This window comes from Carcharhinus amblyrhynchos, chromosome 4 (genome assembly GCF_965287045.1).
Source record: "Carcharhinus amblyrhynchos chromosome 4, sCarAmb.v2.hapA, whole genome shotgun sequence".
Classification (NCBI taxonomy): Eukaryota; Metazoa; Chordata; class Chondrichthyes; order Carcharhiniformes; family Carcharhinidae; genus Carcharhinus; species Carcharhinus amblyrhynchos.
In genome coordinates, this window is record NC_137327.1 from 90,677,634 (window position 1) to 91,695,664 (window position 1,018,031).

The 1,018,031-nt window shown below is 42.1% G+C and overlaps 5 protein-coding genes, 1 non-coding gene and 1 pseudogene across 13 annotated transcripts; 4 read left to right on the plus strand and 3 right to left on the minus strand.

Annotated features, from left to right (window-relative positions):
* Positions 1-169,813: 169,813 nt before the first annotated feature.
* Positions 169,814-184,086, minus strand: LOC145342454 (P2Y purinoceptor 4). Its single transcript, XM_080188018.1, has 2 exons — positions 184,018-184,086; positions 169,814-170,971 (listed from the first exon to the last, which is right to left on the minus strand). The coding sequence occupies exons 1-2, from the start codon at positions 184,084-184,086 to the stop codon at positions 169,814-169,816; spliced, it is 1,227 nt and encodes a 408-aa protein (XP_080044144.1).
* Positions 184,087-239,247: 55,161 nt separating this feature from the next.
* rab41 (RAB41, member RAS oncogene family) lies at positions 239,248-285,788 on the plus strand. 2 transcript variants are annotated; one of them, XM_080187523.1, is made up of 8 exons: positions 239,248-239,419; positions 245,349-245,407; positions 261,729-261,782; positions 270,600-270,705; positions 276,505-276,616; positions 277,636-277,729; positions 280,917-280,983; positions 282,698-285,788. In XM_080187523.1, exons 1-8 carry the CDS (start codon positions 239,347-239,349, stop codon positions 282,760-282,762), a joined length of 630 nt encoding a protein of 209 aa, XP_080043649.1. In that variant the 5' UTR covers positions 239,248-239,346; the 3' UTR covers positions 282,763-285,788. The 2 variants fall into 2 exon arrangements, with proteins under 2 accessions (XP_080043649.1, XP_080043650.1); XM_080187524.1 differs by lacking the exon at positions 270,600-270,705 and adding an exon at positions 272,147-272,252.
* A 5,274-nt stretch (positions 285,789-291,062) lies between these two features.
* Positions 291,063-787,847, plus strand: dlg3 (discs, large homolog 3 (Drosophila)). 7 transcript variants are annotated; one of them, XM_080187527.1, is made up of 24 exons: positions 291,063-291,297; positions 313,024-313,155; positions 371,618-371,754; positions 450,755-450,913; positions 582,933-582,986; positions 598,279-598,329; positions 609,802-609,926; positions 614,634-614,803; positions 631,189-631,325; positions 632,651-632,795; positions 633,815-633,965; positions 692,146-692,302; positions 699,329-699,431; positions 739,787-739,901; positions 741,958-742,134; positions 755,630-755,705; positions 762,130-762,175; positions 763,581-763,622; positions 764,349-764,399; positions 769,552-769,653; positions 775,191-775,363; positions 776,596-776,705; positions 781,158-781,249; positions 787,694-787,847. In XM_080187527.1, the coding sequence occupies exons 1-24, from the start codon at positions 291,282-291,284 to the stop codon at positions 787,798-787,800; spliced, it is 2,628 nt and encodes an 875-aa protein (XP_080043653.1). In that variant the 5' UTR covers positions 291,063-291,281; the 3' UTR covers positions 787,801-787,847. The 7 variants fall into 7 exon arrangements, with proteins under 7 accessions (XP_080043653.1, XP_080043652.1, XP_080043651.1 ...); XM_080187525.1 differs by lacking the exon at positions 762,130-762,175 and adding an exon at positions 761,440-761,542 and having other exon boundaries at positions 291,068-291,297; XM_080187526.1 differs by lacking the exons at positions 762,130-762,175; positions 763,581-763,622 and adding an exon at positions 761,440-761,542 and having other exon boundaries at positions 291,066-291,297.
* Positions 787,848-807,319: 19,472 nt separating this feature from the next.
* tex11 (testis expressed 11) lies at positions 807,320-953,981 on the minus strand. The gene is made up of 30 exons (XM_080188019.1): positions 953,911-953,981; positions 953,138-953,176; positions 950,482-950,603; positions 942,189-942,273; positions 930,541-930,620; positions 928,505-928,585; positions 926,546-926,665; positions 925,562-925,642; positions 906,260-906,345; positions 898,464-898,521; positions 895,105-895,200; positions 892,741-892,822; positions 889,793-889,868; positions 887,734-887,885; positions 877,504-877,589; positions 868,556-868,693; positions 864,170-864,272; positions 863,537-863,661; positions 857,691-857,776; positions 852,971-853,024; positions 847,777-847,832; positions 844,763-844,849; positions 838,873-838,943; positions 835,822-835,938; positions 826,786-826,864; positions 826,423-826,572; positions 819,279-819,387; positions 817,528-817,648; positions 814,207-814,374; positions 807,320-807,391 (listed from the first exon to the last, which is right to left on the minus strand). Exons 2-30 carry the CDS (start codon positions 953,169-953,171, stop codon positions 807,320-807,322), a joined length of 2,775 nt encoding a protein of 924 aa, XP_080044145.1. The 5' UTR covers positions 953,172-953,176; positions 953,911-953,981.
* Positions 867,575-867,769, plus strand: LOC145342745 (U2 spliceosomal RNA). The gene has a single exon (XR_013886606.1). It is a non-coding gene; the product is annotated as a U2 spliceosomal RNA (small nuclear RNA).
* On the plus strand, positions 943,588-945,469 carry LOC145341723 (small ribosomal subunit protein uS2 pseudogene; annotated as a pseudogene).
* A 6,253-nt stretch (positions 953,982-960,234) lies between the features above and the next one.
* On the minus strand, positions 960,235-997,916 carry gcna (germ cell nuclear acidic peptidase). The gene is made up of 13 exons (XM_080188212.1): positions 997,818-997,916; positions 997,374-997,486; positions 992,330-992,552; positions 988,060-988,141; positions 987,149-987,207; positions 985,491-985,557; positions 984,440-984,525; positions 982,436-982,819; positions 978,448-978,646; positions 971,595-971,730; positions 971,371-971,509; positions 966,838-967,042; positions 960,235-962,385 (listed from the first exon to the last, which is right to left on the minus strand). The coding sequence occupies exons 2-13, from the start codon at positions 997,461-997,463 to the stop codon at positions 962,145-962,147; spliced, it is 1,911 nt and encodes a 636-aa protein (XP_080044338.1). The 5' UTR covers positions 997,464-997,486; positions 997,818-997,916; the 3' UTR covers positions 960,235-962,144.
* Between the last annotated feature and the right edge of the window lie 20,115 nt (positions 997,917-1,018,031).

Below are 1,018,031 nucleotides of genomic sequence, written 5' to 3' on the forward strand. Positions count from 1 at the left end.
TAGTGTCACTTTTATCTTTGAATAGAGCACACACTGAGCTCATCTCTCCAAGTTTTCCACCTTTTGTATAAATTGTACCTTCCGCCAAATGTTGAGAAGAATTCCAAAAACACATTTTCAAAACTTTATCCTAATTGCTACTTTTAAAGATGGACTTTATTTGTTGAACTAAAAGATGGCTCTTTGGAAGCACCTGACCACAGGAATGATCCATTGTCTGAAAACTACCACCAGGAGTTTCAAGAAGGAAAATAATATTTTCTCAGCTTCTGAAATATCATAGTTTATTGTACGTACCCTTGTAATCACACAGACCAGGAGGTTTGCACATTCAACTTGTCACCTAGGCAGTTGCTCACATGCTCACATCTGTCAGACTGGAACCTTCAAAGGGAGTGTGGATGTCTTTAGCATCTGATAAGTGCACCTTGCTAGCGGAGTTAGTGGCCGGAATTCTGCTACCTCGCCCGCTCCAGAATCGGTGCTGGCGAGGCTCGCAGGACGGCATTCTCCATTGGCATCGGGTGGGATCTTACAAGCCTTGGGCGGCCAAGGTCGTGAAATATCAGCCAGTGGGTCTGCTGAGAAGCTGGCTTTTCAAGCACCTCAACACAAATGGTATCTTTTTCAACAACTAATGACTGGGATATTATCAGTCCTGAAATCAAAACCAATTCTGGATATTGAATAAACAACCCTTTTAAAGTCATTGTGAAGAAGGAATGTCACATGACTCAAATGACAGTTTCCTTTTGAAACTGAGAGCTGGTCAATCTGATCTTTTAGTATTCAACAAATGAGGCACCAAGAAATTTGAGGCAGAATAATTGCCTGTACTTGGCTCTGGCTCCACACCACGAGGAAGTATCATCCTCGCCAGTATTCAGAACTGAATACCAGTTGGAGAGTGTAATCAATGCATGGGACTCCTGCACCACCTGCCTGATCTTGATTGTCCGACTATCAACTATTCCCTCTCTACCTGCGCTTTTATGAGCTCTGGGGTGACCATATCAATAAATACAATGTCCACATAACTCTCAACATCACGGATGCACTGCAGTGATGCCAGCTGCTGTTCATGCTCTGAACGTTGAAGTTTGAGTGTGTCAGCAGTTGGCAATGTCCTGGATTTCCCACATGGAATATGATGTGCCCTCCATAGGACCGATGCACCATGCCACACCTCTATTCATGCACCCTGCCATGCCTCTATTCATTAGACTAGCTAAACTTGAAAGAGTAAGCTAAAGACTTCTATTTAATTCATTTTGCAACACCACAGGCTGTTTTCTCTGACTTGAACTTCTCCACCTCATTTGTTACAATTTATTTTGAGTTTTGGCATTGACGTTGTGCTTATGAAATAAGAACCATTCAAGTTTAGAATACATGCACTATAACAGCACTCCTCCAATATCAACACTGTTAGCTCACCTTCAGCCAGTTTGTACATTTTGTTTTGAATTCTACCATGTAAAGCTGAGGTACCAAACTTTTAAAATGAACTTTGACAAATACTTTCTGGAGTCTGGGCAAACCCAATTATGAAAGTTTCCAGAGTCCAGTTAGAATGTCACTTGCCGTAAGAATGATCAGATTGGTTGGGAACAACCTCGACTTTCAGAAGTCATGATGATTGTTACCTGCTAAATATTTTAGAAATATAATCCACAAGTTTGAATGGCTGATTTCATGATGTAACTAGATATTGATGTAAGACAAATTGGTCTGTAGTCTCCTGATGAGAACTGACTCTGTACTGGTTTGTCTCCAATTCAACAAGATCTAAATTCCAAACACAAAATGAAACATTAAGATGTGTGATGCCAAGCTCAGTCTGTTCAACATTGAATATTTCCAGGATCTACTGTTAATATTTCTATGTGTCTGAAGTCGTAAATGTATTCAGTGTAAAGTGATAAACATGTCACTGTGTGATACTTTAATAACATGCTTGATTCGCTCTGATTGATATCTTAATAAGTAACCAATGGTGAAACGCAGCATGGTATCTTTTTATGCAAGGAAAATGGCCAATCAGTTCTTTTTGTTATATTCCTTGCTATTGTGTTTCACATTATTATTGGCCCTATTTTGTCTGATGTATATACACATGCTTGATGGGGGGGGGGGGGGATAGAGAATGAATTGCAGATAATGTGACTGTTAGCAGCAGCAGCCAACATTCACCTTCTGTAAGACCAATCATTTAATTGCCAACTAAAAAGCTATGTTGCTTGATTGATTTGTTTCACATCTATGGGCAGTATATCATACTATGTCAGGCAGAATTTAAAGCTTTAAAATAACTTGAAATCTAGGAGTCAACTTTAAAAGTTTCTACAATTCCAAGTCAGGGAGGGGAAGACCGAGAAAGAGAAATAACAGAAAAGGAGAAAAAAACAAAAGGCTGAATTGTGTGGAGGTGGCAGAAGCCCCGTGGTTAGATCCAAATGTGAGGGATGACCTCACTCCAATGGTCAGTGGTACACGGTGCTGCATTGTGCATGTGCCATCTAAATAAATGGCTGTTGTAAGGACAACCCAGGAGGACTGCTCAGCCCCAAAGATGCCAGCCCAGTCAGACAGCTCGTGGCTCAGCAGCCTCAGCAAACCCTCAAAGTAATTGTAGCTGGGGCTACACCTGGAGGATGAGGGCATATCAATGGCCTGCATCTCTGAAGACAGGTCAGTGGGTTTGAGGCACCAGGGTCAAGCATGTGAGCACCAGAGAAGGGGAGGCAGATTGGAGTCGCTAAGAGTGGGCAGTAGGGTTACCATGCAGTGGATATTGCCACCGAGACTCCCACCACCCTTCATTGGTCATGTAGTGTCGATAAGGCCCCTCTCCATCCCACTGAGAGACAGCCAGTTTCACCTGATTATCTCCCATTGTAGAGAGTACTCTACCAGCAGCTGGAGCTCCCCCTGCAGGTGAGAAGTGACCCCTAATTGGCCACTTAAATGGTTCAGCCAGGCTTCAGGTGGGTGGCTTGCTGTTGCTCTCTTGCTGTTGGCAAAATAGCATAGCAATGGGAAGCCATTGGGCATATCATGTGATGCCTTCCCATACTCTTTTGCTATCCACCCTGCCTCTCTGCCTGTCCATATAGGTCTTGTAAATTTCAATTAAAAGAGACAGAGGGAGAGACAAGCAAAGAGAAAGAGGAAGATAGTAAGAAAAACTCAGAGGCTCAAAAATATCAGCTTTAACAATTTCTGACATCTCAATGTTTCATCTTGTGTTTGGAATTTAGATGTGATTCTTTAGGGCATGTCTATTTCCCTAAATAAGTTTCTTCAGACTATAGTTTGTAATAATTATTCTTGTTTATTTACAGAATTATGTATATCCTGCCTAAGGAATCTTGCTGAGTTCCTGCAATGGACTTTGTAGATGGTACACATAGTTCCCACTTTCATCATTAGTGGAGGGATTGAATGTTTTGTAAAGGGTAGCAATCAAGTGGACTTCTTGATTGTTGTTGGGGGTGAACTCATCCAGGCAGGTGGAGAATATTCCATTACGCTCCTGACTTGTGACTTGTAAATGGTGGACAGGCTTCAGGGAGTCAGGAGGTGACTTAGTCACTGCAAGATTCCTAGCCTTTGATCTACTCTGGTAGCCACAGTATTTATATGGCTAGGTCAGCTCAGTTTCTGGTCAATGTCAGCCTCCAGGAAGTTGATAGTGGGGGCTTCAGCAATGGCGATGCCAAGAAATGTCATGACGAAATAGTTAGGTCCCCTCTTGTTGGAGATGGTCATTGCCTCGCACTTGTGTGACGCAAATGTTATCTGCTGCTTATTAGCCCAAGCCTGAATGTTGGCAAGGTCTTGCTGCATTTGGACGTGAACTGCTTCAGTATCTGAGAAGTCGCAAACGGTGCTGAACATTTTGCACTCATCAATGAGCATCTGAGCTTATGGGCCTAGGAAACTACCATGAGGGACTCCTGCAGTCTCGTTCTGGAGCTGAGATGATTGACAACCACAACCATCTACCTTTGTGCCAGGTATGACTCCAACCTGCAGAGAGTTTTCCCCTGATTCCCATTTATTCCAGTTTTGCAAGGACTCCTTGATGCCATACTCAGTCAAATGCTGCCTTGTTATCAAGGGCAGTCATTCTCACCTCATCTCTGATATTCAGTTCTTTTGTCAATGTTTGAACCTACGTTGTGGAGCTCTTTCTATTACTATGCTTGTTTTCTGTGGTCTCATATCTATATTCTCACTCTGGGCTTTAGTAATTGTAACTCACATGCCGGAAGTTGAAGTTTATTTATGTCTTTGCTGCACCTCATGCTTTCTGACTCTTACGATCATCTGAGGTAATATTTGGTTATAGTTTTTGTTGTCAAGCTGGAAGTTGTGTTCGCAGCCATCTTCCCATCAAGAATTCTGATAGTGAAAGCCCGTTTTGTAGCGGTAAGGTTCTGTAACTAAGAAGGACTTAATATCTTTGTCCTTTATCATCAAATCCTTGATTGTTCAAACTCCTCTTTCTGCTTCTCCATTCAACTGAGTGAGCCAGTCGTATGCACGAAATCATATTCCTATGCAAATTATGGAATAATTTGTTAACAAACTGAGAACCATTGACTGACATTACAATATCCAGGAAACCATGTGTCAGAAAGTTTCTCTTCAGTGGTAGAATGACTCTGCCATGATCCTAAGCAATCTATTGTTACAGCCAGGAGAGAGAAGCAAACTGATCACCTCTATTTTTTCCACCGTCTGTCCGTAAGCTGATGTGCTTTGATTTTTGAAATGGGCTGTGGCGTGTTCCATCTGTTTATGATGGTGACTCGCAACTCTCTTTAGGGTTAAATCAGATGTGTTGTTTCTTCAAATATCAACATGATCACTGCAAGTACACACACATACAAAAGGAAATTTGGAGGGTGTTATGTATTGTAAAGCAAAACATATTTGAGTGATTCATCATATGACTTGCTTGACGTCACCTGAGGCATTTGCAAGGTTCTATCTCTCTTCCATCTTAGACTGTGATGAAGCAACACCTATCTCAATAAACTCGAACTTGTTGGTTAAGTAATCCATGGTGCAGCTATCTATTTGCTTGCTCTTTACCGTAGAAGAGGCTAAAACTCATAACAGTAAGGAAAAATATTGCAACGAGGTGTGTCTTCCAGCAAGCTTGTCAACAAAGACCAGTTTTAAACAAAATTGGTGATGAGAAAACAGTCAGAAGAAATTATTCATCCGAATTCCGGTCAAGAGTGGGTTTACAGGGGACCACCACTGTCACTGAAAGTGCAGTCAATTTAGCCATACAAACGGGCATTTTTAGCATTTAATGGAGATGAATATTAATTTTTAAGTTGATAAAAAAATTCTGGACTGTTCCACTAATTTTCTTAATCAATGCAACCTTGTGTTGGCTCAGAGAATCGGAATGTGGGAAAAGTAATCATCAGTGAACATATCAGCAATACTGCTTAACTAAAGGAATTGGTGGGCTCAAACCCTCCTCAAAAATTTGCAAATCTTGTGAATAAGGGAGTAAAACTAAAGTCAATAATTTTACTTATCTAATTGGAGATTCTTTTCAGGCTGTGCACCATTGCATGTAGCAGCATTGGGCACTTTGTTTCAGAGAGAGAAAGAAATGCTGCCTCTGAGACTGCAACAGCTCCAACAAGGACACAAAAGTAACAAAGATAAATCAGAATTTAAATTTAAATCCTATGGTGTAAAGGCAGATTAGAGATGGCTTTAAAAATAATTAAGAAGAAAAAAGAGAAAAACGGAATTCTTTTTCTCTGATTGTTATAGTCCAGCCAAGAAATAATTTAAAGAAACATTGAAAAAAGTAACACAAATTAATCTTGGAAAAGAAAAGAAATAAGCGGCGAGAAAAAGTTAAAGTACTATGACCTAAGAATCAGGATTGTAATGGCGGCAAAAGTGGCACCATGGAAGTGTTCGAGGAAATGTGGAAACATGGAATGCTTACAAGGAGAAATTTCAATGTTACCTTGCAGAAAAGCTGAAACTTAAAGTAGTCACTTTCCTTAGTATTGTAGGGCATAATATTTTTACATTACTACAGTGTGTTGTTTATCCAGAGAAGCCTAATGGAAAAACCTGCAGGGAACTGACCCAGATTCTCAAAAGTCAATTTTCACCTACACCACTAATAATAGCTGAAAGATTCAGATTCCATTAATGGAACCGAGAAGAGGGCAAAATCACAATTTGCAGCAACATTAAGAAAGTGAGTAAAGAGCTGTGAATTTGGATCAAGTCTCAATGACACTCTGAGAGATAGACTTGTTTGTGGAATTTGAAATGAAGCAATTCCAAGATGATTGCTTACTGAAAGCTCTTTAACACTAACACTTGCAGTTGAGATCATGGTGTTCTTGGAAATGCTCATGAAAGAAACTTCTCAAATTGGTGCTGGAGCCAAAATACACAAGATGGGAACTGACAGAAATAAACTCTTAAAATACAAGCCTGCCATAGGTTGTTGGAACAGTAGTATTGACACCAAGTTTGTTCTTAGCTCTGGATTTGTTGCTGCTTCAGTAGTTTGACTTGTTGATTGGAATTTTTGCTCATTGCTGTCTGGACTCCAGGTCTATAACTCAGCTTGCACCTACTGCATCCTGGATGATTGTGTTCTCAGGTAAGTCCTCAATCAATTTTCTTTTTAGTATTTTCCATGAACTTGCAGGTCTGTCGGATCTACAGTCCTCACTTGGAGTTTTCTGGGTCTTCTACTTGCTGAGTGCTGCCACCATGTTATGTTTTTCATTCAGGGCCTATATGGAGATCTTTAGGGTTTTGTTGTTTCCCAAAGTGCTTTGTTTGTGAAAACATTTCTTGTATTTCCAAATTTCTGTACATCTTAATAAATCTACTCAAGGTTGTATTTCTGTTTCCCTCTAAATTGCAATTACTTAATCATGTGATATTACATTATAGTTACATTAGCATCATGTGCTTCTGTTACACCCAAATGAGAAAAGATGAATTGGCTCCTTTCTATTCAAATTCCTCAGCTAATCACAACAAAGGTTTAAGTTTTTTTTCATGAAGAAATGCCTTTTCCAAATCAGAATGTAATTAAATATTTAAACAGTGAGCAATAATGAGCCAATCAAACAAGCTTTATTTGAGTGGAAGAAAGAGCAAATCTATTAATTATTAAACCTGTGAAAAATAATAACTCAACATCAAGCATTCAGCTCTCATGCAGTCATTTGGGCTTGTGTGCATGCACACATGAATACATGCATAAACACACACGTATCAGAGGCAAGCAGAGTTAAAGTCCAAAAAAAAATGCAGTTAATTATCCTTTGATTGACCTTGAAGCACGTATTATAAACTCTGTGGCTAATTCTGGTTAGCTGGTTTCTTGGAGATGGTCGGATATGGAAGATGTTGCAACTATCATGAGATCTTGATTCACTGGTGGGTTTCTGGTAGACTTGGCTTCACAAATAGGGTGGCACACTTATTCCAAAAGAGAGAGGGAAAAACAGCAGCCTTCATGCCAGTTTCCCTTGCTGAAAGCTTTTTGGACACCATATTGACACAATCTCTTTCTAGTGGCTGGGCAGTCTTCTTTGAAATACTTCACCCATTATGTAATTCCAAAAATTCTTAGGTGTATCTGTCTTTGCAGGCATTATGTCAATATCCTGTACTTTGCATTTTTAAGGTCTCTTCCTGAGATAGCTATGAGTTTTGATGGGTATCTGAATTATAGCAAATGTTCTCTCTCTCTTTCTCATGCTCCACCGATTTATTTGTTTCTTACCTTCACTTTAGAATGTGGTCTTGCATTTTCAACCAGTTTATTCTGCCTCAGTTCAAATTGCAAAATTTCCAGTCCATTGAAAATTGAAAATGCGTATTTTTAGAAATAAATGCACAAAACTTCTTAACACTTCTGACGTTAACTCTTTCATCTACACTTCCTGCCAAGTCTTTTTTCCAACTACATGCATCCTTCTGCAAGACTGAGAGGACAATAAAGACAGAGATGCAGAGTAAGAAAGATAAAGGCAGAGAAAGAGAAAGGGACAGAATGAGAACAAACAAGCTTTGGATCAGGGAGAAGACTGAGATGGACTCTGGGATCATACAGAAACATCGGTGGACAGTGCATGAGATAATACTAAGAGATGTTCACAAGAAAATATCCAGTGAAAGCCATACACCCAGATCACAAGAAACACAAAGGAGAGAAGAAAGGAAGAGAAAAAGAGTTCTGTAAAAACAAAGAACAAAAAAAAACACAAAGACAGAGGCAGGGGAAGAAATATAATTGCAGAGTGAACCAGAAAGGAAGTAAAATATCAGGAATGTGAATAAAAGCAAAGGGAGGTGGATATAACCAAACACACAAAAACATGCTAGAATTCCATAAAGACCAATAAAAAAGAGATTGAGGGGGTGACCTTGAGCCTGCACTCTCCATCCACGGGAATGGCTGCAGGGGCTCATGCTCAGGCAAAACTTGGCAATCCCATGTCTCGCCGGCAAGATCGCAATTTCCGATTTTCACTGCCCCTCATGACATGAACCTGGATTTAAAACATTTTGATAAATTTAAATATGATTAAAGACCAATCCCTTATTACCCCATAAGGACACCTTGCCATATTTTCAAACTTCACTGTATTCACATTGGCACAGTTTACAATAGGTTCACCCAGACGTGAATGAGTCGTGGGATTCGCCTGGGGGTATAAAAGTTAGTAAAGCCCCCTGGGGCGAGGGACATGGCCAGGCAGTTTCCTGGCCTCACCCACTGGCACATTCCCTTGACACAGATGGCACTTCCAGTTGGGCTCCATGTCAACCTGGAAGTGCCAACTCAGCAGTGCCAACCTGTGCTGGGGTGGGGGGGGGGGGGGGGGTGGTGGGGGGCAATGCCTGGTGAGAAAGCTAATAGGAGCCTCAATGGTAGGGACCTCATTTATTTGTGGCAATGGGAGGGATGGGGACGCCATCAAAATTTGGCGGGCAGGGTGGGGTGCTAGCATTGACTGTTTTGGGATGGGGAAGGGGTCTGATGTTGGCTTGGAACACAGGGGTGGGAAGTGCTCCTAAGATCTTCATGGTGGGGTGGACAGGAGGTTATTATTTGTCTGATCAGAGCCCCCTTTAAAAACTGTGTCCTCATCTTAGTGCAGCTGGCTTTGCTGATGTGTTTAAGACCACCCCTCAACTTGATGGTGTGAAACTCATCCACCTGTTCTTTTCTGAGGAAGTGTCAGAAGACTTGGAGTTGACACCGGCATGTTTTCTGATACTTTGCTTTTTTTTTGGTAGGAGTCCATAAAAACATACAAAAATCTTACAGTAATAAAGACCAGGAATTTTCCAGTTCCGTCACGATGGGACCAGCAGTGGAAGATTCAGTGGTCCAGTCAAAGGCCCATTGACTTTTGGTGGCAGGTGGTACCAGAGAATCCAACCCAAATAGTGATAGGTACTGAGAAAAAGGAAATCTACCTAGCATATTTGAGCCTTACTTGCGGGGTCAGTGGACAATAATGTGAGTAAAGGATGGTAACAGAGCTTCTTATGCATTTGATTAGGTCAGTGGTTTCAATTGTCCTCTGATCTTGTCCAGGTTTGTAAGAAACTGGTCCTATGTGCTTGTTGCGAAAATATCTTGGCCTCTTCTATGCCTCAGTAGGTCAGTTTCTCAGACTGTCCAATGGTCCTGGTTGGATTAATTCCAGGTTAATGAGATATCCAATGTCTCATGTTGAACTGATGTCCTGGATCCATACCTATAATTGCCTCCCATTGGCAGGAGACAGGTTGTCGAACCAGGGTCAGATAACATAAATGCATATATGAGTGGTGAGTGAAAAGACAGAGGCACACTCAGTGACACTGTCTCTATATGAACAGAATGCTTTTTTGATGCTTCTATGAGATACCCCATTTTTCTTTAGTCCTTTAATGGGTCCTCAATATATTTTTCATGAGACTACAACACAATTGTAAAAGCCATAAAATATTCACAGGAAAAACCTGCTTCTGACTAAAATAGTTCTTTAAAAAGTACATTAAGCATTTCTGGAAGCAGCCATTCACCCTCATCCCTGCCCCTCATAATCTCCTTTAACCCTTTGATGCCTCCTCACTGCTTTACTCTGAGACATATGACAAGGGCTCTGTATTATCCTGAATGTCAGTTAATGTACAAACAAAAAGACTTATTCAAAGAGGTAAACATTTTCACATATCCATACATTACTGTCAAGCTGTCATTTGTGTCAGTCGACCAGTACAATCTAGGCCCCACTCCCAGGAAAGGAGCCTGGTGGATAATTTAAAATTAGAAACTGGAATGACATTACATTGAGTGAAATCTGAGCGTGGGCGAGACAAAAAAACATTAAGACTTGCGGGCAATGAACTGAAGGATAGGTGGTCTTGAGGCACAATGGTGGCATCCCTAACTCTAGGCTGAATGCTCCATGTTCAAGCCCAACGGCTACACTTTTGTAGCATTCAAAATGTGATTCAGTGGGTTGATAATCAGCTTGGGATTCATCCCACCACTTCCTCACTGTCTCCCAAAGAGAAACGTGTATGTGTGTAAAAATATGCAAAAAGAAAATCTGAAGGGGTCTCTCATTCAAATCTTGCAGAAATAATTCTAACCTTAATTTCTACTTATTTTATTAATGCAAACACCCCAGATACGTAACATCTAGAAGAATCCATACACTCATTTTTTTGGACCATATTAGTATTTGCTTATGATTGGACAAGATCAAATAGGTCATTTTACACTTCAGTCTTAAGAGTGCAGACTCACAAGCAGTGAATATTCCAGCTCTTTCGAGAGAGTAAAGACCTAATTGGAAGTGTCTACTCGATGAATGCAACACCTAACATGTCTTCAGAGAAGCTGAATAGCTGAAGAAATCTGTCAAGGAGTGGGGCAGCTCCGTCATAGAGAAGAATATCCAGTGAGGCTACATTTTGATGGTCCTTGACTGTTCTGACTGTTAAGTACTTGGTTTTGGGAAAAAAATAAATTATTTAGTTTTATATTTTCCATCCATCACACGGGAAATATATTCAAGCTCCCAGCAATATAATTCACGAGCTCACTCCACTGACAGCTTGCAGTCTAACAAGCAGAGGGAAATCACACTGTATGTGAAATAATAGTTTGTGAGCATGGAATGTGGTGGCTGTACCGTACACTCACTGCCCATTGTCTTCAATTGTTCCATCTTCCCTTGTCATTGCCCTAAGTGAGCAGTGTCATTCCCAAGTCAATAATGCTTACTTCTCTATTTATGAGGATTACAACGGACCATTTACAACTGAAGTAGTTCATTCCCATTATTTTGTACCTACAGAAACACTTGTATTTCTGAGGGCATGTGAAGCATGTCCCCTACAAACCCCACCCATGGCTTCCCCGGGATCCCCACGACAAGTTCACATCCAGAAGAACCTGCTGTAAAGCAGGGTTTGGAAATATGGGGGGAGGGGGTTTCAATATCTGGTGGTGTTACTAATAGCGAAATGTATGTAAATCAGATTCATGCCCGGTATGTGCATAGTCCTGATGACTTTGTTGGCGAGGAGTGGGGATGATCCATAATTGCAATCTCACTCCTCCCCCACCCACCCCCCACCCCACAGTCTAAAGTAAACAAAAAACTAGAAGAGTAAATACAGGATACCTGTGACTACGATCTGCGATTATACATGCAGGAGACAATTTGCAAGGTAAATAGTGCAGGCTTCCAGCGCTAACGGTCAGGTGCAGTTGGCGAGGTTGGTGTTAGCTTGCATCATTTTGGCTCAACTCAGAGACGCCACATGCTACAGGCCAGACAGTCAGTGACATCCGCGTCAGCTCAGGTCATATTGGCTCGGCTCACAAGCTTTCCATGCTAAGGATTGATGAGGTTAAAAAAGACACAGTTTTGTGTTTGTTTGGTTTTCAGATTTACAAACAAAGGACACTGTACTCAGATTCTATTGTAATAAAGACCAAAATGCCATTCACCTTCCTAATTCTTTGCTGTACCTGCATGCTAACATTCTATGTTCCTTTCAGGAGTATAACCAAAGTTTCTCTGAACATCAACATTTCGAGAGTTCTTACATTTTACAAAATATTCTCATATATTTTTTACCACCACAGTGAATAGCCACACACTTCCCCACATTGTACTTGATCAGCTGTTTTGTTGCCTTCTCATCTACCCTGTTTACGTCTCTTTGTAGTCTCTGTGTCCTCCTCTCAGCCTATATTCTCACTTAACTTTGTACCCTCAACAAACTCAGTTACATTATTCTGCTTCTTCATCTAACTAATATTGATTATAAATAGCTGAGACCATTGCACTGATCCTAGTGCTATTTCACTCGTTACAGCCTGCCAACTTCAAAATGCCCTGTTTATTCCTATTCTTCGCTTTTCCTGTACTTAAGCCAATCCTCCATCCATGCGAAAATATTTAAGCCCCAGCTCAATGAGCCCATATTATGCTCATTAGCCATCTTTTATGGGGCCTTATCAAATGCTGTTTGGAAATACCATCTCTTGGGTGCCTCTTATTCTATTCTAGTAGTTACATCTTCAATAATAAATTTGTCAAACATGATTTCACATTTGTGAAAACAATATTGGCTTTTTCTGATCATTCTGTGATTTCCTAATTGCATTTTTTAGACACACTAAGTTGTAGCATCCAGCATTCTCCCAATAATGGATGTTGGGCTAATTTGTAGTTGTTCCTTGGTTCTTCTCCCTCGCCTTTCTTGAATGGAAGTATTACATTTGCTAACTTTCAGTCTGTTGAAACCATTTAGAATCTAGGAAATTGTAAGAAAATCACAACAAATACATTCACTATCTCTACAGCTGTCTCATTTGCAACCCTTGGATGTAGGTCTTAGGGATTTCTTAGCTTTTAGCCCTTAATTTTCTCCAATGCTCTTTCTCTGCTGGTTTTATTACCTTAAGCCCCTTATTCTTATTAGGTGCCTATTATGCTTTGAAACTGGTATGTGCAAGCGAAGGGAGATTACTGTTTGAATAGCTATTAGAAGTATTAGTGTATAGTATTGCTGGAAAAATTCATTTTGTCAAAGCTCATCACTTTACACTCATCAGAGCAATTGCAAGATTACCAATGTCAGGGGGAAACAACAAATTTATACTGTAAGGAGAATGCTGATTGGTTGGCAAGTGGACTCTGACTGGCAGAACTGTTGCCATGAAGAATGCACCAGTTAATGGTGACTGACAGTTAACTGCCAAACATTGTTTAAAATTTTAAACCAAATAGCTTGACCTCGATTGGTCATGGCATTGCCCAGAGGAATGAACCAATGAGTGGCTATTACTTATTTTGTTTAGCAGAAACAGGCACAGGCATAATATGTGTACACATTCTTTCTGTTTACAAAGAAAAGGGCCCTGTGTGTTTATATAAGCAGCTTCCTGTACATGCAGATGTGCCACACTATTTGACTGACAGTTGTAAGTTGGTTGTCAGCATAATTTGAAACATGCTGAGGATTATTTAGCAAATGTTGTCCAATCGCAGAATCACATCTAATGTTGGACACTGTATTTTCAATTTTGCAAGCATGGGCTGGTTGGATACGATCTGTACCTTGCCTGTTGCAAACAATGGAAGGGACATGCTGTTTGATTTAATATGGTGCAGCCTACATGCCTAGCATCACACTGACACAGAAATTCATGTCCTACATTAGTCATTTTTAAGACAGGTATAATATATTTTGCTTTGATGGCAGCATCCTGCTAGTGGCAAATACCACTTGTGTTGCTACTGTATAGTAGCAGTGTGAAACAGCTAGCTTTCAAAGTTATTCAAATTTTTCAGATACCTTGTCCTTCCAGGGAAATCTGAGGTAGACTGGGCATTTTTCAGGGCCAAAATTGACGGCCTTAGGCCCGTTCATGGGTTTACACAATATACAGCACGAAATGATCTGATCAAAGTAGCCATTGTCCCACACAATGTCTTTGTGCCCTATTCCATGAAGACTGTAGGAATTGCAATCAGTATCTTTGACCAGTGAAGGTAGGCTTGTAGTAGAGAATTCAATTCTCAATTGGCAGATTTGTCAATTAGTATATCAAGGAAAGGGAGTTCCATTCCAGCTGTTTCATTTCAAGTGTGAATCTGAGCAAAGGAATTAGATTCTTTTGCAATTTTCTTCCTATAGCACTGTTCTTGTTATTTTTTAATGAACATATGAATTAGGAGTAGGCCATGTGGCTATTCGAGCCTGCTCTGCCATTCAGTAAGATAATGGCTGAACTGATTTTAACCTCAACTCCACATTCCTGCCTATCCTTGATAACCAATCACTCCCTTGCATATCAAGAATCTATCTACCTCTGCTTTAAAAATGTTCACAGAATCTGCCTCCACCTCCTTTTGAGGAAGAGAATTCCAAATAATCATGACCATTTGAGCGAATAAATTTCTCCTCATCACTGTCTTAATATTTATTGTATTTAATAATTAGAGATGCGTGCAATAAGAGCACAACAGTTATTATTGGTGACTTCAATTTACATATTGATTGGGCTCACCAAAACTGGTAACAATGCAGTGGAGGAGGATTTCTTGGAATGTATAAGGGATCACTTTCTCAACCAATATGACAAGGAACCAACTAGAGAGCAGGCCATCATAGACTGAGTACTGTGTAATGAGAGAGGATTAATTAGCAACTTTGTGGTGCAAGATCCTTTGGGAAAGACTGACCATAGTATGGTAGAATTCTTCATTAAGATAGAAAGTGACATAGCTAAGCCTGAAATTAGGATCCTGAAGTTGAGGAAAGCTAACTTTGATAGTATGAGACAAGCATTAGCTAGGATAAGCTGGCAAAGGCTACTTGAGGGGCTAACAGTGAATAGGCTAAGACAGACATTTAAAGATCACATGGATGAACCTTAATGAGTGTACATTCCTATGAGTAAGAGTAAAATGGGGAACGTGGCTCATCCATCTGTAATGGGAGATATCAGGGATAGTGTTAAAGCCAAAGAGGAGGTATACAAATTGACCAGAAAAGCAGCAAACTTGAGAACTGGGAGAAATTTAAGATCCAACAAAGGAGGACAAAGGGTTTGATTCAAAGGGAAAATAGAATACGAGAGTAGGCTTGCAGAAAACACAAAAACTGACTGCAAAAGCTTCTACAGATATATGAAGAGAAAAATACTGTTGAAGACAAATGTAGGTTCCTTACAGTTAGAATTAAGTGAATTCATAATGGGCATCATAGAGATGGCAGAGCAGCTGAACAAATACTTTGGGTCTGTCTTCACTAAGGAGGAAACAAATAACCTTCCAGAAATATGAGGGGACAGAGGGTCTAGCATGAAGGAAGAAATAAAAGAAATCCTTATTAGTCAGGAAATTGTATTGTGGATATTGCTGGGATTAAAACCTAATAAGAGCCCAGGGCCTGATGCTCTGCATCTCAGTGGGCTCAGGGAAATGACCTTAGAAAGAGTGGGTGCATTGGTGATCATTTTCCTGCATTCTGTAGACCCTGGAAGAGTTCCAATGGATTGGAATGTAGCTAATGAATCCCCACTTCTTTAAAAAAGGAGGGAGAGAGAAAACTGGGAATTATGGACTGGTTAGCCTGACGTCAGTGGTGGGGAAAATACTGGAGTCAATTATTAAGGATGCAAAAACTGAGCATTTGCAAAGTGGTGACAGGAGGGAAATTGTGCTTGACAAATCTTCTGGAATTTTTTGAGGATGTGACCAGCAGAGTGGACAAGGGTGAACCAGTGAATATTGTATACCTGGACTTTCGAAAGGCTTTTGACAAAGTCCCCTATAAGAGATTAGTGAGCAAAACTAAAGCTCATGGTATTGGGGCTATGGTCTTGTGGACAGAGAACTGGTTGGCAGATAGGAAGTAGACAGTGAAACTAAACAGGTCCTTTACAGAGTTGTAGACAATGACTAGTGGGTTACAGCAGGGTTCAGTGTTACAAACCCCGCTATTCAAAATCTACATTAATGATTTGGATGAAGCAATTGAATACAATATCTCTAAATTTGCAGACAACACCAAGCTGGATGGCACTGTGTGCTGTGAGGAGGATGCTAAGAGCCTGCAGGGTGACTTGGACAGACTGGCTGAGTGGGAAGTAATTGGCAAATGCAATGTAATGTGGATAAATTTGAGATTATCCACTTTGGTGATAAAAATAGGAAGAAAGATTATTATCAGAATGGTGGCAGTTTAGGAAAAGGGGGAGTGCAATGTGACCTGGGTTTCATGGTGGAAAAGTCACTGAAGGTTGGAATGCAGGTACAGCAGGTGGTGAGGGACCTAATGACATGCTGGCCTTCACAGCAATAAGAACTGAGTGGAGGAATAAAGATGTCTTACTGCAGTTATACAGGGCCTTGGTGAGGCCATACATTGACTATTGTGTGCAGTTTTGGTCTCCTAGTCTAAGGAACAACATTCTTGCTATTGAGGGAGTCAAGCAAAGGTTCACCAGACTGATTCCTGGAATGAGAGACTGACATATGAAAAGAGATTGGATCAACCGGGCTTGTACTGACTACAACTTAGAAGAATGAGAAGAGATCTGATAGAAACATATAAAATCCTGATTGGCCTGGACAGGCTAGATGCAGGAACAATGCTCCCAATGTTGGGGAAGTGCAGAACCAGGGGTCACAGTCTAAGAATAAGGGATAAGCCATTCAGTACTGAGATGAAGAAGAACTTCACTCAGAGAATTGTGAACATATGGAATTCTCTACAACTGAAAGCTGTTAGATATGTTCAAGAGGGAGCTGGATGTGGCCCTTGTGGCTAAAAGGATCAAGGGGTATGGAGAGAAAACAGGAGTTGGATACTGAAAGTCATGATCAGCCATGATCATACTGAATGGTGGAGTAGGCTCAAAGGACCGAATGGCCTACTCCTACACCTATTTTCTATGTTTCTATTTGGGGAGGGACTTAGGGGCTGGGGAAATGGGGTGTTTAATGCCACTGAGACTCTGGAGGGGCCTGCATCCTGCTGGAGTTGACAGGGACCAATGTGGAGATGTGGTCATAGTGTCAGAGGGAAGGGTGTGAGAGATGGTGTTGAAGCATCTACTGAGTGTTCTGTAATTGGGGAGTAACCCCAGAGGAATTGAGGGAGTAGGGACTCTCTCATGAACCCTTATATCTCACTGTGGCTTTCTCTTTTCAGTGCATGGCCTGAGGGATCATGGAGCCTTTTGAATTGGCAATCTGACTTATGACATAGAGTAGTGGCAGAGACACTGACATGCCATGGCACCTGACCAGGACCAGCACCATGTGGTGGAGGAAAGGCTGGGCTGGGAGCAGCACCACAGATGCATAAGTAGTGACTGGGGTTATTTAAACATTGGTCATCGTACCTTAAAATGTCCAAGATTCAGTCCCATAGCAGGCTGTGTCCGTCCAGGGGAATGGTGAGCAACCTATGCCAGACCCTGCAAAAATTGGCACCGCGTGGAATGAGAGGACTCCCACTGCCGGTGGCCCATAAACTCACAGTTACTCTATGCACGTAACACATTCTAAGGCAGCGCATATGGCATCTTCCAGTTGGCTACACACAAATGCATCCAGGCCCTTTATGTGAGGACTCACATGCATGTTAGCTTGGACTGAGATCTGGCAAGCCGAGTTGCCAGAGCCATGGGCTTTGCCCACTTAGCAACCTTGCTCCAGGTGCATGATCTGATTCACTGCACCCATGAGGCCCTTCGCTCTCCATGTGCAACACAGTACCATTCATGAACCATAAGGGATACTCATCCCTCAATGTACAGTTCATCTGTGACCCACGATATACTTCATGCAGGTGTGTGCATGTTTCCTAGGAATATTCATGACAGCTGTTTTTGAGGGAGAGCCCTTGAAACAATTTAACCAGACTACTTTCCTGGGTTGGGCTGGGTTGTCTTCCTGATACTGATGTTCATTCAACAGAAAAATTGGGCTTGAATTTGAAAATTCCTTGCATCTTTTTCAGTTTGAAATGATTGATGAGGGAGCCATGCACATATGGTTGAGTAATGGCAGTCTGATTGTTTAATGAGCTGGACCTTGACAAGGCCACTGGTTAAAAGGGGGCAGGGGATGACCTTGATAAATAGTTAATTGGTATCAACAATGTCACATGTTGAAAATGGTCAGGGTGGGATACACCACTTGCGCAGCCCGAGAACCTAGTTCAAGCTGGGTCTGTACTGTTTACTCGCCTCTGTGTAACAAAAAAAGCACTGGAATTATGTCAAAAATATGGTCAGAAAAGTTAGACTATTTCCCTTTGCATATAGAAACAGTTGACCATAGCTACTTGTCCAAACATGAGCCAGGTTTGGGATTTGGCTAAGTTTAGTGATCTGGAACTGAGCTGAGGAAAGGAGGGAACAGGAGGAGGGAGGGGTGAGGGAGCTCTTGATTGATGACCACTCCACTTTGGTAGCTATTATGCCACGTTAGTTTATCAAAACACCCACACTTCAGGATTGACTCATTCAGATATCAAGAGCACGGGTCTAAAGCCTGGAGGAGAAGGTAGACCCGAAGCCAGAGGGGGGCAGAAGGCAGAGTCATGGCCTGGGAGGAGAACATGGGATCAAGGCCAGGGCAGTGGGGAGAAGGAAAGCCAGGAGTGGAGTGCAAGATTAGGGAGCTGCTATTTTGGATCTAGAGCGGGGCTTGCGGGAAAGAAGTTTGGGAGCCCTTCAAATTATTTTTGATGCCAATCATTACTTTTGATACCTCCATTGCTCTTGGTTACATTTGATGTCAAAAGATGGTGCTGAGCAGCTGATGAGTGGTGAAAAACTAAATTCACACTGTGAGAACTGTAAGACCTCACAAGTATATTTTTATAAAATGTAGGGAGATAGCCTCATGGAAATTTTTAGAATTCTAACAGCTGAACTTGGAACTTTTAAAATGGTTGAATCTATGTCTAGGTGTGACCTTTGAACAAAAGGAGCTACCTGGCAGTATCAAAGAAACTTGCATCTTGCTATCTCTGACACGAGCCTAATAATCCCCTGTAGACCACCGAGATCAAGTTCCAGAATTTCTAGCCCAATCAGAGCAGCCTCTGCAGTGCCACTATAAGACATGGCCATTGCTGGGTCTGCAGAATGAAGGAAAGGGTGTCTCTATGTCAAGATGCCCACCCCACCCCACAGACAAGACAAGAATTTTTGAACAAGTCAGGGCCAGGCAGGCATCCTCTGTTAATCTGGGAGTCACTGTAGCCACAGTAATAGCCATTGCCACTAGTGGGCCCCTCCATATTCCATGGAACACCCATAGAAATTGTGCCCCCAAAGCAAAAGGGGAGTCCAGAACTAGGGTTCATAATTTGAGGTTAAGGGATAAACTATTTAGGAATGAGGTAGGAGCAATTCCATCACCCAGAGAGTGGTGAATGTATGGAATTCACTACCACAGAAAGTAGTTGAGGCCAAAACATGTGATTTCAAGAAGAAATTTAATATGTCTCTTGGGGCTAAAGGGATCAATAAATATGGGGGGGAAAGAGGGATCAGGATATTGAATTTGATGATCAGCCATGGTCAAAAAGAATAGTGGAGCAGGTTCAAAGGGTCAAATGGCCTACTCCTGCTTCTAGTTTCTGTGTTTCTAACAGCACAATGAAGCCAAACAAAAGCAGAAGATGTTAGAAAATCTCAGCAGGCCTGACAGCATCTTTAGAGAGAGAACAGAGCTAGTGATTCAAATCTGGATGACTCTTCATCAGAGTGACGGTGAAGTCATGCAGCTCAGATTCCTGCTGCTGGTGAGGACGGGAAGCTGATCACCACTCATGACATCTTACTAGCCCTGCCTTCCAGCCCATCTCCAAATGGCTGGTAAAGTCCTGCCCATTTATTCTTGAATGATAATGCTGTCTGCTGGGAACATGATTAAAGAAAATCAGTGCAAAGAGCTGGCAATCATAAATGTTATAAGTTTGCACATTTATTTGAAGAACCAGTGCAGACATGATGAACTGAATGGCCTGCTGCGATGTAACAACACAATCATTCTGTGATGCACTTCAGGGGATATTGAGCTAGTAACAAAACCCTTTCTTTTTCCATTGTTAGCTTTTGAACTTATTCTGAGGTACTAGAAATAGCATGCAACACACAGGGCCATACAGGCTGTTTGTCAATAAAAAAAACCCGTCAGCTAGGCCAGACATGTTGGCTGCGGAGGCTTTGCAAAGTGAAAAGCCAGAGGAATGCACAATGTGGAATTCAATGTATTAATTAATCACATGGCCAAAACGATCATATCTCATCACAGATTTATTTGTCCTTGATAATTTACTGTTGATCTAATGCAATTTTGGTTGATGTTGTTATATTTATTTTATTTATTTCCTTTTACTTCTGCAGAGATTTTCTGCAGTTTAGATCACGTTTTACTTGACAAACTTCTGAAAAAAAGTCTACAGTTAGTTTCAGTTTTGCGGACAGTAGCCAAAGTGCCTCAGTGTTTAAGTTTTGTGCCAACCATTGAAGAACTGAGCTCTTGTTTTTAAATCAGCCCTTCAACAGAAAGATAGGTAAGTTTATGTTTTAAGGCCTCTATATATTACTGAGAATTTCTACCATAAACACAAGCTCCAATTTTAACTGGGGGCAAGAAATGTGCATGGGGCAGGTTGGGTGAGTATAAAACTAAGGCCTTGGTTTCTGGCAGAAATTTTCAATAGTAAAAATCCTTTAACTCAAAATAGATAGTCAAGCAGCATAGCTCATTGCATTTGTAGTGGATTCAGACTTCTAACACAATCCAATAGCTCTATTGATTCCATCTCCATGGTAACACCGGTTCCTGAAATATTGCAGTCTCTTTCCACTTTGTATTCCCATAGCAACAGCAACACTTGGATTGGTCTTGCAGAGCTGAATAATCACAAAATATCTGATAAAGCTCCTTACAAAGAGATCAGTTAACGTGGTCACATCAAAGACAAGCAGCAGGGACAAAAGACACAGACTGTCAGTGAAGGAGCCGCTGCTGCAGTTTCAGAATACTCATCTGACCACAAGACATACTCCTCATTATTCTAACCTTTAAGTGTGGGAGTTCCTGCTTCTCAAAATTGATAGAGAGTGGGAAAATCTTCCTCGGCAAAATAAATATATCAATGCCTACCATAAAGTCGTGTCATGAATTATTTGTTACTTATATATGTTTTTCAAATATCCTTAACTTTTTTTATCTTCTATCTTGAAGGAATTGGCATCTTGTTAAGTGTGATCTTCGTCTTCTTCTTTAGGTAGTCTCTTGGGGTCAAGGATGATTTGCTTCCACTCAGGTTCGATGGATTCTGAGATGGCTGATAAGTCCAATGCACAATTTGCAGCATCTGCCACATGCAGTTTTTATTTATTAGTCACAAATAAGGCTTACATTAACACTGCAATGAAATTACTGTGAAAATCCCTCAGTTGCCACATTCCAGTGCTGCTCAGGTCAATGCACCTAACCAGCAGGTTTTTCAGAATGTGGGAGGAAACCAGAGCGCCCGGAGGAAACTCACGCAGACACAGAAAGAATGTACAAACTCCACATAGACAGTGATCCAAGCCGTGAATCGAACTCGGATCCCTGGCCCTATGAAACAGCACTGCTAACCACTGTGCTACCATACTGACCCAGGCAGATGTACTTGGAGAGTCAGGTAGATGAGCTGTTTGAAGGTTTGTGAGGCTTTGCCTGTGTGTATTTTCCAATGTGTTTAGTGCCTTTCTAAAAGAGCCTTCCCTATTTTGCTTTGGCACAAGCCAAGCATTTCCATGAGGTGACAGGGAAGTTGAAGTTCTTCAAGGATGATGTGAGGGCATCCCTGAAGCATTCCCGTTGTTCTCTGGGGAGTATCCTGACCCTATCAAGTTCCAAATAGAACAGTTGCTTCAGTAGTTTAGCATCAGGCATATGACAGACATGTCCCACCCAGCAGAGCGGGTTTTGAGTAATTGTTGGTTTAGTAGAGAATATTACTTTTGGATCACCTTTCTTGCCATTAGTCTTGCAAAGGCATCGTGGAACTTCTGCAGTACTTTGAGGTTGTCTAATTATGATACCACTTACATTGCTCACCCGCCTACCAAAATGATTCCTGTGTACCTTAGTAATTAATGTAATTAGTGTCAGTAGCAGAAGACAGTAAAGCAAAACAGAGTCTGCTTTCACATAGGCATATTGTAGAGTTAGATACTATAGACAGGACCTTGAGCCAGTGCCTACCATCTTCACCGTTGGTGGCAGGGTTTCAATGTCCGGTAAGATCCGGAAGTCACAAATCTTGCTGTTGAGATCACAATTTTTGATTTTCACTGCCCCTTACCGTGATTAGATTCACATCCATAATGGGCAAATGCCAGCTCCGATCAGTGGAGGTGGGAAGGGGAAATGCCAATTCTAATTGGGTGGTGAGGAGGGGTGATTGCCAGTCATGTGTGTGTGTTGGTGGGGGTGGGTAGTTGGGGTGAGGCCTTGAGACCTTCCATAATGGTGGGGGGATGTCATTCATTTCTCTGAATGTGGCTCCCTTTAAAAATGGCACCCTAATCTCAGTGCAGCCAGGCTTTTTGGGCATGTTGAGACACCCCTCCCCTTCACATGGAAATGTGAAACTTGCTCAGCTGTTAATTTTTGTGGCAGCGTGTGGTAAGGCCTGGAAACAAAACCAGCATGCTTCTCTGGAGTGAAACACGCTGTTTTGCTTGCAGGAACTAATACTCTGCCATTGTTTAAGATTCTCCCCCTATCATGAGACAGATGCAGGTCATCAAGGTACACATAGGTTACCTCAAAATTGGCAACTTCAGAACCAAGTCCATGCCAGACTTTGGATCTCGTCAGTTTTTGGGTCAGGTAGTTGGGCCGGATAGATCAGGCCGAGCCAGGTTGAGTTTCAAAGGTTGTTCAGATTGCTGGAAGTGTGGGAAAAGACTGGTGGGTAAAACTGCTAACTAGTCTGTGCCAATGTAGCACCTATCCCAACAAGCCTGATATTTAATAGAATCATTGAATCCCTACAGTGCAGAAGGAGGCTATTTGGCCCATCAAGTCTGCACCGATGACAATCACATCCAGGCCCTATTCCTGTAACCCCACACATTTAGCCTGCTAATCCCCTGACACTAGGGTCAATTTATCATGGCCAGTCCATCTAACCCACACACCTTTGGACTGTGAGAGGAAACTGGAGCACTCAGAGGAAACCCAGGCAGACACCAGGAGAAAGTGCAAACTCCACACGACAGTGACCTGAGGCCGGAATTGAACCTGGGTTCTGGCACTGTAAGGCAACAGTGCTTGCCACCGTGCTGCCCACACTTTACTCGTTTAATAAAGATTCAAATTCCTGCATGACAGCTTGCAGACATGTCCAATTTTTGCACATCTTGGGTTTCAGATGGCCAGATTTGAGACCTGTAGCTTACTGAGTCACTGAAAAGATTTTTTAAAAAGGGTGTAAACTGTGATGAGATGTTGTATAATTGCAGTATTTTTGCGGTCTAGCTGGAAGCTAGAAAGTTTCCAGAAAATAAATGAATCACTGATATTCTGTCAAGTTCTTGCACTTATTTCTGTTCATTAAGAAGCTATAATGCACGATGGTTGTTCTTTGTTCAAGGAGTAACCTGGAAATGGTGATAAACAGAGGACAAGTTTACTAGAGATCAGACTGGAAGTTTCAAAAAAAAACCATAAAGAGGTAAAAAAATAGATTTTACAAGCTGAAAGAAAATTGTTTCTTTATTGCAGCAAGCAACTTTAATCTCAATAAGCAACTAGACTGGCAACTTGGGTACAATGATTTGAAAGATTGACATTGTTTCTAGATGAGAGAAGAACTAAATTAGATTATCCCATTGATATATTCAATAGGTGAAGATTTGTATGCTGTCCTGTTTACACTTTTCTGAGAATGATACAGTGTTTATGGAAATCCTAGATTAATATGGAATTCACGTTGTAGTCTGCAGAAATGCAATTTCTGAAGGAGTTAAAATCAAAGCAGACAAGAGAATTTGAATCCGAGAGCTTTACTACAGTCTCATACTGTGTGGCTAAACACAGTACCTGTGATACTCAGCATGACAAAATCATTAATGATTGTGTTCTAGTGAGACAGAAAGATGAAAGACTGTCTGAAAGATTCCATTTGGAATCCATATTAACCTTTGATAAAATAATGATTGAAATGAGTTAGAGTGAAGCTAATCACTGTAGCTCCTGTCATTGGCCAGAAAGGTATCTGTCTGGATGCACATACGCTCTCAGCTCAATAGAAAAAAGTACATAATTTAGCAACAGAAAGCTAGATCTCATTTCAACAGCTTGACAACGACATTGCAACTGTGCACGTGCGTGAAGTGTTGTGACACAAATAAACCCAGTGAAGCTAATATGGGACAGCAAGCTGATCTGCAATCACAGGCTGTTTCCACCATGGCTGTGGATGACAATGTTTACTAGAGTTTGCAGGGTGTCACAGCAATCTGTCCTTCAACAGATTAATATTATCAAAGCGCAGGCCAGGGAGTACAGTGTCTCTATGGAGCACAAACCTACTGGTTCATTGTGTGGCTAGAGTCTAAAGCATTCACTTTATAGATTAATTTCAATTTAAGATATGCCTGCCAGCTTAGGAGAGAGTACTCTTGATCTTGAATGGCATCGAGAGGTTTGAGAAATTCTCAATCTTTATATTTCAGCTTTATCATGAGTTGACCATTCACTTTTAAAGTTGTCCCATCAGGTTTGCAATTTAATAAATTAGGGTTGCCATGTAATCTCTTTGAGCCATTTTGCTTCCTCTGATAAAAGAGAATCCCTTGCTTCTATATCTTGTTTAAATTCTGTGGAGTGTCCATTCACTCTGAGTTTGATAGTCCAATACTTGTTTTCAGTATCATTTACTTCCCCTGGCAAGGTTAGTTCCTTTGCTGGTAGTTTTTCTTGTATGTGGCTGATTTAAAATTTTCTCCAGCTTTTCAGAGGTTGTCATTGTTCCCGAGCAACAAGCAGTTTTAAAATGACCTGATCTTCCAAATTTGTGGGACTTTACTTCCCCTGCTGGACATTCTTCTCACCTCAGCAGTTTGTTCCAGCCACATCAAAGATATTTCAAAATGGCCATTGATGGGCTTTTCCCCCTTTTGGCACACATAGGCGTTTGGCACACTTTCATTTTTACAACCTACAACCTTAACTGCCTCGCTCAATCTTCTCCTTCTCTTTCCCGATGAAATCCAATCCTATCTCCTGAGTTCTGTTTGCTTTGTTATTTGTGTTGCTTGTACTAGTGTTAATCTTCATATAGATGGAAAAATCAAATGGGAAAAGGTAGAGTTCATAGAATGGTTTCAGGTTAATTTCTCTTAACCGCATGTTCTAGAGCTAACCAGAGACTAAGCTATACTAGGACCTGGTTTTGTGCATTGAGATAAGACTAATTAATAACCTTCATAGTGAAGGCTTTCCCAGGTAGCAGTGATCATAATATGATTAAATTTTACTTCAGTTTCTGGGAGAGAAGAATACATTTAAGACTAGTATCCTAAACTCATATAAAAGCAGAAAGCAGAGATAATGAAAGTGAATTGTCAAATGAGATTAAGCTTCAAGCAAATTACTGCAGATACTGGAATCTGAAACAAAAACAGAAACTGCTGGAAAATCACAGCAAGTCTGACAGCACCCGTAGAAGGAGAACAGAGCTAATGTTTCAAGTCTGGGTGACTCATTGTCAGAGTCAGGTCGGTAGCGGTGCTGTGGCAGACATTTAAAGGGATATTTGAGAATACACAGAATAGACACATTCCAATGAGAAAAAATAATTCCAAGGGGAGGGCTCACCATCCATATATAATTAAAGTTAAAGATAGTAACAAAATTAAAGAAAATGCATATAATTGTGCAAAGTAGGTCAGAAGATTGGAAAAAATACAAAGAACAGCAAAAGTGACAAAAAGATTAATAAGGAGAGAAAAATAAAGCATGAAAGAAAGACAGTTAAAAATGTAGAGATACTAAGCGTTTCTAGAGATATTTAAATAAGAAAAGTGTTGATAAAAGGTTAACAGCGTTGACCCTAGAGAAAGTGTTTCTAGAGATATTTAAATAAGAAAAGTGTTGATAAAAGGTTAACAGCGTTGACCCTAGAGAAAGTGCATCTGGGCATATGATAATGGAACAGAGGGAGATGAAAGATGAATTGAACAGGTATTTCAATGGGGTGGCACAGTGGGACAGCATGATGGCCCAGTGGTTAGCACTGCTGCCTCACAGTACCAGGGACCTAGGTTTGATTCCTGGCTTGGCTCACTCTATGTGCAGAGTTTGCATGTTCTTTCCATGTCTGCATGGGTTTATTCCCGGAGCTCCAGTTTCCTGCCACAGTCCGAAAGATGTGCGTTGAACCGAACAGGCGCCAGAGTGTGGCAACTAGGGGAATTTCACAGTGACTTCATTGCAGTGTTAATGTAAGCCTTACTTGTGACTAATAAATAAACTTTTATTTTGCATTGGTCTTCACTATAGAGAATATAAGTAACATCCCAGGATCAGTTTAAATGTGGAAATGGGAGGGAGGAATTCAGAAAAACTCCTATCACCGAGGAAATGGTATTGAGCAAATTGTTAAGGTTGCAAACTGACAAATCACCAAGTGGACTTCATCCTAGGGTCTTGAAAGAAGTGGCTATGGAGATGGTTGATGTAGTGGTTTTAATTTTCCAAACCTCCCTCAATTCAGGGAAGGTTGTGCTAGACTGGAAAGTAGCATATTTAATTCAAAAAGGAAGGAGACTTCCTTAGAATAGAGGGAATCTTCAGACCAATTATCATAACATCTGTCATTGGAAAATGTTAGCAGGTATTATCAAATATGTTATAGCAGGGAACTTGGAAGGATGCAAGGCAATCAGAGTTAACATGAATTTGTGGAAGGAAAATTATGCTTAAGCAACTTATTCTTTGAAGGAGTCACATGTGCTGTGGATAAAGGAAAACTGGTAGAAGTACTGTATATAGATCTCCGAATGACATTTGATGTACACGTCAAAGGTTATTGTGGAAAATAAAAGTTCATGGTGTAGATGGTGATTCATTGGCATGTGTGGGAGATTAGCTAGCTGACAGAAAACAAAGTGTAGGTGTAAAGGGATCTTTTTCTTTTTGGCAGATGTGACAATTGATGTGTCATAGGGATCAGTGCTGAGGCCTCAAATTTTACAGTTTATATTAATGACAGATGAACAGATTTAAGGTGAAATTAGCACTGCTGCTTCACAGCACCAGGGACCCGGGTTCAATTCCTGGCTTGGGTCACTGTCTGTGTGGAGTTTGCACTTTCTCCCCATGTCTCCATGGGTTTCCTCCAGGTGCTCTGGTTTCCTCCCACAGTCCAACAATGTGCAGGTTATGTTGACTGGCCATGCTAAATTGACCCTAGTGTCAGGGGGATTAGCAGGGTAAATAAATGTGGTTCCGGGGATAGGGGCTGGGTGGGATTGTGATCGGTGCAGATTCAACAAGCCAAATGGCCTCCTTCTGCATGTGGGATTCTACGATTCTATGAAAAACAGATTGGAAGGTAAATTGCAAAGAGAATAAAGGCACATAGATGGGTTAAATGAGTTGGAAAAGGTCTGGCAAATGGGGCATAATGTGGAATAATGTTATATTATCTATTTAGGATGGAGAAATAAAAAAAGTTTATTTTCTAAATGGTGTGCTCCAAAATGTTACAGGCTGATTGACCTCATGATCTTCCAATTCCGCATACGCTCAGCTGGCATTGATTGCACACACTAATGCTGTGACCAATCTGGCATTTGGCATGACACACCCCAGAAGTCTGTCACATACATTGGTTGCCATTTTGGACTGCTAACAGCTCATGTCGTCCTGAAGAAGCTGAAAACCTATAATAAGTATGGGAGGTTTCAAGTTCATCCCTAACATTTAATGAAGCCGCAATTGTTATTGACTTCAAGGAAATATACCAGAAAGTGAAAGCAATTTGTAACATTACAATGGGAAACTAGAAAGCATGATAGAAGTGAGAAAGCCAGATGTTATCACAGTGATTGCCCAAACTTTTGCGATATATTTTTTACCAAAATGAATGCACTGGATGAGGACACCTTCACATCCAAGCTCAAATGTAGCCCTGTCTTAAATATTAGGCCAACATATTGCTAGAAAATGGAAAACTACAGCCTGAAACTCCTTGGAGAGTGACAGAAATATAATGCATACTGAAATTAGACATGAGGGTGCAAACAAAATAGAAAAATGAGATGACAAGATTGTATCCAGGCGTTGAGTAAATGGAATCAGCAGTGACTTGGGCTGAAATATATGAGGCAGATGAGCAGCTGTGATCATGTTGAATAGTGGAGCAAGCTTGTGCAAGCATATTGTCAATGCTTGCTCCTATTTCTTGTGTTCTTACGTCAATTCCCTGGATCCATCTGCTGCACAGGTTTTGGTTTAATGATGTCACTTAATCGGTAAATTGCTTTCACTCTGATGCTGTTTGTGATTGTCACAATCATGTCATGAATAAAGGTAAAGGAAAGTAATTTTAACTCCCTAGATTCTACCTTGCTTTCGACCTTCTCTTTCCAATACCCAGGTACAGAGAATCATTACGGTGGCACAGCACCCGGGACCCAGGTTCAATTCCAGCCTTGGCTAACTGTGTGGAGTTTGCACATTTGCCTTGTGTCTGCGTGTGTTTCCTCAGGATAATCTGGTTTCCTTCCACACTCCAAAGATGTATAGGCTAGGTTGATTGGCCATGCTAATTGTCCCTAAGAGTCACGAAGATTAGTGGGAAAAATTCAAGGGGTTATGGATGAGTGGGGTTGTTGTCAGGACACGTTTGATGAGCCAAATGGCCTCTTTCTGCACTGTAAGGATTCTGATTCTTTCACAGACTGTAGCTTATAGCTGCTATCAAGGAAACATGTAATGGACTATATGATCATGTGTTCCCTATCAGTAATCAGCTGGATATTGATAGAGTGAAATACTTTGCAGTTCATTAGGATACATGATTGTGTGTAGGGCCCAGTTACCACATATGTGTTCCATCAATTTGGTTTTGTGAAGGGAAGGTCATGTCTTACTAACTTGATGGAGATTTTCGAGGAAGTGACAAAGATGATTGAGGGTAGGGCAGTGGATGTTCTCTACATGGACTTCAGTAAGCCCTTTGACAATGTTCCTCATGGCAGACTGGTACAGAAGGTGAAGTCACATGGGATCAGAGGTGAGCTGGCAAGATAGATACAGAACTGCCTTGGTCATAGAAGTCATGCTGTGGAGATGCCAGCTCTGGACTCTGGTAAACACAGTAAGAAGTCTCACAACACTGAGTTAGTCCAACAGGTTTATTTGGTAGCATAAGCCACTAGCTTTCAGAACACTGAGTCTTTATCAGGTGACTGGGATTTCAGTTCACAAACAGGGCATTTAAAGACACAAATTTTCATGCACAGGTTCAACAAGACCTCTTCACCACACAGGACCTTCAACTGATGCTGTACACTAGATACGTCAATGACTTTTTCTCCCTTTGGACTCACGGTGAACAATTTACAAAATTGAGTCTTTACAGGTAATCTGTAAAGCCTTAAAGGTACAGACAGTGTGAGTGGAGAGAGGGTTAAGCACAGGTTAAAGAGATGTGTATTGTCTCCAGACACGACAGTTAATGAAGTTTTGTAAGCCCAGGCAACTCTTGGGGGTTACTGATAGTGTGACATGAACCCAAGATCCCAGTTGACGCCGTCCTCATGTGTATGGAACTTGACTATCAATCGCTGCCCAGCGATTCTGCGTTGTCATGTGTCGTGAAGGCCACCTTGGAGAACGCTTACCAGAAGATCTGAGGCAAAATGCCCGTGACCGCTGAAGTGTTCCCCAACAGGAGGAGAACAGTCTTGCCTGGTGATTGTCGAGCAGTGTTCATTCATCCGCTGTTGTAGCATCTGCATGGTCTCCCCAATGTACCATGGCTCGGGACATTCTTTCTTGCAGCGTATCAGGTAGACAATGTTGGCCAAGTTGCAAGTGCATGTACTATGTACCTGGTGGATGGTGTTCTCACGTGGAATGATGGCATCCGTGTCGATGATCAGGCATGTCTTGCAGAGGTTGCTGTGGCAGGGTTGTGTGGTGTCGTGGTCATTGTTCTGAAGGCTGGGTAGTATGCTGCGGACAATGGTCTGTTTGAGGTTGTGCGGTGTTTGAAGGCAAGAAGTGGGCATGTGGGAATGGCCTTGGCGAGATGTTCATCTTCATCAATGAATGTTGAAGGCTCTGGAGAAAATGTCGTAGCTCCTCTGCTCTGGGGAAGTACTGGACAACGAAGGGTACTCTGTCCATCGTATCCCGTGTTTGTCTTCTGAGGAGGTTGGTGCGGTTTTTCGCTGTGGCACGTCAGAACTGTCAATCAATGAGTCGAGCGCCATATCCTGCTCTTATGAGGGCATCTTTCAGTGTCTGGAGGTGTCTCTTGCCATCCTCCTCATCTGAACAGATCCTTTGTACGCAGAGGGCTTGTCCATAGGGGATGGCTTCTTTAACATGTTTAGGGTGGAAGCTGGAAAAGTGAGGTTATCCGTGAGCTTGCGATACAGTGAAGTGCTGAGGTGACCATCCTTGATGGAGATATGTGTGTCCAAGAATGCAACCAATTCCAGAGAGTAGTCCATGGTGAGTCTGATGGTGGGATGGAGCTTGTTGATGTCATCATATAGTTGTTTCAGCGATTTTTCACCATGACTCCAAAGGGAGAAAAAGTCATTGATGTATCTAGTGTATAGCATCGGTTGAAGGTCCTGAGCAGCGAAGAGGTCTTGTTTGAACCTGTGCATGAAAATGTTGGCATATTGAGGTGCGAATTTGGTCCCCATGGCTGTTCCATGTGTCTGGATGAAGAACTGGTTGATGAAGGTGAAGACATTGTGGTCCAGGATGAAGCGGATGAGTGGTAAAATTGCACCTGGAGATTGGCAATTGTCAGCATTGAGTACTGAGGCAGTTGCAGCAATGCCATCATTGTGGGGGATGCTGGTGTAGAGTGCCGAAACATCCTTTGTGTCCTGGCTGGAGACAATACACATCTCTTTAACTTATTCTTAACCCTCTCTCCACTCACATTGTCTGTACCTTTAAGACTTGATTATCTGTAAAGATGCGCATTCCAACCATTATGTTGTAAATTGAGTTTGTGTCTTTATATGTCCTGTTTGTGAATTGAAAGACCTAATGAAGGAACAGTGCTCCGAAAGCTAGTAACTTATGCTACCAAATAAATCTGTTGGACTTTAATCTGGTGTTGTGAGTGGACATAGAAGACAGAGGATAGCAATGGAAAGGTGTGTTTCTGAATGGAGGGCTGTGACAAGTAGTATTCCTCAGGGGTCAGTGCTGGGACCTTTGTTGTTTGTAATATATATAAATGATGTGGAAGAAAATGTACTAGTTTGATTAGTAAGTTTGCAGATGACACGAAAGTTGGTGGAATAACAAATAGCGATGAGGACCGTCGGAGGATACAGCAAGACATAGATTGGTTGGAATCTTGGGCAGAGAGATGGCAGATGGAGTTTAATCCAGACAAACGTGAGGTAATGCATTTGGAAGGTCTAATACAGATAAGAAATATACAGTAAATGGCAGAACCCTTAAGAGTATTGATAGGCAGAGGGATCTGGGTATACAGGTGCACAGGTCACTGAAAGTGGTAATGCAGGTGGGGAAAGTCGTCAAGAAGGTGTACGGCATGCTTGCCTTCATTGGCTGGGGCATTGAGTTTAAAAATTGGCAAGTAATGTTGCAACTTTGGTTCTATAAACCTTGGAATGTAGTTTTCAGTTCTGGTTGCCACATTACCAGAAGGATGTGGAGGCTTTGGAGAAGGTACAGGAAAGATTTGCCAGGATGTTGTCTAATATGGAGGACATTAGCTATGAAGTGATGTTGGAGAAACTTGGTTTGTTCTCACTGGAATGACAGAGGTTGAGGAGCGACCTGATAGAAGTCTACAAGATTATGAAGGACATGGACACTGTGGATAGTCAGAAGCTTTTTCCCAGGGTGGAAGAGTCAAGGGAGCAAAAGTTTAAGGTGCGTGGGGCAAGGTTTAAAGGAGATGTATAAGGCAAGTTTTTTACATTAAGAGTGGTGGGTACCTGGAACTCGCTGCCAGGGGAGGTAGTGGAAGTGGATACAATCATGACTTTTAAGGGCCACTGGACAAATACATGAACGGGATGGGAATAGAGGCATATGGTCCCTGGAAGGGTAGGGGGTTTTAGTTCACACAGGCAGCAATGTCGGTGCAGGCTTGGAGGGCCGAAGGGCCTGTTGCTGTGGTGTAATTTTCTTTGTTCTTTGTTCTATAACACCCAGGGCTTTAGGGAATACTATGATATCAAAATTTAGTTGTCAGATTTTGAAGGGCAGACAATAAAATTATTTGTGTTACTGAAGAATATGCCAGTGACATGGTGTATCTTGCAGCCTGCAGCTTTTCTGATATTGCTGACGACATTCCATGGTAAACTAAAAATGCCTGAGGCATAAAAGCGCCTGACTGTGGTGACCACAATTGTTATCAGCAATGCATCCCCTGTTCTGGTTGTTGGCAGCAGGCGAGATTAGAGCATGTAGCAGCTTCTTTATTGTCTCCCTGCTGAAACAGAATCTATGAAGGCAGTTTTCCTCAGACTTAGTTGTGTGAACATAGTTAAATTAGTAAGGACAGTGAAATGCGATGCAGTCCTGGGGCAACAAAATTTGCCTATTACCCTTCAAAATCTCACCATGAGGTAACTACCTAAATAGCAATGCGAATACTATCCTATCTGATGCTAAGTGAACACAAATCAGGCAGCTAGGTTGGTTCAGAGGTATTTCCTATGTGTAGTCCCTTATATATTCCTGGTTATTTTCCTATTTTTCATATGGATGTTCATGGTGTACAATTGTATCATGACAATACTGGAGGTATGAAATGTTATTGGTTATTAGGGTAGCTCAGTATGTAATGATTTACAGGTTATGGCAGGAGTAGATGCTTGGTATTTCACTTCTAAAGATTTATGTATCTAAGTTCCCAAGTCTTTCTGCTCCTCTACACCCTTAGCATTTTTATTGTTTAACCTAACTTTCTTCTCATTTTTCCATCAAAAATATGTCACTTCACATTTCCATCCATTAAATTGCATATAACATCTCCCTACCCACACTACTATCCCTATCTTTACTAATGTATGGGGAGATGGTAGTGTGGTGGTAATGTCACTGAGAAATGTCCAGAGGCCCAGGCCAGTGCTCTGGAAATTTGGGTTTAAATCCCACCATTGCAGCTGGTGGAATTTGAACTTGTTAAAGAACCTGGAATACAAAGGTAGTCTCAGTAATGAAATTATTGTCGTTAAAAAATCCATCAGGTTCACTAATGTCCTTTAGGGAAGGAAATCTGCCACCCTTACTGATGTAATTTACTACTTACTTATATTTTCTTTATTCTTTCCATTGCCTGACAAAGCCAGTATTTGTTGCCCATCCCAAATTGCCCTTGAAATGAGTAGCTTGAAGTAGCCCTTTGAAAGGGCAGTTGAAAGTCAACCACGTTGCTAGAGTCGCATGGAGGCCAGACTGGATAAGAATACCATCTCCCTACATATTAGTAAAGACGGTGATCTGTGACCCAGTCCTGGGGCAATAAAATTGACCTAATATCCCTTTAAAGTCCCACTTGTGAGGCAACTATCTAAGTAGCAATGTGAATGCCTCATTAAAATGTGGCATTGAACCTATTACAACCAAATCCAGATCAATTATATACTGAGAAAAGCAATTATACCAGCACTTAATCCTATAGGAACTCAGAATTAACCTCACCCTAGTCTAAAATGTCTTTTGTTCTTAGACCAATTCCTGTCCATGATGCAATACTGTGTTCTTAATTTTATTAATAAACCTTCTAAGCAGCATCCTAGCAACGCAATTTTAAAATCTATACAAACAACATGCATTGCATTGACTTTCCTGTTACATTTTCTTAATTCCCAAAAGATCTCTGTGTTTCCTTTATCATTTAGTCCATCTTTAGCTGAGTATTAATTGTTTCCTACATTATGGTCACATATTTCCTGCTACTGGTGTCAGGCTGACTAATCTGACATTACTTGTCCTCTTTTCTTGGCAAGCTTCCAATCCTGTTGCATTTCTTCCGTATCTAATGACATTTGAAACATTTAAAATGTACTGATCAAGAAAGCAGCCCTAAAATACAGTAGAGGCCTCTTCACCTTGTCATTTATTTTACTCTCACACAGTTTATTTCTGGATAATTAAAGTTACACATTATTATAGCCTCTTTCTCCTGCATTTTGTTTAATGTGTTCACATATCTTGTTCTCTATCACATTTCCATGATTTGGTTGTCCAAATGCTCCCTATAGAATAGCAATTCTTACTCTTTAACTCTGAATAAATTCAGTTTTTTTTTCCATTATCCTTCCTATCACACAGTAATAGAATTGGCAGGCCTGTTTTTTCTCCTTATTCTATCCTTCCTGACTGTTTTGTTAACCAGGCAGGACACCAAGAAGATCAGGCAGCAGATGGATCCTGGGGTACTTATTCACAGATCCTTGAAGGCAGCAGGGCAGGTGAATAGTGTAGTTACGAAGGCATATGGGACATTTGCTGTTATCAGTTGTGGCATAGAGTATAGGGACAAAAAGGTTATGTTGGAGCAGTATAGAGCATTGGTTAGGTCACAGCTGAACTGCTGTCTTCAGTTCTGCTCACCACACTATGAGAAGGATGTGATCGTACGAGAGGGATACAGAGGAGAGTCATCAGGATGTTGCCTGGAATGGAGCATTTAGAACCACAAAACCATAGAACACTATAGCACAGAAACAGGCCCTTTGGCCCTTCTTGGCTATGCCAAACCATTTTTCTGCCTAATCCCACTGACCTGCACCTGGACCATATCTCTCCACACCCCTCTCATCCATGTAGCTGTCCAAGTTTTTCTTAAATGCTAAAAGTGAGCCGGCATTCACCGCTTCACCTGGCAGCTCATTCCACACTCCCACCACTCTCTGTGTGAAGAAGCCCCCCCTAATATTCCCTTTAAACTTTTCCCCTTTCACCCTTAACCCATGCCCTCTAGTTTTTTCTCCCCTGGCCTCAGTGGAAAAAGCCTGCTTGCATTCACTCTATCTATACCCATCATAATTTTATACACCTCTATCAAATCTCCCCTCATTCTTCTATGCTCCAGGGAGTAAAGTCCTAACCTATTCAACCTTTCTCTGTAACTCATTTTCTCAAGTCCCAGCAACATCCTTGTTAACCTTCTCTGTACTCTTTCAACCTTATTAATATCCTTCCTGTAATGAGGTGACCAAAACTGCACACAATACTCTAAATTCGGCCTCGCCAGTGTCTTATACAACTTTACCATAACATTCCAACTTTTATACTCAATACTTTGATTTATAAAGGCCAATGTTCCAAAAGCACTCTTTACAATCCTATCTACCTGTGACACCACTTTTAGAGAATTATGTATCTGTATTCCCAAATCCCTCTGTTCTACTACACTCGTCAGTGTTCTACCATTTACCATGTACGTTCCACCTTGTTTGTCCTTCCAAAGTGCAATTTGAGCTATTCGGACAGACTGGCTAGGCTTGGTTTGTTTTCTTTGGAGCAGAGGAAGTTGAGCGAGGACATGATTGAGGTGTATAAAATTATGAGGGACATGGACATGGTGAATGGGAAGTGGCTGCCCCCTTGGTTGAGGGGTAAATCATGAGGAGGAATAGTTTTAGGGAATAGGGCAGGAGATTCAGGGGAATTTGTGATAAAATCTTTTAACTCAGGAGGTTCTGGGAATCTGGAATGTACTGCTTGGGAAGATAATGAGGCCTGAAACCTTACAACCTTTAAAACATATATGAGCACTTGAAATACTATGACATTCAGGGATTTGGCAGAAGTGCTGGAAAATGGGATTTGCACATCTTCGGTGGCAGTTGTTAAGATATAGGAACACCATTAGGACGTTCAGCCCATCGACTCTGCTCTGCCATTCAATCATGGCTGATGAATTTTTAAATCCAATTCTCCTGCTTTTTCCCCAAAATCTTTGATCCTGAGACCAATCCAGAATCTATCTATCCCTGTCTTAAATATACTCAACGACCTGGCTTCTGTAAACCTTCCTTGGCAATGAATTCCATAGATTCACCACCGTCTGGCTTAAGGAATTCCTCCCCCTCATCTTGGTCCTAAAGAGTTGTTTATTCTGAGGCTATTGCCTCAGGTCCTAGTCTTGCCTATTAATGGAAACACCCATTATCGGTGCAGAATCAATGGGCCAAAGGGTCTCTCCCGTGCTGTATGCCTCAGTGGATACACATGGAGCATGAAACTGTCTGTGAAAAATGGATCACAGACAGAGAATTCACAGCTTTGGGGTGCAATATTCTTTAATCTTGATTATTACAATGCATGATATCCCTATGTACAGTGTCTGCCTTCAACTGTGCCCTTTTGGTGACTGTACAAATTTTTAATCTTAGATGGCCTGGCAGGTGACCCCTCAGGATGCACATCAGAAGTGGAAGTGGTCTACTATGTTACAGCCCCGTGATCTTTGGTTCCTTGGCTGGTGTCATCTAGAGGGCAGGGACCCCTGGGGGGCTCAGGTTGATTTTTGGGTATCACGGATGCAACCATGCCACTCCGTTCAGCCGGCTGCACATGATGTGCACCAGTGTCAGGAAGGGGAGATTCTAAGGGTCTGGGGACTGCTGGAATCTCACAGCTGGCAGTCTCTGGGATGGCATCCACAATTTTGTTTTCCCTCGGGATGGCCATGGGCCCCTGCAACTCCATGGGACAGAAAGGCAGCTCAAGTGAGCTCCAAAAGCCTCTGTGTCATGTGGCTTTTCAAGTCCTGGAGGCCCAACATTGTCTGCACCATGGTGTGCGAGCCTTTACAATAGAGCTGTGAGTCTGTAGCAAGCACTGGAGTCCTTCTAAAATTGTCCTCTGCATCCCGAGCATGCTCCTGAGGCCCACAGCCATTGTCCTCAACGACTTGGCAATGCCTTGGACCCTGCCACCCATAGTTACTATTACCTGCCTCAGGTTGCCACCCCTGCAGTGTTGGCTTAGGTGCCACGCAATACCTAATCCCTTGGACATTCTAGCCTCCACCCAACGTACATCAGCAGCTGTGTGGTGCTCACCAGAAAGTGACCCTGAAATCTGTAAAGTTTATTTATTAGTCACAAGTAAAGCTTACATTAACACTGCAACAAAGTCACTGTGAAATTCCCCTAGTTGCCACAGTCCAGTGCCTGTTCAGGTCAATGCACCTAACCAGCATTGTGGGAGGAAAACGAAGCACCCAAAGGAAATTCACGCAGAAACGGGGAGAATGTGCAAACTCCACACAGACAGTGACCAAACCGGGAATTGAACCCAGGTCCATTGTGCGGAGGGTGTGGAGAGTCTGCAGAAGGATTTAGATAGGCTGGGCGAATGGGCCAGGAAATGGCAAATGGAATTTAATGTTGGCAAGTGCGAGGTGGTCCACTTTGGTAGGAATAATGGTAGGAAGGATTATTACTTACGTGGCGAAAAACTGCAGCAGGCAACGGTGCAGAGGGACCTTGGGGTCCTTGTGCATGAGTCGCAAAAACCCAGCTTGCAGGTGCAGCAGGTGGTCAGGAAGGCGAATGGGATGCTGGCCTTCATAGCGAGGGGGATTGAATATAAAAGTAGGGAGGTCTTGCTGCAGCTGTATAGGGCATAGGTGAGGCCGCAGCTGGTGTACTGTGTGCAGTTTTGGGCGCCATACTTACGCAAGGATGTTTTGGCCTTGGAGGGAGTGCAGAGGAGGTTTACTAGGCTGATACCGGAGTTGAGGGGGTTGAGCTATGAGGAGAGGCTGAATAAACTAGGCTTGCACTCGTTAGAGTTTAGAAGAATGAGGGGAGATCTCATTGAGACGTATAAGATGATGAATGGGATGGATAGGATAGAGGTGGAGAGACTCTTCCCGCTCAGAAAGGACAGTAGGACTAGGGGGCACAGCCTCAAGATAAAGGGGGTGCGGTTTAGAACGGAGTTGAGGAGGAACTTCTTCACTCAAAGGGTGGTGAATCTCTGGAATTCTCCGCCCGTTGAAGTGGTGGAGGCTGCCTCGCTAAATATTTTTAAGACACGGGTTGATGGGTTTTTGATAAGCGAGGGGATTAAGGGTTATGGGGAGAGGGCGGGAATGTGGAACTGAGCAGCGACAGATCAGCCATGATCTTATTGAATGGCGGGGCAGGCTCGAAGGGCTAGATGGCCTACTCCTGCTCCTATTTCTTATGTTCTTATGTTCTTATGTCCCTGGCGCTGTGAAGTAGCAGTGCACCTGTCTGCTAATTCACCCACTGAGGAATGTGCCTCCACACTGGCAGACGGTGCAGGTGATACCTGCTCAGTGCTTTCCTTGGAGCTTTCCAACGGGGTGCTGGTGGAGTTGCAGGGCTCATTGTCCATTGTCTGGCATCTGCTGACTCCTGAGGGCCCGGCCTCATTAGATTTTGCTCCTGAAAATCAATTCATATGGTTCAGTGCAAGGGAGGGCCAAGTATATTGGCAGCTTCTAACTTACTTGAGACAGGTCATATGGATGAAGGTTTTACAGATCCTCACTTCTGTGGCACAGGCTGGCCTCACAGCCACTCACCATTCTGTTGTGTGCCTCCCTTGAAACCTCCATTACACACTTCTTGAAGGAGGGTAGGGGTCAAAACTCAGGAATTTCGCAGCCTATCTTCCCCTGCTTCCTTCTATTATGGATCATCTTGTCCTGCGGAGAGAAAAGGAGACGGTTGAAAGTCTGATGACTGGCTAGCCCGGGGGGCAGTGGGGTGAGGAATGGTGGTGTATGTTAGCACTGTGTCTCACAGATTAGGTCTGTGTCGGGGTGTACCAAAGGGATTTGAGGACAATGCTGGGTGGGGTTGGGTGCTGGAGTGCTGTGGGGTGTCAGGGAGTGGATTGATATCAACATTCCAGGTATGACAGACGGGACCGATGCCAGGACAATGAGAGCGATGCACTGACTGATGGAGCCAGAACATCCCAAGCCATATCCAATTCCCTGCTCCTGGGTAGTCTACCCTTTCAAGGTACAGTGTGGCCTGCCACTCTTGCAGGGCATCCACAAGCCATCCTGGATCCCCCTCCATTAAATGCGGGGCCGGACTATGCACTGCCATTCTCCTGATCTGAATGACTGAGTGGAGACAGGGTGTTTAAATGCAACTCCTCCTGCTTAATGCCTCATAACTACAGTCAATTCATGTGTGTCACATTTCACAAAATATTTAAGGATATATAAGTTTTACAACCACATGACAAGGGTTAAAATTACTCCCATATGAATGGGAGTAATTTGTCATATGGTTGTAAAACTTTCATTTCACAAAATATTTAAGAGTATATAAGGATTTATTACACAGCCTTTCCTGAAAACACCCAGGGGGAAACACTTAGGTAGTGAATGCTCCCCCTGAAGGGTACTACAAAGAACTAACCACTTGAGGATCTCCTGTTGGAGGCTATAACAGGGGTCAACTCATAGAGAGACTGTGTCTCATATTACTAGGAAATCTCTTTCATGCAGAGTTGTCTCTCTTCAAGAAACCTGAGGATGTAACCAGCCCATGGAAAGGTATCACCTGGGTCTCAGAGGGTTTTGTTACCGTCTCATACTTGTGATATTTGCTATCAATTGACATTTTGTCACATGATTGTTCAACCTTTCGATGCTTGAATTTTATTTTTAATTTTTTTCTTGGGATGTCGCAAAACCAGTATTGTCACCCATCCTTGGTTGCCTTCAACTGAGGGTATTAAAAATCAACTACATTGCTGTGAGTCTAGAATCACATGAAGGCCAAAGCCAGTATGGGCAGTAGATTTCCTTCCCTAAAGAAGTGGGCGGCATGGTGGCACAGTGGTTAGCACTGCTGCCTTACAGCTCCAAAGACCTGGGTTCAATTTTAGCCTTGGGCTACGATCTGTGTGGAGTTTGCATGTCCTCCCCATGTCTATGTGGGTTTCCTCCCACACTCCGAAGATGTGTGGGTAACGTGCATTGACCGTGCTAAATTGCCCCTTAATGTTGTGGGATGCATAAATTAGAGGGATTAGCAGGTAAATATATAGGGTTACGGGGATGGGGCCTAGGTGGGATTGTTGTTAGAGCAGACTTCATGGGATGAATGGCCTCCTGCATTGTAGGGATTCTATCAGAATGTTAGTAAACCAACTGGGTTTTTCCAACAGCCAACAATGGTTTCATAGAACATAGAACATTACAGCGCAGAACAGGCCCTTCGGCCCACGATGTTGCGCCGACCAATTAAAAAGCAATGACCCTCTAACCTAAACCAATCCCTTTCTATCCATAAACCTATCCACGGATCTCTTAAACGCCCCCAAACTAGGCGCATTTACAACTGCAGCAGGCAGGGCATTCCAATCCCTCACCACCCTCTGGGTAAAGAACCTACCTCTGACATCCGTCCTATAACTACCGCCCCTTAATTTAAAGCCATGCCCCCTCGTGCTAGCTTTCTCCATCCGAGGAAAAAGGCTATCACTGTCCACCCTATCTAAACCTCTAATCATCTTATATGTTTCAATAAGGTCCCCTCTTAGCTGCCTTCTTTCTAACGAAAACAACCTCAAATCCCTCAGTCTCTCCTCATAGGACCTCCCCTCCATACCAGGCAACATCCTGGTAAACCTCCTCTGCACCCTCTCCAATGCCTCCACATCCTTCCTATAATGTGGGGACCAGAACTGCATACAATACTCCAAGTGCGGCTGCACCAGAGTTTTGTACAGTTGCAACATGACGCTGCGGCTCCTAAATTCAATCCCCCTACCAATAAACGCCAAGACACCGTATGCCTTCCTAACAACCTTGTCTACTTGATTCCCAACTTTCAGGGATCTATGTACACATACACCTAGATCCCTCTGTTCATCAACACATGGTCACATATTACTGAGGTTAGGTTTTATATTCTAGATTTATCAACTGATTTTGAAATCAAGCAGTTGTATTGGTGGGATTTGAACCCATGTCCCCAGAGAATTATCCTGGGCCTTTGGATTACTCGGCCAGAAACATTACCAATATACCACCATCTCCCCCCAGCACTCTGGTAAGATGAACAATTTCTCCTTGAAATTTGTGGGCAGTTTTTGACATTTATGGGCACGAGCAGGATAAAATAAAACAACCAGATTTTCACCATGCCAGTTTTCTATTTTCCATTGGCTTGGAAAATATCATCAAGATTTTTAATTTCAAACCAAGTAAAGGGAGACTGGAAATTTTGTCTCCAAAAAGATTTGGAACAATTGTTTGGAGGAGATCACACACAGTGAGTAATTGATTGCCAGTTCACCTCTCATTCCCTGACACCACTCAGCGTCCAATGCTGTATGGGATACTCTCCTTTCATCTTTTGAAGATGAAAAGTTCCACACTGTCAGAATAATATAAACATCATCATATTTATTTATTTACAGATAGTGGTTGACTCAGAAACAGCAGGACAGAGCAACATGCGTAAACTAAGATTTTCTCATCTTCACAATTATTGGCAGAGGTCTGGTGGGAGAAGACAGTTTCAGTTTGACTCCCACCTCTTATTCCATGAAAAGAATTCTGGCTTTAACCTCACTTAATATTTCAGTAGACTCCTAGTGACATTCTGATTGGAAGCTCACCACTTGTGGGCTATAGAAAATGGTTGCTCCTGCAGAAGGCTAAAATCTACAGCAGCTTATAGGAGTTTTAAAAATAAAATAAATTGGAAGTTCCAGCTGAGTGCACAAAATCGGTGTGGACCTATCAGTCTACCTCCCTTTCATCGATTGCAATCCCACACTTGCCTTTGAATATTTGCCAGCATTGCTCTGCTGGTAGCATTTGACAGGTGATCAGTTCCTTTCTTCTAAGCCTCGTTAGGTAATAACAATGGGAAATGCGATATAGGGTGCTTGCTACTCCATCAGCATCACTTCTATTTAAACAGCATAGAGATGATATTAGAAAACCAGAACAAGTAAAAAGAGTCTTGATTTTTGTTCATTCCAGTTGTGCCAGCAAAGACAGTTGTAAATGCAATAATTGCTGACCACCAGTTAGCTAACAAACAACAACGGGCTTTTTGCAATTTACAACTATATACAGAATGCTACAATCGATGTGCTCATTCCCAGTTCTAGGAACAAGCTGACTGCAAAAGCCCATCGTATGCTTATTCCCTTATTCCCATCGGGTAATCAGGACAAATAACCTTACCAGTGCACATCCCTCCTCGTTGAAGTCCCTTATTACACAGCACATTGATAACTTATACAATTTTCAAAACAATAACAATTTTTAACACAGCTTATCAGAAACTCAGTCTGCCAGAGGACTTTCTCAGAGAGCGACATAGCTCAAATGGTGAGGTTCAACTGTAGAGTTAGTTTCAGTTGGACTTTCTTTATAGGACTCTCCTGCTACCAGCAGATCAATTCCCACTATTTCCTCAGTTTCATTGGGAGCAGCACTTACACCTGCTACTGTTGATCAGCCACTTCACTCCTTCGACAAACACCAACACTGCTTGCTGGCATAACTGAATCACTGGCTCCTGGAACTGCTTCTGTCCCTGTAAATGATCTTCAAAACTTGTCCTGCACTTTCACTTTACAGAACATCAGCCCCATCTTGGCTACAATAACTCTGGCTCAATTTGGTATGCTTCCAAAATTCTTTACAAAAGCTAGATCATCTATCTCAGATGTTCTTTCCATCTCTGACAATCATGGTCCTTTTTCTGACAACTCTGCCTTGTTTCCATCAAATTTGGAAGTAGCAGGATCAACTTGGTTCTCAAGTATTGACCCATCAGCAGATTAGTTGGAGTTATTCCACTCATTGCATGCGGGGCAGTTCTATAGGCTAACAGGAATCGTGCTATCTTAGTTTCTAATGAAACAGGTGATTGTTTCTTAATACCAGTCTTGGGAGTTTGAACTGCATGTTCAGCCAGCCCATTGGATAAAGAGTGATACATTGCAATTCAGATATGCTTTATTCCATTAAAGGTCATGAACTTTTGGAATTTGGCACTTGTGAATGCCTCCTATTATCCAATGTGAGTAGTTCTGACACATCTGAAACATTGGCGCAATTTCTTAACTGTGGCGCATGAGGTTGTGGGCTTCATTTTGAGTAATTCCATCCATTTTGAATGGGCATCTAATAGCAAAAGGAACATCGCGTCCATAAATGGGCCAACCTAATCCATGTGAACTCTCACCTGTGGCTGACCTAGCCATTTCCAAGGTTCAAGTAGGCTGTAGCAGATAACTTCTGTTGTAACAGACACAGATCATGTCAGCATTGATGCAAGACCACCAAACACAGCTTCTCACTGGCATTTTCATCTTTGACATGCCCGGATGGGTGCTATACAATTCTTCATGCAGTAACTCTTTTCCTGGTATGGGGGGGATGATCAATCTCACTCCCCAAAGAATGGATACCATCCTCACTTCTAAGCTCATTTTCCCTGACCTAATAAGGCATCATTTCCTCTGAAGCTCTCTCATACTGCATGGCAGAATCATGTATTTAATCTTCAATAACAGTGGGGCTCTATTAGTCCAGTACTTAATTTACAATGCTGTCAGAGGTAAAGAGTCCAAAATGTTTAAGGCCATTAGAATCTCTTGCCATACCAGAGGATGTGGCATGTTTTCAGATAACAGAAGGTGACTTAAGGCATCTGCATTGGCTATGTGAACCCCTGGTCAATGTTCGAAGGTATATTCATAGGCCAACAAGAACTGTGCCATCAATGTATTCGAGCAGAAGAAATCTTGGAATTGTTTTCTCTTCTTTGAAAAGCCCTAAACGTGATTCACGGTCTGTGATGATTGTAACATATTGCTTGTCTATGTATTGACGAAACCTTTTCATGCCATGGATAACAGCTAGGTCTTCTATCTGCGACTATCCTCTTTCTCTGTCTCATAGGTGGTGGGGGAGTCCAGAACCAGGGGTCACAGTCTAAGGATATGGGGTAAACTATTTAGGACTGAGATGAAGATATGGAATGAAAGCAGGAACAGATTACTGAGTTGGAGGATCAGCCATGATCATAATAAATGGCTGAGCAGGTTTGAAGGACTGAATGTCCTACTCCTATTTTCTATGTTTCTATGATTCGACGATGGTAGCTCGGGAATAGAGTATGGCTATGAGGCTAAAAACAATGGTTTCAATCTTCCTGATATTTAATTGGAGGAAATTTTGTTCATCCAGATCTGGATGGCAGGTAAGCAGTCTGATAGTTTAGCAAGAATGGAGCAATCTAAAATAGGTTAAAACACCTCTTAAAATTAATGTTTCACACAATCTGATTATCCAAATTTATAAAGTTTAAGCAGATTCATTGCAATCAACCAAATCGTCTTGTGAGTTTAAAATAAACTGTCCCCCTTATGCCACCCAAAATAATATTGAATGTCTGGGATATAGTAACATTCCTCGTACGAGTGATAATGACACACATCCCATGATGATGGATCAATTCAGCCCTTAACTCTGCTTGAATTAATTTTATCAAATTTCATTTAATTCTAATTTTTAAGAATATGAACAATTTATTTGAGTATCTGAGTTATTCATTTGGTTGCTCAGATGTTCACTTCATAATAAATCACTTGATGCTCTTTCTTTTGTCCCAACAGCAGGATGTGTTACTTGAGCCTAGATCATTTCCTGACTTGGAAATGACTCAGATTTGCTATAAAATCACATGCCTAAAATGAATTGATAGCTCACCCAGGCAACAGCACCAAAGGACAGCAGTCACAGTGTGGCCAAAACACAAAGACTTGTTTCTTTTTAGTGCTTTTCACAACCACAGAACGTTCCAAAGGTCTTTACTGCCATAAGTGTAGTCAGTGTTGTATGTAGAAAACACTGAAGCCAATTTGCACTCAGCAAGCTCCCATAAGCAACTTGCTGATGACACCATCATAGTGGGCCTGATCTCAAATGATGACGAGTACAGAAAAGAGATAGAGAGAATCTGGTGAACTGTTGCGATGATAACAGTCTCTTCCTCAATGTCAATAAAACGAAGGAGGTAGTCATCGACGTCAGGAAGCGTGGTGGAGGAAGTGCCCCTGTCTACATCAATGTGGACAAAGTAAAATTAGTCTAGAACTTCAAGTTTTCAGGTGTCCAGACCACCAACAACCCATCCTAGTCTCTCCATGATGATACTATAGTTGAGAAAGTCCAACAATGCTTCTACTTTCTCAGAAGACTAAGGAAATTTGGTATGTCCACTACAACTCTCACCAACTTTTACAGATGCACCATAGAAAGAAATCATTTCTGGTTGTATCACTCTTGATATGGTTCCTGCTCTGTCCAAGACTACAAGAAACTACAAAAGGTCATGAACAAAGACCAGTCCATTACTCAAACCAGTCTCTCACCCATTGACAGTCAACATTTCCCGCTGCCTCAGAAAAGCAACCAGCATAATTAAGGACCCCACACACCCCAGACATACTCTGTTCCACCTTCTTCCATTGGTAAAAAGATACAAATGTCTGAGGTCACGTATAAGCCCACTCAAGAACAGCTTCTTTCCTGCTGCTGTCAGACTTTTAAATGGACCTACCTTGCATTGAGTTGATTTTTCTCTACACCCTGGTTAGTATTGTGACACTACATACTGCACTCTCTCATTTTCTTCTCTATGAACGGTTTGCTTTAAGAAAGGTTAAGAACATAAGAACATAAGAAATAGGAGCAGGAGTAGGCCATCTAGCCCTTCGAGCCTGCCCCGCCATTCAATAAGATCATGGCTGATCTGTCGTGGCTCAGTTCCACTTTCCCGCCCTCTCCCCATAACCCTTAATCCCCTCTCTTATCAAAAACCCATCAACCTGCGTCTTAAAAATATTTAGCGAGGCAGCCTCCACCACTTCAACGGGCAGAGAATTCCAGAGATTCACCACCCTTTGAGTGAAGAAGTTCCTCCTCAACTCTGTTCTAAACCGCCCCCCCTTTATCTTGAGGCTGTGCCCCCTAGTCCTACTGTCTTTTTTGAGCGGGAAGAGTCTCTCCACCTCTATCCTATCCATCCCATTCATCATCTTATACGTCTCAATGAGATCTCCCCTCATTCTTCTAAACTCTAACGAGTACAAGCCTAGTTTATTCAGCCTCTCCTCATAGCTCAACCCCCTCAACTCCGGTGTCAGCCTAGTAAACCTCCTCTGCACTCCCTCCAAGGCCAAAATATCTTTGCGCAGGTGCGGCGTCCAAAACTGCACACAGTACTCCAGCTGCGGCCTCACCAATGCCCTATACAGCTGCAGCAAGACCTCCCTACTTTTATATTCAATCCCCCTTGCTATGAAGGCCAGCATCCCATTCGCCTTCCTGACCACCTGCAAGTTGGGTTTTTGCGACTCATGCACAAGGACCCCTAGGTCCCTCTGCACCATCGCCTGCTGCAGTTTTTCGCCACGTAAGTAATAATCCTTCCTACCATTATTCCTACCAAAGTGGACCACCTCACACTTGCCAACATTAAATTCCATTTGCCATTTCCTGGCCCATTCGCCCAGCCTATCTATATCCTTCTGCAGAATCTCCACACCCTCCGCACAATTTGCCGTTCCCCCAATCTTGGTGTCATCAGCAAGTTTCAACACCCTACACTCGGTTCCCTCCTCCAGATCATCTATATAAATGGTAAAAAGCTGAGGCCCCAGCACCGACCCCTGGGGCACTCCACTAGTCACCATCCGCCAATCCGAATAGCACCCATTGACCCCCACTCTCTGCCTCCTATTTGACAACCAATCCTCTATCCATGCTAACACCCTACCCCCAACTCCATGTCCCTCGACCTTCTGCAATAACCTCTTGCGGTTACCCAGTCCACTTCATAGATCAGTAAAACTGTGAAGTGCATGTAGGTCAAAGCAGCAAGGACAACAGATTTTGAGTATTGTTGAAGGAGAGGCAGACACGCTATCGAAACTTTTCATCTTATTTATACTCATCAGGACAGACAGAAGAATGCCAAATTTCAAAGGGAGAATCAACATGAGCAAAAGGTGCCGACTAGTTGATGTGTCGACTGATTGGAGAATGCACGAGGAAACTAATACCCCTCCATGCTTCAGTTTAGTTTTTTTTTAGAAAAAGGCCTCATGCTGGACATGATCTTTTTCCCTGCACAGGACATATATATATATATATATATATGTGCCTGTATAGTGCACAAAAAACAATACTTTTCACTGTATACTAATACATGTGACAATAATAAATCAAAACAAACTTGAAATTGACCAGACACTCTGTTTTAGTGATTTGATTGCAGGATAGATGTTGGCCAGGACACCAAGAGAGTGGTATTAATACTAAGGGAACCCTTTTTACAGCCATCTGCAAAGATAAATGAAGGTCTTACCTAATGCCTCATTTAAAAAAATGACACCTTCTGACAGTGCAGCACTTCTTCATTACTCTACTGGAGAGTCTGCTTTAACTTTCATAGTCAAGTTCTGGAATTGGATTTAAAATCACACTGTCATGATCAAGAGTGCTTTCCATTGAACCACAGATGACAGATGATGCAACTCTGCATCATTATAGAAACAGGGATAATGATGCCAAATGAAAACACAGGCATAGGAACATAAATCCAATGCCGTGATCAGATACAAATACAAGGTAAAGGAATTGTGACACAAAATATTGAGGCCAATAAACAGTCTCCTCAGCTTACATCTGCTCTACACTTGTAACCCACTGCTGGAAGGTTTGCGAAGTGTGTGATTCTATGAGTGGAATTTCACGAGAATGATGCTAAATGTCCAGCTAGCATGAAAATAGGAGAGTTGCAGACCTGTTTTTTGGGTGCATATGTGTCCAATCTAGTGCATGAAAAAATGGCTAGACTATTTCTAGCTGCTACAGGTGGTGGGCGGGGCTTAATGCACAAGCCAGCCTGAAGACGGAGCTATTGCAATGCACAGACCTCTATGTCTGCACATGCGCAATAGCAACAGCAGTAAGCTATCATACAGAGGGAGAGCAACCCCCTTCCTTCAATTGTGGGGACACCCAGCCTATCACAAGCCCCACACCATTTGAAAATGCTGTCCCTCTGCCCAGACTGATCATGCCCCCTCTTCCCCGCTCCCCCCACAGACCACCTGCAGAGTGGCAGCAGCCACCCCCCTCCCCCAATACAGATTGCAATGCAGAAAGCAGAGTGGGATCCCCCTCCCTTTCTGATCCCCTAGGCCCCACCCCCCCAGGTCCCACACACCCATAGTCTTCCAAAGGTCCCACCCTCACATGCCCCATCCCCATAGGCTCTACCCCCAGCACTGCCCGATTGGCATTACAGAGGTGTCAGGCTGGCAGTGCCAAGAATCCAGGCTGGCACTGCCAGGCTCTCAATGCCCAATGGGCACCTCCTTTTCCTTGCTTCCTGGGGGGGGCCTCAATGGTCTCGGATTCTACTGGCAAAGCCAAGGCGACTATTCCCCATTCATGGGGAGCAGATGTTTTCTTCACTGAAGGTAACCTCTCCTGGTAAAGCCACAAATGCAGGCAAGCCCAGATGATTCAGCACTAGGCTTGCTAATGCCACTTAAACCATTTATTTAGCAAGAGGCTGACCATGCCAGAAATCCAGCTCCCATAAGATCAAGAGCTGAGGAATCAGGCAAGATCTTGATTTCTCAGCTCTTGCCAGATTTTACCAGCTCGCCCAGCTCATCAATGGGCAGGTGTACCAGTAAAATCCCGGCCTATAATTCTCCCTTTTCTCTTCCTGTCTGGAAAAAGCAGAGACTTTGCTCAATATTCACATCTGCATTGAGGCTTTCCCATGGGTGGAAATTTCAAACACAACACTAGCAAGAATGTTCCTCCACCATGACCCTTTTATTAGTATTCTGTGTGAATTGCTGGATTTAGAATTTGGGCATCTAAAATTTTAAATATTTTTCAAACATCACTTGTGAGGTTTGCAGAGAATATATATTCATAAGACACCATTGAGAGACAATGGGAGGCGATTCTCCCATCCTGACCCGCAACCTTTCTGGTGGGTTGGGGTGGGAGATGTGCGTCACTGACCTTTTTCTGGGATTTGCGCACGCTCCGGGAACACATATGCATCTCTCCCAGAGCCGAGAACAGTCAGGGACCAGACCACACTGAAAACCAGCAGGAAGACAGGTAAGCCATTTGAATCTTTTTTTAAAGTATTTTAAATATGTTTTAAATGTCATTATCAGGAACTTGCCGGTCCCGATTGAATCTACCATCCCACCAAGAGTACTTCAGTCTGGAGCTGGCAGGAGACTCCACTGGGATGAAGGGGGAGCAATTGGGACCCCCCCCATATCAGGTGGTAAATGGGTGGTGCCCCCTGGCCATGGGCAGCCTGTGTCCCCTGACACTGCCCAAGGGGCAAAGTGCCCATGCCTGGGGGCACCTTGATCATGCCCACTGGGCATCAGGCAGTGCCAAGGAGCATAGCGTATTGTGGGCAGGATCTAAGGGAATGGTGAGGGTGGGGCAATCCCGTTGCCACACTGCATGGCGATCAGTCTGGGATGGAGGGAGGGCAGCAATTGGGGCAGGTGGGGGGGGGGGGAGGGGTGGGGTGGTCTGCCGGGCCTCCTGCCTCCCAGGAGAGGGTTTGCCGGGGTGAGGGGGGTGGGAGGATCACCACTGCCGGAGGGGGTAGCTGGACATCAGACATTCGGGGACAGGATGGGGGATTAGGGCTGGCTGGGGAATTGTTGTGGGAGCTGTAATTGGGCCATGTGTAGGGGGGAGGGGAGCACTGGAGGGGCAGCACTACAGGGGTCCGGGGCTGGCCAGTAAAAAGGGAGACTGACAGATCGCATGCGCAGAGTTCCAGAACTGTCAGGCTCTGGCATCAATAGGCCCGGCACCCCCTGGGTTTTTAATGAGATTCACGACTGGGACCTCTGCATTGCACAGAGTGTGGAGATTCGGGTGAGAAGCTGAACTGACAAAACAGTCTTGATCTAGAACAGTTTTCCCGCCAACTCAGTGTTTTTGGGAGAATCACCTCCAATAAATTAAAAACCCTAAGTTAAATGCCCTTTATATTTACATTTAATGCTTTAGAATTCTGAGCCCCAGGTTAATATTAATTGTTTCTGGATAGAACCATTTACACTGGGGTTCAGCATTACAAAGCTTCAGCTAATGGTGTTGCTGGTAATATCTCCACTACAATATAAAAGTAAACAGTTTTAAGAACATGTTCTAGTAATCCACACTGGAAGCCTGGGAACATGTTTCACAAGCTATATATAATGAGGGCAGTAGCCAACATACTCGTGCATTCTACTGTAAACATCAGTTTACAGTTCTACAAAATGATCAGAAGGTAAGTCAAAAGTAACTTGTTACCTTTTTTACTTTTTCCTTTTTAATTTACTTTTTTCTCTTTATCTACCCAATTGATTGTGTACTCACTCATCCATATATTTCCCTAATCATATCTAATTAATCTAGTTGTTCATCATTCCACCAAATCAATCCATTCATCCATGAACTAGCATAAAACACAACTGTGAAATCCACTCCATAGTTCATCCATTAAAAATCCATCCACCTACCCGCCAATCAATTCATCTACTAACAGATTCTCCCAAACAATTCATCTACCCATTAATTCACTCACAAGTCCATTGATCCATAAAGCTATTACTGCACTGACCCATCCATTGATATATCACCCATCCAAAAAGTTGCCCATTTAATCACCTACCAATCCACCATTTTAACCACATAGCTACACATCCACAAATCTATTAATCCAACTCCTCATCACTGAACAGTCCAATCATCTATTGGCCCATCTGCAAACTGTTCCATTCAATAACCTACTTTTTGTTTACTGTCTGATGTGTCCATCCATTGTGCTCATGTGTTAATTTATGTATTATTTATTTATTAATGTAACAAGTAGGCTTACATTAGCACTGTAATGAAGTTACTGTGAAAATCCCCAAGTTGCCACACTCCGTTGCCTGTTTGGGTACATTAAGAGAGAATTTAGCATGGCCAAAACCCCTAGCCAGCATGTCTTTTGGACTGTGGGGTGGAGACCAGCAGAAACTCATGCAGACTCAGGGAGAAGTGCAAATTGCGCACATACAGTAACCCAAGCCGGGAATCGAATCCGGGTCCATGGAGCTGTGAGGCAGCAGTGCTAACCACTGTGCACCCCTATGCTCCTAACCAAACAGTTAAATTATCCACCGTTTTATCTACACATGAAACTATCCGCGGGTCCTGTTCAGCTACCAGCTCATCCATCACCAATATTATTCACATGGCTGTCCACTGATCCAAATAACGGGAATCCTGTGCCAGTGGGAATAAGAAAGGGAATGACAACATCTGTAATAAAAAGAGGAATCTGCATTAACAGAGCCCATAAGCTTGTTGAATCATGCACTACATTTCCAGTGTAGTTGTAGTTCCACAGCACAGACTGTTTTACCCTCAAGGTCCTCTGAATACCATTAAGAATCTTGAAAACAGCAGCATTCAATAAAAGCTTGTTTTGGGAGAACATAATAAAATGCTGCAGAAATTGTGTTTTTTTTTAATATCCAAGCTGTGAAACCTCTGCGGATTGACTGGTGCTGGGTAATAGTCTAGCACCTGCTGGACTATTCAGTAAACTCATTGTGATATTGTTCTCTGTAAGGTTTGAAATTATTCCAGCACACCATGCATTATTGTTCCTATTTCTGTGCTGTTCTTGCAGATAAAACATTCACAGAAAATACATTTGGTCTGAGGTAATCCCACTACACCTTGGAAATGCATAATTAAAGAAATAGCTCTGAGACCAAAAAATTGTTCTCACATGAAAATGCAGTGCAGTGTGGACAATGTGCCTACAACATGTGCCCACTGATGAGAATCTGAGTATCTTTTATTCCTTTCTCAGAGTTATGTAGCCAACATGCAGAGCAGACAAGGCAGGGTGAGTTCCTGATCCATCTCCTTGCTTGCTCCAAAAGCCAATTCAAATTCAATCAGATTGAATTTAATTCATGGTACCCACAAAAGTGACATACTGGGTGCGATCTTATCACCTTGATGTACTCATCAATCAGTGTGGTGAGCTGGGAGGTAATATGAGAGATCGAAGATTGCCATCTTCCAGGCCCTATTTTACCGGCAAGAACGGCTTCACATCCAGGAAGGGTGCAAACCCCATTTGCATAGAATTGTAAGTGTAAGTACCACCCTCCCAGATGCTTCCCCTCTCACCAGCAAGACATCACACTGGCGAGAGTCACTGCTGCTCTGCAGGGGACCACACTGAGTGGGGCAGGGGATGGGGTAATAAGAGGCCTTTGATGGGCCCATTGAGCTGTACCATCCTGGCAGTGCCCACCTGGCAGTGTCCACCTGCCACCCGAAGAGTGCCTGGGGCAGTACCAAGAGGTTTGGGCCATGCATAATGATGGGGTGGCACATACACAAAGGGGGTGACTGGGCAAGGTAAGAGCTCTGCAAGGGTGTGGCCATGATGGGGAGTGGGAGGGTGGGATGCATGTCAGGGTTCTGCCACGGGACTTATTGGGAGGGTCCTTATACTGACAACCATTGTTGGTGTAGGTTCGACAATGCCACTGATGATTGGGGGGGGGGGTCTCCCAGCAGATTGAGGCGCCTTGCATAATCACACCCTAGAACTCTGAAACTGGCTTTGTTGGGGGCTCCACCCCCTTCCTCCCCCCTCCACATCCACTGGCCAAAGCTACCAGCTGTCAAAGAAATTGACAGAGTACCGTACATTTGCAATGCCGAGCTTGCCAAAAAGATTAGCATTGAGGACCCCACTTTCACACTGATATTTGTCATCCAAACTAACAAGAACAGTCATTACACCTGATCTCTCACTTGACCCTAGCCATAGCCATAGTCTACCTGCTAAGTAGATACCATTGGATATTCCTATGCAGTTTGCCAGTCAGGAATCTGGGAACTGAGGCAGGCAGAAACTGCTACACATTAAGGTAACTTTAAGAAAACCAAAATCTCCCCACCTCCTGCTGCAGGGTCCAGCACTACCCCTGCTGCCGTGGGGCTCCCAGAGGCCTAATGTTTGTTTTAAGCAGGAACCCTGGCAGTTGGAAGTGAACAGATGCTTCTTACCTCCACTTCAACTATTTACTCTGCTGTTGGGCTCAACAGGAAATCAATTTGAATTCCATTGAATACAGGAGTTGGGGCGTCTTGTTGAAGTTGTACAAGACAAGTGAGGTGATGCATTTTGGTAGATTGAACCAGGGCAGGACTTACTCAGTTAATGGTAGGGCATTGGGGAGAATTACAGAACAAAAAGGTCTCAGGCTATATGTTCATAGCTCCTTGAAAGTGGAGTCACAGGTGGACAGAGTGATGAAGAAGGTATTCAGCATGCTTGGTTTCACTGGTCAGAACATTGAATACAAGAATTGGGGCATCTTGTTGAAGTTGTACAAGACATTGGTAAGGCCACACTTGGAATACTGTGTATAGTTCTGGTCACCCTATTATAGAAAGAGTATTATTAAACTAGAAAGAGTGCAGAAAAGATTTACGAGGATGCTGCCAGGATTTGATGATTTGAGTTATAAGGAGATGCTGGATAGCCTGAGTCCTTTTCCTCTGGAGTGCAGGAGGCTGAGGAGTAATCTTATGGAGGTCTATAAAACAATGAGAGGCATAGATCAGCTAGATACTGAATATCTTTTCCCAAAGGTAGAGGAGTCTAAAACTAGAGGGCATTGGTTTAAGGTGAGAGGGGAGAGATACAGAGCATTCCAGAGAGGCAATTTTTTCACACAGAGGGTGGTACATGTCTGGAACAAGCTGCCAAAGGTAGTAGTGGAGGCAAGTACAATTTTGTCTTTTAGAAAGCATTTAGACAGTTATATGGATAAGATGGGTATAGAGGGATAGGATAGGGGCCAAACGTGGGCAATTGGGACTAGCTTAGTGGTTAATAAAAAGGAGCGACATGGAGAAGTTTGGGCTGAAGGGCCTGTTTCCATGTTGTAAACCTCTATGTCTATGCCTGCGTCTAATTTGCCCAATTTCTCCCTCAGGACCTTTTTTATAGTAAGTATTAAAATTAATAAAAAGTATCAACAAAATTCTGTTTTGTGATAAATGGATTTGATTAGTACTACACTACCTTTGGAATGGAGAAAAACAAAAGAAAGAGGAGCAAGAGGAGGCCATATGGCCAAAAAATAATTTGTAAGTTACTTAATAAACATCAGCTGTAAACAGATACATTGGGAACAACCTTTAAATCTTTTAAATAACAGCAACTCAAACCATCATAATACAATATTTTTATCTTGTTGAATGAACAGCCATTCCATACTGGAGCACAATAAATAATTCTTACCCAACTCTGAGCTGTTACAGACTAATCCCAGGTGTAAAGCAGTTAAAGAATAATTGGAAAAATTCAAACTTCAACGTCTGGAAAGAAATTGCAGAGGATGACAGCATCAACAAACATTTTGATATCCCTCCTCCACAACATTTAAAAATAATGTAAACAGCAAGTGGTCTCAGAATAAACACTTGCAAAACTCAACTTGTCACTGTTCCCAGATGGAGCCTTGTTCATTTACCATCACTTCTGATTTCTATTTTCAAAACACTTCCTCAGTCTAACCAACTAATTTCATACCAATTCTATGAGTTTTATGCAATTTTTGAAATGTTATATGTAACCTTTTTACCATCTCTCAATAATGCTAGCAAATTATATCCATTAGATAGTCCTCAACTTGGAAGTAACCTTACAAACATCAGTAAATTTGTGAAACACAAGCTGCCACTTCTAAATCTACACTGAGTGGTTCTCATTTTTTGGTGAAAATTAGAATGATAGAAACCCTACAGTGCAGAAGGAGGTCATTTGGCCCATCAAGTCTCCACTGACAACAATCCCACCTAAGCCTTATCCCCATAACCCTACATATTTAGCCCACTAATCCCTCTAACTGATGCATCCTGGAACACAAAGGCGCAATTTAACATGGCCAATGCATCTAACCTGCACATCTTTGGACTGTGGGAGGAAACCGGAGCACCCGAGGAAACGCGAGGCAAGTGGTTTTCCAGTGGTCAACGCAGAGGGAGAACGTGCAAATGCCACACAGATAGTGACCCAAGCACGGAATGGAACCCAGGTCCCTGGAGCTGTGAAGCAGAAGAACAAACCACTGTGCCACTGGGCATTGTTAGCATTCTTAAATGATTAAGTATTTTTTCCCATCACAGAAATTAAGTTAATTGTACACAGTTCTTAAATTTACTTTTCACTCAATTTGAATACTACTAAAATATTTCCTATCCTCCACTGCTTAGGCATAGTCACATTAAAGACATCAGACTGCAAACTGCATTCGTATCTGCATTTATTTCCTTAACATTTCTGAGATGCAAGTCACCTGGGCCAGATTTCCTTTCATTTGCCACGATTCCTGACATGGACTTCCCAGAAGATCACATCCTGAATCAAAATTCTAAAACTGGATAAATAGGAAGCCAAGTATTTTTGTTTGGAGAAGTCTGATAACGACAACATTAGACAATTTCCTTCTCGGAAAGCAATAGCAAATTTGAATCTCACTTTCCGCTAAGCAATAAATCATAGTCTTTTCTTGATCTGGTTGGGTGAGATGATTTTTTATTATGCGGAGAGTTTACTTTTATACACTTTGGAAATCTCAACCAAAGAGTGACAACAAAAGACAGATGATCAGGATAGATAGGTTCCATTGGCTCTATTTGTTGGGCAGGTATACCTTTACATTTTTTATCATCTGTAGGTTTGAGAAACATAGGAATATAGGAAATGAGAGGAATAGATCATTCCACTCTTTAAGCCTGCTCTGCCATTCAATTAGATGTTCCAGCAAAACACCAATTTCCCACACTATCTCCCTATCCTTTGGCACCTTTAATATTTTTTGAACACACTCAATGGCTGAGTTTCCACAGCTGTCTGGGGTAGAGAATTCCAAAGGTTTACCAATATCTGAATAAATTCATCCTCATCTCAGCTTTATTCACACCTCTACTTCTTATTCTGAGACTGTGTTCCCTGGCTCTAGATATCCTATTCAGGGAAAACATTCTTCCTGCATCTACCTTGTCAAGCCCTGCAAGAAGTTTGTATGCTTCAATGAGACAACAAGTGGAATTCTCCAGCCCACCACTGCAATTGGTTTTCCAGTGGTCAAGATGGCTTGCCTCCAGTGGCCAGCAGGATCTTCTGGTCCCACCAAAGTTGATGGTGATTTACAGTTTTGGCCCGTTCCATTGTAGAAAAACCCACAGCAGGGGTTAACTTCAGTGGGACAGGACGATTCTGCCAATGGCCAGAGGCAAGCCACTTCGACTGCAGGAAAACCTATTGCAGAAAAGGCAGGAGAGGTTGAAGAATACCCACTATGAAATAAAAGTCAGTCAAGGTCTTCAGAACACTGTCCCTCACAAGGGAAAGCAAGATAATCCCCCTCGTGAAAATTAGAATCTCCTGTCAATCAGATTACTTTAAAGTGGTCTGGTCTCAGCTGTGGTTTCTGAAGTCAACCAAGGGCAATCGACTTTGTAGAATAGAGTGCTGCAGTGATTTTGATGGGTTCCAGATATTCAGCAGGCATGGATATTAATATGGCCAGGCCACTTTAAAGATTTTAAAGAACACAGACAATAATAAAACATTTTAATAGGAACTTGCCTGAAATCATCATGCTAAGGATACATCAGGAGCTCAAGTCAGAAGCAAAATGCCTGAACAACATTAAAGCGTTTTTGAAAGGCCGTGGTGCACTCCCCATGCAGACTTTTGATGCCAATGACCTTTACCAAGGACTGAACTTCAACAAGATTCTGTCCCTCAGAAGCCACAGATGTGACCAAGCCCCTTTGAGGTAGTCTGATTGACTGGAGATGTCAATTGCACTAGGGGGGTTACCTTTTGTAGCATGAATGAGCCGTAGGTGTTGCCCAACCATTCTGGTTTGATTGACAACTCCAGAGCAGATAAACCATTCTTACTAATACAGTCAGTTCATGCTCCTGTAAGCCTCAAGTACTTTCACCTTTTATTACAGCTTTTATCACAGTTTAGTCTAGCCCCATTTTGTAAACACTGCAGTTTCTTTTCAGGTCTCTGGCCATGCCCCTTATCCCAAGCGCTCCAACTTTGCTTACTAATCTCCTGTGTAAATAAATTACAGAGACCTTCTGTTTCCTAGCTGGATTTCAGGATAAACATTTAGTGATGAGAGCAGGGCAAAATCAGTTGTCAGAACTGAAGATAAAATGTCATAATATTTCAATCTTTATAATCAGAAAGTGAGAATGAACACATATAGCCATCACAAGCTGTTGGCAGCAAACAAATATGTCAATCTGTCAGCTATGAATAAAAAACATGCTGTATGATTCATTAATAGAAAATAGGGCCACAGTTCTTCCAAATAAAAATGAAGCACTACTGCCAGTGGGAAAACCGGAATATTTGGCTCTGGCAGGGCTATCAAGGTGGGAAAAATCCCCACGGGAAACACATCAAAAAGTCCTGCTTCACAGAGATCAGGGCAATTTTTTTAAAGGGCACCTCAATTAAAATGTTCATTGACGAGGCCCTACACTAACGGACATGGGGACTCCTCACAGACAAAGGGAACACCCCCAAGTCTTCACAACAGTGGGGCAATCTCCCTCCCACCACTAAATGGACTATTCAGCACATCAGATGCGTACCGTCTGAAGGGTCGCATTTTCCATCCCTTGGCAGTAGCCCTGTGTACCATGGCTCTTCCCATGGACAACAAAGAAGCTTCCCCCCTCAACAGCCCCACACTCACTCATTGGATATGATGACTTCCTTCAGCCTATCACATTAAATCCATGTCCCCTTGTTACCCTGCCTGCTTTTAGAAATAGGTCCTTTCATATCCAATCTGCCAAGGCCCCCTCAATTTGATGCATTTCAGTGGCATCCTCCCTAAACCACAACCAACTCAGAGATAAAAAGCACAGCATTTGCAATTTTGAAGCTTGGCAGAGAGACGAAAAACACAGTTGAAATAAGAAGTGTTAAGAATGAAGTTTATGGACTCAGTGAGCAGCTTTGAGGACAAGATATAAAGTCAACACGAACAAAACTGCAATTAGAAAGCATGTGTACTCTCTTAGAAGGGTCAGACTTGAAAAGAAACTGCAGAGTTAAAATAAATGGACCAGACTGAGACTTACTGGAGCGTGAACTGATCAATCAACAATGAAGTGTTTAATCTGCTCTGGCTCTGGAGCTGTCAATCAAAATGGTCAGGCAACACCTGCAGCTCATTCAGTTTTTTTTAAAGTTTATTTATTAGTACAACAAGTAGGCTTACGTTAACACTGCAATGAAGTTACTGTGAAAATCCCTAGTTGCCACCCTCCGGCACTGATTTGGGTACACTAAGAGGAAGTTTAGCAAGGCCAATGCACCTAACCAACATGTCATTCAGGCTATCAAATGGGAATCCACCCCCCCTACCCAGCCCCCAGAAGTGAAACTGACATCTCCTGTCAGTCAGACTTCTTCAAAGGGGTCTGGCACACCTGGGGACTTAATCAACCATGGGTAATCTGGGAGACCTGGTAATTAATTCAAATAAATATTGAGTATTCATCACTTTGCATCCGCTTTGGTTAAGAACCTGATCTCAGCAGGCAGAGTGAGCTTGGAGACCCGCAATGGATTTGACGCCCAGCAAGAATCCTATTTTTGGCCTTCACATCTGTTTCAACAGACAATTGTGAATCCAGACTGCAGCTTGCAGCCCTGGAGAGTCACTGCTGCCAGACCTGTTGAGTTTTTCCAGCATTTTCTATTTTTATTTCAGATTTCCAGCATTTGCAAGAATTTGCTTTTATATTAATATATTTCAGATTACTGCGGTTAATTTTTGGAGAGAAGGGGTTAGCTAGAGGGTGGAAATGATGAACAGCTCCTCTCAGGTTCTCAACACACTCACATGTATTTAGTCAAGCATTTTACCCATATCCATGAGTTTGAGAGGAAATTGGTGTTGAGCTAATTTGGGGCATTTGGGCCTCAGTCGAGAAACATTGTATAAACCACTTACATTAACCAACCAGTCAAGAATAAGCACTTTCATGTTCCCAACGTATATATTAATAAATAGACTGCCCAGTTATTGAGTTGGACAGCTCAAAAGCCAAATGCTGAGTTAACTGTTCTCAACTGGAGTTATTGGGTTGTACAGTGATCAGAGCTTCACTAGGCCAGGAAAGTGAAAAAAATCACGCTCCCAGTCCTGATAACCATCTAGTACAGTCATGTGGGAGGATTGCAATGTCATAATTATTGCCTCTTGAAAGCCCCACCTACCCTTTCAGGTGGGCATTAAAATTCCATGGCACTATATATTCACTGTTTAGTTAACCATAATTATTCCTCAACCAACAAAACAGATTAGTGTCATAGAGGTTTACAGCATGGAAATAGGCTCTTCAGCCCAACTTGTCCATGCTGCCTTTTTTTTAATGATTAAGCTAGGCCCAATTGCCCACGTTTGGCCCATATCCCTCTATACCCATCTTACTCATGTAACTGTCTAAACGCTTTATAAAAGACAAAATTGTACTTGAATCTACCCTACCTCTGGCGGCTTGTTCCAGACAATCACCACCCTCTATGTAAAAAAATTGCCCCTTTGAACCCTTTTGTATCTCTCCCCTCTCATCTTAAACCTATGCCCTCTAGTTTTATATGCCCCTGCCTTTGGAAAAAAATATTGACTATCTAGCTGATCTATGCCTCTTATTATTTCATAGACCTCTATAAGATCATCCCTCAGCCTCCTAAGCACCAGAGAAAAAAGTTCCACTTTATCCACCTCTCCTTATAACTTAAACCACTAAGTCCCGGTAGCATCCTAGTAAATCCTTTCTGCGCTCTTTCTATTTTAATAATATTCTTTCTATAATAGGGCGACCAGAATTGCACACAGTATTCCAAGTGTGGCCCGAGCAATGCCTTGCACAACTTCAACAAGACGTCCAAACTCTTGCATTCAATGTTCTGACCAATGGAACTAAGCATGCTGAATGTCTTCTTCACCACTCTATCCACCTGTGACTCCACTTTCAAGGAGCTATGAACATTTATCCCTAGATCTCTTTGTTCTATAACTCTCCCCAACGCCCTACCATTAACTGAGTAAGTTCTGCTCTGGTTTAATCTACCAACATGCATCACCTCACATTTATCTAAATTAAACTCCATCTGTCATTCATCAGTCCACAGGCCCAGTTGATTAAGATCCCGCTGCAATACAAGACAACCATCTTCACTGGCCAGTATGCCACCGATCTTGGTGTCATCTGCAAACTTACTAACCATGCTTCCTAAATTCTCATCCAAATTAATATAAGTGACAAACAACTGTGGACCCAGCATTGATCCGTGAAGCACAAGACCTCTTTGTTCTATAACTCTCCCCAACCCCCTACCATTAACTGAGTAAGCCCTGCCCAGGATTAATCTACCAAAATACATCACCTCACATTTATCTAAATTAAACTCCATCTGTCATTCATCAGCCCACTGGCCCAACTGATCAAGATCCTGTTGCAGTTGGAGATAACTTTCTTCACTGTCCACTATGCCACCAATCTTGGTGTCATCTGCAAACTTACTAACCACGCCTCCTAAATTCTCATCCAAATTATTAATATAAATGACAAATAACAGTGGACCCAGCATTGATCCCTGAAGCACACTGCTGGTCACAGGCCTCTAGTTTGAAAAAAAAACCCTCTGCAACCACCCTGTGCCTTCTGTAATCATGCCAATTTTGTATCCATTTAGCAACTTCACCCTGGCTAGATTCTATGAGATTTAATTTTATGCAACAACCTACCATACAGTACCTTGTCAAAGACCTTGCTAAAGCCTATGTAGACAATATCAACTGCAATGCCCTCATCAACCTTCTTGTTTACCCCTTCAAAAAACTCAATCAAATTTGTGAGACATTATTTTCCACTCAAAAAGCCATGCTGCCTTACCCTAATCAGTCCTTGCCTCTCTAAATGCCTGTGGATCCTATTTTTCAGAATACCTTCTAACAACTTACCCACTACAGATGTGAGGCTCACAAGCCTGTAGTTCCCAAGCTTTTCCCTGCAGCCCCTTTTAAACAAAGGCACAATATTTGCCACACACCAATCTTCAGGCCCCTCACCTGTGGCTGTCAGTGATTCAAATATCTCTGCTAGGAGACCTGCAATCTCCTCCCTAGCCTCCCACAGAATCCTGGGATGCACTTCATCAGGTCCCAGGGATTTATCTACCTTGATGCACTTTAAGATTTCCAACCTCTTTCTCTGTTATATGTATACTCCTCAAGACATCACTATTTATTTCCCCAAGTTCCCTAACATCCGTACCTTTCCCAACAGTAAATACTAGAGAAATATTCATTCAGGATCTCACCCATCTCTTGTGAATCCACACATAAATGACCTTGTTGATCCTTAAGAGGCCCTACTTTCTCCCTTGTTACCTTTTTGTCCTTTATGTATTTGTAGAAGCTCTTTTCATTTTCCTTTGCCTTATCTGTCAAAGCAGTCTCATGTCCCTTTTTTCCCCTCCTGATTTCTCTTTTAACTCTACTTTTACACCCCCTATACTCTTCAAGTGATCCACTTGATCCAAGCTGCCTATGCATGTCATGTGCCTCCTTCTTCTTCTTGACCAGGGCTTCAATATCCCGAATCATCCAGGTTCCCTATTTCTGCCAGCCTTGCCCTTCACTCCAAGAGGAATGTGCTTACTCTGAAACCTAGTTAACAAACTTTTGAAAGACTTCCACTCACCAGACATCCCTTTGCCTGCCAACAGACTCCTTGAATTAACTTTTGAAAGTTCCTGCCTGATACCATCAAAATTGGCCTTGCTTCAATTTAGAATTTTAACTTTTGGGCCAGACCAATCATTCTCAATAGTTATATTAAAACTAATGGAATTATGGCCACTAGTCCCGAAGTGATCCCTCACTAACAATTCTGTCACCTGCCCTTCCTTATTTCCCAAGAGGAGGTCAAGTTCTATCCTTTCTCTAGTTGGACCATTTACATACTGAATGAGAAATTCCTCCTGAATACATTCATCAAAATTCTCTAATACTATGGCTGTCCCAGTCAATGTTGGGAAAGTTAAAATCCCCTACTATTATAACCCTACTTTTCTTGGAGCTATCTGTAATCTCCTTACTCCTCCTTGCTCCTCAACTTTCCGCCATTAGGGGGCCTATGGTACAACACTATCAAAGTGATTTTCTGCTTCTTATTTCTCAGTTCAACCCACATAGAATCAGCGGGCGAACCCTCAGATATATCCTCTCTCAGTACTGCTGTGATGTTTTCCCTAATCAAAAGTACAACTCTCCCTCCTCTCTTACCTCTTGTTTATCTTTCCTTAGCATCTGTACCCTGGAACTTCGAGCTGCCAGTCCTGTCCCTCCCTTAGCCATGTTTCAGTAATTGCTACAATATCCCAGCCCCATGTACCCATCCATGCCCTGAGTTCACAGGACTTTCCTTGCTCTCCTGCTTTTGCCTGACCTGTCTAGGATTACTGACAATACTATTTAATGTGCTCTCTTTAACTTCTGTGCTGTCCTCAACCTTCTCTTCTGTCTCCCTACTGCTTTGGGTCCCACCCCCCTGCCAAACTAGTTTAAACCCTCCCAATTATCTAGCCATTTCCATAAGGGGAAGCCGTGTCTGACAAACTTATTGGAGTTCTATGAGGATGTGTCTAGGGCGGTGGATAGAGGAGAGCCGGTGGATGTGGTCTTTCTTGATTTTCAGAAGGCGTTTGACAAGGTACCTCACAAGAGGTTATTGCAGAAGGTAAGGGGGCATGGAGTTGGGGGTAGGGTGTTAGCGTGGATAGAGGATTGGTTGTCAAATAGGAGGCAGAGACTCGGGGTTAATGGGTGCTATTCGGATTGGCGGTTGGTGACTAGTGGAGTGCCCCGGGGTCGGTGCTGGGGCCTCAGCTATTTACCATTTATATAGATGATCTGGAGGAGGGAACCGAGTGTATGGTGTCGAAATTTGCTGATGACACCAAGATTGGTGGAACGGCAAATTGCGCGGAGGGTGTGGAGAGTCTGCAGGAGGATCTAGATAGGCTGGGCGAATGGGCCAGGAAATAGCAAATGGAATTTAATGTTGGCAGGTGCGAGGTGGTCCACTTTGGTCGGAATAATGGTAGGAAGGACTATTACTTACGGGGTGAAAAACTGCAGCAGGCGACGGTGCAGAGGGACCTCGGGGTCCTTGTGCACGAGTCGCAAAAACCCAGCCTGCAGGTGCAGCAGGTGGTCAGGGAGGCTAATGGGATGCTGGCCTTCATAGCGAGGGGGATTGACTATAAAAGTAGGGAGGTCTTGCTGCAGCTGTATAGGGCAATGGTGAGGCCGCAGCTGGAGTACTGTGTGCAGTTTTGGTCGCCGTACTTACGCAAGGATATTTTGGCCTTGGAGGGAGTGCAGAGGAGGTTTACTAGGCTGATACCGGAGTTGAGGGGGTTGAGCTATGAGGAGAGGCTGAATAAACTAGGCTTGTACTCGTTAGAGTTTAGAAGAATGAGGGGAGATCTCATTGAGACGTACAAGATGATGAATGGGATGGATAGGATAGAGGTGGAGAGACTCTTCCCGCTCAGAAAGGACAGTAGGACTAGGGGGCACAGCCTCAAGATAAAGGGGGGGCGGTTTAGAATGGAGTTGAGGAGGAACTTCTTCACTCAAAAGGCGGTGAATCTCTGGAATTCTCTGCCCGTTGAGGTGGCGGAGGCTGCCTCGCTAAATATTTTTAAGACATGGGTTGATGGGTTTTTGATAAGCGGGGGGATTAAGGGTTATGGGGAGAGGGCGGGAATGTGGAACTGAGACACGACAGATCAGCCATGATCTTATTGAATGGCGGGGTAGGCTCGAAGGGCTGGATGGCCTACTCCTGCTCCTATTTCTTATGTTCTTATATTGTTGTTCGTAGGAGCTTGCTATGTGCAAATTGGCAGCTGAATTTCCCACATAAAAACAGTGAATGCACTTTAAAAACATCTTATTTGGTGTAACTTTTTGAGATATCCTTTCAGTCATGAAAAGGAATACACATGCAAGTCTTTTCTTTCCATTATGGGATCCTTCCTGGAAAATGTCCACAGATGGTAGATTCAAGCTCAACTATGATGGCAACATGATGGAATAACTTGACAACATTCTCCCTAGAGCTCCACACATGAAGAATGATCACTTGAACATGATATTGGAGGGCTTCAGGTGCACACGGAACCCATCAAGAACCATTAGGAGTGGAGGGGAGAGAATATTGATAAACACTTTTTTGCTCTGGCTCTTTCTACATTTCACATTTATATATTCAGCATCAACAATGAATAGAAAATCTTTTCACCGAAGATATTATAAAATTGCATTCATAGTTAGTGAGAATAGGGAGAGCTCAGTACTCAAGTGGCTCATCCAGATAATGAGATTCTGTGCAGCTGGAGGTGAAATTATCAGAAGGACATAGCTGCCCATGACATATACACCATTATCATTTCATTAGCACCCGCCTTGCTGCTGTCGTTAGTGGCAATATTTTGATATAATTGGGAAGCTGTCCGTCAAACAAATTCTAGTTTCTCAAAAAAATGGCAGTAACATGAATATATGTTTTATTTGAATTGATGTTTCCAGCATGTGTGTACAATCTACTAGCCAGTTAAATGTAAGCAGTTTAATTTTCTGTACTGTTATCTTTAGCACACTTGTTAATGCATTTTAATTCAATTCCAGGTTGCATCATTTAACACAATTGCTGACTGGCTTAAAATAAATGCACAGAGAAAATTAAACCTTTGCAAAGAGAATTTGATCTGCCTTAATACTCCAACAGGCTGCAGGACATAACAATTCCATGTTCTGCTGGGCAGATGCAAATAGGAAATAAACAATCCCTCATGAAGAATATTAAACAACTGGAGAAGCACAAGGAATCTAAAATAACACATAAAATAATGCAGTCTGGCTGCAAAGAGATCCCATCCAGCTCTATAAAGTTCCCAAAGCGCGAAACCCATCTTTTCCTTAAAGTTATTTATAAGGAAAAGGTAACATTACAGAAATACTCAGAAAGGGTTCTTAGTTGATACTGAGTGTGTAATTGACCTAGATAGACCTAAGTGGGTTAAAGGAGCAAAAGGGTCCGGAAGCACAAGTATACATATCACTAAAAGTAGTAGCAAAGTTTAATAAATTAAATTCAAAATTAAATAAAAGCAAACTAAACACCAAAGTTTATTTCTAGAGAGACAGAACTGAAATGTACTGCATGTGTACAGTTTGAGTCATCATAAAAAGGTTATGGCAATACCAGAAATTCACACTTTTATTTCTCCAAAAGGATGAACAGGTTGGTTTGCTTTCCGCTTGAAGGGAGAAAGCATAGCATTTGAGGTCGTCAGTATAAGTTAATAACCGAAAAAACTAAACATGGAATTAAAATAACTTATTTACTCAGGAAGTAATTAAGAATGTAGAATTTTCTATCACAGGAAGTGGTTGAAGTGAATAGTATAGATGTACTCTTAGGGAAAGGAGTAGAGGGTAATTTTGATAGCCTTAGGAAATCTAAAGATGGGAGGAGACTCAAATGGAGCATATGGTGCCATGGATGGTTAGGCTGAACTTGCACAGTTCACCATCTCAGAGGTAACTTATTTATAGAGTTGTGGTGGATGCTAAGACATATTTAGAGGAAAGAGAAAAGTGATAATTCTGATGAGGCAGAGGTGGACAATAGTAGAAAACAGGTACTGCCTTGTTATGCATATTTCAGAGGCTTATGGAGGTGGATGTATAGTCAGAGAAGCACTCGAGTTCGAAATGTTCTATTCTGAGAGGTCCAGATTGGCCACTGATTCTCATTGCGGACAAATTCATGAATTTGGATGGAGTTCCCCCAGCTTTAATCCTCTCTGTTGTGCTATGCGCAACATGCTTTGGCAGAGATAAAGGGCAAGTGGAGTGTGCTTATGTGACTTTTAGACTTGTTGTCCATATACTGAGAGGACATAGAAGCAAAATGCAAATAGTTGGGGAGGTATTGCAAATGAATCATACATTTGAAATGTGAAGTGAGGAAGAAATCACGAGAGAAACTGGATATTGAAAAGAATGGTGCTTGTAAAAGCAGTGAAAAAGTGAATGTGCACTTGTAATGAGGATAAAAGGTGTATGAGTATGGGCCTTTGTGCAGGAGGCAATAGAGAGGAAAGGATTGTTGAGAGTGACTGGGTATTTGCAGGAATGGACTAGCACAAAGTAAAATTGAGAAAGTTGGAGATACGAAGGCTGTACTCATCTTTGCGCCTCTTGAGAAGTTGTTGAAGCATTTCCTGGCCAACACCCTGGATTAATGTTCCTGGAGCTGCCAATCTAGGTATTTTTCTCACCATCTGAGGTACTTAGTGTTTCTGGGCCTTCCTTTTACTGGCTACAAAAAGAAAGTTCCTCCTCCTCCAGAACTCTTCCATCAAGAAGGCTTCAGAGAACATTGGTGCTTGGCTGCACCGCATTCATTGCAATTTCTTCCTCCACAGTTCCAAACCAAATAAACCAGAACCTTGCTTTCCCATGGTGCATTCCCACAGTGTATACATCTCTGATTAAACAAAAAAGGCAGGGGTTAAGAAAAGCTGTTCAGATTAGAAAAAGTTATGAAATCAAGATAATCAGGGCCGGGGCCAGTGTTGTTCACCATTCATATGGCTAGACCCAGGAGTCTGAAATACATGTTCAAAATGTCCTCACAACATCAAATTGGGGGATATAATTAATATTGAGGAACACTGCTACAAAATACAAGAACTTACAGAAAAGGTACATACTGTTGTATTTTGGTAGGAAGAACAAGGAGATCACATATCTTTTGGGTGATAAAAGACTAACTAGGAGAGAGGATTAAAGGGATCTAGGAATACAGATGTTCAAATCATTAAAAGTAACAATGCAAGTTAATAAGGCCACAAAAAAGCAAACCAAGCACTGGGGTTCATTTCTAAAGAATTGCAAACCAGGAAAGTTATGTTAAACTTACATGAGCTCTTGATTAGACCGTACTTGGTGTGCTGTGCATAATCCAGGGGGATTACATTGGGTTGTGAAGTACAGTCTTTTTTTGCAGCTTGCAGCCATTGGGTCTCAGACATATGCAAATACTTTTAGAACAGGGAGTGTGCCTGATGCCAGCTTGGTAATAGAGTTTCCACCCACTGACCACTGGCAGCATGTAGAACAGGCAGATGATGGTGTGAAATCAGAGGGCAATACTGACTCGATGCCAGCGCTGCCATTTTCCAACTCCTCACTCCACCCAATTCCCTGTATTAACCTCAAACAAATGAACACCAGAGGTGGGCAAACATTTCAGCTGGAGGGTTACTTCTCCGTGTTGAAATTGTTTTGCAGAGATGACTGTAACATTCACAAAATGAACAATTATGCCAAAGATAAGTTTTGGTACAAATAAATATAATTTTATTGCTGTGATAATTACACCAGCAATACATTACAAACAATAACAATACCAAACGTATCCTTCTCGAAGGCCTCTTGGCTTAAAATGAGAAATGTAGTTGATCACCCCCATTACAATGGTATAACAGTCTCTCACAATGCAGTTTATTATCCTCTTTACAAAAGCATCATGATCTCTCACTCTCTCTGTCTCTCTCTCTGCATGGAAGTGCCTGATCTGCTGAACGCTTCCAGTGTTGTCTGTTTCTATTTCAAATTTCAGGCATCTGCAGTATTTTGCTTTTGTCTTGCCAATATAAATGTCGCTTTACTGTGATCTACAAAAACTGTGTTATAAGAGCCAGCTGGGGAAAACTAGTAAAGAAAAGTAAAAGAAAATGTGGAGAGATCAAATGGCGTCTCAGAGGCAGTCATCACATCCTGTCAGCAGTACAGTGATCTGCATCATCCCTCTACCTCTTATTTCTAGAGCTGGGATTTAATAACCTCACAGCACTTTTTAAAAGGCTTTCTCTTGAGCTATCTGTAATATCTTCTACCCCTACTAGGAAACAAGTTATTAATTTTCACTTTTATCAAAGCAACAACGCCCAAACCTATAATCACACACTCTTCACTTTGTGATATTCATCATCCTTCTTCTGACAATCCAAATCTTATGCTGCATCTCTGGCAAGAACAGAAGATCCTTTCCTAAATCTTATTTTCAGAATTGCATACGGATCACCGAGGTGTCCATCCCAAAATGTTAAACCAAGATTATTTGTTGAGACTTCAGTCATACATTTCTTGGGGCTCACTGCACATAATTGCTTTTATGCTTTGATATTTCAATCCCTTCAAAAATTTTGTAGGTTTAGCAGTTTAAAACATTTTTACTTAAGTTCTGAATTCTTGATTTATAACAATGGCTGTCTGCAGTACCACGATTCTGGCACATGTTTAATGATGTTATAAATACATCTTGGTCTGCATCACTCATTAGCATAATTGTTGTATTAACCCTTTACACTCCAGAAGGATCTTAACCCTCAAGGCCTTAGAATTACTTAAATGCTGCCCGCAGAGGCAATGCCTTTCTCCTTCTGTCTCTGAAGTAACGCTATGTTGAATATGACTCAGAAGCCATAATAAAACCGTACTAAAGAAAACACAGATTTTCCAACTTTTACCTGTAATTCTGACTGTTCCTCTCCCTGATTTGGAAATAGTCCAAATTAATCTTTAATTGGCTTAGAGTGAGGGTCATATCACTCCATCTCTAACTATAATCAGGTAGACTGAAGACAAATGACCGTCTTTCATTCCATGGTACCATGATGTACATCAATTGCAAACAAATTACTCATTCTTGTAGATATCAAGTTATTGTTTTAAGTTTAAAGTTTATGTATTAGTGTCACAAGTAGTCTTACATTAACACTGCAATGAAGTTACTGTGAAAATCCCCTAGTTGCCACATTTTGGCACCTGTTCAGGTACACTGAGGGAAATTTTAGCATGGCCAATGCACTTAACTAGCACAACTTTCAGACTGTGGGAGGAAATCGGAGGAAACATACGCAGACACGGGGAGAACATACAGACTGCAGACAGACAATGACCCAAGCCAGGAATCGAAGCCAGGGTTCCCTAGCACTGTGAGGCAGTAATACTAACCACTGTGTCATCATGAACAAACAATATTTCATTCTCTTATCATTTACACCCCCTACCTTAAACAATTCATATCAACATACTACCGAAATTCCAAAAATAACAAGGCAGTTAAGAGTAATAATTCCCACATAATATCATAGAGTCACAGAGTCATGCAGCACAGAAACGGGGCCTTCAGCCCACCATGTCTAAGCTGACCATCAAATACCAATCTATACTAATCTCATTTACCAGCACTTGGACAATAACCTACTATGCCTTGGCGATTTAAGTGCTCATCTATTTGCTTCTTAAATGTTGCAAGAATACCTGCCTCCACCACCCTCTCAGACAGTGCGTTCCATGTTCCACCACCCCCTAGGTGAAAAAGGTTTACCTCAGATCCTCTTTGAACAACTTACTCTTCACCTTAAACTTATGCCCTCTGTTCTTAGATGCCTCTGCCATGGGGAAAAGATTCTTACAAACTACCATATCTATGCCTCTCATAATTTTATGAGATCAGATCTCTCCTCAGCTTATTCTGCTCCAGGGAAAACAAACCCAGCCCCTCCAGTCTCTCCTCATAGCTGAAACTTTCCATCCCAGGCAATATCCTGGTGAACTTCCTCTGCACTCTCTCCAGTGCAATCATATCCTTCTAATAGTGTGGCCACCTGAACTGCACACAATACTTTATCTATGGCCCAACTCATGGTAGGTTGGTACAGAAGATTAAAGCTCATGGGATATGTGGTCAGGTATCTAGATGGGTAGAGAACTGGCTTGCAAAGAGGAGTCAGAGAGTAGTGGTGGAGGGGTCTTTTTCTAGCTGGAGGTCTGTCACTAGTGGTGTGCCGCAGGGCTCAGTACTGGGACCTCTTCTCTTTGTAGTGTATATAAATGATTTGGAAGAGGGAGTAGAACATAGAACATAGAACATTACAGCGCAGAACAGGCCCTTCAGCCCACGATGTTGCGCCGACCAATTAAAAAAAGCAATGACCCTCTAACCTAAACCAATCCCTTTCCATCCATAAACCTATCCACGGATCTCTTAAACGCCCCCAAACTAGGCACATCTACAACTGCAGCAGGCAGGGCATTCCAATCCCTCACCACCCTCTGGGTAAAGAACCTACCTCTGACATCCGTCCTATATCTACCACCCCTTAATTTAAAGCTATGCCCCCTCGTGCTAGCTTTCTCCATCCGAGGAAAAAGGCTATCACTGTCCACCCTATCTAAACCTCTAATCATCTGAAATGTTTCAATAAGGTCCCCTCTTAGCCGCCTTCTTTCTAACGAAAACAACCCCAAATCCTTCAGTCTCTCCTCACAGGACCTTCCCTCCATACCAGGCAACATCCTGGTAAACCTCTTCTGCACCCTCTCCAATGCCTCCACATCCTTCCTATAATGTGGGGACCAGAACTGCACACAATACTCCAAGTGTGGACACACCAGAGTTTTGTACAGTTGCAACATGACGTTGCGGCTCCTAAATTCAATCCCCCTACCAATAAACGCCAAGACACCGTATGCCTTCCTAACTACCTTATCTACTTGATTCCCAACTTTCAGCGATCTATGTACACATACACCTAGATCCCTCTGTTCATCAACACTATTCAGAGTCCTACCGTTAGCCCTATACTCTACACATCTGTTATTCCCGCCAAAGTGAATTACCTCACACTTTTCCACATTAAACTCCATCTGCCACCTCTCAGCCCAGCTCTGCAACTTGTCCAAGTCTCTCTGTAAACTATGACACCCCTCTTCACTATCTACCACTCCTCCGACTTTGGTGTCATCAGCAAATTTACTGATCCACCCAACTATACCCTCATCCAGATCATTTATAAAAATTACAAACAGCAGTGGCCCCAAAACAGATCCCTGAGGCACACCACTTGTAACCGAACTCCATGACGAATACTTTCCATCAACCACCACCCTCTATCTCCTATCTGCTAGCCAATTCCTGATCCAATTAACTAAATCACCCCAATCCCATACATCTGCATTTTCTGCAGAAGCCTTCCATGGTGAACCTTATCAAACGCCTTACTAAAGTCTATATATACCACGTCAACTGCCTTACCCCCATCCACCTCTTTGGTCACTTTCTCAAAAAACTCAATAAGGTTAGTAAGGCACGAACTACCCTTCACAAAACCATGCTGACTATCTCCAATCAATTCATTACTCTCTAAATGACTATAAATCCTATCCCTAATAATTTTTTCTAAAATTTTGCCCACAACAGAAGTAAGACTCACTGGTCTATAATTCCCGGGGAAGTCTCTGTTCCCCTTCTTAATCAATGTGACAACATTCGCTATCCTCCAATCCTCTGGCACTATACCTGTGACCAACGACGACCTGAAGATCAGAGCCAGAGGCTCTGCAATCGCCTCTCTTGCCTCCCAGAGAATCCTAGGGTAAATCCTATCCGGCCCAGGGGACTTATCTATTTTCAAACCCTCAAGAATATCCAGCGCATCATCCTTATCAACTGCAATACTATCCAGTTTACAACCCTGTAACCCAGTGTTCTCCACAGCTACATTTATGTCTCCCTGCGTGAATACCAAAGAGAAATATTGGTTCAATGCCTCTCCAATCTCTTCCGGTTCCACACATAACTTCCCACTGCTGTCTCTAACTGGTCCTAATCTTGCCCTAACCAATCTTCTGTTCTTAACATATCTATAGAACGCCTTAGGATTCTCCTTAATCCTATCAGCCAAAGTCTTCTCGTGTCCTCTTTTAGCTCTTCTTAACTCACTCTTTAACTCCCTCCTAGCCAATCTGAAGCTTTCCAGTGCACTACCTGAGCCCTCAAGTCTCATCCTGACATAAGCCTCCTTTTTCCTTTTAACCAGCGAAACAACTTTTTTAGTGCACCACGGTTCCCTTGCTCGATCATTTCCTCCTTGCCTGACAGGAACATACATATCAAGGACTCGCAGTAGCTGCTCCTTGAAAAAACTCCACATTTCGGACGTTCCCAGCCCCTGTAGTCTCCTAGTCCAACCTATGCTTCCTAATTCTCTCCTAATAGCCTCATAATTACCCTTCCCCCAGCTAAAACTACTGTCGTGAGGTTCATGCCTATCCCTTTCCATCACTAAGGTGAACGTAACCGCATTGTGGTCACTATCACCAAAATGCACACCAACTTCCAAGTCTAACACCTGGTCTGGCTCATTTCCCAGCACCAAATCCAATATAGCCTCACCTCTAGTTGGTCTGTCTACATACTGAATCAAAAAACCTTCCTGCACGCTTTGTGCAAAAACTGACCCCACTAATGAGCTAGAGCTATAGCTATTCCAATCAATATTAGTAAAGTTAAAGTCCCCCATAACAATTACCCTATTACTTTCACTCCTATCCAGGATTGTCTCCGCAATCCTTTCCTCAACCTCTCTAGAACTTTTAGGAGGTCTCAACAGGGTGACCTCTCCTCTCTATTTCTAATCTCAGCCCATACTACCTCAACAGACAGGTCCTCATCAAACTTCTTCTCTGACACTGTGATACAATCCTTGACTAATAATGCTACCCCTCCCCCTCTTCTACTACCTCCTCTACTCCGACTGAAGCATTTGAACCCCGGAACCTGCAACAACCATTCCTGCCCCTGCTCTATCCATGTCTCTGAAATGGCCACAACATCAAAGTTCCAGGTACTGATCCACACTGCAAGTTCATCCACCTTATTGCGAATACTCCTCGCATTAAAGTATACGCATTTCAAACCATACTCTGCTCCACCCCCACGATGCCGTGCATTGCAGTCCCCATCTATGCCCCCCTCACTTTCATCCCTGCTACTCAGGATCCCACCCCCCCCACTGAATCAGTTTAAACCCCCCTGCATAGCCTTTGCAAATTTTCCCCCCAAGATATTGGTTCCCCTCTGATTCAGGTGTAGACCATCACTCTTGTAGAGGTCCCACCTTCCCGAGAATGAGCCCCAATTGTTCAAGAACCTGAACCCCTCCCTCCTGCACCATCCCCTCAGCCACGAGTTCAAACTTTCCCTCTCTCTGTCCCGCTCTAAACTATCCCGTGGCACAGGCAAGAGTCCTGAGATAACCACTCTGTCTGACTTGGCCTTAAGTTTCCACCCCAACTCCATAAATTTCTGCTTAATATCCCCTTCCCTTATTCTCCCTATGTCATGCGTCCCCACATGAACTATGACTTGGGGCTGACTCCCCTCTCCCCTAAAAGTCCAGAACACCCTCTCTGAAACATCCCGGACCCCAGCCCCTGGGAGGCAACACACCAGCCCTGAGTCCCTACCATTACTGCTGACTCTCCTATCTGTCCCCCTAACTATGGAGTCCCCAATCACCAGGCCCAATCTTTTACTTCCCCTATCCGCCTGAGCCTTCACAACAGGCTCACCTCCAGAGACCTGCTCCCTTTGGCTATCTCCAGTTGATTCCTCCTCAACTGTGGCCTCCAGGACAGAAAACCTATTTTGGAGGGGAACAGCCCTAGGGGATTGTTTCCCCAACTGTTTCTTACCCCTCTTCCTAGCAGTTACCCAAGACTCATTTTTAGGAGTGACTATCTCCTTGTAACTCCTATCAATGTCCACCTCAACCTCCCGAATTATCCGGAGTTCCTCCAATTCCAGCTCCAGCTCCTTAACACACTCCTCCAGAAGCTGCAAGCGTACATACTTCCTGCAGGTAAAATCAGCAGAAACACTACTGGCGTCCCTCACCACGTACATACCGCAGGAGGTGCAGCTTACTGCCTGAACTGCCATCTCTGAAACAATTTCCAGGAGGAAAAAAAAACTTCCCACACACTTATTATTAGGTTAGAGGAGGGGGGAGGGTGGGATTCTCTACCTGTGTAGAGGATCGGGTATCCTCTCTGTACCAATTTATAAGGTCAGAGAGACGCAAAAAAAAACTACAAATACCGGTAAGCCTCCTAGTGACGACTTCCGGTTTCTAACTAATTTTAAAAAAGAAAAAAAAAACCACCGCTGCTCGCAACTTTAACTAGAAATGAAAAGTTAAAATTTAAAAAAAGAAAATTTACCTCAATCGCGACCTCCACACATGCCCAAAAATCACTGCCTCTCCATGCTGCTCCACAGGAGTAGGTGGTGTGATCAGCAAATTTGCTGATGACACCAAGATGGCTGGATTGGCAGGCAGTGAGGAGCAGTATCTGGCAATACAGCAGGATATTGATAGGCTGGTTGATTGGGCAGATACATGGCAAATGGAGTTTAATCCGGATAAATGTGAGGTGATGCATTTTGGCCGGAATAATGTAGGGGGGAGTTATACGGTAAAGGGTAAGCCCGTAAGGAGTATAGAATCGCAGCGAGACCTGGTGGTGCAAGTGCACAAGTCTTTGAAGGTGGCAGTGCAAGTGGAGAGTGTGGTGAAGAAAGCCTATGGTATGTTAGCCTTTATAGGAAGGGGTATAGAATATAAGAGCTGGAGTCTAATGTTGCAGTTGTACAGAACATTGGTTAGGCTGCATTTAGAGTACTGTGTCCAGTTCTGGTCGCCTTACTACCGGAAGGACGTGGAGACTCTGGAGAGAGTGCAGAGGAGGTTTACCAGGATGTTGCCTGGTATGGAAGGACTGGGATATGAGGAAAGATTGAAGAAATTGGGGCTCTTTTCCCTTGAAAGACGCCAACTGAGGGGGGATCTAATAGAGGTATATAAGACTATGAAGGGTATAGATAGAGTAAACAGAGGTAAGCTATTTCCTATGATAGAGACATGTAGGACAAGGGGCCATGGACTTAAGGTGAGGGGGAGAGGTACAACACAGATATTAGAGGGAGGTTTTTCACACAGAGGGTAGTGGGGGTATGGAATGCTCTGCCAAGTAAGGTGGTGGAGGCAAACACACTAGAGTCATTTAAGAGTAACTTAGACAGGCACATGACTGGGTTGGACATGGATGGATATAGGAGATTGTTTTAAATAAGGGTCATTAGCATTGGGGCGTCCCTGGTAATGTAAATGGATATGATAGGATAATAATGTTTTTTCTCTTTTCATTCACAGGTTTTAAGTCGGTCCACCTCGTGTCCAACGAGGGGCATACACGCGATGGGTCGTACTGGGGCTGCTCTTGGTTGTTCGAGATTGGCCTAGTGCTTCATGTCATTAGTGTGTGCCTAAACTGGACCAGATACTGGGCAAGACGACAGCTCAGTGACTATCGCTGATTGCTGTGCAGACACATGGATTTGGGCCAGTGTCTGTGGGAGTTTGCGCATTCTCCCCATGCTTGCGTGGGTTTTCTCCGGGTGCTCCGGTTTCTTCCCACACCCCAAAGATGTGCTATTAGGCTGATTGGCAGGAATACATTGTCCCTAAATCAGATTCCCTCAATCTGGATGGCCATAAAACATTAGACAGGGGTCATGGGTGGAAAGGGGGACTGGTGGTGTTGAGATGGCAGCGCAGGCTCGTTGGGCCGAAGGGCCTGTTTCCCAGGCTGATTTTGTTCTTTGTTCTCTAATGTTTATTGTACCAAGATCTCCCTGCTCCTATATTGTACGCCCTGGCTAATGAAGGCAAATATTCCACATGCCTTTGTCAGCACCTTAACTACCTATGCTGCCATCTTCAGGGATTTATGGATTTGTACACAAAGGTCTCTTTGTTCCTCAATATTCCCTGGTGACCCAACATTGATTTTGTCTTTTCTACTCTTATTAGACTTCCAAAATGCATCACCTCACATTTATCTGGATTAAATTCCATCTGTCATTGCTCTGCCCAATTTACCAACTAATCAATATCAGTTTATAGTCTAAGACTATCCTCACTGTCAACAACATCACTAATTACTGTCATCTGCAAACTTACTAATTATACCTTCTACCTTCACATCCAAGTTATTAACGTATATAACAAATAGCAATGGTCCCAGCACCAATCCCTGTGGTCACACACTTCGAACACAAAAGAAACCTTCACCATCGCCCTTTGCCTCCTACTAACAAGCCTATTTTGGATCCAATTTACAAACTTGTCTTGGGTCCCATGGATTCTAATCTTTTGGACCAGCCTTCCATGTGGGATCTTGTTAAATGTCTTACTGAAGTCCATGTAAACCACATCAACTGTGTTATCTTCAACATATTTAGTTACCTTTTCAAAAAATTATTAAATTAGTTCAGACAGAATTTCTTACCAACAAATGCATGCTCACTATCCCTGATCAATCCCTGTCTTTTCAAAAGTTGATTAATCTTGTCCTTCAGAATTTATTCCAAATAATTTACCATCACTGATGTTAGATTAGCTAGTTTGTAATTATCTGGCTTAACCTGCTGCCCCTCTTGAATAAAGATACCACATTAGCTATCGTCCAGTCATCTGACACTTCGCCTGTGGCCAGTGAAGATTTAAATATTGCCACCAGTGCCCCTGCAGTCTCGTCCCTTGCCTCCCATTGCAGCCTGGGATACATATCATTAGACCCTGGGGATTTATGCACCTTTATGCCTGCTAAAACATTTACTACCTCCTCCTTATTAATTTTAACCTGCTTTCGAATTTAACCATCCCAACTGAAATGCCCACATACATATATTTCTCCTTAGTGAACACAGATGAAAAATACCAATTTAAGACCTCATCCACATCCTCAGACTCCATGCACAGATTGTTCCTTTGGTCTCTAATGGGTCCCACGTCAAGTGCTCCGGTTTCCACCTCCCACAGTCCAAAGATGTGCAGGTTAGTTTGACTGGCCATACTAAATTGACCTAGTGACAGGGGATTAGCAGGGTGAATATGTGTGGTTACAGGAATAGGTCCTGGGTGGGATTGTGGTCAGTACAAGTTTGATGGGCCACATGGCCTCCTTCTACACTGTAGGGATTCTATGATTCCTACATAGAATCATCCTTTGACAGATATCGTCCTTTGACTAAGGAAGTTACTCAGCTGAAACCTGTTAAAACACACATAGCTTTAGTTTAAAAAAAAGGTGTCATATTTAATTCAGGCTTCTGAAAACAACCTTTTCCTTATTTCTTTAAAGCCGACCAAGAAACCCTCAATTACACATGATGTAATTAAAACAAATATAATTCCTTGAACCCAGACTGTTTGACACCTTTAAAAGTCATTTGATTCATCAAGAATAATTTCTTACAAGCAACTGCCTTCCTGTTCCTGGCCTGATTAAACTGTTAATTGTCTCAGTAGCAGACATTCAAACTGAGCTAATTAAAAGGTGACTAAGATAAAATCCTAAAATATCACTTTGAACCAAGATAGAACCCTAGAATTGGTAGTATTATCAAAATCTTATCCCTTGTCCACCAGCAGAATTATAGGCCAGGTTTATAAATCTGCTACCCTCTAGTTTTTTTTACTAATGACCTTAAATGTATATCCTGGTTACTGACACTTCTACAACTGGAAAGAGTTGCTACTAATTTACCTAATCAATATCCTTCATCATTTTGAACGCCTCTACTGAATCTACCTTTAACGTCCTCTGCTCAAAAGAGGATATCAACTGCTCTCATTAAACCAAAACTCTGCGCAGTATTCCAGATGGAGGGAGGGATTTTATGGCCTCACTCATCCCAAAACCATAAATTCGCATGTGGTCCGCCCCTCGCCCGCTCCGATTACCATGGCAGATGGGCCAGTAAAATTCTGGCTGTACAGCCGCTGTAGAACTTCCTTACTTTTATAATCTATCCCATTTGCAATAAATACCTGATCGATCAATGTCATTGTCAGAGATATTAATGGAGTTGATAGTCAAAATTCAGGGTTGACACATTTGATTTGACTTGATTTGTTATCATCACATGAATTGGGATACAATGAAAAGTATTGTTTCCTGGGCACATCACAGACAAAGCAAAGCAATCAGCAAGTGCACCGAGGAAAAGGAAAGAAGGGGATGCAGAATAATGTGTTACAGTCATAGCTAGGTGCAGAGAAAGATCTACTTAATATATGGTAGCTGCATTCACAACTCTGATGGCAACAGGAAAAAAGCTGTTCTTGAGTTGGTTGGTACGTGTTTTCAGACTTTTATACCTTTGTCCCAACAGAAGAACATGGAACAGAGTATGTTCAGGGTACATGGGGTCCTTGATTATACTGGAGCAGAATAAAGCTAAATGGAAATCAAAGAAAATACCTAAATAGAAATAAAAAATTAGATAGGTTAATGAGAAGTATGTAGGAAGAAGAAATAAATTGTTCTTTTCATGATCTCGTATCAAATTACAAGATTGTTTTACTTGTAAATTATTCTGGAAGCACTGGTCACATGCATTCTGTTTATGATTACAATAAAAGCACATATGTAACCCAACATGTTAAATTTTGGGTATTGTTGATGTTGATTTTAGTCATTTTCCTTTAGGGAACTATGAGGTACGTGTACCATTTTATCTTGTAATGTTAAATTGATTTTTGAAGTGGGAATGGAGTGTAGTATATTACAAGGTCTGAATATATTATATTGCCCTCCCAGTTGCCCTTGCTGTTGGGACATGTAAATAAAGTTAATTCAATAATAACTGCTTGAAGCTGAGCATGTGTTAGTTTTGCTTTGTGCAATTTACAACACTATTCATCTTAGTCCCAAGTGATGGATTCCTAATCCTGAGGCTACAGCCAAGAGAAACAATGTCAAAAGGTGATGGTATAGCAGGTATGTCACTGGACCAATAGTCCAAAGATTCAGTTAATGCTCTGGGGGAGGAAGGGAGGAGAGGCTGGGGGGTGGGCGGTTGGGGGTGGCGGGGGGTGGGGTGTTGGAGGAAGCAGGGTGGTATAAGCTTAAACCTTGGTGGAATTTAAATTCAATGAATGAAAAAGATCTGGCATTAAAAGCTAGTCTCAGTCATGGTGACCATACAACTACAATCACTAATGTCCCTTAGGGAAGAAAATCTGCTATCTGTTTCTGGTTTAGCCCACATGTGATCCCAGACTCACAGTAATGTGATTGGCTCCTACTGCTCTCAAGGGCAATTAGGAATGGGCAAAAATGTTATACATATATATAAATTGCCTTAGAAAAATTTATTGTCGTTCTTAAGTTTCCTCTAGTATGAGTTCTGAGTCCTGCAGTAATATAGTAATTGATCGTTCATAGATTGGACTGAATAGTAGTGTTAGATGGAAACATCTCTGTCACTTAGTTAAATTGAATATTCAATGAGGTTATAACAAATAATTAAATGTGTTGACTTATGTCAGTCATTAAGTATTAATCCTGTTCAACATTAGTTAACAGAGATTACTATGTCTTTGGTTCAAAACATCAGGACATCAGACATTTTATGTAATCATGAACAGGTATTTAGCATTGTGCAGAATAGCCCTAACAGTGCCTAAAATATTCATATACCAAGAGTACAGTGGTAAAAATACTGGTGTTTGGAAATTCATAGGTATTATAACTTATAAAATGTTTGCAATAGCAAACTATGTGACATGTTAAAAGCATCTGACATTGTAAATTTTCTGCCCATAGACTAGTGTGCTGTCACAGACTGGGCTGGTTCACTAAATCATATTAAAGCCACTGATTTGTTGAGTAAAGAGTGAATAACTTTTTTGGTTGCTGTGTAGTGTTGTAATTAAGTTATTCTTTTACAATGTGTTTACAATACTCTAGAAATGTCAGAAAAGTCTTCATAAATGTTTTTATGATGTAGCAACACATAACGATGAAAATAATTCTTCCGCCAGGGTAAATAAATTCTTCCTCAGAATGCTGAGAACAAATAATATTAACAAATTATTGGCTTCCTGTTCCATAGTTCCTGAATTATTGTCGTGACATCACCAGCTGGAAAATAAATTCAGAAAGATATTTTTCAAGCTCCTTTATGGAACCTTTCTGAAATTAAAATGGTGTTTAATGTTTTAGGGTGTTGATTATAGTTTGGTAGATCTGTTGGAGTCTTCATAGTTATCCATTTAGGTTTACTGCAAATCTTTATTAGCTCTTAGAGCTATACCATTAGAACTAGACCATCATCCTGGTACCTAAGAAAAACCAAGCAGAGTGCCTTAATGACTATTGGCCAGTGCTCTGACATCCATCATTATGAAGTGTTTTGAAAGATTAGTCATGGCACGAATCAATTCCAGCCTCCCAGACTACCTGGATCACTACAGTTTGCCTACTGCCGCAACAGATCCACAGCAGATGCCATTTCCCTGGCCTGCACTCAATCCTGGAACACCTAGATAACAAGGACATCTAGGTCAGACTTCTATTTATTGACTACAGCTCAGCCTTCAACACTATTATTCCCATGAAACTCATCTCCAAACAATGTGGCCTGTGCTTCGGCACCTCCCTCTGCAACTGGATCCTGAACTTCCTAACTCACAGACCACAGTTAGTAAGGATAGGCAACAACACCTCCTCCACAACCATCCTCAGCACCGGTGTCCCATAAGACTGTGTTCTCAGCACCCTACTATACTCCTTATACACCTGTGGACTGTGTGGCCAAATTCCCCTCCAATTCAATTTTCAAGTTTGCTGACGACACCAGCATAGTGGGTCGGATCTCAAACAATAACAAGACAGAGAACAGGAATGAGAGAGAGAATCTGGTGAACTGGTGTGGCAACAATAATCTCTCCCTCACTGTCAACAAAACGAAAGAGATTGTCATTGACTTCAGGAAGCATGAAAGAGAATGTGCTCCTGTCTACATCAATGGGGACAAAGTAGAAAGGGTTGAGAGCTTCAAGTATTTAGGTATCCAGATCACCAACAACCTGTCCTAGTCCCCGCATGCCAACACTACAGTTAAGAAAGCCCAACAATGCCTCTACTTTCTCAGAAGACTAAGGAAATTTGCCATGTCAACTACGACTCTCACCAACTTTACAGATGCACCATAGAAAGCATTCTTTCTGTATGGCTCCTGCTCTGCCCAGACCACAAGGAATTACAAAAGGTCATGAATGTAGCCCAATCCATCATGCAAACCAACCTCCCATCCATTGACTCTGTCCACCTTACTGCCGCCTCGACAAATTTCTCCAGCACAATTAAGGACCCTGGACACTCCCTCTTCCACCTTCTTCCTTCAGGAAAAAGATAAAAAAAGTCTGAGGTCATGCACCAACCAACTCAAAAACAGCTTCTTCCCTTCTGCTGTCAGGTTTTTGAATGGACTTACCTTGCATTAAGTTGATCTTTCTCTACACCCTAGCTATGACTGTAACACGACATTCTGCACTCTCTTATTTCTTCTCTATGAATGTATGTTTTGTTTGTATAGTGGGCAAGGAACAATACTTTTCACTGTAGGTTAATACATGTGACAACAATAAATCAAATCAAAAATACACAAACATACAGAAATGAGTACAAGCTAGCAGCTGTCTCCATACTTGCTGGTACACACAGTTCTGTCTAACCCTGGGTGAGTATGGGTCATGTCCTCTCTTACATCACTATGTGGATGATATGTACTTAGTCCCACATTAACTCTGTGTGCACCAGTTACACTGCAGCTAAGGATGGAATCTTATGCCTGGTCAGGGCAAGAAGTAAAATGCAGAAAGCCATTCAAAAGTCCATTGGCTTTAGTTGGACTGGGAGATCTTGCTGGCCGAAGGGACCATAAAATTTCACCTCATGTTTGAAAAGAGTATTTCTTTGGCTGTAAAGAAATTTGCGTTGCTGCGAGGGTGTGAAACATGCTTCATAAATGCATATTTCGGAGATTTTCACTGTAGCTTCATTGCAGAGTTAACGTAAGCATATTAGCGACATGAATAAAAAAAACTTATATATAAAGTCTTTTTTTCTCTTGTTCCTTTGAGATTACTAATTCATTGTGTTCATATTCACCTAATGTTGTTTTGTACTGTATATTGTTTCACATTGTGTATCCAATAGATCAATGTGATGTGCCAGTGTGTGAATGAAGAGAGTGTAGCATGCTTTTTGCTTTTGTGTGCTAGGTTGCATTGCATTTTCAGTCCAAGTTGCTGGTTAGCAGCAATGTGGAAAGAGAGCCAAATGTGTGGGTCTCTTTGTCAGTATGCAGATTGCCCATCAGCAAAGTCCTGTTCGTAATATGGAAAATGGATTCCTCAAAGTTAAGTTAAAGCTCTGGAGGAACTCTGGGGAAGTGTGGCCCCTAGGCATGTAGTATGCACGCTCACAGGCAAACTCCCTTTGGGTGAATAAACTCTAAATATAATCCAGGATGACACCAGAGCGAGGCAACTTCTTGCAAGCTGTGCCCTGCATACCTTCTAATTCATTTACTCTCATTCTATACTTCTAAAACTTCATTCTAACACCTTAAAACTCTCCAACGATGCTTTGATGCAATTTCTTACAGATTTGGCAATCCTTAGGACATCCGAGTTATGACTGTAACACTACATTCTGCACTCTCTCGTTTCCTTCTCTATGAACGGTGTGTTTTGTCTGCGTAGCGCGCAAGAAACAATACTTTTCACTGTATGTTAATACTTGTGACAATAATAAATCAAATCAAATCAAATCAAATCAGAACATATCCAGCAATTCCCGCAAACAAGCTGGTGCTAAATGTTGTGCTTTGTATTTCGATTCATTTGGAGAGGTCAAGAGTGTATTCCTGATTTTTGGACTGGCCAGGGTCTCAATAAATTGCATTTATTAAAGACAATCCAATATTGCTGCAGAGCATTAATACAACACGGAAAATAGCAGCTAGGAGAAACAAGCCCAACACAACTTGAATATAGAACAGGTGCTATGGACTGTTTCCAATAGTGGGAAGGACCCTTGTGTTCCACTGGTCAGCCACTGTCCACCACAGGTTGGGCAGCCCCGCACTAATAATGTGCTCACCTGCCTCACTCATCTACTTCAAAGAGCACTTAGAGCTTAGAGTGTCTGCTAAACATGTGGATGGAATCAGACAAATGAACAAATCAAACTAGAAGAAAGAGGGCCTCAACTCTTCAATTGACAAACCAGAAAATCAGGACCATGTGCATTGGATTGAAGATGACTTGCAGCTGGTTGGTAGAATGTGATCAGTCAAACTATGATCGACATGGAACTTGATAGGCTGAACGTTAACAGTCTCCTTACAAATGACCAGGTTCACCAAGATTGAATCATTGAAAGGAAAACATTGCAAACCACTAATGCTTCAGCACAAGTTCTCTCCATCCACTCAACTCAAACAGGGTCAATTATCCTCAAGCATTTTTGTATTTGAGATACATAAGTTCCACAGTGCTCCACTACATACGTTAAAGATCAGTTCTATGAGGAGCAGAATTGCTGAGTAGGAGCACCTTTACCTACATGAAGATCTCAATGCAAGAGTACAACATGAAGCATGACCTTCCTATCTCAAATATCATGGCCTGGAATAATAAATGAGAATGGACATGGGCTACTTGAGCTTTGCTGCCACCATGAGCTTCTGTACTTAACACTTTCTTTCAAAAAGAGCAATGCATCAAGACACTGGAGACACCCAAGATCAGGGGATTGGCACCTACTGGATCTGATCATGAATAGACATGACTCCCTGAACAGCATTCTCAGCAAGTACCACAGCACTGATCGTGTTACAGATCACTCCCTGGTGTGCTGCAGGTTAGGATGCAGCCCTTGAAGGTTTTTCATTCAAAGCAGAAATGTCTTCCTCACATCAATATCAGCCATACTGTCTACCCATACAAAACCCAACAGTTCCTCGACTCAATTGAACAGCTCTCCGGCATTCACATATCGAGTGTTGAAATGAAATGGGATATGCTTTGAGATATTATCTACAATACCACGGTCTCAATTTATGGAAAGAAAGAGTGGAAAAGTGTGCACTGGTCCAAGGCTAACAACACAATGATAAGATGAGCCATTGAAGAAAGTGATCCCCTCCCATTAATTATAAAAGGTCTGAATGAAAAGACTCTAACTGTACTATGAGCGGCTCAAAGTAAAGTCCAGTAGTCTGCCAAACAAAGAGTCAATGACTCTGGTTAAAACTTCTTCAAAATATCTAGATTCCCTTTAACTGGGAGCACATATGAAGGGATCAACAAAGGAAGGGACTGGTTACAATGAAAACAAAGGCAGGAGAGCTCACCATCCACTGCAACTAAAAGTTGGAAAAATGGGTGGAATATTCACTTGAGCTGTACTCTAAGAAGAACACTTACACTGAGGAAGTTCTAGAAATCATAGAAAGTGTGCCTACCATGGCAGAATTGGATATCAAACCTAAAGTAGAGGAACTTAGGACAAGTGTTGACTTGCTTCCCATGGCCAAAGCTCCAGGTGCTATTTCTATCCGTCTAAGCTCATCAACCACAGGAAACTGGCACCTCTGCAACATCTGCATGAACTTCTGTCTCTATTGTTAGGAGAGGGCAGTGCCCCAGGATCTGTGTTCTGCAAAGATTGTAACTCTGTGTAAGAACAAAGGTATCCACAGTGACTGTTAAAGCTAAAGTTTATTTATTAGTCACAAATAAGTCTTACATTAACACTGCAATGAAGTTACTGTGAAATTCCCCTAGTCACCACACTCCGGCGCTTGTTTAGATCAATGCATCTAACCAGCACGTCATTCAGATTGTGGGAGGGAACCAGAGCACCCAAAAGAAACCCATGCAGACATGGGGAAAATGTGCAACTCCACACAGACCATGACCTAAGCCAGTAATCAAACCCAGGTCCCTGGTCCTGTGAAGCAGCAGTGCTAACCACTGTGCCACCGTGCTGCCCACTTTCAACAACTGTTGAGGCATCTTTCTGCTGAGCACAATGTGAAAAATATTTGCCTATGTTGTCCTTGTCAGACTGCTGAACCTGATCGAGCACATCTACCCTAAATCCCAGTGTGGTTGCAGAACTGAAAGATTTATAACTAGCATGACCTTCTCAGTCCAGCAACTGTTAGAGAAATGCCGTGAACAAAGGAAACTCCTATATATTGCCTTCATTGATCTCACCAAGACATTCAATCATGTGAAAATTATGCTATTGGAGAAGATTGGCTGGCTCACAAAGTTGCTTAATGTAGGCTCATCCTTCCATGACAACATGATGAGTAAGGTCAGCTATGAAGAAGAAACACTGGAATCCTTTGAAATCTGCAGTGGGGTCAAATAGAGTTGTGTTCCAACATTGACATTCTTTTGCAAATTCTTCTCTTTGCTGCTGTGATTTGCCTTTAGGTCATCTACAGAGAATATCCACTGATATATCAGAACTGATGAAAGTCAGCTTTGCTCACTTAAAATCCAAGACAAAAGAATGAGAGAAAGTTGGAGTTGTTTAGTAAGGGGTTTCTATGAGTGATAGTTGAAGGTGGTTTGGTCAGAGATGTGTTGGTTCAAGGTAGTTAATTTTGTACATCAGTGAGTTGGCACTGGTTAGTCAAGTACATCAGTGGATGAAAGATTGGAAGTGGGGGTAATTAGGGATGGCCATGAGTGACAGGTTGAGTGACAGATTAGCACTTGTATGAGCGTATCACTAATAATCAAACCGAAGTACTGCTACTTGTTGCACAATGGCAAGGATACAGGATGTGATAAATCTTTCAAGTGGACAAGTTTGTGTTTCTGTTTTTCACAGCAGCTTTGACTAGAATCCCCAAGGACAGTAACATGCAGGAGATTGTACTGCTTTTCTTTACACTTGCAATTATAAATCAATTCAGTGTGATTATGTACAATGATTTCCTCCAGAGAATAAAGGTCTGATGGTATAAAGGCAATTAAAATGTTTATACCTTTAGTCTGAACTGGGATATATCTCCGTTCAGAATTGTAGTAATTGCAATTAATTGTCCACAGGATATACTGGAAAAAAAATTCAATTATAGGAGCCATTGAAATAAATTATTTTGGATCTAATAGGATGAAACAAATTGCTTTCTGTGCGGCAAGGGAAAAGAAGAATTTCACAAGGTGATCAGAACAACCATTTTCAGTGAGTGACCAATGAAGGAATATATAAAAGCAAAATACTGCAGATTTTGGAAATCTGAGATAAAAATAGAAAATGTTGGAAACACTCAGCATGTATGGAGGAAATGTTTCAAGTTGGTGACCCTTTATCTTAAATTAGTTGTGAGTGTCTTAACACATTCAGGGTTGTCAGCAAATGTTGTCTAATCATTGAATCACATCTAACAGTAGATATTTTATTTTAGGTTTTGAAAGCACAGGCTGGTTTGAAGACTGTCTGTTATTCTTCCTATTATCAACAACAGATGGAACATGCATTTTAAACATTCGGTTGAGCTTATAACACTACAGATTCATGTCTGTCAGATACAATATTCATAAACAGGGACCCATTCTCTACAAGCTAGAAGGATATTTTCAAGCTTTCTACTTTTCTGTGACATAAGAAAACCTCTACTTTTGTTCAAGATAGTACCATGGGTATCTTAACATTCAGTTGGGAGACTAGACAGATCCAATTTTACCATCAAGTTGCACCCAGCAAAGAAACTTAGTAAAGTTGGATGTGATCAGCACCTGCCTCCACACTGGTTCCCCTTTATCAAGGCCTGAAAATGGCTGAAACAGACATTTAAATGCATTTGCATGCATTTCCATTGACTTTATGAGCTTCATGCCAAATCTTACCAGCACTTCCCCCTTAACCACTGCTTTTGCCAATCCAGAATTAGCGCAAAACTGATCTGTTCCATATAAGTCCAATTTGGGTGCTCCATCAATGAAGGTTAGTGAGGAGGTAAATGCCTAGCGTCCAACAGCTGTTTGCTGCATATGGGGGTCCTTTTATATCTCAGGTTGGTGGGGGCTCTGCGTGTATGTGGGGAGGATGGAAGATGTTGCTCAGCAGGGTCTCCGATGTCAGATTTGCAGCATGGACTCAGGTCTCAACGCTGACTTCGGGTGTTGTGGATGCTGCTGGGTCCCAGTGCACTCAGCACGCTGCCAGCTGAAGGATGTGCACAAAACCCTTAGAAATTGCACTGCTGCAGCCTCTCAACTTTTCAAAGAACTGTGATTCTGGGGAGCATGTGGCTGGGGGAATGGGGGTGGTCTATGATTCTGGGAAGCATGTGGCTGGAGGGATTGGGGGGGTCTGTGATTCTGGGGAGCATGTGGGTGGAGGAATGGGGGGGCTCTGTGATTCTGGGGAGCATTTGGCTGGGGGAATGAGCAGTGTGGACGGTAACAATTGATGTGCTAGGGGCAACAGTGTTCCTTAACCTCTACATATGTTCTTCTCCACCTCCAACTTGCCCACTTTCCTTCAGAGTGACAAAATGACTTTTGCAATGCAACCGATTGAATTTGCTGCTCTCTTAGTTGCTACTGGAGCTGAGGAGAAGCTGGAGGAAGAATGGTGGGCACAGGAGGCCCAGGCCTTACCACTTGCAGGAGTAGAGGGACATGACCACCAGAGGTAGTAGGTTGCTGCCATTTGCCCAGAGTGGCGGGGTGGGGGGGCACAGGAGAAGGAGGGAACAGAGACCCCACAGTTCCATGTACAAGTGTCATTTGAACAGATGTTGGACACCGTGTGCTGCCGATGGCTCCACCTCCGAAAGGAGACAGTGCAGCACCTGTGCAACCTGTTGCACGACCTGGCACTGAGGGGCGGGGGGATATGAACTCTCAGTGGCTGTCAAATTGACAGTCACTCAGAGCTTTTATGCGACTGGCTCCATCTGGACACCTAGCGGAGATGTTTGTGGCATTTCCCAGTCAACTGTGCACACCTGTGTCAAGCAGGTCACAGGAGTCCTGTATGCCCGGGCTGGGCAGTACATCAAATTTAGCCTGGATTAGGCTGTGGGGAAGGTTCGTGGGTGATATGGGTTACCGACTTTGGACATGGCTGATGATGCCTGTGTGGAGGCCTGTGACTGAGGCAGAGACCCGCTATAATGAGACCCATGTAGCCACCTGCATGATAAAGGAGAGATGCTTCTCAGTGGGCTCCTGAACTTGAGATCCCAGTGTCTGGACCACTCTGGCGGGGCACTACAATACAGCCCCCTGATCTCTTCCTGCATAGCTTGGCACAGCAGAGAGGTGACCTATTGGAAAAGGAGGAGGAGAAGAGGGCATGGAGGCTGACAAACCAGGCGTCACTGGGGAAGAGGAAAAAGAAGAGGAAGAGCATACTGAGGAATACCACCCAAGTGCTGGTGGGCTGACAACTCGAATGAGGCATGCCAATATGGCGAGGGAGGCCCTAATCACCATGTGGTTCAATCTCTAGGGGTTTGTGTCTGTGGGTTCCATTTCCCACCCCCTCCAAAGTCCTTCTATCTCCTGCAACATTGTCACACCAGAGTGGTAGGCCTGGGAATGCTGTGTTAATGAGTTTCTTTGGTAGGCAGGAAGGTGATGACAACTCACGAAGCACCATTATGATGATGCCCTGGTGCAAACTAGTATGACACCTCATGCCCGCAATTAGTCTGGTTGGCGGAGAGATTGGGGGAATAAGGGAGTCAGTAATTTGAGGGTTGGGGCAATGTCTGTTGGGGAAGGATGTGTTATCCAGCCCAGGAGGTATATGGCAGGGGAGCAGCATTCTTTCATTTTTTTTCAGTGTGTGCAGTTGGAGGTGCCGATCAGAGCAGCAGGATTTTGGGTGTGTTAGGCCCCGCCCACAGGCTTGTACAGTGCGATTCAGAATTGCTAATATTTTTGCAGGGAGGATGCTTATGGGGTTGCCTGAAAATGGATCTAAAAGTCGGATCTCAAGCACTCCTGGTTTCAAATCCACTATGCACTTAGAGTCAAAATAGCAAAATAGGGCCCAGAGTCTTAGTTTAATATCTCATCCAAAGAAAGCACATCCAACAGTATAACATCCATTATAGTTCTGCACCGAAATGTCAGCACCAATCCTGGGGTGGGACTTTAATATAGAATCTTGTGCTTCAGAAGTGACAGTGTTGTCAACTGAGCCACAACGGACAATATTTCACAAATCATTGCATCAGTGCTGTATCAGACTATGATTGCATTCAGGAAAAGTACAAAGAACTTTTCTTGGTAAGGAACTCATTTGGGATTCCTGTGCTACAACCTGGCAAAGTTTATGTGCAAAAAGTGGGGATCTTTTGCATTCTCCAGTATTCAGACTTACCTTAATTACAGCTTCATTTCTAATTTTTAAAAATGAATATGAAGGGTATGTAGGAACTTGGTCAGGACACACTTAAGGAAATCGTGCACAGTTTGAGTCTTCAGGCTATTAAAAGTACATAGAAGCATTGGAAAAAACACAATTTTCTTTCAAGATTGGAGACAGGACCGAGAAAGGACAGTTATTGGGGAAAATTGAGAAGTTCTGGCACTGTATCTCTAGAAAAGTAGGGTTAAGAGGTTGTCTGATAGAAGTCTTTAAAATTATGCATTGATTTGATGTGTTAAATGTACGAGACAGTTACAAATATGTTCAGGTCCTGATAATCTTAACATAGAACATAGACTAGCTGATAGAAGACAGAGGGTGGTGGTTGATGGGAAATATTCAACCTGGAGTTCAGTTACAAGTGGTGTACCTCAGGGATCTGTTTTAGGGCCACTGCTGTTTGTCATTTTTATAAGTGACCTAGATGAGGGTGTAGAAGGATGGATTAGTAAATTTGCAGACGACACCAAAGTTGGAGGAGTTGTAGACAGTGAGGATGGATGTCACAGTTTGCACAGGGACATAGATAAGCTGCAGAGCTGAGCCGAGAGGTGGCAGATGGAGTTTAATATGGAAAAGTGTGAGGTGATTCACTTTGGTAAGAGTAACAGGAGTACAGAATATAGGGCTAATGGAAGGACTGTTAGTAGTGTTGATGAGCAGAGAGATCTCAGGGTACATGTGCATAGCTCCCAGAAAGTTGGCACCCAGGTTGATAAGGTTGTTAAGAAGGCGTACGGTGTGTTAACTTTTATTGGTAGAAGGATTGAATTTCGGAGCTGTGAGGTCATGTTACAACTGTACAAAACTCTGGTGCGGCCACACTTGGAGTATTGTGTACAGTTCCGGTCGCCGCGTTATAAGAAAGATGTGGAGGCGTTGGAAAGGGTGCAGAGGAGGTTTACCAGGATGTTGCCTGGTATGGTGGGAAGGTCTTATGAGGAAAGACTGAGGGACTTGAGGTTCTTTTCATTGGAGAGAAGAAGGTTATGAGGTGACCTATTGAGGCATACAAGATGATGAAAGGATTGGATAGGCTGGACAGTGAGAGCCTTTTACCTCAGATGGTGATGGCTAACACAAGGGGACATAGCTTCAAATTAAGGAGTGGTAATTATAGGACGGATGTCAGAGGTAGGTTCTTTACTCAGAGGGTAGTAAGGTCGTGGAATGCCCTGCCTGCAGCAGTTGTGGACTCACCAACTTTAAGGGTGTTCAAATGGTCAGTGGATAGGCATATGGATAACATTGGAATAGTTTAGGTTAGAGGGTTACTAGATTGGTTCCACTGGTCGGCGCAACATCGAGGGCCGAAGGGCCTGTACTGCGCTGTAGTCTTCTATGTTCTATGTTCTAAGTTGTTTTGGGTTTTCAAGCAGGGGTTAGCTGAGTCCAATTTGTACTCTGCCTATTATTTATCTAATAAACATGCTGTTTGATGTTTGATCAACTAGTCATGGGGACACACAGCTTGCATTACATCTACTCTTAGGTGTGATTCGGTGATGTAATAAACCCAGGTCATGGTCTTTGCAAACAACAGGAACAACAGGAATTACACAGTATGGTTCCCTGTTGCTTTCTTCGTGACAATTTCTCAGTCAATTTGCCACCAATCAGCACTTTTCTGTCCAAGAGGTGGAATTTTGAGCCCTCATAAGCCATCAGTGTAAACTGAGAGATGGGCCCAAAATCTCATAAGAGTCAGGAAACTAGATTCTTGCCAGTGAGATCTCATTTCCCCATTTTTCCTCACCCCTCCTGTTCACTTGGATACGTCATTTCAATACATTTTAATAAATTTAAATATTATAAACAGCTTCCTAGCCATATGATTCCACCCCCCACCCTCCACCCCCTCATCGTACCTCACCAACGTGACATCAGATGGTGACATTTACAATAGGTATATAAAAATAGGAATCGTTTGAAGGGAAACCACTGGGGTTGCTATGGAAAGTATAACCCCCAGGGGAGAGGGACATGCCTGTGCAGTGCATTGGGACTGCCTCCTGGCAATGCTAGCCTGTAAAAAGTCTGACAACACCAGGTTTTAGTCCAACCTATTTATTTGATAATATACTCGCAAGCTTTCGAGGGGTTACCCTCTTCGTCAGGTGACGTCACCTGACGAAGAGGGTAACCCCTCGAAAGCTTGCGAGTATATTATCAAATAAATAGGTTGGACTAAAACCTGGTGTTGTCAGACTTTTTACTGTGTTTACGCCAGTCCAACGCCGGCATACCCACATCATGCTAGCCTGTGCCAGAGTGGCAGGGCCAAAAGTGGGTTGTCTGGGGAATCCCATGGAGAGGATGCCTTTGTGTAGTGAGAGGGCTGGGCACTGTAGTATAAATTGTTGTAATTGTTTGAAATGTAGCATTTTTGCATTTGATGAGTGCAAGATGAAAAGTTTCAGCAGTATGTTTCTTTTTAGCTATTTTCAAGTTGTGTAATACCAAGTGACATTGCTGTTTGACAAAGCCTGTGTGCATATTGGCTGCCATGCTTCCTATGTTATATCAGTGATTACAATTCAGTAGTGTTTCATTGATTTTAAAATGTAAGTCTTTATTCATTAAATGTCAATTATATGGGGAGGGAATTTACAGCCCATGTTCATTGTCAGAGAAAATGACGACGTGAGCAGAAAATCTGGAGAGACTTGGAATTGAAATTTTCTCCAGAAGATCATGCTTCCTGATTTTCCCTCCCCTCACAGGGATGTCACAAGGCTCACACCCACAAAAGGCAGGAACATCATTAAAATAAATTTGTGTGTATTTATATATTAATGAATTACATGATCTGCACCCACCTCACATGTAATGTCACATCAGCGAGGTTTACAAAAGGTTTAGCCAAGCCTGAATCAGTCGAGGGGATCCCTCTGGGGACACAAAAGGAATTATAATCCCTGGGGAAGAAGAGTGGGGAAAGATATGCCTGGGTAGTGGTCTGGCACTATTCCAGGCACAGGTTAGCATTACCAGGTTGTCTCAGTGACAACTTGTACCAGGATAGACCCTAGTGGGAACCCCATGTGACAAGGGTGGGGGTGGTCTATTAATGTGTGGTGGGGAGGGAGAGTGGGCATTGAGAGGGCAAGGGGGGATGCCAGTGATGATTGTCAGGTAGAGTGGGGAGGTTGGGGCAGGGAGGGAATGAGCAGAGACAATTGTTGAGGGAGATAGGAAATGTTGGCAATGGCTGTTGATGGAGTGGGGGGGATGGCAGGTGGGGAGAGGGAATGCCAGCAATGACTGTCAGCGGACGGGGTGGGTTGGGGAAAGTCCCTGATAAACCTTTGTAGTGGGGGAAGGTTTTTTTTGTCCTTTAAAGACGGCACCCTGACCTCTGTGGTGGTGGTGTTCGGGCTCAATGAGATCCTGCTCCCCTAGAGTGATGGCATAAACCATGCCCACTCTTTTTTTAGGCTAACAGACTCAGAATCTGGAGAGAGAACTGGTCTATGTAGCTGGAGATCTTGAGAGCTTTTTTCAGTCTGAGCCTGGCACTTTGAAAAACGTTGATAAGTTTTTGTCCATCATAACCACAGGATGTCCCAAAGGGCTTTGTTTTGAAAGAAGTATATTGAACTGTAGCCACAGTTGTAACATAGGAAACATGGCAGCCAATTTCTGCACAATCAGCTCCCAAAAACAGCAATGTGATTAAGAACAAATAATCTGTTTACGGCCAGGCCAATAAAAAAGCTATATGCAATTCTCTGAATAATGCCATTTGATATCCACTTGAGGGTGGCAGGCAAGGCCTCAGCTTCATGTTCCATTCAAAATCCCTCAGTACTGCACTGGTGTCAGCTTGGATTATATTGGTTGTCAAATAGGAGGCAGAGAGTGGGGGTCAATGGGTGCTATTCGGATTGGCGGTTGGTGACTAGTGGGGTGCCCCAGGGGTCGGTGCTGGGGCCTCAGCTATTTACCATTTATATAGATGATCTGGAGGAGGGAACCGAGTGCAGGGTGTCGAAATTTGCTGATGACACCAAGATTGGGGGAAAGGCAAATTGTGCGGAGGGTGTGGAGAGTCTGCAGAAGGATCTAGATAGGCTGGGCGAATGGGCCAGGAAATGGCAAATGGAATTTAATGTTGGCAAGTGTGAGGTGGTCCACTTTGGTAGGAAGAATGGTAGGAAGGACTATTACTTACGTGGCGAAAAACTGCAGCAGGCGACGGTGCAGAGGGACCTCGGGGTCCTTGTGCATGAGTTGCAAAAACCCAGCTTGCAGGTGCAGCAGGTGGTCAGGAAGGCGAATGGGATGCTGGCCTTCATAGCGAGGGGGATTGAATATAAAAGTAGGGAGGTCTTGCTGCAGCTGTATAGGGCATTGGTGAGGCCGCAGCTGGAGTACTGTGTGCAGTTTTGGGCGCCGCACCTGCGCAAGGATATTTTGGCCCTGGAGGGTGTGCAGAGGAGGTTTACTAGGCTGATACCGGAGTTGAGGGGGTTGAGCTATGAGGAGAGGCTGAATAAACTAGGCTTGTACTCGCTAGAGTTTAGAAGAATGAGGGGAGATCTCATTGAGACGTATAAGATGATGAATGGGATGGATAGGATAGAGGTGGAGAGACTCTTCCCGCTCAAAAAAGACAGTAGGACTAGGGGGCACAGCCTCAAGATAAAGGGGAGGCGGTTTAGAACAGAGTTGAGGAGGAACTTCTTCACTCAAAGGGTGGTGAATCTCTGGAATTCTCTGCCCGCTGAAGTGGTGGAGGCTGCCTCGCTAAATATTTTTAAGAAGCGGGTTGATGGGTTTTTGATAAGAGAGGGGATTAAGGGTTATGGGGAGAGGGCGGGAAAGTGGAACTGAGCCACAACAGATCAGCCATGATCTTATTGAATGGCGGGGCAGGCTCGAAGGGCTAGATGGCCTACTCCTGCTCCTATTTCTTATGTTCTTATGTTCTTATACTCAAGTTTATATTATCTATTAAATGCACTGATTTTTGTTGTTAACAGTTAATTTGCATTAGTCATTTAAACATCACACAGTAGAATACTTTAATTGCAGGCTGTATGCCAATTTCTGAAAATCTTTGAATACATTTGTCATAAATCAATTTCTCAAATACCTAAAACAGTTTTTGAATATAAATGCAGCTGGCTTGAAAACAATTTTGACACAACTTCAATACACTGTTGAGAAATGTCAATCAGGTGTGTACAAAGCTTAACCACTGCAATAGACCAGATTAATATTTAAAATCCAATTTAAAAAACAGATAAATGAATGCACCAAACAGATATAGAGGTCATATTCTACTATTTTATCAACAATCTGCTACTCTCTAAAAAAAATTAACGCATTGGAGTTGAGGGGAACAGTTAGTTGGTGCTTATAATAAATTTATTCTAAGTCATTGTCATTGTTCAAAATCCTCAACCAGGCTTCATAATTAAGCTAAAAATTTTCTCTCAATTAATGTCCGGTTTGGACATGATTTGAGACTGTAAACAGGAAAATTAACTCTTAAAGTTGACAATAAAGCTTCCCAAATCATTTTACAATACAATCCCATTCTACGCTTGAAAATTATGACAACCCCAGACAGCAACAAAAAAAAAACAAATAACACTAAAGCAGCATAGTAATGTTCAGTATATACTGATTTAAGTTTGGATATTATAGATCAATTTATAACACATCATACTAGCATGAAATTTTGTGCTGGAAATCCTGGGATGTACAGGTCATTAAATCCAGATCCACCTTCATTGTCGCCACTCCAAGAGCTGCCCAGGTAATCTTCTCACCTATTTATGGAGATGCATGGTTATGTCACAGCACACCCGACTAGAGCTGCTGCAGCCAAAGTTTCCAGCACTGGGAGTTCAGCTCTCTGATTCATTACTTCCCAATGCTGTGAGAATATGTGAAGAAAAAGGAGATGAATGTGGTTTTATTTCCCATGATCCCATTCACTGTTTCTGTAACCCTCAACTTGGGCCATGTTTGGGAACCGCCTCAGAACCACCACAAAAATCTGCAATCATAGTTCTTCGCCAAAAAAGATAGTTAGCCTAACATCAGTCATTAAGTAAGTGATGGAATCTATTATTGATTAAGTCTTAACAATACACTGAGGAAAAGCATTGTATTAGAACTAATCAATATGGTTTTACAAAAGGGAAATCCTGTTTGGCAAGTTTATTTAGAAGGCTGAGAATGTAACTAGTAGGTTAGATGAAGGGGAACCAGTAGATGCAGTATATGTATACTTCCAAAAGGCATTTGAAGATGTGCCACAAATATGTTAATGCACAAGATAAGTAATAGGATTCTGTTTCCCCACCCTCCCCACCACCACCGACAGGTTAGCAATACTGGGGTACGAGGGGTCAACAATAGCCTTCGAGCTGCTCACCCCCAATGTGGTCATCATGTCCATGTCTATTTAGACAATTCAACAGTGGCTGTGAGAAGGTGCTCATTGAGGACCCCTAGGATTTTAAAGTCTGGGTGATGCTAGTTGCCTCCAGTGAAAGACAAGCTCTTCAGACGTAACAGATAGAAAAAAACTGTGACAGAAAGGAACTCAGACTGTACACCTGCACTTTCTAGGAAGCACTTCTTTGTCAAAACAAAATCCTTTTTTTAAAACATGAGCCCAGACTGAAGAGCTGCACTTTTGAGGATGCGCTTCAGAGTTGATGAATCACAAATACAAATAAAACATTCATATTCCTTCCTTTGAAGGAGACAGCAGCAGCCACTCAAGGGGGTTGTAAAAGTTAATGGGGCATGAAATTGAATGTAAACAAAGCTTTTAAAAGCTACAAGGGGAAGAACCTGTTGGTTCTTTGAAATTGGTACGCTGAGAGATAGCTCAAAGCTTTTAAAAGCTATAGAGAAGACTAGTCATGCAATCCCCAGCCTGAATTCTATCAGCTCACCCAACTCCCAACTTCCTTGAAGGAACTCCCATTGCATCCTGGTAGTGGATACTTTGCCTATGAGGTCCTGGAGGTCAATGCTGAGTGGTTCTTACCTCTTTGCTCCCCCTTCGAGTCCATGGCATTTGGTTCCAGCTTTCAAGGACCTATAGTGGTCACAGAGGTCATAATACAGAAGGAGGCCACTCATTCATTAAGTCTGCACCAATTCTCCAACACAGCACTCCAACCAGGCCCTATCCCACCACGCATTCACCACCATACATTCTGGGTCACTAAGGCCCAATTTAACATGGCAAATCAACCTATCCTGCATATCTCAGAGCTGTGGGAGGAAACCGGAGCACCCAGAGGAAGCCCATGCAGACACAGGGAGAATGTGGAAACTCCACACGGACAATAACCTAATGCTGAACTCAAACCCAGCCCCAGTGCTGTGAGGCAGCAGTGCTGACCACTGTACCACCATGCCACCCCAGCGATTGACACCTGGGTGAATTCCTACTTGAGTGGGTAGGAGCGCACTTGGAGGCTGCAGCTTTTAACTTTTAAAATTTCACTAACGAGATTAAAATCAATGCAACAGAGTTTGGATCAGGTTCTTGACCTTTCTGGGCAGAATTCTAATCATGCCAAGTGGAACAGACTGAGAGCATTGGAAACTGTTTAACACAAATCCCATTTCAGACTTCTCACCAAATTCACTGGCCCAGTGGGATTTGCACCTGGGGCTAAATTGCCCTCATATTGTTTAGCCTGGTACTTCAAATGAAACTATTTTATATAATTTGCTGTTTTATATATCTTTAAAAAAATGCCTTGGATTGTTTTCAGACTGTGAAGCCAAATTTCCTGCAACTATTTCTTTGTTCATTAGCATTCAATGTTCCCATGTATTATCTTTGGTTGACAGCATCACCTTCAAAAATACTAATCTATATAGATTATCTGTAGTTTTCAGAAAAAAAATGCATTAGTACCTTGTGGACTAGCTCCAGTTCACTCATTATTTGTTAACCAAATTCATATCCTACCCATCTTTTTGTTTTGCAAGATGTTTTCTACAAATAAATCTGCACGAATGTTTTTACCCTATATTTGCTGGTCGAGCAATGTGATATTTTTCCATCTTATGAGATGTTGGGAAAATGTAATAGCTATTGTACACAGAGAAACATGACAAAGATTTCTGTTAATAAAAGCATTTCACCATCCTATGGAAACTCAAATCTAGTTACGGACAAGGAAAGACATTGTGAAGAAAGCCCAAAATGTGATAAGTAGATCTAACTGTTCAATAATCGAGGTGAATTGTTGAATTTGATAACTGATTGAAGATTGACAGTTAATGAAGCAGCAACCACTCTAACATGCCTTCATACAGAATGAGTCAAGAAAAGCTGCTCTCTGAAATACAAATTACTACACTGGCCAATGATTACTAGCCTTGCTGCTTGTCAAAACATAATAAACACACAGTCCATTTGAGCTGACAGTCTTCAAGGAAATGTGAAACAAAGGTCAACTTGTAATGTAGGGCATGATGAGTTGCATGTTAATGTGCAATATGACCAAGCCTCTCATTATTTTTACTGTAATAATATTCAAAATTAATTGGCTCTAATAATTAATGTATTCTTTCTGAATATAGTACAATCAATGATCCTCGTTACAGAAGTTCTGGCCACACTACTCTTCAGTTTAATATGCACTGGGAGGAGTTGAATTTAATATCAAGTAAATCACTTCCAAGGCCCCAAACTGATTAGGGCAAGATACTTGCAGTTCAATCTTTGTTAAACATTTCTAAGGCTGAAGAGTGAGAGGGTTAACAGAAGTGCCAGGAAAACAATACAAGATATGGAGATAAAACAGAGTTGCAGGCAAAGTTTCAAGCAGTGCAGAACCTGACTTTCTATTGCACAGCTGTCAAAGTAGACATTTGCACAAGGATATTTACCCATAATCCCTAATCTCCTACCTCCTAAGCAATTTCCAAACCAACTCAAAGGACAAACTCCAGTATCATGTACTCTCCTATTTGTCAATAGTCTTTTGTGTGGAACCTTACTCCAATGCCTTTGGAAGCACATATATAGATATGTATATAAAATCCATTGACATTTTTTCATCTACCCAATTAGTGACTTCTTCAAAAAAATTCAACTAGATTAGTCAGACATGTGTCATCTTTAACAAAGTTATGCTGTCTTTGAACAATTAACAATTAAGCTGAAGTACTTCGTTGTACTATCATTAATGACAAATTGTAGCAGCTTTCATACACCTAGATTAAAGTGAAAGAACTTTAGTTATCCACCTTGCTTGTTACATTTTCCAAGAACTCAAGCAAATTAGTCAAACATGATTTACCCTACATAAAACCATGCTGACTCAGATGGATTGCATTTTGACTTATTAAATGTCCTGTTATTATTTCCTTAATAATGGACTCTAACAATTTTGCAACAATCTTCCAGATGTTAAATTAATTGACTTATAGTTTTCCTACACTTATCTCCCTCCCTTTTGGAGTAAGGGCATTATTTTAGCATTTTTCCAATCCACCTGAACCATCCCATATCCAGGAAATTTTGGAATATTGTAACAAATCGATCCACTATCTCCAATGCCATTTCCTTTATGACTTGATGATATAGGCTATCAGGCCCTGAAGTCTTGCCTGACTTCAAATCTAATAGTTTGCTCAGTACCTTTCTCCCCTAATGACAATGATACTTTTAAATTCCTCCCTTTCCATAACCTCTGCATTTTCTGTTACCACTGAGATAATGATCATGTCCTCTGCTGTGAAAACAGAGGTAAAATATTGATTTAGTGTCTCAGCCATTTCAGTTTTCCCTGCTATTAACTCTGTGGTTGCATCTTCTAAGGGACGAACATTCACTTTAGCTACTTTCTTTATATACTAAAAAAAGCTTTTGCTGCCAGTTTTCATCTTTTGTGCTAGTTTTCTTTCAGAATTTACCTTTGCTCTTTTTACTCATTTTTAATGATCCTTAGTTGATCTTTAAAAAGGTTCACAATCTTCCAGTGTGCAACAGACCTTTGCAATATAGTATATCTTAGTTTGTCTCTATGTTATCCTTAAATTCCTTGCTTAGCCATGGGAGTCTTTTCCCAATCTTACCACTTTCCCCCCCTTCTAAAATATATTTTATTTGGGATGACTTGAATACCTCCTTAAATATCTGCCACTGTTCATCAATTGTCGTACCTGGTAGTCTTCCTGCCCAATCTACTAAGTCCTCATGCCTACATAATTTCCTTTGTTTAAATCCAGAATGCTAATGCAGGCTCCAGTTTCTCGCCCTCAGACTGAATTTGAAATTCTAGCATGCTATGATCATTCTTCCCGAAATGATCCTTAACTATCACATCTTTTATTTCTGTACCTCATTACACAATACCAAATCTAGAATAGACTCAACCCTGGTTGGCTCCACAACATATTGTTCCAAAAAACAAATTTCTAACACATTCAGTGAACTCTCCCTCAAGGCTACTCTTATCAATTTGATTGTTCCAGTCAACATGCATGTTAAAATCATTAAAAAATGATTATTGATGTACCTTTCGCACAAGCCTTCAGTTTTCTTGGTTCATACTGTGTACCACTGCGGGATGACAGTTTGGGGACTTATAGAATACTCCCACATGGGACTTCTTTCCTTGCTTTTTCTTATTTTGACTGAAGTAGGGAACAGGATGAATGCATTTTGTACCTGAAGGGAAAGGGTTAATGGATTTTGTACCTAGAATATGTCACAAACATAACCCTTCCTCATGGCTGATCTCATTAAGCTTATACTGTTCCTGGCAGTAATGTAAGTTATTTGTTCATGTTAAAGTATGTGAAACTTTTATAACAGCTGATAGTTAAATGTGACTGTTATTTTGTAGACTTTGCAAATCTTACCTGTTTGTATTAGCGGGAATCGTTACACAGATGGTAGTTTACGATACCAGCTTTTAGCAGCTGCTGATGGCAGTTCACGATACTGGCTTTTAAGAGGAAGAGTCCTGCTGGGACAGCCACGATCGCATAAGTAACTTCAAAGAAGGGATGCCGGTACTGCTGCAGAAGGTGTTTCCTGTGTACTGCCTGCAGGACTGTAATTCCTCATTAACTCTGGGGCTGCATCATGATCCAGGAAGGAAGAACTGGAGGTCCGGCAGGAATTGGAACTTTGAATCGTGAATCCTGCTGGAGCTCATAATGTACAAATGTCCACTTGTGTTTGTGTTCTGTGAGAAGTCTGGTAAGCCTTAATCAGAGCCAGTTTCTCCCCAAAGCTTTGGAATAAAAACCACTGTATTTTGACTCACTGTCTCAGAGGTATTATTTTACCTACAACATGACCCAGACTGATTTGGATTCATATGCCGACATCATTTCTCAATACAGCACTGATCTCTTCCTTAACTAACAAAGCACCACCTCCTTTTCCTTCCTGCCTATCCTTCCAAAAACTGAGTACCCTTGAACGTTCAATTCTGAAACCTGGTTTCCCTGAAACCACATCTCAGTAATCACCACTAAATAAAACCCAGTAGTCTCAATTTACGCTGTTAACTCAATTTTATTCCAAATGCTGCATGCGTTCAGATACAAACCCTTAAGTTTCTTTCATTATCCAATTTCCTGCCTCTTGTATGAATCCTTGATGCAATATGACTTTCACATGATCTGTCACTACCTTTAGCTTTCTGTTAATACTCAGACTCATCGCTAACCTGTACTCCTACCTTCTTTAACTTTCGTCATTTTCTGTGGAACTGAACGCTCCCACCTCCCCCCTCTATTTAGCTTAGCCCCTCTCTACTTCTCTAGATATATGGTCCACAAGAACTCTGATCCCAGCATGGTTCTAATGCCGGTCGTCCAAACCTGCAATATGTCCACCTGTTGTTTCCCCCCTCTCCCAACATTCCCCAGTATTGTTGCCAGTGCCCAACGAGCTGAAACCCACTTCTCCCACATATTCATCTCTGTACTTTGATGTACCTTTTTGCCAATTTGATTGTGGCTCAGGTAATAATCCAAAGATTATAACCTAGTAGGTTCTGTTTTTTAATTTAGTACCTAACACCTTAAACTGCCTACACAGTATCTCCTTCTTCATTCTACCTTTGTCGTTGGTGCCTATACACTCCATAACCACTGGATGCTCCCCCTCCCACTGCACGTTCCTCCTCAGCCCACAGCAGCTGTCCTGAATCCTGGCACAGGCAGGCAGCATAGCCTTCAAGACTCTTGATCCTGGCTGCAGAGAAGTATCTATTCACCTGACTATACTATTCCCAACTACGACTACATTTGTCTTTTGTCCCTCCATTTGAACAGCTCCCTGAACCATAGTGCCTTGGTCAGTTTGCACATCCTCCCTGCAGTCGCTGCTTTCATTCACACAGGGAGCAAGAATCTCAAACCTGTTGGACAAGGACAGGGGCTGAAGCTCCTGCAGTGTTGTCCCTTGAATCTCTCTACCCGCCTCACTGGAACTCACACCTTCCTGTCCCTGACCACTGACAGAATTTAAGGCAGTTACACTAAGGGTGTTACTGCCTCCAGATAACTCTCCCCCTCCCTGATGTGTCACAATGTCTGAAGTTCAGACTACAGCTCATTAACGTGAGCCAAAATTCTAAGAGCAACCAACTTTTGGTGCAGATGTGGTCACTACGAACCACAATAGGGTCCATCAATTGCAACACATAGCCTGTCCCTGCATTCCTATTTTATTTAATTAGAATTTATTTAATTTAGAATTTAAATTTGTTTTTACTTATACCACTAATCTTTTTGCAATTTCTGTTTCCCTACCTCGCCTTCACGTCCAAAGTCAGAAAGGTAGAAGAGAGACTCACCTACTAGCCACTCACCCATAATATCACACAGATGTTTTCATTCATCCTGCCTTGGCCTGCACCTGCACCCACTGATCTACGGACACAATAAAGAGAAACAAGACACAGCAATACCCCCACCCATACCTTCCTGAACTCCCATGCTTATCTTAACTTCCAAGCACTCAAAGCAAAATGGCACTCCATGCAAGACACAAGCAAGCTTGTTTTTATAGTCCCTACCTCCTGTATTTAACAATAATGGTCTGAACGGGCTTACTAACTGCCCGAAATGAATCCTCTGTTAGTCCCACGAAGGGACCTTGTTTTTACCTTTTTTAGAATTGAAGGATTTTTAAATTTCCACCAACTTGTAACAAGAAAATTTATCAGCAATTTCTGTTAGACTAAAATAAAGGTTAATTTTCTTTAAATTCTCCTAATCTCCTACACTTACCGTAACTTGCAAGCACTCAAAGCAAAATGGCTTTAAAGAATATTAAATCAACCAGGAGCATTACCTTTCTTGTACTATTTTAAACACTACTTAATATCAAATAAAGGCTAATTTCTCCTTTAAAGAAAATGCAGAAGAATTATTCACCCACTCCTACTCACCAAATCCACCACTGCCTCCCATTCCCACATGATTAACTTATGTTTGCCCTGTAATGTTACTCTTGGGTGCTTTTGAAAATCAACCTGCTTTGCAGCTTTTATTATCCACCCTCTCTTCTAAGTTCTGCTGACTGCCTGGCTCAGAGTCCTCCTCTCACACGATCCTCTAGGTGCTGCTGACTACTTGTCCCACAAGCTTCCTCTCATATCTAACCATCCAATATGGATGACAGCCACCAAACCAGGAGTGCTCCTTTGATATATGTAAAGTACCTGCACCTGAAATAGATATTCGGCCTTTTACATTTGCAAATTGAGGATTAATGCCTGCATGAGTCCTTCGTAAAATTAGTGCTTGCACATTCTGTGCTGGACCAATATTCAGGAAAACATGATATGCATGGAACCCAATCAGCAGCCCTTTTGGGTCCTAGAGTGACCACTCGAGGCCACCATCAAAAAGGACCATATTTTTTAAATGTGCCTGATTGCAGAGTCAGGAAAATGCAAGTGTTCTGGCAGATAAAGATGGCTGTGTTAGAGTTCTCTTAAGTAACAGCAATCTAAAGGCACTCAGTCAACTCCTTACACAACAGCACTGGACACCATGTATCCAGTGCAAGGTCTTGAATTACTTGTGCAGAAGGAGAACCCTCCATGGCCAACACGGGAAGATCAGAGCAGTTAGTTCTGAGATTACAGTGAAACAGCTCAGCAGTTGTAGTCAATTACAGCACATCAGGAACAAGAGATTTTTCATATCTTTCGTTAACATACGAATTTGCCAATTAAATCCCAGTCTTTCAACCTTTCAATAAAAAAATGACTCCTGCTAATCCTTCATTTGCATAGCATATCCTCATATTTTGCCTTTGGTATTTGTTATGGAAAGAAATCTGGTCTTGTTTACCCAATAGTGAAGGCCAAAAAAGGAAATGTTTTGGAGGTGTGTGAAGAAGTAGTAGAGACTGACTAGAAGCTGATAAATATTTTCCACTATTGTACAGCGAAAGCATAACATTTTTAATTTGAGCACTTTAACTTATGCAAAATTTAACTTCCAAACTATGAAACTTCAATCTGAACATTTTAACTTCCATACTTCCCTCCTTTTTGTCCTCTAAGGACAACACTTAGGGGTCCCCCATGGTTTCTACATATGTGCGCATCAGCTTTCTAAATTCTTCCTTGGTCTTTGTAGACTGGGAGGAATGGAAGGAGATGGGTTGCTGGGCTGTGGACAAAAAAATGAAGGCAGCAGATAAAATGAATACAGCAAGAGACAATGTGAATAACAAGACAGTGAGCAAGGCCAGGCGCACAACAAGGTATTTGAGAAGAGCCTTGAGAAAGCCTCCAGACCATGAACAATGTTAGGGAACCAACCCCACCTGAACAACTGAGTGCAGGAGACACATCTCTCCTGAATAGTATGCACATCGGTCTCAATCCAATGATCTTCATTGATATAGAAGCAGCACGCCTCATTGACAGCTGCACAAACTCCCCCTTGTGCCACTTGCAAGAGATCAAGCACCAGTTTAGAAAGGGATTGAACCTTTGATTGCTGGCCCTGAATGGCATCCATGGTGCTGTTTTCAATTATTTCTATTGGAGCAGAAATGTTAATAATGGCCTTTTCTAACTCTGAGAACCCAAAACCTGGGAGGAGGGCTCGGACAAACTGGTGGAAGCTGGTGTTACGGGTGACTACCAGGTTCAAAACTGACAGTTCCTGACGCCACATGAATCCTAGGTGGTTGTAGAGGGAGTGGAAGGATAGGTGCTAGACCCCAAAGGCCTTGGGGATCATGTGACTTATGATGCAAGTTCTGGCCCAATCGATGGGGAAGGTCATGTAGGCTCTATCCCCACAAAGCCAGAATAAGCCATTGCAAACAAGGGTCAGGTCACAGAATGTGAAGTTTTGGCAAAAGCTGAGCCAAAACTGGGTATGGGGAGATTTCTCCTTGACATACCAACAGATATGACAAGTCTGACTGAGACATAGAGCCCTTAGGACTACTTGGTCTGCACACCTGGACCGATCCCCATGGTTACAAGGTGCTGACCCGTTGGGGTAGATGCCATCAGAAGGCCAGATGGTAACAAAACCATTGAGGGTGAGGTTGTGTGTCCACTGGTAATCACAATCACCCTCGGTATAATGGAGTTCGGCCTCGGATATGAGGGCCTGAGCAATGCATAAGGGATTGTTAGTTGTGCAATCCCAAAAGGGTGTCATGGGACCAGACAGATTGTGGAAGCGGAACTAGGTTTCCCGCTAGTTAAAATCAGCAACGTAACTACAGGAGCTCAATGGAAGATCACCCACCCGACTCTTCCCACGGGTAGAATTCCTCCTAACTCACAGCCATGCTGTTGTCTTAATGGCCACAGGGATAGGTTATTGTCTCCAGGTAGGCGCCCATTGGTTGAGGATCACCGTGGCTTCCGCAGACAAATCAATTTTGAAGGGGGAGCACAAAAAAGCATTGCTGATGAGGCAGGGGTGGCAGGGAGGTGAGTACAGATCCAACACTGGGTCTAGCTGCCCTGTGAAGTGACAGCCTGCATTCTTCAAATCGTGGAATTGCTAATCCATGCTTCTGCAAAGGATAGTACAAGCAATGACAATAAAAAAAAATATTTCAAACAGTATCTAGTCCGTAGAGTCATAGAGTTTTACAGTATGGAAACAGGCCCTTTGGCCTAACTTGTCCACGCTGCCCTTTTTTAAAACCCCTAAGCTAATCCCAGTTGCCCACATTTGGCCCATATCCCTCTATACCCATTGTACCCATGTAACTATCTAAATGCTTTTTAAAAGACAAAATTAGCCTCTGGCAGCTTGTTCCAGACACTCACCACCCTCTGTGTGAAAAAATTGCCCTCTGAACACTTTTGTATCTCTCCCCTCTCATGTGAAACCTATGCCCTCTAATTTTAGACTCCCCTACCTTTGGGAAAAGGTATTGACTATCTAGCTGATCTGTGCCCTTCATTATTTTATAGACCTTTATAAGATCACCCCTTAACCTCTGATGCTCCAGAGAAAAAGTCCCAGTCCCAGTAGCATCCTAGTAAATCTTCTTCTGCACCCTTTCTAGTTTAATAATATCCTTTCTATAATAGGGTGACCAAAATTGCACACAGTATTCCATGTGTGGCCTTCCCAGTGTCTTGTACAACTTCAACAAGACATTCCAACTCCTGTTTTCAGTGTTCTGACCGATGAAACCAAGCATGCCGAATGCCTTCTTCACCACTCTGTCCACCTGTGACTCCACTTCCAAGGAGCTATGAACATGTACCTCTAGATCACTTTGTTCTGTAACTCTCCCCAACAGCCTACCATTAATTGAGTAAGTCCTGCCCTGGTTCAATCTACCAAAATGCATCACCTCGCATTTGTCTAAATTAAACTCCATCTGCCATTTGTAAGCCCATTGGCCCAACTGATCAAGATCCCACTGCAGTTGGAGATAACTTTCTTCACTGTCCACTATGCCACCAATCTTAATGTCATCTGCAAACTTACTAGTCATGCCTCCTATATTTTCATTCAAGTCATTAATATAAGTGACAAATAACAATCGACCCAGCACTGATCCCTGAGGCACACCGCTGATCACGGGCCTCCAGTTTGAAAAACAACTCTCTGCAACCACCTTCTGTCAAGAAGCCAATTTTGTATCCATTTAGATACCTCATCCTGGATCCCATTAGAATTAACTTTATGCAAAAACTTACCATGAGGTACCTTGTCAAAGGCCTTGCTAAAGTCCATGTAGACAATATCAATTGTTCTGCCCTCAGTTACCTTCTTCGTACCCCTTCAAAAGGCTCAATCAAATCTGTGAGACATGGTTTTCCACTCACAAAGCCATGCTGACTGCCCCTAATCAGTCCTTGCGTCTCTAAATGCCAATAGATCCTGTCTCTCAAAATACCTTCCAACAATTTACCCACCACGGATGTGATGCTCACTGGCCTGTAGTTCCCAGGCTTTTCCCTGCAGCCCTTCTTAAACAAAGGCACAACATTTGCCACTCTCCAATCTTCAGGCACCTCACCTATGACTATCGATAATTCAAATATCTCCTTGTTAAAGTTTCTTCTTCAGAGGGTGTCCGCTTGCTGTGGGTCACAAGTATCCACAAAGGCTCCCCTTCCACCACCATGTGAGTTGTCAGCAGGACATGGTAAGGTCCGTCCCACTGAGGTTCCAGGCAATGATTTCTTCAGAAGGCCTTAATGAAGACTTGCCATACCTACCAACTCTTGCTTGGTAGGAATGGCAGTCCTCAATGGTGATTTGGTCCTGAGCTTTGATGACCTGGAAGGCAAATCCTAAATAGAGTTGGTTAGAGATATGCAATAGTCTATATTCCTTCATCCATGGAGTGGATATTCATTTGTTTAATAGCGAGGGATGGAAAGGTAGGTAAGCGCATGGGATGTCCCATTACGATCTCATTAGGTGTCAAAGAGATGGTACAATTGGGATGGGAGCGCATGACCATGAGGGCCAGGGATAGGGCTTCAGGATATTGTCACTAAATAATGTCTCGGAAATCCCGAATCAAAGAACATATTCACATGACAGCAACTTAGCTAAGGTCCTGCTGACATAGTAACAGTGTCATTCTTTCGAGTTGAGCATGCTTCTACTCATTGTGAAAATAAACATACAATAACAAGCACATAGCTATACCCCATACATCTGGACACTTGTATAAAGTCCATTTGTAGTCGCACAACAAAGCCCCATGGTTGTGGGTCTGCCGCCGCAGCCACTAGTGGCATCTTTCCAGGGTTATTCCTAAGTCAGGATAGGCACCGAGCAGCAATCTTTCCTGCCAAAATCCTGGTGCAAACCACGGTTGCTGCACCATCTTGATCAACCCCCCTTTGCCCACATGAGTAAACTCATGTAACATGCTGGCAAGCCAGGGCAGGAGTGCTATAGTAGGATCCCACCCTGTGAGATTGTGTGGATACAGCTTGGGAGAATCCATTTTACTCGTGGACGTAAACGGTTAAAGGGCTTATCGTAGTTCAATAGCACTAATACAAGTGCAGAAGCTACAGCAGTCTCTGAACCAAGGAGAGATTATGAGATCCTCTGTATGATTTGCCCAGTTAAAAGGCTTCATTTCAGGCATTTCCGCCTAATGTAACTAATTGTGCTGTGCTTTAAGCTAATTTAAGCTAATTTGGCCTCATCAACCTGGAATTCTGGGTCCAGCCTAGGAATTTAGCTGCATTCTTTGGAAGTACAATGTAAGGTAAACAAGCCTGCTCACAGCCGTTGAAGCAAGTTGTGCCTGTGCGCAACTTTCAACAATATAAGTATTCCGTTATTGTAGACACAGATCAATGTTTAGTTAGTTCGATCCAGACTATGTTTTGAGTTGTTCAATCCAGCGCCAGCCTTCGGCTGCTCTTTCACCTCTCAAGTAATTCTCATTTTGCTGGGAAGAAGAGTCCCAGAAGACAATGTCAGGAGCCAAGGGGAGGGCGAGGTCCTGGAGGGGACATCTGATTTCAGCACAGTTAGGAATCCATGCAGAAACCTATATCTGTATTTGACAGAGTCTGTGTAGCAGTAGCACTCTGAACTTTTGACACAAACTAATAAGCATTATGGCAACTGAAGTTGTTCCAATTAACACCATACAGCTCTTGTTCTGGACCTGAATGATTTCAAGAAGGTTGTCTATTCGGGTTAACCCTTAGTATGCTAATGACAGTAGCTAATTTTAACACTTAAAAAGATATAACTCAATCTACTTGCTATGTGACACAATTTGGCCATATCTATAATTTCAAGAGCAACAAAACTGTTGGAAGTACCCAAATAAATCCAAATATTCATTGAAATTAATTTATGGTGATCATGTAAAATGAGTGATCATAGTTCACCACCAGTTATATCTCTCTCCTAACTTTCTGAGAGGGATGTAAAATGAGCAGCAAATCCAAAATCGTTCAATTTAGGCAAGTGGCAAAAATCAAATTGCTCCCAATCTTTCAATGTTGAGCATCAAAAGGAAAAAAATGACTGTCTGAAATATTTGTACTTATCATGTTATCACATTTGTATTGAGTTCCTTGTGATATTTCAGCGTAGTCATTATTTATGTACATCAGATATATGTTTCATTCTCTTAATTTATTGAATAACCCCATTCCCCAAATGACTGCAGATCTTTTCTTACTGTAACCATAAAAGCATGGCCTTTTTGTAACTGCAGTTATAATAGTTTGTTCACACATGAGAAAGATAAAATTACATACATCAAATGCAAGAATTAAAGTAATCAGCAAAGTAAATTACCAGCTGTATTAAATTACAATTTTCATAAACTACAGATTTACTGTTGTGAAAATAAAGGCAGATTTTACTGGCAGCTAGCAAATGGAAATTACATTCCAAAACAATATAGGGTACTGATAACGACACACTAAAAACTAAAACTTCACAAGGTCAAAAAAATCAAAACAAGCAAAAAATTCTATCACTAGAGTAACATTACATAGCAAATTATATAAGTAAATTCGACAATATTTTAAGTAGTAGTCACACATAGACATTTATGATTAAATTAAATGTCGGCGCATGGCAGAGGGAGTTGTTAGGGGTGCAGGCGGGGAGGGGGCGGTGACACGGCTGAAGGTCTTTGGATACGATCCCGGGACCAGTGTCCCTGGAGACCGCAGGTGATGTGGATGTGCCGGCGTTGGACTGGGGTAAACCCAGTAAAAAGTCTGACAACACCAGGTTTCAGTCCAACCGATTTATTTGATAGTAACAATTTACTATTTGATAGTAACAATTTACTATCAAATAAATCGGTTGGACTGAAACCTGGTGTTGTCAGACTTTTGACCGCAGGTGAAACAAGCACTTGTGTTGCTGCCTCGGCCAGCTGATTGCCTTATCCCCAGCCCGCGTCCTCCACCTCTACCTCAACTGGCCGTCGTACAATACATTATCTGTAATTTTACTTCTTGATTTTGGCTTCTGGTCTTGGAGCTGGCATTCACAGTGCTGGAGGACTCTAACAAGCTGGTGTAGGTCCTGTCTTCCCTCCTATCTAACACAAGTCATTGCAAACATTTTCTTCAGATCAGGATAAACCCCGGTACAAGAATATTTACAAGCACTGACATTCCAGCATTTTGAGATACACCCAAACAATTCACAAACACCGAGCTAAATTTCTCTACATAATACATCCTTATCAGGTTCCTGTACCGTGCTACACATCCTATGCCAATATACATTTAGAGCCCAGACTATTAAAATACAGCCTGGAGAAAAAAAACCTAAGGGAACGAAGGGTGTTTCCCAGGGTCCGGAAAAGGCAGGTAGGGACAATTGTCACGTTGGTGCGGAGGGAACCTAGGATCCGGTTTGGGTTGAGATGGGGGGTTTTGAGAATGCAGCTGTTACAATCCTGAGGGACCGGCAGCTGTGGGGGGTGGGGGAGGAGGGGGGAATCCCCGCTGAGAGCACTGTCAGGAACATCAGCAGGGAGGGTCGACCCATATGAAAGTGGAGGGTTTTGTGTGGTCCCAGCTGGATTCGATTGTGAGTCTGGTGAAGGGGGATATGGGGCGACCAATTTTCCTCCTCGTCGTCCTGAAGTGCAGGAAGTGATTTTTTTGTTTGTTTGTGAGGACGTTGCTCAACCAAGATCCTGGCTTTAACATCTTCCTTACTATTCCTCAGTTTCTCAGACTTTCTAGCATTCTCTATACCCCTTTTCCTGGATTCATCCAACCACTTCTGCATCTCCATTCGCCACTGGAAATATGCAGACCATTCTACATTTCTCTTACCTTTCCTCTCCTTCACTCATTTCAGAATGTGGTTCACGCTTTCTTACCCATGGTGCGCATACATGTATGCACTAGATGTTCCCTTGAAAGGAGACTCATATGCCTTCTTTAATTAATTTCCCATGGTCAAAGAGGGAATCTGTTCTATCCTGCCGGCTGACGTGAGACACGGTTACACACAGACAGGCAAAACACCGACACACAGACAAAACAATGAAGACTAATGAAAAAGGCTAATAAAGGGTTAAAACACTTACGATTCTAGCAGTGCAAAATCATCTGGCTCGGTGCCATCATGTAGCAGAAAAGGGTATAACAAGAAAAAGATCTGAATCAATTTGGAAATAGGTAATCAATCAAATCGGGGCCATGGTTTTCCAGAGACTTGAACCCTGAAAAAAATACCTATACAGGGGGTCCAACCCCCAACCCTTAGCTGTACCCTCCAGAGACTTGAACCCTCGCCTCCCATCTGCTTACCCTGGTAATGTCCACACGTGTGCATTCCCCTGGTCAAGTTGGTTCAACTTCCAAAGTTGGAACCTACTTCCAAATTGGTTCAATACCCAAAAATCGGACATCTGCAGTCTCCGAGTCCTTGGTCAGCAAGGCACCGTGCTTCCTTCCTACACTCCAGAGATTTGCAATCTCAGCGGAACCCGCAAAAACTGTTCTCTTGGGTAACAGCAATCTAAAGGCATTCAGACAACTCCTTACACAACAGCACTGAATACCATGCATGCAATGCAAGGTCTTTAGTTACTTGTACACAAGGAGAACTCTCCACGGCTAACTCGGGATGACCACAGCAGATCTGAGATTGCAGAGAAACAGCTCAGCAGTTAAAGTAAATTACAGCAAATCAGAACAAGAGATTTTTCACATGTTTCATTGACATACATATTTGCCATCCCAGCCTTTCACCCTTTCTCATTCGATAAAAAAATGACTTCTGCTAATCCTTCATTTGCATAGCATATTCTCATATCTTGCCTTTGGTATTTGTTATGGAAGAAAATCTGGTCTTGTTCACCCTCTGGTGAAGACCGAAAAAAAAATGTTATAGGGGCCTGTGAAGAAATAGCAGAGACAGACCCCTTTTGAAGGTCAGTAAGCTGATAAACATTTTCCACTACTGTACAGAGAAAAAATGACAGTTTTAATTTGAGCACTTTAACTTCCGGACAATTTAACTTCCAAACTATGAAACTTCAATCTTAACATTTTAACTTCCAGAGCTACAATTCCCCTCAGATTAGATAGCACAGTTTTGCAACTGTCTCCTTGCTGAGACTGATCTTCATCAGTCTCTGCTGTGGATACATATCAGTAGATATGGTTGGTGGAAGAATGGCTAATGTGCTCATGGTGATATTCCTAAATCTGTGAATAAATCACTTGTAATCTTCACAGTTTGTAATCGAATGGCAGCAAAGAAAAATGTATATTTTAGCTTATAGGAATCCCTTCTAACAAATAAGAGGTGACGGGTCTTTATTTACCGTTCGCAGTGGAGTGAGATCTGCACATTCCACATGCAGTGTAATAATTCAGGAAAAGTATAGTTCCTTTCCATTAACACCAATCTCACATGCAATGTAACGTACTGTGTAATGAAACTCCAGAACATTCTATACATGAATCACTGAAAAGCAATCGGATTTAGAAAATGGTGCACAAAGAGCTGGCAGAAAGCAATTTTCCAGCTTCCACCTGTACAATTGTATGAGCTTATTGTAAAAGGATTGTTGACCAATTTCAAAACAATTGGGTTACAATTTTTGTTATACATAGTGCACCAAGGAAATGTGTTCCCTATTATTATGAAACATTTCTATACTGAACACATTCACATAATGCTCGCTCACTTATACAAGGCTCTGCATTCAGAGCTCATTATTTCTGATAATCTTATTGTGAGCTAATTAAACACTCAGTATGGTGGGAGTGTTATTAAATATTTGGGATTTATAACAGACACTTGAATGAAACATTACTAATCTCATGGCTCCACCTGGAATATGATTGACATTTCATCATCTTCTTTCATGACATTCATGAGGTGAATATTTTAAAGACAGCAATGGGAAGTTTATTCAAGGTGTTCTGTGCATTGTAAAGCAGTGAATATGAATGGAATTTTGATGCTCAACAATGAAGAGGAGTGAGGTTGGCAAGTTAGGGATAAAAACTGAGGAGAGGATCGGACATGGGTGGCATGGTGGCATAGTGGGTAGCACCAGAGACCCAGGTTCGATTCCTGGCTTCAATCACGGTCTGTATAGAGTCTACATGTTCTCACCGTGTCAGCATAGGTTTCCTCTGGGTACTCCGGTTTCATAGAATCCTACAGTGTAAAAAGAGGCCATTCGGCTCATTGAGTTTGCACCACCCAGGCCCCACCCCCACAATCCCATGCATTTGCCCTAGCTAATGCCCCTGATGCTCAGGAGCAATTTTAGCAAGGACAATCAACGTAATCAACACATCTTTAGACTGTAGGAGAAAACCAGAGCACCTGGAGGAACCCCATGCAAACACAGGGCGAATGTGCAAACTCCACACATATAGTGATCCAAGTCCGGAATCGAAACCAGGTCCCTGCCGCTGTGAGGCAACATTGCTAACCACTGTGCCACCATGCTGCCCCCTCCCACAATCCAAAAAACGTGCTGGTTAGGTGCATTGGCCATGCTAAATTCTCCCTCAGTATACCCAAACAGGTGCCGGAGTGTGGCGACTAGGGGTTTTCACAATAATTTCATCGTAGTGTAATGTAACCCTACTTCTGCCACAAGTAAATAAATAAACTTTATTTTATATCCTCTTCCAATTTTAACTGAGGCAGGCAGAAAAAATGTCTGCTCTCCAGAGACATGGCAAGTTATGAAAATATTTTAACATGACACGGTGCCAAAGAGTCTATCATGAATTTTAATTTACCTCACCCACTGTGAGTGCAGGACACGGGAGACAATAAGTTGCAGTGAACTTGGGAGTCAGATTGACCCATGCACTGTGGAATGTTTGATCTGGAGAGTGGGAGAAGGGTTTGGTCCCGAGATTGGAGTCAGTCAAGTGTGGAAGAAGGGGTTTGTTCATAAGTGATTCAAACAGTGTTGGGGGATTGGTGGCTTGGGATGGGATGGGGAGCACAATTAACTTCAGTGACACACTACAGATTCAAGGGGTTACATTTCTTCCATGTTCATTTGGTGTACAATCATACAATGGATCTTGCATCGTTAGGGATGGGTAATAAATGCTGAGCTAGCCAGTGATGCCCAAATCCCATGAATGAATAAAAAAGGTCAATACCCAATATGCTGGTGGCAGTCATTCTGTATAATTACCACCATGAGAAATGAGAAGGTCCATATTGGACAAGCAGGGCAATCTGCTGAGGATATGGTTCAAGACTCCAGTGTACAATCTATACAGGAATGCATAGCATACATTAACAAGAGCTATGTGGACATATGAAATGTCATTGAGCAAACAATGCTTAACAATGTTTCTGCTGCTTCATCTTCAGTGGAAGAATGCTGCAGTACTCCCCCAGCGGTGTCTCACGATTTATCATGGTCTACTGCATTCTGTACGACTTTATCATTTTTGAGGAATAACTTTTGCCACCAGGTGTATGGCGAGTAGTGAAGAGGTAGCAGATGGAGGAAATGAAGAAGTAACCAACAATGCCCCTTTCTTGCCGAACAGTATGTGTTCAGCTCATCCAAATGCAACACTAGTAAATGCAATCTCAATTTCCTATTCAACAACACCCACAACTTCTCTTCCCCCCTCACTGACTCTCACAGCACCCTTTGCTAATTACAACAGCCAATACCAACAAATCTGAACCAGCTTTAGAAATTAAACTGTCCAATATTCCATTAAAAAGCTAACTAATTACTCTGTGCAGTCATTTGCACCCGTGGTGCAAGTTCCTGTGCTTCTTTGAGTCTTCCTACATATTGCTGTCCCTGTGGCTACACACTGGCAGAAGACTTTCATTGGGGAATACTGCAGATTGTCTTGCAGGATGATCTCGATCAGTTCTGACATTTAAATGCTCGGCTTCACACTTCCTCACCTCGGCAGCAGCACCAGCTGTTTGGTTGGCCTACTAAACAGGGGAATGACGAAGTGGTAGTTTAGTGCTGATATCCCGAGAGAGAACACAGGTGCACACTCTGTGAAAACACTGCCACCTTCCCGATGGGGAAAATACCCCAGCCATCTTAATAACATATTGGAGGGCAGATAGCTGGACTACCAAAGGATTGTAATTTCCTCTGAACATTGCTGTCTGCATAATGGTGGCAGTCTCAGCATGTACGGAAGCAAGCTGCAATTGTATGACTTTAGCCTGAGCTTCCACTGCAGCACTCAGATGTTAGTTGGTTTCTGCTTGTGCTGCAATGGTGACTGAGACATAAGCCATCAGAATTGTTTATCATAGTTGGATCCACAAATGAGGCAATGGGGTTAACCATTATTTTCATGCTGGAGAGGATGGGAACTAAGTTCTGAGTCAAGTTTTGTGCAAGGTTACTGCATGCACATTTCTCTATGCTTCTTTACAGTGATATTAGGGCTTTCTAACAGGCTTATCAATTCACCAGCATCTGTGTGCATACTCATCAGCCCTTTTCTGTATATTGCCCAATATCTCATCATATGCAGACCCCTCCTCTAAGCTGCTCACTATAATGTCAGCATATTGAGCTTGTGAGATTGAGTGACAATGTTTCTTCACCAACTTCCTCTCCCACTTGCTTGCTTCTGCATCAGCGTATGGCCAGGCTTCAGTTCTTGGGCAGATGAAAGGAGAAAGGCACAAGAGAAGGGTTGTAGGAAGGAGAGAGTAACAGCAAATGTTAGCTGCTTAGATCGTAAATCAGAAGAGACTGTAGGATGAAGGGTGCTGGGTAGTGAGAAAGTGGTTTGGGTATGAACTACGATCGTATTTGACTGTTTCAGCTCCATCAGTGGCCAGAGTCTCAGTCATAGCTACACTGGTGGCAAGCACTATTTCCGGGTGCTGGCCTGCTTGTCATCCACTAGTTAGGTGCTGCTGCCTGGTGCAAGCTTCTTAAACTCGTATTAACCGTTCATGATTTCTTTGCCCCTACTTAGGTGCGCAAGTGACTTAAAAGCTTGTTCTTGGTATTTGAGCATTGCTGACAAAGCCAGCATTTATTGTTAATATATAATTGCCCTTTAGAAAATGATGGTGAATCATCTTTTTGTACCACTGCAATCCACCTGATGCTGGTGCTGTTAGGGAGGTAGCCCCAGTACTTTGGCCCAGTGATGGAAAAGGAACAGAGCTATAGTTCCAAGTTACAATGTGTACTTACAGGGGGAATTTGCAGGTGGTGGTGTTCCCATGTGTCAGTCGAGTTGGGTCTAGGACAGTCCCATCAAGATTTTCTGCAGCAATGGCATTAGCATGTAATAACTGCAACCATCTTCTTTGTACAAGATATGACTCCCAGCACTGGAGAGTTTTCCCCCTGATTCCCATTGACTTTAATTTTGATAGCATTCTTGATGCCACACACAGTTAAAAGCTGCCTTGATTGCAAGGGCAATCACTTTCACCTCACTTATAGAATTCAGCTTTTTTGTTCATGTTTGGACTAAGACTTTGATGAGGTTCTGATCTGGCACCCTAACACCCTAAATCTACCGTAAGCTTCTGTTTATTTTCTTATCCAATACTGTTCTGCTGTGGGACAGGACATACCCAGGGATGGTGATGGTGGTGTCTGGGATATTAAGGTGTAATTTGGTGATCATTTCAGGCTGTAGTCTGTGGGACATCTCTCTCAAATTGGCACAAGTCCCCAAACGTGTAAAGAAGCATAGAGAAATGTGCATGCAGTAACCTTGCACAAAACTTGACTCAGAACTTAGTTCCCATCCTCTCCAGCATGAAAATAATGGTCAACCCCATTGCCACATTTGTGGATCCAACTATGATAAACAATGTCTGATGGCTTATGTCTCAGTCGCCGTTGCAGCACAAGCAGAAACCAACCAACATCTGAGTGCTGCAGTGGAAGCTCAGACTAAAGTCATACAACTTTGCAGTGTCAACTGGGCAGAGTGTGTCATTGCCATCTCTGGCATTTTGAGTGCCCAGCAATTTGATGGATTGAAATCCAGTCTGCGTTTCCAACATCAAATTTAAAAACAAGATTGGATCAAACAGACTTATACCTGTTTCAAAATAACATGAACTATATCCTCACCTTCCTGACAGATTTTGATTCTGTAAACAGAATGAAACAGTAGTCATGTCCTGCAGAAATAAATCCATCAATTCTTGCAATGTCACATCTGAGAGTTGACATATTAGAGCCCTTCAAAGCCACACAAATAATGAGTACTGAACTCAAACAATTATCTCTTCCCTCATTAAAAACAATTTTCTAACTACGACACCATTGCTTCCAGAAACACTTATTAATCTCTTCAGTATTCACTACATTTTACCTATAATGGATTATAAGAGATCATACAGCTGTCAGTTTGTGGGCAATTAAATACAGCATAGTCAATTAGATTGTGGATAGTGGTTGTCGTACATTATCAGTCTACAACAATCATTTTAATCCTAACAAGAGGCAAAATAATGAAGTTATTTTAATTTTGTCAATGTGGTAAATCCACAAATCACTCTTTGTTGATGCAGGGTATTAATTACATGCCAAATTGAAAAGAATTCAGCCTGGTGAGCTAACATTGTAGGATTTGAAGTGTGATGATGCTGTGCCTTTAAGACATCTATTTCCAATATATTTCTTGTGAGGGATATGTTTAAAATTCAGCTCTGTTTTACACGGTGCCGATTTGTCTAAGAAACAGATAGCTCATATGCTGAGAATGCAGCTAGGGATGTGGTTCTTTTAATCTGAATGAATGTATTTTTATTTATTTGTTTTTTTCTCCTGTTTCCAGGGCAGAGTTTTGTTTAGGTTGATTGACAATGACAGTCATGCGCATAAGGGGGGGAGCTAAGCTTATACATAGAAGCAGGCAATTACTACCAGGTTCTAAAAGAAGGAAGAGTTCTCAATCTCTTTCTCTGGAGGCTGCTGTTTGAGACATGATAGGAGAAATAGGTTTAATAAAAAAATCTTTTCTCCCTCAAGATGTGATCTGGAGGTTCAAGGACTGATAGCCCAAGCCCAAGCTCAAGCACATAAGTCTGTTTGAAGCAAGAGAGAAAGGCAAATCTGAATTCATATTTTCTTGTTGCCTGTCCATAAGCAAAAGTGTTCTAATTTTTGAGATAGGCTATGGCAGTTCTCCCCTCAATCACAATTTGAGGGGTCAATTTTTAAGTGACTCACAGCAAAGTCTCTTTAGAGTTAAATCAAAAGAATTTTTTATTGATACATTCAAACTCAGGGAATGGTCACAACTTCTGACAAGCACACATTAAGAAGACAAGACGGAAGAAGTTTTACAACTATGAATAACCTATATAAAAAAAAAACAACAAATAAGAATATCAATTCACATGATTTGCCAGAGTCCAGAAAGTCAGAGTCCAGTGAGGGTTCATTCATGAAGGAGTTGCAGTGCAGGTATGTTCAACTATCTGAAACAGAATTCCTTTAAAGTTGATGGTGGGCACAACAAGGTGAAATTGATAGATGGAGATTTGGTTTGTTTTGTAGGCATTAGTAGGAATCTCCCAGGCAAACATGCTTTGAGGACATTTAGACTTGGTACAGGCTGTTGGTCAGCCTGGAGTCCTGCTGTGGTGTTTGCTGACTGGAGGTTAAACAGTAGATGAGTTGCAAGTCTAGAAATGTAAAACTTTCCATAGACAAGAAATTTAGGTTAATGAGTTATAGAATCATACAATACGTAAGAGGCCCTTCAACATTGAATCTGCACTGAGAGAACTACACTAATCCCACTTTCCAGCACTTGGCCCATAGTCTTGAATGTTTTGACATTTCAAATGCTCATATATTTATAAAGGTTCTGAGGTTTCCCGCCCCACTCCCCTCCTAGTCAATGGATTCCAAGCTCCCACCACCCTCTGGTTGAAAATCATTTTCCTCAAATCTCCCTAAACCTCCTGCCCCTCATCTTAGAATTATACCCCTTATTATTGACCTTCAATTAAAGGAAACAACTGCATCCTTTCCACCATGTCCATACCGTCATAATCACATACATCTCAATCATGTCCCCCATCAACCTTCTCTGCTGTAAAAAAATCGCCTGAGTCTGCCTAGCCTCTCTTCATATTTCAATTGCTCCATGCAGACAACATCCTGGTGAATCTCCTCTGCACCCTTTCCGTTGCAATCACATAGTTCCTATAATGAGGTTACCAGAACTGTGCGCAAAACTCCAGCTGTGGCCTAATGTTGGAGCTGTACTGCTCCAACATTACCTCCTTGCCCCTGTTTCCTATGCCATGACTGATAAAGATATAAGGAACACTTGCCTTCTTAACTACCCTATTAACATTCTCTGCTGCCTTCAGGGGCCAGGGGACAAGCACCCACGATCCACCTGTTCATCTGAACTTGCTGGTGTCCTGCCATTCATTGAGTACTCCCTTGTCTTATTACTCCTTTCAAAGTGCATCACCTCGCACTTTTCAGAATTAAATAACATCTGCCACTGATGTGCCCATCTGACCAACTCATCCATATCTCCCTGCAATCTAAGACCTACTTCCTCACTATTAACCACCCTACTAACCTTTGTATCATCTGCAAACTTACTTATCATCTCCCCCACATTCTTGTCTATATTGTATATATAAATTAAGAACAATAAGGCACCTAATACTGACCCCTGGGGTACACCACTGGACATCACCCTCCAGTCATGCAAACAGCCTTCTATCACCACATTCTGCCTCTTACCACTAAGTCAGTTTTGGATCCAACTTGCCAAGTTACCTGGATCTCATGTGCTTTTACCTTATTTAACAGTCTCTCATCTGGGACCTTGTCAAAGGATTTTTTGAAATCCATATTGACTACATCTACCCTCATCTACACACCAATATCACCTCCTTGAAAAATTCAAACATATTTGTTAGGCATGACCTTCCCCTGACGAAGCCACGCTGACTATCCCTGATCAAACCATGCATGCCCAAGTGGAGATTAATTTTCTCCTTCAGAACTTTGCTAAGTGACACTGCCCATCAATTAGTTAGTCACAGGCTAACAAGCAGTTTCCATGCCACTGGTCAAAATCCATTTTTCACCTGAGAAGATAGATGGTCATTATTAGTGCTCCTGCAAATGTAGTGTGTTTCAATGTCTCTCTCTTTGTTATATAATCAGGCTGGGGAGACAAATAGACAACAATCCTTGGTTTTGTTGATTTTAATGTATCCTCACAATGAGGTGTGAGATTCCAGAAGAATAAAGATTGAACTTTTGTACCATAATTTATGTTGGAAATTTCCAAAAACTGTAACCAACTTGTGAATCATGTGATCTGTAGTAGCCAGTTTTTGGTTCAACAAAGTCCATTTTCTGAATAAGCAATAAAAGCTAAGTTTGATTTAAAGAGTATCTGATCCATTTCATGTCTTAGGGACACGGCACTCAACTGATCAGGAATGTCACGACCACCTGATTTGTAAAATGGCAAACTTGCATTGAATTTAGAAGCCTCACTACTCAGTAAACCACTGAATGAAAAATAATCAGCAGATAGCCGACTCAGGCAACCTTTGTTAGAAAATTTTTATTCAGAGGTGTACTACTGCCATTTTGCAGAACTTGTCAAAACTGGCAAGCTCTGAAAGCATTTTGTACTGCAGTGAAAGCCTGTCAACTCTGAAAGCTGTACCCACACCTTAAATATCTTTATCATGGATCAAAATTCCACACTTCAACTCCACTTGGACTCACCCAGTACCCAGGGCAGTCACAAAGTTGAGGTCTTTGATGGAAAATCTTTTTAAGTGACTGCATTGCTCCAGACTTCAGCAAAAGGTCTGCAGACCTTCAAAGCAAAAAAATGATCTAACCCTAAACAAGGCAGTCCAGATAGTTGAACTGTGAGTTACATGAGCAACACAGAATCCTAAGGGGAAAGAATGCAACATGGGCAGAAACCAACCCTCAGTGCAGCTTATCAGGTGACAAAGATACAGGGAAATCCAAGTCAGGAAAGCAAACTTGCCAGCACTGCAGAGTGAAGTGCCCTCTCAGGAGAAATCAGTGTTCTGTGAGTACAGCCCAATGCTCCCATTGCAATAGGCAGGGAGGTAATCTGTGCAAGTCAAGATCTCAACACCACGCAGTTAGTGCAAAAATAATCCACACGGTTGAGACCAAAAAACCAGAAGTTTTACAGCCAGCCGTAGGGTGAGGCCAAAGATGTAGTTCTTCATTTTGGAATGTTGACGTCATGGTAAATGGCCATCAAACAAATTTTAAATTAGATTCAGGTTTCAGTGTGACAGTCCTCTCAAACAAGAAAGCATGGCTCAAAGACACCTGGCTTTGAATAACAGGCCACGTTATGGGCAGGGGGAGCCTAACTCCCAGTCATTAGTATGAGCCTGGAACTACTGAGATATAGCAGCAAATAGATCTTTAAACTAATGTATGCTATCTGTAACCAGTTTCTCTCCAGAGCAGGGGTGCCTTTGAGGCCCTGGATCTCCTCCAGAAGGTGGAGGATGTCAACACCACGACTATCATTAGCCAGCCAGAACAGGAAGGTTCTGAGACCTTCAAACATTAGATTAGCTTTCACCTTTGATTTCTTTCTTTGTGGAGCAGATTCATCCATTATCATTCCAGGTCTCGGAAGTCCCCAGTGTCTAGACCAACCTACCTCCCTCCCACGAGATAACCATAATGCCTTCAGTGGAAGCGGTACCAGAAAATGATCAGCAGCCTGAGAAACCGCCAACACCAACTATGATGATGATACAGGCGGTTGGCACAGCAACCACTGTGTACACATTGCAAATTCCAGCCAGCATGCCACAGCCACTAAATATGCTAGAACCTAGCATTAGTATCTCACAATCAGCAACAAAAGGAGGCAAGCATGCTGCTTAACGTTTTCTTGCCACAAAAACACTCTTCTTCATTCACAGAAGGGCTTTGAGACAATAGAGAAACAAAACGCAGTGCCAAGGAACCCAATACCATGTTCCTCCACCTTGTAATGAACAATTGAGAATACAAAGATAAAGTCACCATAGTCCCAGATGATGATAGGTTGCTCTCCTCTTGGAGGGGAGAACTGACCGATGGTGATTTAACCTGAGGATCACCACACCTCAGGTGAGGGGCAGGTTGAGAATGCAGGCCTTTATGAATAACCTCATCCGATACGGGAATTGAACTCTTGCTGTTGGCATCACAAAGCAGCCGTCCAGCCAACTGAGCTAAAAAGCTCCAACATTAGGCATGTCCTGAATCCATATTTTTCAGCAGTGGGACTAACTCAGCAATTTTATCGCCGGCAGCCTCCCGATTCGCCAGTTGCAAACCCGCTGTCCAATTAAGGAAGGAAGGTAAACTGCTGGCCCAATCAGAAGTTTGGTGACCTCAACAGAGTCAGTGGGAAAGGTGGTCACTACAGAAGCAGGCAGGAGACTTTGAGCCTTCAACAGGTAAATCACAAATAGAAAAGTTCAGGGTCCAGAGGTCTGAGGAGAAACTCCACTGAGGAGATCACTGGGGGCACAAGGACTGCTTCCCTGCTTTCAACGACACCTTGGAGCTAAGGATCCTTTGGTTCCAATGTCTGCCACAGGGAGCCTGGCGCCATTAAGCCATTGGCCTCCCCACATAACAGAGGATCAAACTGTCATTAGCAAAATGCTGGCAGCTCCATTAACTGGACCATAATTAAGCCTTTAGGTACGCAAATAGGTTGCCTACCTCCTTGGAAATATGGAGTTCAACATTAAGTGGCCCAGCTGTATCAGGGAACCATCCCTATTTTGCAGTTATCTCTGCCACCTTCCAACCCACTAGTCCTTGGTCAATAAAATGCTGTGCATTGCATCTTTTTAAATTTATTTCCAGCACTTCCCAATATACATGAAGCATTTTGCAAAGAATAAAAGAGGATCTGGGGGACCAGGCAGGCTGCTTTCCTTAAAATGACATTCATGTTTTTGTGGGTCTTTGAACATATTGTAGCCATTAGCTCTCATTCGGCTTTGTTCCTTTAGTCTACCATCCATGAAATTATAAGAGAGGCAGTTTTATCCTTCGTTCAGACACGCAACTTTAATTTTGTTTTTCTTCCCACAGATACTGCCAGGCCTGCTAGGTTTTCGCAGCATTTTTGGTGTTTATTTCAGATGTTCAGTGATCACAGTATTTTGCTGTGATTCTTCAATTGCTTAACATAATAGAAAGCAACACAGGTTCCAAATTAATTACTTCCTGCACTCTTCATTGAACTAAGATTGAACACCTGGCCAGGTGGAAATGGTGGAATAGGGAAATATCTGGCCATGAGTTTCATAGATTTCAGTGTAGTCATTGCAGACATTCATATCTCAAAGACAATTTCTGTAATGACAGAAAACTAAAACACTGAATGCTAAGAAATGACCTTATGTACATATGTTTGCTGTTTATATTTGATTAATTAAGAATAACTTTCTTTAGTTTTCCCAGGGGAAAAGATACCGGGTGGAATTCTCCCATCCCACCATGACAGGTTTAATGGTGGCCAGGAGCAGAGAATCTAGCAGGAGCCAAAAAGTCAGAAACCCAGCGACATAAAACAGGTTGCAATTCTTCCAGTGGCAGGTCGATGGCGGGATTGTTGTCACACTGTCTGATAGCTTGTATGCCATTTGCATTCACTTGTATCTCATGAACGTTCATTAAATAGCTGCTTATTGGAATCTCCCCACGCCTTCCATTCTTGTGTCATGCTGAAGGAAAATCATGTCAGCATGAAACCTATTTGAAAAGGGGTGGCAAAAGGCCGGCGTCTATTCATTCAAAGCTTCCAGGTGAGTGCAACAGACATAACCTACCTCCCACAGCATTGCGCTGCTCTTGCTGCACTGAACACCACACTGCTATGGGCAGAGTGGTTCATGCCCTCCAGTTCCATGCCAACTTTGTATGAATGGACAGCACTGTACTGCGGGATTCATGGATCCTCCACCTGGACCAATTCTGGGCAGTTCTGCACCCAGTATTGTGAACTGCATGAGTTTTCTGTTCCTGCTACTTGCCACTGTTGTCTATATAGACAGCACTGTGCTGCAGGACTTGTGCACCCTCCACTTGGACAGACTTAGGGTGGCACAATGGTTAGCTCTGCTGCCTCACAGTGCCAGGCAGCTGGGTTCAATACTCAGCTTGGGTCACTGCCTATGTGGAGTCTGCACATTCTCCCCATGTCTAAGTGGGTTTCCTCCAGGTGCTTCGGTTTCCTCCTACATTCTGAAAGATGTGCTGGTTAGGTGCATTGACATGAACAAGTGTCAGACTGTGACGACAAGGGGAATTTCATAGTACCTTCATTGCAGTGTTAACATAAGCCTTACATGGGACTAATAAACTTTAACTTCACTCAAAATTTGACCAAGTGGGGTGTGAGGTGAGGGTGGAGCTAACAAAGATAAGGAAAGCAATGGGGAAAGAAGGCTGTGTAAGGGCAGAGGGGGAAAGGGAAACACAAAGGAAGGGAGGCAATGAAGAAGTAGGGCTATACAAGGGAATGGGGGAATGGCAAGGGATCATGATGGAAATCAGGCAGAGGAAGTGGATAAAGATGATGAACAGCAGAAGGCAGAGGGAGGAGGAAAGGAGGAAAGCTGGATCCCGACAAACAACGAGCTTAGAGGGATATCAAGTCATTTAATGGAAGCAGATGATGTACACAGACTCCAGAACGAAGAGAAGAATGGGCCTCATTAATGTGGTGTGTGAGAGATGGTTTGCATGAATATCCTGAAGTTGGGGATAATGTAGATTGGGAGGGTCATTGTTGTCCTTGGTCCTCATTGAAAAGAGGAACAATATGATGAGTTCTATTTTAATATGATTTGATTTATTATGGTCACATTTATTAGTATAAAGCAAAGATTATTATTTCTTGCACACTATACAGACAGAACATACTGTACATAGAGAAGGAAAGGAGAGATTGCAGAATGTAGTGTTACAGTCATAGCCAGAGCATAGAGAAAGATCAACTTAATACAAGGTAGGTCCATTCAAAAGTCTGCAGCAATAAGGAAGAAGCTTTTCTTGAGTTGGTTGGTAGGTGACCTCAGGCTTCTGTATCTTTTTCCCGATAGAAGAAGGTGGAAGTGAGTATGTCCGGGGTGCATGGGTTCCTTAATTATGCTGGCTGCTTTTCTAAGGCAGCAGGAAGTGTAGACAGAGTCAGTGGATGGGAGGCTGGTTTGTGTGATGGATTGGGCTTCATTCATAACTCTTTGTAGCCTTTTGCAGTCTTGGAAAGAGCAGGAGCCAGTCACAGAGTGCAGAGATTCCTGTGGTGAATCAGAAAAATGACAGATGACAGGGAATCAGGGGCTATGTGGACCTCACAGTCAAATGTCAGAGATATTGCAGGCAGGGAAGATGCGAAACATGGGGTGGTGAGTGGAGTATGTGAAGCTCTCACGGGAGGTTGGTCCACCTGTATTAGTAATGGAGCACACAGCCTCCAGATGGAGTGGATAGATTCTACAAGGCAGAATGGGAATCTCACAAATGAATGGCTCAACAGTTGGGGAGTGGTTGGAATGTCCACCACAACAGTGATGTGATCCAGAATTATTGAGGAAGACTGGAGAATGACAAGGAGTAAGCAATTCCACCTTAGCATTGTGAGGCTCCAAGTAAATCAGAGGCACATAAACAGTGAAGAGGGGGCATTGAATTTGGTCCTAAAGTAAGAGTGCAGCACCGTTCATGGGGTGGTTCCTGCAGATTGGAAAACAGCAAATGTGACACCACTGTTTAAAAAAGGATGTAGACAAAAGGCAAGTAACTATAGGCCGGTTAGCTTAACTTCTGTAGTAGGGAAAATGCTTGAATCTGTCCAGGAAGAAATAGCGAGACATCTGGTTATAGAACATAGAACATAGAAAACTACAGCACAAACAGGCCCTTCAGCCCACAAGTTGTGCTGATCAAATCCCTTCCTACTAGGCCTACCCATAACTCTCAATCCCATTAAATCCCATGTACTCATCCAAAAGTCTCTTAAAAGACCCCAACGAGTTCGCCTCCACCACTACCGACGGCAGCCAGTTCCACTCACCCACCACCCTCCGAGTGAAAAACTTACCCCTGACATCTCCTCTGTACCTACTCCCCAGCACCATAAACCTGTGTCCTCTCATAGCGACCGTTTCAGCCCTGGGAAATAGCCTCTGAGAATCCACCCAACCTATACCTCTCAACATCTTATAAACCTCTATCAGGTCACCTCTCATCCTCCGTCTCTCCAGGGAGAAAGACCTAGCTCCATCAACCTATCCTCATAAGGCATGCCACCCAATCCAGGCAACATCCTTGTAAAACCTCTGCACCCTTTCAATAGCTTCCGCATCTTTATAAATTGTACCACTGGCAAGGCGCAGCATAGGTTCGTGAAGAGAAGGTCATGTTTGACTAATCTGGTGGAATTCTTTGAGAACATTACAGTGCAGTGGACAATGGGGAACCTGTGGATATAGTGTATCTGGATTTCCAGAAGGCATTTGACAAGGTGCCACACCTAAGATTGCTACATAAGATAAAGGTACATGGTGTTATGGGTAATCTATTAGCATGGATAGAGGACTGGTTAACTAATAGAAAGCAAAGAATGGGGGTAAATGGGTATTTTTCTGGTTGGCGATCAGTAGCTAGTGCTGTGCCTCAGGGATCAGTGTTGGGACCGCAATGTTTACGATTTACATAGATTATATGGAGTTGGAGACCAAATGTAGTGTGTCAAAATTCGCAGATGACACTAAGATGGGTGGCAGAGCAAAGTGTGCAGAGGACGTTGAAAGTCTGCAAAGGGATACAGATAGTCTAATTGGACGATGGTCTGGCAGATGGAGTACAATGTTGGAAAATGTCAGGTCATCCATGTTGGTAGGAATAACAGCAAAATAGACTATTATTTAAGTGGTAAAAAATTACAGCATGCTGCTGTGCAGAGGGACCTGGGTGACCTTGTGCAGGAATCTCAAGGAGTTGGTTTGCAGGTGTAGCAGGTAATTAAGAAGGCAAATGGAATGTTGTCCTTCATTGCTAGAGGGATTGAGTTTAAAAACAGCAAGGTTATGTTGCAGCTGTATAAGGTGCTGGTGAGTCCACATCTGGAGTACTGTGTACAGTTTTGGTCTCCTTGCTTGAGGAAGGATATACTGGCACTGGAGTGGGTGCAGAGGGGATTCACTAGGTTGATTCCGGAGTTGAGAGAGTTAGCTTATGAGGAGAGACAGAATAGACTGTGGCTTTACTCATTGGAATTCAGAAGAATGAGGGGAGATCTTAGAGAAACATAAGATTATGAAGGGAATAGATAAGATAGAAGCAGGGAAGTTGTTTCCATTGGTGGGTGAAACTAGAACTAGGGAGCATAGCCTCAAAATAAGGGGAAGCAGATTTAGGACTGAGTTTAGGAGGAACTTTTTCACACAAGGGGTTGTGAATCTGTGGAATTGCCTGCCCAGTGAAGCAGTTGAGGCTACCTCACTGAATGTTTTTAAGGCAAGGATAGATAAATTTTTGAATAGTAAAGGAAGTAAGGGTTATGGTGAATGGGTGAGTAAGTGGAGCTGAGTCCACAAAAAGATCAGCCATGATCTTATTTAATGGCAGAGCAGGCTTGAGGGGCCGGGTGACCTACTCCTACTCCTAGTTCTTGTGTACTTATTATCTTGACGTCCCAGTACAATGGCATCCAGCATCAACAAAAGTAAGATCGGTTTTGTCTGGGAGGAGTGTGAGACAGCATGGAAGGACAGCTCAACTGGGCTGTGCGGCCTCCTTCTTGAGACACTCAGTCACTTATTTATGATGCTATAGAGCACAGCATGCAGATCAAAAGCAGAGAGACCTCGTAGCCCAGGAAGCAACTGAAAGCCAATCATTTCCTTCAGCACTGTTGAAGACATGGACAAAAGTCAGTGCTTCATATACTATGACAAAATTGAGGCATTGATAAGTAAGAATGGAACCTTGGACAATGAAGCCAATAGTGAAGGGGGTACAGCTGCATCCTATCTGGCATTCCATTCATGGTGAGAGAGAAAGAGAAACTGAAAGAAATCTTATGGCTGGAGACATTTCCAGAATCTTTTGTAATAAAGTCCAGCAAGAACTAACCCTCAATAACTTGTCAGGAAGACAAATTGCAGTTTTTGAAATGTGCCACGGCGAAGGGTCTTTAAAATCAGCTGGATAGAGCAAAGAACTAGGCCAGAATTTTCTGGCTGTTGACGCCCCACCTTGCCACAAGTGAGGGCGCAGAATTTGGCGCTCAGCCAACTCTCCATGCACTGCACCAAGACCAGAGAATCTGGCCGGTGTGAATGGTTGGAAAGTTTCTGCAAGAAAATTGGAATCCCAGAAAACTGGAAAAAGTATGGCAAGTATCTGGTGCTGCTGACAATAGAAAGTGAAACTTCCGAAAAGAGAATTTCAGGTTGGAGATAGACTGGAAGAGTGAACAATGTCAGAAACTAGACAGGGAGAAATGACAGTAGCATCCAGCTTGGCAGTGAACTGAGAGAGATGCCAGTGGCCATTCATGAACAATGGCCCTATTAGGATTGGAATAGAACTGGTCTGATTCTCCATCCATTTAAATGAAGCAAAGCAAAATCAGCTAGGTAGGTTCTGTAACAGACATGCAATCCTTCTAATCCCATTTTCCTCTCTGGTTTCCCTGAAAGTATTGCTTAATGCCGAGGCACTGAAAACAAAATCTACCCTACTGACTATTACTAATACAGATTCATTAACTGCTTCCTGAATCTCAGAGATGTATCGTTTTACTTGTTTGAGTTTAGACAGTGTGCGTGGCAATGGTGCTCACATACAAGCATGGCAATGGTGCTCACATACAAGTATGTCATAGCCAAGCCCTAGCCTATACTCACTCAATGTTCACACACATTCACTTTCCAGCAGAAGTCATTGGATTGTATCCAGTAGCCCACTGCCATAACCCCAATTCCCAATTCTCATGGCTGGGGGGTGGTGGATAAAAATCAAATAGGGTACATTCAGGTTTGAATTAGATTTAGGGTTTCAGGATAAACGTTTCTGCAGCCAATCTTTATTGTACTCACTAAACAAGTCAATGATCAACTCCAAACAGAAGGATCAAAGCAAATTGTGAAATCTAATTATGGCCTTGCAGAAAGAGATGAATTCCTTGGATTTACAGATTTATATTTCAGCCTTGCTGCAGTGTTAATTTCAAATTAAATCAGGTTGGTGTAAAATAAAATGAGGGCTCATCGAATTATTGAATAGCCACTGCATTTGAAGATGGACAAATTGTTAACTTGAATTGAAAGAAATGGCAGAGGAACTGAATAGTTACTTTGCAGCAGTTTTCACAATCAAAGGTATCAGTGGGATACCAGAGCTCCAGGAGAATCAGGGGACACAGGTGAGTGTAGTGGCCATCATGAAGAAGGTGGTTCTGGGGAAACTGAAAGTCTGAAGGTGAATAAATCATCAGATGGACTATACCCCAGGATTCTAAAAGAGACAGCTGAGGAATTTGTGGAGGCATTGGTGGTGATCTTTCAGGAATCACTGGAGGCAGGAGGGTCCCAGGCGACTGAAAATTAGGTAATGTAACATTGCTTTTAAGAAGGGAGGGAGGCAGCAAACAGGAAATTATAAGCCTGTTAACCTGGCTTCATGTCATTGGCAAGGTTTTAGAGTGCATTATTAAAGGTGAGGTCACTGAGTACTTGCAAGCGCATGATAAAATAGGACTGAGTCAGCACAACTTTGTCAAGGGGTGGTCATGTCTGACAAATCTGTTAGAATTCTTTGAGGAGGTAACAAGGAAGTTAGTTAAAGGAGAACCAATGGACATGATTTATTTAGATATCCAGAAGGCCTTTGTCAAGGTGCTGCATAGGAGACTGTTAAATAAGTTAAGAGCCCATGGTGTTAAGGGTAAGATCCTGGCATGGATAGAGGAATGGCTGACTGGCAGAAGGCAGAGAGTGGTGATAAGTCTTTTTCAGGGTGGCAGCTGGTGACTAGTGCTGTGCCTCAGGGGTCGGTGCTAGGACCACAACTTTTCACAATATACATTAACGATTTGGAGGAAGGAACTGAAGGCACTGTTGCTAAGTTTGCAAATGATACAAACATATGTAGAAGGACAGGTAGTATTGTGGAAGCAGCAGAACTGTAGCAAGACTCAGACAGATTAGGAGAGTGGGCAAAGAAATGGCAGATGGAACACAATGTTGAAAAGTGTGAGGTTATGCACTTTGGAAGGAGGAATGGAGGCATAGACTATTTTCTAACTGGAGAACTACTTAGGAAATCAGAAATACAAAGGGAATTGGGAGTCCTTGTTTAAGATTCTCTTAAAGTTAACGTGCAGTTAGGAAGGCAAATGCAATGTTAGCATTCATGTCGAGAGGGCTAGAATACAAGAGCAAGAATGTACTCCTGAGGCTTCATAACGCTCTGGTCAGACCCCATTTGGAGTATTGTGAGCAGTTTTGGGCCCCATATCTAAGAAAAGATATGCTGGCCTTGGAAAGGGTCCAGAGGATGTCCACAAGATTGATCCCTGTGTTGCTGCACCTGCTGCATTGTCTGTTTTACCCTTATATGGTAGATGAAGAATTGCGAGTAGACTTCTTGTTAATACAATAATATTTATTCACACAATTATTAATCACCCATCCAATCAACAGTAAGTTATCTTACAGAATACTAAAGTTCAAGTCCAATACTAGACCTTAACTTTTGCATGACTGGCAAGTGCCCAGGCAGATATTGGCCTTTATCCACATGTTGGTCTCCATAGTCCTCTGTGTAGTCTGATCAGGTACTCTGGCTCTGGTCTTCCTTCCTTCTTGGGCATGGTGGTTCTTCTCGTGTTGGTCATTGCTGGTGATGGCCATTGTTGTTGTCATTTGTTTGTTGGGGGAGACAGAGAGCGAGAGATTCTTTTGCTGTGCAACATTTTTTATACCTCACTGGTTTCACGCCCTTCTTGACCATTGCCAATCGATCAGCACTTGTTCACCCTGATCAATAAAGCCCAATCAGGTGCCGCCTCACCAATCTCTGGGGCACATAAGCCACATACTCCCTCTCAGTGTCCCTGTGTCTAGTAAACAACCCAGTTTGACCAGAAAGTGTCCTTTATCCTTCAGGTGGCCTATATTCTGTGTATTCCAACGTCTGCAGCTGCAGCCTGTTTATCTATGTCCAAGTTCTTTTTTTTGTCTGTTAGGGAGTCCAATTTCTTTTGAGGCTGCAGCCTGTCTGTTTCAGTGCTTGTCCAATTATCCCAGCATGCTCTTGCAAACCATCATCTTAGGTGACCCATTTGTCCACACCTGGAATGAAAAGCTTGTTGTATGGTTGAGGACTCTGGGTCTATACGTGTTGGAGTTTAGAAGGATGAGGAGGATTTTATTGAAATTTACAGGAGACTGCGAGGCCTGGTTAGAGTGGACATGGAAAGAATGTTTCCACTAGCAGGAAAAACTAGAACCAGAGGGTGCAACCGCAGGCTGAAGGGACAATCCTTTAAAACAAAGATGAGGAGGAATTTCTTCAGTCAGGGAGTGGTGAATCTGTGCAACTCTTTGCCGCAGAAGGCTATGGAGGCCAGGGTATTGAGTGTCTTTAAGACAGAGATGGATAGGTTCTTGATTAATAAGGAGATCAGGAGTTCTGGGCAAAATGCAGGAGAATGGGGATGAGAAAAATATCAGCCACGATTGAATGGCAGAGCAGACTCAAATGGACCAAGGGCCTAATTTTGCTCCTTTGACTTATAGTCTTATGAATTCCTTGTTTTTTTTCAGCAGTATGGAACAGCTGGGTTCTAATGAGTGGTAACCAAGGATTTATAACAACAATGGTTTATTAAGTACTCTGAGTAGCTCTTACTTGCTTACACTCTGCCTGCACTCCAGGGAGAACTCCTGCACTTCCGACACATGACTCTTTAAGTAGCCATGCCATCATGTAATCACATTACCACTTAATGTAAAAACAGCATAACAGCAAATAGCATTACAAAGACTAAATTCTGTAATGTACACGTTTAGGTATAAAATTTGAACAAGCGCAACTGGTAATGGCTGGAATTCTCCAATATCTGATGCCTCACCACTGCTGCCAGCAAAAATGCAGAATTTGGCACTCAGCCAAATCTCCATTCACTGCAGGGGAAGTGGAGAATCCCAGCCACAGGCGAGGTTGGAGAATCCTAGCCAATGAATTTATATTATGCTCTAATCAACCTTTATTTGTCTCATGACCTGACATGACAAATGTGTGCAGCCACTCAAAAATCACAGCAGATAGAAGAGGGTGCATATAATGCACATGCCAATATGTACTTGCCTGAGGTCATCATTGCTGGATACTAATCCCTCCCCCATTTCTATTAATTTTGCACAATCAGAAGTGGTCCATTAATGTCAGTATCAGCCAATAGAACTAGGGGCATAGTTTAGGTGCCTGTCTTATTCAGAAGATGCAAATTGTGCAGATTGCTGGTCCTGCACAGGGGGAGGTGGGGTAGGGGTTGACATTCTAGGTCCTTCCCAAAAAAAAACTTCAATGGTGCTGTTGGATTTATTACTTTATGATCACAGCTTGTTCTTTGAAGGTCCAGGGTTGAGACAATGGTCTGAATTCCCCTGGTGGACCCTACTTCCGGAATTTGCCAGTCTGAGGAATTGCAAATAAAAGAATGAGGACATGTTTGTAGGAATAGAATATGACCACCACCTTACAGAGATGGACAAATCCCTTAAATTTATATATGTATATTCCAACAAGTCTACAATGTCATTTTCAGATTACATTTAATAGGTGCACAATGTAATGAGCTCTTATCACATTATTTAGTGATTGAATATCCATTTAATTTGGAGCTGGCCACTTTGTCAGCTCTAATTCTCCAATTACTTTGAGCACTATAACCACAAATAGAGTTACTATGATTAAATTATGTAATCTCTCTGTTCGTATGCAAGACATATTCAAAGCCAGCCAAGTTGAAAAGAGCCAAACTAATGAATCATTCAAAGTTTAGGTCTCTGAGAGGAAGTTTCTCATCTCGTATTGTGTTACCATTGGTCTGCCTACCAATCCACTAAAGCAAAGGATCCCCTTCATTGCTTCCCTGGTCCTCTAATGCTGACTAGCTTGTTTGGGTTGGATGGATATGCCCCAGCCAACATATCACCCCAGATAAAGGATAGAGCTGGTAGATCTGGGACCTACTGTAATTTGTAACCATTACAGTGATTTTTTGTCAAAATTATAGCCAAATTATGTGCTATAACAGCTGCATGTTTATTGGTCTCTATCAAATTTAGCAAATTTGTGGGTGTGCTATAGAGTCAGGCCCATTGCAGGAAAAATCTAGGCAGGCTGGTTAAAAGCCAAGTATACTTAATAAGGCCATCCAATTCTACTGAAAGCTGTTAGAACTGCCCTTATTATTTCAAGTTTATTTATTAATGTCACAAATTAGCTTACATTAACACTGCAATGAAATTACTGTGAAAACCCTATATTATGTTTGCTTGGCTGAAAGCACAGACTCATAAACATACTTTCTTAGCATGGTTTCTGTTTTAACAACTGGATAAAACTTGACTTTGCTTGATTGATATCTTCAAGTGGTTACAAAAAGTTGTTATTTCTGTGATCTCTTTTGTTAATGTCTCAATGTATATCTGCATGATTAAAGTCTTTGAAGTTTTTGAAACATCTGATACTGATATTTGAATAGTCTGTCTGATTAACATTTTTACAGGTTTGTAAGAATAACTGATTTCTATCCAAAACAACTGTGAATAAGTCTTTTTTCCTAAACAGTTCAACTCTTGCCATTGTTAATACATGATCCATTTATTCTATTTATTGTGGGTGACTGGGCATGGAAGAGCCATGAGTTGGCATGATGTGTATGAGGGGTGAGTGGGAGGCATGGATTTGCATGAATTAGCATGGGGATTATAAGGGGACAATGGCTGAATGGAGGCATGAGTTGACACTGCTTTGGAATAGAGATAGCATGGGGGCATGGAAGGGACATGGCAGCATGCATAAGCCCTTTCTAACTTACTGTTCAAAAGGTTCTTGAATTCAGACTCCTCTGAGGAGCCATGAATCATGTGTCATCCAGAAGTGGCCTGACTCCATGAAAATTGCAAGAGGCTGGAAGATGTTTAGTCCCAAAAAGAGTTGGCCGGGTTATCTTACATCAGGAAAAATTTGAGAATGGAGGCAGGAGCCCCAGAATCGGGCTGTGCGCATTACTTTTAAATGGTTGCAGAGTAATTTAAATGCCATGAAAATCCGTACCCTAGCGTGCCATGGAGTGTGAAATGTATCCTGTGATTCAGACTATAAATTAGAATTATTAAATACATAGAGCTATTGACTAGTGTGTGAGTCTGTTTCACTCACTGCCAACATGTAGTATTTCATATTAGTAAATATTGTGAAGTGACAAGGATATATGAAGAATAATTCAACAATTGGATGGTAGCAAATATCAATGTAGGAATAATATGGCTGAAGGCATAGAAATCTGAGGACTCTGGGTTTGTACTTGATGGAGTTTAGAAGAATGAAGGGGGATTTCATTGAAACTCACAGAGTACTGAAAGGCCTGAATAAAGTGGACATGGAGAAGATGTTTCCCTTAGTAGGTGAGACCATGATCTGAGGGCACAGAGTAAAGGGACGACCCTTTAGAAATGAAAAGAGGAGGAATTTATTCAGCCAGATGTTGCTGTATCTGTGGAATTCATTGCAACAGAAGATTGTGGAAGCCAAGTCATTGAGCGAAATTAAGACAGAAATAGATAGGTTCTTATTTGGTAAGGAATCAGAGGTTATGGGGAAAAGATGGGAGAATGGGATTGAGAAATAGATCAGCCATGATCAAATGGTGGAGCAGACTTGATGGGCCAAATGGCGTAATTCTGCTCCTGTATCTTATGGAGTCCTGGCACACTCAATGCTCAGCATGTTCAATCAATGCCCAGACCAATCAAAAGCATGGCCAAAGCAAGATAGGAAGTTGTATTGTAATTGTACCTTCCTCCAGTTAAATCATAACTTGAGTGTTGACCCCAAAAGAAAGGGAGACAATCAAAGTGCTAAAGGGAGTGCAAAGAAGAAGCTAATCCAAATTGTCAATAGCCTGAGGACAGACTGCATAAATGGCAGCTGAGAGGTGATCTTATAATGGTATACAAAATGACGAATGGTATAATAGTTCTTCTTCATGCCAAAAATAGTAGGAAAACATTATAGATTTCCCATTAAAGTAGTGGAAGCAAAGATCCTGAAATTATTTAAGAAACAATTAAATGGTGTTGGGGCAAAGGGGATGGCAGTGGAGGAATGGAATGTGGTTCTGTATGGAAGTAATAACATTTTCCAAATAGTCCTCCTCACCTGTATGTAGCTTGCTGTCTTGTGATATGCTTTTATATTTCCTCTCCATTTCAATGATGGAAAATACCATACCACTAGAGTACTTTGTCAGGTTAAATAACTACTCAGATGCACTTACAAATAAAATGATTTGCAGAAGGAAAAACATTGGCAGAATTGTGTCCAGCACAACAACTCATTCATAAGAACATAAGAACATAAGAAATAGGAGCAGGAGTAGGCCATCTAGCCCTTCGAGCCTGCCCCGCCATTCAATAAGATCATGGCTGATCTGTCGTGGCTCAGTTCCACATTCCCGCCCTCTCCCCATAACCCTTAATCCCCTCGCTTATCAAAAACCCATCAACCCCCATCTTAACAATATTTAACGAGGCAGCCTCCACCACTTCAACGGGCAGAGAATTCCAGAGATTCACCACCCTTTGAGTGAAGAAGTTCCTCCTCAACTCCATTCTAAACCGCCCCCCTTTATCTTGAGGCTGTGCCCCCTAGTCCTACTGTCCTTTCTGAGCAGGAAGAGTCTCTCCACCTCTATCCTATCCATCCCATTCATCATCTTATATGTCTCAATGAGATCTCCCCTCATTCTTCTAAACTCTAACGAATACAAGCCTAGTTTATTCAGCCTCTCCTCATAGCTCAACCCCCTCAACTCCGGTATCAGCCTAGTAAACCTCCTCTGCACTCCCTCCAAGGCCAAAATATCCTTGCGTAAGTTTTTGATAAGAGAGGGGATTAAGGGTTATAGGGAGAGGGCAGGAATGTGGAACTGAGCCACGACAGATCAGCTATGATCTTATTGAATGGCGGGGCAGGCTCGAAGGGCTAGATGGCCTACTCCTGCTCCTATTTCTTATGTCCTTATGTTCTTATGTTCTTAAGTGCGGCGACCAAAACTGCACACAGTACTCCAGCTGCGGCCTCACCAATGTCCTATACAGCTGCAGCAAGACCTCCCTACTTTTATATTCAATCCCCCTCGCTATGAAGGCCAGCATCCCATTAGCCTTCCTGACCACCTGCTGCACCTGCAGGCTGGGTTTTTGCGACTCATGCACAAGGACCCCGAGGTCCCTCTGCACCGTCGCCTGCTGCAGTTTTTTGCCACGTAAGTAATAGTCCTTCCTACCATTATTCCGACCAAAGTGGACCACCTCGCACTTGCCAACATTAAATTCCATTGGCCAGTTCCTGGCCCATTCGCCCAGCCTATCTAGATCCTTCTGCAGACTCTCCGCTCCCTCCGCGCAATTTGACGTTCCACCAATCTTGGTGTCATCAGCAAATTTCGACACCGTACACTCGGTTCCCTCCTCCAGATCATCTATATAAATGGTAAATAGCTGAGGCCCCAGCACCGACCCCTGGGGCACTCCACTAGTCACCAACCGCCAATCCGAATAGCACCCATTCACCCCCACTCTCTGCCTCCTATTTGACAACCAATCCTCTATCCACGCTAACACCCTACCCCCAACTCCATGCCCCCTTACCTTCTGCAATAACCTCTTGTGAGGTACCTTGTCAAACGCCTTCTGAAAATCAAGAAAGACCACATCCACCGGCTCTCCTCTATCCACCGCCCTAGACACATCCTCATAGAACTCCAATAAATTTGTCAGACATGACTTCCCCTTAACAAAACCGTGCTGCGTCTGCTCTATCAAGCAATTCCCCTCAAGATGCCTCGCTATTTCCTCCTTGATGACGGATTCTAACATTTTACCTACAACAGACGTTAAACTAACCAGCCTATAATTCCCTGCCTTTTGCCTGCCACCCTTCTTAAACAACAGCGTAACATTAGCCGTTTTCCAATCATCCGGCACTTCCCCGGAATCCAGCAACGTTTGGAAAATAACCACCAAGGCATCCACTATCACCTCCGCCATTTCTTTCAGAACCCTCGGATGCATTCCATCCGGTCCTGGGGACTTGTCCACAATCAGTCCCTCCCGTCTGCCAAGCACCGCCTCTCTAGTAACAATAATGTCATTGAGACCCTCCAGTCCTACCACCTTTCCATCTCTAACACCCGGCAAATTATTCACGTCCTCCTCCGTGAAGACCAAAACAAAAAAGTTATTCAAGACCTCAGCCATTTCCCCATCCCCTACCACTAAGTCCCCCCTCTCATCCTCTAAGGGTCCAACATTCACCCTAGCCAGCCTCTTCCTTTTTATATATTTATAAAAACTCTTGCTATCCTTTTTTATATTAAGCACTAGCCCAGCTTCATAGTTTCTCCTACCCTTCTTTATCAACTTCTTTGTCAATCTTGTTGACATTTAAACCTCTCCCAATTCTCTTCTTGCCCACTACTCTTAGCTACTCTAAACGCCTCCGCTTTTAACTTAACACTTTCCTTCACCTCCTTCGTTATCCACGGCTTATTACCTCTCCTCCCACGGTCCTTTTTAACCATCGGAATAAATTTCTGCTGAGCACCAAGAAAGATCTCCTTAAAGATCCTCCACTGCTCCTCAGCATTCCTACCTTCCAACGCGCTCCCCCAGTCAACATTCGCCAATTCCTCTCTCATCCTACCGTACTCCCCTCTGTTCAAACAAAGGACGCGTGTCCGGGAACCCACTTTCTCCTCCTCCATCTGCACCAGAAACTCCACCATACAATAATCACTCTCCCCAAGAGGATCCTTCACCACAAGGTCCCTAATTCTACCCGCCTCATTACATAACACCAGATCCAAGATAGCTCGCTCCCTCGTCGGCTCCAATACACACTGTTCAAGGAAACTATCCCGGCAGCATTCCAAGAACTCCTCCTCAAGCCCACCGCGTCCAACATGGGTCGACCAATCAATATGTAGATTGAAATCCCCCATAATTATCGCCGTTCCATTCCTGCACGCCGCACTTATTTGTGCGTTAACAGCCCGCCCCCACCTCAAGATCATTATTCGGGGGCCTATAGATGACACCCACCAGTGTCTTCCTCCCTTTGCTGTTCCTAATCTCCACCCACAACGATTCCACTTTCTGCTCTTTGGTTCCTATATCATCCCTTGCTACCACCCTGATGCTATCCTTAATCAGCAGAGCTACGCCCCCCTCTTTTTCCTCCCGCCTGTCCTTGCTAAACACTTGATACCCCTGGACATTCAGCTCCCAGTCCCTGTCACCTTGCAGCCACGTCTCTGTAATGGCCACCAGATCAGATCCATTTGTGCTGATCTGCGCCACCAGCTCATCCACTTTATTCCTAATGCTTCGTGCATTCAGATAAAGCGCCTTCATCCCAGCCTTCACCTGGACCCTATTTGCCAGAACGCCACCAACCATACTCACGCCCCCTACTCCCTTTATTATTGGGACATCCTCGGCCTCTTCCCTTACCTGTACCCTCTCCTTAACTTTAGACCCCGTAATGTCACCTACCCTCGCACCCTCCCCCCCCAATTAGTTTAAAGCCCTGTCTACAGTCCTATTTACACGATTCGCCAGGACTCTGGTCCCAGCACCAACCCCATCCCACCTGAACAGGTCCCACCTACCCCAATACTGATGCCAATGCCCCATAAATTCAAACCCATTCCTCCCAATCCCTGAGCCACCCATTCACTTCCTTAATCTTATCAACCTTATGCCCGTCTGCACCCGGTTCAGGCAGTAGCCCAAAGATAACCACCTTGTCGGTTCTACATTTTAATTCCATTCCCAGCTTTTCATACTCCCTCCCCAGATCCTCAGTTCGCATTTTGCCTACGTCGTTGGCACCCACATGTACCACAACGACCAGATTCTCACCCTCCCACTCCAGGTTCCTCTGCAGCCTAGATGCGACATCCTGGACCCGAGCACCAGGCAGACAACACACCCTTCTGTGCACTTGTGACAAAGGACAGTGTCAATACCCTTAACCCCACTATCCCCAATTACTACTACGTTCCTTTTCACCTTCTCTTTGCCTATGTCCTGCGTCTGCATCACTGTACTGTGTGCAGTTTGCTCACCAACCTCACCTCCCTCGTTCTCGTCCAGACTGGAAGCATCACATTGCAGTCAACCCCATGTACAGTTACAAATGAATTATAGTTCTTCCAATTTCTCTTGAAAATTAATAGAGATATTGATGATTTCTTATAGTGTCATCATGGACTGGATTTTTTGCTATTGAATAATTAGTCTGATATTCAATGCTTTGAAATCCACCAGATTTCTGCACAACAGTGAAATATCCCCTTTTTTATTATTAATTTGTGTGGACATGGGTATTACTGGCTGGCCAGCATTTATTGACCATTACTAGTTGCCTTTGAGAAGGTGGTGAAAAGCTGCATTCTTGAAACGTTGCAGTCTGCGTGCTGTGGGTTGACCCACAATGCCATTCGGCAGGGAATTCTGGATTTTGACCCTATGACACTGAAGGAACGGTGATATATTTCCAAGTCAGGATGGTGAATGGCTTGGAGGGAAACTTTCAGGTGATGGTGTTCCCAAATATCTGCTGCCCTTGTTCTCCTAGAACATAGCAGTCATGGGTTGGAAAGTGCTGCCTAAGGACCCTTGGTGAATTGCTGCAGTCCATCTTGTAAACTGTCTGGATCCATTACAGTTTGCCTACTGCCACAACAGGTCCACGGCACATGACATCTCCCTGGTCCTACACTCAACACTGGAACACCTAGAAAGCAAAGACACCTATGTCAGACTCCTATTTATTGACAACAGCTCAGCTTTCAACACCATTATTCCTACAAAACTCATCTCCAAACTCCATGGCCTGGGCCTTTGCTCCTCTCTGCGACTGGATCCTGAACTTCCTAACTCTCAGACCACAATCAGTAAGAATAGGCAACAACACATCCTCTATGATCAACCTCAACACTGGTGCCCACACATGTTGTGTCCTCAGCCCCCTACTCTCCTCCTTATACACGTTTGACTGCGTGGCTAAATCCCCCAACAACTCGATTTTCAAGTTTGCTGATGACACCAACATGGTGGGTCGGATCTCAAACAATGAGGAGACAGAGTACAGGAACAAGATAGAGAATCTGGTGCAGCAACAATAACCTCTCCCTCAACGTGAACAAAGTGAAGGAGGTTGTCATTGACTTCAGGAAGCATAAAGGAGAACATACCCCTGTCTACATCAACAGGGATGAAGTAAAAAGGATTGAGAACTTACAGTTTTTAGGTGTCCAGGACACCAACAACCTGTCCTGGTCTCCCCATGGCGACAATATAATTAAGAAAGCCCATCAACGCCTCTACTTTCACAGAAGATTAAGGAAATTTGGCATGTCAGCTACGACTCTCACCACCTTTTACAAATGCGCCATAGAAAGCATTCTTTCTGACTGTGTCACAGTTTGGTATGGCTCCTGCTCTGCCCAAGACTGCAAGAAACGACAAAATGTTGTGAATACAGCACAATCCATCACACAAACCAGCCTCCCATCCATTGAGTGAAGGCATTTTGAGGAACGTTGTATATTTGGTCCTCCATCCATTGACTCTGTCTACACTTCCCACTGCCTCAGCAAAGCAACCAGCATAATTAAGGACCCCATGCACCCCAGCCATTCTCTGCCACCTTCTTCCATCGGGAAAAAGATACAAAGTCTGAGGTCATGTACCAACCGTCTCAAGAACAGCTTCTTCCCTGCTGCTGTCAGACTTTTGAATGGACCTACCTTGCATTAAGTTGATCTTTCTCTACATTCTATGACTGTAACACTACATTCTGCACTCTCTCTTTTCCTTCTCAATGAATGATATGCTCTCTCTGCATAGCATGCAAGAAACAATACTTTTCATTGTATGGTAACACATGACAACAATAAATGAAATCAAATGAAAATAAAATGGTATGCACTGCTGCTATTGCATGTCGGTAGTGGAAGAAGTGAATGTTTACAGATAGGGTGTCCAAACAGACTGCTTTATGCTGGATGGTGTCAAGTTTCTTGAATGTTGATGGAGTATTCCCCTCACCCTCTCATAGTCTAAAAGACGTGCTGGTTAGGTAAATTGGCCATGCTAAATTCTCCCTCAGTGTACCCAAACAGGCACCGAGTGTGGGGACCAGGGGATTTTCATAGTAACTTCACTGCAGCGTTGATATATGCCTCTCTTGTGACATTAATGAATAAATAAGGCCTGCGTGCTCTGCTTGCTGATGTATTGCTTGACATCTCTGCACCCTAGATCGTACTGAACTCCTTGGTGTGCGCTCCAGCAAGCACGGCTAGGAGTGGGGTCATGCTGACTCCCTGTTTCCCTCTCAGTGGGGACTGTTAAGTGCTCCATCAAGTGGAGAGTATTCTATTGTACTCCTCACTTGTATCTTGTAGATGATGAACAGGCTTTGGGAAGTCAGGGGGTGAGATATTCACCACAAAAATTCTTAGTATCTATTCTGCTTTTGTAGCCACAGTATTTATATGGCAGATTCAGTTTGTTTTTGGCCAAAGGTAACTTCCAGGAGATTGATAGTGGGGGATTCAGTGATGGTAATTCCATTGAATGTCAAGGGGTGACAATCAGATTCTCTCTTGTTGGAGGGGGTCATTGCCTGTTACTTGTGTGGCATGAATTCCCTTGTCATCCCAACTCTGGATATTGTTCAGGACTAGTTGCATTTGGACGTGGACTGCTTCATTATCTGAGGAGCTATAAATGGTGCTGAACATTGCATAGTGAAGATTCTCACTTATCTTTTGTGGAAGGAAGTTCATTGATGAAGCAACTGAAGATGCTTGGGCTTAGCACACTGCCTTGAGGAATTTTTGTACTGATGTCCCTGAACTGAGATGTTTGGCCTCCAACAATCACAGCCATCTCCCTTCCTCCAAAGTATGACTCCAACTATTGGAGAGTTTTCCCTTTAATTCCCATTGAGTCCAATTTTGCTCGGTCTCCGTAATGCCATACACCATCAAATACGGCCATGATTTCAATGGCTGTCATGTTCAGTTCAGAATTGTCACCATCAAAAAGGCTGGCTATCTCTATCTCGATCCACAGCCTATGTGCCACTAAACCCTCATCCATATCTCTGACACCTCCACATTCAACAATTGCTATGCAATTTTTGTGCACTCCTTGCCTTCACTCTTTGTAAGCTTCAAGTCACTCTAAACATATTCTGCCTTGCACTGTCCAGATACTTCATGCTTCCTGTCCTTACTGAACTACAATATTTCCCAGTTTCCTAACACCTTAAACTTAAAACTCCTTTCACTGTACATAAGTTCCTCCGTGACCTTGTCCCTCAATTTCTGTAAGCGTCCCCAGCCCTAACAACCGCTAAATTAACAGAGGAATATTATTTGTCGATAAAGATAGCTTTCCACACACAGGGGCAACTTTAAGCCTGCATATCCTATAGGAACCAGGCAAACAGGCAATAAGAATTCTCATTGGATTCTCATCCCCCAACATCCCACATTGACCCTTTGGAGCCAGGAATTGATTGGTGTCTTTAACATACAGATGTGGCTCCAATGATATCATTGATACAGACTGCTTTTTTAACTGAGAACCTGAAGGTAGCAACCAGTTCAGCTACTGTTAAAGCCCATTTTACTGGCACTCAGGAGGGGCAGCGGAGTGGTTTGCACTGCTGTCTCACAGTGCCAGTGTTTGATTCCCAGCTTGGGTCACTGTTTATGTAGACTCTGCACATTCTCCTCCAGGTTCTTTGGTTTCCTCCCACAGTCCAAAAGATATGCTGGTTAGGTGCATTGGCTATGCTATATCCTCCCTCAATGTACTTGAACAGGTGCTGGAGTGTGACGACTAGGGGATTTTCACAGTAACTTCATTGCGATGTTAATGTAAGATTACTTGTGACTAATAAATAAACTTTACTAGCACTTTAAAGAGGCAGATCTAGCAATATGACCATTATATTTTTCACAATGAATTTTGTGGTTAGGGATATGACACATTCTAAAAGACTGAGGATTGTAGAATGAAGAACAAACAGAGAAAAGTAGACAGTTTCACAGCACAGCACTGGTTCAGGCGCCCTTTAAAAATGGTGAACAGGACCCAATTCTGAGATTGATTTCATTGACCCTATTGATGAGTTATTAAATGGCAGAACAGACTTGAAAGGCTAAATGGTCTACTTTTGCCCTTGTTCCCATATTTCTTTCCCAGAGTTTTCATTTCAAGCAATTTCACAGGTACAGGGTAAGAGTACAGGCAGTCATCCTGCATGCAGCATTTCCACATTTGCCAGCAGTTTAAATGCCTGACAATTTTAGTAGAGCCCAGACTCTTCAGTAAGTAGATATAGTTCATAGTGTCCCTGAGGAACCAAACAAAAACAGTCACCTGTTGTTAGATTTTTTCACTGACATGTACAAAAGGAAATTTGTTATTTCAGTGTCACTAGTTAGAGTTGTACGCAAGATAGATGTGTTTTTACTGATTATAGGGCTCTGTGCTGCATGCAATTTGACCATCACATTGATCAGCATGACACAATAGTATGATCTCCATGGATAAACTGTAAATCAAAATAACAAAATTGGGTCATGCCCAAATAAAGAAATCACCTACAAGATTTCACTTTTTGCAACTTTAACATAAATCATAACCAATATAAACTAAACATGAATTAGGCAAAAAAATTTCAAATATAAAAGTAGAATTCATTTTAAATAGTCACTGCAGCAAAGATACATTTTACACAATGACAAGCATTTTCCTTCAGCACATATGGCATTACATAGCCATCCAATTCCACAACGTGCTGTTCTTCATTCACACAGGTAGGCTGGAGTCCTATCCAATACCAGGCTTTCACCCCTGAGTTTGACAAGAACAAGCATCATCAGTCCTGTCTCCCATGAGTCATGACAACCCTAATAGTGCAGCTTTCCAGAATTCCTTTGGTAATGTCCTAACTACGTTAGGGGTTGTTGGTTTTAAACGAAAAGTTCAAAGTGATTTGCACACAAATTCAAACGAACAACAACAGATATAATTCTCGGAGCTTTTTCCTGTACAGAGTACAAATTGAAAGTAAAACAACAACTTTTGCAACATGTTAATGACATCACCATTAAATCATGTAATAAGGCCTTTAAAGTATATGTAACTATTAAAATTATAACGCCAACAGTTAACACTCAGTTCATGGTTCAGCCACTTCTAGTAAAACACCAGATCTTTAGCATCACCAAGCTATTCACATAACCTTTCAGGTTTTTAGCCAATCCACAGAATGCCCACAAGACCTCTGGTCTCCTTTACCACCAAACAGAAAAACTGATGTCTTCCTAAAATTTCCTCCTCTCCATTTTCTCTTGTGCTTGCACCTATGTACTCCACAGCCTCCAGTTCTGTTTTGCCTTGCAACTCTGACCTAGGTTTCTGTCTTAATTTCTTGCCTGTTGTTATTGCTTCCAAGTCAAAGGTCACCAGGTCACATTGACCAGTATTCCTTATTATTCAAGAAAATTACAGTTGATCCTTACACAATTGATGCAAATTTTCACAAGTCTTTTTCAAACAGTCTTAAGAACAATTACAGATTCCACAGTGACTTTTTAGAGACTTTAACTGTTATGAATGTGCTCTTCTGCATTCAAAACTCTGTTTGGGATCTCTAGTAGTATAATAATTTGAAGTAATTTAAATCCCCAACAGTCCAGAACCACTTATCCCAGCAGGGGGCTCTGTTCACTTTTTAATTGTAATTTTAAGAGGTTATTCAAGAATTGTCTGTCTTTAATGTGGTTAGTGAAATAAATGTTTATTTGGTTTTAAAACAAATTGACTACTTGAGGAGACTTACACTTTTGAGTGGGTTTCGTGAATGAGAGATTTTTCAGCATGAACATTACATAGCATTCTACATAACATAGATTTATACTTACCTCTGTTCTTCAAGCATGAGATCTCTGTAGATATTTAGAAGTTTTTTCATCTCAAATTCAAAGATATGGCTCCCAAGGTCTGCCCTTTGTGGATACTTGATGCGTGGCTATGGAGGATACATGGGGAGGCATGGGTGAAATATGAGCCTGGTGGGGAGCTATTAGGTGGGAACTGAGAAGTAATTTTTTTTATTCTTCAATGGGATGTGGGCATCACTGGCTAGACTAGCATTTATTGCCCATCTCTAACTGCCTCTTGAACTAAGTGCTTTCTAGGCCATTTCAGAGCCAACCACATTGGATCTGAAGTCACATGTAGGCCAGGCCAGTCCAGGTAAGGATTTCCTTCCGCAAAGAGTAGTGAACTAAATGGCTGTTTATGACAATTGACAATGAATTAGTTAAACTTTTAAATGTAGGTTTTTAATTAATTTCAAATTTCAGCATCTGCTATGGTAGGATTCAAACCCAGGTCCACAGGTATCCTGGAACTCATGTTTATGAGTCCAGTGACAATAGCACAATGTCACCACCTCCCATGCTTGAGGGTCTGACATTTATCATTAAGTAAAAAGTCTGACAACACCAGGTTTAAGTCCAACCGATTTATTTGATAGTAAACTCACTAGCTTTCGAGGTTACCCCCTTCGTCAGATGAACAGAGAGCTCTGGCCTCAGACAGAGCATATAAAGCACAGACAGTTTACAGTTTACTGATTAGAATTCTAATCAGTAACCTCGAAAGCTAGTGAGTTTACTATCAAATAAATCAGTTGGACTTAAACCTGGTGTTGTCAGACTTTTTACTGTGTTTACCCCAGTCCAACACCGGCATATCCACATCATGACATTTATCATTAAAACTAGGCTAGTGTCCCAGTAAATAGAGAGGGATGGCCTGGACATCCACTCACTTCTACTGTGCCAACATGCCCCACCTCCCTTGAACTAAAATACGGTGAGTGGGAACCTTTTTAAAGGAGACATGTCTGCCAGATTGGGAAGCCAGATTCCTGACACAACCTTTCCACCTCCTCCACGAAAACCCAGTCCTCTAAGTTAGAATTGGAGATAGTCAAACATTGACAAGATGTCAGTTGGTGTAAAGTTTACAGCATTCTACATAGCATAGACTTATACTTACCTCTATTCTTTGAGTTTTTGCCTGTTGTGGTTCCCTTAGTATGATGTGATTAATATTTTGGTTAGTGAATCAATTTACTTTTGTAAGTGAAACAAGCTGACAATGTGACAGGAAGTAAATCAGCTCGTCCTGAAGATGGATGACTGAATGAGTTGCCCTGACCCTGATGCCATGCTCCTGAATAATTTGTTTCTTATCTTTGTTGAGCTGTAAGCTCGGTTTCTACCACCCATACACACTGCATGTTCATTTGATTTATTCACTTTCAATGTCAGGAAATGAATTGAAATTATTAGAGGCAGGGTCATGTTGGGAGACTAATGGAATGGATAATTACAAGCAGAATATGTACACAAAGCTGCTGAATTCTAGGTGAAGCTAATGGAGTGCATAAGATAGTGCTGGACAGCAACATTCTGTGACTGTATGTAAATATCTTCAGTTCAAATACTCAATCATGCTGTGTAATTTCCAGCAGTGAGATATATTACAGTCTGATATGATACATACTTTTCACCGCTGATAGCAGTCTGGACTTACTATTCCCTCTCTATTACAGGTGTAAACCTACCAATCCCATTGTTGCATATACTCACTGCTGTACTTGCAAATCACTCCAACCCAATTGAAACAGTCATGACTCTAGAGGTCTTTTCCATAACTTTCTTCCTTAGGCTCTGAATGTTTTGACCTAGAGTAGAAATCTGTGAGTCTCAAACATCCTCTGGTATCTCATCCAAATGGCTTATATGTGCAATTCTTCCCACTGGGTTGAATAGCAGGAACAATGGGTCATTTTCCCTCTTTAGTTCAAGGATTCTGAGACCAATTATAGTGCCCAAACTGCTGTCTTGGGTGAAAACGATTAACGCAGTGCAGAACAGAGATTTAATTTGGTTTCCTTAAGATCTATATGTTTCTGTACCACATAAATGTTCTTAATTCAATGATCTTGGGAAGGGCTCCCAGCAGAACACTTGTGCTTCCTAACATTCGATAGATAACTGAAGTATCAAAAATATAGTAATCCAGTTCAGCAGGGGAATTTCTTCTGATTCATCCATAGAAACAATATTATACACATTACGTATAGAATATTATCACTGTTCATGTTCAGATCTGATTAATCCTATTGATAACAATGTGTTGACAAATAAATGAATTCATAGATATACATTTGTCTCTTGTAAGTTGTAATTTGATAAAGAGAATAGAATTGGAGAAAATATATATTTACTAAACTTTGTGTTCTGCTTCTTCAATATTGCTCTGTCCTGCCATATCCCTCTATTGTTGTTCCTGCTTCTGATGTTCTCTTGTCAGAGAAACTCACTGATTCCAGTATTCCAGAATATGTTTGATATTTTCAGTATGTTTTATGTCTCCCTGTGACTAACATTTATCAGAGTCTCCGTGCCTTTCTCCTAGTTTGTGTGAATTGCACAGCAGGGGAGTTCTCACAACATCACAAACCTGAATATAGTTTATTTTGACCTGGAGGCATTCTCTTCCAATTTACATAGTTTGGTGTGTTAACAATAGCATTCCAATAGACTAGATCCTGTGGAGCTAGTCAGTGACACAATCATCTGTAGTTTAACAATCCCACATTCAAAGAGATAGCGAGTGTCCTCTCTCTGGTCGAATGGATGTTGTGTTTTTCAGATGTGCCTTAGAAGACTCAATATCTATTATTGATTTCTTCCCTGAGCTCCGATTGTGGTGTGATGAAAGCTATCAGCTTAATGTAAACTGTGATACTTTAACAAGTCACTCAGTGGCAATTCTGTGACTGACAGGCATCATAACTATCACTAGCTATAGTTACAGTGGGAAATAGGAAATCAGATGAACTCATTAAATGAGCTGTACAGGATTCAAAGAACATGAAGCTACTTCCTATCTGATTTGTTGTTTACTCAATTAAATTAATTGCAAAGGATGCCCCATTGCCTATTTCAATTCTTTGTGTGTCTCAGATCCTGGGGAATTAACAGAACCAAAGGATACATTTTTAATTGCTTGCTCCTAACATGTACCATCACATACCAAAATGCAAATTAGGAAATAATGCAAGAAAGACTACCATATTCCATGTATTAACTGTACTGGATTGAACTATAAGCAGCTAACTCATGTGCAAATATTGCAACATGCTAATATTTTCTCTCATAGAATCCCTACAGTGCAGAAGGAGGCCATTCGGCCCATCAAGTCTGCAGTGACCCAATCCCACGAGGCCCTATTCATGTAACTCCACACGTTTACCCTGCTAATCCCTGACACTAGGGTCAATTTAGCATGGTCAATCAACCTAACAAGCACATCTTTAGACTGTGAGAAGAAACCAGAGCTCATAGGGGAAACCCACACAGAAATGGTGAGAATGTGCAAACTCCACACATACAGCGAGCCAGGTCAGGAATCAAACCTGAGAGCTTGGCACTGTGAGGCAGCAGTGCTAACCACTGTGCCATCCCATACTTCTCATGGTCTCAACAAGTAAGGCTTTGCTTAAAGTATGGATAACTACAAAAAAAATCACTGTTTAATGAACAAATATAATACAGACAGGGAAAGAATTAGTGTAGACAGAGTTTTACTCTGCTGCAAAAGCATGATGTACTTCACATGGGAATGCTTGATGGGACAATGTAGACGGAGTTTTGCTCTTGTTCCAAGCCATACCTAACATGAGAGCACTTGATGGGACAATATAAAGGATTTTGCTGTGTATCTTATTCCATAGCACACTGAAAAACGAATACCTGCAAAACAGCCATTATGAAACTTAACATGCACGTTCTTGGAAGGTGTGATGCCTGAGTCATTTCCTAAATAAATATCATGTTCTTAAATAACATTAAAATATCACCTTTCACTTGAGACTCACATGTAATTGTCTTGCAATCCTAATCTCCCCAGGGACCCTAGGACAAATTAATTCAGCTTTCTTAAAGGGAGCTTTGCAAGTATCAGGGAATCAGTAAAATTCCCTCAGTAGCATTATATGCTACTTAACCAGGGAAATTGATGTCTCATGGTCTGAAAGATTGACAGCATTTCCAGACAGTGCAGCCGCAATGTGAACCTCGACAGATTTCAAAAGCGGCTGTTACTGCGAATGAGATTTAAATTACTACTTCAGCTGTACACAGGAACTACACTGATCCAAACCGCCATAATTACTTAACCTCAGCTTTGAATCTATGTGACTTAATCACAGGCTCAGATTGAAATGACTGATTGGAACTTTATTTTCTCCCAATGCATAAAAGAAGGTTATCTCGGAATTAAATACAGCCACTTCCATCACAAAATTTGAATGGCTGTTGCCACTGAGCTCAGGTGTGACAGTCAAATGGCATAAAGGATACTGACTGCACTTGATGCAATCTTGTTTCTTTTTTTTAAATCTCATTTAAGTGAAGAAAAATAAATTGTGAAGACTGACAAGAGGTCCAATATGACCAAAGAGGAATTTGTGACTAGCACAGTGAAGACTGACACCCATCTTCACTGCTGACAGACACAATCAACCTGTTCCATTCTTTTGAACATGCTCAGCAGTTTCAGAAATCTTTATGAATATTTCTGTATTTTTATTAATTGAAACAGTAGTTTGGTATGTAATTATAGTTAAGTGTTAATAGCATCTTTCTGCTGCTAAAAGTGCAGTGGCCTCTTATGGATGAAATCATTTTTATTCTCTTTATTCTGGAGTTTGGAATCAGGCTTTTGTATCTGGATTCATGTGTTAAGTAGTCACTACAGTGAGTTGGATTTTCCTATTTTCTATGTTTCTATGCCTTACACACACACACATACACGCTCAAAATTCACACACGTAGACAAATAGATTACAGAGTCGGGAGGTTTGGAAGTCCAGTAGAATTAAATGGGTAAATGGCTGTTGGAGGCTGGGGATTTGGCTAGCTTCAGGCTGAATGTTATGGTCCTGCTGCTTTCAGCGTAAGATGATTTAAATCGGTACATGGACAATTTCTTCTTGAAGCAGCAGTGCTGGGTTGCGTTCTTTAGAAAATCTGTCTGCAGCAAACGGAGATCAAATTCAGCAGACATATATCTAGCTGGATGGAGAGAGAAAGAGAAGTAACCCACACAGGGCCTTGTTTCTTCAGAGTCTCAGTCGCTTGCCCTGTTCTGCAGAGACAGCAGATAGTTAAACACACAAAGAGTTGGCTTGTCACATGAACGTTATCTCTTCAACTGCTCTGTGTTACAAATATAGCCATGGTTACTGTATTCCAGTTACCTTAAATAGATCATGGGTGGGGATTCCCTCTCCCAGCCAGGGTCCCATTGTCCAAGTGATTCTAGAATCATAGAATCATCCCTACAATGCAGAAGGAGGCCCATCAAGCCTACACCAATAACAATCCCACCCAGGTCCTATCCCCATAACCCCACACGTTTACCTTGACACTAAGGGGCAATTTAACATGGCCAATCAATCTAACACGTATATCTTTGGAAAGTGTGAGGAAACTGGAGCACCCAGAAGAAACCCACACAGACACGGGGAGAATGTGCAAGCTCCACACAGATAGTGACCCAAGGCTGGAATTGAACCCAAGTCCCTGGCGCTGTGAGGCAGCAGTTTTAACTACTGTGCCACTGTGCAGCCCTGGTGGTCTAATGTCTAATGGTTTATCTTCACCCAGTTGAGTACCCAGATGATTGTCCAGACTCTTTGTTGATCAGAAAGGGGATGCCCTCCAGCGCACATTTAATGTATTTGCAAAGTAAACAATTGCAGCATAAGGAAAACCTTTTTCACACAGTGAGTGATTAGGATCTGGAGTACAGGGTGAAGACAGGTATTCAAGACAGAATTGGACTGTTATCTGAAAAGGAAGAATCTGCAGGGCTAGGGTCAGGAAGTAGGAGATTAGCATTAAGTGAGTTGCACCTTCAGAGAACTAGGAAAGATCCTATGGTCCAAGTAGCCTCCTCCTGTACTGTAACCATTCTGTGATTTGTTGATTATTTGCACAGCGTCTTGATGTTAATTTGATCCACAAAAGAAAGGCTCTAAAAAATCTGTGGGTTGTAATTCCATTGCCTCCCTAAGTTGTCTGTACACAAAAATGCCTTAGTTGCATGGGACAGGTGGATCTGCCTGAAATCCTCCCTCCCAAAACCCAGCCATGGTGTGGATTTCAATGCTCAACACCCCCATTCCAATCAGGTGGAAAAAATGCTAAAGTAAAATACAAGGGTACGTAAGGAGCCTGTGGCTGCAGTTGGGAGGTAGGGGGAGGGAGGGGTGGGGGGTCTAATACATGACCCAGGAGGTGATTAATCGTCAAGTTAGATCCTTGGGTTGAGATTTCCTTTAAGGAGCACTGGCCAATCTTCTGCAATTGCCAGCAACAGCTTTCCACCACTGGCTTCTTCTCCTGGCAGTCAGGCAGATTAAAAGGGGGGAAAGTAAAAATATATTCATGGGATCCTACCATCAAATTTAGATTTTGTAGCTGGATGCAGAAAACCTCCAATTCCTCCCAACTTCCCAGTGGTTGGGGCCTCAGTCTATGGTCAGCACAAGTAAACCTGCTCATAGCAGCTGTGCTTCCCCAACCCATTAACACCTATGGTAATAACTTGATGTTGGGATTGTGGTCTGGATCTTCAGAATGCAAGAATATTTTTTTCCAATTTGAATGTAACTCCCTTTATAATGTATTTGCAGGGACAACTGACTGGTTTCATCTTGGAGGCGGAAGAAGGAGTTTGTTGGAGATGGGAAGAAAGTTCCCCTCTCCAAGCTAGCACACCTCTGCTAGATTTTCCTATAAAGGTAGGTGCCTGCCAATGGCAGTCATTTTAAGAAATGTTCTCACCGTGGAAAGTGAAATTTTCAAACATAAAATGCAAAGTAAAAGACAAATACATTCTTAGAAATTAGGAAGAAGTGTGTCAAAATAGAGTTTTGTGGATAAATAGAATAAAACTAATGTTATAGCTAAAAACAACAAAGGATCATCACAATGCATATGGAAGTATGACACAGTTGTCAAAAGGGAGATTAGAAGGGTTAAAAGAAATATGAAAAGTGATAACAATCAAGTAAAATGAATAGTTAAAGTTAAAAAAGGATGGAACTGCTCAAGCTAAAGAGAAAGTCACTTGCCAAAATTTTGTACATATGGCATTATAGCCATGAGCACGCTTGTGCATGTGCGTGTGTGTGTGTGTGCGTGTGTGTGTGTGTATAATGTATATATAATACTGCATTGATTTTTTTAGCTGAGGTTAAATTGAGAAGTATCAGAGCATATTGAATGACTGATAGAGCAAACAATAAAAAAGAAATCAATTAGGAAGAGGTGGATAAGAGATTGAGATCTGATGGTCAACATCTTAGGCTATTAAAGCAAGTCAAACAGGAGCTAATGAGGCCCTAGTATGAATTTTTTAGTCCTCGCTTAATATGTAGATTTTGCCATTGGACTGCAAAATAATTAATTTAACTTTAATGTTAAAGAAGGAAGAAAAAGACAGAAAGGGTAATTATGAACTAATTAGGCTAAAATGGGCAAACTTTCTTCCTGTCTGCGAATAGCTCAAATATTGTGGTCCTTTATTTGCTGTCCTTTTAAGTTTTCCGCCAGCGCCATTTTGATTGAGGCCTTCACCAGCAAAAAAATGAAAAGATTTAAATTGAGGTCCAGTGGTATGAATAGAGCTACAATACAATTTTTAATGGAAAAGACAGAACCATTTGCAGGTACCAGTATGAAATGGCATTTTGGACCCACAGAAGTGCTGCGTTCCCAAACACTGACAATAAGGACTTGGAACAAACTACTTCATTCACTAGCTGAGCAGCTACTCCATGCTTGTGCTCTGCCCGAATTCCAGGGAACTCCCATGCTCCCATCACGTGACCCCTCTTGTAGCTACATCATCGTGTGACCACTCAGTCTATAACTTCCCATTTTAAGTTGGGTGGTATTGAACAGTAACTGTATGAAGCCTTATATAGCATACAGGTTGAACAGACTAACAACATATAATTATCTACACATGGGGAGGCATGAATTAAGCTGTTAGGAGTCAAAGGCCAGTTGTAAATGAGGTAGTGACACGGTCCTGGAACCTATGTTTGGTTTGATCACACACCCTGGGCATGTGGTTTGGTGGGTCTGTATTTTTTCTCAGAATGGTGTCCTCAGTGTGGATGACCCAGGGCATTCTATCAGTGCACTTGGTGAATGCAGGGCTCACTGTGATGACCTTTGGAGGAGTCTGCATGTCCGTTGGTGTAGGAGGCCTGTGTTGTAGACTGAATGACTGAAGTGCTGTGTTATCTGTTGGTATTAGTTCCAATACCTGAAATAGTTGACAGTGTTGCATACATAGTGGTCACTTTCTGAGGCTGCCATGTAATTGTTCGGTTGCAGGGCATGGTAGTGTACCATTGCCAACTTGATGCTACATGCGGTCTCAATCTTGTCCATCTGACCAGGTGTTACAGGACTGAGTCTGTGGGCATTTCGACCACAGTACATTTTGCTTCTCAGTGGGCGTTGCATGAAGGTACCATTCACGTTTGGGCTGCAGCAGAGCCTTGGCAGTAGGAATTGTCATCCTGGTACACCTGAATTAGGGTCATTGTGCTAACAAATGCAAACTCTGTCATGGAAGATTTCATAGGCTGAGGAGTACACTACAGTAATCTGTGCGATTCCGGGCACATTATTGAGAAAATGCATAGCTGAGCGAACTGCCCGTTCCATCAGGCCGTGGGACAGTAAGTTTAGAGGGCTGCTGGTGAGATGTTCAAAGTCAAAGTGTGTGTGTTTTGAAATTCTGTGTAGATGAATTAGCAAGTATTGTCTGTCGTGAGTCTCTGAGGGATGCCATATGTGGTAGACTGTGCCACTCATCATGTTTGGCAGGTTTAAACCACCTGGAATATGAATCAGCTAAGACTAAATGTTGTTTACCATCAACTGCTGTGAATGACCATGGGAGGTCTTTCATCTCATGTTAGCGCAAGGGTTCTTTTGCTTGATGTGGCTTGAATGTATTGCATGGTGCACATCTGGAAACATCCCTTTCTATGTCTATTTACATGGAGGGCCAGTGTAGTGATTCCTTGGTCCTGTATCTGATTGTTTCCAATCTAGGGTGCCCTGGTGAAATTATTGGGTGTTGTGCCTCTGAAGAGGAGTAGAAATGATAAATCACTGGCCACTCAGTATGAATCCATCCTGTCAGGTGAGTTGAGAAGAATGTGCAGAGCTTGTGGGGAAGCTCCCTTGAAGACTCTGGCCAGCCCCTCATGATAATGTCATGCAATTGCCTGAATGTGTTGTCCGCCTGTAAGGCATCTTTGAGTTCCTGCATTCTGCAAGAGGAAAGCACCACAATGGCCATGATGTCTATATCTTCCTCACAATCTGCCTGGTCAGTAGTGGGTAAGAAGGCTCTGTAAAGTTCATCAGACAAGCACACTCCTTGCCAGATGTGTAGATAATGCCAAGACTGTGGTGTTGTAGATTTAGCATCATGTGCTGCAGCCATACATATACAGTGTAGAGGGGCTTTTATAAAATAGCTATGAATGGCTGATGGTCAGCTGCAACAGTTGCAGGACAACCATATATGAAGTCATTACATTTCTGACAGAGCAAGGAGTTCCTTTTTAATCTGTACATAACAAGTGTCAGTTTCAATGAACACCTTTAATGCAAAGGTTACTGGTCTCCCATTCTGGATTCAGATTGCACCATGTCTATACTAGGACACGTCTGTTGGAAAAGGTGCAGGTGCTCGAATGTCAATGTATTGTAGAATCGTGGGGCTATGAATGCCTGTTTGAGTTTGTTGAATACCACTGTGTGGCACTCTTGCCAGTACCATTTGGCATCTTGGTAGAGGAACTGACAAAGAGGTCCAGTGACCTCACTGTAACATGGAATGTATGTAGAACGATAATTTGTCATACCAAGGAAGCACTCTAAAATGCACTTGCCCACAGAGATGGCCATCTGTTGTATAATTATTGTCCCGTTTGGATTGGGCTTCACCCCATTGGCTAAGAGTAAATGGCCCACATAAGGAACCTGGTTGACCCTGATTCTGCATTTCACAGGGTTAAGCTTCAGCTGTATGGTCCTGATTCTGTCAAGGATGAGAAGATGTGCATCAAGTTCTTGCATAGTAAAACCCCAAACCAGGATGTCATCGATGATGATTTCATAGGGTTACTCCATGCACTGCTGGAAGACCTGACTCCCAGTGGAAATCCCGTAGGGCATAGAAAGAAAACTACATGAGACGTGGATGTGGGAAGTTTCAAGGATTCTTCATTTGGCAAGATATGTCAGAACCCACATTTTGTATCCACGATGCTGAAAAACCTTACATTTGACATATTTTATATAACGCGTGCTACTATCTTCATAGGATGATGAGGCCTGAGCCGCTCCTTGTTCAAGTGCACTGCATCAATACATATCCTGACCATGACATTTTTTTTTATAGCAGCCACCATTGCCGAAGCCCATTCTGTGGCTTCATCTATGAGAGTTATGACACTCAGTGTTGTCATCCAATGCAGGTCATTGGCTATTTTCTGCTTCATGACTACTGATACACTTCTCAGAGCATCAATTATCGGTGGTACCTAGTCTTGTGTAGTATAACATTGGTAGTTTACCAATGACAATACAGTTGATGAGATTTTTATATTCCATCATTCGTGGGGCCTGAGGTTTTAAAATACTCATCTTTGGACCAAGTTAGATGAGCTCCAGTGTGATGCTGTCCTGAAGACCTAATTGTGCCTTTATATTCTGATCAATTATATAAAACTTGAAACTGCCTTGTGTGCAGTGAAGAATGGCCATTCCTTCAGTGCAGATGGTTTGTCAGCCATAAACCATGAGGTCCGGTACTTTAAATGGATCTGGTTCCCATAGCATATAGCTGGGCAATACATTACACTTTACTCCAGTGTCAATCTTACCCTTCAGGCTTGCATTGCTGAAAATCATGTCGCAGATGGGAAAGATCTCACCCCTTTCTGTTATGATGTTGACACTCTCATAATAGAGTATTATTGGAAGCTTAGTAGTTTTACTGCTTTGACTGAGCTCCAGTTTGTTCACCTTGTTGACACTCATATCCTTGAAGGATTGACTGGCTACAATGCAGTTTGTGGCAGAGGAAGGCTGCTGTGTTTCTGATCTACAGCATTTTATGAAATGATTCCACATGCCGCATTTATTGTAGCATTTACCATATGTGAACACTTGAGGGTGATGACCATTCCAGTTCGGGTTAGGCCTAAAATCTCTGCTGCTTTTTTCTGACTGTTACTTTAACATGCAGTTGCTGATGGCTGTTTGTTGCTTTAAATCTTTCTCTCGTGGCAGCAACTTACGGACAAGATTGCTGTGGGCCCTGCAGCCTATTTGATCCTTGACTAACTCATCAGCAAGGGTGATAAATGCACATTTCTTTGCAAAGATTTTCAAGGTTACTGTGTAAGATTATATTGATCCATCTACTCTTTGTTTTGTTGACTTAAATGTGTGCCTGTCAAGTATTATAATTTTTACCAGAGAATAAATGTTCTCAAACTATTTTTTAGAAGGATTTTGGGGTCCTCTTAATCCTCCTCCGATTGGAAAACAAATGATTCAAACTTCTCACCAAGACCGGGCCCATTGACTTCAAGGTATAAGCTTGTACATTTTTGGATTTATCAGATAATGCAGCCCTGCAATAAATATACCACTCTTACTCAAACTTTTCCCAACACCCTGTAATGTTCATGTCGAAAATGAGTGGGTCACTGAGGCAAAGTTCTTGTGCCATACTGCCAACTCCTGACACCATGTACAAGTGCTGGATTTCCAAACACTGACAACAAGGACTTGTAACAGACAATACTTTACTCATTAGCTGAGCAGCTTCTGTATGCTTGTGCTCTGCCTGTGCTCTAGGGAGAACACCCATGCTCCCATCATGTGACCCCCTCTTGTAGCCATGTCATCATGTGACTATAGTACACAGAAGCAATTTTGAAGACGCACTCAGATACTTCAATCATTAGAATCTGTTTGCAGTTCAACTGGTGGTAATATTTGTATCTTAGAATTTATTGTTTTTTTCTGTTTCCTTCAATTCGAAGTGTTCAAGAAGCTCAGTAAAAGACTGCTCAGTCATTGAGAAGACAGTTACCCTACACTTTACTCTTATTAGAGGAAGAGGAGCCGAAGGTGTAACATCAGCTTTGGCATCTGGTTGGAAAAGTTCAGGGAACTGCAGTTAAAGCACTAAACATGAATGTTTATTTATTAGTCACAAGTAAGCTCACTGTAATGAAGTTATTGTGAAAATCCCCTAGTGGCCACACTCCGGCACCTGATCGGGTACACTGAGGGAGAATTTAACATGGCCAAAGCACCTAACTAGCACATCTTCCAGACTGTCAGAGGAAACAGAAGCACCCCGGCGGAAACCTGTGCAGACACAGGGAGAATGTGCAGACTCAGCACAGACAGTGACCTAAGCTGGGAATCAAACCCAGGTCCCTGGTGCTGTGAGGCAGCAATGCTAACTGCTGTGCTGTTGTGCTACCCATAAAGCCTACTGCACCTGGTATTCCCAGGTGGTCTCCCATCCAAGTGCTAACCAAGCCTGAATCTGTTTAGCTTTCGAGATCAAGCATTTTCAGACTAGTTAAATGGACTAAAAAAGGAACAGGGCTGTGCACAGATATTCTTCCACTGGCCGTAGGGTTTTTAATCAGCTTGTTACCTACTTCTGAGAAGCAGTGCATCAGGATTCTGTCAAAGACACATATAGAAAAACCTTCAATCTACTCTCCCAGCTGGCCATGCAGTGAAAGTAACTATGGCGCTCATTATTTTCATCTTGGGCAACTGCCAGGCTTTTTTTCAGATGGAATTAATCAGTGTACAATCCAAGCCTGGATCAGGCAGGTCACTGATTACCCCTTTGTCAAGGTCAACCAATTGTAATGCTCCTCATGGCCACAAGCAGCCAACACAAAAGTACCGTATGATTTGTTAGCATTCAGATCTGTTAACGTTCAGATTTCCCCAAGTTCAGGCTGTGATTGACGACACAGAGTTATCGGGGCCAGCGGCTTCAAGAACAGATAAAGCTTCCATTTGTTTAATGTTCATCTAGTGAGTGATCACACAGATCTATGCCCACTTTCCTGGTTACCTGTCATGTGGCCAAGACACTAAATCAGGCTACCTTGCCCAGCTCTTTCACTGAGCTCAGGAGACCAGAAGCTGGCCACTTGAGGACACTTAAACTTTACACCTGTTGCATGAAACCTCAAATGTGAACAGGTTTTCAACCATTGAAAAACAGAAAAAGCAGGGTCAGGGCTGCAGTTTGCAACTTGCTTTGTACAAATAATATTTATTTAGGGCGGTAAGGTAAAACAGTGGCTAGCACTGCTGTCTCACAGCACCAAAGACTCGGAATCAATTCCCGGCTTAGGTCACTGTCTATGTGGAGTTTGCACATTCTCCCCATGTCTGCATGGGTTTCCTCTGGGTGCTTCAGTTTCCCCCCACAGTCTAAAGATGTGCAGGTTAGGTGAATTGGCCATGATAAATTCTCCCTCAGTGTACCCAAACAGTGCCGGAGTGTGGCGACTCGAGGAGTTTCACAGTAACTTTACTGAAGTGTGAATGTAAGCCTACATGTGATTAATAAATAAACTTTAAAACTTTAAAAACAAATTGTAGCTTGACCTTGCAGATTGAACCAACCAGGCCAAATATCAGGGTAGGAAAGCAATGGAGAAAAAAGGAGTTTTAAAGGAGGGGTGCTCACTAAGGAGCTTCCCAACTAGAAACCACCTTAACTCTCATCAATGGATAGCATTTTTTTTATTTTCATACAGAAGGAGCTGATGATGGTCACCAAAATTTGACCACAATAATATGAACAGTCAGATTTTAACATTTGGTCTCTAATTATGGGGAAACCAAATATAGATTGAGAGACGCAAAAGATCAGAGATTAAAAGCACTTTGAGGCTCCAGCATAAGTTGAAAAATTATGTAAATAGGAGTTATACTGATAATTTTATGAAATTCAACCTAAAATTAATGTATAAGGACACACTGGCAAACAATTTTGTTTTTTTTTAATCTTAAATGTATGCTTTTGTAGGATCACAACATTACATCAACCAAGTTGCTTTTCTCGGCTAACATTATTGTAACATCCAAGGATTATTCAGCGCAATTGCGTAAGGATTGAAATCGATTTTAGCTCAAGCTCAGTGCAGCTACAATTGCTGAAAAATGTTTCAGTTTCAGCTCTCTTAAAATTTCAGGACGAAGACAAAATTAAATGTCAAATTTTTGCCTGACGATTTGCCTTACCATTTTCTGTGTCACCGAAATGAGAAGGGCTCACAGAGATAAGCATGTTTCACATTAATTGAAGAAGTATGCTTAATATCTGGCAGAATGGCACTTCAACCCCCTACTCAGGGTGTGTAGCATGCAGTCCCATTCAGCAATATGGAGGGCATCATCAGTACCATGGTCAGAGAATGGCAATGTCTTATACTGTGCCTTCCCCTCATCACCGCACCACCACCCCCCCCCCTCCATTTTGGGTCAGCATCCTCTATCAGAAGTAATCTCCAGTACACTTAATGCAGCAATCTGTTCCAAGGTTTCTTTTTACTATGTTACAGTGCCCTCTTGTGCCAAAGTGATTTCTACTCCTGCTACTCACAGAGGAAGAGCTGCATTTGACATGCCCAAATGTTGCAATAAATTTTTACAAACTGTTAGTTAAGCCTCAGCCAGAATATCCAATTCTGGCACCATATTAAAGAAGTGAAGGTCTTGGAGAAGTCCAGAAGAGATTCACTTAGAATGGTGCTACTGATGAGGAAGTCAGTTATGTTGATAGATAGAGAAGCTTGGATTGTTCTCTGTAGGGCAAGAAAGGTCTGAGGAGTTTTAGTGGAGGTGATCACAGTAAGGTAAGGCTTTCATGGAGGGGATAAGGAGAAACTGCTTTCAAAGGCAGGAGGGTCAATAATCAGATTTAAGATAACAGACAGAAAAAACCTTGTTGGGAATTGAAGAGAATTGGTTTCATGTGGGTTGATTTGATTTTGACTATGTTGTCTGAAAGGGTGGTGAAAGATTAATTGACAGCAATTTTCTAAAGGGAACTGGATATATACTCAAAAAGGAAAAAATGGAGAAAGAACAGGAGAATGGGTCTAACTGGCTGGATGTCAAATAATTACATCTGAATAATTACAGAGCCAGACAATTGCCTTGCCAATGGCTATCTGGAGTTTTTTAAGCCCAACTTCAAATTTACACAATGTGAGTCAGTGCTCGGCGTGCACCATGATTTTAAAGAGTTTAGAAATGTTACTGTAGAAGATTGAAACCATGTGGACAGACAGTGGGGCCTGCAATGAGAACATGGTTCTGGTGTTTTCTCCTGCCATAGGTCCTCAGCTGTTACACTCAATGTGATGGGTTTACCCATATGCAGTGGCATGAGGGAAGACTTTCTGTTGGCTAGTTTAGGAGGTCCTTGAATAAGGGCAGGCTTGGGTTGGAGTGGACCTTTTCCAATAGCTCATCTGTTGCAATCTCCTTCCTTATTTGGAGGTTTGATGCTGGTGTATTGGTACCATACCGCAGTACAGTATTCTGCAAATGAGTATGTGGTGTGTTATGTGCCTATGACCCTTTATATTTGAAAGTATGATTTTTTTCAACTTTCAAATGACAGGAAAGTTTGTGATTTGAACTGAAACTGATCAAGCTACTGAAAAAATCAAGGCCACTTTTCAAGATGTATAAAACACTGATGAGGCCATAACTGGAGTATTGTGAGCAGTTCTGGTCACCATATTACAGGAAGGCATAAGTGCTCTGAAGACAGCATATTGTATAGAAAAGTGTAGCAATGAGGATAGATTGGGGTTATTTTTCTTGAAATAAAGAAGGCTGGGAGGGTGAGTTCATAGAGGTACACAAAATTATGAGGGGAAGAGATCAAGTGGACAGGATAAATTTGTTTCCCTTGGTGGAGAATTCGAGAAGCAGGGGACATAGATTCAAGATTAATGGCAGTGGGCATAGAGGGATCATGACAAATAACCTTTTTACGCAAAAGGTGGTGGGTGTCTAAAATTCACTGTCCAAGTTGGTGGTGGTGGCAGAGACGCAGAAGATCCCACTGGTATGAACAACTGAAAGATCTCACCCGAAAAGTGTCATAGACTGTGTCAAGAAAGTCTTCAATCGAGGAAACAAGCTGAAGACTCTCCCTCTCTGTTTTTCACACAATTTGAGAAACCACCTCTACAAAAGTCTATGAGCAAACTGAGATTATGTGTGTGTGTGTGTGTGTGTGTGTGTGTGTGTGTGTGTGTGTGTGTGTGTGTGTGTGTGTGTGTATGCACAGGTGCATGTGTGTAATTTGTTTGATTGGCTCCTATTACTTACAGCTTAAATATTTGTAAAGAGAAACTTAAATTTTTGTTGTGACTAACCAAGGATGTTGAATAGAGAGAATAGAGGTGAGCCAATTCATCTCTTCTCACCTGGGCATAACTGATGGCAAGAGTAGAAGTCCTCAGGATATTGACTGTGAAAACCATGACGTACCAGCTAGTTTATTCTTGAGGTTGATGTGGGGTATAATCCTTTTTGTAGTCTTGCTGAGGAGCTGTTTGTACATGAAGATTTTGTCAATGTTGATGCCTAAATAATGAAGTTGGGAATTGTGCTAGGCTCTGGCAATCCAGGGTGATCAGTTCTCCTTGGTGCTGGCATTGTGGAGGTGGAATGTGCTAGAAACTGTTTTACTGATGCTTGATTGTAGGCACCATGTTTCTAGTGCTCATTGTATATGGCAGCACGGACATTCCAATTTAGAGAAAGTTGGAGCCTGTATGGTACAACAAGTGTCATCTGCATACTTCTAGAGTGGGTTACAGGAACTGTTGATATTTTGACCTGCAGGTGATATATTCATTAGTTTATATCATATTTAATTCATTTATAATATATTGCAATCTGCATTCAAATCAGGATAGCAGCTGCAAAAGATATCGCCACTCCTTCACTGTCGCTGAGTCAAAATCCTGAAATTTCCTCTCAAATAGCACTGTGTGTGTACCTATATCTCAGACAGTGCAGTAGTTCAAGGAGGCAGCTCATCACTACCTTCTCAAAGGAAACTAGGGACAAGCAATTAATGCTGGCCTAGCCAGAAATGCCCATATCTTACCCACCATCCCGCTCCATGAGCCCATCTGATACCCAACCATGACCTGGACCTGCTATCCAAACACATTCCACTCGTCCAGCTCACTGTGACTGCTTGGTGCCAAGTTCAACCCCCAGAACCCCACTGTTAACAGCACTGACTCCACCCTTTAGAACCTTCTATCAACCACTCCTGCCCAGAAATTCTCCCTATTACAAAATGGCCACACCCATGATTCTAGGCACTTCCTTCCCCTTTATGTCCCTGAATCCTGCTGCTTTCCTCCCTCTGTGCATCCTTCTCTCTCTGCTTTGTACAGTCTGCCTCTTCCTTCCTGGACAGGCCTGCCTAATACCCCTTAGAAAGCAATCTTGCTCCCTCCATCCCTCTCTGCCTCAGACAGCCCTGATTGTTAGACTGCAGCATTTCTGTGCCCCCCTCCCGCCACGCTGCTCTCTACCTTGAACAGACCTGCTCCATTACCTTTTGATTGCTGCCACTTAATCTAAATCATCACTTGTTGTGGAACAATGCTCCCAAAAGAAGGAAAAGCAGCTGCTACTCATTCTAGAGTCAATGGATGCACAAACCACCCAGCACTCTTAAAAGCATTCTATAAATAAGAAACAACAGGAATGAAGTCAAGAACCTAGAATTGGATCCCAGCCAGTACTCCTTCGCATCTCTGTGGCACCATGAAAATCCAGCCCATTGCCTTTTACCTAGATGATGAATTGTTGTCAAGGTATGGCTTGCTCCAGGACCGTTTCAACCATGCAGGATTTTGTGTGGCTTTATAGTGTTCAGTTTGTAACTGTGGTTTAAAATAAATACTTGGGAGCTTCCTGAATGAGTTTTTGGAACTTTCTCTGCAACACCATTCTTCTTTTGCTTATTTCTTTATCTTAGTCATATTGAGGGAAATTATTTTGAAAAGAACATGAGTTACTTCTCAGAAGTCCATCTCAAATTATCCCACTATGTGCCATGATAGAGATTTAGTATTATGTGATGCAATTAGCACTGTAATTTGATAAGACATTTGATTAGACATTTGATTAGAAATTTTATCTCAACTACCTTAATTTCTGCTAATGCCACTAATCAATAATACATAGTGACTTTGTCAATACATTAAAGAAGGAATAGCTGCAATTCTAACACACATACAAATCCTAATAAATACATAAGCAAATTAGACTTCCCATCACCCAAAGAGAGATAGCGCTTGTGCCTGAGTTATCATTTATTGAGTGATGTGTGTTGCATTTATCATATTTGCCGAAGAGGTTCAGAAGCATAGAATCAAAACAGTAACTATATATTGTAGAATATAACTAAGCACAGATATACAAGACAACAGGCTTCTTCAGTCCAAGCCATATCCCCATTCAGACTACCAGATTACTACTATTAATTTACATCATTATGTTGGCAGTGTGTTTTTCCTAGTCCCACATGAACCATTTCAGCCCCAAACTTACACCTCTTTATCAAGTCTTTATCCAAATATATTTGCGTTTATATTTACATGCTATCCCTACTCTCTCAAGTTGCTGACTTCACTAGTTTAAATGGTATTGAGTTATTGCAACTCTCCCTTTCATTTTTTTCCAAGACTTGGAGGATTGGTAGTCTCAACTTGGATTTGTTTGTTCTGGATTGGCTGTTCTTCAGTAAAAGTTGCAGTAGTTTGTAGTTTGTTCAGGTTTGAAGTTCAATACTTGACTCTTTTCTTCCTCTCTTTGTGCTTTTCTCTATCAATAATTTTGCTTTCATGGTTGGATGTCATGGGTTCATCCCTTTCTTTATATTGACTATGATTCCTATCCTTGCTCATCGATTTGACAGTAACTCTTTCAAAATAATTTTGTCAGCCATGCTTCTAAGTGATGACTCCATGAAGCCCCTGGTTCATAATGTTTTGGAGGAATCCTCAATTGTGGCCCCCTGAACTGAGGAAAGCAATTGATTAATGTCTTGCTGTCTCAGTAACCCTGATGTGGTCAGAAAGCTAATATAGAACCTGAGAAGCCACAGAAATGTTATTCTACGGAATGAGGCCATTCAACCCATTGTGTCTTTGCCAGTCAAAAAAAAACTCCATCACCCACTCTGTGGTTTACAGGTTACAGAACTTTAGATGCAGATCCAGATGCTTTATAATTCAGTTTAATATTTCAGATTCAACCATCAGCTTAAGCAATAAATTCTGAATGCCCAAAACCCTTTGGGTGACAAAGATTTCTCTTGAATCCCTCCTAATTCCTCTACCTTAAATGTACATCCCCTGGTAACTGACCCTTCAGCCAGGGAAACCAAATCTTTCCCATCTAACCTGTATACCTTCCTCATTAGTTTGTACACCTAAATTAGACAAGGGTTCTGCTATTTACAGTATAATTCATACCTAAATTTGATCCTCCAAAATGCATCACCTCACATTTGTTTGGATTAAACTCCATGCGCCATTTCAGTGCCCAAGTCTCTAATCTATCTATATCCTGTTGTATCCTGACAATCCCTGGCATCATTAGCCACTCCACCAATCTTTGTGTCATCTGCAAATTTACTGATCAGACCCCCCACATTTTCCTCCATATCATTTATAAATACTACAAAAACAGAGGTCCCAGTACTAATCCCTCCAGCTAATGATCCCCATTCTGAAAAATATCCTTCCACCCCCTACTTTCTGACTCCTGTAACCAAGCCAGTCTGTATCCATCTAGCCAGCCACTCCAAATCCCCTGCGATTTTAGTTTTTGTATCAGTCTACCAGGTGGGACTTGTCAAATGTCTTTCTAAATTCCATATTCCCCCATTAATCTGCTTTGTTATCTCTTCAAAAAACTCAATCAAGTTGGTGAGACATGACTTACCCCTTACACAACCATGCCGCCTATCACTAACTAGTCTATTTTCTTCCAAATGTGCATATATTCTGTCCCTCGGTATTTTCTACAAAAGCTTCCCCACCACTGATGTCGGGCTCACCAGCCTATAATTTCCTGGATTATCTCTGCTTCCTTTCTTAAACAAAGGAACAACATTAGCTATTCTGCAGTCCTCTGGAACATCACCTATGGTCAAAGAGGATGCAAAGATATTTGTTAATGCCCCAACCAATACCTTTCCACCCACAGTAACCTCGGACAGATCCCATCCAACCCCACGGACTTGTGTACTTGAACCTTTGTTTCTTTTGCCTTTCAGAGTCACTCACCCGCTCCCTGCTCTGAATTTGTCCTATGTGAATGGTGCTCAGGTACCCATCCCCTGAAAATCTAACTTAAACCCTTCCCAATAACGCTACCAAACCTCCCTGCAAGGATATTTGTCCCAGTCCTGTTCTGGTCTAGACCACCTGGGTTGTACAGATCTCCCCTTCCCCGGAACCGGTTCCCATGTAGCATGACCTTCTACATGCATTCAACATAGAAAGCATCTACAGCGTTCCTTGCTACCCACGTAACTAATTGTATCTCTCCTCAAGTACGCATAGCATCTTTGAGGGGAGATGGTGAGGTAGTGATAATGTCACTGCACTTGGAATGCAGAGGCCTAAGCTTCAAATCCCATTATGGCAGCCAGTGGAATTTAAATTCAATTAAACAAAATCTGGAATATAAAGCTATTCTCAGTAATGAGAACCACAAAACTTTCATTGATTGTCGTATAAACCAGCCTTTACTATGTTGTACAAGGTCATAGCATTCAATGACAGTAATTGGTCAGCCAAAGGACTGCAAAAGGTATCTGTGATGTTTTTCATTAAATTTGTATTTAAAATGTCACAAATGTTTGAAAATTTGAAGCTGAAGATTTACTAACACATTTATTTTTATTATGTCTTCTGCCAATGCAAAATGGCCACAGAACATGGCCACCAATACCCATTTGCCCATACACACTGATCTAAGCATGGACAGAAATCCAATGATGTTACTGCAGCCTGGAACTCAGAGTGGTAGAAGAAAGAAAGTTTCTTTATTAGTGAGAAGTAGGCTTACACACTGCAATGAAGTTACAGTGAAAATCCCCTATTTGTCACACGCAGGTGCCAGTTCAAGTACACTGAGGGAGAACTTAGCATGGCCAATGCATCTAACCTGCACATCTTTGCACTGTGGGAGGAGAGGAAAAGATCTGAAGAAAAACTAAAAATCCTTTCCTTTTGGGATATTTTGCTGCGATGTGTTTCTAAATCCTGTCTCACCATCCTAGTAATGCAAGCAGATTTCAGATTGCTGTGAGTGTTAGGCAAGGCAATATAGTCCAAAACTCATAGCAACATACAATCCATTCCCATTACTGGTGTAGTGAGATCGAGATCAGAAACACTCACCAACATGCACAGTATTGGCAGCAAACATAGCTTTTATTTTAATCTAATTTTATAAAGTTATATCGGTTGCTTTGTTTCAAGCTTTATTCCATTCTTCCCCACAATGTGAAACACTCCTGTTCCTTTCTCATTGCTTCTTTGTGAGCAGACCTGATATCTATATCTCTGAGCCTGGAAAGTTAGTGTACCTCAACCGAAATTTCTGATGGCTGAATACAGTAAGGCCCATAAATCCATTCAGAGTGTGAGCTGAAAAGCTTATCCTTTCTGTTTCACAATCATTCAAATATTCACAGTGACTCCGGACTCTGAGTGACAGACTTGACATAGTGGGTATTGCTAACAAATGCTTGGTTATTGGCTTTAGCCCAAAAGTGTCCAATGTTGTAAAGTGCTGTGGCTTCATTAATATTCTAATGGACATTATTAGCCTCTAGCAAAAGAACATCATGCATTTCATAGATAATCTGTATTGACTTGCTTTTGTATCTGCTTAATATAGGAATCTAAACTCAGAATTGTACATTGTGCATGTATATAGCTACGGCGAGTAATGCATAGTGAAGTACTCTCAGATTTCAACACCAGTTTTGTATTAGATTTTCATTCAGCTAGTCACCTGGCCTATTTAGGCTCGGATGGTTGACCATCCTGTCACTATCAGAGAAACTCAAAAAAAAGAAATGACTTCAATAAAACAGCATTATTGCAATGCTCGTCACCAGTTTGCTTCAGATGGCTGTTTTAATTTTTGCTAAGCAAAGATGAACAGCAAACTTTCATTCTTTTTAGTACATATTTGCCCTTGATTGCAGTGTTACATAAATATAACTAAAGCAAACAAATTCAAACAATTCCAAAATAAAGTTCAATTCCACCAGCATGAAACAAAGTAACCAGACTGAACATAATTATAAAAATGTAAACTGAAGAAGAATTTAAATAAATATCACTATCGCTAGAAATCAGGGGATGAATCTAAATATGTCCTGAAATTAGTCCAAACCCTGCACAGAAAATTTAATACAAAGTATAACACTAACACATTGAGCAAATAAACAGACGACAGAGAATTCTGGAGCAGTGGAACAAAATTCATTAAAAAGCATGAGGCAGGAAATCTTATTGGAAAGGCAATGGGAGAGATAATGGGCAGAATTTTTGGAAGCTCATAGGGCAGACGCTAAGGTGGGCAGCATATTGGTTTGCCAGAACCATCCCTTAAACCTTTTTCATGAAAATCATGTTGAGCACAGAATAGATTAAATTAAATGTTAAAAGGCCAGTTAAAACCATTGATCAAAGGCCAACTAAAATGTTCCAGTTGGCCTGCAATGCAAGAACATAGTAGATGTCCCTCAAGATTTGAGAGTGCAACTACCACCCTTAATTTGATGATGAGTAATGTCTGTGCTTTATATGCTCTGTCTGAGGCCAGAACTCTCCATTCACCTGACGAAGAGGGAAACCTCGAAAGCTAGTGAGTCTACTATCAAATAAATCGGTTGGACTTAAACCTGGCGTCGTCAGACTTTTTACGATGAGTTATTGGCCAGTTATTGGGCAATCCTGTAAAAATCACTTAGCTATGACCGGGATCTGCATTTGATGCCAACATCGGGTTCTTGACCCAACACTGAAAATCCTGCCTAATATGTTAAAATGAATGTTTTCCTTATAAAAGTTTAATTTTGAGGTGACACAATAGTTCAAAAAAAAACTTAATTCAATTATTCTTTGAATTTTCCCTTAAGTCATGCTCCTAGCCCAATCTTCTCACGTTTTGACCTTGACAACAGTTGGGCAACTCAACTGAGAAGTGTAAAAAAATTGTTTGTTTTTAATGATTCATTGATAGGATGGTCTATGGCAAGGCCAGCCTAATTGCCCTTCAGATGATGGTGGTGAGCTGCCTTCTTGAATGCCGCTGTCCTTGTTGTGTAAGTAGATTTGCATTGCTGTTAGTGAGGGTGCTCCAGGATTTTGACCCCAAAAAAATAAATAAATGGCAATATTGTTCCAAGACAGGATAGTTTGTGGCTTGGAGGGGAACTTGCAGATAGTGATGCCAGCATCTGCTGCCCTTATCTTTCTGGCTGGTAGACTTTGCAGGTCTGGAAGGTGCTGTCCTTTTAACATGTTTTGTTCTGCAGGAGTTTGAAGTAATGATCTATCTGCACTGAATTGCATTACTCAGCCATACAATTTATTATCTTTTCATGATTGTCTTTGGTCAATTCAATTGGCAAAGTTTGGTTTGGACCACAACAAGGCTACTGTGGACTTCAGAGATACCCAGAACTCAATACTCTACATCATAATAGAAACTTTAATTTAGTTCCTGAACAAATCATAGTGAGTCTTTCTGACAGTCAATGGACAAAAAAGAGGTTTCCTTGATACTTGTGTTTGAGTCAGTCTATCTCCGGCTCTGAGTAATAAAGTAGACACTTTGAGTGCCAAACACTGACTGTCCATTCATTTTGTAGTCCACGTTTGCTGCTGTTTGCCGAACACAACCTTTTCTCATCAGCATCACATGCTTAAGTTTTCTTCGATAATTGTCTCCAGCCAGGAAGTACAAAATTGGGTCAATGCAGCTGTTGATACTGACCAATGGTCTTGTGATTTTATATGTGAAGTTCACGATATTAAGTGCATGACAGTCCTTGTCGAATAGCCTGAAGGTGTAGTACAATGTTCTTGTGATGTGGAAAGGTACAAAACACAGGAAAAAGACAATTAACACAATGATGATCAATTTAATCGATTTCTTTTTGACATTGCGTAAAGATCTGTTGGAACTAGACACAAGGGCTTTATTCAACTTTATGGTCATTAAGCTGTAACAGGAGATAATGATGACGAAAGGTATGATGAAGAGAATCACCATGATTGCAGAGCTATATAAAACATATTGGGGGAAATCTTCTCTACGAGTCGTGTCATGACAAAGTATCTCATCACCCCTATTGCTTGTTGTGACAAAAAGCAAATTGGGAATGAGGCAGATGATGACTACTACCCAGACCAGCATGCACACTACCCAGGCACGTTTCACTTTAATCCATTTGAGTGATTGGAAGGGAAAGCACACACCAATGAACCTATGCACACTGATGCAGGTAAGAAAAAGGATGCTGGAGTAGATGTTGGCATAGAAAATGAAGCGGGTTAACTTACACAGGACCACACCGAATGACCAGTGATTTCGATTGGCATAGTAATATGTGAGGAGTGGCAGAGATAGCACATATAGAAGGTCTGACAGGGCCAAGTTAAACATATAGGTTATAGTTGCATTCCATGGTCGCATCTTGCACAGAAACATCCACAGTGCAATGGCATTGAGAACAAGGCCCACCACACATACAGTTCCATAGGATACTGGCAATAGAATATATTTGAACTCTTCATTGAAATGGCAACTGTATTTGTTGTTGCTAGAACCATTACCAATGTCAGAATTAGTTTCCAGAGGTGTAGACTCGCTGTATCCAAAGGTTGAGAATATTGGTACAGTAGGGGCCCAATGGTAACTCAATATTATTCTTGCTACCATTTGATACAGTCCAACCTGGGAAGAGAACAACAAATATTGCTTAGAGAGCCTCATGAAAAATATTTAAAATCTGACCCTTTTAAGCAGTCTCATTGTAAAAATAGTTGTGCTACAGCACTGAAGCCCAAAATGTGTGAGTCAATCTTGTAACAGAATTGTGTGTGTCTGACAATTCGCGCAAGTAACGTTGGTAATATTGGTCAATATCAGATACATCTTGTCACAGGTGCAGTTTTGCTATACTTCAAAACAAAATAAAAGACTTCCTAGGATCTTCAGAATTTCCTCTACCTGACCTGCATCCAGGCCCAAGTTGGAGAGAAAATATTGCTCTGACATTTGTTAAATATATGCAACATTTCATTGTGGATTTAATTTTGCTTAGATTCCTGAATTGGGAGATAACCTAAATTTTCTTAAGTACAGCTAGTAATGCCAGAGGGGAATATTTGTCATTCTGTTAGGGAAGGTTACTGTAAGCAATCCTTTCAAGAGTTTTGACAGTTGATTCAATCACTTCAGATATATTTCAGAATATGATAGATCTGGAACAATGACATTTTTTGTGTCCAAATACTCACCTTACTCTTACATCTTCTAAAGCTGCCATATGCTGCTTTTACTGCCTCCATATGCATCCAACTATTCAGCTATAGCAGGCACAGCATCCAAGCAGATGCTGCACAATCACTGACACTGGGTTCCCTCACTTGGAGGACAAGGCGGCACACAATAGAAGGGGGCAGAGCAGATCCAGAGAGACGAGTGCAACTGCACCCCCTGAGCCCTACCTTCCCACCATACCAGGCCACATCCTGGTAAACCTCCTTTGCACCCTTTCCAATGCCTCCACATCTTTCTTATAATGCGGCGACCAAAACGTACACAATACTCCAAGTGCGGCTGCACCAGAGTTTTGTACAGTTGTAACATGACCTCACGGCTCCGAAATTCAATCCCTCTACCAATAAAAGCTAACACGCATACGCCTTCTTAACAACCTTATCAACCTGGGTGCCAACTTTCAGGGAGTTGAACAAGAAACTAGCTGTGATAGGACTCCCAGCATCCAAAAATCACTGAGAACATTAAAATTGACAGCACCTTCCTTCCTTATGTCACTTCCCAAATCCCAGCCCATACTTAATATGTCATCTGACATGATGAATAAGCTGTTGCTGATGTAATTGGTAATCACTTGCTTCCCACCCAGTCAATCTTTCCTCACACCAACATTCCCTTCCCATTTTATTTCTTATTTTAAAACATCTGACCACCGATCTGATGCTTATAGCTGCATAGAACATAACAGCGCGGTACAGGCCCTTCGGCCCTCGATGTTGCGCCGACCAGTGGAACGAATCTAATGATCCTCTAACCTAAACTATTCCAATGTTATCCATATGCCTATCCACTGACCATTTGAATGCCCTTAAAGTTGGTGAGTCCACAACTGCTGCAGGCAGGGCATTCCACGCCATTACTACCCTCTGAGTAAAGGACCTACCTCTGACATCCGTCCTATAACTACCACCCCTTAATTTTAAACTATGTCCCCTCGTGTTAGCCGTCACCATCAAAGGATCCAATCCTTTGATCATCTTAAGAACATAAGAAATAGGAGCAGGAGTAGGCCATCTAGCCCTTCGAGCCTGCCCCGCCATTCAATAAGATCATGGCTGATCTGTCGTGGCTCAGTTCCACTTTCCCGCCCTCTCCCCATAACCCTTAATCCCTTCTCTTATCAAAAACCCATCAACCCGCTTCTTAAAAATATTTAGCGAGGCAGCCTCCACCACTTCAACGGGCAGAGAATTCCAGAGATTCACCACCCTTTGAGTGAAGAAGTTCCTCCTCAACTCCGTTCTAAACCGCCTCCCCTTTATCTTGAGGCTGTGCCCCCTAGTCCTACTGTCTTTTTTGAGCGGGAAGAGTCTCTCCACCTCTATCCTATCCATCCCATTCATCATCTTATACGTCTCAATGAGATCTCCCCTCATTCTTCTAAACTCTAACGAGTACAAGCCTAGTTTATTCAGCCTCTCCTCATAGCTCAATCCCCTCAACTCCGGTATCAGCCTAGTAAACCTCCTCTGCACTCCCTCCAGGGCCAAAATATCCTTGTGCAGGTGCGGCGCCCAAAACTGCACACAGTACTCCAGCTGCGGCCTCACCAATGCCCTATACAGCTGCAGCAAGACCTCCCTACTTTTATATTCAATCCCCCTCGCTTAGGTCACCTCGTAATCTTCTTCTCTAATGAAAATAACATCAGGTCCCTCTGCCTTTCCTCATAAGACCTTCCCACCATACCAGGCCACATCCTGGTAAACCTCCTTTGCACCCTTTCCAATGCCTCCACATCTTTCTTATAATGCGGCGACCAAAACGTACACAATACTCCAAGTGCGGCTGCACCAGAGTTTTGTACAGTTGTAACATGACCTCACGGCTCCGAAATTCAATCCCTCTACCAATAAAAGCTAACACGCATACGCCTTCTTAACAACCTTATCAACCTGGGTGCCAACTTTCAGGGAGCTATGCACATGTACCCCGAGATCTCTCTGCTCGTCAACACTACTAAGAGTCCTTCCATTAGCCCTATATTCTGTACTCCTGTTACTCTTACCAAAGTGAATCACCTCACACTTTTCCATATTAAACTTCGTTTGCCACCTCTCGGCCCAGCTCTGCAGCTTATCTCTGACAACTTAGATACCAGCTAGTCGTTGATTGAAACCTTTAAAATCCTGAGGGATACTGACAAGGCAGAATTGGAGTGGCTGTTTTCTCTTGCCAGTGAATCTGGAACTAGTCACTGTTCAAAAATGAGGGGTCACTCATTTAAGACAGAGGCGAGAAGTTTTTTCTCTCAGATGGTCATGTGAACACCCTGGAACACTTTTCCTCAAAAGGCAGTGGAAGCCAAAATTTTGAATATTTTTAGGGCAGAGCTAGCTAGATTCTTGATTAATAAGCGGGTGAAAGGTTATCGGGGGTAGACAGGAATGTGGGGTTGAAGTTACAAACAGATCAGCCATGATCTTATTGGATGGTGGAGCAGGCTCCAGAGATGAAGTCTACCACTGCTCCTAATTCAAACATTTGCATATTTGTAAATATGCAGCAATATAAAAACGAAGCTCATTCTAAAAATACAAAATATATCTATGGTCTTAGTTCACTTTCTAAATCTACTTTCCAATATTTTGTATTGAGAAGGCAAAAGAAACAATGCTGAAAAATTAACAGCATGTGAACCCTCTTTAATTTGAAAATCTGCCCATGTCTGTGGCAAGGAAGAGTTAGCACATGAATTGCAAATTACCACAAATTGCTGGCCAATTTGCACTACTTCACTATCACGAAAACAACAGCTTGTCCTTAATCTCCCCATGATTTTTATGAAGTACTTGCATCTACAAATTAGTTGCCCATTAAACATGCCACAGGAAGTTAAGTTTCGTAAATAATAGCAGTTCTTTTTTAACAACATAATAATTTTTAATGACTGCCAATCAAAAGTTATTGCTCAGAAAGTGAACAAGATGAGTGTTTTAAATTTAAATAAAGGCAATTGTAAGGGAATGAAAGCACAGCTCATTAAAGTGAACTGGCAAATGAGGTTAAGGGATAGATCAGTAGGATTTGGTGGCAGACATTTAAGCAAAGATTTCAGAATACTCAGAATAGATTCATTCCAGCAAGAACAAAAAACTCCAAAAGGAGGGCCCGCCATCCATGGTTACCTAAAAAAGCTAAAGACAATATCAAATTGCAAGAGAAAGCATACAATTGTGTAATGGTGGGTGGCTGGTCAGAAGATTAGACAGAATATAAAAAACAGCAAAGAGTAACTGAGCATTGAGAAGGAGGAATAAACTAGATTACGAAAGAAAGGTAGCCAGAAGTATAAGGACAGATAATACCTGTTTATATTGATGAAATCTTGCTTCTGATCACACATGGCCCCACCGATCGTGCCCCATGCAGTGGGCTGCCCAGCAGCAAGGGATGCGTTCAATGGGAAACCCCATTGCCAACAGTGGGAACTTATGGCCTTGCCACCAGCGAGCAGTGCACTACTCCCACCGCCACGAAACATGCCACAGATTGGGAGGAAAATCCCGTCCTATAGATATTTAAAAATGAAAGAATGAACAAATGGGTCCTATGGAAATGAAATTTGGGGAATGAGTAAGAGAAGATAAAGAGAAGGCAAATGAATTGAACAGGTATTTTGCATCTGTCTTCACTTTAGAGGATACAAGTAAATTCCTAGAAATGGCTGTATAATGGGATGTGGAAGGGAGGGAGGAACTAAAGAAAATGACAATCATCGGGAAAGTGGTACTGAGCAAATCTCTGAATTGTAGGCGGACAAGTCCTCTGGTCCCCTTGGACTTCATCCTTGGGTCTTAAAAGAACTAGTTTGATGAGATAGTTGATGCATTGGTTTTAGTTTTCCAAAATGCTCAGTGAGAGAAGGTTCCATTAGATTGGAAAATAGCAAATGCATCTCCCTCATTCAATAAGAGAAGGAAACAGAAAGCAGGAAACTATAGGCCAGTTAGCTTTACAACTTTCATGGAAGAAATGTTAGGAGCTATTAATAAAGGTATTATAGCAGGGCACTTGGAAAAGTTCAAGTTATTCAGGCAGAATCAACATGGTTTTGTGAAATAAAAATCATAGGCGGAATTTTCCTATCATGCCCACCACATGAATCGTAGCAGGTAAGACAGAAAATTCAATGGGCCATTTAAAGGTCTGTTGACCTCAGGCAGGAATTTCTTGCCTTGAGGTGTGCACATCTGGAAAATCCCACCCTATGTTTAAATAATTCATTGGAGTTAATTATAAAATTATAGAATCCCTACAGTGCAGAAGGAGGCTATTCGGCCCATCAAGTCTGCATCAACCACAATCCCACCCAGTCCCTATCCCCATTACCCTGTGCATTTACCCTAGATAGTCTTCCTGTCACTAAGGGCAATTTAGCACAGCCAACCACCTAACCACACATCTTGGAAGTTCTTTGAAGAAATAACATGTTTTGTGGATAAAGTGGAACCAGTGGATGTACTTTACTTACATTTCCAGAAGGCATTTGATTAGATATCACTTCAAAGTTTATAGCAGAAAATAAAGGCTCATTGCATAGCGGGTAACATATTGGTTAGCTAACAGCAAACTGAGAGTTGACATAAATATATCATTTCCTTGTTGGCAAGATGTAACATGTGGCATGCCACAGGGATCAGTGCCAGGCCTCAACTTTTTTACAGTAGTAAGTGACTTGGATGAAGGATTTGAAATGATGGTTGCTAAATTTGCTGGCAACACAAAGATATGTAGGGAAGAAAGCTGTGAAGAGCTCATAAAGAGGCTACAAAGGGATATAGGTAGGTTAAGTGAGTGGGCAAAGATCTGGCAAAATGTAGTATATTGTGGGAAAATGTGAAAACGTACATTTTGGCAAGAAGAATAAAACATATTTTATTTAAATCATAGAATCCCAACAGTACAGAAGGAGACCATTCAGCCCATTGAGCCTACACTGACAACAATCCCACCTAGCGCCTATCTCCGTAACCCTACATACTTACCATGCTATTCCCGATTATAGGACAATTTAGCATGGCCAATCAACCTAAGCTGCATATCTTTGGAGTGTGGGAGGGAACCAGAGCATCCAAAGGAAACCCATGCAGATACAAGCAGAACATGTAAACTCCACACAGTCACTCGAGGCCGGAATTGAACCCAGGTCCCTGGCTCTGTGAGGCTGCAATGCTAACCACTGTGCCACCATACCACCCATACAGTGAGAGATTTCAGAGCTCTGAGGTAAGGACATCCCAGTGAATGGTTTGCAAAAGGTTAGTATGTAGGTACAGCAAATAATTAGGGAAGCTAATAGAATGTATTGTTTATAACCAAGGAAATTGATTACAAAAGTAGGGAGATTATGCTTCAGTTGTACAGGGCATTGGTGAGGCCATATCTGCCATAGCATTGATCTATTTGTACTGTATTATCATTCAGAAACAATTTACTGGACTAATATCAGGAATGGGTAGGTAATCTTATGAAGAATGGTTGGGCAGGCTAGACTTGTCTCAGCTAGAGTTTAAAAAAGTAAGAGGTGACTTGATTGAAACATCCTGAAGGGTCTTGACAGAGTGGAAAGAATTTTATCCTTTTGTGGGAGAATCTCGGAATTTTCCTATCGCTCAAACTGGTAGAATTTTCAGGTTCTGTCAACTGTACATCCCATCAGAGGTTTCCCAGAGGAAAGGGGTGCATTCAATGCGAAACCTCATTGACAAGTACATGACCAGAAGATCCCGCCACCAATGGCGAGCCACCTCTACCTCTGTGAAACACGCAGTGGGTTGTGGAGAAAGCCCTGCCCTAGGAGTCAGTACTTAAAGATATGCAGTCACCCATTTAAGACAGAAATGAGGAAATGTTTTATTCTTATAGGAATTGTGAGTCTTTGGAACTCTCTTCATCAAAATCCAGTTGAAGCAGAGTCTTCAGATATTTTTGAAATAGAGAAAGATATATTCTCGATGGGCAAAGGAGTGAGATGTTATCCAGGGGAGGTGGGAATGTGGTTTTAAGCTTATCATCAGATCAGCCATGATTTTATTCAATGGCAGAGCAGGTTTCAGGAATTGTGTAGTCTAATCCACCTAGTTCATATGTTTAGAAGTCTAACAGGGTGCTCTAAAAGATGCCATATTTCCGATTCTATTATTTAACTGTACACAAGGAGCGTGATAGCAATGTGAAATATAGAGTTGTGTTCAGGTGAGGGTCACAGTGAGTCAGGGTTAATATAACAGTCAGAATTAATGTCAACCTTAGCCTTAAGAATCACATATGGGTTAATGTTAAGATTGTAGTGTGTGCCCTTGTTGTAGCTCATGATTAAACTGAGGGGAAAAAAAAATCAGGGTTTGACCGAGGATCCATACCACATGTTAGAGTATTTAGCTCAAGTGCTATAAATCTCTTGTTTGTAGTAGTTTTTATTGCCACAATCAGGAGCATAAACAATTGTTAAAATATTATAGCTAGGCATAAAGCTATGGAAAAAGATTGCCCTCTGTTAATGTTAATCCAGAGTGACATTTACAAGACTGCACCAGGGAGCCACCTAGTAACTAAACATCATAAAATATGTACATTATTCATCTGCACCAGTACCTTATGCACTGAGCTGAAAATCTGTGATCTAGACCTGCCCAAGGCCTACAAGAATCTGGTGACATTGATCCATCAAGTATCCATTTAGTTCATTAGAATTTTTTTTCTCACAGTAGGATTATACTTTTAGTTTCAACAGTTGGATTTGCAGAACTAGAGGGTGTGGAGTCAAGCATTGGGGAGGACGTTAGCAAGATGCAGTTAATCATTGATTGACAGAATTTTCACCTAAGTAATTCATGGATGAGCAATGCAATTTGATTAAACATGATACACGGTATTTATAGACATCAGGATAATACATACCAATCCTTTGCCCTACACCTTTAAATCTCCCTTCACAAAAACACTCAGAACTCAGGCACAGTCTTTTTATTTCTACCATTTGTTTAATGTGCTTGTATAATTATTGTTTATAACACCTGTCTTCTGTTTCCTAATCTACTGCTCCTTCCAATAGCTACTTCAGTGGGAAACCTGCTGCATCCATTTATCCCACTACCCCGCCCTCTACTGCCCTTGCCTTTATCCTTCCACACCACTGGTGAGAATCCCACAGATTTTGAAAGATGCTAACACTTGGGTATGAGTTTCAATGCCAACATGTCAGAGTTCACTGACTGCCCCCTGATGCTGATGGCTAATGCATTGGACAGGTCTATTTTTCCTCATACTCTCTCCCAGTGCTAATATTCAGAATTACTGTGCTTGTATATAGTAAACCGAGCTCTCAGAAAAAGCAATTTGATACTGAAATGCAACACAAGGGAAGACAAAGAGAAAAGTACGGGCGGTTCAGATTTATACCCATCCCAAATGAATTTCAATTTATCTCAACTTCAAAATTTTGGCCCAAAGAATTTCATTTATAAAGAAATTCTCATGCTGAATGTTTTGTAAATTCTCAATCCCAATGAACCCTCCTGTCATTGTCGCGCCATCATTCTATTTTTGAACGTTGACCACATCATTAGGAAAGGGAAAAGCAAGATCTCATTCACAAACTGAAGGATTGAAACAGCCTACAAATTAATCCCAAGTTTAAACAGTTCCCCTTGGTGTTAAATGGTTAATTGCTCAATTGTTAAACTCATCACTGACCAATTTTTCTTTCAGCCTCATTGGATTTTCTTTTGGATGAGCTCCAGGCATCAAAAAAACCTCTAGGTGGAATATTGCCCATTTAAGAATGCAAAATAATGCATTACTGCAGATTTGCATTGTATTTACAGCATAGAAATAGACTATTCAGCACTGGTAGTCGCTACAAGTGTTTATTAACTTTTTTTTCATATTTCAATTACTCAGTTTGATTTAACTCTATCAGCACATCATCAAGTTTTTATCCTTGTATTATTATCTAGTTTCTGTTTCAGCTTCACACTATTCTAACCACTTTCTGCATGAAGAATTTTCTCCAGTATTCCAACCTTACACTTAAATTTATGCTAATGCTGAAATATGTCTATTTATATACTTGCAGCAGCTTAAAGCAACAGACAACATTATTTCCACATTGAAAGAAGTATTCAGATTTTGTATTGGCCACCATGTCTCCAGACAGGCAGAAAAATCTCATGTTCTCAGCTGAGAGAATGGAAATATTGCGACAGGAAATAATGGCAGAAGAGGGAGATAATATTTTTGCCAAGCACCCAAGAAGTACTACCAAGTGGTATTGGCAGAAGGTAATCAGGCCAATGATACCAATGTCACCATCTCCATACATAGAACATAGAACATTACAGCGCAGAACAGGCCCTTCGGCCCACGATGTTGTGCCGACCAGTTAAAAAGCCATGACCCTCTAACCTAAACCAAACCCTTTCCATCCATAAACCTATCCACGGATCTCTTAAACGCCCCCAAACTAGGCGCATTTACAACTGCAGCAGGCAGGGCATTCCAATCCCTCACCACCCTCTGGGTAAAGAACCTACCCCTGACATCCGTCCTATAACTACCACCCCTTAATTTAAAGCTATGCCCCCTCGTGCTAGCTTTCTCCATCCGAGGAAAAAGGCTATCACTGTCCACCCTATCCAAACCTCTGATCATCTTATATGTTTCAATAAGGTCCCCTCTTAGCCGCCTTCTTTCTAACGAAAACAACCTCAAATCCCTCAGTCTCTCCTCATAGGACCTCCCCTCCATACCAGGCAACATCCTGGTAAACCTCCTCTGCACCCTCTCCAAAGCCTCCACATCCTTCCTATAATGTGGGGACCAGAACTGCACACAATACTCCAAGTGCGGCCGCACCAGAGTCTTGTACAGTTACATCCAGACTGTGCCAGCAAATGTTTCATGAACTTACCAGATCATGACGACAAAAGAAAATACATGAAACCCTTCAAGAATGCATTTTATTAAGCATGCCTGCCTTTTGCAATGATGTTAAAGTATCTCCCAGTTAATGTACCTATGAATGCATGTGCCTTGAATTCATAGGTTTCACATCGAGCTGCTCATTTACTCAGTGTTATATGCCTTCATGCCTCAAAAGCTTTTTATGGAATGTAAACGCTGATGTGTGCACCAATCAGTAGTCCCATTAGGTTTTACTGCAAGTCATAAGCAAAGTGTGGTTCTCAACACCTGAGCTTATTTTCCAGGAACGTAGCAACAAGTGATGGCCCCTCAACCTTTCACTTAAATAAAGACTAATCACAGCAAATCCTGTTGAGGATGTTTTACACTGATCAGAGACAAGATTATAAAAAGAGAAGTGCCATCTGCCTTCTTCTTATTTATTTATCCTGCCTCTCATTAACTGTTAGTAAATGTATTATTACTCACTCCACTCTTTCTATGCAAGCAACATGAGAACTCAGTTAATTGGGAAACTACAATAACCTCTCCTCGAGATGTTGTTAAAAGAGACATCTGGATTTGCCAATATTTCATAGCATCTGCTACTTCCCACGTTATCCCTCCCAAGCCACCATTTGGAGACATTAGAGTGCAGTGCACTGGGTGATGCACTGACCACATGAACAGGAGGAGCAGCTGAGAGGGGCCAGAACATTAAATTACATAGAGTCACAACTAAGGATCCCTTAGACTACTAAAAACCTAATGCTTCCAGAGCATCAGACCAGGAAGCTAGGCCAAATGGTATACTGCATATTTTGTTAATTCTTTCATGGGATGTGGGCATCACTAGCTAGGTCATCATTTATTGCCCATCTCTAATTGCCCTTGAGAAGATGGTGATGAACAGCTTTCTTGAGCCATTGCGGATCATGTAGGTACCCCTAGTATTGTTAGGAATTTGACCCAGTGACAGTGAATGAATGGTGATGTAATTCCAAGTCAGGATTGCGTGTGACTTGGAGGGGAACTTGCAAGTGGTGATGTTCCAATGCATCTCCTGTCCTTGACTTTCTTGGTGGGAGATGTTGTGGGTTGGATTGTGCTAATGAAGAAGCCCTGGTGAGTTGCTGCAGTGCATCTTGTAGATTGTACAAACTACTGGAACTGTGCATGAGTGGCGGAGGGCGTTCAAGGCGATAGATGGAGTTCCAATCAAGTGGGCTAGTTTGTCCTGGATGATATTAAGCTTCTTGAGCATTGTTGGAGCAGTGCTCATCAAGGCAAATGGAGATATTCCATCATATTCCTGACTTAATGTACCTTGGCAATGGTGGACAGGTTTTGAGATGTCAGGAGATTAGTTACTCTCTAGAGAATTCCCAGCCTCTAACGTGTTCCTGTAGCCACAGTTTGTATAAGGACGGTTCCATTTAATTTATGAGTAATGGATTATTATATATGCCCCTATGGGCTAAGAATCATGAGGTAGGCTTGGTAACTTGAACAATAGGAGCTTTTTATTGAGTTGTGCAGTGATTCGCAGTCAACTTTAAGACTGCCCAGCCGGATCCCACACTGGGAGGACCTAATTGCCCTGGTGTCACTTTTAAAGGGACAGTCCACAACTCAAATTCCCAACATACAAATAAATACATATATCACATGGATGTTGATTATGGGGATTCAGTGAGGGTGACGCCATTGAATGTCAAGGGAAGATAATTGGATTCTCTGTTCGCACACGGAAAACAGAAAATGTTGGAAAATCTCAGCAGGTCTGATAGCACCTGTGGAGAGAAAACAGAGAATGTTTCAGTCTAGATAATCCAGAGATCTGATGAAGGGTCATCCGGAATCAAAACGGTAACTCACAATCTTGGTATCATGTTTGACCCTGAGGTGTGCTTCCAACTATATATTTGCGCCATCACTAAGACCATCTATTTCTATCTCCGTAACATCTGCCTCAACTAATCTGCTACCAAAACACTAATTTATCCTTTTGTTACCTTTAGGTTTGACTATTCTAATCTACTTCCAGCTGGTCTCCAACATTCTACTGTCCTTGAACATGAGGTCATCCCATTTCCCTACTGTGCTCATTGACCTACATTGGCTACCTGTCAAACATGTCTTGAATTTAAAATTCTTGTTTTAAATCCCTCAATGGCATCACCCTTCACCATCTCTGTAATGTCCCCTAGCCCCACAACTCTCAGAGATATCTGTGCTCATGTATTTCCAGCCTCTTGAACATAATGCTCCTGTGAAAAACAGTTTTATTATATTAAAGCCATTATATAAATATAAGTTGTTGCTGATGTTGTTTTGAATTGCACCTTTATTGGGTTCAATTGATTGCCAAGTGTAGTATGAATACCTGCTAATCCAGATTTTTCTTTTTGCTCCCCTCATGACTCCAAGCATCTGGCTCAAATTCACATGAAAGTATCAGATAACATGGTCCTCACACTATCAATAGCATCAGGACACATTCTAGGGAGTGAATTGTGAATAAATTATTGACAGTAAACTATATAGATTATGACAAGTGATGGGCCCTTAAACAGAAGCCATTGACACAGACTGCACAAAAATCACAATCACTAATTCTCCAAGCAGCAATAGTGAGGGTGCCCCATGTGCAGCGACTGGAACTGGAAAGAATCATTTCAATGTAATGGAGTTTAGATACCCTCTAATTATGGGCAGTAAAATTGATTGGGAATGTATCACAGGGTGCAGGTGTTTTTTGGTCTTTCATTATACCAATTATTTTTACATTGCCGTGGAAGGAATTATATCAGAGTTTGCTGGCAACACCAAGCTAGGGACACAGTAAACAGTGAGAAAATATTCATTGCAATTTTTTAGCTTCCCAATTCTGCTTAGAGTTAACAACACAAACCTTTGAAACAAATTGAGGTAGATCACTGAAACATAAGGACCAAAGACAGTCAGTTCATTGTAGTATTCATACATTTTTCAGAGAAGTTGGATATTGTTGTAAAGTGTTGGTCATAGATAGATCTTATTAAGGTATTTGTAGTTTTAGCTAGTTTGATAGTAAGTATTTATTAACCACTAGAAACTATATACATAAGTACAATAACGTTCCAAGTTTGGAGCTGTCTCTATGATTGCTTCTCTATACTGGGGAGGCTAAGCGCATTCTGGGTAACTACTTTGTGAAACACCTTCAGTTTGCAAGCATAACTCTGACCTTCCTGCCACTTGCCATTTCAACCCATCATCTTGCTCCCATGTCCATATTTCCATCCTTGGCCTCTGCACTGTTCCAGTGAAGCCCAACTCAAACCAAAGGAACAACAATTCATCTTCCGATAAGACACTTTACAGATTTCTGAACGTAACATTGAGATAAACAAATTCAGACAATGAACCTTTTGATCCTTTTCTAAATCATTTTAACCCAACCCCACAGGGCCATCTGTAACTTGTTATCTTTTGCTTCCACAGAGCGCTGACCCTTGTTCTGCTATTAACATATTCTGCCATCTTACCTTAATGATGCCATCAGCACCTTCTTTAATCTTCAACAATATCATTATTTTGTTTTGTGTCGGTAACATTTTTTCAAATCCATCCTGAGCTCCCAGTTATCCATGACCATCTATTTTGGCCCATCTCCTCTGCTCCCTCTTCAACAATATAAGGCCCATCATATTAGTACCTCTCTTCAGCTCTGAAGAAGAATCATATGGGCTTGAAATGTTAACCCTGTTTCTCTCTCTCCATTGATGCCTTTAGACCTGCTGAGTTTTCTAGCATTTTTTTGTTTTTGTTTCAGATTTTCAAAATCCACAGTATTTTTACTTTTATTTTTGCATTTGGAAAGTTATCCCAGTTGATCTCTTGTATTTACAATATTACTACTACCCTATCTGCAGCACCACCCCACCCCCCCCCCCCCCAACTCAAATCTCTGAGTCCAGAGGTTCAGGTAGTTTGGAGACCTTAGAACTCTTCCACACCTTGTTCTCACTATTGTTGGAGGAATGGTAGGCCCTGTTGCTGTGGGTAAACTTGCTAACTCGGAGGTTGTTCTGACATTTGGGGGTGTTTTCCCCTTTTTTTCTATTTTTTTTTGTTGACTCCTCAATCCTAGTGGTAAATAGTGATTAGCCATCCTATTCTTTATGGTGTGGACAAACTTCAGACTTTTATCAATGGTGATATCTCCTCATCCTTCATGTGGCTCACCATGATGCATGCTGGGATGGAAGATACTTCATTCTGTTGTGAGAGTGTGACTTGATAGTAAATTCACCTTTGCACTTGGCTGTGTGGTGTGCTGTCATCAATGATGGCTGCTTCTCAGCATCATTTGTGGTACTGTAATGCTGGCTGGGGATCGCAGTGTCTGCTCTGTGGTCTTAGGGTTTATCTCTCTAACTAATGTCAGAGTCAAAGGTTGAGACTGTTCTCATTGCTGGTTCCTCTCATGACTGCCCTGGTATTGTAGTAGTCATCTAAGTGTTTGGCTGGTGTGACAAATGAGGGTCTTCTGGCACCTGTTAGCAAAAGCAGACAATCCTGCTCTGCAGACAGAGAAGACAGTTCAGGGCTGAAGTGTCCGTTAAGAACATCTTTCTTGGTGGAGCTCTCAGGAACTTGCAGTTCTGTATAATTTTAGACTTGGTGGATCTTGACATCTCCCTCCATTTTGAGGAGATTCAAAGCTATAAAGGGGACCTGAAGTCCAAATAAATCAGAGATAAAATAATTGTAGGAGTGGCTGATAATGCACCTTCAGGATACATCAAGCAAATGAAGATTGAACCTTTTGAGAAAGCCATCCAGATTGTCAGGTAATATGCTCCAGAGAGAAAATGACTGGTTATGATGCTGTACACCAGCCGTACCTTAGTGATACCTGAATTACAAGAAGTTAGACCCCTTCAGGCCCATAAATTGATGCATCTGTTGTTCATAACCAGTGGTCTCTCAGCCCCAGTTCTCAGTCTGATAAGACCATAACACTGGCTTCCGATTTCAACTTAAAATTTGTGATATAACCATTAACTAAGATTTCAGAACCAATATCCAGGATCTTTCACTTTATCCAAGAAGCAGAGTTGTGTGTTCTCTTGGTGTGCTGTCTTAACCCATGAATCCTTTTTGGATTTTCTGTGCCTTTCGATGTTTTGGCTTTGCACAGTTTCCTGAAGTGTCTTATTTGGTTACGTTCAAAGCATTTGGTTAAAATTGTCAAACATTGATCATGCCTGTGGAGACGTTTTGTTCCACAGGACTGGCATTGTCACTCTGCTGGTCAGTTAGGTGGTTATTGCTTCCCTTGGCCTGGAATGTCCCTGTTTCTGTGCTGTTTCACTAGCTGGACAATTGAGTTTACTTTGTATCATACCTTACTTTCTCCACTTAATGTGAATCTGTGCAATAAGTGGATTTCCGATTCCCTGACAATCTGGATGGCTTTCTCATAGGTTAGATCTTCATTTGCTTGTTATACGTCTGAGAGTGTCAGCCACTTCTACAATTATTCTATCTTTGATTTGGACTTCAGGTCCCTGTAATCACAGTCTTCAGCCATGAAGGAGTTGACATGGCCTCTTAGCTGCTGGATTTGTTTATTAAATTTATCCCTTTCAAAGATTTTGTTACTTCTGAACTTAAAATAAGTATAGAAGAATGTTAAAACTACAGCTAACTTTGCAGATGATTCAGTAATTATTACAAGTTCAACTGATTATCTGAAATTGGTTGTTAGTGTAGCTATCACATAGTCAGGATTGTTCAGCAAGTGCTGTGTAATGATGGAATCAAATCTAATAGTAGACATTTTGTTTTGCAAGCACGAGCAGATTGTGAGTGGTTTTTGCTCTGTCTTTTACCACAACTGAAGGAACATGTTGGTTGATCAATCAGTCAGTTGTACTGAAATTCATATACAACAATGCTAAATTGTGCGACAGTAACATCCTGTTAACAGAAAATACCACTCACTTGACCACTATATAATCGTAGTGTGAAACAGCTCAACTTCATCTATGGTCCACTTTTTTTAAGATACTTTGCCTTCCTAGGGTAATTTGAGGTAAACTAGGTGTTTTTCAGATTTCATAGTTGCAGTTTTTGGCCTAGTTGTGAGTTTACATGATACACAGCAAACAAGGATTGCCATAAAAGGGCCGAAGTGTTGACAGATGGTAATGAGGGAACCACCCCACACAGAACCCTATCACCATCATCCACCTCCTAGGCCTCTTAAGTGAACAAAATATCTACAGAATTCTGCTCTGTGTCACAGGCTACCCCTGGTGTGATGCTGAATAGCAGCCTTTGGAGATATCTACTTGCATCTTCATGATGAGGCTGACCATCCCAGTCCCAGGCTAGTGAGCAGTCTGCTTCCACCTCATCCTCATTCCTGGAAGAAGTAACTCGTCAGGGTAGCAATGAGTTCAGGCTGCCATCTAAATAATGTTACTTTATGGGTCGCTTGTGTATTTATGATGTATACAACATCAAACCGATATTTGATAACACACAGTTGTGTTTTCATTTGTGCATTTTCATTTCATCCCATTAAAAGGTAGGGGACAAGAAAATAAGGATTAGCAGGGCAAAAGGGCATGTTGAGGAAGTGTATGTCAGATGCAGACTCCGGAACCTTGCAGTGTTTGTGCCACGGGAAACTTTCTGCCTTTTGTTTTTAATGAATAATTTCTCTCACTTGGATGGAGTTGAATCTTCTCTCTCAGTATCATGTAGACTAATATCCCTTAAGTGAAGCATGTCTGGATTAGTGTTGTTCTGGTATTGTCGTCATCCTGATGAGTACTCTGCTTCCTAAGCCTAGTACAGCAACATCATTACAAATCCTCATCCTCCTTCTCTTCTGAGGAACTGTTCTAGTCCTCCTCGGTCTCCAAGGTCAACACTCCTGTTGTGAAGTGCAATGTAGACCATCCTTAATGCATGAAACTCTCGAGGTAGTGTATAGGAGGATGCCACTTGATTAGTCAAGACACCTGAACATAAAAGATAGGTAATGGCCTAGTTGTGTTATTCCAGGACTATTAATCCAGAAACTCAGCTAATGTTCTGGGAACTCGGGTTCGAATCCTGTCACGGCAGATGGTGGAATTTGAATTCAATAAAAAATATCTGGAAGTAAGAATCTGCTGGTGACCATGAAACCATTGCTGATTGTTGTAAAAATCCATCTGGTTCGCTAATGCATTTTGGCGAAGGAAATCTGCCATCCCTATCTGGTCTGGCCTACATTTGACTCTAGACCCACAGCAATGTGGTTGACTCTCAACTGCCCTCAGGAAACTAGAGGTGGGAAATAAATGCTGGCCAGCCAGAAACACCCACGTCCCATGACACTTGTGCTCATGTGGCATCTTCTTAGTGCCACTCAGCCTCTACAGCAGGGTTACATACCCGGGTGTTCAACTATCTTCTCATGGAAGATGGCCAGCTACAGATTTTCAATTGCTCCATGAAGAGCTGGGGCACCTGTGATTGCCAAATGATGAAGGCATCATGGTAGCTTCCAGGGTAGTGTGTGCTCACCAGCATAAAGCGTTTGCCGTGGTGATAGACCAGTTGACTATTTAGGGAATGGAATCCCTTCCTGTTGAACAATTTCTCTAGCTGGTCACATGAGCACAATTGGTGATCCTTTGCATCTGAGGAGGGCTGGCAATGGAGACAGTTCTCACTGACTTTGACATTAATTGCTTCTATCTATCTTGAACTTGATGTAATTCGTTGTGCCCTCAAGAAGTGCATTCTGTTACCTCCATGCAATGATATGCTGCTGCCTGCAAGATGCTACCAATGCCTGCTTTTGCTGTTGCTTGGATGAATCCAGTAACAAAAAGTGCATGGTCATTGTGATTTTTATAGCTATGGGAAGACAATGGTGATGTTCTTACAAAGTGTCTGAAGACCCTCAACCAGAGCACACTAGTCAGCAACTATCTACCTAACGTTCTACAGCACTGACATTCCAAATTGTCCAATAAGTTTTTCCTTTGGCACTCACCTTCATAAAGCGTTAGGTGTGGTGACAGACCAGTTGACAATTCAGGAAGTGGAATCCCTTCCTGTTGAGCAATTTCTCTAGCTGGCCACATGAACACAATCGATGATCTCCTCATCTGAGGAAAGCTGGCAATGGAGGCTGATCTCGCTATCCCTACATCTTCACTGTCTTCCTGCTCCAGATTCCTGACCCCCACTTCTTCTACTATAGATGCTTCTCTTCATTTATGGTCAACCTAATCTTAGGGTCGCTTAATCACACTTCCTGATATATCCTTCCTTCCTATCAGAATATGCAATCTTCCTGAAACCCTTTTCATGAGCCCATGAGACCTGCAAGCCACTGGACCCTTCCACGCCATCCCTCAAAGCCTTTCTATTACGTCTAGAGTGAAGCGATACCCAGGCCAAGAATTAAAGCCGGGTCCTCGTTTACTGATGTCTATTGTTATTCCAATGTTCTAACGGAATCCCCAATATATTTGTGCCTGTCCCTACTTTTATCATTAAGACCATTTATGGATCCCATGCTTTCTCTCTCCCGTTTCATGTACAATCTTCAGATATTGGAGGGTTGCTGATCATGACTGTCGATATCTCCCTAACCTATAGTAATAAGATGTGGCAATGAAAAAATGGCAGGCCCCAAGAATCGCCTCAGCTGGTAAGTTGCGTTATTAAGCACTACATTTCACTCAACTAATTGGTCTTATATCCCATGCCTAACAAAGAAAATTAATGAACTAACAAGTTCGTAGCTTACTTGGTCATTTATTACAGCAGGGATGTTGGAAAGTCAATGGATAAAGTACAATGAACATTCAATAGTATGATATCAGATATACAATTGTAATGGAAAGCTTGAAAACTAAGGTTGTGTTCAGTGAAGTAGAGAAGATTAAAGAAGAGCTGGTATCAGTTTTCAAAGCAATGTAAAGTAAATGGTTCTGAACAATCATTTCCAATGCTCAGTGATTCAGAAACAAGAGGTAATAAATTTAGAATTAATACAAGTAGTAAAGGGTGAGAAATATGGTTTCACACAAAGATATTAGAATATGTAATACTTTATCATAAGTGGCTATTGATATCAAATATTCTGCAACAATTGAAAAAAAGCCATTGAATAATTGCCTGAAGAAAAGTATTATAGACCCCAGGGGAAGAATAGGAAACATTAAAACCGTCGACTTGGCTGGGCGAGCTAGTATTGGCAAGTTGGACCAAATTACCTTCTATTTGATGGAATTTTTTATTATTATATGAGTATATTCATATAGATGATTTAACTTTTGTTACCTACCTCCACCTATACAGGATGTGTCATTGTTAACAATCTGAACTAAAATGGAAACTCACAATTAGCTGTGAATATGATTAATTTCTGATTAAGCACCTTATTGCTGATATATTGTTTTGACCACAAGGTATGAATAATATGACATAAAAGCAAACTAAATTTGCTTATTGCAAATCATCTGACTTTAAGTGATTGATACTTTCAGAAACTAATATTGTCTATGGATAAATTCTCCCATTCATCTGCAATCTGAGCTCAACCACCTTCTCTCCCAAATCTGCAGCTCAAAGCCATCACTTTATTCAAAGTTATTCAATGTCCTCAGTTCCAATCAATGTGATCACTTTGAAAGCTAAAATAAATAAGAGGCTGACACATTCGTGAGGAACTGCTGTTCCATCAGAGGAACCACTTTTCAGATGAGACTTTAAATCGGGCTTAGTCTAACCTCTTAAATATACAGTAAAGATCACATGCATCAGTTGCAGAACAATAAAAGAGTTCTCTTTGTGTCCTACTCAACATCCAACTCTTGTGCCACACCACCAAAAATAGATTCTCTGGTCCTTTATCGCATGGCTGCTTGAGGACCTTGTGTGTAAATTGACTGTTATATTTTCCTACTTATAGTGACTATAATTAAAAGTAATTAATTGACTGTAAAGAGCACTGAAATGTTCAGAGATTCTTTCTTTGTCCCATACAAGGATAGTCACTGATGCAAAATCCTTTAATTTAGTTCAGTTCTAATCCTCACAGAAAGAAGAGTACATTTAAAAAGTGGACTCACCAAATGGCTGTCTCCTGAATTGTGAAGTGATTTTGCTGTCCGGCCTTGAGACTTTTCACAGACACCTGTGTGTCACATAATAAACACCAGTGTCTGCACTGGCTGAGAATGATTGCAATCTCTTACATTCTACAGCTATTAATTAACTCTCACAACATTATAGCAGGGTGAGTTTAATGTGTGTAGTCCAGATCTTTATACTGCACACCAAAGGAATCAATCTGGAAACTTCCAAAATGATAAAATGAGGAATTAGTCAGTTTGTTGCTTCGATGTAAGGTTGTTAGATTCCAGTCAATTAAATTGGAAGGAAGAAACTAACATTCCAAAAAGCGAACTATGTTAACTTGGTTTTTTCTGCATTTTCATTCCACAAGCGTGCATTTCAGTCTGAGCCAGACCGGCCACTCATTCAGCGTCAAAGGTTTCAGCCTCACCTCGGAAGTGACAAGTCAGAGCAATGGTAATAACCCAGCCCATCATGTTACAAAGGGAACTTTATCGTTGCAGGGGAGGCGGGGATTGCATGTGATATATTTTATTGGTAATTGCCGCGTGGGATGTTACTGAAATGGAAGGGAGGAGGAGATATTGGTATCTTAGTCCTTTGGTGATTATTGCATAACAGCAGATATGATAACAAACTAATTCTTAAGCACAGTTTATATTATACCAGCTATACATAAATGTCCATCTTATCTGTAGGTAGATGAGCTTTGATCCCTCATGAATGGATGGGATCCAGATGTTTTATGAGTCAGGGAATGGAACTATATAAAATTCTGCAGGTAGGGAGATTCGCCTACCTCATCAGAAAGCAGGTGGGAATTCGGGGCATCGCCAAATATCAGGATTGCAGCCGGGTGGAAAGGCTGCCACTTCATCAGCACCGTTTCTCACTCTGGGCAGCACAGTAGCACAGTGGTTAGCACTGCTGCTTCACAGCTCCAGGGATCTGAGTTCAATTCCTGGCTCAGGTCACTGTCTGTGTGCAGTTTGCACATTCTCCTCGTGCCTGCATGGGTTTCCTCCAGGTACTCCGGTTTCCTCCCACAGTCCAAAGATGTGCGGGTTAGATTGATTGGCCATGCTAAGTAATTGCCCCTTAGTGTCCTGGGATGTGTAAGTTAGAGGGATTAGTGGGTATAAAATGTAGGGATATGGATGTAGGGCCTGGGTGGGATTGTGTTTGGTGCAGACTCGATGGGCTGAAGGGCTTCTTTCTGCACTGTAGGGTTCTATGATTCTATGATTCTTAGTGGATTTGATGTCCTATTCACTAGCACCCTACCATTCATCTGGCCCTCCAGCAGGAACTGCACACAGCAAGCTTTAGTAATGATAATGACCAGCATGGAACTGGTGTGCTGAACCCCGAGGATCCAGGAGAGCACAATCAACTCCTCAGTAAACCCCTCCGACTCAAATCATGAGTCACACCGCGCCCCCCCACACACACACACACACACACACACACCACGCAGTCGTGAGCATGACATGTCCCTCACCCCCCAGATCCAAACTCAGGCCCCCCTTCCCCCTCAGACTACCACAATATAGGTGGTCTGCAAAAGAGGAAGTTAAACCATTTATTCCTTTTGAAGTGTCTATATGGGTCACTCAGACTACTTGATTAGAACTGAGAAATAAGAAAGGGGAAATCACTTTGACAGGGTTGTATTATAGGCCCCGAAATAATCAGTGGGAAATTGAGGGGCAAATATGTAAGGACATTACAGATAGCCCCAAGAAAAATAGTAGGGAATTTTAACTTTCCCAACATCCAATGGGACAGCCATAATATTAGAGGATTGGATGGGAGAAATTTGTTCAGCGTATTCAGGAGGAATTTCTCATTCATTATGTGGATGGCTCGACTAGAGAGGGGGCAAAACTTGACCTTCCTCTTGGGACATAAGGAAGGGCAGGTGACAGAAGTGTTAGTGAAGGATCACTTTGGGACCAGTTTTAAGATAGCTATGGAAAATGATAAGTCTGGCCCAAAAATTAAGTTCTAAATTGGGGCAAGGCCAATTTTGATGGTATCAGGCAAAAACTTTCAAAAGTTAATTGGCAGAGTCTGTGAGAAGGCAAAGGGACATCTCGTAAGTGGGAAGCTTTCAAAAGTGTGTTAACTAATGCTCAGGGTAAGCACATTCCCCTTAGAGTGAAGGGGAGGACTGGTAGAAGTAGGGAACAATGGATGACTCAGAATATTGAGTCCCTGGTCAAGAAGAAAATGGAGGCACATGACATGCATAGGCAGCTGGGATCAAGTGAATCCCTTTTAAGAGTATAGGGAATGTAGGGGTAGTGTTAAAAGAGAAATTAGGAGGGCAAAAAAGGAACACAAGATTGTTTTGGCAGAAAAGGCAAAGGGGAATCGAAAGAGCTTCTACAAATGTATTCTACAAATACATAAAGGCCAAAAGAGTAACTAGGGAGAGAGTAGGGCCTCTTAAGGATCAACAAGGTCATCAATGGGTAGATTCACAAGAGATGGGTGAGATCCTAAATGAATATTTCTCATCAATATTTACTGTTGAGAAAAGCATAGATGTTAGAGAACTTGGTGAAATAAATAGTGATGTCTTGAGGAGCGTACACATTACAGAGAAGGAGGTGCTAGAAGTCTTAAAGCGCATCAAGGTAAATAAATCTGCAGGACCTGATGAGGTATATCCCAGGACATTGTGGGAGGCTAGGGAGGAAATTGCAGGTCCCCTACCAGAGATATTGAATCATTGATAGTCACAGGTGAGGTGCCTGAAGATTGGAGAGTGGCAAATGTTCTGCCTTTGTTTAAGAAGGGCTGCAGAGAAAAGCTTAGGAACTACAGGCCAGTGAGCCTCACATCTGTGGTGGGTAAATTGTTGGAAGGTATTTTGAGAGACAGGATCCTTAGGCATTTCGAGAGGCAAGCACTGATTAGGGACAGTCAGCATGGCTTTGTGAGTGGAAAATCATGTCTCACAGATTTGAGTTTTTTGAAAGGGTAACCAAAAAGATAGGTGAGGGCAATGCAGTTGATGTCTACATGGCCTTGGATAAGGTACCATATGGTAGTTGTTGCATAAGGTTAAATCTTATGGGATCCAGGGTGAGGTCGCTAAATGGATACAAAATTGTCTTGATGACAGAATGTAGAGATGCCGGCGTTACTGGGGTAACTACAGGTTTATTTGGTAGCACAAGCCACTAGCTTTTGGAGCGCTGCTCCTTCATCAGGTAAATGCAAGCTCTGTTCACAAACAGGGCATATAAAGACATACACTCAATTTGCAAAATAATGGTTGGAATGCAAGTCTTTATAGGTAATCAAGTCTTAAAGCTACAGACAATGTGAGCAGAGAGAGTGGTAAGGTTAAAGAGATGTGTATTGTCTCCAGACAGGGCAGTTAGTGAGATTTTACAAGCCCAGGCAAGTCATGGGGGTTACAGATAGTCTGACATGAACCCAATATCCCGGTTGAGGCCATCGTCATGTGTACAGAACTTGGCTATCAGTCTCTGCTCAGTGACTCTGCGCTGTTGAGTGTCGTGAAGACCGCTTACCTGAAGATCAGAGGCTGAATGCCCGTGATCGCTGAAGTGTTCCCCAACAGGAAGAGAACGCTTGCCTGGTGATTGTCGAATGGTGTTCATTCATCCATTGTCATAGTGTCTGTACGGTCACCCCAATGTACCCTTGGGACATCCTTTCCTGCAGCATATCAGGTAAACAACGTTGACCAAGTCGCAAGCGTATGTACCACGCACCTGGAGGACAGTGTTCTCATGTGAAATGATGGCATCCATGTTGATGAGCTGGTACATCTTGCAGAGGTTGCTGTGGCAGGGTTGTGTGATGTTGTGGTCACTGTTCTCCCAAAGGCTGAGTAGTTTGCTGCGAACAATGGTCTGTTTGAGGTTGTGCAGTTGTCTGAAGGCAAGAAATGGGGGTGTGGGGATGGCTTTGGTGAGATGTTCATCTTCATCAATGACATGTTGAAGGCACTGGAGAAGATGTCGTAGCTTCTCCACTCTGGGGAGATACTGTACAATGAAAGGTACTCTGTCCACCGTGCACAGCGTCCATGGCATACAGAGTACCCTTCGTTGTCCAGTACTTCCAGCAAACCCACGCAGAGTGTTTGCATGTTCTCCATGGGAGAACATGAAAACTCCACAAAGACGTTGACCTGAGGCTGGAATCGACCCCAAGTCCCTGGGGCTGTGAGGCAGCAGTGCTAATCACTGTGGCACTATGCCGCGCCAATTCCAAAATGGACACTCCAGATGAAGCCACAGTTATTTCTTTGCCTCACGAGACATGTAGCAAACCAGAGCTCTGGTGCTGACGTCATAAGAGATGAATGCCTGATCGGTACACCGAAGCTGCCTGATTGAGAGAGTGAATGCCTACCCAATTACAGAGCCTCACCTGTATATATATTGAGAGTGTCAGGGCTACTGATACTTCAGATTCTGACTTTGTACCTGCAGCGCTCATAGGAATGAAACTGAGTTTATAAACAAAGGGAATCTGGTGAAGGGACTCCAGCCTCTGAAGAGTTATTTCATTCACCATGTATAATTTCATTTTGACATAGTCAATGAACCATAACTTGCAGCTACCATCAGAAAGAAATGGCTCACGGAATGAAAAGAATTTAATACAGTCCTATCTGGTCTTGAAAATTGCGCTGAAATGTTTGATGGCCAGAGCTACTTGGGGCCTGCATCAAAAGATCCTTGCAGGCCCCATCACAGTCCAACTCTAGCAGATTCAAGAAGGCTGCACCCCTTTTTTCACTGCACAAGCCATTGTAAAGCAATTAAATTTAAAGGGCCCAGTAAAATTGACAGGCCAAGGAGAAGGTAAATGCCATGGGATTGGTGTGATACAGCAGATTGGGAAGGGGATAGTGAGGAAGGGTCTGGGGGGAGTTAGGGGATGGGAGTTGTCAGTAATGAGGAATGGGGGGGTCAGAAGTTGGGGGATCAGATGTTTGGGCGGGCGTCAGAAGATAGGAATGAGAGGGTCGTAATTCAGGGTGGCAGTAGGATTCAGGGGCTGAGGTTTAAAGGACAGGGGTGAGGGTTAGCAGTTGGGGTTGGGGCACTGGAGATTGGGACTGCTGGGGTCAGGGATCAGTTTTTTTAAAGTTTATCTATTAGTGTTAATGTAAATCGGCTTACATTAACACTGCAATGAAGTTACTGTGAAAATCTCCTAGTTGCCACACTCCAACACCCGTTCGGGTACACTGAGGGTGAACTTAGCATGGCCAATGCACCTAAGCAGCACGTATTTCAGACTGTGAGAGAAAAACGGAGCACCTGGAGGAAACCCACACAGACACAGGAAGAACATGCAGACTCTGCACAGACATTAACCCAAGCCATGAATCAAACCTGGGTCCCTGGCACTGTCAAGCAGCAGTGCTAATCATTGTGAAACCATGCCATCTTCGGGGTGGGGTTTGGAGGTCAGTGAATGGGGAATCAAAGGTCAGGGTGCTGGGGGTCAGTTGTCAGAGATAGGGGTTCCAAGAACATGTCTTGAGAGACCATGACATGTGGAGAGGTCAGAGATTGGAGTCAGGAGGCTGGAGGGCAGGTGTGAGGATCAGATGATGGGGTGGGATCAGAAGTTGTGGTGGGGGCTTGGAGATTGGAATGAGGTCAGAGGTCAGGAGCGGTGAATGTTGGAATTTGGGTAGGGTGGAGGTCAGAGGGTGGAGATTAGTGGGGTCAGATGTCAAGTTTTGGAGGTAAGGGGAGCTGGAGGAGGGTGGGGCCTGAGGTCAGAAGGATTGGGTGTCAGTATGGAGGTCAGGTGTCAGGGTTTAGGAGTTTGGGAGTGGGAGTGATGGAGGAAGGGGGTAAGGGGGATTTGAAGGTTGATTGGGTAACAGTCAATAGTTGGGGGGGTCAGACATCAGGGGAATTTTTGTGGGGTCACGATTTAAAGAATACCACAGTGAGGCGAGGGCAGGATCTTTGTGGAGGAGTCACAATGGGTGTTTACAATAGTTCACCAGAAGTTAGAAAAATTCTTCTAACTTTTTCTGAGTAACTATTAGTGTAACCCTGGCAGAATCATTTGAAGGTAGTGATTTAAATCAGATGTTTCCCAGCATAGGACAATTCTTCAGAGGAAGTTAATACATCTAGACAATTAATGTATAAACCCTTATCTTTGAGGTTCTGCGGGGGATTCCCCAGTGCATTCTTGGAGAAATCCACTGCTGGGATCTTGAAAGTTACTGCCCATTATCTCACTATGCCACTTTGTATATTTTGAAGCACCAACGTTCACATGCAGCTATGAGTCCAGCAACAGCTTTGCATAAGATTGAATCATGAGCGCCAAATATACCCTCAACTACAATTTTCAGTGTCAGTCCTTCCTCTTTGTTACAGTTACAATTCCTCTATTGTGCAAACGGTTACTCAGCCCCTGCCAAATTCACCCATGAACAAGAAGCAGCAGAGAATAAGTATTATCTACATTGGTATAATGTTTTAATGCATAATGGAGGAGAGAAAGTCCACCATGATTGGGGTGGCTAATATTTTAAAAATGGCTCACTATAAAAAGAGGCACACAGCATATTGCACTGTCTAATGGCAGAGGCATTGAAGTTGGAAATATATTCTATAGGTGGACACACAGACAATGGGGACAATTCTCCCATCCCGACGTGGAAGTTTTTGGCGCCTCGGGATGGGAGAATCGGGTGTCGGCCATTTTGCAGGATTCATCTCCCACAGCCAGAGAACAGTCACAGTCAGGACCACGCTGGAAACTGGCGGGAAGAGAGATAAGAGATTTAAATCTTTTTAAAATGTATTTTAAATGTTGTTTAAATGTCAATATCAGGCCCAGTATGGAATTCGCCAAGCCCAATAGCATCTCCCACCCCGCCAAGAGTATTTCACTCTGGCGAGATTTAGAGTAGGTCCCCACATTCGGAGAGCTAGCAGAAGACAACAGCAGAAGAAGGATGGCAATCACGGCCCTCCAGGGGTTTGAGCGGTGGGGTCTGGTGCCCCCTGGGCTTGGGCACCTGGCAGTCCCAGTGTCTTCCCCTGGCATTGCCCAAGGGGCAAAGTTCCCAGGCTCATGGGGCACCTTGGCACTGTCCACCAGACATCAGGCAGTGCCAAGGGGGCAGGGCCTATTGTGGGCAGGGCCTAGGGGGAGATCGGTTGGGGGGGTGGGGTTCTGCTGCCACTCTGCAGACAGGATCATTTGGGGCTAGAGGGAGACCAACAATCAGGGAGGGCTGGACGGCGGGGGTGGGGGTGTGATCTGCCAGGAGGGATGACTGCCTCCCGGTGGAGTGGAGGTTGGCAGGGGCTGGTTTGCTGGAGTGGGGGGTGGGGGAATCACCACTGTTGAGTTGGGGGGAGGGGGGGGGCAGCATATCGGGGTGCTCCTGGATAGGGGGGGGGGAGAGCGGGGGTTGGCGCTGGCCCAGGCATGCTTGAGGGGGCCACAATCAGGCCATGAGGGTGAGTGGGCAGTGGTTGGAGGGGCAGCATCGCGTGGTCCCTGGGCTGGCCAGTGATCAAGCTGGCCAGCAAAAGGAAGACTGACAGGCCGGGGCCACTGCGCGTGGGCAGAGTTCCAGAGCTGTCAGCCTCTGGCGCGAATAGGCCCCACCTCCCTCAAGCTTTTAATGCTATTCACAATTGTGACCTCTGCATTGCACCAAGTGGGGAGATTCAGGTCTGAAGCTGCACTGAAAAAACAGTTGGGATTTAGACCGACCAGGTTTCCCACCAATTCAGCACTTTTGGGAGCATCACCCCCAATATTTCAAGGCCATTCTAACTTTTTGTGGACTAACACAATCTTTATTATATTCTACTCATTTGTGACATAGGTTACCATCTTTTGGAATAAATAAGAGGACATCTGATTAATGATTCTGTAATTACAGCATTTTATTTACTCCTGTGGAATGCTATCTCCTTCCACAGCTCAGACAATGGTTCATGGAAAACTTTGTCTTTTGTGCTGTGCACAGTAGTCAATAGCCTTGGAAGAACGGAACTGTGGCACTGCAGGCAGCCATTTCCCCTAGCCCTCCATATTTTTAGATCAATCTCAGATAAACTGTACTTCTTTCATTTTGTGCTTCTAAATCTGTCAGGGGTTTCATTTTGGATAAAATTACTGCTTCTTCAAGTGGTTTTGACTGGCTGGAGACTGGGATATGTCAAAGAGTCTTTGATTTTAATCTTTCCTTTTTCTTATTTTCTGTAATAGTCTTTTCGGATTCCGCAGATAAAGCCAAATTTTCAAGAAAGACTGGAGGATAAAAAAAAACTGCAGAGATTTTCTGAGTGAATTTGAACTTGGTGTAGTTCTTCTGGTAAGCTTCAGGGCCCTTCAGCTAGTTCTGTGATTAAAGCCTATGGTAGTATGCAAGTGATAGATGCAGAAAGATTGATAAGTCTCAATACAAGGATATCATGTGTGAAGTTGGATTGGTCCCAAGGGATGCATGCTCAACGTAATCAATACCTTAATGGGTAAATATGGTGAAATGGGTGAAAATGGTGAATTAAGAGTGATTATTCCCTCAGCATGTGGATACACTGCTGAGTAATTAATTAGCCTTGATATGTGAATACAGAATGTGAGGAAAAATTAGCCACTGATACGTGTGGAAACAGTGTGAAAGGAATGACAAGTTTTTTTTATTTGGATATAATCCTCACTGAAGTTTTCTCTAAGTAGCGGTGCCATGGGCAGAATGCTCCAATCTGTACACAGAGCGCTGGCTGAGGAGAGAAAACTGGCATCAAGATCTCCAGCCAAACCTCGAGTCCTGCCACTATTCCCACGGGCAGAGACCGTGGGCTCAAGATTGCCCAACCCCCTTCCCCATATCTTTAAGAAACACAAGCTTTTTAAAAATTGAAAAGAAATTGAATTATTTTGATACTCTCCTGACTTTTTTTTAAACAAGTTCATTTTTGTCTGTGAGCAAGCCACTTTTGTTCAAGAAATCACAAGACACCTAGGGAGATAGGTGTTGTTATATTCATTGGAGTTTAAAAGATATTGTTGCCAGGTTGTGGGTTTCTGCTGACTGGCCGATAAACAACTGGACTGGAAGAAGTTCTGAGCAAACAAGTTGGGGGTGATTCTCCCCAAAAAATTCTAAGTGTCAAATTTGCGGGAAAACTGAAATAATTCACAGTGGTTTTATCAGTGGGAGCTCTAAAATGAATCTCCCACACTCTGTACACTACACAGTGCGCTAGCATGAATTGCACAAATAATCAGTGGGTTGGGCTTATTCCCACTGGAGAGGCTGGCAGCATAGTGCTGATGTGGAGATGCCGATGTTGGACTGAGGTAAACACAGTAAGAAGTCTCACAACACCAGGTTAAAGTCCAACAGGTTAAAGACTATAAAATAGACCTGTTAGACTTTAACCTGGTGTTGTGAGACTTCCTACTGAGCATAGTGCTGAGTAAACCCCTGCACATGCAGCACTCTATCAGAGCTGTCTGCCAGCTTCCCAATTGCTGGTTAGCTTGATCGCTGGCCAACCCTGTGAATCATGCAACACCAGCTCTCCGCCATTCCATGCCACACCCCCCACCTCCCCAAGCATGTCCGGTCCCGATCCCAACCCCACCCTGCACCTAGGGTGCCTCAATCATTGCCCACCCTCCCCACAGCACTGATTTCCTGTTCAACACCCCTGACCCACCTCCCAAACACCATCCCCCCCAGCCTGATGACTACCCCAATCGCTGGCCTCCTATCTTCTGCTCACGATCCCAAAGTGTAAAGTGACAGCAGACCCCCACTCCCACCGATCATTTTCAGAGGCCCCACCCTGCATCGAACCTCACCCAATTTGGCCCTGCCTATTCCCGATGGGCAGTGCCAAGGTACTCCCTCAGCATTGGCATTTTGCTCCTTGGATAGTGCCAGGTGCACAGGCTGGCACTGCTGGGCTGCCAATGCCCAGTGGCACCTCCCTGGTGCCCAATCCATTTGGGGGCTGAAATTGCCCCCACCTTCACTCCAGTGGGATCAGGCTGCTGGCTCCCCAAAAGTGGGGAGCTACTGTGTGGTGTGAAACACTCCTGGTGGGGTGCGGCAGGGGTTGGAGGGGGGTGGGGGAAGAAGCTAGCGGGCCTGGAAATTTCAGTCCTCAGCCCGTTAATATTTAAATTAGAATTGCATTCTCCTTTGTATGCAAATCTAAATAATTTTTGAACTGATCCAAATTCATTATCTACAAAGGTACCCTAAATCCCAGAAGAAATGTTAATGTGGAAGTTGATAAAATCTATTTACCATAAAGAAATCCTGAAAAAAATAAAATTCTAACAGGTTCTCTGAGTGTAAATACTTTGCATGAGACAATAGTTCTCTTATCATAGCACGTGCATATTTTACTGAGTAATAGATGCATTAGTTATGTGGGTTATCACTAAGATTGAGCTATAAGGGTTATTCCTTCATATGAAATAGGTTATGGAAATGGACATGAGCTATGTATGTTATTACTGAGCCTGAAGTATGTACATCTATGTGTGATATCTGAGGGTTGAGTTGACCATGTGTTAGTAGCATCCATACCATACTGCTGCTATGTATTGGGCAACAGCATTAAGGAGCACTGAGGGCTATAATTTGCTCAGCTTGTGTCAAAGTGTGTGCCAGAGCATTGAGAGTCTGTGTGCATATTGTACACCAGATTCATTGGCTGGAATTCTCTAATTTTGTACCCCTTGCTGCCACTGCCTGTGAGAGCAAGACTTTGGCACTCAGCCAAACCTCTATTCAAACCTTAGCAGCAAGACCGGAGAATCCCAGTCGTGGGTGGGGTCAGAGAATTCCAGCCATCAATGAGCTGAAAAGAATGGTAATCAGGACAAAAACACAAAATGCTGAAACTGTACTTGTTGTATTATGCCCTTAAGGGACAACAATACGCCATCACTAGAAGGGAAGTATGTCGTGTCATCCAGCCTCAATTTCACTTTGGCCTGTGAGGTTAATATAGTAGAGACAACCCTGCTGCTGATGTTGTCAAGCTTTCTTTCTATGTATGCATGTTCTTGTGCTTATTATTAATAAATGAACCCATAATGGGTTCTTGTGATTGATGGATATCTTCGTATCATTATAAAAACACATTCCTCATTTTACTTGCAGTGGGATTTTTTGACCTGGCACTGGTGAGCATCATTACGGGTGCAATGGCAAGAATTTGGAAAACTGTGAAAAGTCAATGGCTCATCAGATTTTCCTGTCCCATGTGTGACAATGCCCGCCAGTGTTGGAGCCTGAAAACCCCATCCTTAAACAGATGCTGTGAGGATGGTTATAAGACTATAAGATAAAGTAGCAGCATTAGACCATTCAGCTCATTAAGTCTGTTCTGCCATTCAATCATAACTGATATTTTTTCTGAGCCCCATTCTTAAAAAAGTTTTTTTTCGAAGTTTACTTATTAGTCACAAGTAAAATTAACACTGCAATGAAGTTACTGTGAAATTCTCCCAGTCACCACAGTCAGGTCAATGCATCTAACCATTCTCCCACCTTTTCTCCATAACCTATGATCCCTTTACCAATCAAAAACCTATCTAAGTGTCTTAAATACACTCAGTGACTTGGCTTCCACAGCCTTCTGTGGCAATGAATTCCAAAGATTGACCACCCTCTGGCTGTTTGGTCGAGTACTTAAAATGATCTGCAATGAGTAGAGGCAATGTATTTTTTGAACTATTTTCATGCTTCTTTTGAAGTGTAGCTGTTTTATTAGTTTGTTATTTCACTCTTTAGCTAGAAGCCATGTAATATCAATCTTCAGCTTGGTTAGGTCATCCTGCAAAGTTGCAGATACACATTGTGGACTACACCCATGCCTTCAAAATGCACAGGCTTCTTGGCATATCTCAAATGGCTGTGTGAGATGCTAATAGTATGTACTATCAAAATGCGTTTGTGGGCCATATATAATCTGAATGCCTGAACTCAAGCAGCTGAAGTAGCTCTTCAGTTGATTTCACAATTAGCTATGTTAATTCCGCCTGCATTTTCTTCTCACTTGTGCTCTGTGCTCTGTCAAGTTTTTACTGCCACAGCTTACTAACTAATCTGTGTGATTATATCTGGGCTGTGCTTGCTGCTTGCCAATGTAATAGATGCAGAACTGTGAGATGCTTGGCTGAGTCTGCCCTGGATTCTGACACCACTTTCCTGTCTATTTACAAGAAATAAAATAATATATTCCAGAATATAAGCAATAAGGACCCACTTGAAACAGACTTTTACATGAAAAGCATTTTTATTACAGTAGAATGTAAAGTACACATGTATGAGGGAATGAATGAATAAGGACAAGAAGCACAAAAATATATATTGGGATAAAGCCTGTGACTTTTCCCCAACTAAGTCCTCTCCAGACTTTGGTTATCCAGTGTCCTCTCACTGAGAGTGACAGCTGAGCAAATCTGCAGGGAAAAATCACAGAGATGTGCAAGAGCTATGGAATGGTGATATTTGGAGACTTTAATTACCCAATTACCAATTTGAATAATGTTAGAGTAAAGGGAGAGGAAGGGAAGAAATTTCTGAAATACATTCAGGAAAAGTTTCTTGACAAACATGTTCTCAGTCCAACTAGGAAGGAAGCATTTTTGGATCTGATGCTGGGAAATGAGGTGGGTCAAGTGGACAAAGTGTCTTTTGAAAAAGCACTTGGGCTAGAGTGATTGTTATATTGTAAGATTTAGATTAGTAATGGAGAATATCAAGGAACAAAGTAAAGTAGCACTTCTAAATTGAAAGAGGGATAACCTCATAGTGATGAGAACGGATCTAAAATTGAACCAAAGTTAGCAAGCAAACTTTAATGGGAAAATAGGTGATCTTTATGGAAGAGATGTTTTGAGTACAGACAGTGTATGTTCCTACAAGATGGAAAAGAAGGGCAACCAAAACAAGGACTCCTCGGATAACAAAGGAAATACAAAGTGTTCTGAAACAAAAAAGAAAGAGCATGCTATGTATCAGGTGAATTCTTAGAGTGAGAACCAAGTCAAATACAATAAATTGAGAGGATGTGCAGAGAAAAATAAAACTGGCAAAAATGGAATATAAGAATAGAATGGCTATTAACATAAAAGGTAACCAAAAAATGTTCTACCAGCATGTGAATGGATTGTAAGACGAAGGGTGGGATACAACAGGCCTTTCACAACCTTGGATGGCAAGCTGGGTATCAATTGGTTACTGCACCTCATGCAGCTAGATTGTTTTACAATGACATAAGGTGTTATGTCCTAGGAAGATGTGAGTGCAGTAATGTTTGTGCTGCACATTACATCTTGAAGAGTATCATACTGAGTTATAGGCTAAAGATTTTACGATGACCAGGTGGGCATGGGCCCAACTTGGAAGACTGCCAATCACGCGTGATGATGTTGGACACTATGGTGTTGGACTTAGTGTGTTAACATAGACTAACAAATGGCTAACAAATGGAATCAGAGAGTTGGGATAAGAGAGGCATTTTCAGAATGGCAACCTGTAACAAGTGGAGTGTCATAGGGATCAGTGCTGAGACCACAATTGTTTACAATATATATCAATGACTTGGACAAGGGAAATTAATGTACTTTGTCACATTTTTGGATGACACAGTAATAGGTGGGAAGGCAAGTGGTGAGAGTGACACAAGGTGTCTACAAAGAGATATAGACAGGTTAAGTGAACAGGTAAAAACTTGGCAGGTTGAATATCAGCCAGAATTTTCCACCTGTTCACGCCAGCAGGATTATCTGGTCTTGCTGATGGCGCAGCATTGCCGTGAGTTTCTAGGTAGTGTGGGGTACATACAGCCAATGGGAATTCCATTAACAACAGCCGCTGGTAAGTAGAATGTTACCTCCCACAACACGAAACACACCCCAGGGAGGCCAAAGAATCCAATTCATAATATAGGAAAATGTGAAGTTATGCACTTTAGTAGGAAGAATAAAGGAGCTGAATATTATTTAAATGGAGAAAGGCTTTAGAAAACAGCAGCATGGAGGGATTTGGAAGTCCTATGCATAAATCACTAAAAGCTAACATGCAATTTTAGCAAGAATTGGGAAGGCAAATGGAATGTTGGCCTTTATTTTAAGTGGAATGGAGTTTAAAAGTAGGGAAGTCTTGCTAAAACAATATAAGGCACTAGTTAGATCACAGTTGCAATACTGTGAACAGTTTTGGTCCCCTTATCTAAGGAAATATATTCTGGCATTGGAGGCAGTTCAGAGAAGGTTCACTAGTTTGATCCCAGGATGGAGGTTTATTTTATGAAGAGAGGTTAAGTAGTTTGGGCCTGTATTCATTGGAATTGAAAAAAATGAGAAGTGACCTAATTGAGACATATAGGATTCTCAGGTGGCTTGGTAAGAGCAGATGCTGAGAGATTGTTTCCCCTCGTAGGAGAGTCAGAGGGCACAATCTCAGAGTAAGGGTCACCCATTTAAGACAAAGATGAGGAGAAATTTCTTCTCTCAGATCGTGGCAAATCTGAGAAATTCTGAAGAATGCCCAATCAGTACTTACCCCATGCTGGGTGCAGAAGGTCATTGAACCTTTTCCATCACTGGATGCAGGTCCAACAGACAAGGTCATGGCTGCTTACCTCTGGTGATACCTTAGTCCCAATCTTCTTGGTGATGTGAGATAATCTCTCCTCTTTCCATTCCTTGGCATCACAATGTCACTACTTTCTATTACTGTCTCCACCAGGATTCTGAGGCAATCATCAGGGAAATGGGATATTTACTCTTTGTAAGAGTTCACAACTCAGCTGCTGCGGCCTCCTGCAGTAGCCATTTTGCAACTATGGATTCACCTCCAGCCTTAAAATGTGCCACTTTTTAAGTTCGCAATAGTCCGCTGCCATTGGACATAACAGTCTCCATACGCCTGGCCTTATCAACCTTGCCCTCCCATTGTGGACGCAATTAGTGCTAGCTGCCACTTAAGTTGCAGCCAGCTTAATATCTCAAGTCTTATTGAAATTGGGCAGGACCAGGATTTGCAGCTGCATCCAGTTCTGCCAGCCAATCATGTGAAACTCTACTCATAGGGATGCATAGCATGTATGAAGAGGCTGTAAGTTTGTGTCAGAGTAACAAATATGGACGAAGTTTTCTTGCAATTGTGGCAATGGAATTTTGAATCATCCACTGTATGTATGGTGATTCTTTAAAATGCGTTTGTACATCTGTTCCTTGATATGCAGATATTGCACAGCACTGAGTCTAGTCTCTACCTGATGCCAGGAACAATATAGTGCTGTTAACTGGAGGAGTGCCCCCTGAAGTGCTGAACAACAAAATCCCCTTTGAACCATTTCATTACTCTGGTCATTAGATAGGAGATTGAATTCAGTATCACTGTCATCTATACACATAACTTGTGTTTTGTTTCCATTTTTATTTTTTCATTTTATTTAGGCAAGACATTTCAACACAGTCACCCCTCCCTGATTCAAAGGCTGACAAATATTGGTCAATAGACATTTATCCCTTAAATACGCATGCATCTATTTAATTTGGATGGAGGCCATATTTCCACATCACTTATTAGGCTTGTTCCCTGCACAAGGCCAAAGCTGCACGATGAATAATTGTTCAAAAAAGCTCACTATGTAAAATTTGGGGCACTCGGTTCACAGATTTGTGGCCAAGCATTAAATAAAAATTGACACAAATAATGAAAAATAAGCAGCAGCAAAATGTCACTCAACAATGTTAAAAGGCCTCAACCAATGAGTCTAAGAAACTTTTATAATACATTTCTGATATCTTTCCTGGATAACTTTGGGCTGTAGATTACCATCTGTCATTTTACATCTGGGACTGTGTTTAATCCAGCTCAAGAGATAAAGGTCTTCTGTCCACCTTGGGCGCTGGATCAGATCAATAATTATTAAGATCATAGGCTAGGAATTCTGGAGCAAGTGACTCATCTTTTGACTCCTCAAAGCCCATCCATTATCTACAAGGCACAATTTCGGAATATGATGCAATGCATCCACTTGCCATGATGAGTGTAACTTGAACAACACTCAAGAAACTTGACACTATTCAGGACAAGGCAACTTTTGATCAGCATCCCATCAACAATCGTAATTGTTCATTCCCTCCACCACTGACAAGGTCAGCAATGTGTAGCACCCACAAGATGGACTGCAGCAAATTACCCAGATTCATTAAACAGTACCTTTTCTATAACCTAGAAGAATAAGGGCAGTAGGTGCATGGGAACAATCTGCAAGTTCTCCTCAAAGTCATACGCTATCCTGATGTAGAAATATATTACCATATTTTCACTATTGCTGAGTTAAAATCCTGGAACTCCCTAACAGCACTGTTTGTGTACTGATTCCAGATGGGCTGCAGCAATTCAAGAAAGTGGCTCACCTTCTTGAGAACAATTAGGGATGAGCAATAAGTGCTGACCTTGTCCACATCCCATGAACAAAAACAATATTCCCATGCTCAGTGAGAATGAAGGTCCCAAAATTCTCCTATACAAAGAGAATTTTGACAGAAGACCATAGCTAAAACCTGAATGTTATTGATGAAGGTCTTTGTCATAGAAATCCTACAGCACAGAAAGAGGCCCTTCGGCCCATCGAGTCTGCACCAACCACAATCCCGCCCAAGCCCTACCCCCAATCCGTACATATTTTACCCACTAATCCTCTCTAACCTATGCATCTTTGGTCAATTTAGCATAGCCAATCAAACTAACCGGCACATCTTTGGACAGTGGGAGGAAACCAGAGTACACGGAGGAAACCCACGCAGACACGAGGAGATTGTGCAAACTCCTCACAGACAGCGACCCAAGCCGGGAATCAAACCCAGGTCCCTGGAGCTGTGAAGCAGCAGTTCTAACTGCTGTGCTACCGTGCCACCCATGTATTCTGTGATATGTTCTCCTGATGGCTGACAATGCACCAGTTTTTTTCTGTGACTGCAGCCAACGTAACAGGATTTTGAGGGGCCAAAAGAACTGAGGGAAAAAAAAACAAAGGAAGATATCAAAATAAACAAATTGATTAAAACACTTACTGCCTGTACCTTGAACACAGTAAGAAGTCTCACAACACCAGGTTAAAGTGAAACAGGCTTATTTGGTAGCACAAGCCACTAGCTTTTGGAGCACTGCCCCTTCATCAGATGAGTGGGAGTTCTGTTCACAAACAGGGCATATAAAGACACAAACTCAATTTACAAAATAATGGTTGGAATGCGAGTCTTTACAGGTAATCAAGTCTTAAAGGTACAGACAATGTGAGTGGAGAGAGGGTTAAGCACAGGTTAAAGAGATGTGTATTTTCTCCAGCCAGAACAGTTAGTGAGATTTTGCAAGCTCAGGCAAATCGTGGGGGTTTTGGATAGTGTGACATGAACCCAAGATCCCAGTTGAGGCCATCCTCATGTGTGTGGAACTTGGCCATCAGTCTCTCCTCAGCAACTCTGCGCTGTTGTATGTCGTGAAGGCCGCCTTGGAGAATGCTTACCTGAACACCATCCACCAGGTACACAGTACACACACTTGCAAGTCGGCCAATGTTGTCTACTTGATACGCTGCAGGAAAGGATGTCCCGAGGCATGGTACACTGGGGAGACCATGCAAACGCTGCAACTACGGATGAATGAACATCACTTGACAATCACCAGGCAAGAGTGTTCGCTTCCTGATAGGGAACACTTCAGCGGTCACGAGCATTCGGCCATTGATCTTCGGGTTAATCTGGTGTTGGGGGGCTTTACTGTGTTTACCCCAGTCCATCACTGGCATCTCCACATCGTGTATCTTTAACTGCAGCAGATCCAAAACGGGTTGTTGCCTTATGGCCTGGCTTTCTTCTCATTGTTTCATTTGTGGCTTTCAGTTCTATTCCATACTTCTTCTTTCTAAGAACCAGGTCCAAGGGATAAGTAACAATTTGTAGTCTGCACATGGCCAACTTGAAATTTGTTGAACCTGGCTGTATTGTGGTGCTCTTTTCATTTGCATGATGCGGGTGAGAACCAGGCATGATTTATTCCCCCTATTTGTTGCTTTCCCATTTTGTGTTCTACTCTGCGTCTTACAGGCCTCCTGGAGCTTGGGGATACAATGGCACTCTTTGTACTTTGCTGCAGTTATGCTGGAAGCAGCCCAGAAAAATGTCAGAGCAGATGGGTTCTGCAATTTAAGAAAGACCCATAAAATTATTGCTGTGCAGCAGAAGAGAGATGTCCTCTTTCATTGCAATGACTGTTAGGTCAGCCAAAGGGTAGGTCAAGTGATTTGGCAAAAGGCCACACTGATCATGTCAATGCCATCAGCACTGCATAAAGGATTTGGATTTGGAGTCATTGCCAAAAGAAGTTCAATGACTTCCCAGGAGTGGGAAAGTTGAGGATTACACTTTAATCTCATGCAGTGTATGAGAGGCGGAATGGTTGAGGGTCAAAATAACCTTGAGTGGAAATGTTAACTTCAGCAGAGGGATACAAGAGTTAGCCAGGGAACAGCCTCCCATTATATGGTCATGGACAATTTTTCTTTTCATCGCAAACATTCTTTAGATGTAATGTCATTATTCGTGTTCCTTGCATTCTTTGAGGGGAATTATATTAAACTACATGAAACTGGTCCCATTTTTGGAGAAACAGAATGAAAACGCAGCATGAGAAAATTATGAAGTTTTTTTACACTAGGAACATGGAGGAAATTTCTGGATATACATTTTTACAATTGATGTCATTATTGCAGATTAATACTTTTGTAAAATTTCTGGATTATATGGAAATGATGACAAAGCAATCATTGGTAAAACTGTTCACTGAAAGATCTTAACAGCTGTTCTATGCTGTGTGTCTTCCCATGTTGAGAGAGCATTCCCATGCTATCAATAGGTTACTTTCCGTGTTCACGTCATCATGGTGTACACATGACCTCCCAATCTACATCTACCCCATTTAGCTGGGACAACTGGTGCTACAGGCATATGACAATGTTGGACTGTGGTAAAAGGTCATTAACAATTTACAATGTACAGAGCATAGACTTCAGCAACAGAACATTGAGGGGGTGGTTCTCCCATCCTGCTACACTGCTTTTTTAGCGCAGCAGGCCAGGAGACTCTAGCGGTGACCAATTCGCGCAATTCGCACTGGTCGGGGCCTGAGGGGGCGGGGGGTCCTCAGAGGGGGGTATTCTATAAGAACATAAGAAGTAGGAGCAGGAGTAGGCCATCTCGCCCTTCGAGCCTGCCCCGCCATTCAATAAGATCATGGCTGATCTGAAGTGGCTCAGTTCCACTTTCCCACTTTCTCCCCATAACCCTTAATTCCCTTGCCTACCAAAAACCTATAGGGGTGGATGGTCCCACTGCCACTCTGTAGTCAGCTGGGGAAGGGAAGTAGGCCAGCGATCACGGCTGGCCATCAGGATGGAGCATGGGGGTCAGCCTACTAGGAGGCTCGGGGCTGCGGGGGAAGGTGGGTGGGGGGTCAGCACTGCATGGGGGGGTTGCTGGGGGCAGGTACTCAGGGGAAGGGGAGAGGGAGATCAAAGCCGGGAGTAGAGGGGTCGAAGTTTACCCAGACATGACCAGAAGATTAGCCATTGGGCAATGGGAGGGTGAGAGGGCTGGCGTTGTAGGAGTCATGGGGCTGGGCAGTGATCGAATTGGCCAGCAATCAGGAGGCCAGCAGACAGGGGCTACTGCACAGGTGCCAGTCTCAGCTGTAACAGATCGGCCACATGCAGTGGTCCATTCAGTACTATGCTGCTGGCCTCCTGGGCGGGAATGGGCCCCACCCACTTATTTCTGAAGTGAATCATGCTAGTGCACTCTGCAGTGCGCAGAGATTCATTTTTAAACTCCTGCTGAAAAATCCAGTGTGATTTACTCCAGTTTTTATGCGATTTCAACAATTAGAATTTTTTTTGGGAAACCCCATTTGTTTCCACTTTGGGTTGCAGAAGGGCCTGGATGATAGGAAACTTGGTCCTGGTACATCAGGAGAACATTCTCTGTGCTGACGAGGGCAGGTCCTGTCTTGGCAAATTCCACAGATTGTGTATTGTGGCATGGAGGTCCGTCATATCAAAGAGGCATTTTTCAAGGAGGTGCTATGCTGAGCATATTATCCACTCTGCCAAGCCATTTGATTGTGAGTAGGGGCTGCTGGTAATGTGTTCAAAGTCCCATGCTTGCACAAAGTCCTTGATCTCCCTGAAGACACACTGCCAGGCAATGTCTGTCATCAGCCTCTGGGAAATATCTTGCGTGATGAAGTGTCTCTTCAGCTTTCCAGTGACTGTGTTGCTGTTCATGTCAGGTACGTAGTTGACTTCATACCAGCGTGAGTATGAATCAACAAGCAGCAGATGCTGTTTCCGATTCCATTCAAATATATCCGTCACCATGAGTAACTGTGGAGTGCAGCAGTTATTTGGGTTGATAAGGTTTGAGAGCGTAGCACAGTGCACATCTGGTCATTTCCTTCTCTGTGAGGACCAGTACATGGTTTCTTTACTAGCATTGGTATAATATTAATGTCCTCCTCACAATCTGCCTGGTCAGTGGTGGTAGATAAGCCCCGGAGTTTCAGTAAAATATACCAACTTTCTGTGCTTGTATAAGTCTCTGAGGTTGTAACATTGTGATTTAAGCATCTGGCGACCAGTTTCAACGTTGTCAGGGCAACCATAGATGAAGTTATGAAATTTCTCACATGCAAAAAAGAACGCAAGGAGTACCTTTTCAATCTGGACATAATAACTTTCAGTGTCAGTGAGAACCCTTACTGCGAATGCTATTGATCTGTCATTCTAGACACAGGCCGCAATGAGTCTGTGCTGGGAAGCAACAGCTTGAACGTCGAAATATTGTAGTACTGGAGGGGCTTAAAGCAGATGCTGAGTTTATCAAATGCAGCAGTGTGATGCTCCTGCCAACACAATTCAACATCCCACAGGAGAAATTGATTGAGGCGTCCACTCATCTCACTGTACAGGGAATGAATTTCGGTAAATAATTTGTCTTGCCAAGGAAATGTTGCAGGATATGCTTGTCCTCAGGAACAGATATTTTCCATATAGGGTTTGTTTTTATCTGGGTCTGACTGCACACCTTTGGCTGTGAGGAGGTGGCCCATGTAGGGATCTGGCTGACCCTGAATCTTCATTTAGCAAAGTTGCGCTTCAACTGTATAGTCCTAATTCTTCAAGACCAAATGCAAATGTGCATCATGTTTTTGCATCGTTCAACCTCAGACCAGGAGGTCATCAATAATGATTTCACAATTGACTTTACAAAGGGCTATTCCATTGGAAGACCATACTGTCAATGAAGATTGAACAGGACATGCAGAAGAAATAGTATTTGCCCATTAGAGATCTGAGCATAGTGATCTTTGAGGATTCTTCATCTAATCAGATTTGCCTAAATGTGCACTTCACATCTGGGAAATGTAGCATTGGGCATGTCGCTATAACCTATCCAACTCTGTTCATGGAATTATGGGATCTCAACAGTGCTTTATTTAGGTGGACTGGGTCAGTGCAGATCCTGACTATGTTGTCCCTCTTTATCATAGCTACTATCGCAGAACCGACTCTATAGCCCCATCTATGGAAACTATGCTTGTCGTTCGATCCAAATATTTCTGTCTCATGGCAAGGGGTACTGTTTTGAGGGCTCAGGTTGTGGGCTTTACTGAGTAAACTAGCCTTGTGATATATGACAGGCAGCTTCCCAATAAAATCACAGTTAAACAGATCTTTGTATTCTAGCATCTCTGAGCTTGTTGCTGTAGGGTGTATACATCCAGTCCAAGGTGGACTAGCCCCAGTACAATGCTGCCTTGGAGACCCAACTTAAGAGGGAATGAATTCTTGATCAACTGTGTAGAACAGGGACTTGCTCTGCATGCAGTGCAGGGAGGGTACACCTTCTGTACATTTGGTTTGCTGCATTATGCAATGAGATTTACTGGGTGGTAGAATCTTGTGCAGCAAAGGGATTGATTTCCCATAGAAGCAGCTTCAACAAAACCTTACATTTTGCTCCAGCATTGATTTTGAGTTGAAGTTTTGCATTGCATGAGCAATGATTCATGAAGGAAAGATTTCACTTTTCCCATTGATTGACATCCAGCTCATTCACTGTGTTTGTGTTCTGAACCTTGGAGAAATAGCTGGATGCAATATAGCCCATGGTAGTGGTGGGTTGCTGTAACTTTGACCTGAAACACTTGGCAAAGTGGTTCCATTTGCCCCAACATCTATCAAATGCGAAGCAAATGCTTCTGCATTGTGGCTGATGGCACCACATTTTAGGTAGGGTGTATTCTATACCACAAAACCCTTTGCCTTAGGTCCTTGGTGTTTCTCTCCGACTGCTCATTTAACATGCAGATATTTGTAGCAGATTCTAACATGGGATTTATTTCTCAAAGCAACTATTTTGGGGCGGCATGGTGCACTGTGGTTAGCATTGCTGCCTCACAGCACCAGGGACCCAGATTTGATTCCCAGCTTAGGTCACTGTCTGTGTGGAGTCTGCATGTTCTCTCCCTATCTGTGGGGGTTTCTTCTGAGTGTCCCAGTTTCCTCCCATAGTTGAAAGACGTTCTGGTTTAATGCACTAGCCATGCTAAATTCTCCCTCAGAGTACCAGAACAGATGTCAGAGTGTGGCAGTTAGGTGATTTTCACAGTAACTTGATTGCAGTGTTAATGTAATCCTACTTGTGACACTAATAAATAAACTTTGTGCATCTGTGTATTCCATATATGATACAGTCTCTCATGAATTAGTTGGTGGGGGTTCTGAATGCGCACTGCCTCACAAAGATTTTCAAAGTTGTAGTTTATGATTTTGCTGACTCATCGAGTTTCTGGTTGGTGATGTTAAAAACATATCTATCCAAGATGATTTTTTAACAATACCTCAGGATTCTCTTTGTCTTCTGCCACTTGGAAGATGAAGGATTCAAGTTTTTTGACGACCTGCTGGCCCACTAGGCTCAACTGTGTGTATGCTTGTATATTCTTCAATTTATCAGATAGAGCAGCGGAACAGTAGAGAAGCTATTCCTTTCAAACTTCTTCCAGTTATCAGCGATGTTTTCATCAAAAATCAGTGAGTCGATATGGTAAATCCATCTCAGCCTGCTCCTGACATCATGTATATTTACTGGGTTTATGGAAATGATGACAATGGACTCACTGGTTAAAATGTTTACTGGAGATCTTAACAGCTGTTACATGCTGTGTATCTGCCCGTGCTGGGAGAGCATTCCCATGCTACCAACCTGCAACTTCCTGTGTACACATCATAATGCAAACATGACAACTCTATACCTTCAATTTCACAACAACAAATATTGGAAAGAGCATTCAGTCAGATGAACTCTACACTTAATGTATACTTGTAAAGTATGAGTCTGTGGATAATTATTTATGGGTAACCCCTCTTAACATCTTTGTTTCTAATTAAAAGAATTGAGAGGACAAGAATCCAAACAGATGCATCTGCTGAAATCTGACACAATAAAATCAGTTCTTCAGAACACCAGTCTTTGGGAATCTATTGAGACTCAATTCTATTTTCCTTTTCAAAATGTCACCAATTCAGGGTAAGATTGCATGAATGTTAGTTTCTACCAGTCCTTTTGGCAGCAGTTAAATTCCCTGGACTTTCAGCCATTAAATTAATCTGGCATAAAACTTTAACTGGGCTTGTCAATTATAATGCACGTTTTTGGGTGCATAAAGTGGTTGATTTCTATCTCTTTTCTGTCAATGAATGTACAACTCTACCATATGATTGATGAGAAGTATCTCGCATCCTCTGATGAAATTCAGCGACATTGGGTTTCCTTGGGAGATAATGGATAACTGTATTGTAATTGTGATTTTCATACCATCACCGATCACTAACAGGAGGACAAAGGGTCCAAATTCTGTAATTGGATCACACCTCAGAATCTTCCCTTACCTGCCCAGAAAAATCTTGGAACTATAAATTCTGTGTGTGTTCTCCAAGTCTCCTACCATTGCGCTAGTGAGAGATCCAGGATTGGCACCTAGAGTAGGCAGTGGCACAGTGATTTGTTCCAAGACTAATAATCCAGCAGACCCAGAATAATGCTGTGGGGCCATAAGAACACAGGAATTAGGAGCCGAAGGAGGAAAATTCAGCCTTTCAAGCCTGTTCTGCCATTGAATCAGATCATTGCTGATTTCTCCCTCATCTCAAATCCATCTCCCCACCTGTTCCCTATATCCCTCTTTTCCTTTTTTTATTAGAAATATATCTATCTCCCTCTTCAAACCATTAAATGATTTAGACTCCACCATGCTATGGTGCAACGAGATCTACAAATTCACCATCCTCTGCGAGAAGTAGTTCCTTCTCATCTCAGTTTTAAATCTATCACCTTGCAACCTACTCCTGTGACCTCTTGTTCTAGAGCCTCAACTCACCAATGAAGCTGGCTGAAGACTGCTCAGAGCACCATTGCATGGGCAGCCCAATCATCCAGTTAATTGGCTGGCACTGTCCCATGGACCCTGTCTGGCCATGCTCCCCAAGTAGCCAGGGGCTTCAATGGTCTCTGATTCCCACTGGCGTGGCCATCACGTCTGGTGTCTGCTGATGAAGACCAGCTGTGACTCTCGCCAGTGTGAGGGCCAACTAGTAAAGAGATAAGTACAAGTGAGCTCAGATGGTGCCATTTGAGATTCGCTAATGAAATGGTAATCATGTCATTAATATTTAAATTGGCTTTGTGCCCTTTCTGGGAGTAAAGCCGATTTCAGTGGCAAAATAGGGCCAGTATGATTGCATGAACCCAAGTATTTGCATCTCAAGCAATCTTACCAGCTTGTCGCACTGGTCACACCCTTAGAATTTGATCCTTTGTACTTGATTCTGGGTCTTGTAGACAAAAAGATAATTAACTCCTATGAGAAAAGGCTGTGCAATGTCCTAATGTATGTTCTGGATTTGCAATAAGTTCCCTTCTGTTCAGAATTGGCATAAAATTATTATGGCATGTATCCCAATGGAATTACTAACCTGTATAATCCGATCCAAATCAGACGCATCCTGGAAGGTGTGGGTCCCCTATCTCAAATTTACAGGTTCCATAACATCTGACTTACTCTCGGGAGGCTTTTTCTGGACAATGTAGCAGTGCCTCTAATATGTCGTACGTGAAGGTGTGCACCATTAGCCATGTTTTCATGGCTTTATTCTCTTTTTCTTCATCCTGTTATTTGTCCTCTCTTTTTTTTGTGTATATATATAAAATCAATGGGTACACTGAACATATTGAACCAACTGCATTGGTTTGCCTCTGTCTTTTTCTGTAATTATATGGGGAGAAATGATCAAGCTGTCCTGCACCAGCTTTGAGAGTATGTTCCATTATTTGTAAAAATGAAAAACACTAATAAAAACGTATTTTTAAAAATTAATAAATTATTTGCCTGTAAAAAGTGAAGAATGAAGGTGATTTAAGGAAATTTCTCTCTCCAGAAAACACCAGTGTATGCAACAGTGGATAATAGGTACAGTGGGCAGGATTTTTTTGGATGTTGGGGCTCCTGTGCTGCCACCTGAAGTGTAGGGATCACTGCAGCCCCACGGCAATTTAACACTTTGAGGTTTGGGATGGGATTTCAGTCTCTCACTCTGGCAAAAGTCCTTCCTCAGAGAGCTGCTGACCAATTACCTAACTGGCTCCTGTCCTGGCTGGTTCACATCTGATGCCCAAGCAGAGTGACCAGGCAGGTGTCCCCCTGCTCCTGAACTCAAAATTGAGGCTGGGGTGGAAAGTGACACTTAAGTGGCCGAGAATTGGGCCCTAAGGTTTGCTTGCCCCGTGTAACATTGCCATCAGGTCAGGTGTGACCACAAGACTATAAAATATAGGAGAAGAATTAGGCCATTCGTTCTGTCGTGTCTGCTCTGCCATTCAATCAGAACTGATATGTTTCTCAACCCCATTATCCCGCTTTTTCCCTTGATCCCTTTACTAATCAAGAACCTATCCATCTCTGATGTATGGACTGGAGGGCAGCGGAAAGGACTCCCAGCGAATTTTCTGGGTACCCCCAGCCTGCAAATTGCCAGTAGGGGACCATAAAATTCTGCCCAGTGACGGCATGTGTTGAATGAGATAGTTCTATTTAGAGCAGTGGTGATTTTCACCAGAAGAGGGAGTGCCATCCCATATCATGGACAAAGTTTCAGTGGTCGGTTTGAAGAAGGCACAGTTTCACTACTGCCTTCCTGGGAAAGTGTGGGGGATGAAGACCCCTTGAGCATGCCCAAGTAACTGCGGCATTGTCTGTGTATTTGCCACCTTTGGTAGGAAAAAGTCTGCCGAGCTCTTCTCCTATTTAGCATTACTTGTCTTACCGAATGCTTGCCGCATTCCCTAACCACTAGCTCTATTCGGACTAGTGACATTCCATCTTGTGTTGTGACAGCTGTTTAAGAAGAGGGCAACTTTCCTCAGTGTTAAATGCAGATACAAAAAAAAATCAAAAATCATCTTTAACTCTTGCTTCTAAATAATTCCATAAAATATGGGGTATTAAAGATGCTCAAGCATGAAATGTGAACAACCAGTCTGGCACACGTATACAGAGCAATAGAATCCACAGGCCAATATGAAATAGGCACATGGCCTGATCTCCTCCGTGAGGCAGAGGATATTAATAGGTTGGTCCAGTGAGCCAGTCTCTGAAGAGATAAAACAATGAGCCATAACTTCTGTTTATCAGTGGTAAGCCATGGCCTGTCAATGCTATGTGAAAACATACTTATCTGCACTTGAAGAATGCAAAGAAACTTTTGTTTCCATGAACAGCCTCAGGCCTGCATTGGGACAGTTTTCAGAGTATGGTGGGGGAACAAAGGGAATGCCCACTGAAAACAGAGATTTAAATAGCAGCCTTGTATTTATGTAATAGGAAGCAACTGATCTGACAAGTATTTTAAAGGTAATTTAAAGGTTTTTTTGAAAACTTTTTTTGTTCTTTCCTTTAAACAGACAATATTATTGTATTTAGTTAGCTTAAAGTGGCATTTTTAATTTTATAATTCTATTATTGAAGGTGATTATCATTTAATATTTATAAATGGACGTAAGTTTTGTTATTTATTTTAAATCTGTGAAAATACTATTTAAGTCTGCATTATATTATTATGTAACTTTATGTGTGACATGCATAAATATATTTGTAAGGTTTAACTTAGAATATGGTAACTGAAAGTTTAGTTGGAGAGAAGAGAAATCAGAACTTCTCGGACCATGATTTGGATAACTTAGCATATAAGGTTGAACAAAGGAGAACCCAAATTATGGACAGTGGGAATTCTAATCACTAAGAAAGGTAAAATCCACGGCTTAGAAGCAAGTTTCAAGCATTCTGCTATCAAACAGTGAAGAGTCTAGGATGTCAGATCATTGCCAAAAGAAACTTAATGATTTGATGTATTCAGATCGGGTATATATATATTTCGAAGAAAAATTATTAAAATTTTAAAGGTATATCTGAAAGGGTATGGTATTAACTAACTCAGGGTTCATATAAGTCACTAACAACACAGATTCTTTAATCAGGACAAAATATACATAACATCTACTACTCACAAATTTGCAGAAGGGATTGTAACATTTAATAATAATGAAGTTTCTTGAAGCAAGGCTTCAATGTAAATGACACCAGCTCCTTACAAACTTACAGATGTGGCCATAATCTTGTGCAGTTATCTCGGAGGTGGTTCTGACTTGATCATAAGATTAGAAGAGTGCCCCCCCCCCCACCACCACCACCACCTCCAAAACTTTTTGCTTTAAGCTACCACTGTGCTTCAGGATATGATAGTAAGATTTGTAAGAAAAAGTCCATTTATTTCTGCAGGCAAAACAGGCCCATAATATCCAGGAGTATTCATTGACTACAGGCGGGCTGCCGTTCCTCAAGGAGGAGTGTTCATGGGAAGTGTTGGGTCTTTCAACCCTGGAGTACGTGGTTTGTGTTCAGTGAAGGTATGAAGAAAAGTTGATTGATCATTTTCATAAAGATGACAGTTAATTTGATGCAAAAACAATGGTGCATTTTCCAGCTTTCACATGTGCCACGGTGACAGCACAGCAGAGTATAGGTGAGTGTCAAGCGGCATCAGAGATATCTGCAAGAGGTGTAATGGAAGCAAGTACATTACAGCAGTGCTGCAGTGAAGCTGATACAGAGGATGGGGAAGACCTGCAGTAGGATGAGTTTTCTGATTTTGATTGTGATGTTCAGGGTCATTGAGTGGTTGAGGAGGGGGATTCCCGTGATGATATCAGGGACGCTGAAGGTTACCTCACATGGATGGGAAAGAGTGCAGGGGCAATACAGGGGGAATGAGGAATTCCTTTCCTCTTCCTCCAGTACTGTTATCTCTACCTTAACCACTCCCTCTTCTGATGCATGGTCTTTTTTAAATGTTCTGCGCAGCTAACTACCAATTTGTTCTAAGTTGTGTGATGTATCACTTTTTTTTATTTGTGTTTATCAGTTGTATATTTCTTGTTTGATTATTTCAATTATTTCCTATTTAAATGTGTTTTCATGTCTCAACAAGACATTTGTAGAACTTCTCATTTTAATGCTGTATCCTGATGCTGCAATAAGTTATTTGTAGAATTTTGTTAATTTTAATGTAAAATATTATAAAAACAAAACTTTGATGCCACATTGACATTTAACTTAATATTTAACTTTAGCAGCTGGTATTCCAACTAATAACTGCCTCAACTTTTCCAAATTTCTTGAAATTAAAGATGTCTTTTTATTTTAACATAACAGTGAATAAAATATTTTTTAATTGAACAAAACGGTTCTGTTCTCTTCTTGTAAACAGGGAGGGGAGCAAGGAAGAGGAGGGAGGGGAGGAAGAAAGGGGAATGAGGGAGAGAGGTAAGAGAGGGGAATGAGGGAGAGAGGTAAGAGAGGGAGGAGAAAGAGGGGGGACAGAAGGGAATGAGCAAGGGAGGGAATGGAATGAGGGAGGAAATGGAATGAGGAACGGAGGAATGATGGAGGCTGGGAGAGGGGAAATATTGTTAATTTTAAAAGCTCAAAGTCCATAAGGAGAAGCGGCCAGGCAATCTCAAGGTCAAGTTTTCAATCCGCACTGGATTTTGGAATACCTATCAGAAACAGAGTTCACACCAGCTTACTGGAGGCTTGCATATATCATCTTAAGAATTCCATTTCCCAAAAGCATTTGAAACAGCCACCTTACAGTGTACAGTTCAAGACCTATAAACTGCTCCCAACATGAATTTCTTTCCCATGCAATTTTTTTATTTACACCCAACTTGATTTTACAAGTGAAACTTTTTGTTTTTGAGACTAAGTGTGGTGAGGGGCAGCTACAGCAGCACCTTTCCTGCTGGCCACAACAACCACATCCCACACTAGATTCTGGGCTTGGGATTTCATTAATTATGCACCGGGCTCTCCTGGTGGGCTGGTAGTTGATTCGTTCACCTGCCTTCAGCAGGTTCAAAGGTCCCAGCACTGCATTCAAACACCAGTCCAGCACACTCATTGCACTCTGTCCAGCCCACACACCTGTCTTAATCAGTCTATGTAGGATGTCAACAACCCAGTGAAAAAAGGCTAGCAATCTCCAGAAGTTGGTTGCTCAATTCAACCAACCTCTCCCAAACCCATCACGTGCAAGGCACCCATTCTCCTCCTGGACCTCGACCCACCACATCTGGAATCTTTGTGCCTCCTCTTCCAGTGAATAAAATGGTATTCCCTTTTGATTCCTTGTTTGTGACCTTTTCATACTCCTTAAACACCAGTGATTGTGTGGCCAAATTCCCCTGCAATTCAATTTTCAAGGTTGCTAATGACACCACCTTAGTGGGTCGGATCTCAAACAATGATGAGATGGAGTACAGGAAAGCGACAGAGAATCTGATGATTTGGTGTGATGACAATAATCTCTTCCTCAATGTCAATAAAATGAAGGAGATAGTCATTGACTTCAGTAAGGGTAATAGAGGACATGCCCCTGTCTACATCAACGAGGATGAAGTAGAAATGGTCAACAGCTTCAGGTTTTTAGGTGTCCACGTCAACAGCAACCTATCCTGGTCTCTCTGCGCTGCCCCTTTAGCTAAGAAACCCTACCAACGCCTCTACTTTCTCAGAAGGCAAAAGAAATTTGGCATGTCCACTATGACTCTCACCAACTTTTGCAGACGCACCATAAAAAACATCCCTTTTTGGATGTATCACAGCTTGTTACGGCTTCTGATCTAACTGTGACCACAAGAAACTACAAAGCGTTGTGAATATAGCCCAGACCATCACGCAAACCAGCCTCCCATCCGTTAACTCTATCTACATTTCCTGCTGCCTTGGAAAAGCAGCCAACATAATCAAGGACCCACACACCCCAAACATACTCTCTTCCACTTTCTTCCGACGGGAAAAAGACTCAAAAGTCTGAGGTCTGAGGTCACCAGCTGACTCAAGAACAGCTTCTTCCCTGGTGCCATCAACTTCTGAATGGACCTACCTTATATTGATCTTTCTCTACATCTTAGCTATGACTGTAACACTACTTTCTGCACCCTTTCCCTCCTTCTCCCCTATGTACTCAATGAATGGTGTGCTTTGTCTATAGCACATATGAAACAATACTTTTTATTGCATACTAATACATGAAACAATAATAATAAATCAAAGCTTACCAATGGCTTCCACTGCTTGTCTTCTTCCTCCACCTCCTTACCTTTCTGCCTGTTTTCATAAGCCCCTACCCTCTTATCCCCCTTCCCTCCACCCCTTTCCACAGCCTTCCTTCCACATTGCCGTCCTTGTCTTTGTCAGACCAGCAACCCAACCTCCCCACTCCAACACCAACCCCGCTCACCTTACACTCTGGCGTAGTTGTTGACACTGCTGCCTCACAGCACCAAGCACCTGGGTTCGATTCCAGCCCTGGGTGAATGTGCGGAGTTTGCATGTTTTCCCCGTGTCCGTGTGGGTTCTTCCGGGTGCTCCAGTTTGCTTCCACAGTTCAAAGATATACAGGTTATGTGGATTGGCCTTGCAGCGCAGCCTAATGGCAGAAAGGCTTTGTTGCAATCACCTTGAAATCTTTTGTGAACTGAGGTCTACCCTGTGCATGACATCCTTTAGCAATCGGATTTTAGACCAACATAATTTCAAGCTGGTGTGACACAAGATAGGCAGGCCTGATTAGATGCTGATGGGCAGCTGTTTTAATGAGCATTTATGAGATGCAAATAGTGATCACGCCACCAGCCAGTGGGAAAAGTGACCTGCTATTAACCCACCATAGGGAAAATTGCAACAAGATGTTATGCCAACAGGTTTCTGATTATTTGGCTTCCACTAACTTCTCCATTCCCGTCTGCCACCAAACTTGTATCTCATTTGGGTGAGATGGGAGCCCTATATCTGGATCTTTGAAGCCAATATGATTTCTCGTCTTTATTAACGGAACTATCTCATCTCCTTTTCCATCCTTTCTTCCTTTCTGAAATAGCCTGAATATTCAGTTTCCAGGCTTCTTTAGCTTGCAACCATGTCTTTGTAATGGCTATCATATCATAACTATTTATTTCAATTTGTATTATCAATTCATTCACCTTGTTTATGAATGCTATGTGATTTCAGATAAAGATAATTTTGTATTTTTACCAATTTCCCTTATTCTGACCCTATTTGATGGTGCACCCTTAAGTTCTTATTCTCTGTCCTTTCCTGTCACGCTCTGGTTATCATTATCCTTATCACTGTCCTGTGTTACTGCATTGTCCTTTTCATTAATTTTCTAAATTCCCTCACCTCACATAAGCCCTTTCTCCCATGCAGATAATTTAGTTTAAGCCCCCCCTTCAGCTCTAGCTATACCAGGACACTGGTCCCAACACAGCTCAAGTGAAGGGCATCCCAATAATACCACTCTTTTTCTAGTACTGGTGTCAGTGCCTTATGAAATCCATCTTTCCTATGCCAATCTTAGAGCAATGCTTTCAACCCTCTGATCTGATGTATCCTATATGAATTTGCACATGGTTCAGGCAGTAATCCATAGATTATTACCTTTTGGTTCTGTTCTTTAATTGAACCCCTAACTTGTCATACTCTCAGAATTACAGAATTGTTACAGCATAGGAGGCCATTCATCCCATTGTGTCTGTGCCAGCTTTCGGAATGAGTAATTTACCCATTATCACTTCTCCTCCTTCTCCCTGTAGCCCTGCATACTTTTCCTTTTCAGATAATCCAATTTTCTCAAATGCCTGGATTGATTGAACCTACTTCCATCACACTTTTGAACAGTGCATTCCAGATCCCAACCACTCACTATGTGACATAGAGCATAGAACATAGGAAAACTACAGCACGAACAGGCCCTTTAGTCACAAATTGTGCCAAATACGTCCCTATGTATAAGGCTTACTATAACCCTCTATCTTACTAAGTCCCATGAAACTATCCAAAAGTCTCTTAAAAGACCCTATCGAATCTGCCACCACCACCACTGCCGGCAGCCGAATCCATGCACCCACCACCCTCTGAGTGAAAAACTTACCCCTGACATCTTCTCCGTACCTACTCCCCAGCACACTAAACCTGTGTCCTCTTGTGGCAGCCATTTCAGCCCTGGGAAAAAGCCTCTGAGAATCCACTCGATCAATACCTCTCATCATCTTATACACCTCTGTCAGGTCACCTCTCATCCTTTGTCTCTCTAAGTAGAAAAGATGAGCTCTCTCAACCTATCCTCATAAGGCATGCCACCTAATCCAGGCAACATCCTTGTAAATCTCCTCTGCACCCTTTCCATGGCTTCCATATCCTTCCTGTAATGAGGCGAACAGAACTGAGCACAGTACTCCAAGTGGTGTCTGATCAGGGTCTCTAACTCTGCTCCCTCGGCAGGACCTGAATCAAAATGTTTGCAGATTTGGCTACAAGGCTGCTGTTAACAAACTAGACAACTCTTCACTCACCTGAAGAAGGAGCAACACTCCAAACGTTTGTGCTATCAAATAAACCTGTTAGACTTTAACCTGGTGTTGTGAGACTTCTTACTGTGCTTACCCCAGTCTAACACCGGCATCTCCACATCATGGTTAACAAGCCAGACAGTGGACCATCACAGAGGGGAGCATCAGCAGCAATACCCTACTTTGGCATACTTACAACTGGGCAACAAAGAGAAGAGCAGTTGAAAGTGGAGTTGACACAGATGCAATTAGCAGGAGGCTCTGCGCTCAGAACGATGTGCAGGCAGAGGTTGACTTTCATTGACCTGTCAGAATAGCTGTGTTTCCACTCAGGTTGTCATTGCAGGTGGTGACAGATATCTGCAGTTTCATAGAAACATAGAAAATAGGAGAGACAGTAGGCCATTCGGCCCTTCAAGCCTACCCTGCCGTTCAACATGACCATGTTTAACCTTCTATTTTGTGGAAGAACACCTATTTCCTATTGCACCTGGCCACACATAACAAAGTGATCAACATCCTCAATTCTTTTGTCTTTGGGCATTTCCATGCCTCTACTGAAGACATTGCCAGCATCTTCTAGTAGCCAACATGCATAAGAAAGGTGACTGAAAAGTTGTTTGCTTAGGCTGGAGATGATGTGAAGGTTGCCTGTGATAACATTAGTCAGAATGCTCAGATGCTTTTGATTGCCTTTCTGGCTGGCTACACATAAACGTAGGATGTCATTGACTATATACAAACCTCACCATCTCCCCTCCTAAATAAACCAGACCATTAGCGAACCGCAAAGACTTCCATTCTATCAGAGTGCAGCTGGTGAGTAACTTGTCAGGAAAACTGTGAATTCAAGGTTTGCATTTTTTGAGATCAATTGCAAAGGAAAAGTGAGACAATAAATGTACGCAAGATATTAAAAAGGTTTAAAATGGAGGAGAAACATCACGGTTGCTGAATTAAGAACATAAGAACATAAGAACATAAGAAATAGGAGCAGGAGTAGGCCATCTGGCCCTTCGAGCCTGCCCCGCCATTCAATAAGATCATGGCTGATCTGTCGTGGCTCAGTTCCACTTTCCCGCCCTCTCCCCATAACCCTTAATCCCCTCTCTTATCAAAAACCCATCAACCCGCTTCTTAAAAATATTTAGCGAGGCAGCCTCCACCACTTCAACGGGCAGAGAATTCCAGAGATTCACCACCCTTTGAGTGAAGAAGTTCCTCCTCAACTCCGTTCTGAACTGCCCCCCCTTTATCTTGAGGCTGTGCCCCCTAGTCCTACTGTCTTTTTTGAGCGGGAAGAGTCTTTCCACCTCTATCCTATCCATCCCATTCATCATCTTATACGTCTCAATGAGATCTCCCCTCATTCTTCTAAACTCTAACGAGTACAAGCCTAGTTTATTCAGCCTCTCCTCATAGCTCAACCCCCTCAACTCCGGTATCAGCCTAGTAAACCTCCTCTGCACTCCCTCCAAGGCCAAAATATCCTTGCGCAGGTGCGGCGCCCAAAACTGCACACAGTACTCCAGCTGCGGCCTCACCAATGCCCTATACAGCTGCAGCAAGACCTCCCTACTTTTATATTGAATGTTGCATCCTAAGGGCTGGAATGTGCCTTATCGGAAGATAAAATGCTGCTCCTCCCACTTGCTTTGAACTTCTCTGGAGCATTGCAACAGGCCAAGGATATCGCCAGGACCGGATGGAATGCATCCGAGGGTTCTGAAAGAAATGGCGGAGGTGATAGTGGATGCCTTGGTGGTTATTTTCCAGACGTCGCTGGATTCCGGGGAAGTGCTGGAAGATTGGAAAGCGGCTAATGTTACGCCATTGTTTAAGAAGGGTGCCAGGCAAAAGGCAGGGAATTATAGGCCGGTTAGTTTAACGTCTGTTGTAGGTAAAATGTTAGAATCCGTCATCAAGGAGGAAATAGCAAGGCATCTTGAGAGGAATTGCTTGATAGAGCAGACGCAGCATAGTTTCGTTAAAGGGAAGTCGTGTCTGACAAATTTACTGAAGTTCTATGAGGATGTGTCTAGGGCGGTGGATAGAGGAAAGCCGGTGGATGTGGTCTTTCTCGATTTTCAGAAGGCGTTTGACAAGGTACCTCACAAGAGGTTATTGCAGAAGGTCAGGGGACAGGGAGTTGGGGGTAGGGTGTTAGCGTGGACAGAGGATTGGTTGTCAAATAGGAGGCAGAGAGTGGGGGTCAATGGGTGCTATTCGGATTGGCGGATGGTGACTAGTGGAGTGCCTCAGGGGTCGGTGCTGGGGCCTCAGCTATTTACCATTTATATAGATGATCTGGAGGAGGGAACCGAGTGTAGGGTGTCAAAATTTGCTGGTGACACCAAGATTGGAGGAAAGGCAAATTGTGCGGAGGGTGTGGAGAGTCTACAGAAGGATCTAGATAGGCTGGGCAAATGGGCCAGGAAATGGCAAATGGAATTTAATGTTGGCAAGTGCGAGGTGGTCCACTTTGGTAGGAAGGATTATCACTTACGTGGCGAAAAACTGCAGCAGGCAACAGTGCAGAGGGACCTTGGGGTCCTTGTGCATGAGTCGCAAAAACCCAGCTTGCAGGTGCAGCAGGTGATCAGGAAGGCGAATGGGATGCTGGCCTTCATAGCGAGGGGGATTGAATATAAAAGTAGGGAGGTCTTGCTGCGGCTGTATAGGGCATTGGTGAGGCCGCAGCTGGAGTACTGTGTGCAGTTTTGGGCGCCGTACTTACGCAAGGATATTTTGGCCTTGGAGGGAGTGCAGAGGAGGTTTACTAGGCTGATGCCGGAGTTGAGGGGGTTGAGCTATGAGGAGAGACTGAATAAACTAGGCTTGTACTCGTTAGAGTTTAGAAGAATGAGGGGAGATCCCATTGAGACGTATAAGATGATGAATGGGATGGATAGGATAGAGGTGGAGAGACTCTTCCTGCTCAGAAAGGATAATAGGACTAGGGGGCACAGCCTCAAGATAAAGGGGGGGCAGTTTAGAACGGAGTTGAGGAGGAACTTCTTCACTCAAAGGGTGGTGAACCTCTGGAATTCTCTGCCCGTTGAAGTGGTGGAGGCTGCCTCGCTAAATATTTTTAAGACGTGGGTTGATGGGTTTTTGGTAAGAGAGAGGATTAAGGGTTATGGGGAGAGGGCGGGAATGTGGAACTGAGCCACGACAGATCAGCCATGATCTTTTTGAATGGCGGGGCAGGCTCGAAGGGCTAGATGGCCTACTCCTGCTCCTATTTCTTATGTTCTTATGTGGGCATGACAGCAAGGTGCTGAGTTGAAATGGCAAGCAACATTTTGGGTCATGTGTGCAGACTGAGCAAAGGTGTTCCACAGTCACCCAATCTGCATTTAGCTTCCCCAGTGTAGAGGATACAATGTACTATGCCTACTGTATTCGCTGCTCCCAATGCACTCCTCTAATATCCCATACATTTATTGCCTCAATACAAAAACTCACCTACCTCACCAGGCCATCTGTCTCTTGTTTTTAAAGTTGCCAAGTCTTGTTGTAATTGCTCCCAGCTACAGTTTAATATCCAACGCATTTTCTCTCAGTTCTGATAAAGAGTCAAATGGACTCGAAATGCTAACTCTGGCAGAATTTTTTGATTTTCTTATAAGTGTCCCAATGCATCTGCTGGTCTTGTATTTCTAGGTGCTAGAATTAATGTATTTGGAAAGTCCAGTCAGAGGAGCCTTTGTGACTTGCTGCAGTACATTTCCCCAGGATTTTTCCCTCTCTCACGGCAGCGGAAGGCAGCGGGATCTTATGGTTCCACTGTTGTTGATAAGGTTTACCATTGAATACACCTCTTGCTGCTGGGAAACCTGTGGCAGGGGTGCACTGTGAGCAGGACCATAAGATCCTGCCAGTCTGAACAGCAGCAAGATTTTGGCAATTGTATATGATGCACACTGCTGTCAGAGTACATCAGGGGTGGAGGGAGTGAATGTTGAAGATGGGCACCGATCAAGCAGGCTGCTTTGTCATGAATGGTTTTGAATTACTTGAGTGTTGTTGGAGCAGCACACTTTCAGGCTAGTGGAGAGTATTCCAACATACTCCTGACTTGTGCCTTTGACACAAGTGAAGAGATACTGGGGAGTCATGAGATGAGTTAGCCGCCATAGAGTTCCCAGCTTCTGACCTAGTCTGGTGGTCACAATATTTATAAGGTTAGTACAGTTAAGCATTTGGCCAATGATAATATTCAGGATGTTGATAGTGGGGAATTCATTGCCATTAAATGTCAAGGCAATATAGTTGAATTCTCTTATTGGAGATAGTCATTACCTGGCACTTGTGTGGCATGAATATTACTTACTACTTATCAGCCCAACTCTGCATGTAATCTAGGTCTTGCGGCATATGAATATGGACTGCTCCTGTGCCTGAGGAGTCCTGAATGGTGCTGACCATAACATAATCATAAGTGAACATTCCCTCTTCTAACTTTATGATGGAGGGAAGATCACTGATGAAGAAGCTGAGGAGTGAAGGACATTACCTTGAAGAACTCCTGCAGTAAGCATGCAGATGCATCAGGCAGTGAAGAAGCTAAATGGTATGTTGACCTTCATAGCAAGAGCATTCAATTACAGGAGCAGCCTTGCTTCAGTTATATAGGGCCGTGGTGAGACCTGGAATACTGTGTGCAATTTTGGTCTCTTTATCTGAGAAATAATGTTCTTGCTGTGGAGAGAGTGCAGCGAAGATTTATCCGACTGATTCCTAGGACTGATACATGAGGAAAGATTGGGCCTGATTTTACCATCAAGTTCCACCTATTTTCGGGCACGAAAACTTGGTGAAATCGGGCGTGAGGTGACGACCGCAATTCATGCCCACCTCCACACCAGTTCCCCCTTTAGCAAGGCCGAAAATGGCCGCGATCGGGACCACATTAGAAATGGGTGCAACGGCAATTTAAATGCATTTGCATGCATTTAAATTGACTTAATGGGCTGCATGCCCAACTTTACCAGCACACCCCCCTTTACCACCACATTCGGAATCGGCGTAAAATAGATATGCTCCATATAAGTCCGATTCGGGTGCTCCATCAAAGAGGATTAGTGAGAAGGTAAGTGCCTAGTATCTGATGGCTCTTTGCTGCTCACGGATGTCCTTTCATTGCAGCCATTTTCTTTCTAGGGTCGATGGGGGCTCTGCAAGTGTGGTGGGGGATGAGGAGCTGTTGCTCAGAAGGACGTCCGATATCCAATTTGCAGCACCAACCCAGGTCTCAGCTCTGACTTCGGAACTTGTGGTTGCTGCTGGGTCCTAGTGCACCCAGCACTCTGCCAACTGAAGGATGTGCACAAAGCCCTTGCAAATTGCACTGCTGCAGCCTCTCAACTTTTTGAGGAGCTGTGATTGTGGGGAGCATGTGGCTGAGGAAATGGGGGTCTGTGATTCTGAGTAGTACGTGGCTGAGGGAATGAGGGGACTGTGATTGTGGGGAGCATGTGGCTGGGGGAATGGGATGCTTTGATTTTGGGGAGCATGTGATTGGGGGTTTTGGGGGGCTATGATTCTGAGAGCACATGGCTGGAGGAATGGGGGGGCTGAGACTTTGGGAAGCATGTGGCTGGGGAATGGGGAGCCAGTGACTTTGGGGAGCATGTGGCTGAGGGAATGGGCAGTATGGACAGTGATTGTTGATGGGTATAGGCAATCAGTGTTCCTTAACCTCTATATGTGTTTCTCTCCAACTTCAATCCCACCCCTTTTCAGAGTGACAAGATAGCTTTTGCAATGCAACCGATTGATCTTGCTGTTCTTTTGGTTGCTGCTGAAGCTGAGGAGGAGGAGCTGGAGGAAACATTGTGGGCACAGGAGGCCTGGGCCTTACCACTTGTAGGAGTAGAGGGAGATGACCACCAGAGGCAGGAGGTGGCCGCCATTCACCCAGAGAGGGGGCATAGGAGAAGGAAGGGGCAGAGATCCCAGCAGTTCCGTCCACGAGTGTCATTTGAACAGAGGTCAGACACCGTGTACTGCCAACGTCTCCGCCTCCGAAAGGAGACAGTGCAACACCTGTGTCACCTGTTGCAGGACCTGGAACCTTGGAGCACCCACTCTGAACTTTTATGCGACTGGTTCCTTCCAGACCCATGGCAGAGATGCATGTGGCATTTCCCAGTCAGCTGTGCACACTTGTGTCAAGCAGGTTACAGAAGCCCTGTGTGCCTGGGCTGGGCAGTACATCAAATTTAACCTGGACCAGGTTAAATCAGGAAGCCTAGGCTGCAGGGTTCACAGCCATTGAGGGGATGCCTAATGTACAGGGGGCCATTGACTGTACCCATGTTGCTCTTGAGGCCCTGCTGCAAACTCCACAGAGATTCATCAACAGAAAGGGGTTCCACTCCTGAATGTCCAACTGGTGTGTGACCACAATATGAACATTGTGATGTCTGCGCGAGACACCCAGGCAGTGTGCACAACAGCTTCGTTGTCAGGAGCTCTGACATCCTAGGGGCATTTGAGGAGGAGCCCAGGTTGCGGGATTAGCTCATGGGTGATATGGGTTACCTGCTTCGGACATGGCTGGTGATGCCTGTGCAGAGGCCTGTGACTGAAGTGGAGACCACTATAATGAGGCCCATGTAGCCACCCGCACGATAGTGGAGAGGGGCATTGGGCTCCTCAAAATGAGATTTCGGTGCCTGGACCGCTCTGGCGGGGCCCTCCAATACAGCTCTCTGATCTCTTCCAACATTGTGGTAATGTGCTGTTCTTTGCACAACCTGGCACAGCAGAGAGGTAACCTATTGGAGGAGGAGGAGGAGGACGTGGAGGATGACCAGCTGGAAGAGGAGGAAGAGGAAGAGCATACCGAAGAACACGACCCAGGTGTTGGAGGGCTAGCTTATCGAAAAAGGCATGCAAGGGCGGTTCAGTTGCTAGGGGCGTGTCTGTGGGCTCCATTCCCCCCAAAACAAAGCCTTTCTACCTTCTGCAACATTGTCACACCAGAGCGGTGAGCTTGGGTATGCTGTGTTAATGAGTTTTTTGGCAGGCACGAGGGTGATGACAATCACTAAGCACCATTATGATGATGCCCTTGTACAAACTAGTCTGACTGCTATCTGAGCTCCGCATGCACGTTGGCATCTGGGCCAATGTCTGTGTAGTGAGTAAGGGATCTGAAACCCCCTTACGTGGCCCTGGGGTGGGTGGGGTGGGGACGGGAGGGGAGAGAATCATTCATGTGTTCTGGGGAACCAATGGATTTCTTTTCTCAGTGAAACATCATTGAGGGACCTCCCCAATTGACATCAACATGAAGCATTCCTCCGTTGATTATCAATGGAAGAGGATTCCTATTTGAATCAAATCTGAGACAAATTAGTCATAGGTGGGTGGTGAAAAAATATTTAATGATTACAATAAAGGTATTTAAATTATAAGTTCTAACATAAATACTTGTGAATGGAAAAAGATAAGGTGCTTAAAGATCTGTCTAATTAGTGCAGCCCTTCAACTATGCCATCTCAGTGCAACTACAACTTCCAAATCTTACGTGGCCTACCACTATGTTTCAGTGTCTCCCCAGAATGTACATCAGAGGTAGAGGGAGCTAGCTGCCTACGTTGACCCTTTGCCTGTGATGTGTGTGGCAGGTGTCCTCTGGAGGCCCTGGACCTTGAGGGCTGTGGCTTGCTTCCAGGTGTATGGGATGTTTCCATAACACCCTCTTCATCCCACTGCCCCTGAGATGGTCTGGTGTTAGGAATAGAGGAGTCAGAAGATGCAGCCACAGCCAGTCTCCTGGCTGGAAGGCCCCGACATGAGCTCGAGCCCACCCTCCTCCCTTGGGGTTCCTGTGGGCCCTTGCATCACTCCATGGAATGGCAGTGCTTCTTCATTGAGCTCCAGAAGTTCCGGCGTCACCTGGCCCTGCCAGTCCTGGAGGACTACTGCGTCCTACCCATGGTGGTTGATCCCTCAGTGATGGCTACCTGAGTCGGGGGCCATCTGTCAATGGCCACAGCAAGTGCCTCTGAGACTGGGCCATGCTCTGCAGCCCCTCAGCCGTGACCCTCTGTGACTGGGCTACATTCTCAAGGGCTGCTGCTGGAGCCCATTGTGTCTCAGCACTGTCCCATTGGGTCTCCTGCAAGCTTTCAAATCTCTCAGCCATGGGCCGCAGAATCTTGAGAAACCTGTTCAGTACCTCAGCTGAGACCCACTGTGACTTGGCCACAGGCTTCAGGGACTCCACTGTGACCTGCTGTGACTCAGCCGTCACTTGGAGCCTGCAACTCATGGTGAGGATCCCCTTGATGCAGGCTTTCCACTGCAGATGCACCCAAAATAGGCAATAGCTGGTCCGCCTGAAAGTTTTGGGGCTCCTCCCAACAGCCTCGCATTTGGTCCAATGTGGCCATCAGCCCGTCCTGCATTCCTTGGCTCTGTTGCTGCATCTCCAGCAGCTGAGGAAGAAGTGACCTCAGAGGCCCAGCATGTAGCCTGGGGCCAGCTGAGTCCTCGCCTTCAAGTAGGCCCCCGCACGTCAGAGACCTTGGACGTTCTATCCTCCACCTGATATACATCAGCAGATGTTTCGTGCTCACCAGATTGTGAACCAGAAGGCTCACCAATAACTGGACCCACCGACGTGTCAGTATCTGGGATGATGAGTTGTGAGGTGGATGCCCAACAGTACCACCCTTTGAGGTTCCTTCACCCATATCCTCCAAGGACTCGACCAAGCTGTCTGGTGCAGGATGAGTGGGAGCCACAGTGGGGGCCGCGATGCCAGATGCCCCAGGGTGTCTGGACCTGTCCCTGCATCACAGGACACAAGAATAAGTGCAAGGGAGGGAGAGGAATCCAGGGTGCAAAACATATGATTCACATTTCTCCATTGAACAAAGAACAAAGCACAAAGCCTTCCAAGCCTGCAGCGACCAGGCTGCCCATTTGATTTGTAAGCCCCTACCCTTCCCTGGGCCAAATGTCTCTATTCCCACCCCATTCATGTAGCGTTAAATATGCCTTTAAAGGTCATTCTCATATCTGCCTATGCACCTCACCCAGCAGTGAGTTCCAGGCATAAACATGCCTCCTTTAAACCTTGGCCCTCGCACCCAAAACGCATGCTCCTGAGGAGTTGTCTCAAATTGAATGGAGGATTGACAGATGCTTACGTCTTGATGGCAGCCTGACCATGCTGTTGCTGACAGCCCGCATCTCCCCTTCCCTGGACAGCTCCAGCACCCACTCCTCAAAGGGGGTGAGTACATGGAAGTCTGGCTCACTACCCTCTGTCTTTGCCTTCTCTCTGGTGTTATGGTTGGTGTTTTCCTGTGGAGACAGGATGAACCTTGAAAGAAATGATGGCATGACTCCTGCAGAATATCAGGTGGTGGCCCTTAGAGGGCAAACGCAGTGGTGCTCTTGGGGAAGATAGGAAGAGGTGCTTGGGGATCAGGGGCTGGAAACATGCAGGGTGCTGGGGATAAGAACATCTGTAAGAAATCTGGCAGAAGGTGCTAGATGGAGTTCAGCATTGACCCTTGCTGCCCAGATGAGGTCATTGACCCTTCCTGTGGCACTGCTTCCTGAATTGGGGGTCCAGTGCCCTGGCACTGACTGCAGCAGCAACTGCCTCCCAGGCCAGATTGCCAGCATCCTTCCTGGGTCGGCGTCATCCTTGGGGGAAGAGGGTTTCCTCACCTCTGCTGAATCCGGTAGCTTTCCCAGATCACCCTCAGAAAATCGGAGGGCTGGTCATTCTTTTTCTGTACTGCCTGCCTGCCTGCCTATCAAACCTTGGGGTTTTTACGGAGCTGCTCCTCATTTGGGTAGATCAGCTATAGGCAGTTTGGCAGAGCATTCCAGCAAGTTACATGTAGTTTATTTGTTAGCAGTCAAGGTGTGTTGATGAAGTGGGGGGGAGGTGGTGTTAATGGATCAGTACCTTAATGATTGAGTACCTCAATGATTGGGGGCAAAGGAGAGAGAGGGACGTGTCACATAGCCATTGGAGTCTGGAGGAGATGGTGGCCTTGTGCAGGAAGGCCTGGGTTGGGAGGAGGGGGAGTCATTCTACCTGCTATTAGTGGGGGAACGGGGGGTTATGCCAGTCTGCTTGAGATCAGTGAGGGGAGGGGAGGTCCACTGGTACTCTGTCTGAGATCAGTGGGGGAAGGTTGGTCCACTGCCACTCTGCCTGAGATCAGTAAGGAGGAGAGGAGCCCATGATCAGTCTGGGTGGTGGGGGGCTGGGGTGATAAGGAGGTCAGTAATGTTGTGGGGGTGAGGCAATGTCTTTGGGGGCCAAGGAGAGGCATTATCTGGCCCGGAAGGGAAGTGGCAGGGGAACAGCAGTCTATCCATTCTTTTCTGCGCATACGCAGTTGGAGGCTCCAATAAGAGCTGCAGGGTTTCGGACACAATTAGCCCCTGTCACAGGTTTGTTCAGCACAATTCAGGCTCACTGATATTTTTGCATGCAGAATGAGTCGGAAAATGAGTCTAAAAATCAGATCTGAAACACCTCCAGTTTCAAGTCCACCCAACACTTAGATTCAAAATGCTAAAAAAGGGCCCATTGAGTCAGTTAGGATTATATTTGCTCAGTTTAGAACAATGAATGGTGGATCATAGAAACACATAAAATTCTAGAAGGGGAGATACAGCAAGAATGTTCCTGATGGCAGGAGAGACCAGAACCAGGGGTTTTCATTCTGGGGATTTGGGGTGGGCCATTTAGGACTTAGTTGAGGAGAAATTTCTTCACCCAGAGGTCGCTTAGACTGTGGAATTCTCTACCACAGAAAGCAGTTGAGTGTTTTCAATGAGTTAGATATAGCTCTTGGGGCTAAAGGGGTCAAAGGAAATGGGGAAAAGCAGGAACAGTTTATTGAGTTGGATGATCAGCCATATTCATAACGAATGATTGAGCGGGCTCCAAGGACTGAATGGCCTACTCCTGCTCCTATTTTCTATGCTTTTATGTTCTTGGGATGAGATGATTGACTTCCAACAACCACAATCATCTTTCTTTGTGTTAGGTATGAGTCTTCTCTCCTTATTCCCATTCACTTCAATTTTGCTAGTGTTCCCTGATGCCATATTCAATCAAATGCTGTCTTGATGTCGAGGCCATTTGCTCTCACCTCATCACTGTAGCTATAGAGGAACAGCTTAGCTAGGGGTGAGGGTACTTCTGGAGCACAAGTCTTCAGTATTATCACCATATTACTCCTGCAGAATCCAGTGTCTTCAGCTGTTTCTTGCTGTCACATGGAGTAAATCAAATTTGCTGAAGAGTGGAATCTGTTAACCTGGAGACCTCAGGAGGGGACAGAATTTGATCATCCATTCAGCATTTTTGGCTCTAGGTGGTTGCAAATTCTTAAGCTTTGTTTTTTGCACTGGGCTGCTCCACCATTGAGGATAGGGATATTTCTGGAGCATCTTCCTTTAGTTAGTTATTTGATTGTCAACCATCAATCGCATTTTGGATGTGGCAGGATTGCAGTATTTAGACTTGATTTGTTTGTTGTGGGATCGCTTAGCTCTATCGTATGCTGCTTCTGCTGTTTGATGCGCAAATAGTCCTGCGTTGTACCTTCATCTGGTTGACACCTCACTTTTAGGTATGTCTTTGTGCTTTTCCTGACATGCCTTGCTGTTTTCTTCTTGAACCAGAGTTATTCTGAGCTGGATGGTAATGGTAGAATGAGGGATACGCTGGGCCATGAGGTGTTACAAATTGTGGTTGTGTACAATATTGCTGCTGCCAATAATCCACAGTAGCACATGAATGTCCAGTTTTGAGTTGCTAGATCTGTTTGAAATTAATCCATTAAGCACGGTGGTGGTGCCACACAACACAATGGAGGGTATCTCAGATTTGCAACATTCACATCATTTTGCTTTCTTATGAGAAGTTTAAATTGACACCTTGTTGGATTGAAATGTTAGAGAGCACAGGACTAACAGGTTAACTGGCCTTGACTCAGCTGGGATGCTGGGCAGCAATTTGGAGGAGCTCAGCTTTATGAAAGGTGCCATCCTGAAGTACGATGATAAGATTTCCCTTTTCACTTCCTTAGAGCATTATTAAGCATCCTAAATAACGTGGGAACCACAGCCTCTTTATAGGAGAATGTCTGGACATTCTTCCTTTATATTTTCCTCACACCAATAAAAATAAAAGCTTGGATGTATAAGAGAGACTTTATATCACACAAACATGTCCCAGGGCACTTCACAGAGTTGCAATCATGCAGAAAGGCCGTTCCTCCTCCCTCTGTCTGCTCTACTTTCTCAGGAGGCATGTCCGCTATGACTCTCACCAATTTTTACAGAAGTACCATAGAAAGCATCCTTTCCAGATGTATCACACCTGGATATAACTCCTTTTCTGACCCTTTTACAAAGGGTTGTAAACATAGCCCAGCCCATCAAGCAAACCAGCATCCCATCCATTGACTCCGTCTACACTTCCTGTTGCCTCGGAAAAGCAGCCAGCATAATCAAGGATCCATGCATCCCAGATGTACTCTCTCAACCTTCTTCCATTGGGAAAAGGATACAAAAGTCTGAAAACACAGGCTCAAGAAAAGTTTCTTCCCTGCTGCCATCAGATTTCTGAATGGTCCGACCTTATATTAAGCTGATCTTTCTCTACACCCTAGCTATGACAGTAATACTACATTTTGCACTCTCTCTTTTCCTTCACTTTGAACTGTATGCTTTTTCTGTACGGTGTGCAAGAAACTATATTTTTCACTGTATACAACAATATTAAATTAAATCAAATTAAAAATAATAACTTGGACATATAAGAAAGACTTTACATTATACACCCTAGCTAGTATTGGGGGCAATTTCCTTCTCTCCTGTTTACTTTATGAATGGTATGTCTTGTTTGTATAACATGCAAGAAACAATGGGGCTGATTTTCCCATCCTGCTGCGCTGGTTTTTTAGCTTAGCGAACCGGGAGATTTAAGCAACATCAGATTATCGCAATCTACGCTAGGTGTCCGGACCTGATTGCATCTCCCAATGCCGGATATAAGGTGCCATCAGCTTTGCGCTGGAAATAGGCGATCAGACCGTGGAGTGGGAGTGGGGTGGGTGATGCAGGATTGCAGGATGGGCCAATGATTGAGCTGGTCAGCAATAGGGAGGCCAGCAGTGTGGGCAACAGTGCATGTGCTGATCCTAGTGCTGATAGATCAGCACATGCGCAATGGCCCACTTAGCACAATGCTGCTGGCCTCCCAGGCGGGAATAGGCCCCATCCCCTGATTTTTTACATGATTCATGCTAGTGCATTCTGCAGTGCACAGGGTGTGGGAGGTTCTTCTCTAAACCCCCACTGAAAAAATCAGTGTATTTACTTCAGTTTTTTTTGGGAGAATTGCCCCCAATACTTTTCACTGTATACTAATACATGCAACAACAATAAGTCAAATCAAAACATGTTCCAGAGTTGCAATAATGCATAAAGGCCCTTCATCCTCATCCTCCCCCTCCCTTTCCTCCCTCCTCTTCTCCTCCCCCTATCCTCTCCCCCCTCCTCCTCCCCCTACCCTCATCCCGTCCATCCCTACCTCTCCTGTCCCTCTCCTCCAGTAGCCAATTAGATACAAAACTGGCTTGACAACAGAAGACAGAGGGTGGTTGTAGAGGGTTGTTTTCCAAACTGCAGGCCTGTGACTAGCGGCGTGCCTCAGGGATCAGTGCTGGGTCCACTGTTATTTGCCTTAATGATTTGGGTGAGAATATAGGAGGCATCATTAATAACTTTGCAAATGACACCAACATTGGTGCCATAATGAACAGCGAAGGAGGTTTTAATGGATTCCAACGGGATCTTGATCAATTGGGCCAATGGGTTGATGAATGGTAGATGGAGTTTAATTTAAATAAATGTGAGGGGATGTACTTTGGTAGGTTGAACTAGGACAGGACCTACTCAGTTAATAGTGGGGCATTGGGGAGAGGAGTAAAATAAATAGCTCTAGGAGTACAGGTTCATAGCTCCTTGAAAGTGGAGTCACAGGTGTACAGGGTGGTGAAGAAGTATTCAACATGCTTGATTTCATGGTCAGAACATTGAATACAGGAGCTGTAGAAGACATTGGTAAGACCACACTTGGCCTCTTTTAAGGTCAAACCAAATAGATAAACTCAAATTAAATTAGGACAAAGTAAAAGGGGCAGCTCCCCAAAAGGAAGGGGAACAGTCCAAACAAAAAGTACAAAGGAAACTTAAGACACATCAAATCAAACTGTGATTGTTGGGGGGGGGGGGGGGGGGGGGTTCTTTTGGGTCGGTCAGTCTTTCGGGTCAAACAAGTAAACCAACTTAAATTACGTTCGGACAAAGAAAAAGGGGGCAGCTCCCCAAAAGGAGGGGGAACGGCCCGAACAGAAACAAAAAGTACAAAGGAAACTTAAGACACATCAAATCAAACTGTGATTGTTGGGGTCTATAATGCACCGAAGCCCCTGCGGTGCCCAGCAGACACGGAAGACGTCAACTGCGTTCACGGACACTGCATGCTCCCTCTCCAGGGACACCTGGCCGCGATTGTAGCAGCGGTAGAGGGGAAGACCACACTTGGTATACTATGTACAGTTTTAGCCACCCTATTATAGAAAGGATATTATTAAACTAGAAAGACTGAAGAAAAGGTTTACTAGGAGGCTACTAGGACTTCATGGTTTGAGTTAGGAGAGGCTGGGTCGACTGGGACTTTTTCCTTGGAGCATAGGAGGCTTAGGGGTGATCTTATAGAGGTCTATAAAATAATAAGGAGCATAGATAAGGTAGATAGATATTTTCCTAAAGGTAGGGGAGTCTAAAACTAGAGGGCACAGGTTTAAGGTGAGAGGGGAAAGATATAGAAGGGTCCAGAGGGTGGTGTCTGGAATGAGCTGCCAGAGACAATAGAGGCAAATACAATTTTTTCTTTTAAAAAGCATTTCAACAGTTACATGGGGAATTTCACAGTAATTTCATTGCAGTGTAATTTAAGCCTTCCTTGTGATTAATAAATAAACTTTACATGGGTAGACCCCCCTACCTTCAGGAAAATATCTTGACTATCTACCTCATCTATGTCCCTCATAGATGGAGATAAGCCAAACATGGGCAAATGGGACTAGTTTAGTGGTTAAAAACTGGACAGCATTGGTCCTAAGGGCCTGCTTCCATGTTGTAAACCTCTGTGACCACACGCTAACTCCAAGATAAAAGCAAATTACTGCAGATGCTGGAATCTGAAACCAAAAGAGAAAATGCTGGAAAATCTCAGCAGGTCTGGCAGCGTCTGTAAGGAGGGAACACAGCTGAGTTCAGATAACCCTTTGAAATGTTAGCTCCCCACAAATGCTGCTAGACCTGCTGAGATTTTCCAGCTCATTCCCCTAGCCCAGCAAGGCGGTCACGTGACCCGTGACAGTCGCCCAGCAACCTGACAGGCAGGGGCGGGGCTGGCGGAAGTGACGCATTTGTTGCTGCGGTGACGGTTCGGCCTTGCTGCTCGCTCGGTCTCGCTCGCTTTCTCCCCCTCTATTGCTCTCTCTCGCTTTTTTAGCACCATCATAATGTCAGGCGGCGGCGGAGAGTTCGGAAATCCACTGCGCAAGTTCAAGCTCGTCTTCCTGGGCGAACAGAGCGGTGAGTGGCCGGCGCCAGGCCCGGCACTGGGGCCACCCGGGGCTGCATCGTCAGCACAAGCTGGCTTGCGGCAAGCAGGGCCATCCGGGGCCTTGCAGCCCCTAGGCCCTGAGGCCGCGGTCTCCGCTCTGACTGCCAGGCCCTGTTACTGAGCTGATGGGGAGGGGAGCAGCAAGACTCCCCATCCAGCCTCGGGGATCCGGGAGCAATGACCTCGCTGAAGGAGACGCCTTCTTCCCCACCCACCAAAAAAAACATCAGGCTCAGCAACCTGCTTCAGAGACCCTTTCCCCGGCTCACCCTTCGTTCTTTTCATTTCTGTACCTTACGTTGCTTATTTTCGATGGCTAGTATCCAAATTCAGCCTCGCCTCTTCCAATTGTTTGGGACTTTTATCCTTCGGGGGCGGGGGGGGGGGGGCGGCGGCATCCTTAAAATGGGGATTGGTGTTTTTAATTTTTTTCCAATGAATGAAAAATCTTAAAACCGGTCCAGTGTATGTGTGCCCTATTAGCCATGTCTCTAGAAATCTTCATCGTTACAAGTTTCGATGTTGCAACTGATGCAGGATTTGATTGTCAGATGAATGCGTGGCAGAGGAAAAAAGTTGTAAGAATGGCTGACAGTGATCTGGCACTTAATACGGTGGAAAATGAGTTAGCCTGAGCAGACATCTCTCTCCCCAAGTTCCTTCTAGAGGAATGTGTTTGTGGTTTCTGCTATGTAAAATTGCTCCATTCTCCCTTTAATATCAGTGTTGTCCATTGGAATCTGTCCTCTGTAGATTTGTTTCTACACTTTGGAGAAGATTGGTTCCTTGTCTGCTCATCTCCTTAAGTTTAGGATCTTTTCTGTCATTTCATTCTTGGTTATCTCGATTAGCCCCTTTTGACTTTTCCCAACTATTGCCTTTTCGAGCTGAACACTCAAAATAGGAACAGGCCCCGCTAGCCTGCTCCAGCATTCAATAAAATCATGGCAAATCTGTTTGTGTTTTGAGTTCCGCATGTCCATCTACAGTGTCCTTAGATTCTTGTGAAGCAAGAGGATCAATCTACCTCTGACTTAAAAATATTCAATGATCCTGCTTTTATTGTCGTCAAAGACTGAGTTCCAAGTCGAAGGGCAACTCCTAATTTTAAAATAGTACTCCCTTGTTTTGGACTCACCAATAAGAGGAAACACCCTTTCCACATGCACCTTAACATGACCATTCATGATCTTGTATACTTTAATAAAGTAATTAGGACATCTTTGTTATTGCAGGAATGCTGCTTAATCTTTCAATTGGTCATTTCTTCCCTATCCCTGTTTGCAAGGATCCTTTGTGTATTTAGGGGCAACTCTTATTGCTGACTTGTTAGGATCTTGTGTTGCTGCATAAGCATGTGCTATTTAGAAATCTTATAGGTGCAGAGCACAAAAAGATGATCCTTTTCATTATGTTGCACTGATTTATTATTTTACATAGTTAATTGGTCAGTCTGTAAACAGTTTTCCTGTTGGCTATGTATGTTGAGGTTTAATCCCTTGGGTAGCACTTTAGTATCCCCTCCAATTTGGATAAAGAGCTGACACAGGCAGAAAATGTCACAATTGGCAGGTCAAGCAGGATTAATTGAGCAAATAAGACAGCTGATGTTTTGGGTACAAAACTTCAAACTGAACAACATTATAGGTAACTGTGGTTTTGTTGTTCAAAAGTGGTGGAAAGGGAATTTGAATATCCATTATGATGTACTTTGGCTTCCTGCCTATTGGGCTGAGAACCTACTCAAATTCTTTGAGGATAATTATTGTCAAATTTATTATTTCTAGTATTGCCATTATTTTCTGGTATTTAATGTCAGTGAAATCTTCTGAATTTAGCTTAGTGCCATTCATGCTTTGACTTGCAGAATTCTCCAAGGTAAAGTCCACTTTGCAATCATCTTCACTTCACAGGAAGGTATTCCTACTGCAGCTTTCAGAGAAGATTTTGTTGTGTTTGCCTTTCGAAATTGGGATTATTAGTCCATCCTTCTAATTTTTCTGTAAGATCTTTTGCTCCTGTGTTTTAAATGTCAACTGATATAGGACTTTAGTTGGGGGCAGCCCATTCATGAGTTTCTTTATGGAAGCCTTTATTTCCAGGTTGGAGGATTAATTGATTTTGAGAAATGGTATTGCTTCACTTGCTTCGTGCAGGACTTTGTTCTTTCGGGGGCAACACAGCAAGGTGCCAAACCAGCTCTTCTATCTTGCCATTTTCTCTGGTACGATTTATCTATCTGATCGTCACTGTTTGACTGGACCAAGGGAAAACTTTTCATGTCCCCAAGAAGCTAATACTTGGTGGAATTAGATTTTGGTAACTACTCTTCCTCAATTACCTTCTCTAAGGCCTCACCCCGATAGTTTCCATTACCCCTCACGTTTCTTGTGTTTTTTTAAGGGATCAGTAGTGAAACAGGAAGATACAGGGCTATGAAATGAAAACAGGGCAATGCTGTTAGTTTTACGTTGCATTTGTGACACATCTTTGCTAAAACAATGGGTTGTATGGCTTACAATATACTGCGTGTGTGTGAACTGAATACGTGGAATTTTCTCCGTTCCAAATCGCAGAGACATCTTTTAAAGAGATTATTTTTCCTTCTGCACAAGCCTGAGATTGTGTTTAGTCTTCCAAACTTTAGCCCTGCCTACCTGCCTGGAATGCTGAAAACTTTCCCCACCCATCTCTCCAACCTTGCCTAGTTTCTTGTAATTACGGGTTATTCTGTCACGAATTGTATGCCCACTCGTGTATGGATACACTGATAATGGACCTATAGGCATGCAAAATATGTACTGTTATGCATCATGCCACTTGCACTATTTGTAGACCTATAGTCCGATTAAAACCAACCACTACTGCACAATTTGTTTCTTTCAATCAGCAGTGTTTATACTCTGAAGAACAATGACAGACTTCAATGGGAAATGTTGGACTCTGATCATTAGTAATGTGTTCTGGAAGAATTTGCTTTATTTTTGTTAAGTAATATTTTAATTTGATTTTTGATACCTGGATCAATTAATTTACGTGGAAATCTTGGTTGAGGTAATAAGACTTCCTCATATCTGCACTGTGACATCAGTTGCAGGAAGGAAATATGCTGGTGCCCAGTCTTCACAAACTAGTCTGTCTGTGCCGTCCAGGTGCTTGATGAGAATTTAACCTTTCTTGAACTAAAACTGTTTCATGTTGAAAGGAATTTGTTAAAAACAATTTTTGAACAATTAATTGTTGGGTCAGTACTGCATGACCCTACATTTTTTTTTAATTTCAGGAACTGCAGGGTTAGTGTCAGTTTTAATGAATTGGATTGATACAATAAGTTAATGCTGCACAGGTAGAATTAGATTGGAACTTTCAATACTATTTTTTTAAAGTTAAAGCATCCTGTGCAATTTTTGCATAGCTTCATCAAATTGCTCTTGTGTTTTCAGGACTTGTCTATCTGAATCCCTTAGTGTCTGTTCTAGTTTTAAAAAAAGTTTTAACATTTAGAGTATAGTTTCTCTGCTTATTCCTCCCAAAATGTGTATAGACCCACGAATTGGGAGCAGGGTTAGGTCAGTCACCACTTCGAGCCTTCTCCATGATTCAATAATACCATGGCTGATCTGATTACATCATTAACGCCCACATTCCTTATCTACACCTGATAGATTCTTGATGAACAGATTTTATCTACCGCTGCCTCCACGGTGTTCAGACTCAGAAGAGAGTTCCAAACATTTACGACCCTCAGAGAAAAAAGTTCTTCTCATTTCTGTCTTAAATGGATAACCCCTTATTTTTAAACAGTGATCCCCAGTTCTAGATTCTCCCACAAGGGGGAATATTCTCTTCCCATCCACCTCCATCAAGACCCTTTATGAACAAATATACTTCAACCAAGTCTCCTCTTGATCTTCTAAACACCAGTTGATAAAATCCTAGTCCGCCCAATCTTTCCTCATAGGACAACCTTCTCATTCCAGACATTAGTCTAGTAAACCTTCTTTGAACTACTTGCAATGCAATAGATCTTCCTTTAAATAAAGAGATCATTACTGTAGATAGTACTGCAGTTATGGTGTCGCCAATGCCCTGTACTACTGAAACATAACCTCCCTACTTCTGTATTCAGTTCCCGTCACAATAAACAATAATGTTAGCTTTCCTAATTGCTTCCTGTACCTGCAAACAAGCCATTTGTAATTTATGCACCAGGACAGCCAAATCCCTTTGCACCCCAGAGCTCAGTCTCATCTCTTTTTCTGATTTGGATTTTATTTGACATCCATCTATCCACTTTTCTAATGACAGTCATTTTCTATCTTTTTTTTTGAAAGATTAATCACAATATTTTTAAATTGCCTGTAAATTTTGACATTATGGCCCTGCATCCAAATCCGTGTCATTTGATTTAGTTTGTGGCTTCACAGGATGGTTTCTGGAAATGCTTGATCTCTGAAGTCTTGGAGAACCAGTTTTGTTACATATGGTAACATTTTAATAGTTTGATCAGGTGGCCACAAAAATGGACTGAGATTAAATTCTGGTATGCTATTTGCCACTGTCACTATGCAATCAGAGGCCAGCCTGCTCATTGCTAATTTTCTATTTGATTATTGACTTAAATGTAGTATTTCAGATTGATCAATAGTTTTGTCTGAACAGTTGAGTTGCACCATTGGTGCAGTCAGACTAATTCAATAAATTCACTATATTATCAATTTATTACTGGAAAAATTCCTCTAAACTCTTAATGTTGCACAATATGCATGTATGTGTTAAAGTACAAATCCTCCTCCAAAGACAACTCCAAATCCATTATTGATTTTTTCAAAGTTGAAGTGGCCACTATATGAAATCTGACTCACCACATTAATTTTACTAAAATGTATTGATCAGACATCGAGAGCTTCTTCCTGGATGTATATCCATTTTTCAGTGTAACTTCATCTTCCATTTCAGATTTTCCAATCAAACACCAAATGGCACGACAGTAGTGAATTCTTTCATGGGTGATTATGTGCCAACATGCTTCCACGCTGTTGTACTGTATTGAATTTCAATAAGGAAACTTTGAGCACTCTGTCTAAAGAAAAAACCTGTTTACATCTTTTTTTTAAATTTAAGTCAACATTCAAGGATGTTCTAAACACAAAACCCATGCAGTTTGCTGTTTTTCTTACTATCACTTCACGTAAATATCTGTGCTGGAACATTCCTTCAGTCCACATAGAAAATGGAAAATAATGTATTTAATTGTTGATCATGCAGTTGGTTAAACTAATTCTGAATACTGTACTCCCAGCTTGATGATCATTAAAATAATCTTTCATGTCGGAGCCTGGGTTGAATTCATCTTCGGTTAGTTGCTCTCCTGAGGACAGTGTAACATTACACAAAGAAGGCTTACTTATAGGGTTGTGTATGCAAATATATGGGGGAATGTTGCACTGAGATCTAATTGCTGTATATTGTAACTATTTTAAAATATTACTATTTCAGCAAATGCTAAAAGCAAACATTACAGAAGAAGATATTAGTAGTGATTGTACATAGGCAAATTGTTAGTCTTATTATTCATTTCCGTACGGCTTTGCCCATAGTAGTGAAGCTTCGTGCAAAATAATCATTTATATCAATACGTTAGGAGTCCATATGAATTTTTTCTTGTCTTTCAATGGCTTTATGCAATCTTCTACATCCAACTCTTTTAAAAAAAACTTTTTCCCATTGCAACTGAAATTATCTGCCAATTTATTTGTCAGTAAACTGCTGGCTGTTCTGAAAACTGTCTCTGTTTTCTTTAATTCTGCATGATATTTGTGTCTTTTCATGTGACATATTTTCCTTTTAATCTATAAATTATGTTTGCTAATTTGAGGAATGTTATTTTTATTGCAGTTGGAAAGACATCACTGATAACCAGGTTTATGTATGACAGTTTCGACAATACTTACCAGGTGAGTAACACAGTAGACAGTATCTCTTAATGCAAAACCATTCTAAATGACTGAGCTCTGTTTTGCTACTGAGCTTTTTTATATTGTATACGTTCTGGAGAATATTGATACAATCAAAGATGCATAATGGAACTTGGGTCAACCAAAGAAAGGAGTTTGTTGGCCTGACCCTCTTCCTAAAATCTACTGTGTTGCAAAATGGATTCGGTTCTGGGTCATGGTCTTCTGTATTTCTAAGTATGCTTTGATTTGTGATACAATTTAGTGGTCAGTTCTGCTCATCTGCTGAGTTTGAGCAACAGTGTTTAGGGAACTGGCATGTCCAAGTCAAAATCTTATGAGTGGGCCATTAGGATACTAGAGGATATATTACATGGAGTTCAGGTGATTGTAATTGTGTGATATCAGCAGAGAGTTGAGTAGATTTCATACCTTCCTAGCAAATGAGCAGTGATTGTGTCATCATCAGGATATTTGTTTCCATTTTACAAAATGTAAGGCATTTAACTTGTATCAAGAAGCTTGTCCATAAAATGTTTTAATCTTTTCAGTTGTGAGCGATAGAGAAAATTATCTCTGGATGGGAAAGCAGCCACTGGTGTCAGTTGGTGTGAAAAGTCTCAAGCTTTGTGGTGGTAATTGTTTACTGTGCCTATCAGTTACAAAAAGGTGAACTTAAAGCTTAACTGTGATAAATAGTGGTATTAGCTAATCAAGGTACATTGACTACAATGGTGAAGTGACTAAATACAGATTGGGCAACTGCTACAACTTGTATTTATTGCCTTTAATGTAGTGAAACATTCCATGGCACTTCGTCGGAGCATTATGAAGTAAAATTGACACCAAACCACCCTTAAGAGATATAGGAAAGGTGAGCAATAGCTATGTTCAAGAGATGCGTTTTAAGGAGTGTCTTTAGAAAAAGATGACGTAGTTAAGGAGGACATTCCAGAGCTTCGGCCAAGATAACAGGAGGCCTGGCCACCATTGGTGGAATGAAAGCCAGGGAGGCAGGAGATCAGAATTGAAGGCACTCACCTTGAAGGGAGTTGGAGACAGAAAAGGAGAAACACATTTCTTGACAAACCAACGATTTTGATTAACCATGAGAATTTTTCATCGGGTAGTTGAGACCAGAAGTATTTACGCTACAAAATCTGTTGGCTTATCAGTGTTTGAATGGTATAGACCCCTAGATGGTCAATTGATTGCACAATTTCCTTTAGGCATAGGTGCTAAGATTCAACCAAAATTTTAAAGGAAATTTACAGTTGAAGTTAATATGTAACTATATTCTTGCTCAGCACTGTGTTGTAATAACTTTTCAAATATTCTTGAATCATGTTCTCTAATCTTGGTTAATTCTTAAGGAAATGTTATTGCTACTGAGCTTTTTTATATTGTATACGTTCTGGAGAATATCGATACAATCAAAGATGCATAATGGAACTTGGGTCAACCAAAGAAAGGAGTTTGTTGGCCTGACCGTCTTCCTAAAATCTCCTGTGTTGCAAAATGGATTCGGTTCTGTGTCATGGTCTTCTGTATTTCTAAGTATGCTTTGATTTGTGATACAATTTAGCGGTCAGTTCCTGTTTGAGTTCACTGCTGATGCTTGGAAAATTGACAATTTGGGGACAGATGATTAGAGGTTTGGGGAGGATTGCTGAATACGTGGAGGTATCTGACTCCAGAGTCGAGAAATTGCTGGTGGCTGTCAACCAGTGAACAGAAAGTTCGGGTGGATGTTTTTATAAATACCCAATGAAAAATAGCAATTTGGATAAAGATGCATGATTCACCCACACAGAATTATTGTGGTACTGGTAGCAGACCAGTTTCAAGCTGCCTCATCATTTCAATGATTTCACCGTTCTTCCAATGTTAACCATTGCTTTGATTGGATGTGTCAGCAAGGTACTAATTTAGTGAATAACTAACATAGCTTAAAATAATGCACCTCTTAAAGGTGAGGTGCATTGTAGCTGGGACCACTAGCAGTCATGCAGGATATGTCCCTGGCCTGGGAAATATTGGAGAATGACACAAGGTTTGATGCCTGCAAGATATTCAGACATTCTGCTGAAGGATGTGGTGGAGATGAGATGGTCTTATCTGCAAGGCCCCTTTGCAAGGCAGAAGCTCAGAAGTCAGTGAGAGATGTGGAGGTCAATACCAGGCCAATATCTGGCTGCAGTGCCAAAAATTGTTGTGATCTTGCACAACTTGTTAAGTAAGTGAATGCATCTTCAAATGCCATAAACTGTACCGCTAGCTTCAGATATTTCTCAATTCATATCTCCATCACTCACCTATCAACAATCTCTGGCACAGAAATCATAACTGATTTTGATATGCTCCAGTACACCTTCACACGCTTAGCACTGCTTCAAGCCTCACAACTATGTCTGAGTTTGCACACACTACCAACTATTCAACCATGACAGCAATATCAGCCAATCAGATTAACCCACTCACTGATCTTTCTCTCTTGCAGAAAGTAGCCCCTAACCAGAGGATTGAAAGCATACCTGAATATACTAACCCCTCAAAGGACGTGCCAGTCATGGTCTCAGCCATGACCAAAAGTGAGGTTAAAATCCTCAAGAAAGAATAGTCCTCTGCCTCATCCCACATTCTTGTCTGATTTATAATTTGCTTTTTCTTGCCACCTATTGCCCACACACAGCCTTACATTTGGGCCTTTTTCCTTTTGGAAACTCTTAAGTGCAACTTGGCCAGCCTTTGGACGAACAGTGAAAAGAGAGTAAGAAAAAAGATGCAACATCGTTCAGCTGCAGACTCTCAGCCATCATCTCACATATTGAACTATGAGGCACTAGGCCCAGGGCGTGGATAGCCCAGGCGCCGGATGCTGGAGGCTAAGGTCACGCACGAGTCCTACCGAAGGGGACATAGATGAACGTTTTAATGGTGTAGTCTAAGAAGAATATTGAGTATGCACAAAGAAATGCTCGGTGCATTAGTAAGCTGAAAGTCAATGTCAAGGAGCTTGAAGCATCTGGCACCAACTTGGTACAGAGTTTTGTGCAGTGCTGCAGTGGCACCTCAGACCGTTGTCACCATAGCTGTGAATTACAGTGTACAAAAGATTCTTGCAGCAGTTGAGCAACTGATTATTCGGATTGTCCCGGGGGCGATCTGCGTATGACACTTCAGAACATTGAAATACTTCACTTTGGTTTGGTCTGGTCTTTTTTTCAGGAAAAGGAGAACATATGTACAGAATTCAAGAAGAGATTGAGGAACTTGCACAGTTTAACATAGGAACTGGGGTGGAAGTGGAGGCTCTGACAGGCTGACCCAAATGAATTACATCCTAAGCTGCTGTGGGAGACAGGGCAGAAAATTGCTGGGCTCTGGTGCAAATTTTAATTCCTCTCTGGCCACAGACAATGTGCTAGTGGACTGGAGGGTGGCTAATGTGGTTCAGCTTTTCAAGAAGTAGTAGGGATGAACCAGGAAAGTACAGACAGGTGAATATCACGTCAGTGGTAGGAAAATTACTGGAGAAAATTCTGAAGGAGAGAATTAATATCTTGGAAAGGCATAGTTAGGGTGGGATAACCAAATTAAATGCAGGGAAACTAGAGTGTAGGGCCAGTAAGACTCAGAGCAGGCAGGGTATGGTTGCTAATCAAAGAGGGTCTGGTGGACTGAAGTGCATTTGTTCAATGCAAGTGTAACAGATAAGGCGAATTAGTACTTGGAACTATGATGTTGCTATTACAGGGAGTTGGTTAAAGGAAGGACAGGATTGCCAGCGTAACGTTTCAGAATACACATGGAATAGAGGGGGCTGTAAAAGGGGTGGGGACGTTGTACTACTGGTTAAGGAGAATATGAATGTGGATTACTGTAAGACTTGCATTCCAACCATTATCTTGTAAATTGAGTTTATGTCTATATATGCCCTGATTGTGAACACAATTCCCACTCCCCTGATGAAGGGGCAGTGCTCTGAAAGCTTTTGCTACTAAATAAACATGTTGGACTTTAACCTGATGATGTAAGACTTCTTACTAAGGAGAATATCTCAGCTGTACTGTGGTAGGACCACTCGGAAGGCTCATATAGTGAGGCAATATGGGTGAAGCTAAGGAATAGGAAGAGCGTAATCCCAGTGTTGGGGTTTTACTATAGACCGCCCAACAGCCAGCAAAAGATAGAGGAACAGATATGTAGGCATATTTTGGCAAGGTATAAAAGTAATAGGGTTGTTGTAGGAGATTTTATCTTCCTCTATTTTGACTGGGACTCACTTATTGTTGGAGGCATGAGGAGGGCAAAGTTTGTAAACAGCACCTAGGAGGTCCTCTTGAAACATTACACAGTCTAATTAGGGGAGGGGCCCTACTGGACATAGTATTGGGGAATGAGTCCGGCCAGATGGTCGACCATTTCAGTAGGGGAGCAGTTCGGGAACAGTGAGCACAATTCAGTAAGCTTTAAGATGCAGTTGGATAAAGGTGTGTCGTCTTCAAGTGAAGCTGCTAAATTGGGGAAGGCTAATTACAACAAAATTAGACAGGAATTGAAGAGTGCAAATGGCTGTGGGAGACTTTCAAGGGTAAGTTGACGGGAATTCAGGAGTCTATTCAGCCTCTCCTCAATCCATCAAGTCCCGCTAGCATCCCAGTAAATCTTTTCTGCACTTTTTCTTGTTTAATAACATCCTTTCTATAGGCACATTTTAAGGATGAAGGTTAAGTATGGCAAGTTTTTTTGTGAACCTTGGATAATGAGTGATATTGTGAGCCTAGTCAGAGAGAAAAAGGAAGCACTTGTCAAGCCCAGGAGGCTGGGAACACACAAAGAAGTGTGGACTACGAGGAAAGTAGAAAGAAACTTGAGCAAGAATTAAGGAGGGCTAAAAGGGGTCATGAAAAGTCATTGGCTAGCAGGATTAAGAAAAAGGCTTTTTATATATAGAGCAAGTGGGTAGCTAGGGAGAGGGTTGTCCAACTCAAGGTCAATGGAGGGAATCTGTGGGGATCCGGAGGAAATGGACACGATATTAAATGAGTGCTTTGCATCAGTACTCACCAAAGAGAAGGACTCGATGGATGATGAGTCCGGGGAAGGGTATGTAAATAGTTTGAGTCATGTTGAGATCAAAAAGGAGGATGGTAGTGGAGGTCTTGAGAAACATTAAGATAGACAAGTCTCCAGAACCTGATGGGATATACTCCAGAATACTGAGAGGGGCAAGGGGAAAATTGCTGGGACCTTGAGAGAAATCTTTGTACCCTCACTGGCTACAGGGGAGGTCCCAGAGGATTGGAGAATAGCCAGTGTTGTTCTTTTGTTTAAGAAGGGTAAGGAGGATAATGTAGATAGTTACAGGCTGATGAGCCTTGTGTCAGAAGTAAGGAAATTATTGGAGAAGATTCTTCAAGACAGGATTTATTCTCACTTAGAAATTAGTGGACATGTTAGCGAGAGGCAACTTGGTTTTGTGAAGGGGAGGTCGTGCCTCACTAAATCAAAGAAGTAATGAAGATGATTGAAAGAGGCAGTGGATGTTGTCTACACTAACTTCAGTAAGGCCTTAACAAGGTCCCTCATGGCAGATTGGTACAGAAGGTGAAGTTGCACAAGATCAGAGGTGAGCTGGCAAGTTGCGTACAGAACTGGCTCAGTCATTGAAGTCATGATGTGGAGATGCCGGTGTTGGACTGGGGTAAACACGGTAAGAAGTCTCTCAACACATTTGCTATCAAATAAACCTGTTGGACTTTAACCTAGTGTTGTGAGACTTCTTACTCTGTCATAGAAGACAGAGGGTAGTAGCGGAAGGGTGCATTTCTGAATGGAGAGCTGTGACAGGTAGCATTTTTCAAGGATCAGTGCTGAGATCTTTGTTTGCAATATACACAAATGATTTGGAGGAAAATGTAGCTGATTTGATTAGTAAGCTTGCGGCCGACACAGATTGGTGGATTTGCGGATAGTGATGAGGACTGTCAGAGGATACAGTAGATATAGAGTGATTGGAGACTTGGGCAGAGAGATGGCAAATGGTGTTTAATCCAGACAAATGAGGTAATGCCTAATAAAGATCTAATAAAGATAGGAAATACAGTAAATGGCAGAACCCTTAAGAGCAATGATAGGCAAAGGGATCTAGGTGTACAGGTACACAGGTCACTGAAAGTGGCAAAACAGCTGGCGAAGGTAGTCAAAAAGGCATATGGCATGCTTGTCTTCATCGGCCAGGGCATTGAGTTTAAAAATTGGCAAATTATGTTGCAGCTTTATAGAACCTTAGTTTGACCACATTTGGAATATGGTGTTCAATTCTGGTCGCCGCACTATCAGAAGGATGTGGAGGCTTTGGAGAGGATACAGAAAAGATTTCCAGGATGTTGCCTAGTATGGAGGGCATTAGCTATGAAGAGAGGTTGGAGAAACTTGGTTTGTTTTCACTGGAATGACAGAGATTGAGGAGCAACCTGATAGCCTGCAAGATTGAGGGGCGTGGACAGAGTGGATAGTCAGAAGCTTTTTCCCATGGTGGAAGTGTCAGTTACTAGGGCGCATAAGTTTAAGGTGCGAGGGGCAAGGTTTAAAGGAGATGTATGAGACAAGTTTTTTTTTAAGAGGGTAGTGGGTGCCTGGAACTCCGGGGGTGGTAGTGGAAGCAGATACGATAATGACTTTTAAGGGGCGTCTGGACAGATTCATGAATAGGATGGAATAGAGGGATATGATCCCCAGAAGAGTTGAGGATTTTGGTTCAGTTGGGCCGAACAAAAAGATCTAGGGCTACGTGTTCATAGCACCTTGAAAGTGGAGTCACAGGTGGACAGAGTGGCGAAGAAGGCATTTGGCATGTTTGGTTTCATTGGTCAGAACACTGAATACAGGAGTTGGGACATCTTGTTAAAGTTGTGCAAGACATTGGTAAGGCCACACTTGGAATACTGTGTGCAATTCTGGTCATCTTATTATAGAAAGGATGTTATTAAACAAGAAAAAGTGCAGAAAAGATTTACTGAGATGCTAGCGGGACTTGATAGATGGAGGAGAGGCTGAATAGGCTGGGACCTTTTTTCCTGGAGCATAAGAGGCTGAGGGGTGACCTTACAGAAGTCTATAAAATAATGAGGGGCATAGACAAGATAGATAGTCAATATCTTTTCCCAAAGGTAGGGGAGTCTAAAGCTAGAGGGCATAGGTTTAAGGTGTGTGGAGAGAGATACAGTAGTGTCCAGAGGGGCAATTTTTTCAGAGGGTGGTGAGTGTCTGGAATAAGTTGCCAATGGTGGTAGCAGAGGTGGGTACAATTTTATCTTTTTGAAAAGCATTTAGATAGTTACATGGGTACAATGGGTATAGAAGGATATGGGCTAAATGCGGGCAATTGGGATTAGCTTAGGAGTTTTAAAAAAAATGAGTGGCATGGACAAGTTGGGCTGAAGGGTCAGCTTCCATGCTGTAAACCTCTATGATTCTGACTGTATGGCAACATGGTCAGTGCAGGCCTGGAGGGCTGAAGGGTTTGTTCCTGTGCTGCAATTTTCTTTGTTCTTTATTTTTGATAATCAGCGTTGGCTTTGACAAAGGAGGTCATGCCTAACAAATTTATTAGGATTTTTTGAAAAAAGACCAAGTTTGCGGATGAAGGAAGTTCAGTTGTGTGGGCAAGATAACCTGAGTAATTATAGGTCAATGAGCTTGATATCAATGATCTTGAAATTGTTGGAGATAATGCTTAGGTATAGGATCTGTTTCATTTGGAACTGAATGGTCTTATTAACAACTGACAGCATGATTTTGTATGAGGGAAGTCACGTCTCTAATTTGATTGAGTTTTTTTGAGAAGGTGACAAAAATGATTGAAGGAAGAGCAGTGGATGTTGTCTGCATGGACTTTAGCAAAGCATTTGACAAGTTCCTCATGGCAGGCTGGTGCAAAGCGTTAAATTGTGCAGGATCAAGGGTGAACTAGCTAAATGGATTCAGAGCTGCCTTGGCCATTAAAGACAGAGGGTAGTGGTGGAAGGGTGTTTTTACGAATGGAGGCCTGTGACTAGTGGTGTTCTGCAAGGATCAGTGTTGGAATCTCTGCTGTTATATAAATGACTTGGAAGAAAACATAGCTTGTCTAATTAGCAAATTTGCGGATGATGCCAAGATTGCTGGTGTTGCGGATAGTGATGAAGATTGTCAGAGAATACAGCAGGATATTGATTGGAAAATTGGGCTGACAAATGGTAGATGGAATTTAATCCAGCCAAATGCGAGGTGATGCATTTTGGTAGATCCAATTCAGGTGGGAGATGTAAAATTAATGGCAGATCCATCAGGAACTTAGACGCACAGAGATCTGGGAGTATAAGTCCTCAGATCCTTAAAAGTGGCAGCACAGGTGGAAAACGTAGTGAAGAAAGCATATGGCATGCTTGCCTGCGTTGGCCGTGCCATCGAATATAAAAGTTGGGAAATTGTTACGGTTATATAAAACGTTTGTTAGACTACATTTGGAACACTGTGTCCAATTCTGGTCGCCACATTACCAGAAGGATGTGGAAGCTTTGGAGGGAGTACGGAAAAGTTTTACCAGGATGTTGCCTGGTATGGAGGTTAGTAGCTTTGAAAAGAGATTGAATAAACTAGGATTGTTCCCCCTGGAAAGATGGAGGCTGAAAGGCGACCTGATAGGAGTTTATAAAATTGAGGAGTGTAGATGAGGAGAGCAGTTGGAAGCTTTCTCCTAGGGCAGAAATTACAATTACAAGAGGGTACAAGTTCGAGGTAAAGGGGGGGAACGTTCAATAGGGATGTGTGGGAGATGTTATTTTACACGGAGGATGGTGGGGGCCTGGATTGCACTGCCAAGTGTGATGGTTGAGGCAAACATGTTAGTGACATTTAAGACTTATCTGCCTAGATACATGAACATGATGTGGGTATGCCGGCGTTGGACTGGCGTAAACACAGTAAAAAGTCTGACAACACCAGGTTTTAGTCCAACCTATTTATTTGATAATATTCTCACAAGCTTTCGAGGGGTTACCCTCTTCGTCAGGTGAATGGAGAGTTCTGGCCTCAGACAGAGCATATAAAGCACAGACAGTTTAGAGATTACTGATTAAAATGCGAATCCTTACACCTAACCTGCTGTTCAAGACCTGAAGTGGCTGACAATGTGAGTGGTAGGAGCACTGATCACAGTTTAAAGAGATGTGTATTGTCTCCAGACAGTACAGTAAGTGAGGTTTTGCAAACCCAGGCAAGTCACGGGGGTTACAGATAGTGCGACATGAACCCAAGATCCCTGTTGAGACCGTCCTCATGTGTGCGGAACTTGGCTATCAGTCTCTGCTCAGCGACTCTGCGCTGTCGTGTGTTGTGAAGGCCGCCTTGGAGAATGCTTACCCGAAGGTCAGAGGCTGAATGCCCGTGACCACTGAAGTGTTCGCCAACAGGAAGGGAACAGTCTTGCCTGGTGACTGTCGAGCGATGTTCATTCATCCGTTGTCATAGCGTCTGCATGGTCTCCCCAATGTACCATGCTTCGGGACATCCTTTCTTGCAACGTATCAGGTAGACAATGTTGGCCGAGTTGCAAGAGTATTTACCATGTACCTGGTGGATGGTATTCTCACGTGTGATGATGGTATCCATGTCGATGATCCGGCATGTCTTGCAGAGGTTGCTGTGACAGGGTTGTGTGGTATTGTGGTCACTGTTCTCCTGAAGGCTGGGTAGTTTGCTGCGAACAATGGTCTGTTTGAGGTTGTGTGGTTGTCTGAAAGCAAGAAGTGGGGGTGTGGGGATGGCCCTGGCGAGATGTTCGTCTTCATCAATGATATGTTGAAGACTCTGGAGAAGATGTCGTAGCTTCTCCGCTCCGGGGAAGTACTGGACGACGAAGGGAACTCTGTCCACTGTGTCCCGTGTTTGTCTTCTGAGGAGATCGGTGCGGTTTTTCGCTGTGGCGCATCGAAACTGCCGATCTATGAGTCGAGCACCATATCCTGTTCTTACGAGGGCATCTTTCAGGGTCTGGAGGTGTCTGTCACGATCCTCCTCATCTGAGCAAATCCTGTGTATACGGAGGGCTTGTCCATAGGGAATGGCTTCTTTAACATGTTTAGGGTGGAAACTGGAGAAGTGGAGCATTGTGAGATTGTCTGTGGGCTTGCGGTACAGTGAGGTGCTGAGGTGACCGTCCTTAATGGAGATGCGTGTGTCCAAGAATGCAACTGATTCTGGGGAATAGTCCATGGTGAGTCTGATGGTGGGGTGGAATTTGTTGATATCATCATATAGTTGTTTCAGTGATTGTTCACCATGAGGCCAGAGGAAGAAAATGTCATCGATGTATCTAGTGTACAGCATCGGTTGAAGATTCTGTGCAGTGAAGAAGTCTTGTTCGAACCTGTGCATGAAGATGTTGGCATATTGAGGCGCAAATTTGGTCCCCATGGCTGTTCCATGTGTCTGGATGAAAAACTGGTCGTTGAAGGTGAAGACATTGTGGTCCAGGATAAAGCGGATGAGTTGTAAAATTGCATCTGGAAACTGGCAGTTGTCAGCATTGAGTACTGATGCAGTCGCAGCAATGCCATCGTCGTGGGGGATGTTGGTGTAGAGCGCTGAGACATCCATTGTGACGAGGAGTGTCCCTGGTTCAACTGCTCCATGTGTGCTGAGTTTCAGTAGGAAGTCCGTAGTGTCGCGACAAAAGCTGGGGGTTCTTTGTACAATGGGTTTCAGGATGCCCTCGACGTAGCCGGAGAGGTTCTCTCACAGAGTTCCATTGCCCGATACGATGGGACGGCCAGGTGTGTTTGCCTTGTGAATCTTTGGGAGGCAGTAGAGATCTCCAATGCGGGGAGTACGTGGAATGAGAGCACGGAGGGTGCTCTGAAGGTCCGGATCAAAGGTCTTGATCAGATTGTTGAGTTGACGAGCGTGTTCTTTGGTCGGATCTGTGGGTAATTGTCTGTAGTGTTCCTCATTGTTTAGTTGTCGGTACACTTCTTTACAGTAATCCGTTCTGTTCAGTATGACGATGGCCCCTCCTTTGTCTGCTGGTTTAATGACAATGTTGCGGTTTGTCTTGAGAGCGTGGATGGCGTTGCGTTGTGCTTGGACCACAATGTCTTCACCTTCAACGACCAGTTTTTCATCCAGACACATGGAACAGCCATGGGGACCAAATTTGCGCCTCAATATGCCAACATCTTCATGCACAGGTTCGAACAAGACTTCTTCACTGCACAGAATCTTCAACCGATGCTGTACACTAGATACATCGATGACATTTTCTTCCTCTGGCCTCATGGTGAACAATCACTGAAACAACTATATGATGATATCAACAAATTCCACCCCACCATCAGACTCACCATGGACTATTCCCCAGAATCAGTTGCATTCTTGGACACACGCATCTCCATTAAGGACGGTCACCTCAGCACCTCACTGTACCGCAAGCCCACAGACAATCTCACAATGCTCCACTTCTCCAGTTTCCACCCTAAACATGTTAAAGAAGCCATTCCCTATGGACAAGCCCTCCGTATACACAGGATTTGCTCAGATGAGGAGGATCGTGACAGACACCTCCAGACCCTGAAAGATGCCCTCGTAAGAACAGGATATGGTGCTCGACTCATAGATCGGCAGTTCCGATGCGCCACAGCGAAAAACCGCACCGATCTCCTCAGAAGACAAACACGGGACACAGTGGACAAGTTCCCTTCGTCGTCCAGTACTTCCCCGGAGCGGAGAAGCTACGACATCTTCTCCAGAGTCTTCAACATATCATTGATGAAGACGAACATCTCGCCAGGGCCATCCCCACACCCCCACTTCTTGCTTTCAGACAACCACACAACCTCAAACAGACCATTGTTCGCAGCAAACTACCCAGCCTTCAGGAGAACAGTGACCACAATACCACACAACCCTGTCACAGCAACCTCTGCAAGACATGCCGGATCATCGACATGGATACCATCATCACACGTGAGAATACCATCCACCAGGTACATGGTAAATACTCTTGCAACTCGGCCAACATTGTCTACCTGATATGTTGCAAGAAAGGATGTCCCGAAGCATGGTACATTGGGGAGACCATGCAGACGCTACGACAACGGATGAATGAACATCGCTCGACAGTCACCAAGCAAGACTGTTCCCTTCCTGTTGGCGAACACTTCAGTGGTCACGGGCATTCAGCCTCTGACCTTCGGGTAAGCATTCTCCAAGGCGGCCTTCACAACACACGACAGCGCAGAGTCGCTGAGCAGAGACTGATAGCCAAGTTCCGCACACATGAGGACGGTCTCAACAGGGATCTTGGGTTCATGTCACACTATCTGTAACCCCCGTGACTTGCCTGGGTTTGCAAAACCTCACTTACTGTACTGTCTGGAGACAATACACATCTCTTTAAACTGTGATCAGTGCTCCTACCACTCACATTGTCAGCCACTTCAGGTCTTGAACAGCAGGTTAGGTGTAAGGATTCGCATTTTAATCAGTAATCTCTAAACTGTCTGTGCTTTATATGCTCTGTCTGAGGCCAGAACTCTCCATTCACCTGACGAAGAGGGTAACCCCTCGAAAGCTTGTGAGAATATTATCAAATAAATAGGTTGGACTAAAACCTGGTGTTGTCAGACTTTTTACTGTAGATACATGAACAGGCAGGGAATAGAGGGATACACGCAGTTGGTCTAGATAAGACAACGTAATTGGTGCAGGCATGGTGGGCTATAGGGACTGTTTGTTCTTTGTAGTTTTGCAATCAGTCTGCCACATGGGAGACTGATGACAAAGGTTAAAGCAGATGGATTTTAAGGAAACTTGGTGAGATGGATAGTAATTGGCCAAGTGATATGACACAAAGGATAGTGATAGAAGGCTGGAGGCCGGAGGCCAGAGTCCAGTGGCGTGCCACAAGGATCAAAACGGGGACCCTTGTTATATATATATATGATATTGATGAAAATGTGGAGGGGGTGGGGTGGGTGCGTGGGGATTTAATGTTAAGCAAGTTTGCAGACAATACCAAGATTGGTAGGGTGGTTAATAGTGAAGAAGATGATCGTAGTTTATAGGAAGATATAGATGGATTGGTCAGGTGGACAAAACAGTGGTAGATGATATTTAACCGTAATAAGTGTGGGGCCATGCAATTTGGAAGAAGAAACAAGATGAGGGAGTATTTAATGAATGGCAGGACACTGGGAAGCTCAGAGGAACTGAAAGATCTTGGGGTACTTATTCACAGATCCCTGAAGTCAGCAGAGCATGTGAATAGGATTTGAGCTACAAGGAGAAACTATAAAGATTTAAATTGTTTTGTTCAGAGCAGAGAAGGCCGAAAGGGGACATGATTGAGGGGTATGGACAAGGTGAGTAGGGAGCAGCTGTTTCCACTGGTTGAAGGGTCACTCGAGGGCATAGTTTCAGGGTTAGGGGCAGAGATTCAGAGGAGATTTAAGATAAAACTTGTTCACTGAGGGTGGTGGGAATCTGGAATGTACTTCTTGGGAAGATAGTAGGAGGACTGGAAATCTCAACTTTTAAAAAATATTTGAATGAACCCTTGAAATATCATAACCCATTTAAGAATGTGGGCCAAGAGCAGGCACATGGAATCAGTGCACTTTTAGTGGTGTTTATTGTTGGTACAGACTCAATGGACTGTATGACTTTATAGAAATCATAGAAACCCTACAGTACAGAAAGCGGTCATTCGGCCCATCGAGTCTGAACTGACCACAATCCCACCCAGGCTCTACCCCCATGTCCCTACATATTTTATTTTACTAATCCCTATAACCTAAGCATTTCAGGACCCTAAGGGCCAATCCACTTAACTTGCACATCTTTGGACTGTGGGAGGAAACCAGAGTACCCAGATGAAACCCACACAGACACGAGAAGAATGTCTAAACAGTACACGTAGTAATCCAAGCCGGGAATCAAACCCAGGTCCCTGGAGCTGTGAGGCAGCAGTGCTAACCACTGTGGTACCGTGCTGCCCATAATAAAAAGATAAAATTTACCCTTCAGTTGCTGCAAGTCCCTATGACTATGACTCTTAAGTGGCAGTAGTTCCATGGAGCACAGACCTGTTCTTTCTACGTATGGTAGGAGGACAAATGCAGACAACATTTGTCCTCCTGCCATATGCATCATTGCCCCTATTGCTTGCCACCCATGCTAAGATGATGCAGTCCATAGCTGGACTTTCTAAACCCAGAGCTGCTTGATGGCCGGACAGATACACAGAAAATGGGCACTAAAGAAATTCTCAAGGGTGATTAGTAAGCGGTTTGTATAGACAGTGGCGCTATTTAAACAATTTATTTTAGAATGTTTATTTTGTGAAGGCATTTATTGTGGCTAAATGAATGCTGAGATGTTTGGTGACAGGAACGGTAAAGTGAAAATATTGGTGAATGGAGAATTGAGGTTGTGGTTACTTGTGTCACACTTTGAATTCTTTGTGGTCAGCCCATCCGATAAATGACTGTTTAGGTTATTCCCTCCCTTCCTGTAACTTTAGTATCTGTTCCTCTTCCTCCTCCCTCCCTCCCAGTGCTCCTGCTCCTCAACTGTACTTCAGTTAGCTGGTGGCAAAAGTTATCTCTAATTATAAAGTTGTGCAGCAGGACATGCAGGATCACAGACCTTTCCTGCTCTGAATACTGTAGCACTTCTCCAGTGTAATACGAACATTATTCTGTTGCATTTTGTGAGGCAGCATGTGTGTTTTTATGCATGATGCACTTGCATTGGCTATGCATTAAAGTTGTCAGTCATACCATCACTGAATAGCCTCTTTCACCCTGTAGCCACTCTTCAGTTTACTGCGCTAAGTCGAATTTAGCTGGCAGAGTAGACTATTATGATTGAACTAAGCATCGGCTGCATAATTTGCTGCCCATGGTCACACACCAACTGGACCTGGAGAGAATATAATTGGTTTTCTTTCCACTACAGAGAAAATTGATATGCATTACCAGCAAATTAATGTGTGTAGTCAGTAGCACTTGCACCTTGCAAGGGAAGCATGTAATGCTACACAAGCAACGTGATCACTCCAACTGGCAAAACAGAATGAAATGTAGTTGGCTTTCATTACATATTGTGACTCAGTGACCTACCATATGCAACAGTGGGTGACAGACAGCAAGATGTTGTAAATATCTCTAAAGCCAGGAAGGAGCCAGCTGCAAAAAAAAAAGTTACTTGCTACGGTTACATTCTCGGACACTTGGAATGTGATCCATGTCCTGTTCTGAAGTTGTAGTTGTGGCTACAGCAATTGGCCAGTTTCACTGAAACTGTTCTTATTGAAAAGCAGACGTCATGCATATTTCTCCTTGCTGAGATTCACATTGGACAATTGTTCCGTAAACACCCCAGATGGAAAGGGGCTTCCTCCTGAGAACGCTTTTCTTTGTCGTTGTTCTCTTTTCTCTCGCAGCTTGTCCTGCCCTGTTTGCCTTCTGTTCATTCTGAGTCATGCTGTATTCCAAGGGGAATGCCTACCATGATGCACATGTCTTAAGAACAATTAGTTTGTGCAGAAGCCATCAAGTCAGGGCCAACTCACCTTTAGTACCTTTAGCAGCACCACACCTTTAGATTTCTGCAGTTTTAAATATTGGTATAAAGCACCAAATATTTGTGGACCAAAGTAACTGTCGTAAGAATTGAACAGGCAACTAATCTATAAGTAGTCAATTACACTTTTAAATATCGGGGGTGGGGGGAGGGTCCTGCTGTTGGATGTGTACTTCAGTTATGAGGTTGAGCGTATTGGCTTGCTAACTGAACTCCAAAATGTTATCAAATCAGCATTTTACTTGGATTATGTGATCTGCCTATTATGTGTATTTCCAACCACCATTCATTATGTCTGCCAATGCCTGAAATGACATACCCCAGAAATGCGGACTTGCATCACAGAGACCATTTTGGAGTTCTAAGTGCATTCATAGCATCCAGAAGAGAAGTATAAATCTCAATTTTTTGCACTAACTTTATTTTCTAGGGGGAAAAGAGTCATACAACACCATTAATGTTTCTATATTCTTAAACTGACTTTTCAACAGGTGATCATCCAGCTCCCTTTTTAAGTGCACCAGGTAACGCTAAGTCAAATATTTTCGCTGGGAATCTGTCCTAAGAGGAAAACTTTTTCTAAAATCTAACTGTTTGCTTTTGAGACTTGTGAAGTTTTAATTTGTCATCACTTGTCCTATAATTAATGTAGATTTTTTTGCTTCCTTCTAATGTGGTGTTTTGTTTCCAGGCAACAATTGGAATTGATTTCCTGTCGAAAACAATGTATTTGGAAGATCGGACGGTGAGTATGGTCACATTTATAGCTAATAAGAGTACTTGTGCTTTCATCTTGTGTATACACACACTTTAGCCTTAAGTTTGGTTGAAAGGCATTGGTTGTTTCATGGGGAATGCTCAATGAATGATTCTGGATTTCTTCTTCAGCAGAGCCAGTCAGCAGGACGGGAATAAAATTAAAATGTGTGAAATCTTTAATTTTACAGATTATGGCAATTGCCTGCTGAATCTGCCTGTGTTGAGGCAGATATATTTCCTTGTCCTCTGAACTACTGCTGAAATATTCCAGAATCTGTTATTTTTAATCAAAATAATAAATTGAAACCATTTACAGGTTATGAGCTGGTGTTCGATGCAAGTGAATTTTTCTTGTGATTGAAATTTGATTGTCGAGAAGTACTACATGAGTTGCATTAATTCTGCATTAAGAAAACTGGCTGTATTGAAGGGAAATTACTCTGTTACAGTTTGTTTATCAGAGTATTAGAAAGGGTTTTGCAATTATTAGGTTGTTAATTTTGTACACTACTGTGAATCATAACACCATAATACCCTTGTCTTTTTTTTCTCCTGAAGATATTATCCCATACTAGTGTGTGATTTCATTAACACTAGTTGCCTTCAAGTATCTTGTTCAACTAGGCATGTTTCGTGAGCATAAATGGTGAATAGGATATTCATGTAAAGTAGAACTCCTAAGAGCCTGGTGTTTTCACCTAATTTTGAGACATGATATCCAGCATAGGAAAACGGGTTACAGATTGTAGGGTACAGGAACATGGGATCCATCTTAGTTTCTCTTTCACCTAGCCTGAGTACCAACCACTGAGACAGGTTGTGTAACATCTGTCATGATCCTGGTTGAGATGAGTTAATTTGCAACTGAAAAATCCATTGCTATACAACATGTGCATCTTTCAACTAAATTGAGTCTCAAAAACACTCTTTGGTTTTCTTTGAATAATTATCAGCAGATAGCTGCACTAAAATGCTCCAGTCTTGTTACTTTTATCTATGATGTATTACCTGCAGTCAAATAAACTAGACGTTAAAGTGGGTGAGAGGTATTAAAATAATCAGGAATTTTGCTCCTGATTTTTTTTTTAATGCAAATATCTACATGTGAGACTGGAGCTGGTTACTCGTGTAAAAATTGAGTAGTTCTGAAGCAGGTTCATTTACTCCTGACTCCCCAGGCCATATTTATTAATCTGAATATGACTTCATTTGGTTGCTCAGATTAGGGAAGACTAAGGAAAGCTTTGATACACCTGAAATTGCCTACTTAAATCCTAAGCTGACATGATGCTCTGTCCATTGATGCAATGAGTGGCACAGTGGTGAGCACGGTACCAGGGGCCCAGGTTTGATTCCCAGCTTGGGTCACTGTCTGCTTAGAGTTTGCATGTTCTCTCTGTGTCTGCGCATGTTTCCTCCGGGTGCTCCAGTTTCCTCCCACACTCCAAGATGTGCTGGTTAGGTGCATTGGCCATGCTAAATTCTCCCTCAGTGTACCCAAACAGGTGCAGGAATGTGGTACTTGGGGGATTTTCACAACAACTTAATTGCAGTCTTAAGGTAAGCCTACCTATGACACTAAATAAATAAACTTTAAAATAATAAACGCAGTGTTGTATATGGAGCAGTGCAACCTCTTTTACAGAAGTGTAATGGAATACTCTCCACTTGCCTGAATGAGTACAGCTCCAACAACACTCAAGAACCTCAACACCATCCAGGACAAAACAGTGTGCTTGATTCCTACCACCTTCACAAACATTCAGTCCCTTCACCACCAAGTATAGTGGCAGCCATGTATGCCATCTGCAAGATGCACTGCAGGAACTTGCTGAAGTTCATTAGTCTGAACCTTTCAAATCCATGACCACTGCCATCTAGAAGAGCTAGAACGACAGATACCTCACGATACCATCATCTGGAAATCCTCCTGCAGGCCATTCACCATCCTGACTTGGAAATATATCACCATTTCTTCACTGTCACTGGGTCAAAATCTTGGCACTCCACAAAAGTACTGTGGGTATACGTACACCTTGTGGATTGCAGCAGTTCAAGAAGGCAGCTCACACCACCACCTCAAGGGCAAGTAGGGATGGACAATAAATACTGGTCTAGTCAGCGATGCCCATATCCCATTATTAAAAAATAAAATTTTTTAAACCTACCATTAAGCAGGAAATTGCGAGGCATCTTGAAGGGAATTGCTTGATAGGGCGGACGCAACCAAGATTGGGGGAAAGGCAAATTGTGCGGAGGGTGTGGAGAGTCTGCAGAAGGATCTAGATAGGCTGGGCGAATGGGCCAGGAAATGGCAAATGGAATTTAATGTTGGCAAGTGTGAGGTGGTCCACTTTGGTAGGAAGAATGGTAGGAAGGACTATTACTTACGTGGCGAAAAACTGCAGCAGGCGACGGTGCAGAGGGACCTCGGGGTCCTTGTGCATGAGTCGCAAAAACCCAGCTTGCAGGTGCAGCAGGTGGTCAGGAAGGCGAATGGGATGCTGGCCTTCATAGCGAGGGGGATTGAATATAAAAGTAGGGAGGTCTTGCTGCAGCTGTATAGGGCATTGGTGAGGCCGCAGCTGGAGTACTGTGTGCAGTTTTGGGCGCCGCACCTGCGCAAGGATATTTTGGCCCTGGAGGGAGTGCAGAGGAGGTTTACTAGGCTGATACCGGAGTTGAGGGGATTGAGCTATGAGGAGAGGCTGAATAAACTAGGCTTGTACTCGTTAGAGTTTAGAAGAATGAGGGGAGATCTCATTGAGACGTATAAGATGATGAATGGGATGGATAGGATAGAGTGGAGAGACTCTTCCCGCTCAAAAAAGACAGTAGGACTAGGGGGCACAGCCTCAAGATAAAGGGGAGGCGGTTTAGAACGGAGTTGAGGAGGAACTTCTTCACTCAAAGGGTGGTGAATCTCTGGAATTCTCTGCCCGTTGAAGTGGTGGAGGCTGCCTCGCTAAATATTTTTAAGAAGCGGGTTGATGGGTTCTTGATAAGAGAGGGGATTAAGGGTTATGGGGAGAGGGCGGGAAAGTGGAACTGAGCCACAACAGATCAGCCATGATCTTATTGAATGGCGGGGCAGGCTCGAAGGGCTAGATGGCCTACTCCTGCTCCTATTTCTTATGTTCTTATGTTCATAATGAAGGTATGCATCATTTCAACAAGAATTGGTAGATCATTTCCCTTTTCATTTCTGAATAATCTTTTGAAATTGCTTGTTTCCCTGAATGTACAGGTAAGTTCTCCATTTAAAAATTCCTAAGGGAGAAAATGTTTTTGATGCTCCTGCTTTTGATCTCAGAACTCAGATATCTGACTCCCACTGAACATCTAACCCATAGCTAAGCACCACAGTTGAAGTTCCAATTTTTAAGCCAATCATAATGGCAATAACCTTTTGTGTTTAGAATTACTATTTATATAAATAGGAAGCAAGAGTTCACGGCAAATATCCCATTGAAACACCATATTCTGTCAGTTCGAATTACACGTGTTTATCCCCAATGACTGTCTTCTCTTACTGTCCCAACACCAAGTATATTTGCTACAATTCTTTTACTGTCTTAAATTTTGAGGTGGTCTTGTGGCATCTTCTGAAGTAATTTCTTCTCACTATGAAATTCTCTTCCCCAGAGAGCAATGGAGCATGGGTCACTGAATATGTTCAAGGCTGAATTATCTAAATTTGGGTGTCAGGGATTAAAACAATCAGGAAAATTGAGTTGAGGCCACAATCAGATCAGCCATGATCTTATAGAATGACTGACTAAAATTGGTTTGAATGTCCTATGCCTATTTTTTTTATGACCCATCAAATTCCACTTTTCAAGACACAGCCTATTTCCTCAAAAATTCAGTTAACTCAAATACAGCCTGCATTATACAAGTTCAGTCTGACTGCCTTTAATTAGCCCTTTTCCAGCCTTCATTAAGTTCTGTCCATGTTATGCACATCAGAGGTGTAACTGCTGCTGATACAAAACCCCACTTGATGTGATTGTGGGTCAGATAGGATATCCAAGCTGTGGCAAACCTACTTTTGGAATTAGCAGTAATTTTTAACCTTAGAAGTTTGTCCATAATCAAGATTAAGACAAATAATTTATTCTCTTTTTTTCTTTTTTTTGAATAACAGTGTGACATTTTCAACTCTTGTCCTTTGACGCAATTCTCATTTTAAAATTCTTTAACCTGTTCTTCCAACATCTTATCCCCAATTTATTCAGAATTCTTGGATGCATACCATTTAGGGCAGGATAATTTTCCTGATCTTTAATGGACAAGAATTTCAGTTCCCAGTGTTGCCTGGAGTTGTAGCTAAATTTCCATTAAATTCCTCCATTTTGTGTTGCCTCCAGTTCTCCAATAATTCATTTTTGTATTTTCCTTGCTGTAATCAACTTTTGCTAAGTGCACTAATTTACATATCTGCAAAACTCCCAGCTTCTTATTTGTTATTTTATTCTCTTATTAATTCCTAGCAGCGAGAACATGACCACATTTCCCCTCCTTGGTACTTTGAGAAGGTGATGGTGGACACACAATTTAGCTGCAGCAATTTTATGAAGTTGGTGTGCTCATAGTGGCATCAGCTCTGAATTTGCTCTGAAGTAACACTCAAGTTTCAAACCAAAAATTTTACATGTCCCTTCAATTTTTAACTTGCTCTTTTTTTAAAGAACTGTCACCCAATCTTATCTGTGTATTCTCATTATGCTCTGCCCTTAGTTCAATGTTTGTCCCTACTGTCTACATGATTCACCACACTTGCTTGCAATTACCTGCTCTCACCACAGTGGCAGATCTATAAACTACCTGGAAGAGTGAGATCCCAAAGGCTGCTAACAAAGTTTCCCACTCACCCTTCCACACATTATAGAACACTACAGCACAAACAGGCCCTTCGGCCCACAAGTTGCGCCGATCACATCAACACCTACCAATCCACAGACCAATCAACGCGGGTTGATGGGTTTTTAATAGGAGAGGGGATTAAGGGTTATGGGGAGAGGGCGGGAAAGTGGAACTGAGCAGCGACAGATCAGCCATGATCTTATTGAATGGCGGGGCAGGCTCGAAGGGCTGGATGGCCTACTCCTGCTCCTATTTCTTATGTTCTTCTTATGTTCTTCAATCTATAACCCCCAATCCCACTAAATCCCATATACTCATCCAGAAGTCTTTTAAAAGACCCCAGCGAGTTTGCCTCCACCACCACTGACGGCAGCCGATTCCATTCACTCACCACCCACTGAGTGAAAAACTTACCCCTAACATCACTTCTGTACTTGCCTCCCCGCACCTTAAATCTGTGTCCTCTCGTAGCGACCATTTCAACCCGGGGAAATAGCCTCTGAGAATCCACCCTATCTATTCCTCTCAACGTTTTATAAACCTCTATCAGGTCGCCTCTCAACCTTCGTCTCTCCAGGGAGAAGAGTCCCAGCTCCCTCAACCTATCTTCATAAGGCATGCCTCCCAATCCAGGCAACATCCTTGTAAATCTCCTCTGTACCCTTTCAATAGCTTCTACGTCCTTCCTATAGTGAGGCGACCAGAATTGCGCATAGTACTCCAAGTGAGGCCTGACAAGGGTCTTATAAAGTTGCAGCATTACCTCCCGACTCCTAAACTCAATCCCTCGATTAATGAAGGCCAGTACACCATACGCCTTCTTGACCACATCCTCCACTTGCGAGGCCGATTTAAGAGACCTGTGGACCCGGACCCCAAGATCCTTCTGCTCTTCAACACTACTAAGACTCCTGCCCTTGATAGTGTACTCGTTCATCCCATTGGTCCTGCCAAAATGGACGACTACACATTTATCCGCGTTGAAGTCCATCTGCCACTTCTCCGCCCAGTCCTGCATCCTATTTATGTCCTGCTGCAACTTCTGACATCCTTCCAGACCATCCACAACACCACCGACCTTCGTGTCATCAGCGAACTTACTAACCCATCCCTCCACTTCCTCATCTAGGTCATTTCTGAAAATGACAAACAGCAAGGGTCCTAGAACAGATCCCTGGGGCACTCCACTGGTGACTGACCTCCATGCAGAAAAAGCCCCATCCACAACCACACTCTGCCTTCTGCAGGCAAGCCAGTTCTGGATCCACAAGGCCAAAGCCCCTTGGACCCCATGCCCTCTCACCTTCTCAAGAAGTCTTGCATGGGGGACCTTATCAAACGCCTTGCTGAAGTCCATGTACACCACGTCCACTGCACTTCCTTCGTCAATGTGTTCAGTCACATTTTCGAAAAACTCAACTAGGCTCGTAAGGCACGACCTGCCCTTGACAAAACCATGCTGACTATTTCTGATCATGCCAAACCTCTCCAAATGCTTGTAAATCTTGTCCCTCAGAAGCCTCTCCATCAACTTACCAACCACTGAGGTCAGACTCACCGGTCGGTAATTTCCTGGGCTATCACTGTTCCCTTTCTTGAAAATAGGAACCACACCCGCAATCCTGCAATCTTCCGGAACCTCTCCCGTCTCCATTGACGACACAGCGATCATCGCCAGGGGCTCTGCAATCACCTCCCTCACCTCCCACAGTAACCTGGGGTACATCTCATCTAGTCCCGGCGACTTATCTATCTTGATAGAATTCAAAAGTTCTAACACATCCTCTTCCTTAATATCCACATACTCAATCTTTTCCATCTGCTGCAAATCTGTGGCAAAATCTCCCAGATCAGTTTCCACCGTGAATACTGAGACAAAGTACTCATTAAGCACCTCTGCCATTTCTTCTGGTTCCACACAGACCTTTCCCCCTTCACCTTTTATAGGTCCTATCCCTTCTCTTCTCATCCTTTTACTTTTCACGTATTTATAGAAGGCCTTGGAATTCTCCTTAATCTTACCCGCCAAGGCCTTCTCATGACCCCTTCTGGCTCTCCTAATTTCCCTTTTAAGCTTAATTATATACAATTTATTCAGAGAAATCATAACTGTTTAAAAGAGGGCCTACTCTTTACAGTGAAATTAAACATTGTCAAGTTAATGCCACCCTTCCTTTAGTTTTTTGAGTGTACTTATGTAGAACATTTGTTAACATGGTCTGTCTGTATCGAGAAATGTGAACTTGCCTGGATAGCTTGTGGCGCTTCAGCTATTTATTGCACTAACTATTGGAGGTAAATTTTGAAGATTATCCATTCTCCCACTAGCATTGTATTTGATATTACTTGTCTTAGCTTTATTACAATTTATTTCCTTTTTTACTGCCTGGAAGAACTTTTGGGTAATGTTGTGCTTTGTAGCCTCTGGGCCAAATGTGTAAACTTGCAGCTCACAAGGCAGGTATGATTGCCTGAACGTGTGCTGCCCTGAAGCCAGCTACCAAAATTTGTTAAGGCTGACACAAGAATGTAATTCATGGAGAATTAATTTCCTGTTTTGTCAGCTAGAACATCTAATCTCCGCATCGTACTCAAGATCCCTATCTAAGGGAACTGTTGGTACAAAAACCAGAGAAGGGTGTAATTGAAACCAGTGTCCCCTCAGCACAGTTTGCTATTTTTCGGCCAGTTAATGAAATATAAGCTGCATCTCATCTCTTGCAAGATCTACTATTTGAATTTTTGTAGGTGAAGGTGGTTGGTTTAGCAGGTGCCTTGGAGAGTTTGGAACCTTCTATGGGGATTTTCATAATGTAGGTTCATTACAAGAACATCCCCCAATTGTCCAAGAATAGAATAACTTTGGGTGTTTTTGTGATATCCTCCCAAAGTCTAGTGTTTGAGATGTTGTCAGTGATTAAATTATGAATAAGTTTGAGAATTGTGTGGTAATACTGCTTGTTACACTGCTGATGGTTAGTACCACAGATGATAAGATACAGATTTGACTTCCATTTCAATTCCCAATCTGAACCGTACCAAACAAAGGAGACTATAGTTGAGGAACTATTAACAATACACTTTTATTATTTGCCAATTATTGGACAGTGAACATTAGGTAAAGAGGGTATTAGCTGAGGCCTGGACACATCAGTTGGTTGTTTTGGTAGCTTACAGAGCTGCTTAAGATATATCCAGGGGAAAACTGGGGATGAGTTCTCCTCATTCATTTGCACGTTCTGTAAAAAGATTCTTTGCTTTTCCAGCTCAAGGGCCATTTGTGGCATGAAGACAGAGGCTATTGTTGGTCTCCTCCATTGAGCCAAACAACTACTAGTTTACAAGAGAGCTAAAATTGTCATGATTATACTTCTGGTTGCTATCTAGTATTCCCTAATGGATAGTGCCTGTGTGACAGTTGAAGGAGGACAAAATTGTGCTCAGCTCTGATGCTTTTATGATTGAATATTGTGTTGGAATTGGCTATCTTGATTAACAGTATTACGAATGTCACTTGGATAAGTCCAGAGAGTAGCCAACATCTGTGGAATTGTAGCCCAGGATGTGTTTGCATTTTCAGGAGAGGGCATGAGAAAACTCCTAAAATACCAATGATTCTCCTTATTGAATGACTGGATGCCTTGCTGAACTTTATCTGAGATTCATTGACTAGGTGTATGTAGCGGAATAGGGTCCAATTCTGCTTTAGCACATTCATGAGAGGACGAAGGAAGGGAAATCCATTTATTTCATTACCTATGTTTTTACCGGAATGTACAAACTTGTTGTGGAGGTTGTGCTGGGTTTGTAAAATACCATTCTGCTTTTCAGGTTTTTAGGTTCCCTGCATTTTTCGTTTTGTTTACTTTACCGTTCAGTGTATTTTTCCTGTGTTGTTTTCCCATTTGGTTTTTCCCCTCTGCTCCTCCACCCCCAGATCAGACTCCAGCTGTGGGACACCGCAGGCCAGGAGCGATTCCGCAGCCTCATTCCCAGCTACATCCGTGACTCGGCTGCTGCTGTTGTAGTGTTTGATATTACAAGTAGGTATTCGGTGTATGTGCGTTTTGATTCCAGTACAATCTGTACTCTTAATAAAACAATATATGGACTATCTGTCAATTAACGCACTATTTTGTTCAAAGTAACCACTCAGGTTCATAGGTTTTGAGGCAATATTAATAAAATGCCTTTTTGTGTGGCTACTTGCTGGTGTAACTTACTGAACAAATTTTTCCTTTAAGGTGAAGATTAATGCAACTGGGAATGGAACATGTTTAACTTGCACCCATTGACATCATCAGGCAGCCCCAGAGGTTCATAGTACACCTTAGTGCAAAGCTTTCTCTGAATTCCTTCAGAAGCTAGGTCTAATCTGATATAGAATTATGTGTCACTCACTCTTGTACCCCCTGGTAGAATGCCCATTTTGCATCTTGCACAGATGGCATATCTTCCAATTGCCAAAAATTGAGATTTTTGAGTTTATCCACAATTTAAATATTATTTGAATAGTTATGTATTTAGCCTCAGCAGTGTTGTAGAACTGCAGAGCCGTTGTATATTACTGTACTCAAAGCAACTCTTAGCAGCTACTAGAGAGAAATGAGACAGTTCTAGTGTTTGCATTCAATTCTTTATCTCATATCACATTGATGCAGCTGCTTGTTAGAGGACTGCTGTTTTCTTTCTTTTTCTTGTAGTTCCATCCAAAACTGATTTAATTCTGCAATATTTCTGAGACCTGGAATAGAAAGGATTGAAGCTGAGATTATCTCCCTTGTGTTATCAAATAAGTACTATTTAAAGGGTCACTTGCATCGAAAATATTTCCTATAATGCAACCCAAACAGGATGAATTTCAGTCATCCTAAAGAAAATTGACTGGAATGTGTTCTTATCAGGTGAACCGTTTAAAGCATATAGTAGCAGACGTATACAAGGGAGTTTCACAACACTTACACAATTGAGTTCAAAAGGTAGTGTGTCTGAACCTTTAAAATGTGTAATGTGTACTGAACTAGCTTGTGACTGTCACTTTGCCACACTTGCATGCCATTATTTAAATCGCAGCTATGACAGCAACAGTTTCAAGTTATCAACTTAATTTTCTGCCTGCTGTTGCAGGGATGCACAAATTAAATTCTTATATAATTACATAATTGACACCTGATAAGACAATTCCATGTGTTTCAGGAAAGTTACCAATGATCTTTTTAAAAAAAAAACGTTACTGAATTGTCATGGGATGCAGATGCAAGTTTCATTCTGCAGGCCTGAGATGAGATTGATGTAAAATGCTTGTTGAGCTTTTCAGACTTTCTAACTAAATCCAATTATCATGAAACACAATAGTGGAGACTCTGACCTGCTCCCAGTGAGTGGCATTCTGCTGTGCTGATTGAAATTGGTCCTTGATCCTGTCATTTTCCCCTTGCCTTTTCTCTCTCTCTCTCTCTGCTGTCCTGGACCTGGTCTCTGCAGGTTCGACTGCAGCTCTGGGATACAGCCGGCCAAGAGCGATTCCGCAGTCTGATTCCCAGCTACATCCGTGACTCCACTATTGCTGTTGTAGTCTATGATATTACAAGTGAGTGCAAATTCCTGCTAATTCTTTCTCATACTCCACTATGTTCCTGTGCATGACACACTTCTGTTTATCACAGCTAGTCTAAGCTCTTACTAATATCCATAATAGAATATAGTTAGGAACGCCACTACATCCCCTGTGATGTAAAGATGGAATTACTGTAAGTGATGCCATAGTGCTGCATATGACAATGAATTCAGAGTGCAACATCCCATTCCTCTTTGATCCTGAAATGTAATGATTGGTGACTTTGCTGTGTCCATTCTAAAATATGGCTGTTTTTGCAAGAAGAAACCTTGCAGAGTTGTTTGTCCACTCCCTGCACCAAAGGAGATGAATGTTTGAAAGTGGGTGTCTGAAAATAAGTGTGTATATTAAAATATGCTTATAATAGGTTTTAGAACATTGTGGACAGACCCCCATTTTATCCCTTATGTGCACTTGATCCCAAATTAATGCACTTGATTTTGCATTTCATGGATATCTGGTCTGTTGTTTGGGGCCAATAATTAATGGGCTTGAACTTCCCGGGAGTGGCAATCGGAGTCGAATTGCCACTCTACTGTTTTCCTATCTGAAACTTTTTTGATCCTATCTTGCCCAACTTTCCAACTTAGGCCAGCTAAGATCCAGGCAATGCATCACGTCCCCAGGGCCTATCGTGGAGGGCAGCACAACCAGATGTAAGGAGGCATACGCCTTTTTTACAGCACTAGCTGCCCTGAACTAGACAAGTTGAAGTTTCAAGCAAATTTAAAAGTCCGTGATAGGCCTGAGATAAGGCAAGTGCATAAGGTAAGATCTGGGGTTGGGGAGGGGGGGGGGGGGGGTTAGAATTTGGGAGCTATTTGCAGTCAGGGTTGGGGATGGGTCAGGTTCCAGGAACGAGTCAGGTACCTGTGGGGAGGGGGATGGACCTTGAAGCCCCGGGGTGTGGGGACAGGCTTCGGTGAGGGAAGGCAGGCCTTGGGGTGGGGGAGGGGAGGTGGAGAATTGCAGCTTGGAATATTTGGTGGGAGGTGGGGAGTTTTTGTGTAGATTTGAGATTGTGTGGGGGGAGGGGGTGTTCTCTTTCATAGTTATCCAGAAGTTAGTGATTTTTGTCCTAACCTTTTCTGGGTAACTGATGTACCACCATCAGAAGCATCCAATGTTTGTAATTTAAATTGCATTTTCAGATGGTTTCCAGTGCAGGGTGATTGCCCAAGGTAAGATTTCACTTCTTAAGCAATTGCTATGCAAATTTTCCTAGGAACTTCCTTGTGGTGGAACACCCACCACATCTTTGGGTATCCCCCAGTTACACTACCCTGAAGCTTGAAAGTTATGGCCCATTAAGAAACAAAAAATAAGTGCCTTTGCACCCGCCAAGCCATTTCTTTTTGATAGAATTCTAAAGTGTACCTCGATCCCATTTTTCATGAGAAACATGTCTTATTGCCTCTTGAAACTATTTGGCATCTATTTTTGGTGTCTTCCCTGACAACCCTCTACAATGCTTTTTTTTAAACCCCTTTTAGTGAAAATGTTCTATCATTTCCTGCCTTCCTCCTAGGTTTTAAACTATATTCCCTCTGTGTGGACCATTCTCCTTGGTGAGGAATTTGCATTGATTGGTGTTGCTTGCTTTCCTGGATGCAAATGCTTCCTTTCTTTGCTAGATGTTACTAGCAGGGACTGATCAAGTCACCACTGCATACTGTGATCCCAAGTTACCAGCGCTGCACATGCCAATTCATCTGGTTCTCAGCATTTAGCTGGCAAGGAACTATTTTATTCAGTTGTGAATTTTAAAGGGTTTTCAGAGTTAAAATCAAAACATGATTTTCTTATTAATAACACTTTCACATTCTGATGTTAGATGATTAAGTTCATGGTGCCAGGAGTCCTGTTCGCATGTAGGGAAAGTGATGTAAGTCTGGTTGGGGCTAGGGGATGGAAAAAGACCCATGCGTTGTAGATTGAGGAAAGACAGGAGAGAGTAATTGATATACTATGGCGGGAAAGGAATGGGAGCAATTGGTAAGAAAGAAATTCCAGCTTAAATATGGTTATGGAAAAACCCACTGGCTGAAACAGTTGGTTTCCCAGCAGATAATTTTGCTGCTGATCTTTGTGGGTGTACAGCAAATTTCAGTTCACTGTTCAATTCCATTTCTGCTGCATTCTTCCAGTGTGTAGATTGTTGAGGCATGTCCTAATTGGATTAATTAGGATCTGCTAGAAATAGTCAGCAAGTCTGACAGTCCTTGAGAGAAAAACAGTTAATAATTCAGGTTGTTTCAGAAGTGATAAAGTTAAAGATGTAACAGATTTTAAGTAAATAGAGGCCAGAAAAGGGGGCAGGAGAGAAAACAGTAATTAAGAGACCTGCGATGGAGCCAAAAAGAATGATGGTGAGCTGTGAATGGGGAAAGCAGAATCAACACTAATATCTACTGTCTAAAAACAAAACTCCTGGATCCCACCCCTTTTTATTATTAATGATTTGAAATTGTTGAACGCAAAGTGGAGTCTAATGACTGTGAAGTGCTTAATCGAACAACGCAGTGCTGATCCCTTGAGTTTCACTGGAACAATGTAAGAAGCAAAGGACAAAAAGGATGCAGTTGGACGGAAAATGACAAGTGCCCAGAAGCTTGGGTCAAGCTTGTGAACTGAACAGCACTTCCCAATCTGCATTTGGCCTTTCTGATGTAAAGGAATTGTGAGTAATGAATATAGAATACTAAATAGAAAGAAGTGCAAGTAAATCACTTTCTGTTGGAAGAATGTTTGAAGTCTTGAAGGTGGAGGCAGCGGGGGGTTCAAAGGCATGTGTTGCATCAGCTTTGTTTGCACAGAAGTGATATAAGGGAGCTGTTTTGGGGGTGATTGAGGAGTGGACTGGGGTAGCCCGGAGGGAATTATACCTTCAGGTTGCTGAAAAGGGGAGAAGACCAGTTGAAATATTTGGTGAGGGCATCATATTGGAGACAAAAGAGTATAATCTTTTGAATGTTGAGGCAGAGGGGATGAAGGTGAATATAAGGGGACTCTATCATTAATTCCCCCTCCCCCAAAACGAGAAAATTGAAAAGAAAATAAATGAAAAGAGGTAGAGGTAGTAAAGAGGAGGAGGCAGGTGGGAATTAGAAATAAAAGTTGGGAGAAAGAGGATCATCACTGAAGAAAAGAGTAAAAGGGAGAGAGAAGTGAAGAAGGGGGATGCATGAAGGAGAGAGAATTGAGAGAAGGAGAAGCAGGTGATAAATGATTCAAAGGTTATAGAACAGAGGAACAAAGGAGTGAAAAGAAAAACATTAATATCAGCAAATCCTTTTCATGCTCCAAAGGGCTTTACAGACAATTAATAATTGTTTTGTAGACAAATGTAGCGGCCAATTTGTGTGCAGATCTCAAGTGGTAGTTAAGGGTGACCATTCGTAATTGAGGGTTTTTTGAAGTGTGATTGTCAGGATACTTCAGAAAACTCCCTTCACGTTCTGCTTCCACCAAAAACGGCAACTGAGCCTTGTCATATTTTGATATTTCATTAGAATGACACTGAAATGTCAGTCTAGATTACAATCTATTAGGGCTTTAAACTGCAATTATCTTACTCAATTTAATTACTAAGCAAGTTGGCACCTGAGACTAAAAGTTGGAGAGGAGCCCTGGAGGAAAGAGTGGAATGTGAAGGGGAGAACAAAGGAGAAATGGGGTAGAAGTGAGAAGTGAGAAAAGCAGAGTGAGAAAGTTGAGTGTTCATGCTATAGTTGTAATTTTGTCACATTTTGCTGTATGCATTGGCAAATGTGTCTGGGGGGATTGTAGAGTCAGTCTTGGATGTCAGCTAGCTGCTTTTTTTGCATGGAAAGTGAGTTCCTTGTGCATGAGCAGAGAAACAATTGGAAATCCCCTTTAGCCACTAAGGTGACTGTAATTAACAGTTGGATCTAAAATTGCTAAGATTATCAGTCTCTGGACAATATCTGCAAAGCCTACTGCTGCTAGATTTCTTGTGAAAATGCTACTTGGTCATTGGGGAAACTCTTTAGTCTAAAGATTTTTAATTTTGCATATGTGGTTTAACCCAGCTAAGGCTGCCTGGAGTTTGGACAGAATGGAAATGAACCCCACACCAAGCAACTTGGACATTGCATTTGTTGATTTTCACTAACAGCCTTCTTGCATTGAAAATAATTATCTAAGTTGTACTGCTATATTCTTGGACTATTTGTTTCTTTTTGTGCCATTCCCATACCTCCAGATTTGAACTCTTTCCAACAAACTTCAAAATGGATTGATGATGTAAGGACAGAAAGAGGAAGTGATGTCATCATTATGCTGGTTGGGAATAAAACTGATCTAGCTGACAAAAGGTAACAAGCCTAAATTAATTTTCATGTGACCTTTTTATTTTGTATACTTTGCTCACCTTTTATTTAGCTGATGTTAGTGATGACTTTATTTGGTGTGAACTGTATTTTGGTAAATTTCTTACAATTCATCTGTTAAATGAGGTGATTAATAAATTATAATGTAGGTGTCATAGATAGCGTCTCATGAGATATGCACCAGACATCTGATGTGGTACGAGCAAAGTAGGGATGGGCTGACGGCTGCTGGATTTGTAATCCAGAGACTGAGGCTAATGATCTGGTGACAGGTTCAATTCTCTCCGAGGGAGCTGGTTTTTAATTAAATTTAATTAATAAATTTGGAATTGGATAGCTAGTCTCAGTAATGGCAACCATGAAACGATCAGCAATTGTTGCAGAATGCCATCTGATTTGCTATCTTTACTTGGTCTGGCCGGCATGTGACTTCCGACCTACAGCAATGTGATTGACTCTTAACGGCTGTAATCTGATGGCCAAGCAAGCCACTCAGTTCAGGGGTGATTCGGGCAGGACAACAAATTTTTTTTGTTTTTGTTTTAATCCAATTTATCAAATCACGTCCAATTCAGAGTCTCCACAAGTGAGACGTTCCCGATCCAAGCTGATAAGATAGGGCTCTCACCTCCTGTCTTGGGCTTCATCTACATGAACCAAGTTGATTGGAGTGGGCATAGCTCCTCCTCCAAGTCTTGATCTCACTTGCATCTTAGCCAAAAGCTTTTAAAAATTGTTTCAAATGAAGCTGAAATGTAACCTAATGACTTCAAGTACAGCATGTCAATACTACACTTGATCTTTGCCTCGCCCTCTTGGCCTTTTGGCTATAAATGCTGGCCTTGTAGATGGCACTCAGATCACGTGAAAGAAAAACAAAAAGTTTCTTTGGAACCATTAATAGATCAAATAATCCCTTTACTTCTAGGGTATGTTACAATGTCACAGTTTTTGGTTTTCCTTTCATCATGTGATGATATGGTGTTGCATTTCCATTGTTGTAGGCAGGTTTCAATGGAGGAGGGCGAGAGGAAAGCAAGGGAACTGAATGTAATGTATATTGAAACCAGCGCTAAAGCAGGATATAATGTCAAGCAGGTAGGTACACATACGCTTAAAAAGCTAAAAGGTTCCTCTTGGGCTTGAAACTGTGCTACCCTAAATTTGCAAAATGATTCCTGTGAAGCAGGCTAAATTAATGTATAAAGCTTTTGCCTTAATACATGAATCTTTATTATTTAATTTATATTTTAAATACACAATAAAATTATCCAATTATTTATTTATTACAACTGGTCAATGTTACTACAAATGCAAAGCTGTGCAACTCAGGGACTGCAGCAGTTCAAGAAGGTAGCTCACCACCGCCTTCTCAGGCAACTAGGAATGAGCAATAAATGTTGACCTAGCCAATGACTAGTTGTTGTTTAAAAACCTCATCTTAGCAGCAGAATAATATGTTGTGCATTTTACGTAGTTTAACACTGCTGTTATGTCTCATACAATATATGGAGAGTTTTAGGGCCTCTGATTTTCACTATATTTATAAATGATTTAGATAAAGGAATAATGAACCATATATCCAAGTTTGTTGACAACAATTAGCTACAAGAGGTTGTTGGTAGATTAAGTGATTGGACAAATCTGTGGCAGATGGAGTTCAATATTGCAAATTGCCATGTCAACTTTAAATCTCAAAAAGATCAGTGTTGGCTCATTTAATGGACTGGTGTGCATCAGATTGGTGCAAACAATATGGAATTTGATTCCTATTCTGGCTGGGGTGGATTGGCATCTGCCTCCTTAGCCTACATGTGGTTGAGATTGCAGCACTGTGAGTCAAGACTTTCCTTCAGGCAGAGAACGCCAAAAGAAAGCTCAGATTACACTTTGTTTTGAATACTACGATCCATTCAGGGCTCTACAAGTCTGGAAGGCCATATTAGCCTTGAATTGGGTGCAGCACAGATTCACTGGAATGATTAGGGCTAAGTGGGTTAAATTATGAAGACATATTGCATGAACTATTGTATTCCTTTTTTATTCAATATTTAATGGATGAACTAATTGATAATTTGGAGGATTTCATGGGGTGGTTCAAAGCTACTTCTGGGAGAGTGCAGAAGAAAATGCATAACCTTAATTTAGAGCTACTCTATTGAGGTGATATAAGGAAGCACTTCCTCATACAAAAGTATTGGCAATCTGAAATACTATTTCCCCAAAAAGTTGAGGCTCAGTGAACTAAAAATTTGAACGTTGAAATTGATAGATTTTTGTTAGGCAAGTGTATTAAGTGCTGAAGGATCAAGTTGGATAGTCGGAGTTAAAATGCAGATCAACCAGGATCTAATTGATGGCACAAGGGACAGAACAGCCTACTTCTGTTTAAATGTTCCTACAAAAATGGTTTAACATTAGAAGTTTATCAAGTTTTAAGAAATATTTTCTCCTTTTGGCCAGCAATCTATTTGAAGATATCAAGCAAAGAAAATGTAAATCTTCATATTTCCCAAAATATTGGGATACTACCTTTTTCATAGGACATGTGCACCTCCACCGAACTACCAATGTTCTTGCAGTTAAAAGACATCTCGTGTTCTCAGGACATCCCGAAGTTAATATTAATTGAGTAAACTATGCCACCAATTCTCAAATAGCAAGATTCCACAATCAGCAGATGAATGAATGATATATTTTTATTAAGGAATGTTGGCCCAGAGACTGGGAATAATCCTTGCTCTTGAGCAAAACAATGGATCTTTACATCCATCTGAACAAAGCACCTGAGGACCCGGCTTAATGTCTAATTAGAAAGATTGCATTCCCTTATAACTTCCCTTATAAATTATGCTGTCAGTTTTGAATAATTGCATTATAGTCTGCTGAAAACTGCAGATTTCAGTATTTTAGTCACACTCCACTCTAGAATCAAAGGATGTTATTTACTAATTTGTGACATTTCTCTCTAAAGACCATTCTCCTTAAGCTATTTAAAAAATATTTAGATGAGTTTACAAAGATAGGTATTCTGGTGGGAGGGGGTTGTTAGTGTTGGGTCCCCACATTAAAAACTCCTATTGGGGCATGTGAAGTGTGGTGCTGGGCCCCACTTTAAATTCTTACTGAGGAAGATGGGAGATGTTTCTTATGCTATTGCCCCGAATAAGCTGATTTTTCAGGGCATGAATTGATTGCTCTAAGGTACAAATGATATTCAGTTTAAATTTGAGTTCAAGTTTGTTTACAGTTTGGATTTCCACAAACTGATTCTTCCTGAGGTTCCTGCCTCTGACCAAATTTATGAATTTCTGTAGCTAGTCAACATGATGTATTATGTAATTATCTAAATTCCTAAATGTTTATTGCTCTAAATATTTATAAAGCTAAATGATCAAAGTAGTTTACATTTTGCAGTTATGAGGATGTTAGCTGGAAGGAGGGGTTACTGAAGTGCCAAAGCAAGGTACGCGGTGCAGAATTGGAGAAGATGCTAAGCTCGGTCAGTATTAAGAAACTGGATTATCAATGGAAATACATTGTTGGAGTACCATTCTGACAGTGGCCATCGCTTTTTTCTGTTTTGTGACTCCTGGATATTTTCCCTTACTTTTATTTACCACTTTTAAAATGTTGACATTAGTTAAAACATATTGGTTCCTTTCTTAAATGGAAGAAATCAGTCCTGTGGTTAGAAACTGATAATCCACCATATGTGTTTGCCAATGAATTAAATAAAAAAAACTATCTCTCCACGGCCTTGCTTAACTATTTCTGAAAGCCTCTCAAGACTTCAATGTCCTCCAGTTGTCTGACTCAAACTCTATTTCTTCAAATCACTGTGAAGAAATGGCATTTCAAGAAATGTGCAATGTGAATGTATGTTATTGAATTTGCTTGTGATATAAAGTAATTCCCTAACGGTTTGTGTTGGCCACCTCTCTACAATACATGTCCCCCTCAAGTGAAGACAGTAATAAGCTTGGTTTGTCATATCTTGGTACTAGATGCCACTTATTACTGAGCTATCTTATAATTTGTAGCAAGGTGGTCCCAAATCAGCCATTTCTTCTTTCAACTAGTGAAAGCAAGTTGATAGAGTAAAAGTGGGGGAAGGTGAGGGTGCAGGTGGAATTGGTAGTTTGGTACAAGTTACAGTTGCTGATAAATCCCACAAAGCACATGTCCAGAGTGAGTTTGCTCTGTTTTGATAGCTTGTCTTCTGTTGCCTTAAGTCTTGTTGCGCTTAGCCTTGAGTCAACAGCTTCTATCTCCTTTCTTTCAGCTTTTCCGACGTGTGGCGGCTGCACTGCCTGGCATGGACAATGCACCTGAAAAGAGTAAAGAAGACAGTATCCTTCATTGCATTTTCCCGTGACTTTTTAAATAATATCTGGCTGTAGGTCAGAACACAAACCAATAGTTATGGTAAAATAGTTGTTTTATTATTCGTCAGGATGCACTCAAAATAATAACCTCCTTTTACATAATTTAGAAATTTAAACAACATTAGAATATGAATGACTGGGTGAGTTTTTTAGCTCTGAAGTTATTGACGTTCAATAAGGTTAGTTATTTCCTTCTTTGAAGTCAAGTAGTATATTTTACTGAGTTAAAAATGTTACATAGGTACAGTTTCCTTTACGTACAGTAACTGGGGTGTGTTAATATAGTAATGTATTTTCTGTATAATCATGAAGTATTAGAGCTCTTTGAAATAGCTGTGGACCATTCCTTTCTCAGTTTTGGGACAATTAATTCAGTTCCTTGTGGGGGCAAGATGTGCAACATTACCTGAAGAAAATGAGGAGAAATAAAATATTAGGCAATTCTTTACTATCGTTTGCCTTTCCATAGTTACAAGAAACTTCAAACATCGGTTTGCTATAGGTGTGGTTGAGTTGTTGTGGAGGAAGTGTATGAGAGGGAGCAGAAAGGGGGATACAAAGATAATGCCAGTGGCTTTATTAGTAGCTGAGAGGAAAAAAATAAATGAGCCTAAAGTGCTGAACAAGGAGGTGGCACAGTGGTTAGCACTGCTGCCTCTCAGCGCCAGGGACCCGAGTTTGATTCCCAGCTTAGATCACTGTTTGTGTGGAGTTTGCATGTTCTCCCCATGTCTGCATGGGTTTCCTCCAGGTACTCCGGTCTTCTCCCACAGTCTAAAATTCGTGCTGGGTACATTGACCTGAACAAGCGCTGGAGTATGGCAACTGGGGGAATTTCACAGTAACTTCATGGCATTGTTAATATAAGCCTTACTTGTGACTAATAAATAAACTAAACTCTATAAACTTTAAGCTGGTATAAGTGAGGGTATGGATGCTACAAATGGAACCTGCACCTATTTTTCAAGGCTGGGGGAGAAAATGTCACCAAGATTCCTGATGACCATTCAGTAACTCAGAACAGACCAGGGGTTAGAGAAGTCCAGAAGTGTTCAGTATGTGAGGGAAGGGCACCCCAGACAGAACAAGGCTTTCAATAGAGGCCAGTGAATTCTTCTACTTCCCATCCTCAGCTATCTGGTGCATGCCAGCTTGAAAATTGAGGCTGGGTGCGAAAAGGCCTGTAAGTGCCAATTAAGTGAAACAAGGGTTGTCTTCCCATCTGATGCCTTGCCTGCCCCACCATAAAATCACTTCTGCGCCGAGGCAAGGAAATCCAGTCCATACAATTTAAAGATTCCACCCCCACCCCAATCCACCAGAGAAGTATAATTCGGACTGATGTTGAAGATGAAACATTAAACCCAGGGCCCCGTCTATTGTCTTGGTGCATGTAAAAGGTCCATTGGCACTATTTTACAGAATTAAGGATTATTCTGCTGCCTTGGCCAAGATTTACCACTAAGTTAGAACTGCAGAAAACAGGTTAGCTGGTCATTTTTAGATGGCTATTTTTGGGAGTTTGTTGTGCACAAGCTAGTTGTTGTCTTTTATTCGAATAGTGACTACACTAAAAAGTACTTTATTGGCTGTAAAGCTCTGAGATGTTTTGTGAGGTGCTGTATAAGGGCAAGTCTTATTTCAAAAGGGTAAAATTTCCTTAACTCCATTTACACAGTGATTGATATCAAGCTGGAGAAACCACCAGAACCACCAATCAACGAGGGTGGCTGCTCCTGCTAATACTGGCACAATCAAACTGTTCCCTATTGGCCAGCATCACCAACTGCATTACAGTCATTGACTAGCCACCTTGCTCCCTCTTGGTGGTGTGCTGGCTCAGTAATGTGTGAACGTGCTGCTGTAATCACACCAGGAGCTTCTTCATTCAGAAAATTCAATTTCATTTCCTTCAGCTGCATGGTTTATTTAAGATCAGAGATCAAAGTTTGATTTAATTATGTTATGTATTGCACTCTAACACTGAGCGATGCAGTCCTCTACATTGTACAGAAGTGTGTGCACGATGTAAAATGTTTGTGTGAATATGCAAAGATGTTGCTGTGTCAGGTTTTCAATAAAAAGGAAAAATTGTCTATGATGAGGTCCTGATGTGGGTATGAGCTGAGGTGCTGATGCTGCTTTGACCAGAGAGAATGATTTTTTTTTTCCTGGGAAGGAGGGGAAGCACCAATATATTCAACAAGACTCCTGGTATCTCTCAATGTCTTAATATGCTGCCTTGGGTGATCTGTGATGAGGTGGAGCAGCCTTCTTGCTATTATGTGGTGCTAGAACAAAATTGATTTTCTACCATTGGAAGCCAGTAAAGTTGCATTCTTTTTGCCCTTTCTGGATGTGTGTCTTAGCTCATATACACAGCTGTGTGGAGTTCAAGTTCAGGAGAGCAAGTGCAGTGGTGTAATATCTGTTTATTTAAAGTTGGAAATCAGTTGATGGTCAATGGGGAAAGTATCTGAAGGTTTTCCTCTGAGTAGCCCCTCAGAGTCTCCTTCCCAAGTAGATAGTGATTATGGCATTGCACAAATAGACAGCATCCAACTTCAATACCCATGAAATAACTCAATCATGCTTTGTAATTTAAGTTCTGGTGCAGGATGTGATGGCTGATATGTACAGTGTCATGTTTTGGTGGTTGCTGTTTACTGAATCTATTTGGCCAATATCCTAATGAAGAGTAGCCCTTTCAAATAGTCCCCGCAGGTTTCAGGTTCAAAATGAATTGGTGCTTTTACATTCTGCATTTTTCTTAGTTATAATAACTCTGACATGCTGACCCTTTTCAGGTTGTCATGTGAAAAGTAATAGTCATTTTTGGTTACTCTTAATGAACGGCTCCAAATTTCTTGAAATATCTTTTTGTTTGGGAGAGGTCTCCACTGTGGAGAGGTACGTTTGAATTTTATTCATAGGTCAGGGTGACTATGTAACTGGAGAATTGTTTGATTGCAATTATGTACATTCCACATGGCTCACTGTTTCAGACTAAATGGAGTGTTTCTAAATAATTTTGCTGCAGCTAAAAGAAAGTTGCCATCCCAGACCTCAGTTTGTGTTAGTAGTAACTTATTCACCAGGCCCCTTTGTGAGCTAGGAATTTTGAGGGAACTGTCCTGCAGGTGAGCCACAGTTAATTAGTTTTTAAAGCCTCTGGGTATTGTGCTGCTCTGTACTGTCTCTACTTGCGGTTGCAAAAAGGCTATAATGTGTAACTGGTGCTTTGGATTTAGTAGGAGTTGAAGTTTGTTGTTGCTTCATGAGCAGCTGAAATCTTTGCCCCAGTAGTAAGCTCAGTTCATATTTATGTGAATCCTTTGTTTTAATGGACTATATAAAATCTTAAATAGATTTGTTGGGAACAGTTTGATGTATTTATAATTTTGAACTAACATCTTAAACCACAATTATTGGCTATAAAATTGTTTGCTGTAAATTTTTGATGTGACCTTATTCCTGCCAGATTAATTGTTCATGTGATGTTGTGTATAATTCCATCAGTGCACATTGATTTGCTGTGTTAGTATTGATTGTAGAAGCTTAAGGTAGTACATTTGTACCAGAGGTGTACCCAGCAATGTAGGCTACACATATTTCTTGGGCAATGTTACTTGTATTTGTTTAAACTGCTGTTTGGTGTGAAGCGACAACCAAATGGGGAGGTATTAATGTAAGCGTAATGGTTGATGCTAACTCATCAGCAGACTTAAAATTAACTCTTTATATCCAGCAGTATACTTTTTGTACCAATAATTTGAGTGGAAGTGCTATTACTGTACCTTTTTGGAAGAGCCTATAATATTTACTGGAACTGATGATCATTGCAGGGGTACTTTATTCCACAAAACACATCATTTTTTTGCCAATTGAGAATTGATTAGAATGGAAAACAGCATAATTAGCTGGATTGTGGTGTTCTCAAAGAACTGAAGGTTGTGTTCAGATTTTCTGACTGGGTCCTTGGATAAACAGCAATTGTCCTAAATCAAGTAGGCATTCACTGTGGCTCACTTGAAGTATGCCCTGCATTTCTAATGACACTTTTAAAATAAGCAATTTACCTTTATTTGGACGAATAGCAACATAAGTGAGAGGGGTCAAGTTCGTTGCTCAGTGAAATACTCCATTTGAACTTGCCATGTCTAATCAGCTTCATTTGAGGATGAGTGTATGCAAGGTTGAAGTTGTAACTGATACCAAGTGTGGCTTTCCTGTTTGTGATTACAATAATGGTTGGTATTTTAATGCAGCCTGTGGAGGGCAGTAATGAAGGATACTCTTGAATAATTCAAAAACAGCCTATTATAATGGAAATATTTGCAGATAAGTACTGGAGCCTCCTCCATCAGTGGTGTGTTTTTCTTTTTGAATATTTAAAGTTGTCTTTTTGTTGTAAATATTTGACAGTTGTAATGTTCCCATGTCTGTGTATGCATTTACTAGATTAACATCTTTGGAAAGGCAGTAAGACACTAATCCACTTGCCTGTACTGAAGTTTATACCCTTTATCAAATTAGATTAGCTCAGCCTGTGTACCTGTCTAAAGTCTTTTGCAAAGATAAATATCCTGTCACCCAAACTGTTCACTGACACATTAACTGTTTAATAAAGAAAATTTGTCTTCATATTTCCATAATTAAAATAGTCTCATTACAGCTAGATATTAGAATATTTGTGTTAAGGTACCACCTCTTGTTGTAAAGTCACATCCTTGTATTACACACAATAAAATGAGCCATTTCACCACTTAGCCAGTTTGTAATGGGTTTGTCATGTGTGTATTTATCTGAGCACCAAAGTGAGGAGTCGTCGAGCTGGATGTCGAGTGCTTGTGCCCTCTGGATTCTACTAAATATTCTTGGATCAGATCCAACAAGAATGAAATTGAAAATGTCACATCTGAAATTTATGCATAAAATGCTGATAATGCACAGCTTGTCTGTCAATTCCATGCTCCAACATTACCATTTGAAATGGCAGCATCCATTTTATTAAAAAGGGTCAATAAATGTAAATTATTGAAAAAGTAAGCTAATAAGGTGGAGCCTTTTCAAATTCCAGATGTTTGGTAGACTGCTCATGCTCATACTGCACAGTCCAAATTCACTGAATAAAAATTTCAACTCGAGCAAAATTCAGGCCACGGTGATCATTAAATTGGAACTTTCCAATTCAATGAACAAATTAATTATTCATTTGAAGTATGTAATTTCCTTGAATTTTCAATTTTGCTTAAGCCAATAATTGAATATCAAGGTAAAAATTACATGGGAAGTCTTTCATTTGCTCAGAGATGTTATCATAAATCACTGGGGCTTGTTCTGACATGTTTGTTTTCATCAGAAGAAAGTTTGGGTTTTATTCAGACGAAGTAAACACTTTAATCTCCCTAAATTCTTCATCACTTTCTAAGAAAGTTATACAACTGTATTGTAATATGACGTATGGAAAGGGATCACAAATAAAGGAAGAGAGGGAGAATTGTATGTCTGTATATAAGAAGATTTGCAGGCGAGTGGGGCTATTTGGGTAGCTCTTCCAAAGGGCTGGCACAGATGCGCTGGACTGAATGGCCACCTTACTGTAAGGTTTTCTCATTCAAATGAAATTGAGAGAGTTGTGGGAGAACAGCAACCAGGATGCCAAAATGATGAACTTCTGTATAAAATTGGACATAAGAATTTGTATGGAAAGGTTTGGGTACTGTAGACAAAAAAAAAATCCACAAGGATGTGAATCACTATAGCTAACGTGGTTGTGAAATAACACAGGAGGAATAGAATGAAAAAATTTGGCATTTGGTGCGTAAGCAAAAGGAGATTTATTGTCTCTAATACATGCTGATTCAAGGTTGAGACATTAAGTACGTAAGCTTCTTGGTCAGTGTATGATGGTTTGTGCAAGTTAGAAAAAAACTTTCAACAAAATGACTTTGAAGTAAGTGAGAATATTACAGATGCATGAAGCATAACTTTTCAAAGTTCTCTTGATTTGAGAACCAATGATTTGAATTGGAAAATTATGCTGGTATTTAAGAAAATAGGGAAAAAGAAAATTAAAGTCCTACATCTTTTGTCAGGAAATTGCTAGACTCTGTAACTAAGGACTGAACACCTTGAGTATGTTTAGTTATCATAGAGAACCAGCATGGATCTATAATAGGTAGGTCATGCATGACAAAGGTTTTTTTTGAAAAACTACTAAACTGGTAGGGGAATGTCTACAGATGTTAAGTAAACTTTCAGAAGGCATTTGATAAAGTCCCTCATAAGAGACTGGTAGCTGAAGTTGAAGCTCATGGAAGTGAAGGCAAAACTGCTGTGTGGATTTAGATATGGGCAAAAATGGGGTCTTCCAGTTTGGACCTAAAACATAGAGCAGTATGCTTTCTAAATGGAGAAAAGCTAAAAACAACAGAGCTCCCAAAAACCTTGGGATTCTAGGTGCACAGATCACCAAAATGTCCTGAACATGGCCTTAAATTAATCAAAGCCACTATTGGGTTGCTGGTTTTTATATCCAGGAGATGAATGGGAGGGGCATACAAGACATCCTTCAGCTATAAAAGGCCCTGGTTTGACCACACCTGGGATACGGTGTGTGTTCTGGACATCACACCTGAGGAAGGATATAGTGACCTAGAAGGGAGTGCAATATAGATTTATTGAAGTCTGAGAAGCACTGACACAACTAAGATTGTATTGCCTGGATTTAGAAGTTTAGGCAGTGACCTGATAGGTCTCAAGATATTAAATGGAACAGGTAGGGCAGATGGAGAGAATTACTTCAGCTAGTTAGGGAGTCTATGACTAAATGGCGGAGTCTCAAAATTAGAGCCAAGCTTTTTGAGACTGAAAGTAGGAAATGGTTCTTCACAGAACAGATGGTGGAAATTTGGAATTCAGAATGGAAATTGATGCTAGATGCATTCTCAATTTTAAAACTGAAGACATATGAGTAAAGATGGATATGTGGAGTTGGATTTCAGATATGCCATAATCTTGTGAATGGTAGAATCGACATGAGGCTAAATAACCTATTTCTGTTCCTATGTTCTTCATAAGCTAACAACACTGGGGTTCAATTCTAAAGGCATGGAATTGAAAATCAAATAAGTTATGTTAAATTTCTACAGAACCATGGTTAGACTACAGACTACATTTGGAGTATTGTGAACATTTCTGGTCTCCATATTATCGAAAGCATATCGACATTAGACCAGTTGCAAAAATATTTAGAATGGTACCAGAATGGAGTGGTTATATCTATCACTGAAAATTGAACAAGCTGGAGCTCTTTTCATCAGAAAAGGGAACACAGAGGTTGACCTGATGGAGGTTATCAAGATTGCAAAAGGGTTTGACGAGGCACATCTGGAGGGCAGAATCTTCGAGCCTCACCAGCAGTGGGAATTGTGGAGGATTTAATTTGGTGGGAGGACGAAGAATGTTTCTGAAGGCAGAATAAGCAGTTTTGAGGGAGTTAAAGATGGGTTGAGCTTCCTGACAAACAATGTTGGGAATGCAATTTGCGTATATTAGCATCTCATGCATGCTTAAAAAGCCACCTTGCTGGAATTAAGTTCAATCTCCAAATTAACTTCCCAGCCAGCAAGAATTTAGAATGTCCAATTTTATGACTCTATACAAGTGGTATGCACCTTGTGCACTTCTTCCATGACTTTGCAATCAGTTGATGCTGCTTTGGGGATGGTGCATAACTTCACTCAGAGTGCTAGTAACAAAAGCTATGACTGGACATGGGAGGCAGGTGAAGAATGCAAGGAAGGGGTAGGGTGGACTGAAGGCTTAACAGGAGGCAAGCTAAGTAGGGAAGAAGGGGAAAAAGAGTGACTTAGAGGGTGGGGTTGATGGGGTCCAGGGAGTAAACTCAAGGTACTAGTAATAGGAGGCAACTGTCACAGTTTTTGGGGTGGGGGGGGTGGGAGCGGGGTGCAGGTGCTGCAGCAAGGATGAACTGGGATGCAGTAGGTTGGAATGTTCAGAGATATTTTGGTTGGTGAGGGTTTCATGGTAGAGGGAATCACTCCAACTTCCACTGGACTTAGAACAGAAGATTCTGCCCAAAGGTGTTTCTACTCATAGGGGAGACCAGAACAAGGAGTTATAAAAATTAGATAGCGGCAAATAAATCCAATAGACAATTCAGGGGACACCCTTTTGATCAGCGTGGTTGCAATGTGGAACTTGCTGTTTAGGATTATTTGAGGTGGCATGCATTTAAGGGGAATCTAAATGAGAGAGCAAGGAATATAAGGATATGTTGATAAAGTTTGATATGGAAGGGTGGGTGAAAGTTTGTATAGAGCATAACCACTGACATAGACCTCCTGGGCTGAAGTGCCTATTTCTGTGCTGTCAACGTTGGTTCTAGTACTATTATTAATATTTTAGTGATACAAGAAAATGATTTATGAAACGTTTTTGGAAATATTTAACTGATCAGGTTTAATGTAATTAAGTATATTAACATTTTTATATTAGTGGTAATGTAAATGAGGATATGTATTTCTAAATTGAACATGGTAAATATATATTTCAAGGTATTAAATAAATCTGATTGAATTTTATTCTAGTTAAACAACTAATTAGAAAATGAAAGTTATCATGAAAAAGGGTGAATTTCTGGAATGGGACACGCTATTAAATTTAAAGACTTTTGGCATGAAATCTCAAAGCATTTTCCACTTGAAGGGTAGTGAAATATTGAATAATATATAAAATATTATACAGTGATATGGCAAACATCCTCTTTGTAGCTTGGATAGAACCAATACAAAAATACTTCATGCTGTGGGTGGCACAGTGGCTAGCACTGCTGCCTCACAGTGCTAGGGACACAGGTTCAATTCCCAGCTTGGGTCCCTGTCTATGTGATGTTTGCACGTTCTCCTCATGTCGATGTGGATTTCCTCTGGGTGCTCCAGTTTCCTCTTGCAGTCCAAAGATATGCGGGTTAGGTGGATTGGCCATGCTGAATTGCCCCTTAGAATCAGAGTCAGGTAAATGCTGTTATGGAGATAGGGCCTGGGTGGGATTGTGGTTGGTGCAGAATAGTTGGGCTGAATGGCCTCCTGCACTGTAGGATTCTATGATTTCCATATGTCCGTTAGTGGAATGTTAACCTTTATCTTGAAGTTACCCCAAGAGGCAGTTGATGATTTCAGCTGAAAAATTCAAGCCACATTGATAGATTTTTTTTAATCTGATGGAAGGTCATTAATTTGAAATATGAACTTTTTTCCTCTCATAAAAGTGACCTACTTGCCATTTCCAGTACTTTATTTCAGAATTCCAGCACTCATAATATCTTGCTATTTGTGTTGATAGAGTTTAGCAGGTAATAGGGATATGAAACAAAGGCAGATAAATGCAGAGTTGAGGTACAGATCAAGCGTGATCTAATTGAATGGCCTCAAAGGGCAAATTGGCCTATCACTCTTCCTTTCATCCATTTCCCTTCATGTACTTGTCGGTGCTATTGTCTTCACCTATTTTTGTGCGGTACTAAGTTCCACATTATCTGGGATCTTGTCCCTAACTTTGTCTCACTTTTCCTGTTTCTCGCTTTTTACGCAGTTGATTTTTTTTCCATTTCTTTTCTCCGTACTTTTTCTTTCTCACTATCCTGTCTCTCTCTATTTGGATCCTGTCGCCTACCTATCTCTCCTCTCTATTTCTTGCTGTCCTTTTCGCTTTTGCTCTCTGTCTCTTTCTAACTTTCCCAGTCTCTTGATTTCTTTCTTGCTCGTCCTGTTTCTCCCTATCTCTATCGCCCTCTATATCCAGGTCTCCCTCGAAGTCCATTATTTCTCTCATTTTTCTACTTGTCAGTCTGTTTTTCTCTCACGTTTCCATTCTCTTTGTCTCGATGCTCCCTTTCTTGATTCTCTCTCATTTTACCCTCTCTCTCCCTCTCTGCTCCTCATTCTTTCTGACTGTCGCTGACTTTACCAGATGCCAGTCTGAGTTCAATTCTGTTTGTGCCGGAGCTCCCGAGCGCAGTTTTTGCTGTTCCGCCAAATCACTGAAATTACCAGAACAGCGAGGGAGTAGCAGCGCCATTCGGAGCGGGGAGGATCCGATAGCAAAGCGCCAGCTGGGAACACTTCCACAAATCCTGCCGTTTGCAAATATTGAGTGACTCGATGGTCACAGCTACTCATTGGTATAATGGGGTAGACGGAGCGTCGAGTGTAAAAGGAAGGGTTTGAGGCTCAACAATGGTTCACATAGAAGGTGCAGTGCAGCATCTTTATATAATACAATACCTGCCGTGCCTGTTCTCTAAAGCTCTCCGTGCCGCGTGTGCTTTGTTAGTTTGTGATAAAATGTACTCCTTCAGAGTAGCTGATGAGTTTGTTGCACTTCTCATCGGATGAGAACAAAAGTGGACTTGTACTGAAATCGCTGCGTCATATTTTTTGTGTGGGGTCTCTCATATTTAGTCCCGTGGTTACTGAAGCAGTTCAGTACACAAGGGCACCCTTTTGGGGGTATTCACAGAGGCTGCTAGTGAGCCTGACCATGGTTGTGCGTTCTAAAAATTGTTTTAGACTTCATCAGAGACGTGCCCGCACGTGCTGTATAATACTTTGAGTGTAACATTGATATTAAGTTACTCCTGGCTGTTATCACATAGAAAAACAATTCGCAAGTAAAACCTTGGGAGAAGTGGATCAAGTTTTGCTGTGATTTTATTTTTCACGTTTTTTATATTGAAACAGTTTTCGTATAGGTTTTTGAAAGCCCATATGCTCCACTGATTATTTTTCTCCAGCGCACAAAGATGTTTTGTGTGAATTAGTAAGATTAAGCCAGGGCAGGCAGCTGGAGTGTTTCAACAATTGAAGCTAATAGAATTGGAACAGATTAAGTTTAAAAGTGTCAACAGCATATTGATGTTTTGCCTTTTTACGGATAGGGTGCTTTCGTTGTCCTACGATTATTGTGATTTCACTCCCAAGTATGGTTATCGACTGGTTAACTTTCTAACACTGAGTTTTGCAGCTATGAGTGCTTAATTCATTCATAAAACAGCGTATTTCAGTAGAAAATACAATCACTTATAAATCAGGGCAACATAATGCAGCAAATTCCCATTATGGCAAGTGCCTGGATGTACATGTGCATAAGTTATTGAAAGTAGAAGGATCTGTTGAGAAGCAAAAACCAAGAGGTTTTTTCTCCTGATGTAGGAAAAAATGAATGGTAGATTACTGTGAGCCACTGATGTTATGCCTAGTTTATAGAACATTGTTGATCAAGGTTTCCTTGTTCAAAAGAAGATAAGCTCAGCAACTACAAACCAGTTAGTTTAACTTTGGTGGTGGGGAAGCTTCTCAAAACAATAATGCAGGGCAGAATTAAGTCACACGGACAAATGTGGGTTGATTAAGGTGGGGGGGGGAACAGCTGGAGCTTAACTAGCTGGAATTTTTCGAAAAGGGAACAGAGTTGATGAGGGCAATGCTGTTGATGTGGTGTACGTGCACTGCCAAAAGGCATTTGACACTGCAACAAAATAGACTTGAGAAAAGTAATAGCTCTTGAGATAATCAGCCGTGGATAACAAAGGAGGTAAAGGAAAGTGTTAAATTAGAAGTGGATGCGTTTACAGTAGCTAAGAGTAGTGGGTGAGATGAGGATTGGGAGAGGTTTAAATGTCAACAAAGAATGACAAAGAAGTTGATAAAGAAGGGTAGGATAAACTATGAAGCTGGGCTAGCGCTTAATATAAAATAGGATAGCAAGAGTTTTTATAAATACGTAAAAAGGAAGAGGCTGGCTTGGGGATGAGAGGGGGGACTTAGTGGTAGGGGATGGGGAAATGGCTGAGGCCCCGAATAACGTTTTTGTTTCGGTCTTCACGGAGGAGGACGTGAATAATTTGCCGGGTGTTAGCGATGGAAAGATGGTAGGAGTGGAGGGCCTGAATGACATTATTGTTACTAGAGAGGCAGTGCTCGAAAGACTGGAGGGACTGATTGTGGACAAGTCCCCAGGACCAGATGGAATGCATCCAAGGGTTCAGAAAGAAATGGCAGAGGTGATAGTGGATGCCTTGGTGATTATTTTCCAAACGTCGCTGGATTCCGGGGAAGTGCCGGAAGATTGGAAAACGGCTAATGTTACACTGTTGTTTAAGAAGGGTGGCAGGCAAAAGGCGGGGAATTATAGGCCGGTTAGTTTAACATCTGTTGTAGGAAAAATGCTAGAATCCGTGATCAAGGAGAAAATAGCGAGGCATCTTGAGGAGAAGTGTTTGGTAGGGCAGACGCAGCACGGTTTCGTTAAGGGGAAGTTGTGTTTGACAAATTTATTGGAGTCCTATGAGGATGTGTCTAGGGCAGTGGATAGAGGAGAGCCGGTGGATGTGGTGTTTCTTGATTTTCAGAAGGCGTTTGACAAGGTGCCTCACAAGAGGTTATTACAGAAGGTCAGGGGGCATGGAGTTGGGGGTAGGGTGTTATCGTGGATAGAGGATTGGCTGTCAAATAGGGGGCAGAGAGTGGGGGTCAATGGGTGCTATTCGGATTGGCGGTTGGTGACTAGTGGAGTGCCCCAGGGGTCGGTGCTGGGGCCTCAGTTATTTACCATTTATATAGATGATCTGGAGGAGGGGACTGAGCGTATGGTGTCGAAATTTGCTGATGACACCAAGATTGGTGGAACAGCAAATTGTGCGGAGGGTGTGGAAAGTCTGCAGAAGGATCTAGATAGGCTGGGCGAATGGGCCAGGAACTGGCAAATGGAATTTAATGTTGGCAAATGTGAAGTTGTCCACTTTGGTAGGAATAATGGTAGGAAGGACTATTACTTACGTGGCAAAAAAGTGCAGCATGAGACGGTGCAGAGGGACCTCGGGGTCCTTGTGCATGAATCGCAAAAACCCAGCTTGCAGGTGCAGCAGGTGGTCAGGAAGGCGAATGGGATGTGTTCTGTCATCCTGATGAGTTTCATGCAACAAAGCTATGTGAACTTTTTCCTTCTTAAGAAAAGACAATTTTTTTCTTCTGAAGGATGATGAATTCCCCATATATTCCGGGAACAAATCTTTAAAGTCATTACATTAGAGGCAGCATTGATGCATACAATATCTTTTCCCATAGTCTGTCTGTACCACAACAGGTGAAAGAGATTTTATTGTCCCGAAGCAATAGAAATACAAAAAATACACAAACCCATAGTTCTAGTGGTGGGAGGGTTTTCCTCCTGAGGTGTGCAAATTCGTAGGGCCTTACCCAGTACTTGCGTAGTAAACCACTTGCCCACTTTTCTAAGTTGGCGCTACTTATTTTAACTATAATTGGAATAAAGGCTATCAGGTTAGGGCTAGGATCACAGCGCCAGGGATCTGAGTTCAATTCCGGCCTTGGGTGACTCTATGTGGAGTTTGCATGTTCTCCCCATATCTGAGTGAGTTTCTTCCAGGTGCTGTGGTTACCTCCACAGTCCAAAGATATGCAGTTTAGGTGGATTTTCCATGCTAAATTGCCCCTTAGTGTCCCAAGATATGTAGGTTAGATGGATTTATAATGGTAAATATGCAGGGTTACAGGAATTGGGCAGGGCAGCTGGGCCATGATATGATGCGCTCTCAGAGAGTACAGACTCGATGGGCTGAATCACCACCTTCTGCACTGTAGGGATTCTATCATTCTATTAATGCAAGATTATAAATTGAGAAAATGGATAAAAATCTACAGCCCTGGTACTATACAACCCACGTAATACATTCCTCAAACACGATAGGTACGGTATGGAGTGCATTCCATTAAGGATAAATAGAAGTGCCTGGTTTCAACAGGATAACGTGCAAAATTCTGCCTTAGTGTTCACTCACAGAATTACTCCTGTCAATGTAATAAATCACATTACAGGATCAATTAAGAGATGAAGTTACAGGGGATACATTCAAGGGTTAATAAGAAACCAAGAACTGCGGAATTCAACTGGCGAGATTTGCCTCAGCAATTGTTCTCATCGATATCAAAAAAGAAGCCACTACAGGATCAATACAAGGATGTTAATATAGGTACAATCCAGGATTAATGATAAACTGTGGATCATGTTCTGAACCATTGCTTTCCACGGAATTTTAAAAAACTGAAGCCTCAGCAGGATTGTAGAATGTCTTAATGGATCTTTTGAGAATAATTCTCAGGATAATGTAGGACATACTGGAAGTCAGATGCCTTCAGATGTTTTCTCACCTCATTAGACCCCTTACGCCTTTGCAGTATCGCAACTGAGAAGTCTTGGAAGAAGGAAAATTTTGTTCCATCATAGAGCCAAGTCCCACCACACCGTCTAATACTCTTTTGTGATTCTGCAGTTATGAAAATGCATGGTAATAGGCCATGGATGCTGATTGTCCCCAGGCCTCAAGGATAGGACACAATCTACCCCTTTAAGCTTAATATGCATTGCCTTTGTGTCAAGATTAAAAAACATGGTAGCAGCTCTCAAACAATTTAATAGGAAAGTTATCCTCTGCTCCCTCTGGACTGAGGATTCTACCTTCTGCTTCACTGAGTCTCTGACCAGAACTTCGCAGTTCAGAGTGAGCCCTGATATTCTGTGTCAAAATGCTGAGTTTGTTGTCAATAACTCCAATAATATTGGCAATCACCACCTGCAATGGCTTGAGACAGCCAGACTCAGAGCCTGCACCTCAACCAGGTCACCATGTTGAGGGCCCAGCTGCATTCTGGATGCCTCCCACTACTTTTTATCAAGGATTTTCTTGACACCCCTCAGCATTTGTTACCAAAATGCCACCAAAAATCTTTCTAGGTCCTAGCACAAAGTATACACCTTGAGGTGTGCATCAGGATGAAAGATGGGTTTAAAAAATGAATAGAGTTGTGACTATTCCTGTGCTTGCATCACGTGACCCCCTAAAAGATGTTGGTTGATGGTATTCCATTGAGACAGTATTGGAGCTCCTCTTATTTAATACATGAAATAATGATACGAACATAGGAATTTATAAAACAATATTAAACTTCAACAATTATATCAAAATAGGAGAAATTGCATATTGCAGCAACGTTTGTGAGAGGTAGCAAAAATGGCAAGGATAGAAGAGAAACAAAATTGGCAGATTTTTAATAGATGCAAATTAGTGTACCCAACATGAAGTCATGTGTTTTGGAAATAATAGCGAAATAGGTATATCACCCATATTGGCCATTTTTTGATGACTATTTTCAGGGAGCTATCTATGCCAGTGCATCACTGTCCTTGTTTAATACCTAATTAGGAGTGAAAAGCTATCGTTTGCTGTAACATAAAGAACATGTTCCTCAAATCTCTACCTAAAGTTGCTCAAGGTCAGCTTTAAAAAAAAATTAGACTGAATCTTTGTTTCTGTTCCTGCTACAAATTGGATCCAGTAATGTCTACACACTGCATCAGTGATTTCAGCACCACATTCGCAGTGCACATTTACATATAGATCACAAATGAGTCACGTACACCTCTGGACTAGTTTTGGAAAGGAAAGGGAACTTTGGGTTTTTCTTCTAAAGTGCAGGAGGAATTTTTTAAAATAACATCACTGTAGAAATTGGTAGGAACTGATCTTAAAAGTCTCTATGTCTCATCCATAGGTGAAAACAATCCAAAGAAATAGATGTTCAAAAAAATTGGTATCAGAATTAAGTGTTATGTTAATTTGCAAAGCATTCAAAATAAAAGTGGAGAGCGGTAAACATTAATAACGATTGAAAGATGGCTTTAATGAAGTTGGAACATAGATTTAAACAGCACTGTAAACAAAATTATCCCAATTATTAGAGATAAGGTAAAAGGACAGTGTTAGACAGGGCTATCATAGCGCTAAAAAGTGAAGGTATCTTTGCATTAAGACAGAATCCATATGCATAGAGTTAAGAAATAGATAGAGAAATTGGACGACCTATAATGGTGCACATTATAGATCGCCCAGTGTATGAGATGGTATAAATAGGCCTTGAGATAGTTTAGTGAGCTGGGTGAAAATAATGGATGGCAGGATATACTTTTTGAATTATCAGAGAGCTTGGGGAGACTATTGTTTAGGAAGGATAGGCAGGAGGAAAGAGGGGGTGGCGTAGCTCTGCTGATTAAGGATAGTATCAAGGTGGTAGCAAGGGATGATATCGGAGCCAAAGAGCAGAACGTGGAATCGTTGTGGGTGGAGATTAGGAACAGCAAAAGGAGGAAGACGCTGGTGGGTGTCGTCTATAGGCCCCCGAATAATGATCTGGAGGTGGGGCGGGCTGTTAACACGCAAATAAGTGCGGCGTGCAGGAATGGGACGGCAGTAGTTATGGGAGATTTCAATCTGCATATTGATTGGTCGACCCATGTTGGACGAGGTGGGCTCGAGGAGGAGTTCTTGGAATGCTGCCGGGATAATTTCCTTGAACAGTGTGTGTTGGAGCCGACGAGGGAGCAAGCTATCTTGGATCTGGTGCTATGTAATGAGGCGGGTAGAATTAGGGACCTTGCGGTGAAGGATCCTCTTGGAGAGAGTGATCATTGTATGGTGGAGTTTCTGGTGCAGATGGAGGAGGAGAAAGTGGGTTCCCGGACACGCGTCCTTTGTTTGAATAGAGGGGAGTATGGTAGGATGAGAGAAGAATTGGCGAATGTGGACTGGGGGAATGTGTTGGAAGGTAGGTCTGCTGAGGAGCAGTGGAGGATCTTTAAGGAGATCTTTCTTGGTGCTCAGCAGAAATTTATTCCGATGGTTAAAAAGGACAGTAGGAAGAGAGGTAATAAGCCGTGGATAACGAAGGAGGTGAAGGAAAGTGTTAAATTAAAAGCGGAGGAATTTAGAGTAGCTAAGAGCAGTGGGCGAGAAGAGGATTGGGAAAGGTTTAAATGTCAACAAAGATTGACAAAGAAGTTGATAAAGGAGGGTAGGAGAAGCTATGAGGCTGGGCTAGCACTTAATATAAAAAAGGATAGCAAGAGTTTTTATAAATATATAAAAAGGAAGAGGCTGGCTAGGGTGAACGTTGGTCCTTTAGAGGATGAGAAAGGGGAGCTAGTGGTAGGGGATGGGGATATGGCGAAGGTCTTGAATAACTTTTTTGTTTCTGTCTTCACGGAGGAGGACGTGAATAATTTGCCGGGTGTTAGCGATGGAAAGGTGGTAGGAATGGAGGGTCTTAATGACATTACTGTTACTAGAGAGGTGGTGCTCGACAGACTGGAGGGGCTGATTGTGGACAAGTCCCCAGGACCGGATGGAATGCATCCGAGGGTTCTGAAAGAAATGGCGGAGGTGATAGTGGATGCCTTGGTGGTTATTTTCCAGACGTCGCTGGATTCCGGGGAAGTGCCGGAAGATTGGAAAACGGCTAATGTTACGCCGTTGTTTAAGAAGGGTGCCAGGCAAAAGGCGGGGAATTATAGGCCGGTTAGTTTAACGTCTGTGGTAGGTAAAATGTTAGAATCCATCATTAAGCAGGAAATTGCGAGGCATCTTGAAGGGAATTGCTTGATAGGGCGGACGCAACACGGTTTCATTAAAGGGAAGTCGTGTCTGACAAATTTACTGGAGTTCTATGAGGATGTGTCTAGGGCAGTGGATAGAGGAGAGCCGGTGGATGTGGTCTTTCTGGATTTTCAGAAGGCGTTTGACAAGGTACCTCACAAGAGGTTATTGCAGAAGGTCAGGGGACATGGAGTTGGGGGTAGGGTGTTAGCGTGGATAGAGGATTGGTTGTCAAATAGGAGGCAGAGAGTGGGGGTCAATGGGTGCTATTCGGATTGGCGGATGGTGACTAGTGGGGTGCCCCAGGGGTCGGTGCTGGGGCCTCAGCTATTTACCATTTATATAGATGATCTGGAGGAGGGAACCGAGTGCAGGGTGTCGAAATTTGCTGATGACACCAAGATTGGGGGAACGGCAAATTGTGCGGAGGGTGTGGAGAGTCTGCAGAAGGATCTAGATAGGCTGGGCGAATGGGCCAGGAAATGGCAAATGGAATTTAATGTTGGCAAGTGTGAGGTGGTCCACTTTGGTAGGAAGAATGGTAGGAAGGACTATTACTTACGTGGCGAAAAACTGCAGCAGGCAACGGTGCAGAGGGACCTCGGGGTCCTTGTGCATGAATCGCAAAAACCCAGCTTGCAGGTGCAGCAGGTGGTCAGGAAGGCGAATGGGATGCTGGCCTTCATAGCGAGGGGGATTGAATATAAAAGTAGGGAGGTCTTGCTGCAGCTGTATAGGGCATTGGTGAGGCCGCAGCTGGAGTACTGTGTGCAGTTTTGGGCGCCGCACCTGCGCAAGGATATTTTGGCCCTGGAGGGAGTGCAGAGGAGGTTTACTAGGCTGATACCGGAGTTGAGGGGATTGAGCTATGAGGAGAGGCTGAATAAACTAGGCTTGTACTCGTTAGAGTTTAGAAGAATGAGGGGAGATCTCATTGAGACGTATAAGATGATGAATGGGATGGATAGGATAGAGGTGGAGAGACTCTTCCCGCTCAAAAAAGACAGTAGGACTAGGGGGCACAGCCTCAAGATAAAGGGGAGGCGGTTTAGAACGGAGTTGAGGAGGAACTTCTTCACTCAAAGGGTGGTGAATCTCTGGAATTCTCTGCCCGTTGAAGTGGTGGAGGCTGCCTCGCTAAATATTTTTAAGAAGCGGGTTGATGGGTTTTTGATAAGAGAAGGGATTAAGGGTTATGGGGAGAGGGCGGGAAAGTGGAACTGAGCCACGACAGATCAGCCATGATCTTATTGAATGGCGGGGCAGGCTCGAATGGCTAGATGGCCTACTCCTGCTCCTATTTCTTATGTTCTTATGTTCTTATGTTCCCCATTGCTTTCTTAGTGACAATGCTTTGACAATGGTTGACTTGCCAAACAAACAATGAATATTCTTTTCTCATGTAGTATAAATTGTTGTGATCATTTGAGATTTGGCACTCTTGCGTTTTATTCTGATGGTGCAAGACAAAAGACTTTGCAATCTCACACAATTCAGCCATAATTAAGTTTGGTACTACCAAGCAACTGAACCTTTGGGGATTAATTAAGGACAACCAACATGGATTTGTTAACAGCAAATTTTGTTCAATAATTTTAATGAATTTACTTAAACATCAAAAAGGTTGCATTCTCCTAAGTTATAACATTGCCTGTCTCTGACCCTGCCACACACCATTTGCTGTGGAAACTCTTACCATGCTTTTGTCACCTCCCACTTCTCTATTCCAAAGCTCCTTTGGCCATCATTGTATTCTTCCCTCTCTAAATTGTAGCTAATCCAAAACTTTATTGCCATATCCTATCTTATTCCAAGTTTTACTCGCCCATCTACACTATGTATTGATATATATGGGCTCTCATTCCCCCAATACTCAAATGCTAATTCTAATCTTCGTATTTAAATCTATTCTTTGCCTCACCTCTGCAAGTTTAAGTTTATTTGTTAGTGTCACAATGAGGCTTACATTAACACTGCAATGAAGTTACTGTGAAAATCCTCTAGTCACCACACTCTAGCGCCTGTTCGAGTACACATAATTTAGCAAATTTTGCATGGCCAATGCACCTTTCCAGCATGTCTTTCAGACTGTGGGAGGAAACCAGAGCACCTGGAAGAAACCCACGCGGACACGGGGAGTCCATGCAGACTCTGCACAGACAGTGACCCAAGCCAGGAATTGAACTGTGAGGCAGCAGTGTGATGCACCATTGTGCCACCATACCACCCCTTCTGCATGCTTGTATAACATTCTACATCCCTACAATGTCTGAGCATCTTTCTTGTGTATCACTTAGACCTTTAACCTTTATCACTGGTGGCTGTACATTCTATTGTCTAGAACTTTCTGTTAATCTTTATTCTTCCATGGGACATGGGCATTGCTGGCAAGGCCAATATTTGTTATCCATGTCTAAGAGCCTTTGAATTGAGAGCAGTTAGGTCAATCACTTTTGTTGTGGATGTGGAGGAACATGCAGGCAAGGATTGCAGCTTTACTTCCATTAGTGAACAAGAGTGGGCAGGTATGCACAATGATCGGTGGGGGGGTGGAATTATGCAGGGGAAAGCTCCTCCCAGGATTGGGGGTTCATGAACTGGGGAGCTCTGCAATGGGGGAGTTTTGCAAGGTAAGGGGGCATGTAGTTGGGGGGGGGGTGGGGGGGGGGGTTATATATCAGGGTCTGCCAGAGGACTCATGTGGAGGGTTCTCATGGCCCAATGACAACGATCCATGGGGGTGGGGGGGTAGCAGTGCTGCTGATGATAGTGAGGGGAGGGTGTCCTACATCCATGGAGCAGAGTGGGTCGGGGGAGAGGTGGTGAGAGGAGGTCACTCAGTTCTGTAGCAGATTAGGCACTCGAGATCAGACATGTTGGTTGGGTGCATTGATCATGCTAAATTCTCCCTGAACAGGTGATGGAGTATGGTGACTTGGGAATTTTCACAGTGACTTCATTACAGTGTTAAGGTAATCCTACTTGAGACTAATAAATGAAAACTGTAAAAAAAACTTAAATTTTATCTGAGCGCTCTGAAGCCAGCTTCCCCAGCATACTTAGGTCCCCCCCAGCCCCTCCCCAGGGTAGATCAGCACAGGAAGTGATTGGCGAGAGGTCAGGTGGGGGAGACTGGGAGATCGAGGACTCTGTACAGTGGCGCCCAAGCACTCTGCAGCCAACTTCACTGGTGAGCTTAGGCTTGAATCACATCCAGGCTCTTTTGTTGCACTTAGTGCCGCAAGATTGCAACTCACAAATTGCCAAAAATATCCACCCAATTCTCTCACATTTTCTCGCTCGTTTGGAGCTTAGAATTTTTGTAAGATTGTGTCCTAAGAATTTTTTTTCGGAATATTCTGCCGACTGTTTCTGAATTTGGATTGTGCAGTCTGAGCATGTGTAATAACCTAATTTCCCAGAATGCAGCAGTCCTCATTCGGTCAATGACATTCTAGCAGTTTCTACCGAACTATTCTTCAAATTATGCAAAGAAATGCTATAGGACAAACTTTAGTATTTTTACTGAGGAGAAAATGTTACTGATTTATTTTTAAAGTGCACTTATTGTGAGGGAAAGTTAAATGACTGATTACATAGCTGTATTTTCTTTTGGTTTGTAAACTTCAGAAACTGCAATAAGCTAGAAGAGACAGATGGTGTTTTGCATCATGGTAATTGAGTTGACTTGAAGCAAACAGCCTCTAATGATCTTAACTGTTATCACCTGGTATGTTGTGAGAAAATGTAAACATTCTAATTATTAGCAGGTGTCAAACACCACATTTCTTCTCTTTTCATTTGGTTAAATTTAATCAAAAACTGGAATTTTGAAGTCTCTTAATTGTCACCTATGCTTTGTTATAAGGAATTAGAATTTTTTAAAAATATATTGAGTTGAACCTTCAGAGAAGGGTCAACCACCACCAGATTGCCACCCTCCTCCCATTGACTTGTAGCATCTGCATTTCTCACCCAAAGTTCAGAATCGGGCCTTTTCAGAAATGTAGAATGTACCTGTTCTCGAAGTCCTCCCTTGTGGTGCAGGATTGTTGAGATAAAGCCAAGCTATGTCCCCTTTTATGGCATCAGCTGTTGTATTCCAGCATGTTTAAAAGGCCCAAATCAACTTTGATAATCTAAGAAGAGAAGGCAGGTGAGTGAGGGGATAAGGTGAGTGAGTAAGGGAGTAGGGTGACAGATAAGTGCATGAGCACGTAGGGTGGCAATTGGGTGTATGAGGGGATAGGTCAGAAGGCGGCAAGGAACAAGTTTAAGTTTTTTTTAAAGTTCTCATTTGTTAGTCACAGTAGGATTACATTAACACTGCAATGAAGTTACTGTGAAAATTCCCAAGTTACCATACTCCAGCACCTGTTCAGGGAGAACTGAGCATGGTCAATGCACCCAACATGTCTTTCAGATTGTGGGAGGAAACTGGAGCACCTGGAGGAAACCCACGCGGACACAGGGAGTCCATGCAGACTCTGCACAGTGACCCAAGCCGGGAATCGAACTGAGGCAGCAGTGTGATGCACCATTGTGCCACCATACCACCCCTTCTGCATGCTTGTATAACATTCTACACAGGGGGAACATGTGTTCTCTGCACAAACAGGACCCAAGCCGAGAACTGAACCTGAGTTCCTGGCACTGTGAGCCAGCAGTGCTAAACACTGTGCCACTGTGCTGTCCTATCCCCTCAGGAGTGTAGTTGGGTGAATAGTCAGGGTGTAAGTAATATAGTTACCCAGGAGCTATAACTGGTTTTGATCCTTCTAACCTCTCCAGTTTAAATTCTTCCAGCATTTTTGGTAAGTGAGTTAGAACAATCTGAAGGATTTAACTCTAAATCAGAGTTCCAGAGGGTTCCAAATGCATTGGAATTCCCTTCTGGAGGTTCAAACTTCCCAGACAATTCCCATGTGTGTCAATATCTAGGGACTTCGGAAGAGCTCCTGTTGCATCTTTGAGTTAACTCTAGAATATGACCAACTGGAGATCGGAAGCTCTGGGCCATTATCTTTTAACCATGTGAGAATGCAGAGGGAGATAGACAAACACAGATGAAGGATTAACCATCAAAGCAAGTGCTATGCTTAAAAAGATCTCTTGAAGTCAAAAACCATGATGCCGTGCATAGAATTCCCCAAATATCCCTCTCTACTCTGGTCAAATCTGTTGCCTTGCCTTCTGACAGACAACAGCAAACTGTCTGAATATCTGTTGTAAGTATTAGGAAAGCATTCTTTATTAGTGCATCTCTGTGAGAGACTTTTCTTGAATGCTCTTGAGATGTTTGTTTCCAGAGCCAGTGTCCTCATGGCAGAGTCACGTGACTATGGCAAATCATTTAGTTCGGGCAGCATTGCATTTGTGGGGGAGGGAGGCCTGAGTGGGGATGGGGCTATGATGGGAGGGGGTGTGCGCAAAGATGCAGGGGGGATGCTTATGCAGGAGTGGAGGGCTCTCTGCAAGTGGGGGGCTATGCAAAGGGGTGGACAACAGTAGGTATTGCCAGCCCAGGTTGGGAGGAGGCGGTGGTGCTAGTGGTGAATGCAGGAGGGGGTACTCATTGGGAGTATCCTGATATCCCAGTGCTGACAACCTGTGTTAGTGTGGTGGAAAGCATGCCAGCAATGATGGGGTGCGGTTCAGATGGCAGGAAGTGTCCTAGATCGCTGTCAGATCGTGGTGCCCTGCACCCGAGGAGTCTGCAGCCTGCCTCATCGGCTTACTTAGGCTCTGCTCTCCTCCATCAGTGTGGATGTCCCTAGTGTCAAAAAAACTAAGTGTGGGAAGATTATAGTGCCGAACTCACCCAAAACACTGGTACGGTGCACACTCATTTTCAGACTTGTATGACAGAATTTTTTCAGAAGATCATCTCCACCATTTTTGAGATAAACTTTCAGATTTTAAAAAATGTTTCCCTTTTATCTCAGCAGAGAAAAGACAGATTTGTTTCATGATCCTTTGTGGCTGTTGAGATGTCAGAGTTATCCACATATACAGGCTGTTCACTAGTATTGACACTGTTTATTCTCCTAGTTAGCTTGTGTGCAATACATTGTGCACATAGCCTTTCAATCATGCAGGTATCTTAATGGTCTGTGTGTGCTTTAACTTTGGCAGTACATTTGGGTGATGTTCCTTGTCTGCAGAGTGTCACTGCCATGTCCCTTGTTGCCTTGATGACTTGTTGTTCCATTTTGATCGTTGTGGACTGAAAGATCTTTGGCATTGATAGTACAGCTTGTGAGATCCCTGACTGCTGTTGAACACATATGTCTGTGATTGCATCTAATCAAGATGTCCAGAGAGCTGGATGGCAAACCTGCTACATTTGGATTAAAATGTCTATCATCCTCACAGGCAAATTATTCAAATATTGAATGCTAAATTCTTACATTTGGCTTTGGAAATTATTTGTTTCCAGAGACAGTTATTCAATTCAAGACAGATTACAAACTCCCGGAAAAAATCTGGAGAAAACCACTTACTAGTTAGTACACTGCCTCGACTCCGAAGCTTATTATTAAAGATTCAAGGTTATCTTTGGGACTTTGGTGCGGCCAAATTCCTCTCCAATTCGATTTTCAAGTTTGCTGACAACACCACTATAGTGGGTTGGATCTCAAACAATGACAAGACAGAGTATAGAAATGAGTTAGAAAATCTGGTGAATTGATGCAGCGACAGTAGTCTGTCCCTTAAAGTTAACAAAACGAAAGAGATTGTCATCGACTTCAGGAAGCGTAAAGGAGAACATGTTCCTGTCAACTTCAACAGGGAACCGGAAAGGGTTGAGAGCTTCAGGTTTTTGGGTGTTCAGATCACCAACCTGTCTTAGTCCACCCATGCTGACATGAAAGTTAGGAAAGCCCACCAATGCCTCTTTTGCAGAAGACTAAGGAAATTTGGCATGTCAGCTACAACTCTCATCATCCTTTACAGATGCATCATAGAAAACATTCTTTCTGGTTGTATCAACTTCTGCTCTGCCCAAGACCACAAGAAACTACGATAGGTCATGAATGTAGCCCAATCCAACACACAAACCAGCATCCCTTTCATTGACTCTGACTACACTTCCTGCTGCCTCAGAAAAGCAGCCAATATAATTAAGGACCCCAGGCATCCTAGACATTTTCCCTTCCACCTTCTTCCATTGGGAAAAAGGTACAAAAGTCTGAGGTCATATACCAACTGACTCAAGAACACCTTCTTCCCTGCTGCCGCCAAACGTTTGAATGGAACTACCTTGCATTAAATTGATCTTTCTCTGCACCCTAGCTGTGACTGTAACACTACATTCTGCACTTTCTCTTTTCCTTCTCGATGAATGATACGCTCTCTCTGTATAGCATGCAAGAAACAATACTTTTCACTGTATGCGAATACATGTGACAACAATACATCAAATCAAATTACATATTATAACATGGTAATAAAATGGTTCTATCAGACACTGAAGAAACTGCTTATCCCTGGAAAGGCAGGAACAATTCCACTCGACTTTCAGGTTGACGAAGTGTCGATAGTTCTCAATTTTGCGACATCCACGTTACGACAAACGGAGCATATGACATTTATAATTTGACACCCCATTTTGACTTTCCCACACTGATTTCAACTTCATGCAAAATCTTACATGCACATTCAGTTACTGTTCCAACAGTTTGGAGAAACCCAAACTGGGTTTCCTCCGGGTGCTCCGGTTTCCACTCTCAGTCCAAAGATGTGCGAGTTAGGTTGATCAGCCATGCTAAATTGACCCTAGTGCCAGGGGGTTTAGCAGGGTAATTATGGTGAGTTACACGATAGGGGCTGGATGGGATTGTGGTCGGTGCAGACTCAAATGGCCTCCTTCTGCACTGTAGGGGTCCTATGATTCTATGGTGCAAGAGATATTTCTTCTTCTGAGAAAGTGTAGAACAATTACTATGGAACCAAAAATAGACTTAATTAAGAGGTCTAAAAAGGGTGAATTCTTTGAGCTTTGGAAAGCCAGGGTCCCAGGCTGGCACTGCCCCTGACCACACAGGCAGCCTCAATGGCCTCTGGACCCATTAGAAAGGCCAGTCCCTATTGATGTCCAAGGCTCACTAAACAGATATAAAGCAGGTCATCAATATTTAAGTCGGCCTCGTGCCTTTCCCCGGTGCGTAACTGGTGAAGTCACAATAAATGGCTCGTGAACATTGAAATGTTGGGCTTGGTTTTGCTTTCTTGTCCCCCGTTGAAATTTCCCGTCCTGCTATGCTACTCATCCAGCACAGCAGGGTTGGAAAATTGGTCTAAAGAAACAACGGTGAGAATTCTAATGCTCATTCTTTTAATGAATGTAGGGGGTGGTTCATGTGTTTTACAGCCAGCGTCATCAAGGTCTTGGGTAAAGCTGTCCGTGCTGATGAGGAGCAAGCTTGTGTCTTCTCTGAGGCATTGGCTGGAATCATTGAAGAGAGTGGGTATTGTGCTTGGCAAGTTTTTAACGTTGACCACTATTTTGGGAAAAAATGCCATGGAGGAAACTATGGAGATGATTCTCCCAAAAGTGCTGAACTGCTGGCAAAACTGTTATAAATCCCGATTTGTTTTCTCAGTGCAGCTTCTCACCTGAATCTCCGCACTCTGTGCACTGCAGAGGTCCCAGTTGTGAATATCTTTAAAAACCCGGGGGCGGGACCTACTCCTGCTGGAGTTTGACAGTTCTGGAACTATGCGCATGCGCAGTGGTCCCGCTCTATTAGACTCCTAGTTTGCTGGCCAGCCCGAAACCACCACAGTGCTGCCCCTCCAGTCCCCCCTCCCACGGCCCGATCGCAGCCCCCACAGCAATTCCCTGGCCGACACTGACCACCCCCTCACCCCCCATCCTGTCTTGGAGCACCCCGATGCACAGCCCAAACCCCCCAGCAGTGGGGAGGTGCCCCACTCACCACTGACACCCCCTGGGTCAGGCCCCCCTGCATCCCCAGCAGACCAAACCCCCCCAGCCCGCCCGCCCCAATCACTGTCCCCACCTCCAGCCCAGACTGATCCCCATGCAGAATGACAGCAGGATCCCCCCACCTCCAATAATTGCCCCTAGGCTCCACCCACAGTAGGCTCATACCCTTGGCACTGCCCGATGCATGGCGGGCATCGCCAAGGTGCTTCTTGGGCATGGGCATCTTGCCCCTTGGGCAGTGCCAGGGGCACAAGCTGGCACTGCCAGAGTGTCCGTGCCCTGGGAGCACCAGCCCCCGCTGTCTGATTCTTTGGAGGGTCTTGATTGCTCTCTCTTCATTCCAGCGGGGTCTCCCACTAGTTCCCCAAATGTGGGGAGCTAGTCGGAACTCCGTCAGAACAAAGCCCTCCTGGAGGGATCGGAGATTCAATCAGGACCTGAAACTTCCCGTTAATGAACTGCTAAGCATATTTAAAACATATTAAAAAAAGATTCAAATTACTTACCTGTCTTCCTGTCAGTTTCCAGCTGACTGTTCGCCGGATCTGGGAGATGCATTCCCGGTGCATGCGCAAATCACGAAACAAGACTGGCGACGCACATCTCCCAACCCAACCCACCAGAAAAGTTGCAGATCACAATGGGAGAATCACGGCCTATGGGGGCGATTCTCCCAAAAGTGCTGAATTGGTGGGAAAACTAAATCCTGACTGTTTTGTCAGTTCACCTTCTCACCCGAATCTCTGCACTCTGTTCATTGCAGAGGTCCCAGTCGTAAATATCATTAAAAACCCATGGGGGTGGCGAGAGATATTCACGCCAGACTCTGACAGTTCTGAAACTCTGTGCATGCGCAGTGGTCCCGATCTGTCAGACTCTGGGTTGTGGGCCAGCTCAATTGCTGGCCAGCTCAGGACTTCCGTAGTGCTGCCCCTCCCCACAGCCCAATCACGGCCCCCACAGCAATTTCCGGTCTAGCCCTGACCTTTCCGCAATTCTGGAGCACCCCGATGCACGGCCCCCCCCTCCTCCCCCCCAACCCCTCAGCAGTGGCGATTTCTCCACCCTCCACAATCGCTGCTCTCATCCCATCCCCAGACCGATGCTGTCTGCAGAGTGGCAGCAGAACCCCTACTTCCACCGATCGCCCCTAGGCCCTGCCCCCTGGCAATGCTCCATGCCTGGTGGGCAGTGCCAAATGTCCCCTGGGCATGGGCACTTTGCCACTTGGACAGTGCCAGGGTGCCCATGCCAGGGGGCATCGCCCAACCCCCGGGGGGGGCCCGATTTCTTCCGAGTTCTCCTGCTAGTTCCCCGAATGTGGGGAGCTAGTCTGAACGCCGCTGGAAAGAAGTACTCCAAGCGGAGCGAGAGATTCAATGGGGACCTGAAAGTTCCTGATAATGAACTAATAAACATATTTAAAATACATTTTAAAAGATTTAAATTATTAACCTGCCTTCCCACCGGTTTTCAGCATGATCTGACCGGCAACTATTTGCCAGCTTTGGGAGATATGCATGCATTCTGGTACATGCGCAAATCTTGGTTCAAGGTCAGAGACGCACACCTCCCACCCCAACCTGCCAGAAAAGTTGTGGGTCGCGATGGGAGAATCGCGGCCTATATTGCCAAAGAGGAGAAATCCATCCCAAGATACAAAATTGCTAAAGATAGGTTCACCCATTTGCTCAGTGCCAATGCTGCAAGTGACTTTCAATTTAAATATTGGCTTGTGTACCATTTGCAAAACCCTACAGCCTTTAAAGGATGTTCCAAGGCATTTCTGCTAGTGATATGGAAATCCAATCATAAGGCATGAGAGTCTTTGATGACTGGTTTAACCATCATTTTGTGTCAAATGTCAGAGATTATTGCAGCAGAAACAACCTTGAATTTAAAGCCTTGTTAACCCTTGACAATGAATGACCAGAAGCAACCATCCTTGCTGATGTTCATTGTGATAAAGTAATATTTCTGCTCCTCCACTACCACCTCACTGTTTCAACTCAGAGTGGGGTAATTGCATCCTTTAAGGTCCACTATCTTAGGCACACATTTGCCCAAGCAAACAAGGCAACTGAGAAGGAAGGTGGACCAACTCTGAAGAAATTCTGGAAGGGCTTCAGCATTTGCTATGCAGTTAAGAACATAGACAAGGCATGGAATGAAGTCATACATCAAATCTGCATGTTTTTGGATAAAATTGTATCCTGAGTTTGTGTACATCTTCCAAGACTTTACAGGCATTGGTGGAGAGATTACCAAAAATGTTGCTGAAACGATCAAAGATCTCGACTTAGCCATTGCATCAGAGGATGTTGATGAGTAGCTGGCATCACATTCTGAAGAATTAACTGTTGAGGATGTCATGGAATTAAAACAGCAAAAAATGGCGGCAGAAGATTTACCCAGTATCAAAGACAGTCCTCCTCGTAAAGTCTTAAACAGCACAAATGTTGACTGAGGTATTTCAACATTTGTAATCTGCCACGTTCATATTTGAGAAAAATGACTCCAACATAATGCGTGTACAACATTCCCCACAAATGAAAACCTTTTCTGTAAGGTTACCAGGGTGGGAAGGCCCAGGGTCAGACCTCTTGCCTTGTTATCAATTGAGGCTCTTAAGATGGTGACTCATGACCATTTAAAGGCTCATTTTGCATCCAAGAGTCCTTTGTTCAAAGGCACGCAGTACCTGATAGAGGGATGAGGCATTGGGAGGAGGGAATGGGGTCATTGAGAGCCACCTCGCCTGTGAACCCCGACCTTGCAAAAACCCTCCCAACATTGCTAATCACTAATGTCTGGGTTTTTCTATGATAGTTGGCCTCCAGTGGCTGCTGTTCTGGCAGAAACTAATGACTCCCTAATGACGCTGATGAGCAAATACAGTTTCCAGTCTCTGATCAGCTAGCTGCTCTGTGGATGAAACTTCTGCCCCAGCATCCTGTTATCGGGGAAGGCCTGCCATTAGCTACTTAAGTACTATTTCTGTCTGAGTGTGGGCAGTAAGCCTCAAGATGCCATTGTTGTGTAAGTTGTGCTATCCATCAAAGGAGTTGGATTTACAATAGGAAAGAGCATTGGTTATGGAAAGTAAAAATTTACTGAGGTGAATATGTCATTTGTTGTACTTTCTGCTACCTTCCTATGAAGCATCACGCAGCATTCCACAGCTAATATGTGCAATGGCTGCACGATGCATTACAGAATGGAACTTGCATTACAAATTGCATGGGAATTGCAGATGAATTCTGTGGAGGTCCCACAGTCATGGCATAATGTGTTGTTATGCTGCACAATTGTCCAGAATTGTTGTACGTTATAATGTTATTCCATTGTATTACAAATACCAATGAACTTTTTAAAAATGGCAACATTTTCTTGGGCGGCATGATGGCTCAGTGGTTAGCACTACTGCCTTACAGCACCAGGGATCTGGGTTTGATTCTGGCCTTGGGTGACTGCCTGTTTGTGTGCAGTTTGCACCTTATCCCCATGTCTGTATGGGTTTCCTTTAAGTGCATTGGTTTCCTCCCACAGTCCAAAGATGTGCAGGTTAGATGGATTCGCCATGATAAATTGCCTGTTAGAATGCAAAGATTTGTAGGTTAAGTGGATTAGTCTGGTAAATGCATGGGATTATGGGATTTGGGTGGATGAGAGTGCCTGAATGGGATGCTCTTTCGGAAAGTCGGTTCTGACCTGATGGGCCAGATGGCCTCTTTGTGCACTGTAGGGATTTTATGGTTTTGATTTGATTACATACAGTGAAAAGTATTGTTTCTTGTGTGCTATACAGACAAAACATACTATTCATAGAGAAGGAAACAAGACAGTGCAGAATGTAGTATTACAGTCATAGTTAGGGTGTAGAGGAAGATCAACTTAATGCAAGGTAAGTCCATTCAAAAGTCTGAAAACAGCAGAAAAGAAGCTGTCCTTGAGTCAGTTGGTACATAACCTCAGATTTTTGTATGTTTTTACCGAAGGAAAAAGCTGGAAGAGAGTATGCCCACGGTGCATGGGGTCCATAATTTGCTGGCTGCTTTGCTGAGGTAGCAGGAGTGTAGACAGAGTCAATGGATAGGAGGCTGGTTTGTGTGATGGATTGGGCTACATTCGCGAACTTTTGTAGTTTCCTGGGGTCTTGGGCAGAGCAGGAGTCATAGCAGCTGTGATACAACCAGAAAGAATGCTTTCTATGGTGCATCTGTAAAAGTTGGTGAGAGCCATAGCTGACATGCTAAATTTCCTTAATCTTCTAAGAAATAACTCTGATTAAGAATAGTTCAGTTGAGGAGATTTATGCACACTGTCTAATTGGGTAAGTTGAAATGTCATCAAATGTCATCCTGTGAATTGAAAGGATACATCTTCAGTCATAGACAGTTTTCAAATAGGTAAGATTTTTACGTATGTGTTCATTATGTCCACACATTGAATTACTGAGCTAGAATTTAACTTCCTGCACATGTGGCTCACATACCATTATAAAGGTTTTGAACATAATCTGTCATGGCTATTCTAATTTGTATCCCAAGTATGTGATGTTATTGTCCCCATGTCTTTCCTAATAAAATCACAGTAAAATGGGGCCTGCAAATGATGAATTCTGGTCCAAAAGAAAAACCCTAAAAATTGCATAACCATTTGTATCTGGGAAAAAAAAGTAATTATGCATTTCTGATGCAGATCATTTATTAGAGCTGTGGTTTCCAGTGAAAAGAAAATAGAACATTACAATGCAGAAATTGGCCACTTTACAATGCATGTCTGTGCAGATAGATGCCTCCACGGAGACACCTAGTCGAATCCCATGCTCTTGTTCAGTCTCTGTACTCGCTTATATATCATCATAAAGTAATTGGCTAATTTCCCTTTAAAAAATTGAAGCAAGCTGTTGCAATAACAATTTGTGGTCAAATGTTCCACATCCTAACATGGCTTTGTATAAGGAATTAATTTTCCTAAATCTAGTCTATTTATTTTTGCAATTATCTTATATTTAGTTCATATTTTTGTCTTAATGACCAATGGAAAAAAAATTATGATTTACGTGAAAATCTTGAAGATCCCTATCATGTTATTTCTTAACCTCCTCAGTTCCAGAGAGAGAGAGAAACTTGTCATGTGCATCTTTCTGGATCAAAGACCTTACCCCTGAAATTATAACTTATGTTTGCTAAATTTGAGTGTCAATATCCTGAAAAAAAGTCTATTTTACTTCACAATCCCTGTATAGACAAGCTGCTTTTTAAAAAATGTAATATTGCTCAGTATTTTGTTTAGGTTTCCTGTAAATCTGTTTCTAAAAAGGCCTTTACATTGCAAATGATAAAATCTGAAATTGCCACAGTAATTAATTGCAAAAGTGTTTTTTTGGCAAAATTATTTTCAGACTGGCTCATAATGATTTATTTCTGAATATTTTACCATCAGCTAACATCTTGTGACTATACTAGATAAATGGAATGAATTAGAGCATCCTATTTATATTTTTTCTTTGTAGACACTGAGCGTGCAGTGCAGTTACTTGCAAAGTACTGCAGGAATCTTCCAGAACTAGAGGAAGAACAACTCCAAGTGGCAATTGGGAAAATCACAAACATTTTCAAAAGTGACTTATTCCGAGCACTATTAGGTAACTTTTCTTACTTTATGTTGATATTAGAGTTAACTTTTTGTCACAACTTTCTGACTTGCACTTCATGAGAAGCTTCAAGATTTAGACACATGGCATTTGTTTTTTGAGAAGTATGTATGGTCATAGAGGCCAAAGTAAAGTCTGCAGTGTGTGCGCACACTTCTGGTGTGAATTGCATTGGATGACGTTGCTAGCATGTGCAGAGTGATTGCCAGAAATGTACAGAATAAGAGCATGGAGCTAATCAGTGTGTAATGCTGAACATGCACTCAGCAACAGGAAAGACCTCAACTCACACACCACCCAGCCACCCACCCTCCAACTAGCACCATTTAAAGGGATTATCAAGTGATTTTAGGTTAATAGCTGACTGATTTCTGCTACTCATTGCTTTGAAAGTAAAGGTGCTTGGTGCATTAGATTTTTGATAAATTTGCTAAAATCTACAGGGAACGTGCTGAAAGAGCTAGTCCTGACTTCAAGGTTTCTGCATACACCAATTGCTTTTGAACATGGATGTACTAGCCCACAATCTTCAAATAAAGTATGACTGAGAATGAACAGAGCAGGTCAAGCTGGACAAGCAGGGAGGGGGGGATGGGCTCTCATCATTCAACTAAGACTGTGTGGTCAACTTCTTCTTGAACACAATTTGTAAGTTTGCTGATGACACCAGCATAGTGGGTCAGATCTAAAACAATGATGAGATTGAGTACAGAAAAGAGATAAAAGAATCTGGTGAATTGGTATGATGACAATAATCTCTCTCTCAATGTCAGTAAAATGAAGGAGATAACCATTGGCTTCAGGAAGCGTAGTCGATAGCATGGCCCTGTCTACGTCAACAGGGATGAAGTGGAAATGGTCCAGAGCTTCAAGTTTCTGGGTGTCCTGATCAGCAACAACTTGTCCTAGTCCTCCATGCCAATGCTGTGGTTAAGAAAGCCCACCAACACTTCTACTTTCTCAGGAGGCTAAGGAAATTTGGCATGTCTACTACAACTCTCACCAACTTTTACAGATGCGCCACAGAGAGCATGTTTTTTGGTTGTATCACAGCTTGGAGTGCTCCAGATTTGTCCAAGACCATAAGAAACTACAAAGGCTCGTGAACAAAGCCCAGTGAATCACTCAAACCAGCCACAGATCCATTGACTCTGCACTTCCCCTGCCTCAGAAAACCAGCCAATGTAATCAAGGACCCCGCGCACCCCGGACGTTCTCTCTTCCACCTTCTTCCATTGGGAAAAAGATACAAAAGTCTGACGTCATATACCAACCAGCTCAAGAACAGCTTCTTCCCTTCTGCCATCAGACTTTCAAGTGGACCTATCTCGCATTAAGTTGATTTTTCTCTACAGCCTAGCTATGACTGTAATGCTACATTTTGCACACTCTCTTTTCTTTCTCTATGAATGGCATTCTTTGCCTGTTTAGCATGCAAGAAACAACACTTTTCACTGTATACTAATACATGTGTCAACAATAAATCAAATCAAAACAAAACCCAGGGTATTTAGAGAGCAATTCTCCTCCCTGAACCTCAGCAAGAAGCGGTGTACTAAGGTGGTTCTCGTTGAAATCTGCCAACTTTTGCAACACAACTGGATCCTCAGAGCAGGGCAATGTCTGTACTGCTACCAACTATGAAGATGATTGAGGCAATGAACTTTTCTGTGTTTTGCTCCTTCCAGGCTGGACATAGAATTATTTGCAGTATCTTGCAGTTGGTCATCTGCTGTTGCATAAAGGAATTCACAGATATTCAGTATTAAAAGGGAGCTAGCTACATTTCATGCTCATGCCCGAGAGTAGCAGGCAGAACAAGCACATTGCTTCACCAGAACTGCACACTTCCCCATGATACCAGGTGCTATTGACTGCACATACGTTGCTTTCTGTGTTCTAGATTTCAATTTTGAGATGTCCCACAACAAGGATGAAAGGATGGCTACGGGACAAAGAGAACAATCCTCTGATAGATCTCAGATAACCCCAGTCATGTGCAACTCACAAACATGTAGTCATCATGCATGCAATGAAAGCCATACAACCACATGGAAAATGAGTTGGATTGATGCAGTGAGAATGACTGACACCTGCTTACCAAAGCAAGTCTTCTGCGGAGATCTTGAGTCTGGTGCGTACTCTCACGGTGGTCAGAGGAAGTTCCAGTTATACATTGAGCAGCTGATGAACAGAAGGTAGAGAAAGAGAAAAAGGAAAGGAGAAAAAGGAAAGGAGACAACCTACGCAATCACTTTCATGCAGGGTTGTCTATAGCCAAATTATTAAATTGTGATACCAGCAAATGCAACCCCAATTCTCCATTCACTCCCTTCCCTTTCTTCTGTTACTAACCATCACACTGTCCATTTGAGCATACAAAACAAAACATTCCAAACCAAATTTATAAATTCAACGATGCTGGACTCCAAATCAGTTTGCATGTTCCCTTACTGTCTGTCATCCACATGCTCCTACTGAATGACCAAAATGTGATGCAGACTGTTGGAGCAGGAACCCTGGCAGCCACAGAATCGCATGAGATGTTATGTGCTGGAGGCCTGATATTGGGAACTGAGGGTCAAATCATGTGGGCTTTGAGGAGGCAGCATGATAGTGATGCTGTGTGGTTCCATTTTCCATGTTAATATGTTAGGTACCTACACCATGAAGTTTATTTTGTGTAGTAAACTTGGATTTCCAGAAGGCATTTGCCAAATTACATCACATTTACAAGTTCCCTTTATTCACCTCACTTGTTAGTTCCTCAAAGAACTTCAATAAATCAGTTAAAACACAATTTCCCTTTCTCAAAACCATGATGACTTTATTGGATCCAATTATGATTTTCTAAGGATCCTACTATAACCTCCTCAATAATAGATTCTAACATTTTCCCTATGACAGATGTTTGATATGTTTCCTGCTTTCTGTCTCTGTCCTTTCTTGAATAAAAGTGTTACATTAGCAATTTTTCAATCCACTGGGACCCTTCCAGAATCGAAGGAATTTTGGATGATTCTAATCAACGCCATTACTATCTCTGCAGCTGCCTCCTTTAGACCCTGGGATGTAGACCATCAGGTCCTGGGAACTTCTCAGCTGTCAGATCTAATATTTTCTCCACTATCTTTTCCCTGTTGATGGTGATTTTTACATTCCTCCCTCCTTTTTGCATCCTGATTTTCAATATCTTTGAAAAGTTTTCCAATTCTCCTGCGGTAAAGATGGACACAAAATAGCTGTTGAATACCTGTGCCGTGTCCTTGTTTTCCATTATTAATTCCTCAGATTCACTTTCTGGAGAGGACCAACAGTGTTTAGTTACCTTTTTAATATTATGGAAACTCTTAGGGTGGAATTTTCCAGTCCCGTTGACCATAGGATTCGTAGCAGACAAGACATGGACCACGCGAAGGTCCGTTGACCTTGGGCAGGAATTTCCAGCCTTGGGGCGAGCACAGCTGGAAAATCTCGCCCTCAGTATCTGTTTGAGTATTCCTAGTTAGCTTTCCCTCGTATTCTAATGTATCCCTCTTTTTTCACTGGTTCTTAAAAGCTGTCCAATCTTCTGACCTGCCACTGACCTTCACAGAACTGTACAGAGATACATTCAAGAGCTATACAGCCTAAAGTAAAAGTGTTTTCAGTCCTTAAAAAGTCTCTGCTGGAAGTCATTCGTGCACAATTTAAGGTTATTTATTAGCTAACTTCAGTCAGTAAAACCCAACTATTGTTGCACATCTTTTATTAGCTATGCTGTGGAGCAACATTAACTCAATCCAAGTAAGACAACAGACTTCAGGTTTTCTATTATACTTTGTAAAATCATTTCAGTAAGTTGAGAGTTAAAAAGTTTGTACGTCAGCCATTGTTCATTTCAATTCGATACTCTCCTTTAACTTCCTTATGTAGCCATGGATGAAGCATTTTCTTTCTCACTGGGATAAATCTGTGCTGAGAGTTATTAAATATCTTCTTAAATGTCCGTCACTGCATTTTTATTGTCCTACCTTTTAACCCAGTTCACTTGAACCAACCTTCATACCCTTATTTAGGCTTAAAACACGATCTTATACCCATACTCTTCACCAAAACTGTCAAGGTGAAATTTTATTAAGTTATGATTGCTGTTGCCCTGAGGCGCTTTATCAAGAGATTATTGGTTAATACTGGCCAGAATTCTTCAGCTGTTTATGACCTGCCAGCAAAAATGGGGAGTTTGGCACTTAGCTAAATCTCTGTTTGCTGCAGTGGGACCAGAGAATCCCAGTTGCGGGTGAGGTCAGAGAAGCCAGCCAACTGTTGCGTACACATCACCAGGTATAGGATAGCCTGCTACCTGGTTGGCACTAGGATGCACTGCTCTAAGAAATTAACCCGAAATACAGTCTATGAATTCATCTTCAGGTATAGTTTCACCAATGTTATGCATTCAATTTACACGTAAATTAAAGTCACTGATGATTATTTCTTGTATGCCCCATTTACTTCTTCCTGTATATTGTCTTATAGTGTAACCACTGAATGGGGGCCTATAAATTACTCCTGCAAATGACCACTTGCCTATTCTATTTTTTATTTCAATATAAACTGATTCTGTGGTCAGAATTTTACTGCCCTACCCATCACAGGAATCAGAGAGGGTGAGGAGTGGACAACGGAAATGTCTGTTGACCTCAGGCCCGATTTTACAGTTTTGGGATTAACTAGGCCATAAAATCTTGCTCAGTATTTTGCTCTTTTGAGCTAAGGTCATTGATCATGACTGTACTAATGTCACCCTTAACTTACAGAGCAACCACACCACATTCTCCTAGCTTCCTGTATTTCCAAATTTGGCATAGGATAATTAAGATTAGTGAGATGAATGTGTGGTTCATAGTCTGTTGTGGGAAAAATGGCTTTCCAAAATGTCATGTATCCTTAAGTATTCAGGTCCTAGCCTTGGTTGCTTTGCAACCATGTCTCTGAAACGACTGTCACATCATACATATTTATTTCTATCTATGCTTACATTTAATCCATTTTGTTGTGAATACTGTGTATATTCAGAACCTTTCACTCTGTCTTTACCATTTTTACAACCTCTGCCAAGTCACTGCATTACACTGCTACCTTGTCATTTTCTCGTAATTGATATCTTCCCTCTCATGTTCCTGTCGCCCACTATTTAGTTTACAGCACTTATCCTTGTTGTACAACTCACCAGAACACTAGTCCCAACACAGTTCAGGTGAAGAAGCACCCAGTGTAACTCCCACTTTCCCCAGTAATGGTGCTAATACTTAGTGATTAGAAATCCATTTCTCCCACAACAGTCTGTGGGCCATACGTTCATTTCACTAATCTTAATTATCCTATGCCAATTTGCTTCTGATTCAGGTAATAATTTAAATGACCTTTGGGGTTCTGCTTTTTAGTTTAGCACATAGCTGCTCAATCCCCAAATTCTGTGTCAGTGGTATCCATGGGGATTACTATAACTCAATCCTTCTTCCCCTCCCCCGCTCCCCGTACATTCCACTCCAGCAATGTGCAGGTTACACAGCCTTCGGGACTCGGTGTCAGATATAGAAAACCGTGTCTGTTCCTCTGACTATACTGATTCCTACTACCTTAGCATTCCTATTTGCTCCCTACTGAATGGCTGCCTGTATTACAATGCTATGGTCAGTCCACTCATCCACCTTGCAACCCCCACTCTCATTCACACAAACTGCAAGAACTTCAAACTTGTTGGACAATTGCAAAGGCTGAGGCTTCTTCACTTTTACCTTCTCGATCCCCTTACCTGCCTCACTCGCAGCCACACGCTCCTGTTCTTGACCACTGTTCAAAACTGACAACCCTATCCAAAGGGGTGAGACTGCCTTCTGCAACAAAATGTCCAGGTAACTTTTTCATCTCCCAGTGCATCATATTATCTGTAACCCAGCCTCTGGTTTAATGACTGAGTCAAAACTTTCCAAGTAGCACTGACTTTTATTGCCAAAGTGTTTGCCTTTGAGCACAATGGTGTCCACCAGCCCACACACTTCACCTGCCCTGTCATCTTTATAATGCATTTATTAATTTTTTAGTTAATTTATTATTAATAAACTCATTACTACTAAGCTTTACTACTGCTAATAAACCTTACCACCATAAATAAAACTTCATGAATAAATTACCCAATTTGAAAGATTCTTACTGTAATTAATGTTATACTTACTACAATTAAAATTCCCTAGTTCAGATAAGAAAAAATGTACAGCAACCAATCACTTAACCTTTTTGTTATTATATCACACATACATTTTCTTTGGAATGTTCTGAATGCATAGACTTGACCCTCTGATTTTTCCAAACTTCCACCCTACCCTCTATTTCTGAAAGCAACTTGTGTCTTTCACAGCTACTGGAGGCTGAGAAAGTGAGCACTTATTTTTTTCCCCTCTGCACCAATTTTGCACATAAAGCAAAATTTCCAACTGCACTGTTTATGTTGCACTCAGGCATACAGTCCTCTGTATGTCCCCTTACTCCATGCAGTTTGAAAAGACCCATCTGCTCCTCTGATGAGCCACTATCTAGCTTTCTTTCTACTATAACTTTGAACCAATTGCTCATAGCTGATCGAAAGATAACTGCCACTGCCAGCCTTGTTTAACAGCACTATGTAACTAATGTGAAGTTTGAAAATTCTTTCAGAGCCATAACAGAGCCTGTCTGTTATACAGCTTTAATTCAAACACCTTCCAAGCACTCTAGTTTAATGAGACAAACAAGGACAGTAATTCAACAATTTCTTTATTTAGCACTTCTGGTACCAATTCAAATGTAAACAGTTGCAACTCATTCACTCTTTACTGATCTTTAACTCTTAAACTGCACTTTAATTGAAATCAACTTTAACTATTTAAGTGACAATAGAAACTACCAAGTTTATTAAAACCTTGGCCAAGAAATATTCTTGATGTAGAATCTAGTCTTCTTGTTCTCTCTGAAGTCTCCTTCAGGATACAAGGTTTTGTTGCAATGATTGTTCTCTTGGAGTTACCGCTGCCAAACAAAGAACTTCACGTGTCTTTATCCACAATTTTCCACTTGCTTCTGGAAGATTATCTGTCATCCAGCCAATTGTGTAACCAGAAACTGATCACATGGCTCGAATATCCAATGAAACTACTTCTGAACGATGTCATGAAGCTTAGTTCATTTTACATGCCCCATGCATAATAAATTGGAGCCATGCTGTCTCAGTTAACGTAAACAATTTCCCTGATCTGACCAACACAGGAAGCTTCAGGTCACAGCTCCTGGACCAGAGCCTCTACAACCTGCATTTGGGTTTAATCTATAAATTGATCAAATTTCCCAGCATGCTTCACTCTCAGTCAGAATAGCCTTTTTAAAGCCATTAATGCCATTATTGTTGTTAAATCATTATTGTAGTGGTTCTTTCTCTGTTCACTGACTCTTAATCCAAACTCCAAAGAACTTGATGTAACAGCTTGTAGTAACTTCAGAAAAAGTTACCAGAACTTGCCGCTAGAGAACTTGAACCAGACTCCCAGTTATACAATCTGTCGAATCTTACTCAGGTGTGGTCTGCTCTCCAGGTGTCTACTAGCAGCATCCAGCATTCTACAAGCATATTCAGCATCATTTGGATAGTCAGATTGAAAAAAAGTAATTTATGTAGTGTAATGCAGCCATGAAGATGTGGCAAATTTTAAAATTGTAGACAGTTGACAAAAGCACACTATGTGACTATTGTCATTTGAAGCGTAAACAGTTCAGTTTGCAGCCAATACCTGATTAAATATGAACCAAAATCTAAAGACAATGGTGTTTACTCTCATATAGAATCATAGAATCTACAGTGCAGTAGGAGACCATTTGGTCCATCAAGCCTGCACTGACAACAATCCCACTCAGGTCTTATCCCCGTAACCCCCACATATTTACTCTCCTAATCCCCCTGACATTAAGGAACAATTTAACATGACCAATCAACCTGACATGCACACCTTTGGAGTGTGGGAGGAAACTAGAGCACCTAGAGGAAACCCACACTGACACGGGGAGAATGTGCAAACTCCCATACGGTGACCCAAGGCCAGAATTGAACCTGGGTCCCTGCCACGGTGATGCAGCAGTTCATCAAGGGCATCAAAACTCACTGGATAATGGACAAGTGGAAATTGTATTGTGAAGGTCCCTCATCCAAACACAAATATCTTTGAGAGCTGCTCTAAATGTGAAAAGTCAGAATATAGGATGTCCATTTATTGAAATACACCTTATTTGATCAAGGACGTTTGACTTTGTTAATCATAGAATACCTACAGTGCAGAAGCAGGCCATTCTGCCCATCAAGTTGGCATCGGCCGCTAATCCCCTGACACTAGGGTCAATTTATCATGGCCAGTCAACCTAACCTGCACATCTTTGGACTGTAGGAGGAAATTGGAGCACCTGGAGGAAACTCACGCAAACATGGGGAGAACATGTAAACTCCATACAGACAGTGACCCAAGGCTGGAATTGAACCTGGGTCCCTGGTGCTGTGAGACAGCAGTGCTAACCACTGTAACAGATCACACAGATAAGAGAGCTACGTTTCTCACTTGCTTTTAAAACAGCAAAACTCAGCTCTGCAGAGTAATATAGACCAATAGAAATCCATCAAACTGGCTGCAGTCAACTAAGCAGCCAAGGTAATAAGAAATACCTGGACAGTGAATGGTAATCTGTGTGAGATGTCACCTTTTTAAACCTCTGGGGCAAATGTGGGATAAGAAATAACATTCCTTATGTTAAAACTCATCAAAATGCTTGCTGCTGGAATTACTTAAATTAGGACAACCGCTCTGAGTTTGAGAAAATACACATACCTCACATACAAACGCATTGATCACAGACATAAATTCTGTCCATGACAATAGCATCTTTCACAACCATCACATGTCCCAAAGCATTTCACAGCCAATTAAGTATTTTTTGAGTATAGTCACTGTTATAATGTAAAATGCAGCAGCCAACTTACATATAACAAGCTCCCACGCATAGCAATGTCATAATAGTCAGATCATCTCCTTTTATGATGTTGTTAGAGGGATAACTATTGGCCAGGATATGTAATTTTTTTTGTTTGGTATTGTTAGTGTTTACTGAAAGATACTGTGGCATGTATCCCTTTGTGGTGGTTAAACTGCTTCCAAGCCTGTGATTTTGTAGCTTTAAATGTGTTTTCTTTCTGAGGGATCAGCATTATATTGCTGCTCTTTTTACAGAAGCATTGGGACTTAAAGGTTCCTGAGGTTAACAGATTTACCAGGTTCCTTGGATGCATTTAAGATAAACCTAACTTAGTTTTACTCATCCAACCTGAGGCAATGTAAACAGAGCAGCACACCAATCAGTCCTTTGAGACACTTTTTCCACCCAAGGAAATTGTTTATGATGGAGATGGGATGAACCATCTGCTTAGTAGATATTCCATTGCAAATGTAAACATTGATTATTTAAAGCAAGCAGGCACAGGTATCAACTACATCCACTCAGCCATGTTTGGTGAACTTAAGAGATGGCTGTGTAATAACATGAGGTGACGTAATGTGGCAAACAATTTACTAAAGGGTTTATTGATAAGAAGAACTCTATACACAAAGGATTCAACAGCACAAATAATACAGATCTACTCCTAACAACGTGTTGACTCCAACTGAAGCTCTTCAGTCCTGGGACTGCTAACATTTGCTGTTTTCCAATCTGCTGGAACCACCCGAATCCAGCGAATTTTGGTAAATTACCATGAATGCACTTCCTATTTTCCCCGCCATCCCTTTTCGTACCTGGGATGCATTCCACCAGAAGACTTGTCTACCTTTAACCCCATTAGCTTATCTAACACTGCTTCTTTAATGATAATGACGATGATTGTTTCTAGGTCCATACTGCCTTGTCATCAATTTTTGGCATGTTATTTGTGCCATCCACTGTGAAGACCAACACAAAATAACTGTTCAATGTCTCAGCTATTTTCTCATTTCACATTATTAAATCCCCTTTCCCATCCTCTTAATGACCAGTATTTACCTTAGCCACTCCTTTTCTTTTTATATATTTGTAGAAACCTTTGCTATCTTTTTTATATTCTGAGCTAGTTTACTCTTATAATCTATCTTATAGCTTTTCTCGTGGCTTTCTGTTGACTTTGAAGATTACTCAATGCTCCGGTTTCCCATTAATCTTTGCCAATTTGTATGCATTTTGTTTCAATTTGTTACCCTCCTTTATTTATCCATGGCTGATTATCTACAGTCCTGCCTTATCACTGGCATATATTTTTGTTGAGCACTGTGAAAAATGGCTTTGAAAGTCTTCTACTGTTCCTTAATTGTCCCACCATAAAGTTTTTGCTCCCAGTCTACCTTAGCCAAATCCTCTCTCATCCCATTGTAGTCTCCTTTGTTTACGTACAAGACACTGATATTGGATTTTTAACATGTCACGCTTCAACTATATTTTAAATTCAACCATACTGTGATTGCTCCTTTTGAATCCCTAACTGTGAGATCATTAATTATTCCTGTCTTATTACACAGGACCAGATTTAGGATAGCTTGCTCCCTCATAGGTTCCATTACATATTTTTCAAGGAAACTATTGCAGATACATTCGATGAACTCCTCCTCAAGGCTGTCTTGACTGACCTGGTTTGACCAATCGACATGTAGATTAAAGATTCCATGATAGGTGCCATACCATTTTTACATGCATCAGTTAGTTCTCCAGAGTTCATAATACCAGCCAGTCCAGAGATTTCTGCACCCTTGCGGAATGCCTCAACTCTGTCAGGTTGTTCAGGAACAGACAGGATCCACTGAAAGGGAGGACATGTTAGCTACATCTGGAGCTAGATCCTGGCCGCCTCCTCCTTCTGCCTCAGCCAGTGAAGATGAAGGCTGTTTTGGCCACCATGGACAAGAAACTGTCTTGATAAGAGGCTGGTACATATGAACTTGAGGTGGGGCACACTTGCTTGTTACCTGGAGTTTGGCTCCACTTTCTTGCATAAGTCGTTAACATGCTTCTTAATTAAAGAGCCCTGTGCCTCCACCACATGTGAGACTGGACCTCCATAAATCTCCTTTGTTGTGCCAATGCGAGGTCATCCACATTAAATGACCTGTCACCTTTCTGAAAGTCGTGATAATTTTTCTAAGAGGCTTGTCTAGCCTCCACTCTCCTCTTCAAATAAGTCCAAACAGGTATGCAGGGATAAACTCATTGACAATTCTGCAGGCATAACTCGAGTGGTTGTGTTGTTTTGTTGGACAGCAAAAACACTTGCCAATTACAATGACAACAGCTATGAGACTACTTCTTCAAGGAAGAATTGAATGTCTGCAAGGCACACTCCGCCAACCCATAGGGTGGTAGGGGACCTAACATGTCAAATGCCAAATGTAAATATAAAAAAAGGCCCTAAATGTAAGTGGTATTTACACAGTAGTTCCTCCATCCTGTACATTTGTATTTCCAGTCAGTCCGCTATTATTTGTTTTAGTCAGTCCCACCTGATGAGACTGGGCTTCTACCCTTCAACCACAATGATGCGTAGCTGAGCAGAAAATTGCTCCTGTACATACCAGTGTAGAGGTTGTCCCCTGTATTCTTAACGTTTCTCCAATATACATTGTCAAGGTAGCTTCAGAATGGCTAAGACTTAAGATCAGTAGTCCCTTCTGGAGATGTTGAATGTCTTTTCTCCAGTGACAGTGGCCACCGTGCTAGTGTCAACCTCCATCTTCAGGGGGCGGCCGTTTACCATTCGGACAATCTCTATAGGTAGTACTTTGCTGAGTTGGACTTGATTTAATGTATAAGCATTGGATCCCTCCTTTGGTTCTTCCTCTAGCTTATTTACATGCGTTGTATTAATCATTTTCTTTTTTTGGAGTATTCTGTGCAGCCTGCTTTGCTCTGCATCCAGCATGCAGGTGACCCTTTTTACATCTGAAGCAGACAAAATTTCTGCATCAGCATGCCTTTTTGGGTGGTTTCCCCACAGCTAAAACATGTCTCAGATTCTGGTGCTGAACGATTCTTTTTAAGCTCCACTGTGCCCTCACTTGGGCTGTTTCTAGCAACAGCCATTTCCCACCACATCTGGTTCATCCTATTCTGCATACCTTTCAGCTCACACACATCTTGCTCACTGTATTCAGTCCCATGGGCCATCTGTTCCGTTTTTTCCAGTGAAATTTTGGTTTCAGCCAGCAGTTTCTTTTGGATGTTGGGCTTGTCATCCCACATACTAAACGGATCCTTGACATGTCTCACAACAATGGCCCAAACTTGGAGTGCTCAGCCAGCCAACAATCAAAATCTGGCTGCAAAGCTGGAGATCATCGCTCCTGGTTCTCTAGTTGCAGAATGAAATTTGTATCTTTGCAGGACTATGGAGGTTGTGGTGATCCTTAACCAAATTGACCAACTGGTCAAAGGTTTTGGGGGGTGATCTTACCAATATAATTCTAAGTTCAGAATGGTAGGGAAATGGGAGAGTTTCAGATCCCCTTTTTTCCTCCACCTGAACTAATCGCAGCGTCCCCCCACTGATCGCTGTGCAGAGTGCACAGTGGACCCCCCTCCCCCCACCAATCACTGTGTAGAGTGTGCAGCAGTGTTCCCCCCACCCCCCCCCACCTGCTGATTGGTCCACCCCTGACCTGGCCCTGCACATTAGTAGGTCCTGCCCCCCCCTCCCCCTTAGCACTGCCCAGTGTCATTGGCATTGCCAGGATGCCAAACTGACACTTCTAGGATGCTAAGCTGGAACCACACAAGGGGCACTCCCCTGCCCCCCCGACCTCCCTAGGGGGCCTCATTGGTCTCCGGTTCTATTGACGAGGCTGTCACATCTGGTCCCCATTAATGGGGTAACCTATGTGATGCTCACTGCAGAGAACCTTTCCTGGTGAGGCCACACAACAAGTGAGCCCAGACAATCCCATTCCCAGCTCACTACTTCCATTTAAATCAGCATGAAGATAACTTTAAATAATTGTCCCAGATATTTGATACCAATGAGACCATAAGAAGCGAGAAATTGGGTGCGAACTTGATTTCTCGGCTCTTGCACGATCTTATTTGCTCATCCTGTCCATCGCCCAGTGGCACAATGGTAAGATCGCCTTCTTTGTGTCCGGAACTTCTGGTGAAGTCAAACTCCTCACCAGTTTGTAAGTCTGTGGGCTGTAGACTTTGAGTAGTTTCACCTTTTATTTCTCCTTGGTGCTATTTCATTCACCATGATGAAATACCGCAGCCTCTCAATACATTGCCCCCAATTCTCAATCTCAGTGTCAAATGTTTCTGTCTTCTCCAACAATTGCATCTTAAGATGGAGTCTTTACCTTTTTGCACTTCAGTTTCGAATAACACAGTCCTCCCTTTCCATCTTTGCATGGCCAGACCTCAACAACTGACACTTTTTTGTTACCCGTATAATAACTCGAGGAGGTAAACAATTATCTAAAGAGTTGATTGATCAGATAAACTATATACACAAAGGGTTCAACAGCACAATTACCACAGGTCAACTCCAAATAATGCCCTAACTCCAACTGAAGTCCTCTAGCCCCGGGACCGCTTGCCCTTGCTCCCGATTGGCCCTGGTTCATGAGCTTACTCTCCATTGGCTCTGGCAGAACCTGTGGTCTGTGAAGGATTGCCCCTTAAAGATGCCATGCTACATAGAAACTTACATAGAAAATAAATGCGAGAGTATGCCGTTTGGCCCTTTGAGCCTGCTCTTTCTTTCATTATGATCATGGTTGATCATCAAATTCAATACCCTGATTCTGCCTTGCTCCCATATCCCTTTAGCCCCAAGGACTATATCTGCCACAGGCTGGTTACAACTTTTAATTATTAAGTGGATTTTGCATGATTTTTACTGCTGTAAATTGATGTTGTAGTATTGGATTACTATTTAACTGGATTGTTCTCATATATTGCAATTATGCAATACTGGTAGGTTGTACAGTTTACACTATACATACTAATATTAGTATGTTATTCCAGAAATGTCAATAGACAAATGGCCTCATAGTTAGAAACCAGTGATTGCAACATGAGTTTTGTGTGAGTATAATTCGCAAGTATTGTCTGGGGCAGGAAATATGTTTTTGAATGAATTGTTAAGTGATATGACACATTTTCAATAATTAAGAAGAGAAATAAGATCGTGGGAAAACGTGCAGGAAAGTTAATACTTGATTGGGAAACATCTACCAACTGAATGTAGGATGGAACTGTACCCCCCCTCCTCAAATACCCATCCTATTAACTCCAAATAACTTGATTTTACAGCCTATGGTACAAAATCTTCAGTAATGTATTCAGCTTGCCTTTATTTGTTCAACTAGAAGTCTTCATACACATCTTCCCATTTAAAAATAGCAATTACGTAACAGTGCCAAATTTTTAGTTTCTAATTGTCAGCCTATTTCTCTTGACAATAAATAGAAGTCTCAGATATAGTGAGTCACTTGTTCTTTACATTCAAGTTCTATCAGTCCCTGGAAATGATTGATTGAATGAAGTCATGACCGAAACTAATTTAGAAAATAAGCCTAGAACAGCCTAATCCCATACCTTTGAAACTGAAGCAGCAGTATGGTGTAAGGAGACCCTCAATAAATCAACTCTGCTTTACCAGAATTAACATTAATTTGACAAGAAAGTAAACAAAATTTGATTATGTCAGTTGATATGGAATGGTTACTTGTTTTACTAGATTGTCTCCATCTTACTTGCTACCTCAGGCAAAAAAATAGGTCAGCACGTCAAGGTTAATAATGTCTCATTCGATCCTAATTGGGAGATTGTGAAATATCCACATTGTTGCCGGACAGTAGGACTCTGGACACTGAGCTGCTCTATTTTACCCAAGAACAAAGGTTGTGATTTCTCATAGTGAGTAGTTTTTTTCACTATTGTGTGCAACAGGCAAGGATCATTAAAATAGAATTTTGCAAAGCTTTCTTTCAATATTTAAGAAGTTTCAAAAGCCAACCTAAAATGGCAGGGGGTGGAGGGCCATGGTGGAACTGATTTCAGAAGTGCAAATAAATATGAAAAAAACCTTATTAACAATGTTTTTTATTTGGCACATCATTACATGTTACAAAAAACATTCAAAAACCTTTAAAGTTGACATCACAGTTAGTAAAACCAGACACTTCCTCAAGTCCATAAGTTTATTTCTGACTGAAATCAAGCAATACAATTATTTAAGTAAAACACAATGGCCCAAAACTTTCCACCTCTGGATCATTGGAGACAGAATATGCATTAGGAGATGTGTATAAGCTCCTGTCATGCAAACATATGTGGGAATTGGCCGGTGAGTTTAACCTTCTACCGGACTGATTCCTAGTTACCCTCCCTGCAAGTCGTCCAATCCTGAGTTAGAGTCAGAGATTTGGGATAGATACACAGGACCTACCTGTGTATCAACCCTGGAAATGTTAGACAGTTGAAAATCTGGTCTAACGGCTGGATGATTCCAAAACTGACTGCCCCACAATCAACACCCTACACCTGACCATCCGACTGCACCCGTAACCTGACCTGACTAGATCAGACCTAATTGGCTTCAGTTAGAATATTGCGCCCAATTCTAGGTGCTGCATTTTAGGAAAGGTGTGAATTTATTGGAGAGAGTGCAGAAAAGATCCTTGGGAATAATTCCAGAGATAAGGAAATTCAAGGAGAAGTTAGGACTGTTTTCCTTGAGAGAAAAAGGCTGAGAGGTTTGATTGAAATACTCATTGCACATTAACTATTAATGATGGAAGAAAAGAGAATTATGTAAAGGATAATCCCACAAGAGAGCAAATAATGGCTTAAAGAGAATCTTCTTTATAAAAGAGAAAATATCAAACTTTACATAAATTGTTTACCAGTAAGTAATCTGGCAACTGAATTCACCTACCTGTGTATCTATATAGTACATGTTCATAGCACCTTGAAAGTGGAGTCACAGGTGGACAGAGTGGTGAAGAAGGCATTCGGCATGTTTGGTTTTATTGGTCAGAACATTGAATACAGGAGTTGGAATGTCTTGTTGAAGTTGTACAAGACATTGGTAAGGCCACACTTGGAATACTGTGTGCAATTCTGATCACCCTATTATAGAAAGGATATTATTAAACTAGAAAGAGTGCAGAAAAGATTTACTAGAATGCTACCTGGACTTAATGGATTGAGTTATAAGGAGAGGCTAGATAGACTGGGACTTTTTTCACTGAAGCGTAGGAGGGAAGATCTCTTAGAAGTCTATAAAATAATAAAGGGCACAGATCAGCTAGATAGTCAATATCTTTTCCCAAAGGTAGGGGAGTCTAAAACTGGAGGGCATAGGTTTAAGATGAGACGGGAGAGAAACTAAAGGTTCCAGAGAGGCAGTTTTTTTCAGACGGAGGCTTGTGAGTATCTAGAACAAACTTCCAGAGGTAGTAGTAGAGGCAGGTACAATTTTGGTGTCTTTTAAAAAGCATTTAGATAGTTACATGGATACAATGGATATAGAGGGATATGGGTCAAGTGCAGACAATTGGGACTAGTTTAGGGGTTTCAAAATAAAAGGCCAGCATGGACAAGTTGGCCAAAGGGCTGTTTCCATGCTATAAACCTCTATGACCTCAAAATAATTCTCCCATGAAAGAAATTAAGGTTAAAAAAAGACTCTGACATATATCAGATATGTTTTTTGTGATACATGATATTTAGATCATGAATTGTGTAATCATAATGTCACAGGTTCAGTTCACATTCAAGTTGGGAGATTATTTTCAATCTGGCAGAATTTGAACTTTTCAATGCAAAAACATGAGATAATTGATTTTTATTGATGTAATGCTCTGAAATAAATTAGAAAATTTATGGCAAAATTTTTAAAATACGTATTGTTTTAATGATAAGTAGTTGCAGAGTTTAAAAAAGTAACCATCCATGGATTGAAACAGAAAATCACAGCCTGGATTTTGAGTAGTAATTACAGTAGTCATCTTCATTACTGCTCTGAAACTGACAACAACGTATGAAGTCCCCACATGCGCAATAAATTGCCAAAATTCAGAAGTTGCTTGCAATGATTATATGCTTCTCCAGATGGTGCAATATTGAAATCATCCCCTGACAGTAATCAAATAGAAATCACCGAATTGGTGAAAATATGTCCTTTTATGCTAGTAGTCTTGTAAAAATCCTTGGAAAGAGTTACACTTGTTTAATGAGGTGTAATTTCATTTTTAAACCACCTCACTGATCCTGAAAGAGCAATGTATTTGTTGAATGTCAGATTTTTCTATCATGTTAAATTTTGAAATGCTTGTTTAGCTCTGGTTTAGCTTCGATCTTAACCCAATTATAATTTATTCTGTTACTTGAAATTTTAAATTAAAAGTGAAGGATATTAAATGCTTATAACTTCCTGCAAATATATAATACTGTGGATGCTGGAAATCCGAAATAAAAACAGAAATCGCTGGAAATACTCAGCAAGTCAGGCAGCATAGTGACATGAGAAATTGATCTGAAATGTTGGGCTGGATTTTATGGCAGCAAATCGAGAGGGCCACCCTGTGCACTTACATAAAATGTGGTGCGATGATGTTGGGTCAGCAATCCAATATTATTTCACCAGTTTCCAATAATGCAGAAGGTGAATGGTACCAAGATCTGAAACCTGTCACCATTTTAATGAAACAGTTAACAGGCTAAAGATCTTGTTAAAGAGGAAAATGATTGCAATTATATGTTGGCCATTTTTCAGTACCCTTGTGTGTGAAAAACATTGAGAGTTATTTATACTAGGTATGAGCAGGCAGTACAGAAGTGGATGAAAAGACCAACAAACAGGATCATGGATGTATGTAGCAGCAGAGTCTGTTGCTGAAGATGGCAGTGCTTTGCCTAAGGGGACTTTATGCCTTCAGTTTTTCGAGGCTGTCATTACAAAACAAGAGATAGTGAGAGGGAAGGAGCCTGGAGAAAGAACTATCCTGGTGGGTAACGACTCCAGCAGAGGAACCAAACATTGCTGTCCCCGTAGAGATTGTATAGTCAAGAGGAAGCTCATCCACTGAGGAGGAAATGAAGAGAATGAGGCAGAAGAGAGGCCAGCTGTCCTGGACCAGGTGAGCCCTGTGGCCAGACCAAAGAGGGACCTGCTGCAGCAGAAGGCCAGAAAAAGACAGACAACAACGACAACAATATCCTGTGCAGAGCGTATACAGGTAAAGGTTGAGTTACCTTCAAGATTCAGAGCATCAGATTCTTCACATCTCTCCATGCAGACAGTGACCTCCCTTTGTGAATTGTTGGCTTGGGAGATCAGTTTAAATTGCGTTAGTGACCACCCTATGCATGACATTCCCAAGATGATTGTGATCTTGAACTCATGCATTTGGGGAACCAACTGGAGAACTTTCTGGCATTTCCAAAGATTCAGCTCACTATTGCATAAAAGTTGTTATGGATGCAATATTTAGGCGAGCAAGTGACTTCATCTCCTTCATCATCAATGATGTTCACTGAGCTGAGAGAGCAAAGGCTTTGCACACATTGCTGAATTCCCCAAAGTTCAAGGTGCAATAGATTGCGCATATGCGGCCGTCAAAGTTCCACCAGGCCATGAGCATTTGTCAGTCATAAAGGTTTTCATTCCTTCAATGTCCAACTCATATGATCATCATCAAAGATCGTACAGCCGTATAGTCACATTTCTTTCAGCATTAGGCATTCCCAAGTGCCACTAGTTTTCTATCCATTATAGCCATTTGAGGATTGGCTTCTTGGAGACAAGGGATAGCTGCTGAAGAGATGGCACATGACCTCAGGCCATCGGTATGCTCAAAATATGCATTCAATGCTTGGACCATGCAGGCAGCTCTCTGGCTTGCGTCTCACTATCAGTTGTGGTCTGCTGCACCAAACACAACTTGGCACTCTAGAGAGGGGTAGCCCTGGCATTAATGATCCAATGGAGTGAGTCCCTTCCTCTGAGTCTGAGGATGAAAAGAAAGTCATCATCAAGCCATGGGCCATCCATAGCCTGAGCTCATTTTTTCTGGTACTTGCAAGAGGAGATGACAATTCGAAACAGGAAATGCTGAAAATAGGTGGTCTTTTAGCCCTCTATGGAGAGTCAAATGAAGTTAAAGAATGGAATACGACTGTCTTTTTAAACACTTGCTATTCAGAAAGGGAATGGACAGGTGTGCTCAGATATTGTTTCCTCCCTGACAAGGGTCCTGAATGAGATATCACTGGCACAATAGCCCACGTAATGGAAAAAATGTTCTCATCTGCTGCTGCTCTGCTTTCTTCAAATAGTGCTGTCACAAAACATGGATTCCTTGTGAAGCAGTCACCAACCTGATATCAGGGTCACATCAAATGGGTGGCTATGACCACCTTGCATTTCACAACTGAACCTTGCTGCTGCTGAATGTCCCACCCTAGATGCCTGATTAGCGCAGAGCCTCATTCCTAGCCCTAATTGATCAACCAACCACCACGTGGCTGCTAATTGGCTGGCCCATGCTTTATTCACCGTGCTGAAATAGCGAGGTGGGACTGATTGGACTGTGCATTCACAGTTCTGCTTCTCTCGCCTCACTAGAAACTGTAAAATCTAGTCCCCCAACTGTTTTTCTCTTCATTGAAGCTACCCAGCTTACTGAATATTTTCAGCACTTCCTGATTTTATTTCTTTTCACTTCCTGGTTTGCATGTGTGAGTACCACAATGTGAAGTGCAGGAGTCTATCCAAAGAGAGAGAAGTATTACATGGTCATTGTAGGAGGTTCAATAATTGGGACAGAAACATCCTTTATAAGCAGGATTGAGAGTCCCCACATGGTATTTGTCTTCATAAGAACATAAGAAATAAGAGCAGGAGTAGGCCATCTAGCCCTTCGAGCCTGCCCCGCCATTCAATAAGATCATGGCTGATCTGTCGTGTCTCAGCTCCACATTCCCGCCCTCTTCCCATAACCTTTAATCCCCTTGCCTATCAAAAGCCTATCAACCCGCGTCTTAAATATATTTAACGAGGCAGCCTCCACCACTTCAACGGGCAGAGAGTTCCAGAGATTCACCACCCTTTGAGTGAAGAAGCTCCTCCTCAACTCCGTTCTAAACCGCCCCCCCTTTATCTTGAGGCTGTGCCCTCTAGTCCTACTGTCCTTTCTGAGCGGGAAGAGCCTCTCCACCTCTATCCTATCCATCCCATTCATCATCTTATATGTCTCAATGAGATCTCCCCTCATTCTTCTAAACTCTAATGAGTGCAAGCCTAGTTTATTCAGCCTCTCCTCATAGTTCAACCCCCTCAACTCTGGTATCAGCCTAGTAAACCTCCTCTGCACTCCCTCCAAGGCCAAAATATCCTTGCATAAGTGCGGCGACCAAAACTGCACACAGTACTCCAGCTGCGGCCTCACCAGTGCCCTGTACAGTTGCAGCAAGACCTCCCTACTTTTATATTCAGTCCCCCTCGCTATGAAGGCCAGCATCCCATTCGCCTTCCTGACCACCTGCTGCACCTGCAGGCTGGGTTTTTGCGACTCATGCACAAGGACCCCGAGGTCCCTCTGCACCGTCGCATGCTGCAGTTTTTCGCCACGTAAGTAATAGTCCTTCCTACCATTATTCCTACCAAAGTGGACAACTTCACACTTGCCAACATTAAATTCCATTTGCCAGTTCCTGGCCCATTCGCACAGCCTATCTAGATCCTTCTGCAAACTTTCCACACCCTCCGCACAATTTGCCGTTCCACCAATCTTGGTGTCATCAGCAAATTTCGACACCATACGCTCGGTTCCCTCCTCCAGATCATCTTTATAAATGGTAAATAGCTGAGGCCCCAGCACCGACCCCTGGGGCACTCCACTAGTCACCAACCGCCAATCCGAATAGTACCCATTGACCCCCACTCTCTGCCTCCTATTTGACAGCCAATCCTCTATGCACGCTAACACTCTACCCCCAACTCCATGTCCCCTGACCTTCTGTAATGATCTCTTGTGCGGCACCTTATCAAACGCCTTCCAAAAATCAAGAAACACCACATCCACCGGCTGTCCTCTATCCACCGCCTTAGACACATCCTCATAGAACTCCAATAAATTCGTCAGACACGACTTCCCCTTAACGAAACCGTGCTGCGTCTGCTCTATCAAACAATTCTCCTCAAGATGCCTTGCTATTTTCTCCTTGATCACAGATTCTAACATTTTACCTACAACAGACGTTAAACTAACAGGCCTATAATTCCCCGCCTTTTGCCTGTCACCCTTCTTAAACAATGGCATAACATTAGCCGTTTTCCAATCTTCCGGCACTTCCCCGGAATCCAGCGACGTTTGGAAAATAATCACCAAGGCATCCACTATCACCTCCGCCATTTCTTTCAGAACCCTTGGATGCATTTCATCCAGTCCTGGGGACTTGTCCACAATCAGTCCCTCCAGTCTTTTGAGCACTGCCTCTCTAGTAACAATAATGTCATTCAGGCCCTCCACTCCTCCCATCTTTCCATCGCTAACACCCAGCAGATTATTCACGTCCTCCTCCGTGAAGACCGAAACAAAAAAGTTATTCAAGGCCTCAGCCATTTTCCCATCCCCTACCACTAAGTCCCCCCTCTCATCCTCTAAGGGTCCAACGTTCACCCTAGCCAGCCTCTTCCTTTTTATATATTTATAAAAACTCTTGCTATCCTTTTTTATATTAAGCGCTAGCCCAGCTTCATAGTTTATCCTACCCTTCTTTATCAACTTCTTTGTCATTCTTTGTTGACATTTAAACCTCTCCCAATCCTCTTCTCGCCCACTACTCTTAGCTACTCTAAACGCATCCGCTTTTAATTTAACACTTTCCTTTACCTCCTTCGTTATCCACGGCTTATTATCTCTCCTCCTACAATCCTTTTTAACCATCGGAATAAATTTCTGCTGAGCACCAAGAAAGATCTCCTTAAAGATCCTCCACTGTTCCTCAGCAGACCTACCTTCCAACGCGCTCCCCCAGTCAACATTCGCCAATTCCTCTCTCATCCTATCGTACTCCCCTCTGTTCAAACAAAGGACACATGTCCGGGAACCCACTTTCTCCTTCTCCATCTGCATCAGAAACTCCACCACACAATGATCACTCTTCCCAAGAGGATCCTTCACCACAAGGTCCCTAATTCTACCTACCTCATTACGTAACACCAGATCCAAGATAGCTCGCTCCCTCGTCCGCTCCAACACACACTGTTCAAGGAAACTATCCCGGCAGCATTCCAAGAACTCTTCCTCAAGCCCACCGCGTCCAACATGGGTCGACCAATCAATATGTAGATTGAAATCCCCCATAATTATCGCCGTTCCATTCCTGCACGCCGCATTTATTTGCGCATTAACAGCCCACCCCACCTCCAGATCATTATTTAGGGGCCTATAGACGACACCCACCAGCGTCTTCCTCCCTTTGCTGTTCCTAATCTCTACCCACAACGATTCCACTTTCTGCTCTTTGGCTCCTATATCATCCCTTACTATCACCCTGATGCTGTCCTTAATCAGCAGAGCTACGCCCCCCCCTTTTTCCTCCCGCCTATCCTTCCTAAACACTTGATACCCCTGTACATTCAGTTCCCAGTCCCTGTCACCCTGCAGCCACGTCTCTGTAATGGCCACCAGATCATGTCCATTTGTGCTGATCTGCGCCACCAGCTCATTCACTTTATTCCGAATGCTTCGTGCATTCAGATAATGTGCCTTCATCCCAGCCTTCACCTGTACCCTATTTGCCGGATCGCCATCAACCTTACTCACGCCCCCTACTCCCTTTATTATTGGGACATCCTTGGCCTCTTCATGCTGCTACACTGCCAGGTGCCAAGGGTCAGTTGGCTTAGTTGGCTGGACAGCTGATCACTGATGCAGATCAACACCAACAGTGTGTGTTCAATTCCTGTACCAGCTGAAGTTAATCTTGCCGCTTGCTTGAGGTATGGTGATCCTCAAGTTAAATCACCAGCAGTCAAGTCACCACCTCAAAGGGGACAGCGCCCTATAGTCATTTGGGACTATGGCGACTTTACCTTTACCTGCCAGGCTGATGTATACCTTGCACAGATTCGATTAAAAAAAAGTTAAGGGGTGACTTAATAGATGCCTTTAAAATTAGTAAAAAGTTTTGATACAATGGATACAGAGAGAATGTTTTCTGTAGTGTCAAAGAGCATAACTGGAGGTTGTTAATCTAAGATAGTGACCAAGAAAATCAGAAGAATTCAGAAGAAAGTTCTTCATACAAATAGTGATGAGAATGTGGAACCTGCTACCACATGGACTGATTGAGGTGAGCTGTGCAGAAGAATTTAAGGGGAAGCTAGACAACCAGGAAAAAGGGAACAAAAGCTTACAACGGTACATTTAGACAAAGAAAATGGGAGGAGGCTCAAGGGGAGCATAAATACCGGCACGGGCTGGTTGAGCCGAATGGTTTATTTCCTGTGTAATCTTCTCTTCTAATTCTTTCAACTGTGATACATTTTCCAGTCGTTGTCATATTATTTTCCATTTTGGAAATGTTTGTCATTGTGTCAAGACTGTAGCTATTGGAATGTTTGGACATTTAACTTTAATTAAGTATAAATTTGTATGGACTGACTGACTTTAATTTTTCATAGTATTGTATTAAAGTCTGTATGTTCATGTTCTGTATGTATTCCGTGTTGGCTAACTGCCTATATCAGTTGGAAATTATTCCGACTGAGTGACTGAGAAATCCTTAAATTGTGGTATAATGTGTCCAATGCCTGTGCTTCACACGTATTAAAGAACTAAGGTGAACTTGAAAAAGAAAAAATGGCTTACATTCAAAGTGTGCAGTTCGTGACTCTAGGATGTCTGAAAATAGTTAACAGTCATTGAGGCAAATTTGAAGTAGTAATGTAATTTTGCTGGGAAGAAAGTGAGACTGGGGAATGGAGCTCTGGCAGGAAGGTAGAATGGGCCTTGGGATGGAGGTGAGCAAGTGACTGCAGATTGGGTTGTGGAATGGAGGCTGAAGGGAAGGAGGTCTTATTTTTCCTCCTTTGCCTACTCAAGGTAGCCGCTTGGTTCTCATAACTTCTCACATAAATACTGCTGGTACAAAACCATGATCAAAGATACTTAACTACAGGAATTCAACATTTCCAAGGGAAATACAATAACATCTGCAGACGTGGTTAGGATGTAGTATATTCAAATCTAGGTCACATTTAATTATGACTGAGTAATAAAATCAGTAGGTGAGCAATGCTGACTCATCTTAAATTATTGAAGAGCTTTAATGTTCTAACCAATCACCTTTTTCTATGAGCTAGACCATGTAGAAAAGTAAAAGTTAATACTGAAGATTCCAGACATGCCTTACTATTATACTTGTGTGGTCACAGATAAATAAAATGATTAAACACTGAACAGGCCAGATTTCAAAATAGTCCTGAAACTCAGCAGCTAGCATTTTATTGAATGAGCCAGACATTGTTGTAAGTGGCTTCACTGGGAAAGTTGGCTCGATTGCTAAACTATAATGCGAGGATCAGATGGACAATTCTAAAATTGCCTTGCTGTGGCTCTTAAAATAACCATTGAATGACCATTGACTCCATCAAATCCTTTCAAGCAATAGCAAGTGACATGTGCCAAATCATCCAAACTTCAGTGCATAGTTATGTCATGCAGATCACAGATAATTTGTTTGCATGAATTATTCAATTAATCCAATTCTCCCAGGAATACATGCAACAGAATTAAAAAACAGAACATTTCCTTGCACAAAAGACTTTCCAGGGACAGAAAGGAGAAGAGGTGGCAATCAATAGTAGAGAAAAGCCCAGGATAGGGTTCAGGTAACATATCTGCACAAAAATGTAATAGTTTTCCATTATGTGGGCTATTGTGCCAATGTACAGCAGTCGATTCCAAATCTGCCCTATTATCATGCCTCTTAAAAAAGTCTAATGCTAATGCCCAAAGCCATACGTCAGGTGCAATGAATACAATATTCTAGGTCCCCAATTATCTTATTCTGCATCCTCTCACATTCAAATAGCTCTCGCAGAAATCAAAATGGGAATCACAAGAAGGAATAAAAAGACTTGCATTTATAGCATTTTTATCACCCCAGATCCCCCAAATACTTCACAGCCAACGAAGCTACTGTTGAAAAGTAGTCATTTTTGTAATGTACAGAAGCAAGGCCATCAATTTATCAAAGTCCTAAAAATGGCGATAAGACAAACTGGGTCTAAACAGTTTTAGTGATGTTGATTCAGGGAACAATGTTGCTAGGACACTTGGAAAAATCTACTGTTCTTCACATAATGGAACCTTTTACATGGACTTGACAGAACATGTTTGGTCCATGGTTAATGTCTCTGACATCTAGCTGCTCCATTGATGTAGCAACTATTTGAGTGGTCATTTAGAGTCAAAAATAAAATTTTATTCAGTGAGTGGAATTTCTACATGATTAATGGTGTACAGGAGAAACCAATTTCCACTTTTTGAATATGGTGAAGTGGAGATGCTGCAGCATGCAGTATGCACAAGAAGGATTATTTTGTTTGGCATGGCAGGGCATTCTTCCTAGAGGGAAACAAACAAAATTCATGTGAGATGTGTCCAGTGCCCATAATATCTGCAAACAATTGAGAGAAAAGGATACAGAAAGAAAAATTTGAGAAAGCTGCCAGGGTAAGACAACTGAACAGTACCATTTATTGGATAAATGATCTAAGGATACAAAACATGGCAAAATCTTGTATCTTGTGAAGTACTTGTAATGCATGACTGTATTCCAGCTACAGTTTACAACAGGAGCTCTCGTGCCTATGATATTTCAGATTAACTCTATATAAATCACTCTGAAAGATATAGCTAGCAGTGCACCAGCTGCATCTCTACAATCATACAGGAAAGCTCCTTGACATTACAGATGATAAATCCAGGGAAATCTGCAGCAAAGTCCCCATTCATATAGGTGCTAATTTCAGCTGAAGTTACTCCTTTGAGCTAAACCAGCCATCGGTAGCAATCATGGAATCCCTACAGAAGAAGACCATTCGTCTCATCGAGCCTACACCCATAATAATCCCCTCAAAGCCGTATCCCTGTTAGCCAACTGTATTTACCCTGCTAATGCCCCTGACAATGAGAGCAATTTACCATGGCCAATCAATCTAACCCACACATCTTTGGAGTGTGGGAGGAAACTGGAGCATCTGAAGGAAACCCACACAGACACAGGGGGTTTGTGCAAACTCCCCACAGACAGTCATCCAAGGTAGGAATTGAACGCCGGTCCCTGGTGCTATGAGGTAGCAGTGCTAATCACTGCGCCACCATGCTGCCCAAAGTAGAAGTTGCGTTGCCTGGCTCCAACATTTTGGCATATTGGAGAGCAAGGTCCATCAATGCTACTTCTGTGGAATTTCTTCCATTCTATTAGCATTACTTTGGTGAAAAATTGCATTTGTGCTAAATTTCTGACAAAGTGATTAAGTTTGAGAAACACGAGGAACATTTCTGGCTTATGTGTTGGACTTCATAGACCTATTGCTGTTCCAGGTCTGTCTTCACTGATCATGCTGATATGATGCTTGCCTGCAGGATCATGGCTAGTAGGAATGGATGAGTTTGATGTCTAGGAGGGCAACTCCACCTTTCCTGCACCCTCCCTGCACTAAATGTGCTATTCAGAAGGTGGGACCATCAGCTACTGCGGCCATAAATATTGTAAATGCAGTTGCAGGGCCATCTCAAGTGCCAGCATAAGGAGGTGCAATGTCACCTTAATCCCAGGAAGTTCTTTGTCAAACCCTGTAGCTAGATGCCATGCTTGTGATCAGATAGATATCAGATATAGTGCTTTGTGGAAATAAATTGCTAATACTATTACACCTATAGGATTAGAACTTTTCTGATTCTTCAGAGTAAGATAGCAGCACAGCAAAAGATAAGCATGGTTGATCTATAGGCAATTCAGTGGACAATGTTGGACAACTTCATTTACTTTCGTCTACACCGTTAGCTCTAGTATCCCTCAAGCCTCCTCCTATTTCCATCCACATGTTGCCCCTTGCAACTTCATTGGAAGTCAATTAGTTTTCACCCCGCTCTACCTTGTCATCACCTCTCTACACCTTCATAGTTGGTAAATTATCAGTACTGGATGAACAGAAATTACCTCCAAATGAATATTGAGAGGACTGAAGCCACTGTTTCGATCACCACTCCAAACTTCAATAAGAACATAAGAAATAGGAGCAGGAGTAGGCCATCTAGCCCTTCGAGCCTGCCCCACCATTTAATAAGATCATGGTTGATCTGAAGTGGATCAGTTCCACTTTCCCGCTTTCTCCCCATAACCCTTAATTCCCCTGTCTATCAAAAACCTATCTACCCATGACTTAAATATATTTAGCGAGGTAGCCCCCACCACTTCAACGGGCAGAGAATTCCAGAGATTCACCACCCTTTGAGTGAAGAAGTTCCTCCTCAACTCTGATCTAAACTGCGCGCCCCCCCCGCATCTTGAGGCTGTGCCCTCTAGTCCTACTATCCTTTCTAAGCGGGAAGAATCTCTCTACCTCTACCCTATCCATCCCCTTTATTATCTTATACGTCTCTATAAGATCCCCCCTCATCCTTCTAAACTCCAATGAGTACAGACCTAGTCTATTTAGTCTCTCTTCATAGTCCATTGATCCCTAGCTATCAACTCCACCCCTCTCGCCTAGCAACAATCTAAGATTAGGCCCATTTGTTTGCAACCTTGATGTCACATTTGATCCCAAGATGAGCTTCTAACCTCATATTTATATCATCATTATGCTGCCCATTTCCATATCCGTAACTTTGGCCCTGTCTCTGTTCATTTGCTGCTGAAATCCTCATTCATGCTTTCGATACATCTAGATTCGACAGTTCCAATGTTTTCCTGGCTGGTCTCCCGTATTCTACTTCCCATAAAATTGAGATCATCCCAGTCGTTGTTGTCCACATCTTATCCCTTGTTAAAGTCTGTTTCACTATCACTCCTGTCACCTCCTAGAATTTGGGAAAGGGTGGGGTCTTTTGATCAAAGGGGCTCAGTGCCTGATTGAGAGACTGAACATCAAGGAGGTGGGGAGGGGGTGCACTGAGAGGCACCCTCCTACAGTAGCTGTTGACCTAACTGCACCCCTCTTCCACGACCTTTACCCCACAGAATCACCCCTGTTCCTCTCAGATATTAGCTATTCTGGAAACTCATGGTAGGTGGAATTTCAACCACTGTCAAGTATTGATTAAGCTTTTGGAAACTTAAATAACTTTTCACTGTTAATAAATGAGTATTGAGTGTGAGTGAGAGGGACGATGGTGGTTCAGATGGCAGAGTGGTGTGTGCCAGGATGGATCAAAGGAATCAGCTAGTCGAAGGGTTAGGGGAGAAGAGATCAGCTGAGGCCATAGAGAGCTTGAAATTGCAGGGGCAGGATTCCCTCTGAGTTGATGCCTGTCCTGACATTTTGCACTGGAGTGCGCAGAGTCTTAAAAGGGAAGTCTACCACTTTGCAAGGGGCTGGGGTGAGTGAGATATCTCTCAGTGCATTAATTATGTATTCTTGTAAATAGCAATAGGAGATCAGTGCATGGGCAATGGCAGTCATCAGCCGGCTTCCCAGCATGAATAGACTCCATCCATTCCCCCTACCAACAAGAATCACACTTTGCCTCATTCTTTTTCTCTTAAATGGCATAGGATCATGTCTGAGAGCTTGCTCAAAAAATGAGCGCGATTCTCTCCCATTTTGATGCTTGTTTGGCACTTTTTTTTTGTTAAGATCAAAAATACCGTAAGTACCAAAAGATTAGGATCTGGAATGTACTACTTGAAAGTGTGGTGGAGGCAAACATAATTGGCACTTTCTAAAGGGAGATGAATAAGCAGTAGAAGGATAAAATAATTGCAGGTCTAAGGAGAATAAGAGGGGGAATGGGACTTGCTGAGATGCTCTTGCTGAGCTTATACAGTGACAACAGGCCAAATGGCCTTCTGCTGTGCTGTAATCATTACATGATTGTGTGATTTTATAATTGGATTCAGATATCCAACACCCTCGATTATTGGAAGATGTGTTCACATGATACTTGAAGTGAACTCCTTCTTTTTGACTCATACAGCTTATAAAAGCAGCATACTGTGGCAAGGATTTTTTTTGAATTATGCTTTAAAAGCTTTATTTATTAATCACAAGTAGGCTTACATCCACACTGCAATGAAGTTTCTGTGAAAATCCCCTAGTCGCCACACTCCGGCACCTGTTCGGGTACACTGAGGGAGAATTTAGCATGGCCAATTCACCAAATTGGCGCATCCTTGGACTGTGGGAGGATATCAGAGCACCCAGAGAAAACCCATGAAGACATGGGGAGAACGTGCAGACTCCACACAGTGACCCAAGCCAGGAATCGAATCCATGTCTCCGGTGCTCTGAGGCAGCAGTGCTAACCACTGTGCCACCCTGCCGCCCTCTGAATATTCTATCCTGTCACTGTGGCAGCCATAAAGCAGTATTTAACAATAAATTCTGTTGAGCAGAAACTTCCAAAGCAAAATTGTGGTGAAGATTAACCTTTCAGACAATAGCTAGAAAAGTTTGTGCTTGAAATAAAATGATGGCGTCTTGAATTTTTACTGAAAAGAGGATGGTCCAGGCTTTCAGAAAACGTTTTCAAACTCTGATTTAATTTCAAGAGAAAGAAATAATTTGGTGTGTGTTCACTAGAACAGCAAGTACACATGGATGTTGCAGTAAGTGCACTTCTGGGAAAAGTGCAAGTGGATATCTTTGAGATAGTATCCAATGAAAAATTCTAACTATGCTTTTGTTTTTCTGCTCTTTAGGCTCTTTCATGAAAATGAGTACAATGACCTTTGCCAGAGAAATTATCTTTAGTCTGGGAAGTATAATAAAATGATTCAGTAATGTGGTTTTGTTATAGGGTCCGATATTGTACAGCTTCCTTTGAATAATTATCTTATTTCGGGCAGTCTGTGAATGCATTTGGTGAAGAGAACAGTTTTGTAGTTGTATTGAATACAGTACCATTTCATTTTGTATTAAAGCATTATAACAGGAAACTTTTGTCTGTTTAAATAGCATTCCAACAACATTAAGTTATGAAACAGTGAGTATTTTATGGTTCTGCATTAATGCAATGATGGAAAATGAATGTGAAACCACAACCGTTTTGTGCCTGGAATCAAACTGATATTGCTTATAGAGAGTTGAAAGATACAGGATGGATGTTGGTCTCCCAGCAGTAAAGATAGGAAATAGATGGGACAAGAGCCACAGCTACATAGAGGAGTGAGTGGGTAACCCATCTCAGCTTCTGCATTACCCCAGACTGAGAGACACTTCCAATGCAAAACAGGTACACCAGAGGCAACTCACTGATTACCAACAGTTCTTAAAGGGCTGCAGTAGCTTATTGACAAAGTACTTTTTAGTGAGTTAGAAAGAGATTATCACCAACAGCCAAATAAAGAACATCTGATTTTTGAATGTAAGTTGAGTGATCCTGATCTTAAACATGAACCATGCATCAACTAACTGCACCATTTGCTAATGAACTCACAAACCATCACTGGCTCACCACCACTGTTGAAAATTACAATTTGGGTTAAATTTTGGATCAGTGAAGCTCATGCTGTTACTATCATCACGTTCATTCTGATTGAGAGAGGTAGTTTACTGGACGAACACAGTCTCCAATTGATTTAATAAGTTTTATTGTACAAGGCTACTGCAATGCAGAATATGTTAATTTTTACCATAAGCAACACCATGGGAAATCTCTAACTTGCAAATTTTTGAGTTACTCAGACTGCAGAAGTCAGACTTCAAAGTATAGAAAACAACAGGAAAATAAAACACCTCATTGTAGAGCGTTTCGTGCAGGTTTCTTCTGATTGTAAGTTTACAACTGTCTGTCACTTTGCAAAATTGACACGTTAACTGCAATTAACTTAAGTGTTATCTTAACCCAGTGGTTTTACTTGTGCCTCTAAATTAGAAAGTTATGGATGAAGATTCTCCGTCAGGACTTGATCACATAATTTAGTCTGACACAGTACTGTACCAAGGAAGAGCTGATTGCTAGAGGCAATTTAAAAAAAATAATTATTTCAGAGGAACTTTTAAAATGAGACCTCATCTGATACTTTAGGTGGATATAAAAGATCCCATAGCATTTCCTTCAAAGAAGAGCAGTGAGTGTTTGTGGAGCCTTAATGTAGCCAATGTCTGCAAGTGTGATTGGGAAGCAGGGAGAATATGGATCAAGTGAAAGGGTGGATCGCACCAAGATTTGGGGTAAGGGTGGTTGAAGTGGGCTCTGAAACACATGACAAGGATTGCTGCTGTGGAAATACACAGAAGGGGCTAGGGTGTTGGAAAACCCATTGATGGAGGGCTAGTGTAGTATATTTTTATTCTAGTAGTTCTTCCAGCTCAAAAGGCAGGAAAGAGTTTGGGAATACTTGCAGTGGAGCCTTTTGAGGGCCTGAGACTGGCGGCATTTAGGAAGGAAAAGGAAACAGAATAGTTCACACTAACGTAATAAAGGAAATGAAATAAAATTGATTGAATCCACTTTAGAGTGTCGGATTAGGAAAGACAGCTATCACAAATTTGATGCAAAATTATCAACATTGGCAATGAACCAGGAACTGCAAGTACCCATAACTACTGATCCACCAGAAAGATAGAAAATATACGCAGCAGCTGGCTACTGTGAGAAGAAATGTTTGTCATTAGAATGTCAGGTAGAGAAGAGCTTGTATCCGCTACATAAATCGAGCAGGAGATTAGGTACTGGACAGAGTCAGCGAAGTACTATCTGAAAAAGGCTGCAAGAATGAGAGAGATAGATCAGGAAAGCTGTCATGAGGGAATAGGACAGCATGTGAGTGGAGATTTGAAGTATGGATGACCACTTTGCGTGTGCAGCCTACAGGAATTTTACTTGCAAATTTATTTTCTTTAACATTATAAATAGTTTTGTTACAAATAATTGATCGGTAAAACATTTGAGTTGTGATCATCTCCTTTCTGGAACGTGTATAGGTTATTTAGATATGTGTCAAGAATCATAGAAACCCTACAGTATAGAAAGAGGCCATTCGACCCATTGAGTCTGCATCGACCACAATCCCACCCAGGCCCTACTCCCATTTCCCTACATATTTACATATCTACAGAGAGGAGCTACGTGATAAAAGGTAGACCGATTAGGAGTATAGAAATACGGAGGGACCTGGGAGTGCAGGTTCACAAGTCTATGAAGGTGGCGACACAAGTAGAGAAGGTTGTGAGGAAAGCTTATGGAGTGCTAGCCTTTATAGGAAAGGGTATAGAGTATAGGAGCTGCCGTCTAATGCTTCAGTTGTACAGAATGTTGGTTAGACCGCATTTGGAGTACTGCGTCCAGTTCTGGTCACCTTACTACTGGAAGGACGTGGAGACTCTGGAGACAGTGCAGAGGAGGTATACCAGGATGTTGCCTGGCATGGAAGGACTGAGTTACAAGGAAAGGTTGGAGAAACTGGGACTTTTCTCCTTGGAAAGACGGAGATTAAGGGGGGACATGATAGAGGTATATAAAATACTGAAGGGAATAGATAGAGTCAATAGTGGTAGGCTGTTCCCTAGATTGGGGACAATTACGAGAGGTCATGATCTAAGGGTGAGGGGGGAGAAGTATAATTTGGATGTGAGAGGAAGGTTCTTCACGCAGAGGGTCGTGGGGGTATGGAACGCGCTACCGAGTAGGGTGGTGGAGGCAGGCACGTTGGACTTGTTTAAGGTTTACTTAGATAGACACATGAGCGAAACAAGGATGGAGGGTTATAGTAGAGGGTATTAAATAGAGTCAGAGCCTCGGGAGACACCGGAAATGTAGACTTACATGTTAACGTTTTTGTCTTTTTATTCTGCAGGTGTCGGTCCACCTCGTTGTCAAACGAGGGGCATGCACACGGTGGGTCGTGCGTGGGCTGCTCCTGGAGGTTCCGGGAGTGGCCTAGTACTTCGTGTCGGTGTGTGTGCTTGATCCTGGACCGGTAGATGGGCGCCGCAACAGCTCGGTGACTAGCACTGCTAGCTGTGCAGATACATGGATTTGGGCCTGTGTCTGTGGGAGTTTGTGCATTCTCCCTGTGGTTGCGTGGGTTTCCTCCGGGCGCTCCGGTTTCCTCCCACACCCCAAAGATGTGCTCTTAGGCTGATTGGTTTTACCAAATTGACACTATTCTCCCCTGAATCTGGCTAAGTCAGGGGTTCTATTTGTAGATACGCAGGGTAGAATAGGTGTAGGGTGATGCGGCGGCGCGGGCTTGTTGGGCCGAAGGGCCTGTTTCCCGTGCTGGGTTGTTCTTTGTTCTTTGTACCCCAAAGATGTGCTCTTAGGCTGATTGGTTTTACCAAATTGACACTATTCTCCCCTGAATCTGGCTAAGTTAGGGGTTCCACTCACATACACACAGGGCAGGGTAGGTGTAGGAGGATGTGGCGGCGCGGGCTCGTTGGGCCGAAGGGCCTGTTTCCCGTGCTGGGTTGTTCTTTGTTCTTTGTTCCCTCTAACCTATGCACCTCAGGACACTAAGGGCAATTTTTAGCACGGCCAATCAACCTAACCCACACATCTTTGGACTGTGGGAGGAAACCAGAGCACCCAAAGGAAACCCATGCAGACACGAGGAGAATGTGCAAACTCCACACAGACAGTGACCCAAGTTGGGAATCAAACCCAGGTCCCTGGAGCTGTGAGGCAGCAGTGCTAACCACTGTGCTACCGTGCTGCCCAAATCTTGTCCTGATCTTTTCTGTCATCCATGACAAGTTGTGTTGCAGCAGATCCATTATCAAATTTAATTTCAATTGTTGTTTTCCCCTTATACTGATATTCTTGCGAAGTGCTCCAATGAGTGGACAACAAGACATTTCCATGTGTCTCCTTTTTTCAGCAATTCTCAAATTTCTTTTTGTTGGAAGTGGTTCAGAGGAATTTTACTAGATTGATACCTGGAATGAGTGGGTTGCCTTATGAAGAAAGGATGGGTGGACTGGGCTTGTTTCCAATGAAATTTAGAAGAGTGAGGGGTGATTTGATTGAAGTATATACGATTCTGAATGGTCTTGACAAGGTGGACATGAAAAGGACATTTCCTGGTGTGGGTGAGTACTCATTTTGGGGTCTCCCTTATAGTAAAAAGTCTGACAACACCAGGTTTTAGTCCAACCTATTTATTTGATAATATACTCACAAGCTTTCGGGGTTAGCCCCTTCGTCAGGTGAATGGAGAGTTCTGGCCTCAGACAGAGCATATGAAGCACAGACAGTTTAGAGATTACTGATTAGAATGCGAATCCTTACACCTAACCTGCTGTTCAAGACCTGAAGTGGCTGATAATGTGAGTGGAAGGAGCACTGATCACAGTTTAAAGAGATGTGTATTGTCTCCAGACAGTACAGTAAGTGAGGTTTTGCAAACCCAGGCAAGTCACGGGGGTTACAGATAGTGCGACATGAACCCAAGATCCCTGTTGAGATCGTCCTCATGTGTGCGGAACTTGGCTATCAGTCTCTGTTCAGCGACTCTGCGCTGTCGTGTGTCGTGAAGGCCGCCTTGGAGAATGCTTACCCGAAGGTCAGAGGCTGAATGCCCGTGACCACTGAAGTGTTCGCCAACAGGAAGGGAACAGTCTTGCCTGGTGATTGTCGAGCGATGTTCATTCATCCGTTGTCGTAGCGTCTGCATGGTCTCCCCAATGTACCATGCTTCGGGACATCCTTTCTTGCAACGTATCAGGTAGACAATGTTGGCCGAGTTGCAAGAGTATTTACCATGTACCTGGTGGATGGTATTCTCACGTGTGATGATGGTATCCATGTCGATGATCCGGCATGTCTTGCAGAGGTTGCTGTGGCAGGGTTGTGTGGTATTGTGGTATTGTGGTCACTGTTCTCCTGAAGGCTGGGTAGTTTGCTGCGAACAATGGTCTGTTTGAGGTTGTGTGGTTGTCTGAAAGCAAGAAGTGGGGGTGTGGGGATAGCCCTGGCGAGATGTTCGTCTTCATCAATGATATGTTGAAGACTCCGGAGAAGATGTCGTAGCTTCTCCGCTCCGGGGAAGTACTGGACGACGAAGGGTACTCTGTCCACTGTGTCCCGTGTTTGCCTTCTGAGGAGATCGGTGCGGTTTTTCGCTGTGGCGCATCGGAACTGCCGATCTATGAGTCGAGCACCATATCCTGTTCTTATGAGGGCATCTTTCAGCGTCTGGAGGTGTCTGTCACGATCCTCCTCATCTCAGCAAATCCTGTGTATACGGAGGGCTTGTCCATAGGGAATAGCTTCTTTAACATGTTTAGGATGGAAACTGGAGAAGTGGAGCATTGTGAGATTGTCTGTGGGCTTGCGGTACAGTGAGGTGCTGAGGTGACCGTCCTTAATGGAGATGCGTGTGTCCAAGAATGCAACTGATTCTGGGGAATAGTCCATGGTGAGTCTGATGGTGGGGTGGAATTTGTTGATATCATCATATAGTTGTTTCAGTGATTGTTCACCATGAGGCCAAAGGAAGAAAATGTCATCGATGTATCTAGTGTACAGCATCGGTTGAAGATTCTCTAATCTCTAAACAGTAATCTCTAAACTGTCTGTGCTTTATATGCTCTGTCTGAGGCCAGAACTCTCCATTCACCTGACGAAGGGGCTAACCCCGAAAGCTTGTGAGTATATTATCAAATAAATAGGTTGGACTAAAACCTGGTGTTGTCAGACTTTTTACTGTGTTTACGCCAGTCCAATGCCAGCATTCCCACATCTCCCTTATAGGACAGAGGTGTAAATTGTTTTCTCTGAGGGTTGTGCGACTTTGAAACTCTGCCTCAGACAGAGGTGAAAGTGGGTCATTGTATATTTTTAAGGCGATAGGTTCTTGTTAGGCAAGCAAATCAAAAGTTATTGCAGGTAGATGGGAGTGTGGAACTTGAAACATGAACAGATCAGTTATGATCTTATTAAATGACAGCAAACTTGAGAGGCCTATCGACCTACATCTGCTCTTAGTTTATATGTTTATATGAAACCATCTGATTTTACAAGTCTCATACAATTTAATTTGTTCCAGTCTTTGTTCACACATTTCTCCCTTTCTCTTCTGAAGACACTGATGTACAGATGTCAGGTACTTGTTGGTAAAAATTGAAAAGTCAGAAATTGCAAACTTGTCCAGTCTATCACTACTTACATCCATTACTCTTCTGATTCCCACTGTCATATTAAAATTTTCAATTTCCTAGTCTGAGCTGTCTCCTCTTTCCCATGGATGTCCAATTTCTCTACATCTTCATTCCCCGGCAGATTAGTATCTTCCTTTTGCGTGGAGATCTAACCAGTTTCCATCGACTATCAGCCTCCTACATCTGGCTGAATATGCTTTTTTATTGAACAGTTTCTCTTTTAACTCATCTCATTTCCTCTAAATAAAAGGTGTTGTTGTGGGTACTTGCATGAGTCCTAGCTATGCCTTCTGTTTTGTAAGATATGTCAAACATTTCTTGTTCCAGATCTATGCCGAAGCCCCCTCCCTCAACTCTTTTTTTCCAGTACAATCATGAGTGCATTGATGCTATATTCTGCTCCCATCCTGAATTGGAGAACTTCATCAGTTTTGTTTCCGATTTCCACCCATGTCTTATTTTCACATGCCCCCATCTCTGACTCTTCCCTTCCTTGACTTCTTTGTCTTCATTTTTAGTGACAAGCTACCAACTAACATTTACTTTAAACTTACTGATTCTCCCAGCTATCTTGACTACACTTTCTCACACTCTACAACCTGTCATGACTCCATTCCATCATCCCACTTCCTCTGTCTCTGTCATATCTGTTCTGAAGATGCAATCTTACACAATAGTTCTTCTGGGGTGTCTTTTTTTTTCTTAACCATAGATGCCTCCCCCCTCCCCCCTCAGTTGAGAAGACTCCTGAATATGTCCACCACACTTCTGCGCTCACTTTTTCCCTTTTCCCCCAAAACTAAAGTAGAATTCTGCTTGTCCACACTTGTCCATATTAATCAGGTCATTTTCTACTATTTCCACCACCTCCAGTGTGATGCTATCACCAAACACATCTGCACCAACCCCCCCACCCTGTCCCCACCCCCCTCCTGTTTCAGCATTATGAAGGGATCAATCCCTCTATGATATCCTGGTTCACTCTTCAGTCACCCCTAGCACCCTGTCTCTTTCCTTTGGCACATTTCCATGCAAATGCAGGAGGTGTAACACCTGTCCTTCTACCTTCCCTCTCTTTACTGTCCAAGGCCCCAAATATTCCTTCCAGGTGAAGCAGCAATTTACTTGCACTTCTTCCAACCTAGTTGTCACTGCTCACAATGTGGTCTCCTCTACACTGAAGAGGCGCACCACAGATTGGGTGACCGCTTTATGGAACACTTCAGTTCAGTCCACGTGCATGACCCAAAGTTTCCAGAAGCCTTCCATTTTAATTCTCTACATTGCTCACACGTTGACATCTCCATCCTCGGTCTAGTGCATTGTTTCAGTGAATCTCAACATAAGCTTGAGGAACTGCACCTCATTTTTCAGTTAGGCATTTTACAGCCTTCCAGGGTCAACATTGAGTTCAACAATTTCAGAGCATAATCACTGCCCCATCTGTGTTTCCTTTGTGTGTTCTGGTTTTTCTCTTTTTATTTGATTTCAGACAGGAGGGCACCTTTTCCATGCATGTCCTTTGTTTCTTTGCTTCTTTTCTTGCCCCATCTCCATTCTCCTTGGCCCTGGAGAACTAACTCTTTTGTTATTTAAGCTCCCTTGACTTTTATCCTATCACAGATCTATCTTCTTTTTGATCTTGTTCCAGCCACCCATTGCTCAAAACCTATTACATTTCTGTAAGTTTTCCCAGTCCTGAGGAAAGGTCACAGACCTGAAACATATGTTCTGTGTCTTTCTCCACAGACATCGCCAGACCTGCTGAGTATTTCCAGTATTTTCTGTTTTTCTATCTGTTGGTACAGCATGGGTGAGGAGAAATTGAGCACAACTGAAATTATTCCTGTCTACACAGAAAATCTTTACTCACAACAAAAATTCAGAACTGTTACTATGAGCAATGTTCCCCTAGACCTTGCTCACTTCAGTGCCATTTTGAGCTGCACACAAGTTTCTACAAGGGAGTAAATATAAAGAATAGAATAGTTTCAGTGGCCTCACTCATACCAAACCGTAAAATTCCACCTGAGGTCAGTGGACCTTCCCATTGGTCGGCCTCACCCGCTTCGTTTCCCATGGTGGGCAGGTTGGTAAAATTCCAGCCAATGTCTCCGATGGGCATAGATTAATGGAAAGAAGAGAAAGTGACTCCAGATATGAAACCATAGAATATTCTGAAGGTTCATAAAATAGAACATAAATACCGTGAAAAACATGATGACAAAAAGAAAAACGTGTCCTGCTTCAGATTTGCATTATTTAAAAGAAGGAATTAATATGCCAGTTTGATTACTAGTTTTTAGTTCTACAATGAAGCATTGAAATTTATTGCTAATTGAAGCTATATGTCCAAACACAATATGTCATCACAACAAAAATAGTTTGAGGTGGTGCACAATTCATCAAGGAATAAGAGATATTTGACAAGTCTGGAATTTTTGATTTTATCTTTTTGAAATGTTGCTGCAGTCAAAATGAAGTCTATTTACCCCATTAGATTACAAAATTAAAAGCAGATGTTCTGTCCTTGGAAATGTTGACGATTGAGAATAGATTTCCCATTTAGGGGACAAGAGTTTAAACGTAATAATGTGTGATTGAGTCGTAGAGGTTTGCAGCGTGGAAACAGGCCCTTCGGCCCAACTTGTCCATGCCGCCCTTTTTTTTCTAAATCTCTAAGCTAGTCCCAATTATCCGCATTTGGCCTATATCCCTTTATACTCATCTTACCTACGTAACTGTCTAAATGCTTTTTAAAAGACAAAATTATACCCACCTCTACGACTACCTCTGGCAGCTTGTTCCAGACACTTACCACCCTCTATGTGAAAAAATTGCCCCTCTGAATACTTTTGTGTCTCTCCTCTCTCACCTTAAACCTATGTCCTCTAGTTTTAGACTCCCCTACCTTTGGCAAAAGATAATGGCTATCTAACTGATCTAGACCCCTCATTATTTTTTAGACCTCAATCTAATTTTAGATCATCCCTCAGTCTTCTGTGTTCCAGAGGAAAAAGTTCCAGTCTATTCAGCATCTCCTTATAACTCAAACCATCAAGTCCCGACAGTATCCTACTAAATCGTTTCTGAACTCCTTCTAGTTTAATAATATCCTTTCCATAATAGGGTGACCAGAACTAAGACCAGGCTAAGTTAGGGGTTCCATTCGTAGACATGCAGGGTAGAATAGGTGTAGGGTGATGCGGCGGCGCGGGCTCCTTGGGCCGAAGGGCCTGTTTCCCATGCTGAGTTGTTCTTTGTTCTTTGTTCTTTGTAACTGTACACAGTATTCCAAGTGTGGCCTTACCAATGTCTTGTACAACCTCAACAAAATTTCCCAACTCCTGTATTCAATGTTCTGATTAATGAAACCAAGCATGATGAATACCTTTTTCACCACTCTGTCCACCCGTGACTCCACTTTCAAGGAGCTATGGACCTGTATCCCTAGATCTCTTTTCTCTGTAACTTTCCCCAATGCTCTACCATTAATTGAGTAAGTCCTGCCCTGGTGCAATCTACCAAAATGCATCACCTTGCATTTATCTAAATTAAACTCCATTTGCCATTTGTCAACCCACTGGCCCAATTGATCAACATCCCATTGCAATCCGAGATAATCTTCTTCACTGTCCACAATGCCACCAATCTTGATGTCATCTGCAACCTTACTAACCATATCTCCTATATTCTCATCCAAATCATTAATATAAATGACAAGTAACAGTGGGCTCAGCGCTGGTCCCTGAGGCATACGGCCTCCAGTTTGAAAAACATCCTTCTACAACCACCCTCTGGCTTCTGTCATCAAGCCAATTTTGTATCCATTTAGCTATCATTAACATGTGCAAATTTTGTATCCATCATTAACATGTGCAAAGCCTGGGAGAAAGGAATACACAACGAGTGCTGCAGTTTACAGCTGTTAAAACCCCATCAATCAAGATATAGAAACTATTGAATTATTTCATTGTTTCTTTCAAAAGGAATGGCTATAACATGACACTAAGCACTTATATTTTAAAAGGAAAGTTCTGGTTTCCATTTTTCAGCTCTGTTGTAAATGCATGAAACTCCATGGGTGAACTCGAAATCATGCTATCCACATACATACATAGTGCAGAAGAGGTCATTTGGTCCATCGAGTCTGCACCGACTGACAGAATATCATATCCAGGCCCTCTCCACTGCCCTATCCCTCTATTCCAACAAATTTACCATGGATAATCCATCTAATTTACATATTTTGGGATACTAAGAAGCAATTTAGCATAGCCAATTCACCTAACCTGAACATTTTTGGTCTGTGGAAGGAAACCAGAGCACCTGAAGGAAACCCATGCAGACGTGAGGAGAATGTGTGCAAACTCCATACAGACAGTGACCCAAGACCAGAATTGAATCCTGGTCCTTGGAGTGCTGAGGCAGCAGTGCAAACCACTGTGCCACCCTTACAATATGTAATCGCGAAGATAATGTGAAAGAGGAAACTTGACTGTTCCATTGAAGCAACCTGTTCACAAGGTCATAAGGTAATTGTTCATGAGGAAAGTTATTCAATGTATCTTCTTTCAGTTTTCTTGGCAACCCACTATTACCACATCCAATTGTCTTTTAAATTATTCCAAGATTCTCACCTTTACTGTTGTATTCAGGAAGTGCATTCTATGTGTTGATCACTATGTGTATGAAGATCATGATATCGGTCCTATATTGTCCTTTTGCCAGTTTGAATCTGTGGTTTTGTTCTCTACTTTTGCAATTTAGTTTAAAGCGATCAGCCAGATGTAACTTTTCCATACCATTTACTAGCTTGTATGTATATATAACATAAACTCCCAGACATTTCCTTTTAGGGTTAAACATCTCAAGTCTCTCAAGTATTTCCGCTTAACAAAGATCTCTAATACTAGGAATCACTCCTGTATTGTCAAGAGGCTTCAGACTTTGTTAAGAATAAAAGGTATTTATTGATAAGAGAAACTAGGTAGGGGGGTTTGCAGCACCAGGCTGTCTTGGAGCAGTCTACCCAGTTGCTCTGGCCCTTATGCTCACTACATGGCTCCCAGATGTATTCTGCCTGACTTCACCCCAGTGGTGTGATCACTTACTCTCAGTTCCCATTAGTTCCTCAAGTCAGGTGACTCTGTTCTGCTGTGCTGTCCTAAAGAGACAGACATAAACAACATAAGACTCAAGTGCAGTTTGGCCAGAGCACTATAAATTTGCTACCAAAGTGGATAACCTCACATTTCTCCACATAAGTGGGCTGCTTTGTTCTGGATGGTGTCAAGCTGCTTGAGTGTTCATAGACTCCTACAGTGCAGAAGGAGGCCATTTGGCCTATCGAGTCTGTACTGACCACAATCCCACCCAAGTCCTTTTCCCCATAACCCCATGCATTTACCCTAGCTAGTCCCCCTGACACTAAGTGGCAATTTAGCTGGCCAATCCACTTAACCCACACATCCTTGGATTGTTGTTGGAATTGCACTCGTTCAGGCAAGTGTCACACTCCTGACGTGTGTCTTGTAGATGATGGACAGGCTTTGGGGAATCACAAAGTAGTATATTCCTCAGAATTCCAAAACTCTGACCTGCTCCCATATCCACAGTATTTGATATGGTTGATCCAGTTCAAGTAATTCCCAGGATGTTGATAGTATGGGGTTCAGTGATCAAAGTGACTGCTAGGGTGAAATGGGTGCATTCTCTCCTGTTGGAAATGATCATTGCCTGGCATTTGTGTGGCGCGAATGTCCCTAGCACTTGTCAGTCCAAGTTGAATGATGTCCAGTTCAACTGCATATGGCCTGCTTCAGTATTTCAGGAGTGTAAAAGGTGCTGAGCATCATGTAAATATCAGAGAACATCCCCGCTTCTGACCTTATGATGGAGGGAAGGTTATTGGTGAGGCAGCTGAAGCTGATTGAGCATAGGTCACTTCCCTGAGGAACTTTTGCAGTCCTGTTCAGGGACTGAGATGATTAACCTCAAAATCAACAACCATCTTCTTTTGTGTTAGGTATTCCCTCAAACAGTGGAGAGTTTTCCACCTGATTCCCAGTGACTGCAAAGTTATTAGCACTCCTTCATGCCACACACAGTCAGATGCTGCCTTGATGTCAAGGGCAGTCACTCTCACCTCATTTCATGAGTTCAACTCTTTTGCCCATGTTTGGACTGAGGCTATAATGAGGTTAGGATCTAAGTGGCTCTTCCCAAACTCAAACTGAGGATCAGTGAGCAGGTTATTTCTGTGTCAGTGTTGCTTGATCGCATTCTCAGTGGCATCTTCCATCACTTTGCTGATGATCAAGAGTAGACTGATGAGGCCATAATTAGTCAGGTTGGATTAGACCTGCTTTTTGTAGACAGGACACACCTGGACAATTTGCCACTGGGTGGATGCCAGTGTTGTAGTTGTGCTGGAATAGGTTGGTTTGGGGTTTGGCTAATTCTGGAGAACAAGTCTTCAATACTATTGTAGCAATGTTGCCTTATCCAGTGCCTTCAGCTTTTTCTTGATATGATGTGGAACAAATTGAATTGGCTTAAGGCTGGCCTGTGTGATGCAGAGAACCTCAGAGGAGGCTGAAATGGATATCCATTCAGAACTTCCGGCTAAAGATGACTGCAAATATTTCAGTCTTCTATTTTGCACTGATTTCCATCGTTGAGGTTGGGGATATTTGTGGAGCCTTCTCTAGTTACTTGTCTAATTGTCCACCACCATTCACAATTATGTGATGGGTCCTCAGAGCTCAGATCTTTGTTGTGGAATTGCTTAGCTGTCTATTGTATGCTAGTTCTATTGTTCAGCATGTAAGGCATCTTGTGTTGTTGCTTTACCAGTTAACACTTCATTTTTAGTTTTGCCAGATGCTGTTTCAGCACTGTGCAGTGGTCACTTCTATGTATATTGTGATGGACAGATGCATGTGTAACAGATAGATTAGTAAGGACAAGGTCAGGTAGATTTTTCCTTCTTACTAGTTTCCTCACCACCTGCTGAAGACCCAGACTAGCCATTATGTCCTTTAGGACTCAACCAGTCATCTGTAGTGGTGCTATTGAACTACTTTGGTGATGAATATTGAAGTCTCCCCCTGGAGTACATTTTGTGCCCTTGCCAGCCTTGGTGTTTCTTCCAAATGGTGTTCAACATGGAAGAGTACTGATTCATCAGCTGAAAGAGGGTGGTAGTGGTAACCAGCAGGACGTGTCCTTGTCCACGTCAGATCTGATGCCTTGCAACTGCGTAGCATCCAGAAACTATGTTGAGAACTCCCAGGGCAACTCCCTCCTGACTATGTGCCACTATGCAGCCACCTCTGGTGGATCTGTCCTGTTAAAATGTTACAGACATACCCAGGGTTGGTAATGATGGTGTCTGGGACATTAGTTTTAAGATATGATGCCGTAAGCATGCCTATGTCAAGCTGCTGCTTCACTAGTCTGTGAGACATCTCTTCCAATTTTGGCACAGTTCTCCAGGTGTTAGTAAAGAGTATTTTGTAGAGTCAACAGGGCTGGAGTTGCTATTGTCACTTCTGCATAAACTTGACACATAAGATCATCCTGTGACACATACCAATATAAATGTATATGTATATTGGGCAGGATGGTGGCACAGTGGTTAGCACTGCTGCCTCACAGTGCCAGGGTTCCAGGTTCAGCTCCAGCCTCGGGTCACTATCTGTGTGGAGTCTGCATGTCCTCCTTGTGTCTTCATGCATTTCCTCAGGGTGCTCCAGTTTCGTCCCATAGTCCAAAGATGTGCGGATTAGGTTGATTGGCCATACTAAATTGACTCTAGTGTCAGGGAGATTAGCAGGGTAAATGCGTGGGGTTGCAGGAACAGGGCCTGAATGGGATTGTGGTCAGTACAGTCTCAATGGGCTGAATAGCCTCCTTCTGTACTGTAGGGATTCTATGATTCTATTCTATATTCAGATAAATGAGCCAAGAAACAGTTAAGGCTGAACACATATCAAAAAAGAGAAAACATATATTTTTGTCACTGGACGTTTAAACCAATCAGCATAATTTACGCAATAGTTAATGGTTTTTGATTTCTTATTTTTGGTGAGTGGGTGTTTGAGCCAATTAGCAAGCTTTGCATCCTGGGGCCATTTCCCAAACCTTATTTTCCAGATTCTGTGGGCATTTTGCTCAGTAGTTGCCACTAGATACAATATTTTAACTATATAGATAACTATCTGTAATTATCTAGCCTTGACCCCTCAACTTTAAATCGTTCGCTTTAGAACAAGCAGTTACCAACTTAAACATTTTTATTATTGTCGTATTGTAAATTCACAACATTATAAATAGTATAATTAATAAGGTCAAATTGGTTTAGAGGTATGTATATTATAAACATATTAGAAGTATGTATAGTGGATTAGAAGTAAGTGCATTTTATGAGTATGTTATGAGGACTGGCATTAATAATAAGATGTCAATTTGATAAAATTAAGTGTTTTGATGCTTAGTTAATAAGCCTTCTCAATGTTGTGCGTTGCGGTTTGATAAAATGATTTTCCCACTACATTGGCATTGGCTAATTCTCTGGCTCTAGTTTAAAAAGAAGCCAGTCAAGCTGTGATTGTTAAATACAAACATGGATTCTTCTAATCAACATAATTTTAAACAGCTAGGCTATGGCGTCTAAAAAAAAAACACGTTAGGAACACTTAACATACGTTTCTGGGCAATTAATCAACAGCTCAATGTTGCCTGCACAGCTCTCATTAATCTCACCTCTTCTTGTTCCAAAGTGGTTTTTGACAGGCCTTTTGTACCTGTTTGAAAAGGGCTGGAATCTATTGTGCAATTAATTGCCTTAGATTTGCAGATTCTCAAGAGATATGGAACATTTCTAATAATCCAGTTAGCTACAATCTTGACTAAACGACAATGGATGTAGAGAAAAAAATACGTTTCTGTAGGAGGAATAGTTATATAATTCCAAACGTGACAACACTGGTAGGATTAGAATGCTACTGAACTACTGAAAAGAGCCTACTACCCATTATCTGAAAAGCCCACAAAGACAAGCTAATTACAGAAACTCGGTAAACACTAAATACTCTTTTGTTCTTCTCCTTGCTCTGTACTGTATCATCTCCAAAATTTGTTTGGTAAATGGTCATCAAATAGAATGTCTACTGTGTTTTTGTCTTCATAGTTGATGTCAAATTTTGTTTTGATACTGCTCATGAAAAGTGTCTTGGGATGTTTTGCTACTTTAAAGAAACTATATACATGCTATATAAATTATTGTTGTTGCCTGGCCGTGTGCTTTCAGCATTTTCTGTTTTCATTTTAGATTTTCAGCAGCTGTGGTATTTTTCTTCTGTTCAATTAACTAATCATCTTTTTTAACCATTCATAAACTGATTCAAAGCTACTGTTACAAATGACTACGTTTTACTGTCATTTTAAAATGTTTTATCTGTTAATGAATATTTCATAGGGAACTATTGTGACTGATACTAATTATATTTGAAAGTGATTTGTGCATTTTGGAAATGCTCTGCTTAAATATAAAGACAGCAACCAGGTCCGCAACAATAACTCAGGGCAAGTTATCCCTGATTACTTTGTGTACTCAGTTACATATAGGCTTAAAGGGAGCAACAGTAAGGTTGACCTTTGTATTAGGAGTGAGAAAAAAAAAGCGTGGAAATACCTTCTTCACCAGTATTTTAAAGTTTGTATATATCTAGTTATGTAAATCCAGAAAATTGTGCATAAAATATATTTAAAGAAAAATGCATTTATTGAAAGGTAGATACATTGTTAGGAAGTAGGGTGTTGAGGTATTTGGAGAAAGGTGAGGAATTGAGATTAGGACGATGGAAGATCAGACTTTGTGTCAAATGACAGACTCCTGTTTCTTTCTTCCAAGATAAACATTCAGTGGGATTTTATGACCTTTCTTGTCTCGAAACTGTAAAATCCTGCCAGAGATCAAAGGACCTTCCCATTGTCTGCCTCAATTCCTGTGGTGGGGGTGGTGATAAAATCCCAGCCATTGTGTACATCGACTCAAGGAGCTGTATTTTATGGTTTTCATAAGGGTGAAGGAGGCTGAACAGGAAGTGGGTGGTCCACTTGCACTTTCCCCCCGCCATCTCAGCTCAATGAATTAAGTGTTGGACAGCCAATTAGCAACCGCCAAGTGGGAAAGGGGATAATTTATAGTGTGAAAGCAGGGGTAGTTCCCGTGCCTAATCAGGAGCCTAGGCCAGGACATCATGTGGCAGAGGGGTTGTGCCATGACAAGGTCACGGCAACACATCTAGGCCCCCTGCCCTTTTCTTTCCTTACTGTAGGTTCAAAAGTTAATAAGTGAAGTCCGAAGACATATAAACACAGCTGTCATCAACAGTGGAATCTGCTGCTACATGCAGCTTTGGTCCCAGTAATGATCCGCTTCTTACTCCCTTATGCAATCTCATCATGCCTGCCGTAAAGCACTCTCAAGCGTTCTCCCATCTTGCATCTGTACAATGCAGCTGACAATGAAGAATTGCACACAATCGGCTCTTTAGCAGCTCAGTAACTTGTTCATTGATTACTTCAAAATGATGGGCAGAATTACAATTTTGATGCCTGCTCGCCTTCTGTAATATCTGAGACTGGCATGATGACATCATATTGCTGACACAGCATCATCACATCATAGTCTGTCATCCCATGGGCAGGGGGTTGGGAGGGGCTCCTGAATTGCACCTGTAAAATCCAGCCCAAAGATTCCAGTGCCATTATTTAGTGTCTTATGCCCAACCATCATCAGCGGCTCCATCAGTGACCTTTCTTCCATCATAAGGTGAGAAGTGGGGATGTTTGCTCAATGTTCAGCACCATTCATGACTCCTCAGATACTGATACAGTCCATGCCCAAATGCAGCAAAATCCAGACAATATCCAGGCTTGGGCCAAGAAGTGGCAAGTAACATTTGCACCAAATAAGTTTCAGGCAATGACCATGTCCAACAAGTAAGAAACTAACTGTCACTCCTTGACATTCAATTACATTACCATCACTGAATCTCCCACTATCAACATCCTGGGAGTTAACATTGACCAGAAACTGAACTGCACTAGCCACATAAATACTGTGGCTACAAGGGAAGGTCAAATCCTGTGATGTATAACTCACCTTGTGACTCTCCAGAGCCTTATCTGCCATGTAGAAGGCACAAGTCAGGATGGAGTACTCTCACATGCCTGGATAAGTGCCACTCCAAATAGCACTCAAGAAGCTTGACACCATCCGAGAAAAGCAGCCTGCTTATTTGTGACCCCATCCATAAGCATTCACTTCCTTCACCATCAGTGCACAGTGGTAGCATTATGTACCATTTGCATGCTTTGCTGCAGAAACTCACCAAGGAAGGCTCCTTAGGCAACACCTTCTAGCCCCACAACCATTGTCATCTAGAAGGAGAAAGGCATCAGACACATGAAAACATCATCAACTGGAAGATCCCCCTTCGAGGTGCTCACCTTCCTGATTTGGAAATATATCGTCGTTCCTTCACTGACATTAGATCAAAATCTTGGAACAGCATAACAGTACTGTAAGTATACCTACACAACATGAACTGCAGCAATTCAAGAAGGCAGTTTATCACCATCTTCTCAGTTGGGAATGGGCAATAAATGCTGGCCTAGCTATGCACAACCCATGAATGAATAAGAAAAGTCTTAGTAATAAACATAGTCCAGCTATCAATTTGAATTTAAAAAATAATTATAAAATAAGCACATCATAGCCTGCTGCATTAGAACCAAATCTCTTTAACTAGAGGAATATGATTGACCTGATTTTAACTCTGTGTGAGTACATGGGTTTTGAATGAGTTAAGTTGGGCCTATCCTTTAGACCTAGGACTGCCTTTTCATCAGCAATGCACTTTCTGGGTAATTCAACAGATTTTACATTTTTTGTCAATGCATCAAATACAGATTTAGTGCACTTCACAGCAGGATTTGAGATTAATGCCATTTATTCTGGTTAAGTGGTACTTAGCGCTTTGCAAAATGTGAAAGGAAAAGCGCTACAGGTGTGGTGTGACTACATAATTTTGTTCACAGAATTGCCATTTTCATTTAACATATCTGGAAAAAGTAACTGTTTCCTCAGAAAAGGAGGAATTTTTCTGCAATAGCATCAGAAATTTTGTTTTGCCACCCTCCCATTTATGAAGGTACTTGAGACGGACATTTCATTCTTCTGTTGGAGACATGAGAGGGTAGTTCTAACAGCTGTTTGTTGTTCCCATAAGAATCTGTACTTTTGCAGCATTGCAATTCCAATTCCTCGATATTATAGTAAACTGCCAGTGCGGTTTTCACCCATGGTGAAATGGGAGTCATGATTTTGAGGCAGTGGCCTCATTTTCAGGACAGTAATTGGGTAGCCTGCCAAACTATGGCTAGCCAATATAGGCCACCCTGGGTCATCAACAAGGTAAGTGTGGAGAAGGAGTGGAAGCAGGCACATGACTGTTGAAGTAGAAACTGCCAAGCTGCGGTAGCCCAGATTAGTTGCATTCAATGGCGCGCTCCTCTTGTTGATGCCACAAAAACATTACTCCGGATTTTGTTGTCAGTGGCAAAGCAGCAATGCTTGCTGCAGACCTTGAAGAACATGGCCCAAAAAGATATAGCGACCTCTGCAGTGTGGATTTCTCCTTTCCTGCAATTGCTTCAGACTTGGCACCAAGTAAAGGGAATCTTCAGGGGTTCAACAGAAGTGATATCATCGAGCAGACTAAGCAGCTAATAATATTGAAGAATTCTCACACAGCAAAACAGGAAGTAAAATGCACTCTTGCCTTGCGTTTTTCTAAATGTTATGGAGTGAACATACACATCCCCCCTCAAAGCTGAAATATCACAAACTTTAAAAAAATTAACATGCTAAAAAACTTGATTTTTTTAATCAAAATTGAAAAAAATGACTTGCACAAATGTTCAACTAGTGTTTCGAGATCAGGGAGGTTTTTAAGCAATAGCTGTGATTCAGAATGGGTTCCATTAAAAATCCAATTAATGAGATATAACTTTTTCAGGGGGCATTTTACAATGATATTCCACTGTAAAAGGGGAAGTGCTCATAGTTCAGTGATTTCTAATTGATCACAATCTATGGGGACATTAATAGCGCACCCAATGGAGAAGCACAGGATCACTGATTCTTGAATTTCTGCATTAACTGCGTGGGTGTGGACTTCAGAAGTTTCTGTCAGTTTCAGAGAAACAATGACAAAGATCACTGAGAGATTCACTGTCATTATGACCTCAAGATCTAGGTCAGTATAAAACTTGACTTGGCCAGGCCTCTTGTGTACAATCGCCTTTGACGGTAATGAGGGTATGAATGTGCACTTATGCACCTAATGTGGTAGCTGGAGTCCCAAAAACCAATTACCATATTGTAATTCATCTAGCGCCTGCAACACATGATGCTTTGACATTTTATAAAGCCATAAGATATAGGATTTGAATTAAGCCATTTGGCCCATCGAGTCTGCACCACCATTCAATCATGGCTGATATTTTTCTCATCCCCAATCTTCTGCCTTTTCCCTATAACCCCTAATCCCCTTATTAATCAAGAACCTATCCATCTTTGTCTTAAAGACACTCAATAACCTGGCCTCCAGAGCCTTCTGCAGCAAAGAGTTCCACAGATTCACTACTCTCTGGCTAAAGAAATTCCTCCTCACACCTGTCCCCTTAGTCTGACGTTGTGCCTCTGGTTCTAGTTTTACCTATTAGTGGAAACATCCTCTCCACATCCACTCTATCCAGGCCTCGCAATATCCTGTAAGTTTCAATAAGATCCCCCCTCATCCTTCTAAACTCCAATGAATACAGACCCAGAGTCCTCGACCGTTCCTCGTACGACAAGCTCTTCATTCCAGGGATCATTCTTGCGAACCTCCTCTGGACCATTTCCAAGGCCAGCACATCCTTCCTCAGATATGGGACCTAAAACTGCTCACAATACTCCAATGGGGTCTGATCAAAGCCTTATACAGCCTCAGAAATACATCCCTGCTCTTGTATTCTAGCCCTCTCGACATGAATGCTAACATTGCATTTGCCTTCCTAACTGCTGATTGAACCTGCACGTTAACCTTAAGAGCATCTTGAACAAGGACTCCCAAGTCTCTTTGTGTTTCTGATTTCCTAAGCATTTCAGCATCTAGAAAATAGTCTATGCCTCCATTCCTCCTTCCAAAGTGCATAACCTCACACTTTTCCACATTGTATTCCATCTGCCACTTCTTTGCCCACTCTCCTAGCCAGTCCAAGTCCTTCTGCAGCCCCCCTGTTTCCTCAATACTACTCGTCCCTCTACATATTTTTGTATGAACTGCAAACTTAACCTTCAGTTCTTTCTTCCGAAGTGTTAATGTACATTGTGAAAAGTTGTGGTCCCAACACCAACCCCTGAGACACACCACTAGCCACCGGCTGCCATCCTGAAAAAGACCCCTTTATCCCTACTCTCCGCCTTCTGCCAGTCAGCCAATCCTCTATCCATGTTGGGATCTTACCCTTAACACCATGAGATCTTAACTTAATGAAAAGCCGTTTTCAAAATGGCACTGGATTGCTTTGGCAGAGTTAACAGAGCAGGGAGGCCATTTAGAGACCATATTCCCATTATGGCAGACAAATCGCCTTGAAACTGATCTATAATTGACTCACCAACACACACTACACTAAGTATGCTCAGTGGGTAAATCCTAGGACGAGTGTATTTCATAAAACTAGCATTTGAAGTTTTATATTTTCCTGATTGTCCGCTTCACTCTGTTCCTTATTTAAAACATGCTATGGATGCTGTCACATCTTTTGTCCACATGATGGTGCCAGATGACAGAGATAAGTTTTGCACTGGCATAATTAATGAAACATCTGTCACTGTATTTTCTAAACCCCATATTATTCATTACATCTAAAGTATTGTTTATTTCTGACAAGCAGGATGGTACCAGATTTTGGTGATAGATGCTCTGTAGATGCTTGAAGATTGTCCAAAGTTAAATGTTTAATCACTGTAAAACTAGAAACCTTTTAACATTTTCACCTCTCATGCAATTCCTGTACCTCAGTGGATCACTGCACTATACATTACCCAATTAATAAACTATCATCAAGGTTCTGAGATCTTAAATATTTGAATGTAGTTCAGACTGACTGGCATCTCTTGGAGAGTTGGAGGTGGAGCAAAAATGAGAAAGCAGTTGGAAAGAAGGTGATAAACAGAAATGTAAAGGAGGAAGAAAGAACAAAAGCAAAATAGAAGAGCAAGGAAATATACAGACTGAAAAGAAAAATAGGAAAAGTAGAGATAGCAGCTACATGATAAAGACTAGAAAGAAAAAGTTATCAATAGTATAAATATCTTATCTTGTCTGAAAAATGTTTATGCAGAGGCGATTTAAATGCCATTTGCATCCATTTAAATTGAATTAATGAGCTGCCCGCCCAACTTTACTAGCATTTCCCCCTTTACCACCATGTTCACGCATTCAGATTCAGCGCAAAATAGACATGCTCGGCAAAGGTCTGTTTTGGGCGCTCCAGCTTCTGAAGAGGTAAGTTCAGAGCTTCCAACAGCTCTCTGACTCAGGTCGGTGGTGGAGGGGGGAGGGAGGTGGGCCAGATCATTCCCTGGTGGGAGAGGGGGGAAGGGAGGAGGAGGCGGGTCAGATGTGTCTGTGGTGGGGGAGGGGAGGCAGATAAGATGTGTATCTGGTGGGGGGAAGGCCCGATCAGTCACTGGTGAGGAGGGAGGCCTGATTATTCTCTGGTGGGGGGAGAGGGAGCTGAGTAAGCTGTATCTCTGGTGGGGGGATGCCTGATTGCTCTCTGGTGTGGCGGGGTGGGCGGGGAAGGGTGAGGCCAGGTGGATCTCTGGTTGGGGGGACGGGGGGTCTGCTGCTACTCTGCAGGCGATCAGTGGGGGGAGAAGGGGGGCAGAGGGTTGTGATCGGCCTGAGTAGTGGGGGCGGGGAATGGGTGGATAAGGGGGACAGTAATGTTGCGAGGGTGGGATGATGTCTATGGGGGCTATCACTCCCACTTTTCACTCCCAGGCTGCATTATCTGTTTTTTGCGGCCCAGTAGTGATATGACAGGGATGTGTTTTTTCAAATTTATTTTCTCACTGCGCATGCACAGTTGAAGATTCCAATCAGAGCAGCAGCGTTTCAGGCACGATATACCCACCCACAGTGCATCTCAGACCTGCGATTTTTTTTTTCAGACTATATGCATATGGAGACGCCTTAAAACAGGTTTCCAAGTTGGATCTGAATTGCGCCCAGATTCAGCATTTAGAATGAAAATGGCAAAATCGGCCCAAAATTTAACACACACACAAACTTACATAGATCAACATCTTGGTGATGCTCTATGTGCAGTGTTTGACCCTTGATTGTGAAGGAATTTCATATGTCCAGATGTTTGAAAGGTGCTATGTAAATACAAGTTCTTTTATGTCTCCTGTTTCACCTCTTCATCTAAATCTTCTGACCTCTCTGTTTCTCTCCTGATTTGGAAAAGATGGATTACATGGTGTGGCATTACATGCCAGGGAAAGGAGCCAGCAGCTGCTCCTTCGGGGCTGCCTTTCCATCCCCCCAAATCACTGGCTTTGGTATTTTAGAACTGTACAATGTTTATTTTTCACTATATGTGTACATGTTGCACCTGCAAGTTTCAGAATTGAGCAAGCCATCAGGGGTTTTTATGAACCAATTTTACAAACCAGTCGTATGAACAGGAAAACAAGCCTCTTCTTGAACAAGCATGGAATTCTTTTTCGTTCATGGGATATAGGCATCACTGGCCAGCTTTTATTGCCCATCCCTGAGGGCAGTTAAGAGTCAACCACACTGCTGTAGGTCTGGATTCACATGCAAATTGAAGATTTGCTTCCTTGAAGGACATTCGTGAGCCAGATGGGTTTTTATGACAATCAACAGTGGTTTCATGGTCATCATGAGACTTTTAATTCCAGATGTTTATTGAATTCAAATTTCACCATCTGCCACGGTGGGATTTGAACCTGAGTCCCCAGACCATTATTACCCTGTGTCTCTGGATTACTGGTCCAGTGACAATACCACTACGCCACTGCCTCCCCTGAATTGTTATGACCTGTCACCTTCATTTGCATTTGTTTGATATTGTTCTGTTTTTGAATGCACAACAGGAAACACTAGAGGAGGTATATTATGTTCAGCAGCACTTCAATTTGTGGTTCAAGGACTGTGTGGTTGTCACTTCCGTCAATCCTGTCATGAATAGATACATCTGTGACAGGTAGATTAATGAGAGTGAGATCATGGCTGGAATTCTCTGGCCATTCACACCCCACTGCCAGTGCCAGAAAGAACAGAGAATTTGGTGCTCAGCCAAATCCCTGTTCACTGCAGCGGGACAAGAGTATCCCACTAACATGAATGATTGGAGGATCCCGCTGCTGTATATGTCTTTCAGAACATTGCCGTAGGAATTCCTCAGGGGAGTGGTCCACCTATTTTCTGTGCTTCATTAACGACCATTCTTCCATCATAAGGTCAGAAGTGGGGATGTTTGCTGATGATTATATAATATTCTGCCCCATTCATGACTCCTCAGATACTGAGGTAGTTCATGCTCAAATACAGCAAAACTTGGGCAAAATCCAGGCTTAGGCTGACAAGTGGCAAGTAATATTTATGCCACACAAATGCAAGGCAAACATCTAACTATTTACCCCTTGACACTCAGTGGCATTATCACTCCTGAATTTTCCACTATTAGCAACCTGGGGGTTACCTTTGCCCAGAAACTGAGCTGGACTAGCTATATAAATACTGTGGCTGTAAGAGCAGGTCAGAGGCTCGGATTCCTGCAGCAAGTAACTCATTTCCTGACTCCCCAAAGTCTGTGAGCCATTTACAAGGCATAAGTCAAGCATGTGAAAGAATACTCTCCACGTGCCTGGATGAGCGCAGTTCTAATAACACTCAACAAGCTTGAGACTGTCCAGGACAAAGCAGCTCACTTGATTGGCAACCCATCCGCAAGCATTCAATCCTTCTACCACTTCGCACAGTGATAAGAGTGTGTACTATCTATAAGCTGAACTACAGGAACTCTTTAATGATCCTTAGACAGCACCTTCCAATCCATGACCTCTACCATGCAGAAGGATAAGGGTATCCAGTGCATGGCAACCCACCGCCTGGGAGTTGCCTCAAAGATGTGGAGATGCTGACATTGGACTGGGGTAAACAGATCAGAACGCCCAGCCACCTGACGAAGGGACAAGCTGTCCCAAAAACTTGCGGCTTTTGCTGCAAATAAACCTGTTTGGACTTTAAACTGGTGTTGTGGGATTTTCTTCTGTAGTTGCCTCAAAGCCATTCACCATCCTGATTTGAAAATATATCACCCTTCCTTTATTGTCGCTAGGTTAAAATTCTGAAACTCCCTCAGTAACAACACTGTGGGTGTACATACATCACGTGGACTGCAGTGCCTCAAGAAGGTAGCTTATCATCATCTCTCAAGGGCAATCAGGAATAGTCAATAAATACTGACCAAGCTAACAACACCCACATTCCATAAATGAATAAAAAACAAAATAATTGGCCCGTTAAGTCAGTAGTCATGGTATCAAGCCACTCTTTGTCAATGGGTATTGACATTCTATACCCAGAGTACATTCTGTGCCCTTGCTACTCTCAGTGCTTCTTCCAAGTGGTGCTCAACATGAAGGAGTGTTGATATATCAGTTGAGGGAGAGCAGTAGGTGGCAATTAGCAGAAGGTTTCCTTTCCTATGTTTGACTTGATGCCATGAGACTGCATTGTTTATGAAGTCAATGTTGAGGACTTCCAGGTCAACTGCTTTACTGTCCCACTATCACTGCTGGATCTCACCTGCACTGCTGATTTACTAGTCCAGCAAAATTACCGATACATCACCGTAATCACATACTGCATATAAATAAGGGTCATGGTTTTGGGGTTGGGAATGTGGCATGCTTCCTTAGTCTTCCTGCTCTCCTTTGTTTGTTTCTGCTATATAGGCTTGAGGAGGAGACGGAGAGAGATAATTAATGGCTTTTGTCAGCAAAGTCCAAATATTATGGGCTTATGCGTGTAATATATGTGCTGAGAGCGAAAGAGAAGTAAGATACAAGTAGGTTGTGGATGTGTAGAAGGAAAAGCAGGTAACTGGAATATGAACTGAGGAATAAATCTTGAGAGCAGTCCCTTATCTGAAATTGTTATCAGAATGCTTTTGGCAGCCGCTGTGAAGGCAGCAAGCAAGAGCTGAATGTGTGTTTGGTGTGAGAATGAAAGGTGGTAAAGTGTGCCCTTGATTAGATATGTTACAGGAGTGAGAATTGATCAGACAATTAGAGAGGAGGTTGAACATGTTGTTATTGATAGGGTTGGAGAAATAAAGAGCCACATTCAACTGTAATGTTCGTGTCAGGTTTCTTTTAAGTGTTTGCCTGATTGAATATAAGTTCTAGAGAGGATGTTGCTCTGCTTTCTCTCTCCTTGTCTTGAGTATGTAGGTCCTGATAATATTTTGCTAATTTTTGGAAAACAGGATGACCTCCCTTTCTCTCACCTTTTAAACTAGGATCTCCAGGAAGGTATCTGAAAGCCTACAGACAGTTGCAGACCAATCTGACGGGAGTCAATGAAATCACTTTTTAGGAAATGTCTCATAGTTTACTGAGTCTCTGGAGTCATGACATAAACTCTACCAAAAAGTGGATGAATGCTGGCTTCTTCTACATGTCAAAAAGCAATGTAAGGGAGTTTGGCTTTAGAACATGAAGGACATTGTGAGGCATTTACTAATGTGCTTTGAGACTGAGGGATAAAGTGTGAAACATGTCAACATTCTGAACTGTATAATGTATAATAAAGATCCTGTCAAAAGGAATATTAGGTGATTGATTGACTGCACAGAACTCTCTGATTGAAGTTCGGAAAAAGCAAGCCAACTTTCAGGTAGCAAAGAATACAACTTGATCAGACAACATGCATACTGTAAGTTGATAAACTGAACCTAGAGTAGTCATAGAAACCTGACAGTACAAAAAGAGGCCATTTGGCCCATTGAATCTGCACTGACCACAATCCCACCCAGGCCCTACCCCCATATCCCTACATATTTTACCCACTAATCCACACATTTCAGGTCACTAAGGGGCAATTTTTTAGCATGGCCAATCAGCTTAACCCATACATCTTTGGACTGTGGGAAGAAACCAGAGCAAACCCACACAGACATGGGGAGAATGTGCAAACTCCACACAGACAGTGACCCAAGCCGGGAATCGAGCACAGGTCCCTGGCGCTGTGAAGCAGCAGTGCTAACCATGTGCTACCATGCCGCCCAGTCATGAAAGGTGAAGATGAGAATAATCCATGAATGTGCTGAACTGTCCTGAACATGTTCCTCAGAAAAAAGACAAAACAAAAATGGGGAGGCAAAGCAATATAGGTTAATTTAGATATATATGTTAAGGTGCCAGTTGGCTCAATCCAAAAACTGAGGTCAGTTCTTTGTTTTCTGCTTATTTTAAATACAGTACAAATCAGATACTAAGAGGAGGATGACTTAGAAAGAGGGTTTGGGGTGTTACCACTGTTGAGATGCAAATAATTATGTCTGAACTTCTCAATAACTGTTATAAAAGATCTGGGGGAGGCGATCTTACTAAAAAAATTCTAAGTCCCAAACAAGAGGGAAAATGGGAGAAACTTGCAGCTTAATTTTAACTGGCAAAAAAATCTTGACAAACTTGAAATTTGCCAGGAGGGGAAGTGGGCAGGGCCTAAATCCCCCAAAAGTCGAATGTTAGCAGCAGAAGGCACCATTGCAGCTATCCGGTACCGATAAGATCACAAGAGGCAAGAAATCGGGCGCGAACCTGATTTTTTTGACTGTCTTGCAATCTTATCGGCTCGCCTGGCCCATTGCCTGGCAGTGGTAAGATTGCACCCATGGGGTGTATTAGACTGAAAGTGCCAAAATCTTATTACATAAACATGGAAACAGCTCCCAAAGGCTAGGAGAATTTCCAATTTCAGGAGATCCAAGGTATTAGCAGGAGGAAAGCTGCAACAAGATTTTCCTTTGTCTTCCTCCAACCTCTGTTCAGTGTCATGTAACTGCCATAACCTTGTCCCAAAGCAAACAAACACACACACTAAACAGTAGTGTGGGGTGGACCGCTTCCCACCCCTGCAACCTAATGATCACCAGCTGGATATAGCAGCTTATAATCAATAGGCATTGACTAGAGGCATTGTGGAGTTGACCCAAAGGGATTCAAAGCAAGCTGTAAGCATTTGTAAAATACATTTAAAATTAATTTAAATATATATTAAATAGTTTTAATGTCAAGTTAAGTTATTGCTTTAAGTTTCTGATGTTTTTAGAAGACTTGTAAACTGGGCTTTGGAACCAAAGAAATGTCCTCTAGTCCTTGCCATGTTCCTCTGTTCTGAAACAGAAGACAAATATGATGAAGAGGATTGTTACAGAAATGTCAGGCAGCCTTTGGCCTTGGAGTGTTGATGCCTATATCTTCCCATTTGTGGATCCAGAATGCCTTGTGCCATATTGTTGCAGAGAACAAAATTTCCTTTGCAACTCCTGAACCAAGGATTTTCCTTCTATACCACGACACCCCCACTCTGAGCAAATTGTCCCTAGCAGATGCAAATAGCGCTGGGAGTACCATAAATATGTAATCAGTCTGCTCTGAGAAAAGTTGAGCTGGTATGGGAGAAGTTACACTGAATGGTAAAATGTAATATTACTGCAAATTCAGCACAAAATTCACCGCTAAGGAATATACGTCATGGTATCTTTTATTTTTCAGGTGATAAGGGGTTAATGTAAAAACCTGCAAGTGAGATCTTTGGACTTTCAAGATTTTTTTATGATTCGTGTTTTCTGTTTTTCTTTTTAAAGATATTCAAGAATTTTATGAAGTGACCTTAGTTGCTGCACTGAAATCTACTGATCAGAACCTTGTAGCAAGCAACCTGTCCTCAGCTGAGGTGGGGAGGACATCAGCATTTACAAGTATTGAACTTCTCAGCCCAGAAGTGAGTACCTCAATTGGCTATACAAAAAGCAAAAGCATTGCAAATGCCGAAAATCTGTCAGAAAATGCTGGATACACTTAACTGGCCAGACAACATTTGTGCAAAGAACAGTTGGATTAAAATTTCAGGTGTAAACATTTCATCAGAAATCAACTGGCTGTAACCTTGATTGATGTAAAAATGGAAAGGTCTTTCACCCAGGTGAAAGGTCTTTCATCCATCACCGGCACACAGTGGCAGCAGTGTTTAACTAGGAAGACTTAGGAGCTGGATAGGCTTGGGCCCTTTGAGTCTGCTCTACCATCAATAAGTCATAGCTGATCTGATTGGTTTCAAGTCAACTTTCCTGCCTGCTCCTTGATTCCTTGACCCTTGATTCCTGTGTCTGTGAAAAATCTTTCCAACTCAAATAAATTCAATGACCCTGCCTCAACTGCTTTTTGGGAAAGAGAATTCCACAGACTAATGACCATCTGAGGTAAAAAAAATTCTTATCTTTATTTTAGAAGGGAGACCACCTACTCTTAAATTGTATTCCTTAGTTCTAACCTCCCCCCAAAGAGGAAACATTCTCCCAGTATCCTTTTATCAAGTCCCCTCAGGATGTTTTCTTAATTTATCGGTGGGACATGGGCGTCGCTGGCTGGCCAACATTTATTGTCCATCCCTAGTTGCCCTTGAGAAGATGGTGATGAGCCACATTCTTGAATCTCTGCAGTCCACGTGCACTGGGTTGACCCACAACAAGAAGTCTCACTACACCAGGTTAAAATCCAACCAGTTTATTTGATAGTAAACCCACAAGCTTTCGGAAACGCTGTTCCTTCATCAGGTGTGTGGAAGCTTGACCCACAATGCCATTAGGGAGGGAATTCCAGGATTTTGACCCAGCGACTGTGAAGGAATGGCAGTATATTTCCAGGCCAGGATGTGAGTGGCTTAGAGAGGAATTTATAGATGGTGGTGTTCCCATGTATCTGCTGGCCTTGTCCAACTAGATGGAAGTGGTCATGGATTTGGAAGGTGCTGTCTAAGGATTTTGATGAATTGCTGCAGGGCATCTTGTAGATAGTACACATTGTTGCCACAGAGCGTCGGTGGTGGACGGAGTGCATGTTTCTAGATGTGGTGCTAATCAAATGAGCTGCATTGTCCTAGATGGTGTCAAGTTTCTTTAGTGTTGTTGAAGCTGCACCCATCCAGGCAAGGAGGGAGTATTCCATCACACTGCTGACTAGTGCCTTGTTGATGGTGGATAGGCCTTGGGGAGTCAGAAAGTGATTTACTCACTGCAGTATTCCTAGCCTTTGACTTGCTCCTGTAGCCATAGTGTTAATGTGATGAGCGCAGTTGAGTTTCTGTTCAGTGGTAATCCCAGGAATGTTGACAGTGGGGGATTCAGTGAAGTACTACCATTGAATGTCAAGGGACAGTGGTTAGAGTGTCTCTTATCGGTGATGGTCATTGCCTGGCATTTGTATGGTGCAAATGTTTCTTGCGTGTTATCTTACATGTTTCCATAAGATCACTTCTCATTGTTCCAAACCCCAATGGGGAAAGACCCAACATGTTCAACTTGTCTTCATAAGATAAGCCCTTCATCCCAGGAATGAGTTAAATGAACCTGCTCTAAACTGTTTCTAATCCATTTATATCATTTTTCAAATAAGGAGACCAAAACTGTACACAGTATTCTAGATGTGATCTCTCCAATGCCTTGTACAGTTGCAGTAAAACTTTACTATTTTGATATTCTATTCTTCTTGCAATAGACGCTAACAGACCATTTGCCTTCTTAATCCCTTGCTGTACTTACATACTAATTTTCTGTTCTTTATGTATCAGGACACTCAGATCTCACCATATCACTAAGTTCTCCAATCTCTCTCCATTTAAATAGTTTATCACCTTTCTATTCTTCCTGCCAAAGTGGACAAATTCAAATTTTCCCACATTATACTTCACCTGCCATCTTTTTAGCTGCTCACTTATTCATATTCCTTTGTAGACTCTTTCCCTCCTCTTGGCATCTTACTTTCCCTCCTCTCTTGGTGTCATTGGCAACCATATATCAAGTCCCGTTACTAAAGTTATTGATATAGACTGTAAATAGTTCAGGCCTGATCAATTCTGAACCTTTTGACAACCACTAGTTACAGCTTTCCAATCTGAAAATAACCCATTTATCCCTATTCTTCTTCCTGTTAGCTAACTCATTCTTTATTCATGCTAATATGTTACCCTCTTGTGCCATAAACTCTCATTTTGTATAGCAACCTTTGATGTGGCATTTTATCATTTTGGTGTACTTGGAAATCCAAAGTACACCAAATCTATAGGTTCTTCTGTCTCCAGGGTTGCTTGTTTATTCTGCAAAGAAATTTAATAAATTAGTTAAACATGATTTCTCTTTCACAAAACCATGTTGACTCTGTCTGATCCAGTTGTAAGAATTCTACTATAACCCCCTTAATAATGAATTCTAGCAATTTCCCTATGACAAATGTTAGGTTAAGTGGCCTATAGATTCCTGCTTTCTGTCTCCCTCCTTTCTTAAATAAAGATGTTACATTTGCTATTTTCCAATTCACTGCAACCCTTCCAGAATCTAAGGGATTTTGAAACATTATAACCAATGCCTCTATTACTGTAATGATGTGGAGATGCCGGCATTGGGCTGGGGTAAACATAGTAAGAAGCCTCACAACACCAGGTTAAAGTCCAACAGGTTTATTTGGTAGCAAAAGGTGGCTTTTGTTATTTGGTAGCAAAAGGAGGCTCTGGTCATTCCTTATTTGGAGTATTGTGTGCATTTTTGGGCCCCATATCTAAGGAAGGATGTGCTGGCCTTGGAAAGGATCCAGAGGAGGTTCGCAAGAATGATCCCTGGAATGAAGAGCTTGTGCTATGAGGAACGGTTGAAGACTCTGGGTCTGTACTCATTGGAGTTTAGAAGGATGAGAGTGGATCTTATTGGAACTTACAAGATGCTGCAAGGTCTGAATAGAGTGCACATGGAGAGGAGTTTCCACTAGTAGGAAAAACTATAACCGGAGGGCACAACCTCAGGCTAAAGGTCCTTTAAAACAGAGATGAGGAGGAATTTCTTCAGCCAGAGAGTGGTGAATCTGTGGAACTCTTTGCCACAGAAGGCTGCGGAGGCCAGGTCATTGAGTGTCTTTAAGACAGAGATAGATAGGTTCTTGATTAATAAGGGGATCAGGGGTAATGGGGGAAAAGCAGGAGAATGGGAGAATGAGAAAAGTATCAGCCATGATGAATGACGGAACAGACTCAGTGGGCCGAGTGACCTAATTCTGCTCCTGTGTCTTTTGGAGGGAAAACAGTACCATCCACTGTTCATAGGTGGGGTAGACCTAGGGGAAGTAGAGGAAGCAGCAGGTAATGTTGGGACATGTCAGCACCCATTTTTGGCAGCATTTCTCACTTGACCAAAACCACCAAAACAAAGCAGATTCACTGATCATTGATATTTGAAATATTAACAGCATAACACTGCTAAACACATAGAACCATAGAAAAATTACAGCACAGAAAGAGGCCACTCAGCTCATTGTGTTTCTGCCGACTGGGAAAAAAATTTGCTGCCCATTCTAATTTCATCTTTCATCGCCTGGTCTGTAGCCTTGCAGGTTATAGGACTTCAGGTACAGATCCTGCTACTTTTCAAATGTGTTGAGAGTTTCTGCCTCAACCATCAATCTGGGCAGTAAATTTCAGACACCCAGCACCCTCTGGGTGCAAAGCTATCACATCCATCTGAATATCAGTCTCAACTCCCTTTTCTCCAAAAACCATTAACTATGTGAAGCAATTCCAGATATTTTTCTACCATCATAAGACAATATATAAACACAAAATTTACCCTTATTTTTCTTGAATTTCAGACAGTAGGTTCCTCCCAGCTCCCTATGAGTAAGGTAACTGCACATTATGTGGAAGAAGACAGGGGGAAGATAGATTGTTCACTTTGATGTATAGCAATTGTTCCTGAAGCTAAATTGAGATATGCATGAATGAGTTCCCAGTGGGGAGTAATGCTATCTGGAAACATGTTTTCACAATCATAGGAGCACTGTATCTTAGAATTACACCACCTATTAATTACATGAGTGGCGTGGACTGGTCCATTATTAATTTATTAAATATGCTGCTTTCACTTGTAATGTCAAGTTTATGGATGTTGATCTGCAGACGAATAAACAGTGTTCTAAACTTTTGATATTTTTAAATTGTTTAAATTAATTGGTTCAATATTTAAGGCAATTAAGCAAATAGCTGGAAAATTGCTCACTCTAGGTTAATTTCCACATGGTATCATATTCTCATCATCAGAATAAGTGTGGTGAAAATGAAAGACTGTACCCTCAACCATTCTAATTTGATGATGATTTTCCACTACTCTCACTCTGTGCTGCAAAATTATGGATCTTATGTTACACTTGAAAGTTCATGGTTAGGATATAAGTAGTGACCTGCAGCTAATGTGGCTGTAGAAAGATATTAGATCTGTTTTCCCTTTGGGTTCAATTCACATTGGATAGTGATAGCATAAAAAGCACTATCAGATATTTAATTGTAAAATTTAAATAGCAGGTGAGTAATGGAGTGAGCCTTCAGTGTTTTTCTATATATCCCTTTTGGTTTTGGACAAAGCGGACCAAATCAGGGCTTATCTAATCATTTGTATGTGCAATATGCAAATACATTATCATAAAGAATAACTAGGCAAGTATGATGACTTTTGTGAAGCTTCAATTTTACAGTCTTTTATAGAAATCAACATATAGCAGTACTCAGGGGACTTTAGGGTTGAGAGCCAGAGGATGGTTTAGATTTGGGGTTTGCACTTTTGTATATTTAGGAGCATATTAGCTGTGGTAATACATGCCTATTTATCGAATGAGCAAAAGTTAGTTTTCAGTTCTAATCTTCCATTAACATTCATGGAGGCTGGACCTGGAACCACTTTAACTCTGGTTACTGCAACTAATTCTTTAACTTAGAACACTTCATTTACTTATCTCTTGAATTCTCCTGAACAATATCTTGGTCTCTTGTATCCTTCTGTAACCAAAATAGAATCACAGTTTGAATTGAACCAATCCCCACACATACAAACACCTTTGTCTAGCATGAATCTAGCTATAGGTTTTACCCTCTTTCCACAGAAACACTAAACTAAACCTACTTAAAACTATACCTGATTTCTAATGTTTACCAATACAAATATAAATTATTTAAAATTATCTTTGCTCTCCAGCCACCTTTAACCTCCAAACTCTCCTCCTCTTCTCCCTCCAGTCTCCTGGCTCTCCCACTCTCCAGCCAGTCTCAAAATTCTCCCCCTCTCTCCCTGCAGTCTCATCTCCCTTCCCCCTCCCTCCAGCCTTCAAACAGTCCCCACCTCCCTCCAGCCTTTAAAATCTCTCCATTGTCTTCCTCCAGTTTCCAAACTCAACTCCCCTCTCTCCCTGCAGTCTTGAATCTCTCCTCCTTCCCTCCAGCCTCCAAATTATCCCTCTCCCTCCAGCCTCCAAATTATTCCTCTCCCTCTAGCATCCAAACTCTCCCCGTCTCCCTCCAGCCTGCAAATTCTCCTCCCTCTAGCCCTCCAGCCACAAAACTCTCCCCCTCTCTCTCTCCAGTCTCGACTCTCTGCACTCTTCTTTCCAGCCTCCATACACTTTCTTTCTCTCTCTCCCATCAGCCCCCAAATATTCCCATACCCCACTCTCTCCTAAATTCAGGCCTTGGATCCCACCAGTGCGGGTGAATTCTGAGCATTCCCTATTTTCCAGGAGCTCTCCTTGACCTTTCTTGACCCTGCCCGACCTCCTCCCCAGCCCCAACCTTCTCTATACTGACATTATTAAAGTTTTAAAATTTATTTATTAGTCACAGGTAAGGCTTACATTAACACTGCAGTGAAGTTACTGTGAAATTCCCCTAGTTATTCTAACCGCCCTTGCTGCTCCCATGCCAAATTGAGCTCTGCAAGGTGCTGGATGGAAAACATCACTTCCAGCCAATCCCTGTCAATGGAGGTCTGGTGGAGCGGTGGGGAAAGAGGGGAGTAGATGCGGAGGGAAAATAGGGAGAGGCTGCGGAGAGGGCATTGGGTGAGCTAATTGGCCAGGTGGCCTTTACATTTTAGCTGCAACCTCAATCCAGGGCTGGATGAACAGTCAGGGCTGAAATAATATTAACAAGTGTGTTTGGGGACTGAGGTCTATGTGGGATTGTGCTGCCTACACACCAGTGGCATAGTTTTGACTGATACCTCATGCATCAGCAGCTACCTGAGACAGCTCAGCAGTGGCTGTAAGCGCTGAAGGAACTCATTAGAACTACCATCCCTCAAGCTCCTTTTCCTGCTTGTGCTTTTTCACCTTCCCTGGCAGTGCTCAGCCTTTCACAGAGCGTGTTTCACATTGAATGGCCATTAATTGACTCACCAGCGTGAAATTGCACTCTGGGGCCAACAAGAATAAGTTTCACATTCGCTTCCAGGCCTGCTGAGTGTGTGTGCCCAGCGGTGTGTGTGTGTCCTCGCTCAACTTGTTGATGCTGGCCTTTCCAGCGGGATGAGGCCTCGTGCCCCATTTACCGGCATGAATCCCCCTGAGGCATTTGTGGAGCATAGTGTGCCAGAGATTCAAAAAATTAATTATGCCCACAAAACGGACGGGAAAATCTCCCATTTTTCTGACTTTTGGACACTCAGGTTTTTTTGGGAGAATCGCCCCCATTATGTTTGAAGCTATCAAGATTCAGAAATATGGAGAATAAATTCTTTGGTGTCTGAATGTTTAAGCGATGTTGCCGATCATAAATGTTTGAGTGCAGTGGTTTTGGGCAATTGATGACATTATTCGGGGAAGTCCTGGCCATTGGCAAAAGCTGGTGTTGGGTGCGAAAAGGGGCGTGGAATCTGCCGAAGACAATGGTGGCTTTCTCTGCCACATAGCCTGGGATTTAAAAAAAAAATTCAAGTGACAGGTCCCACAGGTAAAGATAAAGGTTAAAGGATAGTGAAATGGTTGGTTTTGAGTTTAATTGATGTCAAATGAATACTGCTGAATGCAATTGATGTTAAACTTCTCAGGTAGGGGGAAAATAGCTGAAACTGTGAAAAACTATTGTGATATGTGATCCTTACAGTTGACAGAGGAAACAAATCATCATCTAATGAGTCATGTCCATAGGTAAGTAGAGAGTGCATTAGCTACCAGTGGTGCTTAACCTATTTGGTAGCCAGAAAAATGTTGTGAACGTAACATTTATATGATGTAAAACAGATCCAGAATTCCTCTTCTGTTGGTCTGAATGATTCTGCAGATGTATTTAACAGCGGAGAGATGGAAAATGTTGAATCCAGATGGTGGATCATTTAGTACAGAGTTGTTGCAAATTAATTTTGTAGCCAAAAATGATTATATAGCTCTGTGTTTTTTGGTAAAATTCTCTGAAATTTACTCATAGAAGTTTGTCTAACAATACAAAGTTGAAATAAATATTTTTCTTGATGTGTCAACATTGCATCACAGAATACCTGGAAAAGGAAAACAAGGCAAAAGATGGAAAATGGTAAAAATGTAAAACTGAATGTTTCATTGCTTTTTTTGGGCAGTGTTTTTGAATGGATGACTAGATAAGGAGTTATATAGCAACAGTAGCAATGAGTGTATGATAGATTGCAAATTGGTAAAAACCTTTTAATTTTTCTTTATTTATTGGTTTTGAGCCTCTAATTGGGTTATCAAAGTGACAACTTGTCAATGTATTGTATCTTTGTTTACCGCGTTTTATTTTTTGAAACTATTTTGTCAGTGGGACATATCACCCATTCTTTACGTACCTTCACAAATATCTGTTACCAAACCATGCAACTAATTGCAAAACAAAATTAGAAAATGTTCAATTATTTAACAATTACCAGCCAAGGAAGACTTGAATCATCTCAGTGCTCTGGTCTTCCCATACTGCTACCATGGTGATTAGCTCAGTCTGGAAATTTATAGAAACTTAGATAACGTGGGTCATGTATAAAGTTTGCAAACTCTAATAGCAATAGAGGAAATATAAATGATTTGCACACCTATGCAGTTCACATATAACTAACCTGGAAAAAAAGTAAAGTCCAGTCACTTCCTGATTTTAGTGCTGGTTTAATTATTCCAGGTCTGATTTAACTCTGTCCATTTTGTCAAGTGGAACTAAATAAATGCTGGCTGTTGAGCACTGATTTACAGAAGTCTTCTGTGTTATGTGCTCTCTCTTTGTATGACTTCTGGATATAAATACAGGTCTCAAACCCCTTTTCTGGGTCCCAAAATCTTGAAAATTCCCCTATCCGGACCAGGTCCAGTCCCGAGCTTTCTGGATACAGGTCAGGTACCTGTACCATCTTTAAATTAATTGTTTGTACATGCACACATTCATAACTAAGATTTTTTAAAAATGTTTAATTCTTAAGATTCTTTATCTTTATTATTATTAGTCTTAATTAAATCTAGGAATTAATTTCAAAAACGTAGCCATTGTTGATTGTCCAAACAGAAATGAATTTGATGAATTTGAAATATTGCTAGGGTTTGAAATGAAAAATTGCTTTATTCTCTTTCAACTCAGCAAAAATAGCAAAAACTTACCCTTAATGAATGTTTCTTACAAAATTATCCTGTCAACTGAAAATCAAGCGTTTCTCAACAGACAAATTCTGTTCTGACATGGTGGGCAATCGAGATTTGTGGCCAATTTAGCATAATCCTGGGAAATGCCAGAAGGAATCCTTCTGCTTGGACACATCGGAAAGAATGTTAAGGTGACCTGCAGCCAACAGCATTCTAGAAATATCACTGCTGAACTCTGCAGTTACTCATCAGAAGAATGCCTCATCAGCTGAAGACATGGTCAGAAGATTCATTTCATTATGCTAGCAAGTATTGTCATGAGCTAAAATCTCTAAAATGGCAATGGAAACAATATTAGACATTTAGCATCCAATGTATCAGTCTTAACCCAGTGGCCTTCAGACAGGCATATTCATTGGGTGAGTGCAGAGCACATTCGTAAGCCTGAGTATCATTTCTAGGATATTTTATCTCATGGGCCTAAATTCTGCCAGTCCACCAGGTGGGAAGAGAGCACAGAGCAGCTGTTTTTCGCATCCAGTTGGTTTCCAGTTAAATGGCAGGGGGCGGTTTTTGTTAGGATTTTTCCGGAAGGAAGGTGGGAGAGATCCCAGGCAAATGATAATAAGAACATAAGAACATAAGAAATAGGAGCAGGAGTAGGCCAACTAGCCCTTCGAGCCTGCCCCACCATTCAATAAGATCATGGCTGATCTGTCGTGGCTCAGTACCACATTCCCGCCCTCTCCCCATAACCCTTAATCCCCTCTCTTATCAAAAACCCATCAACCCGCGTCTTAAAAATATTTAGTGAGGCAGCCTCCACCACTTCAACAGGCAGAGAATTCCAGAGATTCACCACCCTTTGAGTGAAGAAGTTCCTCCTCAACTCTGTTCTAAACCGCCCCCCCTTTATCTTGAGGCTATGCCCCCTAGTCCTACTATCCTTTCTGAGCAGGAAGATACCAAACATTTTCCTGTGGGTACTACAAGAGTGTTTCTGGCTCTGCAGGGGTAGGTTCTTCACTTACCTGCAGGGCTTCTTTATCCTTCTTTATCCAGCTGCTGACCTGCTGAGGCTGATGAGAAATGCATGATGGTTTCCCTTATCAGGTCACTGTTAAAATGCAATGGGCTTCTACTGAAGTCATTGGATCCCAATTCATATTTATAGATGAGGTTCACACCTGAGTTTGGTGGGTGCCTCATCCACTGGCCAAACAAATTGTATTGAAATTGTAAATTGGTGGGGCCGGAGAGGGAAATGGGATGGCTTCATTTTAACTGTACACCCACTCTGTTACTTATCAGCAGGGAAAGTTAAAAACCTTTTCAGCACCAATATCCACTACCCCCTCCTGTACCTAGTCAGGTAAACAGCAAATCCATACAAAAGTAGGGTGTCATCAGAGACTGGGTTACATCTGACTGCGTAGTCAAATCAGTAGAGAATAAAAGAAAAAAATAAGCTGGCTTCAAATTGAAGCAGAAATGAAGCTCTATCAGTTTTTAAAACATGTGAGTTGCTTGTCACTGGAAACTTGTGCAGCACTGAAAAAACACTTGTTTTATCAGAACCATAGCTGGGCAAGAACCATGCTTGTACCAAAACATTTGTGAACTGCTGCATGCTGTTATTCACAGATTGGCATAAATTGGAATAAAAAGACTTAAGCAAGCTTATAATTCCAAATGACATGCATTTTTTGCACTTGTGTTACTGAATGTTTAGAAGAAAACAGGCACCATACTTATCGTAAAAATGTAAGTTAGAACAAGAAGAACAGATTTAGAAGCTACCATGTTTTGGCTGAATTTTTTGTTCATGGCTGCAGACATGCTGTAATGATACACACACAATCAGATTGTTTTCACAGCTTCTAAAATGTCTGCATATGTCGAAACCTATAACAGCTAATTTGTACACTCTTGAATTTGACAATATACGGCTTTAAACTGTATTTATCATTTTCAGAATTCCTGCATCAGTAAGAATCAAATTGTATGTTTTCACCTTCCAACGAAAACACTGTCTGCAGATTGTGATGCTCAGCATAGATGTGGAATACTCCATTTTCCATTCATTAGGGCTGAATGGAACATATTTTGCATTATAACACTTAGTAGCCACTGCAGTGCAGCAAAGCATTCCATGCTTAATTGTGGCAAAGTAATGACAAAGGCATTAGATGTCACCACCACTGCACTTTGATGAATGCAATGTGCTCGTGCTACGCTGATTAAAGAAGGTTGGTCACGGGAACTCTCAGTCAATGTAATTAGGGCAGAGCTCAGGCTGAATTTTCTACCACTGGTACAGCATAATCTGCACATTCATTGGATTGCTGTGTTCCATCATTTTAAAACGGCTTAGACCTTAAGCGTACTCAGCTTTGGAGAGCAATCTGAATTAACAAAAACTTGTTACTGCACTGGTATTAGGAGGTTTGCCGATTAACATTTGTTCTGATCTTTTTTATATTAGAATAAATCCTGCCTCAGAGAATGGACTTTCTGAGTATGGTGTTGTATGTGTGTTTTATGGCTCAGATTTTGTGATTAGTGGCAAATGAATGGGGTTTGTTATTCACTATGCTTAGAGCTGCACACAGACTTTTTCTGGCAATGTATGGCAATTAGAAATAAATTTCAGCATGGTACCAACTACAGGAGTTCTGAGACCTGTGCAAAAAGGGAAAGCCACAGCGGGTGTCTCTATAACTAATCAGATTGAAGGATTCTTAATGAGACATGTGGAATCAAAGCCAGGAAGTGTAAATGTAAATTAAAATATTTAATTCAATGTAAAATCATATGCAGAAAATGAAATAGAAGGAAAAATGATGGGATTAAGAGAGAGATGAGACAAAAAGAAAATAATTTTTAAAATAATTAAAACGTGAAGACTGCATTTGACGAAGTAAATTTTCAGTACCAGGCAAGATGTTTGGTAATAATTAAGATTTACCAGTGGTATACCTGTTAAGTTGCATCCTTGTGTAGCCACGCAGTAGGCCAGAAGATACTACACAGGCCTGTTTTCAGATTAAATATTGTGTGTGGCCCCACAAAAATAGCAGTAAAGAAAACCTAGAGCCTTTTTTTAATGCTCACCTTGGACAAAAGGTAATTGGTCTGCCTATCTGTTACTCAAAATTTCAGGCAGAGCCCCATATGTGTCATATAGTTTTCCAATTTGCAGATGAAGTGGACCTGGCTGCTGCCAACAAGCAGGTGATCCATGGGCTATCAAAAGTTAGAATAAGTGGAGGCAGTCAGTGATCCAAAGCCAACAGGACCATAACCTGCCACTTTATAACACTTAAAATCAGAATCAACAATTTTTTAAGAAATCATTCATGGGATGTGGGCATCACAGGTGAGGCCAGCATTTATTGTCCATCCCTAATTGCCCTTGCAAAGGTGATGGTGAGCTGCAATTTTGAGCTGTGCAGTCCATGTGGTGTGGGGGGAGTTCCAGGATTTTGGTCCGACAACAGTAAAGGAACAGTGATGTATTTCCAAGTCAGGATGATGAGTGGTTTAGAGGGGAACTTCATTTGCATTCCCATATGTTCCTCATTCCATTGGAGGTGAGTCATTCTGTCTGCAACTCATCAAAGACAATGGGTGGGATCTTGAGCCCACTCTCACCTACCACGGAAGTGGCAGCAGGGGCTTAAAATCCTGCAAAACTTGAAATCTCGTATCTCGCTAACGAGATCATGATTTCTGATTTTCATCACCCCTCGCTGGCAATATAATCAGGTTTCAGTGCATTTTAATATAATTCCATATAATTAAACAGCCCCCCTGCAATATATTCCTGCACCCATCCTCTACACGATTACATGATCCTCACCAACAGAAGCACTGCAGACGCAATATGTGTGTAAACTGGGATCAAAAAGGGCTGTGAGATTGAACCAATGCCCTTAGAATCATTGATTCATAAAATCTCTACAGTGCAGTAAGAGGTCATTCAGCCCATCAAGCCTATACTGACAATACTACCCAGACCCTATCCCCATAATCCCATGTATTAACCTGTTAATCCTCCTAACACTAAGGGACAATTTGGTATGGCCAATCAACCTAACCTGCATATCTTTGGAGTGTGGGAGGGAACAGGAACACCCAGAGGAAACCCATGCAAACACGTGAAGAATGTACAAAATCCACGCAGTTAGCCAAGGCCAGAATTGAACCCGGGTGCCTGGCGCTGTGAGGCAGCAGTGCCACTGTGCCGCCCTTCTCCGTCTTTCTCACAGCTCCACCTTGAATCTTCCCCCTGGAGTGGAGCTAACCTACCAGACAAATGGAAAACTGTTCAACCACTGATGCATTCAGGCCAGAACCAAGACCACCCCAACTTCTGTTATTGAGCTGCAGTACATAGACGACACCTAGGTGTGTGCGCACACTTATAGGTCAAATTAATCATTGTCAACGCATTTATCGAAGCATATGAGAGAATGAGCCAAAGATTAAAGATCCAGAAAACTAAGATTCTCTACCAGCCTGATCCTACCACATAAAACTGCTCTCCCCCCAACCCCCCAAACACTAAGATCCACAGTCAATCCTTGAAAAATATGGATCATTCTTTGGAAGTCTCCCCTTGGCAAGAGCAGATATTGATGACGAAATGCAGCATTAGTTCCAATGCATCAGTGCAGTCTTGGGATGCCTGAGGAACAATCTTCGAAGACTGGAACCTCAGATTTGGCACCAAGATCAGCTAATATATCAGCAATTTGTGGGACCATAACCCTCATTATAACTTTTCTGTAATTTTACTATATTTTGTGATGTTCCATTGAGATCACAGGAAGCCTTAAGGTAGTTTTGGTATCTGCTTATTTAAGATAAGATATATTAAGGATTTAATAACTGAGCATTTGGAAAGCAATTACACGATTGGTCCAAGTCAGTATGGATTCACTAAAGAGAAATCATGCTTGACAGATCTTCTGGAACTTTTTTGAGGATGTGACCAGTAGCGTGGACAAGGGTGAACCAGTGGATGTTGTGTATCTGAACTTTCAAAAGGCTTTGACAAGGTCCCATACAAGAGATTAAAGTAAAGTTTGTTTATTAGTCACAAGTAAGACTTACATTAACACTGAAATGAAGTTACTGTGAAATTCCACTAGTTGCCTATTCGCATCAATGCATCTAACCAGCGTATCTTTCAGAATGTGGGAGGAAACCAGAGGACCTGGAGGAAACCCATGCAAACATGGGGAGAACGTGCAAACCCTACACACAGATAAATGAGCAAAATTAAAGCTCATGGTATTAGGGATAATATATTAATATGGATAGAGAATTAATTGGCAGACAGGAAGTAGAGAGTGGGAGTAAATGGGTCCTTTTCAGAGTTACAGGCAATGACTAGTGGGGTACCGTAGAGTTCAGTGCTGGGACCCCAGCTGTTCACAATATATATTAATGATTTGGACTAAAGAATTGCATGCAATATCTTCAAATTTGGAGAAGACGCTAAGCTGGGTGGCAATTTGTGCTGAGGAGGAAGATAAGAGGCTGCAGGGTGACTTGGACAGGCTGGCTGAGTGCACAAATGCAATATAATGTGGATAGATGTGAGGTTATCCACTTTGGTGGCAAAAACAGGAAGGAAGATTATTATCTGAATGGTGGCAGTTTAGGAAAAGGGGAAGTACAGAGTGACCTGGGTGTCATGGTGAAACAGTCACTGAAGGTTGGTAAGCAGATACAGTAGATGGTGAGGAAAGATAATGGCATGCTGGCATGCATAGCAAGAGGATTTAAGTAAAGAAGTAAAGATGTCTTGCTGCAGTTATACAGGGCTTTAGTGAGGCTACACCTTGAGTACTGTGTGCAGTTTTGGTCTTCTAATCTGAGGAACGGCATTCTTGGTACTGTGGGAGTCCAGCGAAAGTTCACCAGACTGATTCCTGGAATGACAGGACTGACATATGAAGAGAGACTGGATTGAATGGGCTTAAATTCCAGTGAGGAATTTAAAAGAATGAGAGGGAATCTCACAGAAATATATAAAATCCTGATGGGACTGGACAGGCTAAATATAGGAAGAATGTTCCTGATGTTGGGGAAGTCCAGAACTAGGGATTGCAGTCTAAGAATAAGGGGTAAGCCATTCAGAACTGAGATGAGGAAGAACTTTTTCACTCAGAGTTGTGAACCTGTGGAATTCTCTATCACAGAAAGTTATTGGAGCCAGTTCATTAGATATGTCCAAGAGGGAGCTGGACATGGCCTTTGCACATAAAGGGATTAAGGGTATGGAGAGAAAGCGGGAGTGGGATACTGAAAGTGCATGATCAATCAATGTTCATATTGAATGATGGTGCAGGCTCAAAGGGCCGAATGGCCTACTCTGGTACCTACTTTTTATGTTTATATAAAATAGGGTATAATGTTAATAATACCCAATGATTGGGCTCAAATGCTAATTGATATAGAGGTATATTGATGTGTTGTATGTCTTATAGAATTCTCGTTAAGGTCAGTGTGTTTAGGTTGAGAGGACTGCTTGCTGGTACAATTAAAAATATTAGAAGTGTTCTGCTCACAGCTTGGACTAATACAGAAATTACAAAGTTATCTGATACATAAAATTTATACAAAGTGGATATAAAGTCAGTATTTTAAAGCTGAGATGCACTTATAAAATACAGCATGATACATTCGATTGGACAAGAGTCAAAACAGGCACATAGCTAAATAAATTACAGAACTGAATTCTAAACAAAGGATACAGAGACCTGTTATTTAATGTAACAGGAAGTGACCACATCACTTTTAAAGCATTACAAGTTAAACACCACACTAATTTAGGACAAAAGGCTGAATTTCACAGCAGTGTTGTTTGTACAATAGGCCTTTCTAACTCCCATCTGAATCATAGTTATCAGATACAGCTGCCAAGTTTTGATTGCCAAGGAGCATGATGGTTAGAGATGTGAACTACTCAACCTTGACAGCTTTGCAGCATTTGCTTTGTCATTAGATTGTAAAAGTGTGACTTGCATAGTGTGAGGTCACGCACTGTCTTTGACTTGTCAACCATAAAGAGTCAATCACGTGGTGTACTAGTGTCCTGCATTAATTACAGCTAAGCAGGATATAATATTAGGTTATTTGAGTCATATTCTTCAATTACTTGATCATTATACATAACTAAACTAAAGCTCTTTGTTAAACATGGACTACAGATACACCTATGGTAGGCAATAAGTGAGAGAGAGCCCCTAGTCAACCATGTATTATGCAGAGTGGTGCCACTCAAGCTATAGAATTCTTGGCCTTTTGGCTAAGATCAATTGTAGTATCGACATGCTGTACTTGGTTGAAGTCATTAGGTTACATTTTAGCTTCATTTGAAGCAATTTTTAAAGCGGCATCTCGGCCTTTTGGCTAAGATGCAAATAAGATCAAGCCTTGGAGGAGGAGCTATACCTACTCCAATCAGCTTGGATTGTGTAGATCAAGCCCAAGACAGGAGGTGAGAGCCCTGTCTTGTCAGTTTGGATCGGGAATGTCCCAACTTGTTGGGACTCTGAATTGGATTTGATTTAATTGGATTGAATTGGAATAAAGTATTAAAAAAATCTTGTGGCAGGCTAGTGACCTGTTCCAAGAAAAATGAACTATAGAAGCAGACTTAAGTGCATGCTTTGTTTGCCTTGTGTCAGTAGATGGGGGAGAGAGAAGACACACTGGCATAGAATGCAAGAATAAAGAATTATTAAGAAATCGGTACAAGGCATTGGCCAGCCTAGTTAGAATAAATTGTGTGTAGTTTTGGGCGCCCTATTATATCACGGATGTCAGAGCCTTGGAGAGCTTGGAGCATTAATTTACCAGAATAATAAAAGGCATGGGAAACAATTATGATCAGAAATTTAAGATGCTAATACTATTTCCTCTGGAACTAAGAAGTCAAAGAGGAAATTAAATAAAAGCTTTTTAATTTTTGAGGAATGTTGATAATGACAGGAAAAGGCCATTTCATTTAGATGAAAATAATTGATGAAGGTTCGTCAATTTAAAAATGTGATTGAGATGGAGGAGAGAGATTATGAAAACATTGGGCAGAATTTTCTTTATAAATGGCAAAATGTCAGGTTCTGACTGAAAACCGGTACGTTTCTCCCCAGGAACAGACAGGTTTTCTCTCCGCAGATCTTCTGGTTGACATTTTGTCAAGAAAAGCAGGGGGGCATGTTTTGCACCATCATTCCTGAAGGGCAGGGCCCAAAAATATCAGCAAGCTGGGCTCCATTGAAATCAGGGCACTATTTTTAAAGAGCGTCTCAGTCTCAATTTGAAGTTACAGTATATTTCAGTATATTTAAATATATTTAAATTGATGGAAATCAGGTAAATGTCCTCACTGGGTGTGAACCTGATTGTGTCACTGGTGGGGAGCAGTGCAGATACCATTATGGCCCTTTCACAAGAGTTAACGGCCATAATGGGATTTACTTCCATGGCGATCAGGTCTGGAAAATTGCTCCCATTGTTTATTCAGAAGTTTCTTAGAGCGTGGAATGCTTTGCCTACAAGGATTGGTTAAAGCAGACGTAATCACATCTCTTAAAGAAAAACTGAATACCGATTTAAATCAGAGAAAGATTAAAAAAAGCCATAAGAAAAGTGCAGAGTAACGGAATTAGCTATTGATTAATCCAGCAAAGAACTAGTGCAGATTTCATGGTCCTTCATTGTGCTGAAAACATTTCTAGTTCTATGGATTCAGGTCATGCTTTGAAGGTCAAGAATGAAGCTTGAGTGGTTCATAGATGACATCACTAGCTGTGCTCTTCTAAACCATCATCAGCTCCCCCAAGATCAATATTCATGGCTGTCAAGTTACACTTCAAATTGCGTTGTCTGCGGTGCAGCTGATGATTTGTCATCTGGGTCTTTTTATTAATATAAGGCTTCCCTTGGGCTCTGTTCTTTCTCCCACTCAGTTCCATCTTCATTTCAGTGAGTAACTTTGCAACATTCAACTATATCCACACTTACTGGCAATTTTGTACTGTAATACATTCACCTGCTCTATCTTTCAAATTTCATGCCATAAATACTCACAATCTGATACTCTCTTTTCCTCTCACATTGCATTGACTGCTTGTCCTCTCACTTTGCATTGATTGATCACGACAACTATCAGTTTTCTGGCATCTCTGTTATAGAAAAAACTTTTCCACTTTATAGAGGATAAAATTGAAATGAAATGGACACAGGACATAATAACAGAATGAGATGTGACAAAAACATGGCTGAAAAGTGATTAAAAGTCTTTAAAAATGGACAGAGAAGTGAAGCAGTGAAGAGTTAGGGAGAGTGTTGAGGTATCTGAGGATCATCACCAAAAGCAGGGTGAAGGCAGAGAAGAACATACAATAGATTTGGAGAAGCAAAGAGCTAATGGTTGTATACTTAAAGCAGTAAGAGTCTTAGAGGACATTGAAAATGAGAATGTGAGTCCCAGTTTTGTTACAGGTATAGTAGCAACTTGTAATTCAGAAACATGACTTATGATCCGGAGACATGGGACTGGATTTGATGGAATGCCATATTCCTCACACCCCCTCCTCCCCCCAACTGAAAGCTGATCAGTTAATAGCCTACCCACCAAAAACCCGACTATCCCAAAGTGATGTAACATTGGGAACAACTTTAATTATTTCAGGATGAGACTTCTGCTGCCATTTGAGAGGAATTTTCACCTTAAAGAGCTGCTGGCTATCTGATTGGACAGCAACTCTGCAAACAGTGCAGCACCAAGATCCAGTAGTGGCCAGATCTCTGAATCACCAGTCCAATAACCACTGTACTGCCATAGCTGTAAGTTAAAATCGAGAATCTGAAACTCTTCTTCAGACTCTTGCAACCACTAACTTTTTGGTTCTTGAAACAATGGCAACTGGAGTAACAGGCAACCCCAAAAAAGTAAAAGTGATGGAGTCAGATTTCGAATTAAGTTAAAAGCTTTGGGCAAGTCTGAATGGTGGACCCCAGTGAGGAGGATGATCTGGAGGCACAGTGGCAGGTTAGTGAGGCGAAGGTTAGAGGAAGATATCTCCAATGGGTGCAGGGGATTGCCCAAATGAAGTACACCCATTCCTGCCTAAATGCAGCCCATGCCATGAAAGCTGCTGGGCTACCTCCTTTGCCCCTTGTTTTCTATTGCACTTAAAATAGTGGTGGAGGTAGGATGAGATCCTTAAATGGGCTTTAATGTGCCACTTAAAGACCTCATTTGGCCTCAGGGCAGGCAAGCTGTTTGATAGCTTTCCTCCCCACTGTAATGTAATTTAGGAAACAGGTCACAGGTGAGCGGGAAGATTACAAAGCCACTTTCAAATACGCCAGTGGATGTTTCATCTTGAGTTAGAGTCTTGGATGGATTTCTTGAGGGTATGTCAGTCGCCCTAACAATACAACTGAAGGTTATTAATCATTTAAATAAACATTCCTGTTTATTTACAGATATATGCGTACATCTCAGTGCTATACCTAAGGTTCTACTTCTTGCTTCCCACCAGTTCTCAGTTACTGAACCAAGTTACGTTGCATCACAGTTTTATCAGCAGTTACATGCTGGTATTCCTGATATTTACTCTTTTCTCCTCCCAAAATCTTTATCCCAACTATATGCCCTCAAATTCACTATCTAAGTATCAGACATCACAGAGTTAGTTTTTGAGGTGCCTTGACCCGTCTCCCTGGTCTGGTCCCTATTTTGTTTTGACATTGAGGATGAATTGTGCTCTCTCTCTCATCTTTGAATGAGATTGCATTGTTGTACAATTTTTATGTTTTTCTGGACCTTCGTTTTCATCCAGACCTATATAGTATGTCCAAGGTTCCATTGATTTCCTTTCCAATGATGTCAAGGTTCTTCAGTTCTTTCTGATATTTCCCTGATCCATCTCAATTCTATAAAATCTCGATCATGAAGCTTTTTCTGTGACAATTCCACACCCTCTCCCCAGACTGTCACACTTTCAAATCCCATGCCCCATGTCTTGAGTTGAAATTACAAGCTTGGCTTTCACTTGGTTACTCCCTCATGCTTCCTAACATTCTCACAATCATCTCAAGTGATTTAGTTTATGGAGTTTGTTGTTGAGCTGTAAGTTGTGTTTGCAGCCATCTTCCCATCAATAGTTCTGATGGCAAGAGCTCATTTTTAGCAATGAGTTTCTGTTATTAAGAGCTAAATTAGTACCTTTATTTTCCATTAATTGCTTGATTGTATGATATCTTCATTCTGCTTCTCCGTTCAATCTGGAATATCCAGCAAACTAGTCACATGCATGAACCCATGTCTTCAAGCAAAGTTATGGAAGAAGTTTTTTCACCAATTAAGGGCTGTTGTCTGACACCACTACATCAGGGATGCCACATGTTAATTCTGAGTGAACTATTGGGCTTTGGTATCGTGACCATTCCAGAACACCATTTTGTCAGTATGGTTACTGGAGAGATGGCCCCTAGTTGTAACATATGCACAGTCTCACTTTTGACTTTGTCTAAGAGTGAGTGAGGGAACTTCATTGCTTACCATCCACCTTTAGGGTTGCAAGGTATTCTGTCTTTGGCTTTCCAAAGCCTGAAAATAGGGACGTAAATTGATTCCTGAAACCATTACTAGACTGCTCATCAGCAATTTCCTCAACCTTATAAACGAGCATCAGCTGCAAAACATGCCTTTCTGCTCAGCAATTATGACTCCAAGTTCTTTATCACATACTGTATTCCACAAATTCTTATCTTTATATCTCAATTCTGCCAAATGTTGACCTATTACTTTCAGTTTCATCTCTCCTGGATCTTACAACAGGATGGTGGTTGGCTGTAATTTAATATCTTCAAGCCATATTGCTTAATCAGATAATTTTGGAAACCTCTGTCGCTTGAATTCTGTGGGGTGGCCATCAACTTTGAATTTAATGCTCCAGTAATTATTTTCTACTTTGTTAACTTCTCTTAAGAAAGTTATTTGTTTCTTCTGTGACTCTTCCACTTATTGCATTTAACTTGATTTCATTATTTTCTCTTCCTCCTATGGCACTTTAGTTTGCGGACGTGTTTAAAATGATCTACTTTCCCAGAGTTGTGACACTGTGCTCCCTTGTTGGACATTCTTCCTGCTTTTGCAGATTTTCCTGCCACACCAAGAGCTTTCCAAGGTGGTGGTTGGTGCACTTGTTTCTGATTTTGAGGGCTTTAGTTTCACTGTACTTTCTCTTTTTTATCTGACATATTGAATGGTTTCATTATTTATTTGCCAAGGGACATCACTTTTCCCATGAACAACCATTCTATTTAGTTACATAAACTTGGTCTGTTGCACTATTTGCACAGCTTTTGCAAGAGTAATGGCTTCCCTCATTTGTAAAAGGTCTGGAAGTGTTTTATTTAAGATACGGTCAAGTACTAATTAATCGCTGAGGATCCCATAGTCATCATTCTGTACGAGTCTGTATAGGTCATTTATGTACAAGTCTTGCACATCTCCATTCACTCCCTCAACCAGCACTTACACCTCTGACCTTCTACTGGACAAGATTGCACATATTACCAGAGGGAGGAACAGAATGAATGGAGGAAACCCCAGTATGATCAACCACACACAAAGTGAGAACCTTCGAATATGCCTGGCCTAGATAAAGTCATGAACAGTGGGAAAGGACAAAGTGGTGGCCTACTCAAACCAGGACCTGCATATTACTTGCAGCCCTTCACTCAACTTAGCACAAATGAAAAAAAACTAACAGCTTCAACTTGAGTTCATAAAACTGTCACATGATCATCTGCAACTTCTCTCTCCCATCACAACTCTTCGCCCTTTTTCTTTCTTCCAGGGTTTCTGCAGAGGAATAGATCTTGGAAGGGACAGTCTTTCTGAGGAAACAGTGTCAGGCACTCCTTCCAAGCACCTATGCAGCTTTTGGCGATCCCACATGGGTCAGTTAGTTATCTGGATGAAACACGTAGAACTAGTGGGCAGCAGTAAGGACTTCTGGCAAACACAGCCCAAAACCGACCTTGTCCAAAGCTTGTCCCCCTCCTAGTTTTACTAGGGAAGACAGAGTTGAGGACTTTGAGAGTTCCAACATCCAATGAAAACTGATGGTTTCACATAAACAGCTTTATAAATTATTGTAATACCTTCCAGGTTTCACTTCTATTGCTTAGTGTCTAATGATTCATTGGTAGTCTCCATGGTATTCTATCACAAAATAACACACTCTGCAGTCTTTTTTTTATTCAGTCATAGGGCATGGGCACCACTGGCTGGCCAGCATTTATTGCCCATCCCTACTTGTCCTTGGAGGGCAGTTGAGAGTCAACTACATTCCTCTGGCTTTGGAGTCACATGTAGGCCAGACCAGGTAAGGATGGCAGATTTCCTTCTCTGAAGGACATTAGAGAACCAGATGGGTTTCTCCTGACAATTGACAATGGTTTCATGATCATCAGTAGATTCTTAATTCCAGATTTACATAAGAACATAAGAACATAAGAAATAGGAGCAGGAGTAGGCCAACTAGCCCCTCGAGCCTGCCCCGCCATTCAATAAGATCATGGCTGATCTGTCGTGGCTCAGTTCCACTTTCCCGCCCTCTCCCCATAACCCTTAATCCCCTCTCTTATCAAAAACCCATCAACCCGCGTCTTAAAAATATTTAGCGAGGTAGCCTCCACCACTTCAACGGGCAGAGAATTCCAGAGATTCACCACCCTTTGAGTGAAGAAGTTCCTCCTCAACTCTGTTCTAAACCGCCCCCCCCCCCCCTTTATCTTGAGGCTGTGCCCCCTAGTCCTACTGTCCTTTCTGAGCGGGAAGAGCCTCTCCACCTCTATCCTATTCATCCCGTTCATCATCTTATACGTCTCAATGAGATCTCCCCTCATTCTTCTAAACTCTAACGAGTACAAGCCTAGTTTATTCAGCCTCTCCTCATAGCTCAACCCCCTCAACTCCGGCATCAGCCTAGTAAACCTCCTCTGCACTCCCTCCAAGGCCAAAATATCCTTGCGTAAGTACGGTGCCCAAAACTGCACACAGTACTCCAGCTGCGGCCTCACCAATGCCCTATACAGCCACAGCAAGACCTCCCTACTTTTATATTCAATCCCCCTCGCTATGAAGGCCAGCATCCCATTCGCCTTCCTGACCACCTGCTGCACCTGCAAGCTGGGTTTTTGCGACTTATGCACAAGGACCCCGAGGTCCCTCTGCACCGTCGCCTGCTGCAGTTTTTCTCCACGTAAATAATAGTCCTTCCTACCATTATTCCTACCAAAGTGGACCACCTCGCACTTGCCAACATTAAATTCCATTTGCCATTTCCTGGCCCATTCGCCCAGCCTATCTAGATCCTTCTGTAGACTCTCCCCACCCTCCGCACAATTTGCCTTTCCACCAATTTTGGTGTCATCAGCAAATTTCGACACCCTACACTCGGTTCCCTCCTCCAGATCATCTATATAAATGGTAAATAGCTGAGGCCCCAGCACCAACCCCTGGGGCACTCCACTAGTCACCATCCGCCAATCCGAATAGCACCCATTGACCCCCACTCTCTGCCTCCTGTTTGACAACCAGTCCTCTATCCACGCTAACACCCTACCCCCAACTCCATGCCCCCTGACCTTCTGCAATAACCTCTTGTGAGGTACCTTGTCAAACGCCTTCTGAAAATCAAGAAAGACCACTTCCACCGGCTCTCCTCTATCCACCGCCCTAGACACATCCTCATAGAACTCCAGTAAATTTGTCAGACACAACTTCCCTTTAACGAAACCGTGCTGCGTCTGCTCTATCAAGCTGTTCCCCTCAAGATGCCTCGCTATTTCCTCCTTGATGACGGATTCTAACATTTTACCTACAACAGACGTTAAACTAACAGGCCTATAATTCCCCGCCTTTTGCCTGGCACCCTTCTTAAACAACCTTCTTAAAATTTTTTTTATTGAATTCAAATTCTACCATCTATCGTGCCAGGATTCAAACTCAAGTCCCCAGAACATTAGCTGAGTTTCTGGATTAATAGTCTAGCAATAATACCATTTGGCCATCACCTTTCCAATGTCTGTCCTGGATAGTGCAGTCCAAAATGCTGCACCTGGACCCTCACATCAAGTCTATGCTAGCATGCTTTGCATCTTCGATAGAAGCTCAAGCAGCTGCCCTGCAAACTTTGGATTCCAATTGATAAAGGTTTGTAGGGTTAGTTATCTTGTGCAAACTGTTCTTCTACAGGTCAGTGGAAGTGAAAAACCCCAGCCCCAAATGAGTGGCAGTGGTATGAGGTTAACAGCAAGTGATGGTCTTTATCAGGACTTCCACTCAGCAATGCCCCCATCAGACCATGTTATAATAATTCCCTTGCGTACTTTCACACACAGGTACATAATGTTGTTATGTGATCGGGCACTAGTTGTACATTGATATAGTGGTATCCTTTTTCCTATGGGTGAATGTTGTTGGGTTGTGTTCCAGTATCCTGATGGACATATGTGTGCGATCAATCATGCCCCGAACATGAGTGAAGCCAACAGCTGCTGCTGTAAATCCATGAGCTCTGTCCTGTTAACTGCTGTGATCAGTGAGGGAAGTGATGAACACTATGATCTAGAAAAGTGGGTGTTGCTGACCTGCTTAATGCAACTCTGAGCTGCGATCTGGGATTGCAGCTGATGCAATCAGACTGAAAAGATCCAGTGGCATAAAAATTAAGTTCTGCAGCAATGCATCAGTTCCTGGGTAGGTTCAGTGCTTTTTATTTTCTGTGTTTTGTTATACATTTTAGTAGTAGGTATATATATGTGTATATGTTGATGAGTCAACATGGCCACTCAATTTTGAACAAAAGTTTCAAGGATACGATGAAATATGTTTATGAATCAGAATTTTTTGAGACCACAATTGTAAGTGCCACAATTGGCTTCCCTGCCCATTATTTATCCTTTTTTTATTTTGATCTGTGAGCCACAGCAAAGGGGAGCACAGAGAACCTATTGCAAATCACCCAAGGTTAAACAGTGGCAATTGTTAAATATAACCCTAGGAAAGGAAATTTAATTGAGCTCATTTCAAGTCTAATGAGAAATGCAAGAACAAATAGTTTTAATAAAATAGTAATGGGGAATATTTTATTAACTGACTCAGTTAACTCATTCCAAAAGATTTGGATTGATTCCTGCTTCCTCATGCATTGAAATTGCAGTTTCCTGAAGGGTTGTTATTGCTCGGTTAAGGACTGCATTAACTTCCACTGTAGTGGATTTGTTGTTGGTAGGGAGAGAGAGAAAGAGCAATGACTAATCGTCAATGCATTTTGTTCCTTTATATCTGATGCATCTCTTTCTTTGGTCATTTCAACATGTTCAGTCAGTTCAATTTTAAAGATTATATGGCTGGAAATGTCCAGCCGTTCCTGCCAGTGGAACCCTTTGTTCCTGCTGATGGCAACCCCACTGCCGGATGCAATGAACATCAAACAGATGTTCCTGCCACTGGCCAATGGCAGGCTGATTCCGCTGCCATGAAACATGCACAGGGCACATGGAAAATTCCACACTGTGAGATTATCATCCAGATATTAGTTGGTGCTTGAGAAAGTGCAACTTTGAGGAAGTACCTAGGTAATATGCTTGGTGACTAAAGTTCAGAACTAGATGCCTGTTCCATGGCTGACTTAGTAATCCAGTATTTGAATGAAGTGCCTGTGCAATATCTCAGGGAACCAGTTGACTAGTGAATTTACTTCTGAATATATCGGCTGAAATTTTAAGGCCATTCACGCCAATGGGATCGTCCAGTCCCACCAATAGTGAACCCTTGCCGTGTGTTTCCCAACAGTGAGACAGTGCATACAACATGAAACCAGAAGGTCCCTCCACCAGCTAATGACAAGCCACCTCTGCTGCCGTGAATCATGCCAGGGGGGCGCACGGTGAACCCAGCTCATTGTGTCTTCCTAGATGTGAAATAATACCAAGCAGAGGAAAATCAGTACCTGGTCTTTCTTCTTTAGTGAAACATAGATCCTGTCCATAAACCCAATGTTGCATCTTTTCCTTATAAGAAGCAGACAAGAGACACTCAGCTGTAGTGGGTGCAAAATGCTCACTTCAGGAGACCTAGGTGAGACACAAAGATATAGAAACCAGGTGAAGCTGGAGCTGAAAGATGCAGATGTTGTTGGATGAAGTAACATGAGCCCAGAGAAGAAATTGAACATACACTGAAGAAGATGAAGAATGAGGAAACAACAGGATGGAATGAAATAACGAAAGTGATTATTCAAGCAAGAGAGCTAGGAAACTGATAAACTAGTAGCGTCAACAACTTCTACAATACTGGCACTATTCCTGAATATCTAACTTAAATCTTTAAATTTTTATCGCCTTGCCAAAGAAACCTGGCATAATAGGATACGAGATACATCAAATACATCAGCCTAATGAGTCATGTCGTAAAGATTATCCTCAAGAATCTTCATGACAAAATGCAATCTATCTTTAAAAAAGTCAGCAGAAAGAAGCACTGAAATAAAAAATGACCTCTATGTTTTATTGATTATACGAAAGTTTTTGATTAAGTCCAGCAGGATCTTGTCATGAAAATTCTGAAAGACATCAACATTGACAATAAACATTTTCAATACATTAGACTATTTACTGGAATCAAGTAGTAGTGATCAGATATGAGAACAATCTCGAAAGAGGTGTTGGACAAGGCTGCATTCTGTCACTAAAACTGTTTCTCTTTATACATATAGTGAATTAATTCTCAGATTAATTGAAGGAGAGATGATATGAATGTAGGAGAGATAGTCAGCAACAACATTCACCATGCTGATGACACAGTTCCTGTAACAACAAAGGGAAGTCACAAAAAAAGTCTAGACACAAGCTTATACTCAATCGTATAGTTATGATGAAGGGAAAAGACACTTCAGTTTGCAAATCACAATAAACGGAAGCAAGTTAGAACATGTCAATGAGTTTAACTATCTAGGAAGCTCAGTGACACCCAGAAGTTGGAAGCAGCATTGAAATACAAAATGATTGGGCAAGCCAAAAGTGTTTTAAAAATTAGGCAACATTCTAAGAAACATCAGCTTGAGTCTTGAAATAAGAGTTCTTGTGTCAATATGTTATGTCTGGTTGTTAATGAATTATAGGTGTGAATCTTGAAACATTGAGAAAGAAGAAAATCAATATCTTCAAAAAGTGGAATGTAAGAACGTTCCTAAGGGTGAAGATTTACTCCATGGTGCAAGAAGAGCAAGAGAACTCTTAAATTTTAAAAGAAGACAAATGGAATTCTTTGGACATGTTTTCCATGCAGAAAGGTTGGAATTCCTAATCACTACTGGAAGGATTAATAAAAGAGTATGAAGCTGTCAGTGTAATAGGCAGCTCGACAAAATTAAAAATTGACATGTTCAGAACTCCAGCACTGAAGTCATCCACTGTTGCTATGGTCGGAACGTTTGGAAGACCCTGGTCACCTATATCACTTGGGCTGACACTTAGACAATGACGATAACCATTCATTAATCCACCTGTGCTCACCCGCCTTTGCACCATACTATACATTCCATGACCAACTCTGTTTCTCATCCATCATAGCAACTTAGTTTTCTTCTTCTGGCAAACCTGAATTTTATTAAATTCATTTCCTCACAAATAATACATTAATAGAACAATGCTACTCCAGATATATCTTTTGTTACTGTTTGGAAGAGTATGAAGACTTAACTATGTGGATAAGTAACTTCATTTACTGCTCAACTTAACAAATGCAATACCTCAAAATTGTCTGATTTGATTTGAATTGATGAAATTCTTTTAGTGTACCAGCAGAATGCTAATTGAGAAAAAAAAGCATCTGATTTTACAGATTGAATTTGATCTTTTCTCTAAACAAACGAAAAAAACCTATATTTAGATCATGTTGTACATTCTATGAACATGGTGAAAGAACAAATAGACTCCTGACTCACCAGCTTCAGAGTCTACTTCCTCTCAAATCTATTACTGAAATCACCTTCAACAGGGTCAACCACCGCCGTTCATCAGGAGATCAATGATCAATTTAAACCTTCACCGTCATTATTGTTCCTGTTTTCAGAATGCTTTCTCTCTAAAATGCTACCTCCTACGCAGCACGAGACAGTTTTGTCTGTTATTTTACACAGGGATAAGGATCCTCTGCCGTGCAGTTCATACTGGCCTTTTAAATGCTGATGCCAAGATACTAGCTAAAGCCTTTGTCCATCATCTTGAACCTATCCTTCCATCTATTATCTCTCCTGACCAGGCATGTATTATATAGGGCAGGCAATCCTTTTCTAGTTTAAGGTGTCTTTTTAATATTATTTGTATCCATTCAAATGCTTCTCCACCTGGGGTTCTTATAACGAAGGATGCAGATACGGTTTTTGATAGAGAGGAATGAAAATTATCTGTTCTTCACTTGTCAAAAATCTCAATTTCCTCCTACTTTCTACCTTTTCCTTTGCTTTCTTTCTCTCCCAACTGTAAGTTTATGAAATTGTTGCTGTTCTCTAGGCTACTTTCTGATACGTTATGATTGTTGTTAAACTGAATTAAACAAACAAGAGAAAACAGAATAACACCTGTTTTAACTACCCATCTTGAGTGTTGCCTACCTCGCCTGTTCATCCATCGTCCTTGCCTGCTATCTGCATTGAATGTTTTTTCAATCTGGCTTTTTGCCTGTCTCCCCTCGGCCTGCTTATATCTAGCTTCTGTCGTTATCTCCTCCCTGAAAAATGATCTGTATCACACTTCCTAAAGATGAGATGAGCTACTCCTAGGAACTCTGATATTTGAAATAGAATCAAAAATCAGAGGAACTAAATGTAATCAACAGGGGAAATGAGGCTGGCCAGCAGAGAGAAGGGAGAATGAGTGAATGGGACAGCGAATAAATGATAAAGGAGATCCAGAGCATTCAAAAACAATCGACAAAGGAATAGAAATGGAATGAGCAAGTAACATGAACTAAATACATCAAAAACTTGACAGAAGATTGAATCAATAAAGTAATAAAACTGAAGAATTAAAACTGTCCAGATGCTTTAATAGCTTTGGTAGGTGTGATGAATTGTTGCTGGGCAATATAGATATTCAATAACAATGATATATATTTAAAATGCACCTTTAACAAAATAAAACACCTCAAAGTGCTTCACAGTAGTGTTCTGAAAGAAAATTTGATACCTAGCCTTGGTGAAAATGGTATGTGAGAAGAAGTGTCCTAAAGAAAGAAAGGTAGACAAAGTGACAGGTTTAGAGAAGGATTTTAGGGCCTCAACAACTCAAGGTATGGCCACCAATGGTAGGGCAATTAAATCAGGAATGCTCAAAAGGCAAAATTTGAAGGAATGCAGATATTTTGGAGGGTTATAGAGCTGGAGGAAATCATAGCGATGAGGAGGAGTGGACCTTGGAAGGATTTGAAAACATGAATCTTTAAAAATAAAATCAGGCATTGCTGGACTGAAGCCACTGTTGGAGCACATGGGTGATGTGTGAACGGGACTTGTTGAAAGTTAGGATAGGAGCGGAAATACGTTGCATGATCTGGTGCTGGTCTGCATGCATTGGAGTTGTCAGATTTGGAGGTAACAAAAGTGAAAATAAGCATTTCAGCAAAAGATGAACTGTTAAAATCCGTTAGTCAGTGAGTATGAGACAGGTGGGAGTGAAGTTGGCCATACACCAGTCCTGCAAAGTGGGCCTATAACAAACCACCAGCCTATTTTTCAGCACAATGGATCGTCTTTCCATTGACGTTCATAAAACCATACCTGATTTGAACTAACACCACCCTTTTCCAAGTCAATGTAAAATTGAAACTGACATTGTATAAAATTAGCAGCCAACTTGCTACAAGCCTGTTTTGCACTGCTGGGGTAGATCAGTTTCACCAATGCACTGTAAGACTGCACAAGGTGTTAAATGGAATCCTGCAGTATATAACAGCGTTGAAAAGAAACTGCTCATCCCATGCTGGTTTCTTTCCAGCTGGAGTTGAGATTTCACAATTGCCCTGCCATTCCACAAGCTTTCCTCACCAACAACAATTAATTTCCCATTGATTTCAGGATTATTCTAATTTAGACTTTGTGACCTGGAAGGTAGTAGCCACTAAAACACAGCTGCACTTTAGCAGCAGAACCACTTATTGTGAACCATCTCAATGCAGATCACCACAGGCAGGATTTTTCGGCCACGCCATTGGCAGACATTGTCGCAGGCGAAACAGGAGGGGAAAATTTGGAGAGCGGCCAAAATACATATCAAAATACACTGTATGTAAATCTTCTGCTACATACTTTATCACTGCTGGTTTAGAAATGTAACTTACTTTTACACACCTTTACGTATATTTAGTGTTATACATTACAATCTTTCACCTCCTTACAACCTCAGTTCCAGTCTATGGGTGAGATTTTATGGCTTCGCTCATCCCAAAACCATAAAATCTCGCCCAAGGTCAATGGACCTTTCCATTGTCTGCCCCTCACCTGCTCCGATTCCTATGACAGGCTGAGTAGTAAAATTCCGGCCTCTATCTATTTATTCTTCTTTTGATCTAACTATTAGGTTGCCAAAACAAGGAACTAAGTGCCTGTTTTGAAAGAGGTACCACTGATGTACCATAACAAAAAGACAAAACTTTTAAAGCAAAATTAACTAATCAGATTAGATTGATATTCTCAGTGTGATGATGCACTCTAGTCCCACAGGTGTATACTGGCTAGCCCTGCAACCAGCCATCACCGAACAAGAACAGAGAAAATTACAGCAGAGGAACAGGCCTTTTGGCCCTCCAAGCCTGCACTGACCATGCTACCCGATTGAACTAAAACCCCTTACCCTTCTGGGGACCATATCCCTCTAGTCTCATCCAGTCATGTATTTGTTCAGATGCCCACTAAAAGTCACTATTGTACCTGCTTCCACTATCTCCCCCAGGCACCCACCAACCTCTGTGTAGCAAAATTTATCTCGTACATCTCCTTTAAACCTTGCCTATTGCACCTTTAACCTATGCCCCCTAGTAATTAACTCTTTCACCTTGGGAAAAAGTTTCTGACTATCTATTCTGTCCATTCTGCTCAAAATCCCGAAGACCTCAATCATGTCACCCCTCAACCTCCATTGTTTCAGTGAGAACAAACCAAGTTTTGCCAACCTCTCGCCACAGCCCTCCATACCAAGCAACATCCTGGTAAATCTTCTCTGCACCCTCTTCAAAGCCTCCACATTCTTCTGGTAGTGTGGGATTGAATACCATACTCCACTGGCCCTCCAACACTCCCCAGCCCCCCGAATGCTGGCCTCCCAGGCCTGTGCACATGAACCCCAATGACCTGTTCCCTGCCCTCACCCGCCCCACCACACACCTGGATGGCCAGCCCCAATCATCTCTTCCCTTCCCCTACCAATTGCCCTGCCCTTGGCCCTGCCTGATGCCAAGGGAGCACCCCTCCCCTTACTCCCAACATCCTGGGGAGGGCCTCAATGTCCTCTCTTCCCTCCAGAAGGACGGCTGCCTATTCCCCATTAGTGGGGAGCAGTAATATGCCCTGCTGGAGTGAACCACTCCTGACAAGGTGGGAAATGCTCATGGGCCCAGAGACTTCAGTCCCAGGTCCTCTAATGAAATGGAGACATCAGCAGAGGTCATGCCACAAAACAGCTTCCACTAATACTTCCTGGCCCATTTCACTGTTCAAACAGTGCAGCAGGCCAGGAGAATCACCCCATTGTGTTTTATTTTCCTTGTTTTTCTTTTCATTCTCTTTCTTACTTTCACGTGAACACACATCCCTCCCCCAAATACTATTATGTACCTGTTGAGTTGGAGTGCTATATATCATAACCTCATTGATCACAAATCAATATAATTGATTTAAAATGAAACAAAATCAAAACTCAATTTGGTTGATCATTCTTTGAGGTTGCCCTGGGCTGCTGCAAATTACTACTGACCTTGGCTTGGTTCTAAGCTTCTATCAATAAGAATGTCGTCTTGGACCCAACTGAAACTTACAGCAATTCTGTTTACTTTTCCATGGAGAATAGTTTGAATACTCTTGTTTGTGTATATATCTCAACTCAAGTTTGTCACATCTTTCTGTTTTTGTCTTTCTCTTTCTATGTAGCCATAACTGTTTATCTTTTTACTCTGTGCAATGAATTTTCACCTCTATATGGGTATGGGGGCAGGCAGGTACAAAATTATTGCCACCAGCCAACATGGCAGGTTGATTCGCCATTGTAACTGTCAGCAGCTTTGTTCAGGAGAGGGGAAGGTGTAACCCAGAAAACCACTTAATTCAGATTAGTATTCAGTTGAACTTGTTGACCAGTTTGTTGTTAGCTTGTAAACATAAAGTTTGGAATTTTTTGGGACCTCACAGGGCCCATAATGGATCAGGGCCCTGTAAATGGAAGGCAACACAGCAGGAAGCTAGTCATGCAGTTACTCATTGGTGTGTTATGACCAAGTGGGGACCTGATTGTAATAGGGCTTGTTGAAATATACACACATCTCACACATTCTTTCTGTCTTTGTCTAATGGAATGTAGCTGATAAAATGATGCAAATGGCGACAGCCATTTTAAGTTACAATCCAACTTTGAAATAATCCTTGACATCAGCATGTGTGAAATTCAATAAGAAGGCTACTTGGACATGTTGTAACTGTAATCCACAATAGAACTTCCAGAAACTTGACTAACTTACAGGTGCAAATATGTCAGGTGGTGAGTGAGAACCATCTTAAGTCAGTGTCATTTGAGCAGTTGAAACTGTCCATTAAAATAATTTTGTATTTGAGTCCAGCAGATTAAATTGAAATTGGTGGGCCATCACTTGTTGCCCATCCCTGAGGGCATTTAAGAGTCAAACCCAAATTGGAGACCAGGTAAGGGCAACAGATCTCCTTCCCTAAAGGACATTAGTGAACCAAATGGGTTTTTATGACAATCAATTCCTGGTCATCATTAGACTTTCAATTCAGGAGTTTGTAATGGAATTCAAATTTCACCATCTGTCTTGGTGGGATTTGAACTCAAATTCGCTAGGTCTCTGAATTACCAGTCCAATGACAATACCACTATACCACCATCTCCCGATTTGTGAGAGGTAGGCAATACAAACAGGTGGGCTTCACAGACACACGGAGAAGATTTGAAGATTTGTTTCTATTGCTGGATTCCTGCAGGTGATTGCACCTATGTGGCCATCGAAGAATTGTGTCATCAGCTTGTGAAAATTATTGACAGGAAGGGTTTCCACTCTTTCGATGTTCATCTGGTATTTGATCACAGGAAGTGCTTTATGCATGTGTGCGCTCATTATCCTGGACAACTTCGTCCAGGGTTCAGCAGCTGTTCATTCCAACCCCTCCTCCAAACTACATGAACTTGAGAAGATAAGGGATATTCCTTGAATATCCTGCTCACATTTTTACATCATTTCGAAAGGGAGAGGCACAATGATGTCACTAACAAATAAGCCATCGGGCTTCTGTAGATGTAGCTCCTGTGCCCACACCAGTCAGCTTGAACTTTGCAGTACGTTTCTGTATATTTTGCACATTGTGGTGATTTTCTGTGCTCTACATAATAGTGTGGTCTTCCAGAGTGGATTGGACCTTGAAAACAGTGACACAGTTCATCAGAGAAAGACAAAGAAGAGGCAGAACAGAGAGGTAACCATGTTGAGTAGGGAAGTGACCTGGACCAGATTAGGAATCAAAGCTGTCAACAGATGGCATCAATTCCAGGACATATATAAGCTAGACATGTTTCACCTGAGAGCTACTTAATAGCAGGACTGCATTCTCTGGAACTCACTTTGACCTACCTGCGATTTGATTTGATTTGATTTGATTTGATTTATTATTGGCATGTATATTAGTATACAGTAAAAAGTTTATTGCAGACAAAGCATACCATTCATAGAGAAGGAAAGGAGACAGTGTAGAATGTAATGTTACAGTTATAGCTAGGGTGTGAACAAAGATCAATTTAATGTGAGATAGGCCCATTCAAAAGTCTGATTAAGAACATAAGAAACATAAGAAATAGGAGCAGGAGTAGGCCATCTAGCCCTTCGAGCCTGCCCCGCCATTCAATAAGATCATGGCTGATCTGTTGTGGCTCAGTTCCACTTTCCCGCCCTCTCCCCATAACCCTTAATCCCATCTCTTATCAAAAACCCATCAACCCGCGTCTTAAAAATATTTAGCGAGGCAGCCTCCACCACTTCAACGGGCAGAGAATTCCAGAGATTCACCACCCTTTGAGTGAAGAAGTTCCTCCTCAACTCCGTTCTAAACCGCCTCCCCTTTATCTTGAGGCAGAGGAAAAGCTGTTCTTGAGTTGGTTGCTATGTGACTCCAAATTTTTGTATGAGATTGTTCCCATTGAAGTCATACACTGGACTTTTACCGCTCCATCCGCCACAGAATCGGAGGAGGCAAGGGACCCAGTTAGGAATGGCCAGTCTCGCTCGAGCGAGGCTGTAAAATTCCACCCCCAATCTTTAGATCCACTCTTATTGCCAATGCATGGTGCACATCAGTCCAGTGGTCTCACTGACCCTGTTCAAAGACCTTGGATTCCCTTCACCACTTCAATCCTCTTTTGCAGCCTTACCATGAAAGAATGGAAGCTCAGATGTCTGGGATCATGGCTTAACATTTTCAACGGTAATAATACATTTCAAATTGTACATTCACAAATGAAATTTAACCCCTGTGAATGAAAGTGCTCTGACCTCCAGTCTCAGCCACTTACGAACATATGAAATAGGAGCAGAAGTAGGCCATTTGGCCCCTTGAGCCTGCGCTGTCATTCAATAAGATCATGGCTTATCTGTTTGTGTTTAGAATTCCACATTTCCATTTCTACACAGTGTTTCCCTTGTGGCCTTGGATGAGTTGGAAGCAGCCTGCTTTTGTGTGTCTGGTTACAGCTGAGTGCATGTGGTGGTCACCCACATTGTGGAGCTGCAGTGGGGGCATCTCTGGTGGATGTTGCACTGACTTTAATGTAGAGGCAGCCTCCATCACTGGCCCTACAGCATAGATGGTTCTTCAGTTAGAGGGACCATGGAGGCCGATGAAGATGATAGCATCCCATGAGGGCTGGCAACCTCTTCTTCCACATTGACTACCTCAGCCTTTGGATCCCATGAGGGCTGACAACCTCTTCTTCCACATTGACTACCTCAGTCTTTGGCTGTGGGGGAATAACAACTGGGGCACAACTGACATGCACTTAATACGTTCTTTATACATCAGCACCACTGACTAATGCATATCACTGTACTGCTCCTGCATATGCTCCGACTGCTGCAACATATGGCTGCCCATGAGGTCAGACACCCTGTCAATGAAGGAACTCATACATTTAACACCCTGCACATGAGCGGAATAGACTCCTTCTGGGCTAGGCCTGCTGAACATTAGTCTCTGGCAGGGATTAGTGTGTACACCACAATAGTGGTTTTACTTTTCATTCTGTAATAAACTATGTTCCTTTCCAGTTGGGCTTCTTGAGTCATTCCAACCTCTCACCTCTTACATGCTGCCTCCCAATATAATGTCAAGGATTACACCAGGCAGCAATGGTGCAGCCCTGCCACGGGTTCAAGCCTTTCCTTTTTCTCTACTGACTTCGGGCTTTCAAAGCAATGTTAAGTGGCTACCCCAATAATGGCTGCCGTCAGCTCTACACCTAACAAGTCCTGCCTCCATGCCATGCCTGCTGCCAGTAGTTGTCCATCAAACCTGCCCTCCAGCTACTTAACAGCCTTCCTTGAAGAAAATCTCAAGCTGTCTCTACTTGCCCAGTCCAGGGTTAGTACCTGGAAAAAGTTCCAATATCAGGTTTCTGATACCAAACTGAAAATTCAGTCTCCCAACACTCTTTATTGATATTTGTGATCATCTCCCTTCCTCGCTCTTTTCTCAATTTTTTCCTTCCATTTTATCTGTATGATATTAATGGTGGTTAGGTGGATTGGTTATGCTAAATTGTCCCTTAGCGTCAGGGGGACTAGCTAGGGTAAATGCATGAGGTTGCGGGATAGGGCCTGGGTGGGATGGTGGTCGGAGCACACTCGATGGGCCCAATGGCTTTCTTCTGCACTGTAGGAATCTATGATTTTTATGGAAGCCGCAATTTTGCAGTGGCTTAGCAGTATTGTTGTTGGACTCGTAATGCAGAGGCCCAGGACAAGATTCAGGGACACTGGTTCAAATCCTACCACAGTGGATGGTGAAATTTGAATTCAATAAAAAGAAAATCTGGAATTAAAAGTGAGTAAATTTCTCAGTTCTGGCACAAAGCACTATCTGTTGGGAATGATAACAGAAAGTAGCACAAGTACAATTCTCAAATTTCCAGTCATTAGAGTTTGGAAATGTACAGTCCCAGCTGGTGAGTGTAAAGGTTTGGAGAATGGAAGCAGTAACTTGGCGTGTTCCAACTTCATGAAGTCGTCAATCATCTTGCAGAAAAATTATATTCATGGATTATTTGAAACTACCTTGTGATAAATTCCTTAACAAATTCTCGCATCCAAAACTACCCCAGGCATCCACGATTGTCCTGAGACCACAAAAGTTGCTACTACTCTCTGTTGGAAATGTAGTAGAATGAGGAACATATGGTTAATGAGAATATACTTCTTGACAAGTCAAGAATCATCTGACCAATCATCTTGCTGTGTTCAAAAAACATTAAACTCAACATCATACTAAGTCCCCATCTGAGTTGTAATTATCCCTGGTGTTACCTGGCAGCAGATTTGTCCTAGGTGCCCTCATTTCACACTCATTTGTCTTGAAGAGTTCCTCTAGGGTTGACTCTGGTGAAAGCTTATTCTAATATTTTAATACTTGTAGTACAGTACTAATAGTACTAATATAATAATACCTATTCTCATCCTTAATTAAAGGCCTGACAGTTCCCATTTTTATCCCCCTATGTTTGCAACAAAGGGGAGGATGAATGCCAGATAAATTGTGCCATGCACCTGCTTTGCTATGACAGTGTTCACCAATACCAAGTCAAGCTAACTAATTGTTTACAACCTTTTGGTTGGTGGGGGTGGCACGGTGGCGGAAGTGGAGTGAGTTTCAATACAGAGTTCAGAAGCATTTTACCCACATTTTGTTTAGCTATACGCTCAAGATGTTTTTCACATGGGATGAAAGACAAACCTGTGCTGCAATCATTCAATTTAATAGTTGTTAGTTTTGTGGGGAGACAGTGAGCCAGCCAGGCACTGCCTGTGTTCAGAATCTAGTTGGGCAAAGTTTGTTTAGTCTCATATATTTTTGAAATGTTAATGCCAGTAAAATTGTGAGATCTTACCAAAGATCCTGTTTAATTTCTGTTGTGATCAACTATACATGACATAGTTGCCAGCCAAGAGATTTTTGTCACTCACATCTGGTTGAGTACTCTAATTGCCTGCAAGGCTATTGAGAATTAATCTTCTTTTAATGAAGCTTGACTCCATTGCAAAAAAAAGGTGGGATTATATCTGGACAGTAGCCCTAAGATTTTTTAATTCCAGAGAAGGAATGCTCCTCTAAGCCCCACATGTATGGATTTCTCTTGTCCTGGGCTTCCCGGACTATCTTAGCAGTACATGAGAACATGAGAAATGGGTGCAAAGTAGGCAATTTGACCTTCAAGTTTGTTCTGCCATTCAATAAAATTGTAGCTGATCTGATTGTAGCCTTAACTCCACTCACTTGGAGATCAAACATTTTTTCAAACCTAGCCTTGAATATATTTAATGTCAGAGCATCCACTCTCTCTGGGGTACGGAATTTGAAAGACTAGTGACCATCTGAGGGAAGAAATTCTGTCCCACCCCTCTTTTAAATGGCAAATCCCTTATTTTCAAAATTTACCTTCAGTTGTAGATTCGCCACAAAGAGAAACACCCTTTTAGCATCTACCCTATCAAGCCTCCATCAGAAGCTTAAATGTTACAATAAGGTAACGCCAATTCTTCTCAACTCCAGTGAGTAAAGGTTTAAGCTTCTCAACCTTTCTTCATTAGACAACCCTTTCACCCCAGGAATCAACTCAATGAACCTTCTCCAACCTGCCTCCAATGCAAGTATATCCTTCCTTAAATAGAGAGACCAACACTGTGTACAATACTCGAGGTGTCCTCATATAGCAGCAGCAAGAGTTCCTTTTATACTCCATTCCCCTTGTAACAAAGGTCAATATTCCAGTTGCCTAAAAACTTGCTATATCTGCATGCTAATGTTTTATGATTCACATACAAGGACACCCAGATCCTTCTGAACTACAGATCCTGCAGTTTCTCCCATTTAAGTAATATTCTGCTCTTCTCACCAAAGTGAACAACCTACACTGTTATACATTTCTAGTCCTTCTGCAAATTTGTGCCCATTCACTCAAGCTATCCCATTTATTTATTTTTCTTTCACTCTTTGATGGGATATGGACATCACTGGAAAGGCCAATATTTGATGCTCATACCTAATTCCCCCTGAACTGAGTGGTGGGATATGAACACATGCTTCCAGAGCATTAGCCTGGGCCTCTGGATTAGTAGTCCAGTAACGTTACAATTAGACACAATCTCCCTAGTTTCCCATGCAGCTTCTCTGTGTCCTTCTCGCAAATTGCTTTCCCTTTTACATCATCAGCAAATTTGGCTGCAATACTCTCTGTCCCTTCGTCCAAGTAATTCATATAGATTGTAAGTAGTTAAGGCTCCAGCACTGATCACTGTGACATTCTACTAGTTAATTTGGTAATCTGAACATGACCAATTTGTCCTTACTTTCTGTTTCCTGGCAGTTGGTCAATCCTCTATCAATGCTGACATTTTACTCCCAATACCACGAGCTCTTGTATAATAATCTTTTATGTGTTTGTGTCAGTACATGCAAAAACGGGAATTTTCTCTCTGTTCCCACCGGTAGAATTTTCGGTCCTGCGGATGACAAACCCTGCAGCGGTTTCTCTGAGAATAGCGGGCTGGCTCTACGCAGGTGGTGGTGAAAATTCCACCCAATACATCTGATGCATAATGCTGCAGAAAATGAACGTAGTTGTGCCTGTAGCACAGTATCTCGCTCATGCCATGCAAAATGCCACAAGTTTCATTTCTTAAAAGGTACTCCTTTATTTCACAAGCTTCTTGGGAGGAACACTGTGGCACAGTGGTTAGCACTGTTACCTCACAGTGCCACGGACCCAGGTTCAATTTCCAGCGCAGGTCACTGTCAGAGTTTGCACGTTCTCTCCAGGGTTTTCTCCAGATGCTCCTGTTTCCTCTCACACTCGAAAGATGTGCATGTTAGGTGGATTGGCCGTGCTAAATTGTCCCTTAGTGTCAGGGGGCTAGCTAGGGTAAATGCGTGAGGTTGTGAGATAGGGCCTGGATGGGACTGTGGTCGGAGTATACTCGATGGGCTTTCTTCTGCACTGTAGGAATCTATGATTTTTATGGAAGCCGCAATTTTGCAGTGAACACAAATTTGAAATGCCCTTTTCATTATAACATATGCCCTAATTGAAATAATAGGTGGGATTTTCCTGGAAATCAACAAATCACCCGTGGTGGGCGAGAATAGCAGCAGTGAAGCCATCAACAGCAAGGGCAGCTTTCTCTGCTATAGAGTCCCAGACTTTGAAGAAAAAATTAAAGGGGCAGGTCCTATGACGTAGCCCTTGCAATCTCTGATCTCTGAATCGCTGGCAACTTAGATATTTGAGGATCCACCCACCATTTTCAAAGGCCACCTGGCACAAAGGAACTCACCCTGGAACAATCCAGCACTGCCCCGGCACTGCTCCCTGGTACTGCAACCTAGCACTGCCCAGGCACTGCCACACATTACCGGGACAGTGCCCAGGGTGGAGGGACAAGGGACTGTGCCCAAGCATAACCCTCTTGCCCCTGATTGCTGCGCTCACCAGAGCTCCCATGGTAGGTCTGCATTGCTAGGCACAGTCCTTGGGAGAGCATTCGAGTTTCAAGCAGCATCATGCCAATCTGAATAGATGTTTTGATGATGGGAGATAATGATTCAAGTGCAGGAGCCTGATAATTATATATCAATTTATTTAAATAATGTTCCTGTCATTGAATACCAGGAAACGCATCTCATATCTGACTGGTGGCGCAGACCATCGTGTCACACATTTACTTCAATATAAAACATGAATTTGTCCTTCCCGTGATATTTTTGCTCCCATTGTTGAACCACTCCCCTTGCAAATGGGAGCAGAAAATCCTAGCCGATGTGTTACAATGCTGCACTTGTTCACTGAAGACATTTGCTCTCACATTTTTCATTCTTAATTGGATTGTGAGCATTATTGGCAAGGCCCAGCCTGAATTGCACTGCAGCAGGTGGTGGTAAGCTGCCTTCATGAATCGCGACAGTCAGTTTGATGTAAATGCTATTTGGAAAGAACTGAAGGATTTTCACTAAGTGGCAGTGAAAGTAACGGTAACAGCACGTTTTTTTGGCGCGTCAGGATGGGAGAATCATGTGTCAGCCATTTTGCGGGATTTGCACATGTTCCCTAAGCATGCGCATCTCCCACAGCTGGAGAACAGCTGCAGTCGGGACTGTGCTGGAAATGGGCGGGAAGAGAAATAAGTAATTTAAATCTTTTTAAAATGTATTTTAAATGTAATAATCAGGCCCAGAACGGAATTTGCTGGGTCCGATTGCATCTCCCATCCCGCCAGGAGTATTTCACTCTGGCAGGGTTTAGAGTCGCTCTCCACGTTCAGAGAACTGGCAGGAGACTCCGTCGGAGGGAAGGGGGCGCAATTGGGGCCCCCCGGGGGTTGGACTAAATGGGTGCTTTTCCAGTTGGCAGTTGGTGACTAGTGGCGTGCTGCAGGGATCGGTGCTGGGGCCTCAACTGTTCCCGTATACATAGATGATCTGGAGGAAGAGACCGAATGTAGGGTAACAAAGTTTGCTGATGACACAAAGATGAGTGGGAAAGCAAATTGCGTGGAGGACACGGAAAATCTGCAGAGAGATTTGGATAGGCTGAGTGAGTGGGCTAGGATCTGGCAGCTGGAGTATAACGTTGGCAAGTGTGAAGTTATCCATTTTGGAAGGAATAATAGTAAAATGGACTATTATTTAAATGGTAAAAAATTACAACATACTACTGTGCAGAGGGAGCTGGGGGTCCTTGTGCATGAATCACGAAAACTCAGTTTGCAGGTGCAGCAGGTGATCAAGAAGGCAAATGGAATGTTAGCCTTTATTGCGAGAGGGATGGAGTATAAATGCAGGGAGCTCTTGCTGCAATTGTACAAGGTACTGGTGAGGTCGCAACTAGAGTACTGTGTGCAGTTTTGGTCCCCTTATTTACGAAAGGATATATTGGCCTTGGAAGGAGTGCAGAGAAGCTTCACCAGGTTGATACCGGAGATGAGGGGGTTAACTTATGAGGAGAGATTGAGTAGATTGGGCCTGTACTTGTTGGAGTTTAGAAGGCTGAGGGGGTATATTATAGAGACATATAAGATAACGAAGGGGCTAGACAGGATAGAGGCAGAGAGATTATTTCTTAAAAAGGAAACAAGAACTAGAGGACACAGCCTCAAAATAAGGGGGAGTCAATTTAGAACAGAGTTGAGGAGGAACTTCTTCTCTCAGGAGGTGGTGAATCTTTGGAATTCTCTGTGTATTGAAGCAGTAGAGGCTACCTCTTTAAATGTGTTAAGTCACAGGTAGATAGATTTCTGATCAGTAAGGGATTTAAAGGTTATGGGGAGCAGGCAGGTAAGTGGAACTGAACCACTATGAGATCAGCCATGATCTTATTGAATGACAGGGCAGGCTCGAGGGGCTAGATGGCCTACTCCTGCTCCTATTTCTTATGTTCTTATGGAAGCGGAAGGCTGGTCACCCTAGCAGTGCCAGCCTGTGACCCCTAGCAAAGGGGCAAAGTGCTCATGCCAAAGGGGCACCATGGCATTCCCCACCAGGCATCGGGCAGTGCCAATAGGGTGGGGTCTATTGTGGGTGGGGCCTGGGGGCAATCAGTGGAGTTGTGGTGCCCAGCTGCCACTCTGCAGACAGGATCCATCGGGGCTGGAGGGAGGCCAGCAATCAAGGTGGGCTGGGGGAGCTGATCTGACAGGATGGGGGGGGGGCTGCCTTGTAGGGTGGGGGGCGGTGGTCTGCTGGGTTGGGGGGGGGTTCGCCACTGCTGGGTGGGAAGGGGGGGCGGGGTTGAGGGGGGTTGCTCATCCAGCCACTCCTGGATGGGGGCATGGCCCGGGAATGCTTGCGGAGGCCGCGATTAGGCCGTGGTGGGTGTGGGGTGCCAGAGGGGCAGCAGTGCGAGGGTCTCAGGCTGGCCAGCTGAATCGCTGGCCAGCAAACGGGGAGACTGACAGATCAGGGCCACTCTGCATGTGCAGAGTTCCAGAGCTGTCAGCCTCTGGCATGAATAGGCCCCCTAGCTTTTATTGAAATTTACGATTGTGACCTCTGCAATGCACAGGGTGGGGAGATTCGAGTGTGAAGCTGAACTGAAGAAACATTCGAGATTTAGACCAGTTTTCTCCCCAATTCAGCACTTTTGGGAGAATCGCCCCCATTGTTCTAAATCAGTATGATGTATGAGTTGGAAGAGTACTTGGATATACTGGTTTTCTCATGTGTTTGCTGCCCTTGTCTTTCTAGGTCATACAAGTCACTGGTTTGGAAGGTGCTGTCAAAGGACTGTTGTAGAGTTGATGCTGTGGACCTTGTAGATGGTACACTCTTTGCACTGTTGGTGGAAGACATGCATGTTTAAGGTTGTGGAAAGAGTGCTAATCAAGTAGGCTGCTTTGCCCTAGCTGATGTTGAGCTTCTTGGGTGTTGCTGGAACCCAGACAACTAGAGTGCATCCCTTCGCACCCTGACTGTGTCTTGCAGATGGTGCAAATGCTGTGGGAATTTGAGGCAAATTGCTCAGAATACAATTCCCTGCTCTTGAAACCATAGTGTTTATATTTAAATGGTTGGTCCAGTTGAGCTTCTGGTCAGTGGTAACTCCAGAATATTTACGGTGTGGGATTCAGCAATGGCAATGCTGTTGTATATCATGGGGAGATGGCCAGATTTTGCCTTGTTGGGGATGGTCACTGCCTGGCATTTGTGTGGCACAGATGTTATTTAAGCACTAGTTATCTAATGTCTTGCTGCATGTAAGCATGAACTGCTTCAATATCTGAGGAGTCCTGGATGGTGCCAAAAGTTGTGCAATCATCAGCTAACATCCCCACTGCTGACATTATGAAGGAGGAAAGGTCATTTATGAAGCAGCTGAAGATGATTGGACCTACAAAACTGCCCTGAGAAACTCCTGCAATGATGTCCTGGGATTGAGATGATTGGCTTCCAATGAACACAATCATTTTCCTTTTTGCTAGATATAACTCCTGTATGTGGCAGGTTTCTCCACTGATTCCCATTGACTTCAGTTTTACTCGGGGCCTTGGATGTGGCTCTTGATCAAGTGCTGCCTTGATGTCAAGGTCAGTGCCTTGCCCAGTACAGCCATGTCATATATGATAGGCTTTCAGCTAATACTTTTAAAAATTGGACACAAATAAGCTATAAAGATGGCTGCTAAAAATTATGTGACTTTTAGCATTTGGATGATAAATAGTATCAAGTGTCTGGTTACCTAATTAAATATGGACGTAGGTGAGGATATCTTGTAAGTCTGACAAAGTGGGAAGCTTTATGGGGGAAATGTTGTGTAAGATGAATTTTCACTGTGTATATGTAACCTTGTGTGTTAAAGTTTTCTTTTATTAATAAATGTTTTAATTTAATATTTAAAATCCCCAGTAGTGCTACTGGAATTTGTGGCTTCTCAATTTAGTAAATCTACCTTCTCATGGTCAAAAGAAAGAATTGTGATAATTATGTCAAATTTTTGGATTTGGTTTGCGTGGCAACTACCATCTTCCAGATCATAAAACCATTCTGGTGCCTGGATCACTGCCATGTCGCCCATCTGTTTTTATTCTTATTTGTATTATGATTTGAATCAAATGAATGGCTTGTGGGCCATTTCGAAGGGTAGTTAAGAGTCAACTACATCACAATGAGTTTGGAGTTACATGTCGGCCTGATCAGCTAATAATGGCAGATTTCTTCCCCTGAAAGACAGTAGTGATCTGGATGGGTTTTCACAACAATCCTATAGTTTCATGATTATTATTAATGAAACTAGCATTGTTTCCCAGATTTATTAATTAATTGAATAAATAAAACTTAAAAGAATTAGCCCCAGAATATTGGGGATGAATTTTAACTTGGAAATGCTCATAGGTTTGAGTATGGGTAGAGAGTTAAAACTGACAAAATTAACTGCAGGTTGCGAAGCTGGCTGTAGCACACTAGTGTGTTTAATTGATTCCAGCACATTAAGGTCTCTGAGTGTAATCCCCACAAAAGAGACAACTTCCAGTTTTTGAGTTAAAGTTTATTTATTAGTCACAACTAAAGCTTACATTAACACTACAATGAAGTTACTGTGAAATTTCCCTTCGGGTCAATGCACCTAACCAGCACATCTTTCAGATTGTGGGAAGAAACCGGAACACCCGCAGGAAATCCATACGGACATGGGAAGAACGTGCAAACGCCACACAGTGACCCAAGCCTGGAATCAAAACACAGGTCCCTTGTGCTTTGAGGTGGCAGTGCTAACCACTGTGCTACTGAGCCACCCCCAAAAATGAAACAAATTTCATTTGTTAATTGTTCAATTGGAGCACTATTGACGCACTGTTTTCATGTTAACGTTGAACCCATCGGCTTCCTGGGCTTCTTTTCCTGGGTAATTATATAAACTTTTTCTGCAATGGTGCCAGCTGGAATGAGTGGGCACTCGGTTTTGTATTTCTGGCTGGCTTCCAGAAGTCAGCATGCCACAGACAGTAGACATGCTCTAAATTGGGATGTTAGTAGAATCCATGCCTGTAAAAATTAAGATACAGAGCTTTTCAGAGAGTTTATTGACTTTGTCTCCTCGTATACCTAGTGTCTAGATGTCCCCAATTTATACTCTTTTCATAAAATCAATAATCAATAAATTAAACAAAAATGTCAGTGGTGACAGCAGCTGTAACAAAAAAGAAACATCAGAAGGAAACTTAACTAATTGAATTAAAATGTAATTCGGGGTTGATGATGCACCTCAGCTCCATGGTGCTTATTGGTCATGGAAGGCCTGAAGAATGCTCCCTCTCCAAGGATACCAAGCGAAAATATTGCCAGGGCAGAGGGGCAGATAGTCTAGAAAAAAAATATAGAAAGTTAGAAAATAGACGGGTACGATGACTCCTTTGAACGCTCGCTGCCTGGACCTGTTAATGGTCAACTTGGCCAGGCAGAGGAGCAGGTCTATGACCAGATTAGGAGCAAGGGTTGTGGAGTGCAACCAAAATTTGGAGAGCAACTCCATCAAATAACTGAAAAGGGGCTGCAACCTTGGGCAATCTATATAAATGACTCATTTTGACAGCAAAAAAAGGCATGTGAATCATTTTAATTTCTGATTGCATGGCACTGCTGCATGTAACAACCCCCTCTTCAGGTCCCCAGTGAAAACAAGGAAGACTCCCACGTAGGGAGCCCTTCACTGGGGACCACCCCCACTGCCAAGTGGATGCCTATTTATATGTGCTCAGACTGCGGAAACAATGCCCTTTACCTATGCATTCTAATAATAGAGTTAACATACATTAACATGGGACACTGTTCCCCAGAACAACCAGGAGTACTTATTGAACCACAAGATCTGTCAATCCATCAATTACAGTGTAAAACCACAAATCAATCTATATTTTTGAGAACAGTCACTGACTTATTCTGCTCCGATGATGTTTGCTCCATTGCTTCTGACCTCATTGTTTCCCAATTTCACACACCTCTGTCCAACCTCTTTCCCAAGATCGATGAACAGAATAAATCCTCTTCCTCTTGGATGAGGTTGTTCACTCATTGAACAATTTCTAAATTAACTCCTCTCATTTCTTTCAGATAAAAGGTGTACCCATGTAGGACCTAAGCGATGCATAAGCATTCCTACCAGCTGAAGCAACAATACACATGTACTTCCAGTCAATGACATTCACTGCTCACCATGTGATCTTCTCTAAACTGGGGAGAACAACTACAGATTGAGTGACACCTCTCTTCTGTCTGCAAACATGACGTAATACTTCCAGTGGCCTGTCATTTTAATACTCTATCTTGTTCTTACACTTACATCTCTGTCTTTAGCCTGCTGCATTGTTCCAGTGAGGTTAGATGTAAGCTTCAGGAAGCACCATAATTCGGCTCTTTACAGCCATCTGAACTCAACATTTGAATTCAATAATTTCTGACATAAACTCTGTCCTGCATTTTGTTTCCTTTTCTCTGTTTTTGTTTTCATTCATACAGCAACAAACCTACTCTTGACTAATCTTTTGTTCCTCTTCTTGCCCCAGCTCCATTCTTTTTGGCCCTCACGGGCAAACATTTCTACATAGAACATTACAGCACAGTAGAGGCTCATCGGCCTTTGATGTTGTGCTGACCTGTGAAACCAATCTAAAGCCCTACACTATTTCAATATCATCCATATGTTTATCCAATGACCATTTAAATGTCCTTAATGTTGGCAAATCCACTTCTGTTGCAGGCAAGGCATTCCACGCCCTTACTACTCTCTGAGTAAAGAACCTACCTCTGACATCTGTCCTATATCTATCACCCCTCAATTTAAAGCTATGTCCCGTTGTGCAAGCTATCTCCATCCGAGGAAAAAGGCTCTCACTGTCCACCCTATCTAATCCTCTGATCATCTTGTATGCCTCTATTAAGTCACCTCTTAACCTTCTTCTCTCTAACAAAAACAGCCTCAAATCCCTCAGCCTTTCTTCGTAAGACCTTCCCACCATACCAGGCAACATCCTGGTAAATCTCCTCTGCACCCTTTCCAATTCTTCCACATTCTTCCTACAATGCGGTGACCAGAGCTGTACGCAATATTCCAAGTGTGGCCACACCAGAGTTTTGTACAGCTGCAACATGACCTCATGGCTCCGAAATTCAATCCCTCTACCAATAAAAGCTAACATACCATACGCCTTCTTAACAACCCTATCAAACTGGGTGCTAACTTTCAGGGATCTATGCACATGGACACTGAGGTCTCTCTGCTCATCCACATTACCACGTATCTTACCATTAGCCCAATACTCTGTATTCCTGTTACACCTTCCAAACTGAATCACTTCATACAAGGGGAACGTTTCTGTCATACAATCTCTCCTGTCTTCCACCCTGTTACTAATATTCCTTTGTCCTTGTCCCATCCATCCCTTGCACACAATCCATTACATCTCTAACTTTTCTCAGTTCTGATGCAAAGTCATAGATCTGAAACATTAACTGTTTTTCTTTCTACACAGCTTCTGCCGAGTCTGCTGCATTTTTTCAGTGTTTGCTGTTTTTACTTCCAATTCTTGTAAAGTTTATGCAAAATGAGCTGGTAGAATACTTTCAGGACAGCTTTTAGAAACGATATGTGGTGGAACCAATAAGAGATTAAACTATTTCAGATCTAGTATTGTGCAACGAGCGAGGCTTAATTTGTAATTTCATAGCAAGTTTAGGGGAATCGTGCAGAGAAAGTTTTTCACACAGAGGGTGGCAAGTGCCTGGAACACACTGCCAGTGGAGGTGGTGGAAGCAGAGACATCAGTAGCTCATAAGTGAATCTTGATAGACACATGAACGGGAGGCGAACAGGGAGATAGAAACTGCAGATCAGCGCCAGCTTCGTGGGGTGAAGGGTCTGTTCCTGTGCTGTATTGTTCATTGTTCTTTTTGGTTCTTTGTTCTAAAAGATCCTCTGATAAGAAGTGTTCAGAATAGACTTAAAGTCGAGGATGCTAACTACTCAGGAGTTCCCATTTCTGCCATGGGTCCTCATGTGACTGAATAGGCTAATTCTCAACCCACAGATCTTTGGGCATAAGGTAGTGGGATCTGAAGTGCAAGATATGCTTTTTTTTCCACTTTGCCGCCACTTTATCTCGTCATTAAGGTGTTGGGATTCCAAGTGTAATGCTGATTGATGCACAGATTGTCTCTATTCTTAGTGATTGATAGCAAGTTCCTTGCACTCATCATGGTTAATACTGACACATTTCAACGAGAGCTTCAGCATATCTGTGAAAAATTTTCTTTACCTTCCTCTGGAACATTGGCCATTTGAGAACTGAGAGATACAGGGTCGGGGGTGGGGGAGATGGTTTTTCACTATCTGATCATGCTGTCCAGTTCATTGAAGTTGATTTTGCAGTTTTGTCTGGATTCTTATGAAGCTGACTTCAATAAAAACATGAGTGTTTGTTGAATGACAGTCCCATTGAATCTAGAAGATGCACAGGAGCCATTGCAGATGGAATTTCTCTAGCATTTTTATGGCACTGATACAAATTCCAGATCTCATTCCAGCACAAGAGCATGGTAACAGAACTGGGACTTTTATTGATTTGTGGCAGTCTTTGTGGACAAACACTCACTGATGTAGTTGATAGACTGATGAACTGGAGCAGTTAATCTATATTGGATCTCTTATACAATGGTGGCTTTTTGAGAAAGGTGGCTGCTAAGGTAAGGAGACTGCTTAACATATTTCAGAGTCTCTCTTTCAGTATATGTAGGAAGTGGAATAGTTGGCTGACCACACATGGGTTGATTATGTGTTTGGGTTTGACAACATTCAAGACAGACGGAATTGAAGAGATCGAGGGTGTCTTGCAAAGCCAGGCCATTGCAGGCAATGACACTGCAGTCAAACTGTTGAGATGCACCTCAGAAAAATGTTACCTTAAATTGGTAGTCGGAGGCTGGAAACTCCAGTTCCCAATGAGCCTCATGGTTTTTTTGCATGTGGCAACTATAGCATGGCCACACATACGCAGTTCAAAGTTTTTTCATTTTCATGCTTGCAAACTCTGGCTGAAGAATGGCTGCACCCGCACAGTTGATAGATTTCACTGTCTTCCGACAAGCACAATAAGAAGTCTCACAACACCAGGTTAACGTCCAACCAGTTTATTTGATAGTAATCCCACAAGCTTTCGGAAATGCTGTTCTTTTGTCAGGTGTTTGGAAGGTTCATTGAGACAAGTAAGCAGCCCCGTATATTTGCGCATTTTGATTTTTTGATTTCTTCATATCAAAGACCAGCTCTGCGTACCTGCACAGAAGGAAAAAAGAAGAAAATGTGAAACAATGCAAAACTGGAAGCCAGGTGACAGAAGAGGAGTGTCATTCCAGAGAAGGTATCCCAAGGAGCAAGACACAGGAGAGGGACAGGGAGAAGATCCTATACCAGGGAGTGGGAGAGAAAGAGATCCTAACAGACAACCCAAGTTAAGGGACAGGGATAGGAATTTGAAATGGGTCTTGTTTAGGCAAGTTAAAAGTAAGGAGCAGAGTAAAAATTCCCTGAATTAAAGAGAGAAAGCTGCGGAGAGCAGAATTGAAGCAAAGCAGGCTTGAGAGAAGCCAGATGATTCGAGAAGGCAACTGAAGATCGGTGACACCTTACTGTGGGCCTTTGCGGCAGTGACGTTCTGCTTGGCATGGGCTGGGAGCAAATATCCTATCAGCAATTACCAACTAAAGCTAACCTCACTGATGAAGTCATATACTTGTGGAAAAGATCCACACATAGTGCTTTAAACACTCTAGATTCATGAGGCAACGGAGGGCTTTGGGTTTGGAAAAGAAAATGATAAAAGATGACAGCTCATGTTCTCACAGAACCTGGCAAGTAAGGCAGTATTTTAGCTCTGGCATGCTATATTTACCAGAAGAGGGCGACACTTCTTGTGTTGAAATCCAGCTCCAGCACAATTCTAATTAAAATTTAAGATGCTGGTGGCATGCTTGGGGGACACATGCAATCACACAGGTATTCAGTGGTGGTTCTCGCTGCCAACCTGGGTTGGAACTTCAGAAATCACTGGGAACTGTGAGTTTATGCAAAATACGTGAATCATAAGGCTCCTTGGGAAACAAGCACAGACATGAATAGTTCTTTGCCTGTGATCGCAGACCAGATGCACATTCAAAGAATGAAAGCCCTTGTGTTTCTGGTCCCAGGGAGCTCTAATGGCCACAAGAGTGCATTTGATGACCCCTTACATTTTGGGCAAGGGAGTGATGGTCCAAAACCCCAGTGCCCTTGCCATCTGGCTGTCCTCATCTGTGAAGTAATTGTTGACTCTGGACATTCTCTCTTTCACCTTCTTCCTTTGGGAATAAGAATAAAAGTCTGAGATCATATACCAACCAACTGGAGAACAGCTTCTTCCCTGCTGCTGTCAGACTTCGTAATGGACTTACCTTGCATTAAGTTGATCTTTCTCTACACTCTAGCTATGACTGTAACACTATATCTGCACTCTCGTTTCCTTGTCTATGAACAGTATAGCGCACAAGAAACAATACTTTTCACTGTAGGTTAATACATGTGACAATAATAAATTAAATCAAATCAAAATTAAATCAGAAGAGGACATTGTCAGGCCCTTTTTGCAGCCGTGTCTAGAAGCCTATGACATGCCACACATATCACCTCTGGGCCCATGGAAAGCACTAATGGCACAAAAATTGAGCATGGTAGTCACCTTGAGGACCATTGGCATGGAGTTCCACAAAATCCATGTGGCTATACGTTCCCACGTGCTTTAGTGACCACTTCCTGAGGCAGTCTCAGTTGCCTCAGCCATTGCCTCTATGACATCTTCAGGTAATTAGTTTGTGTTCTGAAGACATGGTGATGCACCAGAATTTGCCTTCCATGATGCCTTCCGCAGATGGCTGCATCCTGACCAACCTCTCACTCTCTGATATGACTGGGAAGAGCCCTCCTATGATACATCCTCTTCTCCATACCTCCAACCCCGGCCTCTGTCCTCCCTCAGAGCCGTGCTCTAATCCTCCATGCCCTAAATTTCATTTGACACCACCCTAAAACCCCTGGTCACCTCTGACTTACCCTTGCCAGTTCTTGAGCCACGTGCAATCTGTCATTCTCCTGCTTCCCTCCCATCCATTGACTCTCTCTACACTTCCCACTGATTCAGCAAAGCAGCCAACGTAATTAAGGACTGCATGCAACCCGGATATTTTTTCTTCCACCTTCTTCTGTTGGGAAAAAGGTACAAAAGTCTGAGGTCACATACCAGCCGATACCAGAACAGCTTCTTCCCTGCTGCCATCAAACTTTTGAATGGACCTACCTTGCATTTCTCTAAACCCTAGCTATGATCGTAACATTACACTCTGCACTCTCTTGATTCCTTCTTTATGGATGGTATGCTTTGTCTGTATGATTTGATTTGATTTTGATTTGATTTATTATTCACATTTATTAGCATACAGTGAAAAGTATTGTTTCTTGCACTCTATACAGATAAAACATATCATTCATAGAGAAGGAAACGAGAGACTGCAGAATGTAGTGTTGCAGTCATAACTAGGGTATAAAGAAAGATCAACTTAATGAAGGTAAGTCCATTCAAAAGTATGATAACAGCAGGAAAGAAGCTGTTCTTAAATCAGTTGGTATGTGACCTCAGATTTTTGTATCTTTTTCCCAAAGGAAGAAGGTAAAAGCAAGAATGTCCAGGGTGCATAGAGTTCTTAATTATGCTCGCTGCTTTGCTGAGGCAGTGGGAAGTGTAGACAGAGTCAATGGCTGAGAGGCTGGTTTGCGTCATGAATTGGGCAACATTCATGACCTTTTGTAGTTCCTCGCGGTCTTGGGCAGAGCAGGAGCCATTCCAAGTCGTGATACAACCAGAAAGAATGCTTTCTATGGTGCACCTTGTGAGAGTCATAGCTGTCATGCCAAATTTTCTTGTCTTCTGAGAAAGTAGAGGCATTGGTGGGCTTTCTTAACTATCATGTCAGCATGGGGGGACCAGGACAGTTTGTTGGTGATCTGGACACCTAAAAATCTGAAGTTCTCGACCCTTTGTACTTCGCCCCTATTGATGTAGATATAATACATGTGACAATAATAAATCAAATCAAAATCAATCCACAAAATCATGGAATTTTACGTTGCAGAGGGTAGCCATTGCATCTGCATCTGTCCTCCAAATGAGCTGCCACTGCCATGCCACTTATTTAATTTCTGCATCTCAACCCATCATCAAGAAGCCAAATTTTTATTTCTCAACTAATTAAGTCAATCCACCTGTCACGTTTTCCTCTCTTACAGGCTCCAGAAAACACTGTGCTAACTGTGAATTGCACGGACCAGTGGCTTTTTTTCTGCTCATGCATTTGTTCTGCTAACATTACTGAGCGCATATTTACATGCAGATTCCACCTTGATAAGCATCGGTGCATATAAATAATGATAGTTTTAACTTCTTTTAAATAATAATATTGGGTTATCCAATGAAAATTGGTTACCGGTAAATCAACATTTTGATAGTAATAATTCATTACACATCATATGAACCATCAAGAGAGAGATCAGACTGATCAGTAATAGCTTGTTTGTGACTGCTGTTTAGTTATCTGTGACTTTTGATGGCCATCAGAATAACATTAGATGAAGAATGGCAGAATAATAAAATTGACAATAAGCGAGGATGTATTGATAGGATGCAGCCCTTATTCGGATGAGTAATTGAACGGCATGTTTCTGTGTTGCCAAATGTAAATGGTTGAAGTGGATCCAAATGTACAAATCTTCTCCAGAGTTTTCATTTTTCTGAATGCGGCAATCTTTCCTACCTTCACTTTCACCTTCTGTGCAGCTTCGTCACCTGAGAGCCATGGGCATTGGAACCACATTGCAACTGGTCCGAATTATGTCACAACATTAGCGTTGAGAGAAAAAAGGCAGATTGGAAGTCAAACAGGTTTGAATACATTTCAGTGATTCTGTGCCACTTCCTGGGGAACATTTACATGACTTTTGCTTTTGTTTCAAGTATGTCTGGCTCTGAGTTAATTTCTTGAACTGAAGAATGGCTTTGTACTATGGTGACTCAAACTATTCCTGCCCGTTTCTGTGCCAGTGTGTCATACCAGGCACGAATATCAGAGTCTCCTTAACATTTGGCTGCAAGATGGGTGGTACTCTATGTCAATGGTGAGAATGTTCAGTGGTATGATACAGAATGTTTTTCATCTCTTTGCTGCATTTAAACAGTAAATTAAAAAGAATAAATTACTATGTAAGATCTTCAACACAGCAGGTAGTTGGGCCAAATGTATATATTTAAGAAAACGATATATTTAGGAACTGACTTATCATTGTTTTAAGAGCTAGGGCTTTTATTACTTCATTGTGAGTTGCTTAAGGGTAAGTAACTTTGAGGAGAAGCTCCTATGTGTGCCTAATTTACATAAATTCTTGAGATGTTGGCATTAATATCAATAAATGGAACTCCAAACAATCCTTTAATTGAATTCACCGACAAGAAAATGTAAAGTACACTTTGTGCTGACCAGGGCGCACAGTTTAACATAACAACATTTGTTGAAGCAAAGGTAAATTCTACAAAGCCCAATAGAGTGAAAAACAAATCCTGACAAACAATAGTAAATATAACTATTCAGCAAGCAAGAACAAAACTCTTTGAAGTGTTCAATTCCTGAGTTCTTTGATCATTGAAAGCTGCCTTAAACAGACAAGTTGATCAAGTAAAGCATGTGGCTAATTCTTTAAAAGTAACATTTTTAACCTGCAATTTTAAATGTTGGCGAGGTTTCTGAATAGTGATCTCGCTATGAACACCCATTAAGACTTGGGTTGAGGGGAGGTTTAAAAATCAAGGAACATGTAACCATCCCGCTGCTTATGTGCCTGTCGCTATTTTTACAGCAGTGGGCTGCAAGTCATGTATATATCCTGTCTTAGGGTGGGGGGGAGTTTCGCTGTCACATTTAAGTTAGGTTCCCACAGTGCAAACAGGACCCTAGTTTAAATGTAATAGCTGTGGACTGGATTTCCCAGGTCTTGGAAAATCTGGATGAGAATTGGAACTGTGAGCTATCAGTTCCAGAAGTTGAGCTTTTTATCATCCTACTTGTGGGCCAGGAAGAGCAGAACCGACGCCCCACCCCCACCCCCACCCCGCCCCGGCCAAAACACGCCTCAGTTATCCTCCCACTGTTGCCAGGCTTTCCCTTCCATCCGTTCCAACAAGCTACAATCTCAACCCATGATCTCTTGCTTCCAACTGCCTCAACAATCTCCAGCTGCAGCATCTTGTTACTGTTTTCCAATGTAGCTGCATGCCAGCCTGCCAATCTGGTGGACTGCCAGGAAGGAACAAAAAGAAGCTTATGATGAGGTTCTGCATTAAATTTTTAAAGATAAATTAATGCTGTACCCCTAGCCAAGCTGTCCTTGTACATCTACAACACTGGCCTCTACTCAGTAATATTGAAAACTACCCTGCTAATTCATGTACGCAGAAAGTAGGACAAATTCAATTACCACTCCATCAGCCTACACCTGATCATCAGCAAAGTGATGGAAGGGGGCATCAACAGTGCTGTCAAGTAGCACTTACCCGGAAAGAACCTGCTCATGGATGTTCAGTTTGGGTTCCAACAGGTTCACTTAGCTCCTGACTTCATTTCAACCTTGTTTCAGCCATGGACAAAAGAGCTGGAATCCAGAGGTGAGGTGAGATTGACTGCCCTTGGCATCAAGGCCGTGTTTGACCGGGTGTGGCATCAAGGAGACCTAGCAAAGCTGGAGTCAATGGGAATCAAGGAAAATACTTCACAGGTTGGAGACATACCTGGCACAAAGGTAGATGGTTGTGGTGGCTGGAGGTCAATCATCTCAGTTCTAGGCCACCACTGCAAGGTTTTCTCAGGGTAGATGTCCCACCACCCAACGACCTTCAGTTGCTTTTTCAATGACTTTTCCTCCATCATAAGGGCAGAAGTAAGGATGTTCACTGGTGATTGCTCAATGTTCAGCACCATTTGTGACTCCTCAGATGCAGAGGCAGTCCATGTCCAAATGCAGCAAAACCTGAATAATATCCAGACTTGGACTAACGAGTAGCAAGTAACATTCAGACCACACAGTTGCCAGTCAATAACCATGTCCAACCAGTGAGAATCTAGCAATCACTACATTGTTCAGTGGAATTGTTATTGCTTAACTCCTCACTGTCAACATCTTAGGGCTGCCATTGACAAGAAACTGAACTGGATCAGTGGCTACTGTGCCTATGAAAGCAAGTTAAAGGCTAAAAATCCTGTGATGAGTAACTCACCTTCTGACTCCCCAAACCTTGTCCACTACCTACAAGAGTGTGATGGATATTCTCCATGTTCCTTGATGAGAAGAGCTCCAACAACACTGAAGAAGCTAGGTACCACAGGACAAAGCAACCTGCTTGATTGGCACCCCATCCATGATGATTTCAGGCAGTCCTGTGATCAACACCTGCATTCCTGCCTGTCAGCTGTGTAAATTCTGAAGTGGCTGGATCACTTTAATCTCCATGACCCCGCATCCCCCCGGTTACCTGGTAGGATTTTAAATCATTACAGCACTCCATTCTGCAGCAGAGATTTTTCTTCCTCCTATCAAAAGCTGCAGGTGTGAGCAGACCCCTTCAAAGTCCTATGATAGAGAGATGTCAATTTCACCTGGGTTTGTGGGGAGTGGAGTGGAGGGTGGGAGAATGTCCAGTCTGCACAACCGTGCACTCAGCCCCAGTGTATGCATGCAATTTTAATTTAAAGGTTCTGAGGCAGTCTATGACCACAGCTGTGATAGTCTTCCAGGAACTGAAGATCATTCCTCTTCAGAAGTTTCTTCAGTGAGCAACACATTCCTCTGAGTGTCTTGATTTCTTCTCTTCTACTCACAGATGGTCCAAAGGTCCACTAGCACTATCCATTGGTGATATTGGGCAGTCTGCTAATGCCAGCTGTGGCTTTGCACAACATCATTTAAAAGATCAGGCAGCGCCAAATTGAGTGTCTCCATTGCAATGAATGAACATGAGTTAATTGCATGCTGTAATTCCTGGAACCCATTTACAGGGGTTTCTTACCTTTGAAATTCTAGTTACTCACAAATAAATGTCTGAGGGGAAAGCATTTTGCGCAATTACGGGGACCCTGGTAGGCAGATTATGCAACTACAATATGAGAGATTTTGCATGGGTAAAACCAATTATAAATTTAGACATTGGAAGTTATAATCTCCAAAAGTTGTTAATTTGCTATAAAGCACTATGGAATGCCCTGAAGTCATGAAAGGCTCTGTGCAAATGCAAGTGTTTATCTTTTCATAATGAAATTTGACACAATTTTGTGACAAAAATATGATATAGAGTTTCTTTGAACATTCAACTATATTACAAAGCTACTTGTTACAACCAGATGAACAAGAATGGAAGGAGCTCTTCTTTTCTCACTCATTGTATGGTTACAGCAGGGGTTTTGAATTTTTCAGAAGGATGCTGGATTGATAATTCAGTATGCACTTGACTCTGTCAGTTTGCAAAAGTTAAACCAGACAGGCATATTAGAGTTAAACACATAGGGGGTTAGTTTTATCATGCTAAAACCCACACAGGTGAAAAAATTTTAAATGTGAAAAGTATACAGATATTTCCTACTCCCCATGAATGCGTGCAAACACATTCAAAACCCAAGTGTGCAGAACAAATGCTACTTTTCAGAGTATAAGATGTTAAAGTTGGCTAAATGAAAGTGCAGGCTTAAAAAAAGAAAATTCAAACAAGATTCACTGATTGTATCTGGTAGCATAGGTTCTTCAGCTGAGGCAGTTGGTTTAGGTTCATGACTGATATGTCCCTTTTTCCTAGGAACTTTATTGCAGAAATCCAATGTTGCAGGAACATAGAGCCACTTTTAAATCAGCAGAACAGGGTTCAGAGTGTACAGAGAGAGAGCACAAAAGATGGCCACTCACTCTAACAACTAGAATATCTCTGCCAAATCCCGAACTCAAGCATCCACACAAAAGGTTGTATATTCCTGCAGAGCATATATTCTAAAAGAAGGTCATCAACTCATGTCTGGCACAGCTTCTCTTAGCCATTGTGATAGCTGATCTGATTATAGAATTGAGTTATAGAATCCCTAAAGTGCAGAAAGAGGCCATTCAGCCCATTGAGTCTACACTGACCACAAGCCCATCCAAGCCCTATTCCCCTCGTATTTACCTTGCCAATCCCCAAACCTAGGGTCAATTTATCATGGCCTGTCAACCTAATAAGCACATTTTTGGATTGTGGGAGTAAACCTGAGCACCCAGAGGAAACCCACGTAGACATGGGGAGAAAGTGCAGTCTCCATGCAGACAGTGACCCGAGGCTGGAATTGAACCCAGGTCCCTGGCGCTGTAAGACAACAGTGCTAACCACTGTGCCACCGTGGCACCCAAATTAATTTTTAATGTTGTAGTAATTAAATCCTGATTGGTTCATTCTTCCATTTGAATGTGACAGGAAAGAAGCTCTTCACACCTCCAAGGAGGTCATTTTGTATTGAGGCCTCCATACACCATATGGTTTGGATTTTTTACCCAACCTGCTGTGTTTCTTGCGGTGGTGGAGACGGCCCTCCATTGGCCGGCGGCGGGGTCTTTTGGTTCTACTTTTGTTAACGTGATTTTCCATTGAATATACCCCTCGCTGCCAATTAACTGGACTGGCAGATCCCACTAGCAGAAACAGCTGGAAAATTCCAGCCTTTGTCTCCATGAAATGGACTGTGGCTACACAGATGCAAACTGGCGGTCATTTTAAATCAGTGGGCTGCACTTTACATATCCCACCAGCTACGTTTCCCAGTGATGAGGGCACCCTCCCACTTTCCCACTCACCTCAAGCTCACCTCTGTAAAAAGGGTTGGGTGGGCACCAAAATCACCTGCATGCCGACTTTGCTTTTGGGGCAGGGGATGAGTTGTGAACCATCAGTCCTCCCACCCCATCACCATATTCTTCACAGCCTTCACAGTACCTTTGTTTTTCAGTGAACATTTAATATATGAAATCAGCAGATGAAATATCAAATTAATTCAACAAAGCACATCTTCATGGCACACTTTTGTCTGTTTACAGAAATGTACACTTACTGACAAATTCACCAACAGTGCTTCTATTCTTCTGGCACATAATTGGAGGAGTACATATCACAAAACTGCAAACTCCAGGGTATTAGTTTCCGTCTGTTAATTTTAAGAAGCAAACTATATGCTTAAAGACTTCATGGCAGTAAAGTAATAACAGGAATTAGGTGTTGTTGAGACAAATGATGATGAGTAACCTTAGGCACAGAATTGATTGCAAACGGAGTCAACGGAGAAGACTACTGGCCAGGAACGCATGAGGGTCATAGGCTGGATTTTGTGGGTGATGTGCTCACCAGTCAGTGAACCTCTGAATGTTGTCGGGCTCATTAATGTGCCTGACCGACACCCTGCCACCGGTGGCCACGATCCTACATCAGCCCCTGCTGCCCTCCAGCATATTCACTGGATGATCTCATGCAAGGGGACTATGATGTGCGGCCTCTCCCATGATTAAGTCGATCGGCTGTCATGGTTCCCTCAGTGCATTAAATCCAGGCCATAGTTTGAAAGAGGCCAAGGCAATTAAGGTCCCAGGCTCCCCTTCCCCATTATATTGTTCATCCTTGCTCCCCCTAATACTGCCAGGTCACAGCAACATCAAGTCTGGCTTGACCTTGGTTTTATTATTTCACTTACATAAGTTGGAAAGGACCCATGATTTCCTTTACAAGTTATATAAGGATAAAATATGATTCCTTGTTAGTTTTTTTTCCCAGAAAATAATACCACCAACCGTTCTGTACATCATTCAAGTGGTCTTACTTTGTATGTGAACTTTACAAATGAGTTTTGGTAATTTGATTATGTAACATCATGATCAGTACCAAAACATTTCCTTGTATCATGTTCACAAATGTACACTTCCTGTAGGAGCCACTAAATAGTAATTGGAACTAAGGCTCTGGGCTTCATTTCCCCAGAGGCATAGAAGCCAATTGCAGTACTCATCTGTTAACCAAATGAGATGAAATGATGCAGCACAGACCAAATCTCAAACCGAAGGTTCAGCTGTTAATTTGATGATTCAGCTGAACCACTAAATCAATCTAATCATGAGATAATGTTCAAATGAAACATATCTACAAATGATACTAACAAAATGAAGTTTCTGTGATGACTTCAGCCATGCCAATGAGGTTGACTTGCTAGAGTGTGAACTACCTGATGAGCCTTACATTCACGGCCAGGTGTCCTTAGAGAGGGAGCATATGGTGTCCGGGGGCACAGTTGATGCCTTCCGTGCCCGCTACGTACCGCAGGGGCTGGGTGTATTATTAACCCTGATAATCACATTTTCATTGAATGTATTAAGTTTCTTTTTAACTTTGTTTTTTGTTCCAGCTGTTCCCTGTCCTTTTGGGGAGCTGCCCCTTCTAATTTGTCTCTAAGTTTGAGTTAGTTTATTTGGTTGGTGTTGAAAGAACTACCTGATGAGTCTTATATTCATGGCCAGGTGTCCTTGGAGAGGGCGTGTGCGGTGTCCGGGGGCACAGTTGACACCTTCCGTGTCCACAGGCCCCTGCAGGGAATGGGGTGCATTTTTGACCCCAATAATCACATTTTAATTTGATGTTTTAAGTTTCCTTTCTGCTTTGTTTTTTGTTTCAGGCAGTTCCTCTGTCCTATAGGAGCTGCCCTTTTTGAGCTGTCCCTCAGTTAATTTGACTTTGTTTATTTGGTTGGTACACAAAAAGAGATACCTGATGAGTCCTAATTGATGGTTAATTCAGGGAACCTCATGCTACCTATTTAAAGCAGGTGTGTCAGATCATCAGCCTGCATTCAGCAGGAAGTGACTGGAGAGATACATGGTGTAAATAAAATAACTTGATGACAAGACTTTTGCCTCTGTGGTGTTATTACAGTGGCAGCAAGGAAAAAGGAGTGACCTGAAGGAACTTGCTGAATCACTGCACATATTGAGGATAAGCCATTGCTGAGAAAACATGCCATTGTTTGGGAAGTTGGACTCTTTTGAGCCCACAGTGGAGGACTGGGCCCAATATATAAGAACATAAGAACATAAGAAATAGGAGCAGGAGTAGGCCAACTAGCCCTTTGAGCCTGCCCCGCCATTCAATAAGATCATGGCTGATCTGTCATGGCTCAGTTCCACATTCCCGCCCTCTCTCCATAACCCTTAATCCCCTCTCTTATCAAAAACCCATCAACCCGCGTCTTAAAAATATTTAGCGAGGTAGCCTCCACCACTTCAACGGGCAGAGAATTCCAGAGATTCACCACCCTTTGAGTGAAGAAGTTCCTCCTCAACTCTGTTCTAAACCACCCCCCCTTTATCTTGAGGCTGTGCCCCCTAGTCCTACTATCCTTTCTGAGCGGGAAGAGTCTCTCCACCTCTATCCTATCCATCCCATTCATCATCTTATACGTCTCAATGAGATCTCCCCTCATTCTTCTAAACTCTAATGAGTACAAGCCTAATTTATTCAGCCTCTCCTCATAGCTCAACCCCCTCAACTCAGGGCAAATGACATAACCTCAGATGAGAAGCAAAAGGTTATCTTGCTGACTGCGTGTGGATCAGCAGCTTTTTCGATTATGCGTGGTTTAACATTCCCAGAGGCACCAGACACAAAGTCCTTCCCAAGACTTGTCAAACTTAGTTCAAGAATATTATGACCCTAAGCCACCCCTGATCCTGCGGAGGTACTGTTTTTACTCCACATTTCGAGAAGCGGACGATTCAATCACCAGTTTTTCTAACAAAGATATCTGGCGGAGGCTTGCAAATTCGGGGGACACTAAACGAGATGCTCCAAGACCGATTGGTGTGTGGAATTAATGATATGACTAAACAGAAATGCCTGTTGGTGGAGGCCCAGCTGGACTGTAAACAGGCATTACAGCTGGCTTTGTCATTAGAAAAAGCAGCAAGTGGAGAGCATGAGCTCCAAGGTATCCTAAAGGAGATAGTGGCCAACACCAGGGAGACTGGGTTACGGCACTACCACTATGGGGCAGGCCATTACATAGCGGCCTCCAGAAGGATTTGGATATGAGGGACACAAGTTGCCTATAGAACTGCACCTAGACAAGATCAGGTTAAGCTCAGAGTGACAGCAGTTCCTGTAGAGCTCCACCCGATGCAACATTGCAATGGTTGCCAGTGTCAGAATGCACAGAGGGAAAGAAAGTCTCCTAAACCAACATGGCCAAAAATAACAGGTAGGCCAAGGGACAGGAGAATGTACAACCTGGAAGTTTCCCCTACCTCTGATGAGGAACAGCCACTATGTATAGCAATGGCAAAATCAGAACTCATCAAATTGTCAGTGAGACTGAATGGACATCCAATTTTAATGGAGGTTGACACAGACGCAGTGTATCGGTCATAGGGGAGACAATATTTAACAAGATACGGACTGGACTCCAACCCTTAGCCCAGACCAAAACTTCAGCAAGGCTGAGGACCTATACGGGGGGAACCACTGAAAGTGATGGGTACAACCCATGTGCCAGTTGCTTATGAGAAACAATTAATTAAGCTCCCATTAATGGTAGTGGAAGATTTGGGACCCAGCCTATTAGGACAAAATTGGCGAAAAGAGATCCAGCTAGAATGGACAAATATCTTACAGCTGGAAAATTGTCACCTGAATGAGGCCCTGAGCAAATTTCCAGAGATTTTTTCGGGAAGGCCTTGGGATAATCAAAGGTGTCAAGGCAAAGTTGCACGTTGACCCAGAGGCTGTACCAAAGTTTTGCAAAGCCCGACCAGTACCTTTTGTGTTAAGGGAAAAGGTCGATGCAGAAGTCAAAAGATTATTGCACAAAGGAATAATAAAACCGGTCCAGTTCGTGGAATGGATGGCACCCATGATTCCTCTCTTAAAGCTGGGTAGCGATTTCAAACAGATGATAAATCGTTACTCTCAGCTCGACAAATATCCAATTCCCATGATTGAGGACCTGTACGCAAAGTTGGCAGGAGGACTCCTATTCACAAAACTGTACACGGGCCACACATACCTTCAACAGCTGGTTGAGGATTCGCAAAAAGTCGCCACAATAAAAACGCTGAAAGGCCTCTTCCAGTAAAAAAAGATTGCCCTTCAGGGTTTCATCAGCTTGTGCCATATTCCAAAGGACTATGGAGAGCTCCAAAAGGGTTTACACAGGTTACCATTTACCTAGACGATGTCCTCATTACGGGTAAAACAAGGGTGGAACTTCTGCAGAACCTGGAGGAAGTTCTCAGGAGATTTGCAGCAGCGGGAGTGTGTTTGAAAAGAGAGAAATGCGTCCTTTTAGCAAGTAACCTGCCTCTGGTACAAAGTGGGCAAGTCGGGCCTACATCCTCTGGAGAATCGGGTATGAGCAATAAAAGACCAGGTGGCTCCCACAACCATCCAAGAGCTAAGGTCGTTTTTAGGACTAGTAACTTACTACAGGAAATTCATACAGAATAGGGCCTCCGTTCTGGACCTCTCCACCAGTTGCCAAAAAAGGGACAAATCTGGAAATGGTCGGCCCACCAGGACAGGACCTTCAAGAAAATTAAACAACAACTCTTATCCAAAAATGTATTGGTACAGTATGATCCCAAGAAGGAATTGGTACTCACCTGTGACGTGTTCCTACGTGGAGTGGGCGCGGTCCTGGCTCACAGGTGGCAGGACAGACAAGAGCGGCCAATAGCGTATGTCTCCAGTACCCTGGCAATGGCAGAGTGAAGATATGCCCAGATTGAAAAGGAAGGACTAGTGGCAATCTTCGCAGTTAAAAGTTTTCACCAGTATTTATACGGGCAAAAATTTACGATCGTAACTGATCATAAACCCTTGCTGGGCATATTGAACGAAGACAAAGCAGTGCCGCCGATAGTGTCAGCCCGGATCCAGCATTGGGCATTATTGCTGGTGGCACATCAGTATCAATTGGAGCACCAACCAGGGACTAGAGTGGCAAACACCAATGTCTTAAGCCAGCTACCATTACCGGACATCCTATCATTGGTACCCAAAGTAGAGGAGACCATGATGATATTAAACTTTATGGATACCCTCCCAGTGGATGCACACAGTATACACCAGTGGATACAGAAAGATCCCGTATTGGTGAAGGTAAAGCACCTGGTGCTAAAGGGCAGCTGGAAAGACAGATCCATCCACAGTTCCACCCATACTTCAGCAGAAGGGAGCAGATCACGGTGGAAGCGGGACACTGCTATGGGGAGCACGGATCGTTGTCCGAAGGCAGGGCCATCGGGACATACTGATCAAACTACATCATGGGCACCCAGGAGTATCAAAAATGAAGATGCTGGCCAGGAGCTATGCCTGGTGGCATGATCTGGACGCAGTCAGAGCGAAACTGGTAGGACAGCGCCAACAGGGGCAGAAGGCACTTCCGGCAGCCCTGCTGCACCCGTGGGAATGGCCAGGCAGACCATGGTCGCGACTCCAATTTGATGTTGCAGGTTTTATGGGGTCCATGTTTCTGGTCATAATAGATGCCCATTCCAAGTGGTTAGACGCCTATAAACTAAACTCGACCAACACAATGGCAACCGTTGAAAAACTGCACACTTTGTTCGCAACGCACAGGATCCCAGAGGTATTAGTTTCCGATTAGTTTGTTCACTAGCCTAGAGTTCACAAAATTTATGGCATCAAATGGGATCCGGCATATCAGGACGGCACCTTATCACCTGGCATCAAGTGGGCTAGCAGAGAGAGCAGTCCAAACTTTAAAGGCTGGATTGAGAAAACAGCCAGTGGCCTCATTAGAGACAAAACTCTCAAGGTGGTTATTTGACTATAGGACCACCCCACATGTCACCACGGGAACTGCGCCAGAAGAGTTACTGATGGGCAGATGGCCCCACACCAGACTGTGACTATTATTGCCAAACCTGGGAGGAAAGTTTAAAAGACTCCAGGAAGCCCAATGCAGGGGCCATAACAACACTCACCAAGAGAGGAACTTTGAAGCGGGGGAGAGAGAGTTTGCATCAGAAATCATGCAAATTGACCCACCTGGGTAAGCAGAACAGTCGAGTCCAGGACCGGACCGGTATCCTACCGAGTACACGTAGCAAGGCAGTGGTAAGGATACACCTGGACCAGGTCCAGGCTTCAAGCTGTCCACCCATTCTGGAGCTGAGTCCGCCCTGCAGCCCTAGGGATGAGCAGATCCCCTTGACAAGCCAGTACCGCCTCTCCTGCACCTTGATGGGGACCTCAGGGTCCAAAAAGGTCACAGGGGACAAAGCTGCAGCGAATCCCCTATCATCTGAAGTGAACATGGAACCAGACCTCCAATATTCACAGTGGAAGAGACGGGCATCCAATCATTACACACTGCCGACATCAGAGGCAGAGTTGGAGGATCTGACCTGGCGCTCAAGCAGAGGAAAAGACTGCTGAGGTAAGCAGACCGAGGGCATTCCTCAGACTTTGGGAGGGGGAGGAGTGTGATGACTTCAGCCAGGCTAATGAGGTTGGCTTGCTAGATTACGAATGACCTGATGGGTCTTAATTGATGGTTAAATCAGGGAGCCTCATACTTCTTATTTAAAGCAGGTCTGTCAGTCTCGCAGCCTGCATTCAGCAGGGAGCAACCGGAGAGCTGACTGTGTACAAATGTATGGAGTAAATAAAGTGACTTGGACTCCCCACACCGCCATGGAGCTATTACAGCTTCCTTGCAGAAATAAAACAGAACTGTATCACTTACACTTTTGGAAGAAGAGGAATTCTCCATGAGTATAGAGGAAACCTGCAGAATTTAGAGGCTAGACTTTCACAGGGTTGAGCCAACTCCAGAAGCCTTTAAAAATCTCAGGAAGGACCCAAATGAGGAAGTCCTACTCCCATTGCTGGATAGTATTGTGGAGCTGGTGACATGGATGGAAGGAGACATGAGGTGAAGCATACAGGCAGGAAACCCAAGCTTAGCAGGGCATTTGAAATTAGTGTTAAATTCAAACAAACCTCAAGGACCTTAACCCACAATATTGGAATCATAAATCTATGGGGAAGATATAAACATTTCTGAAGAACAGATATGGTTTTTATAAGTGTCAAGATCTAAAGTTATTTAAATCCCAACATGAAAAAAGAACAAGCTGCAGCTATCATTTAGAACATTTAGAGTTGCAGAAACATCAGCTGCGGGACTCCTTTGATTAACAGACCATCTGATATAGCTTAGAAAATACCATCTATTTCTGCAGTTTGGATAAACTTCATCATTGACACTTCCAAAGGGTCATTACCAAAGATGTGACAATTATGAATACATGGCTAAAAGCTTCACAGACTAATCAAAAATGGGCTGACTTCACATTTTGATGGATAGTTTTATGAGGCTACAATAAGATTTCCTGTCTTTGATATGGTTACTGAATAGTTTGTTTGCATAGTAAATTGACTATTTGAAGGGGCTTAAAATCCTTGAATAGGTTTCATGAATGAGAGTTTTGCAGTCTCAAATGTGTGTGAGTGAGAGCTGTATCAGTTGTTTAAACTTTTTTACTCCCCATATGGGTCGTGAGGTCTGCCCACAATGGATACTGGGAAGTGGCCATGGAAGTGGCATGTGGTATGAGAAGACATGCGGTGGAGGTGGTATTCTAAGGGGTGTAGTCTGAAGGACCTGACCTCTCTTAATACAGCTAGCATGACTTCCCAGTGAACCAAAGAAGGCCTCTAACCAGTCCCCCTTCACACTTGTACTCCCTCACCACATTGTAATATGCCTTTAAGGGATAGCAGCATGATATCATTTGAAGGGAAATGTATCATGTGATCCAGTCTAACTTTATTTTTTCTTTGAACAGAACATAGACACAGCTCTGATGTCTTCAAGCTTCACATATTTATAACAGCTATTTTATACCTAATCTTAATAAATGAACCAACAACATATTTATACAATCCCTTATGGGTGATTAGTAACTTGTGCCTTGTACAGCCAATAGTTACAAGGTTATAATAACTATCATTATAATAACGCAACACCTTTGGCTGCATCTAAACTATTCCGAGGTTCAGCGAGCCCATCACGATTCTTCCTCCACCTCCCCAGAGTGAAAATTGTATAAATGTGATCCTTTATATTGAGGTGGGTCTGCCAAGTGCAGAAATATCTCAACTTGAGCTTTAATTATGAAAATCTTGTCTTAACAGTGGCAACATGATAAAATTGAATCCCTATTGTGCGGAGGTCATTCGGTCCATTGAGTCTGCACCAACTTTCTGACAGAGTATCTTACCCATGCCTTCTTCCCCACTTCATCTAGTAACCTCACACATTTACCGGTAAGAAATCTCACAACACCAGGTTAAAGTCCAACATGTTTATTTGGTAGCATGAGCTGTCGGAGCACTGCCCCTTCATAAGTTGAGTGCAGGATTTGTTTCGCAAACAGGGCATATATAGACACAAACTCAATTACAAGATAATGGTTGGAATGCAAGTCTTAACAGGTAATCACGTCTTTACAGGTGCAGACATTTGAATGGAGAGTGGGTTAAGCACAGGTTAAAGAGGTGTGAATTGTCTCCAGCATCGTGGAGGTTACAATTAGTGTGACATGAAGCCAAGATTCCGGTTGAGTCTGTCCTCATGTGTGCAGAACTTGACTATCAGTATCTGCTCAGCGATTCTGCATTGTCATGTTTACCATTACCATTAAAATCCATCTAACCTAGACATGTTTGGACACTGAGGGTCAATTTAGCAAAGCTAACCCACCTAACCTGCACATCTTTGGACTGTGGGAGGAAACTGGAGCATCCAAAGGAAACCCACACAGACACAGGGAGAATATGCAAACTCCACACGAACAGTCACCAAATCCAGAAATTGAACTCAGGTTCCTGGAGCTGTGAGGCAGCAGTGCTAACCACTGTGCCACCACTTGATCCATTTGAAAAGCAGTAAAATGAAGATTGCAACTCAGCAGAAAAATAAACTTGAAGCAATTTAAAATATCCATTTACAGATGAGATAACTGGGTATTGGTGGAATTATCTATTGCCACTTTCATTTTCTTTTAATACTGCTCATGGAGATTAATGCATATCATAATAAGAAGCACTGTGGTAAGAATTTCACTTTCTCAATGTTCATTATTCCTGCGATGTTTGTGACTCCCTGGCAGAAAATGAAAAAAAGGACGTGTTCCATTTCAGATTCCCTGATCGAATTTCAGCAAAATCTCAAGTTTTCTCAAATCTCAAGTTGAAACTCACTTTACAGAGTGGAAGTAAGAGTGAATTATTATCAGGTGTATGTACAAGCTGCTAAACGATTGTTGGTGCTTATACAACTTATCCCAGCAAGGTTTTGATAACAAATGGAGGGATAAAAAATTGGGGCAGGTGGAGAGACAGACTGATTTCAGAATGCTAAATGGATTCATTAGCTGCAGGGGTAGCTGCTATCAAGGGAATGAAATTAAGGAACAGCATGAATGTAAAGATATTTGCTACTTTAATTATTAATTGATTTTAATCCATCCATGTAGGACCTCTGTCAATAATTGACTCTGTGATTTTCTTAATGAGCATCTGGTTTGGGAATGTCGTTAACTGAGATAATGCTCCAAGGAGCTTGGATCTGAACTCAGATCTTTCTGCAGGCTTCTATTAAAGTATTTAACTGTATCAGGCAATGGGACCCTGTGTGAGAACCTCTCTGGCTACATCAAGGGCATCCTGAAACATTTTGTACAAGGAACCTCCAGCTTCTGTCACGACACTACAGGCTTCTTGCAGAAATTCAGCACCCATGGAGCAGTTGAACCAGGAACACACCTCATCACAATGGATGTCTCCTTACTCTACACCAGCATCCCCCATGATGACAACATTGCTGCAACTGTCTCGGTACTGAAACCGAAAACTGCCAATCTCCAGATGCAATTTTACAACTCACCCGCTTCATCCTGGACCACAACGTCTTCACCTTCAACCAGTTCTTTATCCAGACAGATGGAACTGCCACAGGGACCAAATTCGCACCTTAATATGCCAACATCTTCATGCACAAGTTCAAAAAGACCTTTTCACTGCACAGGACCTTCAGCCAACACTATACACTAGATACATCAATGACACTTTCTTCCTTTGGACCCACGGAGAATCACTGAAACAACTATATGATGACATCAACTAGTTCCATCCCACCATCAGACTCACCATGGACTACTCTCCAGAATCGGTTACATTCTTGGACGCACACATCTCTATCAAAGACAGTCATCTCAGCACTTCACTGTGCCGCAAACTCATGGATAACCTCACGATGCTCCACTTCTCCAGTTTCCACCTTAAACACATTAAAGAAACCATCCCCTATGGACAGGACCTCTTTTACACAGGATCTGCTCAGATGAGGAGGAACAAAACAGACACCTACAGACACTGAAAGACGCCCTCATAAGAACGGGATAGGGCACTCAATTCATCGATCGACAGTTACAATGCGCCACAGCGAAAAACTGCACTGACCTCCTCAGAAGACAAACACAGGACACGGCCAACAGAGTACCTTTCGTTGCCCAGTACTTTCCTAGAGCGAAGAAGCTACAACATATTCTTCGGAGCCTTCAGCATGTCATTAATGAAAACGTACATCTCGCTAAGGCCATCCCCATACCCCCACCAGTTGCCTTCAAACAGACCATTGTCCGCAGCAAACTACCCAGCCTTAAGGAGAACAGTGACCACGACACCACACAACCCTGCCACAGCAACCTCTGCAAGACGTGCCGGATCATCGATACGGATGCCATCATCACACGTGAGAATACCATCCAACAGGTACACGGTACATAACTCAAGTTGTCTACCTCGTTCACTGCAGGAAAGGATGTCCCGAGGCATGGTACATCAATGAGACCATGCAGATGTGATGACGACAGATGAATGGACACTAGGAGTGTTCCCTTCCTGTTGGGGAACACTACAGCAGTCAAGGGCATTCAGCCTCCGATCTTTGGGAAAGCATTCTCTAAGGTGGGTTTCAAGACGTGTCAATGCAGAATCACCGAGCAGAAACTGACAGCCAAGTTCCGCACACATGAGGATGGCCTCAACCCCTCAACCGGGATCTTGGGTTCATGTCATACTAACCCCCTTCATTTGGCCTGGACTTGCACCATCCTACTAGATGTCCTGGCTTGTGACAATTCACTCTTCTTTAACCTGTGATTATCCCTCTCTCGATTCGCATTGTTTGTACCAGTAAAGACCTGATTACCATTCTAACCGTTGGGCTTGATTTCATCATCAAGTTGCACCCATTTTCAGGCGTGAAAACTTGGTAAAGTCAGCCATGAGGCAAGTAACACGATCCGTACCCGCCTCCGTGCCGGTTCCCTCTTTAGCATGGCCTGTAAATATCCACGATTGGGACTGCACCCAAAACGGGAACAACAACAATTTAAATGTATTTGCATGCATTTCAATTGGCGTGATAGGCTGCACGCCCAACTTTACCGGCACTTCCCCATTTACCACTGCATTTGCCCATCCAGAATTGGATTGAAACAGACATGCTACACAAAAGTCTGTTTTGGGCGCTCCTGTTAGTGAGGAAGTAGGTGCTGAGCATCCAATGGCTCAATACTTGGGATTTGGGGAGGGTCCAATAGTTCACTTTTTGAGATCGGTAGAGGAAGTGAAGGGGAGGCTCTGCTGCCACTCTGCCTGAGATCAGTGAGAGGGAGGGGGGGGTCCGCTGCCACGCTGATTGAGATGGGTGGGAGAGAAGGGATCTGCTGCTACTCTGCCTGAAATTAGTGAGGGGGAAGGGGAGTATGCTACCACTCTGTCTGAGATTAGTGAAGGGTAAGGGGGGAGGGGCCCGTGATCAGTCTAGGTGGCAGAGGGAGTGGGGGGAATAAAGGGGTCGGTAATGTTGTGGGGGTGGGCAATGTCTGTGGGGGTCAGGGGGAGGCATTATCCGGTCCAGGAGGGATGTGACAGAGGAGCCGCATTCTATCATTTTTTTTCTGCGTGTGCGCACTTGGAGGTGTCGATTAGAGCTGCTGAATTTTGGGCACATAAAGCCCCACTCACAGGCCTGCGCAGCGCGATTCAGAATTGTTGATATTTTTGCAGGCAGGGCACATGTGGGGGCCCCTTAGAAGGGTCTAAAAGTCGGATCTGAAAACTTCCATTTCAAGTTCCAGATACAAGATTGACTTGATGACAGAAGATTGAGGATGGTTGTAGAGAGTTGTTTTTCAAACTGGAGGCCTGTGACCAGTGGTGTGCACACAGTAAGAAGTCTCACAACACCAGGTTAAAGTCCAACAGGTTTATTTGGTAATAAACGCCACTAGCTTTCGGAGCGCTGCTCCTTTGTCAGTGTTTACCCCAATCCAACGCCAGCATCTCCACATCATGACCAGTGGTGTGCATCAGGGATCAGTGCTGGGTCCACTGTAATTTGCCATTTATATTAATGATTTGGATTAAAATATAGGGGACATGATTAGTAAGTTTACAGATGACACCTAGATTGGTGGCATAGTGGACAGTGAAGAAGGTTATCTGGGATTTCAACAGAATGTTGATCAATTGGGCCAGTGGGCTGACGAATGGCAGATGGAGTTTAATTTAGATAAATGCGAGGTGATGCATTTTGGTTGACCAAACCAGGGCAGGGCTTACTCAGTTAATGGTAGAACGCTGGGAAGATTTATAGAACAAAAGGATCTAGGGATACAGGTTCATAGCTCTCTGAAAGTTGAGTCATAGGTGGACAGAGTGGTGAAGAAGGCATTCAGCATGCTTGGTTTCATCGGTCAGAACATTGAATACAGGATTTGGGACGTCTTGTTGAAGTTGTGCAAGACATTGGTAAAGCCACACTTGTAATACTATGTACAGTTCTGGTCACTCTATTATAGAAAGGATATTATTAAATTAGAAAGAGTGCAGAAAAGATTTACTAGGATGCTGCTGGGACTTGATGGTTTGAGTTAAAAGGAGGGACTGGATAGACAAGACTTTAATCTTTCGAGCGTAAGAGGCTTAGGAGTGATCTTATAGAGGTCCTTAAAATAGACCCTATAAAGTGTATAAAATAGGGGCATAAAGTCTATAAGATAGGGGCATGGATCAGATAGTCAACATCTTTTCCCAAAGATAGTGGAGTCTAAAACGAGAGGGCTTATGTTTAAAGTGAGAAGGGAGAGATACTAAAGGATCCAGAGGAGCAATTTTTTTCACACAGAGGGTGGTGAGTGTCCAGAACAAGCTGCTAGAGGTAATATACTTGGAAGGGCAGGTACAATTTCGTCTTTTAAAAAATGTTTAGGTACTTATTGGTAAGATGGGTATAGAGGCATATGGGCCAAACACAGGCAACTGGGACTAGCTTAGGGGTTAAAAAAAGGGGCTGCACGGACAAGTTGGACCAAAGGGCCTGTTTCCATGCTGTAAACCTCTATGACTCTGTAAGTCCATCCAACTTCAAATCAAAATGGTAAAATAGGGCCCATTATCTTGCAATTGAGCCTGTGGGTCCTATTTTACCGTTTGGATGCTTGAATGCTTTTGCAAAGAAAGTAAAAACTGGGACCTGTGCAGAAATAACATGGTGATATTTTAGATGGAGCTTAAACAATTGAGTACTGTTTGTAAGAAAATTATTGAAGTTTGTCAAATTCCTTATTATAGTGAATAAGCATCAATTGATATTGTTTTTCAAATGCCTATTTCTGAAAGTACTGTGCCAGATTATAAAGTCAAAAAATTGGGAATAGTAAACCTCTATGAATTTTTTTCCCCTAGCAATTGCTTGCACAAAGAATACCACTAAATATAGATCTGTGTATGCTGATGGAGCTTTGTTAATACTTGTAAATGGGTTTAGAATCCTTAACAAAATAACACAGAGGAAGCGAATTAGTCCACGATTCCTGAGCAACTGATATTTCTGTATGTGGAACTATGTGGTCTGCCTGAAGCTGATGTCTCACTAACCATGAGCAATAAAGCATTTCATAGCTTCTGTTTAGAAATAATTCCTGTTTATTTTCCCTTCATTCCTTGGGTGATAATCCTGAAACATTCTTCTTCACAGCTGGATATATGTATCAAGAAATTTTAATATAATTTATCCCCCGTCCAAATAACTTCTGTAAACAGGAAAATAAAGGTTTCAGCGCCATATCACTAACTATTGGCTGATCTCCAAGCATCTATTTCCTTTGTGTATTTGCTTTCTGTTCCCAGTCACATTTCTATGTATGTGCACATTTCTTTAACATCATACATATTAATTCTTGTTATATTAATTTCCTCAAATTTTAAATTATGTTAATCAAACAAGATTTGGCTTAAACCAATCTATTAATTGTCTTTGATTAATCACATATTTCCAAGTAATTTTGTCCCATATTATCAATTTTGGAGGCAGGATTTTCTAATCCGGTGACTTTGACAGGATGAAAAATCATGGGTTTGGATTGCACAGTTGTCAAATATGTGTTCTGGTCTTGTGCCATGAGTGCCAAAGTAGAAAATCTCCTCTTGGATGTTTTCCCTGAAACCTCAGTTAGTCTGTCATTCCTGGCTTATCCTTCTCCTATTTCTTCAGCAAACAATAATATTTCCATCATTCAACACTTTCCTATTATTATTGTTACTTTTGGAAAGTTGTGGTTAGTGGCTCTGATACTTCCTTCTCATCTTATTCTGTATTCTGGGTTGCTTGTTATCTTGCATAATCATGCCTTTTATATTTGTAGTTCTGTGACTTTTTTCAACATCTATTCAAATCCTCTTTTCAATTTCACTTTTTTCTCTAAATGTAAATACCTTTTCCATTCCTTGACCCTAAACTCTGCATGGTTCCAGCCTAACACATTCATTAAGCTTATGGAAATACTTGCTATTTCTCTTCTTTCATTCTTTCTTTTATCCTTCTTAATTTCCTTTCCTGTTTCCTTTTTATCGTTGTTATTGTCATCTAAAAGCTTATCTGTTTCTTCCAACCTAGAAGTTCTATGCAGGATGAGCACACGTTGGCCTCCTTAAGTTGCCTTGCTGAAGAAATAAGAAAGACATTTGCCATTTGAGCAACAGTGTAGCCCAAGACAATGATCTTCCATCCTGTTAAAAAAGAATTTAAAAGGGTTTGTGCACTTTAATGAATAGGCTGTGCACAACTAAAACAAATCAGAAGGAAGGTTGTGCATGGGGCTTTATTAAGAATTGCACCATTTCAGCCAAGGCTGCTGTCCCAGTAGCAAAGTCCAGACCTACATACATGTAATGATTGCCTAGGCTGGTACATCCACTCTTTCTCTCTTCTTGAATTCATGATGAGTCAGTATCTGGCTAGAATAAGGCTCAGGTAAGAATATAATTCAGATATAATCTGGTGTATTGAAAGACTCAGTAGTTTCCTGTCAATATGGACCCAGCTGTTTGTGTGGGCATAAATTCCTTGGATTAGTTATTTTGAATATTGCTGAAAAAGAGACATGCTATCAAAGCTTTTCATCTTCTGCTCAGTGTTAATTTCAATAACAGGATATGGTGAAGGAATAAGTCTCAGCTTGGCTTTTCCCTAAAGCAAGTTTATTCTCAGAACAGTTTGGCATGATGATATTCTCCTAATGATTCCCCACATCCAGTTCCAGTTGTGCCCATTTATTGTTGACTCAATAATCATCATCTGTCTTTAACAATACAATTGGCCTAACAATGTAATTGCCAAAGGATGCAATTGCTGATACGTTGACAGTCAGGCCAGATTTGCAAGAATACCAAATCTCAGAGGAAACAATTATGAATCTATCCTGATGAGTGGAAGACAAAAAACTTTGACAACATGCCTATCTTTCAACAATACTCAAGCTCTGAACTTCTAAGGGACTAGTTATATAAATTTGATTGAGCTACCTAATGATTTTTAACATTGGCATACTCTATTTATTGATTCAAAAGCTCTTTCTAAGTTGATGCAGGGAACATATACTGACTCCTTATATTTGTGTGGTTTGGCTGCCACCTGCTGCAGTATAATTATCTGTTTAAAAGTGGACTGTGAAACCAGCCTGTTTTTGCAGTATTTATGTTTCTATAGCGTTCTTGATGTCATCAAATGTCCTGTTCATGCTACACATATTTCTCACAACTTTTTTCTGTAGTATCACCCTTCATTATTCATATCCCTCTGTTCTAAAACATTGCTGTGCTTTAATTCTACTTAACAATGGAACTCAAATATTTGGCATTTCCCATTTACTCCAATTGAGAAAATATTTCTCTTGTACCTTATCCAGCAAAAATTTTAATTATCTTGACCCCAGAGTCTTGGCAAACTACCATCCCATCTCCAACCTTCCTTTCCTCTCTGCTTGGTTGAACATGTTGTTGGCTGCTAAATATTTTTCCATTGCTTTTGGAATGTCATGTTTTTGAATCCTTCCAACCAGGTTACCACCTGGGTCATTTTCAGGTTGGCAAAATGTGATGAGTTGAGTGCCATAGGGATTAATACCAGCACCTCAACTATTTACAATTTATATCAATGATTTTGGATAAAGAGACAGAATGTATGGTTGCTCAATTTGTTGATAACACAAAAATATGAAGGAAAGTAAGGTGTTAAGAAAAAAGGAGTCTGCAAAGGGTCGTAGGTTAAGTGAGTGGGCAGAAGTTTTCGTAGGTGGAATATAATCTGGGAAAATGTGAACTTTGCAGGATGAACAGAAAAGCAGCATATTATTAAGAAATATTGCAGAACTCTGTGTGATACAGAGGGATATGGGTGTACTCGTATATGAATCACCAAGTTAGTATGCAGGTACAGCAAGTGATAAAGGAGGCAAATGGAATATTGTTGCTGATTGCAAAGGGGATGGAGTATTAAAGTAGGGATGTTTTGCTAAAGTGGTATAGGGCATTGGTGAGACATCTGGTGTACTGTGTACAGATTTGGTCTCCTTATTTAACAGGGCATTGGTGAGACATCTGGTGTACTGTGTACAGTTTTGGTCTCCTTATTTAAGAATGGATATAAATTTGTTAAAAGCAGTCCAGTGAAAGTTCACTCAACTGACACCTGTGATCGTGGAGTTATCACATGAGGCAAGGTTGAATAGATTGGGACTGTATCTATTGGAATTTAAAATAATAAGAAGTGATCTTACTAAAACATATAAGATCAGGAGAGGATTTAACAGGATGGATGCAGAAAGGATGTTTTCCCTTGTGGGTGAGAGTAGAACTAAGGACCTTGTTTTTAATGACTGCTTTAAAACCTCATTTCAACTGAAATGCTGTGAAATATGGTGGCTGAACATCAGATGTGCATTTTTTGAGTTGCCAAGTTGATTGCTGTAAATTAGGAAAAAAGCTTATTTAATATAGTTAATATTTGGTAGCAAATATATATTTGTTGAATCCTTATTTAAAAATAACGATTCTCCCACTTAAGACAATGATGAGAAGAATTTTTTTCTCTCTTTCCTGGAGAGTGATGGAAGCAGGGTCATTGAATATTTTCAACGCAAAGGTAGTTAGATTGTTGACTATCAGGGAAATGAAAGGTTATCAGATGTAGGCAAAATATGGAGTTGGGGCCATAATCAGGTAAGCCATGAACTCACTGAATAGCAGAGCAGGCTTGCAGCGTTGAATGACTTATCCTCCTCCTAATCCATAAGTTTGCATGTTTGGGGTGCTGATCAAGCAGCTGCTTTATCCTAAATGGTGTTGAGCTTCTTGAGTATCTTTAGACCTGCACATACTCAAGCTAATGGGGACGATTCTATTGCACACCTAACTCGTACTTTGTAATTGGTGGACAGGCATTGAAGAGTGAAGAAGCGAATTACTCATGCAAAATCACCAGCCTCTGACCTGCTCTTGTTGCAATGGTATTTATATGGCAGATCCAGTTCAGTTTCTTGTCAGTGGTAACCCCCAGGACATTTATAGTAGGTGTTTCACAAATAGTAATGTAATTGAATGTTAAGGGGAATAGTTAGATCCTCTCTTGTTGAAGATGTTCATTTCTTAACACTTGTGTGATGTAAATGTTAATAGTAATTTATCAGCCCAAGACTCAATGTTGGCCATAGCCTCCAGCATTTGGACATATATATTTCTTTATTATTTGAAAGATTGCAAATGGTACTGAACACTGAAATCATCAATCACTTCTGACCTTATGATGGAGGGAATGTCATTGATGAAGTATCCAAAGATGGGTGGGTCAAGCAAACTATCCGGAGGACTTTCTGCAGTGATATCCTGGGACAGCGATGATTGTCCTCCAAAAGCACAACCATCTTCCTTTGTACTAGGTATGATTCCAGCAGTGCAAAGTTCCCCCCTCCCCGCTTATTGCCATTGACTTCTAATTTGCTAAGGCAAATTGTGACGTGTGCTCAAATGCTGCTTTGATGTCAAGGGCTCACCTCACCTTCATAATGAGGTCTGCCGCTGGATCTGACTTGAGGAAGCCAAACTGAGCATCACTGTGCAGGTTATTGCTAGGTTATTACTGAGCAAATATTATGTGATAATATGGACAGTGACCACTTCCAAAGCTTTGCTGATGGTTGGGAGCAGCCTGATGCAGCAGGTTTTCTGGATGGGATCTGTTCTGCTTCTAATGATATGGCGATGCCAGTGTTGGACTGGGGTAAACACAGTAAGAAGTCTCACAACACCAGGTTAAAGTCCAACATTTTTATTTGGTAGCACAAGCCACTAGCTTTCGGAGCACTGCTCCTTCATCAGGTGAGTGGGAGTTCTGTTCACAAACAGGGCATATAAAGACACAAACTCAATTTACAGGATAATGGTTGGAATGCGAGACTTTACAAGTAATCAAGTCTTAAAGGTACAGACAATGTGAGTGGAAAGAGGGTTAAGAGAAGCCAATCAAACAAGGCTTTCTTGAGTCAATGAAATAGCAAATTTATTAACTATTAAATCAAGAGGAAAATAGTTTAGATGCAACATTGCACACACAGCTGTCAGAAATAAAGGAAGTTAGAGAAAAAATGTTAAATGAATATACAGTTAAATGTCCTTTGATTTTCTTTGAGGTGTAAATTTATACATGTTGTGGTTGATTGGATTAGCTGATTTTGTTGTTGCAGTCAGATGTAAAAGATGCTGTAAGTATTACAAGATCTCAGTTTGTTGGGTAAATTCCTAATAGGGTGGACCAGGTAATATACTTTCTCCAAAAGATATAGATAGAGCTTTCACTTCTGATGGGGTCTTTCTTGTAATCTGTTTGCAGTGGCTGCAGCCTGGCTTGAAGTACTTAACCCATTATGTATTTCCAAGAGGTTTTGGGTGGATCTGTAGCAGCCACTGTTTCAATATTTGCATTTTAATGTTTCTTCCTTAGACAGTGATGAGTTTCAGTGGGTCTGTGAATTACACTTCCCTGAGACTGTCTTGTTTGTTTTCACCTTAGGAGGTATGGGTTAGGAAATATGGGTTGGTACTAAGCTGGCATAGGGACTGTAAAGAGCCTGGGGGTGGATAGGTTGGCATGGACAGTATGAGAAGCCATGGAGGTAGATTGGACAGGTTTAGGTCGGCATGGTTATGAGGGATTATGGGGTAGGTACATGGCATGAAGTGGCCTGGGTTGGCAGAGATGGGACATGGGAAGTTTGGGGGATAAGGGCTGGGGGGATGTTTCATGCTTTATTCATGTTTTAAACTTTTGGACACAGTGCCATAAGACCATAAGACAGAGGAGCAGAATTAGGCCACTCAGCCCATTGAGTCTGCTCCACCATTCAATCATGGCTGATATTTTTCTCATCCCCATTCTCCTGCCTTTTCCCCACACCCCAATCCCCTTATTAATCAAGAACCTATCTATCTCTGTCTTAAAGACACTCAATGACCTGGCCTCTGCAGCCTTCTGCAACAAAGAGTTCCACAGATTCACCACTCCCTGGCTAAAGAAATTCCTCCACATCTCTGTTTTAAAGGATCATCCCTTTAGCCTTAGGTTGTGTCCCCTGGTTTTAGTTTTTCCTACTAGTGGAAACATCCTCTCCACATCCACTCTGTCCAGGCCTCACTCTATCCTGTAAGTTTCAATAAGGTCCCCCCTCATCCTTCTAAAGATCCTGAGGCAGTCCCAGAAGCAGTCCCTCTGGTCAACCTGCCTCTGTACCCTGCAGCCTCCTCTGTTCTTTTGAGGTCACTGGCCCCAGTTTCTAATCGAGCACAGACCCCACCACCTTCAGACGGAAAATATGATGTCAGGGCAGCCATTTTTAAAGATGGGTTTGTGGATCTGGAAATTCTTCCAATTCTGTGCACAGGATTGAAATATTGGCCCAAGTGCGGAAGAGGTATTTGCATGTGGCTGGCTTGCTTAAGTGCTATTAATTGTTGCACAATATTGCAAGCTTGCTTTACCTTGTTTAATTTGATTAGGTAATTAAACTTTCTTCAGTACTGCACCAAATCACATTGCAGTTGGCACAGAGGATCCTGAACAACTCAAGGGAGGCTCTCCCTTCGGCTGAGTAGTTTGCTTCCATGTAACAAAAGTCTATTTTTCTCTTGCAAGACTTCTTAAAATTAAAAAATAATGATTTTGATGTTTGGACCTTGCTGCAGTTTTATATCCCTACTTCACAACTCCCAGTAAGACGATCTCCCAATCAAAGGTACTTCTCATGCTTGGGGTATATACAAAATGTTGCCGTGAGACCGATTCTGAAATTGTACTGGTGTCTGCAGTCATAAATATCACTTTCTATAGGGCTAATCTTCAACTGGAACATCTAGGCTAATTTCAATGAAAATTAACTACCTTGAGTTCCAGGATTAAAATAGCTCATGTTAGTGAAAGTACTCATTGTTCATCCCAAGCCAGGGCAACCTTAATTTTTCTTCTATTCACAAATGGTTGTCACAAATAGGTTTTGGTCTTCTACCTAGAAGTGTTCAGGTTAAGGAAACAAAGATTCATTTTTCTTTAAATTTATTGAATTAGCAGCAATAATTAACAAATACCTGTGTTTGTATTTTTATCTAGAGATATAACTACTATGATCAAGGCATCATCGATAGTTATCCTTCTAACCAGAGTGCCATCGAGGATATGCCTGAGCTTATACAGATAAAGGAGAAAGAAACATTTGAACTTGAGAATGTTTGCAGCTATGTATCCCCCATCCATACATCCTGTCCAGAGGTCAGTGTCACCTTTTCCTTTAAGTATGTGTTTTTGTCAAAATTGGACAATAACAGAAGACATGGTAAAACAATGGTAAATGTTTTAAGGTTGTTAGGTGTCTCACTAAGAGATCTGGAGGCTTTTGTGGTTGTAACTGTTTATTATTAACACAAAACTAGATACGTATCTCTGAAGTTTGGCCCCAACTAGTTGTTATCTTCATGCCAACTTCTTTCAGATCCTCTTCTCACACAAGTCAACCATCATGTGACTCTCTATAATGTGGGTGGCACTGTTTCCCAGTGTCACAATAACACTTATTAACTGAAACACCCTAATACTACAGTAAGATATTTTTCTTAAAATGATTTAAATTCAATGCAGTCTATACATAAGCAAGTAATCTTCATAAGAAATGTTTTTGGTGCAAATCTCAATCTGCATTATTCCCAGTTCTGACTATCCTAATCCTTAATTTAAATTTAATCGATGCTAATTTCCTGGATTATTTCAGATTCTCGCAATAAATTTTTTGAATCCAAATCCTTTGCTATTAATCATACTATTTGGAAATAATTATGATCATTTCTTGGCTAATTGCGATTAAGTTGAAACAAAAATCTGCATCGAAAAGCAATGTTATTTTAATGCATTAACATTGAAAACCTGAAAACAAATGTGGTTTATTGTCCAGATTACTGCTTGTCACTGACCACTCCTAAATCTCATCCAGTACCCTTCACTTTAACTGCAACAGGAGAATTAAAGTACATTGATGTTCCAATTGGGATTACTGAGGAAGCAGAAAAACTGAAGTTACATGGAATTTTGCATTGATTTTGATCCTTAATGTGACTTTGTAACAATTTTATGTGAATTAAATAAGTTTCAAAATTCTTCCTGTAAGGCACTTGTGTACAAACAAATGAATTAGGAGTACTAGGCCACTCAGTCCCTCAAGCCTGTTCTGCCATTTAAAAACGTCAAGGCTGATCTAATTTTCACCTCAATTCCACATTCGTACCAATGCCCTTTCACTGTCTTGTTTATCAAGAATCCTATCTACTTCAGCCTTAAGGATATTCAAACACTCTGTCTCAACCATCTTTTGAGGAAGACAATTCAAAAGTCTCCCAATCCTGTGCAAGAATTTTCTTTTCCTAAACTGGAATTTCCCAAAAGATGACCCAAGTGTCATAACTAGGTTCCTCATTACTAGGCTGATACCGGAGCTGAGAGGGTTGAACTATGAGGAGAGGCTGAATAAACTAGGCTTGTACTCGTTAGAGTTTAGAAGAATGAGGGGAGATCTCATTGAGACATATAAGATGATGAATGGGATGGATAGGATAGAGGTGGAGAGGCTCTTCCCGCTCAGAAAGGACAGTAGGAGTAGAGGGCACAGCCTCAAGATAAAGGAGGGACTGTTTAGAATGGAGTTGAGGAGGAACTTCTTCACTCAAAGGGTGGTGAATCTCTGGAACTCTCTGCCCGTTGAAGTGGTGGAGGCTGCCTCGCTAAATATATTTAAGACGCGGGTAGATAGGTTTTTGATAGGCAAGGGGATTAAGGGTTAGGGGGAGAGGGCGGGAAAGTGGAACTGAGCCACGACAGATCAGCCATGATCTTATTGAATGGCGGGGCAGGCTCGAAGGGCTAGATGGCCTACTCCTGCTCCTATTTCTTATGTTCTTATAATGGTGAGAAAACTGAAGTTATGCATGGACTTGACTGCAACCATCCCATAGTTATTGGGATTGTGCAGAGTTGCATGCTGTTACTGTGAGGGACAGGGCTTAAACACACCAGTGAGCCTTGTGGCAAAGCAATTGGGTGCCATTTTGAAAGGGTGCTCTGATCTCACAATGCACTGGGAGACCCCTCCCCCCCCCTTAGACATCAGGACACCCCCTTCATTGACTACATGTTTCCCCACCACCTCCCCAATACAGATCATCGTTATTGAGGCCCTCCCAATGGGTCCCCCTTTATGACACTGACATGCCCCCTTCATGCCCCACCCCTTCACAACTACCCCAGCAAAGACCCCATCCTTTGCTATTATGCCATCAAAGCCCCACGCCCTTGACACTGCTGCCGGCACACTGGCAGCGACCAATTGGCAGTATGCCAGATGGGTGTTGCCAGTGTGCCAGGTGGGCTATTTCCTCGACAGCTGGGAGTTTCAGTGGCCTCCGAATGCTAGGTCTCCACTATTGAAGACCAGTAGTGATCCTTGCCAGGCTCCCGCCACTCCCCAGAGTCAGAAGAACCCAGGAGCTGGGAGAACCTGGTGTCAAATGGGCTTAGTGTATTATTGCTCCTTAAAAACGCTAATCAGCTTTACTGAGCATGACCCATTTTGCGCCAATATAAAGGGACCAAGTCAATTACAAATCATTTGGTGCTGGGCATAAAACCCATTTTTAGACGCGTATGAAATTTTTGGGGATTGCACCAGGTACAGCATGGCCAGAAAATGGCCCCCCACTAATTTCTGTCATCTATTTTTAAGCAGTAGAGCCCAGTCCTAAGCTCTCCACAAGAGGAAATATCCTCTCCACATTGACCCTGTCAAGACCCCTTATTACCTTATGTTTCCATCAAGTTTCCTCTTAAATTCCAGTGATTACAAGCCTAACCTTTCCTCAAAAGGCAACCACCCATTCCAGATATTAATCTAGTAAACTTTCTCTGAACTGCTTTCAATGCATTTACATCTTGCTTTAAATAAGGAAACCAGTTCTGTACAAGTACTTCAGATATGGTCTCACTAATATCCTTTTAACCTCCCTACCTTTGTATTCAATTCCTTTAACAATAATTGATAACATTGATAAATAATTGATAAATTAGCTTTGCTAATTACTTGCTGCATCTGCATACTAACCTTTTGTGATTCAAGGTTTACAAGGTTTTCAAGATTAGTATCTGTATTTCAGAGCTCAGCAATCTGTCATCATTTAGATAAAATGCTTCTTTTTAATTCATCGTGCCAAAATAGACAACCTCACATTTTATACTCATTTGCCAGATCATGTCCACTCACTTAACCTTGTGTCCTCTTTGGAAATTACTTTCCTACCTATCTTTGTATCATCAGTAAAGTTAACAACCATACCATTAGTACCTCCATCCAAATCATTTATATAAATTGTAAAGATTTGTGGCGCAGCACTGGACCTTTGTGGCATACTACTTGTCACATTCTCCCAACCCAAAAAATTATACATTTGTGTTTCCTCTGTTTCCTGTTAGCTAGGCAATCTTCTATCCATGCCAATGTGTTACTCCCTACTCCATGAGCTTTTCTTAGGCAAAAAAGTAACATTAACATTTCCCGTTAAAAGTTAGAGACCCCAGTGTGTTGCGTATGGACTGTGCTAGTGTGATTGCCTGGTGCAGATTGATTGTCTTTGCAGGTGGTTTCAGTGGAAAGCTGGAGGATTTGCATTCATAGCTAGCAAGTCACTAGTAATGTTGCTTGTGCTATTGCCCTTCAGAACCACCTGCTGGGAGGACCTGTGAACTCAACACAAAATCAAAACCTAAAATAAAACAGCAGTCTCTGGAAAATGTTGCAGTATGTTTAAGGTAGTATTAAGCTGTATTGCACCGGCTATGCAGAAATATACAGGACCAAAAGGATCACTGGGATCAATGTGACAAGCCTCATAGTGCAAAAGGTTCCGTAAATTAATGCTAGGATCTCGGCTGTAGACAGCCAGTATGAAAAGTCACAGACAACTGTCCATGATAATTAACAAATTTTGGACGAAGAATTGCAAGCTGGGTGGCATGATTCTTCTATATGCATTAGCTGTGCAAAAGACCCTGCCAGCTTGTAACCCTCAATCTTCCTTTCACCAAAAATCTCTTAGTTCCTTCTTGAATCTTTCAACATTATCCACCTCCATTGCCTCCCACACATTAACTGCATACTGTGTAAAAGGATTATATCTAAATTGCAAGTTCAATTTCCTTCTTGTGAGTATGTCTATTCTGTCTGACTTGTTCGCAATAACATAAGCAAAATTATGTTTGCTAGTTCTAATCTCAGATCAGCTATTTGCCTCACTTCTTATCTGGAGATTAACTTATTAACTTTATTATAATGGCATCAATTAACCCAGAATTAGCTACTTTCACTTGTGATCTGTTTCATATATCCACTTTCCCTTGAAAAAATGTACTTTTTAATCTTGTGTTACAACCGGGATGGGAGTGCGCATATGATCTAGCCTTACTAATTCAGTGGACCATACCAGTAACTTAACAATCTAATTTTCTCACAAAAATAGCCAATCATTTACCTTCAGTATTGGTACCCAAATAAAAAAGATTTTAACCAGGCTTCTTTCAATATACAGAAACATATCAGTTTATTATAAAACAAAATTAATCATTAACATATTGCAAGTACTGGTTATGGTTGCCAGAGCGAGAAAAGTATAGCTATGAGGAGAGATTGGATAGGTTGGGGTTATTTTCGTTGGAATAAAGACTGAGGGGTGAATTGTAGTCTGGAATTATCTATCTCTTACAAAAAAAATTCCCTAGCGCACAGACAAATAAACAAAGGACAGATAGTAACAGGAAACAAAGGGTAATGGTCAATGGGTGCCTTTGCAAATGGAAAGCTGCTTCAAGTGGTGGTCCACAGGGTTCAGTTTGGGACCCTTGCTGGATGAAGTAGAAAGGGTCAAGAGCTTCAAGATTTTAGGTGTCCAGATCACCAACAATCGGTTCCCCCCATGCCAACAATACAGTTAAGAAAGCCCACCAATGCCTCTACTTTCTCAGAAGGCTAAGGAAATTTGGCATTTCAGGTACAACTCTCAGCAACTTTTACAGATGCTGTATAGAAGCATTCTTTTTGGTTATATCGCTGCTTGGTGTGGCTCCTGCTCTACCCAACACTGCAAGAAACTACAGAAGGTCATGAATGTAACTCAATCCATCATGCAAACCAGCTTCCCATCCATTGACTCTATCTACACCTCCCGTTGCCTTGGCCAAGTAGCCAGCATAATAAAGGATCCCATGCACCCTGAAATCCCCTCTTCCACCTTATTCCATTGGGAAAAAGACACAAGGAGGTCATATACCAACTGACTCAAGAACAGCTTCTTCCCTGCTTCCATCAGATTTTGAATGGACCTACCTTGCATTAAGTTTATCTTTTCTCTACATTCTAGCTATAATTGTAACACTATATTCTGCACTCTCTCATTTCCTTTTCTATAAACGGTATGCTTTGTCTGTAAAGCGTGCAAGAAGCAATCATTTTCACTATATGCTAATACATTTGACAATAATAAATCAAATCAAAGTTGTGTTATATAATAACAATTTGGATGTGAACATGGAGGGCATGATTGGAAAATTCGCAGATGACACAAAGATTGGCTATGTAGTAGGTAGTGTAGAGCTATAATCCATAAAACAATATCGTTGGGTTAGTGGAGTGGCCAGTAAAGTAGCAGATGGATTTTTACATAGAAAAGTGTGAGGTAATGCATTTAGGGAGGTCAACCAGATACTGAGAATAAACAATAAATGGGAATATATTAAGAGGGATAGATGAAGTGAGAGCACACAAGTACACAGGTCCCTAAAGGCAAATGTTCAATGGACAAGGTTATAAAGAAGGCACCTAAGGAATCCCCACCTTCATTGGCAGAAGTATATAATATAAAAATAAGGATATAATGTTGGAATTGCGTAAAACATTGGTGAAGCCACAACTGGAAGATTGTGTGCTGTTCTGGTCACCATATCACAGGAAAGACGTCATTGCTCTGGAGAGAGTGCAGAGGAGATTTACAGTAATGTTGGCAGGGTTAGAAATGTGTAGCTATGAGGAGAGATTGGATAGGTTGGACCTATTTTCCAAAGAAGACTGAGGAATGAATTGTTAGAGGTGTATAAAATTATGAGGAGAGAAGTTAGAATGGACAGGATAACATTGTTTCCCTTGGTTGAGAGTTCTAGAACCAGGGGATGTAGATTCAAGATAAAAGGTAGTATGAGTAGAGGGAACATGAGGAAGAATTTTTTTATGCGAAGGATGATGGATGTCTGGAATTCACTGCCTGAGTTGGTGGTGGAGGCAGAGACTCTAAATGCTTTTAAAAAGTATATGGACCTTCACCTTAAATGCTGTAATCCACAGAGCTATGGGCTGGGTGCAGGAAGATGAGATTAAAAAGGGCACCTGGGTATCTTCAGGCTGGCATAGACAAGATGGAATGAATGGTTTCTTTCTGCATTGTAACTTTTCTAAGGCTCTATATGTTTCTTTGTAGAGAAAGGCTTTAGTAGATAGGCATTATAAAATGAAGGGTGAAGGCCTTCTGGAAGCCACTCTGAGAATATGGGCTGATATTCCCAATGGATATCCAAAAGTTCTCATCAGTGGGACTTCAGCATAGAGGAGAATATAGGACTTGCCTCAGCTTTGCAGGTCCAAATGCTGGCATGGTACATTCAGATGAGGACTTTCTGGCAGCAGGTTGAGAAACACACACAATTTTAGGGGAGACAGAGAGAGAGCCAGTTACGGTAGTCTCCCTTTCTCAGCTTATTCTATGACGACAAGTCTTATGTCAAAACTAGTAGGCTCAAACTTAAAGATTGGATCTGCAATGTGGTTTCCACTAAGTCTTTCAGTTTTTTTTCTCATCAATTAAAATGATAGCAGCTCAAAACAAATAAACAGATCTTCCTCAAGTACAAAGCAGGTTAGGTGATTCTTCAAAGAAGGCAGGCTTGTTCCCAGTCCAATGTGAATTTATACCTCCTTTACAAAAAACCCCAGGTCAGCATTCAAATGTCCGGATAATAGAACAAAAACTGAAAATGACCACATCTGTGGAGAGAGAGTAGAGCCAATATTTCCAGGATGACTCTTCATCTGAGCTGATGCTAAAGAAAATAGGACGAGATTTATGACTGTAAGCGGCAGAGATGGGGGACGGGGAGGGGTGGGGGTTTGTAAGTGACAAAGATGTCATAGACAAAAAGACAAAGGGATTATAATTAAGGCTGAGAATGGTACTAATAGCAGCCCATTAAGAAATCAGAATGTGTAAATGGCAGAAAACTCTGACCCAAAGACCTAGAATTGGCCTTGCATTCAGGTAAACTATATGAAACTTGAAATTGCCCTGTGTGCGATGGAGGGTAACTACACCTTTGGTACAGATGTTTTGTCTGCCTTCAGCCACAAGATCCGCCTGGGTGCTGGGATCTTCTGCTGCATATGAATCTAGTTTCTATAACATGCAGCTGGACAATACCTTACACTTGCTCCAGTCTCAATCTTAACCTTTGGTTTTGCACTACTGCTAATTATATTGAGATGGTGCAGATCTCACCTTTTTGCAACAATGTCAACACTCTCGCAATCGCGTGTTGTTTGAGGCTTTGTAATTTCACTGCTTTGGTTAAATTCCAATTCATTCACTTTACGATGCTCCAACCTGTGGAAGATCGACCAGCTGACATGTTGCTGTGGTTTCAATCTGCAACACTAATCAAAATGTTTCCATTTATCACATATGTTGCACCTTTTACCATATGCAGGACAAATATATTTAAATAGTTGCAAGGTTACTTTGAGAGCCAGACTCATGATTTAATGGTGATATCATTAGGCTGTTGTCACAGGCTGCTGTTTTACTTTCAGTTTGTAGTCTGTGCAGTGCAGAGAACACCTCCATCAATAAAACCTGTTGGGCATTAGATTGAATCTATGTGTCCAACCATGGCCTTTTTTTTAAGTTTAAATGCATAACCCATAAAATAGTTAGGGGATAAAAATTGAAAATTGGTGTGAGTCAGGATTTCGCTTCATTGAGAAAATTGAGAAAAGATTCTAAGTAGAAGAAAAAGACACTGCGGGACCCCACGCTTCATATATTAGAAGTCTGGGGAAAATCAACAACAGGATGAAGGACTAAGGTGCCAGTGAAGGAAGGCCATGTAAGAAAAAAGCTGTCTGTGTGGTTTTAAAATAGGGGTTTTTCTGATCAGAGAAGGATGAGATTCCAGGCAGTATCTGGCACATTTAAAAAGAAGGGAAACTTTACTGTATGGCCAGAATCACTTGAAAAAATATACAACAAGTCTACAGTCTCCATGTAAAAAGCAGAGTACTGGGAAGACAAAAAAAATATACTGAGCAGTCTCGAGTCACTAGTGCCTGCAAGAGAAATGATGGGTCAATTACGATCCATAGGTCATATCAATGGAGAAAATGAATCATGGAGTTCAATACTCTTTGCAGGCAAGTAAAATTAAAATGAGTTGCTCATACCAGCATTTCTCAGTAACTCAGGAAATAAACCTTCAAATTGTTCAGGTGCTTGATACTTCCACCAAAGCCAGGAATTAAAATGAATTGATCCTTGAGGAGCATTACTGTCCAAAGCCACTGATCATCATGGAATGCTTCAAGTTCCACTGAAGAAATCAAGCGAAAGGTAAAATCATTTCTCAGTTTGTGGCAACATTAGAAAGGCTGACACAACATTTGTGTGTTTGGTGAGTTATTAGAAGATACTCTTCAAGATCACCCAGCTTGTGGTTTCCAAAATGATGTTACCCAAAGAACAATGCTTACTAAACATGCTTTGACTTTAAAGACAGAAGTAGAAATGGCAGTGTCAGTGGCATGCCAAAGAGGCTTCACAATTTGGTGTAACTTGAACATCCACAAGTTGGCAACTGTCCATAAAAAGTCAAAACAGAAACAAACATGTCACAGGTGTATCAAAATGGGCCATTTAGTGAGGGAATTGATGGTCAATGCAAGAATTGTGGCAAAAAATGGGTCACATTAGAAAAACTTGTTGGATTAGACCAACTTCTCCTGAGAAGAATATTCAGAAGAAGAACAAGTTGCATTCAACGAAAATAATTTACAACATGGAAGAAAAGAATTATGGCTAAAAAAGAAAATGTCCGGCAATATGATGAAGAGCACCAACTGAATGTTTTACTCATACAGGGTTAATCACATAGTTTCTGGGTGATTCCGAAGTTGTGTGGACAACTGTTAGGATGAACATTGATAACTGGTGTTGCTGCATCTTTCATTCCTAAGACTGAATATCAACAAAATTTGAAGCATCTTCCTTTAAAACCACCTGATGTGAATTTAAGGACAGAGATGGAAAAGACTGTGCCTTTAAAAAGGTACGTCATGGTCAACATAGAGTTGAGTGGACAAATAATGGGGTTGCCTCTCCATGCGGTCGATAGTAATTCTCAAGCTCAATTTGTGAGATTATGGTTGGAGAAGATAAAAGCTTAGCTGGATTACTGTGTTAGTGCATAATTATACCATGTGTTTTAGCAAAACCAGGTCCAATTTTTTACACTGTTCAACTTAAAGATGAACTAGTTTGGCAACACCATGTTCACCAATTGTTGTCATCTGGAAATTATTTCCCACACCATCTCCTGAAGAGCAATTCTTCAGTCCCTAGTGTTGTGAATATTGCTATAAAAGATTTGTTGAACCTGAGTTGCCTGATGATTGTGTTTATGTTTCCGTACCACATGAGAATGATGCAGAGTTAGTTCCAAGAGAAGAAGTGTCTACTGAAGTTCCAAATCATGCTTCTGGGGTCGAGGACAGCTGAATGCTAGGATATCGTATGCAACCAAAGAGGACGTGCTCCTGATTGACTTTCTTATTGACTGTGTTTGATGATTAATAATGCATAGAACTATGTCTGGAGAATTATTGATCCTATGAATAACATCGTAGTAATTTGCTGTCATGATCACAGAAGTAATGGGGAGGGTTATTCTTTATTTAAGTAGTTGCATGATTGTTTTAAGAGCCAGTCACATGATTTGATGGTGATGTCATTAGATGTTGCACAGGCTGCTGTTTTAGTTTCAGTTTATTGAACTCCTTCAATAAATCTGTTGTTGTTAGTTAGCATCTATGTGTGCAAACCACATCTTTTTTCTTTTTGTTTAAAACCCACAACCTCCAACATAATTAGGAGAGTACAGGAGGGTAATGGAAATTGCAGTTGGAGCAGTGTGCCCTCTGCTGTGTAAACTTCTGTTTCCCACCTAAAATCGCTGCTTCTTTTTCTGAATGTTTTATTGGCTGCTTGTAATGTTTAGTTCCTTCTCCCAGCTGCTTCCGGTCTAAATCACTGTGAATCCCACAAACTAATTGATCCTTGATTAGTTCATCAGCTAGAGTGCCAGATGCACATTTCTTTGCCAATATTTTCATGATAGCTGTGTAAGATTGTATTGATTCACCCACTGTTTGTTTTGTTGAATTGAACCCATGTCTATCTAGGATTATATTTTTTACTGGGAGACAGATATTCTCAAATATTTCAGGTTTATTTCAGGGTCTTTTTCCTCCTCCTCCATCTGGAAAACAAATGATTGGATTTTTTTCAATGGCCTTGGGGCCCACTATGTTTAATAAAGTATAAACCTATACTTTGTTCGACCTCTCAGACAATGCAGCACCGCAGTAAATATACTCCTTCTCGAATGTTTCCCAGCTATCCACAATATTTTCATCAAAGGTGAGTGAGTCAATGTGGGAAAGTCCTTGTGCCATACTGCCAACTCCTGACACCATGGAAAAGTGTTGGGTTCCCGAATCACTGACATCAGGTACTGCCAACAAAGAGTACTTTATTCACTAGCTTAGCAGCTATTTCAATACTTGTGCACGGTCCACAGTCCTGAGGATAGCTCCCACCAAAGTGACCTCTTATGTCATCACCTTCTCAAGTGACCACTGGGTCTACACTTGGGTTAACAAAAACTTTCACGCTTCGATTTAAAATTGATAAAGCACCAATTTGTCATTTTCAGAAGAGAGTTTCAAATTTTAACATCCTTTATGTTAGCGATGGAAAGATGGTAGGAGTGGAGGGCCTGAATGACATTATTGTTACTAGAGAGGCAGTGCTCGACACACTGGAGGGACTGATTGTGGACAAGTCCCCAGGACCGGATGGAATGCATCCAAGGGTTCTGAAAGAAATGGCGGAGGTGATAGTGGATGCCTTGGTGATTATTTTCCAAACGTCGCTGGATTCCGGGGAAGTGCCGGAAGATTGGAAAACGGCTAATGTTACGCCGTTGTTTAAGAAGGGTGGCAGGCAAAAGGCAGGGAATTATAGGCCAGTTAGTTTAACGTCTGTTGTAGGTAAAATGTTAGAATCCGTGATCAAGGAGAAAATAGCGAGGCATCTTGAGGAGAATTGTTTGACAAAGCAGACGCAGCACGGTTTCATTAAGGGGAAGTCGTGTCTGACGAATTTATTGGAGTTCTATGAGGATGTGTCTAGGGCGGTGGATAGAGGAGAGCCGGTGGATGTGGTGTTTCTTAATTTTCAGAAGGCGTTTGATAAGGTGCCTCACAAGAGGTTATTACAGAAGGTCAGGGGGCATGGAATTGGGGGTAGGGTGTTAGCGTGGATAGAGGATTGGCTGTCAAATAGGAGGCAGAGAGTGGGGGTCAATGGGTGCTATTCGGATTGGCGGTTGGTGATTAGTGGAGTGCCCCAGGGGTCGGTGCTGGGGCCTCAGCTATCTACCATTTATATAGATGATCTGGAGGAGGGAACCGAGCGTATGGTGTCGAAATTTGCTGATGACACCAAGATTGGTGGAACGGCAAATTGTGCGGAGGGTGTGGAGAGTCTGCAGAAGGATCTAGATAGGCTGGGCGAATGGGCCAGGAACTGGCAAATTCAATTTAATGTTGGCAAATGTGAGGTTGTCCACTTTGGTAGGAATAATGGTAGGAAGGACTATTACTTACATGGCGAAAAACTGCAGCATGCGACGGTGCAGAGGGACCTCAGGGTCCTTGTGCATGAGTCGCAAAAACCCAGCCTACAGGTGCAGCAGGTGGTCAGGAAGGCAAATGGGATGCTGGCCTTCATAGCGAGGGGGATTGAATATAAAAGTAGGGAGGTCTTGCTGCAGCTGTATAGGGCACTGGTGAGGCCGCAGCTGGAGTACTGTGTGCAGTTTTGGTCGCCGCACTTACGCAGAGGAGGTTTACTAGGCTGATACCAGAGTTGAGGGGGTTGAACTATGAGGAGAGGCTGAATAAACTAGGCTTGTACTCGTTTAGAAGAATGAGGGGAGATCTCATTGAGACATATAAGATGATGAATGGGATGGATAGGGTAGAGGTGGAGAGGCTCTTCCCGCTCAGAAAGGACAGTAGGACTAGAGGGCACAGCCTCAAGATAAAGGGGGGGCAGTTTAGAACAGAGTTGAGGAGGAACTTCTTCACTCAAAGGGTGGTGAATCTCTGGAATTCTCTGCCTGTTGAAGTGGTGGAGGCTGCCTCGCTAAATATATTTAAGACGCGGGTTGATAGGTTTTTGATAGGCAAGGGGATTAAGGGTTATGGGGAGAGGGCGGGAATGTGGAACTGAGCCACGACAGTTCAGCCATGATCTTATTGAATGGCGGGGCAGGCTCGAGGGGCTAGATGGCCTACTCCTGCTCCTATTTCTTATGTTCTTATGTTCTTAAGGTGTTTCTTAATTGCACTCATGAAAAACCTGTATCGAGTTTTTAGCCTATGTGCCTTTGTCCTAGACTTCCCAAACAGTGGAAATACATTCTTTCTTCCTATCCCATCTGTTCCTGTTAAAATCCTGAAAACTTAGATCAAATCACCCCTTAAGTTTCTCAATTCCAGGGAATACAACCCTATTTTGTGTAATTGTTCTTTGTAATTTAACCCTTTGAGTCTCAGTCCCATTCTAGTAAATCAATCCTGCACTTTCCCCACCAATTTTCAGAAGGCGTTTGACAACGTACCTCACAAGAGGTTATTGCAGAAGGTCAGGGGACATGGAGTTGGGGGTAGGGTGTTAGCGTGGATAGAGGATTGGTTGTCAAATAAGAGGCAGAGAGTGGGGGTCAATGGGTGCTATTCGGATTGGCGGATGGTGACTAGTGGAGTGCCCCGGGGTCGGTGCTGGGGCCTCAGCTATTTACCATTTATATAGATGATCTGGAGGAGGGAACCGAGTGTAGGGTGTTGAAATTTGCTGATGACACCAAGATTGGTGGAACGGCAAATTGTGCGGAGGGTGTGGAGAGTCTACAGAAGGATCTAGATAGGCTGGGCGAATGGGCCAGGAACTGGCAAATGGAATTTAATGTTGGCAAGTGCGAGGTGGTCCACTTTGGTAGGAATAATGGTAGGAAGGATTATTACTTACGTGGCGAAAAACTGCAGCAGGCGACGGTGCAGAGGGACCTCGGGGTCCTTGTGCATGAGTCACAAAAACCCAGCTTGCAGGTGCAGCAGGTGGTCAGGAAGGCTAATGGGATGCTGGCCTTCATAGCGAGGGGGATTGAATATAAAAGTAGGGAGGTCTTGCTGCGGCTGTATAGGGCATTGGTGAGGCCACAGCTGGAGTACTGTGTGCAGTTTTGGTCGCTGTACTTACGCAAGGATATTTTGGCCTTGGAGGGAGTGCAGAGGAGGTTTACTAGGCTGATGCCGGAGTTGAGGGGGTTGAACTATGAGGAGAGGCTGAATAAACTAGGCTTGTACTCGTTAGAGTTTAGAAGAATGAGGGGAGATCTCATTGAGACGTATAAGATGATGAACGGGATGGATAGGATAGAGGTGGAGAGACTCTTCCTGCTCAGAAAGGATAGTAGGACTAGGGGGCACAGCCTCAAGATAAAGGGGGGGCGGTTTAGAACGGAGTTGAGGAGGAACTTCTTCACTCAAAGGGTGGTGAATCTCTGGAATTCTCTGCCCGTTGAAGTGGTGGAGGCTACCTCGCTAAATATTTTTAAGACGCGGGTTGATGGGTTTTTGATAAGAGAGGGGATTAAGGGTCATGGGGAGAGGGCGGGAATGTGGAACTGAGCCACGACAGATCAGCCATGATCTTATTGAATGGCGGGGCAGGCTCGAAGGGCTAGATGGCCTACTCCTGCTCCTATTTCTTATGTTCTTATGTAATACAGTTTTCAAAGGTGTGGTAACCAAATTGTTCAGTGCCCCAGATGTGGTCTGATTGTCTTTGTATAGTTTGAACAATACTTCTCCCCTTTCTATTCTATTCACCTAGATATAAAGATATAGATAAGTCCCATTAGACCTTTTGATTATTTTCTACATCTGTTCATGACATTTTAATTATCTATGTACCTGTGACCACTACCTGTATCCTGTTCTACCCATTTTAGGTCTAAAGTGGTCGTTTGTATATTTGACTCCATTGAAACCCATTTTCAACATTTTTTCTCATTCACATAATCCACTAACATGTCTCTGTAGCTTCCACCTAGACTACTTACAATGTCACCTATCTTTGTGTAATTGGCAGATTTCAGTATATGTCTTTCTATCCCATCATCTAAGTTGTGAAAAGCTATGGTAAATGTTGAGGTGTCAACACAGATCCTTGCAGGACATCATTGGGCACATCCTACCAATTAGATACCTGCCCATTATCCTTACTCTCTGTCCATTATCCCTTCTCTAACCATTATTCCTGCACTCTATCTGCTGCCACTCAATTAATTTCCCAACCAAGTAAGTAACTTGCCTTAAGATAAGTAAAATTTCTTTGCCCAAACTAAGACAAGCAGACTTAGTTTGTCTAAATCTGTTCTCTTTTTGCACTTCATTCTTTCACGAGATATGGCTTTTGCTGGCAATCACAGTAAGAAGTCTGACAACACCAGGTTTAAGTCCAACCAATTTATTTGATAGTCAACTCGCAAGCTTTTGGGGTTTGCCCCTTCGTCAGGTGAATGGAGAGTTCTGGCCTCAGACAGAGCAATTTTGCTGGTAATGCCAGCATTTGTTATCTATCCATAATTTCCCTTGGCTTATTGAACCATTTTAGAGAGCAGGTAAGAATGAACCACAATGCTCTGGGTCTGGAGTCATTATACAAGCCAGACCAGGCAAGGAGGGCAGATTTACTTCTCTCAAGGGCATTAGCATCAGATGGGTTTTTCAACAATTGATGGTAGTTGCCAAGGTTACCATGACTGAGAATAGCTTTTAATTCTGGATTTATTAATTAAATTTAAACACCACCTTGAATTAGGATTACTCCCAGTCCCACATGCAAATTAATATAGAAATAGGAACATTGAGCGATTAAACACATGGCTGGAAAGTCGGTGGAGGAGGAAGGGCATCTGATTTATGAGGCATTGTGAACCTGTTCTGTAAAGCAGAGAATTGCTTGGAAGTGGGATCTGAACACCTCCTGAACAAGACTGGGACAAATATCCTCGCAGGGATATTCTCTAGTGCTGTTCAGGTGGGTTTAAACTAGATTGGCAAGGGGAGTTTCTTTTATTCATTCATGGAATCTGGGTGTCACTGGCAGGGCCACCATTTATTGCCTATCCCTTATTGCACTTGAACTGAGTGGGTTGCTAGGCTGTTTCAAAGGACTTCTCGGAGGCAACTATGTTGCTATAGATCTGGAATCACAAGTAGACCAGACCAGGTAAGAATGATAGATGTATTATGCATAAAGAACATTAGTGGACCAAATAGATCTTCATGACAATCAACAATGTATGAGGGTCATCATTAAACTTTAATTGTGGGATTCAAACCAGGGACGCAAAGCATTAACCTGTGTCTCTAGATTACTATTTCCAGCACCAATATCAGTACATCACCACCTCAGAGAACCTGAGTGAAAATTTAAAGCAAGAAATGTGAGATGGGGAATTAGTTAATGATTGAAAACAAGAGGGTAGCACAGGTTAAAAAGTGTACAGTGCAGGAAATTGACGGTGCTAAAAGATACATATGTAAATACAAAGAATATATTAAGTAAAGCCAATGAGCTGAGGGCGCAGAAAGACACATGGCAGTAAACTAAGGAGGAACAAAAATGGTAGCTCAACATCCCTGGATATAGGGTTTGTGAGCAGGCTAGGGAGGGGGATACAAAAGGTGGTTGTTGCATCTTTGGCTAAAGAATAATTGCAGTTGTGTGGAGGGATGATATACTAAATAAAGCACCGAATGAGACCATATAGGTTGAATTCAGAAATAAAAAAAGGAGCAGGCACACTGCTTGAACTGTACTATAGACCACTAAATAGTGGAAAGCAATTAGATGAACAAATATGTAGACAGATTTCTGAGTGCAAAAACAATGGGGCAGTAATCATTGGAGACTTCAACAATCCTACTATCAATCGGGTATTGAACAGCCTGAAAGGCACAGAGGGCACAAAATTCTTGAACTGCATTCAAAAAACTTTTTTAGCCAGCATGCAACAAGCCCAGCAAAGGAGAACAATTCCATATTTAGTCTTAGAAAATTAAGCTGGGCAAGTGGATGAAGTAGCAATGGGGTCAATTTTCAAGATGGTGACCATAATATAGTTAGTTTTAGAATCATTATGGAAAAGGATTGAGGTAGAACAAGAGTAATAGTTTTAAACTGGGGAAGACAAATTTTACAAAGCCAAGAGATAATCTGGCAAGAGTGGACTGGAGACAGTTACTCAAAGACCGAAATTCTGCAGGCACTGTGTAAACATGTCCTCACAAAAAAAGAAGGATGGTACTAGAGATCCCTGATTTATCCAGATGCATATAGGCCAGGTAAAGCAGAAGAAAAGTTTATGGCAGCCATTAAAGACTTAATACTGTAGAAAGCATGGACGAGTATAGAAAATACAGGAGTGAAATAAAAATGAAAATTAAGAAAGCAAATAGAGGATATGAAAAATATTGGGAGGTGATATTGCTGCACATATAGAAGTCTTAATGAATCAGTTCATTGGAAAGCAGTAGATTTTCCATCATATCATTTAGCTTCATACTGCAGATATGCGCATGTCTTCATGCCAAGTCCCCCAATTTTGTTTTTATATTCTGTCCATTAATATATGGTTTGATCAATTCTCTGCTTTATGCTTCCCTTAGACTGATAGCAATATTTTTACTGTTTAACCTATTTTAAACTTTCTACCTCCTATTCCATATACATTTTAAAATTAGAACCATTCAATGGTTACAGCACAGAGGGAGACCATGCCAACTTTCTTCAAAAGTAATTTAGCCAGTACCACTCTCTTGACCTTTCATCATCATTCAGCAGATGTTTTTCCTTCAAGTGCTTGTCTAATTTCCTTTTGAAAGCCATGACTGAATCTTCCTCTCCCACTCCTTATGGTATTTCAGATCATTACCATTTGCTATGTAAAAAAGGTTTTCTTCATGTCACCTCAAATCGGTGTCTTCTGGTTTGTAATTCTACCATGAATGGGAACAGTTTCTTCTATCTTCTATGTCTAGACCCCTCATGATTTTGAACAACCCTACTAAATCTCCTCTCAACCTTCACTTCTCTAAAGGAGAACAACCCCAGATTCTCTAATCTATCCAGATAACTAAAATCCCTCACCCCCCCAGAACCATTCTCATATCTTTTTTATACCCTCTCGAAAACCTTCACATTTTTCCTATAGTGTGTTGCCCAGAATTGGACACAAACTCTAGTTGAGACTGAACCACTATTTTCTAAATTTTCAGCACACCTCTTTGCTTTTGTATTTGATGCCTCTATTTATAAAGTCCAGGATCCCACATGCCTTTTTAACTTGCTTTCTCAACCTTCAACATTTTCAATGATTTTAGCATTAATGACCTCAGGACTCTCTGTTCCTACACCCCCATTTGGAATTGTACACTATAGTTTATATTACTTCCCTTGGTTCATGGGTGTTAAAGAACAAAGAACATCCCAGCACGGGAAACAGGCCCTTCGGCCCAACGAGCCTGCGCCGCCGCATCTTCCCATGCCTACCCCGCCCTGTGTGTATGTGAGTGGAACCCCTAATGTAGCCAGATTCAGGGGAGAATAGTGTCAATTTGGTACACCAATCGGCCTAAGAGGGTGTGGGAGGAAACCGGAGCGCCCGGAGGAAACCCATGCAACCACAGGGAGAATGCGCAAACTCCCACAGACACAGGCCCAAATCCATGTATCTGCACAGCTAGCAGTGATAGTCACTGAGCTGTTGCGGTGCCCATCTGCTGGTCCAGGATTAAGCACACACAACGACACAAAGTACTAGGCCACTCCCGGAACCTCCAAGAGCAGCCCACGCACGACCCACCGTGTGCATGCCCCTCGTTTGACAACAAGGTGGACCGACCCTGTGGAATAAAAAGACAATACGTTAACATATAAAACTACATTTCCGGTGTCGTCCTGAGGCTCTGACCCTATTTAATACCCTCTACTATAACCCTCCATCCTTGCTTCGCTCATGTGTCTGTCTAAGTAAACCTTAAACAAGTCCAACGTGCCTGCTTCCACCACCCTACTTTAAATTTGTAAAGAGCAGAAACTCTTAATGCTTTCTGGTTCAGAAGAAAAACTGGATTGAACTAACTATGTATACTTCATTTCAGTGTTTAGTGTCTCCTGGAACACTTCCATGTAACACATTAGTCCCTAGCTGAGTAGTACCTAGCTTTTTACAGATATTTACACATGGTACAACAATATATACATCTTTGTTTCTTTAAAATGTAATGCCCCTATTAGTATAACTATTCCAGTCATTAATTTTTATAAACCAAAAAGAATCGACTTTTTGAAGTAAATGGAACTCCTTCATCAATTTTTTTACATTGTATATTATTTTCTAAAATATTATTCATGGTGTTGTTTAGGTAGTAAAATGTTGCGCTACCATCTAGTAAGTTTGACATTTGATACTTCTCATGGTTTTTTCTCTTTTGTTTACTGGTTTCAGTCGCAATTATAGAGTCATAGGGCAACACAGCATGGAACTAGGCCCTAAGGCCCAACCAATCCATGTCGACCATGGTGGCCCCCCAGCTAGTCACAGCTGCCCGCATTTGGCCCATATCCCTCTAATCCTTTCCCATCCAAGTACTTAACCATATGCTTTTTAAATGTTGCTATTGAATCTGCCTTTCTCCAGCAGCTCATTACATATACGCACCATATTCTGCATGGAGGTTACCCCTCAGATCCCTTTTAAATCTTTCCCCTCTCACCTTAAACCTATGCCGTCTAGTTTTCAATTCCCCTCAATTTCAATAATCTATGTCTTTGGTGTCTTGAGTTCGGCAGCAACTTCTTCTGGGCTCCAAGCTTTCATGGTTGGACCCTGCACGTGTATATTTTATCCTGTTAACAGCTCAGGTAGGGATGTAGCATGTTAGCTGAAGTGCTGATCTCTCTTCTGTGCTTCAGTGAGTTATTATAACTTCTTCCTGGTTACTTGGGGAATGTATTTTGCTTGGCAACTCTGCAGAGGACTTCATGTCAGCCTTGAGAGTGTGGATCAGAGTGACAATAAGGCAAGGTTCGGGTCTTCCTTTGTCTCTCAGCAGTTTGCAAGCATTCTTTACACCATCTGGATGTGTTGTTCTATAAACCCGTGTCCTCGGGGGTGATGAGGTGTTGATGTTGAACCTATATTGTTCAGCAAATTTCTTAACTTCCCTGTATTTGAACTGGGTGCCTTATTGCATATTAATCTTGCAGGAATCCCTTGCTCAGCAAACCAAACTCGTACTACTGAGATGATTTTTGTGGTTCTCAAGTCTTTCATCTTCTGGATAAAAGAAAACTTTGAGTCTGCAATTATGCAAGTATAAGAACAAGAAGCAGAAGTAAACCACTCAGCTCCTCAAGAATGCTCCACCATTTAATAAGATCATGGCTAATCTGATAATAACCTCAAATCCATATCCTGCTAACCCCTGAACCCTCTTGCTTATCCAGAATCTGCCTTAAAAATGTTCAAGGACTCTGCTTCCACTATCTTTTCAGGAAGAGACTTCCAAAGACGCATAACTCTTCGAGAAAAATTTTGACCTCATCTCCCTTTTAAATAGGACACCTTTTTTTGAACATTGAGTCCTAATTCTAGATTCTCCCACAAGAGGAAACAGCCTCTCCACATCCACCCTGTCAAGACCCCTGAGGATCTCCGATGTTTCAAAAGACTACAAAACTTTGAGGTGCCATTCTTGATGTGCCACAGTGACAAAGTACACAATGGTTAGGGTGGAACTTCAGTAATATCATCTCCTCTTTCTGCTGTGTGTTTCTGTACTTCTGGCATACATGTAGACATGTAGACATCATTGGGGAGACGGTGGGGGTGGGGTTGTTTGGTGAGCGTTCACTTTTGGCCTCCCCACAATGTATTCCTCATGGCAGAAGATAGTACACCATTCGCCGGCATGGGATCTTTTGGCCCTGTCGCTTCCACTTCCCATTGACTGCACTCCATGACATTGGAAAACCCACAACTGGGGTGCACCATCAATGGGGCCAGAAAATCCTGCCGGCATGCAGTTGAGTTATTATGAGTTCAGCATAATAATGAAATAACTTTCCTAGAGATGCAGTGGAATGGACAGGTGCACAGAAAGGAATGAAGAAAGTGGAAAATACTGCAGATGCTGGAAATCTGAAATAAAAAGCAGAAAATGCTGGCAGTTCTGATGAAAGGCCACAACCTGAAATGTTAACTTCGTTACTCTTCTGCATATACTGCAGGATTTGCTGAGTACCCAGCACTTTCTGTATTTATTAATGGAGAAAGTAAAAGTGTTTCATTTTTAAAAATGAGTGATTGGTGGAGAAAGGAGGAGAGCTGGAGAATGTCACAACAGAACAGTGCTGTATCATTATTTGGTTTAGGTGATAACATTTTTAAACTGCCTTTTCAGTTTTGTGAATATTGTTTCACTACTTGTGACACCAAGCTGTTTAATGCAGATATATGCTGAGTAGAGCTGCACAGAAATATCCGAGTAGGATGGAAAGCAACAGCGTGCAGCCTGGAGCAAATGTATATTGTACAATTTGAGATTCCAGCTTATTTCCTTGTTAATTCCTCTAAACTAGAGGTAATAACTTGTTACCAATTAAATCAACAACTGCTGAGAACCCTTGCAATGATGTCAAATAACCAGAACAAAGAAATAAGGAAATTAAGCATATAAAGATGCCTTCTGCAGTGTACCAGAGAGAAGGCTCAACAGAGCTGAAACATTGAAGACTGACACAAGACTGTAATTACAGCTTAGACCTCTCATTCAGAGTCATTCATTGTATGTGCAAATGTGAAGCATTAAAAAACTGTTTCTATTTTGAAGACTAACAAAGTGCTGTTATGTAGACTTCAACAGAGATTGAGCAGTCCTTTTGTGTTCTGTTCCTACAGGCTTCCTGGCAGGTTGATAACAAATTGTAAAGACAAAAATACTTTGGCCATGTGCTGGCCTGCTGTCAAATTAAATACCTCTCCATAATGTGTGAAGAAACGCAGGGGACTGATAGCTGATCCATGGTAGCTGAATCTGTCTCTCAGTCTGCATTGTCATGACCCAATCACACACAGATTCCCAGCAGTGCATCACTCATCTGAGCTAAGGCAGGACAGTCTTCCCATTTGTCTTTGCTGGGAATTCATCAGCCAATTCTTAACTATTTATAGGGAGAAACTCCAGTTAGAAATTATACAGTGTGAAAAACAGTGTTGCTTTACAGCTAGTCTCAAGTATTTTTGAGCCCATTGTCCTCTTGCTTATGTTTTCTCTTGAAGCTTAATGGATCTTTGGCACTGTTTTTAACCCTATAATTTTCAAGTCTGTCCATTGTATGATATTTCTTGTGAATCTGGACCAGTTGAAGTCAGGATAATATAGGATAGAAGTGGTTAATAGTGCTGATGTGCTGAGTCACAATGATCAAATGAAATGTCAACAGGTGCAAAGGGTTAGAAGAAAAAAAAAGGTGCAAAGGGTTGAGTAAGCTATTCCTTTCCCTATGTTCTTATATCTTAGCTGGTTCTTCTAGCTTCCCTCTCACACTGCTGTACACGATACTTGACATTTTTGTCATCTGTTACTCAAATCTTCCATCACTAGCTTCCAAACTCTGCCTTTCACAATCTTTCTTTTCTTTTTTAATTCTAATAGAACCCTGCTCAGTTTTTCTCTGAACGTTCCTTTATTGTACCCCCTACACCACAAGCTGATATCATTATACTACACTTTCATTTCAGAACATTTATTCTGTTATTGTTTTGAGTTCCTTACCTCCCTTAGTCTCTCATTCTGTCTACAATTTCCAGGCTTTAAAACTCAAGTTTGGTGTCATCTAACTATCATCTTTTGCTTGACTATCCCCTAGATTTTCATATTGATTCTCCCAAGCACTGCACAGCATTCCAGTTTACAGCCATATCAAGTCATTTTTTTTGTCTTTGTTTTCACATGTCTAACTCAGATGACTTAAAAAATGCAATTACTTACCTACCTCTCGCTCGAAATCTATTTAAAGACGTATTTGTAAACTCTTGACCTCCAGCTTTTGTTCATGTTCTGAAGACCACAAAGGCCATGAGGGATCACCAGTAGATCTGCTTGTGGGCTTTGTGAAGTACGAGCTGCCTCACTGAGCAAGCGGAGGCTCGCCCAATGAGAAACGGTCAGCAGGGGCTTTTAAGTTTGTAACTGTACCCGGACCAGAGTTGTAGGTTACAAGGTGAAGACTATCTGATGGTAAGTTGTCAGAGCGACCTTTTCCTTTGGTACACAGAGGGTGTTAGTGATCACAAACTGGTGTTTAGCTGAATTACAACAGTTCATTTTCCCGTCTTTGTTTAATAACTCCTAAATATCCTGAATATTTGACTGTGTCAGCCAGTCATGTGGAGAGTCCCACCACAAATTTTCCTTTTTTGCCAGATTCTAAATTGTATGCATTCTATTGTTTATTAATTTTTTTATAGATATTGCAGTTTATTTCTCTTTTGTATAATTTATTGATTTATGCAGTCTTCTCTACAATCATGCTTATACCTTGGAATGTACCACTGGCTTCTAACTTTCACCCATGTTTTTAAAAGTAGAAGAAAGAAGTGGTACCAAAGCACACCAGCGCATCTCTCTGTGCATTATGCCAATTCCTCAATGCTTTTGAATTCCCAGCCTTAGCCAGGTTGAAGTGGGGAGGCATATGCCATGGGAGGAAAGGAAAGTCAGAGAAAACAATCTGTGAACTGCTGTTTTATGCCTCCCAGCCACAGACTTTGAGCAGAAGTAGCAAAGTTTGAAAGCAGTCATCAACCTGCTCTCCTACCCTCATTTAGCCAAGAGGATTAGCCAGCTAACAAAAGGATTTATATACTCAACAAAATATTTATGGATGATTTTAACAGCTTATGATTTAAATCCGTGCATCTGAGAAGTCAGGAAGGCCATCTGTCAGAAACTTGCAGGGTCCTTCTTTAAGACTACACGTGATACAAGGTCTGAGTACTATTTTAATCATTGACCTGAGTAAAACACAATTGTGGCTTTGGTGCCAGTGCAAGCTAGTGGGAAGAGACCAAGAAAGGTGAAACCAGGAGGACAAGGAGTTCTCCTCTGAGCCCGACAGGTGGTTTATGTCCCCAATGCCAAGGCCAATCTCTTAATTTCAAGGCCCTCCTGTAATTCCTTCAGCGTTAGCACTGCTGCCTCACAACGCCAGGGACCCCAGTTCGATTCCCGGCTTGGGTCACTGTGTGGAGTTTGCACGTTCTCCCAAATTCTGCATGGGTTTCCTCCAGGTGCTCCGGTTTCCTCCCACAGTCTGAAAGATGTGCTGGTTATATGCATTGACCCAACAGGCGCTGGCATGTGGCAACTGGGGAAATTTCACAGTAACTTCATTGCAGTGTTATTGTAAGCCTTACTTGTGACCAGTAAATAAACTTTTAAATGACTGGTTGCTTCAGTTTTTACTGCAACCTCCTACTATCTGACATTGATGTTAAAACCATGTCAATGGACCAGCTGCTCTCTCTTGTTCGTTTTGAACAGGAAACTGACCAGAGACATTCAGAGGCTGCCTCATTTTTCAAATTTTCCAGCCTCATTCTGCCAAGGTCAGAATAGATTCCCACAATCCTTGCAAGAGTTCCCATTTGCCCAAATTCAGTCGAAGCAAAAATATCTGTAAAGGGGATGAGGTAATTCTGTATATGATCAGTCTCCTTTCAATGTTTGATTTGTTTACCATCACTTAACCTGGCCTGATTATAACTGAAAGATATGTCATTATAATTTTATTTTAAATGATACAGTCCCACATCCTCCAGTAACTTACTCGAATGGCCCTTGATAGCATAGAGACCTAGGCAGTTGGTATTAACAATTGATTTGCCTGCTTGGAACAGCACATCATCAAGCCTTGTCATATCATTTTGCATCCAGCTATGATGGTTGTCTATTATTAATTATGAGCAGGAATCATACCAAATTTCCCTCTATCTAACAGAATGCTGAGTGCAATTCATGGTCTTGTCGGTCAACTCAGCAAATTCACTGAAAATGAACAATTATGGGAATTGGACTCAGCAAAATCAGCTCCACATTCAGTTCAATCTTGGATGATCTGTATAGCATCTCCCAGATATATTTTTAATGGTGTTCCCAGAGTCTAGTGCATTTATTGTTCTACGTCTAACTGTGTTTTCAAAGCCTGGTACACACACTTTCCTATCTTTGACTACGTTCCCAGCGCTTGATGCAACCTTTGTTAGGTCTCCAACTACGTTCTGCAGGGCTTGGTAATCCTCATGTCTTGACTTGGCTCTAACCCAAGGCATCTATCACGTGGCCCACATTTTTCAATAACTTGTCCCCTCATCTGCCTTGGACTTTGCTCTGCCTCATTCACCATTCATTGCTGATGCACATCCATGGCCTGGGCCAAGCAGCTGCCTCTGCTCCACAGGATGGAGGATTATATGTGGATGTTAATGTTTGCCTTTTTTAGATGGAGAACATGCTAACTTTAGTGCCTTGTACCAAAACTACTTAATCCATTAGAGTCAGGTAGAGGCTGTTTTTGAAACAAGTGGTATAAATGGGACGAGTTGATGTAAAAATCTGGCTTTCCATTCAAAAAGCAGATAATTGGTATTTCTGCTTACATGATAGATGCTTACATGATCTTATTTGAACATTGGTCATCATTTTCAGAGGGTTACCTGCCTCTCAGGGGCCTGGGCCTCGCTTTTCCTTTTTTTGATGCAGCATCATTTATTCATCTGAATTTGACTGTGTAATTATTTCCCTTACTGTTGAGAAAATTGCACGTTCGTAGCTGAAGACTGTAGTGTTCAATTATGCAGCATCTTTCGCAGTCAGTTCTGTTTTTAATGTGCCTTTTTGATCTTTTTCATATGTTACAGGTTTCATCTTCCTTGCAAGCGCCAATGTTTATTTTTACTTTTAAAATTACTGCCCAATTTTTGGGATCTAAACAGTACTTTACCCATTCTGGAATCAAAGCTTAGTGGATTGACAACATTTAATTGGAATTAGGAATCTTTGCCCTGATTCAGGGTCAGTATCAAAAGTGTTTTTTTTAGCACAAATGCCTAACTTAGTAGCTTGCACAGACAATGAGCAGCACACAATGGGGGCAATTCTCAGCTGTTTGGCAAGGGGAAGGACTCTGATGCTGGTAAAGTTTGGTAAGAAGGTTGGATGCTAGCATTGATGGTTTGGGGAAAGGGGTACAGAGTCCAATGCCAGTGATGTTCAGGGGGAACGAAGGGGTGTATTAGCTGTGGTCGAGGGGGGTGATGCTGGTACTGATTGCAGGATGGGAAGAGAAATGCCAACTCTGATCATGGGGGCGGATATGTGGAGATGCCAGCTATGATCATGCAGGGCTGGGGGAGGACACCGGCTTCAATTGCAGGGCAGGCGGGCATGGATAATAGCTTTGATCATGGGGGGTGAGGGCAGATGGATGCTGAGACCTGTGAGGTGGGGTGGAGGGAATGTTTTCTTTTCCTCTAATCAGGGCACCCTTTAAAAGGGGACCCAATCTCTGGGCAGCCAGATTTGTGGGCATGTTTAAGCCTTGGCTGTCAGCATGAAACATGCCCCCATTTGTTTTATTGACAAAGTGCCATAAGATCTGGAGAAAAACCTTCCCTGTTTCTCAGGATTTTCATCAGACCCTGGCACTTTGCCATTTTTTGCTAAGATTCTGCCCATTGTCTGTGTTCTGCAAAACCTTTGAAGTTGCCTGGTCTCATTAAAATCACAGCAGCACTCTATTCTATAGTAGGGATTGCCCTTGGTTGATTTCAGAAGCCTCAGGTGTTACCAGAACTCTGAAGTGCTTTGAGTGAAAGAAGCTGTCAGTTTCACTAATGAGATTTCCTTGCTGTCTCTCATTAGCCTCAGCTGCTCTGAGACTTAGAACGGCATTGAGTGACAGAAACTTTCAATTTCACAAGGTTAAAGTTTATCTGTTAGTCACAAGCTAGGTTTACATTAACACTGCAATGCAGTTACTGTGACATTCTCCTAGTCGCCATACTATGGCACCTATTCAGGTCAATGCACCTAACCAGCATGCCTTTTAGACTGTGGGGCAAAACCAGAGCACCCAGAAGAAACCCACACAGACATGGGGAGAACATGCCAACTGTCCACACAGACAGTAACACAAGATGAGAATCAAACCTAGGCCACCCCTGGTGCTGTGAGGCAGCAGTGCCAATCACTGTGCCTGGATCCCCTTTCTAACTTGAATGAACCCCAGCAGCTCTGAAATTGAACTGCTTTGATTGACAGCTCCAGAGCAGATCAAGGAGGGGATTAACTGAGGTTTATTTACACATAGAACTCCTAAAAGCTTTTCTGACTGACAGCTCCAGGGCAGATCAAGCAATTAATTGTTGATGCAATCAGTTAATGCTCCATTAAGCATGAAGTGTTTCCTCTTTTCACCACACCTGTACTGTCTATCCTCATTTTCTATCACTCACTGTGAGGAGTGTTTGCCTTCCAATGTTCAGATGAGATTGGAATCTCGTGAGGCATTATATGTGATCATCGATCTCTCTCTCTGCTTTAATGTATACAAACTGAAAACGCTAGTGCAAAGTGCCATCTTGATGTTCCTGCACCAGGTACAATTTTAGAAATACATCTCATTCTATTATCATGGATATGTGTGAAAGATAGAACCATTGAGATGCAATTGTCATGTGGCAGATGACAGGTTCAAATCAGTTACATCACTTACTTTAAATAGGCATTGCATGGGACATCTGATTAGTCTTGTGATTAACTAAATTTTTGGGGAGCAGTTCAGTTACAGGCTTTGATGATTTTTTTCCCTGGGTTCTTGCTGCATCAGAGACTGTCAGAGGTAAATTCACAGTTATAACTCAAAAAGGTTAGTCTCATAAAAGATCTAAAATGAAATGCTTCCTGCGTTAATGAGAGACTGGGCTATTCTTCCTTCAGTTATTCTGAGAGAAGGAAAAGCAGGAAGTGTTCTTGAATGTCAGCTGACCGCCAATTCAGGAAGCCTCACACACCTGGCACGTTTAGGCCAACATGATTCACATCGTGATTCAGGTCATTAAACCCCTTGTCAATAGCATTGTCACCACCAGATTTTCCCACTGGCGGTAGCAATCGATTTAATTTGGGAGAATCACGGCCAATGTTTTTTTTGATCCCATTAAATTTAAGCATCAAGTTAAAAGCATGCTTATCCATTACGGCATCTGATGATTCCACTTCTTAGTTGGGAGTAAATGAATTAGGGAGAAAGGTAACGTCGAATCATTATCCGGTTCATGATTCTGATCTTTTTCCTATTTTAAGGGGCATCTTGACAAATGCATGAATAGAATGGGAATAGAGGGATGTGGTCCCCAGAAGGGTAGGGGATTTTAGTTCTGTCAAGACAGTATGGTCGGTACAGGTTTTGAGAGTTGAAAGGCCTGTTCCCGTGCTGTAATTTTCTTTGTTCTATTTAATTTTTCTGCCACTGATTCTATCTTTTTTTGTGCTGTTCAATCATCTTATATTTCTGAGGCCTCTCCTTTTACCGGTTGTCATTCCAATCGCTCCCCTCCTGCTTGACATGAATTGGACTTTTCTTCCTGTCCACTTGTTGTGGTGTTGCAATGTATCTCTATTTTCTTTTACCTTATTCAAGGAAGACTTTTAGAAAGTTTTATCCCAATGTTTGTCACCCCTTTATTATAGTAGCAAGACTAAGCTATGTGAGACAGCTATAATAACTGTCTTACAAATAGGTCCCAAGTGCTCAAATGCCTACCAGTATTATCTAGGTGCCCAGGCTACGTAGATATCCATAAACTGTAAGGTATATCTTAAATATGCTAAATGCAATTCAATATTTATCATTTATTCCTGAGGCAAAATGTGTCATCGATAGCTATATCAGAATGCCAACTCTCAATCCCTGAAAGTTTGTTCATGGATTAATACATGATATATTATTTTTCTTCTGACTCTCCCTCTCTCGCAACTATGGAGACTTCTTGATGTTTGCATGCCTTTATGCTGGCTTATTTTGGTTTTCTCAGAAGCCTGGGGAATGTATGATTCTTCCTTTTTATAGAAGAACCAGGGTTGCGAAAATTTGCACCTTTGTCATTTGATGACGGGAGATGAAGTCACAAGAAATTTTGATCACTCAGTCAGCATAGATCATTGATACCCAGAGAACTTAGTGAATGGGGTGTGTTTCCAATGATGCTCCATTGATAGAACTGAAGTAAGCTGCAGCATTATGTACATGTATACATATTTAATTTTCACTAATTCTCAATTCTGGAACAGTGGTATTGGCGAATATTGCAGTACAGCCTGTTCCTCAGATCTTAACTTATTAACATTCTGTTAATGCAGCTGGTTTCCTGCTTCTTGTTTCACACCTTGTAAATTAGAGAAAAAAGAAGAAATTGAATTTACCACAACATAGAGTTTGTTTGTTTTTTAGTGACTAAAGAATGTTTAAAGGGACAATTTTGCTAAAAGAAAATAAACCAGAACAAACTAACAGATAAACAGAAATGTTATTAAAACTGCATTAATCTTTATAATGGGTCAGTCATTAAAAACAAAAACATCCTGCTTACTTAAATTTTGTTACGTAAATCTGTGCAGGTGATGCACAGAACAATTGAAAGTATATCTGAAGTATAACGGTCACAGCTAGCAGTTACCAGGTGTATTATAACACCAACAATTCAGCAATTCACGATTCTTTTGGCTTTGACTAAGGTGCGATTTTACAGCCCTAAAGTGGCAGGTTTCCCCGTGACAGATGTGATGAGCTATTCAAATCTCCATTGACTTTGCCAGGACTATGAAATCCCGCTTGCTAGGCACCGGAAGATTCCAGCCTAAAAGGCTACAAGCTCTGCAATTCCTGCCTAACTATCTCACTATCTTGCTTTATTCCTTTGAGAGACTTCTTAAACCTCACCACATTGTCCTAGCGTTTGTTTATATGGCCTACTATGAATTTTTATACTATGCTCCTGAGAAGCACTTTGAATTTTTTTATTGTATTAAAGACTCTACATAACCTGTTGTAACAATTTACTGTTAGTTATAAGACAAACAATTTTTGACCAACAGAGGTGGTTTGTGTTGATTTCATTACAGTTGCAAAAATGAATATTAAAGGTTAATATCATCTGCAGCAATTGACTCCTCAGTTTAGTCTGATTCCTTGCATCATTGAAATTTTGTAGTACCAGATTGTTGTTCAATGACATTTTGTAGCTGCAATAAGAAAGTACCTAACTAAGGGAGCAAAAGCTGTGAAAGACACTTGTTGGTGCTTAGGTCTGGAAAGCACTGTTCCTTCTAATAATACAGACTCAATTAACATCAAGTGCAGTTGCAACAGGGTTGATCCAACTAAATCCTTATTGTTTGATGTTTGGTGCAATGAAGTGTGCAGTGTTCATACCGAACATTAGAAGTTACTGCCAAATTAATTCAATGATATATTGACATAGAAATTTCCAATATTAGTTTACAAATCTCTCATCTTTTCATGTGACTTTCTCTTCTAAAACAAAACAAAAATGCCAAAACGAGGAATGTAATACAATCCATTAAGTGCTTGTAGACTATTTTAAGCTATTCAGTTAAGTGCCAGTGCTAACGATGCTTATGGTGTGAATCGTCCTCTGTGAATGAAATATGACCTTGTTCGCACCATGTCATTTGATTGGTCTGACTGTGAATTCAGAATGCCATAGAGCTTGTAACTATACAGCGCAGGATCACTGGTGCCTCTTGACTTGATGGCATGTTAGGCATATTTAATTAAATGCACACTTGAAGAGAAATGCTTGTGTAGCATAGTGTGTTTGTTCCTCTTTCAGAGATGTACCTCACTTTTTCATCATACCCCTTCACCCTCTCTAAAAACAGATTTAATTTTTTTTATAGAGTCTGCTTCAACAGCCTCTCTTCTCAGGTTCCTCTCTGGCTATAATACATTTGAATGGATAATTTTCTTCTGACTCCCCTTATTCTGAACTTACTAATTTCAACCGGTATCCTCTAGTATTCTGAGCCCTTCAGCATTGTGAGCATTTTGCCTGGATTAATTTTACCAAATTCTTACATAGTCTTCAAAAGTCTGATAAGTTTTCTCATTTCTCAATGTTAACAAGCTCGCTTTCCTTAACCTTTCCTTGTGAATTCCTGCAATTACCTCCAAATATTTTCAATCACAATTATCATTTTCTTATTAGGTAATTATAACTGCACACAGGCTGAGAAACACATTATATATCCATTACAGGTGGTGGTTTTATACTTATAAATTCAAACCATTCTGTCTCAAGCTATGCATTTTCCTTCTGCTGAATGGTGGGAAGCATTAAATTTTCCTGGGTACTCATTAATAGGGCGGAGAAATTTAATTTAATTTTAATTTAGTTTTTAGATATTTTACTTTGTAGGCTCTTTAATTCCCAAATCACATGAAGATGCTACTATATGATAAAAGCATAGCACCATCAGGCAGTTAGATTGTTTGGCTTTTTTGCTCAAAAGTCAGTTCTTGGGGGAGCCTCACAGGTGCAGGAATTGTTGGAGAATCACTGGCTACAACTGAATAAGCTAGAGTGGAAATAAATGAAAGCAGTTTCTTCACCATTGCAGCCTAGTTTTATCATGTCAAAGGTTGCAGAGAAGTCAAGGAGTGATAGTGCACCATGATCACCGAGGATTAGTTGGTAATCTATAATCCGTCTGCCTATAGTATCGTAAATCTTAAAGCCTGGATTTCCTGTCCACATGATCTTATTTCCTGTGCCACAATTTTTGAGTCATGACTTTTTTTTATACAAATGTTTTACATTAGGGAAAAAGTCAATGTAAATATTTGCCTGTCATGATAATTTAAAGCCTCTTACTATTAGGCAATGATATTGCACTTCCAAATCATATTACACATCTTCTTGTTTTTGGGTCCCTTAAGCCCTGGCCCCAGTCTCAGTCCTGTAGTCTCTATCTTTTGTTTCCAACATTTTTCTGATACCTCAGCTGGCATGTTCCCCAATATCAGCAATGGGCAATGTTGGACGGGAAAAGCGGAGTTGATCCTGCTGACAGCAATGGCAGCTTTTCCTGCTAAAAAATGTAGCACTTTGTACCAAAACTTTTCACACACAGGTTCTGATTTGCCCTACTCATCATCACCTCTGCATTGTAACCATCATGACCCAGAGATTACTGCCCTCCAGAGGATGCCCGCCAAGGTCATCACAGAATACAGGTTGTGGTGGACAGTAGGCTGCCTTCATCCTTCACCCTTCCTATGGTTCCTTGTTCTGGTGAGCTGTGTTCCTGTAATTCTGAAGTCAATACCTGATCCCAGCACAAGATGAAGGCAGAGTGTTCAATCCAGGGCTTCCTCCATGTGTTTTGTACAAGATTCCCAGTACATTGATGGCATCCCTTCACAGTGACTGAACCCATCAGTCATGCCCATATGCAGTAGGGAATGAGGATATATCTGACAGTGTCAAGGTCCAACATCACTCAAACCAGCCATTACCCATGTGTGCTCTCTGCACCTTTGCACCTTGGCTGAATCCACTATCCGATATGCCTCAGCCTCCTGTGACACTGAACCTTAATGATATACACGAAGAGATCAAGTTTTCCCTACTGCGTCACCATTATATGACACTTGTCAGTCAGAGTCATCACCCAGATGGGAATCAGACATCCATTGAAGCTTTGTGAGGATCTATGCACAGTCCTCACTGCCAGTCATCAAGATCCTCCTCCTGGAATGTAATGACTATGGGCAACTGCTGCATCCCCATGAAAGGAATCTGACCACAAAGGGAATGCACTGTCATCGGTTAAACAGGACAGACATGTGAAGATAATGGGAGGTCCTCACTGGATCACTTCGCTAACATCCATGAATCTATCAGCAATATGTGCATCCCGATTCATCTGCCATGTCTGAATATCATCGTTGCCTCATGGCTGGCATTCTTCTATTGAGGAGCTCCTTAGCCTCATCCCTTTTGACATCTCATCAGAGGAAATGTGCCACCCCTCCATCTCCCCCTCGGGTAATCTAAGAGCAGCTGAGAGTGTAGGAATCATGCACACTCCCTGGGAATCAAGCACGCGCTAGGAGGATGAATTTGGTGTGGTCACAGACCAGCTGAACATTTAGCAAACAGAAGCCATTGCAGTTCAGATAGTTGACAGCTTGATGCCTGGAGCTCTAAATGCCACATGAATGCAATTGATAGCACACGGCATTTGTGGAAAGCCAGGGATCTGCGCAAAGCCCATTGCTCTTTCATCCTGACTTGCCTGGATCCTCGTCAAAATGGATGAAGTTGTGTGCCCTTCTGTCACCTTCTGGATGAGACTGTCACCTTCTGGACGCACTTGTGTATGAAAGCTTGCAAAATCCTGTAAAGATCACTTGTAAAGCCCTAGAAGGAGCCACTGGCATAAAAATTGAGCACCACTGTAACTTTCAGCGACACTAGATCTCCAAGACCCATGGTGCCAAATCCTATAGAAGCTGACAGATCTGATCAACCAGTTCTGTGGACATGTGTACTCTTCAGGAACACTGGTTCTTGAATATATGTGCTATCTGTAGTCCATGGGTCTAGTGAGGGACCTCCAAATCAATGCTCTCTGGGGTTAATCCTCTGCATGCAGAGCAGGTGTTACCACCCCTTCCTCTTGATGGTTCTGCTCCTGCTCCGCTCGGCACCATAATATATCATCTTCTCGCCTGCCTATAAGTGAGAAAATTAACAGCAAGGTCCTGACATCTCCTCACTGCATATCAAAGAAAGAGGCTTGACAGTTAGCATTTATCTCTTATGGATCACTTTTTGTCCATTCAGCATCTGAAGCTGCCTCTCAAAGCTCACTAACTCATGTCCTGGCCACCACATTGATGCCCAGTCCTTACTTCGCATGCTGCTTTGGCAAGATCTCATAGCACCCTTGCCCAATATCACATGACCAAGTGGCCACAGTTTTGGTCACTCTACTGCATCCTGAGCTCCCATCTCAAGCACAGGTATTGTCCAAATCTTCATTCCAATGCCTTGCACTTAATGGTGTGCAGAGAGCACACAGTCAAAGCAATGCATGGTGGTTATTGATTTTGGAAGTCAGTGCAGCAAGGGTTAAATATTGAGCAGAAATCTGTGGCATTCACACACATAGGCAGTACTTGAGTAGGTGTAATTACATCACTAGTTTGACTCCAGATACGTCAATTGAATTATAGCTGAATGGTTTCAGCTGCAATGGGATACTGATGACTGATATGTTTTTCAATTAGCTTTGTACTTGTTAACACTCTGTCTCCAAAAGCTCCACACCTTGATTGAGTGATGTCAATGTCAATCCATGATAACACCCACCCCATTGCAATGCCCCAGGCTTTCTTTCCTTCTGCGAGCTCTTCTAAGAAGCATGTAGCCAACAGAGATGGCATCCTCAAGAACGTTGCTTGTTTGTGAACCCCTCATCCTCCCAAGTCAACCCTCCAGTTGCCCTGACTCAGACCCCAGTATCCCCCAGGACAACCTCCCGGGTCTACCACGACTCAGTCCTAAGACTCCTCCAAGTCAGCCGCCTTATGAGGAAAGGTTGAGCAATTTGAGCCGATACTCATTAGTATCTAGAAAAATGAGAGTTGACTGGAGGAGCAGGAGGAGGCTTGACAGAGTGGAGGCTGACAACCTGTTTCCTCTCGTGGGGGAGTATAGAACTAGGGAGCAGAGTTTCAAAGTAAGCGGTCTCCCCTTTAAGACGGAGATGAGGTAGAATTTCTTAATTTGAAGAGACAGGTTGCATTTAACACAACTCAAATATTGCGGTAGACAGTTTTTTTCAATGCTGTCTACTACTAAGAATATCCCTTATTTGGTCAGTGTGTATCACAAGTAACTGATTTACTACCACACAATCTTACAGCATCGCTGGTTAAAAATTTTACCCACTTTCCCTTGATGTGTAATATGTCATGCATTATGTATAATCTGCCTATCATTATAAGCTGTATATTCACCAAGTTTCCTTGTTAATTTAAACAATGGAAAAGTCGTTAAACATGTAAGTAAGTTATGTACTTTTCTTTCCCATTTGCTCCCTAGCCCCTTGTTAGGGGACAGTTCTTTGAGTGAATCTTAATCAAATGAATGAAGTGCCAAAGGCTATTATTTTTATGTGAGCCTTGAGAGTGAATGCCGTGAAATAGGTTATTTAGACAACATGAGACTTTAGACTTGATCCTGTTTCTGCCTAGTATGAACATTACCTTTATATTGATTGCAATTAAAAAGGTTTGAAGGATTTGGGGAATATTTTATCTTTTTGATTTTCTAAATGTGCCTTCCAGTGGAAGTTACCTGCGGAGATAATTATTAGTTAAATCATGAGCAATGATTGCTGTTCCTGTATTTCCCATCCTCTCAACTCAAAATAGATTCAACTCCTTAAAAACCAATTTTGCTTTGCTCTGGTCTGCATTGAACTGTTGCTGATAAACTGGCAGTTCTCCCATAAAGAATCTGACTTGATGTCACTCCGAACCCATTGGGCCAAATTTTGCCTTCCCAACACAGGCAAGAAACATCAAATGTTGGATGGAGAAAGAAGCAGGTGGACCTTTACGTTGATTCATCTATTAAGTTTTTGAAGCAGTGAAACAGTTGGCCATCTGTCCCACTACTTAAAAGTTTTCAACATATTAACTCTGGAGGTTTTGATGATAAAGCTGTGCAGTGGAATCCTGTTGAATGTTTGACTTAGATCCAAACCTTACTAAGAGATTCAGTTCAACATGGGTTGTTCTCAGGATGACAGTGAGCATTGTTTAGATTGACAGCTTGATGAGCTTCTCAGAATATTTTTGAAGAGGTTTTGTTTACTTAGTCAGTATCATGAGTATCTCAAAGACTTCCCGATGTTATTAAAGGGTTCATGAGTTCTGTTCATAATGGATAATTGGTGAGTAAAGCATGGGGTCATGCAGGGAGCTTGGGGAATGTGAACGGGCATGAGGGTAACCAGGGAATGAAGGCTATTGTGCCTAACACTCATGAACAAAACTGGATTGATGTCCCAGGAAAAATTAGGCATCTTCTAACTTGCTCACCTCAGCATTCATCCACCTCTGTTCCCACCTCAGATTTGATTTCAACCCAAGTCTACCCCACCAACATGGATGGGCAAGAGACAGTTCACAGTTTCAGGAAATGGCACAAATCACAATTCTAGCCTTGATGGTGAAAATCCAGCTCGTTGTGTTTCAATCCAGAAATGATGCCCTTAAATTACCCCAAGAGATGTTAGACTGTCCAGCAGTTTAGGTCAAAGCTCTGCAGTCCTGCCACATCTGGGCACCAAACCATCAAAATACGTCTACTTTGTGTAATAAGTTCTACAGTGAAGCTCAATATAGAGCTAAAAGCTTTAAAATCTGTGTCAGTGGATAGTAAAGTTCTAAACAACAACTTGCATTAACATAGCATCTTTAACATGATAAAATATCACAAAGGACTTTACAGGAGCAATATTGAAAAAAAATTGACACTGAGCCACATAAGGAGAAATTAGATCAGATGACAAAATGCTTGATTAAAGAAGTTGGTTTTAAGGAGCATCTTAAAGGAGGAAGAGAAGTAGATATAGAGAAGGAATTCCAGAGCTTAGTAGCTAGGGCTGAAGGCAAGGCACTAATAGTAGAGTGATTAAAATCAAAGATATCCAAGAAGCCAGAATTCTAACTTCAAAATGAAGGTTAAATATGTATTGTAACATATTAGGTGGAATTCAATGCCCCCTTTCCCCTCCAAAGATGGGATTAATACCCTAGTGGGGCCTTAATTCATAGAATCCTTACACTGCAAAAGGAGGCCATTTGGCCATCAAGCCTGCCCTGACAATAATTCCTCCGCGGACCTATCCCCATAACCCCATATATTTACCTTGATAGTCCCCCTGACACTAACGGACAATTTAGTACAGCCAATCCACCTAACCTGCACATCTTTGGAGTGTGGGAGGAAACTGGAGCACCCGGAGGAAACCCATGCAGACAGGGAGAATGTGCAAACTTGACACAGTTACCCAAGCTGGGAATCGAATCTGGGTCCCTGGCACTGTGAAGCAGCAGTGCTAACCACTGCATCGCTGTGCCACTCGGTGGGAGGTCAATCACTGTCCAGGTAAAGTCCTGATTACCTGCTGAGTGAGACCCCTGTTGCAGACATTAAATCCCAGCCATTCTTTCATACAAAATGTCTTGTAGCCTATTACATTTTGTATCACTGCTTTTGAGCTGGGGCATTCAGCTGGGCCTCCAACTCCTGGCAAGTTTTGAGAGCGTGTCATATTGATTTCCTTAATTGTAAACAGCATTAAGAACACCTTGGTGAAGTCAGAGCAGATTAGAATTCAAATCTGGAATATTTTAGTCTCAGGAGAGACCATTACCAATTTTAAGTGACATTTTGTTTCAATCATTTTTTATTCCACATATATTTGGACATAACTAAAGTGTTTCAGAAATGTTAAATTTAGTATTCCTTTGAATAAGCTATTTTCTAATTGTGATTCCTTGTACATCTTAAATGACTTTGGTTTATCACTAATATTATTAATCATATTAGTTATGTAGCAATGTATTTATTTCTGAATGTTAAAACAGATGACACAAAATACACCATCAATTCAACATTATTATTTTGGAGTAGTCTATTCTCATTTCACCTTTTTCCTCCTACTACTTTGTGAATGCTACTTCTGTGGCAAGGCCTTCATTTGGGAGGGATACCGATCAGGGTGTTTTTAGAACGGTACTAAAATCCGTAGAAGATTCTTGAAAAGAAAGGTTTTGTAGATAGTCATGAAATAAAAGTGAATGTTGAATATTGATGGAATTCATTTCACAGTCATTAAGGAAAATTACTTGATTCATGTCATTCATTGACAAGGGCATGTAGGATAATGAGTGACAGAGTGATATAGATTACAAATAAAGCAATTGGTCATTACAAAGAAGCATTGATCAGAACCCATGGACAGAACTAGTGATTACTGTTGCTAGCAGAACATTATTCTTCAGCAGACGCAGCATAGGGTAATCAAAAATGTTTCAAATTATGAGGAGAAGGAAATTGTAAGGAAGTCTGAATTTGTCACAAATGGAAAATTTTAAGAGATTTTAAAGCGATCAAACCAAATTTTCTAAATTGTGAAGGGGATTAATAATGCTGATCCAAATAAATTGCTCATTCTGATGAAAAACTCAAACATTTACGTGTTTAATTCACAAATTAAGAGTAAAGAATTCAGCAACAATTTGCCTTTTCAAAGCACCTTTTAATTTAGGTAAGTGATGCAAGGTGCTTCATGGCATTGAAGTCAGACCAAGTTAACATCAATACAAAGGAAGAAATAATAGAATGTAGAGCAATAGCAAAGAAGTAGATTTTAAATCTTAAAGAAAGAAAGAGAAATGAACTTATGGGACAGAATTCTGGGCTTAGGACCTTTACTGCTATAGATTGTCAATCATGGAAGTTCAGGACTCAGTATGCCACATATGGAGGATCAGAATTTTTGGAGTTTATAAACTTAGAGAAAGTTACAGAGATAGAGTTGAGCAAGGTCATGAAATTTTGTACGTAAAGATGTGCACATTTAAATCAATGAGCTAGTGCATAGATGGCCTATTTAGTTTAGTGAGCACAGGGCTGAATGGCAAGAGTGTTAGCATGCAGGAAGCAGTGTTTTGGATTAATTTAAATTTACGGAGAGAGAAAAATGGGAGACCAGCCAGCAGAGCAATGGAAAAGTCAAATCTTGAAGTAGCAAAAACAAAGATGAGGGTTCCTGCCACAGCATATAAATTGAGGCAGAAATGGACAGCTCTGTGGAGGTATAACAATGCTGTTCTTGTCATATAGAGAATGCTGGAGTGGGAAGCTCAGCTCCAGGTCTAAAAAGGTTGCCATTGTTGCAAACTGTCTGCGACAGTAGTCAGGCAGGTGAATGGTTAGGAAAGGTGTTGGTGAAGTAGAGCTGTTGATTGTCAATTCAGTGTATGGGCAAAAGAATAGCAGATTGGTTTCAACCTGGGCAAGTGTGGGGTCATCCATTTTGAATCAAAAAATGAGAGCTCTGAACATTTTAAATGACAAAAAGCTAGGATTTAAAGTTTAGTTACTAGTCACAAGTAGGCTTACGTTAACATTACAATGAAGTTACTGTGAAAAATCCTCTAATTACCACACTGCAGCACCTGTTCATGTATATTGAGGGAGAATTTTAGCATAGCCAATGCACCTAACCAGCATGTTTTTTGGACTGTGGAAGGAAACCGGAGCACCTGGAGAAAACCCATGCAGACACGAGGAGAACGTGCAGACTCTGCAAAGACAGTGACCCAAGCCAGGAATCGAACCCAGATCTCTGACGCTGTGAGGCAGCAGTGCTCACCACTGTGCCACTGGATGAGTGGGTTTCTAAAGATATTCTGAGGTCCATGTATACATCAATAAATGTAGCAGTCAGATACAAAAAACAAAAAGGCTAATAGAATGTTAGCTTTCATAATAGCAGGCTTTCATACTAGCAGGCTGGAGCATAACATAAAATGGAGGGGGTTTCGCTGTAACTGTACAACCACATCCAGAGTACAGTTACAGGCATCATATCTTGGCCTTGGAAGGATTCCAAGGTAGATTCACTAGAATTGTACTGGGGCTATAACTGCTAGATTCTAAAGAAAGATTACATAAAGTGGGTTTATAGTCCTTGGAATGTAGATTAAGGGTTTGTTTGTTTGAAGCTATTAGAATTTTGAAAGGAATTGATGGAAAATGCAAAGAATTTTTTGCTGCAGATTGTGGTGTCTAGCACGAAGGGAACTAATCTTCAAATCTGAGTCAGGCCATTTAGTAGAGAAATTAGGAAATGCTTGTTTATGCTAGTTAAATTAATTAATCTGAGATTGATGGATATTTTTTGCTAGCTAAGGCTATGAAGTATATGGTGTGAAGGCAAATGTTTAGAGTTAGGTATAGATCAACCACTGAAGGGTGGAACAGACTCGAGGAGCTGAATGGTCTACTTCTGCACCTATCAGCATACACCTAGAATCTGACTTCATGGCTTTGGATGATGTTACCAGGGACAGCATACAAATGAAGAAGATCTTTTGGGAAACTCTCATAATAATGGTACAGAGGCTGGAAGGAAAGCTATTACAGCAGATTCTTTGATTACTACAGGATAGGAGTGGTGCAAAGCAAATGCTGCCAACTCAACTGAACAATGGAGGAGAGGCTTTGAAAGAGCATTTTATGCTCAATTGTGTCAAAAGCTGCAGAGAAGACCATGAGGATAAGAAGGGGTATTTTACCAGGACCATAATAACAGAGAATGTTATTTGCAACTTCAATCAAGGTTGCTACAGAGGTGGCAGGGACAGAAATTTGGCAGGAGAAGTTCAGAGATGGATTGTGGGAAAGATAGATATGGAGTTGGGAGGTGACAACACGTTGGAGAAGAAAGTAAGATTGAAGATGGAGCAGTAGTAGACTGCAAGGACAAAGGGATCAAGGATCAATTTTTGAGGAGGGAGATGACGACTGCAAATTTGAAAGGGAGAGGGACAGATTACCAGGTCAGCTAGCATGAGGCCACAAAGTGAAGTTGGTGGTCAGCTTTTTAATGGGAATATGATCAAGAGAGCAGGAGGTGCATCTCTTGGCAAGATTCAGATAACACTATCTCACACTGAGGTAATAGAAAGCTAGAATACATTCCAAGATAAGATCATCAAAACCAATAGAGTAAATAAATGGATTCAGTTCTGTTAGTGGAAATAGGATTTGGGAAAAAGATAACAAAGTGAGGCTGAGAAGGATTGCTGGAGCAAATGGCCATTTTTGTTATTCCAATGTGAAAAGATTTGGAGTGGTGACTAGATGGCACAGTTGATTAGAATGCAAGCTTTTCATTATTGGGGTGATGACTGAAATGTTCTCTCTTTGACAGCCAAAGGTCAATAGCAAAACGAGTTTACATTATGAAAAAGCATGAAGCTAGGAAAAATCCATCAAACCTTGTATTCTGGAACTCTTCAGTTTTCTTCCAATTCTTTTTGTTTTCTTTTTGGCTTTTTGTAAGGTGCTAATGAACACATCATAACTGCTTTTGTGAGGATTTATTCATACTTCCAGTATTTTAGAGGAAGAAATACATCATAAAGATCTCAATTTAGTTATTATCAAGCGTAAGTCCATAATTCAGATTGGTATTGACTTGTCAGTCTCATTTATTGAGGTCACAAGGATGGCAGGTATGGAAAATACAGGGTTGCACATTGCCAGAACAGACAAGAGGGAGCTTTATCATTATTTTTAATATATTTATGCCATGCCTGGTCTGGGAGTGTTGAAAAGGGAAATGAATCCAGAACTGCACCTCAGGCTGCAACTTTTGCTTTGAAGTGTAAAAAATACCTCCAAAATAATTGGTATTGTAAAACTAGAAAATAAGCTGGGAGGTACAACTCTTAACCTTTCAAACCACAGTGCCTTGCTATGAAATCTGTATACCTGTGTTGTCAACATGGTGGGAAAATATTTCTGTCTTATCCCTGCCAAAAATCTGGCTCTTCCATTCTTGATGTGGATGTGCCGGCGTTGGACTGGGGTAAACACAGTAAAAAGTCTGACAACACCAGGTTTTAGTCCAACCGATTTATTTAATAGTAAACTCACAAGCTTTCGAGGGGACTGCCTCTTCGTCAGATGAATGGAGAGTTCTGGCCTCAGACAGAGCATATAAAGCACAGACAGTTTAGAGATTACTGATTAGAATGCGAATCTTTACACCTAACCTGAACAGCAGGTTAGGTGTAAAGATTCGCATTCTAATCCGTAATCTCTAAACTGTCTGTGCTTTATATGCTCTGTCTGAGGCCAGAACTCTCCATTCACCTGACGAAGAGGCAGTCCCCTCGAAAGCTTGTGAGTTTACTATCAAATAAATCGGTTGGACTAAAACCTGGTGTTGTCAGACTTTTTACTGTGTCTTCCATTCTTCCCAGGGTCTACAGTTGGACTATAGGAAAGCCCCTCTTTTATCAACCAGCGGATGCTTTCAATATGGAAACTGGGATCCTGTGATGTACCTAAGACTCAGATTGCCTAATTTTGGACAGTACACAGTAGAACATGTTTCATGTGCATGGAAGATCAGCAGCAAGTAATTTTAATTTATTTTTATGCATTCAGGAGAAGGGTAAATGCACTTTGAGGATCTAGAGAAAACAACATGGGCAATTACATGTTGGATTCCTTTAGAGAATGGACCTTGCCTGGACCTAGATATCTTCTGAAATGGAGCCAGTGGGCTGCTTGTGACCATTCATTTCCAATTTGAGCCCACTGACCAAAGCCACATCAAAAATATTGAGAGTGCAGTGTGCGCACAATGCTTGCCTGCCACCCAAATACTACTTGGGAGGATAAATTTACTCTTACTTTTACAATGGCAGGGGAGATTATTAAAGTGTTTATAAATATCCAGGATTTAGTCCTACAGCTGTTTTACCATCTGAGCAATTTTATGTCATAACTCCAGCAAATCTAGCTGTAACCTTCAGTTGTAACCTCCACCAAGAAACACTGGAGGTAATTCTCCCAACCTGCTGCACTAATTTTCTACGGGGAGCTGGAGATCAGTGGTCTGGGATGGAAGGGGGCTCAGGGCTGGCCCGGAAATGCTCAGGGGGGCTGCAATCGGGCCATGAGGGGGATTGGGGAGCAGGACTACAGGAGTCCTGGGCTGGCCAGTGTTCATGCTGGTCAGCAAAGAGGGAAGCTGAAAGTTCAGGGCTACTGCAATGCATACAGGCCCTGAACAGTTAGCTCCCGGGGTGGAAATAGGCCCTGCCTGCTGAAATCTAGTGATATTCATGCTGGCGGATGCTGCATTGCACAGAGTATGGGAGATTCTAGCGTGGACTCCCACTGAAAGAAGCAGTGTGATTTACTCCAGCTTTCCTGCGAATTCAACACCTAGAAGTCTTTTGGTAGAATCCCGGCCACTGAGTCCAGTTTCCAGTGTCCTTGATGTGTTATGCAGAAAGTCTTCCACGTACTTTGTATAATTATTAGGACCATTATTCTTGCTGTGACTGTCCATGATGCCCCTACACCACCTCTTCCAATACATACTTGGTATTAGGTTGTGAACTGTAAAAACATGTTTGGGAGAAGTACTTTGGTTTAGTCTGTTAAGGGTGGCACCATACATACAGTCCTTCATGGTTTATTTAATCTTCCACTTTTCTACCAGACTGATGCCCCATTCTCTGTGCCTTGAATCTACTTCTGTTTCTTTCAATAATAATTTAATCCAGGGCCTTTTAAAATAGCTCTCAATTCAGATTCAGGAGAAAAATCTTCCTGGGTAAGATACCAAAATTAAACTGTGCCATCTGGGTCAGAATCTAGTTGGAGTCAAAGAATTATCTGCAGTGTCTCCTCTTACTGCTTGCTCCTGCACAGTTACTTCTGAAGAACCCCAAGGAGTGTAACCTAACATCTCCTATTTCTCATGTACATAGTGGCATTATCTGGAAACACATGAGTCTCCACGTGTATAGTGACGCTTTGCAGCTCTACTTCATCACCATCTCACTTGACACCCCACCATCTCTAAATTGGCAGATGGATTGATGGACGTGCAGTACAGGATAAGTAACAATATCCTCCAACTAAATACTGGAAAGACAAAACCTAATGTCTTCAGATCTGACCACAAATTTCATTCCTTAGCATTCAACTGCATCCCTCTCCTGAGCAACTGTCTCAGGCTGAACATTCCCAGATAGTTCACAACCTCAGGGTTATTCTTGACCCTGAGATGAGCTTCTAACTACACAGCCACATCAGTGCTAAAACTGCCTGTTTCCACCTCCATAACATTTCATGATTCTGCCACTGTCTTAGCTCATTGCTGTTGAAACCCTCATTTATACCTTTGTTACCTCTAGATTTGACTAGGCTAAAGCACTCCATTGTGCTATATTCTGTTAACTTGACACCATCCAAAACTCTGTTGCCTGTGCCCTAGCTTGCATTGAGCCTAATTCATCCATCACCCTTGAGTTTATTGATCTACATGGACTCCATTTAAGCAAACATTGATTTTTAGAATTCTCATCTTTGTTTTCAAATTCCTCCATCGCCTTGCCCTTCCCTATCTCTTCAATCTTCTCTGGCCTCACTACCTTCCTCCATGTCTGCATTCCTCTAATTCTGGACTTTTGAGCATCCCAATTTTAATAATACCACATTGTTTGCTATGCTTTGAGCTGCTTGGGTCTTAAACTTTGGAATTTTGTCCCTAAATCTCTCTGCCTCTTAACCTTGCCTTCTTACTTTCAGACACGCCTTAACATTTTTGATGAAGCCTTTGATCATCTGCTCTGAAATCTCCTTATATGGTTTGGTGTCATATTTTATTTATAATATAATGGCATTGTGGGTTAGATCAGCAGTGAGATAATTAGGGAATCCATCACCACTCAGAGCAAAGGGTTGAAGTATATGCAGCACTGAGGAAGGTTGGTCATTGATTATATTGGAACAATGGGAATCCCAGTGTGTGGTTGTACAGCAGGTGAACATTTTAGAAAATAGCGATCTGAGATCTGTCTAAGTTAATGTGAGGAAGATATGGTGTGACACTTATGAGGTGTGGAGTGTCCAGACTGTAAACTTTATGAACAAACTCCTGGTGATACAGGAATACTGTAACTTGAAAGAACTGAGGGGAGATACCAGGATCTGTCAAAGGTGAATTCCCAACATCCAACGCAAGGAATAATCAACTACAGCAATTGTAAATTCATGAATAATCATGAATATTAAATGATATCAATATATTTCCCTATTTCTAATTCACTTATCACTGTTTGGAATGTTTATATTTTAGTCAGTAAAACATAGCAAATAATAATCATAATCTATAATGGCCATTTTCTGAAGACATATTGATTTTACAGGATCTTAATGGCAGCAAGGCCTCGCCAGAACTGGCTTTCCCTGCACAACTTCAGGTTCAACCTACCAGGCACATTAGCTTAAGTGTTGACTGATACAATGCCTTACCCAAATAATGGTTGATAACAGTGCATCTGCCTGTTAGTTCACTTGTGACATTCAATGAAGCCTGAATGCAATTAGGCTTTGGGCTTGCTGAAGCCTTTTGGATAGGCCCTGTCAAGCTCAAAGTTTGAACGAAAGTCAAATTCTGCACTCATCTCCCACCAATTCACCCAGTGTTTAAAGTTGCTTATTGGTAGAAGTGTTAGAGGAGAGAGAACGAAAGGAAAATTCACCCGGGGATGGCAGGGGTCTGGAACTCACTGGCTGAAAGGGCAGTAAAGGGAGATCCTCTCAACTCATTCAAAAGATGCCTGGATATGTACCTGAAGTTCCATAACCTCCTGGGCTCCAGACCAAGTGGTGGGAAATGGGAGCTAGCTAGGTGGATCATTTTTTTGACCAGTGCAGACGCAATGAAAAAAGTGGCCTCCCCTGTGCCATAAATGTTATTCAATTTTCTGAATATCTGAAAAAAAGGGATGTGGGGAGAGGACAGAGGAGTGGCAGTATGTGAATTGCTCTTTTGAGTCAGCACAGACACAATAGGCTGAGTGGCCTTCATTTTGGGCTGTAACGATCTTATGAATCTATGTGAAAGACCTCAGATAAGTCCGAGGATGTGAGGAAGATGACTGGACATGGGTTGAGAGATGATTTTTGGGTAGGGCCTGAAACTGGGAGTAGGGCAGGAGGCAATCAGGTGGGGATAAAGAGAAAGTTATATTTACCTCATCAATGCCATAAGCTTTTATCACCAACTCTGGAAAACATTTTGTTTTCAAAATGCAGCTCCTGGGTTACAGCTACATAACATTGGTTTCTAAGTAAACAGTGTGTGTGCAGCTTACAAATGTGGTGCTCGTATACTGTGGCAATTTGCTTTCCTTTCACATCTGTATTGACCTTGAACATAATTTAAAATCTATTCATCGTCTTTCCCATGATTCTGCTATTTTGCTTTGCTTTCATTTTGTCCATCTCACACTCCATTTCTATCATTACATCTCTGCCAGTCTCTCATTCTCTCTTTTGCCTCAGTCAGTCTCTTTTCTTCCTTTACCTCTCTTGCTTTCTGCTTGTACATCTCATGTATTGACTGTTTCATTGACTGCTTATCTATTTCCATCTATCTTTTGGCTGTCTCAGTTACTCACTGTGTTTCTCTTTCCTTTGTTCTTCGTTTCTCCACCTGTCTCTCCAGATGTTCCTATTACTGTCTGTCTGTCTATCTCCATCTCTTTGGTCTAAAAATCTGTTCTCTCACATTTCCCTTTTTAAGTGTAAAACAGCTGCCTAATGCTCCAATATATAGTTGACAGGTGTTGTGTTCGTGTATTTGTCTGCATGTTAAATATAATCTTTTAAATACAGGAAGTGGAGCAATATTACATGATTCAGTTTTGTTGCACAGTACATTAGTACATGTAAGTTGAAGCAATAATAATTCTTCATTAAAGCTGTATTCAATCTCTATGCCTGCCTTTCAGCTTTGTTTGCCTGAGGAAGAAGATAGGGCAGCACAGTGACACAGTGGTTAGCAATGCTGCCTCAAGCGCTAGGGATAAGGCCTGGGTTGGATTGTTGTCAGTGCAGGCTTGATAGCCAAACAGTCTCTTTCTGTACTGTAGGAATTCTAAGATAATGCATCATAACGCATACCTATTATAATGGATCAAGCTGCGCTGTAAACATTGGCCATAATTCTGCCATTTTTGACAAAGTGCCAACTTGAGCAGGAAAAGTGGAGTGTAATCCTCTTGCTGCCCTGTCAACTTTTCCCACTGCTTTTTCACATTTTGGGCAAGGCAAAGTGGTAAAATTGTGAGAGAGCCAACAAATCCCTTTTAGAACTGGAGGCCATCAAAGTCCCCTGGGAGCCATCCTGGTACCCTGGCACTGTCCCTGGGGCACCTTGGCACTGTCCACTGGACGGAGTCCAAGGGGGCTCGACCTGTGGGAGCCTGAAGAGATCAGAGCCTACAGGAGTAGGCTAATGGGGTTGGGAGGAGGGGGCCCACTGCCACTCTGCATGTGACCAGTAAGGGGAGGGGAGGCCTCCTGCCACTCTGCAATCAGTGGGGGAGAGGTGGGGAATTGATCTGGTCGGGTGAGGGGCAGGGGCCATTTTTCTGGGTAGGGGGCTAACAGCCCCCAGGTTATCTGGAGAGGGAGGGTGTTGGTTAAAACTAACTGAAACAGCAGAGAGCTGACAGATCTCTCTCTTAGACTGTCAGCTCTCTGCTAGTTGCCATTGTGCATGTGTAGCCACATAGATACGTACATGTACAATGGCTGAGTCTGCTGCTGCAACTTTCCTGGTGAGTTAAACCCCATCCTCTCCTCCTAGTGGCTAGAAACAGCCTACTCCATTTCTTGCTACTCCTGAGCGCATAAGACATGCAATTTGAACTGGCCCAAAAAACAGGTGTGAAACTCTCCCGTTTTCCCACTCATCTTGGTAAGATAATCTCGTTTGTCAAAAAAATCCAAGAGGCAGGTTAAAAAGGACATCCAATTTAAAAAACATTGGAACCCCCTCATGGAAACCCTCCCCAACCTGCCACAAAACTTACCACCTCTTACCACAATTCCAGAACCCCCCAGCACCTCCTCCAAAGAACCCTCTATGCAAGTCCCCCACGGAATCCTCCATACTTCCCATGACAGAACACGCCCCTGCACAATGCAAATCAGTGGGGACCTGTCACCATTCATATCAGTTGTCCTCATGCCAACACGAATGGACAAGTTAGCGTGGGAGCCTGTCAGCTGTAAATGTCTGATAATGACATTTAAATGAATGCAAATAGGGATCCCAACTTTATATTATGTCATTAAGACCACGTATACCATTATATCATTGGCTGGAGTGGAGACAATCAAGTGGAGAAATCCCCCCAGCACAAGTACAGGAATGGGATAGAAAATCTGGTGAATTGGTGCACTGACAAGAATCTCTCCCTCAATGTCAACAAAACGAAGGAGAGAATCATCAACTTCAGGAAGCATGGTGGAGGACAGACCTCTGTCAATTTCAATGGGGGCGGAGTGGAAATGGTCAAGAGCTTCAAGTTCCTTGATGTCCAGATCACCAACAACCTGTCCTGGTTCCACTATGCTAATGCTATAATTAAGAAAGCCCACCAATGCCTCTACTTTCTCAGGAGTCTGAGGAAATTAGTCATATCTGCTACAACACTCACCAACTTTTACAGATGCACCATACAAAGCATTCTTTCTGGTTAGATGACAACTTGGCATGGCTCTAGCAAAAACTACAAAGGCTAGTGAACGAAGCTTAGTTCATCACGTAAACCAGCCCCCCATCCATTGACTCTGACTATGCTTCCCACTGCCTTGGAAAAGCAGCCAGCATAATCAAGGACCCCACACAGCTCAGATATTCTCTCTTCCACCTTCTTCCATTGGAGAAAAGATACAAAAGTCTGAGGACATGTACCCACTCAAGAGTAGTTTCTTTCCTGCTGCCATCAGATGGTTGAAAGGACCTAAGTCACATAATGTTGATCTTTCTCAACACCATAGCAATGACTGCAACACTACATTCTGCACTCTCCTTCTCTATCTGCGGCATACTTTGTCTGTATAGTGCGCAAAAAACAATACTTTTCACCATATGCTAACACATGTGACAATAACAAATCAAATCAAACTGTTTGAAAATCGTAAAGTGGAAATAGAAAAAAATAGAATCTACAGTGCAGAAGGAGGCCGTTTGGCCTATCAAACCAGCACCAGTAGAAATCTCACCGAAGTTCCATCCACGTAACCCTACATATTTATCCTCCTAATCCCTCTGGCACAAAGGGGCAATTTATCATGGCCAATCAACCTAACCCATACACCTTTAGACTGTGGGAGGAAACTAGAGCACCTGGAGGAAACCCACGCAGACACAGGGAGAATGTGCAAACTCCACACAGATCGTGACCCAAGGCCAGAAAATCAAACTTGCGTCCCTGGAGCTGTGAGGTCGCAGTACTAACCATTGTGCCACTGTGCATCTTGCTCGATTCTCTACCACCTCTACCGTTCTCAAACCCTGAAATCAGGAACGGAAAATGCTCCCATTATGTCTACACTAGAATGCTCAGTATAACTGTTGTATGCCTGTTGTAAGACTCTTTTGTGAAATTGGTTAATGCCAGTGTGTGTTTCACCACTCAATAAACTCACTCAGTGAATCAAGGTGCAAACAGGCAAAAGGGACCCTGTAGTAGTGTTATTCAAAGGGCTCATCTACCCCATATAGATGGGTTGCTTTGTTACTGGTTTATCCTCTAAGGCCGTTGGTCAATTTCTGGGTGTTGGTTTTTGTCTTTTTTCTGAATTCAGCAGCTGTATTGTGCCTTGAAAACAGTTTCATTGGAGTTATGGGTGGTCAGGAACTTGGCCATGTGGCCTTTTTGATTAGATGATGAGAAGGGACAGCAGAGATGGAAGATGACAGGAGCATCTGAGAAAAGTGGGGCCTGGGAGAGGAGAAATCTCTGTGCAGAAGGACATACCCCCTGAGAGTCTTTGGGGATATCTTTTCATACTGTGACTTCTCTGAGCAACAACGCATTGCAAAGTAGTGTAGATGTTGGAAATCTGAAATTGAAGTGGAAAATGGTAGAAATGCATTGGCAGCTCAGGCCACATATGTGGAGGGAGAAACAGAGTTAACAAACCAGATTTTCACTGAGTCATGGAAATTCCGCAGACTTTCCAAAATGGCAGGTGAAACTCATTTCCAACAGATTTCACTGTTTTTTTTCACTGTTTGGAGAAAGAGCACAGGTTGTGAACCACACATGAGGGAATCCTAATCTGAGAAAGGCCCTTTTTTGCTGTAATAAGAGCCTTAACTCGCAGTGTGGGAGTGAAACAAGATTTGAACTGTTAAGCTGTGAAGTTCTATATATAATGTAGCCTTGTTAAAATAAAATAAAAATTGGCCTGTCTCAAAGAGAGGTAAAATAAATCTGTTCTAGCAGTTATATTGGCTGTTTGCTGACGTTACCCCACAGATGATTATTATGTCACTATGAATGTTTGGCTACTTTCCAAAACCTACAGTTATCTCAATAGAGAGCCTTAAATTCAGAGTTTGATTGACAGCTCAAAGAGGTTAGATTAGCTGCCTTTGATGTTGGATTATGAATATGTATTTTTTATAAGCACTTAAGTACTTGAGGGGATTTAAATTTTTGAATGGCTTTCACGCATATGAGTGTGAGTTTTTTTTAGTACAGTAATGGCTCTTGAGATCTGCCCATGATCGATACTGAATGAGTTGACATGGCCGGTGTAGGGGAAAAGGATGGTGGGTGAGTTGGCATTAAGTTCGCACAGAGGGTACAAGGGGATCTTCAGCATATGGAGCATGGGTTGGCATGAGTTGACAATGTGGGGCATGAAGTGTGAGTGGGAGGAAGTGAAGGGATGTGAGAGTTTGGTGCTAGAGGGTCCAATATTAAATAAAAGTCTTGGGCCTTTTAAACAGTCCACTTTGACACTCGCCAATCCCTGTGGCCATCTACAATCTGCATCCAGGAGTGACAGTCTGGCCTGGCCCTAACACACACTAACCCTTCTGGGATAAAGATTCAGATGAGTCTCTCCTGAGGTGGGTACAGTGAGCTGGGAGATTTCCTGACTCCTACTGTATCACTGACGTAGGAGGAAAAATTTAGGCTCTCACATTTGATCTCTAACTCTTTGTCATTCATTCACGGGATTTGGGCATCATTGGTTAGGTCAGCATGTGTTTAACAACTCTTCCAGGCGACAGGGACCTCACATTAGCAAAATCTGCTTGGCAGTGGCATCACTTTCTGAATGGACAGAATGAGACAGGATGGGAAAGCAGTTGACTACTCCCACATAGCACACACTTGCTGGATCCAAAGTTCTATAGAGTATATCCTTTTGGCTTTACTCTCTATCAACATCCTGTCATCCTTTTTCACAATAGTCAAAGGAATGAGCAAGCCTGTGCCAAATTTCAAGGTAGCAGTAATGTCTCAGGCCAGATGTCTATGCCATCTAATCACAGGTTGGCTAGTGGATGTGACCTAGCCCCTTCAGACATGGCTCATGACATCAGGCAGGGACCCTGGAACAGCTGCAGCACTAAACTACAATGAGAGCAATGACCCCACCATTGAGTGAGTGGCAGGGAAGCAGGCATGCTGTCATCCTGCCTTCAAAGCCATCAGAGCTGTCAGCAGTGTCAACATTGTGGGGAACAACACTGTCATGTTTATGGAGCTGACTACTTTCTCAGTGTTGGATAGGAAGTTCTCCATGCTCTATATGGACACGACAAAAGTTTGAACTAGAATGTTCCATGCTCTAAACGATTGTCCGACTGAGTGCATCTAGCACTTCCTGTACTTTATCTATCAGCCTTTCTCAGTAGAGCAGATTCTCAAAGTTATCTTCTGAATCCTCTACAGCAAAACTAATGTACTTTCCCCCCCCTCCCCCCACTCTCCCATATAGAGTGGACATGTTCTTGGTAATGTTATTTCTCTGCTACACATAGTGACTGGTATAATTCCAGTAGAAAGTTTATTTTCTTTGCCTTTCTTTGCAATCCAGTTTCCAGCCTCTTCAATGGAATTGGATCAGGTGATAGCGTCAAGTTGTTTCCAACTGTGACAGTGATACGTCTGGATAAAAATGTTGTGAAAATGTCGTTATTGTAAACTGCACAAATGCCATTATAAAGGTAGACCGTGTCAAAACCGGCAACTTCAGGGTCAAGTCTGTACCGGATTTTGGATCTTGCTGATTTTGGGAAAAAAAGATCAGATTCTTATTCAAGAAAGCAGCTCACCACCACTGTCTCAACAGCAATGACAATTTGGGATTGGGCAATAAATGTTGTCCTAGCAAGCAACACCCACATCCCATGAATGAATTTCAAAAAGGACATTGGTGCCATTTGTGGAATTTTAAGTGCTCTGTTTATTTCAGGCAGAAATCGTTGTGTTTATTCACTACTACACCTCATTAAAATTTTTCTTTCATGAACTGTACATCCGTAATCAGTCCTTGTTTGGAGTGTTACACTGAATGTCTTGTCCAATACATATTCCCACTGGTTTTACACTGTTGTTGCCACTGAAAAGGTCATGACTTATTTCTGAAAGCACATATTCCATTCCTGTCCCTTCATTAGTTTTGCTGCAGAATTATATTGTATAAATAGACACTTGATGTAATATGGCACAATGGTTATAAGAGCATAAAGGGTAGAATGGGATGGAAATAAGGTGAATAGTGTGACTATAATATGGAAAGAGCATCGATGTAAGACATAATATCCTTGCATTGAGAACATCTTTGAAGTCATTGAATATTTTTAAGGTGAGCAATTGTGTCCTTGAGCTAAACTCCTAGAACTGACCTCCTCAGTGACCTCTTCCTGTTGATGGTGATAGTGTTGCCTGGAAGGCTTTCTAGTCTTCCAGGACCTCATGTACAATCAAAGCAAAATACGGCAGATTCTGAAAATCAGAAATAAAATGGAAAATGCTGAAAATACTTTGTAGGTAAGACAGCATCTGTGGAGAGATAAAAACAGCAGGCTAGATTGTACATTGCCGTGGGCTCCCTACATCTCAGCATAGATTTCGGGGCTGAACCCACTTCCACTTGGCTTGTAAGTCCTACTTTAATTTCAGGTGAGGGCCCTTTAATTAACAAAAGATGGGATCTCTTTCCATATTCAAAAAAAACTCCTGTCAGCCAGTCAGAGGCCAACACTTCTGTACCATACCAGGACCAATGGCCACTGCCAATTTAACAGAAGGCCTGAGAGGAAGAGGAGCAACGTACCCCTCAAGTCATTTGAATTTCTGTCAGGGCCAGGTAAAGGGTGTTGGAGATTCAGGTTGGTCAAGGCAGGGGGTGGGGTGAACATTGAGAGGTAAACCTCGTGGGGGTGGCTGCTGATAAACACGAGGCTCCAGAAAGGAACCACACTACCCACGTCACCACCTCCCCACCCCACTGACCCCACAGACTTAAAGCTGCCGGGCTATATGTTTGACACAACCTCTACCACCATCCATTACCCCAGCAGAATATGGCACTTAATTAGGCATTTCGAGTCTCAATTAGGCCATAGGCAGGTTATCCACCTAATGCCTTCTCCTGTCCCCTATAAAATGGTACATCAGGCAGGCTGGTGGTGCCTATGTCACTGATGACACAGCACTCTAATCTATGGACCCACCATCTGTTTTCCTGCCTATGGGTGGCTTGAAAAATTCATCTCAACATTTCAGGTTTATGACCTAAACAGAGATGCTAGAAGTACTCAGCAGGTCAGGCTACATCTGTGGAGCAATATAGAGTTAATGGTTAAAGTTTTTTTAAGTATATTTATTCGTGTCACAAGTAGGCTTACATTCACACTGCAATGAAGTTATTGTGAAAATCCCATAGTCACCACACTCCGGCTCATGTTCGGGTACACGAGGGAGAATTTAGCACAGCCAGTGCACCTCACCAGCATGTCTTTCATACTGTGGGAGGAAACCGGAGCACCCAGAAGAAACCCCTGCAGACATGGGTAGAACACACAGATTCCGCACAGTCAGTGACAGTGGGATTCAAACCCAGGTTCCTATGCTGTGAAGCAACAGTGCTAACCATTCTGCCTGTTTATGGTTAGGAGCAGGAGTAGGCCATTCAGCCCTTCAAATCTATTCTACCATTCAGTAAGATTATGGCTGACCTGGTTATGGTCTCAATTTCACTTTGCTGTTTGCCTCCCATATTCCTCGACTCCCTTGTCAATCAACCTCAACCAGAATCTTGGGTTCACGTGACACTACATGTAACCCTCACCATTTGGCCTGGACTTGCAAAATCCTACTAATTGTCCTGGTTTGAGACAATTTACACCTCTTTTACCTGTGATCATCTCTCTCTCCGTTCGTACTGTCTGTACCTGTAAAGACTTGACTACCTGAAACTCACATTCCAAACATTATCTTGCAACTGTGTCTTTGTCTATGTATGCCATGTTTGTGAAACTACTTCTCCACTCACCTGATGAAGGAGCAGTGCTCCAAAAGCTCATACAATCAAATAAACCTGTTGGACTTTAACTGGTGAGACTTCTTGCTGAATCAAAAATCTGTCTAACTCAGCCTAGAATAAACTCAATGACCCAACCTCTGTTGCTTTCTATTGAAGAGAGTTCCACAGACTAACCACTCTGAGAGAGAAAAGTTCTTTTCAACACCAGCTTAAAAGGGAAAAGTTTTAATCTTAAATGGTGTCCCCTGGTTCTAAACTCCACAAGAAGTCTCACAACACCAGGTTAAAGTCCAACCAGTTTATTTGATAGTAAATCCACAAGCTTTCGGGGTTTGCCTCTTCATCAGGTGAGTCGGACTTTAACCTGGTGTTGTGAGACTTCTTACTGTGTTTACCTCAGTCCAACACAGGCATCTCCACATCTAGACTTCACCACAGAGGAAACATTCTCCTGGTATCTACTCTATCAAGTGCCCTCAGGGTCTTAAATGCTTCGACAAGTCACCTCTCATTCTTCTGAACACTAATGGGCACAGGCCCAACGTGTTCAACATTTCTTCATAGGATAAGCCTTTCTCCCCAGGAATGAATTGAGTGAATCTTCTCTCTGCTGCTTCTGGCGCAATTATATATATATATATATATTTAAATAAGACCAAAACTCTACACAATATTCCAAATTTTACTTATCTATTCTCACCAATTCCCTGTAGAGCTGCGGTAAAGTTTCCTTACTTTTGTGTTCCATTTCCCTTTCAATAAATATCAACATTCCATTTGTTTTCTTAATCACTTGCTGTACCTGCTTACTAACATTTTGTCATTCTTGTATCAGGACATCCAGATCCCTCTGTACCATCAAGTTTTACAATCTTTCTTCCTTTAAATATTATACTGCTTTTCTATTTTTCTTGCCAATATCCCTCTTATAGGTCAAATAGCACTTTATTTCCAGATTTTTGCCCACATATTTATCCTGTGTACATCTCTTTGCAGACTTTCTACCTCCTCTTCACAACATATTCTCTTACCTACCTTAGTATTATCAACAACTTTAGTTATCATATGTTTGATCCCTTCATTCAAATCTTTGATGTAAATTGCAAATAAGCCCCAGCACTGATCTCTATTGTACTCAGTGAGTTACTGCTTGCCAAATTGAAAATGACCCATTTATCCTACCATCTGTTTCCTGTCAGCTAGTTAATCCTTTATCCATGCTAATAGTTTATCCCCTACACCATATTCTCTTAATTTGATATGACACCCTATCAACTGTCTTTTTGAAATTCAGATGGACCACATCTACATCTTCGTCTTTATCTTCCTTGTTTGCTATTTCTCAAAAACCTCTCATAAATTGGTTAATTTAGGGACATTGGAACAGGTCATTTAATCCATCAGGCCCATTGCATCATTGAAGCAGATCATGGCTAATCATGTACCTTTGCACCATTTTCCCCCACTATCCCCATATCCCATGCCATTGTTGGTATCCAGATAGCTATCGATTTATGTTCAATAATTGAGCTGCCATAACACTGTAAAGTTTACTTATTTATTAGTCACAAGTGAGGCTTACATTGACACTGCAATGTGCAAATATGTGCAAACTTCACACAGACAGTAACCCAAGCTGAGAATCAAAGCCAGGTCCCTGGCTGTGTTCTACTGTGTCACCCAGAATTCCTAGAGAACTCAGAAGATTTACCAAACCCTGAGTGAAGAAACTCCCCGCTTATCTCAGTCTTAACTGGCCTGCCCCATATTATAAGATCTTGTTCCCAAGTTCTAGACTTACCAGCCAGGGAAACATCCTATCCACATTAACTTTGTTGTGCCCTATAAAATTTTTCTTTCACAAAGCCATATTGATTCTGCCTGATCACATAATGATTTTCTAATTATCCTGCTACAACCTTCTTAATATTGGATTCCAACAATTTCCTTTTGACAAATGTTAGGCTAACTGGCCTGTAGTGACTTACCTTCTGTCTTATTCTTTCCTTGGATAAAAGGTGTTACACTAGCTATTTCCTTCACTGAAACCCTTCCAGAATTTATGGAATTTTGGAACATTAAAACATGTGCATCAACTATCTCTGTCACTTCTCTTAAAATTGTCAGATGTAGGCCATTTAGTCCTGGGGGATGGCCTTTAAGTCTAAAAGTTTTCCCAGCACCTTTTCCCTAGTGACGGTGATTGTTTTAAGTTTCTCTCTCCTGTTCACCTTTTGATATTCCCGAATCTCTGTGAATTTCTCTACAGTGAAGAAAGACATAAAGTACCTGTTCAACCGCTATGCCATTTCCTAGTTTTTTTATTATCAATTCTCATACTTACTCTCCAGGGGGTCAACATTAGCCTTATTTTCTCTTTTCCTATTTAATCTTTTGTAGACATACTTTTTTTTAGATTATTAACTAGCTTTATCTCATACTCAACTTTATTCCTGTTTTGTTTTATTTATTCTTTGCTGATTCCTAAAATCTGACCACCACTACTTTTTGCAAATTTGTAATTTTTTTTTAAATTTAGTACAATCCTTAAGTTTTTTATTTATTCATGGATGATGCATCCTTTTGAAAGATTTTGTTTTTCTTACTGGGATAAATCATTGCTGAGAGATATTAAATACCTCCTCAAAGTTTTGCCACTGCATCTCCACTGTCCTATCTTTTAATCGAGTTTCCCAGTTCACTTTAGCTGTCTGCTTTCAGACCTTTTATAATTATAGCCTTTATTCAGGTTTAAAACATTAATCATACACTCACATTTCACCCCTTCAAACTGTGTATGAAATTCTAGCATGTTACGATCGCTGTCATCTAAAGGCTCCTTTACCTTGAAATTATTGATTAGTCTTATCACCCTAGAATAGCATGCACCCTGGTTGTCTCTAGAATGTACTGCTATCAGAAATTGTCCCCATCCTTTCCCTGAACTAATTTTTCAGGTTACCTTTGCCAATTCCAGCCTCGTGTCACTGTCTGTGGAGTTTGCACACTCTCCCTGTGTCTGCGTGTGTTTCCTGTGGGTGCTCCAGTTTCCTCGCACAGTCCAAAAATGTGCAGGTTAGGTTGACTGGCTATGCTAAATTGCCCCTTAGTGTCAGGGGATTAGCAGTATAAACATGGGAGGTCAGAAAATCCCACCCAAAGACTATAATTCTGTCTTTTTACCATTTTTGCAATCAAGACTTTATCTTGCCCATTAAGTTTGTGCTTTACGTCCCTTCCTGTTGAACTCTGATTATCTAAATCGCTGCCCTTTGCTAATACCTTTTCATTACCATTTGGTTCACTACACCTCCTCTTGTATGTTCCTTCCTTCCACTACTTAGTTTAAAGTCCTCTCTACACCCTAATTAGATTATTTGCCAGAACAATTGTACCAATGCAGTTCAGGTGAAGACTGCCCCAATGCTCCTGGTCATTACTTTCTCATGTAATGGTGCCAGTGCCCAAGAATTGAAACACACCTCTCCAATACCAGTCTTTGAGCCACAGATTCATTTCTCTAATCTTATTACCCTATGCCAATTTGCTCATGGCTCAGGTAATAATCTAGAGATTATTACTCTATTTCCCTTGCCATGATCTGCTATTTCCAGTGTTTTCTGCTTTTATCGTAGGAGCTCCCTGATCCAGTTGACTACCTGGACCCAGAATCTGTAACCCAGAATCTTTAACCCAGAATCTTTATGCCCTCACTGCAACCTTTCGAAGCCATGCTAGAGCTTCATAGACTTTCATAGGCAGAAACATCAATTTTAAATAGGTACGGGCTGCCTTTAAGTGTCATCAGCAAAACCCAACTTTCCACTCCTCCAAACAGGCCCACAGCAAATAAGCAGTGCAGATAGTGCTGGCTACATGCCTGACTCATGATACTGGGCCAGCAGGACCAATATTCAGTGACCCCTGTCACTAGATAAACAGTACTCCTTCCCCTCACCGCACTATGCACCCATTTTTCAACACAATCAAATTTGCAGGGCTCACAGTATCTTTCTATCCTGAGCTCCCACTGTTCCATACTCTGGCTCTTTGCTTATTCCTCCATTATTTTTCCCTCTATGACCAGCCTTGGTCTTTCTGTATCTTTCCCTCTGGCTCTGTGCTTGTATGCCTTATTCTCTAGCTAGTAGAAGGCTACAATGTTGACAGCAGGTCGCCTGTGCACGGAGGTGTTGTACACGTGTCTGTGTTTGCAAGCTGTGGTTGGACTGGAATGATCAGAGATTACTGAGTGTTTGATCTTTTTCTGTCTGAATGATGTTTATTATTCAAACTGCCTGTGTGTGTATAGCAGCTGCATGTTAAAAATGTGGTTACTGCAATTGTTTGGATGCACACATTGTGAGTTCATGGAAACCTATAGCCTCAAGACACTAGAAAGATTTTTATGTTATGAAGAATTAAATGTGGGTATTTGAGGAGAGGGAAATGTGCTAAATAAAAACCAGACATGGAGACCTGATTAATTATGCACTGTGGATAGCTGAAGCTTTTATTCAATATTGTGCTTAATTTATAGTTTGGGGCAATGAACACATCTAAATGATGCCATCCTACTTTACACAATCCTGCATAACATAAAGATTCTGCATTTTGTAAAGAATCTATTTTCATCTATTTGTTGTTACGTCATTTTTTTAAAAAAAACCAAGTAACTGAATTTGACTTATATTATTTGAATACTATCTGGGGAGATGAGGACACTGTAGAATTCTCTGATTCACCTTCCCTGTGGAAAATAGAAGTGTTTTTTTTATTTCTTAATGTGGATTAATCTCTATTCTGTAGCAGGTGTTGCAGTGTCTTCATTTGAAAATGTATGTTTTGACATTCAAAATTGACTCTTACTCACACATGTACAGTAATGTTGAATCCAGGAACATTTGTTCATGACCTCATCAGTAGTATGTACTATGTGGCCCCTGAGATCATCCGATTGCCAAACAACCCAACACATAATCTTATGTACTGTTTCAGATATCTATCACCACCCTCGCATTCCCTGCTAGTGCAAGCTTTACCCACCCACCAAACATAAATCAGATGGATGCTTGCGATTCCTTTGCCATCATCCCGCTGATGCTATGGAAACAGCCAGAAAGCTAACACCACCTCCTTCCAAAAAGCCCACTCACTGCCGTGCTTCTCCCTGCTGCTTTCTTTTTCACATCCTCTAACATGTGATGTGATAGGTGCCCTGGCTGTGTTCCTTAGTTCAGCCTTTTACATGGCAGCATGCATCACTAGCCATGCAGCCCACAGCATAGTGCTGGAACTGGTGGCAAAATATATATTTCAACGTAAATTAAGATGCATTTTCAAATAAACCACTCCATTAAAAAGAAAGATGCGTGCCTTCTCCTTGCTGCCACCTTTCATCTGCAGCTAAATCTTTCCCAGCTTTCTAACCCGAATATTGAATGCTGGACATTATCCAAAACTGACTGAAAGTGCAACTTGCAACTTAAGTCCTTTAAAATCTACGGGGGTGATCTTGAGCCCGTGTCTGCCATCCCTGCAAGTGCCACTGGGGCCTCAAGATCCAGGAGTCGCAGTTCGCGCTCGTGAGATTGCAATCTCAGATCTTTCCTGCCTCTCGCTGATGATGGGCGTGAACCTGCTTTGCATGCATTTGAATATAATTAAATGTTATTGATCATCCCCACCATATATTGGTACGTCGGTATGACTTACAACAGGTTTACACAGATGTGAACCTATCATGGAGTGTCTCCCCGAGATGTAAAAGTAAGTATAGCCCCCGAGGGTGAGGAGCATGGTCAGACAGTGCGCTGGCACTGCCCCCTGACAGGTTGCCCCAGCCAGGTTGGCACCATGCACGTGGCAACTTGGCAGTGCCAGCCTGTGCCAAGGGGCGGGGCCCAGTGGGAGCCTCATGGGGTAGGGAGTAGTTCGTTTACATATGGGGATGGTTGGAGGAGCCAAAGATGCCAGCAGTGGCTTTTGGGTGATGGGATAAGGAGGTGGGTGCTGGCTCAGGTTGTAGGGGTGGAAGGGACTAATGATCGGTGGGTAGGGATGGGGGAAGCACTTGAGACGTCTGTGGTGGGCTGTGGGTGTGAGTTATACTGGTTATGATCAGAACACCCTTTAAAGTTGGTGCCTGATATCTGTGCAGCTAGTTTTGCCAGCATGTTTAGGCCCCACACCCCCTTGATATTTTGGCAGAGTGTCGGAAGATCTGGAAATAAAACCAACCTATTTCTCTGGAGAGGAATACACGAGTTTTCTTGCTGGAAACAACACACTGTCATTTTTTAAAGTAAGGTTTAGTCCAATATTTCAATCTGATTGTGGCGGGAAAGATCATTTGTTAAAGTAGTATTTTTAATCCTGCATCTGCTTTGGCTGTATCAATATCACAGACTAGGTCCGTATTTCACCAGTTAATGCTAGCTAAACCAAGCATGACCTGCTGACATGGTAATCATGATAACGAAATACTTTTTAAAATAGCATTTATTTGGATTAATTCCTCTTATTGCAATCTGACATCTCCTGTTTATTTATCTATTTTTATTGCTAAACATTATTAAAAGCCAGAACAGCAACAACATTGGACAATACATACATAGAAATCGCACACTGCTTCGAACAAGTCTTCTAAAAGTCACTATGTTTAGAACATTAACAACAAAATCAGGCAAATCATTCCAAGTATTAACTCTATGTAGAAAAAGTTGTGAATATCAAGACATGAACTAATTTCGGTAGTTTATACTGATGACCTTGCAAACTATCGTAATTGCAAGTAAATATCTTTTAGGGCTTAGAGGTAGTATGGCCATGTATCAATTTATAAACATCAATTAAATCAAAAACCACTCTTCTCTAAAGATTGTAATCCAAGAACCCTTAAATGCTTCTCATAAGGTATTCCCCTTGTGCTTTCCACTTTCCTGGTAACACGTCTTTGCACTCTCTCTACAAGCTGCATATCTCTCTGAAAATGTGGATTCCAAACAGTGGATGTACATTCCAGATGTGAGTGCGTCAGCTGCTTATAGAGTTTAAGATAAACGCTGGCATCCCAACTCAAGAAGGAAGCATTTAGCTGTCATAAAACATTTTCTGCCTGCTGTACTGCCTGAGCCACATGATGCATAAACTTCAGATTACTTATAACAGTCACACCCAAATCCTTTTTGTGAATGTGCTGAAGGCCAGCCATCGTTATGGTATTGTGAATTTGGATTATTGTGGTCGAAATGGAGAATTGAACACTTTACCATATTAAAGGTAAATTGCCACTCCTTGGAACACTGCACCTTCATAGAGAGTTCACTCTGGAGAAGTATGCTCGAGAGCCTTGGATTATTTTCCTTAACTTCAAATAAATTGCTGCTGCTGTGACCAAACTCTGAGCATGAATATTCTCCTGGAGGCTGGCTGATGGTCTGATCATTGCAAAAGCAACAATATTCATGACAAGGATAGCGACTCTGCCATGGAGGTCATTACTTAAGTAATTTCCTCTAACGTGTCCTGTAGAAACCTGAATAATGCTAAAAGAACGTTCAGCTACATTTTCAATAATACTTTTTCCCCAAGTTGCTGACTGCAAAATCTCTTCACAAAATTTGCAGCCACCCTCAACCAGGAACACTATCCTATAGCTCACCAGCTTTCCCAACTGGTGATTGGACATCTCTCAGCACTTCTTTTAGTATAGAGTAAGAGCTGGACATTTTTCTATACTGTCCTCTCTGTTGGCAATGTAATTAAAATTATTATGGTTGTGTTTAGCAGAGCATATATATCTTTACTTAATGCAGTACACAACAGAAAGGTGGCAATGAGACTAAGATGGAATTTTATTTACATTTCAGTTGAGAAACTAAGGACCAAAGCTCATTTTGACACATTTTTTGGAACTCCTAAAGTTGATCTACAAGAAGTTTGAGTGTTTAAAAGATTGCTGCAGGTGCACTTGTTGTGTTCATATACAGTTTAGTGGGTCACTACCGTATCCAATTAAATGGCATGTTTGGGGACAATGGGTGGTTTCAAATCTAACAAAGAGGACCAAACAAAGGTTTCACATTTGACTGAAAGTGCATGAAATGGGTGATGAGGATAAAGTAAATGTTTTCCTCAGCATGCCGAGACCAGATGCATTCAATGTTGCATCTAATCAGTGATGTTGAAAGACTCCAGTATTATGGAATGTGCTGATATCAATCAGATTCTGGGCCCCTACTAGGGCACTAAGCATTAGTGTTGCATTTCATCAAAAGAAATACTTGCCAATTGAGACTGTAGCAAATTACATTCTTGAGTTGAAGAAACCCTGTCAGTACTGTGAGTATGGCATCAACTTAAAAATCAACCTTAGAGCCACTTTTGTAGAAGACCTAAAGAATAATAAAATCCAGGCTAAGCTTTTGAGTAAAGGCCATAAGCTGACATGGATGGCTTTTGAGATGAGGCCATGGAAATGCCAGAAAGAACTAAAGTTGCAAAATTGCAAGGGAGTTTTTTTTTCCTGAACTAACACAGGAGGTCCACTGGATTTCAGTACAATCCAGGCCATGACAGCCAAGTTCACAGCCTCCATTAAAAATGTAGATATTACCATTGTCATAGAATCGATCCAACAAGCACCTAAATGTAATATCTCCAAATTTTCAATGTGATATCTCCAAATTTGCATATGACACAAAGCTGGGTGAGAGTGTGAACTATGAGGAAGATTCAGGGATGCTTCAGTGTAATTTGGACAATGTGAGTGAGTGGACAAATGCATGGCAGATGTAGTATAATGTGTTTAAATGTGAATTCATCCATTTTGGTAGCCAAAATAGGAAGGGAGATTATTATCTGAATGGCTATAGATTGAGAGAGCAATGAGATCTGCGTGTCTTTGTACACCATATGCTGAAAGTAAGTATGTAGGTGCAGCAGACAGTGAAGAAGACAAATGAAGCCTTCATAGCAAGATAATTTGAGTACAGGAGCAGTGATGTATTGCTACGGTTATACAGGGCCTTGGTGAGGCCTCACTTAGAATACTGTGTGCAGTATTGGGCTCCTTATCTGAGGAAGGATGTTCTTGCTATGAAGATAGCGCAGTGAAGATTTGCCAAACTGATTTCTGGGATGGTGGGACTGAAATACAAGGAGAGATTGAGTCCGTTAGGATTATATTCACTGGAGTTTAGAAGAATGAGAGGGAGAAATCTAATAACCTATAAAATTCTAACAGAATTAGACAGGGTAGATGCGACAAGGATGTTCCCAATAGGGGAGTCCAGAACCAGTGGTCACACACTAATAAAATGGGGTCGACCATTTAGCATTAAGACGAGGACAAATTTCTTCAGCCAGGGAGCAGTGAGCCTGTGGAAATCTCTACCACAGAAAGTTGGTTGAGGCCAAGATATTGGGTTTTCAAGAAGAAGTTAGATATAATTATTGGGGTTAAAAGAATCAAAGGATTTGGGAAGAAGTGGGCAGGTTACTGAGTTGGATAATCAGCTATGATTGTAATGAATGGTGGAGCAGGCTTGAAGGGCTGAATGCCCTACTCCTGCTCCAATTTTCTATGCTTCTATGAAAATGCCCCATTTCCAGTCCAAGTGTTATGCCTGTGGAAAGTCAGTCATATTCAGATGACATGCAAGGCTACAGGAAAGAAAAAAGGTTCATATCTCAGTCACACACACTAGTTCAACGTCATGGTAGATCTGAAGCTAATTCAGGAAGTACAGTTAAACTGGGTTGAGGTACTTAAAATAGAGGTCAATAAGACTATGTCTGACATTGAAAAAGTGCTTAGTGAGCACAAAATGGGATTTGAATATGGAGGACCAAATGATAAAATTAGACATCACAAGACTGAAGACAAGATAAAGGACAATGTAAAGACAACATTTTGCAAGACTATGCCAGTGCCTTACTCTTAATTAGAAGCAGCAAGTAATTGATTAGTAATTGATTAGAAAGGACCGAGATAATTAACAAGGTGAAGAGCAATGAACTACCATTGTGGTAGTTCAAAAAGCAAATGGGTTTATTCCAATCTGTGGAGATTATTAGCAAATGATAAATAAGGGGGACAATTCACCCATCCTGCTGCGCTAATCTTTTCACGGGATTCCTGTGAGCATTCGCACCATGCATGCATCTCCCAGACCCGAATTTCCAGCGGCATCTGCATGGCACCGGAAATTGGCTGGGAGGCAGGGCTGGCATTTAAATAGTAATTTACATACTATTTAAATGCTATTAGCAGTCCCAGGACTGAATCCTCTGGGCCCGCTAGCATCTCTCACACCACCAAGGTGTTTCACCCCAGCAGGGATTACTAAAGCTCCCCACTTTTGGGGAACTAGCGGGATGGCCCCGCTAGAGTGAAGGGCCGCAATCAGGGCCCCCCAGTGGGTCACCCCATGAGGGTGGTGTCCACAACACATCAGCATCCTGGCGATGCCAGCCTATGCCCTCAGGAACTGCCCAAGAGACACCTTGGCACTGCCCACAGGCATGGAGAAATGCCAAGGGGAGCAGGAATTGTTGAGGTGGAGCATCCTACTACCATTCTGCATTGGGATCCAGTCGGGGACACAGGGAGGCCAGTGATTGGGGCAGCTGGGGAGGTTTGCGGGGAGGGAGGGGTCTGCCTGCAGGGGAGTGTGGGGATTGTCACTGCTAGGAGGTGGGGCTGGAGATCAAGTGGGCCAGGACGGAGGTTCAGAGCTGACCCATGAATGGATTGGGGGGGTTGGGGGGGGCGGGGCGGGGGGGGGGGGCGGCAGCAGTGCGGAGGTCTCAGGCTGACCCATGATCGAGCTGGGCCAGGAAATGAGAGACTGACACTTCAGGGCCATATGCACAAAGGCCCGTTGATTTCAGCATCTCCAGCGTGAAGTGAATAGGCCCTATCCCCTGAAATCTAAAGATGTTGACGCTTGTGGCCTCTGCACTGCACAAAGTGTGGGAGATCGTCTCTAAACACCCACTGAAAAAACAGCGTGAATTACTCCAGTTTTCCCACAAATTTGACACTTAGCATATTTTTGGGAAAATTGTTGCCGAGGTGTTTGAAAGTGGTACTTACGTACTGCCAACCAGTGAAGATTTATTTTCCAGTTTAGCCAATGGAAAAGCATTTGGCAGATACATCGCTCCATAGTTGCAATTAGAATTAACTGACAAGAGCAAGAAATTTCTTATTCTTCATGCACCCAGAGGGCTATACTAGTATAAAAGGTTATCATTTGAGGTGTCTACCCACAATCTTCCAGGGCATCATGGATCAGCTATTAAGTGGGATGAAAGGAGTGTGCTGATATTCTAATTAGCAGTAAAATAGAGTATATTGTGCAGTTGAACAAAGTCCGAGATCAACTTCAAGAGTATGACATCAAAACTAAAAAACATAGGTGTTCCTTTGTGCTCTTGGGTGTCATACACCTGGTTTAGTAAATAGATGATGAAGGTATCCAGCCAAAACAGAAGAACGTCGAGGGGATCAGAAAATAATGAAGTACTTGGAACATTCATCGGAATTATTGAGTTTTATTCTAAGTTTCTCCTACCTTAACTAACACATTTGCACCACTGTATTAACTGTTCAAAAGATGGAATAGTTTTGGAATGGTTTGTGGAGTGCCAGAAAGCATTTAAATAAGTGAAGAAAACAATCTTTTGACACTTAATGATCCCAAAAACCAATTGGTTTTAACCCACGAACCTCATCACAAGTGTTAGATGTGGTATGTAATGGAGGATAGTGTGAAGAAACTTGTGGCACGTGCTTCAATACTTTAACAAGGTCAGAGCAAAATTGCTCACAAGTTGAGAAAGGTGTTAGCCATCATGTGGTTTTATCAAGTTCCACATTACCGAAAGGGTAAGAAGTTTAATTTATTATCCGATGATCAAGCCCTTGAAATCATATCTGGTTCAAAGAAGAGAGTAACATCCCTAGCGGCAGCATAGTTTCAGAGTTGGGTATTGAGTTTGATGGCCCATTAGTGTGATATTAAATATTTTAAGTCAGCAGATCATGCAAATGGAGATATTTTTTCAAAATTTCCCATGACGACTGATTTATTTTTTTGCCACTGAGTTACGTACACAAATGATATGCCAGTGTCTGTCAGAGAAATTAGTGAAGAAATTCACAAGGATGTGATTCAATTATGTCTTGAGTGGCTGGCTAAAGAGTGTGATGATGAGAAAACATAGCAGCATTTCACACCTAGAAATCAAGATCAAGGTAATCATCTTTGGTGTTTGATCAATATTGTGCTAAGTATTGGAGACAGATTGTCAAGGAATTTCGCCAGGAGCACACACAGATAGTCTGTATGAAATCAGGAGCCGGAAGCTATTTTCGGTATCTGAAGGCAAATAGAAGTATTGAAGATTTGGTGAAGATTGGTTGGGTGCATTGACCCAAACAAGCACTGGAGTGTGATGACTAGGGGAATTTCACAGTAACTTCACTGCGGTGTTAATGAAAGCCTTACTTGTGACTAATAAATAAACTTTACTTTTAGTTTAAAAAATGTTGTGGAGAATGTCTCAGAAGAATTATCCACCCAGAATTTCTTTAATTCCATCATCAAATACAAAACCATGGGAACAACTTACATATTGATTTCTTTGAAGTGAAAGAAACAGAGTATCCTACTTCAGTCAATAGCAATTGCAATTAATAAATGTTGACTTTATGCACAATACCACAAGTGCCAAAATTATTGTGGTTTTGAAAGGCTTGTTTGCATGTTATGGATTGTCAGAGGTGTTGGTATCAGATAGTGACCTACAGTTTATATCAGAAGAGTTTGAAATATTCTTGAGTAAGAGTTGAGTCAAATGTATACTACACAAACCACCATAACACCCAGCATTGACTGGTGCTGCAGAAAGAAGTGAAGAGGTGTTTGCAGAAGTGTTTGCCAGGTGACAAGCTCGGCAGTAATTCCCATACTTCTTTTTGACACAGGCTAGACAATTTTCTATTCCCCTTCAGAATAACCCCACAGACTACAATAGATTGCTCGCCATACAATTTGGAGTTTATTTTGGTGTTATGATTAAGCCTGATGTCAATGACGAAGTAAGAAACCAAGACAGTGATTCATGAAACACCAGCCATGAAATAGGGAGTTGCATGCTGTCGGAAGATCACGATGAAAAAAACACTAAGGTCACAAGGAGAAGTATGTGATTGAAGTTGGAAAGAGACTAGATGCATTCACATATCCAGTGAAGATTGGAGAGAAACTCCATCAGTGTCATGAAGATCATTTGCTTGAAAGAGGAAATCTGATGAAAAGAAGAGTATGATTGCCTTCATACTGTACAATTTCCTCCTGCAGTCCAAAGTGAAGTTCACAAAGAAACTGAAAATTTGATAGCTTCATTAAGTCCACTAGTAGAGCACAGTGAGTCAGGGCCTTTGATTATGTCTAATCAATAAATAGCACAGTCCCAATCATTAAGTGGAATTGGTAGTCAAAGTTTATAGTTGGCACAGTCAGCAATATTGAGAGAGCAGCGTGAAACAAATGGAAATGGAAGATGATACCCAAACACAAAGAGAAATAAGTCAGATAAGTTAATTGAAATAATGTTGGAAGGAAGAAGAAATGGTTGTTCTGTTGATTATTTGCTGTCAAATGATGATATTTTGTTTATCATACACAAGTGTTAAGGAAAAGCATTTTTTACATGTAAATTACTGTAGTAATATCAGTCATTTGTGTTTATAAAAACAAATTTACTGGCAAACCTATTGAATTTTAGATGTGATGATTCCATAGAAACCAATAACTTAAAGAAAAGAAATTCAGTCTTCTAGTTGATAGCGAACAGGATTACTTGACAAGACTTCAATGTTTTAAGACTATCACTCCAATAAACTGACAAAATCACATTGACTAAACTGTATTTTTAAGCAATTTCTACCTTAAACTACAGAACAGAACTTTCCTCTTTTACTTTTAACATAACTGGAAAATCAATTTCATAGATATAGTTTACAATGGAGTTGTCAAACATGGGCTGCGGGTTGGATTGTGACACCTGAAGCTATTCATATGGCCCCCAGGGCCATTGTTCGAAATGCTACTCAGGCAGGTAAATGAAGTTGAAGAATTTGCAAGATGTTATTCCTGTAATCACAGGCCATCGATCACCCATATTTACTGCTGACAACCTCACCAAGAGAGCGAGTGTGAATGAGTGAGAGTATGTGTATAAGAGTGAGAGAGCATGTGTGAGTGAGCATGAATGTATATGCTTATGAGACAGTGAATGTGTGCTGAAGAGTGTGAGTGTGTATGTGTGGGAGAGTTGTGTGTGAGAGAGAGTGAATGTATGTGAGAAAAAGGGCTAAATCTTATGGCCCCCATCATGGAGAAGTGGGATTGGAAAATGCAGTGAGCCATTCACAACTCCATTGACTTCAGTGGGAGCAGAGAATCCCACTAGTGGAAGATTTCTTCCAGAGAGTGAATGTGTATGTCAAAAAGTGAGTGAGTGTGTGAGGGAGAATGTGAGAGTGTGTGTGAGAGAGAGAGAGACAGAGGTGGAATTTCCTGCACAGTCCCCACGTGTTTCACAGTGATGGGGGTGGCCTGCCATTGGCCAGCTGTGGGACCTTCTGACCAATGAGGTTTCCCATTGAATGCCTCTCTCACTGCCAGGAAACCCACAGTAGGGGTGTGGCATTACCAGACCAAAACATTCCACCGGCATAAACAGCCAGAAAATTTGCGTGTGTCTCTAGTGTGTGTGTGTGTGTGTGTGTGTACACAAGTGTATATGTGTGAGGAAGTGAGGAGGTATCCAGGTTGTAGTGCTGAAGAACTATTCTTAGACCGCAATTTTATTCTACCTTGAAAGGGAATGGACAGTTAAAAGCGTAATTTTTATAACATGGCATCCGCAACATTTTCTTGGGACTTTGGAGTCTGAGGGCAGGGTTCTCCAATCTCCAATCTCCTCCATTCTCACTCTGCTGTCAGTGAGAATGGGGAATTTGATGCTCAGCCAAAACTCCACTCATTGCACTGAAACTGGAAGCAGCGAGAACGGTCGGAGATTTTCAGTGTACAGTCCAAGCATTGTAAACATAGTTGCTGCTGCATTTGTCTCCACGGGTGGAATTTTCCTGTCCCACCTGCCACAGGAATCAAAGCAGGCAGGGGTGGACCGTGCAAAGGTCCGTTGACCTCGGGTGGGAATTTCTGGCTTTGGGTCGAGCACAGCCAGAAAATCCTGCCCCATGTCTCAACACCTTGCAAGCTCCTCCTGGCAAAACAATCTGGGATTTTCTTTAAATTTTAACATCCCTCTCTCTCAAACAAGCTTTTTTCAATCAAACTTCCAAAGTGGCTACGTGACTCTCTTCTTTTTACCTTAAATTAGAGAAAGTCCCAGAACATAACAAGAGATATTGGGCCTGATTTTACCATCGTATTGCACCCGTTTACAGGCACAAAAGTTTGGTAAAGTCAGGCATGAGGCAAGTAGCATGATCCACGCCTGCCTCCGCCTGCGCTGGTTCCCCCTTTACCAAGGCCCAAAAATGGGCCCGATCGGGACCATACCTGAAATGGGCGCGACCATCATTTAAAGGCATTTGCATGCATTTAAATTAACTTAATGGGTTGCATGCCCAACTTTACTGGCATTTCCCTCTTTGCCACTGTGTTTGCCCATCCAGAATTGACGCAGAACAGACATGCTCCATATAAGTTCAATTAAGGCGCTCCATTGAGGGTTAGTGAGGAGATAAGTGCTGAGCATCCAACGGCTCTCTGCTTGAGATTGGTGGTGGAGGGTTGGGGAAAGTGAGTCCACTGCCACTCTGCTTGTGATCAGTTGGGGGGGAAGGGGGATCAGCTGCCACTGTGCCTGAGATCAGTGGGGGGAAAGGGGGGAGAAGCCCACAATCGGTGTTGGTGTTGAGTGGTGTGGGGAGACAAGGGGATCAGTAATGTTGGGAGGTTGGGGCAATGTCACTGGGGACCAGGGGGAGGCTTAATCCGGCCCCAGAGTGATGTGGCAGGGGAGCAGCATTCTATCATCTATTTTTCTGAGCTTGTGCAGCGCGATTCAGAATCACTGATATTTTTGCAGGCAGTGTGCATATGGGGTGCTTGAGAATGAGGGTAAAAGTCAGATCTGAAACATTCCCGGTTTCAAGTCCGTCCAGCGCTTAGAATCAAAGTGGTAAAATAGGGCTCATTGTTGAAAATGATTTAGTAGTATATTCTAGCAAATTATGTACATGTACGATTTTACATTTTAATACAGTTGCATTTGAAGTACAGAGTGAGTGCAATAGAGTAAGAGTTGATAATTGTGCTGCACTGTTGCTCTCAGTCTTGGGGAAGTATAATTAAGGTGATCTACGTGGTCACCTACAGTTGAACATGTGTGAATCTTTTCTCGGTGCAATACCCATACCTCTCCCTTCCCCTTCCCCATTCTCTATTTCTGCCTCTTGCCCTTTCCAATTCCTGTCCACATGATTACCAGTATCATTATATTTTGTTTGTGGCAACATATAATCTCCCTCACGGTACCCATGTACCAAAAACGCTTCCCCAGTGCCCCCAAACTTGCTGTAACCTTCCTAGCGATATCAGAACAAAAATGCACCCCCAGAATATCTATGAGCCTAGTATCCCTCTTCCCATTTGTCACATATCCCTCTCTGGCTCCATCTACAACTCAGAACTGTCCTCAGTGCTATCATATGCTGACCTCAACTCCCATTCCTACTGTAGACTGCTAGCCCATTCAGAGTGCTCTGAAACACTATAACCCCATAATATTCCCATATGGCACATTCTGTCTGCTCCAGGGTTGTTATGCCACCCCAGTTCTCCCACATACAATAACCACGATTGACAAACACAAGGACCACCCTCCCAACAGTATCAACGTCCTCTATATCTTGCTACATTGCTGAAATGCACTGGAAAAATTAATAAATTGACACCTTCAATTGCAATAAATCAGGAGCTCTGATATGTTTTCTGTTAGTTGCAGGAAAATGATAACTATAGAATTGTCTTTAGTGTCTTCAGCTTTTTTTTTAAGTCCTCATTCTGTGACAAAAGCCTGGATGTGCTTTTACATGAGTCGAGAAAATAGGATTGCGCCCGATTTCTTGGCTCTCGTGATCTTACCAACACTGAATTTCAGGTGCAGTCAGTGTCTCATCCATTTCCAGTGAGAGGCCGAATAATTTATTTAAATTTATTTAAATGTTTATTAACATGGCATTAGCAAGTTGGGAACACAATCGTCCAGGTCACTTGCCTTTTTGGCCTTGCTGGGAGAGATTCTCTCTGAGGAAAACACAACACCTACCCCGCCCCCCACACAAACAGGGAACAGTTATGTTGACCTCACTGGGAGAACCAAAGGCCATTGAGGTCCCCTGGGGAAGCCAAGAACAAAGAGGGCTGCCTTGGGCAGTGCCAGCCTGACCAGAGCCAGTTCCCTGGCACTGTGGGCACCTGTCAAAGGAGCAGCGCTCCGAAAGCTAGTGGCGTTTCCTACCAAATAAACCTGTTGGACTTTAACCTGGTGTTGTGAGACTTCTTATTGTGTTTACCCCAATCTGATGCCAGCATCTCCACATCATGACTGTGGGCAGTGCCAGGGACTTGGCATGAAGTGACAGGGCCTATGGGGGTGAGGACCTGAAAGGGGTGGGTCTATGGCAGCAGGACCTGAAGGAGGTGGGACGAGGCCAGTGGGGGGGGAGGGGTAGGCCTGCTGCCACTCTACATTAGTGATTAGTGGGAGGATGGGGGCAGGGTGGCATGATTGGTTTGGGCGGCAGGAGGTTTGCGGGGCGATATTTTCAGGTGGTGTGGGATTCGTGATTGGCCGGCCCCTGTGATTTTTGGGGGAGGGGGCTAGTTTAAGACTGGCTGCGACAGCAGAAGTCATACAGCTCTCTCCCTCTCTCTGTCTGTTAGGCCTCAGCTGTTGCAATTGCGCACATGCAGCCACAAATGTCTGCACAAGTGCAATAACTCCCTCAACTGCTAGAGCAAGATGGCTGGCAAATTAAGCCCCATCCACTGCCTCTAGTAGCTAGAAATAGTCCAGTCCATTTTTTTATGCATTAAGTGCAAAAGATTGGGGGTGAAGACTCGCCTAAAAAACAGACCTGCAACTCTCTCATTTCATGCTAGCTGGGCACTTAGAACTTTTCTCATAAAATTCCGCCCCCTGTCTTGGACTTGATAAGTAGAACATTCAATTTCAGCAGGGATGTTAAACAAATGATATCAGAACAGCCGCTCCTCATTACGTACCTCACCCAAGTATGTTGAGAACAGACGGACAATTCAGTATTGCCTATTTTATGTCCATGCAGAGGTTGAAAGTTCTAGTAAATGTTCTTGCCTTGAGCTGTGACTCTTTGAGCTGAATTAGAAATTATGCAGTCTGACCATGTGCAATATCTTAGTTTCCTAACATGCATTAGCAGCATTCAACCAGCTATGCAGTTGAATTTTTTAATTAAGTATCTCGCACTTCTGGCTTCATGGCCAATCTTGAAGAAGGTACAACAAGGACAAGTTTCTGAAATTTTGCTAAAGTACCAATTACATTGAGAGCTTTTTTGAAAGAATGAAGTGATGTTGTGTGTGTCAGTGTAAGAAGTAAAATTACAATGTTCTGATTTTATACCTGCTGCAGCTTTTGCTTTGTGCTCTGTCCATTTCAAAAATTTACATTGACCGAAGAAGAAATGGGGTCAGAGAAGGGTGAAACAGAGAATCACGCTGTCTTTTTAAAAAATTATACTTTAAGAAATACTTGAATTTGAAGCTAACTGATTAACTCACCTGTGTTACTGACAGTTAGAAAATGTCAATGCTGATTGCTGACAACTGTGATGCAGAGAACTTCACCTTAACCACCAAAAATCGGTGAATTGGTCGAATGAGAAATTTAAATTTTGATGATTTCAAAATTGTTGATTTTGGTTTTAGCCGAAGTGGGTCGAGGGATGGGTGAGTCAGTGCGTCTCTGAAGAAATCTTCGTACTCCTGCTCTACAAGCTTTTTGTTTTCATTTAATGTCGACCAGCAAACAAAAGTAGGCATAAAAGAATGGATCCTTAAGGTAAGTGCCTTTGCAGCACTGCTTCTGGGCCAGGAGAAGCAGAAATGCTTCCTCCACCTCCTCCATCCCTCCCCTGCCCCTCACAACCCAACCCACTCTCTGCCAGCCCAAAAAGCTTCTCTGCTTCACTCCAGCGTAAATATAGGAGTCAGAGGTTCCAAATTCGAACACTTATGAGAAATAAGATGCACTGTGACAAGGATACAAAGAGAGAAGTAATTTCTTTCTCCATTCTAATTTGATTACCTGTTTTGAGGAAAAGAGAGGAAGAGAGATTAGGAGAGAGAGAAAAGGATGAACACTAGCCGAGGACAAAGCATCCTCTGCCCTATCACCATTTACATAAAAATACATAGAAACCCTGCAATGCAGAAGGAGGCCATTTGGCCCATCAGTCTGCACCAACAACAATTCTACCTAGGCCCTCTCCCTGTAACCCTGCATATTTACCCCGCTAATCCATCTAACCTACACATCCCAGAACTCCAAGGGGCAAGTTAGCGTGGCCAATGCACCTAACCCACACACCTTTGGACTGTGGGAGAAAATCGGAGCACCCAGAGGATACCCACACAGACACAGGGAGAATATGCAAATTCCACACAGCCAGTGACCAAAGCTGGGAATTGAACCTAGGTCCCTGGAACTGTGAGGCAGAAGTGCTAACCGCTATGCCATCATGCCACCCCAGACTTACTCTTGGATGTAGTGAGAAGATATAAGTGGAGGAGCAAAGGGGATAGTATGATAGTATGACATAGCTGATGCAATGAGAGAGAGGAATGGGTATTGTACAATTGTTTACAATTGTTTGGTGATGATAACTGGGAAGATAGCTGCATATTTTCTCTAGGATTCTATAGTGTCATAGAGTCATAGAGGTTTACAACATGGGAATTGGCCTTTGGCCCAACTTTTCCATGCTGCCTCTTTTTTTAACCGCTAGGATAGTCCCTATTGTCTGCATTTGGCCCATGTCCCTCTATACCCAACTTACCCATGTAACTGTCTAAATGCTTTTTACAAGACAAGATTGCACCAGCTTCCACTTCTACCTCTGGCTGTTTGTTCCAGACACTTACCACTCTCTATGTGAAAAAATTGCCCCTCTGGATACTTTTGTATCTCCCCCTCTCACTTTATACCTATATCTTTTAGTTTTAGGCTCCCCTACCTTTGAGAAAAGATATTGACTATCTAGCTGATCTATGTCCCTCATTATTTTATAAACTTCAATAAGGTCACTGCTAAGCCTCCTACTCTCTAAAGAAAAAAGTCCCAGTCTATCCAGCCTCTCCTTATAACTCAAACCATCAAATCTCGGTAGAATTCTAGTAAATTTTTTCTGCAGTCTTTCTAGTTTAATAATCCTTTCTATAATAGGATGACCAGAACTGTACACAGTGTTCTAAGACACTCCAATGTCTTGTACAACTTCAACAAGATGTTCCAACTCCCATATTCAGTGTTCCGACCAATGAAACCAAACTTGCCGAATGCCTTTTTCACCTCCTTGTCCACCCGTGACTCCACTTTCAAAGAGCTGTGAACCTGTACCCCTAGATCTCTTTGCTCTATAACTCTCCCCAACGCCGCACCATTAACTGAGTAAGTCCTGCCCTGGTTCAAACCACCAAAATGCATCACCTCACGTTTATCTAAATTATACTCCATCTGCCATTCATCAGCCCACTGGCCCAATTGATCAAGATCCCATTGCAATCCTAGATAACCTTCTTTATTGTCTACTATGCCACCAATCTTCGTGTCATCTGTAAACTTACCAACCATGCTCCTACATTCTCATCCAAATCATTAATATAGAGTGGACTGAGCACCAATCCTTGAGGCACACTGCTGGTCACAAGTCTCCAGTTTGAAAAACAACCCTCTACAGCCACCCTCTACAACTACCAACTCACAAAGCTATGCTGACTGATCCGAATTGGTCCTTGTGTCTCTAAATGCCTGTAGATTCTGTCTCTCAGAATACCTTCTAACAACTTACCCACTAAGATATGAGGCTCACCGGCCTATAGTTCCCAGGCTTTTCCTTGTAGCCCTCTTTAAACAAAAGCACTACATTTGCCACTCTCCAATGTCACTTCAATTGTGACTATCAATGATTCAAATATCTCTGCTAGGGGACCCACATTTTCCTCCCTAGCCTCCCACATGTCCTGGGATACACTTCATCAGGTTCCAGGGATTTATCTACCTTGGTACGCTTTAAAAATTGCAGCACCTCTTTCTCTATTATATGTACACTCCTGAAGACATCACTATTTATTTCCCCAAGTTCCCTAACATCTATGCCTTTTTCAACAGTAAATATTGATAAGAAATATTAATTTAAGATCTCACCCATCTTTTATGGATCCACGGAAAGATGGCTTTGTTGATCCATAAGAGGCCCTACTCTCTCCCTAGCTACTCTTTTTTGCCTTTATGTATTTGTAGAAGCTCTTTGGATTCTCCTTTGCCTTATCTGCCAAAGCAATCTCATTTTGCCCTCCTGATTTCTCTCTTAACTCTACCTCTACACCCTCTATACTCTTCAAGGGATCCACTTGATCCCAGCTGCCAATGCAAGTCATGTTCCTCCTTCTTCTTTTTGACCAGGACCTCAATATCTCAAGTCATCCAGGGTTCCCTACTTCTACCAGCCTTGCCTTTCACTCTAAGAGGAATGCGCTTACCCTGAACCTTAGGTTAACACTCTTTTGAAAATCTTCCACTTACCAGCCGTCCCTTCGCCTGCCAACAGATTCCCCCAGTTAGCTTTTGAAAGTTTCTGGCTGATACCATCAAAATTGGCCTTGTCCCAATTTAGAATTTTAACTTTTGGGCCAGAGCTATCGTTCTCCATAGCTACCTTAAAACTAATGGAATAATGGTCACAAGTCCCAAAGTGATCCTCACTAACAATTTTGTCATCAGACCTTCTTTATTTCCCAAGAGGAGGTCAAGTTTTGCTCCTTCTCTAGTCGGGCCATCCACATACTGAATGAGAAATTCCTCCTGAATACACTCAACCTATTTCCTTTCATCCAACCCGCTAATACTATGGCCGTCCTAGTCAATGTTGGGAAAGTTAAAATCCTCTACTATTACCACCCTACTTTTCTTGGAACTGTCTGTAATCTCCTTATATATTTGCTGCTCAATTTCCTGCTGACTCTTTGGGGGCCTATGGTATAACCCTATCAAAGTAATTTCCCTCTTATTTCTCAGTTTTACCTGTATAGACTTAGTGGGCCAACCCGCAGACATATTCATTCTCTGTGCTGTGGTGATGTTTTCCCTAATCAGAAGTGCAACTCCCCCTCCTCTCTTACCTCCAGTTCTATATTTCCTATAGCATCTGTGTCCTGGAATATTGAGCTGCCAGTCCTGTCCTTCCATTAGCCATGTTTCAGTAATTGCTATAATATCCCAGTTCCATGTACCCATCCATGCCCTGGGTTCATCTACCTTGTCCATCAGGCCTCTTGCATTGAAATAAATGCAATTTGATCTGGACTTCCCTTGCTCTCTGTCTTACTTTTGCCTGACTTGTTGAGTACTGTGATTACTGACACTGCCTTTACTATTTAATGTGCTATCTTTAACTTCTGTGCTGTCCTCAACCTTCTCTTCAGTCTCCCTACTGTTTTGGATCCTACCCCGCTGCCAAATTAATTCAAACCATCCCAAGCGGCTCTAGCAAATCTCCCTGCCAAGATATTAGTCCCCCTCCAGTTTGGTTTGTAACCCATCCCTCTTGAACAGATCACCCTTCCCCAGAAGAGATCCTAGTGATCCACAATCTAAATCCCTGCCCCCTGCACCAGCTCTCAAGTCACACATTCATCTGCCTAATCTTCCTATTTTTACTCTCACTAGCAAGTGGACCAGTGGCAGTAGTCCAGAAATTACTACCTTTGCACTTTAGCCTTCTGCCTAATTCTCTGTGTTCACACTTAAGGACCTCATCCCTTTTTCTACCTATATCATTGGTACCAATATGTACAACAACCTCTGGCTGCTCACCCTCCCCCTTAAGAATGTCCTGTAGCCACTCAGAGACATTCTGGACCCTGGCACCAGGGAGGCAACACACCATTCTGGAGTCTCAATCGTGGCCACAAAAACACCTGTCTGTCCCTCAAACTAGCGAGTTCCCTATTACTACTGCTCACTTGCTGTTTGCTCAACCCTGCTCTACAGCAGAAGCAGGTGTGGTGCCACAGGCTTGGCTGCTGCTGGTATCTCCCCCTGTCAGGCTATCTCCCTCACCAGTATCCAAAACGATATACCTGTTTGAAAGGGAAGAGCCACAGGGGGTGCCTGCACTATATACTTACCTCTCTTGGTGGTTACCCATCTACTTGACTGAACCTGTGGTGTGACAACCTCCCTGTAACTACTGTCCATCACACTCTCTGCCCCCTTTATGCTCCACAGTGTGCCCATCCGCTGCTCCAACTGAAAAATGCAGTCTGTGAGGAGCTGCAGCTGGACACACTTCCTGTAGACAAAGTTATCTGGGAGACTAGATTGCTCCCTAATTTCCCACATCTGACAGGAGGAGCATACCGCTGCCCTAACTCCCATACTGCCCTTGTACAGATAAAAGGATAAATGAATCTCAACTCATCTTAGCCTTGCTTTAGGTCCTCCTGATGACTTTTTTTTGGTTAAAGGAGGAGGTTGGGAGGGAAACACTGAAGTAGTGTTTGGGGTTTAACTGTCACTTAACTGTCCCTACAATGGATCTATATTCTCTGGCATTTAGAAGAATGGGAGGTGACCTCTTTGAAATATGTAAAACTTTCATAGAGTTTAATAGCATAGGTATTGTCCCAGCTGGTGAGTTAGAACAAAAGGTCATAGACTTGTGTTGAGGTGAAGAAAAATGTCTTCCTTTTGAGGATTATGTATCTTTGGAACTCACTGTCGTAGAAATCCAGATGTTTAGATGGAGAGTACATTCAACGACAACTTACAGTTATATTGTGCCTTTAATGTATTAAAACATTCCAGAAGCTTCACAGGATCAATATAAAACAAAATATGTCACCAGCCCACATAAGATATTATTAGGTATGATGTTAATTATGATCTTAAGTCAAAAAAGTATTAAGATGTATCTTAAAGAAGAAAAGTGAGATGGAGAAATAGAATAGATGGGGTGCATATCACAGAGCTTAGGGCATAGTCAACTGAAGACATGGCCACCAAATGTAGAAAGATTGGGATGATCAAGAGGCCAGAATTGAGCAGGTTCACTATCACAGAGATTTACTGAACTGCAGGTGATTACAGAGGTAGGAAGGGATGAAATCATGGATGGACTTGTAAACAATGACGAGAGTTTTAAAATCATGACATTTCTTATTCTGGAGCCAGTATCAAGATGAGTGATATCAACAGGTTTTTGAATACCAAAAGAATCAAGAGATGTGGGAATAGCATGGAAAAGTGGAGCTGAGTTGAAGACCACCCATGATCTTTTAATAGCTGAGCAGGCTTAAAGGATCGAATAGTTTAATTTTGCTCCTATTTCTTATGTCATTAAGAAACCAAGCAAAGTATCAACAAAAATATCAGAGAGAGGTAAGAGTGAACATTTCCTTGATTTAGTGAAAGCAACAACTTGGAAGATAGATTGGCATCTTATTATACATCTTATGGCTTCAAACGTTACCTGTCTAAAAAATTTGAATTCCTGTTGTCACATTTTAGTAGCACTTCTTATGTCAATTTTTTTCGTTGCCAACATTTATGGATATTGCCTGTGTAAACTCAAGAAGACAGTTGACCTCACACTCCTTAAAAGGATTGTTGAATGCTGTCATAAAGATAAGTTTAAAGCTTTTACTTATCTGAACGTGAAACTAGGAGAAGCAGTTGTTACACATTAAAACAACTGGACCAGGTCCTGTTCAGTCCTTCTTGATTTCCTACTTTCCTAGCTTACCTAAGACCCTTGGCAAACATTGCAGCAGGCTTATCTCACCAGCCACAATAACAGAAATAAGAGTAGACAAAGTTCACTGGAAGCAGAGCGCATTTTCCTGTACTTACCTACTTCCCAAGCAGAAGGTTTGCTGGAAAATTATGTTAAATAAATTACAGACTATTGTCAGCCAGATAGAGAGATAGAGATACAAGGAGTATGTGGAAGGAGGCTGAAAACAGCCTAAGATCCCAATAAAGCTGCAAATTCAGAGCTCCTATCCAATTTAAAGGCAGGCCTTTGTTATAAATTTTTTCTTCCATTTCCTAACCAGTTGTTGTGCAGGTAAACCAACCGTTCGAAACGCTTGGCGATAGACCCCAACCTGGGTCACAGATGGTCAGAAATCCGGGTGAGAGATTGGCTACAATTGCAGCGTGGCATGGTCACCAATCATGCTGGGGAGGTAGGGGGGGAGTTGGGTTTGAATTGACTGTGATTGGCTGGAGGAGAATGATTACTGTGGTGGAGGGGAGGGCTTTTGGGTCCTCCCCCTACCACAATTATCAGGGGGATTGGAGGACACAATTACATCAGAGGGATACAGAGAAGGCACTCACAGCAGAAGGGAGGTTGAAAGTTCCCTTGAGCAAACGTGGAAAAGTCAGCTGCTCCTCCTTGCCCCTAACGAATGTAGTAAAAGAAACTAACATTATGAAGTGAGCAGTTCCCTTTTCCCTTTCATTACCTGAAACCCTGCAGTATCTTTAAATTTAACTCGCTGTGGAACCTGTTTTAAATATGTTAATGAAATGGGACACACACAGCACGAAACCAATCACCAAGAAAATGATGTGGTGCTTAAGTAATGGACTGTTACACTTTCCCCATTTTTCATTTTTAATGCTCTTCCACCCATATGAGGTAGTAAATATTGAGGCCAAAGCGACAATGGACAGAATTCTTCAATTTTGAGACTAAGTGCTGTGGTGGGTCTGGGAACTGGAGTATTTCCCTCTGTGGAGGCCAGCGCGAAGACATGCTTTATTAATTATGCGCCTGGGAGTTTCATGCCATATGCAGTGGCGGGGCAAGCCTGGATGGTATGTAGTCTAGGTGCCATATTGAAAAGGCACCCAACGTCACTGACCCACTATTGAAGAAAAAAGGTGGACCTCCTGAACATGAAGAAAGATCTGTGGGAGCGCACTAAGACTGGAAGATGGACTTCCTCAGAATGAAGTTAGACCACTGGGAGCACTTTGAGATCGAACAATGGACTTCCTGAAAATGACAATGGATCTACTGGAACATTTTGAGCCTGGATATTGGACCCCCTCCAGGACACTTGATCTGGAAGGTCCGCCTGCAGATGCAACCCGACCCATTGCTGTAGAAGAGTTCCAGGGTTGCAGTCAGCCTCCATCCTCAACTTCAGGGGCAGAACCCGGCATTGTTCAGATGAATCCCAACATCTGCATGCCACATTGTACAAACACTAGTGCATTTTCCTATTGGCATTGCGAGGAGTCTGGCTTGGGGTTCTGGGCTTTCATTTGGGGTTTTGGGCCTTTATCTGTATCCAATGAATGGGATGCAAGTGAGGTTAACTCCATCCTCTAGCATGCAATGGCCGGCACCAGAGAAAGATTCCGCTATAAATTCACACTGGTGTGAAAACGATTTCTGGGCATCCCGCCATATTCTTCCACCCTGCTCTCCATGAAGCACGTCAATGGAGGCTTGGGAGAATTCTGCCCTATGACTTATGGTTTTCTGTCAGTTATTTTAATGACAAGTTATCCCATTTGTTTTAAACAGATTCATGTTAACATTAAAATCTAGGCTCATGTCTTTCCTTAAACTTTACTTATTTTTGAAAACAAATTGTTTTGAAGGTTTCTCAGGCAAGATAAGCAGCTTTGATCCTCATTAGTTCTGTTCTATTGATAATTAGAAAATGGAAATATTCTAATTGGAAGCAGGCATGTACAAGAAAGAGAGAGGATAGTTTTCAACACCATTTTATGTTTTCTTACTGTACATGCTTAATCTACTGTGTATTTTTGGCAAATACAACATTAAATAAATATATAATTTAAAAATGGACTTCAGAATAGCAGTCACAAATACAATAGAGGGTTCCATAGCAAAAACAAATGGAAAATTAGGCTGGATCACATTATGTGGACCTCTGCAAACTGCTAACAGGTTTTTTTGAAGTCCCAGGCTATTAATTATATCCTAGACTACTCTACCAAGACTATATACTGCAGCACCTCATCCACTTTCAACCCTCAGGTGCTCCTGACCCTCAGATCAGTGGGATCCTAAGTCACTTGAACCTCGCTCCATTACTGCCAGATCTTAATACCTCTCCTGAGTTGGGAACCCTGCCCCAAACACCCAGTATACCAGAGAGCATCAACCTTTGCAATGGTGCCATATCTTGAAGCTTTCTTAAGTGTTTACCAGTATATTAGAAGGCTTACATATGGGGAACATTTCCTGCAAATGTCACAGTCATTTTCTTTGATACATTGATCTTTAATCTCTAATTTAAAAAAAGTTATGATTGACTTTTGGTTCCTCACAAAAATACAACTAAATTCTGTTGACTTCTTCAAGTCTTCTGCTTCCATTCAGCTCCTTCCAGGGATCATGAAAGATCCATTCAATCATAAATTTTAATTATCCAACCATTTAATCTCCTTCAAAATTTCTCTCCCCATCCCACACTGTTTTTAAAGATTACTCAAGTAATGTGGCAGAGCATCTAATCACTTTACACTTTTGGATGCTTCATCAATCTTCCTCATTGATCAGTCATGTCCTTTTGCAATTCAGGAACAATCAGATCAACAATATTTCATATTAATGGCAATAAAATTCTAGAACTGTATTCGTATTACATTGGAGTTAGCTCCCATTTTCAAGACATATAGGAAACAAATTTGGGCAGGACCTCTGCTCATTCAACATAACCTTGGCAGAAGAACTACAGAAATTATTTATTTATTAGTTTCACAAGTAAGCTTACATTAATACTGCAATGAAGTTACTGCGAAAATACCCTAGCCTGCACTCTCTGGCATATGTTCGGATACAGAGGGAGAACCTAGCATGGCCAGAGTACATAACCAGTACATCTTTTGGACTGTGGGAGGAAACTGGAGCATCTGGAGGAAACCCACCAGACATGGGGAGAATGTGCAGACTCTGCACAGACAGTGACTCAAGCTGGGAATCAAATCTGGGCCCCTGGTGCTGTGAGGCAGTAGTGCTACCCATTGTGCTACCGAGCCACCCTCCTCACATAGAACTGGTATAAACATATGCTACACAGTTTTTCTTGGATTTGATGGCTCTTCCACCAAAATGGCAGCTGTTGATTGGGAGACTCCTCACATAAATCATTCCTCTAACTTATTTTGTATAGAGAATAATGTAGAATGTAGGCCAGTTTCACAAATGTTCCATTCAATGAACCACTTCTTTATGACACTTCAGTTATAATAGTTCATATAACACATTAAAGCTGAGGTTTAGTGAGCTATTTTAGCATTTGTGTGCAACCTAATGATTGCCAATGTCTCGTGTTACTGCTTTTCACTTTGCACATATCATGTGAAGGAAATATGAAGGCTGATTCCTTGACTGAATTCTCCTGACAAGAAGGGATCACTTCAAGGAGAGCTAGTCAGTAAAGTTTGGGCCAAAACATATAATGACTGACATTCTGTAACCTTCCCACCCAGGAAGCTGGTTGGATGGGGTGGGGGGAAGTCGGGGTGTTGCCACAACTGTCGACTATCTGCTTCTGCCGGTAATTTACCAGTGGCAGGGTAAGTGAAGGACAATCTGCCTTTGGACTAATGGAGACCCTGAACTAATGGCCAACTAAGGGACCCTTCCCACCATGTTCCTATTTTACCAGAGGTAAGGAAGAGCTCATTCCACATGATGAGGCTACCAGATATACTGTAACGTCCTGACTTGGGTGTGTGGGATCCCTCTTCCTGTGCCCCAAGAAGGCCAACTGAGCACAACAGCTGCCCTGCTTTAAGTACTTCCTCGTCGCCTCCCAACTTACCCCATTGTTGGGGCCTGCCTGACTATTTCTTAGCTTTACTGCAGGCCACCAACGCGACTTATCATCCAGGGCCTACAGCAGTCACAGCAATAGCCATCACTACAGGTGGTGCCTCTGAGACTGAAGAGCTGCCAACACTCTGATTGACTGACAGATCAGGTGGGACACCCTGCCTAATGTGGAAAGAAGCCACAATCCAGGCAAGTAACACTGCCCCAACTTTCCAGCCATGGGCAAGGCCATCATCTCCCAGGCTATAATCCCAATTTAACAGAGGGAAATGTTCCTTTCTCTGAAATTGCAAAAATACTTCCTGTTTGAAACAACAACAAAGATGCTCTGCATTGAACATTTTTGGTGATCCGACACAAGCCACACTTAACATTACTCTTACTTTCCAATGTGAGAAGAATTGCTCTGACTGCATTATGTGGGCGCAACTTTACCAGCACGCCCGCCCAAGGCCAACAGAGAATGCTGATCTCCGAGGCTCGCTCGCTCCCAGAATCGAAGCAGCCGTACTGATAAAATTCCAACCTGTATTCCATAAATATTTCCCCTGCTTTATTTTTCTGGCAAAATTATAAATGTGCTTAAAAAAAGGAGCATTGAACTATTAGGTAAATTTGAAAACTGTTCTGGGTCCAAAGGGAACATGTCTTTCCCTTGCACAAAAGGATAACAAACAGACAGTGAGAATGGGATGGGTGAGGTGGAGACTGTGTGAGGATGGCCTGCCTATATTTTAGAGTCCACTCTACAACATTTCAGAGAGCAGGCCTGCTTCTCATTCTTTTGGAGCAACCCCTAATATTATGGCTACAACTCAGCCATTTACAGCAACATAAAAAAAATCACCAGAGAATACCATCGCCAAGCCTACTACAGACATCATTAGTCCTGCCTGGGGAATTGTCTCAGTTTCATCAGCTGTAACTCTTATATGTGGAATTCACGTTGGTATAATCATCAGTAGCTAAACCTAGTAAACATTAAGTCAGGGCTCACTACTGATATCACAGTACAATTTCTCACAATTCTATCCATGCTCCAAACAGGCAGAATCCTCAATTTTAAAAGATACCTGTCCTGGTTACAGTCATCTGCAGATGTACATTATTATGCTACCAAACGCACAACCTTCTCTGGCAGGCCTGGTCTGTTGCTATAGCAACAGACCGTTATTCAATTTAGACATACTTACATAAGAACATTAGAATTTTCAGTAATAGCAGAAAAAAGCATTAGAGCTCACAAATCCATCATTGTAGATCAACCCCATCTATATCAAACCTCTCTATTCATTTTCCATCTGGAAACACATCCAGTTTTTTTCTTGAACACATTTGTATTATCCTCTTCAAAAATATTCCCTGGCAACAATGCATAACTGTAATAATCATTGCATGAAAAATTACCTTATGACTTCCATTCTTAATTCCCAACCTCTTAATTTTTAACTTGGTCACTTTATATTTGGATTCTTCACCATACCATATTATTTGTCCTGATCAATTTTGTCAGTTTCCTTTATAATTACACTTGATGATCTCTTCTGCAATCATTCCTCACAAATTCCTGATATCCAAAATCATCTTAATTTCTTGCCTTTGTAACTTGCCAATACTAACAATATATTTCTTAATATTGGATCATCAAAACTACATACAGTATTCTCTATAGGATCTGACCAATGCTTTGTATAGCAACAAAGCAACCTCCTTAATGTGTGTGTTTGTAGTCTACCATTCTGACATTGTAACCCAGGACACAGTTCACCTTTTTCACTGTGGCTAAGCATTTTATAGGTAGTCTTATACATTTATCCAGCATAAACTGTAATTTTAGTTCCTGGTCACACTGCACTATGGTGAGCTGTAGTCAAGTAAATGGCTCCATAACTGTCCCTTTGTCCCTAACACCAGCGTACAGAACAGAAGTATTACAAGAGAAGAAGGCATAGGATGGAGCATGTATTTCAGTCATGCTGTGTTAACCCAACATCATTACAATTATGCAACCCTTCCTTAAGGCTTTTCCTGCCTGATTGATGCTCTGTAACTACAAAGCTGAAGACAAAATATTTTTTATCAAGAGTTTCTACCTCACTGAGGAGGCTTCAGGCCAATCCACATCCAACAACCTGTTCTGAAAATTCTGCTCACATTTTGACAGCTGTGACAAATTCTACTTTCACAGCTGGGACGATCCACAATATTATAAGTAAAAAGCCCACAACATTATTTAAAAAATGTCAATTCACCCTATCTCCAAATGTTAATGGATCCTTTAAAAAAAATGCAGGATCCAGATTCAAAACTAGACCTGCACCTTCACCAAAGCTAACCAGTTCTTCTTTGGGCCGTACTCTTTTGTTGAAGTCTGTCCATTTGTTTCTGTCATGTAAGGGCGGGATTTATCTCCTTCTCCACAGCGTGTTTAACAGCAGCGGGAGGCGGTGCATTGTTCACTGGCAGCAGAATCTTATGGTTCCACCATTGTCATTGGGTTTCCTGTTGAACACACCCTTTGCTACTGGGAAACTCATGTTGGGGCTGCATCGTCTGCAGAACATTAAGATCCCACTGGCATGAATGGCAGCAAGATTTCGCCAATTGTTTACAACAGACTAACAAATGGCTGAAAATATTGGCTCAGATTTTCCACCCACCTCCACCGTGGTGGCTTTCCCAGTAGCAAAGGCTGATGAGCCACCAGCAGGATCTCCCAATTCCACCGAATTCAATGGTCATTTGTGTTGTCACATCACTGGGAAACCTGCCAGACAATAGTGACCTGCCTACAACATCAGAAAACACACTGGGAGAGGTGAAAAATCCCAATGATTACCTCTGTAACACAAAGGAATTAACCTAAAGCTTCAAATAAATTATATTAGGTGGAACTAATTAAGTTGATTTTCTAAAGCAAGGTGTAGTTTTCATATTAGTTTTATTTCTCTTCTAAAGTTGCCTTTCCTCCATTCATGTTTTCCATTCTTAACTAAGATACCGAGCAGCAGGTGTTCTCTGCACTGTTCTTTGACTGGAGTGTAAATTGGTCAGCATTCCATCTTACAGTGCTTTACTGAGAGAGTAAATCATTATGGAGGAAAACAAGTTGTGATGAGGTTTTTGAAACCAAGGAGGACATAGGCAGATGAAGGGAATCACTAACTTATTCACTGATTAATATGTGGAGCTGTTGACTGCAGCCTATATCATCCCTAACCTAGACATTGGTGCTGCTGCCGGCATCACTCTGTGAGTTGCAGATGCATGTTGTTAAGTACTGAGACATCTGTATCTTGAATTTTGAATCACCAATTACAAAGAGTGAGAATGTCTGTTGATTTGTCCTTAAGAGTTTCTCGTTCATTGTCTGGCACCTTGTACTGGATGCCCTCTCATGTTATTACTTCACTTCTTACATATCATTTGAAATGTTGATAGATTGTCTCAGATTTGGAACTCATTGTGCAGACATTGAATTGTATCTCACCTGCAAACTAATCTGAAAATCAGGCATTTTCTAATGTTTCATTGTCGAAAATCCTGAACTCCTGGAGTTGTCAGATATCATTGATATGAACCTTGTGCAATTGTCTCTGACTTTATTCATTATGTGAAGTAGCCAGTTCCCACTAAATATGAAATAAGATTATTCTTTGAATTGTGAAACTAATCAATTGCGATCAAGTCAGTGAATCATTTCATAAGTAGTTTTTAAAGTTTACAAACGAGGTTACTAATGTTTATAAACAACAGAGAGTCTTTTATATTATTTCTACAGTACATCTTTGCATTATATAAATGCAAGTCATCTCCATTTAGAACACTTTAACTGCACTTGGTGAATTCTGATCGTATATTGCTAAATACTCTACGTATTGTGAATATTCAGTGAACCGTTATAACAGTTTTTCTTTAATGTTCCTTAAATTGCTAAAGTTTGAACAATAGTTTCCATTGCTCTACAGAACCAATGGGCAAAACTATACTTAAATTTCCAACTTACACAAAGTTATTTATTTACTCTTGGAAAATCTATTGTTCATTAAATAAGCATTTATTTTGAATGTGATGATCTATATTTTCATTTAATTTTTTAAAATTAGACAAGTGATAAAAATGTATACATTCATCAAGGATGACTTGGTTTTTGTATTTCATTCCAAAGGATCGCTTAATCCACATGATATGCACCAGCTTCTAGAAATTCTGATAACATAATTCAGAAAATTAGCAAGCAAGAGTCCATAAGGCTTGTTTGGCAAAGATACATCTTCATGGGAGTAATTTTGACTTAGTACATGGTGTAAAGTGAAAAACAGTGAATTGTTGGCCTGTGTTACTTCTCTCCTGATTCTTTATTTCTGTTGAAGTCAATGAAATAAAAATCAAGACCGGTGTAAGAGGAGCTGTCAATTCTCTATCACCCATTTTAACTTATCGCACAGAGTCATATTAATCCCCATTGCCTATTTGACACATGTGTCATGTACTGTGACACCCACCGGCTACTATTCACCAAATAAAAATTCTAAAAGATTTTTTTTAAATAGCAAATGTGATGTTGCTAAATAAGGTGAGCTTTGTGGGGTAATAAATGGCTCAGACTTGAGGATTCAGGGCAGAGGGTAGATTCATAATTATTGCCTTTTGGGAATTAGTCTGGAGGGAGATTCTATGTCATTTTGCTTAGAATTAGACCTCGCTCTCTCTTCATCTGTTATATCATTACGAGAGCCCTAGCAAGCAGCTAAAAGGTCCTGATACTGAATGACTAGGATGTACTAATCAAGTCCTGAGTTACTCATCAGAGCAGATTTACCAATGCAGATGGCTTCTCATAGTAATCAAGAGACTGGGGACAACAGTTCCAATCCCCAGGGTCATCATAACAGTACAGCTTAATATCAGTGCTGCACTAGGTCAGAGTGGTTTTATTACATTTCTACCAGTAGGATGTACTGAAGTGATGCAGTCTACGGATGCTGCTGCTGACAGAGCTGGGTATCTGAATGCTATTTTGTGCAGCACATTGATTGGTGCTGTCTGAGAGAAGGTTGCTGGAGGGATGCTTGCATCCTCAAGACTTACACTGGCCAGCATTGAGCGCTCTGCAGTTCCAGCTTTCGCCTCCACTGGCAAGGTCTGCCATTAACAGCAAGAAGCAGACAGAAGGGACAAAGAACAGACTATCACCTGCTTGATTGAAAATAAAAGAGAAAAACTTTATTTTTTTCCCTCTGACTCGAAAGGTGGAAAATAATAAAATTTGAACTGAACGATAGTGTTGGTCATGAAAGCAAATCTGCACAAGAACCATCACTGCTGCAAGTGCCCAGAGTGCTATGAAGCAACCAGGATGGCAGCTCTCCGACGGATGGAACCACAGAATTACACTGAATGGCAGCACGAACCGTATGGATATGGTGGTTTCAGCTCCCAGACACTGCCATCTTCATCAGGAGCTGCCGCCAGGAATAAAACCAAGCTCATCCCAACCTCCCGTGATAGTGGACCGATTAAAAGCCAAAATAAGAGCGTACCTAAGGTGAACGGCAACAGTGGCGGATGGTGGCCGGAGTGTACATGTTCTACACGTGACTGGTATGAACAGGTATGGTAGTAATATTTTTTTCATTCAAACCCTTTTGAGACCTATGTAGTGAGGGATACTGCCTGATGCAGCAGTGGAGTTTGGTGCATTTATCTGCTTGAATGGTTTTTATGATATAGTCTGTGAAAAATGCCATCGATAGTTGTGTACCATCTCTGCTCCATTGCATTTGTGAATTTTTGCAGTGACTGATTAAATTGAATTCCTATTGTGCAAACACTGCAATGGTATGCACTGTCCTGCTGTAAATCATCAATAGGCTTTGGTTTGTTTTTTGTGTTCTTATGGTTTATCATTTTCATATAGCCTGTTAGTGGTGCCTAGGGAAGAAATGAAGCACAGCTCTGCTTTCTATTCCATCCTAATCCTAAGCAGTGAAGAAAGGAGAAATAATAGAGTCTGAAATAAAATGGAGACTGAAAAATCAGTCACTGTACAATATGAATAGGAGCTATTATGAGTGAATGATCAAAAAAGGTTTTCATTGGGGCTGCTGCTAGGATACAGTGGGTTTTTTCAATACATCCTGCAATATATTTATGTCATATATTCAAGTGCACTAACTCGCCTGTTGAAGTTATTACTAAATAATTCAGAGAAAGATGTTAATGTTTATGCTGTAAATTTAATTTTTTTTGTTTCAATGATCATAATAAATTTGATGAGCTGCAGCATGTCCCACAATTATTATCTGAATAGGTTCTATGGTTTGAATATTGATCCAGCCGCCCCCCGCCCCCCCCCACACCACCACCCCCATCTCCCCAAACAAGCAACACGGCTGATTGCATTAGACTTACATCAAGCACAAATGTTTGTGCAGGGCTGCACCATCCGGGAGGGAGTGGGGAAGGAAGCAATGGATAAACAGTATTCTGGCTGAGGGCTGCTGCTGCTGCTGCTTCATGCCCAATAATGTCGCGCTATCCTACACTGACAGGCAAAGCAATGTTATCGTTTTGTAAATGCTATCCTGTGCATCCTCTTCAGTGCGCTCTACTCCTTAAATTTCATGCACCTTCCTGAGTTCTTTAAAAATAAAGAAAAAGACGACACAAGCTCTGGTGTGAAATGTGGAGTCGCTCATCTGTGCTGTGTGTGACATCACTGCTGAGCACATCATTTCAAAAAAAACCAAACCTTAACCCATTGAGTGCTGTTTCATTCGGATGACTCTGGCAGATCCAAAATGGAGACTGGGATTAATAAATTTCAGCTGATTAAATTCCAACAATTCCCCGTTCCATAGAGGAAATTACACTGCTGATGTATATTAATCAACTGATGGCTCACCTTCTGAACCAGTACTGAAATGCCAAGCAACCTGAGATGGGATTGGCCACTGAACAGCCATTGTAAGGATAAAGTTGATCTTGAGGCTTTCTCATATTCAGAATAATGTGTGAATTAAATAAAAATGAAGGACTCCTGAATATAACTCCTGCAGATAACTGGAATCCAGGCATTGCAAATCATAACATTTTCAGGGAATAGAGCCCACATCTAAATAGTTTTCTATTTTCACATGTTTAAACAACCAATTGGGCTTTCCAATTTGGTTTCTTAATAAATCTTTGTGGGGTGTTGTGTTGATAAAATCCATACGATCTCTCAGAAGGAGACCATTTGATCCATTATGCATATGTCTGCTCTTTGAAAAGGCTATTCAATTTGTCTCATTTGCCTGCTCTTTCCAAATAGCTCAGCAATTTATTCCTTTTCAAGCATTTATTTAATACCTGTCTGAAAATTGAATCTGCATCTAACTCTGTTTAAGGCAATGCATTATACATCATAAAGCTCACAGCATAAGAACAGTCTCATCTCTCTGATTCTACTGATTCTACAGATTCTTAAATCTGTCTTATTTGGTCACCCTTTTGCCAGTGGAAACAATTTCTTCCTCTGTATTCTATCAAAGCTGCTCAAAGTCTTGAATATGTCGATAATATTCTCCCTTAACCTTAACCTTTCCTTTCCAAGGAAGACAAATCCCATCTTCACTTTACATAGTTGAAGTAATTCACCCCAGTACCTTTCCAATACATTTCCTTTGCATCCTCTTCATGGCCTTGACATCCTTCCGAAAGCATGATGACCAGAATTAGACTCCAGGTGAGGCCTAACCTATGATTTAACTTCCTTGCATCCGTTTGACTATTGATGTCACGGTCATTTATATGGGCAAGATCACAGCCCATATTTACTCATGTGCAAGGAGTCTGCTATGATATGAGGTCTGAATATGCTGAGACGCTTACAAGACATTTAAATAGGAAGTTAAAAGGTAAATACCCACACTGGGGGAAAAATATTGATAGCAATTGCAAAACCTGCTAATATTTTCATTATATATTTAAGTCTTTGCGAAAAAAAGATTCTTGATGAAGCTCAGTCACTTGTGGAACGAAAATGGAGGCACAACCTGCATCTGTGAGCTGATAATGGAGTAATGCAGCACTCCAACCCCAAGTACTTTTGTTGCATAGTCATTTGTGATGTAAGAAAACATGGCTACCATTTTGCACATAGCAACTGAGGCAATGAACAGTGAAAGTGTTAGGTGGTCATATTGGTTGAGAGATAGAGGTTATTCAATTCACTGGGAAAATTCCTGCGCCTTTTTGAATGTAACCATGAGATCTTTCAAATCCACCTGAAGAGTCAAAAGTAAGGGCTTTGTTTTGGCAATTCGTTCAAAAGACAGCATCTCTGACAATGCAGTACTCCTTCAGTATTCCACTAAAGTGTCAAGCTAGAGTATGTGCTAACATCGGCAGTGTACTGGGACCCACGATCTTTTGCCTCAGAAGTGAGAGTGCTATTGAACCAAATTGATTATCCTGATAGAGTGGAAGAATGAAAAAGTAAGTGAAACAATTCAAATTATTGCCCAGTGTGAATCTACACTGAAATGTTTTGAACTGAGCTGCATTGAACAGAAAGATCCTAGGCTGCAATCCTGGTTAGTCCTGCTAAATAAGCTGTCTCCAGGATTAGTGAAGAAAAACAGCTTGAGCTTCCAACCCTGTGGTCCCAATCCCACCGTTTTGTTTGTGGAAGCCCAAAGAGAACAGTTTGTGCACGTCCTGTCCAGAAAACTTAATTTCCTGCTGTCCTTTTATTCTTTCAGCTTTATTCGATAATGAATTCCTGACTCCATATTTAAAATCTAAATACCTAAGAACATAAGAAATAGGAGCAGGAGTAGGCCATCTAGCCCTTCGAGCCTGCCCCGCCATTCAATAAGATCATGGCTGATCTGAAGTGGATCAGTTCCACTTACCTGCCTGCTCCCCATAACCCTTAATTCCCTTATCGATGAGAAATCTATCTACCCATGATTTAAACATAATCAACGAGGTAGCCTCCACCACTTCAATGGGCAGAGAATTCCAGAGATTCACCACCCTCTGAGAGAAGAAGTTCCTCCTGAACTCTGTTCTAACCTATGTAAACTAATCACACTGTAAGTTTTAAAATTTATTTTACGGAATGTGGTCATCACTGGCTGGACCAGCATTAATTGCCCATCTCTAGTTGTCCTTGAGAAGATAGTGGTGACCTACCTTCTTGAACCTGCTGCAGTCTCTGAGGTGTAGGTATACTCACAATGCTGTTATGGAGAGAACTTAGGTATTTTGACTCAGTAACAATGAAGGAACAACAATACATTTCCAAATCAGGATGGTGAGTGGCTCAGAGGAGAACTTCCAGGTGGTGCTGTTCCCAGATATCTGCAGCTCTTTCCTTCTGGAGGGCAGCACAGTGGCTAGCACTGCTTTCTCCCACTTCCAGGGCTGAGTTCAATCCAGCCTTGAGTGACTGTTTGTGTGGAGTTCGCACATTCTCTTTTGGTCTGCATGGATTTCCTCCAGATGCTCCAGTTTCCTCCCATGGTCCAAAGATGAGCCAGTTAGGTGGATTGGCCATACTGAATTGCCCCTTAATATCCCAAGACGTGTAGGCAAGATGAATTAGCCATGTAAATGTATGGGTTAACTGGGATAGGGTGGGGGAGAGGGCCTGGGTAAGATATTCTGACAGAGTGTCAATGCAAACTCAATGAGCCGGATGCCTCTTCTGCACTGTAGGGCTTCTAAGATTCTATAATTCTAGTGGTTCTGAGTTTGGGAAGTATTGCTTGAGGAACCTTGGTGAGTTCCTGCAGTGCATCTTGTAAATGGTACACACAGGTGCCTTTGTTTGTCAGTGGTGGAGGGATTGAATGTTTGTGGAAGAGGTACCAATCACACGGGCTGCTTTTGAATTGTAAACGAAGCTCAGAATTGCATCCTTCCATCAGGGTAGCAGAGTATCACCGGTTTTGCAATTCCTAGTCCCTTAATGGCTCAGATCCTTAAGGAGTTAACATTTCTGTGGATTGGCCCCTGCCTCGTTTGATGGAGATCCAAGAGCAGGGATGCCAGTCAATTCTTCTCATTGGAGGGTGGTACAGGGTTTGCTGGCAGTAATGGTTAGAAAAGGCCTGGTGATGCATCAAAAATGGTAATTGCATGCATCTATTCCATGCAAATTCAGTGCTTCCAAAGAGGACACTTTTCATTCTGTTAGTTGATATTATCACTTCGTTCAGTGGGATAGATTAAAACCAGATCCATTAGCTCAAAACTGGATATACATGAAGTCTTGTGGAACACCAGCAGCAATAGAACTGTATTCCAAAACATTCAGTAAGCTCATGGCTTAGCATATCCCTCATTCATCTATTGTCATGCCAGGTGACCAATCATGAGATATACAGGAGAGCATGCTGGAAATAGCACCAGTGGTATCTGTAAATGAGGCATACACCAGATGAAGCTATAGCACAGATTACTTGCATGCTAAATGATCGGAGCAGCATACTCTAGAGAGTTAAGGAACTTCACAACCAGTGAACCTGACCAAAGATTTGTAGCACGGCCATGTCCATTCATGTGAACAGTTAACTGAAGGAGGTGATTCCATGAGCATCTGCATCCACAGTATGTTAGTACAAAAGGCAACCATCATCAGCCCTAAGTTCCTTATCAGCCTTCTCTTGCCATCCTCATTATCACACCAATCCTCAGCAAATTTGATTAATTCTATGTGCAGTGCTGAATGGAGCAAGGGCTACATACCCTGACAACATCCCAACTGTATTGATGATGACCAGCTCTAAAATTAACTGTGCCTCTAGCTAAGCTGTTCCTCTACAGCTACAGTACTGATATCTACCTGACAACATGGAAAATTGTGCTATCCACAAAATGTCCAACAATTCAAACTGGCCAATACTTTCCTATCGACCTATTCTTAATTATCAACAATGAGATTGACGGCGTCATCAACATGCTGCCAGGCAGCATTTACTCACCGGTAGCCTTCTCACAAATGCTCAGTTTGGATTCCACCAGTGCCACTCATCTCCAGATCTCATTACAGCCTTGGTCAAAATGTGGACACAAGCTGAATTCTAAAGGTGTTAAGAGTAACTGCCCTAGACATCAAGGCAGCATTCAACTAAGTTTTCAACCAAGGAAGCCTTGTCATTGGGAATGAGTGGGGAAATTCTTACTGATGATTGCATGGCCTGAGCTCCATTTGCAATTTGAGAGATAGTAAACCAAATGCCTGTATACAGCAGGATCTGGACAGCATCCAGGATAATCAATGACAGGTACCCTTCATGTACCACAAGTGTCAAGCAATGGCCGCCTCAAAGAAACTAGCCTCTTTCCCCTTAACATTCAATCCAAAACTTCAACCATCAGCATTCAGGGGATCACCATTGACCAACTGGACTGGCCACATAAGGTCGTGGCTATTAGAGTAATCATTAGATTCATTGTACATAGTGAATAACACACTTGAAGCTTATGTTAATTGCATAATTAAGTATGAGAAAATTAGCCAGAATCTGACAAATATCATTTGGATGAGCATAGAATCCGTACCACATCATCCACGACCATTGTAGAAAATGAACGTGAATATGTCACCATGAAGTTCCTATACTACGAAGATTTAGGACAGAAATTTGAATTTCATTAGATTTAGTACCTGTAATGTAACAAATTTCCACATAACCAGCTCCTGGCAATGACTTAGAAGGCTGTAATTCTTCTGAGGAGACAGCCACAGCCTCACCATGTAACATTTGTGGACTCAGCCTGATCATTTTCTCATGAGAAAACTTGGATGAAACAACATTGTTGAGTGATGCCGAAGTAATTTATTCAGACTCAGTCATAGATAAGCAGATGATATACACCAGCTTCACACTGCGTTCAGTAGCAAAGTGTACCTTAAATCACAATCAGCTGACATATGCAGCCACTTGAATTCACAAGTTCTGTTTTTTTGCAACCTTTTCAGATCCGACAATAGACTATTTGCAGAACGTGATTTTTTTTTACTGCCACCAATAAGTTTAATTGCTCACGCAGCTTTGGGAAAAAAAGTGGTATCTGAGGAAAGATGGAGAACACTGTTTGCTTCTGTATTTATAATTCAGTGTATGCTGTAAACTGTTCCTTAAATTCTAAGAGGAAACAACAGGATGGTTTCCATCACTTTAGAATGTTCTTCCCTTCCATACAGTCAGAATTCACAGCATCAAGCCTAGTTCAGCAACTGTATTTACGCTATTGTAAACAATAGGACTCTCTGCTTAATAGTCTCTGCCATTTTAACAAGATGATGGGACAATTAACTTGTATTCAGTATTTTAAATATCATTGGCTATGTGAAAAGTCTTTTGCTCCGTGCTGGATAGTTGCATATAATAAAATTGTGCAATTTACATTTGTTATATTCTTAGCTCAGTTTAGGGCAATAGGGTGCCTCGTTGCCTGTGTTGCCAAAAGGGGGCACTACAAAGGGTTTTGGTGATCCACCACTATGATCCAGATGGACAAGGGCAACAGATATTTGGGCATAACACCACCTGGAAGTTCCCTTCCAAGCTACTCACTTTCCTGACTCAAAAATATTTTGCTGTTCCTTCACTGTCATTGGGTCAAAATCCTGAAATTCCCTCCCTAACAGCCCTGAGTGTGTGGACATCACCATGGACTGCAATGGTTCCAGAAGGCAGCTCACCACCAACTTTGCAAGGGCAATTAGGCATGGGCAATGAATTCCAGCAAAGCCCACATCCTGTGACTGAACTTTAAAAACAGAGGCTGTGCACTGGCAGGGCAAACTTACGCATTTAGCTCTGTCTCTGCAATAAACTACCCAGAGGCAGCAGATCACACAACTGCACTAGATGCAAAACCACCATGTGCAGGGAATTTTGGGGACACCTTGACCCGCAGGGATGCAATATAGTGGCTCACGGGTGTGTGGACATTCCTTGATTTCTATCAAACAGGACCCAGGGTCCAGCTCAAAAGTTTCAAAGTCACTGGAATGGAGTCCTACAGAAGGTTATAGATTCCTTTTAGCAAGCATCTTCTGGCTATCCTGACAATAGACGGCAACGTAGCGGCTCCTGCTCTTCCTCTGGATTTAATCTATAAACTTAGGAGGGAGATACAGATGCAGGAGAACTCTGTGTCTCCAAATCTTTTTTCACACTCATATCTCGCACAATGCAAATTGTGATATTGATCACTTGTCAATCAGAGGTTGAAGGTACTACAATGAAAAATACACAAATCCAAACATATCCCACATATTAGTGTGCCAAACACACAAAGGATAATAATAACTGTCATAAGTTCTCAGAAGCTGTCATCCCTTCCACATGAGGGCTCACCATATAGTGCTGATCAAGTATGCAATCAATCATTTATAAAGCTGGAGTAACCACATTTGGCAAAGGAAGAAACAGGAACATAGATTGGTTTGATACCCACCTTATGGAAGTGACACCTGTCATTGAAGAGCGCACGTTACCTTACTTACAGCCTGTTTCCTAACCTTAAAGCACATCACGATCTTATGTAACATCAAATGTAACACTGCTGTTTAAGAAGGGAGGGAGGCAGCAGACAAGAAATTAGTTAGCCTGACTTCAGTCATTAGCAAGATTTCAGAGTTCGTTATTGAAGATGAAATCGCAAAGTTTTTGGAAGTGCTTGATAAAATAGGACGGAGTCAGCATGACTTTGTCAAGGGGAGGTCATATCTGACAAATCTGCTAGAGCTCTTTGAAGAGATAACAAAAAAGTTAGATTAAGGAGAACCAGTGGACGTGATTTATTTAGATTTCCAAAAGGCCTTCGACAAGGTGCTGCATAGGACACTTAAATAAGTTAAGTGCCTATGGTGTTAACGGTAAGATCCTGGCATGGATAGAGAATTGGCTGACTAGCAGAAGGCAGAGAGTGGGGATAAAGGGGTCTTTTTCAAGATGGTGACTAATGGTGTGCCTCAAGGGTCAGTGCTGGGACTACAACTTTTCACAATATACATTAATGATTTGGAAGAAGGAGTTGAAAGCACTGTTGCTAAGTTTGCAGATAATACAAAGATATCTAGAGGGACAGGTAGTATTGATGAAGCAGTGGGAGCTGCAGAAGGACTTGAACAGGCTGGGAGAGTGGGCAAAGAGGCAAATGGAACACAATGTGGAAAAGTGTGAGGTTATGCATTTTGGAAGGAGGAATGGAGGCATAGACTATTTTCTAAATGGAGAAATGCTGAGGAAATTAGAAGCACAAAGGGAGTTCTTGTTAAATGTTAATGTGCAGGTTCAATCAGCAGTTAGGAAGGCAAATGCAATGTTAGCATTCATGTCAAGAGCTAGAATATAAAGGCAGTGATGTACTTCTGGGGCTGCATAAGGCTCTGGTCAGACCCCATTTGGAGTATTGTGAGCAGTTTTGGACCCCATACCTAAGGAAGGGTTTGTTGGTCTTGGAAAGGATCCACAGGAGGTTCACGAGAATGATCTGTGAACATAAGAACATAAGAAATAGGAGCAGGAGTAGGCCATCTAGCCCTTCGAGCCTGCCCCGCCATTCAATAAGATCATGGCTGATCTGTCATGGCTCAGTTCCACTTTCCCGCCCTCTCCCCATAACCCTTAATCCCCTTGCCTATCAAAAACCCATCAACCCGCGTCTTAAATATATTTAGCGAGGCAGCCTCCACCACTTCAACGGGCAGAGCATTCCAGAGATTCACCACCCTTTGAGTGAAGAAGTTCCTCCTCAACTCCATTCTAAACCGCACCCCCCCCACTTTATCTTGAGGCTGTGCCCTCTAGTCGTACTGTCCTTTCTGAGCGGGAAGAGCCTCTCCACCTCTATCCTATCCATCCCATTCATCATCTTATATGTCTCAATGAGATCTCCCCCATTCTTCTAAACTCTAACGAGTACAAGCCTAGTTTATTCAGCCTCTCCTCATAGTTCAACCCCCTCAACTCCGGAATCAGCCTAGTAAACCTCCTCTGCACTCCCTCCAAGGCCAAAATATCCTTGCGTAAGTGCAGTGACCAAAACTGTACACAGTACTCCAGCTGCGGCCTCACCAGTGCCCTGTACAGTTGCAGCAAGACCTCCCTACTTTTATATTCAATCCCCCTCGCTATGAAGGCCAGCATCCCATTTGCCTTCCTGACCACCTGCTGCACCTGCAGGCTGGGTTTTTGCGACTCATGCACAAGGACCCCGAGGTCCCTCTGCACCGTTGCATGCTGCAGTTTTTCGCCGTGTAAGTAATAGTCCTTCCTACCATTATTCCTACCAAAGTGGACCACCTCTCACTTACCAACATCAAATTCCATTTGCCAGTTCCTGGCCCATTCGCCCAGCCTATCTAGAACATAGAACACTACAGCACAAACAGGCCCTTCGGCCCACGAGTTGCGCCGATCACATCAACACCTACCAATCTATAGACCTATCTATAACCCCCAATCCCATAAAACCCCATATACTCATCCAGAAGTCTTTTAAAAGACCCCAGCGAGTTCGCCTCCACCACCACTGACGGCAGCCGATTCCATTCACTCACCACCCTCTGAGTGAAAAACTTACCCCTAACATCACTTCTGTACTTTCCTCCCCGCACCTTAAATCTGTGTCCTCTCGTAGCGACCATTTCAACCTGGGGAAATAGCCTCTGAGAATCCACCCTATCCCTCTCAACATTTTATAAACTTCGATCAGGTCGCCTCTCCACCTTCGTCTCTCCAGGGAAAAGAGACCCAGCTCCCTCAACCTAACTTCATAAGGCATGCCTCCCAGTCCAGGCAACATCCTTGTAAATCTCCTCTGTACCCTTTCAATAGCTTCTACGTCTTTCCTATAGTGAGGCGACCAGAACTGCACACAGTACTCCAAATGAGGCCTGACAAGGGTCTTATAAAGTTGCAGCATTACCTCCCGACTCCTAAACTCAATCCCTCGATTAATGAAGGCCAGTACACCATACGCCTTCTTGACCACCTCCTCCACCTGCGAGGCCGATTTAAGAGTCCTGTGCACCCGGACCCCAAGATCCTTCTGCTCTTCAACACTACTAAGACTCCTGCCCTTGATAGTGTACTCATTCATCCCGTTGGTTCTGCCAAAATGGATGACCACGCATTTATCCGCGTTGAAGTCCATCTGCCACTCCTCCGCCCAGTCCTGCACCCTATTTATGTCCTGCTGCAACTTTTGACATCCTTCCAGACCATCCACAACACCACCGACCTTCGTGTCATCAGCGAACTTACTTACCCATCCCTCCACTTCCTCATCCAGGTCATTTATGAAAATGACATACAGCAAGGGTCCTAGAACAGATCCCTGGGGCACTCCACTGGTGACTGACCTCCATTCAGAAAAAGACCCATCTACAACCACTCTCTGCCTTCTACAGGCAAGCCAGTTCTGGATCCACAAGGCCAAAGGCCCTTGGATCCCATGCCCTCTCACCTTCTCAAGAAGTCTTGCATGGGGGACCTTATCAAACGCCTTGCTGAAGTCCATGTACACCACGTCCACGGCACTTCCTTCGTCAATGTGTTCAGTCACATTATCGAGATTATCACATTATCTAGATCCTTCTGCGGACTTTCCACACCCTCCGCGCAATTTGCCATTCCACCAATCTTGGTGTCATCAGCAAATTTCGACACCATACACTCGGTTCCCTCCTCCAGATCATCTATATAAATGGTGAATAGCTGAGGCCCCAGCACCGACCCCTGGGGCACTCCACTAGTCACCAACCGCCAATCCAAATAGCACCCATTAACCCCCACTCTCTGCCGTGGGATGAAGGGCTTCTCGTATGAGGAACGGTTGAGGACTCTGGGTCTATACTCGGAGTTTAGAAGGATGAGGGGGGATCTTATTAAAATTTACAGGATACTGCAAGGCCCGGGTAGAATGGACTTAGAGAGGATGTTTCCACTGCAGGAATAACTAGAACCAGAGACCACAACTTCAGACTAAAGGGAAGATCCTTTAAACAGAGATGAGGAGGAATTTCTTCAACCTGAGAGTGGTGAATCTGCAGAACTCTTTGCCGAAAAAGGCTGTGGAGACCAGGTCATTGAGTGTCCTTAAGACAGAGATAGATAGTTTTTTGATTAATAAGGGGATCAGGAGTTATGGGGAAAAGGCAGGAGGATGGGGATGAGAAAAATATCAGCCATGATTGAATGGCAGAGCAGATGTGACGATCCAAACGGCCTAATTCTGCTCCTATGTCTTATGTTCTGATGACCTTATGATAGCCAAGGCAATCATGCAGGAGACAGCAAGATATTGTATCAGTAAGTATTGGATTGATTGATGTGAAAAAATACAAACTGCTATTGACAATGGTAATCTTCGGGCAATATATGCCAGTATCAAAAGAACGCTTGGCTTCCCTGTCACCAAAATTGCTCCTTTGATATGCACAGCTGGGGAAGTACTCATTGAAAGGAACAAGCAAATGGCATTCTGGATGGAGCTGTACTTTATGTTATACGTATATGAGACGGCTATCTCTTTGTTTATGCTTGATGATCTTTTGCAGCTACCTGCCACACATGAACTTGATGCAGAACACTCATTGCTTGGGCTTGAAAAGGCCATTGACTTCCCAGTAGCAATGAAACCCCTACATTCTGCCATATTTCCACAATCTTCTCCTCAAATATCAAGGTGTTATTCAAGAACAAAGGCCATCAAGGAAATTGCACTAATGACTGGCGCATCTCACTCCTAGCATGACCAGGACAGCATTTCCTGTGTCATTCTAACAAGGCTCCATCTGTCATCTGAACTTATATACAGCAGGTATTCTTTTGAAAATAATTTTTAAAGCCCATTTGACTAGTGCCAGCGTTGCCTGCTGTTTTTCTTGGACTAAACTGCTTAGAGATTTAGGAGATTTAAATCATGAACTCTGTATTGTAAAATCATAAAATGCATTTTTAATAAATGGGTTTATGATTGGTAATGAATATTCTTTAATATCCATTTATTCAAGAAGCTATCTAACTTTTTTTAAAATAGAACTTTTATGTATATAATGATTTCCCAACCTCAGGATTACCCAAAGCTCTTTCCAGAATGTGTGGAATATTCCGGGGCAAACTTCTGTGACAGAGAATTCCATTTCTGTGTGATTTTATTTTATATAATTTCCCCTTCAGCTTTTCTGATTATCTGAAAATGTTGCCTTCTTTACATTTTGCCAACCTATTTATGACAACATATCACTTCATAATCATGAAGACCCTACCAGATCATCCTGTAACCTTCTCAGCTTGAATGAATAAAGCTCTAAATCCCCAAGTCTCTTTTCATAAAACTGCAACCCTATTAAAATTCAATTTCACCTTTTCCATTGTTTTTATATATATTTATTCAGGTGTTCTCAAAACTGAATGCAATACTCCAAAAATGACTGGGGGGTGTTTGTTGGAGTGGGGGCAGGGGGTGTGGGGGTGATGGACAGGGCAATAATGGAGTGGCATTGTCACTGGACGAGTAATCGAGAGATCCAGGACAAGATCCAAGGAACAGGGTTCAAATCCCATCATGGCAATTGGGGAAATTTGCATTTAATAAAATAAATATGGAATTAAAAGTCTAATGTTAACCATTGTCAATTGTTATAAAACCCCGTCTGGTTCACTAATGTCCTTTAGGAAGGGAAATCTACCATCCTTAACCAGTCTGGCCATGTGACTCCAGATCCACAGCAACGTGGTTCACTCCTAAATGCCCTCTGAAATGGAGGGCAGTTAAAGTTGGGCAATAAGTGCTGACCCAGCTAGTAATGCTACATCACTGAGCAAATAAAAAAAGTTATAAATTTGCCATTACCTCCTTTTTGTATTCTATGCCTCTGGATACAAAACCAAGGATCTTGCTTATACATCTATACTACTCCATTTAAAATCTCTCTATAGGTGCATTGCCATTTGTTAATAACAAAATAAAAATACATTGGGGGAAAGATGAAAAGTTTTGGTAGAGAAACAAAGGCAAATGCACTTTCACCTGAGGTGTTTAATGTGCACTTCATTGAGTTGCATATTGAAAAGAGAATGTTAAAAAGAGCAGCTTTCTCAGTGAAATCCAGCTCAATGTATTGCTAAGAATAACACTTCTTGGCTTGCATTCGAAGGATGTTGCACATCTTACAAGTGATGTGACACTAACGGATGGTCTCAGCTTGCTCCCACAGTTTATAGGTTATCTCAACGCATTTATGTGTTAGTTCTTGGTAGCATACATCAGCCTATATTATCCCCCCAGAGGTAGTGGCATATTTTATAGAGGGATTCCAAAGCAGTAATCTATCCAAGGGCTTCAAATAAAATAAACCATGAATGGAAAGTGGTTTGAACCTTGAAGTAAGATTATTGCCAGGGAAATGTGATTATATATTGCACACATATATACTATAAAGTTGATAAGAAAAGTTGATTCTAATTATACTCCCTCATTTGTTGGAGATGGTTTCCATTAGCATGTTTATATGTGATAAATGTGCGACATAAATGTGCATTATTATATATGGACATTACTGGAATTACCAGAAATTATCGTGTTATAAGATAGTCACAAAGTTCAGATAATAACATGTAGCAATCAGTGCACCTCAGTTGCCTGTAATTGGTGAATGTGGGATAGCTTAGTGTCAGCCTTAGCTGAGGCACTCTCACTTCTGAATCAAAATGTTGTGAACTTATGCTCATGAATTTGGAGTGGGGCCTATCATGTAGGCTGACGTTCAAGTTCAGTATAGATTTTCAAATGAGTCTTTAAACCATGCCCTTACTGCCCCCTCAGGAGGATATAGATCCCATGGCATTATTGGAAGAAGAGACCATTATTCATTCCTCTGCGAACACCACTAAAACAATAATCTGGTCATTTATCTCACTGCTGTTTGTTATACTTTATACTTCATAATTTTCTAGCACCTGAGACCATGTAATCTCCTGGGAGAATTGAAAAGAAAGATTAATACCTAAAGCTAATGAAGGGAATCATATCTGGAAAATTCCTCTCTAACTCCCAACCACACTGCTGACACTGCTACCACCGCACCACCACCACCCCCCCCCCCCCCCCCCGCCACCAACCAAACCCAAGCTAACCTCTCAGCCCTTATGTGGTCAAAACTATTTAGTTGGCTCTTAATCACTTTAGAAATCTTGTAAAAGACACTGTGTGGATGCAAGTTTCTTCTTTCTTTCATCAAAAATTACCAAAGTGCTATGCATTTTCTCTTTCAAAGCCTACCGACCTAACATCAAAGGGGAGTAAATTTCCATTGGCCACAAAATGCGATAAAATTAATATTCAGAAAGACATGGGTTAATTCAGCATTAAAAGCTTATAAAAAGAAAATAAATTTACCAAATTTCTTTGACGAAATAAAATAACTTTGATAAAGGAAATGCAATGAATTACACTGTTTATTCCATAGAATCCCTTCAATGCAGAAGGAGACCATTTGGCCCATTGAGTCTGCACCAACTCTCCGAAAGAGCATCTTGCCCAGTCTCTCCTCTCCACCCTATCTATGCGCACCTACAATGATCAATCCACCTAACCAGCACATCTTTGGACTGTGGAAGGAAACAAGCACCTGGATGAAACCCACACAGACAAAGGGAGAATTTGGAAACTCCACAAAGACAGCAACACAAGGCCGGAATCAAAATGGGGTCCCTGGTACTGTGAGACAGCAGTGCTAAACATTGTGCCACTGTGCCATCCATGTTGTGCATGTTAATTTTAAAAAGGTGCATGATAAGGCGTCACATTGTTGTTGATAAAAAAAAATCACAGATTTAATGAAATTATGAATGCCTGGATGCAAAGTTAGCTGAAACATGAAAACCACTGAAAAGCCATTAAATCATAATCTGCAATGCTAATGTGATTCCACAATTGGACAGTGATTGCTAAATAGTTACACTAACAACCAATTTAAGATTATCATATTGGTTCACAATGTACATTCAACTCAGGGACCTGTCCCTGGCAATAGGAACATGTCCAGTAATTGTGCCTTTTTGAATTAAACAAAAGCAGGGTTGTTTTCTACAGGCCAACACCTTGACCAAACACAGTTGAGTTTCCAACCAATCAGCATCCCTTTCTCATGTAGTATAAATTGTTGCTCCCTCTGAAATTTCACATTCTTGAGTTGTCCTGATCTGTGCAAGCTTGCATGATGAAAAGCATTTGTCCACAGCTTTCCTGGGCAGTCTATGCCAAATATTTACCAATTTCTGTGTAAAGTTGTTAAATTTAACTGATTGTTCACCATTCTCTTCTAATTCTGAGAACCTCATTTCAGGATAGAAATTTTTTAAAATGTTCTGGTGATCATTTTATTGACCGATTAGAAGTTTTGAATAGTGAAACAGCATGAGTTTTTTTAATTCATGCTCACAGCCTTAGGTGATGTCATTGTTGGAGAAAAAGAACTGTTGGCTGATCAGATGACAGGAATTTCATTTTGATTTTCAGTTTGGAGCTGCAGTTTTGAGTTTTTAGTTTTAGAAGAGAGAGCAAGCTAAAAAGAAGTGTTTTCCCTCTCTCCCTATTGTTTTGAAATTTCTGTTGGTTAGCTGAAAACAAGATCCTGTTTTTCTGAAGGGTGAAAACCTGCTGTTATTGGGGGCTAGACCAGAGTCTGTCTGGTGTTTTCGGAAGCTGCCTTGTCTTCAAACAGTTCTGAGTCTCAAGAGCATTCGACTGTAGAATTCAACTAATAGCCTCAATCCCAGAATCACTTCAGCATTAGTCTGTGCTGTATTAAACCTGTGAAAGTTGTCTTTTGTCTATGGGATTGATTTGATTGGAACATTATAGAGATCTTTGTTAAGGGTTATACATTATCATGATTGTTTGTTTCTTGCCTGTAATTGATAAAAATTCTTGCTAATTTTCTTATTATACATGTTAACTATATTCTGAAATAAACTTTGTTTGATAAAAGCTCCCTTTTATCCTAGCCAAATTCAAAATGCAAAATTAAGATTCAGTCAGGCTTCATAAAACATTTTAGAGTTTTTAACCTGAACCATAACAATAGTTACTGCCTAATCTACTGCTTTTCTAGTAGCAAATCCAGATTCTTTAGCCTCCTCTCAAACACAGATGCCTTAAGCCCGGTATCAGTTTGATTTCCCTTTTCTGCACTACCTCAGTGAAAGCTTTAATACCCTTTTTGTTGTACAGTGAACAAAATTGTACACAATACTCCAGGTGTACCTGTACTTCATTACCCCTAATCTTTTATGGTATTTGTGCTCCATTTCACTGTGACATTTTATCCAGTGAACTTTCCTTTCTGTTGCTGCACACTAACTTATCATTTTTATTGAACCACGACTACCACAACCCCTATCCACCCTGATTCCCACACTTATCTATATTCAACTATATAGCCTGAAGCCACAGTTTATATCCCAGTTGTTTATTTCCCTTATGTAACCTTATTATCTGGCATCTGTCCACATTAAATGTCATTTACCAAACTATTCAGATTCTTCTGCAATTGACTTGCCCATTCCCTGTTATTTGGAAATCCTCCAATCCTTGTCAAACTTTGACAGTTTTGGTTCTGTTCCCAACTCCAAGTCATTTAGATACACTGTAAGCAACAGTGGTTTATGCACTGATATCTATTACGTTCTATTATTAGGTCCTTACATTGCCAATGTAGCTCTATTCATAACCTTTCTGTTTTCTCTAGATTCAGTGATTTTCACAGGCATTTCTCTGATTTTATCCCTTCCTGTCTTTTGGACAAATTAGTTGCGTGTTAGAAGTTTTTTTGAAATCCAGACACATCATATCCAAAGAATTTCCATTTTCAACATGTCCATTCCATTGAAGAAGTCAATAAATTTGTTAGACAATGCTTCTTTCCCATAAATGTATGTTTTTTTTCTTATCATATCATGGCTATCTATGTGTTTCATTCTCCATTCTTTCAGGGTGTCTTCTAATACTTTATGCCAATGTTCATTGACTTGTGTTTCACAATCTCAGTCTTCCCTCTCATTTCTTTTCAAAGATTAGAAATTATATCAGCTACTTCCTTTTTTTCTCATTTGCGGGACATGGGTGTCACTGGCAGGCCAGCACTTATTGCCCATCCCTAGTTGCCCAAGGGCAGTTGAGAGTTAGCCACATTGCAGTGGTTCTGGAGTCATGTGTAGGCCAGACCAGGTAAGGATGGCAGATTTCCTTCCCTAAATAACCAGATGAGTTTTTCCAATAATTGACAATGGTTTCATGATCATCAGTAGATTCTTAATTCTAAATTTTTTTATTGAATTCAAATTCCACCATCTGCTGTGGCAGAATTCAAATCCAGGTCTCCAGAACATTAGTTGAGTTTCTGGATTAATAGTCTAGCGATAATACCACTAGGCCATTGCCTCCCCTCTAAGCTGTAATAACTCAAGGCAATTTGATTTATCAAATAATGAACTAAAGGATTAATTGATGAGAAGAATTATATACAGTGAAGAGTTTAAGAGCACAACTGTACAGATCTACTCCAATCAATGCCCTGATTCCAACTGAAGCCGTGTAGCCCTGGGAATGCTCAATCTCAGTCCCAATTAGCCTATGTTCATGCACTTGTACTCCATGTCTCTAGCCTGGTCTGTTAAGGATTTCTCCTTAAAGGGACATGCTACACACTCCTAACCTCCCTAACTTCTTAGATTATCTATGATAAAACATAAAGAAAAACAGCTAACACATAGGCAGAGAAACAACAATATTACAGAAGGGATACCAGGGGAAAATAGTTCATAACACCAACTGTTCCAAAGACTGTCAGAACCTGCACAATGCCACAACTCTGTCAATGGTTCTTTGGCAGCTGACAACACAGGATGCACTGAATGAATGGATGCACTAGCCATCTCTGGAGCTTAGTTTTTGCCGGTTCCTTCTGCCTCAATCACCGAAGTCATGATGTGGAGATGCTGGTGTTGGACTGGGGTAAACACAGTACGAAGTCTCACAACACCAGGTTAAAGTCCAACAGGTTTATTTGTAGCTTTCGGAACTGGCTGTCCCTTCGTCAAGTGGGTAGGAGTTCTGATCACAAACAGGGCATATAAAGACACAAACTCAATTTACATGAATAATGATTGGAATGTGAGACTTTACAGCTAATCAAGTCTTAAAGGTACAGACAATGTGAGTGGAGAGACTTGCAAAATCTCACTAACTTTCCTGTCTGGAAACAATACACATCTTTTTAACCTGTGCTTAATGCTCTCTCCATTCACATTGTCTGACAATGGAAGGTCAGGGAATATCGTGATCATTTACCGAATTTACTAACTCATCAAAGGTTTTTGTATCTGGAGCTTTAGATGATGTTGAACTCCTCACCAGATTGTAAGTCTGTGGGCTGCAGACTGTGAACAGTACCATCTTCTGTTTCTCCTCAGCTGCTATTTTGTTTGCCATGAAGAAATACCGCATCCTTTCAATATACTGTTCCCAACTCTCAATCTCCAGCTCAAATGGCTCTATATTCTTGAATAGTGACATCTTAAAATGGAGCCTGTATCTTTTTCCTTTTGAACTTCAACTCTGAGTGATCACTGTCCTCTTCTAGCTCTGCATTCCAGATCTTTAACAACTGATCCAGTTTGTCTTCGTCGTCCATGTAATAACTCAAGGTGACTGAATGTGACAAATAACTGTAGAATTTATTGGGGAAAAGAATTATATACAACAGATGGTTTAACAGCACAACTATATAGGTCTGCTCTTAACAATGCCCTGACACCAACTGAAGTCCCCTAGCCCCAAGAATGTTCACCCCTGCACACATAATTGGCCCAGGTTCGGCCGCTCTCATCCATTGGTCCAACCCGGCCACATGGCCAGTGAAGGATTGCCCCTTGAAAGGGTCACGCTACCACACAAGCCTTCGCCAATACTCTCATCAGATGATGTCTTAAAGATGGTGGCAAGGCCATAACTAATTTGAATAGGCAAGTCATTAAGTATTCTTTTATGAAAACCAACTGGAATAGGTGTCTTGTCTTTCCTTAACTTAAACTGAGTGAAATTTATATTTCTTTTAATACTTCCTCCAGCTTCTGCAGAAATTCAACTTCTTGGAGCCTGCTTGACAGTTTCTTAAAACTATATTGCACCTCTTATCTGTAGCTGTTCATTCAGCTAAGTTATTAGTGACCTTATTAATGTGTAGATATCGGTCTATCGGTGGATATACTTCTTTATTTGTAGATTTTAACGGAAATGGAGGAGAATCAGAGCATCATGCCAGAGAGCATATTTGCTGGCTTAGATGTACCTTTGGAACGTAACATTGTGCCAACACTCATACAGAAATCATGAAAATGTCAGTATGCATAGACTAAGGTTGGAAAATGTAACCAGAACAGAACTGTGTGCATTCTTGCAAACTTTAATTTATTCATTTGTGGAACATGGGTGTCACTGACTGACCAGCATTTATTCCATATCCCTAGCTGCCCTTAAGAAGATGGTGGTGAGCTGCCTTCTTGAAATGCTGCAGTCCACATGCTGTGGGTTGACCCACAATGCCATTAGGGAGGGAGTTCCATGATTTTGACCCAGCGACTGTGAAGGAAAGGCAATATATTTCTAAGTCAGGATGATGAGTGGCTTGGAGGGGACTCGCAGGTGTTCTTGTGCACCTCCTGCCCTTGTCCTTCGAGATGAAAGTGATTGTTGGTTTGGAAAGTGCTCTCCAAGGATATTTGGTGAATTTTTGCAGTAAGTATTGTAAATATTACACACTGCTGCTACTAAGTGTCGGTGGTAGAGGAACTGGATGTTTGTTGATGTGCCAATCAAGCGGGCTGCTTTGTCCTGGATGGTGCCAAGTTTCTTGAGTGTTACTGTAGCTGCACCCATTCAGACAAGTGGGGAGGGTCCCATGGTTTGCACCTTGTAGATGGTGGACAGGCTTTGGGGCTTAAGGGGGTGAGTTACTTGCCGCAGTAATCCTAGCCTCTAACCTGCTGTTGTTGCCATTGTGTTTATATTTGATTTGATTTGATTTATTATTGTCACATTTATTAACATACAGTGAAAAGTATTGTTTCTTGTGCGCTATACAGGCAAAACGTACCATTCATAGAGAAAGAAATGAGAGAGTGCAGAGTGTAGTGTTACATTCATAGTTAGGGTGTAGAGAAAGATAACTTAATGCAAGGTAAGTCCATTCAAAAGTCTGACAGCAGCAGGGAAGAAGATGTTCTTGAATTGGTTGATACGTGACCTCAGACTTTTGTATCTTTTTCCTGAAGGAAGAAGGTGGAAGACAGAATGTCCAGGGTAAATAGGGTTCTTAATTATGCTGGCTGCTTTGCCGAGGCAGCAGGAAGTGTAGACAGAGTCAATGGATGGGAGGCAGGTTTATGTGATGGATTGGGCTACAGTCATGACCTTTTGTAGTTTCTTGTGGTCTTGGGCAGAGCAGGAGCCATACCAAGCTCTGATACAACCAGAAAGAATGCTTTCTATGGTGCATCTGTAAAAGTTGGAGAGAGTCGTAGCTGATATGCCAAAATTCCTTTGTCTTCTGAGAAAGTAGAGGCATTTGTGAGCTTTCTTAACTATAGTGTCAGCATGGGGGGACCAGGACAGGTTCTTGGTGATCTGGACACCTAAAAAACTTGAAGCTCTCGACCCTTTCTACTTTGTTCCAATTGATGTAGACGGGGCACGCTCTCCTTGTGGTGAGTCCAGTTGGGTTTCTGGTCAATGGTAACCCCAAGGATGTTGACAGTGGGGATTGAGTGATGGTAACACCATTGAATGTAAAGGGGCAGTGGTTAGATGGTCTCCCATTACCTGGCATTTGTGTGGCATAAATGTCACTTGCCACTTGTCAGCCCAAGCCTAGAAATTGTCCGGGTCTTGCTGCAGTTGTAAATGGACTACTTCAGTATTAGTGGAGTCATGAATAGTGCTGAACATTTGTGCAATCATTGACAAACATTGCCACTTCTGACCTTGTGTCAGAGGGAAGGTCATTGACGAAGCAGCTGAAGATGGCTGGGCCTGAGACACTACCTTGAGGGATTCCTGCAGAGAGGTCCTGGAGCTGAGATGACTAACCCTCCCACAACCACAACCATTTTCCTATTTGCCAGGTATAACTCCAACCAGTAGAGACTTTGCCCCACCTGATACCCATTGATTCCAGTTTTGCCAGGGCTCCTTGATGCCACAAATGTTACTCGGTTAAATACAAGCTTGATGTCAAGGGCTGTCACTGTCACCTCACCTCTGGAATCAGCTCTTCTGTCCATGTATAATGAGGTCGGGAGCTGAGTGTCCCTGGTGAAACCTTAACTGGGCGTCACTGATTCCATCACAACAGCAGCTTTGTTTGTAACAATCATTGAATACTTATGCATTGACCAAATGCAGAAATCTTCATTTTTAAAACCTTATATCATATCTGCATTGAACAGATCTCAGTTTCAGGGATTTCATTATCTTATCCTGTAAAGGAAGCAGCAACAAAAAAGATCCATTCATTTATACTGTGTGATAGAACATTATTTCAGGGGATAAGAGGTCAATGAGTCCAATATCTGTGGCCACAAATGCAGTATAATTGGCTGTACCTTTGTGTCCATATGTACTCCCACTGCAAATGCATCTCAATTTATGAATAGAAAGGAAAACCATTCCATGAACATGCAGATGGTCTGGAACCATAGGAATAGAAGCATGTACATCAGTGCTCATTACCATAGCAGCTGCACAATTCCTTCATCCTGCGGCAGTCAATGGTGCCATCATTACTTATCTCCACGGGTAACTGTTGGAGAACCAAGTATGTATATTTCCAGCCTTAACTCATACTGCAACATCCAAGTAAAGGATTAGAAGAGATTGAAAAGATATAGCAACATTTAAGATAGATAGGGGTGAACTAATTTACAAACTAATCAAACATAGAGGGGATAAAATCTCTGATGTGGGTGAATTGCATTCAAGCTTATTAAAGTTAGGGGAGAGCAATATTACATTTTATTTTAAAGTAGAAAAGTGAACAGAGCGAGAGGATTGGGAAACGACTAGTTGTTTTTGCATTTAGGGTGGAGCAACAGCAAGTCCAGCGAACTGCAAACCAGTTAACTTAACATCAGTTAAGGAACAATCTTTACAAAAAATTATAATTGAAAAACTTCTACAACTCACAAATATTACTGAATAGTCAGCGTGGATTTTAGAAGGGAAGGTCAACGTTGATCAATCTTATTAAATTCCTTGAAGAAGATGCAGAAAGAATAGGCAACAATAATGCAGTAGACATATTACACATGGATTTTCCAAAGGCTTCCGATAAAGTATCATATAGGCTAAAGCTAGAGCATGTGGAATCCTGAAGTAATGAATGATTGACTACAGAATGCAAAAGAAAAAACATTAAGGATTGAGGGGATATTTAATAAATAAATTGACGAAAGATAGGAAACATTATTCAACAAGGATCGGTGCTGAGATCACCATTGTTCACAATTTATATTAATGATTTGGGGGATATGCGATTCAAAAGTACAATTTCAAACTTTGCAGACAATTAATAAACTTGTATACTGGTGATATAGTTGGCAACTAATTTCAAAGGAGATTAGTGTGAGCAAAAGGTTTTATGAAGAACAGTGCCCCTACATGCTGCTTGTTAAATAAGAATCCAGATGTGTTAAGCAAGTAAAGAAATCTAGGGGTACAACTATACAAATCATTAAAATTGGTGAAGCACATTCATATGGCCATAGAAAGAAAAACCTACACACAGGACTCATTTATAGAAAAATAGAATTGAAAAACAGAGAACTTTGATTTGGCCACACGTAACGTTTAGTGCATAGTTCCAGCTTCCATATTGTGAAAAATTTTGGAAGCACTGGAGAAGTACAAAAGAGATTTTCAGAATGATACTAGATTAAGAGGATATGCTTACCAGGAAGAGCTGATCAAGCTGGAAGTCTTTTACTTCAGAAAAGAAGGGTGACCTGACAGAGATCTTTAAACTTGTCAAAGAGTTTTAAAGAGGAGATGGAGAAAAAATGTTTCCACTTGTGAGGAAATGCAAAACTAGTGGCCATAAATATTAAGACAGTTGTTAATAAATCCAAAGAGAAATCAGAAGAATCTCCAACCCTCGCTTCCCCCTCCCCGTTCCAGCACACCCCCCCCCCCCCCACCCCCCGCCAAGTTCAAGTTGGTCGTCAAAATGTGGAGCCACCACAAGGATTAGTTGAGGCATTTATGGGTAGTTACGCACATGTGACAGAAAGACGTGGGAAGATATGCTGATAGATTCAATAAAGGGGGTCAGAGGAGACTTAAATGGAGCATAAACTCCAGGATAAAACAGTTGAGCTAAATGGCTGATGTATGTGCTGGGGACTGTGTAACTCCTATAACAAGCTAAAAATGTCCTGGGGCCCAATGGTACAAATGCAGGACTAGAGCCTAAAACGTGAAATTTATTCACCCACAGTTATGTCTTTTAAATGCACTAATGAAGAAAACAGTAACAGAGATTACTTTCCTTCATTCTTAGTATCCTCCTCTCCCACCTCTTCCTTTCAACTGAACCATTTCCATGCCTTTTATCCTTCTAGATTGGGCATAGCTCCTGATTAAAGGTACCTAATTGCAACATTTTCTTAAGTCTAGGCTCTCTTGTTTTCATCATTCTGACATTTTATTAAATTTCTTAAAGCTGAATTCGTATTGTGATACAGAGCTGTCAAAAGCTTCAGGCTCACATATTGCCCTTTTCTCACTCTGCTACAACATGTAAGAAGACTAATGGTTGACGAAAGATGTAATTAAGCCATATTTCCGCACAGATCACAGTGGAACACAGTTTCAGCATTCTGTGCTTCCAGTGTTTGGAGTGCAACTGTAGAATCTAGTGAAGCCTTTTGTTGTCTTCAATATGCTGCAGAATTTTTCATGGCATGGGCCTAACAATAGCATAGACAGGAGGAGAAAAGCTGAATCAAACAGAATTGGAAAGCAAGACCAACCACTGTCTCCATTTCAATATTGAGCTTTTCTGCATGAGACATTCATCAAAGTCTAATCAATCAAATTTTAATTAAATGCCTTTTAATGCACATGCATAACAGTGGCCCGAAGTTTTGCAATGATGGGGAGCCTCTCTAAAAATGGTGGAAGAGACCAAAATACAAAGATCCCTCCTCCGAACACTGCACTTACCACTGGTACCGAGCGGGAATGGATTTGGGTCAGGATTTGCCTCTGCATGTTTTGAGATGGCCATTGCTCATATAAACTGCAGATGCCTCCAGTCACATTTGAGTTCTGTGAGCCAGGAATGGGAAACATGAAATGTGCAAAGCCATGGGCATCCCTCTCTTCAGCTTTTGGGAACATAGCACATCCTCAAACATTCCTCTTTCTGTGAGGCATTCAACAACAGCTGGTAAATATTGAGTATGACCAATGTGCTGCTATACAGAAAGCCTCAGGAAGAAAGGTGTAATTGCCCAGGATATTAGTTTGCCTGTCCTAATTAGGTCATTGAATTAATTGTGACATTGGTCTACCATTTGGGTGGAAGAACTATCACTCAGTGACACAAGAACATAAGAACATAAGAAATAGGAGCAGGAGTAGGCCATCTAGCCCTTGGAGCCTGCCCCGCCATTCAATAAGATCATGGCTGATCTGTCGTGGCTCAGTTCCACATTCCCGCCCTCTCCCCATAACCCTTAATCCCCTCGCTTATCAAAAACCCATCAACCCCCGTCTTAAAAATATTTAGCGAGGCAGCCTCCACCACCTCAACGGGCAGAGAATTCCAGAGATTCACCACCCTTTGAGTGAAGAAGTTCCTCCTCAACTCCGTTCTAAACCGCCCCCCCTTTATCTTGAGGCTGTGCTCCCTAGTCCTACTGTCCTTTCTGAGCGGGAAGAGTCTCTCCACCTCTATCCTATCCATCCCATTCATCATCTTATATGTCTCAATGAGATCTCCCCTCATTCTTCTAAACTCTAATGAGTACAAGCCTAGTTTATTCAGCCTCTCCTCATAGCTCAACCCCCTCAACTCCGGTATCAGCCTAGTAAACCTCCTCTGCACTCCCTCCAAGGCCAAAATATCCTTGCGTAAGTACGGCGACCAAAACTGCACACAGTACCCCAGCTGCGGCCTCACCAATGCCCTATACAGCTGCAGCAAGACCTCCCTACTTTTATATTCAATCCCCCTCGCTATGAAGGCCAGCATCCCATTTGCCTTCCTGACCACCTGCTGCACCTGCAGGCTGGGTTTTTGCGACTCATTTACAAGGACCCCGAGGTCCCTCTGCACTGTCGCCTGCTGCAGTTTTTCGCCACGTAAGTAATAGTCCTTCCTACCATTATTCCTACCAAAGTGGACCACCTCGCACTTACCAACATTAAATTCCATTTGCCATTTCCTGGCCCATTCGCCCAGCCTATCTAGATCCTTCTGCAGACTCTCCACACCCTCCGCGCAATTTGCCGTTCCACCAATCTTGGTGTCATCAGCAAATTTTGACACCCTACACTCGGTTCCCTCCTCCAGATCATCTATATAAATGGTAAATAGCTGAGGCCCCAGCACCGACCCCTGGGGCACTCCACTAGTCACCAACCGCCAATCCGAATAGCACCCATTAATCCCCACTCTCTGCCTCCTATTTGACAACCAATCCTCTATCCACGCTAACACCCTACCCCCAACTCCATGCCCCCTTACCTTCTGCAATAACCTCTTGTGAGGTACCTTGTCAAACGCCTTCTGAAAATCAAGAAAGACCACATCCACCGGCTCGCCTCTATCCACCGCCCTAGACACATCCTCCTAGAACTCCAATAAATTTGTCGGACACGACTTCCCCTTAACGAAACCGTGCTGCGTCTGCTCTATCAAGCAATTCCCCTCAAGATGCCTCGCTATTTCCTCCTTGAAGACGGATTCTAACATTTTACCTACAACAGACGTTAAACTAACCGGCCTATAATTCCCTGCCTTTTGCCTGCCACCCTTCTTAAACAACGGCGTAACATTAGCCACTTTCCAATCTTCCGGCACTTCCCCAGAATCCAGCAACGTTTGGAAAATAACCACCAAGGCATCCACTATCACCTCTGCCATTTCTTTCAGAACCCTCGGATGCATTCCATCCGGTCCTGGGGACTTGTCCACAATCAGTCCCTCCAGTCTGTCGAGCACCGCCTCTCTAGTGACAATAAAGTCATCGAGACCCTCCAGTCCTACCACCTTTCCATCGCTAACACCCGGCAAATTATTCACGTCTTCCTCCGTGAAGACCAAAACAAAAAAGTTATTCAAGACCTCAGCCATTTCCCCATCCCCTACCACTAAGTCCCCCTCTCATCCTCTAAGGGTCCAACGTTCACCCTAGCCAGCCTCTTCCTTTTTATATATTTATAAAAACTCTTGCTGTCCTTTTGTATATTAAGCACTAGCCCAGCTTCATAGTTTCTCCTACCCTTCTTTATCAACTTCTTCGTCAATCTTTGTTGACATTTAAACCTCTCCCAATCCTCTTCTCGCCCACTACTCTTAGCTACTCTAAACGCCTCCGCTTTTAATTTAACACTTTCCTTCACCTCCTTCGTTATCCACGGCTTATTACCTCTCCTCCTATGGTCCTTTTTAACCATCGGAATAAATTTCTGCTGAGCACCAAGAAAGATCTCCTTAAAGACCCTCAACTCTCCTCAGCAGACCTACCTTCCAGCGCGCTCCCCCAGTCAACATTCGCCAATTCTTCTCTCATCCTACCGTACTCCCCTCTGTTCAAACAAAGGACGCGTGTCCGGGAACCCACTTTCTCCTCCTCCATCTGCACCAGAAACTCCACCATACAATAATCACTCTCCCTAAGAGGATCCTTCACCGCAAGGTTCCTAATTCTACCCACCTCATTACATAACACCGGATCCAAGATAGCTCGCTCCCTCGTCGGCTCCAATACACACTGTTCAAGGAAACTATCCCGGCAGCATTCCAAGAACTCCTCCTCGAGCCCACCACGTCCAACATGGGTCGACCAATCAATATGTAGATTGAAATCCCCCATAATTATCGCCGTTCCATTCCTGCACGCCGCACTTATTTGCGCGTTAACAGCCCGCCCCACCTCAAGATCATTATTTGGGGGCCTATAGACGACACCCACCAGCGTCTTCCTCCCTTTGCTGTTCCTATTCTCCACCCACAACAATTCCACATTCTGCTCTTTGGTTCCTATGTCATCCCTTGCTACCACCCTGATGCTATCCTTAATCAGCAGAGCTACGCCCCCCCCTTTTTCCTCCCGCCTATCCTTCCTAAACACTTGATACCCCTGGACATTCAGCTCCCAGTCCCTGTCACCTTGCAGCCACGTCTCTGTAATGGCCACCAGATCATATCCATTTGTGCTGATCTGCGCCACCAGCTCATCCACTTTATTCCGAATGCTTCGTGCATTCAGATAAAGCGCCTTCATCCCAGCCTTCACCTGGACCCTATTTGCCAGAACGTCCCTCTCCATGTTGCATAGCAATCTGCCTTGGCTCTGCTCTAGTTGATTGAGAGGGATTTGTAGATCTGACTTATTGAAATTCTGGGCACTTGTATGCTTTTCTACCATGCCCTTGTCTTTTCCTCGTCTGCCTCTGCTAGCTGCTCCTGATGTTCTTGAAAAGTGACATAACAATACTCATGAGACATCTATGCAAGGTAGCTGACTTAACTTGGTTAGCCAAGTGCTTTGCCATTTATCTCTTGTTCTCCAACCTGCTGATGGATTCTTTAGCCAAAACTATCTTTTTAAAGATTGTCACCTAATTTACAAGCGTTCCTGCAAATTAAATATTATTTAGGCCAATGACTTCTCCAGTGTTATGCAAATGAGCTGGCCCGCAAAATGCTGGTACAAATAGTTGTGTAGTCGGTGAGCACATCTGTTACTGCATTGGGAGTAACGGGGCACAACTCACCACATGGAATTTCATGGCCCATCTGTCCCCTTGAAACAGTATTTTTCTGTTTGTTTCTGTTACACAGTAAGAGCACAACAATGATGCTAATTTCAGTTTAAAGACTGTAGCCTAGGCATGACCATTGTCATGTTAACAAGCACTCAATTCATTCTAAGGACTTTATTTTGCCATTTATTTAACAGAGTTGTTAAGGTGTTTACCTCAAATGGAATGTTATAAAATCATGTTAGGTGTTTGTTTATTAAGATTGCCAGCAGTAATTTCTAACATCATGAGGGGATCTGATGAATATATTTTTTGAGTAATTACAATAGCCATACCTTGCCTTGCTAAACGCAGCTTGATTTTCAGCATTGAACATCTGATTTGCTCAAAATTTACCTTTCCAGTGGTGAAACTTTGAGATCCTGTCAAAGCTGAAATCAGATAGTCCCCATGTGTTTATAAGTGCCTACCATTTAAATTCAACTGTCAGTGTTGTATGCTGTTCTACACGACTCATGAGACTCATCCTGGCAATGATTTTGCTTTACAAATTGCTATAAAGACCTGAGCAAATCTGAGTAAGGAATCAAAACAGTGAGCACTGCTCTACAGTTTTTAATCCAGTCAAAGCTGCAAGTATGGCTTGTTTGTTTTAAACTAGAAATCCCTGAACGGAGGTGGGGTATGATTGGGACCACTGGAGGGCAGGTAATGGTTGGCAACAAGCTGCTTTCATTTACTAGTGTGGGTCAAAAGGACAACACCTCATCCTTCTGGTTCTACATTCAGGGAACTATAATTTTACAAATTACTTTCCAACTGGCCTTTATGACCTATGTCATCTGTTTTAAGAATGAAAAATGTAAAGAGCAGGAATACTGCTGAAGAAAGGCTAGGTTAATCATGAATCACAGGTATCTGTGACTCTGACCACATGCCTCCATGCCTGCAGAGGAACATGTCAACTTCAATACCAGGCAATGCTGGAAATTTCAAGGCCACTTCCAAATGCATCCTGCCATCAGTGGCTTTCTCAAATCATTCCCAATTTGATGTTGTCCATAACTTCCATTTGAGAAATATTCTGATACACCTTCTTACGATCTTAGATCTGCAATTCCCTGAAAATATCTGCACATTTCATGGCACTGAAAAAAATGTTTCAGTGTAAAACAAATTTGAGAACTTTTCTACTGCTGTGAACTATCATACCTCCCTTTGGTGCCTAATGTTATCCTGTCAAGCCTAAGCTTCTGCTTATTCTAGAGTGGCATACAAATCATTAGTATCAAAAGCCCTGAGGCAATGAGGTGACTTTTTTTATTTTAGATTGTGTTTAACTTCTACGCACCCCACACCACTGCACCCCCCACCGCCTCGCAGGAACTGTAGGTGCGTCTACAGTCCAGTCTCCGTAGTCATAGCTCCATGTTAATCTTCTGTCATGTAAATGACAGGGTCTCAGCAAAACCCAGCCAGAACCCTCCCTAGAAAGTGATGGTATCCTGCACAATGCAAGCTGTTACCTGCCACCTGTTCCCCCTCCCCCCACCACTTCTACCCCCACTCCACACACAGTGGAATTTCAGTTGTCCACTGAGGCAAAAAATAAATACAACAGCAGACAAGGATTGATTCCTCATGTCAAAGGACTTGCTTGTGAGGAAAGTCTAGAAAAAAATCAGAACTTCAAATTTGGAAGGCAATGAGCAACTGGCAGTCTTACAGGGAAGAAGTCTCATAACACCAGGTTAAAGTCCAACAGGTTTAATTGGTAGAAAACACCACTGGCTTTCGGAACGCTGTTCCTTCATCAGGTGATTAACCTGAGGGAACAGCGTTCCGAAAGTCAGTGGTGTTTTCTACCAAATAAACCTGTTGGACTTTAACCTGGTGTTGTGAGATTTCTTATTGTGTTTATCCCAATCCAATGCCAGCATCTCCACATCAATCTTACAGGGATACATAAGATTAATTGCAAATAATATTTAAATTTAAACCATGCCATAGTTACAAAGTTTAAAAAAAAGGATTGGTATCACTAAACAATTCTTCAAGTAAAATGACTAGCATTTGGAAAGGTTTCATTGGTAGAGTTCCATAGATTCCCTACAGTGCAGAAGGAGGCCATTTAGGCCATCAGATCTGCACCAACTCTCCAAAAGAATGTCATACCCAGGCCCAACTCACTCTATCCCCTGTAACCCTGCACATTTTACCATGGCTAATCCAGCTAATCTACTCGTCTTTGGACTGTGGGAGGAAACCGGAGCACCTGGAAGCAATTCATGGGAGAATGTGCAAATTTCACACACAGTCACCAAAAGCCAGAATCAAACCCAGGTTTCTGACACTGGGAGGCAACAGTGCTAACCACTGTACCACTGTGCCACCACTTGGGAACGAAAAGGCATAATTTCCCAAAGTTAAAAGCAAAGCTCTTGCGCTGTTTCAGGGTCAACAGGGTGTCCTATACTGAAAGATTTAACCCCAGTGTAAGTTCATTCACTAGTAAGAACAGCACAGAATGAAGCTGTGTTGCAAATAGACCAAACTTCAGGCCCTGGATACTGGGGATCTCTGGCTCATAAAGGAGCCCTTCATGACTTTCCCTATTACCATCATGGACCCTGTAGAGAAATAAGAGCTAGGAAAAGGCCACAGTAGTTTTCTTCAGGCACCCCTACCCTGAGGTGCCCAGCAAATAGAGTAAGAAATGAGGTGGAAGCCAATGAATATTCCTCCATTCTCATTAGCATAAGTCTGATTAGCTTGTGCTGACTGCAGGTGCTGGTTACCTTGGAGAGTACAAAAGGGAATTTCCATTGGAGGCAGGAAGCCATCAATTGCTAGGTCTCTCATGAAACCTTGGGTCCAAATTCCAAATTACCCAGATGCTACAGAAAAGATGCCAGTTCCTAGGTCAATAAAGGCATAATTATGAGCATGAGGTTCATTTGAACTGGACTGGTAGTGAAACCAAATAATAAAAGATAATTATTGTGACTCATTCTACAAACCTGTGGCAGTTGTGCTTCTTACTCCCTGAGCATCTATAAAGGAGCCACAGACCTCATTTGGAGTATTGTGAGCAGTTTTGGACCCAATAGCTAAGGAGGGATGTGCTGGCCTTGGAAAGGGTCCAGAGAAGGTTCATAAGAATGATCCCTGGAATGAAGAGCTTGTCATATGAGAAATGGCTGAGGACTCTGAGTCTGTACTCATTGGCGTTTAGAAGAACGAGGGGGGATCTTATTGAAACTTACAGGATACTGCGAGACCTGGATAAAGTGGAGAGGATGTTTCCACTAGTAGAAAAATCTAGAACCAGAGGGCACAACGTCAGGCTAAAGGGACGATCCTTTAAAACAGAGATGAGAAGGAATTTCTTCAGCCAGAGAGTGGTGAATCTGTGGAACTGTTTGCTGCAGAAGGCCGTGGAGGCCAGGTCATTGAGTGTCCTTAAGACAGAGATAGAAAGGTTCTTGATTAATAAGGAGATCAGGGGTTATGGGGAAAAGGCAGGAGGATGAGGATGAGAAAAAAAATCAGCCGTGATTGAATGGCAGAGCAGATGCAATGGGCTGAGTGGCCTAATTCTGCTCCTATATCTTATGGTCTGATGATCTTATGATAGCCAAGGCAGTCACGCAGGAAATAGCAAGATATTGTACCAATAAGTATTGGATTGATTAATGTGAAGACATACAAACTGCTATAGACAGTGGTAATCTTCAGGTAATATATGCCAGTATCAAAAGAGCACTTGGCTTCCCTGTTGCCAAAGTTGCTCCTGTGAAATACACAGCTGGGGAAGGAATGTGGGGATGAGAAAAATATCAGCCATGATTGAATGGCGGAGCAGACACGATGGGCCAAGATGCCTAATTCTGCTCCTATGTCTTATGGCCACAGCCCTTGAGTTATGCTGTTTTGTCATGGGTGCCTACTAAGATTAACTGTCCCCGTCTGACTTAGATATTCTGGTGGGATCAGGACCTACTTACAGCAAATGAGTGAGAACCAGGAACTTAGGTAACCACACCTCCTGACAGTCATACTAGTTAGCAGCTGAACCAGGAAAGTCTTAAATTTGATTCCTGGTCTGTATTGAGTTAATGGGCAATATTAGGACATTTGTAGGGCCATTGCAATTGGCTTTGGTGCATGTCAATTGAGGTTAGAAGCAGGGACAGCCTGTCAACTTTTATACAATGCATGAAGAAGGGCTGGAGAAGAATGGGCAAGTATAATACTCTGGTTCTTAGTGAGCCTATCCTTTGCAGGAGTTGATTCCCTTAGCACAGAGGAGTGAAACAATGGAAATGATGGCAAAGGGGAGAAAAACAGTAAGGGATGTCATTTTTCACCAACAAAATGTATTTTGATAAATAGGGTTTTTGTGCCTCCAGCTCATGTACAGATATCTACCATGGTTGCCTGTGATGCTGCATCTGTCCTGTCTCACAAACCAAGATGAATTTCAGAAAACTAATGGTGTATCATACAGCATAAGATTGATTTCTGAGAGCAAACATGATCTGGTGAGAAGCAAACTGCAAAACTCCTATTTGCATACAGCGTTTAGTAGCAATACTGCATTACAGGCTTATTAAATTGTGTTAATATTACACAAAATACTGAATGAATCTCTTGGGCTCTGAAGTTACAAGTGGGAGAACAGCATAATCAATATTTAATATGCTGTCTGAAAATCTATTCTTCACCATATTAGTGGAGATGCTAGCCCATTGAAAATAACCCACTGGAAATAAATGGAAAAAAGAGTTTCAGTTGAACACGTTGGGTGGAATTTTACGACCTCATCATGTGTACGTTGCTCGGGGTCTGTGGTGGGTGGGGTATGGGGAGTGTGTGTTGCTGGGCTAAGGGCAAGCAGAGTTTCTTAACCTCTCCATCTGTCTCTCCCCTTCTGAAAATCCCATCCCCCCATCTCTTCAGATGGACAAGATGGCTTTTGCAGTGCAACCCATTGATCTTGCTGTTCTTTTGGTTACCGCTGGAGGTGAGGAGGAGGAGCAGCAGGATGAATTGTGAACATAGGAGGCCCAATCATTACCACTCGCAGGGGTAAAGGGAGATGGAAGCCTGAGACAGGACGTGGCCACCATTTGCCCCAAGGAGGAGAACAGGAAAGGAAGGAGCAAAGCCTGGCAGTTCCGCACATGAGTGTCCTTCGAACAACTGTCAAACATCACTTGCCACCAACGGCTTCAACTCCAAAAGGAGACAGTGTGACACCTGTGCAGGACATTTATTGCAGGACCTGGCACCTCAGGGCATAGGGGAACCCACTCCCACTGGCTATAAAATTGGCAGTCACCTTTATGCCATGCCACTGGCTCCTTCCAGACTGCTGTGGAGATCTGTCCACAAGTGTGTCAAGGAGGTCATGGATGCCTTGTATGCCCAGGCTGGCCAGTATATTAACTTTGATCTGGACCGGCCCCAGCAGTTGCAGAATTCACAGCCACTGCGGGGATACCAAATGTGCAGGGGGCTCTAGGCTGCACCCATGTCGTCCTCAAGGTCCCAATGAAGAATCCAGCGAGATTCATGAACAGAAAGGGCTTCCATTCAATAAATGTGCAATTGATGTGTGACCCTCAAATGAACATCATGCACATCTGCGCTAGACACCCCGGTAGCATGTATGAGAAGTTCTGATATACTGGAGGTCTTTGAGGTGGAGCCCAGGTGCAGGGATGGCTCACAGGGGACATGGGGTACCCACTTTGTGTGGTGGTTGATAACCCCTGTGCAGAGGTCTGAGACCAATGCAGAGATCCAACGAACTGAGGCCCACGTTGTCAAACATTCAATAGTGGAGCAGTGCATAGGGCACCTCTAGCCAGTGAATTATTTGTGCACCTTGATTTTCTCAATAGCAGTGCATTGAAGGGCCTCCCCCACTGACATCAATGTGCAGGGTCCCTCCGACGACTGTCGAGTTAAGTGCATCCCTGTTACAGGCTAATTAGAGACATGTTAATCACAGGTGTGGGGTGAAATAACATTTATTGCTGCCAATAATAGTGCTTTCAAAATAATTGGTAATATAAAAACATGTGAACGTGAGACTTTCAAGTGCCTAAATATTCTATTTACCAAGTGTTGACTTGGAAGGGGGAGTCAGAAGGTGTAGCCACAGCCACAATCTCTGGGTGGAAGGCCCTGACATGGACTCAAGCCCTCCTTCCCTCCTCAGGGTTCCTGTGGAGCCCTGGGTCACTCCATGGGATGGCAGTCCTTCTGCAGTGAGTTCCAGAAGCTCCAACATCACTTGGCCTTGCTAGTCCTGGGGGACCACCTCTGTTCTTACCATGGTGATCTGTGATGGCCCTCTGTGATGGCGCTCTGTGTCAGGAACCACTTGTCAATGGCAGCAGCAAGTGCCCTCTGAGACAGGGCCATGCTTTGCAGCCCCTCAGCCATCACCCTCTGGGACTGGGCCACGTTTTCAAGGGCTGCTGCCATAGTCAGCAATATGTTAGCACTGTCCCGCTGGGTATCCTGCAAGCTCTCCAGCCTCTCAGCCATGGGTCACAGAATCTCAAGAAGCCTGCTGAGGCCTTCAGCTGTGGCCTGCTGTGACTCACCATGGCCCTCTGGAATCCACCGTGGCCTGCTGTGACTCAGCCATCACTTGGAGCCTGTCACTCATGGTGAGAATTTCCTGCCTCAGGCTTTCCACTGAAGGTGCCACCTTTGCAGTGTTGGCCTGGGAACCACGCAAGACAAGCTCATCTGACTGAAAGCTTTGGGAATCCTCCTAACAGTCAATCCAGCATTGCCGTCAGCCCCTCCTGCATTCTGCGGCTCTGTTGCTATATCTCTGGCAGCTGAGGGAGGAGTGATGGCAGAGGCCCAACATGTAGCCTGGGGCCTGTTGACTCCTTGCCTCTGGCAGGCCCCCGCATGCCAGAGGCTTCAACGTTCCCTCCTCAACCTGATGTACATCAGCAGATGTGTTGTGCGCACCAGAGAGTGACCCAAATGTCCCGTCACTAACTTGATCCACCAATGCGAGAGTCTTTGGGATGTTGAGTTGCGAGATGGAAGCTGACGCAAAACTGGTGCCAGCCTCAGAGGTCCCATCATCTGCTTCTCTGAGGAGTCTTCCAAGCTGTCAGGGACAGGATGGGTGGAAGCAGCAGTGGGGGCTGTGATACCAGATGCCCAGGTGCATCAGGGTTCCTTCTTGCAACATAGGACACAAGGGTAAGTGCAAGAGAGGGAGAGGAAGAGGAATCTGGACTGCATGCAACTTACTTGCGATTTCTCCAGCAAGTAGAGGATTGATAGATGTTCATTTCTGTCCTCCAGTCTGACCAGGGTCTCTAATGGTCCACAATTCTTTCCCACAAGCTCAAATGCCTGCTCCTCATAGGAGGTGAGGACCCGGATCTCAGGCAGACCATCCCCTGTCTTTGCCCTCTCCCAGCGATTCTGGATATTCTTCTTCTGTGGGGTCAGAAGGAGCCATGTAAAATCTGATGCCACCAGTCCTGCAGGGGTTGGCCCTCAGAGGGCAATCGCTGTGATACTCTTGGGGCGGGGGGGGGAAGAAGGGAGGTGCTTGGAGGGCAGGAGCCGAAAGCTGCAGGATGGAGGGGGTGGGGGCATCTGGGAGTCATTCAGGGGGAAGATGTTAGATGAGGTAAAACACACATTTGCTGCCCAAACAAGGTTATTCAGTTTTTTGTGCCACAGCTTCCTAGTTCTCCTGGCTAGTGCCCTGGCACTAATACATGCTCCCACCGCCTCTCAGGTTGCATTTCCATCTCTTCCCCTGGGATGGCATCCTGCTGGGGGGAGGAGGGTGTCCCACTTTGCCTCCACCACCTCCAGCAACCTGGCCAGATCAGCATCTGAAAAATGGGAAGCTGTCTTCCTGGAGGCCATGTCTTCCTGCACTGTCTTCCTGTCTGTCCATCCTTGGGATTTTTATGGAGCTGTCCTTCCTTAGGGCAGATCAGCTGCAGGCAGTCTGAGTGAGTCATGTGACCGTTAGAATATTCGAGCGAGTTTAAGGCAGTTTGCCTTGTTACCATGGAGGGGAAGCCAAGTCAGCACTTGCAGGTGTGCTGATGGAGGCGGGGAGGGATTTGTGCCTCTGTGATCTTCAGGGGCAGGAAAGAGAGATGGTCATGTCTGTCAGCCATTGGAGCCGGGGGAGCGATTGATGAGGAGGCCTTGTGCAAGAGGGTCCGGGGGTGGAGGTTGGGTTGGGGGCTAAGGGGGAGTCTCCGGTGGCCATGGGGGAGAGGGGAAGGTTGTATCTGGCCTGGCAGGGTGGGTTCTGTCAGCAGAGCTGATTTTTTTTCCACTTTTCCTGTGCATGCACAGTTTGTGGCTCTGATCTGAGTTGCATGCCATTTGGTGATATAGGCCCTGCTCACTGCCTCTATGGCTAGAAATGATCTAGCCCATATTTTCAAAGACTTGAGTGCATGTGATTGGGCGTGAATACTAACCCAAAAAACGGAACAGGAACTCTCCTGTTTTCATGCTAGCTGCATACTTCTAAAAAATATCGTAAAATTCCACCAATCGAGTATTTCTACAGAAGTTTGCAATTCCAGTTATTTATTATGAGCTCCAGATTTATTTTTTCAAACTCATTAAAGTCAGGATCCTGGGTGGGGATTTACATTGCTATATAACACTGCTTTCATGTATTTAAGTACCATAAGTACCCAAACCAGTTGTTCCAATTATAACTTTTTTGCTTCTGATACCCTGCATTCACCAGTGGGTATAAGGCGATCAAACTGAAGCTCCTCCCATCTGCTCTCCCTCATTGCTTATCAGCTTCCAGGCATCAGTATGTAGGCTTCTATTATTTTCTCCACCTGATCCCACAAATGTCACGTCATAACTGATTCCACCCCCCCCCACCCCCCACCCCCCGCTCCACCCAATCTCTGCCTCTTGCCGCTGAGTACAAAGTGAAGTAGCATGTTGGCAGACCCTTTTACATCCCTCCTGATTGGTATTAAATTGTAGCCAATCAAAATGAAAATTAGCTAGAATATAAAATGGGCCATGCATCGTTATCACTTGTTTTACATTACTGCTCAGGTCACAGTTATCTCTTTGTTCCTTTCTTTCATTTACTGTTTTCTTCGATCGTAGATTCTTTAGTCACTCACTTTTACCACCCTCTGGTTCCAGCTTCTCTCAAATTACTAGTTACTAGATTCACCATATACAAAATTCTAATAATTATATAACTTCTGAAATTCTGAGATCTTTAGGCTGTGATACCAGGAATTTCATTCCTGGATTGGGTGGATGAATTTAGGATTGCAGACCCGATAGCACAATGTAATTTTAAGGTCTTATTCAGTCAATAGAATATGCTGCATTAAAGCGAAAATACTAACATATGGAGTGATCTTTGGAATTTTTTTTCAATAAGATCTTTTCTCAATAATGAGATACTGTTTGGAAATTACATGTGTGAATACTCCCAGGGATGGCCTGCACGTCAAAATCTCCATTAGCAGCTGTTGATGCAGGCAGCAGACTCCCTGCTTTCTAAAATCTGCACACTTCCATCATCGAAAATCTGAATTGCAGAGAATATTTTGAACTTCATTCCTTGCACTGGACATTGCTGTGGTATTGGGGCTGAAATTTTTCTGTTCTGAACCTGTCAAACGTTTTTGCTTCTTTGTACATGGCGAGTGCGGTCTGGGCGGAACATCGGGTATGGAACGCAGGAAGAATTTAGTGCAGGATGGGTTAAGTAGCTCTAGCGTTTCAGAATAAATTCATTCTGTTGGCATCCCACGTCACGTAAGTTTGGATGTGGGAGGCTCTGGCTGTCTTTTTAAAAGCATATAATGACAGGAGAATCTGGAAAGAAAAGCGGAAGCTATAATTACGCGACCCTGTGACCGTCAAAAAATGATGTGAATTTGCATTTGTGATGCAGTAATCTCTGAGGTTTGGAATGTTCATACCCACACTCCCTAAGCAATTACCATTACATTGTAAAGCAGACTGTCTTATCAACTCCAGTTCTGTAGTGAACATATCTGAAGAGTAGTTCCCAGATACAAAGACTCTCATAGCTCAACAGCCAGAGCTGAAGGCTACTGAAACCATTGATAGTTTGCAATGATTATATAACGTCAGAAATGTTTGCAACGTGTATTTATTTTACAGTTTCTTTTAGTTCCATATTTTGCATCATGTTTTTGAGTCTTATCTATTTGCTCTCAATTCTGCTGAGAAAATTTAAGGGGAATATTAGGAGCAGGATTCCAGATCCTGAAGCACATCCGATACCAGCCTTTGAATAATAACACTGATATACTTTTATTTATATAGAACTTTTAATGTAAGTAAATGTGCTAAAATACATATAAGGAGAACAGATGCCAGGCTGGAGGTGAGAGTTTAGGAGGGTGGGCTAAAGTTTTAGTGGACAAGGTAGGTCCTGAGGCGATCCTTGAAAGGTGGGAGGTTTAGGGAGAGAGTTCCAAAGTTACAGCTACTGAGTGCAGTTATATGAATGGTGAGACAAAGGAAGCTGAGGTGCACCAAAGACCAATGGCAGAAGAAGCAAACATTTGAATGGGCATTTAGAAAAGTAACAAATTGTAGAGATAGTTTGGAGCAAAGTCATGGAGGGATTTAAAGACAAAGACAAAATTAGCGCCACAGATTTACTTTACAGTTTTCACAAATATGTCTTACCGTAACACTTTTGGGACAAAGCCTTTTTGTGAATGGTTTTAAAGGTTTTAGGTTTTAAAGGTGAATGGTTTTAGAAGGATGAGGGGGATCTTATAGAGACGTATAAGATAATGAAAGGGATGGATAGGATAGAGGTAGAGAGATTCTTCCCGCTTAGAAAGGATAGCAGGACTAGAGGGCACAGCCTCAAGATAAGGAGGGGTGCAGTTTAGATCGGAGTTGAGGAGGAACTTCTTCACTCAAAGGGTAGTGAATATCTGGAATTCTCTGCCCGATGAAGTGGTGGAGGCTACCTCGCTAAATATATTTAAGTCACGGGTAGATAGGTTTTTGACAGACAAGGAAATTAAGGGTTATGGGGAGGAAGCAGGAAAGTGGAACTGATCCACTTCAGATCAGGCTCGAAGGGCTAGATGGCCTACTCCTGCTCCTATTTCTTATGTTCTTAAAGTGTGAGGAAAATGTTGGGCCAGTTAAATGGCAGGTAAATAAAAGTCAGATTCAGTGTTACGGAATCAATATTTTGCAAATGGTAACACAAGATTGTTCTATTTACATTAAGAAAAACAATTGGGTCCAAACAAAACCTATTCCTGCTCATGCCTGAAGAGAGAGAAAATATATGAGTTGCACGATGAAATTCAAAAATTATTGTTGATAGATGAAAGCCATTGACAATAAATGTGTCAGGATAGTATGGCAGAAAAATATAGTTAATGGATGTGGATGTGACAAAGGACATTATAAAGCTATTGTTAATGACAGTTCATTGTATGGGTTATTAAAAAACTGTTTTTAATAAATCTACTGACGCAAGGTGGTAGAAAATTGTCGTTAATGAGTGTGATAGTACATTGTATTTGAAAACAATTATTAACAAGTGTTTCAGTGCAGAAGGTTATAAACTGACTTTTAATGAATGTACTAATGTAGATTATTACAACCAGATTGTTAACAAGAATGATCAGACAAAAAAAATGTGTGACAGAATATAATAAAGGTATGGTTAATACATAGCAAGATAATATCGCTCTACTGTGCGTATAGGCCAATCGAAAGACCCTGGATTACAATTGTCATTTCTCAGGTGCTGTATTCTAGATTAGAGCACTAAAGGGAAATATTAAGTGAAACCTGGTGGGAAATGAAGAATTTCAATGTTAAAGTTGCTTTGACTGTTTTCTCACCCTCCATTGGGAGCTTTACAGAGAGACGTTGACAGCAGCAATGTACTAGGTCACACATCTTCTCAGCTGGGAATTCTGTGCAGTGTGATGAGTCTTTTTAGAATTCAGCCTATATTTTTGTGTATTTTTTTTGCTCATCAGAGTAAGAGCTCTGTGCTTGGGAATGCAACAGTTTCCAGTTCTTAAATAATGGAACACAAAACGCTTGAGATACACGAAATGTCAGTCAAAGAGGAAGCTAGGCTCAAATTCAAGAGAGAAGCATTGTCAAGCATGCAGCCCTTATAAAAGAATGGCCACAGCAGCAGCAAAAGGATGAGAGAAAAATAAGTTAATTTTGAATTAATTCCACAGAAAGACAATGGGAAGAATTGTCCCATGTTGAAACTAAGTGCCACAGCAGGAGATGGAACATGATATGTTTCCCACTGCAATGGCTGGCAGGAAGACACGCCAAATCTCTGGCCCTGATCTCATTAATTAGGCATCTGGGTGTTTTATTGTACTTTGTGGCGGCAAAGGCCAGGATGGTTGTAGTTTGCCATCATGTTCAGATGCTATATTGAAACGACGTCACTGAATCACTGACCCAGGATTGACGAAATTAAGTGGATCTTCGGAAATTGAAGATCGACCTGCAGGAGCACTCTGAAACCAGATGGTGGATCTCCTGAGAAGGAAGATGGATCTCCAGGAGTGTTCTGAGGCTGCAAGATTCAGTGTCAGTAACAAAACACTTCCTGAAGGCAACATCTGGAACAGAGATGGATTTTCTCAAAAAAGTGAAGGTTACCACAGAATCACAGAGTCATAGAATCCTACAGTACAGAAGGAGGCCATTCAGCCCACCAAGTCTGCACAAATCACAATCCCGCCCAGGCCCTATCCCCATAAAGCCGTGTATTTACCATAGCTAGTCCCTCTGATACTAAGGGGAAAATTAGGATGGCCAATCCAACTAACCCCCACATCTTTGGACTGTGGGAGGAAACCAGAGCACCCAGAGAGTGTGACCCAAGTCGGGAATTGAACCTGGGTCCCTGGCGCTATGAGGCAGCAGCCATGCCACTGTGCCATCCACAATATGAAGCTTTTTTTGCCTCGGTTCAGCCCAAATGACAAAGAGGATGTTTGGCATATCACTGCAGATGGCCATTAAGCCATTTCTCAAAACCATGTGATTGACTTTAACTCCTTCTAGTTGGTGGAAACTGAGAGGGGGCATTTAAAATGGAGAAACAGCTTAGACATCTGATTCTGTGCAGATCGGGCCAACTGGAATTTAAAATTCCGGGGAACTTGTAGACTGGTCAAAGTCTTTAAATTGGAAGATCAGGCAATGATGATCTTATCAGTGTCTGAGTGCTCGCTTGCCAAGCACACTTGATGCACTTAGTTTGCCTCCAGGGTTCACTCTCAGAAGGTTCAAAGGTAGATTCAGAGCTTCCTGATTTAATAACCTGAAGGCAGACTTCCACCAGTTTCCCACCAATTTTGGCCAGGAAACTGGCAAGCAACATGTTAATAAGATTGTCAGTAAGATCAGCTGAGTACCCCAGGCTCCGGAGAGCTTGCTAATCCCTGGACTAAAACTATTTCTATGTTTGCATGTGAAAAACCTTAATCATTGTCCTGATGGAAAGGAGACATCACTTGAACAAAGTACAGAGTTTTCACAAGCTGGCAAGATTTCCTCAAGTCTAAGAGTACAAAAAGATAACATAAAATTTAAAGTTTATTTATTATTGTCACAAGTAGGCTTACATTAACACTGCAATGAAGTTACTGTGAAAATCCCCTGCAGAAAATGAAAACATTACAGAAGCTAACAGTAAAATACTCATTAAAAACAAATACCACTGATGAAAAATAAGTACAAGATTTTGATCACTATGTTTTAGTATCAAATATTTGCATGTCAATATAGCACAGTTTAATGAGTGGCTAAACTGACTCAACTCTATCCCAACAATATACCCAAATTTCCACTCTACAGAAACATTTGTTGCTGTACAGTGTGACAATTTCTATTTTCTGCACTAATCAGAATTCACTTGTGGGACATGGGCATCACTGGATGGTCAGCATTTATTGCCCATCCTTGTTGCCCTTGAACTGAGTGGCTTGCTGGGCCATTTTGGAGAACAGTTAAGGGCCAATCACATTGCTATGGCTCTTGGAATCGCATGTAGGCCAGACCAGGTAAAGACGGCAACTTTCCTCCCTCACAGGACATTAGCGAGCCAGATGGGCTTTTCCTGACAATCAACAATGGTTTCATGGTCATCTGCAGATTCTTAATTTCAGATATTTTTTATTGAATTCAAATTCCACCAACTGCCTTGGTGGGATTCGAACCCCGATCCCCTGAAGATTAGCTGAGTTTCTGGATTAATAGTGTGGCGATTATACCACCAGGACATTGCCTCTCCAGGAGTGAAACTGGCAATGAAGTCCCAAATTATGAGTAATTTGGTATTGTAGGTTCATACACAATAAATAATGGATTAGGATTTCTCAAGCCTATATCCATATTGGTCATTACAGCCAGCAGACAGAAGAAACTTTCATCCCATCAGTTTGGGTATAGTTTGATATTCCAAGAGTAATTGGTGCTCAAGAAGGTAGCTCATCCTCACATTTTCAAAGGAAGTTAAGGGTGGGCAACAAAAGCTGGTTTTGCCAATGATGCCGACATCCCATTCAAAAAGAGTTCAAAAAAATCTAACCACCTGCATCTTCTATTACAGAAAAGTAAAGTTTATCATTATTTTACATGTATAGGATGGTAACATTGTAACTGACATGTTGTTTACTTGAATTGTTTGTCAGAACCATTTCTATGTGAAAATTTGAACTGCAAACTGTTAGCAGATGTTTCTCAGCAGGTCTCTGCAAATGATTGATTGTCAATGCTTGAAAACAACACTGGTTAGTTTGGTATCTCATTTGCTCTACAATTCAGCAGGAAACACTCTGACAATGTAGTCATTTACTTGGACAACTGTTCTATGGGCTGATATTTCATGGTGCTATTGAAACACTATGAACCAGATTCTGAGATTGCCACCCCCCACTCGCAGCGCCCTAAATTTTGCAGGCGCAGAAGGAGTGAAAATCTAGCCCTGTGTATTGACAGTCAACTACTGTAGAGCAGAGGTCAGTAAAATTGTTATGTTTTGTATTTTTACAGGCAAACCCTCCTCCCATTATTGTGAATGCTGATTCTCTGGATTCTGGGCCTTACGTAAGTACTTTTACATTATTTTGCTAATTATATTTCACTGTGAAGGAGGTAGAGTGACTACCTCACAGACAGATTGAGAGGAAGACTTTGTTTCATAATCTTCCGTCATTGGATTGGTTTCTCTGAAGTGGCCTCTTTGTCTAACCACTGAACTATGTTAAAACTGGGTGAATATATCTGCTGCTGTACAAAGCCGCCTTATAATTGTATTGGGCTGCTTCTTGTTCCTAACTGAAGTAATTGAATCAGAAGCTGTGAATCTATTGCTGGCCTAAATCTATATTTTGTTCAATGCCTCATTTTTAATATTCCTATTACATGAATAGAAGATTTTAAACTTCTGCTCTAATCTTCAGAGAAAAAAGCACCAGAATCCATTAAGAGTAAGGAGTGCTGATCTTCCTGGGTATAAATTTTGTGGCAATGATTAAGCAGTCTGAGTAAAGATTCAGTTCAACTGATTTTGATCTGGTCAGGTTCTACAAATGATGTTCACATTCAACATCTGTGTTAGAGCTGGCTGTTCTATTGAGTTTTGTCCAATTTTAAAACTGTGTGTTATTTAATAAAGCACGTCATAAATGTGTGAGAGGTGCTTGATGAATCTCCTGATAGGTCCAGTGCAGTTGAGAATTTTAGTTACACTAATGCTTTTTGTGCATATGAGAACGTTGAGAAAATGTCTACCTATTCTGCATGTTCTTATGCAAACACGGATCATAATTCAGGTTAACAACAGGGGAAATGGGGAATCAGGTAAGTGTGTATCATTTATAGGACTACAAGTTAGTGAATAAGGATAGCCACTCATCTACTCTTGGCTCAGGAGTTGAAGAAATGGTGGTATAGTGAAAATGTTACTGGATGAGCAACCCAAAAGCCCAGACTAATGTTCCGGGGGCACAGGTTCAAATCCTACCATTGTAACTGGTGAAGTTTAATTTCAATTTGGGCTAAGCCATTTGGTCCCTTGAGCTAGAATTGAAATTTTTTTTTAAAAAGCCAGTCCGAGTAATGGTGACCATGAAACTATCATCAATTGTTGTAAAACCACTCTTGAGTATCGCTTGATAAAAGAGGCACGCTGTAGAAGTTTTTTGTCTTGCATTTGTCAGGACAGATTTGCAAGAATACCACATCTCAAAGACAGCAACAGTGTATGCTGCATGAGAAGAGGGTACTGATTGGTTGGCAAATGGACTCTGACTGGTAGAGGTGTCTACAGAGAATGAAGCAGGGAATGGTTAACTGGAAAGGTTTTGTTTAAATTCAAACTAAGCAAATTGACTCCAATGGTTCAAGGTACTGCCATGGGGAATAAACCACGAAATGTTTGTTCCCCCACCTTAATGAGCTTCAGCCTGCACTCAAGTTCACCTTTGAAATGGAGCAGCCAAATGAGATCACTTTCCTCAATGTACTAGTTGAGAAATCTACTGTCTACCAGAAACCCACCTTCACTAGTTAATGTATGCACTGGGATTCCTACAGTTTCACACACTTTTAAGATTGGCCTTATTGGCAACCTCATAAATAGCATCTAAACCACTTGCTCACCATGTGAGCTGATGCTGAAATATGGAGCATCAAAGCTATCCTGCAGGATAATGATTACCCTGATCAGATCATTGCTCGCTGTATATCATGCAAACTTATTCATGGTCCTAAGTGTCCTGAAAAATCCTCAGTCTTCCTCAGATTAATCTGGAAGGGTAAGGCATATCAAAAACTCAAGCAACAGGTAAAGCTAGCCATTTCTTGCAGCAGGTCTGCAGCAGCAACATGGATATTAAACACTAACAGGATGCTGCCATCAAGCCAAAAAGAGGTTTTGCATACCACACAAATGAATGTGATGCCAGATATGTAGGCCATATGTCCCAACACCTGGTGAATCGTAAGAAGTAGCGTATCCCTTTGGCTGCTCACAACAGGCTAAATAATGGCTGTAGTCAACACAACCATGCTTGCAAAACACAGAACAATGTGTCCAACATTAGATGTGATTCTGCAATTGGACAACACTTGCTAAACAATTTTGATCGTGTGAAACATTACACTGACAACAAGTTTAATATTATGAGTCAGTCTTGCAGTGTGGCTCAATAATGCATGCCAGATAATTACAGGGCCCTGTCCTTTGCAAACAGAAAGAATATGTCCATGCATTGTGCCTTTTTCATCTAAACAAAAGCTTGGGGGACAGGACAGCAATTCCCTGGTTCATTCCCCATGGCAACGCCTTAGCCAATCAGAATCGACTTGCCTGGCATGAATTTAAGCAAAAGCTTGGCATATAACTGTTCCCTTGTGCATTCTTCATGGCAGTGCCTCCACTTGTCAAACAATTGGCATCCTCTTCTCATGCAGTATAAATTGTCCGTTTTGAGATTTGGCATTCTTGCACATCTGCCCTGATAAGTGCAAGACAAAAATCTTCGACAGCATCTGTTTTTTTCAGCAATACTCACGTTCTGTGCTGATATCAAGGGGATACCTAAGGGATTTTCACAGTAACTTCATTGACATGTGAATGTAAGCCTACTTGTGACTAATAAAGAAATTTCAAAACTTTAAGTGAACTAAAAGCTCATGATTTGATTCACCAATGACTTTTAGGGAAATTAATCTACCATCCTTACTTGTCCTGGACTACATGTGATTCTATACAATTGTATAGATTTTAACTGCTCTAATCTGAAATTGTCTAGCAAGCAATTTGTATTGGGCAACAAATGTTGGCATTGCCAGCAACACCCACATCCCATGAAAGAATTTTTTTTTAAATATCCAGATATAGACAAATAGCACAGTGTATGATTATGTTTTTAATTGAATCCAGGGTTTTACCTTTGCAAACCGAACCATCCCATGTATTTGCCGTTCCTCGTGACATCAGTCCTAAATTTCAACCTTTTAATCTGTGGCCTTTAGCTCTCTTGCAGTTTAAAATTAAATAGTTTCCTGGATCTACCTTTCTCTATACCATTTATTTCCTTATATAACCTGATAAGTTCATCTCTCAGTACTTCCTTCAAGGCTGAAAATTTCAAGCCTCACCGACTTACAATCTAGCACAGTACTGTGGTGCTAAAGTGATTTTAACTTCATTCACTGGAAAGGAAATGCACATTTTTCACCCTGTCCAATATTACTCCCTGTAGACTCCTAGATCATTTCACTCTGTCAGTTTTCTAGCAAGAAGGTTGGGCTAAAATCATAACTGATATACCTGTCTTGTAGCTTTTCTCTGTACCAGCTACAACACTTGAATGTCTCCCTTGTGCGTCGGTTGCTGGAACTGGACACAAGGCATACATGCTGGCAACCTGTTTTGCACTCTGCATAATTGTATTTTCCACAGCAGTATAGAAGTCAGTGGCAATGCGCTTATCAGACATTTCGCATGATCATCCGAGAAGCAGTAGCGACCTGCAATTGTGGGAATCACACAATCAAACACATTTAATAAATTACCTGAACAGTGAAAGTGCAATTTCACATTAAAATTTTCTCGGGACCTCTACGATACCACCTGAGCCAGATTTTGTTTTTCATAGAGATCCTTTGCCTGCATGAAGGAAGAGCCTCATACATTGCCCAAAAAGCACTTCTGAAAATAGATGCATTGTCATTGAGGATTGCTTGAGTACAACACTGTGCTGAATTCAACCTTTTGCAGGTCCTGTTTTGTCAGGCACAGAGGGTTATAATTGGGTTGTCACTTGTTTAACCCGGATGAAAATTCCAGCTATTAATAACTGTTTGTGTAAAGAAGTGCTTATTTCATAAATCTTATCCTTTTTTTTACCAATGCATTCCTATGTCCCATTGTTGTACAGTCTTGGCTTCATTTGAAATAATATTCGTGATTAATCTTTTGTATTTCCTTTAATATCATACAGAGCTAAAATAGAAAAACTTGCATTTATATAGTGCTTTTCGTGACCACTGGATGTCTCAAAGCACTATGCAAGTCTTTTGTGAAGTGTATTCATTGTTGTAATTTAGGAAACATGACAGTCATTTGTGAAGAGCAAGTTCCCATAAATAACAACATGATAACAACCAGATATTCTTTTTGCAATGTTGATTCAGTGATAAATATTGACCAGGATACCAAGAATAAGTTCCTTGTTCTTCCTTGAAATAATGCATTTACATCCATCTGGGAAGTGGTTAGGGCTTCAGTTCAACATTTCATCTGAAAGGCACCTTTGACAGTGCAGTACTCCTTCTGTTTTGCACTAGATTGGCAAGCTTGACTCTTATGTTGAAGCCAGGGGTGGGATTTGAACTCAGAGCTTTGGAAGGAGGCAAGAATGAGCCATGGCTGACATAAGGTCGACCCCTGTACGATCCCATCTTGCTCACCTCCTTCCACTCTGAGAAAGTTAAGCTTTCCTCACAACTCATCCTTGGCACAAGACATCAATCTTGTAAGGATTCTAAGCAGCCTTTCCAGAACTTGGATGTTTCTTTTGTGCTTTGGTAATTGGAGCTGATTATTCATTCAGTATTCAAAATGCTACTGGAGCAAACCACTGTGCAATGTCAGAATGACAGCTTCCGAATTATACTTTATTTATTTGGCAATAATATTCAGCATTTTAGTTGTTTTTTTGATTGATACCATGCCCAGTGTCAGTCTTGGTGTCATGGTCACTATTCCCATGTCTGACGCAACAGATTGTGTGATCTATATGCATCCCAAAAGCCTAAGCTAATCAGGTGCTTAAGTGAGGTACTGAGGGAATTATACCCTTTTTTTTCAGATATTCAACTGAGGCTCCATCTGTCTGCTCAGGTGAATGAATATAGATCTCATAGCGCAATTTTAAACTGACTGGTACATTTACATCACAATGACAGTGATTACGGGGGCGAGTTTCCCAAAAGTGCTGATTTGGTGGGAAAACTGTTCTAGATCACAACTGTTTTTTTCAGTGCAGTTTCAGACCTGAATTTCCCCACTCTGTGCAATGCAGAGGTCATGATCCTGAATCTCATTAAAACCCAAAGGGGGTGGGGGGGGAGGGGTGAGGCTTATTCACACCAGAGTCTGACAGTTCTGGGTCTCTGCCCGTGCGCAGTAGTCCTGATGTCAGTCTCCCTGTTTGCTGGCCAGCTCAATCGCTGGCCAGCCCAGGACCCCCACAAGGCTGCCCCTCTAGCTCCCGCCAAGGCCCAATCACGGCACCCACAGCAATTCCCAGGCCCCTCCACCCCAGAGCACTCTGATGTTCAGCCCACTCCCCCAGCAGTGGTGATCCCCCCAACCCCTCACCTCAGAAGACCTCCACTCCTGCTCACCCCCCGGGTCAGACCTCCCTGCCCTGGGAGGCAGGCACCTCCCCCCCCCCCCCACTCCAACCAGGCACCACACCCAACACCCCCATCCCAACTGCTGCCCTCCCCCCAGCCCAGATCAATCCCAATGCAGAAGGCAAGGGACGCCCCACCCCCACCAATCACACACAGGCCACATGTACAATAGGTCCCACTCCCTTGGCACTGCCTGATGCCCAGTGGGCAATGCTAAGGTGCCCTCTAGGCATTGGCACTTTGCCATTTGGGCAGTGCCAGGGGACACAGGCTGGCACTGCCAGTGCCCATTCTCCCCTTCATTCCAATGGGGTCTCCCACTAGTTGCCCAAATGTGGGGAGCTACGCAAAACCCCGCCTGAATGAAGCATTCCTGACAGAGTTCGAGATGCTATCGGGGCCGGAGAATTCTGTGGGCTCAATAATGAGATTTAAAATACATTTTAAGGAGATTCAAAATACTTGCCTCTCTTCCCGTCGGTTTCCAGCGCGGTCTCAACTGTGACTGTTCTCCAGTTCTGGGAGATGCGCATGTTGTGGGTTGCAATGGGAGAATCGGGCCCTACGTTTCAAAATGAGTTCTTTAGTGAAGCAGTTGAGGATATTTGCAGGATCTGAATGGCGGTACTTAACTGTAAGTTCTTCCTTTTTTGCCAGGTCTCTCTCAACTTCTTCCCATAGAGCACTATGTACCAAGTACGTTTCATTGCAGAGCCTCATATCTGCAATGAATTTTACTGTTATAATTCTGACCATTTTCAAATTCTGTTCTTCTCTAATTCTTTGGCTGCTTCATTTCGCTCATATGCTCCCCTCTTTAATTGTTTTCACCTTTACACATTTACCACAGGAGGCAATTGTTTCTCCCTTTGGGGTTCTTTTTACTTTTTATGAGGAGATGGTTGGAGACACTATGAGGCCTAACTGATCAAGCGCCATAAGAGTAACAAAAGTCCTCATGCATCATTCTTTATAGACAAAGATGGTTACCTCAATTTTACCAACCAATATTGCTTTAAAAGGATGCACTTTCCTCACAAAGTAATGGGAGTTTTGCCAACTGTTTGCCTTGGGTCCAGAACTTAGCTGGATCAGAGGTATTCCTTTGCCAGTGTCTGTCCTTGTGCTACTAACTCCTTCCAGGCCACATCAGGAGACATCTTTGCTGAGGATCAAATTCTATTTAGTTGACCTTAGTTCCATCTTAGTTGATGGAACTCAGCTGCATATCATTTTACAGATAATATGCATTTCAAAATTGACTGGACAGCTGAACACACATCTATCTTAGTGCCACAAAAACAATTTCCCCAGTGCTGAGAACATGTTTGATGAGTTACAACACCTTTTGAAATACCAGACTTCTGGTCTGGTTCAGGATGGTCCTCCCTTGATTGTTTTGTCCTGACTAGCAAAATGTCTCCTAGCTTTGATCCTTAGATTCTTTTGATCCCTCATGCCCAGTGGATCATATTAACCATTATACTTAGCCCCTCTATATGCCAGGTAGATGTCTATGGGATTGTACTTGAGAGTGAGAGATCTCTGGAAAAGGCAATGGAAAGATGGACAGAATTTTACATTCTCTTATGGGTGAGTTTGTAATTAGGGGATTATGTAAAATTCTTAAGATGGCTTTTCTACCAGGCTCCCACTTGCCTCAATCTCTGCACAATGGTAAAGTAGGATGTGTGAATCTGTCCTCCCACCCCCACCCATCCTTTCCAAATTAAGGCCGTTAATGGCCTATTAATGACCATTTATGGGCTATTTCCTGGACAGCCTCAATGTTCAGGCTGGTAGGACTTCAGAAACAGGAGAAAGGCCGGAGCATGACCGAGGTTAGATCTGAGGAGAGAAGGGGGATGCCTTCATCATTAGCCTCTCTTCAACTTCAGAGACAACAGCTTCCCCCCAATCATCAGCACCATGAGGTTAGAAGGTCTGGGCCCCAACAAGTGCTCCCCCTCCCCAAACTCTCCTCAAACATACGCTACTCCAACATCCCCAATCACCTATGCCCACTCTCACCCTCAAGCCTGTTCTGCCATTCAAAAACGTCAAGGCTGATCTGATTTTCACCTCAATTCCACATTCGTACCAATGTCCTTTCACTGTCTTGTTTATCAAGAATCCTATCTACTTCAGCCTTAAAGATATTCAAACACTCTGTCTCAACCATCTTTTGAGGAAGACAATTCAAAAGTCTCCCAATCCTGTGCAAGAATTTTCTTTCCCTAAACTGGAATTTCCCAAAAGATGACCCAAGTGTCATAACTAGGTTCCTCATTACTAGGCTGATTCCGGAGTTGAGGGGGTTGAACTATGAGGACGGGCTGAATAAACTAGGCTTGGACTCATTAGAATTTAGAAGAATGAGGGGAGATCTCATTGAGACATATAAGATGATGAATGGGATGGATAGGATAGAGGTGGAGAGGCTCTTCCCGCTCAGAAAGGACAGTAGGACTAGAGGGCACAGCCTCAAGATAAAGGGGGGGCGGTTTAGAACGGAGTTGAGGAGGAACTTCTTCACTCAAAGGGTGGTGAATCTCTGGAATTCTCTGCCCGTTGAAGGAGGCTGCCTCGCTAAATATTTTTAAGACGCGGGTTGGTAGGTTTTTGATAGGCAAGGGGATTAAGGGTTATGGGGAGAGGGCGGGAATATGGAATCATTCATATATAATGCAGAATGCAATATTAGAGGGCTAGAAATCATTTAGTCCCATTTTTGGCTGCTGGGTCATGGTGCACTATCTCTGCCACTGTCCACAGCAAGAGGACCCAGCAGTATCATGTGTGGACCACATGATAACATCAGCCTGCTCTTCTTTACAGAAAGACTGTATCATGATGGGAAGCTATACTCGACAATATAGCTGCAAAGTAAATTATGGTAAATTGAACACGAGGGTAGAGAAAGGAATACATAGTAATGATTACAATGCTGGAGCAATGAATAATGAGAGTGGACGGGAGGAGAAATTCCATGGGTGAGTTTTCAGTTTTCAGTGGGGGCAAGCACAGGGTGGGCGCACATTGAAAATCGCAATCCTTGAGGCCAACAATGGATTTTGATGCCTCTGGAAAACGGTACAAATTTTGAAAGGTTGGGGGTGGGAGAGGGGGTGGGATCTGGAAATCCACACATCTCCTATTAACAAACTTTTGAGTTCATTGATCAGCTCATTAACAGGTCTCAGAGGAGCAATTTGAAATTTTCATCAGCACACACAGAAAAGATGCAGTATCTGGGACACTTCAGTGAACGGTCATGAACACAAAGATAAACCAGGTGATTGAGATCACCAAAAACCTGGCCTAATCCCTCCAAGCCAATACTGTAGATAAGAAAGCCCACTAATGCCTGTACTTTCTCAGAACGCTAAGGAAGGGATTTCTGCTACAATTCTCACCAATTTTTACAGATGCACCATAGAAAACATCCTATCTGGATGTACCACAGCTTGGTATGGCTCCAGCTCCAGTCAAGACCGCAAGAAACCACAAAGGGTTGTGAACATAGCCCAGTCCACCACACAAACCAGCCTCCCATTCATTGACCCTGTTGACACTTCCTGCTCCCTCAGAAAAGCAATCAGCATAATGAAGGACTCCAGGCATTCCAGACATCCTCTCTTCCAGCTTCTCTCCCACCTTTTCTTGTCGGAAAAAGATATAAACGTCTGAGTACCAACAGACTCAAGAATAGCTTCTTCCATGCTGCCTTCAGACTTTTAAATCGACCTACCTTATTTTAAGTTGATCTTTCTCTACATCCTGAATGGTATGCTTTGTATAGCATACAAGAAACAATACTTTTCACTGTATACCAATGCATGTGACAAATCAAATCAAATCAAAAGCAATGGAGGCTAATGGGTGTAATGGTGAACAAACAAGAACTGGAGAATAATGCTCAACTAATGAATGAGGATATAGAATTGCCATTGCTCATCCTGAGAAGTTTGTATTTTTTAGCAGCGAGTGGTGTGACCCTGAGAGGACATGAGGCTACTGAAATCACGTAAGCAGCAGAGGTTGTTAGAGGAAGACCAGGTGACCAAATGAGCATCAGCTGAGGGAATGGGAATGAAGGCAGGTTGCTATGATATTGGATCAAGTAGTGATAAGAACTTCAGCAAATGCATCCTGCTGGTCAGGAGAAAACCAGAGGAGCGGGCTACCCAGGAGTCATTTACTGCAGATGAAAGAGAATGAGTGCTGTACGAGGTTACAACTCTTCACAAAGCTGATCTTGGACAATGGCACTCTAGTCTACAATTACCTGATGCCTGAGGCCTCTGTGCAGTCCCCTAACTGCAGCTGTCAAGGTCAGCATGGCACTGAGTTTTTATGCTTCCAAGCCATTCCAAGTATCAGCTGAAGTTCTTGTTGGCATCTCATAATTGGCAGCTCAATGCACCACCAGGCAGCTCATGTGCTGGAGCACTTAGCTTCTTTTCAATCTTGTAAGGCCCACTAAACTTTGCCTTTAATGGTTTGCCTGATATGGCAGAATAACTATCACCTTTTCCCCAGCAAATTATGAACCTTTGCCCTCTTGTCTGTTCCTGTCTTCATCGACGACTATGATATCTTTAAGTGTTCTTCAGCTAACTGACATACTCTGATCAATCTTTCCCTGAAACCTGTCACATGATCAAGGGCTGTACTTTCTGAATTCTGACTCACTGGCTTTTCTTGAGTTCGTTTGAGTAGCCCTCTCACTTCATGACCATATATTGATTCAAAAGAATGAAACCCTGCTAAATCATTGGAAGCATCCCTAATAGCAAATAGTAAGAATGGAATCACTCTATCCCAGCTTTGTGACTATATGCCCTCATCACAGTCTTTCGAGTTTGAAGTCATCTCTCTAACATGCCTTGATATTCAGGATAATAAGCTGACAATTTAAACTGCTTTATCTCCCAGCCATTCATGACTTCCCTGAACATTTCAAACCCTGGTCCAACTGTAATTTTTTTGGTAAACCATATCTTGTAAAGAATTTGGTCAGCTCTTCTACAATCGCGTTGGCTGTGATATTTCTTAACAATATATCTTCCAGGAATCAAATGGATAGATCCGTGATTATTAGCAAGTACCGATTTCTACTTTTTTTGTCTTATACATTCAATTGGGATCCTAATAAAAGATTCCTCAAATGCTGGAGTAGGAATTAAAGGTGCAGGTTTAATTACTGCTTGGGGTTTCCCTATCACTTGACATGAATGACATGTTTGACAGAACTTGCCTACATGCAGCCCAGGCCAGTGGAATTGTTTTTATATTTTAGCCTGGAACTTCATGAGCTGTTCGCAATTTCCTTTCTGTATCCAGATGGTATTATTAACTGATGTATTACTGCCCACTTCTCATCTGCTAGAATATGAGAAGGTCTCCACTTCCTCATTAATACATTATTCTGAGAGTAATAACATTCTGGAATACGCTGTCCCTCCATCTCGGAATAAGCTGTTTGGTATAATTGCTTATTTTTGCATCTTTCTGCTATAACTCTACCAATTTCACTAAGCTAAATAACTCAACCTCATCCTCCTCAATTTTCTGTTCCTGGACAATCTTGTCAAAGATAGTCTCAGCTAATTTTTCTTCTAGACTCCTCCACCTCCTGTCTCAACTTGTGAGCCTGAGCACAGTCTGGAAACAAACCAGGATGCTCATTCTGCAACACCTCTGTTGATTGCATTTCCACAGGCAGTTCAACCACAAACATTTATGACCCAGTTATATCATTTCCTCAAGTAAATTGCAATAGGCAATTTCTCAACTATCCCTACAATCACCTACTACTTTTAAAATTTGCCCTGAGTGATGGAATTTTTTTCTTTCCATGAATTCTGCCAATTAATACTTTTTCCTGAAATACTCCCAATCAGCAAAGAGCACTAACACATAATATTAAGGGCAGACTGTCCCCCACATCCCTTTAAGTTTAGACGTAATTTCCAATTCCACCCTGTATACATGGAAATCATTTTCCTCACACATGAAATCTTTCAGTATTTCTGTAACCTGGCTTTGAACATTCCTTCTGGTAAGGTCACACCGACAGCTAATACTGGTGCTCTCTTTCCATGAGTGCAAAATTTGTCTTGCCCTAAAGCATTTACAGCATTTTTCCTAGTTCCCATTTCTGCAATAGGTCTTCCATGTACATTGACTTTGTGTGCCCGACCTGATTACAATGAAAACATTTAAACTTTCTTATATCACTTCCACCTTCCTTTCTAGCCTGAGGTGAATTTGTTTTGGGATCTCCAACTTTCTCTTCTCTTCCTTGACTAGGTGCCTTCCTTCCACATTCCCATTTTCTGTCCTTCTCAAACTTATAAGGGTGACAAAAGAAAAAGATTTTGGTCTATGGGCCAACTCATAATCATCTGCTATCTGCACTGCCTAGTGCTCTGCCTAGCTGTTTTAATCCTCTGTTCTTCCACGTGAGTTCTTAATACTGAGGAAATTGAATCTTTAAATTCTTCCAGAGCATTGCTTCTCTAAGAACTTCATTTGTTATCCCTATTTTTAAAGCCCTCATCCACCTGTCAAAATTACTTTATTTGGCTCTCTCAAAGAAAGGTTATTGGAGGCAAATGAGTTCAGCTCCGACATCACTGTAAGCATTCTTCCCCAAGATAGTAGCATAAGCTCAGCCACTGTTTCATCAGTGATTTTCCCTTCATCAAAAAGTCAGATTGTGGATATTCACTGGTCATTGCAGTGTTCAGTACAATTCACTGCTCCTTGATACTGAAGCAGTCCATGTCCAAATGCAGCAAGATCGGAACAATATCCAGGCCTGGATAATAAACAGTAAGTAATATTCAGACCACACAAGTGCCAGATAAAGACCATCTCTGACAAGAGAATCTAATGATCTCCCCTTGACATTCAACAGCAATACCATCCCTGAATATTCCACCATCAGTATCCTGTGGGTTACAATTAACCAGAAACTGAACTGGGCACACCAGATAAATGCTATGGTGACAAGAATAGGTCTGAGGCTTGGAAATCTGCAGTGAGTAACTCACCTCCTATTCAACTTCTCGAAGGCACAAATCATGAGTGTGTTGGAATATTCTCCCCTACCTGAATGAATGCAGCCCCAAAAACACTGAAGTAACTTGACACCATCCAGGACAAAACATTCACTCCCTCTACCACCAAGGCACAGTGGCAACAGTTTGTAGCATATTCAAGATGCACTGCAACAACTCACCAAGGGTTCTTTGACAGCATCTTCCAAACCATAACCTCTACTGCCCAAGAAGATACAGAGGCCGAAATTTTCTGGCCGTTCACACCAGTCTAATCTTCCAATCCCAACACCCCTGCCACAGGTTTCACAGTGGAAAGGGGTGCATTCAATAAGAAGATCAGAAGATTCTACCACTGGCCAACGCAGGTCGGTTTTGCTGCCGTGAAACACGTGGCATGTTGCACAGAAAATCCCACCTATAGGAACATAACCTTGCAAGTTGCTCTGCAAGCTGCACACCATACTGTCACTGTACCAAAATCCTCAAATTCCCTTTGTAACAGCACTGTAGGGGTACCTACACCAGATGGTCTGCCGTAGTTCAGACTAGGTGGTTTTTTTTTGTGATGTTGATCAAGGGCTAAATACTGGCCAAGACATCATGGGTAAGTGCTCTGCTCTTCAAAATCGTGCTATTTGCATCCAACCAAGTAGGCTGACAGGGTCTCGGTTTAATATCCCATCCAAAAGGTGACACATTAGACAGTGCAATGCTCTCTCGGTAATGCAGTGAATCACCCTTGATTTTTGTTTTTAACTCTTGAAGTCAAAATGAACCCAAAACTTTGTAACTTAGAAGCGAGAGTGCTACCAAGTCAGCCACAGCTGATTCTGTACTGAAGCAGTGCACATGCACTGCAAGGATTCCTCTATAGTCTTTCCCTGGCTCTGCAATGCCTCAGGAATCTCCAACATTTGGAAACTCATCTGTCTCTGATGTTCCTCGTTTATGACACCTGAAGTCCATTTTCATTCCCCAACAAAGTATCAATGCATCTGTCTTCTGTTCTCAAAAGGGGCTCTCCTCCTCTGGCTCATTGGTGATTGGAACTCACCCTTTGTTCCCCATTCAACTGAGGAGTCTGCTCTAGTGGAAAGTGCTGGCTATGTGAAATCAACCAGCAATGGGACAGTTAAATCCATGTCCTTCACATGAAGATAGACCAATAAGATGACTCTGTGCTTCACAAGCACAACTTGCCACAATGGCACCCTCACATGTCCAGTGCCGTCATCTTCATCAATGTCAGCTTGTTCATGTCAACCTCACTACTCACCCATATAAGGCCTCTCATCAGAATTGTGATCTCTCTTTTCTGGCAGGATAAGGTGGGAATGGTGTCAGAGCAACCAGCTCTCCTTCACCTATTCCAGCATCATATTGACAAGGACTATTACACTCCTCATTGATGTCCCCCTTCTTACTTATGTTTCATAAGTGAGGGGACTGACTTCTCAGTGATTTAGCTGGCCACTTTTTCTGACAATGTTAGGACCATCCTTCATCACCAGGCAATGGCTATTAGTTAACTTGGCCATGTAGGATTTAAAAGCTAAATCCAATCTGTCCTTCCTAAATTTCTGCATATACACTTTTTCCAGCAGCATATCAATCAGGAGTATCAATGCTGGCTAACATATTTATCTCCTGAATCCTGCAATATTGAGGTGGTAATTCAACATGGACTAGTACTCAAGCCTGAGATCTTTCTGGGCTGGAAAGCTCAATGGTTCAGTACAATACTCTTTACCCACTTGTTCACTTGGATATGTTCTAAACATATTTTATGGGTGCAATCTTACCACCTTGTCCTGCTGGTTGATTGGCGAGGTGAGCTGGTAAGATAGGGCGAGAGGTGAAAAATTGGGATCGTGCCCGGCTTTTTGCCCCTCATAATTTTAATGGCACTGATTTGGCAGAGAAATCAGCATTGCGCCCAGAAAAGATGCAAAACTGATTTAAATATTAATTGTTAGGGAGATTGATCAGTGGGTGCTGATCAGGGTGGTGGTGGGGGGTGGAATGCTGTAGGGGTGGCGATCGGGGGTTTGGGGGAACTCTGCTGGGGTGGTGATCATGGGGACAGGAGGAGATGTCTAGGTTGGAGTTGGGGTGGCAGAGGAGAAACCAGCACAGGGAGCGCTTGGCAGTGCGTCCTGATGTCCAGTACACTGGGAGATCAGGGCACTTGCACAATGGTGCCCCAAAAGCTCAACAGCCAGCTTCATCTGCAAGCTAAAGCTCCATGCTCCCCATTGGAAATAATCACATACTGGCACTTTTTTTTGACTAATTGCCCCAAGATTGCAGCTGAGTCTCGCTGAAAAAATCGTTATGATTGTCTCCCGTTTTCACGTTCATTTGACCCTCAGTTTTTTTCATAAAATTACGTCCTAAATGTTTGTTTGCTGTGAGGTAACTATATAAGTACTAAGTTAAGGACGGTCTTTCTTTTAGATTATGGTCCAGAAATTAAGAGGAAACTCTTAATTTGTGGAATAAATACAGTTCGTCCCTCTGCGCAAAACAGACATTTAGTAAAAAAAACAGGTTTTGGTAATGTGTTCCTTATTCTTGTCAGATCAGCCACATGTGGACAAGCATATTTCCCTGCTTCAAATTATACCTTCAAGGTTTATATATAACTGTAAGATTCAACACTGCCCTGTATTTGAAATTTTATTTGCCAAATCTCTATCACTGGACAGATTGCAAAGTATCTCCTTTGAGGAAATATTCATTCTCAGTAGCTTTTTAACAGTGCTTTTGAACTGATCAGGAAGTTCATATTACATGCAATGCTTGTTTTTAAGAAACATGATGTTAGTGAATACATAAAACTATATGCAATTCAGGATATTTGAAATAATGAATTTCCATGTTGATTTATTTCCTAGGCTAATGGAAGTGATGGAATGTACAAATATGAAGAAATAATCCTGGAGCGTGTGAGTAGTAAAGTTTGTCTGTCCATGTTATTGTGTAATTGTGTAATCCAATAGGATTATTAATAGTAGTATTTTATCCACAGGAGTTGTTTTTTTAAAACCTATCCATCTGGCAGAAATCAGGCAGATAGACAGTTAAAAATAAGAAGATCCCAGCCACTTCTGATTTTAAATGCAGGGCTTTTCAGGCAGATACAGCACCAATCCTCCTGTTTACTGGCAACTAGCTGCTCAATCTTTGCCTACCAGCAATCTCTCTGGAATCTCTTGATGCCTATTCTGGAGGGAACCATTTAAATGAGGCGAAAGGATTAAAATACTATGATAATCAGCATGTGTGTTTCACTAGCAACCCCACTCCAGTTTAAAAGCAATCCCTCAGTTTCAGTAGCCTATTTACTGATTGTTTGCATAGCATATATCCCTGTATCAGAGAATCATCCTAGACCAAGAATATCATTATATTTAATGGGAATTATGAAAGCTGATACTGTCTGGTGCAGAGCTCTGCTCTGATATATGATCAATAGCCAACTATTTTGGCCCTGGATCAGCTTAGTTCATTATTGGTTCTCCAGTAAATGAAAGCATACGAGTTTTAGGATATAGTGACCATTAATGCATGCCTCTATTGATTGATAGGAGCATATTACTGGTTCTGAGATATAATCAATATAACTCGTGAATTCACTTACCGGCCTATTGATTTTGAAAAGGGAAGCAAACCCTTTGGCCCCTCTTTCATCATGTACCCAAAGGAAAGTAATGATAGTCTAGAGGGGACAAGACCTATTGTTACATTCTTAAAGGTCAGAATTTAGCAGCAAACATGACTAAATTCTGGACTCCTCCCTCTGGTGATTAATATTCAGAGAATGTTCTCACATCTGGGTATATGCTGCAGATTTACAATTTTGTCAATGAAAATTGAAGCAGACCCCTGAGGTGGATTCACACTGCATCTTTTAAAATTGTCTAAAAGCCTTTACATCTGGAATCACTCACCTGGAGCGATTAATGGAATAATTTCCAAGATTCAGGGGAATGTTACATCTCAGAAAGGGCCGTCATGTCTTTAATACAATTACAATGGAGAGGCAGAAGCATCAGCTGTACTTATTATATTTCTCTACTGTCCTTCATATCATGACTCCCCATACACTTACAATAGTTAATTAATAATTAATTAATTAATTTCAGCACAGTTCGATATTAAATGTTACCCAGAGTGACTTCCACATCATGAGTGGACTCGTGGAGTTGTAGGCTAGAATTTTACTGCTCACCCACCATGCGAATTGGAGTGGGCAAAGGGTGGACAATGGGAAAGTCCATTGACCTCAGGCAGAATTTTATGGTTTGTAGACAAGTAAAATTCCACCCATAGAGTCATTGAAGTATACAGCAAAGAAAAGGGCCCTTTGGCCTATCGCATCTGCGCCAGCAGCCTTGGCATTGCAAGTGCACATCTAAATACTTCTTATATGTTATGGGGGTCTCTAACTCCACCATCCTTTCAGGCAGTGAATTCCAGACTGTCAGCATCCTCTGGATGAAAAAGGTTATTCTCACCCCTCTAAACCGCCTGCCTCTTACCTTAATTTATGCACCCTAGTCAATGATCCCTCCACCAAGCAGTAACGTTTCTTCCTGCCTACTCTATCTATACCGCTCATAACTTTATGCATCTGAATCATGTCCCCCCACCACCCCTCCCACCCTTTCAGTGTCTTCTGCTCCAAGGAAAAGAACTTCAGTCTATTCCATCTCTCTTCATGACTAAAATCTCTTCAGCCCAGGCAATATCCTGGTAAATCTCTGCACTCTTTCCAATGCTAACACGTCCCTCCCCTGATGTGGATTCCAGAACTGGACACAATACCTGAGCTGTGATCTAACAAATGTTTTATGCAGTTCCAGCATAATCTCCCTGCTCTTAAACTCTATGCCTTGGCTCAGAAAGGCAAGTGTACTATATGCTTTCATAGGTGCTTAATCCATCTAAGCCTGCTACCTTAAAGGATTGTACATGCACATCAAGGTCACTGTGATCCTTGGTGCTTCTCAGGGTCCCGCCGTTCATCACATATTCTCTTGCCTTGTTTGTCCTACTCAAGTGCATCCTGCATATTTATCCAGATTGAATTCCACTTGCCACTGATGAGCCCATCTGACCAGTCCATATTTAAAGACTGCTTGTAAGAAACTAATAGTTCAGCCGGCTGAAGGAAAGATGAGTGTTGAACTGAAAAGTAATGAAGCAAATTGGTTTTGAAAAATAGGTAAAAGAACATTATTATTTGAATACTGAGTGATAAACATGTACCTTCAAGTACTAGAGAAACATCATTACATATAAGACCTGAAAAATTTCAGAACTTTTTCACCAATTGCTATTTGAGCAATTAAATATTTGCATTCTTTGCAATTCTGATCATTCATTTTCCATCATGTATGTAGTACAAGTGCTTATTTATTGTGCTAGTTGTATTAAACAAGAAAGGAGGTGAAATTCAATTTCAGCTGAGCAACAAAAAGAAAAACCAGACTGGATGTATACACAACAGATGGCCAAATTCACCACTTCCTGTGTTTGCTCCCCACAGACATGTTCCAGACAGTGTATAGGCCCTTCAATCAAGCAGCAAGAAATTTCATGCATATTCAAATTCGGGGTCCATTGACATTATGCAGACCACAACTAAATTTTAACTGGCAACAGTGATTTCGACTAGGATGCTACCAGGACTTGATGGATTGAGTAATAAGAAGAGGCTAGGACTTTTTTGTTTGGGGCGTCGGAGACTGAGGGGTGATCTTCTAGAGGTCCATAAAATAATGAGGGGCACAGATCAGCTAGATAGTCAATATCTTTTCCCAAAGGTATGGGAATCTAAAACTAGAGGGCATAAGTTTAGGGTGAGAGGGGAGAGATAGAAAAGTGTCCAAAGGGGCAATTTTTTTCTAACAGAGGGTGGTGAGTGTCTAGAACAAACAGCCAGAGGAAGTAGTAGAGGTGGGTATAATTTTGTCTTTTGAAAAACATTTAGACAGTAACATGGGTAAGATGGGTATAGAGGAATATGGGCCAAATGTGGGCAATTGGGATTAGCTTAGAGGTTTAAAAGAAAAGGTGGCATGCACAAGTTGGGCCTAAGGGCCTATTTCCATGCTGTAAACCTCTATGACTCTATCTACATCCTCCTTTAATCTAAGGCTATCCTCACTATTGACCACCCCACCAATTTTCATATCATCCAAAATCTTACTGTTCAACCCTCCTAGATTCAAGTCTAAATCATTTACCTAAACCACAAACAACCAGGGCCCCAAAATTGATCCCTGCAAGACCTCACTGGACGCAGATCTTCAGTCAGGAAAACACCCTTCAACCGTCACCTTTCTCTTCCTGCCATTCAGCCAACTTTGGATCTAGTTTGTCAAATTTTCTGACAACTCTTGCCATCTCTATCAGTCTCCCATATGGGACCTTATCAAAAGCTTTGCTAAAGTCCAAGTAAACTACATCATGCTTTGGCCTCATCCAAACACATGGTCATCTCTTCAAACTATTCAGTCAGGGTGATCAGACAAGACCTCCCCTTAATAAAACCATGCTGACTGTTTTTGATTAATCTCTGCAAATTAATTTTGTTTCTCTCAGTTGCTTTCAATAGTTTCCACACCAATTAGGTGAGACTGACTGGCCTGCAGTTTCCTGGTTTATTCCTTCTTCCCTTCTTGAATAATGAGGCAGAAGTTTCCCAGGCCTTTGAAGGTGGGTTTGGGACAAAGCAAGGTTAGAAAGTCCTGAAAAATGACACTGGGTAAGGATCATGATGTCACCCTCTTCCAGATTTCCCCAGTTCAATATGGAAGCTGAGGAGGAACTCCCATGGTTCTGTCGGATAAGCAATTAACAGCTTGTTGAGGTTTCTCTGAAAACAATTATGTGGTTCTTCAGCCCTGAATCTCCTATTCCCAGCCATAAGACCTGATTGCCTACTTGTCAGCAACTCACAGCATCACTGAGACAAATGCATGTCAGGAAGTACATTTTAGTAAAACTGATAAGCTGGGAAAGCCTTAGGTCAATAAGACCTAAGCCATAGCCATTGAAAGACTGCTGTGCAAAGCACTTCTCGCAGGTGCATTTTTACTGCTTGACAGGCAATTGCTAACTTCTTGGAAGGCACTTTACCTGTCTAGCACTTCATTCACCTTCAGATGCACTTCCCTGGTGCCAGCATTCAACATAGCTTGAAAGTATCTGCTGCAATTTCACCTTTCATGTCTGATGAAGGTCAAGAGCAGAGACTACATGAGCACAACAGCTCCAGCAGCAGCAGCAACAACTCCATCAGCAGCACAAGTTGCCTTCTCGTAAGCTACATGTCCCTCTAAAAGGCAGATTGGATGACATTTCTGAGTACCAGCGTCTCAGTAAGTTCAGGCTGTCATATCAGGTTGCTTTTGACACTGTGGCCTTCTGGAACAAAACCTCCTTCCCAGTGCACTTGGAGAGCATGTATTGTCACTAGTTGACAAGGTGCCTATCACTGCTGGAGAGGAAGTACAAAAGTGTGAGTGCTTGTGTGGAGGAAGACTGTGAAGTTTGGGCGAGAGAGGCCAACAGGCTGAGGATGAGTGTGAGTTTTGGCTCCTCAGAAAGGGATATGAGATGCCTGCAGAGGTCATGAATGCAACTGTAAGATGTGTTATCCCAAAGAGTACTGTGCAGGAGAGTGCTATGCGAGTCAGAATATGGGACTTGGCACCTGAAATTGCTATTCCACCTACCTTCCATGCCCTTCCTAAATCCTCTCTGAGTTAGTATGATCACAATTCTGCTGTTGATTTCTTTGGCAATTTACTTGCACACCTGTACGTTGGAGAGGTTGTCCTCTTCCCTCCCATCCTTGGGATAGATTACCTTACTGCAGCCCCTCAGATCTGTTAGAAAGACCTCTGTGCAAGAAAAAAATACTCAAGTCTGCCATTCCTGTGGCTTCTAAAGCCTGTTGGTGAGTTTTTATGGAACATGTTGTGAACCTTATAATTAGAAATCCTTCCTTTACCAGATGGATACATCTACCTACCCTCCCTCCCTAATCTTTCAGAGAGCCTGAGGTGGGATTTTAATTGGTTTGCTTTAATAAGTAGCAACTGTTGGGCCTGGAGTCAGATTCCAAACTCAAAAATTATCCCTTCATCGTGCCAGAGATTAAGCTTATAAGATTTCACCCATAGTTTTGGAAGTATAGCTTCCTTTCTCAGATTCTCAGTGGTGAAATGCATCATTCCTAATTAAAGCATGTTATGGTTCAGGTCAGAAACTCCAAAGTGTTTTATGGAGCCCACCTGGATCATAAGTTTTGCATCTTGCATATGGCTAGGATAAGCATGATATATTTCACTTCAGGTATGATTCAAATGACCTCCAACAGATTGACATTCTGGATGGACTTACCCACATTGAAATTCCAAAGCCCCTGAATCACCCAACCTCCCTCCCTTCAGGTGAGGTGAGACAGGAGCAGTAAAGGAGCACCCACGGCTCTATCAGCACAGAATACCTGGGGTGCAGAGAAGACACCCATAAAAGAGCTGCCATAAAGGAGATGTTTAAAGGGACAAATTAAAAGGAAAAGGTTATTGGTGACTCAGACATGGGTGGGGAGAAGTACGGGGAAGACTCGGTGGGGACAAGGGAAACCCAGTTGGGGGCGTGGATAGAGAGACTCAGTTGGGGCGTGGGTGAGAGAAACCCAGTTGGGTGGTGAAGGCGAAGGAGACTCGGTGGGGAGGGCAAGGGAGGTCCATTGAGGGGGGAGGCGCCCAGTGGTAGGGAGGGATTTTGAACAAAGTGAAGGTGGGGGGAGGTGTTCAGGGGGTGTCTGACCAGGAGAGTGCTCAGACCAGGCGAGGAAAAGGGAACATACCGGGAGAGAGGATGAGTGGTGTTGGACCAGGAGAGAGTAGGACAGGGGGTCAGTCCAGGAAGAGGGTGTGGGGGGGATCAAACCAGGAAGTGGGGGGCGGGTCAGATTGGGAAAGAAGCAAGAGGGTGGTTTGAAAGGGTGGCATCAATGGGGAGGGCTGTCCAGTGACAGGTGATTGATAGGGATGGAGTGGGGTTTGATTGGGGAGGTTAGGAGTGGGGATAGTGTGGACGTTTCCCTTTGGGGGGATCATGAATGTGCAGGTTGTCTTGTGCGGAGTAAATTACCCAGCTTTTCATCATCTTAACCCTTGTGTTCCCACAAAGACCAGGCTATCAAATTCAACAGTGCCCAATTCAACTTATTTTATCATGCCTTATGCATATTCTCATAGCATACCATGTATAACAGTAGTCATGGTATTCAGCCAAAAAAAATTCAATTACGTTATCATTCTCATTCATTTTACAGTGCCTCAAATCTGTCCATCCTGTCTCCAGTCACCCTATGATACACCAGTTGGTATGGTTCCAGGGACAGGAACCAAAGTTCTAGTTATCTACAGATACTAGAAATACCTAGAAAGTAGTCAAAAGAAAATGAGGCCTCTCTCACTGCATTAAAATACTTTCACTGGAAATGCATTCTCTGGGAAAGGCCCAGGAAATCTGAGAATGACAAATTTGAATGTGATGTAAGAGGTCTGTCAGAGGCTTTTTTGTCTATTGTGTACCTGGAGAACACCTATATGGACATTTACATGAAGTATGGAGGGGAAATTGAGTTTGGCAAGACTGAGGAATCAAGTATAATGTCAAGTCCAGCTGGTTTGTTTCAAGCAATATACTCATTTCTAATATCTCTGTTTTCCTTTCCTAATCACATGTAAAACAAATCGAACTTCTATGTCTCGTTAACCTCCAGTACAAAGATGTGCGGGGTTAGGTTGATTGGCCATGCTAAGAAATTGCCCCTTAGTGTCCAGGGATGAGTAGGTTAGAGGGATTAGTGGGTATGATATGGGGGTAGGGCCTGGGTGGGATTGTGTTTGGTGCAGACCCGATGGGCCGAAGGGCCTCTTTCTGCACTGTACGGTGCTATGATTCATAACAGATTTTGAATCCATATACTTTTAAAGATATAAACTGATCTGGAATTTATTAATATCCTTGGAGTTTTTTCACATAGCCAGCATTACTTGCTTTGAATCTTGCTTGAGGCATGTTAATTTTCTAATTTCTTTTCATTTGAACAGGGGGTGTGGGCGTAATTGGCTAGGGCAACATTTGTTGCCCATCCCTAATTGTCCTTGTACTTGCTGGGTGATTTCATGGGACATTTAAAGAAATGACAGGGTGGCAGATTTCCTTCCGTAAAGGACATTTGTGAACCAGATGGTTTTTATGACAATCGACAATGGTTTCGCAATCATTGCTGAACTTTTAATTCCAGATTTTTTAAAAATTCAGTTCAAATTTCATCATTTGCCATGGTGGAATTTGAACCCACATCCTATAGCATTACCCTGATTCTCTGGAGGACAAGTCCCCTCAACTGATCAACTGAGCCAGTGGGCTGACGAATGGCAGGTGGAGTTTAATTTAGATAAATGCGAGGTGATGCAGTTTGGTAGATTGATACAGGGCAGGACTTACTCAGATAATGGTGGAGCGCTGGGGAGAGTTACAGAACAAAGAGATCTCGGGATACATGTTCATAGCTCCTTGAAAGTGGAGTCACAGGTGGACAGAGTGGTGAAGAAGGCATTCAGCATGCTTGGTTTCATTGATCAGAACATTGAATACAGGAGTTGGGACATCTTGTTGCAGTTGTACAAGATATTGGTAAGGCCACACATGGAATACTATGTGCAATTCTGGTCACCCTGTTATAGAAAGGATATTATTAAGCTATAAAGAGTGCAGAAAAGATTTACTAAGATGCTACTGGGACTTGATAGATTGAGTTATAAGGAGAGACATTCCCTTATTAGATCTTTGTACCCTTAGAGTCCACAAAAAGATTAGCCATGATCTTATTGAATGGCAGAGCAAGCTCGAAGGGCCAGATCACAGATCATAGATATCCTACTGTGCAGAAAGAGGCCATTTGGCCCATCAAGTTTGCACTGACCACAATCCCACCCAGGCCCTACGCCCATATCCCTACATATTTACTCACTAATCCTTCTAATGTATACATCTCAGAACACTAAGGGGCAGTTTAGCATGGTCAATCAACCTAACCCACACGTCTTTGGACTGTGGGAGGAAACTGGAGCACCTGGAGAAAACCCACACAGGCACGAGGAGAATATGCAAACTCCGCACAGGCAGTGACCCAAGCCAAGAATCGAACCCAGGTCACTGAAGCTATGAAGCAGCAGTGCTAACCACTGTGCTACCATGCCCAGATGGCCTAGTCCTGCTCCTAGTTCTTATGTTCTTAACCATAAGATAGAATATAGGCAATAAATTGATCAAAAGAAGTCAGATATGTCATGTGGTCTTATTGCAAATATTCCAATGGTACAAAATCTAATAAGGGAATGTTGAAATTTCTTCTGATTTCATGATTATCATATGGTTAGAGGACTGAGGAACATTGAAAGTGTATGAAGGATACACCTGGGTGATGTTTATCAAACATGCGGAATGTTCGGCGTCTCAGCCAAGAATGCATAGTGAAGTTAGGCTGAGAGCCCAGAAATCCATTAATCTGTTGAAACACCTGAGTCCAAGGGCCAATATAGCATGATTGAAAAGTGTGGCTTTGTGATCTGTGCTGCCAATTACACAAGATAAAAGGGTTTCAAACACTTGGCACTATTGATATTTTAAAGGGTCTGAATGATTGACACTTTTATTGAGCTGGAATAAATTCTTTTCAAGAAACTAGAAATTTAACAATAATATTTTAAAGCCTTTTTACACATCCTACTCCCCCCATAATGTTCATGGCTTCTGTACAGTGCACAATGGGTGAATGGGTATTCAAGTGCCATACCTTGCCATGGGAGCATGAGGGACCATAGAGGATGAGTAGGGACATGTCTTGGCATGAGGAGGACATTTTGAACTTACCTTTTAAATGGTTCCCTCATGCAGACTATAGTTCTGAACCCTCATGCAGACTACAGTTCTTTGGAAAGCTGGCTTGACTCCATGAAATTTACAGAGGACTAGAACATGTCTATCCCCGCAATGAATCTGGCCAGATCAGGAGTTCAGCATTCTGCTCGTGATATGCAACAGCCTACCCTTATAAGGCACTCCCAAATATCAGAAATCCCAGGAATGCAGTTAGAATTCCTCAAATTGGGGCTCACCCAACATTTTTAAAGGTTTCCCAAGACAACCTGTGATAATCCAATATTCTTGTTTCCTTTTCCCTTTGCAGCTCAGTTTCTCTTCTAGTTAGGATCTGCCTGACAAAATACAAGTTAAATTTAAATGTACAGATTCCCTTACAATATTGTGGTGGCACTGTACAAAACAATAAAGGTCCGCAGCTATGACAGAACGAGAGCTTATTTTTACAGAAAGTGAGTGAACAACTTCTGAGGCTGCATGTATGAAAATAATATATGAAGACGTTTAAATATAAAGAAGTACTTCTGCTGCATTGTACATAGAAGTGTCCTTGAATCAGTGGCAATCGATGAGTCAAAAGTTTGCTTCTCAAAGTCCTCTCATGCATAAGCTATTTGTCTGGTTGCAGTGTGGTTACTGGTATAAGAGTTGCAGTTTGTGTTGATTCTGTCACCCTTCACTTTAACCTGCAGTTCTTTGAAATCAATGCTGTTGCTTAGTGTAACAGCTTCAATAGTGTATCAACAGGTGCTCAGCAGATACTTGCTCAGGCACCCCTAAAACTGACCGCTGCAGAGATCACTGAAAGGGCTCAGAACAGTTTGTGAGTAGCAGAATAATAATAAATTATTATTATACTTTCTTTGTACGAAGAAAACCAAGACACTCTCATTTATATTTCTAACAAATGAAGATTGTGTAACCAGTTTAAAACATCTGTTTTTATGTATCCATTGACTTTTTCCAGAGTAGATTTTAATTAAATCATGTTTCACAGTCCCATATATCTCAAATTCAAAATTACAGAATTAAACATTTGTCAACAATGAAATCTTTTATATCTAACTCAACTTCTATGAGCTTGAGTGTTTGAGTTTGTTCCTGGCTGAGTGCAGGTTATGTGAGTACAAATGTCTCTAAATGAATGAAAGTCTGAATGTCTTCTTTGGAGTGAATCAGCAGTAATGGAAGATTAGGGTAAACAAAATCAAGGTTGATGCCTTAATGGCCCAGAATTTCTGTTGTCCAGGAATTATACCCCAGAGGTATCCCAGGAGATCCATCTGGAAATCCTCGTGAAAGGAGTTATTTGGAAGGTTAAACTTCCAATACTCAATTACCCTACACCTGGAACTATCGATAATCAGATTTAAATCAGAGACTTTGGATGGTTCGAATTCTCTCAGCAATATATTTACTCAGGAAAAGTTAGAAGGAACAAGGTCATGTCTAATTTGGGTAACAATGGTCCTAACCTCCTGATCCGCCCAACAGAACCACCCAACTACCCACCAGATCACCCACACACCCCATGACTACCTGACTATCCATTCCAAGCTCCCAATTACACTGCTAAATTTATTACTCCCTCCATCGCCCAGACTACCTCCCATCCTTCCACTCTCGACCGCTCTCCTGACCACCCAGCTACCTACCAGCTCCATCTCCTGATAACTCCTGCCCAACAACCCCCCACCCCAAGTAAGTCTTGCCCCCACTCCCAAACTATCCTCCTGATGATCCATACCTCTTAACTACCCTCTCGGCCACCCAACAACCACCTTCCACCTCTGACCACCAACCCCCTCGACTACCTGGCCCCCCCGCCCCCCGCCACAATCCAACCCACACCCAACCAGCCAATCACCCCAACCCTCCCCAACACCCGACCCGTCATCCACTTATGTTACACACTCACCTTCCCCCTGGCTTCTCAAAGTGGCTGGGAAGTTTAGAGTTACTTAGTTTATGGCAGCTAATGCTGCAAAAGGGAGATGTGGCTTGCTTCCCCCAACACTGCTGCCCTGCATTGGAAGGGCTCCATACTACTACACTGCACATTTCTCAGCAGGCCTGGTTCAGAAGACCAAGTGAGAAATATGCAGCAATTGACCTGGATAAAGAGGAGTGCAATGGCAATCCAGTGACGATTGCTACTCCATGGATGTTCTGGCTCAGTGTATCTAAAGGAAGGCTGAGGTTTCAGTAAGGTTAGAATGAAGTTCCAGCCTCACTTTTCGAGTAGTAAGGCATAGGCCTCTGTTAATTTGCAGTAGTTGGGGGTAAGCCCTGAGCCTCAATGTGCAAGCTGTCATTGAAGCCTGTTGTCTATAGTAATCAAGACTGATTTAATTTTAACTGAAGGATTGGTACATTGCAAAATAATGGATGTCTGGAGTTTTGGTTGAATCAATAATTGATGAATTCTGTCCTTACAGGGTAATTCAGGCCTGGGGTTTAGCATTGCTGGAGGAATCGACAATCCTCACGTTCCAGATGATCCTGGGATTTTTATTACCAAAATTATCCCTGGTGGGGCTGCTGCGATGGATGGACGACTTGGGTAACTAACCAGTAACTTGCAGAAAAGACACTGTTTAATAAGAGCTGCTGTACAGTAAGAAGTTGCATGTCTTCCTGTATTGAGAGATTTGCTCACTGCTGGTGACTGGCCTTCTACACCCTCCATGCTCTCACGCAGGAGGCTGTTGGTGGTTGGAGCTGGATGTGGATTGTGCAGAGCTTAGTTGTGATGTTCACTGGAGTGCTGTTGATGACCCAGTTGAAGTGCTGGGTCAATCAAATCCCTCAATCTGTCAGAACACAGAAAGCTGTGAATTCCTGATTTAATCAGATTGGAGAACATCCTTCATCAGTTTTGATAATTACTACACCGAAATTGTTTCATCTTCACTCCACATGAATTCTCATTCCCTCTATATATTCTAAAACATTAAGTTTTCTAGGAGATCATTACTCCTTAATGACCAATTTTGAGCACATGAGCAGGTTAATATTCCCAGTCTGAATTTTTGAAGTGAACCGTGCTGTTCTTGATATTCTTTTATTACTGGATTAGCCTTAGCTTTGTTTCATGAGCAATCTGACTCTGTCCCCTTGTTGCATTGCATGAACCATTAGCATTCCTTTTCATCCCATGTATATAACTGGAGAATTTGGTAGATACCCATGAACACAAACAAAGGTAATGACCTTAGACTTGCACGCTGGAAAATGAATCTGTGCCATTTGTCCCACATGGGTGTAGCTCTGCTTTTAAATATGATAAGGTTTAGCTCCAAGGACTTCAGAAATTCTGTACATTTATTTGTTTTGCCAAGTTGCTGAGGGTCTTGTTTCCAACATCTTAAAATTTGATTAATTTTTTTACCCTTTTTAAGATCACACAGTGGAAGTTTTTTTTACCTGTGCGACCTATCAAGTACTCAATAAGGACAAATGCTGTTATCTCTTAAAAGAGGGGAAACTTATTATTCCTATCCTCCTGACCCTGTGATGGGTGCCTGAAGCTTTTTAGCCCTTTTGGCCAGTAGCAAGATTGATCTTGTACAGCAGCAGTGTGGAGGCACCATACTTCAATAGAATCTGCAGAAGCATGTTATAAAGCCTTTGGTTACAGTACATGTTAACATATTGGCCTGCTTTATCATAGGATGTGAGATTCTTGCAGTTTTTCATGAAAAGCTGACAACATTATATATCTGCATACAGGAAACATATGCCTGTAGTATTAACTCCTTTTTGCATCAGAAGCATAAAGATGGTGAAAAGGAGCATGTGTCTCCTGGATTACAAGAGACAGTATTAACTTATTATCGCAAAGGGTCTTTAATCTTTTTCTGTACTTCTATTTCACATTTCATACCCTATATGATTTATGAATATCTTTTCATGCCTTCTCTCATTGGAAGGGAAGAGAAAATTAGATACATCTACACATGTATATCTTAGCATCTGTCATTGAAAAGAAAGCCCTCAAGTAAATTTATAAACATATCCATTGCAGAGTCTCATTGAACAGGACAATACATTAAAGAATAAAATACAGAAGTCAGAATGCTAGATTCACAGTACTTTTAATTTTCTGGTACTCTATCCTGTGAATGTAGCTCATGCTGAATTTGCCTCTTTAGTTTTAATTGAATTTGATCATCATGAACCTGAAACCACTGAACGTTTGGGTCATTTGTGAAACTCCTAGCATAGCTGCTTAACAGTTCACAAGCAGATGATTCTCTTTACCATTCTCTTTGTTGACATATGTCACTGAGGCCAAAAGACTACCCAGCACACGTGTGAAATCCGCCAGCCTTGTTTTTTTCAAAAGCATCATCAGAACATAAAGGAAATACAATCTCAAATGGAATATTGTGTTTAATTTTAGGTGTACATTTTAGGAAAATATATTGGCCTTGGGAAAACAATACTTGAGATAATAGAATTAATTAGCTGTGATGAGAGACTAGATAAATTCAAGTTATGTTCCCTAGAGGCGAGAAGATTAAAGGATGATCTGATTAAGTTGTTTAAAGAAATCCTCAGGAACAGACAAGCTGGATATTGACAAGTTCTTGTGTTTAGCTTGTGGTTCAAGGGCAAGGAGACATAATCATGGAAATTGAGCTAAGCTGCTTAAAAGTGATTCCAAGAAAACTTCACCTACGTGAGATTGTGAGAATGTGCCTCAGAAGGTTGTAGATATAAATTCAATAGAGCAATGTGAAAAGCTTATTTAGGATATTTATTTAGGAAATGAAAATATTACAGGATATAAAGATTTATTCAGGAATGTAAACATCTGGAACTTACAGAATCACAGAATTGCTGTGGTGCCGAAGGAGGCCATATGGCCCAGTGGTTCTCTAAATTATTGTTTAGTACCATTGTCTTGCCTTTTCCCCAATACCTTGCACATTGTTTCTATTCAATCTGTCTCATGCCCTCTTGAATGTCTCAGTTAAATCTGCCTTTAGAGTAAAAGTAAAGTCGCCACTGTCTCAGGCTGCTGTCCCCTTCGAGGAGGAGACTGACTGATGGTGATTAAACCTGAAGATCACCATACCTCAGGGGGCAAGTTTGAGAGTCAGGCCTTCATGAATAACCACATCCAGTACAGGAATTATTTTAAAAATTTTTACTCCATACTTAAAGTTACAAAGCCAATGCTCAGAATGGATGAGAAGATCCAAATCCATTCCTTGCTTGCTCCAAAAACCAAATTCAAAATCCAATTTATGGTCCCAGAAGGGAGACAAGATAAGACATTGCACCCCAAATTGGGCTTTATCCAATAATGCTTGATCTGAACCAAAAGGCTGAATTAAACCCATGCTATTGGCATCATTCTGCATCACAAATCACCATGCTGCCAACTGAGCTAAACTTCCTTGCTCTTACATTCTATGCACCTATTAATAAAGCCCATAATACTATATACCTTATTAACTGCCCACTCCACTTTCATATATACATCCCCTGCTCCTGCATCCTTTTTAGAATTTTACTCCTAATTTTAGATTGCCTCTCCTTGTTCTTCCTTGTTCATCACCTCACACTTCTCTGCATTGAACTTCATCTGCCATCTATCTGCCCATTCCATCAACACATCTATGCCCTCATATACTGTTCTCTTCGCAGTTTAAAATACTATTGACTATTACTCTCTACTTCCTATTAATCAGCCAATTTCATTTCCATGTTGCTATTGTCCCTTTTATTCCATTAGCTATAACTTTTCTCACAAGTCTGTTGTGTGGCACTGAATGAAATGTCTTCTGAAAGTCCAAGTATACCATATCAAGATCATTATTTTCATCAGCCCATTCTGTTATCTCTTCAAAAAATTCCGTCAAGTTAGTTAACCATGATTGGCCCTTTAGAAATCCATGCTGCCTCCTCCTTATCTACCCACCTTTTTCCAAATGACTATTAATGCTATCTTGAATAATTATTTCTTGAAGCTCGCCCACCATTGAAGCTTGCCCACCACTGAAACTATTGTAAAATGAAGACAGAAAATGCTGGTCAAGCTCAACAGGTCAGGCAGCATCTATGGAGAGAAACAGAGTTAATGCTTTGGATCTAAATGATCCTTCTATAGTAGATCCTTCTGGTAGGATTTAACCCCCTCCCCCATGTGGTTTATGTCTTTTGCCTTCTCCATTCCTTTGCTCTGCAAATAGTCGAATACCAAAGTTAGCAAGATGATGCTCTTAAATAACTGTTGTTTCTCAATGCTATAACCTGTAACATTTTGTTACATCTCAATGAACTTTGATTCTCTGCATTTTAATTTTCATCATCTCAACCTCACCTTTTGTATCGTCATTTGCACCCTGTGACATATTCAACACTGGTGAATAACTTCAGAATCAGGTTCTTTTCAGGATGGAAAAGGACTATTACTTACATGGCCAAAAACTGCAGCATGTGACGGTACAGAGGGACCTCGGGGTCCTTGTGCATGAGTCGCAAAACCCAGCCTGCAGGTGCAGCAGGTGGTCAGGAAGGCTAATGGGATGCTGGCCTTCATAGCGAGGGGGATTGAATATAAAAGTAGGGAGGTCTTGCTGCAGCTGTATAGGGCACTGGTGAGGCCGCAGCTGGAGTACTGTGTGCAGTTTTGGTCGCCGCACTTACGCAAGGATATTTTGGCCTTGGAGGGAGTGCAGAGGAGGTTTACTAGGCTGATACCGGAGTTGAGGGGGTTGAGCTATGAGGAGAGGCTGAATAAACTAGGCTTGTACTCGTTAGAGTTTAAAAGAATGAGGGGAGATCTCATTGAGAAATATAAGATGATGAATGGGATGGATAGGATAGAGGTGGAGAGGCTCTTCCCGCTCAGAAAGGACAGTAGGACTAGAGGGCACAGCCTCAAGATAAAGGGGAGGCGGTTTAGAACGGAGTTGAGGAGGAACTTCTTCACTCAAAGGGTGGTGAATCTCTGGAATTCTCTGCCCGTTGAAGTGGTGGAGGCTGCCTCGCTAAATATTTTTAAGACACGGGTTGATCGGTTTTTGATAGGCAAGGGGATTAAGGGTTATGGGGAGAGGGCGGGAATGTGGAACTGAGACACGACAGATCAGCCATGATCTTATTGAATGGCGGGGCAGGCTCGAAGGGCTAGATGGCCTACTCCTGCTCCTATTTCTTATGTTCTTATGAATGAAGCATGTTCACATTGTAGGAGATGTTAATTGTGCCTGTTGCTGGAAACCTCATCCTTGATTGCTATTGGTGTTTTTTTCAGAGTCAATGACTGTGTGCTACGTGTCAATGATGTGGATGTTTCAGAAGTCGTTCACAGTAAGGCAGTGGAAGCGCTGAAGGAGGCAGGACCTGTTGTTCGACTGTTAGTCCGTAGAAGACAGCCAGCCACAGAAGCTATATTAGAAGTGAATCTTTTAAAAGGACCTAAAGGTAACCTTTTAATGTCCAAGTTGATAGTGCTGATTTGATCAGTGATATTGGCACATATGCAAAAAAGAACCACCATTCCATTCCAGAATCAACCCCTGGTTGCCTTGTTGTTTAAACCTTATTTCCTTGGAGAGATGTAATAACAACTCTTGAAAAGATCAGTTGGTTTTTCTTCTTCCAAAGTCAAAGCTGTGACATTAAAGTGTTTCTTTTAAAAACATGGATATGAACAATAACTTCTGGATACACAACATTCCTTGGTGCAGTAATGCAAACAGCAGCTGGACTGTTTGTGTTTTTAATAACATAAACATTCTCAATCTCAATAACAGCACCTGCACTTCCCCTGTCTCAGTAATACACAGTGCCTGAATATTCCCCAATTCAGTAATAGAGGGCTGGGGTTTTGCTGAGGATTTTGGAGGTGGGTTTGTTTCCAGATTGCGAACCCACAACCAATGTTAAGCATATAAAACTTTCCATTTTGCCAAAGGTGATGTGCTAATTAGTGAGGGATCAGAGTTGGTGGCTGGAGTGGGAGGCAGGGGGCAAGGGTAATTAGAGTTAGTACTCCAGGGAGGTGACCACATTCTGGCCCAATTCTACAGTCATTGCTGCATCTGGCCTCTGTGCATGATTTTAAAAATGAAAAACTGAATCTTCAAATTGGCCAAGACAGATAGAGGGTTGGAACGCAGAAAAGACGAGAGAAGTGTTATTAAAATTGCATTTCTGTGGAAAAGATTTTCGTGATAACTTCCACTTTTCTCCAAACAAATAAAACTTTCTCCACACTGCCGGGCTAGTTGGAGCTGTTCAGCTTTACTCAGCTCCCAAAAGCCACCCAACTCTGCAAAAATTTCCACACCTTAGAATGAAGCTCTTAATCACCTAAATGCACTCATTAACAATGCAGGCAATTCCACTTTCATGCTCCCACCCCCAACTTCATGAACATTGATCAGGTCGAGAACAGAGGTGGGACGTTGTGACACATAATGTTGGGACCAGTTTGTTTTGTTGCCCTCCTCCATATCAATCCAAATGTGCACAGGAAAATCCAGCACACAGTTTCTGAGTTTTCTCCGTCTCTTCGATACATAGTTTCTGACTATTCCCCATCTCAATGTTACATCGTGTCTGAGTATTCCCAGTCTCAGTAATACACAGTATTAGGATATTCCCACTCTCAGTGATACACAGTTTCTAAGTATTCCCAGTCTCAGGAATATGTCATGTCTGAGTATTCTCAGTCTCATTAATACATAGTATCTGACTATTCCCAGTCGCAGTTAGACACCATGGGAGAGATTTTACAAGAAAAATTCTAAGTGTCCAACTAGCGTGAACACAGGAGAGTTTCAGATCCATTTTTCGGGTGAGTCTTTACTCCTAATTGTATGCACTTAGACAATGAAAAGATGGGCTAGAAGCAGTGGGTGATGCTCAACGCACCAGCCAGCTTGCTGTAGCAACAGAGGGAGCTATTGCGCTTGTGTAGACAGACCTCTGTGGCTGCACATGTGCAATTGCAACAGCAGAGGCTTGACAGAGAGAGAGAGACATCTATCAGGCCTTTGCTGCTACAACCAGCCTCAACCTAGCACCACTCCCCAGTTATCCCCACCGTTGCCCTCGACCTCCACAGGGGCCTCAATGGCCTCCAGTTCAACTGGCAAGGACAACATGACTGTTCTTTTTTGCTGGGGACCACGTGTTTTCCTTGCCAGAGAGAACCTCTCCCAGCAAGGTCACAAAGGCAAGTGAGCCCAGGTAATTGCATCTCGAGATCGTTAAACACATGTAAATAAAGATTTTAATAAATTTAAATAAATTATTTAGCTCCTCAGCAGAAATGGGTGGGAGGCTGAATGCTGCAGATGTCTGGTGCCAATAAGATTGCGGGAGGTGAGACATCAGGCCTGAACCTGATTTCTTAGCTCTGGTGTGATTTTACTGGCTCACCCTGCCCATCGATGGGCAGGACAAACTGGTAAAATTGCGGTCCATGTCTGCATATTCAAAATTTCAATAATCCACTATATCGTAGTATTCCCAGACTCAGTAATGCACACTGCCTCGGCTTTCGCAGACTCAGAAGCGGAGAATTCAACTGCTGTGAAATCAATGAAGTAGTTGGTCCATCTGTGCCAGTGTGAGGGCCAAACTAAATCTAGCTTCAAGCCTCACTTAAATTACAGGGACCTATGTGATGGTGCTACTCCAATCAACTACTAGTTATACATTGATAGACTGGTATCCTTTTCTGGTGATGAATATTGCCAGCTCACATTCCGAATGGTGACTTATGGGAATGCAAATAAAGGAAGCCAGCACCAAACTCTCGCCCCTTGACTGCTGAGGTTGGTGGTGAATGTGATGCATTACTCATTTCGAGCATTTGTCACCTCCTTAATGTAGCTAAGATCCCCTGTTAGAATCTTAAAGGAGATGGTGGCATACAAACTCAGAACTGGAGGGACTTCGAGGGCCTCCTATCTAGCAAGTAGCTCATCCTGTTGCAAGAGGTCTGCAGGAGTTTACAAAAGCCTGCCTGGAGAAACACGGCCTGCTCCAGCACTGTTTCTCAGTTAAACCCATCAAGGTGAATCTTGGCCTGTGGATCCACTGTATTAGATGTAGCCTCCTCTACTCAGCCTTCCACCCCGACACCATCCGCTCGCCACCCTCCCCACCACTGCCCCCAAACCCAAACCTATTCTGATTGCTTTGGTTGTTACTGAAGCTGCTGTTTCTCATCCCAGTTTAGCTACATTCAGGAGAATGGATCCCCTAATAAGTAGAGAGTCCTGACCTGAAGCATTGTTGGGCAGTAAATTATAGAAGTCGCGATCTTAAAGTTAAAAATGCTCATGACAATCCAAGCAACTAAGTATGTTGTGACCTAGTGAATTGCCATTGAAAGCCCTTTGAGACTGCTTCAAGGGCTCTGACACCAAACAAGCAGGTTTAGCTGGCAGGTCCAAGAATGGGAGGACGATATGTAAATTCAAGTTAAAATGTACTGAGGGTGAATATGATATCACTGGAGCGTGATTTCTGACCTTTCAGTTAGGATTTCACTTGCCTCAACTGGGTATCGAACAAGTAGCCTGAATCAGATAAGTTAAAATGTTGGATGCAGTAATTGTGTAGTCTAGTGATGGCCACAACCATTGGGCAGAATCTTGTCCACTTGTTCCTACTCTTCTAGCAGAGACCCATTGACTGGACAAGAATCTGATTTCCTAATGGGTGGTGTTTGCTAAAGCTCTTTATCAGAATTATGGCATTTGTATCCCACCTCCACACACCCCAACCAACCTGGCAGGTGGATGAGATGAAATGCCCATTCTGTTAAGTAGATTTCTAATTTACAGGACCAATTACAAACTTTCCGTTCTTGACTGCTGACGTTGGCAGGAATGTGATGTATTGTCTGTCTCTGGCAATTAGAGCTTTGGTCATCACCTTAATCAGCTGATGTTCCCTGTTGCCAACCTAATGGAGAAAATAGTGTACAAATTTGGAGTAGTGTGGCATGGGTTACAAGTGCTCACCAGAATTTGGATTTTTGAGGCTGCTGCACCCACAGGAATAGAGAAGAGACCTGGCAAGGCTTCTCTGCAGGTCTTTTACTCTATTCTAGAGGTCCTGCTGTGTGGTCTGAAGGGCTGCAGTGAACCCCAATGATTGAAAGAAAAGAACAACCTCTAATGAAACAGGCATGAACTGTGTGGAGCTACATACATTCATTTGTCTGTAAGTACCTCTCATCCCCATTCAAACAGCTAACACTCACTGCCTTACCCTATTGCCCTGACATCCATGTTTCACAGTGACGTTTGATAAATGGTGGCCTTCCTGCCTCTCTGTAGAAGCCTTGCCAAACTCTCAAACCTCACTGTTTTCTTTCAGGAAAGGAAAGCACACAACTTGACTAGAGGCAGAGAGATCTGAGGGGTCAGAAGGGTAGCCAGGCACTTTGTCAGCCATTAGCAATGTATGCCATCAAGTCCACTGGGAAGGAGATCTTCTTTCAGGAGTTTGTAGATGTCAGCAGTGGCCTGCCGTGATAGCTAAGCCTCCTGACGCACTAGTGCTCAGGCATATCCAGAGAGATTATCCTCGGCCTGTAGAGAGAGAGAGAGAGAGAGTCTTGACCTGAAGCATTGTTGGGTAGCAAAGTATAGAAGCTGTGATCTTAAAGTTAGAAAAACTCATGACAATCCAAGCAGCTAAGTATGTTGTGACCTAGTGAGCTGCAGCTGAAAGCCCTTTGATACTGCTTCAAGGGCTCTGACATGAAGCAAGCAGGTTCAGCTAGGGGGCAGCAGCTCCTTCCAGATGGATCTCAGTATCTATCACATTAGTGCTGTAAAGGGGCATGTGACTGAGAAGAAGGCTGCTAATCATGCTGTTGGTGTAACTATCAGTAGTGATGTGGCTTCTGTTATTATCCCTCAATGGAGGTGGAAGCTGGAACTACACAAGACACTCCTATGCCATGGTGAAATCTGGGAATAGGAAAATGCAGCTGAAGATGAATGAAGTGTCAGACAGGTGAAGACCAGACAAGAGGTTAAAAATGATCTGTCAAGCAGTAATAGCATGGTGTGAGAGAAGGAGTGCTTTGAACAACAACCACAGCTGAATTTCTTCAGTTTAATGCTCAAAGTTTTCCCAGCTTGTCAGTTTCACTGAAGAATCTCTTCTCATTGTGTAATCACTTCAGTGATGACAAGATGCAGACAAAGGATGGATTTTATCGTTTTTGCACTAAGTACCGGCTCAGATGATGTGCAGCTCACTGGCTGCATAATCAGCATTCCTCGCCAGGTAATTCAGCACTTGATGCAACAAAATGGAGGTGTGGCCCACTCCATCATGCTGGCAGGATGGGGCCATAAAAAGCAAGCAGCCCTCTTACAGACTTGGAAACCTTACCTATGGAGTCTCCAGAGGGAGCCTCTCTGGCACTGCCCCTTGGTAATTTCAAAGGGCACTGTCAGGGAGCATGCACAGTGCCAGAGTGCCACAGGCAGTACCTGGAGGCAACACCTGGGTACAGCCTGGGCATGTTCTTTTCAAACCTGCGTGCACTGGAACCTGCCTCTACCTGGCTGGGAAAATTTTGTCCTTGAATCCTTGCTGCCCATTCTGTCCCCAGTAGGTGGAGATGGGGGCTTAAAGTCTGCCAATAAAACTGGGAAATTTTGTTTAAGCGTCCTAACTTGCAATTGGACTTCGAACTAGTTCATAGCCATAACCAAATCAGTGCGTTCAGTTTCAGATGGATTAAAATCGCTGAGATTAAATTAGGAGTGAAAGAATAAAATGTTACAAAGACTGGCCTATTGACCCACTATAAGAACATTGTAGCCTGACAAAAAATAAATAAGGAAGTCATAGAAAGGAAACCACATAAAATATAAATTAAGAGGTAACTGTTGGTATGATAATCAACAGTTAACTAAGTGTTGCTTTACATTTTTGGGTGCTATAAAGCACATCTATTATCCCTATTTCAGTGGAAAGAACATGGTGGGCATACTGCCCTATCAAGTGGCAAGAATAGATATGATGTGGAGATGCTGGCGTTGGACTGGGTAAGCACAGTAAGAATTCTCACAAAACCAGGTTAAAGTCCAACAGGTTTATTTGGTAGCACAAGCCACAAGCTTTCAGAGCACTGCCCCTTCATTGGGTATGTGAGTTCTGTTCACAAACAGGGCATATAAAGACACAAACTCAATGTACAAAATAATGATTGGAATGCGAGTCTTTATAGGCAATCAAGCCTTAAAGATACAGACAATCTGAGTGGAGAGAGGGTTAAGCACAGATTAAAGAGATGTGTATTACCTCCAGTCAGGACAGTTAGTGAGATTTTGCAAGCCCAGGCAAGTAGTGGGGGTTACAGATAGTGTGACATGAACCCATAATCCTGGTTGAGGCTGTCCTCATGTGTGTGGAACTTGGCTATCAGTTTCTGCTCAGCAATTCTGCATTGTCATGTGTCGTGAAGGCCACTTTGGAGAGTAGTTAACCGAAGATCAGAGGCTGAATGCCCGTGACCGCTGAAGTGTTCCCCAACAGGAAGAGAACACTCCTGCCTGGTGATTGTCGAGCGGTACTCATTCATCCATTGTCATAGCATCTGCATGGTCTCGCCAATGTACCATACCTCGGGACATCCTTTCCTGCATCTTATCAGGTAGACAACATTAGCCAAGTTGCAAGAGTACGTACCGTGTACCTGGTGGATGGTGTTTTCACATGAGACGATGGCATCCGTGTCATGCAGACACTACGACAACAAATGAATGAACACCACTCGACAGTCAGCAGGCAGGGGTGTTCTCTTCCTGTTGGGGAACACCTCAGCAGTCACGGACATTCTCCAAGGCAGCCTTCACGGCACACAACAACACAGAATTGCTGAGCTGAAACTGATAACCAAGTTCTGCACACATAAGAATGGCCCCAACTGAGATCTTGGGTTCATGTCACATTATCTGTAACCCCCAAGACTTGCCTGGGCTTGCAAAATCTCACTAACTGTCCTGGCTGGAGACAATACACATCTCTTTGACCTGTGCTTAACTCTCTCTCCACTCACATTGTCTGTATCTTTAAAACATGATTACCTGTAAAGACTTGCATTCCAGCCATTATTTTGTAAATTGAGTTTGTGTCTTTATATGCCCTGTTTGTGAACAGAACTCCCACTCATCTGATGAAGGAGCAGTGCTCTGAAAGCTTGTGGCTTGTGCTACCAAATAAACCTGTTGGAATTTAACCTGGTGTTGTGAGACTTCTTACTAAGAATAGATATGTTAGCTATTATAAGTTAATTGGACAGGACAGTCATTTAAACTTCTGCAATAGCATTAGAGAGAGCAAGACGTGCTAATTATGTAATTTTGTTATGCAATGGAGCCTGTCATTGTCAGGTACCATACAGTATGCCTTGTGTTTAACCAGATTCATGAAAAGCATTTTCCTTCTTTTTACAGTTATCATCGGCCAGTTGTTGTGTTCATAAAGCACCGATATATCCCTAGATGGACCGACTTATATCCCTAGGTGAACAAATGGCAGTCAATAGGAGGTGTTGCCTGTGCTTGCACAATATTATACAATCAGCGTCTGAACAAATTTCAGTGATGTCCCCGGCAGGATATGCTGGAAATACTATGTGGAACAAGAACAAAAAAAGGAACAAAGAACATCCCAGCATGGGAAACAGGCCCTTCAGCCCAACGAGCCCACGCCGCCGCATCTTCCCACACCTACCCTGCCCTGTGTGTATGTGAGTGGAACCCCTAATGTAGCCAGATTCAGGGGAGAATAGTGTCAATTTGGTACACCAATCAGCCTAAGAGCACATCTTTGGGGTGTGGGAGGAAACCGGAGCGCCCGGAGGAAACCCACGCAACCACAGGGAGAATGTGCAAACTCCCACAGACACAGGCCCAAATCCATGTATCTGCACAGCTAGCAGTGATAGTCACTGAGCTGTTGTGGTGCCCATCTGCTGGTCCAGGATTAAGCACACACACCGACACGAAGTACTAGGCCACTCCCGGAACCTCCAAGAGCAGCCCACGCACGACCCACCGTGTTGCATGCCCCTCGTTTGACAACAAGGTGGACCGACCCTGTGGAATAAAAAGACAATACGTTAACACATAAAACTACATTTCCAGTGTCGTCCCGAGGCTCTGACCCTATTTAATACCCTCTACTATAATCCTCCATCCTTGCTTCGCTCATGTGTCTGTCTAAGTAAACCTTAGGCAAGTCTAACATGCCTGCCTCCACCACCCTACTCGGTAGCGCGTTCCATACCCCCACGACCCTCTGCGTGAAAAACCTTCCTCTCATATCCAAATTATACTTCTCCCCCCTCGCCCTTAGATCGTGACCTCTCGTAATTGTCCCCAATCTAGGGAAAGGCCTTCCACTGTTTACTGTATCTATTCCCTTCGGTATTTTATATACCTCTATCATATCACCCCTTAATCTCTGTCTTTCTAAGGAGAAGAGCCCCAGTTTCTCCAACCTTTCCTCGTAACTCAGTCTTTCCATGCCAGGCAACATCCTGGTAAACCTCCTCTGCACCCTCTCCAGGGTCTCCACGTCCTTCCGGTAGTAAGGTGACCAGAACTGGACGCAGTACTCCAAATGCAGTCTAACCAACGTTCTGTACAACTGAAGCATTAGACGGCAGCTGTTATACTCAATACCCCTTCCTATAAAGGCTAGCATTCCATAAGCTTTCTTCACAACCTTATCTACCTGTGTCGACACCTTCAGAGAGTTGTGCACCAGCACTCCCAGGTCCCTCTGTATCTCTATACTCTTAATCAGCCTACCTTTTATCACATAACTCCTCCCTGCGTTATTCCTTCCAAAATGCATCACCTCGCATTTGTCAGGATTAAATGCCATCTGCCATCTATCTGCCCAATATACCAACCTATCTATATCCTGCTGTGTCACCTGACAGTCCTCCTCAGTATCTGCCAATCCTACCATCTTGGTGTCATCCACAAATTTGCTACCAGCAGTCGGTGAACATACAGAGGTTGAAAACTAAAATCACATGGAATTTGGGTTGGGCTGGCTTGATGGATACAGAGCTGGCTTGGTTAAAGAAGACAGAGAGTGGAAGAGTGTTTTTCAAAATGGAAATCTGTAGCTAATAGTATTCCGCAAAGATCAGTGCTAGAACCTCTGTTATTTGTAATATATATAAATGATCTGGAGTAAAATGTGGATGGTCTGATTAGTAAGTTTGCAGATGACACAGAGATTGTTAGAGTTGTGATAGTGTCAGGGATTTTCAGAGGATACGGCAGGTATAGACTGATTGGAGACTTGGGCACAGAAATGGCAGATGGAGTTTAACCCCGACAAATGTAAGATGATGCATTTTGGAAGATCAAATTTAAGTGTGAATGATACGGTAAATGGCAGAGCCCTTAGACACATTAACATACAGAGGGATCTGGGTGTGCGGGTCCAAAGTTCCCTAAAAGTGGCAACACAGCCAGCAAGGTCGTTAAGAAAGCAAATGACATATGGGAAATAAACTTGCAGTTATATAAAACTTTGGTTAGGCTGCGTGTGGAGCATTGTGTGCAGTTCTGGTCACCACATTATCAGAAGGAAGCTTTGGAGAGAATGCAAAGAATGTTCACCAGGATGTTGCCTGGTCTCGAGAATGTTGACTATGAGGAAAGGCTGAATAAACTAGGATTGTTTTCACTGGAAAGACAGAGGCTGAAGGTAGACCTGATAGAGGTCTACAAAATTATGAGAGGCATAGACAGGGTGGATAGTCAGAGGCTTTTTCCAAGGGTGGATGTATCAATTACAAAGAGGGACAGGCTCAAGATGAGAGGGGGGAAGGTTATGGGACATATGTGGGAGAAGTTTTTCACACAGAGAGTGGTGGGTGCCTGGAACTCGCTGCTAGAGGACGTGGTGGAAGCTGCATTTAAGAGGTATCTGGATGGATACATGCAAAGGGAGGGGATAGAGACCGAGTAAGAGCAGAACTTTTTTTTTAATTAGGGCATCATGCTTGGCACAAGCTTGCAGGACCAAAGGACCTGTTCCTATTGTGTACTTTGTTCTTTGTTCTTTGTTCTTACCCTTCTGTTTTTTTTTATTACTTTTACAGCATGTGGCTAGGCCAGCATTTATTGTCCTTCTTAAACTGCTGCAGTCCCTGTGGTATAGTACATTCACAATGCTGTTAGAAAGGGACTTCCAAGGTTTTGACCCAAAGGTTTTGACCCATCAACAGTGAAGGAATGGCAATGTCAGAACAGTGAGTGACTTGAAGGGGAACCTCCAGGTGCTGCTATTCCTAGGTATCTGCTGCTCTTATCCTTCTAGGTAGTAGTGGTCATGGGTTTGGAAGGTGCTGTCTATGGAAGCTTGGTGAGTTCCTGTTGTGCATCTTGTAGATGGTACACACAGCTGTCTCTGTTCATCAGTGGTGCAGGGATAGAATGTTTATGGAAAGGGTAGCAGTTAAGGAAGCCACTTTATGCAGGATGATTTTGAGCTTCTTGAGCATTGTTGGAGCGGCACTAATCCAGGCAAGTGGAGAGTATTCCATCACAATCCTGGCTTGTGGCGGGGGTGGGGGTTGTTGTCAGGAGGTAAGATACTCACAGCAGGATTCCGAGCTTTTGACCCACTCTGGCAGCCACAGTATTCATATGGCTAGTCCAGTTCAGCTTCCTGACATGGTATTGATTCAGCGACAGTAAAGCCGTTGAAGTTCTAGCATATGTCTTCAGGACTATTGCTGGAATATTGTTAGGGGCTCATAGCCTTTGCCTTCAGCCATTCCTTGATACCACATGGAGTGAATTGAATTGGCTCTTGATTTACATCAGTGATGCTGGAGAACTTCAAGAGGAAGCCAAGATGGATCATGCCCTCAGCACTTCTGACTGAAGATTGTTATGAATGCTTCAGCCTTAACTTTTGCACTGATGGGCTGGGCTCCTCAACCTTCGAGGAGCCTCTTCCTCTAGGGAATTGTTTAACTGTCCACAACCATTCACGGCTGGATGTGGGCAAAACTGCAGAGCTCAGTTCTGATCCATTGGTTGTGTAATTGTTTAGTTCTGCCTATGACTTGATGCTTCTGCTGTTTGGCATGCAATTAGTCCTGTTTTGTAACCTAGAGGGCAATTCTCCCACAAAAAGTTCTAAGTGTCAAATTTGTGTAAAAACTGGAGTAAAGCATGCTCGTTTCTTCAGTGGGGGTTTCAAAATGACTCTCCCACACTGTGCATCACAGAGTGCACGAGTATAAATCACACTGAAAATCAGTGGGCAGGGCAGGAGAGGCCAGCAGCATAGCACTGAGCAGGCCACTGTGCATGCGCTGATCTGTCAGCGCCAAGATAAGTGCGTGTGCAGTGGCGCCTGTCTGCTGGCCTCTTGATTACTAGCCAGCTCAATCACTGGCCAGCCCTGCGACCCCCACATCTCCAGACATGCAACTCCTCCCACTACGGCCTAAATGCTGACTGCCAGACATGCCTGAGCCAGCCTCAACCTCCCCCAGCTCAGCCCACTTCGATGCCCCCCTCTACCAGCAACCCCAACCTCCTCCCCGCCCAACAGCCATGACCCCACCACCCTCTCCCCACCGCCACCCCCACAAGGCTGACCCACCTATCCCAATAACCAGCCGTGATCATTGGCCTCCCTCCCCCGCCAATCAGCCCAAATGCAGACTGACAATGGAACCCCCTACCGCCACTGACCGCTCCTCCCAGAGGCCCTACCCCTTGCCACTGCCCCATGCCTGGTGGGCAGTGCCAAGATATCCCTTGACCTTTGGCAGATTGCTCCTTGGGTAGTGCTGGAGCCCAGGCTGGCACTGCCAAGGTGGCAATGTCCAAGGACCCCCACTGCCTGATCGTCTGGAGGCCTCAATTGCCCCATCCCCTTCACTCCAGTGGGGTCGGCGTGCCAGCTCCCTGTAAGTGTGGAGCTATGCTGAATGAAGCTGGAGTGAAACACTCCTGGCGGGGAGGGAGAGGCTAGCAGGCCCGCAGATTTCAGTCCTGGGCCCGCTAATGGAATTTAAAACAGATTCAAATGAGGATTTGCTTAACTTATGGAGCTGATGTTGTCAGAAATCCCACTGCCGGAGATGCACAGAGGCCATGGTGCCCATTGGGGAGCGGGCAAAATGGCATCTGCTAGCGTCTCCCAGCCTGCTGCATTACAAAAGCAACACAGCCAGTGGGAGAATCGCCTGTCCAATTTTTAGACGTGCCTGGTGTTGCACCTGACATGTCATCCTGTACTCTTCATTGAACCAGGGTTGATCCCCTGGCTTGGTGGGGTTGCTGCGCCTGCTGCCCAGTCTGTTTTAACCCTTACACGGTGGATAAAGAACTGCGAGTAGACTTTATGTTAGTACAATAATATTTATTCGCACACAATTATTAACTGCCCACCCAATCAATAATAAGTTATCTTACAGAATACTAAAATTCAAACCCAGTACTAAACTTTGACGTAACTTTTGTGTGACTGACAAGTATTGGCCTTTATCCACGTATTGGTCTCCATAGGTCTCTGCATAGTCTGGTCCTTCAGTCTAATCTGATACTCTGGCTCTTCTTCCTTCTTTGATGTGGTGGCTCTCCTCGTGCTGGTCGTCACTGGTGATGGTCACCATTGTTGTCATTCGTCCATTGGGAGAGAGAGAAATTCTTCTGTTGTGCAGCCCCTTTTATACCTCGTTAGTTTGGCCATTGTGTTGTGTAACACTACCACCATGCTAAATGTGATGGACTTTGAACTGATCGAGTGACTCAATTCTAGCATTCATGAGGTGCTGTGGGCCACCAGCAGAAGTAGGATCCTATACAACCTTAATCTACAACCTCATAATCCTGCATAACCCCCATTTTAGCCATTGCCAATCAATCAATTAGGGCTTGGTCACCCTGATCAATAAAGTCCAATCAGATGCTGCCACATTGATCGCTGGGTATGTACCCAATGGCCATGCCATGCTGGAGGCACGCAGGCCACATATTTCCCTCCCAGATTAGGAATTAAGGCAATTCTTTGTCTGTTTGACCAGAGAGTGTCCATTGAGTTTGGGGTGGCCTATTTCCTGTGTATTCAGTCTTCTGAGCTGCAAACTGTTTATCTCTATCCAATTTCTTTTGAGGCTGCAGCCTGTTTGTTTCAGTGCTTGTCCAATTATCCCAGCGTGCTCTTGTAAACCACCATCTTAGGCGGCCCATTTGGCCACAGTGGTAACAGTAGAACGGGGGATATGCAGGATTATGAGGTTATATATTAAGGTTGTATACGACCCTAGTTCTGTTGGTGGCTCACAGCACCCATGAATGCTAGTCTTGAGTCACTCGATCAGTTCAAAATCCATCACATTTAGCACGATGTTAGTGTTACACAACACAATGGAGGGTATCCTCAATGTGAAGACAAGTTTTTTCTCCACAAAGACTGTGTTGTGGCCACTTGTACTGATACTGTTAAACCAGAATTTATAACCCATGATTCTCTCCATGATATGAACTGCCTACTTGTTTTTACCTTGCAACCTTTTTCACTTCCATGTCAGCCCATGGTAAAATAATATTAATTGTTGTTGATATTAGTGCTTCCAAAATAAGTGGTACTATAAAAACATGTGAACCTGAGATTTTAAAGTGCCTAAATATTCTATCTACCTACTGTTGCCCTTCACCTGTGCCATTTTAGTGCTGCTACAACTTCTTAACCTTACATGTTCTACCACAACATCTCGGTGTCTCCCCAGGATGCACATCAGAGGTGGAGGTGACTAACTGCCTATCACGCCCCATGGCCTGTGATGCTTTGGTGTTAGTCCTGTGGAAGCCCTGGACTTTGAGGGCTCTGGCCGGCTTCTAGGTGTCAGTGACATATCCATGGCACTCTCTTCATTCCATTGCCCCTGAGATATGCCAGTGTCAGGAATGGGGAGTTAGAAGATGTAGCCACAGCCACAGTCTCCTGCGTGGAAGCCCTGGCATGGACTCAAGCCATACTTCCTCCCTTAGGGTTCATGTACGTCCCAGGTCACTCCATGGAACGCCAGTGCTTCTGCAGTGAGCCCCAAAAGCTCCGGCATCACCTGGCCCCGCCTTCAGGACCACTTGTGTTCCTGCCGTGGTGGTTGAGCCCTCTGCGATGGCCCTCAGAGTCAGTGGCCACCTATCAATGGCAGATGCAAGTGTCCCCTGAGACTGGATGACGCTCTGCAGCTGCTCAGCCATGGCCTTCTATGACTGCGCCTTGTTCTCAAGGGCTGCTGCTGCAGTCTGGTGTGTCTCAGCGTTTTCCTGCTGAGTCTCCTGTAAGCTCTGCAGCCCCTCAGCCACGACCCTCTGTGAGTGCGCCATTTTCTTGAGGGCTGCAAACATAGCCCGCTGTGTATCAACACTGTGCTGCTGAGTTTCCTGCAATCTCTCAAATCCCTTAGCCATGGGCCGCAGAATCTCAAGAAGCCTGCTGAGGCCCTCAGCTGTGGCCTACTGTGACTCAGCCATCGCTTGGAGCCTGCCACTCATGTTAAGGATTTCCTGCCCTAGGCTTTCCATCTCGGACACCACTCTTGCAGTGTTGGCCTGGGAACCTCACAAGGCAGGTGATTGGTAATCTGCCTAAGAGATTTGGAACTCCTCCCAACAGCCTCGCCGTCAGTCCAGTGTTGATATCAGCCCCTCCTGCATTCCCTGGCTCTTTTGCTGCATTTCCAGAAGCTGAGGGAAAAGTGACCTCAGAGGCCCAACATGTTGCCTGGAGCCAGCTGAGTTGACGCCTCCAGCAGGCCCCTGCATGCCAGAGGTCTTAGACATTCCCTTATCCGCCTGATGTACTTCAGCAGATGTATTGAGCACACCAGAGAGTGTCCCAGATGTCTTGCCACTGACTTGACCTATTGATGTGAGAGTCTTTGGGATGGTGAGTTGAGAGGTGGAAGCAAAACTGGTGCCGACCTCGGAGGTTCCTTCATGCGCTTTCTCCAAAGAGCCTCCTGAGTTATCAGGCACAGGATGGGTGGGAGCAGCAGTGGGGGCCTCAATGCCAGACGGCCTAGGCGCTTTGGTGTCCCTTCTTGCAACACAGGACACAAGGATAAGTGCAAGGGAGGGTGAGGGAACTGGGCTGCATGCAACGAGATCCTCCAACAAGTGGAGGATTGGCAGCTGCTCACTTCAGTGCTCCAGCCCAACCATGCTGTCACTAATGTTCCACATGTCCTCCTCTCCACAGGCTCCAATGCCTGCTCTTCAAAATAGGTGAGGAACTGGCTCTCAGGAATACCATCCTCTGTCTTCACCCACTCCCTGTGATTATTCTTTTCCTGTGGGGACAGAAGGAGCCATGTAAAATCTGATGGTACAAGTCCTGCAGGGTTTCAGGAGTTGGCCCTCAAAGGGCAAGAGTTGTGATACTCTTGGGTGGGAGAAGGGAGGTGCTTGGGGGTCAGGGGCTGAAAGCATGCACGATGCAGGGGCTGAGGGGATATGGGAGTCATTTAAGGTGAAGATGCTAGATGAGGTAACACACTCACCCTTGCTGCTTAGATGAGGTCATTTAGTTTCTTGCGGCACTGCTTCTTGATTCTCCTGGCCAGTGCCCTGGTACTAACGCATGCTGCCACCGCCATTCAGGCTAGGGGGTAAGGGGGTCAGTAATGTTGTGGGGGAAGGGGTGTCCAACGCCTGTGAGGGGGAGGGGGAATCTCTGTCTGGCCTGGGGGGTTCTGTTAGCAGAGTTGTTTTTTCCGCTTGTCTTGCACATGCGCTGTTTGTGGCTCCAATCTCAGCTGCTGCCTGTCTGGTGATTTAGGCCCCAGCCACTGCCTCTAGCAGTTAGAAACAGTCTAGCCCATTTTTTCAAAGACTGAGGGCATAAAATTGGATGTGAAAACTCACTCAAAAAATGGATCAGCAACTCTCCCATTTTCACACTAACTGGACACTTGGAAAAAATCTCGTAAAACTCTGCCCATAACCCATGTAATGGTGAGACCCTAGGGAAGTTTGTAATAGCTTTGAAAGCTCATTGCCACAGATAAGTAAATAAGTTTGATCTCCGAAGAGAATGAACTTCTCACTCATTAGGGGTAATTTTTATTTCACCCTTTTTATCAGTGAGTGGTGAAATAACAACATGTATTTTTTCAGTTACTTTTGACTTGCTGTTAGAAACTTAGCTGATGCAGTTTCAAGTGAGTCTCCTTTTAGACCTTCACTATTCATGCCTAAAGCAGGTAGAGGCTCTCACTGATATATTTAAATTGTAATCTGCCATTATATTTATGGGTCCAATGCAATTTTGGTCTTCCATTCTATTAGGCATGAACTGCATGTACTCTGCATGAGTCTAAAGTTGTCAAACTCAATGTTGAAACCTATGACCTTCCTCCTCCATCTTAAACCCTTTATTTTAATATCCTTTCCATTTATTGTCTCAATTCGAAATGCCTCCCTCTTGCCCTTACCCCCATGCCAGGCCATCTGCCTTCATTCCTAAGGTTGCTGCATCTTGTTGCAGTCTCTGCCAGCTACAGGTTCATATCCAACGTGTTTTCCCTTTCATTAGGTCTGATGAAGAGTCAAATGGACACAAAACGTTAACTCTGATTATTCCCTCAACAGATGCTGCCAGATCTGCTGAATTTTTCAACTGTTCTCTGTTCCAGAATTCTGACATGCTCTTTATGCTTAAAGCCCATATAAGTAGGCACTTCGCATTCATCAGAACCTGACTATTGCTTTTGAATTGCAGTGTCACAATGAAATAACATTGTTTCTCATACTCTATCTCAGGCCTAGGGTTCAGCATTGCTGGAGGAATTGGAAATCAGCACATTCCTGGAGATAACAGTATCTATATTACCAAAATCATTGAAGGCGGTGCTGCCCAGAAAGATGGTAGATTGCAAACAGGGGATCGGCTGCTTGCTGTAAGCATTCTTTTACATTTATACACTTCAATCTGTTTAGTTACCTTGCTGTTTTTGAATGTGAAGCTAAAATGTATTTATAATAAATTGCAAATGAACAAAACAAATTCAGAGGAAATGCCTGCGTTTAAGTGTGCAGTTACTCAACAAGTTCAGTTAAATAACTAACTGGGAAGTGTTTGATATTATGTATCTAGACTTTCAAAAGGTATTTGGTAAAATACCACAGGATAGACTTGTTAGTAAAACTAAAGCCAATTTGATTAAAGGGAGCAGTATGAATCTGACATTGGCTACAGAATAAAAAGCAGCAACTCATGATGGGTAGCTGTTTTTATTTTAAACTGAAGGAAACAAGAGTGGTTTCCCACATAGGTTGATTTTAGAACATGTGCTCTTTTTGACATACATTAATGATCTTGGACAGGGCATAATTTCACAGTTTGCAGATAACACAAAACTCTGAAATGTATTCAACAGTGCGGGAAATCGTAGGAGACTTCAGAAGGGCATAGACAGATTGGTGAAATGGGAAGATATGTGGCAGATTAAGCTTAATGTGGGGAAGTATAGAGTAATGCATTTGAGGAGGAAGAATAAGAAGAGGCACTATGAACTAAATGATGCAATTTTAATGGGAATTCAGGGACAGCGAGCCTGGGGTTTTACATACTCAAATGTTTGAAGGTGCCAAGACAAGTTGACCCTTTTTTTAAAAATGCATCTTTGGCTTTATGAATATAGCAGAAACAAGGAAGTTATACCAAACCTTTATAAATCACTGATTAGCCCTCAGCTGGAACTTTGTGCTCAGTTCTGTGCAGCACTGCTTAGGATGATGATGAGCGGGCAGGAGAGATTTATTATCGTGATGCCACAGAGAAGAGGGACTTCAATTACTTGAAGAAACTGGAGAAGGTGGGATTGTCCTCTTTAGAGAAGAGAAGATTTAAAGGGATTTTAATAAAGATGTCCATAATTTTATGGGATTTTTAATCAAATTCACAGGCAGAAATCATTTCCACTGCCAGGAGAATCAATAACCAAAGGACACAGATAAATTGGGGAAAGAAACAGGGGAAATGACAATTTATTTTATTTGGCGAGGTGTTATAATCTGGAGTACATTGTCTAGAAGGGTGGTGGAAATAGATTCAATAATAACTTCTTAAAAAATGGAATGAGATAAATACTTAAAATTGAAGGAATTGTTAAACTGTGAGGAAAGAGCTGGGGAGTGGGGCTATATTTTTAAACAGCCTTTCCAGGCATTTTGGACTGAATGCCTGTGTAAATATGAAAGCTTTGCTGTTTGTTCTGGACAGGTCAATAATATCAGTCTGCAGGAGGTACGGCATGAAGAAGCAGTGGCTGCTCTCAAGAACACTTCGGATATGGTTTATTTGAAAGTTGCTAAACCTGGTGGCAGCCACCTCAATGACGTATATGCGCCTCCTGACTATGCAAGCAGTAAGTATTTACAATCTGCCAATTGTACAATGTTACCTTACTGGCAATATTATTATTATGAGGAATTAAAATTTGTGCAGAACAGGATTTGCATGGTAATTCTGTGAACAATGATTCAGTGGTTTCAGTTTATTCCTATTTTGAAATTGAGGCATACTGACCAAGAAAATTCCAATTTGGAATGCAAGTGTGTACTTGGCTCGTTCATCTCAGCTGCTGTACGGAACAGGCACGAGAATTATTTTCATCACCCTGAGTTAATGGGAAAGATAAGTGAAACTGAGTTCATCTCAATTGCCAGTGGCCCCAACAGTCAATACTGTCACTTATCTGATCTCCACACGCAGTCTCTATAATTTGCCATCATAAGTAAGAAGTCAGCTCATGGGATTAAAATGAGACCTAGGTATTAAAATACTCTATTGGAGTACAGGTGAGCATCTATTTCACATTGCTGTCAAACAGTCCAAAGCAAGACCAAATTTAACATCAGGCTCAGAGATTGTGCCTTGTTGCCACTACCACAAAACTTCATAACTTTATCCATGACCCACCTAGGCATTTTCTGCCGCTTGGCCCTATACACAGCATGTTGTACCCCTTGTTCTCACACACTCCAGCCACAGACTACAGCCAGATGTATTCCCCAACCTGACATACTTTTCATTCTAACTTGCTCCACATCTAATATAATTCTGCCTGATTTACTGCTTGGTTTGGACCACATACTAAGCTGGCCTGACATATCCACAGCCTATGGATCTTACTGTGATCAGTCTGGAACCTCGTAATTCTCCTCTTGGCAGGAAATGTTTGTTCTTTACAAGACAACAATTAAGTTTATGTCAGGAGATAATGAGGATAAACCCATTTCCAAGTCCTCAAGAAACAACATTTTAATGTTCCAATATATGGTAGTACTGGGCATCTTAGAAAAGTTATATTTATTCTGGCTAGTATGTAGCATTTCAATTTGAGAAGCTTCTCCAAAACTCATTGTATTTATCATCTTGATGCAGCATTTTCTGCCCTGACTGATAATCACGTGAACTCTGGAATGGGTTACATGAGTGGAGTTGAGAATAAGCCCTCGTATCCACTACCAGCAATCACTTCAGGGCGATATTCTCCAGTCCCTCGGCACGTGATGGGAGACGAAGACTTCACAAGGTCGGTTTCTGCTGGTACATTGCAACAGAATACTGAGCTGTAACTTTGGGATGGCAAAAGTTGTACATGTCAGTTATAAAATCTCCTGAGCTGAATGTGTATGGGAGGTTTTAATTGTTTGGCAGCTCTCACAGTGGACAAAATCTATTGTCGACCTCGGAAGAAATGAGGAGCTTGGACAATGGGAACTAAATGGAAGTTATTTATTTACATTACAGCTTTTTACACATGATATCACATAAAAGACTGATTCTCAAGATTGAAATAAATAAATGGGATGAAGTGGACAACTCAGCTAAATCAAAGGAAACAGGATAGTTGCTGCACTTGGATTATTAGCATGGAAATTGATTAGCAGGTTTTTTTCAGAGTTCGGCACTTAACGAACCGATCCATTAAATTTGGTGACTGGCTGATAGGGGACCATGATGTGGAGATGCCAGCGTTGGACTGGGGTGAACACAATGAGAAGTCTCACAACACCAGGTTTAAATCCAATCAGTTTATTTGATAGTAATCCCACAAGCTTTCGGACACACCTGACGAAGGAACACCGTTTCCGAAAGCTTGTGGGATTACTATCAGATAAACTGGTTGGATTTAAACCTGGTGTTGTGAGACTTCTGACAGGTGACAGCCAGGTTATTGGTGGAATAACAGTGGTTGGAGGATGAATGCTGTCATGTGAAGAGAGGGGTGTTTTACTGTGCCACTGCCTTTCCCCCAAGACAGCTCCTCAACAATTCTAGCAATGCGTTGGAAAATAGATTTCTGGACTGCTAAGGAATGCTGCAAGCCTCTTGTGTCTACAGTAATCTGAATTTACACGACTTCTGTCTCGGCTTCCTTTGCAACACTCAAACATTGAGCAGCTTTTATTTGAGCTGTAGTGGGAGTTGAGACAACAGTCTTCAGATGCTGTGTCATGGTTGGGTCCACAAATGCGCTGATGGAGTTGGCCACCACTTCCATGTTGCTTCAAGGTCTGTGCAAAGCCATGTGTATGGATAATGTTAGACTCCTCCATGCTCCTTAACAATGACAACTGGCTTTCTAGCATGCCTGCCAATGCACCAAGCATTTCAGGGTGAATAGACACCAGACTTTTTCTGTAGACCACACCATTGAATACCTTGTCCAAGTCCTCTGCTAAGACATTGCCCTCTGGCAAGCTGGCATTTGCTCTTTTGACACATTCTGGCTACAGATCACTTTTGCCCATTGTCTCATTTTGTAAAAGTTGCATTTCTACCTTTAAAGTACACTTTGTGTGGAATTTTACGATCTCGCTGGGGCGAGGCTCGTAAAACCCTGCCTAATGCCAATGGAGAATTATGTTCTATGTGCAAATTCTGGCCATTGTGTCAGCATCTGAGAAGGTTGCTGACTGAGTCTGAGCAAGTGACAGTGTTTCAACATCAATCTCTTTTTCTTCCATTTCTTGCACCTTCACCACTGTCTGGCCAGTTCTTGAGTATCTAAAAGAAGAAAAACACAAATATAAAGTTGCAGGGAGTGGAAAGGGGAAAAGCAAGGAATGCATGCTTAGAACACTTGCAGTTAGTAAGTCAGACAGGAGCAGAGACCTGCAAAATATTTGCAATGAAATTTGTATCGTTATTGCAACAGTGCTTCTTTAAGTCTGTATGGCATGTCATTCCATCCTTCCCATGTTATTTCTATTATGCAATACCGATTCTATTAATCCCATGTATCATTCCTATTCCATCCTTCATCCTACTCTATCTTCCTACACCATCCCCATTTCCCATTCCACACCTCCTTGCCATTCTGTTCATCCCCTCCTACTTTTTCCATGCTATTCAGCCCTCATGCCTCCCCCTGAATCCCATGCATTCCATTTTTGTTGTCCATTCTCACTCTCTCTCCCCCCTGCCCATTCTCCAAAGCTGACCCCACTAACTTTCTCCCATGCCTTCCCCACCCTCCCTGAACTAATAACTGAGAACACGGAGCAGTGGGAGTCTGTGGGGGTGGTGCAGGAGCTTAGAAAATGAGGTCAGAAAACAGTGAGATCACCAGGCTCCATCCACCAATTCAACCCTTGTGGACAGATGAAAACTATTATTATTGTAGGCAGTGGGATGAAGGGGAAATGTATGTGACAAGAAGTATTAAGTCTGAGCGTAGCATAATCTCCAGCTGCTCTGCCATTGATCACGGGCTCATGCATGGCCACCACAATGATGATGAACATTGTTTCTTCTATCAGAGTGAAGACCTGCAATTGTGTCTGTCCCCCACCCATTCGCACCTGCCACCTGTAATTGACTGATACCTGCTCTTGCAAGAAAGAGGGAAATGTGTCACTGAGTGTGTTGCAGTGTTGCTGCAATGGTGCAGCCTTTCACGGAGGAATAGTTGGCAATGTGTGCAAACTGTGAGATGTGGGTGTGAGATTTGTAGTAATGCCAAGTGTGGGAGGGTGAGGTGAAACTACAAATGTGAAATGTGAGTCATGGATAAGAGAAATTGTTGGGAGGTGTGTGAAGGGGTGGTGAATTGAGAATGTGTGGGGCTAGTGATATTTTTGATGAGATCATAGAATCATAGAAACACTACAGTGCAGAAGGAGGCCATTCAGCCCATCAAGTCTGCTCCAACCATAATCCCACTCAAGCCCTATTCCCCTAACTCCTCATATTTACCCTGCTAATCCCCTGACACTAGGGTCAATTTAGTATAGCCAATCCACCTAACCCGCACATCTCTGGAGTGTGGGAGGAAACCGCAGGGCCCGGAGGAAACTCATGCAGACATGGGGAGAACGTGCAAACTCCACACAGACAGTGACCGAAGCCGGGATTTGAACCCAGGCCCCTGGAGTTGTGAGGCAGCAGTGCTAACCACTGTGCCACCCTGAGAGAAATTGATGGGAGGTATGTGACAGGGTGGTGGTGAATTGAGAGTGTGTGGTGCTAGTGATACTGTTGATGAGATATGGCATTTGAAAATGCAATCATTGACGTTGACTACTCATTATACTTCTTGCGGCATACATTCAGGTACTTGGATATACACTGCAATAACCACAATAATTAGGTGGGATTAGCCCCCCCAAAAATTCTAAGTGTTGCATAAAAACTGGAGTAAATCAGGACTTTCAAAATGAACCTCCCACACTCTGTGCACTGCAGAGAACTCTTGCGTGAATCACAATGAAAATCTGAGGACGGGGCCAATTCCCGCTGGAGAGGTCAGTAGCATTGCGCTGAGCAGGCCACTGTGCATGTGCCAATCTGTCACACTGGAGATCGGAGTATGCGCAGTAGCCCTGCACTGCTGGCCAGCCCTGCAACTCCCCATCACTGGCCCCTTGGAGCAGTGCAGCAGGGTAAGAGAATTGCCTCTATATCTATTCTGATTGTGCTTTTATATCTCTCTGGAGGTCCTTCTGATCTTCTGTGGATGGAGACCCTCTTTACTCTGTCCACATTTTGCACCAAGTCCATCTGTGTTGCAGAAGAGGCTGTCTGCCACGATGTGCCATTCTTCTGTCTTTAGCAGGTCAAATTCATTTTTAGAATATTTTCTAGCATCTATTCCAGTCAGTCAAAATGCATTTCCCTTTGTGACATGAAGACTGACCAGCAGTGCATTGCTACTGCGCATTCTCCAATCTCTGCTATGACAGATTGGCACAAGCACAGTGGCCTGCTCAGCACTATGCTACCAGCCTCTCCAGCAGGAATAGGCCCTGCCCCCAGATTTTCATCATGATTCACGCTAGGGCTCTCTGCAGTGCACAGAGTGTGGGAGATTCATTTTGAAACTCCCGCTGAAAAGAACAGCAGGATTCACTCCAGTTTTTATGTAAACTCGACACAGAATTTTTTGGGGCTAATCCCATCCAATTATTGTGGTTATTTCAGTATATATCCAAGAACCTGAATGCATGCCGCAAGAAGTATAATGAGTCGTCAAAGTCAGTGACTGCATTTTCAAATGGCATATCTCACCAACAATATGTCAGCTAATTTAAACTCACAATTTACATCCCCTTCTCAAAGGTGTGTATTCTCTCAACAGTGCACTTAGCACTGGTTGCACTCCCCAGTCTTGTAAATGACCAAGTCGAACAGAATTCTTATTAATCACACATCACAATCCTGCATTTATTTTCACATATTATCAAATTTTGCAACCTGAATATTTTTGGAGGCCTATAGCCCTATTCACACCTGTTGGAGGTAGTTAAAATTAACCCTGGTCATCATATGTGTATGTGATGATATTTTTCTGTATCCTGATATTTTTCTGTCTCTATTTCTGCTGTCGTACTTGAATAGTTTTAATCGCTGGATCAGTGCATTTGGGCACTGTTATCGCGTGCTGTGGTATTGAATTTAACCCGCCTGTAGGTGGAGTGACTGATTATGCAGCAGCCAATTATATTGTAAAAGTTACAATCAAGGAGTTCAGGGTGGGGACTGAAAACCGGAGCTATCATGGCTCAAGATATTCAACACCGAGTGACTGAGTGAGTATTGGGATATTCTATGATAGACTTCAGAACAATGATAAATTACATGGTGCTTAGACATGTAGTAAAGATGAAGTACACTTACTCTGAGAACTGCTCATTTGCACCTTTAAGAAAGTACTTCCTGGTCGTGCAGCAAGCTGCAAGTCCCTGAGCGTCTTGGATTGTTCCCTGTACAGAAAGCAGTAAAGCACAAAGCCGACATGTCATTCATTTTTATTTAGCACAACTTTCCCACAGGCCCTGTGTGTCAGATACAATTGCACTGTGCGGCATTTAAACTTCTAGAGGCTGAGACGCAAATTGAGGAAGTGCATTATAGGTTGAAACTTGTTGATTTAATCCTGCAGAACTTGAAAGTCTGCATTTGCAGTACTTCATGGAATTTCAGGTACCCAATCTTGAAAATCACATCGGTGCATAGTTGAATGCCCAAAAAAATGGCCAGAAAGTGCACAATTTAAAACCATAAATTGAGAAGAGGGATTATTAGAAATCCCAACATTGTGCCTCAGCACTTCACTGAAACTTAGATAAGGTAGCTTTTTCAAGGCTCTGCACCAACAGTGGGGCCTTGGACACAGCCAGGAAATATTGGAAGATTGCTGCCACTTTGGTTATTCTTTCCTGTTTTATTGTTACACCCATGTCATTTTTAATATCCACTAGCCGTATATGAAATTTACTCCAAGGTGGCCAAATCGAGTCCAGATTTGGGACACAAATCCTCAAACTCCTGATTCTGAAGCAAGAGCATTATGACTGGAATTAAGTTAGCAGCATGCAGAGAGATGACAGTTGCTTTAAAGAGAGATCCATTAGTGAGATAGAACAACTTCCTATTCAGTACTACTATTGGAAACTAGGGCAGGGTGTTGGGGCTGGGAACACTGGCCAGCAGGTGGCATATTTGAAAGAGGTCCACCCCACAGACAGAACCACAGCCGGCGGACTACACACGCTCACAGTGGGACTTCCATCCCTCCGTGGCAAGGAAGTCCCCCACTCTCGAGAATGGTCAGCAGCTCTAGCAGCCCTGGCAGTGTGGACATTTCCAGCTCTGCAAGAGGAGCAGGAAGGGGAATGATGGCTGCCAGAGACAGGCAAGCCCTGGACTTTTAGGGCAGAAAGGGACCTGGGAGCCCACATAGGGGAAGAGGGGGACTGGAGTTATGGAGGGCAGCTGGTAAGGAACAACATGGGATGTGACATCTTGGATTATGCCCCCGTTGTGCACTGGGCACCCCTCTGCTGAATGATGTGTCCCTTCTTCCTTCTATTTTTCAGCTTGCCAACTTGCTCAATCCCACCTTTCAAACCATGCTCATATGTTGGGGCATGGGTAGCATAACATCCCAGTCAACTGGTTTGGCAAAAAGCTCAGTTAACCTTCAATTATTTATTTAAATATGGCAGGCAGGCTGCCAATCTTATTGCCCACCCACTGTCTTGTATGGGGACAGTTTTGGGGCAGGTGGGAATGTCATGGGGTGGGCCTTTGTAATTTACATCCCCCCCCCACCCCAGCCAAAGACATGCCCAGGGAAAGAGGAGGGGGTGGAACATCAAATTCATCCCCTAGTTAGCGTTATACCAGTCCTCAGAAACACACCAGTTGTGTCATCATGAGAGCGTTTAATACTTAAATTTAGAGTGTCCTGTGAAGAGGAGATGTTCTCAATGATTTTTAACACGTTTCATTCTGAGGAGTCCTACGGAGTTGGTGTCAATGCTGAGTTAATGGCCTGTGGCTTATAAAAAACCCATGGTAAGGTCATAGAATTACCTGTAATTGCATCCTATGGTCATCGTTCTTACAATTTTAACATAGGAATCCCAGGCTTGTTAATGTACAGTGACTTGTAAATTATTCAATGCCTCGTAAATACAAATAGAATGTTGCTTCCTGTTAGCCTTAGCAGTCACAAATTCAGGTGTGATTCAGATTGGTAAGGAAAGCGCATTGGTGCTTATTGCCCTTTACCTTGGCTTGGAATAATATGGCAGATAATCCATCAAGTTTAGGCACTGTGTATAATAATTGAATATAATCCCTGAAAATAGTCCAAATTCTCTGATGATTCAAAATGTTTTGAATTTGTTTTCTGTAATAGTACATCATAGAATTTACACAACAGAAAAATGCCATTTGGCCTGACTGCTCCTTGCTGGTTTTTATGTTTTACACGAGTCTCTTCCCTTCCTAATTCATCTAACCCTATGAACGGATGCCTTTATTTCTTTCTCTATTGTGTACTCATCTAGTTTTTTTTCCTTAAGCATTTCTATGCTAGTTGCCTCAGCTAATCAATATAGTAGCAAGTTCCACATTTTAACAATATTCTAGGCAAAGAGAGCTACTGGCATACAAGAATCTTTCTTGCTTAGTTTCTCCATTCTGGACTCCTCAATTCATTCTGATGCACAGTGCCAGGAGTTCTATGGCGAGGACTGAGAGGAAGCCCTGTTTAGTTTCTTGATGGAAAGAAAATTCAGGTGCTGGACATAATCCAATAACTTGTGCCCTGAATTCTTCCTCCAACAAGGATAATGATTGTGCCTAATGTGAATGTGGGCTGTTAACACAGCATTTTAATCTATCTCCTTAAATAGATCAAGGGAAGCCATCTTCTCAAATCTTGGGAGGAAATGCATCTCCACCCAGTGAAATATATTTTCTGAGTTCAGCATGCCAGCGTATATTTTCGTTTTTTTTACAAGGATGTATCACATTTAAAATCACCAGATCTGTTTTGTCTACCTGGAAAAGACAAGGGTTAACCCATTGGGTGGAACTTGATACAGGAAGAGTGAGCAGTGAACAAGGCCAGGAGAAATGTACCAATGTCAAGTTCCTGATGTCAGGAGGAAAGTATCAAATTATCCTGGTGGTGGAGAGGGAGTGAGATGGTGATACCAGTGTCATACAATGGGGATTTTTGCATGTGATGAATACTTATTAAACCACAACTGTCAGTAATTCAAAGCTACCTTTGCAATTAAGTTGGAGGTGCAAAAGTGCACTTCCCTTTCCTGACTGGTAACAGTCTGTGGTGAGCAGGTAAAACAATCCTGAAGCTGAAATGTGAGCTAATTGGAACTGCCTGTGACCGCTTGACAATTTTGTTGGAAGAGTGAGGAGAGGAAACCAAGAAGCATCACATGGGAGGTCAAGGGTCGTTGGATGGAGGTCAAAGATCACTTAGGGGAGTACAGGTGTCACTGCAGGGCTGGTCATGGTTATTGAAGGAAGAACCAGGATGGGTTCTGGAAATACCTGGGTGAGCTTGAGCACAACAAGGGTGAACCCTGGGTCCTGGAACATGGAAGAGGCTGTTCTTGCACACTTGCAGACTTTGGTGAAGGTCAGGTCAGCATACTGAGCTCTGGAGTTCCTCCAGTTCTTTCAGCATTGTCCTAGACTGAACCATCTTCAGCTGCTTTATCAATGACCTTCCATTCATATTATGTCAGAAGTTGGGCTGTTCACTGATAACTGTACAATGTTCAACACTATTTGTGATTCCTCAGATACTGAAGCAATTCATGTCCAAATGCAGTAAGACCAGGACCAAATCCCGGCTTGGGCTGACAGGTAGCAAATAATATTCTTGTCACATAAATGGTAGCACAAGCTTTCAGAGTGCCACTGCTTCGTCATCTGATGAAGAAGCAACGCTGTCCAAAAGCTTGTGCTACCAAATAAACCCATTGGACTTTAACCTGGTGTTGTTAGAGACAGCTGTGTTTAATTGTCAACTTAAAACCTATATTCTGTTGCAGCACAATTTCAGTATTAATAAGGCATTCATGGCTGCAGGCAATGGCAACAGTCTCTGAATCACATTGAGTGGATTCAGTCCCCAGAGTTCCAGAGAAGTGTTGAAAGTATTGGGTTGTAAATAGTTGTGCTGTAAAATGTTCGTTTATTTGCAAGATGAAAGAGGCTTGGGCTTTGAACAATAGGTTATTTGCATTTCTGCCTAGGTACAAAGTACATGTGATTTACCATATTTACTCAAGCTATTCTTGAGTCAGTTGATTTGTGACTTCAGACTTCAGTGTCTTTTTCCTGACGGAAGAAATTGGAAGAGAGAATGTCCGGAGTGCATGGAGTGCTTAATTATGCTGGCTACTTTGCCAAGACAGCGGGAAGTGCAGACAGAACCAATGGATGAGTGGCCGGTTTGCATGATGGATTGGGCTACATTCATGACCTTTTGTAGTTTCTTGCTGTCTCACATATAGACACAACATACACACTTACACTCTCCCATGCACTGTCTCGCACACAACACCATCTCATTCACACTCACACAACATGTGTACATTCACACTCTCACACACATCCAGTTTCACACACACACACCTACACTTTCTCACACACTCACACACATCTACACTCACAATCTTTCTCACACTCACTCACACATTCATACTCACACAGATACAGTTGCACACACACACTAACACTCTCTCATGCATTCGCACACACATGGGGATGATAACAGAGGAAACCATTCTAAAGATCTTTTTACAGGTTTTCCTGGAATATCACTAAACATCACAGACAATATTTTTAACTTTCCCGGATTTGGAAGTGGGGAAGAAGCTAGATGTCAAAAAATGATTGTGGTTCACCACATCCCAGTTCCATGGATTGAAAAGACCAAATTAGCAGAGAGTTAAAATGACGCTGGAACAGTTGGCTAGCTTGGTCTAGAGGGAGATCTAAGATTGAAGGTTACCAGGCTAAAAGAAAACAAAAACAGGAATAAACCGCCAGGAGCCAAGAATCACTTTGGACTGATTCTTGGAAAATTGAATGTCTATGTAAGGTATAGATTGCACTAAGTAAAAGGAGGGAAGATTTGATTTATTATTGTAACATGTATTAGCATACAGAGAAATGTATTATCTCTTGTGCACCTTACAGACAAAGCATACCATTCATAAAGAAGGAAATGAGACTACAGAAAGTTGTGTTACAGTCATAGCTAGGGCGTAGAAAAGGTCAACTTAATGAAAGGTAAGTCCATTCAAAAGTCTGATGGCAGTAGGGAAGAAGGTATTCTTGAGTTAGTTGATATGTGACTTCAGACTTTAGTGTCTTTTTCCTGACGGAAGAAGTTGGAAGAGAGAATGTCCGGAGTGCATGGAGTGCTTAATTATGCTGGCTATTTTGCCAAGACAGCAGGAAGTGCAGACAGAATCAATGGATGAGTGGCCAGTTTGCATGATGGATCGGGCTACATTCATGACCTTTTGTAGTTGTCTTGAGCAGAATAGGAGCCATACCAAGCTGTGATACAACCAGGAAAAATGCTTTCTATGGTGCATGTGTAAAAGTTGGTCGGAATTGTAGCCGACATGCCAAATTTCCTTAGTCTTCTGAGAAAGTAGAGGTGTCAGTGGGCTTTCTTAACTATAGTGTCGGCATGGGGGACCAGAACAGGTGGGACAAGGAAGTAGCAACTAAATATCACTGTTGCAGAAACATAGAAAATAGGAGCAGGAGTAGGTCATTTGGTCCTTTTGAGCCTGCTGTACCATTTGTTATGACCGTGGCTTATCATCCAATTTAGTAACCTGTTCCCGCTTTCCCCCCATACCCTTTGATCTCTTTACTCAAAGAACTATATCTAACTTCTTCTGCCTCCTGTACTTTATGTTGAAGTTGCAACATAACATAACATAACAGCACCTGAACTGATGTTAGTAAGGCAAAAAAAACTTGGTTTTGTAAAATTAGCAGAATATTTGTAAGGTACGAGGTTGCTTGAGATTGAGGCTGGAACTTTCTGGCTGTGCACATCAGCAGGATCTTCATGCCACTCCTGGTGGCGTGGAGTGGAGTTAATGAAAAACTCCATTGACAGCCGCGGGACCAGAAGATCCAGCCACCAGCCAATGGCGGGCCACCTTATGCCATAGGGAAGCCAGAGAATCCCACTCTGAAAGTCTTTGACTGCCAGCTGAAACTTGCTGGTTGAGATTCAAAAATCAAATAACTTCTCTTTCTTGAGAGAGTTGGGAGAAAATGAACTTTGATAATTATTATGCTGTTTCTCATTGTGATGTGTCAAATCCTGATAGGTTTGGATGAAGGAAGATGTAACTTTCTGAACTCATGAAGCTGGAATATCATTGGCATGTATGGCAGGACCTAGAGGATTCTGAAAAACAGAGAAAGTAAAAACCCTTAGCATCTTCATTTATTAATTTGCTATATGATGCTGTATCTAACTCTTCATAGTTGCCTGGAACTAGGATGTTTATTGTTCTACCTATACTTTGAGTATAGCTGATACAACAGTTCTGTGTATTTGGTGTGAAAGGATGTATTTAAATGTATTTAAAAATGCTTCTCCCACTCATTTCCCTGTTCATTTTGTTAGCTTTGGTACACAAGAGGAAATTTTCATTACCCAATAACAAGAAACCCCTTTTGTTTCCTTTAGTTTCTCGGCCAACTAATAAAAGTTCTTTTCATATTCTCCATTCAGTGCTTCCTTTGTTAAAATTATAACCTTTTGATTTGTTTTACAGGCTTCATGAGTTTGCAACCCTCTATGACTTGATCGAAGTGAGGTATTTTTATAGCCACAGGCACACCATGGTGGTTTTCCAATGTACAATGGAGAAGGGCATGATCCCTGGTTCTGAACTGTACAGAAGATGAGCTGCACTTATAAGAAAATAGGAATCCTAAAGGGAGAAGGAGGGCACAGTTTAAGACACTGGTGTTAAAGGCGAAGGAGCAGGTTACCTTAAACTGTAATTGGGACTGTAATTGGTCATTGTTCAATGTTACAGTTTGTGACTTAAATAGGTTCCCAAGAAGTAGTTTTTAAACTATGAATTATGTAAAGTGCTTCAGAGGAACCAAAATGCATCATTTTAAACTTTTCAGTATAGCATAGACCTGGATGTCCCTCCCTAAAAATGCACTGCCAATTTTGTGCTTTGGGCATTTGAATTTCCCTCTCTGACTTTCATTATTGAATGAACTTGTCAGAGCTGTTTGTGAGTTGTCAGTCATTTGGGAGTTGTGGTAGTTTTTGGTTTGAAGTTGTTGTCAGCTTTTGCAAGTTCTCCAGGTTAGCATTTATGTAACAGAAATATATTGTATTATTTGAAATCATACCCAATGTTAGCTGAAACGACACAGTATTGTATTAGCAGCATACTGCAGCTGATATTCCAGCCAATCCTATTGCTCAAGTTCAAGTTCACACCATCTTATATCATTTAGCAATCAGATTAGTTCATAGTAGTAGTTTCCTTTTAAAAAAATAAATCTTAAGTGTTCTCTACCATTATTTCTGCAGCCTTTCTTACATTCTGCATTTTTTTTCTCAATTTCACTCTGTACTATGCAGAGCCATTTCTACTTTTCCATGATGCATCATTGTCATTTGGTTAACTAATCCTTTGCCAATCCAATATATTGGAGCTCTTTCAAAGGAAAGGCTGGATTGACAACTAGCTGTTGGAAGATACAGGCTTTGTGTAGCAACCCTCGACCTGTAACAAGGATTAGGATATGATACAATGAAGCCCCAGTTGCCTGGAACAAGTTGGCACTATGCTATGTATTTTCCAAACCAAGTGGTCAGAAAATTCCTGCATGTAATAAAACACAGTCTTTGACGGGGTTTTCGGTACATAATTCACCAATGGCCAATTAGGCACAAGTGCACGAGAAGAACAAGAAAGGATAACAGTATCATTCCCGAGAAAAATTGCAGTTAGTGCCAAGGAAGCAGCCTTTGAAACAATCTACATTGATGCTTTCTTTCTCAGCGCTTCTGCATTGGGACAGTTGTTAACTGGAATCATGTTCCTTCTATCTGCCTGTCCAGTATTGCCCTGAATCTTAATTATCACTAATTAAAGAACATGCATAATTTTTTAATTAGACCCAATGTTTAAAGGGTATTAAGGTGCAAATCCATGTGTCCTTCATAAATATTTCTCTGCCTTTGGTGGAATGTATGTTTTGAACTGATATGTGAAAAGATTTTGATATCTAAAACATTATACCTAATATTATGGAAATCGATGTCACCAGTTGAATGAATGAGATGAATATATTACGTGCATGTATGCAGCTATGATCTGTGTCAAGAGCTTTCCTCAAGCATATGGGCCCTATTTTATCTCAGGCTTTGGTCCTGAGAGAAAAGGGATTCATTGTTTGAAATGACACTTGTTACTTGTGGGGAAACAGAAACTTGCCTTCCCCACTTCAATAATCTCTCTCTCTTCCAATACTTTGCCCTAAAAGAGAGTGCTGGTGACCATGGGCTTCTGTGTTGATCCATGACAAGGAACTTCAGTGGTTTACTGGTTGCCTTCTGTAGATGGTTCACCAGGACAACTACCACCTGCCATATAATAATAGGCTTTGAAAATCAACCTGTTTGGCCTAATTATGAATGTACCTTTTGCAGTCATCAGGTCCTCGGGTGGGACTGTAATCTGAAGGTTTTGGCTCCAAGGCAGATACGGTCCCCCATTACACCCCAAGATCTTGCCTCCATAATATTTAGCAAAAGAAAGTGCATCAATTTCCTGAGATATTGCTGCGACAATTTCTGAAATTTCACTAACATTTGTGCTTAGTATTGCCAGTCGTCCCTGATTGTCCAAGAGTCTTACAGAATAGAAACTTGATCACTATGGTAATGTTTCCAGCAATCTGTGAAACTTTGGGCAGCACGGTAGCACAGTGGTTAGCACCGCTGCTTCACAGCTTGCAGGTGCAGCAGGTGGTCAGGAAGGCGAATGGGATGCTGGCCTTCATAGCGAGGGGGATTGAATATAAAAGTAGGGAGGCCTTGCTGCAGCTGTATAGGGCATTGGTGAGGCCGCAACTGGAGTACTGTGTGCATTTTTGGGCGCCGCACCTGCGCAAAGATATTTTGGCCTTGGAGGGAGTGCAGAGGAGGTTTACTAGGCTGATACCGGAGTTGAGGGGGTTGAGCTATGAGGAGAGGCTGAATAAACTGGGCTTGTACTCGTTAGAGTTTAGAAGAATGAGAGGAGATCTCATTGAGACGTATAAGATGATGAATGGGATGGATAGGATAGAGGTGGAAAGACTCTTCCCGCTCAAAAAAGACAATAGGACTAGGGGGCACAGCCTCAAGATAAAAGGGGGGCGGTTTAAAACGGAGTTGAGGAGGAACTTCTTCACTCAAAGGGTGGTGAATCTCTGGAATTCTCTGCCCGTTGAAGTGGTGGAGGCTGCCTCGCTAAATATTTTTAAGACGCGGGTTGATGGGTTTTTGATAGGAGAGGGGATTAAGGGTTATGGGGAGAGGGCGGGAAAGTGGAACTGAGCAGCGACAGATCAGCCATGATCTTATTGAATGGCGGGGCAGGCTCGAAGGGCTGGATGGCCAACTCCTGCTCCTATTTCTTATGTTCTTATGTTCTTATGTCCTGAGTTCGATTCCCTGCACAAGTCATTGTCTGTGTGGAGTTTGCACGTTCTCCTTGTGCCTGCGTGGGTTTCCTCTGGGTACTCCGGTTTCCTCCCACAGTCCAAAGATGTGCAGGTTAGGTTGATTGGCCATGCTAAGAAATTGTCCCTTAGTGTCCAGGGATGCGTAGGTTAGAGGGATTAGTGGGTATAATATGTAGGGATATGGGGGTAGGGCCTGGGTGGGATCGTGTTCGGTGCAGGCTTGATGGGCCAAAAGGCCTCTTTCTGCACTGTAGGGTTCTATGATTCTATCTGCAATCTGTTCAATATAAATCACGCTTGAGAGAAGCCAGAATGTAAATTGAAATCCTTCCAGCTTTGCACCTTCACCTGGAACCTATTTCTATCATTCCCAAGACTTTGGATGTAGCTATATGTCTTAGGTTCCCAGCCTTCCTTACCTGCCACATTAAATAAAATAGACTGCAATTTCTTGGTAGCTGTTCCAGTTTCGTTACAAAGCCCGATCCAGCTGCATTCATGCAAAGTTAATGCAGCAGATGAAGCGGGACCGGTTAGTCACCAGGATATTCCTATTCAGCTGTGTTTAGAAGTTCTGCATGCAAATTCTGCAACTTCTAAACAAAATTACTAACAAAAGTCCATCTTTATTGTCCTCTGATGCTGTTCATAGATTCTGTATTGTTCATTCTTCTTGTTAATGAAAACTCTGTGGTACCAAGCAAATGTCACCTTGGCCCTACCCTCTTCTTTCTTAAAAGTTGGAAAATGTCCAAAATTGATTTATACAACATATTTCACAGCAGCAATATAAAAGATGAAGATGCATGGTCAAATTAATTGAGTTACAGTATCTAGTGGTGACATTTTCCTAGAAATCGGCAAGGGCTGATGGCGGGTGGGAGAAGCAGCGATGGCAATTTCTCACGTTTTATAGTGTGGCACTTAGTGCCAAAAAACTTTCAGCCACGGGTTCCCAGCCATATTGCCTCACTTCACTGCAATCACCAGGGCACTATATTTAAAGGCTGCCTCAACAGTCACCAAACACACTTCATAGTTCGCTGGGAAGTGACAGCTGTAAAAAAATCCACCCTCAAGTTTTTGGATGCCTCCCTGGAGAGACTCCTGGATGCAATTGAGGCCCATAGTGACGTCCGGTACCCATTCTCAAAAAGAAAAACAGTCATCAAGACCACCAACTCAACGTGGGAGGTGGTGGCAGTGGTCATGAGTGACAATATCCTGAACAAGAGGATAGCCATCCAGTACAGGAAGAGGATGAATGATCTCTGTTCTGCCAGGGTAGATCACTCAGCTCATGCACTCAAACGTCCATCACACATCCATAGGGATCTCCTTCACTCTCCAGCTCAAAGGACATCACCGCTCACTCTCCCACATACATCTTCATTTACCCTGCGGGTTATGTCCTCATGACCTTGTTGGTCCTACTCACCATCCACACATGCTAGACATCCTTATCAACTGCTCTGTGTACATCCTGCTTACACTCCTTCTGTAGTCATGCAGGAAATGTTGGCACACAACAAAAACGAGAGATCACAGATCGGCAGGGATGCCAGAACTGAAGGTCCTCACAGGCATTGAGGACAGAGCCATCCTGCTGGTCAGGGAGGACGTCAGCTGTCCCTGTGTGGATGGTGAGGTCAGTGGCGATAACCCAAGTGAGAATCCAGAACTGCATCATCCATCAGATAACAATGCTGTGGTCATCTCTCCTGTTTCCAAAGGCCATAAGGCATAGGAACAGGCCACTCGGCCCATCAAGTCTGTTCTGCCATTCAATCATGGCTGATATTTTTCTCATCCCCATTTTCCTGCCTTTTCCCCATAACCCCTGATCCCTTATTAATGGCCCCCATGAAGACCCCTGCTATGCACTAATGAATTCTCCTTTCTGTCACAGGCTCATCTGGGAAGCAGGTAAGGGAGTCCAGAACTTAACTCCAGTCCTGAGAGCAGTGCAGAAGAGGAATTCACAAACCCCGAAATCAAAGACCCACCACAGCGCTCACTCACACCCTCCACCAGTACAGGTTACACACCTCAATATGATCTAGGTTTACAGCAGCGTTGGAGGTCACAATCTATTGAGCACATAACACTTCCAGGACCACAGCAGGCAGATGCAGGGATGTCCCAGGTTTCTGGCACTTGGAGGATTGCTGAAGGCCAGGAATCTGCTGAGACTCAGTCAGGTGACTTGACTGTGGACCTGGTTATGCCTTAGTTGCTGGAGCAATGGGATGAACGCAGCTAGGTTGATGGCCACTGTGGAGACCTTGGTGCAAGATCTTTGTCCTCCACTGATGCAGGACATTCATTCCATGGTGCAGGCACTCAGTGCCAAATCCAATGGACTGTGAGGTTTCTTGGGCTGACGCCAGCAGTCCCTCTATCCCAACGTGGAAGCCCGGGGCCCTCTGGCATCCACAGGGAAGAGGATCAGCTGGTACACACTCTTGGGCCATTCACCAAGTGACACCCAGGCATGTCCCACCCATCTGAGTCCTCTCTTCCTGTGACCACTTCAGCTCCAGTTCCACAGGGGAGGAAGGTGCACTGCTGTACAGCAGGACCCAAAAGCAGGCCAGGATTCTCAAGGTCTCAGCCGTCCAGAGGATGCCCACCAAGGTCATCACAAACAACAGGCTGTGTCAATCAGCAAGCTGTCTCCACCTCCGCTGTGAATGTTAGAGAAGAGTCAAAACATAGCAGCAGGGTTAGAAAGGTTAAGAAGCTCTAGCTGCACACTGTGGGCATGGGTGTTAATTCACCTTTGCAAATAAACTCTCATTAATTGCACCTTTTCTATTGGCTCCTTGTTCTGATGAGCTGTCTTCCTGAAATTTTGAAGTGAAAACCTGATCCCCGCACAAGACAAAGATGCTCAGTCCACAGCTTCCTCTGTATTTTGTGCAAACCTCCCTGCACATTGACAAAATCCTTTACAGTGACTGAACACATCAGTGCTGCCTGTAACTTGCAGGGAATGAGGATGTCTTCCACAACTTGCAGGACTATTATCATTCATTCCAATCATTGTCCATGTTTCCTGTCTGCCCCTTTGAGATGTGGCCACCCAACTCATCCACTTCTGCCTTCAGTGTCACTGTTCCTCAAGGGTGCTACTGATGAAGGATGCCGAAAGATCAGAAGAGGTGAAATTTTCCCTGCTGCATCACTATGTTATGACCCTTGTCATTAACAGTGAGCAAACTTCCACCACACAGGTAGAAGTCAGACATTCATAGAGGTCCCAGGAGGATCTATGCACTGTCCCTACTGCAAGTCATCATTCTCCTTCAGTGTAGAAACTATGGGCAACTGCTGTGTCCCCATGACCAGAGCCTGATCACAAAGGATGTGAGCTGCCATCTGTCAGACAGGAGAGCAATGCTCTTGGAAGCCATGTGAAGATAATGGGATATCCTCACTGGATCTCCTTATCATCTTACATGAATCTAGCAGCAGTGAATGCTTCTGAACTTGTTTGCAATGTTTGGACATCATTGCCTCACTGTCAACATTCTCTCCCTTGAGGACCTCCTCATCCTCACTGACATCCTCCTTATTAGGGGAAATGTGTTACTCCTCCATCTCCTCCTCAGGCAGATCCTTTTCCTGTTGAAGCACAGGTTATGCACGGTGCAGCAGACAACTGCGAATCACCCTCTGCGGATTGTGTTGCAGGACTCCATCAGACTGGTGCAGGCACTGGAATCTCCTCTTGAGCACCCCTATGGTCTGCTCCATCAAAGTGTGAGTTGCAGCATGAGCCTCACTGTACCTTGTCTCAATTGCATTCTCAGGCCTCTGCACAGGTATCATCAGCCATCTTCTCAGTAGGTAGCCCTTGTCTCCGAGGAGCAACCTTGCAGCTTCTGCAGTCCTTGAAACTTGTCAGAGATCTGAGAACAACTGAGAATGTAGGAGTCATGCACACCCCCTGGGGATCGAACACACACCTGGAGGATGGGTTTCGTTTGGTTGCAAACCAGCTGAATATTCAGTGATCGGAAACCCTTGCTCTTCACATAGTTCACAGCTTGATGCCTCAGAGGTCTGAGTGTTATGCAAGTTGACAGCACCCTGCACCTGAGATTTGCCAGAGATTTGTGCCAAGCTCATCACTCTTATATCCTGGCTTGCCTGATCCCAATCAAAATGGACAAAGTTCTGTGCCCTTATACAAATTGTGTCTGTCACCTCCTGGATGCATTTGTGTGCAGAGGCTTCCAAAATCCCTCATCTCAGTGAAACTTGTCTGAATTTGTAAACCAAGAAGCTGAGACAAGAAGATTTGATCCAGTTCAATTTTATTGCTTGCCAAAACTACATTGGTGTGATCTTCCAGATACCTACTGGGACTAGCAACCTGTATTCACATGAGTGAATATCAGATTGACAGAATCAAAACCCTGCAAATTTTATCCTTTTTTTAATAAAGTTCTTGCAATTTGTTTTGCAAAAAAAGTTTTCTTCTATAATAAATCAATCAGTATGAGTTTATTGATAGAAGTCTGATTAAAAACCTCTAATCAGTCTAACAGTAACAAAGGTAAATAGTTGGCAATTTGGGAGAATGAATTAAACTTTAAAACTAACAGTGCAACCCCTGGAGTAGTGGGGCTAGATAAATTGTGCACTCCTCTCATCCCAAGTAATGACCACCTGAGTGGCACTTAATACAGTGGGCCTTTCCTAAAGTTTAGCAGGGCCTTTGCCATTCTTCAAATATTTTGTCTATTAAATACCAACTCTGTGGTGTGGTAATTATTCAGCCCCATTCGCTACCTGCATCTTCTGGTCCTGCCACGATGGGGCTAGAAAATCCTGGCCACTATCCCAACATTACAGAGTCAAACTGGCTGATGCAATGATATGATCCCAAATATGTGTGCAGGCTGAAGATTTGTTATTTATTCAAGAAAGAACAGTTGTAATGCTGCAAAATGGGCCTTGGGCCCGCATTTTTCAAAGGGCCAAGCATCTTAATTGCAGATAAAGTCATTTTTCTGAACTTTATCTATAACAGTGTCTGGAAATCCTCTGTAGTGTTGTTGAAGGTGTTGTGAGTTTCTCGATTTGACAGAAAGTGTGGCTGCACTCTGCAGGAAGAAACCAGGGGATTAGGTTACCTGTCCACATAAAGCCTTCAAGAGGTCACTCACGCCTAAATGACTCAACACTCGCAGATCCCATTTTTGTACTTTCCACCAAGTACCGTGCCAGTATCTGAGCTGGTGGCTGCAAGCACCAAATCAAATGATGGAGAATCTTATTTAGTGCTGTACCATTACTTTTTTTCTTGCTCTTGGGATTCATATGGCTGGGAAGACTGCAGTTCTTGAACATCTGAAAACAAGAACTCGAAAGTGGAAGGTTGCCACAAGGGAAGAGGGTTGGATGAAAAGTAAGAGCTCCATGGTCACACCATCTGAGACCTGCTCATCGTGCACCTAACAGTATGAAAATGTGCTCTGAGTTTAGAAGAAGCATATGACAGGAACAGGCCGTCATCCTTAATGTTCTTAGTGATGTTAGTACTCAGGAGATGTAGGAATCCTTGTCCCTCATCAGTACTGCACTGCTCCCTCTATAGGGTACCATCTTGTCCTGTGTTACAATTGTGAGGTTTTTGAGATTATTATGTTTGGGAACAGTATCTATAAATCTAGGGTAAATGAATGGGGTCATGTGATCATTGCGAATACTGCCTGGATGATTTTTTTATTCATTCGAGGATCATGGGTATCGCTGGCTGGCCAGCATTTATTCCCCATCCCTAGTTGCCCGAGGGCAGTTGAGTGTCAATCACATTGTTGTGGCTCTGGAGTCACGCGTAGGCCAGACTGGGTAAGGATGGCAGATTTCCTTCCCTGGTTGATTGTTAGAGATCAAAGGAAGGCTTAGATTATTTTCTGGGGTGTAAGATATTTAAAGTTTAAAGTTTCTTTATTATTGTCACAAGTAGGCTCACTTGTACACTGTCATGAAGTTACTGTGAAAATCCTCTAGTCGCCACACTCTGGCATCTGTTTGGGTACACTGAGGGAGAATTTAACATGGCCAATGCACCTAACCAGCAATTCTTTTGGATTGTGGGAGGAACCAGAGCATCTGCAGGAAACCCATGCAGACATGGGGAGAACATCAGGCTCCACACAAACAACAACCCAACCTGGGAATCAAATCCAGGTCCCTGGCACTGTGAGGCAGCAGCGCTAACTACTTATGCTTGGAAACATTGGCAGCAGTCTTTTCACTTCATAACGAATAGACTCTGAGGCCAGACTTTTCCAGCCATGTCATAGTGGGACACACCACAAGTGATTCAGTGGCCCATCCAAAAGTCCATTGATATTCAACAAGAGCAAATGATGCTGGTGGTGGGCGGGACCAGAAGATCTCGCCTGTGTCCCCAAAGTTCCAGAAAGATGTTGTATCAGATTATAAACAGTTGTGCTATAAACTGTCAATATACCTCAAAGTTGAAAGGAACTTTGGATCAAAGATAGCTATTTCTACCGAGATAGAAGGTAGATCTCTTTCATGTTGTCCCGAAGAAGAAGGCAGAGGAAGCCATTTTTGAGATTAGGTTAAGACTTCCATACAATCAGTGAATATCACAGACAGAGAGGGGGCGGGGGGGTATTTTCCCAGCCCGCTGTGCTGCTTTTGTAGTGTAGTGGGCTGCGAGACTCAAACAGAGGCCATTTTGTGGGCTGGTCAGTGGGCGCCATGGCCTTCACGTTTCTCCAGGCACTTGATTTCTGGCGTCATCAGCTCCATGCCAGAAAGCGGTATGGAGCTGCAATAATTTAGGTTAGTGGTCATTTAAATGTATTTTTAATATCATTAGTGGGCCCAGGATTGAAATCGCCAGGCCTGCTAGCATCGCCCCCACCGCAACCCCCACTCCCCCACGCTCCCCCTCCTCCCCCACCCACCGCCAGTTTCACTCCAGCGGGGGTCACTATAGCTCTCCACTTGCGAGGAGCTAGTGGGCCGACCCTGCTGGAGTGAAGGGGAGCAATAGAGCTCCCTCAGAGAATCGGAGGTGGGGGGCTCATGCCCCTTCCAGCAACCCTGATCACAACCCATTCCCCACTCGGACACCCAAGAGCCCCGGCAGACCGGCCCACTCCCCACCAATGCCCAGCCCCGATCACTGGCTTCCCTCCCTCTGTCACTGCCATCCTGGTCCCCGGCATTGCTCAAGGGTCAAAATGGTACTGCCTACCCAATATCAGGCAGTGACAAGGGGCAGGCCTAATGGGGTGGGGTCTTTTGGAGCGGGGCCTGTGGGGGCAATCGATGGGGGAGGTGGGGGTTCCACTCTGCAGAGGGATAGCAACAGAGGGAGGGAAGCCAGTGATGGGGCTGGGCATTGGGTGTGGAGTGGGTCGGTCTGCCGGGGCTCTTGGGTGTCTGAGTGGGGAATAGGTTGTGATCAGGGTTGCTGGAAGGGTGGTGGATGGGGCTGCTGTTGGAGGGGGTGGGAAAGAGAGATCGAGGCGTGCCGGGGGGGTGAGGGGGAGGTGGGTTGAGGCTGGCCCGGATATGTTCGGGGGGGCCAGCAGTCGGACTGTGGGAGGTGGAGAAGTCGCATGGTCAGCAATGGTGGTGGTGGTCGTGGTGGGGGGGGGGGGGGGGGGGGGGGGGGGGGATGCGGTGGCGGGTAGTCGCAGGGCTGGCCAGTAATCACGCTGGTCATTCCTGTGACCCCCTTACTGGCCTGATCGGGAGGTTGGCAGTGTGGAGCCACTGCGCATGCGCCAATCTTGACACTGACGGATCAGCGCATGTGCAGTGGCCCACTCAACACTCTGCTGCTGGCCTGTCCAGTGGGAATAGGCCCCACCCATTAAATTTTTGCAAGAGTGCTAATGCACTGTGCAGTACACAGCGTGTGGGAGATTCAGTTTGAACATCGCTCTGAAAAAACAAGTGGGATTTTCTCCAGTTTTTTCTTGAATTCGATACTTGGAATTTTTTTGGGCGATTCACCCTGAGAATGTCTATATGGTCAATAGAAATGATGTGGAGATGCCGATGTTGGACTGGGGTAAGCACAGTAAGAAGCCTCACAAGACCAGGTTAAAGTCCAACTAACCTGGCATTGTGAGACTTCTCACTGGTAAATAGAAAGACAGTATTGGTAGATATGCAAGGGTGAGTATCAGGATATTAACCACCTACCCTCACTCCCTTCCAAAGGTGGTCCTTGAGAGCCTACTGGCTCCCACATTCATGTGGCATCTCTCTTCCTGCCTATCTACACCACCGTTGCATCCAGCCTGCATTCATCACTGGAACATTTGCCAGAATTCTACTGTCTTGCCTGCCTCAGAATCAGAGTGGACAAGGGGCAGACAACAAGAACGTCTGTTAACCTTGGGTGGGAATTTCCAATCTCGCTCAAGCGAGGCCGTAAAGTTCTGCCCAGTCGCTAGAATTTTATCACCTCACCTGCCCCAGATTCAGGGTGGGTGAGGCTCTCAGAACGGCATTGTCCATTGGCCTCAGGCAGGATCCTTTGAGCCTCGAGCAGGCAAGGTCATAAAATGCCGGCCATTGTGTCTGCCTTAGTGTTCAATTTTCGATAATTTACATTACAGCAGTATTTCTGTGCAGCTTCCCTTTAACGTACAACCTGTCTTTAAAGAGCTGGAATTGATTGAAACAAGCATTTGCCAAGCAATGCTTGAAGATAGCTCGGAGAGCAAAGAGTGATGTGGTACTCACTTATGCGCATTGCAATTTGAGTCAAATGAGGTGGGTAGATGAAATTGACCTCCTGCCCACTTTGGCTTCAGGAGTTGCAGGCTGCTTCTGAATAAAGTACTGTGCATCCAAAAGCCAGGGTAGCCCAAATTCTAACTAATCATATTTATCTAGAACTTCCAAAAACATGAATATATGGAATAGAGTTCCTGATTCTTTTTGGAATTGGTCTGAGGATTGAATATCCTTTTTTTGTTCCAAACATTCTTATTTTTTCAATCGTGTATTTAACAGGGCTGAGCATGATTCAAGAGCAGAGCTGCAAAGGCTGCAGAATTACCTCCTCTGACTGTCATTCTGAAAGACTTCAGTGTCCAGCTGCTAGATTGTTATGTCCTTTGTCTATGTTTTGCTGCACATTGTCTATTGCTTTTTGTCTACGTGTTGTGGTGCATGTGTTCATATATTGTCAGTAATCTGAGAACAGTCTACCTCTGCTAAGATATCTCCATCTCCCAATGTTACAACTCTGTGACACATGCACAACTGCAAATCTGAATTTGGAATTGATAAGATTTTTAGAAAATTTTGGTAAGGTTCTACAGTGTGGTGGATTAATGAATAAGCTAAGGGGTCACAATAAGTTCTGAACAGAAAATTGGCTTTAACAGCTCAAATATAGAGTAGCTATATAGAAGATATTTTCAGAGTGGGAAGCAGAAAACAAATGAAATGTGATAGTCAATGTTGAGAATCTTTGCAATTTGCAATACATACAAACATCATTCATGACACTGTTACTAGTAGGTTGGAAGATTTTTTAAGGTTAAAGTTTTTAAAGTTTATTTATTATTGTCACAAGTAGGTTTACATTAACACTGCAAAGATATGTTATTTCTAAAGAACAAGAGCATTATTTTGTAGTGCACAGTGCACTATCACGATCCTGATGTACTGGTATTGTGTTTTAAAGCCACAAACGTTATTATTGCACCTTTGTGGAGTTATTCAGAAATCATTGTTTTAAGGCAACTGCTCAGTTCAATTCGCAGCAGGAACAACAACAACCTGTATTTGAATAATGCCTTTAATGTAATATAAAGTCCCAAGGTGTAAGATGAACAAGGCTGTGAGATGTAGAATGCTATAAATGATGGACAAAAGAACATGGCTTTAAAATTCCAAAGAAGGTGGTGACAGGTTGGTAGCTAGAACTTAGAGTAAAATCCACATCCTCCCGTTGCTGCTCCGTGTAAAATATTGTGGTCATCAGGAAGAGCAGCTGGATTTTTCACGTCCCTCAACATGTTGGTTACATCAGGGAATCAATCCCCAGGATATCCTGGGATTTTTTTGTTAATTGTTTCATAGGGACAGACTACGCCAACATGTGTAACCTATCCCTGATTGCCCTTGAGAAGTTGATGATGAGCTGCCCTCTTAACGAACAGCAGTACATGTAGTATAGATATGCCCACTCTGCTATTAGGAAAGGAATTCCAAGTTTTTGACCCAGCAACACTGAAAGAATATTGATATAGCTCCAAGTCAGGACTGTGTGGCTTGGAGGGGAACTTGTTCTCTTTGCAATTATCCTTCTAGTTGGCAGAAGTCACAGATTTGTAAACTACTGTCAAAGAAAGCATGACAAATTGCTGCTATGCATTTTGTAGATGGTACACATTGCTGTTGGATTGTGGGGAGAGCAAATGTTTAAGCTGGTGAATGGAGCACCAGTCAAGCAGTCTACTTTGCCTGGATGGTGTTGAACTTCATGAGCTGTTGGAGCTGCAGTCATCCAGGCAAATGGAAAGTATTCCACATCACTCTTGATTTGTGCCTTGTGGATGGGCTTTGAGAGTCAGGTGGTGAGTTACTCACCACAGAATTTCTATCCTCTGACCTGATCTTTTAGCCACAATATTTATATGGCTGGTCCAGTTGTGTTTCTAGTCATTGGTAACTCCCAAGGTGTTGATAGTGAGGGATTTGGGGTTAGTTGGATTCTTCATTTTTGGAGATGGTCATTGTCTCTCACTTGTGTGGCATCAATGTTACTTGTTACTTACCGGCGCAAGATTGAATGTTGCCAAGCTCTTTCTGTATATTGACACACAATGTTTCAGCATCTGATGAGTCACAAATGATACTGAATATTTGTATAATCATCAGTTAACATTCATCACTTCTGACATTATGATGGCAGGAAGGTCATTGAAGATGCAACTGAAGGTGTTTTAGGCCTAAGACACTACCCTGAGGATCTCCTGCAGTTATCCAGGGACAGAGATGATTGACCTCCAACAATCATAACCATCTTCTTTTCCACCATGTATGACTCCAACTATACACAGTTTTATTGACTTAAGCTTTTCTAGGGCTTCTTGATGCCACATCCAATCACTCTTACCTCACCACATTTGGTCCATGTTTGGAATAATTCTGTTATAAGGTGAGGAGCTGGGTGGCCCTGGCAGAATCAAAAATGAGTGCCAGTGAGCAGGTTATTGCTGAGGAAGTGCCAACAGCACTGTCGACAACATATTCCATCACTTTTCTGATGGTCAAGACTGATGGAATGGTAATATGTGGGGTTTTAATTTGTCCTGTCCTTTGTGTACAGGACATACCTGGGCAATTTCCCATGCTATCGAGTAGTTGCCTGGTGTAGCTATACTGGAACAGCTTACTAGAGGTGCGGAAAGTTCTGAAGGACAAGTCTTCGGCATTATTGCCGAAATGTTGTTAGGGCCCATAGTCTTTGCAATATCCAGTCCCTTCGGCCAATTCTTAATATAACATGGGGTGAATCAAACTGGCTAAAGATTGGCATCTGTGATCATGAGGACCTCAGGAAAAAATAAAGATGGACCATCCACTTGGCATTTCTAGTGAACACAATGGATTCAATTGGGACCCCACCTGACATTTTCCATCTGATTAGATGCCATAGGGGAAGGTATTAAATTCTGCACCAGGATTGTTTTGTGACCTGTCCTGTTTTCCACATTAATGTGATTTGGACATGAATATAAACTTTAGTTAGTAATGCCAAACTAGAGGCAAGGCAAGGGAGATGGCATAAGAATTTTTTAAAATTTTGTTCATGTGGCGTGGGCATCACTGGCTGGGTCAACATTTATTGCCCATCCCTGAGGGCATTTATGAGTTGATCATATTGCTGTAGATCTGGAGTCACATGTAGACCAGACTGGATAAGAGTGGCAGATTTCCTTCCCTGGAGGACATTGGTGAATAAGATTGATTTTTACCATTATCGACAATGATTTCATGGACTTTTAATTCCAGATTTTTATTTAATTCAAATATCACCATCTGCCATGATTGGATTTGAATCTTGGCCCCCAGAGCATTCGCATGGGTCTCTGAATTACTAATCCAATGAAATTACCACTATGCCACCAACTCCCCTTTCAGCCTGAGTGGCAAATATAGATAACAGTAAAGTACATTTGGGGAATATGATCAGGTAATTAGAAATGTACCCTAAGTAATTACGTCCTTAATGGATTGGAGGAATAGAGGAATTTATAGTTGAAGTTATACAGATTTTTAAAAATGTGATTGCTAATCATGAAAGAGGAAAGGAACTTGATAATTTGAATAAATGGTCTTTAAGTGCAAAAATGAGGAAATGATAATTAAGATATTGAATAGGCCTGAATTGGAGTGCTTTTTAGAGTTCTGGGCACCAATTTATAGAGTATATTGGTATCATTGGAACAGATGTAATGGCAGTTTGCTAGAATTGTACCAGGACTGAAGGACCTGAAAACTAAAATTGTATTAATTGGAGAATCGATTGAAGTTTTCAAAATCTTGATGGTAATTGATAAAAGGTTAATTTCAATAATTAGTGAATCAACAACAGGGCATAAATCTAGGATTAATATGATTGTGAGGTTAGATGCAATTTTTCACATAAAAGATCATTGCAGTATAGAATGCATAACCACAGATGTCCTTTAAAACTACATTAATCACAGTATTTAAGAGGAACTGAGATAAACATTAGAAGAGGGGAAGATATTTAATGGTATGTGGGGAAAGTTAAGGGAAATGGAACAAGAACAGGTAATTCTGATATGGAGTTTGTTCTGGAAGAGACACACGCCTTCCTTCCATGACAAAAGTTCAATGATTTTATTATCGATGCTTGTGTGCAGTGACCTCTGTGGATTTGGTATCAGCTGTGGGAGTATCCATCATCATGTTCACTCTTGCTTGTGCATCACAATCTTATCTCAGTGATTCTTTCTGTATTTACTAGGCCTGAACCTGTTTACAGCACGGTGATCAAACAGAGTGGCCAACCTGAGCCACCTTCATCTCCTAAGGGGTATACCAGTATAACTCGTAACATGCATCCTTGTCTCTCATCCGGTCCCACTCGCAACGCTGTCAGCCAGGGAGTTGATATAATCTCCAGCAGGTACTAACACCGCTTCAAAAGCTTCAGCATATGCAACCCGCTTGTGCCTAACACAGATTGGTGTGCTGATTAATACCTGCGCCATGGCTGCAGTCTAGCCTAATGTTACCAGCTAGCATGCTTTCACATTTCAAGTTCTGAACAATGGAGTAAAAATAATTTAAAAATACAGAGATGAGAATTACAGAAATGTAGTTCCCAGTCCTTTCTCTTCCTTGATGTGCAGGAAATTAGCACATTTCAACTCAACACTTCCCTTGCAATTTGTAAAGTGGGTGCAGCACAAGAAACATCTCCCAATTGATTCAGAGAATTGATTCAGAAGAAAGCTGCATTGGGAGTAGCATCTGGATATTTGAATTAAGTTTTTTTTCTCACCCACCTCCTACTGCAAGGGAATATATATTTAGAAAATATTAGTCATAATGTAATGATAAAATAGGACTTATACTGATCATATGAAATTAATTTGTTCAATTCATTGTCACACATCGCATGTGATCTCACCTGTGTATGGATTGTGTGGTAAATCTCAGATTTCTTTTACTTTCTTCCACTGGAGAGAGAGAACGAAAGAGAATCCTATGGAAGAGGGAGCTCTCCCAGTATCCATCATGGTAATGAAAGCTCTTTATTAAAACTTAGTAGTGCTTGAATGCTAAGTTATTACAGCCACTGTACCATACTCCTGCTTTCACTGTTCAGTAATGAAGATCACGAGGAAACACAGGCAAATCCCATTGCCAGACAGGTTTTTAATAGCAAAAGAGAAAAAGAGGACAGTAAAGTGAGAACAAAAAAAATCAATGCCATCTTTCTAGCTTGCTCAATGACCCGCAATAATTGATTTTAATTTCTAAAAGAGCTAATGTTAACTTTTTAAAGAGGAAGCCATACCATGAGTAGCCACTGTAAAGAAAAAGTCTCCTCACTCTTCAGAATTATTATTAATTTTAATATTGTTTGATTTCTGTTACTTTTGAATATTTCACTCAAATGCAGCATCAGACTCTTACCAATTTATTCCTATCCAGATTATCTCTAACAATGGTGTCTCTTTCCACCCTGACACCGTCACGTAACTTGACGAGTCCCTTCAAAGATCTATCCTTTTTCTCTCTTCCTTAAGGCAACACTGTGGCACAGTGGTTAGCACTGCTGCCTCACAGCACCAGGGACTCAGGTTCAATTCTGACCTTGGGTGACTCCCTGTGTGGAGTTTACATGTTCTCCCCATGTCAGCATGGATTTCCTCTGGGTTATCCGGTTTCCTTCCAGAATCCAAAGATGTGTAGGTCAGATGGATTGGCCATGCTAAATTGTCCCTTAGTGTCTTAAAATGTGCAGGTTAGGGGGATTAGCAGGGTAAATATGTGGGGTTATGGGGTTAGGGCCTGGGTGGGATGTTCAATGCAGACTCGATGGGTCAAGTGGCTTCCTTCTGCATTGTAGAGATTCTGTGATCTACATACTATCCCTGGGGAATGTTAACCACATCTATGGAGCTAACTTCCTGTTTTACACAAGTTTCACCCAGCTCAGTTCTCCCATTGCCTCTATGTTGTCTTCAATTTTGGATGAGGTTTAATTTTCTCCAGCTAAATATCAGGATAACCAAAGCCACAATTTTCAGCACTCGCCTTAAAATCTATATCCTTGAGACCAACACCATGACCCAAGCTGAACCAAAGTGTTTGCAAGCTCCAATCCTTTCAAACCCTAAGATAAGCTTATGAAAGAAATAATAATTTGCATCTGTATAGAACTGGTAATCAATTCCGTATATTTCAGTGAATGTTAGTGTACTTCTGAGTAAGACATTAGGAAAATGATAGGAGCCCTTCAACAAATTATCATACAAGAGTGACATCAACCATTTAGACTTCCTTCCTGCTTGACTATACTTCAAAAGTATTTTGTTGACTAGAAAATCCTGAGGTTGTGAAAGGTGATATGTGAGTATTTTCTTCTTATTAATAGCAATTGAATAGAATGGGTGGCATGGTGACACAGCGGTTAACACTGCTGCTGCCTCACAGCTCTAGAGACCTGGGTTCGATTCCTGGCCTGGGTCACTGTCTGTGTGGAGTTTGCACGTTCTCCCTGTGTCTGCGTCAGTTTCCTCCAGGTGCTCCGGTTTCCTCCCACAGTCCGAAAGACGTGCTGGTTAGGTGCATTGACCCGAACAGGCACCGGAGTTTGGTGACTAGGGGAATTTTCACAGTAACTTCATTGCAGTGTTAATGTAAGCCTTACTTGTGACTAATAAGTAAACTTTAAAACTTCACTTTTTAAATTCTTTGTTATTAATGTACCAGGAAAAGATTACGTTCACAGTGTAATGTGTTTCTGATCAAATCCTCACTGTTTCTTTTAATACGGGTTCACAGGTTTTAAAATGTTGTCAAATTCCAAATGTTAAATTCTGATTTCAAGGTCCGTCAAAACCTGTTTTGCTTTGAGCATGTGCTCTACGTTTATTACAAGCATCCAGTTTCAGGATCTACATATCCTCTTACTGTGTATTTAAAAAAATACATTACCTTACCAGCTTTTCATTTCTTCAGGGCAAAGCAAAATGTTTTCAAATGCAGCGAAATACTTTTGAAGTGATGTCAATGTATCAAATATGATAGCGCAAAGACACACACAAAATTACCTCATAAACAAATGAAATAAATGGTCAGCTAATAGGTTTTTGGTGGCATTGTTAAGAAAGGAATGCTTGAGAAAACCAGGAGATCTACTATCAGTGCAAGTTGAGTTGGTCTGAAAATTGTTTTTGAGATATCCAGGAGAAATTACCTGCTTACCTAAAACGATAAAATGGCAGTGAAAACAGGTGACTGGAAGTTGAGTCTGAATGACCAATACTGCATGTGTCAAACCATGAAGAATGCACCACTTCAGCCATTTTATTAAACATTCAAGCTTGGAACACTTCAGATGCCTGTGATTTGGTTCTAAACAACTTGCACTGGATTCCATTGATCATGCATGTGATGAATTTTGTCACCAGTTTCACTGTATTCCTTGGGGGGGGTGGGGATTGTGGGTGGAGTTCTACCAGTGTTGTATAGCCTAACAACGAAAATGTCTACCGTTGACTAAACACAAAGCAATATTGCTATAAGAACTATGGCAAAATGTGCAATTTGCATAATGCTTTGCCCAAAAAGGCACTTTCTAGCATGATCATTCCTAGTGCAAATTGAGCAGAATAGTTATATTTTTAACGGTTTTCAGTAATCAGTTCAAGCTACTCCATGAGGAATTCTCAGTCAGTGTGACTAGTTCATCTGTTGATAGATTTTCCTCTTTCAATAATGAAAATGATGTTAAGCTGTAAGCAAATGAACTATTGGATTAAAATTCAAATGAAAAGCAGTTGTATTGTTACTGTGTAAAATGTCAGTACATCTATTTGGAATACTGTATATAATCTAATTGTCAGATCATAGGGAAGATGTTGCCTTTGAAACAGTGAAAAGCATGAAAAGAAAATTCCATCCAAACATGTCTACTTATGATCCAAATTATTCATGCTGAGTGTCTCAATGAGATCCTGTTCATTGGCTGTGAGGGCTTTAATAGCTCTAAATCTCTGGGTGTGAAAATGGCTATGCCTCTGAAATAATGGTAAATGTGTTGTCGGTTTTTTGATGCTATGTTGGAGATGTTTCACAATTGTATCACACTAATTATTTGATTCAGACAATTTGCATTTTGGATAGCTTGCAGGCCTGATGAATCCCAATAATCTGAATTAATAATAACACAGGTGATTTTACAACAATTGTCACTGAACATACACAATTGTTGTTTGAGGCATAATTTCACAAGAATGGGAAAATACATTTGTGGTCTTTGGAACTTCAGCAGACTTTTTTTAATGATTGACTTGTTCTAAAGATTTTTAGATTTAAATTATGTTGAATATTCTGAATATGATTGAACAGCTGTAATGCTACACAAAGTGCCTCCCTCTCATTGTTTCCGAACTCTTTCCCAGCAGCTATACCTGCTGTGTTCTCCTCATATCCGTGTTTCTTTGCCTTAAGTGTTCTGCTTCTAATTCCATCTTCTCCTCAGGAATCTCTATTCCAGGCCTATCTGATGACCAAAATTGTGGAAGACATAGTTAACCACAAGTTCCAGAGAGTATTTGGAACACACTGCAGGAAGTCCCAGAACTGAGATGTGACCTAATAGAGGTCTTTAAAATTATGAAAGGTTTTGACAGAGTAGATACAGAGAAAATGTTTCCACTTGTGGGGAAGAGTCTAGCTAGATACTATCAATACAGATAGTCATTGAGAAATCTAACTGGAAATTCAGAAGCAAATTCTTTGCCCATAAGAATGTTGAATATGATATCATAGTGAGTGGTTGAAGTGAAAGTGTAGGTGCATGTAAGGGGTGGTTGACAAATATATGAGGGAGAAGGGAATAGAGGATGAAACTGATAGATTAATATGAAGAAAGGAAGCTCAAGTGGAGCGTAAACATTGGCATGGACTGTTGGGCCAAATGTCGTGTTTCTGTGCTGATGTCCTAGGTAACCATATGCAACTTATTTAGGCATACCTATGGTCTGTTCAGTTCTTAGTGATCACACTGTGTCAGAAGATTCTGGGTACAAGTGTCATTCAACAATTTGAGAAGATAATTCAGGTCGACACATCAGTACAGCACTGAATGAATGCTGCACTGCCAAAGCCACCAAATGCAGGTGAAATGTTAAATTGAGGTTGGATCAGCCTATTCCAAAGGATGTAAAAGATTCAATGGAACTATTTAAAAAAAAAGGCAAAACCATTTTCTTAATGTCCTGGTTAACATTTATATCACAATCAACACCAGTAAACCAGATTGCTGCATCTGGTTATAATTTTTGTGTGAGACCTTGCTGTGTACAATTGGCTTCCACATTTCCCCACATAAGATCAGTGACTAGCACTGAGAAGTAATTAATTGTCTGTAAAGTGCTCTAGGGAATTCTGAGGATCTGAAAAGTTCTATAGCGTGTTCATTTGTAACTTTGAGAGCTGATGTTATTCCAAGTGCAATGTTTCCTCACTTTGTGGATTGTTCTTCTCAATGGTTTGAGTAGTTACAATTTTTATCACCAAGAAGCCAGCCAGCATCATACTCTTGAGTTTGAAAGAATGTAAGTAAACAGGAATTTTACAGGATGAAATGATTGTGGCAGTTTTCATGTACTATTGTTGATGTGCAGACACCTGTGTCTTGCAGTTGAGCACAAGCTGGGCATTGAGGGAATAAAATCCCCTTTAATTCACATATTGGTCTAGTTGGGACTCGTTTGAACACTTGAGTGCCATCTATAACTCCAAGCACTTACAGATGTGATAAAAATGGCCTGTTCCACCATTTGTTTTGTCCCTTCAAAGCATATAATCAATTTGATTGCGCTGACAATCTTGCCTTGTTCATAACTGGTCAGCTAACCAGGTGATCTGAGGGATTTATGTGTGATAATCTACTGGCCAGAAAATTAAGTGATATAGTAATTTTTTCATCTCTTGTCAAGGCTGTCTTGGGCTTGAAAATGTTTGCATATTTTCCTAGGGTGTGGAAAAGTTCTTGCTAAGCTTCTGGACAGTGTCCAAGTGTATATCCCAATCAATTTGTGGAAGTAAGGTTTTCTGAGTCAATGACACAGTGGCTGTGTATTTGAGAGAGGATTTGGATTTCCTGCTGTATGAGGTTGTTTTGATGGGATCTTTACCTACAACCTCTTTCTCCTACAACATAGATATCACAAAGAGAACAATTCAATTGAGAAGCATTTAGAATGTAGTTTGGAAATATTTTGCAAACAAAACATCTTTCTAGGAAGACTTCCAAATAAAGCTCAGATCTTCAAAAGTGAAAAGCAAAAAATATTGACAAAACAAAACCACGCAAGAGTAAATTTAATTTTCTGTAAAAGCATAATGTAACATAGAAAATCACCTTTGCCGATGAAGCAGACTATTCATTTGTCAGAGTATTTTGTACTGGTATAAGCTGGGCTGGTGGTTCTTGAGGCATAAAAGATATGCTTTAGACATGATGTTACCTTCGTCTAACCCCATCACTTGCATAAATGCATCACACTCCCTCTTCATCAGTGTAAGTCCCAAATCCTGAAACAGGCCTTGGTAGATCTGTTATATTTGTGACATGATAAAATTATTAGGAATTTGGTTGGAATTTTTTTTCCTTCATGGGGTGAGGACATCATTGGCTAGGTCAGCATTCCATCCCTAATTGTGTTTGAGAAGGTAGTGGTGAGATGCTTTCTAGAACCGCTACAGTCCCTGTGTATGAGGAACATCCAGAGTGCTATTAGAAACTGAGTTCCAGAATTTTCACTGAGTGATTGTTCCAAGCCAGGATGGCAGGATGGTGTGCGGCAGGACGGAGGGGAACTAGAAAATGGTAATGTTCCCCTGCATCTGCTGCTCTTATTCTTCCAGGTTGAAGAGGTTGTGGGTTTGGAAAATGCTGTCAAAAACACGATGAATTACTGCAGTGCATCTTGCAGATGGAATACACTGCTGCCACTGTGCTCTGGTGATGGAGAGAATGAATGTTGAAGTTAATGGATGGGGTGCCAGTTAAGTGAGCTACTTTGTCCAGTTTCTTGAATGTTGGTGGAGCTGCAGTCTTCAAGACAAGTAGAAAGTAATCCATCACACTCTTGACTTGTGCTTTGTAGATGGTTGGAAAGGCAGCAGGGAGTCAGGGAATGTGCTATTCACCGTAGAATTCTCAGCCTTTGACCTGCTTATTAGCCTTAGTATGAATATGGCTGGCCCAGTTCACTTTCTGGTCAATGGTAACCCTTGGGATGTTGACAATAGGGGATTCAGCAATGGTAATGCTATTCAAACTCAAGGAGCAATGACTAGATTATTTCTTGTTGGAGATGGTCATTGCCTGGTACTTATGTGACATGAATGTTATTTAATACTTACCTAAGCCTGAATATTGTCCAGGTCTTGCTACATATGGGCATGGACTGCCTCAGAATTGTGGGATTGTCAATTAACATTGTGCAATCAGCAATGAACGTCCCCACTTCTGATCTTATGATGAAGGGAAGATCATTAATGAAGCAGCTAAAGATGGCTGGACCTAGAACACTATCCTGAGGAGCTCCCACAGTGATGTCCCGTGTCTGAGATGATTGACTTCCATCAACCACAACCATCTTCCTTTGTGCCAGGTAGGATACCAGCCAGTGGACAGTTTTTCCACTGATTCCCATTGACTTCAGTTTCTCTAGAGCTCTGATATGCAACACTCAGTCAAACCTGTCTTGATGTCAAGGGCAGTCACTCTCACTTCACCTCTTAAGTTCAGTTCTTTTTATGTTTAAATTAAGGTTGTAATGAGAGTGGAAGTTCAGTGGGTCTGGTGGAAAACAAACTGAGCATCAGCGAGTATGTTATTGCTGTGTAAGTACCTCATGATAGCACTGTTAACATCTTCTATCACTTCACTGATATCAGGAGAAGACTGATATGGCAGTAACTGGTCAGGTTGGATTTGCCCTGCTTGTTGTGGGCAGGACATACTTGGATAATTTTCTATATCATCCGATAGATATCAGTGTTGTAGCTGTACTGGAACTGTCTAACTAGGGGTGCAGCTAGTTGATTCTTGAAACCATTGTGGAGTGAAGTGGCTGAAGATTGGCATCTGTGATGCTGGGGACCTCAAGAGGAGACCAAGAGGGATCATTCACTCAGCACTTCGGGCTAAAGATGTTTGCAAATGCTTCAGTCTTGTCTTTTATACTGATGTAATATGCTCCCTGTTCATTAAGGATGGGACATTTGCATAGTCACCAGCTCCTGTTCATTGTTCAAATGTCATAACTAGATGTAGCAGGACTGCAGATATTGTGGGATTGCTTAATACTATTTATTGCATGCTGCTTTGGCTATTTGGCATGCAAGTAGTCCTGTGTTGTAGCTTCACCAGGTTGACACTTCATTATTATGTATGCCTGATGCTGCTCCTGGCATGCCCTTCTGCACTCTTCATTGAACCATGGTTGATCCCTCATTTTAATGGTATTGATAGAATGGGGGATATGTCAGGCCATAAGGTTACAGAACATGGTCAAGTATAATTCTGCTGCTGCTAATAGTCCACAGTGCCTTATGAATACCCAGTTTTAAGCTGCTAGATTTGTTTGAAATCCATCCATTTACATGATCTCCATAAGGACCGGGCAGTAGTCACTCCTATAACAGACATGCATCTGTGAAAGGAAAGATGAGGTCAAGCATTTCCTCACCACATGCTACAGAACCAGCCTAGCAGCAATATCCTTTAAGTCCCAACCAGCTCGATCAGTAGTGGTTCTACTCAGCCACACTTGGTGATGAACGCCAGATGATTAGTCCATATTTTTTGGAATCCAGGCCACAACTGAATTCCATAGCCATCACTGAAGAGGCTGGAATACACTTCCCACTGGGTATACCTAATTTGAAAATGTGACAAACTCCTTCCAGGCTATGATCCAGGGGTCTCGCATCCTCCATGACAATGGGTTTTAAGGAATGGATGGGGGGTTCAGCCTTTACAATACCTCACAGTAACTTCCAGTTGAATTTTCTGGCCCTTACACTTCACCTCTGCTGGAGTTATAAGTATGCCATAGTGTTCACAATTTCAATTCCTATTTTGTGAATGTCTTACAGTAATCTCAAATCCTAATTTGCTAAAATCATGGGATCAATTTGTTTTATAACCTAGTTCATGATAGCTGACCTGCCTTAAATGTTACCAAATATTGAATGGAAGGACTTTTTTTAATACATATTCTCAATATTTTTCAAATCTAGTCATTGAGATTTGTGTTGCTGCCCAAAGCAAATTTTATTATAGCTCAGGCTTTGAGAGGTTGTTGAGATGAACCGAATTATGGGGCAATTAAATGTCATGACGCTTTTCTAAACATGAGCTTGGATAAGGCTGCTATGTGTGGAGCCTGTAACACATTCATAACATACCATACAAGCAGCAGAGAAAGACAGGGAAAAGAACCAGAGTACCAGATAGCAGTTTCAGTAAATAGCCATGTTCACCGTCAATGTTTCTTCATCCATAACAATTCCACAAAATCCAACAGTGAAAAGGCAAGGATATCAGAAAGCACAAAGGAAAGCACATAATGAAAGGTATTGTGAATTTGAAACTTTTTTTTCAACTGGCTATATATCCTTTCAAAAGAAGGTTTGATTTATTTCCCTTAAGCACAAGATTTGCTTATACATATGCGTACACTCGTACTGTGTGAGAATTTGCATTGTCTGAAAGCACCGGTGTTTTTGTTAAATAAATCAAAATACTACCAGACTTACTGTGAGATTTTTCATACACTTGAAGTGCTTTGTTCTATTTAAAGGATTGACTAATTATAGAGTGTGTCAGCTATAATTTTCACGAGATTTGGACATGAAATATTTGTATAAATTGTGAAAAAACACCTTGATTGCTAATGTATCAGCTTTAAGTTTGAGACTGTGTTCAGCAATAAATCATCTTCAGCTGTGTGTCGAAGATATCTACACAGGCAGAAGAGTGCTCACAAATGGGTGTTTTTTTCTTAAGTGCATTAATTATCTGAAGTTAATCAGGGAAAATTACGGTATGAGATAGCATGAAAATAACGAGCAATAGAAGGAGTTGGGGCTAAGAGTGATGGCTACAGTTCTGATGACCTGCAAGTTTTGAGAACCCAGACATAGGATACTCGAAGTCTCAAGCAAATCCAATACTTGTTTTTATGCAGAGAAGCCCCCCTAATCTTGCTAATTCTAGTTCAGTGAATTTTGCTCATTCTAAATCTACAAAAGTTGTGTAAACAATCCTAGGACACTCAATGAGTTTCATGTTTTGCCCAGAGTGTGGAACACTATGACAAAGGCTCATTGGTTCAGATAAAGGACTCTGGGCCTTTTTTCCACAAATGGCACGTTTTAAACTGAATAAAAGCTGCAGACTATTCATCTGTGAAAATTGTTCTGATTATGAGATTCAGAAAATGCCAATATTTTCACGTCAGCTGCAGCTACTAAATTGAAACCCTATGAGGTGGTTACCCTATGTGATAATGTTAAAACACCCTCAGAACTTCTGTTTGATAAAATCATGAAGTGAGTTAAAAAAGTAAACTGATTTATGTAGTGTCAGTACATCTTGCATCAGCTAAGTATTTGGCATTCCTGGCCTCACTAATTTTTTTGAAAAAGGTGAGAATGAAAAGAAGAAAATATTGGTTGAATGCGTAGTATGAGGGTGTTCAGGCAGAGCAGGGATTAATGTGGGGCTGGAGAACAGTACCACCCACAGTATGATATATCTACATGATGTAGACTGTTTCTAGAGGACTCTCGCAGAAGCCAGTCTGGAGACAGCATTTATGCTGGGTTGTACCTTGGATAGAATATCATAGAATCCCTACAGGGCAGATATATATTGTTATGGGTTACTAATATTTTCTTTACATTCAACTATACAAGTCATGGTTGGGCCACAAATTCCCAAAAACATGAAAAAATAAAGAAACTAAAATTTGACCTGCAAGAAGTGTGCCTAAATCAAAGACACAGCTGAAGATAGTCTAGAAAACTTCCATGACCAGATGATTGAATACAAAGGCAGATTCAAGATCAACAAGAAGAAAAGGCTGAAAGACAGCAAAAGAATCCGCTGCGCAGATGGGAAGCCCAACCAACCTGAGTGAACATAGGCTCATAGGACCTAGCAAGATCACAAAAACCTGAGTAAATTTCAAAAAAGAAAAAAAGACAAAGAAGAATCCATTTACAAATGAAAAGAAGGCCATAAATAAATGCAGCATCAAGGGACTTAGCCAGCTCACAAAAAGGGTGAGCAAAGTGCAGTAAAATTATCTTTTAACACCAGCAGCACTAGCAAAATAGAGCACAGCTGAAAGAAAGCTGCAGCAGGATCCAGAGCTGGTACCATAACGTGTGGTGGTAAAGCTCAACTGATTAAAAAAAAGTTTTAAAACTGAAGGCAGGACTGAAAAATCGCCTCCTAATATATTAAATCTGATTTAAAAATCACTGGATGGCTCTGACTGCTTGCTCTTATGATTTTCTGCGGTTAATCAGTTTAAAAAAACAGCCTCATCAGAGAAATGAGAGCTTGCCAAAACCCAACAAATGTGGGAAGAACAAAGAGAAGAAAAAGAAACAATTGCTGTGGCACCATCTTGAAAGAAAAAAAATAGAGGTACTCCCTTGTTATATACAAGTGGACCATTGATAGTAAATTGGAACTATCAGACCAATGTGAGTTCATTCAAGGGCCAAAGCAGACACAAATTTGGGCATTAAAAAGAAGAAAGGTTTTAGATTACTGATGTATATTAGGATCAAGTCAGAAGTTAGAATAAGTACAAGTTAACGCTTTTTATACTTGTTTGGCTTATTTGCGGATGAAGAAATCCTAAATTGTGGACAACACAGACCTTAAAAAAGGTCTATAACATCCTGAATAAAGCACCAAAGGGACAAGAAGATCCACACGAGGGAGACAGCAGACCTCAGGCTCAGGCAGATATGCTAAATAATCCACAAGGTGGCCACAGATCAATTCAAAGCAATGATGTGCCTGAGTTGAAGAGTTTAATTCTTGTGTTGGATGACACAAAGATTGGTGGATTTGCGGATAGCAATGAGGACCATCAAAGGATACAGGAGGATATAGATCATTGGAGACTTGGGCGGAGAGATGCAGATGGAATTTAATCCAGACAAATGTGAGGTAATGCATTTTGGAAGGTCTAATACAGATAGGAAATATACAGTAAATGACAGAACCCTTAAGAGCATTGATGGGCAAAGGGATCTGGGTGTACAGGTACACAGGTCACTGAAAGTGGCAATGCAGGTGAAGAAGGTAGTTAAGAAGGCATTCGGCATGCTTGCCTTCATTGGCTGGGACATTGAGTTTAAAAATTGGCAATATTGCAGCTTTACAGAACCTTAGTTAGGCCGCACTTGGAATATAATGTTCAATTCTGGTCGTCACACTACCAGAAGGATGTGGAAGTTTTGGAGAGGGTACAGAAAAGATTTACCAGGACGTTGTCTGGTATGGAGGGCATTAGCTATGAGGAGAGGTTGGAGAAACTTGGTTTGTTCTCACTGGAATGACGGAGGTTGAGGGATTACCTGATAGACGTCTACAAGTTTATGAGAGGCATGGACAGAGTGGATAGTCAGAAGCTTTTTCCCAGGTTGGAAGAGTCAATTACTAGGGGGCACAGGTTTAAGGTGTGAGGGGCAAGATTTAAAGGAGATGTACAAAGCAGATTTTTTATTCAGGGTGGTGAGTGCCTGAAACTCGTCGAGAGAGGTAGTGGAAATGGATATGGTAGTGATTTTTAAGAGGCGTCTTGACAAATACATGAATAGGGTGGGAATGGAGAGATTTGGTCCCTGGAAGGATAGGGGGTTTCAGTTCAGTTGGGCAGCATGGTCTGTGCAAACTTGGAGGGCTGAAGGGCCTGTTTCTGTGCTGTAATTTTCTTCGTTCTTTAGTGCAGAAGAAGGAAGAGTCTGAAAAGCAGCTGAAAGGTTTAAAGTTAGAGCTTTTTAAAAAAAGTCTGACACAGTAAACAATCTGCAACAGCTGATGGAAGGCACAAGTTAAGACAGGAAAAGTAGGCACAAGTAGGCAGAAGTATAGCTAGGCACAAAAGCAAACAGAAAAAGTACACAAAGAAGTTCCTGCCCTAAAAGACTCGATGTTGAATGCTATTTCAGCAGAAGTTGTGTCGGAACTAACAGTAATGACAAAACAATGCATTAAATCACAGCATAAATTGGCAAATGGCCAACAATAAATAGTTGAAAAAAAATCCAACCATCCTTCAAGATCAAATGCAAAAGAAATACTAACACTTTAGCACCAAGAAGAAATGAAGGCTGCCTTGAACAGCAGAGCAGATGAACAGCAGAACAAAGTCAAGGAAGAGATTCTATTCAATTATAAGAAAACTCAAGACAAAGGGTGTTATTCCCATTCTTTCCCACTGGTTGCATCTTCCAGTTCAACTGAAAGTGACACCCCCTCTCCCCCACCCCACCACCACCACCACTCCAATAGCACAATAGATGAGTCACACAAAATGCCATAGACATTGCCGGGACTGGAGGATTCCACTGGTTCGCAATGACAGACTGCCTCTACCACTGGACAACATGCCACAGGGTGGCTGGAAAATCCCAACCAAAGCAGAAGAACACCTGTTGATGCACTTTAACTACAAAGATCTCTCAAGTTAAAATTTGCTTCTCTGGAAAATTACAAAAATAATGAAAATAAATTTAACATCACTGTGTCCAAACTGAAGAACTAGTTGACACAGTAGACTCAATATTCCAGGAAAAAGCCAAGAGGGAAAAGGAAGAGACTAAAGAGATGAATGGAAAAGAGGAGGCATTGAATAGAAAGACCCTAAACTTTCCAAGAAGTGAACAGATAATAAAGCCATGAGTAACACAATTACAGAACTGAAACAAGACGGCACCAGGAATAGATAGAAATAAAATCGGAAAAGGTAAATCTGATGCTAAAACTCATGGAACTAGAAGAAAAAGCACTGGATGCCTTAAGTGTACTGAAAACCCATTGAGTTGTTCAAAATTGAAATGACCAAAATGAAAATCGAAAACCTGCAAGAGAAAGTAGAAGTTCTCTTAAAGGTGCATGAAGAGTCTCAGAAACAACTAACAAATAAAATTAAAGAATGTGAGCTTGAAGGATAGCACTCAGGACTAGGCTTTGCTAAGGTAAACTGTTCAGTGTAGAGAAAACCAACTTTCGCATATGGAAGATGAATCTGCTGACAAAAAAATTAGAACTGAATCAACTTAGAAGCATTTATTATGAATCCTAAAAAATGCTTGAAACAGGAATTACTGAATCAGAACAGTTGGTTGAAGGAATTAACAACCAAAACTAATGAAATGTTGGAGCTTCATCATGAAAAGAACAATGAAATTCTTAAACTTTAATCCCATTTGAAGAATATGAAAGGTCCAGTGCACAGTATAGAATCCAGACCTTAAAAGCAGGAAAGGAGAATTAAGATTGATAATCTAACACATGATTGAATGACTCTAAGGAACATTCAGTGACCATGGAAGAGAGATTCCGAGAGGAACCGAATGCCCAAGTGAAGTTGTTGAGCTTGTTTTAGGATTTCACTGTTTGCTCTGAAACAAAGACAAATGATTTCACTAGATTAGTTGCTAAACTGAATGAAAATATTCATAGCCTGAGAGAGGATGAGAAAATAAGAGTAAACAGATTTATGGCTGAAATTGTGAAACAAGTGAAAATGAACATTCCAATTTGGAACTGTCAACATCCAGCAAAATCATGGCAGACCCCATGGAAAAGAAAATCTGATCTCACTTTCAAAAATGAACGGAATAAATATTCCCTCTGGAAGCAATGGATGAAACCCACAGAGTCCAAACAAAGCAGGCGGGATGTTGATAAGGAGAAACATAACTCTAAGGAGTAAATCAAATGGAGACATTCACGTGCCAGAGACAGAGTATTACAATTTCAACACCAAACTGATAGAGTCAACCCAAAACAACTGAAATTTCCACTCCTCCAGATGTAACAAGAATGAGATCTGAAACAGTTGTTAAGTCACCAGATCATCTGAATTTATAATGTCAGAGACCTGGCAGTAGGAGAGGGGAGAATGGGTAGTATGGAAATAAAGCAGATTTTATTGTTAAAATACTTGGGCAAGGATATAGGGGAGTTACAGTGCAAGGCTTTTCAGGCAGAGCAAGGGTTAATGTGGGACTGGAAACAGCACTGTCCACGGTATGATGTAGAGAGTCATTTGATGGTAGACAGTGTAGAGGTGTCCAGCAGAAGCCAGCATGGAGACTGCACCCATGCAGGGTTATACCTTGGAGGTGTATATAGTTCTGGGTTACTAATAAGTGACACACCAAGCAATCAGGCACTAATAAATTTATCATTTTTTTAGGGTTACTCTGCATATTAATATCCATGCAAAATTAGATTAACAAATGTTGGTCAAAAAAAGAGTAAAGGCTGTTTCTTATGTGTTAAGAATGTATTATTTGAATTACTGAGGAACCAGTGCAGAATTCAACAGCATCACAGTCCAAATGAAATCTTGAGTACTTTACTCCAGGCTAGACTTGCATTAATGAATTTAGTAAAAATATTTTGAGTTGTAAATGCAGCAATCAGAAAATGTTTTTAATTTGTCGTTACTGTATGATTCAATGGGGTAACACTCTTGCCTCAGAATGACTGTGGGTTCAAGTCTCACTCTTGACTGATGCTCCATTGGGGGTTTTGTCTTTTAGATAAGATGTTAAACAGAAGTCCCATTTACCCTTACAAGTGGACATAAAAAGGTTCCATGTTACAATTTCAGAGAAATGCACAGGAGTTTGGTGTCCTGGCCAATGGTGTCCCTCAACCAACCTTAGTAAAACAGATTACCTAACTAGTCATTATCACATTGTCTTTTGTGGGACCTTGCTGTGCACAAATAGACTGCTGCTTTACACTTGGCAACAGTGACTATACTTCTAAGAGCAGTCAAGGCAAATAGTATCGATGTGCTTAAGTGGAAAGTGGATAATATAAGGGAGAAGGGAATAGTAGAATATATTGATGGCGTTAGATGAAGAGAGATGGGGGGTGGCTTGTGTGAAGCTTAAAACACTAGAATGGATTTGCTGGGCCAATGGGCCGTTCCTGTTCTGCAAGTATTTTGCAACTACGATGGAAATATTGAAGTTTTTGTTGAAGATGAGAACATGAAAGGTGAGTCGGGCTCTGCACATCAACACTCAGGTGAAAATCAAAGTTGTCTGACCTGCTGAGTATTTTCAATATTTTCTATTTCTGATTTAGATTTTGAGTATCCTCCGTGTTCTGCTTCTCAAGCAGCCTTTGCAAATTTGTTAATAATGATATTCTCCATCAGATATTTTTCTCAGTCAAATGGTTATTTGTCTTCTTCAGTTGGAATGATTTTTGAACAATATCCAAATCCATCCATAATGCTTATTGGGATAGGTTTTGCAATTGCTGCCTATTTATCTAGTTCATTTTGTGTATACACACACACAAATATAAATATATATTTGCACTTTGCTCTTTATTCTGTTTAAATCTGTTTGAATTCCCTTCCCTTCCCTTCAATGCTAACAGGCAACCCTTTCCTCAGGATTGTGGTTTAAATGTTGTTGTTCACTAACAATATAACTATGGGCATAGGGGAAACAGATTTTGGAGAGATCCTTAGTTTTTATCCTTGTGTCACTATTTGCTGCATTATGGTAGGGTTTAGATAAGAAAATCTTTCAGCCATGTAAAGTAATGTTTAATGATCAGTATCATGCCCAGTATAAGACCTGCTGATGCCTTTCTGTTTGGTATGATAGGTTTTCTTATTTTCCTGAATGCAGCACAGAGCAAAACTAAGGAAACTGAATATGACCACAATGGCCTCAACTCAGGTCTCCAGCATATCCCACATATTACACAAACAAATTTCATAGGTACAAATATAGCCATCCAAGGGCTTGAATGTCATGCAGGATTGCATGATGTAAGCAAAAGAATGACAAAGTGTTGTGAACTATTTAAACAGTAAATTGGTTCTGTTAATTCTCTGTTATGCTGCTTATCCAAACAGTCAGTGCATATGTTACATACACATGCTGGGAAGGTTTGGCAGATTTTAGCATTTTCTGTTGCAATACTGTGGGACTCACTTGCTCAATAATGTGAAAGGTATGATGTTCTGAAATGTTACTACTAGAATCAATAGTATATTAATTTACAAGTATATGTTAGGTATTTGTTAGGTATATTGCATTCTATGGACTATGTCTCCCACAGTCCTAATTGTCCATTTTGTTTTACAATGCTCTTCTGTCCTTTCTTTTCTTCAAATTATATAATGAGAGAAAGGAATCTCACACAGAAGGTGAGCAGCTATCCTCCCAGATTTCTGTGTACCATCCTAAGCCATAGATTCTGGAGGCAATTAAGAGGGATATGACAACAGGGTTTATGCTTGATTAGCTAGATCATGGAAGGTTCTATTTACTACTACCACTATAGGAAGTAGTGGATACAAATCCTTCAGGATTGTCCTAATCAAAGAATAAAAATGCTTTCAACCACATGACAATCATTTAAATCACATGGCAACTGGGCACTGCACATTTAACGAAGTGATGTGTTAGGAAAGTGCTGAGTGCAACCTTATTTGAACAAAAATAGTAAATTGATAGCCCAGATTTTGTGATCACCAGCAAAGTGATGACATTTGCTGCTGACCTCAAGGAAAGTTGTCCAAAAAGCTCTATTGCTTCCTATAATGTAGATGCCACCATTCGCAATGGCATGGTGGCACAGTGGTTAGCACTGCTGTCTCACAGCACGCGGGTTCGATTTACGGCTTGGGTCACTGTGCAGTATTTGCATGTTCTCCCCATATCTGCATGGGTTTCCTCTGGGTGCTCCAGTTTCATCCCACAGTCCAAAAGACGTGCTGGTTGGGTACATTGGCCATGCTATATTCCCTCTTGGTGTATCCAAACAGGTGCTGGAATGTGACAACTAAGGAATTTTCGTAGTAACTTCACTGCATAATTAATGTAAGCCTATTTGTGACACTAATAAATAAACAGTGTTAATATAAACCTATCAAACTACAGATCCATGTTATGGAATCAGTGCAGAATAAGACCACAAGTTTAATGCTTTGTGGAGGACTGTGTTATGAGAAAAGGCTAGAAAATTTTGCTCTTCTGTTTTAAACTGAAAAGGAATTTTGGAGTTTTATAAGCTACTAAATGTAGTGTATCAGTTTAATTTGGAGTACTAAAGGAAATTGCTTTTGAGCAGCATGATGAAAGCTTCAAGCAGAGCAAGACGGGAGCAATGGAGGTAGATTGGGTAATCAGTGCCAAAGAACACCCCAGATGCAATAATTCAGTACCAGAACAAGTTTAAGAACTTTTATCAGATTTTGGATTTGTTTCTTTTAATTTGTGACCAGTGGAAATTATTTGTAGCTTACTTCAATAATATGCCTGTAATTAGCTGTTAGAACATACGAGTAAGAGCAGGCTTTTGTCAGTTGATCCCATTTCAATCAGATTGCCAACCTTAGTTACATCTTCCCTTCATTACCTTAGTATCCAAAAATCTATCAATCCCTGATTTAAATATCCGAGAGTGTATGAAGCTTTGGAACAGGAAAATATCACTGGGAACAACAAACTTGAATCTTCTTCAATAATTAAACCACCAGTCTGTCTTTTTCTCAATCTCCAAGAATTGGTTAAATTGTCCCTTGAGCATACTTACAATTTCCACTTCAGGATCACCAGCCCCTCCTCCACCCAAGCTCACGACTGGTTTTACAACTTGTCAAGAATGTGGAGGATACTGAAGTATATATGCAGGTCAGCCATCAACAATTTGATTTAAACAAAGATATGTGTACCTTTAACTGCCTTTAAACTGAAAATAGGAACCCTTGAAGAGTGTACTATCTGAAAGCATCTATACACAAAATTCAGTTTTTTATGTTAGAACAATTAGAAAAATGGGTGGTTCAACTAGTAAATGCACCATGCTGGCCAGATAGCCAACTGGCAAACTGCACGGATACAATAGTTGGATTCCCCATCATAATTCCACTTTTTTTCATAACAGAATAATGGAATATTTAGGTGATGGGGCCTACAAAATCTTCACTGTCCCAGCTGGATTTTTCCAGTTGCCCCACCCCAATAAGACCATTGTTGAATTCTTCTTTATAGTCCACCATATAAAAATTACCCGAGTCCCAAGCAAATTTCCCTCCATCTGCCTCACTTATTATCATTTCCTATAGCCAGCATTTGAAAGCAGGGGCTTTGGGGCTCGCTTATGGAGGGAAATGGTCTTGAAACAACTTCTTCTCTGCTTTCATTCCCGTCTCAACTAAAAACTTCAAAACTATCCAGACTTGTTTCTACTTTTGAAATTGTTCTTCAATATGCTGTAACGCATCCCAATAAGAAAGTAAATCACCCACCCTGTAACAGAGGCCAATCTTCAACAAAACTTCTTACTCGAACTGACTGCCTTGGTGTTGAAATATGCCTTCAGCATGACAGCAACAGAGGGAGGTATGTTATGTGATCCATCTTAGTTTCACTTGTGCTTTGAACTGAGCACATTTCACAGCTATGATGTCCTCAAACTTCGTACTCCCTATGTATAAATGTTCTCATGTGCCTTCTAGTTTAAAATAAATGAACTCACAACATGTTTACCCAACCTCTTAAGAGCTTTGACATCTTTATAATAACACAATATCAACCTGTGATTTTTTTCCCTACGTTGTTGCAGTGTATATGGATGTTTCATAATCAACTGATTGTGGGAGATGATGTTGTAGTGATAATGTCAGTAGACTAGTAATCTAGACGTCTAGCCAATGCCCTGGAGAAATGGCTTTAAATCCCATCATAGCAGCTGGTGGAATTTAAATTCTGTTTGTAAATCCTGAACGTAAAGATAATCATCAGTGATCGATGATTATGGAACCATCACTGATTGTTGCAAAAAGCATCTAATGTCCTTCAGAGAAGGAAATCTGCCATCCTTGCTCGGCATGACCAACATGTGGTTCCAGACCCACAGCACTTTGTTTGGTTCTTAACTGCCCTCTGAATTGGCCTACTAAGACATTCAGTTCAAAGCCAATTAGGGATGGACAACAAATGCTGGCCTTGACTGTGATGCCACATTCCATGAAAGAACTTTTAAAAATATATATTTGCATCACCATAATTAAAAGTGCAATCACATAAATTGCTTATATTAGTAGATCATCAACAAATACCTAGCAAAGTAGGTTTGTTTGCCACTTTTGAAGTAGCTGGACAAGTTGCAAGGATCCAATTTGATAGCAGTGATTGTAAGCAGTCAGAATGCCATCCTAATATAACGGCATCATTGTGAAATGAATCCCATTTCATTAAGGTGACTGTTATCAGCTAAGCTGCCACAACAGGAGTTTTGATGCCAAAACTAAATTTATTCCATTGAAATTAAACACATCAGTGGTAACATCTGAACACTCATCCAGTAAAAAGAAAATGCAAAACCTGTGATAGAAATCTGAAATAGATGAATAAAATGTTGAAGTTATGCGCAAGGTCTGTCAGTATCTACAAAATGAACAGTTATGTTAATGTTTTATGTAGAGTCCATCAGCAGATTTGCAATGGATGTGCCAAACTGCAGATTAACACGTTTTCCTCTTTCAGATCTTCAGCAATAACATTTGAATACATTTGTTTTTCATTTAACTCACCTATTTTGGCATGTTCCCCACTAAATACTGTATTCACTGGCTGTTTGGAAAAAACTCCCTGACACAAATTTGCTCACCACATGCTAGAATTTACAAAAATAAATGGTCAGGTTTCTGATGAGGTATAGAAAGGGTCCAGACTTTTTTGGAGGAAAGTTATTTAGTAGGGAAAATCAATGGTTAGAACTTCCCGGACATTCACACTGGCAGGATCCGCCAATGGCGCATCCCTGCTGCGGGTTTCCCAGCGGCGAGGGTGTGTTCACCAGGAAGCTCCGGTGACACAGAGGGGCCAGAAGATCCCAGCGCCAGCCAATAGTAGGCCATCACCCACCGCCATGAAACATGCAGGGTAAATCCCATCCATATGTTAGTGACTTTGTTTGACTTTTTTTCTGTGAATTCTAAAGCCTGTAAACATTTGTGTGTAGTTTATGGTGTGAAGCTTGGCCAATCATCTGTTTTTTGATACACAAGCCAGAGGAAGAAAGGAAAAATCAACTTATCAGCAGACTAATCTACTAGTGCAAACAGTTTGGATTAACATATTTGGTGAGGTGATGAGATTAACATTCTTCATGCAATACACTAAAACAATATGGGTGGGATTTTACTGCCATGCTCGAGCAAGACTGGAAATTCCTGCCTGAGGCCAAGGGACATTTTCAATGCCTGCCCCTTGCCTGCTCTGGTTTTGTGGTGAATAGAATTCCAGTGCACGTGTAGCGTTTGAATGTCAGTCAAATCCCAACAGAAGCAAGATGGACCAGTGTCATCAGTTCCTCATTTTGGATTGAATTTTCAAAGGCAAAGTCATTATATTTTTTTTTGTGACAGGGTGATCAGCAGCTTTCCACACAATTTTCAATCTTGGTCAACATTAATTCAGTCACATCTCAAAGGAGGCTAGATTGATGGACTGGTAAATATAGGTCTGCAACGTCTGAGCTCCCAGATTCAGATCTGCGGGTCACTTACCACAGAGGTGCACTGGGAAATCCTTTTCGGACCTTCATAGATAAGAGTTTGCATAGCAAGTGCAAACTTCCTCTGCCTGTGGAACCATCTGAGAATGCAGTTTGAATTGCAAACTTTGAATGGTTCTGGCTGTATTACATAAATTTTTACCCAAAAAGAGAATTAAGACCTCTTCTAACTTCTGGGTAACTAATGTACAGACTGACATTGACTCCCACATGAGACTCCCACCACCACTCCTGACCTCTGATCCCTCCACTGCGAACCCCCCCCCCCGCCCACCCCCTCAAAATCCTGTCTACTGACCTTAGAGACATACCTTCTTCCTGACCTGTCAATTCCCATGGGACCTTCACCTTATCTTGTTTACAGCAGCTAATAAAGTTAAAAAAGGGACATGACCTTCTTCAGTCCGCTGGAGCTAGACTTCAACTGTGGGCCTCAAGGACAGCAGTGCTGCCTGGATCTCATCTGGCTTGAGTCAGAATGTTGGGCAAGACAGATAGGAGAGAAAATCCACATATGTGAGTGGACACAGAGCGGAAATCCAACATTGATTGCTGCTCAGAGGAAGTTACAGAAATCCTACCAGTTTGATCAATACTGCAATCAACTCAAAGACACCAGAATGAAACAGGTATATTTATTATACCAATGTCAGGATGGAAACCTAATGCCAAGTTTCCTCTCTCCTCCAATCTCAGACCAATAATTGTGGTTGATAGTGGGAACAGGAGAAGTTTTTATTTTCATGAAATACCTTCAGCACAACTGCCCATCTCACCTCAAAACAGGATTAAATGAATTTTGCTCCAAGATGTTACTCTGGAAAGTAGTTCTTCAAAGACAGATTGCTAAATAATAGAATGCGTGTGAACAGAGTTTGAGTCCACAATTTCCAAAAAAAGTACTCTATTTAATTACAATACAATTCTGTGCAAGTGATTAGAACTTGAGTAAGTTAAAATTGGGCCATATAAGCGTTAATGTCATTAAGTGATCCTGTTTGTACAGAATTGTCACCTATAAAACTTATGAAAATGCTTACTCAACGCTGACTCCAGAAATACTAAGTAAAAAATCAGTGTAAGGTAGCTTTTAACTATAACTGGAATGAAAGAGAAAATAAATGTACATTTATATATTGTTGTTATGCCCTCAGGCATTCCAAAGCATTTCACAGCCAATTTAAACACTTGAAGTGTAGTTGCTGTGTAATATTGGTGGACATTACAGTTACTGGCTGCATATCAGAGTTCCCCATATAACCATGAGATATATGATGAGATAATGGCCGGAATTCTCCAATCACATATGTTCCACCACTGCTGCCAATGAAAATGGAGAATTTGGTGTGCATTCACTACGGCAGGACTGGAGATTCCCAGCTGTGGACGAGGTTGGAGAATTTCAGCCATGTTTTAAATGTATTGGTTGAAGGATAAATGTTAGTCCAGCCGTGGGAGAACTAAGGGACCTGTTTGTCTACAGATCACTGAAAGGGGAAGGGCATTTTGGGAGGGTGGAGGTAAAGGCAAATGGGGCTTATCAATTGAGGCATAGATTGAAGCAGGAAAGTCATGTTGGAATTGTACACAACTTTGGTGAGGCCACAGCTAGAGTACTGTTGCAGTTCTATTCACCACATTATCGAAAGAATGTGATTGCACTGGAGGAGGTGGAGAGGAGATTCACCAGGATCTGGGTTTGAACATTTAAGTTATGAAGAGAGGTTGTGTAGGCTTGAGTTGTTTTCATTGGAGCAGAGAAGACCGAGGGGTGACCTGATCGAGGTGTTGGACATGGACAGAGAGGCTAAGGAGCAGCTGTTCTCCTTCGATGAAGGGTCAGTCACAATGGGACATAGAGTCAAAGTGAGGGGCAGAAGGTTTAGGGAGTGTATGAAGAAAAACCTTTTTTACCCAGAGGGTGATGATGGTCTGGAACATACTGCCTGGGAGAATGGTAGAGGCTAGTTGCCTCATATCCTTTAAGAAGTATCTGGATGAGCACTTGGCACATCATTAACATTCAGGACTATGAATCAAGTGCTGGCAGATGAGATTAGGTGGGAGATCAAGTGTTTCTGATGTGTTGTTGCGAAGTCGATGGGCTGAATGGCCTCTTCTGTGCTGTATTGATCCTATGATGAGCTGCTCTTCTTTGAATAGTCCTGTAGGATTTTCCTTTAAGACTTGAGCAAAGCAAAATAAAACAAAACTAAACTAAACATCATTATGGGCCCAATTTTACCACTTTGATTCCAAGTGTGGGCGGACTTGAAACTAGGGGCCTGATTTTACCATTTTCCTTCTAAATACTGAAGCTGGGCGCAATTCAAATCCGACTTGGAAATCTGCTTTCAGGCACCCCCATTAGCACTTAGCCTAAAAAAAATTGCGGGTCCCATTCCTGCTGTGGGCTGGGCTCAGCACACATGCGCATTTAGAAAAAAATTTGAAAAAGCACACTCTTGTCAGGTCATTCCCAGGCCGCAGAAAGCAGAGAAAGCAGCCCGGGAGCGAAAAGCGGGAACGATGGCCCCCACAGACATCACTGTCCCCCTTATCCACACCCACCCCACCCCCACCAACCAGAATAATCACAACCCCCTGCCCCCTTCCTCCCCACCGATTGCTAGCAGAATGGCAGTGGAACCCCTGCCCCCCCCCCCCCCCCACCAGAGATACATCTGTTCCCCCCAACCAGATCGGCCCTCCCCCCCACACCTCCAATTACCAGACAACGGTCAGCCCTCCCCCCCCGCCCCCCAGAGAATGATATGGCTTCACCCCCCTTCCCCCCTCAACCAGAGAATGATCTGGCCCACCTCCCTCCTTCCTTCCACCACCGATCTGAGTTAGAGAGCCGTTGGAAGCTCTGAACTCGCCTCTTCAGCAGCTGGAACACGCGATTCAGACTTTTATTCAGCATGCTCATTTCAGCGCGATTCCAGATCGGCAAACGCGGTGGTAAAGGGGGAAATGTTGATAAAGTTGCGGCAGGCAGTTCATTAATTCAATTTAAATGCATGCCAATACATTTAAATCACCATTGCACCCGTTTTGGGTGCAAATTGGATCGCAGCCATTCCTGGGTCTCAGGCACGGGCGCAGATCACATTAGTGGCCTCACACCTGACTTTACCACATTTTTGCACCTGAAAACAAGGCGATGCAGTGGTAAAATAGGGCCTTGGGAGTGTTTCAGATCTGACTTTTAGACAAGTTCTCAGATGCCCCCATATGTACTCTGCCTGAAAAAAATCAGCAATTCCGAATCATGCTGCAGAAGCCTCTGGGTGGGGCTTAATGCACCCAAAATCCTGCAGTTCCGATTGGCGCCTCCAACTGCACATGCGCAGACAAAAAATGATAGAATGCATCTCCCCTGCCACATCATTCATGGGCCAGATAATGCCTCCTCCTGGCCTCCACAGACATTGACCCACCCTCCCACAACATTACCGATCCCCATATCCCCATTCCATCTGCCACCCGGACTGATTGTGGGCCCCTTCCCTCCTACGGATTTCAAGCAGAGTGGCAGCAGCGCGCCCCCCCCCCCCCCCCAACCCCACCCACCACCACCACCACCACCACCACTGGTCACAGGCAGAATGGCAGCGGATCCCCCTTCTCCCCAACAATCTCAGGCAGAATGGCAGAGGACCCCCTCTTCCCCCTCACTGATGACAGGCAGATTGGCAGCAGACCCCCCCTGACAGCTGTCAGATGCTCGCCACTTACCGCCTCACTAACTGGAGTGACCAAATCGGACTTTTGTAGAGCAGATCTGTTTTGCATCGAATCTGGTTGGGCAAATGCAGTGGTAAAGGAGAAAGTGCCAGTAAGGTTAGGCATGCAGAGATGAAATCGCTATCATTGTGCCAAGGCTGACAACCTAGTAAAAGGAGCATAAACAAAACCTTCCAGGCAAGCAAGGCTTCGCAGTTGTGCAAAGATGAGCATAAATTTCAGAGTTAGCTTTCTGGTATTTAACAGCTTCATTTCCCCAGTTGTCACATTGACCATTGCAAACAGTTATTTTTTGTTATTGATACTTGCAAAAAATGAAGCAGATTGCATTATTGACCATGGGAAGAAAGTAAAGAAACTTTATTAAAAATTCAACTTGTACCACTGCAGCATGATTCTGCACTGTGATGCTCCTAATCTCAGGCTATGGAACAGTTCATTTGCCACACTTGCTTACCATGTATTGCATTCTGCATGCTCTTTCCCAATCTGGTTACACTGCACAGTGATACTTCTAAATCCTGCCCCACTGCTTGTTCTCATTCTACCCCCATTCAATGAGGGGCGGCACAGTGGCATAGTGGTTAGCACTGCTGCCTCACAATGCCAGAGACTTGGGTTCAATTTGCGGCTCAGGTCACTGTCTGTGTGGAGACTGCATGTTCTCCCCATGTGTGCGTGTGTTTCCTCCGAGTGCTCTGGTTTCCTCCCACAGTCTGAAAGACTTGCTGGTTAAGTGCATTGGTCATGCTAAATCCTCCCTCAGGGTACCCGAACAGGTACCAGAGTGTGGTATCTAGGGGATTTTCACAGTAACATCATTGCATTGTTAATGTAAGCCTACTTGTGACAATAATAACAACTTTAAAAACTTGAAACCTGATACACAAACCCAGTTTTATCATCAAGTTGTGTCCATTTGCAAGCATTTAAGTTGACTTAGTGGGCTGCATGCCCAACCTTACCAGCACTTCTCCCTTTACCACTACATTCACCCATCCAGAATCGGCGCAAAACAGACATACTGGACAAAAGTCTGATTTGGGCGTTCCACCTACTGAGGAGGTAAGTGCCAAGCAGCCAACGGCTCTCTGCTTGAGGTCAGTTGAGAGGGGGAAATGGTGCGATCGCTGCCGTTCTGCCTTAGATAAGTGGGGGGGAGGGGGCTCCACTGCCACTCTGTCTGAGAACAGTGGGGGGGGATGGGAGGAGGGGCCTACAATCGATCTCGATGACGGAGGGGGATGAGGGGTTCAGTAATGTTGGGGGGGGTGAGACAGTGTCTGTGGGGGCTTGGGAGAGACATTATCCAGCCCAGGAGCGATGTGGCAGGGGAGCTGCATTCTATCATCTTTTTCATCTCTATCATCTGCATGCGCAGTTGAAGGTGCTGATTGGAACTGCAGGATTTCAGGCACGTTAAGCCCAGCACACAAGCTTCTGAGTGCGATTCGGAATTGCTGATATCTTTTCAGACAGTGTACATATTGGATGCCTGAGAATGGGTCTAAAAGTCGGATCTGAAACACACCAGTTTCAAGTCTGCCCAGCATTTAGAATCAAAAAGGTAAAATAGGGTCCACATACTTTCTTATTGCTGCTTATTCTCAAGCCTACAAAAATCATAATGAGATGAGAGCAGTGCAAACCTTTGGACTTCTGCCTGTGGGCTGAATATTGTGCAGCCCAAAGAGTTGGGGATTTGTGGGAAAGAAGAAAATTGTGGTGGGGATGAGCTCAATTGAAAGCCCGGCATCCTGATATCGGTTCCAGGTTTTATCAGCAGCAGGAAAACTCCAAACCAGTTTTGCAGCAGAGCTGCAATTAGAATCACTATGCAGGCACTTACCATGAACCTGCACTGTAATTTAGTGAGGGTTTCAGATTCTATTAGTGGCACACATTTTATCAGTGGCACACATGGCACACCTTCTGATCGCACCTGTTTGAAGGCAAGACATAACTATCACTCTAGAAAGGCAGTCATAGAAAGTTGTGGGTGAAAGCAAAAAGGGGGGCAGAGAGCTAACAGACATGGTTTAATAGCAGTGCTCTTTAACAGCAAGGCTGGTTACTTCAAGGAAATGCTACACACAGACAGGGTGAGGGCGGGCAGAAGGGTTTGGCTGCATTCACAACAAGGCTGAGTGCAGAGGGGTTGCTGCATATGCATAATGTGACAGATTACTTCAATGGCAAGTAGAGAGAAGGCATCAGAGTGGTCTCACAGTCACAAGGCAAAGATAGCTAAGGCAGAGTCCTCTCTCAAGGGTCATCAGAAGGGAGGGGAAAGACCAGACGGCATGTGACCTGTACACTCAGTCTTTACAGAATCACTGCGCTGCGCAGCAGTGACTCAAAGGAAAGCATGTCCGGGGGTTATCTGAGCAAGCCAATGACCCTATACTATGGGAGCAACAACAGTTGTCAACAACAAAAGAATATATCCATAATAGAGTGCACTTGACTCATCTTAACCATCTTTAAGGTGATAACTGTGGCCTCCCGGGTTGGTGCCACCAACTTATATGCCATGCTTCAGGCTGAGCTGAGACCCAAAGGCTTTGGTGGACACCCAAGGCCCTGAAAATCAGCATTATACTTCACTTTTACACATCCAGAAATTTTCAGAGATCAAATGGGGACATATAAGGAATCTCCCAGGCAACAACTCACCACTGAATTAAGGAGATGACAGAAGCCTTGTTCGGGAGGGCTGGTGATCATGTGTGCTACCAAATGGTTCCTAAAGTCAGTTCCTAAAAAGGACCATCAGCTTTACTGCTGAATTTGCCAGATCGTGAATATAGCCCAACCCATCACATAAACCAGCCTCCCGTCCATTGACTCTGTCTTCACTTCCTGCTGCCTCAGCAAAGTAGCCAGCATAATTAAGGACCCACGCACTCCTGACATTATCTCTTCTGCCTTCTTTTGTCAGGAAAAAGATACAAAAGTCTGAGGTCACGTACCAACCGACATAAGAACAGCTTCTTCCCTACTGCCATTAGACTTTTGAATGGACCTACCCTGCATTAAGTTGATCTTTCTCTACATCCTAGTTATGACTGTAACACTACATTCTGCACTCTCATTTTTTTCCCTATGAATGGTATGCTTTGTTTGTAGAGTGTGCAAGAAACAATACTTTTCATTGTATGCTAATACATGTGACGATAATAAATCAAATCTATTGTTCTCAACTTCGCTTAAGTAAATATATATTTACCTTGCTGCTAAGCTAATTCAAAATCCCTTCAGGCAGCTACACTCTTATCAATTCCCTTTTATCCCGTTCTTTGAATTTAATTTTATCCAAACTTCTTTAATCTTTGTTTTACCCAATTCATAAATCTTTATTATACTTATGCTTCTTGACACTGTGAATTCTACTGCCTCCTTATCACATTATGGTTGACAGACTCCTCAGCCATGGTGGCCCTATCTTTGGAACTGTGTCTCTAAACCTATCCACCATGTTCTCTTTTAAAGCCTGTTCAAAGCTATTGCGACCATTCTTTTGGCCTCCTTGCCTAATTCCTCTGCTGCTCCCTGCCTGATCATTCTTTCAGTAGATTTTTTTATGAAACACCAAACTTATAGTTTTTTTGATCAACGGATCACAAGAAAACAAGTTGCATCACCCAAAGGACTGTAATACTTCACGGGGTAGTTTCCTGGTTTCCATACTTAACATGGGCAATATGGGAAAAATCAAAATGGTTACAGAAAATGATTGCAGATTTAGCAGGTTGAGAAAATAAGAGAAAAGAATATAATTTAAAAAGTGCAGCTGCTTTTGGGACATTACTGCCAGCAATTTAACTCTTTGCTGATATCCAGCATCAGAATGCTCAAATATGTTGCTTCACTTCCAGCAACTAAATACTTCATCAATGTCTAGCTCAGATATGAAGGGCAGGATTTTCTGACCCTGCCTGCTGCTGGGACTGTCTGGTCCTGCCGATGGTCAATGGACTTTTGGCTGAGCTACCAAATCTTCCAGAACAGGTTCCACCATGATGAGGTTGGAAGACCCCAGCCAAACACCAGAAGTGGCTAGCTTTCTGTGGTTGTATATTCTTCTTCCATTGATCAGGGTGTCTCTCTCTGTCTCTCTCTCTTTGAGATCCCATTTTGCCAACTTGCAGGAGCTCTTTCTTTAACTGTAGTACTAAGTCTCTGACATGTTCAGTCTTTATACCCTTTGCAGGGGACGGGACTAGTTTACTATGCTGACAAGCCATGCTGTCCTACGAATTAGCTGTCTTGTAGTGGATACTGCCCCTGTCTCTGAGCTTTCAGCTCCAGGTTCAGGTCCCACCAAAGGATTTGATCTCCAAGGAAGATGTGTTCATGATGTGGCCTACAGGTTGATTACCAACCTGCAAAATCTTCTAACAAATGCCACTGGCAGGCAGTAAATGTGGGGGAGATTCCTGGTCAGTCATGTGATGGAAAGAAAGTTGGAGCCTCTACCATCATTATTCATAGCTCCAGACTAAAAAGCCTGTTAAAGTGCATGTTGCCACAGCAACTCAGCCTCCCTGAGTGATTGGTAACACACCACCACCCCTGTCCTGTAAAGTTTCTTTCAAAACACAATACACAGTTATGTTTGTGGCTTTTGGTTTGCATCCATGCAGAAAGCTGTCTACCTATCTTTTGCCTTCTTCAGTAATTTTCCATTATGTGAAGTCCCTTGTAGTTAATTTTCCAGGAAGACAAGTTTATACTTTACTGGAACACCTTATCTCAATTCAAGGCTTAGTCTTCTTAACTAAAACACCAGTGTCTCTGGTTGGGCTGTATTATCTCTGTTGCTGCCCTTGATAACATGTGTTTTAGTCTCCCAGCTTGGTAAGTTCAGCAAGTTTAATTTTTAAAAACTGACTAACAAACATCTCTTCATTAGCATTTTCCTAGTTTCCCAAAGTATGCTGATCAAATGTCAAACTTCAAGAAGGCAAAGGGATTTTTTTGTTTTGCGTTTCTGAAGTGCTTTGTGTTAAAAATTCGTGAATCTAAGTTGCTGCAAATAGGGAAGGAAATCTTCATGAAGCAATGGAACTCTGTGCTTATCATTTAACCTATTTCATTTATATATTTGGAATTACACATTGTTAACTTATTTATGTAAGGCATTTTCCTCAGATTTGTTTACCTTTATGGTGCATGTATATAAGATGGGTTTTCAAAAAAATATGCTGCAACATTGTACTTTATCTTGATGAACATGATACTGGCTGCTTATATTTCCTACTTTCCTGATTTATCTGTTGCAATGTTGTCTGTAATGGAATATTTTCAGCCAACTTTGAATCTTTGGATTTTCCCAACCCTTCATGGCAATGTTCTAGACAAAAGAACGCAACAAAGTAAGATGCACAAGTACTGTGAGACTAGTTTCTGGGTCAGATAGCCAGAACCACCTAAAAGGGGGACAGTCTTAGTACCATTCCTTAATTTCGCAGAATTAAATTAAACAAAAGGTACAGAAACTTTATACTTCATCTAAAAGAAAAATTACAGAGTGAACTTACTGATGATATAAGGTACTGTTCCTTTCACGTGGGCTGATTTTTTTTTCTCTTTAGCTATATGCTAACCTTGGGCCTTTTATCAATTTAATTGAGAATTTCACTGAGTCCAAAATTCTGATATATAGTCATTCAACATGGCTAACAATTTAAAATATCTTTTATTCATCTCAATGACAGAGAATTGAGTGGAGTCAGCTTCTTTTGACTGGGATGTGGATTTTTCCAACAATTTGGTTGATAGATTCCTTCCTAATGTTGTTCCTATTTTCTTTCAGAGAACCAAGAAAAATTGTCCTCCACAAAGGATCAACAGGTTTAGGCTTTAACATTGTCGGTGGAGAAGATGGTGAAGGGATTTTTGTATCATTCATTCTGGCAGGCGGACCAGCAGACCTCAGTGGAGAGTTACGAAGAGGAGATCGGATTTTATCTGTGAGTGATCTGCATATTTGCCGAAGATATGAAAATTTCTTAACATCTGTAAATTGATATCAATTGTAGCATTTATGCCTACAGCAAACTCCATTTTGAATCTAACTGGCTTAGTAAGCTACATTCTGTATCTCATAAGATGAAAAGAAGTTAATCGGCAAGGTTTTGCTGTGCAGATTGTAGCAGTATATAGCATCACAAAATGACTGATAAAATTCCAATTTCACACTCATCTCCATTACCTGTCTTACCCACACTAGGGAAAAATTACCAATTTTGAGGGAAGCATCTTTACACAAGAAGTTCTTGCAGATCTGGAGTTACCTTTTCATATGGTGAAGATAGCTTTATACACATTTGGATGTATCATTACATGATAGAGGGAGAGCAGGGGGCAGGGCGGCCATCGGCAGTTTCCTGTAATTGAAGAGATGCAGAGTTGTTTTTGTATGATGGGAAATACCTTTACACAACCAAAGCACTTACATGTACAACAGAGGTATGGTTACATGAACATAGAACAGTACAGCACAGTACAGGCCCTTCGGCGCTCGATATTGTGCCAAGCTATATCCGAACCCAAGATCATTCTGGTGTGCTCCATGTGCCTATCCAATAACCGCTTGCAAGTTCCCAAAGTGTCTGACTCCACTATCACAGCAGGCAATGCATTCCACACTCCAACCACTCTCTGAGTAAAGAACCTACCTTGGGCATCCCTCTTATATCTCCCACTATGAACCTTATGGTATTGCTCCCTAGTAACAGCTATATCCACCCGAGGAAATAGTCTCTGAATGTCCACTCTACCTATCCCCCTCAACATCTTATAAACCTCTATTAAGTCGCCTCTCATCCTCCTCCACTCTAAAGAAAAAAAGCCCCAGTTCCCTCAACCTTTCCTCGTAAGACCTACCCTCCAAACCAGGCAGCATTCTGGTAAATCTCCTCTGCACTCTCTCCGATGCTTCCACAACCTTATATTGACGTGACCAGAACTGCACACAATATTCCAAATGTGATCTCACCAAGGTCCTGTATAGTTGCAGCATAACCCCGCAGCTCTTAAACTCAAACCTCCTGTTAATAAACACTAACACACTATAAGCCTTCTTCATGGCTCTATCCACTTTAGTGGCAACCTTTAGAGGTCTGTGGATATGAACCCCAAGATCTCTCTATTCCTCCACATTCTTCAGAACCCTGCCGTTGACCCTGTAATCCGCATTCAAGTTTGTCCTACCAAAATAAATCACCTCGTACTTATCAGGGTTAAACTCCATCTGCCACTTTTCTGCCCAGCTCTGCATCCCATCAATGTCTCTTTGTAGCCTACAAAAGCCCTCCACCTCATCCACTACTCCACCTATCTTGGTGTCATCAGCAAATTTACTAACCCATCCTTCAGCCCCCTCTTCCAAGTCATTGATAAAAATCACAAATACCAGAGGACCCAGCACTGGAACATATCCCACCGCTGGTAACTGGTCTCCAGTCTGAAAACTTTCCCTCCACCACCACCCTCTGTCTTCTATGAGACAGCCAGTTAATTATGCAATTGGCCAAATTTCCTTCTGTCCTACACCTTACTTTCTTCATGAGCCTACCATGGGGAACCTTATCAAACGCCTTACTAAAATCCGTGTATACGACATCAACTGCTCTACCTTCTTCGACACACTTAGTTACCTCCTCAAAGAATTCAATCAAATTTGTGAAGCAAGACATACCCCTCACGAATCCGTGCTGACTATTTCGGATTAAGCTGCATTTTTCCAAATGGTCATAAATCCTGTGCTTAAGGACCTTTTCCATTAACTTACTGACCACCGAAGTAAGACTAACTGGCCTATAATTACCAGGGTCATTCCTATTTCCTCTCTTGAAGAGAGGAACAACATTCGCCACTCTCCAGTCCTCTGGCACAATCCCCGTGGACAGTGAGGACCCAAAGATCAAAGCTAAAGACTCCTCAATCTCATCCCTTGCCTCCCAAAGTATCCTAGGATATATCCCATCTGATCCAGGGTATTTATCAACCTTCAAGTTTTTCAAAATTGCTAAGAACATCTACCTCCTCAGAACATCTACCTCCTCCATCCTATCAGTCTGTATCTCACACACATTCTCAAAAACGTGGCCCCTCTCCTTAGTGAACACTGAAGAAAAGTATTCATTCAACGCCTCACCTATCTCATCTGACTCCATGCACAAGTTTCCACTACTGTCCTTGACCGGCCCTAACCTCACCCTGGTCATTCTTTTATCTCTCACATAAGACAACTGTTACCATACAATTGTTTACCATTTATATAGACGATCTGGAGATGAGGGCTGAGTGTAGGGTAACAAAATTTGCTGATGATGAGAAGATGAGTGGAAAAGCAAATTGCGTGGAGGGCCCGGAAAGTTTGCAGAGGGATCTGGGTAGGCTGAGTGAGTGGGCGAGGACCTGGCAGATGGAATATAACGTTAGCAAATGTGAGGTTATCCACTTTGGTAGAAATAATAGTAGGAGGGATTATTATTTAAAGGGTGAAAAACTGCAGCATGCTACAGTGCAGAGGGACCTGGGGGTCCTTGTGCACGAATCACAAAAACTCAGTCTGCAGGTGCAGCAGGTGATCAAGAAGACGAATGGAATGTTGGCCTTTATCACGAGGGGGATAGAATATAAAAGCAGGGAGGTCTTGTTGCAACTGTACAGGGCACCAGTGAGACCGCAACTGGAGTACTGTGTGCAGTTTTAGTCCCCTTATTTGCAAAAGGATATATTGGCCTTGGAGGGAGTGCAGAGAAGGTTCACCAGGCTGATACCGGAGATGAGGGGGTTAGCTTATGATGAGAGATTGAATAGACTGGGCCTGTACTCATTAGAGTTTAGAGGGCTGAGCGGGGATCTTATAGAGACATATAAGATAATGAAGGGGCTAGATAGGGTAGAGGTAGAGAGATTCTTCCCGCTTAGAAAGGAAAACAGAACTAGAGGGCACAGTCTCAAAATAAGGGGGGTGCTGTTTAGAACGGAGTTGAGGAGGAACCTCTTCACTCAAAGGGTGGTGAATCTCTGGAATTCTCTACCCATTGAAGTGGTGGAGGCTACCTCATTGAATATATTTAAGTCACGGGTAGATAGATTTCTGATAGACAAGGGAATTAAGGGTTATGGGGAGAAAGCGGGAAAGTGGAACTGATCCACTTCAGATCAGCCATGATCTTAATGAATGGCGGGGCAGGCTCAAAGGGCTAGATGTCCTACTCCTGCTCCTGTTTCTTATGTTCTTAAGAGTAAAAAGCCTTAGGGTTTTTCTTGATCTCACCTGCCAAGGACTTCTCATGCCCCCCTCTTAGCTCTCCTAAGCCCTTTTTTTAACTCATTCGTTGCTACCTTGTAACCCTCAAGCGACCAAACTGAACCTTGTTTTTTTCATCCTTACATATGCTTCCTTTTTCCTCTTGACAAGACATTCAACTTCCTTTATGAACTATGGTTCCCTCACTCGGCCATTTCCTGACAGGGACATATCTATCAAGGACATGCAGTGTTTGTTCCTTGAACAAGCTCCACTTTTCATTTGTGCCTTTACCTGACAGTTTCTGTCCCCATCTTATGCTCCCTAATTCTTGCCTAGTCGCATCATAATTACCCCTGCCCCAATTATAAATCTTGCCCTGCCGTGTGACCTTATCCCTCTCCATTGCAATAATGAAAGACACTGAATTGTGGTCACTATCTCCAAAGTGCTCTCCCACAAACAAATCTAACACTTGGCCCGGTTCATTACCCAATACAAAGTCCAATGTGGCCCTATCTCTTGTTGGCTTATCTACATATTGTGTCAGGAAACCCTCCTGCACACACTGTACTAAAAGTGCCCCATCTAAACTATTCGACCTATAAAGGTTCCAATCAATATTTGGAAAGTTAACGTCACCCATGATAACTACCCTGTGACCTCTACACCTATCCATAATCTGCTTTGCCATTTCCTCCTCCACATCTCTATTACTATTTGGGGGCCTATGGAAAATTCCTAACAATGTGACTGCTCCTTTCCTATTTCTAGCTTCAGCCCATATTACCTCAGTAGGCAGATCCCCCTCAATGGGGGAAGCACACTTATGCAAGTGGAGTCTGTGGCAGAATCCTGCTTTAAATGTCCTGAATAAAACATATTAGTCTCAAATCAAATCAGCTTCATAGAGGACATGTTTTCTTTAATGAGGACATGGAGATAGTTGATGTGCAAAACAAAGATGAAGTGCTGCAATTAAGGGGAAGTGGAATGGGCAGAATGTTTTTACTCTGTGCCTAGTCCTTGATATATCTGACCTGAGAATCCTTAATGGGGCAATGTGGACAGAACTTTACTCAATTTATAACCCAGATAACAATTGCACAATTAATGCTTGTTGAAGCAATATAGAAGGATGACACAGAGTGAAAAGATCTTTATGCTTCTCATATCCTGTAACCCTGGAATGTTTGTTGGGACAGTACCTGATGCATATCTCTGCCCATGCCATATTTGACCTGAGCATGCTCTGGATTGAGATTTACTTTCCATCTAGCTTGTGAGATACATGACCTGAGTACATATGGTACTAACAACGTTAAGTAGATAATGTTTCATTTCTTTTTGTTGATGGTCTCTTTTGGAAATTTAGGTATTTGTAATGAATAGTAATGATTTTTTCACTGTTGCAAGTGCAGAGAAAGTAGGAACAGAAAATCCACATAGAATAATCAGATCATCTTGACTGTAGTAACAGACATTTAGTCTGTTTACATGTCTTACGTTAATCATAAATTCTGCTTTAATGGCTCATACTTTTAAAGTGATTTAAGATGGTAGCTGCCTGACTCAGTTTTTCCTCCAACACTGGCTCATGTAGATTGCTCTGGAGTAAAACAGCAGCAGCATTTGCCAGGTAGGAATTAGATTAGTGCCCACCTGGATACCTGTATGCCAGAATACATGCTCGTAATCACATTAACATTCCAGGCTCCTGCTTGCCAAGGTGTTTTCATGCCAGAGATGCAGTTCATGAGTAACATCCTGGTCCTGAGGCACCAGGAGATTGGTGACAACCTTGCAATCAATAGCAAAGATAAAATGCAGAAGAATGATTAATCATTTCAAAAGAATAGAGTCATTATATTTTCATACAACTCTATGGGGGCAAACTTACAAAAAAATTCTAAGTGCTGAATGAGCATGAAAACAGGAAAGTTTCAGACCCATTTTTTCAGTGAGAAAAAATTCAAATCATATGCTACTTAGAGAAAACAAATGAGGCAAAGTATGATTCTCACCAGTAGGGGGAGTGAGCAGAGTCCATTCATGTTGGAAAGCTAGCTAATGATTGCTAGATTGCACCATTGCGCATACGTCTGATCTCCCAATGAACTAATGCACTGGGAGATATCTCACTCGCCCACCCTCCCGGACATTGCACTCCCACCACCCCAATCGTGGCCACCCCCACCCCACTGAACATCCTCCCCCATTCACCTCTCCTTGATTGATCACCAACCCAGCAATTCCCCAAAGCAGTGCAGCTTCCCATGCACTGCTTCCCCTTGGGCCCTTCCTCCTCCCTTTAGGCCCCATCCATGAGCATTGTTTGGTGGAAAGTGTCAGGGTGACTGGCAAGCAATGCCAGGGTGCCTGGTGGGCTGTTCCAAGGTGTGTTAGACTGGCACAGTCCCCCCCACAGCCGACCACACAGGGGCCCCAGTGGCCTCCAGTGCTACTAGCGAGGCCATCAAGTCTGGTCCTCCCTGGTGAGGACCTCCACCTGCAAGGCTGTTAAGGCAAGTGACCTGGGTGATTGCGTCCGGGTCTCACTGATAATATTAAAATTAGATTTTAGATATTAAGATCAGCCTCACACCCTTCCTGGGTGGACAGCTGATCATGCCGCCAGATCGGGGCTGGTAAAATGCAAGTAACCAGGTGCAAACCCAGTTTTTTGCCTCTCTCATGATCTTACTGGCTCGTCACCCTGATCGACCGCCTTGCAGGTGGAGATCCTCACCAGGGAGGACCAGACTTGATGGCCTCTCTAGTAGGACTGGAGGCCACTGGGCCCCTGGGCCCCTGTATGGTCGGCTGTGGGGGGGACTGTGCCAGTCTAACACACCTTGGAACAGCCCACCAAGATCACCTCTATGTCTTTCAATCTTCCTTACTATTATATTCCACCTGCCTTTTGCCTATGATGATATTAAAAATCCTAGATATAAAAAGACCACTTTAATCTTCCACCATCCTGGTAGTCACATGATAGAATTAAGTTGTTGACTAATCATAGAATCGCTACAGTGCAGAAGGAGGTCATTCAGCCCATCGAGTCTGCACAGACAGCAATCCCACCCATGCCCTTTCCCCATTACCCCACACATTTACCCCACTAATCCCTCTACTCTATGCATCCTGGGAAACTAAGAGGCAAATTAGCATGGCCAATGCAACATAACCTGCACATTTTTGGACTGTGGGAGGAAACTAGAGTACCCGGAGGAAACCCACGCAGACACAAGGAGAATGTGCAGACTCCACACAGACAGTGACCCAAGCCAGGAATCCAAACCAGTTCCCAGGAGCTGTGAGGCAGCAGAGCTAACCACTGTGTCACCATGCTGCCTGTGATTATACTGAACAAACTCTATCAATTAGTCTACAACAAAACCAGACCTGACACAGGCAAGACACCACTGGTGGAAATGCTCTGGAAACTAAAAGTTATATGTTCTTTCCAATGATATTACACTTAGCACATTTCATTTTCTTTCAATTACTCAGGTACAGAATCCCAATTTTTTTAGGAAGATTTCTATGCATTTAATGTAGTTGTTTCTGGATAGATTGTCAGAAAGCAAGTAGCTCAATCCAATGTGTAAGCCCATCTGTCAGTCACTAAGTACTTCACAAATGTTATAAGTCTGCATTGTCACTAAAACCACCATCAATTGAGTGGGAACCTGATCATGTTTTAAGTAATCATACTCCTTTGTTTCAGGTGAATGGTGTAAACCTTCGGAGTGCTACCCATGAACAGGCAGCAGCAGCACTCAAAAGAGCCGGTCAGACTGTAACCATTGTTGCCCAGTACAGACCAGAAGGTAAGCATATGTGGTGGCAATCAGTATTTTACTGTTAATGATTGGGCAAATCCAGCTTTTAAACCAGATAAAGCTCCTTTCTATTTTCCTAAGGATGTCTGACTGTTTTAATTCAATTCCTCCACCTCATAAAGTCAGTCAACTTGCCTTACATTTTAATTTGTCTGCTTCGGTGCTTAAACAAAGCCAAGTATGCAATCCAGTTGCTGTAGTTGATTAGAAAAATAACTATGAGTACCATACTTAGCTAAACATGATTGCTAAAGTTCAGCATTCAGAGGCTATTTCAATTGACATATGTTTAATCTCTATCTGTGCACTGTCCTCTTCAGGGTTGTTTTAATTTGCCTTTGCATCCAGGAAAGGAAATTGAAAATTGGAGCAGCCCTAATTTTGTGGAACATTTGGGTCCTTTGCATATACATAACAACAATGACTTCACATCCAAAGCACTTACCAGGATGAGAGTATTTTGGGATATCATGTCACGCGAGACTCGTTTTTAATTACATTAAACAGTTTCTGCCTCAGGGGGGCCTCAGTGGTCTATGGAAACATAAACTGCTGGAGCCATTGAGACAAGATTCAAGGGAAGAAAACTCCTTGATTAAACAGGGAAAAACTCTAAGGGGGCCTTCAGAGTGAGATGTTCCCACTTCCTGCCTGAGTTGGGGAAAAGTGTTAATGTCACTTTCCCACCCTACACAGGTGCTTGACTGCCCACCTAAAATTTAAGGTAAATAGGCTGGTTTTCTGTCCTAGGCCATGCCTGCTCAAATATGAAATTGGCACAGTGGTTAGCACCGCTGCTCCACAGCGCCAGGGACCTGGGTTGGATTCCCAGCTTCAGTCACTGTGTGTTTGGAGTTTGTATGTTCTCCCCGTGTCTGTGTGGGTTTCCTCTGGGTGCTCCGGTTTCCTCCCACATTCTGAAAGACGTGCTGGTTAGGTGCATTGACCCGAATAGGCGCAGAGTATGCCGACTAGGGGAATTTCACAGTAACTTCACTGCAGTGTTAATGTAAGTCTTACTTGTGACAAATACATAAACTTAAGTTGACTTTAAAAAATTACGTCTGGGTTTGGGCAAGCTGTTCCATGGGAGGAATCACATTCATTCAATTTTATGCCCCAACCCAGGTCTTGGAACTCGCTCTGGGGAGCATAACATTCTGCCCGTGGTGTAGGTTAGCAATGAAATTTTGATTGGGACATATGGAGGATTCCATTTTCATTCTGTTAGATAATGGCATGGAATCCTTAACATACAAACATGGTTTCAGTTTAATTTCTTATCTGAAGATTGTTTCTGTTTAATTAGCTTGGTATTTGATACATGCAGCAACTCATCATCGTGTTTGAGTGTCTTACCTAAGCTACTAAGAAAATTGCACCTGTGGAATTTGTGTCTGTTGAATAGGGTGGTGAACTATAAAAACTTATCAGCAGCTTCAAATAAAGACTGGCACGAGCCTCAAAAAGGGGACTGGTCAAGGACAGGGTTGATTTTTCAATGATCTGAACTGCTGTAACTTAAGCAATAGCTCCACATAATGGTCTTTCCTTAGACATGAAAGCCTGCAATAAAAATTCAGATGTTAACACAAAATTGGTATTTATTTAGAGTTATCTGGGATATATTCACCTGGGACATTTTTTAACTTCCCCTTCAAAGTGGATCTTTCTGGTTAATCTTTGATCTTGATAACTTTGATCCTTCAGAATGGACAGATTCTTGATTTAAAAAGAGAGGAATGTGACATTTACATTTCTACCAGGTCAACCAAACTATTGCTTCCAACAAACTAGCATCAAAGCTCATTTTCCCACATCCAGACCACACCAGCTCGATTCACAAAAGAGTTCTCCCTCTCTGGACCCAATTCACAGAGATCCTGTATCACACTTAGCTTTTCATAGAAACATGCATCCTTTGTCAATCCTCCTTGTGCAGTTTTCCCTCTTCCTTTTTAATTCAAGTCATTGATTTAGTCCTATAATTGTCATTTGAAACTGTCACTCTTTTTCCATCCCTCTCAGTTATTGTGAGTGTTTTTCTCCCTTGCTTCCCTCAAGTTAATGCTACTTCCAGTACCTAAGTGCAAAATACCATTCCTAGCTTCCAATCTTTTCCTTCCACCTTTCCTTCTCTATTCCAACCTTGCTTCTACCTAAGTACTTCTACCTAAATGCTCATAATATCCCTTCATCGAGGCGCACCCAACTTTGTCCAAATCTAGCAAGATTGCACATATGTTGTCAGAGTTAAGGTTTAGGAACTTCTCAAATAATAAAATGCCTAGAGTAACAGTAGTGAACCGTGTAATTTACTTGTGCAAGCTCTAGTAAGCCTTTACTCTGTCCAGTTAGGGCTTTAAATTTACAGATTATATAAAGCAAGTGGGAGGGTTTTAGTTCACAGTGACAGATCTATCTTTGTAGTTTCTGTCAATGAACTAATCTCACCAATAAACCATCAACCCTGGAGTACTGTAGATCTGCCTGGTTCAGGCACTGACTGAATTTGACATATTAAGTTGAATTAATTCTGAACTTCCATCAACAGGTTATCATTTTGAGGTATTTTGACCCAAAAGGGATCAAAGAACATGATCGTGGGAATCTAGGAGCAGAAGTGGGCCATTTGGCCTATCGCATCTATCCCACCATTTAATTAGATGATGACTGATCATCTACCTCAATAACACTTCCCTGTATTATCCCCATATCCCTTAATATTTTTAATATCCAGAAATCTATTGATTTCTATCTTGAACATGCTCAATGATTGAACTTCCACAGCCCTCTGGGGTAGAGAGTTCCGAAAGTCCACCTTCATGTCAGTCTTAATTGGCCTGTACTTAAATTTGAGATTATGACCAGTCAGGAAAAACATTCTATCTATATTTACCCTGTCATGCCCTGTAAGAATTTTGTAAGTTTCAGTGAGATCACCTCTCAATCTTTGAAATTTGAGAGAATGCAGACCTATAATCTCTAAGGTAGGGACATGTTCGACATAACTTTGTGGGCCAAAGGGCCTGTATTATGCTGTAGTTTTTCTATGTTTCTTATGTCCTCAATCTCTGCTCATAAAATAATCCTGTCATTCCAGGGATTAATCTGCTGAATCTCTGTTGAACTCCCTCTATGGCAAATAAATCCTTATTTAGATAAGGTACCAGGGGTTCCTCACCAGGTAGCACAGCAAGCAGCACAGCTGACCAAAAACTCATTATGAACAGTGACTATGCTCCAAAAAAATGAATACCAATCAGATATGTAGCTTCAACAGCAGTTACTTGCCTCCCAACAATTCAATCACATTAAGCAACAGCAGCTGCATGAGTAAGCATGCATTCTCATACCTGCCTATGCAATAGAGCACTGACAACTAATGTGCCTCTCCTGCTTTCTGGCAGATGCAGTACACTGGAGGGCAACTTTATTATTTATATGGCCCAGCATTTGCATTTATCATTACATCTTTTGTGGCCCTGAGAAATGGAGGAAAATGGTATTCAGAGTTACCTATGTGGAATGGAGACAACCATAGACGAGATTTGGTAACAACGGGCAGGATTTTCATTTCCCTGAAAAAAATTACTGATATCTTTCACCGATCACCAGATTAATTGAATTCAGTTTGAATTTTGAATGTGTTATGCCAGTCCAATATTTTAACCATTACATTACCATATCTGGGTGATTTTTGAACCCACAGCCCTCTGAGTTAGAGGCTAGATTTCTACCAACTAAATTCAACTTGACAAATGCATTCACAAATATCTGCACTGGCTTGTGACTCTGGTAAAATTTTAAGCCATTTCTTTTCAAGCTGTTTTACAGTTTTGCTAGAAATACACCAGAAGAATTTTTCACAAATGAGTTTCCAGTGTTGTTAAACGTAACAACAAAAGCCATTCGTTCATTGACTTATTACAATATAAGTTCCAAGCAGTCTCTATGATCAAGGATAATCCTTTTAAGAAAACTGTTAAATTGATACCTGACTTTTTAAAACTTCTGCTCATTGCAAATAAATCAAACTTTGGTAAATCTGTAGAGATAAAGAATATATTTAATTTGATACCACTTACAGTGACAAGATGGCAGGGGTAACTATTGATCTGCTGGAAGGTGTGTGTTAGGATATAATCATTGGGGTCAACATTAACAGGAGAGACTGGAGGAAGAAAAGAGCTGAAGCACCTGGTGGGAAAAAGGTTAGGCTGAATTGATGCTGAATGCTGGGCAATGGAATGGAAGTCTACTGAGTGTTTGAGGGAAGAAGGCAGCTTGTTTGAGGGGAGAAGGCAGTGTGAATTGGGCTGTAGAGTAGGAATAAAATATTACAGGGCTGCAGTGGAGGAAGTATGGAGTTTTTGGTTAGCCTAAATGCAAAGGATAGTTTTGTGATCAATGACAGACTTTGGAGAATATGTTACTGGGAAGCAGATGACTAATTTGTTGTTGTCTAATAATATATACATAATTGCTACGTGCACTTTAAATGCTGAATGCTTTAAATGCTGAAAGTTGGGAATCAAGTAGATAAGGTTGTTAAGAAGGCGTACGGTGTCTTGGCGTTTATTGGTAGGGGGATTGAATTTAGGAGTCGCAGCGTCATGTTGCAACTGTACACAACTCTGGTGCGGCCGCACTTGGAGTACTGTGTGCAGTTCTGGTCCCCACATTACAGGAAGGATGTGGAGGCTTTGGAGAGGGTGCAGAGGAGGTTTACCAGGATGTTGCCTGGTATGCAGGGGAGGTCCTATGAGGAGAGACTGAGGGATTTGGGGTTGTTTTCACTGGAAAGAAGGCGGCTAAGAGGGGATCTTATAGAAACATATAAGATGATTAGAGGTTTAGATAGGGTGGATGGTGATAGCCTGTTTCCTCGGATGGAGAAATCTAGCACGAGGGGGCATGGCTTTAAATTAAGGGGGGGTAGTTATAGGACGGATGTCAGGGGCAGGTTCTTTACCCAGAGGGTGGTGAGGGACTGGAATGCCCTGCCTGCTGCAGTTGTAAATGCGCCTAGTTTGGGGGCGTTTAAGAGATTGGTGGATAGGTTTATGGACGAAAAGGGATTGGTTTAGATTAGTGGGTCAATGTTTTTTTTTTAAAATAAGACTGGTCGGCGCAACATTGTGGGCCGAAGGGCCTGTTCCGCGCTGTAATGTTCTATGTTCTATGTTCTATGAATATTCAGTGGGTCTCTATGCAACATAAATAAAGGCCTCATAACTTAATGTATAATCAATGTAGAATGCTAAAGATTTTCTTCTGATTTTTTTCAAACTAAATTCTGTCACAAAGCAAAATGTTTTCACTTATTCAGTGGCAAAGTTCAGAATTATTTGACGATGTAATCATTTATTCTTTCAGCTCCACCCCTGTGGGAAGGAGTTTTAAAAACAGCCAAACAGCTGTGTGGCAGGCAGCGGTGGAGATAAAGGTTATTTCCACATGTGGTTTTATGGCACGGATTTAAATTTTGTAATCAAGACATTGCAAGCTACTTATTCATAATCTGATTGATGGAAGATTAACCTTAAGGTCATTGTATTTATTAAAAATGACTTTTGGTTTGGAATTGCATCATATTCCAGTTAACATTACATATTTCTTTTTAATTACTTTATTTTCTGGACTGGAATTATATCCTCTCATAGTTTATGTCAAACTCACTAGCTTGGAATTTAATTATTCATTGATGCCAGAATTACTGGATCTCAGAACCAGACACATCTTCCAAAATGTTAGATACAAGGTCAAATGCTATCTGTGGAAATAATGTAAGGAGAAGATTCAATGCAATGAGTTGTACTGTCTCAGAGCAAATGGTTAGTCTCAGTCTTTTTGCATTAGTCTGGCAGATCCAACAATCCCGCTCTCTTTGGGTCAGTTCACACATTCAGTTTCTTTTGTAGCCTAATTCCTCATCTCTCTTGACAGATTCAAACATTTTAATCTCTGTGCATAGTTTTCAGTCACAATATTGGTTTCATTTTTTCAGTCCCAGTCTCTTTAATTAGATTCCACATCCCAGACATATTTAGACAGAACCCACAGTTTTATTTTCCTGGGATGTTTTGTACTGTCCCAGTTTCTCTTACCGTATCCACTGTCCTAGTCTCTTAGAAACAATCTCCACAATTACTGTCTTTTCAGATGGATCCAGCAATCCTAATATCATTGGACAGTTTGTTCGGCCTTGGTCTTTTTGGATAAATCCCATGATTCCAAACTTGTAGATGGATCTGAAAGTCCAAATGTATCTATTTACAATTTCCAGTTTATTCATCAGGATCAGAAGAAAAGGTGTGCTTTGTTGTGTCTACAGATACGATGTATTTGTTAAATACATAGGATGGCACGGTAACACAGTGATTAGCATAGCTGCCTCACAGTGCCAGAGACCCAGGTTCGATTCCTGGCTTGGGTCACTGTGCAGAGTTTGCATGTTCTCCCTGTGTCAGTGTGGGTGTCCTCCGGATGCTCCGGTTTTGTCCCACAGTCCAAAAGACATGCTGGTTAGGTGAATTGGCCATATTAAGTGTACCCGAATGGGCGCTGGAGTATGGCGACTAGGAGATTTTCACAGTAACTTGCAGTGTTAATGTAAGCCTACTTGTGACTAATAAATAAACTTTAAACTTTACATAGAGTAATAATGTAGAAGAAGGTTATAGCGTGGTAGATAGCCTTCGTTCCTTTCCTAATCCTCTCTATCTTCCTCTCCTCCTTAAAACCCATTTCTGACTAAGCTTTCACTAACTCTCCTAACATTGCCTCCTTTGGTATGGTATCCATTATTTTTGATTGGGCCTCTATGAAGCGCTGAGATTTTTTTCTACATGTTGGTGCTATACAAATGCAAGTTGGTTGTGCCTTTAAGCTTGGAAAGCTGGGCAAGTTTAACAACTATGATAATTTTGTCTAATTCGGTATAAAAATAGTTGTGGCAATTTTGTTATAAGGGTAAGAAAACCGGAGTGATCCCAACCCAGTACCGAGTCCTGTCTGTCACACCTGGAATGTTCACATCAATCCGCTCATTGACACTCTGTGGCCTCTCAGCACCTGACCCCCCCCCCCACAATCGTCCTTAAATTCCTCTGGCACTCCCCGTCACAACCCCTGCTTGCTGAGGCATGATGCCAACGTACGCCACCTGTTACCTGCCAAACCCCACCCTTCCCAGCATACCAGCCATCAGGCATTCAATTATTCCCACAGGAGAAGATGGACCAAAGCAGAAAAGAGCAGGAGAAGGCAGGTGAGGGAATTCTCGAGTTGCACCTCCTAACCCACTGCGAGGAGTACACAATGGAGCTCTTAGGAAAGATATACAAGAGAGCTGTGAGTGCCTGTAAAGTCAGCGTGTACCACACAAGTTAAGATCCATAAATCCTTCATCACATGACCCTTCTCAAGTAAGTTCCAATCTCCCTTGCACAGAACTGTGTCTCTTGTCCTGCAGAATCAACACTTGGTGAGGCTGGGCCCTCAGAAGTCAATGCCCCTCCTCCCCTCAACCTCCACCAGCATCTCAGTAGAAAGCTCAGAGGAAAGCACTGACCAGACAACACAGGCATCACCCGCACCATTAACCACCGCGGAGACACATACCTCGATGGGCGAAATTAGCAGAAAGTCTTCAGGGGTCACTTTCTGACTAGCACCACACAGCTATTGATGCACATCAGGTGGAGGTGGAACATCTGAGGAATCAGCAGGTGGAGGTCTGCTGGATCCCAGGAAATAGCTGGCCTCCAGCCAGGCACCAAGCCTCTGGAAACAGCACTCCCAAAGCTGCTGGAGATGCAGAGGGCTGGGAACTGCAGGAGGGGGCGTCATCACATTTCAGCAACTGCAAGGCCACTTGGAGGAGTCCCACAGTCTTCAGGCAGACCAAATATAATAGTGTGAGGTTATTCATTTTGGTAATATTGGTATGCAGAATATTTTCAAAAAGGCGTGATACTTGTAAAATGTTGATTTTTAGAAGTGCTTTGGTATACAAAGCATATAGAAAGTAATATGCTTTGTATACCAATTAGAAAGGCAAATAACATTGCAAGGGGACTAGATTACAAGTATAAGGAGGTTTTGCTCATTGTACAGGATTTGTTGAAGCCACACTTGGAGTCCAATGTGCAGTTTTGGTCTCCACATTTGAGGAAGGATATATATATCATTGGAGGCAATACAGTGAATGTTAAATCAATTGGTTCCTGAGACGATTGGATTTCCTATGGTGAGAGATGAGTAAATTGGGCCTATATTCTCTGGATTTAGAAGAGTGAACTGTGGTCTCATTGAAACATACAAGATTCTGAAGGGGCTTGACAGAGTGGACACTGAGAGGCTGTTTCCTCTGACTGGGGAATCTGGAATCTGGAGTCACCATCTCAGGGTAAAGGACCATAATTTAAGACTGAAACCAAGGGAAATTTCTTCACTCAAGGAGTCGTGAAGTTGTCTACTCCAGAGGATTGTGGATACCCCATTGTTGAACATACTTAGGACTGAGATAGATACATCTTTGGTCTTTCAGGGCATGAAAAGATCTGAGGGAAGCAGGCAAAAAGCGGAGTTGATGTCAAAGATCAATCGTGATGGTATTGAATGGCTTGACAAATCTGCTCCTGCTTCTATTTCTAATGTTCTTATATGATTTCGCTTTCCTATCCTTATGTGGTCATTGAACTGTCAGCGCACTGTATCTAGGTTTGAGGGATCATGGTTCTGCTCACTTCCCTAGCCATACCTGCTTGAGAGGGTAGGCTTTTCTTTGCTGTCTGGAGGTAACAGTTCCTCAGATCCTCTGGAAGGGCTTCCAGCAAAGACTGAAAGACCTGGTAAAGCCTACTGACAAAGGATATGGGGTTCTGACCTCTTACTACTGGCCCCACCCTCTGCATAGATCTGTTTTGGTAAACTTCCACCTGTTTTGTTTATACAAACAACATGGACACCCAAAACTGCTGTGTTAATGAAGCCTGTTACCTCCAGACGAGTACTTGTAGCTTGTGCAATGTTTCTTCCAGACACTGTTGCTGGAGGGACTGGTGAGCTGCCAGCCAATCTGATTGGCCAGTGGCTATCCAAGGCGAGACTTCCTCCTAAATGAGGGGCAGAGGTTCTACTTTATAGCAATCAACACTTGTTGGAGATTAAAGTGGCAGCGGGTTTCTCAGAATTGGTGGGGATGTGTTCCCTGCTGGCTCTCCAGATGGCGAAGGCCTAGCCCCTGCCATCCTAATGATTCAGGCCACGGTGAGTAGCAGTCATTCTCTTGATTATCTCAGAAGTGTGGCATTTTCTAACTGACAGTGGCACAATTTGGTGTTTGTAATCTGTAAGAAGTATTTTGAATAATAGAATGGGAAAAGATGCCCAGAAATGCTCCATGGTGTTTAGATACTTCAAGTTATCTAGATCTGTTTTCAAATACAGTTTTGCATGTGTTTAGTACATCTCAGGCACCACAATCTTGTATCACACCTAAATGTGTAAAGCTTGTGTCAGATTTACAGTTGATTGGCTAGTACGTCACATTTACAAAACAGCATATCTGGAACATAATGATGGTGCAGTAGCAAACAGGAATGAAAAATACCAATTAAGAACAGACAGTCAATAATTAACCACTAATAATTTACCTAGCAAGCAGCCAAAGGTGAACCAATAGAATTATTCAAAATACTTCCTATAAACTAGGATTCCCAGATTGTTCCACTGACAATTAGAAATCATCATGCTTCTCAGTTAATCAAACACGAGCACGTTTTGAAGTTGGGAGCATACAAAACAGGAAGACTTTTCAGATTCACAGCAAGGTGACAGTTCAGTGTGTTTCAGGACCAGTTGTTTATAAGTCCAATTGGATCATATAGGGCAATGGAAAAGGTTTGAGATCTGACCATTCAAAATGCCAAGAAGCCGTTATTCGGTCTAAGGTAATTGTGATCTTCCTCAGGTGTGGGCAGCTTTTATCAAAATCATCTTCATTACGACCACCTCAAAAAAACCTATTCATGACCTTTCTACCTGGTAAACAATCACACCTACCTTCAATCTCCCTTTCCTTTCCAAAGTCCTCAAACATGTTGATGCCCACTTTTCCCTCAGATTTCTAAAATACCAAAATCAAAAAATGAAATTTTCTGTGACAATGGTGCAGAATGTGCAAAATTCATTAATTTCATTTTGCAAGTAATATGACATGGTTTAATTGAAGGTGGTGTGATTGTTTAAAATGGATTTGGAATATATGTTTTGTGTTGGCTTTTAATTTCGTATTGGAGCCAAGAGGACACAGTGTCAGTGACAGAGGAACAGAAGAGATATTGGATTGTTAGCGAAAAGGGACTTGGAGTTGCAGTTACTGATACTGCGTTTGAATTAATTCTTCATGTACAACCCAACCAGAAAGGGGATGGCTTGGTTGCAGCTTTTTTCCTGTTTCTCCCTCTTCTCATCTGATAGGGATGGCACAGACTACTTCTGCAGAATGGTGTTTGTGCAACACACAGCACACCATCACAAATCTTAAGACCAGCTCAGCCTGGTTTTGCAAGACTCCTCCAGAGTGGTCTAGGCAGTGAAAATGTTTTTACAGCATGCGTATTTCTTGTTACAGCATGGCTTTCATTGTATGTTTGCTGTGCATGTGTGTAAGGATTGCAAACCAAAGTGATGAACCATGTGGTAAATGAATAGCCCCTGTCATCCAGTAGCCATCCTTTGGTTTGCTGTGGTGGCCAAAATGCAGCTCATACAGTGTCTGTCTTAAAATGTATCCACCATGATTTGGGGTGGCACAGTGGTTAGCACTGCTGCCTCATAGTGCTAGAAACACAGGTTCAATTCTGACCTTGGGTCACTGTGTGGAGTTTGCACATTCTATCTGTGTCTGAATGGATTTCCTCCACTGTTCCAGTTTCCTTCCACACTCCAAAGATGTGCGGGTTAAGTTGATTGGCCATACTAAATTGACCCTAGTGTCAGGAGGTTAGCACAGTAAGTATGTGGGATTATGGGAATAGGGCCTGGGTGGGATTGTAGTTGGTGCAGACTCGATGGACCGAGTTGCCTCTTTCTGCACTGTAGGGATTCTATGATGACTACTTCATTATCTTTGGTCAAACAAAAGCTGTATGTTAAAGGAGTGGAATGCTTTTTGGGTCTGTTGAAGAGCAGGTTGGTATGCAGTGCTGCTCACAAAGCAATGTGTGTGCCATCATCCTGCACCATGGGGAATTTGGCCAACCTTGCAAACTCCTGTGCTCAGCTCAACCTGCTTATCTCTGGCAAGAAGAAATTAAGCAATTCTTCTTTGAATAGACAGCCTCAGTGATGTTTCGTTTGCAATTCTTTTGCAAGCTGCAAGATGTTACCAATATTTCCAGCAGCATCCTTGAAAGGAACTGGGTGCCTAAAAGTGCATACTTGTGGTCACTGTTTGTTCATTCTCCCAGGTATACTCAATTCCCAGAGAATGGTCTTCCGGTACACCCATGTCCGTGAGCAGCTGGTTTGACCAGAAGCTTTGAGGTCAACAAGAAATCCTTACGATCCTGCCACACCATTCCCAGTAAACTTGTACAACCCAAACAACCATGGGCAAGATCAAGGACATCTAGACCTAGATTTTCTTCATAGTGCTGAAACTCAGCCATTCACCCTGAACTGCCCCAAAAAGTCCATCCTTAACTTGTTCTTAGCTGCAACTAAAACATCCTCTTTCACTTGGAGCATTGAGACAAGCAGGGATGGCTTACAACATAGCCTACTGTCAGTGAATCATTTTTCATCATGAACAGAAGCCCTTTAAGTTAATCTTCAGATCAAAGGATTTTTTTTAATGATTTCTTTGTATTTTTAAACAGTTATGACATGATTCAAAACTGTTATAATTTTTAGGAGTATTTAAATGTTTATAACGGTTTTTAAAAGCATGTCAAGGTCTGAACCTTGGAGATTAATACCATCAGGCTCACCTTGTGCTGAGACACGCACCACTCCTCTTCCCCCCAACTCCTCCTCCCTACCTTATTCTACTCCAACTTAACTCCCTTTGCTCCTCAGTCTCACCGATGTCTGAAGTAGCACTTGATGGAGGGGAGAAAGGTTTCAACAGCCCTAATATTTTGCATGGATAATGGCTCTCCTGATCAGATCATTGTTTGCTACCTGTTGCGCAAACTTGCAAATTGGCCAAAGGCCACCAGTTTCAGTCTGAATAGTGCCCAGTCTACCTCAAGTTACTCTGGCCAAATAAAGTATCTCAAAAATTTGAGTAACAGGTTAATCAAGCGATTTCACACTACTACTATGCAGTGGCCACATGAGTGGTATTTTCCACTAACAGGATTCTGCTATGAGTCCATAAAGATGTTTTACCCACCACAAAATTGAGTAATTGGCCAGCAAGATTTTCAAATTAATGGTCCCTGCTGCTTTAAGAATAGAAACTGTGAGACCACCAGCCTGAGCTCCTCCAGAGTGTATTGAGGAGTGTGGCAACTTCTGGATTTCAGCAGAAGTGAGCCTGCCAGAAATTGTGATCGTGTTTCCCTGTTCATTAGCTGTGAACTTCTCAGTACTTGCTACTATTATAAAAGAAAAACGTGGGCTGGAGGTAGAATTGTGGAAACAGCCAGAAGAAATTATTCAGTGATTAACCTGTGGCTTGTTACTGATTCTTTTAAATATTTTTTATATGTGTGGAAGGCTGTGGGGTGGGGGAGGAGGTGTTCCGTTACTTAGTGGATGTTCAGCTGTGCATGTTCGAGAATGCACCTGGAGCTGTGAGCTCTACAGAGACAACATAAGGCCTTTATTAAGATTGAATCTCATGTGTTTCAAGTTAGAACTGTGAATTTATGTTATGGGCTCCATTTTTGATCCTGAATGCCACTCATAGCACCAAAACATATGGATGCTATTGAGCCCAATTCTCACACAAAATCATGCATTTAAGTTATGAACATGTAAAGAAAAGTAAATATTGTAAGGATATATAAATGTTTATCCCATGTACTAGCCAATGCAACCTTATACACTATTCTACCAAATTAGGAGTAGTACTAAATCTTAGATAAACAAAGAAAAAGCCTGTGCCAATTTCAGAGGGGAAAACTGCAGAAAATTCATCCACATTTCATAAAGTAAGTAAAAGCTTCAGGGTACTACGTCGCCTATGACACAACATTGAACAAACATTTTGAACCCTCATATCTCTCTTATGTCACCATTACTCTTTGAAAAAGAACATAGCTCAGTGTCTGATTTCCTTTATTTTTCTCCTCAATTCGCTTGCTGTTTCTGGGCCATATAGTATCTACAGTGGAGAGTTGGATGCCTGTGAAGAGCTTCGAACTCTTCAGCTGATTGCTTAGAGATGCATAGGAATATAAGAAATAGGAGCAGGAATGAGCCATCCAACCCATCAAGCCTGCTCCACTTAAGTAGGTTAAATCTCTGTGTAATTTTCTCCAAATCAAAAATTCAACCTCCATTGCCATGACAACCCAATGTAATCTTAAAAGAGAATGCAGCCAGATTTTTGAAGTCCAAAATGGCAGTTTTAGTGCCAAATCAGTTTTGGACGCTGATTGACATTATGATTTGCCTGCTGTAGATATTTCCCGCAGACATTAACTGCATGAGCCTTTACCAAGATTATATCACACATATTTCATACCAGAAGTGTGCATGCATGCCACCGACGTGTATCTTGCATTTGTGTGAGTAATGTGCAGTGGTGTTATGTACTGAAAAGATTAATGCTGTTTTTTTTAACTGCTGCAACATTGCTGATTATTGTGTTGGTAAGTTGAAGACAAAAACAAGATTCTTGAAAGCCTTTAATACTCAGTGTGTGATAAGTGGCGTGCATTCCGAATGAAAACATGTTACTGCACAGAGAGCCAAGAACAGAGAAAGGGTGACAGTTAATTAAAGAACAATTCTATATTACAATTTCAGGCAGATAAAGAACTTCAGCCCATCTTTCCTCAGTATTTCCTTGGTGCCTTTAATCTCTGAATCATGTTTGTTTATAAGAACTTATTTAATTCCTTCTTGAAACCATTGCTTGCAATCTGTTCCACATACTTACCACCCTTTTTCACTATTTTTTTCCATTGTCCTTAGTCTTGAATATGGCCTCTTGTATTCAAGTTCTGTACATGGCAGAAAAATTCACTGATCCTGTTTATTCAAATCACTCTTCATTTGAAATGTTTTTATCCGACCAGTCATTGGTCTCCTCTTTTCAAGAGAGCATTATGGACAGGGGAGGAGTGACAAACTGAAACCCTAACTCCTTTCCTTTATCTTTCATTATCAGTGAGGTTTTAGGAAAGGGAGGGGTGCGCGCATCTCTTAGACCCCTTGGATATGTTGTCAACTTGAAGAACAGCAGCAAGCTTTTGGCAGTTCAAATAGAGAGGACTATTTATTCATGCATTCACCCTGAACTTCTAAAAGCCACATCAGTTATTCAACACACGTACACACACACTCTCTCTTCAGAAAAATGCAAGTCAAAAAAACTATAGTTCAAGAGCTATATGAATGCATAATCCATAATTAACGTGATGACTAGGAAATGCCTTCACAGAACGTAAACAAGAGAAAAGACCCAGGGTGGAATTTTCCCACCCACCTGCCACTGGAGTTGTAGCAGGCAGGGGTGGACCATGCAAAGGTTCATCTATCTTGGGTGGGATTTTCAGGTCTTGGGGCAAGCACACTTATAAAATTCCGTCCCCAGTGCAGTCAATCTTTCATCATTGAGAAAATCCAGGATAAATCATGTAGCCGTCCTCTGTGTGTTCTCCAAGAATTTAATATACAATGAAATAAGGAAACAAAATAGAATACAGTACTCCATGTGTGGTCACATTGGGAAGAAATACAGTTTTAGAAGGATCACTCTTTGGATTTATATGATACAATTTTGCCATGTATCCCAACATTATGTTCACTATCTTTAACAGCTTCAGAGCATTACGTCAAGGACATTACAGGCTTATCCACTAAAACCCTAAGGTGGCTGTCCAATGCTGATATTTTGAATTGATTCCAAATAAATCATCTCTCTACTAAATCTCATAACCTTATGTTTCCCTATACTAAGCTGCCATCTCTTTGTCTACTTATCAAGCTTGAGAAGCCTTTTTGAGTTAGTGCACATTGATATTTATCATTTGCCACTGCTCCCAATTTAGTGTCATCTGCAACTGTTAACAATTTTGACATGCTTCCTTCAGGGTCCTATAAAATCCCAAACCATGAGGACTAGAAATGAAATACATGTGTGAAACATGAAACAGAGGAAATATCAAACAGGATCAGGAATGTGTATGGTCATAACTTTTATAAATAGTGTGTCATACCACCTGGAAATTATATCAGCTTTGACATTGAGTTTCAGGATGAAGTTCCAGTTTGCTGCTGCCTGCACTGAGGAAGTTACCAAATTTGTGAACAACTGCTTCAGTTCAATTTTCAAAGGGCAGTCCATAGAATCCTGAATGCCTTAATTTAAAGCTGACTCTTTGGTTTCACTAAAGTGGTATGCTGGGTGCTGAGAGATCCCATAACCCACAGATTGAGTGTGAATTTTATCTCTTGTATTGGAAGCACCAAGTGGGAAAATTCCCACCTCTGCAACTCCAACATCTGAAAAATTGCCCCAGATGTTCATATTTTGGTTCCAGGGAATGAGTGTTAATGGGAGTCAGGTCCACTGCCCTAGAAACACTGGAGAGGAGCCACAGAAGCTGCTGGATGCAGGGGCAGCTTGTGTGAAAGGCCCACTATGTGTTCTCAGGAAAAAAGTAATCATATCCCTACCCTTCCCAAATCTTTTGCCCTTACATCCTCAATTCCAACTCACAGTGTCCACCAGTCCTCATGGACAGCCCTCAGGACTTAATCCATTATAAAACAAACAGTACCTTCAAGTACTTAATCCATTGTATGAGTGTGTGTGTGTGCATGTGTCTTTATATGTCTGACAGTGTGTGTGTGACAGAGAGAGAGAGAGACAAGGCATATATGTTTGTGAGTGTGGTCATGAAACCAATTGCACCAACAAAACGGGGCCTATACAATCAGGGGAGGCAAGAAACCTGGCATATTTCTCATTTCTTGCCTCTTGCCTGACCTTACCAACTTGCCTTGTCAAAAGGCAGGTGGATGAGGTCATCAGATCCCGTCCATTAGAAGATCTACCAGGTTGCAACATTGGTGGGTTGAATGTCAACAATTTGAGAGATGCAAAAGACATTGTGCTGATTGTAGAGTCAAGAGAGACACTGCAGGAAATTGTAAACTGAAAAGGAGGAGTGTGGATTATGGTTTTAAAAATGAATGTGAAGAATTCCATAAATCTATAAAGACAGTGGTAATAAGCAGGGACCCAACTCAGAGAGTTGAAACTGAAGTAAATGGACAAGTCCTGGAAGAAGCAAAAAGATTCACAAAGCTTGGGTAGTTTATACAGATAACGGGAGCTGTGATTATGAGATCCAAAAGATTGGCTTTGTCAGAATGAAGGACCTATTGACGTCAAAGAAACTGAATTTGAATCTTAGAAAACAATGCTGAAATGCTACATTTTGTCATCTATGTGATACGCCTCGGAGACATGTACATCAAACAAAAGAGGTTACTGATAAGCTGACTGAAGCCAAGATGTGAACATTTAGGAGGGTGTCCTGCATGTCCTACACAGGCAGGCAGACTTCTGAGGAAGTGCTAGATGGCTGAGAAAAGAGAAAATTAGTGCATAGCATCAAAGAGAAAGATAAAGTATATTGGTCACATCATTGGAGCAGACAATTATAAGAAAAGGCTGATGGAAAAAGTAGGAGAAAATGGATTATTGATAAAATGGACTTTATGCAATTGACTTATGTGGAATGTGTAAGGACAGACAGAGATGGAAATCCACAGCAAACAACCATCTGGGAAGAAGATCCTGACCCGGCCAGTGTCTTCTTTCTCAGAGGTGTGCTCCTCCACTGGGCCTTCATCCTCAGACACCATTGATTAGTCTTCAGTACCTGGAAACATAAATGTAAGAGGGGGAGAATTGGGGCAGTAAAGGGGGAAAGCGTGTAAAGCTGGAGTTTCATGGGCACACTCTCTGCAGCTTGTGCTTCATTCCAGAATATGAGATAAGGTTATTGGAATTTTGGATGGTGAGAAAGGAACATGCTGTCATCATGGATTGCTTGAGCAATGCCTGTTGTCACAACCATAGTGATAGCCACATCACTAATACAGTGAGGACATGCCGGTTCTTTGCAGCTGCCTCCAGTTACATGCTGCCTTTTCGTGCAAAAAAGAGGGAAGCATGTCAGTGACTGTGGTGCAATAGTTTTGGATAATGTGTCTGTAGGTGGAAGTATGTGAGATGTGGGTGTGAGGCTTGCAGCAGTGGAAGGTTTTTGAACTTTCAGTCGAGTTTGTAAATGTTAGGCATGAGTCCTGGTTGCCAGAGATTGTTGATAGGTGAGTGATGAGAGGTGTGGCTTATTGAGCAGCTGGAGAGGTTATTGTGGGAGACAGCAATTTAAGATGCATTCACTGAGCTTGATCACTTGTGTGAGACCATTGACCTTTTTTTCCCCAACACTGAAACCAGGTCCTGGTGACAAAACCTCTAGCATTGAACTTGAGGGGTTGTCTGCTTGATTTTCTTCTAATAATTGTCTGGAGGGTCTCCTGATACCTTCTGAAAAGATCAACTCTTACCTCCTTTCTACTTCCTGTCCCAAGGTCTCCCAAGTTGTATCTGAAAACTTGTGAGCCCTGATTTTGACCTGAGAACAGCACAGTGGCACAGAGGTTAGCACTGCTGCCTCATAGTGCCAGGGATCCAGGTTCAATTCCTGGCTTGGGTCACTGTGTGTGTGTGGAGTTTGCACATTCTCCCTGTGTCTGCGTGCGTTTCCTCCAGGTGCTCCGGTTTGCTCCCACAGTCTGAAAGACATGTTGGTTAGGTGCATTGACCTGGAGTGTGGCGACTAGGGGAATTTCATAGTAACTTCATTGCAGTGTTAATGTAAGCCTTACTTGTGACTAATAAATAAACTTTAACTCTGATCTACTTCTCCATCACACTGGTGTCCAATGCAGAGACTTCTCTTCCATTGGCTTCCACCACCTGCAGACAGAATAAACTTCCTCCCTTTTAAGAGGTACAGAATAGCTTTAAATAGTGCTAGCCTTGCACAGATACGGGCCACCTGCTGAGAATGCAACCACTCAGCAGCATGTTTAGCACTGGGATGCAGACCACACTCATGGAAAAGAAGCATGAAGTTTGCATGCTGCCTGCATCATTTCCACTTGAGAGAATCAAACCTCATGATCCCCATGTCTATTAACAGGCAGATTTAGCCCGTTGTTCATCGACAGTCAACTTGTTTAATTAATCAGTCACATTATTTTGAAAGTAGAGATTTAGTTAAATAGTCTGTGTTTGAAACAATTTCTGAGGCATAATGATTTTCATACTGAAGTTAATACAGAAATGGTGATCCATGAACAGAACATTTGTTTCAGCCGTATGTCAGATAAGTACAGGGACAAACATGTCTCAATAATAATGCCCCTCAAATTTGATTCCAGTATCAACACCAAAGCTAAAGTTGTTTGGACTGAGGACCACAAATTTTGAAGAACATAGAACATTACAGCGCAGTACAGGCCCTTCGGCCCTCGATGTTGCGCCGACCAGTGGAACCAATCTAATGACCCTCTAACCTAAACTACTCCGATGTTATCCATATGCCTATCCATTGACCATTTGAACGCCCTTAAAGTTGGCGAGTCCACAACTGCTGCAGGCAGGGCATTCCAAGACCTTACTACCCTCTGAGTAAAGAACCTACCTCTGACATCCGTCCTATAATTACCACCCCTTAATTTGAAGCTATGTCCCCTTGTGTTAGCCATCACCATCTGAGGTAAAAGGCTCTCACTGTCCACCCTATCCAATCCTTTGATCATCTTGTGGGATAGATTTTAAGGGGAGATGAATTATTCACATCCCTGATGGAAATGTCCGAGAGCAGTGTACCAAACAGAAATACAGCTGCCCCACAATGATAATGCAGCTGCCTTAAATGATGCAGAGTGGGACTTCTGGCCTCATCTGGAAAGAGGTCCTCCGAGAGAGAACTGCCAAACAATCTGACCAACAGCTCTGTAGTTCCAGAATCGAGTGGTGGTCACTGCTAGGACTAGAAATAATGCTTAGACAAGAAGTGTCTCAAATGCTGGACTGCAGTTAAGTCTGGGGATTTTGGGTGGGCCTTCCTGGCCTGGAGAGGGATGAGGGGAGACTTGGAGGAACGGTTAAATGAGGGTACGATCTTTAAGAAGGAGTGGTGCTTCTGATGAGCACAGGGGAACCCTTCCCCTAAAAGAATTCCTCCTTTCTTACCTGCCAGCAGCCTAGGCAGTGAAAGGTGCTATGCTGCCTGCCTTGCTTCCGCCTCATGCTGCCATTCCTGTTATTGTGGCAAAGCTGGAACTATGCCCTTAGGCAGGTTTTTATTTATTGCTTGAGGGTGTCAGTAGTTCAAACACAGACAAGCTGTCTGTGCTTTACCCATCCAGTGTAATATGGGAAACAGTTCAGAGGTGGACACGAAGGAGTCACAGGTGGACAGATTGATGAAGAAGGCATCTGGCATTCTTGGTTTCATTGGTCAGAACACTGAATAAGGGAGTTGGAATGTCTTGTTGAAGTTGTACAAGACATTAGTAAGGCTACACAGATAGGATATTATTAATCTAGAAAGAGTGCAGAAAAGATTTAATAGGATGCTACCAGGACTTGATGGTTTGCGTTATAAGGAGAGGCTGAATAGACTGGGACCTTTTTCCCCTGGAATGTCGGAAGCTTAGAGGTGATCTTATGGAGGTCTATAAAATAATGAGGGGCATAATAAGGTAGATAGTCAACAATTTTTCCCAAAGGTAGAGGAATCTAAAACTAGAGGACACAGGTTTAAGGTAAGAGGGGAGAGATAAAAAAAAGTTCAGAGAGTCAATTTTTTCACTCAAAGGGTGGTGAGTGTCTGGAATGAGCTGCCAGAGGCAGTTGTAGAGGTGGGTACAATTTTGTTTTTTAAACAGCATTTGGACAGTTACATGGGTAAAATGGGTATAGAGGGATATAGGCCAAACACTGGCAATTGGGACTATCTTTGTGGTTAAAAACTAGACAGTGTGGACAAGTTGGGCCGAAGAACCTGTTTACATGCTCTTAACCTCTAAGACTGTATGAGGCAGGCAGGCCATCCATTTTATTTTAGCAGCTTCCCCTTCAAATAGGCCAGTGTTGTTTGGTATAAAATTCACTCCCTGGAGTTTATTCTTCACGTGAACAAATTTCCCAATCCCATGCTGACCACTCTGTTTCCCTGTTCTTTTAATCCCTGTTTTTTAATCACTTTTCTATCCAATTCTTAAATCTTCACATGGTTTCTTCTTTAATCACTAGTCTTGGCAGTGAATTCCGTACCATCACAGTCTTTTGTTAAAATGTTTCTCCTGCTTTTTGTCCTGTAACTCTTACATTTGATTTTATCAATCATTCAATAGACTCTGTTTTTACCTATTCGGCCACATCCCTTCATCATAGTTAACACCTTAACCAAAGTTCCTTTTACTCAGTGACCACTCTTTCCTGCTATTAACACATTCTGCTATCTTACCTTTATATTACAATTAACACTACTTAGTCTTTAACACTACTTAACACCCCCTTTACCTTGTGGATACAACATCTTTGTCAAATATCTCCTGAGATCGCAACTATCCCTGATCATCTATTTTGCTCCACCTGCCCTACCCCTTAAAGTATTAAATCTATCACACCCTTCTTTCTAAATCTGAAGAAGAGTTATATGGTTTCTCCACAAACACAACCAGACCTGCTGAGTGTTTCCAGATTTTTCTGCTTTTATTTCCCTTAATCTCTTCTTCCGCTCTAAAGAAACAATGCTAAATTACCAAATCTTTCCTTCTACTTCTGTAGCTCTTTATCTATTGCCTCAACATACTGCCTATAGTGTGGAATTGCACACACCACAGCTGTGGTCTTTATATAGCTTCATACAGATTCACTCTTACGTTTTACAGTCTAGCCATAAAATCCAGTATGTCGTTTATTTTTTGCACTTAATTGGCAGAATGTTCCCAGTCCTGCAGAAGCGGGTGTGAGGGTGAAACTTGGGAGCAAAAGTGGAAGTAATGGCATTTGGTTGTTTCGACGACACCTCAGGACGATCTTGCCAATGACAGGTCATCAACAACACTGTTATTGACCTGACAGCAACAGTCAATAATTTATCAAATAGAAGCTAATGAAGGGAGTGAAGAGGCATAGTTGAGATCTTCCTTGTGTCAGAGCAGCCACGCACCCAAATGATGGGGCTGTGGAGAGGAGTCACCTGTGCTGGCTTCGGCCCTCATTGGGTTGAATATATTACACACGCATCCTCTCTCACACACTCTCTCACACACACCCACTCTTCTCTCTCTCACACACACACACACACACACATCTCTCTCACGCTCAGCCCTCTCCTTGCTGCTGCCACTGCCTCCACCTCTCATCGCTTCTGGCTGACTCGTCTCCTGTCAGATCCTGATTCACCTTTGATCTTGGCTATTGACCATGGGTTGCCCAGCAACAGCAAGATTGAATAAATCAAATTGACCAATCAGAGCAAGGCCTCGTGGAGCACAGCATCCACTGCTCATTAAGGCCTTGCGCTGATTGACCTATTTGATTTCTCTGATTATTTTTAAAATTTGTGCATTCAAACTGGCATTTGCTAGTCACGTGGCAGCCACCAGCTTCACTGACACTCTGGACGTCCATCACAGACCCCTGGGGGGCCCAAGAATCCCAGTTTGGGAATCCAGTAGTGTCTGGATTGTATTTTAACTCATTTACCTGTCCTGATCCTTAATGCCCTTCCCTAACAAAAATTATCACTCACGGCTTTGAAATTTTCAATTGACTTTGCATCAACAGCTTTTTGGAGGGAAGAATGACAGATTTCCACTACTCTTTGAGTAAAGAAGTGATTTCTGACATCATTCCTGAATCGACTAGATGTAATTTTAAGGCAATGCCCCTTTATCCTAGAGTCCCTTTGCTAGAAGAAATACTTTTTCTCCCTTCCTACGCTACTAAGTCCTTTATTCATGTTAAACACCACAATTAGATCATCCCTTAATTTGCTACATTCAAAGGAGTACAAGCATAGTCATTGCAATCAATGCCCTTGGGTTCATGATCCTTTTACCAATCTCCTCTCTATTTTATCCAGACCCAATGTGACTTTGGCCACATCTATCAAATATCCTCTCAACCTTCTCTTCCCAAAGAAAAACAACTCCAGCTTCTTCAATCTATCCACTTACCTGACATCTCTGTTACTTGGAATAATTCTCACAAATCTTCTCTGCACCCTTTCTAATATTTTTGCCTCTTGCTCAAAGTTTTGTGATTTGGATTGTACACTATATCCATGTAAGGTCAAATTGGTGCTTTGTATAGGTTCATCATGACTTACTACTTTTGTACTCCTTGCCTTTGTTTAGAAGGCTCAAGATCTTGTATGCTATCGTAACCACACTCTCAGTCTGCCCTGCCACCTTCAATGATTTGTGCACATATACCTCCTGATCCCTCTGCTCTTGCTATCCCTTTAAAATTGTACACTTGATTTTATACTTTGTCTTTTCATTCTTCCTGCTAAAATGTATCACTACACACTCCTCTGCATTAAATTTCTTCTGCCATCTGTCTGCCTCTCTTATTTCCTCTTTAAATCTATCATTATTGTCTTCACAATACTTTGAAAGTTTATATCATATTAAAATGTTGAAATTCTGGACACTCAAGTCTATTTCATTAATACATATTGTGAAAGCCAGGGTCGTAACACTGACCCGTGGGAAACACCATTGTATATTTTCCTTTTGTCCAAAAAACAATTGTTCACCAGTTCTCACTTCCTTCACTCAGTCAACTTCATACCCATATGCCACTGTCCCTTTTATTCCATGGGCTTTAGTTTTGCTGACATATATGTTGTATGACATTTTATCGCATGCCTTTTGGAAGCCCATGTGCATAACATCAACTACATTATCCTCTATTATCTCATCAAAAAAAACCTCAATCAAATTAGTTAAACATGGTTTTCCCTGGTAAGGTCTATGCTGAATTTTGTCCTAAATTATAATTTCTCAAGTTTTTCCCATGACCGGTGTTAAACTGTAGTCTGTAGTTGCTTATGTTATCTCTACACCATTTTTTGATCAGTAGTGTAACATTTTGCAATTCTCCAATCTTCTGCCATGACCTCTCTATCTAAGGATGATTGAAAGATTATGGTCAGTGCTTCTGCAATTTCCATGCTTAATTCCTTCAGTATCCTTAGAAGAGTCTAATCTGGTCTTGATGACTTATCAAATTTGAGTAACACCAACCTTTCTAATTCCTCATCTTTATTCATTTTTAGACTGTGTATCAACAATCTTTTCTTTAATTATGACTGGGAAGGATCTTCCTTAGTAAAGACAGGTGCAAAGTACTTGTTTAGTGCACCATCCATGCCCTCATGTCAATGCATAGATCTTCTTTTTGGTCCATAATTGGTTCAACTCCTCAATCCTTTTAGTATTTATTTCCCTATGAAAAACATTTGGATTCCCTTTTGTAATAGCTGACAGTTTCTTCTTATAATGGGTGGGATTCTCCAATCTCATTCGCCCACCCTTGCTGCCTGCGAGAATGGAGAATTTGATGCTCAACTAAAGCTCCGTTCATTGCAGTGACATCAGAGAATCCCAGCTGCAGGTAAGATCGGAGGTTATGGTGATTATGTCTTTGCTACGCTTATTCCTTTTTTATTTCACTCTCTAAACTTTCAATTTCAATTTGTTCTTACTTGTATCATTAATCTGACATCTATTATCCTTTTTCCTACTTCATCCTACTTTTATTTCTTCTGTCATTCAGGGGGCTCTGGTTTGTTTGCCCTATCTTTTTGTGGAAATGCACTTTGACTGTACCCAAACCATATTTTCTTTAAAGGCAGCCCATTGTTCAGTCATTGTTTAGATTGCTGATCTTTGATTCCAGTTTACTAGGGCCAAGTCTGTCACATGCTATTGAAATTAACCCACGCCTAATGAACTATTGTTGCTTGTCCTTTTCTGAAACTGAACCTTATGATACTATGATCACTGTCCCTTGAATGTTCCGTGATTGACACTTGATTCAGTTGACCAACATTGTCCCCAGGAATCAAATCCAGCAATGCCCCCTTCCTCATTGGGCTGGAACATACTGATCTAGAATATTTCCTGACCAAACTCTAGGAAATCTTCCCCCCTCTGCTGTTTACATTATTTCTACTCTAGTCTATATTGTGATAATTAAAGTCTCCCATTTTAACTCTTTTTTTGTATTTCTGTAATTTCTTTGAAAATGTGTTCCTCTCCCATTAGTTGGTGGCCTATATAGTGTAATTGTTTCTTCGCTCAAAACAAATAGATTCTGTCCTTGACTTCTCAAGGACATCCTCTCCAGCACTGAAATTTTCCCTTTAATTATTACTGCCACCCCTTTGACTTTCTTTTTCCATCTTTCTTGAACACCTTGTATCCAGGGCTATTTCATACCTAATCCTGCCCTTTTCTGAGAACATAAGAACATAAGAAATAGGAGCAGGAGTAGGCCATCTAGCCCTTCGAGCCTGCCCCACCATTCAGTAAGATCATGGCTGATCTGTCGTGGCTCAGTTCCACTTTCCCGCCCTCTCCCCATAACCCTTAATCCCCTCGCTTATCAAAAACCCATCAACCCGCGTCTCCACCACTTCAACGGGCAGAGAATTCCAGAGATTCACCACCCTTTCAGTGAAGAAGTTCCTCCTCAACTCCGAGCCAGATCTGTTTTTGTCACAACATCATTTTCCCATGTGACTAACTGCACCTGCCACAAACCAACCTTATTTACAACACTCCATGCATTCACATAGATGCACAGTAAACCTAATTTAGACCATTTTGTATTCGCTCGTACTCTGATCCCACGGCATACCTGAATATTTCTTATTTTAGTGCTGTCTCTCCAAATGCTTTGAGCACTTTCGTTTTCCACCCTAATGTCCTGGTTACCATCCCCCTGCCGAGTTGCTTAAATCACATTCCACCCCTCTCTCCACAACTGCACTAACAATCAGCTCAGTTTTGATACAGCTCACTTAGCCTGTGTCTGTCCCATCCCATTCAGACCTGGTTCCAATATCCCAAGAACCTAAAGTCATCCCTCCTGCACCACCCCTCCAGCCACCCATTCATCTTCTCCATCTTCCTACTTTCATACTCATTAGCCCATGGAACTGGGAGTAATCTGAAAATTAGTACTGTTGATGTCCTGCTGGCTAGTTACTTTTCTTACTCCTAAAATCTTCCTGAAGGACCTTGTCTCTCTTTTTACCTATGCCTATGGCACTGAAAATACATATTCTGACATTCTGGTTCTCCCAATGTGTGCCATAAGTGCTGGATTGTTACTTAAATAAATTGATCTGGCATGATGGTCTGTGGTTGTCCTCTTGTCTCAAGTGGACATAAAGCATCAAATATATAATGGTTTGGGTGCAGTTACACCTGGGCTGCATTATGTCTCTTGAGAAACAGAACATTCAGTCAGCAAAATTTGCTGATTGCATTTGTACAATATTCCTGTGTGCACTATTTTCACATAGTGCATAGTGGCACAGCATTAATAGCACAGTGGTTAGCACTGCTGCCTCACAGCACCAAGGACAGGGTTCGATTCCTGGCTTGGGTCACTGTCTGTGTGGAGTTTGCACATTCTCCCTGTATCTGCATGGGATTTCTCTGGGTGCTTCTTTTTCCTCCCACAGTCCAAAGATGTGCATGGTGGGTGCATTGGTCAAGCTAAATTCTCCTTCAGTATACCTGAACAGGCAGCAGGGTATGGCGACTTAGGGATTTTCACAGTAACTTCATTGCAGTGTTAATGTAAGCCTATTTGTGTCTAATAAATAAACAACTTCCACACTAATATTGATTTGAAATTGGTTAAGCTCTGCATAAAAATGAACTTCACTGATCAGGAGTTATAACCTTGAAGTGAAATATGTTCACTCAAGAAATAGTGAAGGTATGGAACAAGCAAGTGCTCAGTTAAAGCACCTAATAATTAATTAAATGTCTGTATATTTATAAAGAATGGAATACACTTGATTCGGGTGTGAGAAATGTAAGATGCTTTGGTTTCCTCCCACAGGCCAGAAACGTGCAGGTTCGGTGGGTTGGCCATGCTAAATTGCCCCTCAGTGTCCCAAAATGTATAGGTTAGGGAGGGTTAGCCATGGGAAATATATGGGGTTATGAGGATAGGAAGGGCCTGGGTAAGATACTCTGTCAGGGCTCAGTACATATCAATGGGCCAAATAGCCCCTTTTGCACTGTGGGGATTCTGTGATTTTATGTATGATGTGGAGCGGCACGCCAAAAGTTCACGCTACCAAAAAAACCTGTTGGACTTTGACCTGGTGTTGTGAGACTACTTACTGATTCTATATACACAGAGATGATCAAATATGCTATGAAACATGATAGTTCCTGCTCAGTAAGGACTGTGCAGATATCTTTGATATGTAATATTGAAATGTAGCATTCCTAATGCTCATGGCCTTGGAGATGCTGGTGGCGGGGTGAATATGCTTTGTAGACGTAGATGGAGTAATTCTCCTTCCTGGACCACCTCCTCTTGCTGAGTTTTGTTGTTGGCTTCTTCTGGGCTTTCTTGGCGCCTTTCTTGGAAGCTTGTAATTTATTTTCTTCAGGTACAATACATGCAAGTGTTCCGGGAAAGCTAAAGTTTCACATCATTTCAGATTGAATCTGCCCAGAATATAACTTTGGTGTAATGTCAAAATATGCTTGAGAGATTAGGTTTTCTGGATTCTTCATAAACCGAAACGAATCTTGTTTAAATGTTTCAAATATAGGGTGGGATTTTCCAGCTTTGCTCGCCCTGAAACCAGAAAATCCTGCCCTATGTCAATGGACCTTTCCATGGCCATCTCCCCACCTGCTCCGTTTTCCTTGGAATGGTAAAATTCACCCCTATATATAGTCTTTACCATCTGCATTCTCAAAATAATTCGAAAGAGCCATCTGAGTACTCCTTTGTGTTCGAAAGGGCGCAAGAAAGAGGTACCCACTAGAATATTTAACATCAATTTGATGTGTGGCAACAGTTGATGACTTAACTGTTAGCTTTGAGACATGGGGAGACAAGAGACTGACTCATGCTGAGAGGAGGAGTTATTTAATAATATTTAAAAAAAACACATGGCATGCACTCCATTGGCTGGTTGTGTCAACCCAGGTTGTGTTTCACTCTTTGATTTTTCACAAACCGGTTAGACCTTGCCGAACAGCAAGGTTAATGATTCACTCTTGTGACCTCGCCTTGTTCACATCACCTACACACCGAAGCGGATTTTAACGAGACAGGCAGATTACGTAGCGAAACTGCTTCACTTCCAAACTGATCGCCCTGGGAGAGGGCAGAAACTGAACACCAGCCGAGCTGCTGGTCTGTTTCTGAGCAAGGGCTTGCACAGATTTTCAGCCGCGATCAGGAGAAGTCTTTAAGCTCTTTTTTCTGAGAACTGTTTGCGTCACTGTAGGCTTAGGAAGGGCAGGTCAAAGCTGAGCCAGTGCAAAGTCGCAAACAGCAAGCTTTTATCCTTCTTCGAGCAGCTCAAATTCCACCAGCCTGCAGGCGGGAGGGGGGGAGGGAGGAAAGAGGAAGTGATCGCAGAACCTGAGAGCCCAATCTGGGCTGATGTGTGCGTGGATGTGGGAGTCTCTTCATTATCCCACGCTGCTGCATCATTGCAATTCAAACTTGCACAGTTCCACAATAACCGCAGCTTTGATGACACTGTAAAAGGTGGGTACTTTTTTCATTAATCCTGTGGGGGAGGTGCACTATGGAGGGTGAAGATCCTTTTCTTCAGACACATTAATCCTCCAGCAGCTGTTGGGGCCTTTGTTTTACGGATTTACCTCCAAGAAAGGGACTCAACACCACCACACGTTAGGAAGTGTCGGTGATACTGCAGTCTTGACATATCACAGACGGGACTTGGAGACGTGCCATTTACTCCAAAATTGTTACATGATATGAATACGTAATGCTTAACCAGTCTGTCTTCAATGAATAGCTCAACTGAACCGTAAATCATTTTGTATTTTTCATCCGATTTTAGTCAAGCTTCTTTACATTTCATTCGTAACTCCGTTCCATGGGTACCGTGTGGTAGTGTTTCTCTTTGTACGGTGGGACTATGAACCTCAAATCCGATAACTTTCCACCGCTTTCACTCCTTATCTCATTGATGGCAGTGATTCAGAGCAGAGTGCAGGAAGGGCACAGGGAGAGTCGCTCAGGGCTCTCGCGTGCACCATGTACCTGGCTGAGGCCAGCCTTGTTGGTGAAGGACAGCAGCGCCTACCTGTGCTCCTATAATGCGATCTGGTGTGAAAATAATAAGAGTTCAATCACACCCACAGAAAATAAGTATTGTCGTCTTGTGAGAGAAAGATGACGCAGAGTGAGTGGGTGGTCACTGGAGAAGTAAAGCGGGGAGACACGATATATGAGTCTTGCGGTTCACATGTTGCCATTGTCTCACAATGTTGATTTACTCTTGATCATGAATTGTGACTAATTATTTACAAGAGATTATAGTCTAGTCAGTGTGAGAATCGTTCATTAAAAAATAGGGTAGTGAAATTATATAATAGGATACCAATTTACAAATGCTTAACATCGCAATTTAAATTCCTCCTTTTTAGCAGTGATATTAAGAATGCATTTTAAATAGTTCAAAGGACACTGCTGAAATTGTGGAGGAAGGCATTTGTGTGAACAAATTTCGCAATGCTTTCTCCCTAGGTGTGAGTTTAGGCCTAGATTTTTATCTTCAGGCCATTGTAATTCTGTATTTCTTCCAGAAGTAATATAAAAGTCTTGTCCCAATTTTAAATGTACAAAGAAAAAAGTATTTGTTTAATCTCACAATGTTGAGGTCCTCAGTTAAGGCCTTCATGATACAACCTGTTGCAACCCTCATTTTGTTTTCATGCTTTGTTATCTTTATTGTGCTTTATACCTACAGGCTGTTAAGACACATGATATGTTATAAGGTAGTTTACTTAAAAATCTTAAGACTGCCATGCCATCCCAAATTCAGATTGTTCTATGGCTGTTTTCTCGGATAAAGTGGTGCTAGCCACTACTGTGAACATTGTCTTATATTTATTCCACCTGACGAAGGAACAGTGCTCTGAAAGCTTGAGATTTCAAATGAACATGTTGGCCTATAACCTGGCATCATGTGACCTCTCATCCCGTATCAAGGTTGTGCTCTCACTGCTCAAAATTACTTATAGGGTGGTGTAATCCAGGTGTGTAAACAAAACCTCCCTGTGAACCAAAATGGGTATTGGAATCTTTCGTACGGACCTCCAAATGCTTCTCAACAAATGTTTTCTCAATTAAACTTCAAAATCATTGGAAAAACAAGACAAAATCAAGATTGTGACCTTCCAGCAAGTGAACATATTATAATCTGAATCACATCATTCAATATTGTAACAGTCTTCATGTAATAATACAAACTGATGAGCCCACAATGCCTTCTCACATCAACAATAATTTGTATTTATTGTATTTCAAAAAAAAGGCCCCAAACCATTTCATTGGAGTACTATAAACAAATATGTGCCATAAAAGATGTTAGATTAGTGACCAAAAGCTTGGTGAAAGAGCTAGTTTTTAAGTAGTGTCTTAACTTTTCTACCTTCTTTTCCTTATTTAAGGAGCGAGTTCCAGAGCTTAGTGCCTACGTAGCTGAAGGCAAAGGACATGGATAGTGGAGCAATTTTAAACCAGGGATACTTGCGAATTCAAGAGTGCCGAGGGTTGTAGGGCTAGAGGAGGGACAGGCCATGGAGGAATTTGAAAACAAGGATGAGGATTTTAAAATTGAGGTGCTGTTTCACTGGAAAAGCCAGTGTAAGCATGGAGGTAATGAATGAGTAGCATTTGGTGAGAGTCAGGACATGGGCAGCAGAGTTTTGGGTGTCCTCAGTGGAAGGTTGGCCAAGAGTGCATTAGAATAGTCAAGTCTGGAGATTACAAAAGCATGATTACAAAAGTGGTGATGAGCTGGAGCTTGGTGGTATTAGCGTAGCTGTGGAAATTTACAGTGTTTTCAGATGATGCCACTGAGGGACACCATGTAGATCAGAAATAGGAGGAAGAAAGGATCCTTGGGGGATACCAGAAGTAATGGTGCAGGAGTGGCAACAGAAACTGTTGGTGACAAATCTCTGGCTATAGTCAGATAGATAAGAATAGAACCAGGCAAGCAATGTCCTACCCAACTGGATGAGGGTCGAGAGACGTTGGAGGAGTATGTAATGATCAATTGTGTGAAAGGCTGCAAACAGGTTAAAAATGTTGTGAAGGGATAGTTTATCTTTCTTGTCACACGGGGTGTCATTTGTGAGTTTGGGAAGAACTGTTTCAATATTGTAATGGGTGGAAAACTGATTGGAATGATTTAAACATTTAGGGGGTGATCTCACCCAAGCGGAAGAAATTCACGGCTTTTTTCTGGCAGCTTAAAAATCGAATCTTACCTGCCAGCAGGGGAGTGGGTGAGGCCTAAATTGTCCAAGAGCAGCAGAGGGTGCAATTGCACTTGTGCAGATTTCTGTGCTCTATCAGCACAGAGATCAATTACTGCCTCTCCCAGCTGTAGCTGGCATTCATGCTCCTGCCCAAACTGATCGCAGCCAAAACCACATCCTCTCCAAACGCCCACTGTTGCAGAGTGTGCAGCGGTCCCCCCACCTCCCGATTGCTCTTGTGGAGTGTGCGTTAGTTCCCCCCCTCTCACGATACATGATCCTCACTGGAGAGAACCACCACTGGCGAGGCCACAGAGGCAGGTGAGCCCAGACGATTCCACCCTGGGCTCACTTGTAATATCTAAATGCTACTTTAAATAGTATTTAAATATTGAGGTCAGCCTTGCGCCTTTTTCTGGCATGAGGCTGATCTTGCCAGATATCCAGTGCCGGAAAGACCCCCCCCGCCAGGTTCCAGAAAGGACTTTGGAGGCTAGGATAACATGTTCAAGGGTTTTGGAGAGAAATGGCAGGTTAAAGATGGGGTGGTAGGTTGAAAGGACGGAAGGCAGAAGGATCAAGTCTTTTTTTGAGTGGGAAGTTACAGTAGATCTGTAAGAGAGAGAGAGATCTTTGAGATAGAATACCATTACATCAACTAATATGGGAGTCAAGAGAAAATTGTGTGGTCAGTGGTTTAGTAGGAATAGGGTTAAGAGAACAGGACATGGGTCTTGGAGAAGATGAACATGAAAAGAGTGTGAGGAGAGATAGGAAAGAAACTGTAGAAAGATACAGATCTAGAGCAGGAGGAAGCCTGAGAGAATATTTGGAGAAGGGAGGGAGGTAATAGAGACAGCTGATTGAACAATCTCAAATTTATTGACAAAGAACTCATGAGCTTCTCGCACTTGTCGTTGGAGATGAAAGCAGAGGATTTGGGGAGAGGGGCTTAAGAAGAAAGCTTGCAATGGAGAAAAGAAGCTGAATGTTACCTCTGCATTCCAGAATGATCCTGGATTTTTGAGTAGTTTTCTCAGAAGACTGCAGCACTCTACAGTACTTTGTGTGGTGCAACCAGATCTGGCAGTGAATGGGTAAACCAGTTGTCTGTTCACGTTCATATCTCAGGCCAATGGTAGGGGAGATGAGGGCTTTACGTAGCTATGGCCAAGGGATGAGCTATAATCAGAACCAAAGGTGGAGATGAGGGTGCGGTTGAGCAGATCAGTAGTTTCATGCTAAATGGAGAGCCAAATGTCAGATAAATGTGAACTTGAGATTTAGTTTCCAAAGGTGGACACAGAAGGGAGAAGAGAGATGTGGGTAGACAATGGAATACATCAGTGAGTTGTCCAGCTGGACTTCAATTAACTTCTAAATACTTCTACATTGTCAACTTTCTAATTTGCCAAAAGCCTGGCCTGTCCTCTTTTCATGAAAAAAAATGATTTATTGAATGTTTCTGTTTGTATCTTTCCCTGTTAATCTTGAGAGGTGTAGTGCCTGGCATGTGGGACATTTGTTGATCATTGAGACAGACTAAGAAAATGCTTATTCTTTTCAGTCTTAGAAAATAACTTCAAAACCAAGTTAATTATAATTACAATCTTTCAGCCAATAGCTCAATTCAAATAGAACGCGTACTAGGTTTCTGAGGATAGTAAGGGTGGAGATAGCAGAAGCATTGACCACAATCTTTGATAACTGTTTTCATACTGTAGTTGGACATAGGAATAATAGCACAGGGCTAAAGGATTGCAAAGGTTGCACTCCAAAAAAAGGATAGGGAGAAACTTTGTAACCACAGGCCTAATGTAAGAGGTGGGAAACCACTAGAGGCTCTTGTCAAGGACAAAATTAATTCCTACTTGGGCAGCTGTAAATTCTGTGTCCACCTATGGACAAATCCAGCATGGATTTGGTAAAGGTAAGTCCTCGCTGGCTTTCAAAAGGCATTTGAAGAATTATGATATAAGAGACTTAGTTAGAAAAGTATGTAGTTAGCTAACAGATAGAATGCAGAGTATAGTGGTGAATGAATGCTTTTTCTGACTAGAGAAAAGCATGTGGTTGATCTGGGAATCACCTTAGAAGTATTACTGTTTGTGTTCATGAATAACCCGGACTTGAGTAAGTGAATTACAATTTCAAAGTTTGCAGTTGATGTGAAACTTATCAACGTCGTAATTTATGAGTAAGTTGGTAGCTGACGTCAGGATGACATAAATTGGTGAAATGGGCAGACATGTAGCAGATGTGATTTAATGCAAATGAGTGTGATGTGATACACTTTTATAAAAACAACTTGAAGAATCAATGCAATCTAAAGGGCATTTCTGAGTGAGTGGGACCACGGAGTGCATATTTACAAGTCTTTGCTTGTGATAAGGCAAGCTGATAAAATAGTGAAAAAGATTCACTTCATTCTTGTATTATAACTTGGCTTTGTAAATAGAGATGTTGAATAGTAAGACAAAGTCATACTTAACCATGCAAATTACTGATTAGGCCTCAGTTGAGGACTGTGTACAATTATGGATGTCACATTTTAGGAAGAATAAAAAGTCAAGAAAAAAATACTGTGGAGATTTACCAGGATATCAGGGTTGAGGGACTTTCAGTTATGTAGAGAGATTGGAGATTGCTCTTAGTAAAGGGAAATCTGATTGAGGTATTCAAAATTGTAAGGGATTTTTGCAGAAAAAGCAGGGACATAATGTTTCTCTGGAATATGGGTTCGTAGCCAAAGGTCATAGATTTAAAACAATGGGCAAAAGAGCTGTGGGGAAATTAAAAATTTCTTCACAAGAAGGTTGTTATAATCTGGAGTGCACCACCTGAAAGGTTTTGGAAAACAGATGGCTTAGAAGAAAATGGGGCATGTAATTGAAGAGGACTAATTTGAAGGATTTTGACAAAAAAAGTTGGAATGTGGGACTATATTGAAAAGCCCTTTCAAAGAGCTAGCATAGACATGATGGACCAAATGGCTTCTTGTACTGCAAATAATAAAAGTAAATACAGTGTGAATAAAATTTGCATAAAATTCCAACATTGTATAGTTTTGTTATATGTAGTGTTTCCAAATCCTCCTTGTAAAAAGTCAGCAACAACATGACAAGACACTTCTCCTGTGTTACAATCCTTTGTACTATATGACCCCTAGGTATAACTTGCTATGGTAGATATTGTAGGTTATAAGGCTCCACTATGATCTTCACTCTGTTATAATGTTCTCCATTGTATTTAGTTTTATTATAAGGCTTAGTTATAACCCTTGCTGTGTGATAAATCTTTCAGCTGTAACTCTTGCTGTGTTATAAGGCTTTGAGCTATAACACTTGCTGTGTTATAATGTTCTTGATTGTAATGCGTGCTGTTTTATGCTTTCAGTTATTTTCCTTGCTGTGTTTATAAGTTTCTTGACTATATTGTATAATGATTTGAGTTATAATACACTTCACTGTAGTACTATGGAATTGCTACACTGTCATAGACATAGTTGTTCATATGGACATAAAAAGCATAGCGCTGTGAAGAACAGAAGCTATCTGCTGCATTTATTTGCCTTTTAATGAAGGTAATTTGACCTATTCCTATTTGTGAAACTTTACTGTGCACAAATTGCCTGTTGCATTTGCCTATATCACAACAGTAACTTCAAAAGTACTGCATTGGCTGTAAAACATTTAGGTTCTTAAAGGCACTGTATAAATGCACATCCTTTTTTTACTGCTGATTTTAGGTGTTAGGATGCAAAGATTCTTTTGGTAACTTTTTGATTTTCTTCTTGATGTCCTGGATATTTACAATAACACTCTTTTCTGTAATACACGTATTGCATCTTGTTATTATATTAGTCAGCCAGGGAGAACTTTCGGGCCAATGCAAAGTCAGTGTGCTGAAAGATGTAATCATTGATGCAAAGACAATAGCTCCATGCAATACCAACAACAGTGTTTAGCTACTTCAGTTTCCAGAACCTAACATGGAAACTTCCCTTTGCATGAACACATTTAAACTTAACTTCAGTGGTAAACATGTATTGAGAGAGCTTTTGTTAGTTCAAAGGCTGTTTGTAAAAAAATTGTATTCCCAATTAAATATTAACATATTTGTATCTTCTTGCTATTCCCAGAAATTGAGAGAAATGTGTCTAGTAAGCATTCTCAAATGACTTTGGGCAGATGGCTCATGAGAACTCTTCTCACAGCTGATCATAATAAAGTTTGAAATCCAAAGTTCTCTTTCTCATACCAAAAGAAAAATAATTTTGTATGCTACATTGAAATTCCATGTTATTAACCCATAGCAAGGTTGTCTTCTGTCTTTGGTTAATACCAATGTACAAAGAAAATAAAAGTTTATTGCTTAGAAGATTAACACTAATAATAACAAATATTCAACTTCTCTAGAAAACACTACTTGCTCTGATGTGAGGCTGTTTGCTTAACTGTAGTGTCAATGCTGATTGCTTATTCTCTACAAAACTTGGCCAGTGTTGTTCCTGGGACTGGTTACAATTTGACTAGTTGTGTTGCTGGGGCTGATCATTAAGAGCTTTGACTAACTCAGATGGTGGAGCTGATTGTACAGCAGTTGGCTTTGTTCATGTGATGTTTCTTTGGTGACTATGCCTTCAGCTGCCTCAGCTCTATTCTCTAGAATTTCCTCATTAAATTTCTTCATCTCTCCTTTTAAAGTTGCAACATCAACCTCCTCTCTTTGTCCTAATGTCTCCCTGTGTTGCTCCATATCACATTTGGAATCACAAAATCCTACTACAGTGCAGAAGGAGGCCATTTGGCCACAATTCACACAGGCCTTATCTCCATAACAAGGTGCATTTACCCTAGCTAGTTACCCCCTGAACTAATGGCCAATCCACTTAACCCACACTTCTTGACTGTGGGAGAAAACCGGGGGAAACCCACGCAGATACAGGGAAAATGTGCAAACTCCACACAGACAGTGACGCAAGCTGGTAATCAAACAAGATCCCTAGCACTGTGAGGCAGCAGTGCTAACCACTGTGCCACCATGCCACCCAGAGTTTAATAATACCCCATGATATACTTTGGAATCTTTTTAACACATTAAGGGCGCTGAAGTTGCAAGTTATTTTTTCATATATTACTGAATTATATTCTTTTGTGGATTTTTTTCATAGACAAAACATCCAAACCTAAGAAGGTGGACATGGTGCAAAAAGCAGAAAGATTTGCATTCATATAGCACCTTAAATGTTTGCCAAATGGACCTTAAAATTCCTTCACATATATTTATTTTTGGGGTGCAACAAAACTGACATTCAAACAAATGTACTTGAGATTAATGAGTAGCAAAATGAAACTTTCCTGGAGGGGGGAGTTTGAGGCCTGAAGAGGGTAACAAGTTTTGCATTGGAAGAAGAGTAGCCTTGAATTAGAAATCTGTGGTTTATTGCTGAGAGGTGTTGTAGGTCTATGTGTTTGGGGTATGAAGAAATCGGTACAAAAAAAACTCCAATTCCCTCAAATAAGCAAAGTAACATTGGCTCTGCATGAAACCACTGAGATTCTCTTAAAAGTTAACGGCAACTTCCCTACCACACAACAGTTTCAGGGGAGGTGTACTGGTAATGTCACTGGACTATTAATCCCAAAGCTCAAGATGTTTTGGGGATATGGGTTCAAATCCTACCAGGGCCAGTGGTAGATTTTAAATTCTTCAAAGAAATCTCCAATTGGAAGCTGGGTTCAGTTCTTGATTATTACCAAAATATTACCAAACTCTGGGTGGCACAATGGCACAGTAGTTAGCACTGCTGTCTCACAGTGCCAGGAACTCAGGTTCAATTCCTGGCTTGCGTCATCCGTGTGGAGTTTGCACGTTCTCCCCGTGTATGCATGGGTTTCCTCCAGTTGCCCCGGTTTCCTCCCACAGTTGAAAAATGTGCAGGTTAGATGGATTGGCCATGAGTGTCAGGAGGGAGTAGGTAGGGTAAATGATTGGGGTTATGGAAATAGGGCCTGGGTGGGATTGTGGTTGGTGCAGACTTGATGGGCCAAATGGCTCCTTCTCCACTTAGGATTCTGAAATGATAATCACAAAACTATTGTTGATTGTTGTACAAGTTAGTGGATCATCGGGTTCATTAATTTATTGAGGGAAGGAATCTGCCAGCTGTACTTCATCTGAACCATGTATTCTCAGCAATGTGCTTGACTCTTAACTGCCTGCTGAGACAGAATAGCAAGCAACTCAGTTCATGGGCAAGGAAAAGGCAACATGGTCTTACTAGTGATGAGTATATTCTTTGAAGGAATTAAAAGAAAAACAGCTTTTGTATATAAAAACAAATCATTTGTGTTAAGATTTGTTGGTTGCCTCTTCCTTTCTGGCCAGTGACTGGTGACTACAGAAGTACCTGTTTGTTTAGGCAGTTTTCTGGGAGCAGAATTAGGGCTATTTTAGCTACTTGGTGATCATCACAAGCTTTCAGAAATGGGTTTAAAATGCAACCATGCTGCCAAAGAACCAAGTGGCTGTATGATATCTCCCAGTCTATGCTCACGAGTGCACAGTAACCATAAGAACATAAGAAATAGGAGCAGGAGTAGGCCATCTAGCCCTTCGAGCCTGCCCCGCCATTCAATAAGATCATGGCTGATCTGAAGTGGATCAGTTCCACTTTCCCGCTTTCTCCCCATAACCCTTAATTCCCTTGTCTGTCAAAAACCTATCTATCCGTGACTTAAATATATTTAGCGAGGTAGCCTCCACCACTTCAACGGGCAGAGAATTCCAGAGATTCACCACCCTTTGAGTGAAGAAGTTCCTCCTCAACTCTGATCTAAACTGCCCCCCCCCCTTATCCTGAGGCTGTGCCCTCTAGTCCTGCTATCCTTTCTAAGCGAGAAGAATCTCTCTACCTCTACCCTATCCATCCCTTCCATTATCTTATACGTCTCTATAAGATCCCCCCCTCATCCTTCTAAACTCCAGCGAGTACAGACCCAGTCTATTTAGCCTCTCTTCATAGTCCAACCCCTTCATCTCCGGTATCAGCCTAGTGAACCTCCTCTGCACTGCCTCCAAGGCCAAAATATCCTTGCGCAAGTGCGGTGACCAAAACTGCACACAGTGCTCCAGCTGCAGCCTCACCGGTGCCCTGTACAGTTTCAGCAAGACCTCCCTGCTTTTATATTCTATCCCCCTCGCTATAAAGGCCAGCATACCATTCGCCTTCTTGATCACCTGCTGCACCTGCAGACTGGGTTTTTGCGACTCATATGCAAGGACCCCCATAGCATGGTGCAGCTTTTCGCCCTTTAAGTAGTAATCCCTCCTACTATTATTTCTGCCAAAGTGGATAACCTCACACTTGCTAACATTATACTCCATCTGCCAGGTCCTCGCCCACTCACTCAGCCTATCCAGATCCCTCTGCAGACTTTCTACTTGCTCCGCACAATTTGCTTTTCCACTCATCTTTGTGTCATCAGCAAATTTCGATACCCTACGCTCAGCCCCCTCCTCCAGATCATCTATATAAATGGTAAATAGCTGAGGCCCCAGCACCGATCCCTGCAGCACTCCACTAGTCACCAACCGCCAATCAGAATAGCACCCATTGATACCAACTCTCTGCCTCCTATTAGACAACCAGTCCTCTATCCACACTAACACCTTACCCCTAACTCCGTGCATCCTAACCTTCTGTAGCAACCTTTTATGAGGCACCTTATCAAACGCCTTTTGAAAATCTAGAAACACCACATCCACCAGTTCCCCTCTGTCTACCGCACTAGTCACATCCTCATAGAAATCCAATAAATTCGTCAAACACGACTTCCCTTAACGAATCCGTGCTGCGTCTGCTCTATCAAACCATTCCTTTCTAGGTGCCTCGCTATTTCTTCTTTGATGACGGATTCAAGCACTTTTCCAACTACAGACGTTAAACTAACCAGGCTATAATTCCCTGCCTTTTGTCTGCTACCTTTTTTAAACAGCGGCGTAACATTAGCCGTTTTCCAATCTTCCGGCACTTCCCCGGAATCCAGTGAATTTTGGTAAATAATTACTATGGCATTTACTATCACCTCTGCCATTTCCTTCAGAACCCTGGGATGCATTCCATCCAGTCCTGGGGACTTGTCCACCATCAGTCCCATTAGTCTATCAAGCACTGCCTCTCTAGTGACAGTAATCGCATTCAGGCCCTCAACTCCTACCGTCCTTCTATCTTTAATGTCCGGCAAACTATTTGCGTCCTCCTCCCTGAAGACCGAGGCAAAAACCTTATTTAAGGCCTCAGCCATTTCCTCATCTCCCACCACTAAATCCCCCCTCTCATCCTCTAAGGGTCCAACATTCACTCTAGCCAGCCTCCTCTTCTTTATATATTTGTAAAAACTCTTACTATCCTTCTTTATATTTAGTGCTAGTTTAGCTTCATAGTCTCTCGTTCCTTTCTTTATCAACTTCTTCGTCATTCTTTGTTGATTTTTAAACCTTTCCCAATCTTCTAATCGCCCACAACTTTTAGCCACTCTGAGCGCATCAGCTTTCAATTTAATACTCTCCTTTATTTCCTTCGATAACCACAGCTGGTTATCCCTTCTCCTACATTCTTTCTTTACCATTGGTAAACCCAGCGATAAGATAGTTTGATTCAATCTAATAAAATCTGACTGACAGTAAAAGTAGATTTTATGAACAGATAATGCTGCAGAAGTGGTTGACCTTTGAGCCCAAATTCTGTGTGCACTTCTGATAAATTATGCTTCACACCAGAACATGAATTCATAAAATCTACCCTTGCATATTACCACTGATCGAACAAAGTGCTAGATTTATTGGTTTGAAGTGTGATGAGGGTTCGGAGGGTCGGAATTGGTGTTCTCTTAACTAGAATGATGTGATTACCCAGTCCCAGCTGTTTTGGATTGAAGACAATAGTGTGGGTTTTCTCAATACTTATTTGGAGGAAATCTCTGCTTGTCTGATACAGGATGCTGGGCAAGCAGTGTGATAAGTGAAAGACAGTGGAGTGGTCGAGGTAGTGGTGAAGTAGAGCTGAGTGTGGTCATGTGGAACCTAATGTGTTTTTGAATAGTGTAATCAAGGAGTAACCTGTAGATGAGAAATGGGGATGATCTGGGGCCAATGACAGGTCTTTGGAGATCCTAGAGGTAATGATGTAGAAGCAGGAGACACTACAATCCAAAAGTCAACTTGCAGTGATTTGCTGACCGTTTGAGATTAAAAGCGCTAGCTTTAGTAGATACCAATACGTTTGCTTTTGGAATATAGCCAGTTTATCACAAGTTTGCATCTGCGGTGCAATTATTGCACAATATCAAAGCATTATTTTCTATTTCTCTCCTGTCCTGTAGTAACGATGCAAGTTCCTACATAGCTAAGATTGGGAACCAAATCCCAGTATAGGAATAATAGGGAACCTGTGTTGTAATTCATTCCCTAGTCCACAATGTTAATCAATTCATAAATTCTGCTACAAAATTATATATTTTTTCTTACAGAGTACAGCCGCTTTGAGTCTAAAATTCATGACCTTCGGGAACAGATGATGAATAGCAGTATGAGCTCTGGATCTGGCTCTCTCCGGACCAGTGAGAAACGCTCGCTTTATGTCCGGTAAGTTTGTTATTCAGGTGAGGAGAAAGTTCATTTTCCTTGGATGTACCCAAGAATTTCAGTTAGAAAGAAGTGACACAGTAACCAGTAATTTAATCAAAAAATCAGGCCAATTTGTCATTTATCCCCCTTTTAATTTGATGTTGCTACATACTGTGATGTTACTGGCACTATACTACTCTGAGAATACAGAGGTTGGCACATCCTCTATGTGCCAACAGCTGGGCTTCTAAAGTGAGTCGTTTAGATAGGAGATCAAAAGGGAAATATGGCAGATCAGTAGCTGGTAGCCCTGTATTGACATGAGAGGTGGAAAGGAGATAGAAGAGAAGCAGCTGGAAAACATTTATCATCAAAGCCATGTCCAGCTGGAAAGTGGAACTCTCTCAGAAAGCAGAATTCTGAGCTGGAGGCTGCTGATATTAAAATCTGAGAGAGAAGCTACACTGAACCGAAGAAGGCTTCCTAATTGTAAAGATAACTCGTGGATGGTAACTGTTTGTTGGATTTAGGTCGTAGAATTATATTGTATGAGGTGATTGTTTTGGGACAAGGGACATTTCTCAAGGAGTTCAGGAACACAGGTAAATGGGAATGGGGTTAATTCCAGAATATGGTGTGCATGGCCATTAGTGTGGTTAAGTGGTTTGCTTCGTATTGTGGCTTTTCTTGTTGTGTTTTTACATGTTAAACATTTTTTTGAGAGGTTACAACAAGACTGGACCCTTCCCTTGCTGTCGTCACGTTATATAAAATTGAAAAAATACACTCTTGAGAACCAGTATTCCAAGTTACCCTTCTGGGTTATGGGATGCTCTTGTGTCTAGCTTCAGTGGGGCTTGTAATGCTATTGCGAACAATTGATTCAGCGAGTATATTCCTCTCACTGCCTCCACTCTGCACATAAGTGGAGGCAAACTACTGGCTGGGTTAGAGAATTTAGTTAGAAGGAAGGAGACAGTAAATGCGTACATGCTCAAATTGGCAGGATGTAACTAGTGGTGTTCCCTAGGAATCTGTACTGGGGCCTCAATGTTTCACTATTTATAAACTACAAGGAAGGGAAAAGGAATAGAGTGATGTCCATCTAAGTTTGCTAACAGTACTAAGTTAGGTGGCAAAATAAATAATATCGAAAGGAGCAGAAATTTGCAAAGGGATATTGAGTAGATAAGACTGTGGTAGATGATTTCAGTGTTGGAAAGTAAGAAAGATGGGTGGGAATATTTCACAATAGACAAGAAGCTGGGAACTGTGAACAGAGAGATTTAGGTGTCCAAGTATGGAAATCACTAAAACCTGATGGCCAGAAACAAAAATAATCGAACAGGCTAACAGAATACTATCATTTATCTCAGTAGGATTTGAATACAAAAATGGAGTGGAAGTTATCCAATGATGTGGTGAGAGCCATCTCGAGTGAGTTCTGGGCATCCCATCTAAAGAAGAGTGGTGTAGTGCAGATTCACTCGAATTATATCAGGGCTGACAGTGTTGTCTTTTCAGAACAGGTTGTTTAGATGTGACTTATATTCTCCTAAATATAAAAGACAAAGGGGGTGAATCACTTGAGGTGTTAAAATGATCAAATGAATTGACAGAGTAGACAGAAACTATTTCCTCTGGTGGGGAAGTCCAACACAAGGGGACATAACCTTAACCATTTTTAACAAATTAGGGATTGTGTCAGAAATCACTTTTCCACAAAAAGAATACTGGAAATCTGAAGCTTTCAACCCACCACTGAAGGAAAAATAGGCTAATGAGTGTTAAATAGATTTTTGTTAGGCAGGGATTTTAAGAGATACAAATTAAGATGGATAAATACACCTAATAAACTGATCAACCCCAATTTATTTGAATAGTGGAATGGACTCTATAAATCCTGTGCTTAGTTGTGCATCTGTTCATTGATGATTGACATTAATATTATAATTCCCAGACCTAACTCTATCATTGTCCTGTATTTGCAACTACTGTTCATTGCCTTGTAGTTGTTGCCTAAATACTCAGTATCTGTTTTAAGCTCACATTTCTTTTACTGTTTGTTTTTCAGTGCTCTCTTTGACTATGATAGAACCAAGGACAGTTGTCTGCCAAGTCAAGGGTTGAGTTTCTTGTATGGTGATATTTTACATGTTATTAATGCCTCTGATGATGAATGGTGGCAAGCACGACTTGTTACACCTCATGGTGAAAGTGAGCAGATTGGTGTCATACCCAGCAAGAAACGGTAAGTGAGAAATTCTTATACTGACACATCAGTGCATTGAATCATCCAGCAATTTGCTTATCTCTCCTGAAACGTATTTAAGCCTTTTGATGTCAGGTGCATCAAAATCCCTGGCAAAAACTTCATGCTCTAGTCAGCAAATCCGTCAAACTCCCTGATACTTATTTGGGCTAAAGCAGATTGTTCACAACTTTAGCATTCTATTCGATCCTAAAGCGAGCATCCAATTCCATATCCTCTTTGTCACAAAGATCCTCATACCTCTACCTCCATAACCTTACAATCTCTGCCTCTTTCCATGTCTTTCCACTGTTGAAATGTTCATTTATGCTTTTAGTACCTCCAGTCTCGACTATTCCAATATTCTTTGTCACGTCTCTCATCTTTCACACTCGATAAACTGGAGCACATTCAAAACTCTGCTTTTCATATTCAGACTTGCATGAAGTCCTGCTCACCTATTGTTCCTGTGCTCTCTGTATTACAGCAATATTTTGATTTGCATCCTCACTTTCAAATTCCTCCACTCTTCCATCTCTGTACCCTCTTCCAATCTTAAGAACTCTGCATTCCTCCAACTTTGACCTCTTCTGGACCAACACTCCCTTCACCTCATCCTCAGTTCCTGTGCCTTGAGCTTTTTAGGCCCTAAGCTCTACAATTCTGTTCCAAGATATCTCCATCTTTACTGCTTTAAGCCACTCCTTAAAACCTACACCTTTAACTTTTAGTTACACCCTCCAAATATCTCCCTCTTTTAGCTCAGTGTCAATTTTTGTCTGGTTATTTACTCAAATGATGTGTTTTGAAATGTTTTCCTATGATAAAACATAGGGGGTCAGCGCAGTGGCACAATGGTTAGCACTGCTTCCTCACAGCGCAAGGGATTCAAGCTCAAAACCCAGCTTGGGTCACTGCCTGTGTGGAGTTTGCAAATTCTCCCCGTATCTGCGTGAGTTTCCTCCAGGTGCTCCGTTTTCCTCCCACAGTCCAAAGATGTGTGGATTAGAAGGATTGGCCATGCTAAATTGCCCTTTAGTAACAGGAGAGGGGGACTAGCTAGGGTAAATGCATAAGGATAGGGCCTGGGTGGGATTGTGGTTGGTGCAGACACTGTGGACCGAATGGCCTCATTCTGCGCTGTAGGATTCTATGATTCTATAAAGTTGCTATATAAATAAGTTTGTTTTTCGAGTTCAATGCAAAATTGGTTTTTTTTTGAAGTTATGAAGTGAATTTTCCTTTTCTTCCAATTACTTAATTGAAAAAATATAGGGCTTCTCCATCTCTCTAAACATTAATATTGCACTATTTATCCTATGATGCAGTTAGAAGCTCAGTATTAACTTGAAGCAAATTCCCTTTTACTTAAATTGTACCATTTCAATCCTCACTTGAAAATTCTGTAATGAACTGCTTTTTATAATAGAAAAACTTTCCCAATGATGAGTTCAAGATATTGAATTACCTTTGTGAAAGGAAGTAAATTTATATACTGTTGCCCTGCTGGTGCCACAGAAACAAAGAAAATAAAGACTTGCATTTAGATAATACTTTTCATGATCACTGGACATCTCAAAGTGCTCTACAGTAAATGAAGTACTTTACTGACACATTATAAGAAGCACGGCAGCCAACGTTTGAAAAGCTAGCTCATGCAAACAGCAATGTGATAATAGCCAGTTAATCTGTTTTTGTGATGTTGATTGCGGGGGGGATACATATCAGCCAGGGCATTGTGGGCACCCTTATTTAATAACTACAGGCCAGTTAGTGTAACATCAGTAGTGGTCAGGTTTTGGAATCCTTAAATCAGGGAAAAAAAACAGGCATTTGGAGAGGTTTGAGTTAATTAAGGAGAACCCACATAGGTTTATAGGCAGATTGTGGTTGACTAATCTAATTGAAGTTTTTGATGAAGTAACGGAGAAAATTGATGCAGGAAATACGGTGGATCTTATCTAATGGATTTTAAAAAAATGTTTGACTTAGTATCACATAACAAAATGGTTAACAAAATGGAGGCCTATGGTTAGGAGTGCTAGCGTACAATTGGATATATTGGCTTAAGAACAGAAAGCAGTGAGTTGTGGTAGATGGCTGCTTTTTGGAATTGAGGGAGGGAGACATGTTCCAAAGGGTTACCACATTTTTGCTATACATAAATGACTTAGATCTTGGAGTACGGAATTGAACTATAGCAAACTTGGAGAATGGCAAACTGGATGGTACAAATTGTCTACAACAGGATGGCAACAGGTTTGCAGAACTTGCAGATAAAATTTAATACAGAGAAGTGAGAGATGATGAATTTTGGCAGAAAGAATGGGGAGAGGTAATATAGGCTTAATGTGTGCACGAAAGCAAAGTTCTAGGGGTACATGTGCATTGATCTTTGAAGCTGGCAGGACATATTGAGGGAGTGCTTAGCAAAGCTTTATAAATAGAGGTATTGAGTTCAAAAGCAGAAAAGTCTGAACCTGTGTAGTGGTCTGGTTAGGCCCCAACAGGAGTATTACAAACACTTCTGGTCGCCATGCTTCAGGAAAGATATGAAGACCATTGAGAGGGTACAGAGGAGGTTTACCAGAATGGTTCTAGAATGCGCCTTGTTAGTTACAAGTATAAGTTGGAAAAGCTGGGGTTTTTCTCCTTGGAGTCGAGGATTCTTCCCACTCAGATAGACTAATGGGACTGATGGTGGACACGTCCCCAGGACCGGATGGAATGCATCCCAGGGTTCTGAAGGAAATGGCAGAGGTGATAGTAAATGCCATAGTGATTATTTACCAAACTTCGCTGGATTCCGGGGAAGTGCTGGAAGATTGGAAAACGGCTAATGTTACGCTGCTGTTTAAAAAAGGTAGCAGACAAAAGGCAGGGAATTATAGGCCGGTTAGTTTAACGTCTGTAGTTGGAAAAATGCTTGAATCCGTCATCAAAGAAGAAATAGCGAGGCACCTAGAAAAGAATGGTTTGATAGAGCAGACGCAGCACGGATTCGTTAAGGGGAAGTCGTGTTTGACGAATTTATTGGATTTCTATGAGGATGTGACTAGTGCGGTAGACAGAGGGGAACTGGTGGATGTGGTGTTTCTAGATTTTCAAAAGGCGTTTGATAAGGTGCCGCACAAAAGGCTGCTTCAGAAGGTTAGGGGGCATGGAGTTGGGGGTAAGGTGTTAGCATGGATAGAGCATTGGCTGTCTAATAGGAGGCAGAGAGTTGGTATCAATGGATGCTATTCTGATTGGCGGTTGGTGACTAGTGGAGTGCTGCAGGGATCGGTGCTGGGGCCTCAGCTATTTACCATTTATATAGATGATCTGGAGGAGGGGGCTGAGTGTAGGGTAACGAAATTTGCTGATGACACGAAGATGAGTGGAAAAGCAAATTGTGCGGAGGGTGTGGAAAGTCTGCAGAGGGATTTGGATAGGCTGAGCGAGTGGGCGAGGACCTGGCAGATGGAGTATAATGTTAGCAAGTGTGAGGTTATCCACTTTGGCAGAAATAATAGTAGGAGGGATTACTATTTAAAGGGCGAAAAGCTGCAGCATGCTACAGTGCAGAGGGACCTGGGGGTCCTTGTGCATGAGTCACAAAAACCCAGTCTGCAGGTGCAGCAGTTGATCAAGAAGGCGAATGGAATGCTGGCCTTTATAGCAAGGGGGATAGATTATAAAAGCAGGGAGGTCTTGCTGCAACTGTACAGGGCACTAGTGAGGCCGCAGCTGGAGTACTGTGTGCAGTTTTGGTCGCCACACTTGCGCAAGGATATTTTGGCCTTGGAGGGAGTGCAGAGGAGGTTCACTAGGCTGTTACCGGAGTTGAGGGGGTTGGACTATGAAGAGAGACTGAATAGACTGGGTCTGTACTCGTTGGAGTTTAGAAGGCTGAGGGGGGATCTTATAGAGACGTATAAGATAATGAAAGGGATGGATAGGGTAGAGGTAGAGAGATTCTTCCCACTCAGAAAGGACAGCAGGACTAGAGGGCACAGCCTCAAGATAAGGGGGGGGCAGTTTAGAACAGAGCTGAGGAAGAACTTCTTCACTCAAAGGATGGTGAATCTCTGGAATTCTCTGCCTGTTGAAGTGGTGGAGGCTACCTCACTAAATATATTTAAGTCACGGGTAGATAGGTTTTTGACAGACAAGGGAATTAAGGGTTATGGGGAGAAAGCGGGAAAGTGGAACTGATCCATTTCAGATCAGCCATGATCTTATTGAATGGCGGGGCAGGCTCAAAGGGCTAGATGGCCTACTCCTGCTCCAATTTCTTATGTTCTTATGTTCTTATGAAATTGTGAGGGAAGTTTCATTTGGATAAGATTACAACAGGCTTAAATAAGGAAGGCCAGTAAAAACACTTCCCATTAGCGAATTGCAAAAGGACTAGTGGAAGCAAATTTACGACTTTGGATAAAAAGTGAAGGACAATGAGAGGAAGAACTTTTTTACACAGCAGTGCTAATAAGCAGGAACTTGCTGACCATGAGGGTGGTGGACTGGAAATGATTTTGAAAGGAAACTGGATTGACACATGAAGGAAAAGTCCAAAGATGTGCGGGTTAGGTTGATGGGCCGTGCTGAAATTGCCCTTAGTGTCCTGGTTAGAGGGATTAGTGGGTAAATATGTAGGGATGTGGGGATAGGGCCTGGGTGGTATCATGGTCGATGCAGACTTGATGGGCCAAATGGCCTCTTTCTGTACTGTAGGGTTTCTGTGATTTCTATGAAATAAACTCACAGGACTATGGGGTGTGGGACTGGCTGGATTGCTCATTGGGAAGCCATTCTGAACTCAATGGAGTTAGTTACACTGTGACTTTAAAAGTAATAAAGTTTATTTATCAGTTACAAGTAAGGCTTACATTAACACTGCAATGAAGTTACTCTGAAATTCCCCTAGTCTCCACACTCCGGCACCCGATCGGGTCAATGCACCTAACTAGCATGTCTTTCAGACTGTGGGAGGAAACCGGACCACCTGGAGGAAACCCATGCAGATACTGGGAAAATGTGCAAACTCCACATAGACAGTGACCCAAGCCGGGAATCAAATCCGGGTCCCTGGCACTGTGAGGCAGCAGTGCTAACCATTGTTCCACCATGCCGCTCAGGACAGCAGGGATAACTTAACTTTTCATTTTCAAAATAGCGCTGTTGGGCAGCACAGTTACATAGTGCTTACCACAGTTGCCTCACAGCGTCAGGGACCTGGTTTGACTCCAGGCTTGGGCCACTGTCTGTGTAGAGTTTGCATGTTCTCCCTATGTCAACGTGGGTTTCCTCAGGGTTCTCCAGTTTTCTCCCACAATCCAAAGATGTGCATGTTAGGTGGATTGGTCATGGTCAATGCAGAGGATTATGGGGTTAGGGCAGAGGATACGTCCTAGTTGAGGTGCTGTTTTGAAGGGTTGGTGTTGATAGGCCAAATAGCCTCTTTTGCACTTTGTGATCCGAGGATCTTTTACATCCATTTGAACAGGCAAATAGGGCCTTGTTTAATGTCTTGTTCAAAAGATGGCACCTCCAACAGTGCAGAACTTCTCAGTGATGCAATGGAATGTCAACCTTGATATTTGTACTTGAGGTCTGGACGAAATTTGAGTTCAGTGCCTATTAACTCAGGTGAGAGTTCTACCAATTGAGCCATCACTAGCAGAAACTCTCTAGTGACGTGTATAGGGTATAAATTTTGTATAAACGTGTAGGGTAGGAAGGAAAAAGCACCAGAAGTATAAAACCCATTTTAAGTAGTAAAATTATTCAAATTAAATTGCACTCTAAATTTAACGAATTTGTTTGAGGCTTTATGACCAGCACACATCTCATTCATGTAAAATAGGCACATATCTGCTCAATTGGTACGACCGAATATGGCCTAATTATTAAAGCACAGCTATTGCATTTCAGATATGTGTATAAATGTATTTTTATATGCTTATCTGCTTCAGCTCTTAACTTTTTCCTCTGCATACTTATACATTATGCTAAACATTAATTTTGTGGAATATTTTCAATTGCTGTTGAACTACAAGTTGCATCTAATAAAGCTGTGAGGAAGGAATCTCTTTGGCTGTTTCCTCTGCATTAAGAAATCAGACAATGAGTTGCTCACAGCCAGAAAAAGACTTATCAATGCCGAAGCACCTGTCTTTACAGACAGTAGCATTTCTACAGCAGAGAGCTGTCTTTTCCAACTCTGCTTCACTGAGTGACAGAACTATGTCAACGGCTGCACATTGGTTTAGCAACAACCTCAAGGGTCCTCTCATAGATACTGCTGCCTCACAGTGCCAGGGACCCGTGTTCAGTTCCCAGCTTGGGTCACTGTGTAGAGCTTGCATGTTCTTCCCGTGTCTGCATGGGTTTCCTCCCACAGTCCAAAAGATGTGCAGGTTAGGTGCATTGGCCTTGCTAAATTCTCCGTCAGTGTACCAGAACAGGCGCCAGACTGTGGCGACTAGGGGAAATTCACAGTAACTTCATTGCTGTGTTAATGCAAACCGACTTGTGACACTAATAAATAAACTTAGTTGTGAAGGCCACAACATTTGATTTTCATGCAATGTTTTCCTTCCAGGCAAAACAGTAGTGAGATAAGCTAATTTGTGATTTATACCCGTGAAGAACAAATGGCTAACAAATATTTGCTATGCAAATGTTTGATTCTTCCCTATTGGAAAAGAGACAATAATTGGAGAGGGTAGAGAGCATTTTAATCACCTGTGTGACAATATTGTGCCTTTAAGAAATGTATTTGTGTAATGTTTATTGTGCAAGATTCCTTTCAGGAGTCAATTCTATTTACTGGTGCTGCTTTATCTATAACTGACAGCCTACAAATTAATGCTGCAGGAGCACAGTTGGTCCTCATTGCTGGAATGTTTGTTTGAACTTGTTCTAATACAGTGTTATTCTTGTGTTCCCCCTGAAGCTTTGCAGACATTGATTGACCAGAATGTCATGTGACTGGTCAGGGCTAGGCTCACAGAGAAGTACGGGGCATTTAAATTAAACCAATAAAGTTAACAGACTCCAAACTGGCTTGAGTCACTGTATAGAGTTTGCATGTTCTCTCCTGGGTTTCCTCCGGGTTGTAGACAAAACCTAGTGCACATGTAAACAAAAAGGGGGAACTACTCAAAATGGACCCTATAGATGATATTCTCCCAAAAAAACTGTGTTGAATTCACGTAAAAACTGGAATAAATCCAGTTGGTTTCTCCAGCCATATTTTCAAAATGAACATCCCACACTCTGCATCGCAGAGTGCCCTACCACAATTCATGCTGAATATGCGTGGGTGGGGCCTATTCCCACTGGAGAGACCAGCAGCTTAGTGCTGAGTGGGCCACTGTGCGTGCATCGATCTGTCAGCGCCGAGGTTGGCACAATAGCCTTGCACTGCCAACCTCCGATAACTGACCTCACATCACTGACCCTTTGACACCTCGTTTCCGCCCCCCCCCACCCACCCGATCCCTGGCCTCAGATGTGCCTGGGCCAGTCTCGACCCCTCACCGGCCTGCCTTGATTTCTCCCCCATCCAGCCCTGGCAGTCCTGATCTTTCCCTCTGCCCTGCCCTCACTGCAATCCCAATCTCTTCTCTACCCATCCCCACCAGCAGCTCTAACACCCTCCCCTCCCCAGCAGACCTGATTACTTCCCCCAATCCCGATCCCATGGGATAGCTAGCCCCGACCATAAGTAGGAATAATGGTAGGAAGGATTATTACTTACGTGGCGAAAAACTGCAGCAGACGACAGTGCAGAGGGACCTCGGGGTCCTTGTGCATGAGTTGCAAAAACCCAGCTTGCAGGTGCAGCAGGTGGTCAGGAAGGCGAATGGGATGCTGGCCTTCATAGCGAGGGGGATTGAATATAAAAGTAGGGAGGTCTTGCTGCGGCTGTATAGGGCATTGGTGAGGCCGCAGCTGGAGTACTGTGTGCAGTTTTGGGCGCCATACTTACGCAAGGATATTTTGGCCTTGGAGGGAGTGCAGAGGAGGTTTACTAGGCTGATTCTGGAGTTGAGGGGGTTGAGCTATGAGGAGAGGCTGAATAAACTAGGCTTGTACTCGTTAGAGTTTAGAAGGATGAGGGGGGAATCTCATTGAGACATATAAGATGATGAATGGGATGGATAGGATGGAGGTGGACAGACTCTTCCTGCTCAGAAAGGATAGTAGGACTAGGGGGCACAGCCTCAAGATAAAGGGGGGGCGGTTTAGAACGGAGTTGAGGAAGAACTTCTTCACTCAAAGGGTGGTGAATCTCTGGAATTCTCTGCCCGTTGAAGTGGTGGAGGCTACCTCGCTAAATATTTTTAAGACGCGGGTTGATGGGTTTTTGATAAGCGAGGGGATTAAGGGTTATGGGGAGAGGGCGGGAATGTGGAACTGAGCCATGACAGATCAGCCATGATCTTATTGAATGGCGGGGCAGGCTCGAAGGGCTAGATGGCCTACTGCTGCTCCTATTTCTTATGTTCTTATGTTCTCCCTCACCACACCTGACTGCTGAGTAGCAGCAGATCCTCAGCAATATCTCACGACAAGCCCCGCCCCTAGGCACTGCCTGATGCCCAATGGACAGTGCCAAGGACATTGCCAGTATGCCCCTTGGGCAGTGCCAGGGGGCCAGGCTGGCACTGGAGAATTGCCCCCTAAATGTCAATAAAAACAGAAAATGCCAGAAAAACTCAGCAGATCTGGCAGCATTTGTAGAGAAAGAAACAGAGTTAACGTTCCAAGTATTTATTTATTTTTATTATTGTCACAAGTAGGCTGTGAAAATCCCTCTTAGTCGCCACACTCTGGCGCCTGTTTAGGTAAACTGAAGGAGAATTAGCATGGTCAATTCACCAGGCCAGTATGTCTTTCAGACCATGGGAGGAAACCGGAGCACCTGGAGAAACTCACAAAAATACTGGGAGAACATGCAGCTTCCACACAGACAGTGACCCATGCCAGAAATTGGACCCAAATCCCTGGTGCTGTGAGGCAGCAGTGCTAACCACTGTGCCACTGTGCAACCATGATTTTTGGGTTAAAATTAAAAGTACCCCCTAATCCCATAACCCTTTTGTCTCCTCATCCTGTTTACTATTAGCCTACTGTTATATGATCCAAACTGAGCTTGTGAGTGGAAACTGGGGAACTGCAACTTCAACATGCTTCAATAATTCCAAGCATGTGTGGAGCAGGGGGTGCAGACACAATTTGGCATTTTTGTAGTTTCTCAGATTGAGGACTTGTGCAAAAAGAAAATGGCATGAAAACCCTGATCATATGAAAGAGCACCACAGTTGAAAAATATCCTGGGCAGGAAGAGGTCCCAGTTAACAGAAAAGAGAGTGAAGGAGAGAAAAAGGTTCCAAGCAGCAAAGGAGCTGCAGTTGGCAGACTTTAAGTAATGGGCATTTGGGGAAAGCCATAGAGACCGAGGCGGCAGCCAAAGATCGGTGACTCAGTGCTGCGAGCTGTTTGGGTGGAGGAATCCTTTGGAGCAGTAGAATTTTGCTTGGCACAGCCAAAAAGCTTGTTCTGCGTTGGTGCTAGAATGCAGAATTGGGAAACCAAAAGAATGGAGTCCTGGAAGACAAGATTGAAACCCCAGAGGTTGGCCGTTGTTGAGGCAATCCAAGTTGGAGTAAGTTTTGGAGAGAATTCCAAGTTTACATCGCTGAAGGTAAAGACTGGAATCCCTCATGAAGGAGACAGAGTTTTAGTCTGATTGGTTGACTCACTGTATACAGACGTCTGAATGGGTTGTTGAGAAATCTGTGGAATATTACCTTGGTTGCATCTGCCATTTATTGTGCAGTGTGATGTGTTTGACCACAGTTTGCCATTAATTCATATGTACCTCAGACCAGAGTACAAGATAGATATCATCAACTATTTTATCTTTCTGACCTTGTATAGTAAAGTTTATTTTGTTTGTTTAAAACCATGGATTCTTGTGGCTTTATTCCCTTAGCAAGGTGTATGTTCTTGCACCACATTGACTGTAACAGTTCATGAAGGTGGCTCACCACCACCTTGTCAAGAGCCATTAGGTTTGGGCAATATATGCTGGTCTAACCACCAATGCCCATGTCAAATGAAAGAATAAAAAAAATCTTGAATCTCAAGCTTTGTCTACTTCAAACAAAAGGTTACAGGTTCCTAACTGGATTATACTAAGAATTTGGGGGTCAGGTCCATGATCATAACACAGTCCAGTTATAACTGACCTGTATCCTTCTATGCTTCTTAATGCATCCCCTGACTGTATATACAACAGTTCAGCATTGGGTTGACCTCAGACTAGAGGCTATGTTATAAATTCTGGTCTGCAGTAAAAACCAAGTTGGATTTAGTAGTGCCAGTTACTCTGGTAGCCAGCATGAATCTTTGGTTTTACTAAGAGTTGGCTTACACTATCCCTATCTATGGGTATTATAGCTAAATCTGCAAATGTAAAAATGTAGTCTGAATTCGATAACCTATCTTTCTCAAGTGCATTTCTTCAATCTTCAAGGGTAAGGCATGCTTCAAATCATCAAGCAGTTTTACTCAACAGTAAGATGAACATATAGAGCAATAGTTATGGTCAAGTTGACTCATGCAACTGTTAACTCCTTTGTCTGTGCATCAGTATCTTACTCCTTTGAATATTCCAACTATATTTGCTTTCTTCTATTTTTTAATCACACCATAATTAAAGCAGCTCTGAAAATTATCAAACAAGCTTTACTTATTTTCTCTTTTTTATTCCCTGAGAACTTTAAAATGTATTCCATATAACTTTGAGAGCATTGTTGATACTTAAACCTCAGTTTCTGTACAAGAGTAGCATTTGCTAACTTTTAGGTATTTGAGATTATTTACCCATTTATTATAAAATTGGGACTTGTGAAAACTCTTGTGAAAACTGATGTGTGAAATCAATTTAATATATCTTCTGTGTGATGAACACGTTGCTTCAGTAAGTTCCACTTTATCATTCCTACCTGAAATTCATGCATCCAATGCTATTACTATATGACACGAATCGCATTAGGAATGTACCACTTGTACTGAAATAATGGGACCTCGGATTGATGAGGTACTGGCATCACAATGTGCCAATCTGTCAGTAGCAAAACTACAGACCTTGATTTGAAGCTGTTCACCAAACTCTACGTTCTTGCCATTGATCAGATTAGGTTATTGCTTATCATAGTTCAAATATTATTGCTAATGATAAAATTGTTGAACTTAGCCTTTCCTTTGAAAACTGGTGGTGCAAAGGCCATGGAGGATAATGGTTTGATATTTTGTGGTAAAGTACAGGTATTAACATAAAAAGATTAATCTGCATTCAATCAACCCAGGAAAGCACCCTATCAAAAAATTTTGCCCTGAAAATTAGGCCTCCAGGGTCAGTTTAGCTAGTTAATAATAGATCACTGCATTGTAGAGTCAAGCTTCATGCCAGAAATTAAGCAGATAATCTAAGATGAGAAGATTTTGTTAAGGCTGCTTTAAGGTAGTGCTACCTTGTTGGAGGTGAAATGTGAAACTAAAATACTATCTGCCTGTTGTGGTGGATCTTAGAGATCTTTATGCCATTGTTGAAGAGCATTGAATTTATTTTTTGCACTCAAATGCAATCTAAAACTAAGGAATGAGACAGACCTTTCATTGCTGTTCTTGGGGCCTAGCAATTGCCGAAAGGTTCTAATATTTATCGACATTCAGTCACTTCCTTGTAAATTCTTTGGGCACGATCTTACCTGTCATTGATGCCACATTGCCGCTGCGGTGAGATTGGAGAATTTGGTGGCCAGCCAAATCTACGTTCACTGGAGCAGAATGGGAAAATCCAGCCAGCGCAAATAGTATGTGAAGAGTTTGAAGATATTTCTGCAATGTGTGATGAAATGTTTTTTTTCTAATACCACTTTTCTAGTTAAATTGTTGTAGACTAATCATTTAAGTTGCTGTGTTCCTTGTTTTCCTTGTCTCTATCTTCCTTGTTTATTTCAACTTGCACTTTGCTGGTCTTAATTATTTGTTGTCATTTTAAACTATTTTGTGTAAATTTTAAGAAGGACAAAGTAATGGGAGTGGTTTACATTTATTAAAACAAGTTAATAGTATAACCTACCAGGTGGGAAGGCTATCAATTAGTTTCCTTCTGTGCCCGATCACACTGACTCTATACTCCATTTCTGGGACCAGCTATTGATAAAATGGTTAGCACAGTTGTCTACGTGACAATAGTCGGTGCAGTAACATTGGTATTCCAACTACTGTCATATAGACAAATATGATCACTATTTTGTCAAAGGCTAGGTCCCAGGAATGTGATGTATGTCTAGTTCATTAGGTGTAGTTGGTATTTGTTGCAGAAAATGAACTCCATGGTCTACATTTAATGGTGGTATGAGATCTCCAATATCCACCTGAATAGGCTGACGGCATCATAATTTAATATTTAATGTCCAACAATGTACTTAATACTGTGATGAACGGTTATCCTGACTCAAAACATTGGCTGTATTCTCTCTTCACAGATGTTGTCAGACATGCTGAGATTTTCCAGCATTTTCTGTTTTTGAACTTAATACTGCAATATTTTATCAGCCTAGATAATGTATTTTTACGTTTATTTCCTGCATGAGGTTTGAATCCAAATTTAATAATGCTATAACTGCGCCATGTTTACTCTTGAGGCCTGTGGTATAAGCTACATTAACCCCGTGGGGTTAATGTCAAATTCTTCAATGTGATTTTCATAGAATCCCTACACTACAAAAGGAGGCCATTTGGCCCATCGTGTCTGCACCGACCACAATCCCACTCGGGGTCTATCCCTGTAACCCCACATACCCTGCAAGTCCTCTGACACTAAGGGACAATTTAGCATAGCCAATGAACCTAAACCGCATATCTTTTGGACTGCTTAAAAGGGCTCCCTTTTTAGCTAATTATATTGCAAGGCAAGATACTGTTTTCCTGTTTGGTAAGTTGATCTCTTAGGATAGACTGGCCTTCACTGTCAGGAATATTAAATGGGCAAATAATGCATGATACAAAGATCACCCACTGCATTGCATATCTTTCTGTGTAGTCTTCTGATAATGCATATGGAGTGGCCCTTGGCTCTAAGGGTGGCACAGTGGTACAGTGGTCTGCCCATGGTGCCAGGAACCTGTGTTCGATTCCCAGCTTGGATTACTGTCTGTGCAGAGTCTGCACGTTCTCTTGTTGGATTTCCTCCAGGTGCTCCGGTTTCCTCCCACAGTCCAAAAGATGTGCTGGTTAGATGCATTGACCATTGCTAAATTCTCCCTCAGTGTACCTGAACAGGCACCAGAGTGAGGCCACTAGGGGATTTTCACAGTAACTTTCTTGCAGTCTTAATGTAAGCCTACTTCTGACACTAATAAATAAACTCATGCACGGTCAGTTTCCAGTACTGGTTTATGACATTTTATTTTGTGTTTTTATTTCTCAGAGTTGAGAAGAAAGAGCGGGCAAGATTAAAAACTGTAAAATTCCATGCCAGGCCTGGAGTCATTGAAATGAAAGGGGTAAGTATGAAAATCAAACTGCTGGGAAAAATCTAATATTTAAGAACTATAGCAAGATTATTGACCCTCACCTCTTTTTCTGTGGCCCTGTTCCCCCTAGTTATGGTCTGCAGAATTATGAACCTCATCATCCACTTTTCTCCAGCGCTTGTACTGTTTGGTATAGTGGCATCAAACAGTGACAGGATTTTGATGAGGGTGTCATGAGAAAGAAATCCTGCATGATCTTGAAAGCTTTATTTATTTTGGATGGGATTCCCTGATTTAATTCGCCCCACTGCTAGTGAGAATGGAGAATTTGGCACTCAGCCAAAAATCAATTTCTCAGTGGCACCAGAGAATCCCAGCTATGGGTCAGATCAGAGATTCCCAGCATTTATCTTATATTTTACATATGTAAGAAGGGATCTCAGTGTGACATATTGAACACTATAGGATGCAATGAGCAGAAGTTAAAGTCATCACAAATACAGTTAAAAGGGTCTGTCTCTGTTGAGTGACCTTGTGTCTAATCCTATCTGGCTAATGATTCTGTGGGGTGGTGAGCATGACATCAACTAGTCCTGTACTGTTTAAGGTCCAATAGTGCTCTTCTATCACAATAGAAATATAAAATCCATAATTTTCCATCTTAGCAAAGTAATTGTGCATCTGTGTATCTTCCATTGAGTTATCCTGATGCTACTGACAATTGCCCAGATTGGATTCAGTGTACGGGCTGCTGCATCATTCTGTAACATTTCCACAACAAAAATAGGACAATTTACCTGCAACATATGTTTGAATTGTTTGGGCATTTATTAATGAGCCTGAGACCCAAAATCTCTCTGGACTCAATAACAAATCAGACAAAACAACAATGTGCTTTTCAATGTTTTGGTGTTTCAGGCCAGTGATACAAGAAATCAATAATACTACATCAGTGAAATGGATGACTCTAACAGCTGGTGTTCACGTTTATTCACATTCTCAAACTCACTCTCTTCTCTCATGCTATTGAACTCCAAACATATTTCCTTTCTGACACTATGACTTATTCAGTCATATTCTTATATTCACTCATTTGAATTCCACACCTGTATGTAGATTTTTAAGGGTTGGATTTTTAATCAGGGATTGGGAAATGGAGGGCTTGTTCTGTGTTCTGACCGGGCAAGGCATGCATTAGGCATACCCACTACAATCTTCAGCCAAATAAAGGGCAGGGAGCAGGCCTGCTGTCCAATCAGAGTGGTGGGCGGATTCCCATAGTACAGTTCTCTGGCAGGGCAACCCTTCCAGAGGATGACCCGGCAGCTGTTATAGATCCAGGGGTGGACCCTCATGTGGTTTATTAGGGTGGCACGGTGGCACAATGGTTAGCACTGCTGCCTCACAGCTCCAAAGACCCAGGTTCAATTCCTGTTCAGCTCACTGTCTGTGTGGAGTTTGCACATTCTCCCCGTGTTTGCACGGGCTTCCTCCAGGTGCTCTGGCTTCCTCCCACAGTCCACAGATTTGCGGATTAGGTTGATTGGCTATGCTAAATTGATCCTAGTGTCAGGAGGATTAGCAGAGTTAATATAGAGGGGTGATGGGAAAAGGGCCTGGGTGGGATTGTTGTCAGGGCAGACTCAGTGGGTCGAATGGCTTCCTTCTGCACTGTAGGATTTCTATGGTTTCTATTTATTGCAAAATGGCAGCAGTTCTGGATGAGCTGAAATTTGAGGTGTTGGGGTAAGAATGCTGTGGTTTCTCAAATTGGGACCTACCGTTTGAATTTTGTGCCATCTTGTGATGCAGACACAAGATTTGTTTACATATCTTGTAAATTGAAGGTACACATGCTTTGTGACATATATTAAACCTGTGTCAGTAAGTGAAAATGTAACTAAATTGTTCTACAATGTTACAATGCTGTAATGTAAAGAGACCTTTTAAAGACTGATTGTGATAAGAATTTTAGTTGTACACTGCAAGTTGACTATATATCCAGCTAAGATATGAGTGTGTTGAGCTTCAGTGTTAGGTGTGGGTGGACAGTTAATGTGGACAGCAGACAGGCAAAAGCTTGTACCTTAGAGTCTTGCACCTTGCATGGTGTTGTGTATCTTGTTCAACTCCTTATTGGGCAGCACAATGGTACGGTTATTAGCACTGCTGCCTTACAGCACCAGGGACCTGCGTTCGATTCCTGGCTTGGGTCACTATCTGTGTGGAGGTTGCATGCTCTCCCTCTGTCAGCGTGAGTTCCTCTGGGTGCTCCAGTTTCCTCCCATAGTTTGAAAGACATGCTGGTTAGGTGCATTGATCCGAACAGGCTCCGGAGGGTGGCGACTAGGGAAATTTCACAGTAACTTCATTGCAGTGTTAATGTAAGCCTTACTTGTGAGTAACAAATATACTTTAAAAACTTTTACTACTGTATCTGTTCCCATGCAATACAGTACTATATAGTCAGTATTCAGTGTGGCCTCCAACTCCTACCAAATATAGCTGTCTGTTATCAGTTGAGGGTGCCCCAGAGTTCCAAAGGGCATTCTTCCTCTCACACACCTCATATAACACCACAACAACTTCACCAGCCGTCAAACAGGGGTCAGATAGCACTATTCCTCTGCCGTCTTGTACAGTTTCTCCATATTGGCTTTTTAGTACTTTTGTTCATGGGCTTTTTCATCCTTACGTAGTTTTTGACTTGATTACAGTATTTTGAGTTTATAAGAAATTTAGACATATTTTAATTGCCATGGGAAGAATTTTACTGCCCCCTGCCGCACTTACATGTTTGCTGGTTAACTGTCTGCAAGGTACGAACATTTGAAGTGTTCATGTGCTGTGGTTAAAATAGTGAAACTCAGTTCTCGGCAGTTCTGGCATGCATAGATTGCAAAATTAGTCCTGTGTAATGCTTCAGTATTCATTTCTCAGGTCTGTATGAATAATTAGCAAGGACAGAGCTGTGTGTTTGTGCAGAGCTGGCCACTAATAGGGTGGTAGTGACTGCACTAATGCATTAATTCTAAGCTTCTATGTGTGGTTTAGCAAACATAGCTTATTGTGACCTTTGTCAAAGAAAATAGGTTAGGTTTACACCCAGGAAGTGGTGTAAAGATTGTTGCTGCATCCACTGAAAGTTGTACTGGTTTCCCCTTGTCAAAATCTCAAATTCAAAATCTTATGTCCTCAGCATATATTGATGGCCTTTATGATTTGACCAATCTGTCCTGTAACTTCTTTGAGCCCTAGAATTCTACCCTCCCTCCCCGCTACAATCTTTCCAGGAATCTCTGTTTCTTTAATTCTGGTCTCTTCTGTAACCTCTTCCCCACCATTGTTGGCTGAGGGTCTACTCACCACAGCTCCACTCTCAGTAATTCCTCTCTAAATGCCTGTCCCTCTCCTCATCTTGGGCATATCTCTTTGACCAAGTTTTTTTTAATCAATCTTGTAAATAACCTTTTTCCTTATTTTAGCACTTATTTTTGTCTGATGAAGCCTATGAAATGTCTTTGAGTATTTTTCCACAATTAGAGATGGTACATAAATGCAAGTTGTTGACAACAGTAGTGGGCTCATGCTAATGTTTTACAATATTTATTGCTAATGAGGGAGTTCCTTTAAAAGAGCAAAATCGCAGAACTACAATTGCTGCCTTTGCATTCCCATCCATCTGCTACCAGATCATATCATTTCAATATTCATATATTCAATTTTATTTATCATTTGGTATATCTGAGTGTTCTGATTTTAAAATGCAAAGATTTTGTTCCACTCCAGACCAGCTCAACGTAACGTTTTCACTAGATGAGTAAAGGAAAGTAGACCCTGCCAAAGTGGATTTCTTGTTTATCCCAGATTGGGGGGGTGGGATGGAGAAATTCTAGGGTTAGAGGAGGTTACATAGATGAATTATGTCAAGACCATAGGAGGAACAGTTGGATTGGTTTGCTATATCATGATACTCTCTGTGACATATACTGCTTAGCGGAGTTTAGTTTTAATAGGGGAATGTACCATCATGGGGTTGTTGATTGGGTATTAGAGGGGATTTATCCAGGGAATGTTACTATCAATGGGGGCAGAAGGGTGATGCATTCCTTAGATATTGGTATAGCTGTATTCCTCATGAGTGTCCATAGTTTTTGGGTGGTGTTGAGGGTTGAGTTAGGATTGTAGTTCTCAGATCACATTTGTGCTGTCTAGGGAATTAACTTTCCAGGTAAAGGGAGTGGGCTCCTTTGGTTGCATTAGTATTGTCTGGGCAGCTGTACTTCCGGTAGGTGTCACCACTGGGGTTGGGAGAAATGACTGAGACATCTCATGCCCTTCAAGACCTGGTAATTCATAGTTAGTTAGGATGTGCACTGGATTTCCTGATGTTCCTGCTTGCTAGGTTCCAGCATTCCAAACCCAGATATGCTGCTGTTATTGCAGGATTTAACAAGGCAGCGGCAGGGGTTGTGGGGTGGGGGGGGGGGGGGGTTGGGGTGGTGCGGTGACGGTGCGGTGGGAGAGAGAAAAAGGCTGAGTGATCCCTTCTGTCATTCCCCCCTGCTGAAGTTTCTTTGCAGTTTTAGTGTGAACTAGAAAGTGTGATTCAGACTAAACAGAAGGGGAAAGATTGAAATTGGCTTTCATATGCTCCAGTTAAACATTTTCAGAGATATCAGCATGTCCAATAAATGTCACCTCAATGGGTGAAATGTGTGGTTGGTCTGAGTTTCTTTCATGTGTTACTTTTTTCCTACAATATTATCATTTCAAACATTTTCTTTTAAATTTTGTAAACATGGTGATGCAATGACTGAAAGATGAAAATACATCCATCAATTAATGTCACCTTCAAATGTCAGCTTCAATTATCTAACACTGCATGGGAGGGGGAACCTCTAGATTCAGTTAGTGCTGTCCTAATTGGGGATCTTTGCACAAACAGACACAATGAGGGATAAGCTCAAAGCAATCAATTTCAGCATGTTAGTAAACAATCTGACCTCTGCCCACTCTACTTTGGGAAGTGAGTGTTAACAGTTTTGAAACAACATTCAGGTGACTATCTACTTCTTGGTATTGTGATTTATTTGACATTACTCCAGATCCATACTAGTATTAAATCTTCTTACTATGAAGGCTATATTCTTGAGGTAATTTTAATTCGGCACTGGTGGCAGTAATGCTACCTACCTTAAGTACATTTAGGCATACATAACAATTTGAGTGTATACAATGCTAATTTTCTGACTGTAGTTGAAAAACCCTGGTAGGTGTGTACTGTAATTTCTGGTATGTGCTATCAGTTGGCAAGGCTATCTATTACCAGTGTGAATTTGTAAAATGATCTATTAACCCCAATTCCCATAGACATACCAGCATCTAAATCACTATCAGGATGTAGATATTCACTACAGTCCCTGGATTGTCGTTAAGTACAAATGCCCTAAGAAGTACACGCAAAACAATAGTTTTGCTGTAGTCCAAGCTTTCAACATGAAATTTAAGAGTTACTCACTGCCCTAGTGCTCTTAGACAACCTAAAATGAGAACAGGTAACGGTGAATATGGGTAAAACTTGGCTGGCTTAAAAGATTGGCAATTTAAAAATGATGCTACACAAAATACAAAAGTCAAAATACCTTGCTTATCTGGTTTTGCTCACCATGTTACTGCTGATCCACATTTACAATGTGTTTTGCATGAATTAAACATCCATTCATCCTCCTATACCCTCCATCCATCCTCTTTTCCTTCACAGTCATCCAGGGCCAAGCGCAAAAAGAGCATCCTCTTGTCTCGAAAATTTACCTTCTACAAGAGCAAAGAGAATATTGTACAGGAGCACACAGGTGATCATGACCGTAAGTAACTGTAGGCTTACATGAAGTTTGATTAGAAGGAACAGCATTCTATATAAACTAACTCAGTGTGGTGCCAACACTAACATGCTTGCACTATGGTTCCAGTATTCCAAACACCTTTCCATGAACTGTACCAAATGGGGCCTCAGCAGTTCCAGACTGTCATATGCAGCAAAATATTATAAATTTTGCTGCATATGACAGCGAGCAGAGTGAGACCTGATAATGGTGTCAATGTTTGCAGAATTAACAGTTTTAGACTATAATTCTTAAAATAATGTTGCCGGAATTAATCAATACGTGTGCAACGTCATGCCCGCTCAATCTGAATTGGCATCAAATATATTTAAAGTGATTTCAATTTTAGTGTTACAATTCTGGTTCAGTATACCATGGTCTCAATGTTGTGGAGCAGCTAAAACCACTGGAATCTTCGTTACCAGCTGCAGTGGCCTCAAAAGCTGCTTCAATTCTGCTCCATCACTGTGCAGGAGTCCAGCTGCTAACTCACTGCTTTCCTCTGTTTCTATATCTCCTTTTGTTTCTGTGTTATTTCTAATTTTTTGCTGTCCGGTGATTGGATCCAGGAGTTCCCTGGATTGAGTGATGACTATTACGGGATGAAGAACCTGAGTAAGTGAGAGACCAACATCTGTGAATGTAAAAATCACAAACATCTGCATTTGAACATCTGTTCTAATACAACCCTTTCTTTTCTTCACTTCCACTGTCATCTCAGGAAACCTTATTAACTCTCCCAGTTCCACACACCATCTTTAGACCAGTTATTAAGGGCTTCCTCTCACATATTTCCAGTATGTCAACCTAGTGATGCAAATTAAACCAGTTTACAAGTTAATGTTTTTGTTTTGCAATTGTACAATAAATTCAGAATGAACACTTAGAGTGGCTTACTACAATCTAAATGACAATTGATAACCTGCAGTTATGACTAAATTATAAGGTCCTTGGTTTTAAATGATTGAAAGATTATTTCTAAATTAAGAGATTTGCTGCAAGTTTATAATGTGTGTGGTTTATAAAATAAGAATTGAAAAGAGATCAGTTTTAGTATATGTTTTTAGTTTCACAGATATCCCTGTTGACAGGTTCCTGGCTATCATAAGTTACATGGCAGAGTGGCCCATTGGATGCTGCAGTTCAGGGGATCAGAGCTATAAACCAGATAATAAATAGCTGGGTTTATAATTATCCATCTGATCTTTATCAAATCACTACTGTTTGTTCCAATATTCCAAGGAGGGAATGTTGTTGGATCAATGAATGTTAGGGGTATTTACAGTCATTCCATTTGATGTCAGCTTGCCCATAAAAACAGCTGCTTAAATCTCTTGTTTTGGCAGATTTTAACCACCTGTGCTGTGCTGCTGTAGGTTGTTGCATCACACGCATGTGTATAACTAACCGATTACTCACTCCTAATCTATTAACGTGTAATAAACCATCGTTTTAGATCCTTTCTCTTGTTTCTTGATTCACTTCTACCAGGTTTTCTCTGGCAGAACAGATGGACCAAACTGGTGAAGGTGCTGGATGAGTCAGGCAATGTACAGGTGGCTGAAAGTGAACTTTAGTTTCTTATAAAGAACAGTCATTATTGCACTTGCCAACACCTTACATGTTGCTGTAGGAGATATGTGCAGGAGGAAAGTTAATCAGAGTGAAGGGCACTGCAGAACAAGTTCAGCATTCTGCATTAGATTACCAACCTATGTGAGTGTGCTCACCTTGACAATAAATGATTGTGGTTGGGAATGCCCAAGAGCTTTTTATATACAGACCTGTTACTGACAGCAGCATCATATCCCACAGGGGGTAATAGATATGACAAGAATCAGTGTACGATTAATGATCAACATGTTTCTCCAAACCTAGTTGAAAATATTCAGTGTTAGCAATGTGAAGGAAGTTACTGTGCCAGTACATTGTAATCAGAAACACGTTACAAAGGACAGTCAGCCCATCTGTTGTATACTCCTTTTATAACCTGAAACTCTGGCACCTTGCTTTTTTGCAGAGTGTATGACGTCCAACACCAGTGACAGTGAAAGCAGCTCCAGTAAGTAACCCCTTTGGGTTCCTTCATTCATTTTTCTTCTCCCTTTGCAGGTCATTTGTCTCCACAGGTCCTGTCCTCAGGTGGGACAAACAGTTGGGAACACTGACCACCTGCATAGGCTTACCATTAGGCCATCACCCTGTTTAACAGTTTTTTGGTTGGATAGACAATCAGGATCCCAGCTGTATATAGGGCTAAAGAAAAAATTGGAACCCAAGCTCTACTTGCTGTCACCAGAGCAGGTCAGAGTCAGAGCCTCAGCTTCAGTCTCCTCAGGGTGGGTGGAACAGTTGACTTGGACCATTTGCTTTGTTGCATTTACCTAGCAGTGAGCAGGACAGTCTGGACTGCTCATCCCCACATATTTTGTGCTCGGATTGACATTCGTAACTTCACAAATATGCAGCTCATTGGTGCTTTTTATTTGCTCCAGCCCCAGTCTGCCATAACATGGGACACTCACCAGATACTTGCCTGTAAAACTAATACCTTCATTTATATGATGAATTTTCACTAACACTGACCAACTGACATATAATTCCCTTTTATATTCCAATTGCTGCTCGAGATGAATACCTGGAGGATTTAGCAAGTTCTGGCAGACTGTCCAGAAAAAGATGAAGAGCATTTGGAATACAGAAGCAGCAAGATGGGGAAGGGAAGATGATGTCTAATTGACAAGGATGATTTCAACTGATGATGTTTTTCTATTTTCTTCCTTCATAGAGGGTCAGGATGATACTGTTCTATCTTATGAAGCTGTGACACGCTTGGAGAGTAAGTAGAATTTTTCAGACCGATCTCCCTTAGTAGAAAGTTGTATTAACGTTTGAAAGTGGAATGGGATTAATTGGGTAGCTCTACAAAAGAGCCAGTAATGGCAAGATGGGCTGATAGACTTCTTTCTCTGCTGTGTCATTTTATTAAATCTAGATTTAGATCTGATTTTATAGTAGTTTGAAAGTTATTGTAGGCAAAATGCAAACTGAGGATCTGGGGAGGGAGTATGAAAAGCTGGGAATGGAATTAAAAAGTAGAACCGACAAGGTGGTTATCTCTGGACTACTGCCTGAACCGAGTGCAGACAGGCGTAAGGTTGATAAGATTAAGGAAGTGAATGGGTGGCTCAGGGATTGGTGTGGGAGGAATGGGTTTGAATTTATGGGGCATTGGCATCAGTATTGGGGTAGGTGGGACCTGTTTGGGTGGGATGGGGTCGGTCTGAACCGTGCTGGGACCAGAGTCCTGGCGAATTGTGTAAATAGGACTGTAGGTAGGGTTTTAAATTAATTAGGGGGGGAGGGTGCGAGGGTAGGTGACATTACGGGGTCTAAAGTTAAGGAGAGGGTACAGGTAAGGGAAGAGGCCGAGGATGCCCCAATAATAAAGGGAGTAGGGGGAGTGAGTATGGTTGGTGGCGTTCTGGCAAATAGGGTCCAGGTGAAGGCTGGGATGAAGGCACTTTATCTAAATGCACAAAGCATTTGGAATAAAGTGGATGAGCTGGTGGCGCAGATCAGCACAAATGGATATGATCTGGTGGCCATTACAGAGACGTGGCTGCAAGGTGACAGGGACTGGGAGCTGAATGTCCAGGGGTATCACGTGTTTAGGAAGGATAGGCGGGAGGAAAAAGGGGGGGGCGTAGCTCTGCTGATTAAGGATAGCATCAGGGTGATAGCAAGGGATGACATAGGAACCAAAGAGCAGAAAGTGGAATCGTTGTGGGTGGAGATTAGGAACAGCAAAGGGAGGAAGACGCTGGTGGGTGTCATCTATAGGCCCCCAAATAATGATCTGGAGGTGGGGCGGGCTGTTAACGCGCAAATAAGTGCGGCGTGCAGGAATGGGACGGCGATAATTATGGGGGATTTCAATCTACATATTGATTGGTCGACCCATGTTGGACGCGGTGGGCTCGAGGAGGAGTTTGTGGAATGCTGCCGGGATAGTTTCCTTGAACAGTGTGTGTTGGAGCCGACGAGGGAGCGAGCTATCTTGGATCTGGTGTTATGTAACGAGGCGGGTAGAATTAGGGACCTTGTGGTGAAGGATCCTCTTGGGGAGAGTGATCATTGTATGGTGGAGTTTCTGGTGCAGATGGAGGAGGAGAAAGTGGGTTCCCGGACACGCATCCTTTGTTTGAACAGAGGGGAGTACGATAGGATGAGAGAAGAATTGGCGAATGTTGACTGGGGGAGCGCGTTGGAAGGTAGGTCTGCTGAGGAACAGTGGAGGATCTTTAAGGAGATCTTTCTTGGTGCTCAGCAGAAATTTATTCCGATGGTTAAAAAGGACCATAGGAGGAGAGGTAATAAGCCGTGGATAACGAAGGAGGTGAAGGAAAGTGTTAAATTAAAAGCGGAGGCGTTTAGAGTAGCTAAGAGTAGTGGGCGAGAAGAGGATTGGGAGAGGTTTAAAAGTCAACAATGATTCACAAAGAAGTTGATAAAGAAGGGTAGGAGAAACTATGAAGCTGGGCTAGCGCTTAATATAAAAAAGGATAGCAAGAGTTTTTATAAATATATAAAAAGGAAGAGGCTGGCTAGGGTGAACATTGGACCCTTAGAGGATGTGAAGGGGGACTTAGTGGTAGGGGATGGGGAAATGGCTGAGGCCTTGAATAACTTTTTTGTTTCGGTCTTCACGGAGGAGGACGTGAATAATTTGCCGGGTGTTAGCAATGGAAAGGTGGTAGGACAGGAGGGTCTCAATGACATTACTTTTACTAGAGAGGCAGTGCTCAACAGACTGGAGGGACTGATTGTGGACAAGTCCCCAGGACCGGATGAAATGCATCCGAGGGTTCTGAAAGAAATGGCAGAGGTGATAGTGGATGCCTAAGTGGTTATTTTCCAAATGTCGCTGGATTCCGGGGAAGTGCCGGCAGATTGGAAAGTGGCTAATGTTACGCCGTTGTTTAAGAAGGGTGGCAGGCAAAAGGCAGGGAATTATAGGCCAGTTAGTTTAACGTCTGTTGTAGATAAAATGTTAGAATCCGTCATCAAGGAGGAAATAGCGAGGCATCTTGAGGGGAATTGCTTGATAGAGCAGACGCAGCACGGTTTCGTTAAGGGGAAGTCGTGTCTGACAAATTTATTGGAGTTCTATGAGGATGTGTCTAGGGCGGTGGATAGAGGAGAGCTGGTGGATGTGGTCTTTCTTGATTTTCAGAAAGCGTTTGACAAGGTACCTCACAAGAGGTTATTGCAGAAGGTAAGGGGGCATGGAGTTGGGGGTAGGGTGTTAGCGTGGATAGAAGATTGGCTGTCAAATAGGAGGCAGAGAGTGGGGGTCAATGGGTGCTATTCAGATTGGCAGTTGGTGACTAGTGGAGTGCCCCAGGGGTCGGTGCTGGGGCCTCAGCTATTTACCATTTATATAGATGATCTGGAGGAGGGAACCAAGTGTATGGTGTCGAAATTTGCTGATGACACCAAGATTGGTGGAACGGCAAATTGCGCGGAGTCTGCAGAAGGATCTAGATAGGCTGGGTGAATGGGCCAGGAACTGGCAAATGGAATTTAATGTTGGCAAGTGCGAGGTGGTCCACTTTGGTAGGAATAATGGTAGGAAGGATACTTACGTGGCGAAAAACTGCAGCAGGCGACGGTGCAGAGGGACCTCGGGGTCCTTGTGCATGAGTCGCAAAAACCCAGCCTGCAGGTGCAGCAGGTGGTCAGGAAGGCGAATGGGATGCTGGCCTTCATAGCAAGGGGGATTGAATATAAAAGTGGGGAGGTCTTGCTGCAGCTGTATAGGGCATTAGTGAGGCCGCAGCTGGAGTACTGTGTGCAGTTTTGGTCGCTGCACTTACGCAAGGATATTTTGGCCTTGGAGGGAGTGCAGAGGAGGTTTACTAGGCTGATTCTGGAGTTGAGGGGGTTGAACTATGAGGAGAGGCTGAATAAACTAGGCTTGTACTCGTTAGAGTTTAGAAGAATGAGGGGAGATCTCATTGAGACATATAAGATGATGAATGGGATGGATAGGAAAGAGGTGGAGAGACTCTTCCTGCTCAGAAAGGACAGTAGGACTAGGGGGCACAGCCTCAAGATAAAGGGGGGGCAGTTTAGAATGGAGTTGAGGAGCAACTTCTTCACTCAAAGGGTGGTGAATCTCTGGAATTCTCTGCCCGTTGAGGTGGTGGAGGCTGCCTCGCTAAATATTTTTAAGACGCGGGTTGATGGGTTTTTGATAAGCGAGGGGATTAAGGGTTATGGGGAGAGGGCGGGAAAGTGGAACTGAGCCACGACAGATCAGCCATGATCTTATTGAATGGCGGGGCAGGCTCGAAGGGCTAGATGGCCTACTCCTGCTCCTATTTCTTATGTTCTTATTGTGTGGGGGTGCATGGGAAACCACCACTTCAAGTTTCTCTCCACCCACCATCCTGACTTGGACATAACTCTGTTTCTTCACGGCTAGTTTCAAAATTCTGGAACTTCCTAGCTAACAGCATTGTGAGTACCTTCATCATATAGACTACAGCAGTTTAAGACAATGATTCATCTCTATATTCTTGAAGAAAACTATGTGTGGGTGATTAAGGCTGATCTTGCAGACAACACACAGCCTTAGTATAGATTTTCTTTAGAAATCCTCTATATTAGCCTGGATGCATAAGTATCGAGCTCTGTATCCGTTTGTAGTCCTATCCCTTTAACTCCAAGAATACTTGAAGCAGATAACACTGTCTGTAACCTGCGGGTCCAGTTCTGCCATTGACAAATAATTATGTATTTGTTGATAGAATAATGGAGATTTGCTATCTCTCTCATCAGTTCTTTCTTGTTCTTGATTCTCTTCTGAGATATGGGGCCTGGATTTTCCTTCCCTGTTGTGGGGAAAGTGCTGGCCTAGCCAAACATCCATTGGTTTTCAGTGGGATCTGCAGATTGCAATGTTGGGTGGGGCTGGAAAATTCTGGCCAAAAGCACTGAAAATCTACCATATGACTAACAATGGATGATAGCTAAAAGTGAACAAATAGTGCAGCCTGAAGCAATCCCTTCTCCACATATGAGAAGCTGACTTATTTAATGTACATTGTTAAATAGCAATTTGATGAATTTACCACATGAGGTGCAAACAAAAAAAATGAACAATTCCACAGGTATTTTTAATTAATGTCTGATTGGATCATCCTTGAATACAAATTAAGATTCTCAGGTAATCTGAGTGAGAAGCTATCCTGCTACAGGCATAGAAATTAGTACAAGTACAGAGCAAGCAGAAAAGAAGCAATTCCCCAAACTCAATTTAAAAGTAGAAATTTCTAGGCTATCAAGTGGTTGAGTTCATTTTTCAAAAGGGACCACTTCGTTGAGTGTAAGGGTTTTTCCCAAATATCTTAATGTTCTCATAAAAGGGGAAAAGGAAAGTAAGTTTATTTAAAAAAGAATTCCTTGTTTTGAGAGATACTCATTGAAAAAATTAGTTCTTTGGTGGATGTTACACAGTTGAATTAAAATGTAAAATGCATCAAGTTCTGTTAAAGATTGGACAGTGCTATTCATGGGATTTCAATTGATGGCTTCCTGCCAAGGAAGCACTCGTTTCGAAAAAGAACATTCTCATGATGTGAGCATTACTGGCAAAGTCAGCGTTTGTTGCTCCTGAGAAAGCTGCTGGAGGCTTTTCCTTGAACCACTGCTGTCCATATGATGAAGGCTAACACTTTTTGTGTAGTGGTTTCCAGAATTTTGATCCAACAATAATGGAGTGATGATCGTATTCAATCCAGGATGAGTAACACGGGAGAAAGACTTGGCGGTGATGATACTCCCATGCACCTGTTGTCCATCCTGTGGTGGAGGCTGCATGTTTGTGGGACATCGCAGAAGTAGATGAGAGGTGGATATTTAAGCTATTTAGTATGAATAGTTCTGTATGATGTTTCATTCGAGGCTGTCTGTGTAAATTTCAGTTCACTATGCTCGGCCAATTATAATTCTGGGGCCAATGAAGGACAGAATCAATGATGATTTGATCTCGGAGTTTCCAAATAAGTTTGGTTCATGTGTACCACGTAAGTAGTTCTGAAATATCATTTTGTACATTTAACTAATAGTTCTTTGAAGTCCGATATCCTAGAAACATCAACGTTTGCATACTTAACCTTAAATTCATGCAAAATACATTGTTCTTCTTTTATTTGGGTCCCCAAACCGATTTTTCAGAAATATAAGAAATGCCCTAAAATCTACAGGAGATTGACTCATCGGCCACAAAAAAGTGTTATTTTCAAGTTTTACTAAATGTGAAACATGGAAATATTGGGATGGAGCACATGTAATACTTTCTGCCTATCCTCAAGCTATAAGGTGGGAGTGGGGGGGTAGTTGAGGGGTTGGATAAAACCCATTTCCTAAGGCATATTGAGACCCTTAAATTAATGGCCACTTAGAACCTCCTCTGCCAGTGCCATAATATGTTGGTCAGTGAAGGCAGGTAAGAATGGGAATGCAGTTGGTGGTAAGGTGGGACAGTAGATACCTGCTTTGGGGGGTGCTCTGTCCACTGTGAGGCTATCCCCTTTCTGTTACTCTGCCTAGCCCCAAAACCCACTCCCACCTCCCTTCTTAGGGTGATTGACCCTTCCTCATCCAAAAAAACCTGGAACTGCCCTGGGTTCCGTGTCCATGACACTTCTTTTGCAGGTGCAGCATCAGCTAAGTACACCCTTGTGGCACTGCTATGTCTGCAATAATTGCTGGCTAATCAGATTTGTCTGATAGCTCTTGAGGACCTTCTTTCACTAAGATAGAAGTCCAACCCTCAGGATATTATTGCTGTGGGTGACCTTCATTTAAAAATTGGTTTGTAAACTACTTTTTTCCAGTGCGAGGGTAGGGGGAACGATGTTTTCCCTCCTCTCCACCACCCCCCCCCCAAAAAAAATTCAGGAATGACTCTTCTAGAATACATAGGGTAGGCCCTCCGTAGTTGTCGTCATATAATAGACATTCTGTTACAAGTCCTCTTCAAAACATTGCAATTGCAGAAACCCTTACAAACACTGGTACTCTCCCAGGAGTCTTACTATGTATAAGCGTTAGCTACACAAAGTATCATTGCATTAGATTATTTTTTTTAAATGAATGTGTATTAATTGAATATTGTGCTGGTAAATAAATATGCATGGAAATAGAATGACATCAAATACCAGCTAGGGCACCCGCCCAGTTTGAAAGCTATGTAATTCTCAGCAAAAACCTGGCAATGCTCAACAAGACTGGTAATTTTCTATCTGTCATTATGGATGAGTAGGAAAACCTAGATCTGAGACAGAAGCATAATTTCTCTACTCAAGTGCAGAGAAAAGCTCTCAGTAGGGATTCCTTCACATTTATGATTAAGTTATGTTACCATTCTGTCAGAGAATTCCTGGCGAAAGACAATGAGAATTACCCCAGAAACTGATGCTGTCTAACAGAGGACATCTAGTGGCCAAAATCTTATTTACAGAACCTTTATAGAGCTTGATGGTATAGAAGACTTTGTACCTGCTGCTGTTCCCTGACTGTCTCCATACCTGTTTTAAAAATAGGGAATTCAATATCTTAATGAACTATACTGAAAAGGCATTTTTCTCACCTCTGTGGTCGTTCTTTTGGGGAAAGGATGTTGAAGTGTATGTTGCCTGATAAGGACAACTTTATAAATCCTTTCATGGCATCACTGGTTGGGCCAGCATTTAGGGCCTATCCTTAAATTGCCCTTCAACTGAGTAGCTCATTTTAGAGGACAGTCTGCTGAGGGTCTGAGGTCACACGTTGGCCAGACCAAGTTAGGATGGCAGATTTCCTTCCCTAAAGGGACAGTAGTGAACCAGATATGTTTTTAGATTTTTACTTCCAGATTTTTTTCATTGAACTTAAATTCCACTATCTGCTGTGGTGGGATTTGAACCTAGGTCCCCAGAGCATAACACTAGGTCTCTGGATTACTAGTCCAGTGGTAAAACCATTATGCCACCATCTCCTTGCATTTTTGTGTCCAGACCAGAATTGAGGCTTTGACTTCATCTGGAATCAAACGATTCTGGTTCTTGTGTAGGGGAATGGAATTGCTTTTCTGTGTATGAGATCTGTACCTTTTTTATTTGGAACTTGTGTTTCTTGTATGAAGCACTGATAGTTAAGTAACTGCATGTTGCCCACTCATTGGTTTTAATGTGTGTTTAACCCTTGTCTCTAAACTGGAGAATCCATCCTACAGCGTTTTGAATATTTAGTTTTACGGACATGATCAATCCTCTGGCGTTTTGCTCAAATTGCCATTCTTTTAAGCGTGAGCTTACGTGTATCTATCACAAGGTTACCTTGCCTTCATTTGATATCCATTTTCTAGTAGGGCTCGTAAGAAATAGAGGACCATATGAGCCATTGAGCCAGCCTCTGCTATTCCATATGATCACAGATGATCTTGGGCTTCAACTTTACTTGCCCATCCACTCCCTATTTCAGCATCCACTGTCCATGTCAGCAATAAATAGACTCAATGGCAACATCTTCATAACCTTCTGGGATACAGAATTCCAAAAATACACAACTCTTTGAGTGAAGAAATGTATCCTCATCTCAGTCCCAAATTAAGTCCTTTTATTCTGAAACTATTCTTGTTCCAGACCAGGAAAACAATGTCTGTTTCTACTGTGTAAAGCCACTTCATCACAGAATCAAAGATTCCCTACAGTGCAAAAGGAGACCACTTGGCCCTTCGAGTCTGCGCTGACAACAATCCCACCCAGGCCCTATCCCCTTAACCCCAAGTATTTTCCCTGCTAACTCCCTGACACTAGGGAGCAATTTGACATGGCCAATCAGTCTAACCTGCACATCTTTGGACTGTGGGTGGAAACTGGAGCACTCAGAGGAAACACACACAGACACTGGGAGAATGTGCAAACTCCACACAGACAGTCACCCAAGGCTGGAATTGAATCCAGGTCCCTGGCACTGTGAAGCAGTAGGGCAAACCAATGTGCCACCATGCCACTCCAAATTATGAATATTTCTAAACTCTAGATAATGTAGATCCAGTTTACTTAGTCTTTCATAAAAAGCAAACCTGTCTTTCAAGGATCAATCTAGTGAACTTTCGCTATACTGCCTCCAATGCAGGTATATCCTTCCTTAAATATGGAGACCAAAATTTCACACAGTACTCCAGGTATGGTCTCACTGAAGCCCAGTATAATTGTAGCAAATTTCTGTACTCCATTCCTCTTGTAATAAAGGCCAACATACCATTTACCTTCCTAATTGCATGTTGTACCTACATGCTAACTGTTGTATTCCTTGACTGATGACCTCCAAGATTCTGTGAATATCAACATTTATGTTTTGTGCCTTCTAAAAAGTATTCTGCTTACACTCTTGCACTTTGTTGCTCACTCACTTGCCCTGCTGATATTTCTTTCTGTGTCCTCATAACTTATATTCACGTCCAGCTTTGCATTGGCAGCAAACCTGTACACTATCTCTGCAGCTATCTCCTTTAGAACCCTAGAATGTAGGCCATCAGGTCTTGGAAATGTTTGGACATTAGTCACTTAAATTTCCCCAGTATTTTTTCTCTGATATTAATTAATTTAATTTCCTTACTCTTATTAGCCTCTAGGATACTTTCCATTTCTGGAATGTAATTTGGATCTTCTATGATGACACAAAATATTTGTTCAATGTCTCTTGTTATTTCCTTATTTTTCGCTGTGATTTCTAATGTCTCTGCTTCTAAGGGACCAATGTTTACTTAAAAGTTAGTCTCTTCCTTTCTATGTATTTATAAAAATTCTTGCAATGTTTTTATATTCTTGTCTAGTTTACTCATTCAATTTTTTTCTTTTTAATCAATTTTTGGTGGCAGCTGATGGTTTCTAAAACACCAAAGTTAGTTTACATATTACAAGCCCCTTTTAATCTGAAAGATCTAGTGGATCTTTCCTGTTGAGCTTTTCTTCCTATTGAGTATTTCTTCTTCAATGGAATGCGTTTTTGTTAAACATTTTGTGTTTTTTTTAAATGTTTCTCATTTGTTTATTTATCGCTACAATATTTAGTCTACTTGCCCAATTATCATTTGTGAGCTCCCCTCGTAGCTTTATAATTGGTTTTAAGATTCTTGCTTGTGATTGGAGTTTTCAAACTTAATACATGTATGCTGGTGGCCCCTCGAACCTGCTTTGCTATTCTGATCTGAATGCAGCTCCCATACTTTGCTCCCTTCTGTTATGAACAAGGGGGGATTAATTTAAACAGCCTTGATTTTTCCTCTTGCCAGTTGTTCATAAACAAAAAGGCATTTTGATTGACTTCCCCCTTTATAAGTGGGGATGTACTTTCCAATCCTTCAGTTTTGGTGTGATCCAATTTCCTATCAATAACCCCACAGAAAGTTTTAAAAATTATGAACTCAAAGAGCTGGTTTATTTGTATAGTCTCAAATCACGGGACAGTTGCCATGTTGCCTCCTGTGCACTGATACGAGTAAAAGGATAGTAAAAAGGATTTAGAAAAAAGATGAGAGAAAAAAATCATGATTTCACGTATGTGTGAAAACTGAGTGAAACTCTGTGATGTTTTAAGATCGCTGTTGCATGTGTGCATCTTTATTTTGACGTCATTGATTAACCCTGTCTCATTGCATATTATCAGATTGCTGCCCTGGTTGCTACTGGAATATAGTGTCCCAAATACACTTCTGAGTGGATCTTTCAGACTACCTTTGCCAATCTCATTTATCCAATCTATCTGTAGATTAAAATTGTCCATGGTTACTGCAGTACCTTTCTTACTATTTTTTATTATTTCTTCCTGTATACTTTGTTCTATAATGTGTTACATCTATTAGGCAGCCCACACTCCCACAAGTGACTTTTTTTTCTTTTAGTATTTCTTACCACTGTCCAAACTAATTCTATATCTTGACCTTTTGAAGTAAGGTCATCTCTTGCTACTATGCTAATGTCACCCTTGAAGCTGCTACTGTCTTCTACTTGCTTCTTGGCCTTTTGGCTAAAATCAAGTGTAGTGTTGACACGCTGTACTTGGTTGAAGTCATTAGGTTACATTTTCGCTTCATTTGAAGCTATTTTTAAAAGTGGCATCTCAGCCTTTTGGCCAAGATGCAAATGAGATTGGAGGAGGTGCAATGCCTACTCCAATCAGCTTGGATCATGTAGATCAAGCCCAAGACAGGAAATGAGACCCCTGTCTTGTCAGCTTGGATTGGGAATGTCTCACTTGTTGACACTCTGAATTGGACTTGACTTGATTGAACTGGATTTAAAAAATGTCACCCTTGATTAACAGAGCAACCTCATCATATTTTATTAGCTTCCTGATCTTTTGGAATTTCAAATATCTTTGAATATTCAGATCCCAAATAAGGGAGAAGAAAACAGAGTTATGATGATAGATAGGTAAGGATTGGAGAAGGCTTGAATAGTGCATTAATACTGCTCTGTAGTGAAATAGCCTGTTTCATTGCTGTATATTCTCTCTAATTCACGAAGCACCAATCTAATATAATTTAATCTGCTGCTGTTACTTTGCCTTGCAGACACCACCCGGTCAAGACGCGAGAATGAAATTGATGGGCAGGATTATCATTTTGTAACTTCCCGGGAGCAAATGGAGAAGGACATTCAGGATAATAAATTCATTGAAGCTGGCCAATATAATGATAACCTTTACGGGACCAGCATTCAATCTGTTAGAGCTGTAGCTGAGAGGGTGAGTACAGTTAAGTGTTACAAAAATAAAGTTTATATCAGGTTAAAAGGAAGACTAACTGCTACTCTTGTGCCTTCAGTAGGTACATGCACTATGTCTTATTCTTAAGGTGATGGACAGTTTTTGACAGTTCATGGGCATGTTGTAGGATATTGCCCATCACCATGCAATAGTCCTCGTAAGGTCCCCTTTTAAACTCTTCAGTGCAGAAATACAGATTCACTCTAACACTGGGTGATGAGAAAAACAAATTGCATTCAAGATACAGCCAAATATTTTCTACCAAGCAAATTGAGTTGAGTATTTTCTGGTAACAATGGAGGAATTGTGAATAAGTTTTAATTTATAATTGAACTGTAAAATACATACTTACTGAAATGAATTATCCCAAGGGAATTTTCCTGGTCTGGGCGGCATGGTGGCAAGCACCAGGAGCCAGGGTTCATTTCCGACCTTCAGTAACTGTGTGTGAAATTTGCATGTTCTCCCTGAGTCTGCATCGGTTTCCTCCCACAGTCTAAAGTTGTGTGGGTGGATTAGCCATGGTAAATGCATAGGATTAAGGGAATAGGGCAGAGGGGAGGGCCTGGATGGGATGCTATTTTGGAGGGTTGGTGCAAACTCATTGGCCTCATTCTGCACAGTCAGGATTCTCTGGTGCTATGAATAATGGGCTGCATTTTGATATGTGATGCTGAATGGATGGAAAATTTGAGTTTACTTCCTGAAAATATGCTTATTAAAGTCTCATCACTCCGAGGGTTAATAATTCCATACAGTGATGTTGAGGCTATTTGCCTGTTTGACATCTTGTTAGTTTTGTAGGTTGACATGTATGCAGACCCAATAAAGACCTAGGTTTTATCCAATAACTGCAATTAGTTGATCTTAGCTGAGACACAATATTGAGGGTGCTTCAAATCTTTGATTAGAGTGGGGAAGGGTGAAGATTATCAGTTTGGAAGTCAGTTCTTAAATGCTAGCCAGTGATCACTGGTGTGTGTCTTACGTGTATTCACCTTGTTGGCTTACATAATCAAATAACCTTCCAGTGCTTATCGTCAGGATGTACATGGGCTCTTAACCCAGCATGATTATAGGGGAAGATAGAACAAAATATTTCTTCATATTCTGATCTTTACTTTTTTGCAATATATAGTGTTCTTAATTTTAGAACTGCAATTCACTTTAACGGATTTATGTTATTGAGGTTGTTGCTTCCATCCTTGTAGGGAAAACACTGCATACTTGATGTGTCTGGGAATGCTATCAAGAGGTTACAGCTTGCATTACTATATTCCATTGCCATTTTCATCAAACCCAGATCTGTGCAATCTCTCATGTAAGTATGAGATTCTCTCTGTCTGGGTGCAAGTGATTGTAAATCTATTTATCTTGTTTTCTAATGTAAAATTAATCTAGCTGCTTGGATTTAAACTTATCAGAAAATAGGTTGGTAGGCTGAATGTTGTTCTATTGAGTGATCGACTGCTTATTATCATCGTCAACAGGGAGCACAGTAGTTGCCCCAGAGCCAGTGACCTGGCTTCAATTCTGTTTTTGGGTGACTGTGTGGAGTTTGCACATTCTCTCTGTGTCTGCATATGTTTCCTCCTGGTGCCCCTGTTTTTTCCCCACAAAGATGCGCAGGTTAAGTGGATTGGCCATGCTAAATTACCCCTTGATGTCCCAAGATGTGTAGGTTAATGGATTAGCCATGGCAAATGCATGGCGTTACGGGGGTATGGCTGGAGGAGGACCTGGGTATGATATTCTGTCAGAGAATATCTATCGGAGACTTGATGGGCTGAATGGCCTCCTTCTGCACTGTAGAGAGATTCTGTGTTTCCATTTGATAGCTGTTGGGGTGGGAATGAATTATGCTTTTCAGTTCTTAAAATAATTCCTGTGACTTCTTAAACCTCGGTGTGAAATGTTCCTCACTCGAGCAGTGCTCCTTTGTATTTAAAAGAAATGTTATATCTGCATTCTCCATTTTTTCCCCCATTGGAAAATTTAGTTATTTACCAAAAGACATTGTGGTGTCCATTGGGTACTGCCACTGACAGAATACATTGAGTCTGCACTGCTCAATATTTTCAATTACTTTAAAACTGTGAACAGTAACCAGGACTTTGGATGTCACTGACAACCTCTCCAAACATCTCATGTGATGTTTCCATCAACTTGCTGTGAAGGAAAAATTCCTTTATGTTCTCCTGCAAGAATAGTTCCCCTTAAATTCAAAACAAATAAATGGCCTAGAAATTCAATGTCATCAAACAAGTTTTTCAGTTGCAAAATGGACATACAATCAGACGTATTTGACTGTTGTAAGTGCATGCTCAATCTGTGCTGTAAGTTCCAAAGTATGTGCTGGAAGTAATTAAAATTATTTTAAAAATATTTAAATATGGCTCCGATGCATTGGACACTGGTCTGACCCACAGAGCAACTCTTGCCACTAATAGGCAAGAAGGATCCTTCAACTCTGCTAATTGAAGGACTCACTGAAGTTAATTGTTTTATCTTTTACAGCTGTGTGTTATTTTCTGGTATATTTTGGTCTCCTTTGTGACATAAAAGTTAATTATGACTTCTGCAGAGACATTTTTGGAGGTTGTATGGACTATTTGCTGGTTTCGAAATAGTTTGACTGTAGTTAAGGCTAGCTAGCCTTTGATGCTGGAGGATGAAGATGAACGGTAAGGAACAAAAAACTTGTGGAGAAGGGCACTCTGTAGCAGGTCACACATACAGGTCTTCAGGGAGCAGTTATTCTACAAGAAAACCTCAGAAGAGCAACGCCTCAGGCACCTTTGCTTCATAAAGGAGGATGTCCTGAACTACGTTGCTTGCTGCAAACACAGCTTGAGCCTCAAATCAGACCATGGACAGCACTGCCTATTACTGTCAAAGCTATCACTGTCAAAACTACTGATGCCCTTAACTTTTATTCAGTACTCCTTGGTTCAGGCAGCAACTCTCCAAATTCAGTTCACCAATACATCAGCAGGACAGCAAGATGATGTATGTGCCGAGACCTGTATCTCAAGGACAGGCAAAAACTAGGTTGTGTTCACACTGTCAGTCTTCCCCAGAGTACAAGTTTCCATAGGTTGTACATCCAATGCATGTTCTCATCATTAGCTTGGCATCCTTCTGGACACAAATGGATTCCAAACTTAGTGTCCAATGTTTTTGCAATGGCAATATATTATGCATTTCTGTGTCTGGTTTACACAGCGGCCAGGTGATAAATTTAATTTCTTACAACTCCTGTCATGAACCTAGGCAGAGATGGCTTACAAATCCCATGCTGGCATCAGAACATCATCAATCAGGCAACTGATGTAAATGAGCAAACAGTCAGTGGATTGAAACAAAAATTACTTTCAATCACATTTTGTTTTGATGTTTTAGGTTTCCTTTGAGATTCGTTGCACTTTGATGTAGTATTTCTTTAAGAGGCTGCCTTTTAATTTATCCCTCAATTTGTTGATTTAGTTTATTTGGTTACCCAGAAGCACACAGCTCTGCTGGAAGCCAGTTTCTGTTTCCTTACTCATTTGGTGAAAGGAGCTGGAAGTGTCTAATACTTTTAAAACTTGCCTTGGGGCTCGGGCTACAAAATGCTGCCTGAACCATTAGGGATGAGTTTTGCAATGCAGCCTTGAGGGGGGTCTGCAAATGTTTGGTCATCCACTGCATACTGTGCAGCTTTTCTGTTACGAGGTAGCTCATGCCATCTGGAGTGTAGCAGAACAAAGACTACGAGCAGCAGGTAGATCAATAACAGCATGAACGAAAGGAGTGCATACCATTAATATTCTTAGGTGCTAGAGTGCTTTGTGAACAGATCTTTCATGAGGTTTTACATGAACCATCCCTCCAATTCATCCTTACAATCGACATTTAACTGTCAACCTTCAGTCCAACCTGTTTATTAAATAAAAACAATGCTGGAAATACATGGATGTACAGTTGGCATCTGTGGACAACTAAACAGAGTTAAGGGGGGCAATTCTCCCAAAAAAACTTCCAAGTGTTGAATTTACCTAAAAACTAGAGTAAATCCCGCTAGCTTTTTCAGCAGGAGTTTCAAAATGAATTTCCCAGTCTGTGCGTGAATCACAATAAAAATCAGTGGGTGGAGTCTATTCCTGCTGGAGAAGCTGGCGGCATAGGCTGAGCGGGCCACCGTACATTGCCAATCTGTCACAGCCAAGATTGGCGCAGGTGCAGTAGCCCTGCACTGTCAGCCTCCTGATCGCTGGCCAGCACAGCGAACCCCCCCCATACCCTTCCCCCGATATGTGTCCAGGGCAGCTTGACAGCAACCCCCCTGGCAGTCCCGATACCAACATTCTTGCCCTTCCAGTGCCCATCCCTGATCGCTGGCCTCCCTCCATCCGTCACCTATCCCATTGCAGAATGGCACCAGGACCCCACCCCCACTAGGCCCTGCCCGATGCCCAATGGGCATGGCCACTTTGCCCCTTGAGCAGAGCCAGAGGGCCCAGGCTGCCACTGCCCAGGGGGCACTGCCCCTTACCCCCCAACTCTCTTGAAGGCCCCTCCCCCTTCAGTTCTGTGGGGTCGAGCCACCAGCTCCCCCGCAAGTGTGGAGTTTTTGTACACCCTGCTGGAGTGAAACATTCCTGGCCAGGAGTGACGGGGATGGGAATGGGAAGCAGCAAAAGGTTAGCAGGCCCAGAGATTTCAGTCCCAGGCTTGCCAGTTCAATGTAAATTAGAATTAAAATATTTTATTCAGCTCTGTGCTGATTTCTGACATGGAGTCAATGATGCCAGAAATCTGGCACTCGGAGATTGGCAGATGCCATGGCACTCTGCAGGAAGCCCGTGAAATGGCCTCTACTTGAGACTCCCAGCCCGCTGTGCTGCAAAAGCAGTGCAGTGGGATGGGAGAATCACCCCCAACTTTTCAGATGTGTCCGGGAGGGGGGTGGGGGTGGTTGGGGGGAGAGGGTGCGGTGCTGGTGTCTTGTTTTTTTTTCTCAAGAGACTGTCAGTGAGATGTACTTTTATCATCCTGCCACAGGTTTTATATGACTTATGCAAGGGGAATGTGTATGTGATAAGTCTCGAGTGATGTTGAGATGGAACGGCAGACTGTGTACCATTGGCTTGCCCCACCACTGAATATGGTGCAAACACCCAGTTGTATAATTAATATGGTTGGGCCCAGAAGAGGCAGCATGTTTTCCCACCCACCACTGCAGCAGGGAACACTTTAATTTATCGCCCCTGCTATGGGACTTAGTCCCTAGATGGGAAAAATTTTGATATTTCTTTCTTTTAATTATTAACCAGAAGTTTGAATTTCTTTTTATTTGTCTCGACGGAGATCGTAACACCCAACTATTTCCGTGTCCAGATATGTTTGTGTTGACTGCATTGAAAGCCCATCTCCTCTTCAAAGAGGTACAGGCTGTCTTTAAGTAATATTGATGCAGCCCACTTTGCTGTTTCACCACTGCATTCCTCTCCTCTCCCAAACTGATTGTACTCAACAAATACTGTGTGTAAGATTGGTTATGCATGTAAAATATAATGAACTCCAAGCATCAACTTCACATTGTTCCTGGAACCTCAGATAGACAGGGTTCTATCCTTATGTCTGTTTAAGGGTAATCAAATATCTCAGGTGATCTCTTATTAAAAGCAATAAAAACAGCAAACTGTTTGGAGTCTCACATTATAAAACCATTCAAGTTTTTGTTTTAATCGTGCATAACACACCTAAAAGATTTGGATTTTTCTTAAAACAGGGAGATGAATAAAAGACAAACTGAAGAACAAGCAACTAAAACCTTTGATAAAGCATTGAAGCTAGAGCAGGAATTTGGAGAATTTTTCACAGGTAGGTGTATTCATTGTAATTTGTTACCTAAGATGGAGGGCACATTCCTGCATTTTAGAAGGTTTAACTGAATGGCTGAAGAAATACTTTTAATTTATTAATCTGGATGATTTTGGAATACTAATAAGAAAGCTGGAATATCCTCCCAGCAGTTTCAGAATTGAGCTTTTAATCCATTCATGGCAGGCTTTCAGTGGTATTCCTGTTGCAGAGCAGGCATGCCATTACTTAGCTGTGAAATCAGAGGAAATGTATTTATCAGAAATGCAAGACAGCTGTTGGCCATCAAAAATGTTATAATCATAAGTATCCTAACATTTAGATGTAGGTTAGATGCAAGAGGCAATTTGGAGTCTGAAAACATTTTAGGACAAATGTAACATTCTTTTAAAGGCTTTTATATTTGCTCAATTAATTGCATATGCCAGTAAGTCTAGTCGTAACTGAAATTCATGTTTGAAGTACAGCAGTAATAAAAAAATCAAGTAACAGGAAGATTATACAGACAAGTATATTACTAGGTTCAGAAAAAGGGTGAGGGAAGGGAAAATCTATATGAGAAATTTAAAAGATGGGTGAGTTTGAAATTAGATGGTTTAGATTTAAGTCGGAATAAAATGCAAGTGGTACAGCAACCTTTCTTACCTATTGTAATTCATGGACCTGAACTATTTTGCCTATACTTTATATTTCAATTTCTTATTTAACTTAATTTGGGGTTTGGATTTGAAAATGTTGGGGGGGTAGTTTTCCCATCCTCCCCACCATGGGAAATGTATCCACTGTGTAATTCATGTTCAAGGATGCCATATCCCTCTGTATTGCAGCATTCTGCAGTCTCTCTCCATTTAAATATATCTGCTTTTCTTCCACCAGAGTGGACAACCTCATACTTTTCGAGATCGTACTTCCATCTGCTAAATTTTTGCTCACTCATTTAACTGATCTATATCCCTTTGTACCCTCCTCACAACTTGCTTTCTTATTAACGTGCTGTCAGCAAATTTTGCTATTTATTCATCTTAAGTCATTAATATCTATTGTGAATAGTTGAGGCTTAGCCATATCCATTCAAGGCAGGCTTTCAGTGGAATTCCTGTTGCAGAGCGAGCATGCCATTACTTAATTGTGAAAGTCAGAAAAAATGTATTTATCAGAAATGCAAGACAGCTGTTTGGCCATCATTCTTATTTTATCATCTCATCAATATTCCTTTTATTATAGCTCTTATTTTGGTATGTCTGCAAATTTGGACATCTCTCCCTTGACCTCAATGATTTGGAAGTAGGGAGTGGGAGAGATAACAGATGGATTTTGCGGTTGCACTCACCCCAAAACTGGAAAATCCTGCCCAAGGTCAATGGACCTTTGCATGGTCTACTGCACATCTGCTAAATTTATGTACTCTCATTTAACCAATCTATATCCCATTGTACCCTCCTCACAACTTGCTTTCTTTCTCAATGGGATATCAGCAAATTTGGCTATTTATTCTCTTCATCTTAAGTCACTAATATTGATTGAATAGTTGAAACCCAGCCCTGATCCATATAGCACTCCATCTACTAATTTGCCAACGTGAAAATGATTCATTTATCTCGGCTCTGTTTCCTGTTAGCCAATCCTTTATCCATTCTAAAATACACCCAGAAGTAACCTTAAATGCAGCACCTTATTGAATGCCTTTTGGAGATTCAAATACACTACATTACAAAGAACAACCCAGCACGGGAAACAGGCCCTTCGGCCCAATGAGCCCGCGCCGCCATCTTAACAAAGCATTTTCCTACACCTAGCTTGACCCGTGTGTATGCGTATGGTACCCCTATTGTAACCAGATTCAGGGAAGAATAGTTTAGGGACAATTTGTTACACCAATCAGCCTAAGTGCGAGGTGGTCCACTTTGGTAGGAAAAATGGTAGGAAGGACTTACTTACGAGGCGAAAAACTGCAGCAGGCGACGGTGCAGAGGGACCTCGGGGTCCTTGTGCATGAGTCGCAAAAACCCAGCTTGCAGGTGCAGCAGGTGGTCAGGAAGGCGAATGGGATGCTGGCCTTCATAGCGAAGGGGATTGAATATAAAAGTAGGGAGGTCTTGCTGCAGCTGTATAGGGCATTGGTGAGGCCGCAACTGGAGTACTGTGTACATTTTTGGGCGCCGCACCTGCGCAAAGATATTTTGGCCTTGGAGGGAGTGCAGAGGAGGTTTACTAGGCTGATACCGGAGTTGAGGGGGTTGAGCTATGAGGAGAGGCTGAATAAACTGGGCTTGTACTCGTTAGAGTTTAGAAGAATGAGAGGAGATCTCATTGAGACGTATAAGATGATGAATGGGATGGATAGGATAGAGGTGGAAAGACTCTTCCCGCTCAAAAAAGACAATAGGACTAGGGGGCACAGCCTCAAGATAAAAGGGGGGCGGTTTAGAACGGAGTTGAGGAGGAACTTCTTCACTCAAAGGGTGGTGAATCTCTGGAATTCTCTGCCTGTTGAAGTGGTGGAGGCTGCCTCGCTAAATATTTTTAAGACGCGGGTTGATGGGTTTTTGATAGGAGAGGGGATTAAAGGTTATGGGGAGAGGGCGGGAAAGTGGAACTGAGCAGCGACAGATCAGCCATGATCTTATTGAATGGCGGGGCAGGCTCGAAGGGCTGGATGGCCTACTCCTGCTCCTATTTCTTATGTTCTTATGTTATGGGGAGAGGGCGGGAATGTTGAACTGAGCCACGACAGATCAGCCATGATCTTATTGAATGGCGGGGCAGGCTCGAAGGGCTAGTTGGCTTACTCCTGCTCCTATTTCTTATGTTCTTATGTTCTTAAGAGCACATCTTTGGGGTGTGGGAGGAAACGGGAGCACCTGGAGGAAACCCCGCAACCACAGGGAGAATGCGCAAACTCCCACAGACACTGACCCAAATCCATGTGTCTGCACAGCTAGCAGTGTTAGTCACTAAGCTGTTGTGGTGCCCATCTGCTGGTCCAGATTTAAGCACACACATTGACGCAAAGTACTAGGCCACTCTCGAAATATCCAAGAGCCGCCCACGCATGGCCCCCGAGTGCATGCCCCTCATTAGACAACAAAGCGGACCGACACACCTGCGGATTAAAAGAGACAAGACATTAACATGTAGCATTACATTTCCAGTGTCGTCCCGAGGTTCTGACCCTTTTTAAAACTGTCTCCTATAACCCTCCATCCTTTCATTCATGTGCCTATCTAAGTAAACCTTAAACAAGTCCAGCGTGCCTGCTTCCACCACCTTACTTGGTAGTGCATTCCATACCCCCACGACCCTCTGTGTGAAAAACCTCCCTCTAGTATCGAAATTATACTTCTCACCCTTAGCTTGTGACCCCTCGTGATATTTGTCTCCAATCTAGGAAAAAGCCTGCCACTGTTGACTCTATCTATACCCTTCGTTATTTTATACACCTCTATCAGATCCCCCCTTAATCTCCATCTTTCTAAGGAGAAGAGCCCCAGTTTACCCAATCTTTCCTCATAATCCAGTCCTTCCATACCAGGCAGCATCCTGGTAAACCTCCTCTGCAGTCTCTCCAGGGTCTCCACGTCCTTCCGGTAGTAAGGTGACCAAAACTGGACGCAGTACTCCAAATGCGGTCTAAGCAACGTTCTGTACAACTTAAGCATTAGACGCCAGCTGTTATACTCTATACCCCTTCCTATAAAGGCTAGCATTCCATAAGCTTTCTTCGCCACCTTCTCCACCTGGGTTGCCACCTTGAGAGACTTGTGCACTTGCACTCCCAGGTCCCTCTGCATTTCTATACTCTTAATTGGTCTACCTTTTATCATGTAACTCCTCCCTGCATTATTCCTTCCAAAATGCATCACCTCGCATTTGTCAGGATTAAATTCCATCTGCCATATATCTGCCCAATATACCAGCCTATCTATATCCTGCTGTGTCACCTGACAATCCTCCTTACTATCCGCCAATCCTGCCATCTTGGTGTCATCTGCAAACCTGCTGACCACACCACATACTCCCTCTTCCAAGTCATTTATATATATTACAAAGAGGTCCTAGTACTGAGCCCTGCGGCACACCACTGGTGACAGATCTCCAGCTAGAAAAGGACCTTTCCACTACTACTCTCTGTCTCCTGTTGCCTAGCCAGTTTTCTATCCATCTAGATACCTGTCCCTGTATCCCATGTGCCTTAACCTTTTCTACCAGCCTACCGTGAGGGACTTTGTCAAACGCCTTACTGAAATCCATATAGATGACATCAACAGCTCGTCCATCGTCAACCGTTTTTGTCACCTCCTCAAAAAATTCTACCAGATTTGTAAGGCAAGACCTCCCCTGAACAAATCCATGCTGCGTATCCCTAATCAGATCACAATGCTCCAAATGCTTTTACATTCTATCCCTAAGAATTTTTTCCAACAATTTTCCTACCACCGATGTCAAACTCACTGGCCTATAATTACCAGGGTTATCCCTACTGCCCTTTTCAAACAGCGTTGACTGGTTCATTTTATCTGTCCTGCCCCTTGGGTAGGCATTGCACACAGGCGCCCTGGCACTAACAGCCTAGCACACTGGTAGTGCACACCGGGCTCTGCCAAATGGGTGAGGCGATTCAGAGGGGGGACACAGCCATGTCCCCTGCGATAGCGATCCTGGAAGGAGGAGGGGAACAGCTAGGCTGGGGGAGGCAGTGACAAATTTCTGTGCTGTCCGACATCTGCACAGGCGAAATGGCGCACTCTACTGCTATCAGCCAGTTTCCAGGTGATTTTAGGCCCCACTAATTCTCCCTGTTGGCAGAATCCAAGTTTAGCAAATTTTTTTTGACAGTCAGGTAACATTCAATTTTAAGTCACCCGAAAAAAAAATGCAAATTTCTCCCATTTTTCATTCTTGTTTGGGACTTAGTGTTTTTGGTAAGATCGACCCTTTATCTCCATTGTAATGGTGTTTATTTAACTTAAAGACTTTTGTTTCTACCTTCAAGTTAATGTGAAATTCTATCATGTTATGATTGCTCTTAATTAAAGTATCCTTCACTATGAGATCAGTATTTAATCCTGTCTCATTAAACATTACTAGGTCTAAATTAGAATGATAGAAGATACAGAAAATTACAAATACCGGAAGGATTTTGAGATTTATTTCTTTAGAAAAATAAATTTAGGGATTTCATAGAACTATTCAAAAACATGAAGATATGGGATAGAGTCGATTGGAACATACTGGGTGGGATTTTTTGTTTTTTACAGAGTGCCAGCTGAGGTGCAAAAACCAATGTGCAGCTTGCCGACTGCACAGCTGGCTTTCCTCGCCACACCGTGCAGCACTCCATGCAGAATAAAGTCTGCAGGTCTGGCCCATGGTGTCGCACTGGTGGGGCCGGAATAGGCCTGCAACACCAGGAATCCCAAGATCAGGTTGCCATATTTTAAAGGGTGCCCCAACCTTTGATAAGAAACAAATAACTCCCCCGAATATGGGATCCTGCCCACATGCACAAGGTGGGGAGGATGGGGCTCCCTAGATGAATTACCCTTGGACACTTGGCCTGGGCATGTCTACCCCCCTGCCCCACAGTCCTGCCACAGGCTAAATTACCTGTGTGCCCTCATCTGTTTCCTTTACCTGGTTCACATGCTGTAAAGCTTCCCTTCCTGATGTGTCATCAGACCAACAATGGGGGTTCCTAATGTGTGTTGGGGGGGGGCAGGAAATCCTTTTGATTTGATTTCAACATGCATTTGATATTGATTTATTGAAATTACACTCCCAACTGTACTGGGTGAATACCCTGTCATTGTCACCGGCAAGGAGCAGAAAACATCACAAAACAAGATCTTGTTGGTGAGATCTTTGTGTTCTGATGCGTGCCATATTTTTGCCCATGTTGTCATTTGTGCTTATGGTAAACACCAGTGCAAAATCACAGCACCTGTTTCCAGCGATTAAAAGGTTGACAACAAAGTGACCTAGATTTAAGTAAAAATAAAATACTGCAGATGCTGAAAATCTGAAATTAAAAACAGAAAATATTGGATAAACTCAGGTCTAGCAGCATCTGTGGTGAGAGACTTAACATTTCAAATGGAGTGTTAATGGTTGCGTTAAGGACTAAAGAAGATGTTGATGGTGGCAATGTTCTATTAACACACTCTGTTCTCATACTTTTTGTGCCACTATCCACCTGTAAATATAGATACTAAAATAGACTAGTCAGACTTAAATACCTGTTTTAGCATTTCTAATGCAATTCTTGTCTGCCTCCCTTTTTATTTAATTCTATTTGATCTGTTGCGTGATTCTTTGTTCATGCCCTCTATTAATATGCTTATCCATTTCTTTACTTAACTAATGTCAAAGGCCATTGATTCACAATGTTATGCAATTTCTATATTTGCTTTTTATTAAATAGTAATTTTTTTTTCTTTTCCACAGCCATTGTACAGGGAGATTCATTAGAGGAGATCTATAATAAAATTAAACAGGTCATTGAAGAACAATCTGGCCCCTACATCTGGATCCCTTCATCTGAAAAACTCTAAACATAAGCCCGATGTTTAGAGAGAAGATATTCCTGGGGGGGGGCGGGGGGGGGGGGGGGGGCGGCGGGGGGAATCCTCCTTTTAAGATATGTTGCATATCAAGTTTTATCTTTCTCATTATGTTATGAATCCTCACCGTCGCTGTGGCTGTTTCCATTCTGCATGGTTTTTATGGAATTCCATCAAAGACATGGAAATGCACACCCAAGTATTTTACAGAACATCTTCAGGAAACAGGACCAGGATTGGTAATGACTTTGTACATTTGTATTACCTGAAGATCAGCTTGGAAAGTTTCATATCAACTTAACGGTGGTTTTAAAGAACCAGTGTTCACAGGGGGAATTCTGTCGGTACCATTCCTTAAAAGGATCTTTCTGAAATTTCCTAATGCAGGTGGGTTTGAAAGGAGAAGAGAAAACCACTATTCTTCTGTGATTACACATAGCAGTGCTTTTAAAGACATGTACACAATTCCTCATCTCAAGAGGAGGATGAAGAGAATGAAAATCAGAAAAAGAATCATGATTATGGTACTGTAGATGAAAATATAAAAACAATTTTCAATGTATTAAATTGCACATTGTTTTACACATTGAAAACACGGTTGTCTGCATGGACATTTTACGTTTTTTTTTGCTGTTTTTAAAACAAAAGTAATTCCAGTAAGAACCGAGCAGGTGAATGGTAAAGGATGTGTAAATTGCTCAGATTGATGCTGTTCACATGAGGCTTTGTATGAATGAAATGTTAGAAATGTATTCTATGTCTTTGCCTAAATGGCCCATTTCTTTTAGTGAAATCAACCATTCTCTTTTGAACAATTGGATTTAATTTGAATTTGTAGTGGTCAGGAAACCTGCTTTATATCACTACACAACAAAAATGCTTTTGTGTTTAAAAAAAAAATCACAAATCAGCTCTATCTAGCTTGTTGATACACAATTAGCTCCTTTCATGTATTTAAATAAATCATTGTTGCACAATATCTCCCCCTTAGGTAAGGAGCCAAGATAGTAGCTGCTTTTTCTGTTTAAATTCCCTCAATGGAAGTAAAGCAACCTAATAGAATGAGGAAGATGTATGTTGTATCCTTGAAACTGTTATCAACTGAGCCAGTTGTTTTATCTACAAAGCATGAGGCACTGGAATGGTTTGACTTCCTTAAAAGGCAGTATTCATGTTTTCTTGAATTGATATCTAAATTGAACTGAATGAGTGCAAACCTATGTAGTGATGTGACAATTTTTTTACTCTTTTACAAAGCGGTCTGGATCTTTTCTGTGGGGAAACAGGTAGCAAGACAGAAAATAGGGGTTTATTTGTTAGTGGTAAAGATATGTCATAGATGTTTGAGATGCAGGATGTAAATTTTGAAATGTATCTAAACCACATGGATATGGTGCATTTTTAGACACAAGGGATCACTGCTTTTAAATTAATGCATAAAAACGAAAAGAGAGAGCTCTGTAGCTACTACAGTTCCCTTTTGTTCATCTTTGGGGCATAATTTTCATTACCTGCTCCTATCTGTCATTGACCCTGGTTTATTAATTTAAATCAGTAATCATTGCTGCAATCCTAAAGACCGTTGCATGTAAAATCAATTTATACATATTTTTAGTGTAAATAGTCAAGCTGCAACTTTGATCAACAAGGAAGTTATCGAGTAGGTATTCCCCACAAGATGACTGTGTCAACACATAAGTGCAGTTATCCCTGGCCTTTTTATATGGACTACTGTATTATATAAAGCTGTTACCTATTACACTACATTGCAAAATGTTATTTTCTAATGCTAATTGGGAGAGTATAGAATAACAACAAAATGGAGATAGATAGGAAACATTGCTGAATGGATCAAGGGTTAGACAGGGAGCCTTTCCCATCTTCCTATTTATTTAGTCAAACTCTCATTTAATGATAGTCTTAAAGATATTGATTCAGAGACCAATGTATAGTAAGTGATTCATGCATCTATAATTTTGGGCAGAAAGGAAGATCAAGTGCCTATGTTGTGTAACATTGAAGGTCATTCTTGCATTGGTTCATTTCCCCTCTGTACTGTGGCATAGCAGTACCTTTTCAATGCTCCACTTTGTGGTTGGGTTTTACTTCCTCTCAGATATGCGAATTAGAGGAGGTGGACTTTATATTTCACGCTGTGATTTTTCAATTACGCTTTTTTTTAAACTCAGGGTTTCCAATGGAGTAACTGTGATAATTGGCCCAAGCACAGTAAATAATTCCACTGGTAGGGTGGGCCTCATGTGCCTATTCTTAACTCAGCCAAGTCACTGTACATTTGGTAAATAGCAGGGAGGTCAAATGTGAAAATTGCTTTCCATTTCATGAGCGGAAGGTTTATGCTTGGCAACGTACTGCCGATGGTCTATACTCCTAATCATTTCCCTGCAATATTTTTGTAAAGTAAATATTTAATTTTCATCCATCACAAAAACCTTTTTTTTACAACTTTCTCCAAAGTAAACTAGCAACCACGCAGCAACATTGAAATGAACCAACATTTTGATCCATAATAGTTGCCTCCAGATTTCTAGTATTACTAACTGATCATTTCTGCCCATCAATGAAGTCCTAACATTGTGAAATGTTGATGCATACTTAAGATGAATGCAGCACTGCAGTGAAGTATTTTCCATTTGCACAGAGAAAAGTAAATTGACAGTGTTTGATAGCACAACATAAGGTTTTGAAAATAAGTCAGACAGGATCCTCAATTTGTGCTTTCCAAACAAAAGGTAATTCCATTCAATGGTTAGTAAAATTGAGCTCCATTCATCATCCCTGTATATTTCCCTCCATGATGACCTGTTGGATTGCCGTTGATTCCTCTCAGTGATTTTGATAAAAAATTTTTTTAGTTTCTCTATTTTTAGTGTGCCATTGAAGCCACAATGTTTTTAAAGAATTATGGCTTATCCATTTGTTTATTTTTTAGTCCTATTAAATGCAATTCACATCAATCATTAAGTGTTCCAAACATATCATGTTTATCTGCATGTTACATAGGTCACATGGAAGTTACAGTGTTGACTTGATTTCAATGAATTGTCTACAATTCCTGTTTTTTCAGTGGCATTGGCTTCTGCTAAAAAAAACCCTGCCCATTCCACATCTGTGATGTGTAACCTAGTCTGCTAATGTTTTACCAAGGTCTAGAAAATATACTGTGCTTAAGTGTCTGTTTGAACTTACTTTGTCCCATTTTACACTGCAACATTATTTCTAAGGTAAAACATGCTGTACAACTGATGGCCTCCTCCACATGATGAGGATTATTTTCTTGTACATGCAAAGATATAAATCATAAACTTCACCTATCAAGCCAGGAATGCATTTGAACATGTAGGATAGAGCAGTCTTAAAAAACACAAGGAAATTAAATAATTAGTAGAGCCACAAAACTTAAACTAAATGAAGCATTATGATAATGGGAGACCTTTTCAGTTTTGTTTACTTTGAGCAATATCTACAGTACATAGTGACTGACGGAAAGGAAATTCAGTCTTTAAAAGAGCAAATCATTTTGAGGCTGGAATTTCTATACTAGAGCATTCTTATTACAAAGCACTACGTATTTAAAAAAAATTAAAGGGTGAAGAAAATGTTTTCTAACTGACATCATGAGACATTTTTATGTGAATCACACACTAAAAATACAATCTGTAGAGAATCTATTTTAGGTTTGAGGCAGTTGTAAGTATTCAAAGCGATATTTTAAAATGTTTTAACTGTTTTGCTTAAGCACTGCGTTTCTCTTTTAAATTGAGGAAATTTTAACATTTAATTATCATTAGATCATGAATACATTGGGACCAGAGTATATTTGGAAAACTTCCATTAAAAACTATTTTCATAGTCTGTAGCTTTTTAAAAAAAATGGCTGGACATTGATCTAATTTCCATCATATTTGCTCAGTAGTTCTAGCCAGCTAATATTAAATACAAGTGATTCAAAGGGCTAAATTCTGCAGTCACAGCATCTATGAGCTGGATTTTCAAATACAAAAGATGGAGATTGTGAAAAAATGTAATAATTGAATTATTATTGATGAAATGCTTAAGAATATGATAGCCTGATTTTTGATCATTTGGAAATATAACCTGCACAGAACACCCCTAAATGACGCATTTTTGTTGCTCTGATCTGTATGCAGCAATGTTGTTTAGGTTGTAAATTGTGTGGAATATTGTTCTGGGATTGTTATATAAACTGTTGAATTCTGTACCAAGGTAATTCAGGTCCAACTGAAATTGGCAAACAATGAGCATGAAAATTCATTGAATGTAGGCTCTCACGCTATCGGGAATAATAGAAGAGGAAAAACACATCGTTGTAAGCTTTATTCAATGCATTTTCATTATTGTGTACAGACCAAGATCAAGTGTGCAGGGATCACCAGGGGCCTGAAAGTACAATGTAAAAAACATAGTACCTTTATTAGTAACTCTTTTCTCAGTAACTGTGATATTTTACTTATCTTTTGTTACTGTTGTAAGGAAAATCCACTTCCCATTCAGATGCAAACACATGATTAGCTTTTTTATTGGTATACGAATAGGCCAATAATGGATTGGTTTACAACACATTCAAATGAGTTCCATATACATTTTTTGCTATGTTCAGATCAAAATTATGGAAGATAGCTACATTAAAATATCATACCTGTAAGTTACTGTGGGATCACACTACTGTCGTGTTCATTTTTGTGCCTAGCAGAGTAAAGGCTGCCAAAACAAAAGTAGACTACAATCTTGGGCCAGCATTGAATATTCTGTTTAAGGAAATATCGCTGTGGTTGGGAATTTCCTGTGGTAGATTAGTTGTCCTAATGTAGCCATCCTTTCCTGCAGTTCAGCAGTTATATGTAAAAGAATTGATTTTTTTTTCCTTTTTTTAAAAAAACTTTACATTTTGGGATTGGTCTTTTGCAATCCAGGAAGTGCGAAGCCTTCTGGTTACAAATGTGGAAGAGTTTGCTATACACCGTTAATGCATAACATTTCCTTGGGGGTTCCAAATGTTGGAAAATGGCAAAACAAAGGAATAAGAAGTTTTATTCCTGTTTATTTAAAAAAATATTGGCTCTGAATACAAGAATAAAATCTGTTTAATTTAATTAAAATCAATTTAAATCGTTGCTGTCTCTACTTTCAAGACCTCCCAAAATTAACTGAATGCAGTGTTTACTTATGGGTTGTTTTAAAATATAAAAGCAATCTTTCCTCATCTCCTCTACCCAAGTCACAAGTCCCTTGCTGAATAAAAAGAAACAATTAATCGTATGGAGTGTACAACCTGTCTGTGGGCGATAGGCAACCCAACCCTCACTGCCCTGATGATTCAATGTTGTATAGTCTTTTATTTCTTGTTCACTGGCTAATCCTATTTGAATTTTGTGAACTTTTTGAATTTTATGAAATGCCATCTTAGTGCTGTTGTCGAACTGGTGGATAAATCTGCAAGTCTCAAGTGCTGTTAGTTTCAGCAACCTGAGGTCAATGCACCTCATCTTCTGCAAGGTTCTAAGTGTCTCTGTGCTACTTGCCTATGTAATATAGCTTGGGATGTTTTATAAAGATAGATAGATAATAAATGGATAATTGAATTATTGAAAAATCATTTTGGCTGTAGGTGCCAAATTGTGATGGTATAAATAAAACAAATAATCATTATTCATAACATTGTTGCAGACAATTAAAATAAAAGCATAAATAGATTGCACAATTACTTTAAAAAATCAGTTCACAAGTAATTACTAAGTTGCAAGATGAAGGTTTCCTTGATTTACAGAATAAGAATGGAAGGTCTGCACTTCGTATTATGTATTGAAGGCCACAGATCACATATGTTGTCACTAAATTCTCAATCACTTGTATGCTATTCATAAGTTTTATAGCATAGGGAAGGGGATTTGGTTGTCTCATAAACTATTCATTAATATTCTGTTAAGGTTCTATAAAAATGTAATTTGCTGACATTGTCACCAACTTAAATGAAGCTGATTACTACTTTCCTCCATTGCTGTTATATGGTCAACCATAATACCAAGAGCTTCTCCTTCTATACCAACAGTCACCTCCAGTGTATTCCATCCAGGGTGCTATCTTTCATGGCCCTTCAGTAACACCCAGTTTTAACGTTTAGATTTCATACTTCAGTTACAATATCCAATTTTACCTCTGCTACCACTGAATCTACAATTATCACTCTGCTGATCAACTGTCCAATCTCCAGCAGTAGATACGTCTGAACTTCCTGAAATTCAACAGTACTGTTATCACGAGCTGTGGTTCAGAAAATTCTTGACTTCTGTGTCAGAAGTTGTAAGTTCAAGTCCGACGTCAGAAGTTCAGCATAAAAATAAAAGTTGATACTCCAGCGCAGTACTGAGGCAGTGCTGTCAGAGGAACCACCATTTGAATTAGACATCAAAATCATTTGCCTTCTGAGATGGCCACAAAAGGTCCAAAGGCACTAGTTCAAGGAGGAACAGGGATTTTTATCTCTGTATTTATCCCTCAATCGGCCTCACATAAACATCATCTAGTCTTTATCATATTTATGGCAGCAAGTTGGAGCCTGCCTTTTTTATATTACAATTTTTTAATAAGTACTTAATTGGCTATAAAGGGCTTTGGGATCCGTGGTCATCGATGGTGCAGTAGAAACACAAGACCTTTTCCTGTTTAAGACCTTAGACGTGAATTATGTAGCAGTATTTTTCAGCAAATATTTGCCAGAAGAAGGTAACTTATCAAGATACCCCATTTTGAATTCTGGACAGGTAAATACAACGCCAGTTTGTCTCCATTCAGAAGTTTGATCTCTGGGAGCCTGGGATTGGCTCTTTAACACAATCAGTAAAGCAGGAGAAAACTGCAAAGAAAGTAAACCATCATCCTGGCCTCCAGGACAAGATATATTGTGTTTTTGAGTTGAGTTGATAGTGCTAAAATACAAATTGCTATTGTATAACAAGAACAAACTGGGTTATCCATTGTGTAACAATGCACTTTCAAAAATGTCATTCATGAACAACAACTGATTAATTTACAAGGGATCCACAAGAGCAGCAACATGTATGCAGCTAGTTCTGGAATACTTGTAAGAGAGGTTCTCCCCCTGTGGTACTTCCCCACTGTGATCCCAATTGGTCACTCAGGCTGGGTGACCAATTTTCTGCTGAGTTGTCCTTAAAGGGAAAGTCACCACACACTGAGACATAAAGTGTCCTACCTGCCTAATAGCTTGTACATATTTCAACTAGAAATAGTTTTAAAGCTCAAACGGTTTTTTAATTGATCGACCACTAATAATACAACAATCAATGTGGTGTGGATGCTTTTCATGTGTTTTATGAAACAGTGCTGAATGTGCTGGATGTGCTGGAGAAAATTTTGGGCTAAACGTCAACATTTGATAAATAGTTCATGAGAAGTTCACGAAACCATACCAATATTTAAAAACGAGGCATTAAGTTGAAGATTAAAAAAAGTGTATGTCAACAGCGCACACAGCATGCAACTCTACAAACAACAGATTAGATCAAAGCACTACAATCCTGTGCATCAAGTAATAGATGGTGACTGGACAATTAAAAGAATTAACTGGAGGGAAAGTTTTTCACTATCAGCCCCATCTTCAATGTTGGTATGGTAAGAGGGGCGTCCCCAGAACATAAGTGCAAAAGAAAGACTGATACATTTGCCACCATCTTCTGCCATAAGTGCCGAGTGATGATTAAGCTTGGCCTCCTCCCATAATTCCCAGCAGCACAGAAATGAGTCTTTAGCCAATTTGATCCATTCCATGTGGTTTATAAAAATGGCTAAAGTCAATCATTATCACCAAGTCTGAGTCTTGTGGTACTGAGGATGTGCCGTCCAAAAGTAGTCGCAACCAAAGCCAAGCTACAACACTCATGGACTCAATAGAAAACATGAGGTATGTCTTGCCACAAAAAAGCAGGACAAATCCAATCTAATTATTGCTCATGCAAGGGAAGGATTTGACTATCAGGCTTGGAATAGTATCTTGGAAACCAAGGTGGGGGAAATGCAGCATCAATGGCACGTTTCTCTTTGTACGGGCTGGGATTTTTGCTTTATTATCACATTTTTTAGCATACAGTGAAAAATATTGTTTCTTGCATGCTATACAAAGCATTCCGTTCATAAAGAAGGGAAAAAGAGAGTGCCAAATGTAGTGTTACAGTCATAGCTAGGGTGTGGAGAAAAATCAACTTAGTGCGAGGTAGGTCCATCCAAATGTTTGACAGCAACAGGGAAGAAACATTTCTTGAGTAGGTTGGTATGTGACCTCAGACTTTTGTATCTTTTTCCTGACAGAAGTGGGCGTAGGGTCCTTAATTATGCTGGCTGCTTCATCAAGGCAGTGGGAAATGTAGACAGAGTCAATGGATGGGAGGCTGGTTTGCGTGATGGATTGGGCTACATTCATGACCTTTTGTAGTTCCTTGCAGTCTTGGGCAGAGCAGGAGCTATGATACAACCAGAAATAATGCTTTCTATTGTGCATCTATAAAAGTTGGTGAGAATCGTAGCTGACATGCTAAATTTCCTTAGTCTTCTGAAAAAGTAGAGGCATCGGTGGGCTTTCTTAACTATAAGTGTTGGCATCAGGGGACCAGGACAGGTTGTTGGTGATCTGGACATTTAAAAACTTGAAGGTTTCGACCCTTTCTACTTCATCCCCATTGATGTAGACATGTTCTTCTTTATTTATCTAAAATCGATGACAATCTCCTTCATTCTGTTAACATTGAGGGAAAGATTTTTGTTGCCGCATCAGTTCACCATCTCATTCCTGTACTTTGTCTCATCAGTGTTTGCCAGCAAACTTGAAAAGCGAGTGGAGGGAATTTTGGCCACATAGTCACAGGTGTATAAGGAGTATAGTAGGAGGCTGAGAACATGGCCTGTGGGGCAGTATTAAGGATGACTGTGGAGGAGGTATATTAAGAAAAGCATGAATGTTAGGGAACTTGGGAAGTAAATAGTGATGTCTTGAGGAGTGTACATATTACAGAGGAGGTGGTGCTGGAAGTCTTAAAGCGCATCAAGGTAGATAAATCCCCAAGACTTGTATTCCAGGACATTGTGGGAGGCTAGGGAGGAAATTGCAGGTCCTCTAGCAGAGATATTTGAATCATTCTTAGTCACGGGTGAGGTGCCCAAAGATTAGAGAGTTGCAAATGTTGTGCCTTTGTTTATGAAGGACTGCAAGGAAAAGCCAGGGAACTACAGGCCAGTGAGCCTCACATCTGTAGTGGGTAAGTTGTCAGGAGGTATTTTGAGAGACAGGAACTACAAGCATTTAGAGAGTCAAGAACTGATTAGCGACAGTCAGCGTTGCTTTGTGAGTGAAAAATCATGTCTCACAAATTTGATTGAGTATTTTGAAGGAGTACCCAAGAAGGTAGATGAAGGCAGTACAGTTGATGTTGTCTTCATGGACTTTACAAGGCCTTTGACAAGGTACCACATTGTAGGTTGTTGCATAAGGTTAAATCTCACGAGATCCAGGGTGAGGTATCTAAATGGATGCAAAATTGGCTTGAAGACAGAGGTGGTTGTAGAGGGTCATTTTTCGAACTGGAGGCCTGTGACCAGTGGTGTTCCTCAGAGTTTGGTGCTGGGTCCACTTATTTGTCATTTATATTAATGATTTGGATGAGAACTTAGTAGGCATGGTAAGTAAGTTGGCAGATGACACCAAGACTGGTGGCATAGTGGACAGTGAAGAAGGTTATCTAGGATTGCAATAGTAGCTTGATCTATTGGACCAATGGGCTGACGAATGGCAGATGGAGTTTAATTTAGATAAATGTGAGGTGATGCATTTTGGGTGATTGAACCAGGGCAGGACTTACTCAGTTAATGGTAGGGCGCTGGGGAGAGTTACAGAACAAAGAGGTCTAGGGGTATAGGTTCATAGCTCCTTGAAAGTGGAGTCACAGGTGGACAGAGTGATGAAGAAGGCATTCAGCATGCTTGGTTTCATCGGTCACAACACTGAATACAAGAGTTGGGACATCTTGTTGAAGTTGTACAAAACATTGGTACGGCCACAATAGGAATATTGTGTACAGTCCAGGTCACCTTATTATAGAAAGGATATTATTCACTAGAAAGAGTGCAGAAAAGATTTACTAGGATGCTACCAGGACTTGGTGGTTTGAGTTATAAGGAGAGGCTGGAAAGGCTGGGACTTTTTTCTCTGGCGCATTGGAAGCTTAGGGGTGATCTTGTAGAGGTTTACAAAATAATGAGAGGCACAGATCAGCTAGATAGTCAATATCTTTTCCCAAAGGTAGGGGAGTCTAAAACTAGGGGGCAGAAGTTTAAGGTGAGAGGAGACACAAAAGTGTCCAGAGGGGCAATTTTTTCACACAGAGGGTGGTGAGTGTCTGGAACAAGCTGCCAGAGGTAGTAGTAGAGGCGGGTACAATTTTGCTTTTTAAAAAGCACTTAGACAGTTACATGGATAAGATGGGTATAGAGGGTTATGGGCCAAACACAGGCAATTGGGACTATCTTAAGGGTTTAAAAAGGGGGTAGAATGGACAAGTTGGGCCAAAGGGCCTGTTTCCATGCTGTAAACCTCTATGACTCTATATTGTTGCCTATCCTTACTGATTGTGGTTTGTGAGTTAGGAAGTTCAGAATCCAGTTGCAGAGGGAGGAGCGAAGGCCCAGCCTTGGAGTTTGGAGATGAACAAAGAACAAAAACAGCCTGGGAAACAGGACCTTCGGCCCAACGAGCCCGCGCCGCCATCCCAACACCACCAGTCCCCCGCTTCACCCATGAACTTTGTCTGATGTTTTATGGCCATCCACACTGAGGGAAACTAATTTAGGGACAATTTAATACTGCCAATCAGCCTAACAGCACATCTTTGGGGTGTGGGAGGAAACCGGAGCACCCGGAGAAAACCCACGCAAGCACGGGGAGAATGCGCAAACTCCCAGACACTGCAAATAATGGTGTTGAAGACTGAGCTGTAGTCAATAAACAGGAGTCTGACATAGGTGTCTTTGTTATCTAGGTGTTCCAAGGCTGAGTGCAGGGCCAGGGAGATGGCATCTGCTGTGGACCTATTACGGCGGTAGGCAAACTGTAGTGGATCCAGGTAGTCTGGGAGGCTGGAATTGATTCATGCCATGAATAGCCTTTCAAAACACTTCACAATGATGAATGTCAGAGCTACCAACCAATAGGCATTAAGGCATGGTTTTTCTTAGGTGTATGAATCACCAACACCATCTTTAGATAGAAGGCAAAATACAAGAACTCTTGGATGTACCCAAAGTCACAGACATCAAATTGACTTTACCATCATCTGGTAAAGCAACATAAAATAAGGTAATCAGGGTTAGAAGGGCAGAGCGCTCTATCAGCCAGAGAAGCTACACTCCAAAATGATATTTACTACCTTACCAAAAAGACCAAATGCTCAATTCCCAAGGAGATTAGATGTGCAGAAACTAGCATCTACAATGTGCTGTTAATAATTCAGGCTCAGACTTGAGGAATGAAAACGCAATTGATTACAGTGAAGTGGCATAGACATCCTTCAAAAAACAATTCTGGAAGCTGCCAATAATGTCTTGGAAAATCAGAAAAGAAATAACCGAGATTTGTTTGATGAAAATGATGATCAAATTAAGGACCTGCTACAAGAGGAAAATGCAGCATATAGAGCATGGTTGGGAAACAAGGATACATCCACTGCTAACAAACAACTCCAGAAAAGCTAAAGGAACCGCCAACAAAATCTGCATAGGAAGCAGGTACCTGATTGGACAAACAAGTCGGAGGGCTTCAAATCTAAAAGTCATAAGACTATGCAAGATCCTCCCTCGCACTGCTATTCATCTGTTCTCAGCGCTGACAGGGAATCTCTCCTGACAGACAGGATAGTTATGAAAGAGTGCTGCACTGAGTACTTTAAGGACATGTTTAACTGTCCATCTACCACAAATGAGGCAGCCATTATGATCTCTTTAGAGACCTGTAACTTTAAAAAATAAATTTGGATTTTGTTTTTAACTGATATGAGCATGCAACAAAATTTCAGGTTTTCAATGTAAAAACCTTCACAGACAAACATGAAAGACACTATTAGTCCAACACTGTACACATAAATGCTTACCTTTTAAACCAAAATTCCAAACCAAACTCTCTCTGTTCTACTTTTTAATTTTACTCAAACTCCACTCTATACTGCAGTTTCTTGACTAGCCATTTAGTTCTGGAATTAAATTTGTGTTAGCTAAGCTGGATTTTCTTTTAATTTCTCAGTTTGGCATTATATATCCAGAACTCATTCTCTCAGAATTCCACTGATCTCTTCCACTAGCTTTACCAGGTAATCGTTCGCATGGCTTTGGACTTTTCACTCTGAACATGAGCCTCACCTGCATTCCACGTAGAGTTCCCCAGAAACACTCCTTGTTGCTGTTACTCTTACCTACAGCTCCTAGCAGACTCTCCTTGCATTCTCCAAGCTCCTTACAGACCCAGACTACTTCTTATCAACTGCTCTCAGGCTGTCTGAATTACAAATCGTGACAACAGTACATATATATTAAAAAAAGAAACCTTGCTCCTCAACTCATCTCCATGGCAATGTCACAATGGCTGGTCTTCAGCTAAAAATACAAATTAATTATCTTTAAAACATTTACTTTGACTTGAAAAATATATGGATACTTTAAAACCTTGCCATACTTACCAATGGCCTTCAAACCTTATCTGATCTGGGAAAATTACATGAATAACTTAACCCTCTGTAGATTTCTCACAGGCAGACCTCAAGAGATCATTAAGAGATTCCCATTGTTAAACTACTAACAGCTCACATCATGGCTTCACTAGCCCCCTTTTGACATGTAGTTACTTCAGGCTGTCTGCCAGCCCTCAGGTCAGGTATGCTTTCATTTATCCTACATCTAAAAATTACAATTTTAAGTTTCCAGACTGGCCACAAATATGAAAGCTTGGACTTCAAACCCTCCCTGTTGGACACAGGCAAAGTTATTAGAATGAAAGTTCCAGACACAGGTGAGATTCTGGGAGAAATTTACAAATCTGACACCCCAATAGCCACTAAACTCTCACAATCGTATCATTCAACATGGGATGAACAAATCATTCCTCAGGGTTCAAGGATGTCACGACTGTTCCTCGGGAAAAAAAGGGAAAGGACAAAAATCTTTGACAACCAGAGTAATCATGCTGCTTGTGATATGTATAAGATTCTAGTGTCTGTTTTACTCAAGAGGCTGGTAAACCACAGAGAAGAATATGTACTGTCAGAGAGTCAAAGTTCAGGAAAGGGAGGGAGAGATACTTGCGACATGATCTTCACTTTTCAGCAAATACAAGAGAAACACGATCAACCACAGTTGGGACTCTACCTTTCTTGACCTGATGAAGGTTTCTGATACAGTAAATAGAGTGGCCTCGTGGAAACGCTGAGCCAAACTGGACTCTTTGGATACAGTTGTAAATCGGATACAACAGTTTCTCGCAACGGAAGGACGACGAAAGTTGCTGACTGTGGTGAGCCCTTTGACAAACTAGTGGTGTGAAGCCAAGGCATTAAATGGTCCCTGTGCTCTTTAGTGTATTCTTTGCAGTCATGCTTTCTGGAAATGCCAATGGAACATACATCTGATTCAGAACAGATGGCAACCTTTTCAACATGAGTCAAATGAAATCCAACTAAGATAATTTCACAGGAATTGTTCTTTGCTGATGAGCGTGCTCTTGTGCAACTTTGCAAGCACGACCTTGAAAGGACCATGGATGCTTTTATTTAAAAGCAGCTGAAGACAATGGGCTAATCATCTGCTTAAGAAAGACAGAGATCTCCACCATGCAGCGCCAAATCTATCACTGTCTTCAGTTTTGATGAAGGGTCATCCAGACTTGAACTGTTAGCTCTGCTCTCTCTCCCCTGTTGCTGCCAGACCTGCTGAGATATTCCAGCATTTTCTGATTTTCTACTATCAAATTCTGATTGTACTCCAACTACTATATCTATCAATGACACTATGCTGAAAGCTGTAGCTAACTTCACCTAACTCAGAAGCACAATCCGAGAAATGTCCATATTGACAGTCAAATGGCAAACAGGTTTGCCACAGCAAGCTTAGCACATAGCACATCTGCCAACTTACACAAGAGACTGTGGAGGAAGCAAGGTATCAAACTTACAACAAACCTGTTTACAAAGCTGTGGTCATTACAAACCCCCATATGCTCGTCAGATACAGTAAGTAGTCTCACAACACCTGGTTAAAGTCCAACATGTATCACGAGCTTTCAGAATACCGCTCCTTTATCAAGTGAGTCAAGGAGCAGGGATTTTCAGAGATAGAGTTGGGCAGAGAAACAGTAGATGGAGTTTAATCCAGACAAGTGAGAGATAATGCATTTTGGAAGGTCCAATACATGTAGGAATTATACAATAAATTGTAGAACCCTAAGGAGTATTGATAGGCAGAGAGGTCTGGGAGTACATATCCCCCAATCACTGAAAGTGACAACGCGGGTGGATAAGGTAGTCAAGAAAGCATACGACATGTTTGCCTTCACCGGTCAGGGCATTGAGTACAAAAACGGGCAGGTCATGCTGTACAGAACCTTAGTTGGGCCTCATTTAAATATTGTGTACAATTCTGGTCACCATACAACAAAAATGATGTGGATGTTTTGGAGAGGGCACAGAAGAGGTTTACCAGGATGTTTCCTGGTCTGGAGGGTTTTAGCTACAAGAGTTGGATAAACTCAATTTGTTCTCACTGGAACGACGGAGGCTGAAGGGTGACGTGATAGAGGTTTACAACATTATGAGTGGCATGGACAGAATGGATAGTCAGATGCTCTTTCCTAGGGTTGAAAAGTCAAGCACCGGGGAACATAAGTTTAAAGTGCATGGGAATTGTTTAGAGGGGATGTGCAAGGCAAGTTTTTTTTTACACAGAGGGTGGTGAAAGTCTAGAACGTGCTGCCTGGGGATGGGGTGGGAAAAGGAACAATTGCGGCATTTAAGGGACAACTAGACGAGTACATGAATAGGATGGAAATGGAAGGATGTAGACTCCATAAGTGCAAACAGTTTTAGTTTAGGCAGACATCACGATTGGCGCAGGCTTGGAGGACTGAAGGGCCTGTTCCTGTGCTATACTTTTCTTTGCTCTTTGTTCTTATGTCACTGAGTGGATGCAAGACATTCTGAGGGGTGAAAAGTCAGAGGTTATGATCCATACTGATACCAACGGTATAGGTAAGACAACAGATGACATCCTGAAAGCTGAATGTAGGGAGCCAGGAAATGAATTACAAAAGATTGCAATCTCAGGATTATTCCCAGTGCCACATGCTAGAGAGAGCAGAAATAGGAGAACAGACCAGATGAATACATGGCTATGGAGATGGCTAGTTAGGTAACGGTCAATAATTAAGGAACTAACATATGCATTGGAATAGCTGTATATTCCTTTCTGGCGCAAAAGTACAAGGAAAGTAGTTCAATTATGGCTTACAAAAAAAATTAAGGATAGTATGAGATCTAAAGAGGGGTCATATAAAGAAAAAGAAGCAAACCTGAGGTTTGGGAGCAGTTCAAAATTCAGCAAAGGACATAGAAATTGATTGAGGGGGGTAATAATATGAGAGTAAACTTGCAAGTGATTACTGAAGGCAAATGTCAGTTCCTTACTGTCTGAAACAGGAGAATTTTTAACCGAGAACAAGAGAATGGCAGAGCAATTAAACAATTACTTTAGCTCTGTCCTCAAAGACGGGACACAATAACTTCCCAGAAATGCTAAGAAATCAAGGGTCCACTGAGGAAGAACTGAAGAAAATTATTACTAGAAAAATAGAGTGAAGAGCAATTAATGGACCTGAAAGCTGATAACTCCCCAAGGCCTGATAACCTACATCCCATGGTACTAAATGAGGTAGTCATGGAAATATTGGATGCACTGGTTGTCTTACAATCTTACAAAATTCTGTAGATTCTGGAACAGTCATAGCAAATAGGAGAGTGGCAAAATGTAGCCCCACTATTTAAAAAGGGGAGGAAGAAAACAGGGAATTACAGAACATTGACCTATCATCAATAGTAGGCAAAATGCTAGGGTGTATATATATATATATATATAGAGGATATAATAATAGGACATTTAGAAAATATCAATGGGATTAGACAAAGTCAACATGGATTTAGGAAAGGGAAATTGTGTTTGATAAATCTACTTAAGTTCTTTGAAGACATAAGTAGAACAGATAAGGGTGAACCAATGGATTTGTGTATTAGATTTTCAGAAAGCTTTTAATAAAGACCCTAAGAAGATATTAGTATGCAAAATTAAAACACATGAGATTGTGGGTGATATACTGGCATGGAGAGAAAATTGACTAACAGGCAGAAAACAGAGTAGGAATCGTGATATTGCAAGGATTTGGACAAGAAAATAGGCAGGGTTTCGAGACATAACGCAAATGCCCAGATGTCTGAGTCCAATTAATAACCAATTTTATTAATTAATCATGAGGGCATATAGCCAAGTTGTGAAAGGAGAAAAGGTTCTAGTTACCGAGGTGGTCCTCATCCAGTTCTTAGTCAGATTTCAAATTGGGTTCATTGCCATAAATCACGATGTGAACTTGCAAACAGTAGGTAATTCACACAGGAGACTTTCTGGCTTTCACCGTAAGGCTTCCTTTCTTAGCAGAACTCAGCACTCTGCTTATATAATCTGATAAGACTGCACAGCTGATCCTTGCTTGCACTGATTCCGCATCAATCTGTCATGTGTCCTCCTGTGGCCATCTTGGTAGACATCAATAATTTGGATGAGGGAATAAAACGTAACATTTCCAAGTTTGCTGACAACACAAAACTTGGTGGAAATGAGTGGCGAGGAGAATGTTAAGAGGTTTCAAGGTGATTGAGACAAGTTGAGTGAGTGGACAAATACAAGGCAGATGCAGTATAATGTGGATAAAAGTGATGTTATCCACTTCGGACAGAGAAATGGAGTGGCAGATTATTTAAACGATGGTAGATTGGGAAATATTGACATACAAAGGGACCTGGTGTCCTGGTACACGAGTCACTGAACACAAACAAGTAGGTACAGCAAGCAGTTAGGAAAGTAAATGGGGTTGGCAGCATGGTGGCACAGTGGTTAGCACTGATGCCTCACAGCACCAGGGACCGAGGTTCAATTCCAGCCTGAGGTCACTGACTGCGTGGAGTTTGCACATTCTCCCTGTGTCTGCATGGATTTCCACTGGGTGCTCCAGTTTCCTCTCACACTCCAAAGACGTGCGGGTTAGGTTGATTGGCTATGTTGAATTGACCCAAGTGTTAGGGGGATTAGCATGATAAATATGAAGGGTTATGGGAATAGGACCTGGGTGGGATTGTGGTCGGTGCAGACATGATGGGCCGATTGGCTTCCTTCTGCACTGTAGGGATTCCATGATTCACTCCAAGAGGATTGAGTACGAGCAATGATGTCTTATGCAGAGATCCAGCTGAGATCACACCTGGAGTGTTCTGTGCAGTTTGGTCTCCTTACCTAGGAAAGGATATACTTGCCAGAGAGGGAGCACAGTGAAGGCTTACCAGGCTGACTCCTGGGATGGCTTGTTGTATGAGGAAAGGTTGGGTCAATTTGGCCTGTATTGACTGGAATTTAGAAAAACAAGAGAGGATCTAATTGAATTGTATAAAGTTCTGATGGAGCTGGACAGACTGGATGCAGGGATATTATTTCCTCTAGTTGGAGGGGACTAGACAAGGAGTCATAGTCGCAGGATGTAGGATAGGCCATTTAGGAGGAGATGAGGAAAGATTTCTTCACTCAGAGGGTGGTGAACATGTGGAATTCTCAATCAAAGAAGACCATGGAGTCCACATCACTGAATCTATTTAAGAAGGAAATAGATTTTCTGGCGTTTAAAGGTGTCAAGGAGTATGGGGAGAGCATGGAAGACAGTACTGAGATACAAGATTAGCTGTGATTATATGAATGCCAGAGTAGGCTCGAAGGGCTAAATGGTCTACTGCTGCTCTTATTTTCTATGTTTCGCAGTGGCACAGTGGTCTGCACTGCTGCCTCACAATGTCAGTGAGCCCGGGTTCAATTCTTGGCCTGGGTCACTGTCTATGTGGAGTTTGCATATTCTCCATGTGTCTGCATGGGTTTCCTCCACATGCTCCAGTTTCCTTCCACAGTCCAAAGATGTGCAGGTTAAGCGAATCGGCCATGCTAAATTACCCTTCAGTGTACCCGAACAGGCACCAGACTGTGGCGACTAGGGGATTTTCACAGCAACTTCACTGCAGTGTGAATGTAAGCCTACTTGTGACAAATCAATAAACAAACTCTAACAGCATTGTGCAAGTACCTATCCAACAGACAGACTACAATGGATCAAGGAGAAACTCCTCATCACCTTCTCAAGGGCAATAAGGAATGGGCAACACAATCCTGGCCTTATCAGTAACATTTACACTCCACAAAATACAGAAAACACAACAACCTTAAATTTAAATCAAGCACAAAGCAATTGCTGTAAGTATATCTGAGACAATTGGTTTCAATGATATAAACTGAATCCACAAAATTGGGTAAGATCCATATCATTCCACTAAGTGGCAGCTGGAATCTCAGAGCAGAACAAAACAAAACAGTGACTGCCACCTGATTATGGCTTTCCTGGCAACCAAAACAGATAAGGCAATACAAATTAATTAGGCCCCAGAGCTGCAACCCAATCCTGCATAGTATTGCTTACCTGAAATTGTCCAAATTACCAAGGATTTGCACGTCTGTAATACTGTTGTCATTTAGATGTAATTTATTACATTTTCCAGAAATGCCAACAGCTATTATTTCAAATTCCCTATTGTTCTGAATCTTCCTGCAAATTTAACATTTAAGAGATCTTGGGATGCATGGTTTGTCGTGTTCCTTTAACAATAAAACCAATGCTACTTTATCACAACTGTCAGCCATTCAATGGAAAGACTAGATTTATTTTAAATATTTGCATCTGTTTACATAAAGTCAACTATATAACATTCATCGTACACGATAAGCCAGACAACAAAACGCTTAACAATGCTAAGCAAACTACTATGAAAATAGTTTGAAAAAGCTTCGTTTCCCAATAAATTTCATATTCCTGAACATTTTCAGAACATGTTTGGGACCCCAAGAGTATTGTTACAATTTTTTTGTGACTATTACCTCATAGACAATTTGTACAAATTCTAGGAATGCCAAACTGGAACAGCTATGAAATTAATATTAAATTAGTCAATAAAAAAGTGAAAAAAATCTTAAAATGAATAAATTATATTATTCAAATACAAGTTGTGAAGAATGTACAACCCCACATTCCTGTTCTATATCCACTGAATGGAAATAGGACACTCTCTTACTCTTCAATAGGGAGCACCTTCTTTTCTCTATCCATTCTGTCCAAAATTTCAGTGTAGAGACCCATCATCTGCCAAAACACAAATAATGTGTGTAACTCATAATTTTCCGTTTTCATTATATTCCATACACTATGTCCAAGACAATACTTCTACTTTTACTTGAAAAACCCTGGTGGGAACACAAGTTAAGTGTGAATTTCTCTGTACAGTCATATCAAAGCACGTAACTATAAGATGGAGTGTTCATGTGATAAAGTTTATTTCCCAGCTATGGTTACCCATTTCCAAAATTCCAGATTACTGAAACTAATAAGAAAGCATGACTGACACTGGATCACAAGATCATACCTCTTGAGAAATCAGAATCCACGTCATCACCCAAGTGACTGTAACACAAGTTTACAAATGTACAGATCAGCAACTATCCCAATATTAGCAATTATCTTAACAGGAATAGAAGGTACTATTTTGAGTGAATTGCTGCAAATTCTGAAACATAATCAATAAGCAGCCAAAACTGACCAAAATGTTATCCTGTAGAACAGAATGTGTGAGCAATGATTGTCTCGTGAACAGATAAAACACCAATCCTGTGGGGAATGTCTCAGGAATCTTTAATTAATCATTGCTGTAATACATAATTTGTAGCTTCCCTCTGGGATTAGCATTTTAAAGCTACCTACATGTAAGGAATGCACCACGGATTACACCTATGAAACGCAAACTAATCTAGGTGTTAGGACTTGCAGCTTGTGTGATGGCAAGCTTTCAGATTCCTTCCCTAAGAAAGTCACTGCTGCAGGTTATACAATCTTGCAATAAACCGCAGGTTATACAATCCCATAAGGAATAAATAAAAGTCTACATTCCCTTTTTGCTAATATATCATTTAACGATCAAATGGTTGGCACATTCAGATCAAAAGAGGGAATTAGGCCTTCTTGAGTCAATTCAGTTATTAACTTCCTGAAAAATAAATCAGCCTACTGTATTGGCTGAATCAGATCTTTGAGAAAATGTTACCTTGTCGTCTCTGCCAAGGTAATTCCCAATAGCATTATTCTCTCTTAGAAAACAAATGTGTCATTAAAAGAAATTGCATTTGTTTGTATGGGGAAAAAAACAGATGAAAAGTGAATAACTATTCACAATTATTGAAATCATGAAGAGAACTGCAGCAATGAATGCATAATCAGTTTGAGTGCAGAATTAGGAAAAGAAATCAAGGGATCCAATGATTGTGTCTCTGTAAGGATTTTTACAGTAACCAGCCATGCCTGCGTGAAGTTATTTTCAACTGGAGTGGTCCAGTATCTTTGGTAGTGAAACTGTCCAGTGAAAGAGTTGTTCAGACACTAGAATTACATTTGTCTATGCCATTACCTGGAGACAGCAAAAGTTCTAGGTAACACAGTAGAAGGAAATGCTGCTGTGGGTATTCGAAAGCAAGTAGTTCCTATTGTACAAGGATTTCCAGTGGACTGTACTCGAGGACAGAATGAAAGACACTCATTCAGATACTCAACCAACTCCAGCTCTACTGAACCAAGTGTCACCAGTGTCTACTGTGTCACTAGTGGTACTGTGCAGGTCATGGAATATTTGCAAAGCTCCTGAAAGATTGACATATATCTGAAACATGAATTTTCACTATGTTTCTTTCCTTAAGGAGATTTGAAATTAAGGGGGAAGAAGTGTTATAGAGTGTTAGATCGCACAGTGATATTATTGCTGAACTAGTAATCTAGAGATCCAGTGTAAAGCTCTGGGGACCCGGTTGTGTATTCTGCCACACATTAAAAATATGGAATTAAAAGTCTAATGATGGGCAAGAAATCATTGGCAATTGTTTTGAATATCCATCTGCTATCCTCACCTAGTCTGGCCTACATGTGACTCCAGAACCACAGCAATGCTCTCTGAAATGGCCTAGCAAACCAGTCAATTGTATTCAATTGTTAAGAAAATACAAAGGAATAAAACCAGAGAGACCACCCAGCTTTGACCTAGGCATTAGAAATGACAATGGAAAACTCAGCCCTGTAGATCCTACAAAGTCCTCCTTACTACATCCAAGGGTTTGTGCCAAATTTGGGATAGCTGTCTCACAAACCACAACCTGAAATAGTATACTCACAGAATCATACCTTACAGATAATGTCCCCAACATCACCATTCCTGTGTATGTCCTATGTCACCACAGGACAGACTCAGTAGTGGTGGCGGCACAATGGTGTACAGTCCAGAGAATGATTCCCTAACACTCCTGAGCATCGACTCCAGAACTCTTGAAATCTCATGACGTCACGTCAAACATGGATAAGGAAGCCTCCTGTTGATTACCAGGTGTCATCCCCCTTCAGCTGATGAAATCAGTACTCCTCCATGATGAACACCACATGGAGGAAACATGGAGGGTGGCAATGTGCTCTGGGTGGGGGACTTCAATATCCATCACCACGAGTGGCTCGGTTGCACCACAAGTCTGGTCAATTCTAAAGGATTGGAACTGTGGCATGTGGTAAGGGGTCCAACAAGAAGGAAAAACATACTTGACCTCATCCTCACCAACCTGCCTACCGCATATGCATCTGTTCATGACAGTATCAGTAGGAGTGACAGTCCTTGTGGAAAATATGTCCCATCTTCACATTGAGGATTACCCTCCATTGTGTTGTGTAGCACCACCACTGTGCTAGATGGGATAGACTTTGAACAGGTCTATCAACTCAAGACTGGGCATCCATGAAGTTCTGTGGGCCATTATCAGCAGCAGAATTATACTCAACCACAATCTGCAACTTCATGGTCTGACATATTCCCCACTCCACAATTACCACCAAGCCAGGGGATCAACCCTGATTCAGTGAAGAGTGCAGGAGGGCATACCTAAGCTGTCAACCTGGCGAAGCTACATCACAAGGCCACTTGCATGCCAAATGCATAAGCAGCAAGTAATAGATGGAGACGAGCAATTAATCCACCAACAGGTCAAATCTAAAATCTGCAGTTACGCCACATACAGCCGTGAATAATGGTAGACAATTAGAACAAAGAACAGGCCCTTTGGCCCTCCAAGCCTGCACTGGCCATGCTGCCCAACTGAACTAAAACCCCCTACCCTTCCAGAGACCATATCCTTATATTCCCATCCTATTCGTGTATTTGTCAAGATGCCCCTTAAAACTCACTATCGTATCAACTTCCACTACCTTCCCCAGTAGCGAGTTCCAGGCACCCACCACCCTCCATGTAAAAAATCTGCCCGCACATCTCCTTTAAAGCTTGCCCCTCACACCTTAAACCTATGCCCCCTAGGAAAAAACTTCTGACTATCCACTCTGTCCATGCCCCTCATAATCCTGTACATTTCTATCAGGTAGCCCCTTAACATCCGTCGTTCCAGTGAGAACAAACCAAGTTTCTCCAGCCTCTCCTCATAGCTGATGCCCTCCATGCCAGGCAACATTCTGGTAAATCTTTTCTGTACCCTCTCCACAGCTTCCACATCCTTCTGGTAGTGTGACGACCAAAATTGAACACGATATTCCAAGAGCAGCCGAACTAAGGTTCTATAAAGCTGCAACATGACTTGCCAATTTTTAAACTCAATGCCCCAGCCAATGAAGGCAAGCATGCCGTATGCCTTCTTGATTCCCTTCTCCAGCTGCGTTGCCATTTTCAGTGAACTGTGTACCTGTACACCCAGATTCCTTTGCCTATCAATACGCTTAAGGGTTCTGCCATGAATTGTATAATTCCTACCTGTATTAGACCTTCCAAAATGCATTACCTCGCACTTGTCCGGATTAAACTCCATCTGCCATCTCTCTGCCCAAGTCTCCTACTGATCTATATCCTGCTGTATTCTCTGGTGGTCCTCATCGCTATCCACATATCCAGCAACCTTTGTGGCATCCGCAAACTTACTAATCAAACCAGTTACATTTTCCTCCAAATCATTTATATATATTACAAAGAGTCAAGGTCCCAGCATTGATGCCTGAGGAACGCCACTTGTCACAGTCCTCCATTCAGAAACACACCCTTTCACTGCTACCCTCTGTTTTCTTTGACAGAGCCAATTTTGTATCCACCTTGCCTGTTCACCATGCAAAATCACCTTCTGTACCACTCCGCCATGAGGGACCTTGTCAAAGGCCTTAGTGAAGTCCATTAGACAATATCCACTGCCCTTCCCTCATCAATCATTTTCACCACTTCCTCAAAAAACCCGATCAAGTTTGTGAGACACAATCTCCCCTTCACAAAACCATGTTGCCTCTCGCTAATACATCCACTTATTTCCAAGTGGGAATAAATCCTGTCTCAAAGAATCCTCTCCAATAATTTCCCTACCACCTAATTACCTGGATTATTCTTGCTACCCTTCTTAAACAAAGAAACAACACTGGCTATTCTCAATCCTCTGGGACCTCCCCTGCAGCCAGTGAGGATACAAAGACTCCTCTCAAGACCCCAGCAATTTCCTCCCTTGCCTCTCTCAGTATTCTGGAGTATATCCCCTGGGGACTTGTTTATCTTAATGTTTCTCAAGAAGTATTCACAACAATCTTCAGCCAGAAGTGCTGAGTGAATGATCCATCTCAGCCTCTTCGAGAGATCCCCAGCATTACCGATGTTAGTCTTCATTCAATCAATTCACTTCACATGATACCAAGTAATAACAAATGCTGTGGCCCCTGACAATATTCCGGCAATAGTCCTGAAAACTTGTGATCCAGAAGCAGCCAAGCTGGTCCAAGGGTCTTAATCAGCTATGCGGAAATCACAAAATGATGGTGGAGATGATAGGCAGTTTAGGATTGTTTAAGTGGCATGCTTTGACACTTTGTAAATTGCCTGACCATTATTTAAGCTGTCAGTGACAATTAAAAAATCTAATGTCTGATGTACTATTTTACTTGACAGGCTATCTGGGGTAGGTTAGATAAAAAACATCATTTGTTCATATTGTTTTTTGTTGTTTCCCAAGGAGCATTTTTATCTCATAAATCCATGGCTGAGTTTCACAAGCTACACTTATAGAACATAGAACATTACAGCGCGGAACAGGCCCTTCGGCCCACAATGTTGCACCGACCAGTCTTATTTTTAAAAAAAAACATTGACCCACTAATCTAAACCAATCCTTTTTCGTCCATAAACCTATCCACCAATCTCTTAAACGCCCCCAAACTAGGCGCATTTACAACTGCAGCAGGCAGGGCATTCCAGTCCCTCACCACCCTCTGGGTAAAGAACCTGCCCCTGACATCCGTCCTATAACTACCCCCCATTAATTTAAAGCCATGCCCCCTCGTGCTAGATTTCTCCATCCGAGGAAACAGGCTATCACCATCCACCCTATCTAAACCTCTAATCATCTTATATGTTTCTATAAGATCCCCTCTTAGCCGCCTTCTTTCCAGTGAAAACAACCCCAAATCCCTCAGTCTCTCCTCATAGGACCTCCCCTGCATACCAGGCAACATCCTGGTAAACCTCCTCTGCACCCTCTCCAAAGCCTCCACATCCTTCCTGTAATGTGGGGACCAGAACTGCACACAGTACTCCAAGTGCGGCCGCACCAGAGTTGTGTACAGTTGCAACATGACGCTGCGACTCCTAAATTCAATCCCCCTACCAATAAACGCCAAGACACCGTACGCCTTCTTAACAACCTTATCTACTTGATTCCCAACTTTCAGGGATCTATGTACATACACCTAGATCCCTCTGCTCCTCCACTCTATTCAAAGTCCTCCCGTTAGCCCTATACTCAACACATCTGTTATTCCTACCGAAATGGATTACCTCACACTTCTCCGCATTAAACTCCATCCGCCACCTCGCGGCCCAGCTCTGCAACCTGTCCAAGTCACCCTGCAAACTTCGACACCCTTCCTCACAATCTACCACACTTCCGACTTTGGTGTCATCAGCAAGGGAGATCCTGAGTTCACAGTTTGATCATTTAAAGGGGCAATTAAAGGATCAACAATCCATTACGATGGGTCTGAATAGTAGTTTATTTTGCTTTTATAAGAGACTGAATGTCTGAGATGTAAAAGCTTTGCATGGGATTCAAAATGAAGTTGTTTTTCACTATCAAGTGTGCATGAGAGAAAGCTGTATTAGACTGTTGAAAGTTTTTAGATTGTTGAAAGTTTTTTCCATTGCCTCATGGACCTTGAGGTCTGCCCATGGAAGACACTGTACTAGGTGAAAGACTACGGAAGTGACATGGGGACATGAGGAAACATGTGGGTTTGGGTAAGGGTGAGGGCTAGAGAGGTCCTTACACAATTGGGACAAAGTCCCAAAGAATTAACAGCAGCTTTCTAATCAGTCTGTACTGGCATTCACCCACTTCCAAAGCCACATAGGATCTGCCTCAATCCCACTTCATCTCCCTGGAACAGAAGTTGGGTTTAAGGGCCACTTTGAATCAAGGCTGGTCTACAAAGCCAGTAAATTTGTAAATACAAGCTGCCTGGCCCAGTAGCAAAAATCTTTAAGGCAGCTAGAAATGGATAATAAGTATTGCCTTATGATTATTACTGGCTAGGCCTTCAGCCACCTGCTCCCACTCTCTGAAAGTCTCTTCCTAAATTTCTCTGCCTCGCCACCTATTTGTCCTCCATTAAGAACTTCTTTAAAATCGACTGATTTGATTAAGCTTTTCATCACCCCTGTCAATATCTCCTTCATTGGCTTGTGTCAATATTTTCTGCTTGTGACTCTTTGCCTGCAAATGTCTTGGAAGTTTTTTTCTGCATTGAGGTATTAAAGGAACGCAGAATTTGGTATACCAAGGTTCATAAATAATGAAGGGTTTTTTTAAACTAAATGAATGATTCTTACGGTAAATTTGTCTTACCTGGTTTTCATAGTTGGCCCTGAGAGAACCCAGATGTTTGAGGAAACGCATTCCAAGCCCACACCATTGCTCTGCTTCAGTATATTTCCCCAAACTGTACAAGGAAGCCCCTGTATTCCAAGCTCGAGTCATCAGCCACAGGATCTCCACCTCTGGGTATTCCTCTTGCTTCACAAAAAAAAACATAGCCTAAGACATAGACTGCTCACCTAGACCTCACATTCTTCAATCTTTAAAGTACAAATTGAACAAGGTGCACCACTGTTTTATCCCTAATTGCCCTTGAGAAGATGGTTGTGAGCTGCCTTCTTAAATTATTTCAACCCATGTCGTAAAGGTTGTTGTATTTTGAGAGAACGAGTAAATTGGGCCTTTACTCTGAGATGCTTAGAAGAATAAAGAGGTAATCTCATTGAAACATGCAAAATTCTTAAGGGGCTTTATAGGTAATACCTGAGAGTTTGTTCCCCTAGTTAGAGAAGGTGCCACAGGATATGAGGACGATCCTTTAGAACTGAAATCAGGAGAAATTTTTTCAAAGTGTTGTTGGATCATTGGAATTCTCTACTCCAGAGGACTGTGGATGCTTCACTGCTGAATATATACTTAAGGCTGAGATAAATGGGAAGCAGACAAGAAAGTGGAGTTAAGACTGATGATCAGCCATGATCATCTTGACTGGCTGAGCTGGCTTGATGAGCTGCATGTCTACTCCTTCTATTTCCTATGTTATGCTCTTAAGAACTCCCATAGTGCAAATAGGAGGGACATGGCAACAATGAAGGACTGTGATGCTCTTTGACTTTGAGCAGAACTTGCAGGCTGTGGCACTAGTGTCTGCTGCCCATTTCCTTTTACGTGGTAGAGTTTCTGGATTTTGAAGATGCTGCTGAAGTTCCTGCAATGCATCTTCAAGATGATACACACTACTGCCCGTGTGTGTCAGTGTGGAGGGAGTGGATACTTAGGGTGGAGAATGGGGTGCCAGTCAAGTTGGTTGCTTTGTTCTGGATGGTGTCGAGTGATTTGACTGCTGTTGTAGCTGCACTCATCCAGGCAAATGGAGAGCATTCCAGCACACACCTGACTTGGTGGATAGGTTTTGGGGAGTCAGAGGTGAATTAGTTGCTATATAATTCCCAGCCTCTGATTTGCTCTTATTGTCACAATATCAGGCAGTTCCAGTTCAGTTTATGGTCAACGTTAACGACTAAATGGTGGGCGACTCTGCAATGGTAATGCTGTTGAATGTCAATGGAAGGTGGATAGCACCTCTTGTTGGAGATGGTCTTTGCTTGGTACTTGCGTGGCACTTAAAAGACGTTCCTCCTGAACAGAATCATACAAACTCATATATCTATTTTCAGGTCATGTAATTAATATGAACTAATCATCTCTTGTGTTTTATGGTCAAATGCACAACAGCCTGAGAAATTAAGCCCAACATAAAATAGGACACTTTTTAATTAATACAGCTAAAACTGCTTCTACAAGGTTACCACAGTCCAAAGGCCAACAGGGACACACATCAGAACAATCTCGCATTTCAAACACCAGACTTCACCTAAACAATAGAGAAGTCATCATGACCCAAAACTAGAGCCCAGACCTCTTGCATGTTGAACAGAGAGGCTCAAACTTTACAATGGAAGAGTTGTTATGGCCCAAAACCCATCAGCAGGTACTCATTTAGAAGACATTATGACCCAAAACCCATCAGCAGGTACTCATTTAGAAGACATTATGATTGTGCATTCCCTAGTCTCAGCCAAACTCACTGCTTTTAACCATAACCATGAAAAGAGATACGTATAACTAGGATCACCTGGCCTAACCTTGTTCCGGTATTGTGGCCCTCATCCTGTCACCTCATTGGTTGAAAGCCAGGGACATTTGAAGGAGGAAGGGGGAGGATAGAAATAGTCATTTTTCAAGTTAAACTCCAGCAAAGACTCCACCAAATCTCCTGTGACCTGGGACAATGCAAGAGACTATGTGAGATCCACCTTCATGCTAAGAGGAGCCCGAGTTCATCGGTCACTGTGAGCTCATTTCATTGAATCAACAGCCCAATCAATTTCACCAGACAAGATAGTTTTTATTTCTCAAGAAATTAGCCTGCTTTGGGGAAAATGAACTCAATCATAGAATTAGACAGTCCAGACAGAGGCTATTCGGCCCATCAAGTCTGCACCAACCACAATCCCACCCAGACCCTATCACCATAATTCCATGCATTTATTCTATCTATCCCCCTGATACTAAATGGCAATTTAGCATGGTCAATCCATCTAACTTGCACATCTTTGGACTGTGGGAGGAAACTAGAACACCCAGAGAAAACACACACAGATACAGGGAAAATGTGCAAACTTCACATAGACAGTAATCCAAGTTGGGAATCAAACTGCTGTGAAGCAGCAGTGCTAACCATTATGCCAAAATGCCACCCCACATCTACTGTGTAAGAATTGTTTCTTTAATCCATTACCGTTTTTAATAAAACTAAGTTTGAAGCACAGTCCTTTGTCTCAAAGTAAAAGGACTTGAGTAAATGTGATAAACTGGTCAAAGCGTTGTACAGGATATTTCACAGACAACAGTTTACAACTTCATGAGAACCCATTCACACTGCTCATGCGCCAATCTGTCAGCAACGCTGCCCCTCTGATCTCCACACCCCCTGATCACTGGCCTTTTGGCCTGCCCTGACCACACCCCCCACAGACCTAAACCCCCAGCAGGTGCGATTCCTCCCACCACCATAAGTGGGAGAATCTCCCCCCAATGACTGGCTTTAATATCTCAATAAAACAAGTCCAAGAGTGCCCTTGCCATGCTGTCCAATGTAACCTGTTATTGAGTTAGGTGGCAAGGCAGCATTGCACAATTGCAGGTAGTGGATTCCTTCACAGGATGTCCCTAATCCACAGAGAGTGGTACTCAGCATAAACTGTGAAGATGAGTGAACCAGAATTCTAGCCAGAACTGTCATTGTTCCATAAGGTTTTCTTACCATGGGAAGCTCTGGCATCATAAAGAACTTCTACTATACATATTATTAGTGCTCTGTATCTGCCAAATTTATTTCCAAGCTAATTCAAGCAGGAAAGATCAAAACTTTCTCCTAATTTGAGGCTGTAACTCAGTTTCACTACATTGTTAATAGCAAGAATTCGCAATACAAAACAAAGAATTCGGCCTTTGTTTTCAAAATAGGGTCCATTCAGAACTTGTTACTCTAGTACAAGGTCCAAATATAGAGGAAAGGTCTCAATTATTTTTTTAACTCCCCTATGCTCTCATTCTTCCCTCACTCACCAAACTCTCTATAATAATGAATGCTTCCTCATAGTATGACCAGACTTCCTCAAGGACCCGAGGTTCAATTTCAGTTATTCCTGTAGGGAGTGAGATCTGGATCAAGCTATGTAGCAATTTGCTATGGAGAAAAAAAGCAAGTTAATCCTTAATGATTATCCTCTGAACGTTAAAATAAGGTTTAAACTTGTCTTAATTAGTTGAAGCAGAGAGCTGAAGAGTTATGTTGGAACAGTATAAATTGTTAGTTAGGCCACAGCGATAATATTGTGTGCAATTCTGGAATCACATTATAGGAGGGATGTGATAGCATTGGAGAGAGCGCAGAATATATTTACCAGGATGTCTGCTTGGCTGGAGTTTTAGTTATGAAGAGAGATTGGATAGACTGGACTTGCTTTCCTTGGAGCAGAGGAGACTGAGGAGATACATGACTGAAATGTATAAAATTGTGAGACGCATAGATGGAGCAGACAGGAAGAAACCTTTCCTCTTGGTGGACAGATCAACAAGCTGGGGGACAGATTTAACGCAAGGGGCAGGAGGTTTAGAAGGGATCTAAGGAAAAGCCTTTTCACCCAAATGATGTTGGGAGTCTGGAACTCACTGTCTAAGAGAATGATGAAAGCATTGACCCTCATAACATATAAAAAGTGTTTAGATGCGCACTTGCAATGCTAAGGCATACAAGGCTATGGGTCAAGTTCTGAAATGGGATTAGAATAGGTGGTGCAGACATATTGGGCTGAAGGGCTTTTTCTGTGCTGTAGATCTCCACGACGACCTCCATCCTAGCAACAGACAAATACTCTTCAAAAATGATCTTTTCATTTCAATTAATAAAACAAAGTTCTGGAAAAACTCAGCAGGCCAGGCAGTATCTGCTGACAGATAAACAGAGTTAATGTTTCAGATGGATGACCTTTCATCATAAGTGTTTTGGAAGCAGATTTGAGAACGGAAACGTGGTAATATGAGTTCTGTGGGTAAATTTTCAAGCACATACAAAAACAAACTGGAGCTGAATTATCCTCCCAAAAAAGTACATTGAAGCCCCACCAAGAACATCATGTGCCTCGAGATTAGGACTGCAGTGGTATGGCAAACATTTACAATGCATTTCCCCATATCATCGACTGAAACTTGCACTAAACAATTACCAAATAGATATCAGGGGGTGATTTGTATCTGAGGGAACAGTGGATCTCTGGAACAAAATGTTGATTTGTAAAGCAGGTGCCAATTCATTAAATTCTTACAAGTGACAGGTGAATCCTGTTTCTGTGTGCAAAAGACACTTCAAAAAGTTATTTCAGCGAATCGAGCCAAAATAATTTCCTGGATTAGATTCAATCACCTAGATAAATTGGAGCACAATTTCACTTTTTCTGTCCTCTAAATTGGCCTGTGTTTTTTTTAAATCTAGTTTTCCACATCGCCCAGGACATCACATGGTTTAGGTGGGATGGAGAATGTATATGTTGTGATACTCAAGGTACACAATTACAAGAGACTATTTGGATGGGCCAGTATCGGACAGTATTTATTGTCATTATTTGTAAATACTAATCTTGGAATTAGTGTCATAATTTTAACAAATATGTTCAATACAAGATCATCAATGAGAGTTCTGATAACTGCTGTGCGTAAAATAAACCAATGAAATGGGGGCAGTGCCCAGAAATTCCCACAACAGAGTAAGGCTACATTATATAACAGGCTATACATCCCTCTCAAGCTTGGATACTGACCTGCAGCATATGCCATCCCAATCAGACTGCTTCTTTTGAAGAGATAAGGCGATCTTCAAGGCTTTTTTACAAACTGATGGGAAGTGAGCAGGAGATTCCATGGCTAAGGCTTAAATTTACAAGAGAACAAAGTCTATATTATCCTCCATATCGTGTCGAAACAACACACATCCAAATGTTGACAAACAACTTTACCTACTAAGATACTATTTCTTTTTTGGCCAGTCCGGATATCTAATAACTGTAGCAATACTGGATTGGTGACTCCTTTCTATCATTCAGCACACAAATGTGTTTCTGAAAAATACGGTGTTGATAAAAATTTGCAAAACAAACATTTCCATTGGAAAACATGTAAAAGGATTAGTTTACAATCCCGTCCCGGACAAAGTGTTGCCCACTGCATTCCTCCCTATTAACTGCAGCTGCACCAGACACAAGTGCTATGTGATAAAACCTGAATAGCATCTGAACAAACATAGCACAAAGAAAGCTACTTGAAATTTTTTTTTATAAGGGCAAACATGTGCACAACTGGGAATGATTCTGATGATGACAGCTAGTGATGATCTGTATCCAATCTCGGAGTGTTTCTTTGGTCTGAGGAACCTGCAGACTAACCTGGTGGTGACAGTGGAAGAGTGCGTTTCTGAATGGAAGGCTATGATGTGTGGCGTTGAGAGAAGAATTGGCGAATGTGGACTGGGGGAGCGCGTTGGAGGGAGGGTCTGTTGAGGAGCAGTGGAGGATCTTTAAGGAGATCTTTCTTGGTGCTCAGCGGAAATTTATTCCGATGGTCAAAAAGGACTGTAGGAGGAGAGGTAATAAGCCGTGGATAACGAAGGAGGTGAAGGAAAGTGTTAAACTAAAAGCGGAGGAATTTAGAGTAGCTAAGAGTAGTGGGCGAGAAGAGGATTGGGAGAGGTTTAAATGTCAACAAAGATTGACAAAGAAGTTGATAAAGAAGGGTAGGAGAAACTATGAAGCTGGGCTAGCGCTTAATATAAAAAAGGATAGCAAGAGTTTTTATAAATATATAAAAAGGAAGAGGCTGGCTAGGGTGAATGTTGGTCCTTTAGAGGATGAGAAAGGGGACCTAGTGGTAGGGGATGGGGATATGGCTAAGGTATTGAATAACTTTTTTGTTTCTGTCTTCACGGAGCAGGACGTGAATAATTTGCCAGGTGTTAGCGATGGAAAGGTGGTAGGACTGGAGGGTCTTAATGACATTACTGTTACTAGAGAGGCGGTGCTCGACAGACTGGAGGGGCTGATTGTGGACAAGTCCCCAGGACCGGATGGAATGCATCTGAGGGTTCTGAAAGAAATGGCGGAGGTGATAGTGGATGCCTTGGTGGTTATTTTCCAGACGTCGCTGGATTCTGGGGAAGTGCCGGATGATTGGAAAACGGCTAATATTACGCCGTTGTTTAAGAAGGGTGCCAGGCAAAAGGCGGGGAATTATAGGCCGGTTAGTTTAACGTCTGTGGTAGGTAAAATGTTAGAATCTGTCATTAAGGAGGAAATTGCGAGGCATCTTGAAGGGAATTGCTTGATAGAGCAGACGCAGCACGGTTTCATTAAAGGGAAGTCGTGTCTGACAAATTTACTGGAGTTCTATGAGGATGTGTCTAGGGCGGTGGATAGAGGAGAGCCGGTGGATGTGGTCTTTCTAGATTTTCAGAAGGCGTTTGACAAAGTACCTCACAAGAGGTTATTGCAGAAGGTCAAGGGACATGGAGTTGGGGGTAGGGTGTTAGCGTGGATAGAGGATTGGTTGTCAAATAGGAGGCAGAGAGTGGGGGTCAACAGGTGCTATTCGGATTGGCGGATGGTGACTAGTGGAGTGCCCCAGGGGTCGGTGCTGGGGCCTCAGCTTTTTACCATTTATATAGATGATCTGGAGGAGGGAACCGAGTGTAGAGTGTCGAAATTTGCTGATGACACCAAGATTGGGGGAACGGCAAATTGTGCGGAGGGTGTGGAGAGTCTGCAGAAGGATCTAGATAGGCTGGGCGAATGGGCCAGGAAATGGCAAATGGAATTTAATGTTGGCAAGTGTGAGGTGGTCCACTTTGGTAGGAAAAATGGTAGGAAGGACTATTACTTACGGGGCGAAAAACTGCAGCAGGCGACGGTGCAGAGGGACCTCGGGGTCCTTGTGCATGAGTCGCAAAAACCCAGCTTGCAGGTGCAGCAGGTGGTCAGGAAGGCAAATGGGATGCTGGCCTTCATAACCAAGGGGATTGAATATAAAAGTAGGGAGGTCTTGCTGCAGCTGTATAGGGCATTGGTGACGCCGCAGCTGGAGTAGTGTGTGCAGTTTTGGGCGCCGCACCTGCGCAAAGATATTTTGGCCTTGGAGGGAGTGCAGAGGAGGTTTACTAGGCTGATACCGGAGTTGAGGGGGTTGAGCTATGAGGAGAGGCTGAATAAACTGGGCTTGTACTCGTTAGAGTTTAGAAGAATGAGGGGAGATCTCATTGAGACATATAAGATGATGAATGGGATGGATAGGATAGAGGTGGAAAGACTCTTCCCGCTCAAAAAAGACAGTAGGACTAGGGGGCACAGCCTCAAGATAAAAGGGGGGAAGTTTAGAACGGAGTTGAGGAGGAACTTCTTCACTCAAAGGGTGGTGAATCTCTGGAATTCTCTGCCCGTTGAAGTGGTGGAGGCTGCCTCGCTAAATATTTTTAAGACGCGGGTTGATGGGTTTTTGATAAGAGAGGGGATTAAGGGTTATGGGGAGAGGGTGGGAAAGTGGAACTGAGCAGCTACAGATCAGCCATGATCTTACTGAATGGCGGGGCAGGCTCGAAGGGCTAGATGGCCTACACCTGCTCCTATTTCTTATGTTCTTATGTTCCTCAGCGATCAATGCAATATATACATATAAATGATTTGGAGGAAAATGTAACTGGTTTGATTAGTAAGTTTGTGGTTGACACAAAGGTTGCTGGGTTTGCAGATAGCGAGGAGGACCATCAGAAGATACAGCAGGATATAGATCAGTTGGAGACTTGGACGGAGAGGTGGAGTTTAATCCGGACAAATGCGAGATAATGCATTTTGGAAGGTCTAATACAAATAGGGAATATAAATGGCAGAACTCTTAACAGTATTGATAGGCAAAGGGATCTGGGTATACAGGTACACAGGTCACTGGAAGTGGCAATGCAGCTGGACAAGGTAGTCAAAAAGGCATACAGCATGCTTGCCTTCACTGGCCGGGCCACTGAGTTTAAAAATTGGCAAGTCATGTTGCAGTTTTATAGAATCTTAGTTAGGCTTGGAATATAGTGTTCAATTCTGGTCACCACACTACCAGAAGGATGTGGAGGCTTTGGCGAGGGTACAGAAAAGATTTACCAAGGTATTGCTTGGTATGGAGAGCATCAGCTGTGAGGAGAGGTTGGAGAAATTTGGTTTGTTCTACTGGAACGACAGAGGCTGAAGGGTGACCTCATAGAAGTCTACAAGATTATAAGAGGCATGGACAGACTGGATAGTCAAAAGCTTTTTCCTAGGGTGGAAGAGTCAATTACTAGGGGGCATCGGTTTAAGTTGCAAGAGACAAGGTTTAACGGAGATGTATGAGGCAGATGTTTTACACAAAGGGTGGTGGGTGCCTGGAACTCACTGCCAGGGGAGGTAGTGAAAGCAGATATGATTGTGACATTTAAGGAACATCTTGACAAATACATGAATAGGATGGGAATACAGGGATAAGGTCCCCGGAAGGGTAAGCGTTTTAGTTCAGTCAGACAGTATAGTCAGTGCAGACTTGGAAGGCTGAAGAGCTTGTTCTTGTGCTGTAATTTTCTTTGTTCTTTATTCTTAGATACCGGTCTGGGCCTGAGTAACCTCCTCAAATGCTTATACTGGTCACTTCATGCTGTCATTACATACATCTATTTCAACAGCCCAGGGAACATATGCTATTTCCAGCGTATGGTTGTGCACTGGCTGAAGCCCTGTCTGGGCAAGAGGGGAAATAACCTGGAGGCAGTGGCCTAGATGAACAAGTGATTGGTCAATAGGCCACAGTCCAGCTGGCAGGCTAGCACATACTGCATGAAGTCCTTGTGGTTCAGCCAGCTAATGGAGAACAGGGCAATCATCAGTCTGGGGGGATTGGTTGTTCACCATACACCATGCAACAAGATGCCAGGCAGTTGTGAAAACAGGAAGTATTTACACTGAAACTAAATTACGGCACACTTCCTAATGCATGAACAACAATAACTTATCAATCATGCTAAATCAAGTGGGCGGCACAGTGGTTAGCACTGCTGCCTCACAGTGCCAGGGACTCGGGTTCAATTCCGGTCACTGTGGAATTTGCACATTCTCCCCATGATTGCTCTGGTTTCCTCCCACAATCCAAAGATGTGCAGGTTAGGTGGATTGGCCGTGCTGAATTGCCCATAGTGTTAGGAGGACTAGCTAGGATAAATGCATAGGCTTTTGGGGTTAGGGCCTGGGTGAGATTGTTATCGGTGCAACTTGATGAGCCAAATGGCCTCCTTCTGCACTGTAGGGATTCTATAATTCTAAAAAATGAAGTTCTAACTAGTAGCACTATTCAGGTATGTTCCCTGTTTTTAAAACTTTTCTGAAATGTGTCCTTAGATCATGGTCTAAACAGAGCTATCAGTAACGATCAGGTAAACATAATAAATCAAAAGTGCAAGTTCCAGTAATTTGTTCCACAATTTAAATTGTATTGCGTGACTGAGTCAGCCCTACTTTTTCGGAGCTGGAAAGAAAATCAGGTAACAAACTTTTGAAGTGTCTATGGCTGTCAAAGCAAAACCTGAAAATGAAGATAATAAATGTGTTAGTGTTGAAATCTTCTGCTGAAACAGAAGACTCCAACGCGGTTCATATACAGTAAGAACCTTCACTCGTCCCTTAGAATGGCACATATGTCAGATGAGCAGTTGTTGTATTCTCAGCTTTACAAAAATATGACTAAGTAGTCATGTACCAGCCTCCTGAAGTGAGGAAGTGGGCTCCCACTATACAGAGTCTTGCAAAATTGGGAAAATTTATTGCGTTTCATGTGCTTTAGTGATGTAGTTACTCTAGCCCAATGCAATATGGATGCTCTTCCTCTGATCCTGCATTCTTCAACAGGATCAGGGTGGGATGTCATTAATAGATACAATGTGAAACAAGTACAGCATGCATAAATCCAGGTCCAATTAAATCAGAGTAGGAATTCCTGTAAGATGACCACACAATTTGAGAACTCCAACTTCTTATCTTAAAGTCATCTTTCTTCAGAATTTCTGTATTTCTTTTGATGCCCTTTTGAGTAACTCAATACTAAAATATTTTGATCTAAGTCAATAATTTTAAAATTGATTAGGATATTGTGCTCAGGGCATGTGGTAATTGTTAAATTAAACAGATAAGTGGTCACGAATAAGAAAAGAAAACCATCAACCAGCATGTGTACTTTCTATAAAATGAGTATTCTTTCCTGATTATAATACTTAATTGCTTACTTGGCAATCAGTATATACCAAGGATAAAAGCAAATTACTGTGGATGCTGCAATCTGAAACCAAAAGAGAAAATACTGGAAAATCTCAGCAAGCCGAGCAGCATTTGTAAGGAGAGAAAATTGCTGATATTTCGAGTCCAGATGACCTTTGTCAAAGCTAAACAGCATAGAAAGTCGGAATATTTACACTACAGGGTGAGGGAATGAAAGATGAATCATAACCACAGAAACAAGAGGAAAGGCTGCTAATGGCAATTTATAGAGAGAGAATAAAAGGTGTAAATGGCCAAACAGCAGAGAAGCTGAAATCAGAGCGTGGACTGTGACAGATGAAGATGTGGGGTCGGGGGTGTAGGGGAAGAGTATATACCGAGGAGTTCATTTTGTCAAGCATTGGGATGTTCAATTAAAAGGTAGTATTAATTCAACACCACTTAACCATTGTAAAATAATCTGACATGGGGAGCTGTTAAGTTGTGCTAACTCTGATTTTGTTCTTTTTATTCATTCATGGGGTGTGGACATTGCAGGCTGGGCCAGCATTGGTTGCCCATTCTTAATTGCCCTTGAACTGAGTGGCACACTAGGCCAATGCGAGGGCATTTAAGAGTCAACTACATTGGTATGGGTCTGGGGTTACAAGGCAGATTTCCTTCCCTAAAGGGCATTAGTGAAGCATATTACAAGTGTTACATATTACAAGCGTATTCACTTATATAAGCATATTGAGGCTTATACAACAAATGGCAATGGTTTCACAGTCAAATTTCATCATCTACCATGGTGGTATTTGAATCCAGGTCCCCAGAGGAGTGCCCTGGGTCTCTGGATTACTAGTGACAATACCACTGCACACTGCCTTCCCCAATTTGTTTCACAATCCTTCATTGAAATTTAAAAAAAAGATGTTTTAGATCTTTCTGCAATGACCATGTATAGCTGGGTATAACATCAAGTCTATCTGCAACAAACTGAGGATTATTAAACATGTGTGGATGTGATGGGCAGATCAAACCTCCTATATTGTAATGACTGTGATCCATATAAAACAGAAGGTGAGTGAGAAGAACTATTTAATGTTAATTACACGTTAGTAACACTTTAGGCAACACTGAAATAATATATTTGGTGTATTATCACTAAAGCTGAATTACTTTTACGAGTAGACTGCTGCTGATAAACATGACAGACACTTTTGCATTAAAGGTCTGACAAACAACGAGAATGACAGAAGAAATTCTCTTACATTCATAGCCACTTGATCATTTTCACATATGGCGCAGAAGGTGGCAATCTGACTGATCAAGCCCATGCCAGTTCTCTACACAGCAATTCCTAGAATCATAGAATCCCTACATTGCAGAAGGAGGCCATTCAGCCCATCATGTCTGCGTTGATCACAATCCCACCCAGGCTCTATTCCCATAACACCATGCATTTATCCGAGATAATCTTCCTGACACTAAGGTGCAATTTAGCATGGCCAATCAATCTAATCTGCACATCTTTGGACCAATCCAACTACCCTGCTTGACCTCTGTATCCCTGAAGGTTTATTAATAATCTTACAAACAACCCATAGGCAACTTATCCAAGATGCTCATCAGGGCTGAAAGACTTAATGCTTACAGGCCAAGATTTCCAATGTTTTGGGCTCTATCTGCTGAAGTTGCAAAACTTTTTCCATAACATTCTCAATCTCTGGGTCATTCAGCTTAGCCCTAGCTTCAAACTCATAAAGAAGTAACAGGGTTTCTATAGGATCCTTTGAGTCATCACCTGCAAAGATACAGAAATAATCACACTGGTAGCATAATATAATGGATATATACAAGACTGCATTATTAAAATTCAACTCACAAAAGAAACTGAATTATTGTATTTAGAAATGTTAGGGTCTTTTAGGTGCAACAGTCTAGGCCTGTAACAATAGCTGCATGTGCTCTAAGATTTGTTCTGTTCAACATTTTCAGGCTGTCCTTGATCACTGACCTGCTGCTGTGGATTTGAGTGTCGCCCAAATTTCCCAACAAACTTGAATATGTTCTCGTGCTTGAGTTAAACTTTCAATCTACAAGGACAAAATAATTATTATGGAACACAAATGTAGAGACTCTGAATATCTTTAACCTTGTTTTTCAATTTTTTTTACTAACATTGTTTAGTTTCTCACACTCCACTCATATATTGCAGTTTGTTTGTTTCTGTTTACAATAGTGAAATCTTTGTCATGACCATAAGGATTTCCAGTCAACCAACGTATAACTGCACTATGCCAATCTATACAAGTTCATGAGTTCAATGTTATGTAGGAATGGTAGGATAGGTGAAATGCCACAACTGTAGCTGGAGTGGTGAGACATTGTACAGTATCAATAAGTTGTCTTTGTGGCTGAGAGAAAAGTCTGCAGGGTGGAAACTACATATGGCACCATGCCACAGGAAGCCAGTCAAATCAGGTGAACACAAGTGAGTACATAGTAGTGATAGCGGCAGCATAGTGAGTACAGGACCTCATACAATAATCTCACCTGAGCCATGTGCAAACTGGCACAAGGACAAATAGATGAGAAAGTTACATGCATGACTGAAAGAATTGTGTGGGGGGGGGGGGGCAGGAGTTTTTAGGGTCATGGGACATTTGACATTAGTTCAGGGTGGAAAAACAAGTGTTCTATTGGGACATACTCCACTTAAAATATGCTCAGGTAAGTGTTCTAGCAAATTGAATAATTAGGGAATAGATGTGGTTTTAAATTGATGAGGGAAAGTTTCCCTTCTAGTGCTAATCATGAGCTCTGAGCTAATCTTATCTGTGGCCCACACCTCCTGCTGTCTTGACCTTATTTCTACTTAAACTACTGACCATCCAACTTCCCTTCCTAGATCCCATGTTGACTGACATTGTAAAAAGTTCTTTTTCCTCAGATACTTTTGCTCTTGCTTTCAAATCTATCATAATCAGCAAGGTTCTCCAATATATTTTGGAATGTGCAGGCAATTCATTTATGTACACAGGCCCTTTAAAGATTTTGTATGGTTGTACATGTGCAGTTGTTTCAAGTGGCTGAATTGGGCAGACACTCAGGTACTGCAGACTTGTGTGACACCCTTATTGGGTCTGAGACAAAGGGTGGAATCTTCTGCTCCCAGACAAGGCAAGGAAGGAAGGAAGTAGGCTTGAAAATTTGGCGGGTTAGCATCAGTTACTCAGCATATTGAACGGTATTCATGGAGAGAAACAGTCCATTGGCTGGATTTTTATGTACATGGGAAGACTCAGTGGAGGAGGTAAAATGGCTGAGGAGATCCAATTCCAATTCCTGACCCCATTCGCAGGGTTTCTGATTTTCAGGAGTGTACTTTAAGGGTGAGGTCCCACTGCCTGCACTCCAAACCTGGCTGGCTCCATTGCAGGATTAGGCATGTCCAAGCCCTCCAGAAATTTCATGGAATCGGGCCAGCTACAGGACCAGTACCCAATGCTTTCCCACTTCCACCAGAAGAAAGCTCTGATCAGAAGACCCATGATCAGACTTTTCCAGCTGAGGACCAATTAAGAGTATCTGTTGCTATCTTTCCAGCTCCAGGCAGGCCTACTAACAACATGTAGCCTGCAAGACTAGTAAGGCAGGCTGCTTGTCAGCTGGGGGGCAGGGGATGGGTGTCCCTCAATCTGGACTGATCTGTGCATGGTCAAGGGCAGGCATGGACATGGGGCACATGTGTGGCCACTAACAGCCAGCCTCTGTCCTTGCTGCTGACACCTATAGCTCCGTTCTCCCTGCAGCCCCCATCTCCCTGCAAACCACACCCCACAAGACTCTCTTCCCCCATCCATCCCTCCTTAATCAACAGCACCCACAATTTTCTTGGGTTCCCCCTTGATTTATTCCAGCAGTAGCTACTGCTTTCTCTGTAGCACTGCTGAGTGAAAATATCTATGATTGGCAGGCAGTTCTTGGCCAGAGATTCATCATCTTCCAGGGTCTTCACTTGGGAGGAAGAAATGTCACCGTCCAGTTGATTACCGGATGGGAAGAAGGCACAAGGGACCTTCCTCAGTTAGCATCAGCATTTCTCCGTTTTTCTCGGACACTGCTGAGATACCTGCTGAGCACAGAAGATTCCACACAAAGGAAGTCCATCCCTTGAATTCCATCGCTATCAGTTTGCAGTGTCTAAAAGTTCATTACATCACTGTCCTCCAACACCTATTGTGCAGATGAGTGGGATTTCACTTGCCTGATCATATGTGATAACTTGGCCATGAAAAGCTAGTCAAATGCTTTGTGACATTCAATCTTCTTTACTAATTCTCTTCCGGAGTACAGTTCACCGGCAATTCTTGTACAACAGGAACCACTTCCTGTCAAACATCCACAGCAGCATTTCCTTCTACCGTGTTATCTGGAACTTTTGCTGCCTCCCAGTCATGGCATAGACAAACGTGATCCTGATGTCTGTAAATGACCCTTCCATTAGTCAGTTTCTCAAACAAAAATATTGGTCCACTTCAAGCTGAAAAACTCCAGAAAGCTGTCATTGGTTACTGCCAAAATTCCTTACATAGACACAATGATTTGGGTTGAAATGACTCTCCTTAACATGGTAGTCATGTCTCTCCTGATTTTCCCATCTCATTCCCACTCTCGCTTTAACATCTAGATGTAGCAGATCCACGTGAGACATTGACTTCCTGCCCAACAGTAATTCAGCTGGTGAGAGACCTATTGTTATTTGTGGCATCATATGATATGACATTGGATCAAGAACTGAGAGAGCTTGGTTCCCAAAGTATCACCTGTCATTCTGCTCAATCCTTCTTTCACCGTTTGAACAGCTCGTTCTGCTAAAGCCGCACGTTTGTGTTAAGACTGCCAATGATTGTTGTACAGCATTTAACCCTTGGTGCACAGCCTTCCAAAGTCAATGAGTGCCATGATGTGGCTGTATCATTGCCCGGCTAAGCAAGCACCTACATCCGCTTAGAAAAGTGGTCATGAAACACTGTCCAAGGATAGTGCTCCTAATCTTTGGCTCTGTGCTGAAGTACTTGTTGACAAGTGCTCAACATGGGCCAACTTGAGTGCAATCTCTTCGAGTGAAGTTTAGGACAATATTCAAGCCCAAGATGAGAGTGAAAGATGTAAGAGACTGGCCAAAGCTGTCACCATTCCATGTGGTGTGGGGTCTCGTCCAGCCAGCATGCAAACTAAGGTCTGGGCAATAATGTTGTGTACAGAACAACTCAAGGGGCTTTGAGAGACAGCTGCAGATGATGAATGGACAAAAAGTGGTCTTAGCAGCTAAATGCTAACCATAAAGTCTCTCTTTTTGACACTGCACTGTGGAGACCATCAAGAACAAGAACCCTGATGGCCTGGCTGTCATTCTTCACACTTATAGGCTAGAGAGAAGATGATGACATCAACGGCGGGACTTGGCTTGCCAAAAGGAGAAGCAGTAGCTTCAGAAACATGGGATGAGGGGGTCTGATCTGCGCTCAGTGGATGAACCCCAGAGAGCTGTTGCTCACACACAGCTCGCATAACCAGGGTCTACAGACAGTCCCTGACATACCTACAGATTTCCAAGAACCAGTGTCAAAGACTATGTACATTCAGAGTATTGGCTGGTCGTATCTGCTGCCTGCTGCAGAATTTGGCCCCTCAGGGAATTGAGGAATACCTAATGCCAGCGTCATTGAAAGTGACTGTGGTGCTCAATTTTTACACCAGTGTATCTTTCCAGGGTTTCATGGCAACCACTCACCACAAACAAGTGCATCCAATCTTTGCACACAATTTTGTGCATTTCAACCGGGATCAGGCAAAATCAGGAAGCAAGGGCAATGGAATTTGCACAGATCTTGGGTTTTCGACAGGTGTTGTGTACTCTCAGCCCTGTGACATCCAGCTGCGAACTATCTGAACTGCAAAGGCTTCCAATCAGCTGGTCTGCAACCACACCAAATGCACTCTGCAGATGTGCACTCAATTCCCAGGGAACGTGCATGATTCCTACATTTTCCACCACTCTCAGATTGTGACATCTTTCTAAGTTAACAGCAGCTGCAGGGTTGGCTCCTTGACAACAAAGGCTACTGATGATGCTGGTGCAGAGGTCACAGAACACAGCAGAGATAAAGTACAATGAGGCTCATGCTGCACCTCATACTCTGGTTGAACAGTGCATTGGGATTTTGAAGATGAAGTTCTAGTGCCAGGACTGGTCTGGTGGAGCCCTGCAATACAATCCAGAGTGTGTAATGTACTGTCAGTCATTGCTCGCTGCGACCTATACAATTTGGCGCTGAAATGGGGGAAAAAACTGCCCAAGGGGGTGAAGCAGCAGCATGTTTCTCACAATAAGGAGTACACGAAAGGGGATAAACCTTGAGGGCAAGGATGTTGGCCAATGAGGTAATGGTGGTGTCCAGACGAAACAGACTAGATCAGGGTATGCTCGTTGATTCAAGGAAGGTGACAAGGACACCTAGTGAGAACTTCCCATTATCTTCACATCAATTATGAGAGAACTGTACTTGCGCCTGACTGATGGAAGCACATAGACTATCTGTGATAAAGCTTCCTGTCATGGAGATGCAGCGGATGCCTGTTGTCCCTACATTCCAGTAGGATGATGATGACCCGCAGTGGGGACAGTCCACAGATTCTCACAGAGCATATGCCAATTCCTGACTTCTGCTTAGCTAATGGCAGCTCACTTGCTGTCAATGGACAGGATCACATCATGGTCATGCAGCAGGGAAACATTAACCTCTCCTGATTCTATGGCTTCTTTAATGAGCTGAATCCTTGAGGAACGCAGTCACTGGAGGCAGAAGCTAATGTGATGGGGAGACCGTCACATGTCAAAGAGAGCAGAGAGCACACATGGAGAATGACTGGAATCTGTGATGCCAGCCCTGTACAATATGGCAGAGATCCCAAGTCCCACTGAGATACAGGAATGACTGAAGTGTTCAGTCACTGTGAAGAAATGCCATCAACATACTGGGAAGTTTACAAAACACATGGAGAAAGCTCTAAACTGAACACCCTGCCGTTATCTTGTGCAGGAAATAGATTTTCACTTCAGATTGCCAGGAATGCAAGGATAGGGTGAAATTATGTTTTACGGAATTGAATGTCATGTCCAAGTGATTAACACCCGAGCCCATGATGTGCAACTATGACTTCTTTAACCTTCAATACCTTTGGATGCCCCTGCCTCAGCCTGCTGTGGATCGGATATTGTGGTGTGCTCAGCAGCTTGTGACCTTGAAGCTGCTCTGAAACTGGTTCCCTCCATGGTGCGCATGTCTCTGTGATAGTGGAGGGTGTGGGTAAAAAATTTTACTGTCAAGCACCTGGCTTACTAAACACCTTGGTTACACTCCAAATGTGCCTGCAAAAAGGAGATGTGATCAGTGCATGGTAGGAGCTGAGAAACTGGAGATGTTATTCACAGCATGAGTCTGATGGATACTGCAGTGCTGGATCCACTTGGTTGAGTGCCACTGACCTCATAATCAGTACAGGAATGGTCCACATGCCCTCTGACCAGCTCTCTCCTCAAGGGGAAGTGCCGGAAGATTGGAAAGCGGCTAATGTTACGCCGTTGTTTAAGAAGGGTGCCAGGCAAAAGGCAGGGAATTATAGGCCGGTTAGTTTAACGTCTGTTGTAGGTAAAATGTTAGAATCCGTCATCAAGGAGGAAATAGCAAGGCATCTTGAGGGGAATTGCTTGATAGAGCAGACGCAGCACGGTTTCGTTAAGGGGAAGTCGTGTCTGACAAATTTACTGGAGTTCTATGAGGATGTGTCTAGGGCGGTGGATAGAAGAGAGCCGGTGGATGTGGTCTTTCTTGATTTTCAGACGGCGTTTGACAAGGTACCTCACAAGAGGTTATTGCAGAAGGTAAGGGGGCATGGAGTTGGGGGTAGGGTGTTAGCGTGGACAGAGGATTGGTTGTCAAGTAGGAGGCAGAGAGTGGGGGTTAATGGGTGCTATTCGGATTGGCGGTTGGTGACTAGTGGAGCGCCCCGGGGTCGGTGCTGGGGCCTCAGCTATTTACCATTTATATAGATGATCTGGAGGAGGGAACCAAGTGTATGGTGTCGAAATTTGCTGATGACACCAAGATTGGTGGAACGGCAAATTGCGCGGAGGGTGTGAAGAGTCTGCAGAAGGATCTAGATAGGCTGGGCGAATGGGCCAGGAAATGGCAAATGGAATTTAATGTTGGCAAATGTGAGGTGGTCCACTTTGGTAGGAATAATGGTAGGAAGGACTATTTCTTACATGGCGAAAAACTGCAGCAGGCGATGGTGCAGAGGGACCTCGGGGTCCTTGTGCATGAGTCGCAAAAACCCAGCTTGCAGGTGCAGCAGGTGGTCAGGAAGGCAAATGGGATGCTGGCCTTCATAGCGAGGGGGATTGAATATAAAAGTAGGGAGGTCTTGCTGCAGCTGTATAGGGCATTGGTGACGCCGCAGCTGGAGTACTGTGTGCAGTTTTGGTCGCCGTACTTACGCAAGGATATGTTGGCCTTGGAGGGAGTGCAGAGGAGGTTTACTAGGCTGATAGCGGAGTTGAGGGGGTTGAGCTATGAGGAGAGGCTGAATAAACTAGGCTTGTACTCGTTAGAGTTTAGAAGAATGAGGGGAGATCTCATTGAGACGTATAAGATGGTGAATGGGATGGATAGGAGAGAGGTGGAGAGACTCTTCCTGCTCAGAAAGGACAGTAGGACTAGGGGGCACAGCCTCAAGATAAAGGGGGTGCGGTTTAGAACGGAGTCGAGGAGAAACTTCTTCACTCAAAGGGTGGTGAATCTCTGGAATTCTCTGCCTGTTGAGGTGGTGGAGGCTGCCTCGCTAAATATTTTTAAGACGCGGGTTGATGGGTTTTTGATAAGCGAGGGGATTAAGGGTTATGGGGAGAAGGCAGGAATGTGGAACTGAGCCACGACAGATCAGCCATGATCTTATTGAATGGTGGGGCAGGCTCAAAGGGCTGGATGGCCTACTCCTGCTCCTATTTGTTATGTTCTTTATCTGTGCGTTCCTTAAATTCAGCCATTCTTCCACTAATCTAGGATTTATCTCTCTTGTAATATGCCAGCTTGTCCTGAATGAAGACAGATCGAGAGTGCAAAAGCAGGCCAACTGCCACGCCAGATGAGAAGGACACCTGACATGCGTGTGTGGTGAATGTGGACATGGACAGGCCGAGGACATAACCCACAGGGGAGATGAAAGTGTATGGTAGTGATGTCCCTTGAGCTAGGGGTGGCACAGTAGTTAGCACTGCTGCCTCACAGCACCAAGACCCCAGTTCAGTTCCAGCCTCTGTGTCTGTGTGCAGTTTGCACATTCTCCCATGTCTACATGGGTTTTTTCTGGGTGCTCTAGTTTCCTCTCATAGTCCAGATTAGTGCCGGTTAGGTTAACTGGACAAGCTAAATTGCCCTTTAGCGTGAGAAGATTAGCAGGGTAAATACGTGGAGTTAAGGGAATAGGACCTGGGTGGGATCGTTGTTGATGCAGGTTCAATGGCCTCATTTTATACGTTAAGGATTCTATGAACTCTCACTGAGAAATCCCTGTGTATGTCTGATCAGTCTGAGAGTGAGAGTTGAGAATGACGAGAAGAGCATTAGCTGGTAGTCTAGTAGTTAGGATTCGGCGTTTTGACCGCCACAGCCTGGGTTCGATTCCCATTCAGGGAAGTACATTTAGGGCAGCACAGTGGCACAGTAGCATTGCTGCCTCACAGCGCCACAATTCTCCAGACTCTGGAGGAATACCAGTGGATTGGAAAACTGCAAATAGAATACCTCTGTTCATGAATGGAGCAACATAGCCATAGCCCTGTTAGCCTAACAACAGTCATACAGCAAATGCGAGATTCCATTAATAAGGAAGTAGGCCAGGGCAGTTAGAAAATCATAATACAATCAAATCAGAAAACACTTACATGGTTTTGTGAAAAAGGAATAGCGTTCAACAAATTTATCAGCATTAAGTAACAAGCAGGGTATGGGCAGTCAGGTTGGAGTACAGTTTTTAGAAAAGCTTTTCAAAGAGCACAAAGTAAGGCGGGGTGCACTATCTTCGACAGAGTGAGCCGTTGAATATTGGGGATGGCCCTCTTTCTTCCTGCCCATCTGCTCTATTAAGCACACCCCGATCTCTTCAAAACCTTTCCACTCCTTAAAGTGTTTTGTCCTCCCTGTCCAGATCCTGATCCTTGCTCTAGGAATCATTGCTCCTCTTCCTTGTTCCTGGTGCAAAATTGTCAGAAGTCCATTAATATGCTCTTGGTGCTGCCAAGATTGATAAAGAGTTGCAGGCCAATCCCTATCAGGTGGCTTCCTCCCCAGTGCACCAAATTATTAGACTACATGCTGACTTCGCTTCAATGGGGATGGTGAGTCATCCATGCCCCCTATAATATTCAACCCTGTTTCTCTCTCCATTTCAGCATTTTTAGTTCAGGTTTCTAGCATGTGCAAAATTCTACACCTCTACACAGTAGTTAATTTACCAATTACCCATCATTCTGCAAATTTATTGCCTTCCTGTTTTGTTGCAATCTTCCTCTGTAATAACTACAAATCCCAATTTGGTGTCATTCACAAATTTTGAAACCAAAATCAATTTGGTGAAGAACTAGTTTATATTTTGAGTGAGTCGTGGTTGATTAGTAACTACAAAGGACAAAGAAAATTACAGCACATGAATAAGCTCTTCGGCCTTCCAAGCCTGCACTGACCATGCTGCCCAAGTGAACTAAAACCTCCTACCCTTCCCGGGACCGTATCCCTCTATTCCCATCCTATTCATGTATTTGTCAAGACACGCCTTACAATACACAATAAGTCTCAGAAAAGTTATGAGAATTTTTTCTGACATCAATTGATGTACCTCAAGTGTCTGCTAGATAAAATAAATAGTAAACCATATGCAAAAATTCTATGTCAATATAACAACACTCCCAAATGTGAGCCCGTCACACCTGCTCTGAAGTATTTGTTGCTTTCCGACCAATTTCCAGACTAGCTGCTGCAGCCATTAATAAACAAGTCTTTTGACCAATCAGGATAGCTTTCTCAGTTGATACCATCTGTGAAAGCTAAAAAGAAATATGATATGCAGGTGCTCAGCAAAGATAATTGAAAACAAACAATATGGAGGTTAAATTCAATTTTGGTAGTGGGGAGGGGTCTGTGGTGCAAAATGCAAGGCAGTAAATCACCTGCTCATTGTACAATCCTTCTAACTTTTCTTTCCAATGATATTAAAGCTGAGTTTCACTCCTATATATTTAAATAATCAATTATGACAGTTTTCAATAGTGAGAACACTTCAAAATAATTAACTGTCCACTCTGAATTTTCTTTCTTTCTCATTTACACTCAGCTGGTCCATTGTTCACATCCTCTTACTTTCAAGAGCTGTAATAGAAAACTGTATTCCGGCACTGAAAATATTGAGAATTTATAGCAGGTCTACCAGTGTCTGAAGACAGAAAAGCTAAGGTAACTTTCCACAGATGAAAGAGTCAATTTTTCCAAAGATAAGTTCCTGGAGACAAAGAAGGTGATTTTCCCAAAAAGAAACCAAGTGCCCAATGGGCAGGATTTTCCTGCCTCTTTTTTGAATGTAATTAATGAGGTGAATTTTTGACACTCTATGCATCAGACAGTCCACTGGGGGTTTCATGCTGCTTGGGGGGGATGCCTAAGAGGCCAGCATCAGTGTGCTGAGTGGGCTACTGTAAGAGTGCCGGTCTGTCATAGCAAAATTGCTAGCATGTGCATTGGCCCTCACCACCACACTCACCCCACCCCAAACTGCTAGCCTCCCAATGTTTTCCCAACCACCTCCTCCCCACAGTCAGGGATTACTCCCCCCCGCCCTCACCCAAGATCCCTAAGGCAGGGAGTGCAGCACTTCCCCCCCTGGCCCCTTAACACTGCCCAAGGAGCAGCACTTCCCACCCCACCTCCTGGGAGGGTGGGGGGCTCAATAGCCTCTGCCTCACCATCGAGGTCATGATGCCTTGTCCCTGTTTATGGGGACCAGTTTTAAATCCCACTGGTGGGAACCTCTCCCGGACAGGGCAACAATAGTGAGCTCGGACGATACTGTCCCAGGCTTGCTAATGACACTGAAATTGCAATTTAAATATGGGAATCAGCCTTGTGCTGTTTACTGCAGCGAAGCTAATCACGCCATAAAAAATCGCCAGGCAAAGCACCCCTACTGACATTTCCCGGCCTGCTTCTCTAATTGAGCAGTGAAGATAAGCAAACCTCTTCACTGCACTGGACAAGATAAAATCTTCTTCACACTCTCTCAACTATTCCCTTTATTTCAAAAATGAGCACTTAAGTGTTTCTAACCTAACTCTAGACTCCAGATCAAAGGGCATCTGTATCATCTTTCTCCATATTTACAATGTCAGTCAGTAACTATATGGATTAGTTGGTTAAGAAGCTTAGGCTGCTGTTGACAAGTGGATTTACAAATTTATTAAGATTAATACATTATGTCTTTGGATACAAAGGGCAAAATTCTCCAGCATTGTCAGCAGGAATTCTGATGGGCATCAAGGCAAGCGGGGTTCAGCCAGCTCACCAACTCTCATCAGGTACCTGCCCAGAGTGGACAACAATCAGATAATTATTCAAAACCTTAATTTCAATAACATTAACAGGCTGGACAGCACATTCAATGGCCTCCTGCCATACACCCACGAGATGTAGCTATCATGCACACACCGCAGGTGCCATGTACACACGTGCTGCTGATAACCCTGTGCACATGGAGCATCCTGGCAATGGCAGCAAAACATGCAGACTGGGCTTCCTGATGGGCCCAGCCCGAAGTTGATCTAGTTGCCTACCCAGGCGTTCAGGGCTTCTGTTACCGTACGGATGCACTTGTGTGCCACAGAGGTCTCCAACTGGAGGCCTGGAAGGACCCAATGATGTAAACATTTAGGACTGCTGTGACTTTCACCGCCAAGATGAGTGGGTGTCCTCCTACTCTATGTGGTGCCAGATTTACGAAGAACTGCCACAGGTATCACACTGTCTCCTTCCTGAAACACAGACTGTGGTTGCACACAGCATCCTGCAGCCCACAAATGGACGAGGATCCTGTACACTGGGCCCCCTCAGGCCAATGGGCAGCTGCAACCTGACCTGACTGGCAGGCCCCTGTCCCCCTGCTGCAGCCTCTGCCTGACCTTGCAGCAGTGGTTGTCTCCCTCCTCATCAGGAACAAGAATTACTGTCAGGCCTATTGGCACCCACCTGAACGACTTGTGCACTGGCTACCAGGAATGGTTGGAGGTCAGACAGATGGTGGTGAACCATCCTCAAGGTTTTTATCTGACGGGTGACTATTGTAGAGAGCACTGCAGAGTTCATGCATAGGAGAAACCATGTGAACACTTCCCAAGCTCCGTTGTTTGGGGCAACAGCTGATTCTTGTAACTGTTAGTGAAGCCTGGGATAGAATGTTGGCAGAAGCCACAGGGCCTGTCCAGCAGGCAGATGGCAGGGTAACCACAGCAACACTGGTGGGGTTGGGACCCAATCTCATTGGAGTGAAGCAGTTCACGCCAGTAAAAAGGGGCTGGGAAGGTAGCAAATTGTTTGGTGCTGGGCACGAATCACATTATTAACATTGCATTTTATTTTCCCAACTCGCCACAATGATTAATGGGCGCGGTGTGCTGGTAGGATTACTCCCACAGCATGAGGAGGTTTCCAATTTATTGACTGACTTGTCGAATCAGAAGTTAAGCATCGTGCGGGAGGAGAACAGCTTGCTAACTGCCTTGCACAAAACCTCTGGCACTTGGCTTCTTTTAGCCTATCATCTCACTCTTCTTTTAAAATGGCTCTGCATGGGCACTTGAAGCACCACAGTCACCCATTTGACTGATATCACAATTGCAAACTTTTAAAAGCTTAATTCACTATTCCTCCCAGATTAATTGAAATTCTGTTTGAATAGAACAGCGATAAAATATTAAAAATACTGTTTGACACACCTGGTATGAAAGGATGAAAAACTCCCTCATTCTGTTTGGGCAGTCCTCACATTGCAGAGCTAAATTCCAGGCTTACAAATATAAAACACACAGATATCATTGGTAATACATTTTTTCCTAATCTATTTAGTTCCATTCACTTTGTAGCTGATGTTACTGTAATAAAAATAATTGCAACTCATCATTTCATGGATTAGTGATATTTATTGGTATTCTAATCATACCAAATTCATTCAGTCCACATTCTCACCTTTGCAGCAGGTCCAAAACAATTCACTCATTAATGACAGTGCTAATGACTTTAAGGGTACAAAGTTGAATTGTGCAGCAGCTGAGGTGTTTTCAAGGCTAAACTTGTTATTTTTGATAAGCCTATTTTCAGCATTCAGATGTTGCCGCCAATATGATTCAATACTGACCAAAATTTAAAATATCAAAGCAATAATCATCTTTTGCGGCACTGGGATCAGTTTTGAACTGGCTCATGGAACAATCATTCACCAAATCTTATACTTTTCTTAATCTCTATGGTTGATGGTGGCCACAAGGCCAGATAACGGTGGCTTTAATTTTGTAGACATCAATCCATAGAATGCCTACGATGCAGGAGGCCATTCGGCACATTCAGTCTGCCCTGACTCTCCAAAAGACCATCTTACCCAAGCCCAGTACCTCAGCCTATCCCCTCAACCCCACACATTTACCATGCTAATCCACCTAACCTACACATCTTTGGACACTAAGGGGCAATTTAGCAGGCCAATTAGCCTAACATACACATCTTTGGATTGTAGGAGGAAACCGGAGCATCCAAAAGAAACCCATGCATATATGATGAGAACGCAAACTCCAGACAGTCATCCAAGGCTAGAATCAAATCCGGGTCCCTTGTCCTGTGAGGCAACAGTGCTAACCACTGTGCTATCCTGCCACCCATGGGCAGGTCATTACACATGGTTTCATTCATCTGTTTTTTAATGTTACTTAAGTAAACTGCTTACTTTACGATCATGCTTTAACATTTAACACTGGATTAGCATTCTGGAATCCAACTACACTGCCAAGTAGGCTTGCAAGCTAGTTGTTTGAAAGCCATTTGGCAAGAAATTGTCAGAGGAGACCACTGAAGTAAGAACTTTTCTTGAAAAAATATATTAAATATTAAACATATCTAAAGGAAATCAAAGGACACATTCAAATATGTTTCAAGGTGAATACTTTTTTTAAGATAATAAATAATTGAAAACATTCTTTGTGCATTAAGACAAATGCCTTCAGCTCATTCATAATTAATACAATGTACCTGAATTTTGTACCACTTTACGTGACTAAACACTGATAGTTTACAAGGTAACCTTTTTCTACCATGGCTCCACTGCTTAAGTGGAGGCTGTCAACAATTGGGACTAGAGTTAATTTAGAGCACTTGAGGGGCCATTTTAATACTGATCACAATGGTAAAATAATTTTGGTGGTTGAGATTTTGGAAGAGGTACTACAGACCCACCATCACTTTTAGGCAAGTTCAGAGTAGTGGGAGGCTGCCAAAACAGATCCAGGCCCAATATATGGTGGGTTAGGATAGAAAGTTCTCCTTTTTTGACAACAGAAATTCCACCAACTGTTGCATATGCAGTCCCAGATCAATAAATACATCTTGAATGTTATGTTATGGGATCTCTTGCTCATTTTTCCACAGAAGCGTTTTTGGAAGAAACACTACATTTAAATGTGTGTATTTAAAATACTGTATTCAGCCAAGTTTTTTAAAAAAAAGTCGAGTTGATCACGTCAAAATTGAGAAAGACAGCAAATTACTATTGCACCAAGGAATGAGTTCCAGAGGATGTAATATCATAGAAACATCGAGTGCAGAAGAGGCCCTTCAGCCCAAGTCCATACCGACACATTAGAAACACCTGAACTCCCACCTATTCCCATCTGCCAGCACTAGGCCCATAACCTCAAATGTTATGATGTGTCAAACGCTCATCCAGATACCTTTTAAAATGTAAGGCAACCCACCTCAACCCCATCTCAGGCAACGTGTTCCAGACTGTCACCATTCTCTGGGTAAAAAAGTTTCTCCTCAAATTCCCCACTAAACTTCCAGCCCCTCACCTTGAACCTATATCCCTTCACAACTGACCCTTCAACTAAGGGGAACAGCTATTCCTTATCCACTCTGTCCATGTCTCTCATAATCTTGTGCATCTTGATCAGGTTGCCCCTCAGTCTTCTCTGCTCCAATGAAAACAACCCAAGCCGACACAACTTCTCTTCATAACTTAAATGTTCCATCCCAGGCAGCATCCTGGTGAATCTTCTTTGCATCCCCTCCAGCGCAATCATATCTTTCTGATAATCAGGCAACCAGAGCTGCAAACAGTACTCCAGCTTGACCTCACCAAAGTTCTACACAACTCCAACATGATTTCCCTGCTTCTGTAATCTATGCCTTGATTGATAAAAGGCAAGTGTCTCATAACCAAAAGAGAAAATGCTCGAAAATCTCAGCAGGTCTGGTAGTATCTGTAAGGACAGAAAAGAACTGACGTTTCGAGTCCAGACAGCCTTTGACAAAGATAAAGTTATAGAAGATGGGAGATAATTACACTGCTGGGTGAGGGTGTGAAAAATGAGCTATAGTCACAGGAACAAGGGAAACCAGCTAATAGCTGTCCACTGAGAGAATAAAGGGTATGAATGGCCAAACTACAGAGAAGCATGGAGTGGGATCAGAACAAATGCAATGGAGATGAAGGAGCTGAGAGAAAGGAATGGAGTCCTCACAAGATGTAGGATATGAAGAGCTGTAGTCCAGATAGCTGAGGGAGTCAGTGGGCTTGTAGTGCATATTGATAGATAGTGTATTGCCAGAAATGGAGTCAGAAAGGTCATGGAAGGGAAGTGTCTGAAATGGACCAAGTGAAGGCAACGAAGGGGTGGAAACTGGAAGCGAAGTTGATGAATTTTTCGGAGTCTGGACGAAAGCATGAAGTGGCACCAAAATAGTCATCAATGTACTGGGAAAGCATTTGTGGGAGGGGACCTGGGTAGGCTTGGAACAAGTCAAGTGTAGCTAGGACCCATGTGGGTACCCACTGCTACTCCTTTGACTTGGGGAAAGTGGGATGAGTTAAAGGAGAAGTTGTTGAGAGATAGAATGAGTTCATAAGAACATAAGAAATAGGAGCAGGAGTAGGCCATCTAGCCCTTCGAGCCTGCCCCGCCATTCAATAAGATCATGGCTGATCTGTCGTGGCTCAGTTCCACATTCCCGCCCTCTCCCCATAACCCTTAATCCCCTCGCTTATCAAAAACCCATCAACCCACGTCTTAAAAATATTTAGCGAGGCGGCCTCCACCACTTCAACGGGCAGAGAATTCCAGAGATTCACCACCCTTTGAGTGAAGAAGTTCCTCCTCAACTCTGTTCTAAACCGCACCCCCCTTTATCTTGAGGCTGTGCCTTCTAGTCCTACTGTCCTTTCTGAGCGGGAAGAGTCTCTCCACCTCTATCCTATCCATCCCATTCATCATCTTATACGTCTCAATGAGATCTCCCCTCATTCTTCTAAACTCTAACGAGTACAAGCCTAGTTTATTCAGCCTCTCCTCACAGCTCAACCCCCTCAACTCCGCTATCAGCCTAGTAAACCTCCTCTGCACTCCCTCCAAGGCCAAAATATCCTTGCGTAAGTACGGCGACCAAAACTGCACACAGTACTCCAGCTGCGGCCTCACCAATGCCCTATACAGCTGCAGCAAGACCTCCCTACTTTTATATTCAATCCCCCTCGCTATGAAGGCCAGCATCCCATTTGCCTTCCTGACCACCTGCTGCACCTGCAGGCTGGGTTTTTGCGGCTCATGCACAAGGACCCCGAGGTCCCGCTGCATCGTCGCCTGCTGCAGTTTTTCACCATGTAAGAAATAGTCCTTCCTACCATTATTCCTACCAAAGTGGACCACCTCGCACTTGCCAACATTAAATTCCATTTGCCATTTCCTGGCCCATTCGCCCAGCCTATCTAGATCCTTCTGCAGACTCTTCACACCCTCCGCGCAATTTGCCGTTCCACCAATCTTGGTGTCATCAGCAAATTTCGACACTCTACACTCGGTTCCCTCCTCCAGATCATCTATATAAATGGTAAATAGCTGAGGTCCCAGCACCGACCCCTGGGGCGCTCCACTAGTCACCAACCGCCAATCCGAATAGCACCCATTAACCCCCACTCTCTGCCTCCTGTTTGACAACCAATCCTCTATCCACGCTAACACCCTACCCCCAACTCCGTGCCCCCTTACCTTCTGCAATAACCTCTTGTAAGGTACCTTGTCAAACGCCTTCTGAAAATCAAGAAAGACCACATCCACCGGCTCTCCTCTATCCACGGCCCTAGACACATCCTCATAGAACTCCAATAAATTTGTCAGACACGACTTCCCCTTAACGAAACCGTGCTGCGTCTGCTCTATCAAGCAATTCCCCTCAAGATGCCTCACTATTTCCTCCTTGATGGATTCTAACATTTTACCTACAACAGCCAAGTGGAGGAGACTGGTGGTGGGTGGGAATTGTTCAGGTCTCTCTTCAAGAAAGAAGCAAAGAGTTCTCAGGCCATCCCATTTGTCTTTCTCACCATCCTACTAATATGTGCTTCCGCTTTCAGAGATCTGTGGACAAACATAGCAAGGTCCCTTTGTTTCAAAGAACTTCTTAGTGTCCTACCACTCATTGAGTACTTTCTTGTCAAATTACTCCTCACAAAGTATATCACCTCACACTTTTCAGGGTTAATTCCATTTGCCACTTATCTGCCCATTTGACCATTCCATCTATATCTTCTTGTAGGCAATCACCCTTCCAATCTTTGTGTCATCCACAAACTTAAGATAAAGTAATTCTACTTTTGAGTCCTTGTGAGCATGTTAATCCTCTCCATTGGATTTTCCTGGCTAGGCTGGCACCGAGAGTCATAGAGTTATAGAGGTTTACAGTATGGAAATAGGCCCTTCAGCCCAACTTGTCCATGCCGCTTTTTAACCTCTAAGCTAATCACAATTGCCCGCATTTGGCGGGCAAAGCCATCTTACCCATGTAACTGTCTAAATGCTTTTTAAAAGACAAAATTATACCCGCCTCTACTACTACCTTTGGCAGCTTGTTCCAGACACTCACCACCCTCTGTCAGAAAAAATTGCCCCTTTGGACATTTTTGTATCTTTCCCCTCTCACCTTAAACCTATGCCCTCTAGTTTTAGATTCCCCTACCTTTGGGAAACAATATTGATTATCTGGCTGAGCTGTGCCCCTCATTATTTTATAGACCTCTATAAGATCACCCCTCAGTCTCCTACACTCCAGAGAAAAAAGTCCCAATCTATCCAGCCTCTTCTTATAATTCAAACCATTAAGTCCTGGTAGCATCCTAGTCAAAATCACGATTGCCAGTTAAAATTTAATTATGGCCTGCACTATGCCAATAGCCCCAAATTTGAATATGCGTGAAATTTCTTGCCTGCTTGATTAAGGGGCCTATACACTGTCTGGAACATGTCTGAGGGGAGCAAACACAGGAAGTGGTGAATTTGGCCATCTGTTGTGTATACATCCAGTCTGGTTTTTCTTTTTGTTGATCAGCGGAAATTGAATTTCACCTCCTTTCTCGTTTAATACATCTAGCACAATAAATAAGCACTTGTACTACACACATGATGGAAAATGAATTATCAAAACTACAAAGAATGCAAATATTTAATTGCTCAAATAGCAACCAGTGAAAAAGTTCTAAAATTTTTCAGGTCTTATAAATATTAATGTTTGCCTAGTATTTGAAGGTACATGTTTATCATTTAGTATTCAATAATAATGTTCTTTTACCTATTTTTCGAAACCAATTTGCTTCATTACTTTTCAGTTCAATGCTCATCTTTCCTTCAGCCAGCTGAACTATTAGTTTCTTATGAGCTGGAAGAAAAAGCACAAGTATTTTAATCCAGCAAAGTCACTGTTAACAACTGTGGATTGGAAAAAGAGTATGATATTCTAATGTTTATAGCACATAAGCTTTTTACATCAGCATAAAATTTGTTTGCAACTATTTTTGATCGCACAAGTGAATTGTGTGATAATTCCATAATTTATCACAAATATGCTTTATTCATAAAATTGTAAAAGTATATTCCAAAACTTTTCAAACTAAATATTATAGAAATTGCAAAACAAAAATCAATTTTTCCCCACACACCAAACGGCACTCAGAATGCCTCTGTACAATTGTGATATATGCAATATTTATAATACACATTCCAGGTCAAGCAACCAGCTCAATGGCAATAGTCTGCACATAATATCCTATCGCCTTGCAAGAAAAGAAAATGGTGGGTCCTGTTGGATGGTTCTCTGAGGAGACAGTTAAGGTCATGTGGCAGAAGATTTCATTGCTAGACCTTTTAAATAAGCACCAAGACATAGCATTGCTGGTGGTAAGAAGGGTGTTCCCTGTCAAATTCTTCATTCTCACTCTTATCACTGTATTACTGCCACTGGCCTTGAAGCGAGTGTGGTGGGGAAGAAACTGTCCTCCACCTCCCCCAGGAAAAGGTCCAATGCTCTTCGTTGAGGTTCATCCCGAGCAGATCCATGACTCAGGACTCTAGGATCTATGGGCTGTTCCCAGGGATATAAATCGAGACAATCTTCAACTACCGCTGAAGAACTATCAACCAGTAAAAGGTGCTTCTCAATTTAAGCGAAAACTGCTGGTCTGCCTGCACAGTTTTTTCCAGGTGTTGTACACTAGCACATTCCAAGGTCCAGAATTACTTGCTGAGGGATATCCGATGGGCAGCTGCTACAAAGGTGCGATGGGGAAAGATTGGGGGAAAGGCAAATTGTGCGGAGGGTGTGGAGAGTCTGCAGAAGGATCTAGATAGGCTGGGCGAATGGGCCAGGAAATGGCAAATGGAATTTAATGTTGGCAAGTGTGAGGTGGTCCACTTTGGTAGGAAGAATGGTAGGAAGGACTATTACTTACGTGGCGAAAAACTGCAGCAGGCGACGGTGCAGAGGGACCTCGGGGTCCTTGTGCATGAGTCGCAAAAACCCAGCCTGCAGGTGCAGCAGGTGGTCAGGAAGGCGAATGGGATGCTGGCCTTCATAGCGAGGGGGATTGAATATAAAAGTAGGGAGGTCTTGCTGCAGCTGTATAGGGCATTGGTGAGGCCGCAGCTGGAGTACTGTGTGCAGTTTTGGGCGCCGCACCTGCGCAAGGATATTTTGGCCTTGGAGGGAGTGCAGAGGAGGTTTACTAGGCTGATACCGGAGTTGAGGGGGTTGAACTATGAGGAGAGGCTGAATAAACTAGGCTTGTACTCGTTAGAGTTTAGAAGAATGAGGGGAGATCTCATTGAGACGTATAAGATGATGAATGGGATGGATAGGATAGAGGTGGAAAGACTCTTCCCGCTCAAAAAAGACAGTAGGACTAGGGGGCACAGCCTCAAGATAAAGGGGGGGCGGTTCAGAACGGAGTTGAGGAGGAACTTCTTCACTCAAAGGGTGGTGAATCTCTGGAATTCTCTGCCCGTTGAAGTGGTGGAGGCTGCCTCGCTAAATATTTTTAAGAAGCGGGTTGATGGGTTTTTGATAAGAGAAGGGATTAAGGGTTATGGGGAGAGGGCGGGAAAGTGGAACTGAGCCACGACAGATCAGCCATGATCTTATTGAATGGCGGGGCAGGCTCGAAGGGCCAGATGGCCTACTTCTGCTCCTATTTCTTATGTTCTTATGTTCTTATGAAAGGCTTTTCAGCCATAGTACATCACTGGGCAAGAAACAGTGATTGTCACATAAAATACCTTAGAAATATTAAAAACTGCAAATTCTGAATTATCTACATCCAAAATCCCAACTGCAAATACACCAATAATTCATTACAGCAATAAGATCACATTAACTGTAAACTAGAAATAAAGGCTTACAAATGTAGAAATGGTCATCTATTTAATAAATAAGTTTTAAAAGATTGCTCAATTTCAATGTAATCCCACAAAGTGACCAGATTCTCAGTCTCACCAAGATCTAATATGACATGACATCGCAATTTGCACAATTATCTGCTTTAAGAATATGCCAGATTACACTGTGGATGGAAAGAAAAGGCTTGCTTGGTTTTTATGACTTGTAATATAAGACACCCTGAGCTGTATGTGCTTGCACAAAAACAGATCAAGCGACAAGAGATATTGTCACAAACAGATCAAGGAGTAAAAGAAATACAGCAAACATTTAAATTTTAGCTGACCAGAGGTATAGGACAGAAACAAAATATCTGCCTATTGTGAAGCAACCTAAAAAAATGTGAAGATTATTTATTTAGCTCTTTCCTATGGAACCCTAGATGGCTAGCTAAAAGGTTCAAATGGCAAAGACTCAAATCAGATCATCTGTTCATCCTTAGCAAGCTGTGCAAAAGAAACAAAGGAAAAATAAAAATCCAAAAAACATGAAGTACTTAGCTATGTAATAATATTACAAAGGTCCAGGTGTCTGTCATACAGAGAAACTCACTGATGTGTTAAACAGTTTCTGAACTCAACTACTGCAAAATTACAAATGTGGAATATTTAGCTTGCCTGATATGGAATGCACACTTTGCTTGAGGTGCATACTTCATTTGCCTACATTGGGTTAGTGTCTACACTTCAAAGTACCAAAATTCTCAGGGACCAAGTGAGCACAAAACCAATCAGTGTGCACCAGCCAAACAAAGGTATCTTTTATTGCTGACACTGTCATAAGGCAGCTGAACGAGAATCATTGGCAAGCAACTGGCAAACATTTTGACCTATTTATACCATCCTGAATCTATAGAGGAAGTCTGGGCAACATACGAGCTGCACCATCATTAATGGTGAGGTAGGACTGCAGTTGCAACACAGTGACTGATCTGAGCACACACAGGGCAATGAACCTTAGCTGAGCTCAAATTGCCTTCCAAGGCACATGCTGCACCTGCATGGAACCTTTTGTATTTCATATATCTTTAAATAAAATAAAGACCTTTAAATAAAAATAAAGACATTTTGAATAAAATGAGGTTTAAGAAATTAGTTAAATGGGATGAGTACAGCTGTATGGTTTTTGATTTGTTAATTAGCTGAGCAGCAAGGAAACAAAGATTTACTTAGTGAGGAGAAATATAGAATTGTGGTGGCACAGTCGCTAGCACTGCTGCCTGACAGCGTCAGGAACCTGGGTTTAATTCCCAGCTTGTGTTATTGTCTATGCGGAGTCTATATGTTCTCCCCGTGACTGTGGGTTTTCTCCGAGTGCCCTGGCTTCCTCCCACAGTCCAAAAGATATGCTGCTTAGGTGCACTGGCCATGCTAAATTCAGTGTACCAGTCCAGGAGTATGGCAACTATGGAACTTTCACAGTATCTTCATCGCAGGGCATTGAGCCGGGCTTCCCACTGGGTGCCATGGCCTCCATGAGTCTCCCTCCAGGCACCGAATTTCCGGAGTGGGGCTGTATAATTTTTGGTAATTCTAATTTTATTGTTACTTACATATGATTAGCAGGCCCAGGACTGAAATCTCCAGCCCAGCTAGCCCCCCCACCCACTCCAGCGGGGTTTACTTTAGCTCCCCACTTGCTGGGAGCTGGCGGTCCAACCCCACTGCAGTGGAGGAGGGCAATCAAGGTCCCTCAGGCAGTCAGGGGTCAGCCCACTGGGCATTGCCAGCCTGGCCCTTTGGCACTGCCCACCAGGGAGGGTGGGAGGTTGGAACTGCCAGAGGGTGGAGGAATTGGGACGTGCAGGTGAGCACGATCTCAATGCAGACAGAACAGCACATTTGCAGAGGCTCGCTCAGTACTATGCTGCTGGCCTCTCCAGTGGGAACAGGCCCCAACCACAGGTTTTTTGCGTGAATCACACTAGTGCATTCTGCTTTGCAGAGTGTGGAAGATTCATTTTGAAAATCCCTCTGAAAAAATCAGTGGGATTTATTCCATTTTTACGTGAATCTGGCACATCAAATTCTTTCTTAAGAATGAAGACCCCCACCCGTATAACAAATAGATTCTTCCAAAAATAAATATTGCTCAATTTCAAAATTTTACAACTCTCTAAAACAAATGAGCTAAAAGTTGTAGCTGAGGAATCTGCAAATTAAACACTGAAAAACCAAAGCAAAAATGCACAACTGTTAGCAAGGAAATTTAACTGTCCTTCAGAAATATAATGGCCGATTTTAACCACTAAGTGGTTCACTTTGCCTGTAAAATAGTAATGGAACTCAGCATATTGTGTTGTCTTCACCTGATAATTCTGCATTAATAATTTAAATACTTTAGTAAGGTATCTAAAATAGATGAGAAGTGGCAACACAGTTGCAATATCCACTGAATAATGAATCCACTTATTGCACCTACCAGTCTTTAAATATGATAAAAGAGAGTCCAGTCGCTCATGTCTGTCAAAAGTAAGACATTTATATTTAGGTATTGACACTACATAATTTTAGAAAGTATGGTTTATGCCTCAAGTATAAGCAACACTTTATGTAATTTTAGTTACACTGTCCTAATCAGGAATGTTCAATATTGTTCAGTAACAGGGCCACAACTATGTACAACTCATATGTGACTTTCATATTAAAAATGTACTTCTCAACCCTCTCCAGATTTGTTTTCAGCTTCCAGATTCTGGGAACCCATCTGAGAACTTATAAATGCCTAGACTTTACTTCCAATGTTTCCTAATTCTAAACGGCCATAATTTTTTCAGATTCTGAGACCTTTCTTGCCCAACCAATGGATCTCTCTCTTCCAAAGATCCCAGGTGCCTAAACTTGTCACTATATTCTATATTGTTCTTGGAACCCTGGGACCCTTCTCCTCGAAGCTGCTATATCTGGGACCCACCCTCAAAGTACAGCTATCCCCAAAGCAAACATCACATTCCCACAACCAATATTCTCTTTCACTGTCTTTCTTTGTTGGCATCATTATCCTTGATAATACAGCACAACAGTCCAGTTCTTATAACACCTGTCTTATCATGAATGATACAATGGGAGATCTGCCAATAAGTTTAAGAACTTTCTATTTACAATGAAATATTTCCAAGTGTAAGGGTATGAATACATATGTTTAAATTACAACAGTTTATGACATATTGTGGTAGCTATGCAGGTCAAATAAAAATTAATTTCACATTGCAAATGGTTTTTTTTAGTATGTAGAACTAATATGCTATTTTTAAAACTGATAACAGCAGCAGCGAATATTAAGAAAAGGTGGCCGATATCGTTTGAAAAAGGAAACACAACTCAAGCTATGACAAGAGTGGACCAGTACAATATATGTGTGTGTGTGTGTATATGTGTGTGTATGGTGGGGGAGGGGAAGCAGAAGATACATAGCCTGTACCTAAAAAATGTTAAGTTGTATTATTTCCTACAATTATTGAACTACTACAGAAAATTTGTTTTAGGTATGGCAACCATTTTAAAACAATTGCATGAACTCTTATGCCAGCAGTGTCAAGTGTCAGATCAAAGCAGTTCATGTTTTCATGCAAGCTAAAGAAGAGTTGCCCAAATCTGAAGTTCTTACGCATTTTAATCCTACCCTATCCCTACACCCTTAAGGAGTTCGAGCAGTGATATCCCACTTCATATTGTTGTGTGAAGGAAGATCCATTTATTTTGCATCTCAAGCACTGAGTTGAACGTAACTTGAGGGATTATGCTTGGAGTTTGGAGATTAACATTAGCGATTATGTTTGGAGTAAAAAACATCCATCAATCCTGTACGAATTTACACTTGATGTATCATCATCCTTTAAATGCCATTTTTGGATCACATACGTAAATCTGCTAGTGTCAGCATATAGAATTCAGAGATAGGCCTTGCTATTGTCCGCACATTCTATACCATCAAGAATCAACAATTAAGTCTACCTTATAATGTTGAAGGCCTACCAAGATTACCACTACCAAATAGTTTTGTCAAATACTCGAGCAACCTATTTTCTACTTTGAACAGAAAGACAGTACATCTGTCACTTTTGGGCAAGTGAGGAAGTGCACTCAATGATCCAATACTCTAAGAAGTGATAGAAATGTACCAAGGAAATACCTCAGAATTAACAGCTGACTTGAAACATTTTTGAGAACACTGGTGCCGTCAGTGCAGTCAAAATGTGTTCTTTGAGGGCTCAAAGTGTCTTGAAAGGCCTACTGAGAACCTAGGAGAAGTTTTTAATAGATTTGGAGTCCCTGAACAATTGGTAAGCAGAAACGGACCTTAATGTGTCACCCAAGAATTCAGAGTTTCTTGAAACAGAAGGGTATTCTATATATATTAGATCTGCATCAAATCATCTTGCTATGAACAGATTAGCAGAATATTTTGTCCAAACCATAAAACATACATTGACAACAACCAGGAACAAGGTTCACTGGTCAAATATCTTAACCAGATTCTACTAATGTATAGGGATACCACTCACTCTGTAACCAGAAGCTTTCCTGCATTATTAATGATGAAGAGACAACTATGGTTAGCATTCGACTTATTGAAACCTCCAAAAACAAAATAAACCATGCAAGAACAGATAGGATGACAAGGAATTACTCTGCAGGAGAAAAATAGATTCCTGGCACGGTCCTTGTACAGATTGGACCTATAATCAGACACTATATTATCTGCAGGAGGCATGAGGGCCAGCTGTTGGCAGGGAGAACAGGTTTGCTGGAAATGAACCCTGCTGAAAATCCGAGTTCAATTGTACGTCCTGACCTTAAACTTCCTGCAAACCTGACACTAACAGACAATGTTGAGGAAAGCAATACCTCACCTGTAGACAAAATAGAACCTATTGCTATAGTTACAACTGCAAAGCTGGGCTAACCTACCATTGTTTATATTCTTGCAAAGATGAGTTACAACCGAAGCAAAGAAGATACACCGTTTCAAGAGCAGCGATGCCCAGGCCTTCTGACTTAATGAATATTGTTTATTGATTATTGTTGATGTTACACTTGTTTGAATTTGTTGTTTTCAATTTAAAAGGGGAGGAAATGCTATGTTTTAATTTTGATATTTGGTAGCTACACTAAGCATTGTGTATTAATATATCCATGTATTCACCATATGACATCACAGGTCACTAATGTGGAAATACAGCAGAGTGGAGAAGCAGCCATTTGGTGAGTACCCTGTAAATAAAAATCCACCATTTTTAACCCTCCATGCTTCCTCATGTCAATTTTCCAACATACAACATTTCCCACCTCCTTACACAAATGGCTTTGTAAGTGATGGGCAAGGGTTTCTATCACAGCTTGGGGGGCGGTGGGGGGGGGCGGTGTGTGTGTGGTGGTGGTGGTGGAGGAACGAGTACATCCTGGCCTAAGACTTTTGCACAAAAAGCCAAGATTGTTGCTCCACAGAGTGCTGAGGGAGTGCTGCACTGTAAAAGTGACATCTTTTGAATGAGACATTACATTGGCAGCTCATGTTGGGAAAGGTATGATATTATTTTGAAGGAGAGCAAGGGAGTTATCCCAGGTATTCTGACAAACATCTCTCCTCAATCAACATCCCAAAAAATGTATCATCTGGTCATTATTGCACTGAGGCTGTGCGAGTTTGCTGTGCATATTTGCTGCATCATTTTTACACTCCAGCAGTGACTATATTTCAGACAGTATTTAACTGGCTGCAAGCACTTTGAGACCAACAGGCATGAAAAATGTATGTAAATGCGTGTTCTTTTTCAAGGCTTCAGGTGGAAATACCGCTACAGCAAAGCTTGCAAAGGAGCTGGGCAAATTGGACAGCTGGTTCCAGATCCCTGTGTTTCACTATGCATGTGTGGATCGTGGAAGTTTCTATCTCGTTTACTCCACTTCAATGGTGAGTTAATAGTTCCATCATTATTGCTACTGCAAATCAAATCCTGGAAGTAGCATTCCCACCTATCACAGTAATACTACAACTGCCTTTAATATAATAGCAAAAGAAGGTGCAACTGCAACAGATATAACCAGAATATAAGTGTAGTGTAGTTACCTTGTTTCTTTGTCATCTGTGTCTGTAATAGATGGTACAAGGCGAATTAAACATCTATTTAAGATAAAAGGAGATCAAATATAATACCTGGAATTACTTCAGAATTTCTGCAGATAAGGACTTGTTAAATAATTTAAATTCAAGTATGTAATGCATACAATTCTTAACATTTTCAAAAGCCTTCAAGTCCTTTCAGTGTCAAATATCCAAATTTTAAAGTCAGCACCACTTAAGAATTAAAGGTTAAAGTGGATTTCCTAATAATTTTTGGTCCAAATAAGAACAAAAATGCCTAGAGATTATTAAAATCAAAACAACTTTTTTAAGCCCAAGATAAAAAAAACAAAATTAAACTATAGTAATTCAATAACAAGTGTAGTCAAAGTAAAAAGAAGTTTTGCAGGAGTATTGTGTGCTGTTCTGGAATCTGCATTATAGGAGGGATGTGATAGCATTGGAAATGGCGTAGAGAGGAGATTTACAGAATGTTTCTTGGACTGGTGGTCTTTTATAATGAAGAGAGATTGAATAGAATGGGGTTGTTCACATTGGAGCAGAGGACATTGAGGGGAGACATGATTGAGATGTATAAAATTATGAGGGGCGTAGCTAAAGCAGACTGGAAGAAACATGTCCCCTCGATGGAGGGATCAATGACAAAGTGGCATTGATTTAAGTAAGGGGCAGGAGGTTTAGAGGGAATGCAAGGAAAAACCTTTTCACGCAGAGGGTGGTGGAAGTCTGGAACTCACTACCTGAAAGGGGGGGTGGAGGCAGAGACCGTCACAACATTTAGGAATTACTTAAATGTGTACTTGTGATGCCGAGGCATGTAAGGCCAAGTTCTGGAAAATGCGATTAGAATAGTTGGTGGTTTGTTTTTGACGAGCACAGACGCACTGGGTTGAAGGGTCTTTTTTTAATGCTCTCAAACTCTGTTTCTAATTGTCCATGACTTTGATAAGACCTCACCTGGGGTACTTTGCAAAGTTTTGGTCTCCATATCTGAGAAAGGATATACTCGACTTCGAGGCTTTCAACAAAGGTTCACTGGATTAGTCCTTGAGGTGAGAGGGTTGGGGAGGTGATGGCCTATGGTATTATTGCTGGACTATTAATGCAGAAACTCAGCTAATGTTCTGGAGACCTGGGTTTGAATCCCGCCATGGCAGCTGGTGGAATTTGAATTCAATAAAAAAAAATCTGGAATTAAGCATCTACTGACGGCCATGAAACCATTGTTGATTTTCAGAAAAACCTATCTGGCTCACTAATGTCCTTTAGGTAAGGAAATCTGCTATCCTTACCTGGTTTGGCCTACATGTGGCTCGAGCCACAGCAGTGTGGTTGATTCTCAACTGCTCTTCCAAGGGCAACTAGGGATGGGCAAATAAATGCTGACCATCCAGCGACACCCATGTCCCATGGATGAATAAAAAACAGTGAAGAGAAGATAAGTAAACTGGGGCCATATTCTCTGAACTTAGAAGAATGAGAGGTAGTCTCACTGAAACATACAAGATTCTGAAGTTCAACAGGGTTGACACTGGTAAGTTGTTTCTCCTGACTGGGAAATCTAGAGCATACTGTAAAGCTTCAAGATAGAAATCAATAATTTAGGATTGAAACAATAAGAAATTCTTCACTCAAGAGGGTTGAGATTCTTTGGAATTGCCTGTGTAGAGGACTATGATGGTCTGTTATTGAGTATATTCAAGGCTGAATTCCACAGATTTTTGATTTCTCTGGGAATTGAGGAATATGGTTACAGGGAAGGAAGGCTAGCTCAGGTAGAAGATCAGCCAAAATCATACTGAGCAGAGCAAACTCAAAGGCCCAAATACTCAACTATTGCTTTTTTTGTGTATTAATTCAACAAGATCATGACTAATCTCCTCTCTCAACTCCATCTTCCAGTATCTCTTAATTGCCTTTGCACCTAAAAATTCATCGACTTTTGTCTTGGATAAAGTCAATAATTGAGCATCAACAGCTCTTTCGAAAGATTTGCAATCCTTTGGGTGAAGAAACTTCTCTGCATATCAGTCCTAACTGACAAACACCTTTTTCTGAGACTGGAACTGTATGTTCTGCATCCCCCAGTTAGGGGAATATTTTCTCAGCATCTATTCTAGAATTATATACAACCGATCTTTCAAGTGGATAACCTCCCATTTTTTGCAACTCCAGGGAATATTAGACTATGTTACTCAATGTTTCCCCAAAAGACAATCTCCTCATCTCTGAGCCAGCCTATGAATTTTTGCTATGCTCCCTCTAGGCAAGCATTATCTTTTTTGGATAAGGAGATCAAAGCTAGTGAGGCCTCACTAACACCCTGTTATGATTGTGGCAAACCTTGTGTTTTCATACTTCAATCCCTTTGTAACAAAAACAACAATTTGTCCTGAATGCCTCTCGTACCTGCATGTACCTTTGTGAATTAGTACGAAGATATCCAAGTTCCTTCAGAATGCAAACGAGCATTCAAAACATTCCTTCTACCAAAGTGGATATTTCACATATTACTGCACTGCATACTATGTGCCATATCCTTGCCCACTCACCCAACCTGTCTACATCATTCTGCAATCTCTTCAATTTGTGTTCACAGCTTACTTTCTTAGTTAACCTTGTAATGTCTGCAAAGAGGACTACACTTAGTCCTCTCATCTAAGTCATTAACATAGTGTATAAATAGCTGAGGCCCAAGTAGAGGTCCTCCTGGTACAAAATATGTTCCATTTTTTCCTGCTTTGCTTTTTGTCCATTAAACAAACCTCAATCCATGCTAATGTTTTATCTTAATCCCAAAAGTCCTAGATTGTCTAATAATCTCATGTGTAGCATCGTATTGAATGTTTTGAAATTACAAATACACTATTTCCATTGGTTCACCTGTCTACATTTTACTCATGACATGCCCATGAAACTCCACCAGATCAATCTAACATGATTTTCCATTTATAAATAAGATGTCACATCAAAGTAAATAAGAGAACAGATCCAAACAAAAAGTTCATTTTTATCATGGATAGAGGATTGTTCAGCCAACAAGAAACAGAGAGCAGGCGTAAGTGCATTATTTTCACAGTGGGAATGAGTGGATGAAGGGATTGAATGCATGGTTGCTAAATTTGCAGGATAGCTGCGAGAGAAGAAGAGGGCATAAGGAGACTGCCGCAAGACATTGGTGGGTAAGTTGAGTGGGAAAAAAAATGGCATGTGGAATATGATGTGGAAAAACGGGGACAGGAAGAAAAGCAACATATTATTTAACTAGAGAGGATTTGCTGAACTTCGCAATACGGAGCAATCTGGGTGTCCTGGTTCATGAAACACAAGTAGTATGCAAGCACAAGTGATAAGGAAAGCAAATGTAATGTTATTGTTTATTGCAAGGGAAATTGAGTATAAAAGTAAGGAAGTTTTGCTATAGTTATGCAGAGTATTAGTGAAACCACATCTGAAGTACTATGTACAATGTTTGTACCCCTTATATAAGGGGTTAGAAGCTCAACGAAGGTTCACTGGGCTGATTCCTGGAATGAAGGGGTTATCATATGAGGAAAGTCTAGGCTGGTATTTATTGGCGTTCAGAGGAATGAGAGAAGTGGAATTAATGTTTCACGTCAATAATCTATCATCAGACCATAAGGTTACTGACCAGAAGTGTTAATTCAGTTTCCTTCACTCAAGATGTAGCATAGGAAAGAGGTAGAGAATCTGATGAAATGGTGTGATGATAATAACCTCCCATTCAATGTCAGTAAAATGAAGGAACTAGTCATCGACTTCAGGAAACACTGTGGAGGACATGCCCTCGTCTATATCAATGCTGATGAAGTGGAGATAGTTGACAGCTTCAAATTTCTAGGTTTCAGATCACCAATAATCTTTCTTGGTCCCTCCATGCCGACACTATAATTAAGAAAGCCCGCCAAGCCTCTACTTGAGGCAGAAGCCTGAGGAAATTTGGCATGTCACTACGGCACTCACCAATCTTTGCTGTTGCACCATAGAGAGTATCCTTTCTGGAAGTATCACAACTTGGTATCTGACCTGCTGCGTATTTCCAGCATTTTTTTTTTCAGATTTCCAACATTAGGAGTTTTTTGCTTTATTATTTTTGTACTGTTAGTCAAGTGATGAACGTCAACAAAGTTACTGGAATGACTGCCCTGCTCTCCAAATAGTACTGGAAGCTTGTACATCTTAACAGGTAACCAAGACATCAGCAAAACATGAAATCTATACATTGTACATCTTCTTTACGGGTTTGTAGATGATAGTGAGCTATTCTTCATTGTCAAAAGCCAAGAGAATGGTACTGGGCAGAAAAAAATGTACAAATTCAAAGTTGATCATTTTTGACTATTAAATACTTACACCCTGCAGCAGGTTAAAACTTAACCAGAGAACATCATCTGGTCAGCATGTCTGGGTATAAACCTGAGATCAGAACATAGGCAAGCCACTGGAGAGATCTTGTCTGATGTTAATTTGCATCTTAGGATATCCTTCAATCTGTCAGGTCTGTGCACAGTGACCAAAACTGAACCGTACGGTGAGGGGAGTTATATCAAAACTTGTGTAGAAGCAGTGAATTAGAATCAATAATGCTGTCATTTTGAAAAAATTATGAAAATTATAACTTGGTTTTAAATTTATCAATATGTGAGCAATAGGATATCCCATTTACTGTATTCTAGTTCTGTACCTGAGAGCTGTGAACAGCTGACTACAATCTTGGGAGAAGTCACATAAATACTCAAATGCCCTTCTGGCAGCATCTTCCTGATCATTCTAAAATATGCATACATAAGACTACAAGAATTAGATTATCAATAATATTTAAAAGCTGAATCACTAGATTACACATTTAGACAATTACAAAATAAAACATCATTTAATTACAAACACTTACTACAAATCGTTCTATAGTTTTTTTTTCCAATGGTCCATTTTAACAGTAACTTTAACAGATAGATAACATTTTGCTGAATATAATTAACACTTCAAAAAGAATAAACATTCAATCTTATTTTATTTGTTCAATATATATAAACAATAAGGATCGCACACGTCAATGTAAGGCTATCTTGGAACAGTGCAGCATCTTGTCCTTAACTATTAGATTAATACAGAGCTGCACGGTGAGAACACACATGCTTCCCCAGCCATGTGGATAGCGAGGACCCCTTCAGATCTTGGACCGTAAAGTGAATGGCAGAAAAAGAATGGCTTCTAACTTTACCTACCTAGTGATTCCAGTCTTGCTAGATAAAACAGGGGCATCCACTGCACACTGGAGTCTAAGACAGGGGACCCTGACTTACTCAAGACATCTGGATATGATCTACAGAGAACCATCAGAGATGCTGAGAGACAACATCGGACCAAGCTAGAGTCTCAGGCTAGCCAAACGAACACCCATCCATTGTGGCAAGGTCTACAAGACATAACAGGCTACAAGGTGAAGACAAGTAGAATTGCCAGCAACAATGCACCTCTCCTGAATGAGCTCAGAACATCCTACGCTCGTTTTGAGCAGGTCAGCGAGAGGTCGTCATCTGACTTGACAACCTCGGTCGAACCAGTATCCAAGGTCATTATTGCAGTCTTCTGGAAAGTTAACCCACAGAAAGTGAATGATCTGAATGGAGTCCCAGACGAGTATTCAAATCTTGCGTGGGGGTATTCGGACATCTCTGGTCTCCCCTTACTCTGATCTGAGGTTCCTACCTGCTTTAAGAAGATGACCATCATCTATGTGTCAAAAAACAGCCAGGCAGCATGCCTTAATGATTACTTCCTAGTGCCTCTGACATCCAACATTATGAAGTGCTGCAAAAGACTAGTTACTGCAGACACAAACTCTGGTCTACCAGATTGCCTGGATTCACCACATTTCATCTATTGCCTCGACAGATCCACAGCAGATGCCATCTCCCTGGCCCTACACTCAACCCTGGAACACCTAGATAACAAGGACACTTACATCAGGCTCCTATTTATTGACTACAGCTCAGCCTCCAGCACCATTATTCCAACAAAACTTACCTCCAAATACCACGGCCAAGGGCTCTGCTCCTCTCTGCGACTGGATGCTAAACTTCGTAACTCATAGGAATGACATCTCCTCCACGATTATCCTCAACACCAGTGCCCAACAAGGCTGTGTCCTCAGCCCCTTACTCTATTCCTTATACACCTATGACTACATTGCCAAATTCCGCTCCAACTCCATTTTCAAGTTTGTTGATGGCACCATTGTACTGGGTTGGATCTCATTTGATGACAAGACATAGCACAGGAAAGAGGTCGAGAATCTGGTGAAATGGTGTGTGATGGTGGAGTGATAACCTCCCAATGTCAGTAAAATGAAGGAACTAGTCATCGACTTCAGGAAACATAGTGGAGGACATGCCCTTGTCTATATCAATGCTGATAAAGTGGAGATGGTTGACAGCTTCAAATTTCTAGGTATTCAGATCACCAACAATCTGTCTTGGTCCCTCTATGCTGACACTATAGTTAAGAAAGCCCACCAAGCCTCTACTTTCGCAGAAGACTGAGGAAATTTGACATGTCCACGAGGGCACTCACCAATTTTTGCTGTTGCACCATAGAGAGAATCCTTTCTGTAAGTATTGCAGCTTGTTATGCCTCTTGCCCTGACCAAGACTGCAAGAAACTACAAAGGTTGTGAACAGAGACCAGTCCATCATATAAACCAGCCTCCCATCCACTGACTCCCTCGGGAAAGCAGCCAGCATAATCAAGGACCCCACATATCCCAGACATAATCTCTTCCACCTTCTTCTGTTGGAAAGATACAAAAGTCTAAAAACACTTGCCAACAAACTCAACAACTTCTTCCCTGTTGTCATCAAACTTTTGAACTATCCTATCATACATTAAATTGATCTTTCTCTCATCCTATCTGTAACTGCAACACTATATTCTGCACCCCATCCTTTCCTTCTCCCCATGTACTCTATGAACAATGTGTTTTGTCTGTGTAGCCAATACATGTTACAATAATAAATCAAATTAAAATATATAAGAATCATACTTTAGAAAACAACCTACACCTGGAACTCCCCTCTTTGGGATAAAGATCCAGCCAAGTAGGAGATTAATCTGCCCGTGCGAATTTTCCCCATCCTGAACCTATTTACCTGGCTTAGGATATTTGTGTGAAATTTATAGGGGGAAATGGTTAAGAACTGGAGAGGGTACAAGAGCTCTATATCCTATTATCCTATTGCATGAGTAAGAGCAGTTTGTTTGAAAAGGCAGATATGTTCTCCTGCGGAAGGCATGGCACTACAATCTTATCACCATTGCTGTTCCAGCCCTTCAGCTTTTGGTCTCCCTTGCACATCCTCCTGACGGTAAAGGAGAGTCAGACTTGGTCGTACTCCACTTCTTCATTGGCATTTTGTTTCCTGGCATTTTATGACATCTCCTCCTTGGTGTACAGGTAGTGTAAAGACCAGAGTGAATTAGAAAAACATGTGTGGGTGATGGCGTTTCATGCAAGTTTAAGAACATTACAACAGCCCTTTGAGGAGATGTGCAGGTAATCTCATGATGGGAGGCAGGTGGCAGGTTGGAGGGAAGTGATGCTGATTTATACGGGCACTCTGTTTTAAACTGTATTGCTAAGAATATTTTTGAAGAGATCTCACAGAGCGGGACTGTCGAGGTTTGCCTTGTCAAGCCTCTAAGTGAGCAAACTTGTAAACTCTCCAGCCATTCAGGGCTTTATGGAGATGCTAATAACCACCATTGATATCTCCAACGCAGACACCAATTTCATTGATCTCATCCCATCTTTACCACATGCCTGATTTTCTTCTCCAGAAAATAATTTTAGAAACAAGTATTGCTAAGGTTACAGGCTTCAACAACTTCACTCACTCAACACAATGGTAGCAACATTTCACACTGGAAGAATACAATGCTGGGAGCGTGAATGCTATCATTCTAAGAGATTACAGCAGGGCTCTTGCAGCTCTCTAGAGTGGAATCTCAGCGAACCTGCAAGCCCCTTTGGGCATTAGTACCCACAACCATGATGGCCTCAGTCTGAGCTTCTATTGCAGTATTCAGATGTTGGGTGGCTTCTGTCTATGCTGCAATGGAAGCTGAGACATCAGCCATTAGAAGTTGTATCAAGGTTGGGTCTGTAAGTACTTTCATGGAGTAAAACACCATTTATATGCTGGAAAGAATGAGCTCCAACTTCTGCATAAAGTCCTGTGACAAGCTGGAAGTTGGAGTACTCCACACTCCTTGAATGTCAACAGGCTGTCTATCAGCCTCTCAATGCACTAAACATTTTATCTGCTCACCCATTAGCCATTTCCTGGACTGCATTCCTCATCCAAGTTCTAGACTATAGATTCATAGACGTTTACAGCTTAAGGAGGTTATTTGGCCCATCGTTCCGGTCAACAAAGATCTGACTATATTAATCTCATTTTCCAGCACTGGGCCCATAGCCCTGGCAGTTACAGCAGCTCAAGTGAATATCTAAATACTTGTTACATGTTGTTAGAGTTTCTGACTCAACCACCCCTTCAGGAAGTGTGTTCCAGACTTTCAACACTGCATGAAAAGATTTGTCCTGAACTTTCCTCTTGGCATAAACTGTGCACATCTGTTCCTTTCCCCTGAACTTGTTAAAAGTACACTCTTGCCCAATGAAACATCACGTGCAGTGTCTGCCTCTTTATTACCCTCTATGTATACTGTGCTTGTTTGAGCTAGTGCCTGCAACTGTCAGATCAAATGTCAGTCTCCCAGTTGACTTAATCCTCAGGCAATACTGGCTGTCAGAAAGGAGTCTTGGTTTTTAAAAGCACAAATGCACAATGGGTGTTTAGGGTGAGGAAAGCAAGGCATGCATGGTTCCACACTCTGCAAGACATCCCACCAAATTGCAGATTGAGAATGAAGTGGAATTTGAGAAGCTGCACAAGGGAGGAACATAGTTATTCTGAATGACTTTAAATTGCCACAGCACCAATAATCCCAAGCACTATTTCCAACAAGGAAGGGACAAGCAGACATACCTGTTCCTGCCAAATCTATGCTGCTGCCTCCTGTTGTCTGAGTTTGTCCTCCAAAGGAAGGGAAAGACCATCAATGAGCATGTTGCAAAGTGTTTTGGTGATGTGTCTGTCATAGCAGTAAGTGTGAAAGTGTGGGAAAGCCATGAGCATGTAAAGATTGAAGCAGTGTTAAGTGTGTGGGAATGTGGTGTAGCCCATCAATGTCAAGCAGGAGTCCTGATTGCTAGGGATTGTTAGTGTTATGATTAATGGTAGGAGTGTGGAATATTGGAAAGGGTGTGAGGTTGATGATTCCATTGGTAAGAGATGGCAGCTTAAGACACATTCATTGAACTAAACCACTCATGCAACGTCACTGAACTTTTACGTGCACTGCATCTAAATTCTCTGCACCAGATTCCTAGCATTGACCTGTACGGCTATCTGCTCCAACTGTATTTGCAAAACATCTCTGGAGGGCCTCCTTTCCCCCATTGGAAAGATGGCCTCTGACCTTTTATTCCCTGTCCCGCACTGAGTTGAGAACCTTGGAGCTCTCTCTCAAGCTCACTGCTTCATTGCTTCGGATTCTTCCTACTCAAACTCTCTTTCCCAACCACTTCCACTACCTGTCACAGCCAGCATGCACTTCCCTTTAAGAGGTGCAGCCTAGTTTTAAGAAATGGAAGTTAGCATTAATTTGTGCCAGCCTTGTATGAATCTGGGCCCCATGTTGAGTGCAGCCACTGAATAGTACATCTTACTTATGGCTGCATACTACAATTGTGGCAACGACAGCTGATACCACATATTTTGCCTGCAAACTTTCCAAAAAAATGTGGTAATAGTGCATCACAATCCCAGTGTCTACTACCGCCCTTATTAATTTCTAACCCTCCCATCAATTAATCAATCAATTCATGGGGAAGGCAGTAGCATTGTGATATTATCACTGGACTATTAATCCAGAGACCCAGGATAATCTTCTGGGGTCCTTGATTTGAATCCCACAACAGCAGATGGTGAAATTTGAATTAATTAAAAAATCTGGTATTAAAAATCTAAGTATGACCATGAAACCACTATCGATTGTCATAAAAACCCATCTCGTTCACTAATGCCCTTCGGGGAAGGAAATCTGCCATCCTTAGTCGGTCTGGCCTATATGCAACTCCAGGCACATAGCAAAGTGGTTGACTTTTAACTGCCCTCTGAAATAGTCTAGCATGCCACTCAGTGAAAGGACAATTATGGATGGGTTATAAATGCTGGCTCAGCCAGAGACGCCCACATTCCATGCAAGAATAAAATATTTCAGTTTCCAAACACTGATATTAACTGACTCAAATACAACTGTTGCTGACATTGATAGATTAATTATTATCTTCAAATCACAAGTTATCTTGCAATTGAAAACATTTCCTACTGACTAAAACTATTGGAAAGAAATCTTCCAAATTAACAACTATCTGAACCTCCAAAAATTTTATTTTTTTTTTACCTCCAGAGCAATATGTGCAGCGACACTCAAAAAATCAGTAACTGGGATTCCACTGGTTAACATCTTATCATCACACTCAACAGATTTCTCTGTGAGCTTTCCTATGGTTTGAATTGCCTGAACAGCTGAAAAAAAAGCCAAAGAAAATGAATCTTTCGACAATATTTTGTAACCAGCACATTGAAATAATTCAACTTTATTCAATATGGGATATACATTTAACTTTTTACAGGATTAGCAGGAAGGATGTAATAAAATGATATTGTTAATTTTACATTTACATTATTACATAGTACTTCAGATTTAAAACGTAGCAGCAAAATTGAATAAGAATTCAGGCTCTTTTAACATTTAATTGTGTTTTTCTCTCTTTACCATTTTTCCTTTAATTTCCCCCAAATTTCCTTCAAACCACATTATCCAATCATGAATTGAAAATCAAACTTCCTCTCAGCCCCAAGCTTTCAGTGGAAGGTTGACTCACCATATGATTTCTCAAAGCAATAAATAAGGTAGTCTCTACATTGCCAGAGAATTGCAGTCTGTTAGTAGTATTATAACCGCTATAGAAAATGCACACTTGACAGTTGAATAGGTCTGTTAATTTGCAACAGTTAGCAGTGCAGCATCTACCTTTTTGTATATCACTTTCCAAAATAGCAATTTTGTAGAGGCTGAAGTGGGTGAAGATATTATCTGGGTCAATTCGTTCTGCTTCTTTTATAGCCTCTTTTGCCTGAATACAAAAAAATTGAGGAAGGTACAATGCAATTTAAACCAGCTTCATCACTCTTGTTAATTCCTATAAAAAACAAATATAGCTTTAAGATGGTTTATCACAATAATTTCACACTCTGCATAGATGCATCATTGCTTGAAAGATATTAGTATTAAGACTTAGATGTTGTTCATTTATTTAGAAACTGTTTACTGATAGACTTTTTATATTCAGATAATGTTCTCAATGACAGACACATGGTATTGCAACATAGATGGCACAAAATAAAGAATCTGATGAGGAAAGCTAAAAAAAAAGAGTTACTTATATTCAATGCAAGTAAACAAAAGGTATAATGGAGCAGTTAATTTAATTAAAAATAGACATATGCCAAGAATCTGATAAGATTCTGCCCTAAAAGAAATACGTGAGAAACCTATTGATCTTCCAAACTTCTCGATTCAGGAATTGCCCTCTTGGATTGGAAAATTAATCGATCAACGATTTTAGTGTCAGTTGTGAGGAAGTTAGTGGAATTTGTCATCGAGACAGTGACTGAGCATTTGACAATTGGCAAACAGGTCACCTTGGCTTACTGCCAGGCAGAAGTAGGAAGCAGTCACATGCTCCCTTTTACATTTAGTTAAAAGATTCAGCTTAAAACATAATCATCTTATGAAACTTCTCACTTGTAGCAACACTTGATGTGAGTGTGTTCACAGACCCTAACTACTAGGTAAGTTTTTCTTCATCTTGTCTTTTGTATTTTCTTCATTCATCTTAAATTGGTGTCTTTTGATTCTTGATTCTTGCACCAATTGTTGCAGTTTCTATCTACTCTGTCCAGACTCCCTCATGATTTTGAATACCTCTAATAATCGTTCTTAAGTGGCATCCCCCATATTTTGAAATTGTGCCCCTGTTCTAGACTCTCCAACCAAGGTATACTTCTCAACTGCATTTACCATCTATTCCTTTAGGTATTTTGTAGCTTACAATGAAATGACCTTAATTTTTTTGAAACTCGCAAACACACACCGGTCCAATTTGCACAAACTCCCTCCATAAGGCATTCCTGCCATCCCCGGAACAAGTCTGATGAATCTTTGTTGCACTCCCTCTATGGCAATAATATCCTTTCTGAAGTAAGGGGATCAAAACTGCACACAGTACTCCATGAATGGTCGAACCAAGTTTCTATTTAAAATAAACTCTTATTTATGTAATGAAGTTCTTCAAATCTGGAACCAATCTTGTGAATATTTTCTGTACCCTCTCTAGTGTCTTTACATCCTTCCTAAAGTATGGTGTCCAGAACTGGATGCGATATTCCAGTTGATGCCAAATCAGTGCTTTATGCAGGTTCATCAGAACTTCCTTGCTTTTGTATTCTATGACCCTATTGATAAAGACCAGATACATTTTTTTAACTACTCTCTCAATCTGTTCTGCAACTTTCAATGATTTGAACACACCCTGTGTCTTCTGCTCCTGTATCTCCTTTACAATTGTACCCTATATTTTATATTACCCCCTTTCGTATTTTCTACCGAAAGAATCATTTCATGCTTCTCTGCATTAAATTTCATCTGCCACTTGCTCACCCATTCCAAGCAGCATGTCTATACTATCCTTCTCATAGTTCACAATACTTACAAGTTTCATGTTATCTGCAAACTGTGTCCTGTATATCAAAGCCTTGGTCATTAACACATATCAAAGTAAAGGGATCCTAAAATTGGCTCCTGGGGAACCCCACTATATACATTCCTTCATCTGAAAAACAACCAGTCAATCATTATTCTTTACTGCCACTTAGTCCATTTCATTTAATGCTGCACTGTCTCTTTTATTCCCTGCGCTCTAACTTTGCTCTTCTGTGCAGAACTTTATCAAATGCCTTCTGAAAATCCAGGTGCATCAACTACAGTACCCTCATTAATTCTCTTTTGTTACCTCATCAAAAAGTACAACCAGACTAATTACACAGGCTTGTGCCACAGCTACCTCCCTCCATACCATTTTTTTGGGTATCTCTTAGTCATCCAAGTCCTTCTCTTCGCTGCTACATTTTATCCGCAGAGTCTGAAAACTTGATTCAATGGAAGCTCTAGGCACTACGCTATCTAGTTGTCTATCACATTTCTCTTAATAAAGAATTTAAAATCTCAGTGAAAAATCTGAAGTCATCGTTACGACTTATTTAGTCTTGCAGGTGGTTAACCAGTTATCCTCTGTTCCCCTGCTACTAATAATTGCTCACACAAGTTATGAAGAAAACATGGAATTTCCTCCCAAAAAACGTGGTGAATAATAAATCAACTTGAAGTTTCAAGGTGTATTCAATCATTTTCCTTTGATAAAGCTACTAAGATATTAAGAAAAAGCAGTAAATTGAGTTTATGTACAGAGTAGCTGATTTAATAACAGAATGAATTTGCAAGAAAGGTGGGGGTGAGGCTGAATCATCCACTTGTTCTGTTTAAAGTAAGTGCTGATGTTTACAGGATGGATTTTAAGGTTACCTCTCCTCACACAATATGGAAATCGTTTTATATGCAGTTCTGCTTTATCAACACCAGTCAGTATGCAAATTAATTGATCTTGTAAACTGAAGCAGCAGTGTTGGACTGGGTTGACAGTGGTTAAACACTACACCAAAAGCAATTATTTTGGACAACCATATGTGTGTAATTTTAGGATCCAGGTATTCATCTTAAATTTAGTGTTGTTTGCCTGCATCTTACTGTATAATTTGGGTCTTTAAAAAAGTGCAATATAAAAATCTAGTGGATAAATAAATGTAATACAAAAGGCCACTGATTCATGGCAAAAAGAATTGCATGTAATTCAATCTCTGAAGCAACAGTAAAAATTCCAAAATCTTCTAACAACAATGAAATTTAATTTACATGCAAATTAGCAGGCCCTTTGTGTCTGCTCTATCATTTAATAAGACCATTGCTGATCTGATTGTGGCCTTAATTCTGCATTCCTGCCGAGCCCCTACGTTGAATCCTTGGTTCTCGTCATACTTCCCCTGCCTTAAAAGTATTAAATAATCTGTCTCCACCATCCTGAGAAAGACAGAGTTCCAAAGAGTTACAAACCTCAGAGAAAGAAATTCCTTCAACTTTGTCTTAAATGGACAACTTTCTTTAAAAATATGTGGTCCCTAGTTCTAGAGCCAACATTTCGTGTTAGGATGACCTTGACTCAAAACACTGGCTCTATTCTCTCTCCACAAATGCTGTCAGACTGCTGAGATTTTTCTATTTTGTTTCAGATTCTAGCATTTGCAGTAATTTGCTTTTATTTTTCCTGCTTCTCAGCCTTTTGGCTAAGATCAAATGTAGTATCGACATTACTTGGTTGAAGTCATTAGGTTACATTTTAGCTTCATTTGAAGCAACTTTTAAAAGCAGCATCTTGGTCTTTTGGCTAAGATGCAAATGAGATCAAGCCTTGGAGGAGGTGCAATGCCGACTCCAATCAGCTTGGATCATGTAGACCAAACCCAAGACAGGAGGTGACAGCCCTGTCTTGTCAGCTTGGATCAGGAATGTCTCACTTGTGGAGACTCTGAACTGAACTAGATTTGACTGAATTGGATTAAAGAGAAATTTCCCTTTATTTTTCCCCTAGTTCTCATCTCTTCTACCAGGAGAAGCATTCTTTTGGCATCAACCTGGTCAAAGCCGCTCAGGGCCTGATGTTTCAACAGGATCTCTTTACATTCTTATAAACCCCAAAGGATAAAGGGCAAGCATGCCTTACCTTTCCTCATAAGATAATTCAAATAATGTAGTCACTATAAACCATCTTTTAAAAATATTGATATTGCTGCCAGCAATTCCTGGAGGAATTTATTCCATTTGCTGCCTTCAGTGGAATATCAGTGAAGGCCTTAGATATACTGCATGAACAGAGTATAGTGGCTGTTTGGGGAACCCTGAGGAAATTCCAGGTGTGTGCATATGATACATATATTGTCAAAATGCTACATATAGCACATTGTCCTGTCATGTTAAAATCAAATTTTCCAAGAATCTATCACAACATGGAATCCCTCAAAACTTTACTTCGACATAAGCTGTGTGCATCCAGTAATATTGCCACTTTTTGTCCCCAAATAACACAGCTGGCAACATTCCACAGAAAATCTGCTTCTACACACGCACTGCTATAACCTTGGGAACCAATGTACACTTATACTCATAGAATAGAACTACAGAATTCCTACAGAGTAGAACAGGCTATTCGGCCATTTGTGCATCTATTCAAATAATGAAAAGTAGTACCTTTTCCAATTGATTTAGATGAAGATAGCAAGATGTCCTGTTTCTCTGCAGTCTAGCCAGGTTCTGATCCAGTTGTCCGGCAGAAAAAAAACTTAATGAATAACTATACCATTGGAGAGCCTCTGTATAATTCTGTACCTAGAAATTGGGAAAACAAAATGTGAAATGGAAATGACTCCCACTCACTTTAAAGCTCAGTCTGATTCTTTAAAGGGTAGGAGCAGCACAGTAGTTAGCACTGTTGTCTCACAGCACCAGGGACCCAGGTTCGATTCCCGGCCACTGTCCATGTGGTTTGCACATTCTCCTTGTGTGTGTGCGCGTGTGTGTGTGTGTGTGTGTGTGTGTGTGTGTGTGTTTCCTCCGGGTACTCTGGTTTCCTTCCACAGTCCAAAAATGTGCACGTTCGGTTGACTGGCCATGCTAAATTGCCACTTCGCATCAGCGGGACTAGCAGGGTATTTACATGCAGTTACGGGGATAGAGGCTGGATGGGCTGTTGTCTGTGCAGACTCAATGCACCGAATGGCCTGCTTCTGCACTGTAGGGATTCTATGAGAGTGGAGGCGATAGCCTCGTGGTATTATCATTAGATTATTAATCCAGAAACTCAGCTAATGTTTTAGGGATTCGGGTTCAAATCCTGCCATGGCAGATGGTGGAACTTGAATTCAATGAAAAAAAATCTGGAATTAAGAAACTGATGACCATGAAACCATTGTCAATTATCAGAAAAACCCATCTGACTCACTAATGTCCTTTAGGGAAGGAAATCTGTCATCCTTACCTGGTCTGGCCTACATGTGACTCCAGAACAAAGTGGTTGGCTCTCAAATGCCCTCAAGCAACGAGAGATGGGCAATAAACGCTGGCCAGCCAGTGACACCCATGTCCTACGCATGAATAAAAAAAATCTGCAATTTTCTGAGTTCGCAATCATATTATCCTGATTCATTGCAACATAAAGAAAAGAATTCTCTTGGGATGGAGGATGGAAACATTCTAATAAAGAAACCAAGTATTCTCCCACAAATCTCCAGCTGACCATTAAATCTTGGAAAACATGTAGTGATTTAACCAAGCGAAATAAAGTCAGGAAAACTTCCAAAAATACACACTGGTAACCAGGTTTGCCACTTGCAACCATTTTTCTCTCACTGGACTGAAGTGCAAAAGAGCTCCCCTACTTATATGGGTAAAGGTTATTTCCATTATAGCCTTATAAGAATGTACCACATTTAAAGCCTTGCTTCTAAGTGATGGGTTAATTCATAAACCTTATCACTACTTGACTGCTATTACTTAGGTTTAACTATATTTCACACACCCAAAGGTCAGCTGGATGTGGGACACCTTGCTCTGTACAACCCGGGCAGGGGTAATGGCTGGAGGGCAGCATATACCTCCAATGACCCAAGGACAACTTGGCCTCCACTTATCCTCCTTTGATACTTCATCAAGAAAGAAACATTGCATGCAATTCTCCCATGCATTCTGAGCGCTTCCGCCAGAAAGAAAACTGGATTGTTTCCCACTGGCATGAGCAGCAACTTTCAGATGGGATTCACCCATCTTAACCATTCAAATTTATGCATGCTGTAAAACCTGTTGGCCTGTCAAGCTTAGAGAGATCAGGGAGCCTTTTAGATTTTGGTGCTGAGAAGCAGGCCCTCATTGCCCCAGAACGGACATAGCAACCCCAGCTGGCAAGGGGAGTACCTCAACCCCTCAGCACAGCGGCATCCACTGCCCTACTGCTGAAAGAAGAGGTCATCTCCACTGGGTTACCCGACACGCTTCCCCAGTACCCCATCCCAAAAAGCACCAACCCTCTAGAGACGCTTTGAGATGAGGTCCCCTCAGGCTCCATCCCTCAGCCTCCACCCTGTTATTTGGCAATGCCAATCTTATACTGTGCAACCCCCCCCCTTTCTTGGTGGTGGTGGTGGGGGGGTTTGAGGGGATTGGAACACTTCACTGGGATGGGGGTCTTGTGGCTGGACTACCCTTCTAGCCCTGCAAAAGGTGCAGTCCATTCTGAGCAATTTGATCTCAATTCAAAATCTTCATTCCTGTCAGCGTGCTGAAATACCCTTGATATGCCTTGGTCACCTGGACAGCTTCAAAATCACAGCAGCACTTCACTATGCAAAAGGGATTGCCCTTTCCCTCTCTGAGAATCCCCAGTTGAGAGAACATCCCGTTGAAGTCCTCGGACTGACAGGAGATCTGAGTTTCGCTCGGGTGATTTCCTTCTGTAGCCCTGAATGAGTAGCAGTGCAGTCTGGCCACTTTGATCTGCTGTGATTGACAGCTGCACAGCAGATCAGACAGTTCATTGTTGCCCCGCGGACCATTTCACTTGTTCACTCAGTGCCATTCTTTGAACTGCGTTTTTTTCAGGTCTCTGAGTGTTCGTGAAAAACTCAAAAGCCTCTAAAAACTTCATGCGCATTCAACCTCATGCTCCATTATCTTTAATTAGTGTTTACTAATAGGTTTGATCAATTACCCACTAGTCAGGAGATTTCTTCCAACTTTTCTTTCATCTTGCATGCTTGCCTTTGTTCCAAATGGTTTATAGGCAATATTTATAACTATTCTGTCTTTGATTGACAGGTTGGATAATTACCAACTAGCCATGAAGTTTCAGTTCCTCTTTTTTAACAATGTTTAGAAGTACACTGCACTTTGAAGAGAAAGAAAACCCAAGCTCCTGGCTAGTGGGTAATTGATCCAACCTGTCAATCAAAACACTTCAATGAGGCCAGACACCAGATGCTGCTCTTTGCAAGTGAAAAGGGGAATTCGCCAGTGAAACTCAGCCCCTTCTGTCAATCAAAGTATAGGGACAGGCAACAGATGCACCCACTTCAATGTTAAAAGGCGATCCCAAATGAGACTGACTGCCTGCTGTCAATCAAAGCACTTCAGGGAAGTTTCAGAGCAACGGGATATCCCTGGTAAAACTAACAGGTCCTTTCTATCCGAGCACTTTATAGAGGCCATTTAAAACCTGGAGTCTATGACATTAACTAGGGCCAATCTCTACTTTGGAATGAAGTGCTACAATAATTTTGAAGGCTTCCAGGTGCTCAGGCGGCATGGTTTTTAATGTGGCCAGGCCACTTCAGAGGTTTTAAAGGACAGCAACAATAACAATTATCTTTACTAGAATCACCTCTCATTCTTCAAAATTCTAAGAGAATACAGGCTCAGTTTGCCCATTCTCTCTTCATAAATAGTCCCTTCACTCTGGGAACAAGTCTGGTGAACCTTGGTTGTACTCCCTTTATAGCAATAATATCCTTTCTGAGGTAAGGGGACTAAAACTTCATACAGTACTCCAGATGTAGTGTAACCAAGCTCCTATACAATTAAAGCAAGTGATAAAGGCTTATTCTATTATCCTTCCTGCATCTGCCTAATAACCTGCAGAGACTTATGGACAAGGACCTAGGTCCCTTTGTACAATTTGGAAAAAAATGACAAAATGTGGGCATTGCTGGTTAGGCTAGCATTTAGTGCCCATCCAGAATCATCCTTGAGAACCTGGTGAGCTGCTTTTTTGAACCACTACAGTCCCTGAGGTGCAGGTACACCTATAATGCTGTTATGGAGAAAATTGCTAGGTTTTGGCCCAGGACAGTGATATTTGTTTTGGGTTTAGAAGTTCTGCCTAAGTAATCTTGGCAAGTCCCTGCAGTGCACCTTGTAGATAGCACATACAGCTTCCACTATTAATCAGTAATGGAGCAATTGAGTGTTTGTACATGGGGCAGCAATTGAGCAGGCCAAAGTTTGAAATCAAGCAATTACTAATAATCGAGCAGACCGCTTTGTCCAGGATGGTATTAAGCTTCTTGAATTTTGTAAGGAGCATTGCTGCACTCACCCAGGAAAGTGAAGAGCATTCCATTACACTCCTGATTAGTGCACTGTAGATGGTGGACAGGCTTTGAGGATCAGGAGGTGAGCTGCTCCCCGCAGGATACCTAGTGTTTGACTTATTCTGGTAGCCGCGGTATTTATATGGTTAGGCCAGTCTGGTTTCCAGTCAATGGTAACCCTAAGCAATGGTAATGCCACTGAACGTCAGGGATGGGGTGTTGAGATCCTGTCTTGTTGGAGATGGTCATGACCTGGCACTTGTGTATTGCAAATGTTACTTGCCACTTGTCAGCCCAAACCTGGATATTGTCTAGGTTTTGCTACATTTGGACATGGACTGCTTTAGTATTTACGGAGTTGTGAATGGTACTAAATATACTGCAGTCATTAACACCCTCACTTCTGACCTTATGATGAAATGAAGGTCATTGCTGAATCAGCTAAAGATGGTTGAGCTGAGGACATCAATATTTTCTAATTTCTTACCATTTAGGAAATACTCTGTACACCTGTTCCTTCTACCTACTAAGTCCATCCAAATTCTCTGATAGCAGCTATTCATCTTCCATCCGTGAATCTGGAAACATTACATTTGGTCCTCACATCCAAATTATGGACATATATTGTGAACAGCTGGGGCCCCAAGCCTGATCCTGTGGTACCTCAGTAGCTCTAGCCTACCAACATCAGAATGATCTATTTGTTCCGACTCTCAGTTCTATGCCTGTTAGCTAATCCTTAATCCATGCCAGTATATTGTCTCCTTTCCCATGGGCTTTTAATTTCGCGAAACAAGTTTTTGTGGGGGAACTTTATCAAAGGCCTACTGAAAATCCAAATATAAGTCCATTTTTCACCTTTATCAACTGTACCTTTTCAAACAATATGTTTGTCATATGCAATTTCCCATCCATAAATCCATGCTGACTATGCCCAAATCATTATTGTTCAAGGGGTGAATCAGTTAAAGATGGTTGAGCTGAGGACATCTATTTTGTCATTTATGATAGATTCCAACATTTTATCAACTACTGATGAAAGGCTAACAGGTCTGGAGTTCTCTGTTTTCTCTCTCCATCAATTAAACAGTGGAAGTAATATTTGCTACCTTCTGATCTACAAGAACCATTCCAGGATATACAGAATTTTAGATGATCATCACAAATACTGTCCCTATAGTAACCTCCTTCAACACTTTGGTAAACACCTGGACTCAGGGACATTTCAAGTTTCAGTTCCATTAATTTCTCCAATACAATCTTCTTACTTATACTAATCTCCTTCAACTCCATTCTCCACAGTCCCTTAGATCCTTACAAATGAGAGATTTCCTATATCTTTCTTAGTAAAAACAGACACAAAGTAATCATTCAGCTTCTCTGCCATTTCATTATTCCCTGTTCTGAATTCTCCTGACTTTGCCTGTAATGGACGCACATTAATCAAAAGCTTCCTTTTTACATCTCAAAGGAGGCTTTTACAGTCCGTTTTATTGTTTTTTGCTAGATTGTATTCATATTTTGAACTCCCTTTCTTTATCCGTTTCTTGGCCTTTCTTTGCTGTACTCGAAAAAAATTTCCAACTCTCAGGTTTATTATTTGAGAACTTTGTAAACCTATTCTTTTAATCTTATACAATCCTTAAGCTCCTTGGTCAGCTAGTTGACTGGCTTTTCTGGATTTTTCGCCGTAAAGATGTTGTAAGCTATGTAATAGCTCTTTGAAGCTTATCAATTGCCTATGCACAGTCATACCTTTGAACACATTTTCCCAATCCACTTCAGTCAATTTGCCTCGCGTGTCTTCATAATTTCCTTTATTCAACTTTTAACATCCTGGTTTCTGGTTGAACTTCCTCACTTTCAAACATGTTATGAAGTTCTATGATACTATACATGACAAAAAGTTATTTTAAAACTGGATTGTTAATTAGCCATTTTTCATTACGTAATACGAGATCTAGAATAGCCTGTCCTCTGACTGGCTCCTCAACATTTTGTTCTAGAAACCAATCCCTAACATAGTCCAGAAACACATCTTCCACAGCATTACTGCTCATTTGCTTTAACCTGTTTATGTGATGTTTAAAATCACTCATGATTACTGTATTGCCCATACAACATGCTTCCCTCATCTCCTGATGAACATTGTGCCCCACATTAATATTAGGTGGCCTATAAAACAACTCCAACCAATATCTGCTGCTCTCTGTATTTCTTAGCTCCATCCAAACAGATTCCACATGCTGTTTTACCATTTGGAGATCCTCACTTACTACTGCACTTATTTCATCCTTTATGATCAGTGCAGTTCTATCTCCTTTTCTTTCTTATCTGTCCTTCCTAAACATCAAATAGCCTTCAATATTCAATTCAGTCTTGGTCACTATGCAGCAATCTTTCTGCAATGGCAATTATATCAAATCAATTTATTCTTAATTTTGTATCTTTAGGCACAGTAAGAAGTCTCACAACACCAGGTTAAAGTCCAACAGGTTTATTTGGTAGCACAAGCTTTCGGAGTGCTGATCCTTCACCAAGTGAGGGCATATATAGATAGACTCAATTACAAGATAATAGTTGGAACGTGAGTCTTTACAGGTAGTCAAGTCTTTACAGGTGCAGACAATACAAGTGGAGAGAGGGTTAAGCACAGGTTAAAGAGATATGAATTGTCTCAAGCCAGGACAGTTAGTAAAATTTTGCAAGCCCAGACAAGTCGTGGGGCTTATAGGTAGTGTGACGTGAACCGAAGATCCGAGTTGAGGCCATCCTCATGTGTGTGGTACTTGGCTATCAGTTTCTGCTCGGTGATTCTGCACTGTCATATGTCTTGAGGGCCACCCGAAGATTTGAGGCCCTTGACTGCTGAAGTGTTCCCCAGTAGGAAGGGAATACTGCTGCCTGGTGATTGTTGAGTGGTGTCCATTCATCCGTTGTTATAGCGTCTGCACGATCTCACCAACGTACCGTGCCTCAGGGCATCCTTTCCTGCTGTATATTAGGTGGACAATATTGGCCGAGTCACATGAGTGTGTACCGTATATCTGATGGACAGTGTTCTTACGTGAGATGATGGCATCCATGTCGATGATCCTGCATGTCTTGCAGAGGTTGCTGTGGCAGGGTTGTGTGTGTCATAGTCGCTGTTCTCCTGAAGGCTGGGTAGTTTGCTGCAATGGTCTGTTTGAGGTTGTGCGGTTCTTTGAAGGCAAGTAGTAGGGGTGTGGGGATGGCCTTGGTGAGATGTTCCGTCTTCATCAATGACATGTTGAAGGCTCCAAAGAAGATGTCATAGCTTCTCCGCTCCAGGGAAGTACTAGAAGATGAAGGGTACTCTGTCGACTGTTCATTTGTATCTTTAGAACATCTACTTTAAGGCTACATGAATTCAGATAGGAGTGCCCCTAACTTTGCCTTTTTTGACATTCTTCTGCATTTGACATATACTCGATACTTTGCTTTCTTTCTTTTGCCTTTTCCACTACGTCCAGTTACCAACTTCACTTATTGCCAATTTGGGCCAATGCTCAGGTTCCCATCCCCCCAACATGCTAGTTTAAATCCAAACCAACAACACTAGCAAATCTCTGTACAAGTACATCAGTGTCAGTCCTGATAGGATGTAACCCGTCCAGCTTTCACAGGTCCCACCTGCCCCAGAACCAATTCCAATGCCTCAGAAATTATATCTTTGATGTGGCACTACAGAACAGTCCACCACCCTGCAGTCACGTTTACTACTGCAGAAACACGTGTCTGATCCCGACTATGGAATCCATGATCATTCTTTTTCCTCGCCTGTCCAGCTAATGCACCCATGGTACCACAAGCTTGGCTGCATTCACCTGAGGAGCCACTGCACTAATTGCTTCATCAACTCATCCCACTCCCCCCATAACTGCTTGCATCCCTGCTCACCCTGGGCCTGCTGAACCCCATGGAGATCTGGATTCAGCTGCCAGTGCATTCCTGGAACTGCTAATTCCTACTGCACTCCACTGCTCCTTGCCAGCCCTGCCAAGCTCTTCTGCTCCACCAAGCACCCAGCAGCAGAGCATGTTCTTTTAGTGGGATGTGTGTTAGCAGCCAGGCTTAGGGAAGGCTGAGATGCAAGGCTTAGTGGCAGCTCCCCAAGTCATGAATCGGCCTTGATACTGATTTAGATTTCAAGGCTGAGACTGTCTCCTCCCAGTGTTTGCCACACTGGAGGCAGCAGTGGCCAAAGGGAAGGGAAATTGGAAAAAGGGCTGATTTTCATTACCCAAAATTAAAATTGTTTGTTATAATTCAGCCAAATTCAGCTTAAAAGAACTCTGAATTTTAAGAGCAAGTTACTTTCTGCACAGAGTTTTTGCCATCTTTTGCACTCATTAAAAACATCACAGTACAAGCGGACCCCACCTATAAAACCGACCAAAACTCCAGAACAAATGAATGCAAATTCAGTTGAAATGTGCTGATTTTAGAATCTCTGAGGCTTTAAAAATTCAACTGATTCCATTGGTTGCAAGGACTCAAACAAGAATTTTTTAAAAATTTGCTAAGAACCTGGCAACTGTCGCCAAACACCTGCCTTTTTTAAAAAATATATTCACTGTCATTTAAAATAAGGTTATTCACATGTGGTGGATTCACACTGGGATTTAAAATGCTTACTTTTATTGCTAAACCAATTTTCCATTGTATCAAATGAAACTGCATCCAGTTACCATTCAAATATACCAAATAGTGGATAAAAGAATTTAAAGTGATAGCCCATGAAATTGGGTGAAAAACAACTCAGGTTTATTGATTAATTGTTGACTGTACAGAGGTTTGATCTAGATTAGGCAAAAGACCACAAAGCAGTCAATGACCTCACAAACTGGACATGTGACTTGGCTCTTAAAGTGACAGTGCAACAACTCAACAACAGCCCCAAATACATAACAAATACCAACTAACATTTGGCAAAGTAATTGCAATAGAGAAGTGGCTTGCGTGATAAAGGTGACCTTAGTATAGATGTTTGCATTCGTGATTGGGTTTCACATATTTCTATTACTTGCTTCTCACCTCAAATTTCTTGGCAGCCCTTTCCCAGAGAACAATATGAAATCGAGTCAGAATTTCTGATGAAAGTCGCTTTCCTGTGTAATGACCTAAATTTGATAATTAGAAGAAATTGACCATGATGAAAATATGCAGAAACGGTTGACAACTATGGAATAAATATTATCTTCCACTGCAGAAAAAACAATGCATTTCTGCATTTTTATGCTGTTTGTCATCAGAATTGTTCCTAATCCCAGAAAAGTGGTCTAAAATGTCACCTTTGCAGTAAAGGCCCACCTTTCACAACTTCCTGTCTGTGTTTTCACTTACCTGCACTTGGCATTCCCAACTGCTCATTGCCAGAACAATGTTTGGTCATTCTCGTTTGATCTGTCCAAATCTCTGCATTGATTCTTCGACAAGTACACCCTTGCGAGCTTGAGTGTGGGATCAGTTAATTTCCCTCAAGGTATCAGTTTCATCATTAAATAATTTTAGATAAGTTCATTTTATTTTACAATAGCTGTTTGCAAATGTGCAAATTAGATCTTTCCCACCGCTGACTTCCAGTTGCATGACATTACACTTCATTGTTTCTTTTGCACGTGTGCAAGACAGGTTTCCCGGCCTAAATAGGCAAAAACAAAATCTACATATGGGCTGCCTTTTCCTAGCCAGTGCATGAGCAGGAGACTAGAGTTCCTACCTCCAAGGTAAGTATTCAAGTTTTGTTGCAGTAAGCAAAGTCCTAATCTATTTGTATAATGCTCCACTAGTATCCCTTACCAAGCAACACTGTTAATGGCAAATGGACACTCTTTTGTCCGAAAACAGTTTGGTTTGGATGGCAAATGTCATTGTCCAGAATGTCGCATTACATCAGTACTGACAATTTGAAACTGGACCTTGTTGACAGCTTCATATATTTACATTCCATAGTCACCAGAAATTTGTCACTTGATTCTGAAATTACTCATGCATTACAAAAGCTGCAGCAATTACATCCAAGCTCAGTATCAGAATGTGAACAATAAACTTGCTGAGAACAATGAACTGTAAGCTTTCTGAGCCTGCATTCTCAGTGCATTCCTTTATAGTAGTGAGAACTCATCAACATAATCTAGACAGGAGAAAAGGTCAAAACAGTTTCAACTTTTGCTGTTTCAGATGTATCCTTGGTTTCACCTGGCAGGTCGAGGTCACCAACTCTGGAGGTCCTAGACAATACTAATTCCTTCAGTATATACTAATTGTTAAGCCAAAATTGACTGCGCTGGATCAGCAATGTTTATTGGATGGTTGACGGCCATTTATCCCAAGGACCTCTGTATACTGGGCCACGACCTCTTCAAACTCCATACATAAGAACATAAGAACATAAGAAATAGGAGCAGGAGTAGGCCATCTGGCCCTTCGAGCCTGCCCCGCCATTCAATAAGATCATGGCTGATCTGTCGTGGCTCAGTTCCACTTTCCCGCCCTCTCCCCATAACCCTTAATCCCCTCTCTTATCAAAAACCCATCAACCCGCTTCTTAAAAATATTTAGCGAGGCAGCCTCCACCACTTCAACGGGCAGAGAATTCCAGAGATTCACCACCCTTTGAGTGAAGAAGTTCCTCCTCAACTCCGTTCTGAACTGCCCCCCCTTTATCTTGAGGCTGTGCCCCCTAGTCCTACTGTCTTTTTTGAGCGGGAAGAGTCTTTCCACCTCTATCCTATCCATCCCATTCATCATCTTATACGTCTCAATGAGATCTCCCCTCATTCTTCTAAACTCTAACGAGTACAAGCCTAGTTTATTCAGCCTCTCCTCATAGCTCAACCCCCTCAACTCCGGTATCAGCCTAGTAAACCTCCTCTGCACTCCCTCCAAGGCCAAAATATCCTTGCGCAGGTGCGGCGCCCAAAACTGCACACAGTACTCCAGCTGCGGCCTCACCAATGCCCTATACAGCTGCAGCAAGACCTCCCTACTCTTATATTCAATCCCCCTCGCTATGAAGGCCAGCATCCCATTCGCCTTCCTGACCACCTGCTGCACCTGCAGGCTGGGTTTTTGCGACTCATGCACAAGGACCCCGAGGTCCCTCTGCACCGTCGCCTGCTGCAGTTTTTCGCCACGTAAGTAATAGTCCTTCCTACCATTCTTCCTACCAAAGTGGACCACCTCACACTTGCCAACATTAAATTCCATTTGCCATTTCCTGGCCCATTCGCCCAGCCTATCTAGATCCTTCTGCAGACTCTCCACACCCTCCGCACAATTTGCCTTTCCCCCAATCTTGGTGTCATCAGCAAATTTCGACACCCTACACTCGGTTCCCTCCTCCAGATCATCTATATAAATGGTAAATAGCTGATACCTCCATCATGAAGTCATGTGCAAGTGAGATATGAAGGTGGCAGACATTATCACAGAAAATTGGGAGACTGTTGATGACAGCTGTGGCCTTTTGAGGCTGACTGCTTGGAAGGATAATAGAAGAGGCGGGAAGAAACAGAAAACTCAGCTCACTGAGAAGAATGTCTAGACAAAACAGAGGGCAGCGAATCCTGCAACTTCTGAACACAGTGATTTCCTCTCCCTCAGAGACTGCCATGCTGGAATGGGGCTCCTGAACCACACAAGGCAATACTCAACACAAGCTAACCACCATGGTGCAACATATCGTCCTATGAGACACAAGACTATCAATGATTTTGATGCTCGTCAGAAGACTGATCTTGAGTACTGTTTTCCCTAGAAGGCTCAAGGCAGTTATTCAAACCTCAAAAACAAAATAGTGAAGAACAATAAGGAGAGTCAGAGGAGTGAGTTAGTAAAATTGGAGAATCTGGACTCTCAAAATACTGAACAGAGGTGATTGCAAGGTGATGTTAAAGAGGTGCATGTGACATTAAAAGGTAAATGCAGAAACATGTTTCTAAATCAACTCATAACAAAATGGAAAGCTCATATTCATAAAAGACAAATTCAGAACCGCTGTCAGGAACTGTAGCATACTATGTATGTTACGAGACTAATGTTTCACAGCTCAGCTGAAATTCTACCACAGCAGCTGAGGAACTTAAAATGATTTAGTAAACGAGGGTTTAAAAAACTCATCTCAGTAATGTTGACATTGAAATTATTGAATTGTTATAAAAATCCAACTGGTTCACACATGTCCATATGGAAAAGAAATCAGTCACTCTAACCCAGAAGGCTATGAATGATTCCTCAGCAATGTGTCTGACTCTTACATGATTTCTGAAATGGCCTAGCAGCCTTCCAGTTGTATCAAATCAACATGAAAAAGTAGAATAAAACCAACAGATCACCTAGCATCAATGAAGGCACCGAACAGGACAAAGGCAGACCCACCCAATCGACATCTCAGACCCAAGCCAAAACTGTGGGAGCTGTTCCACATATTAAGTCAAACAACACCCTGACATAGTCAGATGACCTTATAGTCAATGCCCCAGATTCCTACATCACTACCCCAGGGCAGATACTCTGTTTCACCTACTGGATACATCAGAGGTGGCACACAGGAGTGTACAACATGAAGCCTCCTTGTATTACGTCACACATGGGCAAGAAAACCTCTATCTACTGCTTTTTAAATTTTATTATCACATGTATTGGTACACAGTGCAAAGTACTGTTTCTTGCACGTTATACAAAGCAAACCATATGCAGAGAAGGATCGGGTGCAGAATGTAGCATTACAGTCATAACTAGGGTGTAGACAAAGATCAACTTCATACGAGATGGGTCCATTCAAAATCTAAATAGAAACAGGGAAGAAGCCGATCTCGAGTTGATTGGTATGTGACTTCAGACTTTTGTATCTTTCTCCCGACAGAAGAGAATATGTCCGGGATGCATGGGTCCTTGATTATGCTGGCTGCTTTTCTGAGGCAGCAGTAACTGTAGATAGAGTCAATGGATGGGACGCTGGTTGGCAGTGGCGTAGCCAGTTTCAAAGGTTAAGGGGAGCGAGCACATAAAAAATGCACCACGAAATAAAAAAGGACCACCCTCTCATTACTATTCTACCAATCCCTGCCCACCCTGTCCAGGCCCCGCCCCAAGCTGACATTATCACAGTCTGGTGTCATCACATCACACAAAACAACCATTCTTTTCACAGTAATTTATTTTCTTTCCTTTAAAAAAAACATTTATTTTTGAAAAGGCGCCACTTCTGAAAAATTACTACTACTGAATCCCAATGTTCATCCGTAGATCGGGTCGTCCCACTGGCAGAGTGGGGCTGAGGAGCCATGTCTGGATTGGCAGATCTTGAGGATGCTGTGAATGATGAACTCAGCTGTCAGTCAGCACTAAGTGAGGTCCCTTGTACCAGATTAGCAGAGCGGGGGACAACGTATTAAGAACATAAGAACATAAGAAATAGGAGCAGGAGTAGGCCATCCAGCCCTTCGAGCCTGCCCCGCCATTCAATAAGATCATGGCTGATCTGTCGTGGCTCAGTTCCACTTTCCCGCCCTCTCCCCATAACCCTTAATCCCCTCTCCTTTCAAAAACCCATCAACCCGCGTCTTAAAAATATTTAGCGAGGCAGCCTCCACCACTTCAACGGGCAGAGAATTCCAGAGATTCACCACCCTTTGAGTGAAGAAGTTCCTCCTCAACTCCGTTCTAAACTGCCCCCCTTTTATCTTGAGGCTGTGCCCCCTAGTCCTATTGTCTTTTTTGAGCGGGAAGAGTCTTTCCACCTCTATCCTATCCATCCCATTCATCATCTTATACGTCTCAATGAGATCTCCCCTCATTCTTCTAAACTCTAACGAGTACAAGCCCAGTTTATTCAGCCTCTCCTCATAGCTCAACCCCCTCAACTCCGGTATCAGCCTAGTAAACCTCCTCTGCACTCCCTCCAAGGCCAAAATATCTTTGCGCAGGTGCGGCACCCAAAAATGCACACAGTACTCCAGCTGCGGCCTCACCAATGCCCTATACAGCTGCAGCAAGACCTCCCTACTTTTATATTCAATCCCCCTCGCTATGAAGGCCAGCATCCCATTCGCCTTCCTGACCACCTGCTGCACCTGCAAGCTGGGTTTTTGCGACTCATGCACAAGGACCCCGAGGTCCCTCTGCACCGTCGCCTGCTGCAGTTTTTCGCCCCGTAAGTAATAGTCCTTCCTACCATTTTTCCTACCAAAGTGGACCACCTCACATTTGCCAACATTAAATTCCATTTGCCATTTCCTGGCCCATTCGCCCAGCCTATCTAGATCCTTCTGCAGACTCTCCACACCCTCCGCACAATTTGCCGTTCCCCCAATCTTGGTGTCATCAGCAAATTTTGACACTCTACACTCGGTTCCCTCCTCCAGATCATCTATATAAATGGTAAAAAGCTGAGGCCCCAGCACCGACCCCTGGGGCACTCCATTAGTCACCATCCGCCAATCCGAATAGCACCTGTTGACCCCCACTCTCTGCCTCCTATTTGACAACCAATCCTCTATCCACGCTAACACCCTACCCCCAACTCCATGTCCCTCGACCTTCTGCAATAACCTCTTGTGAGGCACTTTGTCAAACGCCTTCTGAAAATCTAGAAAGACCACATCCACCGGCTCTCCTCTATCCACCGCCCTAGACACATCCTCATAGAACTCCAGTAAATTTGTCAGACACGACTTCCCTTTAATGAAACCATGCTGCGTCTGCTCTATCAAGCAATTCCCTTCAAGATGCCTTGCAATTTCCTCCTTATTGTCCTAGGATTCACTTATTGAGCTGTCAGTCCGGGGGTTGGGTGTGGGCAGGAGTTAGTGAGTAAGGAGCTGTACTCCGGATTGGTTTATCAAGCTCTGTCAGGGGGTTGGGTGTGGGTCTTTCTCATAAGCCACAAAATATAACCACAAAATATACATTTTTTAAAAATATGAATAATCACAGGTAGGCTGTAATTAATTAATTCCATGCACAAAGTTCGAAAGGCATTCAAAAACACTTGCTGATAGTAGGAAGGACAACGAATATTTCTCTCTGACACTATATTCTCAGGAGTGCTGCGAGATAGTTAATTTCAACAAAGAAATGGGACATTTCAACTTCATAACTTCTGGCTCAACTTTGTGACAGAATTAAAAGACACAACGTAATTAACAAATGAGTGCCGGTGTGTTTATCCGTTCACCTCACCACTTTACATGAGTGTTTTGCCATTCAGTTCCTAGGTTATGTACATATCCAATACAGATTCCAGCCTCTCTATAAACTTGTCAGTTAGTGGGTGAGGAGCCATGCTCCCGATTGGCTTATCGTACTGTCACTCAGGAGGTTGTGTCTGGACGGGAGTTAGTATAAAAGGCGCCACTTCTGAAAAATGTGCTCAGGGGAGCGGTTGCTCACCCAACACCCCACCTAGCTACATCACTGCTGATTGGCGTGATGGATTGGGCTTCATTCCACGACCCTTTGTGGTTTCTTGCTATCTTGGGCAGAGCAGGAGCCATACCAAGCTGTGATACATCACAGAAATCATTCTTTCTGGTTGTATCTGTAAAGGTTGGTGAGAATCGTAGCTGACATGCCAAATTTTTTTTGTCTTCCGAGAAAGTAGAGGCGTTGGTGGGGTCTCTTAACTTTACGGTCAGCATGGGGGTACCAGAACAGGTTGTTGGTGATCTGGACACCTAAAAACTTGAAGCCTTTGACCATTTCCACTTCATCCCCGTTGATGTGCACAAGGACATGTTGTCCACTATGTTTCCTGAAGTCAATGACTATCTCCTTTGTTTTGTTGACATCAAGGGAGAGATTATCATCATCGCACCAGTTCACCGGATTCTCCATCTCATTCTTGTACTCGTCATTGAGATCCGACCCGCTGCGGCGGTGTCATCAGCAAACTTGAAAATCGAGTTGCAGGGGAAATTGGCCACAGTCATAGGTGTATAAGGAATATAGTAGGGTCCTTGTGGGACACTGGTGTGGAGGTCTTGTTGTTGCCTATTCTGACAGATTGTTGTCTGTGGACAGGAAGTTCAGGATCCAGTTGCAGAGGGAGGAGTTGAGGCCCAGGCCACAGAGTTTGGAGATGAGTTTCATAGGAATAATGGTGTTGAATGTTAAGTTGTAGTCAATAAATAAATGTCTGACATTGGTGTCTTTGTTATCTAGGTGTTCCAGGGTTGAGTGCAGAGCCAGGGAGATGATCTCTGGAAGGAGTTGAATACAGAGAAGTTCAGCACTGCAGTGACTTTCAGATTCATAGTCACTGAGTGTCCAACCAGTTCCATGAATTGCAGATTATGTGTACAAACTGGTAGCAGGAGCCCTGGATTGCCACATGGCACTGGCATTCCAACATCTGGAAGAACTAGGAGCAGGAGTAGGCCATCTGGCCCCTTGAGCACATTCTGCCATTTAATAAGATCTTTTCGTGGACTCAGCTCCATTTAGCCACCCACTCGCCATAATCCTTAATTCCCCTTACTGTTCAAAAAATTATCTACCCTTGCCTTAAAAACATTCAACAAGGTAGCTTCCACTGCTTCACTGGGCAGGGAATTCCATACACTCACAACCCTTTGTGTGAAGAAGTTCCCCTCAATTCAGTCCTAAGTCTGCACCCCACCCCCACCTATTTTGAGGCCATACCCCCTAGTTCTGATTTCACCTGCCAGTGGAAACAACTTCCCTGTTTCTATCTTATCTAATCCCTTCACAATTTGATATGATTCTGTAAGATTTCCCCTTATTCTTCTGAATTCCAGTGAGTACAGCCCCAGTCTAGTCAGTCTCTCCTCATCAGCCAACCCTCTCAACTCCAGAATCAAGCTAGTGAATCTCCTCTGTATCCCCTCCAAGTGCCAGTATATCCTTTCTCAAGTAAGGAGACAAAACCTGTACACAGTACTCCAGGTGTGGCCTCACCAACACCTTATACAACTGCAACATAACTTTGCTGTTTTTAAACCCCATCCCTCTAGCAATGAAAGACAAAATTCCACCTGCCTTCTTAATTACCTGCTGCACCTGCAAACCAGCTTTTTGTGACTGCCGCATAAGGACACCCAGGTTCATCTATATAGCAGCATGTTGCAATCTTTTAATCATTTAAATATTAGTCCATTTTGCTGTTATTCCTACCAAAATGGATGACCTTTCGTTTTCCAACATCCTACTCCAACTGCCAGACCCTCGCCCACTCACTTAGACTATCCATATCCCTTTGCAGACTGCGTCCTCTACACATTTTGCTCTACCACTCATCTTAGTGTCATCTGTGAATTTTGACACACTGCACTTGGTCCCCAACTCTAAATCATCTATGTAAATTGTAAATAATTGCAGTACCGACACTGATCCCTGAGGCACACCACATGTCACTGATCGCCAACCAGAAAAACACCAATTTACCCCCCATTCTTTGCTTTCTGTTAGTTAACCAATTCTGTATCCATACTACTACATTCCCCGTAACACCATGCAGCTTTATCTTACGCAGCAGCCTTTGCTGTGGCACCTTGTCAAATGCCTTCTGGAAATCCAGATACACCACATCCACAGGTTCCCCACTGTCCACTGTGCACATAATGTTCTCAAAGAATTCCACCAAATTAGTCAAACATAACCTGCCCTTCATGAACCCATGCTGCATCATCCCAATGGGACAATTTATATCCAGATGTCTTGCTAGTTCTTCCTTGATGACAGATTCAAGCATTTTCCCTACTACGGTAGTTAAGCTAACCGGCCGATGGCTACCCGACAACTAATCCTTTTTTAAACAGTGGCATCACATGTGCTGTTTTCCATTCTGCGAGAACAACCCCAGAGTCCAGCAAATTTTGATAAATTACTATTAGTGCATTTGTTATTTCTCCGCCATCTCTTTTAGCACCCTGGGATGCATTCCATCGGGGCCAGGAGACTTGTCTACCTTTAGCCCTATTAGCCTGTCCAACACTACCTCTTTTGTGATAATGATAGTTTCTAGGTCCTCACCTGCAATTGCCTTCTTGTCATCAATTTTTGGCCTGTTATTTGTGTCTTCCACTGTGAAGAGTGACATAAAATATCTGTTCAACGCCTCAGTCATTTTCTCATTTCCAGTTATTACATCCCCCTTCTCATCCTCTAAAGGACCAATGTTTACTTTAGCCACTCTTTTTTTCATTTTATATATTATGCTGTGAGACATAAAATGCTGCAAAAATACCTCTTTGATTATGTTCCTGCTGCTGCCATAAAGCATTTGTCCAGCGGCCACCAGCATAATGTGACCCAGAGCTGCATGTGTCGGGCATCTGGAAACAGCTCCCTTGTTACCAGTCCATTAAATTCTGCTCCACATTGGGGCCTTTCATCTTGGTTCCTCAATAAAAGTAATCTTTTTCAATTTAATCCTTAGTTTGCCTCTTGTCTGAATCCAGTTACAAAACATTCAAACTAACTTGAAGGAAAAATGTGATACAGGAGCATGAAAAAGAAGCAAAAACTGCAACATACATTGTCAAAACAGATAAAAGGGGAAGACTATATTGGTTCTAACCAATAAAATGTCAAAGAGCACAACACATTTTTGATAGTGAACAAAGGAAACAACAGTTAAAGAATTTAACAAATTTCCCTTTATTAATGGAAATACACTTTTCATGCAATGGATTGGTTACAAAAATATTTGGGCAAAAAAAGCCCTGAAGTTTTACTATGTTTTTTATGATCCTAACCAAAATTGATGAATCGTTCCTTAGTGGATGTGCAATACATTAAAATTAGCTTCTTAGTAATAGTTTAAAATAGTCCAAAGTGTTTCCTCGGGATGAGCAATAAGTGTAACTGCCCTTCTAATGTACAGTAATAGATCACCAATGCCACTCATGCAGATTTCTACTCATCAACTGCCACATCAACCTTAATGCCACCATCCCATGACCTAATTATTTAAATGAAAGGACACTGGAAAATTCTGGCAGATTGCTTTCCTGTTCCTGTGACACTGAGCTACACCTACCCACTTTATGGGAAATGCTTTTACTTATGTCAAAATGACTGCTGAAAAATAAAGTGGTGATTAAATTCAATGCAAGTTGGCAAGAATTGAATTTGCATTACTTTCTGATGCTACATTCTAAAATCATCTTAAGAGGACCAACTTTGCCAGATTGAACAGAAGCCGAAGTGCTCTTGACGATAAGCATGTACCTGAGCAATCAATAATTCAACCAATTATTACGAGAAGATGATTGCCTAATTCTCTTGACAATCTCCTACCTGCAATAATGTCTTCGATCTTCTGCTCGGCAAGGTCATCTTTGCCTCTTTGCAGCAGTTGCATAAAATGCATCAATAAAATCCTTCCAATCTCATGACTGGTTTCAAACTGCTTGGACAAAGTTGTCAGAAATTCAAAGGACAGTCCATCTCTGTTGAAAGCATGGCATTAGTAAGTCAGTGTTATATTGATGTTTTCAGCAATAAGTACTCTTTTAGTTATCACGTCCAGTACTCATGATAACCTGGAAATCACTAAACCCTGAATTTTCCTATAATTGAGATTGACACAGCCAGGTTTACGTGCACCTTTTTTCATCAATATGTCTACAAGTAGCCAGAAAACATGTTTAAATGAAGGAAAGATACCCCTGCACTATTTTCAATGAGGGGTGGAGTTACTAGTTAACACTTATGCCAAAAACTTCCAACCTTGGCCACAGCTGAGATTCTCTGGTGCCACTGCAGTGCCAATTCTCCACTCTTGCTGGTAGTAGGATGGGAATGGACAAGATCAGAGAATCCCATCCTTAACGCTATGCCTAGTGTCTGAGAAGAGGAATGCAATGTCCCTGGACATAGGGGTGGGATATTGAACTAGCAAAGCTCACTTGTGCAATAATTTCCTGGAACACTTGTGCAAAATTAAGAGCAAATGCTGTAGATGCACTATTACTATAAAACAAGTATTCAGGACAATCTGGGCCATGAAGAGAAAGAGAGAGAGAGAGAGAATGTGGCAATGGGAAATTGCAATCTGACATTACAAATATATTGATACTTGTTGAAGTGTATAATATTTTGAGATTTGTTTTATTTTACTTAAAATTTTATCTGGGACATTAGAAATCAAATTAATGGGCAAAATGGCTGATGAAAATTAAAATAGACTGCCATAAAGATCACATCTAAGGCACTTTACAGCAAATTAACTTTAGAAGTTAAATACTGCGGAAAAGACATGTTTCTAAAACTTTTGTCGTCCATCGATCGGGACAAATGCATGAATGAAATTTACATAAAAGGAGGCAAGGGGTGCTGATTGGTTAACAACAAATCATGCTCATAACATGGCTCATTTACACTTACTAGAAATAAGATACATTCAAAAGCAGAGACTTGTTCTCTGTAAACAAAAGGAATATGTTGATGCTTGCACATTTTTTGAATTACCTGGATTAAAGCAAAACCTATAGTAACCCAATGCTCTTTCCATGGCAACATAATGGCTAGAGTCAACTTACCAACCAATCAGCACCCTTTTTCTCCAGCAATAAGAAAATTTCATGATCATTTGAAATTTGGCTTTCTTACATTTGCCCTGATCAGTGCAAAACAAATAGCTTCAGCCATGTCTCTCTTTCCAGTAATACACTTTTGAGGTGTAGTCACTGCTGCAATATAAAAAACATGGCAGCGATTTGTGACAGTAAATTCCAGACAATAGTATGACCATGACCAGGTAATCTGTTTTTATGATGTTGATAGAGGAAAAACATCATAACTTTCCTGCTCTTCAACTAGTGCCATGGGATGTTTTACACCCAAGTGAGAACACAGTTGGGGGTCTTGGTTTAATGATTCATCAGAAAGGCGATGCTTTCAACTGTTTGCTGTGCTCAAGCGTTGCAGTGAGACTTGAACTGAGAACCTCCAACTCAAGAGGCAAGTGTGCTACCAGTGAACCATTTGAAAATAGATCTCATGTAATTCAATTGGTTTATTAACAAACCTTGAAATATATACACAGACATGGAATGTGAAATGTGGATCCAAAATTTTGCAATAGGAGCATTCTCCACAATCCTATGAGCAAAAATGTAACAATTGAGAGGAAGGCTTGTTGGAAAATTCAGACAGACATCTGCAGATTAATTTTCAATCTTAGTTCCTTAGTGTTAAACATTGCCTGAACAAAGTGAAGAAATGGAAATACAGCAAGAAGGATCAGGCACATCTTATAGACCCCAGCTCATCCTCAATATCCAGTAGTAACATCAAAAATCCAGCCAATAATCACTAAGCAAGATATAATTTACTTTAAGGGAATTTCACTGACCGGTCGTGTTCCAAGAGTAGTTTTGCAGCATCAAGGCAAACATCTAGTGATACTTTTCCAAGAAGATCGCTGACAGCTAAAATGAACCAAAATGGCAAAAAAAAATACAGCATCACAAAATTCAGTTACTGCAAACTGTTGCTGTTACTTCGAAATGCTCCAGTTTTCGTGTGATCGGCTTAAATACAACCAACACTTTAGATCACCATATAGTTAATATATTGACAAGGAGTGCCAACCAGTACCATTGAAAACTGTGATGACCAATAAGCATTAACCTTTTGTCAATTTTGTTGGAGCACATGCGAATTCCCTTCTACTTCTCGAATTGCATAAAGATCAAACTGGTAAGTATTTTTGACTCTGTAGGATCATTGAAGATGGCAAATGTGAGAAATAGTGTGCAATATTATTTCTTCCCAGCACTGCGGAAGAATACCAATGAGACACAGAAAATTCATAAAACAATGAAGTTGATTTTAATGCTCAGATTTCAGTTGGGCAGGGGTGAGACAGGTTGCAAAATGTATTTGCTGCTCTAGAGTTTTAAAGCCCATGATAATTTTACACCTTGGCCTCGCTGACATCTGATTTACGCATTTCCCACCTTATCACATTGGGAACAGGAAGCCCACTTACTTCCATGACACAATTCCGAGGTACTGATAGGCGTACCAAGGAATTTCATCAGAGGCTGCATCATAGCCATTTGTGCATCTACCAAAGCTGTGACATTGGACGACACCAATGCCCTTTGAAAGAACCCTGGATTGGCTACACTTGCCAAGTAGATTCCCGATATAGGAGTATGGGCATAAAGCCATCCTCAGTACCCTTTAATAGAATCTTCGCATTCGGCATATTTTGTCTTTAACCAGCATTAGTAACTGGGTCGCCCCTGTACCCGAGCAGGACAGTCAGCTTGTTTGTATCACTGGAGAGAAACTTTTGCATAAAATGTAAAGCCCTGTTGGCATTCTTGGAGCAACCAATCACCATGGTTAGGGCTATGTTTGTAATTGTCTATTCTTATAAGAGTGACCCCCTTTGTTCTTCAGTATGAGGTCAATATTAATTGGGATACTGTTTCTAATTTCCACTAATAGAATTACCTCCAGGGGAGGAATGAGAGTGAGGAGGAATCTAATTTTAGAACTCTCAGTTAGCAAATTAGTGTGTTTGTCCCTCTCAAATTCAATGCAAGGCTGGGTTGGCCTTTCTTTAAAGCTATTTCTGAATTTTTAATAGTAAGTCTCAGCTACTAATTTAAATATGCTTAAAATTGCATTTTTAGTCTCTTCATAATCTATAGAGCTCTCCTCCAATAACACAAGAGTCTGCTTCACAGGTTCTCTCAACTAATTTGCTTCAGAAAAGGAGGGCCTAAGACTCTTTTGACCATGTTAACCAGTAAGCTCCTCATTTTCAGTATACAAAAAAAAGCCTCCACAAGACAAGTTTTCCTTAGGGATCTGGTTTGCTCTACTGTGGCCATAACACTGTCTTCAAGAACTGCTACAGCGATGTGTTGTTGGATTATCAACAATGCTGTTAGGAAGTTCCAACACCTGGTCCCAGCAACAATGAAGAAATGGCAAAATAATTTCACATCAACCTATAGTTCAAGCTGGGACCAACTTTTAATTCCAGATTTATTAATTGAATTTAAACTTCACCAGCTGCCATGGTGGGATTTGAACGTGTCCCCAGAATATTTGTCTGAACCTCTGGATTATTAGTCCAGTCTCTGCAGCTGAACCTTACAGGTAAAACGAGTTAGCCCTTTTTCACTGTCTGAAATTGCTTCTTCAGGTGACTTCTTCTCTGAAATCTCTTCCCTTGCAGTCATCTTCTTTTCTTCAATTTACTGACTTCCAATCATTCAAAAAAATGTCAATTATAAATGTGTGTTTTTAAAAAATCAGTTGTGGAGTTTGTCTTAAAGCATTTTTCATCGTAAATTGTTTCCCTGTCTTCTGACCACATTGTCAGCTTTCCATTATCCATACATCAAAATTCTGGCTAAGAACAGCTTCTGAATTCTTCCATGCACCTCCATTGTCCTGACAAATTTCATGGCATCTGACACGATTACAATATTAATTGGATAAATTAGGGTTAATAGCCTACAGGTGGGGGAATTCATTGGCTGATGACTTGGGCAATGTGCACATATAAAGAGACACTTACTGGCACTGGTGGTGATTTGTAGCATTAGGAGCTTTATATCTGGAAGTCTCATTTTGTGAATAAATCTAAAAGTGAGTAAAGTTTGCCTTCTGATCTCTCTAAATTGGTTATAAAAAGCGGTGGCACAGTGGAACACTGCCTCACAGTGCCAGGGACCTAGGCTCAATTCCAGCTATGGGCCACTGTCTGTGTGGAATTTGCATGTTCTCCCCATGTCTGCCTGGGTCTAACTGGGTGCTTCGGTTTCTTCCCTGTGGGTTAGGTTGATTGGCTATGCTAAATTGACCATTGTGTCAGGGGGATTAGCAGGGTACATGTGTGGGGTTATGGGAATAGGGCCTGGGTGGGATCGTGTTTGGTACAGATTCGATGAGCCAAATGGCTTTCTTCTGTACTGTGGGGATTCTATGAAAAAGTCGAACGATGAAACTTTCCACACTATCAGCCATAGTGTGATTCAGAAATCAACTGACCTACTTAAGAGTTCCAATATTTTCTATTTTTAAGCTGATTAAAAAGGATTGGGTGAGTGCAGTTGTTATAATCAGTTTTGCAGTTCACCCTCCCCGGTGGGGAACTGGAATGGATTCTGAAATGTCATTTTCTTGTTGTCATTTTCTCCATTGTGAATATATTCCTGACAAGACACTAATATTATTTTTTGCTTCAACATCTTGATGCCATGAATTTGTTTTTAAAATCATGTATTTTAACTCATTCTAGTTTGTACAGAACTAGATTCAAGCTCTGTTTCTTACCTACGGAAACAGCTTCATCTGGGAAAACACATTTCAGAAGGATTTTAATCTTCAAGAACAGTCCAGCTGGGTGGGGATTCTCCTGTTGGATTAAATATTTGAACCATTCATCATAAAACATCAAGACCTTTTTGTTTTATCATATGTTCTAACCATCAATTTTATTTTACTATTTCCCATACTAAAGTCCCTCTACCTTGCTTCTGTTACTCCCCTAACAAAAATGATCTCTGCACCCTAAGTGGCCTAGACTTTTTAGAGCTCATGCAAAGTACCTGCTATCTTCCGCTTTGATCCACCTGATTCTTCTCTTTCAGTGCTACCTGAGAACTACTGAAAAATACCTGCACTGAGACATGACTAGAATAGAGAAATAAACAACCAACAACTTACAGTATTGTGTTCCTCACGTGCAGAGAGATATCTCAAAGTACTTTATAAGGAAGTGGAGAGCAGCAGTAGGAAAAGAGTGTATACAGGGAAAGAGAGGGGTTTGACTACATGAAAGCACATTCAAAGAGACCAGTCATTTGGAAGCTTTGGAGGGTAGAGTTATGGAGGCAACACAGCAGTACTGGCTGTAGGAAAGATCCCCATTGATGAAGCAATAGGAGCAGTGAAGGAAGAGTCAGCTGGAATGAAAGCTAAGTAAAGGAACACAAGACTTGTGGAAGACTGAGGAGATCAAGTGGTGAAGGTCAAGAGGAATATCTGAAGTCATGTTGATTGGCTGCATGAGCCAACAGAGCTTGGAAAACAAAGGAAATTGTTGATGCTTTGATACAGTTGTGTTGTGGGCTATAATATTTTGAAACAGTTGTAGTAATAAAGATTCAAATGCCAACAAGGAGAACATCAGAGAAGATGAAAATAAAATTTAAAATGTGAGCCCCAAGTAATGACATGGATAACAGTTATGCTTACAAAGGGCTGAAATGAGGTTGGAGGTTAGCAATGTCATGGGGATAAAATAAAGCAATTTTGCTTATAGATTAGATATAGAGGAAGAACCTGAACTCAAGAACAAAGAACAGTACAGCACAGGAAACAGGCCCTTCGGCCCTCCAAGCCTGTGCCGCTCATTGGTCCAACTAGACCATTCGTTTGTATCCCTCCATTCCCAGTCTGCTCATATGACTATCCAGGTAAGTCTTAAATGATCCCAGCCTGTCTGCCTCCACCACCCTACTTGGCAGTGCATTCCAGGCCCCCACCACCCACTGTGTAAAAAAAATCCCTCTGATATCTGTGTTAAACCTCACCCCTCTCACCTTGAGCCTGTGACCCCTCGTGATCGTCACCTCCAACCTGGGAAAAAGCTTCCCACTGTTCACCCTATCAATACCCTTCATAATTTTGTACACCTCTATTAGGTCTCCCCTCATTCTCCGTCTTTCCAGGGAGAACAACCTCAGTTTACCCAATCTCTCCTCATAGCTAAGACCCTCCATACCAGGCAACATCCTGGTAAACCTCCTCTGCACTCTCTCCAAAGCCTCCACGTCCTTCTGGTAGTGTGGTGACCAGAACTGGACGCAGTACTCCAAAAGTGGCCTAACTAACGTTCTATACAGCTGCAACATCAGACTCCAGTTTTTATACTCTATACCCCATCCTATTAAGGCAAGCATACCGTATGCCTTCTTCACCACCTTCTCCACCTGTACTGCCACCTTCAAGGATTTGTGGACTCGCACACCTAGGTCTCTCTGTGTTTCTATACTCTTGATGCTTCTGCCATTTATTGTATAACTCCCCCCTACATTAGTTCTACACCAGATCGACGAAGGGTCCGAGGTTTTCTTTTTCTCAGACCAAGGTTGATAAAGGTGGGGAAACTAATGATGTTGAGGCCAGTTATGCAAATATATTTGAAGAAACTTAATAGAAAGGTTTTGTCAATAGTCAGATTGAGCTGAAAATATTTTAGCACGTTCAGCAGCTGATTAGCAAAAATTATAACAACATTGAATCAACAGATGGGACTGAGGTGCAGATCTACATTTAATTGACACACAAGTGACAACTGAATCCAATATTTCAGATAATGTCACCAAGCAACAGTGTATAATGCGAAATGGGTCAACGATAGAGCTCTAGTATACTGAAAAGATGACCTTTCAAGTACTTACTGGAAGTGAAATGGGCTGGGCTGTGGGGATCGAAATAAAAAAATTGCCTCACAATGCATACATTGATACAAGTTGGAATATAACCGTAGGACTGTGAAAGAGATATTCTAGGCTAAAGATATTTGCAAGTGCCAAAAGCAGTTAAGGATACAGTTAACATGCCACGGTTATAATCATATAGGAATGTTGTGCCAAACAAGCTATAATATGGTTGTGTACCTACAGAACTTACTTGGTTTGCAAGAACGACGGCATTAAGAGCTCTTTCCTGGTGTTGCTTTAAGTCCCATTCTAGATAAACGTTAGCCAGTAAACGTAAAACTTTTGCCTAGAACAGAACAATAGTCAGTTGTAACATTTCCTACGTCAATAGTGCATACCTCTGACATTGTACCTCTTTAATTCTTCAAGTAATTTCCGTCTCTTAAACACCATCTTTTGTAGGCCACTAATCACATAAAATACAATATCACTTATATACTTGGCATAAGGAAGAATATTTGGCAAAGCAAAACTGTTAACATCGCGCTATATGAAGAAAACTTGAAACAAAAACAGAAAAGGTTGCATAAAATCAGGCAGCATCTGTAGATAAAGAGAGTTAATAACTGGAACTTTACTGCCACATTCGTCCCAGAATTGAGGTGGAAGCAGCGTACAGAACGGAATTCTCTGTTGGCCTCAGGTGGGATTTTACCTCACCTGAGCGAAGTTGTAAAATATTGGCCAATGTTTCAAGTCCGTGTGACTTCAGAGTTGAAGAGAGGTGGAAATGTAATGACTTATATATTTGGAGGGAGGTTAGAGAAGATATAGCAGAATTATTATTATTGGAAAAAAGATGTATCTCTCACTTGAGGATGGTCTGATCACAAGTGTATGAATTGCCAAATTATCAGCAATCAATTGTATATAAATAAAGATAAATTTTTCAAGGAGGGAGCTTCGGTTTGCTGAAAAGATGACCCTCAGGCACCTGCTGGAAGTGGTATAGGTTACGTGCACCAAAAATAAAAATCTGCCCACAATGCACAAATGATACAAGTAGGAGCATAACTATGGGATTAATCATTAATAATCAGGACTATTGCATAAATGAAGGATTGTTTAAAACATCTGCATTTTAAGTTGCAGAAAGATGAAGGTTACACTCAATATACAAGCACACCAGGGCTTTGGGTTATCATTCCTGAAGTTCTTTGCCAATTTTACAATGGCAAAGAGTTAGTTTCAGTCTCAAACAATGGAATTGGACTACATGACATTATGACTTTCCCAGTTCATTACAGTTTTGGGAAATATCACTATCAATAGCAAAATATAAAGGAAATATGACAAAAATTAGGTACTTTGTCTTGTGTTTATTCTGTGGGGTTTCCCTTAAATCCAGTTCCAATACATACGCAAGTTAAAAACCGATCACAGAATTCTGTCAAACCTTTTCTGGCATAGTGTTGCAAATGTCACCCATTTAGGATTGAATTAAGAAATAATATTAACTGAAACAATGCTATTTTTCCAATGTACGTATGAATGATTTTGAACAAAGGATCCTCAAAAACGACTCAAGAACCTCTGAAAAGCCTGCCTCCTGATACTTGTACCATTTCTCATTGCCCTGGATCCTCAAAATTGTAGTCCATAGACAAAGGCATTTCAGAGGAGAATCATTCTGGGAAGACAGCTTCACATGTAACATCTTTCTTAAGCGTCAACAAAAAACTAGTATCCTAGCAGGGTTAAAAAGCAAGATAAAAACGTCTTCACGTGAAGCATGCAATATTGGTGAACTGCAGCAAATACTGGTGACATGGATTGATCTGACCACAACTTGGCAAGTTCCGCTGCTTGCACATCGGAGTAGGACACTGATGCAGATTTTGGGGATAAAAAGCTTTCACACAAGCAGATACCTAAGGTGCATAAGGATGCAGAGGCATTGGAGGGGAATGTCGGAGATTATACAAGCATGATACTAGAAAGACGTAGGTGTACATATAAAGAAGGGATTGTAAGACTGAGTCTCCTTTTAAAAAAAAGCTGAGCAGTGACCTAAACAAGGGTATTTAAAATTATGAAATGTTTTAATCAAGTGGATATAGTGTGAACATTTTCTCTTGTGGCAAAGGGCAAAATTAGAAGCTGTCAGTATAAACAGCTACCAAGAAACTCAATAGGGAATTAAAAGGAAACTTCTTGACCCAAAGAGTGGTAACAGCGCAGACCCATAACCATAAGGAGTGAATAGCACTGATGCATTTAAGGAGAAGGAAGAAGAAAATAGAGGACTACAATGGTAGTTATAAGTAAGGAAATTTGGGAGGAGGCTCAGGTGGATCATAAACACTGGCATGGGCCTATGTATCTGAATACTCATGAAGGTGTTCACCATCATGATACAACATGGAAGAGTCAATTTCCATTTGTTACGTCCCAGAGTTTCAGCACTCTACCTTGGCCACTTCCAGGAGTGTGAGCGTTCACAAATGGCAGTGCTTACAGCCTGTCAGCAGCAGTAGAAATCCAACCATCACTCAGACTCTGGGCTCAAACCTGTTTCCTGGCTCAAGAGGCAGACTTTCACCTTAAACAGACGGATGGAGCAAATTAATAGGGTGTCTAAGGGCATCATTGATCTTCTGCACTGTTGTACAGAAGATGAGTGGAATACAGAGCCTCAGGCTACCGGGACTGATAGTGGCACATTGCGAACAGCACATGCTGTTCCATTTTGGGTATCTATGATGTGGAGATGCTGGTGTTGAACTGGAGTGGGCACAGATGGAAGTCTCACAACACCAGCTTCAAGTCTAACAGGTTTATTTGGAATCACAAGCTTTTGGAGCACTGCTCCTTCATCAACTAAATCACCTGAGGAAGGGGCAATGCTATGAAAGCTCATGATTCCAAATAAACCTGTTGGATTTTATCCTAGTGTTGTGAGATTTCTTACTTTTGGTTGTCAGTGTGGTTACTCCCTCACCACCTTGCAAAGCAATAATACCTGCCATAGTGCCAGACACCCAGATTTCTCCAGCAGCAGCTGGAGATTGGAGCTCCAAGAAGTTGCCAAACACAAGCATCTCAAGGTTCCTCCCATGTGACAATAGCCTTCCACAAAGCTACTGAAGTCCTTGAATGAATCACCTCATTGGAGCAGCAGAGTTAATAAATACCCATTAAAAAGCATATGGATTGCTCACCTGATTGACAAAATAATTCCCCATAATATTATGATTGGAATTAAACCATTTGCATCTTTGATCCAGTTGACTTATCTCCAGGGCATTAAATAATGTACATTTGAGTTTTATCAGTTGGACTTTACAATTGTGCATTAACAGGCATTAGAAAGATTTTTCAAGACTTGAGTATAATCTGAAAAAAAAAGATTTACTTAGTTCCTACTCTGCTTTGCCTGGAATGAAAAATATGAATGTAAAACCTCTTAGCAGCTTTAGGATTCTATATATATTTCTTAATACCCTAGCACAATCCTACGTGCACTATCTATTCTTCTTGCTCATCTACACACTTGTACAGATAACCTTTAAGTTATGTTTTCCAAAAATACATAAAAATTGCACATACCTGCACAGGAGAACCTGGAGAATATCTTTTATCCATTTTTCCAATGTCGTAACTCTGACTGGTGGTAGATAAAAAAAACATTTTTAGCAGATTAAGAGTAGCAAAAATAAGAACAAAATGACCTGCCCAGGAGAGTCACCATCAAATGGTCTTTGTGCTAGCAGACTCATTAAGTATAAGAAAACATAGTGCAAAAGTTCAGTGCTATGGATCTTGTGCACTACGGAATTAAGGCATTCTGTGCCACTAGCCACTTCCAGTGGAGTCAGTGTGCCTCATGAGAAAAGCATTTGTGTGGGCCCCTTCTGCACGTGTTGGAACCAACAGATTAGCAGTGCTATCCCAATGTCATATAGGCCTACCAACTGACATGCCGCCATCCAACAACTTTGGACTATACGGATCCATTAGACTAATGAATCTAACACTCCACAAAGATCAAGTGTTCAGCTGCAAGATGAGCACTTCCCCTGTGTTATTCAAAGGGCCACTCAAAAATTGCAGGTGAGCTACTTTTGTTCAGGTTGAATTTGTGGAAGTACTGTGTGCATGAATTTAAAGCGCTGAGTTTTTGGTAGTTAATGCTTATAGTTTCAGGAAGAGAAGACATCAGAGCCAGGTAAATGGGAAGTCATTACAGTGTCTCTTGGTCTAAAACATGACAAGGACATGGAGCACTCAATGCAGTGGGGGGGGGGTCTGCAAAGAGGGAGGAGGAAGGTGTGCTCTCCACAGAAGGCCCTACCCACCAATGCAAGTTAAAGATGTTAGAAAAGGTAAGAAGGCTGAGAGAAAAACAGCATTAACAGGGAAAAAAAAATTCACATTGAAGCCACCACATTGGTAGTCACTATCTAGTCATTTAGTGGTCACTCTGTGATTGATGAAGGGTTCCTAATGCTTTCCTTTCTTTACTCATGTCTTTGTCTTTTATCATCCACCCAGCTTCAAAGCCAACTAAACCAATGTCAAGCAGAGCTCGCCATCATGTGCACTCAATTTCCAGCTGTTGAGGCCAAAGCCAATCTTCCCCAAGTAGACATTCAGACTATCCACTGGCACACCATGACTTTTAACCAGTTGGGAGTAAAGTGCACACTTCAGAAGCCAAGCATCTGGTATTCTGATGTAAAGCCTGTCCAGTGGAACTTTTGCGTGAGAATGGTCACTCAGAAGACCCGTTTCTTGGAGGAAGCTCATGTTCTTGAATTGGTCCATTCAAGTAAGAACTTCCATAGGTAATATTGATGAATACCTGAAGTTCTCTTAGGTGTCATCAATATGTCACTCAGGGTTTGCAGCTGCAGAGGAGTGTCAGGAGGGCAAGTACCTTGGTGACTGCTTTTGTGCCATTTGTGTGTCATGACTAATGAAGACTCAGCTGAGCAGCTTCCTAAAGGAGTGGCTCATGCAGTGGATCCTGTGTAGCATCTCCTAATCTGCGGTCACTGACTAGAGCAAATGGCTACTGTGAAAGCAGAAGTGGTCAACTGCCTCCTGGGCAACCTGCAGCCTAATAATGGCAGGATTTAGTGCGAGTCCTAGTTTCATCTGGAGAACTTCTCCAGACTTCGGACTCGATACATTTCTTGTAGGTCTTCTGCGTGTCAGAAAAACATGGTCATCCAACTGCTGAAGGTCTGTTATAGTCATGCATGAATCTCTGGTCTTCACCTTCAGCCTTTGGAGATTGAGAAGCTTCCCATCAAACCTATACTCAATTCGGACCCAACGTGGGAGGCGGGTCTTTGGCCTTGTTGGAGCCAGTTGCTGGGAAGATGGAGAAAGGGTGGGGCATAGGCAAATATCCTTGCTTATGCCAGTTATGACAGGAAAGACATCAAGCTCCAGTCCACCATAGAAAATGGTGGCAATCATTTCATTATGAGGAAATTATGCCACCTTGACTTATTTCCATGAACAGCCAATGCAGCCAGAATCTTCCAGAAAGCTTTTCTGTTGACTGAGTCCAAGACCTCTGTTATATCAATGAAGGCTAAATGAAGAGCTTGGAATTGTTCACAGTAATTCTCTTGGATTTTCCAAATGGTCAAATTGCAATGCTCGAAATCCATAATGGAATTCTGGAAAATTGATGGTGATAGGCGGTGGCTACACTTTCTTCGGGGTAAACGAAACAAATAGAAGTGCATCTATGGTGTTGGCTCTACCATTTGAACAACATTGCCAACCAGCTGCTGAGAAAACTGACGGGGCAAAGTGATTGTTTGATGGTCCTCCAACTTTCCTACTCGCAGTCATATCTCAACTGGGATTAGTGCACACCAATGGATTCTGAGGACACCACGAAGGAGCTATTTTACATAGAAATAGACAGTGTCTTGCATGGTATCACGAAAAACAACAAACTCATCTTACCCAGAGATTTCAGTGCCAGAGTTGGAGGTGGTTAAGCATCCTACTTTCTCTTTCCTAATAGTCCCTTGCAAGTTCACCACCTGCAAGTTCTCCTCCAAGTCACACACCATCTTCATTTGCAACTATAGTGCCATTCCTTCACTGACAGTGGATCAAAAACCTGGAAGCACTCTGGGCATACTTACACCAGATGGACTGCACTGGTTCATGAAGATAGCTCACTATCACCTGGGTTAACAAATGCTGCCCTTGCCAGCAACATTAACATTCAATGAAATAATTTCAAGTGTCAGGGCTTCATTCATAGCTGCATGGACCTCCTCTGGTCATCTTGAGGCTAGTCAGGCAGCAATCTTGGGCACTTGAAAGCATGACAATAAGAAGTGAGAGGAGGGTTCTTGAGGCGAGTGGGACATGTGGGTAGGAAAGCAGGAAAATCATCTGCAGCTTTCAATTTATGACATGTCAGGATGAGGAGGAACTGCTAAAGAGCAAAAGGGGGTGGCGATGGCCTCATGGTATTATCGCTCGCCTATTAATCCAGAAACCCAGATAAACCTAGGTTTGAATCACACCACGACAAATGGTGGAATTTGAATTCAATAAAAATATCTGGAATTAAGAGTTTACTGATGACCATGAAACCATTGTTGTTTGTTGGAAAAGCCCATCTGGTTCACTCTAATGTCCTTTAGGGAAGGAAATCTGCCAGGCTGGCCTACAAGTGACTTCAGAACCACAGCAATGTAGTTGACTCTCAACTGTGCTCTGAAATGGCCTAGTAAGCTACTCAGTTGTATCAATCACTACAAAGTCTCAAAGAAATGAAACAGGACAGACCACGTGGCATCAACCTAGGCACTGGAAAAGACAATGGCAAAACAAACAGCCCTGTTGACCCTGCAAAGTCATCCGTACTAACATCCAGGGTCAGTGCCAAAACTGGGGGAGCTCTCTCACAGATCAGTCAAGCAACAGCCTGACATACTCATTGTCACAGAATCGTACATTACAGATAACACCCCAAACACCACAATTACCATCTCTGGATATGTGCTGTCCCACTAGCAGGACAGACCAGCAGAGGTGGCTGCAGCACTGTGATATACAGTGAGGAGGGAGTTGCCCCAGGGAGTTCTTAACATGGACTCTGGACCCCAAGACATCTCATGGCTTCAGGTTAAGCATCGGCAAGGAAACCTCTTACTGTTTACCACATACCATCCTCCTTCGGCTGATGAATCAGTACTCCTCCATGTTGAACAACATTTGGAGGAAACACTAAGGCTGGCAACTGTGCAAAATATACTCTGGGTGAGGGATTTCAATGTCCACCACCAAGAGTGGCTTGACAGCAGCATTGTTGATTGAGTTGGTTGGGTCCTAAAGGATATAACTGCTAGACTGGGTCTGCAGCAAGGGGTGAAGGAACCAACAAAAGGAAAAAATGTACCTGACCTCACCCTTACCAATCTGCTGGCGACAGATGCATCTGTCCATGACAGTATCAGTAAGAGTGACCACCGCACATCCTTGTGGAGACAAAGTCCCACCCTTCACATTGAGAATAACCTTCATGTTGTGTGACACTATCACCGTGCTAAATAGGAAGATTTTGAACCGATCTAGCAACTCAAGACTAAGCATAAACGAGGCATTGTGGGCCATCAACAGCAACAGAATTGTACTCCAGCACCATCTGCAACCTCATAGCCTGACGTATCCCCCACTCAACCATTACCATCAAACTAGACAATCAACCCTGGTTCAATGGAGAGTGCTGGGGAGCATGCCAGGAGCAGCACCAGGCATACTGGTGTCAACCTGGTGAAGCTACCAAACAGGACTACTTGTATGCAAAAACAGCAAGTGATAGACAGAGCTAAGCAATCCCACAATCAACAGGTCAGATCTAAGTTCTGCAGTCCTACCACATCCAGTCATGAATGGTAATGAACAATTAAACAACTCATTGGAAGAGGAGGCTCCACAAATATCCCCATCCTCAATGATGGAGAAGCCCAACACATCAGTGGAAAAGATACGGCTGAAGTATTCGCAGCTATCTTCAGCCAGAAATGCCAAGTGGATGATCCATCTCAGCCTCCGCCAGTGGTCCCCAGCATATCAGATGCTAGTCTTCAACCAATTCAATTCACTCCACATGATATCAAGAAATAACTGGAGGCACTGGATACTGCAAAGGCAATGGGCCCTGATAACATCCCATCAACAGTACTGAAGGCTTGTGTTCCAGAACTTGCCGCTCTTCTAGTACAGTTCAAGTACAGTTACAACACTGGCATCTACCCAACAATGTGGAAAATTGCCCAGGTATGCCCTGTACATAAAAAGTAGGACAAATCCATCCCACCAATTATCGCCCAGTCTATTCTCAATCATCCATAAAGTGATGGAAGGGGTTATCAACAGTGCTATCAAGCAGCACCTGCTCAGCAATGCCCAATTTTGATTTCACCAGGGTCATTCAGCTCCTGACCTCATTACAGCCTTGGTTTAAACATGGACAAAAGAGCCAAATTCCAAAGGTGAGGGGAGAGTGACAGCCCTTGACATTAAGGTTGCACTCAAATGAGTGTGGCATTTAGGAGTCTTAACCAAACTGAAATCAATGGATATCAGAGGGCAAACATTCTGCTGGTTGACGTCATGCCTGGTATATAAGAAGATGCTTGTGACAGGTCAGTCATCTCAACTCCAGGGCATCGCTGCAGGAGTTCCTCAAGGTAGTGTCCTAGGCCCAACAATCTTCAGCTGCTTCATCAATGATTTTGCCTCCATCATAAGGCCAGAAGTGGGGATATTCACTGATTTTACAATGTTCAGCACAATTTGTGACTCCTCAGATACTGAAACAGTCCACATTCAAATGCAACAAGATCTGGGCAATATCCAAGGTTGGGCTGACAAGTGGCAAGTAACATTCGCGCCACACAAATGCAGGCACTGACCATCACAAATAAGAGACACTCTTAACCACTCCCCCTTGACATTCAACAGTAATGGTGTTACCATCACTGAATCCCCCCATCCTTGGGTTTACCACTGACCAGAAACTCAACTGGACTCACCACATAAACACAGTGGCTACAGGAGCAGGTCAGAGGCTAGGAATACTGCAACAAGTAACTGACCTCCTGACTCCCCACAGCCTATCCACCATGTACAAGGCACAAGTCACGAGTGTGATGGAATACACCCCACTTGCCTGGATGGGTGCAACGCCAACAATACTCAAGAACTTGACACCATCCAGGATAAAGCAGCCCATTTGATTGGCACCATGTCCACAAACATCCACTCCCTTCCCCACTGACATTCAGTAGCAGCAACAGTATGTATTATCAACAAGAAACATTGCAGAGTCCACCAAAAATCTTCAATAGCACCTTCCAAACCCACAACCACTTCCATCTAGAAGGACAAGGGAACACCACCTGCAAGTTCCCCTCCAAGTCACTCACCATCCTCACTTGGAAATATATTGCTGTTCCTGGGTCAAAATCCTGCAATTCCCTTCCTAATGGCATTGTGGGTCAAACCACAGAACATGGACTGCAGCAATCCAAGAAGACAGCTCACCAGCACCTTCTCAAGGGCAACTAGGGATGGGCAATAAATGCTGGCCAGCCAGTGGCACCCATGTCCCACCAATGATTAAAAAAAAGGCTTTAACTCGCATGCATCCTCATTGCTCTTAGCAGTGACACATGCCAACAGCTCTGTTCTTGCCAGTATGATGCACATCACCATGCCTTTCAGTGAGATGAATAAACATTGTCATGGTGTCCTCTTGTTGATCCTCTGTGGCTCCCTCCTGTTACGACCATCCTTGGCCTGCAAGAAAGAAGGCAGAATGTTCCTGTGCCTGCCTTAATGATTAACTCGAGGTGTGGGAATAAGCAAGGGCTTGACGCTGGCCTCATTGCAAGGTATGTGCGCAAAATGAAGTATGTGACTGTTAGGCATGAGTCATGCTACAATTGAGTGCTGGTGGGGCACACTGGGAAGAAACAAAGCTGGTAGTCTGGTTCATATGAGATGTGAGATGCATTCAAAAAGGGTTGGCACCTGCGTCAGGTCATCATTCATTCTGCACTACCAGGTCCTTCAGTCCAAACTCTGGGATTGGCCTCCCTTGCCATCTGCTCCCACTCTATTCTGAGGAAATACATTGAGGGCCTCCTAACTGTACGAGGAAACATAGGACACTCTCCTTCTATCTACTTCCATCTATTATAATCCAGATCAGAAACGGCAAGATATTTTATGAAGTCAGCCTAATTTTGCACTTTGAATCTGGCTTGGGTAAGCATAAGATGTTTCACTCCAGATATGATTCAAAAGGCCCACTAGTAAGCTTTTATCAAACAAAGTTTATTTAAGAATACAGTTAACATATAGAATGAAAACTAGCAGTAAGTTTTGCCAGTCACAAACAAAAAAAACACCCACAGTATTGTATAAATCCCAACAAATGAATGCACTATTCCAACCAAACAAGCCTCCTTGGAAACATACACCCGTCCCAGGTCTAGCACAGAAAATAAGAATTGCTTATATGATCCTAGATTTGAGCAATGCAACCAGCTGTAAATTAGTTCTTTGGTTAGAAATTGGTTAGATAATGCCACTGCTGACCTCTAGTATAGCTTTCATTCCAGGATGGCAAGAAAAATTGCAAACAACTTGCCAGCACAATTTCTTATACCAGGGAGAAACACAGAAATACTACTTTTCAGTCTGGAGTCCAACAGCTTCTAACTAGCCAGCAGCCAAAAATGAAAATATAAGAACTTTTGGGATAAAAAAACTGTCCTATCTGACCTGTCCCACAACAATTCAAATAGGTCCCAGAGAGTGCATTAGGCCCAAGTGAGCAAGGCAGATAGAAATAGCTCAGGTGGTGGGAAGAACAAGTGGCTGAAAATGGAGAGTGCATCCCTCCATAGCTGATGACAGCTTCAGCAGGAAATGTTTTTGCAGCCATTTGAGTATCGCCAAAACATTTGATCACACGCAACTAGTTTGTAGGATTCCACAACCCGCATTGTGTAATTTACCATTGCATGGGATAGTTTACAATCCACTCAGCTATTGTAGAAACCCACTTTATTAACCTAATTTTATAAGTGTACTCCATAAATAAACTACACCACTTTTATACAAGTAACAATTATCAGGAACTTCTGAGAAATTTCTGCTGCTCCACCACTATAAGCTCGGCAGAGGATCAGCAAAAAACACAAAGGGTTTCTTCCAAACAACCTACCAAAGTTATGGTAGCAAAGCAAAAACCCCAAGGAAACTCTTCATGTATAATTGTATAAGATGAATGAATTTAAAATGCTTGTCACCGGAGTCATTGGTGAAATTCTTCAAATTTAAGTTCTTACCGCAGCCAGAAAGAACTTTCTCCATATTTCTTCTGCTGATAAGTATCCACTCCGAAATTGTAACACAGCAAGGACAAGTAACCTGTCTAAAACAAACAGTCAGCTGCATGCTGATATCAAAGTAAGGAGGTAATAGAAAGCAAAACTGGCTTTCCCAAAAGGAAACAACTTCAAGTGCAATTAACTCCATATTTTTCAGGTGCAAGAAAATCACAGCCATTATATCAAAGGAAAATTGAATTTTGCAATTAGTCAATGCTGACCTATGATGGAACACTCCAAGGAAGATTGTGAACCCTTTCTACCATGGTAGATGCATTGGAATTAAAATTGGTTATTCATGTAAACTCCTGTCAAAGAAGTCTGATGGAAGGTGATCAACATGGTGGCATCTCAAATGCCAGACTGAGTTCTTAATCTATGCCACTGATAAACAGGACATCCACCCTCACATGGAGATGATTATCATATGCCTATCAACAGGAAAAAAGGTTCACTCTCTTTCTTGACACACTAAATCCTAGTTATGCTACAGAGGTTAGTTTCAAGTAACAACTATGCTTCGCCCGAGATCACTCGTCCAGTCTATCTTAATTGGAGCCCACTTCAATGGAACAGCTCTCTTTCCTGAGTACTGGTGTCAGTGCCTCATAAATCAAAACATCTTCTTCCCACGTCCAAACTTCAAGCCACATTTTTAATTCACTGAACTGTTACACTATATGCCAAATGGTGCATGGTTCAGTTAAGAACTCAGAGCATATTAAGTGTGAGGTTCTGCATTTTAGTTTGGATTCGAACTCCTCAAACTCTGTCAGCAGAAAATTGTTCCAAAGATTAGATTTTCCTGCCCATCCCACCGATGCCATCTTCTGGCCCTGCCAAAGGTAAATTCTTGCGGTGAGATCTCCAACAATAGGGTGGATAAGCCATCAAGACAACACAGACTTCGGCTGGATTAGAAGATGCTGCCACAGATTGACAGATGGCTCACCATCACTGACAAGGAAGATACAATTTTTTGAGAAGAAGTGTATTAAACATATTAGGCCTTTGTGACTTAAACAAACTGGCACAGACAGGCTTTCCAGATAATTTAAAAAAGACAAACATAAATTGAATAACTTAGAATCCCTACAGTACAGAAAGAGGCCATTTGGCCCATCAAATCTGCACCAACCACAATCCCACCCAGGCCCTACCCCCATATCCCTACATATTTATCCACTAATCCTCTATCAGGCAATGGCTTGATTGAGAGGGAAGCTCCCGATACCCTCCTGTTTCAGATTACCGGGACTAGGGAGGGAACTGATGTCGCATCATGGAAGATGGTCCTGCCTCACTGAGTAATGGCTGTGCGACACACAACCCTGAAGGGAAGGGTGCAGCTGTCAATGGTCTTTACTATGCAGGAGAATGATGGTGATTTGTAGTGATGAAACAGCCTTGATCCTCCAACAGTGACTGCGAATGTCTGACCAGTGTGTCAAACCCCGATTGACCAGGGCAATATCAGGATGACGACACACGGACAGAGCCATCCCTCCTGATGCTGCCTCCTCCTTAGTTCGGGTCACTGAGGATCCGTGTTGCTGATGCCAGCGGGAAGGTTTGTACAATGGTCTAGCCGCTGGGATCAGAGTTCCCCAAATGACAAGGTTGAACAGTGGAGCTGACTAGTGTGCCGGGTTGGGGGGGGGGGGGGGTGTGTGTGTGTGTGTGTGTGTGTGTGTGTGTGTGTGTGTGTGTGTGTGTGGCGGGGGGGAACACTGTCAGTGTGAAGTTATGCAAAACAACGAGCTGCCATCATCGCTGACATACCAGCCTCCACCTGCTGTGAAGTGCTCACCAGTTAGTGACTCAGAAGACAGTCTACTACGAATTCCCATTGAGGTGAATGCCTGCACTGATGGCGATTACAAGTGGCAGCTGTTAATAACGCGTCATAGGGTACATTCAAAAATCCACCAAAACATCCCTCCTGGCTTGTCTTCAGGGCCATATTTGTGGATGCACCGGCTTTTCCACTGATTTTTGTGCAAGAGACATGACATTAGGTCAGGTCATAAGATAGGGGAGAGAAAACTGATTTGATGCTGTTCAGATGGATGATTGTGTTGTGGGTCCTCACCTTTTTGTCTTACACCCATCTCGCTCTCATTATTCTCTTCCTCCACAATAAGCTGGATGACCAACAATGAGAGGGTTTTCAATTTGGCATGCCTCCGCCCACCTGCTTTGCCATTCATTGTGAGCTAGCTTGTCCTGCAGAAAACAGTTTGAAAACATATTAACAGGACACATTCCAGATTGGATGATAAGGATACAGGGCATGTGTTGTGGGTGAGTGGGTGGACAATTGGAAGGGCCTGGTGAGGCAGCAGTGTGAGGGCTCCCCGTGGATGTGTGATGGGTGTGCGAGTACCTAAGTGTTGAGAAATGAGAAGAATGACTTACCCTGGCTTCATGAACATAATTCATCTTTTTCCAGTATTAATGACCAGTCATTTGTGAGGGCAGCTGCTGCTTAACAACACTGCCACCATCTCCCATGCGGGTTCCTGAACTTGCCAGTCTTATCCCAGCCTGAGAGTACAGAACATCGTGCCTCTCCATCACTTTCAGCATTCATGTCAGTGCTCCTTCGAAGAAACTCAGAGCAGCCAAACTCTTGACTGGATTTGGAATAAGTGTTAGAACATAGAACATTACAGCGCAGAACAGGCCCTTCGGCCCACGATGTTGCGCCAACCAGTTAAAAAACAATGACCCTCTAACCTAAACCAAACCCTTTCCATCCATAAACACCCCCAAACTAGGCGCATTAACAGCTGCAGCAGACAGGGCATTCCAATCCCTCACCACCCTCTGGGTAAAGAACCTACCCCTGACATCCGTCCTATAACTACCACCCCTTAATTTAAAGCTATGCCCCCTCGTGCTAGCTTTCTCCATCCGAGGAAAAAGGCTATCACTGTCCACCCTATCTGAACCTCTAATCATCTTATATGTTTCAATACGGTCCCCTCGCAGCCGCCTTCTTTCTAAGGAAAACAACCTCAAATCCCTCAGTCTCTCCTCATAGGACCTCCCCTCCATACCAGGCAACATCCTGGTAAACCTCCTCTGCACCCTCTCCAAAGCCTCCACATCCTTCCTATAATGTGGGGACCAGAACTGCACACAATACTCCAAGTGCGGCCGCACCAGAGTTTTGTACAGTTGCAACATGACGCTGCGGCTCCTAAATTCAATCCCCCTACCAATAAACGCCAAGACACCGTATGCCTTCCTAACAACCCTATCTACTTGATTCCCAACTTTCAGGGATCTATGTACACATACACCTAGATCCCTCTGTTCATCCACACTATTCAGAGTCCTACCGTTAGCCCTATACTCTACACATCCATTATTCCTACCAAAGTGAATTACCTCACACTGTTCTGCATTAAACTCCATCCTCCACCTCTTGGCCCAGCTCTGCAACTTGTCCAAGTCTCCCTGTAGACTAAGACACCCTTCCTCACTATCAACCACACCTCCGACTTTGGTGTCATCAGCAAATTTACTAATCCACCCAGCTATACCCTCATCCAGATCATTTATAAAAATTACAAACAGCAGTGGCCCCAAAACAGATCCTTGAGGCACACCACTCGTAACTGAAAATAAACCCGGGGCTCGTCCCCTGGGGGGGCAGTTGAATGGAACAACCCCAATTGAAGTGCTCAGCTGAAATTGGGGCTGGTGGCTAGGAGTCAACCTACCTTGGGCACATGATGAAACTCGTGCACATTCTTTTCAAAGTGAATAAAAATACAATGTGAAAACTCACCAGCATTGCCAATAGGCTACTCACTGTTTTTCTCACCCAAAATATCACTTAGCCAAAAGCTGAAAAAATTCATCCTATATTACAATACTCCTTTACCCCACCTATATCCTGAAAAATGTAGGCAAATCTCAAGAATAACAAAGGACACAAAATATATTTAACTATAATGTTCTCAGTATAAATAGACAGTCCTAATAAACCAACATGTCATTCATGGTCAGGCACACACCACTCTGAAACCATGTGGCAGATGTCACCCTAGAATAATAGAGCCCCTACAGTGCAGAGACAGGCCATTCAGCCCATCAAACCTGCACCGAGAGCAATCCCACCCAAACCCTATCCACGTAATCTTACATATTTACCCTGCTAATTCCCCTGACACTAAGGAGCAATTTACCATAGCCAATCTACCTAACCCAAACATCTGTGGGCTGTGGGAGCACACCAGGGCACTGGGAAGAAACCCACGCAGACACAGGAAGAAGGCACAAACTCCATACAGACAGTAATCCAAGGCTGGAATTGAATCCAGGTCCTTGGCGCTATGAGGCAACAGTGCTAACCACTGTACCACTGTGTCCACCCGAGAACCAAGTGGCTGATGCCACCCGTAGAATTCCTGCAGTGCAGGACGCCATTCGACCTATCAAGTATGCACTGACTTTCCAAAAATGCACCTTGCCTAAGCCCATATCCCTGGCCTATTCCCATAACCCCATGCATCCACCATAACCAATCCACCTAACATACACATTTTTGTTTGATAACGGACAATTGAGCTTGGCCAATCCATCTAACCTGCACATCAGGAAACCCACGCGGACATGAGGAGGACTTGCACATTCCATACACCATAGTGGCCCAAGGCTGGAATTGAACCCAGATCCCTGGTACTTCAAGGTAGTCATACTAACCATTGTGCCACTGTGCAACCCAATCAAACCTCTGCTGATTTTCCTCAAATCCCCCAGATCATCACTCTATGAATTAAGTTGTCTTATTAGACTCTGGCTTCCACACAAGTGTTATCAAACTGAACTCTCAAAAAGTAATGCCTTATAATCTTCTTTGAAGCAATATTTTTCCTCTGCTGTTTTAAGGAAGGATCTACTCACAGGATTTCAAACTCGCATCGAGTATACCTTTGTCTTTAATTGCCATGTGCATTCAAGCTTGCACACAATCTCTCAGGTACTCAGCTATGCCAATAGAACACTGCTGCATCAAAGATTGTATTGAGATCAATCTGTTGTCTTACCTAGGCTGCCTGGTTCCCCACTTGACATTTGGTTACCAACATGTCTCATTAGCTCAGAGCACTCTCTCTGGCATTTCCTTGAATTCCAACGAATAGTAAGTACATTGTTCAAATTTCAGTTCCTTTCGATGCTTTAACTTCAACCTTCCTAGGACCTCTCTTTTCATTGCATGGTTTGTAGAATCATCCATTCAGTTTTTGGGACCTCATTTCTTCCCATTAGTCCATTTTTCTCCTTCTAACAGGGTCTATGAGAGCTCCTTCTTCAATTACCTTATGTTCATTTAAAAACCGAACTCAACGGGTCTAACTTAAAACTAGCCCCGGATGCTAAGCAACAGCTTAGCCCCTTCCATTTATCGCTTAATGTCACATGCACTAAAATCTCAAAACAGACACAGTCTGAAATTAAACCATAACCCCCATACATGCAAATACCTGTTAAACCTGAATCTAACTTCTGTTTAAGCCTATCTTAGACAGACACACTAAATTAAACTCACTTAAATATATCCCCATATACACCATTTTGCAGGTACTTCAGTTCTTTTCTTACTGTCCATTTCTAACTTTAATGCATCCATAACATTACTTGGACCAATTTTTTGCTCAACTGCAACATTATCCGCTAGTCAGTTTTTATTAACGGAAAGAACTACAAAATTGTGATACTCCACACGAACAGTTTTCAACCTTCATTTGCTCCAGATTGCTTTGAAGGTCAATAAACACAATGTTAATCTTGTGAAAAAGTTCCAACAGTTGCTTAGGTTTGTTTTTTAATTCCACATTCAATTAATTATTCTGAATAACCAGAAATTCCCTTTCTTATTCAATGGATTTTCCCCGACACTTGCATCAAGTTTCAATTGAAGATCGACTTTTGCTAATAGTTTGCTTAACCAACTTTATCTTTTAGTCAGATCAAGTTCTGCGCCAAGTGTTTCATATTCCATTTAATTCTCAATAGTTCTCACCAATTTTCCCTTTTCAACAGTAAATGTCTGTTTTATATATGGACAATGAATTTCTCCATTAAACAAATTTGCCTTCAATTGCTTGTTATTTGGAATAAATGTCTCAGTTTTGTCTACAATAGTTCTCAAATGTTTGTTAAGAACATCATGATCAATACAGTTATCACATTACTGTTCCCACAAGCACTACCCAAGATGAAATCTTCCTTCTAATGGAGATTTAGGGACAATTCCCAATTTAACAATTCCTTTCACAAAGTTGTGTGAAATTACTTAAATTAACTTCACACAAATAATCTGGTTTATCCCTTCCATTAATAGCTATTACCAATACTATTCTCTACATAAAATTACCTGGAATTCAAATTCTATCAGTCATCATCAAAAATTAATTGTATCTCTCAAAATTTGAGTTGCTTATTGATTTGGTTGAGTTAGGTAGGGAACACTTCTCCCTTTGAAACAAAACATCCAGAACCTTCAATAGATTGACTTCCTTCACAGATTCTCTGAACTTTTGTGAATTCCATACTCCTTTCTCAGAGATGTTTCATATGTACCAAACTACTGCTAAAGCACAAAGATCTATTTCCTTTTTGCATGCTACATTTCCTACTCCTGCATCTGCTCTTCTATTTAGTTTCCAATAATGTTTCCTAATGTCATACTTTGTTACAATGGAAACACTTAGGCCTCTGAATGTCACTTCCATCCTCAGCACCTGCATTCTAAGAACATAAGAACATAAGAAATAGGAGCAGGAGTAGGCCATCTAGCCCTTCGAGCCTGACCCGCCATTCAATAAGATCATGGCTGATCTGTCGCTGCTCAGTTCCACTTTCCCGCCCTCTCCCCATAACCCTTAATCCCCTCTCTTATCAAAAACCCATCAACCCGCGTCTTAAAAATATTTAGCGAGGCAGCCTCCACCACTTCAACGGGCAGAGAATTCCAGAGATTCACCACCCTTTGAGTGAAGAAGTTCCTCCTCAACTCCGTTCTAAACCGCCCCCCTTTTATCTTGAGGCTGTGCCCCCTAGTCCTACTGTCTTTTTTGAGCGGGAAGAGTCTCTCCACCTCTATCCTATCCATCCCATTCATTATCTTATATGTCTCAATGAGATCTCCCCTCATTCTTCTAAACTCTAACGAGTACAAGCCTAGTTTATTCAGCCTCTCCTCATAGCTCAACCCCCTCAACTCCGGTATCAGCCTAGTAAACCTCCTCTGCACTCCCTCCAAGGCCAAAATATCTTTGCGCAGGTGCGGCGCCCAAAACTGCACACAGTACTCCAGCTGCAGCCTCACCAATGCCCTATACAGCTGCAGCAAGACCTCCCCCTACTTTTATATTCAATCCCCCTCGCTATGAAGGCCAGCATCCCATTCGCCTTCCTGACCACCTGCTGCACCTGCAAGCTGGGTTTTTGCGACTCATGCACAAGGACCCCGAGGTCCCTCTGCACCGTCGCCTGCTGCAGTTTTTCGCCCCGTAAGTAATTCTGATCTGAGATGACATTTCTTGGTCAATCCCAACTGTTCCATCTCTTCCTTGACTGCTTGTTTTCCTTTTGCTTCCAATCTTCTAAGATTTATAAGGAAAGCAGAAAAAAGTCATCTGCTAGTTCTGTCTCTCCAGCAATTTTATTTTTTGTTCCTGCACAGGAGTTCTAATAACCAAAGGAAATGCATCTTTAAATTCTTAAAGAAACACCTCTCCAACTATGTTCCCTCTACCTTCAATGCTAACAGTTGATATTATTTTGCTTTACTGTCTCAAATTAAATATAGGTTGCCTGTCCAAGCTGTTTTCATTTAATTAGAAATTTCTGACTCCACGCCTCAGGAACCAACTCACGTGCAATACAGATAACTTTATTTATTGCATCACACTCCACTGGTGCCTCTTCTGACAAAGATGCACACACCTCCCTAGCTCTATCTACCAGTCTACTTTGTAAAAGTAATATCCAGATGCCTTTCGTTCATGTAATCTGTTTAGCTACCTTTTCAAAATCCACTTCAATATCCACAAAATTTGGAAGAGCTGTATGAATTTAAACATTTCCCTAATTTCCTGTCTAGAAATAAGTCCTTTCTCACCTTACTGAGATGTCTCTTTTTAACTACCAGCATTTTAAGATAGAAATATCTGAATATCTCCTTTTCTTTCTTCCCTAACTTTTCCATTTTCACCTAAACCTCTTCATTTTCATTTCTCTTTCTTCCACTATTTAAATTCACTTTTCAACCTCAGAAGTTCTATATTTCCTTTTCACTCTCGATTTCAAATTGTTTCATTTGTAATTGAATTTTGCAAATTCACTTGCCTCACTTTTCGCAGAACTTGGTCTCATAGCCATTTCAGATTACTATTAAAAAAAACCATTTTAAATGTTTTTAAAATAGTTTTTACTTTCAATTGTATTGATATTTTTAAACTGTGTACGTAATCCTAAGTGCAATTTATCTGCCAAATCGGTTTGGTGACTCTTAGTTAGCTTCGGTAAACCAGTCAAATTTACACCACCTATCTTTAGAAAGTTTGTAGAAATTTCCAAAGCCATTTTCGATTCCAACTTGTACAATATATCTCACAGTAACTCAAATTCTTCTGTCTTGTACCACAATTCCTTGACTCACAGTTTTCAAAAAAGAGGTTCAAGAATCCCCCCCCTTATAACATCTTGAGGGGCATCTTGAGGGGAATTGCTTGATAGAGCAGACACAGCACGGTTTTGTTAAGGGGAAGTCGTGTCTGACAAATTTATTGGAGTTCTATGAGGATGTGTCTAGGGCGGTGGATAGAGGAGAGCCGGTGGATGTGGTCTTTCTTGATTTTCAGAAGGCGTTTGACAAGGTACCTCACAAGAGGTTATTGCAGAAGGTCAGGGGACATGGAGTTGGGGGTAGGGTGTTAGCGTGGATAGAGGACTGGTTGTCAAATAGGAGGCAGAGAGTGGGGGTCAATGGGTGCTATTTGGATTGGCGGTTGGTGACTAGTGGAGTGCCCCAGGGGTCGGTGCTGGGGCCTCAGCTTTTTACCATTTATATAGATGATCTGGAGGAGGGAACCGAGTGTATGGTGTCGAAATTTGCTGATGACACCAAGATTGGTGGAATGGCAAATTGCGCGGAGGGTGTGGAGAGTCTACAGAAGGATCCAGATAGGCTGGGTGAATGGGCCAGGAACTGGCAAATGGAATTTAATGTTGGCAAGTGCGAGGTGGTCCACTTTGGTAGGAATAATGGTAGGAAGGATTATTACTTACGTGGAGAAAAACTGCAACAGGCGACGGTGCAGAGGGACCTCGGGGTCCTTGTGCATGAGTCGCAAAAACCCAGCTTGCAGGTGCAGCAGGTGGTCAGGAAGGCGAATGGGATGCTGGCCTTCATAGCGAGGGGGATTGAATATAAAAGTAGGGAGGTCTTTCCTTGACAGCCTGAATGAGGGAGTGGAGAGCTGGCGACACCCATAGTCTCCTGCTTCACAAATTACCAGTAGGAAGGGCACTTAAGTCGGATCATGGGAGATGGCTCTCCTCACTGAGTAATACCTGTGTGACCGCAACCCTGATATTCCTCCTGTGATGGGAGAGTGCAATTGCCTATGGACTATACAATGCAAGAGGATCATGATGACTTCTAGGGAGGAAAGAGACTTGCTCCTCAAAGAACAACTAGCAACATCTGACCCCTGAAGAGTGCTCACAAATTCCCATTCACCAGGGTAATATCAGGCTGATAACACCTGGATTGAGTCAAATCTCCTTATGCAGCTCCTCCTTAGTTAGGAGTAACTCTGAGGATCTGTGTCACTGATCTCACAAAAATCCAGTTGCTAGATTCCGTGTGCTGACAGAACTATCCATGACTGGGTTGAGTGGTGGGGTTGACCAGAGGTGCAATCCTTGTAGTCAGGATGACACTAGCACAACTATGTCATGTCAGTGTGAAAATACACAAAACAATGAGCTGCCATCCTCACAGATGTACCAGTCTCTTCCTGCTGTGAAGTCCTTACAAATTAGTGGCTTAAAAGTCTGTCTACTACTAATTCACACTGAGGTGTTAATGTCTGCACTGATGGTTGCCATGACACCTATGACATCTTTTCCATGGGTATCTGAAAATTTGACAGAACTAATGCCCTGGCTTTTCACCAATGGCGAATTTGCAGATTCTCCCGCTCATTATCTTGCAAAGAAAGGGAGATGGCATTAAGTTAGGAGCATAAGGCAGAAGAGAAAACACACAAGGTTTGCTACAAGGATGTTTATCTTGTAGGTCCTTACCTTTTCCTCACGCGCAGCATTAGTCCTCTGGCTCCTCAGCAAGCTGCAGGGTCCACTCAAATGGCAAGAAGATTTTCATCTAGGCCGTGCTTCAGATCATCTGGGCTCTCCCCTTTGCATTGTGTGCCACCTTTTCCTGAAATAGATGGGAAGCACATAAATAGGACACATGCCAAATAATATAGTAAGCAGGCACAGCATGTGTTGCAGGTGAGTGGGTGCTGGGATGTGATGAGGAGAGGTGCTGCAGGAGAGATGAAGTAGTATGTGTCAGTGGGTGACTTCCCAGTGGAAGGGCTGTGTGAGTGTTAGAATTGACAATTGAAAAGATGACTTATACATGATGTAAGGTCATTCATCTTCCTAGATTTGATGCGCAGGGGGCTATTGTTTTCCACAGCTGTCATTGCCTCTATTCTGGGCTTCTTGACTATGACAGTTGATCTTCTCCCAGCCTGAGTGTACAGAATGTCATGCCTCTCCTCCACATTGCATCCACAATTCAGGTCAGGGCTCCTTCTGAGATTCTCAGGCCAGCCTTCGTGTCAGCCATCCTCTTAGTTGGACTTGCAACAAGTGCTGGGGAGGCAATTAAATGGAATACCCTGGATTGAAATGCTCAGCTGATGTTGTGGGGGATGAAAAGAAGCCAACTTGCCTCAGATGCATTACGAAACTCCTGTAAATAGTTTTTTCTTTCAATATACCTATAATTGTGGCATGAGAGCTCACCAGCACCATCAGAGGACTACTCACCCAAAAAATACCTCCCCATATTACATACTCCTTCACCCCACCTGTATCTTCACAAATATATGCCGATTTTAAAAACAAGGATCACAAAGCATATCTTATGCTATAACATTCTCAGTAAACACACTGTTCCAAGAAAGCAATGAGCCATTTGTGGTCAGACACTCACCACTCTGAACCTAATAAGCAGGTGCTGCCCAATTAAACTTGTGCAATTTTCCTCAAATGACCCCAGATTATTATTACACAATGAGCGATGGTGCCTCGCTGGACAATGGCTTCCACGTGTGTGTTTCCAAACGCCATTATCAAAAAGACACATCTTAGAATCATCTTTCAAACAATGCTTTCATGTAATGACTTCAACGAGGCCCAAGCGGTTGGCCGCTTGGGGTATGAGCTCCATGATTGAGGCTGTACTTGCCTGTCCAATCAGGGAGCCTCAGGTCTACTGACACTCTGGATTGTGACTTTGTTCCTGAAGCACTCAGGAGTGAAACAGAGTTAGTAAATGAATGGAATCTGGTGAAGGGACAGAGGCCTTAGAGTTACTGCAATTTCCTCAACTGTTTTCAGCAAAGATCCACTTCCAAGATTTCAAACTCAACTTTCAGTATCCCTCTGTCTTGAATTACCATGTGAATTCAATCTTCTACACTATCTCACAGCTATGCAGCCAGCCAATAAACACCGTCATTTCACAGGCTAATTTAATGTGTCACCAAATTGTTAAATTTTTGGCTTGGCTCATCATTTTGAATCTGGGAACAGGATCTGTATCTTCCCTGACAGCACTCTTTGCTTTATGTTCAAATTCCAATGAACAGAACCTTTTTCAAATTCCAGTTTATTTTGTCCAATTGACTTCAATCTTCCTGACACTTCTCTTTTCATTCTCTGGTTTCTAGGACTATCCAATCTTCAGTTTCTTGGGACTTGCTTTCTTCCCATTATTCAATTCTTCTGCTATTGGCAGAGTTGTGGGAATTGTTTCCTCTCTAGCTGCTCAGCTCCAAAATGATTTAGGTCCAATTAAAAGGTACCCTCAACAGATCTAACTTAAAGTTGGCCACTTGTGAAGCAACAGCCTTGTCCTTCATTACATCTGTTCGCTTTTCACATCTTATCTCTCAAATCACAATACAAACACAGTTTGAAATTAAATCAAAACTCCCATACATGTAAACACATTTGTTTAACTGGAATCTAACTCAGGTTTAACACTTTCTTACACAGGCACACTAAATTAACTCACTCAAATATACCCTTCTAACATTTCACAGGTATGTCAGTTCTTTTCTTACTTTGCATTAGTGACTTTGATACATTAGTTATCTTCCTTGGATTAGTTCTTTGCTCAATCAGTTTTTATTCACAAAAACAACTTCTGAATTGAGGCACTCCATACCATCCATCTTCAACCTTCATTTGTTCCAATTTCCTTTGAGATTCAAGAAAGTTCTAATGGCGTCTGTAATAATTCTGCCAAGGCCAATCTTTCTTTACCAAAAGCCCTTTAATGAGAACTATCCAGCTCCAGTGATGTCAAGCTCTACACCCAGTGACATCAACATTCACCCACCAGTTATATCAAGCATCTTCCCAAATGGCATCATTGCCCTCTGCTTCAATGCTTTCAAACTTATGAAATCAAGCCTGTAATAAATGAATCCAAATCCCTAATGCAATCCAGAGCAACCCAAAAATGAACAAGCAGACAAATCACCACTGATTGCTTCAGTGTTTTGTAAGTGATAAAAACAAGCCTGTAATTGATAAATTCAAATCCACAATGCATGCTGCAGAAATACCAAAAAAAACACGAATGACAAATCACTGCTCAACTGCTTTCATGCTTATTAACTTTTGGAAACAAGCCTGAGATTGATCAAGTGAAATCTAAGTTTCCGTGTTCTTAGTATGTAGGCAGAGATGGTCAATATTACGATGTATGGGCCTACTTAAGGTGAGCAAATATGGAACTAGCCGATGAGCATCAAAATGGAACTTGCTCACTCACTCACTAGCTGCTTCAACTACTGCCTGGCATTTGGTCTTCACCAGAGGCAGACTTTTTTGGGGTCCAGTGCTCTGCTTCTGTGCCATCCTCCCCACCCAGTCATATCATACTCTCCATGACATGGCGATCCATCTCCAGTGATGTCAAGACTTGCCCACCAGTGACATCAAGCCCCACCCCAAATGACATTATTGCCCTCCAGAACACACCTAGCCTCAATCACACAATGCAAGCCACAAAAGTACAGAGAAGTATACAAATTACTGCTTCATTGCTTTTTAAACTGATGAGCGGGGTGATGCAGGAACTGATGGCATTCATTTCTGGAGGAAGCATCTCAAGGTTACTGATGCAGATTCTGTCAAGCAGTCTGCTTCAGCAAGGATGCCAACTTCCTCTGCTTCCACATAAAAGTCTGTGTCCTCAATCTGGACAGCCTTATACTTAGATAGCTTCAAGATGTGAATAGACACTGGCAGCCACCACCTCCATGGCCAGTCGTGAGAACTACAAGGGAATTGACTCAGTGCTACTGAGATGGCCCAGATGTTTTTTTTTTACAGTTTTGCCCTAGGCTTCAGCTTTGTAAGATACTGGCCTCAGTCCATCCATAATGATCCCAAGGACTCAAATGAGGCCATCTCTGAAGTTCCTTACATGAATGAGATCATTTAAAAGTTTCAGAACTGAGATTCTTTTCTGGTTTTCTTGTTGTGACTCCACTCTACCCACCAAGCTGGAAACAGTCGGCTCAATCTTGTGAAAAGCTACTGTCCCATAAACAGTTCCACTGGGACCAGTCCTCTTGTTGCCTGAGATGCAGTCCAACATTCGAAAACAAAAATTGCACCAATTTGGCTTCCATGAATGAGTGCTGTGTATTCATGCCATTTTTTAAAGTATCCACCTCCCGTTCCATTAGTCTATTTCACAACGGGTGATAGGATGCTGTTCGGATGTGTTGAATACCGTTAGAGATCACAAAGTTCTGGAAGTTACTGCTAGTAAAGGCTGTGCCGTTATCATTAAACAGGACTTCTGGTATTCCGTGCAGAAGCTCTGTTGTAATAACTCAATTGTAACTTGAGAGATCCTGCAGCCCATTAGGCGTAATTGAAGCACGCATCCATCTTGATTGAAAACGTGGAACCTATACAGCACCCAGTAAAGTCCACATGCATGCATACCCATGGCCTGCCAGGCCACACTTATGGATGTAGGGCAGCTGAGAAGCAGCCAGCAAACATTCTCATCTTTGATATTTCTGGATTGCCATAATACAGCTCTGTTACTATCACATACCACACAAGACAAGGGTCAACTACTCAGGACCCTGAGGGAATGATAAAGTCCTCAACACTGAGCTACTCTTCCCTAGCCTGATCGCGTTTTATTTCTTCAGAGTCTTATCCGCAGAATTCACCATGTAGGATCAGATGCCTTATTTTAGGCAGGATTGGATCCTTTTGTATTCAAGGCTTTAATTTGCCTTGCAGGCAATTTATAAAAACATCAAGACCTATTCTAATGCTGGTACAGTAACCAAACTTCTGAGCAATTGGAGGCACCTCAGCGAAAGCTATGCAGGTTATAGATAGGCCAGTGCTCCAGAAGGCATTCATAGGCCATTTATAAGGCCCAATGAGAAATAAATCTTCAGAGGGCGGTGTCCCTTCACCAGATTCTCTTTTTCAAGCTTGATTACAGTTCATAGAGTGCTTTAGGTTCACAGTCAGAATCCAGAGTGCCAGGAGGCCTGACCTTTCAACATTTCAGTGCCAGGTCCAGATCTTCCAACATGGCATCTGATGTTGAAGACATGTGTCAAATAGGCACCTGTTTCTTTCGCAGTAAGTGTCAGAGTTCTAGATTGCCCCATTCCTCGGTCAGAGGAGTAGCCATAGCTTCGGCTGCAGCATCCATTTTAGAATCCAAGGTTCTAACTATGGCAATGGAAAGGAGGGACTGACCAATCTGGGAGGATTCAACTCAGTTCTCAGCCTACTGGGCTCAGTCGGCTCAGGGACAAATTGTTATTGCAAGGCTCCCAACATGTCTGGCATTTATCAGGGTGACCTCTCCAACACGTATTTCTAAGTACAGGCCCCACCCTGGACAACGTTCCAGGTAACCATGCAGGACCATTTGCACAATTCTTCACTCAGACTTTTTTACCTGCCTCCAATTGCTCTCCCGATGACTACTGTTGTGGCCTCTGCATTGAGCTTCTTGCTTCTTTTCCAAGTCATCCCAATCCCCTAGGTTTAAAAGTAGCAGACTTAATCTTGAGTGGAAGCATCTGCCCATGAGTAATTCTGTAGGTGTTATTCCCATAGAGGCATGTGGGGTTGTCCTGTACATAAATAAGCAACAGGAGAGCTTGGTGTCCATTGATGCAGTTGGCTGTTTCTTTAACCTGGTTTTTAAAGTCTGGACTACTCTTTCCCGAACTCATTTGATGGCCGGATGGTATGATGGTGTCCTGATATATTGAATCCCATTCTACATCGTGAACTGGGTAAACTCCTAGCCAGCAAAAGTATGTCCACTGTCAGAGATTACATGAGGTGCAAAGTTTCTGTACTACTGACGTGTTTGCCAGTTTCACACTATGTATTGTGAATGGGCATTTTGAAGGGGCATCCACTATGACCAAGAACATTAAGCCCATGAATGGGACTGCATAATCCATGTGCAACAAGGTCCGTAGTCTACCTGGTCATTTCCACAGTGTAGGAAAACTGTAGATGGCAACTTCTGTCCTTGCTGGCATTCCTGGCACCGATCCACTAGCACCGCTATGTCTGCGTCCATTCCGGGCCAACAAACATGGCTCCTGGCCAGCATTTGCATGTTGAACAAAACTGGGTAGAAGTGAAGTAATTCAGTCAGTATAGCACGACAGCCCTGTCTCAGAGCTACTGCTGGTGCCTCCCTTCCATGGGGCTACTCTTTTCTACACCAGTAAGGTTTTGGGGTTGGACTGGTCATTCTGCTCCCATGCCCAGTCACTGCCAAGTTTTCACTTTTCTGAGTGCAGCGTTCTTTTGCATACAGAGATGTATATTTTGTGTGGCCACAGGAAGGATCTCCAGAAAAATCATAGTCATTACCTTCTCCTGTACTTTGGGTACCATCGGTGGGATGTCTGCTAAAGGTTGCCTAAGGCATCTGCATTTGCCACTCAACTTCCCAGCTGATGCTCCAATTGTTAGCTGTAAGCCGCCACTAATAAGGTGGATTTGAGTCAATGCAATCGGCGGCAGGGCCTTTTCCTGTTTAGTAGTCTCAGCAGTTTCCCAATACATCACAGAAATTTCCAATCCTTTCAGTTTATCAAATTTCGACTGAAGGTCAAGTTTTGCTACAGGTTGACTTCATCAACTTTATCCTTCAGACAGTGTAAGTCTTCAGCCAAGTGTGCCATATTCCATGATTCTCAACTATTCTTACCAATTCTCAGTAGCAAATTCTTTGCTCGTATGTGGATATTTGATTTTCTAAATTCACCAGGCTTGCCTTCAACTGAGTGTTAGTGGATATAAATGTCTTATGTTTGTCCACAATGGTTTTCAAAGGTTCGTTAAGAACAACATGATCATCTGCCAGTTTGCAGTACAGTTGTCATCGCATTACCATCCCCCAAAAGCCAAATCATTGCCTGGGATGAAATCTATCCCCCAATAGGTGATTTATGAGTACGGATATCTAGGTCTCAAATAGGTGATTTATGAATAATTCCAAAAATAATAATTCCTTTCACAAACTTAATTAATCAGTTAATTAATAAAGAGCCATTTCCTTTTCTTGAGCTATTTTTCCTACTCCTGTAACTGGTCTCCCATTTAGTTTTGAGTAATCTTCCCCAATATGTCCCACTTTGTTACAATGGAAGCATTTGAGCCTCTGAATGTCGCTTGAACACTTTCACGGTGGATAGGTTTTCAATCAGTTGGGAAGTAAGTGTTGTGGACTTAACCCAGGCAAGTGGACTTAGTGAATGCTAGATCAGCCATAATCTTATTAAATGGGGAAGCAAATTTGAAGGGATGGTCTACTCCTGTTCCTATTTATGTTCTTCTTATTCAATATAATTTGCTTTTTTAAGAAAAACGTAGCTCCATGGTTGCTTCCTACAAGGACCACAACTGGATCCTCCCCCTCCTAGTCCAAATTCATCTCTAACAACGAGACGTCCCTGACTGCAAGCAGGGAATGCAATCTTTGGATTCCTGTTGGGGCTGCAGAGAACAGTACCCATTCTTTTAACTACATCAGCACCCAACATCGTCAAATTCTTTTTCTGCTACCCAAGGGGACAGCATCCTCTACCATGTTGCTATCTCATCCACCATGTTGCTATCTCATCCACCCTGCAGATCTTGTTTATATGCACACAGGTAGGAAGTAACTCCTCCATCAATACATGCTGGATCCTTACACTTGCTTGACTGCACAGTCACAGCACCCTATTCCTGACCATGATTGCATCATGCAACATTTATCATGTTGAACTAATATAATTTAAAGTTCTTAGTGTTCCAAGTCAGATTGGATACTTCAAGGTGTTCTAAGAAGCTCACCTGACCTCTCATGTTTTATGCTGAATTTGGCTAGAATGAGCATGAGAGGTTTCATTAAGGTGACTCAACTGACCCACGAGAAGCTTTTATCAAAAATAAAGTTTAATTAAGGATATTGTTGACTTGTATAGTAAGACAATTAGCAAGAACTATTAACAATTACAAACAGGAAACAGGTTTATTTGGAATCACGAGCTTTCCAATAACTGCTCCTTCATCAGGTGAGTGGAGCTAGGTTCACAAACACGGCTATGTTGGTAAAGATAATTACAGTTTAGAATGTGAAGGTAGGTTAGAATATGAGTCTTTGCAAGTACGAACAGTGTGCTTGAAGGTGCATTATGCTGGGGTGATGTTCAGGGCTATCTTGTGAGCGCGGCTGATGAGTCTGACATTGACACATCTTCTGTCCTTGATAATCTGTGCCATCATTGGTACAGGCAACTGCCTGTGATGACACCACCCATGACATCACAGGCACTGACGCTGCAAATGTAACTTATATTTCCCTTGTAGTTGTAGTGTCAGCAAACAAAGCCTTTCACTGCTTAATAATGATCAAAAGCGGAGACTCTAGCAGCTTTGTCACTTCTCTAGCCTGGCAACATTAAGGCCAATTGCACTACGTGATTTTAGGATTTGCAGATAGGCCGCTCTCAATTATAAAGCTCAGAACCACAGTATGCAATGGATTTCTGCATGAATCTCCTTCATAATAATTTATGTATTTAGTTTTAAGAATGATTGATTAGAAAGCGATTAATACCATGAGAACAAAAACTATCAAATGTTGGCCAGAGACAGAAATCAACAACCAGAGAACAGACTTAAAGTAAATGGTATAAGGACTAGAGAACGGTTGAGGAGAAATCTTTTCATCCAATGGTGCAAGGAATCTGGAACTTACTGCCTGAATAGGTGACAGATACAGAAACCCGAGTAGAAGTACTCAGATACGAACTTCATTACTACAGCTTACAAGGCTTCAGACCAAAAATGGGAAAGGATGGTTAGACTGGGTAGCTCTTTTCCAGCCATCACAGACACAATGGGTCAAATGGCCTACTTGTTTCATGAGACAAATAGGGTTTTTTCTGTTAATTGCTTGTCATATTGCCCAGTTTGCAAGACTGCAAAGTTATAGTGGATGCTTTCCTTCATACTCAATTCTGCACTTACAAACTGTGGTCAGACTTATAAATACATTGAGGGATTGATGTTGGAGTATGTACATAAAAATGTGTAAATGCAGAATATACTGTATAATATCTTCTGTTTAAGGCATAAATCAACATTCCAAAAAACGCATGTTCACTTTGGGTTCAATATCCCAACGTACTCTCAGCAAGCAGAATATGTTACTTCTTGATGAGATTCGAATTTTCTGAACTATTTCATTTCAGATGTGTTTGTGGTAGTGATAAAAATGGCTCAATATCAAATCAAACATAAACCCTGAGGCTTGCTCAACTCAATCCAAGCTCCACAGGAAAATGCCATTGTCAACAGTGCCAAAAGTGACATTTTACAGTGACCATAACCAGTACATAAATGTTAAATACATTAACAAACCTCTTTGGGCAATCTGAGTAGCATATCTTTACACCGCTGGATACAAGTCACTGCATTCTTATGATCACACTGAGCCACAGCCTAACAACGGGGAGAGAAAAGTCAACAGAATGCATAAACAAAATTAGAATATTGACTGAAATAATGCAGAGCAGAATCTTGTGCCACCCCGTGGCGAGTTTAGTTACGGTGGCATTTAATCAGGCGTGAGGATGGTAGCTGGCAGCCATTATCTTTCCACCTCTGCCCCAATCAAGTCCGAGGGCAAGAAAACATGCGGATGACCTTTGTCCCTTTCACTTGTTCAAGTCATTAAGCAATCATTAATGCCCAGTTAAAGGCCTCACCCGTCACAGCTGGTATTAACCCAGGAACCTGTTCTGATGAAAATCAACGCCTTGAACTGTAAATCTGATTCTTTCCATGAACCAGCTTTTAGTTTCTATTTCAGATTTCCAGTTTCAGTTTTATTTTACTTTACCATGAGATATTTATTTATTTGCCTCAATCTCTGGTAATTGCCACCAGTGGATATACCACCAGAAATCTTCCAGGCTGACCTGTGCAAAGGGGCCAAAAGGCTGCATGGCAAGTAAGATAATCCAAGATGGATGTGGTGCCATGTTGATCAAATATGCAAAGAGGTAGCATATTTTATTCCAACAAATACTGTTGGTTGTCAATGACTACTGCAAAAGCAGTTGTGTCATGACCATACTAGAACATTGCTAGGTTAGCCTTCATACTGTAAGCTTTTCAGACACACTGCGACTACATCACCTTACACTTTTCAGAACAGAGAGCATCCTACACTGATCAGGAACCATAATTGCTCGTTTGGTCATACTTGTCAAGAAACTACCAATCTTTTCTGCAGGCCCTGCCAAACGCACCCAGGAATGAACACGATAACAGTGCCCATACAAAATAATAACACAATCGGACAGAAAATTGTGCATATAGTAGTGCCAGATGTGCGCATACTGATTCTGCTTGAAAGGAGTGAATTTTGAAAAGGTCCTTTTCAACATCATTCTTAAAGGCATGTACATCTGAGCGGCCATCACATCCGTCAATAAGCCTTGTGTATAAGGTCTCCAAACTCTGGGGGGGAAAGATACAAAATGTTATCACCATTCCATTAGGAAAGTGAAATCTTTAATATTAAGCACTAACACAGATTTTTGAACAAGTTTTCAGACTATGATAACAAAACAAAATTCCAATTCACGTATTTACACACCTTTCACAAATGTCATTTTTAACCACAACGAGCAGTAAAATTAATCAAAATCAAACTATTGGGCTGCATTAGAGTGGTAAAGAAAATCGGAAATATAAGGCTGCTACTAGTAATTTGCTTGTCAGCTAGCACTAAAAAGAAAAAATGTCTTAAATCAGCACAAGATTATGGAATTAAAACCGGAGAGGAAATGTTAAACATGCACTGAAAGTAAACACAACTCTCAATATTATTGCCTCAAAATCTTTCTGGGGTGCTACTCACTTATGTCATTTTGTTGTTAATAACTACATGAAAGCTGGTCACCAATATTCTCATGAATATGGCTAATGGTAATACTCTTGCACTTTTTCAACACAGGAAACTTTTAATGGTGCTAGCTTGCTATATGGAGCAGATTATGAATAATTCCAGATGTAAAAGATAATTAAGTAACAGCAGGAATATAGGGAGCTGATATTTTCTACCACTTAATCACAAAATATTAAAATTAAATATCTTATGCCTAAACTAAGTTAGAAAAATCTGGGAGGTACCAAAATAGTTGATGCCTTATTTTGCATTGGTGTAATTCAAAGTTAAAAAATAAATACCCAACTACATTTTTCACGCTTCCAATTTCATTCCTTTCTCTCCAGGGATGAGCACTACTGGGATGTCCTTATAAAGGAACGTGCAACTCGAGAGCACTACCTTAAGTGCATATAGTACTTTAAATTATTTCTTCCCTTCACTGATTCTGCACATTCCTCTCCCCCTCCCCCACATTTTATTCCTGTATTTCATCAATAATTCTGTTTTTATCTCAAACAGCCTTCAAAACTAGCTCTGGCATCTTCGAAGATTTGTGTTGTATATCTACACTCCCAGGTGTTTTTATCTCTGCAGAACCTTTATAGGATTTAGCCTACTTTACCTCTACTCATTCTACAGCCCATAGGAAATAGGAGTGGGGATAGACCATAAGGAGCCTCAAGCCCGTTCCATTATTCTCTTGTCCATTTTGCTATCGCTTGATTAGCTTACATATCAAAAATCTGTTGACCTCAGCCTTAAATGGATCCACTGTAACATTCAGAACACTGTTAGAGAATTCCAAAAATTACAATCCTTTGAAAAGAGAAATGGCTTCTCATTTCAGTCCTAAATGATTGTCCTTTATCTGGAGACTGTGAGCCCCTGTTTAAGATTACTCACCAGGGAAAACAACCTGTGTGTCTACCCTGTCAAGCCCTTCAGGATCCTGAATGCTTCACTGAGATCACGTCCCATTCTTCTAAACTTCAGGGAATACAAATCCAATTTACTCAGCCTTTCACTGTAGGCGAACCGTTACTTCCAGTGCAAGTATGTTCTTCCCATTGTATGGAAACCAAAGCTACATTCAGTACACCAGATGCAGTCTCACCAAAATCCTGTACAGTTGTAGCAAGCTTTCTTTATTCTGGTACTCCAATTCCCTTGCAAATAAAAGCTATCGTGCCATTTGCCTTCCTAATCTATATGCTAACTTTCTGCTCCTTGTGCAAGCATATCCAAGTCCTTCTGAAGATTGACATTTACAAAATACACAGTTTTCAAATTGTCTACTTTTCTATTCTAAAGACCAAAGTATATCCTCTCATGCTGCAGATTATAGTACTCCAGGAGAACCCAATTAAATGTAGGAAGCAAGTTATGAAATGATAAAATCAGTGTACCGTCAGTGCCAAGTTCAAAAATCTATCTGCCAGTAAAGGCTTCCTACAGTCCAACCAGCTTCTTCCAGTTTTTGTGAACATCTGAAAAAGAAAGCAGCAATGTCTTATGTTAGCTATTCATAAATTAAATGCCTTTCGCAGTGGACCTTGAGAACACCATTACTATTTAAAAAGAACTTCAAAGTTCCAGGTATTAACTGAAAGCAGTAGGCCACACATATTTTCTCAAATAAAATACTGCAAAAAAGTCAAAACAAAGCAAGCACTACTAATAATGCTATATTTTGGCATCAGCAATTCTTTTTAGCCCAAAGACGTCAACAAGATCTCCCGGTTTCATTATTATTTCCACCCAAAATTCCCCTTTACATTACAGGATCTTAAAGTTTCCTTCACGTGTCCTGGGATAAAAAAAAAGTATGCCTCAGTTTTCATAAATTCATTTTGATTCTCTGCAGTGTTCCTAATATTCTCCGAGTTGAGAGATTTCTTGGGGTCCTTCCAATAGCATCCAGTTGTGCAACCCTCCACAAATCCTGAATCCTGTCACAACTGTGGACACCCCAAATCAAGAATGGCTCTCTGCTTTCTCGGAGAACTCCAAATCATATACACTTGATTTTTGATTGCCCTTTGCTTCTGGCAAATTTCTCTCTCTGCTTCCCAAAGTTGCTCCCAGGATCTAATTAACTGCTTCAGCAAAAAATCACATGGATAAACCCAGAACTAATACCTAACTCCATACAATCTATTCCTATACACAATATGGCACACCTGGAACATACCAGATATACTTAGACATTTAAAGTAATTATCTCCCATTTCCAAACCTTTCCTTTGTGAAACCACATCAATGATTTCCACCTTTAATAAGTCGAGTGTAGTCAGCTCATTTCCACTAAAACTCAAAAAGAGGTCACTTGTTTTTTTTAAAATATTTTTCCATTTCCAACTCTTCTCTTATTCAAAGACTACCAATTGAAATGAAATTCCTCTAGGTCTATTTACCTACCTCTAAATGGGGACTCCTAAACACTTCAATCTCTGTTAAATGTTACAATACGAAGATAAAGGACTGATTAAATTAGACTTATTCACAATACGAGGGAATAGAAATTGTTGATTTTAACTTGATTGCCTGGCGTAATTGGGTTACTAACAGCCAGAAAATAACATGATTTCACTTACTACCCAAGCACAAGGAGGCTTATTGGTAGAAAAGAATTTCCTCTGGGGCATTTATTAATGTTTTTTTCACCCTAAATTTACTGTTAATATAAAGTAACAAGGGACTTAAATAGTTTGGGACTTCAGATGGAAAGCAAGAATTTCTACTGATTCAAGTGGGGGGGTCGTAGTGAAGATGCAAATTTGGATCCCATGACATACGAAGGAACCCATTTACAATTCTGCAATGAGTCAGGCATCACGTGACGTGCACTTCATTTCTATTAGTACTAGGCAACTTAATGCTCCATCTCAACTATTATTCAATCTACTAGAGGCCCATGCATGACACTTCAGCAATCACATTGTTTCCTGAGAAGGGTTAATTAAACAGCTCCAAGTGGGGACCTGGTCAACATCCCACTTTTCCTAATAGCAATATCCATCAAGGGCAACAAACTGGCACCCTGGACGTATGCATGAGACTTATGCACCTGGGGGAGGGAGGCAGCGATGTAGTGATTTTGCACACCACAGGAGATGATGGTATTTGAATTCAATTTTAAAAATCTAGACTTAAAAGTCTCAAACTAGGGTCAATTGTCATAAAAATCCATCTGGCTTCCTCACACCCTTACCTGGTTTGGCCTGTGACTCCAGATCCACGGCAATTTGGTTGACTATTAATGCCCTCTGAAATAACCAAGCAAGGTAATTGTATCAAACCACTGCAAATCTCATAATCACTGCAATCGGAACTGTCGCCATTTTACCAGAAAAGGCAAATTACTGATTGTAATTAAACACCTCTGTCCCATCCATAAAAGCACCTTCCCAATAATCTAAAAGATTCTACATCTCAAACTCACCAGTATTTGTCTTTGCAATGTCACTTCCGTGGGATCAATATAGTCGCACAGAGAGACCAACTTGCACGCCACATGCCGCACTGAAAGTTGAAGTATTCACAAACTTGTTAAAAGTCTTAACACAATATGTTATCTTGTCAGGAGTTCATCGGTTTTCAGTTTTTGCCAAGACTGCACCGGTATTGCATAAATGTTATTACTTGTGCTCTTTACTATTGTCACCACATCTAAGAGTAAATTCTTAAATTGACTCTGAAATCAAGTGCAAATGTGGCTTGAAGTGTTTTCTAGAATCAGAGCTCCAAGTTGCAACATACTCTCCATGTAGAGAGAAACTACCTTGACCCACTGAACATGTCATATGAGAAAACAAGGAAAAAAATCTTAAAAATTTGTTCCTCTTCGATATTCTCATTTAAATTCACCTTTTCATCCTCAGCTGAACTCAACCAGAAACCATCCTGTCACATGATCGAGACTTGTGCTATTGAATTGCTTCAATTGTACAACTTTTAAACTCAGGTTTCAACACAAAAGAGAAAACAAGACTTTAGGCCAGAAGCCTATCTTGGTTCTCCACCTCTCTCAAAATCTGATCTCCAGAAAGAAACCCATATTCTGCATACATAGCGAACTAATTTCTAGGATACAATATTTTGTTGCATTATTTAACTGTAACCTATAACCAATTTTTTAGGACCAGGAATTCCACCAAAGCAGCTGAAAGAACCTTCATTGAACTTTATTCACATGAATCAATGCCTCTACCTTTGGTTTTTTTTAAAGAAACTCACATTTGTAACTTCTCCAGCTTTCTTTTTCCACTTTTAAACCTTGTGTGCTTGCAAATGTGAATGCGTGTCACCATTCATCCTTTTGTTTTGAATGCACTAATAAATCTCCATTCTTCTGTGGAACTATCATTAATATTGGCTGCCATAAACCAGAGTTGGGAGACAAACTATGGGCTGTTTCAAAAGGATACTGAGAAAGAGAAATACATTCTTAACTAAACTACCAGTACCACAGGCAGAAGAGAGCAACAGCAATAATTTAATTCACATCGCCCTCGTGTCCGTAACAATTATGTCAGCAGTGATTCATATGTCATTTACATTAAAATGTTACACAAATATCACCTGGATGCAGAGCCTTAGGTGAAAGGAACAGAGAATTGGGCAATGGTTACAGTACAGGAAGCTTTTTGGCCCATCAGACTCATACTGACTCTCTGCAAGATCACCTCAATTAGTTCCTTTTCACCCCTCTCCCTCAACTTTTTCCCAGACCTGTGCAATTTTTTTTCTTTTGAATAATCATCCAATTCCCTTTTCAAAGTCATGTCTCAATCCATCTCCACCATCCTCTCAGGCATTGCATTCTAGGTCCTAACCATAAGTTGTTTAAAAGCTGTTTTATATTTTACCTTGTAAAATGTTATTCAGTGAGTTTTCCTATTCTCAACCCTACAGGTGTTTCAATCCAAGTCATTTGGGCTTTTTGTGAAAAGAAGTTTTTTTTTATTCTGATGTCAACGCACACGTGCCACCACATCTTCCCAAATTTGATCCCTGGGCCCCACTATTTAGTTAAAAGTCCTTCTATTTTCCAAGTTATGCAGCTCACTAGAACACTGGTAGCAGCATGGGTCAGGTGTAAACAACCCCAGTAATACAGCCCTACGTTCCACAGTGCACCTTGAGCCAAACGTCTCTTCGCCCAGACCAATCTTTGAGTCAAGATTTCAGCTCTCTAATTTTGTTTATCCTATTTATCCTAAGTTTCACACGGTTTAGGTAATAATCCAGAGATTATTATCTCAGAGGTTCTCTTCTTTAATTAAGTGCTCTCGATGCAGAAGCTTTTTCACAGTCTTACAAGTTCTTTGGTACTTACATGGATCACGACCACCAGATCCTCCCCTCCAATAGCAGATTCCTCTCCAGTCCCAAGCAGTTACCCAGAAACCTGGCGCCAGGCACTGTCGTGATTTTGGTTTTCAATTGCAGAGAACAGTATTATCCCCTGAATATGCAGTCTTCAGTATCAGTACCACATTCCTCTTCACTCTCCCACTTGAATGGCATTATTTGTTGTTACATACTAAATTGGTCAGCTCACTTTAATAGCAAAGATAAGGGAGCGTAATTAGATAGATTTTGCTTGCTTACAGTCTAAGACAGAAAAGAGGAAAATCTCCCAAATGCCTCTGATGACGATACCATGTAATCAAGTAACACACTACACAGATGCCTTGGTTAACAATACATAATGCTTACCATGAAGCATAGTTAGTCTGCTCATCCACTTCAGTCCTGCTGCTCATCCACACATCATGAACAAAGTCAGAGACTGAAGCTCCTCCATTATTACATGCTGTTCCCCTTTACTTGCCTGACTCAAAGTCACACCCTTCTGCCCCTGACCTTTCATCAATTTTAAAGTTCTGCCCAACCCAACTGTTCAAATATCTCTTCTCCCTCCATGATGCCCTATGCAATGTCTGCAATGCAGGCCCAGCTCAGCAACTTAGAGCTGAAGTTGCCGAAGCTGCAGGCACTTCTGCAGATATGGTTGTCCAGGATTATCACGCATTCCACAGATGAAATGACTTCTGCTCTCAAGTCTTTGTACACAAAAGCTGAAATCAGAGGTCACATGCCTCTGATGCCGAAGTGCAAACAGTTCCCTTTTCAAAAATTAAAAAGCAAGCTGTATATGCTATCATTTGCACGCACATGGCCTACAATCATCACTCACATAAAACAGTTTCTTCATTCTTGTCCCAACACACATATTGCACACAATCTTTAATGCTTTCAGTTCTCCTAAGAGTTCTCATGCAGATGTTTATTGGCTGTTCAGCCACTCATTCTTGGGGTAAGGAAGCCTCTCCAGGGAATGCCAAATGTTGCTGCTGTGGTAACTGTTGGTGTCAATCCATTGCCTTTGTCGGGTCCAGGTGAACTCTGGGAATGATGGTCACTCAGCTCCTTGCACAACTAGTGAAATCATATCATCCTCATCAGTTGTCTGCTGTGAAAGGATATATTCTCCAATCGAACCTGTATGTCTATGATATATTTGGCTGTTCATTTTGACAAAGCTATAAAGTTGACAACTTCTCTACATAAGTCCCAAGTTTCTAGGTGGGTTAACTTTTGTTGAGAGCATTGAATATTTGCAGTCTGACTGGATCTGCAACTCTCAGCCCTGGCCCCAATTTGGCAGCTTTAGCAAAGCCAAATGTGGCATTCTGTTATTTCACTTTGATTGTCACTCAATTGTTACTAATTCTGGCTTCAATAGTTATTTTAGCTTTGGAAAAGTAGGTTGACTGTATTGGGATGTTAATAGCTGAACTGGATTACTTTTTTTGTCTTCAGTAGGTGTTTTTCTCCATTCTTGTATTGCTGGATCTACTCTATTGTTGGATGGTTCTGTGGCAATTTTCACTGCTGTCTTTCCATCTGACTGGGAATAGATGGAGATTATGTGCAGTACTGAATTCCCCAATCATTCATAAAATGCCTGAGCTCGTCACTTGGAAACTGAGTCATTGTCACTCACCACAATATCAGGAATGCCATGGTAAATGAGCATTCTACAGTCACAGGGCAGTCGTTAATGTCAGCTTCTCTAATTCCTAATAGTCTGAATAGTAGCCAGCTGTAACAAATTTAAGAGAATGAACAGTTCTTCCAGCCTCATCCATGGTCTGAACAGGTTGTTTGAGTAGCTCTTTAGCTGGCTTGACTTGAAATGCATTACAAGCACTGCACTGGCTGACAGGATTCTTGACCTAATTGCCCAGTAAAGAACTTCTCTTTCCTGCCTCAGACAGACCCATTCCTTAACCTGAATGGGTGTGCTTCAGCATCTCTTTGCTTATGATCTTAGGGATATTTGCCCTAGTCATTTGTACTAGTTGTCATTTTGGGTAATCTTGACCATTTCCACTTCATCCCTGTTGATATAGGGCAGCATGGTGGCACAGGGGTTAGCATTGCTTCTTCACGGTACCACGGATCTGGATTTGATTCCCAGCTTAGGTCACTGTCTGTATGGAGTTTGCAGTTCTCCTCATATTTGTGTGGGTCTCCTCTGGATGCTCCGGTTTCCTCCCACAGTCTGAAAGATGTGCTGGTTAGGCACAATGGCCACGCTAAATTCTCCTTCAGTGTACCCGAACAGACAGTGGAGTGTGGCGAGTAGGGGATTGGCACAGTAACTTCATTGTAGTGTTAATGTAAGCCTATTTGTGACTAATAAATAAACTTCAAACTTTAGACAAGGGCACGTCCTCCACTATGCTTCCTGAAGTCAATGACTATCTTCTTCGGTTTTACTGACATTGAGGGGGAGATTGCCATCATTTCACCAGATTCTCGCTCTCTCTCCCCTGTACTCTGTCTCATCATTGTTTGCCATCCAACCCACAGCCTTGGAATCATCAGCAAACTTGAAGATGGAATTGAAGCGGAATTTGGTCACATCCGTAAATACACAAGTAGTATAATAAGGTGCTGAGGATAATTATGAATGCAGTGTCGTTGCCTACCCTTACTGATTGCGATCTGTGGGTTAAGAAGTCTAAGTCCAGTCACAGAGTGAGCAGCTGAGACCCAGGCCACGGAGTTCGGAGATGAGTTTGTAGGAATAATGGTGTTAAAGGCTGTAGACAATAAATGGGCGTCTGACGTAAGTGTCTTTGTTATCTAGGTGTTTCAGGTTTGAATGCTAGCCATGGAGATAGCATCTGCTGTGGACCTGCTGAGGTGATAGGCGAGCTGCAACGTATCCAGTGAGACCAAAGCTGATCTGTATCATGACTAGCCTTTCGAAGCACTTCATAATGATGGATGTCAAGCCACCAGGTGATAAGTCATTAAGGCACGCTGCCTAGCTTTTCTTTGATACAGGATTGATGACCATCTTCTTGAAGCTGGTAGGGACTTCAGACCTGTGTGAGGAGAGGTTAAAGATGTCTGGAAATACTCCCGCCAGGTGATCTGCACAGGATCTGAGAGTTTGTCTGGTTATCCCATCCAGGCCAATCACTTTCCATGGGTTAACTTTCAAGTAAGCCAATCTGACATCTGCATGGTGACCTTGGATATCGGTTTGGCTGAGGCTTCCAGGGCGGAAGATGTCCGCTCACTGAGCTCTTGCTCAAAACGGGCATAGAATGCATTGACGGGTGCATTGGTGTCAATGATTCCAAATGCCTTCATCTTGTAACTGACTGTGTCTTGCAGACCTTGCCATAATTGATGGGTGTCCATATGGCTAGCCTGGGACTCTACCTTGGTCTGGTACTGTGTCCTGGCATGTTTGATGGGTCTCAGTAGATTTCTTGTACAAGTCAGGGTCATCCAAATTGAACGCCTCAGACCTGGGCTTCAGCAAGCAGTGTAGATCTTTGTTCATTCACGGTTTCCGGTTGGGAAACACATCGATTTGCTTCTTTGACACAGTCTTCTTCGTACTTACTGATGAAGTCCATTACTGTAGTGGCAAAATCATTCAGGTTGGTCACCAAGTTCTTAAATATTGACCAGTCCAACTCAAAGCAGTCCCAGAGGAGATCATCCAATTCCTCAGATCAACATTGCACAACTTTCTTCATTGGATTCTTCTGTTGCAGTTTTTGCTTGTAAGCCAGGAGCAGGAGCATAGCCTTGTGGCCTGATTTGCCAAAGTGTGGGCAGGCAATAGAGCAGCAGAGATATTTGTGTAGCAGTGGTTGAGGATTTTTGGACCTCTCGTGGAACAGGAGATATGTTGGCAGTATCTTAGTTCCAGCGGAGCAGGCAGAGAGGCAATTCTTGTGAGGAGAGCTGATAGTTAAGAATCAACATTCTTACTTTTTTTTTCGGAGTTTTTCTAGAGAACCAGAAGTAGGCCCTAGGGCAACGTGGGAAGGTTTCTTTTTCTTTAAAAAGTACTTATCTTCGAGGTTTAGATGTCATTGTTCCAGCAGAGCAGGCAGAGAGGCAATTCTTGTGAGGGGAGCTGATAGGTATGAGTGTTGGTTCTTACTTTACTTTTCTTTCGGAGCTTTTCTAGAGAACTCTAGGCCCTAGGGAGATGTGGGAAGGTTTTTTTTTGTTTTTGCCCCATAAATTTGAACGGAAAGGAAACCCGAGACACTACATGTATAAAGTCTCCCATCCTCCCACCTCCTCTAACCTTAAAAAAAGACTTGATGTGAGAGCAGTTAAGCTTTTTTTCTTTTCTCTTTCACTTCTTAGTGAGGGAAATTAGCAGGGATGGCAGTGCAGACAGTGCAGTGCTCCTCTTGTGGGATGTTTGAGATGAGGGACACCATTAGTGTCCCAGCTGAGTACACCTGCAGGAAGTGCACTTAATTCCAGCTCCTTGAAGTCCGTGTTAGGGAACTGGATGAACTCAGGATCATTCGAGAGGCAGAGACAGTTATAGAAAAAAGCTACAGGGAGGTAGTTACTCCTAGAAATGAGGATACTTGGGTGACTGTTAGAAGGGATAAGAAGCAGTCAGTGCAGCGATCCCCTGTGGCCATTCCTGTCTAACAAGAATACCGTTTTGGATACAGTTGGGGGAGGGGGGAAACGACTCACTAGGGGTAAGCCATGGGGTACAGAGTCTGCCCCTGTTGCTCAGAAGGGAAGGAGGGAGAAGAATAAAGCATTAGTCACTGGGGACTCCACCATTAGGGGGACAGATAGGAGATTCTGTGAGAACGAGAGAGAATCAAGGTTGGTATTTTGCCTCCCAGGTGCTGAGGTCCATGGTGTCTCAGATCGTATTTTCGGGATCCTTAAGGGTGAGGGGAACCAGCCCCAAGTCGTGATCCACTTGGCACCAAAGACACAGATAGGAAAAGGGATGGGAATGTAAGGCAGAAATTCAGGGAGTTAGGGTAGGAGCTTAGAGTTAGAACAGAGAGAGTTATTATCTCTAGTTTGTTACCCATGCCACATGCCAGCGAGGAGAGGAATAGAGAGAGACAGCAGTTGAACATGTGGCTACAGGGATGGTGCAGAAGGGAGGGATTCAGATACCTGGATAGTTGGGGGTCATTCTGGGGTGGGTGGGACCTCTACAAACGGGATGGTCTACAGCTGAACCGGAGAGGTACCAATATCCTAGGGGGAAATTTGCCAATGTTCTTCAGGAGGGTTTAAATTAATTCAGCAGGGGGATGAGAACCTAAATTGTAGCTCCTGTGTACAGGAGGTTGAGCGATGAGGTCATGAATAAGGTTTCAAGGTCGCAGGAGCGTACCGGCAGGCAGGAAGGTGGTTTGAAGTGTGTCTACTTCAACACCAGGCGCGTCCAGAATAAGGTGGGTGAACTCGCAGCATGGGTTGGTACCTGGGACTTCAATGTTGTGGCCATTTTGGAGACACGGATGGAGCAGGGACAGGAATGGTTGTTGCAGGTTCCAGAGTTTGGATGTTCCAGTAAGATCAGGGAAGATGGTAAAAGAGGGGGAGGTATGGGCATTGTTAGTCAGGGACAGTATTACGGTGGCAGAAAGGACATTTGATGAAGAGTTGCCTCCTGAGGTAGTATGGGCTAGGTTAGAAACAGGAAAGAAGAGATCACCCTATTGGGAGTTTTCTACAGGCTTCCGAAAAGTTCCAGAGATGTAGCGGAAAGGATTCTGGGTAGTACGAAAGTAGCAGGGTAGTTGTTATGGGGGATTTTAACTTTACAAATATTGACTGGAAAAGCTATAGTTCGAGCACATTACATGGGTCAGTTTTTATCCAATGTGTGCAGGAGGGTTTCCTGGCACAGTATGTAGATAGGCTAACAACAGGCGAGGCCACATTGGATTTGGTACTGGGTAATGAAGCAGGCCAGGTGTTAGATTTGGAGGTAGGTGAACACTTTGGTGACAGTGACCACAATTTGGTTATGTTTACATTAGCGATGGAAAGGGATAGATATATGCCGCAGGGCAAGAGTTATTGCTGGGGGAAAGGAAATTATAATGCGATAAGGCAAGATTTAGGATGCACAGGATGTGGAAGGAAACTTCAAGGGATGGGCACAATTGAAATGTGGAGCTTGTTCAAGGAACAGCTACTGCGTGTCCTTCATAAGTATGTACTGTCAGGCAGGGAGGAAGTGATCGAGCAAGGGAATCGTGGTTTACTAAAGAAGTTGAATCGCTTGTGAAGAGGAAGAAGGAGACTTATGTCAAGATGAGATGTGAACGCTTAGGGCGTTTGAGAGTTACAAGCTAGCCAGGAAGGATCTAAAGAGAGAGCTAAGAAGAGCCAGGAGGAGACATGAGAAGACTTTGGCAAGTAGGATCAAGGAAAACGCTAAAGCTTTCTATTGGTATGTCAGGAATAAAAGAATGACTAGGGTAAGATTAGGGCTAGTCAAGGATAGTAGTGGGAAGTTGTGTGTGCAGTCTGAAGAGATAGGAGAGGCACTAAATGAATATTTTTCATCAGTATTCACACCGGAAAAAGGCAATGTTGTCGAGGAGAGTACTGAGATTCAGGCTATTAGACTAGACGGGATTGAGGTTCATAAGGAGGAGGTGTTAGCAATTCTGCAAAGTATGAAAATAGATAAGTCCCCTGGGCCGGAGGGGATTTATCCTAGCATTCTCTGGGAGGCTGGAGAGGAGATTGCAGAGTCTTTGGCTTTGATCTTTAAATCATCACTGTCTACAGCAATAGTGCCAGAAGACTGGAGGATAGCAAATGTCGTCCCCTTATTCAAGAAGCGGGGTAGAGCCAACCCTGGTAATTATAGACCAGTGAGCCTTACTTCTGTTGTGGGCAAAGTTTTGCAAAGGATTATAAGAGACAGGATTTAATAATCATCTAGAAAGGAATAATTTGATTAGGGATAGTCAGCATGGTTTTGTGAAGGATAGATCATGCCTCACAAACCTTACTGAGTTCTTTGAGAAGGTGACTAAAGAGGTGGATAGGGGTAAAGTAGTTGATGTGGTGAATATGGATTTCAGTAAAGCGCTTGATAAGGTTCCCTAAGGTAAGCTATTGCAAAAGATATGGAGGCATGGAATTAAGGGTGATTTAGCAGTTTGGATCAGAAATTGGCTAGCTGCAAGAAGAAAGAGGGTGGTGATTGATGGGAAATGTTCATCCTGGAGTTCAGTTACTAGTAGTGTACCACAAGGATCTGTTTTGGGGCCGCTGCTGTTTGTCATTTTTATAAATGACCTGGATGAGGGCGTAGAAGGATGGGTTAGTAAATTTGCGGATGACACTAAAGTCAGTGGAGTTGTGACAGTGCGGAAAGGTGTTGCAGGTTATGGAGGGACATAGATAAGCTGCAGAGCTGAGCTGAGAGGTGGCAAATGGAGTTTAATGCGGAAAAGTGTGAAGTGATTCACTTTGGGCTGAGTAACAGGAATACAGAGTACTGCGCTAATGGTAAGTTACTTGGTAGTATGGTTGACCAGAGATATCTCGGTGTCCATGTGCACAGATCGCTGAAAGTTGGCACCCAGGTTGATAGGGCTGTTAAGAAGGCTTACGGTGTGTTAGCTTTTATTGATAGAGGGGATTGAGTTAGGAACCATGAGGTCATGTTACAGCTGTACAAAACTCCGCTGCGGCCACACTTGGAGTACTGCTTACAGTTCTGGTCGCCGCATTATAGCAAGGATGTGGAAGCATTGGAAAGGATGCAGAGGAGGTTTACCAGGATGTTGCCTGGTATGGTGGGAAGGTCTTATGAGGAAAGGCTGAGGGACTTCTCTGTTTTCGTTAGAGAGAAGAAGGTTAAGAGGTGACTTAGTAGAGGCATATAAGTTGATCAGAGGATTAGATTGGGTGGACAGTGTGAACCTTTTTCTCCAGATGGAGATGGCTGGCATGAGGGGACATAGCACTAAATTAAGGGGTGACAGATATAGGACAGATGTCAGAGGTAGCTTCTTTACTCAAAGAGTAGTAAGAGCATGGAATGCCCTGCCTGCAACAGTAATGGATTTGCCAACATTAAAGGCATTTAAATGGTCACTGGATAAACACATGGATGATATTGGAATAGTGTAGGTTAAATGGGCTTTAGATTGGTTTCACAGGTTGGCACAACATCAAGAACCGAAGGGCCTGTATTGCGCTCTAATGTTCTATGTTCTTAGTAGGGCACTCTTGAGCTTGGACTGATTAGAGCCCCTGACTGCATTTCAGCAACATGTATTCTAGGTCTCTCAGTTCAACAAGCACTAATACTGCAGGCCAAAGCAAGGAAGTTGAGGAAAATAGTAAGAAAATAAATAAATTCACTTCCTTTCCACCTAGTGACAGTCTGCAATTTAAAAGTGCAGACTATCAAGGAGTCTCCTGCAAAGCAGGGACTTCTTTGAACATGCAGATTGGATTCAAAGTAACAATTTGGATGCCAATGAAGTTATCCAAGCTCCGACTGAAACAGGAACCCCAATTTTTCTGAGGATACCAGGCCAGAACCCCAAGCTAGACTAGACCCCAACAACTTTTCTATTTTGGTGCAAATATGAGGAAAGGATTCTGCCTTCTAGGAATGAGTCCACTGACAAATTAGGGATCTTTTATAGTGAAATGAACTTTACTTAAAAACACAGTTTAAACATAACTAACAAATCAAGGAACTTAACTATTAACAGTTGAACGCTATTTAAAACAAAAAGGAAACAACTTTAATTTTTAACATCACTGTTTTTGCTCCAAATAAGCAACATTCCTCTTGGACTTAAATGCCACTTTAAATACAGTTAGCAACCATAAATATACTTGCTGTAATGAGTCTTGAAGTTTTCAGAGAGAAAAAGAAGTTTCAGAAGCCTGCAAAAATCCTCACTTCAACCAAGCTTCAGCTGCAAACTAATTTTATACCAGCTTTTTTTTCTCTGCTACAGACCCTGGACTGCATATAAGCTACATCATATGACCCTGTCAATCACTCTGATCAGAAATCTGAAGGGAACTTAAGATTAGCAAAAGTCCATTAACTCTATCCAACATAACCACTTAAAAGGCTAAAATAAGCAATCATCCTGCTCTCCCAGCATTTGAGCTGCATTCCTGCCAGACAAACCAACTTCCTGTACCAAGCAGCTGAATTTTTAAACATTCCTCACAAACATAAAAAAGTTTTGATATATCCATATCTATTGTACTATCACAATGTCATTGTGGTCTTTCTCTTTGACCTATTCCTTTTCCTTATTCTGATCTTTCAAATCCTTCCAGTGGTTTCCAGCACTGTTGCAAAACAAATATGTCAAAGCCATATTAGAATTTGTAAAGAGACAAATGTTGTCCCAGTAATTACAAGGCTGAAAATCAGCCTATGACTAAAAACATTTCTGGAGTGTCCTGCCAGTGCAATGTACCACATTATACGATGAAGAGGTATGATACAAATAGGAGTTTACAACATATCTCAGAGATTTTGATTTCCACCAAACTTTGTGACCTTTCAAGTAATCAAAATGTTTCTGATCGGAAGCTACAGAAAATTAGAATATGAATGAATTTTTCCAAGCATCTTGATGCAAAGAAATTCATATACAGCAAAGGCCTGACCAACTGGCCACTTTGGTGAAGAAGTGATACATGAAGACAAGCATAATTTAAAGGAAATGGAGAACAACATATTTACCAATGCAAATGATTACTTACATTTTGTCCTTTGCTCATCATTAATTGACGATTCTAGTCGTTTGGTTACTGCCCAGTTCCACAAATTTATGGCACACTCTTCAACCTTTATTACAGGGAAAAAAATGTTTCATCACTTTGTTACTTAATCCTGACTGCACTTGCACCCTAGCTATTTTGCCAGCATTCTAACCAAATTTAGTTGACAATTAGTGTCCTAAGGAAAGCAACTTCACCTACAACTGACTCAATTAATATTTTAACACTTTGCTTCAAAAAATTCCTGCAAACACAAGAAATGGATAACAGTGTTTCTACTGTATAAATGGAATTCATCTATTGTATGCCACATAACAACTCCATTTTTTAAAGTGTGTTTGCAATTAATTAGATCTATCCCTTCCACCAATCGATTCAATTGCCATTTCACAATACTGACATTAAACCCCCAACAGAATTTTAGGAAGGCACCAACTATGCTGTCCCAAATAGCACACAGCCAAATGGTTCTCCACAATCATGTATGTTGATGTGGTATAAACCACATTTGAAATATGAACTTCAATGATTATTTTGAAACTTTCCAATTATAAGTTCTAATTTAAGTCTTTCGTCTCCCTCAAGTTCAAGCACAATGGTGCAGAAGGCTCCATAATATGCACCATCACACAACTCAAGTCCAACAGCTCAAGTACATACATCATGATAGGGCTTTCAAGCCAGATAATACACAAAATACTCCAAAACTGGAGGAAACAGGCAGCTTTCTATTTCTCAAGATAATCAAACAAAGTGCAGGAGATCATATTTCTCATTATTGTCTACTTCAAGTGTACCAATTGTCATGGGAGACAGTGCTGGATCAGTTTTTTACTCAGAAGCTCCGATAACTAGGAAGCGGGAAACAATTCAATGGTTTGTCCTGAGTTCAAAACCAAGCAGAGACAATTGTATTCAATTACATGGAATGCAATAAAATAAAGAACAGTTGTAACCCATGTAAAATCCCAAGTGACATTTGCAGTGGTAATGATATTGAACTAGTAACCAAGAGATCCAGGGTAATGTTCCAGAGACATTACTTAAAATCTGACTGCAGCAGCTGGTAGAATTTAAATTCAATAATAACATCTGGAGTTGAAAACTAGTCTCAATAATGGTAAGCATGAAATTGTTTGTCGTAAAAACCCAACTGTTATACTAATGCCCTTTAGCAAAGGAAATCTGCCCTTCTTACCTAGTCTGATCTACAAGTAAATCCAGTTGCACAGTAATGTGGTTAATTCTTAACTGTGTTCTGAATTGGCCTGGCAAGCTACTCACTTCAAAGGTAATTAGCAATGGACAATAAATGCTGGCCTTGCCAATGCCACCAAGCTTCCACACGGTTTTGTACTAAGTTACCCCATTGTTGCTTATGATGAGAAATATTTGCAATGCCCGGAGGTCTCATGTATTGCAAATGGAGGAGGAGGATGATCTCAAATTTCTTGCTGCTTCTCCCCAGCTGGCCAGCACCAACTGGGACCTCCAGATGGAGCAGTATGTCGAAAAGAATAAAAGTGATAGTATCTATATCATAAGCCCGAAGACGACTTGGGAGAAATTGCTGCTTGCTATCCATGCCATTACCTCTAATGGGAGTCCAGCTGATGTGTGTCAGCTCTCCAGACTGGGCAGCGTCCTGAACTTTGCCACTGCCACTGGTGCCACCACCCTCACCACTGCCAGAAAATTCACCCCATTCACCAATCAAATCTGGCTGCTTTCAGGGATCCCCACCTGTGGTGATGATGGACCAGCGACAGGATCATTTGCCCTTAACTGAAGCATCATATGTTAATATCACCACCACTGCAATGTGCAACACAACACTGACTTGCTCCTGCATTGTAAGAACATAAGAACGAGAACGAGTAGACCATTTGGCCCCTCAATGCTTTGCCATTCAATAAGATCATGGCCGATCTCTTCATGGAAGCAGCTCCACTTACTTGCCCGCTCACTACAGCCCTTAATTCCTTTGCTGTTTAAAAATCTATCTTTGCCTGACAAGATAGCCTCAATTGCTTCACTGGGCAGGGAATTCCACAGATTCACAACCTTTTGGGTCAAAAATTTCCTCCTAAACTCAGTCCTAAATCTGCTCCCCTTTATTTTGAGACTATGCCTCCTGTTCTGGTTTCACCTGCCAGTGGAAACAATCTCCCTATTTCTATCTTATTGATTCCCTTCATAATTTTATGTTTCTATAACATCCCCCCTCATTCTTCTAAATTCCAACAAGTACAGTCCCAGCCTACTCAGTCTCTCCTCGTAAACCAACCCTTTAATTCTGGAATCAACCTAGTGAATCTCCTCTACACCCACTCCAGTGTCAGTATATCCTTTCTCAAGGCCAAAACTCTACACAGTACTCCAGGTGTGGCCTCACCAGCACATTATAGAGCTGCAACATAACCTCCCTGTTTTTAAACTCTATCCCTCTAGCAAAGGAGGACAAATTTCCATTTGTCTTCTTAATAACCAGCTGCAACTTTTTGGGCTTCATGCACAAGGACACTCAGGTCCCTGTGCACAGCAGCACGCTGCAATTTTTTTACCATTTAAATAATAGCCCATTTTGCTCTTATTCCTACCAAAATGGATGACTTCACATTTACTAACATTGCACTCCATCTGCCATACCCTTGCCCATTTGCTTAAACTATCTACACGCCCTTGCAAACGTTCAGTGTCCTCTACCACTCATTTTAGTGTCATCTGCGAACTTTGACACACTACACTCAATCCCTAACTCCAAATCATCTATGTGAATATCACAGTTCCATGCAACAAGGGTGCCCAGTCCACTGGTCTGATGTGGTGAATGCTTGCTCAGGAGGTTCGACATATGCATGGCACCATTAGCCACAAACACCTGTGGGAGGTGATGCCTGATCTGTACTTCGACAAAGATCCCAATGCATCCATGGAGGAGGAACAAGTTGCTGCAGAGAAGGTTGCGCTAAGGAGAAGTACAAAGGAGAATGATCCAACCCACTGTAGAGCTGGTTCAGCCTGAGGTTACCAACTGGTCTGAGGGAGCACAGGTCCCATCTGTGCCCATCCAGCAGTTTGCAGCTGCCATCAGTAAAAATGTGGCCAAGACGCTGGAGGCGGCAAGTCCATGTGCAAAGCCAGCAATAATCACCACTGAACCAGCTATAAGGAACTGGAGTACCCAGTCTGCTGAAAACTGGTCTGATGCTTCCACTGCACAGGTCCGAGAATGGGGTGGTGCTATCACTAATTGGTCCTAAGACTGGGGTTAGAGGCAATGAGGAAACTGACCTGTCCTGTCTGCATTTGGTTGAAAAGATGGAATTAAAGCAATTTGATTTTTTTTGAAAAAGTATCCACATCTCATGAAACAAAAAGAAAAAGCCTTAAGCATTCTTTTACAATTGCTGACTGAACTATTTTCCATTGCCGTCCATTTGAGGTTCAACTAATTCCTCTTCAAATCACTGTGCAAAGATGTCAGAATCCAATGTATTGCCAAAGACCATGAAAACTTGGAACGAACTAAACAAGCCACCAAAGGGTCTGCATGCAAGGCATCTTTCAAATTTACAAAGCATTTTCCAGATCCATAAACTTGAAAACTCTGTTGTGTTTTATCCTTTATGTCAGATCAATTAACAGCACTACCATTCACATTTTTGTAAGGCAAGAGTATCAAGAATTAAAGAAGCAACATGGATACATGAAGTTAAAATACAGATTAATCTATCAATAACAGCCACATCACATCGACAATGCAACATCCTAGACCACGACAAACGTCTTTCTAATGCTAATGGTCAAAGCAAACTCTTTATTAGCTTAAGACAATACATTTTCAGCTACAGAAAGTCCTTTATTACACAACAATACTTCAGCATGCTCACTCTATGAGGGGGGTCTGGAGCACCTTTGTCTTGCTTAGGTGAGCAAGTCTGAACAGCTTTCCATTAGTTCTAGTATGTAAGGCGAGGTCTCTGTGGATGGTGTAAAGGCATATGACAGCAGCAGAGTAGCATATTCTGAAGAACATCATACACTCTGTTCGATCCCACAATGAAAAGAATTCCAACATTGCCCCATCACAACTGACCTTACCCATCATGGAAAGAGATCACATTGCAAAGCTTCAGTTGGCAGCCAATTTTCTCCAGCAACTCAAATAAACTGCCTCTGTTCACATCAGGTCGGGCAAAGAGCAAGCAAGCAGTAGTAATAGGGAGTCACCAGTTAGAGGCACAGGCAGGCCCAATCAAGACTCCAGGATGGTGCCAGGATCAAGGACATCTCTAAGCAATTGCAGGGCATTCTTAAGGGGGAGGGTGAGCAGCCAGGGGTCATTGTACATATTGGTACAAACGACATAGGTAGGAAAAGGTATGAGGTCCTGAAATGTGAATATAGAGAGTTAGGCTAAAGTGCAGCTCATTGAAGGTAGTAATTTCAGGACTACTACCGCTGCCATGTGCTAGTGAGAGTATGATTAAGAGGATTAGGCAGATGAATGTGTGGCCTGAGAGCTGGTGCAGGGGGCAGAGATTTAGATTTTTGGATCACTGGGATCTTTTCTGGTGAAGGGTTAACCTGTTCAAGAGGGACAGGTTGTGCCTGAACTGGAGGGAGACTAACATCCTGGTGGGGAGATTTGCTAGAGCCACTCGGAAGGGTTTAAACTTGTTTGGCTGAGAGGTGGGATCCAAGGCAGTAGGGAGACAGAAGAGAAGTTGGAGAACAGCGCAGAAGTTAAAGAGAGCACATTAAGTAATAAAGGCAGTGTCAGTAATCCTAGTACCAAACAGATCAGGCAAAAACAGGACAGAGAGCAAGGGAAGTCCAGATTAAACTGCATTTATTTCAATGCAAGAGGCCTGATGAGCAAGGCAGATGAACTCAGGGCATGGATGGGCATATGGGACTGGGATATCACAGCAATTACTGAAACATGGCTAAGGAAGGGACAGGACTGACAGCTCAATGTTCCAGGATACAGATACTATAGGAAAGACCGAACAGGAGGTAAGAGAGGAGGGGGAGTTGCACTTTTGATTAGGGAAAGCATCACGGCCCTACTGAAGGGGGATATATCCAAGGGTTCGGCCACTGAGTCTATATGGATAGAACTGAGAAATAAGAAGGTGGAAATCACTTTGATAGGGTTGTACTATAGGCCATCTGTGGTGGGTAAATTGTTGGAAGGTATTTTGAGAGACAGGATCTAAAGGCATTTAGAGACGCAAGGGCTGATTAGGACAGTCAGGATGGAAAATCATGCCTCACAAATTCGATTGAGTTTTTTGAAGGGGTAACCAAGAAGATAGATGAGGGCAGTGCAGTTGTTGTCATCTATATGGACTTTAGCAAGGCCTTTGACAGGGTACCACATGGTAGGTTGTTGCATAAGGTTAAATCTCACAGGATCCAGGGTGAGGTATCTAAATAGGCACAAAATTGGGTTCTTGCCAGAAGCTGGTTGTAAAGAATTGTTTTTCAAACTGGAGGCCTGTGACCAGTGATGTGCCTCAGGGATCAGTGCTGGGTCCACTGTTATTTGTCATTTATATTAATGATTTGGATGAGAATATAAGAGGCATGGTTAGGAAATTTGCAGATTATACTAAGATTGTTGGCATAGTGGACAACAAGGAAGGTTATTTCCAATTGCAACAGGATCTTGATCTATTGAGCCACTGGGCTGACAAATGGCAGATGGAGTTTAATTTACACAAATGAGAGGTGATGCATTTTGGTAGACTGAACAAGGGCAGGACTTACTCAGTTAATGCTAGGGTGTTGGGGAGAGTTACAGAACAAAGAGTACATGTTCATAGCTCCTTGAAAGTGGAATCACAGGTGGACAGAGTGGTGAAGAAGGCATTCGGCATGCTTGGTTTCATCGGTCAGAACACTGAATACAGGACTTGCAATGTCTTGTTGTACAAGGCATTGGTAAGGCCACGCTTGGAATACTGTGCAATTCTGGTCACCCTATTGTAGAAAGGATATTATTAAACTAGAAAGAGATTTACTAGAATGTTACAGGGACTTGATGGATTGAGTTATAAGGAGAGGTTGGATAGACTGGGACTTTTTCCGCTGGAGCATAGGAGGCACAGGGGTGATCTTATAGAGGTTTATAAAATAATGAGGGGCATAGATCAACTAGATAGTCAATACCTTTTCCCAAAGGTAGGAGAGTCTAAAACTAGAGGGCGTAGGTTTAAGGTGAGAGGGGAGAGTTACAAAAGTATCCAAGAGGGGCAATTTTTTCAAACAGATGATGGTGAATGCTTGGAACAAGTTGCCAGGGGTAGGAGTAGAGGCGGGTATAATTTTGTCTTTTTAAAAACATTTAGATAGTTACATGGGTACGATGGGTATAGAGGGATATGGGCCAAATGCGGGCAACTGGGATTAGCTTTGGGGTTTTAACAAAAAGGGCAGCACGTACAAGTTGGGTTGAAGGGCCTGTTTCCATGCTGTAAACCTCTATGACTCTGACATGGTCAAAAGTATTGGCGAGACTGACGAAGACACTGCATAATGGTCTAATTTGCTCACAGCAATTCACTTGCTATTGTCCAAAAGATCACATTAACTGTAAATCTTCTGGTTCCACATCTACATTGGGATACAGAGTTTACATTCAGCTAAGATCTTCATTCCGACAAGGACACGGGCAAATACTTTGCCGATAATGCTCAGCATCGAGATTCCTCAATCATTCCGAGCGCAAGATTAGAAAGTAATGAACAGCAACCTGACTGCGATCAAACTGCAAGTCCATATTGCCTGCATCCTCAGCGCGCACCTGATAGTGGGACCTGGACAACATATGCTGCGCAAGAGAAAAGGCTGAACAGTTTCCACCTTTGCTGTCTCAGTCACTTCCTCAGCATCTCTTGGCAGGACAACTAAAGAGGTCTGGAGCATGTAATTCCATCAGCATACGTGCATTTATAAGTCAACGACATCTGCACTGTCTCAACCATATTCAATGGACACGTGAAGGATACGTGGGTGACACAGGATATGAGAAGGACACGTGGGCGGCACCATAGCACAGTGGTTAGCACTGCTGCTTCACAACTCCAGGGACCTGGGTTCGATTCCTGGCTTGGGTCACTGTCTGTGCGGAGTTTGCACGTTCTCCTCGTGTCTGTGTGGGTTTCCTCCGGGTACTCCAGTTTCCTCCTACAGTCCAAAGATGTGCGGGTTAGGTTGACTGGCCATGCTAAAAAATTGCCCCTTAGTGTCCTGAGATGCATAGGTTAGAGGGATTAGTGGGTAAAATATGCAGGGATGTGGGAATAGGGCCTGGGTGGGATTGTGTTCAGTGCAGAGTCGGCCGAAGGGCCTCTTTCTGCACTGTAGGCTTCAATATATACCCAAAAATCTTCTATATGGTCAAGACTTCCCAAGTTTCTATACTTCCATTAAATGGACAGCTACAAGTGAGATATGATGGTGGCAGATATGATAATGATCTCTGGAGATAATAGTTTGGAAGGGCACTGGGAGAGGTGAGGAGGAGCAAAAACCTCAGCTGCCGAAGAAGAGGGCAAGGAGAAGACAGGCCAGTGAATTGTGCATCTTAACTCATTTGTCTTTCTCTGCAATGAATGCAGCAGAGATTGCTAACCTGGAGTGGAGATCAGTCATCATATCAGGTGACGCTTAACACATTTGCCAACAATGGTGCAAACCTTGGCCACATGAAAGGGAAGGTTACCACTCACTAATTGTATGATGAAACCGGTTCATGGGCTTGAAAGGTCTACTCCTGCATTTATGTAAATATCCCTCACTGGAAAACTGGTTAATTATACATGACATGAATGAGCACAAGTTCCTTTACAGTGGGACTTGGCGGACTAGAGAGCTTTCCAATTCAATTTCTAAAATGTTAAGAGAATGTATGAATGTACATGTAAGACTATATGTACACAAAATATTTAATTACTATGATCTTTAGGCCAGCTATCATTTAATTGCATACTAAGCAAGAGGTGTTTTCCACTTGAAATGAATGCGAGATCTGTTCACAGGAGTGACCAATGAAACTGAACAAAATTCTAGCTGCAGCACACCTATAAATATATATGACCACATGAAACAAGACAACGCAAGAGAAACAAGAAGCCAGAGCCAGTTATAGTGGAAGTTCTCCATGAAGTACCAGCATCATGACTACCTTGCAACTGGCAAACTATCACAAGACCATTAATGTTTAAAAGTTAGAACTGGAAAAAGTTCAAGTATTTCACCAAACCTGAGGATCCTTGGTTTTGTTTCTCTCTACTTCATCCAAAGCTGCAACTTTAATGAACAGTTCCTCAATTATTTCCTCTACTCTTCTAGTTGACTGCTCTTTCAACAATTCTTCAGCAAATCCTTCCAAAGAAAAATATAGATCTCACTCACTATCGAAAATTATAAGTAGCAAACTTTTAACTTTAATTACTTATACCCAAAATATATAATGCAGTACCAATAATCTATACACAATTATACAATAGTTTCAGGAAGTTGTTAAAAATTCAATGGGGTATTTCAATTTAATGATTTCTAAAAAATATTTACTGATAAAACCTCTTCACAATAGTAACTACTGAATAACATATTAATACGACTTTTATCTCATATTTCCTTTGTCAACTCAGCATCCAGGCTATAATAGAATCACAGTGCAGAAGAGGCCCTTAAGTCTGCACCGACACACAAGGAACATTTGCCTACCCCCTAATCCCATTTATCATCACTTGGCCCACAGCCTTGAATGTTGTGACGTGCTAAGTGCTCATCCAGATACTTCTCTAAGAACGTGATGCAATCTACCTCCACCACCCTGGCAGCACATTCCAGTCCATTACTACCCTCTAGATAAAAAGGCTTTTCCTCACATCCCCACTAAAACTCCTGGCCCTCACCTTGGAACTTGTCTCCTCTCATGTCTGACCCTTTAAATAAGACTAACAGCTGCTGCCTATCCACTCTGTCATGCCCTCAATCTTGTACATCTCAATCATGTCACCCCTCAATCTCCTCTGCTCCAATGAAAACAACCTAAGCCTATCGAACCTCTCTTCGTAACCTAAATGTTCCATCCCAGACAATATCCTACAGAATCTCCTCTGGACCCACTCCAGGGCAATCATATCCTTCCAATAATGTGACAACCAGAACTTCTTACAGAACTCCAGCTGTGGACTCAACAAAATTCTAACCAACTCCAACATGACCTCCCTGCTTTTGTAATCTATGCCTCAGTTAATAAAGGCAATGGTCCCATATGACTTTTTCACCACGCCAAACATGCGCTTCAGAGATCAGAGATCTATGGACAAATACTTGGAAGGTTCCTTTCGTCCTCAGAACTTCCTAGTGTCAATCGTTAATTTAACAATTCCTTGTCAAATTACTCCTTCTAAAGTATATCACCTCACACTTTTCAAGGCTAAGTTCCATCTACCACTTATCTACCCAATTGGTCATTAGAAACATCTATTTCTCCCTATGTCCCAAGACACTCAACCTGACAATTAACCATCCGGCCAATCTTTGTGCCATCCGCTAACGATTAACCATCCGGCCAATCTTTGTGCCATCTGCTAGTTGTGCTTTTATAGGGATCAACAATAAGTATGCTCAAATGCTCTGCAGACTACATAATTTTCCTCAGCTCCAGTAATGCTCAGGTGAAACTTCCATTTACTCTCTATTGACTTTGCGCGCCTTATATATTTGCCACAAGACCCTGGGAACCACTGTAGATTCTTCCATTACTTTCAAACTTCTATTCCGTCAGGAAATTCAAACTAAGATTAACCAGACATGTATTCCACACAGTGAATGAAGAAATTTATTTTTTGCTCTGCTTATTATTTATTTTGGCCAGCTCAGTGAGCTGCAGACTGCAGCCAAAACTCTCAGCAAACACCAAGATATATTGAAACCAGGAAACCTCTCAGCGCCACCCATTCATGACAACATGGTATGCTTTATACCATAAAGCATATGGTCTCATAGAAAATTTCAGGTTAAGTATTTTTTCATTTACAACTCCTTTGATCTGATGAAAGAAATGGATCTTTACTGAATGTTTTTAAAACTAATTTAAAACCTTCAGCCTTTACTGAAATGATTGTAGATATAATTCCTCCACTAAAAGGCCCCCTGAAAGACTATGCAATGTTTAAGTTTCTCCACCTGCTGTTTTATTAGCTGTTAACCTCAAGTCAACTTGACCCCAACCTTTTCAGTGTGACAGACTGCAAGTTTGTTTAAATTCAACTTGCCCATTTTTTGATTAAAACCTTAATTTTTAAAATTAAAGTTATTTACTAAAACCCATCATATTTCTAGCAATTTCTTATGGTAGTCTGAGAGATTACATTCAACGCACCTTTCAAACATTCATTTGGTAGGAGATGATGAATTAATACTCATTTTCAACCCTCAAGTCTTATCATTACTTACCTGGATATTAGGAAGATAAGGACACACTGCTGATCATGGAGGAATACACAGACAGTTTATGAGACCAATCAAACAATATCAGAATGCACAATGTGCTATATGGTTTAACACTCCAGTCCTAATAAATGTATTCCCAAACATTCTACAAGCAACACCACGGGTGATAAACATTTAATACTCGGCACACTTTTAGTTTGGATGGGTCATGCAACTCATATCCACCAAATTGTTATTTGCACTAATTTAAATACCAAATTAAAATCCTATTCAATAATTACAGAATAAGCATTGCCCATTGGTAAATTTAATCTGAAGTTAAAGGAAGTCCAATATTTACCAAGGGCCCAACCTTCCAAAGAAAATAACACTGCTCATCAGATGCCCTTAAGCCAATACTTGGATAGATGAAAATACAGATTCAGAAAATACGTTTAGAAACTTTAGTTTACCTTTTATCTCTTTGAAGATCAAACTTGTATCCATTGTTTCTAAAATTAGAACGTACATGGTTAAAAAGCAGGCAAAAATAACAAGTTCACTAAAACGTTGGCCTCCTTTTCAGTTACAAATCAGTATGGACTTTTCCTGGGCCACAAATGATTTGTTCCAGTGGAGCTGAAAAGCAGGGAAGGGAACGATTGAGAGGGCTTCCATTATAAGCCTTCGGTGGTGGAATTCTAGGCAGTATTTATCTCAAGCTGTTCAATCTAATATATCTTGGAATTGTGAAAATGTGTATTTGTGGCCATCTTTTTGCTCAGAGGAATCTGGAGACATTTAAACATTTGTGGAAGATTACAGTTACATTTACACTCCAAGGATTCGGTAGATATTGGCCTTCAACTCTTTGATAGTTTTAATAGAGCTCAGTGGACACGCTGTTTGTTTACAAAAGTGGTATCATTTGATTCATGACTATTAACCAGCGCACCATAGAATTTAAGACATTGTTTTTTTCAAGCACGTACGTTTTGATTAGCAAAGAATATTAATGTATTCAACGACAGCAAAATGACGAGTTATAACCAAACCTAGCTGTCCAACCCGAAACTTCTAGGAATAGCAAATTGTCTTTGGCTGTTTTATACTGGGGAATGAGACAAATTTAATTTAAAAAAAATGTTCTATTAGCTCCCGGTGATCGATAACTACCCTTATCCAAAAATCCTCTCAGTACATTTTTCCAGTATTCCTCGCATTAAAATAAATCCAGTTAAGGTACCTGCGACACGATATAATTCGAACAGTAATTTTTTTAAAAAGCTTCGGTGGTTCCCACTGACGCCGATTTGACGGCCGTCGGGACAAAAGCAGCGCCTCGCCAAAATGCGGCCCTCGCGCGATCTGCGGAAGCCAGCTCGCGCGCTCTTCCCGCCCTTTAGTCCGGGTTCCTCTGCACGTGCACATTGCTCCTCGCGCGCAACAAGAGGGCTCGAGGTAATTTGTACGTGCGCCGCCGCGGAGGCGTCAGCGAAGAACCGAGCACCTGCTGTGTTTACTGTTCAGTTAGAAGTCTCACCAACAAACACCAGGTTAAAGTCCAGCAGGTTTGTTTGGCTACAAGTAAACCTGTTGGACTTCAACCTGGTGTTGTGAGACTTCTTACTGTGTTTACCCCAGTCCAGCGCCCGCATCTTCACATCATTACTGTTCAGTTAACAGTGAATGGTACCTTTAATCGTTTTGCCAAAAAGATTAACAGAATGTTTTTTTTGGCCCTCAGTTGATTTGATTTAGTTTGATTTACCAATATCATTGTTTGTCCATCAGAATCAATGAGGACCACGAAACTATTAGTCATTTTGAGGCTAGATGCAATGTGTCAGAAGATGACTGATCAGGCCAATTTGGGCACGGAATGTCTTAGCACATATTGGACAGAATTGTGTAGACACTGTAGTTGTTGTGCTAGTGGCTCTGGACTTGCGCGACTCGTGCTTAAGTTGTGCTTCAGCAATGAAACTTGCTTCGTTAGCTTGACAGCCCTTGTGGATGAGGTAGCACCAAGTTGGGTGGTTTTGTACCAGCCTTTCCCAGCTGGTCCTGTCTATATCAAGTGACTTCAAGGAGACCTTGAGTTGTCTTTATAACGTTTCTTTTGTCCTCCATGCAAACATCTTCCAGCAGAAAGTTCTCCAAAAAGGAGCTGCTTGGGTATGCGCTTGTCTGGCATACGGATGACATGACCTGCCCAACAGGTCTGTGCTCTCGTCAGCAGTGTGTGGACTGTTGGTAGACTTGCTCTAAAAAGTATCAGTGTCTGATACTTTGTCTTGCCATGTGATGCATAATATTCTGTGAAGACAAATCATGTAGAAATGATTGAGTGGTCTTGTATACCTTTGATACACAGTCCACGTTTCACAGGCATACAGGAGGGTAGTGAGTACCACGGCGCTGTAGACCTTCAGTTTTGTTGCTCCGCTGATTCCTCGATATTCCCATACAGTCCTGCATGAGAAATTACCATGCAAGATTTAAACACATGGGATTGGAGTAAGTGTATTGAGATGGATAGAAAACTGATTGTTAGAGAAGAAACAAAGAGCAGGAATTAATGACAAGCAGTATCTAGTGGGATGCCACAGGGATCAGTGCTGGAATCCAGTTCTTCACAATGTATATTTATGATTTGGATAAAGGAACAAAACGTGAGAACCCGGTCGTTGTAGTACATGTGGGTGCCGGCGACGTAGGCAAAGTGCGGACTGAGGATCTGGGGAGGGAGTATGAGAAGCTGGGAATGGAATTAAAAAGTAGAACCGACAAGGTGGTCGTCTCTGGGCTACTGCCTGAACTGAGTGCAGACGGGCGTAGGGTTGACAGGATAAAGGAAGTGAATGGGTGGCTCAGGGATTGGTGTTGGAGGAATGGGTTCGAATTTATGGGGCATTGGCACCAGTATTGGGGTAGGTGGGACTTGTTCGGGCAGGATGGGGTTGGTCTGAATCGTGCTGGGACCAGAGTGTTGGCGAATCGAGTAAAGAGGACTGTAGACAGGGCTTTAAACTAATTAGGGGGGGGGAGGGTGCGAGGGTAGGTGACGCTACGAGGTCTAAAGTTAAGGATAGGGTACAGGTAAGGGAAGAGGCCGAGGATGTCCCAATTGGTGGCGTTACGGCAAATAGGGTCCAGGTGAAGGCTGGGATGAAAGCGCTTTATCTGAATGCACGAAGCATTTGGAATAAAGTGGATGAGCTGGTGGCGCAGATCGACACAAATGGATACGATCTGGTGGCCATTACAGAGACGTGGCTGCAAGGTGACAGGGACTGGGAGATGAATGTACAGGGCTATCAAGTGTTTAGGAAGGATGGGCAGGAGGAAAGAGGGGGTGGCGTAGCTCTGCTGATTAAGGATAGTATCAAGGTGGTAGCAAGGGATGATATCGGAGCCAAAGAGCAGAACGTGGAATCGTTGTGGGTGGAGATTAGGAACAGCAAAGGGAGGAAGACGCTGGTGGGTGTCGTCTATAGGCCCCCGAATAATGATCTGGAGGTGGGGCGGGCTGTTAACACGCAAATAAGTGCGGCGTGCAGGAATGGGACGGCAGTAGTTATGGGGGATTTCAATCTGCATATTGATTGGTCGACCCATGTTGGATGAGGTGGGCTCGAGGAGGAGTTCTTGGAATGCTGCCGGGATAATTTCCTTGAACAGTGTGTGTTGGAGCCGACGAGGGAGCGAGCTATCTTGGATCTGGTGCTATGTAATGAGGCGGGTAGAATTAGGGACCTTGCGGTGAAGGATCCTCTTGGAGAGAGTGATCATTGTATGGTGGAGTTTCTGGTGCAGATGGAGGAGGAGAAAGTGGGTTCCCAGACACGCGTCCTTTGTTTGAATAGAGGGGAGTATGGTAGGATGAGAGAAGAATTGGCGAATGTGGACTGGGGGAGTGCGTTGGAAGGTAGGTCTGCTGAGGAGCAGTGGAGGATCTTTAAGGAGATCTTTCTTGGTGCTCAGCAGAAATTTATTCCGATGGTTAAAAAGGACAGTAGGAAGAGAGGTAATAAGCCGTGGATAACGAAGGAGGTGAAGGAAAGTGTTAAATTAAAAGCGGAGGAATTTAGAGTAGCTAAGAGTAGTGGGCGAGAAGAGGATTGGGAGAGGTTTAAATGTCAACAAAGATTGACAAAGAAGTTGATAAAGGAGGGTAGGAGAAGCTATGAGGCTGGGCTAGCACTTAATATAAAAAAGGATAGCAAGAGTTTTTATAAATATATAAAAAGGAATAGGCTGGCTAGGGTGAACGTTGGTCCTTTAGAGGATGAGAAAGGGGAGCTAGTGGTAGGGGATGGGGATATGGCTAAGGTCTTGAATAACTTTTTTGTTTCTGTCTTCACGGAGGAGGACGTGAATAATTTGCCGGGTGTTAGCGATGGAAAGATGGTAGGAATGGAGGGTCTTAATGACATTACTGTTACTAGAGAGGTGGTGCTCGACAAACTGGAGGGGCTGATTGTGGACAAGTCCCCAGGACCGGATGGAATGCATCCGAGGGTTCTGAAAGAAATGGCGGAGGTGATAGTGGATGCCTTGGTGGTTATTTTCCAGACGTCGCTGGATTCCGGGGAAGTGCCGGAAGATTGGAAAACGGCTAATGTTACGCCGTTGTTTAAGAAGGGTGCCAGGCAAAAGGCGGGGAATTATAGGCCGGTTAGTTTAACGTCTGTGGTAGGTAAAATGTTAGAATCCGTCATTAAGGAGGAAATTGCGAGGCATCTTGAAGGGAATTGCTTGATAGGGCGGACGCAACACGGTTTCATTAAAGGGAAGTCGTGTCTGACAAACTTACTGGAGTTCTATGAGGATGTGTCTAGGGCAGTGGATAGAGGAGAGCCGGTGGATGTGGTCTTTCTGGATTTTCAGAAGGCGTTTGACAAGGTACCTCACGAGAGGTTATTGCAGAAGGTCAGGGGACATGGAGTTGGGGGTAGGGTGTTAGCGTGGATAGAGGATTGGTTGTCAAATAGGAGGCAGAGAGTGGGGGTCAATGGGTGCTATTCGGATTGGCGGTTGGTGACTAGTGGGGTGCCCCAGGGGTCGGTGCTGGGGCCTCAGCTATTTACCATTTATATAGATGATCTGGAGGAGGGAACCGAGTGCAGGGTGTCGAAATTTGCTGATGACACCAAGATTGGGGGAAAGGCAAATTGTGCGGAGGGTGTGGAGAGTCTGCAGAAGGATCTAGATAGGCTGGGCGAATGGGCCAGGAAATGGCAAATGGAATTTAATGTTGGCAAGTGTGAGGTGGTCCACTTTGGTAGGAAGAATGGTAGGAAGGACTATTACTTACGTGGCGAAAAACTGCAGCAGGCGACGGTGCAGAGGGACCTCGGGGTCCTTGTGCATGAGTCGCAAAAACCCAGCTTGCAGGTGCAGCAGGTGGTCAGGAAGGCGAATGGGATGCTGGCCTTCATAGCGAGGGGGATTGAATATAAAAGTAGGGAGGTCTTGCTGCAGCTGTATAGGGCATTGGTGAGGCCGCAGCTGGAGTACTGTGCGCAGTTTTGGGCGCCGCACCTGCGCAAGGATATTTTGGCCCTGGAGGGAGTGCAGAGGAGGTTTACTAGGCTGATACCGGAGTTGAGGGGATTGAGCTATGAGGAGAGGCTGAATAAACTAGGTTTGTACTCGTTAGAGTTTAGAAGAATGAGGGGAGATCTCATTGAGACGTATAAGATGATGAATGGGATGGATAGGATAGAGGTGGAGAGACTCTTCCCGCTCAAAAAAGACAGTAGGACTAGGGGGGCACAGCCTCAAGATAAAGGGGAGGCGGTTTAGAACGGAGTTGAGGAGGAACTTCTTCACTCAAAGGGTGGTGAATCTCTGGAATTCTCTGCCCGTTGAAGTGGTGGAGGCTGCCTCGCTAAATATTTTTAAGAAGCGGGTTGATGGGTTCTTGATAAGAGAGGGGATTAAGGGTTATGGGGAGAGGGCGGGAAAGTGGAACTGAGCCACAACAGATCAGCCATGATCTTATTGAATGGCGGGGCAGGCTCGAAGGGCTAGATGGCCTACTCCTGCTCCTATTTCTTATGTTCTTATGTAACATCTTGAAGTTTGCAGATGATACCAAGTTGGGTCGGACAACCTATGACAAGGATGCAGAGATCCTTCAAAATGATCAACAGATTGGATGAATGGGCAAATCAATGGCAGATACAGTATAATTTGAATGTGGGTTATTTATATTGGAAGGAAAATAACAAGGCAGCAGATTACTACCTGAATGGCTGTAAATTGGGGGAGGGGAGTGTGCAGCAAAACTTCAGTGTCCTTATGCATGTCTCTGAAGGTAAGCATGCAGGTGCAGCAGGCAATAAAGGCAGCAAATGGTACATTAGCCTTCATTGAGAGACATTGAGTACAGGAGCAGGGATGTGTTGTTGCAATTAGATAGAGGTCTTGGTGAGGCCACATCTAGAGTATTGTGTGCAGTTTTGGTCTCCTTTGCTGTGGAAGAGTATTCTAGCTCTTGAGGTAGCAGCAAAGGTTCCAGGGATGGCAGGATTGATGTAAGAGATTGACTTGGTTAAAATTGTTTTCGCTCAAGTTCAGATGAATGAGGGGCAATCTCATGGAGACTTATAAAATTCTAACAGGATTAGACAGGATAGATGGTGGGAGTGTCCAGAACCAGGGGCCAATGTGGGGATTCAGGGTAGACCACTTAGAATGGAGGTGAGAAGACATTTCTTCACCCAAAGAGTGGTGAGCCTATGGAATTCATTACCACGAGTAGTAGTTGATGCCAAAATATTGAATGTATTCAAAAGGCGGCTAGATATTGCCCTTGGAGCAAATGGGATCAAAGGTTATGGGAGAAGATTGTTGTTCTCCCATATGCTCATTGTTCTCCGGAGCATTGAACCTGGTGGCTGTGGCAAGTGACTGATTTGAATTGAAAACCGCTTTTTTCCTGTACTTCCAGTTCTCGGGGCTTGTTAGAGTGTAGTTTACTTCCATACCGAAAGTTAGGCTCCCAAAGATGTGCTCTTAGGCTGATTGGTTTTACCAAATTGACACTATTCTCCCCTGAATCTGGCTAAGTTAGGGGTTCCATTCGTAGACATGCAGGGTAGAATAGGTGTAGGGTGATGCGGTGGCACAGGCTCGTTGGGCTGAAGGGCCTGTTTCCCGTGCTGGGTTGTTCTTTGTTATTCTTTGTAAGAGCAGGATTAGGCTATTGAGTTTGATGAAAAGCCATGATTGCAATGAGCATCCTCCCAGTCACGTCTTCTATGTTTGCTTATCATGATAGGCAAAATCAGATTTAACACTATTTGGTCTATTGCACATTTCTGAACTTAATGCAAATCTCCATTTGCGAGCCTATTACACACACAAAATGCATAATTTTCCTTTCCATTTTATGCCATGCACATGGATTTTTCTTCAATGCAACTTATCCCTTCCCCCATACACCCCCCACAACCCCTCCTTTCTATATGTTCTTGCAACCAATAACTTCGTAGCTATTTACTCTTGTTTTCTTTCATGACAAAAACTTTATTTGAAGAAATACCAAAACGCAGCATTCTTAAAACTTCATTCGACAACTGGTTCACACAAGATTTCAAATTTCATCATAAAATTAACACTAGCATTATAGGCTTAGCACGATCTATAGGGTAGAATTGTGGAACAGCACTGTAATTACAAACTTAACCCATTTAAGAGCAGTGATTCTGTGTCTAATAGCCCAGACCCCAAAATCTAATGCATCCTTTGGGTTCTTTTATCCTTTTTGCATTCAATTAACTCATGGTATATCCCAGCATCACAATGTAATTTACTTAATTTGATGCATTTTCTTGCCAAGCTACATTAAATAGAGGCAGTTAATCTATATCAATTTTCTCAAGCAAGTTGTTTTCTTTGCGACAGCATGCCAACTGAAGATGCAGAAATATAAATCACTTTCTGCAACACTCCCTAAACAACTGAAGGCTCAAGTATTGTCTTCACATCTTGCTTCAGGTGTAACATTGCTAAGAGGAAGTCAATAATTTTGTAACAATGTTTCTGGACTGACAAATTACAAGTAGTGAAAAGACCAGATGGACTATAGGTCCTTATTACTATTAAAATATTTCCATCAATCACCACAATTGGCATTTATGTTAGACTAACAGTTTTGCTGCAGTTGGACACATTTCTAGATAGGTTACTTCCAACATCAGAACACAATATTCTGGAAGCTGCCATCTCTACAACAAAGGCTTTGGGAGACAGTAGTATGAAGAACAAATGCATTACATAAGACAGTCATATCTTTCAAAAAACAATAAATCGAGCAATACTACAGTACTGGTATTACTAAATGCCATTATTTACTACAGTAAATAATGGTATTTAACCCATAGCCAAAACCAGCCATTTTGCAATCAGAATCAGCCCAAAAAAAATAGCCAATTTGGATCAGCATAATAGCCAATTTAAAAGGGAACAATGGAGTATTTCTGTGCACAAAGTAACAACTGTGTTTGCCTGCATAAGGATAATGACAGCAGTTCAACACATTTCTATTGTTTCAAGCGCTTGGAGATGTTTAGGAAATACCAGAAGGCACTATACTTCATATTATCTAATTTACTATTTTTACACATCCTGCAGTCTGATTAGGGAATAATCTGCTGCAAACAATATCCAAACTCACCATAGTTAATGGAAAAATACAAATTTTCCTCTTCATCGTCATTATCTTGTCAAAAGGTACAAAGGCCCTTGAGAGAATTTATCAAAGTTTATTTAAGCCTCTTTGGAAGCAAGTACTTGTTGGCATTAAAAATTCCCAGACAAAATACAGCAGTTTCCTATAAGGAAAAGCTCCCCTTAACAATGATTAAAGAATGTGGAAATACACTAATTTTAGAACACTGCAACAGCAAGATACCCACAGAAACCATCTTGCGGCCTCTTCCAGACACTAACTTGGATTGTGTGGAGTGAAGCAGCTGTAATTCAGGTAAAGTAACCCAAGTTAATTTCCAATGGTATTCTTACTGCTATGGAAAGAGAAGATTTTTCCTGCTTTTGCTGGGTCTCAGCTGAAACAACCACTTTTATGCTGAGAAACAGGCACCCAAGCAACAAGAGACCCTCATTCATATTATCATTATCAAATATTCACATCTTCAGTCCAAATTTTATTGTTCATATCCCTTAATGTGGATCAGAAACAAAAGTTCAAAATGTATAAAATTGATATTTTGATAGATTTCTAGAACTTCATCAAGAACACCACCATTTCCAGGATATACATTTGAAAATAGATTGTGGAAGACTAAATATTTCAATTTAGTCTGGAACAACTGGAACAATTTCCTCAATACAAGTCTTGCAATAAGACTTTCTTCCTTCTAGGGAGAAAACAATGCCAGATAGACTGAATTCAGCCGTCTCCTCAGATCTCCAACAGAAGGTAGGTTGCAAGGATAGGTTTAGAAATCAGATGTGTGTCTTTTTTGCAAAGTCTGCACTTAATTTCCGCATAACTTCAGCATGTTGAAGACCCTTGTGCTCCTTCTTGGTTGAACCATAGTTCTCCTTCACAAATTTAGCAAATGGTGCTAGTTCCTTTTTTGCAGGAGTGCCATCTTTTAGCATGCTTGACAATAGAACCAGAGGGCCTGTACACAGAGCACAGACAAAACGCTGTGTATCCAGTGATTTGGAATGTCGACCAATTCTGCAGAGAAATTAAAATGGAGAGTTGCACGGAATGCAACTAAACAAACATTCTTAGAAACACATCTGTTAAAACAGAACCAATGCAAAACACTCTTCTATGCAAATGGTAGCTACCCTTTACATGAACTATGAGATTTCTTAGATTGTGTAGAAGGTTGAAGATAAAGGATAATATAATACATAATCATATAGGGTGATAACTTATTTCTGTCCAAGGAATGGTTTTTTGTTCGAGAACCTTGCGATTTACAGGATTATCCACATGGACCCATTTTATAGATCAGGAGATTGCTAAGACAATGCTGAGATATATAGTAAGAGGAGTATTTGGGGCCTTGAATGACAAGGAGGAACAGTAAGGGGCTGGTGCACATTGCTACCATGAAACACCTCAGCATTCTAGTTGGGCACATTTCAGTCTCCAGGACTAAATGTTGAGTTTAGCAACTTTAGATTGTGGCATTTTAAAAAAAAAATCCAATGTATGTATTGCCTCAACGTAAACATTGATAGAAAAGTAGAGGGAAGATAGGCTACATTATCATGGTTAGACCAGAGGGAGTACCTGTGTAGTCCTTGTAAAAGGACACAAGAACACTGGAGAGGGTGCAAATTAGATTTACAAGGAAGATACCAAAAATTCTCTAGTACATATCAGGAAAAGGTTTACTAGCTGGATCTCTTTTTTTCTTGACCAAAGGCTGAAGGGTAATTTAGTAGAAGTCTTTAAAATTATGAAATGTTTTGATAGTAGAGACAGAGAGAAAGTTTCCTCTTTTGGGAAGAGCATAGCTAGAGGTCATCAATATTAACAGTCACCAAGAAAATCAATTGGGAATTCAGGAGAAACTTCTTTACACAGTGGTAAGAATGTGGAACTTGTTACCAAAGAGTGCTTGAATCAAGTACTCTACAATTAAGTGCAAGTTAGACAAACATACGAGGGAGATAGGAATAGATGGTTACAAAGATAGATCGAGAAGACAAAGCATAAACTTTAGCATAGATTAGCTGGGCCAAATAACCTGTCTCTATGCCTTACATCCATTATGATCATATGTAAGCATTTATAAAGTTAAAACACAAGATCATGGTGTATCTCTCAAACAGCAACATCATGATCTCAAAATCAGACAGGTTGGTGCACGTCTTGAATAAAAAAATTCCCCAACTGAATTCTTTTATAAAGTCAGTTTTTGTGTGCTTTTTCAAATGGACAACAGCTCTTGCAGCGATTTCAAAGTAATGATGGCCATGGGGTGAGCTAGGCTGTCCTAGCTAACTTTAAAGCATTAGCAGTCCTAACAGAATACTTTCAACCAAGAGATTGTCAGTTAGTTAACACCACACCAGTGTCCCAAAAAAAAAGCCCAACATCAAATAAACTTCAAGATTCCAAAAAGATATAAATCTGGAGGTTACATATCAATTGACTCAAGAAAAGCTTCTTCTCTGCTGCCAGACTTTTGAATGGATCTACCTCACACGAAATTGATCTTTCTCTATGCCCTAGCTATGACTAACTACATTCTGTACTCCTTTCCTTCTCAATGAACAGTATGCTTTGACTATATAGCATGCAAGAAACAGTGCTTTTCATTGTATACTAACACATGTGACAATAATAAAATCAAAATCAATCATCTGGTGTACAACATTGAGGAGGGATACCATGTTGCACCGTGTTACCATTTTATGGAACTAAATTTGAGCAGTTACTGTCTGACCTCTAATATGAACTAGGCAACATCTTGCGCTGTCGACAATCAAGCCAGTGGTTGCAGAAAAAAAACTCCAACCCTCATCAAACCTGCCAACTGCTGGAACCTTGGAACTTTTGCCCCCCTACAATGCAGGTGGCCATTTGGCCCGTCGGTCTGCACTAACTTAGTATCTTAGCCAGGCCCTCTCTCCACCCTATCCCTGTAACCCCACACATTTTACCATGGCTAGTCCATCTAACCTACACATCTTGGGACACTAAAGAACAAGTCTGTACAGCTAATCTACCTATCGTGCAACTCTGGGAGGAAAGCCACACAGACATATGGAGTTCACATGTTCTTCATAATCAGTCACCCAAGCCCAAAATTGAACATGGGTCGCTGGCCCTGAGGCAACAGTGCTGACCACCTATTGTGCAAGTCCTGAGAAGGCAAAGCATTCTGCAATCAGCCAACCTTCCCTGGTGTGGCCAAACAGGCCAACTAAAATGGTAATTTATAAAGCACTCTGGGACACTTGGACAAGAACTAGAACAGCAGATTGCAGCCTAAAAGACAAACAGGCTGTAGCTCAGACAACTGAATACAAGGATATGGGCCATCTCCAGGACAAAGGAGACTTTCTGGTCAAACTGGGTTGTTTACCAGACATAGGCCCTTATTTGGGAGGGAGGTGTGTGTCCTACGTGCCCACAGCACCTACAGTCATGGGAAACACTCCCAGAGATTGGCATGGCAGCACCCGATTGGACTTTAATCAATCAGGGTGATCAAGTTCTGATCAATTGATTGGCAATGGCCAAAAGGGGCACAAAACCCAATAAGGTATAAAGGGTGCTGTGCAACCAAGAATCTCACTCTGACTCCACGAACGAGCTACAACAAGTGACCATCACCAGCAACGACCAGCACGAGGAGAGCCATCATATTCAAGAAAGGAGGAAGACCAGAGCCAGAATGCCAGACCAGACGCAGAGAACTACAGAAACCAGCACATAGATAAAGGCCAACATCTGCTTGGGTACTTGCCAGTCACACAAAGTCAAGTCAAGGTCTAGTATTGGACTTTAACTTTAATTTTTCTGTAAGATAACTTATTGCTGATTGGTGGGTGATTATTAATTGTGTGTGTTTTAAATAAATAGTTATACTAACAAGACGACTACTTGCAATTCTTTGTCCACCGTATAAGAGTTAAAACAGACTATGCAGCAGGCACAATATTTGGAAGCAAGATTTGATTTCAGATACCAAAGAGAAAATGCTGGAAAATCTCAGGTCTGGCAGCATATGTAAGGAGAGAAAAGAGCTGAAATTTCAAGTCCGGATGACTCTCTGTCAAAGCTTTGACAAAAGGCCATCTGGACTCAACATCAGCTCTTTTCTTTCCTTAGAGATGCTGCCAGACCTGCTGAGATTTTCCAGCATTTTCTCTTTGGTTTCAGTGGCAGGGACACATGTTCAATTTTGGCCTTGGGCGACTGATTATGGAGTTTGCACGTTCTCCATATATCTGTGTGGGTTTCCTCCCAGGGTTGCAGGATAGGTAGATTGGCCATACAGACTTGTTCTTTAGTGTCCCAAGATGTGTACATTAGGTGGACTAGACATGGTAAAATGTGTGGGGTTACAGGAATAGGGTAGAGAGAGGTGCAGATTCCAGCATCTGCAGCAATTTTCTTTTATTTGATTTCAGATTTTGGATACATGTAAAAGCATGCATTTTATTTGTGCCTTAAATCCTCTTCCTTTTTCCTTATCTTCCATTTAGTCAGACGACATTGCAAAAAACTTTTCTCATGCACATGCAAGCATGTACAAAAATAGAATCACAGATAAATCAACCATTTTATTTTCACCTTGCTTTGAGTTTCCTGAGCAAGTTAACAGAAGACTGGAACATTTCCAAATGCAAGAGTTGTGGAAAATAAGTCAGTATTTATAAAGGGAGAATTCCAAAATACACCTGTTGTTCCATTCATGGACAACAGGTAGAGACAGGGGAAATCAGGGCAATTTAAATTGACCCTCCCCCCCCTTCCCATCTGTGACAAGTTCCTAATTTGTAGGAGTGTTCCTTGGATGCTTGAAACCCTCCAGTACCTCAACAGTTCTTCCAAGATGCAAGTAGATTACCACATGGCAACATGGAGGTGCAGCAAGAAAGTAAATCAGCAGAATTCAATCCAGTTCAGAGATAAACCCGCAAATGTTCTTTTCTTCTTTTTAGCCCAAGGGCGTTTAAAACAAATAGTATCCAGATCACTGTCCTTGCTAAAACAGCTTGCACTTAAGCATCATATTTTAGACTGGTAAAATGCTCAAGACATTTTATAGGGGCATAACTAAACAAAGTTTCATAGCAATATTAGATGGCAAGACCAAAGGGTATTCTTAACAGGAGGAAAGCGCAAAGATTTTAAGATTGGGGCAGGGGTGATCAAAGACAGTCATCAATTGGGGAATATACAAGTGCCCAGAATTTGAGCAACTCAAATAACATGGCAAGTTAGAGCGCTGTAAAAAATTGGAGAAAGGGAGGTAGGGGCGCAAAGTGATTCAGGGAGAAGTGTGAAAATAAGCGATCAGCCAATGCAGCACAAACAGGGGCCACAGTTTGAGACCTTCCTCCTAATATCTCATTACATGCACGATTTGAAAGACAGCACCTCATCTCACGTTGGAGAATACTAGTTTAAAACACTGCAAATTTCTCATGTACTCACGTGTTTTTGCACTTGCTGCACTGGTACGTGTATTTATAATTTATTTCATACGTATGACAACGTGTAACCAGTGGTAATTCAGGGTGGATCAATATAGATTTCTGTGCATACAACTTCCAGAATGGTCCATGTCCATCACGCACATGATTAATAAGCCAGGTAGCAGCATGACACAGTTCATGAATCAATGTATCCCGTAGACGTTCTGCAAAGCAACGTTAGCAAATTAGCGATTTAGAGGGCAAATAAAAAGTCTTACATATGCTTTTATGAATTCTTTTAAGTTCAGCATACCTTAAATGTGTTAGAAATGGATTACCAGCATCAGTGCAATTTGTTTCTATATTGTCAGGAAGGGGAGCTAGTTTTAATTAATCGATGCTTGTATTGGCGGATGTTAAAAATAAGTTATAGATATAGATGTGCTTAATTTAGTGTTTCTGTGTAAGGGTAAAACTGTAATCAGCTTCATGTTAAACATAAGAACATAAGCGTGGCTGCAAGGTGACAGGGACTGGGAGCTGAATGTCCAGGGGTATCAAGTGTTTAGGAAGGATAGGCGAGAGGAAAAAGAGGGGGGTGTAGCTCTGCTGATTAAGGATAGCATCAGGGTGGTAGCAAGGGATGATTTAGGAACCAAAGAGCGGAAAGTGGAATCGTTGTGGGTGGAGATTAGGAACAGCAAAGGGAGGAAGACGCCGGTGGGTGTCATCTATAGGCCCCCGAAAAATGATCTGGAGGTGGGGCAGGCTGTTAACGCGCAATTAAGTGCGGCATGCAGGAATGGAACGGCCATAATTATGGGAGATTTCAATCTACATTTTGATTGGTCGACCCATGTTGGACACGGTGGGCTCGAGGAAGAGTTCTTGGAATGCTACCGGGATAGTTTTCTTGAACAGTGTGTGTTGGAGCCGACGAGGGAGCGAGCTATCTTGGATCTGGTGCTATGTAACGAGGCGGGTAGAATTAGGGACCTTACGGTGAAGGATCCTCTTGGGGAGAGCGATCATTGTATGGAGGAGTTTCTGGTGCAGATGGAGGAGGAGAAAGTGGGTTCCCGGACACGCGTCATTTGTTTGAACGGAGGGGAGTACGGTAGGATGAGAGAAGAATTGGCGAATGTTGACTGGGGGAGCGCGTTGGAAGGTAGGTCTGCTAAGGAGCAGTGGAGGATCTTTAAGGACATCTTTCTTGGTGCTCAGCAGAAATTTATTCCGATAGTTAAAAAGGACCGTGGGAGGAGAGGTAATAAACCGTGGATAACGAAGGAGGTGAAGTGTTAAATTAAAAGCAGAGGCGTTTAGAGTAGTAAGAGTAGTGGGCGAGAAGAGGATTGGGAGAGGTTTAAATGTCAACAAAGATTGACAAAGAAGTTGATAAAGAAGGGGAGGAGAAACTATGAAGCTGGGCTAGCGCTTAATATAAAAAAGGATAGCAAGAGTTTTTATAAATATATAAGGAAGAGGCTGGCTAGGGTGAACGTTGGACCCTTAGAAGATGAGAGGGGGGAACTTAGTGGTAGGGGATGGGGAAATGGCTGAGGTCTTGAATAACTTTTTTGTTTCGGTCTTCACGGACGAAGACATGAATAATTTGCCGGATGTTAGCGATGGAAAGGTGGTAGGACTGGAGGGTCTCAATGACATTATTGTTACTAGAGAGACGGTGCTCGACAGACTGGCGGGACTGATTGTGGACAAGTCCCCAGGACCGGATGGAATGCATCCGAGGGTTCTGAAAGACATGGCGGAGGTGATAGTGGATGCCTTAGTGGTTATTTTCCAAACGTCGCTGGATTCCGGGGAAGTGCCGGAAGATTGGAAAGCAGCTAATGTTACGCCGTTGTTTAAGAAGGGTGCCAGGCAAAAGGCAGGGAATTATAGGCCAGTTAGTTTAACATCTGTTGTAGGTAAAATGTTAGAATCCGTCATCAAGGAGGAAATAGCGAGGCATCTTAAGGGTAATTGCTTGATAGAGCAGACGCAGCACGGTTTCATTAAGGGGAAGTCGTGTCTGACAAATTTACTGGAGTTCTATGAGGATGTGTCTAGGGCGGTGGATAGAGGAGAGCCGGTGGATGTGGTCTTTCTTAATTTTCAGAAGGCGTTTGACAAAGTACCTCACAAGAGGTTATTGCAGAAGGTAAGGGGGCATGGAGTTGGGGGTAGGGTGTTAGCGTGGATAGAGGATTGGTTGTCAAATAGGAGGCAGAGAGTGGGGGTCAATGGGTGCTATTCGGATTGGCGGTTGGTGACTAGTGGAGTGCCCCAGGGGTCGGTGCTGGGGCCTCAGCTATTTACCATTTATATAGATGATCTGGAGGAGGGAACCAAGTGTAGGGTGTCGAAATTTGCTGATGACACCAAGATTGGTGGAACGGCAAACTGCGCGGACGGTGTGGAGAGTCTGCAGAAGGATCTAGATAGGCTGGGCGAATGGGCCAGGAAATGGCAAATGGAATTTAACGTTGGCAAGTGTGAGGTGGTCCACTTTGGTAGGAATAATGGTAGGAGGGACTATTACTTATGTGGCGAAAAACCGCAGCAGGCGACGGTGCAGAGGGACCTCGGGGTCCTTGTGCATGAGTCGCAAAAACCCAGCCTGCAGGTGCAGCAGGTGGTCAGGAAGGCGAATGGGATGCTGGCCTTCATAGCGAGGGGGATTGAATATAAAAGTAGGGAGGTCTTGCTGCGGCTGTATAGGGTGTTGGTGAGGCCGCAGCTGGAGTACTGTGTGCAGTTTTGGTCGCCGTACTTATGCAAGGATATTTTGGCCTTGGAGGGAGTGCAGAGGAGGTTTACTAGGCTGATACCGGAGTTGAGGGGGTTGAGCTATGGAGGAGAGGCTGAATAAACTGGGCTTGTACTCGTTAGAGTTTAGAAGAATGAGGGGAGATCTCATTGAGACGTATAAGATGATGAATGGGATGGATAGGATAGAGGTGGAGAGACTCTTCCCGCTCAGAAAGGACAGTAGGACTAGGGGGCACAGCCTCAAGATAAAGGGGGGGCGGTTTAGAACGGAGTTGAGGAGGAACTTCTTCACTCAAAGGGTGGTGAATCTCTGGAATTCTCTGCCCGTTGAGGTGGTGGAGGCTGCCTCGCTAAATATTTTTAAGACGCGGGTTGATGGGTTTTTGATAAGCGAGGGGATTAAGGGTTATGGGGAGAGGGTGGGAATGTGGAACTGAGCCACGACAGATCAGCCATGATCTTATTGAATGGCGGGGCCGGCTCGAAGGGCTAGAGGCGTTTGCAGGTATGGAAGTTTTTGGCTTCAAACTGTGTCTATTGGAGCCGAGTGTGTTTATCATATGAAAAGTAAACACAAACTTGAAGAAAGAATGGGCTGCTTAGCAGTCAGGACCATCGTTTAGGTAAAAAAAAACCTGTGTTTAATTTAACTGTACCCAGACAGAAGAGACTTAACAGTGAGAGGGGGAAAAAATAGCACTGAGCCCTGCCAGAAGCAGGAAAGCCATACAATAGAGTAATGAGTAAGAATGCAAATCCCAGAAACTAAATGACAGTTAGTTCTTGAAACTAGAGAATGAAGAAGTTCCCAGGAAAACTAAAGTAAAAACAAACAAGAGAAACTACAATGGGAGTAGGATAATTTTAGTTGAAGTTAAAGTAGTTCTTGGAAGAGCTGAGCTGATCTGATAAGGCTAACTCAGAGAAAAGCCATATATCTGAAACAATTACGGTTAGGTATCCTTAATTCCAGTTTCTGAAAAAATAGTATTCAGCTGGGGACTGAGTGCCTGCAAGATTGAGAGATCTTGAAATGCACATGGCTAGTCAAGATAAAGCAATATTGAAAGCAGTTGGAAATCTTTGACCCTTGCTAAAACAGTTGAAGAAAAGTATTGCTTGAAAGATTTTAAAGCATATCCTTTTGAGAGTGGAGTTTGGGAGAAGACATCGATAATGTTGATTGGCATCTACATCTTTAGCTTCAGAATGGAATGTTGGCTATCTGTAGTTAGCCTGAGAGTTACAGGACCTGTGTATCTGCCAAGAATATTATAGCACAAGATTTGCATAACCCATGTCATCCTGGAAATCTGTGTACATTTTTGAAGTAGGAGCAAAGGAGCATTGTATTATAATACAATATTTTATGATTATTATTTTTTTTGATGTTAAAAGCCAATTGGCAGTCTGGTGACTCCATTCCCCCACGTTTTCTAAAGAAAGAAAAAGTTACGATCTATTGAGCCAAGTTCCATCCTGGGAACTTCCATCCAGTAGTACCAGGACTGTAATAACATAAATAGGGTTTTGTCCAGTCATTATATTTGAGTTAATGCCCTGGAAAAGTGGCACTAACTAGAGTTTAAGTTAAAGAACTTAAGGGAACTAGAGGGGAAAAAGTAAACAATTAAGACTGAATGTGTCATCCTAATCAGCATTCCACTCCTTCCAATTTCTGAGTATTCAATGTTACATCAAAATCGGGAGACTAGCACCACCTAAAATGCCAAATGAAAATGTTGTTCCTTCAATTTCGGGTTAATTTTGTTCTCACCAGCTGAATCACAAACTTTTTCTGAAAGTTCAATTCTGGCGTAACGTTGGAGAGTACCGTCCCGTTTCTGTCCAGTAACGCAATATCCAGCTGTTTTTCGCATTTTCTTATTCCATGTGATGGCCATCTTCTCTGGAAGCTGTAAATCATACAGAATATCAATAACATCAAATCCTGCAGGAGCTGATTGACTGACCACCAATTATAGGATCAAAAAGTTTTACCTTCTGCTGAAAGATACTCTTATTGTATAAATCATAGAGTTCTTGAGTTAATTCCTTCCGATTCTGTTTGAAATTTTTTACATACTTTGATGAGCTCAGAGTCAGATCCTGAAGGAAGCAGCCAGGCGTTAGGCATCTGATGAGAGATATAAAACAGTAATAAAGGAATTTTAATTAGAGTGGCAAAACCCCTCAAAAAGGTAGTCATTAAAAAAATTAACATAGTTTCATGCATCAGGAGTTTCTGAACTAATTTGGAGGATATTTGCTAGGCGTCAGTTGGGAGAGAAATCACTAATTGCATGCTGCATTTCTTTCAGGGAAACCGTTTAAACAAGGAATGGGTGTTGTACCAGCCTGCTTGACATGGTCTTCAGAGTTTGTTTTAAGGGTTAAATTTTAATCTGATGCTTTATTCCCCCCAGCAACTTCCCTTAACTAAAAATTATTCCATGTGTTATGTTCTATTCCAGCTTTAAAACAGAGGTATACAAGCTCAGAGAACAGCTCCAGCTAATTATTTAAATAGCTTGCTTAAACTGATTTGCAGAAGCTTGAATCGGTTGCTTTAATTATATAAACACGCCTTCCTTGGTGTTGTTTCATCTACACTAAGTTTCAAGTAAATAGTTTGTTTAAAGTGCAAGGGCAGGAAAGGGCTCCTTTCTTCTTAAGCCTCCAGTACTTAACAACAATTCACGAAAGCTGACTGGGAGTAACTAGTAAGTTATTCTACATAATATAATTGTGATTAAGTTCTTAAAAGGTACAGTGAAGCAGGTCAGCTCGGTCCAGTCAAACGTACATACTGTGGTACGTGTGAAGTCATGGAGGTGTTATGTCCCCTAGACAAACATACGTGCAGGAGGCATCACTAGCTGCAGAAGCTTAACCTCAGTTTCAGAAATTTAGCAGCAGCTGGAGTCACAGGTACATCCACATAGATAGCATGTTTAGGTAGAAGGTCATACTGCAAGTCAGGAGCAGCAGGCAAACAAACAAATCCAGACAGGTAATGCAGGAGTCCCATATCTATTTTGTTTGCCAATCATTTATTTATTTTGGATACTGGTGAAGGCCATGGTTCCTCAGGGGAATGCAGCCACAGCCAAATCTATGGCATCACACATGGCTCAGCTGGATAGGAGGAAGGAAGGACAGTGGAAGAGTACGAGTGATAGGGGATTCAATAATGAGGGGTGCAGAAAGGAATTTCTGTGGCAGTAAAAGTAACTTCAAGACAGTGTGTTGCCTCCCCTTTTTAATTCATTCATGGGACATGGGCATCACTTGCTGGCCAACATTTATCACCATCCCTAGTTGCCCTTGAGGTGGTGGTGGTGGTGAGCTGCCTTCTTGAATCATTGCAGTCCATGTTCAGTGGGTTGACCCACAATGCCGCTAGGGAGGAAATTCCAGGACTTTGACCCAGCGACTGTGAAGGAAGCTTTATATTTCCAACCAAGACAACAAGTGGCTTGGAGAGGAACTTGCAGGTGGCGATGTTCCCATTTATTTGCTGCCCTTGTTCTTCTAGATGAAAGTGGTCATGGGTTTGGAAGGTGCTGTCTAAGGATCTTTGTGAATTAGTATCGGGGTCAGAGTCAAAGAGGTGAGGAGTAGCTGCAAGAAATTCCTCTGGGGGAGGAAGAACAGCCAGAGGAAATGGTCCACATTTGTCCAAATGACATAGGTAGGAAGTGGGATGAGGCCCTAAAAGCAGATTTTAGGAAGATTTTAAGAAGCAGGGTTTCAAGTGCAATAATCTTAGGATTATTCCAAGTGCCATGTGCTAATGAGCTAAGATAAAGGATTGATCATTTGAGCACATGGAGAATTGGTGTAGGAGGAAGGGCATCAGATCTGATGCATTAGACTGGTCCTGGGGCGAGTGAACAAATTACAGCTCAACAGGACCGTGACTCTCATCCTCACAGATTTGCTAGTGTTGTTGGGGAGAGTTTAAGCTAACTCATCAGCAGAATAAGAACCTGAGGGACCTTTCAAACTGGAAGAACATAAAACTGGTAACAAGAAGCCAGAAAGGAGTAAGCAAAATTAGAAAACATGCAGAACAAAGGCTTAGAAATGCAGAATAAAGGGCACTATTAGCAAGGTAGATTCTACAAAAAAAAATATAAAAAGAGGTAAATGGGTACGGTCAATTACATTACAGAAACATGGATCATCATGACTGGGAACTGAATATTCAGCATTTAGGAAGGGCAGGCAAAAAGTAAAATAATGGTGATGTTGCGTTGATAAGGGATGGTATCAGTGCATAAATAAGCAAAGATTACAGATCAAAAGAACAAAATTTGGAATCTGTTTGGATAGAGCTAAGAAACAGCAAGGGACAGCAAACATTGATTGGAGTCATTTATAGGCTAAACAGTAGTGATGTGGGGCATGGTATTAATCAACAGATTAAAGAATTATAGGTAGTACAGTAATCATGAGTGACTTCAATCTGGGGTTAGGATGTTAAATCTGAACAAAGGAAATTATGAAGGCAAGAGGGGCAAACTGGCAGAGGTGCATTGGGAAAAGACAGTAAAAAGTATGACAGCACTTAGACATGGGTAGTCTTTAAGGAGTTAAATTGTTTACAGCAATTGTACATTCTAGTAGCTGCACATTCCATCAAGGCACAAAAAAACCCAAAAATTAAAGTCTGTCAACTATGACTAACAAAGGATTGTATATGATTAAAAGTAAAGACCTATAAAGTTGCCAAAAAAAAAGCCCGAGGATTGAAAGGATTTTAGAATGCAGCAAAGGAAAAAACAGATAAAGACAATAGAATGAACGTAAATTAGCAAAAGCCTCCCAAAAATTGTAGAAGTTCCTATAGGTATGTAAAAAGGAAAGGTTTGGCTAAAACAAATGTGGGTCCAATACAGGCGGTGTCAGGAGAATTTATAATGGGGAATAGAGAAATGGCAGAGAAGCAAAATCAGTAGTGTCTGTTTTCATTGAGGGAAAAAAGAGATCTCCCAGAAGTGGCGATCTTAGGGACGAGGAGAACGTAATTAGTGTAAGCAAGGTGGTTATATTGAATAAATTAACAGCACTGATGATTGATAAAACCTCAGGATTTGATATTTTACATGCCAGAATGCTGAAACAGGCAGTTAAGGAGATAGTGGGTGCATTGGTGATCATCTTCCAAAATTCTAGATTCTAGAACAGTTCTTCCAGATTCGAAAGTAGCAAATGTCACCCCACTATTTAAGACCAGAGGAAAAGGGAGAGAAAATAAAAGGAAAAACAGGCGCAATAGCCTGACATTAGGAAAAATGCTAGAATCTATAAATAATTATAATGCTATAAGTGGACACTTCGGTAATAATGATTTGAGTATAGCTAACATTGGCAACCACATTTGACAAACTAGTTCATTTTGTTTTGAGGATGCTACTAACAGAATTGATAAAGGGAAACAATGAACATGGTAGATTTGAGATTTTTAAACCCCACAGGAGGTTTGGTTAACTCAATTAAAATACATAGGAAAGGAGGTAATATACTGGGATTGATTAAGGATTTATTCATAGGCAAAAAACAAAAGGAATAAATGGGTCACACTCACATTGGCAGGAAAGAAATTGGAATATTGCAAAGATTGTTACTTAGGCTCCAACTGTTCATTAATATGTATCAATGATTTGGACATAGTGGAGTCAAATTCACAGAAGCTAGATGGAAGTGTGTGTTGTGTGGGTAAAGCAAATCTGAAGATTGCGAGTAGGCAAGAACATGGCAGATGAAATACACTGTGGAAAAACGTGAGGTTATCCACCAAGAAATTGGAAACTGTAGGCATACAAAAGGACCTAGGTGTCCTTGTCAATATACCACTTAAAACTAACAGGTTCAGCAAGCAGCTAGAAAGGCTAATGTCATGGCATGTAAGCATTTATTACAGAAGGATCTGAGTACAACTGGTGCAATGCTTTGCTTCAATTGTATAGAACCTTGAATAGACCATACCTGGAGTAGTGTGCGCCGTTTTGGTCCCCTTGTGTTAGAAAGGATATTATTGCCAGAGGGAGTGTAGTTAAGGTTCACCAGACTGGTTCTTGGATGGCAGGATGATTCTATGAAGGAGACTGGGCCTGTACTTTCTCAATGAGGTGATCTCATTGAAAGTTACAAAATATTTAAAAGGAATAGATAGGGGAGATCAAGGGCCACAATTTCAGTGTAAGAGGGGAATCATTTGGGACAAATTAGGAGAATTTGTTTTAAGAGGATGGTGAACATTTGAAATTCTCCACCCCAGGAGAGCTGTGCAAGATCAGTCATTTAGATCTGTCATTTAGAAATTGACAGGTTTCTAAATATCAATGACAGCAGGGGCATGAGGGAGGGAAAAAAATCTATGATCAACTATGATCATATTGAATGGTGGAGCTGGCTCAATGAACTGAGTGGCCTACTCCTGTTCCTTCACTGCCAACTGGTTAGTTATGTGTGCATCATCTAAAACTACAAGACAGCAATAGCCCTCAACCTCCTGGGTTCCAAACAGGAATCTGGATGGGGAGACTCAACCTGATAACATGTAGGGGAGCACATATCTGACTTACAGCTGGTATGGAGTGTTAAAATACCCAAGCTACTTACTATTAAAATGCATAATAGTTTCATAAAACATGCAGGAATGTACAATTCCATAAAATTGTGTCATGTGAGATATACAATGAACTTAAGGATATTCATTCTTTTAAATGAACACTAGATTACAGCACAGGATATAGTACGAACGATACTGTGATTTGTAACTTGCAGTTGAGTTAGGAAAATGATGCATCAATAAGAAATAGGTCTTGGCAACCTAAATAGGGTTAATTAAAAAAAGCAACATGGCTGACAAAATGCAGAGCAGGAGGAAAGATGTGTGGGTAGCAAAGCAGGTAGAAGTGCAGGAGAACAAGCAAGGAATAGAGTAAAATGGGGAATTAAATCAGAAAGTGAAACAAAGCCTCAAGGCAGTAAGAAAGCAGGCCACTGAAATTATTAGCAAAAAACAATTGACAATTTGGTCAGGAACCACACGCGCTACAATACTGGAGTAAAAAAAGATTCAAAAACCAAGTAAAATCAAGATCAAAAATAAACTTGGGATAAAATAAATAATTAGATAAAAAGGGAAGTTGATATGAGGACAGCCGTCCTGAAGAGGTGCTATTGACATGTGAATTAGCAGTGTTTACCCAAGTGAGTAGGGACTAACAATGGTGTCTGAAACTCAATGGGAGAGGTGAGTTCAAAGCGGAAGGAAAAGAATTCAATTCACATCTATACGCTAAAAGCATGGTCCAAGTTGTGTTCATGAGATAGAATAACATTAAAGGGAAAAGTATATCCATAGCAAGTTAATAGTATTAATAGTACAGCAGAAATAAGAAAAGAGGTACACAGCTGGGAAGTTGCTTCTACCATAGCCATGACCAGCTGGAAAAGTAGGTTTGCTCATAATTAAGTTGGTGCTGAAAAGCTGCTGTTTTAAAAACTTTCAAAGAAGAAATGCTACACAAAGAATCCCGACTGTGCAGAAGTCAGTCATTTGACCCACTGAGTCTGCACCAATTCAGAGAGTACCTTGCCAAGATCCTCGCACCACCAATTGAAGTACTGGAGGATAACTTTCAGGTGGTAACTATCTGCTGGATTTAGCTTAGGAGTTATATAAAATTAGCTGATGTTTGGGAAAGGGGCATTTCAGAGATCAGGAAAGCAGACAGCTGGGAAGGGGAGACTAACTACATAAAAGGTTATTATCTATATATCATTTTGTAGTTAAGTGTACTGTGGTAGTGTATGGTCGTCTGCCTTGTTGCATGCTTTATTTAAATTAATAATTATTCATTGATTGCAACAAAACCAAACTGTTCCTCACTGGTTTGCATTCCTTTCTCATATTATACCAAACTGAAAATATACACCACTAAGAATCAGTCTTCCAAGTTACCCTTCTGGGTTTTGGGATATCCCTGCATTTAACATCAATAGAGTTTGTAACACATGGCAGAAAGCCTCCAGGTCCATATGCCAGGTGTTCTGGTTGGCAAAGAATAGCAAAAGTAAGCAATCAAGTCAGTCAGGAAATTAAGAATGGATATGCCCTGGGAAATAAGATCAGCAAATTTACATAAGCCTTGAGGGCAAAGAGTGGAACACAGTAAAAGGGAAAAAGAGAAATAGAGCAGTTGACAGTGTAAAAAGCAGCAGACATACAAAGGCAAAACCATCATCCTTGACAGGAGGCATAAACACAAAATTTAAGCTAGTATTTAAGAGTTGCACTGTCAAAGAAGTCAAATCTACAGTCCAAGACAAAAATAGAAAAGTTAACCTGCGAAAAGGAAAACCAAAATGATGGAACGAAAGAAAGTTGCAAGTGAATCAGAAACACTCCCTATACCAAGGGGCCATGACTTACAATCTCTTTGTGACAACGATTGTTGATTTTGGAAATTGCGACTATAAATGTTCACATAAAAATGCCTTATCCATATAACAATGCTCTGAAAGAATAAAGTGTAACATGCACAATAGTTTTAAAATACTAGTAATTTCCTCATTGTTCTGGCAGTGAATGAGTACACTTATAGACGAGACTAACATTTATCCAATAAGTATTGGCCGGATACATTATCTTGGTTTGCTTCAAAGATGCTGCCACACCTGTTGGAGCATCTCCAATAAATTTATTGCAAAGATTCATAAGCTCATTTACTTCAGAAAGCCAGAGTCTGAAATTTATAACAAAATTAAGATGTTGACAGCATCTCAGTGGCAACTTTACTGAAAAGCATTTACAAGGCAACCTTATAAGAATACATACTTTCGCAATATGCGATGTTCAGAGTGAGACTCGAAAGCACTGGAAATCTTGAAGTCTGATACTTGACTCAATGAAGTCACGTCACATAAAACACCTTTCATTGGTTTAGATCCCTGGGGAGACATTGGAAAAAAACTCTTGGCGGCGGGTTTGTGTTTTTTCCCCAACCTGTTGTTACAGGGTCTCCGTTTCACTGGTTCTACAGAGAAAAGAAATAAGGCCAAAGAAATTTATTTGCTCAAAAGTCAGTCTTTTTGCAATTTCTGAAATATAAACATTTCTCCATCATTTCTACATCATCCAGAAACCCCCAACACTGACTCCAAAAAGTAGGTTCCCAAATAAAGTATGCATGCAATCCCTCACCACATTTTTGTTCACACAGACTTAGAACATTCCAGTGGTGCAGCTACTGGGGTACCTATCTTAATTCAACTGGAGGTGGATCTTCCCTGTTCTGCCACAATTTTAATCTCAAAAGTTTATGTCCTCCAAGACAAGCCCATATTGCTTTTGCAAATGAGGCGTGCCTCACTGGCCCATGAAAAGGTAGTGCTGACCTGCCTTGAATCACTGCAGTGTTTGTGATGTGGGTTGGCACAGTGCTGTTAAAGAACATGGTTCAGAATTTCAATGTAACAGCGAAAAAAGTGATACATTTCTCAGGCAGAATAGAATGCGATTCTGAGGAGAACTTACAAGTGGTGATGCACATCCTATCCTTAGCGTTCTAAATGGTAGAGGTCCCAGGTTTGAAGCTGTCAGAGCAGCCTAGAGGAGTTGCTGAAGTGCATTTTGTGGATCAGTGGTTCTCAACCACTGTGCCATGGCACACAGCCTGCAAGTGTGCCATGGCTAGCTGCCAGAACATCTTGTTGAGTGCAGTGCTGGCAGCAGAGGGCATACAGGCAGAAACTGGATGAAAGCAGTTGCCAGGCCTGGCCTGGGAGTGCAGAACTGACTGGCGGGTACATCGAATAAAAAAAAAGAGAAACCCAGATTCATCCCTCAACTTCCAAATGATTAAATGATCCAAGTGCGTGGAAGCAAAGCAACATAAGAGTCAAACAGTTTAAAAGTGAGAGGAACCACCACCTGCTGTCCATGTGTGATTCATAAAAACTGGTTTGTTTTCTGAATTTGTAGACACATCCTTACCAGGAATCAAAAGCCCTGCTTTGTAATTCCCAGAAGTAAACACTAACTGTACTAATTCAAATTAGAAGCTCCCATTAGTTTGTGCTGCTTTAAGGTAGGGGAAAAGTGAATAAGTGATGGGACTCCTGTTTGAACTCGGGTGCTATTCCTAGGTTACAGGTTAACCTGCTCCATGCAATTCCAACATCTGCATTTGCATTTTCCTTTCCATCCTTACAATTTGCAGTGAGCTTTTTTTTTAAATAAAGGAGGATTGTGACAAGAAATTGAAAGATTTATTTCTCGGAGTTTGGTTTGAAGTAGGAGTAGTGTGAAGGGTCCTCCTTGCAGACCCTGTTAACCTGAGAAAACCCAATTGGGAAAAATGACTGGGTCTCTTTTGCAAAAGGCAATTGCAGGTCTGGCAATTGATCATTGGACCAGCACACTTGAGTAGTAAGAACAACCAAGCCACCCTAAGACATGGGTTGAGGTGGTGATGTACTTGAATAGTTACTTAGTTTACATGTTTTCTTTACAGTGAAAAAAAGCGGGAAACACTGGTCAGCACTCACCAGTGAAAAGGCTCCCTGGTAAAGACAAACTTTTGTGCACGTTTAATTCTGAGTTGCATCATTTCCATGCACTTGGACCAATCGGTTTAACCATTTGGAAAGTTGTGAGAGTCTGGGTTATTCTGTTGCTTATATTCAATTCACCTGCCCACCAGTCGATCTATAAGATTTCTGAGGTGGAGCTCCCAGGCCAGGCAGCTGCTCGTCTTCCAGTCCCCATAAGCCCACCCTCTGCCACCCTTGTGCAGCCACTGACCATAATCATTAGAGATGCATGTGTGACATTTATGAGCAATCGATACAGCTGGAAAAAAGTGCATCGTGGAATTGTCTCATTGAAGCGTGCCATGTTACTCAAAAAGTTGGGAACCATGGTTGTTAATGACACACGCTGCATCTATCATGCCAGTGACTGAGGCGTGCCAACAGGCAGCTTTAACCCAGGAGCTAAGCTTCAAGTGATGTTGGAGTGGCATTCATCCAGGAAAAGTGTCTTATAGAGGGAAGCCAGAAAGAGGAGCTATCTCATCAAAAAAAAATCAAGATTGACGAAGGGAATGCAATGCAAAATGAATGTATGCATTTTAAGAAAGTATCTGATGAAGTACCATACAAAAGGCTAGTTAACAAAATTGAGGCTCGTTGCAAAAGAAGGTCAGTGTCAAATTAAGAAAACTCAGCAAGTCATTATAAATAGTATTTTTTCCAGACTACAGAATGGTATATAAATGATGTTTCATGGTCATCGTTAGGGCTACTTTGCATATAAAAATGACACTCCTATTGGAAGAGTAAAATTTGCCAATTTAGGGATGTGGCAAACAGGGGAGATGATACCAATTATATGTAATAGGACGTAGATGTCCTGTACTTCCTCAGTGCCGGAGTGTGGCGGCTAGGGGATTTTCAATAGCTTTGTTCCAGTGTTGGTGTAAGCCTACTTGTGACTATTAGATAGGCTAACAGAGTGGGCAGAAAAGTGGCAATTGTTAAGTGTTACAAAGTAGAAAGATGAAAAATTCAGATGCAATATGGACTAAATGAGTTCTGAAGATGTATGGGAACAAAAGATCTGGACATTCATGTGCATAAGTCTTTGAAGACAACAGGACATATTGCAAGAGTAGTTAATAAAGCATGTAGGATCATGAACTTCATAGAGATATGGTGAATCTATACAAAACTCAAACCCTTTTTTTTAAAAAAATGCAGCAATCATAATGACCTGGAACATACTGCCTGTGTTGATGGTAGGAGCAGAGATGATCAAGGATTTCAAAAGAAATTTGGATGGGTGCTTGAGAGAAATATACTTGTCTACTGAGATAAAGTGAAGGAAACACGATTGTGCTATAGGAAATTGGCATGGATTAAAATGTGCTGTAGGTAATTAAGTTCCCCAAGCCAGAGTGCATTCTGTGCCCTTGCTACCCTTGGTGGCATTCAATGCGAAGGATAATGATTCATCAGTTGATGAAGGGTGCTATGCAGTAATCAGAAGATTTCCTTGCTTGATTTTGGTCCGATAACATGAGGTTTTGCAGGTTTCCCGGGTCAATTAAGGACTCTGAGGGTCATTCCCTTTGGACTGTATACCACTACGAGACGACCTCCAGTCAATCTGTCTTCCAAGTGAAGGTGATGAAAGAGACTAACGTATTACAAGGTATCACTTCACAAGTATGGCTGCGTCAGACTGTTGCTCGACTAGTGGAACAATTCTCAATTGTGGCACAAACGCCCAGATATTAGTGAGGAAACCTTTGCAGGGTGCACTGGACTGTGTGAGCACTTGTAGCGGCCAACGCATGCCTGTCGCTCTCTTTTTTCTTAATTGACAGAACCGCATTGTTGTCAGCTTGTAATTGCATGTAGGACAGACCCAAGTAGGAACAACAAAATTTCCTCCTCTTAAAGTCTAAGAGGATAATGGGTTTCTATGATAATCTGGCGATTTATTAGTCACCATTATCAAGATTAAGTTCTTAATTCCAGGTTTGTTTAATTAATTGAAGTTGCCCTGGTTTCTATAACATTACCAATATGCTATTTTTCCCCCACACAATAGGTCACTAACCATTAAGCTAGTATGAAACAATAGTCAGTCAGAGAAGATTTGTTACATCTAGCTGGTGATCACAATAAATAATGCAAGGCCATGAAAGGATTACAATCATGGACATGGGTGTGCAAGATAGCCAACCTGCACACATTCACAAACATGCTTACATAGATAAGGGATGAGGAACAGTGAATGGAGCTCATCAGAAGCTTACCAGTGACAGCCATTTGTCTTCCATTCAACTTGCTGCTAGTCGGAGCTGGAGTTCTGGGAGTTTTGTTTTTAATCCCTTGAAATACAGACTCAAACTCATCACTTGATGTATCTGAAGGATCTGACATTTCACTCAATTGCTTGGAGTGAGTGAGATTATTGGAGCCATTACCAGCTTCTGAACCCATGCCCAAAGCGCAAGAACCATGCCATCGAGATTTCTTTTCCTTCCGTTTATCCAACAGCTGATCTCTTTGCATATTTTTAATAAAATAGTCTTCACAATTATTTAATTCTGATTTTGATGTAGATGGTATAGTATGGATGGCTTCCACAGAATGCTTATTTGCTGGTTCATGGCTTTGCCAGATGGGTTCATGTTGTTCTAAGAGTCAGAAGACAAGAACGTAATTTTAACCCCTGATTACAGCATCAGATTGTCTCCTCAAACTCAAATACTATTTCCGAGCAGTAAACCAAACATAAAATCTTAAGCCATTATAAATTTTATTGCCATCTTCCACATAACACTCCTGAAACTTTCTTCATATCAACCCAGAAACTCAAACAATCCCTGGTAGATTAAGACAGAAAAATAATTGAAGTGGTGGGCTATATGCTTACTCTCTCCTATCTTCCCCATGAGCATTCTTTTCTCTGGAGACAAGAACATATTTTTCCCCTAGAATCCTGGGAAAAACTTTTATTCAAAAGTCACAATGGCTGGCTTCTCAGCTCAAATCATACAAGCTGCACACACTCGATAATATGAGAAGTAGCAGTGAGGCTCTTAACTAGCCTCCAGTGTACAAAACAAAGGCATAGCCAGATCCAAAGCTGAACTGCAATCGATTAAAAAAGACTACAGGAAGAGAGAGGGGATTTAATGAACAATAGCCTAGGAAATCCCCAGGCATAGCTACATCCATACAAATTATGATCAAGTCATTTTCCCTTTGAATCTGCTATACCATTTAGTAAAATCATGGCTGATCTGATTTTAATCTCAAGTACACACCCCTGCCTAGCCCTATAATCCTCCACCACCTTATTTATCAAGAATCTATTTCCTCTGTCTTAAAGATATTCAAAAACCCCGCCTCAAATGCTCAGAGTAAGAGAATTCTGAAGTCCCACAACCATCAGAAAAAGCATTTCCCCATCTCTATCATAAATGGGCTCTGATGAAGGGTCATTCATACTCTAAACACTAGCTCTATTTTCTCTCCATAGATGCTGGCAGACCTGCTGAGATTTTCCAGCATTTCCTGTTTTTGTCCCCTCAGGATCCTACTTTGCCCAATCAAGCTGCCTCCTACTCAACTCCAGCAGATATAAGCCCAATTTTTCCCAAAAAGCAACCTGTCAATTTCTTCTCTGAACTGCCAAATGCAATTACATCTCCCTTCAAAGAAGGATACCAACACCATACACAACACTCCAGATGTGGTCTGACCAATATCCTGAACAACTGAAGCATAACCTCTCCTCTCGAGCACTCAATTTTCCCACAACAAATTACAGCATTCCATTAGCTTTGTTAGCCACTTGCTACACCTGCAAACCAACCCTACGATTTAGGATTAGGACACCCATAATCTCTCATATTCTAGAGAAATATACCTTGCTTTTCCCATTCATCCCATAAAAATGAACTACCTTACATCAGAATTCCTACAGTGCAGAAGGCAGCTACTTGGCCCAAAGTGTGCACTGACCTCCAAAACAGCATTTTAACCAGCCAGCATCACCAGCAGATCTATCAACCATACAAGGGACAGAGGGAAAAGTTTGGTCACAAGGTCAAAAGAAAAATTGAATAAATGCCAAAAAATGTTTTAAAACTAAGGAAAACTAATTATCTGTGCCATTCTGGTAGCCTCCACTGAATGGAGTGCACTGTAAAATAAAAAAATTCTTATGGGAAAGATGCTTCTTCAAATATTAGAAATTGCTGTATCAAACAGATGACATAATTTTAATCTTCATTTTCAAGTTTACTTACCATTATCACTACTGTTCTCTGATACCACAATCCCATTTATATCCAATTCATCTACAGACGAGTCACTCACTATAAAATCTTTAAGGCTGTATAGAAAATCTCATTACTATATGGAAATCAAAAAGCAAAGCATGAAATTACAAAATATACAACCATGTGCCCTGATGCCACACAATAGTTACTCCTGCCAACAACCAATAATTAGACACTGAAGAGATTGCACTGGAAGAGCAGGCATCATTCATTTGCCTTCTACCTCTTCATGTACTCAATTTACTGCTTTCCATACTAGAAACAAAACTTTGGCTAATCAGCTCAATTTTGCAATTCAGATTTACCACAATACAGTAGTAACCCTGGTTGAAGGTAAGTATTTCAAACAGGGAAGTGCAGATAATTCAGTGTTAACAAAAAACTTTGAAAGCAAGTGCATATTGCCCCTCATTTATTAAGTTCACAATTAGTGGAATGGAATTTGACAAAAGTGAGAAAGACTGTGCTGCAAACCAGTTCAACAGTTAATATAAAGCTGGCATACTTCTTCAGCATGGGGCACATGGGGATTCAAGATAAAATGTTGTCTTCAGGTTAAGTGTGGTTAGGGCACTGGGCATACTTGAAAAAGTAAAGATCTATTTTAATCTTTTTAAAGTAATGTGTCATGTGTTGGGAATTTTGCAAATAGATTTGGAATAAATTGTCATCTTGGATTTTACGGTCAGCATCAAAGAAAGTTGGATACAAAGATCTTGCAATGTGGTGAGGATTTCACTTTTCTATGGTTACTTAAATCTGTTGCAACTCAAAGAAATTGCCAGATGTTCACTGAAAATCATTGAAATCAGTGGGGACCAGATGAAGCTTGGATCAAATTGCTTTTCTACTTATACTGAAGTAAAGAGGCATGAAGGGTACACTGCATTTCCAAGCTGACAGAAGTCAGGTCCAAGAATTAAGACTTTTTGATCATCTTGTCTAAACTTCATTTTCTACAATAATTAAGTTGATGTGAAATTCCCATTTTCAGCCAAACATTCAGCCACTTACTCACCTGTTATCATTTTCTCTCCAAGCACTGTGCTTCTGTGGTTTATTCAGTGTCCTTGTATGCATCAGAACTGATGGAGAACAGAAGAGGGCAGGTTGATGGTAGCATACAAAATTAAATGCAACATTAATCCCTCTCAATTCTTAATGTTCAAATTCCTTTCTGAAGCTGCAACAGACATATGTAATCTAATGACCTCTGCTGGAAACCGATTTCTTAAAATTGAGCATCTGTCTCAATGTGGACCATTATGGTGCATACAGTAACATAGCAAAGCACAAGAAAAAGTAAACTATATTTAGTTCATCTCACCACACAAAATCATAGAATCCCTTCAGTGTAGAAAGGTGCTATTCGACCTATCAAGTCTGCACAAACCACAATCCCACCCAGCCCCTATCCCCATAGCCTCATGTAGTTACCCCGCTTGTCCCCCCACACTAACTGGTAACTTAGCATGGCCAATCAACCTGACCCACACATCTCTGGACTGTGGGAGGAAATCCACAAAGGGAGAATGTGCAAACTCCACAGAGACAGCAACTCAAGCTGGGAATCAAACCCAGGTTCTTGATGCCTAGGGGCAGCAGGGCTAACCAGCCACTGTGCTGCCCATCAAGCAGCATGGTTGCACTTAACCATCTACCCGATCAAACACCTAATTCTGACAGGTTATTTTTGTCCCACATATTCCTCATTCTCTGCAGGAGTAATTAAATCAGAACCTTCCATGCAGTCTTTAAGGCTTAAACTTCATGTCCCTGGCTCTCACGTGTGGTAATCTGAAATTATGAGGGTTCAATCAAACTTTTCCCTTAATGATTTTGAATTAATTTGATTCTGATAACATTCCCCAGAATAAAGGATCTGTGCTAAACCCGATCTTAACTCTTATGTTCCAATGAGAAGTTTGTTTCTCCAGCATCTTTTCATAACTATAGCTGCCCATACCTGGCAATCTGCTACATTATTATTAATATCCTTTGCACAAGTAACAGCTCGCAATACTCAAATCGTGATCCAAGCAACATTTTGTACAAATTGATCAGTTTATTGATCACCTATTTCCACCTCTGTAACATCACCCAGCTTAACACACCTGCTTCTGAAACCCTCAAATCATGCCTTTTGTCTTTAAAACTTTTCAATGTTTCTAAGGTTCTCATCATTGTTTTCAAATCCGTCCATGGCCTCACCCCTTCCTTTGTCTGCAATCTTCATCCCACACCTTCAAGATATCGGTGCTGCTCTAATTCTGACTTCTTGTGCTTCCTTGATTTTAAATGCTCCAACACTGCGGCCATGTCCTCAGTTGCCTATCCCCAAACTCAGGAATGCCCTGTCTACAGTTTTCTACCCTGCTCTCCTCCTTTAAGATACTTCTCAAAACTTAGGTTTTCTGATGAAGCATGTGGTACTCAAGGCCCATGCCTGAGATCTTCTAGGCTCCAGATCGAACATACGATCAAGATGCCCATTGGGAATTTGTGGCAACCCAACGCGCTGAATCCACAGGAATTGTCCAGGAAGGCTGAACTTCTGATGAGCAATTCGAGAGTCCTCAACCTTTCCTCATACGACAATGCTCCAATCTCTAAAGTCGATTTTGTTGCAGACAGAGGTAAAGCTTAAAAAAAAACATGTTTTAAGGTACTACTCACATTTTTCGTAATTTTCATCTGCACTGGAATCGGTGCTTAGTTCAGAATTATAACCAGATCTGATATGAACAAAACATGAATAAACTGACATTGTAATAATTCCTGCATCTAGAAATTCATAGCACAGAACTACATTGCTGCCTTTCAGATGAGGTATTACACCTCATCTGCCTTCAGATAGGAACAAAAGATCCTGTGCGCTAATTTGTAGAGGAATGGGGATCTTTTTCCCCCAGTCAATATTTATTTTCAAATGAACAATTATCAGGTCACTTCACTTTGCAGTTTGTGGGAGCATGCCAGACAATTTGGCTTCCCAATTACCTACGTTACAATGGTGGCTACACTTCAAAAATGTTTCTGGCTTGAAAGCACTTTAGGATGTTCTGTGGTGTTCCTATGAAAGATGCTACAAAAACAGCAGTCTTTTATTAAACTCAATATATTATATAACTTAAGTTGTAAGAGTGTAAACCACTTCCTATTTAAAAGCTGTAAATGGATTCTGTCGCCACCACCGTTTTAAGTTAAGAAGTGAAATGAACCGCTATGTAAAAAAATTTTCTGCTCCTTTGGTTAACCTCGGTTATTACATCAGTGACTAGTAGAAATTATCTTTACTACCAAGGCCTTCACAATTCTGAACCTAATCAGAATTCTCATCCAGAGATCCTTCTGCACATTATACATGACAAATCTAACGTCAATATTTTGAGATAACTCGAGCAGCAATTGAGCACCCACTCCACAAGTATTCGTATATTCTTGGACAGGTCAAAATCATAGGAAAAATGGCCAACTAAGTACTTGGTGTAAATGCTTCATCTGCATATGACAGAAAACATCCCAAGTTACTCTTCCCAACTGGGCCTATTGAAATAGAAGCTGCTATGACATCCCCAGTTTTGTACCTTTTGTTTTTAGTCTTTGAGGCCCATCTTGATGTGGAATCTGAATTAACTGGTCTCGTCTTGGTGACATTCGAGAGACTGCCTGTAAGGTTTGAGTAAAAACAAGACCTTGGATTAGAAATTTACAACAATGTTAACATTAAACAAACCCATTCAATTAAATATGCAGTACATCTTTCAAAAAAATCTATTTAACTATCTAGCAGTGAGAGTTGATGGTGATATCATGGAAGAGAAACGGGGGCAGAAGGGATAAAGTAATATTGTATACACAGTTGCCTGTACACAATCTAAGAACATAGACATTATTTTGTATTTTTAAACAGTCCTCCTCTCAAAATCGCTAAACAATTGAAAAATCAAAACAGCCACCTGAAGCCAAAGGTTGGCTCCAATTTCTGTCAAGGAAGAAAAACTGATCAAGCTCATCATTAAAGCAATGCTAGTCCCTCTTCTCGGCTAAAAAGCACATTTTCCTACTTTTGCTGAGCAAATGTACATTCTAAACTTACTGAGGGCGACAACATTCAAATACCAATGATCACAAATTTTAGTCTAGGCCACTCGAGTGACCAAGCTCTTGCATGTCTAGTCATTGTTTTACATTCGCAACCTAAACTCAGCTCCAAGGTTGGAAGGGGGAAGAAAGAGAGAAACATCTACTAAAAGATTCTTTTAAAAATTCTGTCCATCCTGTTATCTCATTTCCTCCAATCATAGCATACTACTCATCTCTGCAGCATTATCTTGTGTACAAAGGGTAGACAAAAACAAGGTTAAAGAGTGACTTAGACTTAATTAGACTTAAATTGCAACCCTACTTCAAATCAGATTTTGCATATTATGAACTTCTAACGCCCACATTTATAGCTACCCATGTAAACTTACCACCCTCCAGCAAGTGCAGATGCTTTCAGAAAGTGTGCACGAAGTTAAAATCTTTTGTGCCCTTGCTAGAACATTCACAATATTCCTAGCATTCAATACTCAAAGTTTTAAGCTCCACTGAAGACTGAACCAGTTTTATGTTCAAGTACTATGTCTCTTATAAAGCCCAGGATCCCAATACCTTATTAACTACTTATTTCAGTTTGCCCTGCCACCTTCAACAAATTTTGCTCATATATCCCTAGGCCCCTCTTCTGCATTCTTTTTCACAATTGTTCCCCTTATTTTATACTGCCTCTTCAAATCCTCTTACTAAAGTGTACTACTCATGCTTCAATCCATTAACTTTTTAAATGTGACATATCTGCCTATTCCATCAGCCTATATTTAACTTCAAGGTTTATTATCTTTCCTGCAGTAATTGCGAGTTTTGTGTCACAAATTTTGAAACAGTGCCCTGCACATCGAATTCTAGACTGCCATTAGTATGAATCAAGAAAGGCAGCGCTCGAAATACTAAGCCTTGGGGAACTCCACAAATGTAGTTGCATTCCAGAAGAGTGCAATGTTAAATGAAACAAAATGTTAAACAAATCAGATTCTTCCATTTACAATGTAAAAGCTGTTGCAGAGTAATTTAGAAATTAGTATTTCAACTATGCAGTTGAATATTTTAATTTATATTAAATTTAGCCATACTAAATTCTCCCTCTAAGCCTGAACTGGCACCAGAGTGCAGAAACTTGGGGATTTTCACAATAACTTCACTGCAGTGTTAACTTAAGCCTATTTGTGACACGAATAAATAAATAAAAATTATGAAGAAAATACCCTTTTCATCACCACTTGTCACCCTTGCTCGCAACTCAGTTTCAGGAGAGGCAAGTGAGAAAAGTGGTGAGCAGAAACTAATTATAAAGTGTCATTTCATTTGCATATATAATAATTTAGGAATTACAGTATTTCAACCACAGGGTTGAAAGTTGCTATTGACCATTTTATTCTATGGCTTTCAACTTTGCTGGCAGGTCTGTTAAGTGGCGTTTATCAAAAGCCCTTTGAAAGTACAGGTACATTACATTACCTAGAAACCTCTGACCTCAAAAATTTAAAGAAATTTAGTTAAACACAATTTAGCTTTAGCAAATCCATGCTAACTTTCCTCAATTAATCCAAGTGATCTTTTCTCCAAATTATAATTTCTGCAAGTTTTCTCATCACCAAATTTAAATCAATTGGCTTGTTGTTGCTTATCCTTACACTCTTCTTTTCAAACAAAATGAATATTTGGAATTCTCTTGTCGTCTGGCAATCTTGGAAGAACATGGCTAGTGCCTCCTCAATTTCCATTCCAATTTGTATATTACCAACTTTTAAAAAATACACACCTATAAAGGTCTCCTAGATGTGTTTTTATATTCGTTGCCAGCATCATATTTTCTCATTTACCCTCTAAAGGCGAATGGAATGTTGGCCTTTATAGCGAGGGGTTTAGAATATAAAAGTAGGGATGTCTTGCTGCAACTGTACAGGATACTGGTAAGGCTGCAGCTGGAGTACCATGTGCAGTTTTGGTCGCCACACTTGCGCAACGGTATTTTGGCCTTGGAGGGAGTGTAGAGGATGTTCACTAGGCTGATACCAGAGATGAGGGGGTTGGACTATGAAGAGAGACTAAATAGACTAGGTCTGTACTCGCTGGAGTTTAGAAGGCTGAGGGGGGATCTTATAGAGACGTATAAGATAATGAAGGGGATGGATAGGGTAGAGGTAGAGACATTCTTCCCGCTTAGAAAGGATAGCAGGATTAGAGAGCACAGCCTCAAGATAAGTGGGCGGGGAGGGCGGGGGCGGGGGAGAGAGATGACTTCTTCACTCAAAGGGTGGTGAATCTCTGGAATTCTCTGCCCGTTGGTGGTGCAGGCTACCTCGCTAAATATACTTAAGTCACGGGTAGATAGGTTTTTGATAGGCAAGGGAATTAAGGGTTATGGGGAGAAAGCGAGAAAGTGGAACTGATCCACTTCAGATCAGCCATGATCTTATTGAATGGCGGGGCAGGCTCAAAGGGCTAGATGGCCTACTCCTGCTCCCACTTCTTATCTCCTTATGTTTAATATTCAGACTTGTATAAATCAACCTGACATTTGCCATACATCCATTTTTTTCCTCCTTCATCTTACCCAGTTTCTTTCATTCTTCAAGGAGTTCTGGCTTTGTTTGCCCGATTTCACCTCCCCCCCCACCCCCCGCATGGGTATAGACCTCAATTACACACAAACCGTCTCCACGTAAAAAGGCTGCATATTGTCTAGTTGCAGTTTTGTCTTTCAATCTTTGATTTCTATTTATCTGGGCCAGATCAGATTTCATTCCAGTTGGTTCACTTCCATTTTATTATTTTTACTCTAAATTGCTCCTTGCCTTTTTTCCAAAGATAACCTAACTGTTGAATATTTCCCTACTAGCTCTGGATCCACCTCATTGCCTCAAACAAAATTCAGCAATTTTTGTCAGGCAGCAAACAGCGATCAACCAAATTGTCCAGAACAGTTAACCATAGATTAGAATCCCTTCAGTGCAGAGAGAGGCCATTCAGCCCATCGAGCCCGCAGACTCCTCAAAACTGCATCCACCTCGGCCCTCCCTCCACCCTTGCTGCATAACACCACACATTTACCATGGCTAATCCACCCAACCGACACATCCTTGGACTGTGGGAGGAAGCCAGAGCACCCAGCGGAAATCCTCGCAGACATGGAGAGAATGTGATAACTTCACACAAATAGCAACCGAAGGCCAGAATCGAATCCAGATCCCTAGCGTGGAGACAGAAATACTATCTACAATGCCACCATGACACAAAAACTTTATTGACCCACTGCCGTTTGCCTTCATATTATAAACTGGGACAGAAATAATGTCCTTTCCCGGTATAACTAAAGCTTTGCAGCTCAAGTTTCCTTGCAACTTGATTCTTTTGGCCTGACATCTCTTTAATGAAGAGAGATGTACAGATGTCCTCCTCGATAAGCACTGTCACCCTACCTCTCTTCTTTCCTGGACACCTTGTAGTCAGGAATAGTTAGTATCCAGTTTGGCTTCGTCATTAAGCTTTCTGATTTTTATTAAATTCAAATTTCACTATCTGCCATAATGGGATTCAAACCACAGTCCCCAGAGCATTACTGGTCCAGTGACAATAACATTATACCACTGCCTCTTATATTACATTGGATACCTCAGTATAGAAACATGCTGAATGTAACAAATGCTAGAGTTAATCCAAAAAAAGCACTGAATTACACCTGCTGCTCAATGTCATCATCATCACTGGGGTCCAAGATGACTATAGTTCCACAATAGTTCTGCGGCTTCTCACCTACTTTCTGTGTCAGTGCACATTCATTACATCCTTGTTGCCTGTTTTCTGGAGTAATAGCCGGTGATAATTCAGCCTCATCTTCTGAGCTAGACAACAACAACTTGCATATACATGAATCGCAGGCATCTGGACTCTCCCCCGTTTCGGGTTCTAAATTAATTGTGGCACCTTTACAACTATCTTGCAGGGGTTGCCTGGACTTCGCAATTCTTTCCTGAAGCTGAAAAACAGTAAAACAATGCAGAAATCGATAATTTTAAGGAATGGCACAATAATAAAACACTTATATCAAATAACACAGAACATTGACTCCAGTGCTAAAATAATGGAGATATCTTACAACTTGCTAAATGATAGTTTCCACAATAGACCATGAAGTGGATCATGCAACTTTGTTGATTTACATCAACTGTTAAACTTGGATGTGTCTAAGATCAAGTTGCATAGATATATTTTTAACTTGCAAAAATACTCTAATGCACTACAAAACACTTAAGTCAACCAAAGAAAATATTAAGAGGGATAACAAAAGCTCGTTTATAGTGAATGACAGGAAGAGTCCTCAAAAGGAGTGAAGAGATTTAAGGAAACTTTAAAACATGAAACTTATGCAGCTGAAAGCAGGCACCAATGTGTCTCAATGACGTATGTACAACCGCCTGGTGTTAAGAGTTAAGAGGTTGCAGCATTGGAAGAGATTACCAAGATAGGAAGAAGGAAGATCATGCAGGATTTAAAAAACAGGATATAAAAATTCACTATTTCTCCTGATACATCCCTGACAGAAATAGTAGGCTTGAGCAAAGCAAGCAAGATAAACCAAGTGGTTATGGGTAAGATGACCAAAAAGTTCTGTTCAAATTAACTAAAAACTGCTGTTGATGGAAAGCAAAAACTCTAAACAGCTTATATATAAAGAAGGTAATGATTTTCATTAACTATCTTTTGGAGTATGAAAAAGGCACCAAACCTCCAGTATTTGGCAACATAGGCATTAAAGACCATTTAGAGGTCATGTTAATAATTGCAACAGAACTAAAATAGGCAATTTTCTAGAATTAGCCATGCCTGAAATACCATCCTCAATTTTAACAAATCATGCTATACTAAACAGTTTTTATAATTCAGGTCAGAAACTCCAGTGACTTACGAAGTCCACCTGGATCACAAGTTTTGCACTTAGAATTTGGCTAGGATAAACATATGTTTCACCTCAGGTATGATTCAAATGACCCATTTGGGAGTTTTTATCAAAGATAAGAAACATAAGAACATAAGAAACAGGAGCAGGAGTAGGCCATCCAGCCCTTCGAGCCTGCCCCGCCATTCAATAAGATCATGGCTGATCTGTCGCTGCTCAGTTCCACTTTCCCGCCCTCTCCCCATAACCCTTAATCCCCTCTCCTATCAGCCCCTCCAGTCTGTCGAGCACCACCTCTCTAGTAACAGTAATGTCATTAAGACCCTCCAGTCCTACCACCTTTCCATCGTTAACACCCGGCAAATTATTCACGTCCTCCTCCGTGAAGACAGAAACAAAAAAGTTATTCAATACCTTAGCCATATCCCCATCCCCTACCACTAGGTCCCCTTTCTCATCCTCTAAAGGATAATAATAATAATAAGAATGTAGTTAACATATACAGCAAGAAAATAACCAGTAACTCAATTACGAATAAAAACAAAACAACTACGATAACGTATAACTCTCAACAAGTATATCTAAAATGTTCCAATCAAACAAAACTTCCCATAGACAAAACCCTTTCCACAGGTTTAACACAGCAAAGACTAGTGCTCACGTGATACTGGAAGCGAGTCCTTTGGTTAGAGAATTGAAAACCCAGACTTCTCAATCTTGTGACTTCTAGCAGTCCACTGGATATATCCAGAACAGCCTCCCAAAACACCAAGGAGACACTCTCTAGGTAAGCTAGCCACTATCAGCAGATTTTCCATTCCAGGTAATCTTGCTTTCAGCTAACTAGTAGAATTTCCAAAACCAGGGGGAAACACTTATTTTTAGCTTGGTATCCCTTCTAAACTCCAATAGCAGCCAGTCAAACAAAAAGTGAAACCTTAAATTTACTGGGAAGAGATAACAAAAAAATGTCCAAATGCATGACCCACCAACCAGTCTTCCTCCTAACAATGCAGGGTCATAAATGATTTCAGAATAAAAATAAACAAACCCAATTTAAACTCTGAAGGAGCAATAAAAGGACTCCAATAGACAACTTGGTAACGATGAAATAAGCTGAAGCTGCAAGAGATGCAGAGAGCTCGATTTAAAAAAATATTTCTTAAAGGTACACTAACACCTGACAGTAGAGTTTGCAGTTCCAGAAAAATATTTGCCATGGAATCCTGACATCTCTACTCCTTTTTTAAGCATAAAGCTGGTGAACTCAAACTCAGTTGGATATGCCAGAGAAAATATTTCAATAAACATGAAATGGATATTTGATTTGTCACCATCAGCCTCAGGACTCTTCTCTATCCCCCAAGCTCCATAGGGCTAGTAATTTCTCAACAGGTAAATTGTACAAAATACTTTCAGGCAACACAGGAATACGAATAGGCCATGGAGTTCCTCAAGTCAGTACCAAACAGTTAGATCATGATCCATCTGTACTCAGCTCTACCCATTTTGGTTCTATACATGCTCACTATTTTGCTCAACAAAAATCTATTACACGTGGATGTGATTTTTCTTTGGGGGTAGGGGAGCCCCTTTATGCAAAATGTTTTCATATATAAAAATTTTCATCCTTGCTTTCAAATCTCCAAGGTCCCATCTCTCCCTGCCTCTATAACCATCATGTGGAGTTGCCAGCGTTGAACTGGGGTAAGCACATTAAGAAGTCTCACAACACCAGGTTAAGGTCCAACACGTTTATTTAGTAGCACACCTTTTGGTGTGTCACTCCTTCAAGTGAGTGAGAAGCTGTGTTCACAAACAGGACATCTCCAGCCACACTATCTTTCGAGCGTTTAAATTGTAGCCTCTTGAGGACACCCATTTAGATCTCTCCACCACTGCTGACTATAGCTTCAGCTATCAAGGCCTTAAACTTCTGTACCTCCCTCTCCTCTTCAGATGTTCTTTAAAATCCTACCTCTTGAACAAATGCCCTCATATCTCTGACTTACGGTCAAGCTTTGCTTTATAATACTCCTGAGAAGCACCTTGGACACTTTAATACATTAAAAAGGAGCTAGATCATAAAACTGTATCTAAAAGATACTTGTTCTGGAATCCCCACCAGGGGACGTAGGATTGGTAGCTTCTCTCAATCATCTCTTTCAATTACCTTAAATTATCTTAATCTTCCCCTCAATTGGCTCTCCCCTTAATCGCCAAATGCAAGGGCATACAACTTATGGTTCTTGACCTAATTATTTGGCTGACAGTATAAACATATTGCGAAGTGCCTAATACAGGGTAGGGGCATTAATAACAAACACAGCTCTAGAATTCTGAATTATAGTTACAGACAGTAAAAAGTCTGACAACACCAGGTTTAAGTCCAACCGACTTATTTGATAGTAAACTCACTAGCTTTCGAGGTTTCCCTCATCTTTAGGTGAATGGAGAATTCTGGCCTCAGACAGAGCATATAAAGCACAGACAGTTTACAGATTACTGATTAGAACGCGAATCTTTACACCTACCCTGCTGTTCAAGTCCTAAAGTGGCCGACAATGTGATTGGAAGGAGCACTGATCACAGGTTAAAGAGATGTGTATTGTCTCCAGACAGTACAGTAAGTGAGGTTTTGCAAACCCAGGTAAGTCACGGGGGTTACAGATAGTGTGACATGAACCCAAGATCCCTGTTGAGACCGTCCTCATGTGTGCGGAACTTGGCTATCGGTCTCCGCTCAGCGACTCTGCGCTGTTGTGTGCCATGAAGGCCACCTTGGAGAATGCTTACCCGAAGGTCAGAGGCTGAATGCCCATGACCACTGAAGTGTTCACCAACAGGAAGGGAACAGTCTTGCCTGGTGATTGTCGAGGTGATTCTAATCAGTAATCTGTAAACTGTCTGTGCTTTATATGCTCTGTCTGAGGCCAGAACTCTCCATTCACCTGAAGAAAAGGGAAACCTCGAAAGCTAGTGAGTTTACTATCAAATAAATTGGTTGGACTTAAACCTGGTGTTGTCAGACTTTTTACTGTGTTTACCCCAGTCCAACGCCGGCATTTCCACATTATAGTCATAGAGGCCCAACTTGGTCATGCTGCCCTTATTTAAGACCCCTAAGCTAATCCCAAATGCCCGCATTTGGCCCATATCCCTCTATAGCCATCGTACCCATGTAACTATTCAAATGCTTTTTAAAAGATAAAATTGTACCCGCCTCTACTACTACCTCTGGCAGCTTGCTGCAGATACTCACCACCCTCAAAAAATTGCCCCTCTGGACATTTTTGTATCTCTCCCCTCTCACCTCAAACCTATGCCCTTTAGTTTTAGGCTCCCCTATCTTTGGGAAAAGATATTGACTATCTACCTTGTCTATGCCCCTCATTATTTTATAGACCTCTATAAGGTCAGCCCTCAGCCTCCTGCACTCCAGAGAGAAATGTCCCAGTCTATTCAGCCTGTCCTTATAACAATCCATCAAGTCCTGGTAGCATCCCAATAAATCTTTTCTGCACTTTTTCTGGTTTAATACTATATTTTCTATAATAGGGTGACCAGAATTGCACACAGTATTCCAAGTGCGGCCTTACCAATGTCTCGTACAACTTCAACAAGACATCCCAACTCCTGTATTCAATGTTCTGACCGATGAAACCGAACATGCCAAATGCCTTCTTCACCACTCTGTCCACCTGTGGCTCCACTTTCAAGGTGCCATGAACATGTACCCCTAGATCTCTTTGTTCTGTAACTCTCCCCAGCGCCCTAGCCTTAACTGAGTAAGTCCTGCCCTGGTTCAATCTACCAAAATGCATCACCTCACATTTGTTTAAATTAAACTCCATCTGACATTCGTCAGCCCACTGGCCAATTGATCAAGTTCATATTCACCTGGGCTTCAATGGCATTCAGACCACCATGTTGTGTCCAACCAAGTCGACCAGCTACGCGGTGGAACAGGCTGCGTGTTTCTTCGTCCATTTGGGCAATGGTCACCTGTAATACTATTTGCGTTTTATCAAGAGATAAAAATGAACATTTAGAACCAGCCTATTTTAACACAACATCACGTGCACATGTTATATGTTCAAAGGGGAAAAAAATGCAGATCAATAGCATAAAAAGCTTGCATTCACACAAAATTTGCAAAGTTACTTTCTGGAAACTTCGCACAGAATGAGAACCCAAGTCTAGCACTGTCCGTCCAGAAAACATTACAGTCGCAATGATGCTTTACAGTATCTGACGCTCCAAAACAAATGGTGCGAGCTCACAATTCCCCAGGTAATTAATTCTCAATCAGCAACTTCAATAGGAGGCAATGAATAGACTAACCCCTAAAACCGCCACCAAAAAGAGAATATTAGGAGCGGACGTGAAATCATAACTAGGAACAGAGTTCTTAATTACTGAGAGGAGAAACTGACACCGCGGATTTTGGGTAAATATCCTCAGCTTGCGAGTGCCTGGCAGTAAAAGTTGGCGCAGCGCCGGCACACAAGAAGGACGGCGGAAAGGAGACTCGTGGTGCTCCGCCTCACTCACTATTACCTACGGATGTGGCTTTGTGAAAAGTTTCCAAATTATAAACTGCACACAGGAGAGCGCGGAAAAACCGTTAGTGCAAAGGTCAAGATTTGAATTCAGAGGCGCCTCCTCTGCTGCGCATGTCTCATTACCAGCCCCGCCCCCGGAGACCACGTGACTAGACCAATGGCCATGCTTGTCGCTCGCGGCGAGGGGGGCTTGGAGCGGGGTAGTATCTCGACAAAGGCAAGGTTGTGATTGAGAAGATAATGACGTGGAAACGTCGGCGTTGGACTGGGGTAAAAAACCTGTTGGACTTTAACCTGGTGTTGTGAGACTTTTTAATTGAGAAGATAGTGAGGCAGAGTGTACAAGTGCAGAGTTTAAAGGTTATTTATTAGTGTCATAAGTCGGCTTACATTAACACTGCAATGAGATTACTGTGAAAATCCCCTGGGCGCCATGTTCTGGTGCCTGTTCGGGTACACTGAGGGCGAATTTAGCGTGGCTAATACCCCTAACCAGCACATTTTTTGGCCTATGGGAGGAAACTGGAACACCCAGAGGAAACCCATGCAGATACAAGGAGAACGTGAAGACTCCACCCAATCCAGGAATGGAAGCCAGGCATTGTGAGGCAGCACTACTATCCACTGTGCTGCCCCCATATAACTGAATATGATTGCTACCCAATGTTTGATGGGAGGAGGCAGTACTGAATCGACAGTGTAGCACAAAGACACCAAAGAGGAGCTGGATGCTATCAGTGTCCTCTATTATAAGAACATAAGAAATAGGAGCAGGAGTAGGCCATCTAGCCCTTCGAGCCTGCCCCGCCATTCAATAAGATCATGGCTGATCTGTCGTGGCTAGTTCCACTTTCCCGCCCTCTCCCCATAACCCTTAATCCCCTCTCTTATCAAGAACCCATCAACCCGCTTCTTAAAAATATTTAGCGAGGCAGCCTCCACCACTTCAACGGGCAGAGAATTCCAGAGATTCACCACCCTTTGAGTGAAGAAGTTCCTCCTCAACTCCGTTCTAAACCGCCTCCCATTTATCTTGAGGCTGTGCCCCCTAGTCCTACTGTCTTTTTTGAGCGGGAAGAGTCTCTCCACCTCTATCCTATCCATCCCATTCATTATCTTATACGTCTCAATGAGATCTCCCCTCATTCTTCTAAACTCTAACGAGTACAAGCCTAGTTTATTCAGCCTCTCCTCATAGCTCAATCCCTTCAACTCCGGTATCAGCCTAGTAAACCTCCTCTGCACTCCCTCCAGGGCCAAAATATCCTTGCGCAGGTGCAGCGCCCAAAACTGCACACAGTACTCCAGCTGCGGCCTCACCAATGCCCTATACAGCTGCAGCAAGACCTCCCTACTTTTATATTCAATCCCCCTCGCTATGAAGGCCAGCATCCCATTCGCCTTCCTGACCACCTGCTGCACCTGCAAGCTGGGTTTTTGCGACTCATGCACAAGGACCCCGAGGTCCCTCTGCACCGTCGCCTGCTGCAGTTTTTCGCCACGTAAGTAATAGTCCTTCCTACCATTCTTCCTACCAAAGTGGACCACCTCGCACTTGCCAACATTAAATTCCATTTGCCATTTCCTGGCCCATTCGCCCAGCCTATCTAGATCCATCTGCAGACTCTCCACACCCTCCGCACAATTTGCCTTTCCCCCAATCTTGGTGTCATCAGCAAATTTCGACACCCTGCACTCGGTTCCCTCCTCCAGATCATCTATATAAATGGTAAATAGCTGAGGCCCCAGCACCGACCCCTGGGGCACCCCACTAGTCACCAACCGCCAATCCGAATAGCACCCATTGACCCCCACTCTCTGCCTCCTATTTGACAACCAATCCTCTATCCACGCTAACACCCTACCCCCAACTCCATGTCCCCTGACCTTCTGCAATAACCTCTTGTGAGGTACCTTGTCAAACGCCTTCTGAAAATCCAGAAAGACCACATCCACCGGCTCTCCTCTATCCACTGCCCTGGACACATCCTCATAGAACTCCAGTAAATTTGTCAGACACGACTTCCCTTTAATGAAACCGTGTTGCGTCTGCCCTATCAAGTAATTCCCTTCAAGATGCCTCGCAATTTCCTCCTTAATGACGGATTCTAACATTTTACCTACCACAAACGTTAAACTAACCGGCCTATAATTCCCCGTCTTTTGCCTGGCACCCTTCTTAAACAACGGCGTAACATTAGCCGTTTTCCAATCTTCCGGCACTTCCCCGGAATCCAGCGACGTCTGGAAAATAACCACCAAGGCATCCACTATAACCTCCGCCATTTCTTTCAGAACCCTCGGATGCATTCCATCCGGTCCTGGCGACTTGTCCACAATCAGCCCCTCCAGTCTGTCGAGCACCACCTCTCTAGTAACAGTAATGTCATTAAGACCCTCCAGTCCTACCACCTTTCCATCGCTAACACCCGGCAAATTATTCACGTCCTCCTCCGTGAAGACAGAAACAAAAAAGTTATTCAAGACCTTAGCCATTTCCCCATCCCCTACCACTAGGTCCCCTTTCTCATCCTCTAAAGGACCAACGTTCACCCTAGCCAGCCTCTTCCTTTTTATATATTTATAAAAACTCTTGCTATCCTTTTTTATATTAAGTGCTAGCCCAGCTTCATAGCTTCTCCTACCCTCCTTTATCAACTTCTTTGTCAATCTTTGTTGACATTTAAACCTTTCCCAATGCTCTTCTCGCCCACTGCTCTTAGCTACTCTAAATTCCTCCGCTTTTAATTTAACACTTTCCTTCACCTCCTTCGTTATCCACGGCTTATTACCTCTCCTCCTACTGTCCTTTTTGACCATCGGAATAAATTTCTGCTGAGCACCAAGAAAGATCTCCTTAAAGATCCTCCACTGCTCCTCAGCAGACCTACCTTCCAACGCGCTCCCCCAGTCCACATTCGCCAATTCTTCTCTCATCCTACCATACTCCCCTCTATTCAAACAAAGGACGCGTGTCCGGGAACCCACTTTCTCCTCCTCCATCTGCAACAGAAACTCCACCATGCAATGATCACTCTCTCCAAGAGGATCCTTCACCGCAAGGTCCCTAATTCTACCCGCCTCATTACATAGCACCAGATCCAAGATAGCTCGCTCCCTCGTCGGCTCCAACACACACTGTTCAAGGAAATTATCCCGGCAGCATTCCAAGAACTCCTCCTCGAGCCCACCTCCTCCAACATGGGTCGACCAATCAATATGCAGATTGAAATCTCCCATAACTACTGCCGTCCCATTCCTGCACGCCGCACTTATTTGCGCGTTAACAGCCCGCCCCACCTCCAGATCATTATTTGGGGGCCTATAGATGACACCCACCAGCGTCTTCCTCCCTTTGCTGTTCCTAATCTCCACCCACAACGATTCCACTTTCTGCTCTTTGGTTCCGATATCATCCCTTGCTACCACCTTGATACTATCCTTAATCAGCAGAGCTACGCCACCCCCTCTTTCCTCCTGCCTATCCTTCCTAAACACTTGGTAGCCCTGTACATTCATCTCCCAGTCCCTGTCACCTTGCAGCCACGTCTCTGTAATGGCCACCAGATCGTATCCATTTGTGTCGATCTGCTCATCCACTTTATTCCGAATGCTTCGTGCATTCAGATAAAGCGCTTTCATCCCAGCCTTCACCTGGACCCTATTTGCCGTAACGCCACCAATTGGGACATCCTCGGCCTCTTCCCTTACCTGTACCCTATCCTTAACTTTAGACCTCGTAGCGTCACCTACCCTCGCACCCTCCCCCCCACTAATTAGTTTAAAGCCCTGTCTACAGTCCTCTTTACTCGATTTGCCAACACTCTGGTCCCAGCACGGTTCAGACCAACCCCATCCCGCCCGAACAGGTCCCACCCACCCCAATACTGGTGCCAATGCCCCATAAATTCGAACCCATTCCTCCCACACCAATCCCTGAGCCACCCATTCACTTCCTTTATCCTGTCAACCCTACGCCCGTCTGCACTCAGTTCAGGCAGTAGCCCAGAGACGACCACCTTGTCGGTTCTACTTTTTAATTCCATTCCCAGCTTTTCATACTCCCTCCCCAGATCCTCAGTCCGCACTTTGCCTACGTCGCCGGCACCCACATGTACCACAACGACCGGATTCTCACCCTCCCACTCCAGGTTCCTCTGCAGCCCAGATGCGACATCCCGGACCCGAGCACCAGGCAGACAACACACCCTTCTGTGCACTTTGTCATTGTGACAAAGGACAGTGTCAATACCCTTCACCCCACTATCCCCAATCACTACTACGTTCCTTTTCCCCTTCTCTTTGCCTATGTCCTGCTGCATCACTGTACCGTGTGCAGTTTGCTCACCAACCTCACCTGCCTCGTTCTCGTCCAGCCTGGAAGCAAAAACCTCAAACCTGTTATGCAGATTAAGAGGCTGAGGCCTCCGCTCCTCACCCCCCTTCCTCCTCCCAGCAGCCCCCTTTTGTCCCTGACCCTTAGATTTAGCCAGTCTAGGGGGGGTGGATGTCACTTGCACCCCATTGACAATGGCACCCTCTCTCCCCCTGATGAGCCTCAGTGTCTGTAGCTCAGAGGCCAGCTCATCCACCTTGAGCTGGAGCTCTTCCAGCAACCTGCACTTACTACAGACATGGTCACTGGGAAGGACCCTGGGGTCCACCAGTTCCCACATCATACAGAAACTGCACATCACATGCCCCTCCATTATTCACTGTAATTTTTTATGGGGAAAAAAATTTTTTTCCTTGTTTCCTGCTGTAGTAGTTTTGAAAAATTTTTTTTCCTTGTTTTTTCAAACAAACTCACCTGGCCTTTTTCCTTCAAGCCCTTTTTGATATTAAGCCCTATTAACTCACTCTGCTGCCCACTCACTCTGCTGCCCGCTCAGACGCTGCCCGCTGTCTACACCAGGCCTCCTTTTAAACCTGGCGCTGATTTAAAGCAGGCTGGTCCACAAATGCCTTTCAACCACTCCCTCAGAATTCTTAAAGCAGTAAATACAATAAATAAATGCTTTAAACAGTTCTACAAAGAGTAAAGTGCTTTAAACTTATTTTAAACAGGTTTTTAACAGGTAAAATTATAGGAGTATTTAATCATTGAAGTAGACAAAAATGTATTCCATTTTATTTTCTTCTATAGATCTTGAGAATTATCTAGTGATTTGTTTTGTTAAGAAGAATGTAGACAATATAAAATAAAGGGGGTGTGTATGTGCACAAGTCATTGAAAGTGGCAGGGCAAGATGAGAGAACAGTTTAATAAAGCATACAGTATCATAGGTTTTATTACTAGCACCATAGAGTACAAGAGCAAGGAGATTATGTTGAATTTATATAAGATACTTGTTTAGCCTCAGCTGGAGTATTGTGTCCCGTTTTGGGCACTGTACTTCAAGAGAGACGAGGACGTTGGGTCAAGCTCGGACTGTTTTCTTTGGAGAAAAGATAGAATAGAGACATTCAATATTATGAGCACTCTGGAAATGTGGCAAAACTATATCCACTTATGAATGGAGCAAGAACAAAGTGGTACTGATTAAGTAATTGGCAGAAGAAATAAAAGCATTAACAAAAATCGTATTGTCTGTATGTGTGGTGGAAGACTTAGAATGAAATTAGATTGTGAAATTCAGGCTTTAGAAGAAAAGATAGGAGATTGGCATTAACTTGAAGAGCTGACACAGGCAAGATGGGCCAAGATGAAGCAGGATCTGGGCTACCACCTCATCCGTCTGCAGATTTTGCTCTCTCTCTGTTCCAGTGGTGAATGTAAAGTTGATTTATTGGCCACAAGCTTGCACAGTAAAGTAGGCTTACATTAACACTGCAATGAAGTTACTGTGAAAATCCCCCAGTTGCCACACTCCAGCGCCTGTTTGGGTATACTGAGGGAGAATTTAACATGGCCAGTGCACCTAGCCAGCATGTCTTTTGGACCGTGGGAGGAAACCAGAGCACCTGGAGGAAACCCACTCAAACATGGGGAGATTGTGCAGACTCCACACAGACAGTGACCCAAGTTGGGAATTGAATCCAGGTCCCTGGTGCTGTGAAGCAGCAGTGCTAACCACTGTGCTACCTCATTTGTCATCCAGGTGGGACAAGCCACAGCCCCTCCTGTACTGAACTGCCCTCCCTCCACAATGGCAACCAGCCGAACACCCATCCACTTAAGCCCATTAACTCAGCAACATTAACTGTGAGCCACATTATGCCATGATGATATGACGATGATTGGATGCTCCAGCTTAATTGACAGCAGGTGCTGATGCTTAAAAGAGTACCTCAATTTCCAAACCTCATGCAGGACTGGTGTTAGAAACTGCTATTCAAGATTTGGTCTCTTCAGCCATCAGCAAAGGTGTGCCATGTGAAACTATCCCACTTCCAATAGAAATGCTGTATGTCCATTATCTCACTTAGATGGAAGTTGCAAAGAATGATAAGCAGCATAATGGTGAAATACAATATAGATAAACAACTGTTAAAAGCATTTATATACACCAGAGATTAAACCTTTGTTGTATTAATTACTCAGGTATAAATCAATCCAATAAAAGGTCTCTTTTTTTTATTTTTGAACCCACATCTATACATAGCTATATCAAAATTGTAGCAATAGATTCAACATTCCTGCCATCTCAAGTGCAGTTTCATCACACTAGTTACCCAATGCTCAAGTTTGTCAGAAAAACAAAGGTAATTTTATTTATATTGGTAACAGTAGAAATAAGGTATAGTTTTGTGTTTGTACGTGTGGTGTTTGGTTTCAATTCCAACTGTGATACTATTGTGCTTAGAGAGAGTTACGCCACAAAGAGTAAGTAGGGCAGCAGAGGTGTGCGGTCGTTGCTTAGTTAGGGGCCCTTTTAAGGGAAATAAACTTTGTTAGTTTTAGCTAGATATTTTGCAGTTGGACACAAGACACTCAAGTGAAGCTGGACAAAGATGCATGCTTCCCGTGGAACAAGATACAGTCCGGAAAAATAGGGAATTGGGAGAGAAAGAGGCCAGAATTTTACCACTCTGCCTGACATGGGAATCGGAGCTGGCAAGGGGCAGACAATGGGAATGTCTATTGACCTTGGTGAGATTTTATGGCTTCAGAACGAGCGAGGCTGTAAAATCCCACCTAGAACGTCTTAAGGTGACTAAAAGAGAACAGATACAAAGGTGTTGTTCAGGAGAATGCAAGGAAGAGTAGACAGTGTTCCAAGTTAAAGAGACAATTGTAATAACCAGATTTAAAGTAGGAAAGCAGACTTCAGAGGTAAGTCAAATGTTTGATGCCATAACAATGCGTGGGAGTCAACAGCTAAAGCCATTGTGAAAACTTTGTACAGCAGGCAAAAAAGTTCAGAATCTTGTATATTTTGACGAGATTCTCCTTAGCAGTCCTATTTATTGAGCCTTTCATCCTAATATAACCCTCTCAGTCCAGGGATCATTTCAGAGAACCTTCATTTCATCCAATGGTACTATATCTTTCTTTAAATATGGAGAACAGAACTACACATAATACCCTGGGGTATGGTATCACCAAAGCCCTGTACAATTGGGTAAGACTTCCTTACATCTGTACTTCAATCCACCTTAAAGCCCAAATTGCTTACTGTATCTGCATGTTGTATTCCTTGACCAAGAAAATCTATCTGCATATCAACAGACAAGTTACACACGAGTCTGATTTCCTATTTTTACAAGCTTCGCACTTCCCAACATTTTTCCCTCGGTGTAAAGTTGGAGGGGGGTTGGGGGGGCGGGGGGAAAACAGGTTGGACATTTCAGCCAAACAAAATTAGTTTGAAACTTGAGTATATAGTGATTATTACCAGTATTTACTAAAAGCATTTGAAATAATGTTACCCCTAACTCTATTTTAACTTCCTGCATAGCACCTTATGGCCAAGTGGGGCCACAACATTAACAGCTGGGCCAGATGCAGAATGAAATAATCTAAATTAAACAGCAGCCAACAACCTCTACAGCCAGATCTGATGGGAATTTGGGACAAGACAAGTTGAAACACAAAAATCAAAGGCAAGCAAGGGCAAGTCTGGACTTACCCAGGAGGCTGCAACCAGACATCTTCAGCCCTAACCAAATAAGGACGATGTTTCTGTATTCCCCAGTTTCAGCCAGACTCTGGAACTTTCAATTCCTACCATCAGCTTATATGGACAAAGTTATATGCCCCCCCTATGCACCTGAGAATCAACACATATGGGGCCTCAGGGTCTTCCAAATATAAAATTCTCCATTGGATGCTGCGGCCCTGTCTGGCTAGAAGTCAAAGAACCTTCCAGAAGGATGCAAAGAGCAGGATAAGAGGAGACACCTAGAGATCACCCCAGCAAATATTCAGTGTTAGCAGCAGAGACTCAGTAAGGAAGCAGCAAAGACTTGAGACCAACCTTCACCACATGGAAGACCTTGAGTTTAGATCTGAGCAAGAACCCAAGACCAAGATTCATATCTGGTGGAGTGAGCCTGGCCAGTTCAATCTCACAGGTTGTATATAGATCTTGGATAAATTAAGATAAAGTTGTTTATTTGAATTAAGACTATTGTAAGAAGTTTGGTACCAAAAGTATTTTAATAAAACAAAGTTCATTTAAGTATAATCGTGAATCGACTCTTGTCTTTTGTTTGTCTCTGAGTAAGAGCACCTGAGTAAACATGTTTTAGAGCAAATTGGTCAAAGTGTCTAATTTCTAGACAACATTTGGTGTCCCTGGCTGGGCTATGATAAGAAATGATCAAAAGTTGCTTGGAAGACAAGATCCAGCAGCCTCATGTTCTTCAACATCCAGCAAAAGTTAGGAAGATAGTTGCCCAGGCGATGGCTATGATTCAGGCAGATGAATACGAGTACGGGTATCTGACCAGAAATTGGGCCATAAACAAGTATCTGTAAAGTGACATGAATAAACAGCAGATTCAAAACTAGGCTAATCAAAGAGTAGGGTAAACTCTGCAAGTGAGTCTGAGGAATGCTGGGTATACCTCTTGTGCATTGACTTGGAGGGATTGGGCAGGAAGAGAGAGAGCTAAGATTTTACCTGTTAAAAACCTGTTTAAAATAAGTTTAAAGCACTTTGTTCTTTGTAGAACTGTTTAAAGCATTTATTTATTGTATTTACTGCTTTAAGAATTCTGAGGGAGTGGTTAGCAGGCAGTTGTGGGCCATCAGCTTTAATTAGCAACTGGCCACACAGTGAAGCCTTCCATTGTTTGCTGGAGCAGACGAGTGAAGGAGCAGAGAGAGAGCTAAGATTTTACCTGTTAAAAACCTGTTTAAAATAAGTTTAAAGCACTTTGTTCTTTGTAGAACTGTTTAAAGCATTTATTTATTGTAATTACTGCTTTAAGAATTCTGAGGGAGTGGTTAGCAGGCAGTTGTGGGACATCAGCTTTAAATCAGCGCCAGGTTTAAAAGGAGGCCTGGTGTAGACAGCGGGCAGCGTCTGAGCGGGCAGCGGAGTGAGTGGGAAGCAGAGTGAGCTACTAGGGCTTAATATCAAAAAGGGCGTGGGGGGGAAAAAAGGCCAGGTGAGTTCGTTTGAAAAACAAGGAAAAAAAAAACAAAAAAAAAAAAAATTTTTTTTCAAAACTACTACAGTGAATAATGGAGGGGCATGTGATGTGTGGTTTCTGTATGATGTGGGAACTGGTGGACTCCAGGGTCCATCCCAGTGACCATGTCTGTAGTAAGTGCAGGTTGCTGGAGGAGCTCCAGCTCAAGGTGGATGAGCTGGCCTCTGAGTACAGACACTGAGGTTCATCAAGGGGAGAGAGGGTGCCATTGTCAATGGGGTGCAAGTGACATCCACCCCCCCCTAGACTGGCTAACTCTAAGAGGGGGCTGCTGGGAGGAGGAAGGGGGGTGAGGAGCGGAGGCCTCAGCCTCAATCTGCATAACAGGTTTGAGGTTCTTGCTTCCAGGCTGGACGAGAACGAGGCAGGTGAGGTTGGTGAGCAAACTGCACACGGTACAGTGATGCAGCAGGACATAGGCAAAGAGAGGGGGAAAAGGAACGTAGTAGTGATTGGGGATAGTGGGGTGAAGGGTATTGACACTGTCCTTTGTCACAATGACAAAGTGCACAGAAGGGTGTGTTGTCTGCCTGGTGCTCGGGTACGGGATGTCGCAGCTGGGCTGCAGAGGAAACTGGAGTGGGAGGGTGAGAATCCGGTCGTTGTGGTACATGTGGGTGCCGGCGACGTAAGCAAAATGCGGACTGAGGATCTGGGGAGGGAGTATGAAAATTTGGGAATGGAATTAAAAAGTAGAACTGACAAGGTGGTTATCTCTGGGCTACTGCCTGAACCGAGTGCGGACGGGCGTAGGGTTGACAGGATTAAGGAAGTGAATGGGTGGCTCAGGGATTGGTGTGGGAGGAATGGGTTTGAATTTATGGGGCATTGGCACCAGTATTGGGGTGGGTGGGACCTGTTCGGGCGGGATGGGGTTGGTCTGAACCGTGCTGGGACCAGAGTGCTGGCGAATCGAGTAAAGAGGGCTGTAGACAGGGCTTTAAACTAATTGGGGGGGGGAGGGTGCGAGGGTAGGTGATGTTACGAGGTCTAAACTTAAGGAGAGGGTACAGGTAAGGGAAGAGGCCGAGGATGTCCCAATAATAGAGAGTAGGGGGCGTGAGTATAGTTGGTGGCGTTACGGCAAATAGGGTCCAGGTGAAGGCTGGGATGAAAGCACTTTATCTGAATGCACGAAGCATTCGGAATAAAGTGGATGAGCTGGTGGCGCAGATCGACACAAATGGATACGATCTGGTGGCCATTACAGAGACGTGGCTGCAGAGTGACAGGGACTGGGAGCTGAATGTACAGGGCTATCAAGTGTTTAGGAAGGATAGGCAGGAGGGAAAAGGGGGAGGGCGTAGCTCTGCTGATTAAGGATAGCATCACGGTGGTAGCAAGGGATGATATTGGAGCCAAGGAGCAGAGGGTGGAATCGTTGTGGGTGGAGATTAGGAACAGCAAAGGGAGGAAGACGCTGGTGGGTGTCATCTATAGGCCCCCAAATAATGACCTGGAGGTGGGGCGGGCTGTTAACGCGCAAATAAGTGTGGCGTGCAGGAATGGGACGGCCGTAGTTATGGGGGATTTCAATCTGCATATTGATTGGTCGACCCATGTTGGACGCGGGGGGCTCGAGGAAGAGTTCTTGGAATGCTGCCGGGATAGTTTCCTCGAACAGTGTGTGTTGGAGCCGACGAGGCAGCGAGCTATCTTGGATCTGGTGCTATGTAATGAGGCGGGTAGAATTAGGGACCTTGTGGTGAAGGATCCTCTTGGGGAGTGATCATTGTATGGTGGAGTTTCTGGTGCATATGGAGGAGGAGAAAGTGGGTTCCCGGACACGCGTCCTTTGTTTGAATAGAGGGGAGTATGGTAGGATGAGAGAAGAATTGGCGAATGTGGACTGGGGGAGCGCGTTGGAGGGAGGGTCTGTTGAGGAGCAGTGGAGGATCTTTAAGGAGATCTTTCTTGGTGCTCAGCAGAAATTTATTCCGATGGTCAAAAAGGATAGTAGGAGGAGAGGTAATAAGCCGTAGATAACGAAGGAGGTGAAGGAAAGTGTTAAACTAAAAGCGGAGGAATTTAGAGTAGCTAAGAGTAGTGGGTGAGAAGAGGATTGGGAGAGGTTTAAATATCAACAAAGATTGACAAAGAAGTTGATAAAGAAGGGTAGGAGAAACTATGAAGCTAGGCTAGCGCTTAATATAAAAAAGGATAGCAAGAGTTTTTATAAATATATAAAAAGGAAGAGGCTGGCTAGGGTGAATGTTGGTCCTTTAGAGGATGAGAAAGGGGACCTAGTGGTAGGGGATGGGGATATGGCTAAGGTATTGAATAACTTTTTTGTTTCTGTCTTCACAGGAGGACGTGAATAATTTGCCGGGTGTTAGCAATGGAAAGGTGGTAGGACTGGAGGGTCTTAATGACATTACTGTTACTAGAGAGGCGGTGCTCGACAGACTGGAGGGGCTGATTGTGGACAAGTCGCCAGGACCGGATGGAATGCATCCGAGGGTTCTGAAAGAAATGGCGGAGGTGATAGTGGATGCCTTGGTGGTTATTTTCCAGACGTCGCTGGATTCTGGGGAAGTGCCGGATGATTGGAAAACGGCTAATGTTACGCCGTTGTTTAAGAAGGGTGCCAGGCAAAAGGCGGGGAATTATAGGCCGGTTAGTTTAACGTCTATGGTAGGTAAAATGTTAGAATCTGTCATTAAGGAGGAAATTGCGAGGCATCTTGAAGGGAATTGCTTGATAGAGCAGACGCAGCACGGTTTCATTAAAGGGAAGTCGTGTCTGACAAATTTACTGGAGTTCTATGAGGATGTGTCTAGGGCGGTGGATAGAGGAGAGCCGGTGGATGTGGTCTTTCTAGATTTTCAGAAGGCGTTTGACAAAGTACCTCACAAGAGGTTATTGCAGAAGGTCGAGGGACATGGAGTTGGGGGTAGGGTGTTAGCGTGGATAGAGGATTGGTTGTCAAATAGGAGGCAGAGAGTGGGGGTCAACGGGTGCTATTCGGATTGGCGGATGGTGACTAGTGGAGTGCCCCAGGGGTCGGTGCTGGGGCCTCAGCTTTTTACCATTTATATAGATGATCTGGAGGAGGGAACCGAGTGTAGGGTGTCGAAATTTGCTGATGACACCAAGATTGGGGGAACGGCAAATTGTGCGGAGGGTGTGGAGAGTCTGCAGAAGGATCTAGATAGGCTGGGCGAATGGGCCAGGAAATGGCAAATGGAATTTAATGTTGGCAAGTGCGAGGTGGTCCACTTTGGTAGGAAGAATGGTAGGAAGGACTATTACTTACGGGGCGAAAAACTGCAGCAGGCGACGGTGCAGAGGGACCTCGGGGTCCTTGTGCATGAGTCGCAAAAACCCAGCTTGCAAGTGCAGCAGGTAGTCAGGAAGGCGAATGGGATGCTGGCCTTCATAGCGAGGGGGATTGAATATAAAAGTAGGGAGGTCTTGCTGCAGCTGTATAGGGCATTGGTGAGGCCGCAGCTGGAGTACTGTGTGCAGTTTTGGGCGCCGCACCTGCGCAAAGATATTTTGGCCTTGGAGGGAGTGCAGAGGAGGTTTACTAGGCTGATACCGGAGTTGAGGGGGTTGAGCTATGAGGAGAGGCTGAATAAACTGGGCTTGTACTCGTTAGAGTTTAGAAGAATGAGAGGAGATCTCATTGAGATGTATAAGATGATGAATGGGATGGATAGGATAGAGGTGGAGAGACTCTTCCCGCTCAAAAAAGACAGTAGGACTAGGGGGCACAGCCTCAAGATAGAAGGGGGGGCGGTTTAGAACGGAGTTGAGGAGGAACTTCTTCACTCAAAGGGTGGTGAATCTCTGGAATTCTCTGCCCGTTGAAGTGGTGGAGGCTGCCTCGCTAAATATTTTTAAGACGCGGGTTGATGGGTTTTTGATAAGAGAGGGGATTAAGGGTTATGGGGAGAGGGCGGGAAAGTGGAACTGAGCAGCGACAGATCAGCCATGATCTTATTGAATGGCGGGGCAGGCTCGAAGGGCTAGATGGCCTACTCCTGCTCCTATTTCTTATGTTCTTATGTACCCTGGTCAACTTCCATACCTCTGTAACGAACCCTAGGAAGAATAAGAGCAGAGTGGGAGGAGACGTGGGAGGAGACACTGAGGAAACATGATAAAGTACTGCAGTAAACCAGTATCAAGTCCAGGATCCAATGGATAAAGATAAAGTGCATAAAGACCTAGGGAAATGCGCATCTAAGTTGAGCAAAGCTATAATAATGTGTATGGAGCAGCTCCATGGAAAGAATGATGTGGAGATGCTGGTGTTGATCTGTGGTAGGCATAGTAAGAAGTCTCACAACACCAAGTTAAAGTCCAACAGGTTTATTTGGTAGCATGAACTTCCAGAGCACTGCCTCTTCATCAGGTGAGACGAACTGGACTCACTTGATGAAGGGGCAGTGCTCTCTAAAAGTTCATGTTACTAAATAAACCTCTTGGACTTTAACTTGGTGTTGTGAGACTTCTTACTGTGCCATGGAAAGAAAGAAGAGAATACACAAAGTTGGAGGGAAGAGTTTGAAGTCATGAAGCAGGAAATGGAAAGAATGAAAACAAAAGTGATAGAGCAGAAGCAGGTGAATCCGTTACATATGGGCGAGTTTTAGACCCAGTGCGAAATGGGACATCAGGAAGCACATCATGCAAGACATGATTGGGATGCAGCGCAAAAAAATTGGCTGAGCTGATGGAAAAATGTACAAATTTACAGGCTGCAGTCAAAGTTTTTCACCATGCAGACAAAGAAAACAAAGCCTATGTTGCAGACCATTCAAGATGCCAGCATAAGATGAATAAATTAAAATCTCAGCTTTCATTATAGAAAGGAATGCACATTTGAGACAGTCAAGTCAGAGGAAGACAGTGATTTATGGGGGAGATTGGGTAGATATGGATGAAGCAGACCACAGGTACACCAAGCGCTACCCACACCTCCCCAGAGAAACCCGAACCATCAACAGCCCCAGAACTTTCAGCCGTCCCAATGATTCTTCTGACCACTAGTCGTAAGGACAACCTGAGTAGAGCTAATCCTATTGCCTGTATGACCTTGTTCACACTGAATTGTCTGAGATAGTGAAAAGGATCCCCACTTTTGAGTCCACTGTTGACTCCCTTATGTTTTTGACAATACCCGTCAATAGTGGGTTCTACATGAGCTTGATAATGCGGAGGAAATAAAATTGCTTGAACCCCACTGTCCATTTTGCCTTATTCCAATCCCCAGAGAGTTGGGGAAGGAAACCTGCAGGAAGTGAAAGCAGCAATCCTAGCAGCAACCACTGGTTACAAAAGAGATCTGATGGAGGGGTTAAACAAATGCAGGCAGAAAAAGATCACCCAACAGCAATTGCTAGCCACCTGTAGACTCAGTTCATTGGAGTCTTTGGGAACATGCATTGAGCTAGTTTTGAGGGACAAAATCTCTCATACTGGACCAGGATTCTGGTATTACATGCCACTGAAGGCAGGAAGAGGGCTTGCAAGATTTTCAACCCTGCAGATAACACACACGTTGAGGCATGGGAAATGAGAAAGAGATTAAGGAAATAGAAAAAGCAAAGGAGAATAAAATCAGGAAAATGAATCCAGTTAGGACAGACCCAAATCTTGGGCCAGGATGGCAGAACAAAGCGGGGAGACAGAGGCAAAGTGTAATTCTAGAGGTTCCCCACCCTATACATTCCTTCTATGGGAAGAGGCAGAGGTCAGCCCCAGGTCACAGCAGATGAGGTGATGCAATTGTAGTCAAATGGGCCACTATACCCGAGAATGCAGAACACCGCAGCATCTGCAGGAACAGGGACAGGAGCAAGGATATTAGATCCTGCCACTAGAGGGACCAGCACAGTAAGGAAGACCAGGAGACACTGTGTACCCTGAGCTGGACAAAGTTGCTCAAACTAGTCATTTGCCATAGATAGGCATGATCTTACCACCTCGCTGCATCTGCCAATCTGGGAACATAGCACAATGCTGAAAATCCTCCTCCCCAGCCCCAAACTGCTTAGTACCCAGAAAGAGCATGAAGCTTATTAGCATGAATTTGACTAGATTTCAACATCATTGGCGAGTTCAGCATTTTTCTTATCTCTTGGATGCTTTCCAGCTTGCTGGCATGATGGCATACCAGCGCAAATGACTATTGTTTCTGTAGTGAAATAGTGAAAGGGAGCAATGGGGTAAGAACCACTGAGCACTAATCTCCAGGAGTAAGACGCTGCCATTATGCACAGGAGGGGAGGGGCAGGGAGGCTTGAATAGGTGTGGGAATTGGTAGAGGTGGGGGCGTGGGCGCACACCAGTCTGCGAGTCATCACTGGCCTGAGGCTTGTATGCATTCCGTCTGGCCGCTGAGCAACCCCCAAGGGGTTTCATACGAGATAGAGTTCCAACTCCACGAATATTGCATTGTTATCCTGCCATCTGTCTGCTAGAACAGGCTCCATAGTTTATTGCTGACATTCTATTCCAGACTCTACTAATAGTAACTGATGCTCTAATCAAGAGTTTGGCAGTGTTAACAAGGCTCCTCTGCAGTGCTCCCTACAATGGCAAACCATCTCACGATAGTCACAAAAGTGCTTCACCATCCATCTTAACTGCAAGCCTTTCCTGGAAGCCAGTGCACCAGATGGCCAGGTGGGTACACTAGGTCTATGCTTCAAGGAGACTGGCTCACAGCCAACCTTATGCTCTCTGTGCCTACTATGGCGAGGATGTGGCAGTGGATAACAGTCTATTGAGGTAGTGTATGACATGAGTGATGGTGTCAGGTTGCCAACCTCCAGACTAATGGGGACACAAGTTGCTTGAAGAGAGAGGGGGCCCCAGGATGGATAACCTTTGTTATGGTTCATATCAGGAAACTGCAAAGTGTTTTATGGGAACCACCTGGATCATAAGTTTTGCACCTTGAATTTGATTAGTATAATCATGATGCATTTCACTTCGGGTATGGTTCAAATGACCAACTAGGGAGCTTTAATCAAAAAGTTTATTTAAGAATTAATTAACATGTATGGAAAGAAAACAAAAATAAAATCACAATAATGAATAACCCTCAACAAACGTATCTAAAATGTTACAAACAAAATCTTTGACGCAGACAAAACCCTTACAGATTCAACACAGCAAATGCTCACGTGATACTGGGATTGAGTCCTTTATTGGAGAATAGAAAACTTGTTCTTGTAAGTGTCATCTGAATGTACCTTTAAGAAAGGTCTATTTTAGAAAATACAGGTTACAGTTCCAATTATCATTGGGGATGGAGCTAAGCTGTGGCAGGCAGGTGATTGGTTCTTTTTCCTTTGGGCTTTCAGTTTCATTTTGGGGGTGTATTGGAAGTAGTTTAGCAGCAAGCAAAGAAGCAGAATCTCTTTCCCTCTTGTATGGTTTTGAAACTATCAGTTGTTGGAGGGGCTTATTGCCACCTTACCTTAAAGAAGCTGTGTTTTGGGAAACAGATTAGATTATAACCTCTTCTGAATTTCAAGGGTTTTTCAGTGTTCAATCCAAAAGGCTGGATTCCTGTAATGAGTGGGTATTAACCTATGTTGTATTTATTTGGAGCATTTTATGTATTGATGTTGGCTTTGGTTGGGACACATTAGAGATATTAAGAGTTGTACATTACCGTGGTTGTTATGTTTGTAATTGTTAAAAGTTCTTACTAATTGGCTTACTATACATGTCAACAATATTCTTAATTAAAAACTTTGTTTTTGCTAAAAGCTCCTCATAGCAGTTGAATCACATCTGAAGTGAAACCTCTCATGCTCATCCTAGCCAAATTCAATGGAAAATGTTACAGGTCAGGTGAACTTCACAGAACACCTTGAAATATCCAACCTGACTTGTAATATCAGTTCTGGTAGTCCTCTTGACACACCCAGAACAGTTTGAAGTCAGAACAGGTTCCCAGAACCTCAGGTAGACTCTGGTCAAGCCACCAACAGCAGATTTTTTATGCCAGGAAGATTTTCAGCTAACTTGTAGGATTTCCAAAACCAGGGAGATAGAGAGAGAGAGAGAAAAACACTTCTTTTCAGCTTGCTGTCCCTTCTAAAACTCAATCTCAAACCTGCGGCTCAAAACTGAAAATGAATGAGCTCCTGTCATTGAACTTACCAACCAGCTTTTTTCCTAACAATGCAGAGCCATAAAAGATCGCACAGTAAAAATAAACAAACCCCTATGTAAGCAGCAGTAAAACGACATCTCCAGACAAGCCAGTGCTATAATGAAAAAACTGAAGTCAAAAAGGACTGCTTACAATTTCTGAAAACGTAGGGAAAAAAAATCCTTTAAAAGGTACACAAACGTCACACCTCATGGACTGACACTGTCTCCTCCGCTACTCTTCCCTGCACGGAGGGGAAGATCCTGGCTGTACGGGACTCACATCCTTTGGTGGGTTGCCAGTGTAGCCCCTCAGTTTAAAAAGAACACCCACTCCCCATGGTCATAAAGGTAATGCTGGCCTTCAACTTCTGCACCACTGGATGCTTCCAGGCCTTCAGCTGAGTCCTCCGTGGCATCCCCCAGTACTCTGCACACAACTGCATCCATGAGGTGACTGAGACCCTGCATGTCCAGGCAGGCAACTACATCCAACTTTTACATGGTCAGCCTCAACAGGAGGCCCAGGCTGCAGATCTGCCACCATCACTGAGAATGCCCTATGTGCAGCAAGCTAAAGATGACATGCACATTACCTTGTGGGCCCCATATGATCAAGGGATGCCCTTCATCAACAGGAAGGAGTTCCACTCCCTTGACATTCAGATTGAGACCACCATATGAATATTATGTGCACGAGGGTTTGTGGGGGGGGTGGGGGGGGGGGGGTCTGGTGGTCCTAGGGTCCAGGGGTTGATGAGAATGCCAAGGCTGTCTGTCTGTCACAATGAGCCTACATGACCCTCCAATGCTGCAAGTAGGAGGACCCACCAGGGATTGGAGCTGAGGTGTTCAGGCTGCTGAATGCGGGCCAGTGAATTCGTTGCCCTAACGGCTTTTTCGGATGAGCACTTGGGAGTACCATGGCAGTCAGGGATTGGGAGCAAGTGCTGGGAAGTGGAGATTGCACTCAGTAGGTCGAAGGGCCTCAAGCACAAAATGATGCTGAACATCTATGCATGCATTAGAGGTACGGAAATCCCTGTGGGAGGTGGATCACAGGCAGATTAGTCACAGCTGTAGTGTACAATTACATTTAACGATGCTTATCTTAAACTGAGCCCTCCTGGTGACTCAACCTCTTAACATTCCATGGCCTACCACTACATCTAGTGTAGATGTACCATTACATCCTAACAGTCTGGCCTTATTGGGATAGTCTCTTGCACAAGACACATAGCTCAGTGCAAGGGAGGCACAAAGTATCTGGACAGATTGCAGCTTACTTTATAAGGTCACATGAATGAAGATTTTGTGGTTCTCACTTTTGTAGTGCACATCGACCTAGCAGTCAGTCATGGCTCTATCTTTAGCCTCTACTGACAGTTCCATGGCATGCGCCTTGAAAGGAATCAGAAGACAGTTGGGGAATATTGTGTCTTCACCTGCACCCTCCTGTTATGCGCCATCTTCTCCCACAGGGACAAGAGGGAGAATTGAAAGCCTGATGGCTGGAAGAGCACAGAGTGTCAGGGATGGGGGCAATCGGGTGCTACATGTCAACACTATGCCTCATCAGACAGTGTGACAGGGATACCAGAAGGGTTGGAGACAGATGCTAGGGGCTCAAATAATGGAAGGCCACTATTTCAGGGAGTGGATCAATGTGACATACAGGTGTGACATACAGGACTGATACCTGCACAGGATAGATCCTCACCCTTGTTGCCTGAATGAAGTTCATTTTCTTTATGCACTGGCTGTCAGTCTTCTGTGCCAGTGTGCAGGCACTCTTAACCGCTGCCATAGCCTCCTAGGCCAGATAGCTGGCCTGACCCCTAGGCTGTCAACCATCTTGATGGAAGGTGGCCCTCCTCCATGATGTCTAATAGCCACCCAAATTCTCCTGTGGATCTACTCTACACATCTTTCTGGTGTGACTGAGTGCACCATTAGAATTTAAATACGGTTCTCCCTTGTTACTGGCGCACAGCTACAACCACTTTGGGCAAGTCAGGTGCCTGGAGTCTCCATGATTGCGCAATTACCATAGAGGCTGTGAGGTAGAGCGCGCCGAAAAGACCAGCGTGGTAAACTCTTGTTTTCTCACCATTATGACACGAGGGAAAATTCCACCCAGTGTCAAGGATTGCAATGTATTCCAGATTCCCATCCCTGCCATGTCCGTTTAATCCTATTTAATTAGTCACACAACTAAAATAATGGTCTCCTTGAAGATTAAAAAGCTCCATGTATCTTAAGGGGTGTAAAA

What these genes read in the sequence shown, in the direction of transcription:
- LOC145342454 (XM_080188018.1), bottom strand. Translation starts at nt 184,086, where the DNA reads ATGTTACCGACACAAAACAAAATAATGATATTGTTGAAGATTAAAGAA. An exon ending in GTGCTGATGGCATCATTAAG is followed by an intron (nt 170,972 to 184,017) that starts GTAAGATGGCAG and finishes TTCTCTTCCCAG; the next exon opens with GTTGGACTGTATCAAATGGT.
- rab41 (XM_080187523.1), top strand. Translation starts at nt 239,347, where the DNA reads ATGTCAGGCGGCGGCGGAGAGTTCGGAAATCCACTGCGCAAGTTCAAG. An exon ending in CTTCCTGGGCGAACAGAGCG is followed by an intron (nt 239,420 to 245,348) that starts GTGAGTGGCCGG and finishes TTTTTATTGCAG; the next exon opens with TTGGAAAGACATCACTGATA. An exon ending in CAGGATATAATGTCAAGCAG is followed by an intron (nt 277,730 to 280,916) that starts GTAGGTACACAT and finishes CCTTTCTTTCAG; the next exon opens with CTTTTCCGACGTGTGGCGGC.
- dlg3 (XM_080187525.1), top strand. An exon ending in TCTTTTAAAAGGACCTAAAG is followed by an intron (nt 614,804 to 631,188) that starts GTAACCTTTTAA and finishes ACTCTATCTCAG; the next exon opens with GCCTAGGGTTCAGCATTGCT. An exon ending in GCACACAGGTGATCATGACC is followed by an intron (nt 761,543 to 763,580) that starts GTAAGTAACTGT and finishes GCTTTTTTGCAG; the next exon opens with AGTGTATGACGTCCAACACC.
- tex11 (XM_080188019.1), bottom strand. Translation starts at nt 953,171, where the DNA reads ATGGATACAAGTTTGATCTTCAAAGAGATAAAAG. An exon ending in CTCCAGGTTCTCCTGTGCAG is followed by an intron (nt 895,201 to 898,463) that starts GTATGTGCAATT and finishes GTTCTGTTCTAG; the next exon opens with GCAAAAGTTTTACGTTTACT. An exon ending in ACAGATGACAAAGAAACAAG is followed by an intron (nt 847,833 to 852,970) that starts GTAACTACACTA and finishes GTGTGTGCTCAG; the next exon opens with ATCAGTCACTGTGTTGCAAC.
- gcna (XM_080188212.1), bottom strand. Translation starts at nt 997,463, where the DNA reads ATGGACGAAGAAACACGCAGCCTGTTCCACCGCGTAGCTGGTCGACTT. An exon ending in GAACATCGCATATTGCGAAA is followed by an intron (nt 971,731 to 978,447) that starts GTATGTATTCTT and finishes ATCTCTCATCAG; the next exon opens with ATGCCTAACGCCTGGCTGCT. An exon ending in AAAAGTTTGTGATTCAGCTG is followed by an intron (nt 967,043 to 971,370) that starts GTGAGAACAAAA and finishes GTTGCTTTGCAG; the next exon opens with AACGTCTACGGGATACATTG.